General features: G+C 34.8%; 8 protein-coding genes, 2 long non-coding RNA genes, 3 other non-coding genes and 2 pseudogenes across 18 annotated transcripts in view; 6 read left to right on the top strand and 9 right to left on the bottom strand.

The window, feature by feature from the left end:
- Positions 1-46,988: 46,988 nt before the first annotated feature.
- On the bottom strand, positions 46,989-64,838 carry LOC141458034 (uncharacterized). Its single transcript, XR_012460723.1, has 4 exons — positions 64,405-64,838; positions 63,593-63,685; positions 51,469-51,686; positions 46,989-48,925 (listed from the first exon to the last, which is right to left on the bottom strand). It is a non-coding gene; the product is annotated as an uncharacterized lncRNA (long non-coding RNA).
- A 162,432-nt stretch (positions 64,839-227,270) lies between these two features.
- TRNAQ-UUG (transfer RNA glutamine (anticodon UUG)) lies at positions 227,271-227,342 on the bottom strand. The gene has a single exon. It is a non-coding gene; the product is annotated as a tRNA-Gln (tRNA).
- Positions 227,343-227,681: 339 nt separating this feature from the next.
- On the bottom strand, positions 227,682-227,753 carry TRNAQ-UUG (transfer RNA glutamine (anticodon UUG)). The gene has a single exon. It is a non-coding gene; the product is annotated as a tRNA-Gln (tRNA).
- A 513-nt stretch (positions 227,754-228,266) lies between these two features.
- TRNAQ-CUG (transfer RNA glutamine (anticodon CUG)) lies at positions 228,267-228,338 on the top strand. The gene has a single exon. It is a non-coding gene; the product is annotated as a tRNA-Gln (tRNA).
- A 9,263-nt stretch (positions 228,339-237,601) lies between these two features.
- LOC141458166 (ejaculatory bulb-specific protein 3-like) lies at positions 237,602-242,796 on the bottom strand. Its single transcript, XM_074135800.1, has 2 exons — positions 242,566-242,796; positions 237,602-237,891 (listed from the first exon to the last, which is right to left on the bottom strand). The coding sequence occupies exons 1-2, from the start codon at positions 242,750-242,752 to the stop codon at positions 237,686-237,688; spliced, it is 393 nt and encodes a 130-aa protein (XP_073991901.1). The 5' UTR covers positions 242,753-242,796; the 3' UTR covers positions 237,602-237,685.
- Positions 242,797-276,323: 33,527 nt separating this feature from the next.
- On the bottom strand, positions 276,324-279,114 carry LOC141458093 (uncharacterized). The gene is made up of 3 exons (XR_012460738.1): positions 276,881-279,114; positions 276,614-276,804; positions 276,324-276,544 (listed from the first exon to the last, which is right to left on the bottom strand). It is a non-coding gene; the product is annotated as an uncharacterized lncRNA (long non-coding RNA).
- An 18,707-nt stretch (positions 279,115-297,821) lies between these two features.
- On the bottom strand, positions 297,822-771,911 carry Cad99C (cadherin 99C). 4 transcript variants are annotated; one of them, XM_074137327.1, is made up of 30 exons: positions 771,541-771,911; positions 753,417-753,478; positions 653,596-653,685; positions 566,747-566,812; positions 514,351-514,529; positions 506,002-506,124; positions 430,151-430,390; positions 322,994-323,143; positions 322,674-322,892; positions 317,905-318,099; positions 313,309-313,446; positions 313,043-313,192; positions 310,742-310,906; positions 310,486-310,638; positions 309,236-309,376; positions 308,602-308,886; positions 308,339-308,512; positions 308,042-308,251; positions 307,829-307,960; positions 306,190-306,306; positions 305,853-306,102; positions 305,534-305,688; positions 304,598-304,738; positions 304,286-304,507; positions 302,010-302,275; positions 301,698-301,922; positions 300,163-300,259; positions 299,743-299,869; positions 299,528-299,654; positions 297,822-298,607 (listed from the first exon to the last, which is right to left on the bottom strand). In XM_074137327.1, the coding sequence occupies exons 3-30, from the start codon at positions 653,669-653,671 to the stop codon at positions 298,472-298,474; spliced, it is 4,659 nt and encodes a 1,552-aa protein (XP_073993428.1). In that variant the 5' UTR covers positions 653,672-653,685; positions 753,417-753,478; positions 771,541-771,911; the 3' UTR covers positions 297,822-298,471. The 4 variants fall into 4 exon arrangements, with proteins under 4 accessions (XP_073993428.1, XP_073993430.1, XP_073993429.1 ...); XM_074137329.1 differs by lacking the exons at positions 753,417-753,478; positions 771,541-771,911 and adding an exon at positions 744,407-744,424; XM_074137328.1 differs by lacking the exons at positions 753,417-753,478; positions 771,541-771,911 and adding an exon at positions 744,403-744,422.
- On the top strand, positions 527,904-530,856 carry LOC141457931 (uncharacterized). The gene is made up of 2 exons (XM_074135325.1): positions 527,904-528,326; positions 530,478-530,856. Exons 1-2 carry the CDS (start codon positions 527,969-527,971, stop codon positions 530,804-530,806), a joined length of 687 nt encoding a protein of 228 aa, XP_073991426.1. The 5' UTR covers positions 527,904-527,968; the 3' UTR covers positions 530,807-530,856.
- A 9,408-nt stretch (positions 771,912-781,319) lies between the features above and the next one.
- On the bottom strand, positions 781,320-781,459 carry LOC141459021 (U2 spliceosomal RNA; annotated as a pseudogene).
- A 139,138-nt stretch (positions 781,460-920,597) lies between these two features.
- On the bottom strand, positions 920,598-922,954 carry LOC141458076 (uncharacterized). The gene is made up of 2 exons (XM_074135632.1): positions 921,084-922,954; positions 920,598-920,968 (listed from the first exon to the last, which is right to left on the bottom strand). The coding sequence occupies exon 1, from the start codon at positions 922,638-922,640 to the stop codon at positions 922,017-922,019; it is 624 nt and encodes a 207-aa protein (XP_073991733.1). The 5' UTR covers positions 922,641-922,954; the 3' UTR covers positions 920,598-920,968; positions 921,084-922,016.
- Positions 922,954-925,671, top strand: LOC141458075 (uncharacterized). The gene is made up of 2 exons (XM_074135631.1): positions 922,954-925,185; positions 925,301-925,671. The coding sequence occupies exon 1, from the start codon at positions 923,629-923,631 to the stop codon at positions 924,250-924,252; it is 624 nt and encodes a 207-aa protein (XP_073991732.1). The 5' UTR covers positions 922,954-923,628; the 3' UTR covers positions 924,253-925,185; positions 925,301-925,671.
- A 118,120-nt stretch (positions 925,672-1,043,791) lies between these two features.
- Positions 1,043,792-1,044,250, top strand: LOC141458120 (uncharacterized). Its single transcript, XM_074135717.1, has one exon. The coding sequence runs from the start codon at positions 1,043,792-1,043,794 to the stop codon at positions 1,044,248-1,044,250; it is 459 nt and encodes a 152-aa protein (XP_073991818.1).
- A 33,020-nt stretch (positions 1,044,251-1,077,270) lies between these two features.
- LOC141457662 (D-altritol 5-dehydrogenase-like) lies at positions 1,077,271-1,086,468 on the bottom strand. Of its 2 annotated transcripts, none has more exons than XM_074134868.1 (9): positions 1,086,315-1,086,468; positions 1,084,506-1,084,648; positions 1,082,749-1,082,873; positions 1,082,323-1,082,489; positions 1,081,208-1,081,408; positions 1,080,398-1,080,581; positions 1,079,634-1,079,741; positions 1,078,748-1,078,890; positions 1,077,271-1,078,648 (listed from the first exon to the last, which is right to left on the bottom strand). In XM_074134868.1, the coding sequence occupies exons 1-8, from the start codon at positions 1,086,334-1,086,336 to the stop codon at positions 1,078,752-1,078,754; spliced, it is 1,089 nt and encodes a 362-aa protein (XP_073990969.1). In that variant the 5' UTR covers positions 1,086,337-1,086,468; the 3' UTR covers positions 1,077,271-1,078,648; positions 1,078,748-1,078,751. The 2 variants fall into 2 exon arrangements, with proteins under 2 accessions (XP_073990969.1, XP_073990970.1); XM_074134869.1 differs by lacking the exon at positions 1,086,315-1,086,468 and adding an exon at positions 1,084,849-1,084,985.
- Positions 1,086,469-1,116,301: 29,833 nt separating this feature from the next.
- Positions 1,116,302-1,153,433, top strand: part of LOC141458864 (tachykinin-like peptides receptor 86C) — a 379,610-nt gene continuing 342,478 nt past the window's right edge. For both annotated transcript variants that reach the window (XM_074137418.1, XM_074137417.1), the window contains exon 1: positions 1,116,302-1,116,522. The gene's annotated coding sequence lies outside the window, so the exon portion shown is untranslated. The remainder of the gene's footprint in view (positions 1,116,523-1,153,433) is intronic.
- LOC141459025 (U4 spliceosomal RNA) lies at positions 1,147,911-1,148,062 on the top strand (annotated as a pseudogene).

Below are 1,153,433 nucleotides of genomic sequence, written 5' to 3'. Positions count from 1 at the left end.
GTGGTAATCGAGTATTTTCCTATGTAAATATTGTGGGCTAACCAGTTAAGCGCGTTTGTCGTGTATACACCAAATCAAACCAAATCGTATGTTACGGTGCGTTCGACGTGTATACTCGTTGTGAAAAATATAAAATTGCCATTAACTATAAAAACTCGAAATTTTAATAAAATACAATAAGAATATTATTTGGTGGGATGTTTCCTTTATCTTACCAATAGAACTGCGGTGGGAGTCAGCCAAATGATAAGTGGTTGGTATATGTTTGGTCTCCGCATTAGAGATTGGGAATTAGGCACACAAATAGAAGCTCTCAACCCTTGTGCAATGCCCGTTTTTACCTCTTAGATAGAGATTCAGACCTCAGTACAAGCATGATTTCATTTTGCACAGAATTCAAAAAACTCTTTTCTTCCTTGTAAAAGCTCTTGTGTCCCTAGTTAACTAGAGCAATGCGTAGTGAAGCGGTGCAAGATTTTGAATGAGCATAGAATGCTCTGTAATCTCAAGCCACTATAGAATGCAGAAAAAGTGCTTGCAATGACTATTACGACGTTGTAAACTTTTGATTGTTTTGCCCCTGCGTTCGACGTGTATACCATGTCATTGTCTGATTTTTAATTCCGCACACTGTGGGGAGTTTTTTAAAACTAAATTCCACGCTTAACTGGTTAATCCATTAATTGCTACAACCTTTATGTCTTTTGTCCCTAGAATATCTAGGACAGCAATATAATACAATCGACATACAATCCAAAATGTTTCGCATCAAAACTATTTTCTGCAAAATTACAAATCCAGTTAACATATTTTGAAATTTCCATAATGCTTACACGATATTATTAAATGGTGGTACAATTATTTGTACTATTGAGAAACTATAAAGGGAGTTTGTTCAATAAGCCGACAGAAGCAGAGGTACAGGTGGTACCAGCTGATATTTATAGATTAGTTTTATATAAGTAATAATGTTAATTATTTAAAAAAAAAAAACTACCTCTCCAAACACAGTCAATGTAATAATAATTATTCCTTTTAATAACAGCAATTAAAAAATACTTAATTCTTGTTCAACACTGATTAATTACATGAATATTGCTCACTGCTTCATTGGACTCTACCGCAGACACAATTTATCCATTCAAATCACAAATACGAGGGTCGTTTGAAAAGTCCGTGCAAAAATAAAAACTACTAAATTTTTTGGGGTAAACCTTTTTTATTTTTCAACATAGACTCCTTTTAGGCTTATACACTTCGTCCAACGCTGCTCTAGTTTGGTGATCCCTTCCGAATAATAGGATTTGTCCAAGTCTGAAAAATAGCCATTCGTTTCTGCAATCACCTCCTCGTTTGAATAAAATCTTTTTCCCGCCAGCCATTTCTTCATATTGGGGAACAAATAGTAGTCCGAGGGAGCCAAGTCTGGAGAATAGGGGGGAATGTGAAACGAGTTGGAACCCTATTTCCATTAATTTTGTGACCACAACTGCTGAGGTGTGAGCTGGTGCGCTGTCGTGATGGAAAAGGACTTTTTTGTGGGCCAATCGTGGGCGTTTTTCTTGCAGCTCGGTTTTCAAACGGTCCAATAGCGATGAATAATATGCACCTGTAATAGTTTTAATCTTTTCCAGATAGTCGATGAGGATTATTCCTTGCGAATCCCAAAAGACAGTCGCCATAATCTTTCCGGCCGAAGGAACGGCCTTCGCCTTTTTTGGCGCAGATTCCCCCTTGGTAACCCATTGTTTAGATTGTTCTTTGGTCTCAGGAGTGTAGTGATGTATCCATGTTTCATCCACAGTGACGAAACGACACCTAAAGTCCTGCGGATTCTTCTGGAACAGCTGCAAACCGTCCTTGCAACACTTCACACGATTTCGTTTTTGGTTAAGCGTGAGCAATCGCGGCAACCATCTTGCGGATAGCTTTGTCATGTCCAAATGTTGATGCAAAATATTATGTACCCGTTCATTCGAGATGCCCACAGCACTAGCAATCTCACGCACCTTCACTCTTCAGTCATCCATCACCATATCATGGATTTTATCAATGATTTCTGGAGTAGTAACCTCAACAGGGCGTCCAGAACGTTCAGCGTCACTTGTGCCCATATGGCCACTCCGAAAATTTTGAAACCACTTATAAACTGTTTTAATCGAAGGTGCAGAGTCACCATAATGTTTATCAAGCTTCTCTTTAGTCTCCTGAGGCGTTTTGCCTTTCATAAAGTAGTGTTTAATCAACACACGAAATTCTTTTTCGTCCATTTTTTGAAAATCATTCGACTTCCTCGATTCAAACGAATGCCAAACACAAAGAAATAGACCGATCTGGCTGAAACTTGGTGTATGTTCTTCCAAGAGATGCTACTAACTAAACATTACGTCGATACGCGCCAGTGGTGCTATCTCTCTGACTTTGCACGGACTTTTCAAACGACCCTCTTATAATCAGGTACAGGAGATTTGATTGCAGTACCAACATTATTTATTTGGTCCTAGTACGAGAATTTAGGGCGCCAAGGACAGTTCGTATAGTTAAACTAGGGATACGCTTGAAGAAGTAGCTAGAAATCCTTAAGTAAAATTGTTTTGATGGTGATTAAAGTTGAAAATAAGATTGAAGTGGTAAATTGATCTTTTGGAGTCTCCCATCAATTACGTCACACGAAAAATAATTATTCAATTTAAATTTATTAAGAATGTTTTGATAGAAAATGCCAACTGCCATCATGATCCTAAATTTAAATTTTGCCTAATTGGTTTGACATACTACATCCGCTTGCATATTCCCTAGAAGGCTTCGATATTTTGGAAAACTTTCAAAATGTTTTTGACAATTTCAAATCGAAGGATGATTCCCTTATTTGGAATTAAGTTAAATTTTAGCCAATAAATTGTAACCTACTTAAAATATATATATAAATTTTTTATGTAAAAGACAAAATGTCGATACAATTTAGTTAACTGAAACGGATATTAAATAAGAATTTAATTAAAACATAAAAGGTTAACAAAAATATAAATGCCTTTAAAGGTAAAATCGTTAAATTTGAAAATGCTGGCATATCAGGAAAATATTAAAAACAATTTATAGACATTTGAATCAATTAAATGGATACATCAAATTAAAAAAAAAAAAAAAAGGCAGAACTTTTGAAATAAGAACAAAATTAAAATACAAAAAAAAACTTGTTTACGCTGTTTTAAGTCAAACATTCACATCAAATAAATATAAAATAAAAATAAACGACATAATTAAATCGTGATTCGAACGAAAAATAAGCATTTGTAAAGGGGAAAGCCGTTTATTTGCTTTAATGTATGCAAAATGAAGGAGGAAATACTGATTTCATTTCAGGTTTACTTCTACTTCTTTTTTTCCAAGTAAATTAATTATTTTATCTTTAATACAAATATATCCGCCATTTATTTATTTATTTTTGTTTAAATATCAATATTTTGTATTTTATAAACTGAATGGCCCTCCAATACGAATTCTAAATAAATAAAATGAGCTACTGTGATTGGTACTCAACAGATAAAATCATGTTTAACCTTTTATAAATATCCAAGCTTGGTGTTGCATTTCATTTTGCAGCCTTTAGCACTCAATATTAATTTGAATTCTCTCTTTTTTTTTTGGTTTGTGTGCCATTAAATAATTTAAAATACCATGTTTTTATTACTTTCAAAGAGTTATTTGAATTTTTTATGAAAAGTTGTTTGCCTCACCTATTTTACTCTGTTTTTGTGAAAAAGTTTCGAGTTCAGATCAATCCAATGGGGATCGCTTTTTTGCTTGAACCATTATTATTAATTTTAACGTTTTCTCTCACTCTGCCTTTATAAATAAATTCTGCTGAGAACACACTCTGTTGGTGACTCCTCTAATTACTAATCACAAAGTTCTAACTCAGTGGTTCTTAACCGGTGTTACGCGAATATGGTCCAAGTGTTCCGCGAAATTTCAATTTTAAATGTATTGAAAATTAGAAACTTAGGAAAGATACGAAAACAAAAAATCGTTCCTTTTTTTAAAAATTTGAATTTCCTACTACCAAAGCTGGCCTAACTTTTTAAGTCATAGTCTTTTACAGCATTTTTCCAGTGGAAGTGAATTAGTGATGGGCAAAATCGTTCATTTCAATAAAGAATCGCCAGGCACAAATTTCTCATTAAAAGATTTTGTTTTTTGTTATTTGTAGCAACGTACGAGGGTCGTTTGAAAAGTCAACGTGCAAAAATAAGAACTACTTAATTTTTTGGGGTAAACCTTTTTTATTTTTCAACATAGACTCCTTTTAGGCTTATACACTTCGTCCAACGCTGCTCTAGTTTGTTGATCCCTTCCGAATAATAGGATTTGTCCAAGTCTGAAAAATAGCCATTCGTTTCTGCAATCACCTCCTCGTTTGAATAAAATCTTTTTCCCGCCAGCCATTTCTTCATGTTGGGGAACAAATACTAGTCCGAGGGAGCCAAGTCTGGAGAATAGGGGGGATGTGAAACGAGTTGGAACCCTATTTCCATTAATTTTGCGACCACAACTGCTGAGGTGTGAGCTGGTGCGCTGTCGTGATGGAAAAGGACTTTTTTGTGGGCCAATCGTGGGCGTTTTTCTTGCAGCTCGGTTTTCAAACGGTCCAATACCGATGAATAATAGTAATAGTTTTACCCTTTTCCAGATAGTCGATGAGGATTATTCCTTGCAAATCCCAAAAGACAGTCGCCATAATCTTTCCGGCCGAAGGAACGGCCTTCGCCTTTTTTGGCGCAGATTCCCCCTTGGTAACCCATTGTTTAGATTGTTCTTTGGTCTCAGGAGTGTAGTGATGTATCCATGTTTGATCCACAGTGACGAAACGACGCTTAAAGTCCTGCGGATTCTTCTGGAACAGCTGCAAACCGTCCTTGCATCACTTCACATGATTTCGTTTTTGGTCAAGCGTGAGCAATCGCGGCAACCATCTTGTCATGTCCAAATGTTGATGCAAAATATTATGTACCCGTTCATTCGAGATGCCCGCAGCACTAGCAATCTCACGCACCTTCACTCTTCTGTCATCCATCACCATATCATGGATTTTATCAATGATTTCTGGAGTAGTAACCTCAACAGGGCGTCCAGAACGTTCAGCGTCACTTGTGCCCATATGGCCACTCCGAAAACTTTGAAACCACTTATAAACTGTTCTAATCGAAGGTGCAGAGTCCCCATAATGTTTATCAAGCTTCTCTTTAGTCTCCTCAGGCGTTTTGCCTTTCATAAAGTAGTGTTTAATCTACACACGAAATTCTTTTTCGTCCATTTTTTGAAAATCACTCGACTTCCTCGATTCAAACGAATGCCAAACACAAAGAAATAGACCGATCTGGCTGAAACTTGGTGTGTGTTCTTCCAAGAGATGCTACTAACTAAACATAACCTCGATACGCGCCAGTGGTGCTATCTCTCTGACTTTGCACGGACTTTTCAAACGTCCCTCGTACTTTTATGTTCATTGTTTGATTAATTTCATTTTCAGAATTTATTTTTTAAAACTATGTAATAATTTATCCTTTTTTATTTTAATTAATACATGTATCTTTTTAGAAAATTATATTCGATTTTTTATTATTCGTTAATTTTGGGTTCTTGCTAAATACCGAATTTCAAATTTTTTAATGTTAGTGTTCCGCGAGAAAAATATATACATAATTGTGTTCCGCGAGAAAAATATATACATAATTGTGTTCCGCGAGAAAAATATATACATAATTGTGTTCCGCGAGAAAAATATATACATAATTGTGTTCCGCGAGAAAAATATATACATAATTGTGTTCCGCGAGAAAAATATATACATAATTGTGTTCCGCGAGAAAAATATATACATAATTGTGTTCCGCGAGAAAAATATATACATAATTGTGTTCCGCGAGAAAAATATATACATAATTGTGTTCCGCGAGAAAAATATATACATAATTGTGTTCCGCGAGAAAAATATATACATAATTGTGTTCCGCGAGAAAAATATATACATAATTGTGTTCCGCGAGAAAAATATATACATAATTGTGTTCCGCGAGAAAAATATATACATAATTGTGTTCCGCGAGAAAAATATATACATAATTGTGTTCCGCGAGAAAAATATATACATAATTGTGTTCCGCGAGAAAAATATATACATAATTGTGTTCCGCGAGAAAAATATATACATAATTGTGTTCCGCGTCTTTGAAAATGGTTAAGAACCACTGTTCTAACTTATAAATTTTCATTCTTAAACATTTTCAAATTTCATTCCCTCAAAAAAAAACGTGCATTGCTTTTTTTTTGGTGACTGATTCATTAACACAGAAGGAATAAAGAATGTTGCCAATATTTCAGTCATTATTTTTGACTAAGCTTTCGACTTAGGGACTAAGTCATCTTCAGGGTTGTGGAAAATATTTTACAGGAGAGAAAAAATCGAAAGTCTGCCATGATTACAGTACCAAAGTATTACTTTTTTTTGCAACATTAGAGTAAGGATAAAGAGTGGAATATTTAGTAAACTAGCTTTGTTAGAGTTGCATTTTAATTGCATTCAGAAGAAGAAGTAACTGTTTGTCGTAATATCAGCCAATTCTTACTCTAATTGATTGCTTTTTAAGGCCACATTAATGTCTTTTAGGCTAAGACAATGCAGTCTACCGCATAACCTGGCTTTTACCACAAGTTTATGGTCCTTATTATTTTTTGGGACTTTATTCAGTGCACTGACGGCTTCCACTCATTAGAGACAACACTATCCATCACCGGAAAGTGAGAAGCTGTAAGAAGTTTCTAGAAAGAGAGAATCTAACAGCCAGCAGCTGGGATTCGAACCCACGTATGCTTATGATCGAGCATTAATCTCTTCCGTCACTTATTAACCAGCTAAGCGTTGAATTTAGTTTTTTTTAAAAAAAAAAAACCCACAGTGTGCGGAATTAAAATCAGACAATGACGTGTATACACGTCGAACGCAGGGCAAAACAACCAAAAGTTTACAACGTCGTAATAGTCACTGCAGTGCACTTTTTCTGCAATCTCTGGGGCTTACAGATTACAGAGCATTCTGTGCTCATTCACAAATGTTGCACCGCTTCACGTATGCATTGCTCTAGTTAACTAGAGACGCAAGAGCTTTTACAAGGGAAGAAAAGAGCTTTTTGAATTCTGTGCAAAATGAAATCATGCTCGTACTGAGGTCTGAATCTCTATCTAAGAGGTAAAAACGGGCATTGCACAAGGGTTGAGAGCTACTATTTGTGTACGTAATTCCCAATCTCTAATGCGGAGACCAAACATGTACCAACCACTTATCATTTTGCTGGCTCCCACCGCAGTTCTATTGGTAAGATAAAGGAAACATCCCACCAAATAATATTCTTATTGTACTTTATTAAAATTTCCAGTTTTTATAGTTAATGGCAATTTTATATTTTTCATAACGAGTATACACGTCGAACGCACCTTAATAGAGATTTGGTTTGACGTGTACACGCTTAACTGGTTAACATGCACTTAATTAGTAATATTGCAATTATTACCTTTATAGTTGCCTTTGGCTTTTTTCTTGAACTTTAAATGAATAATAGCGCTTAATTTATATTTTTTTACCTAATGTTTGTTTAAAAAAACTTAAAGCAATTAAAAACAATACGCAGAGACTCACTATGTACAAAATATCCCTGAATAGAGGCTCCTTACTGTTATCTAAAAACAAAATTTACAATTTTCGTTTGTATTTTGGATGCAGCATATAATAAAATTGTCTTTATCTGCATTTGGGCCAAATTAATCCCGGTTTACGAAACTGAAAGGGATTATTTTTAGTGAAAACTTTAAATCGATTGTATTTTCTACTTTTATTGATAGATAGTAAAAAAGAAATTGTTTAATTAAACAAAAATGCCCTTTTAAAAATCATAAAAAAGGTTAATTACCATAATAAAATTTAGAATAGATGATTAATACAAAAACATTTTTATAAAAACCTATTAAACTCTAAAAAAGTATAGCTTATTAATAGAAAGAATACATCCTTAGTACTTTCTATTTCACACCAATCAATAATAATGAAATTTCACTTGATTATAAATAATTCTTTTAATGAGATACCAACCACATTTAGTGAAAGAAAATATATTACAATTTAAAACATGTAATTAAAAACAATTACATACATTACAAATTTTATTATCTAGAATTAAAAAGAAAGAAAAATATGTTTCACAACTTACTGCTAGCCCGACATCATTTAAATTTATAAGGGCCGAAATATCCGGTGACATTCAGATGAGTTATGCTACGATTATGTTGAGAGTCAGACTGTACTATTTACCTATGCATTGCTCTCTAGCTGTTCTACTAAGGTAAATTTATTAAAGGAAGTTTACTTTCACTAAGTCTTAAGTATATACTCACTCATGTACGCACGAATATTTTATATCTAATTATGTATTTCCTTCATGACTAACATAGTCATAAAGTTATTGTTTATTATAGTCTCTTTCTCTCCATATGTACATAAATATCTCTTGCATACTTGTGTAGAAGATAAAAATCTGTTTGATGTAGGCGCTTTTTATTATATTTATTATCTGCACGTAGTATAATATAAATTAATAACACTATTATGTAATTGTGTTTTATCATTAATTTTAATAACCTTATGCGGCTGGTAGGGTGTTGGTCTAGTGGTTATAAGCTTGGCTTTTCCTGCTGGAGTTCGCTAGTTCAAATCCCGGGTTGTGTTGCTTACTTTTTTATTTGTTAGAAAAAATTGTATACAGTGAAGTATGTGCTTCTAACCCCGTCCACGACTATTAATTGGTAGTTAGACGTCATGACCCGCTGCAAAAACCAAAAAATAAATAAAAAATAGGTAAATAATTTACTTTATGTGGCTTAAGATGTCTTCTCTTTTATTGTCACAGTGCCCTCAGAATATGATTTTCTTTTTAACAATCACTTTCTTGATTGGAATTCAATTTTAAAGAAAGTAAGAATCAAAAATTTTATAAAATTTGTTGTTTGATATTTGTTAACAATACCAAATTTATAGTTTCCATTTAGTTTGAAAAAATAAAGGTGTAACAATTTTTTTTTTTTTTTTTTTTCAGGTTATTTTACATATTGCTCCAGTTTGTGAGCTCGGGTAACTAAGGCAGATGGACCCGAGGTTTCTTTCTCTGTTGACCAAAAAGGACTAATAATAGTTGTCAGGGAATGTACTCGTACCTTTTGGTGATGATGGAAGATTTACAAGCTTCACTAAGAAATTTTGACCACCTTTTAGACGAGGATATATCACTCTCGGCTAGAAGAATACGAGAGAAGTAATTAGACAGTTTAGTTTGGAAATGGTAATAGCGAACCAGGGACCAGCCCTGTGCCATTTATACGAGTATATACTGAATTGTATTGATAGGTAATAAGGGCCTAAAGCGTGTGCCCTCGCCCCCAGATCCTGTCAGTGGCCCTTTCTTCTATCACTCTACTTTTAGCCACCATTCTCTCTCGTTTTATTATTTTGTCCCAGCGGGCAGTTCATCACCTCCTATTGTCCACCTGTCAAATCGTGATTTGTTGGTTCTTTCTCTCTTGGGGACAAACCAAAGAACTATACAGCAATGGAGAGTGGAAAACCATAACTTGATAATAAAGAGTTTAGAGGAGGGGACAAGAAAAAAATCTCCCTTTCACCATCATTGGTGGTCGTTTGCCTTTGGTGTAAACGTCATAAAAAACCCCGAATGTCACCGCTGGATATTCCCAATTCATTTGGTCAACTAGAACAGAACCAGACAAAGCACAATCGACCACAGTTATAGTATTTAAGGCCGATTTATTATGAAATTTATATACCTCATACTGTTCTTAAAAATCTTTTAAAGACATGTATTTTTAGATAAGTTTGAGTCTCTTTGTATTTACTGTACGGAATAGCGTAATAAATCTTACCCTGAGCCAATACATCTTCAAGAATTCAACAGCGAGAACTTTTACGGTAAAAAATTTAATGGAAAAATTAATAAATATAAACAAAAAATTAAAACTGGTTTGAACAATCACATGACTTGCTTTTAAAATCATTCTCAAAGTTCAAATGTTTAAACTTCAAATTTTGAAAAAATATATATACAGGGTGAACCAGTAAGTATTGTCCACAGGCCTACTGTGTGTAGTACATCTAAAGTGGAGTTCAATGAAGTATTGGCCAACTTCATATTTTCCACTGTTCTTGAGTGACGTCATTTTTAAGTTTTTTTCTAAAATCATTACTTTTTTCCAATAAAAATGTTATTACTCAGAAAGTTTTAGTCCGAATTCGATTCTGATGACACGGTTAGAAAGGCAGATAAATTTTCTAAAAATTGATACCATTTCAAGTGCAATTTGTAACCTTTGACTTCCTTATTTTAAGACAATCTACTTTAAAAATTGACTACTGGTCCGTCTAAAAGAGTTTTCAATGAATTAAATAACTTGATAACTAACACTATTGAGTGCTTGTGAACATGTTTTCTTGTAAAACAGACGTAATTTCTCGTATGAAGATAAAAGGAATCCTGGAAAATGATATACCGTTTGAAAGCCCATTAAACAAGGAAACTTTTATAAAAAGTGCCAGCACCTAGGTCTGATAATGAACACGTAAGGGCCTAATGAGTTTTCTTAAAAATTTCGATTACTTTTATTTTTCCAGCATTCGGAGGAAGATTGAGGCTGTTTGGAGAATAACTTATGCTTCAAAATGGTATCAATTTTTAGAAAATTTATCTGCCTCTCTAACCGTGTCATCAGAATCGAATTCGGACTAAAACTTTCTGAGTAATAACATTTTAATTGGAAAAAAGTAATGTTTTTTTTTAAAAAAATTAAAGTGACGTCACTCAAGAACAGTGGAAAATATGAAGTTGGCCAATACGTCATTGAACTCCACTTTAGATGTACTACACATAGTAGGCCTACATACTTACTGGTTCATCCTATATATATTTTTTAAATCTGGCATAATATAACCTTTTTGGACGATCATTCGCAAGATTCCAACTCACTAGTCTTTAAATTCCAACTATTTGATCCACATTCAATTCTCATTATAACATCATACAGTTTTCATGAATCCCTTAAATTTCACTGAAATTTAACCTAACAGGAAAGTCTTTTATACTTACCATATATTTTTTTTTTAACAATATTTATCATGAAAATATTCTTATTTTGAGGACCCTCAATAAATGGGCCAAAAGTAATATTACAATTTATCACAATAAACATTTTTGCAAAAAAACTTTTTAAATAGGAATAAAACTGCTAATTCTATGTTTATAATATAGCAGTGAAGATTTCATTGGTACAGGCGTGGTCTTATTAGAGTGGGCGAGGCCAGCTAGATGTGGGCGTAGCAAATTAATAACTAGCGTGGCTTTCTATTGGATTGGTAAACAACCTAGATTTCAATTCTTTATTATGATTAGTCAATTTTTTTTATTGCCAATTATTTTATCATTAAGACATTTCAAATATTTTAAACAACTCCATAGATTGCGAAATCCTTTATAAAAATATGTAATATACAAAGAAATGTTCTAAAATACACAAACTAAATATAAATAAGTAAATAACATCGAGAATTTTTCTCTGAAGTGACAGTTTCTGTTTTATGTCACTATTAAAAGCGATAAATCAAAATTCGAGTGAATATTGATTATGTCTAATGGAAAAAATACATGCTTTTTTTTTTCAATTTTAAATTCGTCATTGTTTAAAAATATTTACACCTGACTGTCATTTATCAAAAAAGAAGTGGTCGTGTGGCACTCGAATGTTTTATCCAACGTCTTGTCAGGCACTTTACAGAAATTGTTATACCATATTCCTAGAACTTTTTGTTATTGTTTTATCGTGAAACTCAAAAAAGTTATGTGAAAACTCACAATCGAGAATTCTCATGATGATAATACTTTATATTGCGAGAATTAAGAGAAACTAAAAACTAATCGAACCGTAAATAGACTACTAGCTTGTACAATTTGACGAATTAGTTCTTTTGAAAATCTGACGTGATAATGTTACCTCCTTAAATATTTAAAACATTCATGAATTGTAGATTAGATTAGATTCTAATAGGGCGGCCCTTAAGGCCTACGCCACTGTGACCCCTTTGGATCTATTGTGGCTCCCCAACTTTAGAGCTCACCCTCCAGACCTATCCGTTTAATCAGACACTTAATTCTGGAGAGCGACTCTTGGGTAAAGCTCACAGGCCTTTTGGTTTTTCCTCCCCGAGAAGTAACATCCTTAGCCAGATGAGCGCCTCACACAGACACAACACGTGCAGTCCTCTTCCTGACAGAACCTACAGAGGCTATCATCTGCCAGGCCCCGTGTTTTCTGAGCCTGCAGTGGCCAGTTAATAGGCCTAAAATCATCCTTATAGCACCCACGGCCTTGACGGATTCTGCAGCCAGCTTCATGAATTGTAAGACACATTAATTCTTTTAATATACAAAATCGTAGATTTATTTTTTTCATTTTGGTTTAACTGGTTTCTATTGAGAGAAGCCATTCATTTATTTAATGCATAAAATAAATTATTTCGTAGATTAAAGAATTATGTATTATATAAAAAAAAAAGGTATAAGAAATATATAATAAATAAATCACAGATTTTATACATTAACCGCAATAAATCAGTAGAGTTCTTGATAAGAGATAATGATCATTGCATAATGTATTTGCTTGTAGAATAATAATTAGCAGGGCAGATAATTTATGGGGCTGTGGAATTACACAGGAACCACATTTTGCAATCACTTATTTATGCAGTCCGGATCTATCTTTCTTGGCTACTTGACAGTTAAGTTCTTTTTTCTTTTTTTTTTGGTTTTTGTTTTTTAATTTATTGATGTCATCAGAAAAGTACGCGTATCAGTATTTTCTGAAATGAATAAAACAAATCTAAGTAACGTTATAGTGAATGTAAAGAATTTTTATTACCTCCCCAGTTTAGCTGTTATTCTTGACTTTAATTGTTTTTATTACTATTCTTGCGCTCTCTCTTTGAACTCAGTAACTCTCTCGTTTCCGCGTAAGACTTAAACTCATCCGGGTACACCTTCAAACTTTAGATCTTCTATTTCACTGGCTCTAGAATTTTACGAAGAATTCTTTAGTGTATGTAAAAGTGCCATCAGAGGGGGCTGCCGACAACGCCACACAGCCTGAAGGTTAGGTTATAGTCTAGGAAGGTTTAGCGTCATGTAAAAGTGCCATCAGAGGGGGCTGCCGACAACGCCACACAGCCTGAAGGTTAGGTTATAGCCTAGGAAGGTTTAGCGTCATGTAAAAGTGCCATCAGAGGGGGCTGCCGACAACGCCACACAGCCTGAAGGTTAGGTTATAGTCTAGGAAGGTTTAGCGTCATGTAAAAGTGCCATCAGAGGGGGCTGCCGACAACGCCACACAGCCTGAAGGTTAGGTTATAGTCTAGGAAGGTTTAGCGTCATTTTAGAGTGTTTACGTTACAGTTTTTCATAGTGTTTAACGACGGTGAAATATAACTAGTAATTTAATTATTCTTTATAGAATAATAAAATCTGCTTTTGAAAACCGTCTTACATGTATTAAATATGATAAGCCTTTTACGAGGCTTACGTTCGCCTATGTGGTTATGAAGCATGGCTTTGTAAGTGGGAGATCCCCAGTTCGAATCTCGCTTGTAGCTACTTTTTACTTCGTGGCCACTTATTTCAAATTAAATCGTACACAGAAAATAAGTACTGTATCTTATATCAGACTTATATCAAAGTACATCTACCTAAAGGAAGATAGAATAAAAACCAAAGTTCAATCATAATTATTTATTTTTTGCCAAGTTTTCGACATTAGGACTAGGTCACCTTCAGGGCTTATGCTATTAACAGTTATAATATTTTTTTACATTGTTATATCAAAGGATGGTATGTCTGCTGTTATGTCAAGTGATTATCAACCACTGTGCCGCGAAAGTTTTGAACTGTGCCGCCAAATTTTAGAAATGTACACAATAAAAATTATATATTAAATGTAGAAGATGATATGAGAGTAGCATTATCATTTATACCAGGGGTGGCCAACAAGGTTAGGTTAGGTTAGGTTTTGGTCGATCGTCGATTGCTCGCAATGTCTAGGGTGGATTTCTGTGTACAATGGACTTTGAAGCGATTGTAGAAGACAAAACTTTCTAGCAATAGTTTAATGCATTCTGGGTATTTGTCAAGGTGATAAATTGCTAGAATTCTGACAGCCTGATACTATGATCTCCGTCCGTCCGCCCAGTACAATACATTTTTACTTGTGCTACACTTGTCACCACAACAGTTACGACTCGACTCATCGAAGAACACAGTAAGTTAGCTTGAATATTTGGTAGTGTCATACGGTAGCTTCTTTTCTTTTGTAAATTAATAAATATTTTTAATACGTAATTATCCATGTTCTTTTAATTCCGCTGGATGTGAGTTTTTTTACGTAGGTAGATAAGCCGTATATCTATATTTTAGTACGAGGTGTACTCAGCGAGCTATTGATAGATTAGCAAAAAGTAAGTCATATTATTCTTTCATGATAAATTTTCCTGGCCCAAAAAAAAAACGCGAAAGTGAAATATTGAAATCAAATTATCAGCCACACTGTGCATTTTTATAACAACTTTTTCATAGTACAACAACTTACTACATTGCAGTTGATAAAAAAAAATTAAATTGCATTTTAAGTTAGTAAAAATCTATCTTGAAAAAGTGTCGGAAAATAGAATTTTTTAGGTGCCGCATGTACGGAATGCTGCTGTCAAAAGTTGGGTCTGGAAATTTATTTTCTTCATGAGCCTATTTCTCGAAATAATATATTTTACTAATCTACCCATACCTCACTGGAATGCACCTTATACTGAAACAGTGTATAAACATAGTATGCATTTTACACCCCTTCTTCACCCCTTAGACTACGCCTATGACAACAAGTCGATCGCGACACACTTTTAAGATAAAAAGTAGATCTTATATACAGAAAAGATGGCCACCCCTGATTTATACGACCAAATATAAACGAAATTATCAAAAAAACATCAAGCTCAAATTTCTCATTAAAAGTATTCTTATTATTAACTTGTAATTAATCCCTTAATAAACATATACTGTTGTAATTGTAGTACATATTATTTTATTTCATACTGAAAATAAACAAACTATTTTACACAGTGTATTATGGATAAGTAAAATACTTTTAAACTTATCTTATGGATAGTGTACCGCCAAATTTTGAAATTTTTAAAAGTGTAAAGGTTGAGAATCACTGTGTTATGTAGTCGATATAGAAATGTAAAAAATGTTATAATTGCTAATAAGAGTAAGTCCTGAAGATGTCCTACTCCCTATGTCGAAAACTTGGCTAAAAATAAACACAAAATTATGAATTGAATAGGCAATATGCTTTCTACTTTTTGGTATCAGTCACTAAAAACCATGAACAATAATCTACACGCGGCTAGTTTTCTAAAACTTTGAAACACAATTAAAATTCTCGATTTTATTATTTTTTAAAATAAATAGATGAGAATAGTAAGAATAATATTAATAATTATTTATTTATTTACAAAACTCTATATATGTTCACAAAAATGAAAATAAATAAGGGTTAAATTAAAATAATAATGGCTTTAATTAATACAAATAACGAGATACACTCGTAAATGAGAAAATAACAGATATAAATGTTTGTCGATTTAAACTAATAGCAATAATTGTGATATAAACACTGTAATATATTGTATTCATGAAAGGGCAATAAATTCTCCGCGATAAACATTTTATTTATTAAATTCATTTCTTATTTATTTATGGCAAACATCTGTCAATAGCCGTAATTTCTTCGTCGTCACAGTCTCTGTCTGGGGTGGAACGTACATAAATTTAAATTTTATTAAGAAAACGTGTTATTGTAATATTTCTTCTCTTTTATAAAATTATCTAATAAAATAGCAAGGCGAGTTTTCAGTTAGAAATACAGTTAAAAAGGCTACCAGCATGGAGCCACATTATTATGATATTAATTTTGAGTGGGACACTCAAAGAACAGCAGTTGGAATGGATTATTAAAGTGGTAGAATTTATTTTTTGAATGTTTAGCAAAATAATTCTAAATTAAAAACAACAGTGGGCGTACTAATAGCAGATAACATTGCGAGCGCCTCCAACGTGAAGACTAAAAACTTCAATGGAAGAGAGGATGTCCACACTAAAATGGTAAATTAGAGAATATATCTCCTTAACAGAAACTTACAGTTAAAAAAGTTAAGTTGAAGGGTTAATTTAAACGATAAAAGTTACACAAATCAGTTAGTTCCCAACATTTCATTCATACTGTAGCTCTTAATTTCAGTCATTTAGAAACGTACGAAAAAGCTTGTGTTTTATTTAAAATTTTTACCATGTCGACCACTCACTAATCATTCTCAAATTAGATGCAGGCATATGTAATTTTTTATTTTTATTTTAATGATTTAAGGCGCGTCAACAGCTAAGGTTATTGGCGCCCGGAGCTTTTTTCAGTGCACTGCCGGCCTCCGGACAGTGAGCTGTAAGAAGCTCCTAGGAAAAGAAAATCTAAGGACAACAGCAGCTGGATTCGAACCCGGGACCTCCGCGTGGGAGTCCCGTACGCTAACCGCATAGCTAATCCCTTCCCTCATATGTAATTTATTTTCTTAACTGAACACGCATGAATATGAGAACGAGAAAATTCTTAACTCCTTGAATATCACACTTACTGTAAGAGACAACAACTTACAATTCGGAATATTCAGAAAGCCCATGTTCACTGACACTATTATACACAACAGTTCTTACCATCCTATTCAACATGAACTAGTCGCTCTCAGACATATGACAGATTGAAAACTTAGTGATAACTCAACATTATTCCCATAATAACCACTAATAATAGTTATACCCCAACATTATTAATAAATTACTAAATACAAAAAAAAAAAAATTCCCAAATTAAGGCGAAAGGAATATCCCACCCAACGTATTCTCCACTTTTACTTACATCAGAAACGAGACCTACGTATGAAAAGTTTCCAAGAAACTAGGCCTCAAAACCGCGCTTAGCACCATCAGCATCCCAATAGATCACCAGTCCAATAGCACTTGACACTATTTAAAATAATTCACAACACTATTCTATCGCGTACTAAAGTATAACTTGAACTCAATTTATAAAATAGAACTTCACTTTAACACTAATATTCACTTTAAAAAATCACGTTAATAAAGAGACATCACGAGTTAAAGATGGCCGCCGGTAACTGGCCAGCTGATCAGTTGGTAAATTGAGGTTATCTAAGCAGTGACCAAATTTTTTTTTAAAATTTATTTTTTGTTTACCAAAATGTAATTAGTAAATATTTAATTAACGACTTAGGGATTATTAATTATTTTGAATGAATTTTGAATTTAAATTATATACTTTTATTATTCTTGCATGCAAATAACATTTTATCATTTAGTGCTACGTTTTGACTTACGTTCAATGTTGGTTAATTCTTTAATTTTTAATTAATATCATTTAAGTAATTTTAGTGCATTAACTTTTAATTAATATTTTTTAGAATTTATTAGATATCACAGACCATTATTCTGTCCTTTTTTCATTTATAATTTTTTTTTTCGCAGTGAAGAGAATCCCTAATCATTTAATGTATTATGATTTTAAAACGAGTCATCAAACTATCTATTAATGCACAGGTTTTTAATGAAACGCATACAAAAAGTTTTTAAAAAATACATCGAATTTTTTTTTTTTTAGAAAACATTAGATTTAACTGAAAATTTATTAAATCAATTGAAAGCTAAAAATCATTGATTAATTTGTTTTGTTAAATAGAGTCTAAGTTCAAAAATTCAGCTGTATAATAAAATAATGAGTTTGTTTTAATAAAATATAATTCAAATTATTATTAATAGCTAAATATTAAAATGTTAAAAATTTATGATAATTATTTTTACAATAATAATTTGAGTATTTATTCTACACACTGAACATCAAAAAATCTTTCAAATGGCGCAAATACCTATTCTTTTTTTCCCCCAAAAAATGTCTCATAGACATATCCAGAAAAATCTTTTCCATTTACTGCCAACTTGGATAAACGAATTTATTTAATATCTTTCAAGAAAATGACCTTTCTTTATTATTTTTTTTAATTTAGTTCAATTTAATTAAAAATAATTAAAATTTCAAGGCTGTGGCGGGAATTAAAGAAAACCAAAAAAAAACAATTAATTCGCTGACTTAAAAAGATCTGTTAATTTGCATCAATAATTTACACAGTAAAAGATTTATAAGAATAAAATGATAATAATGCTATGATTAGTGTTATTATTTATGTTTATGAACTAAAGTTTGCCAGATTATTCATGAACGTAAAATTGAATAATTTAATTATTCATTTTGGTGCGAACTGAGGTAGCAATGAACAGAATGCAAGAAACAACAGAAAGGGAAAGTTTGGTTTCAGAATTGCGGAAAAAAAAATAAATTTATAAAAAAAGAATTGTCGTTGGCTATAGTTTGCATTATATATCATTAGATTGAGAGGGTAACTGAGTATATAGTATTATGAATGTACATTCATCAATTATATTGTATAGTGTGTTAGTGTTAGAGATTGATTGATTTATGGGAGTCTAGCTATTTGTTGGAGAATTGACATCAGACTATGTAAAAAGGTGGAACGCAGAGTTAACCTATTGTTAACCTTCTGCTCTTGCTATAATATATCCCACAAAACTATGTATAATATAGGATATGTAGATGTAAAAAGTGAAAGTTATGGGTGGACACCAAAAATTTAAGGAAGAAAAGAATTGTATCTAAGTTCTCTGAGCAATAACAACCTTCTTGTACAAGCACCTTATAGATGATTTGTTAATGGAATATATTTTTTAAAAAATGGTGTTCATATTTTTTTTTAATTATTATTTATTTGTTAAGTTACACCAGCGCTAGGTAGCACTATTAGTAACAATGACAATAGCTGACACCACTACAAACTCCGCTAATTGAGGGGAGAAGTTACCAAGTGATAACACTCCCTAAGTCGTCTCCCAGGATTAGCTACTCTCTTCAGAAGAGAGAAAATCGCTAGACCACTGGCTTTTTAGCCGTCTGGGAGGATGATCTGGATGGTGATGAGATGATAAATGGCGGACAAGAGGATTGGAATTGAGAGTGCAAGTTCTGATGAAAACTTTTTGTAGCGAGTTCGTGCAACCTGGACCCACAAATGGAATTTCCAAGTCTGTGTGGATGGTTAGATTTGAAACGTAAAATGGAGCTGTTTAACGATATTGAGGAGAATTTTAGACTGAAGCGATTGGAGCGTTTCTTTCAACCCCACAGTTCAATACCGTACGTCCAGACAAGTTTTAGTATGGAATTGTAAATCAATCGTTTGTTATTAAGTGAAAGTTTTGAACGTTGTTCTAGTAGTCTTTTAAGTAGTCGATAACGCCTGTTAACTTCAGTTCGTTTAAGTCGGGTGTGCGGGTTCCAAGTCCAGTCTTTTTGTCTAAATAAAGCACAAGATAACGGACAACATTGGCAGGAGGAACAGGAATAGAAGATCGGAGGAAGAGTGATGCGGCGGAGAGTAAAAGTAATATTTTGAAATTTGGTTTCATTTAACTGATCAGATGTGCCATTTTACTGAATTAATTTTTCATTTTTGTGTTAAAATTGTGTGAAACTATCTTAGCTACTAGTTTTATAGCCATTTTTAGCGAGCATTTTTCGAATATTACGCCTTTAAAGTAAAATATTTTTGTAATAATGAAGTAAAATACCATTTTTAGTACTTTTTGGTATTTCAAGAAAAGTTAATTACGTAAACTGTGCCAAGAGTCACATCTGAGTTCACACCAGTATTTTTCCTGAGCAACGAACACAACAAGAATTATAACTAAGAATATAATATTAAATCAGCAAGATATATACGTCCTTGGTATGGTAGAGTTTAGCAAGCCAGTTCTGTACGGGTAGAAATAATGTATATGTCGGTGTCTGTGTCGAAGGAAAAGCTGTCAAGAAGCGACAGAAAAAACATCAATATAATGGGAGCACAAAGTGACAGCCCCAGCAGGTTGGGCCACCATGTCCTTGCTACTGTAACTAATTGTTACTAAGGCCAAATGACGTCATTATATATATATATAAAGAATGAGGATAACTAATTTTTTTTTTTATGACGCCATAAAACTTGTTTCATTATTACTGATGTATTATTAATCTCTCATTTGATTCATTTAGTAAATTACTGTAATTATTTTGGCATAAATTAGTTTTAAATTATTTTTATTCTGTAAATATATTTGGGAATTTTAATCAATTACATCAAATTTAACTATAAATCAACTAATAAAATAAATATTTCATTCTTGATACGGAGAATTTCCTCTATGGCATATTTGTTCTACAGAATTATAGGTTTTTCCCTGACAGGGTTTTAATTCTGAACACAATTTAGCATCGTTCTGATTCTTCAAGACTAGAAGTCCCAATTCTCTCAAATTATTACTTCAAAATTTGCCGCTATTCTAAATGAATGAAATGATGTTTATAATTATCAGTTTCGTCAATTATACAGGGTACTACATTTTGACTACACTTTATTAAAAAAGTATTATGATGTATTAAGTAATATGAATGACTGCATACGCGGGATTCAAACTAAGGATCTCCCACTTACAAAGCCACAAGATCAACCTCCTGGCAAGATATTTTTAGCGTAATCATAGGTCAAGAAGTCTTGCATACTGGGTGCATTAAAATGATGTGATGGTTGCTTTTATTTGATGATAAAACAAAATCCTAAATTCTCCCACAACCATTACATTACACTACACGTTTTAAAATCTTCAATGATTATTATTTTTGTTCTTTGCGACACAAATAACATTTTTTGCAGTCAGAGGACCTCCCAAAACGTGTCTTTCTGGTGGAAAATTAATATTGAAAAACTGTTCACGAATAGATAAAATTGTAACTTTGATCTTAAATATCACGTCAAATATTAGGGTTATCGAAACGGGATTAACGTAATTTTTCACAGTTTTTTTATGTAATTTTCATAATCATTGTCAAAATCAGTGGTCCTTTATGGAACCCCAATCAGGTTTTTAGCCGTGACTCCGCAAAAATGAAGGTACAACATCCGGGGGTGGAAAATTTGAAAAACTAGACCAAAAAAAAACATATAGTTTAGTTCGTGGGATTTTTCAAAATTCCGCTTTCCAAAAAAGTTATTAGCAATTGGTGCGTTTTAAATGGATCACCCTGTATATAGTTATAATTAAAACTGTCCTACCAGACAGTTTTAATGTGTACCTTTTGGCGTTTAATCAACCCTTATATAAACTGTAAGTTTTTGTTAAGGTTTATATCATATTTGTTCCATTCATCTGACTAGTTTCGGATTATCATCCATCTTTAGAGATCATGCCATCCAGGTTAGTGAAATGTACATACAGTCAGACTGTCGTTTGTGATAATGTGGAAGGAAAAGACTGCCGATTTGAATGACAGTAATAGTAGACAGTAACACCACATTATCGGAAATCAACATACAAACAGCCGCTAAATAACATAAGTCAAAATATCTCTTAACAAACATGATCAACCAATCTCTGAAGATGAATATAAATACAAAATTCGAATATAAGTGAAAGGAAATAAGATCGCTATGGCGGATGAAATGATTAATATTTTCCAGAATTGTGCCTTTCATTTTAGCAGAACTACTTATTACATTTCCAAAACCCAAGTATTTTGGGATTATTCAAGAAAAAAAAACAAAAACAAACTAACAATAAGTAAAATGTTTGCCCAAAATTAATATAACTTGTGAAAAAACTTAACCATAAAACAAAAACATTTTAATAAATGAAAAAATAATTCCAAGCAGTAATTACAATGTATACATCATAATTATAGAAGAGGTATAATTAAAGTTTCACGTTTTATTAATCTTTACAAGGTTGAAAGAGGGAATAAAGATATAAATTAACAAAGAGAAAGAGAAACCCATGCGCTTTAAATAAAATTATCATTCATTATAAACCAATTATTTAAATATTTTTGCGTTGCAACATCAAAGTGTTGAAGTGGTTTATTTAAACCTTGTATTTTCTTTTTTCAGTCTGTAATTGTACCAATATTAGATGTATAATTATTTGAAATTACTTCAGGGGTTATTTTATTTTTATCTTAGTATTATCAATTTTGATTCAAAAAGAATTAAGTGTTCCTGTAATTTTAACACATTAAAAAAAAAATAGCAAAGTTTAGAAATTATTGTGTTGTAAAAGAGAAATATTACTTAAATATAGCCTAGCATTAAAAATACACTAACAATATTCGGTATATTGGGGAGGGATTAGCTATGTGGTTAGCGTACTCGATTCCCATGCGGAGGTCCCGGGTTCGAATCCAGCTGCTAACCCTTAGATTTTTTCTTCCTAGGAGCTTCTTACAGCTCACTGTGCGGTGATGGACAGTGTTGTCTGTAACGAAAGAACACTGGCCGGAGGCCGGCAGTGCACTGAAAAAGCTCCAAGCGCTAATAACCTCAGCTGTTGATGCGCTTAAAAAAAAAAAAAAAAAATTCGGTATATAAATTAAAGAATAGAGTTGATGTAAACTTTTATAAGTATGCAATTTGTAATCATCATATTTCTGTAATCAAATAAAAATAATCTAAGCTAGAAATATCTTTTTACTTTATGAATTTTACACAATAGTCTAATAATGACTAGAACCACCATATGGCAATTTTTGCAGCGATAACTAGTGAACCCTATTGTTTGATTCGTAAAGTTAGTAAATAGAATGGAAACCATTGCTACAAGAAATTGGTCCAGCCAATGTTGTTAAGATTGCTCTTAGCATATAGCTTTTGTTTTGTACAAAAAAAAAATATTGGTTAGACTTTGGAAATTTGCTAAAAAACTGTCGACGATTTTTATTGTAGCAATAACGTATTAGGCTGGAGGTTAAGGCTGCTAGAAATGCCACATTGTCGCCTTCCTAAACTGTGCTATTTAAGGTTGAAAAAATTGTATGGTAATTGTAATACGAGGGTCGTTTGAAAAGTCCGTGCAAAGTCAGAGAGATAGCACCACTGGCACGTATCGAGGTTATGTTTAGTTAGTAGCATCTCTTGGAAGAACCCACACCAAGTTTCAGCCAGATCGGTCTATTTCTTTGTGTTTGGCATTCGTTTGAATCGAGGAAGTCGAGTGATTTTCAAAAAATGGACGAAAAAGAATTTCGTGTGTTTATTAAACACTACTTTATGAAAGGCAAAATGCCTCAGGAGACTAAAGAGAAGCTTGATAAACATTATGGTGACTCTGCACCTTCGATTAGAACAATTTATAAGTGGTTTCAAAATTTTCGGAGTGGCCATATGGGCACAAGGGTAAAACTATTACAGGTGCATATTATTCATCGTTATTGGACCGTTTGAAAACCGAGCTGCAAGAAAAACGCCCACGATTGGCCCACAAAAAAGTCCTTTTCCATCACGACAACGCACCAGCTCACACCTCAGCAGTTGTGGTCGCAAAATTAATGGAAATAGGGTTCCAACTCGTTTCACATACCCCCTATTCTCCAGACTTGGCTCCCTCGGACTACTATTTGTTCCCCAATATGAAGAAATGGCTGGCGGGAAAAAGATTTTATTCAAACGAGGAGGTGATTGCAGAAACGAATGGCTATTTTTCAGACTTGGACAAATCTTATTAATCGGAAGGGATCATCAAACTAGAGCAGCGTTGGACCAAGTGTATAAGCCTAAAAGGAGACTATGTTGAAAAATAAAAAAGGTTTACCCCAAAAAATTAAGTAGTTTTTATTTTTGCACGGACTTTTCAAACGACCCTCGTATACCATATAATTGGGTGAATTCACTGAGACATTGCCTCTCTTCTATCGGTGCTGAAGATCTGTGGGCTGGTCAGAGCATGTAGCTGTGACTGGTGAAGAATTCCGTAGATTATTAGACTCGTTCAAGAACAATTTGCTGTCTAAAGATATTTGTCAGTCCTGAATAGTCGCTATAATCCGCTTTACATACATTTAAGTAATTTAAATTTTGGAGTTTACTTACAATGTTCATATTGAAAAGTTGAGATTAATGGCTCAGCTCCGTTTAAGTTACAAAAAAATCTGTAAAATATACTTCGATCGGAAAAAATTTGAATTTAATAATAATAAATTATGTCAACTGTGTTCATTAAATGAACCTGATGACATAGCTCATGCCATAGCAAAGTTTCCTACCCTTTCATCTTTTAGAGATCCACTTGTTCAGAAATATTGTGGTGCTGTGGACAATTATGATGACATCTTTGTAAATTTTCTTTCTTTTACGGAGCCAGGTCATCTCAGTAAGTTGAATGATGTTTTTCTTTTCTGTCTAAATATTTTTAAATTAAGAAGTATTATTTGTTAGTTTTCAAAGTTATTCTATCATTTTATTTATTTTCTTACTATTCTTGCCTTTTATATTTATTTTTTTATTTTTGTTATTATTATTATTATTATTTTGTTTTCTGCTAAGTACTCTTGAATTTATTTATTCTTTATATAGGAGGAATTTTTTCTTTTTATTAAGGTCACAGAAGTCTTTCTTATTTTTGTTCTTGTTTTGTTAGTATATACCTAGAGTATTTTTTTTTTTGCCGTTTGAGACTACTTGTTTAAGTTAAAATTGAATTTTATTATTTTTTATTTTTTCTTATTTTTAAAAATTATGTATTCCATTTGCTTAATTATTATTATTTTATTTATATTAAAAGTTTACTTATATATTTATTTATTAATATTATTATTTTTTCTTTTGTTATATTTGTTGAGGTCTATCTCCAACTGTATACCATATACAGGGTGAACCAGTAAGTATTGTCCATAGGCCCACTGTGTGAAGTACATCTAAAGTGGAGTTCAATGACGTATTGGCCAACTTCATATTTTCCTCTGTTCTTTAGTGACGTCACTTTAAAGTTTTTTTCTAAAATCATTACTTTTTTCCAATAAAAATGTTATTACTCAGAAAGTTTTAGTCCGAATTCGATTCTGATGACACGGTTTAGAAAGATAGATAAATTTTCTAAAAATTGATACCATTTCGAAGCATAAGTTATTCTCCAAACAGCCTCAATCTTCCTCCGGATGCTGGAAAAATAAAAGTAATCGACATTTTTAAGAAAACTCATTAGGCTCTTACGTGATCATTATCATACCTAGGTGCTGGCACATTTTATAAAAGTTTCCTTGTCTAAAATGTTAGAAAATATTTTAAACAAGTGCTATTTTTATAATCGAAGGCTAATTTGCTTAGTTTCAAAATCTAACATTTTGTCAAATATTTCAGTTTAGATTTTTTTTTTTTTATGTGCAATAAGTAACCTTAGACTACCTTATTTTAAGACAATCTACTTTAAAAATTGACTACAGCTCCATCCACAAGAGTTTAATGAATTAAACAACACAATACAATATCACTGCTGTATGCTCATGAACACGTTTTCTTGCAAAACAAACGCAATTTCTCATACGAAGATGAAAGAAATCCTGGAAAATGATATACCGTTTGAAAGCCCATTAAACAGGGAAACTTTTATAAAATGTGCCAGCACCTAGGTATGATAATGATCACGTAAGGGCCTAATGAGTTTTCTTAAAAATGTCGATTACTTTTATTTTTCCAGCATCCGGAGGAAGATTGAGGCTGTTTGGAGAATAACTTATGCTTCGAAATGGTATCAATGTTTAGAAAATTTATCTGTCTTTCTAACCGTGCCATCAGAATTGAATTCGGACTAAAACTTTCTGAGTAATAACATTTTTATTGGAAAAAAGTAATGATTTTGGAAAAAAACTTTAAAGTGACGTCACTAAAGAACAGAGGAAAATATGAAGTTGGCCAATACGTCATTGAACTCCACTTTAGATGTACTTCACATAGTGGGCCTATGGACAATACTTACTGGTTCACCCTGTATGGTTAAACCAGTTGTAAATTTAAATAAATAAAAAATATTGTAGCAATAACAATCTCTAATAAAGATTTTCACAGCATTCAATTTACCAAATTCATGTAAATTATAAACTCAATTGAAATTGAATTCTTTTGTATTCCTTCGCATGAGAAATTATCACCATTACTTAGCATATTATTGGCTGTCATGGAAAAAAAATATAAATTTTAACACTCTCTACAGTTATAAAATAAAATATATATTTATTAATAAGTGTTCCTACTTTTTATTTTTTGTTAAAATAAAATATGATGAGGAAGCATAAGAATTATATAACGGGCCACTCGCTGTGTAGTATTCATTTTTAAAATATTTACATGTAAATACATAAATTAATTTCCTACGTGGAGAAAGTCAAATTATTTACATTTATGTGCGCCTACCATGTATTTTATTATGTATTACATTCAACTTATTTAATAATGTCTCTGTGCATAATATATATCATTTTAATGTATATTAAATCATTTGTATTCTTTGATATTTCAACTAGAAATAATACCGAAAAGAATTTTTGATAACATTCAATTTATTTAAATTAAATACTACTTTATTGTTTTGTTTTTATGCCTATCGTATATTTTATTTACTGCATTAGTTTATTTCTTTATTTTTTATTATTGTATGTCCAAAAACAAAAATCTAGTTCACCTTCACATTAAAAGTAGTTGGTATAACCATTTTTTTTTTTAATGGAAGGCATTTCATTTTTTGTTGAAAACAATAAATCAATTTAATTGAACAATTAATATATTTCTCATTAAGGTCAAGCTAATAGCTGGTTGTCAGGTTGTCCTTAATTATACCAAAAGTTCAGACAAATTAAATTATCTTCACTCTTCTTAATCTTACTTCAGCATGATGCAAAATAATGAAGTGCCTACAACAAATACGAGGTGTGGCTATTAAATAACGAGACTATTGCTGTAAAACATTTTATTTTAAATTTATACATATTTAGTTATTATCACCTTCAATATACACCCCTCCCCTATCCCTACAACGCTCCATGCGAATTTACCATTGTTCGAAACAGTGCTGGAAGTCTTTATCAGTGAGCTCCTGCTTGACGTGTGCCGCTTTTTCTTTCACAGCTTCAACGGACTGAAATCGTGTTCCTTTTAATGCAGATTTGACTTTGGGTAACAGATAATCGTTATTGGGATGTTGTACTTGGCTAGAAACGTCTTGAGACAGACAATGCAGTGTGAGCCGACGCGTTGTCTTGATGGAGAACCCATGACTTGTTCTTCTTCCACAAATCGGGTCGTTTTTTTCCTTATTCTTTCACGGAGTTGAGCAAGCACCTCACGGTAGTAATTTTGATTAATTATAATCGATATTTTCATCCGTTTTGGACGTGGAAGGGCGACCCGGGCGGTCATCATCTCCGACGTCTTCTCGGCCATCTTGGAAACGCTTGAACCACTCAAAAACTTGCGCACGTGACTAACATTCATCGCCATAAACTTCTTTTAAACAAAGATAAGTTTCAGTAGCGGTTTTACCCAGTTTCATGCGAAATTTCACAATTTGTTGCTCTACTACATGTGTAGTATCATGTTTTCGGTAAAACGAAACTAACACCTCTTACACAAACGGCGGTTCCGGTCAGACAGATTTCTCTACAAACGCTGCAATCGAAAGAGAAGGCTTTACGCTGCACAACTATCGGTCGTTAAGATTTGGCGCATGCATAGTTTTTCTGTAGCAGCATCAGTCTCGTTTTTTAATAGCCACACCTCGTACATTTTTTTTTTATACCAAAATGGTTAATAGTACTAAGAACAAGAAGAGTTGAGCTCTGAACTGATGAGCTCTCGAATCTTGGAAGCTCTACTCGGCTTATTATTGATGATGGACAATGTTTCTGTCACGAGAGAAATCTTTCCGAAGACCGATAGTTTAACTGAAAAGAACTCCATGCGCAAATAACCTTAGATCTTGATCGCCTATATTCATTAATTAAACAAAAAAAATATCAATCAGCAATTAAATGAAAAACTTTGATGACTATTTAATGATTTATGTCCGGGGGTTAGAATAGAAGGGATTAGATGCTGTCAGATTTTGGATTAGATCCTTTCAATTCTGCAAATACGTCAAGGTTTGGGTTAAGATTAATTGATGGGCCTGGAATCAGGCTGCAATTAGTGCAATAGAATAGTTTTTTTGCAGGAAATACTTTTTAGTGCTTTTAATTGAATATTGTTCAATAATTTTTGTGCGTTTTAATGTTGTTTAAACATTTAGGTTAACAACACCGAACAAGACTTTAAACCAGGTTAGATAAACTGGTTGGAAATGCAGGTAATATTTCTTGCAGTGGTAACTAGTTTTCCTCTATCTTTATTTAATGGAACTTCTTCAACAAAACTTGTCTTCAGCAGCGAAATTTTGTGGTATTTCTTACTAACCGAAAGGCATGAATACCAGCGTCTATATTACCAGAATAGGGTTAGGAACTTATGAATGCTTCGAAATGGTATCATTTTTAGAAAATTTATTTGTCTTTCTAACCGTGTCATCAGAATCGTATTCGGACTAAAACTTTCTGTGTAATAACATTTTTATTGGAAAAAAAAAATAATGATTTTAGAAACAAAATTGAAAGTGACGTCACTCAAGAACAGTGGAAAATATGAAGTTGGCCAATTCGTCATTGAAACTCCACTTTAGATGTACTACACTCAGAAGGACTATGGACAATACTTACTGGTTCATCCTGTATAAAGATTTGTGTAGAACTTGCAGAAATTTCTAGGGAACAGTTTAGAAAAATAAAGGGTGTAGAAAAGCAAGGTTAGGCCATTTTTTCCCCCCTGGACAATGCGGGGTGCCTTTTTTTTATATATATATTATATACACCAACGCCACAGCTGAGCTACCGTGGTGCGGTTAAAACCTTCTCTCTAAACTGCTGTAGAGGGCCATTAACGCCCTCAGTCGCCAAAGAAGTTAATTATAAAAAATGCGAGTAAGAGTTGGCGTGATAAAAGAGTTACTGGAAATGAGTTGGCCTCATGTAAAAGTAACATTAGCGTAACTCACTTCTTCATCAGTGGCGTCTCAACCCTCACACTGGGCTATATCCTGCCACCCTTCACCCACAGCCACACTTACACAAAAACCCTTTAACTTTTTAACCAACACTAGCCGGAAAACCTTCACAAAAACAGCCTCGAGGTCACATCTTTATTAAGTCGACAAGAAAATTTATTACACTATACCACCTAGTTTACACAGTGTAAACTATGGTTGGGGGAGAAAAAATAGGTGCCTGTAGAAATTGTGCTGCGCGAGGCTCGTAGCGAGCTTGTTAGCGCGTTGTAAATCATTATACCTCATTATCTTCACATTACCCGGCTCGATTGGACAAATTTTCATACTTGATAAAGTCCAGAACTTTAGTCCATCGAGGGAGGTTTCATTTGAAAAATAAATCCATTAATTTTTCTTTTAGAAACTATTATATCTTTTAAAATACAATAATAAGACTGCCCTCATGAATATCACCGGTAATAGATATCAATGGCAACGATGTATCCCTACAAATAAAAAGAAGGAGTATGTTGGCCAATAGGTGCTATTACGGATTGAATAAGCATATGAGAAGCAACCTAATATCAAAAAAATACAAAAGTGCTTCTCTATAAGACCCTGATCCGTCCTGTATTAACATATGGCTCCGAAGCTTGGGTAATTTAAAAAAAAAAGATGAAAGGATGCTGCAAGTGTTCGGGAGAAAAGTTCTTCGACGAATTTTTGGCCCTATTAAAGAGGGCGCGGATTTGGAGAAGAAGAAAGAATCAGGAACTGCAGCATCTATTCCAGGAAGCAGACATCGTAATTAGGTAATTAGGCTTGGCAGCCTCAGATGGGGCGGGCCATGTGGCAAGGATGTCTGAGTTGGAAACACCCAGACGGCTTCTACAGGAAGATGTACACAGAGTGAGGAGAGTGGTCAGACCTAAATTAAGATGGAATGATGGGGTAGGCGTGGATGCCAGAGACCTGCTAGGCGTGAGGAATTGGAAGGTTACTGCAATGGATAGGGAGGACTGGCGGTAGCGGATTGAAGAGGCCAAGGCCCAGCAATGGGCTGTAGCGCCACCAGTCGCTGCAACCAGTTTTCAAAAGGAAATGCTTGTCCCGAGCAGTAAAGATAAGAATCTACCAGACGATACTGCGTCCAATCGTTAGCTACAGTTCAGAAGCATGGGTATTGACCAAAGCGGACGAACAAAGGTTGTGCAGGTGGAAAAGGAAAGTATTAAGAAGGATTTTTGGACCTGTAAGGACGCAAGATGGCTATAAAATTAGGAAGAATCGAGAAGTCGTTGAACTGTTCGGCGAGCCTTATAGAGTAGCAACTATAAAGTTTAGTAAACTGCGATGGCTATGGCATTTGCACCGGACGGAGAAGACGAGAGGTCTCAGGAAAGCGTTATATGGATACCCTAGTGGAAAAAGGCCGAGGGGTAGGACCTCGACTGAATGGTTGAGCGACGTACAGGACGATTTGGTCAGCAGAGATGGGAAACGCTGGCAAGAGAAAGGTGGAGAGCTGTAGTGGCTGAGGCTCGGGTTCTACATGGACCGTTATAGCCTTTGAGCAGTAGTAGTCCCCAAGAATATGTTTACCAAATAATTTAAGGCAACGTGATCTTTTTAGGTTATATGGATCGCCCAGAAGGGAGCTGGAAGCTGCTTTAGTGTTCCTAAATCCTTCACACCGTCCCAAACTAGGTGGCAGGTATTCTAAACCAGAAATCCACCTAATATCCTTAGTCCCTTCTACTCATAAGGGATGAAGATTAAGATTAAGATTAGAAAAGAAACGGGACCTACACCCCCACGGCACCGCAGCCACAAGAAACTTCTTCTGAAGTTTCCCCTTTTTTTGGATCTAGTAGATGAAACTTCTCCTACTAAGGAGGTTGAGGACTTACCCTACTCGTTCTTCTTTTTGCGCTACTATCTCCTTTGGTCTCAAAGTTCCAAAGATTTCATAGCGCAACGGTAATGGATGAAAATTAGTGCATCATCAGATGAAATTTTCCAGAATCTTAAATTCTAGTTGATTCCATGTAATTAAAATTTTTGATACCAGCCTGCACACAATTTGGTGGTGAATTCGAGCAATGGAAAACAATGTATTGTGAATTTTAAGTATGAGTTTGGGAATAATGTTGGTAGTTTGCTGCGAGAATCGTGAACACGACAGTTCAGTAATGAGGTGATACCCAGGTACACGACCACACGACACCTGGTCTCTCCAGGGAGTGTGTTTGGTTTGATGAACAGCGTGCTCTCTCGTTTCCCCACTCTCTTTCCTGTTGTCTCCAGATGCACTGACAGGCGGACAAATAGTCTTTCTCCATCACACAACACATTGGAATGCCAGCCACTTCTCTTCTAGTCTTCTTTAAGTTCGTGCAGCTGCTTAGGTACTACTGCCCTTGGTGTCACTATAGAGCTGAGCTAAGACCCACCTCTAGTCTTCATCAATCACTTACAAACACCTTGGTCACACACACACACACACACACCACTTCTTAGGGCGTCTTCCTATTCGCTACCACATTATTCACGCCCTGTCACTATAATTAACTGTCAATTCCAAAAAATTAGAAAATAATATCATTGTTCAGAACATTGATAGAAAAAAATGATGTGAAAGAAGTACCTTTCAAAAAAGCAGACCTGTCTTTTATTTATTCCTTGTATAAATGCAATCAAGAGCGATCGTAACATAAATGTTACACCCGTTCAAAATGAAACAATAGGACCACCACAAAACGAGCATGTTATCATTTTCTAGAAATAGATTTAATTAATTTTGGACCAAAGTGGGAGGTAGTTGAGGTGGTTGGCATTGGGCAAGGATAATTATCTCTCGGCCGGTGGCGAAGAACTGGCGGCTGTTCCGAGGGGTGGTTCCTGGTAGCTCAGGCAAGTGCAACCTTTACATGACTTTACAGATTACGCGGGCCGGAGTACTTCAGGATATATTTAGGTCTAGCAAACAAAATTTTAAATCGACAAATACAATGTACTTACTAATCGCACTTCTATTGGAGAGTAGTTTTCTGTGGGCGTGGCAAGGGGTGGAGCACTAATCGCACTATTATTGGAGAGTAGTTTCCTGTGGGCGTGGCAAGGGGTGGAGCTTTTAATTAATATAAATAAATAAAAACGATAAGAACCAAATTATCTTTACCGGACATTATGTAAGGGTTAGCGGGGGCCAGATGCAATGATGTTTAGAAAAGTCGTCGCCGACCGTATAAAATCCCTACACGGGCCGGATTCGGACCTCGGGCCGTAGATTGCACATGCCTGCTGTAGCTTCTGCGATGAAGAGATAGAGTTACTCAGCACCACTATGCTCTCCTTTCTGGTAGTTTGTGGCAGGACTTGATCTTCTGACTAGGCTGGATACCCTTGCCGACTTAATTTGGCGTTAAGCCTTCTTATAAGGCGAGATAGATCAATAAACATCTTCATAGTTGGTTTCCCCTTTTGGAGGATTTAACCATGAGGGACTATGACAGAAGGAGAGAAATTGCCTCTAATATAATCCTTTTGAGGAATTTTTCGCAATCTCTAGTATGCGATATGAAGCCTCTGGCACACGGAAACCAGAGGAGGTAACTCGACTTTTTAAAAACAGGTGAGGCTTTTTTTTTTACTAGAACTATAAAGGATCGGTTCAACTAGCCTCTTTTTTTCACAGAAAAGGATGCTTCAACCACCGGCAGACTGGGTAAGAAAGAGCAAAGAAATAGCTAGGCTGCGGTATAAGATCTCTGATATGTTGAGACCAGAGGATATCGTGCCGCAAAAACACTAATAGTTTCTCAATATAGAATTTGTCTAAAGAAGATACTTATCTAATAAACTTCTCAAATGGTAAAGTAGGTAAATACACTCTACAACTGCAATTGCTTAGAGATCATGACCCAAACTCATGTTGCTACATTAAAATTGTTAGCACAAAAATGAGAAATCAGTAATTACTTAAATTGTGTCAATTATTAGCGGGTACTTGTTCTCGAAACACATTATTTAGCTAAAATAACGATTTACTAGTAGCAAAGGCTGTCGATAGATAAGTGACAATTGTGGTGTCCTTGCTTTTTTTTTGGGGGGGGGGGATTTGAAGCAACAGTTGACAGAACATCTGTCACGCGTTTGTTGTTTTGAAAGCAGTTGATTCGATTTATTTCTGCTAAAATTGATTTTATATGGAACAATTGTTGATTCCCATTTTAGGATAGTTATTTATTTATTTTTGAGGTCATCATAAAAATTTGTGGCGAATTTCCTGTTAAGGAACCGAAGGATTCATCCTTTTATCACAGGAAAGTAAAGCTTTCTGCCACATACAGGGTGATCCATTTAAAACGCACCAATCGCTAATAACTTTTTAGGAAAGCGGAATTTCCCCCCCAAAAAACCATGAATTAAACTATATGTTTTTTTTTTTGTGTAGTTTCCAAATTTTTCAACCCCGATGCTGTATCTTTATTTTTGGCGGAGTTACGAGAAAGAAACCCGATTGGGGTTTCATAAGGACCACTGGTTTTGACAATGATAATAAAAACTAAATAAAAAATTGTGAAAAATACCGATAACCCTGTTTCGATAATTTTAATATTTGCCAAGATATTTAAGATCAAAGTTACTATTTTATCAACTCGTGAACGGTTTTCAATATTAATTTTCCATCACAAATACACGTTTTGGGAGGTCCTCTGACTGCAAAAAATGTTATTTGTGACGCAAAGAACAATAATAATAATAATTGTAGATTTTAAAGAATGTAGAGAATGTAATGATTATGAGAGAATCAGGATAAATTTGTTTTATCATTAAATAAAAGCAATCATCACATCATTTTAATGTATTCCGTACGCAAGACTTCTTGACCTATGGTTACGGTAAGAATGTCTTGCTAGGGTGTTGGTCTAGTGATCAAGAGCGTGGCTTTGTAAGTTGGAGATCCCCAGTTCGAATCCCACGTATGACTGTATTTTATTTAAAAAAGTGCTATGATGAATTAAGTATTGTGAATGACTGCACCTGCGGGATTCGAACTGGGGATCTCCCACTAACAAAACCACGCTCTTGACCACAGACCAACACCTGCCCCTCCCTGGCAAGATATTCTTACCGTAATCATAGGTCAAGAAGTCTTGCATACTGGGTGCATTAAAATGATGTTATGGTTGCTTTTATTTGATGATAAAACAAATTTATCCTGATTCACCCACAACCATTACACTATAATACATGTTTTAAAATCTTCAATTATTATTATTTTTGTAATTTGCGTCACAAATAACATTTTTTGCAGTCAGAGGACCACCCAAAACGTGTATTTCTGAAGGAAAATTAATACCGAAAACCGATCACGAATAGATAAAATTGTGACTTTGATCTTAAATACCTCGACAAATATTAGGGATATTGAAACGGGATTATCGGCATTTTTCACAATTTTTTATGTAGTTTTTATAATCATTGTCAAAACAATATTATGTCAAAACCCAATCGGGTTTCTTTCTCGTAACTCCGCCAAAAATAAAGATACAGCATCGGGGTTGAAAAATTTGGAAACTAGACCCAAAAAAACATATAGTTTACTTCGTACATTTTTTTCGAATTTCCGCTTTCCTAAAAAGTTATTAGCGATTGGTGCGTTTTAAATGGATCACCCAGTATACATCTTTTTTATTCTATTCCTTCATCCAAGTACATTCGTTGCAAATACAGTTTTGTAGACCACCTACGTGTCCATCTACGCTATGATAAAAGTATTTACAACGTCAATAAAATAAAGTTAAATTTTATACGCATAACTTACTTAATTGAGATTTCTAGTTAAAAGAGATATAAAAATTTACACCATAGATATATTTTGAAATTCATTTGATTCTAAAAACAAACATAACAATACCAAAAGTGCAAACTAAATAATAAATTTCTCACATCTAACATCGTTCCAATTACATGGAATTATCCACGATAGTGTATGCACTATTTTATGTTTTAGCTTACTATTTACAGTCAGCAATAACCTAGCTAGTAAATAACTAAGCTGTGGATATGGCTTTAGCCAATGTTTTAGTAGGCTATCAATATAGTTTCATATGTACATCAATAGAGGGGCTCTCATTGCAATCCTATGTAATTTTATGGTGGCTATAAAATCTTTAGCTTATATCCAAGTGGACTTAAATTAAATCCTCCCTTCATAATATCTGGTCTTAATCCTTATATTTCATTTTCTAGTCTAACTTTTCAAATTTATTAACCGTATCTCTTCAGCTTTAACGCATTTATTTTTTTTTTTTTATATATTTCTTAAATAAGTTGTCGTAAGCTGACTGAAATGTGTTGGTTTCAACACTTCTCTTTATATATACACATACGAGGGTCGTTTGAAAAGTCCGTGCAAAGTCAGGGAGACAGCACCACTGGCGCGTATCGAGGTTATGTTTAGTTAGTAGCATCTCTTGGAAGAACACACACCAAGCTTCAGCCAGATCGGTCTATTTCTTTGTGTTTGGCATTCGTTTGAATCGAGGAAGTCAAGTGATTTTCAAAAAATGGACGAAAAAGAATTTCGTGTGTTGATTAAACACTACTTTATGAAAGGCAAAACGCCTCAGGAGACTAAAGAGAAGCTTGATAAACATTATGGTGACTCTGCACCTTCGATTAGAACAGTTTATAAGTGGTTTCAAAATTTTCGGAGTGGCCATATGGGCACAAGTGACGCTGAACGTTCTGGACGCCCTGTTGAGGTTACTACTCCAGAAATCATTGATAAAATCCATGATATGGTGATGGATGACAGAAGAGTGAAGATGCGTGAGATTGCTAGTGCTGTGGGCATCTCGAATGAACGGGTACATAATATTTTGCATCAACATTTGGACATGACAAAGCTATCCGCAAGATGGGTGCCGCGATTGCTCACGCTTGACCAAAAACGAAATCGTGTGAAGTGTTGCAAGGACGGTTTGCAGCTGTTCCAGAAGAATCCGCAGGTCTTTAAGCGTCGTTTCGTCACTGTGGATGAAACATGGATACATCACTAGACTCCTGAGACCAAAGAACAATCTAAACAATGGGTTACCAAGGGGGAATCTGCGCCAAAAAAGGCGAAGACCGTTCCTTCGGCCGGAAAGATTATGGCGACTGTCTTTTGGGATTCGCAAGGAATAATCCTCATCGACTATCTGGAAAAGGGTAAAACAGGTGCATATTATACATCGTTATTGGACCGCTTGAAAACCGAGCTGCAAGAAAAGCGCCCACGATTGGCCCACAAAAAAGTCCTTTTCCATCACGACAACGCACCAGCTCACACCTCAGCAGTTGTGGTCGCAAAATTAATGGAAATACGGTACCAACTCGTTTCACATCCCCCCTATTCTCCAGACTTGGCTCCCTCGGACTACTATTTGTTCCCCAATATGAAGAAATGGCTGGCGGGAAAAAATTTTTATTCAAACGAGGAGGTGATTGCAGAAACGAATGGCTATTTTTCAGACTTGGACAAATCCTATTATTCGGAAGGGATCAACAAACTAGAGCAGCGTTGGACGAAGTGTATAAGCCTAAAAGGAGACTATGTTGAAAAATAAAAAAGGTTTACCCCAAAAAATTAAGTAGTTTTTATTTTTGCACGGACTTTTCAAACGACCCTCGTATATACCTTAAAAATTTATAGAATTATTCTGACTTCATTTCTATTTTAAAATCTAAAGCTAAGAATTTTTATAAAAAAAAATAAGTTTAGTTCGAAATTTTAATTTTTCTCTTGAATCCAATGACTTTACTGAACCTTCTTAAGCAAATTGCAGCTTTCTCTTTTGTGTAAACGTACATCCTTGTTATTCCTCTTCTAACTCATTTCCATAGCTGAATATAATTTTATTCAATTGAATACTAATGCTCAATGTAGAGTAATAATATCATTTCTTTCTTCGTTGAACTTCTTCTACAGCTGATGTGTTAGTTTTATGGAAAACAAGCATTACATTCGATGTTTCATTCTTTAAAAATCTTCTTATTCATTAAGCCCAGGCCATTCGTAAAATAAAAGGTCTAAGAAAGGTCTAAGATAAATAATTGTAAACAATTTTTTATATCTTTAAATTGATGTATTTACATTGTAATCTAGTTCAGTAAAATATGTTCCATAGCCCTGAAGTTGATCCTTTGGTTAATTTATTTACCTATGGATAATTTAAAAAATATAGAAATGGTCATATATTTGGTTTTCAGATAATTATTCATTTCTTTAGGTGACCGGTACGCTTAATATTCACAGATATGCATTAGTATAAATAACAAGGTTGCCAACATAGTTGGCTAATAAGCACTAAACGTTGCATAATGAAAGCTGTATATCAAGTGAATATGTAATTAGAAAATTAAGTAAACTATAAAGCAGGACTCATTCGATACTAGGGAATTGCCGAATTAAGATTCATTCAGAGTTAAGTATCCCATTAAAAACCATGAATTGGCTTAAAACAAAGGGATCACCTTGTCATGTTTATTATTCGATATCACCCTGGAGAAAGTGCTAGAATGAAATGGACATATACTTAATAAATTGTGCGCAAATATTGGCATGTGCTGATGAAGTAGAACCTAAAAAATGCATTTCAGGCTGATGAACGAACAGCCGGCCGTATGTAGTTGGCGGTGAACTCTGCAAAAAAAAAAAAAAAAAAAATACATGTTAACTGGTAATCGTAGAAATGAAGCGCCCTTCGAGGTAAGGGACTGCACCTTCGAAAAAGTAGATGAGTTTGATTACTTGGGCACCTTCTGTCAACATATCCCAAGAAATTGATGTATTGTAGAATACAGTCTGCAAACAGAAATTTTTATAGACAGCAAAAGTATTTCGAATCGAAAATAATCGATAAAAGTACAAAGAGGCAGCTGTATAAAACGCTGGGTAAATTAGTCTTAACATATAGATCCTAATGCTGGGTTATCAGTGAAAAAGATGAAAAGAAATTAAGTATATTTGAAAGAATAATACTGTGAAAGATTTTCGTGCCGATCAAGGAAGGAGAATCAGATAATCGAGAACTCTAGTTATTTTTGCCAGTAGAAGGGAGGGCTATCCTCTGAATTAAGATGTAGTACACTGCTACTGCTAAGAAGGCCATGCAGTATAAGCTGTCGGATCCTGTCGTCAAGGAAGACCGAGAAGCAGATAGATGTAGACTATATGGACAGTGATGCCGGATGAGCTGGAATGTCTGATTGGAAGACGAAGGCGCACAGGTCAGGAAGAAGTTCATAGTGGAGACCAGCGTTTAGAGCCGGATATGTATTATAACGAACAAGTAGAACACTGAATAAGTAAAAATGTACAATAGATTTGCTAATATGAAATTGCAGTAAAAAAGTATAGTAATTCTGACAAAACACAACCTACAAAATTATCCGAATATGACTTTTTCACCATAAGAATTACACATAACAAAAGACTTGAAAATTCCATTAATTACAAGCAGACCCACGGTAATCTCTCCAGATTTTAACCTAACACTCGCCAAAACCCCTGAGATAGGTTTTCCCCTATAATCTTCTTTACATTCTTTTTAGTTCCGTTACCTCACAATCCGTTCTTTCGTTAAACCTAACCACAAAACTTGTCTAAAAATGTTAGTTACTTTTAAATGAATTCAGTAATCAGTGAAAATCCAATTTTTTTATAATAATTTTTAAGAACTACCTAATAAATCCTCAGACAGAACTATATAGACAAATAGTATCTGGCATCTCAAGTAAAATGATAACCAACTCAAATTTGTTTCTCCTATTAAAGTGAAAAATTCGGAGCAATTTACTGTGATTTATTTAACTTGATAATGTATTGCAATTCGGCGTAGAAAAAATCGCTTAAGGTAGAAAACATTAGAACGGTAAGAGAAATACACGTTTTTGTGTTCACAATACTTTATTTTGGTTATATAAAGAAAATGTAAGAAGTCAAACGCATTTCACAATAAAGAATACGAAATAAATGTTGATTATAAATATAAATGTAAAAACAAATTTTAATCAAATGTTCCAGAGCCTGTGTTCCCCCAGGGCAGTGTTCTAGGTCCTCTTCTTTACTCCTTGTATACAGCAGACATACCTCAACATCCAAATACCATCCTCACCACCTTCGCTGACGATACTGCAATCTTATCTCCTCATTCCGATCCTCTTATCGCTACTCGAGCTCTATAAACGCACATCAACCTCCTACAGGATTGGCTTAACAAATGGCGAATCAAAACTAAGGTTATGAAATCAAAATATATAGTATTTACTCTTAGACGAAAAATCCTATCTCCCATCATCTTGAACCAAACTCCTGTACCAACTGTGGAAAAAGTACGCTACCTTGGACTGTACCTAGACAAACGGTTGACATGGAATCCCCCATACTAGACTGAAAAGACAAGAAACTAACCAACGCTACAAACTTCTCGCCAGTCTACTTAACAAACGATCTAAACTCAACCTAACTAACAAAATACTCAAACCTTTTGTTACTGCGACCTATTTGGTCATACGGCCATCGAAGTATGGGGATCGACTAAACGTTCCAACTCACTACACCTCCAGACTTTACAGTCAAAAATACTACGAAAACTACTTAACGCTCCATTCTACATTTCTAACCTCACCATTCATTATGATCTCAAAATCCCTTTCATTAACGACCTTACTAAAACTCGTTTCTTAAAATTTCATTCCTTTACAGCAGCTCATCCTAATCCTTTTCCTTCTTCCACATTACCAGGTAATCCTCCAAGGAGATTGAAGATAAGATGGTCTCGCAATCTACTTTCATCGCAAAAGCAGACTAATTTATGTCCACGATAATGGTGTGACAGTACTAGGTGCCTTCTCCACTCGTACACCCTGATATTGTTTTATCTTGTAACACAATTACTTGTTGCAGTTGTAAATTTCAATGAAAGATTTAAAAAAAAAAGAAAACTAAAAGCTGATCGTCTAAAAACACATATTTTTTTTAGCAGAGGAACACTTTAAAGATGTCTACAAAAAATATACATAATGTACTTACAACTTTTACGACATTTATAATAGAAATATAATTTTCTAACAAAACTTTAACATAGTTGATAAGCTATAAATATTTCCGAGTGCAAATAATAAAATCTATATTGTATAAATTTATACAATAATAAAATGAAAACTATAAAAATATAGAAGAAATGATGTTAGAATTAATTAAAAATTATAATTCGTTCCCTAGATGCTTGTATTAACCAGATTATTAAACGTAACTTTATTTTGTAATGTCGACCGTCTTCTGCAACATAGATGTGTTATATTCTGTCACATATATGTATAATACAAACATTCATTTGTAGAAGTTATATTAAATTCATTTACATCTAAATTACGCCAAGCTAACAAACTTAGGAATTTATTATTATCGTTAGTATTTACGTAGGCATAATATTAATAGAAGTAAATTTGTTCTTTTATCCTGTAATTTATCCTATAGGATATGCCAGTCAGTAAATGGTTGCAATTTACTTGTTAGATTCTTGCTGTTATAACCAAAAGGAATCTGGAATCTGGATTTCATGTGATTTTTCTCTGTAGCCTTTAAAAATCAAAATACGATCCGATTTTAACGTATAAAAGAAAAATAATTTCATGCCTCCGTTATTTGCAAAAAATCGATTTTATTGTTTAGAAGTACCAAAACTATGCCTGGCAATTATTCATTTTCGAAATTTTTTGATCGATTGCCAACTTAAATCTTAAAGCTTAAAAGTGGGGGAAAAAAATATCACAAAGGCAGTTCCTACCGAACTTCATTTGCTCACAAGTTGTGTAATAATAAATTCTATGTAAGGTTACTTTCATTGTAAATTGCCTCTTTTATTATTGGGTGATTTCAGGGTGCCCATTGTCGTTACGCTAAGAAACCGGAAATATTATATTGGGAAATTCAAATTGCTTAAGTGTGAATCAGAATTGAACTCAAGAACGTTCATGGCAGATACGAAAGATAACAATAATTCATTGCTAATAGCACTGAAAGGTTATTATTTTTATGTTTTATAATTACGTTAATGTTAGAAGTTGTAATTGGAAGCGCATAATTTATTTCTTTCAGTAATAACTACAATAAAATAGAAAAAAATGTTTATGATTCTTCATTTTTCCATCTTGACATTGTAGTGGGTATAATGAGGTAATAAATTATTGTCGATGAAATATTACAAATTGGTCAAAATGTTAACCTATAAAAGAAGAAAGAATTCAACGTTTGTACCGGCTCAGATAATACCCAGCTTGCCGAGGAGGAGTGAACTATACTTACGCCCACGTTGATATTTTGGTATTTTATGACCAACAGATAATTTTTTTTTTAAAATTGTCTGAACCAAACCTGCGCATTCATTATATGGACCACAAACCGGATCAGATAATACAACTGTCAGATATTATTGGCTTGGAGTGCACAATTAATGATTTGCATTAGGTTAATTGTTTCATTCTTTTGAAATGTCAATTACTAAATGAATAAATGATAGACCATGTCGGCACTAATAACTTCGTATTGAATTGGCTTAATATCTCTGTTTCAAAGGTTGAAGACTTCGTTAGGATACAAGTATGGTTTTAATGCAATACAATTTCTTCAGAAAATTGTCAAAGAAAGATGACTGTACAAAGAGGGCATGGAGGGCAAAATCTTCTTTGAGGTTCTCTTAAAGATGACCTAGGAGTTCATATAACGGAAATAATACAGTGGGTGCCGGAAGAAGTTGACGTGAAGAAGAATGAGATGGCAGATGCCTTGGCGCAAAAAGCTCTTTTAATGGGGCCTAAACCTTTTTGTTGCAGTGTATGCCGATGGTTTCTAAGAGAGGATTTCAAGAAGAAGGCTGTGGTACTTCTTGGACTGAGGGCGAGCGAAGATTTGTCCTGGACATTCATAATCTTTGCAGATCTGTGACGCCCCTTGGCCTTAGTAAAAATAAAATTCCTCAAATTGACGGTTCTTTTTATGTGGTATTATCGATTCAGGAGGAACTTTAATAAGCTGCAACGATGTGATAGCACCTGCAAACTCTGTAGAGAGTTGGAGTAAATTCTAATGCACCTCCTAACTGACTACGACGCCATTATCCAAAAAAGATTTAGGCTGGAAACATAGTGGAGCGGCGATGATAGTTGCTTCAAATTAAATAGACCGACGAGCAGCGAGCAAAGTGATGCACATAGTGTCGAGTTTAGACGTGTTTCTCCTTTCGACAAGACATGGTGGAGGAATTATTTCTGTATGAAAATTCTTCCTTGAAAATTTGGTATTTACAGCAGCTTAGTTTCAGGAGCTGCAGTGTTCATGATATAAACAGGACTGAACATGAACATGTTGTGAATTCCATCACTTGTACCAACAACTTCGGGAGCATCCTGGCAAGTTTCATGAGTATTTTTGAATGTCTATTGTGAATCGGTTGTGATGTAGAGGATCCTTTTGGTCCCACAGAGGTTTCTTTAAAAAAAACTACACCAATAAGTGCAGCAATATCCATTTTAACCTTTAAAAATTGAGCGCGATGAGAGCGAAGAAATCAAACATGTCACAACGCTTTGCTCTACTCTTTCTCTTGGTAGCGTTGCTCCATCTTCGCTTTGCTCCCCACTATGCGCGGTCTCATATGTTAACTTGTGTCTGTTTTCGCCGCTTTACTCTTCGCTATCATCGCCGCTTTGCTCGCCGCTCCACTGTTACCAGCCTTAGACATCTTGGAAATAACTAACTGTTGGAGGAGAATAAACTTTCTCTGGTACCGCCTCAGGTATTTGCAGCTAGCAAAGCAAATCGAAGCAACTCCTTCCTTTTACAGCAGATATCTGGACTGGAGAGCGCGTTTTAGGGACTCGCCTGGCTACTAGTAAGGAAGGTGCAATAGCACTTAAGGTAACAGTGCACTGTCATGCCACTAAAAAAAGAAAAAAGAAGTATACCTTCATTTATGGTCGAAAGATACAAACGAGATGATGTTTAGAAAAGAAGGCACTAGAAGAAGTGGTTTTTGAATAGTTTAATTTGAGCCACTGGTAATAAATTGTGATAGCCAATAAAATGAACGCCAGTGCGCATGTCCACTGACACTGAAAGAAGAAGTTATTCTCTTAAATATCATCTTTTAAAAGCATTAAGACGCCTTAAATTATCTAAAACTATTGCCACGCGATTTAAACTCTTGCTTATATACAACCTAACATACTCAATACCATAGATAAATATTTCAACTTCTTGTATAATAAAGAAACCTCTTTATACACAGGCTAGCCAAAGAGAAGCGAAGTAACTCCTTACATTTACAGACGTACGTATGCACAAAAGATATTGTGTACGATCGTAAAGATCTTTCTTCCTGTAAAGCTAGTTTGCCTGTAAAGTTCACATACTTGTATTTGTGATATATTTCAAACGATAATAGAAGTTTACGTTGGTCTGCACGATGTAATAACATTAGAACGTTTTTATTTGCTGACAGATAACGCTACTTGGACTCTGTGCATATGTCCAGTAAATAATAATTTAACGTTTTATGTATTCAAGCATAGACACTGATTTTTCTCTCCTCTGATTATACCATTTTATATTATTATTCAACTTCGAAAGAGGAAATAAAAGTAAATATTTATTTCTGTTTTTATTTTTAAAAAGCTTAAATTGTTTTTTCAAATTTTTATAACTTGAATAACAAACTAACCATCAACAGGACACTGTTAAGACCCATATGGACATACGGAGCAGAAGTGTGGGGCTCAACCAAACCCTCTAACTCCAAAAAGCCTGCAGACACTACAGTCTAAAATCCTTAATACTCCATACTACATTTCTAACCTTACAATACACACTGACCTTCACATCCCTTTTGTAACCGATCTAATAAAGTCTCGCTACCGCAACTTTCACAGCCTTCTAGCTCTCCACCCTAATCCTCTTGTCCAACAGCACTCCTCTCCTAACCTTCCAGACAATCCTCCAATGTCGCTTGAAGCGGAAGCGACCTAGTGGATCTATTGATGTGATTAAATCCATCTTGAACGGTTAAATAACCTCTGATTGATTGCTCTTAAATGACTTTAAATGGGAATTGAACGAATAAGTTCGAATTTACTTATAACAACTTCGGTTACACTTGTAAATATTACTAATAAAGTTACTAAACAAAACTATAGTTTCCTGTGGCTAAAAATTTGTAGATTTGAAGTTAGATTTAACTACTTTAAAAAGTTGTTTTTCTCTTTTTCAATTTTAACAGGTTGCGTAGATCAAAAGATAGTTTAAACTTGGTATTTTATACCAAAAACAGCATCAAAGAATTCGTAGCAATGCTTTTAATTTTAGAATTCCATAGATCTTCTTAAATCAGCCAATGATTGGATGTATGTTTGTTCCTTCTATATTCTAAATCGTGCCCATTACGATGAAGCTTCAATACAATTTGAAAATTTCCAACAATAACTGAATTTACTTCAATTTAGATTTTTTTTAAAACACATTTAAGAGAAAATTTATCCAATCTCTTTCCCAGAAGTATCTTGACCCAATTTGTACCAATATAAACAAATTATTACACCAACTTTAGAGAAAATAAATATTTTGGAACCGTATTCAAAAAATTCTTAAAAACTATAGAACTATTCAACAAAAATGGTACCTCCGATTGATCTATTTTGATCCAAACACTTAACTAGCAACTTCCTATATTGGTACATAGGTAAAATAACCAACTACACCTTTCTGCATGAATTATGGTGGCTACAAACACGCTTAATAGACAAAGAGGGACACAAACCAATCTTTAACACTGCTTTGCCAATGCTCGAACTTAGTCATATTGACTCCATAATTTATTTTTATCTTTTTTTACATTGATTTTTAAATTTCAATAATAAAATTTGCACTAAAGGATGAGAAAGGATAGGAATTAAGGACGAAAATACAAATTTTGTCCACAAATTAGCTTTAAAATTTCACGCAGAAGGATTTAACTTCAATTTAGGATCGCAGTAATTTCAGTATTTTCTAGAATCCTGATTGCCTGCCTTCTGATCAGGGACTTTTTCATTTTTTTTAAATTACATTCACTATTTTTTCAATTACTGTGCGCTGTTGAGACGGATCGGAAATTACCCAATTCGCTGCAAGTTTTTGCTGCAATTCGGACAGAAAATCAATTCTAGAAAGAGGCTTTTTTTTTGTGCCTTGATACTTTCTATGAAAATTATGTAAATTTATCACATAAGCATTTAGGCAATAATCTGGAGTCAAGTTGATAACAGAAAATCTACTTATATTGCCAATCTGGAGTCAAAATGGCTCTTATGATTCAAGTAAACTAATCTGCAAAAAGAAACAATTCCATGGTCTTCAGCTCGTGATTATCGAATGGTGAGAGAGTGGGGATAGCATATCTAAGAGCATTTTGGGATAGCTATGAGATGTGGGGAAACAGAGACCATTCCTATTTTTTTTTTTTGGAGTCAAATTGACTCCGGATTGGCAATGCAGTGTTAAAAAAACATTTTTCCATACTCAAAGCAGATATTTTGGATAAAAAGCGATTACAATACCTCTTCTTTTTTAGTTGAAGAAGAGAGAGATAAAATAGAAAAACCGGTACACCTGGTTGTTACCTGCAATCCTTATTAATGATCGTAAATAAATAAGATATATGGATTTGTTATTAAATAACACAGAACTATTACCATATTGTGGTCTATTATGAGGGAGGTAATGAATCAGCCAAATGAGAAGGTGTATACCTAAATATATAATATATCTGCAAACACATGTCTCACTGGTAATTTTTTTTTTTTCTGCAAAATAAATTAATATATAGAGACTGTTAGTAATGAATTTATTACAGTAGATGGCAGTGGTATATAATTACATATCCCTGAGGTAATATTAATTACATTCTTATCTTCAGTAATGTTATAGTTGGGCTTTACAAAATACTAAAGAATGTATGCGGGTCATATGGTGTCTATTAAGTTATGGATAATAATATTTCTTCTATTTATCTCTTTTTGATCTCGTTTTTTGATGTCTTTTTTTTTAATTATATTATTTTATGTAATTTACGTTGCCGTGAATCACAAATAAATTGATCAATGGCTTCCTAAGTAACTTTAATCACTCTTCTTTGACTTTTTTGAGTCCTTCAAACTTGAAATTCATCTTAAAGTTACTTTACTAAAATAGCAGTGTCCTAGCTGAACTATTTATGAACTCATTTGATGTACCAATGATTTCCAGTGACGCTTTCAACTAAGTTAACGCCCCTGTTCTTAAATTAATATTTTTTAACCTGTGGTTATTTTTATTTATTCATTTTGTCCTTGATGCGCAGAAAACTGATTTAAACAGCATAATGCAGATTATCCTCAATTTTATATCGATTTATTTTATAGAAGAAGTTTTGTTTGTTTTGGGGTTTTGTAAGGTGCGCAACAACAAGGGTCCTTTGCACCTAAACTATACTGTAGAATAGACACTTTACTACACAGCCTAACCTAGTCAATCTGATCGATACAAACCTAACGGTTGGCCTAACTCCTATTTTCTTCTAACCTAACTAACTAATGTTGGGGTGGAGTACTCGATATTCCTCGCACCCCATAGAGATCTAACCTAATCTAATAGAAGAAGTGTTTAAAATCTTGTCACACAAAAGTATACTTTCAAATTATTGGAAGTAAACGTCGTAGGCTATTTCTGTCAAATTTGGATGCGCATTATCAAAGGCTGTAAGAGAAGTGCATAAGCACATTCTGAACCGGCTCTTCTAGTCTGCGATGGGCGAAGATCATTGAAACAGAACTGAAGTCAAAGCCTTGGTCCTGAATTCAAAAAAATTCAGCGCATTTACACCCCTCTGATCGGGGTAGGGTTTAATTAAAAACCAAAAAAAAATCCATATGTTCTTAAAGCTCCAATAAATGCACTACTTTTTCTGTAATTGGGTGACTCCTTGATTCATTAATCAATGCAAAAAAATACAGTTGAAAATTTTAACAGAAATCATCGAGAACCTATAGAATTTTGCAGACATTAAAGTAAACATTTCATTGTTTATTAGAAACGTTTTGTGACTCTGGATTAAGCAGATTTATAGGAAATTTAATGCTCTTTCGTTTGGAATAAGCAGATTTGTTGTAGGATAAAGGATAGAAAAGTTACGGCCGTTTTTATGGTGAAAAACGCGAATATCAACGGAAATGTTAAAAATGCAAATATCTTGGACACTAATGAGAATCAGGCCAAAGTTCAAAAAATATCAGAACATTTTTTGTTGCATTTAAGCTGCTGAATCACCTCCCGAAGTTTCGACCTCTCCAGCGTGTACATCCTACATAGTTCGGCGAACAATTAACATTGCACATCAATCGTAGACTTTTAAAAAGCAGTATAGCATAAGGGATGTCCAGAATTAGCGTTTAAATTTACTAGTTGTTTTGCGTTTGAAGGAAATGCAATTTATGGTTGAAAAATAAGAAAATCCATAGTAAATTTTCTTTTGTTAGAATCAGTAAAGGTGGAGAGATAACAGATGTATATTTATGAAGTGTGTACTTCGTCTATTAAAATATTTAAGCATGAAATGAATAAAAAAGGCAAAACTGAAAAATGAAAGCAATGCATAAAATAAAAACCGAGCAAAGCACCTGGACTGTTAAAAAGACAAGCTAGACATCTTTATTATAGTTAGGGCGTACTACTATACACCCTGGTCCAGGCTGCACAGCCTCTGGGTTAGTATAGTCATAAAGAATCCCCAGTATCTATTATACGAGCTTCTGTCGTCCTATAGCTTGGAATGGACTCGTAGCACAACTCTTCTCCACTATAAGCATAGCACTGGCGCACTTACCCAAGTACGAGAGTTATGCACAACATATAAACTAGGTCCCCCCCCCTCTTGGGCCACAAACAATGAAGATATACTCCAGCGAACAGGAGAGAGGTAGAGGAAGACCTACCATAGTGGAGGAACTAGTATCTATATAAGATATCTCTTTATTCTAAAACCTTTATTGTGCTATATCTCTATAGTGAAGTTGTTCTGTTATTTATGCTGCACTCTGGCAATGATTCGGAACAAAACTATTTTCAATATACAATAGATATAAATAAGTAAAGATCCTTCATTCAATTCATCTTCAAACTCTTTTTAGAGGTGACAAAATTATGAGGTTAACTTACGTTTACTTTTTTTTTTACAAAAAAAAAATCGTTTATTATTTGGAAGATAATAATTTAACCTTTCTTTAGATAAACATCTTCACTATCTCATGGGAACAATAGGTAGGAAACAATGGGCCAAGAATGGCCCAATGTTAAGGGAGAACAAAAATTGCTAGAAAAATATAAGTGTCACTAATAATTCTAAGAGTTTTAAAGTTTTTACACACGATTTAACATGCTGACATTATGTTACAAAAGTAATACATAATTTAGATGACTTTCTACTTTCTGATTGATATAGCAGTGAACTTTTTCCATTTGTAAAGCAATGGGTCCATTCTTTGATATTATCAATTGCAAAACACAATGTCCTACTTGCTTACGGAGCTAGTAGGTAGATGCACTACTCCTTATTTCAACTGTGCGTTATGCGAGTCTGCAACTGGACAATCTGTAAAGGAAAAAACTAACACAACATCTAAAGATACAAAACGCTAAAAAGACTATTCGATGAACGCTCCAAAAACCTGCTTAATCGAACAAGATACAAACTTTACAGCTTTTCTGGCCTAACATGGACCATAGAAGGACACAGATTTTCGGAAACGCCCCATAATCCATTCCGACTTGAAACCATATCGTCTAAAAAACCCAAGGATTATATATAATCCCCCGTAAGATGTCCTCCAAACATAAGATAAGATTAAATTAGGGCGGCCTCAAGGCCTACGCCACTGCGACCCCTTTGGATCTATTGTGGCTCCCCGACTTTAGAGCTCACCCTCCAGACCCGTCCGTTTAATTAGACTCTTAATTCTGGAGAGTGACTCCTGGGTAAAGCTCTCAGGCCTTGGTTTTTCCTCCCCGAGAAGTAACATCCTTAGCCATACAAGCCCCTCACACTGACACAACACGTGCAGTGCAGTTTCCTCTTCTTCCTGGCAGAACCTACAAAGGCTGTCATCTGCCAGGCCCATGCGATGCATGTGTTTCCTGAGTCTGCAGTGGCCAGTTAATAAGCCTACAAGTCCTCCAAACATACAATTCAATCCTACTTGAAAATTTATGAATTAGTTAAATCACGATTATTCAATACAGCCTTAAAAATATTTATTTCCCAATTTATTGAGACTTGACGGCCAATTAAGTGCATCAGGATGTCATCTATCTCTCTAAATACATTCTGATAGACCAACAAAATATATTAGTTCTGCAATAGGGTAAAGTCGGGTGAGATGGCCAATCGGGAGAGATGGCCAACAGCTGAAATTTAACCGAAATGTCGTCTGACCGCGCTGCGTGACCTCTCAAGTGATGAATCTTCATGTCTGACTACAGTGAGTATATTTTGGTCTGCGTCAAAGCGTTATTAATTAACTCAGAGAATCAAAAACATTATCGCTTCAACAAAAAATTTTATGATAGTTACATACTGCGTGCTACTGTGAATGTATGTGTCGAAATTTAGTGTTGTTTTCTACATATTAGGTATCGTGATGGCCATCTCTTCCTAGCATTCGGAACAGATGGCCATTAAACATTAGGGATAGATGGCCAATTATTTTTATTTATTTTTTTCTGTTATAGTTTGGCTCAGTTTCCAATTCACTGCAGATAAATGCCAACTCAGCATAAAAGACAGAACACTAACCGCGGAAATTATACTGAAGAAAATTTGAGATCGTATTAACCCTACACCCAAACTGTCGTCTCTACAAGAAAACGAGCCAAGTCTGTTGCCACTTTATTAACTTCTCTCGAGCACATTGCTGTTGTGAAAAAACAGAGTAGCAAAGAAATTCAAACCAACAAGAAATACCATCCCCAAAGAGACAATTCTGAAAGGAAGGATTGTCCAAAAAAGAAAAAGCTCACCTTTCCCATGCTCCGATGAAGAGGACGAAACAGGAATCGAATTTTGAAGAGGAAAGTGATGCCATTTTAGAAATCGATGAAACTGAATGTACAGGATATGGGGAAAGCTACAACAAGACCAGAAAAAAAAGATTGGTTGGAATGCATAATATGCCGGAAGTGGTTCCACGAAAATTGCTCTTCTTTTGCATGCACTTGCCAAAATTGTAGTAAAAGCGCATTTAAAAAGAAGAAGAATAAGTAAATATTAAGTAACCATTCATTGTTTTCTGTTATTATTAAGTTTTACCAGTGCAATTTCATTTACAATATGTGGCCATCTCTCCCAAGTTGCATTGGCCAACTCACCCAACCCAGTGGGGATAGATGGCCAATTGCTATTTTTTTTTTTTTTTGTAAGAATAAAAAAATGTTTCCCTTAGCATTTTCTCTGAAATTGTTTCCTTATCTTGTGTTTGTGAGCGTATGAGGTTTCCAAAAATAATAATAAAGTAAGCCTAGATTTTGCAGGCACCCTCCAAATAAAATGGTGGCCATCTCACCCGACTTTATCCTATCTTTTCATTAAATGCTAACGAATATCTGTGTTTTTTCGGTAGTAACTTGTTCAGGTTATAATTTTATGCGACAAAAAATATTTAAATTGTAACTCGCCTTTCATTTAAACTTCAGCTATCCGTCAAAGATCCTAAATTTATTGAATATGTTTATTAAAACTGTTTAAAGTTAATACCTGTATTGAATGAAAGGCTGCAATCTTTATTTTCTTAATTAAGTAATTAAAAATATTCATATGCAACTTTAATTATTGTATAATTTGATTTTATTTCACACACTAGAGAGTAAGTGTGTTTCTTGTTAATGAAGTGTAAAGGTTTTTTATTCTTTATCCTTAATATATTATTATTAATAATAGAAGTATTTGATTTTTCCTTCAGTATTTTTACTTTTCGTAATTGTATGCTGATCAACTCTCTATTCGAAATAAATAAAAATAATTATGTATTCAATACACTAGTTTTTGAAATAAAATCGTAAAAGCCATCTTTCATTTTGGTCTCATGTCAAAATGAAAGAAAGACTAAGAAGGTTTCATCACAGAAAAGAAGTGAAACCCACCTTGGGGAGTCTGAGGAAGTGGCTAGAACAGAAGACAAGGTGGAAAGGTCAAAATTAAGATTGATATATTGAAGACGATCTTTGAATGACTGGCATAAGACAGCATCGGGCGACGTTTAGAAGTGACAGTTGGCTGTTGCAAACCGGTATCTGGGTTTTATAGATTTCAGTAATGATTACTGATGATTCATTGATGATTCCTGATGAATCAGATGATCCTGCAATTTAAAAAGAAATAATATAAACAACAACAAAAATGTACAGACAGTACTTGGCTACAGTTGTTTGCTTTTTAAGGTGTCAGCCAGATTTGATAGTCTTCTCAAAATACTGAATTTATCACAATTCTTAGACAAGATGCACATTAAAAAACTCTTATTTAGAATGTGGTCAATAAATCAAGTAACGTCAGTTGGTTTCCTGTAAATGAAAGGAAGGTATATTGTAGCACTGAGATGGACAATAGCCAGCCCAAATCTCACTTATTTACTTTTGTCCTGGAACAAAGAACTGCGGGGTGTGACTTGTGGGTGGTAGTGATGTTTTGACAGAGTCGCTGGAAAGGTCTCCCCCACTTGAACAGTACTCCAGGTCCTATTCTTCGTCTTCAGTAGTAACAGCCCTTCTTAATGCTGACCACCCTTGTTGAACGTTGAAGCTCTCTACCCGCTTTTTCCCTAGTTATTTATACGGACAACAAGGACACTGTCCCAGGATATGCCCCTCACTTCAATGAGTGTCGTTATTTATAATGACATGTTGTCTTTATACTAATATATTTTTGGACCTGGTTACTAATGTATCACCTTCTTTCGGTTCACTGAGTGAAATATTGCACTATAGTTTAGAAAAATAATGCGAAGAACGTATAATTTCACAAGTCTTTCTTTAAAAGATTTCCACTAATCTTTTATTCATTACCAAAAAAGAAAATCTATTCAAGGGATCAGGGTTACATCCGGAAAAATTTTTGGGGGAAATAGTATTTAGTTTGAGAAGTTAATGAATTAATTTGAACTAGTTATTGTTATATACTGTTCCTATATTACTAATGATTACTTTTTATTTTTATTGTTATTTTTAAAATTCATTTTGAAAGTTACTCCAGGGTTAGTTGCACTATTAGTAAGAATAACTATAGCTGACATTACTAAGGTGGCGTTTTAATCGCCTGGGAGGAAGATCTGGAAGGTGTTGAGATGATAAATGGCGGACCAGAGGATTGTAGAATGAGAGTGCAAGTTCTGATGAAAACTTTTGTAGCGAGTTCGTGCAACCTGGACCTATAAACGGAATTTCCAGGTCTGTGTGGATGGTTAGATTTGAAACGTAAAATGGAGCCGTTAACGATAGTGCGGAGAATTTTAAACTGAAGCGATTGAATTCGTTGAAGATTGGAGCGTTTCGTTGAACCCCACAGTTCAATACCGTACGTCCAGGCGGGTTTTAGTATGGAATTGTAAATCAGTCGTTTGTTATTAAGTGAAAGTTTTGAACGTTGGTCTAGCAGTCTTTTAAATAGTCGATAACGCCTGTTAACTTCAGTTCGTTTAAGTCGTGTGTGCGGGTTCCTAAAACCAATCTTTTGTCTAAATAAAGCCCAAGATAACGGACAACATTGGCAGGAGGAATTGGAATAGAGTCATAGAAGATCGGAGGAAGAGTGATGCGGCGGAGAGTGAAAGTAATGTTTTGGGATTTGGTTTCATTTAACTTTATTTTCCATATTCTTGAACCATTCCTCAAGAGAAAAGAGATGAGTTTGAAGGTTTCTGTGTGAAGTTACCGGATCAATATGAGGAGAAAGTATAGCTGTACATCTGCATACTATAAGTTAGGAGGACAGTTTCAGGATGGATTGGTATGCCTGTTGTGTATATTACACGTAGAATAGGCCCCTAGTTGCTTCCTTGCAGAACGCTAACAGTGATTACCACAATTAGTTATTACTTTATCATTATTTTTTATTTTTAAAACTTCTACCAATTAAATATATTAAGATTTAATAAATTTTTTAAATTTGTTAAAAAAAACCGTATTACTAAATTAACATAACAGAATTTTGATACTCATGAATTGCAGGTTTTCAGTATTTTGTAGCACCTTATACTGTCCACGTTTCATCTGGAAACCCCACTTTGAAATTGCACCAAAAATCAATAAATACGGTGCTGATGTTAGGGCAGTGAATTTTCAGTAAGATAAGTTAATATACCCAACTTATATTAACTAGTTTACGGACATAAAGAGCTGTACTTTATGAATTCTTTGTAGTATCAAGTATTAGTAATTTTACTAGATAAATAATAATAATAATAATAGTAATAATAACAGTAAACGTGGAAGTTATAAGGATCCAGTAATACTTTTGGTTTTGCCTAAAATGAATATAACAGAAAACAATTAAAATTATTAATTCAGGTTCAGATATTTATTATAAAAGTTAGTTTATTTAAGGGATGACACAATCATATTCCGCACTCCTCCTCGTCGACAAAGTCGATGAAATGTGTGGAGACAATCTTGTAGACCCAGGCTCCACCCTACCTTGTTAAGCAAGGTGTAGTGATTGGAAGCTATGGATCTGCACGTGTCATCTCAGCTCGTGTAGTATATGGAAAGAGGAAGAACCTTGATAGTGGGCGCTAATGACCGTAGAAGTCGATGCGCCGGAAACAAAATAATAGTAATAATAATAATAAAGGGAAGAGTTTAGCGTATTGGATTTCCACGCGGAGATCTAAGGATCGAATCCAGCTGCTGATCCCTAGATTTTCTCTTCCTAGGAGCTGCTTACAGCTCACTGTCCGGTGATGGACAGTGTTGTCTGTAACGAGATAACACGGCAGTGCACTGAAAAAAAGCTCCGGGCGCCAATAACCTTAGATGTTTGACGCGCCTTAAATCATAAACAAAAAAAGAAAAGTAAAATAAAAGTAAAGAACCAAAAGTGCGAAGCCCAAACATTTTTTTTTCAAAAATGAATTTAAATCAATAAAATTTTCGTCCACATTTGCAAAATATCCACACTGTTATGGTACTGCTTTAAGATTATGTCACTTTTAGAGACAGAGAGGTAAAAATGGAGACAAAAGTAACAGCAAAATATTTACTTTGAACAGTTTTACTAAAAATTATTACAGTAAACTGTAATTTACTGTGAGAGACCAAGAATTTATAGTCACCGCAATAACAATAATCATGAAAAAACCAAAAACTTTGTGAAACAGTAACTTTTTTTTTTTATTAGTGTTGACCGCCAGAGGGTGTTTACTAGTGTGCTGGGAGTACCGTAAGGGGCGGCCGGAGGCAGACTGGGGGCCGGCGGAGGTGGTAAATGGTTGTGGTCGTTACTTTTACAAAAAAATAAACCAAAATTTCCACCATAAATTCTACTTCTCTAGCTGAGTTCCTGTCTACAGAAATTGAACACGATATATATAAGTGCAAATCAGCGCGTTTTAGTAGTTTGTGATTTTTTTGTCTACGGCCACAGGCTATGTGCACCCCCCCTAGACACACAAATAGTCGGTCGTGTACATAAATCTAAGGTTATATAATAATAGCCAGTCAGACTCCATTTACCAGTGTTTTGTTCCAGTTTTAGAGGATATTTGAGCATACCTATTTGTTTTTTATTCTCGCCAGAATTGGTTAGAAAAGAATGCCCGGGAATAGCGAGAATTAAGGGGTTGCCAAATAAGTTCGTTCGGTTTTTGAGAGTGGAATAAATAACAATTTTTTTGTTACACAGAATAAATTTTAATCAATTATATATTGACCATTCTTATTGATGACTTCTTGCCATCTTTCCACCAACTTCATTATACCACGTTCGTAGAACGTCTGTGACTTATCGACGGAAAACCAAACCAAATGTTTGTTGACAGTCTTCTCGTTATCGAAAGTTTTTCGGTTCATGGAGTTCTGCAAGTATCAGAATAAATGATAATCAGAAGGTGGCCAGGTTCGGAGAATACGGAGGATGAGGCAAAACATCTCAGCAGTTTATTCTGAGTGGTCAATGACGAATGCGGTCTGGCGTTGTTGTGGTGGGAGACGACACCTTTGCGATTCGCCAATTCTGAACGTTTTGTGCAGATTGCATGGTCCAATTTAGTTCACTGCAAGCAGTATGCAGTTGAATCAATTGTTTTGCCTGACGGCAACAGCTCATAATAGATGGCACCTATATAATCCCACCATACGGAGAGCATGATCTTCTTCGGATGCTGTTCCGCCTTCGAGCTTGTTTGCGGCGGCTCACTGCAGTGCTTCCATGATCTTTTACGCACTACATTATCGTAGACGATCCATTCTTCATCTCCCGTTACCATCCGCTTTAAAAATCGGTCGTTTTCTTGACGTTTCCGCAGCGAACCGCAAATGGATATGGCGAGTGGCTAAGTTGGCCTCGGTTAATTCATGCAGTACCAAACATTAAGCCGAGAAACGTATCCCAGCCGGCGCAAATGATTTTCGGCGCTCGTATGGGATATGTTAAGTGCTGCTGCTATCTCTTTCTCACCGCTTCGCATGGATCTTTATCGATTACGCTGTTGACATCATCTGCATTAATCTCGGTCGGGTGAGCGGAGCGGGGCGCATCATTAATGTCAAAATCTCCAGAACGGAATTTGGCACACGCGTTCTGTTAAGGCATCATCACCATGCGTTCACTACATATCTTTTTATGAGCCTCTGCAGCTCATTTGCCCTTTTTAAAATAATAGAGCTAAATATGAAGAAAATGCACTTTATTTTCTTCCATCTTTACAGCTACGCAGCAAGCACAATAGTAATGTTTGTTAAACCGAAATTCATAGAAAGCTTACATAATCTTTCAAATGAACAATCGAGCTGTACGCTTGCGCCGAAAATAAAAAAAAGAAAATCAGAATGAATCAGTACCAAAATAAAATCCGAACGAACTTATTTGCCAACCCATTATTTTTCAAAACATTGCGACATCGATATAATGAGTTTAAAACAAAACTTGCGAGAAGTATTGTATGATACTGGGTTCGATTCCCAAGTCTAGGCCTAGGTTTATAAGAAAAATGTATTAGTAAAGTAGTTTTACTATTTGCCTCCTAAGACACCTAATTTGGCGTAGTTGAACGTTGAAGTCTGCCTGAATAAGAAGCGATTACTTTAATTTCTATTAGCTTAAGCTAGGAATATGTTTATTAAGCATTATCAAAACATGTTATCAAAGCAAATCAAGCAAGCATAAATATTGAAAATAAATTTAGTTCGTCACAATGGCGATTCTTTTTGTTTTACCAAACGCAAGTTTGATATTACCTGTTGAAAAATAAAAAAAATTAGATTAAATTCAAATTATGCACATTGTCATTTAGGTACCATTATAGACTGTGCCAATGTCAATATAACTAGTTCTGATATATACATAATACGAACGTGTTTAATATTAATAAAGTTGTCAAATATATACGATTATTATAATGAGTTTCTAAAATTATAAATTCTTTTATCTGTAACAATTTATCTGTCATTATAATTTAAAAAAAAAACAATAATAATAAGGTCAAGAACTTTCAATTTATTAGATTTTGTTTACTTTATTTTCTCTGTGAGAATTCAACTAATATTTTAGGTTGACCTCAAAATTTATTAACATAACTGACAGTTTTTATTCTAATATGACTTTTTTTTTATCACTGATCAAACTATAAAGGAAAAGATGTGTATACTCAGGTTACTTCCTTAAATCCAACTTATTCAAATTATAGAGATAAAAAAGTTAAATTTAACCCAAAAATTAGTTGGCCTAATTTGAAAACATATAATTTAGGGGTAATACTTGATAAGCTCAGCGGAAGCTTGTCAGAAGTCTCTGGGTTGAATGATTGATGAATGATTTATTCCTGGCAGGCTTCACAACAATGTCCGGAGATCGTGGACACCCGTAATCGAAAGGAAAGAATGCCTCTGGGTAGTTCTAAAATATACTAGAAGCCTTCCAGTTAAAGCAGTGGTTCCCAACCTTTTTAAGACCAGGGACCATTTTAATATTTTTTTTTGTTAGCAGGGACCACAAGGTTCAATATGACAATAAACTACTTTTAGATTTATTTTAAAAATAAACTTCAATTAACATTGTGATTATGTTTTCAGTTACATTAATTTGCTTTTTGAGCTTGCATTTTCTTAACAAGATGGGGGTAATCCTGGGATTGATGGGATTGCTCAAAGCGGCACGCACATCATCATTTGCTTTTAGTCGACTCTTGGAATTCGCGGACCATATTTTAGTGCTTGCGGACCGCAGGTTGGGAACCACTGCACTAAACACAGATAGTTACATTACAATCATTACACTTATTATGAGCGCGCAAAGGCGTGGGTCAAGGCCAGAAAGACCAGGGCCATAATGAGGGCAAACCAAAGACACCCCTGCAAATGAAGATGGATGGATGAAGATGAAAATTGATGCTGAAGAGATGAATATGTAATGTAAAGGATACAGCTATTAACAAATAGTTGTAATTCTGTAATAGCTTTAATACAAAAAAGAACGCACTATTACTTCTCAAGAAGAAAAGCTACCAAACTGGACAGCTCTAACAAATAATCGCGTCCTGTGTGACGTCCCCATATAGCAGACCGCCGCGACGACAGCTGGATCGCTGCCCGCCGCGACCGAACCGCATTCTGTGTGCCTAAAGCATGATGCTACAAGGAATACAATGTTTTAAAGATAACTAACAAATAACAGTAAATCTCAAATAAATATTATACCTAAATACAGTTTTCTTCATAGTGCGTATTTACCGCTGCAGACTGAAAATTTCATAGTAATTGTTACATTTATATCACTAGTGTAATGAAGAATCAAAAAAATTAACGAAATATTTTCCTGAAGTAAATGAAAGTAAAATCTAGATCATTGAATGAAAGTGAAAGAGCACCATTTTATGTAGTGGATAACTGTGCTCTTATTGGTGAGGGAGTGGCTTACTACGTCACCTCGTCATCAGCTACAGCCCGCCTACTTCCCACATCACGTTAGCCAATGAGATTAGCAAATCGTTTTAGGTAATTATTTCTAGGAAAAATACTATTTAATTTTTTTTTACTAATTTTTCCCCCATAGGTATTTGATAAATTATAGAATAAAGCAATAAAAATTGATATCGTAAAAATGTCCAAAATAAACATGTTTTGAACATTATTTTTCCGGTTTTATACTTCTAATGTAATGCAGAATCAAAAAAATTAACGAAATATTTTCCTGAAGTAAATGAAAGTAAAATCTAGATCATTGAATGAAAGTGTAAGAGCACCATTTTATGTAGTGGATAACTGTGCTCTTATTGGTGAGGGAGTGGCTTACTACGTCACCTCGTCATCAGCTACAGCCCGCCTACTTCCCACATCACGTTAGCCAATGAGATTAGCAAATCGTTTTAGGTAATTATTTCTAGGAAAAATACTATTTAATTTTTTTTTACTAATTTTCCCCCCATAGGTATTTGATAAATTATAGAATAAAGCAATAAAAATTGATATCGTAAAAATGTCCAAAATAAACATGTTTTGAACATTATTTTTCCGGTTTTATACTTCTAATGTAATGCAGAATCAAAAAAATTAACGAAATATTTTCCTGAAGTAAATGAAAGTAAAATCTAGATCATTGAATGAAAGTGTAAGAGCACCATTTTATGTAGTGGATAACTGTGCTCTTATTGGTGAGGGAGTGGCTTACAACGTCACTACGTCATCAGCTACAGTCCGCCCATTTTACACATCCCGTTAGCCAATGAGTTTAGCCAATTGTTTTTGGTAATTATTTCTAGGAAAAATACTATTTAATTTTTTTTTACTAATTTTTCCCCCATTGGTATTTGATAAATTATAGAATAATGCAATAAAAATTGATATCGTAAAAATGTCCAAAATAAACATGTTTTGAACATTATTTTTCCGGTTTTATACTTCTAATGTAATGCAGAATCAAAAAAATTAACGAAATATTTTCCTGAAGTAAATGAAAGTAAAATCTAGATCATTGAATGAAAGTGTAAGAGCACCATTTTATGTAGTGGATAACTGTGCTCTTATTGGTGAGGGAGTGGCTTACAACGTCACTACGTCATCAGCTACAGTCCGCCCATTTTACACATCCCGTTAGCCAATGAGTTTAGCCAATTGTTTTTGGTAATTATTTCTAGGAAAAATACTATTTAATTTTTTTTTACTATTTTTTCCCCCATAGGTATTTGATAAATTATAGAATAAAGCAATAAAAATTGATATAGTAAAAATGTCCAAAATAAACATGTTTGAACATTATATTTCCCGTTTTATACTTCTAATGTAATGCAGAATCAAAAACGTTAACGAAATATTTTCCTGAAGTAAATGAAAGTAAAATCTAGATCATTGAATGAAAGTGAAAGAGCACCATTTTATGTACTGGATAACTGTGCTCTTATTGGTGAAGGAGTGGCTTACTACGTCACTACGTCATCAGCTACAGCCCGCCTACTTCCCACATCACGTTAGCCAATGAGATTAGCCAATCGTTTTAGGTAATTATTTCTAGGAAAAATACTATTTAATTTTTTTTTACTATTTTTTCCCCCATAGGTATTTGATAAATTATAGAATAAAGCAATAAAAATTGATATAGTAAAAATGTCCAAAATAAACATGTTTGAACATTATATTTCCCGTTTTATACTTCTAATGTAATGCAGAATCAAAAACGTTAACGAAATATTTTCCTGAAGTAAATGAAAGTAAAATCTAGATCATTGAATGAAAGTGAAAGAGCACCATTTTATGTACTGGATAACTGTGCTCTTATTGGTGAGGGAGTGGCTTACTACGTCACTACGTCATCAGCTACAGCCCGCCTACTTCCCACATCACGTTAGCCAATGAGATTAGCCAATCGTTTTAGGTAATTATTTCTAGGAAAAATACTATTTAATTTTTTTTTACTAATTTTCCCCCCATAGGTATTTGATAAATTATAGAATAATGCAATAAAAATTGATGTAAAAATGTCCATAATAAACATATTTTGAACATTATATTTCTGGTTTCATACTTCTAATGTAATGCAGAATTAAAGATGACCTCTAGTCATCTTCATGGTGCGTACCACCCACTACCTTTTCAAGACCACGGACCATTTTAATATTTTTGTTGTTAGCAAGGCCACAGGTTCAATATCACAAAAAACTACTTTTAGATTTGAAAAATAAACTTCAATTAACATTGTGATTATGTATTCAGTTATATTAATGTGCTTTTTGAGCTTGCATTTTGTTAATAAGATGGGTAATCCTGGGATTGATGAGATTGCTCAAAGCGACACGCACATCATGATTTGCTTTTAGTCGACTCTTGGACTCTAAGCTTGCTCGACTCCCATTCACCGCACCGTCGCCGCACACGCGGCCGCATTTCAAATAAATATATTATTATTTTAAAAATGTTAAGTGTTACAAATCACACCACTGGTGGTCCGCGGAGCACAGGTTTTGAACCACTGGAGTTAAAGGATCAAGACAGTTAATTAAATCTAGACCCTTAATAAACATAAATAGACATGAATATTTTTAAGGGTGTGATTTGTAGGTCTTTATTTTAGTGAATTTAATTAAAAATAAAAATTCCTACTGTTGATTGAGCCGTCCACTACACAATTCGATTAAATCTATAAAACGAAACTATGGATAAATGCGATGAAATAACGTTCATTGTTTTCTAAAATTCCGTTTATAATATAAATTCAAATAAAGTTACTGTTTTCATTCAGCGCCCGCTACTGAATTTGAGTTGAATTATTGCAAGGTTTTTATTAAAGCAAGGAGTTAATGAAAATGGCTTCTGAAATAAATTAGATAAATGATATAACTTAAAACTAAAGGCAACATTTTGGCCTGTTGACCGTGTTAGTTTTTTGTTTTTAACGTTGAACTGAGTATAAACTCAGTTAAAAAATCAAAGAAGCAACTGCAACAGTCCATTACAACTAAATCAAGGCTGTTCACTCGGATTATCAGAAGAAAGTATACATTTGTTATCCAAAGCTATATAAATCCACATAATAATACATCATAATCTATCTCCCAGTATCTTCTATCAATGGCTATTCACTTCCTAAAGTTTATGGCAGGTGTTTGCTGTCATTATAACTAATCCCCGGTGAATAGAAACCACCCAGTAACTATAGAATTCACATATCTTCCATGAATGTTTTTGCAGACATTTGTCTGAAACCACCCGCTGTCAAAAGTCTACATTTTTCATTTACTTTACTTAGAATCTAAGTAAGCCTACACCCTCATATTTAAAGCATTGCCTGACTCCTCCATCAAACTATATCTATGGTCAAATTTCATTTTGTCCAGGTGTTTTGTTGAATGGATTTCTATGAGTTCATTACTAGCCACATAACTTTAGCAGGCGATTGCTACAAAAGGCGGTCTTCTATTCTGCATTGTAAACTGAAAGAACAATATGATTCCCAAAGCCCATTGACTAATGCACTTGAACATTCTCCTAAACCTGATCCAAATGTGGACTTTAGTATCAATAGCATGGATTACATTATTTATTCGGCCCAAAGACCTTTTTCATTTATCTCATTCCGAATACCCACTTTGTTCGAAAACCCGTATTTGATCCAGCGTTACTGCTAACACTTGAAGCCAAGAACGAAGAAATAGCCAATTGCAAATTGAATCCATAACCCTTCTGAGATCTCAAAATTTTCATTTGAATATATTGTGAACAAAATCAATTTCCAATTGCTAACAAATTGCAAACTAACAGAAGTCAGTTCTACCATCCAAAGCGCTAAGGTAGCCGAACGGGTTAGGGTACGTTCACAACGGAGCTGTGAGCATAGATGATAGCGGAGATGATAGCAGTGATGCATCAGCGCTTATAGAATAACCTAGTACATTCTTATGTGAGCGTGCACAACGAAGCTTCGACTAGTGACTTATACTCGCTGCTATAAACGAGCATAGATGATAGAATTGAATTTTTTATTTTTCTGCTTGCTGAACTCCAGTATCGGAGCTTCAAAATGGACGTCGAAAAATTATTTAGTGCTCTCTTTACTCATTATTTTTGGTTATTATTTTATTATTTACTTTTAAACAATATTTTGTTTTTTAAATCGTGCTTACATTTATTTTCATGCGTATTTATTTGTTGTTTTTTTCTCAATAAAATCATTACTAACCTAAGAGTAATCACTAGTTTTTCTTCTATGGTTATAGGATTTCCATGACAATTTTTCCAAAGTTCTCTTAATTTTGACCTTATTTTTTCTAAAATATAGTCGAATGTGGGTGGACCCATCCTCACATATTCAAAAAAACGATCCGGATAATTTCTAAGTTCCTTATATAAATAGTGAAATTCACCCAAAGTACTTCGTTTTTTATTTATGGAATGCACATGATATTTTCTAAAGCGTTTTTTCTTTAAAATATACCTTTTTGTTGCTGCTGAACATAAAAACTCTTCTTCACTTCTCGGACATATGTTGCATGTATCACAGCTCCGTTGTGCACACTAATCAGCGATTATATTTTACTCTATCAGTTATCATCTCTGCTATCATCTATACTCACAGCTCCGTTGTAAACGTACCCTTAGAGGTGAGCCTCGCATAGCTAAGAATTATTATAGTACTGGGTTTGATTCTCAGTCTATGTCTTGCATTTTATTTAATGGTTAATAAGAGAAATTTATAGCGAAGTAAGTTTGCTAGTCGTCATCGTCTTCGATTTGTAAAGCTGGCCTGAAAAAATAGGCAATTACTTTACTCTTTTTTTATATTGCCATAGAAATCAGTTCCACCGATCAAGATTAATTAGAAATCTGGTGATGCTGGGTCAACACGATTTTTTAACTTCACAATTTGACGATCTACTAGTTGACCTTCTATAACATGTCCCCATTTACTTCAAATTCTACCCATTAGCAAATGTGAACATATTTCAAAGAATATGTAAGCTTAAAGACTGTAACATCACATCTTAAATAATTTAGTGCACCAAAAAAAATATACTAAAATATAAATAATTTTTACACTTATAAAACCAAAAGCAAAAGAAATACAAACCAATAAATCTTGAATTTTTCAACTGCCATCAGTGTTGTAATATAAATTTTTATTAAATGGTAAAGTTACTAATTATATAAATCCACTAAATATCTATAAATCATAAAAAATAAAGTTAAAAAAAAATACATATATATTCGTATTTTATTATTAAATATATTTTTGGATAGGTTTATTTCAGTTTATTGCGTCATAAAAAAAAACTAAGCAGATATTTGCCGGGCGACATATGTAAGTGTTAAGACCATAAAAATATATAATTTATTGTAGGGGATTTATTTTTTGTAAAGTGTTTTATCATTATTTATTATTTTCAAAAATAAATTGATCTCTTTTTATACTTTTTTCCCCACCTCTAAAGAGGAGGGTATTATAAAGCAAAGCTGCTACTTGCAAGATTAACTCCATCTTAAGTATAAAAACATAAAAGTTTATCTATGTCATAATATATTCGTATCATACCAAACGTGTCAATAATATTAAGAATGTAATAAGACGTCTTAATAATTATAAGTCCTTTAAATCTTCTATTTTATTGGCAGAATCTGAATAAAAATAAGAATTTGTAAATGTTTTTCTTATTTTTAAAATTGTTCCTTTAAGAATTTTAATACTTTACCTTAATAAAAGCAAGTCGCAAATAGGAAGTAAAGAACTGGTTAAAAACCCTAGCTAACTCTTTTCTCACTTCGAAAGTTATCTTCTTTTAAAAAATTTTTTCTAACTTTATAATTGAATGAAATGTCCTAATAGTGTGCAGTTTACTGGATTAAGTCGTATTTATGAGAAAAACGTGATGTAAAGCTTCTTACCTTAAGCCTGGAGTTCACTTGAACACAAAAAATGCACTTTTTATCATTTGTATTAGCAGTAGACTGCTTCATTTTGCTAAGTTCTGTACCAGAATATGTTACAGAGAAATGCAACTTGTTCGATCGGCGTTTTTAGAAGGTTTTTTTCTCCAAAAGAATAATGAATTTAAACCAAATTCAGCGTTTGTAATGAGGACAGGTTTCAGTAATTTTTCTACAGCCTCAATAATCAATTTACTTCTTACAAAGGGTTAATATTATGCACTGAAGCACTGAACAAATAGATTATTTGTGAGTTCACTTTATTACAAATATTTGGAAAGAGAGATAAGAAAGTAAAATGTAAATGATGCTTAAATAATTATATAAAACCCAAATTATAGTGAATATTTTCCAACCTAACCAAATTTAACCTACTACATTTGCAAAACTACTCTTCGCATTGTTGCACCCAAATCGATATTACCAGTTGTTATTCGATTATTTATTATCATTTTCTACTATTAATACATACAACTATTTTATTGAGGCACGCTATTCTTCCTTGTTGCTAAAAAAATAAATTTAGTAGTATGTAGCAGAGAAATAAACAATTAATTGAAGTGTAACAAAAATTTAAAATTTCCTGGAGTTCATCCCTTTAAACCCCTTCCCATTACAATAAAATATTCTCTACGTTGTATGAAACCTTATCGGACTGAAATTAAAAACAAAAAATCAGACACAAATATAATGAAATGTGACAGAATTTTGTATTATTATTTATTAAGATAATACTATTAATATAATAACAAATATATTTAAACAAATCAAATGGAACGATAAGAGGTCTTAAGCTGTTCTAGGAATGGTATTAAGTTAAAAATCCATGCAGCAAAAATAACATCATAAATATGAATATGCCAACTTTTATCAATTCTTATTAAAACTAACTCATGTTATTTTATTTCTTACAATGGATTAAGTTATTAGTGCTGAACAAATGGATTATTTGTAAGTTTACTTTACAATTTGGGCAGAGAAAGGAAAGAAAGGATAAGGAAAATGACCCTTATAATTATATAAATCCCAAATTATTGTCAATAAATCATTACTAATTTTTACAAATTTATGGCAGGAGCATTTACTCATAAAATATTACTTCTGATAAATTAAAATGATTTTTATGGATTATATGTATCTATTACTTGGCATTTCATTTAGTTACCTTTGACATACTTACCGTCCACGGTAGTTTGCTTGAGTAGAAGGCAGGTACAAATATGTAACTGTAAATGCCCTCAGCGCAATTTAGTTCACATTAAATGCACTAGAATCGAAAGCTCCTCAATTGCCGAACAATTAGGCCTGCAAAGCTAATAATCATTGTTCGATTCCTGGGCTAGGCTATTCGCAAACTTCCACGACACTTAATTAGGTTGTACGTAAAGCTCGTCTGAAAAAACAAAAAACAGGTATTACTTAAGTTTTTAATTATTTATTTTTTTACTAGAGTCAATAAAGGATTTGCCGCATGCTTTTTGGGCTAGTCAAATACTGAGACACGTTTGTGGTACTACTAAGAGTTCAGTGCTAGTATTTTTGTAACCACCAAAACAAAAAAACGCGAAGAAGTGGGTCATGGGTCATTCAATGTCAAATCAACACAAAAAAAAGACCATTTTTGACCTCACCATCTCAGATTTTTTTGAAATTTGGCACATGTGTACTATTGGTATATACTTGGAAAAATATAAAATTTTACTGTGATATGTCAATTGGTTTATGAGTTACAGGGCTGTAAATTTGCCAAAAATGGGCTGAAAAACAGGGAACCCCGTGTTTTTGAATTACTGTAGAAGCTTTCCTAATTGAGCTACAGACTTGGGATTGGTGTCATTTTATAGCATATATAATGCCCTTTCCTGTGATATGCAACACCATATGGGTTAGGATAAATAAAGTTTGTTAAATTTAAATTTTAAATTTTTTAAATAAACATATTTTAAAATTTTAAAATTAATTCTATGAATAGCTAGTAGTGTTATGAATCACTGGCCAAAATATTAATTTGGGACGACAATGGCTTCATTGTTAAAAAAATTTAAGACTAAAGCTCCTTTTCATGGAAGATATATTTTAATAAAATTAAAGTAATAAATAAATTGAAAATAGTAATAATGAATCAATGAATCATAATTAATAACTATTTATTGATTTTGAAATCATTTTTAGAATTAATAATTATGATTACAGTAATTATTCATATTAATTATAATATATTATTTTAATGAAATTATGCAGTTAATCAAATTATACAAAAATAATTCAATTCAATATCTTTGTTCAAGAACAGTCTTCTTTGGTTGAGATAACAGCCTCTTTAAGTTGGTTTAAGTCGGCAAAGGGCCTTGTGATGGCGTAGGGGGTTCGGTAAAGAGACTGGCAGCTCGTGCCAGTTTGCAATGACCCTATGGAAATCAAATCCAAACTTCACTACAACTTTTTGAGTGGGCAGTAGAAAACATCACCAACATAGACTTTGCATATTCAACCCAGGAAGGCTATGTTGAATCTGAGTGTTTTTTAAAAAATGCGTTTCATGCATCATACGCGTCCCTTACCAGAAGCCTTTTGCAGAAGTAGAAGATTACATACCGCTTAAAGAAGTCACAATAAAAGTATGTGATTTAAGTCTATTTTAAAAACTACCCTAAAAATACCTATTTTAGTTTTAAAATAAGTAACCAAAGCAATGCCCCAAGACGAAAGTGTACTGAATAATTTTGACGCAATCTTTCAAAATAAGAGGAATTTACTTCGATACTGGTAACTGTAAGAAATAAAAACAGTTATCGACCATTACAAAGGATCAGTTTGCTCGCCGAATTGTGGGAATCTAATGATGGGGCAATTCTAATCAATTTAGATATAAGAATCACCAGAAAAAGATGAATTGTGTGTAAAAAAGAGTTTTAAAATTTTCGCACAAACAGAACGATTTTATTTAAACTTCGTATTGCAATTGCAAACACATAAACGTACAAACGTTTGACGAAAACATTTCTGCTGGAAATTTAGTTAAGATTACTTCTATAAGAATGGATGGAAAGATTCATTCTAAACCGATTAGAATTAAATATGGCCCAAACTTTAGAAGTTAGAAGTTAATTTGTCATTTAGAATCTTCAGAATAGTAGTAAAAGTTGTGCGTGAGTGTTCAGATTAAGTTTGAGGTAAGAAGCTTTTTTTTCTTTCAAAGAAATTATTATTTTATGGCCAATAAAAAAGAAGTGATTACGTATTTTATGCCTTTGTTAGTGAAAAGTTGCCGAAGGTGAAACTACGTAGAAACGTTCTATTTGTTAATAGTTTGAGAATGAGAAAAATATTTTTAAAAAAAAAGTAAAAATAACAAACCAATAAATTGAAAAGGTTATTTCATCTATATTTTAAGACATTTACTACAGAAATAAAGAAATTGGTCTAATTAAGAACATCTAAACTGTAAAACGTATTAGAGTCATTTTGTTGTTCTTGTGGAAATCTTAAACGAAAGTTTCGGCTAGATTATTTCTCTTTGCTTGCTCCAGATTTCCAAATGCAAGCTAAAGTAAAGTAAAGTAATCGCCTATTTTTTTCAGGCTGGGCTTTACGTCCAACTACCAAATTAGGTGTCGTGAACGGAGGCGACTAGAAAACATACTTTACTGTAAATTTCTTTTTATTAACAATTAAATACCCCCACACTAGACTTAAAAGAGCAGAACTAAACAGACGCTATCTACTGCTTAAAAGACTCTTAGACGATAGATCTAAACTGTCCCCAGATAACAAAAGACTAAATTATACTTCTGTTTTGAAACCCATCTGGGCGTATGGAATAGAGCTGTGGGGTTCAACCAAACGCTCCAATATTCAAAGAATTCAATCTCTTCAATCTAAAATACTTCGAACTATTGTACACGCTCCATTTTATGCCTCCAACCTGACTATACACACTGACCTTAACATTCCTTTTATCACCACAAGTTGCTGAAAACAAGATACAGAAAACTCCACTTCCGTCTGCAATCTCATAAAAATCCTCTAGCTCAAAATCTTTCTTCTAGAACTCTTCCTGACAACCCGGACAAGACGCCTTAAAAGACAGTGGCCACGTGATCTCCTCTCAAGTGAAGAGAGTGACTAACCATATAATGTTTTGGAGTGTTACCACTGGGTAACTTCTCCACCTTATCATCTACTACTCTATTGTATCATTGTTACTTATAGAGCTAACGCGCTGATTGTAGCACAATAAACGCAAAAAAAAAAAAATTAAATAAAATCCAAGGTCTAAGACCAGGAATCGAACCCAGTACCCTAATACATATTAGCTTTACAGTACTCGCCTCTAACCGCTCGGCTACCGTGGCGCCCCCAAATGAACGGTTTTGTTCCATTCACAGGCACAAATAAATTCTAAACACAAAGAAAAACCGATTCTGTTTTTTTTTTTATTCTTCGTTCAAGAAATCTCAAAATAGGGAATATTTGTGTTTTTAAATTCATCTACAGTAGCAAGAGAGAAAAATAGAATACAGTTTAATATTAAATAAAATAAAATGAGGTTTAAATCCCCCATTTCTGTAAATAAAGTTTAGCAAAATAAAATACATAGGCAATCTGTTACTTTAGTGTCATGCCGGCAGGAGTTTAAAAAGCGAGCGTGCCTTAGCAAGGACTAGATATCCATCTACCCCTGGGTCTTGCCAGGGCAATAAATCACCCAGCCACAGATATCTACACTGTTTGTGCGCCTTTATTAACCTCATAATTATAGTGCGCACGTTGCTGTTGTTCTCTGTGGTCTGTTGTTGTCCTGTGGCCTGTTAAAGGAACACAAAGAGAGATTGCCGGCCTATTAAAGGACCTCCACTATTTAGACTTTGTCTTGCACATTGTTCTCTCTAGCTACAATGCTGCTCTTCATTCTCACTTACTGTACTACTCCGCATAATAACAACTCTTTATTATCACAAAGATCTAGCCCTCATCTCAGCGCCTTACCAAACACATCGCTGAGAGAAGTTTTACCAACGTCGTCTTTATAACCTCATTGTTGCTTCTGTTCTTAATAAAGAGGCACATATCTTATGTGTTTGCCATTCTCTCCTGCTGTGTTATTGCAGCATTAGTATGCTCTTTTTCTTTGGATTGCATACTCTTTGTATCAACGTTTTAAGAGAAATGTTTTTAAATTGTCTTCTCCCCTTCCAACTTGATGGTCCATTGTTATCTCTCTCAGCGGGGCATATTACCTCGAGATAACCGCTATTAGTAATCCCCCTTCTCAACTCACTATTTAAAATTATTAATATATACCTAACTTTTAATTTTTTAATATCTACGCTCCATAATGAAATTAATAACAAACCCACATTCTTCAAGCGTATTTTCCGCTCCATTTAATACAAAAAAAAAAAAAAAAAAACTTACAAATTAAAATATAATGGCCGACTTACATCAAAACCTAAACCAAGTTCAATTTCGTTAATGTTGAAGACTATAAAATCAAAACAGAAAACACCTTTCCAAAAATACTATTATCAGACAATACTACTTTTTTTTAAGAGATAAATTCAGTACCTTTTTGTTTAGTAACGCGCCACAAGAAAAAGCACTTAAAATGGGCCTAAAACCTCAAAAGTCGCCTTGGGGAAAATGGCCCTACTCAAAAAATTGCTGCCGCGTTAGAAATAAAATGATGCCTGCTGAAAAAGAACTGTAGGTATTTCAATATATTAATAGACTATAACTATATTTCTCCGCAATTAAGAGAAATTTAAACATTGTGGAAGCAATAGTTTTGGAGATACAGCAAGATAAAGTTTACTAATATTTCATATGACCTAAACTTTAAGTCTTAATATCTCGCTTCCTATCGTACGGAATTCTACGCAATTTAGCACAATTGTAGGCAATAACTATCTTCACAATTGAGAGATATATGAATATTGTGGATGTAATAGTTCTGGAGATACAGCAAGATAAAGTTTACTAATATTTCATATGACCTAAACTTTAAGTCTTAATATCTCGCTTCCTATCGTACGGAATTCTATGCAATTTAGCACAATTGTAGGCAATAACTATCTTCACAATTGAGAGAAATATAAATATTGTGGATGTAATAGTTCTGGAGATACAGCAAGATAAAGTTTACTAATATTTCATATGACCTAAACTTTGAGTCTTAATATCTCGCTTCCTATCGTACGGAATTCTATGCAATTTAGCATAATTGTAGGAAATAACTATCTCCACAATTGAGAGAAATATGAACATTGTGGATGCAATAGTTCTGGAGATACAGCAGGATAAAGTTTACTAATATTTCATATGACCTAAACTTTGAGTCTTAATATCTCGCTTCCTATCGTACGGAATTCTATGCAATTTAGCATAATTGTAGGCAATAACTATCTCCACAATTGAGAGAAATATGAACATTGTGGATGCAATAGTTTTGGAGATACAGCAAGATAAAGTTTACTAATATTTCATATTACCTATACTTTGAGTCTTAATATTTCGGTTCCTATCGTACGGAATTCTATGCAATTTAGCACAATTGTAGGCAATAACTATCTCCACAATTGAGAGAAATATGAACATTGTAGTTGCAACAGTTCTGGAGATACAGCAAGATAAAGTTTACTAATCTTTCATACTACCTAAACTTTGAGTCTTAATATCTCGGTTCCTATCGTACGGAATTCTCTGCAATTTAGCATTATTGTAGGCAATAACTATCTCCACAATTAAGAGAAATATGAACATTGTGGATGCAATAGTTTTGGAGATACAGCAAGATAAAGTTTATTTATCTTTCATATTACCTAAACTTTGAGTCTTAATATCTCGGTTCCTATTTACGGAATTCTATGCAATTTAGCATAATTGTAGATTAAAACTATTCCCACAATTGAGATAAATATGAACTTTGTTGGTGCAAAAACACAGGAGATATAGTAAGATAAAATTTAGTCATCTTTCGTATTACCTAAACTTAGAGTCTTATTAAATATCTGGAGTAACGATGTTTGTCAATTGTTAAAATTGCCTTTATTGCTTTTGTATTTGCTTTTACTTTTGTTTAGAAAGTTCTTATGTTTTGTTCAAATGAGGTAATTCAATTAAAAAGCAGTTCACCCATTGATTTAGTCTAATAAGTGGTCCCTTCACCCTAATGTGATTTTTTTTTAATGTAACCAATTGGAAGAATCATCTGACATAAACTTTAAACTGCTGTTGATTATATTTTTTGTATTAATAAAAACAGACTTATACCTGTGGAAAACTATAATTTTATTAAATGTATGAAGTAAATTATTATGATAGCGGCCTTAATTATATAGAACATTGAGTGTTTTTAGTGAAACTACTTACATAATTTACATAAGTATAGTAATTTTGAAGAATATATTTTCTTGTAATAAAGTTAATAATAGTAATAATAATAAAACCGCGTTATAATTAAATATTTATCACAGTCTGTCTGGAAAAAAAAAATCTAATTACACAGTACCCAACTCTCTGCACTAATTCCAGCCTTATTAAACTTTGATTTCGATGAAACATAATTTAATACAATAAATGTTTTAAAAAATAAATAAAATGGTAATATAAATATATAACAGTCTCTGTATAATTAACTTTTTTTAAAATTAAATATTAATTTATTTTCGAATTAATGAATTGAGGCTTCATCGATGGTGCACATGATCCGCATGATCAGTTTCCTTCTGGGTTCTTTGTTTGGCGTCGGGGACAGTTGTTTAGCGTTATCCAGGGGGCACCAACGAGGAGGCAACTGTCATCACCCCCCATGATCTATTGCTGCCATGCAGTTACAAGCTAGGATTGAGCCCCTGTGTAGTAGAAGAGATATGGCGTGCCTGAGCCTGTACGAGCGCGTACGAAGGTCTCCCACTGATTATTGGTCTCAATATCAGACACCAACACCAAGACTGAAGAGCCAAAAGACTTTTTTAACTAACGTTAAAGAAGTAATGGAGCGCCTGCAGCTAGATTGCACAAACCGAGAGGCATTTATACCCAAAAAGCTAAGATTAGCGCAGGTACAATGTAACCTTCAGTTAACTAGAGCTGTTAAAAAAGGAATAACGCCTGAGTGGGAGCTAAAGGCAATAGCTCTAGAGACCATTATTAATCGTTACCCTTCACCCGATTGGTTTCATGTCTACACAGACGGTTCAGCCCTAGAAGCAAGATATAATGCAGGAGCCGGTGTGTACTCTGAAGCCTTTCAAATATCAGCACCTGTGGGGAAAGTATCCACTAATTATGATGGCGAGCTTGCCGGAATACTATTAGCCCTTGACAAAGTGAAGTGGGGTCCATGGAGCCTTATTGTGGTCTGTGTTGACTCGCATGCTGCGATTCTAGCTATAGCTGGAGCGAGCTATGCAGAGTCGGCAGTCATAGCGAAATGCAGAGCAGCGATTGAGGCTGCCAATAAAAGCAATAAGACAATAGCGCTCCAGTGGATTCCAGGACACTGTGGGCTGCTTGAAAACGAGAGAACCGATGAATTGGCAAAAAGAGGTGCGCAAATGGATCAACCTGAGCAACCGATCTCTATGCACGCTTTTAAAAGGATAACTGCTGCCTGTCTTCGATCAGAAGTGAAGTGCAGACAAAAAGCAAAAGCGGATGGAAAACGATGGCAAGTATTGGTTGAACCAGGTGGACGAGTTCCACCTAATCTGACAAGAAGGGATGGCGTGGCCTGCTTCAGACTGCTCACGGGTCATGATTATTTGCAGGCCCACCTATGTCGCATTGGGTTGGCGGTGGACCCGACCTGCACTCTGTGTGGAAGAGAAGACATGTCCTCCGAACACCTTGACGTGTGTCCTTCTATCGAGGACATAAGAAGTCTTATCTTATCGGACGATATCTACAGGAAAAAAGCATTAGTGTACTGGGAAGCCCGACGTCGAATGGCAGAACTGCCGTGACTTACGGGTGGCGTAGATAAAAAAAAAAAAAAGTTTCCTTCTTCAGCGCAGTTGTAATCAACGCTTTTTCTCTTATACGTTATAAATTTCATGTTCAAAGGAAGAATATATTTGTGTTTACATTTGCAATTTGAAGGGGTAGAGGGTCATTTTTAAGGCTACAATCGGTAAAAGTATTTCAATTTAGAATTCTTGTTAGATGTAGATAAGATAGTTTTGCTAAATTTTTCTGATTGGCCCAGCATTATAAAGTACAGTCAATAAGTCTTAGTGTCTAATTTCTTGACGATGAATTATTAATTTTAGATATGCAATTTATATTAAAACTAGCCTAGAGGGACCTAGAGAGAGAATTGACTGATGATAGTTGATTCCATATATGACGCTCTTCTGTCATGGAAGACATTTCGAACTGTTATGATCATATATATTATATGGACCTCAAATCAGTAAGTAGATTGGATTTGCGATGGATTTGGAGGATCAGCTATCTGTACGAAGTGGCTAGTAGTTCCCTGAAGAGGTTCGATGGCTTAGAAGTAAGAATGGAAGACCTACAAATAAATAAAAAGATAGGATTAAAACAAATTTGTTGGAGTGCGCATTGAAAATTCCTAAATCTAAATTTAACCATTGTCATAATTTTAAGACAATATACAGGGTAACCATGGTTACATGCTCCACCCACTTTTTTTTTAAACGGCGGGAAATTTCGAAAAAATAAAAAACACGTATTTAATCATTTTTAGTCTAGTTTATTTTCAGTGATTGGCCCATTTTTTTTAACCCCTGTATCTCGAGATACAGCATCCAACTTTTATTTTTCAAATGGAACGTTATATTTTTTGTTGCATATTTTTGTAGTATTTGAGCTCCTAAAAAGAAACGATTTTTTTTTTTTTTTAAATCGGTTTGGTTTTTCAAAAGTTATGGTAATTTAAAATATGAAAAACCAATTTCAGTTTATTGTCAAAATTACGTTATTTTTTCTAAAGAATCTGTTCAAACTGGGCACAATCAAACTGCTTTGCTTGAAGCAGCACTTATGATGGCGAAATCAAGATCTTGGCAGGCTAGAGTTATTCGCTATTTATTTGAAAAATCACTAGACTAAAAATGATTAAATACGTGTTTTTTATTTTTTCGAAATTTCCTGCCGTTTAAAGAAAAAGTGGGTGGAGCATATAACTTTGGTCACCCTGTATATTTATGTAAAATTAGGCGCTACGGTAGCCGAGCCGGTTAAGAGGCGAGCCCTGCAAAGCTAATATGCATTGTGTGGTAATGGGTTCGATTCCCGGTCTTAAGCCTTGGATTTTATTTAAAGGTAAAAAAAGAAAAAAGGTAAAGGAAAATAAAGAAAAGTATGTTTACTAGTCGCCTCCGTCCACGCTACCAATTTGGTTTTTTTCAAGCAGAATTTACGTCCAACTACCAAATTGGTAGCGTGGACGGAAGCGACAAGCAAACATAAACTACTAAATTCTCACATTAACAGCCAGACAAATTGTCTTAGAGTGCAGCTTAGTAAACTGTTGAATTAGATCTAGTATTTACTTATTTTCAAATTCTAAGATTTGGCCTTCTGGAAAAAAAACTCTGTTCTTGGGCAAATCTATTTTTTCGTTCTTGAACTTAATTATCTGATAATTGTTAATAAAGGTTTAACTTCATAAGTCTGAATTCTACAATTTCTAATTTTAATTCCTAGCTTTGCTTTTGACAGTGTACTAACATTATAAAATTATAGGGCACAATAAGCCTTTTTTGGCTGCGGTGCCATGGGCGTAGGTCCCACCCCGATAATCTAACATTATAAAAAGATTCCCCGACGAATATAGTTCTCAAAACCTAAACACAATTGGTCGGAGACTGCTGCTTTAATAAGTAACTGTGATCTGATTACAAGCGACTTTAATGTTGCCTTTTGCTAGAATCAGATTATAATAGACTTTGCCTGGATAGTCTTTAATTTATACGAGGTGTGGTTATTAAATAACGAGACTATTGCTGTAAAACATTTTATTTTACATTTAAACATATTTAGTTATTATCACCTTCAATATACTCCCCTCCCCTATCCTTACAACGCTCCATGCGAATTTACCATTGTTCAAAACAGTGCTGGAAGTCTATTTCTGTGAGCTCTTGCATGACGCGTGCCGCTTTTTCTTTCACAGCTTCAACGGACTGAAATCGTGTTCCTTTTAATGCAGATTTGACTTTAGGGGAACAGATAAAACAGATGGGGCCAGGTCAGGCGAATAAGGCGGATGGCCTAAAACTGGGATGTTGTACTTGGCTAGAAACGTCTTGACAGGCGCGTTGTCTTGATGGAGAACCCCGAGACTTGTTCTTCCACAAATCGGGTCGGTTTTTCCTTACTCTTTCACGGAGTTGAGCAAAGCACCTCACGGTAGTAATGATGATTATTTATAATCGATATTTTCATCCGTTTTGGACGTGGAAGGGCGACCTGGGCGGTCATCATCTCCGACGTCTTCTCGGCCATCTTGGAAACGCTTGAACCACTCAAAAACTTGTGCACGTGATAAACATTCAAGAGCCATAAACTTCTTTTGATAAAAGAGAAGTTTCAGTAGCGGGTTTACCCAGTTTCATGTGAAATTTCACGACAATTCGTTGCTCTACATGTGTAGTATCATGTTTTCGGCAAAACGAAACTAACACCTCTTACACAAACGACGGTTCCGGGTCAGACAGATTTCTCTACAAACACGTGAAACGCTGCAATCGAAAGAGAAGGCTTTACGCTGCACAGCTGTCGGTCGTTAAGGATTTGGCGCATGCGTAGTTCTTCTGTAGCAGCATCAGTCTCGTTATTTAATAGCCACACCTCGTATAAGTACAGGAATCCACTAGAACAAGTGAAAGAGTATAGTTATAAAAATAATGAAATATAAAGTAATTAATTTAAAAATAACCTGCAAACCACATATGATGCAAACAACTCAGGCTATCCATCATTAAATCTAAAGCATTTCTTATGATTCCACTTTTTAACAAACGGCCACAAAATCTGTAAACACACAACAGGAATTTATATCGTCGACATACTTTTAAGTCGCAATCAAATCCCATGTTAAGCTAAAAAGATATTTTCGATAATTTCACTTTTCTAATATTCTATAATGATCTCACTGAGAAGAACACAGCTTTAATATCAATTCTCTGTAAAACTATTCGCAACAATAAAACATATTCTTAGTTTCCACATTTGTCCAAGATATTTTATGATGAGAAATTTATGTAGGTTAATTTAAAAAAATAATAAAATAATACCTAATTAACACGCTTTCATCTTTCATTTAGTGAATGAAATTAATTTGATCATAAATGAATATGTATTTTTCAAAGAATGTTTCATCTTGAGCGTTATGCTAATTATATAAATATTAATGAAGTTAACAAAATCTGAACGCGTTTTTTTGTTTTCTTTTAATATAATACTTATTTTATATCATTGAGTTTATTATACTGTAACGAAGTTGACCTGGGCAGAAACGAAAGGCCTAGATTGTTCTAGGGGTTGAGCGACCAAAGTCGGTAACAGGCCACCGCTGTGTGAACAAAAGGACGGTCTCTACCTGAGGAGAAAAGAAAGGCCTAGATTGTTCTAGGGGTTAAGCGACCAAAGCCGGTAACAGGCCACCACTGTGTAGACAAAAGGGCCGGTCTCTACCTGAACTAGAAAGGAAAGAGCTAGATTGTTCAAGGAGTTTAGTGACCGTAGCCTGTAATGGTCCACCGCTGAGTAAAAGCCAGCTAAGAGAAAGGCCTCAGTTGGGGTGGTAGCATATGTGTTTTCCCAGCCAGTGATTGACAGGTGAGAGCGAGACAGACGGAGTTGGAGAGAGACAGAGAATTGGAGGAGGCGGCCCTAGTTGTGAATGTGGCAGTATGTGTTTTCCAGCCAACGAGCGGCAGGTGGGAGCAAGACAGGCGGAGTTGGAGTGTGACAGAAGGTTGGAGGAGGGCGGCCCCAATTGGGGTGGTGGCAGTATGTGTTTTCCTCAGCCAGTGACCGGCCGGTAGGCGTGACACAGACGGAGTGGGGCAGTCGCAGTTAAAAGGAGGCAGACACAGCTGGAGAAGTTAGTTCTTAATGAGTTGTTAATCAGTTTTTAATCGAGTTCTAAGGGTTTTACAGTCTTGTAGTTTCTAGTCAGTCAGTGAGTTTTGGAGTTAGTCTTGGAGAGTCAGTGTTGAGACATAGTTAGAGAGAGTCAGTGTTGTGGAGTGCTTCAGTGGTAGCTAGTTGGGCAATTAGTCAGTTGATGAGTAGAGCTGTGTTAGTGTAGCAGAGACTAGTGCAATTCGGTGCAATGCGGACCAGTGGTCAGTCGGGGAACAGTTTTGTGGTGTATTTACGTAGTGAGTAACAGTAAACTGTTGTGACTGTTGTAAATGGTGACTGTAATGAATAGCGTTAGTTGCTAGTAAATGTTAATGTGTAATAAATCAGGTTATTACTTACAAATTTAGCGAGTTTTATTACTTATCAAACCCACATATTATTTAAATTAACTAGTGGCAGGCACTAGTTGTAACGGGGACTTTTTTTAGTAAAAGGACAAAAACTTTACAATACTTTAAGTAAAGAGTATTATTTATTATTTTCAATTCTAGAAAGTAGTTTCATGTCAGTGAATTTTAGATAATAAATTGATCGAAATTTTAATTTAATGTAATTTTAAGAAATTTTAGTTTAATGTGTGCAAAGTAAAATTAAGTAGCGATGTATCCTGTAGGTTAAGAATAAGTTTACTTTTATTATTCCAACAAAGGTAACCATAGTAATCAACTGAATTGCATGCAGTTGTAAAGATTATTTCAGAAAGGAAAAAAGTACCCGCATAATTTGACAGTTAATTTAATCGAACTATTGAATAATCAGCTGGAATACTAATAGTAATTTAGTTTAATTTGACAGTCTATTTATTGCTTATAGTATTGCAATACCTCTTTAAAATATGGTTATCAACTAACAGCTGCTTTTAGTCTGTTGTGGGATGGCCATAATTGATTATTGAATAATAGTACATACAAGAAGGGCACAGCAAAAATGAATGGTACACAGGACATTAAATATTTGCACAAAAAATCTTTTATTGGCCACCAGTAAAATTTTGCCGTCTTCAACTTCAGAAAAATAATTTGTAACTCAAAAAAATGTTACAAAGAAAAATTTGATTGTTGCAACAAGCAAATGTGATTTAATATAATGTCGTAAATGAAGATAGGAGAAGGCACCCAGTGGCGTCACTCCATTAACGTGCTCTTACTGTACTGCTCTTATGATGGGAGTAGATCACGAGGTCATCTTCTCTTCAATCTTCTTAGAGAATTACCTGGTAATGTGGAGGAAGATAGATACGGTGACCATTATTTTTATATCAAAAACCTATAAAAATATTAATACGTTTATTAACACGAGATCGGTTATTACAAAACAATGTCCGTATAATATGGCCCATATTCAGTCGAAACTGAGCGACTACTTGAACTATACAATTATTAATTAGTAACAAAATGTAAATAGTAACTCTTGTAAATAGAAAAAATATTCAGTCTTCTAAAATTACAACAAATTTGGTTTTAATGTCACATTCTTTAAAACTATACTAACAAGTAAAATACAAATATATCTAATTTTCACAATATGAAGGTCAGATCTTAACAAAATCATATATAAATCTTAGAAAAAATATTGATATTTTCATTAATTTCATTAGGGAAGGGATTAGCTATGAGGTTAGCATACTGGACTCCCACGCGGAGGTCCCGGGTTCGAATCCAGCAGCTGACCCTTAGATTTTCTCTTCCTAGGAGCTTCTTACAGCTCACTGTCCGGTGATGGACAGTGTTGTCTGTAACGAGAGAACACTGTCCGGAGGCCGGCAGTGCACTGAAAAAAGCTCCGGGCGCTAATAACCTCAGCTGTTGATGCGCAAAAAAAAAACAAAAAAAAACCAGGACATTTATGCTTAAAAAAAAAAAAAGGGCAGCGTCTTAAAAAACAGTACTGTCCTGCCAAAAACAATACGAATGGTCACCGTAAAGATAGGTGTTCTATGAGAGGGTTAGGATGAGCTGCTGTAGAGGAATGAAATTTTAAGAAAACGAGTGTTAGTAAGATCTTTAATGATAGAGATTTTGAGGTCATTATGGATAGTGAGGTTAGATACATAGAAAGGAGCGTTAAGAAGTTTTCGAAGTATTTTTTACTCTGTCTGGAGGCGTAGAGAGTTGGAACGCTTATTTGATCCCCGTACTTCGATGCCATATGACCAAATAGGTTCCAGTAACAGTAGATATAAGAGTCTTTCTTTATGTAGGATAAGTTTCGAACGTTTGTCAAGTAGTCTGGCGAGAAGTTTTATAGCTTTTGTTAGTTTCTTGTCTTTTCAGTCTAATATGGAGGATTCCATGTCAACCGTTTGTCTAGGTACAGTCCAAGGTAGCGTACTTTGTCCACAGTTGGTACAGAAGTTTGGTTCTTGAAGATGAATTTTAGATGAATTTTATGAATTTAGATGAAGATGAAGGATTTTTCGTCTAAGAGTAAATACTATATATTTTGATTTCGTAACGTTAGTTTTGATTCACCATTTGAAAGACCTAGGACACTGCCCTGAGGTACACCAGCTCTGACTAGATGGATATCAGAGTCTGCTGTAAATTTTAAAAATAAAAAATGAACTATTTAACGTATTTGCGAAAATATGGAGGAAGTTCTGTCACAAGAAGGACGATGAGCAGCAGTAAGAAGCTCCTGAAAAAAAAAAATAAAGGCACTCAAAAGAACCCAAACTGGGGGAACTTCCGTCAAAATGTTACTGGCAAAGTGGGCCTTGAATCTGAATGACGATTTACAACATGAAATTGACATTTTTTTAAAAAAAAATCAAGAAACTATAATTTACTACGACATATTTCTTTTGGGTTCGAATCCAGCTGCTGGCACTTAGATTTTCTCTTTTATTAGGTGGACCTTAAAGCTCACTGTCCGGTGTGATGTTTGTAAAGAGAGAACACTGTCTGGAGATCGGCTGTACGCTAAAAGAAAGCTCCGAGCGCGAATGACCTCAAATATTGACGTGCCTTAAAAAAAAGAAGAAAAGTAATAATAATAAATAATAACAAAAACATCTATTCGATACATATTTATTGTTAAATATTCAAGATAGGTAGGTGTGCCTTCGAAATATAAAAGGTATTGTCTTCCATACATTACAATAAGTACTCGTAACATTCAAAATGCCAGCAATTCAATGACCTAACGAATTGCTAACCAATGATTTCATTTATATCTTTGAAAAGATAAAAAAAAAATATTAATGACTATCTCATGTTCAGAACTGAGATGTGACGTTTCAAGGTATTTTTTTTATTTATTTTAATAATCTGTAATCACAGAAACCGATTTAAACGGAAAGGTCAAAATATCTTTTAATCTTCGAGCGCTGCCAAGTTAATGACGAACTATGATTGGCACATTTTGTATTTGGTTTCAGTCGTGACCACTTCTTTTTTTTTGCAATCCTTCAGTGTCATTGTTGAAGACGAAGACTATTCGTAACTAGTTTGTGATGGACATGATAGGCTTTAAACCATGCTTGTCGATTTCCTTGCTGTGGATCATCGTTCAGTGAAAACGAAGTTCCAGATTCTGCTAATCTCCATGCCACACAATCTTATAGCAGCCGTCTTCTCTCTACTCGTATTTCTCTGCAACAATATCTTTTTTTTTGGATTTATGGCCATAAATAATGCACGCAGAAAAGTTTTGATTCATTACTAATACAGGGTGATCCATTTAAAACGCACCAATCGCTAATAAATTTTTAAGGAAACGGAATTTCGAAAAAACCCACGAAGTAACTCGTATGTTTTTTTTTTTTGGATCTAGTTTTCAAATTTTCCACTCCCGATGGTGTATCTTCATTTTTGGTGGATGTTACGGCCAAAAAACTGATCGAGGTTTCATAAGGACCAGTAGTTTTAAAAACTACATAAAAAAATTGTGAAAAATGACGTTGACCCAGTTACGATAACCTTAATATTTGTCGAGATATTTAAGATCAAAGTTACAATTTTTATTTATTCGTTATCGATTTTCGTTATTAATTTTCCACACGTTTTGGGAGGTCCTCTGACAGCAAAAAATGTTATTTGTGAAGCAAAGAACAAAAATAATAATAATTGAAAATTTTAAAAAATGTAGTCTAATGTAATGGTTGTGGGAGAATCAGGATAAATTTGTTTTATCATCAAATAAAAGCAACCATCACATCAGTTTAATGTACCCTGTATGCAAGACTTCTTAACCTATGATTACGGTAAGAATATCTTGCCACGGTGTTGGATCTAGTGGTCAAGAGCGTAAGTAAGTGGGAGATCCCCAGTTCGAATCCCGCGTATGACTACATTTTATTTAAAAAAGTATTATACTGTATTAAGTATTATGAAAGACTGCACACGCGGGATTCGAACTGGGAATCTCCCTCCTTCAAAGCCACGCTCATTACCACTAGACCAACACCCTGGCAAGTTATTCTTACTATAATGTTAGGTCAAGAAGACTTGAATTCTGTGTACATTAAAATGATGTGATGATTGCTTTTATTTGATGAAAAACCACTTTATCCTGATTTACCCACAAACATTACATTACTAAATTTTTTAAAATCTTCTATTTTTTTTTTTTTAAGCGCATCAACAGCTGAGGTTATTAGCGCTCGGAGCTTTTTTCAGTGCACTGCCGGTCTCCGGACAGTGTTCTCTCATTACAGACAACACTGTCCATCACCGGACAGTGAGCTGTAAGAAGCTCCTAGGAAGAGAAAATCTAAGGGTCAGCTGCTGGATTCGAACCCGGGACCTCCGCGTGGGAGTCCAGTATGCTAACCTCATAGCTAATCCCTTCCCTTAAAATCTTCTATTATTATTATTTTTGTTCTTTGTTTCACAAATAACATTTTTTGCAGTCAGAGGACCTCCAAAAACGTGTATTTCTGGTGGAAAATTAATAATGAAAACCGATCACGAATAGATAAAATTGTAACTTTGATCTTAAATATCTGGACTAATATTAGGAGTATCGAAACGGGATCAACGTCGTTTTCACAGTTTTGTATGTAGTTGTTATAATCATTGTCAAAACCAGTGGTCCTTATGAAACTTCAATTGGGTTTTTAGCCGTAACTCCGCCAAGAATAAAGATACGGCATCAGGGGTGGAAAATTTAAAAACTAGACCAAAAAAAAAACATAAGTTTACTTCATGAGTTTTTTCGAAATTCCGCTTTCCTAAAAAGTTATTAGCGATTGGTGCGTTTTAAATGGATCACCCTGTATATTACAAAATTCACGCCCTATTAGGCAATTCAGAAAATTTTTCAAATTTGTAGGAATTCAAAGCGACAGCGGCGAAGAAATCTACAATAGATCTAAAGAGCGAAATATTCTCTTCATAAAAAACACAACCAAATAGAGTTCAATTTTATTTAGAACTCAGGGGCCATCAAACCCATATCGTGGATTGAAAGTAAATTATGAAAATTTGGGCTCTTCATTATTACTTATAAGATAAATTAATGCTCAAGATTGTGTTAAAACATTTACAATGCAAAATTAATTAACAAATGCATAAATTTACCGTTCATAAAATTTTTAAGGAAGTGCAGTAAATAATATAAAATTGAAAAAAGTGCAGTATAACTTCGTGAAAGCGTGGGAACTTATTTTTTTTCCGATTCCTTGATTGAAGACTAATATTTCCTTTTTTTTGTCTTAAATGAATCCACATAAATTTTTATTTTTTATATCTATTTCTTTTTTAATAAATTCCCTACAAATGCTAATCACATCCTGTCGATTAAAAAAAATAAATAAAAACCGCTTCCTGACCGGTCGTGAAAGTAAATATCTCTTAAACTGGTGATAAAGTTAATCTAGAAGACATAGACTTCGTATGAAAGGATTCCGTGGTTTTCTTACCTTGCATTGCATGTGCTTGGGACAAAAAAAACCACCTTAGAAATTAATTTAAAAGAACCAAAACAAAATTGGGCTACTTGTTATATAAAATTAAAAATGAAAGTCTCTTAGGGGAGTTTATAATTAATTTTTTATTAATGAGTTAAACTAAAAAAACCTGTCCGCTGTCCAAATTATCGTGACACATGATACAAAAAAAACAGAGCATTAAAAGATGCAAGAGAAAAATAAAGTATAATAAATTTATCTAAAACAGAAATTTAAATAATTAATATTCAATAAGCTGTCAAAAATTTAACCTTTTTTTTGTTTTAATAATTTTTAATTTCTAATCAAGTATCAATTAGAAATAATTTATTAACAGTTTTAGCTTTTATTAAAAAATAAAAAAGCTACAAATTTTGGTCAAATTTAGACTTCCGGGATTTGTTTACGATTACAGGAATTTGGTAATCAAATTATACCCTTCGTTTTTAATAAATTTATGGTTTTAAATATTACTTTTAAAAAAATTTCACAATTTAAATTATAAATTCTCAGTTTTCTTTTTCTCAGTATTCAATTCAAATAATACAAGGGTCGTTTGAAAAGTCCGTGCAAAGTCAGAGAGATAGCACCACTGGCGCGTATCGAGGTTATGTTTAGTTAATAGCATCTCTTGGAAGAACACACACCAAGTTTCAGCCAGATCGGTCTATTTCTTTGTGTTTGGCATTCGTTTGAATCGAGGAAGTCGAGTGATTTTCAAAAAATGGACGAAAAAGAATTTCGTGTGTTGATTAAACACTACTTTATGAAAGGCAAAACGCCTCAGGAGACTAAAGAGAAGCTTGATAAACATTATGGTGACTATGCACCTTCGATTAGAACAGTTTATAAGTGGTTTCAAAATTTTCGGAGTGGCCATATGGGCACAAGTGACGCTGAACGTTCTGGACGCCCTGTTGAGGTTACTACTCCAGAAATCATTGATAAAATCCATGATATGGTGATGGATGACAGAAGAGTGAAGGTGCGTGAGATTGCTAGTGCTGTGGGCATCTCGAATGAACGGGTACAAAATATTTTGCATCAACATTTGGACATGACAAAGCTATCCGCAAGATGGGTGCCGCGATTGCTCACGCTTGACCAAAAACGAAATCGTGTGAAGTGTTGCAAGGACGGTTTGCAGCTGTTCCAGAAGAATCCGCAGGACTTTAAGCGTCGTTTCGTCACTGTGGATGAAACATGGATACATCACTACACTCCAGAGACCAAAGAACAATCTAAACAATGGGTTACCAAGGGGGAATCTGCGCCAAAAAAGACGAAGACCGTTCCTTCGGCCGGAAAGATTATGGCGACTGTCTTTTGGGATTCGCAAGGAATAATCCTCATCGACTATCTGGAAAAGGGTAAAACTATTACAGGTGCATATTATTCATCGTTATTGGACCGTTTGAAAACCGAGCTGCAAGAAAAACGCCCACGATTGGCCCACAAAAAAGTCCTTTTCCATCACGACAACGCACCAGCTCACACCTCAGCAGTTGTGGTCGCAAAATTAATGGAAATAGGGTTCCAACTCGTTTCACATCCCCCCTATTCTCCAGACTTGGCTCCCTCGGACTACTATTTGTTCCCCAATATGAAGAAATGGCTGGCGGGAAAAAGATTTTATTCAAACGAGGAGGTGATTGCAGAAACGAATGGCTATTTTTCAGACTTGGACAAATCCTATTATTCGGAAGGGATCAACAAACTAGAGCAGCGTTGGACGAAGTGTATAAGCCTAAAAGGAGACTATGTTGAAAAATAAAAAAGGTTTACCCCAAAAAATTAAGTAGTTTTTATTTTTGCACGGACTTTTCAAACGACCCTCGTACATATCGATATTTATGATGAAACTGAAAACTTATTGAGCGAGATTTTGTGTAAATATAAAACAAAAATTTTCTGTACTTATGGCTTATTTCAAATCAATATTCAGTAGGTCAAGGGTTAATTCAGGATGTACAAAATACAGAATACAAAAACAATACTATATAGCTTGGAATACTCCGTCAGCCGGGGTCGACACATATGTACATAACTAAATTCTGATATACGCTGGTGAAAAATTAAATCTTAACATAAATAAATGATGAGTAAATGCTAAGAAATAAATAAGAGTTTATAATATAAGTTGCAAACAGAACATAATAAAAGAAAATAATAAGAAACGAAACACAATATTCTTCCTTTTAACAGAACTACTGATAAATACAGCTGACTCACTATAAATACATGTAACAGAAATAATTATCTCAAATAAGGTCTATCTGATGAAGTGCGCGATATCTATGGGTCCAGGCAAGGCGTAATTAATCAATGTACGGCATTGAGTGGGGTTATCAAGGAGTGCAAAAAGATAAGGTGCAACAACCGTGTAGGAACCGAAATATGTCAGACGGAGCTCAGACAAAGCAGAACATTTCGCCAAAAAGTGAAATAAATCTTCCTGTTCTAAAGCACTACAAAGTGGGCAACTTTCCACATCACTCTCCCGCCAGGGGGTATGACTCAGGTACAACAATTGTCCCCTCAACCTAAATATCCAACCAAGCTGGTTAAGGGTCAGTCCATTTGAATGATCGGTTATCAGGCTACACACACTAAAGTTGCGATCCAGGAGGCCATATAAAGGAAATCGCGAAGAAGAAGAGGCTCGCCCTTTGAACTCCTCCCGAATTGACAAACTCATGTTACGTATCAATTCAGTCATCTGATCGTTCCATTTACAGAGACTTTCCAGGCCATAATCTAAAGGAGAATTATATTTTTGGAAAAGGTTAAGCCAAGATTTGTACCAAAAAGTTTTTTTGTTGATTACTTCCACCGCAAGAACACGGGTGAGGCGGTAAGGCGGCAAGTTTAAAACTTTTATGCAGTATTTGAAGTGTAGCTTCAAGGTAAAAAGTTGTAACGGATTGACTCCAGTCTCTAAATGCAACATAAAATTAGGTGTCATAGCTGGAAGAGAAAATAATTTTTTAATAAAGAAATGTTGAAATCTTTCCATATTATCATGAGACTCAAAACCCCATACTTGCGCCGCATAGCAGACTAAAGCACGACAAAGAGAGTAGAAAAGCTGTAATTTGCACGGAAGAGGAACCTTCTTCTCCTTAAGAAAGCTCGCCCATACCCTATTCAACGCCAGCTTAGCCAATGCTACCTTGTCCGAAAAATGAGGGTTAAAGGAACAACGGGGGGTGAGGAGTACTCCCAGATATTTATACCTGTTCACTACCTCAATAGGCCGACCTCTATAAGACCATTTTCTAATTCAGGATATCTATTAAGAAAGGCAACTAAAAGAAACATCAGCAGTTTTAATTGGCTGAAATAGTTTATGAAGTTCTAAATATGGAACATGTCAATCTGGAAATTGTAACGTAATTTTTATTTGCGGATGTTTTTTAAGAGGACAAACGCCATTACACTGGATATATACGAACTTGATAAACAGCAAGGTTTAAGGTGCAATGATTGGGAAGATATAGGTTGTTGAAATTGTACGATTAGACTTTACTCCCGAACTATGAATAACAATAACATCTTTAGATATTTACAAAACCCATTGATATATTTCATAATACTTCATATATCAAAGAAATAACAACGTTGAATGTGCTATGTGGTAGAGATGTTAAGAACTACTATATTCATAAGATTCTGCATTACATTCAAACTATGAATATCAATGGCACAACATTAAATATGTACAAAACTATTGAACAAATGAAATTATACTGCTGACTCCAGAAATCAGAGAAATATCAAGGTTTAAGGTGTAATGATTGAGAGGATGTGGACAGTTGAAAAAGTCAGATTGTACATTACAAGAAATTATGAATTACAATAACACCGCTGTACAGAACACAATGGAATTTTGCTCATTCAAAGGTTATTTTGAACTCCATAAATCAGAAAACATCTCATCATTGTATAACTATTTTTAGAGATGATATAGTCGGTTGAAAATGGACAGGATCTTTATATTACTCTAAAATTATGAGTAAACATAACTCTATTAGATCTGTAACAAAAATTCCATAAAATTTTGTTCAAAATTTCTCAGCTAATGAGAAAACTCGAACAGCCAAGATCCATATTTGTTTATGCTTGAATGTTGTCGTAAATTCGTTAATATATTCGTAAAAGCGAGGTGTGGCTATTAAATAACGAGACTGATGCTGCTACAGAAGAACTATGCATGCGCCTAATCTATGACCGAAAGCTGTGCAGCGTAAAGCCTTCTCTTTCGAATGCAGCGTCTCACGTGTTTGTAGAGAAATCTGTCTGACCGGAACCGTCGTTTGTGTAAGAGCTATTAGTTTCGTTTTGCCGAAAACATGATACTGCACATGTAGTAGAGCAACGAACTGTTGTGAAATTTCACATGAAACTTGGTAAAACCGCTACTGAAACTTATCTTTTATTTAAAGAACTTTATGGTGATGAATGTTAATCACTTGCGCGAGTTTTTGAGTAGTTCAAGCGTTTCTAAGATGGCCGAGAAGATGTCGGAGATGATGACCGCCTGGGTCGCCCTTCCACGTCCAAAACGGATGAAAATATCGATTATAATTAATCAACATTACTACCGAGAGGTGCTTGTTTAACTTCGTAAAAGAGTAAGGAAAAAAACACCCAATTTGTGGAAGAACAAGTCATGGGTTCTCCATCAAGACAACGCGCCAGCGCACACTGCATTGTCTGTCAAGACGTTTCTAGCCAAGTACTACATCCCAGTTTTAGGCCTCATCCGCCTTATTCGCCTGACCTGGCCCCATGTGACTTTTATCTGTTCCCCAAAGTCAAATCTGCATTAAAAGGAACACGATTTCAGTCCGTTGAAGCTGTGAAAGAAAAAGCGGCAAGCGTCATGCAGGAGCTCACAGAAAAAAGACTTCCAGCACTGTTTCGAACAATGGTAAATCCGCATGGAGCGTTGTAGGGATAGGGGAGGGGTGTATATTGAAGGTGATAATAACTAAATATGTATAAATTTAAAATAAAATGTTTTGTAGCAATAGTCTCGTTATTTAATTGCCACACCTCGTATATAGTTCGGATAGCCCAAAAAATATTTCATTTTGTAGCAGAATCTATGGTGAAATTAATCAGCGACATTATCTTTCATTTTATCTGTATTTTTAAAATGTCTACCTCGAAAAGTATTTTCCTTCATCGAAAGGTTTTTATTTTTATTTGTAAACTTTTAATGGCGATGCAATGATTTCTTTAGTTATACTAAGAAAACCCAAAATAAGGGTTTTCCATGTTTTAAAATGCAGTTAAAAACACTTGGTAAATCATCACTTCCAATGATAAGTGCTAAAATAAAGAAACCTTGAAAAACTAAAAAAATCTTGTGGAAATAGAATCAAGCATTCTTGCTAAATTATTAGAGAAAAAAGTCCTCATTTATTAAGGGAACACTGTTCAAATTGCTAGGTAAACACTGTTCAAACTGCTAGGAAAACACTGTTCAAACTGCTAGGGAAAACACTGTTCAAACTGCTAGGGAAAACACTGTTCAAACTGCTAGGGAAAACATTGTTCAAACTGCTAGGGAAAACACTGTTTAAACTGCTAGGGAAAACACTGTTTAAACTGCTAGGGAAAACACTGTTCAAACTGCTAGTGAAAACACTGTTCAAACTACTAGGAAAACACTGTTCAAACTGCTAGAGAAAACACTGTTCAAACTGCTAGGGAAAACACTGTTCAAACTGCTAGGGAAAACACTGTTCAAACTGCTAGGGAAAACACTGTTCAAACTGCTAGGGAAAACACTGTTCAAACTGCTAGGGAAAACACTGTTCAAACTGCTAGTGAAAACACTGTTCAAACTGCTAGGGAAAACACTGTTCAAACTGCTAGGGAAAACACTGTTCAAACTGCTAGGGAAAACACTGTTCAAACTGCTAGGGAAAACACTGTTCAAACTGCTAGGGAAAACACTGTTCAAACTGCTAGGGAAAACACTGTTCAAACTGCTAGGGAAAACACTGTTCAAACTGCTAGGGAAAACACTGTTCAAACTGCTAGGGAAAACACTGTTCAAACTGCTAGGGAAAACACTGTTCAAACTGCTAGGGAAAACACTGTTCAAACTGCTAGGGAAAACACTGTTCAAACTGCTAGGGAAAACACTGTTCAAACTGCTAGGGAAAACACTGTTCAAACTGCTAGGGAAAACACTGTTCAAACTGCTAGGGAAAACACTGTTCAAACTGCTAGGGAAAACACTGTTCAAACTGCTAGGGAAAACACTGTTCAAACTGCTAGGGAAAACACTGTTCAAACTGCTAGGGAAAACACTGTTCAAACTGCTAGGGAAAACACTGTTCAAACTGCTAGGGAAAACACTGTTCAAACTGCTAGGGAAAACACTGTTCAAACTGCTAGGAAAAACACTGTTCAAACTGCTAGGAAAAACACTGTTCAAACTGCTAGGAAAACACTGTTCAAACTGCTAGGTAAACACTGTTCAAACTGCTAGGGAAAACACTGTTCAAACTGCTAGGGCAAACACTGTTCAAACTATAATTCGCAAGATATTGCAAACAAATTGTTGAAGGCAGCAATTAAATAGTTAGTTTTGTTGTGCGATTGACAAAGAACTGTTTTTCTGAGACCCAGGAGTTAATTCGATGGTTTTTAAAATAATGTTCATTGAGCCTTGACAGATTTAGAAGGCATTGTAAATATTGTTTGATGAAAAATTATTCTATAAAATAATTGCACCAATTTATTGTTTCCTAAAAAAACTATAATTTTCTCTTTTAAAGGAAAAAAAAAATTGTACCAGAATTATAATAAAATAGAAACGATGGCTACTATAATAGAGGCGTAATTTAATTTTTTTTATTCCACTATATAATCAGAACATAAATGAGTTCAGAAGAGCGTTAAATTTATGAAAACAAAAATTACATAGCTATAATAAGAAAATTATTACACTGTAGTGCATACAAGTATAGCTGGAAAACGATAATGCTGGGGCCATATGTAGTAAGTACATGGTTCAAGGGGAGTTGGGTAGTTAACTAGCGCTGTACAAAGCGAACCTCCCAATGTACTATTTACTGTAACCCACAATTTAGTTACCGAGTAAAAAAATAAAAGAAATCGAGTAAATTATATACAAAAGTACGATAGATAAACCGTAATGTTGGGGGCCCCCCCATTTTAGTAATATTATTTTTAAGGTATAACTTATTATTTTTCTACATATATTATTATTATTTATTAAGATAATTTTTTACACATTACCACGGAGGTAACTACTTCCAACCTTAATAAGGTTTTGTATTGCGTTTTATTAAATAAACAAAAAAAACAAATGTGGTTGCCTGTCTTAAACAATTTCTCTCGGAATCGCCATTGAGCAATTTCGGTCATTACATTTTACATTAGGTAATCCAAAACAAAAAATGGCAGCAAATTATTGTTTAATGGAGAGCTTCTTTTACCTGTGACGATCACTTTTATCGGTAAGGGGCGAAGAAAAGCCCTAATTCAAATTCTAGAATTAAATTTTACGATCCATTCAGTCTCATCTTCACATCCTTGAACCCTGGTTTCGCAAATGGAGGATAAATGTCAACGAGGCTAAATCTCAATAAATAATCTTTACCCTCAAATCACTAGTTACTCCCTCCAATTTATCTGAACCACATTCCTATTCCTGCGGCGTATAAAGAGCATCATTTTGGACTTTACCTCGACAAACGCCTTACGTGGTACCCCCATAATCGACTCGAGCGACAGGAACTTTACTTACGTTACCGGATGATCAAAAGACTCCTCGACAAACGCTCCAAATTGTCTCTTACAAATCGAAACTCTACACAGCTTTACTAGCCCCAATCCGGCCATACGGACTTGAACTGTACGGTACTGCAAAGCGTTCCAATCTCAACCGCATCCAATTCGTTCAATCGAAAATCATACGCACCATTATTAGAGGAGAAGTTGGTAATTTGTGAAACACCTTTGTTTTTGTGAAACCAGTAGTGGCTATCTGTTAGTTTTTTAGTGTCTTACTACTCTTTGGGATAGGCTTTGTCTGCTGCAGAAGGCAGCGCCGTCAATCGAGTGGCAGCTTTGTCCAAGAGAGGACCGTGTTGATTTTGTCAGTGCTAAAAAAGTTTTCTTAAGGTTGATTTACCTCTGCTTTTGGTTAATACCGAGGAAAGTTGGAATAATTTCCCTTAGACATTAAAAATGTAGAAAGTAGAGAGTTTTAATTGCCAGTATTATGGATTTCAAATATGAATGTATATTGGGGAAAAAAATGAGGTTATTTTGTACGAGGTATATGATGGAATTATGGGACAGCGTTGTCCCATATAACAACCTCGTTAATCGTCTGCCGAACAAGTGTGAAAAATGGCACTGAGGACGAAACTAGTGTCTTATAAATATTTTTTTTCTACAGGGCCTAACGGCCTAAAAAGATATGCCTACAAAAAAATTAGGACCATCACCGAAAGGCAAACATAAAAATTGGGATGAAAAGGACCTGGTTGATGCTATTAAAACTGTAAGGGAGAAAAAAACATGGTATTCGATAAGCTGCACTTCACTTCAGGGTCCCCAAAGTCAACATTGCATCGCCTATTATCAAAACAAACAAACTCTGAAGACGATTCTTATGTTTCACTTTCATCAGGTGAATCGGATTTGTCCACTTCACCCCAAAATTCGACTCCTTAAAAAAAGCAGCCTTGCCCTAACTGCAACATAATTCTTGAAGCTGTTTTCATTGCAGTAAACTGGTCTATTGAGTTCTTGGTTTAACGGTTTTTCTCGATGAGTTAGTTATTGGCTCCATGAAGTTATTCGATTAAACTGATAGTGTGGATTAGAAGAACAGGTTTCTAATAGTTTAGAACTGTTCTAAACAGAAAAAAAAGCTTCTAGTTTATTAGTAAAACATTCTACAAATTCATTCATAATGGGTCAAATGAAAGCTCCTCATTTTATATTATACAATTAATCTGCCCAAATAAATAATTAATTTTACTAAACAAATTTTTGAATTTGAGACTTTGGTAGACCACGAAATTTTTGTTGAAACGATTTATGGAAACCAAATTTGTACTATAGTAAATCTTTATTTTAAAAATGGGACAGCTGTAACTGTAAATTTTTTTTTTTTTTTTTTTTTTTTTTTTTTTTTTTGGCGCATCAACAGCTGAGGTCATTAGCGCCCGGAGCTTTTTCCAGTGCACTGCCGGCCTCCGGACAGTGTTCTCTCGTCACAGACAACACTGTCCATCACCGGACAGTGAGCTGTAAGAAGCTCCTAGGAAGAGAAAATCTAAGGGTCAGCTGCTGGATTCGAACCCGGGACCTCCGCGTGGGAGTCCAGTATGCTAACCTCATAGCTAATCCCTTCCCTGCTGTAAATTTGTTAAATTGAAGTAAAAACTTGTTAAAATATGTATAAATTGACCAGAAAAATTTAGTTAGAAGAACTGGAAGGTTTTCTCTCAGAAAAAACGTTGTGTTAGTAATATGCATTAAATGCATTTACAAGATGTCAGAGAGATGCCATATACGAGTATGTATAACGTTTATTAGAACAAGGATCCTGCTGTTTTTGCATTATACATAATAAAATTGGACTAAGTATAAATGAAACTTCGTTTGTTTTACTGTTAAAATAACTTATTATTATCATTTAATGCAAATTAAGATTTAATATTTAATAATGCGGTTATGTTTGTTAAACATGTGCATATTTGTATGCTGTAAATTTAAATAAAAAAATGAAATACAAAAAACTTGTTATAGGGTTTTAAAAAATTAAGATCGTTCTCACTGAGTAAAAGATAGTATTAGTGGATCCATTATGAACTATATAGATAGGAGAACTCTTCTTCTTCATGGATTTTGACCTAATCTAGGGAGAAAACATTCAATTATTTCACTGAAATGTTCCACAATTTCACGAAGTAAAATTCAACTATTTTACAACTTTTCCTCACCGAAAAATTACTGGGATTCCAATAGAAATCATAGAGGAAGTGGAGGTAATATGGGAACCCTGCTGGTATTAAGGAACCCAATAATATTTTGGCAGCAAGTGATCTTGTGTTAACAGGTATCCGGCTCAAACTGTAGCTAGATAACGGTAGTGTGCAAAGCAGGTGGTTGGATCAAGTTGGATCAAGTATGTTCATTTTGAAATTTTCAATTTTGCTTTTAATCGATTCTTGAAAACTTTAAGAAGGCAAGTTCAAACTGTTATTTCTGTTTTGTTATCAAAATAGTGGTAGTTATCCGCACTATATATTAGTTCAAAGGGATGTATTGTAGCGATTTTCATTTGTGAATCAGTTCTTGTGTCTCCCAGTTTTTTGTTGGTGACATATCAAATCCAAGATAGCGATGTTTGATTTTTGGAACCCCATGGGTGCTGGTAATATGGAACCCTGTTCCATACTACAAGCATTACAAGCGAATCACTTATATTTCTTGGGAAAAAAGGAGAAGATTCTAAAATGGGGCTAAAAAAAAAGCTGCAAAAATGTTCATTGTACTTAAACCCAAGGCACTACGGCGACTTGCAATGAAAATACTAAGGTGTTCCGTATTACCCGCATCTCAAGTCAGAGGCACCACTTTCATTTTTTCCATAAAATTGAAGGTTGCTCATCTGGTGGTTGGAGGAGAGTGAATTTGAAAGCAATAGCGCAAGACTAATATATAAAGCTAATATATTAGTAACTAACCAGAGAAAACAATACAATTTTGTGGAATTTCTAGCATAGGTAAGTTAAAAACAAAGAAGGGTTCCATATTACTACCACTTCCTTTAATATTAATTTTATTAATATCATTAATATTAATTTAATATTTCAAATACGAAGTTCCCAAATTTTTGATGTGAGAGATAGTCAGGTTTCTGAATGGTGTTACAAGTCTGTTCTAAAAACTTGAGTAATCTCCTTTTAACTCCCATTTGTTCATCGATTCTCATGACACTGAAAGATTTTTCTTTCCTTTTGGAAATGGAGATTTTCTCGCAGGACTCCCGATATAAGAAATCTTCAGGAAAAGTACTTATTTTTATAATAAGGCCAATCAGAAATCAGCGCTTTATTAATTAGTAGTGAAATTTTCATTTAAAAATCCGCCAACCTAATGATTTATTTACCAAGTTTTCTCAGGATGAAGGATAGGCTGTCCATCGGCGGTCAGTTCTAAATAATGCGCCACAAAACAGGCGATACAGAAACTGACATGAAATTGGATGCCTTGATTTATCTTCTAAATTACATATCTTCGGGAGAGATTCGAAAGCAACAAGATACGGACAGTGTTTTCAGGCACCAGAAACAAGAGTTCTACTGCAACTGTAATTGATCTTTTTGGAAACAAAATGATCAATACCTTGACTTATTACTCGACTAACGAGTGAAGAACTTACAGGTGGCAAAGAAATATCAGGTTGATATTAGGCGTACGTAAATGCAGTGTGGCCAGTAATGCAGTTTTCACCAGTTTATTGCTTTTTCTATCTGAAAAATAGAAAACCGCAAAAAATTGCAACAGTGGTAAATTATTAGTACAGGTAATCCAGAATAGGTACTCATGGAGGATAAAGGAGAGGAAAAGACCTTTAGTAGTCTACATTAGAGTATCCGGAACAGCCAATGATGCTGTTCTAATGGACCACTAGTTTCTTCAGGACCTTTAATGGGTCGCCTCTGCCCACTCTAGTCACTAAACATTAGTGAAAGGACTGTTGCTAGAAGTATGTGAGTTGTTTGTATCCATGTTCCACATCTAATTGTTCGTAACGCTCTTTGAAATCTTCCACAACAATGCAGAATACTTCATTAAATATAAAACTTCTATCTATTCCTTAAACTTGTATGATTTAAAAAACAAATTTACGCGTATTTACATGAATAAAATGGTTATTCTCTTTCTATTCATTGACGAATATTTATAATTTTGTTTTGACGTCGAATAATACGCATTTTGTTGCACTATTTGTTGCGCCAAAATCAATTGATGGAGTTGTTCTTTAAAACAAGCTAATTGGAGAATAATGGACTAGCTGCCATTTACAAATAAAGTTAGCTGATGACGAATTTAATTGAATAATATGCACGATGCTTTTTACTAGTTTTTTTTCCAATTTAATAGACCAAAATTCTAAATTTGTCTACGCTTCTAGATTACTTTAGAGGTACAATTGAACCAACTATTATGTAGTCAAAAGATTTATTTTTTAGGCTTCTAAAATAATTCTTGTTTATAGCATAATTCAAAAATTTATGCTTCAATTAGTAGAGAACCAGCTCCAATGCTGCTTTAATATCCGCGGCTGAAATTATTACCTTCATTTAATCAATAATTGTCAAAAGAATAAAAATGTATTAATAAATACAATAATTGAAAGTACGAGGGTCGTTTGAAAAGTCCGTGTAAAGTCAGAGAGATAGCACTACTGGCGCGTATCGAGGTTATGTTTAGTTAGTAGCATCTTTGGAAGAACACACACCAAGTTTCAGCCAGATCGGTCTATTTCTTTGTGTTTGGCATTCGTTTGAATCGAGGAAGTCGAGTGATTTTCAAAAAATGGACGAAAAAGAATTTCGTGTGTTGATTAAACACTACTTTATGAAAGGCAAAACGCCTCAGGAGACTAAAGAGAAGCTTGATAAACATTATGGTGACTCTGCACCTTCGATTAGAACAGTTTATAAGTGGTTTCAAAATTTTCGGAGTGGCCATATGGGCATAAGTGACGCTGAACGTTCTGGACGCCCTGTTGAGGTTACTACTCCAGAAATCATTGATAAAATCCATGATATGGTGATGGATGACAGAAGAGTGAAGGTGCGTGAGATTGCTAGTGCTGTGGGCATCTCGAATGAACGGGTACATAATATTTTGCATCAACATTTGGACATGACAAAGCTATCCGTGCCGCGATTGCTCACGCTTGACCAAAAACGAAATCGTGTGAAGTGTTGCAAGGACGGTTTGCAGCTGTTCCAGAAGAATCCGCAGGACTTTAAGCGTCGTATCGTCACTGAGGATGAAACATGGATACATCACTACACTCCTGAGACCAAAGAACAATCTAAACAATGGGTTACCAAGGAGGAATCTGCGCCAAAAAAGGCGAAGACCGTTCCTTCGGCCGGAAAGATTATAGCGACTGTCTTTTGGGATTCGCAAGGAATAATCCTCATCGACTATCTGGAAAAGGGTGAAACTATTACAGGTGCATATTATTCATCGTTATTGGACCGTTTGAAAACCGAGCTGCAAGAAAAACGCCCACGATTGGCCCACAAAAAAGTCCTTTTCCATCACGACAACGCACCAGCTCACACCTCAGCAGTTGTGGTCGCAAAATTAATGGAAATAGGGTTCCAACTCGTTTCACATCCCCCCTATTCTCCAGACTTGGCTCCCTCGGACTACTATTTGTTCCCCAATATGAAGAAATGGCTGGCGGGAAAAAGATTTTATTCAAACGAGGAGGTGATTGCAGAAACGAATGGCTATTTTTCAGACTTGGACAAATCCTATTATTCGGAAGGGATCAACAAACTAGAGCAGCGTTGGACGAAGTGTATAAGCCTAAAAGGAGACTATGTTGAAAAATAAAAAAGGTTTACCCCAAAAAATTAAGTAGTTTTTATTTTTGCACGGACTTTTCAAACGACCCTCGTATATCATCATAAAGTAGTTAATTATTAGAGTTATTGGAATGAAAAGTAATCGACATAAACTAACAGATCATCGTTATCATCAGACGTTGAAATTTATCGAAACTAGGTGTGGAAAGATAGTTTATGTGATGAATTCGTATAAGTTATTATACAATATGTTTGTATACATAGTGCTTAGCTTTGGTTAAAATGAAAGCATTTTCAAAAAAGATTAACATCTGCTGTTGTGGACAATAATCGTCCTGTTAAACTTACCATATATGCGTTCATTACATGGTGCATTTATATAAACAGAGGCACAGAACTAGTTGCACATCCCCAATCCAATCGTCTGTATGCACACCATAACACATTGTGCTAGGCTTAGTCGGCCTGTACTTCAATCAGATAAAATTAAAATCTGCTTTTTCTGCTGTACACATTCACTAACAGCTAGAACACACTTAATTACTGCAGTGATTATCTGCTTATTCTCTACGCTTTTAACTTTAGGTGTTAAATTGTAAACATTATTTATTATTTATTTATATGTGCAAGGTATATTGCATTCTTAATAGTATTTGCTTTCTTATATACATATATTTTAAAACTGTTAAGCAAAATCAGCGTGATTTTATAGAATGGTTTATTATTTATAAAGAGTTCGACAAATTTACGACGTTTTTTTTGGTTTTATTTTGGAATTGAAGGATTTCATTAGAAGAAACTATACCTCCTCCAATGGCAAACTCAAGGAATCGCTTCGGAGCATACTTACATCTGCTTCATTGAACTCTCTCAATTATGGATTGTTTTCTTCTATGGATTAGCCTAATGTTACCCATTTTCATAGCGCCAGCCGAAGTCGGATGCAAAAAATCAACCTAACTTCAGCAAAAGTACGCTGTAAATCACTGCCATAACAAAGTTTTTCTCTAGCTGTTATTTTCGCAGCTGAATATTGTTTTGTAAATTAACAGAAACCTAAAAATATATATTGTAAAGTGGCATATCCTCAACAAGAGTTCGTACAAATTTGGATCTTTTCTTACATTTTTAATCTCTTTTATTCATTTATTTAAAGCACGTCAACAACAGAAATCAATGGCGCCCAGAGCTTATTGCAGTGCGCTGCCAGTCTAAGAACAGCGTCCTCTCCTGTGTACTAGGCCTTAACTTCGTCGACTTAGGCCATCTTCATTCAGTAATTATTTTTTCATCTTTCAATAAATTATTCTTGCGACTTCTTTCAGGTGACATTTTTAGACAAGCCTCTTTGGGTGCGTTCCACTAAGCGTTCACAACGATCACGCTCACGACCGCGGTTTTGCCCGTTCCACTTGCTTGCGAGTGTTACAATCGAAAACCCAAGTGGAATGGACTATGGGGAGTTTTAACCGTTCTTGTAAACGTAACAAATGGCGACCTCGAAAATAAGTCAGAAGCTTGAAGAGGTTGTTTTTTTAAAATTTTAACCCCGTTTATAAGCAGTTATAATAAACTTTATTAATTATTGGTAAAGTTGACTTATACTAAAAATATATAAATATAATTTTACAAAATCGCAATGGTGAAAAACGAAAACTTAGGCCACGTATTATTAACTATCAAAGTGTAATTGATCTTTATTCAGATGAAGAATTTAAAAGTTATTTCAGGTAAATGATTTTGTGTTATTCAGTGATTTAGTATGTAAAGGGATAAGTAATTTTTCATTTTTTATTTTTTACACTTTCGAGAAACACATTCAGTTATTTACATGAGATAATTTTTTCGGTCGCCATCTTTTCTTTTAAAAATTGCGCCGAATTTCTCAACGTCCACTTCGACCCAGCTTATCAGGTGGTTCGTTGAGAGCTCCGCGTGAGCGAAATTAATGACGTCATTAGTGACGTTCTTGCCGCGACCACTATGACCGTGATCGTTATGTGGCACGGCTGAAGGAATATTTTGATCGTTGAGAGCTAGCTCTTAGTGGAACGCACCCTTTAAGAATTCGTTTTCGATTTGCTAATTTCCATTATTACTTTTTATTATTCTATAGAAAAAAAGAAATAAGTCACAGAAATAAACTTGAATAGTTCTTATAGAAGGTTGAATAAAGCGTGTAGACTTCACTTTATAATAGACAGGGCATAAAAAATAAAATTGGGTATCAAAATATCAAAGGGAATTAGGTATATTGTGTAACATTGGTGCGTGTTTTTTTGGCGAGGTGATAAAAGAGGCAGTTTAGATATAACGTTCTCTGTAGTGCGATTGAGGACGCTCCTCCGCTGGGAAGTGTAAATCTTCACCATACCCACGACTGAATCTCTTCTGCATACTGGGGAGAGGTAACACTTCTTTTTCTTCTATACCACCTTCAATCTACTGCTTTTTTTTTTTCCTTCATCCATGTCCCCAACCGCAAACAGCGCATAATTTCTGCAAATGCGTCTTTGATAGCCTTAGAATGGAAGCTGGCTTCCATAGTGAAGAAGAGGATGCAACGCTATCTCAACGCCAGATATGGTACAATACTTTTTTCCTTATGTTCACTTCTTCCTTCTCATTCCTCCAGTATTTTTTGTACAACTTTCTTTCTCTGCACACCAGCAGACTGCCTGCCAGAATGTGTTGGTAGACTGATGTGTATAGAGCGGAGGGAAACAACAGCAAAGAAAATAGCGCTTCCACTATCTCCACCAACAACGATTTTTAGATAGAGACCGATTTAAGAGCCCTCCAGGGATATCAGTCTCTGGATTAAGCCGTATAGTGTTCACCTTTCTGCTTTCTGATTGTAAGAAGTAGAAGGAGCAGTTTTTGTAAGAAAACTTGGAGGGTTCATCACCAGTAGAAGGTTAAAGAGAACGGGGAAGGTTAAATCTTATCAGAAAAGTCTCAACTGTAGGAAATATGGCGATGGAGGTGAACAAGAGAAGTTTGGAAACACTTTACAAACATCTTATCTCACATAAACATCGTTTTACGAGTATATAGTGATAATATGAAAGAAATGTATTATATATTCCTAAAATTCAACGCCCTTAAGTTTACAATCTCCTTACTGAAATTTAGCGAACTGTAAATTACAGTAAATAAAACGAAGAGTGGAATATTATAATAAGATTTCTTTAATTCTTTCACGAACGTGAATGTTCTTAAAATATACAGGGTGAACCAGTAAGTAATGTCCATAGGCCTACTGTGTGCAGTACGATACATCTACAGTGGAGTTCGTCGTATTGGCCAACTTCATATTTTCCACTGTTCTTGAATGACGTCACTTTAAATTTTTTTCTAAAAACATTACTTTTTTACAATAAGAATGTTATTACTCAAAAAGTTTTAGTCCGAATTCGATTCTGTTGTCACGGCATGAAAAACAGATAAATTTTCTAAAAATTAACACCATTTTGAAGCATAAATTATTCTCCAAACAGCCTCAATCTTCCTCCGGAAACTAGGAAAATAAAAGTAATCGAAATTTTTAAGAAAACTCATTAGGCCCTTATATGATCCATTATCAGACCTAAGTGCTGGCACTTTTTATAAAAGTTTGCTTGCCTGATGGGCTTTCAAACGGTATATCATTTTCCAGGATTTCTTTTATCTTCGTATGAGAAATTACGTTTGTTTTGCAAGAAAACGTGTTCACGAGCACTCGAAAGTGTTAGTTTATCAAGTTGTTTAATTCATTGAAAACTCTTTTAAATCTTGATCTAAAAATGACCTTGATCAAGCATGTGATGCTTTATTTATCTTTAACTATTAGTATGTTACTTTGGGGTTCAACCAAATGCTCCAATCTCCAAAGGATTCAATCTCTTCAATCTAAAATATTTCGAACTATTGTAAACGCTCCATTTTAAGTCTCCAACCTGACTCTATACATACTGACCTTAACATTCCTTTTATCACCGAAGTCGCTGAAAACACGATACAGAAAACTCCACTTCTACCTGCAATCTCATATAATAAATCCTCTAGCTCTTATTGTAAAGTAGTAAATATTATATGATTTATTAATGGAATCCACTTTGAGGAGGCTAATTAGGCTATTACCATCCATCAAGTACTGATTCAAATGTATTATTCTTATAGACTCAAATAAAGGGCAGGTTATGGAAAAATAAAAAAGGTTATCCGGTAAATTAAGTTTGCAGCAAGTACAAACATCCACTGCGTTCCATTTACAATTAATGCCATCTATAATAAAGTTATACGAGTTATAGCTCGTATACAGGGTGTCCCAAGCTATATGTATAACGACTTTTTCTCGGAAACTAAGATAGCTAGAAAAAAACTAAAAAATACGTGTTCCCTTAGTTTTTTGATAGAAATCCAAATTTAATTTGTAAATTTTTTTCGGTGCTTCCAGAAGCGAGATACAGACACCAACTTAATTTTTTCAAATGGGGAGGTGCGGTTTTTATTTCAGAAATAGATTCCTCTATTTTTTTTTAAGAAAAATTTACTCGAACGGTTTTTTTCTGTGAGCGATATTTTACAAGTTATGAATGAAAACATGATTCTTATAAGAAATTTCAAAATGATAATATTATAACGGTTTTTTGATTGAATAAGAAGAAAAGTACTATTTTATTATAAATTTTACTCCTCATTAATATTACAGATCATGCTCGAAATGGCCTCCACCATTAGAGATGCATAGGAGTGCTCTTTCCTGCCAGTTGTCCCTTACTGCCAAAGAAATAGATTCGGCTTTAAAAGAGTTACAGGCATCTACAATATTATTCTCTGCTTTAGTCCATCTACTAATGCAATCCCGGCTTGATTCTGATGCACCTAGATTTAGTAATGCTTTTAGATAAGCAGAAATAAGGAAAGAAAGAAAAAAGTTATGAATAATCACCTTGTTTTTCAGGTATCCCCAAAGGAAATAGTCCATAGGTGTCAAGTCCGGTGAACGAGGTGGCCACTGAATCGCCCCCTGTGACGATATAACACGCCCATCAAATTGCCTATCGAGATATCTCTTTACATGCCTGATGGTGTTACTATTTTTGCCAGGCGGGCTTTAAGTTCAACTTCCTAAATAGGTGTCGAGAACGGAGGCGTCTAGCGAACATACTTTACTGTACAGTTCTCAAATTAAACATTATTATTTTTTAATTTATTTCGTTATTTACAATCTGTATAAACATATCGAATAAGTAAATTAAAAGGTGGATGAGATATATTGGTGCGTAATGAGCAGGAGGAGAGAAACTACCCAGTGGTAGCGCTCTCAACAGGCTTAGAGAAAAAACATTAAATAAAATGATTTTTGGGGAATATCGAGGTGCGGTCATCAATAAATACAACTTTTTTGCTTTATACCAACGTTTCGGTAATTTTTACTACCTTCTTCAGGGTATTATAGAAAAGTTTGTGAAGTTTAACGTAGAGCTATATCATCATAACTGTTGTGATAATTTAACTTCATAACTTCACAAACTTTTTTATAATACCCTGAAGAAGGTAGTAAAAATTACCGAAACGTTGGTATAAAGCCAAAAAAAGTTGTATTTTTTGATGACCGCATCTCGATATTTCCCAAAAATCAGCCGTCAACAACGGTCGGAAAAAACCAATACCATCATTAAATAAAATCCAAGCTCTGGACAAGGGAATCGAACCTACTAACCAACAATACATACTAGCATTGCGGGTCTAGCCTATAACCGCTCCGCTACCGTGGCTCCTTCTTAACTTTTAGTAACAACACAATGTAAGAATTAAACCTTACACAAAAAATTGGGAATTGGATAAGTACTCTGTTCCCCATACTGGAAATTGCTTATAGCTCACTAGTTTGATGATGTGCGACATTTTTTAGAGGTCGTCAATGCAACGGAAAAAGCTCGAACTAAAGTTGTAACCTAAAATCTAATACAGTGCACAATGGTAAATTACTAGAAATAGAGGGAAACTAAAGAACTATGATTTAACTGATGAAATTTGGCATTTCATCAGCTACCAATGTAAAACTTATCATTTGTTGTTAAAATTTTGTCTATTTTGTTGTATTTTTTAAAGAAGAATTCCTAAAACTGTAAATTTAAATTGTCATTATTCATTTTAACGATATTTTACTATCGATAATTAACATAAAAATGCCTAATTGAATTTTGCAACCCAATTTTCTTCATGCAAAATTACTTTTTTCCGAAGTTCCATTTAAAAAACAAATATCGGGCCCATAACTTCCAGCCGCTTTAAACCTAGTGGTAAGAATTATTTATTCACACACAGGACTTGTCTAGTTTGATATGCAATTGGTCCAATTTAGTGACCGGTAAATTCCACTGTTCTTTTATCTCAATATAACAATGACGAATCTAATACACAAAAGTTAGGGAACTGATAGTGACATTATTTCACACGATCTCTGATCATAATCTACCTCTTCAATGACTGAACGAATCTTCTTTTTACATATTTAAAGCGCAACGTACAGTTTGGTTAAAGTAAAACTTTCACACCTATTAGTTTACCGTATAAACAGGATTACCTACTCTAAGATATGCGTCAATTTCCGTATTTCAGCGTGGATAACTTTTATGTCCATATAGTTCACCCATACCATCTTACGTGGGAATTTTTGGTTAAATATTGACGGAATATTCACCAGCGCCTTTATTTTTTTGTCTCCAGTATAGTTGAAGGAAACTACAAGAAAATGACCTGTTTTGTCCAGTCGTTGGCGATTCGTTAAGATAGTTTTGTAAAAATTGGTATCTAACATACACTACCTCCACATTCGAGCTTGTACCTTAAGTAAACCATGTCAGCACAGATTACTCTTAAATGTATGAATGAATATCTTAGTTTATAAATAGAAGTAAACCTTCTCAAGTCATGGTTTCAAAGTTGATACTCGATTTGTTCCTTTCATTTTAAGTAAACCACGCACTGAATTCCATGTAACGCTTAAGTGCACTTATTGTAATGGTAAACATCTTTTTTTAAAGCCTACTATTAATCAATTTGTTAAAGTTGATGGTTATATTGGAAAAGCGAAGTGAAGAACATTTACTAAATATAACAACTCAGTCTAAGATAGATCGTTGGGTCTTATCTGTAGCCTTTTCCCTTCTTTGAACATAACTCAACATCTTAGTAGCCTCTATAAGAAACTAATGTCCTACCTGAGCTTGGTAATATTAAAATGCAGTTCCTGTGGCGCTACCAATTACCAAAAACTGCAGAAGATACAAAATAAATGTTTACGATTAGTAGGGTTATTTTCTATATAGGCAACGATTGATTATAGTATGTGCACACTGTGCTAGCTGTAACTTCACCCATAAACCTTCAAATCTATCTCTTTTTTCTCTTGAAGGATGGTTCAAAAAAATGGAAAATCAGGTTAAATGAAACCAAATCTCAAAATATTACTTTCAATCTCCGCCGCATCTCTCTTCCTCCGATCTATTACGACTCAATTCTTGTTCATCCTGCCAATGTTCTCCGTTATCTTGGGCACTATTTAGACAAAAGATTGGCTTCGGGACCCGCCCACACGATATAAATGAACTGTAGTTAACAGGCGTTATCGACTACTAAAAAGACTACTAGACCAACGATTTAATCTTTCAAACAAACGACTGATTCACACTTCTATATTGAAAACCCATCTGGACGTACGGTATTGAACTGGGGATTTCAACGAAACGCTCCAATCTTCAACAAATTCGATCTCTTCAATCGAAATTCCGTTTAGCTCCATTTTATGATTCAAATCTAACCATCCACCAAGACTTAGCAATTCCTTTTGTAAGTACAGGTTGTTCGAATTTTCATTCCAATTCTCTTGTCCACCATTATCGTCTCATCACCTTTCAGATCATTCTTCTAGGCGATTAAAACGCCAGTGGCTTCGCGATTTTCTTTCTTCTGAAGAGAGTTGTCAATCCTATAAGGAACGTTACCGCTAGGTAACTTCTCTCCTCAATTAGTGAGTGTGCAGTGGTGTCAATTACTGTCATTGTTACTAATAGCGCATCTAACGCTGGTGTTACTTAACAAATAAGTTAAATAATGTGCTTATACTGTAAGTTACAAAGTGCGTATGTTAAACAATATACATTATTGATTTTTCTAAACATTAACTTTATTATTATTGTATTATTACCATTATTATTAATAACAATAATGTGGTTATTATTTCAGGGTACATAATATTTTGACTTATTGTATGTAATGTACATAAAGTGTTTAGAAATAAATTCTTCGTTAGGATGGTTACTTTCAAGGATTAAAACAAATCCGTAAATGAATCAGAAATAACAATTTATTAGCTGGATCAACATTTGAATCAATAATCTTATAATATATTTAAGGTAGATAAAAGGAGATTTGTACAGAAGAAATGCGGATAGAAAATGTTATTGAAAATACAGTAATATATGTAAAAATGATAACGATGTAATTTACGACAGCAAAATAGTAGAGACTGCTTTTTATCATCTTTTTTTTGACAAAAGATATGGTTTTTTTTGGATGTTACCCATACTTGGCTTTTGCTCCGCACCTATATTGCTTGCAGAGACTACTACCACAGAGGTCTTTTGTATACTAGGAACTGGTGGCCAACTTGGCTAAAGAATATCTACATATAAGATATATATCTATGGTAATCAATCTTTTAAGTCGACACAGTTAGTATTTGCCATCTCATTATCTGGTGTAAACTGCCAACTGAAAAAGATTTATACTGTCCAGTCTTATCTATAAACCAGACATATTCCTCGTCTCCCATTTTGTGCGCCGCACCTACTACTCCCATTTGACTCACACACAGAAATATAAATAGCTGATAAGAGCTCTGGCTCCAAACCAAAATGTTACCGACTTACCCATTTCTAGTGATCTGTATTTCTCCCACTTTCTGTCCCCACACCCAGGGCTTTAGATTACTGGAGTTTTTGGGGGACAGCCTTTACTGTATAAACATACTCTTCTCTGCTGTACATCCTCACATATACACTTTGCACACATTTAGAGGAGAAGGTGGTAATATGGGACGGGGTTGGAATTTGGGACACCCCTGTTTTTGTGAAACCAGTAGTGGCTATCTGTTAGTTTTTGGTGCCTTGCTACTTTTTGGGGTAGGCTTTGTCTGCTGCAGAAGGCAGCGCGTCCAATCGAGTGGCAGCTTTGTCCAAGGGAGGACCGTGTTGATTTTGTCAATGCTAAAAAGTTTTCTTAAGGTTGATTTTCCTCTGCTTTTGGTTAATACCGAGGAAAGTTAGAATAATCTCCCTTAGACATTAAAAATGTAGAAAGTAGAGAGTTTTAATTGCCAGTATTATGGATTTCAAACATGAATGTATATTGGAAAAAGAATTAGGTGTATGGTGGTATTATAGGACAGCGTTGTCCCATATAACAACCTCGTTAATCGTCTGCCGAACAAGTGTGAAAAGTGGTACTGAGGACGAAACTAGTGCCTTATAATTTTTTTCTTCCTACAGGGTACTATAAAGGGCCTAAAAAGATATGCCTAGAACAAAATTAGGACCATCGCCGAAAGGCAAACGTAAAAATTTGGGATGAAAAGGACATGGTTGATGCTATTGTAAGGGAGAAAAAACTTGGTATTCGAGAAGCTGTACTTCACTTCAGGGTCCCCAAAGTCAAAATTGCAGCGCCTATTTTATCAAAACAAACAGATTCTGAAGAGGATTCTGATGTTTCAATTTCATCAGGTGAATCGGATTTGTCCACTTCACCCCAAAATTCGACTCCAGATAGTGAAAGAAAAGTACAAGTACTCAAAGCCTGGATTGGAGTGCATTGTTTGTTGTCGTTGGGCTCAAATGGAATGCACTGCTCGTGAAAAGGAGTCATTTGTTTGTGATTTTAGTGTCCAGTCTGTAATAGTGTTGTTTAGTTACTGGTATTAATTTGAATGTATATTGGGGAAAAAGATGAGGTTATATTGTACGCGGTGTATGGTGGTATTATGGGGACAGCGTTGTTCCATATAACAACCTCGTTAATCGTCTGCCGAACCAGTGTGAAAAGTGGTACTGAGGACGAAACTAGTGTCTTATAATTTTTTTTATTTTTTCTACAGGGTACTATAAAGAGCCTAAACAGATCATTTCAAAGATTTCTTGACATTTCTCTAAGAAAACTGATTACACCCTAATTTTTGTCCTTAATGTACCGATAATTGTGTAAAATATAGTTTTGTGGCATATTTAAGGCTTATTTTTACAATTCATGGAGAAACTAGAACATTAACTATAATTATTATGTGTGTCCCATATTACGACCACACTTTCTGAAAACCCAATATGGGCACCACGATAGACTTTTTTAGTGTAACTCCAGACTCCTTGCTGTGATCCACTCAGGACTCCAAATTTACAAAGACAAATAATGTATGTCTATGATTTTACTTCGGAGTAGATTTTAAATTCAGTAGTGTTCAAAATAGCAAGGTAAAAAAAAAGACTGTCCCATATTACCACCTTCTCATCTACAATTCCTACCTCCTTTCACACTAGTATCATATACGCTTCTACCAATTCCCGACAGTTGATTGTCATAGCACTATGACCTTCCAACGGAGTCCACACAAAACATTCTAACAAAACTATACAAATAAATTTTCCCCCAAAATCTGTACCAAAATGTGTCAATTAATGGGGGTAAATGTTTGTGATATATGAGATTGTACACAGTTTTGATAAATCAATTCAAAGTTTTAAACAGGATTTGAGTGAAAAGCGGGTTGATCCGTCCGATCAACAACAACAACATAGCTACAAACTGGACAAGTGAATGGCAAGGGACTAATAAATCCAAAACCTCTGATAACCTATGACCTATTTCTGTCCAAAATGGACCGACAAACCCCCTACTGGATACAGCCACTAATATATATTAACGTTTGAATGATCATGATTGTCGCCGTCGTAATTTCTGACATACACAATCACAACACTGATGTATATTTACAAATATATATATACACACACACACTACTGTCCACTTTTGACAAGTCTCCACTTGCGATGACTTCCAGTATTATTAATAAATTGAAATTTGTATCATTTATATCGTATATCAATCAAAATATAGCTAAACTTCGTGAATATCATGTCAATTTATCTGCGAGCTGAATATTTGCGTCACTATGAAAAGAAAACAAAGTTTGGTGAAAAAAATAAACCATTCAGAGTATTTTTTATTATTTTCAATTTTATACGTCACAATATCTTTAGAATTTTTTAATGAAGATAGTAGAGATATGTAGGTTCTTTATTAGTAGACGAAATTCCACTGTTTTCTAGATTTCAAGATATTCCGGCCTAATAAGGCCAACTTAAACGTCTATACGTCAATATACGAGGGTCGTTTGAAAAGTCCGTGCAAAAATAAAAACTACTTAATTTTTTGGGGTAAACCTTTTTTATTTTTCAACATAGTCTTCTTTTAGGCTTATACACTTCGTCCAACGCTGCTCTAGTTTGTTGATCCCTTCCGAATAATAGGATTTGTCCAAGTCTGAAAAATAGCCATTCGTTTCTGCAATCACCTCCTCGTTTGAATAAAATATTTTTCCCGCCAGTCATTTCTTCATATTGGGGAACAAATAGTAGTCCGAGGGAGCCAAGTCTGGAGAATAGGGGGGATGTGAAACGAGTTGGAACCCTATTTCCATTAATTTTGCGACCACAACTGCTGAGGTGTGAGCTGGTGCGTTGTCGTGATGGAAAAGGACTTTTTTGTGGGCCAATCGTGGGCGTTTTTCTTGCAGCTCGGTTTTCTAACGGTCCAATAACGATGAATAATAGTAATAGTTTTACCCTTTTCCAGATAGTCGATGAGGATTATTCCTTGCGAATCCCAAAAGACAGTCTTTCCGGCCGAAGGAACGGTCTTCGCCTTTTTTGGCGCAGATTCCTCCTTGGTAACCCATTGTTTAGATTGTTCTTTGGTCTCAGGAGTGTAGTGATGTATCCATGTTTCATCCACAGTGACGAAACGACGCTTAAAGTCCTGCGGATTCTTCTAGAACAGCTGCAAACCGTCCTTGCAACACTTCACACGATTTCGTTTTTGGTCAAGCGTGAGCAATCGCGGCACCCATCTTGCGGATAGCTTTGTCATGTCCAAATGTTGATGCAAAATATTATGTACCCGTTCATTCGAGATGCCCACAGCACTAGCAATCTCACGCACCTTCACTCTTCTGTCATCCATCACCGTATCATGGATTTTATCAATGATTTCTGGAGTAGTAACCTCAACAGGGCGTCTAGAACCTTCAGCGTCACTTGTGCCCATATGGCCACTCTGAACATTTTGAAACCACTTATAAACTGTTCTAATCGAAGGTGCAGAGTCACCATAATGTTTATCAAGCTTCTCTTTAGTCTCCTGAGGCGTTTTGCCTTTCATAAAGTAGTGTTTAATCAACACACGAAATTCTTTTTCGTCCATTTTTTGAAAATCACTCGACTTCCTCGATTCAAACGAATGCCAAACACAAAGAAATAGACCGATCTGGCTGAAACTTGGTGTGTGTTCTTCCAAGAGATGCTACTAACTAAACATATCCTCGATACGCGCCAGTGGTGCTATCTCTCTGACTTTGCACGGACTTTTCAAACGACCCTCGTACAGGGTGAACCAGTAAGTAAAGTCTATAGGCCTACTGTGTGTAGTATGTCACTTTAAATTTTTTTTCTAAAATCATTACTTTCTTCCAATAAAAATGTTATTACTCAGAAAGTTGCAGTTCGAATTCAATTCTGATGACACGGTTTGAAAGACGGATAAATTTTCTAAAAATTGATACCATTTTGAAGCATAAGTTATTCTCCAAACAGCCTCAATCTTCCACCGGAACCTAGGAAAGTAAAAGCAATCGAAATTTTTAAGAAAACTCATTAGGCCCTTACGTAATCCATTATCAGACCTAGGTGCTAGCACTTTTTATAAAAGTTTACTTGCCTGATGGACTTTCAAACGGTATATTATTTTCCAGGATTCCTTTTATCTTCGTATGAGAAATTACGTTTGTTTTGCAAGAAAACGTGTTGACGAGCACTCAACAGTGTTAGTTTATCAAGTTGTTTAATTCATTGAACTCTTTTAGATGGGCCAATAGTCAATTTTTAAAGTAGATTGTCTTAAAATAAGGAAGTCAAAGGTTGCAAATTGCACTTTAAAAACTTACTTTTGATCTCTCTGAAATATTTGAGAAAATGTTAGGAAATATTTTAAACAAGTACTTTTGTATTTAAATAATGTACCGTTTGAAAGCCCATTAGACAAGGACATTTTTATAAAAAGTGCCAGCACCTAGGTCTGATAATGATCACATAAGGGCCTAATGAGCTTTCTTAAAAATTTCGATTACTTTTATTTTCCCAGTTTCCGGAGAAAGATTGAGGCTGTTTGGAGAATAATTTGTGCTTCAAAATGGTCAATTTTTAGAAAATTTATCTGTCTTTCTAACCGTGTCATCAGAAACGAATTCGGACTAAAACTTTTTGAGTAATAACATTTTTATTGTAAAAAAGTAATGATTTTAGAAAAAAAAAATTAAAGTGACGTCACTCAAGAACAATGGGAAATATGAAGTTGGCCAATACGTCATTGAACTTCACTTTAGATGTACTACACCAGTAGGCCTATGGACAATACTTACTGGTTCACCCTGTTATAGTTTAATCTTACTTATATAATTTGTTATTTGTCTATTTGGTTAATAGTTGTGAACCAATTTAAGCCTGCTAGCTAATTTTTGTTAAGTAAAGTAGAAAATTAAGACAAATGTGATTAATGTGAATTGCAATCTGTTTTTGTAAATATGAACAACAGCTCTGAAGATGATCTAGTGCCTAGGTCGAAAGCTTAGCATTAAAACAAGTTACAACTTGAAAGAAAACTCCAAATGAAAATTTTTAGAGCTGTTTTTGAAAAAGATACCGAAAACATATAAAGGAAAATTAATAACAAGCAAGAGAAAGGAACTGACGAGTGAAAAGAGAAAAGGATGAAATAGATGATGATGAAATAATAGAACTAGCAAATTACAGATAACAAACATATAATATATTTCTATAGTTGAAAGAATAGTATATCCAACATTAAATACGCTAATGCATGTCAATTACCGCGGCTATCCAGTTCCGCACGACCAGTAATCGAGCGAGCGACGAGTCTAATTTTAATTCTACACATCAGCACGGCCATAGGGAGAAGAGAGTAACATGAATTACAGAGAACCAGATAGACAATTAAAGGGGCAAAATAGCAGAATATAGCGCTGAATTACTAGCAAATCGTACTATTAAAAAGGGAACAATTACAGCCTAGCCGAAGTAAATGACTGAACAACCATGCTCAAGGTTTAATTTATGTCTACTAATTTATGTAATTATTATTACATTTTCTTTTTGCTTTTGTAGCTTTTTATTCAATGTGAACTCGGCGATAATTGTACTGTTAATTATATAAAGCATAAAATGTTTCAAAACCTGCTAATTTTCATTATAATCTCTGATCTGTAGCATTTTCTATTTTTGTTTAGATTGATTCAGGTTATCTGATTAAAAATCCACTGGATATTCCCAAGATTGGGCTAATGTTTTAGACCGGGCGATATCGTAACTATTCGGCAGCTAGAATATTTTTAAACAAACGCAAAACCAAAAAAAAGATATGATCCAAAAATAGTTTCATCAATGGAGCTTAGTAAAACGTCACATCAAGGAAACGTCAACAACTGGTACATAGACAATGAATCTGCAACAATCTTCCTCACAAAGGAATTGTAATTATTAAATATTTAAAGGTAAAACTTATAATCCAATATCATATTCCCAAACTGGTGAAGATGATACTTTAAGGCAGCATTTCCCAACCTTTTTTGGCTCGCATACCACTTGGTAGTACATCATGCTAAATTGTACCACTTCGTAAAAATGATTGTGTGCTATTTTATTATAAACTTTGTAACGTGTAAGTTCTTAGTTTTAAACCTTTTGTTAAATAATTAAAAGTGAGTACATATTTTTATCTTCAAAATTATTAATTAATTTACAAAGTTCTTCTTTAGGATGATTATATTTGAGCCCAAATCTTCTAAATTAATTTCTTTTAAGCATACAACTACCTGTAAGTACCAATTAAATTTAATGCTGCTTGGATAGAGCTTACTCATTACAATCAGTCTCTTTAAGCAGATCTTTACATAGTTATCATTTAAGTTCTGTTACGTGATAATTCTATTAAATTTTCTTTATCTTTTATTGATAATGATGTAGCTTTTCCTAAATTTTCTTTATAGAAGGGGTTTGAAATCCTCATTTGTCAATTGTGTTTTCGGGTTTTGGAAAATACTCCATGAAAGACAAATTGAATCCTGTTAAATGTGCTATTATATTTTCTCGTATATCTTGAGACAGACTAACCTTGTTACTGTACATATTAACAACCTTACTACAAAATATTTCGAGAATTGCAAAAATAGAGAAAAAAAAAGCAACATTAATAATCAATGTGTGATCAGTAGGGAACGGATTCGTATGTATTTACATTTTTTTTTTCTAGACAATTTACAGACGTTTTTCAACTAGAAGTATTCATACTGACACTTTTTAAGCCGTTTGAGCCTACTTTTATTTCACATATTTGGATGTTATCGCATATTTATACATATTTGATTCAAATAAATAAATATTTCTACATATTTAATCAAAATATGTACATATTTTTCATTTTGGGCATATTTTCATAATTGGGAGGTGGTTGACAGGAACTGTGAACCACAGACTGTAGGGCTGTGAATCACAGTGGGTACAATGGTTATTGTAATTTACACAGAATGCTGCTAAACAGTGACGGGCACTTGTTAGTTCTTTGAAGTTGTCTGACGTTGTCTGTTCTTTCAGCTCGTTCGTTGAAGTGTCCAATTCATTTCGTTCGGTCACTTAGTGTATTCTTTTTTGGGTGAAATACCACGAACATCGGCCTCAAACAAACAACTGGTTGCTAAATAACTTCGCGAGTTTCCAGCAGAACTTTTTCGAAGTGATGGAGACATTTTGTACTGCACAGCTTGTGACAAGCGCGTTTCTTGCTCTCAACGTTCCCAAGTCACCCAACATATTGCCACCGGATCGCACATAGAGAATAAAAACAGAAAGAAAGAGAGGACGTCCTATCAAGCCTTCCTTACATCTCCATCAAGTAAGTCTACTCTGAGTTCAGATCTGTGTCGGGCTTTGGTTAGAGCAGATATCCCTTTCCACAAACTTAAAAATCCTCATTTCAAAGGATTCTTAGAGACCTATATTGGGAAAAAAATGCCTGACGAGGGCGCTCTGAGGAAAAACTACCTGGAAGATATCTATAAAGATACACTAACCAAAATTCGAGAACATATCAACGATGGACCGATTTGGGTGTCAATTGAAGAAACCACTGACGTTGAGGGCAGGTATATTGCCAATGCAGTTATTGGAAAACTTGACAGTGATGCTGATGTGGATTCAAAGCCATTCCTTTTGAACTGTGAGGTTCTCGAAAAATGCAATCATTCCACCATTTCACGATTTTCATAAAAAAAAATGTCCATTTTACTTAAATATTCCAGAAAATATTTTAAGAAAATCACATATTTTCCACATAATTGACAAAAATAAATGCATATTTTAATTAAATATTTGGCATTTTTAAATACATAAAAATCCGTTCCTTAGTGATCAGACTTTTCTGTGAAAAAAAGAGGCGAATTTGAAAATAAAATTTAAAGAATATAAGTTATAAAATTAATGAAATGTAGATTTATTTTTATTTCGGCTGAGACAACATAGCCATTTATTTGGCCAAGCTAAAGTTCTTTCTAGACAATATAAGTTCAAAGACATATAACCAGCTTCGAGTGAACGTTGTACAACCAGTTTGCCACGAGTGCAACGAGAAAACCATTAGTTCCGTTCACTTTTTTCTATCTTTCCTATCGGCATTGCCTAGTTAGAAAGCTCAATTATCCAAAGTTTGAAAAGTGTTGAAGCAGATTTTTTCCCTATTTAACTTAAAATGGTAAAGCAAATTGTGGTAAAATACCCACAGCGGGATTCACTGTAGCTGCTAAACAATTAAAAGTGGACGGAAAAATCCTTCTCAGTGGAACAGACACCCGCAGGAAAAGTGAAAATTCTATGAACCCAGGAAAAGAGAAAGAGAAAACCTCATTTATACAAGTATTTATTAAAAACCATTTCCATTTATGTTCTCTGATCTGACTTTAACGAACTAATTTTCGGAATCAATAGTTCTTTAAATTCATTTTTTGTTGTTCTAATTCAAGTTGATAATTGGCTTACTACTGCATTTTATGCAGTTTTATTTTAATTCACGGAGCATCCATTTAATTTTATTTTTATTATCTTGTCAATAATTGGTTTCATTTATCAGATAACTGATGATTTTTCCGTTATTTTGTTAATTGAGCAATAAAGTGCAAATCTAAGTGGATAATACCTCGATGTGGCGAGAACCAGTTCCTAATTAATTATAAAATTAATTTTGAGACAAATATTTTGTATTCTCATTTACCTTCTCTCCAAATCCGCTTAAATATTGTATAAATATGTATTTTTTTTTTTTCATTCCCTCATCTCTAGATCAGAATTCCTTCAAGAAAGATTCGCTGTTGACATTCTTGTATCCCCTCGACGACCTCAACAGAGAGGCCCCATATATGGCCAAAGAGATTTCTTCTTCTTGTTACCCTACTTTCGCTTCCAAGAACTCGGTTCAATCTTCACTGTAGGAGCCCCAGGCAGACTTAGCTGACTTTCCCTTTATTTATTGGTAAAATGTTAGTAGTAATGTATTTAGCTGTCCACGGACACTACATTAGGTAGTTGCACTTATTTAATTTAAATAATTAAAAAAAAATAGCAATAATGTGCATTACCTTACTAATGTTTGGACGAGTTGAGATGCACCAGAAAAATTAGACTATCCGAACCGAATTGATCATTATTGTTTCATTCCAACAATTGTTTTTATGGGAATTTAATTATTGTAGTTTGATGTAGAGATTAATCTCGATAATTTTGATAGAAATCCTTAGGTTTAACATTCTTCATATTGAACTAGTGCTGCACGAGACCGAGACGAGGCGAGACTTTATGCAGTCTCGATCTCGGTCTCGGTCGCTCAAGTCTCGGTCTCGGTCTCGTCGAGATATCTCGGTCTCGGTTTTTTTGAATTTTTGTTTAAGTATTAAAAGCGGTTTGCTATTAATAATCTTTTCAAAAAATGTTATTATTTTCTAATAATTATTTTAATTTATATATTGGTAATGAAAATGTGTGTAAAAGAAGACAACTACTTACACTTCAATGCATCATATATTACTATTACTGTTATATATCTTTATATAATTTCAAAAAGATGTTAAAAACGAGCCAAATGAAAGACCCAAATAACATATCTGCCTGCTATAACAAGTCGATTCGTGAAATAAAAAATACACCTCCCAACAAACTTCCCGCTCCATTAGTTACGGCTGTTGGTGAAGATAAAGAATCTGATGATTCACCTTTTGACGACGACGACGACTTCATCAATATTTTTGCACCATTTGCTCAAAAATCAGCAAATATCACCGAAGCATGGAAGACAGAAATAATTAATTACACCAAATTAGATCAAGCACCAGTAGACGTTGACATTTTGGAATGGTGGAAAACACTTGAGAATTCCTTCAAAAATTTGTCTAGAATGGCGAAAGATATTTTTGGTGTCTGTGCAACTTCAGTGCCATCGGAAAGATTATTTTCGCAAGCTGCGATGATAATGGCTTCTCTAACTTCTGACTCAGTAAAAGCTCTTTTATGTATCAATGCTTGGGCAAAGTGTATCTTAAAAACGAAAATTTGTGGCAATATTTTTTAGGTGCATAGATAGTTTTTTTTTTCAAATTCATTAATTCTAAAATTCTAAAATATAATTCAAATACAATAAGTTCAAAGTATTAGATTATTAATAGTGAAATTTATGAAATTGAATAAATGAATGATATGAATAGTGACATTAAGTGAATTTATGTAAAAATTAGGTAATTCGAAGGGGGCCGCCACGGTAGCCGAGCGGTGCGAGACCTGCGAAGCTAATATGTATTGTGGAACTGGGTTCGATTCCCGGTCTTAGGCCTTGGATTTTATTTAATGGTTAATAAAAGAAATTTAAAGTAAAGTATGTTTGCTAGTCGCCTCCGTCCGCGACACCTAATTGGTGGACGTAAAGCCCCGCCTGAAAAAATAGGCGACTACTTTACTTTGCTTACTTTACTTGTGTAATTCGAAGTCAAATAGATGTAGTAATATAGAACATATATAATAAAATCGTATCTTTTAATAATTAATTCAATACCCGTAATTATTATTTATTAATAAAGAACACAATTTTATAATTTTGTAGCTAAAAATTAATATTTGAAAAACCAAGACGGGACCGAGATTTCTCGACGAGATATATATCATGTCTCGATCTCGGTCTCGGTCTCGGTACCGAGTCTGATTGACATGTATATTAAGGAGGTGGCTTTAAAGCAACGGCCTCTGCATGCCAATCAGCATGCCTACCAAACAGGCAAATCTTGCGAGACAGCCCTCCATTGTCTGGTTAAGGAGTTGGAGGCTTCGGTATTTTGCAAGGAGACAGCTGTGGGCGTGTTTCTGGATATTGAGGGTGCCTTCAGTAACACTACCTACAGTTCAATTGCCTTGGCGATGGATAGACATGGCGTAGAGTCCACTGTTTCAAGATGGATCTGTAACATGCTATCGTCAAGGAGAATCACAGCGACCCTTTTTGGGGAATCGCTGGAGTTAACGACAGTTAGGGGGTGCCCTCAGGGGGGGGTTCTATCCCCGCTCCTTTGGTGTATGGTCGTAGATGAGTTACTTGAGGTGCTAGACCTTCGTGGGTTCTCGGTCCTTGGCTATGCAGATGATATTTCTGTAGTGGTCAGGGGTAGACATGAGACAATCGTGGCTGAACTCATGCAGGAAGCTCTCAAGGTTATAGAAAATTGGTGTAGAAGGGTAGAGCTTTCAGTGAACCCTTCTAAAACTACTCTGGTCCCCTTTACAAGGAGAAGGGATAAGGAGAGCTACAAAAACCTTCGATTTTTTGGCAAAACTCTGGATGTGTCGGGTGAGGTCAAGTATTTGGGCATTGTCCTGGATACCAGACTCACTTGGAAGGCGCAGATTGAGAGAGTTACATTAAGGGCTAAACAGGCCCTTTGTGGAATAACTAGAACCTGTGGGAAGACATGGGGTCTTAGCCCAAAGATGACCCACTGGCTCTATACACGTACAGTCATACCTATCATCACCTACGGTTCAGTGGTGTGGTGGAGGAAGACTGAACAACAGACGGCAATTAAGGCTCTAGCAAGGGTGCAGAGACTGGCCTGTCTGATGATCACGGGGGCCTTTAGTAGCACCCCTACTGCGGCGCTGGAGGTACTTCTGGGGTTGGCTCCGCTTCAATATGTTATTCAGGCGGAGGCAAGGGCCAGTGCGTACAGAATGGCGAGCAATGGGCAATGGAGGCGTATAAGTTCCTGCATTGGCCATATGATTATTTCAGATAAGGTCGACCCTGGGCCGGTTATTGACATGGCAGGGGACAGTATCTGTCCTAAATACAGTTTCGAGACTCCTTTTCAGGTGTGTATTAAACCGAGGACTGAATGGAGGGTAAACTGGACGGATCAGTACCGGAAGGGAGGCATTTGGTTTACCGATGGCTCCAAGATGGACTGTGGGACTGGGTCTGGAGTGTATGGGGTTAAACCCGAGGTACTCATTGAGAGATCTCTTGGGAGATACGCCACAGTCTTCCAGGCCGAGGTTTTTGCTATTAAAATATGTGCTGAGGAAAACCTGCGGATGGAACCTAGAAATAGGGAGATTCGCATCTTTTCGGACAGCCAGGCTGCACTGAAGGCTCTCGTATCCTTCAGAATCACCTCTTCCCTGGTCTGGGAATGCAGGAAGGCCCTAGAACTACTGGCGCGGCACAACAAAGTTCGGTTGGAATGGGTGCCGGGTCATGTGGGTATTGAAGGGAATGAAAAAGCTGATTATCTGGCCAGGAATGGGGCTAACACTCCTTTCATCGGTCCAGAGCCTGTCCTGGGGATCACCAGGGGTTCGGTTCGCGCGGCTCTCAGAGATTGGATCTGGAGGGAGCACGAAAAGAACTGGGTGATGTGTCCTGGGGTTAAACACAGCAAGACTTTGATGCCTTGGCTGTGTAAGCAAAGATCCAAAGAGACCCTGTGTTTGGGCAGAAATCAGATTAATCTGATTACAGGCCTATTCACGGGGCACGGTAGGTTCAAGAAGCATCTGCGCAAGGTGGGGCTTATCAGCTCGGAGCCGTTGTGCAGATTATGTCAGGAAGAGGAGGAAACGGCCTCTCACCTGTTGTTCGATTGCGTTGCAATCGAAAGTTTGCGCTATGAAACCTTTGGAACGTTGAGGCCGAAGGAGATAGTAGCGCAAAAACAACTAGTAGGGAAAGTCCTTGACCTCTTTAGGAGGGGAGGGTTCGCCTACTAGAACTAAGAAGGGACTGGCACAATAAGTCTTCTGTGGCTGCGGTGCCTTGGGGTATAGGTCCCGTCCCATCTACCATCTAATCATCTAATCTTACTTTGCTTACTTTACTTGTGTAATTCGAAGTCAAATAGATGTAGTAATATAGAACATATATAATAAAATCGTATCTTTTAATAATTAATTCAATACCCGTAATTATTATTTATTAATAAAGAACACAATTTTATAATTTTGTAGCTAAAAATTAATATTTGAAAAACCAAGACGGGACCGAGATTTCTCGACGAGATATATATCATGTCTCGATCTCGGTCTCGGTCTCGGTACCGAGACCGAGATTTGTCTCGTTTCTCGTGCAAGCACTATATTGAACTGTGGAGTTCAACGAAACGCTCCAATCTTCAATGAATTCAATCTCTTCAGTCTAAAATTCTCCGCACTATCGTTAACGCTCCATTTTATGTTTCAAATCTAACTATCCACACAGACATGGAAATTCCGTTTGTAGGTCCAGGTTGCACGAACTCGCTACAAAAAGTTTTCATCAGAACTTACACTCTCATTCCAATCCTCTTGTCCACCATTTATCATCTCATCACCATCCAGATCATCCTCCCCAGACGATTAAAATCAGCCTGTGGCCTCGCGATTTTCTCTCTTCTGAAGAGAGTAGCTAATCCTCGGAGACGACTTAGGGAGTGTTACCACTGGGTAACTTCTCCCCTCAATTAGTGGAGTTTGTAGGGGTGTCCATTATTGTCATTGTTACTTAACGTGTATCTAGCGTTGGTGTAACTTTTTGTTTACAAATTTAATTTAATTAAAAAAAATAAATTCTTCAAAAATCGACTAGGTACAAAAGTTATGTCAATTTCTTGTAATTCCCACTTACGCTTGATTCTGGCTTGCATTTTAGATCTAGGCCTTCGATTGATTTAGAACAGCCCACCTTCCCCTTGAAAATAAATACAACAAATGTGTTTAAAGGGGAAAGGAATATCGAGTACTTTCCCCTTGTGGTGCGATTGTGTTTATTAGCGTGAATGTATTTATTAGCGTGAATGTATTTATTGGCGTGAATGTATTTATTAGTGTGAATGAATTTATTGGCGTGAATGTATTTATTGGCGTGAATGTATTTATTGGCATGAATGTATTTATTGGCATGAATGTATTTATTTGAGTAAAAGTATTTATTAGCAAGAATGTTGTATGAACGTTTAGGATAGATCACAGTCCGGGGTTGAAAGAAATTTTATAAAAGTATTTCAACCCCTCTAGGTTAATTTTTAGACTGTTTATTTTAGAATGTGCAGGAAAATTTGTTAAAAGTACTGCACATTATCATAGTTCTAAGGAAATAGCCTCCTTATGGTAGATTAGGTCTAGTAATTATTTACATTTGTTAATAAAACACTTTTGGTCTTGCTTTAATATCTTAGTTTGTGTAGATAGGGGAAGGCACGAATGTATCCCACTCTCCCCCTCGTCGACTGGATCGATGGACAAGAGGGGATGGGTGGGATATATACTCCAACATACCCGGGCTCCACCCTACCTTGCTATGCAAGGTGCAGTATGTGGAAGCCCGAAGGTGACGCGTGCCGACCCAGCTCGAGTGGATAAAAGTAAAGAGAAGCTAAAAACGATTATGGGCGCTAATGACCTTAGCAGTCGATGCGCCAAAAAAAAAAAAAAAAACAAAAAAAAAAACAAATGTGTTCCTTCACAAATAATTTACAGTTTTTATTTAAACGATATTTGGCAATTTAATATTCACGAAGCGCACATTCTCATTATAAAATCGAAAATTTGCCATTTAACTTCCTATTTATCTTCAAGAAGTTGAACATCCTTATTCTCCCAACAGGAATAGCGTCTGTTGTAGTATGAAATTGGATATATCGTTTCTGTTTACAAAGATTATTTGATGTCCTGGTTCAGATTTTATATTTATTCGCACAAAAAAATTAAAATGGCATAACAGCGCGGCTGTTATCTAATAAATTTTACCCAAAAATATTTTCGAGTTCAGTTTCTTATTTTAATATTAAATTTATATAAAATGATTTTTTTACCCCCCAAAAAACATAAATAATAATTATATAGAAGTGTTTGCATCAAGTAGTATAAATCATTTACATCACGTAATTCTGACAAGCTTGATGTTTTCAAGCTGCGCCTTATCATCTGTATAAATAACTCTGTCCATTCATTAGTGAAAACATTAATTATAACTTTGTCTAAATTAATATATGTGACACACTTATTTATTATATATATGTGTATAATTTATTATAAAGAATAAATCAGTAGTATCTCAATTTAGTTTCTTGAATATTATTATGTTTTCTTTTTTTAATTAGAGATTTAAAATCTGTTTAATTAAGTACACAATAAGTACTAAGTTAATAACTAACTATTTAACGTAATATCTTGGTTTGAAAATTCTGAATTCTCCACGAATTTGTCGGATTGGCTGATCCCCATCCGTTGGCTGATCTCCTAAATCGAAAAATACTTAATTGGCGGAGTTCTAGTCCATAGATTTGATTAGAGAATGGTGTATAAGTGTTTTTAGTTCTAACGGCAGTTTAGATCGTCTAATAATTAGTTAGAAATTTTTTTTGGCACAATTTTGAATAATAACCATAGTTAGGCTTTTAAATCTGGAGAGATTAGCTGAGTGGGTTACGAATGCTGGATTGCGGAGATCACAGGTTGAATCCAGCTCTTAGCGTCTAGAATTGATTCTTCCTAAAAGCTTCTTACAGCTCACTAACCGGTTAATGACATAGTTTTATCTGTACTTTGATGTCGGGCGCCAATAACCTTAGATGTTGACGTGTCTAAAATAAAAAAAATAAGTCACAAGAATTTAAAAATTGCATCAGATTTTTCAATTTTTATAAATTCATATTGATTTTATTCGTATACGAGTTGTGGCTATTAAATAACGAGACTGATGCTGCTACATAAGAACTATGCATGCGCCAAATCCTAACGACCGACAGCTGTGCAGCTGTAAAGCCTTCTCTCTCGATTGCAGCGTCTCACGTGTTTGTCGAGAAATCTGTCTGACCGGAACCGTCGTTTGTGTAAGAGGTGTTAGTTTCGTTTTGCCGAAACCATGATGCTACACATGTATTAGAGCAACGAATTGTCGTGAAATTTCGCATGATACTTGGTGAAACCGCTACTGAAACTTATCTTTTATTAAAAGAAGTTTTTTGGTGATGAATGTTAATCACGTGTGCTAGTTTCTGAGTGGTTCAAGCGTTTCCAAGATGGCCGAGAAGACGACGGAGATGATGACCGCCTGGTTCGCCCTTCCGCGTTCAAAACGGATGAAAATATCGATTATAATTAATCAACATTACTACCGTGAGGTGCTTGCTCAACTCCGTGAAAGAGTAAGGAAAATACGACCCGATTGGTGGTAGAACAAGTCATGGGTTCTCTTTCAAGCGCCGGCTCACACTGCATTGTCTGTCAAGACATTTCTAGCCAAGTACAACATCCCAGTTTTAGGCCTGACCTGGCCCCCATATGACTTTTATCTGTTCCCTAAAGTCAAATCTGCATTAAAAGGAACACGATTTCAGTCCGTTGAAAGAAAAAGCGGCACGCGTCATGCAGGAGCTCACAGAAAAAGACTTCCAGCACTGTTTCGAACAATGGTAAATTCGCATGGAGCGTTGTAGTGATAGGGGAGGGGTGTATATTGAAGGTGATAATAACTAAATATGTATAAATTTAAAATAAAATGTTTTTCAGCAATATATAATGTGCACACTGTCTATTACGCACTGGTTAAAGTGAAAATAAGATTTTTGCTGGTAACAACAGTATCGATTCTGTTCGCTTGAATTTTCAAGCAATTTTTTTCGATATCTAAAGAATCAAGTTAATACGATCAAACAATCAATCAAATTAGTTGATAGAATCAATAATCAATCAACTAAAAAACTATAATACAAAGAATCAAACTGTTAAAAATATTATTACAATTCAGGAAATATCTAAAGATTGGTAACACTTTGAATTACATATCGATTGGTTTTTTACAATAAACACACCTATTTGTGGTATATTTAGAGTTGCAGTCACATTATCTGCAACCCTGCCCAGTAACAGTTTGATTGCTGTTTGACATAAAAATAAATCTACAGCAGGGACATTTTTCTATGCAAACAATAAATTCCCATTTTTCATTACAAATGTATTAAAATACCCGTTTCAGTACCAAGTTTATATAAGTCATCCACTGTTTTCCAGCGTTCACCAGTTTTGGCTCTGCCTACTTTCGGCGTTAACGGGGCAAATCAGTTAATCTGCAGATTAAGTACGAGGGTCGTTTGAAAAGTCCGTGCAAAGTCAGAGAGATAGCACCACTGGCGCGTATCGAGGTTATGTTTAGTTAGTAGCATCTCTTGGAAGAACACACACCAAGTTTCAGCCAGATCGGTCTATTTCTTTGTGTTTGGCATTCGTTTGAATCGAGGAAGTCGAGTGATTTTCAAAAAATGGACGAAAAAGAATTTCGTGTGTTGATTAAACACTACTTTATGAAAGGCAAAACGCCTCAGGAGACTAAAGAGAAGCTTGATAAACATTATGGTGTCTCTGCACCTTCGATTAGAACAGTTTATAAGTGGTTTCAAAATTTTCGGAGTGGCCATATGGGCACAAGTGACGCTGAACGTTCTGGACGCCCTGTTGAGGTTACTACTCCAGAAATCATTGATAAAATCCATGATATGGTGATGGATGACAGAAGAGTGAAGGTGCGTGAGATTGCTAGTGCTGTGAGCATCTCGAATGAACGGGTACATAATATTTTGCATCAACATTTGGACAGGACAAAGTTATCCGCAAGATGGGTGCCGCGATTGCTCACGCTTGACCAAAAACGAAATCGTGTGAAGTGTTGCAAGGACGGTTTGCAGCTGTTCCACAAGAATCCGCAGGACTTTAAGCGTCGTTTCGTCACTGTGGATGAAACATGGATACATCACTACACTCCTGAGACCAAAGAACAATCTAAACAATGGGTTACCAAGGGGGAATCTGCGCCAAAAAAGACGAAGACCGTTCCTTCGGCCGGAAACGTTATGGCGACTGTCTTTTGGGATTCGCAAGGAATAATCCTCATCTACTATCTGGAAAAGGGTAAAACTATTACAGGTGCATATTATTTTTCGTTATTGGACCGTTTGAAAACCGAGCTGCAAGAAAAACGCCCACGATTGGCCCACAAAAAAGTCCTTTTCCATCACGACAACGCACCAGCTCACACCTCAGCAGTTGTGGTCGCAAAATTAATGGAAATAGGGTTCCAACTCGTTTCACATCCCCCCCCCCCTATTCTCCAGACTTGGCTCCCTCGGACTACTATTTGTTCCCCAATATGAAGAAATGGCTGGCGGGAAAAAGATTTTATTCAAACGAAGAGGTGATTGCAGAAACGAATGGCTATTTTTCAGACTTGGACAAATCCTATTATTCGGAAGGGATCAACAAACTAGAGCAGCGTTGGACGAAGTGTATAAGCCTAAAAGGAGACTATGTTGAAAAATAAAAAAGGTTTACCCCAAAAAATTAAGTAGTTTTTATTTTTGCACGGACTTTTCAAACGACCCTCGTAGGTAATGTGCACATTGACGGCTTTCCAGTTCTAGCGGTAACATACTCGTATATAATGTAAAGTATTGCCTTTTGTGTAGCCTAATCTATAAATTAGGTACACTAAAATATTGTTTTTAATTTCGTTTCTGTGGCTGGACGAACAATAATATTTCGTGATGCAATGAACCTATAATCAAAGCATATTCTTTTAATGATAACCGAATTTTAACCATACACCTGTTCGTATTAATTCCTTTTATAGGAATGAATATAGAAAGTTGTCATTATTTCGTTTAGAATTGAAAAAAAGTAATAATCACTTATAATTTGCCTAGATCCTAGAAATAGAATTAATAACCGCACTAGTTCTATGTTTGCTTTCCATACAGGATACTGTATTCCTGTTCAATAATGAAATAATCTTGTTTCCTTTACTTTTTTTCACCCTTAAATATTTTATCAAAAAGTTCGTCACACAGAAAATAACAAAAGATAAACTTCAAAGAGCAATTTAAAAAAAAAATCGAACTCGAGGAGGAGAAAGCGTTAATTTTCTATCATGACAGCAGAGGGTTGTTACTAAGCCTGCTGAAAAATAAATGACAAAACAATTGTGTATATTCGTGTCAATATGTTCACAGATAATAATTGATAGCGGCACAACAACAACAGTAACAACAAAAAAAGATATATAATATGTAAATTATAGGTTGTAGGAGACGGCTCTTGTATATTATGGGCGCAGTGAACGCGAACCAACCGCGACTCCTTGGAGCGACAGTCCAGGTTCCACCCTGAAAAGGAGGGGGGGTCCCTTGAAGAATAGTCTCCCTGAATCCATAATTATATATATCTAACTAATTCCTTACTGCTCCTTCCACAAACACGTTTCAAAAAAGTAATAAAATTTTTTTTTAAAAAAAACCCAGGGTAACGACAACTTATATTTAATATTTCAGTTTGTATGGTCAATTAGTCCGACTAAATTGTTAATTATACAGGCCAATGTCGGGGAGTTTAGTTTTGGTTCTTCTACTTCTTTCACTCCTTCTCCTTCAACTTCTGCCTCATTATATCAATTATATTAGACACTATGTATATTAACTATTCTTCTGATGGTGATTGTACAGACAGAGGTATTGGGGGTAGTTGGAAGATCTTAGTTAGTTCCATCAAATGAATACCGTATAATTTTTTTAAACGCCATACTTTTTTAAATAATTATATGGCCGTAATCATTTCTCTCCTGTTGTCTGTTCATTTATATTCATAACGGTTATAGTTCTACATCAAGCTGTTCATTATTTTTATTGGACTTTATAATCTATCAGAAGTATTGCAAAATATTTATAGGTTATTCTATTTATTTATTTTTTTTTTTTAATTTGGTTCTCAAAGAAAAACACTTTTGATTGAGCAAAAACAGAGTACAGTGGCTGGAACACCCATTGCCAGTAAATGCCAAAGTCGTGAAAAATTCCACAGTGCAGTCCAGAAGAAAGAAAATTACAAACAAAAGCGAAAATTAAAAAGTGGAATGAAATAATGAGAAAATGAGGAATGGAATAAAGAAAAGTAATGCTTATTTTTTGAAGCGAGCTTTAACGACCAACTGTCTAATTAGGTGTCGTGGACGGAGGCTACTAGCAAACATACTTTACTATAAAGTTCTCATGTAAAACATTAAATAAAATCCAAGGCCTAAACCTGGGATCAAACACAGAACCACAATAAATATTAGCTTTGCAGATCTCGTCTTTAACCAGTTAAGCGTGGAATTTAGTTTTAAAAAACTCCCCCACAGGGTGCGGAATTAAAATCACGACAATGACGTGTATACACGTCGAACGCAGGGCAAAACAACCAAAAGTTTACAATGTCTTAATAGTTCACTGCAATCTATGGGGCTTACAGATTACAGAGCATTCTGTGCTCTTTCAAAAATCTTGCATCTCTTCACGTATGCATTGCTCTAGTTAACTAGAGACGCAAGAGCTTTTACAAGGAAGAAAAGAGCTCTGAATTAAGTGCAAAATGAAATCATGCTCGTACTGAGGTCCTGAATCTCTATCTAAGATAAAAACGGCATTGCACAAGGGTTGACAGCTTCTATTTGTAATATGCGTAATTCCCCAATCTCTAATGCGGAGACCAAACATGTACCAACCACTTATCATTTGGCTGGCTCCCACCGCAGTTCTATTGGTAAGATAAAGAAAACATCCCACCAAATAATAGTCTTATTGTATTTCGAGTTTTTATAGTTAATGGCAATTTTATATTTTTCATAACGAGTATACACGTCGAACGCACCGTAATAGAGATTTGGTTTGACGTGTATACACAATACACGATCACAAGAAAATGATTTACAAAATCTGCTAGAAAAAATAAAAATTTATGGGCACCTCATCTCGCTTAAACCCAGAAGAGGAATGAATTGGAGGAAGAATAAACTAGTTTTTGTCTACGGTCGCGGAAAAAAAAAAGTTGAAATTTCAAGTGAGGGGCCTGGTACAATCTTCTGTCGACCTGCACCTGCCCTGGGATGTCCCGAAGAGGTTATATAATGACGAGATTTTTTCAGGAAGTTACGGCTAAGAGAATTGAAGAGGTTTTGGTGGTCACTAGGGAAGAAGCTATAGACCTGACCGAGAGCTTTACGAGTATATAGAAGAAGTTAATCAGGGACGTTTCGATGTTATACTTGTCCATTTTCAGAGTTTATGGGTAGCCCAATGGGTTGTCCCTCATTTGTTATGCGAATCAAAAGGAAGAAGCAAAAATTTTGAGTAATGCAAAAAGAAGTATCTCCGCGTCGCTTAGTATTGGCGCATACACAGCATCTCGCAGTCTGTTTGATGCTTTCAAGTATTAGCTTCAAAAATAATAAATACATTTGAATTTAAGCTTTTGCAATCAATATAAAGAATAAGTAACTCTTTGAGATTTGATTGGGGCAGAAAAATCGCGAAATAACTGAAAAATTATTCAGTAAATTTGCCTTTGTTTGTGTTTTTAAATGTTCTGTTCATATAAAACATACGAGGTCTGTAAATTAAGTAATGAGAGTGATTTTTTCAAATTTTGTTATTCAAAAAGAATTACAATTCTATATTGTAACCTTCAAAATAACTTCCTTCTGAAGCCACACAGCGCTGGAGACGTTTCTTCCACTCCTCATAGCAGTGCTCGAACTCCGATACTGGAATAGCCTTCAGCTGGTCGGTTACAACCTTTTGAATGTTTTCGACTGTCCCAAAATGAGTATCCTTGAGGTGATTTTTCAACTTCGGGAAGAGAAAGAAGTCACAAGGACTCAAGTCAGGCGAATAAGGAGGCTGAGGAGCCACAGGAATGTTTTTACTGGCCAAAAACTCTGGTTTATTGAAATTGCTGTGTGAAAAGGAGCATTATCGTGATGCAACACCCACTTGTTCTTGATGTTTGGTCTCACACGAATGGACCCTTTTTTCGCAAGTTTTTCAAGAATCTCTCGGTAAAAGTGTTGATTGACCGTTTGACCTTGAGGTAGAAACTCTTTGTGGTTTCAGAAGGAAGTTATTTTGAAGGTGACAATATAGAATTGTAATTCTTTTTGAGTAAAAAAATTTAAAAAAATCAGTCTCATTACTTAATTTACAGACCTCGTACAATCAATCCGAGAGAGTGAAATAGACTAATTTTAATTGCAAATAGAATTCTACAAAGAGGGTCTCAAATTTCGTAAAAACATCAATTTCGAAAATGTTTTAAAATTTCTTAACACTAAACCTACCACGACCGGTCAATTGACTGTTTTTTAAATTTGGTTTAAATTTTCTAATTACAGCGTCATCATACCGCCATTAAACTTCACGACTTTTCCTAAAATATGTATACAATTGTTTTTTTAATATTCACTTCTTTTCCTAATATTTGATTTTTGAGAAAAATTTGTAGTCCGTCTTAACTACCGCGACCGGTCATTTGACCGGTTGAATATTTTCATTTTATTTACTTATTATTTAATTATTTAATATTTTATTTTATTTATTTATTTATTTTTGTAACAGAATTCTCTCGAAAACTCAATTTGATAATGCATTTATCGAAATATTGTTTGAACGTGGGTGCATATGACGCCAAAAATGTACAATATTGCCCTTTTCTATGGAACCAAAAATGGGGACGAGCATTCTTCTCAAACACTGTGAGCAGAAATGTATAGACGGAAGTTTTGAGGCTTATTCGAGTGGATCAAAGAAATCATCGCTTACAAACCGATAAATTGGCTTTGATTTCTAAATTTTGGAACAAATTCGTAGAGAACAGTCAAAACTGTTCTAACCAAGAGCATATATCTCTTCCAAGCACAATTGTTCCCAACAAAGTCAAGATGCAGATTTACTCAGTACTTGCCAAATAAACCGGACAAATTTGGTATCAAATCTTGGCTAGCGTTCGATGCAATAAAAGGCATCCATTTTTGGGAAAACGTGAAAGCAGTGAACCTATAGTTCCGCTTGGGGAGTTTGTCGCTCTGAAATTGGCAGAAATGTATACAGTTCGTGGAAGAAATATAACCGTGGAAAATCTCGGAGATGGTCTCAACTAATTCTGACTGATTTAACTGAATTGAAATCTAACTTTTGAATCTAACTGAAATTAACTGAAAACTCAAGTTTTCAATATCCTAGATTTAGCCCCGGAATAAATCCATGGATTTTGTATAAAAAAACTACCGGAAGTGATATTTCAAGGCAAAATTTGTGTTACCATTGCAAAAGCATGACAAATATTAGTACACGAACAAATGGTCGGAAAATAGCCAAATAAGATACTGCAAAGGCGGCAATAAGACTAAAAAATGCTGTCTAAAATGTAAAAAGTAAGTATGCGGGAAATTTGCAATTGAGAAGCCTGTAATTATAAAAAATGATGCAAAAAAGTGTAAAATCTACAAGATTTATTTTTAAACAAAAGAAACTACGCTTTTTTATTGTTAAATAATTATTATCTTCATTCTAAAATAAGAAATTTAAATGATTTTTAAAGTGCGGTCATTTGACCGGTAACGGTAGGAACAGTTATGCATAAATGTCGGTAGGTTTAGTGTTAAATATCAGATATTGACCGAATCAATCGTGCCTAGAACTCTAAAGAGAGCGCATCATTCGCATTGCCAATATATACGAGGGTCGTTTGAAAAGTCCGTGCAAAGTCAGAGAGATAGCACTACTGGCGCGTATCGAGGTTATGTTTAGTTAGTAGCATCTCTTGGAAGAACACACACCAAGTTTCAGCCAGATCGGTCTATTTCTTTGTGTTTGGCATTCGTTTGAATCGAGGAAGTCGAGTGATTTTCAAAAAATGGACGAAAAAGAATTTCGTGTGTTGATTAAACACTACTTTATGAAAGGCAAAACGCCTCAGGAGACTAAAGAGAAGCTTGATAAACATTATGGTGTCTCTGCACCTTCGATTAGAACAGTTTATAAGTGGTTTCAAAATTTTCGGAGTGGCCATATGGGCGCCCTGTTGAGGTTACTACTCCAGAAATCATTGATAAAATCCATGATATGGTGATGGATGACTGAAGAGTGAAGGTGCGTGAGATTGCTAGTGCTGTGGGCATCTCGAATGAACGGGTACATAATATTTTGCATCAACATTTGGACATGACAAGGCTATCCGCAAGATGGGTGCCGCGATTGCTCACGCTTGACCAAAAACGAAATCGTGTGAAGTGTTGCAAGGACGGTTTGCAGCTGTTCCAGAAGAATCCGCAGGACTTTAAGCGTCGTTTCGTCACTGTGGATGAAACATGTTTACATCACTACACTCCTGAGACCAAAGAACAATCTAAACAATGGGTTACCAAGGGGGAATCTGCGCCAAAAAAGGCGAAGACCGTTCCTTCGGCCGGAAAGATTATAGCGACTGTCTTTTGGGATTCGCAAGGAATAATCCTCATCGACTATCTGGAAAAGGGTAAAACTATTACAGGTGCATATTATTCATCGTTATTGGGCCGTTTGAAAACCGAGCTGCAAGAAAAACGCCCACGATTGGCCCACAAAAAAGCTCACACCTCAGCAGTTGTGGTCGCAAAATTAATGGAAATAGGGTTCCAACTCGTTTCACATCCCCCCTATTCTCCAGACTTGGCTCCCTCGGACTACTATTTGTTCCCCAATATGAAGAAATGGCTGGCGGGAAAAAGATTTTATTCAAACGAGGAGGTGATTGCAGAAACGAATGGCTATTTTTCAGACTTGGACAAATCCTATTATTCGGAAGGGATCAACAAACTAGAGCAGCGTTGGACGAAGTGTATAAGCCTAAAAGGAGACTATGTTGAAAAATAAAAAAGGTTTACCCCAGAAAATTAAGTAGTTTTTATTTTAGCACGGACTTTTCAAACGACCCTCGTACATCCGGCGGAGCTGTTCGAAGCCTCTTCTAAATCATGCTTCACTCTTACCATACATTTTAATAAATTAATCATTTTCAATCAATCGACTGATCAAACAAACAATTTTACAAATATTATCTATAAAGTTATTTAAAAAAACAACGCAATGTATTCTAAATAAATAAAATATATTCAAAATTAGATAAATAAAGAACAAAATGTCGGGAATAACTAACAGTAAGATTAAAACCCTTCAAATTTACATCTACTTAAACACAATTGAGTTACGCTATTCAAAAAAACTAATAAATACAATATATTCTCAAGACCGATGATTCACAAAATAGCCTTTAATTAAAAAATAAGTAAATAAATAAGTTGAGTAGAATAACTAAGTTCTTAAAAATGAACTCACGTCACATAATGGAAATATTATTTTAAAGCGCAAAAAAATAAAATGTCTATTTTGACAGGCTAATTTTTATTCATTTATTGTTTTTAAATTAAGGCGTTAACATCAAAGATGCCCGAAGCCTTTTTCTCCATATCTTTCGAGCCGACAGTCTAATTATTTTCCAAAATATGAGCAACTTGGATTCTGGAGGTTTTCTTTTGGTTTCACCTTCTAACCTAAGGCTGAGGAGCGATTAATCTGTTAATAAAAGGATTTATCGGCCACCATTTATTTAGTAGAAGACTTACTTAGGGATTGAAGGAATTAAAAAAAAAAAAAAAAAGATTTAGAACCCTTAACCCTTCAGCCGTCACGTCGGGTCATATTGACCCAGCTCATACTTTCAAGTCTTCTATTTTAATATCTGTAAGGGCTGGGCTCGCGAAATTTTTATTTATCTCTTTTTGACGTATTTTGATTGAGATGGCATAGGATTTTTTCCCGCCGCCTGCTGTACGGGCGCGAACCAGCCATTTTGACCTGAGGTGACAGTTTGTGCCGTTCATTTCTTAGTCTTAGTTCATTTCTCAACCCTTGTTGGGACTCTTAGGAAAAATAAGCCAGAAATCCCCACAGTATTTCTGCCACACAAGTCAAGGGAAGCGAACAGCTACCTTTTTGGGTTCACAGAGAAAATTCTCTATGGTGTCTTATGTACCTAAAAAATCAAAAGCAGTAATTTTGTTATCTATACAATGCATAGCGATAGATCCATTGACAGCGAAACAGGGAACAAAAATAAACCCAAAATTATAACTTTTTACAGTGCTACCAAAGGAGGGGGTAGACACTAATGACCAATTTTGTGCAAATTATTCTGTAGGAAGAAAAACAAATAGATGGCCCACGGCCATTTTTTACCATTTACTTAATGTGTCAGGCATTAATGCGTATATCACATATAAAAATAATGCTCAACGTAAAAATATAAATTTCAAAATGGGCCGACGCACCTTCCTCAAAAGTTTGGGGCATCAATTACTGCGAAACGTCATTATCAGAAGGTAGCTGAGCACCGTGATCCCACAGAATTTGAAGGTGAGGATCAATATTTTATCTGCAAGAAGAAGGCGCAACAATTCTTCCGATTGCAACAAATGGAGAAGACATTCCTAACCCTAAAAAAAACGAAGAAGATGCCACATATGCCCTAGTACAAGAGACAATAAATATCCTACTTTTTTGCAGTAACTGTAAAAATTACATACGAGGTGTGTTCAAAAAGTAACGGGAATTTTTAAATTTCGCGGGTTTGGAGAGTCTGATTGTAAATTTTTTTTTTTTATTATGTTGGTACACATGCCCCTGAAGTACGATAAAATTTTCAGTAATATTCATTGTTTACTTCTTAAGTGGCAGCCGTTAAGGTTAGACGTGTTTTTCGAGCTTGGCGATTTTTGTTTGTTAAAAAAAATGGATCAAAGAATTTGTATTAAATTTTGCGTAAAAAATGAAATAAAGTGTGTGAAATGTTAATAAAGGCATATGGTGAGTCTGCTATGAGTAAAACAAGGATTTACGAGTGGTATAAGCGTTTCCAAGATGGCCGCGAAAACGTTGAAGATGACGAACGACCTGGACGTCCAAGCACATCAACAACCGATGAAAACGTGAAAAAAGTGAAAGAAATGGTTATGAACGATCGCCGAATCACAATCAGAGAAGTCGCTGATGATGTTGCCATATCAATTGGCTCATGCCATGAAATTTTTTCGAATGTTTTGGGTATGAAACGTGTGGCAGCAAAATTTGTTCCAAAATTGTTGAATTTCGAACAAAAACAGCGGAGAATGGAAGTTGCTCAAGAGTCACTCAATGAAGTCGACAACGATGCGGATCTACTGAAACGTGTTATAACAGGTGACGAAACATGGGTTTACGGATATGATGTCGAAACTAAGGCTCAATCGTCCCAGTGGAGGCATTCTGGATCGCCAAGACCGAAAAAGGCTCGACAAGTGCGGTCGAATGTGAAGGTTATGCTCACTGTGTTCTTCGATTTTAATGGCATAGTGCATCATGAATTCTTGCCACAAGGTCAAACAATCAATAAGGAGTACTACCTACAAGTTCAACGCCGTTTGCGTGAAGCAATCCGAAAAAAATGCCCGGATTTGTGGCAAAACAATTCATGGATTTTGCACCACGATAATGCACCTGGTCACACTTCATTGCTTGTTCGTGAATTTTTGGCCAAAAACAAAACTTTAACGATGCCCCAGCCTCCATATTCGCCAGACATGGCTCCATGTGACTTTTTTCTATTTCCAAACATAAAGAGAACATTAAAAGGCCGTCGTTTTACAAGCATAGATGACATTAAAAGCGAATCGCTGAAAGAGCTGAAAGCTATCACAAAGATCGAGTTTCAGAAGTGTTTCGAGGATTGGAAAAAGCGCTGGCACAAGTGTATTGTATGCGAAGGGGACTACTTTGAAGGCGACAATATTAATGTAGATGAATAAATAAATATTTTTTTCAAAAAACGAAAATTCCCGTTACTTTTTGAACACACCTCGTATGTAAGATACACTCCAGTCACTTTAACAACTGTTATTTAAAATATATTTCAAGTAAAATTCAATGAAGAGTATTTCCGGGATGTTAAGTGAGGTGGTTTAATTTTACTTCCGGAGTCATTTTTTCATAGAATGTTACGGTCCTTCAACTGTCTAACACGTGTAACGAGATTTGAATGAATGGCTAAAATTCCATGTTTTTGGAGGGAAAAATGATGAGACCAGAAGTGTAAATTATGATCTAAAAAAAAACCTCTTACTAGTTTCAAAGATAAAAAACAAAAACCCAAAAGCGAATCGAAAATATTAGGTAAACAAACTTTGTAGAAACATTAAACCATTTATCATGATTATAATATGCAAAGTGTTTTACGGGTGAGATACCAAAAGCCATAAAAGCTTGGATTGATTGAAGCGATGATTTATACAATTTACCGCAGGCTAGCGATGAGAATGCAGCTAGCAATCAAATAAAAAATGGGCTTAAAAAGTATGAAAATCGCTAGCCACCAAACACAAATTACCACACCAACTAAAAAAATGATGTTGGCATCACTGTTAAAGCACGATTCATACACGCCTTAATAATCATGCTTACACATAATGTTCTCCTAACTACAAATCATTGGACGCCTACTAAACTATTACAAAAAGGCTGGTTAATGAGTATTGCTTTGATATTTTGTTGAAAGAAAATTTTTTTTTGTAAAAAAGAAAAAATATTCCGAGACGCTGAACAAATTTGCTTTGCTTTGGAATTTTCGGTTTTTTTCCCCCTCATTGTTTTGAAACCATCATTCTGATAAAACATGAGAACATAATGGATGTCACAAAAATTATCTGACAAAAAATGATAATAATAAAATACGACAAAAAAGACTATAAAATTTAAAGTTTTTATTATGAATTTAGTAGCCGTTATTATTGAAAGAAATGTTGGCTAACATATAATGCTTTGCAACAATATTATTCATTAATAATGTTTTGGAAGAATGTCCTTAAATTTTTAATTTAAACTCCTTAACAAAAACTTACAGTTTAAAATGTTAAGTAATAATAATAATAATAATGCGTTTATTTAAATACTTATTTTACAAAATATAGAAAATTTTATTAACCTCCCAAACACTTGAGCATGGACTCAGTCCATCTGCTGGAGAAGTGTTGAACATTAATTAAAAATCATAAAAAGTGATAAAAATAAAACAAAAATCCAAAAATTAAAGAATACATAAAACCAGTCCGGCGAACAGAAAAAATTAAAATAATGGAAAAAAAAAAATATTTTCTACTTTTATAAATTAAACAAAACAACTTCTGAAATAAATATTTACAATCACACAATCTCACTCAAATACAAATAAAACACCCACACAAATACCACACCACGCACAATCTTAAGGATACATAAATAAAAACGTAAATTAATTTAAATTACACTTCATTTTGATCAAAAAAAATAATAATCCTTTCTTTAAATTAAAAATTAAATTCATCGACTAAAATCTGCCGCTACTTTCTAGCCTCTAAGTGATAATAGTGCAACTTCTTCCAATTTTTACCATTTAAAATTTCGATTACCTCCTCTTTTTTTAACAAATGCTTGCCAAACCATCGAACCCGGAATTCCCGCAGAATGGGGCACTCCCCTATATAATGAATTAAGTCCTCTTTTTTCCCCCAATTGCCTAATGAGCAAAGTCTCCTGTCCTCAGTTCGGGAAACATTAAAGTTTAAATTCACTAATTGGCCTCGAAGCATAAATATAGACCTCATAAAATGTAAGTTGTTTTCATCCGTCATGTAATGATTCGAGCCCAAATTCCAATTCAAATCTTTGTACAAAGAGTGGAAATAAGAATTTTGGGCCCTGCCCTTTACCGTTTCTAAAAAATTAAATTCTAGATCCTCTAAGATTTTTTCTTTATTATTCGCAGCTTGCTCATAAGATAATAAACCAACTTTTAAAAATAATTCCATGTTTACTTTATGCCAGTAAAATTTCTTTTTTATTACTTCCTCTGCTAAAACTTTCGGAAGGCGGCCACATGGTAAACTCAGAACTTTTCTGATGTAATTTAGATGAAGGAACAGGTAATAATGAAATAACGGGAAAATTCTGGACTCCAAATAGACAATATAATTTGGAGCATTCCTAGGTAGGGAAAATAACTTTTTAATGAAAAATAAATTTAATTTTTCGACTTCTTCATAATTTTCGAAACCCCATGACTGCGCACCATAACAAACAATTGACCTCATCACTGAATTAAACACTTCAGACTTACTGGATACGGGCACCTGAGGTTTCATCAGAAAATTATTGTAGGTTGAAGCTATTGCAAATTTAGCGGAGCTCGTTTTTTCTTTAAAATGTTTTGTTAGTGATAGTTAAGGGGTTAGGCCAACGCCCAAATACCTATAATAATTTACTATCTCTAACTTATCTCTATTTAATGACCACGATTCGTTCTTTTTCCTCCTTCCACCCCTCCCGAAAATCATGACTTTGGTCTTACTTAAGTTTACCACAAGGTTCCACATTTTACAATATTCTGCTAAATTATTTACCATTGATTGTAAACCCTTTGGTTCCGAGGACATAAGCACCACGTCATCTGCATACATTAAACATCTAATGTTCACATCTCCGATGTAGATCCCTCCACCAATGAAGTCATGCAGGTCGTTTAAAAAAAGAGAAAAAAGTGAAGGAGAGAGCAGGCAACCATGCCTCAGCCCGACTTTAGTCTCGAAAGATGTAGTCAAACCATTATTCGTCCACACTGCAGATTCAGTACGCCTATATAGACCCCTAAGTACCTCAATAAACTTACTCGAGACGCCTAATGAATTTAGCTTGTAGTATAGAGAGTTTCGGTCCGGGGAATCGAACGCTGCTTTCAGATCAACAAATAGACAATAAAGTTTACTTCTCTTATTTTAAGTTTTTAACTTAATTATATTTAACAAGGTAAAAATATTAAAATGTTAAGTATAAGGGTTGATTAAACGCCAAAAGGTACACAAATCAGCAGTACCCAACATGTCATTAATACTTCATTGATATAATTTAAGTAATTTTACTGCATTAACTTTTCCTTCACTTTTTTAGAATTTATTAGATGTCACAGACCCTTATGCTGGCCAGTTCATTCATAATATTATTTTGTTACAATTATGATAAAATGTATATTATATCTTCGTAATTAATTAGGTACTTTATTTTAACTCTATTCCAAATTATTCTTCTGATTTATCTTTAATATGCCCTTTATTCTGAGCAGTCACATATACATGCATGTTAAAGTAGAAAAAGACTAAGTTAGAGTCGGCTACTGTTTAAATTTGAATCACGGAGGGTTTAAAACAATATTTCAGTCTTGATTTCGTCTTACCGAAATATTCGTGAGCACAAATTACACACAGTTAATAACAAGTAGATTATTCAACAATATTTACTCATTTCTCAATTGTAATTTAATTTAGTCCCCCTAATTTTACTTATGGTAAAATACTGGAATAATTAGCTGTCCTAAAAAAATGCATATCTTTATTTTCTTTATTTTATATTACATATATATAACATTGTGGGAAGAACACCAAGATTGAGAATGTAATTGAAGAAAACTATATTATTTGCGATAAAGCCAGATTATTTATTACAAACGTTTGACTACTACATAAAATAACAATTACTTTAATCAAAGAATGAACTTAAACCGACGATTTTAATATTTTAATAAACATCTACATAAAATTCCGAATCGAATGACACCTCATTCATGAAAATCGGTTCACGCGTTTAGGCGCTACGTTGTTTACAAAAAAGGTAACAAGAAGAACAACAAGAACAACAACAACAACAACAAGAACAAGAACAAGAACATTTTTTGAAAAAGCCGTTTTTGCTCATTTTCGGCAACTTTTTTCTCGAAACCTATTAGATCTGGGTGGTTGCAAAAAAATTACAGTTATAAAGGAGGGTTTGGAGTAAGATTTAAAGAAAATTTGGGAATTTTATCTTTTATAGAAAAATAGAAAAAAATTGTCAAATTTGGGTGTTTTTCAACGTTACCTTTTTCGTGCAGTTTTTGATGGTCAACCCTTATACAACTGTCCTACCGGACAGTTTTAATAAAAAATAAACTCAAACGCATCCTTCCTAGCACTTATTACCTCATACTCAGCTCTTATCTCTCTGACATATTCTTTCAAGTTCTCCAAGGCACTACTCACTCTTCGATCTATCCTGTCCTTGCTGGTGTGCCACAGGGAAGTGTCTTAGCTCCTCTACTTTACACAATCTACACTGCCGACTTACCTTCTAACCTTAATACCTCGATTTACACCTTCGCTGACGACACTGTCATTCTCTCCACACACTCTGACCCTATCCTCGCAGTACGCTCACTACAGTCCCACCTTCACTCAATAGAACCTTGGTTAGAAAACTGGCGTATAAAAATTAACCCAACTAAGTCTAAATACATAGTATTCACACTCAAACGTCAAACTCCACCACCTGTCTTCTTACATCATACACCTATCCCACCAGCCGACCATGTGCGGTACCTTGGAATGTAACTAGACAAGAGACTTACCTGGAACCCCCATACGAGACTTAAACGTACCGAACTAATACAAACGATACAAACTTCTAGCCAGACTACTCGACGAAACGCTCAAAACTCTCACACTACAGAACAAACGACGACTCTATACAGCTCTTCTCACACCAATATGGACTCGAACTTTACGGAACAGCTAAAAAATCCAACATCAATAGACTGCAAACACTCCAATCCAAAATACTCCGCCGCATAGTAGACGTTCCATTCTATGTTAGCAACCACACAATACATACAGATCTCCAAATTCCACTCATCTCCGAACTTGCCAAAATCCGATATAATAATTTTCATCAAAATCACTGGATGACCGCCATTCACGTCTGCCACGCTATTTATTTATACACTTATCACATTTACTTATTGTACCCTGTAAGTATAGGCGTAAATTTCATTAAAATGATAAATAAATAAAAAATTCTGAGAATTTTAAATTAAAATTTTTAATGTAAAACAACTTTTTTTCAGACCCAAAATTTATATTTCCTTTTCCAGTGTATACTCCAACTGGAATATTTGACCTGATAACCTATAGTTTTCCTTCTCCAGTGTTTTTTGAGATCAATTGGAATACAAATCTTACCAGCTTTTTAGAATTCCATTTATTAAAATCATTGAATCCATAACAATATAATTCACGTCCCAGATTACTGCTTGTTCAAAAATGAAAACTTTACTGGTTAAACTCCACAACACACTTGTTATTATAAAACAATTGCCTGGAAGCAAAATAACCTACATTAAGGTTTATAAACATTTATTTCATGTTTCGATACATTGAAATATTATTTCGTATCGATTCTAAGTTCCTGTAGAGAAATGTACCTTAATCACATCAGTACATAATTTGATAAATTGAGAAACAAATACAATATCATTTTAAATTTGATATTTAAATAATGACTTAAATAAAAGCCACCAATCATTTTAATTTAGGATTTATTTTGATATGGTTATTTTATTTAAGTGAATGAACATTGACTGAAAATATACGATTATAATTTTATATTATGTTTGCCATATTGTTTGTTAATAACGGTACTCGATCATATATTTCGTGCTTTACTATGATTAAATATAAATGTTTAGCATACTTGAAGGGCACATACAGAATATTAACCTAGGACTAGTCGGTCACGAATTGTTATACTAAGACTTCATTCAATTCATTTAACCGCTTTTAAGGATATAAATAACATTGATGTATTTTTTTTTTTATTACTCAATTTCCAAGATCCTATGTCATATAGAAGGCTATTTATAGTATATTACTTTAAATGAATGCATGAAAGCGTCCAGCTTGTGCAATTAATGATACTTCTTGTGATTCATTCGCTGTAGATTCATTTTACAAGTATATAAATCAAAGAAAATTGTATAAAGAATAAATTATAAATTAGAAGTAACTCAATATGCTGCAGAGCGAATAATTTTAAGGAAATAATGAAGACGGATACGATCAGGGCCATTGATATCATCAGACAGAGCACAAACCTAAAAAATGTGAAGAAAGGAAACTACGTTGCATTTGAAGAGGACTGAGGGAGGTCACATCAAGATTGGAGTCAAGAAAGTGGGCTAAAATATTGTCAAGCTGGGTCCTACCCATCTGTAAAGAAGATACAGACATCGATGAACAAAATGGAGAGACGATTCAAAAATTAGAATTTGCTGGAGAACTCTAAAAAAAACTGCAAAGGATAGAACCTGGTAAAAGTTTGCCTGGCTGGCATTTGAGTCTACCTGGAAGGTGGTTTGCGAAATGTTCTTTCACCAGCAGAAATAAAGTGATCAGGGTGTGTGCTAGGTGGTAGTAGTAGTTGTGAAGAGGAAATCCTCAAGAGGAAGAGGAATTGTGAGGAAGTGGCTAACTCTGTGCTGGTCAGGTTATGTTCATGCGGTAAGGAGGTTTTTTAGCAACAGTTTGGTCAAGTTCGGGATTCTAGTTCTGCAAGGGATTGGCTCAAACGTGCTATATACATTTCACCTCTTACCCTAAAATAAAGAATCCCAGGAAAAAAAATATCAACAATCAATCCTTCAAAAACTAGTAATTATAAAGAGAGAGAAAACCAAAAAATGATTAACACAAACCTAAACACCAAAACGATCTGGGTTAATATGTGGTAAAACTGTCCACATTAACAATTAATTATTATCATTGAAATTAATTAAAAAGCGAGCCGACCACTAGCCGCAAAATGATATCATTTAGTTAATAATATAAAACAAATATTTAATAACTTGGTCACCAATGTCGAATAATAAAAAGAAACCATTGATTTATACCCATAACCGCAACATTTTACAAATGTACAACTGACATTTCAAACTACTGTAGAAATCTATAAAAAAAAATTCTGATATATTATCCATTTCTTTTTATTTGTAGTAGAACATAAATAACACACACAAAAACTTCATGAATAAAAGACAACCAAGTGTTTAATTATATAGAAAGACAGACACAAGTACAATATAAATTGTTAAACCAATATAAAGGAGTGTCATTTGAAGGTTTAACACAATTCTGTATAAATTAATGTCAAATAGGAAATATAATAAAGTATATAATATTATATACACAATAAATTGTGATATTTCTTCAAAGATAAAACAAAAATATATTATATATATTAATTTATTTTTTAATTATTTTTTATCGATTATAGAACTATCGAATAATGCCACTGAAATAATTTTGATTTTTTAAAATAAATATTAATTAATATAACCTTCTTTCATAAATCAAATTAATAAAATTAATAGGAAATTCTATTTTATTATTTCTATAGTTTTGAAAGAAAATATAGTTGTGACCATAATTTGTTTTTTAATTATTTTTTATCGATTATAGAACTATCGAATAATGCTACTGAAATAATTTTGATTTTTTAAAATAAATATTAATTAATATAACATTCTTTCATAAATCAAATTAATAAAATTAATAGGAAATTCTATTTTATTATTTCTATAGTTTTGAAAGAAAATATAGTTGTGACCATAATTTGTTTTTTAACCTCTTCCGCTATTTTGGCGTGCAATGTACTTCTTTGATTATTTTCTCCTATACTGAAAATAACGTGCATCGCACGTCTACTAGCTTTTAAATTTTGCTACATTTTATTATTTTTCGTGTTGTTAATACTGTACTTAACTCTTAACTAAATACCGTTATTCAAATGTGAAATTAGTACAATTACACGATAACTGCCTTTTTTTATTTAGTCGTACATATTAGATTTATAACGGTATAATAAATTAAAAACCTGTGGTCAGTACAAATAATAGTTTCATTGTTATTTTTAGTAAATATTATCCTTATTCAGATCCCTAAAATGGGGTAATGATAGTGAAGGTAGTGATATTATTCGACTACTCTCAAAAAGATAGCGAGGATGAGGAGACTGGTAGTGAATCTAGCGATATTGTTTGTTCATTTTGGGGAAAAAAATCTAGAATTTCAGACGAAGAAGATGGAACTGTTTTGGTGTGGAAAAATGGACCAAATAAAGTATGGTCGTTGGCCCGGAGCCCTGTTTTGGGGTTCCGAAGTGTGTTAAGACTGCGTCCATTAACTTATGGGTGCAGAGTAGGTCTCAGGTGTGGTGGCTTGCCTCTACAGGGCAGAGACAGGCGAAGGAGTTTATTAAAGGCTATTCGCCGAGGCCTGACTGCAGAATTAATCCGTCAAGGCCGCGTGGGGCTATAAGGTTGATTGTAGGCCTAAATAACTGGGCCACTGCATACTCAGAAAACATATGCATCGCATGGGCCTGGCAGATGATAGCCTCTGTAGGTTCTGTCAAGAAGAGGAGGAAACGGCACTGCACGTGTAGTGTGAGTGTGAGGGGCTCGGGGAGGAAAAAAACCAAGGCCTGTGAGCTTTAACACAAGAGTCGCTCTCCAGCATTAAGAGTCTGATTAAAAGGACAGGTCTGGAGGGTGAGCTGTAAAGTTATGGGAGCCACAATAGACCCAAAGGGGTGGCAGTGGCGTAGGCCTTGAGGCCGCCCTAGTCTAATCTAATTTAATGGCATTTCTCGAGAATTTCTGGTATAGAGAAATCAACGCTTGAAGTTATGGGACAAAATGTTACACGGTTTCAAGTAGTCAATGCTATATTGATAGCATATTTTGCTTCTTTTTTCAGTTGGATGGGCACAGTTTCATAATTTTGATAATACAGACCGCCAGGTGCAATAATTGTTTTGTTATTGTCTTAGAGCCAAGAAAGAAATAGTTATTTATTTAACAAGTGTGGAAAGTAGTACTTTTCCTCACGCGAGGCAGGGTTTGCACGCACGAGGAAAATACTTTACACTCGAGTTAAATATTATATTTTTTCTGCAACCATTAGATTTATTAACTAAAAAAATTAAAAATTTCATTTTTACAGTCTACAAAAAGTCATTTATTTATTATAAACATTTATTGTTATATTACAATTATTTACATTACTTACGTATTCACATTACTTATTACATTCTCTGCTGTTTCTTTTATTGATGGAGGAGTGTTTTCTAAACAGGCATCACTAGAATCCATTTTAAATTTCTATAAGGTAACACTATAACCTTTTAAACTGTTATAATTAAAAATATCTAATTATTTATTAAAGTATTATTTTTATTTTTATATTCCTTTCAATTTTTATTTTATTTTTTAATATTCGTTTTTTAATAATTTAAATAAAATAAATTTAAATAAGCTTATTTGAGTTTTACAGAAAATATTTATGTTAATAACAAAACTTCTTACCTATATCAAGGAAGCACAATAAAGTTTTTCCACTCACTTGTGCGGAAAGTGACACTAATGGGAATTTCCCCCCACTAGTGTGGGAATTTGGGCATTACACAGCTGATTTTAATTGAGTAATGAGAACTTCCCTACATGGTTGCAGAAAAATATAATTTTTTGCGGTTTATTGTTTACTGGGCTCTAATGACTTTTATCTATAATTTTTAATACTACTTAAAACATGCATAAGTCTAAATTTATACAATGTAAGATTAGCAAAAGAGCCGTCCATCTAGATCTACTTCTTGTGAAGCCATTTTTGTTTTAAATAATATTTTTAGATTAATCCTCTTTAAGAACTAACTTAGTAAATAATGCAACCGGCAAAAAGCCATTCCCTTTTATGTTTAAAAAAATAAAATAAATCAGGCGTATTAAAAGCAATAAAAAGATTGCAGAATGACCTGTTACAGGTTAGGTTAATAGTTTTCTCCATACAAAATCAGAAAGAAGCACCGTTCCAATCCGTTTGTGGAGCACAATCGTGACGTTGGTGAGTTAAGTATATATAAATGGGCTAGTCCTTGTACAGTAAGATGGATGGTTTGTGAGGTCAGACACACATGCGTTCAGCTGTTACACACTTTATATGCCATAAAAACAGCCTAACAAACAAGCCCACGATGAGTAATTACTTCCTACTATTGCTTTGATATTGAACACCCGGCTTCTTCTAGCATATATTCCTTTCTTTTGTAATTAATAAACTTGATTAAGTATTTCTGTTTTCTTATTTAATGATTATTAATTTATGTCTGCAGATATTTCGTGGGTCTATATTTTTATTTGTTTAAATCAGTTGCAGCTTAAGGAAGATTTTTTGTTGATATTGAACATCTAAAAACAGTGTTAATAATTGAAGAGCTTGGTGCAAAAAGGAGTTATTCTACAGTTTTTCAAAAATTTTTAGTAGGGACAAAAAACTAAATATGTTTTAAGATGTATTCCTTACGTTGTGTCTGCTGTAAGGGTTAGTTAATATAATGTGATGGAGTCATTTGGGGCTCAATTTGAACTTTCTAGGGCATTTTTTAAGCTTGCTATAAGCAAAAGTTATTTTGCAGCTAACTCTTTTTTGCACCAAAATCAAAATTTTCAGTAAAACTTGAGTACATATTGTAACGAAGTTGACCTGGGCAGAGAAGAAAGGGCTAGATTGTTCTAGGGGTTGAGCGACCAAAGTCAGTAACAGGCCACCACTGTGTGAACAAAAGGGCGGTCTCTACCTGAGGAGAAAAGAAAGGCCTAGATTGTTCTAGGGGTTAAGCGACCAAAGCCGGTAACAGGCCACCACTGTGTAGACAAAAGGGCCGGTCTCTACCTGAACTAGAAAGGAAAGGGCTAGATTGTTCAAGGAGTTAGTGACCTGTGTAAAAGCCAGCCAAGAGAAAGGCCTCAGTTGGGGTGGTAGCATATGTGTTTCCCAGCCAGTGATTGACAGGTGAGAGTGAGACAGACGGAGTTGGAGAGAGACAGAGAATGGGAGGAGGCGGCTCACAGCTGAGGTGGTGGCAGTATGTTTTCTCCAGCCAATGAACGTCAGGAGGGCGTGGAAACTTATGCTCAGAGAGTTGGAGGAGGGCAGTCCCAGTTGGAGGGAGGCACGCAATTAAAAGGAGGCAGACACAGCTGGAGAAGTCAGTTTTTTAGAGTTCTTAATGAGTTGTTAATCAGTTTTAAAGAGTTATTAGAGTTTAAAGTTATCAGTCAAGTTTATGAGTTAGTTTTGAGAGAGTCAGTGTTGCGGAGTGCTTCAAAGTGGTAGCTAGTTGGGCAATTAGTCAGTTGATGAGTAGAGCTGTGTTAGTGTAGCAGAGACTAGTGCAATTCGGTGCAGTGCGGACCAGTGGTCAGTCGGGGAACAGTTTTGTGGCGTTACTTAGTGAGTAAGTAACAGTAAACTGTTGTGACTGTTGTAAATGGTGACTGTAATGAATAGCGTTAGTTGCTAGTAAATGTTAATGTGAGTAAAGGTAATGTGTTAATAAATCAGGTTATTACTTACAAATTTAGCGAGTTTTATTATTTATCAAACCCACATATTATTCAATAACTAGTGGCAGGCATTAGTTGTGTAAGTAAAGTTCTTTCTTAGTAAAAGGACAAGAAAAACTTTACAATATTAAGTACTTTAGTCAACAGATTTCTCGTTTTTGAGCTTCTAAGTGGCATTTTGTGTCTTGTCGAAGCGAATGTTAGATATATTATTATGCCCGTCAAAAGGAAAAATAATAATATCTACCTAAAATAAACATTAAATAAACCTAATATAAAAATTTTTGTTTGATTGATTGATCATCTTTTCTGTTTGGAGCAAAAGAAAGTTATCTGCAGTAGGAAACTCATTTTTGCTCCAAATCTAACCTAGGTTAGAGAATAAGTAATAATAAACGAGTCTTTATGCAGACTCGCTTATGCACCAAAAGATGTAGAATTGAACATATATCGTACAATAGGGGGCGCCACTAAAAACATTTTCTGAAAAAAATGTAGATAACTCCTTTTTGCACCAAGCTTTTCAATAATAATAATAACATTTTATTGTTTACACAAACTTAACATATATGACAATAGATATAAAAAATAGAATATAAATAAATGCCAAGTATCACGGCGGAAACATTCATCAACCAGAGGTAGATTGAACTCCCGTACTCATTTAGTACCGAAGCTACCATGCGGAGCGAGTAAAATCAATAAGAACTTTATAATGCAAAGAATGGAGAAGGTTACATGAGGAGAAGATAGAAAAAGAACGAATCCCGAGATAACGCCCAAGAAATTCGGCGAGAATCGGAGAAATTGCAAAAAGTAGCGTTATTAAATTATCTCGATTATGAGAATCTTCTTTTTCCGTTTGTTTGTTCGAATGCAATAGAATATTAGAAACAATAATATGAGAATACAAGAAACAATAGTTAATATTCTACGTAATCAACACTTCTTTTCAGAAAAAAATTTACTACATACGAGGTCTGTAAATTAAGTAATGAGACTGATTTTTTAAAAAAAAATTTATTCAAAAAGAATTACAATTCTATATTGTCACCTTCAAAATAACTTCCTTCTGAAGCCACACAGCGCTGGAATGAGTGCTCGAACTCCGATACTGGAATAGCCTTCAGCTGGTCGGTTACAGCCGTTTGAATGTTTTCGACTGTCCTAAAAATGAGTTCCCTTGAGGTGATTTTTCAACTTCGGGAAGGGAACAAAGTCACAAGGACTCAAGTCAGGCGAGTAAGGAGGCTGAGGAGCCACAGGAATGTTTTTACTGGCCAAAAACTCCAAAAAAGGAAGGTTTTTTGGAACCATTTTTGCGCAGATTTCTCTCATCCCCATTTCATTGGTCAAAATTTGATGAATGGGTGGTGTGAGTCAAATTTAACTCTTCCCCGACCATTCTGACGATCTGAACGCACAAGATGAAGGCCTTCCGCTTCGAGGTTCATCTTCAATCGATCCTCTTCCTTCTGAAAATGCCTTAAACCACCGAAAAACCTGGGTTCTTGACAAAACACTATCTCTGTAGGCCTGCTGAAATTTAGCAAGTGTTTCCGTTGCAGTGGGCCCAAGTCTGAAGCAAAACAGTCGAAAACATTCAAACGGCTGTAACCGACCAGCTGAAGGCTATTCCAGTATCGGAGTTCGAGCACTGCTATGAGGAGTGGAAGAAATGTCTTCAGCGCTGTGTGGTTTCAGAAGGAAGTTATTTTGAAGGTGACAATATAGAATTGTAATTCTTTTTGAGTAAAAAAATTTAAAAAAAATCAGTCTCATTACTTAATTTACAGACCTCGTAGGCTCCAAGCGTCTCGTCACAGATCAGCGTTAATAAAACTAGCCAAATTTGGGATTAATACTCTATATTAAATTCTACATTTGAAAAGTATTCACTTATATGCAACAAGATTGTGCAAGTAGTATCATAGTCTAGCCTGTAATTTTTTTTTTTTATAGTCCATTACAGTTACAATGCGAAGATTCAAATCAATCAACAGACGGTACACTCAAAACTTTTCAATTTTTTTTTCGTTTTCAAGAATATAATTTTCAAAAAATAAATAGATATACCCGAATGAATAAAGCAATTCGTAGAACTGCAGTTCTATTTACAAGATCAAAATTCTATTTACCTGACATCAACAATAATCACCGTAAAAATTCATTTTAAATTTTAAAATTAGGTTAATGTGTTACAGATTCACAATTTAAAATTTAGTAGAGAATAAAATTATACACATTAACCGAAGTATTTATTACAACAGAAGGCCCTAATGTTAGACGACAATTTACATTACTACAAGATAACATTTAAGTATCATCGCCACGTACACATGTCCAGACATGTTCACTGTGCATACTTTATGTACATAAATACCCATTTCACACCACACACATTACATCATTTACACAAGTGAATGCACTTCTTATATAGTATTTAGTATTACAATTTAGTCGCATGTGGCCAGTCCACTCTACCATGTTTATAAATCCATGCATTACTGCCTGTTTTCTTTACTTTTACACCTTTGTGGTGCTTAATTTCTGTTTAAAATTTTTATTGTTACATTATGTAGACTTACAAAAAATTATACACAATTAGCTTGGTGTTTCTTTTTGTTTTGTTAAAAACAGCAACATTTTATGACAGAAACATGCTTAACATTGAAGCTAAATTTTCAGTAAAAATGGTAGGTTAACAAAAAATATTAACCTATCAAAGCCTAAAGTGACCATATGGTCACAGTGGAATTTTGCCACATTTAATCGAATGCTATCGAATCTAGACGGTCAATTTATATTTTCTCTTTACTATTGTATACGGAAGGTTATGTTACTTGCAATAAGGGAGGTTAGATCATAACAACTAGTGTTTTCAGTTATAGTGACGCTACTTTTAAAAAAAACCCTGTTTCAATCAGCATGGACCCTACTTTGTTGTAAGTAATTTTTTAGTTTATTAATAAAATTAATTGTAATAAGATATAGTTATGGGAATGTCACACAAGATTATTAAAATTTCTCTATTTACAGTTCAGCGTAGTAAAAACTTTTGTTTTATAAACCAAATTTTTTAAGACAAGATATGCACTGCTTGATACAATTTATTTGTAATAGAAGTGCATTCTAAAAAAATTAAAAACAAGTGTTTAGTCGTATTTTATAATTTTTATTCAGCAAAAAACTGCATGAGAATATGTATAACCTATACTTTAACAACTTTATGATGTACAACATTACTTTTACCAGTACATAATTAAAAAAAAAAGAATATAAAAACTGTAAAATAATTGAATCATATATTTGAAAAGAAACACAAATAAGAAATTTATTAAAACTAATTTTAATTTGTCCTGTTTTGAATGTAATAAAACTAATTGAATTGAACTTTACAACCTCACTCTGGAATGGAAAGCGATTTTATTACTCACTTTGCCTCAGATATTAACAAAAGATAAAATTATTCCTAATGTAGGACAATTATTGCTGCAATATTTATATTAAAATGGAAATGAAAACAGCAATAAATATATGTGTATTTAGACAGAATAGAGCAGTTAAATTAGATTAAATTATTTAAGAATATTTTTAAATAATAATACTGGAGGTGTGGCAAATAATTTGTATTAAATATCTTTTACAAATAAATAAATACTTAATACTAATAAGAAATCCTTATATAATAATAACATTCTTCCTTAATTAATAAGTTATGGAGGTTGGAATTTTATAGAAACTCAATGGTTCCAATACTTGAGATAATTTTAGAAAAAAACTCAGATTCTATTAACGAATTGGCAGGAAAAGGGATTCGAATCCAGCTGCTGACTCTTAGTATTTCTCTTTCTAGAAGCTTTTTTACAGCTGCCTGGTAATGGAAAGTGTTGTCTATAAAGAGAGAACTCATTTTAACGACACTTTTTTTTACACTCGTTCTGTTTCTGACACTTTTTACACTTCTTTTGTTCCTTGTATTTTTTTCTAGCGAATCGTTCACTTCTACTTTAATTATCAATCTTTTTTCTTCGTCCAATATGGAAATCCATGAACAGGACAGTGCAATAGATAAATAATTATCATATTCGAACTGATTATTAAATTAATTTAAAAAAATAAATAAAAACTCAACTGGTAGTATTTACTAATGACTAGTAATTACTGTTCTCTATAATTATTAATTAAATCAAAGATAAAATATTTCCCTTCTCATTTAAGTTTACAACCTCTCCTTCTAACAATCTCTTGTGTATATTATATTTCAATATAATGGACTGTCATTAATAACAGAAAAAATCATTGAATGGTACAAATAAAAGCTAATAACTCGGACTATATTTAATTTTCTAACACTTGTTTTCTTAGGATTTTATCTAAAAGTAATAAATTTCAGCAGACTAGTTCTCCTTCTTCGCCGACACTTTGCTGTCTGGAGGGGCGAATTGATTTCTTTTTTTTTTTTGCTTTTGTTTTCACTTCGAACTAATTATTCATTTATTTATTTGAATTTAATTCACATTAACTGACTTCTTTTTTTCTATCAAAATGATTTTCTTTTTTAGCCGGGACAGAAATTATTAATCACTTTTATTCATTAATTATTTCATTCCAAGTAAAAAACTAAATTAACTTATTTGACTTTCACATCAGGAAATGGAGTTCGGCGTTCCTTTAAACAAATTGAAAGTTTTAGTCAACTTTCAAAGGTAGAAAATAATTTAATGAGCTTCAGGTTGCTGTTCAAAACTCATTATTTAATTCAAATCTAATTCATCGGAGCCAATGGAATACGAGGGTCGTTTGAAAAGTCCGTGCAAAAATAAAAACTACTTAATTTTTTGGGGTAAAACTTTTTTATTTTTCAACATAGTCTCCTTTTAGGCTTATACACTTCGTCCAACGCTGCTCTAGTTTGTTGATCCCTTCTGAATAATAGGATTTGTCCAAGTCTGAAAAATAGCCATTCGTTTCTGCAATCACCTCCTCGTTTGAATAAAATTATTTTCCCGCCAGCCATTTCTTCATATTGGGGAACAAATAGTAGTCCGAGGGAGCCAAGTCTGGAGAATAGGGGGGATGTGAAACGAGTTGGAACCCTATTTCCATTAATTTTGCGACCACAACTGCTGAGGTGTGAGCTGGTGCGTTGTCGTGATGGAAAAGGACTTTTTTGTGGGCCAATCGTGGGCGTTTTTCTTGCAGCTCGGTTTTCAAACGGTCCAATAACGATGAATAATATGCACCTGTAATAGTTTTACCCTTTTCCAGATAGTCGATGAGGATTATTCCTTGCGAATCCCAAAAGACAGTCGCCATAATCTTTCCGGCCGAAGGAACGGTCTTCGCCTTTTTTGGCGCAGATTCTCCCTCGGTAACCCATTGTTTAGATTGTTCTTTGGTCTCAGGAGTGTAGTGATGTATCCATGTTTCATCCACAGATGCCCACAGCACTAGCAATCTCACGCACCTTCACTCTTCTGTCATCCATCACCATATCATGGATTTTATCAATGATTTTTGGAGTAGTAACCTCAACAGGGCGTCCAGAACGTTCAGCGTCACTTGTGCCCATATGGCCACTCCGAAAATTTTGAAACCACTTATAAACTGTTCTAATGGAAGGTGCAGAGTCACCATAATGTTTATCAAGCTTCTCTTTAGTCTCCTGAGGCGTTTTGCCTTTCATAAAGTAGTGTTTAATCAACACACGAAATTCTTTTTCGTCCATTTTTTGAAAATCACTCGACTTCCTCAATTCAAACGAACGCCAAACAGAAAGAAATAGACCGATCTGGCTGAAACTTGGGGTGTGTTCTTCCAAGAGATGCTACTAACTAAACATAACCTCGATACGCGCCAGTAGTGCTATCTCTCTGACTTTGCACGGACTTTTTAAACGACCCTCGTACATTCGCTAAAAGTAACAGCCTCGAGAAAACAATTTGAGCTTGTTCCAGAAGTTAAAAATAAACCAATATACAGTAAGATAGAAAAACCACAAACCCTGTAATAAATAAATAATTATCAATATTATCTGAATCAACATAATAAGTAATCATAGTTACTTTAGTTTACAGTAAATGAACTAATTATGCATAAAATATTTACCAGCAATAACTGGGACATAAACGCGTGTGGCACGCCATCTTTGAAATTATTTCAGTGTTTACACATATCAGACGTAAAACCTAAAAAATACTGACTCCATGATTGTTTAGTGAACGATTTCTATATTTAAATATAATCCATTTTCTTTCTTTTTTTTTTTAGTTATTTATATTTAATTTTGGCCTCTTTTTTACTGAAAACAATCTGTCATATTTCATTTAATGGTATCTACGAGGGTCGTTTGAAAAGTCCGTGCAAAGTCAGAGAGATAGCACCACTGGCGCGTATCGAGGTTATGTTTAGTTAGTAGCATCTCTTGGAAGAACACACACCAAGTTTCAGCCAGATCGGTTTATTTCTTTGTGTTTGGCATTCGTTTGAATCAAGGAAGTCGAGTGATTTTCAAAAAATGGACGAAAAAGAATTTCGTGTGTTGATTAAACACTACTTTATGAAAGGCAAAACGCCTCAGGAGACTAAAGAGAAGCTTGATAAACATTATGGTGACTCTGCACCTTAGATTAGAACAGTTTATAAGTGGTTTCAAAATTTTCGGAGTGGCCATATGGGCGCCCTGTTGAGGTTACTACTCCAGAAATCATTGATAAAATCCATGATATGGTGATGCATGACAGAAGAGTGAAGGTGCGTGAGATTGCTAGTGCTGTGGGCATCTCGAATGAACGGGTACATAATATTTTGCATCAACATTTGGACATGACAAAGCTATCCGCAAGATGGGTGCCGCGATTGCTCACGCTTGACCAAAAACGAAATCGTGTGAAGTGTTGCAAGGACGGTTTGCAGCTGTTCCAGAAGAATCCGCAGGACTTTAAGCATCGTTTCTTCACTGTGGATGAAACATGGATACATCACTACACTCCTGAGACCAAAGAACAATCTAAACAATGGGTTACCAAGGGGGAATCTGCGCCAAAAAAGGCGATGACCGTTCCTTCGGCCGGAAAGATTATGGCGACTGTCTTTTGGGATTCGCAAGGAATAATCCTCATCGACTGGAAAAGGGTAAAACTATTACAGGTGCATATTATTCATTGCTATTGGACCGTTTGAAAACCGAGCTGCAAGAAAAACGCCCACGATTGGCCCACAAAAAAGTCCTTTTCCATCACGACAACGCACCAGCTCACACCTCAGCAGTTGTGGTCGCAAAATTAATGGAAATAGGGTTCCAACTCGTTTCACATCCCCCCCTATTCTCCAGACTTGGCTCCCTCGGACTACTATTTGTTCCCCAATATGAAGAAATGGCTGGCGGAAAAAAGATTTTATTCAACCGAGGAGGTGATTGCAGAAACGAATGGCTATTTTTCAGACTTGGACAAATCCTATTATTCGGAAGGGATCAACAAACTAGAGCAGCGTTGGACGAAGTGTATAAGCCTAAAAGGAGACTATGTTGAAAAATAAAAACGGTTTACCCCAAAAAATTAAGTAGTTTTTATTTTTGCACGGACTTTTCAAACGACCCTCGTATGTGCTTCCATATCTGAAATTTTGGAGAGCCTGCCTGCAGTTATTTTAACTACAGTTTTTAGTATAAGTGAGTGATACAGTTACAACCCTTGCCACTAATAATTACAGTTTTGAAAAGCCCTATTATCCCGCATAATTTTAACTTTTTCACGCTTACTGATCAATTTAAAACTGAGGTTAAGTGAAAGTGAGTAAATTAATCGTCTATTTTACAGACGGGCCTTAAATTCTATTTAGCTATAGTGGTGGAACCACAATTTTTTCTAACAAATAAAAAGTAGTCATACGCGGGATTCGAACTGGTGATGTTCTACTCACAAAGACATTCTCTTGACCACTAGACCAACACCCATCCCTCAGAACTGTGCATAATTTATCATCCTTTTTCAGTATTTTTTTAAAAAAGTCTAAATTGAAAGCTACTTGTAGTTTAATGGAACCTTTAAAGCTAATTTTTTTCGAAAGTTTCATTAAGGCTAAATCACTAAGGTGGATAATCCAGATGTGAAACACAGATCAATACAATACGCCTAAAAACAGCTATCATTGACTTTATTATACAAATCATTAAAGTAAATGTAGGTTATCATTGGTGAGGTTAATGGTTATAGCTACATTAGAAACGGTTACGAGCGGTACAGGATTTGACAACATATGCACAATTTGGTTAGCATGAAGTGAATTCGACATACTACAAAGATGGGGGCGAAATTTTGGTGAACTGGTCTATACAAACTGTTAAAAGCGATTATGGTATTGACTCGGAAGGGATCGTACAATGTCTGTATAATTTCCTCTCTTGATTCTAATCCAACAGTATGTAGCTGGGATACCCTTTTATAGGAGCAGGGATGCTGGGCTACTTCCGACCCCCTTCTGGGAGGGGTTTACCCTGTCCACTCTTGCAGACAATTCCAATTTCATCCCTCCACACAAACATATATACCTATTATGTTATTAATATTCTGCACAGTGGCCAGCTGTAGACCATAAACCAGAAGGTAATAAAGTGGTTATGACCACTATATATGTGCGACCACGTGACTTTAATAACAGCCACATTTAAGTGGTTGGACCGTGGATGGTATCCACCTAAACTAGGTAGAAACGGACATTTTAAGGGCTCGCATTATGTGTGCGGTGTAGAAAGCATATTTATTATAGTTTCCTTTACTGCTGACCACTGGGTTAAATTAATTAAAACCTAAATATTGAATTAATTAAAGAAATATTTAATTTCCGTTTGGGTTTACATCTATGGATGTGGGAGGGCTATGCCAATTTTTGCAGTTACCAGAAATACAAATTGATTAAACTTAAATCAGTAAAACTGCCTCTATTTAAATGCACTCTCGCATCGGTGGGTCCGTTATTCCATAACAATGCAGCCAATGACCCGATCCCTTCTCACTCTAACAAGGTCCTGCTGCATCTTCTCCATGAGTTATTATTGTGACATGGTCTCTTCTGGTTAAATATCTCTAACTGTAACCTCACGAAAACCAGGTGGCCATGCAATAAGAGATGAAAAACTGTTTTCTCCATCGTTTGTCAGATAAAGAGGTTTAGGAAACCCTGAGGTAATAAATAACCATCTAAGTGAAGATGTTTACTTACCCTTCCGTGCCCTGTAAGAAACCCAGGCACAAGATTAGTCTGGGACAAAACCTCAGAGTCTCTTCAGTCCTGATTTTAAGCAAATCAGGCATTTGTTTATTACTTATTTGAGACCAGAATTAGTGTTGCTTCCTGTAAAGCCATTGATTGAAAGCCGTTCGTTCGTTGCTCTTTCTAATGTCAACGAATCGACAGCTGATCAGTAACTTCATTAGCCCCTGGTATCAGCATGAGACGGCAGCCACTCAAAGCCGCCTCTCAGTCTTTCTGCATTTCCTAAACAAGGGAGGTTGTTGTTTTTCTTGGGACAACTAAATAAATAAGAATCTCCTTCTTAAAACGCCTTCTCAGGTTCTCTCCGTTGTACGTCTTAATTTAGCCCGCAAATCCGAAGACTAGCTGTCAAGAAAACTTTCAGTCAATGTTTTCAGTTTCACCACAAAGAACCATGGCTGTGGAATCACACCCACCTTTAAACCAAATGGATCTTTTTAGGGGCGATGAATCGTTCAGCTTGTAACTCTCTCAGGCCTTAGTTTCAAGGCCTCTTTGATTGAAACTCATTTTTTTCTCCCGGGTACTTACAACCTATGCGGTCATACCCCCGATACCCAATAGCCACCGCTCTCCCAATCCCCTCGCTGCCATCGCCTGCTCCACATCCTCCATCCATCGCTTCCTAGGTCGGCCCCGTTTTCTCCTTTCCTGTGGAGTGAAGCTGTGTATTTCTCTTGGGCCAGCGATCTTCATCCATCCGTATTAGGTGGGGCCATACCATTTCAGTCTTTTGGTCTCTATTGTGTAGAGAATGGTCTTCCCGACATTGACTTTCTTCCTAATTTCGGAGTTGAGAATTCGCTGGAGCCTGGATATACCTACAACTTCTCCTCCACAAGGCCATTTCCAGGGCAAACAAGCTTCTTTCAGCTCTACTGGACAACGTCCAGTTTTCTGCTGCGTATGTTGCAAGACTTTCCACAAATGAGTGGTAAATCTTCTTTATTTTATTTATTTATTTATTTATTTTTTATTTTTTATTTTTTTTTTTTTGGCGCATCAACAGCTGAGGTTATTAGCGCCCGGAGCTTTTTCCAGTGCACTGCCGGCCTCCGGACAGTGTTCTCTCGTTACAGACAAAACTGTCCATCACCAGGCAATGAGCTGTAAGAAGCTCCTAGGAAGAGAAAATCTAAGGGTCAGCTGCTGGATTCGAACCCGGGACCTCCGCGTGGGAGTCCAGTATGCTAACCTCATAGCTAATCCCTTCCCTAATCTTCTTTATTGTTTTTATTCCTATTTCCTTGCTCCAGAGGGTCGCGTTTATTGCATTTATAATCTTCTTGCCATTACTTACTTTGTGTTCAATGTCCATCTCACTTGTTCCTGCAGATGACAGCCAGAATCCAAGATATTTAAATTCCTTGCTTGGATATAGCATTCAGCCATCTATCTCTACCGGGACGGGGAGGAGCATTGAACACCCTATATTCTGTCTTATTTTTGCAAACGCTTAGACCCCATCTGGAATACTCGGCTATTAATTTCCTGAACATGTAGCTCACATCCTCTGATGCTATTGAAACTCATATCTTGAATGAATTTGGTCCCTAGCAAAGTGCTTAAAGTTTGGATTCCTGTGGAGTGAAGATGTGGATTCTCTTGTGCCAGCGATCTTCATCTATCCGCATTAGGTGGCCATTCCATTGCAATCTTTTTGCCTCTATTGTACAGAGAATGACATTACCATGACCTCAATTTTACGAAGAGATCTGCACTGGGACCTTGCTTTAGCTTGTAGTCGCAGATATAGAGGAGGTATCCCACTAATGTCTCTTATGGCTAATCTTCTCTCGGCTTTCAGGCAACTTCTTAGATATCTCAATCAATTTCTTGTCTTGGCAGAAATTTTAATACTACAGAAAAACCTTTTAACTTCCTCCCTGGAACTGGGTGTCCATGGATATCCTGCTCCGTTTGAGAATCTAAACTAAGCGGATTACCCACGCTTTAGTAAACTACAAATGCACCCTCTAAACCCGGTACTTCCTGCGTTGATGAATTTCCTTCAGTTTTCATTAAGAAATGAAGGTTCTTTTTAAAAATGATTAAAGTGGGTTATTCTTTTCAGATATAGTAATGGCAGTTAACTAAATAAATAAAGACCTAGGTCTGTTGTATATAGAGAACAGTGATGTAGGTATTACTGTCGGAAGGAGGCAGTTTAGTCATCTGGTGACGCTTTGTGAAGAGGAAGCTGTCATAGACGGTTGGGGTTATCTATGTATAAGAGGGCCTTCAGCTTGTATTTCATAGACTTTACTATTACAGATAATAGGGCTGTCTTGACATTTTGAACGTTTTAAAGTCGTAAATATGTAAATCCATGTTGAACTAAAGAGAGTGAACGCGCTTAGGCGAGATGGCAGAGGCCCCCGCCGGAACATTAAGTATCATACTGTAATAACGTTTATAACCCAGGCTCCTCTCCCCTCCGCTTGCACTACACCCCATTCTTCCACCACCACTTCGCCAACGACGAATGAACATTTTACTGTAGAGAACGACCAAAGTTATTTATGATCTACATTAATTCAGTTAATATACAGCGCCATGTATGAAATTTGTTTTTAGATTTATGGTGCGCGCAATCTAGCGTCCATAAATAACCAATCATTAAGTGCGCTCACACCAAATGTTTTATAAATAGGTAGACGCCCAGGCCACATTGCTTTACTTTCCTTATAAACTTTCAAATAAATTATTTATTTATTTTATTTAATGAAGTTAAAACATCTGTTCGCACAATTATTTTGCTAATATTCAATTAAGAATACACTGTAATCCATGTTCTCTCTTAACAATGCAAAACTTAATTAATCAATTTTGTTTCCTCAGTTGTAACTTTTAATAACTCCTCCTGAAGTTGGCATTTTTTGAGCTGTTTTAAACCCTCAAAAACATTACTTGTATGAAGATTCACACGACATACTGCAGCATTTCGCATAATTTAATTTTGTTGAAACTGTATTAGCTTTTTAGTGATCGTAAAATATTTATAATATCACTTTGACTGCCACGTATCATTTCAGGATTCCGGTCTAAGAATCCAATTTAACTTAATCATATTATATTATCAAAAACTTTAATTTTAGTAATACGAGATAACTCGCAGATTGCGTCCTAGGCAAGTAAACAAGCTAAGAGATATCTCGTAGTTGGCAGTCAACGTGTTAAGGTAGTGATGCACGAGACCGAGACGAGGCGAGACTTTATGCAGTCTCGATCTCGGTCTCGGTCTTGGTCGCTCAAGGCTCGGTCTCGGTCTCGTCGAGATATCTCGGTCTCGTTTTTTTTTTGAATTTTTGTTTAAGTATTAAAAGCGGTTTGCTATTAATAATCTTTTCAAAAAATGTTATTATTTTCTAATAATTATTTTAATTTATATATTGGTAATGAAAATGTGGGTAAAAGAAGACAACTACTTACACTTCAATGCATCATATGTTACTAGTACTGTTATATATCTTTATATAATTTCAAAAAGTTGTTAAAAACGCGCCAAATGAAAGACCCAAATAACATGTCTGTCTGCTATGACAAGTCGATTCGTGAAATAAAAAATACACCTCCCAACAAACTTCCCGCTCCATTAGTTATGGCTGTTGGTGAAGATAAAGAATCTGATGATTCACCTTTTGACGACGACGACGACTGCATCAATATTTTTGCACCATTTGCTCAAAAAATCAGCAAATATCACCGAAGCATGGAAGACAGAAATAATTAATTACACCAAATTAGACCAAGCACCAGTAGACGTTGACATTTTAGAATGGTGGAAAACACTTGAGAATTCCTTCAAAAATTTGTCTAGAATGGCGAAAGATATTTTTAGTATCTGTGCAACTTCAGTGCCATCGGAAAGATTATTTTCGCAAGCTGCGATGATAATGACCAATAGAAGATCTTCTCTAACTTCTGACTCAGTAAAAGCTCTTTTATGTATCAATGCTTGGGCAAAGTGTATCTTAAAAACGAAAATTTGTGGCAATATTTTTTAGGTGCATAGATAGTCTTTTTTTTCAAATTCACTAATTCCAAAATTCTAAAATATAATTCAAATAATATCAAAGTTCAAAGTATTAGATTATTAATAGTGAAATTTATGAAACTGAATAAATGAATGATATGAATAGTGAAATTTAGTGAATGTAAAAACTATGTAAAAATTATGTAATTCGAAGGGGGCCGCCACGGTAGCCGAGCGGTGCGAGACCTGCGAAGCTAATGTGTATTGTGGTACTGGGTTCGATTCCCGGTCTTAGGCCTGGATTTTATTTAATGGTTAATATGAGAAATTTACAGTAAAGTATGTTTGCTAGTCGCCTCCGTCCGCGACACCTAATTGGTAGTTGGACGTAAAGCCCCGCCTGAAAAATTAGGCGATTACTTTACTTTGCTTACTTTACTTATGTAATTCGAAGTCAAATAGATGTAGTAATATTGAACATATATAATAAAATCGTATCTTTTAATAATTAATTCAATACCCGTAATGATTATTTATTAATAAAGAACACAATTTTATAAGTTTGCAGCTAAAAATTAATATTTGAAAAACCGAGACGAGACCGAGATTTCTCGACGAGATATATATCATGTCTCGATCTCGGTCTCGGTCTCGGTTGCTCAAGTCTCGTCTCGGTCTCGGTACAAAAATATTGCCACAAATTTTCGAGTAAATAGTCTCGTTTCTCGTGCAGCACTATGTTAAGGATTCAAATTGCGAGAAATCGGTCTAGAACAAAAAAAACAACTCCGTCTTTTTTGCCAAAGTTTTGACAAATTTATTGTCTTCTTCAGGGCATGACTATGCGAGTTGTAGTTACAGTCAAGTTTGTTGAAACGTTGGCAAAGAGACGGAATTGTTTGTTTTTTTTATTCTGGACCGATTCCTTGCTAATTAAATTTTAAACCACCAACCAATTTACTTTAGAGTAGCGTTTCCCAAACTGCAGTGGTACGCGAGTTGCTGGTTTGGTGGTACATGAGAAATAATCAATAATGGAGGACATTAAAAATTAAAAAAAATTAAATCATTAAAATATAGAAACGTTTTTTTACTATAATTCATAAAAATTATTTTAATTAATAATATTACACAATAAAGGTGTTAATATGCACAATAATAAGGTTAGTTTGTCTCAAGTTATACGAGAAAATATAATAGCATATTTAACAGGATTAAAATTGTCTTTCATGCAGTGTTTTTCAAAACCCGAAAACACAATTGACAAATGAGGTTTTCAAACCCCTTCTAGAATTAAAATAGTTTATCAGCTGTCCAGTCTATGAAAGTATTAGAATCCCACTCCATATAAAGAAATATAATAATCCTAAAGAAGAACTTTGTAAATTAATTAATAATTTTGAAGAGAAAAATATGTACTCAATTTTTAATTGTTCAAAAAAAAGTTGTAAAACTAAGATCTTACAATTTATAAAGTTTATAAAGTGAACATGAACTTGAACTTCATTGTAACAGCTACTTTGTATCTCTATACAAATAAAGATAATAATAGTAAAATAACACACTCGGAATAACAAATATTTCACGAAATACAATCATTTTTACGAAGTGATTCAATTAAGCATGATGAACTACCAAGTGGTAGGCGAGCCAAAAAAAAAGGTTGGGAATCGCTGTTTTAGAGGAATGGCCAACACCTCCATGGCCGAAGAGGTTTGGATGATCAGTTACTATAGCGTTAACATCTCTCCTCTCTCAAGAGGGTTGTTATAACCTCCTTCCTTTTATCGCTCTATATTTAGACGGCTTACTGACCTGATCAAAGGTTCTACCACGCCTGCGTTAACCTTTAGGCGCGTTATACAGTATACAGTCGCGTGGGAACAATGGAGACATCCCATTCAAAAAAGAAAAAGTTACATTAAGAGGCGATAAAAATTTTAAAATAATGAAACTATAATTTTTAAACGAATTAGTCTGTCAATGCCAATTAGTCTGTCCAGTTTGAGCTAGCCAGAGCAATGTTCAGACTATGTCTTCTAGTAAAGGATACAAAACATAATGATCTATGTGCATAATGTGAATTACATGTAATATTACTCTGTACCGAGTGCGACGAGTAGAAAACGAATTTTAATAAATCTTTTTTTTAATGAAATATTCATTTACAAGAACCTATCACTTTGCTAGGAGAGATCTTAAATCAAAGAACTAGAACTCGTTCTTCTGGCCAGAACTAGGAAATGATAAGTTCAAATTTCAAAATACACTCAGATATAAACTGAAATTACAGTCCACTGTAACTCTTTTTTACTCTCCATTTTTTTAAAATAAAACACGTGATGTTTGGTACACACTCACAAAAAATCTTAACTGCAATAAGTTCAGTTACATAAGAATAATGATCGTGTTAACGATAATGCTATAAATATGAATCTCTTTAGAATGGGATAAATGAGCTAGACTAGGGCGTAACTCACGTTATTTCGCCGACCGACATGTTCCTTTAACTCTGTCACGTTTAATACCATGTAGTTAAAAATAAGGAGATCATCACTTTTAATAGAAGACTGTTAAAAGTCTGTTCTCTGACACTTGACAGCTAAAGTCCATACATTATAATTTCGAACTCACCTAACAACGTCTTTTTTTTTTTTTTTTTTTTTTTTTTTTTTTTTTTTTTTTTTTTTAAGAAAGAGAATTTATCTTCTCTCAATAAATTAACAGATTTAGCTTGCGCATGAAGATTTATTAAATAATTCTATTTTTCATAGCCTTATAATCAAAATGGCTTCTGAAATAAATTATGTTATTCTTTAATAGCCAATACATTTTTGTCGTTTAATGGCGGTAATCTTTATTGTTAGATTTATTATAAATATAAAAAGGTATGACTGAACCAAAAGGTGTTCATCAAAAGGTGGAGTTAATCTATCTGTGCAGTGAACGATTCAATTAACACCTTTATTAACAATATGTGATTAACAGTTTGATGCGGAGGGGAGGGATTAGCTCTGTGGTTAGCGTACTCGATTCCCACGCGGAGGTCCCGGGTTCGAATCCAGCTGCTAACCCTTAGATTTTCTTTTCCTAGGAGCTTCTTACAGCTAACTGTCCGGTGATGGACAGTGTTGTCTGTAACGAGAGAACACTGTCCGGAGGCCGGCAATGCACTGAAAAACAGTTTGATTATTATAGATTTACACTCAATCTAAGTAAATTGGTGTGTTATTTGAACAAATTTTTTGTATGTGAAAATAGCCATCATTGAGGTCTGTGGCATCTAATAAATTCTAAAAATACGAGGGTCGTTTGAAAAGTCCGTGCAAAAATAAAAACTACTTAATTTTTTGAGGTAAACCTTTTTTATTTTTCAACATAGTCTCCTTTTAGGCTTATACACTTCGTCCAACGCTGCTCTAGTTTGTTGATCCCTTCCGAATAATAGGATTCGTCCAAGTCTGAAAAATAGCCATTCGTTTCTGCAATCACCTCCTCGTTTGAATAAAATCTTTTTCCCGCCAGCCATTTCTTCATATTGGGGAACAAATACTAGTCCGAGGGAGCCAAGTCTGGAGAATAGGGGGTATGTGAAACGAGTTGGAACCCTATTTCCATTAATTTTGCGACCACAACTGCTGAGGTGTGAGCTGGTGCGTTGTCGTGATGGAAAAGGACTTTTTTGTGGGCCAATCGTGGGCGTTTTTCTTGCAGCTCGGTTTTCAAACGGTCCAATAACGATGAATAATATGCACCTGTAATAGTTTTACCCTTTTCCAGATAGTCGATGAGGCTTATTCCTTGCGAATCCCAAAAGACAGTCGTCATAATCTTTCCGGCCGAAGGAACGGTCTTCGCCTTTTTTGGCGCAGATTCCCCCTTGATAACCCATTGTTTAGATTGTTCTTTGGTCTCAGGAGTGTAGTGAGGTATCCATGTTTCATCCACAGTGACGAAACGACGCTTAAAGTCCTGCGGATTCTTCTGGAACAGCTGCAAACCGTCCTTGCAACACTTCACACGATTTCGTTTTTGGTCAAGCGTGAGCAATCGCGGCACCCATCTTGCGGATAGCTTTGTCATGTCCAAATGTTGATGCAAAATATTTTGTACCCGTTCATTCGAGATGCCCACAGCACTAGCAATCTCACGCACCTTCACTCTTCTGTCATCCATCACCATATCATGGATTTTATCAATGATTTCTGGAGTAGTAACCTCAACAGGGCGACCAGAACGTTCAGCGTCACTTGTGCCCATATGGCCACTCCGAAAATTGAAACCACTTATAAACTGTTCTAATCGAAGGTGCAGAGTCACCATAATGTTTATCAAGCTTCTCTTTAGTCTCCTGAGGCGTTTTGCCTTTCATAAATTAGTGCTTAATCAACACACGAAATTCTTTTTCGTCCATTTTTTGAAAATCACTCGACTTCCTCGATTCGAACGAATGCCAAACACAAAGAAATAGACCGATCTGGCTGAAACTTGGTGTGTGTTCTTCCAAGAGATGCTACTAACTAAACATAACCTCGATACGCGCCAGTGGTGCTATCTATCTGACTTTGCACGGACTTTTCAAACGACCCTCGTATACTTCAGTAAAATTACTCAAATGATATCAATGAAGTATTAATGAAATGTTAAATACTTACTGATTTGTGTATCTTTTATCGTTTATTCAACCATTATACTTAACTTTTTAAACTGTTAAAAAGTTTTTATTATAGAATTTTTGTACCTTTTGGATAAATTTTCCTTTTTGTCTATTCTGCAAAGTAATAGCTTTAAAGATTTTCTTAACATTTGGAATAAGCAATATTCCTGATATAGTATTAAATTGAAACGTAACTACCACTGGAGAGATCTTTTAAAAGAATGCTTAAAGTAGCTATGAATGCCTAAAAATGCTAACTCACGAACTAACTATTGCTAAATTAAATCATTAAAACGTTGCTATTCCAGCTAGTTATAGAACAAACTTTTCTCTACAATTCAGTAAAGGATTCATTAAAATCGGAACAATACGAACAGAGAAATAGAGGTTTGAAATTTGAAGGATTTGCAAAACCTAAAAAATTTAACCTTCTATATTCACAATATCTCACTAAAACATTGCTATTTATACCAGTTATAGAGATAACATTTCCTTACAATTTAGTAAAGAAATAATTAAAATTGGAACAATACGGAAGTAGAATGATGAATGTGTGAAGCGAATGTATCTATAAGTAAGAATGGAGAGTGAGTGATATTCTAGTGATAAGCACCTAGACGATGCTGGCTGTATGGCGGAAGCCAATGCCAAAAAAAAAAAATAAAAAAAAAAAAAAACAATACGGAAGGAGTTTTTAAGGTTTGAAATTTGAACGTATTTGTCAAAATTGGCTAATATCTGCAGAGTAAATTAATAGATACTGAACTTGCTTGTTGTAACGGTAGATCTTTTTCTTGATGTCTATACTTGAAGCTACCAAGCTGAATGTAAGATATGAGCGAGGCACGGTGTATGATCTTCTCAAGTAAAGTAATTGCTCATTTTATCAGGTGGGGCGTAACATCCATTTACCAATTAGGTGTCGTGGGCGGAGGGAGGAAGCTCATACTTTACTACAAACAATTTTTTTCTAACAAATAAAAAGTAGTCATACGCGGGATTCGAACTGGTGATCTCCAACACACAAAGCCAATCTCTTGACCACTAGACCACCACTCGCCCCTGAGTATTATCTTTGTATTGCCTTTAGGTTCCCGTTAAATGTTTATTATGGGTTAGAATTTCGTCAAAATATCGAGTATTAATACAATGCGTCAATTATAATTACCTATAATAATTTAATTAAGAATAGGGTTAATAAACTTTAATGGATCCACTATTACTGTTGCATTTGCAGCAAATAAACTATATTCTAAACCAATTTTTTTCCACTGCAACTATTTGAAATGGGCGACAAAGCGAAACATTAAAGAAGAATTGTCTACAGCGTTCGTTACAGCAATTTCATTCGTGTTTCACTCTAGATGGTGGCTGTATAATATTATCAGAAACTTTTCTTTTGTTTCAATTTTCATTTTAAACAAAAACCGACAATTCTCGTCATGTTTTCATCTGTCACTTTCTTTCCACCTTTCAAAGTGATTTGATTGATTAGAAAATTTCCTTTCTCTACCAACAAACTTGTCAACAACTACCATCTCTGTTTTAAGTTTTTATTTTTCTTTCTTATAACTCAAGTTGTCAACCTTTTACTTGGCAATTGTCAATTGAAAAGGAACTGTGTCTATACGCATACAGATGGAGGGAGTCGCTAGTCTTTTATACAAAGTTTGCATTGTCGGCTTCTTAGAACTATAGAGTTTACAGGTCGTCGTCGCCTTGCAACTGTTCAGTACGTCTGTCCATCAGTTGGTAACACCACTTGCATGCCAATGCAGTAGGCGGGATTGCAGTCCCGCATAAAGTGTCATGTGCCTTGCCCATACTAGTCACCATGCCACTTTCCATTAAACTTTTTGCTATGGATTTATTTTTATAGAAAAAAAAAAATCTATTTCTGCATCTACTGACTGGCCGGTAGCCCGTCCAGGACTGCATCTTCCAACGGAGTGTTGGGAGGTTACTTTTTAAACTTTCTACTCTGAAGGTCGAATACCCCATTATTTATTCTTTAAATAAAGAGTTATTTACATTGAATTCACCATACGAGGGTCGTTTGAAAAGTCCGTGCAAAAATAAAAACTACTTAATTTTTTGGGGTAAAACTTTTTTATTTTTCAACATAGTCTCCTTTTAGGCTTATACACTTCGTCCAACGCTGCTCTAGTTTGTTGATCCCTTCCGAATAATAGGATTTGTCCAAGTCTGAAAAATAGCCATTCGTTTCTGCAATCACCTCCTCGGTTGAATAAAATCTTTTTTCCGCCAGCCATTTCTTCATATTGGGGAACAAATAGTAGTCCGAGGGAGCCAAGTCTGGAGAATAGGGGGGATGTGAAACGAGTTGGAACCCTATTTCCATTAATTTTGCGACCACAACTGCTGAGGTGTGAGCTGGTGCGTTGTCGTGATGGAAAAGGACTTTTTTGTGGGCCAATCGTGGGCGTTTTTCTTGCAGCTCGGTTTTCAAACGGTCCAATAACGATGAATAATATGCACCTGTAATAGTTTTACCCTTTTCCAGATAGTCGATGAGGATTATTCCTTGCGAATCCCAAAAGACAGTCGCCATAATCTTTCCGGCCGAAGGAATGGTCTTCGCCTTTTTTGGCGCAGATTCCCCCTTGGTAACCCATTGTTTAGATTGTTCTTTGGTCTCAGGAGTGTAGTGATGTATCCATGTTTCATCCACAGTGACGAAACGACGCTTAAAGTCCTGCGGATTTTTCTGGAACAGCTGCAAACCGTCCTTGCAACACTTCACACGATTTCGTTTTTGGTCAAGCGTGAGCAATCGCGGCACCCATCTTGCGGATAGCTTTGTCATGTCCAAATGTTGATGCAAAATATTATGTACCCGTTCATTCGAGATGCCCACAGCACTAGCAATCTCACGCACCTTCACTCTTCTGTCATCCATCACCATATCATGGATTTTATCAATGATTTCTGGAGTAGTAACCTCAACAGGGCGTCTAGAACGTTCAGCGTCACTTGTGCCCATATGGCCACTCCGAAAATTTTGAAACCACTTATAAACTGTTCTAATCTAAGGCGCAGAGTCACCATAATGTTTATCAAGCTTCTCTTTAGTCTCCTGAGGCGTTTTGCCTTTCATAAAGTAGTGTTTAATCAACACACGAAATTCTTTTTCGTCCATTTTTTGAAAATCACTCGACTTCCTTGATTCAAACGAATGCCAAACACAAAGAAATAGACCGATCTGGCTGAAACTTGGTGTGTGTTCTTCCAAGAGATGCTACTAACTAAACATAACCTCGATATGCGCCAGTAGTGCTATCTCTCTGACTTTGCACGGACTTTTCAAACGACCCTCGTTTCTCCTTAACAAAAACTTACAGGTTAAAAAGTTAGGTACAAGGTTTGATAAACGACAAAAGGTACACAAATCAGATAGCACCCAACATTTCATTAATACTTATAGTAACATGTTTTTTAGAATCAATTAGATGTCACAGAACCTTATGCTGGCCATTTTCATCCATAAAATATTTGTTCAGTAAAGTGTAGAACCGATTTAATGTAGATTGATTGTAATAAAAGGTATCAAACTAGTCATGCACAGGTTTTTTAAAAGGTGAAAAAATTTAGAAAATGTCAAAAAAGAAATTAAATATAGTTACCGATTTTTCTTTTGTTTTTGACATCTGATTTAAGTGCAAGTTTAATGCAGCAGTAGAAAGTAAGTATTGTTCGGTTTAACTTCATTCTTCGATTAAATTATTTGTTACTTCACTTGATCTAGTACTTAAACGTTAAAATAATATGTAATTAATAATTAATCTAGTTTGTTAATATTAAATTTTAATGTATTTTCTCTTAATTCTTAAATCTAAGTGTTCTCTCCACAATGTTATGCCGAGATTGGTACAGGTGTTTCAGAAATAATGATTTTGATCTGGTTGATAAAGAACGCCCTGGCGCGCCGTAAAAGTTTGATGATGAAGAAAGATTTGGAGGCATTACTTCATGAAGACTCACGTCAAATGCTGAGTGAACTTGCAGATTTCATTAGGAGTTGATTACCCAACAGTTTCGAAACGTTTGAAAGCCTTAGGAATGCTTCAAAAGCAAGGACATTTGGTGCTAATACGAGTTGAAGCCGAGAGGTGGTTTTTCATGTGTGTCCAACAGCTTCAACGGCAGAAAAGGAAAAGTTTTTTGCATCGTATTGTGACTGGCGATGAAAAGTGGTTACAATATGGTAACTCTAAGCGTAGAAGATCGTGGAGTAAGCCTGGCTATGCATCAACATCGTCAGCAAAGCCGAATATCCATGGTTCGAACTGCTGAAACCGAAGGAAACCATCACGGGAGATCGCTATCGGTTACAATTGACTACATTTCAGCAATATTTCACTGAGTAAAGTTTTTATTCCCAATGAGTAAAGTTTTGAAACTGCATCTATTAAGTTGACGTGAATCAAAAGAAAACTAAACAGAATTAACAAATTACTATTGTATAATATACAGGGTGTTCATTTTAAGACGGTTCAAATGCATTTCATGCTTAAACGGTTAATCTGAGCAAAAAATGGTAAAGGAAAAATTTGTAGCCCGTCACCTCTAGTTTCAGAATATGTGACTTGATTTTTGATTCCTGCCCGCATACGCGGCTGACACGCGACCAAATGTGAGGGTTTGCAGTTGATCCCCATTTTCATATACACCGTTTTAAAGAGTATAAAAAGTTATGAAAGAAACCGGAAACCGCAATTCGATATCTTAAAAATTAAAGGTGCCAGGCCACTTCAAAATCTTGTATTTATTAATCATATTTCAATTTTTTAACTTATTATCAAAGAGAAAGAAGAGCACGAGATAGGTCATTTTAATGTATTTTTTCATCCCCTTTCTACTAAAAATATTGCCAAGGCAGTAAAGCTAGTATTTTTCTTAATATCGGGAAATAAGTCGTTTTCCGAGTGATTTTTCTAAGAAAAATCAAATGTTAAGAGCTTTAGATGTTCTCCAGCATACACAAAATGGCTAAAAATTAATTTTACATCTGTTACAAACAAGAAGGTTTAATAATTATTTGGTAATTTTGGGAGAGTTGCGTTTAATTACCAAAAAAATTGGAAACCTCCTGCCACACATTTAAGTGATCAATATCTTTCATGTAAAGGATCAAACTTATTCCTTAATTTATTAAATAATGCACTTTACTCAACTTGTGAAGCATGTACTGTGCCTGCAAAGGTGCCTCCTCTGGCTTGCAAGCCAGGTTAGCCAGGAGGTTATCAACTGCTCTCTGTATCTGAGGAGGCACCTTTGAAGGCACCTGGGGTCAACTGTGAACACTCACTTTTGGTCGCGCGTCAGCCGCGTATGCGGGCAGGAATCTAAAATCAAGTCAACAAATTTTTCCTCTACCATTTTTTGCTCAGATCAACCGTTTAAGCATGAAATGCATTTGAGCCGTCTTACAATGAACACCCTGTATATCTTCTCTCACTCAGAAAAAGTAATAGAACTTAAAAATAATAATAATAAAAAGGGACAGAGTTTTATTACCATAATATAATGTTTATGAAAGGTATGTGGCACCATATTTATATGTAGAACTTGCGGTTGAATACGAAATATACTGTTGACAGAAGTGTTTAGTTTTCCAAGTCATTACCGCAAAAATATGAGGCTCCTGGTTCTTTTTTTAAAATATCAATTTTTTTTTAGTTCCAGTTGGTTTTAATAATAAAAAAATGTTCTGAAGTTTTTAATGCTTAAAAGATAAAGAAAAAAATACTTCTTATAAATACTTCCACACCCCATCGACATAAATCTTTTCTAATTTTTGTACGTTAAGTTTGCTGATAGTTTAAACTAAATAAAATATATAAAAATGTTCTAATGTTTAATGTAAATTTGTTTTACTAAAGCGGTAAATGCAGCTAGTTTATGCGAGCTAATAAATACCAAGCTTGTTTCATTAGATTATTAGAATTTATATTCTATATTTGAAACGGTAGAATTATAAAAAATTGAGCTGTTCTTGAATATTTATTTCTTAATTTATTTGGCATTAAATGCTGTACACTTTATTTTGATTATGGTGTCTTTACATAGGATACAAGGAGAACTCAGGGCAAAGTAAGCTAGATAAAGGAGATTTGGGTAGAGTACTTTCGATTGGAAGGATTGGATTCTGTGGACATTGAAAGCTTAGATTCATTCAGTATGTCCAGTCAGGTGTAGGTAAGTCATTTCTTATTTAATGAAAGTTTGTATCATTTGTAGAGAAGTCTAGAGTATGTGGATTCCTGGTTAGGCGTTTGTCTAGGAAGAGTTAGATAAGTTGTTTGTTTAGTGAAAGTTTAGTTCGCTTGTCAAGTAGTCTAGAGAGAAGTTTGAATCATCTGTTTAATTCTTTCCGTTTAAGTCTAGCATGTGGATTCCTGGTTTGGCGTTTGTCTAGGAAGAATTTTAGATAAGCCGTTTGTTTAGTGAAAGTTTACATCGTTTGTCAAGAAGTCTAGAGAGAACTTTGAATCGTCTGCTTAGTTCTTTCCGTTTAAGTCTAGTATGTGGATTCCTGGTTAGGCGTTTGTCTATGAAGAGTTAGATAAGTTGTTTGTTTAGCGAAAGTTTAGTTCGCTTGTCAAGTAGTCTAGAGAGAAGTTTGAATCGTCTGTTTAATTCTTTCCGTTTGTCTAGTATGTGGATTCCTGGTTTGGCGTTTGTCTAGGAAGAATTTTAGATAAGCCGTTTGTTTAGTGAAAGTTTACATCGTTTGTCAAGAAGTCTAGAGAGAACTTTGAATCGTCTGCTTAGTTCTTTCCGTTTAAGTCTAGTATGTGGATTCCTGGTTAGGCGTTTGTCTAGGAAGAGTTAGATAAGCCGTTTGTTTAGTGAAAGTTTAGATCGCTTGTCAAGAAGTCTAAAGAGAACTTTGAATCGTCTGCTTAGTTCTTTCCGTTTAAGTCTAGCATGTGGATTCCTGGTTAGGCGTTTGCCTATGAAAGGTTAGATAAATCATTTGTTTAGTGAAAGTTTAGATCGTTTATCGAGAAGTCTAGAGACAAATCTGAATTGTCTATTCAGTTCTTTCCTTTTAAGTTTAGTACGTAGGTATACTACGTGGGTTCCAGATCGGATCCTGATGTGTCCTAGATACTCAAAATTCTATTTAGGTCGAGGAATGTTTAGGTAAACGCATGAATAGTTCGCTTATAGGGCAATCGATTCAAATTAGTTTTCGTTATGCGTTTTGAAGAGAGACCAGAGTTTCGTTTATATCACACTAACATAATTTAAGTAGGATATTTCCCTACTACTTAAGCATGTCTTAGAAGCATGTTGAAACATTTCTGAGCAAATATTGAAGGACAAAATAGTCTTACAGAAAACTGCTTGAGAAAAAGCAATGAGAAATATAAGGAAAAATTAAAACCGACCTTTCAGCGCCATTATCTTTCTGGGTGTGAATAGCAACAGATTCTGGAAAATCAGACACAAATCCAGAATCTCTTATCACATGCAAGATGTACAAGAAACAAGGTAACGTTTTTGGCCCAAATTCTACCGCTTAAATTGCCCCCGATAAATAAATTAGAAAGTTTTTTTCTTTTTCTTTTTATCTTAAGAGAAATATAGATCGTAAATATATAGGGGTCACGTGGGCTCTAATTTAGATCGTAGAGTTTACGAGCTACTCTATATAATTAGGCAGAGTGCGTCATACTGACATAAAACAGAATTATCGTCCCCACCTCTCTCCATCTATCTTGCTTAGGTCTTTTTAAGTGTCACGCAAGCATTATAGCTTTAAAAACCAAGGGCTAAGTATAGTTTGTAGAAGACCAGTTGCTTAGAGCATTAAGTATAGTTCCAGGCCCCGTTTCTCACCATAATTATTCAGATAGGAAGTGATATAACTTTTTTTGGGGGAATGATGAGTCCATTTTCATTTTATTGTTTCGTTTTTTAATTTTCTTTCCTTTAATTATTATTGATAAAGATAAATTATTATTGCAGCCTTGTTGTCGAAGTAATTATAAGACTGAAGTATCAGATAGGGAAATAATTAGTGACTGACACGAATAGAATAAATTAAGTTGAATTTAATTTTATAATTCTGAGTCAACGACAATAAACTGCAAAAAATAATTTGTTATTCATTAAAAATGTATCAAACTGCTAAAATTATAATTACAGCCAGAGTTACCTTCTGATCCTTTTAGAATCAGAGCTTGCTCCTTAGTTAATCTTTCCTTTCCAACACCCAATTCTTTAGATTGTCTTGAACTGAAGATCAGTCAGTTATCTTCCGAATCATTTGGTTCATCAAAGATAATCTTTATGGGGACTAAGGCTAGGCCAATTCATTCCAAATACTCTCTTAATCTGGCTGAACTTAGGACCAACGTTACTTCACTCCAATACCTAAATCCTTTACCTAAATCAGCCCATAATTCTTTACCCAATAATTTTCTTTCTTCTGTGTTTGCTTTGTGTGTTATGAAGACTCATTGCGGATACTTCGTTGCAGTCTTTATCATAGTTTGGTATACTAAGAAGGTTTATTTTTTGTTCATTACAATTAACCAACCCTTCCACGAATATAATAGCGAGGCCCTGCACCACCTACGATGATGTAACAATTTGCCCATATCTGTATTTACATACTCTCCAGGAGAGTTCGAGAAGGACAATTCGTTGCCAAGGATAACTGTACCCTCTAACTCAATCCACCAACCGCTGTCCTTCCAAAGCCTTCTCTTACTATACCCCTTGATAACATCTAAGTAGAGTATGACACTTAGCAACTACCCAGGTTCTACCCAGGCAGCGAGAGTACACTTCTTAGCATAAGACGCTTTCAAAAATCTCCAAATGTTCTGAAGATGGTTTCGCCAGATCAAAAGCGAATCGATCTCTCCCAGAAAGTTATACGGAGTACATAAATCCTAAACAGATCAGAAATAGCGTGCTAATACGGATAATAATGATCACATTTTCAATAAAATAATAACTTATTATGTATTTCCTACGCGGCGAACGATAAAAAATGTCTCCTAAAAATTAAGGAACTCTTTTGCTGCGAACTGCACTATTCATCACCGGAAAATGAGTTGTAAAAAGCTCCAACAAGGAAGAGAAAAATGTAAGGACCTAAAAATGGATTCGAACTCGTATCTCCGCGTGAGATTCCAGTGCACGAACCACTGAACTAATTCATTTCCTTATTTTTACTATTTATTTTATTTTATTTTATTTTTTTTTAATGTTTTATTGTAATTTACCACTGCAACAGTTGTTGCAACAAGCAAATATGGTAAAAGAAAAAAGAAATAAAAGAGAATCATGAGTGGAGAAGACACCCAGTGGTGTCACTCCAGTAACGTGCTTTGCTCTCACGATAAGAGAAGATCACGAGGCCATCTTCTCTTCAATCTCCTTAGAGGATTACCTGGTAATGTGGAGGAAGATAGGTGTTCTATGAGAGGGTTAGGATGAGCTGCTGTAGAGAAATTAAATTTGAAGAAACGAGTGTTAGCAAGATCTGTAATGAAAGGCATTTTGAGGTCATTATGGATAATGAGGTTAGATACATAGAACGGAGCGTTAAGAAGTTTTCGAAGTATTTTTGACTGTAATGCCTGGAGGCGTAGTGCGTTGGAACGCTTAGTCGATCCCCATACTTCGATGCCGTATGACCAAATAGGTCGCAGTAACAGTAGATATAAGATTCTTTTGTTATGTAGGTTAAGTTTCGATCGTTTGTCAACTAATCTGGCGAGAAGTTTGTAGCGTTGGTTAGTTTCTTGTCTTTTCAGTCTAGTATGGGAGATTCCATGTCAACCGTTTGTCTAGGTACAGTCCAAGGTAGCGTACTTTGTCCACAGTTGGTATAGGAGTTTGGTTCAAAATGATAGGAGGTAGGTACTATATACTTTAAATTTAAGTCGCATAAATATCTCTAAGGTCATTGGGGCCCGAGCTTTTTTTTCCAGAACACTGCTGTTATCCGGAAAGAAAACTCTCTAGTTATAGATTTATACTATCCATCAGCGGACAGTGGGTTGTAAGAAGCTTCAAAAAGAAGAGACAAAATCTCAAAACTGTCAGCTAGATTCGGCCCTGAGATCTACGTGTGTGAATACTTGAATACTATGCGCAGACCACTCAGCTCATCAGCTTCCTCAAGACCAGTAATGCTTGTAGCCTGGTTGTATCTTGGAGAGCAGAAAGTGATCAAATCTTCTAAAGTTACACAAACTCGCAAATAGTGACAATCAAATATAAGTGAACGTTCAAGTAGCAGAAACTATTTATAAATATGCTGAAAGTTTAGAAATTCTTAATTTAAATCTTAATAAGTTTAAGCGAATCACATTTTTGACGACTCATCATTATCCGGAAAGAATCATAAATAGGAACAGCCGAATTAAAAATGATGTTTATTTGTTATATCCGAGCCAAGCTATTTATTTAATTTTGCGACATAGTATTTATTGATTTACAGAACATATTTATTTATTGATTTCTAAAACTATGCTGAAATAATTTTTGTTAAATTAAGCATAACAAATATGTTTAGGTGTTTTAATTTTATTTTTTCAAAATTGTTTTCAGCTTTAAAAGCTGCTATTTAAGAAGTAATAAATTATTTCTGTGTAAAGATTTAAGCTTGCAAACATATGGCAACTCTTTAAATGGAGGCCGCTTAACTCGTATCTCTTGTTTTAAATTCTGCGGCTGTTCCCTACATTGTGGATGTATATTCAGGGGTGAAACCAGTAAGCAATGTCCATAGCGCTACTGTGTGTAGTACATCTAAAGTGGAGTTCAATGACGTATTGGCCAACTTCATATTTTCCACTGTTCTTGAGTGACGTCACTTTAATTTTTTTTTTCTAAAATCATTACTTTTTTGCAATATAAATGTTATTACTCAGTAAGTTTTAGTCCGAATTCGATTCTGATGACACGGTTAGAAAGACAGATAAATTTTCTAAAAACTGATACCATTTTGAAACATAAGTTATTCTCCAAACAGCCTCAATCTTCCTCCGAATACTGGAAAAATAAAAGTAATCGAAATTTTTAAGAAAACTCATTAGGCCTTTAAGTGATCATTATCAGATTTAGGTAAATAATATCAGATAAAAGTTTCCTTGTTTAATGCACTTTCAAACGGTATATCATTTTCCAGGATTCCTTTTACCTTCGTATGAGAAATTACGTTTGTTTTGCAAGAAAACGTGTTCACGAGCACTCAACAGTGTTAGTTATCAAGTTGTTTAATTCATTTTAAATTTTCCAGCATTCGGAGGAAGATTGAGGCTGTTTGGAGAATAACTTATGCTTCGAAATGGTATCAATTTTTAGAAAATTTATCTGTCTTTCTAACGGTGTCATCAGAATTGAATTCGAACTGCAACTTTCTGAGTAATAAAATTTTTATTGGAAAAAAGTAATGATTTTAGAAAAAAAAATTAAAGTGACGTCACTCAAGAACAGTGGAAAATATGAAGTTGGCCAATACGTCATTGAACTCCACTTTTGATGTACTACACACTGTAGGCCTATGGGCAATACTTACTGGTTCACCCTGTATATTTATGGACATATGTATTTATTATATATAAATGATACATGAGAGATGATAAAAGACTGAAGGAGAGGGTTTCTCCGGAAGGTTACTGGCGTTTCTAGTGTTATCAGCGTCAGGATTCCCTTTGCCCTTCGTAATATATGAAACCGTCAAACATTCATTACAGTTTTTGGACAACGAGCAACCACTAACTCACCTTTACGTCGAGTAGCCATCCACATAAATCAACGGTCACATAAATAACGCACCTACAAACTCACAAAAACATCATTTTAAACAGCACTTTCATACAGATTGCAAAATATTTAAGCAAAAAACTCTGATGTAACACACTCTGATGACTTTCTCCTGGTGCTGTTTTCAAGGTCAAGGGTTCATCCCAGGATGGTTCGACACCATAATACCCCATTTATTTATTTATTTTGGCCTCAGCTGCGACGGCCTTAGGCAAAGAATGCTGCATTGTCTTCAAGTTCCTATCTCTGGCCGGCCGTGATCCCTCACTCTTCATTGTCACTCGTACACATTTATCCAAATTAATCTGTACCTAACACAATAGATGAATTACACGCTGTTGCAATAAATATGCATCCAATTAAATGCATTCACATGTAACAAAACATGCAACTTAAACCGTCATAAGTAGCTATTTGGGGCGAAGGACTTGATATTCCTCGCACCCTATGTTATTAGTGTAATCAGAGTACTAACCTGATCAGAACTTGAAGAAAAAAAGATATACAATAAGCAGAGGATAAAAGAACCTTCCATATTTTGACCCCTGTCGCAACTAAATACTTTTCAATCATTCCGCACATACGAAGGTCGTTTGAAAAGTCCGTGCAAAAATAAAAACTACTTAATTTTTTGGGATAAACCTTTTTTATTTTTCAACATAGTCTCCTTTTAGGCTTATACACTTCGTCCAACGCTGCTCTAGTTTGTTGATCCCTTCCGAATAATAGGATTTGTCCAAGTCTGAAAAATAGCCATTCGTTTCTGCAATCCCCTCCTCGTTTGAATAAAATCTTTTTCCCGCCAGCCATTTCTTCATATTGGGGAGCAAATAGTAGTCCGTGGGAGCCAAGTCTGGAGAATAGGGGGGATGTGAAACGAGTTGGAACCCTATTTCCATTAATTTTGCGACCACAACTGCTGAGGTGTGAGCTGGTGCGTTGTCGTGATGGAAAAGGACTTTTTTGTGGGCCAATCGTGGGCGTTTTTCTTGCAGCTTGGTTTTCAAACGGTCCAATAACGATGAATAATATGCACCTGTAATAGTTTTACCCTTTTCCAGATAGTCGATGAGGATTATTCCTTGCGAATCCCAAAAGACAGTCGCCATAATCTTTCCGGCCGAAGGAACGGTCTTCGCCTTTTTTGGCGCAGATTCCCCCTTGGTAACCCATTGTTTAGATTGTTCTTTGGTCTCAGAAGTGTAGTGATGTATCCATGTTTCATCCACAGTGACGATACGACGCTTAAAGTCCTGCGGATTCTTCTGGAACAGCTGCAAACCGTCCTTGCAACACTTCACACGATTTCGTTTTTGGTCAAGCGTGAGAAAATCACTCGACTTCCTCGATTCAAACGAATGCCAAACACAAAGAAATAGACCGATCTGGCTGAAACTTGGTGTGTGTAAGTCCACATCGAGTCATAAGCCCGTAATGCTAGCTACTGCGCGTAATGTTGGTCACTGCTGCCACTCTTCCTTGGTTGTTTCGGCTGCGATTTGGACTACGTTTAATTGTAAACATTAAATTGTATCAATTAAATTTTAAAATTTCCAAACATCGTGACAGGCCGCAGGTCTTAGACTAGTGGGGCGCATGCAGCCTCGTGCTCTAGACTTACGTTTTTTCCGCAGTGAGCTCACATCTTGGTGAGTTCTTCGTGTCTAATTTGGTTAAGAATTCTTTGCAAATACCTATGATTACTCTATGAGTCTACAAATGTTTGTCAAAGTTAGCCCTATTAAACCCGGGGTTTTCGTCCCACAATTGGGTTTGTTGATTCATAGAACTTGCCGTTATCGCTATTACAATCGGCTTCAGACAATCTCATTTTAATTGTTGCAAAGTAATCTCATTAAAGGGATTTTAACGTACAAAGATTGGCCATCTTCTGAGGCTCACTTTGCTCTACCTAAAACTAATTAGTGACCTTTCAGATGAAGCACGCTGACCACACAAAATCCTTCCACCCATTCACAGCATCCACAGAATCTGTACCAGGGATTCTGTTACTTGAGAAAGTAACCTCACCTAGTACCTTCAGACGAGACAGAAAAAACGTACAACGAAACATCTAATCTGCGCAATGACCTCCAAATCCTCTTCACGCATATTTTAACGAAATCCATTTTAACCAGTTTTTACTCCTCTACTATAGCCTATCCAAATCCGTTAATCGTATCATCTTTATTCCAAATATCCATTCAGGCATTCCATCAAGGCTACTGAAGTAAAATATTTTATCCCAGAGATCTTTTTTAATCTTTCAAAAATTAAATAAACACGTTGGTATAGTGTCATCGCTGGATGGCTTCTCTAATCCACCAAAGCTTATTAACCAGTTAAGCGTGGAATTTAGTTTTAAAAAACCCACCACAGTGTGCGGGAATTAAAATCACGACAATGACTTATATACATGTCGAACGCAGGGCAAAATAACCAAAAGTTTACAACATCTTATTATAGTCACTGCAAGCACTTTTTTCTGCAATCTCTGGGGCTTGAGGTTACAGAGCATTCTGTGCATTGCTCTAGTTAACTAGGGACGCAAGAGCTTTTACAAGGAAGAAAAGAGCTCTGAATTATGTGCAAAATGAAATCATGCTCGTACTGAGGTCCTGAATCTCTATCTAAGGTAAAAACGGCATTGCACAAGGGTTGACAGCTTCTATTTGTAATATGCGTAATTCCCCAATCTCTAATGCGGAGAAAACATGTACCAACCACTTATCATTTGGCTGAATCCCACCAACCCTCTCCGTATAAAATACTTGGCAGTTCTATTGGTAAGATTAAGGGAACATCCCACCAAATAATATTCTTATTGTATTGTAAAGTTTTTCTTGTCCTTTTACTAAGAAAGAACTTTACTTACACAACTAGTGCCTGTCACTAGTTAATTTATAATATGTGGGTTTGATAAATAATAAAACTCGCTAAAGTTGTAAGTAATAACCTGATTTATTACACATTAACAGTAACTAACATGAACATTTACTAGTAACTAACGCTATTCATTACAGTCACCATTTACAACAGTTTACTGTTACTCACTACGTAACGCCACAAAACTGTTCCACGACTGACCCCTGGTCCGCACTGCACCGAATTGCACTAGTCTCAGCTGCACTAACACAGCTCTACTCATCAACTGACTAATTGCCCAACTAGCTACCACTGAAGCACTCCGTAACACTGACTCTCTCAAAAACTATCACTTCCAAAGTGTCTCTCCAAACTGTCTCTCAAAGACTAACTCAAAACTAACTTATTCGAAAACTTGACTAAAACTACAAGACTGAAAACTCGATTAAAAACTGACTTCTCCAGCTGTGTCTGCCTCCTTTTAACTGCGACCTCCCCACTCCGTCCGTGTTACGCCCACCGGCCGGTCACTGGCTGAGGAAAACACATGCTGCCACCACCCCAACTGGGGCCGCCTTCTCCAAATCTCTGTCACACTCCAACTCCGCCTGTCTTGCTCCCACCTGCCGCTCATTGGCTGGAAAACACATACTGCCACCACCTCAGCTGTGGCCGCTCTCCTCCAACTCTCTGTCTCTCTCCAACTCCGTCTGTCTCACTCTCACCTGTCAATCACTGGCTGGGAAAACACATATGCCACCACCCCAACTGAAGCCTTTCTCTTAGCTGGCTTTTACACAGCGGTGGTCCGTTACAGGCTACGGTCACTAAACTCCCTGAACAAACCAGCCCTTTCCTTTCTCCTCTGGCTCAGCTAGAGACCGGCCTTTTGTTTACACAGTGTCGGCCTGTTACCGACTTTGGTCGCTTAACCCCTAGAACAATCTAGGCCTTTTTTTCTCCTCAGGTAGAGACCGGCCCTTTTGTTTACACAGTGGTGGCATGTTACCGACTTTGGTCGCTCAACCCCTAGAACAATCTAGGCCTTTCTTTCATGGCCAGGTCAACTTCGTTACAGTATTTTATTAAAATTTCTAGTTTTTATAGTTAACGGCAATTCTATATTTTTCACAACGAGTATACACGTCGAACGCACCGTAATAGAGATTTGGACAACAGGTTTTAAGTGTTGCAACGTAACATATTTGCATATTAGAACTCATATATTGTTGCAAATTCAAAGAAAACATTAATTAAAATAATGTTGGAAAACATGATTAAAAAAGTATCACTTTAATCTGTTTTGAGTCGGTGAGTGCATTGGTGTCGAACTATTATGAAAGCAAATGATTTTAATTAAACATTATTTTTAAATAAATGGGAATGGATGCACTGTATAAAGGAATAAGGAAGATTCTATAAAACTATGGCAGATCACTTACCTAGACAACCATGGTTTAAGGGGAACTATCACTAATAAATGGGTTGTTAAGACAATAAGCTGGCTGAGAGCGAACCACGCGGTGTGCGGATCGTATCTTCACAGGATCAACAAAAGGTCCTCCTCTCCTCTTTGCGTAGATTGCAATGAGGAGGAGGATTTCAAACATATAATAATGATATGTTCACGTTATGTGGTAGAAAGGAAACGAATGTTTGACGACTTATACAGGTATTTAGATGCACCATTTCGCTACGAAGACATAATTCTCTATTCTCCACCAACATGAAAGCTAGCAATGAAATATGAATGTATTTAAAAGTTGTGGAATGACTGGAATAAAATGATTAGAGAAGGATTACGTGATTTTAATTTCGGTTAAGCTATAAGGATGGCAGGAATATAGAGTTACTGATCCATCCATTAGCTGTAGTTTATGTAAATAGTTGTATATAGTAGAGGGATGAATTTGTGAAGCGAATGTATTTATAAGTAAGCATAGAGAGTGAGTGATATTCTAGTGATAAGCATCTACGAGGGTCGTTTGAAAAGTCCGTGCAAAGTCAGAGAGATAGCACTACTGGCGAGTATCGAGGTTATGTTTAGTTAGTAGCATCTCTTGGAAGAACACACACCAAGTATCAGCCAGATCGGTCTATTTCTTTGTGTTTGGCATTTGTTTGAATCGAGGAAGTCGAGTGATATTCAAAAAATGAACGAAAGAGAATTTCGTGTGTTGATTAAACACTACTTTATGAAAGGCAAAACGCCTCAGGGGACTAAAGAGAAGCTTGATAAACATTATAGTGACTCTGCACCTTCGATTAGAACAGTTTATACCTAAGTGGTTTCAAAATTTTCGTAGTGGCCATATGGGCACAAGTGACGCTGAACGTTCTGGTCGCCCTGTTGAGGTTACTACTCCAGAAATCATTGATAAAATCCATGATATGGTGATGGATGACAGAAGAGTGAAGGTGCGTGAGATTGCTAGTGCCGTGGGCATCTCGAATGAACGGGTACATAATATTTTGCATCAACATTTGGACATGACAAAGCTATCCGCAAGATGGGTGCCGCGATTGCTCACGCTTGACCAAAAACGATATCGTGTGAAGTGTTGCAAGGACGGTTTGCAGCTGTTCCAGAAGAGGACTTTAAGCGTCGTTTCGTCACTGTGGATGAAACATGGATACATCACTACACTCCTGAGACCAAAGAACAATCTAAAGAATGGGTTACCAAGTGGGAATCTGCGCCAAAAAAGGCGAAGACCGTTCCTTCGGCCGGAAAGATTATGGCGACTGTCTTTTGGGATTCGCAAGGAATAATCCTCATCGACTATCTGGAAAAGGGTAAAACTATTACAGGTGCATATTATTCATCGTTATTGGACCGTTTGAAAACCAAGCTGCAAGAAAAACGCCCACGATTGGCCCACAAAAAAGTCCTTTTCCATCACGACAACGCACCAGCTCACACCTCAGCAGTTGTGGTCGCAAAATTAATGGAAATAGGGTTCCAACTCGTTTCACATCCCCCCCTATTCTCCAGACTTGGCTCCCTCGGACTACTATTTGTTCCCCAATATGAAGAAATGGCTGGCGGGAAAAAGATTTTATTCAAACGAGGAGGTGATTGCAGAAACGAATGGCTATTTTTCAGACTTGGACAAATCCTATTATTCGGAAGGGATCAACAAACTAGAGCAGCGTTGGACGAAGTGTATAAGCCTAAAAGGAGACTATGTTGAAAAATAAAAAAAGGTTTACCCCAAAAAATTAAGTAGTTTTTATTTTTGCACGGACTTTTCAAACGACCCTCGTAGAAGATGCTGGCTGTATGGCGGAAGCCAATGCCAAAAAAGAAAACAACAAAAAAAATGTATCTAGATTCAATAAATATATGCACACTGTAACCACGTAATAAATTTTTAAGTAAATACTTATAAAGTCTGGCAAATCCTAAAAATGCTAATTTTGTATCATTCATACAATTGTTTTGGTAAATACTTTAAAGAAATAGTTAAAATTATAAATAATTCTGTTGAAAAGATAATATAATAAGAATTTATTAATTTTAGTTAATCAAAAGAATAATTTTTTTTAAACTCCAAGATGGTAAAAAAAGCCTACATACATGTTTAACGACCAGCCGGAGCCATTCATCAAGATTGTGCTTATTTTGTCCGTCCGTTCTAAATGAATAGAATAGCCTTCTATGATTTATTATTTTTTCCCCATCTTAAGAAATAAAATTTAGTGCAAGTGTTAAAAATAGCGTTGTAGTGCTGTCCAAAGTACACTTTTATTTCTTAACAAACATCAATGAAGTGTAAAAGTGCAGCGTGCTTATTATTACTTTATGTAAGACCTACTCCACTCTAACCACCCATACAGTAATATATTCTCCTTTATAATTTCCAATGACATTAACTACCTTCGTAAAAAATAAAAATATAAAGTGCCGTAACGATTTATTATAAGAGTAGAAGTTGAAAGAATTAAAAAAGTAGAAAACACAAATTATTACTTTGTTAACAATTGTAATTTCTTTTTTCGTGAAAATAATTTAAATTATTAATTAATGTTAACTCGTTTATTTACGGGTAAAGCCCATAAAATAATAACAATGTGGACGTAAACTTTTTAGAATTAGCAAATAACCTATGTAAGGCCCCCCGAATGTTGAGTAACTTGAAGGAGAATTTTGCCAGATGGTTGCACTTCGTCCTAGTTTGAGTTGTCACGGAAAGGGAAAAAGGAAAACATGATTAGTGGCGCTAAAGACCTCAGGAATCGATGCGCCGAAAGAAAAACTCCTGAAGGAAGGATATATGAGGCGTGGCTATTAAATAACGAGACTATTGCTGTAAAACATTTTATTTTAAATTTATACATATTTAGTTATTATCACCTTCAATATACACCCCTCCCCTATCCCTACAACGCTCCATGCGAATTTACCATTGTTCAGAAACAGTGCTGGAAGTCTTTTTCTGTGAGCTCCTGCATGACACGTGCCGCTTTTTCTTTCACAACTTCAATGGACTGAAATCATGTACCTTTTAACCGCAGATTTGACTTTGGGGAACTGATAAAAGTCACATGGGGTCAGGTCAGGTGAATAACGGAGAAAACTGGGATGTTGTATTTGGCTAGAAACGTCTTGACAGACAATGCAGTGCGAGCCGGCGCTTGATAGAGAACCCATGACTTGTTCTTCCACCAATCGGGTCGTATTTTCCTTACTCTTTCACGGAGTTGAGCAAGCACCTCACGGTAGTAATGTTGATTAATTATAAAAGATATTTTCATCCGTTTTGGACGTGGAAGGGCGACCTGGGCGGTCATCATCTCCGACGTCTTCTCGGCCATCTTGGAAACGCTTGAACCACTCAAAAACTCGCGCACGTGACAAACATTCATCTCCAGAAACTTCTTTTAATAAAAGATCAAGTTTCAGTAGCGGTTGCACCAAGTTTTGATGTGAAATTTCACGACAATTCGTTGCTCTACTACATGTGTAGTATCATGTTTTCGGCAAAACGAAACTAACACCTCTTTACACAAATGACGGTTCCGGTCAGACAGATTTCTCTACAAACACGTGAGACGCTGCATTCGAAAAAGAAGGCTTTACGCTGCACAGCTTTCGGTCATAGATTTGGCGCATGCATAGTTCTTCTGTAGCAGCATCAGTCTCGTTATTTAATAGCCACACCTCGCATTTACGAATATATTAACGAATTTACGACAACATTCAAGCATAAACAAATATGGATCTTGGCTGTTCGAGTTTTCTCATTAGCTGAGAAATTTTCTAGAATTTATTAGTATTTACTTAAAAATTTATTACGTGGTTACAGGATGAATATATTTTTATCTAGATCCATTTAATACAGTGCATCCATTCCCGTGTATTTAAAATAATGTTTAATTAAAATCATTTGCTTCTATAATAGTTCGACACCAATGCTAGATAGCACTCACCGTCTCAAAACAGATTTAAATGATACTTTTTTAATCATGTTTTTCCAACATTATTTTAATTAATGTTTTGAAAATATGTGGTAGTTTTCCAGCTTAAAACAATATACACTGAGAGGCCAAAAAAGTGGCCACCCTTCAGTATGTGTTCTTATTTCCAATCAATTTCTTATTAACGTCTCCACATACTTTTAGAATGAATAACAGGCCACTTGTAACATACTTAGGAATATTAAAGGAAAATAATAACAAGTGGTATTTTTTAAAAAAAGAAAAATTATTAACATGTTAATTTTCCAATTAATGGGGTGTATTTCCGCCTCTTGCGTTTATTAGGGCTTGCATTCGACGGGGCATTGACCTAATAAGATTTTGAATAATTTCCTGAGGGATATTTTCATATTCTTCCGCTAGTGCAATCCTTAACTCCTGAAGCGAATCTGCTAATGTTGGACGTCTCTTAATTCGTCTTGACAACTCATCCCATAGGTTTTCAGCAGGCTTTAGATCTAGACTGCAAGCTAGTCACTCTAAATATCGGATTGAAGCGTTTTCCAGGTAGCAGGAAACAATCTTTGCTGTAAGAGGCCGTGCATTATCGAAAATTCATCGCCAAAGTTTTGTACGAATGGGACAACAGCCTACGAAAGAATGTCGTCTAAGTAGCCAATTGCTGTTAGAAACCCCCTCTATAAAAATTAATTCAGTCCGAGCTTCAAATTAATCCTGGCCCAAACCACATCACTTGTAAATTTTAAGGATTAGAGATCAATGATTACAAAAATAAACGGTACTAGTGATTTGTTTGTGTTATTTCTTTTGGTTTTTCCATATTTCTTTATTTCCCAATTTTGAATTTCCTTATCATTTCTTTAAGCTACCCTACGTTTATCAATAATGCATGCTAAAAATATTTTATTTTTGCAATGACGAATGGTTAAATACATTTTTTTAAGGGTGGCCACATTTTTTGCCGCTCAGTGTACTTGGATTTGAATAACCTATTCTTGCACAATCACTAATATTTTTTTTTTCCGATGGGGAAAAATGCCACAGGCACCTTCCAGATTAAAACTGGGTGTGTGGGGTTCTACCCACTAAAAAACCCTCTCCTCTTCAGGCATAGCGTCCACCCCGGAACCGCCATAAGCATTACTTCAGGGTGGTGCCTCGTATCGAATGCAACTATCTTTGCTTTAACTAATTGTCTGGGCCGTAGATCTTATCGACGGTCTAGCTCCCTCTTCTTGGTTCTTAGCACAGACCTAACAAAATACGAAACTTCCTCCCATAGGTCCTGGGCTAACCAACATAGTATCAACTACGTTGTGCGGTGAAAGAGGACCAGTTCTTTCCAGCAGCCTCGCTCTTTCTTCCGCCCATCTTTCACATTCGAAGAAGGTATGATTTGCATCATCGTGAGCTGAATTCCCCGAAAATACAATCTTGTCCTGGCTACCTTACCCATTTTGCCAAGATATGAACAGAAGTAACCATGGCCGGTTAGGAACTGGGTTAGGTAGTAATCTACTTCGCCGTGTCTCCTATCCGCCCAAGCTGCAGAATCTCCGATGAGACTAGCTGTCCGTCGACCCCCGGGTATCGGCCAACCATCGTTTGCGCCAAGCCCGTTTAACATACACTCTTGCTTGCGCCTTAGCTACGCTTTTCCCCAGGACATCCTTCTGCGAGTAGATTGACCTTCTAGCCTGAGCGAGCAGATCTATAGGTGTAGCTACAGCCACCACTAAAACCGCCGGTTCAAACACCGTTCTGTATGTACTAGCGATTCTAAGTGCACCCCTTTTTTGTACCACAGCCGACCGCTTACGGTACTTTTCTTTGCTGAGTACATCAGCCCAGATCTTGCTACCGTACAGCAAGATGGCATTGGCAGTAGACATCAATAGGCGTCGTCTGCTAATAATAATAATAGATTATATAATAATAATAATAATAAACTAAAGGATGAATTTTATTTTGATTTGTAAAATGTGCCATTTATTTTTCAATGAAATAAAATAGATATAAAGTGCGAACTATATTTCAAAATCCATTTTCCCTTATTTTTGTTTTGCATTTTTCTTTTATTTCTTTTTTGTTCAAAAGCATCAAAAACACCCACATCTATCTGAATATATAAAAAAAAACATTCACCTACACAAACAAATGAAAACACCCTCAGTATTAATTTATTGGAAACGGTGAACTCTCCTCTTGCTGAAACCCCGCTCTACCTTGCCATGTTTTGAGATATCAGATGCATGGCCTGTGATTTACGACACCGACCTGGAAATGATGTCATGCATCACTCCTTTTATCTGCACCCATTGATAACGACCCTTCGGACAGAACACTCATAAACACGGCTGTAAATACCCGTTCTTCGCTAGAGAGGGAGCGAGCGGACGATGTATATATACATATATCGTCCAAGATGGAGATGTAGTATATGCTGTAGTATATTCCACTATTCATCAGAAAACTGTTGGTTAACGTTAGCTGTGTACTCATGGTACAAAAGTGACTCTTTAAAAGAAGATACTGTTACAAGATTCACTTTATTATTGCTTAGCACTTTTGGTTTTTTAAATAATTTGTTTCTAAAAGTAAAGAATAGTTATTTATTTAACAAGTGTGGAAAGTAGTACTTTTCCTCACGCGAGGCAGGGTTTGCACGCACGAGCGAGCGAAGCGAGGCGAGTGCAAGTGCAAATTGCCGAGTGTGAGGAAAATACTTTACACTCGAGTTAAATATTATATTTTTTCTGCAACCATTAGATTTATTAACTAAAAAAATTAAAAATTTCTTTTTGACAGTCTACAAAAAGTAATTTATTTATTATAAACATTTATTGTTATATTACAATTATTTACATTACTTACGTATTTACATTACTTATTACATTTTCTGCTGTTTCTTTTATTGATGGAGGAATGTTTTCTAAACAGGAATCACTAGAATCCATTTTAAATTTTTATAAGGTAACACTATAACCTTTTTAACTGTTATAATTAAAAATATCTGATTATTTATTAAAGTATTATTTTTATTTCTATATTCCTTTCAATTTTTATTTTATTGTTTAATATTTGTTTTTTAATTATTTAGTTACGTTAAATAAGCTTTTGAAAGTTTTACAGAAAATATTTATGTTAATAACAAAACTTCTTATATCAAGGAAGCACAATAAAGTTTTTCCACTCACTTATGCGGAAAGTGACACCCTTTATATCAATATGTTAAATGAAACAATCAATATGTTCACTGATTTTAGAATAGTGTAACTTTAATTTTGCTAACAATTTGAATGTAGGCCCCTCTTGGTGTTGAAGCCCCTAGACTGAAGCCTAGTTTGCCTATAGGAAAATCCGGCCCTGCCTCTAACCATAAATTATGTTACACATTTTTTTAAGAGCGGTGGGCGTTGTTATAGTGGTTATGAAGAGTTGATTTTGTAAGTAGGAGATCGCCAGTTCAATTCCAGCATGTAGCTCCTTTTATTTGTTTTTTGTAACAGTAAATTATGTGCTTCCGTCCCCGTCGACGACCCTAAGTGGGACATAAAGACTCGCCAGAAAAATATAGGCTAATAAACAAACCTGAGTCCTGAGAATAAACGTAAAGAAGAATTAAAAAATATATACATATATCAATAATGTGCTTGACGTAGCACATTCTCAACATCTTCATTTTTAGTCTTATTTTCCTTCAATCTGATCAAATAATTTTCTAATAAAAAAAATTGATATAAGAGCTCTTGAAATACTCGAAGAGTAATTTAATCCCTAGATAAAAACATACTTAGCTGAAACCACAATAAACAGTTAAGAAGATGCACTTATCGTAAGAATGAATGTCCGCAAGCAATAAATATATTGAATAATAAAACTATTATTCACTCAGTATATTTCTGACTGCATAAAATGCAATAAGACATATTGTTGAACATACTACATAATTTAGTTCGAAAAATATCCGACAGATCGTTCTCTTTGACAAAATATGGTGTGCTACACTGAACAGCTTACGGTTAGGTATTCTTGTCTTAAATTGCGGTTTTGTCTTAAGAATAACATTCATTAAAAAATATTTAAGTCATCAATCAACTTAAATTTATTTCTTTTGATTTGCATATAATCCTAAGGGTCTCAGAGTTATGTTGCATTTCTTCTATGTTTTATTTTTTGGTTTTAGAGTTGATTTGGTTACATTCTCATACAAATTTTTTTAAAACCACTTTTTCTAGGACCTTAAAACGTATTTTTCTCGTGATAATTCCTATTTCTAAAGATGGGTGACTTCCCAATATTTTTCTTTAATTATTAAAATATATATATTTTTTTTTAAATCATTTATTTAGTTAAGTCAACGCATTGCGTTATAAGTAACAAGGGTAACAATAAGCAACATATCACACATATCAGAGAAGTTACCCAACGGTAACACTCCAATAACATTTTACATTCTACTGTATCTCTTCATCAGAGAGGAGATCGCGAGGCCCACTGTCTTTTAAGACGACTAGAAGTGTTGTCCGGAAATGTTTAGGCAAATAGATGTTGTACAAGTGGATTGTGATGTGTTTGAATGTTAAGATGGAATTTTCTGTAACGTGTTTTTGCAACTTGTGTGACGAAAGGAATGTTCAATTCTGTGTGAATGGTTTGATTGGTGGCGTATAAAGGAGCGTTTTCTGTAGAGCGAAGAATTTTAGATTGCAAGGACTGGATCCTTTGCAGATTTGAGCGTTTGGTTGAACCCCACAGTTCGATGCCATAAGCCCAGACTGGCTTTAATATACTTACTTATATAAGTCTTTTGTTGTCCAGAGTGAGTTTTAATCGGTTGTCGAGTAGTCTTTTCAGTTGTCGGAAGCGTCTGTTTAGTTCTGTTCTCTTAAGTCGAGTAAGAGGATTCCTTGTAAGTCTTCTGTCAAGGTAAAACCCAAGGTAGCGGACTATGTTGACTACTGGTAAAGGAATTAAATTGTAAAAGACAGGAGGAAGAGTGATGCGTCGAAGAGTGAAGGTAATTTTTTTTTATTATTATTTTTTTTTGGCGCATCAACAGCTGAGGTTATTTGCGCCAGTGCACTGCCGGCCTTCGGACAGTGTTCTCTCGTTACAGACAACACTGTCCATCACCGGACAGTGAGCTGTAAGAAGCTCCTAGGAAGAGAAAATCTAAGGGTCAGCTGCTGGATTCGAACCCGGGACCTCCGCGAGTGAGTCCAGTATGCTAACCTCATAGCTAATCCCTTCCCTGAGTGAAAGTAATGTTTTGAGATTTTGTCTCGTTCAGTTTGATAGCCCCATTTTTTTAATCATTTTTCTAAGTAAGTGAGGTGAGAGTGAAGGTTTCTGAGAGCTATTATTGGATCTTTGTTAGCAGATAAGATGGCAGTATCGTCAGTATAGGTGAGAAGAGTAGTTTGAGAATGAGTAGGTATGTCTGAGGAGTAGATTGTGTACAGAATGGGGCCTAGTATGCTGCCTTGCGGAACTCCAGCATCAGCATGGCTGAATGGAGAAATAATAGTTCCTACTTTCACTCTAAACTGCCGTGTCAGTCAAGTATGATTTCAAAATGAGGAAATAGGTGGCTGCAAGGATGGTCTTGAGCTTCCAGAGAAGTCCAGTGTGCCACACCCAATTGAAAGCCTGCTTCATCCTAGAACAACACTCCTTCTTCTCAAGGGAGGTGGAGATTACATCTACAACTCGATGGCACTGCTGTATGGTGGAGTGCTGTCGCCTGAATCCATATTGGTGATCCGGGAGAATACCAGAAGATTCAATTATTGGAAGAATAAGTTTTAGCAGGAGTTTTTCAAGAATCTTTCCTAGCCCTGACAGTAAGCTAATGGGACGATGTGACGTCGGGAGTTGTGGAGGTTTATTTGGCTAAGGTATCGGAAGTATAAAAATAAAAAAGTAATAATAAAATTGACTAAATTGTAACTAGAATTAGTTAGTGTTTGTCAAATTGTTTTTTTGTACTAATGTATAAGAACTTTACATTATATTTATTCCATTCTCCGCAGCGTAGGCTGAATAAGCCTTTTTCAATATGACATTTCAATTTTCTACAGCAAAAATATGTGTATAATAAATTTAAGGGGACTCGCTAACATATTTTTAGATTCCATCTTGATTTATGTCATTCCCATGATAAAAAGCGAACAGGTCATCATAATGGCGGCAGGATGGCAATAATAAATTCAGGACATTATGACGTTTTTTTTTTGTTTTTTTTTGATAGGGTGCCTTCTCAGGGGGGAGTTATTCAAAATAATATAAAAATCAATATTTAGTGATTCTCTAAGCGTGTGGGATATTGTCCATCTGCTGTTAGCATGAATATGAAACTCTATGTTATCCGAGAATATCTCAACTGCTTGATCGCTTCTTTAATTTTAAACAAAGATAGATTCGTTGCCATTTTCCGTATTACAGGATTGTTAGAATTAATTGATAGATTTGCTGGATTTTTATTAAAGTGTACAATTCTAGCACATTATCTTTTCCACTTGTAAGTAACGGAAGCTAAATAAGCAGAGAGTAAGTCCAGATGTTATCACCAATGAATCACGAATACTTGCAAAATGGATGTAGACTTGAAATGGCAGTTTAGAAACCTCTCGAAGTTCTTTAGAACTATAAAAGAAGGTCCTATGTTATAAAGATTTCAGTTTTTCTCCTGGTTAGATGGCGAATTGTAAAATTCTAGTACGGTTTGTGAACCATAGACGTTAAAGGCAGCAAATGTGCTTAAATTTGAAGCAACTGTTACAATTTTTCGAATGTGACTTATGCTAGAACTTTTAAACAATTTTTTTTGTATATTCCAAACTTCTTTACCTTTAAGAATAAATGAACAGGAGTTATCCATTCCATATCTTAATACACATGTACAGCGTAACGTATTAACATAACAATAGATATCCGGTTGTTTTTCTTTGAACACTTTTGTAGTTTAATACAAATTTGCCTTCCTGTAATACTATAATAGCGCGTCTTTTTAACAATGAATGGCAATATGTAAATCTTTTTTTTAACGGATCAATAAAATCGATTGGAAGTTACACGCCTATTTTCAATAAATCGTAAACTTTGAACTAGTAAATTGGTCAGGGATTCTCATATTATATGATTGAGGTCAGGCGAAGGATGATATTAATTATGTTGGTGATTATTATTACTATTATTATCATAATTGTTATTATTATTATTATAAGTAAGATTGGATTAATTAATGCAGCGTACCTTGCTAACTATTTGAGCTTGAACTTATGCTTGAATAGGACGATATAGATTGTACAACGACTGGGGTTCACTGGTAGAACAGTTTGAACCACATTCGACCAGACGTTCTGCTTGCATGATAAAGATCGGAGATTGGAAATGATGGTAGAGATGGCTGCCCTCTGTAATTAATGACTGTTCGAGTAGTATCTTCTAACTTTTGGCAACTAGTATTAAAGCTACTCACTAAAACATCGCAACCCAATAATATTTAAATCCAACTACAAAAATGGTAATCTTGTACATATGCCATATTATCTGCACAATTTCTTAGAAGTCCAATAATCATTTGCTTGTACATTGTAACCTGAATAGTGTAACCTTTACATTGTAACCCGTACATTGTTGTTGGTACAATGTTTAACAGCTCACCTGCCGAAGCAAGAAGTCTTGAAAACTGATGACGCATATAATCTGCCGTCAAATGTGGTTGAACCTTAACCTGGAGATGACTTCATAAAAGGGTCTATCCTCAGTATGGAGGTGATACCACGGTCTGGTAGGGTTTCTAGGCTCTATAGACACGTAGAATTTTCCCTTGTACTGCTGAGAGCTTATGTATTCTGAGTTCCAGATGTTGTAGCAAGATTTTTTTGTATGGTTTTTTTTAGGTCTGAATGGACTATTGAATTTATGGAAAGGTGTGGTAGGATTATCGCGTCTTTCGCTTTGGCATCAGCCATCTCGTTCCCTTTTAAGCCGGAGTGCCCCATAATCCAGATAAGGGTTACTTTCTTGGCTGAAGTAACTTCTTCTAATAGTTCCCTTGTGTCTAAGATTAAATGGGATGCGTTAGTTCCGGGGTGCTTGATTTTTTGGAGGGCACTTTTACTGTCTGATAGAATCACCACCTGATCTGCGCTCAGAGAATTCGCGTAAGCTAAACTCTTGTTTAGGGCAACCATTTCAGCAGTGAATACAGACGCTGTTTCATGAAGCTTGAGCATTTGTCCATCGTTTTTTTGGGGGTCGTACACCGAGCAACCAACCCCATTTGAGTTTTTGGAACCATCCGTAAATATTAGGTAGGCATTAGGGTAATATTGATCTAGTTTTGAGAGGAGTTTGGTGTTGTTTATATTGTTAGGTAGGGCATTATCATAGGAAAAGAAATCAGTGAGCACATTAGTCTTCAAAGTTATAAAGAATATTGTCAATTTCAGTCATTACGAGGGTCGTTTGAAAAGTCCGTGCAAAAATAAAAACTACTTAATTTTTTGGGGTAAACCTTTTTTATTTTTCAACAGAGTCTCCTTTTAGGCTTATACACTTCGTCCAACGCTGCTCTAGTTTGTTGATCCCTTCCGAATAATAGGATTTGTCCAAGTCTGAAAAATAGCCATTCGTTTCTGCAATCACCTCCTCGTTTGAATAAAATCTTTTTCCCGCCAGTCATTTCTTCATATTGGGGAACAAATAGTAGTCCGAGGGAGCCAAGTCTGGAGAATAGGGGGGATGTGAAACGAGTTGGAACCCTATTTCCATTAATTTTGCGACCACAACTGCTGAGGTGTGAGCTGGTGCGTTGTCGTGATGGAAAAGGACTTTTTTGTGGGCCAATCGTGGGCGTTTTTCTTGCAGCTCGGTTTTCAAACGGTCCAATAACGATGAATAATATGCACCTGTAATAGTTTTACCCTTTTCCAGATAGTCGATGAGGATTATTCCTTGCGAATCCCAAAAGACAGTCGTCATAATCTTTCCGAAGGAACGGTCTTCGCCTTTTTTGGCGCAGATTCCCCCTTGGTAACCCATTGTTTAGATTGTTCTTTGGTCTCAGGAGTGTAGTGATGTATCCATGTTTCATCCACAGTGACGAAACGACGCTTAAAGTCCTGCGGATTCTTCTGGAACAGCTGCAAACCGTCCTTGCAACTCTTCACACGATTTCGTTTTTGGTCAAGCGTGAGCAATCGCGGCACCCATCTTGCGGATAGCTTTGTCATGTCCAAATGTTGATGCAAAATATTATGTACCCGTTCATTCGAGATGCCCACAGCACTAGCAATCTCACGCACCTTCACTCTTCTGTCATCCATCACCATATCATGGATTTTATCAATGATTTCTGGAGTAGTAACCTCAACAGGGTGTCCAGAACGTTCAGCGTCACTTGTGCCCATATGGCCACTCCGAAAATTTTGAAACCACTTATAAACTGTTCTAATCGAAGGTGCAGAGTCACCATAATGTTTATCAAGCTTCTCTTTAGTCTCCTGAGGCGTTTTGCCTTTCATAAAGTAGTGTTTAATCAACACACGAAATTCTTTTTCGTCCATTTTTTGAAAATCACTCGACTTCCTCGATTCAAACGAATGCCAAACACAAAGAAATAGACCGGTCTGGCTGAAACTTGGTGTGTGTTCTTCCAAGAGATGCTACTAACTAAACATAACCTCGATACGCGCCAGTAGTGCTATCTCTCTGACTTTGCACGTACTTTTCAAACGACCCTCGTATTTTTAGTTTTAATCTTTAACCTAGAGACTAGGTCATCTTCAGGGCTGTGGAACATATTTTACATTAATAGAATTATAAATTACATTAAATTGTGACGTAAAAATTATTGCAGATCTCAAAAAAAATTAATTATTTTGTCAAAAGCTTAGCAAAAAATTTAAAAAATTATGCAAGGAATTGTCAGTATTCTATCTTCTTTTTGGATTAACGAATCCAATCAGTTCAGTTACCAATAACTGAACAATATTCTAAATTAATTGAACAGTTGTATTCAACTTATGCTCAGAACTTCTGATTTTACGTCCTGATATTGTTACATTTTATTCTACAATATATAATTTATTTATTTCTATTTCCGTTGCACCTTCCTTAACTTTTTTCAATGAAATGTATTTCTTTATTCAAATAAAGCTTTATTATTATGTATTCCTAAGGTTTATTAAATCTTAATAATGAATACATTTTTTTGTGCAAAAAGCGAATTAGTTTAACAAATTGTTGTTAGACACAAAAACTTAACTTTTTCAATGCGTTATAGATAAAAGAAAAAGAAATTACCCGGTGATGACTGGTTAGGAAGACAAATTCTTGCAAAGAAGATGGAAGATGGCTCGAGTGAACAACAACTTGCACGTACTTAGTAGCTTGTTAGTCTTACAGAGTCCAGGAGGAGCAACATACCAAATTTGGTGACGTCACTTCAACAACTTTCTTTACAATTCTCCTTATATGCTAAACTCGTGCATACAGTGAAATTGTTGTTCAGTTTGTAATGAATTAGAGTAGAATAATAACATAATTGTTCTCTAATCAATTTAAATTTTTACATGCATTATTTGTTATTATTGGCACAATTTGGTTTTTTTAGGGGGAAAAAGCGCAAAAAAGGGAGTTGCACTTGACAGTTGCAGTGTGAACTGCAGCGCCTATTTTTTATTATATTAATTCTATAATTAGCCTTTTCAAGTTATTTGCAATGCTTATACATCACGCCTTTCTCAAGTGGCGGCCTTATGAAGTTCCTACGTTAAAACACTGAGTCCCACCTGTCTAATTAGACTCAGAAATCTGTAGAGATCTGACTGAAGTAAAGCTTCAAAACGTGGGTTTACCGACTGCGAAGAGTCGAACTCAGCCTACCCAAAATTGCTACACACACTGAGTCAACACGTACAATGCTGATTACTCTTCTTGTCGAAACCTACACAGGATGTTCATTACGAAACCTTTGTTCAGAAGGAGGACTACAGGGGCCTTGTTAGGGAAGTTCAGGAGTTAAAAAAGTATTTAACATACTCGTAGTAGTCAATCACTTTAGGATATTTACAATTTTAGTAGAACGAATTTACTTTCAGCTGTACCGAATTGTCTAAATCACTAAGGGCTAAATTTAAACTTACGCAAGAATAGACAAAAAAAAAAATCTATTATTTACTTCTTAACTAGGGGGCAAAGGAGAAAACATTTAAATCATAGTTTGATACGGTTGTCTATTTGAATGACGAAACATCATTGGCTTATAGAAGAATTGCTTGCAGTTGAAGGAAATTATAAATCAAAGAAACTGATGACGATGACGGAATAAGTTGTTGGCCGCCGAAGGCACAGCTGCCAATTAGTGAGTAAATTGATGGTTAGCCTCCGCCCGTCCAACAATCCGTTTGGAAGTAAATGTGTTCCCTGGCATTAATCATAATGTTTTATTGTGGCCACGGTAAAAATGGCCGTCTTGATTTTTTTTTTTTTTTTCTAACTTTCTTTCGTAATGCTAAATATCCAACCAAATAGACAACCAGCAAAAGCCCTCTTTTCTCTTAGCATTGGTCTTATTTTATGCTTTCTAGTAATTTGTTAATTTTGTCTTGTTTTCTTTTGAAAGCACGACAAACTTAATACATGCAGCTTCAAAACTTTACTCGCTGAAATAATGGTAGTATTTAACATGGATGGATTTCCGAACTAGTTGAATGCTCTTTCGATAAATTTATTAAAAATTCTCGACGTGAAAACGCTTTCTAATACATTATTATCGCTCTCATCTCCTAATTGTCGCTGAGTGTTATACTGCAGGCGAAGAACCAGAATCAGATATTAGGTAGATGCTCTACAGGAAAAGTTGGAGAAACCTGGAGTAAGTTCCAGGTTGACTTTTTGGGTCTATCCCAGTATGGTGTCCATATCCTATACAAATCCGTGTTCTACGAGGCAATGGCTTGATGGATGATGAGTTTAGAGTATTTAGTGACGTCCAAAGACTTGCTTATCTGAGCTTTAGTGCCATGAATACCGCACTCACTGCGGCCTTCGTAGTTTTCTATTAATCCAACAGCTCTTCATAAGAAGTACCTCCTAACCAGAGTGTAGCTAGACTGGGCTGCTAAAGTGGCAAGCACGCATCAGCTCCAGGTGTATAGAAAAGCTGTTTGGTAAAGCTTCGGCAAACCTGTGCTTGGAAGCTGCTCTGACAGTGTCTCGCAATTTGGTGTAACAACACACTGTCGGCCCCAATGAAGAAAGAAGTCGAAAGTCTGGGTGCATAGGGATAAACAAAAGTTTGGCATTTCGTTTTCCTTTTGCAATCTTTTAAACGCATCCTGTGTCCTGTCAAGATCGTAAGACAGGAAATATCTACCTCGAGATTAGACTGACGAATCCTATCTCTTTATAGACAAAGGAAGAAACGGCTTTTCATTTCCAGTTTGACTGCGTGGCCTATATTTGGCTTTTAGCAGCCAAAGGAGATCATAACTCTACGTAAACATGCAGGAAAATTCTGGAATTGAAAGATTTACCTTGCTTGGTCATCATCTACCGTGCGGTGTAGAAGTTTGTCAGAAAGAAGGCCATCTGGATCTATCCATCGACAGCTTCCTGGACTCTGCCCCTCCTAATCCTCGTCTTTTGATTCCTCTCTTAACATTGTCCAACCAACTGATCCTTCTTCTACTCCTGGGTCTCCTGCAGGAGATTCTAGTCTCCATCGTTTTCCTAGGTAGCCGATTCTCCTCACATTTTAATGTGGTAGTGTTTCTTACATGGTCTCTCCCCTAGTCTTGGAAATATTTTTCCTATTAGGCCTTTTCAAAGTACGGTTTAACAATAAACCTCATTGATTGCCGTGCCAAGGGTATCAAGACCATTCGAATATCCATATCAACTAATAATTGATGCAAAATTATCAATATATAGTGGTAAAGTTAACAATTGTTATCAACAAAATGGCAACAAAAAACTGTCAATAATCAAATTTGCCAGAAGAATATTGAAATATCTAATTTGTAACATAGAAAACATCCACAAATACCTTGGACCACCAAAACACTGTTAGCTGCAAATTTAGTTGATTAATTTAAGACTTCCCCATGTTATTCTAGTGATTTCTGGATTTAGCTAGTATTTAGGTTGTAAACTGTGGAAATTGGTGATCTACTCTGGGAATAACAATGGATTTTGGGAAATTCTGTGATGTTGTTGTAGTTGTTGGCCAAACTGGCTTTAACAACTATCTAATTACCTATGCTAATGTTTGTCTAAACAGTTTCGTCGTAAATACATCCTCCACAATGTACCAAAATACGAACGTTGGTGTAACGCATACTCTCTGGTTTTGTGCTATGTCGTTGTTCACTCCAGTACAAACTAATGTTTCCAGTCTAATGGGCTAAGTCTGTACAATTCAGTGATTGACATTTGAAAAGGATTTGCATACAATTCTCCCCCGCTCCTCGCCCAAAAACTGAGGGAATTGACAGAATGGCGTTGTATCTGTAAGAGATGGAACCATCAATACTTTCACAACTCTCTCTCAATTCCTCTCTCGATCTCTCTCTGTGCTCAGAGTCGACGAAAATGTTAGACGCACAGAGTGCATTTACAAGTTTATTCGCTTTAAGTGTCGAATACGTCACCTCATACGCCACGCCATTAGATTACCCTTCATCTGGCTGTTCAGAGTTTGGCCTATCAAATCCGGCAATTTGACTTAATATAATAACCAATGCATATTTTAACTAAGCCAAATGTGGGATTTTTATAAAACTTCCCATTAAAAAGAAATCTTTGTGTTTGTACGTCTACCCTAACTCAAAACTAAAACTTCGAATTTGATGATTTGCTCAGGTGCCCATTTTGGACTAGGAAATACTAATAAATAGTTATTTATTTAACAAGTGTGGAAAGTAGTACTTTTCCTCACGCGAGGCATGGTTTGCACGCACGAGCGAGCGAAGCGAGGCGAGTGCAAGTGCAAATTGCCGAGTGTGAAGAAAATACTTAACACTCGAGTTAAATATTATATTTTTTCTGCAACCATTAGATTTATTAACTAAAAAAATTAAAAATTTCATTTTTACAGCCTACAAAAAGTCATTTATTTATTATAAACATTTATTGTTATATTACAATTATTTACAATACTTACGTATTTACATTACTTATTACATTTTCTGCTGTTTCTTTTATTGATGAAGGAGTGTTTTCTAAACAGGAATCACTAGAATCCATTTTAAATTTCTATAAGGTAACACTATAACCTTTTTAACTGTTATAATTAAAAATATCTAATTATTTATTAAAGTATTATTTTTATTTCTATATTCCTTTCAATTTTTATTTTATTTTTTAATATTCGTTTTTTAATTATTTAGTTACGTTAAATAAGCTTATTAAAGTTTTACAGAAAATAATTATGTTAATAACAAAACTTCTTATATCAAGGAAGCACAATAAAGTTTTTCCACTCACTAGTGAGGAAAGTGACACTACTGGGAATTTTTCCCCACTAGTGTGGGAAGTTGGGCATTACACAGCTGATTTTAATTGAGTAATGAGAACTTCCCTACATGGTTGCAGAAAAAAGTATTTTTTCTGTTATTTCAATCTTTTATTGAATTTACCACAGCTGCAACAAGATTGTTGCAACAAGTCAATGTGATAAACATGATTAAACAAATAACGATGAAAATATACGATTGGAGAAGGTACCTAGCAGTGTCACTGGACATATGTATGCTCTTATAATGATAGTAGATCGCGAGGCCATCTTCTCTTCAATCTGTGTGCATAATTCCCCAATTTCTAATGCGGAGACCAAACATGTACCAACTATTTATCATTTGGCCATCCTTGGAGTAGAGGGATAGACTCTAGAATGTTGTATTTTAGATTTCAACGCCACCGCATCCTTCTATAAAACAGCGGAAGTTAAAATGAAATATCATTAAGAAATAAATGATAAAAAATAAATAAATGCTCCATATTACATTTCATAATTTTTTTTAAAAAAGTCATTCAACGTAATACCTGTAACATTTTCAGCGTATTCGGCCAAGAAGTAATTTATATTAACAAAATAAGAAGGAAAAAATGATGAAATTATCAGATTTAAAATCAAATTGCAATAACTTATCATTTAAAATGATAGCAATCAATATAAAAAAATATTATTTTCTTAGCATTTGTAAGCTTCCTTATGGGCAAAAGATATGAATAATATATATACTTAAGTATCCATTATACCATATCTTGATGTCTGAATCGACCTTAACTGATATGTAGCTAATACAAAATTTATTGGCACATAAATAAATAAAATGTAAAAAAAAAAGAAATGAAAAATTACGTGGCAAAGATATACGCTGGTCGCTAGTAATAACCGATTTGATTTATTGATATACAAATTACGTTTGCGCATTTATTAGAATATCTCTGGTGTTGTGGTGAAACTTCATAGCCTAAATAAAAGTGGTACTAAAATTGAACTAACCATTTTTCCTTTACAATAAATATGAAATACTTGAAATTGGTCAGTATTTATTTTTTGTTAATGTAACAAGTGTTAATTGAAGCTGTGTAATGATTCTTATGTAACCGATAGGTGTGCATCAGATTGTTATGTAATTCAAAATATTTTTATTCTTTGCATTTTCATTAAAAGTTTTTTTTTTTAAAATCTTTTATTGCAATTTACCACTGCAACAGTTGTTGCAACAAGCAAATACGGTGAAAGGGAAAAGAAATAACGGGAAATCATGATTGGAGAAGGCACCCAGTGGTGCCACTCCAGTAACGTGCTTAAGATAAGAGAAGATCACGAGGCCATCTTCTCTTCAATCTCCTTAGAGGATTACCTGGTAATGTGGAGGAAGATAGGTGATCTATGAGAGGGTTAGGATGAGCTGCTGTAGAGGAATGAAATTTGAAGAAACGAGTGTTAGCAAGATCTGTAATGAAAGGGATTTTGAGGTCATTATGGATAGTGAGGTTAGATACATAGAACGGAGCGTTAAGAAGTTTTCGAAGTATTTTTGACTGTAATGTCTGGAGGCGTAGTGAGTTGGAACGCTTAGTCGATCCCCATACTTCGATGCCGTATGACCAAATGGGTCGCAGTAACATTAGATATAAGAGTCTTTTGTTATGTAGGTTAAGTTTCGAACGTTTGTCAAGTAGTCTGGCGAGAAGTTTGTAGCGTTGGTTAGTTTCTTGTCTTTTCAGTCTAGTATGGGGATTCCATGTCAACCGTTTCTCTAGGTGCAGTCCAAGGTAGCGTACTTTGTCCACAGTTGGTACAGGAGTTTGGTTCAAGATGACAGGAGGTAGGATTTTCCGTCTGAGAGTAAATACTATAAACTTAGACTTCGTAACGTTGGTTTTGATTCTCCATTTGAAAAGCCAGTCCTGTAAGTGGTTGATGTGTCTTTGTAGAGTTCGTGTAGCGATAAGAGGATCGGAATGTGGAGATAAGATAGCAGTATCGTCAGCAAAGGTGGAGAGGATAGTATTTGGATGTTGAGGTATGTCTGCTGTATACAAGGAGTAAAGAATAGGACCTAGGACACTGCCCTGAGGAACACCAGCTCGAGCTAGACGGATATCAGAGTCTGCATTAAAAGTTAAACAAAAAAATCGATTTTGTTAGTCACCCCTCATAAAGGAGGTTTACAGTTGATAAACTCATCTAGGCAGATCATCCCCTATTTCGAAACTCAAAATAATATTCTTATTAACAGCTGGGCGGCTATATTCCAAGGTCACATCAAAGTGAGATTTTTTTTTTTGCCTTATCAGAATTTCATATAATCAGCATTATAATTTGAAGAAATAACTGAAATAGTAGTTGAGAGGGGGGCACATTTTGAACAGAATCTACATTTTCTGTTACAGAGTGCACAGAATCTGTATTATTGAACCTTTTTATTTTGTTTTCTTCTACAACTTTCAAGTCTTCTTAACAGATCTATATCAATAAACAGTTGGTACTTCACATGCATATCTATATTTTTTAATTTAAAATTTTTGTGTCAAATGTTAATATCTGCCCCACTGGTGAGGTAACCTTTGAACACAACATAAAATAGAAAGAAATGATATTATTTTACTCTGAATCTACCTTCTATCAGTTATTTCTCTCACTACTACATTACTTTCTCTTTTAAACCACTGAAATCTAGTTCAAAAATAAAGAATGACTCAGTTCGGGATGTTGTACCCGAAGTGTGATAAGTAGGGAACGGATTCGTATGTATTAACATATTTTTTTCTAGGCAATTTACAGACGTTTTTCAACTAGAAGTATTCATACTGACACTCTTTAAGCCGTTTGAGTCTACTTTTATTTCACATATTTCCACATATTTGGATGTTATCGCATATTTATACATATTTGATTCAAATAAATAAATATTTCTACATATTTAATCAAAATATGTACATATTTTTCATTTTGGGCATATTTTCATAATTGGGAGGTGGTTGACAGGAAGTGTGAACCACTGACTGCAGGGCTGTGAATCACAGTGCGTACAATGGTTATTGTAATTTACACAGAATGCTGCTAAACAGTGACGGGCACTTGTTAGTTCTTTGAAGTTGTCTGACGTTGTCTGTTCTTTCAGCTCGTTCGTTGAAGTGTCCAATTCATTTTGTTCGGTCACTTAGTGTATTATTTTTTGGGTGAAATGCCACGAACATCGGCCTTAAACAAACAACTGGTTGCTAAATATCTTCGCGAGTTTCCAGCAGAACTTTTTCGAAGTGATGGAGACATTTTGTACTGCACAGCTTGTGACAAGCGCGTTTCTTGCTCTTAACGTTTCCAAGTCACCCAACATATTGCCACCGGATCGCACATAGAGAATAAAAACAGAAAGAAAGAGAGGACGTCCTATCAAGCCTTCCTTACATCTCCATCATCAAATAAGTCTACTCTGAGTACAGATCTTTGTCGGGCTTTGGTTAGAGCAGATATCCCTTTCCACAAACTTATTTATAATTGTAAAAATGTTCTTTTCTTGTATAAATAATTATAACTTGCCCCCCCCCAAAAAAAATCCATTTTCATAAAAAAAATGTCCATTTTACTTAAATATTCCAGAAAATATTTTAAGAAAATCACATATTTTCCACATAATTGACGAAAATAAATGCATATTTTAATTAAATATTTGGCATTTTTAAATACATAAAAATCCGTTCCTTAGTGATAAGTTTGGGCAGTTTGAACAAAATATTCGGTTTGTTGCGCTTCTTAATGGTAGGTTCGGACCACTTTCCCCTTCTCTGCGATTAAACCAAAAAAAAAGTCACAAACTTGCAGGTCGGTAGAGCACAACATTAACTGTGATGTTGAAATGTGCCCACTCTCCTTCCATAAAAGAAAATATAATATCCAACACTTTTTGCAAGAAAATAGACTTTTGTAAATACTAGATTTAAAAAGTACGAATTCCAAATGTTAATATGGACTAACAATACTTACACCTTGTCCACTACAATCTTCACAATATACTTCCAAAGCTGCAACAAAAATTGTACTTCCACCTTACAAAATGTCAATTGTACAACAGGTCTACCACAAAATATGGAGAAAATTACCAATCATAAATGTTTTAAATATTTGGCGAATATTTGGCAGTAATAAAAGAACAGCAAGCAACTTATGACTATGTTCAGACTAGCGATTAAACTAAATTATGACTGTGATAAATTACAAAAAAAGAATCTCTAAACGACTCTATTTTTATTTTTATATTTTTTCTTCTACGTTTAAATTATTGATTAAAATAGTTTTGTCCACACTTCGTTGCAGTTCCATGATAAGCCATGTACATGCTGCGGAAATCGCTAAATAAATTAATAGTATGTTAGTTTTTCTTTCTTTCTTATTTCTCATCGAACTACAAATCTCTTAGAAAAGAACTGAATGATGTTTTTTAGTAGGTAGAACCTTAGATGTGTGCGGGTGTCTGTTCGTATTTACGTCTCTCTTTCTTTGTCTGTGCGGAGACCGAAAAGAGAGATTTTGTTGATGTGGATGCTGCGAAGATGCAAGAAGAAACAAATTAGTAGCCATGTCTTTAAAAAAAAAAAAAATATATAAATACACTATTTCTAATTTATCTCAGTCTATATTTATCAAGATTATGCTAACGTTGGCCTATTAACTGCCTCACAAGCCATATATTATAAGCTTTGATTTCAGGCGACATTACACCATAACATTTATATCATGTGTTTGTGTTCTTCTCCTTCCAAACTGATGTCGGAGTCGGGTTCCCCTTCATTCTTTCCTACTTCACCCAGATATCTACCAGTTTGGGATCTTTCTTTTGCTCTCTTCTGCAAGTCATCTCTTTCACCTTTTTTTTTTTTCTTAAGAAGGACGTTAAAAAAAGAAAAAGACAGGATTAAGGTGAAGTATGAGCAAAATAAAAATAAAACCTCTAAAAATCCCAACCTTTTCAACATATACTTAATGCGATATAATTTAGTAGTTTCTTTTTAACATAAATTTAAGCACAACGCTAACCGCTGCATCCTCATGTAAACGCCATATTTTATTATTAAGAGGTGGTCACTAGCATTTTTTTTTTTATTTTTAAATATAAATTTGTAAAAACACTTATCATGTTTTGGTCAAGAAGTTTGAAATATCAATTTCTTTTTTTTCATTTCTACTTTAAATTCCGTTCCCGAACATAAGTGAAGATTTGTAAGAAAAAACCTGGTGAAGCCTTGAATGCTCGGCCCAGTAGCATTAATGATCTGAAAAATACATGTCGCTAAATTCAAGCTAACCATGTTACGTCACCTCTACAAATACCTCTGGACAAGGCAAGCTCAGTGGAGACGGGGTGGGTAAGGAGAAAAGGGGAGACAAGGAAGAGGAAATATGATGACTACTAATAATACTAAGGGAAAAGAAAAATAACAAAATAAGTAAAATTAGAATTAAAAAAAAAAAGTAGTTACCTAGTAACCGCTCTTCGGTTAGCGAACCTGCGTTGTGCGACTCTATAGGCCGATACTCTAACTATACGGCTACACTAATGTAGCAATAATTAATTAATGCCAGCTATGCTTATAATGTGATTGCACAGCAAAAAAAATAACAACTGGAATAAATAAAAAAAACTTCTGAATTAAGGTTATAATTGAACTAGAAGACGGAAAAGTTCCTTTACAAAAAAAACGAATCTACTAATTAATACTAACTTAGAAGAAATTACATCCGCAGCTTGAGCTAATAAAATTAATCCAATAACCAAAATTATATCTAACACTCCTAAAAAGATAGTCCCGATTCAAAATTAAGTTCCACACTTACGTAGTATATTACCAGGCCTGGTCGTCGTTGTCCTTTCTCCAGTCTTCTTCTTAGATGACCATTACTTTCCTTCTGCCCTCCGAGAAACGAATAGTTCTTCACTCGGCAATTTATTCTATAGAGATTGCAGAGGGAAGAGCGAAATCCGCCTGACTACTTCCTTTTATTTAAATTCTTCTCTCCTTCCTCCAAGACAAGGTATACCTATTTTTTCCTCCTTTTTTTCTGAATTCAGATCGCATCAGTCTCTAACCCCATATGATCCTCTCGTCGCTTGTCTTTTTTTCCGCTGCCCTCTTCACACAACCCTGTGCTCTTCTCAATATAATTTATCAGCCATACATTCTTCATTTCTCTTGAACAAATTTCCTGGACTCATTTTCTTAATCCTAAATTTTCCCTAACCCTAACTAAATAGATAGAAAAAAATTTAGAAATAACTATAGTCATACTGCCAGAATTGTTTTCGTTTTGAGAAGCTGTTACATCGTAACAACCAAACACATAACCGCAATCTTTTCCCTTGCTTAATTTTAGTAATTCGGTGGCATTTAAATGCTCGTGATTGAATTACAAATAACCGTTCTCACCATCTGATAATAGCTTCCATCTACGTACGCAACACCACCATTTTATATTGAATTCAATTTATGTAATTATATTGTAGATTTTATCATTAATTTGTAAATACATAATTCAGAATTTACTTAGTAGTATTTAGAATAACATTTATAGAAAAGTAAATAAAATAGAGATAAAAAAAGTTTAATGAAAATCTTTCAGAAAGAATGAGGTCAAATTGTTTTATAGGAGCTCAGCTAATGGTTTCCTGTGATGTATAAGGTGGAGAGTATGATGTCCAATCACCGCGCGATATTTATAAAAAGGGCGACTGCCAGTTTGTGATTGGTTGCCGCATTTTCACGCCTACATATCAACCAATAGGAATCCAAGAACCACCTAAAAAAAAAAACTTTTTTTTTTTCATAGAGAAGTTCGTGTAAATCGTTCGAACTGAAATCGTGTATTTATTTAATAAGAGATATTCCATGAAGTCTACCATTACATATTTTTAGAGATTTTCCTCAACAAATTAAGTTTTCAATAAATAAATAATTAGCTGTGTGTCATCTATGATTAGGTGATTCCATCCTTCGGCTAAGCTATAAAAAAATATTAATTTATCGAAAGGTTATGAAGTAATATTGTGATTTGTTTCAAAAAATAAACTTTTCCAATTTTAGTTATTGCAGTAATAAAAAAAAAAATACCACATATATATACAATGTTCATGATTTATAGTTTGTGAAATGTTACTATATTTAAGCTAACGACTGAGTATAGAGTCTAAATATTGCAGCCAAGCATTATGGCTGACCTGCCTAGCCGCCAGTAGACGCCATGTATTCCAATTTGTAGGTAATAACCTTTTGTAAGACCGACTCACATATATTCCCGCTAGTTTGTAAGTAGCACTAGGGCGACGGAAGGTTGGATTGTGTTGTCCCTATATATATATGAGAGGTTGGCGCTGTTACCAGAAGACTTGCAGCTATAAATTCTATCCGTACGGCACGGCCCCAAAGAGCAGTTGTTTCTCTGCAACGAACATAAAACAAATTTACAGCTGGCGCTTTACCGACTTCCACATTTCTCTAAGCTCACAAGTCCCTTATAGGAGCAGGATTTTAACTCCTCCTCTGGAGGTAGACAGGGAGAGGCCGCTCTTTCCTTAAATGGGAGACCAAGAGGCAAGGCCTCATAAGTTGCTTGTCCCAAACAATCTATCTTAAGTGATTTGCCAAGGAATGAACCTTTCAGAGTCTTTTTTTTAACATTTCACCAGGCTACATATACTTTTAGAACATAAACTACTTCGATTACAATGTCATGCTTCATTGTTTTAAAATAATAAAGCCCGTTTTCAATTAAGATTTAAATTCATGATAATTCTTTTTAAACAAGCCACCCTTTGGTATATTTATCAACGAACTATAAAGGAACTATAAACTACTATACATATATTAGTTATATCAAAAATAATCTGGAAGATTTTATTTTCAAATAAAACACCTTGGAATATGAAATAACTAATTATTTTATAATTACATTAACTAACCTCACGCTTCATAACGACTTCAACATCCCATTCGTAACTGGCAACTGGCCATGATAACACATCACAAATTCCATACTGATCGATTTGTCAGACTCTCTCGCCTCTAATGTTATTCCAAACAATCAACTAGGCCGTCTCCAGTCGATGCCCCTGAGACTTCCTTCAGTTCTGAAGACCATCATCATCATCATTGATATCCTGTACAGATCGCTAACACAGGATAGTTTCTCTCCTCCTGCTCTTCACGCACTATTTACACCAATCACTAACGTATTTACTTACTGTATATTATTTATATGCAATTAATAAATAAGTAAATAATTCTTTTTAAATCCATATTTAGTCACAATCAACTCATTAATTTCGTTAAGGTAGGTCTACACGGAGACAATTAGAGCAGCTAGAGCAGTGGTTCCCAAAGTGGTCCCCGGTATCATTCAGGGGGTCCGTGGAAAATTAAAATTGATTTGGGGGTCCCTGAACAACGTCAGGGGGTCCGCACAAGGTTCATTATAAAATAATAAAATTGTGATCCATTTTTATTATTATGGAAATTAGAAACTAACAAGGTGACTAATTAAATTTAATCAAAACTAAAAGCATAATATCTGTGTTTGTTGCAAAACGTTTTCTGTAAAAACAAAACTTGGGAAGAGGAGAACGTTCTCAGTTTCCAAATCTTTCGAAATTGCAAAATAGAGATGAAGATTTGGTAGCTTGTTACTGTCAATACTTAACGGCTCTTCATGCAGACCTGAACCAAAGATTACTCGTGGGGATTTGCGGTTGCTACTCACAAACGTTGAGCCGGATATAAATACACTCATAACATCTCATCACGTTCATCCAAATTATTAATTTTTTTAAATTTTATTTTAAACAAGTTGTAATTTTATTAAAAACTTCTTCAATAAAATGCTTTTTTAAATTTGTAATTTTTAGACTATGCATTTATGTAACTTTTTCACTTGGAGGTCCGAGGGCAAGTTTTGATTATAAAAAGGGGTCCATGGGTCAAAAAAGTTTGGGAACCACTGAGCTAGAGCGTCTAGCTAGAGCAGACCACAATACGGCACTAAGGTCTCCGCTTCATTTTATCAAGAGCTAGTGATATTCCGGCAAGCTCGCCATCATAATTTGTGGATATTTTTCCCACAGTTATTCTCCTCAGGCCTTTCTTTTCTTTACAGCTCCAGTTAATTGAAGGTTACATTGTACCTGCGCTAATCTTAGGAGGCTTTTCGGGTGTATAAATACCTCTCGGTTTGTGCAGTCTAGCTGCAGGCGCTCCATGACTTCTTTGACATTAGTTAAGTCTTTTGGTTTTTCAGTCTTTGTGTTGGTGCCTGATATTGAGACCAATCGTTGTCATCATGTAACCCAGACTCGCGTTTTCTTTCTCTGTGCCCGTTTTCTTTTAATAAGTACAGCTATGGCAATAGCCGCACGAGCAATTGACACGAGGTGTGTTTCCATATTAAACATGCGAACAACTAAATTGCACTAGAGCAGTACAGGGCGTAGAGAGACCATGTCCATGTAGACAGATCTGATACTACTCTCGCAACTTGACACAAGACGTCACAATCTAGAACACTCTAGCAACTTACTCTAGCTCTTTTTAACTCTCAGGTGTGGACACAACTGCGACACAGCTCTAGCAAAACAGAAATGGTCTAGCAACTTTTTAGTGTCCCCGTGTAGACTTACCTTTACAAGCAACATGGATAATATAATGTACACAATACAACTGGAGTGGAGAAGTTACCCAATCGTAACACTCCAAAACACTGAACTATTAGTCACTCTCTTCACTAGAGAGAAGATCACGAGGGCCACTGTCTGTTAAGATATCTAGGAAGTAATCTGGAATAAAAGGTGTTGGTACCATTTGATCTAGATTGTGTGTTAAGATGGAATTTTCTGTAAAACGAGGTTTAAGCAACTTGTGGGATGAAAGAAATAAATGCTTAAGACTGTGCGAATGGTTTGATTGGTGACGTAGAAAGGAGCTTTAAATGGAGCAAAAATATATATTTTTTCGTTTTTTTTTAAATATAATTAAAGGGTCCGACTGATGACTCAGTTTTTCATGTAGCATTTACTTCCGAGTTTAAGAAGACATGGCACCAAGTTTGAGGTGGTAGACAGTATTCAGTAGTCTGTAATACTAATCTAGTTGAGCCAAGATATAGCTTTTTAGAAAAGCATCTGTCCAAAAATAAATCAAAAGTAATCAAGTAAAATACTAAAAATGAATCACTTTTGTTCGTAAAATAAACTATTTTTGTTTATTAATTTCACTGGGAAGAAACAAAATATGTTCTTTGTGAGAAGCAAATAGATTCAATGATTTTGAAAAAAACAACTAGCGAGAAATGTGCATCTAATGTCAGAAAATTGTGCAGAATAAAAAATTATTGCGGTTTTTTGGGTAGACAATTTGGTTTTAACTAATATCTAATAAATGTTTCCAAGATCTTCTGGCTACTGAGCCTTGAAGATAACACTTAGCACAGAGTTAATTCCTTCCTTTAAATTAAACTTATTACGATTCCAATCGCTTTAATCTTATAATAAAACAAAACGACACTCCTACCTTCCATTTTGTTTATTATTACTTATTTTTATTTTTTTGATAAGAGAGTCAACTAAAAATGGTGAAGTTCTTCCTAATGCAATAATGGAAGTAAATGTTTAGAATTTAAGTTTAGCAATTTTCTGATGATATCAAAGGAAAATGGATAATCATCCAAAAAAAAGTCCTCTGTATACTGCCCTTAAATTGGAAGCCTGAAAAGAGTTCCAATTGACCTCAAATCTCCAGGGCTGCCTGGAGCCAAATGAGAATGATCCATGTGGCAGTGTAAATTAAAAACTTAATAACCTTGCAGCCAAACTAGATCAGAATTACTTATTTTTCCTTTAATTTTGCATTCATAATTTCAAATTCTGGCTGCCCTGTGTGTACAATCCACGTTTGATTTAGTTACTTATACAATAAAGTAGAAATTTCTATCTTTCCAGTCAAACAAGATGAGAACTCCTTATTTTTTCATTAATTTGGCAATCGTACCTTCAACTTCAGAGATACCCTGTGTGTAATTTCCACCTCTGACTTAGTAACTTAATGTATAAAGCAGAAATCTCAATCTTTTCAGTCAATCTAGACGAGAATTCTTTATTTTTCCATTAATTTAGCAACCATAATTTCAAATTCGGCCTACCCTGTGTGTACAATTCACCTTTGTCTTGGTTATTAATGCGCTGAAGAAGAAATCAAATACTTTTGTCCAAAACTAGACAAGAATTACTTGTTTTTCCAATTATATTGGACATTAAGGGAAGGGATTAGCTGTGAGGTTAGCATACTGGACTACCACGCGGAGGTCCCGGGTTCGAATCCAGCTGCTGACCCTTAGATTTTCTCTTACTAGGAGCTTCTTACAGCTCACTGTCCGGTGATGGATAGTGTTGTCTGTAACGAGAGAACACTGTCCGGAGGCCGGCAGTGCACTGAAAAAAGCTCCGGGCGCCAATAACCTTAGATGTTGACGCGCCTTAAATAATAATAATAATAAAATAAAATATAGTGGACATTACGTAGATGGTAGCTTTAGACAAATAGGTTGCAAACTGCACTCTGAATAGGTTTAATGATAAATACAAGAATGCAGGCTCCATGAAACGAAACATTTCACTTCATGTCTTGGAAACTATAGATGCACGATTTGGTGCTGAACGCGATCCAGGAGTTTCAAACCATTCAGAATAAAGGAAAATCCAAAGAAAGAAATGGATTGATACGATTGCTAAAGGGAAATGAGTCGTCTGTTTGCTAAATTCGATACTTTGTAGTAAAAATCCTGAATATACTATTTTGTCGAAGGCATTGATTGGTATGCTACAATCAGATGGACTCTTGCAAAAAAGTGGAAATGAAAACATATTGTCTTTTAGATAATTTCAAGACTGGTAAGAATGTATGGAAATTAGTCTGTCAAGTAAACTGAAACCATTTTTGAAAAAGCAGGAAATGTAAAATCAATCCAGTGAAGTATCATTTCCGGTTGGTTGATATTGTAGAATATCAATTTGTGCATACTCCAGATAGGTAATCTTCGCTGATTCAATAATTCAAAGAGAAAGTAAATAAATCACTGGAGTGAACTTTGGATGATGGTTAAAAGAGAGGGTCATGAATTAATATTTCAACAATTGTACCTCTATAATCATGATGTAGTTGGAAATGGGACAAATCACGTATTAAAATGGAATACTTAGAACAAAATGCAGCGAAATGAGAGAGAAACAATTCAATTATGATAATGAATGAACGAGAGCTTTTAATGAGTTACATGTTTAAAGGCATTGATTAAAATGTCTACTCCAGCATGACACGTCAAAGCTAGCGAATTTAACATTTAAATAGAGCGCCACGATAGCTGGGCGATTAAAGGCGAGACCTGCAAAAGCTAATATTTATTGTGGTACTGGTTTCGATTCCCAGTTTAATGGTTTCAGGGCCTGCGCAGCGTTTTGAGGTTGTATTTGCTTTGAACTTCTTATACTCTGCCAGCAAGAAACTGGTCAAAATGTATCCTCGTTCCATACAATTAGCCGCCCTCTCACTAATCAGCATTGTGAAAAGATTACTGAGTTAAAAAGAAGTGGCGTCACACGGTGTGACGATGTCACACGGTGTGACGATGTCACACGGTGTGACGATGTCACACGGTGTGACGATGTCACAAAGAGTGTATTCACAGATTATAACTATAACCCCAAGGGGGAAAAGTCACAGATTATGACGAAGAAATGCTTAAAAATAAGTAATCAGTCCCCAGCATTATCCATAAGTCTAAACCAGTGGTTCCCAAACTTTTTTGACCCATGGACCACTTTTTATTGTCAAAACTTGCCCATGGACCCCTTTTTATAGTCAAAACTTGCCCATGGACCCCTTTTTATAGTCAAAACTTGCCCACAGACCCCCCAAGTTAAAAAACCAACATAAATGCATAGTCTAAAAATTACAAATTTAAAAAAGCATTTTGTTGAAGAAGTATTTATTGAAATTATAACTTTTGTTTAAAATAAAATTTAAAAAAATTAATAATTTGGATGAACGTGATGAGATGTTATGAGTGTATTTATATCCGGCTCAACGTTTGTGAGTAGCAACCGCAAATCCCCACGAGTAATCTTTGGTCCAGGTCTGCATGAAGGAGCCGTTAAGTGTTGACAGTGAGCATGCAAATCTTCATCTCTATTTTACAATTTCGAAAGATTTGGAAACCGAGAACGTTCTCCTCTTCCCAAGTTTTGTTTTTACAGAAAATGTTTTGCAACAAACACAGATATTACGCTTTTAGTTTTGATTAAATTTATTTGGTCACCTTGTTAGTTTCTAATTTCCATAATAATAAAAATGGATCACAGTTTTATTATTTTATATTGAACCTTGCACGGACCCCCTGACGTTGTTCAGGGACCCCCAAATCAATTTTAATTTTCCACGGATCCCCTGAATGATACCGGGGACCCCTGGGGGTCCGTAGGGACCACTTTGGGAACCACACTGGTCTAAACCCAGTTAGAATGCCCATTTTGGCCATATCTGTTCTGCAATCCAGCTCAATGTAAGACTGGCGTACGCTGATTAAGGATACCGAGAGATAAGGAGTCTGTGAGATACGGTCACCTTAAGAACAAACTCAATATCGTCTCCAAAATTGAGTTTTAAACGGAACCCTATTTAATTATTATGGAAAAAAGCATTATGGACACCATGCTTCTATTTTTTGGGTACCCCAACTCTTTCTATACCCCTTCTTCTCATAGAGAGCAATGGTCGTTGCCGACCCTCAGCTACCATAGCCCTAGACAACGTCCTCTCCTCAACTTCTGCTAATCCAAAGGCTTTCAAATTGTCCTGGTCATCCTATAATCATTTAGGTAAGGGGCTGGCCTCTTGTCGTCCTTCTTAAAACCATATAAAGAATGTCCATATAAAGCCTTCCTAAGATATCTTGCTTCCTCCATCCCTTGCGAATGCCCAAGACATCGTAAACTACCAGACATTGTAGTGGCTGCTACAATTTGTGCACCGAATTTATCCGAACTTTAATTTACGTTCTTACGAACATCCAGTTCCAAAGAATCTTCTAAAATACATTTACCTCCAGCATAATGTTTGATTTTGTTGTTGGTTAATACCCCTGCTTCCGAAGAATCAATCATAGGTGATGATTATCCTCAAGTGATGTTTAAAAACTCTTTATATTGTCAGCAAAGGTCAGATATTTACTTCTTAAATACTGGCTGCACCACCCAGAGATATTTATTACTGACTACAATTCACTCACCTACGTTCTCTGTACAGCGATTATTAGAAGTTAAAATTAAATTGTTCCCAATAATTGGTTCATATCTTCCAAAGAATGCTTCCACTCCACACAGGATACACGAATATCCTTTTCTTCGCTTTGCATTTGGCTTTTTTTGCTATTTACCACTAACCCATATTCCTTAGCAGCAATGTCCATTTCTAGAAAGTTTAAATTTAGCTCATGCTGAAGCCTTGCCTTACTCCTTAATTGGGTAATCTATTATTCGTAACATTCTGTTGCGTAGGTTGCCACTCAAATTGGTTGACAACCTTCTAAATGACAGCATCTAATACAATATTAAAAAATCCAGTGATTTTGGTATAAATGCTTTTGTATTTTTGAATTTGTTCCGAGATGTATTCTCCGCCAAAGTGTTAACATATTTACTTTGTTTTATTTTTAAATTATGTAATATAATTTTTTTCTTCTTTCAATTTAAGGCGCGTTAACAACTAAAGTAATTGGCGCCCGGTGCATTTTTTCAGTGCACTACCAGCCTACTATGGACAGTGTTTCTCGTTAATGAGAACGTTGCCCATCAACGGACAGTGAGCTGTAAGAAGCTCCTCCCAAAGAGGCTAGCTCCGTAAGGTAATCCAGAACGCTAACCGCTCAGACTTCCATTTTAATGTAATGTAAAAGTAAAAGTAAAGTAGTGCCTATTTTTTCAGGCCGGCTGAACTACCAATTAGGTAGATGTAGACGGAGGCGACTAGCAAACATACTTAACTGTAAATTTCTTTTTATTAACCATTAAATAAAATAGGCCTAAGGACCGGGAATCGAACCCAGTACCAGTACCACAACATATATTAGCTTTACAGGTCTCGCTTCTAATCGCTCGGCTACCGTGGCGCCTTCCATTTTAATGTAATTAATTACTCTTTTTTTGTCAAACTTCGGTAGACATAATTCATGATATCGGATAAATAATTCATTATTTATCTTGGATTTTATTTGAAAAATGAATGTAACTTATGAGAGGTATTCCATGAATTTAAAACTAACCATAAATGTTGAAATTTTTCCTTGTAAGCCTTTATTTGATGCACTAAATTTTCAATGTGCTTTCCATTTGCAAGTATTTTATGGTGCGACCAGTATTAGCTACAGTTCCTTGGAACAATTATCGATGTCCGGAATATCTTACATACTCGTTGACATCACATCCTTTGAAGGAGTCAAATCCTTAGACGCTCCCATCCTGCAAGAACTCTCGCTGCAACTATGCATGCTGAAAAGTTATCTACGTTTTGTAGTGTCAGTTAGTTTAAATTGATGCTGCTAAAGATCTTCCTTGCTTTCATAAAAATGTAGAAAGTGAAGAATGATATGGGTATTTCTTTTTAATATTTATGCTATAAAGCTTATGTTCCCAATCTATTTTGAATGCATTGCAAATCGATGTTTTAATCTGTCACCCAAATAAATATTTGAAAGTTATGTAGGCTTTTTGGGTTGAAGGTATTTTTTGTACATATTCTTAACTTCTTTTCATTTTCCTTGTACATATGCCAATACTATCGACCAGACTATAGTTACCGCCGGGTTCACTGTGTTATTCTCGCACATGTGATGACTGTCAAAAGGCTGTCTAAGCTGTCACAGGCAGGCGGCTGTCGATCAACACGTATATACACATGCGCGTAAAGTGAAAGAGACTCACGAAGAATATAGTGTTGAGCTGGGAGGAGGTGTGTGACGGAATTGTGAGAGGTTGTGAAAAGTGGTTTTTGTATGAGGCTGAGACAGAACGTTGCCCTGGGTACTACCCTTGAACAGTAGCGCACCCTGTCAACCCGTTTTGTTACTTCAACTAACCTGTACGCACAACTGACAAGTACATTTCTACCAGAGTGTTTACCTGTCCGTATATGTGTGTAGAAAATGATGATGTGTAGGTGTGTATTTGTGTATAAGTGTTAGTGTACACTTGAAACCATTTCCTACATCGCTCAGGTTAACTGCCATATAGATTCGAATGCCCACATCTACTAGAACGAAACCCCATACATTTCCCTCTTTTAAACATCACTTCGTTTATGACGTCGGCTCATCATCATTCAGCCCTATATGGCATCATCACACAGTCTGCCTTTATGCTATCTCATATTCAAACCATACACTCTCAATAACCATCAAGATACATACTCTTATAGCTTTCCTATATTATCTCCCAATTTCTACCTTCGTATTTCATCAGTAATGAGGATATTTGCTTCCAAATATTATTCCTTTTTATTGTTATGGTTTATTTCTTACAAGTATATTGTGAAAATTGATATTTTTTACTTACTAAGTAAGAAAAGATTGCTAAATTGAAATTATACCGAAAATAAACTTTTTTTTAGAACACCGGTATCCCAAAAAGTAGTTAAAAAAACAAATGTCCTAAGTTTTAGAGTGATTTTAAACAAATATTTCAATCAAAACCCAAAAATAGCAGGATATTGATGCAATATATTTCGATTTGTTCATGCCAGGAGAGTCGACTGTAACTTGGCAATCGAAATTCCTCATCCAAGAGGGCACCATGCAAAATGGATTTTTATCTTATTTAACTAAGATAGTTTCCATAATCCCTCTTTGGACTTTAACTACTATGAATCAATTCCATTTCTTCCTGCTAATATATTGTCCGTTCTCATGGACTGTATTTTGACAAAAGATTGGCTTTGGGACCCGTGCACACTGCTTAAACGAACTGAAGTTTTTTTTTTGTTTTTTTGGCATTGGCTTTCTCTATACAGCCAGCATCGTCTAGGTGCTCATCACTAAAATACATTCGCTTCACACATTCATCCCTCTACTATATACAACTATTTACATAAACTACAGCTAATGGATGGATCAGTACTCTATATTCCTGCCATCCTTATAGCTTAACCGAAATTAAAATCACGTAATCCTTCTGTAATCATTTTCTTCCATTCATTCTATAACTTTTAAATACATTCATATTTCATTGCTAGCTCTGCTATAGATTCAATCACATAGATGTTGGTGGAGAATATTATGTCTTCATAGCGAAATGGTGCATCTAAATACCTGTCAAACATTCGTTTCCATTCTACCACATAACGTGGACATATCATTATTACATGTTTGAAATCCTCCTCCTCATTGCAATCTACGCAAAGAGGAGAGGACCTTTTGTTGATCCTGTGTAGACACGATCCGCACACCGCGTGGTTCGCTCTCAGCCTGCTTATTGTCGTAACAACCCATTTATTAGTGACAGTTCCCTTAAACCATGGTTGTCTAGGTAACTGATCTGCCATAGTTTTATTGAATCTCCCTTCATTACCATTACTGTAATCTGTCTTCCATTCTGTTAACTGAAGTTAACAGGCGTTATCGACTATTTAAAACACTACCAGGAGTATATATCTCACTATTCTATACTTAAACCCAGCTGGACGTTTGGTATTGAACTGTGGGGTTCAACGAAACCCTCCAATCTTCAACGAATTTAATCTCTTCGATCGAAAATTCTCCGCATTATCGTTAATGGCTCCATTTTAAGTTTCAAATCTTTAACCATCCACACAGACTTAGAAATTCCTTTTTTCCACCATTTATCGTCTCACCACCTTCCAAATCATCCTCCTAGGCGATTAAAACGCCAGTGGCCTCGTGATTTTCTCTTTTCTGAACAGAGTAGTTAATCCTGATGATTTAGGCAGTGTTATCGCTGGGGTAAACTTCTTCCCTCAGTTAGTTGGGTATAGTACAGTGTTGTCAGTTTTGTCATTGTTAATAATGGTGCTTATAGCGCTGATAGGCGCCACGGTAGCCGAGCGGTTAAGAGGCGAGACCTACAAAGCTAATATGCATTGTGGTACTGGGTTCGATTCCCCGGTCTTAGGCCTTGGATTTTATTTAAAGGTTAATAAAAGAAATTTACAGTATAAAATATGTTTGCTAGTCGCCTCCGTCCACGATACCTAATTGGTAGTTGGACGTAAAGACCGCCTGAAAAAATAGGCAATTACTTTACTTTACTTTTACTTACTATAGCGCTATGGAGCTAGAACTCCTTTCACTGGTCCGGAACCAGTCCTGGGGATCACTAGGGGTGCAGTTCGTGAAGCTCTCAGGGATTGGATCTGGAGAGAACATGAAAAGAACTGGGTGATGCTTCCTGGGGGAAAACACAGCAATAGGGTTATGCCCTTGTTGTGCAAACAAAGAACCAAAGTGACTCTAGGTTTGGGCAGAAATCAGATAACTCTGGTTAAAGGCCTATTCACAGGGCACGGAAGGTTCAGAAAGCACCTGCACAAGGTAGGGCTTATTAGCTTGGAACCGTTGTGCGGATTGTGCCAGGAAGAGGAAGAAACGGCCGGCCTCTCAACTGTAAACGGCATTAGATTGATTTGAGTAGGTTTCTTCTAAAGGGAAATTTCGGTGTGTTTTGCAGTGTTGGGTTTTACGATCTAGAAGGCACGGTAGAAATTCAAGCTTCAAATAACCGTCACTGGAATTAAACAATAACCTTTGCAAGTTTAATTTAATAATGACATTTATTTGTGTTTTTTTTTTAATTATGTATTTTTTGACATTAATTTTTAGAAAAGAAGAAGTCGAAAAAAAAAATAGCTTTAAGTCGACATAAATAATAGTGACACCAGATTAAAGAAATATATTTCGTTAATTAACAAAACAGAGAAGTTATAGTAAAAAAAGGTAAGGGGAAAGAAAGGTACGTGATGGTGTCTTTAGGGAGATGAAGGGCGCAACAGATCACGTAGTTCCACAACCACCAAGACATGTGGACAGTGTATTTTAAGCAGTGGGGGTACACCAATACAGCAACAAATGGGGAGAGAGAGAGAGAGCGTCGTAGAAGAACCTGAGGAAGTGAAACCTCATCCATAAAGCATGCCGTGGATATGGGCAAAACAGACTCTAGGAGTTGGCGGGTGAGAGGGGACAACAGTTTAAATTAATTGCTATAAATATGGCGGACGTTGTAAAATGTCACCAGAGTCTGGCAAATAAGTGGTAAAGAGTCTAATAAATTAGCAAGACGTGAGCTGAACATTTCTCTTGTAAATATACCTTCTTTTCTCTCCTTTAAAGCTGGCTGGCCCCCCCTTGGCACAACAAAACTGGTTTCCTGCAGGAGATGTGCAGGCCTACAACCTGAGAGAAGGAGAATAAATACAAAGAGAGTGGAGAGATAAATAGTTTACGACAGAGAATGAGATATGTACACAAAAGAGTGGAAGTAATTTATTATTTACTATGTCCTCTACTTGTGCACACAATGCTCTGGGGGATTTATCGCCTTAAATTAAAAATAAAAATATGGTGAGAAATCTGTATTAAATCTCGTTTATAAGAAATAAATCTTTATGCGAAGTTAAATGATAAGAAATTATAAAGAAAGTAAGTGTACCCGGGATGTTTCTGGATCAGTAACTTGGGAGAAAGATCTGCCATGGAATACTCAGGCATCGATCTCATTACTGTGAAATTGAAAAATATTCTTCAAGATTGAAATTTAAAAAAAATTACTATTAAGAATATCGGCATCACCAGACGAGGACTGTAAATTAAGTAATGAGACTGATTTTTTTAAAAATTGTTATTCAAAAGAATTACAATTCTATATTGTCACCTTCAAAATAACTTCCTTCTGAAGCCACACAGCGCTGGAGACGTTTCTTCCACTCCTCATAGCAGTGCTCGAACTCCGATACTGGAATAGCCTTCATGCAGCCGTTTAAATGTTTTCGACTGTCCCAAAATGAGTTCCCTTGAGGTGATTTTCAACTTCGGGAAGAGAAAAAAGTCACAAGGACTCAAGTCAGGCGAATAAGGAGGCTGAGGAGTCACAGGAATGTTTTTACTGGCCAAAAACTCGTTTAAGGAAACATCCAGAACAAGTTGGTGTTGCATCACGATAATGCTCCTTGTCACACAGCAATTTCAATAAACTGAGTTTTTGGCCAGTAAAAACATTCCTGTGGCTCCTCAGCCTCCTTATTCGCCTGACTTGAGTCCTTGTGATTTTTTTCTCTTCCCGAAGTTGAAAAATCACCTCAAGGTAACTCATTTTGGGATAGTCGAAAACATTCAAACGGCTGTAACCGACCAGCTGAAGGCTATTCCAGTATCGGAGTTCGAGCACTGCTATGAGGAGTGGAAGAAACGTCTCCAGCGCTGTGTGGCTTCAGAAGGAAGTTATTTTGAAGGTGACAATATAGAATTGTAATTCTTTTTTAATAAAAAAAATTTAAAAAAACAGTTTCATTACTTAATTTACAGACTTCGTAGGCCTACTCTTTAAAGAGGACTGGGAATATATGATGAGCAAAGTAATAGAGGCATATGAAAATTAAGGTATAAAGATAAATTAAGCAAAATTTAGCATATGTCGAAAACAAGCAGACAAGACCTAACTATAGAAGATATAAAAAATCTTGGGCTCTGTTTCCAAGCAAAATGGGACGTGTTGTAAAGAAATGTAAGCACAAAAAGAATAATCGGCCTGCTGAACCCTGTATTATTGGAGCGGCAATATTCTAAATAGTACCAAAAAAGACAATGTATGGTAGCTTGGAACAAAGTATACTACTTTGAGGTAGTACGACTTGGGCCTTGAAAAATAAGGCTTTAAGGAAAAAGCTTCTAGCCATTGAGATGGACTACAGGAGAAGTGGCAGCAATGAATAACAAGGCTTGAAAGAATAAGAAATGAATAAATAATAAAGAAAATGAACGTTTTAAAAAAAATGTGCTGCACAAGGTTGGAGGTAAAGATGGGAGATGGAAGAATGGCTAAGAAAATCCTAAACTGGGAAGCCGAAGGAAGAAGAAGAAAAGGCAGAAGACCCAAGGAAAAGTAGATAGATGGCTTCCGTGAAAGCCTCCAAGTTTATGACTGAAAGAAGTGGATATTCAGGTTAGATCCAGTTGGTAGATGAAATTAAAAGAAATGTTTCTTTAAGGAAAACCTCAGAATTGAGTTTTTAGGTATGCTACATCCTGAGACAAAGGTAGAAGTTTCCTCCAGGATCCTACAAAAATAATCTTTAAGAAAAGATGTCACCTATAAAAAAAAATCTGTAAAGATACTCCGACCTGAATGAACAGAATTGCATCCTAGGAATGCCAGTTCTTTACCTTGGTAATGGCACCATTAACTTTTCATCTTTGACGGCTTCTTGACACAATCGTAATACCTATGTTATAGGAGTAAAGGGAATAATATAAGAAATCAAACCAAGCAACATTCGCTTCGGATGCCTCATTTATAAATTGTGAAGGATTTTTTTTACGTAAAACAGGAATGAATGGTTCTTGATGCTTTGTTTCATTTCTTAATTATTTTTGAAGAACAGTAGACTCGAGCTAATTTACATTTTCACTTGCAAAAATAATTTATGTAAAAATAAATTAATGAAAGGGCAATCTCTAATTTCTTGTCCATTGCTTGAAAATTGCTTGAAAAGAGTCTTCCATATTGATAATTAGGGAATTGATTGTAAAGTACGTTTGCTAGTCGCCTTCGTCTACGGCCCGTAATTTGGTAGAGCCGTAAAGCCAGTCTAAAAAATAAAGGCGTTACTTTTACTTTTTTTAAAAATAATATTTCTTAAACTATTTTTATTTTTCTAAAATATTCCTACAATAATATTAAAATTAACTTAGTTACGAATAATTGATACTAAGTTTTAGATACTAAGTTTAAGCTAGAACTAAGCTTTACGAATAATTGATACTAAGTTTTAGATACTAAGTTTAAGCTAGAATTAAGTTTTACGAATAATAGATACTAAGTTTTAGATACTAAGTTTAAGCTAGAACTAAGTTTTACATATAATAGAAACTAAGTTTAAGCTAGAACTAAGTTTTACGAATAATAGATTTGAAAAAATTTATCAAAGTAAAGCCGCATATTAATTTGAATTAAAACCATTACTCTTATTAAAAAAATGATTCATTTAATCAGTTTAAAATTATAAAAGCCATTTATTAGTAGGGCAATAAAGTGATAAATGTTTAATTTAATAAAAATTGTTTAATAAAAATGAAATCAAATCTTGAGTTAGTTGTAGCCTTGAACTGATTAACATATTAAATCAATTTATATTTAGATAAAATGTTATTATCATATTAATTTGCCTGGGACAAGTGAACTATCGTCAATAATAATAAAAGAAATCAATAAAGGAAGAAATAAGGGAAATAGTAATTTATTACCATCGTTTTTATAGCTGTTATACATTAAACTATCATAAAACTGCTTTCTGACACTCGTTCCCTATCTTAGTCTATCAAATGAAAGATGGTTGACTATAAAATAAACATTATTACATAACTATTATCCCATTCCAGCGTTTGTGTTAGGGTAAACAAGTTTTTCAGAGAAACAAAAAAAAACAGTTATAGAAGTTATTTTACGTGCAAATAAATAACATTAGTAATAACATCAAGTTAGAATTAATCTAGAAACTTGATTGTAGTCGTTTGTTTCTTATTATTTGCTTTTCTTAATTGTGTATTTAATTTACTTCATTGTGGCCATTTTTATTTAAAGAAAACTTTAACTTGTAATATAATTCTTAATTTTATAGAATATGTTTATGACCGCCACACTACTAGGTACATTCTTTTGGTGCAAAGATTTTTTTAATTTATTTATACGCCAAATAATGCAAAGTACTAATTAATATTCTCAACTTTTTAAGTGTCTGTCACATTAAACAGCTTCATTTTTGAAAATAAAAAATTAATTACTGTGAATCAATTTATAAAACCTCTCTCATTTTGTGTAAAAATAATAAATTATAAGAACGCTTGGTACAGATTTTTGAAGCGCTTCAATATAGACTTCAAAACGGTGATTTATTTTAGCACATTGTTTCCTGCAGTATTATTGAAGGATATTCAAGGATAATTGGCTTACTTTTGAACTATAATTTTAGTAAGAGTGCGGACTGATTTTGTCCAGTAACTTAATGGAAGAGGAGACAATCTTTTTAGCTCAGATCGAAAGATTTGTTTTGTAATTATTGTTCTAGCAATAGTTGTTCTAATTGCGTTTTATAGCATAATTTTTTTTTATCAACACATTGATCCCTAGAGTTTCTAAGAAGTATGTTTATTGGTATGAAGATCTTAACTAACAAACAGCTCACAATGCAACAAGTGGTATTGCACTGTTAGGAGATTCATACTACATAGCAGTCATGTTTGTCGGACTGAATCGCTTTCAACACCAAAACGAGCAAATGAATAAGTATAGCAAAAAGAGTATTTAATCATTACAAGAAGTTGTCTGTACAAGTTCTCAGCATAGTCAATTAGAGATTGTATTTACATTGGTTTTTTCCCCTTACCCTGCTTTTTTTTGCTTCAATTATTTTCTTAATCAACCACTTGCTTTACTCCGAGTATTCTCATTTCTTCAACTTGCCGCACGCCCAAAGTTGGTAGGACAACTTGTCTTAAGTTGTGATTGTCGGTGTGTTGCAATCAAAGTGTTGCTAAAATGTTGTTTGAATCACTTTGTCGGACTCTGGTTATTTTAGTTCTTTTTTTCATTCCTTCACATACTTTTTTAGTTAATTATCTTTAATTAAAAGAGTATTTCTATGGTATTTAAGTCTCTCAGAGAATTTAACTCTCGAAATATTTTGTTTTGTTTTGTTTCTCTAAGTTGATTGCTTGGAATTAAACATTTCTTTCATTTAAGCAAAATAAAAATATGTTGACAGTTAAGGTTACTTTATTTTTTTTTCTCACATTTTTATTTTTATAATAAATACTCGAAATGCTACCATTCTTTTCTCTGTAAAAAAATAAAAATAAAAATACGGAATAAAGCGCTTACAAATAAATGAGTTCTTCATATATTGTCATTGTAATTTCTGAAAGAATTAACTTCTTCAAGATGTCTGACATTCTTGACGTTCTGTTCTCTTAGTTGTACTTACTTTGTGAACTCGAAGAAGAAGTAAGGTAGAGTTACATTTAACATTTTTACGAATTAAGAACGAAGAACCTAATGGTATCTTCTTCTTAAACAGAGTAGAAAGCATTTTATTGTTTTACTTTGTCTTCTCTCTTAGGAAATAGCAGTGATTTGGACAAAAGAGCCGATTATACTCCTAAGAAATTCTGGGTTGAAACTTTCAGTGCAAAGTTTTGGGTTTTTTCTAAGGAACTAGCAATTGGATTCAGAATAAATCGGTCGAGTGATTTCATATCAAAGGAGATATGATGCCGAACCATAAGCTGATTTACTGCAAGATCGGATTGTGGTTATCCAAATCAAGTGAATTCTACCGCAGCTATTCCTCTTAAGAAAAGGGAAAAAAACAAAATGACAGGACGTCCTCAAAGAGTTACTAATCAATATTCTTCAACCATTGAATATTTGACCCATTTCAGTTCTTACAAACATTATAGTTTGTAAAATTGTACCTTAAATAAGAATTTAATTTTACACAGAAGCCTAATCTTAACTAATAAGTAGTTATTGAGCTATAGAATAACCCAGGAATCACTTTTTGAGATAGTGAACTATCTACTAGGTAAAGAGAATCTTCTGGTAGAGCGATAGCCTTCAAACTTAAATTTAACAATAATTTAATCACCTTTAACAATACTCAAAAGATAGCAACTTAATAGATACGAATTGAATAGAACAATAACACTGAAAATGGCATCTACATACATACCTTCTTCAAAAGAACCCTTAATAACATTTTCGGGTTTTAAATAATCATATTCTTGAACCCTGGTTTCACAAATGGAGAATAAAGGTCAACAAGGCCAAACCACTACCTTTACCTTCCCACAATCATAAAGTTCAGTTTTTTTTTTGTTTTTTTTAAAGTAGTTGTTTAAAACAGCGTTTCCCAACCTCTTTTTTTGGCTCGCTTACCACTTGGTAGTAAAATCATGCTAAATCGTACCACTTCGTAAAAATGATTGTATTTTGTGAAATGTGTTATTTTATTATTATTATCTTTATTTATATAGAGATACAAAGTATCTGTTACAAAGGAGTTTAAGTTCATGTTCACTTTATAAACTTTGTAAAGTGTAAGATCTTAGTTTTAAAACTTTTTTAAATACAGTAAAAGCTCCTTATTCGCGCTTCCTTCATTCGCGTTTTCACTATTCGCGGATTAAAAAAATGCGACCAATTCCTATATTCGCGGATATTCGCGGAAGTACACAATGATAATAAAAGGATTCCAATAGGTATCCAACCCAATATCCTTTGTAAATGCCGTCAAATGGACTAATAAAAAAAGTAAAATATATCTTATTACAACTTTGCCTAAAGTATGTTGTTAAATGATATCGCCGAGGACTTTGACATAAGCCGCCTTCGCCGCGATCGGTGTTTTTGAGAATGTAAACGCACAGAATGAAAGCAATTGTTCATGATCCAGCAATAGAAAAAATGGAAGTGGCGTTGTCATTATGGATCGAAGACCGCATCCAAAAAAGGGTGCCCCTGAGTGGTCCAATGGTCCGGGTGAAGGCAAAGTATCTTTACGCTCATTTTAAAGAACCTGATGGTAGTTGTAGTGGCAAGTTCAAACTTTGACTGCAAACAAAAGGTTTAAAAACTGCCAAGCAAGAGAAAATTACAAAATTCTTCAAACCATTGCCTAAGCCTTAAGATAATTAATCAAAATGTTCAAAAACTTCAATTAAATTGATTTTTTTATATAAATGTTTTTTTTCATTTTGTCACCTAGGAACGTATCCCCTATAATCCCATATAAATTACCATTCCGTATTCACGGTTTCTGTATTCGCGGCATATTTATGGAACATATACCACGCGAATAAAAAGCTTTTACTGTAATTAAATATTGCTTACATATTTTTCTCTTCAAAATTATTAATTAATTTACAAAGTTCTTCCTTAGGATTATTATATTTGTTCCCAAATCTTCTAAATTAATTTCTTTTAAGCATTCAACTACCTGTAAGTACCAATTAAATTTAATGTTCCTTGGATAGGAGCTTACTCATTACAATCCAGTCTCTTTAAGCAGATTTTTACATAGTTATCATTTAAGTTCTGTCACATGATAATTCTATTAAATTTTCTTCATCTTTTATCGATAATGATGTAGCTTTTCCTTAATTTTCTTTATAAAGTAGAGGTTTGAAATCCAATTATCATTTGTGTTTTCGGGTTTTGGAAATTACTCTATGAAAGACAATTTTAATCCTGTTAAATGTGCCACTATATTTTCTCGTATATCTTGAGACTGACCAACCTTATTACTGTACATATTAACAACTTGATTGTATGATATTATTGATTAAAATATTTTTTATGAATTATAGGAAAAAACGTTTCTATATTTTTATGCTTTAATTTTTTATTTATTTTTTATGTCCGCCATTACTGATTATTTTTCGTGCACCATTAACCAGCAAGTCGCCACTGGTATACCAGTGGTTTAAAAGAAAAGAATTATTTTTGAAAAATTGATCCATTAAATGAGTACTTTTGCTTGACTAATTTTAGCCAAATTCTTATTATGGCGTCCATTTTTAGCACCTTATTTTTTTTTTTTTTTCGGCGCATCGACTTCTTGGTCATTAGCGCCCACTTTCTTAGCTCTTCTTATTTCATTATACTACTGGAGCTGGGATGACACATGTGCAGACCCATAGCTTCCAATCACAACACCTTGCTTAACAAGGTAGGGTGGAGCCTGGGTCTGCAAAATTGTTTCCACACATCCCCTCTTATTTCATCGACCTTGTCGACGAGAGGGAGTGTGGAATATAATTGTGTCATCCCTTAAATCAACTAACTTTTATAATACATATCTAAATCTGAATTAATAATTTTAAATGTTTTCTATTATATTTATTGTAGGCAAAACCAAAAGTATTATAATTTCTATGTTTACTATTTGCTTGGGCTTTACTGATACTAAGTCCGAGGAGGCTATTTACTCTACTAGAAGTTGGATGTGCAGTACTTTGAACTAATATTCCTGCACATCCTAAAATAAAGTAGAACTAAATATAATTAACCTAATGGGGTTGAAATACTGGTATAAAATTTCTTTCAACCCCGGGATAAAAAACCTAACCTAAACATACATACGACTTTCTCGCCAATAAATACGTTCATGTCACTAAATACATTCACGCTAATAAATACATTCAAACTAATAAACACATTCACGGCAATAAATACATTCGTACCAATAAATACATTCATACTAATAAATACATTCTCACCTATATATAATACACTCATCCTAAGCATATTACACTAGGGGAAAGTACTCGATATTCCTTTCCCCTTTAAAAGGACTAAACTATAGATTAACCTAATTACTAACCTAAATTTTAAAATATAAATTGATATGTTTTAGATACGTAAATAGCCTCCTGATGTAAGGAGAACCCTCTTGAAGGATAGCGCGCTTGTCATGTGGCAGGCCTGCTGTTTCTCTCTGTGTTCGCAGTGCCTGACACCCTTCCAACACGTGTGACACTGTCAGCCTTTCTCGGCATCTCGGGCACCTCGGCCTTCTTTCGGCAATGAGGAGGTACCCATGTGTCAGACGTGTATGACCAATCCTTAGCCTTGTTAGAATCACTGATTCATGCCGCGGGTAATTCTCGACTCTAGCATTTAGCACACGTGGCCTTATATCTTTTAGTTTTTCATTAATGTTGTCCCACTGAACTTGCCATTTTCTATTTATAATAAGTTTCAAATAGGCTTGTAAATCAGTGGGACGTTTTAGTACCTTATTATTTTTTTTTTTTTTTGGCGCTTCAACAGCTGAGGTTATTAGCGCACGGAGCTTTTTCCAGTGCACTGCCGGCCTCCGGACAGTGTTCTCTCGTTACAGTTAACACTGTCCATCACCGGACAGTGAGCTGTAAGAAGCTCCTAGGAAGAGAAAATCTAAGGGTCAGCTGCTGGATTCGAACCCGGGACCTCCGCGTGGGAGTCCAGTATGCTAATCTCATAGCTAATCCCTTCCCTAGCACCTTATTATTATTATTATTATTTTTTTTTTTTTTTTTTTTTTTTTTTTGGCGCATCAACAGCTGAGGTCATTAGCGCCCGGAGCTTTTTCCAGTGCACTGCCGGCCTCCGGACAGTGTTCTCTCGTTACAGACAACACTGTCCATCACCGGACAGTGAGCTGTAAGAAGCTCCTAGGAAGAGAAAATCTAAGGGTCAGCTGCTGGATTCGAACCCGGGACCTCCGCGTGGGAGTCCAGTATGCTAACCTCATAGCTAATCCCTTCCCTAGCGCCTTATTATTATTATTATTATTATTATTATTTTTTGCATTGGCTTTTCACCATACAGCCAACACCTTCATCATTTCATCATTTTTTAGCACTTAAAACTTCTGATAAAATTTTTCGTTTTAATAAAATACCCCCCCCCCAAAAATAGCTTAAAACCCTGATGAAAAATGTGGTCCGGTCCGAAGTATTTGATAATATCTTTGATTTTTATCCGCTATAGAGCTGAAGTTTATTGAAACCAATACCGGTTTTTGGACTTACATCGATTATAGGATATAGATGAATCAGTTACCGTCACTTAAACGGCTAGAGAAACGATAAACAGGCTTGATGCGACGGACAAAATTAAAGATAAAAACCCGTCTAATTGTTTGGGAGTCAGTACATTAAGTACTTCGTTTTTTCAATTTTATTGTATTGAAAAAGGTTAAGTTTTATAAGGAATCTCAAAAATGATTTTCAATATTACCTTAAATTTCAATATTTCCATTTGAAAAAAATATTTATAATGTTATCAGGCTGAAAACTGATTCTTTACACTGTAATTTTAGTTACAAATTACGTTCGTTTGTAATTTTAAGTTAAGTAATTAAATAAAATGCTATAAATTCCGATTTTGTAAAAAACATTGTGGGATAGTTAGTATAGAGACAATTTAATTATAATAAATACGTAAAATTTCACGATGAAGAATGTATTTGCAAAATTATTTGAAAAAGTTTCTTTAATTACATAAACAATAAGGCCCAAACATGTAGACAGGGAGGAAATAATAAATTAATTATAATCACATGTTCTCATATAAAAACATTAAAAATTAATCATGAAATGTTTAAGTTTACAAGAAAATTAAAAAAAAAAAAAAAAAAAAAAAAAAAAATAGTAAGGTCCCACCGAGATTTGAACTCGGATCGCTGGATTCAAAGTCCAGAGTGCTAACCATTACACCATGGGACCTGGCTAGTAATAGTAAATTAACTATGTAAATCCCACGTAAAGGTGTTTTAAATATTAATTACTACAATTAATTATTACAATTTTTTGGTTTGTTTTTTAATGTAACAATTTTTAGAAAAGAATGATTGATCTGAAACGAACTTTATCAGAGACTCAAATCAATGTTCAAGGTATCATCGTATATCTCGTGAATAAATAAAACAATATATAATATAATAAGAGATGACCAGGAAAATTCTGTTTTTACATAAACCAGTATCTATTACAAATAAATTATATCCGATATTAAAGTACTTTTTGGGTGGTTTTTTTTGGGGGGGGGGAGAGAAAAAAATTACTAGGTCCCACCGAGATTTGAACTCGGATCACTGGATTCAAAGTCCAAAGTGCTAACCATTACACCATGGGACCTGTGCCGGCAATATGGTACTAACAAGATCCGCAAACTTTGATACTCATGTATATTTTATTTTTATTATAATTTAGAAAAGTGGGTAATTTTTATTCTTCTCCCATCTCAAAAAAAAAAAAAAAGGTTTACAAGGTAATACAAGGTTTACGTCGAAAAAATATTTTCTCAATTTTTTGTTTTGTAATTTTTTGAAATTACATTAATTGAAAAATTACGCAACATTATTTTTCTTGAATGGCATTATAAGGAATATATAAATATTAAGTAACTAATTTTTGAATTAATCACTTTCTATAATTAAATATGAAAATTTAATCAGATCAATTCGTTAGAATTTAATGTTACTTTCTTTTATTGTTATTCTGTTTTGTTATTAGTACCTTTTAAACACTACACACGTCTTTATAATTAATAGATGTTAAAAAATAAAATGTAAAAAAACTACAAATTTTAAGTATCAATTAGAAGTAAGACAAAGCTACAAATGCTAGCTATCAGCCAGCGTTCACCAAGGTCCCATGGTGTAATGGTTAGCACTCTGGACTCTGAATCCAGCGATCCGAGTTCAAATCTCGGTGGGACCTAGTTTTTTTTTTTTTTCCCCACAAACGCGAATATTCTTTGTGAAATTTTAAGAAGAAAATATAATTAACAATGTGATTAATATGAATTCCATTTTTATTTTACTAAAATTAATTTTCGAGTCATATTAATTTACAGTTCTGCAATGAAATTTTACTATAGGGTAAGAAAAGTTTCTCAATTTACAAAATTTACACAGTTTACACAATTTAAATTTTCTTTCAGCTCAAAATTTTGTAATAAATATTTACTAATTTCATTTTTTTTTTCGATAAATTGTGAATGGCAATTAAAGACAAAAATATAGCATTCATCGATCCCCCCTAATTGATTTTTGGAATCGATTCCTAAACCTTTATGATTTATTCATTAATCTTATCTTTTTAATCGACTATGAGTTATAAATTAACATTTTTGTTTCCCCAAATTGTTTTTTAAGCTTTTTTGATGTATTCTTTGATTTTTTTTTTATTCGACTGTTAAGTTCATAATTAGCATACATGCTCAGATTGATGTTTGCATCAATTCCCATTCTCTCAGATTAATGTTTGGAATTGATTCTTAAGCCTAAATGAATTCTTTAACCAATTTTTATTTTTTAATCGACTATGAGTTATAAATTAACGTTATTTTTTTTTTTTTTTTTTTTTTTTTTTTTTTTTTTTTTTTTTGCGCATCAACAGCTGAGGTCATTAGCGCTCGGAGCTTTTTCCAGTGCACTGCCGGCCTCCGGACAGTGTTCTCTCGTTACAGACAACACTGTCCATCACCGGACAGTGAGCTGTAAGAAGCTCCTAGGAAGAGAAAATCTAAGGGTCAGCTGCTGGATTCGAACCCGGGACCTCCGCGTGGGAGTCCAGTATGCTAACCTCATAGCTAATCCCTTCCCTTAATTAACGTTATTGTTTCCCCAAATTGTTTTTTAAGCTTTTTTGTTTTTGTAATGCTTTATTTTTAGTTCTATTTTGGTATTAATGTGTAAAAAACAATTCAGTCATTAATCTGTTGGTTTTTACGCAAATTATTTTATAATTAATAATTTTATTGCAAATTTTAATGATATTTTAAGGAAAATACTTAAACAGGACATTTGTGGATAAAGCGTTGTGCCTTTCATCAAAATTTTGAACAAATTTTAGCCCTCAAAGGGTTGTAAACCGTTAGGTAAAATAGACTTGCAAATTGTGAGTGAATTTAGTGACTTCTTATAGTTTGACAACTGCGATTACTTTAAAAAATAGTAGTTAAAAAATAGGATTAAATCAATCTTATTCTTCATTTATGTAATGAACATTATCAATTATTTCTTTAGAGATAGGATCTCGTTTAAAATGAAGGATGAATCCCCAGGATTGTCTTGTATGAAATAACAATTTTATAGAGAGAATCTGTATCGGCATAACAAGGCTTAGAAAGAGATGAAAAAAAAAACCAGCACACGGTTGAATAAGACATGTTGAACTCTGAACATATCCACGGTAACAAGTGTCTGTAACTAACAAGACCACATAAGCAATGCCTTTAACAATGTTGACCCCAACCCTGTCTAGTCGCTACACTCTGACAGAACCGAGTATTTATAAAAATAAAAAAAAAGAATTTACCCATCACCTTTTAGCACCTGCGCGGAAGCGTTCTCTTTTTCCTCCATCTTGTTATTCTTCGGTTCTTTACAAATACAAAAAACCTAGAGTTAGAAAAAGTATAATATCAATAGAAATTATGAAATATCAATAATGATTTAAGAAATAAATAGGGTGAAAGGTCTGAACTGCACGTCAAAATTTCTTTTAATACCTAGCATAATTGGCGTTTCTACAAGACGCCTTGCAGCCGAATATAAATTCGCTCAGGCTGAGAGCTCGACACTTGGAATTGGTATTAAAGTGCTCCACACTCAACAAGATGGTCTCCCATCATGGGCCGGCCTAAGAGAGAACACAGTCCATTTCTGTACAGATTGAGGATAAGATAGTGTTGGCTGGTGATTTAAAGGTTGGCAGGCTACTGTTCTATTTCCTGATAGATTCTTCAACAACATGCCAACCGCTTTCGTTTGTAACGAAATGCATCTCACCGGCTGAGATAATTTGGCTGCTGATTTCGCCAAACAATGAGCCTTCTCATTTTATTTAATGCTACAATTGAGATCCCATGCAAGTCAAACTGTACTCCATTCTCGATGAGTCGTCAATGAAGATGCTAAGAGATTCAGTGATGTCATAAAGTAAGTTCGAAGCCCAATTATTCAATACCATTATTGACGCTAGGGCTCTTAAATTCTCGAGTAACTCCATTCTTAATCTTTTTAATGAGGAGCAATATACTTTGGGCAAGTTACTGGCCCGAATGCAGTAAAGTTGGAAACGCTCATTCAGTCGCTCACTTATTATCCGTTGATAAAACAAAAATTTGGTGTTATTTTAAATAATTGGGGAGCTTTAAATAATTGGGGTTGTATTCCAAGATGCTTTATGCGCTCTCTAGTTTTAAGCACGGCTTTTTAATACCTGATGCATTTCTATCGCTGTAGCAAGTGTGGATTTAGGTTTATTTGTAATTATTTGATAATGATGCTTGAATCAGCATATCTTATTCCTGATACCTTCCAAGCAGAGTTTATAGGAAAATGCCATTAAAGAAAACCCTGTGAATCGTGACAAATGTAACTTCAACGAAGAGGAATAGAAGTAGAGCTATATTATCTTCCCCACAAGGGGTAAAGGTTTGATAGATCCATGGTTAGCACTCTCTCATATTGGTCTGTCGTTTGATGAACTGAAAACAAACAGAAGATAGATCATAAAATGGAATTCAATTATAAACAGGATAAATTAAAGCCCAGCTTCAGTGATGGCTGACATGTACACGTTTATGATGAAAGTTTAGCACGGATGAGCGCATGAATAATAAAGAAACTCCTCTTCTGATGTCTATCAAACGGCTAATACACTCAGATGATCAAAGCTGAAGAACCCAAACATTCCGCACATATTAATAGAGAGTTAGTTTTGCAGTACTGAACTGAATAATATTGCAGTTGTTGTTTGTAACATCAACACTAACATATTCTGTATACTTTATTGCATAGACTTTGCACAAAATATTCCCTTTACTAAAAACATGTTATCCATTCGCTACCATTCAGTAGTTCACTATTCAACAAACATAATTTCAGAAAAGCACCATCAAACGTATACCTCCACCAATCATATTTGAAGGTATATAATATTAAAGCGATTTTATTTTTAATGAGTATTGTTGGTTGTTTGAATCGGAGGTAAAGGATTTGTCTTGATGAAATGGTTCTCTTCATCTGCCAATCAATGAACTAATCTTTTTGTTCGGCCATTTTTTTTTTTTTTATAAATAATTCGTTCATTTGATTGGTCAGCAAGATTTTTCTCTGAGCTATTCCCTTCTCAAATATTTTAGTAATAAATTTTTATTCACAACCCACAACGCCGACTGAGTCACCAGTAGCTCCGGGACTTCCTTGAGATCTTAAGATCATCGTCAGCATCGATATCCTGTTGAGAAAACTACCGCTAGGTAGTTTCTCTCCTCCTGCTCTTCACGCATCATATTTACATCTTCTTTATATCTTATTTACTTATAATATAGAATAAATCTTCTCGTGTTAAGATAACAATGTCCATCACTAGTTAGTGAGAAATAAGAAGCACAAATAAATATATAAAATAAATTTAAGAGCTGTCAACTAAATTCGAACCCGGGGTCTCCGCGGCTCTTTTGCCTCCCGTCTTAATTGTCTCAGAAAACAATATTTAGGTATTCTATAGTAATTTTAAATGAATTCAATCGATCGATCAGAAAATCTAGTCTAAAACTAATGTTTTAATCTTTTCTTTTTTTTAATTTATTTTGTAATTTACAATCTGTAGACATTGTATACAATAAGTAAATATGGAGAAAGCGATGAAATGGTGCGGGAGGAGAGCAGGAGGAGAGAAGCTACCCAGCGGTAGCACTCTCTATAGGAGAGAGGGGAATGGAGGAGGAGAATACGGGGAGGAGAGATAGGAGAATAATGGCGTTTAGGCCTTTAGACTACAAGGAAGTCGCGGGGCCACTGGCGATTCAGTCGGCGAGGTGTATTAGGGATGTCAGAGGAAGCGAGAGACAGTACAAGAGGATTAGAACTAGTCGAGAGAGTAGTATGGAATTTTTGGTATTTAGTCTTGGCGAGTTGGTCTATGAAGGGAATGTTGAGGTTGTCGTTGTGAAGAGTTAGGTTAGTCACCTTAGAAAGGAGCGTCAGCTATCTGTCGGAGGAGTTTTGACTGAAATGTTTTGTACTGTCCGTATGTTTGTAGGTTTGGCTGAACCCCACAGCTCTAGTCCGTAAGTCCACATAGGTTTGAGGATAGTGTTGTATAATATGTTGAAGAGGACAGGTGGACAGCAGCTCCGCCGGAGAGTAAACGTGGCATACTCTGGCATTTCTGTGAATTCATTTTAATCCGCCACTTCTTGGCCCAGGATTCTATTTTGTGTAAGTGTGGCTGTAACTTGTATGAAGCTGACGAAGGCCCCGTTCTCTATCGTACACATCAGACATACCTGTACAACCCTCTACACTACTCTGTACATATGCAGACGACACAGCCATAATAGCCACAAGTACACATGTTTTAATCTAAAATTTAAAACTTAATTTATGATTCACGTTGCTAATAAATGACTTTGATTTGGTAATCAAATGTAAGCAAGTGAAAATTAACTTGAAAATGGCAAGTGCAAATTGTGGAAAAATGCTAGAAATAATTAAAATTGCCATTGCTCTATAATTCCAAGTAAATTTTTGAAAATTTCTTCTTGTTCTTTGCAAGCAATTCGTTTGTTATTAAATTTGTTCTATCAACAATTATAGTCATTCCTTTACAATGTAGTCCATATTAAAGAACCCTCCTGTATGTATAATGCAGGATAATAACAATAATTCTCAATTGAGATGGAGCTACAGCCAGTTGATTTCGAAACTGACTGTGGCGAGGCGTGCAGTTCCCCGTTGACTATGGAAGAGCTGGAACATGCTTTAAAGAAAACCAGAGATACCACTCCAGGTGAGGACAGCATACCGCATGCAATGATAAAAAACTTAGGTATCGCTGAAAAGGAGCAACTCCTTAAACTGTACAACATCATATGGGAGAGTGGAAAGTATCCTGATAGTTGGCGGGAATTCCTCATTGTTCCTATCCTAAAAGAGGGAAAAGACCCCAGTAATCCCTCGAGTTATCGGCCCATTTCCTTGATTTCTTGCCTAAGTAAGGTCCTCGAAGCAATGGTAAACTATAGATTAGTCTACCTGCTTGAAACCCGAGGTCTATACAACAATAATCAAGCAGGATTCCGTAAGAACCGCTCCACCTTGGATCAGTTGTGTCAACTAGAAACTTATGTCCAAAATGCCTTTATCCGCAGGCAACATGTGCTCGCCGTATTCTTTGACCTTGAAAAAGCATTCGACACAACATGGAGATTTGCAATCCTGCGGAAGTGCCAGGAGTGGGGGTTAAGAGGGAACCTACCCAGGTTCCTCCAACAATTCTTAAAATCTCGAATGTTCCGCGTACGTCTAGGAACAGTGTTATCAACCCCCATTGAACTGGAAAATGGGATACCGCAAGGGTCAGTCCTTAGCACAACATTATTCTTGGTGGCGGTAAATTGTTTGGCCGATGCTGTGGAGGAGCCTGCTCGGGTGTCTCTATACGTAGACGATCTTGCGGTTTACCTCGCGGGAGATAACCTGAGTGAGGTTGGCACTGCTCTACAGCAGGCGATAGATAAAGTAGCTAACGAGGCATCGAAAAAAGGCTTCAAATTTTCAAAAGAGAAAACGGTTTGCCTCCATTTCTGCCGATTGAGGCATGACCATGATCCACCAATTTTGTATCTGGACGGCATACAAATACAGTATAAAGAAAGTATTCGCTTTTTAGGCCTCATATTCGACTGCAAACTTAATTGGGCAGAACATCTGGATCTAACATATGCTAAGGCCAAAAAAAACCCTAGATATTTTAAAACTTTTAAGGAGTTACAAGTGGGGTACTGAGCGGGAAATACTAAAACGAATATTTATTTGCCTCACCCGCTCGAAATTGGACTATGGAGCTCCAATATACAGTTCTGCGCGCAAGTCACGTCTTACGATACTAGACAGGATTTATAATGAAGGGATAAGATTAATTACGGGCGCCTTTCGCACGAGCCCCCTGCAGAGCCTCTACGTGGAGTCGGGTTTACTGCCGCCTCAACTTAGGAGAGAGCAGTTAACGTTGACTTACTACGCCGGAATATGGGGAAAGCCGACACATTCGTTGTTTAAACCCATATTTGAGAGCCCTTTGACTGAACAATTCCGAGAACAAAGAACGCGGACGCGGCCTTTTGGGGTAAGAGCCAAAAGCCTCCTAGAAGCAGAGGGGTTGGAACTAGGCCCGGTAGAACCGCTGGGCTTTGCTCCTTATACTCCTTGGCTGATAAACCCCATAAGCGTACGCATAGATCTGTCAGTTCAAAAAAAGAGTGAGACACCTCCCTTTATCTACAGGCAGAAACTATTAGAAATATTAAACTACTATATGGACCACCGTCCCATTTTTACAGATGGGTCAAAAACTGACAGCGGTGTAGGATGTGCTGTTTACACGGAAGGAATCACCAAGACTTGGACACTTCCGAACTACGCTGCAGTGTACACAGCAGAAATGTTCGCTATATGGCAGGCCTTAAAACTAATCTCGGAAAAAAACTATAAAAGGGCACTAGTGCTAACCGATTCTCTAAGTGCAATACAGGCTCTCCGGGACAAATTTTCGACTGACCCAATGCTTATGAAGATTTTTGAAATACTGCTGAAGTTTTCTTCACTGGGATTAAAGGTGGTCTTTGTATGGGTGCCAGGCCACATAGGCATTTCCGGCAACGAGGTGGCTGATAGAGCGGCCAAAAGTGCGGCCTCCGGGAATGTGGATGTGGTCATTCCAGTGTGCCCTAATGATCTGAAAATACTAATGAAAGAGGTCATGATAAGTAAATGGCAGAATCTGTGGAACCTCACGAGTGATAAATTGAAAGACGTGAAGCCTTTAGTAAGAACCAGGCAAGTCGAGAATCTCCCGCGGCGAGGGTCGGTTATAATCACGAGGCTGAGGATTGGGCACACTCGAGTGACCCATGGGCATCTCCTCATTGGGGCTAGAAGACCGAGGTGCTCATGGTGCAATGAAAGGCTAACTGTGGCACATGTGTTGGAAGAATGCCAGACCCTGCGTCAACATAGAGCTCAAGCAGGTCTGCCAGATGATTTGCGTGCAGTGTTAGAAATAGGGTCTTCTCACAAAAAAAGGCTATTTGCATTTTTGAAGGAAATTCAATTTTACCATAAAATTTAGGATTAGGTTATTTAATAGTTAGGTTAGCTAATAGGTTAGTTTAACAAAAGGGGAGAGGAATATCGAGTACTCTCCCCTCTGGATGGACGAAGTATGAATGTATCAGTAGTCATGAATGTATTTATCAGCGTGAATGTATTTATCAGCGTGAGTGTATTTATCAGCGAGAGTGTATTTATAAGCATAAATGTATTTATAAGCATGAATGTTTCAATTAAGAAGAATGTAGGTATGAATGAGTGTAAATATTGTACATATTGCTAGGCTTAGTATATTTTAAGGGGTGTAGGAATATTTATAAGAGTACTACACCCCACAGTTCAGAACTGATAGCTAGGATAGTTTAGGAAAGGATATAGATGCAAATAGCCTTTAGCTAGTAAATAAAATTGAGACAAGACGAATGAGTTGGGTAAGAAGAGGATGGCACTACTGGGTACCCGCACTCCCTCTTGTCGGCTGGACCGATAACCTATGAAGGGAAGTGTGGACCTAGGTCGGATTACCCGGGGCTCCGCCATGCCTCACTGGATGAGACATTGGTTGGACGCTAATCGGGTGGAGAGACATGTGCCATCCTAGTTCGAGAAAAGAACGCAGCTCTAGGGGCGCTAATGACCACAGTCGTCGATGCGCCGAAAAAAAAAAAAAAAAAAAAAAATAATAATAATAATAATTCTCAATTAAACTTGAGCTGTTAAGAGAATGAATCGTTTTAAATATTATATATGTTCCCAACAACCTGATCTTCAGTGGAGAAAATGCTAATTGTCATTGCTTTCATATTACCGCTTATAAAACAGAAGCTTTTGTAATATTGGAGAGTCCACTTTACATTCTAAATTAAAGCTTTCAACTTAATTAATCTATTGTTTGGTAATTTAACTCTACAAAGAGGATTCATTTGGAGGTATTAATATTTTCTTTTTACTCTATTTCATCATTCTAATGGAATCGGGAATGAGGATTAGGAATTAGGTATATCAATAATATAATGGATTTCGAAGAATAGGAACTCTCCTAATGGATTAGAAATAATTCCTTCTTAAGTTTTTTTAAAAAGTTTCTGAAAAAAAACTCTATATTTTATTGAATTTGAATTCCTCATCAATCTCAAAAAGAATCACAAAATTTAAATGTTATTAATAATTATCATTTGGTAAGTCTGAGAAGTTGCATTAGATTCTGTTTGCTAGCTAAAGAAATATAAATCAAATTTAGTTGCAAATTCGTTTTTAATTATTTGTTTATTTTTATTTTTTTTATTTTATTTATTTATTTTAGATCTTTCCCAACATCCCATAATGGTTAATCTGGGCATGCAGAAAGTAATTCTAAATTACTTCCGTTTATTACGTTTGCTTGTAAATTTTCTCCATCTCAAATCAAAAACAAGGTGTCTGGATCAGAAAATAAATCTTCTTGGTCCAGCCTTAACTTTATCGTAAAAGTAACCCTCGACTGGATTCTCAGATGGTCACCATTATTATGCGAATTCAGTGACTCGTTTGTCTTTATTTATAAATGCGTAATTTTTTTTTTTTAATGACATTAGGGCGCGTCAACATCTAAGGTTATTGGCGCCCAGAGCTTTTTTCAGTGCACTGCCGGCCTCCAGGCAGTGTTCTCTCGAACAGCAAACACTGACCGATACCGGACAGTGAGCTGTAAGAAGCTCCTAGGAAGAGAAAATCTAAGGGTCAGCAGCTGGATTCGAACCCAGGACCTCCGCGTGGGAGTCCAGTACGCTAACGGCATAGCTAATCCCTTCCCTATAATATAAATTCGTAATTAACATTTTTAAGAAAATTAAACTTTTAATCTTTTTTAAATGAGAATACAACAATTTTATTTCCAATTTTAAATACAATTTATTAGATAAGTTGTTAAAGAATAATTAAATAACATTTTGCCTTGAAATCCTATTTATCTGGAAATTTAAGACCTCTTTTATCAGCTTCTTCTTTGTACAAGTTCCTGTATTTGCGATCAGAATCATAGATTTTCTCTAATTCTAAATAATCAGCAGGCTTTTTCTCCAATAGGAATCTGAGAATTTTCTCACTTCCAATCTTTTGTTTTTCTGAACACTTCTCACATCTAGTTCGCAAAGCATCTGGAAGCGATACTGGAAAAAAAAAATGGAAGATTTTAATAGATTTCGAAATCATTTCTTCAAATAGTTGTTTATAAATAAATAGAAACATAATTTGGGTGGAATATATATTTCTGTGAGAGGCGTACTTTTGGTTCGCCTTACAAAAGTAATTTTCTGTAATGAATTCTGTAATTTGTTTAGATTAACCTAAGACAGCGTTTCCCAACCTGTGGTACGCGAGTTGCTGGTTGGTGGTTCGCGAAAAATAATCAATAATGGCGGACATATAAAATTAAAAAAAAATTAAATCATAAAAACTATTTTAATGAATTATAATATGCAGTAAAGTTGTTAATATGTACAGTCACAAGGTTTGTCAGTCTCAAGATATACGAGAAAATATAATAGCACATTTAACAGAATTAAAATTGTCTTTCATGGAGTATTTTCCAAAACCCGAAAACACAAATGATAATTGGAATTCAAACCCCTTCTATAAAGAAAATTTAGGAAAAGCTACATCATTATCGATAAAAGATAACGAAAATTTAATAGAAGTATCATGTGACAGAGCTTGAATGAAAACTATGTAAAGATCTGCTTAAAGAGATTGGATTGTAATGAGTAAGCTCTATCCAAGTAACATTAAATTTAATTGGTACTTACAGGTAGTTGAATGCTTCGAAGATATTAATTTAGACGATTTGGGCACAAATATAATAATCCTAAAGAAGAACTTGTAAATTAATTAATAATTTTGAAGATAAAAATATGTACTCACTTTTAATTATTTAACAGTTTTTTTTTTCTTTTAATTTATTTGTAAAGTTAGACCAGCGCTAGACACGCTATAAGTAACAATGACAATAACTGACATCGAACTAACTAATTGAGGGGAGAAGTTACCCAGTGATAAGAACACTCCCTAAGTCTTCTCTAGGATTAGCTACTCTCTTCAGAAGAGAGAAAATCGCGAGGCCGCTGGCTGATTTTAATCGTCTGGGAGGATGATCTGGATGGTGATGAGATGATAAATGGCGGACAAGAGGATTGGAATGAGAGTGCAAGTTCTGATAAAAACTTTTTGTAGCGAGTTCGTGCAACCTGGACCTACAAACCAGGAATTTCCAGGTCTGTGTGGATGGTTAGATTTGAAACGTAAAATGGAGCTGTTTAACGATAGTGCGGAGAATTTTAGACTGAAGAGATTGAATTCGTTGAAGATTGGAGCGTTTCGTTGAACCCCACAGTTCAATACTGTACGTCCAGGCGGGTTTTAGTATGGAATTGTAAATCTGTCATTTGTTTAAAAGGTTTAAAACTAAGATCTTACACGTTACAAAGTTTATAAGAAAATAGCACACAATCATTTTTACGAAGTGGTACAATTTAGCATGATGTACTACCAAGTGGTACGCGAGCCAAAAATGGTTGGGAAACGCTGACCTAAGAGATACCTACAAATTCATTGACTTAAAATTACTTCTTACTTCATGAAAAGAAACGCCTACTGATTTTGAATAATTTTTTTATAAATTGAATTTAAATCGCTAAAAAATTAATGTCTCAAATTTATGAAACATTTTCCTTGGAATTTTAGGGAATCCAAAGAAATTTAATGGTGAATTCCGAGCTAATCTCCCTTCCATTGTCAAGCTAGAATGGCAGCAGTTTAATTGAACGTCATTCACAGTTGCTGGTTGTGATTGCATCAAACTTTATAATTCATTTAATCTTCCTCATTTTCACGAGGTAGTGTTTGTTTGAAATGACGAATTATTCATGAAACGATTATAGACCCTGAGTATTTCTTAAATTCCATAAAATGATTTCATTTATTACGCTGAAATGCTGAAGGAAATCAGGAGTTCAAATGTTGTGATTTTTTAAATTAACCAAAAATGTCCCTATCGCGTTAATGTACCTTTTTGAAGACGTGATTGTAAACTTAAGTACCTATTTGTGAACCCACTCGTTGCAATAGGCTTAATAAAACGCCTTAAAGAATATTTAGGCATTCTAGGTCTTACATTTACACCGTCTACACGCCTTTAGGGACATTCTCGTATTCTGGAACCAGGGATCCAAACTTTATTCAAGAAAATCTATCGTATGCCATTCTTTTATGTAATATGGATTAGAATAAATAAACGGGGGGCCGACATAACGACTCCATATCCATTGCGATCCAGTCTCGTTTATTGGCGGTTTGCCATTTTAATACGTTACAGTTCAGTTTTAAATATTCCTTATATTTCAAAAAGTTAGCGTACTTTGAGGGCACTAGCTGACCAACTGACTAAGAATGGAGCCAACACTCCTTTCATCGGCCCGGATTACCAAGGGCTCGGTTCGTTCGGCTCTCAAGAGATTGGATCTGGAGGGTGCACGAAAAGAACTGGGTGATGTTTCATGGAAACACAGCAAGACTATAATGCCTTGGCTGTGTAAACAAAGAGCCAAAGAGACCCTATGTTTGGGTAGAAATCAGATTACTCTGGTTACAGGTCTATTCACAGAGGCACGGTAGATCCAGGAAGCAGTTCTGTACAAGGTGGGGGCTTATTAGCTCGGAACCGTTGTGCAGATTGTGTCAGGTAGAGGAGAAGACGATCTCTCACCTGTTGTTCAATTGCTATCGAGTGGTTGCGCTATGAAATCTTTGGCTCTTTGAGACCAAAAGAGATAGTAGCGCAAAAAGAACTAGTAGGGGAAGTCCTCAACCTCTTTTGCTGGGGAGGGTTCATATACTAGATCCGAAAAGAGAGCTGGCACAATAAGCCTCTTGTGGCTGCGATGCTGTGGGGCATAGGTCCCGGTCCCAGTTCAAATCTTCTTAATCTTGAGGACAACTCGCCTCGATGAGTATACTGGACATTCTTCAAGTTGTATTTGCATTGCTTCTGATTCTTTTTATTATTATTAATTTTCTTCATTTCAACTCTTTTTTTCTCTTATCTCACAGAATTCTTGCCCTGTCCCTGATTAGGACTAAATTCCATTACATTGATAGTAGTTACTGACAGTAACTAGTTGCTCTAGTTGCAAAATTAAGTACTAGCAGCTTTTTACAGCTCATTGCCCAGTAATGGCCGGCAGTGCACTTGAAAAAAGCACCGAACGCTTTAAATACTTTTCATTAAAATGCTATCACAATATTCTTTTGATTTGTTCAAGTATTAAATAGTAAAGTAATGCCTATTTTTTCAGTCGAGCTTTACGTCCAATTAGGTTTCATGGAAGGAGGCGACTAGCAGACATACGAGGGTCGTTTGAAAAGTCCGTGCAAAAATAAAAACTACTTAATTTTTTGGGGTAAACCTTTTTTATTTTTCAACATAGTCTCCTTTTAGGCTTGTACACTTCGTCCAACGCTGCTCTAGTTTGTTGATCCCTTCCGAATAATAGGATTTGTCCAAGTCTGAAAAATAGCCATTCGTTTCTGCAATCACCTCATCGTTTGAATAAAATCTTTTTCCCGCCAGCCATTTCTTCATATTGGGGAACAAATACTAGTCCGAGGGAGCCAAGTCTGGAGAATAGGGGGGATGTGAAACGAGTTGGAACCCTATTTCCATTAATTTTGCGACCACGACTGCTGAGGTGTGAGCTGGTGCGTTGTCGTGATGGAAAAGGACTTTTTTGTGGGCCAATCGTGGGCGTTTTTCTTGCAGCTCGGTTTTCAAACGGTCCAATAACGATGAATAATATGCACCTTACCCTTTTCCAGATAGTCGATGAGGATTATTCCTTGCGAATCCCAAAAGACAGACGCCATAATCTTTCCGGCCGAAGGAACGGTCTTCGCCTTTTTTGGCGCAGATTCCCCCTTGGTAACCCATTGTTTAGATTGTTCTTTGGTCTCAGGAGTGTAGTGATGTATCCATGTTTCATCCACAGTGACGAAACGACGCTTAAAGTCCTGCGGATTCTTCTGGAACAGCTGCAAACCGTCCTTGCAACACTTCACACGATTTCGTTTTTGGTCAAGCGTGAGCAATCGCGGCACCCATCTTGCGGATAGCTTTGTCATGTCCAAATGTTGATGCAAAATATTATGTACCCGTTCATTCGAGATGCCCACAGCACTAGCAATCTCACGCACCTTCACTCTTCTGTCATCCATCACCATATCATGGATTTTATCAATGATTTCTGGAGTATTAACCTCAACAGGGCGTCCAGAACGTTCAGCGTCACTTGTGCCCATATGGCCACTCCGCAAATTTTGAAACTACTTATAAACTGTTCTAATCGAAGGTGCAGAGTCACCATAATGTTTATCAAGCTTCTCTTTAGTCTCCTGAGGCGTTTTGCCTTACATAAAGTAGTGTTTAATCAACACACGAAATTCTTTTTCGTCCATTTTTTGAAAATCACTCGACTTCCTCGCTTCAAACGAATGCCAAATACAAAGAAATCTGCTGTAACTTGGTGTGTGTTCTTCCAAGAGATGCTACTAACTAAACATAACCTCGATACGCGCCAGTAGTGCTATCTCTCTGACTTTGCACGGACTTTTCAAACGACCCTCGTACTTTACTGAAACGTTCTCATATTAAATGATCTCAGATATTGACGCTCTTATTTTTTAAAAAATATTTTGTATCTACTTTCTATTTTGCTTCGAATGAACACACTAAAAAAATAATAGCTGTAAAAGTAAAGGAAAAAAACCAAAATTTGAATTAAGGCACCACCTACCTTTCAATTCCCGAGCATCGGGAGTACATTTACCTTCGCCTTTCAAACACAAGAAATATTTCACATAGATACGTTCGTTGTTTAGAATTTCATCCAAGTTTACGTCATCATATTTCGTAATATATTTTTCATCACAAACCGCAGCCCTAAATATTACTGCGATGCAAAATAAAACAACACACTTCATCTTTATTAGAGAAATCACTGATTGCAATGTGAAATCCTGCGAACTTTTATATATGTATGTATATAAAAATAATTAACCTTGCTTAGTTAAGGTTATAAATTGAAAACCTTCATTTCTTTGTTTTCATAATGAAGTATAAAAAAAAACCATGAGTTTATTTAAATCATGAAACGGTAAATGTTAACTTCTTTTTACACTAACTTTAAGGAAGCCATCTAATTTTTTTAAAAAGAATAATTAGGTTATTTTTTGTTTAATAATGTCTTATTAATAAACACTTTCAAGTTTATCACGTCCTTCATTTATATGCAATTTTTATTATTATTTCGTTTCCTCTTTGCCTTAGGAACTGTTAGATCATATTGTTTATCTTTCTGGTATTGAAACTTGGCCTTACAAAAAAATTATTTCAATGCTCCGTAATATCTCACGCCGGACATTACTAGTCGCTTCTAATTCTTTATTTCGAAAATAAGTTTTTATAATTAAAATGTTACTTGAACTTTCTTTTCTTTCGTAGACTGAAATATTTTCCTGTAGTAGTTTGGCTTTCACTGTTATGTCCAGGCTCCTCCAATTAGGTCTTTGTCCATTTTCAAGATTTCGGAAATAGATTTCATTAAGTTGACGAGTAAGAATTATTAGGATAAGTTCATTTCGATTTTGGCTATAAGAATACCATTCTTAGGGAAGGAATCCAGGCCTTCCTAGAAGTTCTTTACACTTCACTGTTCGCAGGTTAACAGTGCTGTCTGTAAAGAAAGAACAGGTAGTCCGGCTGAAATATTTGAGAAAATGTTAGGAAATATTTTAGACAAGTGCTATATTTATAATCGAAGGTTAATTTCCTTAGTTTCAAATAGAGTACAATAGAAAATTTTGAAAAAGCAAGTCTAACAGATCAGGGAAGTTTATTTGTAAGACCTCTAGTTGTATTGGTTAATACCTAATTCCGATATAAGGATTACTTCGTGGGTTCAAAGGGTTGTTAAGGCTTATTCACATTCTTATCTTTTTCAACAGTGCAGTTTTGTGAAATTGTAATTTGGAGTAAATACAAACTATATGAATTTTTGTTTAAGTACTTGTTTAAAATATTTCCTAACATTTTCTCAAATATTTCAGAGAGATCAAAAGTAAGTGTTTAAAATGCAATTTGTAACCTTTGACTTCCTTATTTTAAGACAATCTACTTTAAAAATTGACTTCTGGTCCATCTAAAAGAGTTTTCAACGAATTAAACAACTTGATAAAGTAACACTGTTGAGTGCTCGTGAACACGTTTTCTTGCAAAAACAAACGTAATTTCTCATACGAAGATAAAAGGAATCCTGGAAAATGATATACCGTTTGAAAGCCCATTAAACAAGGAAACTTTTATAAAAAGTGCCAGCACCTAGGTCTGATAATGATCACATAAGGGCCTAATAAGTTTTCTTAAAAATTACGATTACTTTTATTTGCCCAGTTTCCGGAGGATGATTCGAGGCTGTTTGGAGAATAATTTATGCTTCGAAATGGTGTCAACTTTTAGGAAATTTCTAACAGTGTCATCAGAATCCGAATTCGGACTAAAACTTTTTGAGTAATAACATTTTTATTGCAAAAAAGTAATGATTTTAGAAAAAAAAATTAAATTGACGTCACTCCAGAACAGTGGAAAATATGAAGTTGGCCAATACTTCATTGAACTCCACTTCAGATTTATTATACACAGTAGGCCTATGGACATAACTTACTGGTTCACCCTGAATACATTAAAATACTATCACAATATTCTTTTGATTTGTTCAAGTATTAAGTAGTAAAGTAAAGTAATGCCTATTTTTTCTAGCCGGCTTTACGTCCACCTACCGAATTAGGTGTCGTGGACGGAGGCGTCTAGCAAACATACTTTACTGAAAAGTTCTCATATTAAATATTAAATAAAATCCAAGGCCTAAGACCGGGGAATCGAACCCATTACCTTGCACAATCGTACATATTAGCTTTGCTGGTCTCTCCTCTAACCGCTCGGCTACTGTGGCGTCCAGATTTGGTTGTTTAAGCACAATATTAATGCTAAAAATTGTAGCTATTTATAGTATTGTTCCCTGTTTAACTATAAATAATCTTCATTTTTTTTTTTTAAGAATCGGATTTCGGAAATAATTTTCTGCTTACTAAATGTTTGCGTATCAACTGCCTGTTTGTTATTTCTTTCTTTTCCCCTATTTGATTGTTTTTTTCTGTTGTTTACCCTTTTTTAACAACTTGTTTTCGGATATGTTTACTAATCGCTAGCTCACCGTTAGTATAAACAACATCTCTTGCATTGATTAAATATTTAACAAAGAACCTGTCAATATAAAGCATTCGGAGTTCCTCTAATCTTTCTCTTACTCCTGCTGATTGTTTTGTCACCTTTCAAAGACATGGTGTGAACTGAAAGAGCGAGCTTTCTTCTCTTTTTTTTTTTTTTTAAAGAAAAATATTATATATAATATTTTAAAAAAAACGACTACAGCACAGTTTGCTTCTAATTATTTTCGCTGACAACGGTGTTATGAAAAGTTCTTTGATGTTAGTTCCAGTTCTGAACATGAAAGGTGCTGTCAACCAAGTCGGACATTTCTATTTCCAAAGTATAGTCTAAGGTTTTTTTTAAAACAAATTATTTGTTTATTTTACTTTGTTTTAAATTGAATTTCATATTATGAATGACATGTACCTACAAGACTAGAACACAAGGTTGTAGCAGCAAGTAAAAAAAAAGCATCACCTTTAAAAATCAAAATATTGATGATTTCAGGCGAAATTCCCGTACTATCTTAGAATTTCAGTTGGATTTACAAATTTGACGGCTGAAAAAAAATAATATTGGAATTTAAAAAAAAAATTCTACCTTATTTTCACCAAAAAATGTAGTTAGTTTTTCAATGTAACCGCTTTGCTGAGACTTATTAATAAAACAATGATTTTTAAAAGGGTAGTCTTTATGTGTTTTCTGTGTCTGAACTAAATAACTAAAAAACTAACAATATTAAGAAAAACATAAACATTTATTTAACATTTATTCTATATATCGTTAAATAAATAGTGTCGCTTCTAACTCTACAAATGAAATTCTCGCTTTCTTTGGACCTATTGATTGCGAAGTAGGAAAATCCAGTTTGACATAGCTGAAAACGATTTTTTAAAAAAAGCGAGGACCTTCGTTTTTTAGCTTAGTATATACACGTTATTCAGGGAGTCCCAAAATTTCAGCGATGTTTTAAACCAGTGGTTCTTAACCGGTGTTCCGCGAATATGGTCCAAGTGTTCCGCGAAATTTCAGTTTTAAATGTATTGAAATTTAAAAACTTAGAAAAGATACGAAAACAAAAAACTGTTCCTTTGAATTTTGTTCTCATGTACACTTTGTTTTTCTCAATTATAAACTATAGCTATTTTGTGCACAGATCTAAAATGGTAGAAGATATAAAGGGTTGAAAATTTTTTGGGTCATGAAATTCTGTAAAATTATGGCCGTTCTATATCTCCCACTGTGAACCACGTATTGATATAGAACTTTGTTCTCTTCTACACTTTGTTTTTCTCAATTATAAACTATAGTTATTTTGTGCACAGATCTATAAATGTAGAAGATATAAAGGGTTGAAAATTTTTTGGGTCATGAAATTCTGTAAATTATGGCCGTTCTATATCTCCCACTGTGAACCACGTATTGATATGGAATTTTGTTCTCTTGTACACTTTGTTTTTCTCAATTATAAACTATAGTTATTTTGTGCACAGATCTATAAATGTAGAAGATATAAAGGGTTGAAAATGTTTTGGGTCATGAAATTCTGTAAATTATGGCCGCTCTATATCTCCCATTGTGAAGCACGTATTAATATGGAATTTTTTTCTCTTATACACTTTGTTTTTCTCAATTATAAACTATAGTTATTTTGTGCACAGATCTATAAATGTAGAAGATATAAAGGGTTGAAAATTTTTTGGGTCATGAAATTCTGTAAATTATGGCCGTTCTATATCTCCCACTGTGAAGCACGTATTGATATGGAACTTTGTTCTCTTGTACACTTTGTTTTCCTCAATTATAAACTATAGTTATTTTGTGCACAGATCTATAAATGTAGAAGATATAAAGAGTTGAAAATGTTTTGGGTCATGAATTTCTGTAAATTATGGCCGTTCTATATCTCCCACTGTGAACCACGTATTGATATGGAATTTTGTTCTCTTGTACACTTTGTTTTTCTCAATTATAAACTATAGTTATTTTGTGCACAGATCTATAAATGTAGAAGATATAAAGGGTTGAAAATGTTTTGGGTCATGAAATTCTGTAAATTATGGCCGCTCTATATCTCCCACTGTGAACCACGTATTGATATGGAATTTTGTTCTCTTGTACACTTTGTTTTCCTCAATTATAAACGATAGTTATTTTGTGCACAGATCTATAAATGTAGAAGATATAAAGGGTTGAAAATTTTTTGGGTCATGCAATTCTGTAAAATTATGGCCGTTCTATATCTCCCTCTGTGAAGCACGTATTGATATGGAATTTTTTTCACTTATACACTTTGTTTTTCTCAATTATAAACTATAGTTATTTTGTGCACAGATCTATAAATGTAGAAGATATAAAGGGTTGAAACTTTTTTGGGTCATGAAATTCTGTAAATTATGGCCGTTCTATATCTCCCACTGTGAAGCACGTATTGATATGGAACTTTGTTCTCTTGTACACTTTGTTTTCCTCAATTATAAACTATAGTTATTTTGTGCACAGATCTATAAACGTAGAAGATATAAAGGGTTGAAAATGTTTTGGGTCATGAAATTCTGTAAATTATGGCCGCTCTATATCTCCCACTGTGAACCACGTATTGATATGGAATTTTGTTCTCTTGAACACTTTGTTTTTCTCAATTATAAACGATAGTTATTTTGTGCACAGATCTATAAATGTAGAAGATATAAAGGGTTGAAAATTTTTTGGGTCATGAAATTCTGTAAATTATGGCCGTTCTATATCTCCCACTGTGAACCACGTATTGATATGGAATTTTGTTCTCTTGTACACTTTGTTTTTCTCAATTATAAACTATAGTTATTTTGTGCACAGATCTATAAATGTAGAAGATATAAAGGGTTGAAAATTTTTTGGGTCATGAAATTCTGTAAATTATGGCCGTTCTATATCTCCCACTGTGAACCACGTATTGATATGGAATTTTGTTCTCTTGTACACTTTGTTTTTCTCAATTATAAACTATAGTTATTTTGTGCACAAATGTAGAAGATATAAAGGGTTGAAAATGTTTTGGGTCATGAAATTCTGTAAATTATGGCCGCTCTATATCTCCCACTGTGAACCACGTATTGATATGGAATTTTGTTCTCTTGTACACTTTGTTTTTCTCAATTATAAACTATAGTTATTTTGTGCACAGATCTATAAATGTAGAAGATATAAAGGGTTGAAAATTTTTTGGGTCATGAAATTCTGTAAATTATGGCCGTTCTATATCTCCCACTGTGAACCACGTATTGATATGGAATTTTGTTCTCTTGTACACTTTGTTTTTCTCAATTATAAACTATAGTTATTTTGTGCACAGATCTATAAATGTAGAAGATATAAAGGGTTGAAAATTTTTTGGGTCATGAAATTCTGTAAATTATGGCCGTTCTATATCTCCCACTGTGAACCACGTATTGATATGGAATTTTGTTCTCTTGTACACTTTGTTTTTCTCAATTATAAACTATAGTTATTTTGTGCACAAATGTAGAAGATATAAAGGGTTGAAAATGTTTTGGGTCATGAAATTCTGTAAATTATGGCCGCTCTATGTCTCCCACTGTGAACCACGTATTGATATGGAATTTTGTTCTCTTGTACACTTTGTTTTTCTCAATTATAAACTATAGTTATTTTGTGCACAGATCTATAAATGTAGAAGATATAAAGGGTTGAAAATTTTTTGGGACATGAAATTCTGTAAATAATGGCCGTTCTATATCTCCCACTGTGAACCACGTATTGATATGGAATTTTGTTCTCTTGTACACTTTGTTTTTCTCAATTATAAACGATAGTTATTTTGTGCACAGATCTATAAATGTAGAAGATATAAAGGGTTGAAAATTTTTTGGGTCATGAAATTCTGTAAATTATGGCCGTTCTATATCTCCCACTGTGAACCACGTATTGATATGGAATTTTGTTCTCTTGTACACTTTGTTTTTCTCAATTATAAACTATAGTTATTTTGTGCACAGATCTATAAATGTAGAAGATATAAAGGGTTGAAAATTTTTTGGGACATGAAATTCTGTAAATAATGGCCGTTCTATATCTCCCACTGTGAACCACGTATTGATATGGAATTTTGTTCTCTTGTACACTTTGTTTTTCTCAATTATAAACGATAGTTATTTTGTGCACAGATCTATAAATGTAGAAGATATAAAGGGTTGAAAATTTTTTGGGTCATGAAATTCTGTAAATTATGGCCGTTCTATATCTCCCACTGTGAACCACGTATTGATATGGAATTTTGTTCTCTTGTACACTTTGTTTTTCTCAATTATAAACTATAGTTATTTTGTGCACAGATCTATAAATGTAGAAGATATAAAGGGTTGAAAATTTTTTGGGTCATGAAATTCTGTAAATTATGGCCGTTCTATATCTCCCACTGTGAACCACGTATTGATATGGAATTTTGTTCTCTTGTACACTTTGTTTTTCTCAATTATAAACTATAGTTATTTTGTGCACAAATGTAGAAGATATAAAGGGTTGAAAATGTTTTGGGTCATGAAATTCTGTAAATTATGGCCGCTCTATATCTCCCACTGTGAACCACGTATTGATATGGAATTTTGTTCTCTTGTACACTTTGTTTTTCTCAATTATAAACTATAGTTATTTTGTGCACAGATCTATAAATGTAGAAGATATAAAGGGTTGAAAATTTTTTGGGTCATGAAATTCTGTAAATTATGGCCGTTCTATATCTCCCACTGTGAACCACGTATTGATATGGAATTTTGTTCTCTTGTACACTTTGTTTTTCTCAATTATAAACTATAGTTATTTTGTGCACAGATCTATAAATGTAGAAGATATAAAGGGTTGAAAATTTTTTGGGTCATGAAATTCTGTAAATTATGGCCGTTCTATATCTCCCACTGTGAACCACGTATTGATATGGAATTTTGTTCTCTTGTACACTTTGTTTTTCTCAATTATAAACTATAGTTATTTTGTGCACAAATGTAGAAGATATAAAGGGTTGAAAATGTTTTGGGTCATGAAATTCTGTAAATTATGGCCGCTCTATGTCTCCCACTGTGAACCACGTATTGATATGGAATTTTGTTCTCTTGTACACTTTGTTTTTCTCAATTATAAACTATAGTTATTTTGTGCACAGATCTATAAATGTAGAAGATATAAAGGGTTGAAAATTTTTTGGGACATGAAATTCTGTAAATAATGGCCGTTCTATATCTCCCACTGTGAACCACGTATTGATATGGAATTTTGTTCTCTTGTACACTTTGTTTTTCTCAATTATAAACTATAGTTATTTTGTGCACAGATCTATAAATGTAGAAGATATAAAGGGTTGAAAATTTTTTGGGTCATGAAATTCTGTAAATTATGGCCGTTCTATATCTCCCACTGTGAACCACGTATTGATATGGAATTTTGTTCTCTTGTACACTTTGTTTTTCTCAATTATAAACTATAGTTATTTTGTGCACAAATGTAGAAGATATAAAGGGTTGAAAATGTTTTGGGTCATGAAATTCTGTAAATTATGGCCGCTCTATATCTCCCACTGTGAACCACGTATTGATATGGAATTTTGTTCTCTTGTACACTTTGTTTTTCTCAATTATAAACTATAGTTATTTTGTGCACAAATGTAGAAGATATAAAGGGTTGTAAATTTTTTGGGTCATGAAATTCTGTAAATTATGGCCGTTCTATATCTCCCACTGTGAACCACGTATTGATATGGAATTTTGTTCTCTTGTACACTTTGTTTTTCTCAATTATAAACTATAGTTATTTTGTGCACAGATCTATAAATGTAGAAGATATAAAGGGTTGAAAATGTTTTGGGTCATGAAATTCTGTAAATTATGGCCGCTCTATATCTCCCACTGTGAACCACGTATTGATATGGAATTTTGTTCTCTTGTACACTTTGTTTTTCTCAATTATAAACTATAGTTATTTTGTGCACAGATCTATAAATGTAGAAGATATAAAGCAGTGGTTCTTAACTGGTGTTCCGCGAATATGGTCCAAGTGTTCCGCGAAATTTCAATTTTAAATGTATTGAAATTTAGAAACTTAGGAAAGATACGAAAACAAAAAATTGTTCCCTTTTTTTAATTTGAATTTAATTTTAAGTTCTTGCTAAATACCGAATTTCAAATTATTTAATGTTAGTGTTCCGCGAGAAAAATATATACATATAATTGTGTTCCACGTCTATGAAAAGGTTAAGAACCACTGTTTTAAACAGTAGCAATCCAGCACTGACGAAAGATCAATAAACTGTTCTTTATGTTGTAGTGAATTTTTCAGCTGCTTTGAAAAGAATTCAAATATCTGAGAATGAAACCTAATTCTCCACCAGTTTCGAGCTTTGTTACTATCAATAGTTCTGGTTCAAACCAGAACGAATCTCATTTGTGATGTAAAATAAGAAAATAATGAAAAAGAAATGGGAGATAACACAATAACTAAAACACATAAAACATAATAATAATTTACTTAATACTCATAAGGGTTGAATAAACACAAATTAACATAAATATAGTTTATTCACATAATTCATAAGGCGTAACATTCATAAAGCATAACATTCGTAAAGAGTGACAAAACTCAACTCAACTAAACAAAGGAATGTATCTTACTACCTGCTACCCTCTAGCTACCCCTAACGGTCAGCCCTTCTCTTACACCCTCAACAAGGTTGCCAAATACCAAATATTCCAATACAAATTTACTACAGTGATTGCATTCGTAAAAATTTGAGAAAAGCAATTTGTTAGTTCAGCAAGAAATTATTCGTACAGAAGATGTATAGCATTAAAGCTAGCTATTCACAAAGTATAATTAAATATTTCTTTTTAAATAAACATTGCGTTTCCAATCCGAAGTCAATTAGACTCCAAAAAAATAGGAATGGTCTCTGTTTCCTCACATCTCATAGCTATCCCGAAATGCTCTTAGATATGCTATCCCCACTCTCTCACCATTTGATAGTCACGAGCTGAAGATCATGGAATTTTTAGTCATTTTTTGCTGATTAGTTTACTTGATTCTTAAGAGTCATTTTGACTCCAGATTAGCATTACACGTAAATATATCGAAGTCATTTCGACACCTAATTGGTAATATAAGTAGATTTTCTGTTATTATCTTGACTCCAGATTATTGCCTAAATGCTTATTTGCCAAATTTACATAATTTTCATAGAAAATATCAAGGCACAAAAAAAAAAGCCTCTTTCTAGAATTGATTTTCTGTCCGAATTGCAGCAAAAACTTGCAGTGAATTGGGTAATTTCCGATCCGTGTCAACAGCGCACAGTAATTGAAAAAATGCAAATGTCATTGATCAGAAGGCAGTCAATCAGGGTTCCAGAAAATACTGAAATTACTGCGATCCTAAGTTGAAGTTCATTCCTTCTGCGTGAAATGTTAAAGCCGATCTGTGGACAAAATTTGTCTTTTCGTCCTTAATTCCTATTCTTTCTCATCCTTTAGTGCAAATTTTATTATTAAAATTGAAATCAATATAAAAAATAAATTATGGAGTCAATATGACCCCACATTGGCAATAACTGACTAAGTTCGAGCATTGGCAATGCAGTGTTAATTTTACCAAGAGAAATAAAACGATAATTTGTTACAAGCATCTAGCGTCAAAGAGTTGCTTCTGAAGTAATCCATTGGTCACAATGTGCATCATTTGAATAATAAGAAAAACTAGCTGAAAATGGAAATAATATTCATGCAAATACAATGCTTGTTCTCTATTTTCTCTGCTTGGGTTAGTGAAAAAATGTTATTTCGTTGTATTGTTTACTGGTATAATACATGTGTAAAGTTTGCCCCACAAACATAAATTATTGACTTTAACAGTAACTGTTGGTCACCTCAATTACAATAGAAATACTTATTGACGGGACAATTACAAATGACGAAGATGTAGAAGGATATACTCGTAAAAGAGGTTAAATTATAAAACAGATTAGTGAAATGGAAATATTTTTATTTGACTGTAAAAGAAAAATAATTACCATATACTAAAAATAAGATGCATATTTTATGTTGATGCACACCTATCCTGGAGCCCTAAACGTGATGGATAAGTGGTGCACGATTTAGCGTTGCATAAAGTATCGTGGCACCAATCATTGTCTTCTTCTTCACCTGGCGTAGAAACCAGTTCTCTTCGGGAAAGCGAACTAAAATTCCGTTTTCCGTAAAGGCTAAACACTTAGCCTCTATTTTTGAACAGAAGCTTCCGAAAAATCATCACCTGAACTGCGTTGCTCTCATAAAGACATAGTCGCAGTTAGGTGTATTCATTTTGGCCAAATTCTCTTGTTTAATTTAAGAATTCATTTTTTTTTAGTTATTTCCCAATGAGTGATTAATAAATGGTAATACACTTCGTTTTTTCTTGATAATTACAATTAATTTGTTCAAATAAACGTCTTTAATTCAGGGCTTATTTAAATATTAATTTATATTAAAAGTACCTTGAAACAGTTTAATATTTTTCCCAACCTTCGAAGAACGTTCATGAATAATTTAATTATAATTAATTTCCCACATCTTATTTCTTATGACGCAGGTTAATTGATTCCATGTTGTTGGAAAATTCATAGCAAAGAACCAAAAATTTCGTTGAGCCATAAAGTTTCAAAACAAGCTTGCCAACCTACTAAAAAATAAACTTTCTTTAATCTTATCGTTACCCTGAAATTGGTTATAGAATAATTTTATGACCTTATTTATTACAACAATAATAATATTTCTTATTACTATCCTAAATAAAGCTTTAAAAACTGCTAGAGTTTATTGACGTGACTGTTAATGATTTCAAGCATCTTTTAACTCGTGTGAAGTGTTGCAAGGACGGTTTGCAGCTGTTCCAGAAAAATCCGCAGGACTTTAAGCGTCGTTTCGTCACTGTGGATGAAACATGGATACATCACTACACTCCTGAGACCAAAGAACAATCTAAACAATGGGTTACCAAGGGGGAATCTGCACCAAAAAAGGCGAAGACCGTTCCTTCGGCCGGAAAGATTATGGCGACTGTCTTTTGGGATTCGCAAGGAATAATCCTCATCGACTATCTGGAAAAGGGTAAAACTATTACAGGTGCATATTATTCATCGTTATTGGACCGTTTGAAAACCGAGCTGCAAAAAAAACGCCCACGATTGGCCCACAAAAAAGTCCTTTTCCATCACGACAAAGCACCAGCTCACACCTCAGCAGTTGTGGTCGCAAAATTAATGGAAATAGGGTTCCAACTCGTTTCACATCCCCCCTATTCTCCAGACTTGGCTCCCTCGGACTACTATTTGTTCCCCAATATGAAGAAATGGCTGGCGGGAAAAAGATTTTATTCAAACGAGGAGGTGATTGCAGAAACGAATGGCTATTTTTCAGACTTGGACAAATCCTATTATTCGGAAGGGATCAACAAACTAGAGCAGCGTTGGATGAAGTGTATAAGCCTAAAAGGAGACTATGTTGAAAAATAAAAAAGGTTTACCCCAAAAAATTAAGTAGTTTTTATTTTTGCACGGACTTTTCAAACGACCCTCGTATACTGTTGTTTTTGTAGTACTTATTATTGTATATTGAAAATAAACATTAACTATTTTACACAGTGTATTATGGATAAGTAAAATACTTTCAAACTTATCTTATTGTTAAAAAGTGCGCCGCGACAAAAAAAAGGTTGAGAATCACAGGTCTGGGGCTTTTCCAATGTTAAAGTATATCAATATTAAGCCATTCATTACTATTAAAAACAACATTTTAAAAAATAATTACCAACAAATGTAATAAACAATAATTTACTTTTTTAAAAAAAATAATTTAACCTTAAAGCAAAAGATGTAGCAAAGAAAAGCCACTAATAAATCCGGCCAAAAATGTGTCCCTATTAGTCATAAAAAAAAAAATCTTAAAGAAATTATGAAGACAGCTGTGTCAGCTGACCTTCCAAATGTTATAAACGATCAAAGGATGCCGACAAAACAAAAAATTATAATTATGACAAAAACAATTCACACAGAACTAATTTCGCAACCAAAAGGGACATTCACCAGCTAAATTATTCTGTTTTCCATTTCAGAAAACTGGAGAGTTATAATGGCAAAAAACTGACAGAAAATAATCCTTTCTTTAAACAAATTTAAATCATATTTATGTTAATAACATTGTCGGAATAAATCTTCTTAGAAAAGTTAGATATTTTGGATCTAATACTCAAAGGATTTCTACTTTATATTTTTTTGGCCTAAACGTAGCAGGATGTTTTCCTTTTTTCCCCCCATAGTTAATTAATATAGAAAAATATGCAAACTTATATTTAATTAAATCAAAAAGTACGAGGGTCGTTTGAAAAGTCCGTGCAAAAATAAAAACTACTTAATTTTTTGGGGTAAACCTTTTTTATTTTTCAACATAGTCTCCTTTTAGGCTTATACACTTCGTCCAACGCTGCTCTAGTTTGTTGATCCCTTCTGAATAATAGGATTTGTCCAAGTCTGAAAAATAGCCATTCTTTTTCCCGCCAGCCATTTCTTCATATTGGGGAACAAATAGTAGTCCGAGGGAGCCAAGTCTGGAGAATAGGGGGGATGTGAAACGAGTTGGAACCCTATTTCCATTAATTTTGCGACCACAACTGCTGAGGTGTGAGCTGGTGCGTTGTCGTGATGGAAAAGGACTTTTTTGTGGACCAATCGTGGGCGTTTTTCTTGCAGCTCGGTTTTCAAACGGTCCAATAACGATGAATAATGCGCACCTGCAATAGTTTTACCCTTTTCCAGATAGTCGATGAGGATTATTCCTTGCGAATCCCAAAAGACAGTCGCCATAATCTTTCCGGCCGAAGGAACGGTCTTCGCCTTTTTTGGCGCAGATTCCCCCTTGGTAACCCATTGTTTAGATTGTTCTTTGGTCTCAGGAGTGTAGTAATGTATCCATGTTTAATCCACAGTGACGAAACGACGCTTAAATTCCTGCGGATTCTTCTGGAACAGCTGCAAACCGTCCTTGCAAACACTTCACACGATTTCGTTTTTGGTCAAGCGTGAGCAATCGCGGCACCCATCTTGCGGATAGCTTTGTCATGTCCAAATGTTGATGCAAAATATTATGTACCCGTTCATTCGAGATGCCCACAGCACTAGCAATCTCACGCACCTTCACTCTTCTGTCATCCATCACCATATCATGGATTTTATCAATGATTTCTGGAGTAGTAACCTCAACAGGGCGTCCAGAACGTTCAGCGTCACTTGTGCCCATATGGCCACTCCGAAAATTTTGAAACCACTTATAAACTGTTCTAATCGAAGGTGCAGAGTCACCATAATGTTTATCAAGCTTCTCTTTAGTCTCCTGAGGCGTTTTGCCTTTCATAAAGTAGTGTTTAATCAACACACGAAATACTTTTTCGTCCATTTTTTGAAAATCACTCGACTTCCTCGATTCAAACGAATGCCAAACACAAAGAAATAGACCGATCTGGCTGAAACTTGGTGCGTGTTCTTCCAAGAGATGCTACTAACTAAACATAACCTCGATACGCGCCAGTGGTGCTATCTCTCTGACTTTGCACGGACTTTTCAAACGACCCTCGTAGAAAGCCGGGCATGTGAAACGTTCACCCAATTTACACCTGTCAAGAAGATATTTGGTTTTATTACACAAATTCCTAAATGTATCAAAACCCAATCGTTAAAAAAAATCTTTTAAAGCTCTCTAAATTTATAATTTAAAGAATTCATTCCTTTTATTTGAAATCAACTAAAATACTTTTTTCTTTATAATTTCATATCAATAGAATTAAGCGATGTGAGCTCGAAAGTGCATAATACATTATTCTGCATAGAGTAATAGAGTTCGTGCCAAATGTTACTTAAATAAATAAAAATAAGCGCTACATTCGTGTGCCAATAAATCAAATAAGAAATGCCAAAGTAGTTTTTCATAATTATCAGGTAACGTTTTATTTATATCCGGTTATTTCATGTTTTCTACAATTATTCTTATATTTTCTTAAGTTATTTTATTATTCTATTCATTTTATAATAGAAAAATTGTACAATTACTGAAGAGGATGTAAATTGAGTAGAACATATTAAGTTATAGTGTAGTACTTGTTATGCCTAAATTTATGTGGTCTACCGAAAAATTAACCCTCAACTGGTCAAATTTGACCCGCGCGTTTTTTTCTTTTGTGTGGCATTTTGTAGGAATTAACTATAAACATCTCACCTTCTCTGAATTCTCCTCTTTCATCCTCACCAACAATCGACCAGACAAATCAGTCGTTCTTGAGCAGTGCAAGTAAATAAAATATAGGTTTTGGGGTCAAATTTGACCCGAAAGTACCATTTACGTTACAACTTTTTTTCTTAATATTTTTTATTTTTATGTTTTGGAGTTTGTTTTCTGTTCTATTTTTTAATATTATTCTATAATATTAAATATTATATAGTAAATATTACAATAATACTTAATATTATTGCTGATAACTGGTTCTGTTCAGTTAAGCTGGTCCATGAACTAGGAAAGCTAAATTTGTCTTACTCGGGGACATTACGAAAAGAATAAAACAGAAAACCCCTCTTATATAATTCCAAATAAAGAAAAACTACCGTCGGAACTTCATTGTTTGTTTTTACTGGCAACAAAACGGTGGTTTTTTATACCAAATCAAAACAGGTATGTTATACTCGCATCATGATAATTCAGTACTTGCAGAATTATGGAAAAACAATTATGTTTTTCTTTAGGACTTTTCTTTTCTTGGAATGAACATCTAACTTTAAGAAAATAACCTTTTTTCAGTAAATTTTTTTTTTCTTAATCTTATGAAACAAATTTAACAAAATATTCATCATTTTCGTTTGCTAAATAAATTTTCTAAGAAAAACTAAATCGACTTTAATTATATCGATGACCTTTTAAAAGTAATGTGCATTTAAAGTTTCGGGTCAAAGCTGACCCGACGATACCAGTTGAAGTTGAGATTTTAAGGATACCAGTTAAGAGTTAATATTGTTAAACTTGAGCCTTCAACATGTTTCAAATTTCATTTTGGAAGTTTACAGGGTTACCATAACTTTCATTCACTATAGTAGAGTAGTGCATTTAAAGTTTCGGGTCAAAGCTGACCCGACGATACCAGTTGAAGTTGAGATTTTAAGGATACCAGTTAAGAGTTAATATTGTTAAACTTGGGCGCCACGGTAGCCGAGCGGGTTAGAGGCGAGATCTGCGACGCTAATATGTATTGTGGTACTGGGTTCGATTCCCGGTCTTAGGCCTTGGATTTTATTTAATGGTTAATAAAAGAAATTTACAGTAAAGTATGTTTGCTAGTCGCCTCCGTCCACGACACCTAATTGGTAGTTGGACGTTAAGCCCCGCCTGAAAAAATTGGCGATTACTTTACTTTACTTTACTTTTATTGTTAAACTTGAGCCTTCAACATGTTTCAAATTTCATTTTGGAAGTCTACAGGGTTACCATAACTTTCATTCACTATAGTAGAGTAGTGCATTTAAAGTTTCGGGTCAAAGCTGACCCGACGATACCAGTTGAAGTTGATTTTTTAAGGATACCAGTTAAGAGTTAATATTGTTAAACTTGAGCCTTCAACATGTTTCAAATTTCATTTTGGAAGTCTACAGGGTTACCATAACTTTCATTCACTATAGTAGAGTAGTGCATTTAAAGTTTCGGGTCAAAGCTGACCCGACGATACCAGTTGAAGTTGAGATTTTAAGGATACCAGTTAAGAGTTAATATTGTTAAACTTGAGCCTTCAACATGTTTCAAATTTCATTTTGGAAGTCTACAGGGTTACCATAACTTTCATTCACTATAGTAGAGTAATAGATATAAATATTGTATCGTAATATTGTAATGTCCAATAAAATTTTATTGAAAAAATGATTTTTATCCGAAGTTAATAACATAAGACATGATAATATTATAATTTAATGAGATTTGAAAGTGAGCTGAAATTTAACATCGCTATTAAGTAAACAGGACTTATTTATAAATATAAAGTAGGAACTTATATTCCCAGCTAACATATTAAATGCAAACAAAGTTAATGCTATGAGGCATTTTTATTCAATTTGCCAGAGTGAATTATCAAACCCATATTTCTCAAGTAGCGGCCCCTCTGCCAAACACTGACTAAAAGATCGTTTCCTCTTCTAAAGGAATCGCGTCTCTTGTAAAAAAATAAAATAAAATAGTAATGATTTCTTTTCCCTTCACCCGTACCCTCCTCCTTTGCACTGGAGACCAATCTTCCGTTCCAAAGGGAAATCAACAGCCAGCAAACAAGAGTGAACAAGTTTTTGGTGTGCCAGTGGCACGCCTGGGACACAATAGCTTGATGAAGAGAAGAAGTGAGCGTTTACCAGCCTTCAGCCACCCCTAACCATTTTCTGGGTTATATTTTATTTTCATATCCGCACTCTTTTATCAACTTGTTCAACCTGACAATAAATATAAAAGTGGAGGAAGGCCTTTCTTTTTAGTGAAATTGTATTGCGAATTGCCTTCTTTGCTGAATGAACCATGTCCTCTAGTCGTGATCTCAGCTCTATTGTAAACCACATCTGAATTTGGTATTACAAAAACCAAATCATCTCATCTTCTCATACCAACTTTTGTCAATTTTCTCGAGAAATTGTTCGCATAAGAAAAAGAAGTATGACAGAAATTTGTGTTTATCAGATTACAATGAGTTGTTTACTGCCCCTTTTTCCGCATTATTCTAAAGAAAATTTAATCAAAAAGGATCAAAATGGCACCTTAATCCTAATCTTAGCTTTGGACAAAACCTTCACATTTATCATTTCTTCTTGCAAGAACGTTGACGCTTTGCTAGGAATGGACATAGCTAATAGCTAGACGTACTCCCTTACTTGTTGATTCAAAAGTCTTTCTTATTTCCTTACAAATATCAATAATCTTCGCTTGAATCTTTAGATACAACTTTTAGTTTGAGTTTAAATTCATATCTTATAGTTTGATCCTTTTGTTATGCCACCAAAAAATGGTGCAGCAGTTAGAGTTAAGAACTAACCCACTAATAGAGACTTCTTGAAGACTGGTTTTCAAGAACTACGCATATTAGTTCGGATGAAAGGTTTTTCTGGAATAAGGACCAACTAATTTAATTTTAACAAAATATTATTAAGATCTATGGCGAATGAATAATCACGGTAAAGTTTGAAATGCATAAATCTGAAGAAGCTATGTTAATTTTGTTCTTTTAACTTTGTTAAGGATGGATTCTAAGTTTGGTTTAACTGAAAAATTTTTACAGGGAAGAGAGAATATTGCAAATTTCAGGCTATTGACCTAGGGCCAAGCTTATCTTCAAGGCTTCCACAGATTAATTAATAATTGTACATATGTTTTGAATACTCTAACAGCTACAACCAAATAAACATTGAAATTAACATAGCATTATTCAAGCTACCATGTTAAAACAATTATTGAGTGAACATAATTATGTAATTTAAACCAATTAGCAATTACATTAATTAATCCACGTGTTGGAAATCATGGCCAACATTAACTGTAATTGGCAATAATCTCTTTTTCCTCTTAGATCTGTCGGCAAAAAAGATGAATTGTACTCTACTATATAAACAAGTAAAATTATAACAGCTTTAGTGTGGAGACGTCATCGAAAAATCTAAAGTTTTCATCTAATTATCTAATTAAAAGCCAATTATAAATCCTGAAGTCTTAAGCGTTTTGACTTTCATGTTTAATCCAGGAAATTAGAAAGATATTTTTTAATCAAAGTAAATACCTAAATCCTTTGATGGACAATTTTAATCAGAATTGATTAATAATTAAATAAAATCAATGAAAAGAAGTAGAGGCAGATTTTCACTTTGAAAGATATAAGAAGTTTCATTATTCTTCTTACAGCTACTATTCGTCACGAAGTAAATCACAAGCTTGAATAAAGAATCATTACAACTTAAGCTAAAATTAAATTTGAATTTAATAATTTTGAAATGTGCATCTTATTCTTAGAATCACTCATTCTTAGTTTCAAATTCATTGATTAACCTTATTATTTATTCCAGCAAGATAAGTCCTTGGTTTTCATAGTTTAAATTAAATTAAAATCTAAATCCACTGCTCTTGTTATAAAATTAATTTAAAATAGTAAATAAATAAAAATGAAATAATTATTTATATTCAATCTGTTTATAGGAACGATAATTATAATATAATGGACCGTAACCATGATTTATTAGAATGCATTAGTCTCTAGTTTTCCATTAGTCTATCTGCCTGACTGGTTCAATCTCGTATCTTCCGAGTTAAGATAACTTATTAGATCTCTTTCTCTTGTTCATGTTAAGAGTACACGAATTTTATGCAATATTTCCTGCAAATCAAGGACAAGCTGTACACATTTCTGTGATGAAGTAGTATATTTTTTATTTAATAGACTGTAATTGCTGACACGATCTCATATTTTTTTTATTTTGTTTTTGCTTTCTCGCTTTTTGCGATTGTTAATATTTTGTTTTTGTTTTTTAATTTTAATGAACCTTTTGATTGATTTATTTATTAATTATATGCCCCATTTTTTAGCTAAGTTGATTTTCTTTCCATTATGTGAGTATCGAAATTGATAATGAAATTATCGGATGCAGAGTTAAAGCAAATACAAATTAATTAATTTTACAAATTAAATTAATTTTCTGTTTACTCGATTTTCTTTAGTGATTTAAATAATCTAGTTTGATTTTGATTTGGCTGTAGTAATTTGGTGATTCTTTGAACCGTAACAGCGCCACCTGCAGACATAGTTGCACCAAGAAAACTGTCGAATAGTATGGAATCTAAAAGATTCTGACAATAAATGTTTTGATTACTTCTTGCTTGGATCTTTACTGGGATAAACAGTGAGATGGTTGTTTAGATTCACGTAAGTACTGAACTTCTCCAACTTAATTGAAGGAAAATTGTTATTATTTTGTGATAGTTTCGTAAACTTTTCTTGAACATTGACTAGCTTTGGTCTTATATCTTGCCTCGAACCCTTAGAAATAGCAGCAAGAAATCACGGCCAAGCTTCTTTTAGCCAAAATGAATTAATTGATTAAATAATTATTTTATTTGTTGCCAATGAGTTTCGTTTATTCAGACATTTCTTTAATGTATAAGGGCATAGAAGAAAGGCCTAGATTGTTCTAGGGGTTGAGCGATCAAAGTCAGTAACAGGCCGCCACTGCATAAACAAAAGGGCAGTATCTACCTGTGGCAGAGAAGAAAGGCTTAGATTGTTCTAGGGGTTAAGCGACCAAAGTCGGTATCAGGCCACCACTGTGTAGACAAAAGGGCCGGTCTCTACCTGAACTAGAAAGGAAAGGGCTAGATTGTTCAAGGAGTTAGTGACCTGTGTAAAAGCCAGCTAAGAGAAAGGCCTCAGTTGGGGTGGTGGCATATGTGTTTTCCCAGCCCGTGATTGACAGGTAGGAGCGAGACAGTGAGTAGGAGGAGGGCGGCCCCAGCTGAGGTGGTGGCAGTATGTTTTCTCCAGCCAATGAACATCAGGAGGGCGTGGAAACTTATGCTCAGAGAGTTGGAGGAGGGCAGTCCCAGTTGGAGGGAGGCACGCAGTTAAAAGGAGGCAGACACAGCTGGAGAAGTCAGTTTTTAAGGAGTTCTTAGTGAGTTGTTAATTAGTTTTAATCAGTTAGTTTTGAGTGAGTCTTGGAGAGACGTTAGTCTGGAGAGACACTTTGGAAGTGACAGTTTGAGAGAGTCAGTGTTGCGGAGTGCTTCAGAGATAGCTAGTCAGGCGGTTAGTCAGTTAGTGAGTAGAGCTTTGTTTGTGTAGCAGAGACTAGTGCAATTCGGTGCAGTGCGGACCAGTGGTCAGTCGGGGACAGTTTTGTGGCGTTACGTAGTGAGTAAGTAACAGTAAACTGTTGTGACTGTTGTAAATGGTGACTGTAATGAATAGCGTTAGTTGCTAGTAAATGTTAATGTGAGTAAAGGTAATGTGCTAATAAATCAGGTTATTACTTACAAATTTAGCGAGTTTTATTATTTTATCAAACCCACATATTATTTAATAACTAGTGGCAGGCATTAGTTGTGTAAGTAAAGTTCTTTCTTAGTAAAAGGACAAGAAAAACTTTACAGTATTACATTATTTCTCCTTTCTTTTGAAAAAGCATGTAGCTTTTTTTCTCATGTTTACTCGTTGCTTTTTCTGATCTCTTTCATTGTAGAAATATGTAACAACCACAATTGTAATTTTGTGGATAGTTTTATCATTCAATTCTATAATAATTCTGTAACCAATTTTGATTACTTTATTTTAACTAGGTTTGGAAAAATGGGTTCAATCAAATGAAATTCACCTTTTTCTAATTATTATTGAAGGAAATTCAATTCAAGTAATTCAAAAGATAAAATGTGAAAAAAAAAATTGATTATGAACTAAATTGTTTCCTTCTAAGTCGGATACTATTTTTTCACATTAATTTTTGAAGTTCATTTACAAAATTAAGTTGGTTTTTTTTTCTTCTGTAATGCCATTTACAGCAGAACACATTTACCAAATTGATAGTAACCAGACAGGATGTTGTAAATTGGTGATATCAGCTTTGTATAACCCATAGTGTACAGGAAAAGTCGCTAAACAAATTTCCTTTTTAAAGAAATGTCGCCAGCTATTTACCTAAAGGGATGACATAGGATACTTTTACCTTTTTCTTGTGACTTAAGTAGACCGTCTTCCATACTGGCTTTTATGGTTTAAAGTTTCTTGGAGCGTGTTTATCAGTTTTCTTACAGTAAGATGTGTCACTTTTTGTTTTTAGAATTTATTTACACTGGTGAACAATTCAGAATAATGCATTCGCCTACCTTTTTTTTAATGTTAATATTCTTTCTTCTTAAAGCTTCTAAAGGTAAGTTAACTCCATTAAATGGTAAGTAATCTTCCCTAAAACAGCGACTAAGTGTAATAGTCCACTTGAATTGCAACCGCCCTTAGAGCAGTACCTGGACCTACTCATTAATTTTCCCCATTCGTTTCGTTCTGCAGTCTTAAGGTGTCGTCTTCTAATTCCAATCGGATCGAGCTCCTTTCTTTACATCATCCAACCGCCTCAGTTCTGGAATTCTTACGCCTCCAGTTTTGCAATTTAATAATTTTTGGATGTAACCTTCCCCATAGGGTCGCATCAATCTCTCCTTGTCTTTATTTGGGCGATTATTTCTGGCTCCCCATCTTCATTTTTTCCCTCTATCTTCTAGTCGCCATTCATGCAATTTGGGCCAAATATCCTTCTGAGTTCTTTTCTCTACTACGGGTGTCCCTAGTAACTAATCGCAAGTAAAGCTCATCGATAGAGTTTAAACATTAAAGTTGCTCACTATACTTCTGTAATTCTCAAGGACACTATAACTATTTTACCTAGAAGGTAAAGTATAGAAGGTATTTTACAATGGGGCTCCGCAATTAGGCATTCTAAATTTGGATCTAACTTTTTCAAATTTAGCTAATTATTATTTTAAATTTATCTCTGCATAATTACTGACTTATTGGCACTTTTATTTATGAATATTTAATTTTTAAACCTTATAATACCATCTAAGTATTGAAACTATTTTTATTACTTGTATCTGATCTTACAGATCGCCATTGAATTTTAACATTTAGGATTACCTACGCTGCATGATATACGAGGTGTGGCTATTAAATAACGAGACTATTGCTATAAAACATTTTATTTTAAATTTATACATATTTAGTTATCATTAGGCTTACCATAATTACGAAGAGCCAAACCGGGACGCAGAGGAGGAAGGCTCAGTTTCGTTTTGCTTTTCGCTTAATTTGTGTTTTTCACATTTGAAATGCAATCAAAATTAAGAACTGAAAACATATTAATAAATGGACGCGGGGGAACGATCGGCCGGGGTGTCGGTGTTGTTCAAGTTTGACCGGGACGCCGGGACAGGGATCTCAAACCGGGACGTATGGTAAGCCTAGTTATCATCACCTTCAATATACACCCCTCCCCTATCTCTAAAACACTCCATGCGAATTTACCATTGTTCGAAACAGTGCTGGAAGTCTTTTTCTGTGAGCTCCTGCAAGATGCGTACCGCTTTTTCTTTCACAGCTTCAACGGACTGAAATCGTGTTCCTTTTAATGCAGATTTGACTTTAGGGGATCAGATAAAAGTCATATGAGGCCAGGTCAGGCGAAAGAGGTTAAAACTGGGATGTTGTACTTGGCTAGAAACGTCTTGACAGACAATGCAGTGTGAGTCGGCGCGTTGTCTTGATGGAGAACCCCGTGACTTGTTCTTCCACAAATCAGGTCGTTTTTTCCTTACTTACGTGAGCAAGCACCTAACGGTAGTAATGTTGATTAATTATAATCGATGTTTTCATCCATTTTGGACGTGGAAGGGTGACCCGAGCGGTCATCATCTCCGAAGTCATCTCGGCCATCTTGGAAAACGCTTGAAACACTCAAAAACTCGCGCATGTGATCAATATTCATCGCCATAAACTTCTTTTAATTAAAGATAAGTTTCAGTAGCCTCATGTTTTCGGCAAAACGAAACCTAACACCTCTTACACAAAACGACGGTTCCGGGTCAGACAGATTTCTCTACAAACACGTGAGGCGCTGCAATCGAAAGAGAAGGCTTTACGCTGCAAAGCTGACAGGTCGTTGGGATTTGGCGCATGCATAGTTCTTTCGTAGCAGCATCAGTCTCGTTATTTAATAGCCACACCTCGTATTGCACCAAATATGGTAATTTTTATTTTTTTCATATTTTAACAGACTGCGAATATGTAAATTTGTAACTGGGGTAAAGTAAAATATTTTATTTAAAAAAATGTATGTTTGCATCTTTTTGACTTGTTTTAATGTGTATCTCTACTTCTAAAAACTGCAATTTTATCTGGCATTCCCTGATGAAAATGCCACCCTACGGCATTGCTGTTATCTCATACACACACTGAAAAGAAAAAGAATAAAAAATAAAATGAATTTATGGTTACCAGCGCTTTATGGTCATGTAATATTAATTCCAAGCAGTGGTAATTAGCAAAGCTTACTTCGTGCAAAAGCCTCGCTTATTTTTTTGGATATTAATGAAGACAACTTTTGTCTACAGTTGATGTATGGAACAAAAAACATCCCTGTAGAACAAAAGAAAGCAAGAGATTATTTTTTTGTTGAGCAAGTAAGCTGTGTGGGGAAATGTAGATCCGGTTTAGACAAATTGTCTGAATGTTTACTGGAAAGAACTGTGGAAACTGCAGGTTGTGAGTTGATTTATTTGATTATTCTCGCTGAAGAGAAATTGCGAGTTGGTTTGGGTACGGAGGTTGGTCTTTTTTTTCCCCCACCGCCTTGGCATTAACGCCCTGCCAGGTATAAAGGGCAAAAAACCCTTTCCATAGCTGTAGTGTTCATATAGGCTAATCTACGGTGCGGGCAATTAAATCTGCCAAGCAAAGGATTCAACGTGGAGGGTTGGGGGGGGGGGCTTGGCCCCTATTGTTCTCATGCGAACCACAAAGCGTTTTTCACTACAATAGAAAGGTGCCGCCCCTTGAGCTGACAGCGCCCCTCGGGGGGCCGCGGCTGGGAAGGTGGTGGAAGGCAGGCATGGTCCTGAGGCGGGCCCTTATTGTCTACCCACTAGGATAATAAATAATACTTAACTGGGTCCGACGTGCGCTCAGCTACCCATTACCTGAGTAATGATTTAATAAAATATAAATCCACGCTACTCCCGGTGGCTGGTGTGTCCTCCATTATTTGCCTCGCTTATACACGCGCGCGCTGCTCTGTTGCTGGATGAGCAAAACTTAATTCTGTTCCAGTCTTCATAATAAAGCCGCAACAATTTACCCTGGCAGACCTCTTTTATTTGTAACCTCACAGACAACACTTCTCATCTCCTTCTGTAATTTAAAGCGCTTCCATTTACATTATTAAATTAAAAAAAACTCATTAATTTCTTTTAATGTTTTAATTGCCATATTTATTATCTCGAAATGAATTAATTATTTGAGATTTTTTATTTGTTCTTGAATAATTTCCTCATTATTGCTGCGCACAGTGTGCTCCAGAAGTAACTGTTGACAATTAATAAGTTTACGACTGATTATTTATTTAACTTTTGCAGCTGGCAAGCAGAACCATCCCAGTTGTGGACAATTATTTTCAATTTCAACCTGTATCTTATAAAATCCCTTAAAAAAAGCAAAATATCTTATTGAACATCCTTTCCAAACAATACCAATGATTCTCAAATAATCTTTTTTTTGCATCCTGTTTTGGTATGGCCACATCATTAAGCCATTTTTTCTTGAAGTAATATTTGCTTTTCAGTAAAAAAAAAATGCATGTGATAATTGCCAAGATTTTGAGTTAATTAATTTTTCAGTAAATTAATTACAGTAGTAAATATGAGAATTAATTGTGGCGATGAACCTTAATTCAACTGTCCAGCCGAATAGTTTTAGTAATGTGTTCATCTACCTGTATTAGAACTCGAATCTCCAACAGATACAACACATGCTAATTCTTTATTTACTTCATTAGGTAGTCATGAAGCCAGCAATGTTTCAGTCGTCTGGGTTTTTAGGAAGGTAGAAGAAGCAAGTTGGCCAGGATAATCGCTGGGTATTCTGTGGATTTTTTTAAAATTTAATTTTAATTTGAAAAGGAAAGCGTTGAGGTCTTTGAAGGAGGTTTAGATTTGACACAAGGAAGGAAGGCATTAATAATTGTTTTTTAGAGTTTATGGTTAAGACCGATGGAGATACCACCGAAGCACGCCGACAGGGTGTTCAAAACTCGGGTCCAACTTGTGGCGGGTCTAAGGTGAGTCCCACAACCGGAAGCCATCAGTAATGGAGACGAGTACTGACGGCTAAACTATGGATGTAACAAGAATGGGGAAATTGATACCGACTAGCCAGAGCCCAGAAAGTCGTTAGACCAAAGCGCAACGCTTCTGGTCATGGAATCAGAGTGTGGCTTGTCAATATTATCTCACACTCTTTGACTATATAGATAAAATTTTGGCAGATAGCACCAGTTTTCTGACTTAATAAGATAAAATAAAGGTCTTCATAAAATTTAGCAAGTTGGGGTTACAGACAGTAGACAGTTATCAACAGTTAAATAAATAAATTTACCAAATTGGGGTCACAGACAGAAGACAGTTATCAACAGTTAAATAAATAAAATTTAGCAAATTGGGGTTACAGACAGTAGACAGTTATCAACAGTTAAATAAATAAAATTTAGCAAATTGGGGTCACGGACAGTAGACAGTTAACAACAGTTAAATAAATAAATTTACCAAATTGGGGTCACAGACAGAAGACAGTTAACAACAGTTAAATAAATAAATTTACAAATTGGGGTCACAGACAGAAGACAGTTATCAACAGTTAAATAAATAAAATTTAGCAAATTGGGGTTACAGACAGTAGACAGTTATCAACAGTTAAATAAATAAAATTTAGCAAATTGGGGTCACATACAGTAGACAGTTAACAACAGTTAAATAAATAAATTTACCAAATTGGGGTCACAGACAGTAGACAGTTAACAACAGTTAAATAAATAAAATTTAAATGATTTTAAAAATTAAAAAAGAAATATATTGCTGTTAAAACCAAAATCTTGTTTAGAAGACAAAAAAGTATTCCAATTTTTGTTGATAACTAATCGCTTTATATCTTTTGGATGAGAAAAAAAAAAAAAATCCACATAAAACAGATAAAAAGTTTACCGTTCTTCTAATGTAGTTGAAAGAATTATGTTCCATGGGTTAGAAAACGGTTCCAAGCTATTACTTTTCCCGTAGATAAAAACAAAAACAAAAAAAGTAAATAAAAAAAAAACATGTGATATTTTTGTAAAAGCGTTGTTGCGTTAAGTTCCCTTGGGTACGATATAAGGTGGACGGTGTAGCGAGTAAATGGTGAAGTAGCTAGTAGATGATCGGCCCAATATGACAGTGCAGGCGGCCAGCAGCTAGCTACCTGATGTCTATTGTGCACAGTCTGTCTTGTTGTTGTTGTTGTTGCTGTAGAGTAAAACTGGAAGGTAGAAAACAAGAAGGGTATAGCACTGTTATAGGGCCCGTTATACTACCCCTGGGGTTTTACCCAGTCTAGTAAAAGTGCCCTAGAAGAAAGGACAAATAATGTTTCCTGCTTGTTTCATCTCCTTCCTGCATCCAGGTTTCTTTTTTCTTTGTTTTTTTGTTTTGTTTTGTATTTCTCGATCTAGAACAGGGGCTATCCAATAGGAAGTCCCCGTTTCCATTTCCCATTTTACAAAACTACTCATCCTGCTATTGGTTTACCACGGACTGTTTCCTCTATTTTATTAACTGTTTCACTATATATTCCCCTTGCTATATGTACTATATAATTCAACCACATTGTATTATATAGTTATATCCGTTTTGAGTATAACTCTGAAGCGGAAAAAAGGGAAATTTAAAATTGATCCTGTATTAATTTCGCTCCATACAACAAGGTGATCATAAAAAGTTTCTGTTGAGCAATTTAGAGAAATAACTACGAGGGGCGTTTATTAAAGATTTCTCCTGACCCTCTTCTATTTATTACAAGACGATGAAACTGCACATTTGAAAATCATATAAGTCTTTATAAGTTAAATGCCAATTTGCAACACAGAACTGGCAGGCTGAGAGCGAACCACGCTGTTTGTGGATCTTATCTTCACAGGATCAACAAAAGGTCCTCTCCTCTTTGCCTAGATTGCAATGAGGAGGAGGATTTCAAACATATAATAATGATATGTCCACGTTATGTAGTAGAAAGGAAACAAATGTTTGACGACTTATACAGGTATTTAGATGCACCATTTCGCTACGAAGACATAATATTCTCCACCAACAACTATGTGCTTAAATCTGTAGCAGAGCTAGCAAAGAAATATGAATGTATTTAAAAGTTATAGCCGATTAGAATGAATGCAAGAAAATGATTACAGAAGGATTACGTGATTTTAATTTCGGTAAAGCTATATGGATGGCAGAAATATGGAGTACTGATCCATCCATTAGTTGTAGTTTATGTAAATAGTTGTATATAGTGGCGGGATGAATGTGTGAAGCGAATGTATTTATAAGTAAGAATGGAGAGTGAGTGATATTCTAGTGATAAGCACCTAGACGATGATGGCTGTATGTCGAAAGCCAATGCCAAATAAAAGGCAAAAAAAAAAACCAGAACTGATCACGGCCTTGATTTTACAGGTGCTGAAGTGGTGCGAGGTTTGATCATGGACCCAGTGGAATACAGAGCAGTCATCAAGTTTCTTTACTTTGGAAGCCCACACACCAAAGGAGACTGTTCATCGATTAGATGAAGGAAATTTTTTAGGTGATGTAGTCAAGAACTGGTGGCATCTGCATTCAAATTATGGTCGGACTCCAGTGCAAACAGCTGCAATTCCAGGACGACCACACTCTGCTATTGATGAACACAGTATCCAGCTTTGTGGAGGTCACCATTTTGGAAGATCGTCGCATTACCAACAGACATGGCATGCTCACGAAAGATGTCCGCCTACTGCAAGACAATGCACCAGTTCACAACACACATGTTGCCTTAGTCGTAGCAAGTATGTTCCAAAAATAAAAAAAATTATTTCCACTTTTGGACTTAAAATAATTTATTACATGTGCACTCTCTCACGCGTTTATTTTCATATTTTTTCCAGGGGAAGTGATTAATTGCGTTTGAAGTCAGCAAATCTATGAAGTTGAATTTAAATGCAATTTATGTTGACCAGTGTAGCACTACAATGCAACATCTCTGTACCTTCACAATCCTATGAGAAAACTAACCATCATCATTTTTTTTTTTCATTTATTTGAAGGTAATTAAATGTCCGCAAGAAAATTTATAACTCATAATTGGGAAAATTACCGTTTGAGAATAAACGTTTTGGATGTTTCACATTTGATTTATTATATCTTCTATAATCTGTAAATTCTTCTTTGGCCTTGGTTACTTTACTTTTTACTCTTTTTCAAAGCGATCTTTCGAAAAGATAATTAAAAAAGCCCTGATAATGGGAAACATTATTCTCTCAAGACATTATGCGGATATTTGGAATTAAGTTTCAAAACTACATAGTAAGGGAATTTAGAAATTGCACAGGTTAACTATGATTCTCCAAATAAACATTTAAAGAGAACCTTTTAAAATGGTGTTCTTTGTTTGCAGACAATTAATACTAGTGTAAGGATATGAAGATGTGTTTTTGGATCTGTGAATTGAATGCTAACCGGATGAAATCAATTCTGCTACCACTCAGTTGTCAACATGAAAGGTTGAAAGCGCATCCAGGTAAATAATAATGAGCATGAACTTACTCACTGGATTATCAAGGCCTTCATAAAAGTGGCATAAACTATGAAAGCCCAATTTTGGTTACTTTCAATATTACCGATTTTAATTTTATCTGTTATATTTTCTTGTATGGTGAATATTCCGGACGGAAATTATATTTGAACATATTATTGTTCATTATCCTTATTTTTTTATTTACAAACGGCCGATTGTATCTATCGTAGCAGCTAGTTTTTACTGTTTCTTACTCATTTCGGATATTCATCAAATATCAATTAGCTAACTTAGCCAGAGTGTGAATGATGAATTAAATCCTTAAGGATCTGTGACAGAGATTGGAAATTAACTGTTCAGGCCACTTTGTAGATGTTCAAGGTCATCATTACAATATTTCGAAACTACCGTAAACCAATTTCTCAAAACTTAGAGAAAAAAATCCAACATTATGGATCTACTTCTATTAAGGGCCTTCTAAATTCGTTTAGGGTATATAACAATTCTTTTAAAACGTTAGCTGTTAAAAATCTAGTTGAGGATATGTATATTCCTTGTCAGGCACATTGATGTCAGGAGTTAATACATTGGCGATTAATAAATAATGTATTTAATGTAAGATTCTTTGGGGGAAAATAATGGAATTATAAAGTCAATTTGATTTAATGAGAGAGATACAGCGAATGCCCTCCATAACAATGGTTAATTAACTGATCTTGGTCAGCCTTAGTTCATTAAAAGGTCGGCTAGTCGGCTCCTACAGGATTAAGTTAACCCCTGAAATGGCATAAGCCCTGTAAAGGTAGGTAAACTATGTGGAAACCATTAATGATATCTCCCAAGATAACATGATGGCAATTTTATGGGCAAAGTCCCTTTGTACAATGTAACATTCTCATTGAATTCTCGATTGGTATTAATTGTTAACAATAAAGGGACTTGTAGCTGTTTCCTGAGTAAAATTTCACCATAAAAGTAAATTATTAGATTTAAGTGATATTGCTAATTGAACAGTTTACAATTTCATTAACTCCACAAAACAAGAAGTGGAGAATTGTGATGAAATAATGTACATTGTTTTTAAAAATTCCGTTTATAGTATAAATTCAAATAAATTTACCGCTATCATTCAGTGGAATTAATCATAATGGCTTCTGAAATAAATTATTTATTATTCAATGGCCAAAAATATTTTGTCGTTTAATGGTGTTAAACTTTATTATTTGGGAAATTTATCATTAATATAAATCGCTATGATTGAACCAAGGGCTTTGACACTTAAATTTAAGATATTTCAAAAAGTGGAGTTAATCGATTTTTACAGTGAACGGCTCAGTTATCTGCTACATTGATTAAAATATAACATTTAATTATACATATCTTTTATAATTAAATTGGGATTTTTATTTTTAGGTTCTTATGTAATTACTGAGATACGAGTAGTATAGAATTTTAAAAGAAAAGAAATGCCATCTTATTCACATATTTTTTCTTAAAATGATCAACAAGCTTGGGGAGAAAAAAATGTATGAAAACAGCGTTTTCAGTTAATGTCAATGAATTTAACTCTCAAGTATATTGTTTTGTAAAAATATAATAAATTGACGAAAGAAATTGCTAATGAAAAATTGTTTATTGTTTTGAGCAGATACCCACTTTGCCACGTGCTTACGAATTACAATCGTTGGTTACCATACAGTCTGGAGACATTACTGATTTATTAGCATTACGTACTATGGTGATACCAAATAAGGGCTGGAAATCTTAACATTCGCTCTGGTTTTAGAGGCAATTGTAAGCGGGGGAAAAACAGTGACTGATCTGTTCTCATTAATATCTTGTTATAAAAGCGGCTGGATTTAGTAGAATATTTATATGCTACGCTACAAGTCGTTGCTGTAAATTTAATCTGTCTTTCTACCCACAAATACTTAATAATACAAACCCGCAACAACTTAAATATAAACTTCCTTACGTGAATGGAGTTCATTTTTCAATTGCATACCACCTATCGTATTTTTCTTTGAGAGTGCAGAATGTTATTTATTCTGTACGTGTGCACGCTTTTCCATCTTTTGCATGAAAAAAACCTAAATAATAATAATGTTTTTAAATATTGTAATACGTGGCGTGATCACTTAAAATTCCTTCCTCTGAGCCATTAGTAAAACTAATCGCAGACATCTTGAAATATGTCACATTCAAACTGTCTGTGGTCGAAACAAAGGAGAGAAACACATTTCTAGTTTAAAAAGAAGAAGAAAAAGAATAACGATAAGCACAATTAATTTGCCTTCATTAAAATATTTTTTCCCCAGGTAATTCTGTACTTTCTTAAGACCTTTTTGAAGACAAATTCATAAATATTGTACTTATTTACTTTTAGTAATATTAATTTTTTTCTTTATGTTTCTTTTAAGGTGGCTGAAGAAATTGGTAATTTTTTAATTTTGTTTTATGTATACAGAAGTAAGAACAGAATGGAAATTCAGAATAGCAGTTATTAGAAACAGAAAAATAACTGAAAATGAATTCTCCTAGCATAAATAACCCGGACGGAAAGCTTGTGGTTTGGAGTGAGAAAAGAGATGTAGCGAAGACGGACGAGTTTTCCCATTTAGATCTTGCTCTTCTAATGAAGCGTTTTGACAAGGAAAACACTAACTCTCTCAATTTCCACTTCTCTTTGTTTACACCTTTTCCCATCCTAAAGACTTACTTTATGCTATGAATACTATGATAATATAAAACTGTTTCTCTCCCGGTGTAGACTGCTTTTTTGAAGTGGTTGGAAAGCTTGGTTTGATAAACGAGCCAGTTCAGTGTAATTGGGTAAAAGCTGGCTAAAACCGCTGCGCTAGAACTGCCTACAAACACACAATGCAACGAGTTTTTTTTTGAATTATTACCTACCACCGCATTTTCTTGCTATCCTCTTCACAGAATTACCAGCATTCATCATTCCCAGCGTTTCTCTTTATATAACTTCTGTAAAAACGTTGCGATTATTCAAGTTGGCCAAAAAAAAAAGACACTTAATTCTAGTAATAGCTTACAGTTAACTACCCACATTTTATGGGATAGAAAAGTTTTCTTTCTTTTTGCAAACTTTTTGGCAACAACTATAAAAATAAACACAAAATTAAACCTCATTGCCATCTTCATCAAATGTAGGATTTCTGTGAACGATGAACAGCCGTTGATGATTACATTTTACCTTATAAACTGACACAGCAAGTAGAAGGAGAAATTACAATTCGTTCATTCAATACAAATTTTAAAATAACCAGTTTCTTCTGTCATTCGTTTAAGGGCGTTTCAAGCAAAATTTTATTTTCATGCAGCTTGTAATTATTTGTTACTCATGAAACAGGTAAATAACATAAATAAACAAGGATTTTAAACTAACAGAAACCTGTGATTTACCGATTAAATCAAAATAAAATTTATTTTCTTTCTCAGAAAATAAAGTAAGAATTACGAAAATGCTACGATAAGATTGGGATGGTTTTTGCGCCTGAACCCTCAAAGCAAAAGATATGAATCTCTCAGATCATCTTCACTTGATGGAAGGTTTAATTTCTATTAAGAAAGAAATGCTTTAAAGAGAGCAACATTAAAAGATGCCTGAACTGCTTGATAAACTGAAATATAAGATATTTCGCATTAAAATACTACGATCCTTCTTCTTGATGCACTTTTACAATTTCCTATTCAAACCTTGAAATAGTTTTTATTTATTTATTTAATTGTACTTCGCTGAGTGGCCACAGATTTATTTAGTCATTGAGAAAGAGTTTCACTAATGGGTGATTGCTCTAACCATAACATTACAAGTGAACTGAACCAGGATGATCAAATTTACTTGATGCAACATTAGTTGTAGTTGTAAATATGGCTAATAAAGTGAAAAAAATAAAAAACTAATTTACAGATGGCACACTACAAAATTGTTTCCACTAACTTCTTCACTTGTTAGTTACTTCCTTAGATAATTTGACAAATAGCTGTAAATGTAAGTATTAAAAGAAATAAGATAAAGATTCAAATAGTGGGACGGGACCTATGCCCCACAGCACCACAGCCAAAAGAGACTTATTGTACCTTTCCCCTTTAGATCGAGGATTTCCCAACTAGTTCTTTTTGGAAGAGCCAAACATTTCAGTGCGCAATCACTCGATAGCAATCGAACAACAAGTGAGAGGCTGACTCCTCTTCCTAACACAATCTGTAAAACAGTTCCGAGATAATCAGCCCCATCTTGTACAGATGCTTCCTGAACCTAGCTTGCCTCTGAGAATAAGCCTGTAATCAGAGTAATCTGATTTCTACCCAAACACAGAGTCTCTTTCGATCTCCGTTTACACTGCCAAGGCATCATAGTATTACTGTGTTTATCCCCAGGACACATCAGCCAGTTATTTTCTCTCTTCAGATCCAGTTTCTGAAAGCCGTACGAATTGCACACCGTTGGTGATCCCTGTAACAGGTTCCGGGCCAATGAAAGAAGTGTCAGCTCCGTTCCTGGTCCGTTGATCGGCTGTTTCATTCCTCTTGATCCCCACATGACCTGGCACCCATTCCAGTCGAACTTTACCGAGCCAGTTGTTCCAGGGCCTTCTTACATTCCCAAACCAGAGAAAAGATAGGAAGGAAGGCTCTGAAGGAAATAAGGGCCTTCAGTGCAGCATGGCTGTCCGAAAATATGCAAATCTCCCTATTTGTAAGATCCCTTCGCTGGTTTGCCTCAGCACAAGTTTTAATTAAGAGTAAAAAAAAAATATATCATTTATTTTTAGCAAAACATACCATTAATTGTTCGGTAACTATAATGTTGAAATATGCTCACATCATTTAGATAATTAAAAGATTCTGTTATAAATAAATTTATGAGAAATTGTAACTAGAGGTTAGAAATAATAATATTTCTACAATTTAGGGTGTAACTGAGTATGTAGATGTTGCCATACATTAGTGAGAAAGCAGGTTGCCACATTTCCATCTACATCGGGGATGAGGCAGTAGCCGGAGGCGGCACGCTGGCCATTCTGTACATAACAGTTTGAAATAATGTTAGAAATTACAACCCAACACTGAATATAACTCTCTTGGAGTACCTTTTGAAGCTGGATTGCACTAAATCAAGCCACCAGGTACCCGCTTGCTTGCCAACATGGCAATTCAACCACTATTTTGTACGCTGCAGGGATAATTTTCTGAACAGTAAGGAAACTACATACCAGTGGTAAAATATTACAGCTTTTATTTTTATCATAAATTCACTTTTATTGCTGACCATTTTTCTAACCTAAAACCGGGTAATCAACATTAATGGCTCATAATTAACTATAAATTAAATAAAAATCGAGGAAAATGTAATGTACCAGTCATAGGTCACTCCAGATGTTGGCTTCGCTGAAGCCTACTTCTTTAGCTCCATCTAGAGAAGCTTTTCGCTTAGTCCACCGAAGAGCACAGGCTTCACAAGAGGGATGGATTGCCCTTCATTGTAAAGGTTTTGTTCTCCTTATTTTGTGGTACGCCAACTTATCCTGGCACAATTTGCCTTAAACAGATGCATTGAGTTTGCCCAAAGCACAATCGAATGCTGAACCATTATTGAGCTGTTACCACGTACTGCAACTTATCTGTGAATTTGAATCTGGAAGTTGAGAAATACTATAAAATCATCGGCTTCGTGTGCTTTGATCTGTAGTAGTCCGCAGCCTAGAAGCCTTCAGAAGCTTTGTACCCAAATGGGTATCATAATTGCTTATTTTTTTTAATAACTAAAATTGCGGATTCACTGAACACTTGTCCTGGTATTAGGTCTCGATTAAATAATCCATACAATGCTGTAATTCTTGTTTATTTCATCTCCATGAACGTTCCATGGAAGAGGCATCAGTCAGGATAACCACCCCTGATGTTAATGCCCTTTTATAGAAGTACTGATGATGGCTCCATTCGCTAACGTTGTAAGCACAAAATTAAGACGTGTTAGGTCGAAAATCACCTCTTTAAATAGACAAATTTTGAATTGGTGCAGTACAGTATTTAAGAGGCTATGTAAGAAACTAGTTGTGCACCCAAATTTAATATGGCATGATTCTGGAACTGATACTGCTAATGCGTTTTGTAGCAGCACATATTTAAGACTTCATACATTGATAAGCCTAAGAAATTAGGCATATTCTTTGAGACAGCGCTGGTGCCCACAATTGTCTGTGCATTTGAGTCTGAACCTTTTTATGGTTCATCAAAAAGCGTTTAAAGGAGCCATTAAAACATAATTGCTTGGTAAAGTTGCAAGTTTTGAGGTTGGAAGCGCTAAGGACAGAAGCATACAAAAAATAAAGTTCCTGTCAGCTATTCGCCAAAGTTTGCTGCAGCAAAGTCAACAAGATGGGCACTCTACTAGCCACTGCTAACTAACTATCATCAATAAGCATGTAACTGATTAACCATATATGTTTTTTTTTCTCAGTAGGAACCGGCACAGAATGTTGTCCCATTGAAAATTTCTTGCATAGTTCATGGTAAAGTTTGGCACCACAAAAAAAGTTTATTTAACATTACTAATCTTTAAATATTTAATGTTATTTGTTCCTAACAATTCTATGAAAGAGCTAAAATGAAAAGTGGCGATTATTTTAGAAAATAATAATAAAGTAAATAAAGCAGTAGGAATAGGTTATATTAGAGGAAAGTTGCAATGTTGTTGTTGTTGTTGGTTGGGTGACTGACATTGAAGAGTTAATAGCCTTTAACATTACTATTATTATAATGTCTAAGTGGAATTGCCACCTTTCAACTTCAATGTCTCTTTCGCCCGCCTTCCCTTCAACCTAACGTCATTTCTAACTGCTTAAAGTAGATTTGACATCTAAATTCTGACTCTTTCATTTTATTTGATTGACGTTTGTATATGTGCGAGTGGTTATACAAGTAAATAAATAGGAATTATTTCGTTAATGGAACATTTACTAATGAACTCCTTTATACTAAGACATTTCTTCCTACATACTCATACATTTCACATCTTTTGGGCGGCACTAGACATTATTATTCATATAAAAGATTTACTATTAAAATTTTCAATAGTTTATCGTTTTGTAAGACAGTCACTACCTCTATAATATTTTAGTTGAATGCTATTAAACTTAACAATCTAGGTACTGAATAAATAATATTTCCAAGGCTTGCCTTTAAGCTATATTCGTGCTGTACGAAACGGAACATAATTCAACAATGCGCCAATCTGGAGTCAAACTCTTGACAATGTTCCACTCAGGTACATGAAGGAAATGTAACATGCCTGAAAATTTAACACCATTAAACTCAGAATTCTCAAAAATACTTTAAATATGTATTTAGGTTAGGGTGTTGAATACTATTTTTCAGAGATATTGCACTGGACTCAGAAATTTAATATCCTGCTCTTGGATTACTAGGTGTCCCTTCTTGTAGCTCATATTCCTGTATTGCCTGTGGTAAGAAAACCTCATCTTATTCCGGAAATGATCTGAGTAAGACTTAATGTCCCTTAAATTAAAAAGCTTGTCCTACCGACTGCGCCATGTGATATATGAGGAGGTGATAGAGCAAGCACAACTGAACTGTGACTGACTTTATTTGTAATAATGGTGATACAATAATATGCAGAGTGGAGAGGGAAACTAACACTAATTTATTAAGACGTACATTACAGCCACTCATATGGCTTTTATGAAATATGAAATAATATAAGAGCCTTTTTTTCTTTTATTACATTCATCGGTGTACAGCTTATTGATACTGAATAACTAAGGGTTAGCGGTTGAAATATTAATTGTACTTTTGACTTTAATGTTTTTATTATGTACAAAACATCAAGAACTCCTTATAAATATTGTGGCACCAATGAGTGGAGGTATTAGTTTATTATTTATTATTGTTTACCTAATGCTTTATAGAAAATATATTTTGTAGCAAAAGAGTTGGCCTCTGCTAGACAATAAGAGCGACAATGGAAAATGAAAATACAAAAAATAAAATTGTAACCTTAAAACACGAAAATATAAATGTTACAAAAACAATATATTCTAATGAAAGTACTAATTGTTGGTGCAAATTCCTTCATAAAATTAAGTTGAGTAACTGAAAATTTTGATTTATTCTTAAAAAGAGATATCCTTATATCTACCAAAAATACAATTAACAAATTTTGATCTCTCAACTAAAGCGCTTGCCAAATAATAGTAAATACATTTCAACTTGAATTCATTGTTAATATTAAATAAAGAGAGTAAAAGATCTGAACCGGCAATTAAATACTTATGGAGCTATTTCTCTCTTAATTTTCTATATCAAGAGCAGCTTACGACAAAATGTGCAATATCATCTTATTTTATTACTAAAACAAGTAAAGCAGGTTCTATCAGGATAGAAATGATGTCTAACACCATTCTACAGAACAGTTGGATACTTATTGCTAATTACTCTGAATTGAACAATTACTCTAGTCATTACCAAATTACAATTAAGGTTAATAAGCACATTATTCTGCCCTAGAGCAAATAATAATTTGTAAATCGGATTGTATTTGAATTAATTGCCATATCTCTAGTAAAATATCTCTGCTAAAGTAGTAAATTAGAAAATTTTAAATTTAGCTATTTTAATAACCATTATCTGCGTACGAGTGACAGTAAAGAGAAGAGGAATATAGGTTAAATATGTAAATTATCACATATACACAACCAGTCTGCAGGAATGAATCACATTATCGCAGAGATTGTAGAAACTATTGCCATTTTTAAAGAGAAGGGAGTTTGCATTAATTTTTTGTGGGTAAGAGGTCATTGTGGTATAAAAGAGAATGAAATTGTTGATACACTTGCAAAGGAAGCCACCAATAGTGGGGAAATGGCTAATTATAAATTACCACACACCGATATCAAGGGTATAATTGCAAAAGCAGCACTACAAAAATGGCAGACAGATTACAATAATGGTGATAAAGGTAGATTCTATAAAACTATGGCAGATCAGTTACCTAGACAACCATGGTTTAAGGGAACTGGCACTAATAAATGGGTTGTTACGACAATAAGCAGGCTGAGAGCGAACCACGCGGTGTGCGGATCGTATCTACACAGGATCAACAAAAGGTCCTCTCCTCTTTGCGTAGATTGCAATGAGGAGGAAGATTTCAAACATGTAATAATGATATGTCCACGTTATGTGGTAGAAAGGAAACGAATGTTTGACGATATATACAGGTATTTAGATGCACCATTTCGCTACGAAGACATTATATTCTCCACCAACAGTTATGTGCTTAAGTCGATAGCAGAGCTAGCAATGAAATATGAATGTATTTAGAAGCTATAGCCGAATTAGAATGAATGGAACAAAATGCTTAGAGAAGGATTACGTGATTTTAATTTTGGTTAAGCGAGAAGGATGGCAGGAGCACAGAGTGCTGCTCCATCCATTAGCAGTAGTTTATGTAAATAGCGGTATATAGTAGAATGATGAATGTGTGAAGCGAATGTATTTGTAGGTAAGAACGGAGAGTAAGTGATATTCTAGTGATAAGCACCTAGACGATGCTGGCTGTATGGCGAAAGCCAATGCCAAAAAAAGAAAACAAAAAAAAAAAAATCATTTTATTTTTAAACTGGGTGCTTTGCATGATCAAATGACTGCGAGGAAGTCGCAGGGCCACTGGCGATTCAGTCGGCGCGTATGGTTTTAGGAATGTCGGAGAAAGCGAGAGACTGTACAAGAAGATTGGAGCTAGTCGAGAGAGGAGTATGGAATTTTTGATATTTAGTCTTGGCGAATTGGGATGTTGAGATCGTTGTGAAGAGTGAGGTTAGTCACCGTAGAAAGGAGCGTCAGTTATCTGTCGAAGTAGTTTTGATTGAAATGTCTTGTACTGTCCGTATGTTTGTAGGTTTGGCTGAACCCCACAGCTCTAGTACGTAAGTTCACATAGGTTTAAGGATAGTACTGTATATTAAACGTTTGAGTTCAATGGGTAATTTGGAGCGTCGTCCAAGTAGTCTGTAAAGCAGTTTCGCACGTTTCGTCGTTGCATGTCTTTTAAGTCTAGTATGTGGGTTCCACGAGAGTCTTTTGTCTATGTAGAGCCCAAGGTAGCGCACCAGATCTGTGTAAAGAAGAGGATTGCTGTTGAAGAGGACAGGTGGACAGGAACCTCGGTTTAAGAATTTTAAGTTCTAAAAACAATCGTTTCCCTTAAGATTACGAAATAATGGTATTTCAGAAATGCATGATCAAATTCTAAATCTGCTTCTTTCAATTAATTAAAATGTTGTAATTGTTATTCTCGATTTAACTTCCTAAAATATTCAAAAAGAAAAAGGAAATTAATTGAAATGGCCAACAGGGAACTGAGTGAGAAATTGAAGTGTGTTATTGTCGCTTAGTGAACACTGACGAGAAGAAGATCAACGGCGTCAAAGAGAGGGAGCCAAAGCTGATGGGAATTAAATGGTAGCAGACCTTAACGGGAGCAGATTGGGTACAGATCAGCATCTACACTAACACACATGCGCAAAACAGCTCCATCCTAATTGAGGTGGCTTCCTTTGAACCTCTTCTAATTTCCTGGGAAATATGAAATTGGCATCAGTGCTGTTAGGTTTGAAAAAAGGGGAAAAAGTGAGAGGAGGGAAAAAAAAGCCCCGCGAGCTTCAAGAGTCGTGCGAGCTTTAACTAACAGGACGATATAGATGGGGCTAAGTAGGTGGGAGAATGTTCACAAAGAAAAATAATTCTCTTCTTCAGAGTGGTGAGAGGTTAAGAGGCAGGAATGAAGGGGTGAAGCAGTGAGTGCCGAGAACACGCTTTGAAGTGTTCTACAATCTGCCAGGGACACGCCTTCACACCCAATTTCAAACTACAAAGGGCTCGCCCCTGACAGTCTAATTACAAATTCATTCCCTTACCACTTCTTCCCTACAACTAAACAAACCACTTTGAGCCGGCCCCCCCGAACTTCGCCGCTCCCGCAAACAAAACTCTCTTTCGTTTTTATCCATTACCTTCCCGCCGCCACACTCAGCTTTTCCACTTAAGAATTGGTGGAAAATGGAAATTCAAATCCGTCGTAGAGTAATACAAGTACTTGACGTCTTCTTTAATCGAAATGTCTACAAGCGGCTTTTCTTCCTGTGGTAATCCAAGCTCAGGATGATTGGAAAGGCTACATGGGAGAATTAGTTCAGAGTCACAGGTTCAAAATGAATATTTATTGATGATAACATCACAATAATAACAAATGACGTGAGGTTATGCTCCATTCAATCCCCCTCAATATTTTATTATTTCCGTTTTTAATTTTCTTTTTGGTTTTTACCATTGCTATTTTATTTACCCTAATTTATTTTTAACACATTTACTTTTGTTTAGGTAAACTGTTGTATTAGATAATTTTCTTTGTTCTGGATCCAAAACTATAATTTCGCTTTATCCCATCGGGCCAAGTTTTTAATTTTTTTTTCCACGGTTTTGTTGATTGGCTACGCTGTTGATTGTAACTTAAATCACTTGTCAATAGAAAAGGATGGGAAGTGGATTGAAGAAGAAGAAAGGGTGTTCCAAGCGACAAAGCAGTTGCTGAAGGGCAAGTAATGTATTTTACCTTACGACCAAAGAATGCCTATGACCCTCATGTGTGACGCGTCCGAATCAGGTTTAGGGGCAGATTTGTTGCATAATTTCCCTGACAGAACCGAACGCCCAGAGCCTTATGCCTCAAGGACATAAGCTGGAAAGCATTATGCTTCCATTGTCAGAGAAGCACTTACATTTCTATCTCCTTAACAAAAACTTACAGTTTAAAAAGTTAAGTATAAGGGTTGATTAAACGCCAAAAGGTACACAAATCAGCAAGTACCCAACATTTCATTCAAGCTTAGTTGATATAATTTAAGTAATTTTGCTGCATTAACTTTTCCTTCACATTTTTTAGAATTTATTAGATGTCACAGACCCTTATGCTGGCCAGTTCATTCATAATATTATTTGGTTATAATCATGATAAAATGTATATTATATCTTCGTTTTTAAATAGGTACTTTATTTTAACTCTATTCCAAATTATTCTTCTGATTTATCTTTAATATGCCCTTTATTCTGAAGTTGTCACATCTTATACACGCATGTTAAAGTAGAAAAAGACAAAGTTAGAGTCGGCTACTGTTTAAATTTGAATCACGGAGGATTTAAAACAATATTTCAGACTTGAATTCGTCTTACCGAAATATTCGTGAGCACAAATAACACACAGTTAATAACAAGTAGATTATTCAACAACAATTATTCATTTCTCAATTGTAATTTAATTTTACTTACAGTAAAATACTGGAATAATTAGCTGTCCTAAAAGTATGCAATACTTATTTATTTTATATTACATAACATATATATAACATTGTGAGAAGAACAGCTACATTGAGAGTGTGATTGAAGAAAACTATATTATTTGCGATAAAGCCAGATAATTATTACCTATTATTATAAACGTTTGACTACTACATAAAATAACAATTACTTTAATCGAAGAATGAACTTAAACAGACGATTTTTATTAAAAATAAAATAATCGAAATCATTGATGTATGTTGGTGTAAGCATTTTTTTAAAAAATTTTTTAAATTTTGTAGCCTCGTAATTTTTTTTATTTTTTATAACGTTTTCTTTTTAACCTGTAATTAATAGTTTGATTATTATAGATTAATAGATATTAAAGTCAATCTACAGTGCTACTTGAACAAATATTTTGTAGATGAAAATGGCCAGCATAAGGGTCTGTGACATCTAATAAATTCTAAAAAATGTGAAGGAAAAGTTAATGCAGCAAAATTACTTAAATTATATCAACTAAGCTTGAATGAAATGTTGGGTACTTGCTGATTTGTGTACCTTTTGGCGTTTAATCAACCCTTATACTTAACTTTTTAAACTGTAAGTTTTTGTTAAGGAGATTTTTGTACCTTTTGGATAGATTTTCATTTTTGTCTATTTTGCTAAGTTACATATCTGCTTTACTGTTTTTTTTAAATTTGGAATAAGCAATTCTATCATTATAACCTGATAAGGTGTTAAGTAGGAACCGTAACTACCACTGGAGAGATCTTTTTAAAGAATGATTATAGTTGCGGTCCCCAAACCATCCTCAATAACAATTTTTTTGAGAAAGCCTTTTTATATAAAATAGGAAGGTATTTGTACGTAAAAAGCAAATTTAAACTGCGATTTCAGACCTTCCTTTTAAGAGAAGTAAGAAAAATAAACGGGCGATTACAGTACTTCTCCCTAAAAGGCAAAGAGGCAAAGATTTTGAATCGAACGACAATTCATTAATGTAAATAGGTTCACTCATTGATAATTTTAACGATTGCAGTACTTCCTCTTAGTAGGTGTAAGAGCATGATGGCACTTCACAGCCATATAGAGGAGCTTTAATCACTTCTTCGTGCTAAATTTTATCAAAATCGGACAAAGCGTTATAGAAATATTGGTAATAATAGTTTTAGAAACGGCCTTACTTGGGTGGGGCAAACTCCCCTCCATATGAGGCATAGCGACGAGACTTTTAAAGTGCAAATCTATACAAAATTTCGATTCGAATGACACTTCATTCATGAAAATCAGTTCACTTGTCGATAATTTGAAACGATTGCTATACTTCCCCTTAACTAGTGTAAGAGCAGATCGCCGCTTTAATGTTACGTATGGGAGCCCTAACTCTATCATCCTACCAAATTTTATCAAAATCGGGCTAAGATTTACAGAGTAATTAGTAATAATAATTTTGAAGGGGGCCTTACATAAAGGGGGCTAACTCCTCTCCCATTCGGTGTACAGCGTCGAGACCCCCAAAAGGCACATCTACATAAAATTCCGAATCGAATGTCACCTCATTCATGAAAATCGGTTCTCGCGTTTAGGCGCTACGTAGTTTACAAAAAAGGTAACAACAACAACAACAACAACAAGAAGAAGAAGAAGAACAACAACAACAATTTCTGAAAATGCCGTTTTTGCTCATTTTCGGCAACTTTTTTCTCAAAATCTATTAGGTCTGGGGGGTCGCAAAAAAATTACAGTTATAAAGGAGGGTTTGCCCTATATTTTAAAGAAAATTTGGGAATTTTATCTTTTATAGAAAAAGAGAAAAAAATTGTCAAAGTTGGGTGTTTTTCAACGTTACGCTTTTTCGTGCAGTTTTTGACGATCAACCCTTATACAACTGTCCTACCGGACAGTTTTAATTTTGAGTGAAAAAATTCCACCAATATCTGAATGGAAACTAAGTCACACTATTATAGACCACCGAACTATCAAGATTGACTTTAAAACTTTAATTGTAATAATATATTTATTTATATAGATTTCCAGAATAGAAATACACATTTCTATGACATTTTTTCGCTCCATTCTACAACTAATTCAGTCTAAAATTCTCCGCACCATCGTTAATGCTCCATTTTACGTTTCAAATTTAACTATCTACACGGAAATTCCATTTGTAGGTCCAGCTTGCTCGAACTCGCTATAAAAGTTTTCATCATAAATTCCACTTTCAATCCAATCCTCTTGTCCACCATTTATCATCTCATCACCTTCCAGATCACCCTCCTAGACGATTAAAACGCCAGCGGCCACGCAATGTTCTCTCTTCTGAAAAGAGTAGCCAATCCTAGACGTTACTTAGAGAGTGTTATCACTGCGTAACTTCTCCCCTCAATTAGTGAGTTTGTAGTGGTGTCAGTTATTGTCACTGTTGCTAATAGTGTAGCTAGCGCTGCTGTAATTTAACAAATAAATTTTTTAAAAAAATATAACAGTTATTGTCCCATTTGCTGCTGCTTCTTGCTTTGCAAATTGAACAGTGTTTTTATTTTTTTTTTAAATGCCGACATTGAATATAGCCACTGCTAATTTATAGTTTGCTTAATTTCTCGCGGACCTGCAGAACACATTTGTGGACCAGTTCACCAATTGAAAAACACTGCACTTAAAAACTATTTTTACATAAACATATACGAGAATATACATGCAATTTTGTTTTATTTGTGTCGGCCATGTTTAAATGTGGCCACTTTACACTGTGTGCAGCAAGTATAATTCTATTATATGGAAATTAGATCAAAACCAAATTGATAAGCTGGTTTTATGCGTAAGCTCTTTAACGATAGACTGACACACACTCTCATAGTTGTACATAATAAACTAAATGACACAATATAAATGTTAACACTTCTACATGTAAATTATAATTTCATGACATTTCATGTAGCGGGATTTACCTAATAGCTTGTTAATTTTACTTGATGACGTAGATAATTTGTGTGCGCATGTATCTGGTGAGATATATTAAATGTTTGCAAGTAGTATGAAAGCTGTCTAATTATCAAACAGGGATTGTGAACAGTTGTATGTAGGGGAGGCGATAGTGAGTAGGGTAGCAGGTTGACAATGACAAATGAAGGCCGCACGTTCACTTCCAGCCCTGCTGTGTGTACACAGACCCCGGTGTGCTCTGAATCCCCCCACCACTGTCACCAGGCCATTTCCTCTCCCCACCACTACCAATAGTATACCCCTACCATCATGATATGGTGGGGGAAAGTCCTTGGGCTGTATAAGGCCTTGCTCTCATTCTCACTCCACTCTCTATCTATCTCTGTTCCACTAATGACTGAGGACGATCACTGGGTAGGGTTTGGCGGTGGGCCCGGGTCAAATGATGATGTTGATGAAGATACAGTAGGGGGACCAACACTTCAAAATATTATGATAAATGATATAGTAAAGTGAGAAGTTGACAGCATCCATCATCCAACCCTCCGCATCTCTTCTTACATGTCACTTAACTGGATAAGAAGGGTGAACCCTATATGGATGATTTTTCATTTTGTAACACACACAAACATTGTGACAAACATGTACGATATATATATATATAAAAAAAACTATATAAAGAAATAATCTTTATTTATGGATTTGAAAAATTTTCTTGCAGAAATTCGATTTGCGATTTGTCTTCTTTAATTTGAAGAATACTGGATTATCATTGTAGATTGTATTAAAGGGCGGTTCCACCAAAAAGGGGAAGGAACGCAGGTAATCCAAAATGCCCATTGTTCCCCGCCCACCTCATAAGAGACACGGGGCTTCAATACCAAGAAATCCGTCTAAGAGTTTCCGGATAGCAGTACAGTAAACTAATAAAGTAGCAACAGGACACTAGGGAGCATGGCGACTCAAACGCCCAGTGCACTGAATAAACCTAGATGCCACAATCTCCGGTAGGAAAACATTTAACCTCCCGAAGACGAGGAATCTAGTTTTAGAGTAAACGGGACACTCCTCTACAAAGTGCCGCACAGTCTCAATGGATTCATCGCAGCCAGCGCAGATTGACGACTGGGTAAGACCACATTTAAAAAGATGGTACGCTAAATTCGCCTGTCCACTCAACACTTGCACAAACTGGCAGATCCGGGACCTGCTGAAGCCAAACAACAGCCGTTTTAGGCAGGCCAAGAATATGCTTAGCCTGACGGCAATCATCAGCTCGGGATCTCCATCCTTTTCTGGTGTTCCTTCAAAATCCACTGCTTCACCTCTGTTCTGCAACGTCGATACAATACAGGGAGATTACCATGAATATATTGTGGTATGCCTCTCCTTGATCAGTTACACTTGCAGTTGACAAGTGTTGTGCGAGACGGTAACTAAGTGACTGTGCAACTGACGATGGACAGAAGTTCGAAACCAGCCAAGGTTACAATAAACATGCTGCGATCGATAAAATCAAAGATTATGCATCATCATGTGCGATATTAACATACAAAGTTTATTATTTGTTAAACTTGTAAACTAAAGAGAAGTGGCTCAATGGAAGGAAGTAGGTACAACCAGAGGCACGCCCAGACTTTTTTTGGGGGGGAAGAGGTTTGATGTAAGAAGTTATTGCTTGTAAATAGTTAATGCATTGTAAGTAGTTATTGCATTGTAAGTAATTTCATTGTAAGTAGTTATTGCATTGTGAGTAGTTATTGCATTGTAAGTAGTTATTGCATTGTAAGTAGTTATTTCATTGTAAGTAGTTATTGCATTGTAAGTAGTTATTGCATTGAGGCCTTGAGGTCGGCCGCTAATCCAAGTTATGTTATTTCGGTAAGTCTATAATAATGTAATAAGATGTAATCAATTTATGCTACAAAGATAAAAGAAGGATCTGGTAAATTCCAAAGAAGTAATTGTCTTAGATCCACAAGATTATCAAATCCTATGAAGTTAATTCAAGGCAGTGTAAGATTGCTTTGATGGACACACTGCAGAATCTTGGTACATATTGTCTGGATTTCTGTGCAAACTTTGCCCAAATAGTGTTTTCCCCACAGTAGCCTCAAATGATCAAAGGAGCAAAATTGTCAACCTAAGGTGGAGACTCACAAATAGGAAATGGTGGATGCAACAAAACCTCAGGCCAGCAACGGATGGAATAGCTTCATTATTAGCCACTCTAACATAGATGGCTCACTACGGCTTTACTCCAACAAGACCAAAGGTGGCTAATCGAATGATTGTAGATCTCTTGATATTCAAGCGCCAGTGTGAAAAGTTGCAGATAGCCATTTTGAACTGCGTGAACTCAAAAACGGATTTTATTTGGTTTTGATTGGAGGAGCCAATCTTGCTATAATAATATTATTATTATTTATTATTAACTTCCAGAAAAAATCTAAATTTTAATTACATATTGTTCATTAAGCAATATAAATATAGCAAAGTGGATCCCCGTGGGCTTTTTTTTTTATTAGCTTAAATTAAAATTAGCATTATTTGGCTTCTTATTTAACAAACTGTTGGGCCTGTAAACGTCACTTTGTTATACAGATTATTTTTATTTCAAATTAATGTTGTGATTACATTGTTAATCTCCTATTTAATTCTTCTTCTTGGCAATTAAAAATAAAAATTATCAGATATGTGCAGATAAATTGTTTTACAGCTATAAAGAAATACTTCTATGCAGTAAATGTAGAATTATTAACCACTTTAGCCAATATATATGGGGTGTAACTCTCACTAGCCTCTCCAAGCCACCATTATTCAATTACCTTTTTTGCAACTGATAACACGGGTTATATTTCAAACGTTATTGCTTTCGGTGTTTTATTTTCTTTGCTTTTTTTTTTGCCCACTGAGGGACGAAATAAAAAAACAACACAGTGGTTGCGACGTTCCATGTAAAGCGACGTTGAAATAGGCTGAAATTGTTTTGCCTTGTTTGCTCCTCATACCAACAACACATTTGCTGGTTGTTGTTGTAACAATAAATCCTAGTGTTGTTCACTAAGTGAACACGTTTTTAATAAATCAAGATTTATTGTTTGAAATCTGATATGTATTTTTAATATACATTTATTTGAAACAAAACTTTGATAAATGAGATATTCGTAAATTAATTTTATAATATTCTTTTAAATAAATGAATACGAAAAAATATTTACAGAAAGAGTTTTTATTGATGTTTATTTATTTCATGTAGAATGTACGTATAAGCGAGACTTGAAAATTTATCTAAAAATACTTAGTATCAGATTAAGTGTTTTAAATTGATTTTATTGAAATAAATTGCGATTCTAAAGATTAGGACTGATTAATGGAACATAATGTTATTGAAAAGGACTGATTTTTGGAGCACAATTGTTCAATGTTTAGATAGTACATATGTACATAATTTAACAAATTACAATAAACTTTCTCTGTGGGTCTATTTAATGAAATGAAAGCATGAGCCAAATTCAGCCACAAATCACACAATTTGTTGGGGTAAACCTTTATTATTTTTCAACATAGTCTCCTTTTAGGCTTATACACTTCGTCCAACACTGCTCTAGTTTATTGATCCCTTCCGAATAATAGGATTTGTCCAAGTCTGAAAAATAGCCATTCGTTTCTGCAATCACCTCCTCGTTTGAATGAAATCTTTTTCCCGCCAGCCATTTCTTCATATTGGGGAACAAATAGTAGTCCGAGGGAGCCAAGTCTGGAGAATAGGGGGGATGTGAAACGAGTTGGAACTCTATTTCCATTAATTTTGCGACCACAACTGCTGAGGTGTGAGCTGGTGCGTTGTCGTGATGGAAAAGGACTTTTTTGTGGGCTAATCGTGGGCGTTTTTCTTGCAGCTCGGTTTTCAAACGGTCCAATAACGATGAATAATATGCACCTATAATAGTTTTACCCTTTTCCAGATAGTCGATGAGGATTATTCCTTGCGAATCCCAAAAGACAGTCGCCATAAACTTTCCGGCCTAAGGAACGGTCTTCGCCTTTTTTGGCGCAGATTCCCCCTTGGTAACCCATTGTTTAGATTGTTCTTTGGTCTCAGGAGTGTAGTGATGTATCCATGTTTCATCCACAGTGACGAAACGACGCTTAAAGTCCTGCGGATTCTTCTTGAACAGCTGCAAACCGTCCTTGCAACACTTCACTTCGATTTCGTTTTTGGTCAAGCGTGAGCAATCGCGGCACCCATCTTGCGGATAGCTTTGTCATGTCCAAATGTTGATGCAAAATATTATGTACCCGTTCATTCGAGATGCCCACAGCACTAGCAATCTCACGCACCTTCACTCTTCTGTCAGCCATCATCATATCATGGATTTATCAATGATTTCTGGAGTAGTAACCTCAACGGGGCGTCCAGAACGTTCAGCGTCACTTGTGCCCATATGGCCACTCCGAAAATTTTGAAACCACTTATAAACTGTTCTAATCGAAGGTGCAGAGTCACCATAATGTTTATCAAGCTTCTCTTTAGTCTCCTGAGGCGTTTTGCCTTTCATAAAGTAGTGTTTAATCAACACACGAAATTCTTTTTCGTCCATTTTTTGAAAATCACTCGACTTCCTCGATTCAAACGAATGCCAAACACAAAGAAATAGACCGATCTGGCTGAAACTTGGTATGTGTTCTTCCAAGAGATGCTACTAACTAAACATAACCTCGATACGCGCCAGTGGTGCTATCTCTCTGACTTTGCACGGACTTTTCAAACGACCCTCGTATGTAACTAAATTAAAGTATATTTATTTTGGTTTTGGACTTGATATTTTTAACGTAGCCCTGCCTATTCTGGATTACAGCTAGCAAAACCATGAAGAAAAGACTACAGACTTTTTATAGTTTACTAGGAACACATAAATACTCAGAGAACTCGGACATTCGAGCCATTCATACTCACATGACCAAAACTAACAGACAATTTCTACCTCAACCTCTACACACTACCATCCACATCGCCCATTACCAACCTTGGCTAGCCTACAGCCACAAGAAGACTGAAACCAAGACTGTATCATGATCATTGAAGAACTGAACTCCATTTGGAATATGTATCACTATGTGTAAAGCTCTTAGTAGGCTGGCCCATATTTAATTTGTAAATACCAATAACAAAATTTTGGTTTTGATGTTCTTAAAGGAACCAAAACATTCTGCTTTCCAGCAAAACGGTTGATTCCAGAAAAATTAGAGAAAATGGTGCAAAACATTCACTTGACATTCTCTTACTTAGGGGATGGGGAGGAACTCTTAAACCATAATATCTATTCCGTAAAGAGGTTACTTTAATTTTTGGGCTATCAAATTTACTTCTATTTTGGAATTGTACACTTAATTCTTATATTAATTTCACGTAGATACTGAGGCTGCTCGTTATATTTTATTGGTTCTTCAGAGAGAAGCTCAACAACCCCCCCTTAACCCCCAAAACGGTTTTAAAAAGCATTTTCTTGCTACAATGTTTCAAATAAAAGGTTTTTAGACCTATATTTTGCGCAATGAGTGTACGAATTTCAAGGGAAATCGTTAAGAACCATTTTTGATAAAATTGGAAGCAAAAAATTGAAAAATGGATTCAATTAAGTGACACGGATTATCTGGTTTTGCTTAAAACGTTTATTACAGCTTCCCCATTGTGACAACGATTCGAAATGTCATATTTGAACTTCTTTTTATTTTTTTATAACTATCCTGCCCACACATATCACTTTTTCTGCTCAAGTGACCGCAAAAACTTGCAGTTGCTTTCAGAATTCAAGATCGAAAGTCTACTCGATTGTAATACCTTTCTCTTGCTTAACTAATAAAAAAAATTTGGTACTTGTAAATTGCTTAAAAGATATTTTTAAAATAAGAGCATAAAACTGTTTATTGTAAATTAAAGGAGTAATCGCTGATGCAAGATAATTCGATAAGTTAATTCGAGATAGATTTAGTAATGAATTACAAAGTCAATTTACTGTCTTCAAATTATTTTAATTTAATAATTAAACAGTAAAAGGGAAACATTAAAGAGATTAAGTTCTTAATTACCCTTCACGCCCAACTGTACAAAGGACTTAAACTCTCTACTCAAACAACTGGGTACCCTTCGGATTTCTCAACTTCATTCACTCGTTTTTACTTCTTTTTTTTCATCCAACATGGAGATCAGTTGGAATACCTTCTTTTTACAATAATTACGCTTCAATGCTGCGGAAAATTTAACTTATACTTCACAAAGGAATACCTAATTATCTCTTCGTATATGATTTTAAAGTTTAACTTTGAGGAAATGACTGGCCGGCCAGTGGAGTGTAAATAAGCTTTAATACTAAAAAAGGAAAGCAACTTCAGCTGTAGACATTCCCATAATAGAATTCATCCAATGAACTTTTCAAATATAAATGAGTCAAAACCAGAGAGATATTTTCTTGAATCAGAAACAGAAATTAAGTGGCATTCACGCAGAAAAAAAATTAATTCTTCTTATTAAGGCAATGTTTTTTAGAAATTATATTTAAACAATTTTCCCTTTTACGAGCTGCTTGAAAAAATGGTTTAATTTTTCTTTTTTGTCTCATCTAATATTGGGTTGTCCGAAAAATAATGCAGGATTATGGTTGTAAAAGAAAAAAAATAAAAATTAATGATTTATAACTGTTTTTATTAATCAAAATAGTCTCCATTACTTTCTATACATTTCTGCCAACGTGTGGGTAACTTTTCCCATACCCACTGTAATAGAATTTGGAATCCTTAGAATTTATAAATTCAGAAAACACATTTTCTAATGTTCTTTGGTCAATAAATTTTTTATTTTGTAAATAGAGGTCCAGGTGTCTAAAAAATATGGTAATGAGTAGGCGAGAGGTCCGGTGAGTAGAGCGGGTGTGTCAGAGTCTCATAGCCAAGGTCCAACAATTTTCGGGAAGTCAAACGTGAGATATGTGGTCGAGCGTTGTCATGCAACAGAATGGGCCCCTTTCTATTGACTAAAGATGGCTTCATTATTGCCAGTTTCTGGTGCATTACGTCAATTTGGTTGCAATACGATTCGGCATTGATGGTTTCGCCAGGATTCAAGAAGCTGTAATGAATCCAGACCAAATGAAGCCCACCAAACTGTAACCATCACCTTTTTTTTTTGATGATTTGGGGGCTTTGGAAAATGTCGTACTGCTTCTCCTTTGTCAAGCCACTGTCCAGAGCGTCTGCTGTTGTCGTGGGGCATCCACTTTTCATCGCAAGTCACAATTCTGGACAGAAAAGGATCGCTGTTGTTTCGGCAAAGAAGTGCAGCACAAATTTCACACCACTGATCTTTTTGGCAGTCGTTAAAATGTGTGACGAACCCAACTTTCAAGCTTTTTCACCTTCCAAATCGCCTTGAGATGGTCATCGACGGTTGATTTGCTGACTTCGAGTTTCCCTGCCAGTTCTCGAACAGTTGTTCTGGGATTTTCTTCCACTAAAGCTCGGAGAACATAGTCCTCAAGGGCAAAACTTCTTCCACAGCCTTCTTTGTCTTCAAGGCTCAAGTCTCCCTCTCGAAATGTCTGGAACCCCCGTTGAACAGTGCACTCACTTACACTGCCTTCGCCCCAGACATCGTTGATATTTCTGGACGTTTCGGCCCCGTTCCGGCCGAGTTTGAACTCGTAAAACAAAATTATGCGAAAATCACGCTTTGACATCTTAGTAAAGACTGAATTATTTCCAAGTAGCAAAATGTTACAGAGGTAGACAAACATTTTTGCATGAAAGAAGATTAATAAGTGTTTACATTTATAAAAGTCAAAAGTCCAACAAACATAAACAGTTTACTATTTGGAGGGGTATTTTAAAGAAAACTTAAAATCCTGCATTATTTTCCGGGCAACAAATCACTTGGAAACGCGCTAAGTGCAGTAAATACTGACAAACAATGACTTCTTTAACAAATTAAAAAAAAGGTGTTTGGAAACCCACATAATTTTATTTTTACACAAAGTTACAAAATCCAAACCACAAATTTTGGATACAAATTAAATTCTTCCTAACATTATGCGGATTTTAAACTATACATCATACTGAAAAGACACTTTAGAGAAATGCCTTTCTATTCACTGAACCCTCAAAAACTGCCATAAAACTAATTTTAGTCAGTTAAATTTAATTAAAACAAAGTTAGGTCAGTTAATTTGGTGATAGCTTGCTGCAAATTCCTCTTTTACTATAATATAATAATAATTCAAGTTGTCAGAACAATACTTGTTCTGTAGATTATTTATTTACTAAGTTAAGTGCTTTAGGGATGTTGATTTGTTTTGTTCATTATTTCTGTTTCAGCGAATGTCTGAAGATGAAAAACCAAGAAATCAGCATATTAAGGATTCAATTTAGCGAGAAATCGGTCCAGTACAAAAAACAACAACTCCGTCTTTTTGCCAACGTTTCGACAAATTTATTGCATTCTTTAGGGCGTGGCTATACGGGTTGGTTGGATTTTGTTCTGGACCAATTCCTCGCTATTTGAATCTGTAATATAAATATTTTACTGTCACTAAAATATAATACAATTTCATATCAGACATAACCCTTTCTTTTAAAGGCTTTTAGTATCTGAAATCACATCATCAGATTAACTACTTTTAAGTGTAAGCAATACATCATCCCTGGAGTTATTAATGGGTACAATTTCTCACCACAGTTTTATCTACCTAAAATGTAATCTGAGAGAAACGATTACTCAAACTATGAATGTAACCCTAAGTGAATAGAAGTTCGACGTCATACTTAAGAAGATGATATAGCGCTTAATTATTTTGGAAATTATACTATTGTTTTGATGTTTTAAATCTGTTTAAGATACTTTGTTGCAATTATTTAAAAGACATTCCTATGAATATGAGTATTTATTCAATTTATTCAATATGTTAACATAGCTATAAATGTGTTCATTTTTATTTAAATCGTAGGAATCATTCAAAATCTCGGCAGCCGAAATTTAAAAAAAATACTTTTTATTATTAATTAATTTTCAAACAAACTGTCGTTTGTTAAAAATTAAAGAAACGAGATTTCTTTTTAGGTCGTCTAAAGATTGTTTTATTTGAGCATGAATTCAGGACAATTTTATTACAGTTTATCAAAATACCGTAAATTTAGATTCAGTTTTTTGGTGTTTTCTAGGATAATCCATTCTTTAGTAACCACAAATTCACTGATGTAGCTTTAACCGTCATTAAATTTTACTTAAGATCTGTCTAACTTGGAGCCTAGTGACATGGTTAGGATTTCTACACCCCATTCACTGTACACTCATCTATTTCTTCAACGGAAGATTCCTCAACAAATTTGTAAATATATATTATTTTTTTTAAATCCCCGCAAGGGGTAACTGTTGTATGCAGTTACTTGGGGAGTAGCGTCCTCATAGCATCCTTGTGCTCAGTACATCATGCACATTCACCAGAACAGTTCAAGCACGCACAACCTACGCTACAGATAAGGTCAAATATATTACACACTCTAGGGCTATCGTCCCTAGTTCCCGAAAGGGGAGTTTGTCTAGAAACTCTAAGGAGGCTGCTCTTTTACTGGACTTGGTAACTGTGGGCTGATAACCCACTCACCTAACGTAAGTATCAATTATCACGAGATCTAAGAACACAGTCGCTGGAAGGACTAGAAATAGGAATGAGTTGCCAAATAAGAGAAAATAAAATTCAATTAAAATAAAACAGAACTACTAAATAACGTTTAGTGCAAATGGTATTCATTCTCACGCTATGTAGCGGCGTTTGTTAGAATGAATAACATCAACTTTAGGCGTTAGCTTCTACAAACCTCCGCTAGATAGGATAGGCAAGCACATCTATTTATGACTTATTTTAAAGAATAGTAAATAATTAATAATAAATTGCTTGAAATCGTGATAGCTTTTGAATGCTGTAGTTCGTGAATTAATGATACCATTCTAAATAAGTTTATTTTTAGCGAGTATATGAAAGACATGTGACAAGCTTTTAAAGTTTAGAATTATCTTAGTTCGAGTAGCTGCAGCTAGATAGCATAGGGCCTGATTTCTTGGAACTTTTTAGTCTTTGAATTACTAAAATGAACAGAAAAAATCCTTAATTTATGCAGCGGCCATGCAGCATTTAGTTTTTTCCTTGCGTGGACCAAAGATGATTTTCTTTAAAGACAACGTCTACTTTGTAGTATTACTTACTTGGGTTGAGCTTTCACACTATGTATCGGTTTTTCGCGATGAGTTTTACGAGATTTACTTTTAGTTTTGATTAATGGCAAAGCAGTGGAAACGTAGGGAGGATTTTGCGTGGTATTCTAGTTATCAGTAACCGAGAAAACAAATTATTTACTTTTAAAAAAAATAAAATAAAATAAATAGATATAGCTGAGCGGTTTGAGACGAGGAGGCTGCAAAGCTGCATTGTGATTTTAATAGATTCTTGGATCTAGGTCTTGGTTTTTACTTATTGGTTAAATAGATTAATTTTAATATATTAGTCATCTCCTCCTAAATCTAAAGCTAATATGTTAGGCTTCCAAAAAACAAGACATTAAACTAACCATACTTTTTCTTTTTATTCAGACAAACATATTTTACACAGTAACATACATACAGTAGAATATCTTTATTTAAAAAAAAAGAAAACAAATTATTGAGTATTTTGAGCATCTTTTTAACGCAAGGATTTTTTTTTTTTTTAAAAATTTTCCTTACATAAAATAAGAATTTACAATTTTTTAATTATTATATTCACAAAAAAATTGCACACATAAATCTTTTATTTTTTTAAGTATACACGCTATTCACATAAAACATTTTAAGTACTTTAATAAGAACACATTATACGTTACAACGTATATCATTAGTACACATATACAATCGTTGCTATAATAAAGATACTGTATACATTATATAAATAGAAAGACGACGTATCGTCTAAACGTTATGTTCATTGTTTATGTTTTGTTTCTTCTCTTCAAAGAAGAACAATTAATGTATTATTATTTGAACACATGAATACCAGAAATGCCCGGGATGAGATGTGTGGCAAATGGACGGAAACAGTCGTTTAGTCTTAAATTCTATAAAATAAAGTCTCTCTCTTAATTTACAAAAATATTTCTTTCTTTTTTCTGACTATTAAACGATTACTTTTATACAATATTTATAAGTTTTTGTATACTTATTTTGTTTAAAAACTAGTAAAATATACATTATAGCTAAAAAAAAAATCGAACATATAACTATTTACATTGATCTTATGTATTCGAGGCACTGCACAAAATATTTCACACTACTGTTCGAACTTCTAATAAAAGTTTCTTTTCAGTTATTATTTTACACCCACAATTCTTTATTTATTTTCTTTTAAGTTCAGTTATTCGGTGGCACATAAATAAGTTTTCGATTAAAAAAAAAAAAACTTAAGTTTTCTTAAACACGATTTTAATAATAATAATAATAATACTTGGAAAATTGTAATTTCCAAATGTTTGATTTGTAATAATTCCCATAATTCGTTGTAAAATGTAAAAACTTGATGTTTTTTTTAATTATTATTATTTTGTTTTTGTTTTTAAAATAAAAACCTCTTCTACAGTTCAGTTGTGGTTTCAATTGGAGACCTGTCCAATAGATAATTGAAACCAAGATGAGAATAATCTTTTTTCTCTCGGAATGTCACATTTTCGTTTGTTGGACTAGCATTCTGGCCGGTTTCATCGTCAGATCTGAAATATTAACAAAAAATTTACTATTAAAATCGTAAAAAAGCTGGTTTATAAAAACCTCATTAAATAATTTGGCTATGATTTACAGAGTTATTAGTATTAACAGTTTTAGAAGGGGCCTTACCCTCTCCCATAGAATGTACAGTGGATAGATCTAAAGCAGTGGTTCCCTTTTTGACTCATGGACCCCTTTTTATAGTCAAAACTTGCCCATGGACCCCCAAGTGAAAAAGCTACATAAATGCATAGTATAAAAATTACAAATTTAAAAAAACATTTTGTTGAAGAAGTATTTATTGAAATTATAACTTTTGTTTAAAATAAAATTTAAAAAAATTAATAATTTGGATGAACGTGATGAGATGTTATGAGAGTGTATTTATATCCGGCTCAATGTTTGTGAGTAGCTAACGCAAATCCCCACGAGTAATCTTTGGTTCAGGTCTGCATGAAGGAGCCGTTAAGTGTTGACAGTGAGCAAGCAAATCTTCATCTCTATTTTGCAATTTCGAAAGATTTGGAAACTGAGAACGTTCTCCTCTTCCCAAGTTTGGTTTTTACAGAAAATGTTTCAACAAACACAGATATTACCCTAAATTGTTTTGATTAAATTTAATTGGTCACCTTGTTAGTTTCTAATTTCCATAATAATAAAAATGAATCACAGTTTTATTAATTTATATTGAACCTTGCACGGACCCCCTGACGTTGTTCAGGGACCCCTAAATCAATTTTGATTTTCCACGGACCCCCTGAATGATACCGGGGACCCCTGGGGGACCGTAGGGACCACTTTGGGAACCACTGGTCTAAAGGATATTCCAAAATGCATCATACTCCGCCAATGTAAAATCTATTTAAGAAAAAATAAAAAAGAATGCCAGCCATTAATCAATAAATTCGAATAATAAAATCTTTACCTGTCGTAAACTGGATTAACAGTTCCAGTTGGTTCGTGTAAATTATTGTTATTTATATTATTATGTCTTCCTATACTAGACGCTCTAGCAGTAGTCGCCGCTTCTGAACTTACAGGACTTTGCTGTCCTAAAATGGAGAAACATGAAGTGTTTTACACTTAAAACATTACAGCAAAATTATTTTCATTGGTGCAAAATTTTTACCCAAAAATTACCTTCTCCGTGATCCTTCGTGATGTAACTAACATTATCTAGGGAAAAAGCGTGATTTTTCCTACTAAAATCTAGTTGTAAGTCGTGATAGCTGTCACTATCATCCATGGGTACACTCATCTGTAGAACCTGAATAATGCATGGGTTAGTTATTGAACTGCATTAGTTTTAAATTATTTAATTAGAAGTGAGGGACATAAAAATGTAAGATACCTAATAACAGTTACATAAACACCCAATAATATACTTGTAATATTGTTTTTCAATATTAATGTAATATTAATTATTGTAAAGATTATTTATACATATATTAAAATTACATTAATTTACATGACGTTGAAAACATTGCATTCTTTTTCTTTTAATTCAAATTTCAAGAAAAAACTATATCGATATGTTCACTAATTTATAAAGTAACTTACCTGAGTTTCATATTCTTTGAGATTTGGTTCTACAAATACTGGATCATATCTTGGCATAACATACATCCTTTGCATTCTTTCTTTATAAGCTTTGTACCTGGAATAAAAAGAGGTTTCCTTTACAGTACAAATCATTTCATGATTGTGGAATTAAATGAAAAGATAACAGCAGTTTTTACATTAAAATATCCTAACTCATAAATTCCGATTTTTCGTAGAGATATTACAAGAAGTGCTTAATCGTGTACAATTAATGTTTTGAAATGAAAACCCTACACAATTAATTTACCTAGAGTTGTGGATCCCTTATTAAAATATTCCACATTTATTAATATAATTTTGTTGATTAAATCAATTGATAATTTCGTGATTAATTTGAAACTATATTGTATTTTTTCCTTTAATTTTACTATAACTTTCCGCGCTGGACGAATCAAGCGTCGATTAAAACAAGAATATGATTGAAATTATACATGGTGTTCATTTTAAGACGGCTTAAAGGAATTTCATGCTTAAACGGTTGATCTGAGCAACAAAATGGTAGAGGAAAAATTTGTTAGTTTCAGAATATGTGACTTGATTTTAGATTCCTGCCCGCATACGCGGCTGACGCGCGACCAAAAGTGAGGGTTCGCTGTTGACCCCCTTTTTCATATACACAGTTTTAAAGAGTATAAAAAGTTATTAAAGAAACTGGAAACCGCAATTCGATATCTTCAAAATTAAAGGTGCTAGGCCATTTCAAAATCTGGTATTTATTAATCATATTTCAATTTTTTAACTTGTTATCAAAGAGAAAGAGGAGCACGCGATAGGTCATTTTTATGTATTTTTTCATCCCCTTTCTACTAAAAATATCGCCAAGGCAGTAAAGCTAGTATTTTTTTTAATATCGGGAAATAAGTCGTTTTCCGAGAGATTTTTCTAAGAAAAATCAAATTTTAAGAGCTTTAGATGTTCTCAAGCATACACAAAATGGCTAAAAATTAATTTTACATCTGTTACAAACAAGGTTTAATAATTTTTTGGTAATTTTGGGAGAGTTGCGTTTAATTACCAAAATAATGGGAAACCTCCTGCCACATATTTAAGTGATCAATATCTTTCATGTAAAGGATGAAACTTATTCCTTAACTTATCAAATAATGCACTTTACTCAACTTGTGAAGCATGTACAGTGCCTTCAAAGGTGTCTCCTCAGATACAGAGAACAGTTGATAACCTCCTGGTTAACCTGGCTTACGAGCCAGAGTTTTTTTCATAACTTTTTATACTCTTTAAAACTGTGTATATGAAAAAGGGGGTCAACTGCGAACCCTCACTTTTGGTCGCGCGTCAGCCGCGTATGCGGGCAGGAATCTAAAATCAAGTCACATATTCTGAAACTAGAGGTGACGGGCAACAAATTTTACCTCTACCATTTTTTTTGCTCAGATCAACCGTTTAAGCATGAAATGCAATTGAGCCGTCTTAAAATGAACACCCTGTATATTAAATTCAAAACATTCCCTGAATAATAATATAAAATTTCTTACCTAGACCAAGATATGCAAATATAGATAATGCCAGCCGATCCAAGCACCAGTATAAGTGATGCTATAAGGATAACCGCATAAGGAAATACATCCCACTGAACTGCAACAACTGCCGTCCTGACAGGACGGACTTTGAGGGGTGCGTGAACTCCGGCTACATGTCCTCCGATTTCGGTTCCTAATTCAGCTGTTACATTGGCTATCACATCTTCTGAGAATACAGTTCTGTAAAAGCAAACAATTTTTGTATGTTTCAATATATCGGAAGAAATCTCGTTTTTAAGTTTTTAAGAATCTTAAATCCATATTTACTTTTCAACGGTGCTGCTATTTCTGAACAATATCTTCTCCGTAAATGGATCGATCGTATAAAACCAAACATCGGTTCCAGAAGGATCAGTATCCAAAGTGATATTATCCTTAGTTGACTCCAGGGCTGATAGTTTTTCAATGCCCACTATCAGCCCTGTTCTCTCTTCTAACAGATTAACAATACTGTCTTCCTTATGTTGAACTTGCTCAGCTACTAGATTGTTTAATGCCAATATCATTCGATTCCCATCATCGATAAGATTTATCTAAGAAATGAAATAAAGACCAGTCAATGGGACTGAGAAATCTTAAATAAAAAGGGAGAATGCCAATTTCAGTCGTATACTTTTTTATTTTTTGCTGATATTTTAACCTAGGTACTAGTCCATCTTTGGGGCTGTAGAACATATTTTACTGTATAGTTACAATATATTAATATATATGTAATTGTCCAGTAGAGCGCTCCACGATCCCGACCATGAACGCGAGTGCAGGTTAGAAGACTGTGAAGGTTCTTAGAAACTTAGAGAGTGACGCTTAGTAACTTGATTGTTTACCTTGTGTAATTTTTATTTAGTTGGTTGAAACAACTTGTAATTTAATTATTCTTTACAGGTTTGTTTTATTTATATTATATTTTGCAGGATTTGTTTGTAACACTATTATAATAATTTGTATTATTCTTTACAGAATAAATAAATCTGTGTTTACCGACTTTACAAATTAAATTACAAGTTGTTTCAACCAACTAAATAAAAATTACACAAGGTAAACAATCAAGTCACTAAGCGTCACTCTCTAAGTTTCTAAGAACCTTCACAGTCTTCTAACCTGCACTCGCGTTCATGGTCGGGATCGTGGAGCGCTCTACTGGACTATTACATATATAATATATTCTGTTACAATTATTTTAAAAGTAAAGGGGTAAATCTCTGAATGGAAGATAATAAGCAATAAACTTGTATAAATCTTTGTTTTGTCATTGTATAAGTCTCCTCAAAAGGCTCATACAATTTCGTGTACGCGACATCGGAAATCAGCGGTCAAAGGTCACGAAAATCTTTTTTATTTATAAATATCTTGTTTCCCTTTGCTCAAAATGACATTTTCGGCACTTGCGAATACAGCAGTGTTTTCATAAATACGTCATTTTGAAATAACATGAAGAAAGCTGTTTACAACGTTTTAGCCGGTGGATTCAGGGATATTTGTTACATAATTGAACTCTATGAACATTCAATTTAACAATGCAATCGGAAACATTGATATGGAATCGTAAAATATTTAGTACAGCGTGTAATGTTTTTACTTCCAACAGATAGCGATGTTTTTTTTTTTAAACCATGTTTTTACCTGCCACTGGTGTGACATTTACATAAATAGGTATATAAAAACACGCCCGTATTCGAATGCAACGTTGAGTCCAAATTTTAAAGCAATCGGTGAAGATCTTTGGGAGATTTAAGATTTTGAGCAAACGAACATTTACATTTTTATTTATATAGATGCATTAATTAGTTAGTAACTAAGGTATCCTAATAATTGTAATATTTTTGTATCTTTATAAAACGTACTATGTACTGAATTACACAGTTGACCTAACGTTACTATAATACGGCTAAACGCTTCTCACTCTTCGCGCTCCATCTCAATAACGGTTAATTGTGTGATAAATTGCGTAGAACCAAATTTTATAGAGAATTTTAGGCTCTACAACTTTTGTTATAACTTTAAATGTGACCTTGGACCCACTGATGTCCAATGACACGTACACGAGATTCTTTGAGACTTTTGAGCTAACTTATAAAATGCGAAAACAAAGATTTATACAAGTTTATAGCTAATAATCTTCTATTCCAAGCTTAAATCCTAATCTGACTGGGCTAGTTTAGGGCGAAAGCTTCATACTTTATTGTAAACAATTTTTTCTAATAAATAAAAAGTAGTCATACGCGGGATTCGAACTGGGGATCTCCCACTCATAAAGCCACGCTCTTGACCACTAGACCAACACCCCACCACGGTTATTAATTTGTATAAAGTAGGTTTCAAACATTACCTTATAAGGTAAACTAACTTTATACAAATTAATTATAATACAATTATTATGACTATTGTAAAAATATGTTTCTCAGCCCTGAAGATAAAATAATAATGACTGAAATTAGCATCAATCTTTCTTGCTTCTGGATTAATGAATCAATCACCAAAAACAATAATGAACTTTTCCTAAATAAGGTTCTCATTTACAAAAAGTAATGCCTACAAAAACTTACCACAACCTCAGTTGTTGCTTTCTTAGAATCACCTTGTGGATTGTCTTTAGCTTGAATAATCAATCTTATAGGTAATTCCTCATCTGGAATTGTATCGAGTGATCTTTTAGTCTTAATGCTTCCTGATTCTGGATCTATCGTAAAGTAGTCTGATTTTCCTGATTCATCTGCTAATATGCTGTATTCCATTGTGCCAAATTTTCCACTATCTTTATCTTCAGCCTAGAAATTTAATTATTTTTATTTCTGTTTATTTCAAGTCTCAATAACAATTTTTTTTATATTTAATATGATATTTAATTTTGATTTCACCTTAACTTGTAGAACTCCTCTCAATTCTTTTTTGTCTTTTGCAACAGCGCCAAAATATTTATCTTTCTTGAAAATTTTAGCATAAGAAGGATAAATAAATTGTGGTGAGTTGTCATTAATATCTTGGACTTGAACTTTTACCTGAAAATAGGATTAGATCTAAGCAAACAATTATAAAATTTGTTGAATATTATTTAACCAGTTAAGGTGGAATTTAGTTTTAAAAACCCTCCACAGTGTGCGGAATTAAAATCACGACAATAACGTGTATACACGTCGAACGCAGCAGGGCAAAACAACCAAAAGTTTACAACGTCATAATAGTCACTGCAAGCACTATTTCTGCAATCTCTAGTGGCTTGAGATTACCAGAGCATTCTGTGCTCATTCAAAATCTTGCACCGCTTCACGTATGCATTGCTCTAGTTAACTAGAGTCGCAAGAGCTTTTACAAGGAAGAAAAGAGCTTTGAATTCTGTGCAAAATGAAAATGCTCGTACTGAGATTTGAAACTCTATTTAAGGTAAAAACGGCATTGCACTAGGGTTGAGAGCTTTTATTTAGGCGCGTAATTCCCCAATCTCTAATGCGGAGACCAAACATGTACCAACCACTTATCATTTGGCTGACTCCCACCTCAGTTCTATTGGTAAGATAAAGGAAACATCCCCCCAAATAATATTCTTATTGTATTTTATTAAAATTTCGAGTTTTTATAGTTAATAGCAATTTTATATTTTTCACAACGAGTATACACGTCGAACGCACCGAAACAGAGATTTGTTTTGACGTGTATACACGTCAAACGCGCTTAACTGGTTAATGAAACAGTCCCAGAGGACTCGTTTAAATTTCAAAATCATAATTGTTCTGAGGCAATCAAACAAAAAATTAATTTATATGCATTGAATATTTTCATATTAAAACTAGACTTACAGTGGTAGTACTTCTATTTTCATGGCTCAAATAATCTGCCAGTGTATCTAAACGAAGTTTTAAGATATACTCAGTCTGTTTTTCATGATCTAGTTTTCCTTCAGCTAGACGCAGTTCACAAATTTTCTCACCCGTGATGTTAGCATAGAAAAGGCCTAAAATAAGTGAAAACAGTGGTATAAATTGTTAAGTGTTCTAAAAAACAGATCATGCTTAACTTAATCTGAATATTAATGGCCTTTCTACTTTTTTTTAAATTATTATTTTTGAACAATTCAAGACCAAGATCTTTCAAGACTACATCAATATAAATATTTACCTGCTTCATTTCCAGAAATTATTGAACATCGCACAGGTATTCTTTGATTCTGCGTTCGACCGCTAATTACAGTAAAACTTTTCACTAATGTACCACTCGGTGCATCTTCAGGCAGTTCCACTGTATAAAGATCATCCGAGAAGCCAATACCCACATCTGGATGAACTGCTGCGATATGTCGAACGAATATAGGCACTGATGTTATAGAAGATAATTGTGGGTCACCTAAATCGTAAGCTTTTACGTCCACCTTAAAACAAGATTATCGTAAATGTAAACTTTTTTTCCCCGTGATCTGATTGCATTTAAAAATATTTCTTAATTAAGGTTTTTTTACCTGATATTCATTTTCAATTTCTTTGCTGAGATCATCTCTAACAGTTAAAATTCCTAAATCAGGATCAATTTGGAAATATTTTGTTGCTTTACCTCGTCCAACGATTTCATAACGAACCTGGAAATAAAAAAATAATATTGAAAATCAAATTATACAAATTTAGAATTAGGAACTATGGGAATCTTGCTACGCATAGTAATTGTCTAAATAACTTTCAGGCGAAATGGATCTTATCTATTATCTGTGCTTGTAATCTGTAAGGATATCTCGGTCATTTTTGGTACCCTAATCCTAAACTGTCTGACCGATTGTATTGTAAAAGACTGCAGCGTTTTTTTGAAAGTTGCTACTGAAGTAAAAAAGTATCTTCTTTTGGGTGGTAAACTCGGTTTCCCGGTTACCTGAGCATATATTAAATATATTAATTAAATTTTAATCCAATGCTTTGGACTACTTTTTAATGCGAGCTTTGCGTCCAACTACAATTGTATATGTCGTGGTCGGAGGCGACTAGTAAACACACTTTACTATAAATTCTCATATTAACCAAACCACGAATCGGACCCAGAACCATAGTACATCTTAGCTTTCGGCTACTGTGGCGCCTAATTTCTGGGACATTTAAAAACTACCAGTTATTTCCCAAAAACTAAGGCGTTCACTTTAATAATAATAATATTATAAATATTTCTGAATTATTTTTTTTATATTGCAAGCATGTAAGATTAAAAGTGGTTTAAACATTTAAATAAAAAATAATATTTCTCTATCATCAAGGCATAATGCCCCAAATGAATTAGGAGCACAAAAAATAATAATACAACTTTCCTAATATTAAAATTATAAAATAATTAAATTCCCAAATTATAATGCAACTTTGCATACAATAAAGGCAGCCTCTTCCTAAAGTGAATTGTATTCAGTTATAAAAAGAAATGGTTAAAGTAAAACCTTAAATAAACTGCTAAACTTTCAAAAGTAATTAATGTAATAACAATAACAATAATAATAGGGAAGGGATTAGCTATGAGGTTAGCATACTGGACTCCCACGCGGAGGTCCCGGGTTCGAATCCAGCAGCTGACTCTTAGATTTTCTCTTCCTAGGAGCTTCTTACAGCTCACTGTCCGGTGATGGACAGTGTTGTCTGTAACGAGAGAACACTGTCCGGAGGCCGGCAGTGCACTGGAAAAAGCTCCGGGCGCTAATAACCTCAGCTGTTGATGCGCCAAAAAAAAAAAAAAAAACAATAATAATTAATAATAATAGGAAATCCAATTATTTTTAAACTTGGGTAAAGAAATCTACAGAATATTAGCCATATAACATTTGCTTAATGCAGTGAATATGAAATCGAGAAATAAGTGCTACCTTATTATTTTTTTTACAAATTTTTACGAATTAATATGAGCTAACTAATAAATAACGCCCTTTACTTCAGTTACTTATGATTAAAATGGAGCAAAAATAAATAAATACCGTTGTTATTCTCAATAATCTGCAGAAGAAAGGGTTTTACGATTCTATTTCGTTACTTAATTGATTTCAAGCTGTTATCTTGAATCAACAAGAAGTAAAAGCAAACTCAGAATAGATTTGGTTTAAATTTCAGCACAATAATACTACAAGAATATCTTACCTTGTTTCCAGGCGAGGTGCCATCAGAATCGGTAGCCATTAATGTGGTAACTTTGGTCCCAATTGAAGAATTATCATCTAGAGTTATTGGTCGTGGCATTGTCAGAAATACTGGTGGAATGTCGTTTACATCCTAGAATGAATATTTTTTTTTAATGAAATTTTCAGCGCATTTTTGTACTTTTTGACAAATTGTTAATCAACAAATGCTTACTTGAACATTTACAACTACTTTGGTCGTCGATCCTGGTTTGGTAGTATTATTTTCTAATGTTCCTATAATAAGTACATATTGGCTTTCTGTTTCATAATCTAATCCTTTGAGCGTTCTAATTTCACCAGTTTTTGGATCAATTTTAAATAAATCTGTTGGTCCTTGTTTTATATAATATGTAACACGTTTATTTGTATCTGGATCATCAGCCTAAAAACATTGAATTCATTTAATGTAGCCTACGACTAAAAAATTGTAATTAAATTAGGAACAATCCATATTGACAATAATCCATACCGTTACTTGGGTAACAGCCATATCAGGAGTATTTTCAGGCACTTTGGCTTCATAACTAGGCGTATGAAATATTGGAAGTTCATCTTCAGTGTCTATTACGTGTACTGTGACCGTGGCAGTGGCTATTCTAGGATCTGGTGCACCATCCATTGCAGTAACCACAAATTTGAATTCCTGTAAACAGTAAAATGAGTAAGTGTTAAGTTCAGCTTAACTGCTGCTGTTTAATGTTAAAAGAGCAAAATGTTGTTTGTTTTTTTTACCTTATCCTTTTCATAGTCAAGAGATGTTGAAGTCATTACATCACCAGTTGATGGATTTATGGTGAAAGGAACTTCACCTGGCACTGAATAGGTGACATTAGCATTTATACCTTCGTCAGCATCTACTGCTTTCACTTTTCCAACATGTGCACCAACCAATCCTTCTTTTACAGAAAATTCGTAAGGCAAATCGACAAACTCCGGATTCTTATCATTAATATCGCTAACTTTAATGTTTACAGTTGCTGTACTGGATAATCCGCCTTCATCTTCTGCCTTTATCAGCTGTTAAAAACAGTATAATGAAATTTAGTAGGTTATAGGCTAACAATCTGCTAAATTTTATAATAGTTAATTAATATTATTATTATTTTATAAAATAGTAAGTAAAGTAATAGTCAATTTTTTGAGGCGTGTCTTAACGTCCAACTACCAATTAGGTATCATGGACGAGGGTGAAAGCATATACTTTAATTATTAACATTTTTTCTAACAAATAAAAAGTAGCTATAAGCGGGATTCGAACCAGTGATCTTCCGCACACAAAGCCACGCTGATAACCACTAGACCAACACCTGCTCCCCTTTATTATTAAATAAATATGACAATATAACAAAACTACTAAATTAATTACCAGTTGATATCTTGTTAGATCTTCTCTATCCAACTTTCTAATTACACTAATTACACCAGTTTTGTCATTAATTCCAAATTGCCTCAAGTCATTTCCAGAAATAATTGAATAAGATACTGGTTCATTTTCTGGATCAGTTGCCTGAAATTTCGTCAACAATTATTGTTTATTGTGCTTTATTAATGCAGTATTTGAAATGTGTTATTGTAATTAATAAGTAACATTTTTTTATTACTAAAAAGATCAAGTGGAATAATAATGGGTTAAAAAATATCTGCTCATTGTATATTTTTTTAATTCATGAACTAATATTAATTATTAGATATTTAATGAATTATCTGCATCAGCAAATGATGCTTCAACTTCTGAAAAAAAAAAAACTAGAAACAAACAAACAAAATGTAAACATTCAACGCTGCTTAAATTGCTTTCTTGAACATTTTCTTGGCTTGACAAATTATCATTATAGAAAACCTCCCAAAAATAAAATAAAATAAATAAGTGAACAACACATCTACACAAGTAAACTTAAAAAGAAAAAGCTTTACAATTCTAATAGAATAACTTTCTCAAAGTTTATTCCAAGAAACTTGAGAAGAATATAAGAGATAGTAATGCTTCTTGCTTATTGTGTTTGTGAAGTGAAGCGACCTTTATCAAATAAATCCCTGCTTACCTCAATTGTTAATTACAATTAGTTCGGAGTATTAATACTAAAGTTAATTAATTAATGCTTATTGTCTACGCTTACCTTCACAATTTATGGCAGAAAAAAATAAATTAAAGATATTATCAAGAGCCTAAATAATTTTCTGTAATAATACTTTTTTTTTAACCAATTATTCGGCTGTTTTTAGTGTAGTTTTGTTTAAAAGTTTTAATATTATACTTTATAATACTTTTTTTAGTGGCCATGTTCTATATCTATTCCGTAAAGTGGCACTTTCAGTGAGTAGATTTTGTCCAGTGATAAAACTTTCAAATTTCAAATTTGAACTTATTTTTTTTTGCTTTGGCGTTACATTTGAACTTACCGCAAATTTTCTGTTTTAGAGTTATGATACATACATTGGCTAACACATAAACGCACATTGGCAAAACTTAATTTTAATTAATTAACAAAAAAAAATCACTTTGACTCCGGACTTCTTGTTTACTACGGAGCCACAATTAACTCATAAACATAGAGAACAAACTCTAGGCCAGACTAATTGAAAATAATAAATATTTAATTATAAAGAATCGGTTACCATGATGGTGGCCACAGTGGAATTAATGGCAGCTCCTTCGCTAACGGTAACCTCATAGGCGGACTGCTGAAAAACTGGACTTCTTGTATTCGGTCCGGGTACAACGTTCACTTCAACGATGGTTTGTCCAGATTTACCACCACTATCCGTTGCCTGTGGTAAATAATAAATATCAAAATTTGAGATCAATTTTTTTCCCATTTAAACAGGATAAAATTTCAGGAATTTATGATAATATGAGGAATTTAATGTTTACCTGCACCGTAATGCTGTACTGCTCTCCAGCGATTAATTTCCCAACACTATCGATAACACCAGATTGTGGATCGATTTTGAATTTGTTTCTACCATTATTTGATACATGATAAATACTGTAAACTAGGGTTGAATTATCTTCAAGGTCGTTGTCAGTGGCAGTTACCTAAAACAAAAATGTATTTTTATATAGTTCAAGTTTCTTGATGAGTTTAATTTTAACGTGGAATCGGACTTTTAAAATTTTAGAGTTCCTTTTGTGGCAGGCACTTTAAACTATACATCTACAAGAAATACTGGTTTTGTTGAGAAAGAATATTTAACAATTATGATTTCTTACGGAGTTAAATCAATTATCTGTATATTATATCTTCTGAACTTTGGTTGACCAAAACTGGTGACTAAAGCATTCTTCCAAACTATAATCTTTTTTTTTCGTTTTTAACCACAATTGAAATTAATGTTGATTTAGGAGAATATTTATTATTTTAAGCACTTATAGGAGCATTTGAAGTATTTTTTAATCAAATTTCATTTACTTCAAGAAAGTATAAAATATATAATTGGCCATAAACGATATTAAAATGATATTAGAGGCAAAACGCAGACATTTTATTATTTGGCATTTAATGAACCTAAATTTTTGGTGGCATCTAAATGCGTTCGATTTTTAGACCCATTAACAAATTTTTTTGTTTAATTACGGAATTTCGCAGTACAATCCAACCAAATTATTAAAGAAAACCTAACCTAACTAACTAATTTTAAAGTATTAGAATTCTAATCGATGGTGTAGCGAGAGACAAAACTTTTTTTTGAATACAGTAAAAGCTCTTTATTCGCGGGGTATATGTTCCATAAATATGCCGCGAATACAGAAACCGTGAATACGGAATGGTAATTTATATGGGATTATAGGGGATACGTTCCTAGCTGACAAAATAAAAAAAAACAAATATATAAAAAAATCAATTTAATTGAAGTTTTTGAACATTTTGATTAATTATCTTAAGGCTTAGGCAATGGTTTGAAGAATTTTGTAATTTTCTCTTGCTTGGCAGTTTTTAAAAGCTTTTGTTTGCAGTCAAAGTTTGAACTTGCCACTACAACTACCATCAGGTTCTTTAAAATGAGCGTAAAGATACTTTGCCTTCTCCCGGACCATTGGACCACTCAGGGGCACCCTTTTTTTGGATGCGGTCTTCGATCCATAATGACAACGCCACTTCCATTTTTTCTATTGCTGGATCACGAACAATTGCTTTCATTCTGTGCGTTTACATTCTCAAAAACACCGATCGCGGCGAAGGACGGCTTATGTCAAAGTCCTCGGCGATATCATTTAACAACATACTTTAGGCAAAGTTGTAATAAGATCTATTTTACTTTTTTTATTAGTCCATTTGACGGCATTTACAAAGGATATTGGGTTGGATACCTATTGGAATCCTTTTATTATCATTGTGTACTTCCGCGAATATAGGAATTGGATCGCATTTTTTTAATCCGCGAATAGTGAAAACGCGAATGAAGGAAGCGCGAATAAGGAGCTTTTACTGTAATTATACAAATGTAAGCAAGGCAAAAATTAATTTTAATTAATTAAAAAAAAAAATCACTTTGACTCCGGACTTCTTGTTTACTAGGGAGCCACAATTAACTCATTAACATAGAGAACAAACTTAATTGAACTTGCCACTACAACTACCATCAGGTTCTTTAAAATGAGCGTAAAGATACTTTGCCTTCTCCCGGACTATTTAAGGATAACTTAATGATACTTATTGATGAAGAAAATAAATAAGCTAATCCAAATTTTAGTAGCAAAGATGTCTGAAAAATAAAAGAATTAGCTGCAAACTCCATGGCTCACAACAGCTAACGAATGGAAAGTAATGTTCTCTGCTAGCTTCAATAGAACACCTTGTTCTATACTAGCTGCGTTGAAAAACTCTAGTGTTCTGTATGGTTTTGTACCAATGGCACCGAACATAGTCTTCTCTCCAAATTGTTCTCTATATTTCTCAGAAAAGTATTTTGTTGATCTACTTCGCGCAAGTAGTTCGCTTCTAACAGATCTATTTGCTTAACACGTGCAGGATTGTTATTTTCACAGCTTAAACATGTGCGTCATCATTGTAGCATGTCTACAATCTTTCTTATGGGAAGGGGAAATATCTGCATACCAACTTTTAGGATCTTGGTTAAAAAAAATTAAAGCATGAAAAACTTTTGCATTCACCTTAAATGATAACATTATTAATTGGCATCTAGATTCCTGCAAAAATTCTTCATTATTTACCTGAACTATTTCTCTATGACCTTCACCCGCTTGAATAGGTATGGGTGGAATCATTGGAAGTCTTGGTGCATTGTCGTTTACATCATTTAAAATTACAGTCATTGTTAAAGGTGCACTTGCAGCTATTCCATTTTTCTCTCGAGCAACAATCTTGGAGAAAAAGAAGAAGAAATGTAGATTTGCAAGCATAATAACAAGTAAAACATACAAAAATTCTTTTGATTTTTAGAAATAATACTGCTACCAACCAGAAAGAGTTTACTTACTTGAAATCTGAACACACCAGGACTTGGTGGATCACGGTCTAAATTTTCTTCACCAACCACCAGCAATCCGTTATTGTCAATTTGAAAGAAAGTTGTAGTCAGTTCAAAATTATAAGTAAGCTTAGGATCGTCTGGTCCCTGAACAGAAAAAACAACAAATGTTTATTGTATAAGTTACAAAAAAAGAGAGAAGAGGAGGAGAAAGAAAACAAATCTTCAGTTTACTTAAGCCTGTTTAAACATGACTAGTTTATTTAGCCAAGTTTACCAAGAAAATACACTGAATGAACTCTACTAATTACATAGAAATATGATAATAACAAAAACGAAAAAGGAAGAAAAGTAAATAAAGCTGTGATGCTAAGCTCTCTACCTTATCTCTTTGCCAATTAGCACATTATTTACATTTCTTTTAAGATTCTACAAGAAGAGGTTAGGGAAATTCCTTCTTCTTTTCAAGACAGTAAATAAGCAATGTTGAAATAAATAAAAGTAAGGAAAAGTCTATGTTGTTACATTAAAACGTTATGAATTTAAAATAATTATAATAATAATATAATTGTGTGCCCTGAAGTGGCCAAAACTTGTGACTTGGCTTGCTCCAACTTAACAATCATGGCCTCTATTCAACAGCTGTTACATTCAAGTTAAGTTCATTATGCAACTTTTGTGCGACTTCCCACCTGAGTCTGAGTCAATCAACTAGTCTTATTTTAAATAAACATTCACTTAGAATTTTCTTTTTAGGCTCAGTTGATGGCTCTAAATCAACACAACATGAAGAAGAGCCTAACCTAATCTAGCAATGGCTGATGACTTGCAACCCTTTGAAATCTATTTGGGGAGCTTTGAATTTGGAGTTAGTCTTGCTACTCCAAAGAAAAAAAGTTCGTATATACCGAAGAATTTGCAAGAAAAACACCTTCCGATCGAAATTAAGGAAAGCAAGCTGGGATTGAGCATACCTCGTAATCCAGCTCACGGAAACGTATCTAAGAACGATTTTGTTTAGTGTGTAGTAAATTTCCTGATAATGCTTAGAAGAAGGTCTAATGAACTTAGATGATAAAATAAATAATTTATGATTCTTTTGCAATGACAGTATACATCTTGGAAGGTGCTTTAGCAGGTCTTTGAACGTGCTTTAGCTAGTCTTTGAAGATGTATTAGCAGGTCTTTGAACGTGCTTTAGCTGGCCTTTGAAGGTGCTTTAGCTGGTCTTTAAACGTATTTTGGCAGGTCATTGAAGGTGATTTAGCTGGTCTTTAAAGGTACTTTAGCAGGTCTTTTTTAACGTACTTTGGCAGGTCATTGAAGGTGTTTTAGCTGGTTATTGAAGGTGTTTTAGCCGGTCTTTCAAGGTGCTTTAGCAGGTCTTTGAAGGTGCTTTAGCTGGTCTTTGAAGGTACTTTAGCAGGTCTTTTTTAACGTAAGTAGGTTTTTGAAGGTGCTTTAGCAGGTCTTTAAACGTACTTTGGCAGGCACTTGATTGCTGCAACTATTTCTTTCTATCTTGGAGGAGGATATTAAGCCTTTATTAATCTGATCTCAGGATTTATATTAATTTTTTCTTTTTCCTTTCACAATTTCATGTCTCATATTACTAATAATGATGAAATGATGATGTTGCTGGATTATTAACGCTCGATAATTCAAGATGTTCTTTCTAAAATGCATCATTAACTACCAAAAAAAATAATAATTCATGGTATTTGTGGGTCTGATGCTGGCGAAGATCTGTCTAGGTATTTTTTTTTTTTTTTAACAAAAATAGATCTGAGGCACTCCTCATAACTGACAGGTTTTCTTAAGAGACATTTGAAGATGCTGAGCTTACAACGTTATTGCATGCGCAGATTATGTGAGGAGACGAGGAAAAACAAACTTTATCTAAGGAAGATTCAGACACCAGTAATATTACCAGATACTGAAGGTACCTCTCTATAACCCTACTTAGATCCCTAGAAAACATAAAAACAACAAACAATACAGTTGTTATGGTTATTAATGGAATCGGTTTTAATGCAGTAAACAAATGTTTATGAATAGAAGTAGAGAGATAAGATCATAAATAAGGCCAAGTATAAGTTTGTAAGTAGTTTATACTTTCGTTTATATACTTGTTATACTTGTGCTTATATACTTGTTTTATATAAACATAATACTAATGAAGAAACAAACCTACCTTTACCCATTAGCATTGTAACTAATTTAGAATAGAGAAAACTTTTTGCCGAGAACAATATAATAATCAAGAGTAACAGAGTAAAAATTACGCAATCATTTAGGTCAAACTAAGAATAACAATTAGCTCTAAAATTAAACAAATGGCTCGGTAAAAACTTCTTTTTTTCCATTTTGTTGCGTAGGAATAATAAGAACACGTACTTTCACTATTTCAGTTTCAATATTAAGATATTTTGTTTTTGTTTATTTTATTAAATTAACAGTAAACTATATAAAGTTATACATGTAAAATAATATAGAAAATTAGCATGTAAATAATATTACAAATATCAGTTATATTTAGTAGTGTAAAGTTCAAACGTTTCCATTGTGGTGTCTAGTGTAACTAAACACCTGCTTTCATTCTTATTTACCTACCGCAGTCATAATGAAATAATAAATTATACATTATGCGGAATTAATAATAGTTTTGGTTGTTTTTGTTGATATTGTAAAAAAATGTCTTACATTTTAATCAATCATTGGATTGTTTATTTCTCTTTGATTTGCATATTTTAACAATTCCTTTGTTCGTATTGCAGCAAACAGAAACTATAATGAAATTCTAACGGATGAAGTCAAGTCAAAGTGAAAAGCTTTGTGAAAGTAATAAATTTCTTCAATTTTTCTTTCATTTTTTTTTGTTTACTTAGCACGAAAATAACTTTTATAAATAATTCTTTAAAAATCCAAATACGATTCTTTTAAGGAAGAATATTTGACATTCTGATTCTACCAGAATCTAATCACTCTTTAATTGCCAGTTTTTGGGTAAAATCTTTGAAAAAAAAATGTATGAATATCCTTCTAATGACGATGTTTTGTAGCCACAAGTTTAAATTCAACCTTTAACATTAAATGTACATCGTATTACAGAGTTTAACGTCCATTTTTCTTTTAAGGATGAAAGAAGAACAGTTTAGGTGTACACTTCGATATAAAGATGATCTTAAATTGAGAAAGGTTGCTTAAGACCTAAGTTTCTTAAATTCCTGACTGGTCAACAATAGCGTTTCTTCTTTTAATCATGATGATCTCAAATTCTCTATTAATTTAATTAAAAATTAACTGATAACTCTTCCTTACGTCTGTTTTAGAAGCTCTCTGTAGAATAAACCAATCCTGAAATAACTCTAATTAAATAGGTAAATAAGAATGAAAACAGTCAGGTGTTTTGTTACACCAGACACCACAACAGAAACGTTTGAACTTTACACTACTAAATATAACTGATATTTGTAATATTATTTACATGCTAATTTTCTATATTATTTTACATGTTTAACTTTATATATAGTTTACTTCTAATTTAATAAAATAAAATTACTACTAATTTAATAACTGAAAAGGGATTCAAATTGAATCATCTAATTAAAGAATCCAAGTCATAACATTACCTCCTTTTCAATTTATTAAAATTTATTTTACACAGTTAGGCATCAAAACTTCAAAGATTTACCATTTTAATCTTTTTAATTTTTCCATTATATTCATTGCCATTAATCCCACTTTCCAGATACTTCCAGGCAATCTTTCTAGAAGCTAGATTTCACAGTCTTGCTACCTTCTCTTTAAGGCTATAAGAGGTATTGAAGAAATATTCCTTTGACAATATCTGAATTCTATTTCGAGGACAGTTTAAGACACTTTCACTTTCTAAAGCTGTTTCATTCTTTTAGCATTTAAATAAATAGATTTCAGGTAATGAGGTAAAATGGTAAACTGACTTTCAGATTAAGGGATTCAGGCAGCTTTCATCAATCACCTACTGAAAGCTTAGGTTTCTATAATCTCCAGAAAATAAAATGGCTTCAATTTTACATTTTCTCTTTTTAAAAAAATAAGTTAATTACTAATTATATTATAGACTTTTTAAAACGTCAATTCCAAGTACGATAACTGTGAACTTTTTGTTTTAAATTCAACCTAACATTTAAAGATCTCTCATCTTACAGAAACATTGTTTATTCGCAAAGGTAGAAACATAGTTGATGCTGATAAAATTAAAAACATTTTCGTGTTTTGTTTTGGTTCAGTTTGATTGGACAATTTCCCTGCTTTTAGATTGTACTTTATCAAATGACTAACCAGAATGAATGCCAGAATGAAAATTAACAAACAAATAATATGTTTGGAAAGTGAATGTATAAAAAGAGAAACGAAATTTAAGGTAATTATTTTAAATATATGCTAATTTTTACAATTTGGCGATTTCAGTAGGCGACAAAACCGTTTTAATAATTATTAAAAAAAGTAATGAAACACCAAAATAGCTTTCTGGCATCAATTATGGTAATGTCAATATTTTTAATGAAATTCATTTTAAATTGTAAAACCAAATTTCATTATAAATGTATAAAATTTGCTTACCAAATCTGCATCACTAACTGTAAGTTTAATAGGGTTTTTATTGACATCAATGACTCTCGTACCAACTGGAGAATTCTCATCAACAAATCCCTCGGCCGCCGAAGCAGTAATTACTGGAGGGTTACTGTCCACAGGTTTAACAGTAATTATCAACTTGGCCGTGGCAAATCTGTGCCCTTCTGTCGCTTCCTCAGCCTGTAACACAATAAACAAATATGATTGAACTATATTTACAAAAAAAAAAATCTTTTGCTATAATGAAAACATAATAATTAATCATTTTTGTAATTATTTTTACTAATTTTTGACCAATAATGAACATGGAATTACTTCTGCTTTAAAAACCGCTTTCGATCTAAATACCTACTGCTAGAAAGTTGCTTTTCTTTTTAATCAATAATAAACAAGATCATGTAACTTACTATAATCATTACAATTTATAATCGATACCTCCTTCCGTAAATAACATATTAGTATGAAATTCTGTTCTCTTATACACTGCACTTTCCTTAGATATAAGCTATAGTTTTCTTGTGTACAGATCCATTAGGTGAGAAGATATTGAGAGAGTTGAATTTTTTTTGGGTCATGGTTTTCAGTAAAGTAGGAGAGCTCCCGTAGTAAACAGATTAGAGTAAAGTAAAGAAATCGCCTATTTTTTCAGGCAGGGCTTAACGTCCAACTACCATTTACTAGGTGTCGTGGGCGGAGGCGATTAGCATTACTATTTCTCATTTAACCATTAAATAAAATTTAAGGCCAAGACCGGGAATCGAACCCAGTACCACAATGCATATTAGCTTTACAGGTCTTGCCTCTTAACCCGCTCGGCTACCGTGGCGCCTTAAACAACAGATTATTGGTATGAAATTTTGTTCTCTAATTTACTCAGTAATATGCTATAGTTTTCTATAATTATTTTTTTTTTCTGTTTTACACTAAAATAGTTCATGAAGTTTACTGTTAAATATGAATCCATAAAAACAAGAAGTGTAACAAAATGATCAAATTAGCAAAGCAATCATCTAAGGTAGACGCCAAACGGTCTGTAAGTTTGCAGTTTGTTATGGAATGATTGGCAAATCGTATTTTTTACAACCTTTTTGCTTAGATAAGGAAAACAGCACATTATAGTTCACATGTCAGCAGCATATATCTTCAGCCTCCATTATCTTCTGTTATTACTTGGGAAAGAAGATAAAGTTCGTCGATATGAAGTTGTATATGACTGCCATAATTTTTTAATGGTTTCACTGATATGAAACCTTTTTTATTTCCTGAATTTTAAAATAGTTTAAAATATTTTTAAAGAATATAATCAATGTTTGGCGCATCTTTATGAATTAGCATCTAAGATACAACTAATATTTATTTTATTGAGTATCTTATAGAACAAAGATGAATTAGATACTGTAAAGCAACGGTGTAAATTAGTAAAGATATTAAACCCAAAGTCGCAAATCTCTAAGCTAAGTACGTAGTGCTGTACCGTTTAATAACACTGCTTGTGTACTAAAAATATTCTATGGACATTTTAAATCACCTGCATAACATTATGTCACATATTTACTGTATTATATTATTCTTAGGACTCTGCAGTTATATAAAAAAACTATGTCCTTTCCAAATAGTTAGTTTGTTTGTAATTCTTTTTTGTGAAAAAGATAATCGAGAAGGAATTAGGACGAAACATTAAAAATTAATTGTACGTCTAACTTTAAAGAAAAGGGAACTAAGTTCATCTCTACGTGAAATTTTGAAGAGAAACATGCTCCTGATCAGAGTTTGTTTAAGAATTTCCTTTTAATGTCTTGTTCTTGGACAGAAAGCTAGTATCTGGGAGGCCATTGCTGACGCTAATGAAGCTCTAAAGGGAAGTTTATTGAATTAAATCCAAGTAATCTTACAGAACTGAAGTATCGATCCTATCAGAAACTTTAGTTCAAGTTTAAACTATCTGGATGTTTATATTATAAAATTGCAGAATAGTGGTGATTAATGAAATACCAAAATAAGGGCTCTAATTTCTTTTAAATGATTCAACTATTATTAGTGACTGCAATAACGCTCTCACAAAAATTTGAAAGTTGGAATCTAGAAAATCAAACCAATTATTTTTTTTGAGGCCTAACAAGCTTTCCAAGGCAGAACGACCAAAACAAAAGAATGCAGTTTTGTATGGGTTATAAAGATCATGGCCAAAAACGAAGTTATAGATTCATTAACAAGAATGGCTACCAATTAGTTGTACGCTAAAACGATAAAAATACCGTATTCTAACCTGAAAAAATCGGGTGCACCTTTATATAGTTATGGTGAGGCAGAATTAATAAAGTTTCCTAAGAGCCGATATTATTAAGAATTACTCCAGATGCAGTTTGTATATTGTAATATTTAGGAAATTATGGGCAAACATTTATTGAGGAATATATTCAATAATTAATTCGAGATGGGCAACGTAAGGCTAGGACATGGGTACCCTAACCCATCCAATTGAAAACTTACTGTCACCTGATGCATATTAGTAAGTTGTAGTCTAATAACGAAGATATGCAGGGAGTATTTAAAACTGGAAAGACATTATCACTTTTTCTTCAACAACACGAAGATTTAAAACAATGTAAAGCAATGCATTGCAATCTGTACGAATCAAAAAGGCGAGAAATGTTTGGTAAGGAAATTATCAGCTTTCCTATTTTCTAATACGAACCAAATTAATAACTATTTTGAAAATCCCCCCAAAAAGAGAATTGCAACCGGTAGCTGCAAGAGGATATTTAGAAGAAATACGACCTAAGAAGGACATCATGAATTCGTTCCTGAATTGTCTTCCATGAATTCTGTATTGTGTTTTACCAACAATTTAAATGGAATAACTCCAAAACAATAAGGCGTTTTTGGTCAATTAAAAACCTAATCTTCTTCACAAGTTCTTTTTAAGGTCATCTGACCTAGCTGCTGCTTTTAGTTTTGGATCCTGGTACACTTTCTTTAAGGTAGAAATGTTTGCGCAGAGTGAATATCCAAACTGAAGTTACGAGGGTCGTTTGAAAAGTCCGTACAAAAATAAAAACTACTTAATTTTTTGGGTAAACCTTTTTTATTTTTCAACATAGTCTCCTTTTAGGCTTATACACTTCGTCTAACGCTGCTCTAGTTTGTTGATCCCTTCCGAATAATAGGATTTGTCCAAGTCTGAAAAATAGCCATTCGTTTCTGCAATCACCTCCTCGTTTGAATAAAATCTTTTTCCCGCCAGCCATTTCTTCATATTGGGGAACAAATAGTAGTCCGAGGGAGCAAAGTCTGGAGAATAGGGGGGATGTGAAACGAGATGGAACCCTATTCCCATTAATTTTGCGACCACAACTGCTGAGGTGTGAGCTGGTGTGTTGTCGTGATGAAAAAGGACTTTTTTGTGGGCCAATCGTGGGCGTTTTTCTTGCAGCTCGGTTTTCAAACGGTCCAATAACGATGAATAATACGCACCTGTAATAGTTTTACCCTTTTCCAGATAGTCGATGAGGATTATTCCTTGCGAATCCCAAAAGACAGTCGCCATAATCTTTCCGGCCGAAGGAACGGTCTTCGCCTTTTTTGGCGCAGATTCCCCCTTGGTAACCCATTGTTTAGATTGTTCTTTGGTCTCAGGAGTGTAGTGATGTATCCATGTTTCATCCACAGTGACGAAACAACGCTTAAAGTCCTGCGGATTCTTCAGGAACAGCTGCAAACCGTCCTTGCAACACTTCACACGATTTCGTTTTTGGTCAAGCGTGAGCAATCGCGGCACCCATCTTGCGGATAGCTTTGTCATGTCCAAATGTTGATGCAAAATATTATGTACCCGTTCATTCGAGATGCCCACAGCACTAGCAATCTCACGTACCTTCACTCTGCTGTCATCCATCACCATATCATAAATTTTATCAATGATTTCTGGAGTAGTAACCTCAACAGGGCGTCCAGAACGTTCAGCGTCACTTGTGCCCACTTGGCCACTCCGAAAATTTTGAAACCACTTATAAACTGTTCTAATCAAAGGTGCAGAGTCACCATAATGTTTATCAAGCTTCTCTTTAGTCTCCTGAGGCGTTTTGCCTTTCATAAAGTAGTGTTTAATCAACACATGAAATTCTTTTTCGTCCATTTTTTGAAAATCACTCGACTTCCTCGATTCAAACGAATGCCAAACACAAAGAAATAGACCGATCTGGCTGAAACTTGGTGTGTGTTCTTCCAATAGATGCTACTAACTAAACCTAACCTCGATACGCGCCAGTAGTGCTATCTCTCTGACTTTGCACGGACTTTTCAAACGACCCTCGTATCTCATTCTTCAGAACATTTAATAAACAGTACTGTATCACTGACTTGCCAACAAAATCAGCATTGAACCCCGAAGTAGATTCTATCGTACAGTCTTCTTCTTCTTCTTCTTCTCCTTCTTCAGAAAGTGGTAGTCCCCTCACTAAACAGTAATCCTACCACATTCTCATGAAGTAGTTTTGCAAAATTTGACTCTTAATTTTATCGTAAAAGTTTCTAAGCACGTAGCAGAATGTTTTTGCTGAATATTAAAGATAATTTTTCAACAAATGCTGTTATTTTTTTTAAAAAAACACGTACATTAATTTTTAAAGGTGACACCAGCTTACTAAAGCTTTTTCAGCGAAAACAGTGTGATAAATAGTAATTTTTCTAAATGTTTTATCAATATGACACGGGTTTTCAAACACAAAAATTTTATAAAATTAATATTATCTTACCTTTACAATAATTTGAAATCTCTTTGCTACATTTGTGTCAACGGGTTTGATTTGTCGCACCACGCCAGTACTTGGATTAATTTCAAAATAATCACGAAAGTTTTCAGGTGAACCTGACAGAAAACTATAAGCGATTGGACTGTTAAGTGAATCCATATCAATTGCTTGAATTTTCTCCGGCGATATGGCCAATACACCGGCGAGAACTCCGCTTGAGACCTGAAGACACATCCAAGAATCATAATAAGCAGATAGTTCTTTCAACAAAATTAAAACAAAAATCATGAAGTTTATTTTAAAGCATAAAAAATAATAATTACCGTTGAATAATATTCAGGATTGATGCAGGACCCATCCGATAGCATACATCCTTGGTAAATAAATGATGGATCCTGGTCGTCATCGTCTTTAATGTTAACCGTTACTGTGGAGGTTGCTGTGTATCGGTCTGATTGGTTCCTGGCACGATCCTGAAACAAAATTAAATTTGCAAGATTAATGTTCGATCAGAAATCTTTGATGTAAATATATAACCTGCAATACTGTTAACTTTAAATGTTGAATTTTAAATTGAGAACAATGATTGAATAACTTGATTATTTGTAAATTGGTTTTAAAAGCGATGAGTTGTATCGAAGAATGGGCTGAGATTGAGCGAAAGGTTAGGATAATTTAGTTGGTTGGCAGGGTAATTTTGGTAACAGGAATGGATTAATTCAGTAACAAATGGTACATTGAGTTTCGTAACGAAGGGTGAGGTTAGCAACATAATAGGGTGCATTAGCTATTCGAAGAAGGACTTTGTCATGGAAGAATTGGTGCGGGTTTATACATTGAAGGGTTTGACAGAGCGCCCACAATTCTGCTTCTGAGCAGATACGGTTTTGTTGTGTACTGTCATGGTAGATTCAAGTCCAAGGAGTCTATTGTGATGTCCGTAACATCGGTTACCATACGTGAGGGTTACACCATAAACGACTCTCTAAGTAGAGCCCTAGGTAATTCGCCTAAAAAAAAAGGCGGAAATGTCCAATAATGTTGATATGTAGTGGTTGACATATTGGTCTTGTAGCTTGACTTTAAAAGTTGCAGGTGAACGATAAAATTGATTGGGGAGATTGTTTTGTTTAAATCTGAACAGTTGTTCTGGCAACCAAACCTTTTACGAAAGACTGAGTCATAACCATTTCTGGCGGCGAAAATGGCGTACACAACTCTGGAAAGTGATGATTACGGAACCTAAACTGATCTGAAGGAATATTTGTTTGAGTCTACGGATTTTAGGCGTTTGAAGGCAAGGCAGTCAAGGAATTTTTGTAAAACTAGAAGAAGGAAGAAAAGTCTAGACAAGAATATCTCGAAAAAGTTATTTTGGGATGAGGATATTTAGAAATCTTTCTGCTGAAGAGGGAAGTAGAAAAAACGAAGGACACACTTGAAAGTGGTTATAAGGAAAACATATCCGTCTTGGGAAGATGAAGGTTAATATAAGTTTCAATCAGATCATGCCCCAGGGTTTTCCTTTTCGAGCTAGGTGGTCGATGAGGGATTTTTCTTCGGAAGGAACTGTTCATTTAAAAGGGATGTCCACAGAAAACTGATGTCCAGGTATTGAAGGATATTACTTTAGGTGAGGACATATATTAGGATGTAGGATAATTTTTTTTTCTTCAGCAGTAAACAGCAAATATGATGCCATTGTCTTTACTCCAGATGGACAAGAAGGAAAGGCACAAGTATGGTGTCTTGGTATATCTTCGGGAGTAAACCAGACGGCGTTGTGATCAGAGATTCGATGTGTTTTTAAAAGTTTAATAAATATTATAAATAATAATATAAACCAAATTTAAATTCATACAATAACAAGCCCTTATTTTCATGCACTTTTATAATGGAATTGCATAACAACTCAAGGAAAAAAGCGCACACAAAAAAACATATTTAATTACCCCAAAAGATCATTTTATACGAACCAGTTTAAAATGTTATCTAAATTCATTCTCCTTCTATATAACCAAGTAAGGCGAATGCCTTGAAAGTACATTTTGAATATTTAATATTTTTTTTAAGACTTTCATTAAAAAAAAAAGAAAAAGTGATAAATTTTGCCAGCAAGAGACCAGTTGTCGCCTGCATTTTTACAAAGTCATTGAACTAATTGCCTAATACTTTTGCCTTTTCCATTGAATATTTGTATATTAACAAACCAATAAGCGTACATCATAAAAACTTATTACGTAAGTTAAGGCCGTTATAGAGTAAGTACTAAATAAACTGTGCCATGCCCAAAGTATACCTAATTAATTAAGGTACAGTCCATTACAAGATTTACTACTTTTTTATTAAAAAATTAAATAGAATATTGACTTAACGTATTATATAATAACACTATATAGTCTTTTTTAAATCTTTTAAAAACCCTATTTTGTTCAAATAACTTGAATCTTTTTGAAGAAAGAAATTGGAGATTTTCGGTGGTGAGAAAAGACAATCAAAAGCACTAGATGAAATCATGGAATTCATACTTGATATTTGAGAAAAGTGAACATTATTGATGTGGATTGGATTAACCGTTCACTGTACAACTTAAGAAATGCGACGAAATACTGCACATTGTTTTTTGAAATTCCGTTCATAAATTCAAATAAATTTACCGTCACCATTCAGGCGCCAGCTACTGAATTTGAGTTGAATTATTGCAACGATTTACATTAGAAGCACGGAGTTAAATCAAAATGGCTTCTGAAATAAATTATTTATTATTCAATAGCCAATAGAATTTTGGTCGTTTAATGGTTTTAATATTTATTATTTGGGAAATTTATTTATTTATTTATTTATTTATTTTTTTTTTTTTTTGGCGCATCAACAGCTGAGGTCATTAGCGCCCGGAGCTTTTTCCAGTGCACTGCCGGCCTCCGGACAGTGTTCTCTCGTTACAGACAACACTGTCCTTCACCGGACAGTGAGCTGTAAGAAGCTCCTAGGAAGAGAAAATCTAAGGGTCAGCTGCTGGATTCGAACCCGGGACCTCCGCGTGGGAGTACAGTGTGCTAACCTCATAGCTAATCCCTTCCCTGGAAATTTATTACAAATATAAAAAGCTATTACTAAACCAAGTGCTTTGACACTTAAATTTAAGATATTTCAAAAAGTGGAGTTGTGCAGCGAACGGGTTTACTTCTATAGGGAAGGATAAAGTTTAACATATTAAACCTGAATTAAATTACAATAGGAACAGATCACTTTTGTGTGTATAGATAAAATAATTTTTGGTGAGCCACCCCAGTGCGCTATTCACTGATTCCAACTTCCACACTATATTCAACGATTTTCATCAATGCTTATCATATAGTAAATTTTAAAACCACCCAATTTTAATTTCACAGTTTCAATTCATATTTTCAATCCAGAGTTTGATCCTCCAGAAATCGAGATCCTGAACAACCAACCTCAGAGTACTCAGGTTAACTGATATACATACGAGGGTCGTTTGAAAAGTCCGTGCAAAAATAAAAACTACTTAATTTTTTGGGTTAAACCTTTTTTATTTTTCAACATAGTCTCCTTTTAGGCTTATACACTTCGTCCAACGCTGCTCTAGTTTGTTGATCCCTTCCGAATAATAGGATTTGTCCAAGTCTGAAAAATAGCCATTCGTTTCTGCAATAACCTCCTCGTTTGAATAAAATCTTTTTCCCGCCAGCCATTTCTTCATATTGGGGAACAAATAGTAGTCCGAGGGAGCCAAGTCTGGAGAATAGGGGGGTTGTGAAACGAGTTGGAACCCTATTTCCATTAATTTTGCGACCACAACTGCTGAGGTGTGAGCTGGTGCGTTGTCGTGATGGAAAAGGACTTTTTTGTGGGCCAATCGTGGGCGTTTTTCTTGCAGCTCGGTTTTCAAACGGTCCAATAACGATGAATAATATGCACCTGTAATAGTTTTACACTTTTCCAGATAGTCGATGAGGATTATTCCTTGCGAATCCCTAAAGACAGTCGCCATAATCTTTCCGGCCGAAGGAACGGTCTTCGCCTTTTTTGGCGCAGATTCCCCCTTGGTAACCCATTGTTTAGATTGTTCTTTGGTCTCAGGAGTGTAGTGATGTATCCATGTTTCATCCACAGTGACGAAACGACGCTTAAAGTCCTGCGGATTCTTCTGGAACAGCTGCAAACCGTCCTTGCAACACTTCACACGATTTCATTTTTGGTCAAGCATGAGCAATCGCGGCACCCATCTTGCGGATAGCTTTGTCATGTCAAAATGTTGATGCAAAATATTATGTACCCGTTCATTCGAGATGCCCACAGCAATAGCAATCTCACGCACCTTCACTCTTCTGTCATCCATCACCATATCATGGATTTTATCAATGATTTCTTGAGTAGTAACCTCAACAGGGCGTACAGAACGTTCAGCGTCACTTGTGCCCATATGGCCACTCCGAAAATTTTGAAACCACTTATAAACTGTTCTAATCGAAGGTGCAGAGTCACCATAATGTTTATCAAGCTTTTCTTTAGTCTCCTGAGGCGTTTTGCCTTCCATAAAGTAGTGTTTAATCAACACACGAAATTCTTTTTCGTCCATTTTTTGAAAATCACTCGACTTCCTCGATTCAAACGAATGCCAAACACAAAGAAATAGACCGATCTGGCTGAAACTTGGTGTGTGTTCTTCCAAGAGATGCTACTAACTAAACATAACCTCGATACGCGCCAGTGGTGCTATCTCTCTGACTTTGCACGGACTTTTCAAACGACCCTCGTAGTTGCCTTCGTGAATAACTTAATAATTTCTTTGTTGCACATGCCTCCATATAAAATGTCACTTTACTTGTTCCATACTTCTTTAAATGCACAACACTGTAAATAATGCATACAAAACCACAGTAACGAAAGCTATACATATATATGAGAATAAAGAAATTATACTAGCAGGAGCTGACAAGTAATATTTTTAAGTTATACTTTGGAACAGATTTATTTGCCGTCCTCATTCTCCGCACACATCCTGAGCGCAATAAATCTTTGTGTTTTTTTGGTTTTTTCTCCTTTCTACTTCTTAGCAGAAAGTAACTTGTCAAAATAAAAACTTCTTGCAGGGGTTGAACCGCTTGGAGAGAAAACTCCAACCGTACATAAAAGAAACAGATGAAACTTACAGAGTGAACTAATATGGTAAATAATAATAACCACAGCAATGAAAAAGAACTGGAACTACAAAATGTTTTACTTTTTCGTGTATTCAAGGCAAAAATATTAAAATATATAAAAAAAATATATTTTTAATTTAAAATTTAAAACCGACCCAACTACCTTCTTCTTATCGGCCGATCTTAAGTCTCTCAAGTCTTCTTAAGTCTCTTGAGCAAAATATTCGAGAGACTTCTGTTACCACGCCTCCACGAAATTATAGAATCTCTCGAAATTATACCGGACCATCAGTTTGGTTTCATCGTGTTGTAGACACCAAACCGCTTCTTCACTCGAACGGAAACAGTACTGCGCTGGAGTATTCCTTGATGTACCTCAAGCCTTTGTCCGAGTCTGGCACGAAGGTCTGCTGTGGAAACTCAAACGCATCCTTCCTAGCACTTATTACCTCATACTCAGCTCTTAATAGATTCTTTCAAGTTCTTCAAGGCACTACTTACTCTTCCATCTATCCCGTCCTTGCTGGTGTGCCACAGGGAAGTGTCTTAGCTCCTCTTCTTTACACAATCTACACTGCCGACTTACCTTCTAACCTTAATACCTCTATTTACACCTTGGCTGACGACACTGCCATTCTCTCCACACACTCTGACCCTATCCTCGCAGTACGCTCACTACAGTCCCACCTTCACTCAATAGAACCTTGGTTAGAAAACTGGCTTATAAAAATTAACCCAACTAAGTCTAAATACATAGTCTTCACACTCAAACGACAAACTCCACCACCTGTCTTCTTACATCATACAACTATCCCACCAGCCGACCATGTGCGGTACCTTGGAATGTACCTAGACAAGAGACTTACCTGGATCCCCTATACGAGACTTAAACGTACTGAACTAAACAAACTAAACAAACTTCTAGCCAGACTAGTCGACGAAACGCTCAAAACTCTCACACTACAGAACAAACGACGACTCTATACAGCTCTTCTCACACCAATATGGACTCGAACTTTACGGAACAGCTAAAAAATCAAACATCAATAACTGCAAACACTCTGCCGTGTAGTAGACGCCCCATTCTATGTTAGCAACCACACAATCCGTACAGATCTCCAAATTCCACTCATCTCCGAACTTGTCAAAATCCGATATAAATTTTTTTATCAAAAACTCTCACTTCATCCCAACCCTTTAGCCGCAAACTTATCTTCAACTAGGCTACCCTCCAATCCTCGAAGACGGCTGAGGCGCCGTTGGCCCCGTGACCAACTGGGTGACTAATGGCGGCCATCACTGGATGACCGTCATTCACGTCTGACTAGCTATTCATATACACTTATCGCATTTACTTATTGTACCCTGAAGGTACAGGTGTAAATTTCAATAAAAGGATAAATAAAAAATTATTTATAATAAATAATTTAGTTTTATCAGTTCTGAAAAGAACATTTACTTAGTATTTCTCATTAAAATTATGTGCTTCTTGAATTAAACATGTGCATATATTACAAGTTACGTTGTAAATAAATTAATTCTGGTTTGTTATATGTAGGTCTTAATCGTTTTTTATAAAATTGTCAATCAATTTGACATGGAATGTGCCCTTTGTACGAGTACATACATATCGAGGTTACAAAGTTGAGTAACCATCTAAGTGATTGATACAGCAGACTTGAATGTTTAAGTTTTCGATCAGAGCCACTGATTAGGTCACACATTCGTGTCGAAACGTTTCGGGAATTTGATATAAACAATATTCTAAATCCAGTGCCTGATAAATTGTTCAAAATAAGATTGCTAGCGGAGATCCCGGGTTCGAATCCAGCTGCTGGCCCTTAGATTTTCTCTTCCTAGGAGCTTCTTACATCTTACCGTTCAGTGCACTGAAAAAAGCTCCGGGCGGCCAATAACCTCAGACGTTGACGCGCTTTTACAAAAAAAAATAAAGATTACAATACACATTTATGTTCCATGTATCCAGTAAAAACGTTTTTAAAGTTGTTGGTTTTTGCTGCAACCTTAGAATTAAAAAAAAAGGAGAAAAAGTGAATCCTTACTTCTTTATAAAAAAGAAGAAGAGAGATATCATTTAGTGCCCAGGACACTATGCTTGAAGGAAAAATTGTCCATCTGGATCCTTTGGTATTAAATTCTGAGAAGCATCACCCACCGACAGCTACTTCTTCATCCCCAAAACCTTTGCAACATTATTAAATCACTGTAAATTGTCCACCAACCATACTGTCCATAAAGACTTTAATATCCTCTCGGCAATCACTGTTATCTCCTTGTCATGCAAGAAATTCCATTAGCAAATAAAAAATGCCAGTCTTCCCGTATAAAACCCTAAGCTGGGAATTTCTCTCATCCCGAACCCTGCCTGATTATAATTTGCTATTGCCTTAGCAATGGAGGCATCGTGTTCCCTCTCTTCAAGGATTTTACCACTAAGTAGTTTGCTTCATTAAATTAGCTTATATTTTATTTTTTGTTTTCTTTTTGCTTCATTAATTTTGTGCTACTTTTTTCCTAATTACTTAAGCGTATTATTGCGAGGTGTGGCCATTAAAAAACGAGACTATTGCTGTAAAACATTTTATTTTAAATTTATACATATTTAGTTATTATCACCTTCAATATACACCCCTCCCCTATCCCTACAACGCTCCATGCGAATTTACCATTATTCCAAACAGTGCTGGAAGTCTTTTTCTGTGAGCTCCTGCATGATGCGTGCCGCTTTTTCTTTCGCAGCTTCATAGGACTGAAATCGTGTTCCTTTTAATGCAGATTTTACTTTAGGAAACAGATAAAAGTCATATGGGGTCAGGTCAGGCGAATAAGGCGGATGGCCTAAAAACTGGGATGTGCTACTTGGCTAGAAACGTCTTGACAGACAATGCAGTGTGAGCCAGCGCGTTGTCTTGATGGAGAACCCATGACTGGTTCTTCCACAAATCGGGTCATTTTTTTCCTTACTCTTTCACGGAGTTGAGCCAAGCACCTCACGGTAGTAATGTTGATTAATTATAATCGATATTTTCATACGTTTTGGACGTGGATGGATGACCCGGGCGGTCATCATCTCCGACGTCTTCTCAGACAACTTGGAAACGCTTGAATCACTCAAGAATTTTGTAGCTGTCCAGATGCTTAAAAAACAAAATTTTGCTATTTAATAATAGCTTCACTCTCTTTTTAAAGAATATATATATTTGGTGTAATGAGAATAATTAGTTGAGCTTATTAATACTGCAGATAGACTTTGTCGAATAACATAGAAATTTTCTATTTAAAGAATTTAACTTTCCAAATTTGTAGCCTGCTTGTTTGTATTTTCAAATTTTTGTTGACCTATTCTAGTGTATTTGTTAGTACAACATTACATAGTAGACGCTGACTGAAGTCTAAAGATCATTGCCAATCATCTTTATTTAGATTCAAGTACTTTGAGAAAACATTGGATAGATAGATTAAACTAGGGCGGCCTCAAGGCCTACGCCACTGCGACCCTTTGGATCTATTGTGGCTCCCCTCACTCTAAAGCTCACCCTCCAGACCTGTCCTTTTAATTAGACTCTTAATTCTGGAGTAAAGCTCACCAGGCCTTGGTTTTTCCTCCCCGAGAAGTAACATCCTTAGCCAGACAAGCCCCTCACACTGACATAACACGTGCAGTGCCGTTTCCTCCTCTTCCTGACGGAACCTACAAAGGCTATCGTCTGCCAGGACGATGTGTTTTCTGAGCCTGCAGTGGCCGGTTAATAGGCCTACAATTATCCTTATAGCCTCACGGCCTTGGCGGATAGCCTTTAATGAACTCCTTCGCCTGTCTCTGCCTAGTGGTTGCAAGCCACAACTAAAAATCATTTGATTATTCCAAGTTTTCTTTGGTTTTTTTTGCTAATTTTCTCCTCGGGTTTTCAAGTAACTAAAGGTCTCTAACCAAACTAGCAATTGCTACGTTTTTAGACAGATCTTATCTCATTTTTAGTGCCGCAGTGTGCATTGGGATTAAAAGAACCCAGTGAGTGGGTCTAAGCTTTTCTTGCTGCATAAAAATGAGCATTTAGGTCAAATTAAATCGACATGGAAACTCTAGTTAGGCTTTTCTATTCCTTTAAGAGGAAATTAAAAATAAAAAAGTAATAACAATGATCTTTCATAAATAAATTTACATCATTTCAAAAATTAAATTAAAAGAACAAAATAAATAAATCTGTAGAATGACAAGTCCCTTTTGTATTCATTCATTTAGAAAGATCTGACAACTTAAACCGTCTTTCAAACTAAGCCATGGAATAAGAGCCTGGCAAATAAGTTTGTGTTAAGACAGAGATCTGGATGCTGTGGGATAGAACAGTAAAGAAGAAGGAGAGTTTGAAGCACCAACTTTTTGTAATCGCATAAAACAAAAATAAGAAAAAGAAGTACTTTTTCACTAAACTTTATTTCCCATCTTAGCACCCTGGAAAGAAAAGCAATTCTCATCTTCTTACAAAGAGTTTACTAAATAAAAGATAAAAAAAAATGCGCCTCATCAAAAATGAGTTATCTTGTGGATTAGAGTAAAGAAAAGGGGTTAAAAAATTTTAACTAATAGGAATTTATATTTTTTTTAAGTTCTCCCTTTTACTGGGTTTAAACTTTTTTCTTCTTAGAGTGGGAATTGGGAGGAAATTAGAAAACTCTCATAATCCCATTATTAAACATCTATCTTCTTTATTTGCGCACGAGTTAGTGTAATTTTCTTTCTCGTAAAACTGTATAAAAAAAGATTAAGATGTCTTACAAGATCGTAGATATTGTTACTGTTCATTATTTTTGGTGACTGAATCATAGTTTCAATAGGATGAAAATTAATACCAATTTCAGTCATTATAAACTTTATTATGCCGAGCTTTCGACCTAGGGACTAGATCAGGGATGGCGAACCTTTTTGAGATGTGGATCAAATTTTGTTCATTTTTTTTTCAGTTCTAGCTCTTGGGTCACTAATGCTCATTTGCACAAAAGTCAAGTTTAAAATTTTAAACTGAATATTTTTAAAACTAAACATTCAGTTGGCCTAACGCGTAAAACGGGACGAAACAAGTACTATGGAAGTCTCTTTTTACTAAAACATAACTGAACAAAACTTAACAAAAGTGTGTTTTATCTGAAGAAAAATCTAAATATGGTTACGAGAGTCGTTTGAAAAGTCCGTGCTAAAATAAAAACTACTTAATTTTTTGGGGTAAACCTTTTTTATTTTTCAACATAGTCTCCTTTTAGGCTTATACACTTCGTCCAACGCTGCTCTAGTTTGTTGATCCCTTCCGAATAATAGGATTTGTCCAAGTCTGAAAAATAGCCATTCGTTTCTGCAATCACCTCCTCGTTTGAATAAAATCTTTATCCCGCCAGCCAAGTCTGGAGAATAAGGGGAATGTGAAACAAGTTGGAACCCTATTTCCATTAATTTTGCGACCACAACTGCTGAGGTGTGAGCTGGTGCGTTGTCGTGATGGAAAAGGACTTTTTTGTGGGCCAATCGTGGGCGTTTTTCTTTCAGCTCGGTTTTCAAACGGTCCAATAACGATGAATAATATGCACCTGTAATAGTTTTGCCCTTTTCCAGATAGTCGATGAGGATTATTCCTTGCGAATCCCAAAAGACAGTCGCCATAATCTTTCCGGCCGAACGAACGGTCTTCGCCTTTTTTGGCGCAGATTCCCCCTTGGTAACCTATTGTTTAGATTGTTCTTTGGTCTCAGGAGTGTAGTGATTTATCCATGTTTCATCCACAGTGACGAAACGACGCTTAAAGTCCTGCGGATTCTTCTGGAACAGCTGCAAACCGTCCTTGCAACACTTCACACGATTTCGTTTTTGGTCAAGCGTGAGCAATCGCGGCATCCATTTTGCGAATAGCTTTGTCATGTCCAAATGTTGATGCAAAATATTATGTACCCGTTCATTCGAGATGCCCACAGCACTAGCAATCTCACGCACCTTCACTCTTCTGTCATCCATCACCATATCATGGATTTTATCAATGATTTCTGGAGTAGTAACCTCAACAAGGGCGTCCAGAACGTTCAGCGTCACTTGTGCCCATATGGCCACTCCGAAAATTTTGAAACCACTTATAAACTGTTCTAATCGAAGGTGCAGAGTCACCATAATGTTTATCAAGCTTCTCTTTAGTCTCCTGAGGCGTATAGCCTTTCATAAAGTAGTGTTTAATCAACACACGAAATTCTTTTTCATCCATTTTTTGAAAATCATTCGACTTCCTCGATTCAAACGAATGCCAAACACAAAGAAATAGACCGATCTGGCTGAAACTTGGTGTATGTTCTTCCAAGAGATGCTACTAACTAAACATAACCTCGATACGCGCCAGTAGTGCTATCTCTCTGACTTTGCACGGACTTTTCAAACGTCCCTCGTATTTGCTTTGGGTTGTCGATTTTTTTTTTAACTAACAAAATTATACATTTTATTTGATATTTTGTAAACACTTTTGCTTTATTTCAAATACTACAAAAGCATTTGTCGTCATTTGCGTTTTAGAACTGTAATGATCAAACTAAAGGTTATGGATAGCATTTAAATTGCTTTTGTGTCAATGTGTGATTGAAAAAAAATACAGATAGCGTATAAATTATCCACACAATTAGAAAATCTTAATCAACCCGCGTAAACAAACAAATGGTTGCCTAGCAATTGTGGGTTAATGTCTAACCATAGGTTCGCCATCACTGGACTAGGTCATCTTCAGGGCTAATTTACAATGTACTATTTTAGAGGGTTGGTGTATCTTCTGTCTTGTCTGTACATGGACTGAGAGAGTCCATAGTCCATGACTTAGTCCCTAGGCCGAAAGCTCGGCAGAATAAAGTTTATTATTACTGAAACTGACATTTATTTTTTCATCCTACTGTAGATATTGTCATTAATAAATTCGTAGATCATTGATATCCAAGAAACGTGGAATTCTTTTTTAAAGTCCTTAATTTCAAATTAAACTGTAGCTCCTAGAATGTTATTAAAGAGATAATTAATTCGAAAAAACCAATGCAAGTAAGATATTGCAAGATGCCTTTTTGTTAGTGTAACTGCATTGTATGTTCTTATCGTGGATAATTAGGTTGAATCAGGCAATGAATATATTATTGAGATATATTTATAGTTGGAATAAGTATTGGTTATAAATATTTAGGTATCAACCACAGGCAGTTGGTTTTCTTTCACTTAAGATTAGATTCAACGAGGGTTGGCCAAAAAAGCCTTCAAGCTATCGCGATCAAGGAGGTCTACCGTTGTCAATGTCAGAAATGTAAAGAACGGATTGCGAGTAAAATATAGTTTGTAATTTTTTTTTTTTTGCCCTGTGTAAGCTAACGTAGCGCTAACTGGAGTTTTGCATGTAATATAAATATGCAGGAATCGTAACGAATTTTAAAACAATTTTTTTGGACTAATTTTAAATTTCTCTGATGCTTCAAATGATTTTATACAAAAAAAGAATCACAAGTAGGGATTTAAATAGTTTAATGACAAAAATACGGAGTCACAATGAAGAAATACCAAGTTCTCATCAAATTACGAAAACTAGAATAAATTAGTAGTACGGCTTTTTAATGGTACTTTTATCCGGAATTTTAAAAGTTCAACTTAGTAGTAACAAAAGACGAAGATAAAATTCTAGTGCTTCTATGTACACTAAAAATATTTATAAAATTTGGGCCAAAAATAAAATAAATTTATATAAGTTTGAAAACTAACTAAATAAAGTTAGTTTAGTTTAAGTACGATAAGTTTAGGTTATCCAAAAACTAAATGAAGTATTAATTTCTAAGCACAGCGATAGTGAGCTTTACCACCAAATTTGATTGTTTTGTAGTAAACCATTTTAATAGTAACTACTACAGCTAGATTGTGGATTACAAATGAAATTATTGACAAATTTGGTATTGTAATTACAATTTCTTTAGGTTAGTTGCATCAGTTACCTTGTAATAGTACTAGTATCTTCAAAAAGTATAATACAGTTATGGAAATCATGGATAGATAACATATTAGGAATGATACGGAATGATCGTAATAACCTTCAACCTTTCTCAATAAGGTGACTTTTAACCTAAAAAAAACCTACATTGTGCCACATTTTGTAAAGATTTTCTCCACCTAAGTTAATATGAAATACAACTTTAGACATATTTCAACAATGTAATTTTTTGTTGCCTTTAAAAATACCCTGGAGTATTAAACGCCTTAAAAAAAAAATGCAAATATACCGAATGGAAGCTTAAACGTAAGCAAGACTACGCAACTAGTGAAGATCAATTTCACGAAGAAATGAAAAATTAAAGAAGTTTATTCAGTAAATTACTTCTAATTAATGTTCTTCGCGATCTTAATCTACAACTATCAAAGTTTATTTCTATTCCTTACATCCATAGTCTTTCTGAGCAAATATCTACGATTTACAGATAACAAAATACACTGCTCCACAAAAAAAGTGGCGCACTTTAAAAATGCGTTATTTTTTTTTCTCTGTAACTTTTTTGTTCTACATTTTATTTTAGTTAGCAAATATAAGAAGTATAAAGTTACGGAAGGGCTAAAATAAAATAAAAAATGATCTAAAAGAAATAAAAACCTTTAATTTAACAAAAAAGTACTTCTCGGCAAAAAATGAATTTGAAAAAAAAAGTATTTCTTCCGATTAAAAAAAGAGAAAAAGAATTTTAGTAACGTGTATTGCTCGCATTACTGCATCCAATCTCCTCGGCATACTCCTTATTAAATTTCTCACGAAATCTTGTGTTAATTCCTGCCATATCTCCACTAGAGCACTTAGCAACTCTTCTAAGCTCCTGGGAGGATTATTTCTCCATCTTAATCGCCTACCCAGCTCATCCCAAAGATGTTCAATTGGATTTAAATCCGGGCTGCGTGCTGGCCACCTCAAAACACGAATGCTAGTATCCTGTAGATATTGAACAACACAGGCGGCAGTGTGTGGTCGGGCATTATCTTGCATAAAAATAAAATTTTCCCCAATAAATGGTGCATAGGGTATCACATATTGCTGCACAATTTCCCTCACATACAAATCTGCATTCCAGATTGCCCTGTTGAACACGTGGAGCTCAGTCTAAGCCCCCATAGAAATCCCAGCCCACACCATCACTGAACCACCTCCGAATGGTAGTCTACCAGAAATATTGCACGGAGCGTAGCGCTCCCCAGGCCTTCGGTAAACTCGTCGCATCCCATCAGGTGCGTAGAGAGCAAAACTGGACTCGTCTGAAAAGAGAACGTTTCTCCAATCGTTCTCAGACCAGTTGCGGTGTTCCCTAGCGAACTCTAGACGGGCTCTCCGGCGGTCTACGGTGAGCAATGGTCCTGTGGCTTGCTTCCTAGAGCGTAAATTCATTTCAGCGAGCCTTCATCGTACAGTTTCGGCACTGACTGAAACTCCACGAACAGTAAGCAGTGTTTGAGCTGTCTCAGAAGCAGTTGATGTACGATTTCTCAGAGTGTGAATTCTAATAAATCGGTCATCAAGTGCTTCTGTGGCTCTTGGTCGACCCGAACCATGCCTGCGAGTGCAGAGGCCTGTCTCCCGGTAACGATGGATGACTCTACGGACGGTGGTCTCAGGCAACCCTAACGTTCGTGCTGCGTACCGCTGAATCAGTCCATCCTCAACTAATGCAAAAATACAGGCCACTTGCTCTGCAGTAATCACCATTTTCTGAGAATTTGCAATGTTTTCAGCATGAAAAAAGTCGAAACGCAACTGTAGAGGTCAATAAATTTATTTACTGTTGAGGTAAAGTTCACGTTGTTGTTTACACAAAAAGACCGAAGGGGATTAAACGAGGAATTGCTTCTCTATTTACAAGAAACTTTGGGCCTTGATTCGATTAATTGTTCCCTGACAGTTTATGAAAATAATTAAAACTAATGATCTTTCCCCAAAATGTGATAAAACAAAAAATAAACGCTTTTTTCAAAGTGCGCCACTTTTTTTGTGGAGCAGTTTATTTCTACAGCTTTTAAAAACTCTTTCAACACTTTACAATAAATAAAATAAAAGAAAAAAACTTATCAAAAATATTTCGCTTGGATATAATATAAAAATTAAGCGCCACGGTAGCTGAGCGGTTAGAGGCGAGACCAGTAAAGCTAATATGTATTGTGGTGGTACTGGGTTCGATTCCCGGTCTTTGGCCTAGGATTTTATTTAATGGTTAATAAAAGAAATTTACAGTAAAGTATGTTTGCTAGTCCTCCCTCCACCACAAGTAATTGATGGTTGGACGTAAAGCCCAGCTTGAAAAAATAGGCGATTACTTTACTTTTTTTTTTACTTTTAATATAAAAATTAGGCTAGCAAAATTGTAATACCACTTTAGGTATGGCCAGATTTCCCAGTATTTAATCATGAGGTTGTAACACCGAAAAGAGTGTAAGACAAACTAAAGAAACGACCTCTGTTCTAACCTAACACCATCTTGATCTACAAAACGAATTTTACTTTGAAAATATATCTACAGTTGCCAGTAACACCAACAGAAACAAAAGTATTGTACTAGAAATACGATAAAACTTTTGAAAAAAAAAAACAAAAAAAATTCATCAATTTTTGGGACAATCTCTCCAATTTTTACAATATCAATGAAGCCATAACCTAAAGTATTACAATTTACAAAATTCCTTTTTGGTTTTCCAAAATTATTGTTTTATCCCTAACCAGTCCAATATATATTCAAATAATTCCAATAATCCCTAGCAATTATGATGGTGTAATTCAACATACATGTACTCTAATGAAACCTATTTTATTCACCCTAAATAAGGGGCCAAAATTTGCTGAAACGTCATTGAAAAAGAAGTTTATTAAAAAACAAAAATTTTTTGTTACCGCTTCACAATATTTCAAAAAATAATTCATAAAAGCTGTTACGATCGATGATTACAGAACCAAGTGTTTTATCTTATTTTATGTAGTTTCAGTTTTGAGTTAGCCGAAAAATTCTATTTCAAGATAAAATTCCAAATTTACGGTAGAATTTAAGTTGAAAACAATTTCCTCTCTACTTAATAATTAAATGGCGGCACCTATCAAATTGCTATTCTCAATTTCAATTTAGAAAACAACCTGTCTGTCTCGCACCTAAAGTGAGTGAGATGGGATTGTACAGTTATTGATTTCTCTAGGGGAGATAGTTTCCTTTGAGATTGTGAAACGAGAAGCTGTGCGCTCCATAGCATTAGGGAAATATCTCAATCTTCTTTTCTCCAACACTAAATCCGATATCAATTATTGATAAAAAAAAATAAGGAGAATATCCAATTATTGGATGGAGTTTTTTTTATCCTTTACAGATCAGATAATGTTTGAAATAGATATGTACTGGAAGGATTCACTTGATCCGGATCTTAGTAATACATTTTTTTACAATAATAAACTTTCCAATAGCACAGGAGAAAACATGAGTTTTTTTCAAACATCACTTTCACTACACTAATCGTGAAAGAAAATCATGAAAGAGAAATTGAAAGATGTCCTGATAAATTACAAAAAACTCTAAAAAAAGAAAAAAAGCACAGTAAAATATCTTATCAAAGGTCACAAAAAATAGAACAAGCCATGTAAATTCGTAAATTTGGAATAATATCGTAAATAAAGAATTTAATTTTAAAAAATAGCAGGCTCAAGACATAGTTACATCTTTCTTGTATATTTTCATCTAGTGGCGTGAAAAAAGTCAAAAAATAAAATAAAGTAATGAAGCAGGTCCTCTCCTCTTTGCGTAGATTGCAATGAGGAGAAGGATTTCAAACATGTAATAATGATATGTCCACGTTATGTGGTAGAAGGGAAACGAATGTTTGACGATATATACAGGTATTTAGATGCACCATTTCGCTACGAAGACATTATGTTCTCCACCAACATTTATGTGCTTAAGCGACTTAAGTCATAGCAGAGCTAGCAATGAAATATGAATGTATTTAAAAGCTATAGCCGAATTAGAATGAATGGAAGAAAATGCTTAGAGAAGGATTACGGTGGTTTTAATTTTGGTTAAGCTATAGGGATGGCAGGAATACAGAGTACTGATCCATCCATTAGCTCTAGTTTATGTAAATAGTTGTATATAGTTGAGGGATGAATGTGTGAAGCGAATGTATTTGTAGGTAAGAATGGAGAGTGAGTGATATTCTAGTGATAAGCACCTAGACGATGCTGGCTGTATGGCGGAAGCCAATGCCAAATAAAAGGCAAAAAAAAAAAAAACCAGAACTGATCACGGCCTTGATTTTACAGGTGCTGAAGTGGTGCGAGGTTTGATTATGGACCCAGTGGAATACAGAGCAGTCATCAAGTTTCTTTACTTTGGAAGCCCACACACCAAAGGAGACTGTTCATCGATTAGATGAAAGAAATTTTTTAGGTGATGTAGTCAAGAACTGGTGGCATCGTCCATTCAAACTATGGTCGGACTCCAGTGCAAACAGCTGCAATTCCAGGACGACCACACTCTGCTATTGATGAACACAGTATTCAGCTTTGTTCTATTCCCGGTCTGGGGCCTTGAATTTTATTTAATGGTTAATAATAAAAGGAATTTGCAGCAAAGCACGTTTTGCTAGTCGCCTCTGTCCGCGACGCCTAACTTGATGGACGTAATGCCGGCTAGTGAAAAAGGGCATATTCTTTTTTAAAAAAAATAAAGTAATGCTTATTTCTTCAGGTGGGCCCAACTACCACAAATTAGGAGTCGTTGAAGGAGACGATTAGCAAACATACTTTACTTTAAATTTCTCATATTAACCGTTTAAATAAAATCCAAGGCCTAAACCGGGAATCGAACCCACTATCATACATCTCTTTGACTGCATCCATTATCCAGGCTTGTCCATGGTACATATTTTTCTGTCCCATCCCGATCCCATCCCATGGCAATTTATGCCTGTCCCATCCCATCCCACGGGATTCCCATTATAATATTAATATGGAATACAGTTCAAATAAAATTATTAAATTTATGAAAGTTTACGTTTAGTGTCTACTAAATAGGACTACATGTACAAAGAGACATGCAAAACGACTAAATTTTTCAACTTTATTAACTTTAACACTCAAAAGTATAATCTAAGTATGACAATTCAGTATCATTCTGACACTCTCATTAAATTGAGAAAACCTAGACAGAGCCTTTAAAAAATCTAGAAAAACCTGAATTATTCTTTAGACTCGAAATCCTTCTCATAGCACCATGCAGTTACATAGATGATGAATGAATTCTATTTTGTTGCACTTACGCAACTGCAAATTTCAGCCTAAATTTATTTACAATATCAAGTATCGACTACCATGGGAAATACAAATGTGTGCTGTCCCATCCCATCCCATGGGAATAACATTCCTATGGACAACACTGCCATTATCCCTGGTACACTCCTATATCCAAAATCGTCTGCTGAAACTCCTTTCCATCCTATATTGTCACCCTAATCCACTCTGCCGTGACATAGCCTCCTACAGATCTTTCTACAACATACAGACACAAAGGGCTGAAACACTTCCTTCTCTAACTTTCTACTCTAGCTGCAGCTTTTTCCTTTCCTTTTTCCCTGCATTCTTATCCTTCAAATCTTAAGCTTTCCACATATCATTGCTATGAAAGTTATAATGTATTGTACATTGGCACTTCACGTCTGTATTTATTGTTCATATTTATAAGTATAGATTTATTATAACTCAGTACCTCGGAGGTACACAACACTATACCACATTTTAAATTTTTTGCAAAAGAGCAAATGAAAAAGTTTTTTCGCGGCATTTTCTTACTTATAAGCCCACGGGAGTTATTTTGCTCAAATCTTTGGTCGATAATAAGTAACATAGATGCACCATAAGTGATGGTTGAGTAATAAAAAAAGAAATTTTGAAAAAATGGACTTAGTGTTGTGTACCTCGAGGTACTGAATTATTAAAAACATAATTTCAATAGTTTATAGTTAATAATTAATAGTTAAAGAGTAACCCTTTAGATAATTTTTAAATAATCTTTTCTAGAATCATAGCACCATTTTAATTCGAAATATTACTCACAGCATAAATACCATAAAAAACAAGTTCAACCATTACCATGCCATTAAAAATGATTAGTGGTGTTTACTTTTCACTGAAGAAGTTTTTGGCAAAGAGATAGTCGTTGTGAACATAAAAGAGATGTGCATTCCACTTGGAACAAGTATTTTACATACCTGATTTATCGTGATCATTTCCAAACATCTTTAATTTCGTAAGAAAAAACAAAAAATAAAACAATACGAGGTGTGTTCAAAAAGTAACGGGAATTTTTAAATTTTTAAACAATTCATGGATTTTGCACCACGATAATGCACCTGCTCACACTTCATTTCTTGTTCGTGAATTTTTGGCCAAAAACAAAACTTTAACGATGCCCCAGCCTCCATATTCGCCAGACATGGCTCCATGTGACTTTTTTCTATTTCCAAACATAAAGAGAACATTAAAAGGCTGTCGTTTTACAAGTATAGATGACATTAAAAGCGAATCGCTGAAAGAGCTGAAAGCTATCACAAAGATCGAGTTTCAGAAGTGTTTCGAGGATTGGAAAAAGCGCTGGCACAAGTGTATTGTATGCGAAGGGGACTACTTTGAAGGCGACAATATTAATGTAGATGAATAAATAAATATTTTTTTCAAAAAACGAAAATTCCCGTTACTTTTTGAACACACCTCGTATATAATTCAAATTATTATCATTATTATTTTTTAACAGATTGACATTTCTACGAATGGCTATTGAGGTCCTATTTACCACTTGTTATGAATAAAAACAATAAAATACTGGTTAAAGCTAAGACCCACTTCATTTCTGAAAGCCCTATGAGGATGATAATGTTATTCATGATGTTGCAATGCTTCTTTTAGGTTTTCAATTTTGGTATAGCATGATTTGCACCACAGACGAAGGCCGCTTCATCTCAATAAAATGCCCTACATCGCCCACTACTCCGGATATTGCTTCTCTATTCAGCATTCAGGTCATAATTTAATATTTATTTATTTATCAACTATTTGTCAAGCTATGTATTTTATGTATATCAAATGATCTACGTGAGATAAATATTCTTAATTTACGTAAACAAAGAACTAGATATACTATAAACAAAAACTTATCAAAAGATTTTATCGGACTAGTATTTATGTAATACAATTTTTTGCTACAACTCTAATTTTTTTCTTTTTTTTTGGCGATTTTATCAAATTTGGAACTTGCAGATATTTCTTGCCCCTGTGCATGGTTAGCAGAGGCTGCTGTAGTATAATAATACAATGTAAATACTACAAGCAATTTGCCGGAGATTTCTTATGAAGTAAAACAAGAAAACTTCACAATTTTCTTTACAAATAATGAAAGGTTGCGAAGCGATTATCTCAGGATGGCTGTACGGTAAATTTAGAAGAAGCCGAATGCATTCGGTGTTCAAATCCAGGCTAGCAAAAGTTGGATTTTTTGTTTTCCTACCTGGAAGCCTCAACAGCTTGGATGCACAGCGTCTTGAAAATAAGTGCACTTTCTGGAGGACGGCAGTACACTTATTAGATTGTCTCCGATGACCTCGGATGTTGACGCATCGTAAATTAAAAATACAAACTTAGGGATTAAGATTATACGCTGGAGGCTACGATATTATCTGGGACAAATATTTATGTGAAGATATAAATAAAAATAAAATAAAACAAAAAAAAATCGTATCCTTTCTTTGGCAGGAGAAGGCAGGAAAGATGTTGCTCTATCCTGTCCCAAGGGAAATGCGGTTGGGTTTGTGTTTATGAGGTGAACAACTCGTATGTGGTGTCTCTTGGGCCAGACTGATTCCTATATAAAATCTTCTTGCTTGTTCATCTCATCTTCTTTCATCCTATTGGAACTGATACAATCGCTTTTACAAAGATTTCTTTCTCTCTTTTTTTAGATAAACTCTTGCTTCTGGAATTATCCAATTAACTCAAACTGTTAGCTGCAGAGAAGAAGATTCATTTTGTAACTTTTGTGTAATAAGTGTCAAGTGTACCAGTTATATCGTTTATTTGTACATCTGTTAAAGCTGCTAGTTTGCTTAGGACATTCTAAGTCACAATAATGTTTACCACTGCCAGCTCATTGTTTTGTTTGTTTATTTTCTACTGCAATCAGGTCAGAGTGGAAACTGAGAGATTTAATTAAAATGCCTCTGTCTCTGATAATACCTTTTATAGTATCCAAACTCTAGAAGCAACATCTTTACTTATACAGTAATCACTATTACATGACCCTGAATGGCATGATTAGAGAATATATCCAAAGGATATCACTCCACGCAATGAAATAGTTCTTGAGTTACCAAGATTATTCATGATCACTTCCAGAGTTCTGTCATGGTTTAAAAAGTTTGCTTAGATTTGTGATTGGACAATTGATTCTGTTAAGATTGAAAAGTTAAGCAAAGTATCCAAATTTTTTTAGTAATTGAGAGGGGGCACATTTGAACAGTTTTAATTTCTCGCCAAATATTTAAAACATTTATGATTGGTACTTTTTCCATATGTTGTGGTAGACCTGTTTCCCTTCATTTGGCAAGGTTTCCCTTCGTTTTCATTGTTCGGTGAAGTCAGAATTGAGGAATGTTATATTTTGTAAGGTGGAAGTAAAATTTTTGTTGGAGCTTTGGAAGTGTATTGTGAAGATTGTAGTGGACAAGTTGTAAGTATTTGTTAGTCCACATTAACATTTGGAATTCGTACTTTTAAATCTAGTATTTACAAAAGTCTATTTGCTTGCAAAAAGTGTTGGATGTTATATTTTCTTTTAAGGAAGGAGAGGGGGCACATTTCAACATCACAGTTAAAATGTGCCCTACCGACCTGCAAGTTTGTGACTTTTTTTTAGGTTTAATCGCAGAGAAGGGGAAAGTGGTCCGAACCTACATTAAGAACCGCAACAAACCGAATATTTTGTTCAAACTTCTTAAACCCATCACTTCGGGTACTACATCCCGAACTGAGTCATTCTTGATTTTTGAACTAGATTTCTGTGGTTTAAAAGAGAAAGTAATGTAGTAGTGAGAGAAATAACTGATAGAAGGTAGATTCAGAGTAAAGTAAAGTCATTTATTTCTATTTTATATTGTGTTCAAAGCTACCCCACCAGTGGGGCAGATATTAACATTTGACACAAACTTGTAAAATTACAAAAATTTAGATATTTATGTAGAAAACAAAATAAAAAGGTTCAATAATACAGATTCTGTGCACTCTGCAACAGAAAATGTACATTCTGTTCAAATGTACCCCCCTCTCAACTAAAGGAATATAACTTTCGGAGAGTCACCACTATTTAGTAGATCTCAAATAAAAAGATTTTTCACAAGTTATCTGTGCCACTAACTAAAATAATCAACGAATTTTATTCATTTCAACGATATCGCTGACTTACCACAAGCAAAAGTAGTGATTCTAGGTACGGTGGTAAATGATAGATTTTACTTGCTTATCGATTGTTGAAAGAAGATATTATGACAGAAAACTAGGATCAACGTCAATTGGCATTTCCTTCAGCTAATCATACAAAGCATTCTGAACAATCTACGAGAGTCGTTTGAAAAGTCCGTGCAAAGTCAGAGAGATAGCACTACTGGCGCGTATCGAGGTTATGTTTAGTTAGTAGCATCTCTTGGAAGAACACACACCAAGTTTCAGCCAGATCGGTCTATTTCTTTGTGTTTGGCATTCGTTTGAATCGAGGAAGTCGAGTGATTTTCAAAAAATGGACGAAAAAGAATTTCGTGTGTTGATTAAACACTACTTTATGAAAGGCAAAACGCCTCAGGAAAGATAAGCTTGATAAACATTATGGTGACTCTGCACCTTCGATTAGAACAGTTTATAAGTGGTTTCAAAATTTCCGGAGTGGCCATATGGGCACAAGTGACGCTGAACGTTCTGGACGCCCTGTTGAGGTTATTACTCCAGAAATCATTGATAAAATCCATGATATGGTGATGGATGACAGAAGAGTGAAGGTGCGTGAGATTGCTAGTGCTGTGGGCATCTCGAATGAACGGGTACATAATATTTTGCATCAACATTTGGACATGACAAAGCTATCCACAAGATGGGTGCCGCGATTGCTCACGCTTGACTAAAAACGAAATCGTGTGAAGTGTTGCAAGGACGGTTTGCAGCTGTTCCAGAAGAATCCGCAGGACTTTAAGCGTCGTTTCGTCACTGTGAATGAAACATGGATACATCACTACACTCCTGAGACCAAAGAACAATCTAAACAATGGGTTACCAAGGGGGGATCTGCGCCAAAAAAGGCGAAGACCGTTCCTTCGGCCGGAAAGATTATGGCGACTGTCTTTTGGGATTCGCAAGGAATAATCCTCATCGACTATCTGGAAAAGGGTAAAACTATTACTATTATGCATCGTTATTGGACCGTTTGAAAACCGAGCTGCAAGAAAAACGCCCACGATTGGCCCACAAAAAAGTCCTTTTCCATCACGACAACGCACCAGCTCACACCTCAGCAGTTGTGGTCGCAAAATTAATGGAAATAGGGTTCCAACTCGTTTCACATCCCCCCTATTCTCCAGACTTGGCTTCCTCGGACTACTATTTGTTCCCCAATATGAAGAAATGGCTGGCGGGAAAAAGATTTTATTCAAACGAGGAGGTGATTGCAGAAACGAATGGCTATTTTTCAGACTTGGACAAATCCTATTATTCGGAAGGGATCAACAAACTAGAGCAGCGTTGGACGAAGTGTATAAGCCTAAAAGGAGACTATGTTGAAAAATAAAAAAGGTTTACCCCAAAAAATTAAGTAGTTTTTATTTTTGCACGGACTTTTCAAACGACCCTCGTACTGCAATCGTAGTATAAAAGTGTGAATAGCAATGTTTCGATAATTAGGGTTTTAGCAGCCTGTGATTTCACTTAATTGAATATTTAGCCGGAAGCCAAAACAGTGTTTGGTCAAAATAAAATATAATTAAAAAAAAAAAAAAAGCAGAAATCGCCGACTCTTCGTGTATAAATCCTGCGCAACAATGATAAGCAACATTGTTAACAATAGCTATTTGTAACTGCCGTTAAAGTTCATTAATAAAAAAAAATAAAATAACATAATGGTTACATTAGCTTACTTAAGACAATGATTGAAATAGAAGAAAATGAATTTAAAAAAAAAAAAAATAACTTGATAATGGCAACCATCTAAATCTCAAGATGATGTGAAACTATGACGCAGCTATATTTCTCATTCTTTCAGCATCTTAGCACTCTTCTCTTTTTAGCCTATTTAATCACTTAGATTTAAAGAGCCAGTTCCATTGATCAAAGTGTGTATAGCCTGCCATCAGCGATGGTTTGTTGTTTGCAAGTCATACAAAACCATGCCTTTTCTATTTTTTATTCTTTTTGCTTTCAGTCTTTCATTAAACAGAATTTTCTCTTAAGATAGTATGATAGGTGCTGAAACAAAGTGTAGGGTCTAACAAGATTAATTGCTTTAGATTGTTTATAGTCTTTTCAGCGCAAATTAAACTGATTCAAAGTTCATTGTACACTAAATGTTAAACAATTATAAATATGGCCTTTATAATCACATAAAGAAATTTAATACTACATTGTGTGGAATTCCTACAACATTCCCTCTCTCTAAAATTTAGACAAAATAAGAAGAAATAGTAATAGCGTCTATTTATCATTTTGACTGGGATAAGGAGCGTTTATTGTTATTGTTTCCCGAAGGCGCCAAAGTTATAGAAGCTTGTACCATTCCTGGATGGTCTAGAACAGTGATGGCGAACCTATGACCCTCGCAAACTTTTTTACTGACCCACAATTACCAGGCAACCATTTGTTTGTTTACGCGAGTTGATTTAGATTTTCTAATTGTGTGGATATTTATATTCTATCTGTATTTTTTTCAATCACGCATTGACATAAAAGCAATTTAAATGATATCTATAACCTTTAGTTTGATCATTACAGTTCTAAAACGCAAATGACGACAAATACTTTTTTCTGCAATTTGAATGGAAAAGATTGGGCTGGTCTTATAAATTATTGTATTCATGCGTGGAAGTACAGGTTCTTTTTAGTTTCAGAGTTTAATTATTAAGATAATTATTTTGTTTATATTTTATTAGATTTGTTTATTTTACTTTGCTTTGGTTATTCAGTAGGTTTTTTATTTTTCTTTCTATTTCATTATCATACTTCCATTACAATTATGTTTTTTGTTTTTTTATATTTACTAAAATAATATACAACAACCCCTCAGACGGTCATTGACCATGAGTAAGTCTTGTTGGATACTAAATAAACTTTTAAATTGGCAATCATATGTAACCAAAATTACAATAAAGACTGTTATTATTATTATTATTATTATTACTTTTTTCTGCAACCATGTAGGGAAGTTCTCATTACTCAATTAAAATCAGCTGTGTAATGCCCAACTTCCCACACTAGTGGGGGGAAATTCCCATTAGTGTCACTTTCCGCACAAGTGAGTGGAAAAACTTTATTGTGCTTCCTTGATATAAGAAGTTTTGTTATTAACATAAATATTTTCTGTAAAACTTTAATAAGCTTATTTAACGTAACTAAATAATTAAAAAACGAATATTAAAAAATAAAATAAAAATTGAAAGGAATATAGAAATAAAAATAATACTTTAATAAATAATTAGATATTTTTAATTATAACAGTTAAAAAGGTTATAGTGTTACCTTATAGAAATTTAAAATGGATTCTAGTGATTCCTGTTTAGAAAACACTCCTCCATCAATAAAAGAAACAGCAGAAAATGTAATAAGTAATGTAAATACATAAGTAATGTAAATAATTGTAATATAACAATAAATGTTTATAATAAATAAATTACTTTTTGTAGACTGTCAAAAAGAAATTTTTAATTATTTTAGTTAATAAATCTAATGGTTGCAGAAAAAATATAATATTTAACTCGAGTGTTAAGTATTTTCCTCACACTCGGCAATTTGCACTTGCACTCGCATCGCTTCGCTCGCTCGTGCGTGCAAACCCTGCCTCGCGTGAGGAAAAGTACTACTTTCCACACTTGTTAAATAAATAACTATTGTAGTATTTGAAATAAATCAAAAGTATTTACAAAATATCAAATAAAATGTATAATTTTACTCATATTTTGTTTGTTAAAAAAATTGACAACCCAAAGCAAATAACCATATTTAGATTTTTCTTCAGATAAAACACACTTTTGTAAGGTTTTGTTCAGTTATGTAAAAAGAGACTTCCATAGCACTTGTTTCGTCCCGTTTTACCCGTTGGGCCAACTGAATTTTAAATATGTTTAGTTTTGAAAATATTCAGTTTAACATTTTTAAACTTAACTCTTGTGCAAATGGGCATTAGTGACCCAAGAGCTAGTACTAAAAAAAAAGAACAAAATTTGACCCACGTCTCAAAAAGGTTCGCCATCCCTGGTCTAGAACGTAAATTTTCTCCTGCGTGGTCTGAGATCTCACTCACTACTTATCGCTGTTAATAGTCCATCCTGGCCGCGAAGTTCCAAATATCCAAACCTTAAAATGGCGACAGCAATGCCAATCAAATAGAATAAGAGAAACGCATTTCCTTTACCTCCTTTACACTGTCTTATCAAAGATTTCCGGTGATTTCTGTTTTCTATTGAGCCCTGTAATAAAGCTAGATAGTCTTGATTCCATCAGGAACTCTTCGGGATAGATCGATTCTTTTACCATGTTTAATTCCTAGAACAGTTTTTCCCAGGCCTTTGAAGTCACTATTTAAGAGCTGTTCGCACGGTACTCTGGTATTTCGAGGATCAAGATTTGAGCTCTAAACAGAGTAGAAACCCTGATTTCTCTCATTATTATTTTGACTGAAGGAAAAAGTTATAAAAGTAACCTACTTATTAAGCTACTTCTTAAGAAATATTGGTTTCCTAAAGTGTATCGCAGCAACTCACCACGAACCTCTTTTTCTATGGCACTTTGATTAGTTTTTACCATTCTCAAAGGAACATCGAAAGTAATAGTGCATTGCAATTTTTGGGATTAGCTAAGTGGTTGCACTGGACCTAGTTCGATTACAATTCGCTGTTCTTAGATTTATTCTTTTCCCGTCACAGTCGGAGTGACGTGATTTTCTGATGTGAAGCAAACCTTCCATCGTGGGCGGCATTATTGGCATAATTTTCAAGCCAGCGGGTCGTAAAGCAATAGTGGGTATCCCGATTGAAATATTTCTTGACGCTCTGATATACAATACCATTATCTCTTTCGATTGTAACACACTGCTAGCTTCTCGTCTGTTCCAAAACCTATTCAATCACCTTAACTATACATCAACTATAGAGAAATGGTTTCACAGGTGGAGATTAAAAAAAAAAATCAATACTCTTCGAAAAAACAACACTGCCTCCTTAATATTACCAGCAAACTCCTCTCTTAATCTCCTGATATCATCGGCTACCTAGGGCTTTTTGTTTATCAATAAAATGCTAAAATGGAACCGTCATACATGACTTAAGCGACAAAAAATGAGCACATGATGCAGACAACTCAATACTATTAGATTAAACGCTACAGAACAAACATCTCTTGTAAAACAGTTTACTTAAACCAATATGGATTTATGGGGTTCTCTGCCAAGCGTTTCAAACTTTTAAGAATCCAAACCTTACAATAATAATTTACAAATCCATCGACAATGTTCCCTCCCAAGTAAATATCCATAACCTCAATATCCCTTTCCTATTCAACATAACCTTACTCCTCTGCAAGAAATTCCATAATAGTTTATCAGCACATCACAATCTCCTTAGAGCATCACCTGTTTTCCTGCACAATCCTTACAAAACAAACCTCCTAGACGTATTGAATGCCATTGGGCTTTTTGAATTATCTTAAGCAGAGTGCAACGTCATAAATACATTTTTCTACTCTCATAAAATACTGATCTATTTAGCAATATAACTAACAATAGTGTTTTTCAAACAATTAAAAAATAAACAAAAAAGGGTTTTGGATTAATTATCTAATATACGAATTAACAATAAAATCAACTCTTTTTTTTTTAAATTTATTTTGTTATTTTCAATCTGTATGCAGTATATAATAAGTAAATATGGTGAGTATGATGAACTGGTGCGGGAGGAGAGCAGGAGGAGAGAAACTAACCAGCGGTAGCACTCTCTATAGGAGATAGGAGAATGTGAGGAGGAGAGAGGAGAGATTAGTTCTTCAGACAACAAGGAAGTCGCGGGGCCACTGGCGATTCAGTCGACGAGGAGTATTAGGGATGTCGGAAGAAGTGAAGACAGTACAAGAGGAATAATCAACATTATTTTGAGAAATTGAAATCACCAAGACATTGAGGTTTCAATATTAGAGTGAGTTGACAAATAGTGGACAAAGAAAATGGTCAAAGAACAAGAATCAAAAAAATCAAAAAGTCTATTTAATCAAAAAAGAAGTACTGGTTAACAGAAATCACAGCTACAGGAAATCGTTTTCTTTATTGTTAGTATAAATCTTCAGGAAGTTGAAATAGATTTTTATTGAATACAATTAACTTTTATTCCAGACTTTAAACTTCTACTAAGAAAAGTTGATTATCCAAAGAGAAAGTTGCAAATGTCAAAAAGATCTAGAAAGGAAGGAAAGTCATTATTAATGAATAATAAGAAGTAGAAAGAAGTGTCTAAAGATTAAATGATGTCCAAACTTTTATTTCTTCCTTTTTTATTTTACTTTTTAAATACAGAACCCAGACGTCTGAATAAAGTTGTCGCTCATTGAGAGATTCAAGTTTTTTAAATATAGTTTGTAAGAAGTATTTTAATGTATCTTCTGAAGAATCACTTGGCTTCAATTCTGAATGTTTTGCCATTTTCAAAATTAAATTTAAATATTTCCTCAGTACAAAAAAGGTTATGAGGAATCATTAATTCTTATCTCTTGACATTTAGTCGTATAGAGCAAAAAAACAGAAGAGTTAAGGTATTATAGAAAAGATAGCCAGCTCTAAAGAAGCAGATTTATCTTATTTCAATCGCTTCCAGATGTTTCTAAGAAGGCTCAATTCAAGTAGGAAAACTTTTAGTTGTGTTGACGTCGATTGCCAACTGTATTCTCTCATAAATTAGCTTCATCATTTCCAGCAAACTAAATTTAAACAAATTTTGAATGAACACTGTCAAAAGACAAAACACTTGAGTTATTCTATTTAGGGAAGCCGTAATGGAATTCTTATTGCACTGACGAAAACAACGTATAGAAAAATACCGTCGCACGATTACAGATCAAAAACAAATGGAAAATTAGATTCGATTAGGAAGGCTGAAGGGCTAAATAGAATAAAAGAAAATGGATAAAAGTTAAAGGGTTAGCATTAAAACAAACAGGAACCTATGAAAATTACAATAACTAACTAAGGTAACTATAGTATAAACTATTTCGTAAAGAATCGACTAAATTGAACCGCGTGTAGAGAGCGTGTTACGTTGTGAAGGGAGTGTAAGAATGAATCCTTGGAGCATGAAGAAAGAGAACACTGCCTGTATGCGATTGATTGTCTGCATTGCCTGTATGCGATTGATTGTCTACACTGCCTGTATGCGATTGATTGTATGCATTGCCTGTATGCGATTGATTGTCTGCATTGCCTGTATGCGATTGACTGTCTACACTGCCTGTATGCGATTGATTGTCTGCATTGCCTGTATGCGATTGATTGTCTACACTGCCTGTATGCGATTAATTGTCTGCATTGCCTGTTCGCGATTGATTGTCTGCAATACCTTTATGCGATTGATTGTATGCACTACTTGTATGCGATTGATTGTCTGCATTGCCTGTATGCGATTGCCGTCAGCACTGCCTGTATGCGATTGCCGTCAGCACTGCCTGTATGCGATTGACGTCAGCACTGCCTGTATGCGATTGAGCCCCTGAACGGTGGTCTAGCGTTTCTTATATACGCTAATTTTTAGGCAGCCTTTATAGGTTCTGAGCCTAAACTGGCTTGAATTCTTTAAACCTTTAATAACCTTTAATCTGAATGCATAAACGAAGAAACAAACGACCGAAATTTTTGAATTCAATTTTCTTTGAATTAAGTGTACCAGAGAAACGGAAGAAGTTTCAATACTTGAAAATCAAATCGAAGATTCTAAATAAAGAAACAAAAAACAAAATCATCTTCGCAAACAAATTTATTCAATCATATCAATCATAAATCATTATTATTTACTTAAAAGAAATTTTAAACTATAATCACAATTTATGGAGAATCGTAATTCTTTACTACAATATATTAGAACTTAAGCAATAATCTTTTTTGTTCCTTTCGCTTTCAAAATATATTATTTGCAAGGCTATATATTTTCATAACTGAATGTGTACATCAAGTAAGGATAGACAATTAAATCTAGAAAATTAGTTGTGGCTAAAGCGTCGTAAACTAAAAAAGAAGAACATCCTAAGCGCGGCTTTAAAATTTAATTTGAAAAGATAGTATCCGCGATAATTCCAAGTGAGAAGGTCATGTCTATCGGATATTGAAGGTACAAAGAGAGAAGGAAGAATAGCAGAATGATCTGTACCCTATTGGAAGAGCTGCTAATAAGAATTCACCCTAAAGGCAGTAGATGATGTATAGCCTTTTTGTCTTATGTTTATTTCTATAATATATAATATAAGATGTTCAAGTTATCTTTTTTTTTGTTATGTACTTGCAAATTGCTTTAGCTGATTTTGTCTACTCTTCGATGGTATTAAACAATCTATTCCTTTACAAGATGTGTGGCATTAAAGTTGTGAATCGTTTTGGCGTGAAGCTGTTAACAATATCTCTCCGAATGCTATTGTTGGCATGGTTACTCCAAATGAAGATGTTTTAGTAAAGCTTACTAAAATTTTGGATACCATAATCATTATTGCGACAATGATTTATCATTACTTTGTTTTATTGTTAATAAATTCATTGTAATGAAATTGATGGGAAATGTTTGCTTAATTTTCAAGCTTAAAAACTTATTATTATTATTTTTTAATAACGTAAAATCAGACAATGCAACAGTAAAATGAAAATGCATATAACAATTAGAGAAACCGACTAGATGTAACCACTTATTAATATAAAATTGTGATCGTCAATTTTCCACTTAGGAGCGAGCATACACTTTGTAATTTTCATAGTTAGAAAATACAATGACAGAGTTAAGGACACGTACGATGATTGAACCAAGAAATGGTTGAATCATCCTAGGGTTCAAGTAATTGAAAGATTAGTTAGTCTAAAAAGTTTCAGTTTCAGGTAATATATCCAGATGTAGCTACCCATAGTCTTCTTATACCAGCTTCTACAGCTCCACTACCCGGTGCACGAAATTGCCTAAGAAGCAAATGTAAGTGTGATGTAAGGACGATGCAAGTATTTGAGAAGACACTGGTTGCCAAAAACTCAGAACTGGATGAGTCTGTACAATGTAAGTAATAAACACAAATAATGAAGAAGGTTGTTTTTAAAAATAAAAAATTACTAAGTAAAAAACCAAAGTAGTCATCGTTGCGAATACTTGAAAAATAATCCTTTAAAAATGAAATAAAATAATAATTTAATATGGATTATTTATCTTTTATTGTTGACTGATTCATCCAAGAGGGAATTATTAGTGGAATTATGGCCAATTTCAGCCTTATTTTTAAAATTTATTTTTGGCATTTTTTTTAAAAGCTAGGTACTAAAGTCATCTTTAGGGTTTACGTAGCTTAATTAACGTTGCTCATTGGGTTTGATATCATTATTTATGCTGTAATTTGCCCTTTTTTATTTTTATTTTATTTTTAATCTGCACTGCCTGTATGCGATTGATTGTCAGTTTTTCCTGTATGCGATTGATTGTCTGTTCTTCTAGCAAGCGATTGATTGTCTGCATTGCCTTTATGTGATTGATTGTCTGCACTACCTGTATGCGATTGATTGCACTGATGTTATAGAAACTATGTTATCTTTTGAGGTTAACCCACCAGTTTTAGTAAAACAATCACCAGAAAAACAAGTTTTAGTACAGATTAAACTATGTAATCAACATTAATGTGCAACAATAACTAATAAACTTAAACCCTAATAGAAAACTACTTCCTTGGTCGAAAAAATTGGCCAAAATAAAGACTGAAATTGGCAATATTTTCTCAGCAATTTGCTTTAACTATAATGCTACAATAATTGTATATAATATACTGCACATTATCTTCTCTTTTCTGTTATTAGAAAACGATAAGTTAAAGTATTAATATTAATTTAAATAAGCAATCCTTCTTAGATAAATTAATTTTACTACAAAGTACCCGTACACTCACAAAATTGTATTTATATTATTTAGACAGAAAGATATGTTTAGGTAAATTGAAAATATTTTTGAGAATATTTGTATAAGTAAAAATATATGTAAATATAAGTTAAGAAAACCTACATTATTTACAGGATTACTTACTTAACATAGCATTTAATATTAGAAGCAAAAACCATAGTCTAATTTAGTTTACCATTGAGTGTATGGCTATAAAATAGTGACTAGGCGTAATCATTCTAGCAAATCAAGAGGTGTGAATAAAATGCATAAAATAAAAAGTGCATAATAATCTTTTGATGTTTTCCTGTTATTCCAAACCATCAAAATAAATATGATATAAGAATCTCTTTCAATGATGAGAATGAATTGTAAAGTTGCATAATTCTATTCTTCATTCAACAGAAACAAAATAACAACTGACCAAATAGAGAGCCCAGAAATTAGTTAACAGTTAAGCCACCCAGTGTTACTCTGTACGTAACATCTGTTAATAAGAAACACATCATATGAATGGAAGACAATAGTTGTACAACAAATAGTTCTAGCAATGTTAGGCATCATTAAACACAATGGCCTATAGTTTTTATAGTATTAGATTCAATCTTTTAGAAAAGAGAAATGTTGTAGAAAATTAAATTTGCTAACCGAGTAATGGTCCAAAAAATACTTTGTGATATGGACCGAGATATTCGTTGGCAAAGTATGAGCCATAATGTGGCGTTTGTGTATGAGTGCCTCATTCAATAAACAAAGTGTGCCTCCTAGAACCTAGGGTCACATTCTGGCTCGCAAGCCAGGTTAACCAGGAGGTCCTCAACTGCTCTCTGTATCTGAGGAGGCACTTTTGAAGGCACAGTAAATGCTGCACAAGTTGCGTAAAGTGCATTATTTGATAAATTAAGGAATGTTTGATCCTTTACATGAAAGATATTGATCACTAAAATATGTGGCAGGAGGTTTCCAATTTTTTTGGTAATTAAACGCAACTCTCCCAAAATTACCAAATAATTATTAAACCTTCTTGTTTGTAACAGATGTAAAATTAATTTTTAGCCATTTTGTGTATGCTTGAGAACATCTAAAGCGCTTAACATTTGATTTTTCTTAGAAAAATCACTCGGAAAACGACTTATTTCCCGATATTAAAAAAAATACTAGCTTTACTGCCTTGGCAATATTTTCTGTAGAAAGGGGATGAAAAAATACATAAAAATGACCTATCGCGTGCTCTTCTTTCTCTTTGATAACAAGTTAAAAAATAGAAATATGATTAATAAATAATATCAGATTTTGAAATGGCCTAACACCTTTAATTTTAAAGATATCGAATTGCGGTTTCCGGTTTCTTTCATAACTTTTTGTACTCTTTAAAACTGTGTATATGAAAATGGGGGTCAACTGCGAACCCTCACTTTTGGACGCGCGTCTGCCGCGTATGTGGGCAGAAATCTAAAATCAAGTCACATATTCTGAAACTAGAGATGACGGACAACAAATTTTTCCTCTACCATTTTTCGCTCAGATCAACCATTTAAGCATGAAATGCATTTGAGCCGTCTTAAAATGAACACCCTGTATAATATTTGTTTTAGAATAATATCAATTCCACATTATTTTGGACTACACAACAAAAAATTAGAACAGTTTTTCTTTTTGAACGTGAATATTTTTTTGAATTTAACGTGAATATTCAGTTAAATTTAATCATTTTTCTAAAACCTAAGTACAGTTTATTAAATTGCAAGAAATACGTTGGTAAGCCTTTCTACCTTCTGGAAACTTCATTAAAAAATTCTGAAAAGAGATAGTTAGTAATATAGAATAGCCTCATTCTAATTTTTTATAGCTACTTCTGATCAGGAAGAAGAAATGTTGCGGAACAGTTAATAGTGGGCGGTTAAATATGTCTGCTTAAAATGCATATAAAATAGATTAACATTAGGAAAAGATAAAGCATATATAATTAATAGAATAATGAATAATGAATGAACTTGTATTTTTTTAAATGAATAATAATAATAGGCCCAGACCCAGTTGTAAATAATTTGTTGATAAAGTTAAAGAAAAGTCCTTAGAATGCTGTTTCCCATAAAAATGGGATGTAGTGCGATTGAATTAAATTGAAGAGGATTATTTATTAACTTCTTTTTATTGCCACTTAGAAATACAGTCGTGAGGGTTATGTCTTCAGATTTATAGAAAGAACTATTAATATGCCGTTAAATGTTTCAATAATCTGAACAATTATTTAAAATTATTATAGTTTTTACCATACCTCCATAATAAATGTCACAACTGTATTCTATCTATTAGATCTGGATTTTTGCACAAAAATTACAGTCATAAAGGAGGGTTTGCCCTATATTTTAAAGAAAATTTGGAAATTTTATCTTTTATAGAAAAAGAGAAAAAAATTGTCAAATTTGGGTGTTTTTTTTCCAACTGTTTTTGACTTTCAACTTTTAAACAACTGTCCTACCGGAAACAGTTTAAATTCTTAAATTTCTTCACTTTGGTATTTAAAGTATTTCCGGGAAAGTCTCCTTTGAATTAATGATTTTTTGCAATTAAATCAAGAGTTCTGTACCAGTTTTCTACCTCTTTATATATTAAAAACTAATAATGCTGTAGTGCGATTTACAAATATTACTACTATCATTATAGTATAATGGTGAAAGGCAGGCAGCATTATAATATATTTAGTAACATATCCACATTGGATATTATAAAACACAGTTTAAAATTGAAAAGTACAACTCTTACTACTGTTTGTTCCATTTTAATTGTTAATTTATAAAAGCTAATTCTCTTCAGAGATTGCCTCTTACACTGATAGGTAAAAGAAGATATAGTAATCGTTTAGATTTTCAATACTGGCATTACATTGGAATGCCCTAGAGAACAGTAATAAGAAGGGAAGAGATCTGCTACCATACACTGGGAAATTACCGGGACGGGTGTTGGTCTAGTGGTCAAGAGAATGGCTTTATGTGCGGAAGGTCACCAGTTCGAATTTCGCGTATGTGACTACTTTTTATTTATTAGAAAAAAATTGTTTTTAGTAAAGTATGAGCTTCCGCCCCCCCCGTCCACACTACCTAACTGTTAAGCCCTGCCTGAAAAATAATAGGCGATTTTTACTGGGTTTGATCTTGGGTTTGACTCCAGCTGATGGTGCTCAGATTTACTTTTCGTAGGTGGAGCTTCTTACAGCTCAATGTCCAGTGATGAACAGTGTAGTCTGTAGAACTCTATTCGCAGGCCGAAAGCGCAAAGAATAAAGATCCGGGCCTCAGATGCTGACGTTCCCTACTCAAGTAGAAAAACAAAAAATTACAAGAGGAAGTTCTGAACTGAATTATACGAGTGTTACATATATTTTTTTTTAATTACGAAATTATTATTCAGAACTATTTTTCTTTCTCTCCATTTTAAACCGGTAATAGCCGAGTTGAAATCAATTATTACGTTTTTCTAATTGCTGGCAAATTGGTATTTTAATCCGTTCTGTATTTTCGACTTGTTTTGATATAATGAAAATTACTTCATTAATCCTCTCTCTCGCTCTATCTCTCTCACTTCCTCTGAGTAGAAGTATAGTGATCATATGTTTTTTCCAATTCTGTATAAAGGACTTGTTTTTAGATTTTTACACCATATTTTTGCTATTTCCCCATTATTTTCAATTACAGCTTAGTAAAAAAAATCCTCCTCGGTCCGGTAACCTAATCAGTTCTGTTTCTGACGTCAAAAAGGGAATAGAAATTTCACCTATTTTGGGAAACATTCGTATAGTTTACTAAATAATTGGTAATAAACTAAATAGTGAAACAGAAAAAAGTCTTTCGCTTTTACCTTAATTTAAAAATATGAAATGAAAATTCTACGTTCCCTTTACCGCAATTTACGATTTTTTTGTTTAAAAAAAAACTTGGAATTATTACAGTTAAGACATCATTTTTTGAGAAAAACTTTCAATCTAAAAGCCTAACATTTATGTCCAAGTACTAATGAATCCCCTTTGAATTAACCGCAGAAAATGAAAAATTAAAAAAAAAAAAAATTCATCCTTTACAAACAGCTCTTAATGTAGACTAATATTCTTACAATAAAAAATTATTTTATTAGAAATTATTCATAAATAATTCAGAGATGTTAAAACTGTACAAAATTTTCTCAAATAATTTTCCTTGAAAATGAGCTTAAACATCGTCTTTTCCTGGAGAACAGCGCTTCCCAGGAGAAACGAACCCAATAATAACAATTAAGCTTGTGTTTACAAAATAAACAATCATTTTAAAACCTTTTAGAAAACAAAAATAAAACGTCACTTCGTGGTGAAAAGTTTTAACCAATTAAATTTCAGCAGTTATAGGCTATTTTATATTATTATTGATTAAGAGGCTACTATAAATTTATCATGATGTTTAATGAATGATTCATAAGTTTGAATTTTTATAAACAAAGATAAAAAAAATAAAATAAATAAATATCTGTTTATTCAAAGTTGTTGACAACTTTGGCTGCTGGGTACAAATTACTGTATTATTGTCGATATTTCTTTACCTTTCATTCTAAATATTTACTAGATAAGGAAAGTTTTATTACAACAAACAATTTATTATTTATTCCTTATATTTGTATTGAGCGATTCAAATTTAAAAGTAACATTAAGGATTCTCTCTTAGCTACTTTATAAGTTACAAAATTAACTTTACAAAAAAAGGCATGAACTGTTGCGGTTTTCTTATATTATCTACCCTGATTTGAGCACACTCACCTGACAGCCAAATTTCAAAACTAGAACAAAAGAAGTGGCTATAACAGATAACCTTGTCTAAGACCGATAGACAATGAAAACTGTTTGAAGGAGGCGCAGAAATGGATTATCCCGTTTCTTCAGTTACTTTAGAATCCTGGCGAGTCTTCTTGTTTGATAACAAGGAACAATATATTTCCACTGATATCCTAATATTATCACAATTTTCAGCAGGCCTGCAGAAGGATATAGGCAGATTTCAGCAGATTAGAATGTTTAAAATTGGCTTAAAGTAATTAGGTCGTTATGTGCTATGAAGACAGTTTCTTCAATTTCTTGGTTATTTATTTTATTTATTAGAGAACATTGCAGTCTTTTCCTCTTTCTTAGTCTATAAAGTAGTCGCCAATTTTTTTTAGACGGTGTTTAACTACCAATTAGTTATCGTGGACAGGGGCGGAAGCAAATACTTTACTGTAAACAATTTTTACTAACAAATAAAAAGTATCCCTACGCAGGATTCGAACTAGTGATCTTCCACTCATAAAGCCACAATCATAACCAATAGTCCAACACAACTAATCTGTACACATAGAATTTATTTTCATCTTTAGTCTAATCGCTTCTAGAAGCATTAAAGGCTTTTTTTAAACAGTTCAAGGTCTGATTTAAATCTTTCAAAATTCCTCCTAATTGTGAAGCTAGTAAGCTATACATTTATCATCGTAAAGATGATTGATAATTTCCAATGTGTATGATTTCATCACGACTGCTCTATTTTCACACTAATGCAAATATGCTTTACCAAGGTCAGTTTAAAATTCATTCCCAAGAGGTTCCCATTAATTTATCATTGGATAAACTGACAGCTACAGGTGTTTTGTTTAGGAATTCGTTAAATATTTACGTGGGATACGAACAATTTAACCAACTATAAAACATTAGTTGATTAATTTGTTGTAAAAGATTATTTTATTTTATTTTCTCCATTAAATATATGATGGCTGACAATCCTTTTGTCTAACGATTAAAATGGTGGGTATAAAATCTATAAAGATTAAATTACCTATCAGTTTATTGACTTCTTAGATAATATAGAAATTCTCATTACTAAAAGAAACAATAGAAAACAAGCTATTAACCCCAAAATGTTTGAAATAATAGCTTTATCTTTTTGTTTTGTTTTGTTAGTTTATTTATACAATATTTTGGATTAAATAACACCTATTATATTTCTTTTCAGTGTAGCGAATTTATAAAATGGATTAAGAAGGCATAGTTCCATTTTTTATCTTTCCTTTATCAGTTAGAAAACTATTGCGATTAACAAAAATTATAGAATTTTTAGTTTTCACTTGGAATATCCCCTTTGAGGTACCTTAGGTCAGAAAAAGTAATTATTAAAAGATAGTCTATCTTTATGAGAATGAATAAGACTACATTACGGCTGGACTTAACTGAACCGAATATTTTAAAAGCCCTCTTTTAATGGGCTTTGAGAGCCGCACGAACTGCACCCTTGGTGATCCCCAGCCATGGCTTCCTGGCTAATGAAAGGAGTATTAGCTCCGTTCCTGGCCAGTTGATCGGCTGTTTCATTCCTCCTTGATTCCCACATAATACAAATGGGCTAGCAATCATTCTAGCCTAGAGCTTTTGAGAGCTTAGTGACTATATTAGATTAGGACTAGAACAGCGGGACGGGACATAAGCCCCACGGCACCGCAGCTAGAAGAGGCTTATTGTGCCATCCTCTTTGGATCTAGTAGACGAAACCTCCCCTACAATGGAGATGGAGAACTTTCCCTACTAGTTCCTTTTTGCGCTACTATCTCCTTTTGCCTCAAAATTCCAAAGGTTTCATAATGCAACCGCTCGGAAACAATCGAACTAGTGAGAGACTATTTCCACCTCTTCCTGACACAATCTGTAAAACGGTTTCAAGCTGATAAGCCCCACCAGGAACAGGTGCTTCCTGAACCTACCATGACTCCTTGAATAGGCCTGTAATCAGAGTAATCTGATTTCTACCCAAGCACAGGGTCTCTTTCGACTCTTTGTTTACATAGCCAAGGCATCATAGTATTGCTGTGTTTGATCCCAGGACATATCACCCAGTTCTTTCCATGCTCTCTCCAGATCCAATCTTTGAGAGCCGCACGAACTGCACCCTTGGTGATCCCTAGCCATGGCTTCCTGGCTAATGAAAGGAGTATTAGCTCCGTTCCTGGCCAGTTGATCGGCTATTTCATTCCTCCTTGATTCCCACATAATACAAACCAGTCGAACTTTACTGTGCTGAGCCAGTTGTTCTAGGGTCAGTGACTATTATACTGGAATGAATAATATGGGACTAAAACTACATCCCCTGGATTATGCCACTCGTTCCTTTGGACTCCGATGAGTGTCCTTCAGACATCTATGAAACACACATCCAGAACTTTTAATTGAAACCTTTTTTCTGGGCAAATTCGAAGAAGAATATACTCACAATTATTTTAGTTGTCAAATTCTATTCGGTTTTCATAAGCAAAGATACCCGTACTTAGGAATTCGCTCCATCAAGATTTTTATAAAAATTTATTAATAATTTTAAACTGTACGACAAAAATAGATCTACCAAGTCCCACACTCATTAGACCTTTCACCCTATATTTCATACCCCAAATGGTGAAACTGTTATCCATTTTCTTACGGAAGTTACGTGAAGAGCAGAAATCAGCACTCGCTATGCAACCATATTCTACCCAATTACAAAATGCACGTTAAAGATGGATAGACCATTTTCTCCGGTTATTACCAATATTAATACAGAAGTTGGTTAATATTTACAGTCAAGTGAACCACAAATACGGGATAATTGATTCTGCGAGTAATAAATGAACGCAGAACATAGAATGTATCTAGAAACATCTCATCACTACCTCGAATCCTACCTAACGGAGTATATACGGGATGTGGCTATTAAATAACGAGACTATTCCTGCAAAACATTTTATTTTAAATTTATACATATTTAGTTATTAGCACCTTCAATATACACCACTCCTCTATACATACAACGCTCCATGCGAATTTACCATTGTTCGAAACAGTGCTGGAAGTCTTTTTCTGCCAGCTTCTGCATGACGCGTGCCGCTTTTTCTTTCACAGTTTCAACGGACTGTAATCGTGTTCCTTTTAATGCAGATTTGACTTTGGGCAACAGATAAAAGTCACTTGGAGCCAGATTTGGCGAATAAGGCGGATGACCTAAAACTGGGATGTTGTACTTGGCTAGAAACGTCCTTGACAGACAAAGCAGTGTGAGCCGGTGCGTTGTCTTGATGGAGAACCCATGACTTGTGCTTCCACAAATAGGGTCGTTTTTTCCTTACTCTTTCACGGAGTTGAGCAAGCACCTCACGGTAGTAATGTTGATTAATTATAATCGATATTTTCATCAGTTTTGGACGTGGTACGGCGACCCGGGCGATCATCATCTCCGACGTCTTCTCGTCCATCTTAGAAACGCTTGAACCACTCAAAAAACTTGCGCACGTGATTAATATTCATCGCGGCAATTCGTTGCTCTACTACATGTGTAGTATCATGTTTTCGGCTAAACGAGACTAACACCTCTTACACAAACGACGGTTCCGGTCAGACAGATTTCTCTACAAACACGTGAGACGCTGCAATCGAAAGAGAAGGCTTTACGCTGCCCAGATGTCGGTCGTTAGGATTTGGCGCATGCATAGTTCTTCTGTAGCAGCATCAGCCTCTTTATTAAATAGCCACACCTCGTATAGAGGGAAGTACAAACCTCAAATGATAAAGGTTAACACTAATCTAAGAACAATTGCTATACAGTTTCTATCCGAAACAAAACTTGGCCAATGTTTACCATTGGCGTGTAGTAAACAAAAATTTTTTAAAGATCTAGGCACCACAATAAAGGTAACTTAACACCTACGTGTTATTTCTTCCAATTAGATTGAACGAATGAGTTAATAAATGTATTGCCAATAAATTATTTAAATGAATATAAAAAAAAAAAATCAGAAAGTGCCATTCTCTTTGGAAAACGGAGGTGGTACAAGATATATCACTGAACAAAGAGAAACGAATATACAAGAGTGCAAAAAAAGAGAAGTATAATAAACGGTGTAAGAAGATAAGAAGATCCTAATGGCCATGACTTTGAGGCCGGATGTTCTCTACACATTACACACACAAATACTCTGCTACATTCACAAAGAGGGGAGAGCAGAAGTGTACCAAACAAGTTCTAGTTGTGCAATGAGTCAGCGTCAGCCTCAGGGAGCATGCGCTAACTGTCGTTTAACTATACCAGCTCCAAGTAAGAAATGTTTGCTAAAATCTTGCAAAAAGTTACTAATTCATTGGCTTAGTTCAACTGAGACGAAACAAACATAAAAAAGCAAAGCGTTTATCTCTTAAACTTTTCTCCATTCATTTGCAGCTCATGGCGGTTTTGCACGGTTTTAATTGGCCAAACCAACAATTATATTTTGAGTTTTCTCGACAAAAAAATGGGGTAAAAAAAATTAAACTACCTAGTTGTTGTAAACCTCTTTTAAATAGGCAGTTCGTGCGCATAAAGTACACTAACGCAGTGCCATTTGCATGCTTCCAACTCGTGACAACGAGCTCAATAAATCACTGCATTTCTTGGGCTTCAAAAAAAAAAAAAAAAAAAAACCATTTTGTATTTTAACCTTTCCCAAATTTATTTCACCTTTTAAGAAGATTTAATTTTTATTTAAAAGAGAGGTTTTTCTTTTGAACTCCTGCCTAAAACTATGTTTACTAGACGCCTCCCTCCACGTAACCTAATCGGTATTTAGACGTTAAATCTTGCCTGAAAAAATTAAAATTTACTTTCATAATTATTATTAACAGTAATACAGTGATACGTATAATTCAAATGAAATATAAAGTTTGTATTTCCTATAATTTACGAGGGTCGTTTGAAAAGTCCGTGCAAAAATAAAAACTACTTAATTTTTTGGGGTAAACCTTTTTTATTTTTCAACATAGTCTCCTTTTAGGCTTATACACTTCGTCCAACGCTGCTCTAGTTTGTTGATCCCTTCCGAATAATAGGATTTGTCCAAGTCTGAAAAATAGCCATTCGTTTCAGCAATCACCTCCTCGTTTGAATAAAATCTTTTTCCCACCAGCCATTTCTTCATATTGGGGAACAAAAAGTAGTCCGAGGGAGCCAAGTCTGGAGAATAGGGGGGATGTGAAATGAGTTGGAACCCTATTTCCATTAATTTTGCGACCACAACTGCTGAGGTGTGAGCTGGTGCGTTGTCGTGATGGAAAAGGACTTTTTTGCGGGCCAATCGTGGGCGTTTTTCTTGCAGCTCGGTTTTCAAACGGTCCAATAACGATGAATAATATGCACCTGTAATAGTTTTACCCTTTTCCAGATAGTCGATGAGGATTATTCCTTGCGAATCCCAAAAGACAGTCGCCATAATCTTTCCGGCCGAAGGAACGGTCTTCGCCTTTTTTGGCGCAGATTCCCCCTTGGTAACCCATTGTTTAGATTGTTCTTTGGTCTCAGGAGTGTAGTGATGTATCCATGTTTCATCCACAGTGACGAAATGACGCTTAAAGTCCTGCGGATTCTTCTGGAACAGCTGCAAACCGTCCTTGCAACACTTCACACGATTTCGTTTTTGGTTAAGCGTGAGCAATCGCGGCACCCATCTTGCGGATAGCTTTGTCATGTCCAAATGTTGATGCAAAATATTATGTACCCGTTCATTCGAGATGCCCACAGCACTAGCAATCTCACGCACCTTCACTCTTCTGTCATCCATCACCATATCATGGATTTTGTCAATGATTTCTGGAGTAGTAACCTCAACAGGGCGTCCAGAACGTTCAGCGTCACTTGTGCCCATATGGCCACTCCGAAAATTTTGAAACCACTTATAAACTGTTCTAATCGAAGGTGCAGAGTCACCATAATGTTTATCAAGCTTCTCTTTAGTCTCCTGAGGCGTTTTGCCTTTCATAAAGTAGTGTTTAATCAACACACGAAATTCTTTTTCGTCCATTTTTTGAAAATCACTCGACTTCCTCGATTCAAACGAATGCCAAACACAAAGAAATAGTCCGATCTGGCTGAAACTTGGTGTGTGTTCTTCCAAGAGATGCTACTAACTAAACATAACCTCGATACGCGCCAGTGGTGCTATCTCTCTGACTTTGCACGGACTTTTCAAACGACCCTCGTAGTCGTTCTTAAACTTTTGTTTACAAACATTCATAATATTTTATTGTTTTTTGTTTCAATGACCCTCAAAAAACGTTATTCCTATTTTAAAAACTCACTACAGAAAATTTCTCACATTAAGAGAAAGTAAAAAATACAAAAATATAAAATAAATTTGTCGATAAAAACAAATTTAGCATAACAAATTAGGTAATAAAACTTGGTCAGCAATTTTCATGACATAATCAATAATCCATTTGAAGGTAAAAATAATATTTTGACCATTTATAAGAACAACATGGACAAAATATAGTTCGGTTACTAGTTTTAAGATTGCTTGCACAATGGTTTTGATCATTGAATTGAAAGAATGCACATTACTTTCAACTACTTATTGGTAGTAGTAAAAATAGAATATTCCAAGTAACTATTTCATTTTTAACCACTTTTATTATCAATAATTATGGTAAAAACTGGGTTAAATATTTATCAACAATGTTTCTTAAACAGATAATGTTTTGACCTTCGATATTTTCTATTCACATGTGTACATATTTATTTATATTTTTTTTTCTACTTACCAAGTATGTCACCTGATTATTTACTCATTTTAATTGCGAAATCCGTTAGAACCAAAGATATGTGTCGGCATGTTAGCGCGACTGTTAACTTTATTAATTTAGGAAATTGTAAGTTATTAAAATAAACGTTTATAAGAACGTTTTAAGAAATGAGTTCATTTTTTTTTTTTTTTTAAATTCATTTCACTCAGCCTTTTTATTTTCTTTAGTACAATCTTTAAAAACACTTTTACAAACCCAAACTTAAGTTATACTTAAAGGCGGTCCAGTGTAACCAATAAATTATTACATTTTGAATTATTGATATTGACATGAAATAAAACTGAAGCGATCTCGACAGTATTGGGTGGAGTTGTAAACAGATAGAACTCATGCTGTTCGAATGGTAATTTCAATACTTCAAAGAAAATAACCCGACATATGGGTCCCATAAACAAAAATTGCCTTTTATTTTACACTGTAATTATTTTGGTATAAAATTTCATTTTTGAATAGATTTTTGTTTGTCTGTCAAACTGTTCTTAAATTGTAATTGATAAAATTGTTTTTTACTATAGGCGAGGTTATAGAAATCCAGTTATAATCAAAATTCATATTAAGAAGAGGGTCTGGGTGGACCCGAGGGTTGATAGGAAAGAATACTTTTCGTAGAAGCACTCACTACCGAGTGCCACCCTAATTAGGATGAGAAAGTGTAAAAAGAACTGTTTAACCCTGAATACCTCCTCAAACCTGGTAGTTACCAGGTAGAACCTGGTTCTCATAATCTGGGATAGCATTGTAGGAGGCCTTAATTTGCGCCAAGAAGTGGTTATCCCCCTAAATGACGGCTCAACACTATTTCTGTGGTTCCCCTAAAGATATAGTTCCTTAGGGAGAGGTTTCTTCAGAATATGTTGGAAGTACAAGGGAGGATAGAGATAAGTTCTTAGAGGACTTCCCTAGAGAACCTAGGATTGTTGTTTCATCATCTGGGAGTGCTGCTCTGTGAGGGGTTCCTCTTAGCACCCGACAAGTCACAGTAGAGATCTAAATAAAAGCCACAGTGCAGAATTGGTCGTCCAATAAAAGGGTAAAGAAGATTAACAAACGAGATTGGAGAAAAGATATTTGCCCCCCAAGCAAAGAGGTTTATAAAACAAATTATTAAGAAAAATAAGATGTATCTAATCACCATGAACGTGCGATAACTAGACACGTTTGGAGTAACGTTTACACCAAATTAGGCAGGTTGTTTATAGTTCTCAATGTCAGACGTGTGATGAGAGAGAATTTGGAAAAACGGTGTTTCCATTAGGTCAGTATAATACCCGTTTTTCGAATATTAGGGCACGATAAAGGGGATTTGATTTAAAGACTTCTTTCTAAATTTCAATGTAAACCACCAATTTGTCAAGCTGTTTCTAAATTTCAAGTAAACCAATTCGACAAGCTGTTTCTAAATTTCACTGTAAACCAATATGACAAGCTACTTCTAAATTTCAATGTAAACCAATTTAAAAAGCTATTTCTAAATTTCAGAGTAAACCAATTCGACAAGCTGTTTCTAAATTTCACTGTAAACCAATTTGTCAAGCTGTTTCTAAATTTCAATGTAAACCAATTTAAAAAGCTATTTCTAAATTTCAGAGTAAACCAATTCGACAAGCTGTTTCTAAATTTCGCTGTAAACCAATTTGTCAAGCTGTTTCTAAATTTCAAGTAAACCAATTCGATAAGCTGTTTCTAAATTTCACTGTAAACCAATATGACAAGCTACTTCTAAATTTCAATGTAACCAATTTAAAAAGCTATTTCTAAATTTCAGAGTAAACCAATTCGACAAGCTGTTTCTAAATTTCAATGTAAACCAATTCGACAAGCTGTTTCTAAATTTTATTTTATTTTTATGCCTAATTTTCTTCTACTTATCTCAAGAGTTAATCTAGAGCACAAGATACCTAGAAGAGAATCTTTTCTAAAGAAGGTGATCAACCTTGTAGAAAAAAAATAATTTGACGAGTCAGACTTTAAATAGGTTTTTGATGACTTTATAATATCTAAAATAGTACTTTAGTAGTTCCAATTGAAGGAATGTTGCCATCACTTCCTAAATAATTAGTTAGCTTAATTTTATTACAAGAAAAAGGATAATAGATTTGATAAAAATACCTGATACAGATATGGGTATCCAAAATAGGATGCATTTTGAGCAAGAACACTGTTGATAATGATATGCACTAGGATAACAACATGCACTGGCCCCATAATACTACTTTTAACACTATGTAAAAGGGGAAAAAAATATTTCTTATTTCTTGCTTATTTTTTAAAAAACCCAGAACAACTTTTCAAGGTTCTAAAAACACTAACCTCGTCAATTGAAAACAAATATTCCGCAAGGCAAGCACTTTTATTTATTAACTCACTTCAGTGCACTAAACAATAATATTTATTATCTAATAATTAATAAAACATAAGTATTAAATAATCTCAAACGTTTATAAAGCATATTTTGTGATTTTTTTTCTGTGTTAACGAGCGTACCTAATGTTTCAGGTGTAACACGATAATCGCGGGGAAAGACTACACTATAAGTGTGGCAGGACTGGTCGTATAGTTTCCCCGCCCAACCTGTGACCATTTTCAAGGTGCCATTAATTAGCTGCATATTTCCATTACGTCACTTTGATAAAAGCAAAATAAATAAATATAAAAAGGCACATTTAGTTCAATTTAACCTGTACGTCAGTATTTACTATTTATGGCGACGGATAAATTTATTTATCATGATTTAGGAAATTAATTTCAAACGTGAACTAAAGCGACTTTCTTGAAGTTTTTAATTCACAAATATTTTTCAAACTTCTAACGTTTGCATTAAATTTTGTTCTTATTATTTTTAGTTGAAATCTACACACCTTTTCTCTTAAAAAATACCCTTAACACTGCATTGCTAATGCTCGAACTTAGTCAGTTATTGCCAATATGGAGTCATATTGACTCCATAATTTATTTTTTATATTGATTTCAATTTTAATAATAATATTTGCATTAAAGGTTGAGAAAGAATAGGAATTAAGGACGGAAAAACAAATTTTGTCCACAAATCGGCTTTAACATTTCACAAAGAAGGAATTAACTTCAACTTAGGATCGCAGTAATTTCAGTATCCCTTCTGATCAGGGACTTTTTCATTTTTTTAATTACATTCACTATTTTTTCAATTACTGTGCGTTGTTGACACGGATCGGAAATTACCCAATTCGCTGCAAATTTTTGCTGCAATTCGGACAGAAAATCAATTCTAGAAAGAGGCTTTTTTTTGTGCCTTGATATTTTCTATGAAAATTATGTAAATTTAGCAAATAAGCATTTAGGCAATAAATGTTGATCATATTAAAAAAGAAACACAATGACTTCCTTCAAGTTTTACGATTAGCACACAAATTTCGATTCCCTGAATCATTATGTAAAGATCAGTGTAGCAACCTAGTTTATTGAGCTTCCCTTTGTACGATGCCGCTGTAACATTTAGCTCAAAAGAGAATAAACATGAATGAATCTTGCTTTCGATTTTCATAATCTATGGAAATATAAATTTTATGACACTCAAAACTATCAAGAGGATAATCTCGGAATTCTTCGCGAGGAAGACAGCAGAGGGTTTGAAGTAGAAGTAAATTTCCCTGTATGGTAATCTGGAGTCAAGTTAATTACAGATAATCTACTTATATTACCAATCAGAAGTCGAAATGACTCCGATATTATTTACGTGTAATGCCAATCTAGAGTCAAAATGACTCTTATGATTCAAATAAACCAATCTGTAGGTGGCCGGTAACAAAAAGTCACCAAAAAGAGGAAAGAGCAAAATTTAAGCCGCTGTAAGAAATGATAGCAATAAAAGCAGTTAATTTGTTTTATTTTACGGTTTACATCAGTCCACTGCGCATTTTAAGGTTTCTTATACCTCTTTTCTGGTGCCAGGCGAGTCCTAACAGCATCCCTTCTATTCCAGTTGAATTAGGGGTTAGATATACAGGGTGACCAGAGTTATATGCTCCACCCACTTTTTTTTTTAAACGGCGGGAAATTTCGAAAAAATAAAGTGTACAGTAACCTTAATCCCGTGATTTCAGTCGATGATCTGAAACGTCGAATAACTCTAGCCTGCCTAGATCTTGACTTCGCCACCATAAGTGCTGCTACAAGCAAAGCGTGGGAGTCCAGAGTTTTGGCTTGCCTATCCGTTGATTGTGCCCAGTTTGAACAGATTCTTTTTAAAAAAATAACGTAATTTTGACAATAAACTGAAATTTGTTTTTCATATTTTAAATTACCATAACTTTTGAAAAACCTAACCGATTTGAAAAATTGTTTTTTGTTTTTTTTAGGAACTCAAATACTATAAAAGTATGCAAAAAAAAAAAATATAACGTTCCATTTGAAAAACAAAAGTTAGATGCAGTATCTCGAGATACAGTGGTTTAAAAAGATGGGTCAATCACTGAAAATAAACTAGACTAAAAATGATTAAATACGTGTTTTTTATTTTTTCGAAATTTCCCGCCGTTTAAAAGAAAAAGTGGGTGGAGCACATAACTCTGGTCAACCTGTATATACATAATTAAGATAACAAAAATTCATGAAAAACGGTTGAAAGCGGAAGTCGTATAAATTTTTAAATTACTGGCGATTGTTTTCCCCGGTATGAATTCTAATCTAGAAGGCATTGGCTGTTTAGAAGATAGTAATTTAAAGCTAGGCTTTAAGATTAACTATGTTTATTTCTAAATGACTATTATTATTAACCAATTTAATCCATTAACTATCAAAAAATAAATAAAAACGAACAAGAGAATGATTGTAAAAATGAAACCGATAAAAAGATTTGTTGAAATAAACGGCTAAGATTTGTTTGGTATAAAAATGCTGAGGGAGTGTTTTGACAACTCAATTTAATACCATGGAGAATTTATAAAACGAAAAATCTAATACGCTTTATAATGGGCGTTTAAGAAAAGCGTAGACCGGATATTGAACCTCTAAAAGGTTTATCATTCTAAATCTTTCTTTTAGAAGTATTTTTTTTTTTTTATTATTAGAAAATAAAGAATTAAATAAAAAACCAAATAAAACTCATGATGTAAAGTGGTGTTGCGCAGGAGATTTGGCGTCCAGCAGTCTGCAGGAGATTTCTTAGAATGGGAAGGATAAGTGCCTCGCCTCCTTCTTTACAGAATTTGCATAAATAATTATACCGGTTGATCTCTTCACCGTGTCCTGCTCAAAGCAATCCACTGCCTTCGAGGCCAAACAGGATATTTTGTTAGTTGAATCATGTCCTGGCTAGCAGCATCTGGGAGGAGCTCATTTCTGTTTTATTTTCTTTGCTTCTTCTTCTATTAAGGAGTGTATCCCCAAACAGATCTAAAACCTTCTTGGCCATTCTGTAATAACAACTCGTTCTTTTTATTTGTGTTTTTTAGTTACAGTTGAAGAATACAAATGATCATTGATTAGTAAGAAGAGAAATTAACGGTGTCCATTTCTACGAGCTAAACTGCCATTAAAAAGTAATTTGATTCAATACACGGCTTCCTCAATTTCATTTATTACTTTATAATTGCAATACGTTATTAGTAGTATTACCTCCAAAAGAGATCGAAGATGTAATGTGGAATTCTTTCGAACTGTATTTCAACTGAGAGTCATATCTAAAAGAATCTGGTTTCTGTAAAAGATTCTGGGTGAAGAAACTAACTCGGCACAATAAAGTTCGACTGGAATGGATGCCGGGCCTTCGAGCAGAGTTCCCTCTAAATTTTTTGTGACCTGTGTGCGCACTTTTTTTAACTGTGTGCATTTTTTTTTCCAAAATAAACAAATTTTGTGCGGCAATTTAAAAAAGTGCATATAATAAATAGTGAATATTCAGCCAAATTTTGTTCCTACTTATACGCATTGACACGATCGTACAGCATACCACACATTACAACGGAACACAGTGAAAAAACTACCCTAAAATCAAGTCAAATCATTAGTTCGTGAAGACAGAATTTAGCCTGATTACTGTGGCTTCCCTTTTCCATTCAAATGGAAAATAAGAAAATTTAAATACTTACAACATAAAAACGTTGTCTACTTCTACTTTTTTCAATTAAAACATTTGTCAAAACAAACAAACAAGGACAACAATTCACAATTACTTATTGTTGAACAACTTTAGAATTAAGGATTACATTTTTTTATTAATGGCATTTGTTTTATAACTTCTCTCTCCTGTTTTTTTGGTTTTAACCATGAAAAATAAATGCCAGTTTCAGTCATTGTAAACTTTATTATGCCGAGCTATCCGTTCTAGGGACTAGGTCCATCTTCAGGGCTAATTTACAATATACTGTTTTACATCATTAGAGGGTTGGTGTGTCTTCTGTCTTGTCTGTTCATGGACTCTTAATCAACTGGCCAGGAATGGAGCTAATACTTCTTCCATTGGCCCGGAACCAGGTCCTAGGGATCACTAAGAGTGCAGTACGTGAGGCTCTCAGAGACTGGATTCTGGAGAGAGAGAGAGAGCTTGAAAAGAACTGAGTGATGCTTCCTGGGGTCAAACACGGCAAGAGTGTCCATGCCCTTGACTGTGTAAACAAAGAACCAAAATGACTCCTAGGTTTGGGCAGAAATCAGATAACTCTGGTTAAAGGCCTTTTCACAGGGACACGGCAGGTTCAGAAAGCATTTGCACACAAGATAGGGCATATTAGCTCGGAACCGTTGTGCTGACTGTATCAGGAAGAGGAGGAAACGGGCCTCTCACTTCGTTTTTCAATTGCGTTGCAATCTTGAGGCTGCGCTACCGATATCTTTGGAACTTTGAGGCCAAAGGAGATTGTAGCGCAGAAGGAACTGGTAGGGAAAGTCATCAACCTTTTTAGAAGGGGAGGTTTTATCTACTAGACTTAAAGAGGAAGACAAAATAAGCCTCTTGTGGGATATAGGTCCCGTCCCGCTTCTAATATTAATCTTAAAAGAATCTGGTCAACAAATTCACACGACTTCTAAAAAAATAAATCGAAATTGAGCAGGAAATAGCCTTCAAATAGAGTTGATATCTCTAAGTAGGTGTTCTGATTTATTAAAGTCTAACTTTAATACCTTTAAAATAAAATTAAAAGCAAAATATACGATCTAATATTACCAATTTGTTAAAAAATAAATTATTGACAAGGATAACCCATATACAGATCTTTTATTTTAAACATTACTTTGCTAATATTTAAAAATAATAATTATGAATTCAGTTATAACTAAGCGAATTATTTATTCAGATAATCTGTGGTGATTATATAGATTGCAAAAGAAGTATAAATAAGAAGAAATAGCCTTCCTAAGAAATCTCTCGCTGCCTCATAGGCTTACAAAACGTTAGGCAATAAATATAATTTATAACAAAAAATCATATATTTCAATATTACTCATTAAGAAACTATAAATTTTAAAATAAACCTTTGAACTTAAGGATACCATTGACTGAAATCTTATGATTTGTATGGTAACCAAAAAAAAATTTGTTTTCAGTAATCCTTTAATTGATTGGCTCCAAATTTAGAAACTGGTCGTTTTGATTGTACAGGAAATTCTAAAAATTAAACGAACTTAATTTTTTTTTTTTTACTCAACATTAAATTTATAATTTTGACATTATTAATTGGCTTAGATTAAGCCAAGTACAGAATTTTGAAAAACATGCTATTTTTAGATTTCCACTTCTAGCTTTTGTTTTAGGGATTGGTAAGTAGTGTGTCTTATTTTTTTTTTTTTTTTTGTGATTTAAGGCGCGTCAACATCTAAGGTTATTGGCGCCCGGAGCTTTTTTCAGTGCACTGCCGGCCTCCGGACAGTGTTCTCTCGTTACAAACAACACTGTCCATCACCGGACAGTGAGCTGTAAGAAGCTCCTAGGAAGAAAAAATCTAAGGGTCAGCAGCTGGATTCGAACCCGGGACCTCCGCGTGGGAGTCCAGTATGCTAACCTCATAGCTAATCCCTTCCCTAGTAGTGTGTCTTATTTTATTTTTTATTTTTTTTTGATAGAAAAATAAACTTTAGTGCAAAAATATTCAATAAATACAAGCATGAAGTGGTGGCCGAGCGGTTAGAGGCGAGACCTGTAAAGCTAATATGTATTGTGGTACTGGGTTCGATTCCCGGTCTTAGACCTTGGATTTTATTTAATGGTTAATAAAAGAAATTTACAGTAAAGTACTCGTATGTTTGCTAGTCGCCTCTGTCGACGGCACCTAATTGTTGGACGTAAAGCCTGCCAGAAAAAAAGTAGGCAATTACTTTACTTATGTTACAAGCAGGAAGTGTCAATGTATAATTGCATTATTATTAATCAAACACATCCTTCTCCAACTTTAAGATAGAAAGTATGGAAAATGCAGGAGAAAGGAAGGGGAAAAAAAACCTGCAGCTAGTGGAGAAAGTTGGAGAAGGATGTGTTTGATTCTTTTATGTCTTAAGGAAATGGAAGGATCTGTAGAGGATGCTATGTCGCGGCAGAGTAGATTAGGATGACAGTCTAGGATGGAAAGGAGTTTGTGCAGACGATTTCGGATATAGGAGTGTACGGGGATAATGCAGCCTCTTGGAGTGATTCGATTTGCAATCATGGAGTATAGTCTGTCGCAAGTAGGAGATATTTTTCCTGTGACATATACAGTTTTTTTGTTATTAGAGTATCATGACAAATTCTATATTACGAGGGTCGTTTGAAAAGTCCGTGCAAAAATAAAAACTACTTAATTTTTTGGGGTAAACCTTTTTTATTTTTCAACATAGTCTCCTTTTAGGCTTATACACTTCGTCCAACGCTGCTCTAGTTTGTTGATCCCTTCCGAATAATAGGATTTGTCCAAGTCTGAAAAATAGTCATTCGTTTCTGCAATCACCTCCTCGTTTGAATAAAATCTTTTTCCCGCCAGCCATTTCTTCATATTGGGGAACAAATAGTAGTCCGAGGGAGAATAGGGGAGATGTGAAACGAGATGGAACCCTATTTCCATTAATTTTGCGACCACAACTGCTGAGGTGTAAGCTGGTGCGTTTTCGTGATGGAAAAGGACTTTTTTGTGGGCCAATCGTGGGCGTTTTTCTTGCAGCTCGGTTTTCAAACGATCCAATAACGATGAATAATATGCACCTGTAATAGTTTTACCCTTTTCCAGATAGTCGATGAGGATTATTCCTTGCGAATCCCAAAAGACAGTCGCCATAATCTTTCCGGCCGAAGGAACGGTCTTCGCCTTTTTTTGGCGCAGATTTCCCCTTGGTAACCCATTGTTTAGATTGTTCTTTGGTCTCAGGAGTGTAGTGATGTATCCATGTTTCATCCACAGTGACGAAACGACGCTTAAAGTCCTGCGGATTCTTCTGGAACAGCTGCAAACCGTCCTTGCAACACTTCACACGATTTCGTTTTTGGTTAAGCGTGAGCAATCGCGGCACCCATCTTGCGGATAGCTTTGTCATGTCCAAATGTTGATGCAAAATATTATGTACCCGTTCATTCGAGATGCCCACAGCACTAGCAATCTCACGCACCTTCCACTCTTCTGTCATCCATCACCATATCATGGATTTTATCAATGATTTCTGGAGTAGTAACCTCAACTAGGCGTCCAGAACGTTCAGCGTCACTTGTGCCCATATGGCCACTCCGAAAATTTTGAAACCACTTATAAACTGTTCTAATCGAAGGTGCAGAGTCACCATAATGTTTATCAAGCTTCTCTTTAGTCTCCTGAGGCGTTTTGCCTTACATAAAGTAGTGTTTAATCAACACACGAAATTCTTTTTCGTCCATTTTTTGAAAATCACTCGACTTCCTCGATTCAAACGAATGCCAAACACAAAGAAATAGACCGATCTGGCTGAAACTTGGTGTGTGTTCTTCCAAGAGATGCTACTAACTAAACATAACCTCGATACGCGCCAGTGGTGCTATCTCTCTGACTTTGCACGGACTTTTCAAACGACCCTCGTATATAGATAATATTAAAAGATATTTAGCACTTTTCCTTTTTTACTAAATAACCTGGACGGGTAAGAAAAATGGCATAGTCGCGACCATAACTGGATATAAAGCAAGCCTATTTATGTCAAAATAAGTAAATGCATTCAAATGTTTCAATTTTATCTTGTAGAAACAGATTTTGGGATAAAAAAAAAAGCGGCGTAAAGATAGGAAGTATTGATATCACAGTAACCGCTGATAATGACCTGGTTAGCAGAAACTGGCTGACTGCAACCCTATTCAAGCAGACCATTTCTTCTCTTAAATGGTAGAGAGAAAAACTCTGGTTCTGGAGATACCAGTATACACGAGTTCACCAACAAAAGGGATGTGACTGGCTTCTGGTATCTCCGTTTTTAAAAGAAATGCAAGTTCCCTTCTAAACAGGTTACCTTTTTTGCTGCTATTCTTTATCTATTCGCCTTTTCTTTAAAAAAAGTACGAATTCTACTGGGTACCATCACAAGTTTATACATTATTCAAAAGTTTTTAACACTACTACAAAATACGCGAATAGTATTGTACGTTGGTTCTCGTTAACAATGATTTTTTACAAAGTATAATGCTAGACTAAATATTACTTGCAGATTTGAACAAGATTTTTTTTTTTTCTCGATTAAACTGAAATAAAAGAAATTAGCATATCCAACGTCTACGGTCTTAGCATTAAGAAGATTAAACAAGTTGGTATTAAGAAAAATGGTGATTTACTTGAGAAAAACAAAATGGAGCTTTAGCTGTTCGTACAAAGCAATTGAAGAATATTTATTAGATAGTTCTAGACAGGTTTCAGGATCTGTAGCCTTATAGAGTAAAAAAGATGAAAAACAATGGCCCAATTGAATCATAAAGAAAGCGAAAGAAAGCAATGTAAAGGAGTCAGTTAAAATCACATACAAATGTTGAAGTCTCTCTCTAACTTTATTTAAGCACAATAAATTATTATTATTTTAATTTATTTGCTATTCACAATCAACAAAAAGAATAAATTGTTATCAGTGAATACGATAAAAGAAGACTTCATGGCTGGATCAGCTTGAGGAGAGAAGCTACCCACCGGCAACACTCTCGCTGGAGTTTCTTACATTACTGCAGCTGGTCACGAGGCCAACAGCGTTTCAATTGTCGTGGAGGACGATCTGGAATCGTTTTGGAGGCGAGATTTTGAACAAGAGGATTGGTACAGAATGGAAAAGAGTCAAAGAATTTTCTATATTTAGATTTAGATTCTTCAGTTACGTAAGAGATTTTGAGGTCGTTATGGAGGGTAGAGTTAAAGACATAAAATGGAGAATTCGTAATCTGACGGAGAATTTCGGATTGGAAGGACTGGATCTTTTGTGAATTGGAAAGTTTGGTTGAACCTCACCAGTCAAGTCCAGATCGGTTTGAGTAAGCTGTCTTGAGTCTTTTATGTTACAGTGGTAGTTTGGATTGTCTGCCAATTAGTCGCAGTAGTAATTTGTTTCGTCGGTTGAGTTCAAGTCTTTTCAGTTTAGTGTGCGGATTCCACGTCAGTCTTTTGTCGATGTACATCCCAAGGTAGCGAACTAAATTAGCAGAAGGAAGAGAAATTGAGTTGAAACTTATAAAGGGACAAGAATTACGACGCAGAGTAAAAGTTATCTGTTCGCACTTTTGAGTATTGAATTTGATTCTCCACTTTTTTGGCCCAGGGTTCTAGTTTGTGTAGATGAGATTGTAGATGAGTGGAAGGTGTAGCGGCGTCTGAGTTAGAAGAGAGAATAGCAGTATCGTCAGCGTAAGTGCAGAGCAGTGTGTGCAGAGTCAGTTGGTAGGTCAGATGTGTACACAGTATAGAGAAGCGGTCCGAGAATACTACATTGAGGTACACCAGCTCGTGCTAGAGCGTAGTCGGAAGAGGCAGATCCATAACTTATCTTTAAAGAAGCGGTCGGTAAGAAATGATAGTATAATTAAGTAATAAGTTGATGGAAGTATAAATTATTAATAATCATTTAGGTATTTGAGTTTAACACAAAACATTCGAATCAGATATTTAACTAGAATCGCATGACTTATAATAAGTATTGGTATCACATTATAAGTTAACATTACACATTTAGGTACTCATGTAGAAAATTCTAACGCGAAAATACTTAACCTCATTCATGATTTCAAATTTCAGTGAAACTTAGGAACAGCAAAATGGCGGAGTACAATGTACTATTAATTAAATTAAGAATTAGAGCATTAACCCTGGAAATAATGTTCTGACAATAACAGAGCAATTAAATGTAAATAATATTTTCAGTTCAAATCGACAATTGGATTAACGTGATCTCTCAGAAGATCGCTGAAAGAGTATCCTTTCGGCCCTCCAATACTAAATAAGCAGAAGTCACTATTAGAGCAGCAGAAGGCTGCATAATTCCGGTTTTTTAAATTCATAGAATGTGTAATTCTAAATGATTTATTTATTTTTGAAAAAGCTACAGTTATTTATAAAAGAATAATAAAAGCAATGCTATTATTATTTTGTGCTATTTTTCCAAAAATAAATTTGGTAGTTTCAGACTAGGTGCTTAAAAAGAAGCGTACATCAGAGGTTATAAAAACCAATTAGCAATTCCAATAGGAAACTTAGTTTAGATTGTAAATACATCCACTACATATTGGGTTGGTGCAAAAATAATGCAGTTTGAATTTTTTTAAAAATCTAAATATAGAAAATTCTTTGACTCTCTTCCATTCTGTACCAATCCTCTTGTTCAAAATCTCGCCTCCAAAACGATTCCAGATCGTCCTCCACGACAATTGAAACGCTGTTGGCCTCGTGACCAAGTAAACAAAGATAATCCTCCAGTCTAGGTAATGGATTATAAACAATGTTTATTAATGTTGTTTTTCCTCAAATATCAGTTTAGTTTGTGTTCCATTTTGTATGAGTTAAGACCTCCGATATTCACCATGTCAAAACAAGATTTTCGTCAAATTTATTTTTACGAGTTCAAACTTGGTCGAAGTGAGGCTCAAACTGCGCGTAACATCAATGTTGTTTGGGGTGAAGCATCAGTGAATGTACAGTGCAGCGATGGTTCCAAAAATTTCGTGTTGGAGATTTTGATCTCGAAGACAAGGAAGGTCGCGGTAGGCCCTCTGTTGTTGATCACGACCATCTTAGGGCATTGGTGGAAGATAACCCTCGCAAAACCACTCGGGACTTTGCGAGAGAAGTTAGTGTTGACCACTCAACAGTCGTTCGCCATCTCGAACAAATTGGTAAAGTTAAAAAGCTCGACACGTGGGTACCTCACGAATTGACCCAGAGCCAAAAACATCGGCGTTTTGAAATTTGCAATTCTCTTCTGTTGCGCTACCAAAATGAACCATTTCTTAATTGAATCGTGACATGTGATGAAAAATGGATCCAATACGACAACAGGAGACGGTCAGGCCAGTGGCTTGGCTGGACAAGGATGAAGCACCAAAACATTTCGCGAAACCAAGCCTGCACCCGAAGAAAGTAATGGTGACAGTGTGGTGGTCTACTGCAGGTGTTATTCATTACAGCTTCCTAAATACTGGCGAAACAATCACGGCTGAAACATATTGTCAAGAAATTGACAAAACGCGTAGGAAATTGCAAAATCTTTGTCCAGCATTGGTGAATCGGAAAGGGCCAATTCTTCTTCACGATAACGCCAGGCCACATATCGCAATGCCAACTCTCAGGAAACTTCAGGAATTGAAATATGAAACACTTCCGCACCCTCCATACTCCCCCGATCTCTCGCCGACGGACTTCCATTTATTTAGACATTTGGACAACTTCTTAAGAGGAAAAAATTTTAGGGACCGAAGTGAAACCGAAAATGCCTTCCGCGAGTTTATTGAGAGTTTAAATAAAGATTTTTTAGAAACTGGAATAAGAATGCTTCTGACACGTTGGCAACTATGTGTTGATAATGATGGAACATATTTTGAATAAATAATCTTAGTTTTATACAAATTATAATAATTTTTTTTTGGCATATAAAAACCTGCATTATTTTTGCACCAACCCAATAATTTCGTCTAACTTTTTTGGAAAAATAAATTAGCAATGGTACCTAATGTACCAATAGAAGAGAAAAGAGACTACCTGAAATAAGAAAATTGTTCTACCACAGAGTGAACACGAAGAAGATGATGTTAAAGAGAGGCACATGAAGCCATTATAAGGCAACAACTTTAAAAACAAGTTGTCCTGCTGTTGCGGTATGTGTGATGATGTATAGTTCAATGAACTTTGATGAGCTTTATGTCATATATAGGTAGATACAGAATAGAGTTTTTTTTTTTTTTGTGCATACACGCTGATATATTCTTCGGCACATAAATGACACCATAATCAACATATTGTACTTGAACAAGATAAATGGTAAGATCTACAATGTTCAGATGTTCAGAAATGGACTGAACTACAATCCAACAAACGATTCTCCCTTCTAACCGCGTCTATCTCTCGCCATGTAGATATAAAAATAAACTATGGCACTTTAGCACAAGCAGCAGCACCATTAAAAAAAACAACAACATGAATCATTGAATGACGCTACAACTTTTTGCAACTATCATTGAAATAAAAAATAATAATTCGTCAAATGTACTACCATCTCTTTCCGGCTAATGCTCGAGATCCTCTGGAATTACATTTATTAAAAATAATAACTTTTTTTTACATTGTTAACAATAAAGATAGTTTTATCTTCAGTCCTGAATCTTATAAAGAAATTGAGACAGATAATATGAAATGATAAACATTTCTCATACTTTTAAAAAGTCAAAATCCAAGTAAAAAACTATCATGGGAAATATGAAAGGTAAAACAAAATGCAAACAATTTAAGGAAAACTCAATCCTAGCCCCAAGTCTGCGTTTTATTGGCATCTAATATGTCAAATCTTCCCATCGCTCCTTGCACTTATTTTTTTTACAGGTTTTTCCTTTATTAATAAGGGTTGATTGTCCAAAAATGCACGAAAAAGCGTAACAATGAAAAATTCCCAACTACAGTAAAAGCTCCTTATTCGCGCTTCCTTCATTCGCGTTTTCACTATTCGCGGATTAAAAAAATGCGACCCAATTCCTATATTCGCGGATATTCGCGGAAGTACACTATGATAATAAAAGGATTCCAATAGGTATCCAACCCAATATCCTTTGTAAATGCCGTCAAATGGACTAATAAAAAAAGTAAAATAGATCTTAGTATTACAACTTTGCCTAAAGTATGTTGTTAATTGATATCGCCGAGGACTTTGACATAAGCCGCCTTCGCCACGATCGGTGTTTTTGAGAATGTAAACGCACAGAATGAAAGCAATTGTTCGTGATCCAGCAATAGAAAAAATGGAAGTGGCGTTGTCATTATGGATCGAAGACCGCATCCAAAAAAAAGGGTGCCCCTGAGTGGTCCAATGGTCCGGGAGAAGGCAAAGTATCTTTACGCTCATTTTAAAGAACCTGATGGTAGTTGTAGTGGCAAGTTCAAACTTTGACTGCAAACAAAAGCTTTTAAAAACTGCCAAGCAAGAGAAAATTACAAAATACTTCAAACCATTGCCTAAGCCTTAAGATAATTAATCAAAATGTTCAAAAACTTCAATTAAATTGATTTTTTTATATATTTGTTTTTTTTTTATTTTGTCACCTAGGAACGTATCCCCTATAATCCCATATAAATTACCATTCCGTATTCACGGTTTCTGTATTCGCGGCATATTTATGGAACATATACCCCGCGAATAAAGAGCTTTTACTGTATATCAATTGTTATAATTCAATTAAATATCAATTGTTATAATGCTTTTTCGATTGTTTCTATATTGCTGGAATATGAGCCGAAATACAAATGAAATGTTGGGTAGTTGCTGATTTGTATAGCTTTTGTATTTGTTAAGGTATACTTTAATATATGAATAATATTATAGTTATAAATCACCTCAAAAGAAGTTTTTCTATTAGTTAAGCAACATAATTTATGTATTATCAAACTAATTAAGTAAATATTGAACTCTGTACCATATTAATGCAATTTCAAAGTTTTTGTATAACAAATCAATAGATTGCAATGTTTTAGTTTTAGAAGTGTCTAAAAATTATAAACACGTTCCGGTTATTAGTTTGTAAAGTACGAGAAAATTTTATTGAAGTTAAATATTTTAATTCAACTTTACATTTATGATTTTTTATTAATATCTCTTTTAAATAAAATAAAAACTCAGATTTAATTTATGTTTGATATAATGGAAAGGTTTATTCTTCAATTAAACATAATAACCTAGAAAAACCTACGAAATTACGTAATTTGTCAAAAATTTCTATCTAAAAATGTGGTAAAATTCACTTTTAGTATCAGTAGAACATGATGGTGAAGGAGCTCGACGTGGAATCTATAGTGGAGGGGAATAAAGTAGTGGGAGTAAATCCCGGCCAATCCGGCTTCAAACAGCTGATCATCTCCATTTTGCCCATTTTCAACTTAACCAATGCGATACAGGAGTCTTACAAGGTCCTGTCCTACTATTTCTGATTGGCTGTCTGTTATAAACTTCGTCCAACGCTGCTCTAGTTTGTTGATCCCTTCCGAATAATAGGATTTGTCCAAGTCTGAAAAATAGTCATTCGTTTCTGCAATCACCTCCTCGTTTGAATAAAATCTTTTTCCCGCCAGCTATTTCTTCATATTGGGGAACAAATAGTAGTCCGAGGGAGCCAAGTCTGGAGAACAGGGGGGATGTGAAACGAGTTGGAACCCTATTTCCATTAATTTTGCGACCACAATTGCTGAGGTGTGAGCTGGTGCGTTGTCGTGATGGAAAAGGACTTTTTTGTGGGCCAATCGTGGGCGTTTTTCTTGCAGCTCGGTTTTCAAACGGTCCAATAACGATGAATAATATGCACCTGTAATAGTTTTACCCTTTTCCAGATAGTCGATGAGGATTATTCCTTGCGAATCCCAAAAGACAGTCGCCATAATCTTTACGGCCGAAGGAACGGTCTTCGCCTTTTTTGGCGCAGATTCCCCCTTGGTAACCCATTGTTTAGATTGTTCTTTGGTCTCAGGAGTGTAGTGATATATTCATGTTTCATCCACAGTGACGAAACGACGCTTAAAGTCCTGCGGATTCTTCTGGAACAGCTGCAAACCGTCCTTGCAACACTTCACACGATTTCGTTTTTGGTCATCCGCACCCATCTTGCGGATAGCTTTGTCATGACCAAATGTTGATGCAAAATATTATGTACCCATTCATTCGAGATGCCCACAGCGCTAGCAATCTCACGCACCTTCACTCTTCTGTCATCCATCGCCATAACATGGATTTTATCAATGATTTCTGGAGTAGTAACCTCAACAGGGCGTCCAGAACGTTCAGCGTCACTTGTGCACATATGGCCACTCAGAAAATTTTGAAACCACTTATAAACTGTTCTAATTGAAGGTGCAGAGTCACCATAATGTTTATCAAGCTTCTCTTTAGTCTCCTGAGGCGTTTTGCCTTTCATAAAGTAGTGTTTAATCAACACACGAAATTCTTTTTCGTCCATCTTTTGAAAATCACTCGACTTCCTCGATTCAAACGAATGCCAAACACAAAGAAATAGACCGATCTGGCTGAAACTTGGTGTGTGTTCTTCCAAGAGATGCTACTAACTAAACATTACCTCGATACGCGCCAGTAGTGCTATCTCTCTGACTTTGCACGGACTTTTCAAACGACCCTCGTAATTCCTTTTTCTTTTTATTCTATTACATTTTAAGAATTATTGAACTTTAATTATACTTATTTCCTGTTCTTCAAACAAACTAATTTTATAGAAGTTAATTAATGTCATTCAAATGAAAAATTAAATTTAAATTATTAATTTTTAGAACTTTATCAAAAATTAAACTTAATAACAATTAAATTTTTTAAATTCCAAAATTAATATCTTAGATTCTCGTTGAATTAATTTGATTATGGTTTAGTTAATTATAACAGAAATCTAGACCAAAGTTACCAATGTTTAGCCACTCCTGCGCCTTCGCTTCATTGACCATTTAGTAGTAAAATACGATAATGGTCCTGCAAAAGCAAGGTAAAAGCGGTAATGGTAGGAATTCGAAGAAACGAAATTTTTTTTGACCAAAATCCTGGGAAATCCAAGAGGATTGAGGGGAGGGGATGGCTTTTGAAGGATTTGGTCCGGTCGGCTCCTCGTTCGCCATATTTCTTCTTTTTTTTTTCTTTTTCTTTCTTTTTTTTTTAAATATAAAAAATAAATAAATAAATAAAATAAAAAAAATAGTTTGACCCGTGAATATTTAAATGAGGAGATCTCTAGAGCCCACCTATCTGCAGCTTTGACCTCATAAGAGGTCCTTGGAGTGGCTATCCTTAAAAATAAAACAAAATAAGTAGCAAGATTTGATGGCTACATTGGCTACAGTTTTCACTTCTTGTATTGCTTGGAGTCATTTTACACCGTGTCTTAGATTGCTCCTATCGCCAGTTTACTGAAACTAATTTATGCTATTGCTTGCTCAGAAGATATTAAAAAGACGTCTGTTAGTTTCGCGGGACGTAAAGATAGCATTTTCTTGATTTTTTTTTTTTCTTTAATCTCCTTTAAAGGTACTGGGTTTTTTTTGAGATTTTGGGAGAACGGCTATTTAACTCATCTCCACTCGTTTATGATTCCATTGAAGTGCTAGAAGAATTCTAGCCATCATAAATTAGGATTTACGATTTCATAATTTAGGAATAATGAGAACAGATTTAGAAATTTTGGATGTATAAGAAGGTTTATTGTTTATTTACTCACAAAATCCATTTAAAAGTTTACATTACCAAAAAATCTGGTAAAACAACTACATTATCCTCTATCTTGTTTAAGACAATGATTATGAAGCATCGAACTGAGCAAGCAAAGAGGGTCTGCAACATTCCAAGTGTCCTTTCTATCACTAAATCCATCAGGAGAAAAGAGCAAGAGATCCTACAATCTGGATGTATCAAGTTGAAAAGATGTGGCTGTTTTTTACACAAATATAAGGACAGTTGCAGGCATTAGAATCCAGCAGTGTTTAGAAATGACAACTTGAAACGAACAAATAATTAAAATCGTAACTGAATTCCTCACGGTTCACGGGTCATCCCAATTGGATCTCAGAAAGTATCAATGGAAAATAGATTTAAAAATAATGATAATAAAAATAACGAGAGAACACTGTCCGGAGGCTGGCAGTGCACTGGAGAAAGCTCCGGGCGCTAATAACTCAGCTGTTGATGCGCCAGAAAAAAAAAAAAATAATAATAATCATTTTTTAATTTAAAGTGAGAATGTTAAAAACAAATCATTTCAAGTTTTAATAAACCAATGGCAACTAAAAGTAATCGATCTTACCGCAGAAACTGCAGTTAGCCGTCAGAAGAATTGTAATGCGTGACTTCAATGAAGAGATGGATGTTTAAACTAATTACGTTAAAACTGTTATGAATCAGTGCAACCAGAACTAATATTGAAGGATATTTCAGTGTTGCTAATAATCTTTCCAGTTAATGATTCAATGCACACGAGATCCTCGAGGTAATTGCGTGACTAGGGACGCCCTCAGCCGTTGGCTAGGGTTATCTGGAAGGGCCAAGCTAAGAGAGAAGTCGTTAGCTTTATTGGATTATGTTGAGTATAAAAAAAGATATGTTATCTTTAAAAAATGGAAAAAATATGTATGTATTCTTCAAATACCGTTAATACAAAATATATCATCATTTCAAAAAAATTGAAACTATCCTGTACATTATTGTTATTATATTATTAATATTATATTATTGTACGTATATTATTGTTGAGAATAGTAGATAAACTCCGGTTTTTAGCTACGAATTGGACTTCATACTGTGAACAATGACTCAGCTTTGAAATTACACATTTAGCTGTAAACAGTCCCTCAAACTGGTTCGAAATATTTAGCTGTAAACAATGACTCATAAAGACTTGAAAGTAAATACATTTAACTATAAACAGTCCCTCTATATACTTGCTCGAAATTAAATAATTAGCTGTAAAAAAAATGTCTCACAAAGTTTTTGAAATCAGTTATTAAAAATCACAAATCCAAAATAAAACCAAAATACGAGCGGAGTTTAGAAATATTTAACAGAAACAGAAACCAATTTATACTTTCTTATGAAAACAAGATTCTACGAGACTGAAAGAATTTTCTAATAACGAACATTGTCTCATTCCATCGTAAGCAAATACGTGCAACGATTGTTCATGTCCCAACTAGCTTTTGATGCTTAGATAAGGCAACGTTCGTACTTGTACATGTTTGTACAAGTTATGTGGGTTATCATCCATGCAAGTTTGATAAGTAATCTGATTTTTATTTTCTTTGTTTTAATAAAAAAAAAGTATTAATTTGAAATTACTTTAGTTCTTTATTGGGCGACTTACGAGGGTCGTTTGAAAAGTCCGTGCAAAGTCAGAGAGATAGCACCACTGGCGCGTATCGAGGTTATGTTTAGTTAGTAGCATCTCTTGGAAGAACATACACCAAGTTTCAGCCAGATCGGTCTATTTCTTTGTGTTTGGCATCGTGTGAAGTGTTGCAAGGACGGTTTGCAGCTGTTCCAGAAGAATCCGCAGGACTTTAAGCGTCGATTCGTCACTGTGGATGAAACATGGATACATCACTACACTCCTGAGATCAAAGAACAATCTAAACAATGGCTTACCAAGGGGGAATCTGCGCCAAAAAAGGCGAAGACCGTTCCTTTGGCCGGAAAGATTATGGCGACTGTCTTTTGGGATTCGCAAGGAATAATCCTCATCGACTATCTGGAAAAGGGTAAAACTATTACAGGTGCATATTATTCATCGTTATTGGACCGTTTGAAAACCGAGCTGCAAGAAAAACGCCCACGATTGGCCCACAAAAAAGTCCTTTTCCATCACGAAAATGCACCAGCTCACACCTCAGCAGTTGTGGTCGCAAAATTAATGGAAATAGGGTTCCAACTCGTTTCACATCCCCCCTATTCTCCAGACTTGGCTCCCTCGGACTACTATTTGTTCCCCAATATGAAGAAATGGCTGGCGGGAAAAAGATTTTATTCAAACGAGGAGGTGATTGCAGAAACGAATGGCTATTTTTCAGACTTGGACAAATCCTATTATTCGGAAGGGATCAACAAACTAGAGCAGCGTTGGACGAAGTGTATAAGCCTAAAAGGAGACTATGTTGAAAAATAAAAAAGGTTTACCCCAAAAAATTAAGTAGTTTTTATTTTTGCACTGACTTTTCAAACGACCCTCGATATAGTTAATAAACAAGTAGCACTAGAATAGGAAAGTGTTCTATGTTTGTTCGCCCAAAATGACCCCAAATTATTTTGACCCCTGCGTAAGTTTAGGAATTCTTGCTCTATTCAAGGATGGGAATTATAAGTCTCTGAAACAGGATGTACGATTCTTTTAAAAAGGAAACCATACACTGGCCATATAGAATTTTTTCCTCAAATATTTTTTGCTATTAAATATTTTCTCTAAATTCTAAGTGAATAAAAAACATTTTATTATTATTTAAATTAGATTTATTTTTGGCTCCATGCAATATCAACATTTGCAACGACTTCTACTAATTGTCAACCATCCTCATTCGTAATCTATTCAGACAGAAATGTCAGAGGAATCCTTGAATGAATTATGTTTTACTACAAAAAATGAATCTCTCAAAGTTCGTTACTTCATAGCTTATCATTTTGTAGATCAGCTATTTTTATATTTGGTTTATATTTAATTTTATTTTTTTTTAATAACATAATTAAAACAGTCCGATAGGACAATTGTATAAGAGTTGATCGTCAAAAACTGCACGAAAAAGCGTAACGTTGAAAAACACCCAACTTTGACAATTTTTTTCTCTTTTTCTATAAAAGATAAAATTCCCAAATTTTCTTTAAAATAAAGGACAAATCCTCCTTTATAACTGTAATTTTTTTGCAACAACCCAGATCTAATAGATTTCGGGAAAAAAGTTGCCGAAAATGAGCAAAAACAGCATTTTCAGAGATTTTTTGTTGTTGTTCTTGTTGTTGTTACCTTTTTTGTAAACTACATAGCGCCTAAACGCGCGTACCGATTTTTATGAATGAGGTGTCATTCGATTCGGAATTTTATGTAGATGTGCCTATTGGGGTCTCGACACTGTGCATCGAATGGGAGAGGAGTTAGCCCCATGTATGTAAAGCCTCCTCCAAAATTATTATTACTAATAACTCTGTAAATCTTAGCCCGATTTTGTTAAAATTTGGGAGGTAAGAAATATGTTTTAATTACATCTACCGTAACTAGATTTAAAAATATCATAACCTACAAAAATTAATTATTTAATAAAAGTGCATCATAACAATATTATTTAAAAAAATAAAAATAATCGATAACCTATGTAGGGTTAACCTTTGCGTGCTTTTATAAAATTCAAAAAAAAATCGAATTGTATGCTAGTGCTTAAAGCTGTCACTGTACGCTCTGGCTTCGTGCTTCTGCATGAATAAACATGTCTAAGCGTGCGTTTTGCATTGAATTACATTCTAATCCTTTACAGCAAAAAAATGATGTTTTTTTTTCTTTTCTTTTGACCATGGATTATGGATGATGTTTTTTCTTTTCTTTTGACCATGGATTATGGCATCAAATACAAGCTAGGATTTTTTTTTTTTTTTTTTGCACCGCCATTCTACCAGAATGACCAAAAGCATCTTTAAAGAATTGTTCGAATCAATTTAAACCTCAGATCAGTTAGGATTCGGTTTCTAATAATGCTTGAACATACATAAGTAAGATTAAAATTTTTGGCAGCATATTTGTTTACTTTGAGAATTGCTATTTTTTTTTTTTTCATTCTATAAAGGAATATTCAAAAACGTCGGTTTGTATTTTCTAATGAGTATTAATTCGTGCTGAGGAAAGATGACTGGGTAAATGATCGATTGGAGTGCATTAATCAAATCACAAGTTTTTGCTGATGTTCAGGTGCTACGTTGACTAAAAACAGAAGTGAAAGTGGAAACAATATTGAGATAAAGATAAGTAACCTGTAAAAAGATCTTACGAGAAGAAAATCTAAGAGCAGCAGCTGGATTCGAAACCGGCATCTCTCCGTGATGAATCCAGAACGCTATCTACTTAGCTGATCCTTTCTTTATGAGAAAAAAATATGTCTACAGAAATTAGCTTGGGCTTTTGTACTCTTAAATTTAGTTTGAACGTGAATTATGTAAAAATGACTTCTGATGCTCCTCAAACGAATCTTCAATTCCCTTTTCTACGTTTTTATTGGCTCCCTCCATGAAGACTCATATACTTCTCTATTTCCAAACAAATCCACTCTCGTTTCCCTACCATACTCTAATCCATCATGGCACCCTAATGCTGCAGCTCTCAAGCCCACTTTTCATCCTGACAAACCATACCACTCTGCTTAAAAAGCGGATATCCTCATATGATCAAGCAGGCACTAAATTCCTGGAGATTTGTAGCAATGGCTGGCGTCTCTCATCATGTACGTATTCTGTGGGTGGGTGTGACACTTAGAGTCACACTGCCATATACCTTACATAATCAATCAATACATTGTAATATGCGCATAATATAATTATATAGGATGCAATAAATAATTTGAGGAACGTCTACATAATAGTTTAAATTTAGAAAATTTAAATTGTGATTGGAAATGGGGTACCAATTAGATGCTTTAGTTTAAAAAAAAAAATTGTCAGTATTTACTGTAGACAAAGTTGCACATGCAGTAGCAGATTATGGTTGGTTCCGCAGTGTTGGATAATATCATTGATTTAGTCCATCAAGAATGCTTAAATTTTCTATTTGTCGCCAATTTCGGATTTTCATCCATTATTAGAGATTGATTCATTATATTTATGGTGTAGATAGTTTGCTTTGATTGAGACTAACTGAGAATATACTCATACATTCACTGACACCAAACAAAAAAACACTGCACTTGCCGACGCGTATGATTTTGAGTTTAAGAGGTTCTAAGATGCACCGAACAGAACAGACAAAAATACCGAAAAAATAACATAAAATTCAAGTTATTTACATGTTTATTTTTTTAAAATTCCCGTTCCTCTGAAAATGTAGATCCACGTGAAGTATTAGCAATTAATTTTAGAAAAATATAAAATTGTGCGAAATGTTAAAAGATTTAAAGAATACTGTCCTACAGTACAGTAGTCCCAAAAACACAGTAAAAAGACTAAACTGTTATTACTTTTTTTTATGACCCTACATTTGATGTACGTTCCTTAACAGATTTATTACAGGAAAGACATCAATGCAAATAAGATATTAACATACCAGTCACTGGAAATGTGTCCTCTAAATACCCTCCAACTAGCCACATTAAAAGAACATATGATTTTATAAAACATGTCCACAAGGTGCGTTCAAAAGTGTTTCCTTATAAATTCTATTATTTATCTTCTCCTCCATCTTGCGCACGAAACCCAAAGCATGTTCTATGTAGCCAACTGTGAGTGAAATAACAAATGAATAAAAATTTATGGCGGCTATAAATCTTGAAACTACTGTCCTTCAAACATGCCGATTTCAATAAATATCTTAATTTTTTTGTTTTAGCTTCTTTAATTATTGCTTCCTTGAATATTTGTATAATAATACTGATGTAATTTAATTTAAACTATAATTCATTAGATTTAATTATTTATTTTAAGTAATAAAAAAAACAATAAATATAAATTATAAATGACAAATTATTCCTTATTTATATATATGTATTTTTTTCTTCTTTTTTTTTGGCGCATCAACAGCTGAGGTCATTAGCGCCCGGAGCTTTTTCCAGTGCACTGCCGGCCTCCGGACAGTGTTCTCTCGTTACAGACAACACTGTCCATCACCGGACAGTGAGCTGTAAGAAGCTCCTAGGAAGAGAAAATCTAAGGGTCAGCTGCTGGATCAACCCGGGACCTCCGCGTGGGAGTCCAGTATGCGAACCTCATAGCTAATCCCTTCCCTTAAAATATTATTATTATTATTTTTGCAATCTGTGGACAGCCTTAAATTAAAATAATAATAATCGGCGCTAATGACCAAGCTGTCGATGCGCCGGAAAAAAGGAAAACAAATAATAATAATAATATCCCACGCGGAGGTCCCGGGTTCGAATCCAGCTGCTGACCCTTAGATTTTCTCTTCCCAGGAGCTTCTTACAGCTCACTGTCCGGTGATGGACAGTGTTGTCTGTAACGAGAGAACACTGTCCGGAGGCCGGCAGTGCACTGAAAAAAGCTCCGGGCGCTAATAACCTCAGCTGTTGATGCGCCAAATAATAATAATAATATTAATAATAGGGAAAGGATTAGCTATGCGGTTAGCGTACTAGACTCCCACGCGGAGGTCCCGGGATCGAATCCAGCAGAATTTATTTATTTTTTATACGTGAGGAAAACCTTTATAAAGGTACCAACACGATAGGTTATGTGGGATTCCTACCTACTAAAAAACCTCATTTCCTCGATTTCCTTGATGGAACCAGCCCGGGACCGTTTATCACATTACTTCAGGCTGGACCAGGAACACTATACTCTCCGTTACTTTTCCATCATTTCAACTGAAGTTTTCCTCTTCCACTTTCTTCTTTTTCAAAATATCGCAGACAGTCTTGTCCACCTCTCGGCTAACATTAGTTAGCTCCAACTCCAGTTGCATCATTCTTTGTTGGTCCCATCTCTTACACTCGAAAAATGTGTGCCATGCATCGTCCTGAACTTCCTTACAATAAACACAGCAAGGGCTCTCTACTTTTCTCATGGTGTTCAGATAGTTCCTGAAGCAGCCATGACCTGTTAGAAACTGAGTCAAGTAGAAATTTACTTGAACATGTTTCCTATTATACCATCCTTCAATCCTAGGAATCAACACTCTTGTCCATCTAATAATAAAAATAATGAGGAAATGAGAATGAGGAATAATGAGGAGAACACTGTCCGGAGGCCGGCAGTGCACTGGAAAAAACTCCGGGCGCTAATAACCTCAGCTGTTGATGCGCCAAAAAAAAAGAGAAAAAAATAATGAGGAAATATTCTTGTTTTTAATGTCTTCATGAATGGTGTTATATGATTGATATTATTGAATACTTTGTGATATATTTTTGAAAAATTAAAACCAAATTAAGGAATACATTAGTGCCAAGATATAGATTCGATGAGTAAACTAAAAACTTGCCAAGAGTTCAGTATAGTTGACATTATTGTCTGAATAAACTATGCCTTGATTATGTTGATAGTAAAGGCAAGACAGAATTATGTACTTTGGCGAAGATCAGAGACTGATTATTACATAACTTCAAAGGCCATTCATATAGCATGATTGACTGACATGATGGCTGATCAAACTCTAAGCACATGTACGCTGTGATGTTGATACAATCTGCCGACTGTATAATTAAGTTTAACTGGATGTTATTACTGTAGGACTTCCGAGCTTGCTAAGTACCATGTCCCTTAATAGGGGGAACTTAGTCTTCAGTATTATTGGAAATCAATCATTATTTCCACTAATAATCAAGTAATGGCATTTTGCGCAGTTCAATGAATAAAACATCTGATGTAAAACACGCTAGTGCCTCTCAATGATTGCAGTTTATGTGATTAAATTTTATTGAAATTTAAAATTTGAATTAAATAGCAGCTGAACCCAATTTTATACTTTAAAATAACCGTTTTCTAAAAAAAATCTCAGAAAAGTAGCCAAATTTGTTCAAATTTAAAATCGTGCATTTGTAAATCAAAGATCCCCAGTTCGCATCCCACGTTAGCTACTTGTTATTTGGCAAAAATAAAAAAATAAATATTTGTAGTAAAGTAGGGGAGAGGGGGGCACCTTTGAACAGTTTTAATTTCTCGCCAAATATTTAAAACATTTATGATTGATAATTTTCTCCATATGTTGTGGTAGACCTGTTGTATAATTGGGCAGAGTTTCCCTTCGTTTTCATTGTTGGTAAAGTCAGAATTGAGGAATGTTATAATTTGTAAGGTGGAAGTAAAATTTTTGTTGCATCTTTGGAAGTGTATTGTGAAGATTGTTGTGGACAAGGTGTGAGTATTGTTAGTCCATATTAACATTTGGAATTCGTATTTTTAAATCTAGTATTTACAAAAGTCTATTTGCTTGCAAAAAGTGTTGGATATTATATTTTCTTTTATGGAAGGAGATGGGGCACATTTCAACATCACAGTTAAAATGTGCCGCCCTACCGACCTGCAAGTTTGTGACTTTTTTTTTTGTTTAATCGCAGAGAAGGGGAAAATGGCCCGAACCTGCATTAAGAAGGGCAACAACCCGAATATTTTGTTCAAACTTCCTAAACCCATCACACTTCGGGTACAACATCCCGAACTGAGTCATTCTTGATTTTTGGACTAGATTTCAGTGGTTTAAAAGAGAAAGTAATGTAGTAGTGAGAGAAATAACTGATAGAAGGTAGATTCAGAGTAAAGTAATATCATTTCTTTCTATTTTATATAATGTTCAAAGCTACCCCACCAGTGGGGCAGATATTAACATTTGACATAAAATTTTTAAATTAAAAAATATAGATATGTACTATGTAAAGTACCAACTGTTTATTGATATAGATCTGTTCAGAAGACTTGAAAGTTGTAGAAAACAAAATAAAAAGGTTCAATAATACGATTCTGTGCTCTCTGTAACAGAAAATGTAAATTCTGTTCAAATGGGCCTCCCTTTCCACTACGTTTAAGGTTTCATTATTTTCAAAATTCTTTAAACAAGTTTTATTTAATGTTAAGCAAATTTACTTAGATGTCTGTTTCGATGTAACCATTCAGTGAAAATTAACAATTCGATTTCTTAGTTGTATACGTACACTGCCTGTCAAATCATCAAGATTAAGTTAGAATAACTTGGCGCTATAAGTGTCAAGAATCACTGTGATACATACGAACGAGTGGACATCATTAATAGTTGGACATAAAGACCACATTAAAAATAGAAATTTAGAAAATGTGGTTTTGAAATTAAAAGAAAAATGGTTTCAAAAATACGTAAACCAAGTTTCGATGAACCTTTTGCTACTAAATTTGATTAAATTTGCTACTATTGTTGATTAAAAAAAATAAAAATTAATTTAACTGTATCTTTTAACTCTTAGAGAATGCTCTATGGAAGAAAGATTTAAATTTGTACACTGTAAAGTCTAATTGCCTATATTTTCCGGCAAACTTTACAACAATTAGATACCGTAGATGGAAGCCGGTAGCAAAAGTAATTAACAATGAATTCTTTTACTAACAATTAAATAAAATACAAGTTCTAGACCGAGAATTGAACCCACTAAACCAACAATACATCTTAGGCTTTGCTGACGATTGTTAGGTACAAAACCCTTGTTTAGAGACAACAAACCATCTTTGAAACATCCAGCGATTTCTTTAAATGGAATAATCAAAGTAACTTGTGAGATTCCTAACATATTTCTCCACGGTTTCTTTTCAGAATGTATATCACCTGAATTAATTAAAAAACAACGTAAACAGCGCAAAATCATTCCAAGGGCAACACTAGAAGCTGTTTGAATTAATTTTTAACCATGATTGCCAGTGCGAAGGTCAATTTTATTATTTAAAAAAAATAAAATAAAGCTTCTGTCAATAGGTTTGAATTACTTGTCAATTAAAGATATTTATGATTTTTTTATTTTCTATTATAATGTATTAAATTAACCTACATTTTTAAAATTGTAGCAGCTGATGGGTTTTGGAATTACGTCCATTATCAGAGATTGTTTAATTACTTTAGTGTATAGATTTCGGTTTCACTAAAGTTACTGTCTCGCACTACACTTGCTGAATGAGGTAATGAATCGTAAAATCTTTTATAAAAATAATGTAATAAAAATTAATTAAACCGAGTTCTTGTTTAAGGGTTCTGCTACGTTTTAGTGCGCATGTGCAATCTTTTAGAGGTTGAAAATTTGATTTGTATTTTATAAGGGGCAGATGTGCGTTAATTTAAGCAGAGAAAACTCCGAATTATACTAATTTTATTTGTACAGCGATATAAGTACATTCAGTCAGACATCTCTAACATTTTACCAAATGGTAATCTGCAAAGAACTTATTTTTTTTTTTATAGTAAGAAAGGTAGTATCGTGTGCTTCATCTGAAGTATATTTTCGGTTACACCAGCAACAATAAAAAAGCGTTTTTTGAAAATTCAAAAATATTATTAAAAATCACAATTATTCGTAATACGAGGGTCGTTTGAAAAGTCCGTGCAAAAATAAAAACTACTTAATTTTTTGGGGTAAACCTTTTTTATTTTTCAACATAGTCTCCTTTTAGGCTTATACACTTCGTCCAACGCTGCTCTAGTTTGTTGATCCCTTCCGAATAATAGGATTTGTCCAAGTCTGAAAAATAGCCATTCGTTTCTGCAATCACCTCCTCGTTTGAATAAAATCTTTTTCCCGCCAGCCATTTCTTTATATTGGGGAACAAATAGTAGTCCGAGAGAGCCAAGTCTGGAGAATAGGGGGGATGTGAAACGAGTTGGAACCCTATTTCCATTAATTTTGCGACCACAACTGCTGAGGTGTGAGCTGGTGCGTTGTCGTGATGGAAAAGGACTTTTTGTGGGCCAATCGTGGGCGTTTTTCTTGCAGCTCGGTTTTCAAACGGTCCAATAACGATGAATAATATGCACCTGTAATAGTTTTACCCTTTTCCAGATAGTCGATGAGGATTATTCCTTGCAAATCCCAAAAGACAGTCGCCAAAATCTTTCCGGCCGAAGGAACGGTCTTCGCCTTTTTTGGCGCAGATTCCCCCTTGGTAACCCATTGTTTAGATTGTTCTTTGGTCTCAGGAGTGTAGTGATGTATCCATGTTTCATCCACAGTGACGAAACGACGCTTAAAGTCCTGCGGATTCTTCTGGAACAGCTGCAAACCGTCCTTGCAACACTTCACACGATTTCGTTTTTGGTCAAGCGTGAGCAATCGCGGCACCCATCTTGCGGATAGCTTTGTTATGTCCAAATGTTGATGCAAAATATTATGTACCCGTTCATTCGAGATGCCCACAGCACTAGCAATCTCACGCACCTTCACTCTTCTGTCATCCATCACCATATCATGGATTTTATCAATGATTTCTGTAGTAGTAACCTCAACAGGGTGTCCAGAACGTTCAGCGTCACTTGTTCCCATATGGCCACTCCGAAAATTTTGAAACCACTTATAAACTGTTCTAATCGAAAGTGCAGAGTCACCATAATGTTTATCAAGCTCCTCTTTAGTCTCCTGAGGCGTTTTGCATTTCATAAAGTAGTGTTTAATCAACACACGAAATTCTTTTTCGTCCATTTTTTGAAAATCACTCGACTTCCTCGATTCAAACGAAAGCCAAACACAAATAAATAGACCGATCTGGCTGAAACTTGGTGTGTGTTCTTCCAAGAGATGCTACTAACTAAACATAACCTCGATACGCACCAGTGGTGCTATCTCTCTGACTTTGCACGGACTTTTCAAACGACCCTCGTAAGTCAGTCAAATAGGTGGTAAACATGACTGGAAAACGTAAAGGGACGGAGAGCGGATTGGTCTCTACCGGATATGAAGGTAGCTATGAAAATGACTCAGGTAAGCACCAACCAAGAACGAAACAAGGTAAGTAATGAACAAATTTACACAAATTTGACGAACAAAAGTACAAATGCGTACCATATAAATATGGAATACCAAAGAATGGATTTGGGACCCTTTTACGTTATTGTGGAAAGTACTAATAAGGACAAAAAAGGGGCTTTCGAGGGTGCACCCAATGTCAGTTGGGAAATTACTATACGGAAAACACGTAGACATTTCCAAAAATATCGACGGAATTAAAAAAGCTTGGCATAAACAGATTGAGAGTAGAGATGAACAATGGTGTATCTCTGCCAACAGATTATTGAGTTCCGTAATTCTATAGGAAAAGGGTTTCAAAGTCTACATACTCAGATATTTATTGCAGAGAAGGGGTGTAATTAGGAGTGTAGACACAGATCTGACAGAAGAGGAGATAAAGGAAGTTATAAGGGGTCCATTGCTGTATAAGATGCCAGCCACAATGGACTATTAAAGGATGTAGGACTTGAAAGAGAAATAATAATATTATGTGGTTTACTTCACTCTGATTGGCTTCACTTTTGACGTAATAGTATTTTAACCCCTAACAATTTTATGTGATTTAATATTCTCGCCATAGATTTGTATTTGTCATAACATTGTTATCATAAGGAGAATTTATTCTAAAAATTGTAAAAAAACTGTACCACTAAATTATTAGTTTGAAATTTCCCAAAGTAACTGGGAGAGATAGAGATTAAAGACCAAAAGCAAATCAAATCTTAAGTTGACAATAAGGTCAACTTTTCTATTTACAGTTTCGCATAAATATTATTATCGTCGTGCCTGCACCTAGAGGCTACACTAAAGCAAATAAATAAATGCATAATTATTATGTTTTTTACACTCTAGGCCAATGTTTACGAGAAATCTCAAGGTTGGCGGTAATGTTGAAGAAAGGCCTTTAACCTTGCTTCTTAATGAAATACCTAAATATGATGTTAAAAGTATAAACTTCGCAACACATCTATAATAAAAAATAAAAATTAAAATAAATAAATAATTAAATCTGGTTTGAAGAACAATCAAATAAATTCTTTAATTTCTAATAAAACGTAAGAAACAAGAAGATCCAACAATTTAGGGCTTCATTTACAACGTTTGAGCATTTTTAGAGCCTTAATAATGATTTGGTAAAGGAAATATTTGTAATCGGAATTAGGGTTAAAAAAGTAACAAAATTTATTTGAATCTACGAGTCTGGAAAACGTTCCAAATTTAGAGATGGCCACTTAATTGACGCCTTCAGAAAACAAGAAGCAAAACTCAGGAAGGTTCCTCTTTAATTTGAGGTTAATAGAACTAGGATAGAGGGACGAGTCATGTTTCCTTTAGAAGCTAACATTTTTAACGAAGAGTAAAATTAGAATTAGAATAGTAGATGGGACGGGACCTACGCCCCATGGCACCGCAGCCACAAGGGACCTTCTTAGGTCTAGTAGGCGAACCCTCCCCTCCTAAACAGGTTGAGGACTTTCCTTACTAGTTCTTTTAGCAATAGCGCTACTATCTTCTTTGGTCTCAAAGTTCCAAAGGTTTCATAGTGCAACCGCTCGATTGCAAAACAGTCGAAAAACAGGTGAGAGGCCATCTCCTCCTTTTCCTGACACAATCTGTACTACAGTTCCGAGCTAATAAGCCCCACCTTGCGCAGATGCTTCCTGAACCTACCGTGCCCCTGTGAATATGCCTGTAATCAGTGTAATCTGATTTCTACCCAAGCACAGGGGCTCTCTTTGGCTCTTTGCTTACACACAGCTAAGACATCATAGTCTTGCTGTGTTTAACCCCAGGACACATCACCCAGTTCCAATCTCTGAGAGCCGTACGAACCGAACCCCGAGGTGATCCCCAGTACAGGCTCTGGGCCGATGAAAGGAGTGTTAAATCCATTCCTGGCCAGATGATCAGCCATCTCATACCCTTCAATCCCCACATGACCCGGCACTTTATTTGTACCGAGCCAGTAGTTCTAGGGGCCTTTCTGCATTCCCAAACCAGGGAAGAGGTCCTTCTGGAGGAAACAAAACCCTTCAGTGCAGCCTGGCTGTCCAAAAAAAAAAAAAAAAAAAATGCAGATCTCCCTATTTCTAGGATCCATCCGCAGGTTATCCTCAGCTAACGAAGAGTAACTGTGCAATACTATCAACAATGGGCATAATGTATGAGGAACAGAGCTTATAAAGAATGCTTTGCCCAGTTCAATTCATTTTACCTGAGCATTATTACATATACATTTAATATTATTAAATGTTCAATAAAACCAGATTGTTAATCTTACTTTTTTAATCAAGAGATAACTGCAGCTATTTTAAGGCCAACTTTAATTGTGAAAAAAGAACATAGCCGGCCACTAAGAAAAAGGAGACTTACAACGCAGTGTTCCCTCTAATTTTTTGTGACCTGTGTGCGCTTTTTTTTTAGGTGTGTGTGAGGTTTTTTCCAAAATAAACAACTTTTGTGCGGCAATTTAAAAAAGTGCATATAATAAAAAAAAAGATAATACAATAATAGTGTGAATATTCAGCCAAATTTTGTTCCTATTTATACGCATTGACTCGATCGTACAGCATACCACACATTACAACGGAACCCAATGAAAAATCTACCCTAAAATCAAGACAAATCATTAGATCGTGAAGACAGAATTTAGCTGATTTCTGTGGCTTCCCTTTTCAATTCAAATGAAAAATCAGAAAATTTAAATACTTACAATGTAATAACGTTGTCTGCTTCTAATTTTTTCAATTAACACATTCGTCAAAACAAACAAACAAGAACGGCAATTCACAATTACTTATTATTGAACAATTTTAGAATTAAGGATTATTAATGGCATTTATTTTATAACTTCTCTCTCTTGCCTTTTGGTTTTAACCATTCTGCATAAATTTAACTTAAATTTCCATTGTTTCCGTCATTCATGTATGATTTTACTCTCATCAGCATATCCATATGTTTCTGCAATCGATTTCTTTGTTTCGTTTTAATCAAAACATTTTTGTGCGCGCAAATATTTTTCATGTGCGCTATGTTTAAAATTTATGTGCGCGCGCAGCTTAGAGGGAACACTGCTTACAAGCTGATTTATTTTTTTAAATCATCTTTTCAAAAATCTTTTTTGAGATGGGATTAATAAGAAAAATGCGTAAATAAATAAGGTAATGAAAAATTGCGTTCGAGAATCTAAATCCCCCTTTTTTTTTTTAATTTTTTTTTAAAAGTTGCAAGAGTATATTTTGAAAATATAGCGAATTAATATCAATCAGAATCACCTGAAATGTAAATGTTTAATCCCACAACAATCTAACGTTTAGGCCAGTATTTAAAAATATATTTAATCTCAAATGAATCGTGTTTGACAAAAACCTGTATCCATAAATTTTGAACAACAGTTTTGCTAAAAGTATAGATTCGTCTCTTTCCAAAAAAAAGAATAAAACATGTGCGTGTCTAAACACAAGAAAAAAAACGTGGTTTTCAAGAAATGCGGGGGCGGTAAATTGATTGCAATGTTGTTGATCTTTTAAAATATATTTCATGCGCATGTTTAATGAACTTTAGGATGTACATCAGATTTTTTTTTTCTATTTAGTTTAAAGCAGGTTAGGGTATGTTTTTTTTTGGAACGGACGTGATGTTCACAGATTTATAACCATGCGCGTTCGGAGAATGTAAAGAAATCGACTAGATTTCTTTCCAAATCCAGTGATCTAACAGGCTATACAGTGTGGGCAAATTCTAAACATTTGTGTTAAAAAGAAGCAAACAATATCTCTGTTTTATTGTCATTTTGGTCACGGTGTAGATGTTGGGACCAGTTATGCCAAAAATAACCAATAATTAAATAATTTATTTATTGTCATTTTGGTCACGGTGTAGATGTTGGGACCAGTTATGCCAAAAATAACCAATAATTAAATAATTTATTTATTGTCATTTTGGTCACGGTGTAGATGTTGGGACCAGTTATGCCAAAAATAACCAATAATTAAAACTGTCCGGTAGGACAGTTGTATAAGGGTTGATCATCAAAAACTGCACGAAAAAGCGTAACGTTGAAAAACACCCAACTTTGACAATTTTTTTCTCTTTTTCTATAAAAGATAAAATTCCCAAATTTTCTTTAAAATATAGGGCAAATCCTCCTTTATGACTGTAATTTTTTTGCAACAAGCTAGATTTGATAGATATTGAGAAAAAAGATGCTCAAAATGAGCAAAAACGGCATTTTCAAAAAATGTTCTTGTTCTTGTTCTTCTTGTTCTTCTTGTTGTTGTTGTTACCTTTTTTGTAAACAACGTAGCGCCTAAACGCGTGAACCGATTTTCATGAATGAGATGTCATTCGATTCGGAATTTTATGTAGATGTGCCTTTTGGGGGTCGCGACGCTGTACATGGAATGGGAGAGGAGTTAGCCCCTTTTATGTAAGGCCCCCTCCAAAATTATTATCATTAATTACTCTGTAAATCTTAGCCCGATTTTGATAAAATTTGGTAGGATGACAGGGTTTGGGCTCCCCTACCTAACATTAAAGCGACGATCTGCTCTTACACTTGTTAAGGGGAAGTATAGCAATCGTTTCAAATTATCGAAACGTAAACCGATTTTCATGAATAAAGTGTCATTCGAATCGAAATTTTGTACAGGTTTGCACTTTAAAAGTCTCGACGCTGTGCCTCATAAGGAGGGGAGTTTGCCCCACCCAAGTAAGGCCCTTTCTAAAACTATTATTACCAATATTTCTATAACGGTTAGTCCGATTTTGATAAAATTTAGTAAGAAGAAGTGGTTAAAGCTCCTCTACGTGGCTGTGAAGTGCCATCATGCTCTTACACCTACTAAGAGGAAGTATTGCAATCGTTAAAATTTTCAATGAGTGAACCGATTTTCATCAATGAATTGTAGTTCGATTCAAAATCTTTGCCTCTTTGCCTTTTAGGGAGAAGTACTGTAATCGCAGTTTATTTTTCTTACTCCTCTTAAAGGGAAGTACTGAAATCGCAGTTTAATTTTGCTATTTACATACAAATTACCTTCCTATTTTATTCAAAACGCTTTCTCAAAAAAATTGTTATTGAGGATGGTTTGGGGACCGCAAATATAATCATTCTTTAAAAAGATCTGTCCAGTGGTAGTAACTCCGACTTAACACCTTTTCAGGTTATAATGATAAAATTAAATTTATTATTCCCAATTTTAATAAAATCTGAAAAGCAGATATGTAACTTTGCAAAACATACAAAAAAGAAAATCTATCCAAAAGGTACAAAAATCTCTTTAACAAAAACTTACAGTTTAAAATGTTAAGTATAAGGGTTGATTAAACGCCAAAAGGTACACAAATCAGCTAGTACCCAACATTTCATTAATATTATTTTAAGTAATTTTACTACATTAATTTTCATTAATATTTTTTTGAATTTATTAGATGTTTCACAGACCCTTATGCTGGCCAGTTCATTCATTTTCTTTTTCTTTTCTTTTATGATTTAAGTCGCGTCAACATCAAGGTTATTGGCGCCCGGAGCTTTTTTCAGTGCACTGCCGGCCTCCGGACAGTTTCTCTCGTTACAGACAACTCTGTCCATCACCCGGACAGTGAGCTGTAAGAAGCTCTTAGAAAGAGAAAATCTAAGGGTCAGCAGCTGGATTCGAACCCGGAACCTCCACGTGGGAATCCAATATGCTAACCGCATAGCTAATCCCTTCCCTTTGTTCATTCATAATATTTTATTTTTTTGTTATAATTATGATAAAATGTATATTATATTTTCGTAATTAAATAGGTACTTTATTTTAGCTTTATTCCAAATTATTCTTCTGATTTATCTTTATTATGCTCTTTATTCTGAATAGTCACATATATCGTATGTATGTACATGCACGTTAAAGTAAAAAAAGACAAAGGCAGAGTCGGCTACTATTTAAATTTGAATCACGGATTTAAAACAATATTTCAGTCTAGAATTCGTCTTTCCGAAGTATTTGTGAGCACAAATAACGCGTAGGTAATATCAAGTAAATTATTCAACAATAATTATTCATTTCTCAATTGTAATTTAATGTAGTCCCTCTAATTTTACTTATAGTAAAATACTGGAATAATTATGTTAGCTGTCATAAAAATATGCATATCTTATTTATCTTATTACAGTCATTCTAAGTTAAATGGTGTTCTACTTGAACAAATATTTTGTAGATTAAAATGGCCAGCATAAGGGTCTGTGAAACATCTAATAAATTCAAAAAAATATTAATGAAAATTAATGTAGTAAAATTACTTAAAATAATATCAATGAAATGTTGGGTACTAGCTGATTTGTGTACCTTTTGGCGTTTAATCAACCCTTATACTTAACATTTTAAACTGTAAGTTTTTGTTAAAGAGATTAAATAATTTATGTATTCATTTTGCTAGCTGTAGCTGGCCTCGCGTTGCTGAGTCCTCAGCGATGTAGCTGCAGTTCGATTTGGTGATGACATTCCCGATAGATTGAGAACTTTGTTTCCGCGATTTCTAAGCACAAATCTTCAATCACTATCAACGCTTCGTTGTAGATTTCTGCTGCGAAAATCCATGCTTATATTGGAATTTTCCTTGCTTATTCGAGGGAAAATATCTTCAGCCATGTGCGATCTATATTTCTCCCAATACTCTGCTGGTGATGAAGGAGAGCAGGCGGTCAATATGATTGCAAAAAATGCACGAATTTGATTTGGATGTGACGCGTTGCAAGCGTCATTAATGCATACATCCTAGTGTCGGACATTCTCCAATAAATTCAAAACATAGACACATGCATAGCGGAAAGTGGCAAGTGTCAACGCCGTTGACAATTCTCAATTGCTGGAATATGTTGGACCCGGCACATTTACCAACAACTTATGAAGAAAGAAGCATTCATCTTGATTGGGATGCACGGTGTACAGTCTGGTCTATCGTAGTTTCCTTTAGTCTATCGTAGCCAGGTTCAGTCCACAACGAAGCACTAGCAGATCGATTTGGTGATGGCATTCCCGATTGATTGAGAACTTTGTTTCCACGATTTCTAAGCACAAATCTTCAAATCATTATCAACGTTTCATTGTAGATTTCTGCTGTGAAATCCATGCTTATATTGGAATTTTCCTTGCGTATTCGAGGGGAAATATTTTCAGCAATTAGTGACTTATATTTCTTCCATAAATCTGCTGGAGATTGAGGAGAGCAGGCGATCGATATGTTAACAAACAATGCATGAATTTGAGTAGGATGTGATGGTGTTGCACGTGTCGTAAATGCATACATCCCAGTGTCAGTCGTTTTCCAATAAAATCAGAGCTTGGCATGCATTGCGGAAAGTGATTATAGATTCTATTCTATTATAGAACCTATACTACAAATTGCTGGAAGAGGTTGGACTGGTCCAATTTACCATCAGCATGAAAGAAAGAAGCATTCATCTTGACTGGGATGCACGGTGTACAGTCTGTCTATCGTAGTTTCCTTAAATATGCCAGGTTGTCCGACGACTAGATCTCCTCATTTGCGTTCTTCCAATGATTTTCTACTCGCGTACCATGTGTAACACGTAGGCACTTCCGGAATACAGCGGTGTTTGCGTAAATGCATCATTTTGACATAACGTGAAGAAAGCAGTTAACGTTGTAGCCCGATGGATTCAGGTCTATTTGTAGCACATTGAAATCTATGAACATACAATTTAACAACGAATCGGAAACACTGAAATGGAATTTAATATAGCTTGTGTTGCTTTTAGGTCCAACTTTTCTTTTGATTTTCATTTTAAAAAGCACCGTTTTACCTGTCACAAGGGTGACATCTATATAATATATGTATATAAAAACACGCGCGTATTCGAATGCTACGTTGGGTACAAAATTTCAAAGCAATCGGTGAAGAACTTTTGGAGATTTAAGTTTTTGAACAAAAGAACATTTACATTTTTATTTATTAAGATTATAATTTTGTATTTAATAAAAATTGATCGAGTCTACAAGTTCAAATCAGTTTTAGTAGTGCCTTATAAATAAATACTTAGTTTTTAAAAATAAGTTTTGAACTTTTTTCAAGGAATTTTGGAGAAATCTATAATAGCACTACATTTAGGCGATTACGAGGGTCGTTTGAAAAGTCCGTGCAAAGTCAGAGAGATAGCACCACTGGCGCGTATCGAGGTTATGTTTAGTTAGTAGCATCTCTTGGAAGAACACACACCAAGTTTCAGCCAGATCGGTCTATTTCTTTGTGTTTGGCATTCGTTTGAATCGAGGAAGTCGAGTGATTTTCAAAAAATGGACGAAAAAGAATTTCGTGTGTTGATTAAACACTACTTTATGAAAGGCAAAACGCCTCAAGAGACTAAAGAGAAGCTTAATAAACATTATGGTGACTCTGCACCTTCGATTAGAACAGTTTATAAGTGGTTTCAAAATTTTCGGAGTGGCCATATGGGCACAAGTGACGCTGAACGTTCTGGACGCCCTGTTGAGGTTACTACTCCAGAAATCATTGATAAAATCCATGATATGGTGATGGATGACAGAAGAGTGAAGTGAGATTGCTAGTGCTGTGGGCATCTCGAATGAACGGGTACATAATATTTTGCATCAACATTTGGACATGACAAAGCTATCCGCAAGATGGGTGCCGCGATTGCTCACGCTTGACCAAAAATGAAATCGTGTGAAGTGTTGCAAGGACGGTTTGCAGCTGTTCCAGAAGAATCCGCAGGACTTTAAGCGTCGTTTCGTCACTGTGGATGAAACATGGATACATCACTACACTCCTGAGACCAAAGAACAATCTAAACAATGGGTTACCAAGGGGGAATCTGCGCCAAAAAAGACTAAGACCGTTCCTTCGGCCGGAAAGATTATGGCGACTGTCTTTTGGGATTCGCAAGGAATAATCCTCATCGACTATCTGGAAAAGGGTAAAACTATTACAGGTGCATATTATTCATCGTTATTGGACCGTTTGAAAACCGAGCTGCAAGAAAAACGCCCACGATTGGCCCACAAAAAAGTCCTTTTCCATCACGACAACGCACCAGCTCACACCTCAGCAGTTGTGGTCGCAAAATTAATGGAAATAGGGTTCCAACTCGTTTCACAACCCCCCTATTCTCCAGACTTGGCTCCCTCGGACTACTATTTGTTCCCTAATATGAAGAAATGGCTGGCGGGAAAAAGATTTTATTCAAACGAGGAGGTGATTGCAGAAACGAATGGCTATTTTTCAGACTTGGACAAATCCTATTATTCGGAAGGGATCAACAAACTAGAGCAGCGTTGGACGAAGTGTATAAGCCTAAAAGGAGACTATGTTGAAAAATAAAAAAGGTTTACCCCCAAAAATTAAGTAGTTTTTATTTTTGCACGGACTTTTCAAACGACCCACGTACATTAGGTACCATGTTTAACATTTCTCAATGTACAGGCCGTGGTTTTTGTGCTATTCTAGTGCCAGCAAGTTCAGTTTGGTTGTAGTAAACCTAATTTTATCCGAAGTATTTGCAGTTTGCATTTTTATTGCATTCCAGGCCGATTTTGGGCTTCCTTCGATCATAAGAGGTTGATTAATAAGTTTCACTTCCGTCTACGTTTGTAGAACCTTTCAAAGCTAACAACATTTTCAACTTGAATTTTTTTTTTTTTTTTTTAAATATAGTTTTAAAAATTTAATGAACCCAAGTTGCAGCTGCAGAACACCATAATCTCCTGCTCCTATTAAGAGACAACATAAGTAATCTAGGCCAATTAACCAATATAATTAGCCAATTAACTGGGCAACTTTTTCCTTCCGACAGCAACTAAATATCTCTCTCATAAAATATATTCTCTTTGGGGAGCCTACACTTTGATACTATTAGTAAGAAAATTGCACAAATTAAATAAAAAAAAATACACACAAAGAACCACAGTATAATGCTATTTTTCGCAGCCATATTGATGGCCGAATGAAATCTCAAAATTTAATTGTGTGCAGCATTTTCATTTATTCACTGAATATTCAAAAAACATAAGTTCAACGTACAATGAGTACAGCCCAGAAACGAACAGTTCCTCAGGGAACATAAAACATATAATTCGATTTGAAACTCAATTTTTAAAATGTCAATTCACACAAAATACATTTCCTTGCAGAGGTGAAAATAGAAAAATATAGGTAAAGAAATAAGAACGATAGACTCCTGAAAAAGCATTTCCAATAAATAAACGCCATCTCGACTTACTTCTCTTGATTTTTTCCACATTTTCTGCTACACTTGTTTATCGAAGTTTTCTCGTTTGTATATGATTTAAACATTGTAAAAAATTGTAAATGTGTGAAGATGATAGAGCACATCCCTCGTTGTAGAACGAATCAGAGTAGAAGGGATAGCTGACAGGCAGATAACAGTATTTATGTTTCTATTTAGAGAGAGACAGGAGATGGAAAAATCAATAATCAAGCAAGAAATCATCTCTCATTTCAAAATACATTAAGATTGCGGAGTATATGATTAAATAACTATTTACAACTGTAAGCAGAAGGAAAAAAAAAGGAGATTCTCTGTGGAATGGTGGGAGAAATAAGCATAAAATAGACAAGATAACCAAGGAACGAAATAAATGGAGAAAGTGCGTGACGTAAGATAAAAATGAAAAAAACGGAAGATAAAAAAAAAATTATTTTCTGCTCAGTGGACACGAATTGGAACCGAGCTTTTATTATTCAAATAAAATAACTAATTCAAATGATTCATTCATCATGAAACTTTGGTACACCACTGATTGATTGGTTCTTTCAATTACAGTGATAACTTAATGGTGTAATAATTTTGTTGAAGCGGTTGTTTGCAAGGGCTTAGATAGATCCTTGTAGATTATAGTTAATTTAATTCAAGCGAGAATTATGGTAGGTAATAGGGAGCTTCAGATTCTTACAGAAAGTTTTGTGCTTTAGAACCCAATCGAGAGAAGCCAGAAACGTGGGCTCTTACTAAGGAGGATGAACGCTTTCTGAGTGTCTGGGAGAGGGAAATTTGAATAAGAATATATGACCCCATTCAGGAAGAGGACAGATGGAGGATAAGGACCAACAGGGAAGTCAGAGATCTTTATGCTGTTCAGGACCTAGTTGGCCTTATCAAACAAGCAAGAATTAGATGGTTGGATCACTTGGAACGACTGGGAGGAGGAAAGTATAGCCAAAAAACTATTTCTTGGACATCCAGGATGGGGCTAGAAGGAGAGGGAGGCCTCGGGTGAGATGGCTCGACAGTGTTGAGCAGGATCTGACAGTTTTGGGCGTAAGAAAATGGAGAAGAGCGGTCTAAGAGAGGAATGAATGGCTTAACAATGGTATGTGTGTTTGTGTATTGACCGTAACTAAAAAAATGAAAAATTTCAGTTTATGTTCTAACAGAGGATGACCTAATAAAATTTTAATCAAAATTGGACAACCGAAAATACGAAATAGATTTTTTATGTACTTCTCAAAAATGGGTCCAATGACTTTCTTTAAATGAGGTATCCTGGAAACTTTTGATTTAGGGTATTTTTCTAAGAAGGGATTGGGTACATTCCTTCTAAAGTGTTAGGTTAGGTTATTATGCTCCACGGCTCCGCAACCCAATAGAGGCTTATTGTGCCTTCTCCCTTTGGATCTAGTAGCCGAAACCTCCCCTACTAAGGAGGTTGTGAGGACTTTCCCTACTAGTTCTTTTTGCCCTACTATCTCCATTGGTCTCAAAGTTCCAGAGGTTTCCTAGCGCAACCGCTCGATAGCAATGGAACAACAAGTGAAAGGCCGTCTCCTCCACTTCCTGACACAATCTGCACACCGATTCCGAGCTAGTAAGCCCGCACCTTTTACAGATGCTTCCTGAACCCTACCATGTCCCTGTGAATAGGCCTGTGATCAGAGTGTTCTGATTTCTGCCCAAGCACAGATTCTTTGTTTAATCAGCCAAGGAATCATACTCTTATTGCGTTTCTTACTGGGGCACATCATCCAGTTCTTTGCCTGCTCTCTTCATATCCACTTTCTGAGAGCCATACGAACTGTACACCCTTTGAGATCCCCAGGACAGGTTCCGGGCATGAATTAATAATAAATACGTCCGTAGTTAAAATAAATTTTCGAACAAGAGTTTTTTTTTGTTCTTAAAAATTGAACAATAGATGTTATTATTGAATTGTTCTATTCGTGATTGACAAAGATCATGACTTCAATTGGAAACGCTAAAGAAAGCTTAAATGGGAAAATTCCTAAAATCAGTTTCGCATAAATTTCTGCAAATGGAAAAAATATTTTTGTTAGGTTAAAATTTTTCATGAAAAATGTACATAATCATTTTTTACGACGCAGGCACAATTAAGTTCGATATTAGGAGGTAGGAAATTTCACATGAAACAAAGATTGAAGGCTTACCCAGACAAAATAAACAAGTTTCGCTACTGCAATTGACTTTGCTCCAAATACATTGTGACTTGCTTTCAAATAAGCCACAATAAATCTTTTAGGTCGCGCTAGATATGACTTTTGCCTCTTCTTCTACTATAAATCGTAGTTACTGGAGTTTTTTTGTAACCCTAGAATGGATTGATTTCTTTTTTTTTATCTGGACAAAAGATTGATGTAGATTGATGGGAAAAGTAAGTCTAAAACATAATTTAAGAAAATGAAAAAAAAGAATACTTAATAGATAGGATTCAATTTTAAAATCTCAGAAATCACGCTCAAAGAAATAAAAGTAAAAGTGGACTTTAAAAAAAACAAAAAAAACAAAAGAAAGAAGCATAATGTCGGATTTAATGGCGAAGAAGGTACGTTTGCGCACGAAATATGTTGAAACTAACTCAGCGCTCACGTGGCATGTCTGTCTGTATGAGCACATTTCCATACTCTTTCAATAATTACCTTATTGTTACTTTTCTTTTTGGAGGAAGACTCAGGTTATTGCACCATTAGTGATTGTAACTAAGTTTTTATTTACCGTCTACGTGTGCCGACAATCGAGTGTCTACTACTTAATAAAAGGGAAAAGAGAAAGAAGCAATATAAATAGCTTGTGTTTGGTAGATGTATGTATTTTAAACGCTACTAATGACATTCTATGACCTTTATAATGAAAGTAAAAAGTATTTTAAATTCATTGATTTCCTCAAATTTATAATTTAGCTTCGACTGCAGTAATAAAAACCATCCAAAGATAAAAAAAATTACCATTTATCTTATTAATATTTTTCAAAATCCAAATTTTGAAACGTATTCAACGTATTCAACTTAAGTTGCTTACCATAAATAAAATAGTAGTTCACAGGAATGACTCCAAAACCAGTGACGGTATCAAGGACGTGTTTTTATATTGTCCAAACTAATTTGTCTTTTGTCATCCATATTTTTTAGAAATTTGGAAAAAGCAGGCATGTGCAACCTTTACAAAGATTACGGGCCGGATTGGAAAGTAGAAAGACTACGCTGGCCGGATTACTTCAGGATAAATATAGATCTAGCAAAACAATTTTTTTTAAATTGACAAATCAATGTACTTACAAAATCGCACTACCATTGGAGAATAGTTTCCTGTGGGCGTGGCAAGAGGATGGAGCACTAATCGCACTACTATTGGAGAATAGTTTCCTGTTGGCGTGGCAAGGGGGTGGAGCACTAATCTCACTACTATTGGAGAGTTGTATCCCATGGGCGTGGCAAGGGGGTGGAGCTTTTAATTAATATAAATAAATTAAAAACTTTTAAGAACCAAATTATCTTAACCGGACATTATTTTAGGGGTTAGCGGGCCAAATTCAATGATGATAGGAAAAGTTGTCGTATAAAATCACTACACGGGGCCGAATTTGGCCCTTGGGCCATAGGTTGCACATGACTGCTCTAAAAGAAGTTCTATGGCTAATGCCAAATCAAACCTTTTCAGTACGATCAAACACGCAAAAACATTCCAAAAATGAATGCGAAAATTTGAATAGACCAATGAAAATATACTTTTTTTTTTAAAGACATCTATTTTTTTTTATAATTGTAAATTAAGAACCTTCAATTGATCTAATTTGCAACTTGAATCTCTTAACAATCTGAGTAGCGATAAGATTAAAAACAAAAAACAAAATCATAAAAATAAAAAAAAGAAGCAGTTTCTTGGTACGTTCATAAACTCACAATATCTTGTTTAAAGCACAGCCGCTCGCAAAAGAATACAGGAAAGAAGAGATGTGATGATATTTGCAATCATCTCACACCTGATAAGAAGATTAAACGAAGATAAGAGTTATAGCCGCTCCGTCTCGGTCATTTCTCCTTGAAATTGAGCCAACTTGGTCTGGGCCTGGGGTAAGAAAGTACTTCTTACTGTATATCTACTTGCACATCAACAACTACCGGCCTAAAGCACGTGACTTAAATTCAAAACTTAATCCTTGCCCGTAGATATATAACTCTTAACTCGGCTCAACATCTTACCATCATCACCGCGGCCAGACATTCAACATTATCTCGTTGGCTTTTTCTCCCACTTATCACTAATAATATCACTGTAACAATGGAACGATAAAATTATAGTTTATCCACCAAAAGTTGTGTAATAAAAATTATATACTACTCAGCATTGTGTCGAATATTAGAATTTATAAAATATTATGAAATAATGATGGTTTTGGTTTTTTCGACTGTTGTTGATAGATGATTTTTGGGGAATATCGAGGTGCGGTCATCAAGTTTTTCCAATTATATTTATATTAAATTTATTGTATTTATCTATCTATTTAATTTCATGTTTTTAAAATATTTTTATTGTTTATTTTTTTGGTTTTCAATTTTATCTATATTAGTGTAATATTCCTTTTGTACTGAAGAAGGTAGTAAAAATTACCGAAACGTTAGTATAAAACAAAAAGTTGTTCCCAAAAATCAATTATGAAATAACTGAAAAGGATATTGTTTGTAGGAGGGGCGCGTGTTGGTCTAGTGGTCAAGAGCGTAGCTTAGCATGAAGAAGGTCCCCAGTTCAAATCCCGCGTATGGCTACTTTTTATTTGTTTGAAAAAAATTGTTTATAGTAAAGTATGAAGCTACCGCCTCTGTCCACGTCACTTAAGTGGTAGTTGGACGTTATGCCCCGCTTATGGCGAGTACTTTACTTATTATTTTAGTAGTACAATCTGATTCTCTATAAGATAACAACAACAAGATCAGCACCAATTTCTGAAAAAAGCCGGTTTTGCTCATTTTCAGCAACTTTTTTTCTCAAAATCTATTAGATCTGGGTTGTTGCAAAAAATTACATTTATAAAGGAGGTTTTTCCTTATATTTTAAAGATAATTTAGGAATTTTATCTTTTATAGAAAAATAGAAAAAAAAATTGTTAAATTTAGGTGTTTTTCTTTCAAAATTACGTTTTTTCGTGCACTTTTTAACGATCAACCCTTGTACATTTGTCCGGTAGGACAGTTTTAATTCTCCATCATTGATTGCATCCTTAGCTTTTATTATTACAAATAAGTTTGTTATATGCAGTAATTAATTGAAAGCATTAAACATTGGTTAAACATCTGCCATTTAAACTAAAATTGCGATTAATTATTCTGTTAGATTGGAATTTGAGTCCGTATCACTTATTTCTTTTTTTGCCTCTCTTACTCTAAGAGTAATCGATTTTTTCTATTAACTTTTTTTTTTTTATTTATCCTTTTAATGTAATTTACACCTGTACCTACAGGGCAAGTTTGCAGCTAAAGGGTTGGGATGAAGTGAGAGTTTTTGGTGAAAATTTGTACATTGAATTTTGGCAAGTTCGGAGATGAGTGGAATTTGGAGATCTGTGTGGATTGTGTGGTTTTTAACATAGAATGGAGCGTCTACTATGCGGCGGAGAATTTTGGATTATAGGGTTTGCAGTCTATTGATATTGGATTTTTTAACTGTTCCGTAAAGTTCGAGTCCGTAAGTCCATATTGGTGTGAGAAGAGCTGTATTGAGTCGTCGTTTGTTCTGTAGTGAGAGTTTTCAGCGTTTGTCGAGTAGTCTGGCTAGAAGTTTGTATCGTTTGTTTGGTTCGGAACGTTTAAGTCTCGTATGAGGGTTCCAGGTAAGTCTCTTGTCTAGGTACATTCCAAGGTACCGCACATGGTCGGCTGGCGGGATAGGACTATTAACGTTGAAAAGTTTTTTTTGAATAATGATATTCATATTCACCAGTTTTATGAAAGGCTTGATTTTGTGCTTAACTAAAGTATAAAGGAAGCAAATGAGTCAGCGCATGCGTAATGATAAATAGAAAACTAGAAGAAATGGCAAGGAACATAAAAGATTTAAAAAAGAGAAAAAACTCTTATGGTAAAATCATTGTGGAAGAAAGAAGACGTGCCAAGCGTAACATTGCCGTGACATCTGGTGTGAGAGGTAACTTATAAATAACAAGAATAGGCACAGATTCCTTCTGGAATGGAATGTAAGATCTTGGCCAGAGATTATCTTCAGGGTAAAACAAGAATAGAAATAGAAAAATGTCCAAAGGTGAATTCATTTTAATAGGGAAATGAAAGCTAAAAAAGATTATTACAGATTGAAGATGGTAATGCGTCCCCAAACTTTTCGTACCACGATCGAAAAGTCATTGTAATGACCTCAAACTGGTATCTCCGCTGATATATTCCACGAAGAATTTGCGTCTTATATTATTTTTCAAAGTTAATAATAATTTTTAGGGATATTAAAACTGTCCGGTAGGACAGTTGTATAAGGGTTGATCATCAAAAACTGCACGAAAAAGCGTAACGTTGAAAAACACCCAACTTTGACAATTTTTTTCTCTTTTCCTATAAAAGATAAAATTCCCAAATTTTCTTTAAATTATAGGGCAAACCCTCCTTTATAGCTGTAATTTTTTTGCAACAACCCAGATCTAATAGGTTTCGAGAAAAAAGTTGCCAAAAATGAGCAAAAACGGCTTTTTCAAAAAATGTTCTTGTTCTTGTTGTTGTTGTTGTTCTTCTTCTTCTTCTTCTTCTTCTTCTTGTTACCTTTTTTGTAAACAACGTAGCGCCTAAACGCGCGAACCGATTTTCATGAATGAGGTGTCATTCGATTCGGAATTTTATGTAGATGTGCCTTTTGGGGGTCTCGACTCTGTACATCGAATGGGAGAGGAGTTAGCCCCCTTTATGTAAGGCCCCCTCCAAAATTATTATTACTAATTACTCTGTAAATCTTGGTCCGATTTTGATAAAATTTGGTAGGATGATAGGGTTAGGGCTCCCCTACGTAACATTAAAGCGACGATCTGCTCTTACACTTGTTAAGGGGAAGTATAGCAATCGTTGCAAATTATCGACACGTGAACCGATTTGCATGAATGAAGGGTCATTCGAATCGAAATTTTGTACAGATTTGCACTTTAAAAGTCTCGACGCCGTGCCTCATAAGGAGGGGAGTTTGCCCCACCCAAATAAGGCCCTTTCTAAAACTATTATTACCAATATTTCTATAACGCTTAGTCCGATTTTGATCAAATTCAGCTCGAATAAGTGGTTAAAGCTCCTCTACGTTGCTGATGCTCTTGCACCTACTAAGAGGAAGTACTGCAATCATTTAAATTATCAATGAGTGAACCGATTTAAATCAATGAATTGTCGTTCGATTAAAAGATCTTTGCCTCTTTGCCTTTTAGGAAGAAGTACTGCAATCGTAGTTTATTTTTCTTACTCCTCTTAAAAGGAAGTACTGAAATCGCAGTTTAATTTTGCTATTTACGTACAAATACCTTCCTATGTTATTCAAAACGCTTTTTCAAAAAAATTGTTATTGAGGATGGTTCGGGGGAACGCAACTATAATCATTCTTTAAAAAGATCTCTCCATTGGTAGTTACGGTTCCGACTTAACACCTTATCAGATTATAATGATAGAATTGTTTATTCCAAATTTTAAAAAAATCTGTAAAGAAGATATGTAACTTTGTAAAATAAACAAAAAGGAAAATCTATCCAAAAGGTACAAAAATCTCCTTAACAAAAACTTACAGTTTAAAAAGTTAAGTATAAGGGTTGATTAAACGCCAAAAGGTACACAAATCAGCGAGTACCCAACATTTCATTAATACTTCATTAATAGTTAAGTAATTCTACTGCATTAATTTTCATTAATAAGTTATTTTTTAGAATTTATTAGATGTCACAGACCCTTATGCTGGCCACTTCATTTATAATATTTTTTTGTTATAATTATGATAAATCACATAAATATGTACATGCATGTTAAAGTAGAAAAAGACAAAGTTAGAGTCGGCTACTGTCTTGAATTCGTCTTACCGATATTATATACAACATTGTGGGATGAATACCTAGATTGAGAATGTAATTGAAGAAAACTATAATATTTGCGATAAAGCCAGATAATTATTACCTGTTGTTATAAACGTTTGACTACTACATAAAATAACAATTACTTTAATCAAAGAATGAACTTAAACCGATGATTTCTATTTAAAAATAAAAATAAATAAATAAAATAAACTAAATCATTAATGTAAGTTTTTTATAAAAAAAAGTTTTGAATTTTTTAGCCTCATAATTTTTTTTTTATTTTTTATAACGTTTTTCTTTTTAACCTGTAATTAATAGTTTCATTATTATAGATAACTAGATATTACAGTCAATCTACAGTGCTACTTGAACATATATTTTGTAGACGAAAATGGCCAGCATAAGGGTCTGTGACATCTAATAAATTCTAAAAAATAACTTATTAATGAAAATTAATGCAGTAGAATTACTTAACTATTAATGAAGTATTAATGAAATGTTGGGTACTCGCTGATTTGTGTACCTTTTGGCGTTTAATCAACCCTTATACTTAACTTTTTAAACTGTAAGTTTTTGTTAAGGAGATTTAAAAAATAATATTAAAATAATAGAATTGCGAATTCCAACTATGCTTAAACAAATACATAACATAGACTGCCAATAAAATTGACAAATGAAGTAGAAGCAAATGAACTGTTATCAAAGGAAACAATATCTACCATGGCTGAGAAACACTCAAAAGAGTGTTTGACATAATGTTTATGACTAAAGGAAAGGTCACTGTTTTCATTAAATGGTCATAGTAACTATACAATGGTAACCGAGAGATCCAAGTTAAAAGTAAAGCAAAAATATAATTCGAAATGAAGGGGAAAAAGAAGTAAAATAAATTTGAAATGCGTAGATTGCAATGAAGAGGAGGATTTCAAACAAATAATAATGTTATGAAAGGAAACGAATCTTTGACGGCATATACGAGGGTCGTTTGAAAAGTCCGTGCAAAAATAAAAACTACTTAATTTTTGGGGGTAAACCTTTTTTATTTTTCAACATAGTCTCCTTTTAGGCTTATACACTTCGTCCAACGCTGCTCTAGTTTGTTGATCCCTTCCGAATAATAGGATTTGTCCAAGTCTGAAAAATAGCCATTCGTTTCTGCAATCACCTCCCCGTTTGAATAAAATCTTTTTCCCGCCAGCCATTTCTTCATATTGGGGAACAAATAGTAGTCCGAGGGAGCCAAGTCTGGAGAATAGGGGGGATGTGAAACGAGTTGGAACCCTATTTCCATTAATTTTTCGACCACAACTGCTGAGGTGAGCTGGTGCGTTGTCGTGATGGCAAAGGACTTTTTTGTGGGCCAATCGTGGGAGTTTTTCTTGCAGCTCGGTTTTCAAACGGTCCAATAACGATGAATAATATGCACCTGTAATAGTTTTACCCTTTTCCAGATAGTCGATGAGGATTATTCCTTGCGAATCCCAAAAGACAGTCGCCATAATCTTTCCGGCCGAAGGAACGGTCTTCGCCTTTTTTGGCGCAGATTCCCTCTTGGTAACCCATTGTTTAGATTGTTCTTTGGTCTCAAGAGTGTAGTGATGTATCCATGTTTCATCCACAGTGACGAAACGACGCTTAAAGTCCTGCGGATTCTTCTGGACCAGCTGCAAACCGTCCTTGCAACACTTCACACGATTTCGTTTTTACCCGTTCATTCGAGATGCCCACAGCACTAGCAATCTCACGCACCTTCACTCTTCTGTCATCCATCACCATATCATGGATTTTATCAATGATTTCTGGAGTAGTAACCTCAACAGGGCGTCCAGAACGTTCAGCGTCACTTGTGCCCATATGGCCACTCCGAAAATTTTGAAACCACTTATAAACTGTTCTAATCGAAGGTGCAGAGTCACCATAATGTTTATCAAGCTTCTCTTTAGTCTCCAGAGGCGTTTTGCCTTTCATAAAGTAGTGTTTAATCAACACCCGAAATTCTTTTTCGTCCATTTTTTGAAAATCACTCGGCTTCCTCGATTCAAACGAATGCCAAACACAAAGAAATAGACCGATCTGGCTGAAACTTGGTGTGTGTTCTTCCAAGAGATGCTACTAACTAAACATAACCTTGATACGCGCCAGTGGTGCTATCTCTCTCACTTTGCACGGACTTTTCAAACGACCCTCGTAGTTGAGTTCTGTTTTAGTTTTACAATAAAAGATAAATTCTATTTCTTTTTTAAATACATAAGCAAAATTTAACTTTTTTTTGTAAAACTAAAGATTGATACGTGATTAAAGTTTCGAGTTAAAGAGAAAGTGTTTTATTTGCTAGAGGCTAAAAGTTTTTACATTTTAATTTTCCTGACATCTAGCGGTCGTTTCTGAACTAAAAACCACTAACAGATTAAGGGAATTTCTGAGTTGTTAAACTGTTTTTAGTAGCCTATTCTTTCCAAAATGTCTTCCTCTTTGGTATTTATTGCACGTTTTAGGCTTCTTTCTCATCTATCTGATCATATTCACAATATTTTGAGAACGTGGAGGGTGAAAAAAAGAGAAGAAAAATAACATTTTCGTTGCTTCAAAAGAAATGCATTCTTTATGTATGTAAACTGAATACATTCAGTGTTCTAAAAATTAAAAAGAAATGTAGGTTAAGGTGAAGACTTTAGAAATAATAAAGAAGACTATTATAAAAAATTGTAAAAAGGAAAAGAAAAACATTGAATTAAATTGGAAATTTATTAATATAATGCAGATCCACAGTTCTTTGTCTAGACGTAATATTTTTTTGATTTCGATGCAATAAATAAAGCTACTGAGTTTTATATTCTTTAAAAACAAATCAAAAATTATTTAGGAAAATTAATGTTTCACAGATTACATTTGATTAAGCGTTTGTAATTTTGTTTTGGTCGCTCATATTCCTGAATACACAAGACTACCGTACAAATTACAGTCGATATAGAACATTTTGGGGACAGTTTTAAATGCCTTACATTGTTTATTATCGCACAATTATTTATTTTTTTTAGCCTTTTCGCAAGCTGTGCACATAAAATGGCTGTATTATAACGAATAACGTTAACAAGAAATGGCAGGGGGAGAAAAAAAAAGATGTCTTTTTCTCCTTTAGTTATTTTTACGGAAGCCATTACTATGGCTGAAACGACTTCCAGAAGTCGTTCTAAAATACGCCATTTGGAGAATCATTATGGAAAATATATTTTTAGGCAATGCTTTCTAGGAAGTTATTGCGCAATATACTTTTCTTTTTTGCTTATGTGGTATGAATAGTGCAGTACTTTTCCCCAGGATGTCATCATTGCTGGTATGTTACAAGAATTTAGGGACGACGTATCTCGAGTTCAAAGAAATGAAACTGATTTCATCTTTTAAGAAAGTAATGCTTTCTTTGAATAAAATAATGTCTGGTAAGCAATAATTAGACATTCTTTTCCTATAATATTCAAATTCTACATTATACGTTTTTCCCACTCTGAATGTAACAAATTTAATTCTTCCTGACTTGAAATTACTTTTTAGTTTCTTGCGGAATGATATTTTTTGTTTGTTTTTTTTAATTAACTTTTTTTACACCGACATTTTGGAAATTTATAACCCTCTTCAGGGGCTTAAACAAATTATGCAAATGCTATCTAAATAGTTACATAATTATTAATTACATAAATAAATGCATAATTAATTTGTAAAAACATTTCTATAATATTTTGTATAACTTTATTGTACGTATTTAGAAAATTAAAATGTAAATTTAAAAAGTATTTAAGGATAAACAGTTTACTGTGTATAGCCTTAATCTTAAATGTTAAATTGTTCGTAGTAGTTTTTTTTTAATGATTTAAGGCGCATCAAAATTTGAGGTTATTGGCGCCCGGAGCTCTTTTTCAGTGCACTGCCGGCCTTCGGACAGTGTTCTCCTGTTACAGACAACATCGTACTGTAAGAAGCTCCTAGGAATAGAAAATCTTAGGGTCAGCAGGCTGTATTCGAACCCGGGACCTCTGCGTGGGAATCTGATACGCTAACCGCATAGCTAATCCCTTCCCTTCAAATCAGCAGTTATTGTTATGTCTATATTTGTTTTGTTAAAGACATCAATTTAATTACAGCAAATTTTATTTTATTATTATTATTATTATTATTATTATTTTTAATGCTTTAAGGCGCGTCAATATTTTAGGTTATTGGCGCCCGGAGCTTTCTTCAGTGCACTGCCGGCCTGACAGTGTTCTCTCGTTACAGACAACAATGTCGATCACCGGACAGTGAGCTGTAAAAAGCTCCTAGAAAGAGAAAGTCTAAGAGTCAGCAGCTGAATTCGAACCCGGGACCTCCGCGTGGGAATCCAATGTGCTAACCGCACAACTAATCCTTTCCTATTATTATTAAAGCAATTCTGAGTTATACGTTAAAATGTATAACTTACCGCTTCGAATATTCGCTTCGAGGATATTATAAGAAACTCAGATAATTCTTTTGTCTCGGTAACACCAATACGAAAAATCCTTTCATTTTATGAGGCAGCAGAGTAAAGCTCAGAAAAGATGTTAGAACCTAAAGCCACTGAAGATTTATCTTTGTATTAATTTTCTTTATAGTAATTAATCGCCTAACTTCCAACTACCAATTAGGTGTCATGGACAGGGGCGGAAGCTCAAACTTTACTAAAAACAATTTTTTTAAACAAATAAAAAGTAGCCCATACGCGGGATTCGAACTAGGGACCTTCCACACACAAAGCCACACTCTTGTCCACTAGACCAACACCCTTCACAATTTTCTTTATATTTATTCAGTACCCAAGAGAAATAGTTTAGTTTTTGAAACAAATTTTGTTCGTGAGTGAGAGAATAAGCTACGCTAGCTGAAAATAAACAAGTTGATTCCATATTGCGGTGACAACTGAACCAACAAAACCAACTAAAACACACTTCTTTAAAACATTAAAATTTTTGAACATCATATTATGAAAGCAATAAACTTAAAATAACCTTTCTCTAACGTACGATAAGAGTGATAAAAATTGAAATGTTAACAATGAAATTACCTGCAAAAAACCACTGAATTGATGCTAATTATATACATTTAGTAAGAGATTATTTAGTTAGCCGTAAAGTTACCATTACCGGTGCCGAGTTAATTTTACCACTTGTAAAGTGCCCAATAAAATAATTTATTTATAAATAAAAAAATCCATTTAAATCGCTGTCAAGATTAAAATAGAAAAGGATTTCTTTAAAATAAAACTCCCGCTAAGGAATTGTTGGTAAAGTGGTTTATTACATCCTGAATGTTTCCTAATGGTTTTCATAATTGCTTTATAGCGTGCAATGTTCCGTAGTGGAGGTATCTTTGCTGCGTGATACAAAGGTCCTTCGAAGGAACAGCAGGATAAAGTTTACAAAAAAAAAAAAAAAAAAATGATCTCAAATGTTAATTAGACGTTTGAGTAATTTAAATGGATAGCTTTATATATTTTCATTTTTTTTATCTTTCATTTATTTTTTTATTTTATGTTCCAATTTGTACGCCCAGATCTGCTGAACAAAGAACCAAAATCTTATCAGACAATCTGGGAAATCTATAGTAACTTACATATTGTGAACAGTGGCTCCAACTTCGACTTAATTTTGGGGGGCATGATACCACACAATTGTCATGTAGAAAGAAATTATAGTCTAAACAAATTTTCAGGGGAAAAAATAGAAAAATCAAATTTGGTTTTAAATCCCACTAAAGAGTGGGGATAACTTAAGCTTTACTTTAAAGCAGAGGTCGCCAAATTTTTTTTGATCATGGAACCCTATATAATTTTTCGAAATCTCCATCGACCCCCATAAATAGTTATTTATTTAACAAGTGTGGAAAGTAGTACTTTTCCTCACGCGAGGCAGGGTTTGCACGCGCGAGCGAGCGAAGCGAGGCGAGTGCAAATTGCCGAGTGTGAGGAAAATACTTGACACTCGAGTTAAATATTATATTTTTTCTGCAACCATTAGATTTATTAACTAAAATAATTAAAAATTTCATTTTTACAGTCTACAAAAAGTAATTTATTTATTATAAACATTTATTGTTATATTACAATTATTTACATTACTTACGTATTTACATTACTTATTACATTTTCTGCTGTTTCTTTTATTGATGGAGTGTTTTCTAAACAGGAATCGCAAGAATCCCTTTTAAATTTCTATAAGGTAACACTATAACCTTTTTAACTGTTATAATTAAAAATATCTAATTATTTATTAAAGTATTATTTTTATTTCTATATTCCTTTCAATTTTTATTTTATTTTTTTAATATTCGTTTTTTAATTATTTAGATAAAATAAATTTAAATAAGCTTATTAGAGTTTTACAGAAAATATTTAATAACAAAACTTCTTATATCAAGGAAGCACAATAAAGTTTTTCCACACACTAGTGCGGAAAGTGACACTAATGGGAATTTCCCCCCACTAGTGAGGGAAGTTGGGCATTACACAGCTGATTTTAATTGAGTAATGAGAACTTCCCTACATGGTTGCAGAAAAAGTAATTTTCAGTTTATTAAAAATAAAACTATCTATAAGGCACTGTGTTTGTACATTTATTTTATGATTTTAAATATTTATTAAAGTAACTTTACATTGTGTAACAATAGTTTTATGAAAAATACCTTAATGTTGAAATTTAAATACCTTAATATTCATTAAATAATAAGTAATTATTAATAAGTCAAGTAACTACAGTATTGCTTCTTAATTAATGAGATAGGTGTGGCTGGTGTTTCTCTGCAAGGTTCGCTGTATTGGGTTAGAAATTGTTTTTCCTTCGACCCCCAGGCTTAGATCGACCCCTATTTTTGTTAAATACACCTCTGGGGGTCTATATAGACCACTTTGGCGATCTCTGCTTTAAAGTGTCGTTTATTGTTATATGGTTCAAAAAATAATAATAATTTAGCTCCAGTGCCTTCAGAATATATGTTGTACTCATCATAAACGCAGCTAAGGTTTAAGTTGTATTCGTTAATAACGCTAATTTTGCTTAACAACTGGTTTACTTTTCAGAGTGAAATTAATAACAGATACATTTTCCTTAAATAACTTGGCAGTTAAATTTTTTATATTTTATTTTTGAGGTGCCCGTGAGCGATGCACACTAAACTCAACCCTAACCAAAGGTCCTGTTGTGCAACTATTTAAAATACTGGTCGGATTCAACGAGTACATTTTTCGCATGATAATCTTCGAAGATGTTGACGGGCCTTAGAGAAATAAAACTACTTATACCTAAGCAATGGACCACAGTTTCCATGTTTGAGAAGGAGGCCATCAGTAAAAAAAAAAAAAACAAATAAAGAGAGCAAAGAATAGAAAATAATTATACAAAAGTAGGCTCGTTCCTATAGCGGTATGCAGCACACACCTGAGTTGCTAAAGTACGTGGCAGGTGTAAGTAAAAACCACATATTTACGTAACTCTTTAGGTTGAGGGCAAAAAAAAATATAGAATACTAACGTGGAATGACTATGCTAGCAAGAATATAATGACACAACTGATATTAATGAATGTAATATCCATAAACTAGAATAAATGTTAACACATACACACACTTATTATGTATGGTTAGTTAAGGAAGTGGGGGAGCTGTTAGTGAATGGCTTCAAATACAACGACTCTCGGCCAAACTTGTACTGGGGATAACACTTGTCGCTGGACACATTGACACAGTTCAATCTACATCTTGCGCTAGACGTGCTTTTGTAACGTGCCGACAATTCCTTAATGAAAGGAAACATTCTCTATTTACCAATCCTGCAGTCCTCCTTAACTCAGAATTTATTAACACTTAATCTCAGCACACTTATAGCAATCCTTTATATTCATCTTAAATTTAAGTGTCAAAGCACTTGGTTCAGTCATAGCTTTTTATATTTATAGTAAATTTCCCAAATAATAAAGATTAACACCATTAAACGACAAATTTTGATTAACTCAGTGCTCTAATGTAAATCGTTGCACTAATTCAACTCAAATTCTGTAGTAGGCGCTGAATGATAACGGTAAATTTATTTGAATTTATATTGTAAACGGAATTGTAAAAGCAATGTACATTATTTCATTGCCTTATTCCATTTTTTTGTTTTATGGAGTTTATCGATGCCCTTCCACGTCCAAAACGGATGAAAATATCAATTATAATTAATCAACATTACTACCGTGAGGTGCTTGCTCAACTCCGTGAAAGAGTAAGGAAAAAAACTACCCGATTTGTGGAAGAACCAGCCATGGGTTCTCCAACGCAGACAACGCGCCGGCTCACACTGCATTGTCTGTCAAGACGTTTATAGCCAAGTAGTTACAACATCCCAGTTTTAGGCCATCCGCCTTATTCGCCTGACCTGGTCCCATGTGACTTTTATCTGTTCCCCAAAGTCAAATCTACATTAAAAGGAACACGATTTCAGTCCGTTGAAGCTGTGAAAGAAAAAGACTTCCAGCACTGTTTCGAACAATGGTAAATTCGCATGGAGCGTTGTAGGGATAGGGGAGGGGTGTATATTGAAGGTGATAATAACTAAATATGTATAAATTTAAAATAAAATGTTTTATAGCAATAGTCTCGTTATTTAATAGCCATACCTCGTATTTCTTTAGTACAGTAAAAGCTCTTTATTCGCGGGGTATATGTTCCATAAATATGCCGCGAATACAGAAACCGTGAATACGGAATGGTAATTTATATGGGATTATAGGGGATACGTTCCTAGGTGACAAAATAAAAAAAAAAACAAATATAAAAAAATCAATTTAATTGAAGTTTTTGAACATTTTGATTAATTAACTTAAGGCTTAGGCAATGGTTTGAAGAATATTGTAATTTTCTCTTGCTTGGCAGTTTTTAAAAGCTTTTGTTTGCAGTCAAAGTTTGAACTTGCCACTACAACTACCATCAGGTTCTTTAAAATGAGCGTAAAGATACTTTGCCTTCTCCTGGACCATTGGACCACTCAGGGGCACCCTTTTTTGATTGCGGTCTTCGATCCATAATGGCAACGCCACTTCCATTTTTTCTATTGCTGGATCACGAACAATTGCTTTCATTCTGTGCGTTTACATTCTCAAAAACACCAATCGCGGCGAAGGCGGCTTATGTCAAAGTCCTCGGCGATATCATTTAACAACATACTTTAGGCAAAGTTGTAATAAGATCTATTTTACTTTTTTTATTAGTCCATTTGTCGGCATTTACAAAGGATATTGGGTTGAATACCTATTGGAATCCTTTTATTATCATAGTGTACTTCCGCGAATATCCGCGAATATAGGAATTGGGTCGCATTTTTTTAATTCGCGAAAAGTGAAAACGCGAATGAAGGAAGCGCGAATAAGGAGCTTTTACTGTATTACTAAAAATTAGTATGGGGAAGTGCCTTGCCCCAATTGGGTCGTTCTAACAGTCTTTTTAGGAAATTAAAAAAAAAAAAAAAAAAAAAAAAAGTGAAGAGCAATGATTAAACCAACATCTAAGATCCGGAAAGAATTCTCCGTTATAGATAACACTGTCCATCAGCAGACAGTTAGCTGCAAGAAGCTTCTAGAAAGAGAAAATGGCCAGCTGCTAGAATTCGAACCCGGTATCTCTGCGTCAGAATGCAGTATCCGCAATCCCACTCAGCTAATTCCTTTCCTAAAATGATTGAAAATATTTTATGTTATAATTAATATTTTGAAAACTGCGTTCTTTCCTAATTAGTAATTTCTAACAGGCCGTTTTAATCTTACAAATTAAATGAAGCGCCTTACTTTCTTTAGAATTCTGTAATGAAAATTTTATAATGAATACTTTTCTTGTAATAACCTTACGTAATATGTTTTATGTTATGTTGTGTATTTTAAGTTAATTAATGCAAAATGTTCTAATCTCTTTTACGTATGATACTATAAAATTTTACTCATTTCTCTCATAAATAATCATTTTCACTATTTAAAGTATCTTGAAAATTCTGGAATTCCATGAATTAATTCTGCAAAAAAAAAGCTTACGTAGCTGAACAAGAGAACAGAGGAACAAACAAAAAATTCTCTAAATGTTACAAAAGCCCAGCTGTAAAAGGCCACTCACTGAATGGCACAAACAGATAATAACGGCGAGTACATTTCACAGCTATTTGCGACCGTCAGGTGAGCTAATAGAAACGATGTAAAAGTATTCCTTTGTGTATAGGCACAATGAAGACACAATGATGGAATGTAATGTTCCTGGCTGACATACGATGTACTCGTATTTCGAGGACTGGATATTCAGAATGCTTCACAGTTCTGTTAATGTTAACCAATGTTCAGCATGTTTCGTAACCTTCTAATGTAATCGCTAAAGATTATATTTATATTATTATTATTGTTCATTAAAGCAGATCGCATTTTGACCAAATAGCTAACGCAAAATTACATTTCAGAGACCTTAGTTGGCTCTTTAAAATTCGAGCCGAGCTACTCAGGTTGAATAGTGTCCTTTGGTTGGAACGGCAAGGTGATGATAGCAGGTGTTCTCCGTGCACTTTAGGGGTACAAGAGGATCTCTTATTACTTTCTAGCTATTTTCTAGGTGAGCTCCGACTCCGAATCATGGTAAGATCTAGTCTTCTGGCCATTATGTTGTTAATTTGCTGCCTACCTCGGATTATCTTCCATTGATTACTTTTGCCAGGAGGGCCTGGAATTTAGGATATAAAATTTGTAAACAGAGAGCCTAAAATTTAAATATCTTTCTATTTTCAAGAAGTTTAATGATTTATTTTGTTCTTTCTTTAAAGCTCTAGAATTTGGTTTGCTGCTTTTCTTTGACCCTCCATTGTACTTCAACATTTATCTTCTTCTGACTCATGTTTTTTTTATTTTAATTTATTTAGTTTTGTTTTCATTCTTATAAAAAGCAAACTCCTGCAGACGGCTTTAAGCCATGAAATTTCCTTATTATAAATTCTGTATTTTGTATTATTATATTTTTTATTATAAAATAAAGGATTTTTAATTAATTATTGTTCCTGCGAGTCCACCAGTTCAACTGAACGGTGTAACGATTCCTCCAGCTGACGTAGTACAATACTTAGGACTGTACATTGACAAGAGACTCACGTGGTACCCACATACTCGACTGAAACGACAAGACGTGAACAGAGCTACAAGTTACTAACTAGACCACTTGACCGCAGATCTAAACTCGACTTAAATCACAAACTGACAATTTACAAAACACTGTTAAGACCCACATGGACATACAGAGCTGAAGTGTGGGGCTCAACCAAACCCTCTAACTCCAAACGCCTGCAGACACTACAGTCTAAAATCCTACGGAAAATCCTGAATGCTCCATACTACATTTCTAACCTTACCATACACACTGACCTTCACATCCCTTTTGTCACTGATCTAATAAAGTCTCGCTACCGCAACTTTCACAGCCTCCTAGCTCTCCATCCTAATCCTCTTGTCCAACAGCTCTCCTCTCCTCACCTTCACGATAATCCTCCTCGTCGTTTGAAGTGGAAGTGGCCTAGAGATCTATTGTAATCAAATCATTGTGAAAGAGTTTCACCAGTGGGTGATTGCTCTAACCATGACATTACAAGTGAACTGAACCAGTAAGATCAAATTTACTTGATGTAACATTTGTTGCAGTTGTAAATATTCAAATAAAGTGAAAAAAATATTATTGTTCATCTATTTTGTGACTGGTTCATTGATCTAAAAAGAGGAAAGATGATTGCCAATTTCAGTCAACCTTTCGATTATAATGCTGTTAATACCGGCTTAATCTTCGTTCTTTCTCCATTACTTTATTTAAATGCCGCGGTGTCAATCCCAGCTCAGGACTCTCATACTTAAGACAAATGTCCAAAATTCTGAAAAAGCAAAAATAATAAAAATAATACTATTATTTGATCTGAATAATTTTTACGAGCTTCCTCAGCATTTTTGGACATTATCTTCTTCTTTTGTTCAGAAAAGAGGGACATTCAGCGATGATGGGCTGAATGGACAGACATTTGTTACTGCAGAAACGGAATGGGATAGCCACCATCACATCCAGGTATCCCATAGCGTTAGCTAGGTTTGGCCAATTCCCTAAGCCTAGCCATTACTATCTCCTCTCTCCACAAAGGCTCTGTATGATGAGCCTGCAGTCCTGTACAGTTTCTTTAATAGCTCTGAGATTGTTGTTTGTTATGGATGTCCACTCGTGTTGCCATGTGTTACGCTTTACAATTTCTTTTTGATATCTTATATCTATCCAGCATGGTTCTTTCTATCCTCGCTGTCATGTTAGCGACTTCTTTTGCAGCTAAATCAGCATGAACATTGTCTTGGATCTCCGATTGACCAGTATCCACATAAATGAAACTATTTATCTCTTCCATTAAGAGATTTATGGAGTACTGGGTGAAATTTTATTGTGAGCAATTCTGTAAATCCTTAGATGAATTTTATGTAAAAACTTAGTAAACTTAATTAGGATGAACAATTATCAATTTCAGCGGAGTAATCATTTACAGCTCTGAAAAACTCTTCTTTTTTAAACTGTGGCTAAGCAAGGTTCATCATACCCAATTAATTAACCCTTAATTGGTTGTATGGGCGTGAATTAAGTAAAGTAAGTAGTAAAGTAATCGCCTATTTTTTTCAGACGGGCTTAAAATTCAACTACCAATTTGGAGTTGTGGATTTCCCACTTACAAAGCTGCGCTCTTGACCACTAGACCAACACCTGTCCCCACATAGGGGTGAATATGACCTCATCATTTTCATTTCTAGCCTACTTCAAATTGCTTCTCTTTGCCTAAGTTAGGCTGTCTAGTTTAGCCTCTACTTTAACAGAGTTGCGAAACGTCGAATGCTTGTGACAATCATTGAAGAGCAACGTTGCACAACAAAAATAACTTATCTGTACTCACTTTAATATAAGTGGCTATCAAAAACTCCAAAAATTTCAGCGTGAGTTGTAAAATCTTTTTTGAAAAATTAAATTATTTTCAGACAATTACACCTCTAATCTCTAGAATAGAAAAAGAAAAATACTTTCTATTTTTTTTACGAAGTAGCGTGAAATCCATTGTTTCCAACCAACAGCTTATTATCTGAGACCAAAAATTAAATGTGAAAATGTCCGCCATGTTTTAAAGTCGTTAAAAGGTAATTTCTATTTTGTTTTTATATAAAATTACAGTGAACTTAGAAGTTATAAAACTTCTTTTTCTTGATTTTTCGAAATGATATAATAGTTAGCCAGATAAAGTTAAATTAAAGATTTTCTTTTTTTGATAAATTTTGTATTAATTTTACAAATAAGTAAATAAATGTCTATTGTTTTCAAACCAAAAGCAATTAAAACAAGATAGAACGTAGTTTAGATAATTTTATTGCTTTGACTCCGAGAAGTAATAATTGATGATTGTATAGAGAAAAAGTATTTAAGAAGCGCCACTAAGTTTATAAATCGCAATTAAACAATAAAAACTATAATAAGTAACAAACAATTAATTGGTAGTAATAAAATTTATCTTTGAAATTTAAGAAATTTCAAAATAGAAAAAAACTGCAAGCTCTAAAATAATTTTTTTTTTCCCACAACTGCAGTATAACATATTTCTGCAATAAGTGAAGCTGATACAACATGATGCATAGTATAAAAAACATGAGTAACGCGAGGGGAGAACAGTTGTGCACTGGCATTTACTTCATTAAGAAGATAGCACCTGTGCTTCAACCGTCTTTCCTGGTCATGTTGTAAGTTGGGAAACTAAAGGATTTGGATGTAAGGACATTGAAGCGTGGAAATTTAATGTAATGGGATCTTGTATCTTTAGAAACATAAGGAACAAGGAAATCTAGGTTCAAGGTAGAGTTTAGAAACAAAGTAAGGAGCATAAGCGATTCGACGGAGTGTTTTTGATTGAAAGGATTGGGTTCTTGTAGATATTGGAAGCTTTGGCTGAGCCAAATAATTGGATAGACTTGGAGCTAAAAAAAAATAGAGAAGAACCGCTAACAACAGTTACTGGATTGATAATCAATCAATCAATCTAAATAAGAATGGTTTGCATGAAGTACATTAAAAGGAAAAAAAATAAATAACTCTACTTACAGTAGCAATGACAGTTAACAGATATCTCTGCGTTTTCTCATAGTCTAAAGCTTTGTTGACTGTGATCTGTCCTTGATGAGGAAGATTGATTGCAAAGTGATCCGAACCATCTGCCACTTGCAAACGTTCTTCTGGGTGTGGTTCGCCTTTTATGATTCTATATTCTACTAGACCGTTCACCCCGGCATCTGCATCCTCTGCTTTTAGACCTTGAAATACGGTGGTGCCGATTGGTGTTAACTGTAAAATAAATTTGAAAAAAAAGGTTAAAAATTCTATCTTGAAACTGTTTTTTGTTTTTTGTAATCTCCGCACAAACTAAAGTACCAGCAAGCGAATTCAATCTAACAATTATGATTAAGGAACGGATTTTTATGTATTTAAAAATGCCAAATATTTAATTAAAATATGCATTTATTTTCGTCAATTATGTGGAAAATATGTGATTTTCTTAAAATATTTTCTGGAATATTTAAGTAAAATGGACATTTTTTTTTATGAAAATGGAATTTTTTTTTTGGGGGGGGCAAGTTATAATTATTCATACAAGAAAAGAACATTTTTACAATTTATAATAATTTATTAGGAACAAAATAATTTGTTTTTACAAGTTATAATGATTTATACAACAAAGAACATTTTTACTATTTATAAAAAGATGTGTTAAATTTTCAATTTTGAAAACTTCACTCTTCGAAATTGTTTGCAACCACATGAAATTTCAAATGTTGGAACGTAAAGTGACGACGATCTGGGCGTAAGATGGACTTGTAACGACTAAAAGATCGTTCAACATCTACAGATGTTATAGGTGCCTTGCTGAAAGAAGTTATCTCGTTGGTTGTAAAGGGTACACGATGTTCTGAGGTGACTTCTGTTCCACTGATAATATCAGAAATCTGGCAGATGGTCTCCCACCCTTTGTTCTTGCTCAGTACTTCTACCAGTTTTGATCTGATCAGATCTCCCTTACTTCCAGGTATTCCTTCCACCTTTTCGATGACTTTTTTAACGTTGGACACGTTTTCTGTCAGTCGAACATTTTGGAACTCAAGTTGGGTAATGGCTTGTGCAAGAAATACGCAATTGTCAGAAATGAATGCAAGGTCGTTCCTTAAATTAGGTTTCTCGAATAAAGACTTGGCTGTATCTATCGCTACTGCTTCGTCTTCGAGATGTGAAAGGACATTCTTGATTTTATTGTAGTTTTCATAGTAATACTGAGCTGCTTCCAGCCAAGTACCCCATCTTGTCAATATTGGTTCTGGTGGAAGGCACAAGTCTGGATAGAGATCTTTTAGCATTTTAATGCGACTTGGTGCTTTTAAGAACACTTTTTTAACCGAGGAGATTAAGGAATCTACGTCATTGAACAAAGATCGGACAGTTTCTGCTACTCGATGCAAGGCATGAGCAATACACGTCACATGAATTATCTTAGGATAAAATACCTGAATAGATTGCCCAGCCTTGACCATGTTGGGGGCAGCATCAGAGAGAAACAAAAGAACTTTTTCGTTCAAAACTCCACTGGGCCATAGGATATGCATTGAGGCATCGAAGAATCGTGAAATGGTGGAATGATTGCATTTTTCGAGAACCTCACAGTTCAAAAGGAATGGCTTTGAATCCACATCAGCATCACTGTCAAGTTTTCCAATAACTGCATTGGCAATATACCTGCCCTCAACGTCAGTGGTTTCATCAATTGACACCCAAATCGGTCCATCTTTGATATGTTCTCGAATTTTGGTTAGTGTATCTTTATAGATATCTTCCAGGTAGTTTTTCCGCAGAGTGCTCTCGTCAGGCATTTTTTTCCCAATATAGGTCTCTAAGAATCCTTTGAAATGAGGATTTTTAAGTTTGTGGAAAGGGATATCTGCTCTAACCAAAGCCCGACACAGATCTGTACTCAGAGTAGACTTATTTGATGATGGAGATGTAAGGAAGGCTTGAGATAGGACGTCCTCTCTTTCTTTCTGTTTTTATTCTCTATGTGCGATCCGGTGGCAATATGTTGGGTGACTTGGGAACGTTGAGAGCAAGAAACGCGCTTGTCACAAGCTGTGCAGTACAAAATGTCTCCATCACTTCGAAAAAGTTCTGCTGGAAACTCGCGAAGACATTTAGCAACCAGTTGTTTGTTTGAGGCCGATGTTTGTGGCATTTCACCCAAAAAAGAATACACTAAGTGACCAAACGAAATGAATTGGACACTTCAACGAACGAGCTGAAAGAACAGACAACTTCAAAGAACTAACAAGTGCCCGTCTCTGTTTAGCAGCATTCTGTGTAAATTACAATAACCATTGTACCCACTGTGATTCACAGCCCTACAGTCTGTGGTTCACAGTTCCTGTCAACCACCTCTCAATTATGAAAATATGCCCAAAATGAAAAATATGAAAAAATATGTACATATTTTGATTAAATATGTAGAAATATTTATTTATTTTAATCAAATATGTATAAATATGCGATAACATCCAAATATGTGGAAATATGTGAAATAAAAGTAGACTCAAACGGCTTAAAAAGTATCAGTATGAATACTTCTAGTAGAAAAACGTCTGTAAATTACCTAGAAAAAAATATGTAAATACATACGAATCCGTTCCCTAATTATGATAATTGATAAAAGCTTTTATTTTTTTCGCTAATTAGTAAAAATTAAAGCTTTTGTAGAAAAAAATGCAAATAGCAGACGTCTCTAATTTTTTTTTGAATTGTTTTTGTTGGAATTTTGTTGAAATGCACAGAGATCATTAAGCAAATGCTGCAATTGGTGAATTAAAAAGAATTCAGAAATACGAGAAATACTCGTAGCCTCCAACAAGCGTAACTCGTTTCGTTAATACAATTCTTTGCAGACCATCATTCTTGACTCCATAAGCTATTTTGACATTGTATAGAAATAGATTGGGATGAACTTTAAATTGGGATTGACAAGGGGAATGAAAAGAATCATTTTAATATATCTCTGTTTTTTGGGGTAAAGAACTAGTTAGTGCACCCGTTCGATCAAATAAGGAGCCACAATTGGGTGAACAGTTTTAATTCCAACCACAAAATCTGGAAAAACTGAACGATAAAAACAGTTCACAATGCGTAGAAACAATGCGTAGAAAACGCAGACTGGAATAAATAAAGAATCCAATTTCCGCAGGGCTTAAATTTAAAACCTCAGTAAATGGAACACAAATTGTCAACTAAGATAAACATTTGTCAGAGAAAATTGTTTCCGAATCATTTAAAAAGCTCAACTTTTAATTTAAAAAGACGTGCTAGCATTTCTATTTTCGTCCTTCTGCAAACGAAAAGCATTAAAAGTTTTTTAAGATTTTCTTTTAAAATTCAATGTTTGTTTTGTTTCAGTTCACAAGTAAGAATTATAAAAATAGACACCTGTTTGTGAAACACTACCAAGTTGTATTACATATATCGGTAGGACGTAAGGTAAAGCTGCTATTAGCGAAGAGGAGAGTGAATGAAGAGGCACGATCTGTAGTTCCAGGACGGAGAACAATGTAAGTAATCTTATAACAGTGGCATTTTATTACATCAGTAAGGTTAAGATTTAAATCTTTCGTCGATTTTAATAGAAATAAAATGATTTATTTTAATTATTAAATTTAAAGTTAAGTAAGGCCTATTGTTTTTTCTGGCAGGCACTACGTCCAACTACCAAATTAGGTGTCGCATCTTTTAACAATTAACAAAGACATTGTTGTCTAATTGGCAATTTTGCTTCGAGAATTATGACAATTTGAACTTTTAGTTTCTCAAAACCATCTTTTACCTAATTTTTACCTGGTGAATGGTAATAATAGTTATTTATTTAACAAGTGTGGAAAGTAGTACTTTTCCTCATGCGAGGCAGGGTATTCACACACGAGCGAGCGAAGCGAGGCGAGTGCAAGTGCAAATTGCCGAGTGTGAGGAAAATACTTTTCACTAGAGTTAAATATTATATTTTTTCTGCAACCATTTAATAACTAATAAAATTAAAAATTTCATTTTTACAGCCTACAAAAAGTAATTTATTTATTATAAACATTTATTGTTATATTACAATTATTTACATTACTTACGTATTTACATTACTTGTTACATTTTCTGCTGTTTCTTTTATTGATGGAGGAGTGTTTTCTAAACAGGCATCACTAGAATCCATTTTAAATTTCTATAAGGTAACACTATAACCTTTTTAACTGTTATAATTAAAAATATCTAATTATTTATTAAAGTATTATTTTTATTTCTATATTTCTTTCAATTTTTATTTTATTTTTTAATTATTTAAATAAAATAAATTTAAATAAGCTTATTAGAGTTTTACAGAAAATATTTATGTTAATAACAAAACTTCAAGGAAGCACAATAAAGTTTTTCCACTCACTTGTGCGGAAAGTGACACTAATGGGAATTTCCCCCCACTAGTGTGGGAAGTTGGGCATTACACAGCTGATTTTAATTGAGTAATGAGAACTTCCCTACATGGTTGCAGAAAAAAATATTTTAATCCCGGGGTAAAATAATGCATTTAAATCTTCGAGATTTATTATGCCATCTAGCTTATGGTTGGCCAAATTTATTGCACTTTCTCCAGTCCAAGATAATTGTGCAATCAAGGAATCTTCGAGGGTTCTATAGAGGATAGGTATATTTACTCTTTCAACATCTTGTTAATTTTCTTGCGCTTAAATCTTCCTTGGATACTGGACATTACAGTCAGCTGTGAGATGAATGCGCAGATGTCTGTCTCCATCTATCCAAAAAAATCTTTAGGAACCATTTGCCTTTCAGGCACAGCCTCAGCGTAAGCCTTTGAGTCAACACTGCCTTGTGAGGAAATCCCTCAGTTTATTTTCTACTCAGACCAAGTTACATCTGTAATTGTCCAATCAGACTCCTGCCTCAGGCCGGCAAGCTTAAAAATTCTTTACGGTCTTCACCTTCACGGCCCCATACAAGGTGTCTAGGTTCCATAAAACCTTGCCAAGCAATGGGCTAACTAGTCTTCTTCCATATGATAACACTAATTTCTCTGCCCTGATCAATTAGTTTGCCCAGACACTTCTTCGAGCTGATTAGAGCTATCGGGGAGAAAGAGCATCTGCTGAAATCAACAGTTTGAAGATAAACCGAATACATCTTCCCATTAAGTAAATTCCACTTGGAAGATGTTAGGAAATTACCCATAGTTCTTCATTCAAGCCCCAGTACCTTCAGAAATTCTAAGTTATTACTAAATCATAAAGTAATGCAGTAATTAAGCAAAATCTATCAAGTATTGCTAATATTATTTTCGCTAGTAAATAATTAATATTCAAAAGAAGTAATTGTGACACAGCTACGATAATTAACATTGTTAATTACAGGAACGAATGAATCTGCATTTTGCATAATGTGAGACTAATTTGCTAAATATTTCTTTTGTTTAGCTTAATGGTTGAATACTTTTTCTTGTTTTAAACAAACAATCCGCCATATTTACTTCGTCATAATATATTTTTTTCTCTTACGTTTTTATTTACATAATCCATCAGAGTGCCCTGGGTGTATGTTTTATTGTTCGTTTTCAAGGATTCCTGGTGAAACAATATTTTCTTGATATTCTTAAACGGTGGGGGTAATTATTTATAAATTTGAACCGAAAACTAATTTAATTTTTTGTAATTACTTTCTTCAAAATCTCAAAACATTACTTTCATTCTTCGACGCATCAGTCTTCCTCCTGTCTTTTACAATTTAATTCCTTTACCAGTAGTCAACGTAGTCCGCTACCTTGGGCTATACCTTGACAGAAGACTTACAAGGGACCCTCATACTCAACTTAAGAGAACAGAACTCAACAGACGCTTCCGACAACTGAAAAGACTACTCGACAACAGATCAAAACTCACTCTGGACAACAAAGTAAGTATATTAAAGCCAGTCTGGGCTTATGGCATTGAACTTTTGGGTTCAACCAAACGCTCAAATCAGCATAGGATCCAGTCCTTGCAGTCTAAAATTCTTCGCTCTATAGTAAACGCTCCTTTCTACGTCACCAATCAAACCATTCACACAGACTTAAACATTCCTTTCGTCACACAAGTTGCTGAAACGTGATACAGAAAATTCCATCTTAACATTCAATCTCATCACAATCCACTTGTACAACATCTATCTTCCAGAACATTTCCAGACAACACTTTCAGACGTCTTAAAAAACAGTGTCCTCGCGATTTCCTCTCTGATGAAGAGAGTCAGTAGAATGTATTAGAATGTTATTGGAGTGTTACCGCTGGGTAACTTCTCCACTCTGATATGGGTGAATGTTGCTTATTGTCACCCTTGTTGCTTATAACGCAAATGATTGATTGATTGTAACTAAATAAATGATTACACACACACACAAAATTACTTTCTTAATTGTGAAAATAACATCGGTCGTTAAAGTGGAGTTCCACCGGCCAATAGGAGCTACCGAAACTCCTGCCTCAACAAAAACCCAGGCCCAATTAGACGACTTCAAGGTGCGCAGGGACCACGTCATTGGCCATAGGGTAATACTACAAAGAAGCAAATTGGATCTCATTCAAGAGAGAATGCCATTCTTTCCTAGCACCGCCATCTTCTGGCCATCTCTAGCTTCCGCAAGACCAATTGGCGCGATCCAACCATCTTTTTCTGGGACGACCTCAACGTCTATTAATCTGTAAACATAGATTTTGGTATTGAATTATTTAGACTTTTGTTTGAGAGGATAGGTATTAATCATAGTTCAGTAATCTGGAGTGAGTTTTGCACCGTTTCGAGTCCATTGTGAAAGTTCAAGTTGATTCTTAAGTGAATCAGTTAATGCATTTCTTATTTTTTCGAAACCAGATTCCTGCTCCTGCTTGGTAAATAAACAACCAGCGTACTTTATGGTGGAGTAACGTTGATGTAGTTTTATTGTCTGGTACGTAACGTATTCTACACACGCATATTCTTCTTTCTCTATCAAGCGTAGACTCATCCTCTCTCTCAGTCACTGTGGATTGGAGCGCACTGGAATGCTAACATCGCCAACACTACCCGATGGAAAGAGGTTAATCGGCTTAGTGATGTAATAGTTCAGTTGCTCCTCCCTTACCGGAAGACACTTAAAGAGAATAAAACAAGCTTTTACTGCTTTTGTTTTATAATATCGAAGTAAATTCTCGAGTTGTTTAATCTTGTTCTAATTTACTTATAGCTGCATTAATAAATTCGAATAGTAATACAGAATGAAATGACCATACAGAAGCAGGAATTAAAATGTATTAATAAAGTAATGGTTGTGGTAATATCACTCACTTATACCCACTGAAATTAAATAGGGAAGTCAATTAACCTTACATAAACATCTAGAGATGTACAATACAAAGAATAAGTAACAGGAAATTACGATTAAAGAGGAAACAATTAGCCAAGAACAAGAACGATCTGCAGCAGCTTTCAAGACGCTGTACCTTCAAAAGGATGTAAAAGATTGGATTGTGACCTTTTACAACCGGAAGTAAAGTCTTAGAGCCAAAAGTAGAACAATGTGCATTACGTTGTTTTTTTCAGCCGACAATAAATAAATGAAGATTATGACAATTTAAACACTGAATTGTAATTTGTATTCGGTTTTTATGTATTGCAATATGCGTGAACAACAAATGCTTGGAGTGAATTGGATTGATTAACCACAAAGTAAAAAAAAAATTGATATAGTCAACACATTCCTCAGGGCAGTGTCCTAGATCCTCTTCTTTACTCCTCATATACAGCAGATATACCTCAACATCCAAATACCATCCTCTCCACCTTTGCTGACGATACTGCAATCTTATATCCTCATTCCGAACCTCTTATTGCTACACGAACTCTAAAAAACAACACACATCAACCACTTACAGGACTGGCTTTTCAAATAGCGAATCAAAACTAACGTTACGAAATCAAAATTTATAGTATTTACTCTCAGACGGAATATCCTACCTCCCATTATCTTGAACCAAACTCCTATACCAACTGTGGACAAAGTACGCTATCTTGGACTCTCTTATCGTAAGAGCAAAGCACGTTACTGTAGTGGCACCACTGGGTGCCTTCTCCACTCATAATATTAAAAAATTTTTTTTTACCATATTTGCTTGTCGCAACCACCGTTGCAGTTGTAAATTCCAATAAAAGATTAAAATATATACGAGGGTCGTTTGAAAAGTCCGTGCAAAGTCAGAGAGATAGCACTACTGGCGCGTATCGAGGTTATGTTTAGTTAGTAGCATCTCTTGGAAGAACACACACCAAGTTTCAGCCAGATCGGTCTATTTCTTTGTGTTTGGCATTCGTTTGAATCGAGGAAGTTGAGTGATTTTCAAAAAATGGACGAAAAAGAATTTCGTGTGTTGATTAAACACTACTTTATGAAAGGCAAAATGTCTCAGGAGACTAAAGAGAAGCTTGATAAACATTATGGTAACTCTGCACCATCGATTAGAACAGTTTATAAGTGGTTTCAAAATTTTCGGAGTGGCCATATGGGCACAAGTGACGCTGAACGTTCTGGACGCCCTGTTGAGGTTACTACTCCAGAAATCATTGATAAAATCCATGATATGGTGATGGATGACAGAAGAGTGGAAGGTGCGTGAGATTGCTAGTGCTGTGGGCATCTCGAATGAACGGGTACATAATATTTTGCATCAACATTTGGACATGACAAAGCTATCCGCAAGTTGGGTGCCGCGATTGCTCACGCTTGACCAAAAACGAAATCGTGTGAAGTGTTGCAAGGACGGTTTGCAGCTGTTCCAGAAGAATCCGTAGGACTTTAAGCGTCGTTTCGTCACTGTGGATGAAACATGGATACATCACTACACTCCTGAGACCAAAGAACAATCTAAACAATGGGTTACCAAGGGGGAATCTGCGCCAAAAAAGGCGAAGACCGTTCCTTCGGCCGGAAAGATTATGACAACTGTCTTTTGGGATTCGCAAGGAATAATCCTCATCGACTATCTGGAAAAGGGTACTATTACAGGTGCATATTATTCATCGTTATTGGACCGTTTGAAAACCGAGCTGCAAGAAAAACGCCCACGATTGGCCCATAAAAAAGTCCTTTTCCATCACGACAACGCACCAGCTCACACCTCAGCAGTTGTGGTCGCAAAATTAATGGAAATAGGGTTCCAACTCGTTTCACATCCCCCCTATTCTCCAGACTTGGCTCCCTCGGACTACTATTTGTTCCCCAATATGAAGAAATGGCTGGCGGAAAAAAGTTTTTATTCAAACGAGGAGGTGATTGCAGAAACGAATGGCTATTTTTCAGACTTGGACAAATCCTATTATTCGGAAGGGATCAACAAACTAGAGCAGCGTTGGACGAAGTGTATAAGCCTAAAAGGAGACTATGTTGAAAAATAAAAAAGGTTTACCCTAAAAAATTAAGTAGTTTTTATTTTTGCACGGACTTTACAAACGACCCTCGTACATAAATATAGTCAACACAATTAACCAGTTAAGCGTGGAATTTAGTTTTAACCCCCCCCCCCCCCACAGTGTGTGGAATTCAAATCAGATAATGACATACACGTCGAACGAAGCAGGGCAAAACAACCAAAAGTTTACAACGTCCGTAATAGTCACTGCAAGCGACTTTTTCTGCAATCTCTGGGACTTGTGAGTACAGAGCAATCTTGCACCGCTTCACGTTATGCATTGCTCTAGTTAACTAGAGACGCAAGAGCTTTTTACAAGGAAGAAAAGAGTTTTTTGAATTCTGTGCAAAATGAAATCATGCTCGTACTGAGGTCTGAACCTCTATCTTAGGTAAAATCGGCATTGTACAAGGGTTGAGAGCTTCTATTTGTGTACGTAATTCCCAATCTCTAATGCGGAGACAAAACATGTACCAACCACTTATCATTTGGCTGGCTCCCACCGCAGTTCTATTGGTAAGATAAAGGAAACATCCCACCAAATAATATTCTTATTGTATTTTATTAAAATTGCGAGTTTTTATAGTTAATGGCAATTTTATATTTTTCACAACGAGTATACACGTCGAAAGCACTTAACAGGATACAAAAAAAATATTTATATTGTATAAAGAAGAGAAAGGTAAATATTTATTACATAATATGATGCATCAGTTATTAGATTATTGAAGGATTAATTACAATAAAGCTTGCCAAAAATCACATAATACAAGAAAAAAAAAAGGTAAAATTAAGTTGTAAAACCTTTTGGAGACTGTCTGAAGTAAAACCGCAACAATAAAGCAATATATTTTGCTCAATTAAGCTAAAATTAACGTAACAAATTTAATTGAAGGTAATTTTCAATATGTATTTGTACGAGTTTGAAACTGAGGCCACTGAAGCCTAGAAACATACGAGGGTCGTTTGAAAAGTCCGTGCAAAAATAAAAACTACTTAATTTTTTGAGGTAAACATTTTTTATTTTTCAACATAGTCTCCTTTTAGGCTTATACACTTCGTCCAACGCTGCTCTAGTTTGTTGATCCCTTCCGAACAATAGGATTTGTCCTAGTCTGAAAAATAGCCATTCGTTTCTGCAATCACCTCCTCGTTTGAATAAAATCTTTTTCCCGCCAGCTATTTCTTCATATTGGGGAACAAATAGTAGTCCGAGGGAGCCAAGTCTAGAGAATAGGGGGGATGTGAAACGAGTTGGAACCCTATTTCCATTAATTTTGCGACCACAACTGCTGAGGTGTGAGCTGGTGCGTTGTCGTGATGGAAAAGGACTTTTTTGTGGGCGGTTTTCAAACGGTCCAATAACGATGAATAATATGCACCTGAAATAGTTTTACCCTTTTCCAGATAGTCGATGAGGATTATTCCTTGCGAATCCCAAAAGACAGTCGCCATAATCTTTCCGGCCGAAGGAACGGTCTTCGCCTATTTTGGCGCAGATTCCCCCTTGGTAACCCATTGTTTAGATTGTTCTTTGGTCTCAGGAGTGTAGTGATGTATCCATGTTTCATCCACAGTGACGAAACGACGCTTAAAGTCCTGCGGATTCTTCTGGAACAGCTGCAAACCGTCCTTGCAACACTTCACACGATTTCGTTTTTGGTCAAGCGAGAGCAATCGCGGCACCCATCTTGCGGATAGCTTTGTCATGTCCAAATGTTGATGCAAAATATTATGTACCCGTTCATTCGAGATGCCCACAGCACTAGCAATCTCACGCACCTTCACTTTTCTGTCATCCATCACCATATCATGGATTTTATCAATGATTTCTGGAGTAGTAACCTCAACAGGGCGTCCAGAACGTTCAGCGTCACTTGTGCCCATATGGCCACTCCGAAAATTTTGAAACCACTTATAAACTGTTTTAATCGAAGGTGCAGAGTCACCATAATGTTTATCAAGCTTCTCTTTAGTCTCCTGAGGCGTTTTGTCTTTCATAAAGTAGTGTTTAATCAACACACGAAATTCTTTTTCGTCCATTTTTTGAAAATCACTCGACTTTCTCGATTCAAAGGAATGCCAAACACAAAGAAATAGACCGATCTGACTGAAACTTGGTGTGTGTTCTTCCAAGAGATGCTACTAACTAAACATAACCTCGATACGCGCCAGTAGTGTTATCTCTCTGACTTTGCACGGACTTTTCAAACGATCCTCGTACTTCACCAGACTCCTAGTTGGAGCTCCTAGGAATTGGATTCCAATACATAAACTCTTGAGCTAATCCTATCCTAAGCTTGGGCATACAAGCTGCGAGATCCCAATGTTAGAATGCTAATGACATCGATTAACCCGAAATTTCTTAATAATTTACGAGCTCCAATCGATTTCCTTTAACTTTTAAATCTAATGTACAGATATGAAAACATAATATTTGAAGAAAAGTTTTCCATTAAATTGATTTTTTTTTAAAGTAATTTTTATAAATAATTACTGTTTTAGAATGTCTTCGTTTCAGCCTCACCATGTAACCAGCCATGTTAAACTCAACTACACACTATACATTCTAAAAAACTTGTGTGACTTTGTAATTTATTTGTATTCACAAAGCAAAAGTAACCGGTCTTTAACTACTATTCTAACTACGTTATAGTCGTAATGATTTTATTTTGTTAGCAAGCACATCCATTGTAAAATTACAAAAGATTATTACTAAATTTGTTTTACTAGTCATTTACTATTACATAACACTATCTAAAGTATTAGGCAATATGTACAGAAAATGTACATAAGAATGCTTACACATTTATTGATAAATAGGAATTTTAATTGTAAATTTGCATAGATGAAATTACTTTAATGGCTTTAGAGTATTGTAAGAGGTTTTATAACCACAAAATTACCTGTCAAGTCGCGTCATGAGAACAATTAGATTGTTGTTGGAAACTGTTCAAGGCCCTACTGAAGTGTTATATTTATTTCTAAATATAAACTGCGCAAGTAAAATAATATTATTTAATGGCGGAGCTAAAAGATAACATAAATAAAAATGGATGAATTTTAAATTTACTACGCTAGATATGTTTTTCATTAAAAGAAAAGAAAATATATCGTTGTAAATCTGTACACACATTTTGCTTAAGTTGGTATACATCTAATAACCTTTTTTCCTGCTAAAATTTGATTACAGGTACCCTCTTAGGAGAGTTAGACTTGTTTTTAAAGTTCCATTTCGGACAAATGTACGGTCCTATATCGTATATATTAAAAAGTGTGAGCGATAAATAGCTAAATTCGAAAATTGAAGAAAATTTTAAAAACCAGAAATACGACTTTCTAAATTAACTTTTAACTTTTTTGTTGAGGGGAATATGTTTTACAATTTTTGTTGATTTAAAAGGATAAGTTAATAGTTATTTATTTAACAAGTGCGGAAAGTAGTACTTTTCCTCACACGAGGCAGGGTTTGCATGCACGAGCGAGCGAAGCAAGGCGAGTGCAAGTGCAAATTACCGAGTGTGAGGAAAATACTTTACACTCGAGTTAAATATTATATTTTTTCTGCAACCATTAGGGTTATTAACTAAAAAAAAAAAACTAAACAGGAATCACTAGAATCCATTTTAAATTTCTATAAGGTAACACTATAACCTTTTTAACTGTTATAATTAAAAATATCTAATTATTTATTAAAGTATTATTTTTATTTCTATATTCCTTTCAATTTTTATTTTATTTTTTTAATATTCGTTTTTTAATTATTTAGATAAAATAAATTTAAATAAGCTTATTAAAGTTTTGCAGAAAATATTTAATAACAAAACTTCTTATATCTAGGAAGCACAATAAAGTTTTTCCACTCACTAGTGAGGAAAGTGACACTAATGGGAATTTTTCCCCACTAGTGAGGTAAAGTTGGGCATTACACAGCTGATTTTAATTGAATAATGAGAACATTCCTATTTTTTGTTAGTAATAATTAAATGTGTTTTTAAATTCTGGTTTTATGAAAATTTGTGAATGAGAACTTTGAAAGTAGTATGACTGTTCACAGCAGCCGAAATTTAAGCTACAGAAATTGTCTCTAGCTTTTAAAAGATAATAAATACTCTGAATAACGATCTAGATTAATACATCTTGGCGAAGAATGAGATCAATGACCTTAAGATAGGCCAATTAGCTAAAATATTTCAAAGAAGTTTTAATTTAGAATTTAGCAAATAATTAAATAATTATCATTAACTGCTACTACTGCACAGCAAATACCAGAAAAGGTCAGTGGCTCTCCAATATGTTGGGACTCCATTTCGTAATTATGAAAGAACCGGTACTATAAACATCTTAAAAAAAAAAAAAAAAATATTCTCAAATACCAACTTTTTAAATTATTGTATTATATTTCTTTTGTAAATACTTTTATTCCATTAATGTCTTTATAATGTATAGTTTATCTTTAGAAATTATCGTGTTTGATAAGTTTGTGGCACAGTATAATGGAATTCAAAACTCTGTCGGCAATTTGTTCCCTACCTGTAAAGACAAGCATTTTATTAGCTATTGTTTTAGATATACCACGATGATGGTATAAAAGAGTTATACTAAGTGTTTATTTAAATGCTTAAATTATTTATTTAAAGTAAAAAGTAAAGTAATCGCCTATTTTTTTCAAGCGGGGCTTAACGTCCGACTACCCAATTAGGTGTTGCGGACAGAGGCTGTACTAGCAAACGTAAAGCGGACAGCTGTTCTCAGGTGTAGAGTGCAAGTAAGGATATCACTTACAAGTGATCATCCCCATCCTAAAGGAAAAGGCATAGAAGACAGACAAAACATTTACGTAATTCAAGTGTAACACCACAAATAGTTCTACGCGCCACTCAACCACTCCTTAAATCATTTATTATTATAAATAAGTTCTTATTTTAGTTAGCTCGGTAATTGTCAATTCAGTATTAGAATACAGTTAAGTTTCGCTACATTGGAGTTCTTCATATCTTTCATATTTGGAATACTTTAATAATAATAATAATAATAATAATAATTAAGTAAAGTAACTGCCTATTTTTTCAGGCTGGCTTTACGTCCACCTACCGAATTAGGTGTCGTGGACGGAGGCGACTAGCAAACATATTTTACTGTAAATTTCTCATATTAAACATTGCATAAAATCCAAGGCCTAGACCGGGTATCGAACCCAATACCACTATACATATTTGCTTGGCAGGTCTCGCCTCTAACCGCTCGGCTGCAGTAGCGCCTTATTAATTTATTTATAACCTGTACAATGTAAAAAGGCAAAAATCTTGTCAAATCCCAATATGGCTGATTGATTCCTCCTAGGATTGAACGTCCTATCAGAAAAGCGTGTAAAGAGAGAAGCAATTCGTCAGTGGTGATAAACTCTCTATATAGGAAACATGGAAAAGTAGAAGTTTAAGGAGGTTCGCATGGCCAAAATGTCAAAATTTTTGTCAGGATGGATGCGGGAAGTTTACAGGAGGTAGGTCGGTAGAATTAGTGAGAACTTGCAAGGTTATTTTGGTGATTCTGGAAGCCGAGGATTCCGGATTTGGGTGGTAACGGTAAGGTGTAATGTAAAGAGTTAAATTAGAGGGCGTGTTAACAATAGGATGAAGGAGGAATAGATTTGGAGAAAGGCGTCACGGTAGCCGAGCGGTTAGAGGCGAGACCTGCGAAGCTAATATGTATTGTGGTACTGGGTTCGATTCCCCGGTCTTAGGCCTTGGATTTTATTTAATGGTTAATAATAAAAGAAATTTATAGTAAAGTATGTTTGCTAGTCGCCTCCGTCCACGACACCTAATTGGTAGTTGGACGTAAAGCCCCGCCTGAAAAAATAGGCGATTACTTTACTTTACTTTACTTTAGATTTGGAGGAAATGGATTTTCTGGATTTTTGATTGCTTCGCTAATTGGGTGAAAAAGTTTAACAAAAGAAGTTTAATAATTTTTCATCTGTTTCCCATTTTTTTTTTGGCACATCAACTGCCAGAATCATTAGCGCTAAGATGGTATAAAACCGATTCAAACTGTCGTTTCTTTTTTGACAATCAATTGATTTCAGTGAGAACCAACTACCTAGTGAATTCTGTCATTGAACGAAAATTCTTTTAATTAGTTTTTATCTGATTAATGACCCTTTAGTTTTTAGAACGCCTCCAGATTGAACTACAGCAATCCCGGAATCATTTCAGCGCGCCCAGGAAAGCAATATCGTCTAATTGAAGAGCTTGGTGCAAAAAGGAGTTACAAAAACTAAATATGCTTTAAGATGTATTCCTTACGTTGTGTCAGCTGTAAGGATTAGTTAATATATTGTGATGGGGGTCATTTGGGGCTCAATTTGAACTTTCTAGGGCATTTTTTAAGCTTGCTATAAGCAAAAGTTATTTTGCAGCTAACTCTTTTTTTTGCACCAAAATAATAATTTTCAGTAAAACTTGAGTACATATTAAGTACTTTAGTCAACAGATTTCTTGTTTTTGAGCTTTTAAGTGGCATTTTGTGTCTTGTCGAAGCGAATGTTAGATATATTATTATGCTTGTCAAAAGGAAAAATAATAATATCTACCTAATATAAAATTTTTTGTTTGATTGATTGCGTCATCTTTTCTGTTTGGAGCAAAAGAAAGTTATCTGCAGTAGAAAACTCATTTTTGCTCCAAATCTAACCTAGGTTAGAGAATAAGTTATAATAAACGAGTCTTTATGCAGACTCGTTTATGCACCAAAAGATGTAGAATTGAACATACAATAGGGGGCGCCACTAAACACATTTTCTGAAAAAAATGTAGATACAGTCGAACCTCGCTTAACGAGCATAATTCGTTCCAGAACCTTACTCGTTATGCGAAATACTCGTTAAGCGAAACAATTTTTTTATATAAATTAAAATAAAAGGGGATAATTGCTAGATCAGCCACACTTACACCATTTTCTCGTTTCCCAATGATTTTACGTTTCAATTCTAACGTTATTTTAATTCTTTTCGAAGCCATTTTGTTAGAGGGATAACAAAATAAACACAATAATATTTAAACACAAATATCATTATATGGACTTCCCCTATACACCACTCATTCGGTGAAGTTCGGTTTCGACTGTATCAATGCATTAGATACGTGGAGAATATGAAACGCATATGCGTAAACAGGAATGACTAATCGAAGAATGCGCAGTTTTCGATGAGTCAGCGAAAATTGCGCAGTCAGCGAAATGTCATTGGAAAACTATCGTTATGCGAAACATCGCTCGCTATAAGAATCAATTTGTTTTACTCGTTATGCGAATTACTCGTTAAGAGAGGTGCTCGTTATGCGAGGTTCCACTGTAACTCCTTTTTGCACCAAGCTTTTCAATTTAGGTGTTTGATTTAAGTACAGTTACCTTAAAATGTGTTATTTAATAAAATTCAATAATTGTACTTGAATTGTTTAAAACTTAACTTCATATAAGGAATGAAAACTAAACAATAATAATTTTTATTATATTTAAAGTTAAAAAAATACCACTTGTCCGGAGTGATGGAACACGTTATTTATGGATAAAACACTTCCCAACAGAATGCTATAAATTTCCCAACCTCGGTACTGCGCTGTTTACTCGAGAAGAGGCCAACACCGAGATGTTGAAGGCCTCTTCAATTAACATAAAACCGCAATACTCTTCTCCTCTCCGATCCCCTCACACAACGTCTCCTCACGCATTCAATCAACTTTAACAAGGTATCCTTTAGCTTTGATTTAAACCACTTTTAACAATTAACTTCGATATAATAGTTAACTCGTGCAAACATAAATTCAACACAAGTTAGTAATTATCGTGAATGGATTGGGAGAATGCTTGCCGCCTTTGTTTTTATACTATCAATGAAAATGCCTCGCAGCGCAAATATGACTTTGTAATATTGTCTCTATCAATAAAAACTATTAAAAAAAAAGAATTGTGTTTGTAATGTATTTTACATGCAAATTGTATTATCAATAAATAAATCAACAGACATGTGATAACGCAGGATGCTGGGTAATGTAAAATAATTTTTCATCACTTTAAGCCAGATAAAAAGCCATCTTGTTCTTTGTTTTTGTTTTTGAGAGTATTAATGTGAATAACTTCAAGTTTTAGAATCTTATAATGATAGCATTCAGTTTGATTATAGCACATCATCCTCTAAATCATCACCGTTTTAAGTTATAGTGATTTTATTTTTAGTGTAGATAAAGAAGCATTCTCTTAGAATTAAGACTTAGATAATTCCATGAAATTTAAGAGGTATACGTGAGCTGAGATTTACCAGAGGAAGAGATGCTTATGTTTAAAAACCAAACACGTGTGTCTCTCCTAACACGTGCATCGCGCATGGTCTGGGGCAAAGGATGCCTACTGAGATGGGCATGCAATTGGAAAAGGTTTTATAAGGCATAGGGTTTGGGTTTTCTGAGGGATGGGGGAAAAATCTTGCCTTAAATTTTCGCCTAAATGTTCCAAAAATCAGACTTTAAGAAACTAGGAGCCTTTAAGGTTATTCCAAATCTATCTAAATGGTATTGATTTTCTTTTCAGAGCACTTTATTATTGATTAAAGTCAAGAAATTCATGATATTTATGAATAAGTGAAGCTTTAAAGGTCTTTAATTCGAAACTTGGTCTATTTAATAATATTATAGTAGATTTACTTCCATTATTGTATACGTCTGTTTTGTAAAATTGTATATTCACCTAATAAAGTGCGAATTTCTTAATTATTTTTTAAATTCGTATGCAATAAAACTATCCGATAGAACAGTTATTTAAAAACTGATCGCACAAAAGAACCTGCGAGTCGAAAGTTCCATTATTTTTTAGTGCAAAAACAGTTTATTAAGAAACACTATCTATTCAATAGTTCTCGCTAAAACGTGCTAGCAAACTCGCCCTTGAATACACGTAGAAAAAAGTATATAAATACTAAAATTTAAGTACTATTTCTCTAAGTTCTATTACTGATGAAAAATTTAATTGGTAACAATTACATAAATAACATCAAGCATTCCAATGTATGAAATGGAAAAGTTTATAAAGTTGTATTTTGATAAACATCAATTATTAGATTAAGATGAGATCATCAATAAAGTAAATTATTTTTAAATCAATCAGCCACAACTAATTCAAAGTTCTCTCAAATACTCTTTCCGTCTTATATTTTTCAATGAGTCAACATCAGGAATGAAGAGGTAATGCGTATTTAAACATTGTTTTACGATCCGCTCAGACAGTGTATTGATGTGTGGGTTTTCATGGCCTTGGGAAAAGGCGGAAACCACTTTGAAAACGCTGCCGGCTATTCTGCAATAATTTACAGCATCTACTGCAGAAATAAACAATTTTATTTAAAGCGAATTTAATTTACGATGGCAACGTCATTTAATTGAGGAATTTGATTTAAAGAATAAAGTGTTTTCGGCCTACGGATCAATTTCCGTCTACAATGTTATTTTGATTTCAAGGATTATATTGATGGAAATCCTTGTGCTACAAAAATAAAAATTAAAACTGTCTTGATGATTCACTCACATGACTGTTAGTGCAACTTAACATCTCCTAGAATACGGTAGTGTGTGGAGGGGCAATTGTTAAAAGGAAAGGAATCAATTCAGAGGTTAGTGTGTACTGGATTCTAAAACGGAGATCCGGAGTTCAAATCCAGTTTCTAGCCTTAAGAGTTTCTCTTCCTAGGAGCTTCTTATTGTACATTCAGTGCTGAAAAACACTGAATCGGTGGACGGCACTGAATGTAAGAAGCTCTGAGCGTCAATGACTCAAAGATGTTTATGAGCCTTACATTAGAAACAAATAATTGTAAACAAACACAAACTTTATTCTGTATAACAGTACTTCCGCCTCAATTTATTTATTCAAATTTGAAATTTTATTAACTTCCTATTAGGGAAGGGATTAGCTATGCGATTAGCGTACTGGACTCCCACGCGGAGGTCCCAGGTTCGAATCCAGCTGCTGACCCTTAGATTTTTTCTTCCTAGGAGCTTCTTAAAGCTCATTGTCCGGTGGCGGACACTGTTGTCTGTAGCGAGAGAACACTGTCCGGAGGCCAGCAGTGCACTGAAAAAAGCTCCGGGCGCCAATAACCTTAGATGTTGACGTGCCGTAAATCATTTTTTTTAAAAAAAACTTCCTTTTATTAAATTAATGCTAATAAAACCGTAAAATACATTTAAATGATATTTAAGAGTTAAGAGGGTAGTATTTCAAGTATCTTCGCTCCATAGTTGAACATAGAGGATGTTCGAGACTGAACTGGAGGTGGACAGAATAAGGTAAGTTCGAAGGGACATAGGAATTGCTGACTATAGTGCTCAGGAGTGGAAATATTTCAATGGACACTATAACCGTCTTATATTCAGCATAGTTTTTTGAAAGTGCATTACTGTAGGGTGCAGAAACCTGGGACCCTTAATAAGCATGAAAGAGGACCGGTCTTTTTGGCCATCATAATGGATTACTGGAGAAGATCGGCAGGAAAATCCAGAAAAGGTAAAGTTAGGAACGTATACACTAGAAATGAGCTACAAATGAAGGGCAACATACTTCATGCCTCTTCCCTGGTTTGGGAATGCAGGAATGCCCTAGAACTACTGGCGCGGCACAACAAAGTTCGGTTGGAATGGGTGCCGGGTCATGTGGGTATTAAAGGGAATGAAAAATCTGATCATCTGGCCAGGAATGGAGCTAACACTTCTTTCATCGGTCCGGAGCCTGTCCTGGGGGGGTCACCAGGGGTTCGGTTCGTGCGGCTCTCAGAGATTGGATCTGGAGGGAGCACGAAAAAGAACTGGGTGATGTGTCCTGGGGTTAAACACAGCAAGACCTTGATGCCTTGGCTGTGTAAGCAAAGATCCAAAGAGACCCAGTGTTTGGGCAGAAATCAGATTACTCTGATTACAGGCCTATTCACAGGGCACGGTAGGTTTAAGAAGCATCTGCGCAAGGTGGGGCTTATCAGCTCGGAGCCGTTGTGCAGATTATGTCAGGAAGAGGAGGAAACGGCCTCCCACCTGTTGTTCAATTGCGTTGCAATCGAACGTTTGCGCTATGAAACCTTTGGAACGCTGAGGCCGAAGGAGATAGTAGCGCAAAAAGAACTAGTAGGGAAGGTCCTCAACCTCTTTAGGAGGGGAGGGTTCGCTTACTAGAACTAAGAAGGGGCTGGCACAATAAGTCTTCTGTAGCTGCGGTGTCGTGGGGCGTAGGTCCCGTCCCATCTAATATCTAATCTACTTCATGCAATAGAATTAAATCAATTATACACGTTTGGACATCTACTTGGGATGTAAAAGAACCGAATATTCAAGGCAGTTTTTGACTGGGAGATTGAAGGAAACAGAATAAAAGGAAGTCCTAGGGCAAGGTGGGAAGCAGGAGTTGTCCATGGATGGCTTAAGATCTCACTGAATTACATAATTGGATGCACAAGACAGATGGAAAAAAAAATCATCTTGAGTCGAGAGGTCCTGCAAAACGTACTTAGGGCAAAAAAAGATGCATAAATACTTCCCTAGAACTGCATAAAGAGGAATATATTTCAACCAAAGTAATATTTAAAACTGTAAACGAAAAATTAATCCAGTAAAGTGACATTTTTTTTAGTAAGCTGATTTTGACGTGCAGATCATCGCCAATTTGAAAAACCCAAATTTAAACTTCCAGCGATTTGCCATTTTTGATTTATACTAACTTCACTAGACATTCGCATAGCTAACAATGTACAAAACTTTTACCTAAAAATGGATACATCCGGTTGGTACGACAAATTGCAAACCTAAACGATCACAGTATCACCTCTTAACAGAAGTAAGAAAAAATCTAAAAATCTCAAAACTTTCATAATGAAAAGATTAAACCGGCAGTTATAACTTAGATGCTGCGATTTGATAACAGCTTTTTCCATTTTCTTGACTTTATAAGAAAACTTTGAAAAAACTTAAGCCAGTAAACTTTATCACATATAGAAAGTTAAAAGTTTGTCCAGCGATATTGATAGAAATTTTTTAGATTTTGTTATCCCTAAATATAAAACATGTATAAAACTTATATAATATATATATTTTTTTAATATTATATAAAACTTAGGAAGAAAGAGTTTTTGTTTTTTGCTTTCTGGCAACAGAATATTAAGAAAACTGGAGATATTGAACTCTAAAGATCTAATAGTTTGAAGTATTTATTTAAAAAAAGTAAATAATTCTTCAAATTTAAAACTTTGTCGGCTATCTCGATATAAAAAATAGATTCTAAACTTTTGTAGTTTGATGGCTAGTGTTCATTGTTTTCTTCAAACTTATCTCGCCAATGTACCATCCCATTATAAAGAAGAAAAAGAACTCAAAACTTATTGCTCATTCTTGTTCTGAATAGAACAGCTGGTCCCAAGTTGCGGCCATTTTTTCTTGGCCCCAGAATAGGTCAAACTTAAGAATCGAATAAGAATTCAATCAAAAGATATTGTTAAACATTTATTTCTATCTAATTTGCAATTATTGTGATTGAATGGAAAAAACTCCGGTTGAGGTTTATAAAGAGGTTAAAACCGCATATGGTGGATAAAGCTATGAATCGTACGAGTGTGTTCAAGTGGTGTCGCGAGTTTAAAAAACGGTTGTACGTCTGTGCATGATGATCAGAGGAGCGGAAGACCTTTAATTGACTGACTGACGAAATTGTGGAAAAAATCGAAAATGCGCTCCGTGACGATCGCAGATTGATTGCGGATGAACTTTCTGCGATGTTTCCGCAAATCTCCAGATCTCTGCTACATGAAACCATCACAGAAACTCTCGGTTATCGGAAACTGTCCGCGAGGTGGGTCCCAAAACAACTGACAGACCAACATACAAGTTGAATCAAGTGGAGGCCGGGCAAGAGTTTTTTTGAGACGCTACAAACTCCATGGAAATGAATTTCTCCGTTCCATTGTTAGTGGAGATGAAACTTGGGTAGCACACTACACACTTGAAACCAAAAGGCAGTCTCAACAGTGGCGCGTCACACCTCTTCACCCTCCGCCAAAAAAGTTCAAAACTACAATTTCAACCAAGAAAATCATGGCATCCTTGTTTTGGGACTGTCAAGGCATAATTTTAATTGAATATACGATATGCCTCAAGGGGAGGACCATCAACTCTGCAAGATACTGTGAGACCATAAAAAAATTGCGGAGGGCGATTCAGAACAAGAGAAAAGGCATGCTGACAAAGGGAGTCAGCCTGCTGCACGACAATGTCAGACCACCCTCGGCCAATGCCACGAAGGAACTGCTCGCCTCGTTTAAATGGGATGTCCTGAACCATCACGCGCATTCCTCTGACCTAGCATCTTCAGATTACTATCTCTTTACCTCCCTGAAGCTGCACATGGGTAGAAAAAGGTTTTCAACCGACGAGGTAGTGAAGGGTTGTGGTGGAGAAGTGAAAGAAGGGGTTGGCGGGAAACTACTTCGAGGAAGGCTTCAAAAAATGAATACCCCGGTTAACCACTTGCATTGAGAGGAACGGTGACTATGTCGAAAAATAGCTTACATATGTACTAATGTAACCAGGTAATGTTTTTGTTCAAATATACATTTTTGTAACCTACAAAAATTCAGTGCACTTACTTTCTGGACATGCCTCGTATTATTCGTGTGAAATTTCCAAAATTAAGGGACTATATAGGGCATGTTTTGAAGAGATTTTTGAGGTCACCTGATAATGAATACCAGGATATTTTTTATTTAAGATCAGAAAGAACCAAAAACGGAAGCTTAAACTTTCGAGATTCGTTTGAATACTAAGCACTCAGAAACCGGAAGGACAAGTTTTTTCAGAATTGATTCCCGGAAATGGCTCCACCGACTTTCTTTTTTAACCAATTATTCTTTGATACACATGTAAAGTATCACCGGCACAAGTCTTGATGCTCTTGCCTTGGCAGTATTATCAAGGGAAAGCTCACATTCCTGAAGACGTTGGTGCACCAAGAAAAGAAAAGAGCGCGTAACGACCTCAGAGAATAGATTAACAATGATCTGGGAGGAAAGTATTCACAACCCAAACTATAGTGCACTGACCTTGGTCTCGAAGGTCCCCAGGGTTCGAGATCAGCTGACTGCCCTTGGTATCTTCAGTTCAAGGTCAGCAATGGATAGCGTTATTTGTAACCTGACATCATGTGGACGCGCTTCGAATTAAAAGAAAGAGATATACGTATATATTTAGAAAGAGAGACAGGAGAATCTTCACCATTCCCAATCTTTTTCTCTAAATCTGATACAGCATCTCTTACTGATTTATGAAGGTTATCATTTTGTTTTTGTCGTTAATATTTTATTTTACTTCACCAATTATTCAAGATGTGTTGCTTGGCAGGACAATAAGGTAGTAATAAAAAATATAAATAAAAATCTACCTAGACAGACTTTATATCTTACTGTATTTCATCTGAATATCAACTATCCAACATTGTGTTGCCACCAATTCATCTTAAAAGTAAGAAGAATCCTTACTGCTTTGCTAAGAAACAGCTACAGTAATCATTATTATAGAAAAAATAAACTGTGGCTGCTCATGGACACGGCCGTGTGTTGTACGTGAATACACTACTGGCTCTTCAGGGAAAGTATTATTAAGCAGCGGTAAGTGTTTTTCTTTAGTTAGCTTCAATGAGCGCAGAAACCATAGACGATCACACACATCACACTTATGTCTGAATGGATTGTTGACAAACGTCATAGTGAAACGTGCACTAGCTGCTGCCCAATGTGTCTTCATAATCGACGATCGAACACAATCTATGCCTATACGTACAGTCCGTTGTCGATGTAGAAGCGATTTCATCAACCACTTGCATAATTTCAACCGCCCCAGCTGCAGATGTACTGACACCGTCGTTGATCCGCTCGGCCGCTATCATTCTTTTACGTTCCCGGCCCAGCTTGACTCGGCCATATGGTGTTTTATTATAACCATTCAGTCGTTCTTGAGAAGCCCTTTCCAACCGCATACGATCTCTGAATTTGGTTTTGACTTTTCGACGCGTATAGGCCGAGATTATATATTTTTGAAAATATTTTTTTATTCTAACACCTTATTGTATTCACTGTCACTATTTTACACTAATGTTTTATATATTATCGATAGATTGTGACGACAGCTGACGATTAAAACTTAAACGAACATCGTAGCTTCTCCGAGTCAAAAGTTACGAGGGTCGTTTGAAAAGTCCGTGCAAAGTCAGAGAGATAGCACCACTGGCGCGTGTCGAGGTTATGTTTAGTTAGTAGCATCTCTTGGAAGAACACACACCAAGTTTCAGCCAGATCGGTCTATTTCTTTGTGTTTGGCATTCGTTTGAATCGAGGAAGTCGAGTGATTTTCAAAAAATGGACGAAAAGAATTTCGTGTGTTGATTAAACACTACTTTATGAAAGGCAAAACGCCTCAGGAGACTAAAGAGAAGATTGATAAACATTATGGTGACTCTGCACCTTCGATTAGAACAGTTTATAAGTGGTTTCAAAATTTTCGGAGTGGCCATATGGGCACAAGTGACGCTGAACGTTCTGGACGCCCTGTTGAGGTTACTACTCCAGAAATCATTGATAAAATCCATGATATGGTGATGGATGACAGAAGAGTGAAGGTGCGGGAGATTGCTAGTGCTGTGGGCATCTCGAATGAACGGGTACATAATATTTTGCATCAACATTTGGACATGACAAAGCTATCCGCAAGATGGGTGCCGCGATTGCTCACGCTTGACCAAAAACGAAATCGTGTGAAGTGTTGCAAGGACGGTTTGCAGCTGTTCCAGAAGAATCCGCAGGACTTTAAGCGTCGTTTCGTCACTGTGGATGAAACATGGATACATCACTACACTCCTGAGACCAAAGAACAATCTAAACAATGGGTTACCAAGGGGGAATCTGCGCCAAAAAAGGCGAAGACCGTTCCTTCGGCCGGAAAGATTATGGCGACTGTCTTTTGGGATTCGCAAGGAATAATCCTCATCGACTATCTGGAAAAGGGTAAAACTATTACAGGCGCGTATTATTCATCGTTATTGGACCGTTTGAAAACCGAGCTGCAAGAAAAACGCCCACGATTGGCCCACAAAAAAGTCCTTTTCCATCACGACAACGCACCAGCTCACACCTCAGCAGTTGTGGTCGCAAAATTAATGGAAATAGGGTTCCAACTCGTTTCACATCCCCCCTATTCTCCAGACTTGGCTCCCTCGGACTACTATTTGTTCCCCAATATGAAGAAATGGCTGGCGGGAAAAAGATTTTATTCAAACGAGGAGGTGATTGCAGAAACGAATGGCTATTTTTCAGACTAGGACAAATCCTATTATTCGGAAGGGTTCAACAAACTAGAGCAGCGTTGGACGAAGTGTATAAGCCTAAAAGGAGACTATGTTGAAAAATAAAAAAGGTTTACCCCAAAAAATTAAGTCGTTTTTATTTTTGCACGGACTTTTCAAACGACCCTCGTATACTAATTGCAAATCTCGATACGCAGCAAAATGATCTCAAAATGGCGGCGCTTCCCCCTCCACCGCGCGCGATGTGTTTCAGTCCTCGCTTATCGTAATGAATTCTTTGATCCTTTAGCTATCCAGTGGTCTAATTTAATTTTGGATGTAGAGAAACTATAATGCCAAACTGTATCCCCCGATTTTGTTATCATTAGGTTTTTTGGATTGTCTCCAAATGATAGCAAATTTAAAGACGTATTCAAGTCAAAAGCAATCAAAATGAGTCTAATTGAACTAAATTAATTTGTGTAAAATATAAAGTAATTTTTTAATTTTAGTAGCAATTAGAATATGAATGCTGGAACTCTTTCTTTCCGTACAAAAAGGTACAATCAGTGCAAAAAGTAGGTCCTAGATTCAATGAAGTACTATCCAAACACGTAATCATATGTTTAAAGACCGAATTTCTAAACGATCGTGGATTTATTTTAAAATTTGCCCACAAATTTACGAACACTTTGCTCCAATGTCTAGTCTAATTAGAGGATCTACGGTTTTTCTTTATGAATTCTTAAAATGGGAAGGCTGAACTGTAAATATCACATTACAATAAAGTTCAGCATTTGATGACTTAACAAATCTTTCTAAAGAAGAGGATTTGCCCCCCAAAAAATCATTCATTTAAAAAAAATAAAAATACTAAATCTTACTGAATGTTTCAGTATAGCTGAATGTCTTGTAAACTGAGTTGCTGTAGATTAATTAATTAGAATGATACAGACTATTTTCATTTCTTTTTGAAAAATATTATTATGACATCAGAAAGAGATGGTTACAAAAAAAAAAAATTGCTAATTACTTCATTTATCTTTCAAAGAAGAAAATCTAAAAATGACTTAATCATTTGCATTAATTTAGGCCATTTCCTTGCTTCAGGAGCGAGCAGATGTTGAAAATTAAAAAGAAGAAGATATTAAAATAATAAGGTTAACAGCGCCACTGGAAGAAATTTATAATATAAACCAAGGAAGAGGCGTAACAGGATAAAGGACAAATGAGAGAGAAAGGATTATTAAGGATGAAGAACACCGAAAACACTTTTATGTTAACTGCCTTCTTTATTTTCAGCAGCGAGTTCATTAAAAAAGATCCTTTTAATTTGTTTTAAATGATCTTTTAGCTGCATAAATATGTTGACCGCTTTTTATTTTAAGGCGCACCAACATCTGAGGTCATTTTGCGCCCGGGGCTTTTACAGGGCTTCCGGACAGTGTTCTCTCGTTACTGACAATGCTATCACCAGACAGTGAGAGCTGTAAGAGTGTATAGTTATTTATTTAACAAGTGCGGAAAGTAGTACTTTTCCTCACACGTGGCAGGGTTTGCACGCGCGAGCGAGCGAAGCGAGGCGAGTGCAAGTGCAAATTGCCGAGTGTGAGGAAAATACTTTACACTAGAGTAAATTTCATTTTTACAGCCTACAAAAAGTAATTTATTTATTATAAACATTTATTGTTATATTACAATTATTTACATTACTTACGTATTTACATTAATTGTTACATTTTCTGCTGTTTCTTTTATAGATGGAGTGTTTTCTAAACAGGAATCGCAAGAATCCATTTTAAATTTCTATAAGGTAACACTATAACCTTTTTAACTGTTATAATTAAAAATATCTAATTATTTATTAAAGTATTATTTTTATTTGTATATTCCTTTCAATTTTTATTTTATTTTTTAATTATTTAGTTACGTTAAATAAGCTTATTAAAGTTTTACAGAAAATATTTAATAACAAAACTTCTTATATCAAGGAAGCACAATAAAGTTTTTCCACTCACTAGTGAGGAAAGTGACACTAATGGGAATTTTTCCCCACTAGTGAGGGAAGTTGGGCATTACACAGCTGATTTTAATTGAGTAATGAGAACTTCCCTACATGGTTGCAGAAAAAAGTATTTTCCTCACACTCGGCAATTTGCACTTGCACTCGCCTCGCTTCGCTCGCACGTGAACCCTGCCTCGCGTGAAGAAAAGTACTACTTTCCGCACTTGTTAAATAAATAACTATTATTTTTTGTGAAATTGTTTATAAATATAGAAAGCTATGATTGAACCAAGTGCTTTGCAAACTTAAATTTAAGATATTTCAAAAAGTGGTATTAATCGATTTGTACAGACGTAACCTTCATGTAACCTTCTCAGATAAAAACACTTTTCCATAAATAAGAATTTTAATCTAAGAATTCTAGCAATCTTAGTTTTCACTTTTTAATCAAAGTTCTGAACCCAAAAAAGAGAGAAAAAATGCGGAGTAAGTTTTTCTTTAATTTAAGAAAGAGTTTTCTCTTTTCGAACCAACAATAATACTTAGTGAAAATGCAGCCACCAAACTGTAATTAAAAACAAAAACAAAAAAACTGATAGAGAAAGAAGATGAAAGAGAAGGCAAGCTCCCAGAAAGGCGCTCTAAGGTCTAATTACTTTTCCTTCTTAATGGGGGAAAAAAACAAATCTAACTTCTTCTATGATGATCAAGTTGAAAAACTAAGTTAGTAGAACAAACGAGGTGAAAGGATATCAAAGAATTCTTTCATTATTATTGTTATTATTAATAACAGCTCTTTTAATACACTCTATTTATTGTGTACTAATTGGTTAGATTAATTTTAGAGCACCTAATTAATATTTTAATACAAATTCCTATTAGTGTTTAAGATCTTTCCAGTCACCATGGACGCTCTTCTTCCCAAGTTATTCATGAGTCATCAACTGCAAACGCGGCTTGATTTTCAAAATTATAAATTAAAGGTAGAAATCCACAGAAAACTCTTGAGTTTAGGTGAGAATCAGAGTAATTTGGCCACCCTTAGGCCTTGGGCACACAGTGAAAGCAGTCCGTTGCGACGGGCAACGATCTCCGATAGAGGCGGTCAGGCGGTACTAGTTGTATTACACAATGTTGAATCATCTCGGTCAAACAGAACGCGGACTACCGCCGGCGGGCTAGTCTTTGTCGCGATGACAAGCGATCTGGTAGTACAAAATTACAGATTTCAAAGCCTTGCCACGTTTGATCAAAAATGTGTGAAGAAATTGAAATTTTTACGGAAAATGTGCACAAATACAGATTTTTGTTTTTGATAATTCACACGGACATTATAAAAATGTTTTAAAGAAAACCTATCTTCAAGTGACTCCAGTTCGATACATAAGCGGTGATATTCCCGTAATTGTTCTCTCTTCTTATTGATTTCATGCACCCAACTTCGTCTTTTCTTCTTTTTGCAAAGCTAATAGCAGAAGGAGTTGTTCTTCGTCCGAGCTCATACTCAATATATAAAAATTAAAACAAAGAACAAGAAAACGCACTATTACTTCTCAAGAAGAAAGCGATCAAACTGGACCGCTCTAACAAAAGAATCGCTTCCTGTGTGACGTCCCCATATCGCAGACCACCGCGACAGACTCGCCGCGATAGACCGCTTTCTGTGTGCCCAAGGCCTTAAAGATACACTAAATTCAGGATCCATCTTAATAACCCGGAACTTCTATGTAGACTTTGCCAGGTAGAGGAGGAAATACTTTTTTTGTCTTAACTGATTTGATTGCTTCATAATTGCGAAGTTGTGAGAGTTATATTAAACTCTCTCTGCTATCTGTGGAGATCAGGAAATGTCTTGGAGCTTATAAAGTGGGAATGATTTACTAACTAGCCTATCTAGAGCCCATTATCCCTGTATCCTATCGACGTTGTAGAACAGAGGTGGAACAGTGGATTTTGAAAGAACATCGGAAACGGTGGAGATCCCGAACTGACTGCCGCCAGGCTAAGGAAATCCTTGGCTGTCAAGAACGGATATGGTTGGTTTTAGCAGGTCCCGGATCCGCCAGTTGGTTCAGGTGTTGAGTGGACATGCGAATTTAGCATATCATCTTTTTAAATGTGGCCTAATCCAGTCGCCAAATTGTGCTGGCTGTGTTGAGTCCGATGAAACTGTGAGGCACTTTGTTGAGGTGTGCCCAGTTTATTCTAAAACTAGATTCCTCGTCTTCGGAAGGTCAAATGTCTCCCTACCGGAGATTGTAGCATCTGGTAATCTTAATGAACTTTCTAGGTTTATTCAGTGCACTGGGCGATTGAGTCGTCAAGCTCCCTAGTGTCCTGTTGCTACTTTGTTAGGTTATTATATTAGCATCTGGTAATTTTTAGCCGGATTTGTTTTTAAACCCCGGTATCTCTCATGAGATGAGGGGTGGGCGGGGAACAATGGGCATCAGGATTGCCTGCGTTCCTTCCCCTTTTTTGGTGGAACCGCCCGTCTTGTACAATCTAATCTAATCTAGAGCAAAAGTCATCAAACGATTTTGCAAAGTGAGCCGGATAACTGTCCCTAAATGACGAGTGTGAGCCAGCATAATCATTATGTAAAAAACTTGCCAGCGAGAACGAAAGTTCTTAGAAAAAGAGGAAAAACCAAGTTCAGCATTTGGGTGAGTGGCAATGCAATGCACCAAAAACAAGGACAATCAACATATTTATTTACTGCAAAAAGTCATCAAAAAAGGCGAAGTTAGCAAAAAGATAGTTTACATCAGACCTAGTGCGCATAATTACTCACATTATTATTATTAATCTCACAGACTAAAACGCAAATAAACGTTCGTGAGATTCGTGAAAATGATGTTTGGCTTTCGAGATATGAGCCGTTTATTTTGAAAGTGGCATAAGTCACTTTTTCAAAAAAATCGAGTTAATGGCAACACTAAATACAATTGAACGGTATCTTTTCATTTTTAAAAAATTTGCAATTTGAAATATCAGTATCATGAGATACTTAACAAATACAAGTAAATCTTCTCGAAAGTTAGCATCCATATTTTTAAACGTGTTAAAACGCAAACCCTTAAATATCTCAACTTAAAAACAAAGTGACTTATGCCACTTTCAAAATAAAACGGCTCATATAATCAATATTTGGTTAGAAATAGCTGCATCCAATCCAGAGAATTGCTTTCAAATGTTTCATCAGTCAATCTTGTTCGATATGCTAACATCATGATTCATGATACTTCATTTTCTCCTACTATTCTAGATATAATATTCAAATTTAAATTGTATCACAAAGTCTCGTGTTCATACATTTTTATCAAAACAAATTCAAGTACCATCGACAGGTCTGATAAACTGGCGTCGCAGGTCGTAGTTCTATGACCCCCTGATCTAGACTGCGGTAGAATAAAGATTCTGTGGACCGCCATTTTTAACCAAAATTAAAATAAATGGAACTAGGAAATTTGATGCAGTTAGAATAAAAAGCTATCTTAGGAAATTTGATGCAGTTAGAATAAAAAGCTATCTTAGGAAATTTGATGCAGTTAGAATAAAAAGCTATCTTAGGAAATTTGATGCAGTTAGAATAAAAAGCTATCTTAGGAAATTTGATGCAGTTAGAATAAAAAGCTATCTTAGGAAATCTGATGCAGTTAGAATAAAAAGCTATCTTTATGAACCATACAACAGTAGCTTTATCAAGGCCTCCTCCATAATGAGCAATTATCGAGAAATATTGAAAAGTCTAAGCCGAGCGAATTTAATTCGTGAAGTTTATTAATTTCCATTTAGGAAAACTGCTAACAATCAAAACTATAATAGAAAGCATGCTCCAATAAACTTGGTGAGAAATTCAAAGTGCATACAAGTGCACAATTGGCGGTTTTGTAATGCAATTGTTAGGAAACACTTTATGTAAAATAGTAGAGACGCACTGAACAGATCTCTCTCTCTAGTTGGAATATCTTGGAGTCTGGGGGGGTTCTTGATCTGCATGCATTGTGTTCAACATTTCATCTCAGTGGGTATTGTTGAGCGCTGAATGTACTCTCATTAGGTATTTAGTCTCAATACTTGACTCAGCTCCTTCCACCATTCCAATCTCAGAGTTCACCATTTTAATTCACACCTTATTCTCTGTAGCGCGCAGAAAATGTTATTTTGAAGCAGCGGTCTTATCTTTAAGACACCCAGGCCGCCATTTTTTGTTTGTTTGTGTGCTCTTATTCTGGATAATGATGTGCTATTGTTCGGGTGGGATATAAAAATCACCGCCTAGAAGGTGAGATTGGACGCGCATATAAATAGACATATCGCCCTTTATAATACAGTGACACCTTATTTTTGAAGAAGCCGTTTTGATTATTAGAGAAATCTGGTGTGCACCAGATTACTTACACCAGGCTCTCTCTAACGGCTATTCTCGATGCTAATTCTAAATTTTAACTTTTACCTATTAGATAGTATTCTCGGACCGCTTCTCCATGCACTGAAGACTGCTCTGCACTTAATTCGAAACTACTGCCATTTCTCTCATCAGCCACAACCGCTTCCTCTCATCTGCAGACTCATATCTCAAACCAGAACCCTGGGTCAAGAAGTAGGGAGTCAAATTCAATTCGCGAAATAGCCAACAGATAACTTTTACTCGGAGTCATAAATATTGTACTTCTATATGACTTAACTCAATTCCTTTTTCTCGTGTTAACTTAGTAAAGTTACCTTGGGATATAAATTGACAAACGAATAATGTTGAACCCGCACACTAGACTAAAAAAAGACTAGAACTCAACCGACAGAACTGTAGTCCTAATCCTTTCAAACTGCCAAATTTTATCAAAATCGGGCCAAGATTTACAGAGTTATTAGTTATAATAATTTTGGAGGTGACCTTACATACATGGGGCTAACTCTTCTTCGATTCGAATTGCAGTATCGAGACCCTCCCAAAAGGCGTATCTACATAAAGTTCGGAATCGAATGACACCTCATGAAAATCGGTTCGCACGTTTAGACGCTACGTTGTTTACAAAAAAAGGTATCAGCAACAACTTCAACAAGAACAAGAATATTTTCTGAAAATGCAGTTTTTGCTCATTTTCGGCAACTTTTTTCTCGATATCTATTTCATCTATGTTGTTGCGAAAAAAATTATAGATATAAAGGAGGATTTGCCCTTAATTTTACAAAAAAATTTGAGAATTTTATCTTTTATAGAAAAAGAGAAAAAAAATTGTCAAAGTTTGGTGTTTTTCAACGTTTCGTGCAGTTGTTGACGATCAACCCTTATAACTATACAACTGTCCTACCGAAGAATTTTAATTAATTGACAGTCAATCAAAGCTACCTCTTGAACACAAACGACTAATATAATAGCGTACTTAAACCGATCTGGACTTATTGACTTGAATTCCTTGTTTTAAAAATACGCACATTGTATTTGGCATGCGAGGAAATTAATCTAACTTGAAAAGAATATAAAGTATCTCCAAACAGAGTGGAATCGTGTGCAATTAAAAGAAGAACAATTCTTAGCTTCGCAGTATCTATATTTGGGAAACTGATCAAGCCAGCCAACGGATAATTGGCCAACCCAGACATCACTTTAAACAGTGATGAAATGTCTATTTTATTAAAGCCTTAACATTAAAACATATTACGAAATTAGTAATTATGAAGGAATTGGTAAAAGATTGATTTCACTAGATAGCACAAACAATAAACTACACTCTTCATGTTTAGTCATGAAATTTACCTTACAAAGTAAAAGCAATATAAATAAATATCTGTATTTATGGGTAAAGAAGTTATGAGGCACGCGACACTTAACACTGTGTACATACAAATGTACAGTTTAATGAAGTTTGAAAACTACAAAAATTCTTAGCAACCGGTTATCAGGGCTAGCCACACTAAACAAGATCCGGACCGCACATCTTGCGTCACAAGGCGTGCTGTACTGTCAACAGATACACACCGGGCAACCGTGTGGCGTTATGCAATCGATCTTTGCTAGCAAAGCAAGTCCAAACGTTGATATTAAACTGCAAGAGAGAATATACAGTTTATATATGTATATATGAACAAATAAAGAGAGAAAAAAATTGCAGACGAAGAAATAGAAGCGAATAAGATTACGATAATTCCTGTCACAGTGTTGCCAACAACTAGTAAGAATAATAATGCTTCAAGTTTGTGATTACGTACTGCCAACAACTAATTAAATTGCAATTATTCACTTTAAGAAATCACTAGCTAAGATTCTTTTTTTTTTCTTTTACTGTTAAAAAAGAAAAAAATCTGGGACAGATGTTGCAATAAACTGCATTTTTGTGTTAAGGTTTATTTTTTTCTTTTTAAATAGATCATATTGGCAGATCTTTGTATATGTTTTTCTAAGAAAGAAATATGAAACTGTGGTTGTGTGGCTGCACTGTACGCAAACATGAAGGTGAACGTAATTGGAAACTGCATTGAAGTATTGACACTCTATTATGTAATCATATATGGAGCGATATAAGTTGATCTTGACATAATTTTTGTCGCCTCCACTGTTTAACGAGTAATTTTGTTTGTTATATGAATGGAATCGTTTAACACTAATTAGGCGGGCTCAACTTTAAAGGAAGAACAATTAGGAGTAAATCAGGGTTTCTTTGGTTTTGACGTGAATACATCTTTAAATTTGCTATCATATGGAGGAAATCCGAAAAACCTAATGTTAACAAAATCGGGGGATACAGTTTGGCATTATAGTTTCGAATCTATCGTCTACGTCCAAAATTAAATTAGACCACTGGATAGCTAAAGGATCAAAGAATTCATTACGATAAGCGAGGACTGTGACGCATCGCGCGCGGTGGAGGGGGAAACGCCGCCATTTTAAGATCATTTTGCTGCGTATCGAGATTTGCAATTAGTATAACTTTTGACTCGGAGAAGCTACGATGTTCGTTTAAGTTTTAATCGTCAGCTGTCGTCACAATCTATCGATAGTATATAAAATATTAGTGTAAAATAGTGACAGTGAATATAATAAGGTGTTAGAATATAAAAAATATTATCAAAAATATATAATGTCCGCCTATACGCGTCGAAAGTCAAAACCAAATACAGAGATCGTATACGGTTGGAAAGGGCTTCTCAAGAACAATCAAATGGCAATAATAAAACACCATATGACCGAGCCAAGCTGTGCCGGGAACGTAAAAGAATGCGGATCAACGACGGTGTCAGTATATCTGCAGCTGGGGACGGTTGAAATTATGCAAGTGGATGATGAAATCGCTTCTACATCGACAACGGACTGTATAGGCATAGATTGGGTTCGATCGTCGATTTGTTTCTTTGATTACATAAATAAAAATATTTTATATAAAAAATATAACCCGTTACGTAAACGTATTCACGTACAACACACGGCCGTGTCCATGACCCAGCCACAGTTTTTTTAGTTGAAAGAATTTAGTGGGTTTGTTTAACTACGAAATAGCTGAATAGAAAATGTAGCCGGCGGAGCTGCAATCCATTCCATCCTCTTGAAGATTAGTGCATTTGTAAGGGCCAGAGACTTTCTCTGCAATTGCCAACCAACAAAACCTAATTAAAATGACATTTATTGCCAATAAAATGTTTTCAATTACAATTTTGTATGAAATATGTAATAGGGAGCCAAATTCTGCTTAAAAATGTAAAAAAAGGAATTTCATTTTATTCAATTAAAAATTGGTTTAACCAATCGAAATATCACCATCGAAATCGACCATGAAACAGTCCTCGAACAAAGTTAATTGCCGAAAATAAAATATCGCCATAAGTGTAATAAAATTAAACATTTTCATGGTCGGCAATTGGTCTTATTTTTAACGTTCATGCATTTCTCAAGGTCAAAAATTAAATTAGGCATGCATATAGGATATATAATTTTACAGTTAGTGGCTCTCATAACTAGCAAGGTATATTTATATTAATACTAATATATTAACGAAGTACGAGGGTCGTTTGAAAAGTCCGTGCAAAAATAAAAACTACTTAATTTTTTGGGGTAAACCTTTTTTATTTTTCAACATAGTCTCCTTTTAGGCTTACACACTTCGTCCAACGCTGCTCTAGTTTGTTGATCCCTTCCGAATAATAGGATTTGTCCAAGTCTGAAAAATAGCCATTCGTTTCTGCAATCACCTCCTCGTTTGAATAAAATCTTTTTCCCGCCAGCCATTTCTTCATATTGGGGAACAAATAGTAGTCCGAGGGAGCCAAGTCTGGAGAATAGGGGGGATGTGAAACGAGTTGGAACCCTATTTCCATTAATTTTGCGACCACAACTGCTGAGGTGTGAGCTGGTGCGTTGTCGTGATGGAAAAGGACTTTTTTGTGGGCCAATCGTGGGCGTTTTTCTTGCAGCTCGGTTTTCAAACGGTCCAATAACGATGAATAATATGCACCTGTAATAGTTTTACCCTTTTCCAGATAGTCGATGAGGATTATTCCTTGCGAATCCCAAAAGACAGTCGCCATAATCTTTCCGGCCGAAGGAACGGTCTTCGCCTTTTTTGGCGCAGATTCCCCCTTGGTAACCCATTGTTTAGATTGTTCTTTGGTCTCAGGAGTGTAGTTGATGTATCCATGTTTCATCCACAGTGACGAAACGACGCTTAAAGTCCTGCGGATTCTTCTGGAACAGCTGCAAACCGTCCTTGCAACACTTCACACGATTTCGTTTTTTGGTCAAGCGTGAGCAATCGCGGCACCCATCTTGCGGATAGCTTTGTCATGTCCAAATGTTGATGCAAAATATTATGTACCCGTTCATTCGAGATGCCCACATCACTAGCAATCTCACGCACCTTCACTCTTCTGTCATCCATCACCATATCATGGATTTTATCAATGATTTATGGAGTAGTAACCTCAACAGGGCGTCCAGAACGTTCAGCGTCACTTGTGCCCATATGGCCACTCCAAAAATTTTGAAACCACTTATAAACTGTTCTAATCGAAGGTGCAGAGTCACCATAATGTTTATCAAGCTTCTCTTTAGTCTCCTGAGGCGTTTTGCCTTTCATAAAGTAGTGTTTAATCAACACACGAAATTCTTTTTCGTCCATTTTTTGAAAATCACTCGACTTCCTCGATTCAAACGAATGCCAAACACAAAGAAATAGACCGACCTGGCTGAAACTTGGTGTGTGTTCTTCCAAGAGATGCTACTAACTAAACATAACCTCGATACGCGCCAGTAGTGCTATCTCTCTGACTTTGCACGGACTTTTCAAACGACCCTCGTATTTATAAATTCATCGTGAAAAAAATAAATAATTAAATTATACAATATATTTAAATAAGATCAATGCACATGCATACAGGATACATCTTTCGTATGTATTTAATTCGTTGCATAAAATTACCAGCAGAGTGCAACCACACTTCTCTAAAGATTTATTTAATTACAGCAAGTTGATGGTTGGTTATAATTTAATGCTTAAAAGAACTTCAGTTACAAAATAGGCTGCAAAGTACGTCAATTGTAGGTGATTTTACAAAATGAGTAAATATTAAATTTAAACTATAATAATGAATAAATGCCATTAACACATTTATGTAATGGCTTCCTTCAATTTAGCCAATAAATATAACTTTCGGTTATTAAGAACAAGTATTGTATTAGGATATTTCTTTTATTTGATTGTTCGTAAGAGAGGGGTCTTCACAAAAATGGGGCTAACTCCTCTCCCATCACATGTAATGCTTCAAGAACCCAACAGGTTCATCTACTTGAGATTCCGAATCGAATGTTACCTCATTCATGAAAATCGGTCCACGCGTTTTGGCGCTACGTTGTTTACAATAAAGGTAACAACAACAAGAACTATTTTTGAAAATGCTGTTTTTGCTCAATTTCTACATTGTTACGTGAAAATTTCTCTTGTAAATAATTATTTTGCCCTATATTTTGAAGAAAATTTGGGAATTTTATCTTTTATAGGAAAAGAGACAAAAATTGTTAAATCTGGGTGTTTTTCAAAGATTACGCTTTTTCGTACAGTTTTTTGACGATCAACCTTTACTGAAACAGTCCTACCGTTCAGTATTAACAATTACAATAAATTGTCAGAGTGCTTCATTTGAATCGTGACAAAACATGTGTGAACCTAATCTTGTTTGATTTGAATATAGAGTATAATGGCAGTGGCCACAACTTCCTGCCGATAGTAATATGTTATTGCTGTAACCATGAACGTGTTTAACAAAATAATGAAATCGACTATCATTTTTGACAGTTTACAAAAAAACTTAATGACGTAAATTGCCAAGAAATATAATGTGTGTTCATACAAGAGATTTGAATTTATTTTGGTATTTTAAATTGAATGTCAAACATTTTTCATAAAGGTTAGTTATAAGTTGTTCACTATTTATTTATTAATTACTTAACAAATTTGAAGAGGGTGACGATGTACAGAAAACTTAAATAAATACTAAAAAATAATTAAAAATAAGGCTCAATATAAAAACAAAATAAAATAAAACATTCCCTTTATATTTGTTTAGATACAATATTCTATAGTTAAATGTTGAGATCTCTAACTGGTCCATTAGTCTGCGAGTCTGCGATGGTCACACTGCACTTTAGGCAGTTATATTTTAATCTATAAGGCTAAAAACCGGTTTTCTAATTGTATCTAAGAAGAAGAGTATCTAATAGCAAAACTTATCTATTCCAGCAAACAGTATAGTTTATCTAACTGTAGTTCTTTGCACGTAGATCGTCCATTTTATTTGTTATAACTACATAATCAGCTATTTAAAACACGAACTAGTTTGTTATTATATTTAATTGTGGTAATAAAATTATAGTTTTATACATTTGTATTATGTTGTGTTTACTTATAATAACATTCCTTAGAAATGGATTTAGGATTAAAAATAAAAAAAACTTAGTATAGAAAAATTAATAGGGTCGGATTTCTGGTTTATCGCAGTAATTTCACTCTAATATCTTTTGCGCTCTAAAAAACACTCTGATCTGATAATAGTTGAGGACAACAGTTTGGCTTTTAGAGTATTTAAGCTATTCTAAAATTAGTCGCATGAAACACAAACGTGGAACAAATCGACAGTAGAGGCGCCTAACAAAGTGGACAAATCATTTTTTTACTTTAAAAAAATGATTTAATTTCTAATTTTATTGAAACCAATGTGGCCTGTACTTTTAAAATGGAATTAGATGGAACAGTTCTCCTAATTTATTTTCAACAAATACTTCATTGTAATTTAAAAAACACGCGTTTTACGAAGAGAGCACTTGGTCAAATAACAGAATCAAATAACAGAATCAAATAACAGAATCAAATAACAGAACTGTTTGAAAAGTGGAACAACCTTGAACAGCGAATACATTCATAATTTTTGTTTTATATAATTATATATTTTTACATGGTGTATAATAAAGACATGTAAATAGGTGCGCACATAAAACATAATGTTTACAATTAGTTTTGATACCACCTATAGCTCCATTTATTTAGTGGCTTCGTGATACAAGACTGACAATAGCGTTTTTACTTTTATTTAAGTTTTGACCTTTTGATATTTGTTTGAGATTTGACTGGTTGAATCACTGTTATTTGGAAGCGATTTCAGAATGGATTCCTCATAGGCTAGGAGATTTGGGTCATCTGTTAGATATTTACACATTAGTGTTTGTAAAAATCTTGTTATAATTAGTGAGGTAAAGTTTGCCTGTAACCGAAACCGGTCTACGAGGTGTGGCTATTAAATAACGAGACTGATGCTGCTACAGAAGAACTAACCGTCGTTTGTGTAAGAGGTGTAAGTTTCGTTTTGCCGAAAACATGATACGTACTACACATGTAGTAGAGCAAAGAATTGTCGTGAAATTTCACATCAAAACTTAATAAAACCGCTACTGAAACTTATCTTTTATTAAAAGAAGTTTATGGCGATGAATGTTAATCACGTGGCGAGTTTTTGAGTAGTTCAAGCGTTTCCAAGATGGCCGAGAAGACGTCGGAGATGATGACCGCTCGGGTCACCCTTCCACGTCCAAAACAGATGAAAATATTGATTATAATTAATCAACATTACTACCATGAGGTGCTTGCTCAACTTGGTGAAAGAGTAAAGGAAAAAACGACCCGATTTGTGAAAGAACCAGTCATGGGTTCTCCATCAAGACAACGCGCCGGCTCACACTGCATTGTCTGTCAAGACGTTCTAGCCAAGTACAACATCTCAGTTTTAGGCCATCCGCCTTATTCGCCTGAACCTTGCCCCATGTGACTTTTATCTGTTCCCCAAAGTCAAATCTGCATTAAAAGGGACACGATTTCAGTCCGTTGAAGCTGTGAAAGAAAAAGCGGCATGCGTCATGCACGTGCTCATAGGTAAAAGATTTCCAGCACGGTTTTAGAACAATGGTAAATTCGCATGGAGCGTTGTAGGGATAGGGGAGGGGTGTATATTGAAGGTGATAATAACTAAATATGTACAAATATAAAATAAAATGTTTTACAGCAATAGTCTCGTTATTTAATAGCCACACCTCGTATTCGGCGATTTCTCTGTGATATGGAACCCATTGGAGAACGCTCCTTGTAGCTCTGTCTATCAGTCTGAGCACAAATTTCTTTTAGTCAATGGCCGAAGATGTAATTTTGACTTCTGGTTTGAACAGCAGCTTGGAAGTCTTTTAAAAAATATTTTCAAAATCCGTATTTAGACGTTATTCGTGCGTCATCTTGATCGCAGTAATCTCGCTTCGAATTTGGAGGCGATCTTACCTCCAGAATACTAACTGCTCGTCTCAAAATACGAGGGTCGTTTGAAAAGTCCGTGCAAAAATAAAAACTACTTAATTTTTTGGGGTAAACCTTTTTTATTTTTCAACATAGTCTCCTTTTAGGTTTATACACTTCGTCCAACGCTGCTCTAGTTTGTTGATCCCTTCCGAATAATAGGATTTGTCCAAGTCTGAAAAATAGCCATTCGTTTCTGCAATCACCTCCTCGTTTGAATAAAATCTTTTTCCCGCCAGCCATTTCTTCATATTGGGGAACAAACAGTAGTCCGAGGGAGCCAAGTCTGGAGAATAGGTGGGATGTGAAACGAGTTGGAACCCTATTTCCATTAATTTTGCGACCACAACTGCTGAGGTGTGAGCTGGTGCGTTGTCGTGATGGAAAAGGACTTTTTTGTGGGCCAATCGTGAGCGTTTTTCTTGCAGCTCGGTTTTCAAACGGTCCAATAACGATGAATAATATGCACCTGTAATAGTTTTACCCTTTTCCAGATAGTCGATGAGGATTATTCCTTGCGAATCCCAAAAGACAGTCGCCATAATCTTTCCGGCCGAAGGAACGGTCTTCGCCTTTTTTGGCGCAGATTCCCCCTTGGTAACCCATTGTTTAGATTGTTCTCAGCAGTGTAGTGATGTATCCATGTTTCATCCACAGTGACGAAACGACGCTTAAAGTCCTGCGGATTCTTCTGGAACAGCTGCAAACCGTCCTTGCAACACTTCACACGATTTCGTTTTTGGTCTAGCGTGAGCAATCGCGGCACCCATCTTGCGGATAGCTTTGTCATGTCCAAATGTTGATGCAAAATATTACGTACCCGTTCATTCGAGATGCCCACAGCACTAGCAATCTCGCGCACCTTTACTCTTCTGCCATCCATCACCATATCATGGATTTTATCAATGATTTCTGGAGTAGTAACCTCAACAGGGCGTCCAGAACGTTCAGCGTCACTTGTGCCCATATGGCCACTCCGAAAATTTTGAAACCACTTATAAACTGTTCTAATTGAAGGTGTCAGAGTCACCATAATGTTTATCAAGCTTCTCTTTAGTCTCCTGAGGCGTTTTGCCTTTCATAAAGTAGTGTTTAATCAACGCACGAAATTCTTTTTCGTCCATTTTTTGAAAATCACTCGACTTCCTCGATTCAAACGAATGCCAAACACAAAGAAATAGACCGATCTGGCTGAAACTTGGTGTGTGTTCTTCCAAGAGATGCTACTAACTAAACATAACCTCGATACGCGCCAGTAGTGCTATCTCTCTGACTTTGCACGGATTTTTCAAACGACCCTCGTACTATTTACAGAAGTGGCAATTTCTTTTTTAGTTGTAATCAATTTGGTGTACGTACTTCCCAAATTCATTACAACTTGCATTCTTTAAAGGAACTTTATTAGCTTCTCTTCCAGCGTTAAATTTTGAGATACTTACGTTTTTTGATCTCTAATTATATCGTAGCGATCCTCTCTATACTCTTTACAAAATTCGGGCACGTTTTTTCTCAAGCCCAATATGATTCTGGTGTTTCTAGAGTACTGGTATTATTTGAGGATTTCTTTACTGATCTTGCATCCTGAACTCTCATAATTTTTCTGAGCTTGATCACTTACCAACTTTGGCATTTTGTACAGTAATAAGGTGGGATATCTCGTAACTTAACCTCAGAGTATTCTGTCAAGGGCGCATTTCCTGACTGCAGCCTTTGATGTTCTCATAAGAATTTCCTTACTTATCCAGTTAATGGAGGAGAAGTTATCCTCCATTTAAGGACAAATAAAAGGATATAATTAATGTGTACAGGATTCAAGAACCCATTCAGGTTATGGGCGTTTTCTTTCCTGCAGGAGCTTTGGAATTTAAGTACGATTAGTTGGAAATGAATTTCGCTGAAGAACGCCGAAGAATAAAGAACAGCTTCTACTCTACATACCTCAGATTTTCTTTAAGATACAAAATGTGCCCCATTAGATGTTACTTTACATCATGTCGTGTTAAAAGTGTTATATTTAATGTTGACCATATTTGGTGCCCTAACTAGAAATCAAACTACTATTTCATTCTACCTTGTACAGTACGAGTACATGGATGGCTAGATTGTTGTTTGTTTAAAAAAGGGATGTTTTTAAATCTATAATAACTAACATCCAACAGTATTTCTTTGTAAATATGGTCTCCATCACCTACATGGACAGGTGTTTTTTTTGTAGATTAAATAGCTGTTTGTCGCTACTTTTGGTCAAATGATGCTGGACTGATACATACTGCATATGTCCTGCTGTTTAGTAAATGATCTTGCACTTTTATGGTAACTTGAGCCGAAAAAAGTAATGCTAAAAATATATCTTCAATTACACGGCGTTAATATAAAGTAATTAAACATGGACTACTATATAATATGGGCCACTATTTCTCAGCAATCACTAAAAGCTAAAGGAATGTTTCTTTTTAAATGTTTCAACCACTGATTAGCATTCTTGTTCATATTATTCTTATTGAGGACGCAAAAATTGGGCCATAAAAATGTCTAACCTAGAAAAACGGAAGTGGGAAATATTGTTTATTTATATCAATAAAACAGCTTCAAAGCCAGAATAGTTGAAGAATAGTGCACACAATAAATCTAGTAAATAACTAGGACACAAAATGAAAAGAAATTTAACTGTTGTGTACCACACTGAATTGTTCCAAAATCTGTTTATCACTTTTTTTCCATTGGCTGAATGTGCATTGGAGAAACAAATAAACAATGCTCTTGAATTTCGAAGTGGAATCTTCTACTAGATAAAAGATTAAGGAACAATTAATTGCATCATTTTGCAACCTTAAAAACATTGGCCCGGGAAGGCTCTGCGGGACACTTTGTTGTCCCAGATCCCTGCTTTGGGGTTTCAAAACGCGTTAAGTCTGCGGCCATTAACTTATGGGTGCAGAGTAGGGCTCAGGAGTGGTGACTTGCCACCACTGGGCAGAGACAGGCAAAGGAGTTCATTAAAGGCAATTCGCCGAGGCTGACTGCAGTATTAATCCGTCAAGGCCGTGGGGCTATAAGGATAATTATAGGTCTATTAACTGGCCACTGCAGGCTCAGAAAACACATGCATCGCATGGGCCTGGCAGATGATAGCCTTTATAGGTTCTGCCAGGAAGAAGAGGAAACGGCACTGCACGTGTTGTGTCAATGTGAGGGGCTCGTGTGGCTAAGGATGTTACTTCTCGGGGAGGAAAAACCAAGGCCTGTGAGCTTTACCCAAGAGTCACTCTCCAGCATTTAAGAGTCTGATTAAAAGGACAGGTCTGGAGAGTGAGCTCTAAAGTCGGCGAGCCACAATAGATCCATAGGGGTCGCGGGTGGCGTAGGCCTTGAGGCCGCCCTAATTTAATCTAATCTAACCTTAAAAACGATACGCATATTATCACTCAGTTTGACTGTCCTCAAGGAAACTGATACTCCTTGAACATTTGGCGAAGTGGAAAACTATCTTTCCCAGCTTTTCTAACCTCTTTATTTCCCTTGCTGTGTACGGATTCAATTAATTGAAGCTTCAGTTAATGAAGACGCACTTAAGGTTGGATCTGACAACGCTGCAATTTATAGATTTCAGGATTTTCGAATCCTTATTAGCCTTGCATTGGCTTAACATTAACCTCATAGATTCAGCTGCCTTCTTATACTCTTCATCAGTGTGCTCTTTGAATTTAAGTCCCCGATTCATGAGCACTGCAATCACCCTCACTACTTTAACTCTAATTTGGAGAGAATCTCTTATAGTGAAAGAGGCTAAGTACGGGTTTCCTTACCTTGTAAATGAAATTGCCGCACATTTCTTGATGTCCAAGCAATTCTTTACTCCGGCAATTCAGATATTTTTTTGGTTACATCTGAATATCCTTCAGCGATGAAAGTTATTCTAAAAAAAGGTTCGATTCATCGACTGAAAAAAAGATCTTGCAACTTGTAAACGATAAACTGGTAAAATTGAAATATTTCACCAACATGGTTGAATTTAATAAAATTTCAACAAAAACAACTTTCTCTTTTTCATATTACTATTTCTCAAATTTTACATTTGGAAAACATTATTTTGGAAACTAATTTGAGTATAGGAAACTGTACAGATTCACCCTTTTCCTATCTAAGAGTCTCAATCGATGCACTTTATTATTTATACTGATTTTTTATGGTGCATTAATAAATATAAAAAAAATAAAAAGTAAATTTAAATTAAATAAATTCTCTAAACAGTTAATGAAAAGTAGATTGCCATTTTCTATGCAAATTAATGCAAATTTTATGCACATAAACTGCACAAGAGTAATGCAACTTTCTATCACCGTCTGGTAATACAAGTAAATAGGATAGGCTCGTTCAAGCCTAGAATTAAATGGCCGAACGTACAAAATTTTGAAAGATATTAAAGTGCATCGATTCAGATTCTTAGATTAGTAAAAAGTAACTCTGTTCAATTTTCTATACTCAAATTAGTTTCCAAAATAATGTTTTCCAAATGTAAAATTTGAGAAAACTTATCATTTTTTTTTTTTCATGAACATTGCGAATAACAGTTAGTAATATCAGTATAGGAAATATCAAATTAGTTTGGGGCAGAAAAATGGTTTTTGAGTTAACGAGAACTGCTATTTAGGCCAGAACTAGATATTAGAACTAGGGTTGGACCTTTTTTGTTCTTACTTATTGCGAAAAATGAAGGATATTTTAGGAAGTATGAACTCTTTTTGTCCGAAATCGGTCATTTTATAGTAATGAGAAAGGCTATCCAGAACTGGATTTTACAACAAGGATAAACCATTTTCTTTTTGCATCTTGCGAAAGGCAAAGGATAACTCAGGAACTCTCTGCAATTTCAGTCAAACAAAAAGGGTGTTCGGAAGTAATGTGAACGGCAATTTAGGCCAGATATAAATGTAAGAAAAGGAGGTAGACCTTTTTCGTTTCACAAATTGAAAAACAAAGAAAAACTTAGAATGTATCAACTATAAAGGGCAGGAAAAAGGTGTACTCGTATAAAGAAAACGACAGTTAGGGCAATTCTAAATGTTTCCCCATTACGGAAAAACAAAGGAAATCTTGGACCAGGAAATGGTTGATTTAAGTAATGAGAATTATCTATTTAGTTCAGTACTAAATTTTGCAACTGGGGTAGACCATTAATCTTTTCCGACCTTGCAAAAAAGTGAAGAACAATTTAAGAACTATGACAAACAGAAAAAAAAGGGTGTTTTGGGGGAAATGAGAAAAAATAAGAACTAATTATTGGTTTGGCCAGAAAAACGGATGTAGCGAAGAAGTTAATTTAAAATTATTAATTACCAAAAATCTACCACCTAATTTCTGTAATTAATTTCTAAAATAGTGTTTGTAGATTATTTTTTGGTTTAAAAGTGAGGCAAAATCGCTCCATCGCTATGCTTCAACTAGGCTAATCTTTAAACCGCTAGCTGTTAAAAAAAAGGTCCATAAAAAATAAGAAATCCTTAGCTTATATTTAAAAATTTGTAAACTGTTTAACTACGCAAAAGGGAGGTTCTTTATTTTTATTATATTCTAAAGGAAACTCAAATTTTAGGAACAACAATCTACGAATAGTTTTGTTGATTGGCCTTCAGATTTATGGCCCGACTTGTCCACACAAAAATTTTATTAAAAAAAATAAAATAAGTCAACTGTAATTTAAATTAATAAATCTTCCTTCAATGTTATTTTAAGGCTGAATATTTAATTATTTAAAATTTGTTAAAGCAACATATAATTATTTCTAATACAAATAAAAAATAAAGTTACAATTATAGTATATGCCTTTCAAAATGGTAAATTACAAAGTTTAAGATATATCAGCAATTAAAAAATAAAAAAAAATTAAAATGTTCCGTCTATTTTTATTAATAAAGCTTATTATTTATCAGTTTCACGCTTGAACAGCCATCAGTTTGAAAGGTGATCTTTTCTCATCAAGTCAATTATAATTTACAATAATATAATAATCATATTAAGATTATATAAAATTATGTCATAATTTAAATTCGGCATTCTTTGTTTAAAACGCTTGTCTATATCGATTTGAGAAATTATTCTATTATTTATTTGAACCAGAGGAATTTGTAAAAGGAATAAATAATGAGTTTTACAGTTCTTTATTTATTCTATCTTACTTTATTTTTTAAGATTTCGACTTACGTATTTTACGAGGGTCGTTTGAAAAGTTCGTGCAAAGTCAGAGAGACAGCACTACTGGCGCGTATCGAAGTTATGTTTAGTTAGTAGCATCTCTTGGAAGAACACACACCAAGTTTCAGCCAGATCGGTCTATTTCTTTGTGTTTGGCATTCGTTTGAATCGAGGAAGTCGAGTGATTTTCAAAAAATGGACGAAAAAGAATTTCGTGTGTTGATTAAACACTACTTTATGAAAGACAAAACGCCTCAGGAGACTAAAGAGAAGCTTGATAAACATTATGGTGACTCTGCACCTTCGATTAGAACAGTGAGATTGCTAGTGCTGTGGGCTTCTCGAATGAACGGGTACATAATATTTTGCATCAACATTTGGACATGACAAAGCTATCCGCAAGATGGGTGACGCGATTGCTCACGCTTGACCAAAAAACGAAATCGTGTGAAGTGTTGCAAGGACGGTTTGCAGCTGTTCCAGAAGAATCCGCAGGACTTTAAGCGTCGTTTCGTCACTGTGGATGAAACATGGATACATCACTACAATCCTGAGACCAAAGAACAATCTAAACAATGGGTTACCAAGGGGGAATCTGCGCCAAAAAAGGCGAAGACCGTTCCTTCGGCCGGAAAGATTATGGCGACTGTCTTTTGGGATTCGCAAGGAATAATCCTCATCGACTATCTGGAAAAGGGTAAAACTATTACAGGTGCATATTATTTATTCATCGTTATTGGACCGTTTGAAAACCGAGCTGCAAGAAAAACGCCCACGATTGGCCCACAAAAAAGTCCTTTTCCATCACGACAACGCACCAGCTCACACCTTAGCAGTTGTGGTCGCAAAATTAATGGAAATAGGGTTCCAACTCGTTTCATATCCCCCCTATTCTCCAGACTTGGCTCCCTCGGACTACTATTTGTTCCCCAAAATGAAGAAATGGCTGGCGGGAAAAAGATTTTATTCAAACGAGGAGGTGATTGCAGAAATGAATGGCTATTTTTCAGACTTGGACAAATCCTATTATTCGGAAGGGATCAACAAACTAGAGCAGCATTGGACGAAGTGTGTAAGCCTAAAAGGAGACTATGTTGAAAAATAAAAAAGGTTTACCCCAAAAAATTAAGTAGTTTTTATTTTTGCACGGACTTTTCAAACGACCCTCGTAAATAGGTGAAATTTGTTTGTAATCATTTACCCTGACTGATGTTTGTACATTTTTTCAAGGTCGATTTTTACGCTTAAGATTTTGAATTTTTTTATTTTTATTTTTTAACGCTTTAAAAAATGCTGTTCGTCAATTTCACCGTTCTCTATTTCCTGTTTCCGCTAGTGATCAATCTAGTTCTATAAACTAATAACTGTTTATAAAAGTATGAATCAATTTGTTCAAGAATTTTTCCGCTTCTGACACTTTTCCACAAAAAACAAAACCAAAGCAAAATAATAATTCATGCTATTATGATAAGTTACGTAAATATGAACCCTGCTGTGGCAATTTCCACAGTCTTTTTACAATTCTTAGCATCTTTATCGGCCAAAACTCCCTTTTAAAATAAAAACTTGCGTGTCTCTCTCTACAAGAGTTTCGAGACCGACTTTTCAGCAGCGTTAAGGCGAATGCGATCTTTCAGCTACCCGTTTTTGTGTCTGTTAAGAAAAAAAAAGAAAAATTCAATTGGCCTTACACTTTGGTGTTCATGACAAGCTCAGCGAATTAACCACTACGTCAATGAATCGTTCGTTACCGATACAGTATTAGACCATCTTTGCCTCATTTTGTTTCACCTGAACTTGAAAAGTGTTTAACACCAATGGTTTTGGTAATTAACTTATTAGCAATAGAGATACTTAACAAACTTTCCTGTAAATTTGTTTCAAATAGGTCTACGCGAAAAATTTAAAAGGCACCCACTTTTGAGAAAAACAAAAAAAAAAGAAAAATCTATGCATTAAATCAGGGTTTCCGAACCTTTTTGTGGCTCGCGTACCACTTGGTAGTACATCATGCTAAATTGTACCGCTTCGTAAAAATGATTGTATTTCGTGAAATTTGTTATTCCGAGTGTGTTTTATTATTATTATCTTTATTTGTATAGCGATACAATGTATCTGTTACAAAGGAGTTCAGGTTCATGTTCACTTCATAAACTTTGTAAAGTGTAAGATCTTAGTTTTAATACTTTTTTTAAACAATTAAAAATTGCGTACATATTTTTCTCTTCAAAATTATTAATTAATTTACAAAGTTCTTCTTTAGGATTACTATATTTGTGCCCAAATCTTCTAAATTAATTTTCATTTAAGCATTCAACTACCTGTAAGTTCCAATTAAATTTAATGTTGCTTGGATAGAGCTTACTCATTACAATCAGTCTCTTTAAGCAGATCTTTACAAAGTTATCATTTAAGTTCTGTCACATGATAGTTCTATTAAATTTTCTTTATCTTTTATCGATAATTATGTAGCTTTATAGAAGGGGTTTGAAATCCAATTATCATTTGTGTTTTCGGTTTCCGGTGCGAACTCAAAAAAGGAAAATCTACAAGATTACCATAACTTCTCACATTATAAGTAGCAAAAAAATAAAAAGAAATAAATTGAAATTCTAAGTTATCGATATTGGCCAACCAATTGTCAATTGTAAAGAAAGAGCCGTTAATGATATCTTATCTGATATTCTATCATTAATTCAAATTTAGCTGAACTGTTACTTTACTAAGTACATAGTTACCTGTCCGGGGAGTTAGCGGTTTGTTATCAAAGCAATTTAATTTCAAGTCAAACTCATTTGGGAATGTGGGCGTTACCCTTACGTCACACACGTCACAAAATCTTAAACCCGCTACACCCCCATCAATCTTTTTTGTCGTGTTATTGTTGCAAAGATGACATGCACTTTAAAATAATTATAGCCTAAGAATTAACTTTTTTTTTTATTATTAAAAAAAAAAAAATTAGGTCATTTATAGCAAAGCAACATTAAGATTGGCACTCTGATAACAGACTAGTGATGGCCAACAGACTCGAACCAGACAATAACAATGGTTCCTTGGTTAAAAACCACTTGAAATTATTGTTTTAGTCAAAATTGGTTGATCAGGACCAACACGTTACAAAGTAGATCCTGACCAGATCCTGGTAAATATTATTTTTAAAGAATCTTAACTTTCTGTCAGTTACAAATAAAAACGATTCGCTAAAGTTTCGAAATATCTAAGCCCAGAAGATGTAATACATACATTATAATTCTAAACGTTATTTATAACGGAACAAAACTCAAGCTTCCTTAAAAATAATACCTTACTAGGTTACAGGATATAGTTCAGGTTTTATAGACCGCTTAAGTACCATTATTAATCACGAAAACAGGAAAATATTAATATTAACATAGTGTAAAAAATAGTTTAATAGCACGATAAAAAGTAATTAGAATGCATTTGTTCTATTTAATACAAATAATCTCAAAAAAATAACATGAAAACGGAATTTGCGCCCAAAATTAATATGAATTTTAAAATTAAAGAAAAAATAAACAAAGTAGACAAGAAAGTGAAAATAAATCTTATACAACGATCTCACAGTGAAAAGAAACATCTTAGTCTATTTCAAACGAGAATTCAGTATTAATAAAACATCGAATAAACTGCTACAATCCTGATTTATAACTAAATAATGAGTTAAATAGATATAAAAGTGTGCCAACACTAGACAGGATAGAAAAAGTTTAACATAAATAATTTAAGATTAGGAACCCAATTAACCAGTTAAGCGTGGAATTTAGTTTTTAAAAAAAACCCTACACTGTACGGGAATTAAAATCAGACAATGACGTGTTATACACGTCGAACGCAGGACAAAACAACCAAAAGTTTACAACGTCCGTAATAGTCACTGCAAGCGACTTTTTCTACAATCTCTGGGGCTTACAGATTACCAGAGCATTCTGTGCTCATTCAAAAATCTTGCACCGATTCACGTATGCATTGCTCTAGTTAACGCAAAAGATTCTACAAGGAAGAGAAGAGCTCTTTGAATTCTGTACAAAATGAAATCATGCTCGAACTGAGGGTCTGAATCTCTATCTAAGATAAAAACGGCATTGCACAAGGGTTGAGAGCTTCTATTTGTGTGCCTAATTCCCAATCTCTAATGCGGAGACCAAGCATGTACCAACTACTTATCATTTGGCTGACTCCCACCACCTCCCTCCGTATAAAATACTTGGCAGTTCTATTGGTAAGATAAAGGAAACATCCCACCAAATAATATTCTCATTGTATTTTATTAAAATTTCGAGATTTTATAGTTAATGGCAATTTTATATTTTTCACAACGAGTATACACGTCGAACGCACCTTAATAGAGATTTGGTATACTCGTCAAACACGCTTAACTGGTTAAGTTAATTCATTAATAAGTACTGTACACTTTATATCAATGGGGTAAGTTTTCCTATGCGGTCTTTTCTTTTTCTTTGAAAATAACAATAATAAAATTAATGATCTAACGAGAAATAACGAAAAATTGAAAGAGTGAAAGAGCATCGTAAGGTACAATACAAATTAGGGCAAATTTTAACCAAAATTACACATTGTTTGAGGCCAATATCTTTTATAATTATAATGAATATGCTAAAAATAGAGTATTTAAAAAGGGACTGGTGTATAATGCAATGTTTTTGGAATTTCAGTTCTTAGAGTGTCAAAAGAACGGGAGGTAAAGAATGTTTTAATTAAAAAGTTAAAATTATCTCAAATTTGTTCTTTAACGGTATTAAATTGGTTATTTTAGGAATTTAATGCCTTTTGAAAACATACCTGAGTGGGTATGTTTCTTAATTCAGAATAATATAAATTTAAACAACACTATTAAGCTACTGTTGCAAGTTTTATTTTGATGTTGTTTAATTCATTAAAGGGAAAGAAAGTTTAGAGCCAATTTCGTCATAAGTTTTTATTAGTTTAAAAGCTAAGCTTTACTAAATTATATTCAGCGCTTATGTTTATTAAAAATTACAATTATTAATAAGTAAAAGCCCTGAAGTCGACCTCAGTGCTTAGGTCGAAAGTTCGCATTGAAACTAATAAAGAAAATTATGACTGAAACTGGCAATAATCTTTTTCCTGTGACTAATATTGGCAACAACTTTATTTCCCCATTGTTTATTAAAAAATAATAATACTCTACGAGGGAAGGAGGGATTAGCTGAGTGGTTAGCGAATACTGGCTTTCAACGCGGTGATCACTGGTTCGAATCCAGCTGATGGCCCTTAGATTTTTATCTTCTAAAGACCTCCACACAAGTACACTACCTAGGACTGTATTTAGACAGTCGACTTACATGGAACCCACACATTAGACTGAAAAGGCAAGAACTCAATAGACGATTACGTACAACTACGAAGACTGCTTGGGCGGAGATCAGCCATGAACGTACAGAAAAAACTAATTCTATACAAGACAATACCAAGACCCATAACTGGACCTACGGAGCTGAGCTGTGGGGCTCTGCGAAACCTTCCAACATCCAAAGAATCCAATCCTTTCAATCTAAAATCCTACAGGCATATCATCAACGCTCCTTATTATGTATCCAATTGAACCCTTCACACAGGCTTCAATATCCCTTTTGTCAACGACCTAATCCATTCTCGCTTCCTTAATTTCCATAATAGCCTAACTATACATCCTAATCCCACAGCACAAGCCTTATCTACAACAATCCATTCCGACAGTCCTCCACGACGCCTGAAAAGACGTTGGCCCCGTGACCTTTTACCTATTTCCTAAACTTCTTTCCAACCTCTGGAGAGTTCCAGCATGCCTTCCCGATTGTGGCGCTGGATCCTCCAGGATTCAGCCTACAATCTGTGCATAACTCAATTAAGGACACATTTACTTGATGTATATGTATATGTACAGGTTGTAAATAAATAAATAAAATAAATAAAAATCTTCTAAAGAGCTTCTCTTAGAGCTCCATTGTCCGGACGCCGGCAGTGCACTAAACCTCAAAACTTGATGCGCCTTAATTATAAATAATAATAATAATAATAATAATAATCTACGAGAAAATACTAGTGAAATTTTTCAAAAAAATAACCTCAAATATTATAACCTAATGAAATTCAAAGTACAAAATTAATGTAACCATTCTTAAAAATCACTTCAACGTGTGAATAGTCCAGTTTCTTAGAAATATAATTAGTTAATAGAACGAGAGAAATAACAGGAGAAAGAGGCTGTCATCCTGACAACAACAGGGTGTGATAAATACCTTCCTGACATTGGAGATCTGTTCGCTACGAGCACTTCTTCAAACAGATGCAAATTATATTCATCTAGCTTGAATTAATTAAAAAAGTTAAGGTCTCTTGTTATTCTTTTCATTTTTGTGAGATGGTTTATTTAATAAAATTTTTCATTAGTTTATTGAGATTATAATAAATGAATTGGCAATAAATCTGAATGGTGATTGTTACTATTGTATTTACATATTTTTTTGGTATTTGCTTACAATTATTGTTCCGCCTAAGGGGGTCTGTTACTAACTAGATTCATGATTTATTTCTAAATACCTAACGTTCTATTTTTTAAAAGAAGTATTGCTATTTATTGGCGAATTCTTTGGTAGTATTTTTGCTTGTGCTTAGATATAATCAAAATATTGTCAACGAACTGTTGACACATTCACTTAAAAAAGATGTTTCACGTTTATTTAGTTGAGATTCATTTTTTACATTTATATTTAGTTCAATTCTTTTGAATCTTTTAATTCTTCAATCTATCTCTCTTAATTCGTAAATATTGTTGACAGAAAATGTCTTTTGAAGGAGATTGGCTAGATCAGGCATGCCCAACCCGCGGCCCATTTGAAGACTTTTTGTGGCCCAATAGAAGAAATAACATTTAGACTATAGACGGTTGAAACACAGACTTTTAATTTTTAAATTTTGCAATAATAAACACCGCATATTATGTACTGAAAACATAATAAAAAAATAATTATTTGACTTTTGAAAATCGCGCGCAACTTAAAGTATTTTACTCTTAGAGGCGGCAGAGATTGTTGGATACGTTGACTCGCTGTCTGACATCAATCTGACATTCTGACAAGCGCTATATTTTCAACTTTCAACTTTGTCGAACTAAAAAGCCTGTAAGAAGGGAATAAGATTGAGTATTATCAAAAAATATATTCTCAAAGATAAATTTCCAAATTTAAAATGATTGGCTATGAGCATTATATCAGCATTTAGAACTACTTATCGCTGCGAATCATTTTTTTTTCCAAATTAAACCTGGTAGAAATAACTGGTCGCAGCAGGTTGCTCGATGAAAACATGGCCAATCAACTACGATGCGATATACGTTGATATTAAAAAAATCTCAAGTAAACTACAAAAAACAAGTGGCCCATTTATTGTAAGATAACACATTTTGAATGCTGAACGATTATAAAATATTTTGAATAATTTGATGTTTTATTTTTTTTACTTGGCCCACCAACCGATTTGGGTTGGGCACCCCTGGGCTAGATGCTAGGAATCCCAAAATGAATCGAAGGTGTAAAGAAATGCAAAGAAGATTTTAGAAAAAAGATGGCTGAAGTGTGATGGGATCATGTGGTGAGTATGGAAATGGAAAGAATTCCCATAAATGACTCTAGAAATGGTGGTAGAATAAAGATAAAAATAATGTAATGGTTGTTGAGAGAGTTGTTGGTTGTTGATGTTGATTGATAAATAACACTTTTAGTATCGGTATAAGATATTATATTTGTATGTGACTGACTGCCAAGGACTGTATACTTTACACAAGAACCGAACAGACTGACTGACGTGGCTAAACGATGTGTACAACTGAAGTGTAGACTTTGAGCAGAAACTTCGAACTGAATATGTAACGCAATATCAATATGATCTATCACTGAATTGAATCCCAGTTGAATCTCGAATATCCTCTTTGAATTTCCTCTTGTTCTTATATATCTTCGTCGAGCCTCCCTTCTCTGTGTGCCAAGGGGGCTGAACCTCTCCCTCTGGCTAGAGTGGATGAGTGGTGGGGTTTCACTACCCCTACGCTAGAGTGGATGAGTTGTGGGGGGTTCACTACCCCTACAATAAAATAAAATAAAAACGGCCGAAAACGCTTAAATAGGAATTGGTCCAAGTGCAGGAAAGCATGTCGATGTCTGATAGTGGAATGCAATGACAGACCAGGAGAGATGATAAGAAGTTGTGGGGAATAAGTTTGATTTTTGATAGAAGGGATCTTGTTTTCAGTTTTATAAATTCACAATCTACAGTAAGTATTTAATAAGTAAATAAGTGAACAAAGCATTCTGATAAGACACTGTTTCCTATAACACGTACTGATCAGTAAATTCACGAGGCCACTCGCTTGTAGAATTGTCAGGGTTATCAGTAGAGGCGAGAGGATGTAAAAAATAAATTACGATTAGGGCAATGAGAGAAGCTAAGTGTGGTATACTTGTTATTTTTTACCTTGGCTAACTGCTTTACGCATGAAGGAATGTTAAGATGAAGCTTTGTAGTTCACGTAACGAGCCATAAACTAATTAATTGCAAGGAAAATTAAAAAAAAAGTAATAATAATTAAAAAAATAAAAGTGAATTTTAATTATTTAGAACTGTTCTAATTATTACGACCTCTATTTATTATACAATAAGATAGTCAATTTTCTAATTAGCTATTCAATAATTACAAAAAACCTTAATGAGTTTTAATTATACATTATTCCCTTTGCTGAAGCAAAAATAATTCTGAAACAATAATAATAATACGTCTTTTTTTTCATTATACTATAACAAAGACAACTTTTATGCAAGAACGAAGTAGCATTAACGCTGGAGTAGTCATAGAACGAAGTAGCATTAATGCTGGAGTACTCATAGAACGAAGTAGCATTAATGCGGGAGTACTCATAGAACGAAGTAGCATTAATGTTGGGGTACTCATAGAACGAAGTAGCATTAATGCGGGAGTACTCATAGAACGAAGTAGCATTAATGCTGGGGTACTCATAGAACGAAGTAGCATTAATGCTGGAGTACTCATAGAACGAAGTAGCATTAATGCTGGAGTACTCATAGAACGAAGTAGCATTAATGCTGGGGTACTCATAGAACGAAGTAGCATTAATGCTGGAGTACTCATAGAACGAAGTAGCATTAATGCTGGAGTACTCATAGAACGAAGTAGCATTAATGCTGGAGCACTCATAGAACGAAGTAGCATTAATGCTGGAGTACTCATAGAACGAAATAGCATTAATGCTGGAGTACTCATAGAACGAAGTAGCATTAATGCTGGAGTACTCATGTTTAGAATTATTGTGTGTTTTAGAAAGAAAATTGAAACTCACATAACCTGAGGCCCTGAAGAAGACAATAAATTTGTCGAAACGTTGTCGTAAATACTGAGTTCTTGTTTTTCATTATTTTAACCGAATCTTCGCTAGTTTTTTAATTCTAAATATTAATAGTTTATGGTCATTAAAAGATAATATAAATCTATAACATATAACAATCAATTTTTATATCTACCTCGCACAACTAGGCCTATCACATCTCTAGCTTTTCTCAACATGTTAAGCGCTCTACAGAATGCCATGACCTAGTCTATGGTACAATCTTTGAAGATAACTAACATTTAATAAAGATAAAAAGATTTTAAGTCACACTATCACACTATCTATTTATTAAAACGATTGAATTCTAATATTTCTAGAGTACGAAAAAAAAGAAGTCTGACATATCCTACAATAAAATGCAAGCATCTATTACACCAATAAAAAAAAAAAAAAAAAAAAAATCGATATTGCAGACTGCACTATAGAGGATGCAGTCGAGATGCACTGACCTTTTAGTGAATACATATAGTCGCCCACATGTACGCCTACACACTTGCACCTGACTTTCGAAATTTCTTAGTCTGCACTGCATAAATGCATCAGAGAAATGCATCTTAAAAAAGAACTTTTACTAGAAATATTCCAGTGAATGTTTACTTTATAAGTGGCCTCCTAAATCACAGGGCATGGTTTTTTTTTTTACAATTCTTCTTCATCTTCTTCTTCACAGCCTTATGTTCCTTGCAAATCAGCTATTATTTATTGGTCTTTCTTTAAATTGTGGTTGGTTTGTTTGCAATGTGTAGTTTTTAAAATCATTGTCAGAATTGGACTTGTGAAAGTTGATTATATTTTAATTTTTATTCGACTTTATTTAGTTATTTATAAGTCTGGGTAAATGTTCGGTCAGTACAATATTGGTCGAAAGTGGGGCAGTTCGACCGCAACATTACCCATCACAGCCATTTCCTGCTGTTCTTGTACTTATTGCAGGCCTAGATAATGTGATTTGAGTTTGCACTTGATTCTTTATCGCATGAGCGATATGGGGGCCTGTTTAATAAGAACCTATTCAAGTGTTAATTCGAAATTTTTGGATCAAAAACTCAGGATTTTGATGCTCTATTTCAGGATTACTTTTTGCTAGCGACCTTTGGGCTATTTTTCTCTTTTAATATAAAAGAGAAATCCAAGTTAATTAGAAAAAACCCTCGTGAACAGAATTACACTTTATTCTATTTTTAAAAGTACAACTTCTTTTAACATCGCTATTTTTTCACTAAATAACTTGTAGCTAAAATATTACAGTTTTCAGTGAGAGATGTTTAATTTGAGATTCAATTTAACGTTTTTTCTTTCAAACAATGTGACGTCACTGTTATTGTAACAATCACTTTAGATATTTCTTTCTCTTAATGAAGGTGTTTGTCGTTGTCTATCGCCAAACCCAAGGTTGATGCAATTTAATTATGAATTTTTCATTAGTCTCTGCCTCTAATTACACGTTTAATTGTTATCCACTCTTCCCACAGCTAATTATTGTTGTTGTATAAATCCAGGTGTGCCAATATCATTCAACATTAAACGAGCGAAAACAATTTTAGTTAAAATTTCTAAAACTATAGTAATTTTTAAAAATGAAAATTTAAGAGAATACGGAAATAACGAGACTATTGCTGTAAAACATTTTATTTTAAATTTATACATATTTAGTTATTATCACCTTCAATATACACCCCTCCCCTATCCCTACAACGCGAATTTACCATTGTTCGAAACCGTGCTGGAAGTCTTTTTCTGTAAGCACCTGCATGACGCGCGCTGCTTTTTCTTTCACAGCTACAACGGACTGAAATCGTGTTCCTTTTAATGCAGATTTGACTTTGGGGAACAGATAAAAGTCACATGGGGCCAGGTCAGGCGAATAAGGCGGATAGCCTAAAACTGGGATGTTGTAATTGGCCTAGAAATGTCTTGACAGACAATGCAGTGTGAGCCGGCGCGTAGTCTTGATGGAGAACCCGTGGCTGGTTTTTTCACAAATCGTTTTTTACTTACTCTTTCACGGAGTTGAGCAAGCACCTCACGGTAGTAATGTTGATTAATTATAATAGATATTTTCATCCGTTTTGGACGTGGAAGGGCGACCCCCGGGTGGTCATCATCTCCGAAGTCTTCTCGGCCATCTTGGAAACGCTTGAACCAATCAAAAACTCGCGCACGTGATTAATATTCATCGCCATAAACTTCTTTTAATAAAAGATAAGTTTCAGTAGCGGTTTTACCCAGGTTCATGTAAAATTTCACGACAATTCGTTGCTCTACTACATGTGCAGTATCATGTTTTCGGCAATACGAAACTAAACACCTCTTACACAAATGACGGTTCCGGTCAGACAGATTTCTCTACAAACAAGTGAGACGCTGCAATCGAAAGAGAAGGCTTTACGCTGCACAGATGACGGTCGTTAAGATTTGGCGCATGCATAGTTCTTCTGTAGCAGCATCAGTTTCGTTATTTAATAGCCACACCTCGTAGATATAATTAAAGAGCCTTATCTATGAGGAACTTTAAATATAAAATACAATATAATGTTCTGTTCATTATATAAAAAAAATACTTTTAGATCAGAACATTTAACTCTAAAAATCAATAAAAAGATATGACGTAATAAGGTTTGAAATCAAAGAAAAATAAATAAATCAACAATCGTTAAAAAATAAATTATTGCTGAACTAATATTTAATTACAGTTCAGATCACGTTTATTCAAATGGACGTAATAATTCTGGACAATTCGTGCTTAAGTTATTAAAAACAGGTATGCGTAATCGTTAATAGTTTTGTTTATTTTTTTAACTTTTGTTTTTTTCTTTGTTTTTTAAATGCAGCCATAACTTTTCTAGTGATTATTATTTTGATTATTTAAAAAAATATTTTTTTCTGCAATTCAGTTAATTGCTTGAGAAATATTCTGATTATTATTTAATAGCATACTGCAGGGAAGGGATTAGCTATGCGGTTAGCATACTGGACTCTCACGCCCAGGTTCGAATCCAGCTCTGCTGACCCTTAGATTTTCTCTTCCTAGGAGCTTCTTACAGCTCACTGTCCGGTGATGGACAGTGTTGTCTGTAAAGAGAGAACACTGTCCGGAGGCCGGCAGTGCACTGGAGAAAGCTCCGGGCTCTAATAACCTTAGCTGTTAATGCGCCAAAAAAAAAAAAAAAAAATGCATACTGCATTATATGGTCAGTTCATCGGTGAAGCTGTAATCACTGAAATTAAAACAAACCAACTTTCAGAGAACGAAGACAAAATTTTAAGATCCAAAATAAAGAAATAGCTACGAATTAATGGTAAAATACCGAACACTAGTTCCTATCTGTGTGTCTAGTCAACAAAACATTTGTGAACATGTAATAAATTTTGTCCGACCAAAATATTTCTCGTAGGATTAGAAGTTTAGCAATCTAGAAGGGCGTGGTTTGAAATCCTTGATAGATGGTCTCCATTAAGAAGCCAAATATCAAGATACCCTAGCTTCTAGTTATGTACTTAGTAGTAAAACCTGCTTGTCTCGTTTATTTTTTTTTTTAGAAAACATGAGCTTGGTTCATTTGTTTGTAGATCTCTTTATGTGAGTTTAATATATAAGTGGTACACTGACCTAAAGGAGTTCAACCAACGAAAGATCATGTTAAATTATATAAAACCACAAATCACTGTTCATTTTTTTTTTTTTATCAGCTTGATCTGAATTATTAGAGAGATCACACTGCCACCTAGTAGTGGAATTACAATTTAAAGGCAACTCACTTTATGGAGATTTTATCTGTAACAGATTGTGCCCAGTCACTTCTGCATTTCAATCAATTATATTCCTAAATTAGTTATTACAATCCAGGTAATAAACAGAATCACAGAACTCAATATAATAACAATAATATTTTATGTACTTGAATATAAGCCGATCACAGCACACCTCCATTAACTCCATAAAACAAAAAAGGTGGAGAAATGCGATGAAATAATGGACATTGTTTTTTACAATTCAGTTTACAATATAAATACAAATAAATTTACTGTTATCACATGAATTTGAGTTGAATTATTGCAACGATTTACATTAAAGCACTGAGTTAATCAAAATGGCTTCTGAAATAAATTATTTATTATTTAATGGCCAAAAACGTTTTTTTGACTTTTAGTGGTGTTAATATTTATTATTTGTGGAGATTTATTATAAATATTAACAAAAACTTACAGTTTAAAATGTTAAGTTAAAGGGTTGATTAAACGCCAAAAGGTACACAAATCAGCAAGTACCCAACTTCATTAATTCATTAATATTTACGTAATTTTACTGCATTAATATTCATTAATATTTTTTAGAATTTATTAGATGTCACAGACCCATATGCTGGCCATTTTCGTCTACAAAATATATGTTCAAGTAGCACTGTAGATTGACAGTAATATCTAGTTATTTATAATAATCAAACTGTTAATTACAGATTAAAAAGAAAAACGTTATAAAAAATTAAAAATAACTGTGTTATTTGTGCTCACGAATATTTCGGTAAGACGAATTCAAGACAGTAGCCGACTCTAACTTTGTATTTTTCTACTTCAACATGCATGTACGTGTATATGATTTATCATAATTATAAGAAAAAAATATTATAAATGAAGTGGCCAGCATAAGGGTCTGTGACATCTAATAAATTCTAAAAAATATTAATGCAGTAAAATTACTTAAATATTAATGAAGAATTAATGAAATGTTGGGTACTCGCTGATTTGTGTACCTTTTGGCGTTTAATCAACCCTTATACTTAACATTTTAAACTGTAAGTTTTTGTTAAGGAGATTTTTGTACCTTTTGGATAGATTTTCCTTTTTGTCTATTTTGCAAAGTTACATATCTGCTTTACAGATTTTTTTAAATTTGGAATAAGCAATTCTATCATTATAACCTAATAAGGTGTTAAGTCGGAACCGTAACTACCACTGGAGAGATCATTTTAAAGAATGATTATATTTAGTTGCGGTCCCCCAAACCATGCTCAATAACAATTTTTTTTAAAAAAGCGTTTTGAATAACATAGGAAGGCAAAATTAAACTGCGTTTTCAGTACTTCCTTTTAAGAGAAGTAAGAAAAATAAACTGCGATTGCAGTACTTCTAGGCAAAGAGGCAAAGATTTTTTAATCGAAAATTCATTGATTTAAATCGGTTCACTCATTGATAATTTAAACGACTGCAGTATTTCCTCTTAGTAGGTGCAAGAGCTTGATAGCACTTCACAGCCAAGTAGAGGAGCTTTAACAACTTATTCGAGCTGAATTTTATCAAAATCGGACTAAGCGTTATAGAAATATTGGTAATAATAGTTTTAGAAAGGGCCTTACTTGGGTGGGGCAAACTCCCCTCCTTATGAGGCACAGCGTTCAGACTTTTAAAGTGCAAATCTGTACAAAATTTCGATTCGAATGACACTTCATTCATGACAATCAGTTCTCGTGTCGATAATTTGAAACGATTGCTATACTTTCCCTTAACAAGCGTAAGAGCTGATCGCCGCTTTAATGTTATGTAGAGGAGCCCTAACTCTATCATGCTACCAATTTTTTTCAAAATCGGGCCAAGATTTACTGAGTAATTAGTAATAATAATTTTGGAGGGGGCCTTACATAAAGGGGGCTAACTCCTCTCCTATTCGATGTACAGCGTCGACACCCCCAAAAGGCACATCTAAATAAAATTCCGAATCGAATGATACCTCATTCATGGAAATCGGTTCACGCGTTTAGGCGCTACGTTGTTTACAAAAAAGGTAACAAGAACAAGAACAAGAACATTTTTTGAAAAAGCCGTTTTTGCTCATTTTCGGCAACTTTTTTCTCGAAACCTATTAGATCTGGGTTGTTGCAAAAAAAATACAGCGATAAAGGAGGATTTGCCCTTTATTTTAAAGAAAATTTGGGAATTTTATCTTTTATAGAAAAAGAGAAAAAAATTGTCAAAGTTGGGTGTTTTTCAACGTTACCATCAACCCTTATACAACTGCCCTACCGGACAGTTTTAATAAAACGCAATGGCGGAACCAAGTGCTTTGACTTCTTTTTGACAAATGCTTTAAATTTAAAATTTTTCAAAGAGTGGAATTAATCGTTTTTTGAGTGAACGGCTCAGTTTATACGTACATACAACTGGGGATTGCTAGAGTACCAGATTATTTGATCTGTACTTCTTCAGTTTGTTTTTAATTATTTTTTTTCGGGTTCTAATTATGGTGATGGGGAATAAAAGACAAAAAAAATCCAGCTATAATTGTACGAAATTACAATTACATAGCAAGGTTTTTTGAATTTTTGTTGGTGAACCGAAAAAAATTGTTTAATTCGTTTTTTTGGGGCTCGTTTAATATATTATTATTATTTTAATGATTTAAGGCGCGTCAACATCTAAGGTTATTGGCGCCCGGAGCTTTTTCCAGTGCACTCCCGGCCTCCGGACAGTGTTCTCTCGTTACAGACAACACTGTCCATCACCGGACTGTGAGCTGTAAGAAGCTCCTAGGAAGAGAAAATCTAAGGGTCAGCAGCTAGATTCGAACCCGGGACCTCCGCGTGGGAGTCCAGTATGCTAACCGCATAGCTAATCCCTTCCCTTATTATTATTATTATTAAGATATTATTAATTAGCTACTTTATGCGAAGTGTGTCGTTTTGAAAGAAATTCAGGCAGATTTCCATCAATGTCTTTCACAACTTGCATGCTACTTAGCAATTGGGTGTACCTTCGAGTATCAATAGCAAACCTTAAGAACTTCTTTGGCACCCTTGGCAAATTTCTTTTACGAGTAAAGTAAGTCTCAGCAACATTATGCTACGTGTCAGTCTACGCAGATCTAACCAGGATCTTTTATAACAATATTTGAGGATTTTCCTCTTTACAAATGGAATTGGAACACTTGCCCACTATTAGGACCTTTGCATTTTTCGTTTAAGGACATTTTCGACTTTAGGAATAGACGAGCATTCTCTCTAAGGTGTTATTTCAGTAAAAAAAAGTACAGCCTCATCACCTGTAAAAATTTTGCCTCTTACTGAAAAGAATTTATATTTCAAGTTTTTAGACTCTGAACAACAAATGACTAATTTATACTTCTATTTTGAAACCCATCTCGGCGTATGGAATAGAGCTGTGGGGTTCAACCAAACGCTCCAATCTCCAAAGGATTCAATCGCTACAATCTAAAATACTTCGAACTATCGTAAACGCTCCATTTTATGCCTTCAACCTGACTATACACACTGACCTTAACATTCCTTTTGTCACCCAAGTAGCTGAAAACACTATACAAAAAACTCCACTTCAGCCTGCAATCTCATGTAAATCCTCTAGCTCAAAATCTTTCTTCTAGAACTCTTCCTGATAACCGGACAAGACGTCTTAAAAGACAGTGGCCTCATGATCTCCTCTCAAGTGAAGAGAGTGACTAACTATATAATGTTTTGGAGTGTTATCACTGGGTAACTTCTCCACTCATTTACTTCTACTGTTCACTGTTAACATTGTTACTTATAGCGCTAACGCGCTGATTGGAGCACAATAAACGCAAAAAAATAAAAAGCAGAAAAAAAATACACCAGCTTTGAACTGTATTTGTATTTGGTACTATTCAACCACCTGTATTTGATGGTATTAATGATGAAATATGTAAAGTATCATTAGATACTTTACATTGGTATCCTATCTTTTTAGAATAGAATCTAAGTTTTAATTTTTTTTTTTTAATGATTTAAGGCGCGTCAATATCTAAGGTTATTGGCGCCCGTAGCTTTTTACAGTGCACTGCCGGCCTCCGGACAGTGTTATCTCGTTACAGTTAACACTGTCCATCACCGGACAGTGAGCTGTAAGAAGCTCCTGGAAAGAGAAAATCTAAGGGTCAGCAGCTGGATACGAACCCGGGACCTCCGCGTGGGAGTCCAGTACGCTAACCGCATAGCTAATCCCTTCCCACTCTAAGTTTTAATAGTATTAAATTACGTAAATATCAATACCAGATTTGTAAACTTAACTGTTTAACCCTTCTCGAAACTTTAAAAATCTAATGAATAAAAGAAAAATTAATAAGCGATTAAATTAATTTTATTAAAGTTTAATCCAACAATATTAAAGAGAGAGCAGCTAACCAAGGAAGAGTGAAATGTAATAAAAAGTTATGAGCTATAAAATTTAATAACAATTCACACTAATTAATTCTTTTCTGCTAGAATAAAATTTCATCAACTTTTTAATAATAAGAATCGATTAAATCAAAATGAATAAATAATATGAAACATTATATACGAGAAAGAGCGAGACAGCATAATTATTAGTTAAATATATAAATCCTTCTATAAGTAATTCAGGTAAATTTTAATTTAATTAACCTAAAGTTTGAAGCCAAGTATATGTTGGAGCTAAATTTCAGGGAAAGAAGGCGATTAGATTTGAAGTTAGCGACTGGGAGGCGGATGGAGGAGATAATGCAGGAGAAGGTAGGAAATGCAATCCATTGTCAGGATGAGAAAAGTTAGAACTAGAAGCCAGATAAGCTTGCCGCCCCACACAGACTCTATAGCTTCCTCTACATAATAAGTTCACTATACTTTGCACGTGTAAGGAGTTTCTGAGCTTCAATTAACCTCAATTTTGACTTTTATCTCCACCTACACATGGAAGTTGGATTATATTCTTTTTTAAAAAAAAATAGTGTGTTAACAATAGAGGAAATTATAAAGTTCCCAATGGTTGTACTAGACAGGATAACTAGTTTCTTTTGATCCAGGGATGCTAGAGGGCTTTCATCAGGTGATAGATAAGTTGTAAATAGAATTCAATTTAGATAGCCGCATTATTCCCATTATTTGTTTTAATATTTATTTTCGCATTTTCCATATGTTCCAATAAGATCTATTTCTTCCGTTACTCCCCGATGAATAGAAAATTGGTTAGCAGCACCCGAAGCTTAACAGAAAGGCTGACATCTTGCAGTCTTTGTCGTTTAGGGACGGTAGCCCTAAAGTCGGTATTGCGACTTGCAATGTAGGAGCTGTAGGGTAAAGTGCCCCCCTATTTAAAACAATCGCCAAGTATTGCACACTAAAGGCAATTTTAAGAAAGCTGCATTGAGGCAGCAGTAATCGTTTGAAAACATCAATTCGAGGTACGGTTCATGTCCAGCCGTGTTTTGAACTGTTATATTTTTAGTCACTGTAATATGTTATATTGGGTAGTGTTTCGAAACGTATTCCAGTCTTTTAAAGGTTCGTTAAAATATTGATGTTGCTTAGGGCATGTCACATATTGTCTTCATTTTGAAATTCTTCAACGAAACGCCAGTTCATTCATGTGTTGTTTCTATTGTGGTAGCCACCTTTAAAAATGTGATTGTTCCTAATTCCGTCCCATTAAATAGTCTAAATTTCGTCCCCGGGACGAAATTTAGAACAATATTATTATTTCATATTTGAAAAAGTTATAGAAAACAGTTGATTATTTGCTTTCGATTTAGATGGCAAAACGTGAGCAATGGAGTTCTAGGACAATGGTAGAAGCAGTGAAGGCGGTGAGAAAAACAAGAAATGGGATACAAAACCGCAGCATAGACATTCCAAGTTCCAAGAGCAACGCTGAAGGATTATGTCCCCAATCCTCATTCGAACCAGAGGATATGGTTAATAGAAATATTGGCCGACCAAACAGTTCTGCTTCAAAGTCATCGAGCAAATGCTTGCAGAATACTGCCTGGCAATAGAAAAAACTTCTACGGGTTAACCGGCGAAGACTTGCCTCGTATGGCGTTTCAGTTAGCTAAGAAGAACAATTTGCCTCACCTTTTTTCTGCAACAAATCAAAAAGCGGTTTTTGACTTTTCATCTTATTTGAGAAATCAATAACTGAATCTTCAAGGTAACAATAGAAATTTTGTCGAAGTTATTATTAGTTTTATTTTACAATAAAATTCAATATACTTAAGGGGGACGAAAGTGTGCATGGTGTTTTCTGAGTTGAGGTAAACCGTATAGACACTAACAAATTGGGTATTACGAGTTAACTGAGATAAGATTCGTTAGAAGCATTGAAAGGAAAACTAGACTTGTTCAAATCAGGAATCAGACACCACAATCTGGAAACAAAAAACATAAAACTGAAATCCGCCGAAATTATGGAGGAGAGCCGGCCTGCAATTGCATGGCCTCTTTGTCCAGAATAGCGGAAAATAGAATTTCTTACAGACAAAGATATAAGGGAAGATACCCAAATTGTAGAACAACGAGGCAAATATTTGTTCTACGAAGGAAACAAATCAAAGATGAAATTATTTTGTTTTAGAATTACAAGCAACGCTGATAATTGGTCACAACGCTCAAATTGAATATTCTCAAGAGATCTAGTAAACATCGAAGCTTTTTCATTCTACACTATTTTGTAGAAAGTCCAGGATAAAATGCAAATGTCAAGAAGAAAGTTTAAATTGATATAAACTCTCGATAAAAAGTTTCGATAGGTATTCTTTCTCCTAGATAAAAGGAGAAACGACTCTATCGCAATCTTTAGTTAGTTTTCCTTGTAGATTTTATTCTAAGTACACTATCTAACTGCCAGTTGGTTAACATAAACATTTATAATTTCCAATAAACACTATAGAATTAGGTTAAAATCAAAGCAAACGTTTTGCCTAGCAATATAGACAAGCTTGGAGGTTCTCTAAGTAATAATGCCTATTTTTTCAGCCCCAACTATCAAATTAAGTGCTTCATTATTAAAAAATTACATTTTTTTAGACTGTTAGATATCCACAGAGGGATCTAGCTACCTAGCTAGACAAAGACTGGCACAGGAAGAAGATGGAAGAGTGTAGTAACTTTTTTTTAAATGATCTAAATCAGTAGATCTTTTGTACATGTTCTCTATTACAATTGCAAATTTACTAGTAACTATATACACAGAAAGTGAGTTAGGTAGTTAGCCTTAGGCACGTGGGTGTGAAGCAAGTTCTAGTTTGTTCGCCACATATTCACTTAAACCCGAGGGAGAAATACTTATGGACAGAGTTACTAGTATCTTACAGTCTCTACTTCTACGTATGTTAAATGAGTCATTCATTAAAAGTTACCATATGTTTAAATAAATTATAATCTGTAAACTGTTTATTTTTGTTTAAAGTACTTTTGACGTGAATACGTCTTTAAATTTGCTATCATATGGAGGCAATCCAAAAAACCTAATGATAACAAAATCGGGGGATACAGTTTGGCATAATAGTTTCGAATCTATCGTCTACATCCAAAATTAAATTAGACCACTGGATAGCTAAAGGATCAAAGAATTCATTACGATAAGCGAGGACTGAAACGCATCGCGCGCGGTGGAGGGGGAAGCGCCGCCATTTTGAGATATTTTTGCTGCGTATCGAGATTTGCAATAAGTATAACTTTTGACTCGGAGAAGCTACGATGTTCGTTTAAGTTTTAATCATCAGCTGTCATCACAATCTATCGATTGTATATAAAACATTAGTGTAAAATAGTGACAGTGAATATAATAAGGTAAAAATATTATCAAAAATATATAATGTCGGCCTATACGCGTCGAAAAGCCAAAACCAAATACATAGATCGTATACGGTTGGAAAGGGCTTCTCAAGAACAATCGAATGGTAATAATAAAACACCATATGACCGAGTCAAGCAGTGCCGGGAACGTAAAAGAATGAATGCGGCCGAGCGGATCAACGACGGTGTCAGTACATCTGCAGTTGGGGCGGTTGAAATTAAGCAAGTGGATGATGAAATCGCCTCTACATCGACAACGGACTGTATAGGCATAGATTGCGTTCGATCGTCGATTTGTTTCCTTGATTTCATCCTAAATACATAAATAAAAATATTTTATATAAAAAATATAACCCGTTACGTAAACGTATTCACGCACAACACACGGTCGTGTCCATGACACAGCCACACGTTAATTTTTTTCTACATTTTCGAACTGTGCTACATAAGTATTGCAATCGATTTTTAGTTTTTGGAATCGTTTTGAGAGCTCGTGTGTCCAAAATATTTGCCTAATACTAATTGGTCTGTACATCTGAGGAATGTTTTGTCAGCAAAACTTACTAAACGAAAAATATCAATAAGTTCAAATTTAATATCAGTTGTAGACGTCCGACAATAAACTAATATCGATTCTGTTAAGTGAAGTATTAAGTTGGCTGATATTCTCTAAAAGCTTAGACCAGCTCTGATCCGATAGTGGCACCTTCATATTCAATTTGAACTAGACCAGGGGTCGGCAACCTATTTTAAGTAGAGAGCCATTTTTCCTTAAATAATTTTAATAAATCTTACCAAGAGCCGCAAGGATGATAGTGTAAACTACTCTGAAGATCATTTGTATTCACAAATTATTATTTTATGATTAAAACTGTCCGGTAGGACAGTTGTATAAGGGTTGATCATCAAAAACTGCACGAAAAAGCGTAACGTTGAAAAACACCCAACTTTGACAATTTTTTTCTCTTTTTCTATAAAAGATAAAATTCCCAAATTTTCTTTAAAATATAGGGCAAACCCTCCTTTATAACTGTAATTTTTTTCCTAATTACATAGATCTGATAGATTTCTAGAAAAAAGTTGCCGAAAATGAGCAAAAACGGCATTTTCAAAAATTGGTCTTGTTCTTGTTCTTGTTGTTGTTGTTCTTGTTGTTACCTTTTTTGTAAACAACGTAGCGCCTAAACGCGCGAACCGATTTTCATGAATGAGGTGTCATTCGATTCGGACTTTTATGTAGATGTGCCTTTTGGGGGTCTCGATGCTATACATCGAATGGGAGAGGAGTTAGCCCCCTTTATGTAAGGCCCCCTCCAAAATGATTATTACTAATTACTCTGTAAATCTTGGCCCGATTTTGATAAAATTTGGTAGGATGATAGGGTTATGGCTCCCCTACGTAACATTAAAGCGACGATCTGCTCTTACACTTATTAAGGGAAAGTTTAGCAATCGTTTCAAATTATCGACATGTGAACCGATTTTCATGAATGAAGTGTCCTTCGAATCGAAATTTTGTACAGATTTGCACTTTAAAAGTCTCGACGCTGTGCCTCATAAGGAGGGGAGTTTGCCCCACCCAAGTAAGGCCCTTTCTAAAACAATTATTACCAATATTTCTATAACGCTTAGTCCGATTTTGATAAAATTTAGCAAGAAAAAGTGGTTAAAGCTCCTCTACGTGGCTGTGAAGTGCCATTATGCTCTTACACCTACTAACAGGAAGTACTGCAATCGTTTAAATTATCAATGAGTGAACCGATTTACATCAATGAATTGTCATTCGATTCAAAATCTTTGCCTCTTTGCCTAGAAGTACTGCAATCGCAGTTTATTTTTCTTACTTCTCTTAAAAGGAAGTACTGAAAACGCAGTTTAATTTTGCTATTTACGTACAAATTCCTTCCTATGTTATTCAAAACGCTTTTTCAAAAAAAATTGTTATTGAGCATGGTTTGGGGGACCGCAACTATAATCATTCTTTAAAAAGATCTCTCCAGTGGTAGTTACGGTTCCGACTTAACACCTTATCAGGTTATAATGATAGAATTGCTTATTCCAAATTTAAAAAAATCTGTAAAGCAGATATGTAACTTTGCAAAATAGACAAAAAGGAAAATCTATCCAAAAGGTACAAAAATCTCCTTAACAAAAACTTACAGTTTAAATGTTAAGTGTAAGGGTTGATTAAACGCCAAAAGGTACACAAATCAGCAAGTACCCAACTTCATTAATTCATTAATGTTTACGTAATTTTACTGCATTAATTTTCATTAATATTTTTTTGAATTTATTAGATGTTTCACAGACCCTTATGCTGGCCATTTTAATCTACAAAATATTTGTTCAAGTATTGGATTCCCACGTGGAGGTTCCGGGTTCGAATCCAGCTGCAGACCCTTAGATTTTCTCTTTCTAACAGCTTCTTACAGCTCACTGTCCGGGTGATGGACAGAATTGTCTGTAACGAGAGAACATTGTCCGGAGGCCGGCAGTGCACTGAAAAAAGCTCCGGGCGCCAATAACCTTAGATGTTGACGCGACTTAAATAATAAAAAAAAAGAAAATGAATGAACTGGCCAGCATAAGGGTCTGTGAAACATCTAATAAATTCAAAAAAATATTAATGAAAATTAATGTAGTAAAATTACTTAAAATAATAACAATGAAGTATTAAAGAAATGTTGGGTACTTGCTGATTTGTGTACCTTTTGGCGTTTAATCAACCCTTATACTTAACTTTTTAAACTGTAAGTTTTTGTTAAAGAGATATTCAATAACATTTAAATGTTTCATGTGTATATTCATTTTCACATATTGCAAAGTAAATAAACAAATAAATAATAACTAAACCTGTGTTTGAATGAAAAGGCGGCAGTCTTATATAATTACGTATTTTGTTTTAATATAATTCTATTCAATTTCAAACTTATCACATTTAAAATCATTTTTGAATAAATATCTTTACATTAATAAATGAACTTTTCATTTGTTCCAATAAAATTAAAATATACAATATACAGGGTGATCCATTTAAAACGCACCAATCGCTAATAACTTTTTAGGAAATCGGAATTTCGAAAAAACCCATGAAGTAAGCTATATGTTTTTATTTGGTCTAGTTTTCAAATTTCCTACTCCCGATGCTGAATCTTCATTTTTGGCGGCGTTAACGGCCAAAAACCTGATTAGGTTTTCATAAGGACCACTGGTTTTGACATTAATTTTGAAAATTACAGCAGAAATTGTAAAAAATGACGTTGACCCCGTTTCGATATCCATTATATTTGTCGAGATATTTAAGATCAAATTTACTATTTTATCAACTCGTGAACGATATTCAATATTAATTTTCCACCAGAAATACACTCAGTTTTGGGAGGTCCTCTGACAGCAAAAAATGTTATTGGTAACGCAAAGAACAAAAATAATAATAATTGAAGATTTAAAAAAATGTAGTCTAATGTAATGGTTGTGGGTGAGTCAGAATAAATTTGTTTTATCATCAAATAAAAGCAATCATCACATCATTTTAATGCACCCAGTATGCAAGACTTCTTGACCTATGATTAGGGTAAGAATATCTTGCCAGGGATGGGCGGGTGTTGGTCTAGTGATCAAGAACGTGGTTTTGTAAGTGGGGGATCCCCAGTTCGAATCCCTTGTGTGACTACATTTTATTAAAAAAAATGTATTATGATGTATTAAGTATTATGAATAACTGCATACGCGGGATTCGAACTGGTGATCTCTCACTTAGAAAGCCATGCTCATTAGACCAAGATCACGGAAAGATCGTTTGTGCTCCAAGAAAGATGAAAAATATCAAATTACAACAATGAAATATCATTCCTTTGCATAATTAAACATATTACTTCTTAACCTACCGTAAAAACTAAAGATATATCAAGAATACCGTAAAAACTAAAGATATATCAAGAATAACAAACATGAGAATGTCACTCTGTTAAAAGATATGCCAAGAACAACAAATGAAAACTGAATGACTGAAGTTCTCGCATTTAAATTGTATTAAATTCACCAGATTACTTAAGAAATGTAGTGAGTATAATTACCATAATACAAATATTTAAGAAGGTAAAAGTTAAAATATCAAAGGTGAGATAAATTAAATTTCTCATTTAGATAATCTTTGAAATGAGTCTTCTTTTCATATTGTTCCAAGGAATGTGCTCTCTGTCTTTTGACTTATTTAATCATAAAATTCATTCGTCTAGAAAACTTTGAATTATTATTTTTTTTAATTATTTGTTTAAATAATTTAATTTCTCTTTTTTTAAAGTGGAAAGAAATGAAGCTTAAGTAGGGTTAAAAACATATTGAGGTCTGTTGGAATCCGTTGTAAATATATTTCACTTTCTAAGAGTCCCGCCGACCTAGAAAGCCAACTGATTCTAACCTTTTTAAGAGTTGCACTGGAAAATGTCATTCTAAATGTCTTTTAAACACGATCAGCTTTCATAAATAATTTTGAAAGAACACATATTATGTTTTTTTGGTTTCTTTGTTTGTAGTTCAAGATGTGTTTGCTAACTATTCGGTATAGTTTTCGTACATTAATTTTAGAGAACAAAAATGACTGTTAATAAAGGTAAGATGTTTTGAGATTTGTTGGCAATAAACAGTTGTGAACATTTAGGGATTGGTGTTTTGGCTAATTATCAATGGTAATAACCATAAATGTTGATCATTTGTCTTCGGTAATTTTGAGTAGATTAAACTATTGCTCTGCTTCCATGATAATTGCAAGAGTGCTACGAATTTAATGGAAATACAAGGGTCGTTTGAAAAGTCTGTGCAAAAATAAAAACTACCTAATTTTTTTGGGTAAACCTTTTTTATTTTTCAACATGTTGATGCAAAATATTTTGTACCCGTTCATTCGAGATGCCCACAGCACTAGCAATCTCATGCACCTTTACTCTTCTGTCATCCATCACCATATCATGGATTTTATCAATGATTTCTGGAGTAGTAACCTCAACAGGGCGTCCAGAACGTTCAGCGCCATTTGTGCCCATATGGCCACTCCGAAAATTTTGAAACCACTTATAAACTGTTCTAATCGAAGGTGCAGAGTCACCATAATGTTTATCAAGCTTCTCTTTAGTCTCCTGAGGCGTTTTGCCTTTCATAAAGTAGTGTTTAATCAACACACGAAATTCTTTTTCGTCCACTTTTTAAAAATCACTCGACTTCCTCGATTCAAACGAATGCCAAACACAAAGAAATAGACCGATCTGGCTGAAACTTGGTGTGTGTTCTTCCAAGAGATGCTACTAACTAAACATAACCTCGATACGCGCCAGTAGTGCTATCTCTCTGACTTTGCACGGACTTTTCAAACGACCCTCGTACAAGGCAATCGTTCAGTGCACTCAATATTATGGAATAAAAAAAAAAATGATTAGCACTTTTTGGTTATTACCACTGATTTTGGACAGCCAACAGGAAATGTAAAAAAAAAAGACTGTAATATCGATTCTGTTTTGTGAAGTGCTGAGATGGCTGATATTGACTGTACAAAAGCTTAGAAAAACCTCAGATTCAATGATGGCACCTTCATATTCAATTTGAACAAGAATAATCAAAATAAAGATAGTTTGCGCTCTTAGAAAGATGAAAAGTATGAAATTGCAACAATGAAATATCATTCCTTCGCATAGTTAGCTACAACACCAACTATAAATGTAAAGTAAAAGTAAAGTAAAGTGAAGTAAAGTAATCGCCTATTATTTCAGGCAGGGCTTAACGTCCAACTACCATTTACTAGGTGTCGTGGACGAAGGCGAATAGCAAACGTACTTTACTATTTCTCATTTAAACATTAAATAAAATCCAAGGCCAAGACCGGGAATCGAACCCAGTACCACAATGCATATTAGCTTTGCAGGTCTCGCCTCTTAACCCGCTCGGCTACCGTGGCGCCTCCAACTATAAATGTTCTAAATATAATCAACTTTTATAATCAAAGAAGAATTTATTGCACTCATAGTTTTAATATTGGATAATTTCACTAACACTTAGATGATCGAAATTGTGCCATACATTGGCCAGGAGCCTCTTATCGGACTTTTAAGTCTATTCTTACTGTCATGGACTAGAGGAGATGCCCTAATTAGTGCCAAAAAAACGAGGAGTGGCTATTAAATAATGAGACTGATGCTGTAAACCATTTTATCTTAAATTTATACATATTTAGTTATTATCACCCCTCCCCTATTTCTACAACGCTCCATGCGGATTTACCATTGTTGGGAACAGTGCTGGAAGTCTTTTTCTGTCAGCTCCTGCATGACGCATGCCGCTTTTTCTTTCACAGTTTCAACGGACTGAAATCGTGTTCCTTTTAATGCAGATTTGACTTTGGGGAAAAGATAAATGTCACATGGGGGCCAGATCAGGCGAATAAGGCGGATAGCCTAAAACTGGGATGTTGTACTTGGCTAGAAACGTCTTGACAGACAATACAGTGTGAGCCGGCGCGTTGTCTTGATGGAGAACCCATGACTTGTTCTTGTTTCACAAATCGGGCCGTTTGTTCCTTACTCTTTCACGGAGTTGAGCAAGCACCTTACGGTATAATGTTGATTAATTATAATACCTGGGCGGTCATCATCTCCGAAGTCTTCTCGGCCATCTTGGAAACGCTTGAACCACTCAAAAACTTGCGCACGTTATAAACATTCATCGCCATAAACTTCTTTTAATAAAAGATAAGTTTCAGTAGCGGTTTAATCAAGTTTTGATGTGAAATTTCACGACAATTCGTTGCTCTACTACATGTGTAGTAAGTATCATGTTTTCGGCAAAACGAAACTAACTCCTCTTACACAAACGACGGTTCCAGACAGACCGATTTTTCTACAAACACGTGAGACGCTGCAATCGAAAGAGAAGAAGGCTTTACGCTGCACAGCTGTCGATCGTTAAGATTTGGCGCAGTCATAGTTTTTCTGTAGCAGCACCAGTCTCGTTATTTAATAGCCACACCAATGTAGAGCTTTACACCACTGTGGCCGTAGACTTTTATGGTGAATCTATTTATCACGCTATTAGATAGAATGTGCACGCTACAATTGCTGGTGCAAAGCTTTAGACTTTTTAGACTAAAATAAAACTTAGTCAAGCAACTAACCGAAATCAATCAAGCTCTATAAAATCAAAAGTTTATTGAAATTTGCAATTTAGAAGATTATTTCTAAATTGTTCGTCCAAAGAACGGTACTATAGGGTTAAAAAAAAGACTTAGTACATTACTTTAGCAATGAAACCGGTTGAGAATGCAATGCTATTTTTTGCAAGGCTGGCAAAGTTACGGCAATAAATAATCTCTTTTGCAATAGCGATTATTACAATATTTATTTTATTTTTTTAACACTTCAAAAAAGAGTTGCCGGACGATCAATACCAAAACGGTGTAAATATGTATGAATTTACTCACTTATTTTTCAACTAATATTCTTGATAAATATTTACAGAATTTTTAACTAATTAATTTAAAATATTTGTTCATAATCGCTATTACTTTTTTTGAACTTTTTCTCCTGTTAAGAGCCGACAAATTTTACATAAGCATAGACAGGTTTTACATAAATGAAATAACTTTCAACGATGATTTTGAAAGCAGCTCTCACATAACTTTATCTGTAAATTCAATCTTAATTAATTTCTTTATTTCTGGTGTTTTTTTCCTCTTTTTAAAAATATTTTATTAAAAAAAAAAAATAGTAGGTAATAATAAAGTTGAAATAAATAAAAATGTGCTGGCTATACAACTTATAAGTTGTAAACAAAAAAATTATCAACTTTAAAAGAAATGACGAAATATTTGATGCAGGTATTTTATGAATGTGAAATGAATTTTATTACTGAGCAAACACACAGTATCTTAAACCCTCCTTGATTTGGAGATCATTAAAAAAATGTAGATCAGTCGTTACTAAACATTTTACATTCAAATGCAAAATCGATTCAACAATAAAAAAACATTAAGATACACTTACCTCAGATACTGTAGTCTCATAAGGAGTGTTCTTGAATACTGGTACATTATCATTAACATCGGTAACCCTAACAATCACTGGTATTGTTCGTTTCTTATTTGTAGCTTTTATGGTACACGTTAACTGTAAAGAAAATAAATTAAGTTAAAAATAATGTTAAGCAATTTAAAGTCATTAGAATATTTTGGGATGTGGCAATATTGATGTTACATAAGTGAAAAAAATTCTCTTCCCAATATTCTCGAGTATAAAATCGTAAGAGTAATTTTTGAGAAAATCTCGAAATATAGAAAAATCGATTTAAAAAAATCTTGGTTTATTTTATTTAATCGAAACGTTTTTTTGGTACAACCGTTGAGTGGTACCTAAGCGAAGTACAAAATTTCAACACCTAATTGTACCCTTAATCAGCGGGTTCCCCAGGCTTCGAGTCCAGTCTATACTTTCCCTTGTTAGGAGCCTCTTGTCCTCAGTATGCAGAGGACATTGTACTGATCAAAGGTTCAGGACGCCAATGACCCGCTTAAAAACTAAATAATTCTGTGTCTAAAGACAAAATTATTTTCCTGAGAATATGTACTGAATTATATCTTTTCAGAATTGAATTAGAAAACTATGCTAAAGGCTATGTTACATCTCTGGTAACTTTATCAGACACATTTTATATCTCAGATTCATATCTCATATCTGAGATGCTAATGCAATCTATATATAAACAATCTGATATGTAATTCAAACTATGCCTTTATAATATATACTTGTACTTGCTATCACTATTTAAATACATACTAGTCCCTTTATTTATTATCTACCTCCATTTGTACATAATCTTATTCCTTATCTAAAGTTACACATTACATATTATATATCTGGGAACATCTCTCTCTCTAATCCATATAAAGATTAGTTCTAGCTCTATTATTAGATAAAATGTATGCACTTTTTTGTCTTTCACACTGCTCAACACTTCATTATCGGTTTAATCTTGGCTTTGCACACATTTCGAGGTTTAAGTTTGGCTTTATTTGGAGACCACAGAACATTTTTAAGATGATTAGCAAGCTTATTTTTTTTTTATCCTCTCTTAATACGATTAATAATTGGAATTTTGGTAGTTTAATACAAGATAATTTTTACAATTTAAAAAATTCTGAACATTTGGGGGTTAAGATTAAGATTCTAATAAGGCCTACGCCACTGCGACCCCTTTGGATCTATTGTGGTTCCCAAACTTTAGAGCTCGCCCTCCAGACCCGTTCGTTTAGTCAGACTCTTAATGCTGGAGAGCGACTCTTGGGTAAAGCTCACAGGCCTAGGTTTTTCCTCCCCGAGAAGTAACATCCTTAGCCACACGAGCCCCTCACACTGACACAACACGTGCAATGCCGTTTCCTTTTCTTCCTGACAGAACCTACAAAGGCTATCATCTGCCAGGCCCATGGGACGATGTATGTGTTTTCTGAGCCTGCAGTGGCCGGTTAATAGGCCTACAATTATCCTTATAGCACCCACGGCCTTGAAGGATTAATTCTGAAGGTTAGCCTTGGCGAATAGCCCGTTATGAACTCCTTCGCCTGTCTCTGCTCAATGGTGGCAAGCCACCACTCCTGAGACCTAGTCTGCACCCATAGTTTAATGGCCGCAGTCTTAAGGCACTTGAAGACCCCAAAAATAGGGCTCCGGGCCAACTAAGTGTCCCGCAGAGCCTTCACGGGCCAATAAATCTGCCACTTTGTTTCCCTTATGTCCTGAATGACCAGATACCCACACTAGAAAGACCTTATTTTGGTCACTAATTTCCTTCAGGGCACCCAGACAGTCCCAAACCAGCCTTGAATTGACCTGATATGAATCGATAGCTAGCAGAGCCGCCTGGCTGTCCGATAAAATCACGACCTTAGAATTAATTATTCCTCGTCCAATAATCACGGCAGCATAGAACCTTATTGCACCTCGCTCAGCCTGATTTTGTGGTTAAGATTGAATTTTTATCTCCAAGCTCTTCGATATTGGAGACACAATTTAATAGGATTTTGAAGAACAATTGATTGGTGGACACGAAATACTCAATACAGTCCTGGATATAAAATTTTAATGAGATTATAGTTAGCGATAGAACGAATGTCCAGTGAGAATATATTTAAATAACTGATATAAAGTCGAAGATTCACCTGAGCAGTGCCCAGATGTAAAAAACAAAAAATAACCCTGCAAACTCGGAATAAATATTACACAGATGAATAGTTCGTTTAATTGTTTTTCAAGTAATACGTAGAATAATTTCAATGAAGATACTACTGTTTCAGGAAATGATTTAGCCTTTATAAACTTCAATTAGATTGCCTAGATTTGAAAATTGAGCGATAATGGACGCGATAGTTAGTGAACTAATACACCAGCGCATCCTACTGAAGGGTTAAATAGCTATAACTCCCTCTGAGACCAAGCTGTTCCAAAATTATCCCCCTCAGGAAATCGGCTTTTCTAAAACTATTCAGGAAAAATTAAACAGGATATTTCATCTTGGAAATTGTAATCCACAATATCATACAAAATCTTTTATCAAATAAATAATACTACGAGGTTAGATCATAACCAGAAATTGAACAATATATCCCTGTAATTATAGTAAACCGTAAACTGTAATAAAAATAACACTAAATTAAACACTAAAGTATTATTACTATGACAAGTGTACTTTGTTTAATATTTAGACTTCAGGTGAATTACTGAGTTGGTTGTGGTAGAACTGGAACAATAAATTATCCAGACTGTTATATATATTCCTAATATTTATCCCAAGCGTAATCAGATCAAAAATAAAGTGACTAAAGATATCTGGTAACAGGATATGTTAGACTGACAACAGTAAATGAACTTATGGAAAATGAAGGTTACCCTGATAGATATATGATTCATTTTTATTTTTAAAAGTGAGAACAATAATTAGCGTTGCATTAAAAAAATACAAAAGGAAGAAAATCTCCGCTAGCTGTTGTTCCTTCCCACGCTGGGTGCTTTCATGTTTTATTTTACGCGCCTACAGATATTTATTTATTTTTATTTTTGTAAATTTTCATTAATTTCTAGCAGGATATGTTTCATTATATTTTGACAATGTTTTTTTTTTAATAAGTTATTTTATTTTTCTATTTATCAGATTAACTTGTTTTTAAATAAATAAGTGTCAATTTAAAGGCGAAATATTACTTCGCCTTTAGGTTAATCTATATTTCATTCTGGGGAAGGAGATTTATAATAACTTTTCAAAAAATCTTCACATTAGATTAGACTGTAAAGAGATTGGGTGTAAGTCACCTTCACAGCGATCAGTTGAGCTGTTAAGGCTCCTAAAACTAGAATTGCGACCGGAAACTGATGTCTTCACGGCATGTACAAAAAGAAAAAGAAATCGTTTGTCTCCAGAACTCTTTCTTGGGTAGTGAAGCTGATTATTTAAAAGGCAATCATTTGAACAGCAGCGACAGTGGCTTGTGCGAGATAGATATTAAAAAAGAATGATGTTAGAGCGCTTAATGTTGAGAGGTAATGAAAAGTACTGAGCGATATTTGTGACCCGTTTAAGGAAAAAAAAAACAAAAAACAATGGAGACTAACGAGGAATAAAAAGTTCCGCGAAGTTAAGATTAATTGGAAGAATGGGAAACCAGGTGGCAGATGAACAAGAGACTGGCTAAGATTAAGGAGGTTTGAGGACGTAAAAGGATGATCTTGAAAAGAGTGATTAGATGGAGTTCATCGTTGAGCAGCAACCAATGGAGGAGAGAGATACTAAAGACCTCAAAGGTCAGTTAGCGTCCACGAGTATTTAAGCTATGTGTAGATTTTAAAATAAGGTAAAATGTGTACTCTGTAAAGAGTTCGATGTTTGTTATGATTTGGTAGAATTTGAAAAAAACGCCAATCAACTGTCCCAGAGTACAGTTTGGTTGTTAAGGATGTCAGTGTAAATGTTCGCATTTCTTAGCCTGGGATACCAGCAAAAACACCAAGATCCCTGGAATTCATGGCCCTCTAGGTAGTCCCAAAATTCTAACTTTTAAACACAACTTAGAAAACTTAATCAATAAACTCTCTTGGAATACGTCTAAAGAGACTGCTCAAAAAATACTCATTGAACAGTAGAGGATGGAGTAAAACATTTTCAATCTTCGACAGCCTTCCAAAGAAATCAGAGAATGCGAAACAGAGAAGGCCTTTCATGATTCGGGTCTCCTGGTTCTACGCTCTTCCACAGTGCGGAATAATGCGAGTTATTGCTTTTTATTCAGCAGGCTTCTTTCATCTTTATGGACATAGTTTCTTATCTATAGTGCATTGACTCCATCTAAATATTGAACACTAGAAAGTTGATCTAGCAATAGAGCAAATAAAATCCGCAAAATACCACTGTTTCAACCACCCTTTAATTTTCAATTTAAATTCAACACCTTCTTGTAGCTCCATAAACTCATTTGCAATTAAAACAAATAATAAATACAGATGAGAACAACTTCGCAATTAAAGGAAGCGCTGATTCAATCTCCCTTTCATTAACAACTGAGCTTCAACATCAAATCAACTTCAACACCATAAGCTTTTTTGCAATTGAAAAACCAAGTATCTTTTAGCAAGACAGCTAGCTAATTGCTTGTTTAAATTGGTCCATTTACTAGAATATAAGAAGATGCTAAAGGGTTCTGTGAATAGTAGAAAGCGTGGGACCAATTGGAGCGTTGCCTTTATACAGAATACCCAGATTAAATTAATCTAGCTACGCAGTGCCGTTACCTCCTCTTCCTGACAGAACCTACAAAGGCTATCATCTGCCAGGCCCATGCGATGCATGTGTTTTCTGAGACTGCAGTGGCCCAGTTAATAGGCCTACAATTATCCTTATAGCCCCACACGGCCTTGACGGATTAATTCTGCAGTCAGCCTCGGCGAATAGCCTTTAATGAACGCCTTCACCTGTCTCTGCCCTGTGGTGGTGTTCCTGAGATCTACTCTGCGCCCATTAGTTAATGGTCGCAGACTTAACACACTTCGGAACCCCAAAACAGGGTTCCGGGCCAACGAAGTGTCCCGCACAGCCTTCTCGGGCTAATAAATCTGCCACTTCGTTTCCCTTATGTTTTGAATGACCAGGTATCCAAACCAGAAAGACCTTTTTCTGGTCACTAATTTCCTTCAGGGCCAAACCAGCCTTGAGTTGACCTGGTAGGAACTAATAGCTCGTAGAGCAGCCTGACTATCCGAGTAAATTACGACCATAGAATTAATAATTCCTCGCCCGCTAATCTCGGCAGCACAGAACCTAATTGCAGCTAGCTCAGCCTCGAAAACTGTAGCTAGTTTTCCTAGGCTAACCGAAAAACTACATTTCGACTTCACCCCGTACACTCCCGCTCCCATACCCTCCTCCGTCTTGGAGCCATCCGTGTACCACATCGAATCTTCCGCAACTGGGGGGTCCACGTCTCCAAGCCTCCCGGTCTCCAATACAGACTTTGAAAGACTTGTCAAAGTTATATTTGGGAGTCATAAAATCCGAAGGCAGGCCCAGAATACGGTCGGCCTCAAAGGCGCAATGATGACCAACGTTGAAGACGCCTGAACAATACTATTAAATGAATGAAAAATTAATAAACTAATTAGGAGTCAAAAAAAGGACTAAAATCACTGCTCAAGACTATTTGGTTATAACTAATAATAATAAGCCTAATGATTAATAATAAAGGACTAATAAAATATACTAATAAAATGGCAACGGACTATACAACAGAAAGAACTACTGAATGACAATCATAAAAGAAAAAATATTAGTTTTTGTGATGAAATATATTTGAAAGCGTTGGTGTGCCGAACACATGCAGCATTACCACAGACGGCTACTCTGGTTTCTATTTTCCATTTTATGACTGAATTAGCCACCACCAGTTAGCCATTATGTCAGTAAGTGTGTATGTGTGGTGGCCTAACACAGATTAATCTACGCCAGACTACACCACAAATATTGAGTGGGCGATTTTCTCACAAAGAAAATGGCGTTTCGACGTTTATTATTAACCCATAAAAATTTCCATTCCATTTGGGTAGTTATTACAAAAAAATAAAATGAAATAGAAACATATAAAATCAATTGAATTTTCAACACAGAGCGGAAATTGCGTTGCTTTATGTGGAATTTTCTTTTATTATAATTCAAAAAAACAAGCCAATTATTATTAACATTTCTTTCATTATCTCTTTTATTGTTTAAATAATTTTGGGAATCGGAACATGGGAATTTTATGAACATTAATTAGACACGATAAAGCGCGGTTACAGAATTTATTTTTGCAATCTAGATCTTTTGTTTTACAATAATTACCAGAAATTATGTATTAGAAGGAGTCGTAAAGGGAAAAGAAATCACTATTTGCGGAGCGATCACTCTCTCTCTGTGAGGTGCGTTGGATTATAAAGGCACTGGTTTCAACATTAATTTTAGGTAAACTCCCTTATTTGTAAAATGGTGACGAAATTAATTATTGCTAGACGGTAGTTACCGTATATTATAGAGCTTTACAGATTTTGGAAGCAACCTGTGCCGGTTAGAAAGTTCGTTAATAAATACAACAAGGAATTAGCATTTCTGGCAAATCACTTTAGACTAGTGGCAGACCACAACTTATGGCATAACTGCGTGGCGGATTTCAAAGGCACAGAAGAGATCGATCAACCGACTGACCAAGAAGAAGAATTCATGGATACCCACATACAAAAAATTGTTAGTGGCTATTGAAAAAAGGTTTTTAAGAATACTAATTCTTGACTGCAGGAGTACAGGAATCGTTCTATATAGAACAGAATTGTACAGAGGTTCCCTGTCTTACCCTAGAATAAGATAGGACTGAAGTAGAGTAATCTTTCATAGGTCTCAATCAAATGAGCCCTCTTTTGGCATAATTACTGATGATTATTTGAGCGTTGTGTAAATTATCACATATACACAACCAGTCTACAGGAATGAATCACATTATCGCAGAGATTGTAGAAACTATTGCCATTTTTAAAGAGAAGGGAGTCTGCATTAATTTTTTGTGGGTAAGGGGTCATTGTGGTATAAAAGAGAATGAAATTGTTGATACACTTGCAAAGGAAGCCACCAATAGTGGGGAAATGACTAATTATAAATTACCACACACCGATATCAAGGGTATAATCAAAAGCAGCACTACAAAAATGGCAGACAGATTACAATAATGGTGATAAAGGTAGATTCTATAAAACTATGGCAGATCAGTTACCTAGACAACCATGGTTTAAGGGAACTGTCACTAATAAATGGGTTGTTACGACAATAAGCAGGCTGAGAGCGAACCACGCAGTAAGCGGATCGTATCTACACAGGATCAACAAAAGGACCTCTCCTCTTTGCGTAGAGTGCAATGAAGAGGAGGATTTCAAACATGTAATAATGATATGTCCACGTTATGTGGTAGAAAGGAAACGAATGTTTGACGATATATACAGGTATTTAGATGCACCATTTCGCTACGAAGACATTATATTCTCCACCAACATTTATGTGCTTAAGTCGATAGCAGAGCTAGCAATGAAATATGAATGTAGTTAAAAGCTATAGCCGAATTAGAATGAATGGAAGAAAATGCTTAGAGAAGGATTACGTGATTTTAATTTTGGTTAAGCTATAAGGATGGCAGGAGCACAGAGTGCTGCTCCATACATTAGCAGTAGTTTATGTAAATAGCAGTATATAGTAGAATGATGAATGTGTGAAGCGAATGTATTTGTAGGTAAGAATGGAGAGTGAGTGATATTCTAGTGATAAGCACCTAGACGATGCTGGCTGTATGGCGGAAGCCAATGCCAAAAAAAAAAAACGGTGAATAAGATACCGTTCCCAGCATCTCAACTTACGCAGGAAGGAGACATGAAAATTATTTATTAACAATAAGGGGAATGATTATCCAAGGTAGTTTGATTGGTGTAGTTCATATCCAATTGTACAAGTAGCCGGAACTCACTGGTTCCAATCCACTTGTTTGGAAAGAGAGAAAACTGTCTGAAAGATGGCCGAGCACTGAGAATATCACAAGCATTAATCCTGGTTCTCAAGATGGGTCGTCTGAGGATATATGTTGATAAAAACCGGTACTTCATCCTGGAAATCGAGGCGTAGTTAAAGCCATAAAGATCAGGACAAGGCCCCCCTAGCTTTAGTTGCCGAAGATCGAGGAAGAAGGCAGAAATATAGGAATGTCAATGCATTCGTAGCGAATGCAACAACCAAAATAAAGTAAAATAATAATTATATTAATTAATAAATAATGAATCACTCACCTGCAGAACAATATGCGACAGATTCTCCTTATCTCTGTCAAGTGGCTGGAGTAGCTGCAATTTCTTTCCGTTGAGTATGAAAATTGGTTTCCCTTTTGGAAAAATGAGATCAAGGGAAATATCGGAGAACGGATCACCAGTTACTGGTACTTCACGAGGCGTTGTCTCTTGCTGAATATCTGCGCAGAAATCAAATAAAATATTTACATTAATATACTTGTTAATTGTAATGATTTTCTGTAAATTTAAAATAACTTTGTCAATGATGTTCATTAAACAGAGAACTGAGCAGATTATCTGAAATGATTGATTAAGTGGCTCTGAATATTTTGAAATACACTGTATTTTCTAGATCTAATAATAGGTAAAAATAATAATAATAGTAACTTCAAATATCCAGCTGCTGACCCTTAGATTTTCTCTTCCTAGGAGCTTCTTACAGCTCACTGTCCGGTGATGGACAGTGTTGTCTGTAACGAGAGAACACTGTCCGGAAGCAGGCAGTGTACTGAAAAAAGCTCCGGGCGCCAATAACCCTAGATGTTGACGCGCCTTAAATCATCAAAAAAAAAAAAAACTTCAAATAATTAAAGAAAAAATCTTATTTTTAAATTATATAAAATCTTTGCGCAGATTTCTTAAGTAATACGGCAAGGTGATTTCAATGAAAATCTACCAATCAGAGATGTAAAAACGAAGAAGATAACATCAAAAATTGAGTATTGAGGAGTGATTTATTGATGAGCACTGATGTGTAATTAAATATTTTAAGAACAAAACCAAATTCGGAAAAGATTTTAAATGTCCAAATAATTTGTATTTTAAGCCACTTTCATTAATTTTTATCGGATCTTTTCTCCATCATGTATTTTATTTATTTATTTTTTATTTGAAACTGTATTTTTATTTGATTGTGCCACAGAGCTGGCTCAGTGCCACAACCAGGATGACGGGATGAGAGAAACCAGCCAGCGCTGGAACTCTCTAGGAACTTATTGGGGTTTAGGAAGCAATGAGGTCACGTGGCCAACGCCGTTTTAAGCGACGTGGAGGATTGTCAGGATGGGACGATGTGGATAGTGATTGAGCCAGAGGATTTGGGTGATCACAGAGAGTTTGCTGTGGAAATTTAGGAATCGGGTATGGATTAACTCATTTACATAGGGAATATTGAGATCATGGTGGAGGGTGTGGTTGGAGACATAGAATGGTGCGTTAACGATTCGGCGGAGGATTTTAGACTAGAAAGATTGGATGTTGGATAGTTTGGCGGAGCCCCACAATTCTGCTCCATATGTCCATATTGGTCGTAATAGTGTTTTGTAAAAGTGTAAGTTTGTTTTGTACGTTCATGGAGCCATCATGTGATAAGTTTTTATGATGCATAAATTACATAACTTTTTCAGACTAAATGCAAAAATAAATAATACTTCTATTCTTGTTAAAAGAATATTAACACCAAAAACCTGTTAAAAACAAAAGGAACGTTAATCCTGGATTAAGGAATATTATTTTAAAAAAATACGCTGTACAATGGTCCTCTAAATCGGGAAAAGTATTCTTTTCATGCATACTAAACACTCTAGTAATCCCGTTAACAGATTAAATAATTATTCTTCCATGTTGTTTTTGGGTGTAGATTACACTATTAGGTACCTGCTTCTGTTAATAAATTTCAATTCTAAGGTAAAACTTGTAATAAAGAGGATTGAATTAGGAATAAAGTTTTTGTAAGTAAGTGTTCTGAATGGAGAAATAAATAGAATGGAGTGTTGACTGTGCTGATGTTTTTAAGATTTGATCTGGCTTTACTGTTGGAACATATCAAATAAATATCGAAGGCGTTGTTTTCTGAAGATCATGTACAGGAAGTTACCAAGAAAGTTCTTCTTCTGTAGTTCACATTTGGCCAACCAAGGAGCATAAAATGAAGGGTTATAAGTTCATCCTCTCTTACATTCAAAATAAAACGTAGACAGGAATTCAAAGACCTTTTGCAATTTTGAATTCAGCTTTGCAGGTAAATCATTATAGATCAACAAACAGTAATCAAGATGAGGAAATACAGAAGATGCGATAACGCATTTTTTAAATACATTTTAGTCAGCACTAAAAAAATAATTCATTTCCAGGATCAGAACCGTGGCAGTAATTCTCATAACAGCAGGCAAAGTAAATGATGAAGGATGTTCACTTGTACTTTATAAAAACATAAATTTGTTTTACGTAACCGCAAAGAAATATTACTGGATATGAAGGAAAAATTGTGTAATCCAAAGTTATTAATATACATTTTTATGGTAAGCTTTATTATCCGAAAGCATGGCCTTGGAAGGTTTTGAATGAATTGATATAGTCAAGCAGCATCCCCGCTGAGTACTGTAGTAATCTTTAGTTAAGAACTGTAATCTAAAGAAGATAGGGCGTGGGCTGAAGGTAAGATCATACCTACTAGCTCCTACAGCGAGCTGCGAACTGTTCTCACGGTGGCTGAGGAACGGTGGAGTAGGCGGTCTTATTAAAACTCGCCGTAGAGCTACCACAATAAACTGCTCTAACTTACAGATTCTAAACTAGGAGAGGAATTCTCTTCACAGCGAGATTTTATCTATGTATATTCCCCCATCCAACCCAATGTTGCCCCGGTAATAGAGGCCAGTACTAGTGTGGTTTTTTATTAGTGTAGTTTAGCTACAACGTTATCATTCTGCATTAACAACAAAAACACAGTTTGTCCCTGTGAGGATGATACTAGGAGATGAAAAGAGGGAAGAATGAATCTGACTTAGTAAGGGAAAGATTTGGGTGTTGTTAGAGACCACTTTTCAAAAGGAAGGTCCCGCATTAAGCATCTGCGGCTACATTGGTAACCTCTTGGGTACACTATCTGGTCAAGAGTAAAGACACTATAGACTCTGGTGGCTGGCTTTGGGGGTCGATGTGCGGTTTACAGCAGACCTTTAAATCACATGTACTCAAACCCACATTCTGACCAAAGGAAACAATGTTACTTGACAATACTTTCTTGAATACATTATATATTTAAAATACAATGAGGTTTTTAACCAAATTGGCACGCAGCAGCATTGCTCACAGCTCCACCAAATTGAGGTCTATCTTTAGGGTTCAAAATTAGGTTGATTACAGAAAACATAAAAATTACTTAAATAAAAGTGTGGCAATAATAAATTTAATCACTAAAACCAAAATTCTTCATTAAAAAACAAACACGTACTTCCACAACAGAATACAATTATCGCGTTAATTATTACGCTTATATCGCAAAAAATAAGCAGAATTTGGCTTCGAATGATGCCATAAAATCAATAAAAGATTTGGAAAACAAAACTCAATGGACAACCAGAGTCTCAAAGACCAAAAGTTCTGGTCAGGTGTCGCTGCAGCGCTGTAGGGAATCGCTAGCAAACCCAGTCGCAGGATGGACATAAGTCACTGCGTCCAAATTTTTACTCTCGGAAGTACGAAAGCATTACACCCCATCTAAACGAGTGCAAAACGTCATTGCGGCTTGCCCAGTTAAAACACGGACGTTTGCACTGGGTAACTTCTTAAGTAAATTGCCGGTCTTCGGACAGTGTACTCTCGATGGCCGTCACTAGAAGTGAGAATGTAAGAAGCTGCTAGGAAAAGAAAACCTAAAGGACAGCAGCTGGATTCGAAACCACTGCGCTAATCTCTTCCCAAGTGTTTCTGTTATCATGCTATATCAGGTGGACAGAGGATTTGCTTGCTCATCTTGTTGAAAGTTATCTCTTGTTAATGATATTTCTTGTTAATGTTATCTTCTGCAAAGGTTTCATGTTTTAGCGAGGTATTTTAAAGGCACTCTATGTTACAGTAAACTATTTTTAAGAATATTGTCTGGGATCATTCTAAAAATTAACTTATTTAGTAACATTAATCAAGTTCATCATTGGATACTCAATGGTGTACCATTATATTAAAGAAAAAAATAATAACAAATCTTACAACCCCTAAAGCTCACCCAAAATAAAATTCAAAAATAATAATAATAAGGCGGCAGTGAGATCAACAAATTTTTAGAAATTTATTCTAAGAAGGCTGAAAATTTATTAGAAAACACAAGATTCTGAAACAGATTCATTCAGCAGTTAAGAAACGCCATTTTTATTTGATGTTTTCACAACATAAATCACTTTTCTGTCACTAAATCTTTTCCAATGCTAACAGAAAGATTTTCTATCCAACTGATAATATAATTCATAAGTAAATAGCAGTATTTAATATAATTAATAGACGGAGAGTTCTAAATACTTGTTCGTTAAGAGATATAAAAGAAAGTTAAATGCCAAAAAGTTATCATTAAGAACTTCAAAGAACTAGCCGACATAATTAAAAGAACAGATCTTCCAGAACAAATTGAGCTATGTGATTCGATATGTCAGAGAAATTGTGCTACTAATAGCTTCCACTTAATTAATTATATTATAAATAAATCATCGGATCAATTCAAATTTCAAAAAATATTATTTTTCAGTTCTATTTCAAAAGTGAATTATGTAAATCGGTGAGAAATTCATCATTCAATATTGATTTATTTAAAATATATAATACAGGATTGTTTTTAATTATATATCACAACATTACAGGTTCATTTAGTTTGTTTCTTAATTTCCCTAACTGCCTACATCTAATTTTTAATTAGTTTTATTTAATTAGGATTTTTCCTGACGGCAAATTTTAATTTCATTCACTGTAAGGTTAGGCGGAAGTATACGAGGTGTGTTCAAAAAGTAACGGGAATTTTCGTTTTTTGAAAAAAATATTTATTTATTCATCTACATTAATATTGTCGCCTTCAAAGTAGTCCCCTTCGCATACAATACACTTGTGCCAGCACTTTTTTCCAATCCTCGAAACACTTCTGAAACTCGATCTTTGTGATAGCTTTCAGCGATTCGCTTTTAATGTCATCTATGCTTGTAAAACGACGGCCTTTTAATGTTCTCTTTATGTTTGGAAATAGAAAAAAGTCACATGGAGCCATGTGTGGCGAATATGGAGGCTGGGGCATCGTTAAAGTTTTGTTTTTGGCCAAAAATTCACGAACAAGCAATGAAGTGTGAGCAGGTGCATTATCGTGGTGCAAAATCCATGAATTGTTTTGCCACAAATCCGGGCGTTTTTTTCGGATTGCTTCACGCAAACGGCGTTGAACTTGTAGGTAGTACTCCTTATTGATTGTTTGACCTTGTGGCAAGAATTCATGATGCACTATGCCATTAAAATCGAAGAACACAGTGAGCATAACCTTCACATTCGACCGCACTTGTCGAGCCTTTTTCGGTCTTGGCGATCCAGAATGCCTCCACTGGGACGATTGAGCCTTAGTTTCGACATCATATCCGTAAACCCATGTTTCGTCACCTGTTATAACACGTTTCAGTAGATCCGCATCGTTGTCGACTTCATTGAGTGACTCTTGAGCAACTTCCATTCTCCGCTGTTTTTGTTCGAAATTCAACAATTTTGGAACAAATTTTGCTGCCACACGTTTCATACCCAAAACATCCGAAAAAATTTCATGGCATGAGCCAATTGATATGGCAACATCATCAGCGACTTCTCTGATTGTGATTCGGCGATCGTTCATAACCATTTCTTTCACTTTTTTCACGTTTTCATCGGTTGTTGATGTGCTTGGACGTCCAGGTCGTTCGTCATCTTCAACGTTTTCGCGGCCATCTTGGAAACGCTTATACCACTCGTAAATCCTTGTTTTACTCATAGCAGACTCACCATATGCCTTTATTAACATTTCACACACTTTATTTCATTTTTTACGCAAAATTTAATACAAATTCTTTGATCCATTTTTTTTAACAAACAAAAATCGCCAAGCTCGAAAAACACGTCTAACTTTAACGGCTGCCACTTAAGAAGTAAACAATGAATATTACTGAAAATTTTATCGTACTTCAGGGGCATGTGTACCAACATAATAAAAAAAAAAATTTTACAATCAGACTCTCCAGACCCGCGAAATTTAAAAATTCCCGTTACTTTTTGAACACACCTCGTATATCAAACTTTAGATTTGGAATCTAATTTATGGCTCCCCGACTCCGGAAAAATGGATTTTTAAAAAAATGGTTTCTCTCTGGGTGTAAACCAAAATTTCTCAAAACCTTTGTAGGAATCAGAAACATTTTATTGTAGATTGAACCTTTTCAATTGGCCTGACAGCGACCTAGCGATCAAAATTTGTCAATCAAAGGTATCAATTTAATTGAGATTTTTTGTTAATTGCGATAAAATGGATCTATTGAAAAATGCTGGACGTCACAGTTTTCTCAAAGAATAAAAATTATATGATAACCTTTTAAACGTTATACGTTGTTCATAATGTTCAAGTTCAATAGCATTAGAAAACTACAATATCATCCGAAAATTCAGTTCTTTACTACATGTTCTTGCGGTAAATGAGAAGGTGGCGCAATTATTCCTGAAGGCCCTACACAACAGACCAAGGGGACTCTACCATCGTCCCTGCTTTACCACAACCACCACGAAAAACCTTTCCTCAGCTCGTGAATCTGGGGAGACAGAACTCCAGCGGGCTGATTCACGATCCTGTGGTACCATTTCGTAGAGATTCTGTCTCATATTTTGAAGGCCTAGAATGGTCACTGGCCCAGCCATGCCCAGCTCATGACTTATGGTTTCTCTAAACACCCTCCTGGTGTCAGGCTTGGGCTTACTACACCATTCCAAGTGAGACGGTTTTCCGTACACGTCCCCTATTAGTCGCCTCTTACGACAGGCAGGGGATACCGTGGTACTATTCTCGCCCGGTCCCACACGGAGAGTTCTTTACTACAGCCCTAAAAGACGGATTTGATATCCTTCCCATACGGAATGACGGTTCGGTTTTTTATATCCTTAAATATAAGACAAGGGTTAGGCGCTACAGTAGCCGAGCGGTTAAGAGGAAAGACCTGCGAAGCTAATATGTATTGTGGTACTGGGTTCGATTCCCTGTGTTTAGGCCTTGGATTTTACTTAATGGTTAATAAAAGAAGAAATTTACAGCAAAGTATGTTTGCAAGTTGTCTCCGTCCACGACATCTAATAGGTAGCTGGACGTAAAACCCACCTGAAAAAGTAGGCGATTACTTAACTTATTCAAAACGGTTTCAAAATATTTCTTAATTCATAGTCTTCACACTCAAAAGTCAAACTCCACTACCTGTCTTCTTACATCATACACCTATCCCACCAGTCGACCATGTGCGGTACCTTGGAATGTATCTAGACAAGAGACTTAAACGTACCGAACTAAACAAACGATACAAACTTCTAGCCAGACTACTCGACGAAACGCTCAAAACTCTCACTACAGAACAAACGACGACTCTATACAGCTCTTCTAACACCAATATGGACTTACGGACTCGAACTTTACAGAACAGCTAAAAAATCCAACATCAATAGACTGCAAACTCTCCAATCTAAAATACTCCGTCGCATATTAGATGCTCCATTCTATCTTAGCAACCACACAATTCATACAGATCTCCAAATTCCACTCATCTCCAAAATTCGATATAAAAATTTTCACCAAAAACTCTCACTTCATCACAACCTTTTAGCTGCAAACTTATCTTCAATTACGCTACCCTCCAATCCTCGAAGACGACTGAGGCGCCGTTGGCCCCGTGACCAACTGGGTGACTAATGGCAGCCATCACTGGATGACCGTCATTCACGTCTGACGCGCTATTTATATAAACTTATCTCATTTACTTATTGTACCCTGAAGGTACAGGTGTAAATTTCAATAAAAGGATAAATAAATAAAAATATTTCTATATTTTCATTTTATTTTTTCCCAAATTCTTGTTGAACTTAGCGTTAGTCTACACAACTTATTTGGGATAAACTCTTTTCAGAATTATTGGATTGTAAAGACTCTTGGCGAGAGATACAAATACTCGGCAAAAAATAAAAAACTTGACTGAAATTTGCCTTATTCTTTTCTTCCTATTGGTTTAACGAATCAGACACCAAAAAACAATGAACAATATTGATATTAATATTCCTATTATCGGTAAGAAATTGTAAAGATCGAATTAAAGGTTTCTGGCTCCGCTAAACAAGAAATGGTTATGAAATTCATGAAAACATTGTCGGCCAAATTACTTAACTTAAGTCATCCTTAGAAAATTTAACTGATGCGGTTAAATTTTAAGATTTAATTCCAGTATAATTCTTTGTAGCAAAAGGCTGGCGAAAGAGCTGCTAAAGTTTTCAGCTTCTAAAGTTTTTGTAGATATTCAAATTAGAACTGAAAACAAATGGAAAAGTTTTTAGTCAATAAAATAACTATATTATATATAAATTTAGAACAATATTTAGGTAAAAGTTTTATATAAGCCTAAAATATATTAGCATACCTCCAAGTAAATAACTTTTACCATATAATCTACAGAACTTGTGAACTAAACTTTGAGATGAACTGTCAAAAACATTGTGGATAAACTGTTCTTAGTGGAATAGTATTTTAAAATCCCCTCTACCGCCCCCCCAAAAAATCCATCCAATGAGGCTGAGTTTTACCATCTTTCGTACCAACCCATCATCAGCAAAGGACATTCCTTTTGTGCAAAAGTTTGTGTTGTAGAAGAAGTGAAATATGTCGTTAGAATTTGTCTAATAAAATTATTTGATTATTCTACCAAATGTTGTTATAACCTTCACGAAGCTTTGCGCTAATCTTCTAATTACTTTATGTACTGTAAATTAAATTAAAGCTAACCTCCATTCAAAACTTGCGCTACAATCTTATACAGATTTACATTGCTAATCTTAACCAATTAGCTTTAACTGACTTCATTACTTTCCTACTAGCAGTGTGGGGTGGTTATATTCGTATGGAAGGTATTAAAAGAGGTTAGGTTATATTAGAATCAATTAACTGCGTTGAATGACTAAGGGGTTAGATTGGGGAAGTTGTTTGCGATTTCAGTGCGTATATCTGTAGTAGGTAATACCACTTATTATCAAGAATTATAAAATTTGTTCCGTATTTTGGGCAGGTGTGCGGTAGCGTTATTAAATATTATTTAATTATAGTTATTAAAGCAGTACCAAATATTTACATTATTTTGTGCCAAATATATATTTATATTTCACCTGCCTTAATAATGGTTCTTGTTTCTTCTCCGAATTAAGACCTTTTTATTTTTATAAACTAGAATTAAAAAAAAATGACTTTTTACTTGTTAATATTTGTTAAAGTATTTTTTAGAAATATTAAAATACAGGCATATTAATCCATCCTTTATCAATTACGAAGATTGGATTAATGGCTAAATCTGTTTGATAATCCCTTAAACTCGACAATGATACAACTGATAGCGGCTACTGGACCTTTGAGCTCATTCTACAATACAAAGTCTGCACTAACCTAAAGTTGTTGTCAAGTGCAGAATGAATTTAAAAAAAATAAAATAACGTAACTTATTATTTAAATTACTGTTGTTTATTTTTGGTGACTGATTCATAGTTTCAATAGTATGAAAAAATAACTGCCAATTGCAGTCATTATATATTTTTATTATGCCGAGGTTTCGACCTAGGGTCTAGGTCATCTTCAGGGCTGTGGAACATCCAGTGTGTTAACAAAAATTATATTACAATGAATATGTATAATGTAACGTAATTTACAAAATTATTTACCTAATTGACAATGTATGTAATATTTTACATTATTAAAGGTTGGTATGTCTTCTGTCTTGTCTGCTCATGGACTGAGTGTGATCGGTCTGTGATATGTGTTAGGTTGTGTGGAAGTCAGTGTTGCCAATTGTCAAGTATTTTGTAGTAAGTTTGCGAATATGTTGTTTAAATTGTTCGTGTCAGTTTTGAAATTTAAACTGTTTTCTGTCTTAGATATGTATATCATTTCTAGCACTTTCCTTTTTTTGTGTATTGGTTTCTGATTTAAGTATCTTTGTGTTTGGGGAAATCGAAAGTATGATGATTTTCTGTGGTTACACGTTTTTACTGCCTTTTAACCTGCAGATTTTTTTTATTTTGATTGTTAAAAGTACAATTTTTTGATGTTTTCTAATTTAAAAACACTTTGGATCTTGTCCTTAAAAGTCTTTGGGCTCGTGTTTGTTTAAAAAATGGTTTAGCCTAAACTCAAAATTGACAGTTTAAAGTTAGAATTTCGTTTTTGGTAATGCCAAGGTTCCGTGTAATCGCTTTGCAAGGGCAGATTTCTTGAAAACAGTTCCAAAAGTTTTCTTTAAACCGCTCGAATATAAATGATTCATAAATTTAATCTCAATCTTCCCCAAAAAAATTCAATTTAAAGCATTTCTGGGAATGGGTAATAGTTTTACGCTACTCCCTAAAATGCTATATTGAATATTATAAAGCGCCGTAATCCACGGATATATTAATTTATAATATTGTCAAGCGATATATTCTTAAATACATAATTTCGACTATGAAAACTATTCTGTTATCCAAATTGTAAATTACTGGAATTTGGTTTACCGCAAATTTCTCCAAAATCACTTCAGCTCTTGTCTTTAAATTCAGAATATATTAAAGCTATGATTTGAAATGCTATTTGATCTGAATTTTGGGCAGATTTTGGGGAGAATGAGGTTGACTCCCCCATTTTACAGCGTCATTTTCTAAATATTAAATTGTAAATACTAAAGATTGTGAATTATTAGTTAGCATTTAATGCAGATTATAAATTAAAAGTACGAATGCAATCCGTGGGCACGAAGAATACTTAGTACGCAGCTTTACAGTCTGGATTGTGCCATGGCGTTCCTAACTAACTTTCACCTTATCCCTCTAGCTGGTCACGTCTATCGCCTTGAAAGTCCTCTTTAACCTCCTGGAGCCATCGTTCATACAGGTGGGCTAATCTTTTTCTCGCTGAATACCGCTACTGCAGTGGATTCAACCAATCGAAAATAGGTTCTTTATAAATTAAGTTACATAAATTATCTTTATAATACGAGGTGTGGTTATTAAATAACGAGACTATTGTTGTAAAACATTTTATTTTAAGTTTAAAAATATTTAGTTATTATCACCTTCAATATACACCCCTCCCCTATCCCTACAACGCTCCATGCGAATTTACCATTGTTCGAAACAGTGCTGGAAGTATTTTTCTGTCAGCTCCTGCATGACGCGTGCCGCTTTTTCTTTCACAGTTTCAACGGACTGAAATCGTGTTCCTTTTAATGCAGATTTGACTTTGGCGAACAGATAAAAGTCACATGGGGCCAGGTCAGGCGAATAAGGCGGATGAGGCCTAAAACTGGGATGTTGTACTTGGCTAGAAACGTCTTGATAGACAATGCAGTGTAAGCCGGTGCGTTGTCTTGATGGAGAACCCCGTGACTTGTTCTTTCACAAATCGGCTCGTTTTTTCCTTACTCTTTCACGGAGTTGAGCAAGTACTTCAGGGTAGTAATGTTGAATAATTATAATCAATATTTTCATCCGTTTTGGACGTGGAAGGGCGACCCGGGCGGTCATCATCTCCGACGTCTTCTCGCGGCCGTCTTGGAAACGCTTGAACCACTCAAAAACTTGGGCACGTTATAAACATTCATCGTCATAAACTTCTTTTAATAGTAAAAGATAAGTTTCAGCAGCGGTTTTATCTAGTTTTGATGTGAAATTGCACGACAATTCGTTGTTCTACTATCATGGTTTCGGCAAAACGAAACTAGCACCTCTTACACAAACGACGGTTTCGATCAAACAGATTTCTCTACAAGCACGTGAGACGCTGCAATCGAAAGAGAAGGCTTTACGCTGCACAGCTGTCGGTCGTTAGGATTTGGCGCATGCATAGTTCTTCTGTAGCAGAAACAGGCTCGTTGTTTAATAGCCACACCTCGTATTGCATGAATCTCGCTGTTTTTTTTTTTTTTTTTCTAGTAACTCCAGGTACTTATAAATACTTTCAATAAATGTACATATTTATGTTTTATATTATATATGCGAACATTATGAAGGTATTAATGGCAAATTACCGTATTTCTTACAATCTGCATTACATTGAAAATTATTAGTGACAGGTTGATTTGAAAACGAATGATTTGTTCCTGTCCGTTGTTGAGTTAGTGTCCTAGTTCTTGATCTGCTAAATGGGAGGCACCATTGTTTTTGTATTAAAAAAAAGTACAAATAAATCAGCTTAAAAATGGGAGTGGCTGATAGAAGTCCGCAAATAAGGAGGGTTTACAATCTCTCTCCTTCTCTCTCTGCAGTGTGCTTGAATCTATTACCATCCATGGATCAACGAATGATCCATTTTGTTCACCTCTCTTCCCAATTTAGTAATCCATATACTTGTTACATTTCCCTTCCTCCTCGCTTTGTGTATATTACGTACATATCCCCACATAGCCAGCAATAAATACAGATATTAACAGTTACAAGAACGGAGAGAAAGGTTATAAAAAATTAAAGAGCATGTATGTACATAATTTGAGGAGATATGTACTCATTTTTCAGTATCCTACATCGAGAGTACAGAGTACTTGCAGTATTAATGCTACAGAAATAATAAGAAACCTTTTATTAAGCATGTTATACTTGGTGCAGTGAACTTGCTTGGAGTAATTGATTATGTAAATGGCATTCTAATTACTGGTAGACTCTCCTTTCATTTTTTTTTATTTAAAAAAAAATCTGGTTTGACCGCTCAGAATGCACAAAATGCACTTCAAAGTGCACAAAATGAATTTTTAAAGAAAACATGAATAATAACATTAAGTAATGAGGTTCTTCTGATAGTTTTGGACTTTTCTTCGAACTTTTGAATTTATCTCGTTATCTAACAGTCACACCTCGTATGTTTGCTAGTCGCCTCCGTCCACGACACCTAATTTGGTAGTTGGACGTAAAGCCCGCCTGAAAAAAAATAGGCAATTACTTTACAATTAGGGAAAGTATTCTTCTTTCTCGTGCGGATACTATCTTCAAATCGATTCCGATTCTGAACTCGCAAAACAAGAATTCATTTCCGCACTCGTCACTCCAATAACTACTCCACTTTAGTTAACAGAGTAGCTAATTTGTTGGTATCTGGTTTTAGTTGTATGGGAAATTTGCAATACTAAAAGCTGGAGGTAACGTCGTACCATGAATTTTTGTAGCATTCATAGAAAAAGAGGAATTCTCAGCCTTCAACTTGTGGGATTGAGTCACAAGATTTAAAGAATTTTCAAAAGGGTTAGGAAGCCCTGGAATTAGGTGCTGGATAAATTTAGCGCAATCAAACCGTTAAGAAAAGGTTCGTATGAGTTTTCTATTAACCATTGCAAATAATTGTTGTTATCTTAAGAAAAAAGACAAATAATTACTAAATTTTCTATAATCACCTATCGAGTACTTATTAAGCAGGCTCATTTAGATAAGAGTACAAGCCATAATCGCTACTATCATCAATTATATTTTTCATAATCTTTTTATTTTTGTTTACAACCAAATATACGTATAAATATGTTGTAACAAATTGAAATCGTCAGTGTATTTTTGTGGCTCCTATTGTTACGTGGAAAATTTCAAAAAAAAAAAAATAATAATGTATCTGCCTAGTGCATTCAGTTTACTGTGTTGCGCGGTCGCATTAATCAATGGTGATGGAGTTGATGACATTATCGACGAGATTTTGTACGAAGGTGAACAGTATTTAAAAGACAACCATCTAGAAATTGTACAAATACCGGATGTAAATGTAACATATGATAATGTAAAACTGGATGGTACAGTTTATAATGGATTTATTAATGGTAAAAATGGTAAATTACAAAATACTACAACATTAAGAAGAATTGATGATGCTAAAATTGATTTTATTGGTGATGATCAAATGATTTTAAGATTGAATGTTTCATTTGCTTCACTTTCTGTACATTATGATGTGTTCAACTTTAAATTATGTAAGTACCTTTTGTTTAAAAAAAAAATTTTTTTTTATGTATACAATTTTAGTGGTGTTCATTCAGTAGAAAATTTGTTTTTTAAATCTCAGAGATAGCTTTATTATGAGCTAGATGACGTTCTGAACACGGCTGAACATCGCAGGTCATAGTTAAAATTTATTCAATCTGGGTTTTTGTGAAAAAAATTACAGATATAAAGGAGGATTTGCCCTACATTTTAAAGTAAATTTGGGAATTTTATCTTTTATAAAAAAAGAGAAAAAAATGGTCAAAGTTGGGTGTTTTTGAACGTTACGCTTTTTCGTGCAGTTTTTGACGATCACAACTGACAGTTTTAATAAATAAATAAATAGCATAAAGTAAATTCAATGACATTAGGTAGAGTAGTGCGGTTCCAGCAGTTGCCAAAAAAAAAAAGAAAGGTTTGTCCGATAAGGGATAAGATTCTAATGGGGCGGCCCGAGGCCTACGCCACTGCGACCCCTTTGGATCTATTGTGGCTCCCCTACTCTAGAGCTCTCCCTCCAGACCTGTCCTTTTAATCAGACTCTTTATTCCTAAGTCTAGTGGTTCCCGAGTAAAGCTCACAGGCCTTGGTTTTTCCTCCCCGAGAAGTAAACATCCTTAGCCCAGACCAGCCCCTCACACTGACACAACACGTGTAGTGCCGTTTCCTCTTCCTCCTGACAGAACCTACAGAGGTTATCTGCCAGTCTTATATGTTACGATGCATTTGCTACTTGAGTCGGCAGTGGCCGGTTAATAGGCCTACAATTATCCTGATAACCACACGGCCTTGAACGGATTAAGTCGGCAGTCAGCTTTACATTGCCCCTAATGAACTCCTTCGCCTGTCTCCTTCGCCCAGTGCTTTAATAAGCTTGCTTGTATTAATGGCCCACTTTATTCAAAATTATACTTCGCAGTAAAATATCCTGTGTGTGAAAAATACTTGTTGATTAAGGATTATCTAATAATTGAAATAAAGTTGCTAGAGAATTAATTGAAAATTCACAAATTTAATCTAAAATTGCTAAATTAATAAATAGTTCATTTAATCCGTTGCCGCACACTTTTAATTTGATGATCGTGCTCAGAAACACACTTTTTTTTTCTCAATTGTTTATGACTGCCAGATGGAATCAAGTGTAAGTTGTATGTTTGGAAGTAAAAATTATCACATTTGGCCACGGTTTTTCCAAAAAACCTCTCGACGGCTATAACCGTCATTTGCTCATCATGTCATTTTTTCTCTTTCCAGAGCAAATGACGGCTATGACCGTCGTGACGACTATACAGCATTTGCTTTACTAATTCAATAATTAACAAGTGTATGCGTTAGTACACTTCGTACTAACGCTGTACTTTTTTTTATTAATTAAAATGTGCACGACGGCTATAGACGTCGTTTGCCTACATATCAACAAAGATCGGACGGCTATAGCCGTCATTTGCGGCAATGGGTTAAAGGTAAAAACCCGGTTACTGCCTTAAAATATTCCTTGTTTTAAACATCCTCGAATGTTTAAATTAACAGAAAGGATAATTGCACTCAATTAATGCTACACAGTATATTTTATTAATTTTTCACACTAGACTTGAAAGAACAGAACTAAACAGACGCTATCGACTACTTAAAAGACTCTTAGACGATAGATCAAAACTATCTCTGGACAACAAAAGACTGATTTATACTTCTAATTTGAAACCCATCTGGGCGTATGGAATAGAGCTGTGGAGTTCAACCAAACGCACAAATCTCCAAAGGATTCAATCTCAACAATCTAAAATACTTCGAACTATTGTACACGCTCCATTTTATGTCTCCAACCTAACTATACACATTGACCTTAACATTCCTTTTGTCACACAAGTTGTTGAAAACACGATACAGAAAACTTCACTTCAGCCTGCAACAATCTCATATAAATCCTCTAGCTAAAAATCTTGCTTCTAGAACTTTTCCTGACAACCCGGACAAGACGCCTTAAGAGGGAGTGGCCTCGTGATCTCCTCTCTAGTGAAGGGAGAGTGACTAATATTCTAATGTTTTGGAGTGTTACCACTCGTTTGCTTCAATTGTTATTCTGTTATCATTGTTACAAATAAACGCAAAAAAATAATTGTTATTATTATTTCTATTTTTAGGGATCGCTTCCAGTGAAGGGGGAGCCGATGTGAATATAGCTGACAATGAATTCCATCTGAAGATGGTGCTGCTGGACAATGATAAAGTTTGCAACGTGACAATCGCTGAGGCCTACGCTCTCAAATTTACTAGTATAGATCTCCACCTCTTACCTCCCAGTGTTTCGAATTATGTTAAAAACAAAATTTATAGTTCTTATTTAAGTTCACATCCTGATGTAATTCCATACGCTTTCAATCCAATTACGAGATCTTTTTTACAAACTTGTGCTAATTCTCTAGATGTTTGCTCTTACATAAAATTGTTGAGAAAATCACTAAGGCCATGAAAAGTTGTTATTGAAATTGATAAATAATGTAAATAAATGCGTAATAAATATGTTAAAGTTCTTATTTATATTTTTTAAAGCAAATTTTGAAAACACCAGCCAAAATTAAAAAAAACAAAAACTCAATCTGTTAGGAAAATCTCTAGACATTTTCTTTTGACAATTTATATAAAATTTATTAATTAAAACTTACAAACTTAAACTAAGGCGCCACTGTAGCCGAGCGGTTAGAGGCTAGACCCGCAAAGCTAAGATGTATTGCCGGTTAGTAGGTTCGATTCCCCCGGTCTAGGCCTTGGATTTTATTTAATGGTTAATAAAAGGAATTTACAGCAAACATGCTAGTCGCCTCCGTCCACGACACCTAATTGGTAGTTGGACGTAAAGCCCGGCCTGAAAAAATAGGCGATTACTTTACTTTACTTTTACTTACAAACTTAAACTAAAAAGCTAATTGAGTTCAACATTGTACTATGCGACAAAATGACTCCCAAGAAGAACGCTGGACGTCATAGTTCTCCCAGAACCACAGTGAAATTAATATTCTATGAAAACATTTTGAACTACAATGTATATACGTAACGTTCATAATGTTTAAATTCAAATAAAATCCTTTAATTTGCATTAAAAAACAACAATATCAACGGAAAATGCAGTTCTTTACTGCAGCCCTAAACGATGGACTTGATACCTTTTCCATACTGAATCACTGTTTGATTGTTTATATCCTTAAATATTAAACAGGGGTTAGACGCCACAATAGCAAGAGGAGAGACCTGCAAAGCAAAGATGTATTGTTGGTACTACGTTCAATTCCTGGGTCTAGGCGTTGGATTTAATTTAATGTTTAATTTAAAACTTAATTCAAACGTAGTAGTAAAAGTACGTTTGCTAGTTGTCTCCCACGTAAAGGCCAGCTGAAAAAAATAGGCATTATTTTACGTTATAAAACAGGGGTTAGAACTATACAATTCATTGAAGATGAAATATTTAGTAAGAATTCAAAGATCAATTTAAAAATGGCGCTTCTAGTTGACTGAATTTAGCTGACAGTTTTAATTCTTATCAATATCATACAGGTGATGGAATCATATTAAAACAGGATTTTAGAAAAAAAGTCTAACCCCCAATATTCCCCCAAAAACATGTTTAAACAAATTATTCTAGGAGATTTTTTTTAAAATAAATGTTGTATGCCTACAGTTCGATTTTATCCGTAGCAGTACGCGTGTTTATTTTTATTCTTGACCGGTTTCAGACCTTCATTCATTGTCAGGAGGTAGATTAACCAGTTTTGTGGAGAGAATTTCGATTTCACTAATGTTTCCACCTTGCACTACTCAGTCAGCAGCCAGTGTGATGCGAGATGGTGACGTAAATGAATGTAAGGGTAGTGAAACCCCACCACTCATCCACTCTAGCGTAGGGGTAGTGAAACCCCACCACTCATCCACTCTAGCCAGAGAGAAAGAGACAGCCCCCTCGGACGCAGAGAAGGGAGGCTTGGCGAATGTATATAAGAACGAGAGGAAAGTCAAAAAGAGATTCTATTCTGTAATTCTGTTCAAAGTCTTACACTTCAGTTGTACACATCGTTTAGCCACGTCAGTCAGTCTGTTCTGTTCTTGTAGTGTAAAGTATACAGTCCTTGGCAGTCAGTCATATACGAGGTGTGTTCAAAAAGTAACGGGAATTTTTAAATTTCGCGGGTCTGGAGAGTCTGATTGTAAAATTTTTTTTTTTATTATGTTGGTACACATGCCCCTGAAGTACGATAAAATTTTCAGTAATATTCATTGTTTACTTCTTAAGTGGCAGCCGTTAAAGTTAGACGTGTTTTTCGAGCTTGGCGATTTTTGTTTGTTAAAAAAAATGGATCAAAGAATTTGTATTAAATTTTGCGTAAAAAATGAAATAAAGTGTGTGAAATGTTAATAAAGGCATATGGTGAGTCTGCTATGAGTAAAACAAGGATTTACGAGTGGTATAAGCGTTTCCAAGATGGCCGCGAAAACGTTGAAGATGACGAACGACCTGGACGTCCAAGCACATCAACAACCGATGAAAACGTGAAAAAAGTGAAAGAAATGGTTATGAACGATCGCCGAATCACTATCAGAGAAGTCGCTGATGATGTTGCCATATCAATTGGCTCATGCCATGAATTTTTTTCGGATGTTTTGGGTATGAAACGTGTGGCAGCAAAATTTGTTCCAAAATTGTTGAATTTCGAACAAAAACAGCGGAGAATGGAAGTTGCTCAAGAGTCACTCAATGAAGTCGACAACGATGCGGATTTACTGAAACGTGTTATAACAGGTGACGAAACATGGGTTTACGGATATGATGTCGAAACTAAGGCTCAATCGTCCCAGTGGAGGCATTCTGGATCGCCAAGACCGAAAAAGGCTCGACAAGTGCGGTCGAATGTGAAGGTTATGCTCACTGTGTTCTTCGATTTTAATGGCATAGTGCATCATGAATTCTTGCCACAAGGTCAAACAATCAATAAGGAGTACTACCTACAAGTTCAACGCCGTCTGCGTGAAGCAATCCGAAAAAAACGCCCGGATTTGTGGCAAAACAATTCATGGATTTTGCACCACGATAATGCACCTGCTCACACTTCATTGCTTGTTCGTGAATTTTTGGCCAAAAACAAAACTTTAACGATGCCCCAGCCTCCATATTCGCCACACATGGCTCCATGTGACTTTTTTCTATTTCCAAACATAAAGAGAACATTAAAAGGCCGTCGTTTTACAAGCATAGATGACATTAAAAGCGAATCGCTGAAAGAGCTGAAAGCTATCACAAAGATCGAGTTTCAGAAGTGTTTCGAGGATTGGAAAAAGCGCTGGCACAAGTGTATTGTATGCGAAGGGGACTACTTTGAAGGCGACAATATTAATGTAGATGAATAAATAAATATTTATTTCAAAAAACGAAAATTCCCGTTACTTTTTGAACACACCTCGTAAATACATAAAGTCTCATCCTCGTATAGTAACATCTCTCTCATCCTCAACCATTACAATGAAGTTCGGAATCTATACACCAAACTGAAGTACCCCTGATGATGGAAGCAAGATTAACTAGGAGCTGTTTTCGAGGCGGTGAAAAACTGGTTAAAAACAAATTAGAAATTAGAAAAATGAGTCAAATACAACACCAACATCTTCAAGGAATAAAATCTGAATCCTTCTAACTGACCTTGCTAGAAAATGTAAGTGATACTTTGAATGGAAATTAGATGACAAGATGCAGATGTCATTATGGACAAATCACGTTTCTGTTAATGTCATTGTTGAACGATACCAATACTAATAAGGTTTCTATTCAAAATTAAATATGGCAATTCGTAATGCTATTCCACTACTTTTGGTTAGTCTGAGAAACTGAAGGACAATGTATATTTAAATATCTCATTAAAAAATAAAATTCTTAATACAAATCAGAGAATTTTAAAAATGATTTCAAACTAATGTTGAGGTTTTAGGTTCAATCAAGAAGAGGCTTCCATTATTGAAGGATTTACAGCAAACAAATGATTGTTATTATTATTTTTACATGGTGCTATTATTGTAAATGATTTGTGCATTATGTTTTAACACTAATTACTAAGCAAAAAACAATTATAAAGCAATTCGAATAAGTCTTGCTCCTTTGTAAACTTTAATAAGTTTAAATAAATAACTGACTGCAAAGTAAATGAAACTCATTTCCGTTCAGATTATCAGCATAGCAGTCAGTCTAGGTGTCCTGGTAGCTAAACTTAGACTCTGCCATTAACAGAGAACGCTCGGGAATGTTTCATTAATGTTGATGAACATAAAAGATAGTTTATTTAAAGAACTGCATTAAAAATGGCGAATTTTATTATAATCACAGTTGAATTATTTCTATTTTTTTGCTACTAAAAGTAGAATTTTTGTTTTTGGCTAAACTTGTAAGAAGAATTTCGACTTACAAATAAGAAATCAGCAGCTTCCGTTAAGGCTCACAAGACTGAGGTCTATCCAGAATATTTGTTATAAAAAATAAGAAATCGTTTAAACTAGTCGGCTGTAAACATCTTCTATTTCAGCATGCGAATGCAGATTTATTAGACAAAGCATGAATTGCATACCCTACGAATAAAGTTTGAGATTTGAAGGATTAAACTCAGTTGTGATTACTATTTGATACTATTGGGAATCGAATGAGAGATCAAGGGCGCTTTTAATACCTCTATCATTCCAAAATCAATAAAAAAAACATTTGTCAAATCATAAAGTTCTATTCCTTTCCAGGGCCAGGTCAGAAAACTTTTTCGGCATTTCAGGAAAAGCTTAATATTGCTTTCATATTTTGTTTACGATATAGTCAGGTGGAAAATGAAAATTAGTCCTTAATTAATTATTGTGGATGACAGAGATTTTGGCTTTAATTGATAAAGAAACTGTAACGGATATTGGAAGTTCAAGGGGTTTTTAGGACATTTCTGCAGTGGAGCTTAAGTTAAGGTAAATAAAGGCAGAGGATCGCACTTACAAATAATACCATAAGTTTCTGTAAATGAATAAATAATAATAATAATAATAATATGGGTTGAAGGGAAGGGATTAGCTATGAGGTTAGCATACTGGACTCCCACGCGGAGGTCCCGGGTTCGAATCCAGCAGCTGACCCTTAGATTTTCTCTTCCTAGGAGCTTCTTACAGCTCACTGTCCGGTGATGGACAGTGTTGTCTGTAACGAGAGAACACTGTCCGGAGGCCGGCAGTGCACTGGAAAAAGCTCCGGGCGCTAATAACCTCAGCTGTTGATGCGCCCAAAAAAAAAAAAAAAAAAATATGGGTTGTTACGACAATAAGCTGGCTGAGAGCGAACCAAGCGGTGTGTGGATCGTATCTACGCAGGATCAACAAAGTCCTCTCCTCTTTGCGTAGATTGCAATGAGGAGGAGGATTTCAAACATATAATAATGATATGTCCACGTTATGTAGTAGAAAGGAAACGTATGTTTGACGACTTATATCGGGTATTTAGATGCACCATTACACTACGAAGACATAATATTCTCCAGCAACATCTATGTGCTTAAATCTATAGCAGAGCAAGAAAAAAAATATGAATGTATTTAAAAGTTATAGCCGATTAGAATGAATGGAAGAAAATGATTAGAGAAGGATTACGTGATTTTAATTTCGGTTAAGCTATAAGGATGGCAGGAATATAGAGTACTGAACCATCCATTAGCTGTAGTTTATGCAAATAGTTGTATATAGTAGAGGGATGAATGTGTGAAGCGAATGTAATATATTTATAAGTAAGAATGGAGAGTGAGTGATATTATAGTGATAAGCATCTAGACAATGCTGGCTGTATGGCGAAAGCCAATGCTGGCTGTATGGCGAAAGCCAATGCCAAAAAATAGAAAAAAAAAATAATAATAATAAGGGAAGGGATTAGCTATGCGGTTAGCGTATTGGATTCCCACGCGGAGGTCCCGGGTTCGAATCCAGCTGCTGACCTTTAGATTTACTCTTCCCAGGAGCTTCTTACAGCTCGGTGATGCACAGTGCTGTCTATAACAAGAAAACACTCTCCGGAGGCCAGCAGTGCACTAAAAAAAGCTCCAGGCGCCAATAACCTTAGATGTTGACGCGCCTAAATCATTAGAATAATAATAATAGTAAATAAATAAATAACTGTTTATGTTTTAAATAAAATTTTATAGAGTTCATTCGGCAAGGCATCTCCAGACATGTTCCCATGGCCACTATTTTACGAACACGATACAGATAATATTCGGCCATCATTCGGAGGAATTCGTTGGGATAAATTTAACTGAAAAAAGAAAAAGAAAAACTGAAGATACACAACAGCTGAAGCCCACCCAGATAGAATAATAACTCTACACTATTTGTAGCCGGTTGTGAGAAAAGGCCAACTGAAAATTTTGAACGAGTTAAGTGCCTGACCTATTTCTCTTCAATAAAGTTTGCTGTGGAGAGAGTTCTTGTCGTACAACGGGGTGCGAGGAGAGGGGTTGAAAGAGAAAGAACAGCGGCAATGAAAAGTGATATATGAGACTAAAGATTGCTGTTGTAGGACTGTCCTTGGCGAATACTAGAGGCGTTACTACAATAGCAAATAAGGAACTCACAGACAATATATGTTGGCAATTTAAGGAATGAATTGTAGATAATACTTGGACACAATTTTGGGTAGAAATAAAACTGTTGTGTCAAACAATAATGAGCAATCAATAGGTTGTTTTTTTTTTTTTTAATTAAAATTAGTTCTTTTAAAACAAAAAGTCGAAGGAAATTTCAAGTTACAATTTGATCTTTTGTGGTTTTTTAATATATTCAAAAGGGAATGCCCAAACCATTTTCTTTTAGCCAGTTAAGCGCATTTGACGGGTGTACACGTCAAACCAAATCTCTATTACGGTGCGTTCAACGTGTATACTCGTTGTGAAAAATATAAAATTGCCATTAACTATAAAAACTCGAAATTTTAATAAAATACAATAAGAATATTAGTTGATGGGATGTTTCCTTTATCTTACCAATAGAACTGCGGTGGGAGCCAGCCAAATGATAAGTGGTTGGTACATGTTTGGTCTCCGCATTAGAGATTGGGAATTACGCGCACAAATAGAAGCTCTCAACCCTTGTGCAATGACGTTTTTACCTCTTAGTTAGAGATTCAGACCTCAGTACGAGCATTATTTCATTTTGCACAGAATTCAAAAAGCTTTTTTCTTCCTTGTAAAAGCTCTTGCGTCTCTAGTTAACTAGAGCAATGCATACGCGTGAAGCGGTGCAAGATCTTTGAAATGCACTGTAATATGTAATCCCCAGAGATTGCAGAAAAAGTCGCAAGCAGTGAATATTACGATGTTGTTTAAACTTTTGGTTGTTTTGCCCTGTGTTCGACGTGAATACACGTCATTGTCTGATTTTAATTCCCGCCCACTGTGAGGGTTGTTTTTTAAAAAACTAAATTCCACGCTTAACTGGTTAGAGTCAGGGATGTGTCACTGACCCTATGAACCATATCACAATTATTATGCACCATTTTTACATTTCGTTCCATTAATTTGGATACTCCAGAGTCTGAAATGTTCTTCAAATGAGATTTAGATGGTCTTGTAATAAAATGAGGGTGCTGTCATCGTAACCTCTTTGTAAGTTTAAAGTATTGATTGATATTCTTGTATCAGCAGTATCATCAGCCTAATAATTTAGCTTTATCAGATGTATCACAATTTAAATACACCAAATAAATTGATACATTGCCAAGTAATAAAAGTGTATTTTCTTTACAACCTATATTTTATCAAATTAGTCATCTAAATACATAAACATGGGAGAATACACAAATAAAGAACTTTGTAATTTAAACATTCTGAACTAGGTCGGTTAAGTTTTTAATTCAGTTAATATCAGTGTTACAAATCTAATATATATATATTTATATATCTAGAGCCATAAAAATTATTACATGGTAGCTATAATATTTACTAATAAAAAAAATTAAAAATCAAATTTATGGACAAGACCAATACGAAATAAAACTTGTCTAGAATTATAAATATTAAAATTCTTTTTATTATTATTTATATATTTTTTGCATCTTGATTAAGATTTTTACAGCATTATATACCAATAAAAACTGAACAAAGAACTAGAATAAAGTTTATACTATCCTGCAAAGAAAAAGGTAACGTCGAATAAAAATGCCTACCGTTAATAGAGATGGCGCTGATTTCATGGTTTTCAAACCAGAAAATATTTTTTCCACAGCTTACGATTGGTTGAATGAAAAAAGGCAATATAGTCCATAATCGGACAGTGAGCTGGAGAAAAAGCTGCAAAGAAGAGAAAATCTAAGGACCAGGGCGTTGGAATCCAGCAAAGCTATCTACTGAGCTAATCTAATCCTTATTAACATTTAATTAGGGAAAAGTTGAAAAAATTAGACTTTAATAGCGAGTAAGAGCCACTTGACTTACAAAGGGAATTTCTAAGTCTTGGTGGATGGTTAGATTTGAAACTTAAAATGGAACGTTAATAGTGCGGAGAATTTTAGACGGAAGAGATTGAATTCGTTGACGATAGGAGCGTTTCATTGAACCCTAAAGTTCAATACTATTTGTTCAGGTGGGTTTTAGAATAGAATAGTGAGTTATATAGTGTTTTAAATAGTCGATAACGCCTGTTAACTTCAGTTCGTTTAAGTCGTGTGTGCGGGTTCCAAATCAGTCTTTTGTCTAAATAAAGCCCAAGATAACGGACAACATTGGCAGGAGGAATTGGAATTGAGTCATAGAAGATCAGAGGAAGAGTGATGCGGCGGAGAGTAAAAGTAATATTTTGAGATTTGGTTTCATTTAACTTGATTTTCCATATTCTTGAACCATTCCTCAAGAGAAAAGAGATGAGTTTTTGAGGTTTCTGTGTGAAGTTACCGGATCAATGTGAGGAGAAAGTATAGCTGTATCATCTGCATAAGTTAGGAGGACAGTTTCAGGATGGATTGGTATGTCTGCTGTGTATATAACATATAGGATAGGTCCAGGGGTTTTCCCTTGCGGAACACCCGCTTCAATACGATATTCAGCTGAATATGATGCACCGAATTGAATTTGCCAATAACTATCAGACAAACAGGTCTTCAAGATGAGGAAATGTGTAAATAGAAGTATACCCTTGGGTTTCCAGAGCAAACCTGGGTGCCACACCTGATCGAAGGCTTGCTTCACATCGAGAAGGACAACCGAGGATAACACTACAATAATTTAATTTTTTTTTTTTAAATAAAAACCCAAAGATCATAAAACAAGGTAGAGTAATAAAAAATTATTAAGATAGCTTGAGAAGTTGAAGAACTCGATATCTCTAGGGATTTGTGATGAAAAAGTTTTTCATATTCAATTTGAAAAAACGATCAGCGCGTGAATCTAGGTAGGATTAAAGTTATTAAAAAGAAAAAAAAAATGGTAGAACTTATATTACAGTCGGCGAGTGACGATTCAAACGCCGGTGAATGAGGACTGAAGTTCACCCTGGGACTTCCGTTCTGCATGATTTATACAGTAATAGAGCCGAAGATAGAGGGGACATTCAATATTCGCCCTGATGTTCGATCCCAATTTACCTTCAATATGTTCATTAATTTCTACCGCTTGAACCTGGGGATTCAACCATTATAAACGAGGATTTCAACTTTCTATTGGGACAAACTTGAATCATTATCATTGATTGAAGAGGCCGGTCTATTAAGAGGCACATAAAACTAATGTCCACTAATCACGTGAATCTACTTAAAACGTTACTTCATTTTATCTTTCAACATATTTATTAGATTCGTTGTCTTTATTACAATGCCCCCAACCAAAATGAGGAAGCGGACGTACACATAAATAATTAAGCTTGGATTAATACCACGATTTAGCCAAAGTACAAAATGTAATTGCAAAATTGAAAACATTATATTTGTAGTATGTAATTGTAATTTTAAACTTAATGTACGCAATTTCAAAAGAATGTAAAAAAAGAAAGCAGAAGTAAATGTTTAAGAGATATGCATCTTCAGAAGTAAAGATCCATTACGTAAGACCGTTATTGTCACGTGAGTATTTTTGAATGTTTTATTAGAATGGGTGCTGACCGATCACGAATAAATACCACACATCGCATAAGTCTACATTAACATATTATGTAGGTGTTTCATGAGGTTTTTTACTTTTTTTTAAGTACTGCAACTGTTTACTGTTTTTAACACTTGGCCCCAGTGCGCTTGTGCAACAAAATTAAATAAATCTAAGTTTTGGTTTGATCTTCTTACCAAGTAGCAGGCGATATCGACTTCCTAAAAGACTATTAGACAAACGATCTAATCTTTCACTTAATAGCAAACGACTGATGTACACTTCTATACTAAAACCCACTTAGATTGAACTGTGGGGTTCAACGAAACCCTTCAATCTTTAAAGAAATTCAATCTCTTCAGTCTAAAATTCTCCGCACTATCGTTAAGGTTCTATTTCTAACCATCCACATAGACTTAGAAATTCCGTTTGTAGGTTGTATTATAAGGGCGGTTCCGCCAAAAAGAGGAAGGACATTGGGGCTTCAAGACTAACAAATCTGGCTAAAAATTGCCGGATAACAGTGCAATAAACTAAAGTAGTGACAGGACAGGACACTAGGGAGCATGGCGACTCAATCGCCCAGTGCACTGAATAAACCTAGAGAGTTCGCAAAGATTACCAGATGCCACAATCTCCGGTAGGGAAACATTTAACCTCCCGAAGACGAGGAATCTAGTTTCAGAATAAACGGGACATTCCTCTACAAAGTGCCGCACAGTCTCATTGGACTCACCACTGCCAGCGCAAATTGGCAACTGGGTAAAGCCGCATTTGAAAAGATGGTACACTAAATTCCACGCCTACTCAACACCTGCACCAACTGGCGGATCCGGGACCTGCTTAAAGCCAATCTAGAAATTCCGTTTATAAGTCAGGGTGGCTTGAACTCGCTAAAAAAAATTTTAATCAGAACTTAAAGTCTCAATCCAATCCTCTTGTCCACCATTTATGATCTCATCACCTTCCACATCATTCTCTTAGGCGATTAAAACGCCAGTGACCACGCGATTTACTCTCTTCTGAAGAGAGTAGTCAATCCTAGAGGTTCTTAAGGGGTGTTACCGCTGGGTAACTTCTTCCCTACAATTATTGCCATTGTGCATCAAGTGCTGATGAAACTTTTAAAATAGAAATAATAACAGGCTTCATTAATATTAAAACTACTTGTAAAATATCAACAAAAGAAAGAACACAGATTAAATGAAACTGGAAATTGAATATTGAAGATAGTAAGATGAAAAATATAATTCAAATAAATATATAAAGATTAAACTACAACATAAATGAACATGAACACATAGTAATGATACAAATTACGTAGTGAACGAGAGAGATAGAATATTACTTTTCTATCTCATATTTTAGTCAAATCCATTTTTATTATATATCTCATGCCGGCAGTTTCCATTATTATTGTTTAATTCAAGTCAGATAACAAATGTATACCTAGGTATTATATTTACTTTCACATGTTAAAACAAATAGAAAAGAAGATAAAAGCAAGAAAGAGAACATATTAGAAAGATATGAAGAAACATTATTACGATTATTAGTCTTTTAAATTATAAAAAACATATTGCTTTTATCTTTTACGAAATTCATTTAATTTCAATCTATCTTCAAACTTACTATTTTTGTCCCATTTTTTATTTTGCTTTGATTAAACACAGTTTATTGCAATCGCTGCTATAAAACGGGGGGGAAAAAAGGGAGTTATTTTGTCAAAAAAACAATTTCTGTTATTTGGAACACTCTCACGAAATATGTTACCGTAATTTACCTTAATTTGTTTGAAACTTAGCATTTGTTTTACTATAAAATTATGACAACTACCTATGTATTTATGTTCACTGCAATGAAATATTACTGTTGCATTATTGTTGCTTTTTTGATGGCTGATTCATTCCAAAAGGAATTACCAGTTTCGTTCATAATTATGTCCATTACTCTATGACGACAGCTTTTTCACTGAAGTGGAACACGCTTTTGGATTTACTACCAAAGAAAATAACGGAAACATACTTTAGAAGCATACAAGATACTGATCGTTGTTAAAGAAGACCTAATTTTACTAATCATGAGTAAAAACAACCATATTCTTCTTAATTTCATAAAAGAGAAAAGACGAAATCTTTACACCAAACAGATTTATCTACCTTAGACGATCGCAGACAGTCCAAAACCAGCCCAGTGGTGCAATAAACTTACGTGCTACGATGAGATCTATACAGCATCTCACCCACATTTTAAAGGAACTAAAGTCAAACGTCAAACAAAATCACTAAAAACTGAAAACATCTTCAGCAAAAAAAAAAAAGTGAAAGTGATTTTTTCCAAAATTTGCAATTTTCTTTACATAATAAATCCGAAATTAATTAGGTGTTAAATCTAGGGCTTACAATACCGAAGTAAAATCTGAATGCCGGTATTTGATATTTGAAATATCGGGATAACGGTATTAAAACCGGTATTATTAATAAAAAATTTACTAGTTATATTTTTTCTTACATCAGATATTATATTGACTTGTTAACAAATAATTGCTGAAATCTAATAAATATTGTTCTGAAATGAGTAGATATTATTAATTTTATTACATAGAGAGTAGGAATAGATAGATAAAAAAATCGTGCAAATAAAAAAGTACATATTAAATTTTATGTTATATTTTACATATAATAGGCTCGCATGGCATTATGTAATTAAAGAAGCGAAAAATATAATTAATTGAAAGTATTTATGAAACAATATTAATAACTTGCGTTTTGTTTATTAAAGTATGCTCTTAAAAAACATAAACAATCAATCGTTTCATCATCAAGCGAGGACCGAATTTTCGTACAAATATAACCAGCCGCTGAAAAAGCTCTTTCTGATTCTACACTTGTCGGCACTATTGTCATTAAGAAATCATACACATTTTGTAAATACGTTCCTTTGGTTCCTGTTTTTTCAAAAAAAGTAATTTCATCTTTTATTTTTTGTTCCAGACTTGGAATTTTTTTAAACGCAGGCAGCACGGGTGAAGTATTTAGTGTTTCGTCTATTGCTGCCTGTAGTTTTCTTTTTAATGCGTTTACGTTTACCTTGTCAGATTCTAAAATTGTTTCGTTACTAATTTGAAAAGATATTGGAAGGGATGTTTCTTGCACAACTTCCATATCTTCTGTATCTTCTAGATTTTCATGTGTGAGCCGTTTTGTTAAGCTTACAATTTTTTTAATGACTGTAAATTTGGATATGCGTTTAAATACTTCTACAACATCTTGTGAGCCTTTTTGCAGATACTGAAGTATTTGTGATAATTCAGTTCGTCGCAGTAAAATTCGAGATTTTAATGCTTCCAATAATTCTAATGCAATTGTAGATTTTTGCTGGGAAAGAGTATTTAACATAAATGTCAAAGAAGCGTCAGCCGTCAAAAGATTTGCATCTTTTCGGCATAATGCATCTACTGTTAATTTTACAGGAGTAAGAGCAGCAATAATTGAAGATAATAAATTAAATTCTTTATCTGAAAAATGATAAATTGTGTATAAATTCAATTTTTATCAACCAATGTAATACAAAAATACCGGTATTTTTGTCATAAATACCGATTTTTAATTACGGACAAAAATCGTCCGGGATTCCGGTATTCGGGATCCCGAGATCCTGGTATTGTAAGGCCTAGTTAAATCCATAAATTACACTGTAATGATAGTTTAGAGAAAGAGCTCCACTATTATCTCCTCACACAAAAAGTAGTAAAATTAATTTCTTAATTGAAAATCTTATTGTATGGTGGCAATTAAACCGGGTAAAAAATTTATTTGTACTCGTAAGTTTCGATTTTGAGTCCCTACAACTTTAATTTGTAAAAAGTACTATTTTTTAGGCTGAAAACGAGGCCTCAATCGATTGTCAACTAGATATCGAAAATTTTAAACAAAAAAAATCGATCGCAAACCTTCCTGTAACCTTTTAAAGTAAGAAAATAAACAAAATCCAACTATTGAGGTGCACTGGATTATAAAAACTGATCTGTTCAAATAAGAGATTTATTCATTATTTCCAACATAATCCACTTATCATCATCGCATAGAAAAATATTAAATTAATAATAAAAGATATTTACTTAGAATAAAGATCTTTTTTTTTTTATTAAGTCGGATCTCTGTGTCCATATTAATCCAAGGATTGGCAGCCTAAGATTAAAACTACAGAAAGGTAACACATACCGTAGCATTTATATGAAATAATTGAAGCGTTAAAGATGGACACGGTCAGATGCACTACTAGATCTTTTCTTATTAGTTTAATTTGATTTCATGTTTAACAAGACAAACTTCGTTACTTCTAATAATAGATAAAACTTTTCTCAGTTGTTATTAGACAACATAAAGTTAAAAGAAATAAATTCAATATCTAATAGTAAATATTAATCAGATTATTAGATCTATTTTCTATAAATAGGGGTACCGAAGCCCATTGTCGGTTATTTGTTTGTTTAATCGCTAGAAGAATCTATTAGGTGCAGTTGTAGTCTTATTTTATTATCTTCTATACATTTTTTATTGCAGCTGGCAGAAAGATAAGCAAGATTTCATTAGGGAAATGCAATAGACTAGTTTTTGATTTGCATATCATCCAACAGTTTACGTATTTTGTTTCAGACAGCTGCAGTGTGTGTTTCTTGCAGTTTTAAAATTGTTTCACTAAAAATGAATTCTTTGTAACTTGTATTAGGTTTATTCTTGTCTTATTTTTATCAAATAGTTATTTACTTTTTCTTTCCAATGGAAGAAGCAGTAATGTTCCTGCGAGTAGAAAAATACTAGTTATAATCATAAATTTCAAATACATAGCTCCGTGATTCTTTAAATATGGTTGTCTGTTTTATGCATAGGGAATTTTGATTTAAAAATATTTTATTAAATTTTGGGTAAGTGTGATACTAAAGCTGGAAATACTAGAATTCGTCTTCCATAATCTGGATAATACAGTCGAACCTCGCTTAACGAGCATAATTCGTCCCAGAACCTTACTCGTTACGCGAAATACTCGTTAGGCGAAACAATTTTTTTTATATAAATTAAAATAAAAGGGGATAATTGCTAGATCAGCCACACTTACACCATTTTCTCGTTTCTCAATGATTTTACGTTTCATTTTAATTCTTTTCGAAGCCATTTTGTTAGAGGGATAACAAAATAAACACAATAATATTTAAACACAAATACCACTATATGGACTTCCCCTATACACCACTCATTCGGTGAAGTTCGGTTTCGACTGTATCAATGCATTAGAGATACGTGGAGAATATGAAACGCATATGCGTAAACAGGAATGACTAATCGAAGAATGCGCAGTTTTCGATGAGTCAGCGAAAACTGCGCAGTCAGCGAAATGTCATTAGAAAACTATCGTTATGCGAAACATCGCTCGCTATAAGAATCAATTTGTTTTACTCGTTATGCGAATTACTCGTTAAGAGAGGTGCTCGTTATGCGAGGTTCCACTGTATACGTATCCCTATTACGTTTTTACAATGCATTCATCATGAACTGAGTTAAAAAGACTCGAAGACTTGATGATAAATTATCAATAAAATTTCGAAGACAAACTTACTTGCTTTCTCTCAAAGTTGATGAAAAAGAATCGAGAACTGTTTGGATCAATTTTTTCATTATTTGATCTCAATCATGTTCAACTGTAGTTGTCTTAAGACTATTCTGAAATACTAGGAGTAACTGACCAAAACGCTGGAATTTTTGAAGTAAGTATTCAGACTAAAAATTATTTTTAATTATTTATTTACGACGACGACGACGACTCTATACAGCTCTTCTCACACCAATATGGACTTACGGACTCGAACTTTACGTAACAGTTAAAAAATCAAACATCAATAGACTGCAAACACTCCAATCCAAAATACTCCGCCGCATAGTAGACGCTCCCTTCTATGTTAGCAACCACCCAATACATACAGATCTCCAAATTCCACTCATCTCCGAACTTGTCATAATCCGATATAAAAATTTTCATTAAAAACTCTCACTCCATCCCAACCCTTTAGCTGCAAACTTCTCTTCAACTACGCCACCCCTGACACGTTATTTATTTATACACTTATCGCATTTACTTATTGTACCCTGTAGGTACAGGTGTAAACTTCAATAAAAGGATATTAAAAATAAATAAATAATTATTTATTTTTAACCCATTTACTTAAATTTTTAAACTATAAGTTAAGGAGATTCCGGACATATAGGGAATACCCAAAATTTAGACAAGAAGATTTCGATCCTTCAGAAATGCGACAAGGAATGTATTCAAAATATTTGCGTTTTCGATATGGCTTAACATTTTTTTCTCTCTTAGAGTAATAAGAATATTAGCAGCTCGAACAGAGAAGTTTTTTGTTTAAGAAAATTAGATATGTATTCTGAAAAGCTCAAAGCAGTTTTTATAATCGATTTTTGGTTTAAAAAATAAAATGATACAAGAACAAAAGTATGTCTTTTAAAAGTTAAAATAATAACGGTGGCCTTAACGAGAATTGTAGTTGCTTTCAAATGTATGTATTGTATAAAATGTTTATATGTAAAATATAAATGCAAAATAGTGGCGGACATATTCTAAATTGAAATAACGAATGGAAGTTTAAAATAAAAATTTAATATTCAAATATTTGAAGGTTGGTAAGTAACTTTTTAATATTATAAATAGATATGTATTCATTTATTTTTTATTTTTCTATTTTGGCTGACATTAAATTAATATAAGTAATAACATTATTAAGGAGAAGGAAAGAAGTTTTGTTCCTTCTTTGAATAAATTACGATAACTTTGTCTAAATTTGGTTACGGATCAAGTTTCGAATATTGAACCAGGTTCTTAAAAAATTTGTTGTCCTTCTACAGAAGACAAATATCTATGCAAACTTCCCTGTTTCAAAATGAATTGGTTTTAATAATTTGTCTTTATTTCCTTATTATATGTCGTAAAATTTAAACAGTTATCTTTTGTTTAAACAAATTTAGAATGTTTGGAACATTACTGGTGCCATGAAGTTTTCTGTTTACTAGCTAGGGAAATGGGAACTGATAATTTCTATTATACGAGGGTCGTTTGAAAAGTCCGTGCAAAATCAGAAAGATAGCACTTCTGGCGCGTATCGAGGTTATGTTTAGTTAGTAGCATCTCTTGGAAGAACACACACCAAGTTTCAGCTAGATCGGTCTATTTCTTTGTGTTTGGCATTCGTTTGAATCGAGGAAGTCGAGTGACTTTCAAATCGTGTGAAGTGTTGCAAGGACGGTTTGCAGCTGTTCCAGAAGAATCCGCAGGACTTTAAGCGTCGTTTCGTCACTGTGGATGAAACATGGATACATCACTACACTCCTGAGACCAAAGAACAATCTAAACAATGGGTTACCAAGGGGGAATCTGCGCCAAAAAAGGCGAAGACCGTTCCTTCGGCCGGAAAGATTATGACGACTGTCTTTTGGGATTCGCAAGGAATAATCCTCATCGACTATCTGGAAAAGGGTAAAACTATTACAGGTGCATATTATTCATCGTTATTGGACCGTTTGAAAACCGAGCTGCAAGAAAAGCGCCCACGATTGGCCCACAAAAAAGTCCTTTTCCATCACGACAACGCACCAGCTCACACCTCAGCAGTTGTGGTCGCAAAATTAATGGAAATAGGGTTCCAACTCGTTTCACATCCCCCCTATTCTCCAGACTTGGCTCCCTCGGACTACTATTTGTTCCCCAATATGAAGAAATGGCTGGCGGGAAAAAGATTTTATTCAAACGAGGAGGTGATTGCAGAAACGAATGGCTATTTTTCAGACTTGGACAAATCCTATTATTCGGAAGGGATCAACAAACTAGAGCTGCGTTGGACGAAGTGTATAAGCCTAAAAGGAGACTATGTTGAAAAATAAAAAAGGTTTACCCCAAAAAATTAAGTAGTTTTTATTTTTGCACGGACTTTTCAAACGACCCTCGTAGAATGTTCAGGACACAAATCAATTGTACCGTTCTCTTTCCAATCAATTAGAGTCACTTTAAAAACAATTTGATTTTAAAGGATGTACCAAAAGCAGCGTTTCCCAACCTGTGGTATGCGAAAAATAATCAATAATGGCGGACATAAAAAATTAAATCATAAAAATATAGAAACGTTATTTCCTATAATACATAAAAATTATTTTAATTAATAATATTATATAGTAAAGTTGTTAATATGTACAGTAATAAGGTTGGTCTATCTCAAGATATACGAGAAAATATTATAGCACATTTAACAGAATTAAAATTGTCTTTCATGGAGTATTTTCCCAAAACCCGAAAACACAAATGATAATTGGTATTTCAAACCTCTTCCATAAAGAAAATTTAGGAAAAGCTACATCATTATCAATAAAAGATAAAGAAAATTTGATAGAATTATTATGTGACAGAACTTAAATGATAACTATGTAAAGATCTGCTTAAAGAGACTGGATTGTAATGAGTAAGCTCTATCCAAGCAACATTAAATTTAATTGGTACTTACAGGTAGTTGAATGCTTAAAAGAAATTAATTTAGAAGATTTGGGCACAAATATAATAATCCTAAAGAAGAACTTTGTAAATTAATTAATAATTTTGAAGAGAAAAATATGTACGCAATTTTTAATTATTTAAAAAAAGTTTTAAAACTAAGATCTTACACTTTACAAAGTTTATAAAGCGAACATGAACTTGAGCTCTTTTGTAACAGATACGTTGTATCTCTGTACAAATAAAGATAATAATAATGAAATACAATCATTTTTACGAAGTGGTACAGTATAGCATGATGTACTACCAAGTGGTATGCGAGTCGAAAAAGGTTGGGGAACACTGATCTAAAGCAATGCAGTCCAGTTTTTAGGAATATTAGTTCGTTAGGACTAGAAGAGTCATATCTGGCCACGCCTATAAGCTGGGAATGTGTGCGCCAAAAATGGTTATTTAATTAATTTTCTATTTAGAAGATATAAGTATGCAAAAAGCTGAAAGCAATACTAACAAAGAATTAAGTACAATAAAGCAGGAGTGAGATAATTCGTATTAATTTTTATGTTTCAACATTATAAAGAAGTATTATGTATCTACAAAATGTAGAACGAATTAAAGGTCATTTTAAACTATATTAATTTATGCAAATGATAACTGATGATGTTTAAAGCTGTCTGAACCAACAGTTGAGGGGGAGATAGAATGAGAGAACTTTATCTCGGAAATTTCCTGTCAACAGCCGCACCTTTTTCTGCAGAATCTCAGAAGTGAATCATTTGTCTCATGTGAAAACAGAGAACTGTGGAAAATAGTCTGCACGATTTCTTGAATGAAAAATTCATATTTCATTTTGTTACAATTGAAAACTACAAAGTTGAATAAGTGTACTGTAAATAGAACATTAGCCATGCGCAATTAGAATGTACACATAAGGAATTGGAACAATATTAAAAATAGACTACGTCATCAAGTAGTAGGTAATATACCGTTCTCAAATAACCTTGAATATTGTTCATTTCTACTATAGATTAACAAACTATTCATGAATATGAATTACATCAATAAAATATGCCGACACATTCCTTGCCATGACTAGGCTTTACACCTGAAGAATAATTTAATATCTTGCAACTCCTCAATTAACACTGGATTCATTATTTAACTTCCAAATTCCAATAAAATGATTCAATTGCCCTGACAGGTACCTTAGCCAATATACTTTGGGTTAAGGGCAGTTATGTTCGCTAGGAATTGGGTTTCTTCCAAGGATGTGTGTTCCTTAGATGCCAGGAAAACTTTCAACATTATTCTCTCTTTTTTGGAACGAAGCTTTAAACAATTAAACTTCTTTAAGCTTAGGTACCAAACAGCAAACAGAGGATACCTAAAATAAGTTTTAGGTCCAAATCAGTCAACCAAAAGTATTACTTTACAATTATTATTATTATTATTATTATTATTATTATTTATTTATTTATTTTTATTTTTTAATTAGTAGGATTCACACGGAAATGGCTCCCATGATTTCCTTTGAACGAAAGGTAGTTATTACAAAAATTTAAATCTACAATTTAAATTTAACTCATCTTATCCCAAAGATTCGATTAAGAATGAATTACTCTAGGTTAGATTCCTTTATAAGGACCTTTTTTTAATTATTTTATTTATTTTTATAAGGTACAGTACTACATTTTGTATACTATTAAGGAGTATTGACTTTATTGTTAAAATCGAGTTAAAACCAAAATTCCTTAACCAGAATTACCTATTTCTACCGTGGATACTTTGTTTTCTCGCGAATGGCTCCTTGATCATTTTGTAAACTACAAATTGATAATAGTGCACTATTCGGTGAAGGTTAAACTTTAAAATAAATTGCGGTTTTAGAAATTACGAGTATAACAGTAAGAGGAATCAATGATGTAATATAATACTTTAGTAACCGTTAGGAATTACGAGTTGTGGCTATTAAATAACGAGACTACTGCTGTAAAACATTTTATTTTAAATTTATACATATTTAGTTATTATCACCTTCAATATACACCACTCCCCTATCCCTACAATGCTCCATGCGAATTTACCATTGTTCGAAACAGTGGCTGGAAGTCTTTTTCTGTGTGCTCCTGCATGATGCGTGCCGCTTTTTCTTTCACAGCTTCATTCGGACTGAAATCGTGTTCCTTTTAATGTAGATTTGAATTGGGGGAACAGATAAAAGTCACATTGGGCCAGGTCAGGTGAATAAGGCGGATGAGGCCTAAAACTGGGATGTTGTACTTGGCTAGAAACGTCTTGATAGACTATTCAGTGTGAACCGGCGCGTTGTCTTAATAGTAGTAATGTTGATTAATTATAATCGATATTTTCATCCGTTTTGGACGTGGAAGGGCGACCCAGGTGGTCATCATCTCCGATGTCTTCTCCTCGGCCATCTTAGAAACGCTTGAACCACTCAAAAACTTGCGCACGTGATTAACATTCATCGCCATAAACTTCTTTTAATAAAAGATAAGTTTCAGTAGCGGTTTTACCCAGTTTCATGTGAAATTTCACGACAATTTGTTGCTCTACTACAAGTGTAGTATCATGTTTTCGGCAAAACGAAACTAACACCTCTTACACAAACGACGGTTCCGATCAGACAGATTTCTCCACAAACACGTGAGACGCTGCAATCGAAAGAGAAGGCTTTTTTCGCTGCACAGCTGTCGGTCGTTAGGATTTGGCGCATGCATAGTTTTTCTGTAGCAGCATCAGTCTCGTTATTTAATAGCCACAGCTTGTATTATACCAGATTTTTTAAATTAAAAAACAACACATATTTACACACAATGTACGATATAATGCATAATAATAATAATAATAATAAGTTTAGGACCAGCACTTAACTATTTACGAGTATAGGGAGTTAGAGTATGCATACTGCTTCAGGCTTTCAACAACAAGTGACTGTGAAAAAAATCAAAAAGATAAAAAAATAAAAACTTCTTTTAAAAAAAAGAGTTAAAAGCCGATCAGAGTGGCCTAAGGCCAGCGAGCTAGATATCGCATGATGCACGCAAAAAGGAAGTGCCGCTTTTGTCCGTTAAGGGACTGAAGTGCTAGATATAACATGGGATGGGCTACACTTTCTTCCAAGGAAAAAAATACACATATCTATGATATATGCCCTCCAAGGAAATAGTATGGCAACGGAGAGAAAAGCAAATAATTTATATATAAAATAAAATATGATAAAAAAAATAAGGAAGAAATATGGCGCAGAAAAGCGAACTCAGAACAATGTGAAAGAAAACGGTTTTTTTATAATAAAAATATATTATTTATCATCCAATAAATATTTCCAAACACAAACTAACATAAACTTTATAGCTCGCAGTTTTTGTTGTGTAAAGAATCGCAATTAATACCATAAGTATGTCTGCGCTTTTGGGCATTAAATGTCTTAAATAAAATGTTAATTTTATAAAAATAAGTTGGGAGAAAAATCTTTTACGACTTCTCTGTTTTTCTTTTTTCTCTATTTTATCGCTTATTAAGTTCACATTGAACGCATTTATTGCGTTATAAGCAATAAAGATAATATACGAGTAATAATGTTCACAACTCTTTCGGAGTGGTGAAGTTAACCCAGTGGTAACCTCCACCAACATTTCGCAATCTATGGACTCTAGTCGTCTGTGAGGAGATCGCGATGGCACTGTCTTTTAAGGCGTCTAGGAGTGTTGTCTGGTTATGACCTGGAAGATAGGTGTTGCACCAGTGGATTGTGATGAGATTACATTTTAAGATAGAATTTCCTGTAACAGGTTTATAATAATAACTGACACTACCAGTTGGACAATATCCATTGTTACAACACTTAACTGGACCATTCCTCGCGTATCGAACCATAACCCTGGAACGGAGAAACATAAATCACCAAACCGTCATTGTCAAACCAATATCTGCTATTTGCAAAAGTATAACTTTAAGATATTGAATAAAAACGTTCTCCTGTACAAATTTTATATGAAGCAGATTTTTGAAAACTAATTTAAATTAATGTTATATGTGTTATTCGTTATTTTATTTGATTTTTAGGCATTCAAATCTAATAATTTGTTTATTATTACTAAATTAGAGTAATTTGTGCACATATCAGGTTATAAATTGTCAATTATTGGCACATAGCAGGTAATTAGTAAAGAAACATGTCTAATTTACATTAGTATTTTATTATTGTTGAATGAAAAACTAAACCTGGCATTAATCAGACTTATACTTGAAACAATCATAAAATGGATGGTGGTAACGGTCAATAAACGGTTTAAGTTCCTGAACTTAGATCGAGTTATTTCCAAGGTGCCGTCCTACAATGTTGAAGGTTCAGAATACTCTCGAGGAAGACGGCTTCGTTGAAGAAGTATACAAATCATGTGGGCAGGCGAAGTTTGAAGCACATTTCCACTGTTAGACCTGTATAAAAATCCTCTGATATCATTCACATTGGGATCACCCTTTGTTTTACCAGCTCTGATAGACTGAAAATTGGTGGTCAGATGCTTGTAATCTTATTTGATTACGTTAGTTATGTTAGTTTTTATTCTGACAATATTCTGGCTGATGCACATAGCATATTTAGCGACCACAGTGCACCGTATAATGCTTAGAGTCACATAGCAGTCTTTTTATACAAAAACTTGGTTAGTAAACTAGTCATATTAGTAAAAATGTCGAAAACTCCAAAAAAGTGCACACAGCAGATATTGGTTGGACAACGACGATACACATCTACTAATTGAACGAGAATACTGGTGCAAAACTCTGTCTTTTAAGAATAGAGACTACTTTCGGTAAATAAATAATCATGTCAACATTTTGGATCAAAAATTTAGGGCAAAAATCAAAGTACGCCATTAATATGGTGGAACACCGCGAGTAAAATTTCGACTAACTTGAGATTTTTGAATTATACTGTTTACAACTTTCAGATCATGCGCTAAAAAAACAAACTTATCGTTATCTGAGGCCCCTCCTTTGTATGTCAGGTGAAAACTAAATTTATCAAAATTTAATCTAATCACAATCGTTTCCAATTTACTAGAAATTGAAAATAAAAATCTGTTGAAAAAGAATCGCCCAGCTTTCTCTTTTGGTGCATAGAAAGTGAATATTTTACATTTAAATAAACGTCAATAGCAAGATGCACATTCAATTTCTCCCCATTGTCAATTACTGTCGCCTGGGGTGGCAATTGAAAATTCAAAGGATTCAATTTAAATATTTGAAAATGCTGGCAAACGATATCAACGCTTTCTTTAACTAGTAGTGTGGCAACTTTGACTGAAAAATTTTCTACTCATTCTGTTAACTTATCTATTATCGTTGTCACAGCAATAGAATGAGTCCAGCGTACTTACAACTAAGTATAGGACTGGTCCACTTAAGGCTATAACTATCTCTAATTCAATAGAATTGAAAGTGAAATTCTGCTTCAAAATGAAAAACAAAATCATGAATTCGACTTCTTGATTCATCACTTTGACTACCCAGTGCATCCTCTTGTAGACGCCATTACCTCCTCGCTAGAACTAAGAAAAGTACTGCCCCGGAATCCTATTGGACATTTCACAAGAGCTTTTGACCGTGTATGGCACCAAGGTCTGCTGTATAAGCTGAAGAGCAACCTGTCCTTAACCTTATTCTCAAATCCTACCTCTCCGAACGTTACTTCCAAGTGTTCTACAAATCCTTTTTCCTCTTCTATCTATCCTGCCTATTGAGGCGATCCTGAAGATGTATTTTACTTGTTCCCTTACTTTACACTGTTTATACGGCTGATCTCCATAACCCATCCTAATATTCTTTCTCCTTCACTTGTCCGTGACCTACAAAGTCACTTAAACCCTGGTTTCGCCACTGGAAGATCAAGGTTAATGAGCAAAAATCCAAATACCTAGTGTTCACCCTAAAACTGACAAGCCCTCTCTCCTCTTTGTTACAACAGCAACATTCCCTTGTCCATTGCGAATAAACTGAAATAACTCGACCTTTATCTGGACAAAGAGATCACGCGACTGAAAAGGATAGACTGCAAAAAATAGATACAAAATGCTGGAAAAGCCCTAAACTAACCTCAAATCCTCCAATCCCGAATCCTAAGAACCATAGTAAACCCTCCATTTTATGCCTCGAATCTCACTATCCACACAGATCTAAATATTCCCTCTGTCGCAGGCAGCCCAATCCGATTCCAGGCAAAATTAGCTTCCCATTACGATTCTCTAATTAGCTCTCTTTCATCCAGAACACTCCCGACTAATCCTTCACGCGAGACTCAGGCGAGACAACGTGACCATTTAAGTACAAAACGTTGATTGCCCTAGTTTGGATGTAAATAGTTTTTAATTGTGGGAAATTGTTTTAATATTATAAATTTTGCCTCTAAAATATTTACCTTTTTCGAACAACTAAGGTTTTAAAATAAATCAGTTCATTCAAAGCAGTTTCTGCCAGCCAATATTGGATTCATTTATTTTTTGAGAATATTCCAAGCAAAATTCAGAAAGTTATTGTTTTTTAGACGCAAGTCTACTAAATAGATTTTCTTCAAAATTTTGAGTTATTGAAATAATTATTCAACTCTTCAAATAAAACGTACAATTTAACCAAAGTTAAAAAAAAAAAAAAATGTGCCAGTGACCTCAGATGACTTAAAACTCAAACACAAATAAAATCAAACGTTTGGTTTAGTTAAAATTCCAATCTTTTTTCTATTAAATTGGAATGTTCCAGCGGTAATTTTATTAAATTAAAACAAATTAAGTTTAGGTTAAAAAAAACAGTAAAATATTTTCCTTTCTGGTTTTTCATGGAAATTTTATTAATAAAAATCATTGTTACTTTTTAAAACCATTCGACTGTTTTTAAAAAGAGATACTGAATTCAATAAAATCCTATAATAAGTAAAACTTCAGCATATATTCACCTGTTATATAAAAAAACATTCATCAGTTAACTTGTGTTGAGTCTCTCACGAGCGCTAACATCAATGCAAATATTTCTTTTGTTCAATTAATCCGCTTGTACGATTTTATTAAAATCACAGGTAAGCACTTTAAAAAAACAAAATGTTAAAAAAATCCAAAGATTTAGCTATTGATTTGAGGAGAGAGTTCTTTCTAGAAAAAACTAAGCCCTCAATGTATCTATAAATTCTATTTGATTTCAAAAACTAGAGCTTGAAGTGAATGAACAAAACGCGAAAAATATGCAGGCTGACCAATCTAGGGTTCCTAGTCGTCGACCAAATAAAAAATGAAATAATTATGGTGATTAAAACAAGCTTCCTTGTCATTGACATTGGCAAACACAGGTGTTACTGTGAAGGAATCGATGTGTGGGGCATGTGAGTCATCGTAGTTAAACCGATTCTACGAAGTAATTTCGCTGATTAGATAATTTTAAGGAATAGTCTAACAGAAGCGGCTGTGGTAGAATTAACTATAGATAATTATTAATATACATAATTTTTTAAGTAAAGTAATGGGTGCGAGTTCCACTGAGATCTAACTTCGACACTAAGGTGTTGAATTCAACTAGTAATGATGATATAAGCTGTTGAGAAATGCGCACAAAATTAATCCTTCAAAAAAACAAAAAAAAATCCTTCAGCGCCTAAACCTCATCTACATCTACTTATAATAAAGAGATTACAGATTTTCGTCAGATTTATGGAGCGTTTAAAGAAGGTCTAAATTTGGAGCAGGCGGACCAATCGAGAGGTGGATGGAGCTGTACAAGGGTTTGGGAGACCGTTGTAAGGAGCATCTTTATGCAAAGGAGCTCAAAAATAAAGGGTCAAGAGTTGGCGACAACGGACGACAGTGGTAAGTATTACTGATAAAAAGCAATGCTAAAAAGAAGGTAGATTATTTTTGAGAAAGGCTATCCTAGGCAGGGATAAGTGAAGGAGGTAAGGGAGGTGTTCCAAGAGCAGACTTCAGCTTAAGAACTGGAAGAATGCCACAATAAATCGTGATACCTGACAGCAGGATATCTTTAAAAAAAATGGATGAATTATTCTAAGTGAAAGTGCGAGCTAATCATCTGTTAGTTTTTTTACAAATTTTAGAGAAGAGATAAAACGATTAGCTAATGCTACGCAACGAAATACACATTTAATAATTTAAACGGCCAAGTTTCATTTAGGTTTTAATCTTTAATTTGAATCTTTAAAACACTTAATTTATTCAAATGAAAGAGAAACTAAGAACTCATTTAGTTCAATACTTCCTCATTAAAAGCCTTCTTTAGGGTAAAAAATGAATTTTTATCTTTAAAAAACAACCATTTAAAAGCTCACTTCTTCACTTTGTGTCATTTGGTTTCCTTAATTTTTTTACTTAAAACACAGCGATTAATTTAGATTTCTATGTTTGGTAAAATTCTTGAACCTACGTCACTTGATGATGGTACATCACTTGAGTGAAACGTTATAACTATTTATCTATTTAATTAAATAAATAAATTCAGGAAAACTAATTTTTGGGGCCGTAGTGGGCACGACTGGAATGAAAATGGCTTCCCTAAAAAGTTCTATTTCACGGGTTTGCAAGGTATTATCTGCAAACTAAAAGGAAGAAAGATTATCGCCAATTAAAATCACTTTTTATTTTTGCGTTTATTTGTGCTACAATCAGCGCATTGACGCTATAAGTAACATTGATAACAGAACTATGAATAACAGAAGCAAACAAGTGGAGAAGTTACCCAGTGGTAACACCTCCAAAACATTAGGCTATTAGTCGCTCTCTTCACTGGAGAGGAGATCACGAGGCCACACTGTCTATTAAGGCGTCTTGTCCGGCTTGTCAGGAAGAGTTCTAGAAGAAAGATTTTGAGCTAGAGGATTTATATGAGACTGCAGGCTGAAGTGGAGTTTTCTGTATCTTGTTTTAGCGACTTGTGGTGACAAAAGGAATGTTAAGGTCAGTGAATATAGTCAGGTTGGAGACATAAAATGGAGCGTGTACAATAGTTCGAAGTATTTTAGATTGTAGCGATTGAATCCTTTGGAGATTGGAGTGTTTGGTTGAACTCCACAGCTCTATTCCATGGGTTTTAAAATAGTAGTATAAATTAGTCTTTTGTTGTCCAGAGAGAGTTTTGATCTATCGTCTAAGAGTCTTTTAAGTAGTCGATAGCGTCTGTTTAGTTCTGTTCTTTTTAGGTCTAGTGTGGGGGTTCCAAGAAAGTGTTCGGTCTAAGTAAAGCCCAAGGTAGCGGGCAACGTTCACTACTGGTAGAGATGTTAGGTTATAGATGACTAGAGGAAGAGTAATGCGACTAAGAGTGAAGGTGATTTTTTGCAACTTAGTTTCGTTAAGCTTTATAGCCCATTTCTTGGAACCATTGCTCTAATGAGGAGAGATGTGATTGCAGGTTTCTGTGCGCTAGGACAGGATCATGAATGGAGGACAATAAGGCGGTGTCATCTGCGAATGTGTGAAGTGTAGTGTTAGGATCAGTTGGTATGTCTGAATTGTAAATGGAATAAACATTTATTAAAAGTTATTTTTTTTTGCCAAGCTTTCGATCTAGGGAGAAGATCATCTTCAGGAATTTTGCTTGTAAACAATTATGATATATTTTTTAATAACATGATGGAAAATGACTTACTACATCAGTAAAAAATAATGCCTATTTTTTTCAGGCAGGCTTTACGGCCAACTACCAAATTAGGTGTCGCGGAAGGAGGCAATTAGCAAACATACTTTACTGTAAAGTTCTCATATTAAACATTAAATAAAATCCAAGGCCTAAGACCAGGAATCAAACCCAGTACCACAATACATATTAGCTTTGTAGGTTTCGCCTCTAACCGCTCGGCTACAGTGGCACCTTCATGCTTTCTTATATACTAACGATTTATTTAAGGAACATTTAAATTGTTTGAAGTCAACTAATTTTTTGTGCGTATATTTATTTTAAGGAATTAATCACGTAACCGAACTTAAACCGAATATATAATTTGAACTCAGAGCAATTTTTCACTTATGTGTGTGTGAAAGAGGTGTAGGGGGGGCCAATGCCAGGGCAGGGGTGGCAAACTTTTGTCTTCTTGTCTCGCAGGACGTCTTCCTGCACTTTCTCGGGAGCCACTGCTTTCTAGGACGGGTGGGTCTGTGTCGGGATTGGCACCCTGGCACGCGTATGAATGGGCTGCGTAAATGTAAATAGATTTAGGATTGTAAATGAGTGAGAGGAATATAGAGTACTCCACTCAATGTACTCTATAGGAATATAACTATTAGGATGAATGTATTTATTAGGATGAATGTAATTAATAAGATGAGTATATGAATGTACATATAAATTTTGTGTAAATAGGTTTTTTTAAAATTTAGGTTAGATCTCTATGGGGTGCGAGGAATATCGAGTACTCCACCCCAACATTAGTTAGTTAGGTTAGAAGAAAATAGGAGTTAGGCCAACCGTTAGGTTTGTATCGATCAGATTGACTAGGTGTAGGTTAGGCTGTGTAGTAAAGTGTCTATTCTACAGTATAGTTTAGGTGCAAAGGACCCTTGTTGTTGCGCACCTTACAAAACCCAAAAACAAACAATTTTTCACTTACGACAAAAAAAAAAAACTGGTAAAAACCAAATTTTGAACTAACGAAACGTCAAAACGTGAATTTCTCATCAGAACTGATAATTAACCAAAAACAAAAAAAATACGACCACAAGACTTCCCCTTACTGGCGATAAGTTTAAGTAACAAAAGCATCAATTAAGGAAGTTACAAATCGTACTAGATGAGATTGTGATATTTTAAAATGAAATTAATACAAATATAACCACTCCTAGAAAGAGGTGTGTTTAAAAAAGAAAAGTATACATATGTCTAAATTATATGTGCCAATGAGTGTGTAGTCAAAAACTAACTCCTAGATGCCAGAGCGTTGGAAGAAGATATTCCAAAGAGATAAGCGGCTCCGTATTACCCGTGGAAAGAATTCCGCCAACGGTGAAGTAACAGTGTTTTTATTAGTAGAGATATTCCCAACAACCACAGCCATATTAATACAACAAAATTATCAACATGTTCCTCTACCTTTCTTTTATCTTCAACAATCCAAAACATATGTTTGTCTCGCTAATTTCTTTTATACTAGAACAGATAGCATCATTTTTTTTTTCTTCGTATTTAGTTTATACTTCTGTGTAAGATATAGCTTCTTAACTTACACAATGTTGATTCCAATTTGAAACAGAGACAGCAAAAATGGTGAGAACAAGAACGAATTTTTTCTTATACTCTAATTCAGGGGACCCCAAACGTTTTACACAGGGGGTCAGGTTCATTGTCCCTCAGACCGTTGGAGGGCCAGAATATTAAAAAAAAAACTATTTTAAAGTAAAAAAACGAGAACAAATAGAATATTTAAAATAAAGAACAAGTAAATTTAAATCACCAAACTGCCCAGTATTTCTGTGGGAACTATGGACCTGCTTTTGGCTAATGAGATGGTCAATGTCCGGTTTAGTTATAGTGCTTTGCCTTTCTTCCTACTTCTGCTGTTATTTTTTCGGAGCCGTGACGTAGTACGGAAGTAGTACTGTACATGAGCGACGCAGCGCTTTGCGGCACCGCCACATATAGTGCCCTCTCACTGACCACCAATGAAAGGAGATGTCCCCTTCCGGAAGTGCGGCGAGGGTCGGATAAATGTCCTCAGGGGGCCGCTTGTGGCCCGCGTGCCGTAGTTTGGGGACCCCTGCTCTAATTTATGCAATTAAATTTTCTTTTTGCGTAGAATTTTGGCCAAAAATGTAGTTAACTTCAATATCCTACCCAGTAAAATGATAATGCTGAAGGAAAAAGTGATGTCACAGCTCCCGCTGGACCACATTAAAATCTATTGTTCCTTTAAAAAGAAAAAGGATTCAAAAAAACGTTTTCCTCTTGGGCTTTAGACAGTGGTCTGAACACTGTCTTAATCTATCAAATCATTTAAACCATGATTTCGTTGTGAGTTCGGAATCAAATTTTAATATTACCGGAATTACCCAAATTACTCAATGGGTTTTTTTCCACATTAATGAGTTTTTTGTTTTTGAGATGTTTTCTGAACTTTCAAAGAACTTCATATTTCTATTTAAATAGTTTTGAGCGGTTTGTGGTATGTTAACAAATGGAGAATCACAGAAAGCATGCGTGTTTTTTATTTTGTTTTATTTTTATTTTTTATTATTGTAATCTCGAGACTTCAAAACCTCTAGATTGAAAACCTAATTTCTAAAACTGTTCACGTCTGTAGAAATACTTTATCTTAAAGTAAGTAAACATCCCAGGAGTAATAGTGGCCATTTAAAACAAAACACTCAAGTGTACTTTATAGCAAAACAATAAGGCCAAGGCTACATTTGTAAATTTCCAATATGGAGTTAATTTAAACCAAAAATACTGCTAATAATATCTTAAGAAAGTTGGCAGCTTACTTAGGTATACTTGCCTTCTTGATAAGTAATGATTAGTTACAAAGTGGAGCTACTAATGGAAAATAGAGCGAGGTGCCTAGAGGAAAGTTTGTTAGCCAAACTAAGATCTGATGATCTTGAAGGCGCCTTATAAACTGATAATGATCCAGCAGGGAACTATGAGAAAGCTGGCTAAGGCAAGATTATTTGGGCTACGTTAGTGTAATGGACCGATTGAACTAAACTCCAACTATCGGACCGACATCCAATAGTTTTAGTTTATCTTCCCTTTTACCAAAGATGCTGCAGGACCATCATTACTTCACTCAAACATCTTTCTATTCCAAAATATGCATAAATATCCCATAATTATTTAGGTAATGAACTCAGGTTTTCAGCTATTTCGTAGGTAAGTAATTGTCAAAATGACTTTTTATCTCATAATCAATTTACATTATCCAGAATAACTTAATTTTGGAAAATAAAAAGTCCTATTGAAGTTACTGTTTATGAGTAACTAACCTTAATTGATTCTAAATGTTTTCAGAACCAGGACATGCCTCTATTCCTCTCTCATTATCCCCCTATAGTGCTTCCACTAATTTTGAACGACTAGTGAAAGAACGACAGGAAACAAACGAACAGCCAAATAGCTCAGGAAAATTTAATCTGATAAGGAAATCATCAAGGAAACGAGGTATAATGAAGAAAATTACAAGACTAGCAAAATATCCATCACTAGCCAAACTTTACCAACTATTACCAACTTCACTCAAGTTCAGCAAAAATTAAATATCCTATAAAATAACAGGTGTAATTCTGGTTATTATTTATTGCCACTGTCTAATCGTGGAAATATTACCAAGAGATTCCCATTGAAATTTTAACCAATGATTATCTTACACAATACTTCAGAAACTACTTAGTCATCAATCACTAAGCTCGTGAGGGCTCCCTACTCAGTATATTTCTAGACATTCAACTACTAAGTGGATGATGTAAGAATAGTAATTCCAATAGTTACTAATGTAATATACATAAACATCATCAATGTTTATTTAAAGTGAAGAACAAACTGTTGCTCAACATTGCACTTTATCAAGCTCTATTATATGCAAGTTAACATGGCGGACTTCAATTGAATAAAAAAAAAATAGCACTTCTCATTAGTTTTATTTAAAGATATAAAATATGTACGAAAGAATATAAAAGTATATGTACAAAAATTTATTCTATTCCTTTACTTCTACAATTGAGCACAATTCCCGCTTTTTAGCTGTATTTATGAAGGAGATATAAGGTGAAAAAGATTGGGAGTTTTGTATTTCCTTCATTATTCAAACTGCTGTAACTCCTGTCCTATTAGGATAATCCCTACGAAAATACATACTATTGTAGTACTCGTTTACCTCTACAATTGAGCACAATACCCGCTTTCTAGCTGTATTTTTGAAGGAGATATAAGGTGATAAAGTTTGGGAGTTTTGTATTTCCTTCATTATTCAAACTGCTGTATCTCCTGTCCTATTAGTGCAATCCCTGCGAAAATAAATACTATTGTAGTACTCGTTTACCTCTACAATTGAGCACAATTCCCGCTTTCTAGCTGTATTTATGGAGGAGATATAATGTGATAAAGTTTGGGAGCTTTGTATTTCCTTCATTATTCAAACTGATGTATCTCCTGTCCTATTAGGGTAATCCCTACGAAAATACATATTATTGTAGTACTCGTTTACCTCTACAATTGAGCACAATTCCCGCTTTCTAGCTGTATTTATGGAGGAGATATAATGTGATAAAGTTTGGGAGCTTTGTATTTCCTTCATTATTCAAACTGATGTATCTCCTGTCCTATTAGGGTAATCCCTACGAAAATACATATTATTGTAGTACTCGTTTACCTCTACAATTGAGCACAATTCCCGCTTTCTAGCTGTATTTTTGAAGGAGATATAAGGTGATAAAGTTTGGGAGTTTTGTATTTCCTTCATTATTCAAACTGCTGTATCTCCTGTCCTATTAGGGTAATCCCTGCGAAAATACATACAACTGTAGTACTCGTTTACCTCTACAATTGAGCACAATACCCGCTTTCTAGCTGTATTTTTGAAGGAGATATAAGGTGATAAAGTTTGGGAGTTTTGTATTTCCTTCATTATTCAAACTGCTGTATCTCCTGTCCTATTAGTGCAATCCCTGCGAAAATAAATACTATTGTAGTACTCGTTTACCTCTACAATTGAGCACAATTCCCGCTTTCTAGCTGTATTTATGGAGGAGATATAATGTGATAAAGTTTGGGAGCTTTGTATTTCCTTCATTATTCAAACTGATGTATCTCCTGTCCTATTAGGGTAATCCCTACGAAAATACATATTATTGTAGTACTCGTTTACCTCTACAATTGAGCACAATTCCCGCTTTCTAGCTGTATTTTTGAAGGAGATATAAGGTGATAAAGTTTGGGAGCTTTGTATTTCCTTCATTATTCAAACTGCTGTATCTCCTGTCCTATTAGTGCAATCCCTGCGAAAATAAATACTATTGTAGTACTCGTTTACCTCTACAATTGAGCACAATTCCCGCTTTCTAGCTGTATTTATGGAGGAGATATAATGTGATAAAGTTTGGGAGCTTTGTATTTCCTTCATTATTCAAACTGATGTATCTCCTGTCCTATTAGGGTAATCCCTACGAAAATACATATTATTGTAGTACTCGTTTACCTCTACAATTGAGCACAATTCCCGCTTTCTAGCTGTATTTTTGAAGGAGATATAAGGTGATAAAGTTTGGGAGCTTTGTATTTCCTTCATTATTCAAACTGCTGTATCTCCTGTCCTATTACGGTAATCTCTGCGAAAATACATACAACTGTAGTACTCATTTACCTCTACAATTGAGCACAATTCCCGCTTTCTAGCTGTATTTATGAAGGAGATATAAGGTGATAAAGTTTGGGAGTTTTACATTTCCTTCTTATTTGGAATTGCAATATCTTCTGCCCGAATGGTGCAATCCCTGCGAAAATACAAACTAGTGTAGTATTCGTTTACCTCTACAATTGGCCATGATTCCTGGATTTCTAGCTGTATTTTTAAAGGTGATATAAGGTGATGAAGTTTGAGAGTTTTGCATTTCTTTTATTTTTGGAATATTATTAGTAAATTTTGTTTTGTATCACTGCAAAAAGTTGTTGTTGTTGGTCTAGTCTAATAGATATACATTGATTTTCATACGAGATCCGCAGATTTTTAATGAATTTACAAATCGGCCTACAAGATTACTTGTGTTGGCCGCCTTGGCCAAAGATAATTACAAAATTTTCAGTCATTGTCACTGATCACTTAGCCAAACCGGTTTTCTGTTTCATTTGAAATATTCTTTCCAACTGACGTGATATTCACATTCCAAGAAGCCGCGGATATTCACATTCTCTGAAGAGGCTGCCGAATGTAAAATTCACTAAAAATATTATTCAGTTTTTTTCCAAATATTATAAAAATTTGTTAACAAAATTTCCTGTAAACCAATTAATTTTATAAAGACCTTCAATAATTAATTGTTGCTAAGATTTTTGACTTTTAACAAAAGCACACAAATAATTTCACAAGCACTTTAAATAAAAGCAAAAGTAAATCAAGAAATTCTGTATCGTTTCTCTTGAAAATTTCTATCTTGATTCATTTTTCAAGATAATGGCTACTGTGTACCAAGATTTGATTAATAGAATTAATACTTTAACCCGAAATGGACATAAATATATAATTATAGACGGCTAGCCATTGAAAAAGAGGAGAGAGTAACTTCTTAAATAGTAGATGACCTGTTTTGGAAAGTGTGGGAGTCCAAACTGCTGTAATTATTGATTACTTTCTTGCCGAAATAATAATTAGGTAAATGTCTGTTAGAGGTAGCTTCAAATAAGACAGAATGTCTGGAAGATGGTGGAACTTTGTTCAGTATTATATTATAAATTCAGCAGCAGGAAAGAAGGATTAAAATATCAGTAATTTAATGTACAAGTGAGGAAAGTGTACTTTACACACCGAATTCAAGAAATACTGTTTAACTTAAAATAAATAAAATAAAACAAATACTGTTGGAGATGCCTTCACTTATTTAGTTACACAATAGTTGCTATTCCATGCACCATCTCCATGCATATCTTGTTGCATCCTGTTTAAAAACAATATATTTTTGCGTTTAGTATGTGTACTCACATCTTTGCTGAAACCTAAGCTTTGTGACTAAACACCGCATTGTTTTAAACGTAAGTAGTAGTTTTCTAAGCCCTATCCTAACAAATAACTTACGTTTATTTTACTGTGTGTACGCATGTATGATGTTTTCTAGTTGAATAGTTGATCTATTCGCAAAACTTTCTGCTCACAATTGTCCACCATGCTAATTTACAAAATACAATCAGCTGTAGTTTTGTTCTTTGACTCAACTTTGTTTTTTTGGTTAAACCAAAAACAGACAAAAAAGCTACACCGGAAACAGAAGTGAATAGCTGTAAAGCATGTTTAAAACCATGAGGGTTTTCCCCTTTTGTTTTTAACTCTGTTTCCCACTTTTGTGCTCCGTGGTTTGCTGGTGACGTTGCCCGTTCTAAAGTTGTTTTACCTTCTTGTTCGTCTTCCTCTATAATTTGTATATTTATGCGACAATATTCGTTGATTTTAGTATAATTAAAGTTTTAACTAGCATTAATGGAAAAAAATTATTGTTTTTTTTAGCTGATTTAGACAATTTTTAACTTTTCTTTACTCTTACTGGTGTAAGAGAAGTATTGTGATCGGGCAGATTTTCAGTTTTCACCTAAATATCACTTTGAAAATCCTAAGAATCTGAAAAAGGTGTTTTTTTTTACTAAATAATGCATACAGAATATCAGCATGCAACGTATTGAAAACAAAAACAAAAAACACGTCGTTTTGGCGAATAGCAAAATTTAAAATATTAACCACCAATTGAATGTATTAACAGGGCTCATAAAAAAATTTATTTAAAAAAAAAATTAGCTCAGAGGTTAACGAACACACTGGATTACAACGCGAAGATCACGGGTTCGAATCCAGCTGCAGGTCTTTAGGTTTTTTTTTTTTTCTTCCTAGGAGCTTCTTTTACAGCTCAATGTTCGGAGATGGATAGTTTTGTCTGTAACAAGAGAACATTGTCCGGAGGCAGGTAGTGTACTGAAAATAACCTTAGAGGTGTTAACGGTCCTTAAACAAAATACATAATAAATACAAAATTTGAAAGACTTACTTGTTCCTTTACTTTCTTCAATATCCAAAATTATACTAGATTGGCCAGTTTCCACTTCGCAGAGACCTGAAACAAAAAAAGGATTTAGATAATTTAGATAAGTTTTCTTAGGATAGTTTGGCAATCTTAACATGCAAAAAAAAATGTACCCAAAATTAAGATGGGTAACCCAATTATAATTTCAAATAAAATGAATATTTAAATAAGTTCAACGGTTAAAGTTAAGCTAGCTGAATTTCTAGTTGGGTCTACAGAAATAAATAAATAAAACCTTAAAAAGAATGATGTCCCTGATACCCTAAATCATCAGTTAGGAATCGTCAATGGAAATTGACAGATCTGGATTTGTTAAAATATATAATTCCCAAAAAAGATCATTTTACCAACCATACTCATTACTATTATTCGTAAAAGCAAGGAAACCTTTATTATTAAATTTTAAATAAATACATATCATTTTTACGACATGTTCATGTTTATTCCAAGATTTGATTCAACTACTATTAGCTCGCATTGATATACCAAAGATGTACCGGAGGGATAGCATGTATTTCTGACAGAATTTAATGGAGTATTGAGAGGAATATGTTTTCGCTAATTCTTCAAAACCACGTTTCGAAGATATGAAGATACGATAGATGGATTGCTATTAAGGCATCTATGGAAGTGGAAAGCTGTTCTCAGGTGTAGAGTGCAAGTAAGGATATCACTTACAAGTGATCATCCCCATCCTAAAGGAAAAGGCATAGAAGACAGACAAAACATTTACATAATTCAAGTGTAACACCAAAAATAGTTCTACGCGCCACTCAACCACTCCTTAAATCATTTATTATTATAAATAAGTTCTTATTTTAGTTAGCTCGGTAATTGTCAATTCAGTATTAGAATACAGTTAAGTTTCGCTACATTGGAGTTCTTCATATCTTTCATATTTGGAATACTTTAATAATAATAATAATAATAATAGTAATAATAATAATAATAATTAAGTAAAGTAACTGCCTATTTTTTCAGGCTGGCTTTACGTCCACCTACCGAATTAGGTGTCGTGGACGGAGACGACTAGCAAACATACTTTACTGTAAATTTCTCATATTAAACATTAAATAAAATCCATGGCCTAACCAAGAATCGAACCCAGTACCTCAATACGTATTTAGCTTTGCAGGTCTCGCCTCTAACCACTCGGCTACAGTGGCGCCTAATAATAACAATAATAAGGGAAGGGGAGGGAAGGGATTAGCTATGAGGTTAGCATACTGGACTCCCACGCGGAGGTCCCGGGTTCGAATCCAGCAGCTGACCCTTAGATTTTCTCTTCCTAGGAGCTTCTTACAGCTCACTGTCCGGTGATGGACAGTGTTGTCTGTAACGAGAGAACACTGTCCGGAGGCCGGCAATGCACTGGAAAAAGCTCCGGGCGCTAATAACCTCAGCTGTTGATGCGCAAAAAAAAAAAAAAATAGGGAAGGGATTAGCTAGGCGTTTAGTTTTATTCATTTACCCTATTCACGTTCATTTCCGTTCACTCCACGGCCAAATTGTCGTCGAATGTTGGTACAGACAGGGCGATCAGCCGTATTCAGCGAGAATACTCTTTTGAGCAGCTCTAAAAGAAAAACCTTAGATAACTTGGAAGAAGTGATGTGACAGATAGTAGGACTTAAGGATAAGATATGTCGATACTAGGAGGAAATAGATTTGAGCTTAACCAAAAGGGATTGGATGCCATACTTTGAGAAAGACCACCAAGGAAACTCCTGAAGCAGGCTGAGAGCGAATCACGCTGTGTGCGGATCGTATCTTCACAGGATCAACAAAAGGTCTTCTCTCCTCTTTGCGTAGATTGCAATGAGGAGGAGGATTTCAAACATATAATAATGATATGTCCACGTTATGTAGTAGAAAAGAAACGAATGTTTGACGACATATACAGGTATTTAGATGCACCATTTCGCTACGAAGACATAATATTCTCCACCAACATCTATGTGCTTCACTTCAATCTATAGCAGAGCTAGCAATGAAATATGAATGTATTTAAAAGATATAGAATGAATGCAAGAAAATGATTACAGAAGGATTACGTGATTTTAATTTCGATTAAGCTATAAGGATGGCAGGAATATAGAGTACTGATCTATCCATTAGTTGGTAAGTTTATATGTAAATAGTAGTATATAATAGAGGAATGAATGTGTGAAGCGAATGTATTTATAAGTAAGAATGGAGAGTGAGTGATATTCTAGTGATAAGCACCTAGACGATGCTGGCTGTATGGCGAAAGCCAATGCCAAAAAAAAAAAAGGCATAAAAACTCCTGAAATTTATAGTGAGGAATAGGAAAATGGTGGATCAAATCCCGAAACCAAAAGAGATGAAGAAGAAGAAATACCATCATCACTCTGATAACTCAATCAGTTATCAGTCTAGAGGCCAATCAATTCTGCAAAATACGTAATGCGTTACGAAGTCAATTGATACGTAGAAAATGAGGTCCAGTGTAGAATTTGTTTTGTTTTTTTAACATTTTTCTGCAGTGTACAGCATCAGCAGACAATCATTAGCTTTAAAGATTAATTTCAATTTTTGGGGCCATAAAGTTATCGCCGGATAAAGATGTTGAAATTTTCAATACACCTAATATCGTCCAACCTTTCACCACTTTTAGTAAGTGAATGCAGTAGAAATAGTTGTTGAGGTACTGAGATAAGTTGTACGTTACCCCAACAGTATTTCATTCAGAGTTTTGGAGTCATGCTAGCTAAGGCAAGGGAAGTTTTGATATGTAGCTTGGTTTAGCTTCGTTTCCCTTCCTCACCAGGCAGCTTAACTTCAAGGACATCATTTAGAGAAAGATAGAAAAGCAAGTGGAGAAAATATAAAAGCTGGATAAGGGTGGCTGTGCATATAAATTATTGTAAGCTTTCCGTCAAGTAAGCTGGGGGAACCGAACTTTCTACTGGGAAGAATTCATCGGTTAAAATGAAGGGGAGTAATCTAGGGGAATTTATGAACTCCTGATACGGCAAAAATGTTCGTCACTCTATATAGGACTTAAGAAGTAAAAAAACGAAAAAGCTCCTGTAAAAGCGAAATTGTGGAAGATACGCAACGTTTTAAGAAATATTTTTTATCAGCGACTCCATGGACAATAACAATTTGGAAAATAATACAAAAAGTGAAGGTGGAAATAAGAAAAGTGAAAAGCCGATTGACTTTTCTTTTATTTTGATTGTTAAAATGGAAAACGTCCCAGCTTATTAGAACTGTATCCACTGCCACTGTTGGAACATATTTTTTAAGGTAAAAATAGGAACTGGAAAATAACTCAACCAAGAAATTGTATTTCATTCGCCATGAAATTTAGATTATATAAAGAAAAAGGCAGTTAATGCAATTATTATGGAAGATGCTGTTACGTATTTGGAAATCACCTTTAAAGTAATATATTTTCCCTTACTAAGATCATGTGGAATTATCGAAATTGAATTATGTAAAGGATATCCTCTTTGTGATGTCCCATACAAAATATCCAGAGCACAGGATTTTTTTTTCGTTTATTTTTGCTACAATCAGCGCGTTGGCGCTATAAGTAACAGTCATAACAGAGTAACAAATGAAACAAACGAGTGGAGAAGTTACCCATTAGTAACACGCCAAAATACTCGTCACTCTCTTCACTTAAAAGGAAATCACGAGGCCACTATCACTTAAGGCGGTCTTGTCCGGGTAATCATGAGGAGTTCTTGAAGAAAAATTTTTAGCTAGAGGATTTGCGTGTGATTTGCTGATAGAAGTAAGCTACCTTGGACTGCACCTAGACAAACGTTTGACATTGAATCCCCCCATACTAGACTGAAAAGACAAGAAACTAACCAACGCTACAAAACTTCTCGCCAGATTACTTGACAAACGTTCGAAACTTAGCCTACATAACAAAAGACTCTTATATCTATTGTTACTGAGACCTATTTGGTCATACGGCATCGAAGTATGGGGGATCGACTAAACCGTTCCAACCCCACTACGCCTCCAGACATTACAGTCAAAAAATACTTCGAAAACTTCTTAACGCTCCGTTCTATGTATCTAACCTCACTATCCATAATCACCTCAAAATCCCTTTCATTACAGAACTTGCTAACACTCGTTTTTTTAAGTTTTTTTTTTTTTTTTTTGTCATTGGCTTTCGCCATACAGCCAGCATCGTCTAGGTGCTTATCACTAGAATATCACTCACTCTCCATTCTTACCTACAAATACATTCGCTTCACACATTCATCCCTCTACTATATACTGCTATTTACATAAACTACTGCTAATGGATGAAGCAGCACTCTGTGCTCCTGCCATCCTTATAGCTTAACCAAAATTAAAATCACGTAATCCTTCTCTAAGCATTTTCTTCCATTCATTCTAATTCGGCTATAGCTTTTAAATACATTCATATTTCATTGCTAGCTCTGCTATCGACTTAAGCACATAAATGTTGGTGGAGAATATAATGTCTTCGTAGCGAAATGGTGCATCTAAATACCTGTATATATCGTCAAACATTCGTTTCCTTTCTACCACATAACGTGGACATATCATTCCTCTACAGCAGCTCATCCTAACCCTCTCATAGTACACCTAACTTCCTCCACATTACCAAGGTAATCCTCTATGGAGATTGAAGAGAAGATGGCCTCGTGATCTACTCTTATCGTGAGAGCAGTATAGCACTGGAGTGACACCACTGGGCGCCTTCCCCACTCGTGATTTTCACGTATTTTTTGTATCAGGTACTATATTTGCTGGTTGCAACCACCGTTGCAGTGGTAAATTCCAAAAAAAGATTTAAAAAGTAAAAATAAATAAAAATAGCAAAATTTGGCCTAAAAAGTGTTACTGTTTGAAGACGAACAAAGCACGCACGGTGGAAAATGATAAAAGAGTTGAGATTGTTAGGTATTAATATTTGAAGGTTTTTCCTCAGCTGAAATGGATAGGAGAAAAGCCGGCGGTAGACAGAGATGACGGGGAGGTAGATAAAAAAGACAAAAAAAGAAAGAAACGTGCGGCTCTCTTTTTTAGAAAGACAAATAATGCTGATAAAGTAAGTTAGACTGTTAAATGGATCCAGCTTATTAAATTATACCAGTTTTCATATTTTTTTCCAAAAAGCTGGTGTGAGTTTAATTGTGAATAAAAAAGATAAGAAAGATTTTCGTTATTTATTGCTGGGCTCTGTCGGTCGTTTTTCTTTTATGTACCTAATTTTTATTCATACCAGCAATATTTTCATTCTACCTGCTTTTGTGGATCGGAAAAGCAGGAAAAATTTATTTTAAAGGGAAAAATATTAAATCTGTTTCCAAGCCAAAATGAATTACTGTCTAAAATAAAAGCGAACAGATAAATATGTCATGCTATTTATAACGAACTGTTAAAAGGTTATTATTAATAGTTGTAAAAAGATTTAGGGGTTGAAGGACCTGCCTTAAAGTTGGTGAAAGATTACTTTATACGAAGAGCAAAAGTCTCTTTCAATGATTGGCTATTCGAAAAAAAAACAGAGGAGGTACAAGGAATAGCCTCAAGGGGTCAAATCTAGGGCTGCACCTAATTATAGTTAGTGTAAGAATCTTCGCGGTTACTGCTGTTCTCAGGAAGAAAAACGAAAGCCTCTATCACTTGGGGAAATGTCATTGTAGCAGAGGAATTGGTTAGATGAAAATGGATTTGCTGTAAAAAATGCAAAAACTAATTGTACTTTTGTCTATATCATCGCAATAAAATTCCTGGGAATGACTTTGGATAGTAAGCTATCCTGTTCCCAGCTAATGTTGAGAGGCTCCTCAAGAAGATGAATATTTCCTTCTTAGGAAAATTAAGAAAGAGGTCAGCCGGGTTGTGCAAGTGTTAATGATTTACCAAGTACCAGATTGTCTCAAATTCACTTCAGAGGTTCTTCAAGAAGGTGCTACAACTGCAGAAGAACGATAACAGATACGCCACACATTGCCAATGCAGACCTGTCTAACGAGATCTTCAGGTACTAACCAGAACAAGCCCTTTTTCTAAAAGAAATAGCTGCCTGCTCCTGATTAAAAGGAACAACCCCCAGCATCAAAATTCACCAAAATTTGAAGTCTGTTTCACATTTAGTACCATTTACACTACTGGCAAAGGCGATGACGATTCTCAACAACACCATAGTCTCTTTTAGGCTTTTTTAGAAATTACCAGAGATGAAAATGAAGCATTATAGAAAAATGAATTAAAAGAAGTCTATCGACTAATTCTTCATTTCTACGAGTACATTCTTTATTAATTGCTAAAGGAACACATTATCTTCCACTTCTGCTGATTAGAATTTTCTAACATTCCCATCACTAGTTTGAACTACCACTAAGAATACAAGGTTTAGGGAGTTTTGATACGGGAACAATCTTCAATATCTATTTTCTCCCAAATTTATGTTTACAATCAACCATTCAACCACAAAGCGTTAAATAACTAGACTTTTTCATCCTAGGAGCTTCTTACAGCTTTGTCCGATGATGGAGTTACCCGTAACGAGAGTAACACTGAACAAAGCTCAGGGCGCCGACGAACACAATTGTTGACGTGCCTTAAATTAAAAAAAATAAAATAACTAGTTTCAGAAAGTAATAGAAAAATACGATGAATATAACCACTACATTATCCCAATAGTTGTCCATTATGAAACCCAAAACCACAAAAGTTATCAATTAATCTAAAATGAATGATACGATTACGGGTAAAGTATACCTATTTTACTTCAAATTAATACTTTTATTCGAATAATGTGAAGTAGAACACTCTAGGACGGAGAAAATATAGTAAATTTTAATATTTGTGGTTGTATTTGAAACATGATTCGCTCTAAATTTAATGTTAAATATTAACCGCAGAGAATGGAAAGGATAAAGACAAAAATAGGCAAAATATTTTACTTTTTTTTATGGTTCTCACAATTGTTAGCTAGACTATTATGTACTATTTGGTCATTTTGATACCTAATAGCCTAATTCATTTAAGCTGCACTACCAGTATCTTGTCGTATCACATTTCCCTTTATTGTAAAGTATCAGTTTTACGGCGAGACATTATTGTGCAGCTTGTGGTCAGCATTTCCTTCAGTAGGAAACCGCACCGAAGCATGAAGCATTATTAACACTCTCAGAGGTCATTTTTGTTTTCTCTTTCTCTTCTTTCACAAATAACTAAATAATTGTAAAATGAACCTGTTTTTCGGCTTCCTTCGTAGCACAATTGAACTTGAATGACACTGTGTACTGTTGCAGTGGTTTTTCTGTAGTCTCTGGATTTTTTTAGATATAATTGTTTTCTTAAAAATTTTCTCGACACTCTGTAGCAGGCTTTATTGTCTAAGATTCCCTCATGAATTCTCATATTTTAATTCTAACCTTTTTTTCATCTTATGCTCTCTGGTAAAAACTGGTGCATTTATCTGATTTTGTTGTTTTATATATAAAAACCTATTAAGAGCCTGTCTTAAAATTGAAATTTGCGGGGAATATTTTAGTGATTAGTTTCTGCGATCCATTGTAGTATCTTTTGATTGTCTCCAAAGTCGTCAAAAATATGATACAGGAAACTCCTATTTCAACCTGCAGTCACACGCAAATCCTCTAGGGCAGCGTTTCCCAACCAGTGGTACACGAGTTGCTGGTTGGTGGTACTCGAAAAATAATCAATAATGGCGGACATAAAAAATTTAAAAAAATTAAATCATAAAAATATAGAAATGTTTTTTCCTATAATACATAAAAATTATTTTAATTATACAGTTAAATTGTTAATATAATGTTAGTCTGTCTCAAGATATAAGAGAAAAAATAATAGCACATTTAACAGGATTAAAATTGTCTTTCATGGAGTATTTTCCAAAACCCGAATGATATTCCAAATGATAATTGAATTTCAAACCCCTTCTATAAAGAAAACTTAGGAAAAGCTATATCATTATCGATAAAAGATAAAGAAAATTTAATAGAATTATTATGTGACAGAACTTAAATGATAACGATGTAAAAATCTGCTTAAAGAGACTGATTTTAAAGAGTAAGCTCTATCCAAGCAACATTAAATTTAATTGGTACTTACACAGGTAGTTGAATGCTTAAAAGAAATTAATTTAAAAGATTTGGGCACAAATATAATAATCCTAAAGAAGAACTTTGTAAATTAATTAATAATTTTGAAGAGAAAAATATGTACCCAATTTTTAATTATTTAAAAAAAGTTTTAAAACTAAGATCTTACACTTTACAGAGTTTATAAAGCGACCATGAACTTGAACTCCTTTGTAGCAGATACATTGTATCTTTATACAAATAAAGATAATAATAATAAAACACACTCGGAATAACAAATTTCACGAAATACAATCATTTTTAAGAAGTGGTACAATTTAGCAAGACCAAGTGGTACGCGAGCCAAAAAAGGTTGGGAAACGCTACTCTAGCGCAAAATCTTGCTTCTAGAACTATACCCGACAGTCCAAGAAGACGTCTTAAGAGACAAGTGACAATTTTCTAATTTCAAATGGAATAATGGTATATATTTTGGCCGAAATTTAAGTTTGGGATCAAATTTGACTTTACCATCTTATGATAATAGGTAAGTATACATAATTTTTATTCCGTGAATTATGAGTGTTGCATTGTTCTTAATTCGTTGTTTGTTGTTTGGCATTTTGTTTCACAGCTTGGTTATAACTAAATATTGATTCTAAATTCAATTTCCGAAATAAGTGGCCTGCATATGCCTAATTTTTAAGCCATTCTCATGTAGCCTATATTTTGCCTAGCGGATTCTGTACATTTTGTAATACATCATGAAAAGCACAAAATCAACATTGTTATCTCTTTTGTTGTCAACTGTAGTACACTGAAATGTAGTTTTCTTGAGGGGTTTATTGTGACTATGTTCTGTGGACAATTATTATAGGTACAACTATTGAAGTTAACCTAGTAATAACCTAAAAACCATTGATCTCACAGAACCTCAAATCATCCGAGTGTTGTTACTTGAATATCCATTTCTTAAAAATAAACTCAAAAATAAAAGTTGCATCCTGAAACCAATTCATTAAGTAACCAATCATGTCTTGTCATTTAAAATATTAAAACCCATATTATTAAAAACAATCTTAACTCAAATTATAACTGTAATTATTTTTAACCTACAGGAGTAAATGGGCTAACTTTCCTGAGAGCAGACTTTCTAGAGCGAAATGGCCAATTTCCTGTTTTACATATAGGGGTTATTTAAATAAAGACTAACTTATCATAATACTGTTTTAGAAAGTGTATTACCATCTGGAAATAGTGTTTGCCCACGCATTTCAAGCAGAATGTTTGTAAATCGTTTGACTCTAAACACTGTTGGCTAGTATTTAATTTGATCTTTATTCTAAAACTACATTAAAAATAATGTTAACTTTTTAAAATTACTTTTTACTTTATTTTGAATTACCCAATCTGGGCTTATGGAATGAAGCCATGGGGTTCAATCCAAAGAATTCAATCTCTAGAATCTAAAATACTTGGATCCATAATAAACGCTCCTTTTTACGGCTCTAACCTAACTATACGTATTGATCTGAATATTCCTTTTATCACCCAAATCGCCCAAAACACGATACAGGAAACTCCACACCAATCTGCAATTATAAGCAAATCCTCTAGCTCAAAATCTTGCTTCTAGAACTATTCTTGGCCAGCCAACAAGATAGTGGTCTCGTGATCTCCCCTCTAGTGAAGAGAGTGACAAATAGTTCAGCGTTTTAGAGTGTTACCACTGGGTAACTTCCCCGCTCGTTTGTATCTACTTCTGATCAGTGCTATCACTATTAATGTTCTCCACTCGTTCGCATGTATCACAGTTATTCTTGTCACTTATAGCGCCAAGTTATTCTAACTTAATTTTGATGATTTGACAGGCAGTGTATACAACTTAGAAATCGAATTGTTAATTTTCACTGAATGGTTACATCGAAACAGACATCTACGTAAATTTGTTTAACATTAAATAAAACTTTTTTTAAAGTTTTTTTACCTGAATTTTGAAAATAATGAAACCTTAAACGTAGGGGAAAGGGAGGCCCATTTGAACAGAATTTACATTTTCTGTTACAGAGTGCACAGAATCGTATTATTGAACCTTTTTATTTTGTTTTCTACAACTTTCAAGTCTTCTTAACAGATCTATATCAATAAACAGTTGGTACTTTACATACATATCTATATTTTTTTTAATTTAAATGTCAAATGTTAATATCTGCCCCACTGGTGGGGTACCTTTGAACACAATATAAAATAGAAAGAAATGATATTACTTTACTCTGAATCTATCTTCTATCAGTTATTTCTCTCACTACCACATTACTTTCTCTTTTAAACCACTGAAATCTAGTTCAAAAACCAAGAATGACTCAGTTCGAGATGTTGTACCCGAAGTGTGATGGGTTTAGGAAGTTTGAACAAAATATTCGGTTTGTTGCGCTTCTTAATGTACGTTCGGACCACTTTCCCCTTCTCTGCGATTAAACAAAAAAAAAGTCACAAACTTGCAGGTCGGTAGGGCAGCACATTTTAACTGTGATATTGAAATGTGCCCCCTCTCCTTCCATAAAAGAAAATATAATATCCAACACTTTTTGCAAGCAAATAGATTTATGTAAATACTAGATTTAAAAATACGAATTCCAAATGGTAATATGGACTAACAATACTTAGACCTTGTCCACTACAATCTTCACAATACAGTTCCAAAGATGCAACAAAAAATTTTACTTCCACCTTACAAAATATAACATTCCCCAATTCTAACTTCACCGAATAATGAAAACGAAGGGAAACTCTGTCAATTATACAACAGGTCTACCACAACATTCGGAGAAAATTACCAATCATAAATGTTTTAAATATCTGGCAAGAAATTAAAACTGTTCAAATGTGCCCCCTCTCCACTATACAGTACCTACTTCTAATTACAGTTAGTTATAGTAAGAATTCTTTTGAGAGATTCTTTTATTGATTCCCAAGTTTTGTTTGATTCTTAGTTATTTTTAGAAACCGTACTGAACCAATTTTCTAGTTTACACTAGTTTAAATGATCTATTTTGCGTTTGATTTTTCTCAGCTAATTTTAAGCTCACTTTAGATTTAAGAAAATTTTATTGCGTAAATTGCAGCAGGTAAAAGTCATATGAGTGATTCACTTTAGAATCACTAATTTTGATTACTTAATTTTTAATTGTTCCCCAAAAATAATAAATAGTAATAAACCCTCAAATGATAACCAATAAAAAAGCGACTAATTATTCGTTATAATTATATATATATAAAAAAAAAAAAAAAAAATGGAGATGGTATCACCAGAGCCTCAAAAAAGTAAGATGAAGTAAAATAGAATCCTTGACTTGTTTCCAGCTAACCTGCTACCTGTACAAACTGTCCATCAGGAGCAGAAGTCATTTAGACAAAGAAATGTAGAGAAAACAATGGTATAATGTAAACAGAAGATAAAAAAATATGGTATAGAAGGAACCTGCTGCCTTCATACTAGAAGAAGAAATCCTTGATTAAGGACAGGAAATGATTTTACTGAAGGCGGTTTTTCTCCTTCCTGTCTCACAGCTTCATGTTTCCTTAGTTTATAATGAGGTTATAATAATTCCACGAGGAACCCTGCTGGTACTCCCAGCTAGAAAATGTGGTGCATTTTTTTCGCCTCTATCTCTGTCTCTTTAACCTCTTTGCTCACCAGGTGTTGGTTATATTTCTAGTTTCTAACACGACGGAAATGGGCGACTGCAGCGCTAAACTAGGCTAGTAATGTTTGTTACTAACTTTATTATCCAATGCGCTTGTAATATTATTATATTAATAATATAGTAGTTTATATAGTTACAATTTGTTTAAGCTAAACTATGTAACATTCTATTTCACTAACCAAATAATCTTGTAAACTTCATTTTATAAATATATTATGGAGCTTGGTACAAATCTCCGGAGAACATGGTATAGTCTTCCAGAAGAGGGACTAAGCGAAAAATAAAGTATAGTCATTGCTTTATATTCATGAACGCTTAACCTCCAACCAGGAGTCATGGTCGTACCTAGTCGGTCAAATACCTGTACTTTTAGAAGAACCCAAATTTAAATAAATATTACTTTAATGTGGAGATAAAACTACGAGGTCTTTAAATTAAGTAATTGGACTGATTTTTTATTCAAAAAGAATTACAATTCTATATTGTCACCTTCAAAATAACTTCCTTCTGTAGCCACACAGCACTGGAGACGTTTCTTCCACTCCTCATAGCAGTACTCGAACTCCGATACTGGGAATAGCCTTCAGCTGGTCGGTTAAAGCCGTTTGAATGTTTTCGACTGTTTTGCTTCAGACTTGGGCACAATGCTACGGAAACTCTTGCTAAACTTCAGCATGCCTACGGAGATAGTGTTTTGTCAAGAGCCCAGGTTTATCGATGGTTTAAGGCATTTTCAGAAGGAAGAGAGTCGATTGAAGATGAACCACGAAGCGGAAGGCCTTCACCTTGTGCGTTCAGATCGTCAGAATGGTCGGGAAAGAATTAAATTTGACTCAAATCACCCATTCATCAAATTTTGACCAATGAATTGGGGATGAGCAAAAATGGTTCCAGAAAACCTTTCTTTTTTGGAGTTTTTGGCCAGTAAAAACATTCCTGTGGCTCCTCAGCCTCCTTATTCGCCTGACTTGAGTCCTTGTCACTTTGTTCTCTTCCCGAAGTTGAAAAATCACCTCAAGGGAACTCATTTTGGGACAGTCGAAGTTATTTTAAAGGTGTCAATATAAAATTGTAATTTTTTTTGAATAAAAAAATTTAAAAAAATCTGTCTCTTTACTTAATTTACAGATCTCGCATACGATCCTTTAATAATACAATAAACTATTATGTGAAAATAGATTCTAATAGTGAATTTATTTTAGTAAAATTGTTATTTCTCGGCTTTTCTCAGTAGTGAACTCTGAACTGTCGGGAATAGAAGTCGAGAACCAAATTTTAGAAGCAGCAATAATAGCAATTGGAGTAAGAAAGCTAGTAACAAGCCATGTTCGTAAAAATGCTCTAATTATTATTATTTTTTAATTCCTAATTAATATGTACTACATTCCCACGAGGAGTTCCTTTATTAGTATGCAACTGCTAGCCCCTTGGGTTTCTTTCTATTCTTTTTTCCTCTTACAACTTGCTGTCTTGTGATGGACAGTGCTGTCAGTTACGGGTGAACACTGTTTGGAGGCGGGTGGTGCCTTGAAAAAAAGCTTCATGCACCAATGAACGCAGGTGTTGATTCACTCTAAATTAAAATTTAAAAAATTAATTTATTATTTACTTCCTCAGGGCAGCGTCCTAGATCCTCTTCTTTACTCCTTGTATACAGCAGACATACCTCAACATCCAAATACCATCCTTACGCTGATGATACTGCTATCTTATCTCCTCATTCCGATCCTCTTATCGCTACACGAGCATTACAAACATACATCAACCACTTACAGGACTGGCTTTTCAAATGGAGAATCAAAACTAACGTTACGAAATCAAAGTTTATAGTATTTACTCTCAGACGGAAAATCCTACCTCCCATCATCTTGAACCAAACTCCTATACCAACTGTGGACAAAGTACGCTACCTTGGACTTAACTAGACAAACAGTTGACATGGAATCCCCCATACTAGACTGAAAAGACAAGGAACTAACCAACGCTACAAAACTTCTCGCTAGACTATTTGACAAACGATCTAAACTCAACCTACAAAACAAAAGACTCTTATACCTTCTGTTACTGACACCTATTTGGTCATACGGCATCGAAGTATAGGAATCGACTAAACCGTTCCAACCCCACTACGCCTCCAGACATTACAGTCAAAAAATACTTCGAAAATTTCTTAACGCTCCGTTCTATGTACGATATCTAACCTCACTATCCATAATGACCACAAAATCCCTTTCATTAAATATCTAGCTAACACTCGTTTTTTTAAGTTTCATTCCTCTACAGCAGCTCATCCTAACCCTCTCATAGTACACCCAACTTCCTCCACATTACCAAGGTAATCCTCTATGGAGATTGAAGAGAAGATGGCCTCGTAATCTACTCTTATCGTGAAAGCAGTTCTATGTATCTAACCTTAAAATCCATAATGACCTCAAAATCCCTTTCATTACAGATCTTGCTAAAACTCGTTTTCTCCAAATTCACTCCTCTACAGCAGCTCATCCTAACCCTCTAATCGAAAAACTATCTTCTTCTGCAATACCAGGCGATCCTCCAAGGAGATTGAAGAGAAGATGGCCTCGCGATATACTCTCGGCATAAGTGCATACATAGGTCCAAGATAATGGAGTGACACTGCTGGGTGCCTTCTCCAATCATATATTTTCAAGTTATTTTTTTAATCATGTACCACATTTACTTGTTGCAACAATCTTGTTGCAGTTGTAAATTCAATAAAAGTTTTAAAAACAATTATTTACTTGCTTCTTAAGAAATATTTAATATTTTGTAAATTAAAAGGACCCAACAATAAATAAATTCAAAGGTAGAGCACAGTTAGTAATTTGATTTGAAAAATAGTCATAAAAAACATAAAACATTCTACAAATCATGGAGATTAGAGTTTTTACAGTTGGGTTTTGTTTGTTCTGAATCCAGCGGAAGTTAACGAATAAACCGTTTTGTTTTATTGTTATTCAAATGATTGGTAATGGCGTCCAACACGTATGACTGCTGTTGGCATCTAAATTTACTGTTTTATTCTAGTCTGACTTTGTGGAAACTATTCGTTTTTAACACCTCATTTTGTCGCCTCTAGTAATTGTTCCAAATAGTCCAGTATTTCTCATTGATTTCTACATTTGTTTTACAGAATTCAGAGTGAAATTATCACAACCTACAACTATAGTTGACAGTGGGCCAACATAAAACTTCAACATAAATAACAGGTTTACTCACGTAATAGCTCCATATTAGTTTTTGGTTGGTAAGTCATCTAGATAAGTCAAATTAAAGATCTTAAAATTCGCTTGAGCAAGGTTGCAAGAAAGTTCTTTCTAACTTTAGACAACCACCACAACTTTGACAACAAGATTTCTTTGAGTCCTTGATCTCGAAATTTATAAATTTATAAATGGTCGATTTGCAAAGTTCCCACTTGTCCTGCTTTGAAATTTGTGGAAAGAGCTTTGCACAGGAGAATCTCTTCCTAGAACCAGATGAACATCTGGGGAACATTGGCTTGGGAAGGTGCTCTAACGTTTCGGGGAGAGCCTGGGTAGTTATTGAGGTAAATACCTCTTGAGGAGAGCTTTCTTCAGAATAGAGGGAAGGAATGACAACCCTTAACTGTCGGCTCCCATTAATGCCCTTCGATCGTTCTAGAGTACCTAGGTTACTTGTTTTATCAAGTGAAGGTATTGCAAGGACTCGTCCCACGCCAGTGGAGGGCACGATAGATGTAATTAAGTCCCTTTGCAGAATTACAACTTTTTAAAAAATGCAAATTTATTCAAACTACGATGCCACTCACTAGGGTCATTCAATAAGTAACGAGACAAATTACTACTGCTCAAAAATAGCTAAATTGATCCGTCTGAAACTTTCAGGACATAAAGTTGGCAACCTTGCGATGACATCTGATCAGCTGTTCAATTATATTTTGTAAACATAACCTCAAATTTACTCAGTTAACGATGGCGAGTCCGCTCGAGAATTGCACCGTGGAAGAACAACGTGCCGTGATCAGATTTTTAGTCGCCGAAGGTGAGAAAGGTAGTAAAATCCACAAAAGAATGTTAAAAGTGTACGGAGACAATTGTTTGAATCGTTCGAACGTTTACAAATGGGTAGAACAGTTTCAATGTGGCCGTACAAAAGTTTCTGACGAGCAACGCAGTGGACGACCGATCGAAGTTGGGACTTCCTCTCTCGAATCTCGGATTGACGCGTTAATTCGGGACAATAGGCGTATCACCGTTGAACTGATAACTGAAAAAGTAAACGCGAGTGTTGGAACTGTCCATAACATTATTCACAACCAGCTGCAGTACAAGAAAACCTGTGCGGGATGGGTGCCCAGACGGGAGCTCACGGACGCTCACAAAGAAACCCGGCTTCAAATCAGTCAACAGTTGAAAAATCGATATTCGACTGAAGGAGAAGGTTTTTTTCAAAAGAATTGTAACGTGTGATGAAACATGGATCCACCACTATGAGCCAGAGTCAAAACGACAGAGCCTTGAGTGGAAGCATACGACTTCTCCCATTCGGAAAAAATTCAGGACCCAGCCATCTGCCGGTAAAGTCATGCTTACAGTATTCTGGGATTTTCAGGGGCCAATTTATTGGGATTTTCTTGAAGGCCAAAGAACAATCAACAGCCAGTACTACAGTGACATGCTGGAAAACAAGAGAAGACCTGCAATTCGAAGGAAACGCCGTGGGCTCTTGACTGAAGGCGTGATTTTGCTTCATGACAACACCCGTCCACATACGGCACAGCTGACGAAAGAAAAACTTCAGAAACTGGGATGGGAGATCCTTCCACATCCCCCCTACAGCCCCGACCTCGCCCCATCGGACTTCCATCTGTTTGGACCTCTTAAAGATGGTCTACGAGGGATACATTTTCGATCCAATGAAGAGGTAAAAAATCAGGTGCAAAAGTGGCTTCGAGATCAACCCAAAGAATTTTATGCCAAGGGCATTTACAAATTAGCAGAAAGATGGGACAAGTGTATAAGTGTTGCTGGGGACTATGTTGAAAAGTAACCAAAGTTTTGTACTGATTCAATAAACCGTTTTTGAGCAATAATAATTTGTCTCGTTACTTATTGAATGACCCTCGTATTCTATTTCATTCTAATCGTTACCAGATCTTGCATTGTTTTTCATCCCAAATTCAGAGTACATAAGTATGAATGAAATGGTTGCCAACTTTAAAGTTTCCCAGCGTCCATCACCATCAATGAACCACTCTCTTCGTTAATTTTTAATTTTTTTAAAATAATTTTTCAGCCTTCTTAAGTTTTTTGTTTCTTTTTAGGCTCAAGACAATTGTTTCCCACAATTAACTGCGGGTGATTGTCAACATGTTCCGTGATGAACGTGATGATTCAGCCTTCATTTTTAATTAAATTTTCCATTTCCTTTTTTTTAATTAAAAAATAAATAATAATAACAACAGAAGAAATGCTATAATTACAACCTGTTGGAAGCAATTTACCATTGAGGCACAGGATAACGATCTGTCGTTTGAGCTATTGATAAATAGAAATATTTAATTTCATCGGTTAAAAAAGTGCATGTAATTTTGGTGATGCGACCACTTATAAATTCGAAATACATTTAAGAATGAAAAAAATAATCTAGTGTTTTTATTGCTGCAAATCTTGATAACGCCATTATCTAATCTTAACATGTGCATTAAAACGTTAAACATAAAGATATTAATCTAAAATTATTTAATCAATTGAAGGGTTTCACCTCTCGTAATCAATGGCGCGAATTATTGGGATCAGTTTGAAAGATGTCGTCGAAGATTATAGAATGCAAATGATCTCTTCTATAAGAATAATGGAGCGTAACTATTTAGTTTTAGGCCCAAAAAGATTCAAAAGGGCGAAAACTTTACAATAATGTGGACACTTGGTTTTTCATTGACAACTTGGGATTATAAAAATGAATGATCAAAAAAAGAGGTGTTTCAAATATTATAGAATGCATTTTTTCGTCTATCTTAATTTTATTTCTACCTATATAATTACAAATAGTGAACCAGACTAAGTGTAATAATACATCTGAGTGAACATTTCTGCCCAGTATAGCCGTAAAAAGTCAGGAAGGAAGAAATCAGCCACTCGCAGGAATTTTAAAGATCGCAATTGCCTAGGTGGAATAGAGGAGATGAAGAAGCCAACGTCGTTTTACGAGGCTGGAACGTAGTGGAGCGGCGATGATAGTTGCTTCAAATCAAAAGAGACCCACAAGCAGCGAGCAAAGAGTCGCGAGTTTAGTCGCGTTTCTCCTTTCAATGAGACATGATGGAGGAATTATTTCTATACAAAAATTCTTCCTTAAAAATTTGGTATTTACAGCAGCTTAGAAGCAGGACCTGCAGTTTTCATGATATAAGCAGGACTAGACATGAACTTGGTGAATTCCATCACTTTGTACCAACAACTTCGGGAGCATCCTGGTAAGTTTCATGCGTATTTTCGAATGTCTATTCCTACATTTAATTGCATACTAACCAATGCTGAAGGCATGTTAATCAAGAATAGGACGAATTTCAATGTTAACCCCATTAATCCAGTCCCATTCCTGGTCCAACACAAATCGGTTGTGATGTAGAGGATCCTTTTGGCCTCACAGACGTTTCTTTAAAAAAAACTGCACCAATAAATGCAGCAATATCCATTTTAACCTAGAAAATTGAGCGCGATGAGAGCAAAGAAATCAAACATGTCACAACGCGTTGCTCTACTCTCTATAGATAGCGTTGCTCTATCTTCGCTTTGCACTCCACTATCCGCGGTCCCATATGTTAACTTGTGTTTGTTTTCGCCGCTTTGCTCTTCGCTATCATCGCCGCTTTGCACGCCGCTCCACTATGTTACCAGCCTTGGGCGTCGAACTCGATTATCAGGATGGGTTAAAAAGGAAAGAATTAGAGCTATTAAATTGGGAAATTGAGGAATCGTGAATGGATAGATTCGGTGACAAAGGGGATGTTTAGTTCTTTGTGAAGCGTGAAGTTGGAGACATAATAGCGAGTATTCGATAGTACGGCCGAAGATAAATATGGCTGTGGTCATTCAGGCAGCTTGAACTATTAATGTCGGCTGAAAATTACGCCTCCGAGAGCTGTGGTAAGAGCATTCATCTCAGATATTACTCTCATTATAGTAACCATTTAGGTATCATATTTAAGGCACATATGTTGCTGATTTATTTTAAGACTTGCTGTAAAACAGGAAGGGAAATTGTGATACAGTAGTTTAAAGTAGGTGTTGCAGAAGGTCTCATTAACTAAACCATATGGTGACATTAACATACGATACATTAGACTACCCACCGTTTAGATCGTGTACACTTTTTCAGAAATACATAGGGGACTTTAAACTTAAAGCTACAACCCTTGTGCCATAGTATATGCGTTTTGGGTATGTGAGCTACAGTCTATCGATTTTATAAGAAGCAGTCGAACCTCTCAATAACGGGCACTGGCGGGGAAAAGCAAAGTGGCCGCTGTTTGGAGGTGGTCGTTAGAAGGAGGTAGGCAAGTTTCATAATGAAAAATTACGGGTTTTTTTTCCAAACAACTATTTAAAAATTGTTTATTATTAATAGATTTATAAACGTACATAATTGCATAATTATTGCAGCTATATGATATGCATCAAGTTTTTTCTTAATTATCCAACAAATTTATCAAAAAACTACATATTATTGACTTATTTAATAATTTTTATAACAATTTTTATAATAATCATAACATTTATTCGTAATAATAATAATTTATGGTAAAATTATCATCATACTATCATCTGTTATTAGAAAAATAGAACAAACCTTTCGGCAAGTTGACTATGGCTCGATTTGGTTTTTGCAAAATCTTCCAACACATTTATTTTCTCTTCTAGAGTTAACCACTTTCGTTTGAGAGACATATAAATTATATTGTTCGTCCAAAGTAATATTGAAAAATGATTAAAATGGTAGATGTATGAGCTTATATAGGAAACTTTAGGAAAAACCAGAAGAAAAGAAAAACTTGAGAGGGGATAATTATTTTGATCACCGCGTCAAACGAACTTTTAATAATGAGGTGATCGTTGGTGGGAGGTGAAACATATAATCCGTTCCCCAAAATCAATGTCCGCGGTCGCTATGTAGAGTGACCATTAGACGGAGGTTATTTTATATAGAAGGTGTATAGGAGTGAAACGGGGAAATCCAAAATTTTCTTCCAAATGATTTTCTTAAAATTTTGAATTTCATTTTAAAGAATATTAAACAGGTGATAAGGCCAGTCACTAAACTTAAGTGGTACATTAGAGAGAACCTTAATTCATCACTCTCCTAGAACTATATTTAGAAGCAATTAAAACTAATAGATTTCCATGTTTTGACTGTGCCCAAAATTTAAAGAATAATTTAAGAAAAAACTAAAGCAAAAATGGATTTATTAAAAAGGTACTTTCTGATAACAGTGTTTGTCCGTAAGTTTATTATCTTGGTTCTATGTTTGGAAGAAAATCCACTCGAACATTTACTTTGAGTGGTTTCAAAGCGGATAATTCTGGAAACATCTCAAAATAAAAAAGTGAACAATAGCAATATATCTACTCCTACTTAGTTTGTCTTAATCTCTTTTATATTCAGCAAAACAAAATGGACGATTTAGATGGAAAAAAACATCTTAAAATGCGTAAACAATCTACTTAAAACAGTTAAAAATAAAGAAAATAATAAATATGTACTTGAGAAGTATTAAGAATAAATAAATAATCATAATAATATATACTTCATATAATGTATTTGCAATCAAGAAATCTAGAATGGATTAGAGTATGCAAATAAAAAAAATGGACTTTCAACATTGATTCATTCATTGTACTCTTTATCAGTAAACAAAAATGCATTCAGTTACTACACAAAGTTCATGGCTGCACTTCTAGTCAGTACACACGTGGTTATCTCACTGAAGAGTTGTGTGTTACTCACGGAAATGTAAAAAAAGTCAAGTATGTGTATTTTTTTCAGGCGGGTTTACGTCTAATCAACGATCGGGTGTTGTGGACGAAGGCGACTAGCAAATACAGGTTACCATGAATTCGTTTTATTTACCATTAAAATCTTAGAGGAAATGATGTTCGGACAGTATTTAGAAAATACAAGCCAAATCTGCTTTTGGAATCAGATAAATCAAAGGACTTTTCTATTTTTTGGCCTCATTCAAAAGATTTTCGTAATTTCCACTTACTAAAATTGAAATCTCCTTTCCACGTCTCATTCGCCGATTTTAACTAATTTAAAACCCTTTTACAGTACCAAGACAATCTGCAGAACCCTAAGGTAATGGCCGATCTGCAATTTCGCACAATTTGGATGAGATTATATGCAGAACTTTGAGTGAGATAACGAAATATTTAAAGATGGCCGGTTCGTGAAGGGACACCAGGCGCTTTTGATTACCAGCGAATTATAGCGATATCTTCTTAGTAGGGAAGGCAATGAGTATAACCATGATAAGGAGATTTAAATTAACTATTAATTTATAGGTTCAAGCGAAAAATTATATTTGATTAGCAAGGCTGAAGGGCTAAATAGAATAAAAGATTAACAGTTAATGGCTAACTATTAACTAACTAGGGTTAAACCTATTTCTAAATTGGCAAAACTAAATGACGAGTAGAGTAACGTCGTGAACAGAGTGTAAGAATGGTTACTCCGTGAATGCAATGCCTGAATGCGATTGAGTGTCCTGAACAGTGGTCCTGCATCCTTACTCAGATGCTTGGATAAGTTCTACTGCCCTGAGTCTTAACCTAGTTTTTTACCCTTTAAACCTTTCACTGCAAGTGCTGCATGCATCACACACCACTTGCGGGGATGATCAGCTCGACGCTGAAAGGCATTAGAGCGAATACAAGGAAAATATACAGTCGAGCCTCCTATAAAGGACCACCTCTAATTACGGACAGTTTTTGGATTTCCCCGTTTTACCCCTATACCCTTTCTATATAAAAGAACCTCCGTCTAACGGACACTCTACATAACCACCGCGGACACTGATTTTGGGGAACGGATTAAATGTTTCCCTCCCACCAGCGACCACCTTTTTATTAAAAGTTCGCTTGACGCGGTGATAAAAAGAATTATCCCCTCTCAAGTTTTTCCTAAAGTTTTCTGTATAAGCTCATACATCTTGTACCATTTTAATCATTTTTCAATATTACTTTGGACGAACAATATTATTTTTTCCGATATGTCTCTCAAACGAAAGTGGGTAACTCTAGAAGAGAAAATAAATGTGTTGGAAGATTTTGTAAAAACCAAATCGAGCCATCGTCAACTAGCCGAAAGGTTTGTTCTATTTTTCTAATAATAGATGATAGTATGATGATAATTTTACCATAAATTATTATTGTTATGAATAAATGTGATGATTATTATAAAAATTGTTAAATAAGTCAATAATATGTAGTTTTTGATTAATTTTTTTAGATAATTAAGAAAAATTTGATGCATATCTTATAGCTAAATAATTATGCAATTATGTACGTTTTTAAATCTAATATTAATAAACAATTTTTAAACAGATGTTTGGAAAAAAACCCATATTTTTTCATTACGAAACTTGCCTACCTCCTTCTAACGACCACCTCCAAATAGCGGCCACTTTGCTTTCCTCCGCCAGTGTCCGTTATTGAGAGGTTCGACTGTAATAATATATAATTACATAATACATTCAAACTGATCACCCTCTTTATAGAGAGACACAATTTAAAAAAAAAAAAACACACTTTTTGGATTCAGGGAACTTAAAAGCGGATATATTTGGAGGGAACGCAATTTATAAAATTTTGCAAGATCTTTCTTAATGAAACTCGCACAAAAAATAAATAATCAGCGTTCTGAGGCAGCAATAAAACAATAAACTACGCAAATAAAACTAATTACCAGCAATGCAGTTCAAATTAAATCGTCTGATAGAAATGGCGATAATGATTAAACAGAGGAAGTGAATAAAAAAGAAGCAAAAACCAAAAATAAATGTACCGTTACCGATGACTATAGTGTTTTCTAAGTAAGTGTACTTAATATGGCGAAGAGAACTTTAAAACAACCTGAGTTGACAGCTAGGTAGTACTTGAACCGCACAGACAGCTAAGTTGTGAAACATTATTGTAACGGACTTATGAATAAGTCATACCCTTCTCCAGTAACTTAAACGCAGCTTAGGTAAGCTTTGTTACTTGTTCGTATTAAATAAAGTCACCACCATGACCTAGATATTAAGTAACATTCTTAATTTTTTTTAATTATAAATTAGCGCAGTTTTATTTTACTAATTAGTGCTTAATGAATCGAAAAATCTTTCATATTCATTCAACACTTATCACTGTTAATAAAAATTTAGTTTCAAGATGAAATATCCTGAGACTTTTTTATTGGAACTCAAATCACTAAAAAAGTCTGAAGCGAAAACTAACACGAATACTCTTGCCACAATTTTACGAAATCAGATTTTATCGAAACTTAAAATGATGTACTAAAAAGGGAATTGCGTTTCAATTCAATATTCACTAGACAGGGTGAACCAGTAAGTATTGTCCGTAGGCCTACTGAGTGCAGTACATCCTAAAGTGGAGTTCATTGACATATTGGCCAACTTCATATTTTCCACTGTTCTTGAGAGACGTAACTTTACATTTTTTTTTCTAAAAACCATTACTTTTTTTCCAATAAAAATGTTATTACTCAGAAAGTTTTAGTCCAAATTCGATTCTGATGACACGGTTAGAAAGACAGATAAATTTCCTAAAAATTGACACCATTTTGAAGCATAAGTGATTCTCCAAACAGCCTCAATCTTCCTCCGGATGCTGGAAAAATAAAAGTAATCGAAATTTTTAAGAAAACTCATTAGGCCCTTTATGTGATCATTATCAGATCTAGATGCTGGCACTTTTTATAAAAGTTTTCTTGACTAATGGGCTTTCTAACGGAATATCATTTTCCAGGATTCCTTTTATCTTCGTATGAGAAATTACGTTTGTTTTACAAGAAAACGTGTTCACGAGCACACACAACAGTGTTAGTTTATAAAGTTGTTTCAAATCATTGAAAACTCTTTTAGATGGACCAGTAGTCAATTTTTTAAAGTATATTGTCTTAAAATAAGGAAGTCAAAAGTTACAAATTGCACTTTAAACATTTACTTCTGACCTCTCTGAACAAGTACTATTTTTATAATTGAAGGTTTCAAATTTGCTTAGTTTCAAATAGGGTACATTAGAAAATTTTGAAAAACCAAGTTTAACACATCAGGGAAGTTTATTTATAAGATACCTAGTTGCATTGGTTAATTCCAGATTCCGATTATTATTATCTGTTAGTGGGTTCAAAGGGTTGTTAAGGCTTATTCACATTCTTATCTTTTTTCAACAGTTAGTGCTGCACGAGAAACGAGACAAATCTCGGTCTCGGTCTCGGTCTCGGTACCGAGACCGAGACGAGACTTGAGCAACCGAGACCGAGACCGAGATCGAGACATGATATATATCTCGTCGAGAAATCTCGGTCTCGTCTCGGTTTTTCAAATATTAATTTTTAGCTACAAAATTATAAAATTGTGTTCTTTATTAAAAAATAATTATTACGGGTATTGAATTAATTATTAAAAGATACGATTTTATTATATATGTTCACTATTACTACATCTATTTGACTTCGAATTACATAAGTAAAGTAAGCAAAGTAAAGTAACTGCCTATTTTTTCAGGCTGGCTTTACGTCCACCTACCGAATTAGGTGTCGTGGACGGAGGCGACTAGCAAACATACTTTACTGTAAATTTTTCGTATTAAACATTAAATAAAATCCAAGGCCTAAGACTGGGAATCGAACCCAGTACCATAATACACATTAGCTTCGCAGGTCTCGCACCGCTCGGCTGCCACGGCCCCCTTCGAATTACATAATTTTTACATAAATTCACTAAATTTCACTATTCATATCATTCATTCATTCAATTTCATAAATTTCACTATTAATAATCTAATACTTTGAACTTTGATATTATTTGAATTATATTAAAAGGTGAATCACCAGATTCTTTATCTTCACCAACAGCCATAACTAATGGAGCGGGAAGTTTGTTGGGAGGTGTATTTTTTATTTCACGAATCGACTTGTTATAGCAGGCAGATATGTTATTTGGGTCTTTCATTTGGCGCGTTTTTAACATCTTTTTGAAATTATATAAAGATATATAACAGTAATAGTAATATATGATGCATTGAAGTGTAAGTAGTTGTCTTCTTTTACACACATTTTCATTACCAATATATAAATTAAAATAATTATTAGAAAATAATAACATTTTTTGAAAAGATTATTAATAGCAAACCGCTTTTAATACTTAAACAAAAATTCAAAAAACCGAGACCGAGACCGAGATATCTCGACGAGACCGAGACCAAGACCGAGACTTGAGCGACCGAGACCGAGACCGAGATCGAGATTGCATAAAGTCTCGCCTCGTCTCGGTCTCGTGCAGCACTATCAACAGTGCAGTTATGTGTGAAATTCTAATTTGGAATAAATAAAGCTAATATGTATTGTGGTACTGGGTTCGATTCCCGGTCTTAGGCCTGGATTTTATTTAATGGTTAATAGAAAAAATTTAGAGTAAAGTATGTTTGCTAGTCGCCGAAGTCCACGACACCTAATTGGTAGTTGGACGTAAAGCCCCGCCTGAAAAAATAGGCATTTACTTTACTTTATTTTTTTTGCAAACTATACGAATTTTTGTTTAAGATATTTCCTAACATTTTCTCAAATATTTCAGGGAGAATAATTCAAATAAAAATAATCGATCTAAAATTAACTTGGGTAGATTAGACTAGGGCGGCCTCAGGGCCTACGCCACTGCGACCCCTTTGGGTCTATTGTGGCTCAACTTGGGTAGGAGTTGAATGAAAATCATTAAAAGAATTATCGGGGAAGAAAAATGGCTGTATGATTTTAGAAAATGTAGAATGTTTACAAAATTAAAATGTGACTTAAATATTCGAAGATTCAAGAAAATATATTAATTAAAACCATGAGAATAGTATTTGGAGACATTCGTGTGTCTTAAAGCCAGACATTTTTTTTTGTACTAGAAACTAAATTGATATTTTATAGAATAAAGTAACCGATACTAGCACGACTGTGATCAATTCGTACTTTGATTTATATTCTTCAGGGGAATAAATTTAGAAAGAAAAAAAACACATTTTAAATGTTATAAAATATAGTAAGGGTTTAGCTATGCAGTTAGCGTATTGGATACCCACGCGGAGGTCCCGGGTTCGAATCCAGCTGCTGACCCTTAGATTTTCTCTTCCTAGGAGCTTCTTACAGCTCACTGTCCGGTGATGGACAATGTTGTTTATAACGGGAGGCCAGCAGTGCACTGAAAAAAAAGCTCTGGGCGCCAATAACCTCAGATGTTGACGCGCCTTAAATCATAAAAAAAGAAGAAGTAAAATAACTAAATAACAATAACAATAATAATAATAAATAAAGCACTTTGCTCAAAGTTTGGGCTGCTGAAGACAGAAGTGCCATATTATAAATATAACCCGCCGACGCTGCTGCAGAATGCGCACACAAAAGTATATTGGGACAATCAGATAGTAACGGATAGGAGTGTTGCTAACAACAAGCCGGACATACTAGTTATGGATAGGAAGGGTAGAGTGGCACATATCGTCGATATCGCCATACTCAATGATGATAACATGCAGAAAAGCAGGAAGTACCAGGACCTTAGTTTCCAACTAAGAGAAATGTACAACCTGGACAAAACGACGATTGCGCCTATAATACTTTCCACGAGTGGCCTCGTGCCCAGAACAACGGTGACAGCTGTCAATGAGTTAGGCCTATCCACTGATGTGGTTGTAGAGGCGCAGAAGGCAGTCCTCCTAGATACGGTCCGTATCTTCCGAAAGTTCCTGAGTGCTGCCCATTAAGCAGATCAATACAGCCAATCGCCGCGTGCAGCCCGTTATTATTTGGATCTAGTATTTAACTCCCAGAGATAGATAGTAATTTATATAAGGGGTTATCAGTTGACCCCGAACAGCCAAACTGTGCGGACGTACTTTTATTGCTCTGTACACTTTAGTTTATTTTAGTGGTTTGTTATCCGTTTTTTGTCGTAAATTTTTGCTAATAGTTAGTTATCAGTGGTTACTGTTTATAGGTATTTAATTTGTTTCATTTTCTTAAACGGATTGTGTGAATTCAGGTAAAAAAGAATATAATTAAATAACTGTTGCAATCTTTTTTTTCTTTGGTGAGTGTTTCTTTTGTTTATTGTTATTTGGACTATCGAACTATGCCAATTGATAAAGAAGCGGCAGGCGCTAGTAGCGGGGCTCTACAGTCACGCCCAACTAGGGGAAATGGTGACGTAGATATTAACAGTTTGATTATTTCTAAACTGGATTTGTTGTCTAATGACATTGCTGCCTGCAGAAAGGAACAGACTTCTATGTTAGCGGAAGTGAAAGGACTGAAAACTGAATTTAGTAAGCTAATTTCAAAACTCGAGAAAGAACTTAAAGTATGTAAAAAGAAAATATCAGCACTAATTACAGAAAATACCAAGTTGAGGGAACGAATTATGAGTTTGAGTAGGGAAACTGCATTTTGTACACAGATCCCGTTTCAAAGTAGCGTAAAAATTGACAATTTGCCAGTCACTGAAAATGAGGATCTCTTCAATATTGTTAAGGGGATTTCTGATGTGATTGGTTTAGAATTGAACGCTAACATGGTTGATTATATTTATCGTCGTCAATTTGGTCGGAATAACTCTCCTTCAATTATAATTAAATTTTTACACACGTCAGTGAAAAATAAGTTTATTATAAATTCCAAAAAAAATAAAGAAAAACTTTTTCCTGGTGATTCCAATAGGCATATTTACGTCAACGAATTACTTTCTTCATCTAATTACAAATTATTTCAATCGGCTAGAAATTTGAAGAAGCAGGGACTGTTGGATTCTGTTTGGCATAGAAATGGTTTGGTATTGATAAAAAAGGATGTAAACGATCAGCCTAGAGTGATAAGATGTGGAGAGGATTTGTTGTTTCTGAATCCAGCCACCGGAAATACGACAGATGATGATGACCAGGAAGTTTATGATACCGATACCTCTTCTGTGTCTTTGGGGTCTAAAAGGAAAAGGAAGGAAAACAAACCTATTCAGCCGGCTATAGCTAATTTTTTAGTCAGAAAGACCAAATAAATACTTCTCATGCCTCTTCTAAGTGTGTTTCTGTACCTAAAATAAAGTGTTTGTTTTGGAATGTGTCTGGTTTTAACAGTAAGGTGGACATTGATTTTTTATTTGATTATGCCATTGTTGGCTTGAGTGAAACGTTTTTGGTAGATGATAATAATTTGAAATTGGCTAAATTTTCCAAGTTTACTTACTATTTTTCTCCCGCAGTAAAAACCTACACTCATGGTAGGGCGAGTGGTGGTCTTGTTTTATTAGTAAACAACTTGTTTTTTGATTCTATTTTATTAGAGTTATCTCAATATTGGATAATTGCTAAAATGACAAGTAAGTCTAAATTTGTATTTATTATTTGTCTGGTGTATTTCAAGCCAACCTCGGAGGATGAAGTTTTTGAATTATTCTCTTCAACTATAAATAGTATAAAAAATAGATTTAGCCAAGTTCCTTTTATCATAGGCGGTGATTTTAATAGCAGAGTGGCTGATCTCAATCAATGTAGTTTTGAATTAGTACAAGATACTAATATTTATTGTTACAGAAATAATCTTGATTTAGTGTGTAATAAAAGAGGTAAATCACTAGTTGATATACTGGAAGAATTGGGTTTTTTACTTTTGAATGGCCGGACGAAGAGTGATGTTGTTGGTAACTATACGTACTTATCTAAAAATGGTTGTAGTACGGTCGATTTAATTTGGTGTGATATGTATCATCTGGATGTTATTGATGACCTAAAAGTTGCTAATTTTGTAACCCTCTCTGACCATTTTCCATTGGAACTATGTATATATAATTATGATTTTAATTTATCAGTATCTAGATCTGTTTCTACTCCAAGTAATTTCTCAATGATAAGATTCAATAAGTCACTTGCTGAGGATTTTAGTGCATTACTGATGTATTCCAATAAAATTGTTGTTAATTTTCAAAATGATTCTCTTGATTCTCTTTATCATAATTTTGTTGAAGCTATTTTAGATGTTTCGTCTAATTTGGGGATGGTTAAGAATTCTTCGTCTGGTAATAGAAGCAGAAATACAAAAGTATGGTATGATATAGAATGTAGAGATCAGAGGAAAAAATTGAAACTGTGCTTAAAAATCTGTAAAAAATCTAATTTCTCTGAAAATGACAGAGGTGTTTTCCTAGATGAGAAAAGAAAGTATAAGAATTTAATTAGGAGAAAGCGCTCAGAATATAATAATTCTATTTTGTTAAAATTTTCCAATGTAAAGAATACTTCTGAATTTTGGAATGTGGTTAGTAGTTTAAGATGTAAACATTATTTTCCTTCGTGTATTACTGTTGAAGGGTGGGAACAGTTTTTTAATTCTAATTTTCCTGAGCGTGTGGTAAATAACAGTATGTTCTTTGGTGTTTCGCATCCAATTTTGGATCAGCCATTTTCGGAAGTTGAAGTTCTTAATGCTATTCACAGGAAAAGTAATGGAAAGTCCCCTGGAGTTGATGGCTTAACTTATGAATGTTTTAAGAATCTGCCTGTGAACTGGCTGTTGTACCTTGTTACCTTGTATAATAAGGTTTTTGACTGTGAGTCCGTTCCAGGGGATTGGTCCAAGGTGGTATTTACAATGCTGTTTAAGAAGGGTGACCGTGCGGTTCCCAACAATTATAGAAGCATTGCTCTTGCCAATTGTATTCTAAAAATTTTTACACAATTGCTTCTTGATAGATTGTCAGTTTGGGCATCTTCAGCTAATATTATACCAGAATGCCAGTCAGGTTTTCGCAATGGTCGTGGTTGCTTAGACAATCTATTTATTTTAAATAGTATCATTCAGCTGAGATTAAGACAGAGTCGAAGACCTTTTTATGCATTGTTTGTTGATTTTAGTAGGGCATTTGACAGTGTTAGCCATCAGCTATTGTGGGTGAAATTGTTTAATATTGGCGTTAGCAGTAGAATATTAAGAATACTAATTGGTATTTATGATAATGCAAAAATGAAGGTAAAATGTGATGGGCAATTCTCTTCGGAAATCAACATTACTGAGGGTGTTCTCCAGGGAGAGTCTCTTTCCCCTTTTTTATTTAATTTGTTTATCTCGGACATTGAGCATTTTTTTAGATCGCACAATGTTTCTGGTATCCCCATAACTAGGTCATGCGACATTTTAATTTTGCTTTATGCTGATGATTTGATATTGTTTGCGGACTCTTACACGGATATGACCAACAAGCTGAATCTATTATCATCCTATTGTAACAGTAATAAATTGACCGTTAATATTTCCAAAACAAAGATCATGAAATTTCACAAAGGCAAAGGCAAACAGGATAGAAGTTTCTTTTATGAGGGGTCCAAAATAGACTTGGTGACAAGTTTTTCCTATTTGGGAGTTTCATTTAACCGTACAGGCCTATTTTCTTCGCATCTGAATTCCATCTCTTCTAAGGCTGGCTTAGCTCAAGGTACGGTTATTGAAGTGTTAAGAAGGGCTAAATCCTCATCTTGGGATTCTGTGATTACGCTGAATAATACTTTGGTCCAGTCAACAATCCTTTATTCTGTACAAGTATGGGGTATACGGTATGCTAATGACTTGGAGCGAATTCACTTGCAGTTTTTTAAACGTTTGTTTCACCTTAATAGGTCTGTCCCTTTTTTTCTACTTCGTTTGGAATTTGGTCTTGTCCATATTAAGTTAAAAATTCTTAAATTAACTCTTAAATGGTTAGTAAAGGTGATTGAAATGGAGGATCATAGACTTCCCAAAATATGTCTGTTGAAATTAAGAGATTTATATTTCGAAAACAAGTTAAATAATAAAGCCATAAATGACAAATACAATTGGTTTGCCCAACTGGCTAATATGGTTGATGAAATTGGAATGGTTGCTATTTTAAACCTGGAAACATCCAAGGAATTAGTAAATAATATTTCTTCTGTTTTGAATAATTATCAGTGTTATCTAAGAAGCACGGACTTAAATCAATTGTTTACATATAACTACAATCTATATTACTTAGACTTTTTTGAAACTGATTGCAATGTTCAAAGTTATTTAACTTCTGATTTAAAATTTTTATTTAAACGCTTTATTGCACAGTTTAGATTATCTGGGAAATACATATCTAAATTTACCGATCAGAGCACCTCATTAATTTTAAAGCATTTTGAAGAATGTGTGTATTGTAAGAATAACGAACTAATGGACTGTTTTCATTTTTACGTTAAATGTCCCCTTTTTGCCTCACAAAGAACACATTTTGTGCCCGAGTTGGTAAATGTAAATTCATCTTTTTTATTTGTTACCACAATGAAATCACTCTTAAACAGTAAGCCTGGCAATTTATTTTTATTTACAATTCATTCATTAAAATTTAGAAATTTTCTATTTAATTGATAACCACAGTATTAATGAACTTTATCTAATCTAAATAAAAATTATTTAAAAATATATAATTTATAGTTTTTTAAGATATAATTATTATTTCTTTTTACTTTATTTTCTATTGTTAACAGGGTAGTTAATTTAATTTTTGGTTATGAGAATTGTTTTTAGTTTTTTCTAATTTTGTTCCATAATTTTGAACTTTCGTAGGTATGTTTGGAAATGTAAATATGGGTCAATCCCACTGTTATATACATAATTGTATCGAAACAGTGTTTAATAAATAAATAAAAATATATAAGGGGTTATGGCAAAGTCCACCCCCCTGAGTGATTCCCCTAATAAGGTGTCAGAAATGAAATAATAATAATAATAATACGTATGTGTTTGTTTGTAAAAAGAAGGCGTAGAGTAAAAGTGATGAGTATACTAAATTTTGTAAGTTGCCGTCATATAAATTCCTCTTGCACATTATCTGCTATAATTTTGCCCAATTTTAACTTTTGCAACAAACGATTGTTCCAAAAAGTTTTGCAATCGTACTTTGTTGTTGATCACCTGACAGTTGTTTTAATATCCTAATACACATTATTAACTAATTTGTTTGCACAGTTGCAATTACTTTTTATATAAAAATGTTGCTAGTAAAATTCCAGTAAATATTTCTTCTTTAAATATAATTAGAAAAGATTTAATGAATATTGAATATGGAGGACAATATATTAATATTTAATATAAATATTTACTAATAAAATACATGAAAATAGTAAGACATCTGGTCGGGCCAACTAATTCAAGAACACAAAGCAAAGTTAGTTTTATTTTACATTTTTTATTAAGAACGCCTCTCACGGATCCAATACACATGTTATTATGAACAATAGTTGATTAAGCAACCTCTAAACATTTATGTCGCCTACATTTATATTTATTGTTGCATCTATTCTTATTTTATATATTAGACATAGAAATTTATCATTCTGTTCAGATAAAATAGATAAGTAGGTAAATAGAAATGCAATTACTGGAGTAACTGATCCGGAAGTTGGTGTACATTAATTTCCATTCACCTATTTTCTCAATGCAACTACTTTTTCTGGTTTTTCGTCTAAAGTTTGAACCGGAGAGATTTGTCTCAAAGATATTTCAATTTGAGATTAAATCAAGCTTGAATTTAACCTTCTCCCCACTCTGGGAAGGTTATAGGCGGCTTATAGGAAGTGAAAAAAATCTAAGTACGGCACTGCTGCACTCGAATTTGGTCGATTTCCGCTAACAAAGACGAGAACAAACGACTGGGAAAGTGTCTGTCATACGACCAACAATCATTGCAACCCACATAAATTAATTGTAACATTCTCCGATTTATTAAAAAAGTTAACCAACGGCTCAGAGTACCTACTAATCTTCATAAGTAAGCTCTAAAACTTTTTGAGAGCTGCTTATGAGGGCCTTTCTATGTCTATTTTGAGGGAACCTTGCTCTTAATAAGCTCAAACAAGAGCAAAGCACATGGAGCGGCATCCAGCGGTGTAGCTCCCAGTCAGCAGATCCTTTTCACAACTTTAAGAACAATGTGGCGCTGTTTGAGACTCCATTTTCAATTTTGGGCGTTGTTCCTCGAATTAACTCTTTTACTTGTCTTTGTCCAATAGTAATACGCTACCAGATCTTGGCGTTTCTGTAAACCCAGCTAATTTGGTCAAAGCCCGTGTAAACCAATCTAATAGGGCTAATTTGTTCACCTTCTCCATAACCTGCGCGCCCTGGTACTTATCATAGAATAAGCGTATTTATAAGCTGTCTGCCTAATGCTGGTAACAGTGGAGCGGCGAGCAAAGCGGCGATGATAGCGAAGAGCAAAGCGGCGAAAACAAACACAAGTTAACATATGAGACCGCGCATAGTGGGGAGTAAAGCGAAGATAGAGCAACGCTATCTATAGAGAGTGTTTGTTTTCGCCGCTTTGTTCTTCGCTATCATCGCCGCTTGGCTTGCCGCTCCACTATGTTTCTAGCCTAAGTGAGGAATCAAATACATTCCCACATCAGACTTGATAGATACTGATAGGCCTTGATTGTTGCCTGATAAATGACAATCTATCTGTTGCGTATATTTCATTTTCAGGCTTCCCTTGGCACAATCAGTAATAGCCACTAGCTCCGTTCAGAAAACTGCAGCATACTTGCATAGGCTGATCCAAATTATGCTTTACAAACTACAAAAAATCAATAACATTAAGTAAGACGTGAACAAAACAGCTACTGCTAACCTACTTCATTTCATAGGTCCCTGCCGATTTTGAAAGTAAAAGAGACCATAAACAGTTGCTACTCAATTCTTTAGGGCCCACAATAAAATTGGAGTGCACCAATTCAGTACCCTGGAGTTGCATTAAAATAGCTTAAAATAGATTATACAAACTACAGTGCTGCCATTGGACATTGTTACTAAATCTTTTCTTACGACTATACACTGACAAAAAAAGGGGACCTCCGTTTTCTATAGAACGTGGGTCGAGGCCAGCAGTGCTCCCCACTTTGTACAGTGAGGAGGTGACCGCGACCAATTATGAATGACGCGTATGTTACGAAATTATGAAAGAGTATGACAAATTGCACTGTACAGCCTCAGGCGCTAACAAAGTGATATATCTTTTCTTTACATCAAAAAATAAGCTTTCTTATTTATTTTTTTTTTTCTATATAGCTCTACATCGAAGGGCAAAATACTAAAAGGTGGCAATTTTATAAGATGTAGGAGTGTATATTTTCAACAAGTACAAGAAACATAATGTGTTGGGTATTTTTTTCACTCTAAGAAGATCAATATCTTTTGAGTTTAGTAAAGAAGGATGCGTCAGAGATTTCATTATGTTATTTATAAGAATATAAAATAGCTGTTAGCTGAGTACACGATACAACCAATCTCTATATACCTGGCAACAATGTTAAAATATCTGATTTTACGCCCTAATACTATTTCAACAATGAATAATTGAATTCTAAAGATTGTGCGGAGGTTAAGAGCTAGGTCTTGTAACGAGAAAAAAGACTTAAGAGTTATCGCTCAGCTAATATCAGTAAGATACAACTTTTTTTGTAAACAGTTTTCAGTATTTCTTGGGCTTACAGTTTTCAGTATACTTCTTGGGCAAAACATAAGAAGCTTATGTTTAAACAATAAGATGCAATTATTCAGTTTTCAGTATTTTTTTTTAGGTAACTTTAATAATGTTAAACCGTAAGGTACAATTTTTCAAGGTAATGAAAGGTAATCGCTTATTTTTTTTCTTTAGGCGGAACTTAACGTACCAATTAGGTGTCGTGAACGGAGACGGAAGCTCATACTTTACTACCTGGATTCCGTGGAACCTCAGGATTCCCTAGATCATTTACAGGGGTTCCGCAAATGAACACTATTTGCTTAGCCAAAACGCACGTAAAATGAAAATAATCTATAAAAGGAATTTTTCATGTAGGAACAAGGAAAGTGGACTGTCTTATTAAAAAAATTAGATGAATACAATATTTAAGTAAAAATGGCAATATTAATAGAAAATGGATATAAAAAAGTCGGTTAATTGTAAAAAAAATACGGATTTCCTATTCGTTATTGTGAAATACGATACTCGTATATCAATAGAACGGCTGCTTAAGAAGATAAGCTAATTTGCAAAAGTGTGCCAACCAGAACAACTGCGGAAGAAATTTGTCATTTGATAGATTCATATTGCAAAAAGCAAGATACGAGGGTCGTTTGAAAAGTCCGTGCAAAGTCAGAGAGATAGCACTACTGGCGCGTATCGAGGTTATGTTTAGTTAGTAGCATCTCTTGGATGAACACACACCAAGTTTCAGCCAAATCGGTCAATTTCTTTGTGTTTGGCATTCGTTTGAATCGAGGAAGTCGAGTGATTTTCAAAAAATGGACGAAAAAGAATTTTGTGTGTTGATTAAACACTACTATATGAAAGGCAAAACGCCTCAGGAGACTAAAGAGTAGCTTGATAAACATTATGGTGACTCTGCACCTTCGATTAGAACAGTTTATAAGTGGTTTCAAAATTTTCGGAGTGGCCATATGGGCACAAGTGACGCTGAACGTTCTGGACGCCCTGTTGAGGTTACTACTCCAGAAATCATTGATAAAATCCATGATATGGTGATGGATGACAGAAGAGTGAAGGTGCGTGAGATTGCTAGTGCTGTGGGCATCTCGAATGAACGGCTACATAATATTTTGCATCAACATTTGGACATGACAAAGCTATCCGCAAGATGGGTGCCGCGATTGCTCACGCTTGACCAAAAACGAAATCGTGTGAAGTGTTGCAAGGACGGTTTGCAGCTGTTCCAGAAGAATCCGCAGGACTTTAAGCGTCGTTTCGTCACTGTGGATGAAACATGGATACATCACTACACTCCTGAGTCCAAGGGGGAATCTGCGCCAAAAAAGGCGAAGACCGTTCCTTCGGCCGGAAAGATTATGGCGACTGTCTTTTGGGATTCGCAAGGAATAATCCTCATCGACTATCTGGAAAAGGGTAAAACTATTACAGGTGCATATTGTTCATCGTTATTGGACCGTTTGAAAACCGAGCTGCAAGAAAAACGCCCACGATTGGCCCACAAAAAAGTCCTTTTCCATCACGACAACGCACCAGCTCACACCTCAGCAGTTGTGGTCGCAAAATTAATGGAAATAGGGTTCCAACTCGTTTCACATCCCCTCTATTCTCCAGACTTGGCTCCCTTGGACTACTATTTGTTCCCCAATATGAAGAAATGGCTGGCGGGAAAAAGATTTTATTCAAACGAGGAGGTGATTGCAGAAACGAATGGCTATTTTTCAGACTTGGACAAATCCTATTATTCGGAAGAGATCAACAAACTAGAGCATCGTTGGACGAAGTGTATAAGCCTAAAAGGAGACTATGTTGAAAAATAAAAAAGGTTTACCCCAAAAAATTAAGTAGTTTTTATTTTTGCACGGACTTTTCAAACGACCCTCGTATATCTTGGGATTTATGTCATCAAGGCAATACTTGGTAATTTGATTTCTACAATTATTCACGATGTAAAAATGCTTTGCGATTAAAAAGGAGCAAAGCCAAATCATTGAAAGAATTTTCTTTATAATTATTTTGCGATAATTTAAAATATTGTTCTTTTTGTTAATTATTCAAAAAATGAACCCTAGAAAATAAATAAAATAAATCTTGATTTTGCTAATTCGAATAGAAAAGTAGTTTTGATAAACTATTTTATGTGCTACTCAAACATGAGGTTCCTTCAAGAAAACTCGAAGGGTTCCTAAAAGTGTAGAAAGGTTGAAGGGGAACCCTGCTATACTATAAACAATTTTTTCAACTAAATAAAAAGTAGCCATACGCGGGATTCGAACTAGTGATCTTCCACACACAAAGCCACACTCTTGACCACTAGACCAACTCCCTTCCCAATTTTTCTGTTAACTATAATTAACTATTTGAATTAAGATGTCCCCTTACAAGCCTGTTTCATGAAAATTGAAACAAACTTCATGGTTCCCTAAATTTAAATATTGTTACTATCTTAATTGTATATTTTATACTTTATAAAAATATATTTTTTATATATTTTTTTTATTAAAATTAATAATTTTTAAGTAAACACGTAGATCATTCAGTCATTTTAATCAAAACTTGCTCCTCACCTGCTTTGCTACCTGCAAGTCTTTGATTGAAACTGAGAGTGAATAGAAATAACATACAATAATAACTAGAAAAAGATAGATATAGAGGATAGAGATTTCTAGTGAAGTGAAAATGTAATTTTCAGAATGTTTCGATATATGTAATAACAGCCAATAGAATTGTTGGTTAACATGTATATGTTGACAGAACTATCTATCTTTATTTTTACAAATACATAAACATATATAATGTACGTATAAATACACATAATACTCTGTACTATAAATTGCAAAAGCTAAAATATTGCTTACGTAATTTTATAAAACAGTGTTGTAGTATAAAGTTTTTACACTTTTGCTATCTATAAAATGTACTACCCTTGGCCGGATTTACTAAACAATTTTTACCTGTGGGACGAAAATATAAATATATATAAATGTGGTAATGGTCGTGGGAAATGGCGGATTCTTTCAAAATGTGCCCATTAAGAGGGGTCTTTTGGGGGGGAAAAAATTGATGAGAAGTTTTTGAGGAAAGCTCGAGGCAATAATAGAAATCTATTCGAATCTGACTTTTTGATTTAACAATCTGTTCTTTAAAATTTATGTTCTTTACTTTTTGGTTTAAACATGTGCCACCTGACTAAATATTGTCTATTACCAATAACTAATGATCGTATTAACGTTTTCTTATAACCAGAGTGCAGTAGCTGTAGTCTTGCACTTAACCGTTAGAAATGCACCACTTATAAACTGTTCTGAATATCAGAAGGACGTATACATTCACAAAAGGTGTGGTTCTGTGTTGGGGTCACTGATTTTTTAAACATTTTATTTTATTTTCCAATTCTGTACTGAAAAATATTAGACCAGTGTACATTGCAACCTCTGGACTGGGGAAAACAATATTTTAGTTCAATGAGCATTATTTTTTAGCCATTTTCGTAAATTTTTATAGGATCTTTCATCATTTTTTTCATGTTGAACCACCCAAAAAAACGTTCTAGCTGATGATTAAAAAATGTAAACATACAAAATTATTCATAGACGTCTTCTCAAAGGCAATGAACCTTGCGATCTACTCTACGACAGTGAGAATCAATAAAACTGAATTGTTTTTGGAGTGTTGTTGGTAACTTCTCCACTCTTGATCGTGGAAATTGCATACTATCCTTCTTACTTATAGCGCAATAATGCGCTGATTGTAACCAAATGAACGATTCAAAAATAGTATAAATGGCACCTGGTTTGGACTAGAACGTGATAACACTTACGGATTTAGCGGGGGGGTAATGAAGGAAACTCCAAGGCACTTCCCCTAACCGACAGCAAAAGCCCCATTATTCACGGAACATTCAGACACTTGGGAAATTACCAGGATCTGGTGTAGAACTACTACTGCACACTGATTCTAAGATTTCTCCGACAACTGAGACTGGAGAGGATGCTGTTGGGATTCGTCTGGCCAAACACCAGTATAAGGAGAGGAGCTCCATAGATCTTAAAGTTTGCCGACCGCCGTCATACCCTGTGCGGGGATAGTTAATTCAGTCTAAAGTGGCTCTGCTCCTATATCCTTTATATTTGAATTGCCAGGAAGTGCTCTGTTAGAATTTTTTTTTTTTTTAATTAAATGTATTTGTAGAAGAATTTTTTTAGGGCAGCAGAGTAATGGAGGCCCCTTATTAATTATTACAATAATTATAATAATTATTATTTTTCTTTTTTTTTAATGCAATTATTTGACATCCTAATATAAAGTTAAATAGACCATATCAAACAGTATACATGGACACCAAACTAACATGTTTTAAGGAACGGCAGTCACAGCGTGGGAGTGTTCCAAAATCATAAAATTATCTGCGCTACCGATCATTAGTGGGGCCACACGTTTTTTAAAGACTCAAAGGACGAAAGGTTAAACTAGAGAGACGGTGCGAAGGACAACCTTTCGCCGCAGAGAGAGACCGCTAATTTCAATAACATTAACCCCAGTGATTTTCTTTCTATTATTTAATACTTTTTTTATTTTCAATCGCATTTATTATTTAAAGAAACAGGATTCCATTATTTGTTGCACACAATATCATGGGAATGGATTCAATCAACATTTATAAAAAAGAAATGTTATATTAAAATGAAGTTGGGTGGAATTTAGTAACTATTTATTACCAAATACTATCTTAATTAGGATCAAATTAAATTATGATTGATGACTGCATTCAGGCATTCAACGGAGTCCTTGTTGATGCAATAATTGAATTCCTTCTTCCTGGGCTATTTTGCCAATACTTTTTAGATACCTTGGGAATGATTTCTAGAGGGAAATCTTGTATTACCTTTACAACTGCATAAATTAGCATCTAGTAAATGTGAAAAAGGGAAAAGATGGGTGCAAGGAACAGTTACGAGGTGTGGCTATTAAATAACGAGACTGATGCTGCTACAGAAGAACTATGCATGCGCCAAATCCTAACGACCGAGAGCTGTGCAGCGTAAAGCCTTCTCTTTCGATTGCAGCTTCTCACGTGTTTGTAGAGAAATCTGTCTAACCGGAACTCGTTTGTGTAAGAGCTGATATTTTCGTTTTGCCGAAAACATGATACTACTCTTGTAGTAGAGCAACGAATTGTCGTGAAAAGAAGTTTATGGCGATGAATGTTAATCACGTGCTCGAGTTTTTGAGTGGTTCAAGCGTTTCCAGGATGGCCGAGAAGAAGTCGGAGATGATAATCGCCCGGGTCGCCCTTCTACGTCCAAAACGGATGAAAATGTCGATTATAATTAATCAACATTACTACCATGAGGTGCTTGTTTAACTCCATGAAAGAGTAAGGAAAAAACGACCCGATTTGTGAAAGAACCAGTCACGGGGTTCTCCATCAAGACAACGCGCCGGCTCACACTGCATTGTCTGTCAAGACGTTTCTAGCTGAGTACAACATCCCAGTTTTAGGCCAACCGCCTTATTCGCCTGACCTGGCCCCGTGTGATTTTTATCTGTTCCCCAAAGTCAAATCTGCATTAAAAGGAAAAACGATTTCAGTCCGTTGAAGCTGTGAAAGAAAAAGCGGCACGCGTCATGCAGGAGCTCAAAGAAAAAGACTTCCAGCACTGTTTGGAACAATGGTAAATTCGCATAGAGCGTAGTAGGGATAGGGTAGGGGTGTATATTAAAGGTGATAATAACTAAATATGTATAAATATAAAATAAAATGTTTTACAGCAATAGTCTCGTTATTTAATAGCCACACCTCGTATTCACTGACAATCCTCTAAGATATTTACTAGTAATGAGGGTTGAGAAATATGCAGGTATTTACAAGTAGAGTTTAAGGAGATATGAGTAATTAGTAGAATAGTAGCGATGGAGTTTAACTGGAGAGGGTCATTTTGCAAATTTACAAGAAGATTCTAGATCAATTTTATTCCATCAGAATATCTCTTGGCCACCGGCATCCTTAGTTTCCTTTTGGGATTCCCAGGAATGGTTTTCGCAGAGAGTTCTTGGATTAAGTGGGAAGAGAGATGGAGTTACATGAAATATTTTATTCCAGGATGTGATAAGATGGTGTGCAAAAAGGAACATTGAGATCTTTTGTGGATGGTCTACTTTGAAACGTAAAATGGAGGGGCATTAGTGATTCTGCGAACGATGTTGGATGATAATGCTTGTATAAGCGATTGGTAGAGTCCAAAATTCTATAACATATACAGAGTGTTCATTTTAAGACGGCTCAAACGCATTTCATGGCTTAAACGGTTGATCTGAGCAAAAAAATGGTAGTGGAAAAATTCGTTCCCCGTCACATCTAGTTTCAGAATATGCGATTTGATTTTACATTTCTGCCCGTATTCGCGACAGACGCGCGTCCAAAAGTAAGGGTTTGCTGTTAGTATGCACAGTTTTAAAGAGTATAAAAAGTTATGAAAGAAACTGGAAACCGCAGTTCAATATCTTCAAAATTAAAGGTGTTAGGCCATTTCAAAATCTGGTATTTATTAATAATATTTCATTTTTTTTAACTTGTTATCAAAGAGAAAGAAGAGCACGCGATAGGTCATTTTTATGTATTATTTCATCCCCTTTCTACTAAAAATATTGCCAAGGCAGTAAAGCTAGTATTTTTCTTAATATCGGGAAATAAGTAGTTTTCCGAGTGATTCTTCTAAACAATAATCAAATGTTAAGAGCTTTAGATTTTCTCAAGCATACACAAAATGGCTAAAAAATAATTTTACATCTGTTACAAACAAGGTTTAATAATATTTTGGTAATTTTGGGAGAGTTGCGTTTAATTACCAAAAACATTGGAAACCTCCTGCCACATATTTAAGTGATCAATATCTTTCATGTAAAGGATCAAACTTATTCCTTAATTTATCTTTACTCAACTTGTGCAGCATGTACTGTTCCTTCAAAGGTGCCTCCTCAGATACAGAGAGCAGTTGATAACTTCCTGACTAACGTCTTAAAATGAACAACCTGTATAAAGAGCGAGTCCTGAAATCGTGCAGAATCTTAATTTCTAATAAGAAATGCTAAGTATTTAAATATATTTTTCATTTTATTAAAAAGTTGCCTACATTTCAGAGGAGTAGTCAATCATCAATGGACTGCGGTCGCTGTTTTGCATTTTGAAAAGGTCAGTGTGCCCATCCAAAAAGAGCGGTGAATGGAATAAATGATGCTATCTGGACGGGATTCCAGAGACAGTCAAAGTTTGCTCAATTGACAGAAAATACTAAAATATTTATATTGAATTATTTATTTTACTTTTTTTCAAGGCGCCTCAACAACTGAAGTTATTTGGGCCTAGCATTTTTTTGTCATTGCCTGCAGAGTTATATGGTTACAGGCAGCATTTTTCCATTACCAGTCAGTGAGCTGTAAGTAGCTTCTAGAAAGAAAAAAATCTAAGGGCCTACAGCTGGATTCGAACCAGTGATCTCCGTCTTGGAATTATACTAAATGAGCTACTTCCTTCCGTAAGATTTCTATTCTGGTGAGAAGAAATATGACATACTTAATTTTTTATAAAGGTTATCACTTTCACTTAATAACGTTTTAAGTTTAATAATAAAATTTATAAAAGAAATTTAAGCTTTTTTCTAATATTATTTAAACTATAGCAGAGTACAAGTGCTTGGACAATTTTTCTGTATATTGAACTGTAAATTACCATCGCGACAAAACTGATCCAGGTCGCTTTTAACACGCAACAAAGAAATAACCATAAAAAATTGCGATAAACTCAAGTTTATTTGATAGGCCTTAATTTCGTCAGAACTAGAATAGAGGGTATCATTTTGGTATACTGGTTAGTCAGCCAGTTGTTACTGTAAAATAAGTGCTAATTTTAGATACAATTTCCCTTCATCCTAAATTCACAAAGAATATAAATTATTGTAGAAGTCGCTCGGAGCTAAGATCTAAGGTAAATTGCTACATTGTTGGTGGTTTTTGTTCGATTCAGCGCCATATCCTTGGACTTATGTGGTCTCTTTTAATAGGGCAATTTTTCAAAAAAATAAATAAATAAAATATGATTTTGCTACCCACTCACTACAATTCTTAAGTTGAACAAGCAGTTTTAATGACGTGGAACTTTATCTCATTATTCACTGATTGATGATTTGACAGATACAAGGTAAAAATATTGGTCTGGTGAATAAAAGTTGAAAATGTCACTGACGATGCAAGTTTAGCACTTATTTTTTTTTTATCATCCTATCTCTTCAACAGATCTTTCTGCGTCAGACAGGGTGGTTAATATTCTTCTACCCTTCTTGTAGAAGCCAGGATTCCTCACAGAAGCATTCTTAGACTAATTCTCTTCATTACATACTTAGCCGACATGACCACTCATTCACCGACTATAAACTTTACTTAGGGAATCTCAAAGAGGATATTTCAATTTGAAAAAATCAAAAACCCTAAAATCAAAAGTATGCCCAATCAGTGAAAGTATCTCCCAGTACGAATTCAAATATACAGGGTGTCCCAAGCTAAATGGGTAAAGACTTTTTCTCGGAAACTAAGATAGCTAGAAAAAAAAACTATAAAATACGTGTTCCCTTAGTTTTTTGTTAGAAATCCAAATTTAGTTTGTAAATTTTTTTCGGTGCTTCCAGAAGCGAGATACAGGCACCAACTTCATTTTTTCAAATAGGAAGGTGTGGTTTTTATTTCAGAAATAGATTCCTCTATTTTTTTCAAGAAAAATTTACTCGAACGGTTTTTTCTGTGAGCGATATTTTACAAGTTATGAATGAAAACATGATTCTTATAAGAAATGACAAAATGATAATATTATAATGGTTTTTTGATTGAATAAGAAGAAAAGTACTATTTTATTATAAATTTTACTTCTCATTAATATTATAGATCATGCTCGAAATGGCCTCCACCATTAGAGATGCATAGGCGTGCTCTTTCCTGCCAATGGTCCCTTAATGCCAAAGAAATAGATTCGGCTTTAACAGAGTTACAGGCATCTACGATTCTCGTAATCGTATCTACGATTAGTTACAGGTATCTCGTATTATTCTCTGCTTTAGTTCATCTACAGATGCAATCCCGGTTTGATTCTGATATACCTAGATTTAGAAATGCTTTTAGGTAAGCAGAAATAAGGAAAGAAAGAAAAAAGTTATGAATAATCACCTTGATTTTCAGGTATCCCCAAAGGAAATAGTCCATAGGTGTCAAATCCGGTGAACGAGGTGGCCACTGAATCGCCCCCCCCCCGTGTCGATATAACACGCCCATCAAATAGTGTATCGAGATATCTCTTTACATGCCTGATGGTGTTAAAATTTATAATAAAATAGTACTTTTCTTCTTATTCAATCAAAAAACCGTTATAATATTATCATTTTGAAATTTCTTATAAGAATCATGTTATCATTCATAACTTGTAAAATATCGCTCACAGAAAAAAACCGTACAAGTAAATTTTGCTTTAAAAAATAGAGGAATCTATTTCTGAAATAAAAACCACACCTCCCCATTTGAAAAAATGAAGTTGGTGCCTGTATCTCGCTTCTGGGAGCACCGAAAAAAATTACAGATTAAATTTGGATTTTTAACAACAAAAACTAAAGGAACACGTATTTTTTAGTTGTTTTTTTAGCTATCTTAGTTTCCGAGAAAAAGTCATTATCCATATACCTTGGGACACCCTGTACGAGGGTCGTTTGAAAAGTCCGTGCAAAAATAAAAACTACTTAATTTTTTGGGGTAAACCTTTTTTATTTTTCAACATAGACTCCTTTTAAGCTTATACACTTCGTCCAACGCTGCTCTAGTTTGTTGATCCCTTCCGAATAATAGGATTTGTCCAAGTCTGAAAAATAGCCATTTGTTTCTGCAATCACCTCCTCGTTTGAATAAAATCTTTTTCCCGCCAGCCATTTCTTCATATTGGGGAACAAATAGTAGTCAGAGGGAGCCAAGTCTGGAGAATAGGGGGGATGTGAAACGAGTAGGAACCCTATTTCCATTAGGGAAACAACTGCTGAGGTGTGAGCTGGTGCGTTGTCGTGATGGAAAAGGACTTTTTTGTGGGCCAATCGTGGGCGTTTTTCTTGCAGCTCGGTTTTCAAACGGTCCAATAACGATGAATAATATGCACCTGTAATAGTTTTACCCTTTTCCAGATGAGGATTATTCCTTGCGAATCCCAAAAGACAGTCGCCATAATCTTTCCGGCCGAAGGAACGGTCTTCGCCTTTTTTTGGCGCAGATTCCCCATTGGTAACCCATTGTTTAGATTGTTCTTTGGTCTCAGGAGTGTAGTGATGTATCCATGTTTCATCCATAGTGACGAAACGACGCTTAAAGTCCTGCGGATTCTTCTGGAACAGCTGCAAACCGTCCTTGCAACACTTCACACGATTTCGTTTTTGGTCAAGCGTGAGCAATCGCGGCACCCATCTTGCGGATAGCTTTGTCATGTCCAAATGTTGATGCAAAATATTATGTACCCGTTCATTCGAGATGCCCACAGCACTAGCAATCACACGCACCTTCACTCTTCTGTCATCCATCAACATATCATGGATTTTATCAATGATTTCTGGAGTAGTAACCTCAACAGGGCGTCCAGAACGTTCAGCGTCACTTGTGCCCATATGGCCACTCCGAAAATTTTGAAACCACTTATAAACTGTTCTAATCGAAGGTGCAGAGTCACCATAATGTTTATCAAGCTTCTCTTTAGACTCCTGAGGCGTTTTGCCTTTCATAAAGTAGTGTTTAATCAACACACGAAATTCTTTTTCGTCCATTTTTTGAAAATCACTCGACTTCCTCGATTCAAACGAATGCCAAACACAAAGAAATAGACCATAAAAACTCAACCACAAGCAATTACAAAATGTGAGAGGTCACCAAGGAACTGGAACTCCCTTAAAAGAAGCTGATTTCGAAAAATTTGACTGCAAGAACCACATTCCCCTAAAGAATATAATAGAAAACAGCGTCGATTTAATGTGTTAATCTAATTTCAATTATGCCAAAAAGTGCTTTCATCTAACTTTCACTAAATCAAAAAAATAGCAATTAAAATGAGACAAAAAAATAAAAGAGAAAGTCAGTTAAAAAAAGGTTGAAAAAGGTAATTACCACCTGGGCTATCAAACCAAGAGACCCGTTAGATTGCAAGTATTACATAATGCTGTTACAAAGAGAGAGGCCATGAACTTAACTGACAAGAAATGTCACATATATAATAAAACAAAGAATATAAAGCGAACAAAATAAAAAGATACCTACAAAGAACAAACCATAAAGGAACAGTTTGAATTCCATTTTACAAGTGAGCACCTTGCACATACAAAAAGGTATATTTAAAAAGTTTCTTTTAATATTTTATTCTGTTCTGGCCATTTTTTGTTCTTTTCCGTTCTGCAGTAGAGGTCATTGTCTTTGATAATTATACACTGTCACACGTCAACTTGACGCACACAATTTCTACACAACAATTCAATTTAAGCAATAGCATTAGTCATTTATTGTTTTGCCGGCTGTTAAATGTAACTCCAGTTGATATCTATTTTCAGTAATTGAATCATTCGCGTGAGTTTCTGTTAAAGAATTTTTGGTTTAAATAGAATCACTGGCCGATAGAGTTAAATAAATGTCAGCCGCAAATATTTCAACTGGCTTCACGTGTACCAACTTTTAACAATTATAGATGCTTAAAAAAAAAAAGAATTAACTCTGCACTAATTTATTTTGAATTAAATACTTCAGCTTTGAATTTATGTTTTCAATTTTGATTAAATCTCTGAAATGCGGCTTTCGCTTGGAAGATACAAAAAATCAGCATCCAGGAAAATTCGTTATATAAAAATAACGGCTAATTATATAAATAATAAATTTTTTTGAGTAAATCTTAAACAATTCAGAACCTGGTTTTATAAAAAAGTAAGCCTTGATCGCAATACTTCTCCATAGCATGGTAAGAGATAATAAAAAAGAAGTATAAATATTTTAGGTGAAATCTACAACCCATTGTAGATCTAGATTGACCTAAATAAGCCTCAGGCTTCACTTTCAGCCACACTCGCTGAATTTGGATAAATCAAAAATTAAATGATCCAAATAATTGTGAAAGTCGTCGAATTAGACACAAAGCAAAAAAATAGGCCCACATCAAATATTCCAGTCTAACTTGTTTCAAAAACCGTTTTATCTCTTTATTAGCGGGCCAATTAGACCGTTTAATTTATAAAAGGTCAAATAATTAATTAATAATCAATCAGCTGGGGAGGAAATTCGCCTTAAGAATTTTTCTAATTACACAATGAAAATTTTTTTTGTTTTTCACTTTATTGGCCATATTTACAACTACAACAAATGTTGCATCAAGTAAATTTGATGAAACTGGTTGAATTCACATGAATGTCATGTAAGAGCAACCACCCATTGATGGAACTCTTTCTCAGTGGATTGCACTCACATCAGTAGGTCCCTAGGGCCACTTCCGCTTCAGTCGACGAGGAGGATTGTCTGGAAGGTGAGGAGACGAGAGTTGTTGTACAAGAGGATTAGGATGGAGAGCTAGGAAGCTGTGAAAGTTGCGGTAGCGAGACTTTATTAGATCAGAGACAAAAGGGATGTGAAGGTCAGTGTGTATGGGTAAGGTTAGAAATGTAGTATGGAGCATTCAGGATTTTCCGTAGGATTTTAGGCTGTAGTGTCTGCAGGCGTTTGGAGTTATAGGGTTTGGTTGAGCCCCACACTTCTGCTCCGTATGTCCATATGGGTCTTAACGGTGTCTTGTAGATTGTCAGTCGAGTTTGGATCTGCGGTCAAGTAGTCTACTAAGTAGCTTGTTGTGTCTGTTCACATCTTGTCGTTTCAGTCGAGGATGTGGGTTCCAGGTGAGTCTCTTGTCAATGTACAGTCCTAAGTATCGTACTACGTCATCTGGAGGAATCGTTACACCGTTCAGTTGAACTGGTAGACTCGCAGATTTTCGTAATGTAAAAATAATGTGCACTGATTTTTTTCGTTCATTAATTTTTATTTTCCATTTTCTGAACCAGGTTTCGAGAAGCTTTAAGTTCGTTTGAATATTCTGACTGCAAAGAATAATTAGATCATAAAATTGCACGAAGTTTCACCGAAAATACATTTTAGAGGGAAACTATTTTCCATCCTGAGAATGCTCTGAAAAAATATTTTGCTAAAAAATAAATTAATATAAAATATCAAATAAATGTATTGATGATCACGTAAGCACGTTCGATGTTTTGAGGCAATCTCAGTAGGGATTCTCGGAGGAAATCTCAAAAAAATGTGACAAAAACCACTCAGAGAAGCAGTAAAATAAGTGTGTTCACAATGTTTTTGTTTTTAACGACTTAAACTTTGTATTATCATTGTAATTTCGAAACAAGTGTAGCCAATTAGAATAATTTACGATTCGTAAACAGTAAATAATTTTATTGAAACTAATAAATTAGTTTAAAAAAAGTGGCTTCAAACAAAGCAGTAATTCATTGCTCTGCAGGAATGTGGTAGGGTAATAAACATGCAGCCATTATATCGATCTGTTAATTACAGGAAATGCAGTTTACTATATTCAGTTTGTTCATATTACTTTAATGAGCAGTAAAGTTTTAATTGCATAGAAGAAACGATTTATTAGATCACTTTAGATTGGGGCTTACTGCTTTTAAGAAGTGCGGCTAGTCATTTTGTTCATATTAGAAACTTGAGCAATTATATTCGAGTTGGTTTAAAGATCGATAAAATACATTTTTAAAAAAAGACTAAAAGACCATAAAAGAAAGGTTCATCAAGGAAGATTTGATGAATGAAATTTTGCTTTTAAAAAAAGCATCACTTTGAAAAAAATAATATAAATAAACAAAATAACTAGGCATAAACTAATTCGCGCACAAAATTAAGTACAAGAAAAGTAAGTGCTATACAGTCAAACCTCTCAATAACGGACACTAGCGAGAGAAAGCAAAGTGGCCGCTGTTTGGAGGTGGTCGTTAGAAGGAGGTAGGCAAGTTTCATAATGAAGAAATATGATTTTTTTTCCAAACATCTATTTAAATCGTTTATTATTAATAGATTTAAAAACGTACATAATTGCATAATTATTTAGCTATATGATATGCATCAAGTTTTTCTTAATTATCCAAACAATTTATCAAAAAACTACATATTATTGACTTAATTAATAATTTTTATAATAATCATCACATTTATTCATAACGATAATAATTTATGGTAAAATTATCATCATACTATCATCTATTATTAGAAAAATAGAACAAACCTTTCGGCAAGTTGACGATGGCTCGATTTGGTTTTTGCAAAATCTTCCAACACATTTATTTTCTCTTCTAGATAGAGTTAACCACTTTCGTTTGAGAGGCATATCGGAAAAAATAATATTGTTCGTCGTCCAAAGTAATATTGAAAAATGATTAAAATGGTACAAGATGTATGGAGCTTATATAGGAAACTTTAGAAAAAAGTAGAGAAAAAGAAAAACTTGAGAGGGGATAATTCTTTTGATCACCGCGTCAAACGAACTTTTAATAATAAGGTGGTCGTTGGTGGGAGGTGAAACATTTAATCCGTTCCCCAAAATCAATGCCCGCGGTCGCTATGTAGAATGACCGTTAGACGGAGGTTCTTTTATATAGAAAGTGTATTGGGGGGTAGAACGGGGAAATCCAAAAACTGTCCGTAAATGGAGGTCGTCGCTAGTGAGTGTGTCCTTTTGTGGGAGGTTCGACTGTATATTCCTTTGTTCAAATTAGTTTTCTATCTCGTAATATGCCAAACTTATCTGTTATTATTTTTAAGTGTAAATTTTAACTATTAGAGTGATATTCATCTGGTCGAAAGTTGCTATACTCGTAAAATTGCTTGTCTTGAGCAGTAATGGAATGTTAGAAGAAATAAAATGGATACAATGAACCAAAATAAGGGATCGAAAATATGGCTAAATTAATGTAAAAAAAATTGAATTGTTCCTTTATGAACTTCCAAATATTTCTATACAATAAACAGATCTTAATTAATAAACAGATTGGCCAAATTAAGAATAATTGTTACAGGATGGTTTGAAAATTGTAACAGAGTATTTTAGTTTCTCAACTATTGTTTGATTTATAGCTAATATAGTCTTTATAACTACTTCATATTAATCACTAGGCTTATTTCTGAGAGAATTTGAAAATAAATTACATAATCTTATGTGCGAAAAAATCTCAAAATCCGAATAAAAGGAAAATTAAATAAAAAAATCATTTTAAGTTAAAATATAAGACCCGGTTCAATCCCTCATAGAATTTCTTGAGGCTTGGGTTAAGAAGTGAAAACCAATGTAATTACACCGTCCTAAGGCAAACTGTTCTTCAACCCGTTTACCTAAACCTCACTCCTCTTCCCACAACAGATTGTGTCAAGTACCTAGGACTCTTCATGGATAAACGTCTAACCTGGAATCCACATACTAGACTTAAACGGAAAGAACTGAACCAGACGATTCAAACTTCTCTCTAGACTTCTCGACAAACGATCGAAACTTTCATTAAACAAACGACTTATCTACACAATGATATTAAAACCTGCCTGGACATATGGAATGGAACTTTGGGACTCCAGCCAAAGCTTCCTAGAATCTACAAGAATCCAATCCTTCCAGACAAAAACACTCCGTCCAATCGCTAATAGCTCCTTACTTTGCATCTAACTCCACTTTCTACCAAGATCTCCTTCTTCCCTACGCTTTTGAAGATCGCGCATTGCTAAGTTTCACGCCACAATTTCCTCACATCCTTAAGCCTCTAGTTTCCCAACTGCATTACAAAAAAAAAAATCCTACAAGATGGTGGCCGGTGGCCACGTGAACTTTTTAAAGAAGTAAGGGCCCAGGGTAGTTTCACTATTGGGTGAATTCTTCCTTCATACTATAATTTGTACATATGTTACATGTACGAATTGATACAGTTGTTTCACTTACTGCAGCATTGTGTTGCAATCGTGAATGTAAAGTAAAATTATTTTAACAAATTAAAATTTAATGTATTTGAGCATAAAAAGTTGTAAATTTTCCCTTTCAAAAGTCGAGCTATTATATTCTTTATGAAAACTATCGCCTGCGATGAATCCAAAGCTCTATAATAGCTTTCATCTAGAATGTGTTTTAAAAAACAACAGACAAGTATATATAACTAGACGTTGAAACAAACGGATATTCTGAAAGGATTTGACAGTGTTTCAATTTACAAGTACCAAACCACCTTCAAACAGTAAAGCGGATACCATATATCACTTCTGTTCTAGTACAATCTGCACACGGTAAACTACTGTATTCATTTAGCCACTTGTTACTGAATAGCCAACAGTTATCTTGCTGTCACAGCTACCCAGTATCTACTACATGCAGCCGGCTTTTTTGTTGTTGTTTTTCAACTCATAACAAATTTAGCAGTTAAATTGTTTTTTAGTGTTGAGTGTTTTCTTCATGGATTTGAAAATATGATTAATTGAAAAATTTAGTCTTTCAAAAAACTTGTAAGAAGTAAAGCGTATAATTTATTCTAATTCTAAGCACAACGGTGCCATTTGCAAGTCTATCTGAAGCTTTTGATAAACCAAACGAAAAAGGCAACGGGAATCACCATGTATACGAGGGTAGTAGCATCTCTTGGAAGAACACACACCAAGTTTCAGCCAGATCGGTCTATTTCTTTGTGTTTGGCATTCGTTTGAATCGAGGAAGTCGAGTGATTTTCAAAAAATGGACGAAAAAGAATTTCGTGTGTTGATTAAACACTACTTTATGAAAGGCAAAACGCCTCAGGAGACTAAAGAGAAGCTTGATAAACATTATGGTGACTCTGCACCTTCGATTAGAACAGTTTATAAGTGGTTTCAAAATTTTCGGAGTGGCCATATGGGGCACAAGTGACGCTGAACGTTCTGGACGCCCTGTTGAGGTTACTACTCCAGAAATCATTGATAAAATCCAAGATATGGTGATGGATGACAGAAGAGTGAAGTTGCGTGAGATTGCTAGTGCTGTGGGCATCTCGAATGAACGGGTACATAATATTTTGCATCAACATTTGGACATGACAAAGCTATCCGCAAGATGGGTGCCGCGATTGCTCACTCATGACCAAAAACGAAATCGTGTGAAGTGTTGCAAGGACGGTTTGCAGCTGTTCTAGAAGAATCCGCAGGACTTTAAGCGTCGTTTCGTCACTGTGGATGAAACATGGATACATCACTACACTCCTGAGACCAAAGAACAATCTAAACAATGGGTTACCAAGGGGGAATCTGCGCCAAAAAAGGCGAAGACCGTTCCTTCGGCCGGAAAGATTATGGCGACTGTCTTTTGGGATTCGCAAGGAATAATCCTCATCGACTATCTGGAAAAGTGTAAAACTATTACAGGTGCATATTATTCATCGTTATTGGACCGTTTGAAAACCGAGCTGCAAAAAAAACGCCCACGATTGGCCCACAAAAAAGTCCTTTTCCATCACGACAGCGCACCAGCTCACACCTCAGCAGTTGTGGTCGCAAAATTAATGGAAATAGGGTTCCAACTCGTATCACATCCCCCCTATTCTCCAGACTTGGCTCCCTCGGACTACTATTTGTTCCCCAATATGAAGAAATGGCTGGCGGGAAAAAGATTTTATTCAAACGAGGAGGTGATTGCAGAAACGAATGGCTATTTTTCAGACTTGGACAAATCCTATTATTCGGAAGGGATCAACAAACTTGAGCAGCGTTGGACGAAGTGTATAAGCCTAAAAGGAGACTATAGCTTTGGAACGCTATTTCTACCTCAAAAAGCCCATTACCTGCCAACTTATTGACGATAGTAGCTCACAAAAACCGACCAAAATACACTTAGACATATATAATTTCATAAAATCAAACAGTATTAAACCATAAACACACCATCTTCTCCATAAAGCCGATACAATAATATACGATACCAACAATAAAAACAAATGATTTTGGGGTATACGTAAGGTGCGGTCAATAAATTCAAAAACCATTTCTTTCTTTATATCAACGTTTCGGTAAATATATTACCTTCATCAAAGTTAACATAAAGCTTAACATTAAACTCTACAAATTTTACAATACTCTGAAGAAGGTAATATATTTACCGAAACGTTGATATAAAGAAAGAAATGGTTTTTGAATTTATTGACCGCACCTTACGTATACCCCAAAATCATTTGTTTTTATTGTTGGTATCGTATATTATTGTATCGGATTTATGAAGAAGATGGTGTGTTTATGGTTTAATACTGTTTGATTTTATGAAATTATATATGTCTAAGTGTATTTTGGTCGGTTTTTGTGAGCTACTATCGTCAATAAGTTGGCAGGTAATGGGCTTTTTGAGGTAGAAATAGCGTTCCAAAGCTTTTCTCTGCCTTTCTTAAATATATCGCAGTCTAAGATTATGTGGTTTCCATCAGGAAGACGATCCCAAACACATGAGCATTGTGGATTTGTGGTTATTCCTGAGATTAATCTTATTTTAACATTTAATCACAGATTTAACGTAGCAGCCTTTATAAATTCCTATTTATATTCAAATAATTCCAGTCATTAAATTATTTATTATAAAATGATATTAAAGCTTTAATTACATTCACCAAGTCCTTAATTCTACTAAAATTTTACTTGGCTATTCTAAAGTACAACATTCAATCAGATAGCCACATTATTTAGGTAATTACATTTCTAAATGTGGCTAAACTTAAAATTATTCAATTTTTTCTCCTGATTTGGAATTCTAGTGCTTTACTGATGAAGTAACATTACTTGTACGTTGGATCTGCACGTAATTTGCTGAAGATCAAATTTCTTTTGATGTCTAGCAGTTTTCAAAGAAGCAATTACTAAAAATTTTTTGTTTTCTTAAGATATCTTACCTTCAAGATCGGATTTATGTATGGAATTAAGTAAGCAAAGTAATTCTGTTTAATTACAGGACAAAAATGTAAAGTAACTAAGTGAATAATTTACTGAGTATTATTTTTTTGAAGATATAATATCAATTTAGAAAATATTTTCACGAAAAACTCAAAACATATTTGAAAAATTAAAAAAACCGTAAAAAAAACCGATTACCAAACCAAAAGGTTACTCTGTTTTCATCTCTGTACGAGTGTTTTCAAAAGCAAGCAAACCTGGAAGAGGTTTTGAGGATCAAAATATGGCCACTATAAGAGGACTTCAATAAATCTTCAAGGTGAAGGGTAGAATGTTGTCTGATATTTTTTTTTTTAAAGTTTTGCAGAAGGAACAGATTACAGAAGAATTCCAATTCTGAAAATAATCCGATAAGCATTAGTTCAACAAACAATTTTTTTGGAGGCCAAACAAAAATATAGGTGTTTAAAAATCAAGGCTAGTTAGATACTTTCGTATAAATGGATCCTCTTAAAATTGGGACACCTCTAGAGGGCTATGCGCCATAAAAGCATGCAGCTGGGAGTTTTTATCAAGTTACCTCTATTTTAAATTACTAAGACATAAATTGTGCAATTCTAAAAGTTAGATGCAGAAGAGGTAAGAAAGTACCACTTGTTCGACCATGCGTGCATTATTGGCCAAACTGTAAGTTCGTTCTTCAAAGCGGGGACGCCCAGGTAAGGGAATTAGAGAGATGGAGAGACTGGGTACTGACCTTTACACCGCCGCTGTATTATTAAATATTGCCCAGTTTCAAATAGAGAGAGGTCTGCCTTCGTTAAAAAAACAAAATAGTTTTAAAAAGCTTTAAGCGAACAGAATGAAATGGAATCTTGCGCCGAACACTTACTTTTACTTGGTATAATATTCAACGGGATCTTCCGTCTTCGAGGTCTTCTTCTAAATCTGCGTTTCCTAACCTGTAGTACGCGAGTTGCTGGTTGGTGGTACGCGAAAAATAATCAATAATGGCGGTCATAAAAAATTAAATCAATAAAATATCATAGAAACGTTTTTTCCTATAATTTATAAAAATTATTTTAATTATAATAAACAGTAAAGTTGTTAATATGTACAGTCACAAGGTTTGTCTGTCTCAAGATATACGAGAAAATATAATAGCACATTTAACAGAATTAAAATTGTCTTTCATGGAGTATTTTCCAAAACCCGAAAACACAAATGATAATTGGAATTCAAACCCCTTCTATAAAGAAAATTTAGGAAAAGCTACATCATTATCGATAAAAGATAAAGAAAATTTAATAGAATTATCACGTAACAGAACTTAAATGATGAAACAATGTGTATAAAAATCTGCTTAAAGAGACTGGATTGTAATGAGTAAGCTCTATCCAAGCAACATTAAATTTAATTGGTACTTACAGGTAGTTGAATGCTTGAAAGATATTAATTTAGAAGATTTGGGCACAAATATAATAATCCTAAAGAAGAACTTTGTAAATTAATAAATAATTTTGAAGAGAAAAATATGTACGCAATTATTTAAAAAAGTGTTAAAACTAAGATCTTACATTTTATAAAGTGAACATGAACTTGGACTTCTTTGTAACAGATTCATTGTATCTCTACACAAATAAAGATAATAATAATAAAACACTCGGAATAACAAAGTTCACGAAATACAATCATTTTTACGAAGTGGTACAATTTAGCATGATGTACTACCAAGTGGTACGCGAGCCAAAAAAGGTTGGGAAACGCTGTTCTAAATGATACTTGGCTTTAATGCAGATTTCTTTAACAATAAATAATGTTTTCATGCATAAAGTTAATACATAAATTACATAAAAACTGAATGAATAAGAGATCCCAAGATTTTCATAGAATTCAATTATTTACGTCAATTATTTATTTAATTAATGAGGAAAACGTTTCAATGAAAAACAAGAAACCTTGAAAAGTTAGAAGTTATTGTATATGCGCAATCATTTCAACCATTCTTAAGTCGAAGGTATCCAAGAAGTGTGTTAAAGTCATCTTATTGTTCCATTAAATAACCAAGGACTACTCTTTCCTGAGATTTATATTTAAAATTTCGATTAATTTTAATTTTTTATTTCTGTTTTTATAACTTTAATTAATAATTTAATACTGTATGATGATTGTTAAAATCCTTATATGGTGAATAAATTAGTTTTAATTACGTAGTTATTTTATTTTATTAAGATATTATTTGAAAGGCGTATGGAATGCTGAATTCTGTCTTATGGAGCAGCAATGTCCCAGATCAGCACCAAGAGGCACATTTATGAAGCGTTGGTTCAAAGCGTCCTGCTCTACGCATCAGTAACATGGACAGTCCAGCAAGTAAATGCAGAAAAAGATAGAGGCGACTGAAATGGATTTCTGGAGGCGTTACGCGAGAATATCCCGCAGAGTGAGAGAGGAGGAGGACGACTGATATGGTTCGGCTACGTGTTAAAGGATGCCAGAAAGTAGAATGCCCAAGACTGTGATGCAATGAAGCCCGCCAGGTATGCGGAAAAGAGGCAGGCCTAGGAACAGGTGGCAAAATGGCATCAAAATGGCTGGACGAGGGCTGTGCGAGCAAGACGCGATGGATAGAGTGCACTGGAGAAATAGTCATAGATTGAATGGGGTAACTATAATTTCTGCAGTGCACTACATCAGGGGTCTGCAACCTATTTTAAGTAGAGAGCCATTTTTCCTTAAATCATTTAAAAAAACTCGAGCGTTTGTCGAGTAGCCTGGCTAGAAGTTTGTATCGTTTGTTTAGTTCGGTACGTTTAAGTCTCGTATGGGGGTTCCAGGTAAGTCTCTTGTCTAGGTACATTCCAAGGTACCGCACATGGTCGGCTGGTGGGATAGGTGTGTGATATAAGAAGACAGGTGGCGGAGTTTGACGTTTGAGTGTGAAGACTATGTATTTAGACTTAGTTGGGTTAATTTTTATACGCCAGTTTTCTAACCAAGATTCTATTGAGTGAAGGTGGGACTGTAATGAACGTACTGCGAGGATAGGGTCAGAGTGTGTGGAGAGAATGGCAGTGTCGTCAGTGAAGGTGTAAATAGAGGTATTAAGATTAGAAGGTAAGTCGGCAGTGTAGATTGTGTAAAGAAGAGGAGCTAAGACACTTCCCTGCGGCACACCAGCAAGGACGGGATAGATGGAAGAGTGAGTAGTGCCTTGAAGAACTTGAAAGAATCTGTCAGAGAGGTAAGAGCTGAGTATGAGGTAATAAGTGCTAGGAAGGATGCGTTTTAGTTTCCACAGTAGACCTTCGTGCCAGACTCGGTCGAAGGCTTGCGAAACATCGAGGAATACTCCAGCGCAGTATTGTTTTCGCTCGAGTGAAGAAGCGATGGTGTCTACAATACGATTGGCCTGCTGGATCGTCGAGTGGCAGCTTCTGAAACCAAACTGATGGTCCGGTATAATTTCGAGAGATTCTGTAATTTCGTGGTAACAGAAGTCTCTCGAATATTTTGCCCAAGAGAGGCAGTAGGCTTATCGGTCGATAAGAAGAAGGTAGTTGAGTCGGTTTGTTGGGCTTGGGTATCATTCGAACTGTAGAAAATTTCCAGAGTATAGGGTAGTAAGTAGTTCTGAGTATAGAGTTGTAAATGGTAGTGAGGAAGACTATTGCTTTTTTTGGTAGTTGGAGTAGGATGTTGGATCACATTTAAAATCATTTTTGAAAAAATATCTAAATGAACTTTTCATTTGTTTACAATAAAATTAAAATATACTGTATATTTTGGACAGGCTGAAGAGCCACACAATTTGGATAAAAGAGCCGCATGTGGCTCGCGAGCCGCGGGTTGCCGACTCCTGCACTATAATAATAATAATAATAATACTTTATTTAATAAATAGAAAATACAAAATACAAGGGTATAAAAGTACCATACGGCATGGAATATCCGTCTGCCGGAGGTCGCTAGTATTTAGAATTACAAAATTAATTAGAATTTACAAACTGAAAAATTAAGAAAATTTGCCTCAATCAAACATAAAATAAAAATAGATACATATCAAAAAAGAACACACTTATTAAACTAAAAATTCAACTAAACGTGAAAATGGAAAAAACTTTAGACAGAAAATGCTTAACATATAGAAAATAATAAAATACAGATAAAAAAGTAAAGAATACAATTTAAAATTAAATAATAGTGAACACAATAAACAGATAAAATAATTTTTTTTTTTTTGTCCTCCTTTTATTTTTATTTTTTTAAATACAGCTAACATTGAAGAGAACAAGTTGTTTTAGGGTTTAGAAATTAAAGGCCTGCACTAATTGATATCTGTAAGCCCAGGCGTGGCGGGCAAACTGAACAATCGGCTGAATAGTGGTGCCATTCAGAATGGTTATAAGTTGCGGTCTGGTTAGGGACCGGCAACCCATGTAAAGCAGTCTGAGCTCGACTAGAATGGTGCACTCGGCGACAAAATGAAAAACATCTTCCCTGGCACGAGAATTACATAACGAACACATCACTATAGGACGCTCTAGCCAAGGGGTATAATTTAACCACAACAACTCACACCTTAACCTAAAAAACCAGCGCAGTTCGTAGAGGGTAACCTTCGGAACTTTTTCAACTAATATGTCCATCGTAGGGGAGCTATGACTAAGAACCTTGTACAATAGAAAGCGGTCTGAAGCTTGGGCCGACACTACAGCCTCCTCCCGGGAGCGGGATGCGATAGCTGAAAGTAACGTGGAGAAAAAGAGCTTCCAATCAGCCATATTACTATTGCTAAAATTAAATGAGCAATCATATTTATTACAGAGTACATTCCAGTGGGCAAACCACGAAGAATTATGCCTAATTACTTCCAAGGCAGAAACTTTAGGCAGGCGGTTATCTGGAAGCTGCAGGGATTTTAAGACATATTTGAAATGAAGCCTCAAAGTAAAAACTAAAATTAATTCTACAGAAGTTTCCAGATACACCATATAATTAGGGGTAGAACTCGGCAAACGAAACAATTTTTTTATAAAAAACCTCAGTACTCTTTCAACAATCTCATACCTTTGGTACCCCCAAATTTGACAAGCGTAACAGAGGATCGACCGAGAAATCGAATTAAATAATTTATATTTCGCTGACAGTGGCACTTGATTCTGCGACATAAAATCCGACCAGATGCTGTTGAGCCCCTGTTTCAACTCCTGCACTACCATTGTTGGTATATGTGTGAAAAGTTTTTAGAAGGGAAATTGGTCTGAAGAAACCTCAAGGTTGAGGAAAAATCTTAAACAAAAAAAAAAAAATTATTCGAAACGTTTCGGCATCTTTGTACACGCATCTTCAATGAAAATTATAAAAACAATTGTTATTTAATTATTGTATTTTGGCCCCTTATTTTTACTTAGATTTTGTACAATAAATACGAACACATAAATCTACAACTTTTACTGAATACGTTTTAAAGGCTGGGTGAATAAGGCACCTTCTAATTTGATAAGAATTAAATCTGAGTCAAAAAAAAGTTCAGGGGGTTTAAAGAAAATTGTTGGGTTAAACTTTGAGTAGTAATGGAAAATGTGTGAATTTTTCCACCAGATTTAGGGAGGTGCGATTTCCCAGCAGCCAGCAGAACATAGAACAGTGCTACAGTTTCATGTACGAGCCTCTAGTGAAACAAGCAGCCAGTGCAATCTCACGTGACAGTCAGTACTTCGCCCAGTTTGCTAATGAGATCTGACCACGACAGATTTATTTCCTCACAAAGTGTACACGATCCAACAAAACTTGGTGTTAGTTATCTCCCTCCATTCATCCTGCAGGCAGCAAGCAAGCAAGCAAGAGAGCCCACCATGAAGTAGCTAATTACTATCATTGTGTTGACTAGTTAAACGTGTGCGTGAGTTGTTTGTTACACGCCTGTTTTGTGGTGGCTAGATCCAGTACCTACAATCTACTCGCGAGTTTGCTAACACACTATCGGAGGCCATGGAGAAGTCTTGATTAAGTCTGACACTAGACACAGACAGCCTTCTAAGTTAGCGCCTCTCACTTGGTTCTTTAAAACAATTACTTGAACTAGCTGTTAAAAACTTAATTAGGGGAAAAAAATTGGCTTATGGCCAGATATAAATAAATATACTATGCACTATTTTATTGTTAAATACAAACAAGACTTCTAGAAAATAATGCGAAAATTAGCTCCCAGAGTAAATCTATAATTTGGCGCCCTTACTGGGTTAAATAGAATTAAAAAAATTATTAATTAAAATAAAAAGGAACATAAAACGAAAACTTGATAATGCTGCACACAGAGTGCAGGGTAATTGGCAACTTCCTGCTTTAAATTAGAAGAAAATACGAGGCGTGTTTTTTAAGTAAGTTCCGTTAATACATTACCTGAGGGCCACAATATCGTCACATTTTGAGTTTTGAGAGTATAATTTATAATACGAGGTGTGGCTATTGAATAACGAGACTATTGCTGTAAAACATTTTATTTTAAATTTATACATATTTAGTTATTATCACCTACAATATACACCCCTCCCCTATCCCTACAACGCTCCATGCGAATTTACCATTATTCCAAACAGTGCTGGAAGTCTTTTTCTGTGAGCTCCTGCATGACGCGTGCCGCTTTATCTTTCACAGCTTCATAGGACTGAAATCTTGTTCCTTTTAATGCAGATTTGACTTTGGGGGAACAGATAAAAGTCACATGGGGCCAGGTCAGGCGAATAATGGCGGATGGCCTAAAACTGGGATGTTGTACTTGGCCTAGAAACGTCTTGACAGACAATGAAGTGTGAGCCGGGTCTTGATGGAAAACCTGTGACTTGTTCTTCCACAAATCTGGTTGTTTTTTCCTTACTCTTTCACGGAGTTGAGCAAGCACCTCACGGTAGTAATGTTGATTGAATTATAATCGATATTTTCATCCGTTTTGGACGTGGAAGGGCGACCTGGGCGGTCATCATCTCCGATGTTTTCTCGGCCATCTTGGAAAACTCAAAAACTTGCGCACGTGATCAAATTCATCGCCATAAACTTCTTTTATTAAAAGATAAGTTTCAGTAGCGGTTTCACCAAGATGCACGTAAAATTTCACGACAATTCGTTGCTCTACTACATGTGTAGTATCATGTTTTCGGCATAACGAAACTAACACCTCTTACACAAACGACGGTTCCGGTCAGACAGATTTCTCTAGAAACACGTGAGACGCTGCAATCGAAAGAGAAGGCTTTACGCTGCACAGCTGTCGGTCGTTAGTATTTGGTGCAGTCATAGTTCTTCTGTAGCAGCATCAGTCTCGTTATTTAATAGCCACACCTCGTATTAGTCAACATTGGTAGTGTTTTTTATATATTTAAAGAACACTTGGTATCTCAGTTTCAAGCAAAAAAAGCGATTAGTATGCGAGCGATAGTATGGCTCGAAAGAACTGTGAATATTATACAATAATGACTTACTACCTAAAAATAAGGATTTTTTGGACTTACGATAGTATGGTTCTCAGGTAAAATAGTATTTTTACATGGAAGCCTGAACCTTTATCTACTTTTCTACATAATTGCCACTAATATTAAGGCACTTATCGTATCGTACAACCCAGCTTTTGAATCCAATCCTCACAGAATTCTGCCACATGATTTGGCAATCATTGCAACACGGTCGATTTGACCGTGATCATCCACCCGTGACCATGACCGTGACCACCCAGAATGCATCTTCAAAATGCAAAAACAGGTGATAGTCACTCTCTTTCACTTTTTCGTCAACTATCTGCACCAAATCTTCAGCAGCTAATGGACTGAAGGTCGCCCAATTCATCTTTAAAAGCTCTAACTCATTTACGTATCGTGCCACTGCTACAATAATGTTTTCTCCATAAACTTAACTGATCTTATGATTTATTTCAGCCGCTTTCAGCATCTTTAGCACTTATAGAGCGAACCACAGAGCTAATTTCACAGTTCTCAAGTCGGCGGAGGCATTTTTAAATACTAATAAATGTAAACACGGTTGAATTTGTTCGTAATAGCGTCTGGTTACTTCCTGACAAATGCAGGTACAAAATGCGCATGTAGCAAATGAATTTCTAAACGATACATACTTAAAAAAAATAAAAAATAAAAAACACGCCTTACAATGGACGTTGTCTAATTACAGATTTCGGAAATACCCGTTTCGAACTCAAAAAAGTTGTTTATAAAAGCTTGTTCGCGCTTGAGCGTTTTAGTGTGATCTGAAGGAGTACAAACTTCAATTTCGTTTTGAATACTTCTGTGGAACCGGACGATAACTTAGCAATGGTTTTGCTTCCGGAAATAGCGCTTTACACAATTCCTTTTACAGATCTTCTCAAGAAAAGGCTCATAACGGTGTAACTACAATTTTAATTTTAAGAAATCAATAATAATCCAATTAAATTAGCTTCAAAACCGATATTTTGTATATACAGGGTGAACCAGTAAGTATTGTCCATAGGCCTACTGTGTGTAGTACATCTAAAGTGGAGTTCAATGACGTATTGGCCAACTTCATATTTTCCACTGTTGTTGAGTGACGTCACTTTAAATGTTTTTTCTAAAATCATTACTTTTTTGCAATAAAAATGTTATTACTCAGAATGTGTTAGTCCGAACTCGGATTCTGATGACACGGTTAGAAAGGCAGATAAATTTTCTAAAAATTTATACCATTTCGTAGCATAAGTTATTCTCCAAACGGCCTCAATCTTCCTCCGGATGCTGGAAAAATAAAAGTAACCGAAATTTTTAAGAAAACGCATTAGGCCCTTATGTGATCATTATCAGACCTAGGTGCTGGCACTTTTTATAAAAGTTTCCTTGCCTAATGGGCTTCCAAACAATACCAATATTCCTTTTATCTTGGTATGAGAAATTACGTTTGTTTTACAAGAAAACGTGTTCACGAGCACTCAACAGTGTTAGTTATCAAGTTGTTTAATTCATTGAAAACTCTTTTAGATGGGCCAGTAATCAATTTTTACAGTAGACTGTCTTAAAATAAGGAAGTCAAATGTTACAAATTGCACTTTAAACATTTACTTCTGTTCTATCTGAAATATTGGAGAAAATGTTAGGAAATATTTTAAACAAGTTTATTTCTATAATCGAAGGTTAATTTGCTTAGTTTCAAATATGGTAAATAAATGACTTCTCTATCTTCCTTCCGTATTTCTAACCGTGTCATCAGAATCGAATTCGGATTAAAACTTTCTGAGTAATAACATTTTTATTGCAAAAAAGTAATGATTTTAGAGAAAAAATTTAAAGTGACGTCACTCATGAACAGTGGAAAATATGAAGTAGTTGGCCAATACGTCATTGAAGTCCACTTCAGATGTACTTACACACAGTAGGCCTATGGACGTTAGTTACTGGTTTACCCTGTATATACTCGAAATAAAAATCGTCTGAATTCAATAATTTCTTTTTACTTAGTACGAGATAATAAATCGTAAAAAATAATTGTCTATAATTAAAATAATTAATTTTCAAACTCAGCTGATGATATGGTATTAAAGTGAATGTGATAAGATTACAGAGGACACGTGCGTATCCAGCTTCAATTCTAGCCAAACATGTTAGAAACAGATTCAAAAGTTCAAGGTGATATAAATTCTTTATTTATTCAACAGTGAAAGAAATATAACAGTATTAGGTGGATATAAACATTCCAAGAATTTATAAATTTAATCATGTTGTAAGAGCATGTGAGCAAATTGAAATTAATTCTGTCACACTTTAACCAACAATTTAGAAAGCAAGTATTATTTAATCGAAAAATGGTGGAATATAAAATTTAAAAGAAATAGAATTAACAGTTGAATTTCATTGGTCACGAATCTTAAGTTAAAATTCTGTATTATATTTTTAAATATTATCGTTCAATATTAAATATAAATCAATTTCCTGATTGTAAATGTCAATATACAAATAGAAAGTGCATTTCGATATCAATATTAAATGGTGATTAATAAAATATAAATTATCTTAATTGATGGAAAAAACCATTTTTCCTGGGATAATTAACGGTTTAAAGAGGAAAAAAGGAAACTCTTGATCATTTTTCTTTCATTTTTATGAGTCAAAGCAGTCTAGTACGAGGGACGTTTGAAAAGTCCGTGCAAAAATAAAAACTACTTAATTTTTTGGGGTAAACCTTTTTTATTTTTCAACATAGTCTCCTTTTAGGCTAATACACTTCGTCCAACGCTGCTCTAGTTTGTTGATCCCTTCCGAATAATAGGATTTGTCCAAGTCTGAAAAATAGCCATTCGTTTCTGCAATCACCTCCTCGTTTGAATAAAATCTTTTTCCCGCCAGCCATTTCTTCATATTGGGGAACAAATAGTAGTCCGAGGGAGCCAAGTCTGGAAAATAGGGGGGATGTGAAACGAGTTGGAATCCTATTTCCATTAATTTTGCGACCACAACTGCTGAGGTGTGAGCTGGTGCGTTGTCGTGATGGAAAAGGACTTGTTTGTGGGCCAATCGTGGGCGTTTTTCTTGCAGCTCGGTTTTCAAACGGTCCAATAACGATGAATAATATGCACCTGTAATAGTTTTACCCTTTTCCAGATAGTCGATGAGAATTATTCCTTGCGAATCCCAAAAGACAGTCGCCATAATCTTTCCGGCCGAAGGAACGGTCTTCGCCTTTTTTGGCGCAGATTCCCCCTTGGTAACCCATTGTTTAGATTGTTCTTTGGTCTCAGGAGTGTAGTGATGTATCCATGTTTCATCCACAGTGACGAAACGACGCTTAAAGTCCTGCGGATTCTTCTGGAACAGCTGCAAACCGTCCTTGCAACACTTCACACGATTTCGTTTTTGGTCAAGCGTGAGCAATCGCGGCACCCATCTTGCGGATAGCTTTGTCATGTCCAAATGTTGATGCAAAATATTATGTACCCGTTCATTCGAGATGCCCACAGCACTAGCAATCTCACGCACCTTCACTCTTCTGTCATCCATCACCATATCATGGATTTTATCAATGATTTCTGGAGTAGTAACCTCAACAGGGCGTCCAGAACGTTAAGCGTCACTTGTGCCCATATGGCCACTCCGAAAATTTTGAAACCACTTATAAACTGTTCTAATCGAAGGTGCAGAGTCACCATAATGTTTATCAAGCTTCTCTTTAGTCTCCTGAGGCGTTTTGTCTTTCATAAAGTAGTGTTTAATCAACACCCGAAATTCTTTTTCGTCCATTTTTTGAAAATCACTCGACTTCCTCGATTCAAACGAATGCCAAACACAAAGAAATAGACCGATCTGGCTGAAACTTGGTGTGTGTTCTTCCAAGAGATGCTACTAACTAAACATAACCTCGATACGCGCCAGTGGTGCTATCTCTCTGACTTTGCACGGACTTTTCAAACGACCCTCGTAAATGTCGCTTTGTAGATTTAAATATAAAAATGATCAACACATAAATGTTGTGAAGTTAACTAGACATACTAAAAAATTCATTCTAGGTACCCGTAATTTGTCTGTAACGCTTTCGAAGAAGATTCAAAGACTGCAAACAAAATTTTTGATGATTCACTATAAAGTAAAACACTTTAAAGGGGAAAAAACGGATTTCGTATTGTTTCAAACTGAATTTACCACTCAAAAAACTTCATTTTCAAACTCCTGCCTAAAAAATTCGAATTATAACAGTTCATGCTAAATGAAACATCATTTTGAACTCTTAGATATTGACACCTCATTACAAAAAAAAATTAAAATAAAACAAAATAAATGCTGCAGTAATGTGGTAATGATGGTGAACGAAGCCTTATAAAGATCCCCTTATCAAGTTATTCAACGTGATATCAAATTTACATTTTCAGCGTTATTTCTCTTATCACTAAGAGAGTATATTCGTACCCTAACCCAAAGGGCTTCACTAAAACTAATGCTTCTAAACAGTTCTTTTTTAATTCTGAAGCCTTAAACATGCATTTGAATTGAAAACTCACATTGAAACATAATTGAATAATTTAATAGGTAAACCAAATTTCACAATTGCTATTTTTAAAAACGTTTGATATATTACACAATTTCAAAATGAAGAAAATTTAAATGTGCAACAATTTTAAATTATTAGAAACCCAAGAGAATAGTAACCATTAAAGATGGCGAATCAGACAAATACAAAAACATTGTACAATTAATAAAAAACCGGTTAAGGATTTAGGATAACTTCTTTTGGCTATAAAAGTTACCAGAAACATCAATATTATACTTAGTCAATGGAAAATGTCACGATTAATACAGTAAAAGCTCTGTATTCGCGGGGAATATGTTCCATAAATATGCCGCGAATACAGAAACCGTGAATACGGAATGGTAATTTATATGGGATTATAGGGGATACGTTCCTAGGTGACAAAAAAAAAAAAAAAAAAAAACAAATATAAAAAAATCAATTTAATTGAAGTTTTTGAACATTTTGATTAATTTTTTTTTTTTTTTTTTTTTTTTTTTTTGGCGCATCAACAGCTGAGGTCATTAGCGCCCGGAGCTTTTTCCAGTGCACTGCCGGCCTCCGGACAGTGTTCTCTCGTTACAGACAACACTGTCCATCACCGGACAGTGAGCTGTAAGAAGCTCCTAGGAAGAGCCTTAATTATCTTAAGGCTTAGGCAATGGTTTGAAGAATTTTGTAATTTTCTCTTACTTGGCAGTTTTTAAAAGCTTTTGTTTGCAGTCAAAGTTTGAACTTGCCACTACAACTACCATCAGGTTCTTTAAAATGAGCGTAAAGATACTTTGCCTTCACCCGGACCATTGGACCACTCAGGGGCACCCTTTTTTGGATGCGGTCTTCGATCCATAATGGCAACGCCACTTCCATTCTTTCTATCGCTGGATCACGAACAATTGCTTTCATTCTGTGCGTTTACATTCTCAAAAACACCGATCGCGGCGAAGGCGGCTTATGTCAAAGTCCTCGGCGATATCATTTAACAACATACTTTAGGCAAAGTTGTAATAAGATCTATTTTACTTTTTTTATTAGTCCATTTGACGGCATTTACAAAGGATATTGGGTTGGATACCTATTGGAATCCTTTTATTATCATAGTGTACTTCCGCGAATATCCGCGAATATAGGAATTGGGTCGCATTTTTTTAATCCGCGAATAGTGAAAACGCGAATGAAGGAAGCGCCAATAAGGAGCTTTTACTGCCAAAAAAGTAAGAACAAACTGCAGTTGATAATTTGAATGCTACAGTTATGATATTAAGAAGTGGTTATACTTTTACGCAATACTGGCAAGCTATGTGGGAAAGTATAATATCGTATTCTGATCAATAATACTTTTTACAATATCTGTGTGATGGAAACAACAACCCCGAATTTCATTAATTAGTAACAAATATAATAATTAAAGTAAAGTAATGCCCATTTTTTCAGGTGGGCTTTACCGTTCCAACTACCGAATTAGTTGTTGTGGACGGAGGCGACTAGCAAACATACTTTACCAAGAATTACTTTTATTAACCTTAAATAAAATCCAAGTCCTAGACCGGGAATCGAACCTACACTAATCAACAATGCATATCAGCTTTACAGGTTTCGCCTGTAACTAATCGGCTACTGTGGTGCCTAAATATAATAATAGCAAATAAATCGTTTTAAAGGTGAAAAATGAAAATAGCAAGAATTTCTCCTTTTTTTTTAAATTTATTTTGTAATTTACAATCTGTATACATGGTATACGATAAGTAAATATGAAGAGTATGATGAACTGGTGCGGGAGGAGAGCAGGAGGAGAGAAGCTACCCAGTGGTAGCACTCTCTATGTGAGAAGGATGACGTTTAGGTCTGCAGACTGCAAGGAAGTCTCGTGGCCATTGGCGAGTCAATCGGCGAAGAAGATTGCTAGGGATGTCAGAGAGAGGCGAGAGACTGCACAAGAGGATTAGTGCTAGTCGAGAGAGTAGTATGGAACTTTTGATATTCATTCTTGGCGAGTTGGTGTACGAATGGGGATGTTGAGGTCGTTGTGAAGAGTAAGGTTAGTCACCGTAGAAAGGATCGTCAGCTATCTGTCGAAGGAGTTTTGACTGAAATGTCTTGTACTGTCCGTATGTTTGTAGGTTTGGCTGAACCCCACAGCTCTAGTCCGTAAGTCCACATAGGTTTGAGGATAATACTGTATATTAAGCATTTGAGTTCTATAGGCAATTAGGAGCGTCGTCCAAGTAATCTGTAAAGAAGTATCGCACGTTTTGTCATTGCTTGTCTTTTAAGTCTAGTATGTGGGTTCCACGTGAGTCGTTTGTCTATGTAGAGGCCAAGGTAGCGCACCCAGATCTGTACAAGGAAGAGGATAGCTGTTGAAGAGGACAGGTGGACAGGAGCGCCGCCGGAGAGTAAACGTGGCGTGCTGCCATTTCTGTGGGTTCATAAAATAGCAAGAATTAATATATTCTTTTCTCAACTTAATTTATATTAACACGTCCTTTAGCAATGTAATTATCATTTAATGTTATTTTTTATAGAATTCTAGCAGAAGATTGTATTCATAAATAGTACTCTAATTTTATATAATGAATAATGGTAACAAATATCATAATTATATCCCAAAGGAATCTTTTTCACCAAAATATTATACAATACGTTTACTTAAGTATTTTATTACAGTATTAAGACAAATTAAATAGAATATTACATACGAGGGTCGTTTGAAAAGTCCGTGCAAAGTCAGAGAGATAGCACCACTGGCGCGTATCGAGGTTTGTTTAGTTAGTAGCATCTCTTGGAAGAACACATACCAAGTTTCAGCCAGATCGGTCTATTTCTTTGTGTTTGGCATTCGTTTGAATCGAGGAAGTCGAGTGATTTTCAAAAAATGGACGAAAAAGAATTTCGTGTGTTGATTAAACACTACTTTATGAAAGGCAAAACGCCTCAGGAGACTAAAGAGAAGCTTGATAAACATTATGGTGACTCTGCACCTTCGATTAGAACAGTTTATAAGTGGTTTCAAAATTTTCGGAGTGGCCATATGGGCACAAGTGACGCTGAACGTTCTGGACGCCCTGTTGAGGTTACTACTCCAGAAATCATTGATAAAATCCATGATATGGTGATGGATGACAGAAGAGTGAAGGTGCGTGAGATTGCTAGTGCTGTGGGCATCTCGAATGAACGGGTACATAATATTTTGCATCAACATTTGGACATGACAAAGCTATCCGCAAGATGGGTGCCGCAATTGCTCACGCTTGACCAAAAACGAAATCGTGTGAAGTGTTGCAAGGACGGTTTGCAGCTATTCCAGAAGAATCCGCAGGACTTTAAGCGTCGTTTCGTCACTGTGGATGAAACATGGATATATCACTACACTCCTGAGACCAAAGAACAATCTAAACAATGGGTTACCAAAGGGGAATCTGCGCCAAAAAAGGCGAAGACCGTTCCTTCGGCCGGAAAGATTATGGCGACTGTCTTTTGAGATTCGCAAGGAATAATCCTCATCGACTATCTGGAAAAGGGTAAAACTATTGCAGGTGCATATTATTCATCGTTATTGGACCGTTTGAAAACCGAGCTGCAAGAAAAACGCCCACGATTGGTCCACAAAAAAGTCCTTTTCCATCACGACAACGCACCAGCTCACACCTCAGCAGTTGTGGTCGCAAAATTAATGGAAATAGGGTTCCAACTCGTTTCACATCCCCCCTATTCTCCAGACTTGGCTCCCTCGGACTACTATTTGTTCCCCAATATGAAGAAATGGCTGGCGGGAAAAATATTTTATTCAAACGAGGAGGTGATTGCAGAAACGAATGGCTATTTTTCAGACTTGGACAAATCCTATTATTCGGAAGGGATCAACAAACTAGAGCAGCGTTGGACGAAGTGAATGAGCCTAAAAGGAGACTATGTTGAAAAATAAAAAAGGTTTACCCCAAAAAATTAAGTAGTTTTTATTTTTGCACGGACTTATCAAACGACCCTATAACTAGTATAACCTAGCAAACTTAAACACTAAGTCGAAATAGTTGATTTAATAATCAAGCCTTAAGTTGCAATAGCTTTGCCAACAATCGTTCGTAATACGGGTATAATAACCGTAATGTGAAGCTCTAATAAATCTTAATGAAGAAACAAAGAATAGAAATTTAAAAAAAAATCCAATTTATAATGTAACAAAATTACGAGAACTAATTTTCCAATTCATAAAGGTGTGAATTAAAAAACATAAATCTTATTTTGTTCATTTGTTCTGGTATGCCGCGTGTAATGGATTCGCTTCAACTCTTTTGGAGGCCGGATATATATACTTCATATTTCTCTCATTTTTATTAAATAACGTCCAATTGGAAAATAGATTTGCATTCTTTATTATGCAGGGTGTTCATTTTATGACGGCTCAAATGCATTTCATGCTTAGACGGTTGATCTAAGCAACAAATGGTAGAGGTAAATTTTGTTACCCGTCATCTTTAGTTTCAGAATGTGTGACTTGATTTTAGATTCCTCATCGTGTACGCGGCCTTCTCAGATACAGAGAGCAGTTGATAACCTTCCTGGCTAACCTGGCTTGCAAATTAGAGGAGGCACCTTTGAAAGCACAGTACATGTTTCACAAGTTGAGTAAAGTGCATTATTTGATAAATTAAGGAATAAGTTTGATCCTTTACATGAAAGATATTGATCACTTAAATATGTGGCAGGAGGTTTCCAATTTTTTTTTTGGTAATTAAACGCAACTCTTCCAAAATTACCAAATAATTATTAAACCTTGTTTGTAACAGATGTAAAATTAATTTTTAGCCATTTTGTATATGCTTAAGAACATCTAACATAAAGCTCTTAACATTTGATTTTTCTTAGAAAAATCACTCGGAAAACTACTTATTTCCCGATTTTAAGAAAAATACTAGCTTTACTGCCTTGGCAATATTTTCAGTAGAAAGAGGATGAAAAAATACATTAAAATGGCCTATCGCGTGCTCTTCTTTCTCTTTGATAACACGTTAAAAAATTGAAATATGATTAATAAATACCAGATTTTGAAATGGCCTAGCACCTTTAATTTTGAAGATATCGAATTGCGGTTTCCGGTTTCATTCATTACTTTATATACTCTTTAAAACTGTGTATATGAAAATGGGGGTCAACTGCAAACCCTCACTTTTGGTCGCGCGTCAGCCGCGTATGCGGGCAGCAATCTAAAATCAAGTCACATATTCTGAAACTAGAGGTGACGGGCAACAAATTTTTCCTCTACCATTTTTTCGGCTCAGATAAACCGTTTAAGCATGAAATGCATTTGAGACGTCTTAAAATGAACACCTGTAAAGACCAGAGCTGGTACCAAATGAGAAAGCTTTTAATTCTTTACATACTTAAAGTATCACATTTAAAAAACTGTTTTATTAGTAGCTGGCCGTTAGCCTGACTAGTATTTTACTTAAAATAGATAATCTAAAGAATAGAAATCCACAGGTAGTTTAATACAACATTTAAGTAATTCAGAAGTAAATTACTAAAGCCTTGAACTAATTCTCCCAGTATGTATGGAAATATATAGCAAAACGTTACTGCCTTAAGGTATCTTTTATATCGTAAAAAGTATGTATTTTCCACTTATCTTAGCAAGATATGTAAATACTACTTTTGGTCTCTCGCTCTTGGTAATAAACTAGAATAATAAATAAACTTATCGAGATATTTTTCTCTCTTTTTTGAAAATATTGGTGCATTTATTTGTAAAACTAAAGGTTCTATGGGATACTGTACTCCTTTTTTATTTATAATAACGGTATTTTGAGTGCATGATAAAGCTGTCATGATGCAATGCATGAGTATGCAACTTGTTCCTTTTTTTCCCGTTTAGACTGAAATTTATGCAACAATTTTAATGATTTCCTAACCATTAGTTTCATTTGTTCACAATAATTAGACCCATTATTTGCAGAAACAAGGCATTGAGTCAAGAATCAGTCATTTTGTTTGTTTGGTAATAATTAAGAAAAAGAAATAAGAAAGGATAAATAATTGATGAAGGAAATAAAGACATCCTTTAGAAAGGAGTACATGAACAATTAGACTTGCCGCCTTTAAGTGCAGTTTATGGAAATGCAGTTTGTTAAAAAGAAGAACGTCTAACTTTATGTTCTACGCCGCTCAACAAAACTTGGGTTCTAATTTAGCTTAACGAGAATATACGATACAGCTTTCGCTAGGTCCGTTTATTTGTAACATGACTTCTACTTGTTATTACTATTGATGTAACAATATGGCGGTGTTGAAAAAAAGGAGCTAGCCAGTCGTAAACTGGTTTTGAAGTAATAAGTATAATCTATACAAGAGCAATTGTACGTTTAGAAGAAAGACTTATCTAGCAGGGTACAGACAGTTAGTTCTTATGCATGACGTCATCAATTCAGTGCCTTGTCAGCACTTATTTGGCCAACAGGACTGTGTTTAAAAAAAAAAATTGAATCTAGTATGGAAAAAAAAGAAATTAGCTTAGTGGTTAGAGCACTGGGTCTACACGCGGATGTCCTGGGTTCAAATCCACTTACCTGCTCATAAACTTTCCTCTTTCGAAGAGCCTTTTACAGTTCACTGGGGGGAAAAAAATATCTGGGCATGAATGACCCCAAATTTTGTAAATTAGAGGGAAACCTTACAGTATGTTTGTAATAAAGAATGTACAAGGTGTACACGGAGGAGAGGTCGAAATTTCGGGATATGATTCAGCAGCTCAAATGCTACAAAAAACATTCTATTCACTTTGGCCTGATTCTCTATAGTTTTTTAGTTTGTTCCTACTCCAACAATTGACATATTTTTTTTTTTTTTTTTTAATGATTTAAGGCGCGTCAACATCTAAGATTATTGGCGCCCGGAGCTTTTTTCAGCGCACTGCCGGCCTCCGGACAGTGTTATCTCGTTACAGACAACACTGTCCATCACCGGACAGTGAGCTGTAAGAAGCTCCTAGGAAGAAAAAATCTAAGGGTCAGCAGCTGGATTCGAACCCGGGACCTCCGCGTGGGAGTCCAGTACGCTAGCCGCATAGCTAATCCCTTCCCTCAATTGACATTCGAGTAAATTAATAATTTGATATCAGTGAAAAGTCGGTTACGCAAAATCCCAGTTTTCTGCATTTACATCCCTCTGTTCGGAGTAGGGTTTTCTTAAGAACCAAAAAAAATCCATATGGTCTTGAAGCTCAATAAATGCACAACTTTTTCAAAAATTAGGTGACTCCTTGATTCAATAATCATTGAAAAAATACAGTTGAAAATTTTAACAGAAATTAAAGCTCAAATTTCATTGTTAATAAGAAACGTTTTGAGGCTCGGTATTGAGCAGATTTATAGGAAATTTAATGCTCTTTCGTTTGGAATAAGCAGATTTGTTGTAGGATAAAGAATAGAAAAGTTACGGACTGTTTTTATGGTGAAAAACGCGAATATCGACGGAAAAGTTAAAAATTTAAATATCTTGAACACTATTGAGAATCGGGATGAAGTGAATAGCATAATTTTTGTTGCATTTGAGCTGCTGAATCATCTCCAGAAATTTCGACCTCTCCTCCGTGTACACACTGTATAATATGGATACAAAAGAAGTTTTTAAAGCTGCTAGGTTTAAATATGGTATTACCAAAAATGGTCAAGTCCAAGGTGCAAAATGTATTGATGGAGAGCAACTCAATCACAAGCAGAAACTGAAGTTTTTCACCTGTAATCTTTGCAATGAAGACGTCAGAGTTGCGAGAGAAAAAATGCTAGAGAATTGTCTGAAGAAGGTTTCAGAAAGATCTATGATCAGTATTAACCAACGGAGAGTGGGAATTCAATTCAAAACAAAAAATTCCCAACCTTTTTTGACTCGCGTACCTCTTGGTAGTACATCATGCTAATTTGTACCACTTCGTAAAAATGATTGTATTTCGTGAACTTTGTTATTCCGAGTGTTTTATTATTATTATCTTTATTTGTGTAGAGATACAATGAATCTGTTACAAAGAAGTTCAAGTTCATGTTCACTTTATAAAATGTAAGATCTTAGTTTTAACACTTTTTTAAATAATTAAAAAATTGCGTACATATTTTTCTCTTCAAAATTATTTATTAATTTACAAAGTTCTTCTTTAGGGTTATTTTATTTGTGCCCGAATCTTCTAAATTAATTTCTTTTAAGCATTCAACTACCTGTAAGTACCAATTAAATTTAATGTTGCTTTGATAGGAGCTTACTCATTACAATCAAGTCTCTTTAAGCAAATTTAATTCATAGTTATCATTTAAGTTCTGTCACATGATAATTCTATTAAATTTTCTTTATCTTTTATTGATAATGATGTAACTTTTCCTAAATTTTCTTTATAGAAGGGGGTTTGAAATCCAGTTATCACTTATGTTTACGGGTTTTGGAAAATACTCCATGAAAGGCAATTTTAAGGCTGTTAAATGTGCTATTATATTTTCTCGTATATCTTGAGACAGACTAACCTTATTACTGTACATATTGACAACTTTACTTTGTAAATAAATTGGAATAAACTTTAGGAAACGCTACCACAGATTATCGACGCAGCCTTTATTATAAAGAAAGGAAAATTACGATTGCTTGGCAATTTGGAGCGAATTCTAGCCGATAGATTGTAAAAAAAGATATGGAATCGTTGCCATTCCTTCATCTTTTTATCAGTTGCTGAACCTCACCAATAATTTGCATAATTATAATAATTATTATTCAGTAATAATAACTACAACAAACTCGATAAAAAAAAACTTGTTCCAACTAATGGCTTATTAACTCTTGAAATTTTCTAGATTGGTATGCGGCAATTGGAAAGTTTTTTTTAGGAAGGAAATTTCTTTTAAAATATTAAGGAAGTAGAAAATAAGACGGGTTGTAATTAAATAAAAAAAAACAAAAAAAAAATGTGGAATTTTTACTTAATGTTTAACACTTACAAATTATCTCCTTAACAAAAACTTACAGTTTAAAATGTTAAGTATAAGGGTTGATTAAACGCCAAAAGGTACACAAATCAGCAAGTACCCAACATTTCATTAATACTTCATTAATATTTAAGTAATTTTACTGCATTAAATTTCATTTATTTTTTTGAATTTATTAGAGGTCACAGACCCTTATGCTGGCCATTTTCGTCTACAAAATATTTGTTCAAATAGAACACTATTTCTTAGATTGACTGTAATATCTAATCAACAAACTATTAATCACAGGTTAAAAAAAAAAACTTTATAAAAAAAAATATGAGGTTAAAAAATTCAAAAACTTTTTTCAAAAATGCTTGCACCAACATTCATCAATGATTTTGTTTATTTTATTTATTTATTTTTATTTTTAAATAAAAATCTTCGGTTTAAGTTCGTAATTCGATTAAAGCAATTGTTACTTTATTTAGTAGTCAAGCGTTTTTAATAATAGGTAATAATTAATCTGGCTTTATCGCAAATAATATAGTTTTCTTCAATTCTCAATCTAGGTATTCTTACCGCAGTGTTATATATTTGGAATATAAGATATGCATATTTTTATGACAGCTAATTATACCAGTATTTTACCTACTATAAGTAAAATTAGAGGGACTACATTAAATTACAATTGAGAAATGAATAATTATTGTTGAATAATTTACTGGATATTACCTATGCGTTATTTGTACTCACAAATACTTCGGTAAGAAGAATTCTAGACTGAAATATTGTTTTAAATCCGTGATTCAAATTTAAACAGTAGCCGACTCTAACTTTGTCTTTTTCTATTTTAACATGCATGTATATGTGACTACTCAGAATAAAGGGCCTAATAAAGATAAATCAGAAGAATAATTTGGAATAAAGCTATAATAAAGTACCTATTTAATTACGAAGACATAATATACATTTTATCATAATTATAACAAAAAATAAAATATTATGAATGAACTAAGGGAAGGGATTAGCTATGCGGTTAGCGTATTGGATTCCCGCGTGGAGGTTCCGGGTTCGAATCCAGCTGCTGACCCTTAGATTTTCTCTTCCTAAGAGCTTCTTACAGCTCACTGGCCGGTGATGGACAGTGTTGTCTGTAACGAGAGAACACTGTCTGGAGGCCGGCAGTGCACTGAAAAAAACTCCGGGCGCCAATAACCTCAGATGTTGACGCGATTTAAATCAATAAAAAAAAAAATTATGAATGAACTGGCCAGCATAAGGGTCTGTGACCTCTAATAAATTCAAAAAAATAAATGAAATTTAATGCAGTAAAATTACTTAAATATTAATGAAGTATTAATGAAATGTTGGGTACTTGCTGATTTGTGTACCTTTTGGCGTTTAATCAACCCTTATACTTAACATTTTAAACTGTAAGTTTTTGTTAAGGAGATTTTTGGACTTTTTGGATAGATTTTCCTTTTTGTCTGTTTTGCAAAGTTACATATCTGCTTTACAGATTTTATTAAAATTTGGAATAATAAATTCTACCATTATAACCTAAAAAGGTGTTAAGTCCGAACCGTAACTACCACTGGAGCGATCTTTTTAAAGAATGATTATAGTTGCGGTCCCCCAAACCATCCTCAATAACAATTTTTTAGAGAAAGCGTTTTGAATAAAATAGGAAGATATTTGTACGTAAATAGCAAAATTAAAAAGCGATTTCAGTACTTCCTTTTAAGAGGAGTAAGAAAAATAAACTGCGATTACAGTACTTCTCCCTAAAAGGCAAATATTTTGAATCGAATTCATTGATGTAAATAGGTTCACTCATTGATAATTTTAACGATTGCAGTACTTCCTCTTAGTAGGTGTAAGAGCATGGTGGCACTTCACAGCCACGTAGAGGAGCTTTAACCACTTCTTCGTGGTAAATTTTATCCAAATCGAACTAAGCGTAATAGAAATATTGGTAATAATAGTATTAGAAAAGGCCTTACTTGGGTGGGGCAAACTCCCCTCCTTATGAGTCATAGCGACGAGACTTTTAAAGTGCAAATCTGTACAAAATTTCGATTCGAATGACACTTTATTCATGAAAATCGGTTCACGTTTCGATAATTTGAAACGATTACCATACTTCCCCCTAATAAGGGTAAGAGCAGAACGTCGTTTAAATGTTACGTAGGAGTGCCCTAAACCTTTCATCCTGCCAAATTTTATTAAAATCGGGTTAACATTTTCAGAGTTATTAGTAATAATAATTTTGAGAAGGGGCCTCACATATATGGGGCTAACTCCTCCCCCATTTGATGTACAGCGTCGAGACCCCCAAAAGGCACATCTACATAAAATTCCGAAACGAATGACACCTTATTCATGAAAATCGGTTCACGCGTTTAGGCGCTACGTTGTTTACAAAAAAGGTAACAACAAGAAGAACAACAACAAGAACAAGACCAATTTTTGAAAATGCCGTTTTTGCTCATTTTCAGTAACTTTTTTCTCTTAATATATTAAATCTGGGTCTTGACAAAAAAATTACAGTTATAAAGGAGGACTTGCCCTATAATTTAAAGAAAATTTGGGAATTTTATCTTTTATAGAAAAAGAGAAAAAAATTGTCAAAGTTGGATGTTTTTCAACGTTACGCTTTTTCCTGCAGTTTTTGATGATCAACCCTTATACAACTGTCCTACCGGACAGTTTTAATACGCGTGTTTGGTAAAACCTCCCCCCCCCTGTAAAGAGGGAGGGGGGGTGAATTGTGTAAAGAAGAAGTCAACAGACGTTTAAGAAAGTGAAGTAGTATTCAAAGCAAGCCAAGTCATACGGTGATGAGGTCTCGTACATTCGTCAGAGTAGTTTGGATTCCTCTTCCATATGACTGGAGGCAATTTAGAAAGTGTTGGCTACCTCTCTACTGGGGGGCCGTAGTGGGGATAACCGAGGTTATCAATCGACCAACCCTGACCTCAGGACGTCAAAAGCGGTTTCCTTTCATCTTATTCTTTTTTGTGTGTCTTTTCTGTCTGTGCTCATATTCTTCTAAGTTTTTTTAAAAAATAATTTAAGATTTAAGCCACCAAAAAAAAATATATTAACTTAATTCTAACCAATTATTATTACCTTTAAAAACCGAAAATTTTCTTACGTCAGAGATTTAGCGCAATGATGAACCAGCAACAGGTGGCTTGCAGGACCTGCAGCACTAAAAATGAGTTATGCAATATTGAGTGTAGTTCAAATACATTCCAGTTTGGCACCAACCTTTTACCGCCCACTAATGATTCTGCGGTGAAAGTTTCTTTTTAAATATTAACCTTCCTCAAATTTAATGTGCAATGATTATTTTAATTAAGTGAAGAAACATTTTGTTAATTTTATATAATAATAATGTTCGATCTACAGCAGACTTGTGGAATAGTGATTTGGATAAATGTGATCTGTTGGTACAGTTTAGTCTATCTTTCATCTTTTAAAAACATCTTTTTCTATGGCTGTAGGTAGGTTTGGAGACTTTTGTGTGTCTTTTGGCTCCTGATTAGGAGATAGATTGCTGTATTATCTGCAAAGGTAATAAGGACAATTTTTATAAAAGTTAGAATGTCTGCTGTAAGGATGGGTCCAAAGAAGCTACCTTGTGGAAGGCCCGTTTCAGTTTTGGATACAAATGGGCTATCAAACTGAACGAAACTAAATCTCAAAATATTACTTTCACTCTTCAACGCATCACTCTTCCTCCTGTCTTTTACAATCTTATTCCTTTACCAGTAGTAAACGTAGTCCGCTACCTTGGGCTTTACCTTGATAGAAGACTTACATGGAATCCTCATACTCGACTTAAGAGAACAGAACTCAACCGACGCTTCCTACAACTGAAAAGACTACTCGACAACAGATCAAAACTCACTCTGGACAACAAAAGACTTATATATGTAAGTATATTAAAGCCAGTCCGGGCTTATGGCATCGAACTGTAGGGTTCAACCAAACGCTCAAATCTCCACAAGATCCAGGCCTTGCAGTCTAAAATTCTTCGCTCTATAGTAAACGCTCCTTTCTACGTCACCAATCAAACCATTCACACAGACTTGAACATTCCTTTCGTCACACAAGTGGCTGAAAACACGATACAGGAAATTCCATCTTAACATTCAATCTCATCACAATCCACTTGTACAACATCTATCTTCAAGAACATTTCCAGACAACACTTCCAGGCGTCTTAAAAGACAGTGGCCTCGCGATCTTCTCTCTGATGAAGAGAATCAGTAGAAAGTAAAATGTTTTTGGGGTTTTACCGCTGGGTAACTTCTCCACTCTGATATGTGTGAATGTTATTTATTGTTATCATTGTTCCTTATAACGCAAAATGCGTTGATTGTAACTAAATAAATGATTAAAAAAAAAAAGTTTTGGATGCAATGTTTTTAAAGCACCCAATTCTTGAAAAATAAATTCTCATTTCTATCAACGACAATACAAATTAATTGTCCTAACTCAAAGTCATTAAAAGATACTAATTATCTTCTAAACTATCTAATTATAACATGCTAGAAAGGTCGATGAAATAAGAGGGGATGACTCTTGCAGACCCAGGCTCCACCCTACCTTGTTAAGCAAGGTGTAGTGATTGGAAGCTATAGGTCTGCACGTGTCATCCCAGCTCGTGAGGTACGATATAAGGAAAGAGGAAGAACCTTGATAGTGGGCGCTAATGACCGTAGAAGTCGATGCGCCGGAAACAAAACAAAAAAAACCTGATAGATTTCCTTTTTTCTCATTTCCCAAGTATTCGCTCCATTCATTTATTTAAAATACGACACTGTAATGGTAGATCATTTTCTTTACTGTAACTCACGGGTGTCTGATTAATTAGTTTTTATTTTTTAGTAAAGTTAAGATTTGGAGGTAACTGGATTGTTTTCTGGTATAACAGAAGAAACTATGTTTATAATTATGCCTTCATATACGAGGGTCGTTTGAAAAGTCCGTGCAAAAATAAAAACTACTTAATTTTTTGGGGTAAACCTTTTTTATTTTTCAACATAGTCTCCTTTTAGGCTTGTACACTTCGTCCAACGCTGCTCTAGTTTGTTGATCCCTTCCGAATAATAGGATTTGTCCAAGTCTGAAAAATAGCCATTCGTTTCTGCAATCACCTCCTCGTTTGAATAAAATCTTTTTCCCGCCAGCCATTTCTTCATATTGGGGAACAAATAGTAGTCCGAGGGAGCCAAGTCTGGAGAATAGGGGGGGATGTGAAACGAGTTGGAACCCTATTTCCATTAATTTTGCCACCACAACTGCTGAGGTGTGAGCTGGTGCGTTGTCGTGATGGAAAAGGACTTTTTTCTGGGCCAATCGTGGGCGTTTTTCTTGCAGCTCGGTTTTCAAACGGTCCAATAACGATGAATAATATGCACCTGTAATAGTTTTACCCTTTTCCAGATAGTCTATGAGGATTATTCCTTGCGAATCCCAAAAGACAGTCGCCATAATCTTTCCGGCCGAAGGAACGGTCTTCGCCTTTTTTGGCGCAGATTCCCCCTTGGTAACCCATTGTTTAGATTGTTCTTTGGTCTCAGGAGTGTAGTGATGTATCCATGTTTCATCCACAGTGACGAAACGACGCTTAAAGTCCTGCGGATTCTTCTGGAACAGCTGCAAACCGTCCTTGCAACACTTCACACGATTTCGTTTTTGGTCAAGCGTGAGCAATCGCGGCACCCATCTTGCGGATAGCTTTGTCATGTCCAAATGTTGATGCAAAATATTATGTACCCGTTCATTCGAGATGCCCACAGCACTAGCAATCTCACGCACCTTCACTCTTCTGTCATCCATCACCATATCATGGATTTTATCAATGATTTCTGAAGTAATAACCTCAACAGGGCGTCCAGAACGTTCAGCGTCACTTGTGCCCATATGGCCACTCCGAAAATTTTGAAACCACTTATAAACTGTTCTAATCGAAGGTGCAGAGTCACCATAATGTTTATCAAGCTTCTCTTTAGTCTCCTGAGGCGTTTTGCCTTTCATAAAGTAGTGTTTAATCAACACACGAAATTCTTTTTCGTCCATTTTTTGAAAATCACTCGACTTCCTCGATTCAAACGAATGCCAAACACAAAGAAATAGACCGATCTGGCTGAAACTTGGTGTGTGTTCTTCCAAGAGATGCTACTAACTAAACATAACCTCGATACACGCCAGTAGTGCTATCTCTCTGACTTTGCACGGACTTTTCAAACGACCCTCGTATAACAACTTAAACCGGACATAACTCTTTGAATAATTCATGCATATTAAAGTTGTAGTACAGAGGAATGGTCCATCAAGGTACATACTGATTGACAGGCTCTGATTGTGTCTTTTCATGATCAGTTAGCTCATGCAAACAGTAGAACCTTTTTTGCCACTTTCCGCCATTGTCAGTTACTTTTCTAGTTCAACTTAATGTGAATAATGAATTTCATTACTTAATACTGTAGTTTATTTTTTGTGTTAGATAACTTGTCTTTTTTTTTTTTTTTAATCTGTTAATATCAATATTTAAAAAAAATATTAATTTGTTCTTGTTTTAGTTATAATTTTATTTTCATAGGGGAGGGATTAGCTATGTGGTTAGCGTACTCGATTCCCAAGCGGAGGTCCCGGGTTCGAATCCAGCTGCTAACACTTAGATTTTCTCTTCCTAGGAGCTTCTTACAGCTCACTGTCCACTGTCATGGACAGAGTTGTCTGTAACGAGAGAACACTGTCCGGAGGCCGGCAGTGCACTGAAAAAAGCTCCGGGCGCCAATAACCTTAGATGTTGACGTGCCTTAAATCATAAAAAAAAAAAATTATTTTCATATATGCACCACGGTAGCCGAGCGGTTAGAGGCAAGACCTGTAAAGCTAATATGTATTGTGGTACTGGGTTCGATTCCCCGGTCTTAGGCCTTGGATTTTATTTAATGGTTAATAAATGAAATTTACAGGTAAGTATGTTTGCTAGACGCCTCCTTTCAAGACATCTAATAGATTGTTGCACTTAAAGCCCGCCTGAAAACATACTCTTTACTCTTTACTTTTACTTTTATTTTAAATTTCGAAATTTTTGAAGTCAGTATAATTTTAAACATGAACATGATAATTAGTCAGTTAATCAATTCAGAATCTTCAATTAGTGTTTGTTTAATTTATGGAGAGCTAAACTGTTTCTATACCAGGCAGTCCTGAAGTCATTAAATGTAATTAAATAAGTAATTAATGTAACAGCACCGGTAGGTTACTAATCTGGCAATAAGTGATAAATAATTTTTGAAATTTATTTACTTATATCCAATTCTATAATCACAATTTGTATAGAAGAATGAGGTTAACTATTTTAATACCTATAGAACTATAATAATGTGTATAGGACAGAACCTGATATAAACTTTTTTTTTTATATTTACCTGTTTTAAACATGTGTTTTATATGAGAAATAATACCTAAGTATTGTATAAATAATAACTAGAATTTTAAAAGTACTTTTTAATGCTGCTTTAAGAGGTTTTTAAATGTCAAAGGATTTAAATTGCAAATAAAAATAAATGTTTTATAGTTCACGAGTTTATTTTTCAAAACAATTTTGTTAACCTCCTTCAATAAATTTTTTAGTTAATTAAAGATTAGTTTGGAAAAATATAGTTTGAATCTAAGAGACGTTTTCTTTTCAAAATTTGCGAAATCAAATTTTTCGAGAAAGTAAATAGTTATTTATTTAACAAGTGTGGAAAGTAGTACTTTTCCTCACGCGAGGCGGGGTTTGTGCAAGTGCAAATTGCCGAGTGTGAGGAAAATACTTTACACTAGAGTTAAATATTATATTTTTTCTGCAACCATTTATTAACTAATAAAATTAAAAATTTCATTTTTACAGTCTACAAAAAGTAATTTATTTATTATAAACATTTATTGTTATATTACAATTATTTACATTACTTACGTATTTACATTACTTATTACATTTTCTGCTGTTTCTTTTATTGATGGAGGAGTGTTTTCTAAACAGGCATCACTAGAATCCATTTTAAATTTCTATAAGGTAACACTATAACCTTTTTAACTGTTATAATTAAAAATATCTAATCATTTATTAAAATATTATTTTTATTTCTATATTCCTTTCAATTTTTATTTTATTTTTTAATATTCGTTTTTTAATTATTTAGTTACGTTAAATAAGCTTATTAAAGTTTTACAGAAAATATTTATGTTAATAACAAAACTTCTTATATCAAGGAAGCACAATAAAGTTTTTCCACTCACTTGTGCGGAAAGTGACACTAATGGGAATTTCCCCCCCACTAGTGCGGGAAGTTGGGCATTACACAGCTGATTTTAATTGAGTAATGAGAACTTCCCTACATGGTTGCAGAAAAATGTTTATTAGACGTTTCTTGTTTAACATTTTTGGGGGACTGATTCATTTAATAAAAGATAAAAAGAGAATATTGCTAATTCCATTACTTATTTTATTTTATTTATTTTTTAAATTTTTTGCCAAGCTTTTAGCCTGGGGATTATGTCATGTTCAGAGCTTATACTTAGTATTAATCATAATATTTTTTTAACATTAATGTTTGGTATGTCTTCTGTGCTTACTCATTAGGTGTGGAGTACCTCAAAGAAGCTTGTTGGGTTGCGTGGCAATGTAGGTCGAAAGACCTTCTATTAATTCAGGCGACAAAAAGAAGGATTTTTTTTTAAACAAAGTGTTTCATTGCACTTCTTATTTCGAAAATTTTCCCAAGTTCTAGGGATGAGATGATTCGACTTTCCCTCAAAAAAGGGCATTCAAATGTAACGAACGATCTCACAAATCTATTAAGTACTAAATTTGAAGAAAATTGACTTAGCCGAAGTGAATAAATTCTTTGATTTTTATCCATTTTTTCGCACAAAATATTTTAAACTTTTTTTTTTAAATTTATTTTGTAATTTACAATCTGTATAAATATATACAATAAGTACAATAGGAGGTGAATGAGATGAACTGGTGCGGGAAGAGCAGGAGGAGAGAAGCTACCCAGGTAGCACTCTCTATATGAGATAGGGGAATGTGAAGAGGAGACTATGAGTGGGAGAGAGGAGAGATTTAGTTCTTCAGACAGTAAGGAAGTCGCGGGGCCACTGGCGATTCAGTCGTCGAGGAGTATTAGGGATGTCAGAGGAGGCGAGAGACAGTACAAGAGGATTTGAGTTAGTAGAGAGAGCAGTATGGAATTTTTGATATTTCGTCTTGGCGAGTTGGTCTATGAAGGGAATGTTGAGGTCGTTGTGACGAGTAGGTTAGTCACCGTAGAAAGGAGCGTCAGCTATATGTGGGAGGAGTTTTGATTGAAATGTCCTGTACTGTCCGTATGTTTGTTGGTTTGGTTGAACTCCACAGCTCTAGTCTGTAGGTCCAAATAGGTTTGAGGATAGTATTGTATAGTAATCGTTTGAGTTCAATGGGTAATTTGGAGCGTCGTCCAAGAAGTCTGTAAAGCAGTTTCGCACGTTTTGTCATTGCTTGTCTTTTAAGTCTAGTGTGTGGCTTCCACGTGAGTCTTTTGTCTATGTAGAGCCCAGGGTAGCGCACCAGATCTGTGCCAAGGAAGAGGATTGCTGTTGAAGAGGACAGGTGGACAGGAGACCCGCCGGAGAGTAAACGTGACGTGCTGCCATTTCTATGGGTTCATTTTAATCCGCCACTTCTTGGCCCAGGATTCTATTTTATGTAAGTGATTTTAAACCTAAATTTTATTTCACAAATTACGCGTTAGAGGAAGTCAAATAAGTGTTTCGCAAACCGGATATTTGGATAAAACAAAGTATAATTAAAAAAAAAAAGAAGCATTTAAATTAACTACAAACTGTTCGTGGTTTTCAGTAAAGTATTTTAGAACATTGTTGAATGGGTTGACAACAATTTCACTACACGAGTAATGCATTAGATCGACAGACTGTTCACACTGGTCATATTAATTAATTCGGGAGATAAGCGAATGAGAGTGTGTGACTGTATTCACCAGGAGAAAACTGTGCCAGCTATTTCTGTATTCGGCCACAATTATTCAAATTAGTCTTTATTCTACTTTAACTAGGTAACTGTATACATTCTTAGCTGCAAATATGTTAAAAGATTTGATAACTCACTGTTTATAATTTCAATAAGAGTAAAATGTACTCTTTTTCCACGATTACAGTCGAACATTACCATAAAAGCAAAAACAAATAACTTAATTCATTCATTCTGCTTTGAAAAATTGTACACCTTATGCAACACTTCTTGACCTAACATTACGGTAAGAATATGTTGCCTGGGATGGGCGGGTGTTGGTCCAGTGGTCAAGAGCGTGGCTTTGTAAGTAGGAGATCCCCAGTTCGAATCCCGCGTATGCAGTCATTCTTATTATTGAAAAAATATTCACTTTTTATATATTCACTTTTTTAATAAAATGTAGTCATAGACGGAATTCGAACTAGGGGTCTTCAACGTACAAAGCCACGCTCATGACCACTAGACCAACTCCCGCCCATCCTTGGCAAGATATTCTTACTGTAATCATAGGTCAAGAAATCTTGCATACTGGGTGCATTAAAATGGTGTGATGATTGCTTTTATTTGATGATAAAACAAATTTATCCTGTTTCACCAACTACCATTACACTATACTACATGCTTTAAAATCTTAAATTATTATTATTTTTTTACTTTGCGTCACCAATAACATTTTTTGCAGTCAGAGGACCTCCAAAAACGTGTATTTCTGGTGGAAAATTAATATTGAAAACCGTTCACGAATAGATAAAATTGTAACTTTGATCTTAAATAAACTGCGCCACTTTTTTTGTGGCGCAGTTTGAAAAAAGCGTTTATTTGTTGTTTTATCACATTTTGGGGAAAGATTATTAGTTTTAATTATTTTCATAAACTGTCAGGGAACAATTAATCGAATCAAGGCCCAAAGTTTCTTGTAAATAGAGAAGCAATTCCTCGTTTAATCCCCTTCGGTCTTTTTGTGTAAACAACAACGTGAACTTTACCTCAACAGTAAATAAATTTATTGACCTCTACAGTTGCGTTTCGACTTTTTTCATGCTGAAAACATTGCAAATTCTCAGAAAATGGTGATTACTGCAGAGCAAGTGGCCTGTATTTTTGCATTAGTTGAGGATGGACTGATTCAGCGGTACGCAGCACGAACGTTAGGGTTGCCTGAGACCACCGTCCGTAGAGTCATCCATCGTTACCGGGGGACAGGCCTCTGCACTCGTAGGCATGGTTCGGGTCGACCAAGAGCCACAGAAGCACTTGATGACCGATTTATTAGAATTCACACTCTGAGAAATCGTACATCAACTGCTTCTGAGACAGCTCAAACACTGCTTACTGTTCGTGGAGTTTCAGTCAGTGCCGAAACTGTACGAAGAAGGCTCGCTGAAATGAATTTACGCTCTAGGAAGCAAGCCACAGGACAATTGCTCACCGTAGACCACCGGAGAGCCCGTCTAGAGTTCGCTAGGGAACACCGCAACTGGTCTGAGAACGATTGGAGAAACGTTCTCTTTTCAGACGAGTCCAGTTTTGCTCTCTACGCACCTGATGGGAGGCGACGAGTTTACCGAAGACAAAATAAAACAACTATCCCACTCTGCCGCAAATCATTTAATTTTTAAAGCAAAAATATAAAATTTCTAGTGTGAAACACTCTAATGACTTTTTTTTGTTTTACCGGAAATTAGGTAATAACATATTTTTTTAAATTTTTAAGCGGGGGAAAAAATGGCTAAATACAGCAAAACATTTATTTGTAATGGGAAATTGATTTAGTAAAAAGGCAGTGATTGACATATTTCGTCTAAACATTTTGTTTTCAAGAAATTAAATTATTATTATTATTAAAATTAAACCAATAAACAAAATTATAGGCAATTAACTCAATTATAGTCTCTTAAAAATGAAGGTTATATAAATATTTGTGCAATAATACCAGTTTTATTAGAAATTAAAAAAATCCATATTATTAAGATTTCTTAAATCAATTTAGGATGCCAAAAATTGAATCTAGACTACTTTAACCAAACCGTGTAATTATCTTCACCACTTGAAGTTCAACTTTGTTTAATGGCATTTTGAAAAATAATTGCATCATTAATTTTGCATGAATTTCGTCGATAGAATTTTTCTGAAAGAAAAAGTTTAGTCAAAAATCAAAAATAAAAAACTCGAAACTTTACTCACCTGATTTTGAGTAAACACCATGCACGAATATGAGCACTGCGAAGCAAAGATTAACTAAAGTGGTTTGATGCCTCATTTTGAAGCTGAGATCTGTAACAGAAAGTAAAATAATTTTCAAAATAATGGCATAAAAGAAATTAATTATTTTAGTTTTTAAGAAATGTATTCATTTCCGAAAGGGATCATCAAAAATTGAAAGCATGATTGGCAGAAACTCCAATTGGCAGTCCATCAAGAATTGATGGATAGCAAACCAGCTTTGGAATGGTTGTTGACGCATCATTCTACATTAGAGACACTCTATAAAGTCACTGCTTGCTCAGTGTAGCCTTAGTTGTTCAACAGGTTTATCTAGAAAGGATTACAAGGAAAGTTGGTTCACTCAGGAATTGAGTAATTGTGCGAAAAACCAAAAAGAATTCCACGATTAACGCGTTCGGATTAGTTCCCACTGAAGAATGGGAATTGGGGGCTATAGATGGATTTTCATGTTAGATACGTATTTTGAGAAGGTTCATTTGCATTTTAACTAAACGATTTCTGTAAGTGCGTTTTTTTGATGATAAACGTACGACTTTAAAACTAATTCTTGTGCGTTTTGAAAACTAGGAATGAAGATTTAAACTTTCAACATTAGCCACTTATTTTGGAGGCCACGTGTAGATGGATTTGAACAAGGAACTGTAAGGCTGAAAGTGTCTGGATCAACCCACAACTTATTACTTCTTTTTTTTACTACCGAAATTAGAAAAACGTGTAGGTTTTCTGTCTTAAATTTTAGTTACCTTCAAAGTTGGTATAAATATTCTTAACATCTTAATAAATTTGGAACAACATCCCACTCTTAAATAAGGACTCTATTTCGCCCTAAAGGAAGTGGAGTTGAGATTGTGAGTAATTCTTTGATTCGACTAGCATTACTGATCTTTAAACCCTCCAGAGGGATGTTAGGATATTACAGTTCTCCTATTCAGCCCTTAAAAATTATTTACTGTACCTTAATGCGTTCCATAAACGGTATATTTCTTAACGGATGGTACTCTAATTGTAGATAGAAGATTGAATGTGAGAGATAGGGTTTTCAATAGGGTAGGTTAGGGTAGTTAGGTTTGTTTTATACAATCATCTTATACAGGGTGTATACGGAGAAGAGGTCAAAACTTCGGGAGGTGATTCAGCAGCTCAAATGCAACAAAAAATATTCTCTTCACTTTGGCCCGATTTCTCAATAGTGTCCAAGATATTTGCATTTTAAACTTTTCCGGCCATATTCGCGTTTTCCGTAACTTTTCTATCCTTTATCCTACAACAAATCTGCTTATGCTAAACGAAAGAGCATTAAATTTCCTATAAATTTGCTTAATTCAGAGCCTCAAAACGTTTCTAATAACAATGAAATTTTTACTTTAATGTCTAAAAAATTCGTTCTCGATGATTTTTGTTAAAATTTTCAACTGCATTTTCTCAATGGTTAATGAATCAAGGAATCACATAATTTCAGAAAAAGTTACGCATTTATTGAGCTTCAAGATCATATGGATTTTTTTGGTTTTTAATAAAACCCTACCCCGAACGGAGGGGTGTAAATGCAGAAAACTGGGATTTTGCGTAAACGACTTTTCACTACTAATTTACTCAAATGTCAATTTCTGGAGAAGGAACAAAAAGAAAAGTAACCATTTTAGTTTTTAATAATCATTATTTAATAAAACGGAAGTAATAAGTAAAGTAGCAATAAGTAAAGTGGGCTAATTTTTTTCATTTCACTATCGATATCAACAATGACTCCAATTTTAAGCAACAAATTTTATTTTATTTTATTTATATTTTTAAATTATCTGTTTTTGAGTTATACAGATTCAAACCCGCAGATCAATTTATGAAAAACTAATTTTTTTTTTTTAAATCTGGAAACCTCAAAATAAATTGAACACTCAAAATCAATCGAAAAAAATTTTCAATCGATAAAAAAATAAATCAATCGACTCCTAGCAGTAGAAACAGTGATTAATAAAAATCGTTACTATTACAATTAAATATTTGAACTAAGCTTAAATATGCAACAATCTAAAACTCAATTAAATAGATGTATCCCAATTAAAACAATATAGATTGGAGTATGTACTCTGCATGATAGAATCTAGTATAGTTAGGATCCTTTCTTATGCTTTATTTATTAGAGCAGGAACAGGAGAGCAGTAAGAGGCTTATCCTTATTATTTATAGGTCTATTATAAGGAAAAAACTGTTGATATATAGGTGCATAGTAACCAGTTACAATTGTTATAGACACGCATAAATAGAATACAATGTAATGTAAACCTGTTTGTCTTACATATATATAAATATATAGGCTAAATTCATATATTATTTAAAGGAATAAATTTTAGAATAGATAAATATATACGAGGGTCGTTTAAAAAGTCCGTGCAAAGTCAGAGAGATAGCAGTACTGGCGCGTATCGAGGTTATGTTTAGTTAGTAGCATCTCTTGGAAGAACACACACCAAGTTTCAGCCAGATCGGTCTATTTCTTTGTGTTTGGCATTCGTTTGAATCGAGGAAGTCGAGTGATTTTCAAAAAATGGACGAAAAAGAATTTCGTGTGTTGATTAAACACTACTTTATGAAAGGCAAAACGCCTCAGGAGACTAAAGAGAAGCTTGATAAACATTATGGTGACTCTGCACCTTCGATTAGAACAGTTTATAAGTGGTTTCGAAATTTTCGGAGTGGCCATATGGGCACAAGTGACGCTGAACGTTCTGGACGCCCTGTTGAGGTTATTACTCGAGAAATCATTGATAAAATCCATGATATGGTGATGGATGACAGAAGAGTGAAGGTGCGTGAGATTGCTAGTGCTGTGGGCATCTCGAATGAACGGGTACATAATATTTTGCATCAACATTTGGACATGACAAAGCTATCCGCAAGATGGGTGCCGCGATTGCTCACGCTTGACCAAAAACGAAATCGTGTGAAGTGTTGCAAGGACGGTTTGCAGCTGTTCCAGAAGAATCCGCAGGACTTTAAGCGTTGTTTCGCCACTGTGGATGAAACATGGATACATCACTACACTCCTGAGACCAAAGAACAATCTAAACAATGGGTTACCAAGGAGGAATCTGCGCCAAAAAAGGCGAAGACCGTTCCTTCGGCCGGAAAGATTATGGCGACTGTCTTTTGGGATTCGCAAGGAATAATCCTCATCGACTATCTGGAAAAGGGTAAAACTATTACAGGTGCATATTATTCATCGTTATTGAACCGTTTGAAAACCGACCTGCAAGAAAAACGCCCACGATTGGCCCACAAAAAAAGTCCTTTTCCATCACGACAACGCACCAGCTCACACCTCAGCAGTTGTGGTCGCAAAATTAATGGAAATAGGGTTCCAACTCGTTTCACATCCCCCTATTCTCCAGACTTGGCTCCCTCGGACTACTATTTGTTCCCCAATATGAAGAAATGGCTGGCGGGAAAAAGATTTTATTCAAACGAGGAGGTGATTGCAGAAACGAATGGCTATTTTTCAGACTTGGACAAATCCTATTATTCGGAAGGGATCAACAAACTAGAGCAGCGTTGGACGAAGTGTATAAGCCTAAAAGGAGACTATGTTGAAAATAAAAAAGGTTTACCCCCAAAAATTAAGTAGTTTTTATTTTTGCACGGACTTTTCAAACGACCCTTGTATATATTCATTTGTTTGAATAAATATGTATTATACGAGTATATTCGATACATATTCGTAATCGTGATATACAAGAAGGAGAGCTCGCTACGATATTTTATGCAAATGATTTATGTATGTGACAAGAGTCAGTGAGGGTGCACTTTCTAGGGAAACTAACCTGTCACATCAACGTTAGCGTACAGGATTGATTTCCCAGGATTGTTTACGTTTCTATCCTTTATCCTGTCCCTGAGCACATTAATTTTGGAAAATCAATGTCCCATCCTGGCCACATTGTTTAATGGAAGTTACCAACATCAAACATGGCCCATTGTTAGGTAATAATTAATTACAGATAATATGATATCAGAGTAATGATAATATGAAGATATTTCCTTTAAAATGTAATTATGTTGAGCTAGTAAATGTCACAATCCGTTTGGTTAATCTATTTTTTATTTGTATTCAACGGCCATCAAAGTTGGGATCACATGCTGTATGTAAAAATCAAAACTGGAATTCTTTAGCTTTTGAAACAAGCACAATACCTAGTGGCGAAGCGTGATTATTTTACCGGGGTAAGCTGCGGCCGGCATAAATATTCAATTTTATTTCAGTAAAACTTCTCCTAATTAACACCTTCAAATATCGCATTTATCATTGTCACTAAATTCACAAAGTACCTAGGCTAAACTGTGGTAAGCACAACTGAACGCTATCAAATCACTGAGATAAGAGATTCGTGTATGCTTGAAATATTGAAGCACAGCGAAGATGAAGTAATGTAAACTTCTTAGGATTGATGCTTATTGAATGTCTGACGAGAAAGGAACTCATACAGAACAACTGGATCGAAAATACTCGAAGAATGACCGTCAGTGTATTTTCCCTTACTAATAACCTAGACCGTAAACTAGTAATAAAAAGTTAAGTAAAGCAATTGCCTATTTTTTCAGGCGGCCTTTACGTCCAACTACCAATTAGGTGTAGTGGCGGAGGCGACTAGCAAACATGCTTTTCTGTAAATTTCTTTTATTAACCATAAAATAAAATCTAAGGCCTAAGACCGGGAATCGAACCCAGTACCACAATACAAGTACCACAATAGCTTTGCGGATCTCGCCTCTTAACCGCTCAGCTACCGTGGCGCCTATTACTATTAATATTTAGGATTGAAATAGCGAGGATTCGGTCAAAAATAATGAATAAAAAAGCATTCAGTCTTTACGACAATATTTCGATAACTTTATTGTCTTCTTCAAGGCGATGTGAATTACAGATAAAAACGTTTTTTTTTTATTTGGCCGAATCCTTGATAGTTTAATCCTAAATAATCTACATAGTACTGAAACTGGACAGATGGCATCGAGCTGTAGAGGAGTAGATAAAAAAAAATCAAATATAACTGGACTTCAGGCGACGGAATCGATTATACTAAGACAAATGACAGACATACTATTTATCAAACATGACTTTGCATTAAGACTTACAAAATAGCAGACTGAAATAACAGACCATTAATCGATGGTCACAACTTCCATTCTAGAGACTAACTGAAGACGGCGACCCCCACTCAATCACCATCTAAGAATACAGGCACCAGCCAAACACGATTAAGACAATAAAGTTCGCAGGAGAGGATCTATTCTGCACTAGACAGACCAGAACGCTTAAGTAACTCTTAAAACCAATGCACAAATAGCAATTATAATGTTGTCGTGTGCTTTTAAAATTAATTAATTAGGACAAAGCCATGTGGAAGCAATAATTTTTGCATTATTATAGAATATAGTGGTAAACGAGAAGGACTTCAGAACAGCTGAATTTGCTGATATTGTGTTTATTCAAGACTTGATCGATGGTAATGCACTTCTTCATTAATCAAAAGAATACCAACATAAGGTTTCTGAATTGAAGTCTTCTTTTCCTCAGCGTAATCGGTTTTACGAGGGTCGTTTGAAAAGTCCGTGCAAAAATAAAAACTACTTAATTTTTAGGGGTAAACCTTTTTTATTTTTCAACATAGTCTCCTTTTAGGCTTATACACTTCGTCCAACGCTGCTCTAGTTTGTTGATCCCTTCCGAATAATAGGATTTGTCCAAGTCTGAAAAATAGCCATTCGTTTCTGCAATCACCTCCTCGTTTGAATAAAATCTTTTTACTGCCAGCCATTTCTTCATATTGGGGAAGAAATAGTAGTCCGAGGGAGCCAAGTCTGGAGAATAGGGGGGATGTGAAACGAGTTGGAACCCTATTTCCATTAATTTTGCGACCACAACTGCTGAGGTGTGAGCTGGTGCGTTGTCGTGATGGAAAAGGACTTTTTTGTGGGCCAATCATGGGCGTTTTTCTTGCAGCTCGGTTTTCAAACGGTCCAATAAAGATGAATAACATGCACCTGTAATAATTTTACCCTTTTCCAGATAGTCGATGAGGATTATTCCTTGCGAATCCCAAAAGACAGTCGCCATAATCTTTCCGGCCGAAGAAACGGTCTTTCCCTTTTTTGGCGCAGATTCCCCCTTGGTAACCCATTGTTTAAATTGTTCTTTGGTCTCAGGAGTGTAGTGATGTATCCATGTTTCATCCACAGTGACGAAACGACGCTTAAAGTCCTGCGGATTCTTCTGGAACAGCTGCAAACCGTCCTTGCAACACTTCACACGATTTCGTTTTTGGTCAAGCGTGAGCAATCGCGGCACCCATCTTGCGGATAACTTTGTCATGTCCAAATGTTGATGCAAAATATTATGTACCCGTTCATTCGAGATGCCCACAGCACTAGCAATCTCACGCACCTTCACTCTTCTGTCATCCATCACCATATCATGGATTTTATCAATGATTTCTGGAGTAGTAACCTCAAAAGGGCGTCAGCGTCACTTGTGCCCATATGGCCACTCAGAAAATTTTGAAACCACTTATAAACTGTTCTAATCGAAGGTGCAGAGTCACCATAATGTTTATCAAGCTTCTCTTTAGTCTCCTGAGGCGTTTTGCCTTTCATAAAGTAGTGTTTAATCAACACACGAAATTCTTTTTCGTCCATTTTTTGAAAATCACTCGACTTCCTCGATTCAAACGAATGCCAAACACAAAGAAATAGACCGATCTGGCTGAAACTTGGTGTGTGTTCTTCCAAGAGATGCTACTAACTAAACATAACCTCGATACGCGCCAGTGGTGCTATCTCTCTGACTTTGCACGGACTTTTCAAACGACCCTCGTATATGTGATAGAAGTTTCAAGAGATAACCAACATTGCGTGCGATCATAGTCCCAGTTTTTTTGCGATCATTATTGGGTATATCAGTATTCCTGTCTCTTAAAAGCTCTGGGATATCCTATGAGAATGTTGAAGACTATCCCAGAAATATCTGCATTGGTATTCGCTCGATTAATGAAGAGCATTACCATCGATGAAGCCTTGAATAAACAAAATATCAGCATGTTCAGCTGAAGAATCCCAATTTGCCCCTAAATTCTCCAATAATACAAAATTTTATTGTTTACAGATGACCTTTTGTGTTTTATTGTTAAATAATAGTTATTATTATTATTATTTTTTTATTTGAGGCGCGTCAACATCTAAGTACTCTATATTCCGGCCATCCTTATTGATGAAATTAAAATCACGTAAACCTTCTCTAATCATTTTCTTCCATTCCTTCTAATCGGCTATAACTTTTAAATACATTCATATTTCATTGCTAGCTCTGCTACAGATTTAAGCACATAGATGTTGGTGGAGAATATTATGTCTTCGTAGCGAAATGGTGCATCTAAATACCTGTATATGTCGTCAAACATTCGTTTCCTTTCTACTGCACTACGTGGACATATCATTATTATATGTTTGAAATCCTCCTCCTCATTGCAATCTACGCAAAGAGGAGAGAGGACCTTTTTGTTGATCCTGTGAAGATACAATTCGCACACCGCGAAGTTCGCTCTCAGCCTACTGTAACAACCCATTTATTAGTGACAGTTCCCTTAAACCATGGTTGTCTAGGTAACTGATCTGCCATAGTTTTATAGAATCTCCCTTTATTACCATTACTGTAATCTGTCTGCCATTTTTGTAGTGCTGTTTTTGCAATTATGCACTTAATATCGGTGTGTGGTAATTTATAATTAGCCATTTCCCCATTATTGGTATAACTGTGCTATACAAATACATATGTAGTTATAATTCCTCTTTAAATGAAATCAGTACAGCAGATTATGAAAACTCCATACACTTAAAAGTATATTTTTAGAAGACTTATTTCCCAGTTGATGGTCTAATGCGCGGCTGAACTGCAACACAGTTCTAAAGGAACACTTAAAAGAAACAAATTAAAACTGCCTGAATTCACAGAAAGACCTAATTCCAAGCGAAAAGGTTAATAAACTAACTTAAGAAATCATCTAAATTAAAATAATAATGGTTAAGTCAGTATCGAGAAAATAGATAGATGGAAAAAATGCATTTTCAGTTGATGCATTTTAGGTGAAACGTTAGAAGTGACAATACAATGATCTTGAAATGGAATAACAGGTTTCAGCTACCTAAGATTTCCAATAATTATTACAGGCGTCCTCAAAATAGATTTTTTACATTGAATATACATCTTCGAAAATTTAATACGACCGTAATATGAACGTAACTAGTTATGGTAAAAAAATTGTACGGTACTTCTGCTTCAACTTGGGTCTCAGTCCGATGTTTTATCGTCATTTATTTTTTTGCTCGATTGAGCTTCTTCAGTGAGTTATCCCCTAGAAGCCTGTAAGCTCAAGCCCCATTTCTTGGCCGAGAGGGAATTTCTAACACCCTGGATGTAAAGGATTTTAGAAATAATTTTCTTTAGAAACAAAGATAAATGTGGTTCTAGAAGTAAAATCTTCTGGAAAGGATTATAACATCATGAAATTAAAATAGATAATCACTCTCTTCTAGAGATAAATAATAACTTAGTTAAGTCCAAAAACTTTTCCATGGTTTTAATTAATAACTTGGCAAACAATGTTTTAATGATTTAATGAAGAAGAGTTTATTGTAGGCAAATTAAGAACAAAAAAAGGCTCACTATTCGCCTCAATGAACAGCCTTTTTTCTGCCAACAGCACACAAGAAAGTTTGTCCAGTTTAAAAAATAAAACCACTTCAAGCGAAAAAATATATTTGAATCAATGCCAACTATCCCACAAACAAAAAATTATTTAAATGAAAAAGGAAACACACAAATTTTCTTTATTTTCCATTATTTTTCTTTAACATTGTTATTGTTTTTTTGCCCATTTTTTTTTTGGCATTGGCTTTCGCCATACTGCCAGCATCGTCTAGGTGCTAATCACTAGAATATCACTAACTCTCCATTATTACTAAGTCCTGCATACTGGATGCTTTAAAATGATGTGATGATTGCTTTTATTTGAAGATAATTAAAATTTATTCTGGCTCACCCATAACCATTACATTACCACTTCATGTTTTAAAATCTACAATTCTTATTATTTTTGTTCTTTGCGTCACCAATTACATTTTTTGCAGACAGAGGAGCTCCCAAAACGTGTATTTCTGGTGGAAAATTAATATCGAAAACAAAAAAAAAATAGATAAAATTTTAGGGATTTAATTTTAGGGTACACTCGACAAATATTAGGGATATCGAAACGGGGTTAACGTCATTTTTCACAGTTTTTTATGTAGTTTTCATAATCATGGTCAAAACCAGTGAACCCCAATCAAGTTTTTGGCCGTAACTCCGCCAAAAATTAAGATACAGCATCGGGAGTGGAAAATTTGAAAACTAGACCAAAAAAAAAAAAAATATAGTTTACTTAGTGGGTTTTTTCGAAACTCCGCTTTCCTAAAAAGTTATTAGCGATAGGTGCGTTTTAAATGGATCACCCTGTATATTTATACATATACAAATTGTAAATCACGAATTTTTGGGTTTTTTTTTTTTTGTGGCCATACAGCCAGCATCGTCTAGGTGCTCATCACTAGAATATCACTCACTCTCCATTCTTACTTATTAAAACTGTCCGGTAGGACAGTTGTATAAGGGTTGATCGTCAAAAAGTGCACGAAAAAGCGTAACGTTAAAAAACACCCAACTTTGACAATTTTTTTCTCTTTTTCTATAAAAGATAAAATTCCCAAATTTTCTTTAAAATATAGGGCAAATCCTCCTTTATAACTGTAATTTTTTTGCAACCCCCCAGACCTAATAGATTTCGAGAAAAAAGTTGCCGAAAATGAGCAAAAACGGCATTTTCAGAAATTGTTGTTGTTGTTGTTCTTCTTCTTCTTCTTCTTCTTCTTCTTCTTGTTGTTACCTTTTTTGTAAACTACGTAGCGCCTAAACGCGAGAACCGATTTTCATGAATGAGGTGACATTCGATTCGGAATTTTATGTAGATGTGCCTTTTGGGGGTCTCGACGCTGTACACCGAATGGGAGAGGAGTTAGCCCCCTTTATGTAAGGCCCCCTTCAAAATTATTATTACTAATTACTCTGTAAATCTTAGCCCGATTTTGATAAAATTTGGTAGGATGATAGAGTTAGGGCTCCCCTACGTAACATTAAAGCGGCGATCTGCTCTTACACTAGTTAAGGGGAAGTATAGCAATCGTTTCAAATTATCGACAAGTGAACTGATTTTCATGAATGAAGTGTCATTCGAATCGAAATTTTGTACAGATTTGCACTTTAAAAGTCTCGTCGCTATGCCTCATATGGAGGGGAGTTTGCCCCACTCAAGTAAGGCCGTTTCTAAAACTATTATTACCAATATTTCTATAACGCTTTGTCCGATTTTGATAAAATTTAGCACGAAGAAGTGATTAAAGCTCCTCTATATGGCTGTGAAGTGCCATCATGCTCTTACACCTACTAAGAGGAAGTACTGCAATCGTTAAAATTATCAATGGGTGAACCTATTTACATTAATGAATTTTCGTTCGATTCAAAATCTTTGCCTCTTTGCCTTTTAGGGAGAAGTACTGTAATCGCCCGTTTAAATTTGCTTTTTACGTACAAATACCTTCCTATTTTATATAAAAAGGCTTTCTCAAAAAAATTGTTATTGAGGATGGTTTGGGGACCGCAACTATAATCATTCTTTAAAAAGATCTCTCCAGTGGTAGTTACGGTTCCTACTTAACACCTTATCAGGTTATAATGATAGAATTGCTTATTCCAAATTTAAAAAAAAACAGTAAAGCAGATATGTAACTTAGCAAAATAGACAAAAATGAAAATCTATCCAAAAGGTACAAAAATCTCCTTAACAAAAACTTACAGTTTAAAAAGTTAAGTATAAGGGTTGATTAAACGCCAAAAGGTACACAAATCAGCAAGTACCCAACATTTCATTCAAGCTTAGTTGATATAATTTAAGTAATTTTGCTGCATTAACTTTTCCTTCACATTTTTTAGAATTTATTAGATGTCACAGACCCTTATGCTGGCCATTTTCATCTACAAAATATTTGTTCAAGTAGCACTGTAGATTGACTTTAATATCTATTAATCTATAATAATCAAACTATTAATTACAGGTTAAAAAGAAAACGTTATAAAAAATAAAAAAAATTACGAGGCTACAAAATTTAAAAACTTTTTTAAAAAAATGCTTACACCAACATACATCAATGATTTCGATTATTTTATTTTTAATAAAAATCGTCTGTTTAAGTTTATTCTTCGATTAAAGTAATTGTTATTTTATGTAGTAGTCTAACGTTTATAATAGGTAATAATTATCTGGCTTTATCGCAAATAATATAGTTTTCTTCAATCACACTCTCAATGTAGCTGTTCTTCTCACAATGTTATATATATGTTATGTAATATAAAATAAATAAGATATGCATATTTTTAGGGCAGCTAATTATTCCAGTATTTTACTGTAAGTAAAATTAAATTACAATTGAGAAATGAATAATTGTTGTTGAATAATCTACTTGTTATTAACTGTGTGTTATTTGTGCTCACGAATATTTCGGTAAGACGAATTCTTTTTTTTTTTTTTTTTTTTTTTAATTTGTTTATTTATTTTGCAACTATAATAGATATAACAAGCAAAAGGGATGAGAGTAAGGAAATGGCGCAAATACACGGGCACGCACATATATGCACTTATATACACGCGCGCGCATATGCATGTGCGCCAAGAGGCGTGAGTGGAGTGAACGACGACCATCCAGTGATGGAAGCCGTTAGTTCGCCTGATTGGCAAGCTTACACAGCAACCATCCTAGGAGGTCGGCGTTGTGTTGAGATGGTCGCGTGGCCACCGCCGCTTTAGTCTGCGATGAGGATTAGAAGGAAGTGTTGTGGTAGACATGTTGTGGATAAGAGGGTTGTAATGACTGTGTAGATTTGAGTGGAGTTTTGTGTAGCGAGATTGTGCTATTTCAGAAACGAGAGGAATATTGAGATCAGTGTGTATTGTATGATTGGAGACGTAGAAAGGAGCGTTAACTATTGTTCTCAGGATTTTTGATTGTAAGGTCTGAAGTCGGTTGATGTTCGATTTTTTGGCACTTCCGTAGAGTTGTATTCCGTACGTCCATATTGGGGCAAGTAGAGCGGTATATAAAGATCGTTTGTTCGTCAGGGTCAGTTTTGATCGTTTGTCGAGTAGCCTTTTCAACATTTTATATCGGAGATTGAGGTCAATTCGTTTGAGTCTCGTGTGTGGGTTCCACGTCAGTCGTTTGTCAAGATGTAGTCCGAGATATCGTACTTGGTTAGTCGTTGGTATAGAAGTATTGTGGAAGGAGAGAGGAGGGAGAGTTTTCTTGTTTAGAGTGAATACTATGTATTTAGATTTTGATTCATTCACTTTGATTCTCCACTTTTGCAGCCAAGGCTCGAGAAGATTTAGGTGAGTTTGGAGAGCACGGCATGCTATTACAGGATCTAGATGAGGAGAAAGGATTGCAGTGTCGTCGGCGAATGTGAAAGTAATTGTAGTCGGGTGAGTTGGTAAGTCGGCAGTATAGAGAATATAAAGTAAGGGGGCTAGAATGCTTCCTTGAGGAACTCCAGCAAGTATTGGAAGGATAAGAGAAGAAGAAGAACCTTGTTTAACTTGGAAGAAACGGTCGGAGAGATAAGACTTAAGAATGAGATAAAAGGTAGAAGACAGTAGGCGTTTGAGTTTATAAAGCAGCCCTGCGTGCCATACCCGGTCGAATGCCTGAGATATGTCAAGGAAGACACCCGGGCAATACTGCTTTAATTCAAGGGAAGTAGCGATTACATCAACTACTCGATGTGCTTGGAGAACAGTCGAGTGGCAACTCCGAAAACCGAACTGATGGTCAGGAATGATATTTAAAGGGGCTATTTCAGTTTGGAGGCGGAGTAGTAGAAGTTTTTCGAGGACTTTCCCCAGGATGGGTAGAAGGCTGATTGGTCGGTAAGAGTTGGGGAAATGAGAAGGTTTATTTGGTTTAGGGATCATTGTTACAGAAGAGAATTTGTAGAGAATAGGAAAGTAAGTGGTTCGAAGTACAGCATTATAGAGAGTAGTTAGAAATACTATTGCTTTCCTGGAGAGTTGTAAAAGGATGTTAGCAGTAATCAGATCATAGCCCGGACTTTTCTTTTTGGGAAGACAGTTGATTACGTCCATGATGTCTTTAGGAGTGAATGGCTTAGGAGGAGGTGAAAGTTGTAGAGGGATTTCCAGTTCTTTGAGAATATTTTCAGTATGTTGTAAGTCTTGTACGTCGGGATGAGGAGTGAAGACTGTAGAAAGATGTTCGGCAAAGTACTGGGCTCTCTCTTCGTCGGATTTAGCCCAAGAATTGTCCGGGCGTCTTAGTGGGTGAGAAGTTTTTCTGTATTTGAGAATTCTTTTGGTTGCTGTCCACAGAGAGTTGTCTTCAGTTGTAAGTGATTGTGTATAATCAGAGAATTGGTCGTTAAAGTAGTCCCTTAGTTTTGTTGTCAGTTCTCTAGTAAGTTGGTTAAACAGTCTTTTGTGAGAGGGATATCTGGTGCGATGCCAAAGAGCTCTAGCGCGACGTTTGCGCGTTATCAGTTCTCTCAAGTGAAGAGGTAGATTGAGAGGTAATGGTGCAGTTCTGTTATGTGAAGTCCGTTGAGTAGAATGCCAAATACTTTGCTGAATAGCGGTAGTCAAGTATGCCACGTTATCGTCTAGTTGTTGAGGAGTTTTTAAGGACACATTTAAGTTCAGTTTTTCGTCAAGAGTTTCTCGAAATAAGTCCCAGTCAATAGTTCCGTTTATTAGGGTTTGTCGGGGAAGAGCTTGTTTCGGGTGAATGTCAAGGGTTAGAATGACGGGGCTATGATCTGAAGACAAGTCGTTTAATGTTTGTATGTCAGTGTGTAAAGAGGTAATATTAGAACAGATAAAGAAGTCAAGAAGGTCAGGTCTTTTGCGAGGAGAAGTTGGCCAGTAAGTCGGTTGAGAAGGGGATAAGGAAATGTAACTATTTTGATTGAGGATAGTGCAAAGAGTTCGACCTCTCGGATTCGCCACCCGGCTGCCCCAACTCGGATGCTTAGCGTTGTAATCGCCACCACATATGAAACGAGACCCAAGAGAAGAGAGAAAGGATGAGAAATCGTTTTGATGGATATTGTGGTTAGGAGGACAGTAAACAGCTGCAAAAGTGTAGGAGAAGGGCTCTGTCAGTAAAGAGACTACTGTAGATTGTAGGAAGGGTGTAGCGTTGTAGGGTATTAAGAAATGTTGTAAAGAAGTTCGAATAAGTATTGCAGTTCCTCCGTGTCCAGTTCCGTCAGGGTGATTGGTCTTGTAAGTCGTGTATCCTGGGATGAAAAATCTTGATCTGTCAGTGAAGTGCGTCTCAGTTATAAGGGCGATGTCAATACGTTTGTCTCGTAGTAATATTTCTAGTTCATGTCTGCGGTTAGTCAGTCCATTAGAATTCCAGAGGATGATGGTAAGAGAGTGTTGTGAAAGAGCCATTAAGGAGATTGGTTAGGAAGGAGTCTGGAAACGACAGTTGTAAGGAGAGATATCAGAGGTGTGATGAGGGATTTGAAGTCTGTTAAGAAGCTTGTGAGAAGTGTATTGATGTCTCCTGTGGATGAGGTCGTGGGCATTTGAGAAATAGGAGGCGGCTGAGGTCCCGCGGCCACCCTTGCATATGATAGATTTTGGTTAGTGATGGGAGTATGCAGAGGAGGAAAGTTTCTTGACTGTTGTGTTGTCGGCGGTGGTTGTGGAGTACTCTGTTGTGCTGAGCGATGTTCGTACACGGGAGGCTGTCTCCGAGCTCGCTGCAACTCTCTGTACACCATACACCCTTTATAGCTGGCTGTATGGTCGCCGCTGCAGAGAGCACACTTGGCTGGTGTGGTTGGCATCTTGCCGCAATCTTGAGTAAAGTGCTCACCGGCACATTTAACGCACCTTGGTTTGTGCTGGCAGTAGCTCTTCGTGTGCCCGTACTCCTGGCAGCGCTTGCACTGCACAACAATCCGTTGCTTGTGTGGCTCTTCGACCTTAATTCTCGAGTAACAAAGAGTTTCTATATTAAAAACATCTCTGTTATTTGGCCGTGGCTCGAGATCCACAAAGAAGAGAGGCAATGTCTGTTTGGTGACTGGGTGAATAACTGGTGCCACATTTCGAACAGTGTGGCCCAGCTCATTAAGTTCTTCCTTTATATATTCTACGGGCACGCTTTGGTGGAGGTGTCTTAAGACTACCCTGTAGGCTTTGTCCTCCTCCAGTTGGAATGTGTGGTAGTCTGCTTTATTTTGTTTGAGGTACCTGATGATACCCCTGTAGCTGTCGATTGTTTTTGCGTGTATGACTAGATCTGTGATTCTTGCTTTGCATATAAAGGTATCTCTTCCCACGAGTTGCGATAATGCAGAGCATAAAACAGTGTACTGACTGAGGTTTTTCACGTAGATAGGAGGTGGCTTGTGGACACGTATTGAGGCGGGCGCTGCAGTTTCCATGTCCTGTAGATCAGCCAAAGGAGCGAAGGGATTATTGGTTAGCACTCCTGGGGGAGCTGTTACAGTCGCTGAGACTTCAGGTTTCTGAGCGAGGGGTGTTGCTGGCTGAACAAAAACAGGAGGGTTTTGCGGTTGATCCGCAGTGCAGGTTGCAGTGCGCATGGGGCACTGAGGACTCTTCTTGGCAGAGGCGTTCCGTGAACTTTTGGTTTTTTTGATTTTTTTGGGGGAGACACCGGAAGGATAGTTCCTCTTGTAAGAAGTGGACGTAGTGGACTCGTTGTCCGTGGAGGTAGCTATTACTGTGCGGTCACTAGAATTGCTCATCGTGAAAGAGAAATAAATAAGAGAATAACAATATAAACAGAAAGAGAGTAATAAAAAGTTAATAAACAAAAAAGAAAAGCGAACTAAATGCGTATGTACACAACTTAACACTAATAATAATATTTACAATAATATTTACAATTTAACATATGATTATAATTATAAACAAAATAATTAAATTACTGTCCAGGTTAAATTTGTACAATTACTTTTTGAACTTTTTTAAAATAAGTTCTACTGCTATTATAGTTTATTAGATCCTAAAACCGAAATACTCACTAAAAATAATAAATGTCACATAAAACTAGCTAATAATATTGTTAATAAATTGTCACTAGGAAAAGAAGGAAAAAAAAAATCAAACTTCCGAACACAATGTACCGGAGAATGTTTTAGAATCAAGTACCACTTGAGGTAAGGTACTTACTTACCAAAAATCGGCACAAATAGTCCATAAATCACCAAAAACTTTTAATTTCAATAAGCACAATAAATAATCGCGTCTTGCTTACATTAGAGCAGTCAGCTGACTTCCAAGACGAATTCAAGTCTGAAATATTGTTTTAAATCCTCCGTGATTCAAATTTAAACAGTAGCCGACTCTAACTTTGTCTTTTTCTACTTTAACATGCATGTATAAGATGCGACAACTTCAGAATAAAGGGCATATTAAAGATAAATCAGAAGAATAATTTGGAATAGAGTTAAAATAAAGTACCTATTTAAAAACGAAGATATAATATACATTTTATCATAATTATAACCAAATAATATTATGAACGAACTGGCCAGCATCTGTGACATCTAATAAATTCTAAAAAATGTGAAGGAAAAGTTAATGCAGCAAAATTACTTAAATTATATCAACTAAGCTTGAATGAAATGTTGGGTACTTGCTGATTTGTGTACCTTTTGGCGTTTAATCAACCCTTATACTTAACTTTTTAAACTGTAAGTTTTTGTTAAGGAGTAAATACATTCGCTTCACACATTCATCCCTCTACTATATACAACTATTTACATAAACCTTACAACTAATGGATGGATCAGTACTCTATATTCCTGCCATCCTTATAGCTTAACCGAAATTAAAATCACGAAATTAAATAAATAAATAAAATTATCCATTTTATAACCCAACCCTATTTCATATAAACTTATTCGGCTGTCAAATTATTATTTTTCAAGGTTGTCATGGTTTTATTGGTACAAAAGGTTCTTGAATACAGGAAATATTGTCCTTTACAAAAGATAAGTGGTTTAGAAATGAATGTATCTGTTAGCTGGCGGTTAGTTGGTGACTATTTTATTTATTACCTATGATTAGTTGGAGTAATGGAGGAACGTTTAAAGTACGTAACCGTTAGGCTAATAATCACTGTCATTCTGGTGCTAGCCTCCATACATTTGTGGTTCTCATTGTCCTTAATATATTATTTTCAATTAAAATGGAATTAAATATAAATATACAGGAAGCAGATGAAAATATTATTTAAAAAAAGAAAAACTACTGCATTTTTTTCCAGGAGCTTACGATGGTCGTTTGAAAAGTCCGTGCAAAGTCAGAGAGATAGCACTACTGGCGCGTATCGAGGTTATGTTTAGTTAGTAGCAACTCTTGGAAGAGCACACACCAAGTTTCAGCCAGATCGGTCTATTTCTTTGTGTTTGGCATTCGTTTGAATCGAGCAAGTTGAGTGATTTTCAAAAAATGGACGAAAAAGAATTTCGTGTGTTGATTAAACACTACTTTATGAAAGGCAAAACGCCTCAGGAGACTAAAGAGAAGCTTGATAAACATTATGGAGACTCTGCACCTTCGATTAGAACAGATTATAAGTGGTTTCAAAATTTTCGGAATGGCCATATGGGCACAAGTGACGCTGAACGTTCTGGACGCCCTGTTGAGGTTACTACTCCAGAAATCATTGATAAAATCCATGATATGGTGATGGATGACACAAGAGTGGAAGGTGCGTGAGATTGCTAGTGCTGTGGGCATCTCGAATGAACGGGTACATAATATTTTGCATCAACATTTGGACCATGACAAAGCTATCCGCAAGATGGGTGCCGCGATTGCTCACGCTTGACCAAAAACGAAATCGTGTGAAGTGTTGCAAGGACGGTTTGCAGCTGTTCCAGAAGAATCCGCAGGACTTTGAGCGTCGTTTCGTCACTGTGGATGAAACATGGATACTTCACTACACTCCTGAGACCAAAGAACAATCTAAACAATGGGTTACCAAGGGGGAATCTGCGCCAAAAAAAGGCGAAGACCGTTCCTTCGGCCGGAAATATTATGGCGACTGTCTTTTGGGATTCGCAAGGAATAATTCTCATCGACTATCTGGAAAAGGGTAAAACTATTACAGGTGCATATTATTCATCGTTATTGGACCGTTTGAAAACCGAGCTGCAAGAAAAACGCCCACGATTGGCCCACAAAAAAGTCCTTTTCCATCACGACAACGCACCAGCTCACACCTCAGCAGTTGTGGTCACAAAAGCCTAAAAGGAGACTATGTTGAAAAATAAAAAAGGTTTACCCCAAAAAATTAAGCAGTTTTTATTTTTGCACGGACTTTTCAAACGACCCTCGTACTTTTAAATACAGAATTTTCAACGATCAGTACCTGGGAGCCATTTTACTTAATTTGACAAGATTTGTCTTATTTATTTTTAATATAATTTGAACAGAAAAATATAAAAATCTAACTGTTTTCAACGGCTGCCAATCCTGCTAGTCCGGTTTTTAGACCAGCAAAAGGAGTTCCAAAGACCGGTCGGTCTGTAGTTCTATCAAAAATTATATATATATATATATACGTAACAGTCAACCAGGTACCGTTTGCATATGAATTGTCATCAATTGGTTATCTGATTTTCTTTGGATTTCTGCTTCTTTTTTTTGTTAAAAATTTATTTTATATAAAGTTTATTTAATGCTTATTTTAAGCGGATTTTATCTGTAGCAGTTTTAGACAAACAAAAAGAAATCTACTGGTTCTGGCTAATATTTAGTACTTCAAGAAAATATTGAATATAAATGAAGTCATTTAACTTTTTTTTATTTATTTATTGCATAAAACATTTTCTTATTTCTAAAATAAATTAATAAATAAAATTGGCTTTATAAAATTTATGAAAATCGAAATTTATAGTAATGCATATTTTACATCCAACTACCAATTTAGTAGATGTCGTGAACCGAAACGATCAGCAAACATACTATATTATCAATTTTCCAGATTAAATATTAAGTAAAATCGAAGGCCTAGACCGGGAATCGAACCCAGTAAACCAAACAATATGTACATATTAGCTTTGCAGGTCTATCCTTTTACCGGTCGGCTACCGTGGCGCCTTAAATTGAAATTTATATTTTCTAGTAATTTTAAATAAAATATGTAAAATATACTGATTCCCAAAAAGTAAAAGGTGAAGCAAAATCATGCTGGTGTTAGCTAACAAATAAGGATTTCTATTATCTAAGTTTTCTTAATTAAATGTTCTAGAAAAGTATAACTTGAACTAAATGCCTTCAATATTATGCAAGTTCACTTAAAAGGTGCTATTTTCGTAATAGATCTCAAAAATGCATAAGGTCTGATTAGTGAAATGCATTTTCAGAGTATGATATTGCATTTTCCGCCAATTTACATGAACTTTCCTTAATTTAAGGCAAGTTAACATCTAAAGCCATTGGTAATCGAAGCTTTTTATAGTGCATTGTCTCTCCATCTCAATATATAGACAACACTGTCCTATCACCGGTCAGTGAGCTGCAAGAAGCTGCTAAGGGAAGGGATTAGCTATGAGGTTAGCATACTGGACTCCCACGCGGAGGTCCCGGGTTCGAATCCAGCAGCTGAACCTTAGATTTTCTCTTCCTAGGAGCTTCTTACAGCTCACTGTCCGGTGATGGACAGTGTTGTCTGTAACGAGAGAACACTGTCCGGAGGCCGGCAGTGCACTGGAAAAAGCTCCGGGCGCTAATAACCTCAGCTGTTGATGCGCCAAAAAAAAAAAAAAGCTGCTAGAAAGATAAAATATAAAGGCCAGCAGCTGGATTCGAACCCGCAATCTCCGCATGGAAATCCAATACGCTAATCACTGAGCTAATCCCATCCCCCCTATCCATATATTCATCCCCTTAACAAGAGTTAAGTTCATATATTAGACTTAAATATGGCTGTAAAGTACCTCTGACGCAAGGGGTTTCTCCAGTAAAACATTACAAATCAAAGTTGCACATCTACATTTTTATGTACAATTTGAACAATTATATTTTAAAACAATTCCTATCTTCAAGTGGACGGAACATCCGAAATGGATATGGAAAAGAGAGTGGCAAGCGCAAGGAAGGCGATTGGAAAATCTGTCTTATTCGGTCTTATGGAGCAACAATGCCCAGATCAGCACCAAGAAGGCACATTTATGAAACGTTGGTTCAAAGCATCTTGCTCTACGCATCAGAAACATAGATAGTCAGCAAGAAAATGCAGAAAAAAAATAGAGGCGACTGAAATGGATTTCTGGAGGCGTTCCGCGAGAATATCTCGCACAGAGAGGAGGAGGAATGCGGATATCAGAAAGCTTGGTGGAGAAGCGCAGCACAGTGACCGAAGAAATGGAAAAGAAGAAACTGATATGGTTCGGCCACGTGTTAAAGGATGCCAGAAAGTAGAATGCCTAAGACTTTCATGCAATGGAGCCCGCCAGGTACGCGGAAAAGAGGCAGGTCTAGGAAGAACTGGCAAAATGGCATTGAAGAGCTCATGGCTGGACGAGGGCTGTGCGAACAAGACGCGTTGGATAGATTGCACTGGAGAAACAGTATAGATTGAATGGGGTAACTATAATTCCTGCAGTACTCTACATTGTTGATATATGTGTGGAGTCCGGATGTTTTGTTTTATTGTGGAAAAACTGGTCTGAAGGAAACCTCAAGTTTGAGGGAAAATCTTTAAAAAAAAAAAAAAAAGAAAAATGAAAAAAATTGATTAAGTTAAGTATTCGACTGAAATAATTTTAACCAAAACCTAATTGTGGAACAATCCATCCATAAGCACTAAGTGAAATATCAAATTCGAACTTACTGTGATACCTAATTTTTCATTAAGTGTAGATAAATACCTAAATACATACCGCAGATACAGAGAAAATTTTTAAAAGTTAGAGAGAGATAGAATATTTTGTAAAAACCACTTTTTCTGACTCAGGGGACCTGCAAAACCGGTAAAAAAATTAAAATCCGAAATCCGCATGGTTATATATAATACTTTTTATAATGTTTATTACAGTAAGAAATTAAGCAATATTACCATGTATACTTAATAATTAAATATATATAAGGCAATGGTGCATAGATATTTGCATTTTCTTCGTTAAATTTTATGTAATAATGGGCCCGCTATGTCGCAAAGGCAGAAAAAAAGGAATTTATAGCAGGAAAAGAAGTGCCACGCCCAAAAGTAGAGTCACAAAGTGTGACATAACAATACGACACAAGATTATTACAACTTTTTTAGCTATAGATGCAGGTAACTGTACTGAACTGAACTCAATATGGATGTCACATATGTACGTGAGCTTACATAAAACTTTATGGTAAAAAACGGATCACACAAATAATGGAATTAGTTTGTTTTTTTATCTTACTTTAACGAGCAACTTTACATCGCTCATTTAAATTTATCTACGTTATCTTTTGCTCTCTAATGACCAACAGCCAGCACAAATAATGGGAACAGTAAACGCTCTCTACAATCATAAGAAAGTTTTGTTTAAAGAACGGCCGCGATCTATTGTAACATTAAATGTCAACGTTTAGCTCAATAAAGTTTAACAGATAACGCTGTACAAACAACGCTTGTAAGCCTTTAGCTAGCAACAGGCCCAATGTAGTAGCCAAAATGAGGCTGGAGACTCTATAGCTTTAAAAATATTGCAAGAATTTTGTTTGTTCATTTTGAGTTTATGTAACTCTAAAAAGCAGGCCCTTTTTGGGAAATTACACAACTGTGCGCGTGGTGAACTCAGTTCAACGAATGGATATCATAAAAATATGAACTTCTTTTTTTTATTAAATTTGTTAAGTTACACCAGCGCTAGATGCACTATTAGTAACAATGGCAATAGCTGACGCCACTACACACTCACTAATTGAGGGGAGAAGTTATGCGATAACACTCCCTAAGTCGTCTCTAGGATCATCAACTCTCCTCAGAAGAGAGAAAATCGCGAGGCCACTGACGTTTTAGTTGTCTGGGAGGATGATCTGGAAGGTGATGAGATGATAAATGGTGGACAAGAGGATTGGAATTGAAAGTGCAAGTTCTGATGAAAACTTTTGTAGCGAGTTCGTGCAATCTGGACCTACAAACGGAATTTCCAGGTCTGTGTGTATGGTTAGATTTGAAACGTAAAATGGAGCCGTTAACGATAGTGCGGAGAATTTTAGACTGAAGAGATTGAATTCGTTGAAGATTGGAGCGTTTCGTTGAACCCTACAGTTCAATACCGTACGCCCAGGCGGGTTTTAGTATGGAATTGTAAATCAGTCGTTTGTTATTAAGTGAAAGTTTTGAACGTTGGTCTAGCAGTCTTTTAAGTAGTCGATAACGTCTGTTAACTTCAGTTCGTTTAAGTCGTGTGTGCGGGTTTCAAAGTCAGTCTTTTGTCTAAATACAGCCCAAGATAACGGACAACATTGGCAGGAGGAATTGGAATTGAGTCATAGAAGATCGGAGGAAGAGTGATGCGGCGGAGAGTAAAAGTAATATTTTGAGATTTTGTTTTATTTAACTTTATTTTCCATTTTTTAAACCATTCCTCAAGAGAAAAAGAGATGAGTTTAAAGATTTCTGTGTGAATTTACCGGATCAATGTAAGGAGAAAGTATAGCGATATCATCTGCATAAGTTAGAGGGACAGATTCAGGATGGATTGGTATGTCTGCTGTGTATATAACATATAGGATAGGTCCTAAGATGCTTCCTTGAGGAATACCCGCTTCAATACAATGTTCCGATTTGAATTTGAAAATGACGATCAGACAAATAGGACTTCAAGATGAGGAAGTGAGTGAACGGAAGAATGCCCTTGAGTTTCCAGAGGAAGTACGGGTGCCAAACCCGATCGAAGGCTTGATGAACTTATATACAAAATATACAGGGTGATCCATTTAAAACGCACCAATCGCTAATAACTTTTTAGGAAAGAGGAATTTCGAAAAAACACACGAAGTAAACTATATGTTTTTTTGGGTCTAGTTTTCAAATTTTCTACCCCTGATGCTGTATCTTCATTTTTGGCGGAGTTACGGCCAAAAACCCGATCGGGTTTTTATAAGGACCACTAGTTGTGACAATGATTATGAAAACTACATAAAAACTGTGAAAAATGACGTTAACCCCGTTCGATATCCCTAATATTAGTTGAGATATTTAAGATCAAAGTTACAATTTTATCTATTCGTGAACGGTGTTTGATATTAATTTTACACCAGAAATACACGTTTTGGGAGGACTCTGACCTCCAAAATGCAAAAAACAAAAATTAAAATAATTGAAGATTTTAAAATAAGAAGTGTAAAGTAATGGTTGTGGGTGAATCAGGATAAATTAGTTTTATCATCAAATAAAAGCATCCATCACATCATTTTAATGTACTACGTATGCAAGACTTCTTGAACTGTGATTACGGTAAGAATATCTTGCCAGGGTGTTGGTCTAGTGGTCAAGAGCGTGGCTTTGTAAGTGAGAGAACACCAGTTCGAATCCCGCGTATGCAGTCATTCTTATTACTTAACCATAATATTTTTTTAAATACAATGTAGTCATACGAGGGATTTGAACTGGGGATCTCCCACTTACAAAACCACGCTTTGACCACTAGACCAACATCCGCCCCTCCCTGGCACCGTAATCACAGGTCAAGAAGTCTTGCATACTGGGTGCATTAAAATGATGTGATGATTGCTTTTATTTGATGATAAAACAAATTTATCCTGATTCACCCACAACCATTACAATACACTACATGTTTTAAAATCTTCAATTATTATTATTTTTTTACTTTGCGTCACAAATAACATTCTTTGATTAGGAAAGCGGAATTTCGAAAAAAAAAAAGAAGTAAACTATATGTTTTTTTGGGTCTAGTTTTCAAATTTTCTACCCCTGATGCTGTATCTTCATTTTTGGCGGAGTTACGGCCAAAAACCCGATTGGACCTACCGAAACGTGTATTTCTGGTGTAAAATTAATGCTGAAAACCGTTCACGAATAGAAAAAATTATAACTTTGATCTTAAATATCTCGACTAATATTAGGGATATCGAAACGGGGTTAACGTCATTATTCACAGTTTTTTATGTAGTTTTCATAAACATTGTCACAACTAGTGGTCCTTATAAAAACCCGATCGGGTTTTTGGCCGTAACTCCGCCAAAAATGAAGATACAGCATCAGGGGTAGAAAATTTGAAAACTAGACCCAAAAAAACATATAGTTTACTTCGTGGGTTTTTTCGAAATTCCGCTTTCTTAAAAAATTATTAGCGATTGGTGCGTTTTAAATGGATCACCCTGTATATTCACTTCTGACGTCAAGAAAATTACGCCTCTTCAGTCTGGAAGTGAAATGCATTGGATTAGTTGATTATTAAAGGATTAAACAGGATAATTTTATTATGTAATATAAAATCTGATAATGTACTGCATGAACACTTTGTTCAATAAACATCCTAAGATACAGGAAATTTGGCCGATTTTATCGCAGCAATGAGTGTTCTACAAGGAAAACGTGGTATTATTGAATCATATTTACATATATAGCAAAAGTTACATTGCAGTATGAAGCAGATTTGCGCTGAAATGAAGTGTAAAACGTAAGATACACACGAGTTGAATAAAAATTAGCACAAATATTGAAGCTTTGCAATAACATTCAGATTGTAACACAGTCTCTCACCATGAACGCCACAGTGTACAATCTGGGTGTAATTGTTGAGCGGTCTGTATTATACCAATTGTATTATACCGTTACTGGAAGTGTAACTGAATTTAATTAAGTCATGCGCACTGTATAAAAAAAGGAAAAAGATGGTGGCCTGGGGGAAATGGGATTTGATTGGGAATTAATTGAGAAATACTATCTGATTTAAACCAATTTCTCTCTAGTTAATTTAAATGCGGCATGTGATTCTATATATTTCTATCAACTTTAACCTCCAGCAAACGAATATAAATGAATAACTGCAAGCAAATAAGGGTAAAGATTGTTTTACGAGGTAATTTCATAAAAACAATTAAATAAAAGTATTTCAACTGTACAAAGTAAAATCCAAAGTCTACGAAATAATAATAAAAAATAATAATAATAATCTTTTCCAGACTCAAAGTGTGGCGCAGCGAAAAAATAAGTGAAGTTGAAATCTCTACACCAAACTGATTTATCTACCTCTGATGATCCATGAAAATTTGTAACTGGTCAGGGATACAATAGACAGGTTGCTACTTAAACTTATAAAATCGAAGATCTTAAAGTAGTACTTTTAAATTTCTATTTCACTATTTATAACTTCCTTGTCGCTTTCCTCGTCTAGGTGCTTATCACTAGAATATCACTCACTCTCCATTCTTACTTATAAATACATTCGCTTCACACATTCATCCCTCTACTATATACAACTATTTACATAAACCTTACAACTAATGGATGGATCAGTACTCTATATTCCTGCCATCCTTATAGCTTAATCGAAATTAAAATCACGTAATCCTTCTCTAATCATTTTCTTCCATTCATTCTAATCGGCTATAACTTTTAAATACATTCATATTTCAATGCTACCTCTGCTACAGATTTAAGCACATAGATGTTGGTGGAGAATATTATGTCTTCGTAGCGAAATGGTGCATCTAAATACCTGTATAAGTCGTCAAACATTCGTTTCCTTTCTACCACATAACGTGGACATATCATTATTACATGTTTGAAATCCTCCTCCACATTGCAATCTACGCAAAGAGAAGAGGACCTTTTGTTGATCCTGTGAAGATACGATCCGCACTCAGCGTGATTCGCTCTCAGCCTGCTTATTGTCGTAACAACCCATTAATTAGTAACAGTTCCTTTAAACCATGGTTGTCTAGGGTAAATGATCTGCCATAGTTTTATAGAATCTCTCTTTGATAACCTTTCGAAAATTAAACAAAGCGGTCGTTCGTTAGTTGGACGTTAAAAACAGCCTGAAAAAATAGGCGATATTCCCCCACATTTTTAAGAATATAGTAATAGTAAACCGTGTGACTTTTTTACCCAAATTAAGTAAATAAAACATTTTAACCATCAAAACCCACATTCAACCATAAAACCTATTTTTTGGGTAAATAAGATTATTTCCCACTGAATAGTTAAAGCTCCGCTGTAGTAATGTTTCTACAAAACTCCGCCCGGCTCTGAATAGACAACATTGGGCATATAAACCTATCCCAACCCTTATCATTGGAATGCAGACCAAACACTTGCTGCTATTCACAGTTTAGAATGTTCAGCTAGAGGCATTAATACAGAGAACAGGATGACATAGTTGACGGTTTGGCATTAAGTAAACCTCTCTCTCTCTCTCGATCTTAACTTGACACAGACCTATTCATGCTTAAACACGTGTGTGTGTTTTGTTGTAATAAATTAAACCAGCTGATCATTTTGTAGCGTTGTAAAGTGACAAGAGTTGTATGCAGCGATCAGTCCAGCAATTTTCGAATTAATATACAGGGTGAACCAGTAACTAATGTCGATAGGCCTACTGAGTGTAGTTTATCTAAAGTGGACTTCAATGACGTATTGAGCAACTTCTTATTCTCCACTGTTCTTGAATGACGTCACTTAAATTTTTTTTCTAAAATCATTACTTTTTTGCAATAAAAATGTTATTACGCATATTGTTTAAAATATTTCCTAACATTTTCTCAAGTATTTCATTGAGATCAGAAGTAAATGTTTTAAGTGCAATTTGTAACCTTTGACTTCCTTATTTTAAGACAATCTACTTTAAAATTGACTATTGGCCCATCTAAAAGAGTTTTCAATGAATTAAACAACTTGATAAACCAACACTTGTGTGCTCGTCAACACGTTTTCTTGTAAAACAAACGCAATTTCTCATACGAAGATAAAAGAAATCCTGGAAAATGATATACCGTTTGAAAGCTCATTAAACAAGGAAACTTTTATAAAAAGTGCCAGCACCTAGGTCTGATAATGATCACATAAGGGCCTAATGAGTTTTCTTAAAAATTTCGATTGCTTTTTTTTTTTTACCAGTATTCGGAGGAAGATTGAGCCTGTTTGGAGAATAATTTATGCTTCGAAATGGTGTCAATTTTTAGGAAATTTATCTGTCTTTCTAACCGTATCATCAGAATCGAATTCGGACTGAAACTTTCTGAGTAATAACATTTTAATTGGAAAAAAGTAATGATTTTAGAAAAAAAAATTAAAGTAACGTCACTCAAGAACAGTGGAAAATATGAAGTTGGCCAATACGTCTTTGAAGTCCACTTCAGATGTACTACACACAGTAGGCCTATGGACAATACTTACTGGTTCACCCTGTATATTATGGGAAGTTTGATAGGTATTATTATTTATACAGACTAACTATTAACGTAAAGTAATGCCCCATATTTTTGTGGCGGGTTTTACGTCCAACTACCGAATTAGGAGTCGTGGTCGGAGGCGACTAGGAAACATACTTTACTGTAAATTTTTTTATTAACCATTAAATAAAATCCAAGGCCTAGACCGGGAATCGAACCCAGAAACGCAATACATATTAGCTTTACAGGTCTCGCCTCTAACCGCTCGGTTACCGTGGCACCTAGATTTACCATTATATTTTTTGTTTTTCAAACTAAGACAATTTGAAAAGTTTTTTTTCTTTTTTTCAAAACAAAAAGTAACACCTCCTACGCTACATTAACTATAAATTCAAAAGGTTACCAAAAAGCTACAATAATTGTTTCAAATTATTTTATAGTAATAATTTTTTTAGCTACTCCAAAAACAAGTCACGATTCTAACCTGGACTTTGCCACATTACTCTGGAAGTTAAGACAGGCCTAACAAAACTCTCTCAGACTGTTCTATCCACTAATTAACCTGCACCTCTGAAACCTCTTAGTCCTAGACTAATAGTATACCACTAATCTCAGATCATTACTAAGTTATCTTGCACGTATGCTAGTAAACCTGCAAGATTACCGAAATAATGTTCTGCATACAGTTTAGTAGCGCCGTGGTATAAATAACGGTATGAAAAAAGAAAAATCTACAGAGGTCTGGTAGTTTGTGTCTCTACAAAAGACAGGGAATTTCTAGGAGAACCTAGACAACACTACTGACTCGGACAGTAAACAGACCGACTTCTTCTGAAACCAAAAAGATACCATAAGATCCTACTTCCAAACTTAATAGAAAGCCTGGTGATAATTTTAAATGTACAGTTTGTTAAAGTGCATAATTTGCATCATACGTATTTTGTAAAGCAGAAAAAAAAACTGTCTGAAAAATTATTAGAAAAAAGAACAATCGACTGAATGTAACGTTATTTTATAATAAAAAATTATTGATTTTTATCAATAGCATAAACTTTAAAAAAAATAATAATAATAATAATTGCATCAAAATATACAGTTACGACTTATTTAGTTACGTTTGCAGCGCATCAAAGCGTTGCATCAAACTTTTAATTCAGCCCATCTACCGCATTCTTTGGGTCACAGGTTATTTACCCTCTCAACATGTTAGACCGAAAATGTATCCCATACAATTTAATAATTATATTCTATCATTCTTTCACGTATATTTTGAAATTTTTGATTTTGATCAAACTACTGGGTTAAAATGGTACGTTGGACCGAACCATATCTTCACCGTACCGGTCAAAACAGTACTTTTGGTACTGTATTATATACAGGGTGAACCAGTAAGTATTATCCATAGGCCTACTGTGTGTAGTACATCTAAAGTGGACTTCAAAGACGTATTGGCCACTTCATATTTTCCACTGTTCTAGAGTGACGTTACTTTAATTTTTTTTTTTCTAAAATCATTAATTTTTTCCAATTAAAATGTTATTACTCAGAAAGTTTTAGTCCGAATTCGATTCTGATGACACGGTCGATAGATATTGTTTATATTAAGCTTGTATATGGAGACTACTATTGTCTAAAATCGTGTAAATTTTAGTAAAAATCTGTCGAGCAGAAAACGAGATATTTAGTGTTAAAGTTTGTTTCCGTTCTATAAAGTGAAAATTTTAACTTGAAATATCTCGAAAACTACTCGATAGATTTTCTTTATATTTCACTTGTATATGGAGACTACTATTGTCTATAATCGTGTAAATTTTAGTAAAAATCTATCGAGTAGAAAACGAGATATTTAGTGTTAAAGTTTGTTTCCGTTCTATAAACTGAAAACTTTAACATCAAATAACTCGAAAACTACTCGATAGATTTTATTTATATTTTACCTGTATATGGAGACTACTATTGTCTATAATCGTGTAAATTTTAGTTTGTCTAGAAAGACAGATAAATTTTCTATAAATTGATACCATTTCGAAGCATAAGTTATTCTCCAAACAGCCTCAATCTTCCTCCGGATGCTGGAAAAATAAAAGTAATCGACATTTTTAAGAAAACTCATTAGGCCTTTATGTGATCACTATCAGACCTAGGTGCTGGCACTTTTTATAAAAGTTTCCTTGTCTAATGTGGGCTTTCAAACGGTATATCATTTTCTAGGATTCGTTTTATCTTCGTACAAGAAATTACGTTTGTTTTACAAGAAAACGTGTTCACGAGCACTCAACAGTGCTAGTTTATCAGGTTGTTTAATTCATTGAAAAATCTTTTACATGGGCCAATAGTCAATTTTAAAGTAGACTGTCTTGAAATAAGAAAGTCAAAGGTTACAAATTGCACTTAAAACATTTACTTCTGATCTCTCTGAAATATTTGAGAAAATGTTAGGAAATATTTTAAACAAGTGCTACTTTTTTTAATCGAAGTTAATTTGCTTAGTTTCAAATAGGGCACAATAGAAAATTTTGAAACCAAGTGTTTCGATTACTTTTATTTGTCCAGTATTCGGAGGAAGATTAAGGCTGTTTAGAGAATAATTTATGCTTCGAAATGATGTCAAGTTTTAGAAAATATATCTGTCTTTGTAACCGTGTCATCAGAATCGAATTCGGACTGAAACTTTCTGAGTAATAATATTTTTATTGCAACAATTACCTCATTTTCCAGCAAGTAAAAAGTGTCTACAAACATAATTCTAGAAGAACGATGTCCCACTTACCAATTCTCGCTTCATAATCTAATCAATCACCTATCGCATAATATTGACTAGGTTTTTTTTATTTATTTTTTTGTTAATTTAAGACGCGTTAACATTTGCGGTTAATGGCGTCCGGAGCTTTTTACAGCGTACTGCTGGGCTCCGGATTATCTGGATTCGAACCCGAGATCTCTGCATTGAACGCTCTAGTATACGCTAACACTGTGAGAGCTCCCTCCTATTATTTACGTTAATATAAATAAAATATTAATTTTCTTTAACAAGTAACAGTCATATAAATGATTAAAGATCTTGAAAGAGTGGGAGAAGGACATGTCTTGCAATGCTCATTTATGGGACCCTCGTTTCTGTTTAGCCGAAGGGAGAATATAATAAATCGTTCTTCAAGGTGGCACTAATTAAACTTTCCTTCCCACTTGACGAGAACAATATCTCAAAAGGGGACACTTTCTCTTTCGAAACTCTTAGACAAAGTGTTGAAAAGTTAACAGTCTCTGTTGTCACAAAAAAAAAAAGACAAAATATCCTCATATTAATTTGTTTCGTCTTTTCACTAATATTTTAGCAAAGCAAGCTCATGTTAGTGCCGACTTTACTAGTAGAAGACGGCCATTCACTAACAGTCTTTTGCAGGAAACAGAAATATAGGTCTCTTGGTGATGTCTGAGAATTGAGATTCCAAGCTAATTGCAAAACAGCCCACCAATGCCGGCCGGCCTCACTAATTCTATGGTTCTCTCTCTCTCTCTCTCAGATTCTCTCCTTCTCTCTTCTCTCTTTACAGCTCGTGTTATATGACCGTAATATTCTAAAAATACCCTAAACTCGCTCTTACTCGCCAAAACCAACTGGTATTTAAGAGAAGACAGATATAATTAAACCCCATTCATTACTCACATTCTTGTGTTGCAATTAATATACTCTGTTAATTATTTCCCTTCATTAATTAGAAACAGTATTTTTTTTGGCAATGGGTAGGACATTGCTTTTTGTCAATGTCAATTTGTAGTATCAATGAAAAACATGTGCTGTTCACAAATTACCCTTGCTACTGTTCTCAAAATTCTAGTTCGCAATTAATTATTGAGTGAATAGTTGTAAATTCATGAATTTTTAATCATTATACATTTTTAAAAAATGTAAATAAAATCAAAACCGTTAGCGAAAAAATCTTTAAATATGTAAAAGTGTCTTCGGTAAAGAGGCACTAGATAAGGTAAGCTAAATTCATTCAAAATGTATAAATTCAGTCCCAAATTTGATTCTAATTAATACTATACAGGTGGTAAGAGGGTCAAATTACCAGTAATAGCACTTTAGAGAGAAGTCTAACCACTCCTCTCATTATCAGAAATTCGATCATATTCAAAAGCAGTCACCTTTAATGTCCTAAGTGGGTCCTAAGTACAAGGAAAAATTGTATTTCATGGTAAGCGTAACACCAAAATTGGCAAGTTGTTAGGGAGTTCAAATTTCATCAGAATGTCAAATACCGTGAAGAGGTTATACTGGAACCGCCTCCGAATTGGACATAAGAGGTGTGGCTGTTAAATAACGAGAATATTGCTGTAAAACATTTTATTTTAAATTTAAACATATTTAGTTATTATCACCTTCGATATACACCCCTTCTCTATCCCTACAACGTTCCATGCGAAGTTACCATTGTTCGAAACAGTGCTGAAAATCTTTTTCTGTGAGCTTCTGCATGACGCGTGCAGCTTTTTCTTTCACAGCTTCAACGGACTGAAATCGTGATCCTTTTAATGCAAGGGAACAGATAAAAGTCACAGGCGAATAAGGCGAATGGCCTAAAACTGGGATGTTGTACTTGGCTAGAAACGTCTTGACAGACAATTCAGTGCTAGCCGGCGCGTTGTCTTAATAGTAGTAATGTTGATTAATTATAATCGATATTTTCATCCGTTTTGGACCGTGGAAGGGCGACCCAGCTGGTCATCATCTCCGATGTCTTCTCCTCGGCCATCTTAGAAACGCTTGAACCACTCAAAAACTTGCGCACGTGATTAACATTCATCGCCATAAACTTCTTTTAATAAAAGATAAGTTTCAGTAGCGGTTTTACCCAGTTTCATGTGAAATTTCACGACAATTCGTTGCTCTACTATAGGTATGTGTAGTATCGTGTTTTCGGCAAAACGAAACTAGCACCTCTTACACAAACGACGATTCCGGTCAAACAGATTTCTCTACAAGCACGTGAGACGCTGCAATCGAAAGAGAAGGCTATACGCTGCGCAGCTGTCGGTCGTTAAGATTTGGCGTTAAGATTTAGTTCTTTTGGAGCAGCATCAGTCTTGTTATTTAATAGCCACCCCTCGTACAAGTTCAAAGAGTTGAATTTTCTGTTTAACGACGATTAAACTAGATATAAATAGAAATACTCACAAGCACGGTATTCACAGTTGTTTACTACACACTTTAACGTAGGAATCGCTGCCACCCAGTTGTAGATATGCAAAATATGACGATACTTGCATCTTCCCCCCACCTGGCATCTTCCCCCCACTTACCTTATATTTTTGAAATTCTTACATCAACCGATTAATAGAATGGGCTAGCTTCGCATACAAATTAGTAAACACATTCGAATTTGTAAAATGAAGGTAATCATTAGGTTATTTATTACTGTATTTTGGGCGTTCTATAATTTAAAGTCCAATTTAATGAATGATTTGAGGCAAAATGATTATAAGTTCTATACACGGAATAGAAATACTCGAATATTCTTCCCAATGATTTTTTTTTTCAAAATTTAGATTTCGAGAGAAAACTGAAGTACCATCACCACAATAGTATTATAAACCTCATAAGTACCATTTTTTTTTTTTCGAATTGTTCAGTCAAAAGTGTTTTGATTTCTATTTTAAACATTTTCAGCAGTTTATGTGGTTAGCAAAGCTTCTGTGGTTTGACAATGAATTCGTTGAAACAGTTTCATTAAAATATTAGCCCTTAAACATTATTGAATTCTATTCTAAAGCGACCATTAAACATTACTTAAAATTTTCCGACTGGTTCCCGGTTAATATACTCGTAACTATTATTTGAAATTTCTTAGTCTACAATAAACTAAAAGTTATTTCATTCAAGAAAAATCAACAGTCCGGCTCAAAGGAAGAAGATAAATATCTTCGCGTATGAAAACAAAGATACAAGCTATTTTCTGTTAAGTATTAATCGGATTCATAGATCTAGCCGTTACTATAGTAATTTATACTATCTGCCTGATATAAACTATTTCATTTTTTTTGTTTTTATTCAAGTTTATTTGTATTATTTTTTACTTAATCACGATTATATTGTATTTAATTAGACCTGAACCAGACACTTTTTGTTGAACGAAAACTCTTTACAATGAAGTGAGTTGTTATAATTACTTAGTTTCACTGATTATTGTACAAATCTTACAGTATAATGAAAAAGCTCCTTAGAAAGTAATTCGTACAGGAACCCCTCCACAATATTTTGATCGTGAATTATACTGGGTGACCAGAGTTATATGCTCCACCCAATTTTTTTTTAACGGCGGGAAATTTCGAAAAAATAAAAAACACGTATTTAATCATTTTTAGTCTAGTTTATTTTTAAACACCTGTATCTCGTGATACAGCATCCAACTTTGTTTTTTCAAATGGAACGTTATATTTTTTTTGCATATTTTTATAGTATTTGAGTTCCTAAAAAAAAACAAAAAAAAAAATTTTTGAAATCGGTTAGGTATTTAAAAAGTTATGGTAATTTAAAATATGAAAAACAAATTTCAGTTTATTGTCTTCTTTTTTTTTTTTTTTTTTACAGCTACTGTAAAAGTAACTAAATCGACAACAAAAAATGAACCGACTGCAATGAGCACTGCAATGCTAACCGAGGTAAGTGTCACCTCTTTACCGGCCACCGCAATATCTGCCCCTCCGGGCATTATCTCCGAAAATAAATTCGAAAACTTAAAAGACGACGACACTATGGAAACAAATACCACGGAAAAGCCGCAAAAAGAATACAAACCTCCTCCAATTTACATCAAAAACCTACAGAATTATATGGAATTCTGTAGAGAAATCACACTTTTAGTTGGAGCCAGCAACTACACATGCAAAACGAACCTCTCAGGAACCATTTTGACAGCGCTAACCGTAGAATCCTACAGAAGCATTGTTCATTATCTGAAAGATAAGAAATATACATACCACACTTACCAACTAAAACAGGACAAACCCTTCAGAGTGGTGATTCGTAACCTTCACCACAGTGTCCCAGCTGAAGATATTAAACAAGAAATTGAAGCGCAAGGACATAAGGTGAGAAATGTCTCATTAGTTTACCACCCAATAACAAAGTACCCGCTGCCTCTGTTCTTTGTGGACTTAGAACCACAAACTAACAACAAAGAAATATTCAATCTTCGAGCAGTATTGAATACTATTATCCGTGTCGAAGAACCTTACAAACAAAACAATATCGTGCAATGCAAACGCTGCCAAACGTACGGCCATACCAGAGGTTACTGCCAACATGCCCCCCGCTGTGTAAAATGTGCAGGAGCCCATCTCACAGCTGAATGTACCAAAAAAGCAGAAGACCCACCGAAATGCGTTCTGTGCCTTGGGCAACATGTGGCGAGTTGGAAAGGATGCACTGTCCACAAAGAACTGCAACAGAAGAGAAAGCCGGAACCAGTCTATAATCACCCGTCTGCACTGAGAAGGCAACAGGAATCGAACCACGCTCCTCAGCTTCATTCTTCATCTCCTCTGCAGCTTGGAAGAAAGGCTTCATTGCCAAACACCAGTACCCTAAGCTATGCTGATGTAGCAGCTGGACCATCTTCTCTTCAATCTCAAACCCAAGCTCCAGTCACAACCACTTCTCCAATTGACATCACATCAACACTCAACTCTTTCATCACTGACTTGAAAAACCTGGTAACTCCACTAATTTCGCTTCTCACCTCGCTAATTAATAAACTACTTCCTTAAACTCCTACTATGGCTCACACTCAACATTCCTTAACTATTCTTCTTTGGAACGCTAATGGACTAACTTCACGACGACATGAACTGGACATTCTTCTCCATGAGAAAAGAATTGACATTGCGCTGATTACTGAGACCCACTTTACAAGCAGATCATATTTCTTCATAAACGACTACATTATTCACAGAACTGACCATCCAGACAACACAGCTCACGGAGGGACCGCCATACTAATCAGAAGAACTATACAACACAACTACACTCCTAGCGACTCAACTAACTTCTTGCAATCTACTACCATCACTTTACCCAGTAATCCTTTCCAGTTCTCTATCTCAGCAGTTTACTGCCCACCCAATCACCAAATAAACCAAGAGCAATTCCACCGATTCTTTCAATCCTTAGGACCTCGATTTCTTTCTGGCGGCGATTACAACGCGAAGCATCCTCAATGGGGAAGCAGAGTGAGAAATCCTCGAGGTATGACGCTCTCTAATACTATATCTTCCAATAGACTCAGTACTCTTTCACCCAACCAACCGACTTACTGGCCAACATCTCTCAGAAAACTTCCCGACCTGCTTGACTTTTTTGTCTGTTCCTCACTCACAAACATCCACGCAGAAATACAAGGAATTAACGATCTCTCATCTGACCATAGTCCTGTCTTACTTACTCTAGACGTACGACCTATACCCATTCCACGTAGACCCACTCTGATTAACGGACCAATTGACTGGGCCCTCTTTCGTTCCAACTTAGAAGAAAAACTTGACTTACATACTTCACTGAAAACACCACAACAACTGGACGACAAAGTAAATGACTTCTCAGTGGCAATACAGCAGAGCATTTGGAATTCTACAATCTACATACGACCTTCTACAACTACTCTACCAACCCACAATCTACCACTTCACATCCGCACGCTAATCACAGCCAAAAGACGAGCTAGAAACCAATGGCAAAATCAAAGGTACCCATCAAACAAACGAACTTTGAACAGACTAACCAGACAACTAAAACTAGAGTTACAGAAATATTACAATGACAGGTACGCAGACTTCACTGAGCAACTAACAACTGAAAATAAATCTCTTTGGACTGTTACTAGAAGAATATTGAAGTATAAGCAGATATCATCTCCACTTCGCCAGGATAATGGCTCTTGGACCAAGTCCGATGAAGAGAAAACCAACTTATTTGCAACCCACCTTACAAATATATTCTTGCCACACATCGACATACTAGACCAGCGACATGCCGCAGACGTTAACAACAGACTGGACATCCCCCTCCAACTCAGCCTACCACCAAAACCTTTTACACCTGCAGACGTAATGAACGAAATTCGCCGACTACCTAAAAAATCACCTGGCTACGATCTCATAACCTCAACCATCTTAAACGAACTTCCAAAAAAAGCCATACTATTCCTCACACTGCTTTACAACTCTGTCCTCAGAACGACGCACTTTCCTACTCTGTGGAAATTCTCAATCATCAAAATGATACCAAAACCGACGAAACCCATCACTAGTATTACTTCCTACCGACCAATCTGCTTACTACCACTTCTTTCCAAAATCCTCGAAAAGCTACTTCTTAAAAGACTTTATCCTCTAGTGTCAGAACAAAATATGATTCCGGATCATCAATTCGGATTTCGGAGACATCACTCAACTTCTCACCAGGTGCTTCGCGTTGTAGACACTATTGCTACCTCCCTCGAGCGAAAGCAGTATTGCCCGAGTGTTTTCCTTGACGTCGCTCAGGCGTTCGACAGGGTGTGGCACGAGGGACTACTGTTTAAGCTGAGGGAGATTCTTCCTCATACTTACTACCTCATCCTCAAATCTTACCTAAAAGATCGATATTTCAGAGTCAACTGTGGAGCAGCAGACTCTGATATCCGTCTAGCTCGAGCTGGTGTTCCTCAGGGCAGTGTCCTAGGTCCTATTCTTTACTCCTTGTATACAGCAGACATACCTCAACATCCAAATACTATCCTCTCCACCTTTGCTGACGATACTGCTATCTTATCTCCACATTCCGATCCCCTTATCGCTACACGAACTCTACAAACACACATCAACCACTTACAGGACTGGCTTTTCAAATGGAGAATCAAAACCAACGTTACGAAGTCTAAGTTTATAGTATTTACTCTCAGACGGAAAATCCTACCTCCTGTCATCTTGAACCAAACTCCTATACCAGCTGTGGACAAAGTACGTTACCTTGGACTGCACCTAGACAAACGGTTGACATGGAATCCCCATACTAGACTGAAAAGACAAGAAACTAACCAACGCTACAAACTTCTCGCCAGACTACTTGACAAACGTTCGAAACTTAACCTACATAACAAAAGACTCTTATATCTAATGTTACTGCGACCCATTTGGTCATACGGCATCGAAGTATGGGGATCGACTAAGCGTTCCAACTCACTACGCCTCCAGACATTACAGTCAAAAATACTTCGAAAACTTCTTAACGCTCCGTTCTATGTATCTAACCTCACTATCCATAATGACCTCAAAATTCCTTTCATTACAGATCTTGCTAACACTCGTTTCTTCAAATTTCATTCCTCTACAGCAGCTCATCCTAACCCTCTCATAGATCACCTATCTTCCTCCACATTACCAGGTAATCCTCTAAGGAGATTGAAGAGAAGATGGCCTCGTGATCTTCTCTTATCTTAAGCACGTTACTGGAGTGGCACCACTGGGTGCCTTCTCCAATCATGATTTCCCGTTATTTCTTTTCCCTTTCACCGTATTTGCTTGTTGCAACAACTGTTGCAGTGGTAAATTGCAATAAAAGATCTAAAAAAAAATAAAAAAAAAAAAAAGAAGTTTATTGTCAAAATTACGTGTTTTTTTTTAAATAATCTGTTCAAACTGGGCACAATCAACGGATAGGCAAGCCAAAACTCTGGACTCCCACGCTTTGCTTATAGCAGCACTTATGGTGGCGAAGTCAAGATCTAGGCAGGCTAGAGTTATTCGACTTTCAGGTTGTTTTTTCTACAAACGTTTGGTGTGGAGTTTTAGGAAATCAACTAACTAATCGGCCCATACTTCTACAGAGAGAACTTAACTGGCGCAAGGTATCTTTATAACTTTTTTTAAGAGACATTTTGCCAGTTCTGCTTGAAGATGTTCCTCTACAACGTCGGCTAGATATGTCTTTTCAGCAAGATGGTTGCCGGGCACATAATGCGAAAGCTGTAAGGTACATGATGCAAGGTTACCTGGACAGAAATTTCCATGAAAAGTGCTTAGGGACTCATTGACCCATCCAATGGCCACCTCGATCTCCGGACTTAACCCAAATGGACTATTTTTTTGTGGGGATATCTAAAAAATAAAGTGTACAGTAACCTTAATCCCGTGGTTTCAGTAGATGATCTGAAACGTCGAATAACTCTAGCCTCTGGAGCATATAACTCTGGTCACCCTGTATAAAAGCTCTTAAATGCATTTTACATAGGACCGCCGTACGTAGTAGAACACATTTCAATTAAAAGCCCAAAATTTTAGACGCCAGGATATCAATAAGCAACACTTAACTTACTCTATTCTAGATTTAGAATTATAGACTTATGTTAGACTGCAAGCTTCGGCCAAGTATTGCACCAATATTGCATACGATGTCTTTAATAGAACTATACTATTCATACTGATCTAAAGGTACCTTTTTCCTTTATCTTTTGGGTTCTAGATTTAATCACCTCAAGATGCACCGAAATTTGTCTATCACCACTCAGTTCATCTCATTGATCAGCCCATATCGGCATTCTCAACCGTCGACTGAGATGGGTGTATTGGTCATACAATTAACTTGTTGTTGGATGTAATTGGTGGTAGCTTCTCTCATGCCAAGAAGTTTTGTTATCCCTTTTACTCAAGCAATTTCTCCAATACTTGTAAACTTCGAGCTAAAAATATAAATAGAAAGCTCTGATACGAATAAATTTCTGTTACCATAATTCTTTCATTCAGATAAAGCAATGCACACAGTCTCGCCCTACTTGTGAGTAATGTAAACTACTTTTAGAACACATTTTAGAATTGCAACAAAACAAGTTCCGATATCACTACACAGTAGATAAATATAAGAACTCAAAAACAAATAATGGAATACTACAAGTGAAACGAGCCAAAATAATCAGCAAATAATTGCATCACAATATTCTAGAAGGAAAAAAAGAAAAAAATTATAGTTGCGTAACCAAAACGGAAAGTGAATCAAACTGAGATACAATCCAGGATATTAACTAGAAAATAACTAGAATTTATCACACGCGTATGACGTAAATCAAAGAGGATGACAAGTGATGCCATACTTCTAGCGAAAGTTTTTACACTAGCAATTTCGTGATTGTCATTTCTGGCACGTCCGAATTATTCATTCATATTGTTGTGCTCAATGTCATTTAAAGGTTTAGAACTGATGTGTTCATGTTTCTAAATATTGTGACCAAATTTCAGCAATATTTTCGATCATCGATGTAATTATTCAGTAGCGGAGAGAGGGGGCACATTTGAACAGAATTTACAATTTCTGTTGCAGAGTGCACAGAATCGTATTATTGAACCTTTTTATTTTGTTTTCTACAACTTTCAAGTCTTCTTAACAAATCTATATCAATAAACAGTTGGTACTTTGCATACATATCTATATTTTTTTAATTTAAAAATTTTGTGTCCAATGTTAATATCTGCCCCACCGGTGGGGTACCTTAGAACACAATATAAAATAGAAAGAAATGATATTACTTTACTCTGAATCTACCTTCTATCAGTTATTTCTCTCACTACTACATTACTTTCTCTTTTAAACCACTGAAATCTAGTTCAAAAATCAAGAATGACTCAGTTCGGGGATGTTGTACCCGAAGTGTGATGGGTTTAGGAAGTTTGAACAAAATATTCGGTTTGTTGCGCCTCTTAATGTAGGTTCGGACACACTTTCCCCTTCTCTGCGATTAAACAAAGAAAAAAAGTCACAAACTTGCAGGTCGGTAGAGCACATTTTAACTGTGATGTTGAAATGTGCCCCCTCTCCTTCCATAAAAGAAAATATAATACCCAACACTTTGTGCGAGCAAATAGACTTTTGTTAATACTAGATTTAAAAATACGAATTCAAAATGGTAATATGGACCAATAATATTTACACCTTGTCCACTACAATCTTCACAATACACTTCCAAAGATGCAACCAAAATTTTACTTCCACCTTACAAAATATATCATTCCTCAATTCTGACTTTACAAACAATGAAAACGAAGGGAAACTCTGTCAATTATACAACAGGTCTACCACAACATATGGAGAAAATTACCAATCATAAATGTTTTAAATATTTGGCGAGAAATTAAAACTGTATAAAGGTGCCCCCCTGTTTAAAGGTGCCCCTTTACTTCTACTTCTTATATATACAGATATAATTGAAAATTAGAATTTGGTTTTATTATTATCAATATTTTTATTATTATTTGTATTTTAAGGTGCGTCAACATTTGAGGTCATTGGCGCCCGAAGTTTTTCTAAGCGTACTGCCGATCTCCGGGTAGTATTCTCTCGTATACAGACAATAATGTAACTGTGGTCAGTGAGCAGTAAGAAAATGCTAGATAGAGAAAATCTAAGAGCCAGCAGCTGGATTCGAACCTAGGATTTCCGCATGGGAATCCAGTACACTAACCAATGAGATAATCCCCTTAACGCCTACTTCTAGCTAATAGCTAGCACTTTTACTAGCTCTTCTTTTACTTCTTAACTGGCTTTTCGATCCATGAAGAGACCTTGCCCTACTTCTTCGTCCTCATCTTTGTCCTGAAACCTCTTCTAGCATCCTTACATCAAGTTTCTTTAAAATTTTTGTTAGATCTTCCAGCCAGCTCAAGAGACTTTATTCTTTCTTTCTCGCTTTAAACCATTAAACAACTTGGACTTTGTTTCCCTCCAAACATTCAAGAAACCCCAATCCACCGCAGGCTACTACGTACGCATTATGATACCCAATATGTTTTATACAAATTGATCAGTCGGTACAGTCGTAGAATTGTACAAAAAGTTATTTCAAAGTTGAATTCTTGATGAAGCAGTGTATTACATCATAAATATAAATGTCTAATAATTAATTCAAAATATTACATTAAATCTCACACAGGGAAACTGAATACAAAACCGCACGCTTTTACAAATTACACCAGAGGCGTTGGAGTGGTGAGAGGACAGGAATTAATAGGTCTGCAATTGAAATATTTTAATGAATACGTGCATTTATAGAATTGCCGACTGTTTACAGTAGAGGTAGTAAATCGCGTCGTTATAACATGCAAATTATGGCGAGAAAACAAATTAAATTTACGATTTAAAATACTAAAAAGATTAAAAATACTTTTTACCACTATTCAATTGAAATATAAGTAATGAAAATATTCATTAAACCAACTTGAATTAATTTAGTACTGATTTTTTTTAAAAAAAAATAATTTTTGAATTTTAAAACGTTTTTTGCGCTTAGATGGATATTTCAATTATTACTTTTTCTTCTGTGGATAAAAGTTCCTTTTCAGTGCATTGCCAGTCTCTGATATTGACCTTCTATTATTGGCAACTGTCCATCACCGAACGGTGAACAGCAGACGCAATTAGAAAGAGATAAATTTAGTACTGTCTATAACAATGGCGACCTATCAATTTGATCAATTAACCAATTTTGACCAAAAACTTACTGTAGCATACCTTGTTGGTACCATAAGCTACATAGCAAATTTTGGTCCTTCTGCAATTTGATTGTTTTTGAGTTGGCCAGAAATACACCAACTCAGAGAAAAAGTGAAATTAAAAAAACTTTTTCAGGTTCAAGATGACTCAAAAAGAACTCAGAGAACGGTGTAAACTCAAAATTGAAAAATTACCAATTACAATGTGTTCTTTAACTTACTACAGTAAGAGAAATTATAAAGGAACTTATTTCTGAAGCAGTTACATCCGTAAGTTGTGTTCAATGTTAATAAACGTATTGCTAAATGTTTAAAGATAAAAAGCAAACCAAAAAAAAGAAAACTTTTTTTAAAAAATACAACAGACTTGCATGATTACCAACTTAATAATGTGAATAATAAAAATCCCGCTAACCTACTTAAACTATACAAGCTGAAAGTGTTCCTGTGGAAGGTAAGCTAATAAACATTCAACACACACGAAATAGTGAAAGTAATGGTTAGGAACGAACCGAAAGATTGTCGGCTGCCATAAAGGTCAACCAAAAAAAAAGCAGACAGGTATGAGCGAGGCTGGACAGGGGTACCAACTATATACTTTAGCAGACAGGGCAATGCAGATGTATCAGCATCAAGTGGTCCTTTTGAGACTTCAATTCTCCTAGGTCAAACTCTGGTTATTTCTCTCTTTTGACTTCATTTTACTTTTAAATGAGTGCAAAAATTACCAAAAAAATATATAAGTATACGTTTATACTAAAATAACTGTAAACGTAAAAAAAAAAAAAAAAAAAAAAAAAAAAAAAAAAAAAAGGTAAAATAGGATGAAAAAATAATTGCCATTTCAGTCGAGTAAAATTTATTTTGCCGAGCTTTCGACCTAGGGACTAGGTCATCTTCAGGGCTGTGGAACATGTTTACAGTTTGTTAACAATGATTCTATTAAAATGAATATGTATAATAAAACGAAATTTACAAAAATGATTTACCTAGTTTAGAAAGTAATACTTTTACATTTCAGGGTTGGCGTGTCTTTTTTTCACAATTTTTTTCGAAGCTAAAAGACCAGACTGAAAAGGACAAACAATCAAATCTTATATACGAAATTGAAAGCAAAGACTGTCACAAAAAATATATAGGCGAAACATCACATTACTTAAAAAAAAAGACTGTCTTACGACACAAAACTAAAAAAGAACACCACAGCACTTTCCTTACACAGCACAGAAAATCATCACACTTCCGATTTCCCAAACACAAAGATGCTTAAATCAGAAACCAACACACAAAAAAGGAAAGTGCTAGAAATGATATCTAAGACAGAAAACAGTTTAAACTTCAAAACAGACACGAACAATTTAAACAACATATACGCAAACTTACTACAAAATACTTGATAATTGGCAACACCGACTTCCACCCAACCTAACACATATCACACACTCAGTCCATGAACAGACAAGACAGAACAACCCTGAAATGTAAAAGGATTACTTTCTAAACTAGGTAAATAATTTTCGTAAATTTCGATACATTATACATATTCGTTGTAATATAATGGTTAACACACTGTAAATATGTTCCATAGCCCCGAAGATGACCTAGTCTCTAGGTCGAAAGCTCGGCAAAATAAATTTTACTCGACTGAAATGGCAATTATTTTTTCATCCTATTGAAACTATGAATCAGTTACCAAAAAAAGAATGAACAACGAAAAAAGTTAAGTTTATTTTTTAAAATTTATACAAATAACTAATTTTCATTTCTTTACAAACGTATTTCGACAATTTCAAGAAATCAAGTTTTTAAAATTAGTTTTTTCTTACATTTTTATGAAGTTGAAACGTTCAAATAGCAATGAACAGAACTCAGTAGAGGATTTTTGAAAAGAGTGAAATCTATCATTTGATGGACAAAAACTGCTTGAAAAAGAGTAATTTTTCACAAAAATATTAGCTCAGTTTTGAGTAATGTGAAATAAAATACAGTTAAAGCAGAATTCTCTACACCTGAACCATCAACATTGAGATAATGAATGAAAGATTTGGACCGAGTACAATAAAACATGCGTGCTAAAAAGAGTAAAATCAGGTATATCTTATTTCTTGGTTCCTTTGACTCAGAGATTTGTGTTTGTGAAGCTAAGCGCTTAATTTTGTAACAATGATAACTCATAATTTACTACAAATAAGATATAATTGACCTAATATTTTTGAAAAACATTCGCGAATTCGCAAAATATGAAGGATAAAATGTTTTCTCTTTCTGCCAAATTAAATTCAATCCTGTTTCTCCATAAATTCATTTATCCAGAGACTTACTTGTGAACTTTTACACAGTTAGTTACGTACGCATGAGTATTTTTATTTTAAACATTTTGTGCATTAAAATAAACCAAAATGTATGCACAATTAAATCTAGTTAATTATATTTCAAAAAGGTGTAAATGAGTAGAATTCTAACATGCCTTGGAGTCCAATTTCAGAAACTACCACTGATTTTCAAAATTTGATTTCCACAAATATTTACGGTTAATAAACCACAAAAATTACATGAGATTTTTATAAAATGGAAAGTCCAGTAATTACAAAACTTTATTTAAATAATAATAATAAAGCAGCGAGCAACAAAAATACATTGAGCTCCGAGTAAGTCGCAGTCACCTCCCACGAAGATTCATTTTGCAAAATTTTATGCAAATACTATCAATAATAATAATAATAATAAATGGTACTAATCACTAAAACAATGCCTAGTTACGAAATCCTCGTTGGCAAACAATAAGTCGACTACTTGTGGTCAGCCAGATCTTCTATTGTTCTATTGTTTTTTTTATAGCCACCTCACTACGGCTAAATAGATTTGTTATTAAATGGTGCTAATGCATGGACACAATTTGAAAGTTTACCTTCATTATAATTAATATCTAGAGTTTAAATTAAAGTTATCGAACTGTTTAAAGAAAACCACCTAAAACTTTCAAAGAACTGGGAAAAGAAACATAATTCTGTACAGTGGCAATTTCGGTTGCCGAAAATCAGGTGCTATTATAGCGTTTAATTGCGCTACAATCAGCGCGTTGGCTCTATAAGTAACAATGATAACAGAGTAACATTTGAAGCAAACGATTGGAGAAGTTACCCAGTGGTAACACTCCAAAACATTAGGCTATTAGTTGATCTCTTCACTAGAGAGGAGATCACGAGGCCACACTGTCTCTTATGGTGTCTTGTCCGGGTTATCAGGAAGAGTTCTTGGAGTAAGATTTAGACCTAGAGGATTTATATGAGATTGCAGGTTGAAATGAAGTTTTCTGTATCGTGTTTTTAACGACTTGATTGCAAAAGGAATGTTAAGGTCAGTGTGTATAGTCAGGTTAGAGATATAAAATGGAGCGTGTACAATAGTTCGAAGTATTTTAGATTGTAGCGATTGAATCCTTTAGGAGATTGGAGCGTTTGGTTTAACCCCACAGCTCTATTCCATACGCCCAGATAGGTTTCAAAATAGAAGTATAAATTAGTCTTTTGTTGTCCAGAGAGAGTCTTGATCTATCGTCTACAAGTCTTTTAAGTAAACGATAGCGTCTGTTTAGTTCTGTTCTTTTTAGTCTAGTAGTCTAGTGTGGAGGTTAAAATCAGGTCCTACGGTGGTATTCTTACCTGAAGAAACCGCGATGCTCCTAGTTTCAGTAACCATTGACAAACCATACAGACAAAATACACGCAACAATACAGGCTAATCCGTAAAGCCCCCTTTAGAAGCTTTGGCCATGTTGAAGAAAGGTTCATTTTCGTTAAAGTTACTAAAGATGGATATTACGTAAGCCAAACGATAAAGCTAATCCACTATTTGTTCCATCGCTCTCGTGGAGGCCAATGTTTATTTAAGATTAAAGGCTAAATGTATTTGAAAGGCCTAAAATTAAACTGAATTAAATAACTTTAAACGTATATATTTCACCTACAATTGGTTTCATTCAATTTAATAGCTACCTGATCAGTGCATGTCTTTAGCCTTACTTATAACATTAAATTACAGTTGTGTTAATTTCTAAAGAACGCCACAAAATATTTATTTTTGTCTACATACGAGGTGTGGCTATTAACTAACGAGACTGATGCTGCTACAGAAGAACTATGGATGCGCCAAATCTTAACGACCGACAGCTGTGCAGTCTGCTCCCTCTCGTGCTTGTACAGAAATCTGTCTATCCGGAACCGTCGTTTGTGTAAGAGGTGTTAGTTTCGTTTTGCCGAAAACATGATACTACACATGTATTAGTAGAGCAACGAATTGTCGTGAAATTTCACATGAAACTGGGTAAAACGGCTACTGAAACGTATCTTTTATTAAAAGAAGTTTATGGCGATAAATGTTTTTGAGTGGTTCAAGCGTTTCCAAGATGGCCGAGAAGACGTTGGAGATGATGACCGCCCAGGTCGCCCTTCCACGGTCCAAAACGGATGAAAATATCGATTATAATTACTACCGTGAGGTGCTTGCTCAACTCCGTGAAAGAGTAAGGGAAAAAACGACCCGATTTGTGGAAGAACAAGTCATGGGGTTCCCCATCAAGACAACGCGCCGGCTCACACTGCATTGTCTGTCAAGGACGTTTCTAGCCAAGTATTAGGCCATCCGCTTTATTCGCCTGACTTAACCCCCATATGACTTTTGTCTGTTCCCCAAAGTCAAAATCTGCATAAAAAGGAACACGATTTCACAGACCGTTGAAGCTGTGAAAGAAAAAGCGGGCACGCGTCATGCAGGAGCTCACAGAAAAAGACTTCCAGCACTGTTTCGAACAATGGTAAATTCGCATGGAGCGATGTAGTGATAGGGGAGAGGTGTATACTGAAGGTGATAATAACTAAATATGTATAAATTTATAATAAAATGTTTTACAGCAATAGTCTCGTTATTTAATAGCCACACCTCGTAGTAACATCATCACTGTAAATAACAGCTAAAACAATTAACCCTGTCAGAAACCAATTTAGTGGTTAACGTTTATTTGAATTATTATTAGCGAAATAAAGTGCTGCCAGACATTTTTTTGTAGAACCAATCAAATTAATGCTATAACTTAACGAGCTCTTTCAAAAGAATTATTACGTTCAGTGATGGAGAAATAAAACTTACTGACTATCTGTTAATTAAACATTAAAATAAAATATTGGAATGTAGGAACTAATATTTTTTTCTTTCTATGAAAATTTACAGCTCTCATAGTTAGGGCTAGATGCTTAATAAATCTGTACAAGAACATTGGCTAGTTCAACTAGTTGCATATATACATTCAATTTGAATATCTTAGACTGGAATCCGGTTCACGTATCTTTGAACCGCCAATTCACTGTTCAAGTTATTCATTGTATCGCGCGGAGATTAGGGTCTTGGATTAGATCGGAGTGAATGTTCCAGTCAGAGACGTACGTAGTATGGTGCATTTATAATGTGGCGCAGAATTTTGTATTTTTAGTGTTATAAAAGAAAAAATAATGATAATAATTCGTGAAATAGCCTTTAAGCTAAACCAACCTTCTCAGAGATTGCAATTTTACCACACAAAGTGTTCCTATTAACCTGTTATGTGTTTCACGTGTATACATGTCAAACCAAATCTCTGTTACGGTGCGTTCGACGTGTATACTCGTTGTGAAAAATATTAAATTGCCATTAACTATAAAAACTCGAAATTTTAATAAAATACAATAAGAATATTATTTAGTGGGATGTTTCCTTTATCTTACCAATTGAACTGCCGTGGAGGGAGCCAGCCAAATGATAAGTGGTTGGTACATGTTTGGTCTCCGCATTAGAGATAGGGAATTACACAAACAAATAAAAGCTCACAACCCTTGTGCAATGACGTTTTTACCTTAGATAGAGGTTCAGACCTCACAGTACGAGCATGATTTCATTTTGCACAGAATTCAAAAAGCTCTTTTCTTACTTGTAAAAGCTCTTGCGTCTCTAGTTAACTAGAGCAATGCATAACGTGAAGCGGTGCAAGATTTTAAAATGTACAGAATGCTCTGTAATCTCAAGCCCCAGAGAGAGCAGAAAAAGTCGCTTGCAGTGATTATTACGACGTTGTAAATATTGTTCAAGTTATTTTACATACCTTGGCCTTATGTTGTGTGTCATAGTTAACTACAGGATGATACCCGTTTCTTGTAATCAAGAGAGGATAATAAATTGCCGACAATATTATGCGTTAGCATGTATGATGTGGGCTGTTTTTTTTTTTTTTTTTTTTATATTCTTTCCGTTGTCTAGGATATAGAAAGAAAAGATGAGTTAAATTGAAAGTAAGATAGTAAGAGATATGAAAACAAGATAGAAATCTCTTTTAAGAAAAGAAGGTTGAGTGGTGTCTAAAAGAAGAAGAAGAAGTAGAGGAAGAGATGGTAAAACTAAGGAGAAGAGAGATGGTGATGAACCGGTTCAAGAGGGCCGTGTACAGTCTGTGGCCACAACAGGGTAACAGGTGCCACGCCTCACAGACTGTACTAATCTAAAGCATTGAAAAAATAAAATAAAACAGCGTTAGAAAGATTGCCTTGGCGGGGGATTCCAGGCTAGGGAATGTTTTTCACTTCCTATTACTTAAAAAACAGCCTACACCAGGCCGCTTGTAAGTTTAAAAAAACAAAAAAAAATAATATTAAAGCAAAAAACACTGCGCGCGTTTTCTAATCTGGCGGGGAGAGGCTCGTTAAACAAAAGGACACATTTTCGACCGTGACACGCCCAAAAGTGTTTTAATTTTTACGTCATATGATATTAATTTATTTTTAGATGCGAGTGTTAGACAGACTATAAAGCTAACTGATTATTCAATAATTATTTAAATGTTAGGGAAGGGATTAGCTATGCGGTTAGCGTAGGAACCGGATTCGAATCCAGGCTGATGACCCTTAGATTTTCTCTTCATAGGAGCTTCCTACAACTCACTGGTGATGGACAGCTTTGTCTTTGTAACGAGAGAGTATGGTGTAGAGCAGTGCTTCCCAACCTTTTTCTGGTCATGGCACACTAGTCAGATATCAAACAGTAAACGGCACACTGGAACTGAAATGCTCCCATTTCATTTTAGAATGACGTTATTATTATGGGAATAATTTCCTACCCATTTCCGTTTCTCTATCTTGAAACCTCTTGAAGCAAGTTAACTCCAGTGTTCCGATAATGACAAAACTGCATTGCTTTAATTTGTATATTTGACTAGCCTACTTTAGTATTAATATTTGTGTTACGTTGTTAATTTTATATTTATCAGAGCAATTGGAAATTAGGGATAGCACTAAACGTGTGTTAAAGAAATATAGTTTTGTTATTGACTAGGAAAGCTAACTGTTAATGATATATTTTAATTAATTGCGTGACCTTTGTACTAATGCATAGCGTAAGTACAGAAACTGGAATCAGTTGACGAGTTGTTGGAATCGATTCCAACTCTGGAACTGATTCAAATCCAACGACTCCAAAGGCGGACTTGTTTTGCCAATCCCTACCACCCACTATTGAAATTGTTATGGAGCGCCACCGCCAAGCAGAACTGATGAAGTGAGGTTCGTTTTGTGTAGAAACTAACGGTATTTCCGCATCATTTTATGTTTTATTTCATTACAGGAATACGAGGTTATACTATTTTAGCTTATAATTAATTTTAATGCAACGCCATTTCAATTTTATTATTTTATTTATTTTTTTGCCACGGCACACTTCTACCGTAGCCGCGGCACACAACTGTACGCATAGGTTGGGAAGCACTGCCCTAGAGGCCAGCAATGCACTGAAAAAAAGCTCCGGGCGCCAATAACCTCAGATATTGACGCGCCTTAAATCATAAAAAAGATTTTAAAAAATTATTAAAATATTTCTATTACATTACTTTCCTTACATGAATCTCAAATTAAAACAAATTTTGATTTTTGTTTTTTTATTACAAAAATAATAAAAAGATAAAGGCGCGACGGTAGCCGAGGGGTTAAAGGCGAGAGCTGCAAAAAAGTAATGTATTGTTAGTTGTAGGATCAATTCCCGGTCCAGGCCTTGCATTTTATTTAATTTTTAACGTTAAAACTTTGTAGTGCACCATGTTTGTTAGCCGCCTCCGTCCAAGATACCTATTTTGGCAGTTAGATGTAAAGCCTGCCTAAAAAAATACGGGCATTACTTTTACTTTAATAAAACGGAAATACTTTTTTTATGACACGTTGAGATCCTGTGATCATACGGCAAGAGCTTTCTTCAAAGCCTTCACCTAACTTTCGGACAATGTTCTCTCATTATAGACAACACCAGACAGTGAATCCCGTAAGATGACGCTAGGTAGAGGAAAACTAAGAGTCATCAGCTGGGTTCTAAACTCGAACGAAATCTCCTTGTTCATTCAGTACATGAAACTATTTAGCTAAACATTGAAAAATTGTACGAGCTACATATTTTAAACAAGTCAAAATAAATGCAATAATAACAGAAAAATATTCTCCAATAACTTAACCAAACCCAGAGATTGCAAACTGGTAATATACTTTCTGCAGTTTTCTTTGAATTATGCAGTTTAAACTCATTGATGGAAAATAATATTAATATAATTAACACTTCCTTCTAGAGAACTTGGAATATTTATTAGCTGGTGAAAACTGCACTTAACGCGAAGTTTTTGCAACAAAACCAACCAATAGATACAAAAAAAATATGCAAAACTTAGTTTTTATTAAAAAAAAAAAAGAAAAAAAAAAAAAAGAAAGAAAATTGAATTTGTGTTCCTAAATTTCTTGAACGTTTATTCCAGTCACGTTTCGAGTTTGGAAGCTGTTTAGAAGAGATTTTCATAAAGTGTAACTATTAAATGGAATAAGGTAGAGCGATAAAATACTAGCTGCTGAATTGATATTTGGATGAAAAAAGTATTACTAGCAAAGTAAGTGGCTTCAGCCTACGTGCACGGCCCCCCCGTAATTCGATTGGAAGACGATAAATATGGATGGAATAGCTGTTAGGCATTTTGTGGATTCGGAATTAAAGAAATAATCACTTTTGGGGGGATTAAATTTTCTAATAAATGATAAAATATGAATGTGATTTTGTTTTTTTTCGATTAACTTTACTGATATTTATAACTGCAGATGCAACTGCTGCTGCAATAAGTAAATATAGAAACTGGTACAATAAGATGTGAGAAATTACCACCCATTAGTTACTCTGCAATTAATCAATAATTGACCTTTAACGCCAAGTAAATTACGAGGCCAGTGTTGTCTCAGTCGACGGGTTGTCTGGAAGAGTCAAAGATGAAAGCTGTTCAATGGCGAGGGTTAGGATGTGCGGAAAGACGAAAGTGAAGCTTCTTGTACCGCGCGGAGATTTAAGGTCTTGGATCAGATCGGTGTGAATGTTCCAGTCAGAGACGTAGTATGGTGCATTTGTAATATGGCGCAGAATTTTGTATTTTTAGTGTTTTAAAAGAAAAAATAATGATTTTGACGTGTATACATGTCAAACCAAATCTCTGTTACGGTGCGTTCGACGTGTATACACGTTGTGAAAAATATTAAATTGCCATTAACTATAAAAACTCGAAATTTTAATAAAATACAATAAGAATACTATTTGGTGGGATGTTTCCTTTATCTTGCCAATAGAACTGCGGTGGGAGTCAGCCAAATGATAAGTGGTTGGTACATGTTTGGTCTCCGCATTAGAGATAGGAAATTACGAACACAAATACGATACCTTAGACGGGTTGTCAGACCTCACAGTACGAGCATGATTTCATTTTGCACAGAATTCAAAGCTCTTTTCTTCCTTGTAAAAGCTCTTGCGTCTCTAGTTAACTAGAGCAATGCATACGCGTGAAGCGGTGCAAGATTTTTGAATGAGCACAGAATGCTCTGCAATCTCAAGCCCCAGAGATTGCAGAAAAAGTCGCTTGCAGTGACTATTACAACGTTGTAAACTTTTGGTTGTTTTGTCCTGCGTTCGACGTGTATACACGTCATTGTCTGATTTTAATTCCGCACTCTGTAGGTTTTTTTTTTAATACTAAATTCCACGCTTAGCTGGTTAATTGGGTACCTAATGTTAAATTATTTATGTGAAACTTTTTCTATCCTGTCTAGTGTTGGCACACTTGTAACTATTTAACTCATTATTTAGCTTTAAATCAGGACTGAAGCAGTTTATTCGATGTTCGACGTCATTGGCTGACTTTAATTCCGCACACTGCGGGTTTTTTTTTAAAACTAAATTCCACGCTTAACTGGTTAATATTATGAAGGCAATGAATCTGAATAATAAACTTAAATAACAGGTGTAAAGCGAAACAACCCAAAGACTGCCTTAAGCAACGTCATCCAAGGAGAATGTTGCTAACAAAAGTTTTAGAACTACTCGTGCACAAGTTGGAGTAGACGGAGAAGTTCTAGAGATAATTTTTAAAAAAAATTTCAAAAATCAAAAAATAACAATAAAAAAATCTAATAAGCTGATTTTGTGTAAAAGTCAATGGCAATACCAAATTTAAGCTTTGTGTGTGCCTCCATTTTTTAGTTATTGGACTGATATACCTAGAACAACTTGTTATGAACCATTTTATAGACTGAGAAAACATCAATATCCGGTGAGAAATGGAAAAATTGGAAAATACGCGGGAGAGATAGCAATAATTTATATATTACGGAAAAGAGCTACATATTCACACACACTTCTTGTAAAGAACATTAATTCAAAAGATAAATAAATCTTAAAAAATCTAATTTATGTAATTGGCTCACAGACATCAAAATTAATAATTCAGTAAGAGTTCCTGCTGTTAGGATAAAAATGTACCAAAGGAAAGAAGGATGAAGCCCCATGGTGCGAACTCACCAATCCTGTGTTAGAGCATTCTTACTCTCCTGCCTCCTTCAAAAGTTGCCGGCTAAATTTGTGAATATTTACGACGTCATAGCGATTACTAACAAGGGAGTGAATCTAAAGAAGTTAATTGAATTTAATAAAGGAAACAATTTCGTAACTTTTTTTATGCTAAAAATATTTAATGAGATTATGGAAGATTTAATGGCAGGAAAAATAGATTGCATCTCATATATCAATGAGAATAGAATATAGATTTAAATAATTGGAACATTATCTTTTTTTAAGATTTGGTTAACTCGCTGTGCTTGATAATCAAGTTGACTTTAAATCCTTATCAAAAACTTACAGTTTAAAAAGTTAAGTATAAGGGTTGATTAAACGCCAAAAGGTACACAAATCAGCAAGTACCCAACATTTCATTAATACTTCATTGATATTATTTAAGTAATTTTACCGCATTAATTTTCATTAATATTTTTTAAGAATTTATTAGATGTCACATACCCTTATGCTGGCCATTTTCATCTACAAAATATTTGTTCAAGTAGCACACCATTTAACTTAGATTGACTGTAATATCTATTTATCTATAATAATCAAACTATTAATCACTGGTGAAAAAGAAAACGTTATAAAAAATAAAAAAATATGAGGCTAAAAAATTCATAAACTTTTTTAAAAATTGCTTACACCAACATACATCAATGATTTTATTTATTTTTATTTTTAAATAAAAATCGTCGGTTTAAGTTCATTCTTCGATTAAAGTAATTGTTATTGTATGAAGTAGTCAAACGTTTATAATAATAGGTAATAATTATCTGGCTTTATCGCAAATAATATAGTTTTCTTCAATTACATTCTCCATCTAGGTGTTCTTCCCACAATGTTGTGTATATGTAATATAAAATAAATAAGATATGCATATTTTTAGGACAGCTAATTATTCCAGTATTTTACCATAAGTAAAATTAGGGGAACTAAATTAAATTACAATTGAGAAATGAATAAATAATGTTGAATAATCTACTTGTTATTAACTATGTGTTATTTATCCTCACGAATATTTCGGTAAGACGAATTCAAGACTGAAATATTGCTTTAAATCCTCCGTGATTCAAATTTAAACAGTGGCCGACTCTAAATTTGTCTTTTTCTAATTTAACATGCATGTATATGTGACAACTTCAGAATCAGAAGAATAATTTGGAATAGAGTTAAAATAAAGTACCTATTTATACGAAGATATAATATACATTTTATCACAATTATAACTATTATGAATGAACTGGCCAGCATAAGGGTATGTGACATCTAATAAATTCTTAAAAAATATTAATGAAAATTAATGCGGTAAAATTACTTAAATAATATCAATGAAGTATTAATGAAATGTTGGGTACTTGCTGATTTGTGTACCTTTTGGCGTTTAATCAACCCTTATACTTAACTTTTTAAACTGTAAGTTTTTGATAAGGAGATTTTTGTACCTTTTGGACAGATTTTCCTTTTTGTCTATTAGCAAAGTTACATATCTGCTTTACAGATTGGATTTTTTTAAAATTTGGAATAAGCTATTCTATCATTATAACCTGATAAGGTGTTAAATCGGAACCGTAACTACCACTGGAGAGATCTTTTTAAAGAATGGTTATAGTTGCGGTCCCCAAACCATCCTCAATAACAATTTTTTTGAGAAAGCCTTTTTATATAAAATAGGAAGGTATTTGTACGTAAATAGCAAAATTAAACTGCGATTTCAGTACTTCCTTTTAAGAGGAGCAAGAAAAATAAACTGCGATTACAGTACTTCTTTCTAAAAGGCAAAGATTTTGAATCGAACGACAATTCATTGATGTAAATCGGTTCACTCATTGATAATTTTAACGATTGCAGTACTTCCTCTTAGTAGGTGTAAGAGCATGATGGCACTTCACAGCCACGTAGAGGAGCTTTAATCACTTCTTCGTGCTAAATTTTATCAAAATCGGGTTAAGCTTTGTAGAAATATTGGTAATAATAGTTTTAGAAAGGGCCTTATTTGGGTGGGGCAAACTCCCCTCCTTATGAGGCATAGCGTCGAGACTTTTAAAGTACAAATCTGTACAAAATTTCGATTCGATTGACACTCCATTCATGAAAATCGGTTCACGTGTCGATAATTTGAAACGATTGCTATACTTCCCCTTAACAAGTGTAAGAGCAGATCGTCGCTTTATTGTTAGGTAGGGGAGCCCTAACCCTATCATCCTACCAAATTTTATCAAAATAGGGCCAAGATTTACAGAGTAATTAGTAATAATAATTTTGGAGGGGGCCTTACATAAAGGGGGCTAACTCCTCTCCCATTCGATGTACAGGGCCGAGACCCCCAAAAGGCACATCTACATAAAGTTCCGAATCGAATGACATCTCATTCATGAAAATCGGTTCACGCGTTTAGGCGCTACGTTGTTTACAAAAAAGGTAACAACAAGAACAACAAGAACAACAAGAACAAGAAGAAGAAGAACAAGAACAAGAACATTTTTTGAAAAAGCCGTTTTTGCTCATTTTCGGCAACTTTTTTCTCGAAACCTATTAGATCTGGGTGGTTGCAAAAAAATTATAGTTATAAAGGAGAATTTGGAGTAAGATTTAAAGAAAATTTGGGAATTTTATCTTTTATAGAAAAATAGAAAAAAATTGTCAAAGTTGGGTGTTTTTCAACGTTACACTTTTTCGTGCAGTTTTTGATGGTCAACCCTTATACAACTGTCCTACCGGACAGTTTTAATCATCATCGAAGGTAGATTGAACTGTTTGGGGAAGAAATTTCGACTTCATTTGATGACCAATTTCAGCTTAGAAACTAGAGTAAATAGGAAATATTTTCAGTCTTTTTAAAAACATATTTCAAACAGAATTTTTTAAGTCAAAAGGCTTACTATGTGTTTAGGATTCACCAGTGAGTAGCTCGCAAACATTCCACAAAAAATTAGCATTTTGGTTTGGAAAAGTGACAAAGACCAGATTTAGATGTAAGAAAAACCAAAGCGAAATCGTAATTATCCGATTCAGAAGATTCGCCATGCAGACAATACAGAGGTGTGACTATTAATTAATCTGTCTGACCGGAACCTTCATTTGTGTAAGAGGTGTTAGTTTCGTTTTGCCGAAAACATGATACTACACATGCAGTAGAGCAACGAATTGTCGTGAAATTTCACAATTAAACTGGGTAAAACCGCTACTGAAACTTATCTTTTATTAAAAGAAGTTTATAGCGATGAATTTTAAATCACGTGCGCAAGTTTTTGAGTGGTACAAGCGTTGCCAAGATGGCCGAGAAGACGTCGGAGATGATGACCGCCCGGGTCGCCCTTCCACGTCCAAAAAATGATGAAAATATCGATTATAATTAATCAACATTACTACCGTGAGGTGCTTGCTCAACTCCGTGAAAGAGTAAGGAAAAAACGACCCGATTTGTGGAAGAACAAGTCACAGGGTTCTCCATCAAGACAACGGGCCGGCTCACACAGCATTGTCTGTCAAGACATTTCTATCCAAGTACAACATCCCAATTTTAGGCCATCCGCCTTATTCGCCTGACCTGGTTCCATGTGACTTTTATCTGTTCCCCAAAGTCAAATCTGCATTAAAAGGAACACGATTTCAGTCCGTTGAAGCTGTGAAAAAAAAAAGCAGCGCGCGTCATGGAGGAGCTCACAGAAAAAAGACTTCCAGCACTGTTTCGAACAATGGTAAATTCGCGTGGAGCGTTGTAGGAATAGGGGAGTGGTGTATATTGAAGGTGATAATAACTAAATATGTATAAATTTAAAATAAAATGTTTTATAGCAAAAGTCTCGTTATTTAATAGCTTTCAGAACATACGAGGGTCGTTTGAAAAGTCCGTGCAAAGTCAGAGAGATAGCACCACTGGCGCGTATCGAGGTTATGTTTAGTTAGTAGTCTCCCTACCGGAGATTGTAGCATCTGGTAATCTTAATGAACTTTCTAGGTTTATTCAGTGCACTGGGCGATTGAGTCGTCAAGCTCCCTAGTGTCCTGTTGCTACTTTGTTAGGTTATTATATTAACATCTGGTAATTTTTAGCTGGATTTGTTTTTAAACCCCGGTATCTCTCATGAGATGAGGGGTGGGCGGGGAACAATGGGCATCAGGATTGCCTGCGTTCCTTCCCCTTTTTTTGGTGGAACCGCCCGTCTTGTACAATCTAATCTAATCTATGTTTAGTTAGTAGCATCTCTTGGAAGAACACACACCAAGTTTCAGCCAGATCGATCTATTTCTTTGTGTTTGGCATTCGTTTGAATCGAGGAAGTCGAGTGATTTTCAAAAAATGGACGAAAAAGAACTTCAGGAGACTAAAGAGAAGCTTGATAAACATTATGGTGACTCTGCGCCTTCGATTAGAACAGTTTATAAGTGGTTTCAAAATTTTCGGAGTGGCCATATGGGGCACAAGTGACGCTGAACGTTCTGGACGCCCTGTTGAGGTTACTACTCCAGAAATCATTGATAAAATCCATGATATGGTGATGGATGACAGAAGAGTGAAGGTGCGTGAGATTGCTAGTGCTGTGGGCATCTCGAATAAACGGTTACATAACATTTTGCATCAACATTTGGACATGAAAAAGCTATCCGCAAGATGGGTGCCGCGATTGCTCACGCTTGACGAAAAACGAAATCGTGTGAAGTGTTGCAAGGACGGTTTGCAGCTGTTCCAGAAGAATCCGCATGACTTTAAGCATCGTTTCGTCACTGTGGATGAAACATGGATACATCACTACACTCCTGAGACCAAAGAACAATCTAAACAATGGGTTACCAAGGGGGAATCTGCGCCAAAAAAGGCGAAGACCGTTTCTTCGGCCGGAAAGATTATGGCGACTGTCTTTTGGGATTCGCAAGGAATAATCCTCATCGACTATCTGGAAAAGGGTAAAACTATTACAGGTGCATATTATTCATCGTTATTGGATATAAGCTCTGGTTAGGTCACATTTTACAAATATGGAGCCAAACGAAGTGCTGAAATCGTAGCAAGTTAAACGAAGAGCAATTTTAGGGCTATAAAATCGACGTCTCGATTGAAGTAGAAAGTGTAAAATTAGTGCAAAATCATCATAACAAAAAGTAAAAGGTACTACAAAATAACTTCCGCATCGCATTTTTCCTAGATGATAGAATTGAGGATTGATTTTGATGTAGATGATGAAATCAGTAATTAATACCATTAATGAAATCAATGCCGTTATCAGACAGCTCAGTTAAATGCTCAGCTCTGCGTTAGAAAACAGTTTTAAAAAAAATAGGCAATTAAAATAATAAAAGTTTTTATTTATTTCTACAAAAAAAAATTTAAAAAAAAATAATTTAATGTCATTAAATGAACGGTTGAACAATAAAATATTATTCATTTTATTGAGAGGAATTATTGCATAAGAACTTTACATTCGACTCTACTTTCTAGAAGATTATAACGTTTATAATAAATCATTATTCTGCATAACTTATTAAGTTACTTTAAAACTATTATTAATGGGGATATATTACCATTTTTAAATATGAATAAAATATTTTGATATTTTATAAATAATTGTGAAAATAAATCACCGGAGATTAGAAAAGTTTTCATGTATTTGTAATAAATTCTTTGCTATTAAAAGGGGAAGGAAGACATGCTTGGCCGTCTATAAATACCCAGATTGAAGGGTTAGTTGATTGACTGGGAGCCTATTTAATAGGGTTTCCTTTCAAAATCTACATCGTGATAAGGTAATTCACTCAACCGAGTAACGAGAGAACCATACTTCCCAGACCACTTGTATTGGATGAACCAATTCTTCTGGAAACAGCCGTACCCCTTGAAAGCATTCTAGTTTAATAACATTGCCAACAATTCTACAACAAGCTGGGCTTGAAGACGGCTTCTTCTTAAGATGTACCATGTGGATTGTTAATATATTTCCTTTGCTTATATCAATTGATTTTTTATTTAAAATTTTTAAGGCGCGTCATTGTATATATAAATAAGTCCATCTGGGACTCACTGGCTTTTTTAGAGGCTTTCGTGAGATAAAAATAGATATATTGTATTATTAATATTAAATACGTACAATTACTTACAAAAATGAAGTAATATATTTACATTTTAACCCCTTCATAACAGTTCGGGACGCTCAGGATGGGATAAGGTTAAAATATGGAGGGAAAAAGGATTTTAAAAAACCTGTAGCTAGAAGAAAACACTCTCGTTACAGACAACACTGTCCATCACCGGACAGTGAGCTGTAAGAAGCTCCTAGGAAGAGAAAATCTAAGGGTCAGCTGCTGGATTCGAACCCGGGACCTCCGCGTGGGAGTCCAGTATGCTAACTTCATAGCTAATCCTTCCCTTATTATTATTATCATTATTATTATTATTATTATATATAAACTTTGAAAATTTTTATTGGCAAATTATCCTTCTAGCACAAATTATAAACTTATGAGTATGCATTTTTTTTTTTTAGCCAAATATTATTTAGTTTATCAGAATTTACTTAGAGACATATTGGTCCGAATTTATTTATTTTTATTTTTTTAACCTTTTATTGAAATTTACAACTGCAACGATTGTTGCAACAAGTAAATATGGTACATGATTAAAACAATATCACGTGAAAATATATGATTGGAGAAGACACCCAGCAGTGTCACTCCATTATCTTGGACATAGTATATGTGACAGTAGATCGCGAGACCCTCTCTTCAATCTCCTTAGAGGATTACCTGGTATTGCAGAAAAAGATAGTTTTTCAATTAGAGGGTTAGGATGAGCAGCTCGTAGAGGAATGAAATTTAAGAAAACGAGTTTTAGCAAGATCTTTAATTAAAGAGATTTCGAGGTCATTATGTGAGGTTAGATACATAGAACGGAGCGTTAAGAAGTTTTCGCAGTATTTTTGACTGTAATGTCTGAAGGCGTAGAGAGTTGGAACGGTTTAGTCGATCCCCATACTTCGGATGCCGTATGACCAAATAGGGTCGTAGTAGCAGAAGGTATTGGAATCTTTGGTTATGTAGGTTAAGTTTCAATCGTTTGTCAAGTAGTCTGGAGAGAAGTCCAAAATTTATTTAAATTTAAAGATTTAACTTAAATTTACCTTTCATTTTTGTCAGAAAGTTTTGCATTAAAACAGATTTCAGAGGGAAATCGACAATCTGCCTAGTGGATTGGTCGATTTATAACTGGAATGTACATCACAATTTCAGAGTGTAATCGTAAGGGCCTCCTTTCACATTAATATCAACATTAAGTGAATAGAACTGATTAATACAAATTTAAACTGTCAGTAATATTGTTTAATAAATGAAGCGCGAAATGGAGGAAAAAGAACCATTATCATTCGAAAGTACTGAATCATTTTTATTTGCTATTTTTTAAATATAAGTATTTACTTCATTAAAAATTAAAGTTTTGTAACATTTGCTTTTTTAAAATAAATGCAATTACTATTTCTTGTTCGCTTTTGAACCGTAATGTCTCATTCAATCTCATCATAGGCAAAAATCTTCACCAAGGTGATATTAATCCTGCTTCAAGCCCCTACATATTTCAGTGGCATACATTAAGAAGCAATAAAAGTAGATCTTCTATATTTGATTTCTCTACAGACTGCCTTTCATTATTACAAGGCAACGCACGACTAATCATATTTTTAGCTGCATTATAAATAATATTTTCATTGGTTGCACTTACGGTGAATGCAAAATCTTATTTCTTTGTTTCCGTTTCATTCGGTCGAGTGCTTCTTGTTTATGAACTATCTATAGGGGGAATTATCAAGATAGCTTGTTTTGTTTTCAGATCTAACCTGCAAGATCTATGGCTCTCAACTGTAAGAAAGCATTGTCATAGAGGTTTGGTTAAACATCATGCTATTAAAGATTAGATGAATAAAATTTAAATTAAAAGTTCAACCACAAGGAGTTCACATTTTTTTGGTAGGGAGGAACGTTGGTGATAGAAAAGGTAATAAAAGAGATGCAGAGAAGGGATTAGCTGATTGGTTAGCGTGTACTGGATTCGCTTATTGGTTCATAAGCAGACAGGACTGAAGATACACCAACTTTATAATAATAATTTAAAAATATTATATTGTCAATAAGACCTAGACTCTAAGTCGAAAACTCGCCAGTAATAACGACTGAAATTGGCATTAATTTTTTTCTTCCTACTGTTTTAACCCAAATAAACTTTAATAAAAATTAAGTTAATCAATTTCAAACTATCCAGTTTCTGTTATATATCTTTGCAGAGACTATAACAACATGAATGTAAATATTAGGGATGTACGAGGGTCGTTTGAAAAGTCCGAGTAAAGTCAGAGAGATAGCACTACTGGCGCGTATCGAGGTTATGTTTAGTTAGTAGCATCTCTTGGAAGAACACACACCAAGTTTCAGCCAGATCGGTCTATTTCTTTGTGTTTGGCATTCGTTTGAATCGAGGAAGTCGAGTGATTTTCAAAAAATGGACGAAAAAGAATTTCGTGTGTTGATTAAACACTACTTTATGAAAGGCAAAACGCCTCAGGAGACTAAAGAGAAGCTTGATAAACATTATGGTGACTCTGCACCTTCGATTAGAACAGTTTATAAGTGGTTTCAAAATTTTCGGAGTGGCCATATGGGCACAAGTGACGCTGAACGTTCTGGACGCCCTGTTGAGGTTACTACTCCAGAAACATTGATAAAATCCATGATATGGTGATGGTAAAAGGGTAAAACTATTACAGGTGCATATTATTCATCGTTATTGGACCGTTTGAAAACCGAGCTGCGAGAAAAACGCCCACGATTGGCCCACAAAAAAGTCCTTTTCCACCACAACACACCAGCTCACACCTCAGCAGTTGTGGTCGCAAAATTAATGGAAATAGGGTTCCAACTCGTTTCACATCCCCCCTATTCTCCAGACTTGGCTCCCTCGGACTACTATTTGTTCCCCAATATGAAGAAATGAAAAAGATTTTATTCAAACGAGGAGGTGATTGCAGAAACGAATGGCTATTTTTCAGACTTGGACAAATCCTATTATTCGGAAGGGATCAACAAACTAGAGCTGCGTTGGACGAAGTGTGTAAGCCTAAAAGGAGACTATGTTGAAAAATAAAAAAGGTTTACCCCAAAAAATTAAGTAGTTTTTATTTTTGCACGGACTTTTCAAACGACCCTCGTACGTATTTATTGGGGTGAATGTACTTATTAGGCTGAGTGTATGAGTGTATATATAAATTTTGTGTAAATAGGTTTTTTAAAATTTAGGTTAGATCTCTATGGGAGGAATATCGAGTACTCCACCCCAACATTAGTTAGCTAGGTTAGAAGGAAATACGAGTTAGGCCAACCGCTAGGTTAGAAGGAAATACGAGTTAGGCTAACCGCTAGGTTAGTTTCGATTTGATTGACTAGGTGTAGATTAGGCTGTGTAGTAAAGTGTCTATTCTCCAGTATGGTTTAGGTGCAAAGGACCCTTGATGTTGCGCACCTTACAAAACCAAAAAAAACAAAAAAACCTATAACAACATCGTACATTTGGACATCTCGGTACTGTAATGGCTACAGTAGAAACTAATAGATGTAGAGACAAGGTAAAATGTAATTTAAATTGACAAAACTCTTGTAATTCAATGGTAAAGCGAGCTAAGGGATGACCAGGTCTGAACAGATGTTAATTACGTCACACCAGTGCCATCTCTATCCCATCATTGGAGAGTATAGATCGGAAAAAGGCAATTTAGAAGGCAGATTTAGTCGAACTTCCGTGCAATTAACATCTACTCTTATTTCATACAAATTTCTTGTATTCAAATTTAGTCCATTGTTTTAATTATTATTTTTCATTTTGTATTCAGTTAATTGCTAGGTTTTCATCCTTGGTTTTCATTATAAAATCATAGGCTATTTAAATGTAACCCGTTTAATCTTTGTACAATTAATGTGAGGTAATCAATAATAATTCTTCTCGAGAGCCAAGAGATTACAGTTACCGTTTTTATTGTATTGAATCGATAATTAATCAACATATCGTATAATATTCAATGATTAAAGAAATAGGGGTAGAAAACTATAAGATAGAATCTATAAGAATAAGCGAGACCTGCAAAACTGAGATTTATTGTTGGTTAATGGGTTCGATTCCCGGTCTTAGGCCTTGGATTTTATTTAATGGTTAATATGAGAAATTCATAGTTATGTTTGCTAGTCGCCTCCGTCCACGACACCTAATTGGTAGTTGTACGTAAGGACCGCCTGAAAAAAAAAATAGGCATTACTCTACCTTTGTTTCTTTACCTTTAAGAATTAATTTCAGATTAAGTTGTACGAGTGTTCCCATTAAACATTAAATGATGTTTTTAAATTTTTTTTATTTTTTTGCGTTTATTTGTGCTACAATCAGCGCGTTAGCGCTATAAGTAACAATGATAACAGTGAACAGTAGAAGTAAATGAGTGGAGAAGTTACCCAGTGGTAACACTCCAAAACATTATATGGTTAGTCACTCTCTTCATTTGAGAGGAGATCACGAGGCCACTGTCGTTTAAGACGTCTTGTCCAGGTTATCAGGAAGAGTTCTAGAAGAAAGATTTTGAGCTAGAGGATTTACATGAGAAAAGCAGGCTGAAGTGGAGTTTTCTGTATCGTGTTTTCAGCTACTTGGGTGACAAAAGGAATGTTAAGGTCACAGTGTGTTTAGTCAGGTTGGAGACATAAAATGGAGCGTTTACTGATAGTTCGAGGTATTTTAGATTGTAGAGATTGAATCCTTTGGAGATTGGAGCGTTTGGTTGAACCCCACAGCTCTGTTCCATACGCCCAGATGGGTTTCAAAATAGAAGTATAAATCAGTATTTTGTTGTCTGGAGACAGTTTTGATCTGTCGTCTAAGAGTCTTTTAAGTAGTCGATAGCGTCTGTTTAGTTCTGTTCTTTTAAGTCTAGTGTGGGTTTTTTAGAATTAGAATAATTGACAAGGTGTTCCCTTTTAGAGTGAAAGTGGCCTGATTTAACAAATTAAAAAACTAACCGGTTAATTAAACATCAATTAAACTGCCAGCCAATTCTTTGAGCAAAGTACTCTACCTTAAAAGACAAAACTATCGCCAATCTCAAAGGCAGACAACTTAGTAACCGTGGTAGCTCCTATATTACTGATAAAGTCACAAGTTTTTGGAGCGGTCGGAAAGCCAGTTAACCCGGTGCCTTTAGAAAAGCTATTATCCCTAGTAAGACTAATTTTGAAATAGATGCCCCTACTAATATTGCTATCTTGCTTGCAGTAATGCTGATAGTGGTACTAACGGATCTGTTAATGTCAAGAGGAGGAGGTCGTAATGAACAGAGCAAAGAGAGAAAGAGATAGATAGATACCGTGTAATTCTAACTAGGTTACTGGGCAAAACTTCTCCGTTATAGTTTATCTCACTTGTTTACACTGACGTAAGCAGGCTAGCCTGCTTCCGCTTTGTCAGTTATCAACGCTACGCTACGTCTAAATATCCGCTACTTGTTAACGCTTAATTCATTTACGTATACAGTTTAAACGCTTCACAGCATTAAGAATCCTTTTTACCAAAATAATGGGTTGGCGAATAAGTTCGTTCGGTTTTTGAGAGTGGAATAAATAGCAATTTTTTTGATACACGGAATACATTTTAATCAATTATATATTGACCATTCTTATTGATAACTTCTTGCCATCTCTCCACCAACTTCATTATACAACGTTCCTAGAACGTCTGTGGCTTATCGTCGAAAAACCAATCAAAATGTTTTTTGACAGTCTTCTCACATTATCGAAAGTTTTTCCGTTCATGGAGTTCTGCAACTATCAGAATAATTGATAATCAGAAGGTGCCAGGTCCGGTGAATACGGAAGATGAGGCAAAACATCCCAGTAGTTTATTCCGAGTGGTCAATGACGTATGCGGTCTGGCGTTGTCGTGGCGGGAGACGACACCTTTGCGATTTGCCAATTCTGGACGTTTTGTGCGGATGGCATGGTCCAATTTGGTTAACTGCAAGCAGTATGCGGTTCAATCAACAGTTCTGTCTGAAGGTAACAGCTCGTAATAGATGATACCTTTATAATCCCACCATACGGAGAGCATAATCTTCTTCGGATGCAATTCTGCCTTCGAGCTTGTTTGCGGCGGCTTACTGCAGTGCTCCCATGATCTTTTACGCACGTACATTATCGTAGACGATCCATTTTTCAACTCCCGTTACCATCCGCTTTAAAAATCGGTCGTTTTCTTGACGTTTCCGCAGCGAATCGCAAATGGATATGCGAGTGGCTAAGTTGGCCTTGGTTAATTCATGCAGTACCAAACATTGAGCCGAGAAACGTATCCGAGCCGGCGCAAATGGTTTTCGGCGCTCGTATGGGATATGTTAAGTGCTATTGCTATCTCCCTCACCGATTCGCATGGATCTTTATCGATTATGCACTTGCCATCATCTGAATTAATCTCGGTCGGGCGACCGGAGAGGGGCGCATCATTAATGTCAAAATCTCCAGAACGGAATTTGGCAAACCACTTTTGGCACACGCGTTCTGTTAAGGCATCATCACCTTAAACACAACGTATCTTTTTATGAGCCTCTGCAGCTCGTTTGCTCTTTTTTAAAATAATAGAGCAAAATAAGTTGGAGAATCGCTGCAACAGGCAGTAGACAGAGTGGCTGCAGAGGCTTCCAGGAACGGATTTAAATTTTCAAAACCTAAAACGGTGTGCCTACATTTTTGTCGCTTAAGGCATGATCATGCCCCTCCAACACTGTTCTTGGATGGCACACCAATTCATTATAAAGATAGCGTTCGTTTCCTGGGCCTCATTTTTGATAGTAAGCTATCCTGGCAGGAACATATTGAACACACTTCTACAAAAGCAAGGAGAACCCTCGATATCTTGAAATTTCTTGGAAGGTATAAATGGGGGACCGAGCGGGAAATCTTGAAACGTATCTTTATATGTCTTACCCGCTCAAAACTTGAATATGGAGCCCCTGTTTACAGTTCTGCGCGCAAGTCACGCCTGGCGCTATTAGACAGAGTTTATAATGAAGGTATTAGATTATTTACAGGCGCCTTCCGGACCAGTCCTCTACAGAGTCTTTATGTGGAGTCGGGGATGTTGCCTCCTCAGTTAAGAAGAGAGCAGATGACCCTGACTTACACCGCCGGAATATGGGGGAAGCGGTTTCTTACCTTATTCCCTACCATATTCGAGAGCCTACACGATGAAGAGTTTCGCTACCAACGCTCGCGGACGCGACCCCTTAGTATCCGAGCTAAGGAAATCTTAGCTGCAGAGGGTATAGAATTAGGAGAAGTTATGGGTTGGGGCTTTGCACCCCACCCTCCATGGTTACTGCCTTCTGCGCGCGTCCGCATGGACCTGGCAATATTCAAAAAAGATGATACACCGCCCGTTGTCTATAGACAAAGACTATTAGAATTAATGAGTGTTTATTATGATTCTAGACCTGTCTTTACGGACGGGTCCAAAACAGACAACGGTGTTGGTAGCGCTGTGTACACCGATGGAGTTACCCTTAGTTGGACACTCCCTCATTACGCGTCGGTGTACACGGCAGAGACGTATGCACTTGGCCAGGCCCTAAAGCTAATAAAAGATAATCATTATAATAAATCGTTGGTATTGACAGATTCGTTAAGTGCGATAATGGCTCTCCGGGATCAATTCTCGACGGACCCAATGGTCATCAACATCTTTAAACTAATTTTTGAACTTCGTGCACGTGGCCAAGGGGTGACATTCGTCTGGGTGCCAGGGCACATAGGTGTGTCCGGCAATGAAAGAGCAGACCAGGCCGCTAAAGAAGCTGCCTCTACTACCTCTGAAGATGTCATCCCTGTACGTCCCACTGATTTACAAACCTATTTGAAACTTATTATAAATAGAAAGTGGCAAGTTCAGTGGGACAACATTAATGAAAAACTAAAAGAGATAAGGCCACGTGTGCTCAATGCTAGAGTCGAGAATTACCCGCGGCATGAATCAGTGATTCTAACAAGGCTAAGGATTGACACACGTCTGACACATGGGTACCTCCTCATTGCCGAAAGAAGGCCGAGGTGCCCGCGATGCCGAGAAAGGCTGACAGTGTCACACGTGTTGGAAGGGTGTCAGGCACTGCGAACACAGAGAGAAACAGCAGGCCTGCCACATGACAAGTGCGTTATCCTTCAAGAGGGTTCTCCTTACATCAGGAGGCTATTTACGTATCTAAAACATATCAATTTATATTTTAAAATTTAGGTTAGCAATTAGGTTAATTTATAGGTTAGTCCTTTTAAAGGGGAAAGGAATATCGAGTACTTTCCCCTAGTGTGAATGCTTTGGATGAGTGTATTGTATATAGGTGAGAATGTATTTATTAGTATGAATGTATTTATTGGTACGAATGTATTTATTGGCGTGAATGTATTTATTAGTTTGAATGTATTTATTGGCGTGAATGTATTTAGTGGCATGAATGTATTTATTGGCGAGAAAGTCGTATGTCTGTTTAGGTTAGGTTTTTTATCTCGGGGTTGAAAGAAATTTTATACGAGTATTTCAACCCCATTAGGTTAATTATATTTAGCTCTAGTTTATTTTAGGATGTGCAGGAATATTAGTTCAAAGTACTGCACATCCAACTGCTAGTAGAGTAAATAGCCTCCTCGGATTTAGTATTCAGTAAAGCCCAAGCAAATAGTAAACCTAGAAATTATAATACTTTTGGTTTTGCCTACAATAAATATAATAGAAAACATTTAAAATTATTAATTCAGATTTAGATATGCAGTATAAACGTTAGTTTAATTAAGGGATGTCACAATTGTATTCCACACTCCCCCTCGTCGACAAGGTCGATGAAATAAGAGGGGATGTGTGGAGACAATTTTGCAGACCCAGGCTCCACCCTACCTTGTTAAGCAAGGTGTAGTGATTGGAAGCTATGGGTCTGCCCATGTGTCATCCCAGCTCGTGTAGTATAAGGAAATAAGAAGAACTATGATAGTGGGCGCTAATGACCAAGATGTCGATGCGCCAAAAAAAAAAAAAAAAAAAAAAAAAAAAAAAAAAAAAAAAAAAAAAAAAAAAAAAAATAGAGCAAAATATGACGAAAATGCACTTTATTTTATTTCCATCTTTACAGCTACGCAGCAAGCGCAATAGTAACGTTTGTTAAACCGAAATTCATAGAAACGTTAAGCTTAACATAATCTTTCAAATGAACCATCGAGTTGTGCGCTTGCGCCGAAAATAAAAAAAGAAAATCGGAATGAATCTGTACCAAAATAAAAACCGAACGAACTTATTGGCCAACCCGATATTATTGTTTAAATGCACTTCTTGGGTCAAAAACAACTTATTTTTGTAAAAAAAAAGAAAAATTATTTGATCATAACAACGGCAGTACTTAGTCGCAGCTGATTGTAAAATATAATAATCAACAAGAATGGAACTATCAAACGGTAGCAGTCTATTCCCCGGCGAAATTAATGCGCCTAATAAGGATGACCTAATGGAGCATGGTCCGCGTCACGAAGGTAACCTGTCCGAGGAATTTGATGCTGTCAATAGGCAGGAAGACTCAATATTAAGTCTACACTTTAACCTACTACAGGAGAATCTGTTATGTTAAGCCATCACCATTCACTAGATAGGGGACTGTACTGCACAATTCTGCACAAATCGTTATGTGACACAAAGAATACGTTCTTTAAGTCTTGTCAGAGAGGTGGAACTGAAGATAAATGAAAGAGAGACTAAGTAGAAACTTGGGAAACCATGTTTGCGCAAGGAAACCGCAGAAACCCAAAACAGAATGCTGCAGGTGTTACTTTGGGATGATCAACAAAGAAGCCAGCTTATATTGATGGAGCATCAAGATTCTTCACTCTAATAACATACGGTTCCGAAGCATGGTTATCCCAAAAAGAGATGAAAGATAATCAAAAAAATATCCAGCCCAACTAAATTGTTATTTACTCGCAAAATAATGATAAGTTTTGTTATAAAAATAAGGTTTAAAAGAAAATAAGGATTGCAATAATAACAGAACTATTTTTGCCCATATTATTTATCAAATTTTCTAACACTGATTTGTAAACGATACAACGGGCCGCGAGCCAACTCTGGCCCAGTGAAAGGTTCAATCCAGCCAGTCATATATTCTACAATAATAATTAAAACTGTCCGGTAGGACAGTTGTATAAGGGTTGATCGTCAAAAACTGCACGAAAAAGCGTAACGTTGAAAAACACCCAACTTTGACAATTTTTTTTCTCTTTTTCTATAAAAGATAAAATCCTCAAATTTTCTTTATAATGTAGAGCAAATCCTCCTTTATGACTGTAATTTTTTTGCAACAACATAAGATATAATAGATTTCGAGAAAAAAGTTGCTGTAAATGAGCTTAAAAATAACAATTACACTTGCAACGTAACAATAACAAATACGAGTTGAAAAATTGGGGTAATATTGCGAATTTAAACTGAGAAGTAGTGAAATTGCAGCTTGTATTAATTACACACCACAATCTAATAATCATCCCAAACAATTATTTATAAATGTTCCAAAATTAAGAGTTCTAGAAGGGCTTTTCCGAAATGCAGTTTTCTCAAATTTAACCAGTTAACTGTTTCGACCTTGTTGGAAAATGTGTCCCCAACGAGCGTCGTACAAAAATGAAGCGATAACGAATATATTCGTCAAACCCAGAGTACGAGTAAGATAAGATAAGATAAGATAATAGATGGGACGGGACCTATGCCCCAAGGCACCGCAGCCACAGAAGACTTATTGTGCCAGTCCCTTCTTAGTTCTAGTAGGCGAACCCTCCCCTCTTAAAGAGGTCAAGGACTTTCCCCACTAGTTCTTTTTGCGCTACTATCTCCTTCGGCCTCAACGTTCCAAAGGTTTCATAGCGCAAACGTTCGATTGCAACGCAATCGAACAACAGGTGAGAGGCCGTTTCCTCCTCTTCCTGACATAATCTGCACAACGGCTCCGAGCTGATAAGCCCCACCTTGCGCAGATGCTTCTTGAACCGACCGTGCCCCGTGAATAGGCCTGTAATCAGAGTAATCTGATTTCTGCCCAAACACAGGGTCTCTTTGGATCTTTGCTTACACAGCCAAGGCATCAAGGTCTTGCTGTGTTTAACCCCAGGACACATCACCCAGTTCTTTTTCGTGCTCCCTCCAGATCCAATCTCTGAGAGCCGCACGAACCGAACCCCTGGTGACCCCCCAGGACAGGCTCCGGACCGATGAAAGAAGTGTTAGCTCCATTCCTGGCCAGATGATCAGATTTTTCATTCCCTTCAATACCCACATGACCCGGCACCCATTCCAACCGAACTTTGTTGTGCCGCGCCAGTAGTTCTAGGGCATTCCTGCATTCTCAGACCAGGGAAGAGGTGATTTTGAAGGATACGAGAGCCTTCAGTGCAGCCTGGCTGTCCGAAAAGATGCGAATCTCCCTATTTCTAGGTTCCATCCGCAGGTTTTCCTCAGCGCATATTTTAATAGCAAAAAACCTCGGCCTGGAAGACTGTGGCGTATCTCCCAAGAGATCTCTCAATGAGTACCTCGGGTTTAACCCCATACACTCCAGACCCAGTCCCACAGTCCATCTTGGAGCCATTGGTAAACCAAATGCCTCCCTTCCGGTACTGATCCGTCCAGTTTACCCTCCATTCAGTCCTCGGTTTAATACACACCTGAAAAGGAGTCTCGAAACTGTAGAGTACGAGTATGTTTGATATGAAATTGCGCTGCAATGAAATAACTTTTATATTTTTTTCGTTACTTATTTCATGTACATTTATTCATTTATTTATATTAACATAAATAGGAACCAAAAATATCAACAATAAATTGACGAATATATTGTTAGTTTTAACTAAAATTGCAAAATTAACTGCCGATGGTCACTACTGAAAACGCATGATGAATATAACTCGTCATAACACAAAATTTTACACTTTTTTTTTTAATGACGGATATCTTCGTCATTAACAGTTAACTGGTTAATATCTCATGCCCAGAGAATTTGTGCAATGTAGATGCATCTTCGTTGAATAATGAAACTTAGAGAAAGCTGTGCCAGAAATAGATTGACGAATGAACCCCTCAGTTCACTCTTAAGAATAACTACGTCTCCAATTTGAACCAAATTATGGCGGAACTATAATTCAAAACCTCGCATCTTCAAACATAACATTAGTTTAACATTTGATATTTTATAAAAATGTCTTACTCACTTACTGCATTGTTTTTTCAATAAAAAAAATTATTACGGGCCGCCAAAATTTATCCCTTTTTAGTTTTTAGCCCGCTCCTTAAATAAAAGTTTGCCCAACACTGATTCTAAAACAAGAATTTAGGAGACAAAATATTTCCTACTTAAAAGGAACGGTCCAGATGATTTTAAGTATAAGTCTAAAAAAAAAACAGAGAAACCGGATCGGCGTAACGGTATATTAATGGAAGGAACGCTGATGAAATTATAAATGAGGTTAAACTAGTAACATTATTTTAAAATTATATTAATAAAGACAAAAATAAAAAATAAATTGATAGCTTTGTTTAAATTAAAAAAAAAAAAAGTGTGAAAAAATTTTAAAGTAATTATTTCCAAGTCAAAAACGTGTTCAAACATTTAGAACGACGGTGGACAGACTTGGTGACACAACACAGTTAGTGAGGGAGTATACTAGTCAGCTAACCACGATGCAAATAAGACTACAGTATTCAGTCCTAACAAACAATGCTTATTTGCGAACAAACATTAATTACCTTCAAACTGCCCGTCTCGCCAAACAATTCAAAATAAAAGAAAAATGGAAAACGTTCAAAGTGAGACAATATTAGCCTAAGACGGGACAAAAAGAAAAAAGAAAAAAGGCAAAACAAAATCCAACACTAAAATGGAAAAGAAGGAGCTGACATTTTATTTTACTTTTTACAAAGAAAGTTGCTCATTAAAACCATAACAGTGCGCACAACACAATAACAGTAAAAATATAAAAAATAAAATGAAGTACAAAGGAAAATGGTTTAATGATCAATTATCTTGGCAAAAAAATATCATAACAGAAACGTTAAAGACATGATGCAATATTCATGTCTTTCTTAAAATTTGTAAAAGAAAGAAAGAAAAAAAAAAAGTATAAAAGCATCGCAGAATAAATAAAGAAAATTTAAAATCTAACCTAAATTAAATTTTCATAAATAAAAAAACAAAAAATGAAGTTTAAGAGATAAAAGGTTTTCACTTGCTGTTGAAACTTAGTAACACTAATGAATATACAACCCCAAAAAGGCAAATCTATATAAAATTCCGAATCGAATGACACCTCATTCATGAAAATCGGACCACGCGTTTAGGCGCTACGTTGTTTACTAAAAAGGTGTCAACAAGAAGAAGAAGGCGCTATAATGACCAAGGCAGTAGATGCGCCCCAAAAAAAATCTGAAATGCCTTTTTTTTTCCAATTTTTAGCAACCCTTTTTTCGAAATCAATGGGTTGTAACCAAAAATAACAGTTATAAAGGAGGATATGCCCTACATTATTAAGAAAATCGTTTATAGAAAAACATTTTAAATTTGGGTGTTTTTCAACGTCACGCATTTTGCCCCAACCGGACAGTTTCAGTTTTAAACCAAAATTTTTTCCAAGTCGAAAAGTTGGAAAAGCGCAAACTTGGTAACATGTAAATCTTAGCAGTATTACTGCCGCTTCCGTCATTTCACGTCTAAAAATTTCCATTTCTCTAAATTTTCTCCTTGAAAAATCAGAAATCAAATTGAAACAGAAAAAGAAGCTCTAGGTTAAAATATGGTTTCTAGATGTTACGAAACATAGCCAGTATACAGGTGTTTCGACTCGCTTAAGCCAGCAAAAAGAATGGAGAAAGATAGAAAGCGAATGAGCGATCGAGAACGAATTTGGAAAACAAATTCCATTAGATTTTTTTTTGCAACCGGTTGTTCTACAATAAAGTGGCCTTTACATTAAAAATACTAATTTACTCATAATTTAGATGGAAATTCTTTTGGAATCGGAATCTTCTCAAGTGCCCAACAATTTGATGACTTCGTTGATGGCTTTGCAGAAAAAATAACAAAAATAACAATAACAGAAGGTTAAGAGAAACCAAAAGACTTTAGTGGAACTAAGTGATGGAGGAATTTTGAATGAAGTGAAAGAGAATTAAACAAAAAAATCAATTGATTCTCCCTAATCAAAGTCCAACAATTGAAAATCAATTCAACAATTGGTTCACGCATTGCACAAATTTCCTGTCACGGTACGATTCCTTTGTAGACAATTAGATTGGTATTTCAATTGACCACCCGTTCAAACTAATCGCACAATTTAAATAGTGGAGATGAAATTCCTACTCCAACAAAGTGTAATAATGTGGACTATTATCTCAACAATATTAGTGAAAGCAGTTGTACTTTCAGTTCCTCTATCTACCTGAATCTAAATAAATACAAGTGGAAGCAAAAACTGCATTTTAAGACCTCACCAATCACACTATATGACTGCATGTCTGCGAAGAATATCACCATTTTCTTAACGGTCTTTAAAGCAAAAGGAGAAGAGACTCTAAGCTCTCATACTTAGCTGAAGATCTAGAAGGAATATAGTTGCGACTCCTTCATTTGCTCGGAATTTCTGTGGAGATCTTTAGAGGTAAAGTGATCACGTCCAATAACCTAGTACTCTTGCCTTAAAATAAGCGTTTAGGCGAGATAAAGAATTCCTGCTGAAATAAAAAGTCCTCACGAATAAAAGCCTAAAGTTTTTAACCAAATCATGTAATTCTTATCTACCTGGGGCGCATGGTGAACTCAATTCATCTTACAGGAAGTCTTAAAATATATGCTTAAATTTTGAGCCCTACCTGGATGTACGGTATTGAACTGTGAGGGTTCAACGAAACGATCCAATCATTAAGGAATTCAATCTCTTCATTCTAAAATTCTACTCCATATCGTTTAACGCTCCATTTTAAGTTGCTCGAACTCGATATAAAAACTTGTCCGCCATTTATCATCTCATCACCTTCCAGATCATCGCCTTCTGGCGATTAAAAAGCCAGTGGCCTCACGATTTTCTCTCTCTTCTGAACAGAGTAGTTAATCCTAGAGGTTACTTATGGAATGTTACTCCTGGGCAAGTTCTGCCCTCAGTTATTGAGTGTAGAACCGTGGTTTCAGTTATTGTCATTGTCACTAATAGCGCTGGTGTAACTCTCAAAATAAATTTAAAAAAAATTGTCTTGTGATATGTATGATAAACTCCTGATGCAAAGAAAATCTATTAACGTAAAACCAATTTTTCAGACCATCTAACTGCAAAAATGTAAAGGATATCTCGTTTTCCAAATCATCTCACTATTTCTACCTCCCTCGTACATCCGTAATTCTGAAATGAGCGAGACGGAACACTTAAAGATAATGTCTAATAACATCAAAGAACCATATCAGTTCACAAACTGTAAGCTAAAAGATCTAAAATAGATGACACTGTTTCATAATAAGGTGACTTGAAATCAATTATCTCGTACAAGATGTACAAGAGATGTAAAAGGTAGCAATAGCTCGGAAACCCTTTGATAATCTTCCGTCAAAGGAATCACCGTGATGGTGAACAAAATGCATCAGTGTGCCCGCTCAAAGGATGTTGCAATAGGTTTAGAATCATTTTAAATGATTCTATGGGAATCTATGCCATGTTTTCTCAGTTAATTAAACTAAAATAATGCTCAACAGTAAGTAGTTTTTAATAAAATTCTTAGTTTAAACGAAATCTATAATAAAAGTTAAGTAATGCCTATTTTTCAGGCGGGTTTAGCATCCAAGTACCAAATTAGGTGTCGTGGTAGCATTCGTCTATTAATCTTTACTACGAATTTCTCATATTAACCATCAAAAAAATCTAATGCCTAGACCGGAAATCAAACCCAGTACCACAAAAAACATCTCTTAGCTAACTGGTCGGCTGTCGTGGCGCCTAAATATTTGATAATGTCCAAAGTGAAAGTTGTTTGAAAGAGTGAAAAACCATTTATCTTTAATAAAGGAAGCGCCATATTTAAGTAAGTCCATTTGAAACTTAAATTAGGAACGAATTTGCCTATTAATATAATAAATGTTCACTTTCGAAGCGTCATAATCATGGTTAACGCAATTTTTCTTCGGTTAACCTTAAAACAAAGGAAATCATTCTAAATTTTTCATGCTGAACAATAAATATTTTATTTATAGAACAACAAACTCATTATACTAATTGATGTAACAAGATGATGATAACAAGTTTGACAGATGTTAAGGACGCTAATGAGTCTAAGGAGGAGAGCCAGATGTTGGAATTAGGTCTTGTCATTACGTTATACTAGGGTACAACAAACTTCAGTTCGATTATGTATCAAGGCGAATTAATCCAGACAAGTGAACATCCATCTCAAGTTAATGTTAATCTACGAAGCGATTATCCTACAACTTAAGCAATCGATCTTAATAATGAATAATAAGGTATGTATCAAATTTGTTGTCAGAAAAAATGAAATTCAAAGTTATGAATTTTTAACTTAACTCTGCAAAAAACTCAAAACATACTCACAAGAGAGAATAGAATATTACATTGTGTAATAAATATGAATAATTCTGAGTAAAATCATGAGCAAGCCGAGTAAAATTGAAAAATATTACAAGCAAATATTCGTAAATATACCTCTGCCATGTCAAAGTCTGTATTCTGCCCTTTCAAAGAATATTCCCTGTGTTCCCAAATACATGTTTTACATGGAAATAATATGAACCAACATAAAGTACACAAAAAAATAAAATATTTTGTCATGTTATTTTTAATAAAACCAAAAAAGAGAGATATATAATACCAATGTTGTTAACACGATCAATACCCTAAACGTTCGACCCTTCAGAACGTTTCGATTGATTAGTGCAAAAAAGCAGTGATTGATTTAAAAAAAATCAATCACTGCTTTTTTGCACTACGGCTGGTGTACTTAATTATTAAGTTAACATTTTTTTTTTATAAGGACAATAACAAGAACTTTCTTGAAATTCCATTCTTGCTCATTTTTGGCAACTTTTTTCTCGAAATCTATTAGATCTGGGTTGTTACAAAAAAATTACAGTTATAAAGGAGGATTTTTCCTATATTTTAGAGGAAATTTGGGAATTTTATCTTTTATAGAAAAAGAGAAAAAAATTGTCAAAGTTGGGTATTTTTCAACGTTACGCTTTTTCTGTACACTTTTTGACGATTAACCCTTATACAACTATTCTACCGGACAGTTTTAATAATGCAGAACTATACATTTAATAGATTTTTTTACGTTATCATGCATTTATTTGAGTGTAAATTAGTGTTCTCGCCAAAATTTTATTATTTTTTTTGGTGAAATTCAAAACAATTGTTGTCCCGAGAGAAAATAACCAAATTTCAAAAAAATCTAACCCCATTCAGTTCTCGACCAATTCAAAAGAACTAACTAATTTGTCACCTTCAAATACATATGATGGAACAAATAGTATTTCCTAAATACATAAAGCCAAAATATCTTTATATAAATATTATAAAATGCCAAGGTTATTTTTAGTATTAAAGATAGATAGATATCTCAGTCTGATTGTGAAAAGAACTTAATACTTCTGCAAATTATGCCGTTATGGTTGCAACATATGCGTTTTATAGCGGTACAGTTGCTAACTCTAATGTATGTCGTAAAATATATACAGGGTGTTCATTTTAAGACGGCTCAAATGCATTTCATGCTTAAACGGTTGTTCTGAGCGAAAAATGGTAGAGGAAAAATTTGTTGTCCGTCACCTCTAGTTTCAGAATATGTCACTTGATTTTAGATTCCCGCCCGCATACGTGGCTGACGCGCGACCAAAAGTGAGGGTTCGCAGTTGACACCCATTTTCATACTCAACTTTTGAAGCATGTACTGTGGCTTCAAAGGTGCCTTCTCTGGCTCGCAAGACAGGTTAGCCAGGAGGTTATCAACTGCTCTCTGTATCTGAAGAGGCACCTTTGAAGGCACAGTACACGCTTCACAAGTTGAGTAAAGTGCATTATTTGGTAAATTAAGGAATAAATTTGATTCTTTACATGAAAGATATTGATCACTTAAATATGTGGCAGAAGGTTTCCATTTTTTTTTTGGTAATTAAACGCAACTCTCCCAAAATTACCAAATAATTATTAAACCTTCTTGTTTGTAACAGATGTAAAATTTTTTTTTTAGCCATTCTGGGTATGTTTGAGAACATCTAAAGCTCTTAACATTTGATTTTTCTTAGAAAAATCACTCGGAAAACGACTTATTTCCCGATATGAAGAAAAATACTAGCTTTACGGCCTTGGCAACATTTTTAGTAGAAAGGGGATGAAAAAATACATAAAAATGACCTATCGCGTGCTCTTCTTTCTCTTTGATAACAAGTTAAAAAAATGGAAATATGATTAAAAATACCAGATTTTGAAATGGCCTAGCACCTTTAATTTTGAAAATATCGAATTACGGTTTCCGGTTTCTTTCATTACTTTTTATACTCTTTAAAACTGTGTATATGAAAATGGGGGTCAACTGCGAACCCTTACTTTTGGTCGCGCGTCAGCCGCGTATGTGGGCAGGAATCTAAAATCAAGTCACATATTCTAAAACTAGAGGTGGCCGACAACAAATTTTTCCTCTACCATTTTTCGCTCAGAACAACCGTTTAAGCATGAAATGCATTTGAGCCGTCTTAAAATGAACACCCTGTATATATGAGTACGAGTATATATACTCGTATTTTAAACATATTAAGTCAATTGTTGTCTTGTGTTCGAGTTAGAGGAATATAAATGCTTACAAAGAAAACATTTAAAAAAAATAGAAATGGTTTTCACACAAACGAGTTGTAATTTGCCATTTTTACAAACATTTTGGGATGATATTGTGCACAATATCGATAAATATGATATTATCTGATTTAGTAGTTTATAAAGATTAGCACAAAGATGACAATATCATGTTTATTGATTAAAAATAGTGCTGGAAAACAATTTTTCTTTTTTTTTCTATTGATTGATTGATGCAAAGCAAGCATCATCAATATCATCAGCTCATTCTCAAGATTGCCCATATATTGGCAAGGGGGCGTATTGCCAAGTTTATGTCACAGAACGACCATTCTTCACCGCCACCGATCCTGATTATATTATGTTCTTAAAAATGTTTGGCAAATCCTCTCGCAAATTTCTTTTAATATTCGTCGTTTTTAAGAACTATTTTTATTTATTTATTTTATATTTAATGATTTAAGGCGCGTCAACATCTAAGGTTATTGGCGCCCGAAGTTTTTTTCAGTGCACTGCCGGCCTCCGGACATCGTTCTCTCGTTACAGACAACACTGTTCATCACCGAATAGTGAGCTGTAAGAAGCTCCTAGGAAGAGAAAATCTAAGGGTCTGCTGCTGGATTCGAACCCGGGACCTCCGCATGGGAGTCCAGGTCGCTAACCGCATAGCTAATCCCTTTTTAAATAAATAATAAATCTTTTATTGGAATTTACCACTGCAACAGTTGTTGCAACAAGCAAATATGGTAAAAAAAAAAACAAAAAAATTAAAAAATCATGAGTGGAGAAGGCACCAAGTGGTGTCACTCCGTTAACGTGCTTTTCTATATTGCTCTCAAGATAAGAGTAGATCACAAGGCCATCTTCTTTTCAATCTCCATGGAGGGTTACCTGGTAATGTAGAGGAAGATAGGTGTTCTATGAGAGGGTTAGGATGAGCTGCTGTAGAGGAATGAAATATGAGAAAACGCATTTTAGCTAGATCTTTAATGAAAGGGATTTTGAGGTTATTATGAATAGTGAGGTTAGATACATAGAACGGAGCGTTAAGAAGTTTTCGAAGTATTTTTGACGGTAATGTCTGGAGGCGTAGTGAGTTGGAACGTTTAGTCGTTTCCCATACTTCGATGCCGTATGACCTATTTGGTCGCAGTAACAGTAGATATAAGAATCTTTTGTTCTGTAGGTTAAGTTTCGAACGTTTGTCAAGTAGTCTAGCGAGAAGTTTGTAGCGTTGGTTAGTTTCTTGTCTTTTCAGTCTAGTGTGGGGATTCCATGTCAACCGTTTGTCTAGGTGCAGTCCAAGGTAGCGTACTTTGTTCACAGTTGGTACAGGGGTTTGGTTCAAGAGGATGGGAGGTAGGATTTTCCGTCTGAGAGTAAATACTATAAATTTTGATTTCGTAACGTTAGTTTTGATTCTCCATTTGAAAAGCCAGTCCTGTAAGTGGTTGATGTATGTTTGTAGAGTTCGTGTAGCGATAAGAGGATCAGAATGAGGAGATAAGATTGCAGTATCGTCAACAAAGGTGGAACGGATGGTATTTGGATGTTGAGGTATATCCGCTGTATATAAGGAGTAAAGAAGAGGACCTAGGACACTGCCCTGAGGAACACCAGCTCGAGCTAGATGGATATAAGAGCCTGCTGCTCCACAGTTGTCTATGAAATATCGATCTTTTAGGTAGGATTTGAGGATGAGGTAGTAAGTATGAGAAAGAATCTTCCTCAACTTAAACAGCAGTCCCTCGTGTCACACCCTGAGCGACGTCAAGGAAAACACTCGGGCAATACTGCTTTCGCTCGAGAGAGGTAGCGATAGTGTCTACAACGCGAAGTACCTGGTGAGAAGTTGAGTGATGTCTCCGAAAGCCGAATTGATGATCCGGAATTATACTCGTATTTTGTTAATTTTAAAATTAAGGAAAAAAAGGTCCTCTTTTGTCGAAAAACAAAAAAAAAATATTTTGAATTGGCTCAGCTTTGGTAAGGCTAAGAAAAGACCACTGAAGATAAGGCTCTTACACATATATTAGCATTCAACTTTATAATGTGTGCCCAAGAACACGAACTGCATTCAAAAGAAGGTTTCTTTGTATTTCATTGGCCACACATGTGTGTACAACTTTTTATCCTTACAACGATGGTTAACACTACGTATATACGAGTATATGTATATATACGGACATTTATGGTTATTTCATACAGAGCACATAATAGAGTTGGTATGTGTAAATGTAGTTGAACGCTATTTATAAACATGAGTGAGGAAAAAAATAAATGAAGCCAGTTTTTCCATTTTCTGCACCAAGTTACATAAAGATACAATGCAAGTATTAGGTGGGGTTGCCAGTGTGCACAAAGAAATTTTATAGAAAGTGGGAGGTGGATAAGATAAAAAAAGAAAAAAATGTGGTGAAGAAAAAAGAGAAAGAAAAAGCGACAACAAAATGAAATCAAGAGATAGGAGGTACAGCCACGCGGACGGAGGGGAACGACCAGACAAAAGAGAATCTTTCCACAGAAGAAGGTAGAGAGACAACCGTGCAAGCAGGATGAACTAAGTGCTTTCTAGAATGAGAGATGGAAATTCCTCTCTCTCTTATAAAGACGTGCACAGAAGTTTCTGATAGACTAAGGAATCCGTAAAATCTAGTTAGCACCGCAACGTCGAAAGTCACTATGAATTACATATATTTTTATATTATTTTTTTAGCACTTTTAGTTATTTCTTTTTAAGCTCAATATTTCATTTTCAAAAGCTTCAGTACTTGAAATAAGATAATAACTGAACTGATAAAAAACAGAATCACTGAAAACTATTGGATCTCATTAAAACTGTCCGGTAGGACAGTTGTGTAAGGATTGATCGTCAAAAACTGTACGAAAAAGCGTAACGTTAAAAAACACCCAACTTTGACAATTTTTTTCTCTTTTTCTATAAAAGATAAAATTCCCAAATTTTCTTTAAAATATAGGGCAAACCCTCCTTTATAACTGTATTTTTTTTTGCAACAACCCAGATCTAATAGGTTTCGAGAAAAATAGTTGCCAAAAATGAGCAAAAAAGGCTTTTTCAAAAAATGTTCTTGTTCTTGTTCTTCTTGTTGTTGTTACCTTTTTTGTAAACAACGTAGCGCCTAAACGCTAAAACCGATTTACATGATTGAGGTGTCATTCGATTCGGAATTTTATGTAGATGTGCTTTTTGAGGGTGCCTCTCGAATGGGAGAGGAGTTAGCCCCCTTTATTCAGGGCTTTATTTAAAATTAATTACCAAATTTTCAACTGCCCATCAGCAAAAAAAAGTATTCTTTAAAATTAATCTTTGTTTCCTCTCGTTTACTTGAGCGACAATCAGCGCGTTGGCACTTTAAAAAACAATGATAACACTGAACAGTCGCAGATACTGTGGAGAAGTTTACCCAGCGGTAACATTCCAAAACAGTGAACTATTAATCACTTTCTATACTGGACCTCTCTTCCCTTTAAGACGTCTTATTGGGAGAGATTAGATCTTGTCAAGAAAAGATTAAAGCTAGAGGATTTACGTGTGATTGTAGGTTGAAATCCTACAATGGGTTTACAGCGACCTGAGTTATTAAAGGATTGGCAAGATCCTTTATGTATAGACCAGTTATAAACGCAAAAAGAAACTATCTCTATTGTAGAAGTATTCTAGTTTGTAGAGAATGAATTCTTTGGATTTCCTTGAACCTAAAACAACTTAATAAAATTTCGTTCACAATTGGAAAACTTACAGCAGCGAGTGAATGTAAAAAATACAATCAATCAAAAATAACTTAACCTTGAATCCAAAGTTGCAAACAAAAAAGTGTAATTACTTTTATGGCTTCGTTTTAAATATAGTTTCCTAAATGTAATTTTAATGGTACCATTAGAGATGCTTGAGCCATTAAATGGCGTTTCTTTATGGATGATTAAGATTTTAAAAAATAAATAAAATATCTGAAGATTGTCTAGCAATATATTTGATTAGAGACATTAAACACGAATAGATTTATCAATGTCCAAGTGTTTTAGTTTAGGGAAGAATCTAATTGGGTAATTGAGGGCGAGCCAGCTAGAGAATTTTGGGCGAAAAACTTGCAGAAATATATTGAGGAAAAAATGCATGGATATGTAATGGATTCAGCAAGATGTACAATAATTAATTCAGTAACGATGAAGTAAATTTAGAAGTATATTACACAGAAATTAGAATCTACAAAAATATATTTGATTAATTTGTAAAAATCGAACAAAATTTAGCTTCGTAAGTTTCTCAACTTCCAAAACTCAAGTTTCTATTTTTTTAAAAATTTATTGTAACTTTAAATAAAGCCTTTCGAGCCCTATCTAGGTAAGTATATTCTTAATATATACAATTTAAACAAACACAAAAAATTGGTATTGGGGAACGCGAATTTATGTCGTGCGAGGCATTTAAATATTTAAGGTCTTTGGTTACAGAAAGAAATGAAACACTTGTGGACATAAAAGCGAGACTTACGACAGGAAACAGGTGGCTGTTCGCATTAAAGAAAGGATTTTGCCCCAAGAGAGCAAGACAGCCTTGAGAGTATGAGAAAGAAAAGTACTGAGAAGGATATGTGGTCCTGTAAACGTGGGAGAAGGATGGAAAATCTACACCAATTTGGAACTGCAAACTCTCTATGGAGAAGCTGGCATTGTTGCATGCAATTAAAAATGGAAGATTGAGTTGGTTAGGAAATGTGGAGAGGATGGTGGGGAACAGAATCCCTAAAAGACTTTTATAGGGAAGACCCGGTAGGCGTCAGAAGAAGTGGTAGGTAAAGACGGAGATGGCTTAATGACGTCGAAGAGAATTTAAAGAAAATGAGTGTGCGAAGGTGGAGAATAAAGGCTATTGATAGAGCTCAGTGGAGAGCCTCGACTGAGGTGGCGCTGATCTTCTCAGGACTGTAGCACCGAGGAAAAAGAAGAAGAAAAGGTAGATTGAAACTGAGACGCCTTGATAACTTCGGAGAGGATTTAATGAAAATAGATGTGCCAAGGTGGAGACTAAAGAGCTCAGTTGAGAGCCTTGATTGAGGAGGCCCTGGTTCTTTCAGGGCAGTAGCGCCGATGAAGAAAGAAAGATAAAACTAAAAATACCAAAAATCAGAAGCATAACGCAGTTTAGACTGCAACGACTAGTTAGTTACACACGGATTTTAGATATATTTTGAAATCCAAACACTTGATTCGGATCTTTAAAAAATATTCCTACGAGGGTCGTTTGAAAAGTCCGTGCAAAGTCAGAGATAGCACTACTGGCGCGTATCGAGGTTATGTTTAGTTAGTAGCATCTCTTGGAAGAACACACACCAAGTTTCAGCCAGATCGGTCTATTTCATTGTGTATGGCATTCGTTTGAATCGAGGAAGTCGAGTGATTTTCAAAAAATGGACGAAAAATAATTTTGTGTGTTGATTAAACACTACTTTATGAAAGGCAAAACGCCTCAGGAGACTAAAGAGAAGCTTGATAAACATTATGGTGACTCTGCACCTTCGATTAGAACAGTTTATAAGTGGTTTCAAAATTTTCGGAGTGGCCATATGGGCACAAGTGACGCTGAACGTTCTAGACGCCCTGTTGAGGTTACTACTCCAGAAATCATTGATAAAATCCATGATATGGTGATGGATGACAGAAGAGTGAAGGTGCGTGAGATTGCTAGTGCTGTGGGCATCTCGAATGAACGGGTACATAATATTTTGCATCAACATTTGGACCATGACAAAGCTATCCGCAAGATGGGTGGTGCGATTGCTCACGCTTGACCAAAAACGAAATCGTGTGAAGTGTTACAAGGACGGTTTGCAGCTGTTCCAGAAGAATCCGCAGGACTTTAAGCGTCGTTTCGTCACTGCGGATGAAACATGGATACATCACTACACTCCTGAGACCAAAGAACAATCTAAACAATGGATTACCAAGGGGGAATTTGCGCCAAAAAAGGCGAAGACCGTTCCTTCGGCCGGAAAGATTATGGCGACTGTCTTTTGGGATTCGCAAGGAATAATCCTCATTGACTATCTGGAAAAGGGTAAAACTATTACAGGTGCATATTATTCATCGTTATTGGACCGTTTGAAAACCGAGCTGCAAGAAAAACGCCCACGATTGGCCCACAAAAAAGTCCTTTTCCATCACGACAACGCACCAGCTCACACCTCAGCAGTTGTGGTCGCAAAATTAATGGAAATAGGGTTCTAACTCGTTTCACATCCCCCCTATTCTCCAGACTTGGCTCCCTCGGACTACTATTTGTTCCCCAAGATGAAGAAATGGCTGGCGGGAAAAAGATTTTATTCAAACGAGGAGGTGATTGCAGAAACGAATGGCTATTTTTCAGACTTGGACAAATCCTATTATTTGGAAGGGATCAACAAACTAGAGCAGCGTTGGACGAAGTGTATAAGCCTAAAAGGAGACTATGTTGAAAAATAAAAAAGGTTTACCCCAAAAAATTAAGTAGTTTTTATTTTTGCACGGAATTTTCAAACGACCCTCGTATATACAGCAAAAAAATTAAATTTCCGGAGTCGGGAAACTGAAATAGAGTATTCGCCTGAAGTTCAAATCATTGTGCAAGGTCTCCTCACTTTAACAGACATAAACGGTTATTCCAGTACATTTAAAAAGAATATCTCCAAAAAACAGAGACATAAATATCAAGTATTTATAAAATTCAGTTCAAAATTTTCGTAGAATGAGACCTTCAGAGTGAGTTTTAAATTTTCTCTGTTAAACGATTAAATAACACGTTAAGGAACGTTGCTAAAAACTCAGGAACAGCACCCAATAGATAATAGATTTAAAAATAGATTAAAAAGAATTGTTGGATTAATCACACTATCCTAAAAAAGCGCAACAAGGAGTATTTGGAGCTTATATAAATGTAATTTCCTGACATTTAACAAGAGTAAAAAAAGAAACGCCTCCTTTATCTTATTAAAAGAAAACAATTTTATTGAATTAGACTTCCAAGATTTAGAAGCTATTTTTTTTTTAAGAAATTAAAGTTTAAAAATAGTAAATTACATGTCGGCATATTATTTTAGGTTGATTTGTGAACGAAAACGTTTTGGCCAAAACAACGTGCAATCTGCTTCAAGGTTAACTTCCTGTTTTGGCCGTCACAAAAAGACCGCTAACCCTCTCTGTAAATGAAAAGACTTCTGTAAATTGAGCATTTACGTTTTTTTTTTATTATTATTATTAAATAATAATAATAGTTATAAGGAGACTTGATAATTGTCACAGCAATTTATTTTTTTGGGTGTGGACAGATATTTGTTAAACCAGCAGTTTCTCTATTGAAGTACATCGTTTTATTTAGTATATTAATAAGAATACAGAATGGGCTGCGATTATAATGAAATTGAACTTAAATTAATAGCATTGCAGCTCGAACTACTCTGTTTTTTTAAAAAGTTGTTTCGGCTTTTACTAGTTCAAGTACAAACAGGATCTTCTTCCTCCCAACTTAAGAAATATCGACCCTCGAGTTCCATAGGGCAGCATTCTGGGTCCTATTCTTTATTCGATTTACACTTCAGACAGACCAACTAATGCTAACATTACACTTCTCACATACGCCGATAACATCTCCTTACTGTCTACTAATCATGATCCTGTAATAGCTCACAGAAATCTGCAATCACAACTCTCCTCATAAGAGCAGTGGCTCAAGAGATGGGCTATTAGAGCTTACTGAAACTAAGTCTCAAATCATCACCATCACTTTTCGTCGCATCACTCTTCCTCCAGTCTTCTATAACCTTTCACCTCTACCAGTAGTCAACATCGCCCGCTACCTTGGGCTTTAATCCGTCAAGGCCGTGAGGCTATCAGGTTAATTGTAGCCCTATTAACCGGCCACTGCAGGCTCAGAAAACATATGCATCGCATGGGCCTGGCAGATGATAGCCTTTTGTAGGTTCTGTCAGGAAGAGGAGGAAACGGCACTGCACGTGTTGTGTCAGTGCGAGGGAGCTTGTATGGCTAAGGATGTTATTGCTCTGGGAGGAAAAACGAAGAGTCGCTCTCCAGAATTAAAGAGTCTGATTAAACGGACGGGTCTGGTGGGCGAGCTTTAGAGTGGAGGGAACCACAAAAGATCCAATGGGGTCGCAGTGGCGTAGGCCTTAAGGGCCGCCCTATTAGAATCTTATCTTTTTTTGGGCTTTACTTAGACCGAAGTCTTTCTTGGAATCCCACACTTGACTTAAAAGAACAGAACCAAATAGACGCTTAAAAGACTCTTAGAAAATAGATCTAAACTGTCTCTAGTCAACAAAAGACTGATTAATACTTCTATTTTGATACATACATATCGTATCTGGGCAAAAGGAATAGAGCTGAGGGGGTTCAACCAAACGCACCAATTCACCAAAGAATTCAATCTTTACAAGCTAAAATACTTCGATCAACAGAAAACGCTCCGACTTTTTATCCGACTATACATACGATTTTAACATTTCTCTAATCACTCAAATTGCCAAAACACGATACAGGAAACCCCACTTCAACCTACAGACACAAGCAAATCCTCTAGCTCAAAATCTTTCCCCTAAGAACTCTTTCTAACAATGTCAACAAGTACGGTAGCCTCTAGATCTCCTCTCTAGTGAAGAGAGTGACTAATAGTTCAGTTTTTTGGAGGCTTATAGCCCAGTAATTTCTCCACTCGTTTATTTCCTCGGTTTACTGTTATCATTGTTACTTATAGCGCCATTGCACGGATTGCAGCATCAATAAGTGAGAGAAATAAAAAGTTGCTTTCAGAGAGAGGAGATGAAAAAATTAAATCAGACCAGATAAATGAAAGAAAGTGTCTGGGGCGAACCTGTTTCATGTAAAAGTATTTCCTCAAAGAAATATGATATTGTCTGCTCTGATTTCAAGTGCGTATTGAACACCATAATAACTGGTATCAACAAAAAAATCGACGAATTACACGAAATATTGAAATTTCAAATGAATTATAATATTGAAGATTTATAATTTTATTTTGTGTTAAGAAATTTCTGGATTATAATAATTTAAAGAGAAAAGGTGAAAATAATATCCTGTACTCAAGGTACAACATTATTAGCTAGGAAGACTGGTCTAACCAGTAGAAAGTGTGCTGGCTTGTAATACGTATATACAAAAAGAGGAGCTTGTACATATTAGAGTGTCACAACTATTTGGTCAAAAGAGAAAGCTGGAATATCTGTTCTTTATTTAGTTAAGGAACTTGAAATTAATTATATTCGAAAATATTAATTACCAGCCTTCCACTTTAATGATTGCCTAGTCATTCCATCGTAACGTTCATTCAACATATAATATTAATGACTACTATTCCATCTAAACTTTTGTAACTCTTATTCCAAGCTGGAGATTTTAAATTAAATTTACTCTAAACAATAAGTGAGTGATTGGCAAATTAATGGAGCAAGAATTAAGGATTAACTTTGCTGAAGAAGACGAAACGAGGTATTGTGACAGCCTTTTGGACAGATACAGTCTTGGAATGTTTACAATTTTAATTATTTTTTTGTTGTTATTTAAGGAATTTTACAATAGTACAGCTTAAGGGAAGGGATTAGCTATGAGGTTAGCATACTGGACTCCCACGCGGAGGTCCCGGGTTCGAATCCAGCAGCTGACCCTTAGATTTTCTCTTCCTAGGAGCTTCTTACAGCTCACTGTCCGGTGATGGACAGTGTTGTCTGTAACGAGAGAACACTGTCCGGAGGCCGGCAGTGCACTGAAAAAAGCTCCGGGCGCTAATGACCTCAGCTGTTGATGCGCAAAAAAAAAAAAAATAGTACAGCTTGATAGTAATGGCTCGCGCACACCCTAACTTGATTTTGTGACAACCGTAATACGCCATTATGATGAGAGGACTGACTGCCTCTCTGAATAGCCAACGTCAGGTATTCAGATGGTCGCGACGCTTAGAATAGATTAAATTAGGGCGGCCTCAAGGCCTATGCCACCGCGACCCCTATGGATCTATTGTGGTTCCTCGACTTTAGAGCTCACCCTCCAGAACCGTCCGCTTAATCAGACTCTTAATTCTGGAGAATGGCTCTTGAATAAAGCTCTCAGGCCTTGGTTTTTCCTCTTCGAGAAGTAACATCCCTTAGCCATATAAGCCCCCTCACACCGACACAACACGTACAGTGCCGTTTCCTCCTCTTCCCGACAGAACCTACAAAGGCTATCATTTGCCAGGCCCATGCGATGTATGTATTTTCTGACAGTGGCCTAATAGGCCTACAATTATCCTTATAGCCCCCACGGCCTTGACGGATTAATTCTGCGGTCAGCCTCGGCGAATAGCCTCTGATGAACTCCTTCGCCTGTCTCAGCCCAGTGGTGGCAAGTCACCACTCCTGAGCCCTACTCTGCACCCATAAGTTAATGGCCGCAGACTTAACACATTTCGAAACCCTAAAGCAGGGCTCCGGGCCAACGAAGTGTCCCGCAGAGCCTTCCCGGGCCTATTAAATCTGCCACTTCGTTTCCCTTGTGTCCTGAATGACCAGGTACCCAAATTAGAAAGACCTTATTCTGGTCACTAATTTCCTTCAGGGCACCCAGACAGTCACCCAAATCAGCCTTGAGTTGACCTGGTAGGAACTAATTGCCCGTAGAGCAGCCTGACTATCTGAGAAAATTACGACCATTAGAATTAATAATGGTTCAGAATGGAATTTGGTTTTGACGAAAACGGAGCGAATTTTCAAGTTTGGTATTCAAGTACTGAGGTTTGAGATGTAAACAAAAAAGAGCATTGACTACCGTATTTGAGATTTTGAATAGTAATGATGAAAGCGATAGAAATTTGGGGTAAAATTTACGAAAAAAAAGAGTAGCTTAAATCCATCATTTTTCTCAATAACTAATAATTCTACATAATTGCAAAAAATTACAGTTGTAAAGGAGGATTTGCGCTATATTTTAAAGAAAATTTGAGAATTTTATCTTTTATAGAAAAAGAGAAACAAATTGTCAAAGTTGGGTGTTTTACAAACTTACGCTGTTTCGTGCAGTTTTTGACGATCAACTCCGGACAGTTTTAACACAACTTATATGAAATATGAATAATTATTACACGAGGAAAAAAGAACATTGCCTATTTCAGTCATTGTATAATTACTGTTTGCATAATTCTATTATTTTTAAGATGTCCATAAGTCATCTTTCCTGTATCTAACAGCGTCATTGTGTTTTTGACAATGTCCGGTTGGTGACTGTTATTGATAAGATGGTTTGCTTAAGTGGAGTCGTTTTCTTGGTATCATGACATTATCAAAAATATACATAAAAAACTGAAGACGCAGAACAAAACAGATAATAAGGAACTATGCAGAGCTAATAACCTAAGACAGAAACTATAAAAGAATAATCTCACATAAACTGAAGCGGATAAAGGCAGTTCCATGGTAATTTAACACACTCAGAATATGTTAACAATACGACTTCATAAACAAAAACCGGACAAACCCGGCTTAAGAACGACCCGACAGTACGAGTCTAACATCAAATCAGAACAGCTATAAAAACAGTCACCTTTATGTATCTAAAAATGGAGTACCCAAATACGTATCCATGAATCCCACATCACCTAACCTGAGAACAGTTCCTAAAGTTTACATATAAAAATTACACAACACATTATCCAATTATTGAAAGACAAAGAACTAACATTCTCAACACGCCTCATATCCCTTGACATTACAAACCTTTACACTCCTGTCAGAGACTCATTAAATATTATAAAACAAAAACTAAAAGATGAAAACACAATACAGTACATTGACCAACTAATAGCTCTAACTAAACAAAATTACTTTAGATTTAACAATAACTTTTACCTTGCTAATGACAAATTAGGAAAGGGACACTATCGGCAATATTGTCTGAAATATCTATGCAACATGAACATGTGTTTCACAATAGAAAAAAGAATTCGGTGTAACATTTTACGCACCTTTATGTAGACCACTTACCACTCATTCTCAAACTAAATGTAGAGATTTGTAAATTATTGTCTCAGCTAAACAGACATCGCCCTAACATAAATTTCACTCATTAATATGAGAACGACAGAACTCTTAACTTCTTGGATATCACACTTACTGTAAGAGACAACGACTTAGAATTCAGGAATATTCAGAAAGCCCAAGTCCACTGACACTACTCGTATTATACACAACAGTTACTACCAACCTATTCAACATAAACTACGAGTAGATAAAAACTACATAAAACTCGTAGTCGCTCTCAGACACATGACAGATTGAAACTGAACCTCTTGCGCTGACCAACTATGAATGAGAACTCAACATCATTCGCATAATAGCCACTAATAACAGTTATACCACGAACATTATCAATAAAGTACTAAGTACAAACAATCATTGCCCAAAACAAGGCAATATCTCAAAAAAAGCATTAGAAAGGTATAGCAGACCATTCCAAAAAGCAAAAGATTAAAGAATACATCAAAAAAATTTAGAAATCAATTCCAAAAAAACAACTTGGGGAAACAAAAATGCTAATGTTGAACTTATAGTAGATTAAAAAGAAAAGATCAAAAAGCCTTAAAAACCAACCAATTTTGGGAAACAAAAACGCTAATGTAGTAGTTAAAGTCAATTAAAAAAATGGTATTATCAAAATTAAGGAATGAACCAACACTGATTGTAGTCAAGAGTAGCATTGAAATTAATTAGTAAGTAATAATAATAACATGCTATTATCACGCAAGAATAATAAAAATAAGATTGAAATTAGTATTAAATAATTGATAATAAAGACTTACACACTTTGTTTAAGGAATATCAATGTACATCAGCATCTCACAGCAGATCACCAGTCCAACAGCACTTGACACTAGACACAATTTAAAATAATTCACAACACTATTCGCACTAAAACTGTATATCACTCACTAAGTATAACTTAAACACAATTTATAAAACAGAACTTCACCTTTAACACTCACGAATATTCACTTAAAAAATCACATAAATAAAGAGACACAAGAACGCGTTAAAGATGGCCACCGGTAACTGGCCAGCTTGATCAGCTGGTAAATTAAGTAGGTTCAAAACAGCTGGTAAGCAGAACATGCAATTTTATATGTATAAAAAAAAAAAATTGTTAAAGTAGGGTGTTTTTCAACTTTACGGTTTTTCATGCAGTTTTTTGACTATTAACTTTTATGCAACTGTCCAATCGGGCAGGTTTAATACTTAATCGTAATAGAAGTCACTTTCAAAAATACAATAAAATAAACATATAATAAATATAAAATTATGGCAAGACTTCATGTTATTTATTATTATAATAGTAAAAAACTGGGTCTTGAAAAATGCTAATAGAAATATTAATCTTAAATAAAGAAGGCGTTGTCGGGAAATAATATTCATAAATTAGATTGAACTATTTAAACGGAAGGATGTGAAAGCTATCATTATTAACAGGATTCCAGTTCGTTAAACTTATATTTTATTCGTAGTACCAAAATAAGGTGAATTATTCAAAAAAAAGAAAAAAAATTCTGTAAAAGATAACTAAGAGAGAATAAATGGTAGATATTTGTATTCAGAACTGTCAGGTGTCCTTGAGCGTGCCATTACTTTAATTCAAACACGTGCAGATTGTTACTTTCACTGTTTTATATCCAGCAATTAAATCACTAAAAAGATTTGTGAAGAAGGAATTTGTTATAAAATTCTTAGCGTAAACACTAGGCATATCTTTCTTTTACAACTAATCTCAACGTTCAATGTTTTTCCTACTTTTTTTTTTGCAAAAACTTGAAATTTAAAAACACATATTGATATTCACTCACATTATTTGCAATTAGAGAAAGGATTAGCTATGCAGTTAGCATATTGGATTCCCACAGTGATCCCGGGTTTGATTCCTAACTGTTGGCCCTTAGATTTTTCACTTCTTTGTTTGTAACGAGAGAACACCGTCTGTTTGAACTCCGTTTTTTACGGGTTTCCCTACTGTAGTATATTTCCTTTATATCTGTTTGATAATTGTTAAGTAAAATGTAAATAATTGGAAAAGAAAAGGATCACTTTTATTTAAACCAATTTTTTGCATTAACTGAGAATAACCTATTTACATTTTGTCCAATCTGTCCTTTCTTATTTATAAAAAAAGGGAATTACAAAATAATGTTATAAAATGCATTACAAAACCGACAAGTTATACTTTCTAATAAATAAAATGCGTATATGTACTTAATAAAACTGTTTCTTTTTGAATTGGAAAAAAATTACTTTTTTTATTTGCAAAAATAAAAATACTAGTAAAAGTCAGGTCAAAGACAAATCTTTATCGTGGTAAATTAAATTATTCCCTTCCCCAATCTTTCATAAGGGCTGTAGTTAAAATTTAGGAGTGATTCTACGTCTGAACAGTTAAATTTTCTGCACGATGACTTCCGGACTAGTTCATGGTTGTCATTACCAAGGAGAAGAGAATTTGGTATAGCTAGCGACCGCCTAAACAGTTAAGTGACAATGAACGAGTCATAGATAGATTGATAGATTAAACTAGGGCGGCCTCAAGATCTATTGTGGCTCCCCTCACTCTAAAGCTCACCCTCCAGACCTGTCCGCTTAATCAGACTCTTAATTCTGGAGTAAAGCTCACAGGCCTTGGTTTTCACCTCCCCGAGAAGTAACATCCTTAGCCACACGAGCCCCTCACACTGACACAACACGTGCAGTGCCGTTTCCTCCTCTTCCTGGCAGAACCTGCAAAGGCTATCATCTGCCAGGCCCATGCGATGCATGTGTTTTCTGAGCCTGCAGTGGCCCAGTTAATAGGCCTACAATCATTCTTATAGCCCCACGGCCTTGACGGATTAATTCTGCAGTCAGCCTTGGCGAATAGCCTCTAATGAACTCCTTCGCCTGTCTCTGCCCAGTGGTGGCATGAATAAGTCATACTTGTACCGCTCTTTAGTGACAGGTTCCGGTTCAACAGGGCAGACTGAATCGTGGAGTAAGTTACCTAAGATTGCAGGAAATTCAAGAACATCTGATCGAAGATGACCTCCAAGAGTGGTGCTAATTTAGCACTGCTAAATGATATACTGCTACCTATGAAGATCTATTGTGCTTTCAATTCTGATTAATGGTACTAACAAATCTTATGATCGGAGAGGATATTAGTACTTCCTCTTGCAGCAAAGTGTAGGAAATTCCTTCAGTTAATGGCATCGCAGTTCTGCAAGATGTGTATATCTTCAGAATTGTATTCCTCTAGCTTTTCGCAAAATCTGTTGGTGACACTCTCTGTGTCAACAATAGCCTGAGAGGAAATCCGCCTTGCCAGATTTTTGGCTGTCTCTGATCAGAAAGGCTGGCCGAGAGCATAGCTCTGCAGTTCTTCTTCTATTTCTCCATATCCTTTAAAAGAAAACATCGCCTATTCCGCATTAAAAAGTTCAGTACTTTTAAAATGGGTTTTACCCTTTTGCGAAGCTAGGGTGTTGGCTATTTCACTTCCCACCGTGCCAATAAGCCCCCTAAAATCTCTTTTGAGTTACTGCAGACAAGAGAAAAATGTTCTGCGTTTGGATACTTAAGCTCACTTCCTCAACATTGACGATAACAAACGTAAACTTATACTTAAACTTAGATTGGAGTTCAACAAATTCTTCTTTGTGAGGAGTTAAACCCATCAAAAAGGGACCTCTCACTGATGAACCACCTAGCTGTGGAGTTCCACAGTTCACAATAAGATGCAACCTCTCTTCAAATACCTAAAACATAAATTTAATAGCCGACTCATTCGTGCGTTCTTTAATCCAAGTAAAATACAAAGCTCCCCACTGGCCACTGACAATTTCCCAAAATACGGAACGAGTTAGCTAGAAATACTATACGTATAATTATGACTCCATTTTTTTTTCATGCCTCTAGCGAATTCCCATTGCCATTGCTAATTATAGGCACTTTACAAGGCTACTGATGTGACTAGCCATTTTTAACAGCTTTTGAAATTGACAGAATTATATTATCCGAACATCAATTATTTACGATATTTTTTTTTTTCAAATCCCCGCCCTCAAATTCATAACAATGCAGGGCACTTGTCCATCAAATTTATTTCCGCCTGCAAAAGAAACCTTCATAAAAATCCTAGTCATTTATTTGTAACACGCCAATTCAATCTAAATGATAGGTTGGCAAGGTCAGAGATTAACTTCAACTGCTTTTAACGACGTATTTTTTAAAAAATGACTCTTTAATTGTGTAAGTCTATATTTATTAGGGAAGAATTACAGGGAAAAAAAAGTCGTTTAATGTATATTCAGTGTTAAAAGAAGAAACAAGCGTATTCAGAAAATACACTCTTAAGATGCATAAATTAGAAATTGCTAAAGAATTTGCTTACCAAGTTTTTGAAGGAAAAGTCAAAAATTTAAGAAAATAATTGACAGCATAAATGGAAATCAAACACGAAAAATATTGCTGAAAAGGGAAAAGAATGTTATTATAACCACTTCAAGAAGTAAACTTACATCAAGGAAATGGTGTTAATACAAACCAGCAAAAGTTGTAACATTATCAAGAAAAACTTTGTCTGCAAAAGAAAATGTATCACTACAAATTAGTTCTTGTAAAAATTGTATTTTTTATTTAACCTTAACTGTTCTACGAGTATGACCAAAGAAGAACGTTTTTACAAAATGGTCTGCATGTGCAAGTGGTTGTAGGTCTTACTCTGTAGAGTATGTGTACAGTAAAACTCAAAAAACTAAAGAAAAGTGGCAAGAATGTACAAATTTGATGTCTAATTTAGGAGCCATTATCAGACCTGACCATAATAAGGCTAAGAAACAAAAATTAGCCTATGACTTGAACAGATATTTTTTAGTATTAGGCATCTTTTTCTTGAGTATGCAGTCAGCAAAACTGCAATAAAAAAATGAATCCAAAAAATACCATTGAAATAAAAGCCACAGCAAGTTTTATATTTGACATCTGGCTTAAGTATGGACATCGGCCTTGATAATAAGCTTAAACTTTTATTTGAAAATTTTCCTCGGTAAAATTTGATTAAGTTTACATTTCAACGAAGGGGTGGAATGGCTTTTATAAATTTTAGTAACCTAAACTGTAATTAAGGATTCAAAATTGGCGAGGAATCGGTCAAAAAAAAACAACTCGTCTTTTTGCCAACGTTTCGACAAATATATTGTCCTCTTCAGGGCCTGGACAATACAAATACAAAGAAGAGGACAATATATTTGCCAGAAACGTTGGCAAAAAGACGAGTTGTTGTTTTTATTTGACCGATTCCTCGCCAATTTTGAATCCTTAATTGAATAATTTATGGTCACGAAACCTATATATTCATACTAAACTGTAATTAGAGACAATTGTTCTAAACAGAATCTATTTACTATATAATTCATTAAACATTGATCTGTATATATTTTTGCACGTTTAGAAATTATTCTAAAATAAGAAATAAATAAATAAAAGATCAGTGAAAGTCAGCGTAATAAAACTTGAATCAGATGAAGATGGAAATAGAGGAGCTAGAAAGGGTTTTACAGTAAATGGTCCAAGATAGATGTTTGTACGAATCGTTCTTTTCCAAGTGGGCGATATATTGTGTAGGTGGTGTATTGAGTCAACTTATTACTGGGCGTTTATATATTATTGAATTATTGTGGCACAAAGATTTCATACTTAAATGGCATGAGTTCAGCTTTAATTACTGTGAGAAGGCTTAGTATAAATGAACTTGGTACTTTCAAATTTCCAAGATGGAAAAACCATTTTCCAAAGACATTGACCTATTAAAAAGAATTTGGTATGAATATATCATTTGAAGTATCTTTTATTACAATTTTCGAGCTCTAACTTATATATTTTATCAAATACGTACAATTGCGGCTAAAATTAAATAGGTTGTAAAACTTTACATTAATCTGAATAAAGAAAAACACTTTAGAGGGTACCTAAAACCATCCTTACGAATGCTTTGAACCTAAACTATTAAAAAATATAAATAATTCAAGTAGAACTTATTTGTGTAATTAATATTTTTCTTTTTTTCAGCGCGTTGGCAGATTAAATAACAATGATACAAACGAGTGGAGAAGTTTACCCAGTGGTAACACTCCAAAACACTGAACTATTAGTCAATTTCTTCACTAGAGAGGAGATCTCGAGGCCACCGTCCTTGTTGGGTTATCAGAAAGTGTTCTAGAAGCAAGATTTTGAGCTAGAGGATTTGTGTGTGATTGCAGGTTAAAGTGGAGGTTTCCTGTATCGTGTTTTGGGCGACTTGGGGTGATTAAGATCAGTATGTATAGTCTGGTTAGAGACATAAAATGGAGCGTTTACTGTGGATCAAAGTATTTTAGATTGTAGAGATTGAATTCTTTGGAGATTAGTACGTTTGGTTGAATTCCACAGATTTTAAATACAGAAGTATAAATTAGTCGTTTGTTGTCTAGGGGACAGTTTAGATCTATCGTCTAAAAGTTTTTTTAAGGTTTGCAAAGGGTCTGTTTGGATCGTTGTGAAGAGTGAGGTTAGTCACGTAGAAAGGTGCGTCAGCTATCTGTCGAAGTAGTTTTGATTGAAATGTCTGTACAGTCCGTATGTTTGTAGGTTTGGCTGAACCTAGTCGGTAAGTCCAATAGGTTTGAGAATAGTACTGTATATTAAACGTTTGAGTTCAATGGGCAATTTAGAGCGTCGTCCAAGTAGTCCTGTAAAGCAGTTTCTCACGTTTCGTCATTGCTTGTCTTTTAAGTCTAGTGTGTGGGTTCCACCGTGAGTCTTTTGTCTATGTAGAGCCCAAGGTAGCGCACCAGATCTGTACAAGGAAGAGGATTGCTGTTGAAGAGGACAGGTGGACAGCCGCCCCGCCGGAGAGTAAACGTGGCAAACTAAATCTTCAAAACATTTTCACTGACAGGTCCAAGATGGCAACACTGTAATGAATTATTGGTGCAGGTAGCCTGAGTTCTGAATTACATGCCCGGTCAGTATAGATTACAAAACTGTACAGAATTTTTCTTGCCTACACAGACAAACTGATGGGAAAATTGTACGTGCGAATATATAATTGTGTTTCAGGTATACCTGGGCAAAGTGTAACCTTACGTGTTTGACTTCCTATCGACATGCTTAAAAATTAAATAGTGGATTTTTCTATCAACTCTTTTATATATTATACAATTTTTTAACCTGTTGCACATAATGTATTTCTTATTCTTCTTATATCCCATGTACCTATTATATCTGTATTTACTTTTGTTTAATACAATAATGGTAAGTTTATAATGGGAACTTATTTTATTGTTCTATTGTCTTTGAAGTTAGTATGTCAACTATTGTTTAACAGTGTCTATAATAGAAGATCATTTTGCATACTTCTTTGTAGCTCTTAACGTCTGTATTTAGACAACGACAACGACAACAAAAAAGCCGCAATCCCGTCTAAGAACCGTTACAAATATTTCCTTTACAATAAGTTTCTCAGAATTAAAGCACATTGAATCTCTTTTTGCATAACTTACTTTTTTAAGAGTATAGATTTGTTAATTAATTAGATTGGACAATTTGAAGGTTTGACTGAATTAAAAGACAAGAAAGTTCTCCTAATTAATTATTAACATTCCTCACTCTTGCTGAGAGCAGACTCAAAATTTAAAAGACTATTTCATGATTGTCCCGCAGCGATTCTCAATTTAGGTTCCATCAATCATTTTTAAAGTCATAGAACTCAAATTAGAGATAGTACTTAGAGATACTTAGAGATAGTAACGAAAATTGAATTATTTAATGAAATATTCAGAATTTGAGCATATTAGAGAATTAAACCTATTAATATTTGTATATACTCGTATATATGTTTTTTTAATTGAATTATTAATTAGTTAACGATCTATTAATATGAAGATGTAAATGCTGCGTGAAGATCAGGAGAAGAGAAACTACCCAGCGGTGGCACTCAGGATATCGATGGTGTCGATGTTCATCAAAACTCAATCGATATGGTTGATTGTTAGAAATAATAGAAAATGCGAGAGACTGTACAAATGGATTATAGCAAGTAGAGAGAGCAGTATGGAACTTTTGATATTTCGTATTGGCGAGTTGGAGTACTTATGAGATTGTGAAGAGTAAGGCGCAGGTTACGTAGTAAGGAACATCAACGATCTGCCATCACAGTCTCAACAACGGCTGCACTTCGAGCAGTCTGGGGTCTGCCAGAACGCTGGTCACTCTCCGCTGATGTGCGGCCATTTTTGAAACGGTTGAACCACTCCTTAATTTGTGTTACACCCATCGCTTCGTCTCCAAACACCTGCAGAATCTTACAAATTGTTTCGCTTTGAGAATCACCAAGCTTTTGACAAAATTTGTGTTTCAGTCATCTTAGGAGACGAACACGTTGTGTTGCACCTCACTCAACGAGCCACAGCCACTGACGCGCTGGAAGACGGTCACAAAATTCACACATGCGCATGAAGGTGTCTTCCTTTACTGAGTACAGTGGCGCCGCGCTATCGTCTTTATTTTGCGAGGGAAAAATAAAGGTCGGATACTTTTTAGACAGGCTTTGTATCAATTTCTCGCAGAAAATGGTTTCAAATTAATGTGATAGATAATAATGTAGGTGTAACTGAAATTGCAGAAACTATATGTTCAAAATTACAGATCTTTACGCTTTCTTAAAAAGATGATTGTCTCGTTTCAATAAAATTACGAACCAAAATTAGATTGTTCCTCGCTTATCGCGCATGCTTCAAACTTAATGAAGCATGAAAGAACTATTATTCGGTAATTTACAGAACAATTAAAAGATAACGACTGCAATGAGAAGTTATAGAATTGTAGTAAATGTAATAAACAGGTAACCAAATAATCTCATAATTTTTTTTAAAAAAATTTAATAACAAACTAAAATGACAAGAGAAAAATAAATCAACCAAATCTCAAAGCATTTCCTAAATTATCAAATACGAGTTGGTAATAAATTAACACGATTTGTCTTATAGTAGTCACGTAAGAGATGGGTTTAGTTAATCTATGGAATTCAAATTAATTGGCGTAGTGTTTCGAAATGATATATATATATGGTAGGGAGAAGATGGACTAAAGAACCTCTCCCAATAGCCCATTAATTAGCACAGCCTAGACAACCAGCCTAATGGATTATAGGCTATTTATGGAAATAGAAAGTAAAAGACGGTGAACATTATCAAAGTCTTACTAAACATAGACACAAAGTAAGTAGTATTCATCTATCCAGATTCAAACTCACGCAAGTTGAATGCCTTAAATGTTAGTAATTTTATTTCCTTCCCATTTAATAAAGTGAATGTTATTTGGTGATAAATTAGAAGCTAAAAAATTTTTTTTTATTAATTTACACTGATATAATAACGCCTGGCACGTAAATCTCAAAAACTCTTTCAGCTATTTATTAAATTTATTAAGAGTTTACACGCAACTGTATTCCACTGTTAACCAAATTAAATCAGCCTATCAAAAAAATTTACTTTTTATTCACAAAATATTTGAAAGAAATGCAACTTTAAATTCTCGCGCTTTTACTATTTGTTTCTACGATTAGAGTAAGTATTGGGATGCTCTCCAATCTTCAGTTTTGAGTTTTACAGCGAAAATGTCAGTTTTGAAGTCGTCTGCGTCAAAATAAATAAATAATTAAAAAGGTAGTTTTTACAAATTTACATTTATGGGTGTTTATACATTATTTCACATTACAGATCTTTATGATATCACAGAGAAGATAATTTTATAGTTAGCTTACCTTATGAACGAAGGGATGTTGCCAAGGATGACTTTGTTACAGCACCTGATTGCCAACCATAGCTGAAACACAGAGAAGATGATATTGTAAACCATTAAATGGTAAAACCTTTAATAGAACCCGACAGATCACGACTGAAAAGTCTGAGAATAGCGAAAAATCTATACACAGCCAAAATGGGGTTTAATTTTCAACGAACACAGAATTTTAGCGAGTCATTTAAAAAATTCAAAATCTGAATGGTCTGAAAGTGTACACAATTGCAATATCTACCAATAACTGGAAATAATAAATGGAAAGAAATAAAAATAAGAACACTTCTTTTTTATGCAAACATTAAATGAAATTCAAATATTAATTTACCTACAAACAATCCATTAATGATAATTCAAATAAAAATATATATATTTACGCAAACTTAAAATTGAATGCAGCTCTACGAATAATAAAGCTCCTAATTATTGTTGGTAATTTTTAATGAATTCCACCGTCAATATATAATAATATAATTGCATACAGATTCTTTTCATAAAAAAAATTAAATGAAGAATTGATTAGTATTACGACAGCACAAAGAAAAATAGTTAATTTCTTCTTACAATCACTGCAACATGCAAGGACATTTAATTGTGTGCATTTAAAGCCTATAAAATAACGGAAATACATATTCCCACGTAATGGACAACACAGACAATTCTTTCTGTAATCAAGCAATAAAATTGATTTAATTCATGAAGTTTTTTATCTGCAAAGATTATGGAAATTACGAGGGTCGTTTGAAAACTCCGTGCAAAGTCAAAGAGATAGCACTACTGGCGCGTATCGAGGTTATGTTTAGTTAGTAGCATCTCTGGGAAGAACACACACCAAGTTTCAGCCAGATCGGTCTATTTCTTTGTGTTTGGCATTCGTTTGAATCGAGGAAGTCGAGTGATTTTCAAAAAAATGGACGAAAAAGAATTTCGTGTGTTGATTAAACACTACTTTATGAAAGGCAAAACGCCTCAGGAGACTAAAGAGAAGCTTGATAAACATTATGGTGACTCTGCACCTTCGATTAGAACAGATTATAAGTGGTTTCAAAATTTTCGGAGTGGCCATATGGGCACAAGTGACGCTGAACGTTCTGGACGCCCTGTTGAGGTTACTACTCCAGAAATCATTGATAAAATCCATGATATGGTGATGGATGACAGAAGAGTGAAGGTGCGTGAGATTGCTAGTGCTGTGGGCATCTCGAATGAACATAATATTTTGCATCAACATTTGGACATGACAAAGCTATCCGCAAGATGGGTGCCGCGATTGCTCAAGCTTGACCAAAAACGAAATCGTGTGAAGTGTTGCAAGGACGGTTTGCAGCTGTTCCAGAAGAATCCGCAGGACTTTAAGCGTCGTTTCGTCACTGTGGATGAAACATGGATACATCACTACACTCCTGAGACCAAAGAACAATCTAAACATTGGGTTACCAAGGGGGAATCTGCGCCAAAAAAAGGCGAAGACCGTTCCTTCGGCCGGAAAGATTATGGCGACTGTCTTTTGGGATTCGCAAGGAATAATCCTCGACTATCTGGAAAAGGGTAAAACTATTACAGGTGCATATTATTCATCGTTATTGGACCGTTTGAAAACCGAGCTGCAAGAAAAACGCCCACGATTGGCCCACAAAAAAGTCCTTTTCCATCACGACAACGCACCAGCTCACACCTCAGCAGTTGTGGTCGCAAAATTAATGGAAATAGGGTTCCAACTCGTTTCACATCCCCCCTATTCTCCAGACTTGGCTCCCTCGGACTACTATTTGTTCCCTAATATGAAGAAATGGCTGGCGGGAAAAAGATTTTATTCAAACGAGGAGGTGATTGCAGAAACGAATGGCTATTTTTCAGACTTGGACAAATCCTATTATTCGGAAGGGATCAACAAACTAGAGCAGCGTTGGACGAAGTGTATAAGCCTAAAAGGAGACTATGTTGAAAAATAAAAAAGGTTTACCCCAAAAAATTAAGTAGTTTTTATTTTTGCACGGACTTTTCAAACGACCCTCGTAATTGTCAAAGTAGGTCCATTGTTTTCTTATTAATATTGTGTAAAAAGTAATTATTAAATGAATAATTTTGGAAATGGTTAAAATTATTTACTAATAGAAAAAACAAAAATAGCCTTAAGTTGGAATTTTTTATGTAACAGAACAAGATTTAGAAATTTATATTTTATTGCTTATAAAATACTTCCTGGCTCCAGGGTCATAATCAAGTTGTGTTTTTTTTTACTTAAGTGAAAGTTGATGAATTTCAATTTTTTTTTTTTTTAATAGAAACTTGAAATTTAAATAAACAAGATATACTGTTTAAAAATACAAAACAGCTGTTATAAATTATTTAGTTTCTCTTACTAAGTAGGCATTGAAAGCGTTGAGATCGTGCCAAAAAACAAACTAAAAAAACACTGTCATTTTGACTTGATTCCGCCATACCGTAATTTTTAAACTGAAGTATTTCATCACTAAATGGATTTTTGTCACTTATTGGGATTTCTCAAAAATGGCTCCAAGAATATCTACTTGAATGATCGTGTCCATGTTATGTAGTAGGAAGGAAACGAATGTTTGACGACTTACGAGGTGTGTTCAAAAAGTAACGGGAATTTTTAAATTTCGCGGGTTTGGAGAGTCTGATTGTAAATTTTTTTTTTTTATTATGTTGGTACACATGTCCCTGAAGTACGATAAAATTTTCAGTAATATTCATTGTTTACTTCTTAAGTGGCAGCCGTTAAGGTTAGACGTGTTTTTCGAGCTTGGCGATTTTTGTTTGTTAAAAAAAATGGATCAAAGAATTTGTATTGAATTTTGCGTAAAAAATGAAATAAAGTGTGTGAAATGTTAATAAAGGCATATGGTGAGTCTGCTATGAGTAAAACAAGGATTTACGAGTGGTATAAGCGTTTCCAAGATGGCCGCGAAAACGTTGAAGATGACGAACGACCTGGACGTCCAAGCACATCAACAACCGATGAAAACGTGAAAAAAGTGAAAGAAATGGTTATGAACGATCGCCGAATCACAATCAGAGAAGTCGCTGATGATGTTGCCATATCAATTGGCTCATGCCATGAAATTTTTTCGGATGTTTTGGGTATGAAACGTGTGGCAGCAAAATTTGTTCCAAAATTGTTGAATTTCGAACAAAAACAGCGGAGAATGGAAGTTGCTCAAGAGTCACTCAATGAAGTCGACAACGATGCGGATCTACTGAAACGTGTTAACAGGTGACGAAACATGGGTTTACGGATATGATGTCGAAACTAAGGCTCAATCGTCCCAGTGGAGGCATTCTGGATCGCCAAGACCGAAAAAGGCTCGACAAGTGCGGTCGAATGTGAAGGTTATGCTCACTGTGTTCTTCGATTTTAATGGCATAGTGCATCATGAATTCTTGCCACAAGGTCAAACAATCAATAAGGAGTACTACCTACAAGTTCAACGCCGTTTGCGTGAAGCAATCCGAAAAAAACGCCCGGATTTGTGGCAAAACAATTCATGGATTTTGCACCACGATAATGCACCTGCTCACACTTCATTGCTTGTTCGTGAATTTTTGGCCAAAAACAAAACTTTAACGATGCCCCAGCCTCCATATTCGCCAGACATGGCTCCATGTGACTTTTTTCTATTTCCAAACATAAAGAGAACATTAAAAGGCCGTCGTTTTACAAGCATAGATGACATTAAAAGCGAATCGCTGAAAGAGCTGAAAGCTATCACAAAGATCGAGTTTCAGAAGTGTTTCGAGGATTGGAAAAAGCGCTGGCACAAGTGTATTGTATGCGAAGGGGACTACTTTGAAGGCGACAATATTAATGTAGATGAATAAATAAATATTTTTTTCAAAAAACGAAAATTCCCGTTACTTTTTGAACACACCTCGTATACAGGTATTTAGATGCACCATTTCGCTATGAAGACAAAATTTTCCCCACCAACATCTATGTGCTTAAATCTGTAGCAGAGCTAGCATTGAAATGTGAATGTATTTAAAAGTTGTAGCCGATTAGAATGAATGGAAGAAAATGATTAGAGAAGAATTACGTGATTTTAATTTAGGTTAAGCTATAAGGATGGCAGGAATATAGTGTACTGATCCATCCATTAGTTGTAAGGTTTATGTAAATAGTTGTATATAGTAGAGGGATGAATGTGTGAAGCGAATGTATTTATAAGTAAGAATGGAGAGTGAGTGATATTCCAGAGATAAGCAACTAGACGATGCTGGCTGTATGGCGAAAGCCAATGCCAAAAAAAAAAAGGCAAAAAAAATATTTACCTTACTTTAATTATCTACTTTAGAAACGAAAATAGAATAAATATAAGAAAATTATGCCTGCTGACCTAAATTTAAATGGGCCTTCGAAAGAAGATAAATGAAAACTGATGAAGAGTATTGAATTATTCAAGGAAGTAAAATATATTTCCGTTCATTTTGGCTCAGTTGGTTGATTTTTCACTTATGTAGAAAACGATCCAATTCCTGATTAATAATGTTACTTTACTTTATTAAATGCATTTTCCCTATTTTTCACATTATGAAAAAAAGGAAGCAAGATTTAAACAGGGTATTCTCCATTCGAAGAAAACTTGTACAAATGGTTTCAATTTATATCGATAGCAAACGATCGATCTCTGCCACTTTCACCTTTTCTTGATCTGGTTTGAGCCGAGTAAGAACATACAATGGAATGGCTGGGAGGAGAGGCAAGAAAAGAAAATGGGCCATGGAAAACTAGACTTAGAACTGTGCTAAAAGTTTCGGTAAAGTGAAAAATTAAATTTAATCAATCAGACGCGAAGGGACATTCAAGTAATGAAGTTTACGATTTGTTTGTACGTTAAATGTTTGAAAGCTGGAGCTGGCGTTATGTTACAATAACCAATTATTTACTAAGCCGAGGTGTTGAAAAGAAGGCCTTATTTGGTATGACGTAACGGGTCACGAGTTTTGTATTGTTGTCTCAGTTCTTTTGTTTCCATCTTTGCTGGTTGTATCACTTTTTTTTTTTAGAAAACAACAATTATGTAGCCAAACTGTTGCTAAATAAAATGTTTGTAATAAATACAATAAAATCTGGCGTTAAATTACTGTTATCTTCAATTAACAGACTGACCGAAAATTTTCGGATATATGAGTTCTGTTTATTTCTAATCAACATAGTAATGTTTATAAAGCATTGTCGCCGGAAATGTAAATTTATAGCAAAGCTTATCCCAAACAGATTCCATAGTACAGACTAGAAAACGATTTTTGCTAGAAAAATGATCGAGGTAAAGGCTACAAATTTATAGGTAAAAAATTTGTTTATATTCAGAGAATTAAGGAACAGAAAACCTCAAAAACGTGAACAATCAACCAAGTAAAGAGATTATTTTGTTTCCAAAATTCGATTTTAGAGATAAATTTAAGCAATTTTAAAATTACACTGTACTTAGCCCCAAAACGTCACTACAAATAGTAAACTCATAACCTAGAAGTACCTTTAACCGATTTTGAAAATTGACCAATAACGAAAATTCAGTACAAAACAAAACAAAACCAAAAAAAATGAAATTTTATATTTGTAATCTCTGTTACACAATCAATCGGGTTAATTTGTTTTACTAATTAAATACAATTATCAAACACTTCAAATATTACTTCGAATAAAATTGAAATTTTGTACTTGTAATAACTGTGACACAAGGTTATTTGTCAATCGGGTTAATTTGTTTTACTAATTAAATACAATTATCAAACACTTCAAATATTACTTCGAATAAAATTGAAATTTTGTACTTGTAATAACTGTGACACAAGGTTATTTGTCAATCGGGTTAATTTGTTTTACTAATTAAATACAATTATCAAACACTTCAAATATTACTTCGAATAAAATTGAAATTTTGTACTTGTAATAACTGTGACACAAGGTTATTTGTCAATCGGGTTAATTTGTTTTACTAATTAAATACAATTATCAAACACTTCAAATATTACTTCGAATAAAATTGAAATTTTGTACTTGTAATAACTGTGACACAAGGTTATTTGTCAATCGGGTTAATTTGTTTTACTAATTAAATACAATTATCAAACACTTCAAATATTACTTCGAATAAAATTGAAATTTTGTACTTGTAATAACTGTGACACAAGGTTATTTGTCAATCGGGTTAATTTGTTTTACTAATTAAATACAATTATCAAACACCTCAAACATTACTTCGAATAAAATTGAAATTTTTTCCATGAAATACCGGTTTGAAAAAATGGTAGGTATGGTATTGTTAAAAACACAAATAACGTTGTTGAGAAAAGTTTAATTTTAAATGAATTGTGAATCAGTTTTAATGATTAAAAACTCTGGGTTCAGATGCTCACATTTAGGTAAATGTTCAAGAACTTGAACATTTTATTATTAACATAAATGAATGAAAAATTACAATCTGGTTTGAATAATTCCATCACTTCTAATTAATATTATAACTGTAATGACACATTTAAGACGACACGATAGCCGTGCGGTTAAAGGCAAGGTCGGCAAAGCTAAGATATATTGTTGGCTAGTGGGTTCGATTCCCGGTCCAGAGGTCTTAGATTTCATTTAATAGTTACTTGAAAAGAATTTATCGTAAAGTATGTTTTTGCTCCATCCACGACACTGTAAATGGTAGCTGCCAGTTAAACCCCTCTCCTGACAAAATAAGCATTCCTTTACTTTTTTTTTTTTTTTGGTACCTTAGAGGACAGCTTACCCGCTTTTCCCTCCAAAAAGTTCCCTTAATTAAACTTGAAGAAAATATTCGAAAATAAAAGGTATAGATTTTCAAACAATTAGGTACATATTTAAAGAAAATTTCAGTTGCCATTTTCTAGAAAATAAAATTATTAAAAAACTATTCAGTGAAATAACACTTTTGGTACATCGATTTTTACTACTAAGAGTGAAAGAATGTAGACAAGCGAAAAAGGAGCACTTATAAAAATAAACAGACTTGAAAAATAGAGATAACAAAATGGCATCCTTTCACTGTATAACTCACTGTGGTATAAGAACGTAGTTTTTTTCCTCTCGCCGAAGGGCATAACTATTTTGACGGGACAAAAGTGTGAAAAACCATTTAATGTTTCCTTGGGGAAGCATAAAAGGAGATGGGCAAGAAGTCGATCGAAATCGCCGAGTGCCAGGTTATTGACGTGAATCTAAAGCCAACAAAAAACACAATTTTTATTTTTCAGGGATAATTTCAAGATTTTATTTATTTTTTAATTTACTTATTGTGCGTGTGTGTGTATGTATTTGTATATATATACCATACCTACCATTTTTTCAAACCGGTATTTCATGGAAAAAATTTCAATTTTATTCGAAGTAATGTTTGAGGTGTTTGATAATTGTATTTAATTAGTAAAACAAATTAACCCGATTGACAAATAACCTTGTGTCACAGTTATTATCGTATTTGCACCATTTCCTTACCCCAATCTCTCGTTTGCTTATTGTATTACAGTTTCAAAATAAATAAGCAAATAGATAAATAATTTATTTAAGTAACACCAACGCTAGATAAACTATTAATAAATGACAATAACTGGGAAAAACACCGAATTCGCTTCCAGATCGTCTGGATTTCTGCTTTTCTGTCACTGTCACCTACTTTTATAGCCAGGGCTAAAATAAACGTAAAGGGAAGCCTTCATTTGGAAAATGAAAGGTAAAATACAAGGGAAAAACACCGAATTCGCTTCCAGATCGTCTGGATTTCTGCTTTTCTGTCACTCACCTACTTTTATAGCCAGGGCTAAAATAAACGTAAATGGTAGCCTTCATTTGGAAAATGAAAGGTAAAATACAAAAGAAAAACACCGAATTCGCTTCCAGATCGTCTGGATTTCCGCTTTTCTGTCACTGTCACCTACTTTTATAGCCAGGGCTAAAATAAACGTAAAGGGTAGCCTTCATTTGGAAAATGAAAGGTAAAATACAAGGGAATAACACCGAATTCGCTTCCAGATCGTCTGGATTTCTGCTTTTCTGTCACTGTCACCTACTTTTATAGCCAGGGCTAAAATAAACGTAAAGGGTAGCCTTCATTTGGAAAATGAAAGGTAAAATACAAAAGAAAAACACCGAATTCGCTTCCAGATCGTCTGGATTTCTGCTTTTCTGTCACTGTCACCTACTTTTATAGCCAGGGCTAAAATAAACGTAAATGGTAGCCTTCATTTGGAAAATGAAAGGTAAAATACAAAAGAAAAACACCGAATTCGCTTCCAGATCGTCTGGATTTCTGCGTTTCTGTCACTGTCACCTACATTTATAGCCAGGGCTAAAATAAACGTAAAGGGTAGCCTTCATTTGGAAAATGAAAGGTAAAATACAAAAGGAAAACACCGAATTCGCTTCCAGATCGTCTGGATTTCTGCTTTTCTGTCACTGTCACCTACTTTTATAGCCAGGGCTAAAATAAACGTAAAGGGTAGCCTTCATTTGGAAAATGAAAGGTAAAATACAAGGGAAAAACACCGAATTCGCTTCCAGATCGTCTGGATTTCTGCTTTTCTGTCACTGTCACCTACTTTTATGGCCAGGGCAGAAATATACATAAAGGGTAGCCTTCATTTAGGAAATGAAAGGAATAATACAAGGGAAAAACTTCGAATTGGCTTCCAGATCGTCTAGATTTCTGCTTTTCTGCATATGTCACCTACTTTTATGGCCAGGGCAGAAATATACATAAAGGGTAGCCTTCATTTGGGAAATGAAAGGAATAATACCAGAGAAAAACACCGAATTCGCTTCCAGTTCGTCTAGATTTCTGCTTTTCTGTCACTGTCACCTACTTTTATGGCCAGGGCAGAAATATACATAAAGGGTAGCCTTCATTTGGGAAATGAAAGGAATAATACAAGGGAAAAACTCCGAATTGGCTTCCAGTTCGGCTAGATTTCTACTTTTTCTGCCTCTGTTTTCAGCTTTTATGGCCAGGGTTAAAATAAACATAAAGGGTAGTCTACATTTTGAAAATTTCAAGATAAGTTGGTTGGTTTTGTTTAAATATTGCTTAAACTTCGAAAAATTTTAGACTAATTTAATTTTTACTACGTTATACCTTCTGCAAAACCATGCATTACAATGATGTAATTATTAAGGAAAGGCCCTCCAAGTACTGGAAAATCCCAAATTCTTATTCGAAAAGGGCTTCCTTACAACTCGGATTTTGTAACCCTCTTTAAAAGTACATAAGAGATATTGCTGTATATTTCACAAATTGCCCTTTTAAGGAAATCTGCCTCCACTTCCATGCTAATATAACTCTTTAACCTCATTTTCAGGAATAAAATTGTTTTTAAGGTTACAAAGAAAAGTGATAGAACTACATTTATCCAATCAGTTACATCAAGGTCATAGCTGTATCGGAGATCTCAAAATACTGGGAAATCTATTCAGCAAGGGGCATTTTAGATCGGTAGATTTTCCTCAAATTTGAAAGTTTAGTTCATCATTTAATTCTTAATGAAATTATAAAGGTGGGTAGACAATACAATGTACAGAATTGGCACTTTAGAGAGAGCCTAAACTACCTGTCACCTACCTAAAAGAGAAAAATAAAAAAAAACTATTTTTGAAAATACTTCTAAACTAACGTTTTTATCTAATACTTTATTGTGGTGCCCTCCAATGGCGCTTTCAACGAAATATTAATTAATTTTAATTTCCTGTAACTTTTCTATTTTGGAATTACAGTGTACGCGCAAATACACACTATTTTTCACACTAAAAAACGAATTTTTCTTGTGTAGACTCAACAAATAAAACATCTTTACTTTTACAATTTTGTGGCATAACCATTTTAAAGTAATAATTCAACTCTAATTATTCTGACATTAAGCTGTAATGAAAGCTGCGAAAGCAAAAAATTAAAATTACAAAATGATTCATTAAAAGAATATTATAAAATTATACAGATTACGATTTCTTTAAATAGAATTTAATATATTTTTGGAAAGGAATATTAGTTGTAACTACCTAAGTTAGGTGAGCTAGAGTAGCAATATGACCTAAATATATATACAAAGTTATGAACGTGTATGGTGGTTGGTGAAAGTAAATTATCTGGAGCAATAATACATTTATATACAGAGAGCTTTGCAGGCAAACAAAAGCAATTTTCAATGAAAAACTGTCACAATTTTGCAATATTTACGAAATCTTTTTGGCTATTTATATTTATATATCGTAATGTTTAAGATTTAAAGACAGAATATTGTATTATCTGAGCTAAGGAATTGGTAGCGAACCAATATCTATGTCGAGAACAATTTCAAATCTTTATGCACTTTTTTCTAAGCTTCTTTTTTATTAAAACTGTCCGGGAGGACAGCTGTATAAGGGTTGATCGTCAAAAAGTGCACAAAAAAAGCGTAACGTTGAAAAACACCCAACTTTGACAACTATTTTCTCTTTTTCTATAAAAGATAAAATTCTCAATTTTTTTTTAAAATTATAGGGCAAATCCTTGTTAATGATTGTAATTTTTTGCAACAACTCAGATCTGATAGATTTCGAGAAAAAAAAAGTTGCTGAAAATGAGCAAAAACGGCATTTTCAAAAATTCTTCTTCTTCTTCTTGTTACCTTTTTTGTAAACAACGTAGAGCCTAAATTTTCATGAATGAGTTGTCATTCGATTCGGAATTTTAGGTAGATGTGCCTTTTGGGGGTCTCGACGTTGTATATCAAATGGGGAAGGAGTTAGCCCCATGTATATAAGGCCTCCTTCAAAATTATTATTACTAATTACTCTGTAAATCTTGGCCCGATTTTGATAAAAATTGGTAGGATGAAAGGGTTAGGACTCCTCTAGGTATCATTAAAGCGACAATCTGTTCTTACACCTGTTAATGGGGAAGTACAGCAATTAGGATCTGTGATATCTAATTAATTCTAAAAAATATTAATGACAAGTTAATGCAGTAAAATTTCTTAAATGATATCAATGAAGTATTAATGAAATGTTGGGTACTTGCTGATTTGTGTACCTTTAGGCGTTTAATCAACCCTTATACTTAACATTTTAAACTGTAAGTTTTTGTTAAAGAGATCATAATATGTCTGAAAAAATAAATCTGTGATAATTATAAATTTTTTTATGCGGATGGCCTCAAAAATTTTGGTTTGGGCATAATTACAATATGATAAAATATAAATAAGGCAAACGTTTTTGAATATCGTGATGGGTACAAAGGCTCGTGTCTTTCAATGATTATATATTTGCTATCTTTAACGGGCGAACTCTACTTCGAAGATCCAAATTAGGTGTCGTGAATGGAGGCGACTAGAAAAACATACTTTGCCATAAAATTTCTAGCATAAATCATTGAATAAAAATCCAAGGTCTTGACCGAGAACCAAAATTAGTGTCCACAATACTTCCATAGTTTTGCGGGCTACGCCACAAATAGGTCGGCTATCGTGGCGACTCCGTTATTATAATATAGGGAGGTTTCATTGACCAAGAAATGGAAACCTACTATTTCTTAGTTTGTTGTGCGTGTCCCACTAATTTTGAAGTCTGTGGTCAGAACAATTCAAAAACTTTGTTATATGATTTAGGTCCATCATTCTACGTGACTATTCTAGCGGAAGTGCCACTCTATTCTAAAAGATTTTAATTTGGTGCTCCAGCATGGCGCACCCAACTTTTTTGCATCTTTTTTTTCCCTGTAATTCTTGTGAAATATATTTTTGATTTTTGTTTATTGCTGCCCCTAACGGAAGTTTTAATTAAAAATAAAAGATGTGAAACACTGGCGACATTCTTTTTTTACCAAAATTGACGTAATGAAGTTTCTTTTAAACTAGTTTGTGCTGCAAAAGGCTAAAAAACCATAAAATTTATGTAATAAAGTCACCAATCGATTTCAATTTGATTTGATTTTCATGAATGAGGTATCATTCGATTCGGAATTTTATGTAGATGTGCCTTTTGGGGTTCTCGACGTTGTACATCGAATGGGAAAGGAGTTAGCCCCATATATGTGAGTCTTAAATAAAAGATTAATTCGCTGGTCTAGTAATTTTTTGAGTAGACGATAGAGTGTGTTAACTTCAGTTCGTTTAAGTCATGTTTGCAGATTCTAAAGTTAATCTTTTGTGTAATGGCCCATTCCAGAACCAGCGAGAGACATTTAAATTTACTTATGTTATAGGAAAAAAAAAAAAAAAACAACAAAGTTATAAAAAATAGTTAATGTTATTTACCGTTAAAAGAACATTGCTAGAAGTAACAAAGGGAAATATAATGCTAGAGAACGTGAAGCAAAAATAGAAAGATAATTGCAGTTTAATTGGAAAAAATGGTAGAAATTAATGTTTATGTGAGAAATATTGGGCTCCCAGTATAACCTTCTCCTATCCCCTAACAGTAATGGTCCCTTTTTAATTGAATTGTCACAGGAAATTGTAGACTTGGCGAAAAATTAATATAATAACGTTTCGTCCTTTTGTTATCAATTATTATTCGGTTGGTTTCATCTTTTACTTCTCTTCATAATGTTTGTAGATTCACTTTGTTCTTTAAAATTAACCAATTTATAACTTCCTTCGAGTTTATTATACAGCTCGGCAAAGAACTAATAATTGAAAAGCAGAACTGTCCAGTTTCGTTTGCTATGAAACAATTAGTAATGTCGCAAAATAAACCACTCGCAAGCAAAATTAATTGTACTCGTTTAAAGCTGTCAAGATAGTCGAATCCTAGATCAATATGTTACGTCTTTAATTAAGCTGCCTTAATTAAAATGGTAGAGAAAAAATTTGTTGTCCATCACCTCTGGTTTCAGAATATGTGACTTGATTTTAGATTCCTGCCCGCATACGCGGCTGACGCGCGACCAAAAGTGAGGGTTCGCAGTTGACCCCCCTTTTCATATACACAGTTTTAAAGAGTATAAAAAATTATAAAAGAAACCGGAAACCGTAATTCGATATCTTCAAAATTAAAGGTGCTAGGCCATTTCAAAATCTGGTATTTATTAATCATATTTCAATTTTTTAACTTGTTATCAAAGAGAAAGAAGAGCACGCGATAGGTCATTTTTATGTATTTTTTCATCCCCTTTCTACTAAAAATATTGCCAAGGCAGTAAAGCTTGTCTTTTTTATTTAATATCGGGAAATAAGTCGTTTTCCGAGTGATTTTTCTAAGAAAAATCAAATTTCAAGAGCTTTAGATGTTCTCAAGCATACACAAAATGGCTAAAAATTAATTTTATATCTGTTGCAGACAAGAAGGTATAATAATTATTTGGTAATTTTGGGAGAGTTGCGTTTAATCACCAAAAAAATTGGAAACCTCCTGCCGCATATTTAAGTGATCGATATCTTTCATGTAAAGGATGAAACTTATTCCTTAATTTATCAAATAATGCACTTCACTCAACTTTTGCAGCATGTGCTCTGGCTTTAAAGGTGCCTCCTCTGGCCCGGAAGCCAGGTTATCCAGGAGGTTATCAACTGCTCTCTGTATCTGAGGAGGCCGCGTATGCGGGCAGGAATCTAAAATCAAGTCACATATTCAGAAACTAGAGGTGACGGGCAACAAATTTTTCCTCTACCATTTTTTTTGCTCAGATCAACCGTTTAAGCATGAAATGCATTTGAGCCGTCTTAAAATGAACACCCTGAATATATGAAGTTGTAGTTGCGAAGTACTGAAACGACAAAATAAGAAATATGATGAACGTAACTGCATAACCCCATTTGACACATTGCCTTTGTCGTGCCGCCGACAGCAACTTATTTGTTTCTGCATATACGGAAGTGCATTGATAGAATTCTTTAAAGTCCATTACTTAGCTATTTCTACATAAATTAACTAAGTGCAATGCGTTTTCATAATAATAAAATAAATAAGAAAAACAATAGCACTTATGTACATATATAATATAAATGTTCAATCAAGGTTACATTACTCAGGTGTTTGTAGAATCTTAATTATTGTTTCAATGATGTTAAATGCGGGTTTTATTGATTTTATACATTTAATGTTGGTATATAACCTTGTTTAAAGTATTTATTTCTCATTCTATTTCTCTAAAAGTAAGTATTGCTTACTTGTATTGACAAGGTATTGCGAACGTTCATTTTTGATTATCATTTTATTATAATAAATTTACATTAAAATTGTTTACATTTTCATATCGAGTTTTGTGGTCCCCTAAATCGGAGAAAAGTATCTTATTTGATAAATTTAGCTGTACTCGAATGTGTCGCCAATTGGTGCAACTCAAAATTAGAAACTCACAGAAAGTTTTGATTTCATGTTTAGAATCGGTTTCACTATGAGATCTGATTGGAAATAAGCTAGCCGATTTTCATCAAACTGTATTAAGCTACATTCTAAAGCCTCATTTAAGTATAATTAACGGGCTTATTACCTACGCTATATTAACAAATTAAATACGAAACATTCCAAATTTGGAATGAAAATAAATTGTGTGGAATATATGGAATCGATTGGTGACTTTATTACATAAATTTTATGGGTTTTTTTAGCCTTTTGCAGCACAAACTAGTTTAAAAGAAACTTCATTACGTCAATTTTGGCAAAAAAAGAATGTCGCCAGTGTTTCACATCTTTTTTTGTTCTTTTACTTTTAATTAAAACTTCCGTTAGGGGGGCAGCAATAAACAAAAATCAAAAAAATATATTTCACAAGAATTACAGGGAAACAAAAGATGCAAAAAAGTTGGGTGCGCCATGCTGGAGCACCAAATTAAAATCTTTTAGAATAGAGTGGCACTTCCGCTAGAATAGTCACGTAGAATGATGGACCTAAATCATATAACAAAGTTTTTGAATTGTTCTGACCACAGACTTCAAAATTAGTGGGACACACACAACAAACTAAGAAATAGTAGATTTCCATTTCTTGGTCAATGAAACCTCCCTATATTATAATAACGGAGTCGCCACGATAGCCGACCTATTTGTGGCGTAGCCCGCAAAACTATGGAAGTATTGTGGACACTAATTTTGGTTCTCAGTCAAGACCTTGGATTTTTATTTAATGATTTATGCTAGAAATTTTATGGCAAAGTATGTTTTTCTAGTCGCCTCCATTCACGACACCTAATTTGGATCTTCGAAGTAGAGTTCGCCCGTAAAAGATAGCAAATATATAATCATTGAAAGACACGAGCCTTTGTACCCATCACGATATTCAAAAACGTTTGCCTTATTTATATTTTATCATATTGTAATTATGCCCAAACCAAAATTTTTGAGGCCATCCGCATAAAAAAATTTATAATTATCACAGATTTATTTTTTCAGACATATTATGATCTCTTTAACAAAAACTTACAGTTTAAAATGTTAGATTAGATTTTTTAGATTTTGAAAAGACGGGGCGGGACCCTATCCCCACGGCACTGCAGCCACACGAGGCTTATTGTGCCTTCCCCTTAAACCTAGTAGGTGAAACCTCCCCTCCTAAGAAAGTCGAGAGCTTTCCCTACTAGTTCCTTCTGCGCTGTTATCTCTTTTGGCCTCAAGGTTCCAAAGATGTCATAGCGCAGTCTCTCAATTGCAACGCAATCGAACAACAGGTGAGAGGCCGTTTCCTCCTCTTCCTGGCACAATCTGCACAAAGGTTCCGAGCTAATAAGCCCTATCTTGTGCAGATGTTTCCTGAAAATGTTAAGTATAAGGGTTGATTAAACGCCAAAAGGTACACAAATCAGCAAGTACCCAACATTTCATTAAATAATTCATTGATATCATTTAAGAAATTTTACTGCATTAACTTGTCATTAATATTTTTTTAGAATTAATTAGATATCACAGATCCTAATTGCTGTACTTCCCTATTAACAGGTGTAAGAACAGATGGTCGCTTTAATGATACCTAGAGGAGTCCTAACCCTTTCATCCTACCAATTTTTATCAAAATCAAGCCAAGATTTACAGAGTAATTAGTAATAATAATTTTGAAGGAGGCCTTATATACATGGGGCTAACTCCTTCCCCATTTGATATACAACGTCGAGACCCCCAAAAGGCACATCTACCTAAAATTCCGAATCGAATGACAACTCATTCATGAAAATTTAGGCTCTACGTTGTTTACAAAAAAGGTAACAAGAAGAAGAAGAATTTTTGAAAATGCCGTTTTTGCTCATTTTCAGCAACTTTTTTTTTTTCTCGAAATCTATCAGATCTGAGTTGTTGCAAAAAAATTACAGTCATTAACAAGGATTTGCCCTATATTATAAAGAAAATTTGGGAATTTTATCTTTTATAGAAAAAGAGAAAATAATTGTCAAAGTTGGGTGTTTTTCAACGTTACGCTTTTTCTGGTGCACTTTTTGATGATCAACCCCTTGTACAGCTGTCCTCCCGGACAGTTTTAATTTAGACGTTTAACAAACTTCTCTACTAAAAAGGGAATCGAATGTAATGTACGCAAGACACCAATGTTCTGATCGCCTCTGATAACTATATCACCCCTTTTTCGTATTTCTAAACAACAAAAACTGTAGTAAAAAACTTAATATTTGAAAATTATTATTTATCAAAACGGCTCCTCACAGTCCCAAAATAGAATCATAATAACGCAATAACAAGAACAGAAGAAAGGTGACCTTGAAGTCACAATCGGAAGAAATAATAATTCAAAAAAATAAAAAACCCAAAATATAAAAAAAAAAAAAAAAATATATATAAAAAGTTAATTTTTCTATTGTTACAATGAAGATTTCTCTGACTAGCTAGTTAAAACATGTTCCGTGATGATTATAAACTAAGCAAGAAGTGTTACACGACTAAGGTGGGGTCGCCAGATAACTTCGCCGCACAGTTTGGATATCCCGATGAGGGAGATTTGAACGAATGACCTACTGAACGACTGGGAAGCTGATGTCACTTAGAAGTAGACTCCAACATCCTTTTTCATTTATTTATAAATATAATTTTAATTTTATTATGTTAGTTCTACATTTATTAGGAGGATTAATGTAGGATTTTTTCTTTTAATTTTATTAATTTTAACGTAATCTTTTGCTTTAGAAGTATTTTTTTTTAAATTAATAATTAAGTAGAACCTAAATTGTTCCTAAATTTTGAAAAATTTAAACAATATTAATACAATAATTTAGGATTTTGACTGGAGAATAATATATGTCATGTATAGTCAATCTATCTCTTGACTATTTAAAGGAAGGCGTTCTTAAGTGGACTCAGGAGCTATTTGATATCAAATAAAATGTGTATTTAAGATGCAATTATAGAAGGTTTCAGTTCTTAAATTTCAATGTTTTAAGGCACGAATGCGTTAAATTTTCTCGAAGGCATCAAATTTTTGACAAATATGTCTGAAAGTTCTTAATTTGAGAATCATAAACCAAGAAAAAAATTGTATTTAATTTCTTGAAAAGTGCGCTTCAAACAGTGTAGCCAACTCAATAAGTTAGTAAATAAAAACTGTGGATTTATTGGCAGCCCATTCAAGTTGAGTGAAACTGTATTCAAATGAAAACGCTTAATTTTTGTTGAGAATATCTTTTTCATGATAATTGAAATTGCAAAAACAGAAATCGCCTCTTTTGTTAATATTTTTGTCAAAATCTTTTTCTCTTTTATGCCTTCATTATCATTATTATTGACGAATGCATTAAATAAATTTTATGTAAATGATAAAAACAATCAAAATTCTTAAACCGGACATTTTAAAAAAAGCTCTCAGAGGAGTCATTTCCGGTTATAATTGAAAAAGGATTTTTTCCCCATATTTTGAGGCTACCAAGAACCAAAACAAAATTTACAAAAGACGGTTGAATGGTAAAGCCATGCCGTTAAAAAAAATTGAATGTTATGGAATCATGTTGAAAGTGTTTAAATTAATTCATCAGCTGTGTTTGATGTTATCGCAAAATATATTCTAGATATTTGACGATATTGGGTGGTTAATCAAGACTGATTTCTCGTAGAACTTTTTTAAATTTATTTATTTTATAATTCATTCTTTTGTTTTTTAAAAAAAATAATAAACCATTGAAATAAAAATATCAAAAGTTATTCTTACCAAATTTCAAAATGTTTGTTTATATTCCATCCTATAAAAAATATCAGGTATCCAGTTATGAGATCTATTCCATAACAATGTTTACACACAAGAAATAAACACTGAGCGAATCCTCACTGACAACATAATCCACTATAAACACTTATAGGTGTAAACTGAAGAGCTTGATGAAGACGCTGCCTGGCATGGGTAAATATAAAAAGATGGTAAACAAAAAGTTAAGGTTTAAGCGCGTATAGAAATATTTGAAGAACTATGAAACAATAAAATAAACTATAAAAGAACTACAAATAATATAAAAAGTAATTAATGAATAGAAGAAATCACGAAAGAGATATTGGCTGTAGCACACCGTACGAATACCGAACGTAGACTGAGAGAATGGTTTGTAAGTCAGATGGGAAGGTCAGGTGGTCCGGTAGACTGCCGCTGTTTGTACCGACGGAGAGTCAGGTGCAAAGAGAGGGGGCATTTCACTCTGTTGTCTGTATGTCTACGAGCGTAGTGAAGCGTTATACTACAGCTTCTACTATCATCCTGTGGAAGGGATACAAGTTGACTGGGAGTTCAATTCTATAATGGATTGAAATCTTCCCGGCCCGTGTTCCAAAGAAGAATAAAAAATGTACTGGCCGCCCTGATTCTCAACTTTTAATTGACCAAATTTTCTTTCATCAATTTTTTAACCAAACTTTTAATTGTTTTTTAAAGTAAAGCGGCCGACATCGTACTTTACATTGAAATGGTGCTTTTAGACACTATTACTTATTTCTTTTCATAAAAGTATCCTGAAATAAACTTGCTTTGTTTTTTCAATGAACAATTCTAAATGTTCCTTGTACTAAAAGCAATTACAAAACAGTTATTAAATATTTCTAGAATGGTGTAATGTATATAACGTAAGGCAGTACCAAATAGAAACCCCGGATTATTACTTTTGGCAAATGGAATAAGCAGTTATGAACACCGAAGCACGCAGTGTGCGGATCGTATCTTCACAGGATCAACAAAAGGTCCTCTCCTCTTTGCGTCGATTGCAATGAGGAGGAGGATTTCAAACATATAATAATGATATGTCCACGTTATGTGGTAGAAAGGAAACGAATGTTTGACGACATATACAGGTATTTAGATGCACCATTTCGCTACGAAGACATAATATTCTCCACCAACATCTATGTGCTTCAATCTATAGCAGAGCTAGCAATGAAATATGAATGTATTTAAAAATTTTAGAATGAATAGAAGAAAATGATTAGAGAAGGATTACGTGATTTTAATTTCGGTTAAGCTATAAGGATGGCAGGAATATAGAGTACTGATCCATCCTGATTAGTTGTTAGGTTTATGCAAATAGCGGTATATAGTAGAATGATGAATGTGTGAAGCGAATGTATTTGTAGGTAAGAATGGAGAGTAAGTGATATTCTAGTGATAAGCACCTAGACGATGCTGGCTGTATGGCGAAAGCCGATGCAAAAAAAAAAAGAAGAAAAATCACCGAAGCAGAACGAGCGTGTTATGAATGCATTTTTAAGAACTGTAAGGGTTTTTCGAACTAACAATGGACGGATTAGCTGCCTAACGCATTGCCAGGTCTCACAGCAATCTTAAGAAAAGGCGTTGCCCCAGTGTAGATCTTATTCGTTACTTGACAGAATACTTACGTACAGCAAACGTTGCACAATTGTGTCCTTTGCATTTGCCAAAACTGTTTTGCGCACCAGTCGTTTCTGGTATCACCGAATGAAAAAGCCGATAGTCCATTTATTGGACAAAAGAATCACCCTAGACAGGAACGGTAAAATCAACAATTACCTATATTAAAACTGTCCAGTAAGACAGTTGTATAAGGGTTGATCGTCAAAAACTGCACGAAAAAGCGTAACGTTGAAAAACACCCAACTTTGATAATTTTTTTCTCTTTTTCTATAAAAGATAAAATTCCTAAATCTTCTTTAAAATATAGGGCAAATCTTCCTTTAAGACTGTAATTTTGTTGCAACAACATAAGATTAAATACGAGATCGTAGATCAATTGATAAGGTATAAACTAACGAGCGTAAAGTGTTGTCAGCCAATCAGATGCAGATCAACGCGGATTACAGGAGTTCGCCATTTGAAATCATTTCAGAAAGGGTTAATAAAATAACCGTTAAAGAGAAAATATTAAAATAATAATAAGATTTGTACGCGGTAAAGTGACACTTTCTGACTGTTCACTTTTTTCCTCCCAAATTTAGAGATTCAATTTTAATTTGATTCTTAAAATTGTTAAATGCGTTTTACATATTTTCTACGATTTTTAATATTTCAGTTATATGAATGTATGGGGTGTCATTCATACAGACATCGATAATAACAATTTGTAAATACCTCTTTTCAGCGGACCTTTAAGCAAATCTCAAAATCTCGGAAAAAGGCTAAAAGGAAGAGGAAACGATAAAGCTATTTCAGTTCAGCAAAATAATTCTGTTTTGAATGAAAACTCTCAATGGAATTAGAATATTGTATTAAATAAAAGAATCGCCGAATATTTTAATTTCGTAGCGAATGTAAGACAAAAGTTATGAACGTATCTAGATAGCCAAGCGAGCCTCCATTTATTTATTTTAAACTCATTGCCTTCCGACAAAGAGCACAACGATAAAAACTCTTCTTATACCATCATAGAGACGACACACCAGCTGAACTCGGTGCACCTGCTCTCTTATTGTTACAAACAGTGCATTCTCATGTTCGCCTCGACTTGCACCCTCCCTCGCTGCTTGTTTATACCTAAGATAACCGTCTCTTTTTCCTGTCGTCCTTCTAGAAGGATTTTTTTTTTTTAAGGCTCGTGAGAAATTCAACTTTATGAACCTTTGGATCATTTTTACGAATCTGTGTTTACAATTCAGGAAAAACTTCGATTAAACCAGAAAATAAACAATATTAAATAAATTTGTCACATTTTTATTTTAATTGTTTAATTATTTTTATATTTTTCTAAATTATTTTTAAAGAGGCTAAACTTTGAGGTCACTGGTGTCCGCACCACCCGCCAGCCTCCGGTTAGTGTTCACTCGTTATACAATAGTCAATAGAATAGTTATAGAATAGTCAATAGAATAGTTATAGAATAGTTAGAGAATAGTTATAGAATAGTTAGAAAATAGTTATAGAATAGTTAGAGAATAGTTAGAGGATAGTTAGAGAATAGTTAGAGAATAGTCAATAGAATAGTCAATAGAATAGTCAATAGAATAGTCAATAGAATAGTCAATAGAATAGTCAATAGAATAGTTATAGAATAGTTAGAGAAGAGTTATAGAATAGTTATAGAATAGTTAGAGAATAGTCAATAGAATAGTCAATAGAATAGTCAATAGAATAGTCAATAAAATAGTCAATAGAATAGTTATAGAATAGTTATAGAATAGTTAGAGAAGAGTTATAGAATAGTCCAACAGTCCATAGAATAGTTATAGAATAGTTATAGAATAGTTATAGAATAGTTATAGAATAGTTATAGAATAGTTATAGAATAGTTATAGAATAGTTAGAGAATAGTTATAGAATAGTCAATAGAATAGTTATAGGATCGTCAATAGAATAGTTACAGAATAGTTATAGAATAGTCCATAGAATAGTTATAGAATATTCAGCTTACCTGTAACCGATCAATACTCTGATATGTACTCTTATAGGGTTACACATCGCTACAAAATCATATTTTTTTTTTGGCATTTTCTTACCAAACTATTAGTACCTTGGGTTTGGGTGAAGATTATCTCAGGTTCAAGAAGTAACATCATCAAGTTCAGAATGATTAGCCAATTGAGAATTAGATGTTATTTTCGTAATAATTCTAATGTTATAAATTTTGCACAATTTGCTATTTCAATGAATTCGAGCCCCTCCATCATGTACTGATTGTCCTATACATGAGCCATTAAGAACACATTATCTCTCTATATATCCTAAGCAGGTGGACTGCTTGCTATCCATAGCACATAAATCTGAATTAATTTTTATTTTTTAATCACTTTTAACATTAGTGATATTGAATAATTATTCATTTTTATTTTAAGAAGTGGGTTTATTCTTTTCTTTTTTATAATATTGATTTATTTTATTTTGAATTGATATTTAATTTATGTTCTTTTCTAGTTCATTATTCCTTGTTATTTATTTATATTTATTTTTATATAATATTATTGTTTTTACTTTGTGTATTTGTAAAACTGCACTCATTTGTATAGCTTATGCTTCACAAATTATTTAATAAATAAAATAAATATATTTCAGATAAAAAGAAGTATTGTGTTTATATCAATTTTGGCAAGATGGTAGTAATTGTTCCTTAACAAATTCTATTTATTTAAAATTTGCTATACAAACTTCTAACAAGAGAACATTGTTTTATATTAGATAAGCTGCAACAATGGAAACTGTATTCTATTTTAGGACACTATTTACAAATACGCAATATCTATGACAAGAAGTGTCAGAATTTAATATTTAACTTATATGTGGTATATTTCTAATGAAATCTAATTAAATTGAAGAATAGATTAAGAACAAAATTACTGATAGAAACTCAAATATTCGGTTCGTTTTAAAATTGGAATAAGAACTCATTGTTGGAAAGGGATTAGCTAAAGTGCTTAGCGTGCTAAATTCCCTCGCGGAGATCCCAGGTTCGAATCCAGCTGTCCCCGGCCATTAGATTTTCTCTTTTAAGGAGCTCTTCACTGTTCGGAGACCGACAGAGCACTGGATAAAACTCCGGGCGCTCATGATCTCAGCTGATGATGCGCCTTAAATTAAAGAAAAAAGATCACTGGTTCTTTCATTAGCACTATACATTGTTATTCCTCCAATTAGTTAATATTGTAAAATCTTAATATACTTTGAAATAGGGCTATCAAGAAGAGGAGCTGAGCATTTATCACGCTGAATGGCTTTTAATGTCATCCATTTTGTAAAACTTGGAATACTAAAAAAAAAAAAAAAAGATTACGTTTCGCCCCAATTAAAGCATCAAAATGCTTTTAACTTTATCTCTATTTTGTACAAAGAAAGCAATTCCAGAACAAGGCAGGACTCAAAATAAATCCAAACCTGTCTCAGCATAAAAAAAAAAAAAACAATTTAAGGCTCACATAATTGTTCTTCAATTGAAAAGCATGCGACTAGCAGAAGGATACGATAAGAAAGGTAGCTGGTTAAGGTATGAGAAAGGGTTGTTGTCCTTGAGGACTCCACGTGAAGAACAAAAGAATTTGAAGTCATTAAAAAGATTTCCTTTGGCAAACACTTTTATAAAAGCAAACATGTTGAAGTTAGATATGGACATCATATTTTAGTTTATTAGGCAATTAAAATATCTAGTGTAAATATCACTCAAGACTTTTTGTTGCTAGTATTATCCAACTAGTAATCTATTTCCATATATCTGGCAAGCTATATTCTTTATAAAGCTGAACATCTGGAAATAATTGTAACGTCAAAAATTGCTTCTATTTCAACAACCAAAAAGTAAATAAAGTAAACCAGTGAAGCCGAGAAAACTAAACTGGTTATAAACAAGAACTATAAAGCTTACAGAATAATGTAAAAACTTTTTAAACATAAAATTAGTTCATGTTCTACTTTTTAGCAATATTTTTATGACCCTAAATTTATTATTATTGTTTGGGCTTTCTTGTTATTCTCTTTTATAAGCAATAAATTTATCACAACAATTTTTTAATATTTTATTTTAATGGATAAAAATGAGCCATTAAAACAAATTTTTTATTATTGTGTGTGTACAGCAATTATTGTATAAAGGGACGGATCATTACACGAGTACATAACTGGCTTTAAAGGGACTTTTGGACAGTGGCCAAAAAGGAAAGCGCCAAATAGAGGGAATCGACTTTCACAAAGAAATTAATAATACAATTAAACAAAAAATGTTTTAAAGTTTTGAGTTTTTTTTTGCTTTTGATTTGATAATTTCCATGAATTAATGGTGAAATTGATTCATCATTTTCATATTTTTACGATATTGTGAAGACCCGATTAAAATTGACGAACAAAATATAGCAAATATTTCCTGCTTACAGGAAGGTCTGTGTAAGAGTGTCATTGGATCTAAAATATTTTTATGGCGTAGAATCAATAGAAAGAGACGAAAAATGTGCCGTCCCATTACATCTGCATTAATACGATTTGTAGAAACAGTTTTCTTTAGATATACGAAGAGATAAAATTTGTAAGAGAATTTAAATAAATAATACTAAATGTTGAGTTCATTTAGCTGCAGGGACGTGAAAGCAGGCTGTATATTTTAAATAAAACAGCAGAGGGATTGGGAAAAACAATTTGTTGAAACAGAAAATACAATAATAATAAAAAGTGGAAAAGACAATTTGATTTCATTTCATTAAATATATTTTGATTTTAAATCCTGGGATATTTATTGAACTAACGTCTATCCTGGAATCCATTTACTAGACCAGGGGTCGGCAACCTATCTAAAGTAGAGAGCCATTTTTCCTTAAATAATTTTAATAAATCTTACCAAGAGCCGCAAGGATGATAGTGTAAACAATTCACAAATTATTATTTTATGATATTCAATAACATTTAAATGTTTTATACATTTATTTTCACATATTGCAAAGTAAATGAACAAATAAATAATAACTAAACCTGAGTTTGAATGAAAATGGTGGCAGTCTTTTATAATTACGTACTTTATTTTAATATAATTCTATTCAATTTCAAACCTATCACATTTAAAATTCTTTTTGAAAAAATATCTTTACTTTAATAAATGAAATTTTCATTTGTTTTAATAAAATTGAAATATACAATTTATTTTGGACAGGCTGAAGAGCCACAAAATTTGGATAAAAGAGCCGCATGCGGCACGCGAGCTGCGGGTTGCCGACCACTGTACTAGACTTAAAGATCTGAAGGAAAGAACTGAAGAGACGATACAGACTTCTCTCTAGACTTCTACGATAAACGATCGAAACTTTCACTAAACAACAAGCGACCAAATGATAATCAAACCTGTCTGGACCCAATTAAACTTACTGCATTGCCAGAAGATCCTTCTAGACTTAAAAGCGCCGGTGGCTCCGTGTTCTTCTTAATGAAGTAAGTGCCAGTGCATAATATTGAAATGTTCTTCTTTGAGAGTTTCACCATTGGGTTAATTCCCTCCTCATGCTACTCATGTATATGAAACATGGATAAAGGTATCAGTCTCTCACGTGTTACAGAAATTAACTACAGTTGTGAAAATAAATAAATAAATAAATATAATCAAAAGGAAGAAAGATAATTGCCAATTTCCGTCAAAACTTAAATAAATAACTTTTTATTTATTTATTAGTTTTATTGCCAAGCTTTCAACCGACAAACTATGTCAGCTTCAGGGCTTATTCTTATTAAAAATTACAATCTGTTTTACATAGTTAACATCTAACGTTTTTGATCCTAAAACACTCCTAAAGTATATCTAAACCTAGAATACGTAAACAGTTAAGACAGAAGAGATACCAACCTTTTGATATCTTAACAATGTAAAACAAATTTAAACTGTTATTAAGCATAAACCCTGAAGATGACCCAGTTTCTGATTTGAAAGCTTTGCAAAAATAAAAACTAAATAAATGAAAAGATACGACTGAAATTAGCAATAATATTTCTTCTTTTTCGATTAAAGATTCAGTCACTATAAATGATGAATTATACGATACACAGGGTGATTCATTTAAAACGCACCAATCGCTAATAACTTTTTAGGAATGCCGAATTTCGAAAAAACCCACGAAGTAAACTATATGTTTTTTTTTTGTTTAGTTTTCAAAATTTCCACTCCCGATGCTATCTTAATTTTTGGCGGAGTTACGGTCAAAAACCCGATAGGGGTTCCATAAGGACCACTAATTTTGACAATGATTATGAAAACTACATAAAAAACTGTGAAAAATGACGTTAACCCCGTTTAGATATCTCAAATATTAGTTGAGATATTTAAGATCAAAGTTACAATTTTATCTTATTCGTGAACGGTTTTCGATATTTATTTTCCACCAGAAATACCGCGCCACGGTAGCCGAGCGGTTAGAGGCGAGACCTGCGAAGCTAATATGTATTGTGGTACTGGGTTCGATTCCCGGTCTTAGGCCTTGGATTTTATTTAAAGGTTAATAAAAGAAATTTACAGTAAAGTACAAATTTACAGTATGTTTGCTACTCGCCTCCGTCCACGACACCTAAATTAGTAGTTAAGCCCCGCCTGAAAAAATAGGCGATTACTTTACTTTAGTACTTTACTACACGTTTTGGGAGGTCCTCTTACTGCAAAAAAATGTTATTTATGACACAAATAACAAAAATAATAATAATTGAGGATTTTAAAACATATAGTGTAATATAATGGTTGTGGGTGAATCAGGATAAATTTGTTTTTATCATAAAATAAAAGCAATAATCACATCATTTTAATGCACCCCTTATGCTAGACTTCTTCACCTATGATTACGGTAAGAATGGGATTTTTCGAAATTCCGCTTTCCTAAAAAGTTATTAGCGATTGGTGCGTTTTAAATGGACCACCCTGTATATTATAAATCTTAAATATTCAGTGATATTTTGTATAAATCATTCTTTTCATTTATATTTCACAACTTGAATCGAAAGAGTAAAAATTTATTGTTTCTAAAAATAAAACATTGCTAGCAGTGAAAAGAAGTAAAAGTTTGGAGGTGTTATTTAGAAAAGTTCCACTAGGGTGATTCTGTCACTCAGACTGCAACTACGGGCAGAATGTTCGCTCTGGTTTCTAGTTCACAACTTCTCTACCTTTTTTTGTTTTTTTTTAGTGTGTCACAATAGAATAGGAGAGGTATTCGAGGGGTGAGGAGTAGACTGGTTTAGCAGAACCTGGGAGCAAAACTTAAATGAAACTAACCCAGCCAGTAACAATAGGAGGAAAATTTTGGTGTGGAGATACACTGTAAAGTAGTGGAATGTTGGTCCAGTGCTTTTAACTGGACTTTGGAAGACTTGAAGGAAGGAATTCGCTGAATGTGTAAAATTGTTCACATTACAGTTCCAGCGTAAAGACAACTTTTTTGCTCGATTAAAGCATTTATATCCGCTACTTGCTAGCCAGCTACTTTGTTTGGAATGAACATTTTTCCAAGGATTTGAATGAATTTTGTTATCATTAATAAGCCATTAACAATTTTTGGATATTTCTGTCTTAGGAAGAGGAATTTATAACATACACGAGTTAGCTAACGATTTTCTGTGATCAAACCACATTGAATCCTCAAACTCTACGAACACAAAAATCGTATCCTTCTTCGCTACAGAAGATTACTCAGTAACCGCTTTTAATTGCCATTCTCTGATAAAAGATTTATGTACTTTCTAAGAACATGATGGACATACGGATTAGAACAAAACGTACCAACGTGAACTGAATCCAAATTCTTCAATCTAAAGTCTTTGGCCATATCATGGGTTGTCCAAACTATGTATCCAACTTTTCATTATACACTGATCTCAATATTTCCTTCGTCTCCACACTTTTACGACAGATTTCATTCCAGACCCCCGGCTCACTTCAATCCTGACACCGCTGACTCTCTCTTTTCATTTCATCCACAGAAATCCACGAGGACGATTGCATGATTTATTACAAGACCACCGGCGCTTCAATCGTCTGATTAAAGAATTTGGTAAGGTTAGGCTTAAAAGTTTCTGAACCAAAGGATGGTGATGAAAAGGATTAATGGAAACTTTGGTAACCGAAATTTATTCAGAGCGGTTACCAAAGGAATGAATGGATGGATAACTATGCAGAATTGAAGCTGATAAGAACTGATACTACACTTTGATCTTAGCTAAAAAATCGAGAAGAAAAGAAAAGGCGCCACGGTATCCGAGTGGTTAAGAGGCGAGACCTGCAAAGCTAAGATGTATTGTTGGTTAGTAGGTTCGATCCCCGGTCTTAGGCTTTGGATTTTATTTAATGGTTAAGAAAAAGAAATTTACATTAAGGTATGTTTGCTAGTCGTTTCCGTCCAAGACACCTAATTGGTAGTTGGAAGTAAACCCCGCCTTTAAAAATAGGCAATTACTTTACTTTACTATGCAGGATTTTGTTGTGAACGTAATAATTAGTGATTTTTCTTAGGATTTTGGATAGTACTCCATACAGATCCTTGCAAAATGTTTGTTCGTAATAAGTTTGTTTTATATTGTAAGTTTAGATCGTTTTTTTCACGAGTTTAGATCGAGTAGTCTTGAAAGTGTACCTTTGTTGGTTTTCGTGTTTTCAGATATTCGTTTATAACTGGTAACTCAATAAAAAGTTGCAAAAGTATTATTCAATTTAATCTCAGAACAAGAAGTTTAAAGATGGTGTAAAGTTATTTCTGTATTTCACTTTTTTTATTTCGGCTAGGTGTTCTTATAGGAAATCAGGGAGAAAAGGAAGTTCATTGAAAGATTTGGCAAAACCGGTCTCTAAGGTAATATGACTTAAGGATGACGAAATAGGCATGGGACAGGATGTCTTTGATTTTAGTCCATCTCCCGTGATGCCACAACTTGTTAAACGCCTGAGAGTAATCGAGGAAAGCTTTTCGCATTTGAGTACTATCAATTATCAAAAGGAGGATAGCTAGGTGTGAAACATCTTTAGCGAATCACAAAGATGTTTTTTTTTTTTAAAGACATACGAAACTTGAATTTAATTTATAAATTCTCTGAACATCTAAAAATGTAGAAGTGTGCAGAGCATTCGTGCAGGAAGAAGGCATGTAGCAAAGGATAGAAAAGAAATAAATTTTTAGTTTGTTCCATTCCTTTAATGCCATGTAAATATTAGTGATCCATAACCAAGCATTCTGCCGGAGGGCCGAGTCCTTAGAAAATTTCAAACGGTTTATTTGACATCAAATAAATCATAGGATATTGTTATTTATAGAACATACTTTTATTTGACATAATGAAACACAACTAAAGACGTACATCCTACGCCTTTCTCTGACTCTGAACTATTATTGTATAACAATCCACTTTGGCAAAGTCTTTTTCAACAATAAACTTTAATAAATTTACAGGTGTCTAATTTAAAAACTTGGTGCCTCCATGAGGAAGCGGTAATATGCAATTATCCGGCAAGTGAATTTCTGGAGCCACCCGTCTGAAAACAGTTCTCTTTAGCGTTACATTCCCAGTTAGGCTAGCGTCAAACTTGAGGAAACGCATTCCCAAAGGAAATGGAAAGAAGTTTCGTCCCCCTAGCCGTTTCCGCAGCTGGTCTAATCTCAAGAAGAAACTTCCTCAAGAAACAGTACCCTTTAACTAGGGTAGTAATCTTTCTCAGTTTCAATTTTGTTCTGCATTGGAGAAATGTGGAGAAGGATCTAGTCTGTCCTTCCAGAAAGATCACAGAGTATCTCATTCCTGTAGATTAATGTACCCAAAAGTTGATGGAGGTCCTAGTGTCTAGTTTTGTTTACTTAGTAATCAGCACAGAAAGTGATTATAATAATCATAAACTTACTCGGTTAGTCGTCCCCGCCTCATCGACCTTGCGGTGTAGAGGACAAGTTCCGTTTCTTCGCCAAGTCGCTGCCATAAAAGAGAGTCCAGGATTTCTTTTCTTGTTTCTTCTAATCTATTTGATTTCGGAGATAACGAGAGATTGGCCCACAGTCCCCTAGTGTAATCCCTAATGGAGGGATTGTCTCCTTTAGGCCTGTACGCTTGCCCTGAGCACCTTCAGAGGTTTGTTGGCTGTTAAACTCCTGCTTCCGATGGACTGGACCCCTCAGTGCCTGTGCTCTCTGATGACCGTTTAGATAACGCAGGGGGCCCCACGAACAGGCGATCAACTCCCCCATAATCATAAAGAAGGACCGAACATACAACAGCCGATCGTCCATCTATCCATTCATCTTGAGATTGTTGATGAATCAGTTTGGTTTAGAAACTTTAACCATGTTTCCGCCTTCCACTTGCTGACTAAGAGGTACGAACTTTGGTGATTACAGTAAGAGAAATTTGTAATACTGTTCCAACCAGATTTTTCTTCATCACATGGCCAAAAATTTTATCAGCAGTGGCAAAACAATGTATCAGAAATTAAGAATCGATAATTATACCACACAATGGGTAGATAATACATTTTTTTAACACATTAATTGTTAAAACAAAAGAGTTAGTATTAACAATAGCTAAAGTTGAACAGACTGTTACCATTATAGGTTAAGTGCAATGCCTTCCCAAGGATCGAATACGCCTCCGCAGTCTACGCCAAGATGAATCATCAGTAGGAAAACTGGTAACATACTCTTTTGACTTTCAAAGAGTACAGTCATTGAGGTGTCAGATTTGTTTTGCTTTTTCTTTTGATCTTAGATACATCAACTTTAATTCTCTTTTTAAAACTGGCTTTACACATTGTGAAGTAGTTTTGCTTAAATTCTGACACGAGTTTATCATGTCAATCTTAGTATGAATGTCGTGATTTCCTCATCGCTTACTTGCTACAAATATTGAGACTGTTTAAATAGTTTTGTTTCATTTAGTTTGTTTACAAATGGTTAGTCATCAAATCTTATTGCACATAGTAGTAATTGTAGTTATTGTAGTAATGGATCTGTGGATATTTCTGTCTTATGAAGAGGAATTTAAAATATGCAGGAGTTAGCTAACGATTTTCTGTTATCACACAACTTTGAATCCACAAACAACTTTTAACTCTACGAGCACAAAAAACGTATCCTTCTTCCCTATAGAAGATTACTCAATAACCGCTTATAATTGACACTCTGTGATAAAATATTTATGTACATTCTAAGGCCACTATGGACATCCGGATTAGAACAAAACAGAACAGCTAAACGTTCCATCGTGAACTGAATCCAAACACTTGGATCTAAAGTTCTTGGTCATATCATATGTATCCAACTTTACATTACACACTGATCTCAACATTTCCTTCGCTTCCACACTTTTACATCAGATTTCATTCCAGGCTCCAAGCTCACTTCAATCCTGATAGCACTGAAAAATCTTGTTCTCTCCACAGAAATCCACGCCGACGATTACGTCGTTGCTGGCCAAGCGAACTAACTTAACTACCTAATTTATTCATTAATGAATGAATAATTAGAATTTTTTAATTATTTATGCAGTTGATACACAACATTTGAACAGTGAACATCACATCTTTTGCTCTGTGAAATTTACTTAAAATTCAGTAGTTTGTTGTTCGAATAAAACGCTGAAAAGTGTCTCAGTGACCAATTTAAATACGCGCTACACGTTAAAAGTACTTTAAATATCGTAAAGTGTTTCTTTCTGGCTAAATCAATTAACTTTTAATTGGTTTAAAAGAAGAATACTTGTACATACTGTAAGTAGCTGTTTATATAATTACAAAGTTGGACAATGAACTGTATTGTAAATATTATTTGTACATACTGTATATAGACATTGAATACTCATTCTCTCCGATTTCTATTCTCTGTACATAATTCTCTTTCTCTTTTGAATTCTTTTAAATTACGCGAACTTCTTTTTTTTTTTTTTTTTTTTTTTTTTTTTTTTTTTTTTTTTTTTTTTGAATGAGTGATAACATGAACTGTTATAGTAATGGGCCTTAGTGACAATACTGTGTTAGAAAGCTCTACTGACAATGAGTCAACTACGTCAGTAACTTCAAAAAAGAGAACCAACACATCGGGCAGCTCACCCAACAAAACTAAAAGGCTGAGAGACTCAACTCGGGTTACCAGATCCTCTGCCAAACAACAACCCAAAGGTTCACTGTCTTCTCTCAGCCAGCCTATCTTTCGACAGCCTGCAATGCCCGACATGCAAACAGCTACTACGAGCACTGCTAATATTGTCACACAGAGTGCAATCACAGTCACAGCTCCACCGGGAGTCTTGTCTGATAATCCCTTTGCGCCGCTTTCTGAACTAGAAGAAATGGAAGTCGCACCTACCGCGCCAGTGCGCACTCACAAACCACCACCTATCTATGTGAAAAATGTTCAGAAATACTCAGTTCTCTGCACTAAATTATCTGAGATAGTGGGAAATGACACATTCACTTGCAAAGCGCGAATTACTGATTTAGTAATCACCCCAAAAACAGTTGAGAGTTACAGAGGTATCATCAGGTACCTCAAAGAGCGCAAAGCCGACTACCACACCTTCCAGCTAGAAGAAGAGAAGTCATACAGGGTAGTCATAAGAAATTTGCATCAGAGTATTCCCGTAGAGCTCATTAAGGAAGAGCTTACTGAGCTTGGCCACACTGTACGGAATGTAACACCAGTTATCCACCCTGTCACGAAGCAAACGCTCCCACTCTTCTTCGTAGATTTGGAACCCCGCCCGAATAACAAAGATATTTTCGACATTGAAATTTTATGTTATTCTCGAATTAAGGTCGAAGAGCCCCATAAACAACGACTTATAGTCCAGTGTAAGCGTTGTCAAGAATACGGACACACAAAAAGCTATTGCCAGCACCAGCCAAGGTGCGTAAAATGCGCCGGCGACCACTTCACCCCGGATTGCGGAAAGCAGCCGAACACTCCAGCTACATGCGCACTATGCAACGGCGAGCATCCTGCGAACTACAAAGGTTGCATAGTTCACAGAGAACTACAGCGATCGAGAAGGCAACGACCTGTTTACGAGCATCCTTCAGCCCACCGAAGAACACAGCATCCAGCCGATCAGCCGCCACCAGCACCTCAAGTACCAAGACACTTTCCTTCTTTCAACCCAGTCAACAAAAACATGTCATTTGCTCGGGTGGCCGCGGGGCCACAACCGTCTTTAGCTCCCCCTCCACTTCCAATTCCTTCAAACTCAGGAGACATCAATTCACTCCTCAGTTCTTTCCTATCAGACTTCAAGTTACTTATCGGGCCTCTGATAACTCTCCTCACAACTGTAGTCAGCAGGCTCCTCCCCAACCAAGCTCCTTAATGCCCATCACCCAACATTCCCTAACCCTTCTCCTCTGGAATTCTAACGGACTGACAAACCGCAGACAGGAACTTGAAGTACTACTACATGACAAACGTATTGACGTAGCTTTGATAACTGAGACACACTTCACTGACAGATCAAGGTTCTTTATTACAGGATACACAACTTACAAGACTAACCACCCTGACGGAACAGCTCACGGAGGAACCGCAGTACTTGTTCGCAGTTCCTTATCACACTTCCTAATCCCATCCCAAGCAACACCCTCCCTTCAAACTACCGTCATCTCTCTGTTGTCGGAGCCATTTTCCTATACCTTGGCAGCCGTGTATTGCCCTCCCAATCAAATAATCCTCCAAAACCAACTTTTATCCTTCCTCTCCTCTCTAGGTCCTCGATTTATATGCGGTGGCGATTACAACGCGAAGCACCCAAGCTGGGGCAGTCGTGTGGCGAACCCGAGAGGCCGAATACTTTTTAACATCCTTAATCAAAACAGTTACTCCTACTTATCCTCATCCCAACCGACTTATTGGCCAACCTCTCCTCGTAAAAGACCCGATCTTCTTGACTTCTTTATCTGCTCCAATATTTCATCCTTATATACTGATGTACACACTCTAAATGATTTATCCTCTGACCATAGCCCTGTTATCCTAACTCTTGACATCCATCCAAAACAAATTCCTCCTAGGCAATCACTTATTAACGGGACTGTAGACTGGGACGTATTTCGAGAGACTATAGAGCAAAAACTGAACTTAAACGTACCTCTTAAGACACCACAACAGCTAGATGATAATGTACAATACTTGACTGACTCTATCCAACAAAGCGTGTGGCACTCCACCACACAGCTCACTCCACCCAGAAGACCGACACCTCAAAACCTCCCACTCTATCTAAGACAACTAATTACAGAGAAACGTCGTGCGAGAGCTCTCTGGCATCGCACCAGATACCCCTCTCATAAGCGACTTTTCAATCAACTGACCAGACAACTTACTAACAAACTGCAAGAATATTATAACGAACAATACTCAACCTTCACTGAATCACTTACAACGGATGACAACTCTCTCTGGACTGCTACCAAGAAAATACTTAAATACAAAAACATCTCTCACCCTCTTCAACAGACGGATGGTTCTTGGGCTAAATCCGATGAGGAGAAAGCCCAATGCCTAGCTCAACATCTTTCCTCAGTTTTCACTCCACACCCAGACTTACAAGATTTACAACATACTGAAAACATCACTAACGAACTTGACATTCCTCTTCAGCTTTCACTTCCGCCTAAACCGTTCACTCCTAAAGAAGTTAAGAAGATAATCCTTAATCTCCCCAAAAAGAAAAGTCCTGGCTATGATCTGATCACTTCCAACATCCTACTCCAGTTTCCCAGAAAGGCAATAGTTTTTATTACCCATCTCTACAATGCAGTCCTTCGAACCACCTACTTCCCCATCCTTTGGAAATTCTCTTCAGTGAGAATGATACACAAGCCCAAAAAACCTACACACCTCCCCACCTCATATCGGCCAATAAGTCTTCTGCCCTTATTAGGGAAAATCCTTGAAAAGCTCCTCTTAATCCGTCTCCAAAATGAAATAGCAGCCCTAAATGTCATTCCTGATCACCAGTTCGGCTTTCGGAGTTGCCATTCGACTGTACACCAGACGCATCGCGTTGTGGATGTCATCGCTACCTCCCTTGAGCTGAAGCAGTACTGCCCGGGTGTTTTCCTGGACATATCGCAAGCCTTCGACAGGGAATGGCACCTAGGGCTGCTGTATAAGCTCAAGGGCGTCCTACCTGCAACCTATTATCTTGTCCTCAAGTCCTACCTGTCCGACCGTTTCTTCCAAGTAGTCCAAGGTGCCTCATCCTCTCCTATTTATCCCATTCTTGCAGGAGTTCCGCAGGGAAGCATTCTTGCTCCCCTCCTCTACACACTATTTACGGCTGACCTACCAACTCACCCAAACACTATCACCCTTACCTATGCCGATGACACGGCAATCCTTTCTCCAAACATAGATCCTGTCGTGGCAACACGAACCCTGCAATCCCATCTTCACATCCTCGAACCCTGGCTTCGGCAATGGAGGATTAAGGTAAATGAACCCAAATCTAAACATGTAGTCTTCACCCTAAACAAAAAAACACTCCCTTCTCTTTACCTGAATAACATTCCTATCCCCCCTGCGAACCAAGTACGATACCTTGGCCTACATCTAGACAAACGACTAACGTGGAACCCTCATACTAGACTCAAACGAACTGACTGCAACTTCAGGTACAAAATGTTGAAACGACTACTTGACAAACGCTCTAAACTTACTTTACTGAACAAAAAGAGACTCTACACTGCCCTGATAGCCCCAATATGGACATACGGAATTGAACTTTACGGTACTGCTAAACGATCCAACCTTAACCGTCTTCAAACCCTACAATCCAAAATCCTGAGAACCATCCTCAATGCTCCTTTCTATGTCTCCAACCATACTATCCATTCCGATTTAAACATACCATTTGTCTCTGACCTAGCCCAATCCCGCTACACAAAATTTCATTCCAAACTATCCTTCCATTTTAATCCCCTAATCCGTGACCTATCCTCAAGAACACTTCCTTCAAATCCTCATCGAAGACTAAAGCGGAGGTGGCCGCGCGATCATTTAAGTGCAGAACGGCGGCCTCCTAGGATGGCTGCTGTGTAAGATTGCCTTCTTGGCGAACTAGCGGCTCCCATCACTGGATGGTCGCCGTTCACATCGCTCATGCCAATTTGTATATATATTTATTTATATGTACATTATTCACACATCAATTTTGCTTGTTGTATATATGTACAGTTGCAGAAATAAAGTAAAAATAAAAAAAAAAAAAAAAAAAAAAATTTATGCACTTCAAATGTATCTATGTCTTTCTTAATATTTTTTTATGGTCAATTTTTACTTGTGGACAAGTCTACAATTATAATTACTGTCATCATTCTCCAGAAGTTACCGATGACGGGCACTAATGGTACCTGAATCGTAGAGCACCAATAAAATATTTTTCTAATAAATACATTCTCTGCCTTTGCAATTCAAGGCCTAACAACTTATTACTTATTAAACAGATAAAGTATTTATCATTTTGCAAAAAAAAGTTGTCTATTGTTTAATTAATTAAGTATTGGATCTCACTTAGCACTTTACAGTGCATGCTGCATGCTCTTAAATATGTGTAGCTAATTTGGCGTTTAATTATTTACTAATTTGTTGCAAAGAAGTATCAGATTACTAGATAATAATTATCAGATTATCAGATAAGAATGAGATTTAGTCAGCAGATCTAGTAATCAGATTTAGTCAACAAAATTCTTATGAATGGCATATATTCGTGTGCATTCATTGTTAAAAGTATGTACCATGTAAGTAAATATTTAATTTAAATTGAGGTAACTAGGTAATTCAGTGTTGCCATTTCAAATTCACTTGCAATACATTTTTAAGAAGAATCTTGATCAATAAAACAAACGAATGAATAATTTATTTAAATGAACAATACCGTTAAAACAGGTACATTTAGGCAACATAATAAAATACAAGGCCAAGGCAAAAAATGGTTGGAATTAACATTTTTATTTTTAAAAAAATTCTATTCAGTTAAAATATAATATTTTACTATATTATGTATTTAAGAATTTATTTAAAAGTGATAATTACTTTTAATAATGTTATATGAAACTATTACAGTTTTAAAGAACCATGTTATTAAATGCAAATTTTATGTAACGAAAACATAACTGGATAGACTATTAACCGAAAAATAAGACACGAAGAATAAGACCTAGATTAGATTCTCCTTCAAGTGAATTGGACTGAGAACAATTAATAAACATTTAGTTTGCTATTTCATTCAGTGAATATAGATAGTATAAATTGATAACAAATGAATTCAGAAAATGCGATAACCATTTGAATAAAGTGTAATATTTAGTCCAGTATTTTGAATTGGGACGTTCTGCCTTATTTATCACTTTTTGTGAAGGAAATTTCATTCTTTACTGTTGATAGTGGCATCAATGTAGTTTGCATTCAAATACAATTAGGCTTAAAATACGTCCTCTTTGGACTGGTACTAACTCGTTTTGAAGGTACTGACACAGCGTCCCGATCAGTCCGATTTCATTTGTCGCAATTATTAATAAGATAATTAAAAATATCATTACACAGCACAGTTGTAGGTATACAGGGTGACCAGAGTTACATGCTCCACCCACTTTTTTTTTAACGGCGGGAAATTTCGAAAAAATAAAAAATACGTATTTTTAGTCTAATTTATTTTTAGTGATTGACCATTTTTTTTAAACCGCTGTATCTCGAGATACAGCATCCAGTACCGGGCAACCATCTTGTTGAAAATACATATCTAGCCGACGTTGTAGAAGAACATCTTCAAGCAGAACTGGCACGTAATGCGAGAATTTTTCGAGGTTATCTGGACAGAAATTTCCATGAAAAGTGCTTAGGGACTCATTGTCCCATCTAATTGCCAACGCGATCTCTGGACTTAACCCCAATGGACTATTTTTTTGTGGGGGATATCTAAAAAATAAAGTGTACAGTAACCTTAATCCCGTGACTTCAGTGATTTGAAACGTCGAATAACTCTAGCCTGCCTAGACTTCGCCACCCATAAGTGCTGCTACAAGCAAAGCGTGGGAGTCCAGAGTTTTGGCTTGCCTATCCGTTGATTGTGCCCAGTTTTGAACAGATTCTTTAAAAAAAATAACGTAATTTTGACAATAAACTGAAATTTGTTTTTCATATTTTAAATTACCATAACTTTTTAAAAACCTAAATGATTTCAAAAATTTTTTTTTGTTTTTTTTAGGAGCTCGAATACTATAAAAATATGCAAAAAAAATATAACGTTCCATTTGAAAAAACAAAGTTGGATGCTGTTTAAAAAAATGGGTCAGTCACTGAAAATAAACTAGACTAAAAATGATTAAATACGTGTTTTTTATTTTTTCGATATTTCCGCCGTTTAAAAAAAAAGTGCGTGGAGCATAAAACTCTGGTCACCCTGTATAAACTCATAAGCAAGTAATGCCTATTTTTTAAGGCGAGCTTTATATCTAACTACCAAATTAGGAGTCATTGACTAGCGATAACTGTTCGGCTACCGTGGCTCCTTATTATTACAATAAAATATACATCCAATAAAATATAAGCAATACCCCATACGAAAGATTCCAATAGATTTTTTTTTTTTTTTTCCCTTTATTTTTGAATTCGCAACTGCGTAATACAAAACGCAATAAGCAAATATGATAGCGTAACATATAGTACATAAATGTGATATATAAAAATAAAATAAAATAATATATATATAAAAAAAACAAAGTAATATAATAAATAAATAAGTAAATAAAATAAAATCACTGGAATGGCGTGAATGAAGGCCATCCAACGATGACCATCATAAGTCGGTTAATGTAAATACCGAATGAGTGGAATACGAAGGATGGCCTTGTTTATCTTTCGACCAGGTGATCCCGAGGCCACCGGCGCTTCAGTCTGCGAGGAGGATTTGACGGGAGGTTAGTGCAGGACAGGTTGTTGATTAAGGGGTTATGATGTTGGTAAAGTTTGGAGTGGAATTTGATGTAGCGGGACTGGGCAAGGTCAGAAGCAAATGGGATTCGCAGGTCGGTGTGAATGGTACGGTTGCTCACGTAGAAGGGTGCGTCAGTGATGGTTCGAAGGATTTTTGACTGGAGGGTTTGGATTCGGTTTAGGTTCGAACGCTTAGCTGTTCCGTACAGTTCAAGTCCGTAAGTCCAGATAGGAGCGAGTAGGGCTGAGTATAGTCGTTTCTTGTTTGTAAGAGTCAGTTTCGATCGTTTGTCGAGTAGTCTTTTGAGCATTCGATATCTCTGGTTTAGTTCAAGTCGTTTGAGTCTAGTATGTGGATTCCAAGTGAGTCGCTTGTCAAGGTATATTCCAAGATAACGAACGGTATCAGCTACGGGAATAGGAATGTGATTCAGGTATACTGGAGGGAGTATCTTTCTGTTGAGAGTGAAGGATATGCAGCGGGATTTATTTCCGTTTACCTTTATTTTCCATTTACGGAACCAGGGGTCAAGGATGTTAAGATGGGCCTGGAGGGATCTAGTGGCTATAACCGGATCGGTGTTATGGGAGAGGATAGCAGTAACGTCTGCGAAGGTATAAATGCTAGTATTTGGATGAAGAGGAAGGTCAGCCGTGTAAACAGTGTATAATAGGGGGCCAAGGATACAGCTAGGATCGGATAGATAGCGGAATAGGACGTGCCTTGGACAGTTTGGAAAAAGCGATCTGATAGATAGGATTTCAGGATGAGGTAGTAGGTACTTGGAAGGACATTCTTGAGCTTCAGCAAAAGTCCTTCATGCCACACTCTGTCAAAGGCTTGAGACACATCCAAAAAGACTCCTGGACAGTACTGCTTTAGCTCAAGAGAGGTGGCAATGGTGTCTACAACGCGATGTGCTTGATGGATGGTGGAATGAAAATTTCGGAATCCAAATTGATGATCGGGAATAATAGATGAAATTGAAGGATTAGGAGTAAGGATACTTTGCAGGCGAAGTAGGAGTAGCTTCTCTAGCATAGATTCCAATAGAAACAACCAAAAATTAATTTGGCCTTACCTACTTGTTGAATACAGAAAACGGTTTCAAGAAATTTTTTTTTTATTATTTCAGATTTTGAATTATTACTGTACAGTGGAGATTATTAATATTTTTTTTTGCAATTAAATTTCTCAATAATTCCTCTAAGGGCGCAATTATAAACTTTCAAGAGCCACATCATTTATTTACATCTGGGCCTTTCAATAAAAGTAAATAAATTGCTATTCGACAGAAGTATATTTAAATACAATAAATTTATAAATATCTAACAGCTCCAATGTTTATTTGGCCTAGTTACAGTTCTAAAAAAAATGAAAAAGAAACGTTAATTAGAGGATGTGGGCTTTAGAACGATTTCACCATACTTTGGACAATATCAGCAATTTGTAACATCTAAAAACTTTCACATTGCCTAATTTAGGGTTAACTTGTTTGTAGATTTGTGGACATGTACAACCTTTTTAAGCCAATTAGCGAGCAACTTGCAAATTTTTTGAAATTCTTTCTCGTCGCCTCAAGTATCATTGGTCTGGAAATCTCATTTCAACGAGTCACAGGGAGCTCACATGTTGTTTAATTTCTTTCCTCTATCTGAGCTAGGAGTGTGCATATTATTTCACTTTGTATGGGCAGGTACCATGGATTTGTCATTAAAGAGTATCTTGTCTTAGGATTAAGTAGACGATGTCTTTTTGAAGATAAGACTATCATCACACCACTAGGACAGTTCTTGAATAAAATTCACGAAAATCGGTTCACGCATTTTGGCGCTACGTCATTAGAACAATGGTTCAAGAGATGGGCTATTTAAGCTTAATGAAACCAAGTCTCAAAACATCACCTTCACTCTTCGTCTCATTACTCCTCCTCCAGTCTTCTATAACCTAACACCTCTACCAGTAGTGAACGTTGCCCGCTACCTTTCTTGGAACCCCCACACTAGACTTAAAAGAACAGAACTAAACAGACGCTATTGACTACTTAAAAGACTTTTAGACGAAAGATCAAAACTCTCTCTGGACAACAAAAGACTAATCTATACTTATATTTTAAAAACCCATCTGGGCGTATGGAATAGAGCTGTAGGGTTCAACCTAACGCTCGAATCTCCAAAGGATTCAGTCTCTTCAATCTAAAATACTTCGAACTATCGTAAACGCTCCATTTTATGTCTCCAGCCTGACTATACACGCTGACCTTAACATTCCTTTTTTCACACTAGTTGCTAAAACAAGATACAGAAAACTCCACTTCAACCTGCAATCTCATATAAATCTTCTAGCTCAAAATCTTTCTTCAAGAACTCTTCCTGACAACCCGACAAGACGCCTTAAGTGACAGTGGCCTCGTGATCTCCTCTCAAGTGAAGAAAGTGACTAACAGTGTAATGTTTTGGAGTGTTACCTCTGGGTAGGGTTGCCAACTGCCCTTTTTTGAAAAGGACAGTCCTTTATTAACACCTGGTTGTCCTTGCCCTTTCTTAAATTAGGAAAGGACGCCTTTTGTCCTTTTTTCAGATATTATTCACACAAATCTAATTTATTTTATTGTATTTTTGATATAAGTTCTGACTTCTGAGACTTCTTCTTTTGGCGTGTTGTTTTACTGTTCTAACTGAACTGAATAGGTCAAGAGGTAATTGATGTAACGATGAACTTTTCATGAATAAGTATCTAAGATGTAAATATACCCAGGCCAGAGAGGGGAATTTTTCCCAGGGGCCCGGAGGCGGAGTCTCTGCATGTACACCTAAAAACAAGGAAAACGAATGATATATATTCCCGGGCCCCAAAATCCTGTCGACGGCCCTGAATGTACCTAATTTTTTTAGGGTGTCTTTTTTTGGAACTTTATAGAGTTGGCAACCCTAACTCTGGGTAACTTCTCCACGCGTATACTTCTGTTATTCATTGTTCTGTTATCACTGTTACTTATAGCGCCAACGAGCTGGTTGTAGCAAAAATAAACGCCAAAAAAAGAAAAAGCGCTACGTAGTTAATAAAAAAAGGTTACAAGAAGAACAACAACGACAACAATAACAATAACTACAACAAGAACAACAATTTGAGAAAATGCCGTTTTTGCTCATTTTGGCAACTTTTTTCTCAAAATCTATTATATCTGGGTTGTTGCAAAAAAAAAAAAAAAAAAAATTACAGTCATAAAGGAGGGTTTGCCCTATATTTTAAAGAAAATTTGGGAATTTTATCTTTTATAAAAAAAGAGAAAACAATTGTCAAAGTTGGGTGTTTTTCAATGTTACGCTTTTTCTATGCACTTTTTGACGATCAACCCTTATACAACTGTTCTCCTGGACAGTGTTAATACCATTAATAAGTTTCAAAAAGATGGTCTATAATATCTCAGATACCTGACTCAAACATGACACCAAAGCAATTAGGCAATTATATACAAAGATAGATAAAAAGAAGTCAATGCTAACAATCTACAAACACATTACATCCATTTCCCGCTCTATAATTATCTAGTAGCGCAATTTATTTAATTTTCCTTCTGTATAATAAATATGCCTTCTAATTAATTTTTCCATTGTGGTTCACTTTGTTTTGGACCCACATTTATTTTATCTTTATCATTTCCTCTTAGCTTTTTTTCTACCAGCAACATTAGTCACGTAGAAAGAGATCATAATTATGGAATGTAGGGGATAGCGCTGCAACCAACTCCGATAATTACAAAATTAAAGGAAATGAACTAAGGCGCAGCCTATTAACCGAAAATATTATAGCAAGGTGAAAGTTTTGGAGTTTTCTAAAGTTAAAATAGTCAGTAGTGAAACACAAACGGAAATAATAATAAATTAATGGTAGCAATATTTTGAGGATTTTTGGAAAAATTTGTAATATTAAAAATGTCTATAATTCATAGTGAAACAGTAAAAGTCCCAGAAATAGCGCTTCATAGGGAAATACCAAATACCTCTACCTTGTATATTCTCTTAAGTCTAATTTTACAAGAAAATGTTTCCTGTAAAAGTGAAAAATATTTAAATATTTAGCATACTCACCTTAAATAGTTCCTTGAATTGGTATTTTTCCGGAGAAAAACACCGAAAACTGAAAGAGAAAAAAATGAAGGAAATTCGCACTTTTGGAAAAACCAATTTTACCAATTCATTTTCTCCTTAAATATTATAATAGTAACCTAGATTTCAATTAAACATTACTAAAGTGGGTTCCCGCTCAGAAATCGATAGTTGGTTTCTCTGAAATGCCCTCAAAAAAAAACCTTTCTAGGAAAACCTTTCAGCTAAAAGTAGGGAAATCATAGGAAGGTTAAAAACAAATCTTTGAAATCAATTTTTTTGAAAAAATCTTTAAAAACTGTAAAAAAAAAAAATCACCTCAGTGTAGTGACATTTCAGTTTGAATTTTTTTTTTCAAAGCGACAGTGTTATACTAAAATGGAATACTAAAATTTAGGCTAAGGCTAAGTTTTCCTTTTAGAGAGGTTTGGCTTTCAAAAAAACAAGCGCGCACATTTTGGAGGATCTCAAAAGATATATCTAAAAGGCAGATTAGTTTATAGTGAACTAGAGCTGGGTTTTTGCTTTGTTTTTCCAGCTGCATGAGTAGAACCTCAAGAAAAGTGTAATTAAGAAATGAAACTGAAGTGGTATAGATGAATAACCAGGTTCTGATCACAACCAATTATGGAAAGGATTAGCTATGAGGTTAGCGTATTGGATTCTCACGCAGAGGACTCGGGTTCAAATCCAGTTGCTGCCCCTTAGATTTTCTCTTTCTAGGAGCTTCTTACAGCTCACTGTCCGGTGATGGACTGTGTTGCCTGTAACGAGAGGCCGGCAGTGCACTGAAAAAAGCTCCGGACGTCAATAACTTCAGATGTTGACGCGCCTTAAGTCGTAAAAGAAAAAAAAATTGTTTCTTTATATATGTAAAAATGTTAATTTTTGTCGTTAAATTATTATTATCGAATTGTGGGGTTCAACCAAACGCTCAAATCTGCAAAGGATACCAGTCCTTGCAGTCTAAAATTCTGCGCTCTATAGTAAGCGCTCCTTTCTACGCCACCAATCAAACCATTCACTCAGACTTGAACATTCTTTTCGTCACACAAGTTGCAAAAACACGTTACAGAAATTTCCATCTTAACATTCAAACACATCACAAACCACTGGTACAACATCTATCTTCAAGAACATCTATCTCGCGATCTTCTCTCTGATGAAGAGAATCAGTAGAAAGTAAAATGTTTTTGGAATTTTACCGCCGGGTAACTTCTCCACTCTGATATGTGTGAATGTTATTTATTGTTATCATTGTTGCTTATAACGCAAAATGCGTTGATTGTAACTAAATAAATGTTTAAAAAAAAAATATTATTAAGTTAGTGAAGCTTTCTACAAAAAAAATAACAGTAATAGAATTAGCAAGTGATCTTTGGAAGGATATCAATCTGTCTAGGAAAGAAGTAACCACTTATCAGTTGTCTAGAAGGCCTAGACAATAAGAATAGTGAACTAATAGAAGCCGTCGACGCCTAGACTATAAAAGCAAAGGACCTAGGAAGTTTGGTAGATTATTTTAGCCTAAAGGGGAATCCAAAGTGTTGCCCTTTAAAAGTCAACAAATAGCAAGAAGGGGCAAGAAGCTATTGTGATCATGAAGCGTTTAAGTGGGGAGATTGCTCATTCAAATCTTAAAGTAGCGTATGGCTACTTTTCATTTATTAGAAAAATTATTAATAGAGGAGTAAGCGCTTGCATCTGCGTCTAAATCAGCTATTTGGTAGTTTAGGCGTTAAGCGCTGCCAGATAGAATAAAAAGTACTTTTTTTACTAGAGAGATAAAAAATTGATCTAAGCAGTGACGTTCGTAGTTCTGTAAGCTAGATCTATGAAAATAGTAATAAGAAAATGTCAGGTATGTCTAAGGCCATTTTTTTTTAAGTTAATAATCTGAGTTAAAAATTTGTTAATAATTAAAAACAGAGCTGGAAATATTTCTAGCTCTGAGACTGTAGAGATTATTTATAAATATCAAAATATGTTGAACAATTATTAAAAATCAAATTACAACAAAGAGGTTTAATTTTCCTTCAGGAATTTATCAGAACTTCATTAACTTCGCCCGTTCCACTTTTTAATGAACTACAAAATAACTGTTTAATTAAATGAGACAAACAAAAAATTGAAATACAAGTGAAAATATGTCGGGAGAAATATTTGCTTGCCTTTTAGAAATATTGCCAAAAGAATGTGCAAGTCCCCATCTTTGAGCTCAAGCTATGAAATAGATCTTTTATACTTAGATGAATTCAATTTACTTCGTCCTTAATATAAATGACACTTTTACATTCTCGTGTTCATTTTATAGAAGGACCCTTATGCCTTCGTATACCTTTGAAATTATATCTGCCTCACTGTTTACATTTGCTACTCTTGATCCAAACTTTAAAGATGCTCAAAAAAACTTTTAAACATAAAATCTAAGCTTGCTTCTACTTGTGAGAACATTATACACTCTTTTCTTCATTTAAATTTCCTTACAATCAATACTTCTTTACTATCAGCTGATAGCTGAATGGGTTCTAGGCCAGAGACTCCTGAAGACCTAATTTACTTTGTTAGATATAACTCTGCCTATCAGGTTGGCTGCCCAATCAGGTTGGGACAAACGAACCCAGGCATCTTTTTTAAACCAGCATGAGTATTCAATTATCTTAAGAGAAAGAATTGATCAATTACTTTAATTACAGGAAAGAGTTCAGAGTATCTGAAAAAAGAAATGGAAAATATTGTAAAAAAGAAATGGCAGCTAAACCGCATACAAAAAACTGAGAATTCGGAAAAAGAATACAGAAATTGAAAATTACAAAAAAAAAATTCAAGTTAGGCGCAAACAACAATTTATACAATTTAATCTGAATATGGAAACTACATTAGTATATAATTGTGTAAAATTTAGTAAAAATCTGTCTAGTAGGAAACGAGATATTTACAGTTAAAGTTTGTTTCTATTTGAAACAAAGAAAACTTAAACTACAAATATCTCGTAAGCTACTCGAGAGATTTCGTTTATATTTTACCTGTATTAGGAGGCATCTTTTGTCTATAATTGTATAAAATTTCGTAAAAATCTGTTGAGTAGGAAACGAGATATTTACAGTTAAAGTTTGTTTCTATTTGAAACAGAGTAAACTTAAACTACAAATATCTCGTAAACTACTCGATAGATTTCGTTTATATTTTACCTGTATAAGGAGGCATCTTTTGTCTACCATTGTGTAAAATTTCATAATAATCTGTCGAGTAGGAAACGAGATATTTATAGTTAAAGTTTGTTTGTATTTTAAACAGAGTAAACTTAAACTACAAATATCTCGTAAACTACTCGATAGATTTCGTTTATATTTTACCTGTATAAGGAGGCATCTTTTGTCTACCATTGTGTAAAATTTCATAATAATCTGTCGAGTAGGAAACGAGATATTTATAGTTAAAGTTTGTTTCTATTTTAAACAGAGTAAACTTAAACTACAAATATCTCGTAAACTACTCGATAGATTTCGTTTATATTTTACCTGTATAAGGAGGCATCTTTTGTCTACCATTGTGTAAAATTTCATAATAATCTGTCGAGTAGGAAACGAGATATTTATAGTTAAAGTTTGTTTGTATTTTAAACAGAGAAAACAAACTACAAATATCTCGTAAACTACTCGATAGATTTCGTTTATATTTTACCTGTATAAGGAGGCATCTTTTGTCTATAATTGTATAAAATTTCGTAATAATCTGTCGAGTAGGAAACGAGATATTTACAGTTAAAGTTTGTTTCTATTTGAAACAAAGAAAACTTAAACTACAAATATCTCGTAAGCTACTCGAGAGATTTCGTTTATATTTTACCTGTATTAGGAGGCATCTTTTGTCTATAATTGTATAAAATTTCGTAAAAATCTGTCGAGTAGGAAACGAGATATTTATAGTTAAAGTTTGTTTGTATTTTAAACAGAGAAAACTTAAACTACAAATATCTCGTAAACTACTCGATAGATTTCGTTTATATTTTACCTGTATAAGGAGGCATCTTTTGTCTATAATTGTATAAAATTTTGTAATAATCTGTCGAGTAGGAAACGAGATATTTACAGTTAAAGTTTGTTTCTATTTGAAACAGTGAAAACTTAAACTACAAATATCTCGTAAACTACTCTATAGATTTCGTTTATATTTTATCTATATTTATACTTAACAATTTTATTTAATTAAAAATTTTGATTAACATAAACTATTTGATTCTGATTGTTTTTAGTTGAATTTTAAACTGAGGACGAAGACAGAAGCATGAAACCTCTCTTAAATAGAAAAACCAAAATTAAAATACTGTTAAAAACAGAGAATAAATACTGATTTGGTGACTGTACAATACTTTGTTTTGCAAAGTAACTACTTCAAATTAGGGTAGTTTCATTTAAAAAAAAATCAACCTAATTCTTAAATTATTTAAGTGACAAAACATACCTCTATATTATTATGTTTTAGGGAACTAACGAAACCCATAAAAATATATTATCTTTTCAATGAAAAAATCGTTATTAAATCTTTAATTAAAATGAAACCCACAATCTCAAACTTCACAATCTTGCTGAAATATAGGCGATAAAGTCATCTTCAGAACATCTTAAGCTGTTTAAGAGGAAAGAAATTTGTTGGTACTGGTGAGCTAGTTGTTCTTTTTAAGGCGCCATCACTAAGGAACTTTTTTCTAGTGCACTGCCGGCCAGCGAACAATGTTCACTTGTTACAGATTACACTGCCTACCACTGAGACTCAGCCCAATTAGTGAATAAACTCCTAGGAAGAGAAATCTAAGGGTCAGGAGCTGGATTCGAACCCGAGATCTCCGAGTGCTCATTCATTTAAGTCTCAAGAACGAAACATTTTTATTTTAAAATACCAGACTCAAGTAAAAAAAAGAAACTTTTAATACAGAGAAATCCAAAATGAATATTTGTTACAATTTTAGAAAAGTTTTGCTTTTGCTTTTGTTTTTTTTAATTTGTGCCACAACAGAGTTTTACTGAAAAAAATAATGGTGTAGAAGCAAATATACTTTAAAATAAAAAATAAAGATATAACTACAGTAACAAGCTAGTAAACAAAAGGTTTGTTTATATAATAGACCATTATCGCGATAAACGAAATGAAAATAAAAGTATTACAAAATCTGATACTGAAATAAAAGAAGATAAAAAAATAAATAAAGCAAATAAAAACGTTTGTACTATGAAAAAATATTTTCATATGCACTGGACCAGAAATTTATTAAGTATTATTCTAATAAATGTATTATTTTTTCTTTCAAATCTGATATGTATCTTAGAAAAGAGAATGACTCCCTTCAGGGTCGGAATATATGTTAGAAAGATAAAACAAGAAAGAGTGTGGTTTTTAACATATTGGTGAAGAAGTGAAGTGGTTAGTGCCCCTGGGGAAGAACTGTCCCATCACGTGTCCTGATTGGGGTAACCTTTTCTAGCTTTGTGAAAGGTCAGACTATACTAGAACAATCTAAATGTAATATTAATAAACTACTACTTCCTCAACGTGATTTTTGATTCAGAAAATTAGTTTTAAGAAGTAAAATTAAAAAATGTTTCAAAAAACACTTTGTTTATTCCAGTTTTGGATATTTGTTTGTTTGTTTATTGTTTTGGAACTGTGAACAAATTTTATAACTTCCAGTGTTTTAGGGTCTCCAATATTTTTCAATTTCAAATTATAATTTACTAATAATAGATTTTCTAACTCGGATGATGAGCACCTGGGTCATGAAACCATTAAGTTTAAATAGCTGCTGGTGAGGAGTCTATTTGAGAGAAAATGTACAATATTCAGTTTTTTCCCATTAATCTGCGTGTAATATAATGTTCAAACTAGTGACATTTGTATAAATGACTATTCCTTAGCCAGTCTATTTTTTTTTTTGGCGCATCAACAGCTAAGGTCATTAGCGCCCGGAGCTTTTTCCAGTGCACTGCCGGCCTCCGGACAGTGTTCTCTCGTTACAGACAACACTGTCCATCACCGGAGAGTGAGCTGTAAGAAGCTCCTAGGAAGAGAAAATCTAAGGGTCAGCTGCTGGATTCGAACCCGGGACCTCCGCGTGGGAGTCCAGCATGCTAACCTCATAGCTAATCCCTTCCCTATTAGCCAGTCTATTAAATTTCTTTTTCATTAAACGTAACTGTACAATGTGCAATTATTTTTATTGCATGAACGTGCATAAAAGATTTCTTTTTGTTGCCACCAGGTAGCACGGTGATACATCCTACACGACTGAGCTGCCACGTAGAATAAGGTTGTCTCTAAGTTGTGACCCAATTAAAATCTGTATTAGTATTATTTATATGCTGAAAGAGAGAACTGTAGCGGATTTTTATAGTTCTTTCATAGCAGCTATTTCAAATATTCTTTTACATTAAAGTAATTGCCTATTTTTTCAGACCGGCTTTACGTTCAACTACCAATTAGGTGTCGTGGACGGAGGTGACTAGTAAACATACTTTACTACAATTTTCTCATATTAACCATTAAATAAAATCCAAGGCCTAAGACCGGGAATCGAACCCGGTTCTATAACACATATTAGCCTAGGCGGTCTCGCCTCTAACCTCTCGGCTACCTTGGCGCATGCACCTACATCTGTTAGGAAGAAACCAGACACTATAATAGCCACCATGTTTACTTATTTAAAATGCCTCCGCCAATTGAGAATCCCGCCAACTGTGTAGTGCACTCTGAGAATCGTTTGCTTAGTATCAAAGAAGAAGCTCTCGTGAATGAGTTGGAAGTAAGGTTACATTTTAGTGTTAAAAATTGTAAAAATGTTTGTAATAATTAAATACAGCTCATTACAAGCTTTCTGAGTTTATAGAAACCTTTGTAGATTTGTTTGTGAGTTAGAACCATAAGATTAGTTTTTAAGAGAAGTTCAAGTGAGTGATTCAGCAGATTTTTATATCACTTTAGAACACTAAGTAAAGTAATCGCCTATTTTTTACAGACGGGACTTAACGTCCAGCTTCCAATTAGGTGTCGTGAACGGGGGCAGAAGCTTATACTTTATTGTAAACAATTTTTTGTAGCAAATAAAAAGTAGTCATACGCGGGATTCGAACTGGTGATCTTCCACACACAAAGCAACTCTCTTGACCACTAGACCAACACCCACCCACAATCTAAATAGAAATTTCCAACTACATTATCATGTTTTAGTTATCAAAAGGAACATAGAAATTAATGGAGAAAAAGTGTTAAAACAAAATTCAATGACGGACATTTCGGTGAAGTTTATTGAAATCTTTATTTTTGTTAGTAACATAATAATTTTACCTTATGGTAATTTTAAGTGAAAGTATAAAGTATTGAGATAATTTTACCATAATAGAATATATTTTACCGATCATTTACAAAAAACAAAACAAAAACGGTTATTTCTTTAAATAATATTTTTCCATTCACTTGGCTAACTAGTGGAAAGTGCGATGATTTTATGTGGCGATGCACTTTCTGTATGTATGTGTGTGTTGCCAAGTCAACTTTCGGATGATATTGAGGTGGGTAGTTCTTTTTTAAACAACAGAACTGAGAGGGTCACGAGCGTCAGGTCACGTTGGATGGCCGCTCACTGGGACAAAGGTCATTAGGATGGATCTTCTTCATCGTTATACCACTTCACTCTCTATTTATCTTTGTGTGTTGCAGTGAAATGTCGGCTGTTCAGTGTGTTGGTGTGTTTATAAGTAAACAAGTCTTTTGCTTTCTTCTCCTCTATTCTTCCCTCTCCCTTTTTTTCGACTACCTTTAGAGGATCTATCTTCCATTAGTTAGAGTTTATCACTACTAAAGCATTGTTTAATGCAGGGTTTTTGTCAATATTTTGGTACGGTACCTTCATAACTATTTTATTTTATTTTTTTTCTTTCTCTTATAATTCACTCATATAACAACGCCCTGAGGAATACAATAAATTAGTGGAAACGTTGGCATAAAAACTGAGTTTGTTTTGACCGAATCTTCGCTATTCCAATCCTAAGTATTAATAGTTTACCGTCACTAAAAGATAATACAAATTCAAGTTTGGTAAGTTGAAGATTTAAGTTTTTTAGGGATTCTGTTCTGCAAATTTTTATTAAACGTATGGGGCACTAGGAGATATTCTGCAGCATCCCAAGTATTGAATAGTTCTTCCAGGAGGAGTAGGAAGTTGAAGGATGAGAATTTAGTACAGTTATAGGGGATAACTATGCCCTGAAGCTAAACTAATCCCTCTTCCTATTGCCCTACCACAATATTCTGAAGAGAGATCCTCCAAGAGGATTCTAAATAGGGTATGGTTTCTACTAACATGAGGTAGCTATCCAGGTTCTCCAGGAAGTATGGAAATCTCTATACAAGCTAAACCCCAACATTACACAGATGTCCTGAAGATGTTTCCTCTAGACCAAACAGGAACTAAGCTTTCTACGACCTGTACTAGAAAGAGAAGCGAGGCGGAAGTCAGGCGTAATTTTCCTGGTATCCCAAACACTACTTCCTGCAAAAAAGGTTCTCATGATTTCCAAAACAGGAGCCATATAAGGGTTAAAAGGTTAAAATAATGATTAGAAATATTATTTACGAGGTGAGGCTATTAAATAACGAAACTATTGCTGTAAAACATTTTATTTTAAATTTATACATATTTAGTTATTATCACCTTCAATATACACCACTCCCCTATCCCTACAACGCTCCATGCGAATTTACCATTGTTCGAAACCGTGCTGGAAGTCTTTTTCTGTGAGCTCCTGCTTGACGTGTGCCGCTTTTTCTTTCACAGCTTCAACGGACTGAAATCGTGTTCCTTTTAATGCAGATTTGACTTTGGAGAACAGATAAAAGTCACATGGGGCCAGGTCTGGCGAATAACAGTCAAGACTAGAATAGAAACGTCTTGACAGACAATGCAATGTGAACCGGCGCGTTGTCTTGATGGAGAACCCCGTGACTTGTTCTTCCACAAATCGGGTCGTTTTTTCCTTACTCTTTCACGGAGTTGAGCAAGCACTTCACGGTAGTAATGTTGATTAATTATAATCGATATTTTCATACGTTTTGGACGTGGCAACCCGGGCTGTCATCATCTCCGACGTCTTCTCGGCCATCTTGGAAACGCTTGAACCATTCAAAAACTCGCGCACGTGATTAACATTCATCGCCATAAACTTCTTTTAATAAAAGATAAGTTTCAGTAGCGGTTTTATCAAGTTTTGATGTGAAATTTCACGACAATTCGTTGCTCTACTACATGTGTAGTATCATGTTTTCGGCAAAACGAAACTAACACCTCTTACCCAAACGACGGTTCCAGTCAGGTAGATTTCTCTACAAACAAGAAGGCTTTACGCTGCACAGCTGACAGGTCGTTAGGATTTGGCGCATGCATAGTTCTTCTGTAGCAGCATCAATCTCGTTATTTAATAGCCACATCTCGTATTGTAGAAAATGTTGGACCATTCCAATCCTGATAAAAGCCTAAACATTTCAGAGGAAACGTAGATTTCAGAGAGGTTACAGTTCGATATAACTTTACACTTGCAGTTACATCCTTCACTACCAAGTATCAGGAAGGCCCTAAACACCTGGTGACCACTCAGAAAGAGGGAAGAACTGGCAGATTGGGGTGACCATTCCAGTAGCTAATAAATCTTTACACTCCTTCATTTCAAGAGAGTCTTGGATAGTAGTCTTCCTCCACCATTCCAAACCTTTATAAAGGTTTTTAAGGAAGGATAAATGCCCTTCAAAGCTCACGTTCTCTTGGAAAAAATTATTTAATAAAAATTAACGCCAAAGTTTACAAATTTTCTTCGCTCTTATCGATACAATTTAGCATTGCGAGATCCTGGTTATAGATTAGTTGTACATAACAATAGCATTAACGCTGAATTCATTTACCTTCAGGCAATAACAAACAGAAATTAATTCTAAAGTGGTTTTATTATCTTATAAATACAAAATGGTGGTCCTTTAATCTACCAAAATTACTTAGTAATTTGTTTTTATTCAAACATGTCTGTTGATAGAATTTCTTAAAAAACAAAAATAGATTTGTGAGAATAATTGTTTTTGAATTAGAAAAAATGTTTCTGAAAATTATCTTAATATTTGAAATTAATATATGTAAACGACTTTAAATTATACTCATGTTTTTTTGGAAACGAGTTTATAATGCCAGTGTCCCTAGAGAGGGCCCTTGTGGAATATAATGTCTACATTTCATTCTCTAATTAGAGCCCTAACTTCACTACTACCTGTTGTAATTGGGCGGAGATTTCATATTGTTTGCTAACAATAATGGCTGAATGAGTTAATCTGTTTTTGTGAATGGTTTCAAAACTTGTGATTCTAGTTTAGTTAACTATGAGGGTCATCTTTTATTTTAGGTTATTTTTTCTTTTTTTTAAATTTATTAGTTAAGTTACACCAGCGCTAGCAGCACTATTAGTAACAATGACAATAACTGACACTACTGCAGACTCACTAATTGAGGGGAGAAGTTACCCAGTGATAATAACACTCCCTAAGTCGTCTCCAGGATTAGCTACTCTCCTCAGAAGAGAGGAAATCGCGTGGCCACTGGCTGATTTTAATCATCTGGGAGAATGATCTGGATGGTGATGAGATGATAAATGGCGGACAAGAGGATTGGAATGAGTCTGTAAGTTCTGATGAAAACTTTTATAGCGAGTTCGTGCAGCCTGACCTACAAATGGAATTTCCGTGTGGATAGTTAGATTGGAAACGTAAAATGGAGCCGTTAACGATAGTGCGGAGAATTTTAGACTGAAGAGATTGAATTCGTTGAAGATTGGAGCGTTTCGTTGAACCCCACAGTTCAGTCCAGGCGGGTTTTAGTAAGGAATTGTAAATCACTCGTTTGTTAATACGTGACAGATTAGATCGTTGGTCTAGTAGTCTTTAGTCGATAACGCCGGCTAACTTCAGCTCGTTTAAGTCTTGTGTGCGGCTCCCAAGTCAGTCTTTTGTCTAAATAAAGCCCAATATAACGGACAACATTGGCAGGAGGAATTGGAATTGAGTCACAGAAGATCGGAGGAAGAGTGATGCGGCGGAGAGTAAAAGTAATGTTTCGAGATTTTGTATTTTAGGCTTCAATTAATGAAGAACGGCTAAGACATCACTTGCACTAGGGCTAGTAATTTCAGCCATGATTTTGCATCAATCGAAAATTCAGCTGAGACGATTTAACTTGTTGCTATTTTGCTGTAGTTTCAATATTCGATGATAAAATTACGATAAATATTTTTTAAAAAAATGTATTAATTTGTTTTTTGTCTTACTTTAGTAAGGGAAGGTACTGTAATCGTGCGGAGTTTTCATTTTGAATATTTACCATCTTATCTCTCCGTCTTTAACCACGTAACTCGAAAACCAAAAATTGTAAAAGTTTCAATTTGATATTCCGCAAGAATTGCCAGTAGAGGATGGATTAAAACGCATTTTGTTAATTTATTAGAAAACGGATTAATAAAAAGTAATCCATAAAAAATAAATAATTCAGAAGTCAATTTAAATATTATTTTTTTAAATAAATAATAATATATTCCCCTCAAATAATACAAGTTCGGACTCAATAATTTTATATCAACTATAATTATAACAGAAATATAGTGAAACCTTCAGACTTGCTGAAAAGGTGATTTCGTCATCACATACTCTGGGGACCTTAATTATCCATAATTTCCAGAAATATATTTTACTTCCTGATTCAAATAGGCGCCAGAAATTATAGCGGTTAGAAAAAAAAAAAAAACTTAGGCGACAATTTGGGGTCACGCTATTTTATAAAACAGTCTAGTGCAGTAACGTGTATCAGTGTGTTTCTTTTTAATAAGAAATTCAAGGTGAAAGAAATGTTGAGGAAATAAGTTGTAATGTAGTCTTAATAATTTATTTAAAAAAAAAGACATTATTCTACAAACAGTATTAGTTCTATATGAAATCAAAACTTTTTACGTAGTTTTTACAGAAAGCAATTATTCTAACGGAATAAACAAAAGTCTATAAAAGTTGAAGTTATATTTCATAGTAAGAATACCGTGTTGAAATCATCTAATTATTAAAAGAACAGAGAAAGGTAATAGTGCACATATAATAAAACAAACCAATAAAATCTAGATGTTTAATTCCAACGTAATTTTATAAAGCAATTCTTTTTTCCTTATTTCTATTTTATGAATAACTACTTTAGGTTTATTTTCTCAATTATGAAACGTATGTTTGTATAATTTTCTGTTCACTGCACAAGTACCCGTAATTTCTTTTTTGATACTAAATATGGGGCGCACCCTAAATTTTTGGTTTGAGAAGTAAATACATTATTTAGGATACAATACGAAAATTTTTTAATGAGATTGTTTTAGTGGGAAATTTTGTACAAAGCAGGTTAGCCTAGGCGCAGTGCTTCCCAACCTTTTTCTGGTCGTGGCAGATTAGTCAGATACCAAACAAACAGTAAACAGCACACTGGAACTGAAATGCTCCCATTTCATTTTAAAATGACGTATTATGCTCAACTAGAGCTGTAATAACAACACTATTACAATCCTACAAAAATACCAGGGTCGTTTGAAAAGTCCGTGCAAAGTCAGAGAGATAGCACTACGGGCGCGTATCGAGGTTATGTTTAGTTAGTAGCATCTCTTGGAAGAACACACACCAAGTTTCAGTCAGATCGGTCTATTTCTTTGTGTTTGGCATTCGTTTGAATCGAGGAAGTCGAGTGATTTTCAAATCGTGTGAAGTGTTGCAAGGACGGTTTGCAGCTGTTCCAGAAGAATCCGCAGGACTTTAAGCGTCGTTTCGTCACTGTAGATGAAACATGGATACATCACTACACTCCTGAGACCAAAGAACAATCTAAACAATGGGTTACAAAGGGGGAATCTGCGCCAAAAAAGGCGAAGACCGTTCCTTCGGCCGGAAAGATTATGGCGACTGTCTTTTGGGATTCGCAAGGAATAATCCTCATCGACTATCTGGAAAAGGGTAAAACTATTACAGGTGCATATTATTCATCGTTATTGGACCATTTGAAAACCGGGCTGCAAGAAAAACGCCCACGATTGGCCCACAAAAAAGTCCTTTTCCATCACGACAACGCACCAGCTCACACCTCAGCAGTTGTGGTCGCAAAATTAATGGAAATAGGGTTCCAACTCGTTTCACATCCCCCCTATTCTCCATACTTGGCTCCCTCAGACTACTATTTGTTCCCCAATATGAAGAAATGGCTGGCGGGAAAAAGATTTTATACAAACGAGGAGGTGATTGCAGAAACGAATGGCTATTTTTCAGACTTGGACAAATCCTATTATTCGGAAGGGATCAACAAACTAGAGCAGCGTTGGACGAAGTGTATAAGCCTAAAAGGAGACTATGTTGAAAAATAAAAAAGGTTTACCCCAAAAAATTAAGTAGTTTTTATTTTTGCACGGACTTTTCAAACGACCCTCGTACAAGTTTTCGTGGCAGGCAGTAACATTAATAACAAACCCAATCATTCGCCCGTCTATACCGTTCTCTGTCAATACAATTAACTACATTGCATACAGTAGCAATGAATCTTATGACAAAGAAATTCTTTATTTTAATGCCTATTATTGCTGTCAAGAAGTGTCTGTAATTCATGCAAAATTGTAAATCCCTAACTAAAAGAAAGTGATTAAAAGCCCCTCTAAATGAGATTAAAGTTACAAAAACTAAACAGTCAATAAAGAAGTACGAAAGCTATGACATATTTTACTAATTTAGTTACTACCAAGTGACCAACAGTGTGTTAATGCGACGGCTGGCTTTGCAAGGACCGTGAAAGTGTTTAAATTTGAGCGTTAACCTCAGTTGACAAGCACACTCTAAGTCGTAACACCCTCTGTATTTCGTTTTGATCAGTGTCATTGCTGAGAATGCTTTCTCATACAGGTAAGTAGTGCTGAAAAGAAGCAGTATTTCGACTGCCTTATTACCTATCAATGTGTATTCTTTTCCAACCATAGTCCAGAACTCTACTAAATTCATTTCCAGAAACTTCAATCGCAGTCTACTGTCAGCTTCAACGTCAATAAGCTGTTACTTTTCCATTAATTGTAGGCCAGACAAATCAACTTGGATATGATATGGGTTTCTGATCCAATATTTTAACTTATAATTAATTTTAATGCAATGCCATTATAATTTTATTATTTTTTGTATTTTTTGCCACGGCACACTACTATTTCTTTGTAGACGTGGCACAGTTGTGGGCCGCGGTGCATAGGTTGGAAAGCACCGGCCTAGAGGTTAGAAGCAGGTTATACAGAAAACAACTTCTTGTATCGTGTTTGATTGCGTGGCCAAGGCGAGATTTTGGTTGTGATTTTTGTCTCTTTATTGCCTAAGAAGAATAGTGGACAAGCTGAGGAATCTTGTCTAAAATAGGAGGATTTATCTATAGACATTTAGGAGGTGGTATAATAAGCCATCTGCAGCAGTGCCATGGGGAGCCTGATCCGTTCAGTGTGCCAATAATAAAATAATAAGCCTAGAACCTAAGAAACTGGTTCAAGGTTCTTTTTATAGAGGTAGCTGTTTTCGACTAAGGAAGCCATTCAGACGATCGTGGTCGTAACATAAGAACTGAACTGAAGAAACTCAAAGAAATGAAATTGGAATGATTGGGAATTTTAATGATCCAAGCTCAAAAATAAGTTGCATCAGACGACTTAGTGAACAGTTTAAAGCCTAAGAATCGATCCCTAAAGCCTAAAAGATCGATTAAACCAAGTACAGATCCTGGCTGCTAACAAAGTTGACAATAGTTGTCAAAATCAGCTGAAAAGTAATTGTCTTGACAGATAGACTTGAATAATGCATTCAAGAGAGGGTTTCATGAGTGCCGAGAAAGCATATTTATTCTAGATTCGAAGACAACCTTTAAATCAAAAGAGAATATCAAGATAACATTCATTAGATAAATCATAGTTTTATGAAATCAAAATGAAATATGATTTAAAACAGTTAAATTATGATTTGTTAGCACAATTTACAAATTTAACCAATTTGAGACAAACAAGCATGTTTAATACTTAACGACTAAACAATTTAAGCAATTTTAGTGTGACCAAATTACATATTACATAGAGATATGAAAATATAAAGTTCGACTTTAACATTTACCACTCCTTATCACGGAGAAAATTAAATGTTTTTAGAAATAAATTAACATTTTTACTTAGTAATTAATGAAAATGCATTCAATTCAGTTTAGTGGTGACTGCCATATTAATGATTGCGTTTTGAAGCTGGGTAACCAAAATACAGAAATGAAATTGATAATTTATGAATATTAAAATTCAACCAAACCGCACTAAAAACACATTTCATAACAACCAGCTAGGATATTATTCGACCAATTATGCAAAAACCACTTACATTAATGTATATCTGAATTCCAAACTAATTCCCCTCGGAACTTCCCATTTCTGTTTGTCTCTAATTTTAATGTTTAAATATTGTTTACTGATACTTTTATTATTAATTAACCAAAAGTGGATCATGTTTATTGTTTCTGATTTAATGTCATTATTGGTACCTTGTGACTTTTTTTACCTTACTAAATTTTTCTTCTGTAAGGGTTTATCCGGGCTAGTTCACGTTTTATTTATTTACTAGCTGAACCTGGTAGTACCTGCTCAGTGAAGCAGCTGCAGATCGATTTGGTGATTGCATTCCGGGTTGATTGAGAACTTTGTTTCCGCGATTTCTAAGCACAAATCTTCAATCACTATCTACGCTTAGTTTGTAAACTTCTGCTGTGAAATCCATGCTTATATTTGAATTTTTCTTTGCGTATTCGATAGGAAATATCTTCATCCATTAGTGATTTATATTTCTTTCCGATAACTCTGCAGGAGATTAAGGAGAGCAGGCGAACAATACAACAGCAAACAATGCACGAATTTGACTTGAAATGTGACGTGTTGTACGTGTTATTAATTCGTACAACCTAGAGTCGGTCGTTCTCCAATAAATTCAGAGCTTGACATGAATTATTGCGGAAAGTGGCATGTGTAACGCCGTTGACAATTCTCAATTGCTGGAAGACGTTGGATCGGGTACATTTACCAACAGCATGCGAAGAAAGAACAATTCATCTTGATTGGGATGCGCGGCTTTATTTAGTGATTATATTGTTTTTGTTTTTGACATCTGATTTAAGTGGAAGTTAAGCGCAGTAGAGTGAAGTAAAAATCGTTAGTTTAAGTTCATTGTTCAATTAAACTGATTGGTACTTTACCTAGTGGTTAAGCATTAATAATATATAATTAATAATTAATCGGAGTTGGTATTGAGCATTTGTAGAGTGCGGACGTAATTGACTGTTCTGTTTTAGTTTCTGTTTTTCTCTAAGTTAAATTCGAATTACTTAGTTAAATTTAGTATCAGTTTTTTCAGTTTTCTGCCTGCTTTTTAGTGATAATAATTTCATAAATAGGTTGTTTGGCTTCATTTGATAATTTAAGAAAAACTTAAAATAATTACTGTTAAAAATAATCAAGTTTAGAAGAAATTATGTACGGTAAAAATCAAAGTTCAGTTGGTGGGGATGTGCAGAGTGACAGTGTGCCGGGGAGTAGTGGGGGCACCGACTCTAGTAGCGTAATACTGGCCCGACTGGATTATATTTTCACTGAACTGCGAGATTTAAAAGCTGATCGAGCGGAAGTTGTCTCATCTGTAAACGCTTGTAAAAACGATATTGTCACAGCCATTTCTGCGATTGATGAGAGAATAAAAAAATGTAACGACGATAATCGTCAGCTTAAAAAAGCTAACATGAAACTGCAGAAAGAACTTGGAGAAGTTAAGCTACAAATAAATGAGTTAATTCAGTCTACACAATATAATAGCTCTGTTAGGATAAATAATGTCCCTTACACTGAGCAGGAAAATGTGTATAATATTGTACAAAAAATAGGCCTAGCTATTGGCTTTGAAGTAAGGGAGGAGCGTATTTGTTCCTGTTATCGACAATTCTTTAAAAAATTGACGGCCAATTATAGAGAGGAAACTGTCTGCCCTTCAATTATTTTGAAATTTGTGAATACTAAAGATAAAAACGAATTCCTGAAAAGTAAGAAAATGAATAGAGCTAAACTAACCACCGAATTATTCAGTGCTACTTCACCTGGTAAACCTATCTTTATAAACGAAAATATGTCTCCTTATCATTACAAATTATTTAAGAAAGTTAAAGAGCTTCAAAAACAAATTATGATAAAGTATGTTTGGTTTCAAAATGGGTGCATCAAGGTTCGAGTATCTGATACTACGTATGTGAAGTCTGTAAAAAGTGAAAATGATTTAATTTCCCTTCAGTTGGGCTTTACGGGGCAAAAGGAAACTGCTGAGCTGGGCGGAGAGTCAGAATATGACGAACCGGATACTGATGCCTCGGGCATCTCAACTGCATCCACACAAAGCAGCAAGAAAAGGAAATTGAAGAATTTGAAGAAAAACTCAGACTCCAGCTCGATTCTTCCTTTTTTACGAGGCCGACCTCAGCGTCCACTGAGTCAAGGGGAAAAGAACAAGGAGGAGAAGAAATAGAATTTAAAAACAGTCTGGACGGATCTCTGGTAACGATTTTGGCTTACAATGTTTGTGGTATGAAAAGTAAAAAATTTAATTCTGGTTTTTTTAATTACATAAAAAGGTATGAAATTTTTCTCTTATTTGAAACTTTTTTAGTTGAGGAGGAGTTTTCGTTTTTTGTTTCTCTGTTTGATGATTATGAGCTCAAGTTTATACCCGCAGTTCGCGTGTCAAATTATGGTAGAGCCAGTGGGGGTTTTTTGTTCGGCATTAAAAAATCTATTTATAATTTTAATTCAGTGAGATATGTAAATATTAATGGCTTTTTTACAATTAATTTATGTAGCTGTGATAATATGTCTGTATATGTTCTGCCAGTGTACTTAAATTGTAACAGATGGGAAGCTGATTTTATTTTGTTAAGTAATTTAATAACTGAATATCAAGATGAAAATTTCATCTTATTGGGCGATTTCAATGGAAGAATAGGAGATTTACAAAATAAATTATCTAGTAAGCAAATAGAGAATGTTGAATTTATGAACGTAGTCAGAAATAGTAAAGACAATGTAGTAAATAAAAACGGGCTAAGTCTAATTGAGTTATTTGATAACTACGACTTTATTGTATTGAATGGTAGATCACGAGGAGATATATTTGGTGAATTTTCATTTTTAGGCCCTACTGGTTCGTCTACAATTGATTTGTGCTGTGTGTCTAGAGAATGTTTGCCTGTTGTCTTGGATTTTAAAATTGATTCTCAAATTTACTCTGACCACATGCCCATCATAGTTACTTGCAAATTAAAAAGGCAATTCAAGTACGACCAGTCGTTAAATCTAATTCCGAAACTAAATTGGAAAATTCAAAACAAATCAGATTACCAATTTAAACTTGAAATAAGTACCGAAAAATTTATTTATGAATATAATACCACGAACTTAGAGTCTATTTATCAACTAATATTTATCTCTTCACATAATAACCTTTTGTACACAAACAATAATAACATAAAATACAATAGAATGAAAGAACAGCCCTGGTTTGATAAAGAATGTTTTCAAGCTCGTAAAATTTCTTTTAGTTCACTTAGATTGTACAGAAAGACAAATAATATTAATGATAGAAATAATTATTGTATTTATAATAAAGAATTTAAAGATGTTTTTAAAAGGAAACGTATAGAATACTATAGAAATATAATTGGAAAATTTTCTGAAATAAAAGATACCAAAGAATTTTGGGAAGTAGTTCGATCTTTTAAAACTAAATCTTACGTCACTGGACCGGATATCTCGTTGAACCAATGGTTAATGCACTTCAGTGATATGTATAATCCACCCTTGCTTGCAAATCGCATTCATTTCTGCCCACCTTTTATGACTAATGAGTTTTTGGACGCTCCATTTACTTTTCCAGAATTAAAACAAGTTTTGAACACAGTTAAATGTGATAAAGCACCAGGTACAGATCGAATCCCGTACGAATTCTATAAATATGCCCCAGAAAACTTTTTAAATGTATTACTTAATTTTTATAACAACATTTTAGAAAATGGTAATATTCCAAAGCGTTTTAATGAAGCAATAATATTTCCTTTACATAAGAAGGGCAACACTAATTGTGTAGAAAATTACAGGGGGATCTCTTTTGAGAACACCGTCGGGAAAATATTTTCCGGGTTAGTTTTGCAAAGATTAAACCAGTGGTTCACTGAAAATGATATTTTAAAAGAATTTCAGGCGGGTTTCCGCCGTAATTACTCAACAATAGACAATGTGTTTACGTTAATTTCTCTGGTAAAAATCAAATTAAGCGTCAAAAGGCAAAAAGTGTACGCCTTTTTTGTCGACTTCAGTGCGGCATTCGATCGAATTGATCGACATGGACTAATTTATAAATTATACAATAATGGGCTCTCTTATAAAATAATTAAACTTATTTTTGGTCTTCACAATGATACTTATGGCAGGGTGTGGTGTAGGGAAGGTTTGTCAGACTCATTTAAAATCGCGATGGGAGTTAAACAGGGTGCACTTTTGAGTCCTCTCCTTTTTTCTGTATTTATTAATGATCTGGAGGAGTATTTAGATGGCGGAGTGAATATTGGTGCATCTAATGTTAAACTTTTAGCGTACGCCGATGACATTGTCTTGCTTGCGTCGTCGCCCATTTCACTACAAAAAATGATAAATTCATTGCACAGTTATTGTAGTACTTGGAATTTGGTTGTTAATCTTGCAAAATCAAAAATCATTGTTTTTAGAAACGGCGGTAAAATCTCTTCAAATAACAAGTGGTGGTATGGAGCTGAACAAATTGAAATTGTAAACAATTATAAATATCTTGGAATCAATATCACGCCAACCCTTTGTCTGACTAATCATTTTAAAAATAAATTAAAAAGTTCAAAGTCTTGTCTAAATTCCGTTTGGAAAAGTTTTATTTTAAACAAAGATATTGGCTTCGAAAGTAAATTAAAAATATTTAATTCTATATCTAGAGCAAGTATCTGCTACGGAGCTCAAGTGTGGGGAGGCCAAAAATTTAATGATGTGGAAAAACTATTAGTATTCTTTATTAAGAAAGTATTTAAATTGCCAGTAAATACTCCAAATTATTTATTATATCTTGAGACAAAGCTTTGCCCATTATTTACTTTCACGCTTAATTTACATCATAAATATATTTTAAAAGTACTGAAAATGCCCGACTTTAGATTTCCGAAAATTCTTGCCCAGTTTGCTATAAAAAAAAATTTATATTGGTTCAAGATTCAAAATGAATTGTTTCATTCGCACGGAATTCGATTTGATGTGGGTGCTGTAAATCCAGAAGCCCTTAATAATAGCTTTAATAAATTAAGAGAACAAATAAGTTTTAAATTTCTGGAAGATTGCGTAAATGCAGCTACCTCGTCTAAAACCTCAGTAATTTATAAAGATTTAAAATACGATTTAAACTTCATAAATGAGTGGCTCTCCTTAAATGATCTTACCTGGATAATAAAAGCTAGAGGGGAATTGATTTGTTTGAACTACAAACGTTATGGAACAAGCGCATCATCCCTCTGTTCGCTTTGCAATCTTTCACAGCAGGAGGACATTTACCACTTCATTGCAATCTGTCCAATACTAAAAGAGTTTCGCGTGAAGTGGTTAAAAAAGGCTGTACTTACACGGGAAGAATTAATAAACTACTTAAATGGTGCCGATTTTAAAGCATTGATTAATTACTGCAAAACGGCCTGGCAGTACAGGTATTTCCTAGTACAGGAATTTAATTATTAATCTTTAATGTAACAATCCCTATACGTTCCCTTTCATTTGTATTTCATTGGTTTTGTTTATAAAATGTAGTATTTATTTTTATTTTTGTTTGTTAATTTGGAGTATTTTTGTAATGTATCCGAGTCAGAAGTACCATCTTATAACTTATATGCAGAATGTTGTTTTATTTTTATTTTATTTTTATTATTTATTTTTGTTTATTAATGCCAGCTCCCTCTGATGGTTTATTAAACCAAGAGTATTATCTTTATATTGTCAGTGATTGTTTTGTTTTCATCTCTTTCTAATTTGGCTTAATAAAGATATTATTATTATTATTATTATTATTATTAATTAATAATTAATCTAGTTTGTTAATATTAAATTTTAATATAGTTTTCTTCATTTATATTGTTAATCTAGATGTTCTCCCCACAATGTATTACATATATGTATTATAAAATAGATATGCATCTTTTTAGTTGGTTATAAAACTTCTTTACAACAAGTTCTCAATTAAGGGGCTAAATTAAATTAAAGTTTGAAAATTAATGAATTATAATTACAAGTACTAGTTATTTGTTATTAACTATGCAATTTGTGCTCACGAATTTAAGACTACAATTTCGTTTTAACTCCGAAATTCAAGTAAATTAAGTCCAACTTTCCCTTTTTCTTTTTAATATGCGAGTGAATGTGTAGATTATTCAGAATAAAGGTAAATCACAAGAATTATTTGGAATAGAATTAAAATAAAATGCCTTTTTAATACTAACTATGATGATGAGGTACCTACATCTTTTATTAACTTAACAAAAACTTACAGTTTAAAATGTTAAGTATAAGGGTTGATTAAACGCCAAAAGGTACATTTGTGTACCTTTTTGGCGTTTAATCAACCCTTACACTTAACTTTTAAAACTATAAGTTTTTATTAAGGAGTTTAGTGATAACTAACTCATCAATCTACAAATTGTAATTGAAACACTACAATTTTTCTCGAAAATTCGATTAAACGGTACTTCTGCTTAAGGAGATGGGTAGATTCGTTCGAAAAAAGTAAGCAATAAAATATGAGACAAGCATTCAGTATTTGAAGAAAATTAGAATATTTTTAAGAGTAACCCATGTGAATATAAAAATCAGATTTTTGCCTGTAGGTCAGCTTTTCCCAACATTTTTTGGCTCGCGTACCACTTGGTAGTACACCATGCTAAATTGTACCACTTCTTAAAAATGATTGTATTTCGTGATTCCTAGTATGTTATTTTATTATTATTAACTTTATTCGTAAAGAGATACCATGTATCTGTTACAAGGAGTTCCAAATTCATGTTCACTTTATAAACTTTGTCAAGTGTAAGATCTTAGTTTTAAAACTTTTTCTAAATAATTAAAAATTGCGCACATATTTTTCTCTTCAAAATTATTAATTAATTTACAAAATTGTTCTTTAGGATTATTATATTTGTGCCCAAATCTTCTAAATTAATTTCTTTTAAGCCTTCAACTACCTGTAAGTACCAATTAAATTTAATGTTGCTTGGATAGAGCTTACTCATTACAATCCAGTCTCTTTAAGCAGATTTTTGTACATAGTTTCATCATTTAAGTTCTGTTACGTGATAATTCTATTAAATTTTCTTTATCTTTTATTGATAATGATGTAGCTTTTCCTAAATTTTCTTTATAGAAGGGGTTTGAAATGCAATTATCATTTGTGTTTTCGGGTTTTGGAAATTACTCCATGAAAGACAATTTTAATCCTGTTAAATGTGCTGCTATATTTTCTCGTATATCTTGAGACAGACCAACCTTATCACTGTACATATTAACAACTTTACTGTTATATTAGTTTACTATATTATTAATGAAAACAATTTTTACGTATTATTGGAAAAAACTATGATATTTTATGATTATGATATTTTGATGCTTTCATTTTTTAAAATTTTTCATGTCCGCCATTATTGATTATTTTTCGCGTACCACCTAACAGCAACTCGCGTACCACAGGTTGGGAATCGCTGCTGTAGATTATTAATTGAATCTGTAACTTGGCCATTAAAAAAACATCAACAAAAGAGTTAAATCAACGTTTCCGGAGCTCATTATTTTTATAAAATTGTAATTTTTTTATTTTAAGTCTGTTTTGTTACAGTAATAATTATTTTAATGAGTAATTCTCCTTTGCATCCCACGACACTGCACTTCCTTATTTAGGAAGTTTTAGTGAGTTCTGAATAAGGAAGCAACGTGTAAACTTTAATAACACAAAACAAAACAAAAAAAAAGCTGTAATAATCTCTTCTATTTCTCGAAGTTTTGTCTCTAGTTATTACATTCGATATAATTTAACCTGTGAATAGAAATTAACCACAATGAAGTTTCTTCTTCCTCAACGACAAATCCATAGAATTCACGCGGTGAACAACAATTTTCAACGCATTCCAAACAAATGTATCTACTATAACTTCCTGCATTGCTAGAAGTTTATCTCCACTTATCTACATTTGATTGTCCATCTTTGTAATATCTTATATCAAAGCAAAACGGTTTTTAAAACTGTCAAAAATAAGATTACTTCCATCATGAAAAAGTTAAACTGTTCGGTGGAAAAAAAAAAATGATAAGTTAATATCTTCCTCAGGAATGTTGAAATGGACTCAATAAAAGTGTTTATACTGCAGTTGAAATAAGTTTTATGAAGTAAATATCATCCGATACAAACATTTTGTGGATTTTTTTTCAAATCCTTTTCTTCAATACGAGATATTTCTCTAAAGAACATTCTCAATGCATTGTGGGATATAAGAAGCATTGAGAGTTAATAAAGAGAAAGTAACAGAAAGAAAGTATAAAGTAAGCTTACAGAAAAAAATATATAATTTTGAATCTACTTCAGATTTAACCTCAAAATACCTAAGATTATTTCTTATCTCCTTAAAAAATGTTTGTAAGTTGAAGATCTCAAGTTCGAATCCCGCGTATGACTACATTTTATTAAAGAAAAACAGTGTTATAAAGGACACTCTAACTAGCGACCACCTCCACTTACGGACAGTTTATGGATTTCCCCGTTTTACCCCTATACACTTTCTATATAAAAGAACCTCCGTCTAACGGACACTCTACATAGCGACCGCGGGCATTGATTTTGGGGAACGGATTGTATTTATACCTCCCACCAACGACCACCTTATTATTAAAAGTTCGTTTGACGCGGTGATCAAAATAATTATCCCCTCTCAAGTTTTTGTTTTTTTTTCTGGATTTTCCTAAAGTTTCCTATATAAGCTCCATACATCTTGTACCATTTTAATCATTTTTTAATATAACTTTGGACGAACAATATAATTTTTTCCGATATGTCTCTCAAACGAAAGTGGTTAACTCTAGAAGAGAAAATAAATGTGTTGGCAAAAAACAAATAGAGTCATCGTCAACTTGCCGAAAAGTTTGCTCAATTTTTCTAATAATAGATGATATTATGATGATAATTTTACCATAAATCATTATTGTTATGAATAAATGTGATGATTATTATAAAAATTATTAATTAAGTCAATAATATGTAGTTTTTTGATAATTTGTTTTGATAATTAAGAAAAACTTGATGCATATCATATAGCTAACTAATTATGCAATTATGTACGTTTTTAAATCTATTAATAATAAACAATTTTTAAATAGATGTTTGGAAAAAAAAACCATATTTTTTCATTATGAAACTTGCCAACCTCCTTCTAACGGCCACCTCCAAACAGCGGCCACTTTGCTTTCCCCCGCCAGTGTCCGTTATTGAGAGGCTCGACTGTACATATTAAGTATTATGAATGACTGCATACACGCGATTCGAACTGGGGATCTCCCACTTACAAAGCCAAGCTCTTGACCACTGCAAGGACCCTGGCAAGATATTCTTACCGTAATCGCAGGTCAAGAAGTCTACGAGGTACATTAACATGATGTGATGGTTGCTTTTATTTGATGATAAAACAAATTTATCCTGATTCACCCACAACCATTACATTCTCTATATTTTTTTAAAAATCTTCAATTATTATTATTTTTGTTCTTAGCGTCACAAGTACCATTTTTTTTGCAGTCAGAGGAGATCCTAAAACGTGTATTTCTAGTTGGTAAATTAATATTGAAAACCGTTCACGAATAAGATAAAATTGTAACTTTGTTCTTAAATATCTCGACAAATATTAGGGTTATCGTAACTGAGTCAACGTCATTTTTCACAATTAGTTATGTAGTTTTCATAATCATTGTCAAAACCAGTGGTTCTTATGAAACCTTAATCCGTTTTTCGGCCGTAATTCCGCCAAAAATGAAGATACAGCATTGGGGGAGGAAAATTTGAAAACTAGACCAAAAAGAACATATAGTTTACTTCGTTGGTTTTTTTTTGGAATTCCGCTTTTCCAAAAAGTTATTAACGATTGGTGCGTTTTAAATGGATCACTCTGTATATTGTAATTAAGATCTGCATTTTGGATTCAAGTAAATATGATGTAGGTTAGTGGCTATTTAACTTGTATTTCTTAATAGCATTCATTCGTTGATGAATAAGATGGTGGAGCTATCGACGACGTAATCCTCATTGTGGATATCTTAAGGAGAGTGTGAGTGACGACTTTCAACCCTAAACGGCTAGAAATAAGTTTGGAGTCAGGAATAAAATCTGTTTTAGAAGGACGGAAGATAAAGGAAATGACGATGTTGGAAATTTAGAATGGACAATTGAGTAAAATGGCAAAGGATTTTAGATTGGAGAGCTAGATTCGATTGTTGGACGTAAAGCCTACTTGAAAATAAGTATTTCTTTAATTTTATTAGACAGATGCGATATCGCCGACTTTATCCGGCATATTAGGCCGATTTTTTTGTTATCCCAGATCTGTTTTTTGGGACTTTCATGCATCATTAGAGGTAGATTGTACAGTTCGGTGTTGAGAATTGATTTGTATGTTTCTAGCTAACTGTTCACTGAGTGACTATTCTTATAGCGTCAGAACAAAACAGCGCCATTTATTAAATTTAAATACATGCGACAAAAACTGCCAAAAAATAGTTATTTATTTAACAAGTGTAGAAAGTAGTACTTTTCCTCACGCGAGGCAGGGTTTGCACGCACGAGCGAGCGAAGCGATGCGAGTGCAAGTGCAAATTGCCGAGTGTGAGAAAAATACTTTACACTAGAGTTAAATATTATATTTTTTCTGCAACCATTTATTAACTAATAAAATTAAAAATTTCATTTTTACAGTCTACAAAAAGTAATTTATTTATTATAAACATTTATTGTTATATTACAATTATTTACATTACTTACGTATTTACATTACTTATTACATTTTCTGCTGTTTCTTTTATTGATGGAGGAGTGTTTTCTAAACAGGCATCACTAGAATCCATTTTAAATTTCTATAAGGTAACACTATAACCTTTTTAACTGTTATAATTAAAAATATCTAATTATTTATTAAAATATTATTTTTATTTCTATATTCCTTTCAATTTTTATTTTATTTTTTAATATTCGTTTTTTAATTATTTAAATAAAATAAATTTAAATAAGCTTATTAGAGTTTTACAGAAAATATTTATGTTAATAACAAAACTTCTTATATCAAGGAAGCACAATAAAGTTTTTCCACTCACTTGTGCGGAAAGTGACACTAATGGGAATTTTTCCCCACTAGTGTGGGAAGTTGGGCATTACACAGCTGATTTTAATTGAGTAATGAGAACTTCCCTACATGGTTGCAGAAAAAACAAATTATCAAGTATTAGAACGTGAAATTAATAAGAAGAATTAATAAGTAGAAGAACCAATATTAAGAATGTGAAAAAGTCAGGCGCTGAAAAGTAAATAATTTAATTTATAAAAGATTAAGCAGACATAAATATAATGCATTGTTATAAACTTATGTATAAGGACTTAATAATTTCTAAGCTTGCGTCCAAACATGGCAATGGAATGTAGCATAATTCTAGTTCCTTTCACCATTAACCTTTGAACTATAAATGAAGTTCGCTCATTCATTATGCTTGATTTTATTATCATTATTAAACTGTGTTGGTAATTAGTAAAATATATTTTTATTTAAGCTAAAACATATTCTATTTTAATTCTAAAAAGTAACAAAACATTTTTGGTTCTTAGGAGCAATAATTTCAATAATATTAAAAATTCTTTGCCAATCCAAGGCAGGCTAGATTGTGCAACAAGTTCGGTTGGACTAGTTGCAATCAGAGCTTTAAGGCGAAGAAAACATTATGATTCAAGGTTAATTGAAAATAATCTGTATTATTTATTTTTATTTTTAGATTCACGAAATTCCAGCGCGTCGAGGTTCCCTTTTTTTTCTTTTTTTGAAATCCATCTAAAAATGTATTGGACACAGACACTTCGATCACCAAGACTATGGTTGCTAAATTTACTTTTATACAGGATGAACCAGTAAGTAATGTCCATAGGCCTACTGTGTGTAGTACATCTAAAGTGGAGTTCAATGACGTATTGACGAACTTCATATTTTCCACTGTTCTAGAGTGACGTCACTTTAATTTTTTTTCTAAAATCATTACTTTTTTCCAATAAAAATGTTATTACTCAGAAAGTTTTAGTGCGGATTCGATTCTGATGACACGGTTAGAAAGACAGATAACTTTTCTAAAAATTGATACCATTTCGAAGCATAAGTCATTCTCCAAACAGCCTCAATCTTCCACCGGAAACTGGGAAAATAAAAGTTAAAAAAAAAAATAACTATAAAAACTTACTACTGGTCCATCAAAAAGAGTTTTCAATGAATTGAAACAACTTGATAACTAACACTGTGAACACGTTTTCTTGTAAAACAAACATAATTTCTCATACGAAGATAAAAGGTATCCTGGAAAATGATATACCGTTTGAAAGCCCATTAAACAAGGAAACTTTTATAAAAAGTGCCAGCTCCTAGGTCTGGTAATGATCACGTAAGAGCCTAATGAGTTTTCTTAAAAATTTCGATTACTTTTATTTTTCCAGCATTCGGAGGAAGATTGAGGCTGTTTGGAGAATGACTTATGCTTTGAAATGTTGTCAATTTTTAGAAAATTTATCTGTCTTTCTAACCGTGTCATCAGCATCAAATTCGGACTAAAACTTTCTGAGTAATAACATTTTTATTGGAAAAAAATAATTAAAGTGACGTCACTCAAGATCATTGAAAAATATGAAGTTGGCCAATACGTCATTGAACTCAACTTTAGATGTACTACACACAGTAGGCCTATAGACATTACTTACTGGTTCACCCTGTATATTAACTTTATTATGACATCTAAAACCATTAAATTGGCCCAATTATGGAGACAGTTTAGGTCCATTATTGTGTCAAATTATCCAGGATTCCATACATTGGAATTGGAGATATTAGAAGTCAAAGATTAGGCAAAACTAAACTTTAACTTCCTGTATTTCTTTTACCATGCTATCTACAATCATCAGATTTCGCTCTATTCTGTAGATAGGTTAGATCTATTATTTTGCCAAACTATATAAAATTCTATACTATAATAAAAAGCGAGAGGGAAGGGATTAGCTATGAGGTTAGCATACTGGACTCCCACGCGGAGGTCCCGGGTTCGAATCCAGCTGCTGACCCTTAGATTTTATCTTCCTAGGAGCTTCTTACAGCTCATTGTCCGGTGATGGACAGTGTTGTCTGTAACGAGAGAACACTGTCCGGAGGCCGGCAGTGCACTGAAAAAAGCTCCGGGCGCCAATAACCTTAGATGTTGACGCGCCTTAAATCATAAAAAAAAATAAAAAGCGAGATATAAGTACTAAAATTTTAGATTATTTGGCATGTTTTGCGCAATCGTTCTTACGCGCTAACGTTTTGGGACTTTTCGGATGTGTCTTGAAAGCTACTACCATAAAAGACGCTGCTCTCTTTATTAAGGCTTTAACCTACTGTTATATTACCTCACTAGTGGGTGTCCGGTAAAAGTAATGTAAATCTTGTGTCGTAGACATAGACATTTAGGTAAACATAGAGTTTTTTTTGGTTTTCTTTTCTTGTTTTTTTGTACCAAAGTCAAATATTGTACAAGATTTTTCTTTTACAATGAAATATATGAACTTATCTCAACATTTAATTGCCAATCATATCTCCTACTTCGAGAGTATACAGTCTCTAACTGTCAAGAAATGTGCAAACCATAAATTCAGAAAAGAAATGATAGCTAACTTTAATTCAGTGGTAATCTGGAAATAATTGTTTTCTGGCAACTGACAAAAAAAAATAGCCTTTTGCTATTAGGCTTACATCTATTTGCTAAAGTTTATTTACTTAGAGAACTTAATGCATTTATTGCAATTATAATTTAATTGGTATAGAAGTCAAAATGGTATTTTCACTTGAGTGCTCTCTAGTTGCGGATAAGAAATTAATTTACATGGTAATATCCAACAAAATTGGAAACCTAAACTATTTATTACAAAATACTAGAAGCTGATACAAATTACGAATTCTCAAACTTTGAATTCTATCAAGATGAAATATAGAGTTAAAGTTTAAAATGGATGTATCAATTTATTGGCTAAATTTTAGACAATAAACTATAAAGGAGAAATCTAATATTGAAAGTTAGGTATGGATATGATTTGGACTTCTACTGGTTTGCTAGCTGAACTGTTAGAAGTGATGCTAAACTTAGTTTAATCAAGTAGTCCAGTAAAAGCAACTAATTGATTTGTTAAAACTTAATTTTGGAGTCTAGAGTTAGATAAAAAAGAAAAATGGAAAATAAAATGATTTTTCAGGGCTTTTCCAAGACACAAAACGTAAGCATTATTTATTCCGCTTATGCTCTTACTTGAGTAAACATGCGCGGCTTACATTATTAACAATATAATCGTCAATACGAGTATGTTATCGCTTAAAGAAATCCGTTGTGAACATTCAAAAAATTGTCTTGATAATTTTTTCCAAATTTTGAATTTTAAAACAAATTGAATTCTTACTGCAATTATACAGGAACGGGTGCCCTAAGGCGTAAGACCAACTCCACGAATGGGCCCCAAACCTTCCTAATGGGAGCTCTAATTCTTTTATTTATTTTATTGTTTCAGTTTTTCTTTCAAAGATGCAGCTGACTGCAGTAGTTTCAGCTCTATGGGTCTTGATTACTAGTATAAATTGTCTATAATAAAATGACAGAAATTTACTGGTTAAATAAAGAAATAGCTACCCTAAGTGTGGCTAGATTTTAAATAGACAATTTTAACTCTCCATCGGGCGCATTTAATCTGTGAGATGAAGAGGGCATTTTCTTATTGATAGCAACTCAGGTATTTCTTAGAATGAGCCATGGCCCTCAGTAGCTTCCTCTTTTATCTTCTTCTAACCGAACGGCCTGTCGGCGTTTTACTTTGAGCTATGTGGTGTTAGCGTCCGCGTAATCTGTCACAGACTAGTTGCGCCCGATGATCTTCTTATTCTTTGGGTATTGAAATTTCTCAAGTTTTCTTATTAAAAACTGTTACAAAGTACCATATTATCATTTAAAAGACAGTTTTCTACTTATTGACTATTTTTGCAACGAGTGTCTTTTGCTGAATAATATTGAATAGAAGAAAGAGAAGTGGATTCGGACACTAAACAAGCTTTTTTTTTTAATTTTTAGAAGTTAAATTGAACGAATGTACAGATAAAGTAACCAAATTGTCGGATAAAAAAACCTACTTCTAGTGTTAGACGAGGGAGTGCATAATATTTTATGGCGTTTGACTGGTATAGTTGGTGACAACGTCGCACAGAAACGTTCGGAGATGGTTCATGGTCATTCTTTCGCTCTTCCGAACACAGGCGGGCATCAATGCGTAAAACAATTTCTTGGATAATGCTAATAAACCATCTCACATATTCATTCATAAATGTGCACCTCAAAATTAGGGATGACTGTGAATTTTCTGTTCACATTAATGTTCTGTTCCACTTTTTTTACGAGTTTTTTATTTTTGATGAAATTAACAGCTATTGGATCATTAATCTCACAGATTAGTTGTGCCCTATGGTGTTGCAAACCTATTGCGCCCAATGGAGGGTTAATACCAAGTTTTGATTGAATGGTGGTGAAATGAAGACAAGCTTGCACTAAACAAAAAAGAAAAAATATTTAATCCTTATTCCAATTTTTAAATTACGGAAATTATTGAAATGATCAAGATTTGATTTTTTCACTATTTAAATGCAGAAATGCAGTTATTACGCAATCATTTCCTGGGCCAAACAGCCACCGGTACCAAGTAAGATACACGTTCCTATGTAAATATCTAACGGACAATGCACAAACTATCTCCGCCTCTGTGTTCATGTTATCATACGTATGCAACCAGTGGTTAGGTAAATAAGTTATGCAAACATAATTTCTCCATTAAACAGTTTTTACAAAGACTGTTGAGTTATATTTAACAGAAAGCTTTCACTGCAAACTCTCCTCTCCCTTCACCAAGAAGTGGCAGTTTTGATATGTCTCTTCCTACTTTTATAAAATTTATTTTAGTGAATATTAATCCACTGCCGTTAAGATATTTTTTTTTTTTTTTGTTAGAGTTAACACTAAAAGTGTTTCATTTCCCTAGTTATGTATTTGTTACAGCCGGTTTATCTTGACTGAACATTCAGATTTTTACCACAGTTTTATGGTGATTTTTCCTTTTTCCATATAAAAGTTACGCGAGTGGACAAAACGTTACAGGTGGCTGGATCTATTCGGACAATACCACCAATATCGTGCGGAGAGACCGCAATCTTACATAATAGCTAATTGTCCTTATTATTTTTTTGACACTTTTACAATATCAGGTGTGTCACAACCTCGTGCCACAACCTCATTATCAAGCCTTCTTACACTCTATTTTTATCTGACGTGTAACTATTTAAATGAAAGTCAACGGAAGTTGGTCAAGAATAAAGCTGATAAGGCAGCTTGGAAAGAAGTGTCTGAAATTTATGCCGATCAAAGATAGCTAGGAAAGAAATGCTTGAAGTAAATTCAATGAAAGATAGCTAGGAAAGAAATGCTTGAAGTAAATTCAATGAAAGATAGCTAGGAAAGTAGTGTCCAAATTAACTACCGAAGAAAGACAATTAGGAATGATGTTTCAGAAGTAAATGCCGATGAAAGACAATTAGGAATGATGTTTCAGAAGTAAATGCCGACGAAAGATTGGCTAAGAAAGAAATACCTGAAGTAAATGCCGATCTAAGATAGTTAGTAAAGAAATGCCTGAAGTAAATTCGGTGAAAGATAGCTAGGAAAGAAGTGTCTAAATTAACTACCGATGAAAGACTATTAGGAATGATGTTTCAGAAGTAAATGCCGACGAAAGATTGGCTAAGAAAGAAATACCTGAAGTAAATGCCGATCTAAGATAGTTAGTAAAGAAATGCCTGAAGTAAATTCGGTGAAAGATAGCTAGGAAAGAAGTGTCTAAATTAACTACCGATGAAAGACAATTAGGAATGATGTTTCAGAAGTAAATAACGTCGAAAGATTGGCTAGGAAAGAAATACCTGTTACGACAATAAATGATATTTATCTTCCCCTCAAGAACCTTTTTGGGAATTGCAGTAATTGCATGCAAGCAAGAGTCAGTAAATGAAGTCAGCCTTCTAACCAAGATTTGATCTCAAGACGAAGTTGAGAAAACTGATTAGAAGAAAAGTTTTACGCGAATAAGAAGTAGAATAAAAAAGTATTATTGTGAGTTTTACTCTAATCAGCACTAATTTCACTGACATCGTTGAGTAGACAGACTACGTGATTAGGATGAAATTTGAGGTGCCAAGGTAATAGGAGAAAATGATAGCTCACAAGAAGATTATGATGCTTTAATTTTTGGTGGATGTTAGTGCACTGCATTCAGGAGTGCAGAAATTGTAAAGCGAAGGACTGGCGGAAGCTGCAATTAGAGGCCAAGCCCCCCCATATTGATGAGATGCATAGCCCATAAATAAACAGTTAAGATGAGCTCAGCCAGATGAGCTCCCTACTGCCCCAATCAAGCACCTCAGGTTATAATTTTTGTCCGGATAAAGACTCAAAGGTTCAGCAAGAGATAATGATGTTGCAGTTCGTTAAATTTTATTTTTAAACGAAAGTGATTGCATAGATGGAGATTGTTGTAACTCCATCCGTCCAAAGTTGGTCTAGCTACGAACGAGGGTCGTTTGAAAAGTCCGTGCAAAAATAAAAACTACTTAATTTTTAGGGGTAAACCTTTTTTATTTTTCAACATAGTCTCCTTTTAGGCTTATACACTTCGTCCAACGCTGCTCTAGTTTGTTGATCCCTTCCGAATAATAGGATTTGTCCAAGTCTGAAAAATAGCCATTCGTTTCTGCAATCACCTTCTCGTTTGAATAAAATCTTTTTCCCGCCAGCCATTTCTTCATATTGGGGAACAAATAGTAGTCCGAGGGAGCCAAGTCTGGAGAATAGGGGGGATGTGAAACGAGTTGGAACCCTATTTCCATTAATTTTGCGACCACAACTGCTGAGGTGTGAGCTGGTGCGTTGTCGTGATGGAAAAGGACTTTTTTGTGGGCTAATCGTGGGCGTTTTTCTTGCAGCTCGGTTTTCAAACGGTCCAATAACGATGAATAATATGCACCTGTAATAGTTTTACCCTTTTCCAGATAGTCAATGAGGATTACGCCTTGCGAATCCCAAAAGACAGTCGCCATAATCTTTCCGGCCGAAGGAACGGTCTTCGCCTTTTTTGGCGCAGATTCCCCCTTGGTAACCCATTGTTTAGATTGTTCTTTGGTCTCAGGAGTGTAGTGATGTATCCATGTTTCATCCACAGTGACGAAACGACGCTTAAAGTCCTGCGGATTCTTCTGGAACAGCTGCAAACCGTCCTTGCAACACTTCACACGATTTCGTTTTTGGTCAAGCGTGAGCAATCGCGACACCCATCTTGCGGATAGCTTTGTCATGTCCAAATGTTGATGCAAAATATTATGTACCCGTTCATTCGAGATGCCCACAGCACTAGCAATCTCACGCACCTTCACTCTACTGTCATCCATCACCATATCATGGATTTTATCAATGATTTCTGGAGTAGTAACCTCAACAGGGCGTCCAGAACGTTCAGCGTCACTTGTGCCCATATTGCCACTCCGAAAATTTTGAAACCATTTATAAACTGTTCTAATCGAAGGTGCAGAGTCACCATAATGTTTATCAAGCTTCTCCTTAGTCTCCTGAGGCGTTTTGCCTTTCATAAAGTAGTGTTTAATCAACACACGAAATTCTTTTTCGTCCATTTTTTGAAAATCACTTGACTTCCTCGATTCAAACGAATGCCAAACACAAAGAAATAGACCGATCTGGCTGAAACTTGGTGTGTGTTCTTCCAAGAGATGCTACTAACTAAACATAACCTCGATACGCGCCAGTAGTGCTATCTCTCTGACTTTGCACGGACTTTTCAAACGACCCTCGTAAGTGGCTTTATCTTGAATATTAACAGAATAAATTGATAAAATAATTATATTTTTAAAAAAACTTATATTTAAACTAATATTTAAAAGTTAAATAATTAACACTATAAAGAAAACTATAGTTTACAGCAGAATCAAATCCACTGCTACTCAATAGTTGGTTAACAGTTCCATTACTTTTCAATAACGCACATATTTACAAGCCCTCTCTCGAAGATATTATATAAAAATCTGGTGTAAAGGTATTTACACAATAGAATTAGATGAATGGCTTTGTTTATTAAATACATACTCCGGGAAATGCTTGAATACAGTTTGATTAGAGATGGCGTATAATTAATATTGTGCACAGTAATGGTGATGGTTTTAATAATAACCAGTGAAATTGATTAATAAGATGAATGTACCTATCGGAGTGACACTAAAATGTGTTCCCACTTACAATACCTCCATTAAAGGTAGATGGGTATTAACCCATCTCTAGTAATATGTAACAATAATCGATATTTTTAATTCTATTCTATTCAAATTTCTGTTAATAATATTAATATTTGGAATTCAAATTAGCTAGTAGGAATAGCGAGTTCTGCAAGTAAAGTATAAGAGATTTTGTATATTACGCAAATTAAAGAATCGCGTGTGATTTCAATTCACCCATTGGTGGAACTCCCAAAGAGATCAAGTTCACTATTCAAGCACTTACTTCATTTAGAAGATCGCGTGGCCTGGGAGGATTTCCTTGCCATGTAATAAGTTACACAAGAGGATTGGGATATAAGGTAATTGAAGTATGGAATTTAACGGGATCTTACAGCTTCTGAAACGTAGGGTACAAGGAAATCAAGGTGCAAGGTAGAGTTTGATACAAAGTAAGGAGCATTAGCGATTCGACGGAGTGTTTTGGACTGGAAGGATTGGATTCTTGTAGATATTGGAAGCTTTGGCTGAGCCCCAAAGTTCCATTCCTTAAGTCCAGGCAGGTTTCAGTATCATGATGTAGATAAGTCGTTTATTCTGAAGTGAGTGTTTAAATCGCTTATCGAGAAGTCTAGATAGAAGTTTGAATCGTATATTTAGTTCTTTCCATTTAGGTTTAGTATGTGGATTCCTGGTTAGGCGTCTGTCTATGAAGAGTTAGATAAGTCGTTTGTCTAGTGAAAGTTTAAATCGTTTGTCGAGAAGTCTAGAGAGATGTTTAAATCTTCTATTTAGTTCTTTCCATTTAGGTTTAGTATGTGGATTCCTGGTTAGGCGTTTGTACGCGAAGAGTTCTAAGTACTTAACACAATCTGCTTTGGGTAGAGAAGAGTGAATTAAGAAAACGTGTAGAAGGATAGTTTGCCTTAGCAAAAATATATGTAATTACATTTGTAACACTAAAATAAAATGAGAAAAACATGTAAATGACTGCGACTAAAAGGAAACCTTCAAAGCGATATAGTTAGCAGTTTTTTCTATCTAGATGGCTGTACTAGTAATAAAACTGCTGACAACCTTGTAAATGATCTAATTAGTGATAATGAAAATCCAAGTTATATAATATATGCCGTCTAGAATGGTGATAATTTTCTAAATGAAGGTTCAATGTTAGCAGGTTTGATACATCGTTAAATTTGAGCTTCTAATAAGACAGCAAAGGATGTTATATGTCATTGCTAATAAATTATACAAAACAAATTAATAATTCTTCTAGACATTAATTAATAGAAATAGCACCTGAAGGTGAATAAAGGAAATACTTCAAAGAAAATGCCGTTAGTACCGCCTGACTACAGAAGTAGTTGTAAAACATTCGCATGCGATGTATTTGAAATGTATTTAACTTATCTTTAAAATTAAATTGAAATTCAAATATCGAAAATTTGGGTGTGGCTTTAAATGATTTATTAACTCCTCCGGTTTTGAATCCACTCCAAAGCCTGTAAGTGCACTTAAAGGTTCTTGTTCATAAGATAATTGTAAGTATACTGCAACTAATTCAATAACAACTATAAATGAAACAATAATAAAAAAGAAAATAACATAAACCTCCGTGTGGAAGAATAAAAACTAGGAGTACATAGAACATAAAAGTAACGCTCAAGTGGGTTTTAAATGGGCAACCATAAAACCCAACACAAAGAACCAAGTCGTAATGGTAGTGTATTTACTTTATGAGAGGTTAAAAAAAATGATAATTTGACCATGATACGTACAATTGGTAACTTCCACTCGCCTAAACATGCGCAAACCAAAAAAGAAAAACGTATAACATATGGTTACAAATAATTGTTAGCAAAGGACTTGTTTTATGTAGTGTAAAATAATAGGTGAACCACTGGCAGTGGTTGGCAGCAAAGTTGGTACCACTGATATAGGACAGAAAAACAGTTCAGTTCTACTTTGCGAGTGAATATGCTTCTTGTCGACGAAAATGTAGTTGTCCCAAATAGTTGTTTTGGGTAAAGTGCAGGACAAGACAGTGTTACAGGCGCCTAAATGGTGCCATAGAGGAAATAGAGGTCCCACCATAAATGTGGTATTCCCTTGGTATTACCAGAGATAATATGGAAGATGTACGGTAAAAAAGACCTTCTCTAATTCACGTATACACTTTATATGTGCACAAACATACATCTCTACCTATAAAATGTTGGTATAACTGCAATAATTCTCACGACATTTACGTTTGAACTTTTTAAAAACCATTAAATCTTCTCTTAGGAGATTTCTTTTTTGACATTAATTTATATAATTTATAATTAAAATTTCCTAATATCAAAAAAATAAATAAATTCATTAAAAAAGGTTTTTTAAGTGTTGTTCTAAGCGATTTTACATAATTTATTAATTACGACAGGATTCAGCAGCTGGAACATTAGATTTCACAGTGGTGCCAACTCAACTTGCCGTATTTTTATTTAGTTTTTTTAATTTATTTGAGCCGTTCACTGCACAAATCGATTGACTCCACTTTTTGAAATATGTATCTTCAATTTAAGTGTTAAAGCACTTGGTTCAATCGAAGCTTTTTATATTTGCAACAAATTTCCCAAATAATAAAGATTAACACCATTAAACGACCAAAATTCTGTTGGCTATTGAATAATAAATAACTTATTTCAGAAGCCATTTTGATTAACTCCGTGCTCTAATGTAAATCGTTGCAATAATTCAACTCAAATTCATGCAGCAGGCGCTGAATTATAACAGTAAATTTATTTGAATTTATATTATAAATTGACTTTTAAAAAATAATGTACCATTATTCCATCGCATTTCTCCACTTTTTAGTTGTATGGAGTTAAACCGAGTTTGTGCAGTAAATGGCTCATTTATAGAAACCGCTTCTAAATTCTTTTGTAAAGTATTATAATGTAGACATAATTTGGTATTATTGAATATTGTTCATCACATTTTTGGCAACTGTTTTATTAATCAAAATAAGAAAAGAGTTTATTGGCAATTTCAATCATAATTTTTATGTTTTTTGACTTCTCGTTCTAGGTCAGGGATGGCGAACCTTTTTGAGACGTGGGTCAAATTTTGTTCATTTTTTTTTTTTTTTTATAGTACTAGCTCTTGGGTCACTAATGGCCCATTTGCATAAGAGTTAAATTTAAAAATTTTAAACTGTATACTTTCAAAACTAAACATCTTTAAAATTCAGTTGCTTAACGAGGTAAAATGGGACGAAACAAGTGCTATGGAAGTCTGTTTTTTACAAACATAACTGAACAAAACCTTACAAAAGTTTGTTATATCGGAAGAAAAATCTAAATATGGTTATTTGCTTTGGGTTGTCGATTTTTTTAACAAACAAAATATGAGTAAAATTATACATTTTATTTGATATTTTGTAAACACTTTTGCTTTATTTCAAATATACTACAAAAGCATTTGTCTTCATTTGCGTTTTAGAACTGTAATGATCAAACTAAAGATTATAGATAGCATTTAAATTGTTTTTGTGTCAATGAGTGATTGAAAAAAAATACAGATAGAATATAAATTATCCACAACAATTAGAAAATCCAAATCAACCCGCGTAAACAAACAAATGGTTGCCTAGCAATTGTGGGTCAGTGTCTGACCCACGCGGGTCACAGGTTCGCCATCACTGCCCTAGGTAAACTACAAGCGTTTATGCTTGTTGATAATTATACCAAAGATTGGTGTATCTTCTGCCCTGAATGTTTAAATATTAAAAGTGGTTAGACTAATTAAAAAAATAATAATAATAATTTAACTGCTGTCCATTTTGACGTTTTAATGTTTTTTATTTTTTGCCGTTCATTAATCCTAGAAGAGCTACAGTCAATTTCGCCTTCTTACAGCCATTAATGTGTAAGTTGCTTGTGATTTACAATTCAGTTGCTGTACAAAAATAAACGCGAAAGAAATTTTGTTTCGCTATCACCACTGTCCTAAACTTCGAAGCAAGATCCGGTGCAATAGTTCTTGTCGTGGATTTAGCATATCACAACTAATCCCTTGGTTATCCATAAATAATAAAGTATAAATAAGCGAGAGTTCTCTGATCTTTAGACCTATCCCTTTCTTTAGTAGATTCTTTTGTCGTGGTACAATGATTTTTTTTTGGCAGACTTTTCAAAATTTATTATTTTACCTCCAAGTTTACAAATTCACTAGCCGCTTTGTCAATTCAAAATAAAAACTGTTTAGATAGAGCGTGTAAAATCCAAGGTGGAAATTTTTTTCAAGATTAGCTCTAAAAGCGTTCGAGATTGGTTGCAAATAATATGCTTGCAATTAACAAATCAAGTAAGGCTATTATCATCACTTGATTATAATATTCATAAATTAACAGCAGGATGTAACAGAGCCACTCTCTTGATTCTGTCTGGTAATCTTTGAAGCGTGGGTGTCTTTAAGAACACTTCTAAGAAAACTGAATCATCTTTTAAAAAGCACCACACGCATTGAGGCACCATTGGCTTCATTTCACCATAAAAGTCTAAGTAGATTTTACTTTCCTTTTTTTTTTCTTTTTCAATTCTTATTTTATTTGCGTTTCCCACGATCACCTGTTGTCGTATAAATTCATATTATATTGCTTTTTGCATTCAACAGCTTTAACGAAGAACCCACTCTCTTATATTATCACGATGAACTGAAATAAATAACTTTTAAATAATTTTTAATCTTGACAATTATTTGACCTTAAACATTGTTTTACCAAGAAACGTTTCCGGAGAATCATGTTCTTCTTTTTTTCAGTGAATTAACTCTGATGGCATTTCCGGACCTCCTGCAATATCTCTTCAGGCTTGTTCCACGCCCTTTGATTTCACTCACGAAAAAATGTATATGTGTGTATACATTAATGCGTATGTTACACATATTAACTTTTCCGATCGTTCATCTCTATTTAATTTACAATTATTCGTTACTACTAAATTGAACATTTTATAATGAAATTCCTTTAGAAACCAAAAATGATAGTTTTTTTATATTTTAGTATTAATTTTTTGGTTATTTATTTATTTTTACCTTGCCAAAAAGCTAAGAAACGAGTCAAAGCTACCCAGTCTTCAATGGATCAAAGTATGTTAGGAATATATGAATATAAACAAATACATATATCAAAAAATGAGGAACTATGAAATTAGAAAGAGAACTGGAGTAGCTGATGCGATGAAAGCTGCATTGATGCTCAAATGGAAATGAGCCGGTCACGTTGCATGAAAGAATATGGAGATCAATGGACTGGCTTCCTCTAGGGAATTTTAGAGGAAAAAGAAGGTACGCAGTTCCTCGAGACGGAGTGATAAGATCAAAAAATTTCGTGGAGTGTTTTTGGGTTGATGTCAGCTCAAAATAAAACCAAGAATAACCAAGGAGAGGTCTTTGCCTAAAGATGGGCCTAGTTAGCCGATTATTTGTATATTTGTATATATTTGTATTTAGGTTATTAAGCAAATCGATTAACAGGTGATAGGCCGTCTCCTCCTCTTCCTGACACAGTCTGCACAACGTTTCCAAGCTAATAAAGTCTCACCTTGCGCAGATGCTTGTTGAACCTATCGTGCCTCTGTGAATAGGCCTGTAATCAGAGTAATCTGATTTCTACCCAAGCACAGGGGCTCTCTTTGGCTTTTTGCTTACACACAGCTAAGACATCATAGTCTTGCTGTGTTTGACCCCAGGACACATCACCCTCTGAGAGCCGCACGAACCGAACCCCTGGTGATCCCCAGGAAAGGCTCCGGACCGATGAAAGGAGTGTTAGCTCCATTCCTGGTCAGATGATCAGCTTTCCGTTCAATCCCCACATGACCCGGCACCCATTCCAGCCGAACTTTATTGTGCCAAGCCAGTAGTTCTAAGGCCTTTACGCATACCCAGACCAGGGAAGAGGTCATTCTGAAGAAAACAAGAGCCTTCAGTGCAGCCTGGATGTCCAAAAAGATACGAATCTCCCTATTTCTAGGTTCCATCCGCAGGTTTTCCTCAGCACATATTTTAATAGCAAAAACCTCGGCCTGGAAGACTGTGGCATATCTCCCAAGAGATCTCTCAATGAGTACCTCGGGTTTAACCCCATACACTCCAGACCCAGTCCCACAGTCCATCTTGGAGTCATTGGCAAACAAAATTCCACCCTTCCGATACTGATCCGTCCAGTTCACCCTCCATTCAGTCCTCGATCTGATAAACACCTGAAATGGAATCTCGAAACTGTATTTAGGACAGATACTGTCCCCCGCAATGTCGATAACCGGTCCAGGTTCGACCTTATCCGTTACGCACATATGGCCAGTGGAGGAACTAATATGCCTCCATTGCCCATTCTACTGATGGTAAAATAACACAAAAAAGGCATTTTAAGAGAAATATTAACCACTATATCCTGAATTAACCAACTAATAAAGGACAATGTTGTCTTCAACAAGCAGAATCCTGCCGGAAGACTCCAGCAGTGCACTGAAGCCTAGAGACGCCAATAAGGTGTTGACTCGCCCAAAAAAAGAAAGAGTATTATTAACATTCAATCCAATAGAAATAGGCACCACCTAGTTCCCAGGTCATGTCCAAGAGTGGGCGCTCAGGTACCGAAGATTTCTTTTTCATTTTTAATTTGTCATCACCTATAAATCTCTTATTCTGAAAGGATATAGGCGTAGATTTAATAATATTTGTCACTTATCATGGTGTCCTTCATGTCAGATTCCATTTTGTTTTCTAATTTGCATAAGTTGTTAACACAAAACAGTTTACCAATTTATAATTAACGTTATTAATAATTAAAAAAAAAAGTGACAACTTAAAAAAATAATACCTCAATTATTTAATAATACCGTTTTCTAGATTAGGCAGTACCAACCTTGAAAATAGTTGGGTATGAATATTAAAAATTTCATTTTGAAGTTTTAATTTGTTTTATGAGAATAAGTATCTTGGTGTAAATCAAAAGTTATCTAATTTTAATAATTTTTTGAAAGTTAATTCAGCATTTGATAATAAAGTTCTGTTAAGAGAAATATCTCTTATAATAAACAAAAATGGCTCTTGTAATTTTAATAAAATAAATAAAACTGTAATTATTTAAACATTTTATTGGTCACTAACAATATCTTTCTTCAGAACTTACAGAACTTCAGATCAGATTCGACCAGTCAATTAATGCATGTTTATTTTGAATGTTTTATACCTTTTTACGATTACAGGATGTATCCATCGATGTATATCTTCGTTGTGACTTTATTTATTACTATTTTAGGGGACATTTCAGTAAATAATATGCAAAAAAATAAACAAATACTTCACATTTCCAAAATATTTCCATAAATAATGCAAAAAAGTAGTAAAACAAAATGGTAGAAAATATAAAAATAGTATGAATCCATATTAGATCAAGAAAAGCATCCATCCAATCATGATTTACAAGTATAAAGCTTGTGCTTGACAGCTTTCCAGATCCATTCGGCACAGAATAATGAATTCTACACAGCTCTCTGGCTGTCATTCAGTCGAGATCCTGCAGCTTTCTTAAAATTTTGTAACAGTAAGGGAGCTCTCATCAAAAATTGATTATCTGGCCAAAACTTTCACTTTCACATAATAGTGTTAGAAATTACATTATATATGTTTGTAAAGTTTTCTAATATTATACGGGAAATACTATATACTCAGTTTGTAGACGTATAATAGAGCCGACGATTTTTCTTTACAGTTGTACGTAAAAATGTTGCAATGTTTTACATTGCATTCTTGCAATTCATAATTTAATCGGAACATTTCCCATTTTTAATTTTTCCTTATTGCAATAGTTATTGCAATTGTGCAGATTTTGGTACTATACAGGGTGAACCAGTAAGTATTGTCAATAGGCCTACTGCGTGTAGTACATCTAAAGTGGAGTTCAATGACGTATTGGCCAACTTCATATTTTCCTCTGTTCTTGAGTGACGTCACTTTTAAGTTTTTTTCTAAAATCATTACTTTTTTCTGATAAAAATGTTATTACTCAGAAAGTGTTAGTCCGAATTCGATTCTAATGACACGGTTAGAAAGACAGATAAATTTCCTAAAAATTGACATCATTTTGAAGCATAAATTATTCTCCAAACTGCCTTAATCTTCCACCGGAACCTAGGAAAATAAAAGTAATTGAAATTTTTAAGAAAACTCATTAGGCTCTTATGTGATCATTTTCAGACCTAGGTGCTGGCACTTTTTACAAAAGTTTCCTTGTCTAATGGGCTTTCAAACGGTATATCATTTTCCAGGATTCCTTTTATCTTTGTATGAGAAATTGCGTTTGTTTTGCAAGAAAACGTGTTCACGAGCATACAGCAGTGATATTGTATTGTGTTGTTTAATTCATTAAACTCTTGTGGATGGAGCTGTAGTCAATTTTTAAAGTAGATTGTCTTAAAATAAGGTAGTCTGAGGTTACTTATTGCATATATAAAAAAAAAAAAAATCTAAACTGAAATATTTGACAAAATGTTAGATTTTGAAACTAAGCAAATTAGCCTTCGATTATAAAAATAGCACTTGTTTAAAATATTTTCTAACATTTTGTCAAATATTTCAGTTTAGATATTTTTATTATTATTATTATTTGTTATTTATTTTTATTATTATTATTTTTTTTATGTGCAATAAGTAACCTTAGACTACCTTATTTTAAGACAATCTACTTTAAAAATTGACTACAGCTCCATCCACAAGAGTTTAATGAATTAAACAACACAATACAATATCACTGCTGTTTGCTCGTGAACACGTTTTCTTGCAAAACAAACGCAATTTCTCATACGAAGATAAAAGGAATCCTGGAAAATGATATACCGTTTGAAAGCCCATTAGACAAGGAAACTTTTGTAAAAAGTGCCAGCACCTAGGTCTGATAATGATCACATAAGAGCCTAATGAGTTTTCTTAAAAATTTCGATTACTTTTATTTTTCCAGCATTCGGAGGAAGATTGAGGCTGTTTGGAGAATAACTTATGCTTCGAAATGGTGTCAATTTTTAGAAAATTTATCTGTCTTTCTAACCGTGTCATCAGAATCAAATTCGGACTAAAACATTCTGAGTAATAACATTTTTATTGGAAAAAAGTAATGATTTTAGAAAAAAACTTTAAAGTGACGTCACTCAAGAACAGAGGAAAATATGAAGTTGGCCAATTTAGATGTACTACACACAGTAGGCTTATTGACAATACTTACTGGTTCACCCTGTATATACATATGTACAGGGTGGCCAAAGTTATAGGCTCCACCCACTTTTTTTTTTAACGGCGGGAAATTTCGAAAAAATAAAAAACACGTATTTAATCATTTTTAGTCTAGTTTATTTTTAGTGATTGACCCATTTTTTTAAACCCTTGTATCTCGAGATACAGCATCCAACTTTTGTTTTTCAAATGGAACGTTATATTTTTTGTTGCATATTTTTATAGTATTTGAGCTCCTAAAAAAAGCAAAAAAACATTTTTTGAAATCGGTTAGGTTTTTCAAAAGTTATGGTAATTTAAAATATGAAAAAGAAATTACAGTTTACTGTCAAAATTACGTTATTTTTTTAAAGAATCTGTTCAAACTGGGCACCCTGTATACTGGGCACTGGATTTGGGTTAGGCTTCTATCTAAAGTACTATTGCAGTAAAATTTACTGAAAGCCTAGTGCAGTGGTTCTTAACCGGTGTTCCGCGGAACACTGGTGTTACGCGAATATGGTCCAAGTGTTCCGCGAAATTTCAATTTTAAATGTATTGAAAATTAGAAACTTCAAGAAAGATACGAAACCAAAAAATCGTTCCTTTTTTTAAAAATTTGAATTTTCCACTACCAAAGCTGGCCTAACTTTTTAAGTCATAGTCTTTTACAGCATTTTTCCAGTGGAAGTGAATTAGTGATGGGCAAAATCGTTATTATTCATTAATTTTAAGTTTTTACTAAATACCGAATTTCAAATTTTTTTAATGTTAGTGTTCCGCGAGAAAAATATATACATATATTTGTGTTCCGCGTCTTTGAAAAAGTTAAGAACCACTGGCGTTAGTGTCTTGTGTATTAGGAGAGTTATGTATATTATTCCGTTCATTGCAAAAAACAATAACCTCCACTTTTTTGAAATAATTTAAGTGTCAAAGCACTTGTTACAATTATAGCTTGCTAAAAATCATTATGAATCGGCACGTTACATAAATTTATATATTTATAATATACTTTTTATATTTATAATAAATTTTCACAAATAATAAAGATTAACACCATTCAAAAACCAAAAATTTTTGGCGATTGAATAATAAATAATTTATTTCAGAAGCCATTTTTATTAATTCCGTGCTGTAATGTAAATCTTTGCAATAAAAACGGTACATTTATATTTTAAACTGAATTTAAAAAAATAATGTACATTATTTCATCTTATTTCTCCACTTTTTTGTTTTATGGTGTTAATCGAGTTGTGCAGTGAAATGGCTCATTTATCAACAAATTGAAATAGCAACTTTGAACTTGTATGTAACGTTTCCAAAATTGGTTCCTACATTGTATGCTTTAGTTTAAAATTGGTTCAAACGTAGTTTTAGCTCGAGTTAGAAGTTAGAAGCTCGAGAGACAATGACGTAAATCTATTTAAAAAGCAACTAATTTTGTCCATAGGATATATCTTGATCAGTAATAAATATTTATAAAGTTCCAAACAATTTGTTTTAACATTTCACGATTTGAGAATTGTCTCACAACACTGCGAAGAATAGTTTGTATAAAAGAATGTAAGCTCCATGTATGTATGCGTTAAGAGATGGGATAATTAAAGTGGCTACCAGTTATCAAGCGGGAATCACTCAGGTCACAATCTCACCAGATCTAAAACATTGTAGCACAGCATTCCAAACTAAACACAAGTCTCTTCAACATCACTTCTAGCAACAGCCAGCCACTGCACAGTTACTAATAACACTGCGTGTACATAACGGATTCTCTTAACATCCATCTTATAGTATAGTTGCGGTAGTCTGGCCTCACCCAACTCGGTGATTTTTTTTACAAAAAGTAACTGAACTATTACAGCAAAAAGTAAACGATTATTTTGTTTTCTTTCTTTTTGTTATTTTTAAGGGTTTACGTAACCACTGCCTACCTGATTTTAATTAAAGTAATGACTTTATTGAATCATTACTTTCTTTCAGTTTCGCGTAATTACCTAGGGCGGAAATTACGTCCAAATAACCGAACAGCTGCCGCGGGCGGATGGCTAAATGAAGCTGTTTTTCTTTTTTATTTAGCTCCGGATTAGCGAATTGTGTTCTGAGCCGAAGACAATTGAAGACGATTTACCAGTAATTGATGGCTAATTGTGAGTCATGGCAGAACTGATCTATATTTAACACTGCATTACCAATGCTCGAACTTGAGTCAGTTATTGCCAATGTGGAGTCATATTGACTCCATAATTTATTTTTTATATTGATTTCAATTTTAATAATAAAATTTGCATTAAAGGATGAGAAAGGATAGGAATTAAGGACGAAAAAACAAATTTTGTCCACAAATCGGCTTTAACATTTCACGTAGAAGGAATTAACTTCAACTTAGGATCGCAGTAATTTCAGTATTTTCTAGAATCCTGATTGGCTGCCTTCTGATCAGGGGCTTTTTCATTTTTTTAATTACATTCACTATTTTTTCAATTACTGTGCGCTGTTGACACGGATCGGAAATTACCCAATTCGCTGCAAGTTTTTGCTGCAATTCGGACAGAAAATCAATTCTAGAAAGAGGCTTTTTTTTTTGTGCCTTGATACTTTCTATGAAAATTATGTAAATTTATCAAATAAGCATTTAGGCAATAATCTGGAGTCAAGTTAATAACAGAAAATCTACTTATATTACCAATCAGGAGTCGAAATAACTCCGATAAATTTACGTGTAATGCAAAACTGGAGTCAAAATGACTCTTATGATTCATTCATGGAACTAAGAATTCCACGGTCTTCAGCTCGTTAATATCAAATGGTGAGAGAGTGTGGATAGCATATCTAAGAGCATTTTGGGATAGCTATAAGATGTGGGGAAACAGAGACCATTCCTATTTTTTTGGAGTCAAATTGACTCCGGATTGGCAATGCAGTGTTAAATATAATATTAATAAACAGTTTTAATTACTCGTCATCTTTTCTATTATATAAATAATAAAAATAATAAAGTATAGCAGGAATTAAAGCATTTTCTGCGAGTATAAGTGCAAACGACCCATCTTGCATAGTTATGCAGTTAGTGTACAGGATAACAGTCTCAATGGGGTCAAGAACTTGCATGTACTTTCTCCTTGCTCATCTACTTTGATTTCATTCTAAGATTGTGTTTAATTAAAACTTGAAATTATAACTAAATGTATTTTTCTTGATTTTAAAAGCATCTATACTTAATGATTTCTTTTTTTTTTTTTAGATAAAAGATGCGTCTATTCAGCTGCTGAACTTATTTGTTTTTGAAATAGCTTCTACTATTTCTACTTTAGAACTTTCTATTCTCGTAGCTCCTTTTTTGATTATTTTTCTCTGAATAGTTAGATTAAGGGGCGCTTAGAAAAAGAGAGTCTATTATTCTTTTTAAAATTCCAAATCAGTTTGACTCTGCGTTTCTTATACAAAATAAATAGCAGTTAAATGTTTTTATTCGAAGAAAATTTCTAAACTTCCAAGTATCTTATTACTCAATGGAATATTCACGTTTCTAAGATTTTTGACGTGAATACGTCTTTAAATTTGCTATCATAAGGAGGCAATCCAAAAAAACCTAATGATCACAAAATCGGGGGATACATTTCAAGTTTGGCATTATAGTTTCGAATCTATCGTCTACATCCAAAATTAAATTAGACCACTGGATAGCTAAAGTATCAAAGAATTCATTACGATAAGCGAGGACTGTGACGCATCGCGCGCGGTGGAAGGTGAAGCGCCGCCATTTTGAGATCATTTGGCTGCGTACTTGCAATTAGTATAACTTTTGACTCGGAGAAGCTACGATGTTCGTTTAAGTTTTAATCGTCAGCTGTCGTCACAATCTATCGATAGAGTGATATTACTTATTATAGTGATTATAATAAGGTGTTAGAATAAAAAAATATTATAAAAATATATAATGTCGGCCTATACGCGACGAAAAGCCAAAACCAAATAATGAGATCGTATACGGTTTGAAAGCGCTTCTCAAGAACAATCGAATGGTAATAAAACACCATAAGACCGAGTCAAGCTGCGCCGGGAACGTAAAAGAATGAATGCGGTCGAGCGGATCAACGACGGTGTCAGTACATCTGCAGCTGGGGCGGTTAAAATTATGCAAGTGGATGATGAAATCGCTTCTACATCGACAACGGTCTGTATAGGCATAGATTGTGTTCGATCGTCGATTATGAAGACACATTGGGCAGCAGCTAGTGCACGTTTTACAACGACGTTTGTCAACAATCCATTCGGACATAATTGTGATGTGTGTGATGGTCTATGGTTTCTGCGCTCATTGAAGCTAACTAAAGATAAACACTTACCGCTGCTTAATAATAATTTCCCTGGAGAGCCAGTAGCGTATTCACGTACAACACACGGCCGTGCCCATGAGCAGCCACAGTTTATATTTTGTTTTAAAATTTTCTCTAAACTAAGTGATTTGATCAAAAGTTTATATTTAAATAATTTTACAGAGAAAATTTGTTTTGAGCAATTTAAAGTGAGTTAAAATGTCCTTGAAAGCCAACAACTCGAAAATCATACTAAAAGTATAACCTGTGAGTTTTTCACATCAATTTTGTTCTTGTTCCTTCACTTAAGAATACAAAATAGAACAAAAATTACAATTAATTGTCCTTCCAATTTTGTTGAATAAAGCAGGATTATTTCGAAACAAGGATTCAATCAATCACTTGATTCCAACAATCAATTCGATAGCCTGCAGTATGGGCCTTAGTCTCAATTATTTCATTCTTATTTTTTAGAATGTCACTCATTTTGCCTGAGGCCATCGTTGTTTCTTGGTTAATTTTTGAAATGACGTTTAATTTCAAAGCATTGAAAAGAAAAACATATATTTAACAAAATTAAAAAGACATTAATGTCAATGTTAGTGAATTAAGAGGGAAAAAAAAGTGAAAACAGAGATCAGACTGTTGCGCCAGAAAATGACACTTCAGTGTAACCTTGTACCAAAATATAAGTGCATCATTAGTTCGCCAGGGTGAAGCTAACTGTGACATGGAAAATTTTATTTCCTTTAGAACATTTATAGTATCATTAAGCGACTTAAAAATCCGTGACACAATCTTAAAAGTACCTGGTGAATTTTTGTAAAGCACGGCTTCACAGAATGAATATCTTGAACAGACTACGTTCTCATAATTATGTGTAGTAATACAATTGACATTTTATGATGCGTGGTATTTTCTATAGTCTGACAAAGTCATGATATCGGCCTAGTGCAAACAAAATTACTGAACTTTACAATTCTAAACGTAAAAAATAATAATAGTAAAAATGATTTAGTATGAATAGAATAAATAATAAATATTTAGTAACATTCTAATGATTTACATTTAAAATAAATAATGATTTGCAAAATCTGGCAGCAATGTATGACAAAGTGAATTACGTCTAATAACGTAACCAATTTAAAATGCAAAGGGCAAAATAACGAAGAGCAGAAAAATAAATATTAGAATTTGTTAAGCAAGAATGTTTAAATACTTGTATTCACTTAATAAATTTTACTTTTAGCATGTAATTAATTTGGTTTGAGAAAGTTTGGAAAAACTAACGGTGAAATTTAAAACACACGTAATTAGTAGTTAAAAATTGTGAAGTGAATTTGTTTTTATGGTAAATTCTACGCCATATTTGGAAGTTTCATTTATTAAGCTCTTTTTTTGGCTTCATCTTACTCCTAGAAATAGGAAGTCTGACGACAAGTGTGTCAAGTGGCAGAAAGGGTATGCGGTCCAGTTCAGCGTAATAATTTCATCTCCGATAGTCACCACACGGTCTCTATGCGCTCTAGCTTCGTTAACTAGAAAAGTTACAGGAGACTGGCCCATTTTGACTAAGATGGCCTAATTTTACCTTGATGTAGTATCACTTTGAAGGGCTGTAGAACCAATGGCGGCTTCTAACACCAATACGAGCCCCAATATATCTATTTTTTACTCACAGTGAGAACATTCTGTTGAAAATACTTTCAAAAATGTTCTTCAGAATATTTCCATAGTCTTATAACTGACAATGTTCAGCTATCATTAACTTTAAATTTAAGTTATAGAACATTCCCGTATGGGCCAGAGAAAGTGACCCATACATGTTTCCTGGGTTTATTTTAACCTGCTTTTAGATTCGTATCCTTTTCTAGATAAGAAGAACTAATAGAACCATTATAGTAGATCAGGTTAAGTGCCGGAGAGCTATTATCTTTACAGCTGTCTTGATACGGTAATTGCATTTAGAATACTTTAAAGTGCTTAAATATATATATATATATTTTGTTAATTTGTGTATTTATTTCGCGAATGTATCCAATACAACTAGCAAAAGAGATGAGAGATAAGGATAGCGCGTACATGCATGTGCACCCAGAAACATGAGTGGAGTGAAGGACGACCATCCAGTGAAGGAAGCCGTTAGTTCGCCAGATTGGCAAGCTTACGCAGCAACCATTCTAGGAGATCGGCTTTAAGTGTTGAGATGGTCGCATGGCTACCTGGCTCCATGGTAGCCGAGCGGTTAGAGGCGAGACCTGCGAAGCTAATATGTATTCTAGTATTGGGTTCGATTCCCGGTCTTAGGCCATGGATTTTATTTAATGGTTAATAAAAGAAGTTTACAGTAAAGTATGTTTGCTAGTCACCTCCGTCCACGACACCTCCGCCGCTTTAGTCTGCGCTGTGGATTTGAAAAAAGCGTTGTAGTAGACATGTTGTGGATCAGAGGGTTGTAATGACTGTGTAGATTTGAGTGGAGTTTTGAGTGTACCGAGATTGGCTATTTCAGAAACGAGAGGAATACTTAGATCAGAATTTATTGTGTGACTTGAAGACGTAGAAGGGAGCGTTAACTATTGTTCTCAGGATTTTAGACAGTAAGGTTTGAAGTCGGTTGATGTTCGAATTTTTTGGCGTTTCCATAGAGCTGAATTCTGTACGTCCATATTGGGGCTAGTAGGGCGGTGTTTAGTGAAAAATATTTAAAGACTAAATTTTGTAAGCTTTAACCTTTTTGCAAAAAGAAAATGCCTAAAAATTAAAAATTAGCACAGTAAAGTAAAATTTCTTTTTTGGTTCCGATAGGGACACCTAAATCAGATAAAAAAAAGTTTAATATCTTGACAAGGGATCAGCTGGTGTGGTAAGCGAATACTGGATTCCAACGCGGAGATCACGAGTTCGAATCCAGCTGCTGGCCTTTGGATTTTCTCTTCCTAGGAGCTTCTTAAAGCTCACTTATACGGAGGCTGACAGTGTACTGGAAAAAGCTATGGGCGCCAATAATCTCAGATGTTTGACGTGCTGTTGAAAATAAAATTCACAAAAAACAAAATCTATAATATTTTGCGGTTGCATCTGCATCTCAAAGCAATTTATCATATAAATATACACACTGGGGAAGGATCCTTCATGTTTATAAGGAAGAAGGACGAATGGAGAAGATGAAGAAAGGAATCTGAAAGGAGTTGAACAATGACGTTGACATTGATTGGACTAAAGGACCCAACTGGGATTGAATTGCTCGCGCAAGCCGCACTATACCGGGGCATGTTCTGCGCACATATACACATGATGTATTTTATATGTTCACATGGACACATATAACTTTGACAAATGGTCAGCACTGAACAAATAATGCTGAAAATAGCGCTGACCTGTCGACTGTTCCGCCATTTTTCTTCATTCTGTTCACAACTTCAAAACCTTTTCTAAAAAGCCATCCACCCACTCACCTACACAATATTTTTTTTTTTTTTAAATAAGCGCAACACTCGTTCACATTTACATTTCTGTTCCTCTGAGAATAACTAATGAATTCAAAGATGAAAGCAAAAAAAGCAGCACCATCTTTACACACTCTCCACATAGGCTTGCGCGCATCTTCAACTGTACAAGAGAATACCGTGTCGTCATTAATGTCAACAACTAACTGTATAGAGAACCATCTTAAATGGGAAAAGAAGTGAGAAGAATGAAGACGTCAAACAAAAACTATTCCTTGCTAACCTTTACATCTTTGTAGTATTGTTTATTCAAATTTTAACTATACTACCTCTAAAGAAGTAAAAACGACAATTCGCTGCACAGGAACACATAGACCATATATCTTTCGTCGCTAATAAAGTCGTGACTTTCGCCAGTAAAAAACTAAATTTATCATTACGCTGAACAATAAAATTGTTTTAAAGACATGCGTGATGTTTATTTTGTATTCGACCTTTATAAACGCCTCGGTCTTCAGACCATTTATTAATTACAAATTTTCCCTTAGCCAAGAAATATCTTCATAATATTTTCCTTGATGGCTTTCCGATCGTTCCAGTAATAATCTTTGATGTTAACGTTGCTCCAATCTTCTAAACCAGGGGTCCCCAAACTACGGCCCGCGGGCCACATGCGGCCCCCTGAGGACATTTATCCGGCCCCCGCCGCACTTCCGGAAGGGGCATCTCTTTCCATTGGTAGTCAGTGAGAGGAGCACTATATGTGGCGGTGCCGCAAAGCGCTGCGTCGCTCATGTACAGTACTACTTCCGATGACGCGTCATGGCTCCGAAAACAGTGTAAAATAACAGCAGAAGTAGGAAGAAAGGCAAAGCACTATAACTAAACCGGACATTGACCATCTCATTAGCCAAAAGCAGATCCATAATTCCCACAGAAATACTGGGCAGTTTGGTGATTTAAATTTACTTGTTCTTTATTTTAAATATTCTATTTGTTCCCGTTTTGTTTTTTTACTTTAAAATAGTTTGTTTGTTTAAAATAGTCAGGCCCTCCAACGGTCTGAGGGACAGACCCCTCAGACCTTTTTACCCCCTGGGTAAAAAGTTTGGGGTCCCCTGCTATAAACGGTCTGTCCTCATCTTTGGCTCCTATTTTCTGAAGAACAATTGCTAACTGACCTCTGATTTACCGTAATGGGCATTCTTCTCATGAATAGTTTCTTACATCAACATACCTGTATTCTTTCGCCCATATTTACCTGAAGTCTTTCTGTACTACCTTATTATCATATCGCAATGCCCAGCAAAATAGCAAGTCTTACTTGCCAATTGAGCTGAATCTTAAATGTCTGAAGACTCATCAAGCTGTAAGGCAAATTTTGATGCTTTGTCTAATTCTTTCCAGTAATTGCTGAAACAAGTCCTCAGCAATTTCTGTAATCCTTTTACAAACTGTATCATTTGATAATGGAATTTTACGCAGTTCAGCTGCACACTTTTTTTCCATGAATCAACCCAGTAACTTTAACCGCTACGGGAAAATCAAGTTCCTGACCAATTGAAAAAGGATTTTTCGCTTTCGCTGTTAAAAACGATCTTTCGTAGGATGCTAAAAAGTATTTTTACTGGACTCAAAAGTTCCTCTCAAAAGTCTTTCAAAATATTCGACTGTTTTATTTGCATGGGTAGGATGCTTCGTTTCAAAATGCCTTTTTAAATTTTGTGGGCTTCATGCTTTCATTAGCCAAAGTTTCGTTGCAGATCAAACAAAGCGGTTGCTGTTTATCGTGATAATTATTAAAAGTAAACCCGTATTGCAGAAATGATTCATTGTATGTTCTCTTTTTTTGGTCGAATCTGGCTCTTTTCTTGTATTTTCGACTTATTTTCCGATGTACTCGAAGTCGTTTTGGTTTTTTCTTTTGCTGGATTAACATTTCTTAGCTTGATTTAGCCACTTATCCATTTTAGATTCAATTAAAAATAAATCGTAAATAAGAAAGGATATTTTTAATTGTATTTGAAAGATTAATGGACTCCATATTCTCTAGCATCTACTACATCTAACATCTCTAGTTTAACATCTGCTTTCAGGCCTGCCGATGCGACGAATTCCAATGAATCTATTCAGAAAGTTCTTTTAAGCAATTTATCTTTCTGCATTCTTACACTTTCAGTAACTTTGAGCATTTGTCAATCGTGGTTATAAACAGCACTCTTCTCGGAACCGCACGTCATTATTTGGGCTCTTACTGGATATAATGACGTGGTTTAAATTTGTAAAAACATCTAAAGAACAATTTTGGACAAGAATTAGCAGAAAAAAAAGGCTTGTGGCACAAACTTAAGTACCTTAAAAATTATAAGAATCAAACAAATTAGCAACCAAAATGGCCACGAAGAAGTAGTAAATAGTAGAATGAATTCAAACACCCAAGCAGTACCAATTTCAACTGATCTACAGGTGAATTCTCAACAAACTTCTTGAATGTTCCATCAATCCTTAAGTGAAAATCTTCATGGTTTCTTTTTATCATGTAAAATAAGTAACCAACGCACTTGCGGCAATTCACTCACATTACAATGGGCGATAAACATCCTTGCGGTTAGTAAATTTCATTGGTGGCCGCATTATTGTCAATTAAAGCATGCATAAATCAATCAACATAATCTAGATAGCCAGCCAAGAATCATTCTCTCTCAGCAACTCCATGAGCTTTCTATGCAAGTTGATGGGTAGTATAACTCTAAGCTTGTCAAACCGTCAAATGCTCACCGCTGTCTTCTTATGACTATGCTACTTTTACGTTTCAAAAGTTTTCGTTTATTTTTAGCGATCATTTTATTTAACTTCCTTCTTAACCAAAACCATTCTGCATCATTACATAAACATCACTCTAAAACTTGCTTTTATGGTGGCCATGATTTATGTGAAAATCTTTCCAAGCGGAAGATTGAATGAATAATGCTAGAGGATTTGAGGCTTCATAGCAAAATTGATTTTTTGGTCGATTTCCGAAAGCTGTAGCCTCTTTATTATTATTATCTCTTTATTTTATTGTTATTATTAATTTTAATTTGTTTAAAGGGTAAAATAAGGTTTCCAGAAGTCGCCGTTTCCCGGGGACAGTCCCCGAATTCGTACTTCTAACCCTGATTGAAAAGTGTCGCCGGAATGTTCCCTTTAGCTGTCATTACTAACTTGTCAAGAATGTGCTACAAAACTTAGTTCAAGAGATGACATATTACAAAAAATACATTCATCACAAAAATACTTGTGACTTTAATTGTGTCAGAACAAGAATATTATGTTTTATCAAGTATTAATAATTATATTTATAGTGTATAATACTAGTAGTATTGAATTTACTTTGAGAAACTTAACTCTTATCAGTGGACGACATCAGGAAGAACTTAAGGACAGAATCAGAGAGGAAGTTACGGCAATACTCATCGAAATGTGCAGAAGAGCGGTTGAAAACTTCAGAATTCGCCTTCAAGAATGCATCGCGGCTGACGGCTGCCACCTACGTGATATCATCTTTCAAACTTAATGTAAAAAACTAGATTCTGTACTGAATTAAACAATATAAACATAATTTCTGTAAGTTGAATTGTTTTTGTTTTACATCCCTTTAAAACCGGTTCATACCTTTTGCCCCAAACAATCTGTAAATATGTTCCACAGCCCTGAAGATGACCTAGTCCCTAGGTCGAAAGCTCGGCAGAATAAAATGTATCACGACTGAAATGGCAATTATTTTTTCATCCTACTCTCTTATTAAATTATTATATTCTTCCTATTTATGGAACCAAACCAAAAGTTAACAAAATAAAATCTCTGTAACTAAGCGGAAATGACTTCAGCAGGAAGCTTTTAAACGGATGGAGTGAATTCAAGTATTTCTAGGGGGAAAAAAATCGATGAACTGTGAGTTAAAAAAGGGTAAACTAACCTCTGAATTCAATTAACAATCAAGCTATAAATATTTCAATAGAAATTTATAACAGAATTGACAACGATTCGAGTAAATAATTTTAAAATAATGATGACTAATCACGTACTAAGTGCATCTGGTTAGATACTGTACACAAGCATATATATCTGGGAACTATGTAACAATTCAAATAGCCAGCCAGATACAACATTGTATATAGCAGAGGCGTATTGTGGACATGTAACTATCGGCGATGATTTACGACGTATAGAATTACATTAAATAATTTACAACATCTCCTTGTGCAAATTATTATTTGTAAAAGAGAAATAAGTGACTGATTATTCGTGAAAAAAATATAAAAAGAAAATAATAATAAAAAATAAATAAATAAATGAAAAAGTAAAGAAAATAAATGTTTGATGTTAGCAGAAAATATTATTACAAATTATTAAACATTGTACGGGAAATATTTAAAGATCATATTTCTGTAGCTATGCGGGAGAATCAGTATTTTATCAGTACCATAAATAACGTTTAGAAAAATTAGTTGACATACACTTTATGAAACTTACACTTTATAATTCTGTTTTTGTGGAAGGTTATACTTTTTAGGAGGGAAAAAAAGGCATCATAGTTTACGATTCAGCATATTTTGAAACAAAAAATTTCACTTTCAGGAATTTCATTTATGAAACACTGCTATAAAAATTTGTGTTGATCTAGGTGCTGTCTATTTGTTTACCAGAATACATATAAGGTGAACTGTTATCATGATGTAGTTGTTCTTATAACTCTACAAATTTATAATACCCTGAAGAAGGTAATACGAGGTGTGGCTATTAAATAACGAGACTGATGCTGCTACAGAAGAACTATGCATGCGCTAAATCCTAACGAACGGTCAGCTATGCAGCGTAAAGCCTTCTCTTTCGATTGCAGCGTCTCAAGTTTTTTTAGAGAAATCTGTCTGACCGGAACCGTCGTTTGTGTAAGATGTGTTAGTTTCGTTTTGCCGAAAACATGATACTGCACATGTAGTAGAGCAACGAATTATCGTGAAATACCACATGAATTTGGGTAAAACCGTTACTGAAACTTGTCTTTTATTAAAAGAAGTTTATGGCGATGAACGTTTATCACGTGCGCGATGTTTTGAGTGGTTCAAGCGTTTCCAAGATGGCCGAGAAGACGTCGGAGATGATGACCGCCCGAGTCGCCCTTCCACTTCCAAAACAGATGAAAATATCGATTATAATTAATCCAACATTACTACCGTGAGGTGCTTGCTCAACTCCGTGAAAGAGTAAGGAAAAAAAACGACCCGATTTGTGGAAGAATAAGTCATGAGTTCTCCATCAAGACGTTTCTAGACCAAGTACAACATCCCAGTTTCAGGCCATCCGCCTTATTCGCCTGACCTGGCCCCATTTGACTTTTATCTTTTCCCAAAAAGTCAAATCTGCATTAAAAGGAACACAATTTCAGTTCGTTGTAGCTATGAAAGAAAAAGCGTCACGCGTCATGCAGGAGCTCACAGAAAAAGACTTCCAGCACTGTTTCGAACAATGGTAAATTCACTTGGAGCGTTGTAAGGAAAGGGGAGGGGCTTATATTGAAGGTGTTAATAACTAAATATGTATAAATTTATAATAAAATGTTTTACAGCAAAAGTCTCGTTATTTAATAGCCACACCTTGTAAATTTGCTGAAACGTCGGTATTTGTATACAAAAATTTTAGTGACCGCTTCTCAAAATTTCCAAGAACATTTTTTAAAGTAATGTATAGTAATATTTTACAAACTACATATTATTGTTAAAAATTAAATGTAAATGTTTTTATTTAAACAAAATTAATGAATCAAAGACTTGAGATTAAAAGAATGACGAGTGAATCTTCACAGATTTTTTGTTTCTCAGAACTAACATATTTTTCTGGAAGGTTTCTCTAATTGGGAACTTAAACGAAAAGTTTAAAATGTGGGTAGTCTTTTATAAATCTTATTTCTAAAACTTATTAGTAAAATAAAACTTAAGAAGTTTCTGGATTGTATCAAAGGCTAATAAACTTCTTTTATAAAGTAAAACGAAGATAAGTAGCGTTTGAGAGAATTAAGGTATTATTGTTAAGATAGGGAACGTCTTTTTTTTCTGGTTCTTGTTCTTGGCGTTCAAGGAAAACCTGCAAGTAAGAATTTTATGAGGCTGCCAGTGCTCTGAACTTGCTAAGTTCATTGCAGTTATCTACCTTTTTATTACTAAGATAATTTACCAACATGTTTTTAAGTACACTCGCAAAACAACTTTTGTACTATTTAAAGTTATAAAAGATTTTATTTTTATTTTTTAACTAGAACCATCTTCTTCATGCCCACTTAAGGAGGTTTATTTTTAAAGTTTTTTTTGTTTTTTTTTAGCAAAACAAAAAAATTCTCCTACCATTACAGGTGCCTTAATGATGCAAAGCATTGTAAAATTAATGGTAATAATATTTGTTAGCCTTAATTATTTTTACGAGATCCAATGAAGGCAAATTGCACTAAATAATAATAATAATAATGCCCAGTTTGCTATTGTAATTATTTAAGTGGCGTTTCACTTTTCTATACTTATTTTAAGTTGACTACAATCGTCATTTCTCATTTGGCGGCACTTTTTATTTGTTTAAAATTAATCTTCATACACTCCAATAGCAAAAACCTTGTTGGTCTAGTGGTCAAGAGCGTGGCTTTGTGTGTAGAAGATCACCGGTTCGAATCCCGCGTATAGCAACTTTTATTTGTTAACAAAAATTATTTACAGTAAAATATAATATTCCGCCCACATCAAAGGCACCTAATCGCCTAAAAAAAATAGGCGATGACTTTACTTACTGTACTTTGATAAGTAAACTTGACTTTCTTCTCTTGTCTCTTTTCGAGTGGACAAATGACTCACTTTAAAATGGCAGTTAACAGAAGAGTATTCATCCCTTCTGTTTAGAGGGTTTAATTCGATTGAAGACTTTTAATGAATTTGAATTAGTATCCACTTTCTTTCACTTTAGAAGAATCTTCTTCATGATATCATAGAAGGCATCTCTATATACAAATAAAAAAAAACTGTATTTGTGCCATTAAAAGTGTTTCTGGTAAAGTGAACCAAACGTTAACGTAGAACTTTAAAGGCATAATTAAGGCCCATCAGCTACTTGACCCAAAGCCTTTTTTGCGAATTGAATTAAGCTCTGAACAAATTCATGCCATTCTAACCCTTTCGAAAACTCCCGATGTTCAAAGACCTGAAAGTTTATATTATGTATGAAACGTCTACAGAGAACTGTAAGCCTAACTCAATTTATATAAAGCTAAAATTAAACCAAAAAGATATAAATTGATTTTAATTTAACATAATTTATTCATTTAATCTGTAGAAATTGTAAATAGTAGAGTCAAATTATAAATGAATACAAAGTATAACTGAAAAGAGCAAATAACTTCATTACAAATTCAGCAAATTTAACATTTATAAATGTATTTATTCTATCAGTTGAGATTTTTCTACATTAATAATTTCATCTATATATTTTTTTTATTCTGCCAATATTAGTCAAAATTTAAAAGTAATACACCTTTTTGATCTAAACCGGAAAAATGTAAAGATTTTTACAATTTTTGGAGAGTAGTTAAAATTGGTTGCCTTTACCAAGCACTGAACCAGTGACTACGAACATTTCGATCAAATGATCTATAATTCTTTGTAAATTTGCAAAATATCCCTCTCCTTTCTCATTTAGTTACACTCCATCGCTATTATTCTGCTAATTATTCTCATCTCCATCAACTCTACTTGTAAATACCTTCATCTCATTCATTATCCCTGCGTATTTCTCGTTTCTCACTACTTGTAATTGTCTCGCAGGGTTTTCACTAGACAACTGCTCCACTCTTGCACTTATCATATTTACTAGATGCAAGTTTAGGCAGTTGTAAAGTTTTCAATAAATAATAAAAAAAAAAAAACTGTGGCTGTGTCATGGACACGGCCGTGTGTTGTACGTGAATACGCTACTGGCTCTTCAGGGAAAGTATTATTAAGCAGCGGTAAGTGTATTTCTTTTGTTAGCTTCAATGAGCGCAGAAACCATAGACGATCACACACATCACACTTATGTCCGAATGGATTGTTGACAAACGTCGTAATGAAACGTGCACTAGCTGCTGCCCAATGTGTCTTCATAATCGACGATCGAACACAATCTATGTCTATACAGTCCGTTGTCGATGTAGAAGCGATTTCATCATCCACTTGCATAATTTCAACCGCCCCAGCTGCAGATGTACTGACACCGTCGTTGATCCACTCGGCCGCATTTATTCTTTTACGTTTCCGGCACAGCTTGACTAGGTCATTTGGTGTTTTATTATTACCATTCGATTGTTCTTGAGAAGCCGTATTCCAACCGTATACGATCTCTGTATTTGGTTTTGGCTTTTTGACACGTATAGGCCGACAATATATATTTTTGATAATATTTTTGTATTCTAGCACCTTATTATATTCACTGTCACTATTTTACACCAATGTTTTATATACAATCGATAGATTGTGACGACAGCTGACGATTAAAACTTAAACGAACATCGTAGCTTCTCCGAGTCAAAAGTTATACTAATTGCAAATCTCGATACGCAGCAAAATGATCTCAAAATTGCGGCGCTTCCGCTTCCACCGCGCGCGATGCGTCACAGTCTTCGCTTATCGTAATAAATTCTTTGATCCTTTAGATATCCTGTGGTCTAATTTAATTTTGGATGTAGACGATAGATTCGAAACTATAATGCCAAACTGTATCCCCCGATTTTGTTATCATTAGGTTTTTTTGGATTGCCTCCATATGATAGCAAATTTAAAGATGTATTCACGTCAAAAAACTTCGAAATTGTCTTCAACTATTGTTTGTTTTTAAAAAACTTTCTTGAACATAATTAAGGCTAGCAACAACTTAGTCTTGATTACTTCTAAGACGATTTCAGACGATTTCAAAGTTTATTTCTCTGATAATTATTAAATTTACAAAATTTCATTTGTTGGTAATATTTTCTTTGACCACCAGCCAATTTCGAAGAAAGTTGAAAGTATGTTGTTTTCTTTTTACTCATTTTTTCAAATTTATCTGTAGTAAATTCAAAATTATGACTCAATACTCATAAAAGGGAACGGCATTAGGCAAATGGTTGGTGAACTGGATTCCCACGAGGAGTTCGCGGGTTTTGAATCCAGCTATCTTAGAATTTGCCTTCCTAGGTAATTCTTATGGTTCACTGACCAGTGATGGACAGAATTTGTCTCTAACGAGAGAACACAGTCTGAAGACTGCATTGAAAAAAAAAAGCTCCGGGCGCCAATTACACTAAATAACTATCTTATAATTAATTAACGCTTGATGGAGAAATGAGAATATGCATTCGTTATAAGTTATATATTTGAGTTAGGGTGGATACGTTCACAACACAAACTCAGGCGAATTTGTTTAAACAATTTTTTATTTTGGTACTCAGGGGATTTCAAAAAAGTGTCTCCTTGCGAAAACTCACAACAACTACTACTACTCCTGGTCATCAGAACCCATGAACGGCGTGGACCTCAGTCACAACAGCTTTCCACCGTTCATGGTCCCTCGCAGGCCGACAGCCTTAACATCGTCCTCCAAGTCCCTCAGCCATCTCAGCCTTGGTCTGCCTGCGGGGCCTTTTCCCGCCAGGATGCCCATACAACGCTCTTTTTGTGGGCCCTTATATCCTCCATTCGGTGTATGTGTCCCAACCACATCGCAGTCTTCCTGCCTTTTATGCAAGACACAATATCAGGCTCACCAAACAGTTCAGCCACTTCTTGGTTCGTCCTGAGATTCTGAAGCCTTCCTCTGTCCTCGCAGGTCCAAAAATATTCTCCTTAATATTTTTCTTTCCCACCTGCGTATCCTTTGCTCATCTTCTGCTCGGGTCAAAACCTACGTTTCTGAGCCATAGGTGACAATCGGCCTCAGCACTGTCTTAAAAAGCCTTATTTTGGCTGCTCTTCACACATTTTTACTTCTAAACACCGTTTGAAGAGCCCATAAGCAACTATTTCCAGCAGCCATTCTTGCAGTAATATCTTCTGTTACCTTTAGAGGTTTTAGAGGTTAACACTGAACCCAAATATTTGAAATTACTCTTTCAAAGGTACATTCCCCCACCCGTAAGTTGCGAAATATCCTCCTCTTGTCACAACCAAATATTTGGCTTTCTTGCAGTTAACCTCCAATCCAAACTCTTTGGACGCTGCTTCCATTTCCAAGAATATTTACAAGCTAAATGAAATTGATTACAATTCCATCTCTTACAAAAAAAAATAAGTCAAAAATTAAACCACTCTAGCACTTAGTAAAGCAATTTTTGGTCAAACACTTGCAAAGTTGAAGTAGTAACATGCTTTGTAATGTTTTGTGGGAACCCGGAAATCAATTTGCAGTAGTACCTGCACACAAATCGAGAGAGATAGTAGAAGAAAGAAGACAGTAGTCGTAGACACGATGTAAGCCGTTCATGCGTTAGTTGTCTTTAAAAAAAGTCAAGTGTTAACCTACTTCAAACTCACCAATAAAGAAGCTTGAATAAGATGGTGAACGATTTGTTAAATTCTGACTTGTCTGTTTGTATGTAAGTAAATAAAGTAGCTGCACACTATAGGCCATTAAGTACACTGTTCAAATATAGTTGCGCCGATTCACCAATAAAGGAAATGACTCGTAACTAACTTATCTTTTCTAGTAATCGCCAGCAACACTTTGTATACAGACATGCGCAGTAAGAAATCTAATTTCTATTTGATTATAAATTGGTTGAAGGCTGAGGTGGAAATAACAGCTTCAACGTAACCCAAATAAGGATAAAAGCTGGCTAGACGACTCTAAATTGGGGAAATTAACTTAAAAATAGGAGGAAAAGTGAATTTACACCATCTGTAAGGTAAGTTTAATCTGTAAGGAAACAAAACTGCATCCCACAATAATTTCACAGTTGAAACAATAAATTACTAACACGTACTAACATGCACTTCATCACCTCCCTAAAAACAGAGCGCCATTAGCAAACTTTTGATTAGTATTTATCTCGCTAGCAAAAAGTTAGGCTAAACAATAGTTATCTATTATGTTATTTTGGCAACTAAGGGTTTGGTCGTTGTGTTTTACACGAACCCTTTTGTTGTCCCACACGTTCTAAAATTATTATGCGGTCCGCTGTGTTTCTTCTTCACCACTTTGACAACAACCATCTCTCACAACAGCTTGCCATTGCAGGCCTTTTATCTGTCTCTGGCCAGTACCTCCAGTGTTGCTACTATGCAAGAAGAATCTGTTGGAACTTCTACTATCACCAGCTGTCGCACTGGACAAGAAACGTGTAAGTTTACAATCAATTTAAAAGCTCTAGGGTTTTCGCTAGGTAATTAAGCTCAACTTCTATCTCTCACTGAACTAAATTTAAAACTACGGAGCATTTAATTCCAGCATCTACTTCATCTTAAGGATCAGAAAGGAAGAATGCATTACACTGCACTACACTGTAGATTACACTGGCTTAATGGTGAGCACCGAACGTCTTAATTATCCGATTATTTCCAATAAAAGTAGTCTATTTATAAGGGGCATGCTTTTTAAGTAAGTACCTTTTTTGATAAAAGAAAAACAAGTATACTTTTCTTAACAATTTGTATTAGTAAAATATTTATATTAAAGATTCAATTTAGCGAGGAATCGGTCCAGAACAAAAAAAAAACAAAAATATGAGCAGCTAAGACAACAGTTTTCTGAAACACAACCAACCTGCATAGCAACGCCCTGAAGAAGGCAATAAATTTGCCGAGACGTTGGCAAAAAGACGGAGTTGTTCTTTTTTTCTGGACCGATTCCTTGCTAAATTGAATCCCTTAATATCTCTTTTTATTTTTGCATGAAAGCCTTTAACTTAATACACTTTTTTTATATAATTGCCAGTTAATAATTAAGGCATTTATCGTATCCTACAACCAGCTTTTAGAATTCTGCCCCCTGATTTGACAACCACTGCAACACGGCCCCGTTTTGACCTCATCATAGTGACTCTGTCGCTTCTTCAAACGCAGAAACAGGTGGTAAGACACTCTCTTTCAGTTTTTCGCCAACTTTTTGTACCAAATCTTCAGTAATTACTTAAGTTCGCCCAGTTCTTCTAAGACAAGTACATTCTTACGGCCATGTTTAAGCTTTAACCCATTTCCGTTCCATTCCACTGTTCATTATGTTTTCTCTTATAACTTCACTGATCTCACAAAGAATTTCAGCCACTTTCAGCACCTTTATCACAAAGAAAACGAGTCACAGCACGTATTTCACGGTCTGCAAGATTCTCAATCGGTGGAAGCATTTTTAAAAACTCACAGACTGGTTTCTACAGATGTAGTATTTAACGCAATCTGCGATATTTATGTATTAATTTTTGAATCTCGATTAATTTACTCTCACAATTCTGGAAAACTCAAGATCTCCCCGATAATCCACAATTAGATTAAATTAGGGCGGCCTCAAGGCCTACGCCACCGCGACCCCTATGGATCTATTGTGGCTCCCCGACTTTAGAGCTCCCCCTCCAGACCCGTCCGCCTAATCAGACTCTTAATTCTGGAGAGTGGCTCTTGGGTAAAGCTCACAGGCTGTGGTTTTTCCTCCCCGAGAAGTAACATCCTTAGCCATACAAGCCCCTCACACTGACACAACACGTGCAGTGCCGTTTCTTCTTCTTCCTGACAGAACCTACAGAGGCTATCATCTGCCAGGCCCAATAATCCACGATTAGTGGAGTAAAAGAAGGTAAAAGTAAAAAAAAAAGAACACACGAAGAATGCGATGTAGAGGAATACAGAATAGCTGATGTGAAGCCAGCCGTATTTATCTTGCAGGCAGTGTACTTGCTAGTTTACAGTGAACTATTACATTGAGACAGAAAATAGATAAACTGATCTTAGGGAACCGCTTTAGCCCCATGAAGTAGTAGAGGTGGGTTGGTATAGTTTAATATCGTAACGATGGTATGTTGGCAGTACTGTACTTAGAGGAAGCGAGATTGAATGATAGGGCGGTTGAATACGCGGAACAAACTAAGGGCGGCTTCAGTTTAAACGGAGTTCTAGATTACATCTCATCTGTCATATATAATTTAGTGTACAATGCTTTCAGTTGGAGCCGGATGGAAAGCGTTTCATAGGGCCGTTGTTGTAAACCATGGTTATATCTCCTGGTAGTACACAACTCATGCTTTAACGCTGGTCCCTAGTGCCATTGTAAACACTCCAGAGTTCACCTTTGTCGCTCAGTTGTCCTTAGGTTGGTTTATCACCTTGTCGCTTGCACCTTTACTGCCGATACTTAAAGGTATTCACTACCATAAATCTTACATCAACTTACTCGCTAATAACTCAGCTAACACACTAAAGCAATGTTGTCCTAAACTAGAGTTGAAGACAAGTATGTACAACCACTGACATCCATTATACTCTCCGAGTTTGTTACATCATTAACTAGTGAATTTACCTTAATCATGGAATTCTTCAAATTAATAATTAAATACCTCTAAAAATGCGTAATTTGGAAACATGAATTTGTTCATTCCTGGACAATAATAGTAAGAAAATGTCATGAGAGTGTGCGCTCCAGAAGTAGATGTACGTCCATTAGGGTATCAAATAAACATGGGTGTGATGTAACGGAGAGGAGGGCACCTTTGAACAGTTTTAATTTCTCGCCAAATATTTAAAACATTTATGATTGGTAATTTTCTCGAAATGTTGTGGTAGACCTGTTGTATAATTGACAGAGTTTCCCTTCGTTTTCATTGTTTGGTATAGTCAGAATTGAGGAATGTTATATTTTGTAAGGTAGAAGTAAAATTTTGTGATGCAGCTTTGGAAGTGTATTGTGAAGATTGTAGTGGGCAAGGTGTAAGTATTGTTAGCCCATATTAACATTTGGAATTCGTAATTTTTAAATCTAGTATTTACAAAAGTCTATTTGCTTGCAAAAAGTGTTGGATATTATATTTTCTTTTATGGAAGGAGAGGGGGCACATTTCAACATCTCAGTTAAAATGTGCCCTACCGACCTGCAAGTTTGTGACTTTTTTTTTGTTTAATCGCAGAGTAGGGGAAAGTGGTCCGAACGTACCTTAAGAAACGCAAACAAACCAAATATTTTGTTCAAACTTCCTAAACCCATCACAATTCGGGTACAACATCCCGAACTGAGCCATTCTTGATTTGAACTAGATTTCAGAGGTTTAAAAGAGATAGTAATGTAATAGTGAGAGAAATAACTGATAGAAGGTAGATTCAGAGTAAAGTAATATCACTTCTTTCTATTTTATATTGTGTTTAAAGGTACCCCACCAGTGGGGCAGATATTAACAAATTTTGACACAAAATGTTTAAATTAAAAAAATATAGATATGTGTGTAAAGTACCAACTGTTTATTGATATAGATCTGTTAAGAAGACTTGAAAGTTGTAGAAAACAAAATAAAAAGGTTCAATAATACAGATTCTGTGCACTCTGTAACAGAAAATGTAAATTCTGTTCAAATGTGCTCCCTCTCCCCTACTGTTCAGTTTTTAATGCAAGAATTAAAACAATCTGATTGGATCAATTGTACGTAAAAGGGTTGATCACCAAAAATCAGCAAGAAAAAGGGTAATGGCTGAAAAACACCCAACTTTGACCATTTTTCTCCTCCTGTTTTCCAATAAAAGATGAAATTTCCAGAATTTACTAAACAATGGCTTTGCCAACTAACTTCAAAAACTAGCTACGCGTACAGAACTTTTCTTTTTGACAATCTACCTGACGTGACACAAAGATTTTGGAAGTCTACCACACAGCACCAAAACTGTCATTAACATGGAAACAATCTACAGTTTAAACCTTTATGGTTAAAACATATTTTTTTAAACCAGGTGAAAATGTTGAAGTTCAGTTTAAATTTTTATAAAAAAACCAGCGCAATGTTTACTAAACAATAAAAGGTGAAAAAAAGATTTAAATAGTATCATTAGATGTAATCTTAAATTATGCTAAACTTTTTGTAATCTTTTTTAAAGAATTTGATTCAAATGATCAAGAAGCAAAACTGTATGCAACGCAAAAACAAATAAAATACTAAACTAAAAGGGCAATAATTTCTCTTTCCATCTGGATAATTCAGCTTTTTCATTCAGCGGTAAGGGAAACTAAATAAAGAAAAGCATCTAGTAATTAAAAATTATAAAGGCGCTACGATAGCCGAGCGGTTAGAGGCATGACCTGCATAGCTGTAAATGGTGTACTGGGCGATCTAGGCATTAGTTTTTATTTTAAAGTTCAATAGAATGAAAATTTAACGGTAAATATGTTTGCTACTCGCTTCCGTCAACAACACCTAAATTAGTAGTTGGACGTAAAATCTGCCTGAAAAAATAGGGATTATTTTAATTTTTAGTAAATTATAAGTAGGGAATGATTGCGACCTAAGTTCTATTCTGGATAAAAGACTAAGAAAATTAAATTATTTAATTGTGAAGTTTCCGAAAATGGAAAATAACAATTAATGAACAAAAATCAGTGCACATTACGTTTTCTTTACGAAAATCTGGGAGTCCACCATTTCAACTGAACGGTGTAACGTAGTACGATACTTAGGACTGTACATTGACAAGAGACTCACTGTGGAACCCAAACCCACTTTCGTTTCACTGAAACGACAAGACGTGAACAGACGCTACCAGCTACTTATTAGACTACTTGACCGCAGATCCAAACTCGACTTGAATCACAAACTGACAATTTGCAAGACACTATTAAGACCCACATGGACATACGGAGCAGAAGTGTGGGGCTCAACCAAACCCTCTAACTCCAAACGCCTGCAGACACTGCAGTCTAGAATCCTGAACGCTCCATACTGCATTTCTAACCTTACCATTCACACTGACCTTCACATCCCTTTTGTAACCGATCTAAATAAAGACTCGCTACCGCAACTTTCACCTTCCTAGTTCTCCATCCTAATCCTCTTGTCCAACAACTCTCCTCTGCTCACCTTCCAGACAATTCTCCTAGAGGATCTATTGATGTGATTAAATCCATCTTGAAAGGTTAAATAACCTCTTATTGATTGCTCTTAAATGACTTTAAAAGGGAACTAAACCAATAATTGCTTAATACAACTTTTGTTGTAGTTGTAAATATGGCTAATAAAGAGAAAACAAAAAAAATAAAATTGTGAAGTGGAACTATCCATAGCTCCTCATGAATTTCTGTCTTCGTTTCACTTATTTGGAAAACTTGAACAACGTAATAGTTTCGCCCACCATTGTGAAGAGTTCTTCAGCCATGCTGAAGAAAATTTGGAAACAGTAAATGAGCAAACAAGATCAAAAATATACCATTAATAAAATTGGAAAGCAAAGATCTGAACGCCTCATTTTTTTTTTTTTTTTCAGAGAATCTACAAAAGTTCTTCATTAAATCCAGTGGTTGTGGAACACAAACTTTCACAAAGAGAGATAAATTTGTGTTTGGGACACACACACATATATATATACAGAAACTAATGCTGGCTATAAGATGGTAACAGTGACTCTAATAATGATAGCCAAAGTATAATGGATGTTCGCTAATTGGACGAGTTAGCTTGAATTTGCATATAATACAATGCTTTGAAAGAAGGCGTCTAGATCCTTTCTCTCTCTTCGTCCTCTGCTTTACGAAGTTAAGAAGACAGCTATATTCATCATGATGAAGAATCACAAAAGGATACAAAAAAAAAAACAATCAGTAGTATTCTAAGTTAATAAAGGAAACTCCACAAGCACTTAGGATGAAGAGACGGTTGGATTGTGAGAAATTCCATGGAGATAAGAGATTTTATGGAATTTATGGCTTATAATACGGAAGATCAACCTCCATACATTTATAATATGGCTTTCTATTACAGCATTCTTGCAGGAAAAAGTGGTTTAACTTTTACTTCATCTTGTTTCTTAAGGTCCACAGATATCCTAGCCTGAAAGTACAACACTTTCAGAGATTTTTGAGTTTTGGTGGGTTTTTCTCGCTTTTCTTTCAACAAATAGAACCATAACTTTTATTGGAAACATTTTTCCAGGTTCATTAAGCCAGATTTGGGAAAGAAATAACGCTTTTCTTTAAAATGGTAGTCAAGGGTAATAAGCTACCATCTACCTATAATAATAATAATTAAAATTATGTATAATTATAATTGGGATCAAATATGTAAGAAAAATTTTTAAAAGGTAAGTAGTTCTTGATGAGAAATTATTTTTGAGGTGTTTTGATCAGTTTTAAATAAATAAAAAAGTTTTCGCCGTTTCGAACTACATTTAGGTACATCTTCAGGGCTTTAAAACAAAAACGAGAGATCTGGGTGAAGTAGGCTTCCAATTCTTTCATCAGCTTTTCAGACCTTTCATCAAATTATAAGTAGATAATAAACGTAAGGAAAATACATGTACCAATCTCCAAAAAATAAAAATATTAGATATAGCTAAAAATATTCTAGTTTTTTTAAATAATCTACACTAACTAGAACTTCAAAAAATCATTTGTTTGAGGGGGTAGGAAATGATCAAAAAAATTTTTTAGCATATTAGGTTAAAAGTATTGATTCAGAATCACTGATAACGAAAGATTTAAATAGATTTGAAAGATCCACAATTAAAAGAATCTTTAAGAGAAGCTTTTTCTTCAGGAGTCTTCAATCCATTTGGATATCCTAGATCAACGACGGATCTACTTAGGATTGGCGTACTCGCAGCCAAACTTGAATAAAAACATCTCCAATTTAATATTACACATTTAAAATGAAGCTACAATAGGTGGTATATTTCGCTATTGATTAATCGACCCAACCACTCAATCTACACATATCCAGAGTGAATATTAGAAATACTAAAAAAAATAAATAGGTAATCCATATTAGTTTTGAATCAAAACCATAAACATTTTCTAAAGAAATATTATATAAGTTCTTGGACGAATCTGATTACAAATATCAACTTTATCGTATAAAATGATCATAAGTTATGCACAGAAACTGACAATATGAAATCAGGCTTGACAACCATGCTATGTGGTCTCATATATAAAGGAGACAATGTCGGGTGTCTTTGTTCCGATAAATTGACTGCTGCGAGCTTAACCTTGAAGCTGTAACCTTGAGTCCAAGTGCCCCACCCACACAGCCGTATCAAATTTTGTTCATGGTCCCGTACACTTTTCTCTCTTCTGTTCATAAATTTAAAAAAACAATAGAGAAGAAGTTTTTGATTTTCTATGAACGTTTTGTGTAGATAACAGGTTATAAAATATTTAGCACAGAAAATTATCACACTTTCGATTTCCCAAACACAAAGATACTTAAATCAGAAACCGATACACCAAAAAGGAAAGTGCTAGAAATGATATATTATACATATCAAAGGCAGAAAACAGTCTAAATTTCAAAACAGATACGAACAATTTAAACAACATATACGCAAACTTACTACAAAATACATACTTGATAATTGGCAACACTGAGTTCCTCACAACCAAACACATATCACGCACAGACTGATCACACTCAGTCAAGATAGAAGACCCACCAATCCTTTAATGATGTAAAATCTTAAATTGTAAATTAGGTAAATAATTTTGTAAATTTCGTTACATTATACATATTGTTATCATACATACATTAATATTATTATTGTTACCACACTGTAAATATGTTTCACAGCCCTGAAGATGACCTAGTCCCCAGGTCGTAAGCTCCGGCATAATAAAAATATATCGTGACTAAAACTGGCAGTTATTTTTTCATACTGTTAAAACTATGAATCAGTCACCAAAAATAATGAACAGTAGTTATAAAATATGCTACTTTCTGCTGGATGTGTTGAACTAAATTAAGGCTTAACTAAGATTAAGATTGAATTTGGCGATTAAGGCCAATGAATGTTGGAATTTTCCCAAGAAATGCACTTTGAAATTCCAAGAAAGCAGGTTTTGTCCTGTCGTAAAGGAGAAAGAAAGTGGAGTCACGAAAAGATAACCTTTAATAGAGGTAACCAGAAGTGAAACAATAAAACACCATATTGAGTCAATCATTTTAAACAAGTGGCAACTTTGTGTCAAGTTAAGGTCACACCAAAGAGATGTGCATGAATCGAAGGAACTAAGCGGGCAAGTATTTGACAGGATTGTACTAAGCAAGGCTTCTAGTTCTCCATTCGACCCTTTAAACAACATACTCGACTTCAATGTTGTTTTCCAGTCTATTACTGCTTCAAGCTATCTTATATATATATATAGCAGATCACTCTGGTGGAACTTACATGAATTATTCAAATATTTAAATAATATAACTTTAGCTCCTTCTCCATTCACACGGTGTCCTCCTTGCGCCAATACTAAGGAGACTCTTCTCTCACTCAGATGCTCTCCCTCCGCATGGCCGACCCCACAGGATTCTTCTATTATTATCTAGGTGGTAGAAAGGGGTCATGTCTCATGGCAACAGGTGTTTAGTGCGTGCTTCACCCACCAGATATTTATTTTTAAAATTTAATCAAATCTTCAACCAAAATCTATCTCTAAAAGTTCCAAAGAGATTAACCTTTACTTCCTTTTTATCTGCATATATTTAAAAATATTATTAAAAATTTATCTCTTTCAGAATTTTGTCTGTTATGAACAATACTTTGCACATGATATCGTTCTAGATACTGCTACAGATTGTCTTTCTAGCACTTTAGTCTTAAACTGGTTAAAACTGCAGCGAGTACAAATGTGTAGTGATGGGGTTTTAAGCGAATTAATAACTCTACTCAAAATTATCGAACAAAAAAATTACTGGTAGAATAATGTAGAAACTTTACGGACTTTAAAAATGTTTGGAACAAAGTAAATTATGTAATTTACTAAATGTGATGAATTTACCCAATCTATACTTTTCGAAAAAGAAGTTATTTATTTTATGCATTTTTCTTTATTCAGTAAGTGAAATATTTACAATTAAATGTTTAGAAAAATTACAGCATAAATTACAACTGATATGGTAGGAATAAGCTGTAATATGCACTTCATTGTAATGGTATTGTCAGCTGGGTTTTGCATGAAATTATCAGAGTAATAAGCTTAGCTGATCTAGAGAATCATTCAGCCTTTCCGGAGTCATCAAGTTATACTGAAGATGGGCATTTTGTTTTGCTCATTAAGTAATCTTAATGGCGAACCAAAACTAACGTTAAGAAATCAAAATATATAGTATTTACACTTAGAAGAAAATTCCTAGCTCTCATCTTCATGAACCAAACTTCTGTACCAACTGTGGACAAAGTACGCTACCTTGGACTGTACCTAGACAGACGGTTTGACATGGAGAATCCCCAAACTAGACTGAGTAGACAAGAAACTAACCAACGCTACAAAACTTCTCGCCAGACTACTTGAGTCAAACGATCTAAACTTAACCTACATAACAAAAGACTCTTATACCTTCTGTTACTGCGACCTATTTGGTCATACGGCATCGAAGTAAGGGGATCGACTAAGCGTTCCAACTCACTACGCCTCCAGACATTACAGTAAAAAAAATACTTCGAAAACTTCTTAACCTCATCATTCATAATGACAACAAAATTGCTTTCGTCAAAGGTCTTGCGGAAACTTGTTTCTTAAAATTTCATTTCTCTACAGCAGCTCATCCTAATCCAGTAATCAAATACCTATCTTCTTCCTCTACACCAGATGATCCTCCTAGAAGATTAAATAGAAGATGGCCTTATCACCTAGTGGGTGACTTCTCCACTTAATATTCCAGATATTGTCTCATCTTGTAACACATTTGCTTGTTGCAACAATTGCTTCAGTTTAAACTTCTATAAAATATTTTTAAAAAAGGATAAGTTATCTTAGAAGAGAAGCACAATTAATTATTTATAATGAAAGAGAAATTATCATTCAATATATGGCTAAATATCCAATCAGAAATTCCTACCTAAGCCAGATGTACGTATGTACAGAAAGTTAATACAACAAAGGTGCCCTAATCTACTGTACACGAACACCACATTTAGTTATATTATGTTTGGCAGTAAAAATAAAATACAGTTGGTAACACGATACCCAGGATGGCACCTAGAGCAGGGAACAAATATTAAGATCTGTTCACATGGTAATGAGACACCAGCTCATATTGTGGCAGAGAAGCCGCAACTGTGACCATCACAAGGTAACGCGCTCTCTTTAAGGCTCATGGCTTCATTGTCCACTAAACTTATTTACTAAATAATTATATTTATCTATCAGAATTTACAAAGTTTACAAGAGATAAACTGCTAGTGTACCTGGAAAATGTTGCTTAATAGAGAAAACGTAATTGCATTATGAAAATTGGTTTTTAAAAATGGTGGACAACTGGCCTTTTCATTTTAGAATCAGTTAAGAAGCAGACAAACTTCGAATAAACTTCTGTCTTCTGTCTGAGGAGAATGCCCTTCCTGAGAGGGTTGTAATCTTAGTCATTGATGACAGTATAAAAGAAGGAAAAAAAGAGATTAGCTTAATGGTTAGCGTACTGGATTCCCACGAAGAAAGGCCTGAGTTCGAATTCAGATGCTAGCTCTTAAATTTTCTCCAGGCTTTTCCAAATAGTCGCTTGGAAAATGAAATATTTAAAAAAAACGCATTTTTACTCAAATTGCATGATCGATTTTGTGAATTACAACAACGATCTTTGTGGTAATGTTGAAAACGTGCCTTCGAAATGTTTAATGATTAACATTCTGACTACAATATTGTCAATAAGTTTAATGATATTTAAATAAAATATTTAATTAAACAACACATTCTTATAAAAGTTGAATGAAGTACGGAATAGAAGATAAAAACAAACAAACAGAAACGCTGCAAATAATTTGTAGATGAGCACGAATGAATGTTTGAGTTAGTTGGACCAACGGAAGTAGCAATGGTGTCCTAACGACCATAATGTTGGCACTATGCCAAATGGTTTTTTTGCAAGTTAAAGTGACAATGCCTTCCAAATCCCATAAATATTTGTTTATTTATTTACTTTAATTTTTTTTTTTATCTTTTTTTACATTACTGTATTTATTTTATCTCTTAGAGAATACTATTGACGTGAATACGTCTTTAAATTTGAATCATATAGTGGCAATCCAAAAAACCTAATGATAACAAAATCGGGGGATACAGTTTGCCATTATAGTTACGAATCTATCGTCTACATCCAAAATTAAATTAAACCACTGGATAGTTAAAGGAACAAAGAATTCATTACGATAAGCGAGGACTGTGACGCATCGCGCGCGGTTGAGGGGGAAGCGCCGCCATTTTGAGATCATTTTGCTGCGTATCGAGATTTGCAATGAGTATAACTTTTGACTTGGAGAAGCTACGATGTTCGTTTAAGTTTTAATCGTCAGCTGTCGTCACAAACTATCGATTGTATTTAAAACAGTAGTGTAAAATAGTGACAGTGAATATAATAAGGTGTTAGAATAAAAAAATATCAAAAATATATAATGTCGGCCTACACGCGTCGAAAAGCCAAAACCAAATACAGAGATCGTATACGGTTGGAAAGGGCTTCTCAATAACAATCGAATGGTAATAATAAAACACGATATGACCGAGTCAAGCTGTGCCGGGAACGTAAAAGAATGAATGCGGCCGAGCGGATCAACGACGGTGTCAGTACATCTGCAGCTGGGGCGGTTGAAATTATGGAAGTGGATGATGAAATCGCTTCTACATCGACAACGGACTGTATAGGCATAGATTGTGTTCGATCGTCGATTTGTTTCCTTGATTTCATCCTAAATACATAAATAAAAATATTTTATATAAAAAATATAACCCGTTACGTAAACGTATTCCACGAACAACACACGGCCGTGTCCATGACACAGCCACACGTTAATTTTTTTATTTACCAATTGGTAAATAAATCGATAATTATCGATTGGGCTAGAAATAACTGCTAGCGATCTTTTTACTGTCTCATATCATTAAATTGAAATTAAAAGTGTCAAAATTTGTAAATCACAAATAATCAACAAGCCGATCAACTAATGGTTAAGACAATCTAAAGCCATTTATTCACTTGTTGCAAAAGTACGCCTTTGAAAGACGGTATCATTGTTTCAATTACAATGCTACAAGTGGGTGCAGTGCATGCAGTTTCGTAATTGTATCAAATATGGCATAAAGCAACGCAATTTAGCCACGAAGGCTAAACAGTAATTGCATACGCTAGTTGTTCCTTAACTACACCAGAATTTAATTAGAAGTTAAAAATAAGAATGAATTTCTATTAGATTTAGCCAGGAAAAAATACAATAATGTCTAATTCAAAAAGTACAATAATGTCTAATTCAAAAAGTACAATAATGTCTAATTCAAAAAGTACAATAATGTCTAATTCAAAAAGTACAATAATGTCTAATTCAAAAAGTACAATAATGTCTAATTCAAAAAGTACAATAATGTCTAATTCAAAAAGTACAATAATGTCTAATTCAAAAAGTACAATAATGTCTAATTCAAAAAGTACAATAATGTCTAATTCAAAAAGTACAATAATGTCTAATTCAAAAGTACAATAATGTTTAATTCAAAAAGTACAATAATGTCTAATTCAAAAAGTACAATAATGTCTAATTCAAAAAGTACAATAATGTCTAATTCAAAAAGTACAATAATGTCTAATTCAAAAAGTACAATAATGTCTAATTCAAAAAGTACTGGTTTAATTTGTTTTATGCAAGCAAGATAGAGTAAGTTATATTTGACTAGAAGATCCTGTTTGTCAGGACCATGAGTACCAAAAAATAAAAAATAAAATAAAAAGATATCCAGCTATAACGGATCTAAAAGCCCACATGCAGAAATACACATCAATTCCTGAATTATTAAATAGAAATTAAGAAGTTTATTTAAAATTTAAATTATTCGGTTAAGGATTACTGGTAAAAATAAATGAAATGATCTCAAAGTTGACAGTTCTAGCGTATTATTAGTGAACATAGACTGGGATAAAAACAAGGAACTTGTATAATCGATAGTGCAGTTAGATATATCGTGACCCAAATGAAGGAATGCTCAATTAATTTAAAAGTTACACACACAAAAAAAAAATAATCGATAAATAAATTAAATGCAAATTACACTTCATATGACAAGTATTAAAGGAACATATATTCTACTGAGAACCATGTAGGCGGTTACTGTATTTATAATTGAATAATAAATAATTATTAATTCACACTATTTTTTAATTAAATCAATTAATAAAAGTAAATTAATTACGAGGGTCGTTTGAAAAGTCCGTGCAAAGTCAGAGAGATAGCACCACTGGCGCGTATCGAGGTTATGTTTAGTTAGTAGCATCTCTTGGAAGAACACACACCAAGTTTCAGCCAGATCGGTCTATTTCTTTGTGTTTGGCATTCGTTTGAATCGAGGAAGTCGAGTGATTTTCAAAAAATGGACGAAAAAGAATTTCGTGTGTTGATTAAACACTACTTTATGAAAGGCAAAACGCCTCAGGAAACTAAAGAGAAGCTTGATAAACATTATGGTGACTCTGCACCTTCGATTAGAACAGTTTATAAGTGGTTTCAAAATTTTCGGAGTGGCCATATGGGCACAAGTGACGCTGAACGTTCTGGACGCCCTGTTGAGGTTACTACTCCAGAAATCATTCATAAAATCTATGGATATGGTGATGGATGACAGAAGAGTGAAGGTGCGTGAGATTGCTAGTGCTGTGGGCATCTCGAATGAACGGCTACATAATATTTTGCATCAACATTTGGACATGACAAAGCTATACGCAAGATGGGTGCCGCGATTGCTCACGCTTGACCAAAAACGAAATCGTGTGAAGTGTTGCAAGGACGGTTTGCAGCTGTACCAGAAGAATCCGCAGGACTTTAAGCGTCGTTTCGTCACTGTGGATGAAACATGGATACATCACTACACTCCTGAGACCAAAGAACAATATAAACAATGGGTTACCAAGGGGGAATCTGCGCCAAAAAAGGCGAAGACCGTTCCTTCGGCCGGAAAGATTATGGCGACTGTCTTTTGGGATTCGCAAGGAATAATCCTCATCGACTATCTGGAAAAGGGTAAAACTATTACAGGTGCATATTATTCATCGTTATTGGACCGTTTGAAAACCGAGCTGCAAGAAAAACGCCCACGATTGGCCCACAAAAAAGTCCTTTTCCAAACGCCCCAGCTCACACCTCAGCAGTTGTGGTCGCAAAATTAATGGAAATAGGGTTCCAACTCGTTTCACATCCCCCCTATTCACCAGACTTGGCTCCCTCGGACTACTATTTGTTCCCCAATATGAAGAAATGGCTGGCGGGAAAAAGATTTTATTCAAACGAGGAGGTGATTGCAGAAACGAATGGCTATTTTTCAGACTTGGACAAATCCTATTATTCGGAAGGGATCAACAAACTAGAGCAGCGTTGGACGAAGTGTATAAGCCTAAAAGGAGACTATGTTGAAAAATAAAAAAGGTTTACCCCAAAAAATTAAGTAGTTTTTATTTTTGCACGGACTTTTCAAACGACCCTTGTATATACAATATTTTTTAAATTTTCGTTACTTAATAACTAGATTAGGAAAGTATGGCAATTGTGCCCAATTTGCGTTTTCGTGTTTTAACGGTAAACTTTCAAATTTACAATTTAGTCAGTAAGTTTGGCTGTCGGTGAGATGTGTGATCTACATAGTAACTCAAAAAAAGAAAAAAAAGGCAAAAAGTTTAAAATTGATATCTGGTTTTGGTGCTAATGTTGCATCCAAAAATAAGCCATCAGGAAAAGATCAGTGAATAGGACGTGCTATTACTCTGATTAGACTTTTTGTAGCTTTTATCGACTTCATCGAAAATCTCATCTGTCTCCCGGGTTCGAATTCAGCTATTATAAAGTATGTGGCGTGTTCTTTATTAAGTATAGTTTCGAAATTCGGCCGCTGCAGGGTCGGCACTAGACGCATGCAAAGCTACATCTACATCTATCAGAAAGAAACTAGACGCTGAAATATACAACCGTTTTTACGTTTGCTTATGAGAGTATTTAAAAATGCCTCCCACCAATTGAGAATCTTGCCGACTGTGAAATACGCGTTGTGACTCGTTTTCTTAGTGCTAAAAGTGGCTGAAATTCTTTGTGAGATCAGTGGAGTTTATGGAGAAAATTATATGGGCAGTAGAATGGTAAAGAAATGGGTTAGAGCTTTTTTAAAGATGGCCGCACGAATGTTGATGAAACGAACGGGCGACCTTAAGTCGTTACTGAACATTTGTTTTGCAAAACGTTGGCGAAAAAGTAAAAGAGAATTACCAACAACTGTTTATGCATTTAAAGATGCATCTGGGTGGTCAGCGCCATGACGACGATGATGAGAACAAAAAGACCGTGTTGCAGTTGGTAGTTCAATTAGGAGTCAGACTTCTATTAAGATGGGTTTCAAAAAGCTGGGTTCTACATATGATAAGTGCCTTAATATTAGGGGCAATTATATAGAAAAGTAGATTAATATAAAGGCTTTCATGTAAGAATACTATTATTAACAAAAGTATGCTGGTTTTTCTTTTATTTCAAAACGGTGCTTAAAAAACACGCCTCTAAATAAATAAATGCAATATATGTTCGTATGTACTCGTATATGCTCATATATTTATAGTGTGGTTTGTGCATTTTAATTATTTTCATCAATTTATGTAATTTGTTAACAATTTTTCATCAACCTATGACAAAAAACTGTTGGAAGGAACTAGCTCTAAACTAAATAAATATTGAAAATGTGATCAGGTCAGCATTGCTAGATAATATCGTTCTGATTTGATCCTAATTAGATAATATGTAGTATTCCTAACCGTTATCAGACATACAGCCATCATCATAGATTAATTAGTTTGACGTAGAGATTTGTACTTCACTTATGTTCACGTCTTCGCACTAAACTAGCTGACTGAGTAAGGGAGGTTTCATTGTATGTAAGTAGGTTATTATTATTGTTAATGAATCTTGAAACATTTAGTACTTTTTTAAGGATTCTGTATATGTATGGCAGGTTTAACGTTTTAGAAACTCAAGTTGTGAGTTATTGAGGGTGGATGTGCGAATTTAAACAGAATATCCTGAATTATACTTATTTCAGTTGCACTAGAAGATAATAAAGTGAGAAATACAAATAAAGAAGCGAGCTATAACGGATAGAATCAACTTTACTGAATTAAATGGTGTAATTTTTTAGCGATTTCTCTTTTTTCGTGCAAAATAGTTGCAATATAAAATTTTATATTGTAATAATCATTTTCTTAGCCAGCTCTAGATTAAGAGTAAATTTAAGAAATAAAAACTAATTAGTTATAGTTGTGTACATATTCTGTTAATTCGTTCGAATTAAAGGAAAAGGATGCTGAAAAAGATGACGAGGTGGGAGAGACGATTAGGTCAACGGCCCTAAAACAATAATACGAGCAATTAACCCAACATAAACCAATATTGAGCACATAGTGTAGCGGTTAATTTACAGTTAATGAGATGCCTAATTAGTTATATTTTTATTATCTGTGTCTAAATCTAGTAACAATCGTCCCAAACGGTGCGCAACAAAGTACCCATTGAGCTGGTCACCGTTTTTATTAAAAAAATATTTCTAAATATATTATTTTTCTTTCTCTGAACACTGCATTGCCAATGCTCGAACTTGAGTCAGTTATTGCCAATGTGGAGTCATATTGACTCCATAATTTATTTTTTAAATTGATTTCAATTTTAATAATAAAATTTGCATTAAAGGATGAGAAAGAATAGGAATTAAGGACGAAAAAAACAAAATTTTGTCCACAAATCGGCTTTAACATTTCACGCAGAAGGAATTAACTTCAACTTAGCACTCACACTCACTCCCTGATCATCACAACCCATGAAGGGCCTGGGCCTCAGCCACAACAGCTTTCCACCTTTCACGGTCCCTCGCAGCCGTTCTCCAACCTTGCAGGCCGACCGCCTCAATATCTTCCTCCACGTCCCTCAGCCATCTCATCCGTGGTCTGCCACGGGGCCTTCTCCCGCCAGGATGCCCATACAACGCTGTTTTTGGAGCCCTTGTATCCTTCATTCGGTGTATGTGTCCCAACCATCGCAGTCTTCCTGCTTTTATGCAAGACACAATATCAGGCTCACCAAACAGTTCAGCCACTTCTTGGTTCGTCCTGATTCTGAAGCCTTCCTCTGTCCTCGCAGGTCCAAATATTCTCCTTAATATTTTTCTTTCCCACCTGCGTATCCTTTGCTCATCTGCTCGGGTCAAAACCCACGTTTCCGAGCCATAGGTGACTATCGGCCTCAGCACTGTCTTAAAAAGCCTTATTTTTGCTGCTCTTGACACATTTTTACTTTTCAACACCGTTTGAAGAGCCCATAAGCAACTATTTCCAGCAGCCATTCTTGCAGCAATATCTTCTGTTATTTCGTTTTTAGAGGTTAACACTGAACCCAAATATTTGAAATTCCTTACTCCTTCAAAGGTATATTCCCCCACCCGTAGGTTCCGAAATATCCTTCTCTTTCTTGTTACAACCAAATATTTGGTTTTCTGACAGTTAACTTCCAATCCAAACTCTTTGGCCGCTGAATTAACTTCAACTTAGCATCATTACCAAAAAACGGGGTTACCAAGTTAAAACTTTTAGAGCAAATTTAGCAATTAACGTGAACAGTAATATTTTTTATTTTTTTGAACAGAAGACTCCTGAACATCTGTTTCCGGTGATAATGTGATCGCTATACTTCCTCCTTCGTTTGAGGAGTACCAATAATAAACACCTCCATCTTAATATGAATCATGTTAACAAAAGTTATGGTACATTATATTGTTAGTCACTCTACGCGTAAAAAAAGAACACAAGTGGATTTCAAATAATTGTAATCAGAAGTACCTAGCCTCCATATTGAAGAAAAAAGAAATAGATTAATCATTCAGAATCAAAGAAGGGAAAAATAGTAAAAACTATAGAAGGTGTGCTGGAGAATAAAAATTGAATGAATCAGTGTGACGCAATACTGAATGTATCTCTAGGTTATTCTTCTCCACTTACGAGCGCCCAACAGAATAGTGGAAACGCCTTTTTCGTAAACACAAAGTTATAGTTAGTTCTGATTGAAGAAGGAAAGCCTGTAGGTGTGAACAGTTTGGTTCTACATATTCACCTACATAGTCTTAATACATAGTCATAATACATGGATATATATAAATAAAACTAGTTTGCTACTGGAAACATAATATATACTTCGCTTCACCCACTCACAACTGAAATACGTTACGCCATTTATTTTACATAAATTATTTAATACTTAATATTATTATTAAGATATCTAAATTTTAGGATAAAAAGTTATTATTGCGTAACAATTTTGAAAAGAATAATTTTTATTGTCTACATAGATTAGATTAGATTTTTTAGATTTTACTCGGCGGGACGGGACCCACGCCCCACGGCACTGCAGCCACCAAGAGGCTTATTGTGCCTTCCCTTGAGTCTAGTAGGTGAAACCTCCTCTTCTAAGAAGGTGGAGGGCTTTCCCTACCAGTTCCTTCTGCGCTACAATCTCCCCTGGTCTCAAGGTACCAAAGATTTCGTAGCGCAGTCTCTCGAGTGCAACGCAATCGAATAGCAGGTGAGAGGCCGTTTCTTCCTCTTCCTGGCACAATCTGCACATCGGTTCCGAGCTAATAAGCCCTACCTAGTGCAGATGTTTTCTGAACCTTCCGTGCCCTGTGAATAGGCCTGTAATCAGAGTGATCTGATTCCTGCCCAAACCTAGAGTCACTTTGGTTCTTTGTTTGCACAGCAAGGGCATAACCCTCTTGCTGTATTTGACCCCAGGAAACATCATCCAGTACTTTTCATGTTCTCTCCAGATCCAATCATTGAGCGACTTACCCCTAGTGATCCCCAGGACAGGTTCCGGCCCAGTGAAAGGAGTACTAGCTCCATTCCTGGCCAACCGATCAGCTATTTCATTCCCCTCAATCCCCACATGGCCCGGCACCCACTCAAGTCGGACTTTGTTGTGCCAAGCCAGTTGATCTAGAGCCTTTTTACACTCCCAGACCAGGGAAGAGGTAATTCTGAAGGAAGAGAGAGCCTTCAGTGCCGCTTGACTGTCCGAAAAAATGCAAATCTCCCTATTTCTAAGATTCATTCGCAGATTTTCCCCAGCGCAAGCTTTAATGGCAAAAACCTCGGCCTGAAAGACGGTGGCATATCTCCCAAGAGGACTCTCAATGAGTACCTTAGGTTTAGCCCCATACACTCCAGCTCCGGTCCCACAGGCCATCTTGGAGCCATCCGTAAACCACCACATGACTCCCTTCTGGCACTGTTCTGTCCAGTTTACCCTCCACTCAGTTCTCGATCTGAGGATCACCTGAAACGGAGTCTCGAAACTGTATCTAGGACAGACGCTGTCCCCAACCATGTCCATGACCGGCAAAGAGTCGACCTTGTCTGTAATATTCATGTGCCCAATAGAGGAGCTAATGCGCCTCCATTGTCCATTTCTCGCTAGTCTGTACGCACTAGCCCTTGCCTCCGCCTGAATAACAAGCTGAAGCGGAGGCAACCCCAGCAGTACCTCCAGCGCAGCAGTAGGGTAGTATTATCTACATAAATAAAAATATATTAGTGTGTACGTTGTTTACAAAAAACGTAACAAGAAGAACAAAAACAATTTTTGAAAATGCCGTTTTTCCCATTTTGGCACAGTTTTTCTCAATAACAAATTATTCTGCATAGTGTTAAAATAAAATACTCTTATTACCAAGGATTTGCGCTATATTATAAAGAAAATTTGGGAATTTTATCTTTTATAGAAAAAGAGAAAAATAATTGTCAAAGTTGGGTGTTTTTCAACGTTAAGCTTTTTCGAAAAGATTTTTGACGATCAACCCTTATACAACTGTCATACCGGACCGTTTTAATACAACTTATACACAATATGAATAACTATTTTAGAAGGAAGAAAGACTATTGCCAATTTCAGTAATTGTATAATTCTATTCTTTGTAAGTTTTCGCTTCCTTCATGAATGTAACAGCGTCATTGTGTTTTTGTATCTGTGTTTTTGGTTGGCGACCGTTTAATAAAGTGGCTTTGAATAAGTAGAATCTGTTTTCTTGTATTTGTCGTGAAATTTCACATGAAACTTGGTAAAACCTGTTACTGAAACTTATCTTTTATTAAAAGAAGTTAATGGCGATGAATGATGATCACGTGCGCGAGTTTTTGAGTGTTTCCAAGATGGCCGAGAAGACTTCGGAGATGATCGGAGAAGATTCGGAAGGTCACCCTTCCACGTCCAAAACGAATGAAAATATCGATTATAATTAATCAACATTACTACCGTGAGGTGCTTTTTTATTAACTTCGTGAAAGAGTAAGGAAAAAACGGCCCGCTTTGTGGAAGAACCAGTCATGGGTTCACCATCAAGACAATGCGCCGGCTCACACTGTATTGTCTGTCCAGGACGTTTCTAGCCAAGAACAACATCCCAGTTGACCTGGCCCCATGTGACTTTTTCTGTTCCCCAAAGTCAAATCTGCATTAAAAGGAACACGATTTCAGTTCCATGAAGCTGTGAAAGAAAAAGCGGCACGCGCCATGCAGGAGCTCACAGAAAAAGACTTCCAGCACTGATTCGAACAATGGTAAATTCGCATGGAGCGTTGTAGGGATAGGGGAGGGGTTTATATTGAAGGTGAAAATAACTAAATATGTATAAATTTAAAATAAAATGTTTTACAGCAATAGGCTCGTTATTTAATAGCCATACCTCGTATTAATCCAGAAGCAACAAAGTTTATTTATTTAATGGATTATTTTAACTCTTTATGAACGTATTATTTTATTAACATTTGTAATCTTAACCTCGGAATGGATGTAAGCGTACTACTACACTCAATGAATCAACTATCCTAAAAAAATTGAAGTCACCGAAGAGTGTAAATACAATACGGCATCCACCAATCATAGTAAACATAGATCAGCTTTTAAAACTTAATTTTCGATCTCAAGAGCCCCAATATAAGTATCTCTACTGAGTACTAAGCCGCATACCTCTTTTATTTCTCTAAAAGAAAAACTTTTACACTTCGAATAAAAGAATGGCTAAGAAATAAGACCTGAAAAAATGGTGAAAAGAAGAATCGTTAGACGACGGAAAGGAGTAAAGAGGGTGCAGCGTAAAAGCTTCCTAAACGCAACAAAAGCATAAGTTTCTAGAATTATAAAGCTTACAGCATAATGCTTCGCGTCAATATGAATAGCCATCTTTAAATTATCATTTCTCAATTTCAAGTAGAAGTGACTCTATTATAAAATATGGTGCTTATAACCTTCTTGTAAATACGAGACGTACTTAAGTGACATAAACAAAGCAAGATACTTTTATTAATAATTCTTTTGTCGTAAAACTTTTATTACTTTTCCAATACTTTTAGCTTTTGTTGGAGCTTTGAACTGTAGACAAAATATTATTTCTTAATACCGAATTTATGTATTATTATGTGAATAATACCAAAATATAATTGTTGATCCTTTCAGAATGTGTGAAAAAATGCCTAAAGTTACAAACTTTTATACAAAATATAAATAAAAAGTACTTTAACCGTGGAAAATTGATAATAACAGTTCTATTATAGTTCAATTCAAAGGAAATGTCATTATTCCGATAGTTTATATCCGAGAGAAAATACTAACGCAGGGAAAAAATGTATGTAATAGGTTATGAGACACTAAGTACCTCTATAATTTTCTTCAGAGCGTTCGCCTTAAAAGATATTTGCTCCCAACAGAAATAATCGTAATTTCAAGATACTCTTGTACATCTTGCGTTTCAGTTTATGCCAACGATATATGGAAAAATCTGTAACTAGTAATCTACAAAATTCTTCTTTCCGATTGGTACTTAAAAACAAAATTCTCCGTGATTGTGCCAATAATTAGCTCTAAAATGAGGAAGTTACAAAAGTTATTTGGCGAAAGAGAATTATAATAAATAAAGTGATAGCAATGAATAAGAAATTCTAAATTTATAGCAGTTTGAACTGTTAAAGAATAATGTTAAAGCTGTGTTCAAGAACTCCGTTTGCAAACATACCAAATTATTGTAAATAATTTGTTATACTGATTCTTAGCAAGATCTTCAAGTAATACATCTATATTCTAACAGTACATACGAGGGTCGTTTGAAAAGTCCGTGCAAAGTCAGAGAGATAGCACTACTGGCGCGTATCGAGGTTATGTTTAGTTAGTAGCATCTCTTGGAAGAACACACACCAAGTTTCAGCCAGATCGGTCTATTTCTTTGTGTTTGGCATTCGTTTGAATCGAGGAAGTCGAGTGATTTTCAAAAAATGGACGAAAAAGAATTTCGTGTGTTGATTAAACACTACTTTATGAAAGGCAAAACGCCTCAGGAGACTAAAGAGAAGCTTGATAAACATTATGGTGACTCTGCACCTTCGATTAGAACAGTTTATAAGTGGTTTCAAAATTTTCGGAGTGGCCATATGGGCATAAGTGACGCTGAACGTTCTGGACGCCCTGTTGAGGTTACTACTCCAGAAATCATTGATAAAATCCATGATATGGTGATGGATGACAGAAGAGTGAAGGTGCGTGAGATTGCTAGTGCTGTGGGCATCTCGAATGAACGGGTACATAATATTTTGCATCAACATTTGGACATGACAAAGCTATCCGCAAGATGGGTGCCGCGATTGCTCACGCTTGACCAAAAACGAAATCGTGTGAAGCGTTGCAAGGACGGTTTGCAGCTGTTCCAGAAGAATCCGCAGGACTTTAAGCGTCGTTTCGTCACTGTGGATGAAACATGGATACATCACTACACTCCTGAGACCAAAGAACAATCTAAACAATGGTTACCAAGGGGGAATCTGCGCCAAAAAAGGCGAAGACCGTTCCTTCGACCGGAAAGATTATGGCGACTGTCTTTTGGGATTCGCAAGGAATAATCCTCATCGACTATCTGGAAAAGGGTAAAACTATTACAGGTGTATATTATTCATCGTTATTGGACCGTTTGAAAACCGAGCTGCAAGAAAAACGCCCACGATTGGCCCACAAAAAAGTCCTTTTCCATCACGACAACGCACCAGCTCACACCTCAGCAGTTGTGGTCGCAAAATTAATGGAAATAGGGTTCCAACTCGTTTCACATCCCCCCTATTCTCCAGACTTGGCTCCCTCGGACTACTATTTGTTCCCCAATATGAAGAAATGGCTGGCGGGAAAAAGATTTTATTCAAACGAGGAGGTGATTGCAGAAACGAATGGCTATTTTTCAGACTTGGACAAATCCTATTATTCGGAAGGGATCAACAAACTAGAGCAGCGTTGGACGAAGTGTATAAGCCTAAAAGGAGACTATGTTGAAAAATAAAAAAGGTTTACCCCAAAAAATTAAGTAGTTTTTATTTTTGCACGGACTTTTCAAACGACCCTCGTATTTAAGAGAGCCTGAAAAGAGCAAATATTGTTCGAGAACAATTATGTCTCAAATAGGCAGAATATGAGTAACAAGTTAATTTGTATTTATATTGAAGCAAAAACTACATAATCCGTATTTATAATAATACTAGCTTTATTGGGCGTTGCTGTTACTGAGTCCTCAGCGAAGCAGTAGCAGATCGATTTGGTGATGGCATTCCCAATTGATGGAGAACTTTGTTTCCGCGATTGCTAAGCACAAATCTTCAATCACTATTAACGCTTCATTGTAGATTTCTGCTACGAAATCCATCTTTATGTTTGAATTTTTCTTTGCGTATTCGATGGGAAATATCTTCAGCCATTAGTGATTTATTATTTCTTTCCGGTAACTCTGCTGGAGATTAAGGAGAGCAGGCGATCAATACGACTGCAAAAAATGCACGAATTTGATTTGGATATGACGTGTTGTACTCATCATGAATGCATACATCCCAGTGTAGGTCGTTCGTTCTCCAATAAATTCAGAGCTTGGCATGCACTGCGGAAAGTGGTATGTGTAACGCCGTTGACAATTCTCAATTGCTGGAAGACGTTGGACCGGGCACATTTACCAACATCATATGAAGAAAGAAGCATTCAAATTGACTGTGATGCACGGTGTACAGAATGTCTATCGTAGTTTCTTTAAATATTCCAGGTTGTCCGTCGACTCGCTCTCCTCATTTGCGTTCTTCAAATTATTTTCTACTCGTATTCCATAAGTAATACGTAGGCACTTCCGAATACAGCAGTGTTATCGTAAACTTGTCATTTTGTCATAACGTGAAGAACACCGTTAACGTTGTAACCGTTGGATTTAGGACTATTTGTTGCACATTGAAATCTATGAATATTCAATTTAACAATGGAATTTAGTATAGTTTGTGATGCTTTTGGGTCCAAAAGATAGCGCTGTTTTTGTCCTAGCTTTTTTTTTTTATATCTTTTTACCTGTCACAGAGGTGACATCAATATAACATGTGTATAAAAACAAGCGCGTATTCGAATGCTAGGTTGTGTCAAAATTTCAAAGCAATTGGAGAAGAACTTTCAGAGATTTAAGATTTTGAACAAGCATTTACATTTTTATTAATATAGATAGATATATTTAAAGATATATTCTTGTATATCCATATAAGATACAATTGCTATGTAGTTGTAACGAAATAAATAAATACGACCTGTGTTAATCATATAATAAAAATTATTAATTGAAAAAACTCATTATGAAGCTTTTACCATTGAAATAAATTAAATATAATAATTAATTAAGTGCCTTAAACTGCATATATTTTCGAATTTGGCTATAATAATTATAATTTACCTTATTTAGAGGGAATATCAATCATAACTCTTCTGAAGAGAGGTAAATAACCTCTCCTTAGAATGGCGAAACATTTATTTATTTTTTTGTAGAAGAGGTTCACCTGTTCTAGGCCTTCTAAATAACCTCCTCGTGTATATAATATATTTTACTTGATAATGAATAAACATAAGATTTGGCGCGCCTGTTAGGGCGTGTCAGTACGCACGTACCAAATAAAATAGAATTTACATAAAATCGTGACCCACAGTTTTTGTTGCAGCCAGTGCACACATAATTTTGTACAAAACGCTATCAATAATTTCAAGAAGTAATTCTATGAGGTATTTATTATTAAAAAAAATATTCTTTTATATTTCTTTAGTATAATACGTAATTATCTGTTACAAAATTATTGAAGATTGGAAGATGAAATAGTTTGCAACGCTTTTCATTAAAAGGAAAACTGAAAATATTGAAAGAGAATGCAGAAAATTGAAAGAGAATTTCCCAACGTTTTGTTAATATCACATTATTTTAAAGTAAATAATAATTTAGATAAATTTTGACTTAGTTGGCTGACACCAACTTTACATATCCGGTGTACTTCCCAAACTGAGCCCGGGCCTCCACCAAGAACTTCCTCCGTCTTTCTCGACTCTGTGTCTTCGTCCTCCAATCAGATATTCCAGCTCTTCCGGCATCGCGGTCCACCAGGACAATATCCATCAGCTTCTAGGCCTTCCTAGTCAACCATCTAGTTCTTAGCGATACCATTGTCCTGTATCCTAATTAAATGGCCAGCCCACCTTAATCGCTTTATTTTGATACCACCGTTTTATACAGCTGCATCTTTGTTGATTTTATCTTTTATCGATTATTTTCAATTTGAAATGTCTTTGCAGTCCATAATTACTTCTGATTGCGACTCTATTCTCTGATCACTTTCGTGGGATATATTGTTTTAAGAATTTATGTAGGAACCAAAAGAACCATCTACTTTTTCGAAGCTGTAATTCGTTACTTAGAAGGATGTATCATTTCTACGGGTTCCAGTTATGATGGTTTTATAAAAATAAAGTTAAAACACTTCTGTCTGATAATGCCACGCGAAGAGAAATACCACGTGAGCAGTTATCAATAGCCTGAAATTCTTAATTACATTTTTTTTTTGTATAGTATGATGTTTTAGGGCTGATTTTTGATTATGCATTTTCACGGTATAAACATTTTGTTGTCCTCTAAGAGAGGTAAAGCTAACAATAATGCAAAGAGGATAGAAAGTTTAAAGCAAATGCAGGATGCCATCTTCAGGGATATTTCAAGAAGTAAAAATAAACTATTCTATAAGGCGATACTTCCGTATGGAGAATTATTACCAATCTTGCATTTTTATCTTTACAATTAAATTCTTCTTTATAACCAGTAGGATACTAAACCTTACATTATATACGAATCTTGCTTTAAGGAAAACATAACCATCCACTCTCTTTAAAAACGGTTCTGTTTAGTTAAATGGTTGTTCCAATTGGTCGATTTTGTTCGCTAAATTATAGACAGGTTCTCTGGCAGAAACAATTCGAAATATAAAAAGTTTAAGCATCCTGCGATTTCTTTTCGAGAAATTTTTGTGCGGACAATTTTTTTAAACATTTTCTTTTTTTCTGATTTAGGAGTCCTCAAAATGGATACTGCTAATGAAAACCCAATTTTGGAACTGTAGCAACGTCTTAATACTTTACTTATCTAATAACAGAAAGTAACAATCGTCTAATTCAGGACTTTATTCAAAAAAATTTGGTAAAATTATCGTCTGAGCTAAAAAAAAAAAAAAAGTGCATGCAAATAACAACCACTTCCTCTTAAAATACCCACAAACTTCTCAAAGTAACCAGAATCTTCTAGCTCTCCGTTCAAACGCTATTATCCAACCTAACCAATCTACACGTACACAAGTTTCTATACCTTTATATAAGAAGTTATATCTTTTGTCTAACACCAAAGCACACACCTCTGTAAAGAGAGTGTTATAGAATATAGAAGCTAACTATAGTAACAAAGGATGTGTTTATAATATAATATTATAACAATCAAAGTAGCAGTAACGCTAAGGTTATTCAAGCCTTGATTACTTTTAACGTTTATAGCAGATCCCCTTTGATTAAACTAACGTACCGCTAACGGTTAACGCACTTATCGCTTCATTTATTATTTAGTAAATAGCATAATATTATAGAGGTAAATGGAATTTTTTTAAAAAAAGTCTTATTCAGTGCAATATTAATTTAATTTATGATAAAAAAATTAGATTAAACAATAAATAAAAAATGGTTTTTGAACCGGCAGTCACTAAAATGGATTTTGCAAAGAAAGTTTCGCAAATTAATTTCTACTTTAACACGATTCGTAACTATTTTCGTTAAAAATGAAATGTTGATTAAATTTGCAATTCTGTCTGCTCGATTTTGACAAGAAAACTTCAATAATAGATCCATTGTCAGTATCTGGGCAAAATATCAAATTTGAATTATTCGCCATTTTCTGTATTTTGAGTTTCACCGGCTTTTACAGACAGGAGCGCATTTCACAAAAATTGCAAATCTGCACATTATCTCACTAGGGGTTAACACATTTTTTTTTTTTTTTTTTTTTTTTTTTTTTTTTTTTTTTTTTTTTTTTTTTTTTGGCGCATCGACTGCTGAGGTCATTAGCGCCCCTAATCGTTTTTTTCCTCTTTTCTTTTATCCACTCGAGCTGGGTCGGCACGCGTCACCTTCGGGCTTCCACATACTGCACCTTGCAGAGCAAGGTAGGGTGGAGCCCAGGTATGTTGGAGTATATATCCCACCCATCCCCTCTTGACCATCGATCCAGTCGACGAGGGGGAGAGTGGGATATATTCGTGCCTTCCCTTATCTACACAAACTAAAGATATTAAAGCAAGACCAAAAGTGTTCTATTAACACATGTAACTAATTACTAAACCTAGTCTACCATAAGGAGGCTATTTCCTTAGAACTATGATAATGTGCAGTACTTTTAACAAATTTTCCTGCACATTCTAAAATAAACTTAGTCTAAAAATTAACCTAGAGGGGTTGAAATACTTTTATAAAATTTCTTTCAACCCCGTACTGTGATCTATCCTAAACATTCATGTCAATAAATACATTCATGCCAATAAATACATTCATGCCAATAAATACATTCACACTAATAAATACATTCACGCCAATAAATACATTCTCGCCGATAAATACATTCACGCTAATAAATACATTCACGCTAATAAATACATTCAAGCTAATAAATACATTCACGCTAATAAATACATTCACGCTAATAAATACAATCGCACCACAAGGGGAAAGTACTCGATATTCCTTTCCCCTTTAAAAGAACTAAACTATAAACTAACCTAATTCTTAACCTAGATTTTGCTATATAAATGAATATCCTTTAAATATGTAAATAGCCTCCTTATGTAAGGAGAACCCTCTTCAAGAATAGCGCGCTTGTCATGTGGCAGGCCTGCTCTTTCTCTTTGGCTACGCAGTGCCTGACACCCTTCCAACACGTGCGACACTGACAACCTTTCTCGGCATCGCGGGCACCTCGGCCTTCTTTCGGCAATGAGGAGGTACCCATGTGTCAGACGTGTATGTCCAATCCTTAGCCTGGTCAAAATCACAGATTCGTGCCGCGGGTAGTTCTCGACTGTAGCATTCAGAACACGTGGTTTTATTTCTTTTAATTTTTCGTTTGTGCGGTCCCACTGCCCTTGCCATTTACTTCTCATTATAAGTTTTATATATAATTTTAGGTCAGTGGGACGCACAGGGATGACTACATCAGTAGTTGTAGAGGCGGCGCGTTTGGCCGCCTCGTCCGCTCGTTCATTACCGGACACACCAATGTGGCCCGGGACCCAAGCGAACGTCACCCTTTGACCACGTGAACGCAACTCAGATAAACAATGGAGAATTTTGAAGACCAATGGGTCCGTCGAGAACTTATCCCGGAGAGCCATGACTGCACTTAGTGAGTCAGTTAACACCAACGCTTTATTGTAATTTTTGTCAATTATTAGCTTTAGGGCCTGGCATATAGCATATAACTCGGCCGTGTACACCGATGCATAATGAGGGAGTGTCCAATTAAGGGTAACTCCCTCTGTGTACACAGCGCTACCCACACCGTTGCCCATCTTCGACCCGTCCGTAAAGACAGGTCGGGAATCATAGTAAAAATTCATCATTTCTAATAACTTTTGTCTATAGACAACGGGGGGAGTTTCTTCTTTTTTGTGGATTGCCAAGTCCATGCGGACATGTGCAGAGGGCAATAGCCAGGGAGGGTCAGGAGCAAAACCCCAATTCATAACCTCCCCTAACTCGATGCCCTCCGCTGCTAAAATTTCCTTTGCCCGGACCCCGAGGGGCCTCGTCCGCGTGCGTTGGTGTCGAAATTCCATATCATGTGGGCTCTCGAATATGGCGGGGTACAAGGTATGAGACCGTTTCCCCCATATTCCAGCTGCGTAGGCCAGGGTGAGTTGTTCTCTCCTGAGCTGGGGTGGCAACATCCCTGACTCTACGTAGAGGCTTTGTAACGGACTGGTTCGGAAGGCGCCTGTAAATAATCTAATTCCTTCATTATAAATTCTATCTAGTAATTTCAGGCGAGACTTGCGCGCAGAGCTATAAACCGGGGCTCCATATTCTAATTTTGGACGGGTGAGCGTAGTGAAAATACGTTTTAAAATTTCCCTTTCCATCCCCCACTTATAGCTTCCTAAAAATTTTATTATGTCGAGGGTTCTCCTTGATTTTTTGCTAGTGTAGTCTATGTGATCCTGCCAGGATAACTTAGTATCGAAAATGAGGCCCAGGAAACGAACGTTGGGTTTGTACTGAATGGGTGTGCCTTCCAAGTATAGCGTTGGAGCATTATGCTCATGTCTTAATCGACAAAAGTGTAGGCACACCGTTTTAGTTCTAGAGAACTTAAACCCGTTCCTATTGGCCTCATCAGCCACTCTATCTATCGCCTGCTGTAGGAGTACATTGACCTCGTGTAAGTCCCTGCCAGCTAAATAAATGGCGAGGTCATCAACATACAGTGATATCTTTAGGGGATCTCCTACTACTTCGGCTAAGCAGTTGACCGCTATCGTGAAGAGTGTGACACTTAGTACCGAGCCCTGTGGTATTCCATTTTCCAGATGATACTGGTCTGAGAGCACTGACCCCAGACGAACTCGAAACCTTCGTGACTCCAAAAAACCATGAAGGAATTTTGGTAATTTCCCTCTCAAACCCCATTCGTGACACTTCCGCAGAATCGCATGCCTCCACGTTGTATCATAAGCCTTCTCGAGGTCAAAAAACACGGCCAGCACGTGCTCTCTACGCATAAATGCATTTTGCACATATACCTCCAGGTGGCTCACTTGATCCAACGTGGAACGATGTCTGCGAAATCCCGCTTGATGCTGGCTGTAAAGTCCTCTAGTTTCTAATACGTAGACTAATCTATAATTGATTATAGATTCGAGGACCTTACTCAAGCATGTGGTCAACGAAATGGGTCTGTAACTGGAGGGATCGCTGGGGTCTTTTCCTTCTTTAGGGATCGGTATGACAATTGCTTCCCGCCAACCATCAGGATATTGGCCGGTCTCCCATATGGTATTATATAACCGGAGAAGGCCTTCTTTCTCAGTTCCATTCAAATTTTGAATCATAGCATATGGGATTCCGTCCACACCTGGAGCGGAATCTCTACATTTCTTTAAAGTATTTTCTAATTCATGAATGGTCAGCGGTTCATTATAAGTTTCACTGATAGCGGTTTCAAATTCGAGTGGCTGTTGCTCCACGTTACCTTTTCGCCGGAGGAATTCTGCCGAGTAATTTTGTGAGCTGGAAACTTGAGCAAAGTAACCAGCTAAGGACTCAGCTACCTCTCGCGGCTCGGTAACGACGACATCATTGACTTTTAATATTGGTATCGACGGGGTTTTGCGTCCGCCAGAGAGAGTCTTTATTTTGCTCCACACCTCCTTCAAACTCGTTGACGTGGAAATCTTCGACACGTAGGAGGTGAGACTTGCCCTTTTTGATTCATTGATTATACGTCTCTCTCTGGCTCTCAGTCTTTTAAAATTTATTAGATTTTCATCCGTCGGATACCTCTTGAATCTATTTAAGGCCTGCTTTGTAGCTGCTATGGCGCTTTTACATTCTGGGGTCCACCATGGGACGGGGGTTCGTGGGACTCTCCCGCCAGCTCTCGGAATGGAACCACCAGATGCCTCTTCCAGGGCCTTGATAAACAGCTCGCTATCCAGAGTGGTATTTCCTGTAGGGGGTGGTATAACCACTCTGGCGGAATAAGCAGGCCAATTTGCCTTGTTGATGTCGTATCTCCGTGGAATTACAAAGTCGGATCTGGAGATGGAGCTCGACACTAAGATTGGGAAATGGTCGCTATTATATAAATGGTCTAGTGTGGTCCATTCTAGACGTACTGCTATGGTGGGAGTTGCAACACTCAGGTCAATCGCACTAAAGCCTCCCGAGTGTGCATTGAAGTGTGTTGCTTCACCACTATTGAGGAGCATCAAGTTGCTATTATCTATGATCTCCTCAAGAGCTCTGCCTCGAGCATCAGTCCTGGCTGACCCCCACCAGGTGTTGTGACAGTTGAAATCCCCCATCAACAACACCGGCGCAGGGAGCTGCGAGAGCAGGTTCTCCAGATCACTTCTACGCCAATAGATGTCTGGCAGATATATGCTAACTAACGTGATCTGTAGTGGTGTAGCTAGACGCACGGCAACAGCTTGTATATTAGTTTGTAGGTTGAGCCGCCTGCTAGGGATATTATCCCGTACACAGACGACTACACCACCGTGCGCCCTCCCACCTGGGGCAGGTTGTACCTCATGACTGTATATTTTGTACCCAGGTATGTGAATGATATGACCAGGGCGGAGCTTCGTTTCCTGGAGGCACAACCCAAAAGGACGATATTCCGCCACCATTCGGCGTAGTCCTTCTTTATTACTAGTATAGCCCCGCAGATTCCATTGTATAATTGACTCAAACATTATGATTTTTTCCCAATATTAAACCTGGCAGGATCTTTTTAATATCTAATACATTTAAAATATTAAGTAAAGGTAACCTACAATTCATTATGGTATAAAATAAACTCAGTGTATGGAAATAGCTGCTAAAATACATGGATGCTGTGATTTGGTTTAACTCTACAATACATTTACTCAGTGGCACACTTATCCTTGGGTTTGCCTTTAGGCCAACCCTTTTTTCTTCGTCTGGGAGGATTGTCAGAGGCATTTCCCCCCTCCGATTCTGATGCTTCAATGTCCGTCCCCATAAGAAGCCACTGCTTCCTGGGGGAGCGAACATTGGATTTGGAGGACGTTTGTCCTTCCATTAATGATTTTTTCCCCCTAGTCCTAGTAGGGTAGGGGGGTGACAGAATCGTCTTTACTTTCCGCCTCAGGGAGCGTTTAGGTGGACTGACCACTTTCCACTCCCCTTTGGAGGCGGTTACATTTTGAGGTGGGGTTAACCCCACCTTTATGGCGCCCCCACTAGTAGTGGGAGCAGTTGGAAGTAGCCCTGAAGCTACTGTCTCCCCCTGAGGGGAGCTTAGTTTTGATGGTGGGGTCGAACCCACCTTTGGGACTACTCCCCTTAAAGCAGGGGAGGTGGGTAATGGTGGGATTTCTCCCACTTTTACAATTGTCCCCTTTAAGGCAGGGGAGGGGCCTTTTATTAAGTGCCCTTGAATTTGGGCGGAGTTTTTAGAGTGTGCCACTGGTATGGGTGTCCTCAATTTTTCCGCAAAAGTTATTGCACTCGAAGCATAAGCGTTACTTTCTACTATTGCCCTAGCCTCATGGTAGGGCAACTGCTGCAATGTCTTAACTTTTTGGATTTCCTTTTCTTTTACTAATGTAGGACACCCAGAGGATCTGGCAGAGTGTTCCCCGCCACAGTTTATGCAGGTTATTGGGGGTGTGCACTCACCATCATGCATGGGCTTTCCACATGTGCACACCGCTTCTGGAGCCTTGCAACGCGTTGAGGTGTGCCCGAATTTTTGACACTTATAACATCTCATTGGAGATGGTATGTACGGGCGCACCTTCAGTTTATAAAATGCTGCATTTATTGATTGTGGCGGTTTAGGTCGATCGAAGGTGAGGACAAGAGAAGCGGTGTCCACTAAGGACCCATCTTGCCTTCTCTTGATCCTCCTCACCTCTACTACTCCTTCATCTGCCAAACCCTCTTTTATATCTTCTATTGTGCTATTTAAAAAATCCCTGCATGTAATTACTCCCTGTGAACTATTTAACCGTTTGTGAGGACCAGCCTCAAGTTCAGCATCCATATATTTTTGCAATGTTAAGATTGCTGCTGCTTGTATACGGTTCTCAGCTTCTATACAGATAGAACCATCACCGAGTTTTTTTACACTTTTGGTCTTGCCCACAATACTCTTTATAAATTTATTTAGCTTAAACGAACACTCGTTTGAAAAAGTACCCTCCTTCTTTTTAACTACAAAGAATCTTCCCCAGTTGTCCTCTTCGAGATCTATGAATTTATAACCTACCTGACTCTTGCTTACCTGCTTGTTGCCGCCCTTGGCTTTCTTCCTTGGCGGGGAAGAGGGGCCAAATGGTTGCAGGGTGAACTGCAAACCAGATTCCGTAATTCCAGTAGAAATGTCCATGTCCTCGCCTTGTCGTTGCCTTGTTTTGACTGTTGTTGGTTGGGATTGAGAAGGATGGGAAGTGGGGAAAGTATTATTAGAAGGTTGCTGGTTCGGGAATAGGAGAGGTAAAGGGAGAGGGTTATTTGGGGAGGGAGTGGGATTGGAGGTTTGGATAGGGAAAATAGGTGGGCTGAGCCCTAGGGGGTTGATTTGATTAGCCATAGTAATCAAAAGGGATTCATCAAGGTTCGTGGGCCCGCCTCCACGGACGCTCAAATGGACCCGGTTACTGTCCGGGTGGACCATCAAACCTTGATATAGTCAGGTGCCACGGAAGACAACGTTCCGGTACCAGGTACCGACCCGTGCCCCCGTGACCCCCTTCCTACCCCTAGGAACCTGTCTGAGACAGTGTTCCCTAGCCGATTTCCTGAAGTAGGGGTATCCTCCAGGTGGAGCTCTCGGGTGAAGCCGAGGCCAAAGACATGTGTTGGGATAAGAAGCCCGCAGGTCAACGTCTCCCTCAATGCCCAGGATCCTCTTTTCCACCCTAGCCCCAAAGCCTCGCCACGGCACGCGAGGGAGAGATATTTATACTCTGACTCTCGACGAGTGCGTGTCCTTGTTCGTGCAGTGTGTGTGATCGTCTGTATAGTGTGAGTGTGAAGGTGTGAGTGAGATGTGTGGTGGGGAGCTCGAGTTTGCCTGTGGGTTTGCTAAACCCAAGTAGCTGCACACATCAACTACCTCTGCAGGTCCTAGGTGTAGTGTGTGAGTGTTTGGGGTGTTAGTGTGAGTGTTGAAGTGTTGTTAGACTGGGATACCCGCAGGGACGCCAAGCTCACATTTTTTTTTTTTTTTTTTTTTTTTTTTTTTTTTTTTTTTTTTTTTTTTTTTTTTTTTTTTTTTTTTAAATTTATTTATTAATTTACAATCTGTAGACATTGTATACAATAAGTAAATATGGAGAGAGTGATGAACTGGTGCGGGAGGAGAGCAGGAGGAGAGAAGCTACCCAGTGGTAGCACTCTCCATAGGTAAGAGGAGAATGTGAGGAGGAGAATACGAGGAGGAGAGAGGAGAGATAGGAGAATAATGGTCCTTAGGCCTTCAGACTGTAAGGAAGTCGCGGGGCCACTGGCGATTCAGTCGGCGAGGAATATTAGGGATGTCAGAGGAAGCGAGAGACAGTACAAGAGGATTAGAGCAAGTGGAGAGAGCAGTATGGAATTTTTGGTATTTAGTCTTGGCGAGTTGGTCTATAAAGGGAATGTTGAGGTCGTTGTGAAGAGTAAGGTTAGTCACCGTAGAAAGGAGCGTCAGCTATCTATCCGAGGAGTTTTGACTGAAATGTTTGTACTGTCCGTATGTTTGTAGGTTTGGCTGAACCCCACTGCTCTAGTCCGTAAGTGCACATAGGTTTGAGAATAGTGTTGTATGTTAAACGTTTGAGTTCTAAGGGCAATTTGGAGCGTCGCCCAAGTAGTCTGTAAAGAAGTTTCGCACGTTTTCTCATTGCTTGTCTTTTAAGTCTAGTGTGTGGGTTCCACGTGAACCGTTTGTCTATGCACCCAGATCTGTACAAGGAAGAGGATAGCTGTTGAAGAGGACAGGTAGACAGGAGCCCCGCCGGAGGGTTAACAAAAATAAAAAAAATAATAATAATTAATTACAAATATTTTTGCAATTAATTATTATTATTTTTTTAAACAGATAAACATTTCTTTTAAAAACGAGACTAAAACCAGAGTGTTGTAGATTATCTTTTGTTACGTTCAGAACTTTAACAAAGCACTAATTACAGATAGAGCTTTTAGTTTAAACAACCACCTGCTTCTATATTGTTTCATGAAACAATATGGGGCAAAAGTGGAAGAATAAATAAAATAAAAGAATTTCGAACCCGTGAAATTAGAAATAAATAAAGGGTGAAGATAAATGCAAGACAAAAGAAACGTTAATTGCATGAAATATGAACAGATGACAAAGGGGTGTTCGTGCGTTTTACTTGTTCCTCCTTGTGATAAGAGCGAGTCAAAATTTTGAGTTTTAGCCGAAAATCAAAAAAGAAAAAAGAAAAAGCAAATTAAAAATTAAGTTATATTTGTTTGTGAGTAAGAGTGTCTGTATTTTGAGAGTGAACACAACTTAATCCAATAACAAAAAAAACTGTGGCTGTGCCATGGACACGGCCGTGCGTTATACGTGAATACGTTTACGTAACGGGTTATATTTTTTATATAAAATATTTTTATTTATGTATTTAGGATGAAATCAAGGAAGCAAATAATTACTGTGTTACAATATAACTTTATTAAATACATAGTATTATTGAGCAGCGGTGTTTTTCTTTTGTTAGCTTCAATGAGCGCAGAAACCATAGACGATCACACACATCACACTTATCTCCAAATGGATTGTTGACAAACGTGCACTAGCTGCTGCCCAATGTGTCTTCATAATCGACGATCCAACACAATCTATGCCTATACAGTCCGTTGTCGATATTGAAGCGATTTCATCAACCACTTGCATAATTTCAACCGGTCCCAGCTGCAGATGTACTGACACCGTCGTTGATCCGCTCGGCCGCATTCGTTCTCGGCACAGCTTGACTCGGTCATATGGTGTTTTATTATTACCATTCGATTGTTCTTGAGAAGCCCTATTCCAACCGTATACGATCTCTGTATTTGGTTTTGGCTTTTCAACGCGTACAGGCCGACATTATATATTTTTGATAATATTTGTTTATTCTAACACCTTATTATGTTCACTGTTACTATTTTAAACTAATGTTTTATATACAATCGATAGATTGTGACGTCAGCTGACGATTAAAACTTAAACGAACATCGTAGCTTCTCCGAGTCATAAGTTATACTAATTGCAAATCTCGATACGCAGCAAAATGATCTCAAAATGGCGGCGCTTCCCCCTCCACCGTGCGCGATGCGTCACAGTCCTCGCTTATCGTAATGAATTCTTTGATCCTTTAGCTATCCAGTGGTCTAATTTAATTTTGGATGTAGACGATAGATTCGAAACTATAATGCCAAACTGTATCCCCCGATTTTGTTATCATTAGGTTTTGTTGGATTGCCTCCATTTGATAGCAAATTTAAAGTCAAAACAAAATTATCAACAAGCACAAAATTTGTCACCTAGTTTAGTGTATCAAATCATCGGACCCAGAAATAAGCTTTTCAAAATCAGCCGACTGGGATTGCCCTTTTTTTAAATTGAATTTTACTGAATCTTTTTTTTAGTTTTTCGATATTCCCTCAAATTGATGTTTTTTTTTAAAGTTTGTAGCGATTTTTTTTTGAAATCAGTTTCTTTAAAAGGAAGAAAGAACATTGCAAATTTCTATGACAATTTTACTTTTTGCCAAGCTTCAGCCCAGACTAGTTTATCTTCAGGACTGTAGAACGTATTTTACGGTAACAGATTATAATGTAAATTACTTGATATAAAATAAATAATTTAAAACAATTATTTACCTTATGCTATTAACAAATTATTGTAGGTAAATAATTTATGAGAACTATTTATTTTTAATATCAATTTAATGTATATTATAATTCTGTTTCTGTAAAATATGTTCCACAGCCCTGAAGATGACCTAGTTCTATCGTCAAAAGTCTGGCAAAAAAAAAAAAACTACAACTGAAATCTGCATTATTCTGTCTTCTTTCTGGGTTTACTCAGAATCAGTCACATCAGAGAACATAATTCTTTAAGTCAATCTCATTTTTAGAACATATTATGGATGAAAAAAAATATAGATTTCGTAAAATATGGCTAGAGAAAATTGAGTATTAACACGAGACTTCTTATTTTGTTCAGAATTTATCTCGGAGTAAATGATTACTGTACTGAATTGGCCACCATTTATGCAATTTCTCCCATTATTCCTCTTAGTCTGGCTTTGATAGGTTTTCCCGAAGTGCCTTTCAATGAAATTTATAGACTTGCTTATTTTGTAACCCGTATGAGTTTCATTTTCATTGGACAAAACAACATTTTATTCTCTATAAATTCTTCTGTTTATGTTTTAAAATACAATTAGTACAGTTTCTTTCCCCTTGTTCAACTTACAATTAAATCTATCAGAAAAAAAAAGAAGATAGATATTTATGTTTTTACATATTTTATGTTATGAAGGTTTTAGTATTTAATGAATCGAACTTAATTAAAAATGGAAGTCAGCCGTTATTATCCAACTTTTATTAACCAAGTGCGTTGGCTATAGAACGGTGGCTTGTTTTATTATTAAATTTCATACGCCCATAACTGGGAGAAGGAATTCCTCAGCTGCGTTTACGATAGTGGTAGTGGTTAATCCAATTCCAGTATTTTATTACTACCTCTTAAAGAATTTCGAAAAGTGATTAAGAAGGAGATTAATATATATATATATTTTGCCAGCGTAAAGTAAAAGGAAGACACAATATTTAAAGCAAGAATGGTGGCGATTACTTTAAAGATTTTCAAACTCCCAGCAATTGAATAATATTAATTTTTTTATCAATAGTTTGCAGCTTGTAACCGTACATTTCGCAGACCTTACAGGGAAGTTACTCTCACCTCTACGTAGGGGTGCCAACTCTATAAAGTTCCAGAAAAGGACACCATAAAAAAATTAGGTACATTCAGGGCCGTCGACAGGATTTTGGGGCCCCGGAATATATATCATTCGTTTTCCTTGTTTTTAGGTGTACATGCAGAGACTCCGGCTCCGGGCCCCGGGCAAAAGTCCCCACTTCCCCTGTCTGTAATCTGGCCTGGTTACATTTACGAGGGTCGTTTGAGAAGTCCGTGCAAAGTCTGAGAGATAGCACTACTGGCGCGTATCGAGGGTATGTTTAGTTAGTAGCATCTCTTGGAAGAACACACACCAAGTTTCAGCCAGATCGGTCTATTTCTTTGTGTTTGACATTCGTTTGAATCGAGGAAGTCGAGTGATTTTCAAAAAATGGACGAAAAAGAATTTCGTGTGTTGATTAAACACCCCATTTATGAAAGGCAAAACGCCTCAGGAGACTAAAGAGAAGCTTGATAAACATTATAGTGACTCTGCACCTTCGATTAGAACAATTTATAAGTGGTTTCAAAATTATCGGAGTGGCCATATGGGCACAAGTGACGCTGAACGTTCTGGACGCCCTGTTGAGGTTACTACTCCAGAAATCATTGATAAAATCCATGATATGGTGATGGATGACAGAAGAGTGAAGGTGCGTGAGATTGCTAGTGCTGTGGGCATCTCGAATGAACGGGAACATAATATTTTGCATCAACATTTGGGAATGACAAAGCTATACGCAAGATGGGTGCCGCGATTGCTCACGCTTGACCAAAAACGAAATCGTGTGAAGTGTTGCAAGGACGGTGCAGCTGTTCCAGAAGATCCCGCAGGACTTTAAGCGTCGTTTCGTCACTGTGGATGAAACATGGATACATCACTACACTCCTGAGTCCAAAGAACAATCTAAACAATGGTTTACCAAGGGGGAATCTGCGCCAAAAAAGGCGAAGACCGTTCCTTCGGCCGGAATGATTATGGCGACTGTCTTTTGGGATTCGCAAGGAATAATCCTCATCGACTATCTGGAAAAGGGTAAAACTATTACAGGTGTATATTATTCATCGTTCAATCAGTGGAAGCTTTCAGATATTGTGCTGATCTATAAAAAAGGAGACATTCAAAATATAGAAAATTACCGCCCTATAAGTCTCATATCAACAGTTTGTAAAGTTTTCATGAAACTACTTTATAACAGAATTGCAGAAGATCTAAATAAACATCAATCTCCAGAACAGGCAGGATTTCGACCAGGATTTTCAACCATAGACCATATTCACGTAGTAAATCAAATTATCGAAAAAAGCATAGAATTTCAATTTCCAATTTACATGGCTTTTGTCGACTATAAGAAAGCTTTCGACTCTCTGAAGCATTCGTTTATGTTCCATGCATTAAAATCTCAAAATATATGCAATAAATATATAAACATTATTAAATCAGTATACAGAGACAGCAAAGCAAGAATAGTGACAGACAGGAAGAGACCTTATTTTAGCATTGAAAGGGGAGTTAAACAAGGAGACCCACTGTCACCTGTTCTATTTAACTGTGCTCTTGAAGAACTGTTTAGATGTTTAAACTGGAAAGGTTATGGCATCACTGTTGAAGGAAGGAAACTCAGTCACCTCAGATTTGCTGATGATTTAATATTGTTTGCCAATACATGCGAAGATTTAGGAAAAATGCTGATAGAACTAGAGGCAGCTAGCAGAGAGGCAGGACTAGTTATTAACCTTGACAAAACTGTTCTATTTACAAATCCCAATAATAAGACTAAAGATATTTCACTAGACAATGTCAAACTGAAATGGGTTAAAGAAACAGTTTATTTGGGGCAGCTAATTAGTTTTGATGACAGGACCAGCAAAAAAGTAGAAAGACGAATTACGCTTGCCTGGAAAAAATACTGGTCATTGAAATATTTAGTAAAAAATAGAAATATTAATATTAAACAAAGAAGTCAAGTTTTAGAACGATGCGTAATGCCCTGCCTTCTGTATGGTGCCGAAACCTGGTCTTGCACAAAACTAAATCTAAATCGGCTTCAGACTACTCAGAGAGCTATGGAGAGGAATATGCTAGGAGTTAGTCGGAAGGATAAAGTCAAGAGCACATTTATGAGAGAGCAAACTGGTTTGACGGATATTATAAAAAAAGTGAAGCTGGCAAAGTGGAAATGGGCAGGAAAGCTGATGAGAGTGAAAGATGGTCGTTGGACTACTCGACTTACTAACTGGTCTCTGGAATTCAGGAAAAGAAGGGTCGGCAGACAAAAGAAGAGATGGGCGGATGACATCTTAAAACATGCTGGACCATCATGGACTAGGAAGGCGAAAGACGAAGGATTATGGAGTTTAATGGGAGAGGCCTATGCTCAGTAGTGGGCCTGGTTTCAAGAATTACTCAATATTATAGTAGTCTTTCTTTTTGAAAAGTTATTGTTTTATTTGTTTCATAAAAAACATGTATTATATATATAAAAAATGTATTATTCTGAAACCAAATAAATGGCTTTATTATTATTATTATTATTATTATTATTCATCGTTATTGGACCGTTTGAAAACCGAGCTGCAAGAAAAACGCCCACGATTGGCCCACAAAAAAGTCCTTTTCCATCACGACAACGCACCAGCTCACACCTCAGCAGTTGTGGTCGCAAAATTAATGGAAATAGGGTTCCAACTCGTTTCACATCCCCCCCCTATTCTCCAGACTTGGCTTCCTCGGACTACTATTTGTTCCCCAATATGAAGAAATGGCTGGCGGGAAAAAGATTTTATTCAAACGAGGAGGTGATTGCAGAAACGAATGGCTATTTTTCAGACTTGGACAAATCCTATTATTCGGAAGGGATCAACAAACTAGAGCAGCGTTGGACGAAGTGTATAAGCCTAAAAGGAGACTATGTTGAAAAATTAAAAAGGTTTACCCCCAAAAAATTAAGTAGTTTTTATTTTTGCACGGACTTTTCAAACGATCCTCGTATATCTTACATACTTATTCATGAAAAGACCATCGTTACATCAATAACCTGTGACCTATTCAGTTCAGTTAGAACAGAAAAACAATACGCCAAATGAAGAAGTCTCGGAAGTCAGAACTTAAATCAAAAATACAATAAAATAAATTAGATTTGTGCGAACAATACCTGAAAATAAGGACAAAAGGCGTCCTTTCCTAATTTAAGAAAGGACAAGGACAACCCGGTGTTAAAAAAGGACTGTCCTTTCCAAAAAAAAAAGCAGTTGGCAACCCTACCTCTACGTCGAGAACTGATTTAAAAGTACACAGTAAAGCCTAGGTAACATTTTTGAGAAATTGAAAAACTCATTGAAAAAAAAAGAACTACACTTGAGAAAGTTGAGGCCTTCTTTGAATGTAATGGTTCAGAAACATGGAAAGAAGGTAAATCTTAGCTGGTTTTACTAGAACATCCGTAATTTCTACTTCTGGTATTATACAGGGTGATCCATTTAAAACGCACCAATCGCTAATAACTTTTTAGGAAAACGGAATTTCGAAAATAACACACGAAGTAAACTATATGTTTATTTTGGTCTAGTTTTCAAATTTTCCACCCTCGATACTGTATCTTCATTTTTCACGGAATTACGGCCAAAAACTCGATTGGGGTGTTATAAGGACCACTGGTTTTGACAATGTTAATGAAAACTACATAAAAAACAATGAAAAATGACGTTAAGTCCGTTTCGATATCCTTAATATTTATCGAGTTATGTAAGATCAAAGTTACAATTTTATCTATTCGTGAACGGTTTTCAGTATTAATTTTCCTCCAGAAATTCACGTTTTGGGAGGTCCTCTGTCTGCAAAAAATGTTATTTGCGACGCATATTACAAAAATAATAAGATCCCCAGTTCGAATCCCGCGTATGCAGTCATTCTTATTATTTAAAAAATAATAATACTTTTTTAAATAAAATGTAGTCATACGCGGGATTCGAACTAGGGGATCTCCCACTTACAAAGTCACGCTCTTGACCACCAAACCAACACCCTGGCAAGAGATTCTTACCGCAATGTTAGGTCTAGCATACTGGGTGCAATAAAATGATGTGATGATTGCTTTTATTTGATGATAAAACAAATTTATCCTGATTCTCCCACAACCATTACACTATAATACATGTTTTAAAATCTTCAATTATTATTATTTTGGTTCTTTGCGTCACAAATAACATTTTTTGCAGTCAGAGGACCTCCCAAAACGTGTATTTCTGGTGGAAAATTAATATCTAAAACCGTTCACGAATGGATAAAATTTTGATCTTAAATATCTCGACTAATATTAAGGATATCGAAACAGGGTTAACGTCATCTTTCACAGTGTTTTATGTAGTTCTCATAATCATTGTCAAAATTAGTGGTCCTCATGAAACCACGATCGAGTTTTTGGCCGTAACTCCGCCAAAAATAAAGGTACAGCGTCGGGGATGAAAAATTTGAAAACTAGACCAAAATAAACATATAGTTTATTTCGTGGGTTTTTACGAAATTCCACTTTCCTAAAAAGTTATTAGCGATTGGTGCGTTTTCACCCTGTATTGTTATGGCACGCCTAAATCATACTTAGGTCGGCTAGTTTTAGAAGTAGAAGTTCAGGAAAAAAGAGATAAAATGTGAAATTCGAAGTGAAGGTACAAAAAAATAGTAAAAAAGGTAAATTATTGATAGTTTTGACTAGATGTTCCTTATTCTCCACTACCGGAATCGAACTCAAAATCGAAAAGCTGCGTGATTACAATACTTCCTCAAAAAACAGAAAGGGAAAATAATAAATTATAAAAATTCATAACGGCTATTCAAAAGTTGCATCATAATTAGATGCAAAACAATTCTATACATGCACAGAATCTTGCAGAAAAATAAAAATAAATTGCAGCATTTAGCAGCAACTAATTGGACAAGTTGCATTTCATGTAATGATGTCATTCTTTCAAAATTAAAATAAATTATATATATCGCGCGAAAATAAACTTCAAAAATGGAGACATGAGAAAAAGACTTCCAACATTTTTAGCAAAACAACTTCTTAGGATGTAGTGTGCACAGATACTAGATCCACAAGTAAAGATAAAAAAATAAAATTAAACTGTTCCATTTGTACCAACCGTGAAACAGGTAAACACCAAGTTGTAAAAACTTAAATGGAGTTCTTAAAAAAAAAAGAAACAAGAAGTTAGTTGTGAAACTTCGGTGTTAGAAAAAGCAAATAAATAAATAAATAAGATATAGAAGGCTGCCGTGAGCGTAGAAGTTGTGACCCGTTTTCAACACCCAATCGGGGAGTTGAACACTTGATGCAATGGAGATAGTAATATGTCTTCCATTAGATATACACAAGTATTTTACATTCATGATTAGCTACTGATATGTTGCCTCTATTCTTTTTTAAATACGAGGGTCGTGTGAAAAGTCCGTGCAAAAATAAAAACTACTTAATTTTTTGGGGTAAACTTTTTTTATTTTTCAACATAGTCTCCTTTTAGGCTTATACACTTCGTCCAACGCTGCTTTAGTTTGTTGATCTCTTCCGAATAATAGGATTTGTCCAAGTCTGAAAAATAGCCATTCGTTTCTGCAATCACCTCCTCGTTTGAATAAAATCTTTTTCCCGCCAGCCATTTCTTCATATTCGGGAACAAATAGTAGTCCGAGGGAGCCAAGTCTGGAGAATAGGGGGGATGTGAAACGAGTTGGAACCCTATTTCCATTAATTTTGCGACCACAACTGCCGAGGTGTGAGCTGGTGCGTTGTCGTGATGGAAAAAGACTTTTTTGTGGGCCAATCGTGGGCGTTTTTCTTGCAGCTCGGTTTTCAAACGGTCCAATAACGATGAATAATATGCACCTGTAATAGTTTTACCCTTTTCCAGATAATCGATGAGGATTATCCCTTGCGAATCCCAAAAGACAGTCGCCATAATCTTTCCGGCCGAAGGAACGGTCTTCGTCTTTTTTAGCGCAGATTCCCCCTTGGTAACCCATTGTTTAGATTGTTCTTTGGTCTCAGGAGTGTAGTGATGTATCCATGTTTCATCCACAGTGACGAAACGACGCACAAAGTCATGCGGATTCTTCTGGAACAGCTGCAAATCGTCCTTGCAACACTTCACACGATTTCGTTTTTCGTCCATTTTTTGAAAATCACTCGACTTCCTCGATTCAAACGAATGCCAAACACAAAGAAATAGACCGATCTGGCTGAAACTTGGTGTGTGTTCTTCCAAGAGATGCTACTAACTAAACATAACCTCGATACGCGCCAGTGGTGCTATCTATCTGACTTTGCACGGACTTTTCAAACGACCCTCGTATATTTATTTAATTTTCTTTTATACCAAAAAAACTTTATCATACCAAAAATAAGATACCAATATATAGTGTACACCCTTCAATTAACTGTCTGGCAATTTTCCTTTGTACCAAGTCAAAGGGAACCTTTCACTTTAATCTATTTTTGGAACAAGTAATAAATTTAAATAGAAAATTTTGTATAAATTTTTTTTTTTTATTCTGCAAATCTGTAATTAAAATGGAATCTTCACAGCATCTCTACTGCAGAACTGGTTTTAAGGGGTTATAGGCAGTCAGAGGCGCTAAAAAAGTCATTTTTTGGGGGGGAAAAACGTGTTTACTTTTTTATTCGGGAACTTTTGCGTCATATCAGTCCATGTTTAAAGAACTTATTGTAATTTTTTTCGTTACAAATTAAGAATAATTGTACTAATGGTGAATGTTTTAATGCAACACGTCAAAAAAATGCAACCCTCTCGTGGACATGATATCTTGAGACTGGGTCATCTGAAACCAAAATTTCGAAAAGATTTCGTTAGTAGATGATTTTATCTCGTACTTGACCGAAGGATTTAGAAAAAAATTGAATTTTTAATTTTTGGGACAACTTTAAAGTTTGAGTTCACGATTTTCACTAAAAAAAATTAACCATTTTATGTTTGTAAAACAAGTTCTATTCATTGAAAAAATAAAATCCTTCGTCCAAGTACGATTTTAATATGTGTAAAAGAAATACGTAAAATTTCAAAAAAAATCGGTGCAGTAGATTTTGAGATATCGTGTCCACCGACTTTGAAAACGTAGTTTTGAGAAAAACGCGTTTAAAGTTTTCAGCGGTTAAAGGTTTGCGAATAAAACCTGGATAATCTTTTTTTCAACTTACACAGTGTCATCGATTTCCAGGCCCATAAAATAAGTCCTCCATCTCTTCCAAAATGTCCAAGTTTTCCGATTTCTGCTGACTGCGTGGGATTCTTGCCTCCCGCGTAGCAAGTTGAGCTCTGTGCTCAGCGATGGTAATTCGAACGGTCGGGGCTTGTAAACACTTTCACTCTTACAATTTTGCTCGGATCGACTTGAAATTTTAGGACAACATTCCTGAGATACTATACTTTAATATAAAAACATAAAATAAAAATAGATTTTTTCAAATTTCTGACTGCCTATAACCCCATAAGGAAGCATTTTTATCGAAAAATATTGAAAGATTTAGGTATAAATGAGCCGTTCACAGCACAAATCGATTAACTCCACTTTTTGAAATACGTATCTTAAATTTAAATGTCAAAGCACTTGGTTCAGTCATAGCTTTTTATATTTATAATAAATTTCCCAAATAATAAATATTAACACCATTAAACGACCAAAATTCTATTGGCTATTGAATAATAAATAATTTATTTCAGAAGCTATTAACTCCATGCTTCAAGGTAAATCGTTGCAATAATTCAACTCAAATACAGTAGCAGCCGCTGTATGATAACGGTAAATTTATTTGTATTTATATTATAAACGGAATTTAGAAAAAACAATGTACATTATTATTTTTTTTATGGAGTTAATCAAGTTGTACACTGAACGGCACATATATACAGTGAGCATGCGCTTTTTAAATGGAAAAAAATCGTTACAACCATTTTTAATAAATCCAAACAAATGGAAAAACGATTTAGTAAGGCTGACGTTTTTAACGGTTCTAGAAACCAACTACAGTCGAGCCTCCCACAAAGGACACTCTCACTAACGGCCACCTCTATTTACGGGACAGTTTTTGGATTTCCCTGTTTTACCACTGTACACTTTCTACGTATAATAAAAGAACCTCCGTCTAACGGACACTCTACATAACGACCGCGGGCATTGATTTTGGGGAACGGATTATATGTTTCACCTTCCACCAACGACAACCTTATTATTTAAAGTTCCGTTTGACGCGGTGATCAAAATAATTATCCCCTCTCAAGTTTTTTTTTTTTTTTTTTTCTGGTTTTTCCTAAAGTTCCCTATACAGGGTGTTCAGCATAAGACTACCGTTACTTCGGGAGGCGATTCTGGGCATCATTTGCAACAAAAAATTCCATATAAACTATGGCTCGATTCGGCTCCGTTTTATAGATATTTTTAATTTTATGTTTTTTCAAGGAACTACTACTTTTTAGCAAAATGTTGTCTATATTTCTCAAACTATTAAAGCTACAGCTATTTTAATAAGCTCATTAGAAAGAAGGTTAAATTTCCTTTTAAATAAGCTAATTTGTATTCCAAAATAATAATATTAAGTATTTTACTTTGTGGCCCAAACATAAGAAATAGCAAGTTTCTAATTTTTTCCAAAAACTTTGACTTCATTTTTCTCAAAAACATTTTATATGAAAAAACCGTGCACTATTCAGAAAAAACATCTACATACGATCACCTTTCGAACGGTATACAATAATTAGGGTTATGTTAAAAATTGATGCAGAAATCTGTGATTAATTGCAAAAAAGTAGGCCTCAAAACAGCGTCGGCATTATGAAAGGAACTTATCGCTCTAATCTCCAAGTTAAAAACTGACATATGTCTCTGAAACGAAAGTGGTTAACTCTAGAAGAGAAAATAAATGTGTTGGAAGATTTTGCAAAAAACTAAATCGAGCCAAAAGTCAACTTGCCGAAAGGTTTGTTCTATTTTTTTTTTTTCTAAGAAATTCATTTATTCTGTGAGTTTGCATAATTTCTAAAAAAAAAAAAAAAAAAGAAGTTAATTATGTACAATTAGGTTTAGAGTTGGAAAAACGCAGATTACCAATATTTTGAAGGTCCGAGACGGAATCTACGCGTTGAAAAAACAAAACGGCTTGCAAAACAAAATTAGTGATTATTTTTACAATGTTGAGGAGTGATGTAGTAAAAGTGCGTCTGTCCATTAAGTTTAGCAAAAATTTACCGTTCATTAAGTAATAAAAAAGTGAAATGTGGATAAAGAATGCAATGTAAATTGATATTGCTATTTGTATTTATGATTTTTTTTTATGATAATTATCAGAGAAATGTTTTAAATAAAATATTATTTTTTAGTATGATGATAATTTAAACATTTTTTTTTTATATTAAAATAGTGCAAAACATCAAAAATAGTGATTGTTTCACATCAGATTTGGCAAAAAAAAAAAAAGAAATTAACTTTATCAGAAATGCTAATTGTGTAAATTAGTTTCGTATTAATTTAATAACAAAAATGTAATAATATATTTATACAATATATCATATAATCCAAAGAGAGGTTGTTTCCAAAGAGAGGTTGTTTGACTCAATGGTTGCTAGTGTTTTACTGTATTCAGCCGAGGTATGGGCCGCTCCTTATGTCGACTCACTTGATAAGGTTCAAACCCACTTCTTTAAATCCTTATTGCAGCTGCCCAGAACAACTCCTGACGCTTTGGTTAGATTTGAAACTAGCAGGGTACACCTGGATTTTCAGGTATTTGTCAGACTGATCAATTGGTGGATGGTCATGTTACAGATGGGTGATGATCGTATACCTAGATTGTGTTATGACAGATTGTGTAAATTGGTTCACTGTCACTTAATGCCCTTTAACTGGTGTAGCTCTCTTTTGTGTTCACTTGAAAAAATTGGAGCATCAGATTTATGGATGTCTAACAACTTTAATCAGGTGAAAAAGAGTAAAAAGAATTTAATTAATGCATATAAGTTACACTTGATTAGTATTGACATTAGTAAAATCTATAATTGTAGATATAACAGCTACATCAGATTTATCAGTAGTTTTCATGATGATGAATCGTATTTAAGGTTAAATGCAGAGTTTGAGTTTGCTAAAATTCTTTCACAAATTAGAGTAGCCAATGAAAAATTTCCACGGATTATTTTAAAAAATAAAATTTACAAATTTAATCCTGAAATTAACTGCAAGCTTTGCTCAGAAAATTTGCGAGACACAGTCGCCCACTTTCTCATGGAATGTAAATTCTTCAATAGTTACAGAACAAAGTACATTGGCCAGTACATTTTGCCTAATAATTATTGTCTTTTAGACCAGTTAGATCGCCTCTTAAATTGTGTAAGTGGAAAACAATTAAAATCTGTTGCTGTGTTCACAAAAAAATGTATAATAATAAAAGAAGAACTCCAACGTTGGCTATAATTCTGCTCGATATTGATGTATATAGTGTAATAAAAAGATAATTGATAATTAATTAAAGGAATACTTTTTTGTTTTGTTTTGTATATTATAATTAATTTGTTTATTTTTGGCTTCTTTGAATCTTGTATCTTGTATGATTATTGACTATTAAACCTAGGCAAGACTCCAGCTTTTATAAAAATTGTATTTTTAAAAAAAGCAAATAAAATTTATTATTATTACAATATATTATATAAACTCTGAGTACGGTTTAGGAAGTGAAATACACTCGCTATTAGAAATTTAATTTCAAGAAAGTAAACTTACAATCTCGAGCAAACTTTTAATACCCTTTGTTTACTTCTAGACCGACAATTTCCTTGTGCAGAGAAGGTACGCCACAATAGATTGGCTTTTCAGAATTTGTTTGTTCGCAAATAACGTTTTGTGTTCTATTTAAAAATAACTACATAAATTTTAGTTGATTAAAAAAGAAAAAAGAACAATGGAATTTGACGACAAAACAAACAAATATCCAACAAAATTGATGTACGATTATAATTAAGGAGCGGCCACCTGCCCCGAAGGTTTCTATCAAAACCTGTTATATTGTGAGGTGTTAAAGAAATAATTTCCAGGATATCGCGTATTCCTCGCCAGCTTTGTTTTTAATGTTAATTTTGCACTCCTTTATTACAGCCTCTGATTATATTTCCTTTCTATTTCGGAAAGAGCTGAAACAATGGCTTGCCCCTATTTTTAAAGCTAGTCCACGCTACCGCAAACCAAAATTACCCATTTCTTGAGTGCGTTCGGGAAAAATGATCTAGCTAGTCATTTCTAAGTTATCTTCTGGCGATTCCTGTGTAACTCAGACACGCTGATGGTAACCAGAAACCAAAAACGAAAACAATAAAAAGTAAATACAAAATTGTTGAAGTAAATTAGTTGAAGTTATTAGTTAAGAATACATAATTTAACTTCAAAAAAAATTAAAAAATCAAAACATCGATCGTAAAAGAACTTTATACACTTCATTAAAATTCAGTACTTACCCAATTTAAGTACTGACACTAATTTGACAAGTATAAATGAGTTTGAGTTTGAATTAATGGCGTAATATTTAGAATAGTACCTCAGTACACTATAAATATGCAGTACTCTATAATTACTGCAGTTGCTTCTTACTTATTTATTTATATTATTTAATTGGTCATGAAAAATGGTAGACAATTAACAGAAATTGCTGGAGGAAAAAGACATTTGTTGGTATTATAGTTAATATTGCTTGCTTAATTATTCTGCCGTTACACAAATGTTTGTACTATAAAATGGGAAGTACCAGCATGAAAAACAACTATAGTTTTTATAGTTTTGTTGAACTTTTAGTTGTTGGTTAAAATCATCGGAGAAGTTCTGCTTATTCGCACTTGGAGCGGGTAGATCAATTTGGTAGGTCTTCATACAAAAATTGACAATTTTACCAACGTTGTTTTGAACTGAACGTTAGCTTTATGCTTTTTTTAAAAAAACACTGCAAACTCAATATTACTTGATGATGTTGACCGATATTGTTTTTATAGCTAGGGCAGGGGTCGACAACCCGCGGCTCGCGAGCCGCATGCGGCTCTTTTATCCCAATTGTGTGGCTCTTCAGCCTGCCCAAAATATATTGTATATTTTAATTTTATTGAAACGAATGAAAATTCCATTTATTAAAGTAAAGATATTTTTCCAAAAATGATTTTAAATGTTGTAGGTTCGAAATTGAATAGAATTATACAATATTAAAATAAAGTACATGATTATATATTGTGAGATTGCCGCATTTTCATTCGTTTAGTTATTATTTATTGGTTTATTTACTTTACAATATGTGAAAATAAATATATAAAACATTTAAATGATATTGAATATCATAAAATAATAATTTGTGAATACAAATGATTTACAGAGTTTGTTTACACGATCATCCTTGCGGCTCTTGGTATGATTTATTAAAATTATTTAAGGAGAAATGGCTCTCTACTTCAAATAGGTTGCCGTCCCCAGGTCTAGGGAAACTTTAAAAACAAAGACGCTAAGATCTCTGAAGAAATGACCAAAAGGATAATTCGCCAAGTCTTATAAATTACAAGAAGGAAGAATGTTTGGCAATGGTCACAGAAATTATTGAATCAACTTTTATTGGAACTATAGTTCTTCGGGCACCAATGGTGTTCGAAACTTAGAGTACCAATAACAAGTTTTTGAAGCTCTCTTTCACCATTATCGAACATAGTCCCTTAGTATACATTTCTCTAGTTCAACAACCATCTTGCGAAAGTTTGTTTATAAGGACAATTAATGTCCACTTCGTAAAAAATGGCATCTTTCACCACCTTGTCAAATATATATTAAATTTGAACATAATTCTGATCTATAAAGAGAAAAATTCTCAGGGAATTCTGAATGTTTATTTTAAATTTCTGATTTCCTTAAAGTGCGTACATAAAAAAAGAAGTAGTTTATAAACTATTAGTAATTAAACCGCTTGTGAAATTCAAATGTTATTTACTTATAGAAATTTTAATATACATTAAAGATAATTATTAGTTATTAATTCTCAATTAGATAATCAATAACTCGAGAGAAAGCGTGTCTAAAACTTATGACCAGGTGCCATGCGCACGTGGTACGATAAGAGGAATAATCAGTGCCAGTTGTAAAATATTCCGCAATTATATTTGTTAGTTAATAGCTAGTAAATTGACATAAGTTTCCAATATTAAGATTATTTACTAATGCAGTTTCATAGATCTTACGGGCAACCTGGTTCAGAAATGTTTGCACAAAAACCAGTTACATGGAACAGTAGCTAGAAAAATAGAATATAAGTGCCTGCAGAATATTGCCTGAAGATATTTTAAATTTATTATATATTTATTATTTTAGCATATAAATTGTGTAATATGATCTTTACTAATATAGGTAGAATTATTATTTTCTCGATATATTTTGAAATATTTACTTTTACATTCTCCTACCAATTTACAATAAATATTACAAAAAAAAATTATTTTAATTTTTTTGTATATTTATTGAAATTTAAACGGCAACAATTTTTGTATCTAACAAATGTGGTACAAGATTACACAATGTAAGGATTATTTGAGTGGAGAAGGCACCCAGTGGTGTGACTCCTTTATCGTGGACTGCTCTTACGGATAAGAGTCGATTGCAAGACAGTCTTCTCTTCAATCTCTTTGGTGGATTACCTGGTAAAGCGGAAGAAGGTAAGTAAGAAGGTGAAGGATTAGGATGAACTGATATAGAGGAATGAAATTTGGGGAAAATGAGTTTTCGCAAGATCTTAAGATTTTGAGATCATCATGGATGGTGAAGTTAGAAATATAGAATGGAGCGTTAAGTAGTTGTCGTAGTATTTTTGGACTTTGTAAAGTCTGGATGCGTAAAGAGTTTGAACGGATTAGTCGATCCCCATACTTCGATGCCGTATGACCAAATAGGACACAGTAACAGAAGTTATAATAGTCTTTTGTTATGTAGTTGAGTTTAGATCGCTTGTCCAGTAAGTCTGACAAGAAGTTTTGTAGCGTTGGTTAGTTTGTTGTCTACTCAGTCTAGTTTGGGGATTCTCCATGTCAAACGTCTGTCTTAGGTACAGTCCAAGGCAGCGTACTTTGTCCACAGTCAGTACAGGAGTTTGGCTGATGAAGATAGGAGCTAGGAATTTTCTTCTAGGAGTAAATACTACATATTTTCATTTCTTAACGTTAGTTGTGGTTCGCCATTAAGATTACTTAATGAGCAAAACAATATGCCCATCTTCAGTATACCTTGATGACTCCGGAAAGGCTGAATGATTCTCTAGACCAGCCTAAGCTTATTACTCTGATAATTTCACGCAAAACCCAGCAGACAATACCATTATAATGAAGTGCATATTACAGCTTATGTAAATGGTATTAACCAGGAAAATGGTATTAACCAGGAAAATGGTATTAACCAGGAAAATGGTATTAACCACTGTTAAAAACAATTTTAATTCGATAAAAATTGTAAATTTGTAAAGCATTCTTCTAAAACATATCTTTGAGAATTGCAATCAGAGAAATTGGTGTTCGTCTCACAGAATGTTACAAAATGAAAAGTATGGCGATTATTCCAAATTTTCGAATTTCAGTTCCCTTCAAAATTATCTGCAGAAAGATGAAGCTTTGTAAATTGGTAGTAGACCTATCAGGGAATACGACTGTAACTTAGCGATCAAAATTCAAACTCAATTCAACCAATAGTTCCGCTTCACATAATAAATTTGTCGCTTTGTTTGAGATTTTATTGAAAATAGCTCCCAACATCACTGAAAAGCATTAATTAGCATTTTTAGCTTCTTTTTTTTAGCTTCTTTTTGTTCTTTTTCTTTAATTTCAAGCCCAATAAATTATTTTAATGCTTTTACACATAAATTAAAGGCTATTATGCAATAATAATATTACTAATATAAATTTATACCATTATATTTAATGGTGTTACGTTTAGAATTAATAAGAAAATAAGAATAAATCTCCTTAAGTCCTTAAGACTAGAATATTCTCCAGTTAGTAGATGTTGGACCACAATTAAAATGGTCATTATTCAAAGATAATCCAAATTTATGATAAGCATACTTATACAATCATATGATCTTCATAAAGTCTAAGCGCTAACAGATTACCCGCTGCTAAGCCAATTCTTATTTCTCTTTTAATCCGCTTTACTGAATGAAGCACCTGTAATAATACAAGTGAAGTTACTTTATTGGAAGTCCAAGCTATTCTTTTTTGGAAAAAATAATTATTGTCTTGCTATTGGCAGTCGCGTTTTTATTATTTTGTATGCTAATTGTGAAATGCGAAAATCAATGTTTTGATTGAAACATTTTTACGTGAATATTTATTTTCAAGTGGATTTTTGGAGAGCACTGAAAAAGATTGGCTACCTCTGTACATATAAATAATACGAAAGTGCTTCTCTATAAGACCCTGATCCGTCCTGTATTAACTTATGGCTCCGAAGCTTGGGTAATTTCAAAAAAAGATGAAAGGATGCTGCAAGTGTTCGAGAGAAAAGTTCTTCGACGAATTTTTGGCCCTATTAAAGAGGGCGCGGACTTGGAGAAGAAGAAAGAATCAGGAGCTACAGCATCTATTCCAGGAAGCAGACATCGTAATTAGGTAATTAGGCTTGGCAGACTCAGATGGGGCGGGCCATGTAGCAAGGATGTCTGAGTTGGAAACACTGACGGCTTCTGCAAGAAGATGTACACAGAGTCAGGAGAATGGGCAGACCTAAATGAAGATGGAATAATGGGGTAGGCGTGGATGCCAGAGACCTGCTAGGAGAGAGGAATTGGAAGGTTGCTGCAATGGATAGGGAGGATTGGCGGAAGCGGATTGAAGAGGCCAAGGCCCAGTAATGGACTGTAGCGCCAATAGTAGTACTAGTACTAGTACATATAAATAGATGCAATTAGAGCTTCAACTACCTGTAGATGGAAAGAGTCACTAGAATTGGTTTGCTCGGTATAGACCTAGATTTCAATGGACCCTGAAAGTTTCAGACCAGTTGGCCCTTCAAAGGAAGATACTCAGACGCATATTTGGCCCAGTTTGCGTACACTGCACATGACGAGTTAGGAAGAATAGAGAACTTGATGAACTCATGGGGCATGAGAATATAATTAGGTTTGTCAAATCGAGAAGAATTAGTTGGCTTGGGCATATAGAGGGATTACCAAGAGGGACTGATGACAAGAAAAATAATAAAGCAGGAGTTTGATGGAAAAAGAAGAAGAGGGCGTCCCAGAAAGAGCATGGTTGAGAGACGTGGAGCAGGAGTTAATCAGACTTGGAGTGACTGCATGGAGGACAAAGGCGTTGGATCGGGATAACTGGAACAGGATTTACGGGAGGCCAAAGTTCATATCGAACAGTATCGCCTGATAAGTAAGTAAGTAGACCTAGATTTCAACCTCGTATATCCAAATTGGTCGATATTTTTTCTTTTTGTATAAACATATGGAAGTCATTTAAGAAAATTCGTTGGTAGTTTTGAGTGAGTTTTAATACTTCTTTTCTCAAAGTAGATTTATAATCTCACATATAATTCATCGAAATAGAAGTAAAAATAAAGCTGCTAGAATGGAGAGTTTTCTAATTCACCAAATTAACCACGTTTTGTGACAATTATAGTTAAGAAGGGTATTATTAACTAAGTAGCAAATTAAACTTTAATCTGTGTAATGTGTCTTTTTTAGAATGACATTAAAGAATGAAAGGTTAGCTTTCTGCAAAAATTAGAAAATAATAATGGAAAAATAATGAACTTGATGGCAGCGCACTCATTCACCTGTGACCAATCTCAACAACAATTATTTACTCCATTGACCTCCTGACTTTTTGATGGCGTACATTGTTCAGCAATATTCAACGTGTTCTTGGGTACTATATTGCTTTGGAATACAGCTATGTCAAGGCTATTATTAACTAAATATCATTCTTACAACATTATTTTATTTATGAAACTGTGAACTGTAAATGAAGCACGCACAATAAATAGCCGGGCTGTTTCACAAACAGACCGGGAAAAATGTTATGGTTATTTATTGTTGGGTTAATGTTATGTATGGCGACCGGAACATCATTGCTCTAAACTGCCGTATGGTCTAAGTATAAATATGCATCAGTTTTAGGAGATAATGGTAGCAAAACGTATGATATGTAGTTCAGCAACTTAGGCTAAGCTTAACTCTCAATATCTCCGCTTTACAATCATCAGATCACTATGATTTTGGGAAAACTTGTTGATTGTTATAATTCTAATATACGGGTAAACGTTTAATTCACTTTAAATTTAACTCTTGCTATCTTGCTTAACTGCAAATGCGGCACGATTGCAGTAATTTTCTTGAAAGAGAAGTAAGAGTAATCAACGTTTCTCCTCCAGAAAAGTGAAATTTACAAAAATATTTGCAACATGAATTTAACCTTGCATAGGTGGCTAGCAAATGAAATGTATTATCTTAGTATCGTAATAGATTCAACCTGGCCAGTTATCTTGGCACAAAACATCCGGAAACAAATACATCCGGACTTTAAACCTTTATCTACGATGTAGTGTACTGCAGGAATTATAGTTATCCATATATACAGCCAATACTAGTTCTCCAGTGCGTCTAGCTCGAACAGCAATGAGCTCTTCGATGCCATTTTGCCAGTTCTTCCTAGGCATGCCTCTAGCTAGTTTTTCAGGCTGAGCTAGCTGCAATTAGGTTCTTTGCTTCCGAGATTAAAGGGCGAGGAATTATTAATTCTAAGGTCGTAATTTTCTCGGATAGTCAGGCTGCTCTACGAGCTATTAGTTCCTACCAGGTCAACTCAAGGCTGGTTTGGGACTGTCTGGGTGCCCTGAAGGAAATTAGTGACCATAAGGTCTTTCTGGCTTGGGTACCTGGTCATTCAGGACACAAGGGAAACGAAGTGGCAGATTTATTGGCCCCAGGAAGGCTCTGCGGGACACTTCGTTGGCTTGGAGCCCTGTTTTGGGGTTCCGAAGTGTGTTAAGTTTGCGGCCATTAACTAATGGGTGCAGAGTAGGTCTCAGGAGTGGTGCCTCGCCACCACTGGACAGAGACAGGCGAAGGTGTTGATCAGAGGCTATAATGTTATTTGTGACGCAAAGAACCAAAAGAATAATAATTGAAGATTTTAAAGAATGTAATGTAATGGTTGTGAGAGAATCAGGATAAATTTGTTTTATCGTCAAATAAAAGCAATCATCACATCATTTTAATGCACCCCGTACGCAAGACTTCTTTTTTGCTGTCAGAAGACCTCCCAAAACGTGTATTTCTGGTGTAAAATTAATAATGAAAACCGTTCACGAATAAGATAAAATTGTAACTTTGGTCTCAAATATCTCTACTAATATTAGAGATATCGAAACGGGGTCAACGTCATTTTTTACTATTTTTGTATGTAGTTTTCATAATTATTGTCGTAACCAGTGGTCCTTATGAAACCCCGTTCAAGTTTTTTGTCCGTAACTCCGCCAAAAATGAAGATAGAGCATCGGGGGAGGAAAATTTGAAAACTAGACAAAAAAAAACATACAGTTTACTTCGTAAATTTTTCTGGATTTTCGCTTTCCTAAAAAGTTATTAGCGATTGGTGCGTTTTAAATGGATCACCCTAGTAGAGGGAAAATGCGGGTTCTGGCGCACTTTTTTTGTCGTCGAACTGGACGAGCACTTAGACCACGCCCCTACCCCCACCACTCCCCTTTTTGACCAATCATCGAACTCGACGACCACTTAGGCCACGCCCCCTACCCCCACCCCTCCCCTTTTTTAACAATCATCGAACTCGACGAGGGCTTTTGACCACGCCCCCTACCCCCACCCCTCCCCTTTTTGACCAATCATCGAGTTCGACGACACCACCTTTACCCCCACTCCTTCCCCCACCCTTATTAATTGACCAATCAGCGAATTCGACGACACCTCATTACCCCCACCCTAGCCCTACTCCTATCACATGACACCTACCTTTACCCCCACCACCTCTAGGTCGTCGTATTCGTTGGCCTCTTAAGCTCCTCCTACAAGATGGCGGCTCTCCTAACAGCTGTAGTACACAAGATGGCCGACCTCGTACCAGCTGATGACCACAAGATGGCGGACCTCATACCTCCACCCCCCTCGCCCATTGATAGACGGGAGGGGGATTTTTTTTTTTTTTTTAATTATTTTTACTTACCTGGGATTCGATCCTACAACCTTCGTACTGGTAGACACGTCATCTGCACCAGTCGGCCACAGTGGTAGTCTCGCTTACTCTAGTTTTGAATGTTCTCTTATGTTTTAACTTGGAATTATTTTTTAAAAAATCTAACCCCCCCCCCTTACCAAGATTTTTTTTTTTTTTTTATTTAAATTACCCCCACTATCACAAAAATATTTAACTTAAATAAAAATGGATAACCTCACTTTAGGTAATAGAAAAATTATTTACTTACCCCCTCCACCTGGACTGCTTCCGTTGCTGATGACGCGACCTACACTCACTGAAAACTAAACCTGAACTGACACTTGGACTGCGATACTAGCATTAACCCCCCACCACAATTACGTCACACTCTAACTAGCCAATAGAATTGCATCTTTTTTTCCAAATGATTACCTCTCTGGACAGGTCTCTGTAGCAAGCCACCCCCTTTCCCTTCCACATCTTTTATCATACCTGTTAATTTATATATATGCCAACATAGCTGAACATGCTCCAACAAGTCTGGACATGTAGCCAGCTGCCTCTTTCGCTTTAACCGTTTTTTTTTTTTTGTTATTATGAAGTTAAAAGTAAATTGAACTTTGAACTTTCATATATCTTATTATTATTTCCGTTTACCAACTATACAAACCTGTATGAACATATCATCGGTGTAGTCTCAATATGTGTGATTACCTGAACATGCTCCAACAAGTCCGGACATGTAGCCAGCTGCCTCATTCGCTTTAACCGTTTTTTTTTTTTTTGTTATGTGTGATTACCTGAACATGCTCCAACAAGTCCGGACATGTAGCCAGCTGCCTCATTCGCTTTAACCGTTTTTTTTTTTTTTTGTTATGTGTGATTACCTGAACATGCTCCAACAAGTCCGGACATGTAGCCAGCTGCCTCATTCGCTTTAACCGTTTTTTGTTATTATGAAGTTAAAAGTAAATTGAACTTTGAACTTATTAATAAAATATAAATAAGTTTTAATTTACTTTTCTTTATTTATAAGTGTATAAAGTAAAAATAAGAATGAACAAACATTAATTAAAACATTTTATTTTTATTTAAAGGAAGTATACAAGTAAAATAATAACATTTATTTCACAGTATAAATTTTATTTAAATTCTATGTCATATCTTCCATTATTAAAGCCTTTGTACATTATTAACAGTTTTTTCTTTGATTGTTGGTAATCTTCCACCATTTCATCAGTTATCACTGCCGCAAATCTGCGTGGAAGGAAGATCCTCGTTGGGTAGTCCATTGTCGGGCCAATATAATGTAAATGGGCAACGATGGCATCTCCAAATTTAGTGTTGATTCTTTCGAATTGCTTCACTTCGTATGAGTATCCGGTTCTTAGATCTGATAATTTGCCAATGCCCACAGACCTTGTATTCACATCATTTAAAAAGCTTGCCAACTTAGACATCTAAAAGAAGAATATTATATGAAAGTATCACATCATTATCAATATATTGTTTCAATAAAAAAAAGTATTATTACTTACCTTTGAAGTATGAAGTTAACCTCTCGAGCTGTGGGCAACGAATGACGAATTACCTTACAAGCTTCACTACTCTACCGTTACGGATGTCCCCCCCCCACTCTATGACGTCACTTATAGTTGGCCAATAGAATTGCGCGCTTGTCTTCCCTCTCTCTCTCTTGCAAGTGTCTCTCTCTCTATAAGGTGAATCATACCTCCCACCTTTGATGCAGGACTCAACCTGTCCGTTAACTTCATATATGTTTCTTAGAAAAAACAATATTTTTAAAACTGAACTTTGCCCTTATTAGCTTTTATTGCTTTATAAATAATAAAACTTTGAATGTTTGTAGACTTAATAACTTACTTTTTAAAAAATGTTAACACGCTTGCACAACATGTTTGAACAGGCACTTAATAACTTACTTTTTAAAAAAATGTTAACACGCTTGCACAACATGTTTGAACAGGCAAGTAAAAATAATGATGACTCATACCATTGTCATATCCTCAACGAGCACAAACATGCTCCAACAAGTCTGGACATGTAGCCAGCTGCCTCTTTCGCTTTAACCGTTTTTTTGTTATTATGAAGTTAAAAGTAAATTGAACTTTGAACTTTTTAATAAAATATAAATGTTTTAATTTACTTTTCTTTATTTATCACATAATTTGTATATGGCTTAATATTGCTCAACTTGCATGTCTGAGCTTGCCCTGTTTGAATTGGTCAGTAACTAACTGATGTCTCCCACCCTTGGGCATGACGTCACTTATTGTTAGCCAATAGCATTTCGTGTTTTTATGAAAATGTATTAATTTTCAAATTATCTTCAAGAGAAAAAAAAGTTAAATTACCTGTAAAAAATATAAGTAAATCTATCTTCGTATTATTTATATTCTTATTTGTTTTTTATTTTTAGTATCTATATTGTATATCAAATATGTATATGTAATTGTTTGTGCAATATATATAACTTGATATATTTTGAAATATCGGAGCTCCGAACGCTAAGGAGTCAAGATTAAAAATGAACTATATTGTGCCTAGCAAGAGATTAACATGCCTGCACATGCCAGGCAAAACATGCAAGCGCAGGTCTGATAAGTTTTGTGTCTGTGCTCCACTAAAAAAAGGCCTGCTCTGACATGCCGTTTTCAGACTTTTCTTTTTAAATATCATTATTCTTTTTAATAATTTATTTTATTTCATTATAATGTATTTATTCAAATATTTTATTATTTTATTTTCATGTTATTCATTTTTTTTTTTTCAATGTATATTTTTTTATATAAATTATTTTATTTTATTATTTATTATTTTATTATCATTAGCAAGAAAACAGGGGAAGAAAAAATGAAATAAAAATTTTCTAAATGCAATTTTTTTTTTATTATTAAAAAAAAAGAAATTAGAGATATTCACAATTTTTTTTTTAATATAATCATTTACATTATCAGTTTAACCATTACTTATATACAAACATCTTTTATACAAATACAATACATATATTAAAATTAAATTTTTCTTAATACATTTGAAATTAATATCCAATGTGAAAGAGCATATACATGAAAATGGGTACACATCGTCGGAGTCTTGTTATGAAGAAGACACTGAGTGCCATCGTTTAATGGTCTTAATTGAGAAATTTGAGGGCAATCGAATTCTTCTAGGTTGATTACGTTTCCACAATAATGATTTAAAAATTGTTTTTTCTGGAGTCCTTTTACAAAGATTTTGTTGTAATGGGTAAGATGTTTGTGTAGAATAGCATCTAATTCCACATAGTCCACCTCTCCTTCTTCCCATTTAATTTGATGAAAATTTCTAGTTAACCATGAATTTACTCGGTAACTGAATGCATTTAATGACAGATTTTCTGGCGGTTTAAACAACCAGTGTCCACTTGAAAGATTCTCCATGTCTAAAATAGACAATTCTTTCACGATATACAGTTTTGAGTTGTCTATGAGGCACTGCATGTCTACGACACACGCACCCGACGAGGTCATGATTGCAATTGATACAACTGAATGAAATTTTTAATCGAACTGGCTTGTCTTAACATGTCCCAACGTGCACAAACATGATATTGCAATTGATACTTCTGAATGAAATTTATAAGTAACTGGCTTGTCTTAACATGTCCCAACGTGCACAGACATGGAATTTATTACATTTTCCTCTAAATAATTAAAATATTTTTTTTTATAAACTTAATTTTTCTTTCATTTTTTTTTTTTTTAACTAAATTATTTTTTTAATAATTTTATAACAGAAATCTTGCACTAAAAGTATTATTTAAAAAAAAAAAATATATATCTTCCAGTTTTACATAATTTCTTTCATTTTTTTTTTTTTTTTTTTTTTATATATCACATAAAAATAAAAATAACTTAAATAAAAATAAAATTAAAATAACACTTAAAAGAATTCCAAATCATATCGGCGATTTTTTATTCCTTTATAGAGCAAAGCTATTTTTCTGTTTGTAACATCATAATCGTCGATAATTTCTTTCGTAAACATGTCGGTGAATCTATTTGGCAGGAAAACTATATTTGGTTCGTCCTCAAACTGTGTAGGTCCAACATACGATCTGATGTGTGCTATTATGGCTTTTCCATATTTAGTGTTAATCTTATCAAATTTAACTATTTCATAGCTAACTCCTACGCGAAGGTCGGCAAGCCTACCAATCTGTGAGGAGCTTTGGTTAGCATCGTTGAGGTACGCTGCCAAAGTCGACATCTGAAGGGAATTTTGAAAAAAGTACATATGTAATTAGAAAAATAATATTTTAATTCAATCACTGTGAAGTGTATAAAGATTTATGTAAGTATAAAATAGTAGTATAAATACTTACTTTTAAGTATTGATAAAATTTAATTTAATCCGCCTGGGTCGAGTTCTAGAGAAGAAATGATGTTGAATCCTTTATCCTATACCCCCACTACCAGTCACAAAGCCGACATGTCAGTGCAAGTCTAATAACTAGTTCAAAATTCAATTGCTAATACAGTTGTGCATAAACATGTTTACACCTGCATAGACCTGATTAGCTTCAGTAATCATTTAATGCATGGGTTTTGTAAATTGTACGGAATACAAAAGTAATGATAGTAGTTTTAAGCACTCATTGTACATAATTTATTTTGTCTCTCAATTAAGATTACAAAGTAGAATATAAATATAATTACCATTAAAACTTGAAGTTGCTCAAAGAATAAAATAATGTTATTATCCAGAATATGGTCAAATATTATGGAATTTTGTACAGATTCTTAAGATTTAGCAATAAATGCAAGTGCTTATCATCGTCGTTGAAGGTTAATACTACTTTTTTCATGTCTCACCAGATTTTATTATAGGTGCTTGGAAAAAATTATGATAATAATCGGTATTGACAAATTGAATTTCACAATATATTATTTTTTATGAAAGACTTGCTTCTTTTTTCATCTCATTTTGCTTGGAGTAATCAATGACAATATAAAATGTTACAAATTAATTTGGTGAAAAGGATCTAAGAACTGTGAGCTAGCCTGTCTTTGAATTTGAACTATACATGACAACATAAAATATTCCCAGTACTACACAGAAGTACTTAATTATAATCTGTAACGTAATATTATATAAGAAAAAGTTTTTAAAAGAGGGTAGGCATGAATGAATACATAACTCAAAAGGTAGCGTACTATTTTTTCATATCTTAGGAAAAAACTGTCACTAAATATTTTCTTCTTCTTTTTTCTGGTGTTCGTGTCGTTTATGGCGAATGAAGAAGGCTGGATGAGATCTAGCAGTTGTTGCCTAAAGGTTGGAAATGATTCACTCTTAAGAGGACTCCATCGAACTTTTTGATTGTCCATCCACTTTCCTTAAGTGAGGATTCCTCCATTTCGGAAATCATCTTATCAAAGCCTTCTCTTAGAGACTTTTCAATAGAGGAGTCTTTGCAAATTATCTTGTTTTTTGTCTTGAATGCGCAATTAGTTGTTTCCTCTTTCATATTTTCAAATGTAGCCTCCAAAACCAAATTATATTTTATTGCGGTTTTATCGCCATCCATGGCACTTTCAATCAGTCGATGCAATGTTTCTTGCTTACCTGCTAGAAACTCCATTACATCAACTTCTCCAGAGCACGGTATGAAGAAGGTTCTCAGAGTTCCACCAAACGACGATTCCACTTCGTATAATTGTCCTTGTGCGGCGTCCAATCGTGCTTTTTTGGTTAAGTTGGCCGGCGCTTTCTGTCCACAGCTACGAATGTGACAGTTTAAAGTTTTCTTAGTAGAATAAAACTCGCCGCATGCCACACATTGGAAACGAGTCTGACGCTTCAGACATGTTTTTTCATGGCGTTTATTGGAAAATGCTCTTGAAAATATTTTATTGCAATGGCTGCATTCAAAAGACATAATGATAGAATTATTTGAACAAAGTTTAAAAATTAAGAAACAAATCTGTAACAAATTGTATGCTCAACTTAAGAATGTATGAATGCTGTAGCTTAGTAGATATAATTGCGGTTCTTGAAATCAAAGGGTTTAAGTGTACAAGTGTCTAACGAATTAACAGCTTGCGCACAGTCATAGAACTAATAAAAAATGCATACTTCGCAACACTTTTATCGTGCAAGGGATTAAAATCGATATTAGCGTTTCTGTCGGCAAAAAAATAATAAATAAATCTAAGATCTGAACTGGTGGTAACATGCATGTTATAGCCCCCCCCCCCACTAACTTAGGTTAGGTTATGATAGTGTAAGTTGCGTTTGATTAGGTTGGATTAGGTTAGGTTAGGTTAGGTTAGGGTTCGGCTAAATTATCGAATTTACAATTAAATACAATTTAGTACTGTTAAATTTTAGTACTGTTAATACAATTTACAATTAAATAGGCTAAATTCGATAACTTAGCCTAACCCTAACCTAACCTAACCTAACCCAACCTAATCGAATTTAACAGTACTAAATTGTATTTAATTGTAAATTCGATAATTTAGCCGAACCCTAACCTAACCTAACCTAACCTAATCCAACCTAATCAAACGCAACTTACACTATCATAACCTAACCTAAGTTAGTGGGGGGGGGGGGCTATAACATGCATGTTACCACCAGTTCAGATCTTAGATTTATTTATTATTTTTTTGCCGACAGAAACGCTAATATCGATTTTAATCCCTTGCACGATAAAAGTGTTGCGAAGTATGCATTTTTTATTAGTTCTATGACTGTGCGCAAGCTGTTAATTCGTTAGACACTTGTACACTTAAACCCTTTGATTTCAAGAACCGCAATTATATCTACTAAGCTACAGCATTCATACATTCTTAAGTTGAGCATACAATTTGTTACAGATTTGTTTCTTAATTTTTAAACTTTGTTCAAATAATTCTATCATTATGTCTTTTGAATGCAGCCATTGCAATAAAATATTTTCAAGAGCATTTTCCAATAAACGCCATGAAAAAACATGTCTGAAGCGTCAGACTCGTTTCCAATGTGTGGCATGCGGCGAGTTTTATTCTACTAAGAAAACTTTAAACTGTCACATTCGTAGCTGTGGACAGAAAGCGCCGGCCAACTTAACCAAAAAAGCACGATTGGACGCCGCACAAGGACAATTATACGAAGTGGAATCGTCGTTTGGTGGAACTCTGAGAACCTTCTTCATACCGTGCTCTGGAGAAGTTGATGTAATGGAGTTTCTAGCAGGTAAGCAAGAAACATTGCATCGACTGATTGAAAGTGCCATGGATGGCGATAAAACCGCAATAAAATATAATTTGGTTTTGGAGGCTACATTTGAAAATATGAAAGAGGAAACAACTAATTGCGCATTCAAGACAAAAAACAAGATAATTTGCAAAGACTCCTCTATTGAAAAGTCTCTAAGAGAAGGCTTTGATAAGATGATTTCCGAAATGGAGGAATCCTCACTTAAGGAAAGTGGATGGACAATCAAAAAGTTCGATGGAGTCCTCTTAAGAGTGAATCATTTCCAACCTTTAGGCAACAACTGCTAGATCTCATCCAGCCTTCTTCATTCGCCATAAACGACACGAACACCAGAAAAAAGAAGAAGAAAATATTTAGTGACAGTTTTTTCCTAAGATATGAAAAAATAGTACGCTACCTTTTGAGTTATGTATTCATTCATGCCTACCCTCTTTTAAAAACTTTTTCTTATATAATATTACGTTACAGATTATAATTAAGTACTTCTGTGTAGTACTGGGAATATTTTATGTTGTCATGTATAGTTCAAATTCAAAGACAGGCTAGCTCACAGTTCTTAGATCCTTTTCACCAAATTAATTTGTAACATTTTATATTGTCATTGATTACTCCAAGCAAAATGAGATGAAAAAAGAAGCAAGTCTTTCATAAAAAATAATATATTGTGAAATTCAATTTGTCAATACCGATTATTATCATAATTTTTTCCAAGCACCTATAATAAAATCTGGTGAGACATGAAAAAAGTAGTATTAACCTTCAACGACGATGATAAGCACTTGCATTTATTGCTAAATCTTAAGAATCTGTACAAAATTCCATAATATTTGACCATATTCTGGATAATAACATTATTTTATTCTTTGAGCAACTTCAAGTTTTAATGGTAATTATATTTATATTCTACTTTGTAATCTTAATTGAGAGACAAAATAAATTATGTACAATGAGTGCTTAAAACTACTATCATTACTTTTGTATTCCGTACAATTTACAAAACCCATGCATTAAATGATTACTGAAGCTAATCAGGTCTATGCAGGTGTAAACATGTTTATGCACAACTGTATTAGCAATTGAATTTTGAACTAGTTATTAGACTTGCACTGACATGTCGGCTTTGTGACTGGTAGTGGGGGTATAGGATAAAGGATTCAACATCATTTCTTCTCTAGAACTCGACCCAGGCGGATTAAATTAAATTTTATCAATACTTAAAAGTAAGTATTTATACTACTATTTTATACTTACATAAATCTTTATACACTTCACAGTGATTGAATTAAAATATTATTTTTCTAATTACATATGTACTTTTTTCAAAATTCCCTTCAGATGTCGACTTTGGCAGCGTACCTCAACGATGCTAACCAAAGCTCCTCACAGATTGGTAGGCTTGCCGACCTTCGCGTAGGAGTTAGCTATGAAATAGTTAAATTTGATAAGATTAACACTAAATATGGAAAAGCCATAATAGCACACATCAGATCGTATGTTGGACCTACACAGTTTGAGGACGAACCAAATATAGTTTTCCTGCCAAATAGATTCACCGACATGTTTACGAAAGAAATTATCGACGATTATGATGTTACAAACAGAAAAATAGCTTTGCTCTATAAAGGAATAAAAAATCGCCGATATGATTTGGAATTCTTTTAAGTGTTATTTTAATTTTATTTTTATTTAAGTTATTTTTATTTTTATGTGATATATAAAAAAAAAAAAAAAAAAAAAATGAAAGAAATTATGTAAAACTGGAAGATATATATTTTTTTTTTTTAAATAATACTTTTAGTGCAAGATTTCTGTTATAAAATTATTAAAAAAATAATTTAGTTAAAAAAAAAAAAAATGAAAGAAAAATTAAGTTTATAAAAAAAAATATTTTAATTATTTAGAGGAAAATGTAATAAATTCCATGTCTGTGCACGTTGGGACATGTTAAGACAAGCCAGTTACTTATAAATTTCATTCAGAAGTATCAATTGCAATATCATGTTTGTGCACGTTGGGACATGTTAAGACAAGCCAGTTCGATTAAAAATTTCATTCAGTTGTATCAATTGCAATCATGACCTCGTCGGGTGCGTGTGTCGTAGACATGCAGTGCCTCATAGACAACTCAAAACTGTATATCGTGAAAGAATTGTCTATTTTAGACATGGAGAATCTTTCAAGTGGACACTGGTTGTTTAAACCGCCAGAAAATCTGTCATTAAATGCATTCAGTTACCGAGTAAATTCATGGTTAACTAGAAATTTTCATCAAATTAAATGGGAAGAAGGAGAGGTGGACTATGTGGAATTAGATGCTATTCTACACAAACATCTTACCCATTACAACAAAATCTTTGTAAAAGGACTCCAGAAAAAACAATTTTTAAATCATTATTGTGGAAACGTAATCAACCTAGAAGAATTCGATTGCCCTCAAATTTCTCAATTAAGACCATTAAACGATGGCACTCAGTGTCTTCTTCATAACAAGACTCCGACGATGTGTACCCATTTTCATGTATATGCTCTTTCACATTGGATATTAATTTCAAATGTATTAAGAAAAATTTAATTTTAATATATGTATTGTATTTGTATAAAAGATGTTTGTATATAAGTAATGGTTAAACTGATAATGTAAATGATTATATTAAAAAAAAAATTGTGAATATCTCTAATTTCTTTTTTTTTAATAATAAAAAAAAAATTGCATTTAGAAAATTTTTATTTCATTTTTTCTTCCCCTGTATTCTTGCTAATGATAATAAAATAATAAATAATAAAATAAAATAATTTATATAAAAAAATATACATTGAAAAAAAAAAATGAATAACATGAAAATAAAATAATAAAATATTTGAATAAATACATTATAATGAAATAAAATAAATTATTAAAAAGAATAATGATATTTAAAAAGAAAAGTCTGAAAACGGCATGTCAGAGCAGGCCTTTTTTTAGTGGAGCACAGACACAAAACTTATCAGACCTGCGCTTGCATGTTTTGCCTGGCATGTGCAGGCATGTTAATCTCTTGCTAGGCACAATATAGTTCATTTTTAATCTTGACTCCTTAGCGTTCGGAGCTCCGATATTTCAAAATATATCAAGTTATATATATTGCACAAACAATTACATATACATATTTGATATACAATATAGATACTAAAAATAAAAAACAAATAAGAATATAAATAATACGAAGATAGATTTACTTATATTTTTTACAGGTAATTTAACTTTTTTTTCTCTTGAAGATAATTTGAAAATTAATACATTTTCATAAAAACACGAAATGCTATTGGCTAACAATAAGTGACGTCATGCCCAAGGGTGGGAGACATCAGTTAGTTACTGACCAATTCAAACAGGGCAAGCTCAGACATGCAAGTTGAGCAATATTAAGCCATATACAAATTATGTGATAAATAAAGAAAAGTAAATTAAAACATTTATATTTTATTAAAAAGTTCAAAGTTCAATTTACTTTTAACTTCATAATAACAAAAAAACGGTTAAAGCGAAAGAGGCAGCTGGCTACATGTCCAGACTTGTTGGAGCATGTTTGTGCTCGTTGAGGATATGACAATGGTATGAGTCATCATTATTTTTACTTGCCTGTTCAAACATGTTGTGCAAGCGTGTTAACATTTTTTTAAAAAGTAAGTTATTAAGTGCCTGTTCAAACATGTTGTGCAAGCGTGTTAACATTTTTTAAAAAGTAAGTTATTAAGTCTACAAACATTCAAAGTTTTATTATTTATAAAGCAATAAAAGCTAATAAGGGCAAAGTTCAGTTTTAAAAATATTGTTTTTTCTAAGAAACATATATGAAGTTAACGGACAGGTTGAGTCCTGCATCAAAGGTGGGAGGTATGATTCACCTTATAGAGAGAGAGACACTTGCAAGAGAGAGAGAGGGAAGACAAGCGCGCAATTCTATTGGCCAACTATAAGTGACGTCATAGAGTGGGGGGGGACATCCGTAACGGTAGAGTAGTGAAGCTTGTAAGGTAATTCGTCATTCGTTGCCCACAGCTCGAGAGGTTAACTTCATACTTCAAAGGTAAGTAATAATACTTTTTTTTATTGAAACAATATATTGATAATGATGTGATACTTTCATATAATATTCTTCTTTTAGATGTCTAAGTTGGCAAGCTTTTTAAATGATGTGAATACAAGGTCTGTGGGCATTGGCAAATTATCAGATCTAAGAACCGGATACTCATACGAAGTGAAGCAATTCGAAAGAATCAACACTAAATTTGGAGATGCCATCGTTGCCCATTTACATTATATTGGCCCGACAATGGACTACCCAACGAGGATCTTCCTTCCACGCAGATTTGCGGCAGTGATAACTGATGAAATGGTGGAAGATTACCAACAATCAAAGAAAAAACTGTTAATAATGTACAAAGGCTTTAATAATGGAAGATATGACATAGAATTTAAATAAAATTTATACTGTGAAATAAATGTTATTATTTTACTTGTATACTTCCTTTAAATAAAAATAAAATGTTTTAATTAATGTTTGTTCATTCTTATTTTTACTTTATACACTTATAAATAAAGAAAAGTAAATTAAAACTTATTTATATTTTATTAATAAGTTCAAAGTTCAATTTACTTTTAACTTCATAATAACAAAAAACGGTTAAAGCGAATGAGGCAGCTGGCTACATGTCCGGACTTGTTGGAGCATGTTCAGGTAATCACACATAACAAAAAAAAAAAAAACGGTTAAAGCGAATGAGGCAGCTGGCTACATGTCCGGACTTGTTGGAGCATGTTCAGGTAATCACACATAACAAAAAAAAAAAAAACGGTTAAAGCGAATGAGGCAGCTGGCTACATGTCCGGACTTGTTGGAGCATGTTCAGGTAATCACACATATTGAGACTACACCGATGATATGTTCATACAGGTTTGTATAGTTGGTAAACGGAAATAATAATAAGATATATGAAAGTTCAAAGTTCAATTTACTTTTAACTTCATAATAACAAAAAAAAAAAACGGTTAAAGCGAAAGAGGCAGCTGGCTACATGTCCAGACTTGTTGGAGCATGTTCAGCTATGTTGGCATATATATAAATTAACAGGTATGATAAAAGATGTGGAAGGGAAAGGGGGTGGCTTGCTACAGAGACCTGTCCAGAGAGGTAATCATTTGGAAAAAAAGATGCAATTCTATTGGCTAGTTAGAGTGTGACGTAATTGTGGTGGGGGGTTAATGCTAGTATCGCAGTCCAAGTGTCAGTTCAGGTTTAGTTTTCAGTGAGTGTAGGTCGCGTCATCAGCAACGGAAGCAGTCCAGGTGGAGGGGGTAAGTAAATAATTTTTCTATTACCTAAAGTGAGGTTATCCATTTTTATTTAAGTTAAATATTTTTGTGATAGTGGGGGTAATTTAAATAAAAAAAAAAAAAAAATCTTGGTAAGGGGGGGGGGGGTTAGATTTTTTAAAAAATAATTCCAAGTTAAAACATAAGAGAACATTCAAAACTAGAGTAAGCGAGACTACCACTGTGGCCGACTGGTGCAGATGACGTGTCTACCAGTACGAAGGTTGTAGGATCGAATCCCAGGTAAGTAAAAATAATTAAAAAAAAAAAAAAAATCCCCCTCCCGTCTATCAATGGGCGAGGGGGGTGGAGGTATGAGGTCCGCCATCTTGTGGTCATCAGCTGGTACGAGGTCGGCCATCTTGTGTACTACAGCTGTTAGGAGAGCCGCCATCTTGTAGGAGGAGCTTAAGAGGCCAACGAATACGACGACCTAGAGGTGGTGGGGGTAAAGGTAGGTGTCATGTGATAGGAGTAGGGCTAGGGTGGGGGTAATGAGGTGTCGTCGAATTCGCTGATTGGTCAATTAATAAGGGTGGGGGAAGGAGTGGGGGTAAAGGTGGTGTCGTCGAACTCGATGATTGGTCAAAAAGGGGAGGGGTGGGGGTAGGGGGCGTGGTCAAAAGCCCTCGTCGAGTTCGATGATTGTTAAAAAAGGGGAGGGGTGGGGGTAGGGGGCGTGGCCTAAGTGGTCGTCGAGTTCGATGATTGGTCAAAAAGGGGAGTGGTGGGGGTAGGGGCGTGGTCTAAGTGCTCGTCCAGTTCGACGACAAAAAAAGTGCGCCAGAACCCGCATTTTCCCTCTACTCACCCTGTTTAAGAATATATAAGTATATAATAAAATCAGTTAGCAAAAATATAGATTTTTGTATGAATAAATAAAATAAATTTTGAATGTTTTATATGAATCCTGAACTGGAGTGTGAGAGATGTCTGGAATGGACAGCTCTCTTAAAGTATGGTCCTGTTTGGTTTGTTGGAGGGTGCGACTGGCAAACACTTTGGCGGTCGACCCTCGGCAGTGTTATAATACTCTTCGCCAAAACGCCATGTGTGTGACTGGAAATGATGGCTTTATTATATAAACACAGTACAGAATTTATTATATATACATATATAAGTGTTTCCTGAATACATACGAGGTAGGATGACATTCATTGTTAATATTTTGGCACCTTTCTGTTATTTTTTAGATTTTTTAAATATGACTACTCACGGATTAAGTACATAAATTTAATGAACACCATGTTTTTAAGTAATTTGAATTATACTTCTTAAAAAATACGTCTGCACTAACATTTTGTACAGAATAACATGATAAAAGTGAGACCACGTATATGAAGGAGTTTACTGAAGGTGCAGGATGTTGGACGTGATAAGACTCCTCGCGTGTGTGGTCTGCCAAGTTGGACGTGTCTTTCAAGAAGGTGGTTGTTGCTGCAGGCTGTACAGACAGTGTGGAGGGGCACACAGCTTGGCCCAGTTTGCTCTTACAAAGTTCTCTTTGCTGGAGCAGTCTAATCCGCCAATCATCATCACTGCTGTGATGATTCTCTCATCATCGTGATTTCTTGTAACATTCTGTCGATATTTCAAAACAGTGGTCACAAAAGTTAGCTAAACTTAAATTTATTTTAATTTTTTCTATTACAGTCGAACCTCTCAATAACGGACACTGGCGGGGGAAAGCAAAGTGGCCGCTGTTTGGAGGTGGTCGTTAGAAGGAGGTAGGCAAGTTTCATAATGAAAAATATGGGTTTTCTCCCAACATCTATCTTAAAATTGTTTATTATTAATAGATTTAAAAACGTACATAATTGCATAATTATTTAGCTATATGATATGCATCAAGTTTTTCTTAATTATCCAAAAAATTTATCAAAAAACTACATATTATTGACTTATTTAATTTTTTTTATAATAATCATCACATTTATTCATAACAATTATGATTTATGGTAAAATTATTATCATACTATCATCTATTATTAGAAAAATAGAACAAACCTTTCGGCAAGTTGACATATCGGAAAAAATAATATCATTCGTCCAAAGTTATATTGAAAAACGATTAAAATGGTACAAGATGAATGAGCTTATATAGGAAACCTTAGGAAAAACCAGAAAAAAAAACAAAAACTTGAGAGGGGATAATTATTTTGATCACCGCGTCAAACGAACTTTTAATAAAAAGGTGGTCGTTGGTGGGAGGTGAAACATATAATCCGTTCCCCAAAATCAATCTCCGCGAACGCTATGTAGAGTGACCGTTAGACGGAGGTTCCTTTATATAGAAAGTGTATAGGGGTAAAACGGGGAAATGCAGAAACTGTCCGTAAATGGAGGTGGTCGCTAGTGAGAGTGTCCTTTATGGGAGGCTCGACTGTAATTAATATTTTATTCGAATTATAACCTGCTCCAGAGCAAAGTTCAATATCAAGGAGGCACTTCTTCTTACTTCACTAAAAATTTGGCTTGCGTATGTCTTTGAACCAGAGATCAATCGAGAAAGAATGCAAGAAATCCTTTTGGGTCCTACAGACTGAGAGGGGTTCGCCCCTTAATCTTTTCGTCTATATTATAGTTCTTCCATGTCTTTATTACGTTATAGGAGTTATTGAAAAAAGGGTTAATTACATGTATATATCTTGCTAAGGGGTTATTTAATAATATTGTAACGAAGTTGACCTGGGCGAGAAGAAAGGCCTAGATTGTTCTAGGGGTTGAGCGACCAAAGTCGGTAACAGGCCGACACTGTGTAAACAAAAGGCCGGTCTCTACCTGAGCCAGAGGGGAAAGGGCTAGATTGTTGTAGGAGTTTAGTGACCGTAGCCTGTAACGGACCTGTGTAAAAGCCAGCTAAGAGAAAGGCTCCAGTTGGGGTGGTGGCAGTATGTGTTTTCCCAGCCAGTGATTGACAGGTAGGAGTGAGACCGACAATTGGAGCAGGCGGCTCCAGTTGGGGTGGTGGCAGCATGTGTTTTCCTCAGCCAGTGAGCGGCCGGTGGGCGTGATACAGACGGAGTGGGGCAGTCGCAGTTAAAGGGAGGCAGACACAGCTGGAGTAGTGAGTTTTGCAGTTTTTAGAGTTTTTAGTCAAGTCTTTGAGTGAGTTTTGAGAAGTTAGTCTTTGAGTTAGTTTTGGAGAGACACTTTGGAAGTGATAGTTTTTGAGAGAGTCAGTGCTGCGGAGTGCTTCGGAGATAGCCAGTTAGGCGGTTAGTCAGTTAGTGAGTAGAGCTGTGTTAGTGCAGCTGAGACTAGTGCAATTCAGTGCAGTGCGGACCAGTGGTCAGTCGTCGAACAGTTTTGTGGCGTTACGTAGTGAGTAAGTAACAGTAAACTGTTGGGACTGTTGTAAATGGTAACTGTAATGAATAGCGTTAGTTGCTAGTAAATGTTAATGTGAGTAATGTTAATGTGCTAATAAATCAGGTTATTACTTACAAATTTAGCGAGTTTTATTATTTAATCTAACCCACATATTATTTAAATTAACTAGTGGCAGGCACTAGTTGTAGTTGTGAAGTTTTTAGTAAAAGGACAAAAACTTTACAATATATTATTTACAATTTACGTTTTACAGTTCATATTCGGAAGGTTTATAGTTCGTATTTTTTGTTTTAAAAATTTAATTAGAGAATACCTAATGTTATTTTTTAATTTTATTTCAATAAAATTGCAATGATGTCTTTGCGCGTTCCACATCTAAATTTACTTTATTTTAATTATTAAAATAGCGAGCTAAATAAATAAACAAATTTAAATTAATGAAAACATTTATAGTCGAAATACTATAAGGGTTATAAATTACTTGAAATAATATAATTAACTATTTTATTTTTATCTCTTCTCTTCGTAAGAATTTTTGTTAAGGCGCGTTCAAAAGACATTATGCGAACAGCTCGCCTCAAGCGGTATAAATAATATAAACTCTAAGAGCGTACCCTAATAAATGGAGCGGAACAATATCGCCTAAAGCAATACTGATCTCACTGATTAATTCTAAATTATTTTAAAATTCTTGTTGCCTATATGTGTGGTGTGTTAGTATAACTATCTGTCTAGCTTCGTATGACAACTTATTATAGCAACAACATATAACTACATAAATAATTTTTGTTGGAGAATTTAATTTAGTTTTAATTCTAGTTAAATAAAAAATACTTCTTTTATAAAATAGATATTTTGTGTTTATGTAAGAAAACCTTTTATTCTGTACCTAAGATAACAATAAAATCCAGTCTTTAGAAATCCCCAGTTATTTTACAAATTTCGATAACTGTTCTCTTGAAATGTCCTTTATTATTCTTATAAGAGGGTTTAAGAGGGTGCTTGTTTTAGCTCAGGACATAAAAGTAGGTGACAGATAAAGAAAAAGTTGAAATCTAGACGATCTGGAAGCCAATTCCGTGTTTTTCCCTTGTATTTTACCTTTCATTTCCCAGATGAAGGCTACCCTATATGTTTATTTTAGCCCTGACCATAAAAGCAGATGATAGTGACAGAAAAAGTAGAAATCTAGACGGACTGGAAGCCAATTCAGTGTTTTTCCCTTGTATTTTACCTTTCATTTCCCAGATGAAGGCTACCCTTTATGTTTATTTTAGCCCTGGCCTTAAAAGCAGATGATAGTGACAGAAAAAGTAGAAATCTAGACGGACTGGAAGCCAATTCAGTGTTTTTCCCTTGTATTTTACCTTTCATTTCCCAGATGAAGGCTACCCTTTATGTTTATTTTAGCCCTGGCCTTAAAAGCAGATGATAGTGACAGAAAAAGTAGAAATCTAGACGGACTGGAAGCCAATTCAATGTTTTTCCCTTGCATTTTATCTTTCATTTCCCAGATGAAGGCTACCCTATATGTTTATTTTAGCCCTGACCATAAAAGCAGATGATAGTGACAGAAAAAGTAGAAATCTAGACGGACTGGAAGCCAATTCAGTGTTTTTCCCTTGTATTTTACCTTTCATTTCCCAGATGAAGGCTACCCTATATGTTTATTTTAGCCCTGGCCATAAAAGCAGATGATAGTGACAGAAAAAGTAGAAATCTAGACGGACTGGAAGCCAATTCAATGTTTTTCCCTTGTATTTTACCTTTCATTTCCCAAATGTAGGCTACCCTTTATTTTTATTTTAGCCCTGGATATAAAAGCAGATGATAGTGCCAGAAAAAGTAGAAATCTAGACGATCTGGAAACAAATTCGGTGTTTTTCCCGCAAACGAATCGATTGTAACCTAAACGTTGAACACAATGGATGATTTAAAAATATATATATTTTTTTTAACTTGGACCATTTGTCTTACAATAATGTCTAAACTAATCAACAATGAAACCCTCAATCAATCAATCTAATATAAAACTGTCCGAAGTTGAAAGTGTAAAATAAAATGTAGCTAGCTGTCAGCTGAAAGGAGGGTTACACTTTGTTCTCTTTTTGCACAATAATAAATAAAAATAATAGGCAATTTAAAAAATAAATTAAATATTTTGAAATTAGCCTCTGCAATAAAAAAAAAAAAATCTATGCCAAGGTCTAGAAAAAGAAACCATAAATACGAAGGAAACGATATAGCCACTTCGTTGACTCCTGTTTTAAAATAGCTATCGCCAACTGAGTTGGTAAATCAAAACAACAATAATTATTAAAGGTTTTGTTATTCTGTTTAAAAAAAAAATTACATGTAAAGCAGTAATCTTTGTAAAATTAGTATAATTTGAGTGGTTATAATGTAGCATTAGCTTAAGTTCTATGTGCGTATTGGTGATTCTTGGTCACTTGTGATAAATTTGGAGTTTTGAAATGTTGAGCGCTATTATTATGATTAAGTTAAAATTTTGCATGAACTTTTACAAGAAAATATTAAAATACGAAGAAGTCGCTCAGTATACGAGGTGTGGCCATTAAATAACGAGACTATTGCTATAAAACATTTTATTTTAAATTTATACATATTTAGTTATTAACACCTTCAATATACACCCCTCCCCTATCCCTACAACGCTCCATACGAATTTACCGCTGTTCGAAACAGTGCTGGAAGTCTTTTTCTGTGAGCTCCTGCATGACGCTTGCCGCTTTTTTTCACAGCTTCAAAGGACTGAAAACGTGTGATTTTTTAATGAAGATTTGACTTTGAGGAACAGATAAAAGTCACATGGGGCCAGGTCAGGCGAATAAGGCGGTTGGCCTAAAACTGGGATGTTGTACTTGGCTAGAAACGTCCTGGACAGACAATGCAGTGTGAGCCAGCGCGTTGTCTTGATGGAGAACCCCGTGACTTTTTCTTCCACAAATCGGGTCGTTTTTTCCTTACTCTTTCACGGAGTTGAGCAAGCACCTCACGGTAGTAATGTTGATTAATTATAATCGATATTTTCATCCGTTTTGGACGTGGAAGGGCTACCCGGGCGGTCATCATCTCCGACGTCTTCTCGGCCATCTTGGGAACCCTTGAACCATTCTAAAACTTGCGCATGTGATTAACATTCATCGCCATAAACTTCTTTTAATAAAAGATAAGTTTTAGTAGCGGTTTCATCAAGTTTCATGTGAAATTTCACGACAATTCGTTGCTCTACTACATTGTGTAGTATCATGTTTTCGGCAAAACGAAACTAACACCTCTTACGCAAACGACGATTCCGATCAGACAGATTTCTCTACAAACACGTGAGACGCTGCAATCGAAAGAGAAGGCTTTACGCTGCTCAGCTATCGTTCGTTAGGATCTGTAGCAGCATCAGCCGCGTTACTTAATAGCCACACCTCGCAATTTACAGAGACTCTTAGCCACCCCTTCAATCGTAAATGCCAAAATTTTCTTGTATAAATGTAAAAGTAAAAGAAATAGATCTACACTTACTAGAATACAATACCAATTTTCGAGGAAAGGATTAGCTAGGCGGTTAGTGTATTGGATTCCCTCGCGGTGATCCAAAAACAGCTGCTGGCTCTTAGATTTTCTCTTTCTAGAAGCTTCTTACAGCGTCCTGTGAAGGACAGGGTTGTCTTTAACGAGAGAACACTGTCCGTAGGCCAGCAGTACACTGAAAAAATCTACGGGCGCCAATAACCTCAGATGTTACGCGCCTTAAATCATTAAAAAATACTAAGTTTAATTAATAGTAGAAAATTAGGAGCCGTTTCCAAAAAATGCCCCTGCCACATTTTTGCGAAGTTAATTAAAAATTAGTAAGAAAGAGATTTTGTTTTTATACTTCCATTATTGCCGTCAAACAGGTGTTTTTACTAAGTACAAAACTTTTACACTGAACAGATTTTTTTTAAAAAGAATGGTAGCGGCTAGGTATATTAAAAGTAAGGTGAAGTGCGTAAAAATTAAAGTTCTGTGTAAGGTAAGACAGACATAGGAAGGCATGGCAGGACTGAAGGTGGTAGAGGCCAAGACTCGTGCACACAGTAAATATAGTCTTCGAACGGAAGGGAGTTAACGGTAACACCAGGATAATTCAATGTAATCGCTGCCTCCGAGGCTTTAATAAGCACAAAACTTGACCGTAAAACGGCGTGCGCATGAACACCTCCGCCACCAGCTTCTAGAACACATTTACCTTAGCTTCCCCTACTATGCATATCGTCGCTTTATTTTTTCTTTTTCGCCTTGTTTTTATCCGATTTTTCTTTTATTTACGTAGAAGAGAACTGTTATTTGCTTTGTACAACTTAAAGGAAAAGATTATAAAGAATGATTTAAGCACAAAAATAGTTCTGTGTTTGATGTCTTCTTTGAATTAACTAGTTATTACTATTACTTTCAATTTAAGGCGCATTAGCATCTGAGGACATTAGCGCCCGGAGCTTTTTGACGTGAATACGTCTTTAAATTTGCTATCATAAGGAGGCAATCCAAAAAACCTAATGATAACAAAATCGGGGGATACAGTTTGGCATTATAGTTTCGAATCTATCGTCTACATCCAAAATTAAATTAGACCACTGGATAGCTAAAGGATCAAAGAATTCATTACGATCAGCGAGGACTGTGACGCATCGAGCGCGGTGGAAGGTGAAGCGCCGCCATTTTGAGATCATTTTGCTGCGTATCGAGATTTGCAATTAGTATAACTTTTGACTCGGAGAAGCTACGATGTTCGTTTAAGTTTTAATCGTCAGCTGTAGTCACAATCTATCGATTATATATATAACATTAGCGTAAAATAGTGACAGTGAATATAATAAGGTGCTAGAATACAAAAATATTATCAAAAATATATATTGTAGGCCTATACGCGTCGAAAAGCCCAAACCAAATACAGAGATCGTATACGGTTGAAAAAGGCTTCTCAAGAACAATCGAATGGTAATAATAAAACACCATATGACCGAGTCAAGCTGTGCCGGGGAACGTAAAAGAATTAATGCGGCCCAGCGGATCAACGACGGTATCAGTACATCTGCAGCTGGGGCGGTTGAAATTCTGCAAGTGGATGATGAAATCGCTTCTACAACGACAACGGATTGTATAGGCATAGATTGTGTTCAATCGTCGATTTGTTTTCTTGATTTCACTCTAAATACATAAATAAAAATATTTTATATACAAAATATAACCCGTTACGTAAAAGTATTCACGTACAACACACGGCCGTGTCCATGACACAGCCACAGTTTTTTCCGGTAGAAAGAGAAAAAAATCTAAGGGCCAGCAGCTGGATTCGAACCCGGAATCTCCGCATTGAAGTCCAATACGCTAACCATTAAGCTAATCCCTTCCCTTTTTTAAAATTATTATTCAATTACACATAAATTTATTCACCTCTCTCAAATAATATGAAATGTTTCTTTATCGAATTAACTTAAACTCCTGGTCGCACTTTCACTAGTAGATTTAAGCATCAATTAGTTGAAGTTTATTACTACATTTGACAGCTAATTAAGTCGTTTTATTTTTTAATGTTCATTCAACTATTTATTTATTTATTTTTTTCTAAAAGAGAAACGCACAATCATTATGAATTGGAATGGATAGAGTCATTTATCCTGACAGGAATGGATTAACCTCTTTTAAACTATTGATTAAACATTTAACAAGCGTTCTAATTGATATAATACTAAATAAAGATAGGTTGTGCAAAGGTTTTCGCTAATGAATCAATCATATCTAGCTCAATGATGAAGATAAATTTTGTTTTACTACAATCATTGGATATTCTATTCATCAGTGACCTACGAAATCCATTCTAGCAACATCGTCGCATTACTTTAATCCATTAACTTTCTTAAGCATCCATTACAGGTGGTATCTTTCAACGATTGTGGCTTCTAAGGCCACACGATGTCTTAAAAAGTATTAACAAAGAAATAATGACACTATTGTATCTCCTTCGCCGACATTACATGCTAATCTTCTACTAGCAGCTATCCGCTACTACGAGCAATAATTGTTAACTTCAAAATAAGTTTAAAAAAAAAAGCATGTAGTTAACTTAAGTAAGTGATTCTCCGGAAGAAGTGGATCTTCACAAGTCCAAGCAAGTATCCCAGCCAAACAACTCTAAAACATTCCTAACGTTCACACAATATAAACCAGTAGAGATAGTTCATGTGTGGCTTTAACGTACCCACAGACAAATTCTAGCCCTCACCACATACAAACTGAAAGATGTCTTATGAGCCACAAACTCTCAAAATTGTGAACCAATACTTAGGCACTTAGGGAAGCCGTTATAGATCTTTAAGGCCCCAGTGATTGTTGTCTTTACAGCACTCCTCACTAATCTAGCTTTAAAATATAGTGAGGACCCTCAGAAGTAAAGTAATTTTTTAATTCCAAATAGCATGAAGCAGACTTTTATTATGTGTAATTTACGCTTCTAAAAATAAAGAAAAACAGAACGTAATCAATGTAGGGCAAGCAGTATAAATTAAGATTATCAGAATATGTTAAACAAGAAATAGAATCTCTTTAAGAATCGAAAATTCATATTTGTAGTCTGATCTAAAACCAATAAATATCTAAAAATGTATCTGATAAAGTCTGACTTATTTAGAAAAATGCCAAATAAACAAAAAGAAATGCTAAATTTTAGATTATGCCGGCGTTTAATATGCGATGACGTGGGACTTAAACATAATTTTTTTCAATCGCTTTCTAAACAAGAGATATTTCTGGTTAAAAAAAAATATATATACTTAAGAATATTTATGATTTTCAAATGTCTCCAAAACTACCTTTCTAATAAATTAACATTTGTAAAAAATAGAGCACCATAACTTATTATTGTCTGATCCAGTTTTACCATTCAATGACCAAAAGCACACTGCTTTGCTTGAAATAAGTATAACATGAACACAAAGAATAGAACTTGTGCGTGTTGAGTAAATAAAGTGATGTCGACCAAATTGTAACTCACAAAATTATCTACTGAATGTTTAACAGTCTACACAGGAGCGAAACGAAATTTAAGGAAGAACACCGCATAGAATTTATAGTAATTCCAGCTCGCTTAGAATTCTATTAAAATAATTTATGGGGGTCAAAAACCGATCTGTACCTGCACGTGGTTGGTCGGCAATCCCACAGATACAGTATAAGGACATGTCCTTTAGCTGGGATTGGAGGTAAGCTTTAACCCTACACATCTTGATCATGCTGAGATGAGTACAAAGCTATCCATGCTCAGAACAAGATGGTGAATACTAGGAAAGAAGCATACGAGGTGTGGCTATTACATAACGAGACTGATGCTGCTACAGAAGATCTATGCATGCGCCAAATCCTAACGACCGAACAGCAGTGCAGCGTAAAGCCTTCTCTTTCGATTGCAGCGTCTCACGTGTTTGTAGAAAAATCTGTCTGACCGGAACCGTCGTTTGTGTAAGAGATGTTAGTTTCGTTTTGAAGAAAACATGATACTACACGTGTAGTAGAGCAACGAATTGTCTTGAAATTTCACATCAAAACTGGATAAAACCGCTACTGCAACTTATCTTTTATTAAAAGAGTTTATGGCGATGAATGTTAATCACGTGCGAGAGTTTTTGTGTGGTTCACGATGGCTGAGAAGACGTCGGGGATGATGACCGCCCGGGTAGCCCTTCCAAGTCCAAAACGGATGAAAATATCGATTAAAATTAATCAACACTACTACCGTGAGCTGCTTGCTCAACTCCGTGAAAGAGTAAGGAAAAAACGACCCGATTTGTGGAAAAACAAGTCACGGGTTCTCCATCAAGACAACGCGCCGGCTCACACTGCATTGTCTGTCCAGGACGTTTCTAGCCCAAGTACAACATCCCAGCTTTAGGCCATCCGCCTTATTCGCTTGACCTGGCCCCATGTGACTTTTATCTGTTCTCCCAAAGTCAAATCTGCATTAAAAGGAACACGATTTCAGTCCGTTGAAGCTGTGAAAGAAAAAGCGGCACGCGTCATGCAGGAGCTCACAGAAAAAGACTTCCAGCACTGTTTCGAACGATGGTAAATTCGCATGAAGCGTTGTAGGAATAGGAGATGGGTGTACAATTTGTTTGTTATTCGCACTTCCAGGATCGCAAGTGTCCTCACCAGGATCACCTCTGCAGCTTCTAAGATACGTTCAAAGGTTCTACAATTTCAGGACCTCTTTTCGCTTCTTTTGATTTTTGCAGGAAATGTTACAGACTTACAAAATTACCTTACGTACAAACTAAATAAAATGAATGAAACCTAAAGTTCCTACATCGGGGAAAAAACATAAAACCAATTTCATTTTAATATAAAATTTCAAAGAGTAAGAAATTTTATTACTTTTTTTTTATTGAAAAAGATAAATTTATGTCTATTAATTTTTAAATTCAAACCAAATGAGATGAAGATAATGACTCCAAACTTGTTTCCTTAACTAATTCACTAGTTTTTGTAGCCGCTCAGTTTGTGAAATTGTAATTGGATGAGGCACGAATTGTTACCAAACTTCATGTTTACGTCTCCCTGGCCACGCCCACTGACCTAACAAATTATTTTAGCACACTTTTCATACTTAATTTTCTGTCTTAATTAATTTTAATATTTAATTTATTGCCAAATTTTACATTAATTATGTTCGTAAGAATGAAATTTGATTCTATTACAGGTTTACAATTAAGTTTTGAATGAAGTATGTTTTGAGTAAAGATTAGGCTCATTGTTTATTACGATTGAGGACGCCCACAAGGATGGTCTACTCCTAGGATCTTCTTCAACAACAGTCCACAGACCAGTAGTTCCTTTTGGCTCTGAGAGAACTAGTTTTTGAAGTAGAATACTGGTTGCTGACCAATGTTTTCAGCGATGTTGAATTTAATGTCAAAGTTGTACAATATTACGCTATTTAGTGCAGTTTTTGACGATCAGTCATCATACAACTGAAGTTTTGGTTTAAATCATTAATTAAAAACCTCAGATAGTGATTACTTTCACTTGGTCTAACATCCATCTTTTGGCAAAGAAAGAATTAGTTCAAAGATATTATTTTCTAATTATAATTAAAATTAACGAATACAGTGAAATTATGAGTGCTTGAATCAGGCAATAAAATAAAAGTAGAACTATTAAAAAAAAAAAAAAACATCTCCACTTCTAGAAGTAACCACATCCAAACAACCAATGAAAGTGGTTTTTATATTTCGGCGTAAGTTACCCTGAGTTTAATTGGATAATTACACCGCAAGAGAATTACTGCTGCCCCCAGGTCAACTAAGAACCGGTATTGGTCTAAAGCCATCAACTTTAAAAAAGATTAACTGACAGAAATAGTATTTTTATTTATTTTATTTTTTTGTAGGTTACCATCTCAAAGTCCTTAGGTCATGCTTACTAATTAGTTTAAAAGATTCATTCTGAAATTTATGTTTAAAAAAATATATATATAAAATTGCAATGTTAGTTCAACAGTTATGATAGATGAGTTTTTTACTTTCGTTTAGGTTAAGGCAAGTATTGGAGATAGTCTCAAAAAGTTTTGAAATAAAGTGTAAATATTCGTTTTGAGTTACACTGAGCTGATAACGAAGTTTGTGATTTTTCTCAAACGTTTATCTACTTATTTATAATATAATAATTATAATAATTACTTATCTTTACAATTAAATGTAATGGTTAGAAAATGATAATACAAATGTCTCAATTAACTTTTGTAGTAATTCATTAATGGGTGTTCAAGTTTTCTGTAACAATAAAATACCGGTCCGCGAAAATTGTTCACATATTTTACCAGTCCGAGCGTCAAAAAATGGTTTGAGAAAACGCTGTTAACTTATTCTTTGTGACCACAGCTATTACTTTGTTTGTTTTTTTCTAGGATTGGTGGCTAAAATTGCTGTTAGTTTTTTTAAATTTAAATTTTCTCGATACCTGGTTCCGAAAATGGAAAATAGAAATTAATGAGCAAAAATCAGTGCACATTACGTTTACATTACGAAAATCTGCGAGTCCACCAGTTCAACTGAACGGTGTAACGATTCCTCCAGCTGACGTTGTACGATACTTGGGACTGTACATTGACAAGAGACTCACGTGGAACCCAAATACTCGACTGAAACGACAAGACGTGAACAGACGCTACAAGCTACTTACTAGACTACTTGACCGCAGATCCAAACTCGACTTGAATAACAAACTGACAATTTACAACACTGTTAAGACCCATATGGGCATACGGAGCAGAAGTGTGGGGCTCAACCAAATCCTCTAACTCCAAACGCCTGCAGACACTACAGTCTTAAATCCTGAATGCTCCATACTACATTTCTAACCTTACAATACACACTGACCTTCACATCCCCTTTTTCTCTGATCTAATAAAGTCTCGCTATCGCAACTTTCACAGCCTCCTAGCTCTCTCCATCCTAATCCTCTTGTACAACAACTCTCCTCTCCACACCTTCCAGACAATCCTCCTCGTCGCTTGAAGCGGAAGTGGCCTAGAGACCTATTGATGTGAGTGTAATATCCACCGAGAAAGAGTTTCACCAATGGGTGATTACTCTTATCACGACTTTCATGTGAACTTAACCAGTATCATCAAATTTACTAGATGCAACATTTGTTGAAGATATGGCTAATAAAGTAAAAACAAAAAACAAAAGAAAATTAAATTTTGAGTTAAAATCTTTCAAAATGATGAGAGAATTTGGTGTGGACTTCCGTCAGATTTTCTTAAAAAGTAATTTGATGCTCAGTTTCCCTGTGCTTTTTTATCTCTTCTAATTAAGTTGACCTTAATTAAAGATATTGTGTTACTAAATTGACTTTAATTTCACTACTAATTGGAATAATGTTTTAATTTGAAAATATTCAACTTGATGTTCCACGCGTTTTAATGATATTATAATTCATTCTGACGCCCAAACTAATATCTTATTTACTAATTAGAAAGAATACTGGAGGGGACAAATAATTAGAGATCTAGGCTAAATATGTTTTAGTAATTTTGTCTATGAATTCTCTTTAGTATGATTAATTAAAACTGTCCGGTAGGACAGTTGTATAAGGGTTGTTCTCCCAAAAACTGCACGAAAAAGCGTAACGTTGAAAAAAAAAAAACAACTTTGACAATTTTTTTTTCTTTTTCTATAAAAGATAAAATTCTCAAACTTTCTTTATAACATAGGGTAAATCCTCCTTTATAACTGTAATTTTTGGCAACAACCCAGATCTTACAGATTTCGAGAAAAAAGTGGCTGAAAATGAGCAAAAATGGTTATGATTAAAGTCTTATTCTTGTTCTTGTTGTTACCTTTTTTGTAGACAACGTACGCCTAAACGCGCGAACCGATTTTCATGAATGAGGTGTCATTCCATTCTTTTCTACAAGTTTCAAAAGTAGTTACTTAGTCGGACAATTCCTGCAATTAATTGCTGCAAAGTGCAGATGAGAGATACTTCTAGATTAAATCAGCTGACCCGAAGCAATTTTATCCTAAACAGATTTGTATTTTTATCACTTCTAAAACTTTTCGAACACCGAGGCGCCACGGTAGCCGAGCGGTTAGAGGCGAGACCTGCTAAGCTAATATGTATTGTGGTACTGGGTTCAATTCCCCGGTATTAGGCCTTGCATTTTATTTAATGGTTAATAAAAGAAATTTACAGCAAAGTATGTTTGCTAGTCGCCTCCGTCCACGACACATAATTGTAATGGTAGTTGGACGTTAAGCCCCGCCTGAAAAAATAGGCGATTACTTTACTTTCCGAACACTCTTTAATATAGTGAATCAATTTTGAAGCAATGGACTATAGATTAAACTTACCGTTTTGGTAAAAACCTTCAGATGTGTAGTAAGAGCAATTTGTGCTTACTCGTATTATTACCCCAAAAATGTTTTATTTAATACAATGATGTGAGTAGAATGATTACCGATGGTAGAAAAGGGTTGCCCATTACCAATACAGTTTGGTTCAACCATCCTTTAATAATTGGCTATTAAAATTCATACCATCTTTCATAATCGGCTGTGTTAAAGTTAATTTGTCGACACTGTTAACTGCAACCATATGCTACTGTGTTGACCTCGACACTCCTATCGTTATATATGTATATAGCTTTTATAATTGTTATTTTTAGCTCCACCATACAGATCTAGACAAAAGAGAATTCCTATAAAAAATTTAATTGGATAATAAATTTGTAGATCGGTTATATTGAAGCATTGAAGACAATTTTTTAGTATTAGATAATTGTTTTTTCCTTGCTAGATCGGGAAAATTTGTAAGTAAAAGTAAAGTAATCGCCTATTTTTTCAGGCGTAGCTTAACGTCCAACTACCAATTAGGTGTCGTGGACGGAGGCAACTAGCAATCATACTTTACTGAAAATTTCTTTTATTAACCTTTAAATAAAATCCAAGGCCTACGACGGGGAATCGAAACCAGTACCACAATGCATATTAGCTTTGCAGGTCTCGACTCTAACCGCTCGCAATTTGAGATATTTCACCAATATTCTGACAATATCTTCAGACTCATTGCGATTGTAATAAATTTAAGCTACACAACGTCTGACTTCATAAAACTCAGACAAATTAGCTACCTGCTAATCACTTGCTTTGTCTGTCAAGTATTTCTTCGCTGCAAGGAGCTTTACGTCCAAAGAGAAGTTTAAGCCAACTAAATGTTTATCAACTGTACTCATATATTTTGTTTGTTAAACATAGTTTTATTTACATCAAAGTTAGGGGTTACAAAATACTTGTATTTTGAAGTCTGAGGACCAGAATTGGAACACAAGGTTGGAGAAGGACAACATCATCCTGTCCTCCAATTTTTTGAGTAAAGTCAATTATTTTTATGATTTTTTTTTTTTAATTAATGTAATGCCATATTGTGATGTTGAACTGGTTTACCAAACATTACTGAATATGCCCCGTAGGGGGAAGTGGACTAGCCACTTCTTCAGGGAGCTTGGCGTCCCTGCGGGTATCCCAGTCTAACAACATTTCAACACTTACACTAACACCCCTTAACACTCACACACTACACTTAGGGCCTGCAGAGGTAGTTGATGTGTGCAGCTACTTGGGTTTAGCGAACCCACAGGTAAACTCGAGCTCCCCACCACACACACTCATTTACACCTAAACACTCACACTTTACAGACGACTACACACACTGCACGAACAAGGACACGCACTCGTCGAGAGTCAGAGTATAAATATCTCTCCCTCGCGTGCCGTGGCGAGGCTTTGGGGCTAGGGTGGAAAAGAGGACCCTGGGCATTGAGGGAGACGTCGACCTGCGGGCTTCTTATCCCAACACATGTCTTCGGCCTCGGCTTCACCCGAGAGCTCCACCTGGAGGATACCCCTACTTCAGGAAATCGGCTAGGGAACACTGTCTCAGACAGGTTCCTAGGGGTAGGAAGGGGGTCGCGGGGGCACGGGTCGGTACCTGGTATCGGAACGTTGTCTTCCGCGGCACCGGTCTATATTGGGGTGTGATGATCCATCCGGGTAGTAACCGGATCCAATTGAGCGTCCGTGGAGGCGGGATCACGTGCTCTGATGAATCTTCGTTGATTATTATGGATAATCAATCAACCTTTTTCGGGCCTAGCCCACCAACTACCTCCCTTCACCCCACGAATCCCAATCCTTTCCTCTTACCTACATCATCCCAAATCCTCACCGTTCCTACTACCAATAATCTCCAACTCCCTAACCCTCAACCCCCTACGATGGATACTAACGGCGGAAAACTCGGCATGGACATGGACACCGATTTAGGAATATCGACAACTAGGGAGCAGATTACACTGCAACCCTATAGCCCTTCTTCCCCGCCAAGGAAGAAAGCCAAGGGTGGCCACAGGAAGGTAAGTGAATCAAGTTTTAAATTTATTAATTTAGATGAAGACAACTGGGGAAGATTTTTTGTTTTGAAAAAGAAGGAAGGAACATTTTCAAACGAATGTTCCTTTAAGCTTCATAAGTTTATTAAAAGTACTTTGGGTAAGACTAAGAGTATCAGAAAACTTAATGATGGTTCAATCTGCATTGAAGCGGATAATCGTAACCAAGTTAGAGCTATCTTAAACCTACAAAAATATATGGATACCGAATTGGAAGCTGGTCCCCATAAACGTTTAAATACTTCGCAAGGAGTGATAACTTGCAGGGACTTTCTCAATAGTAGCATAGAGGACATAAAAGAAGGACTAGCCGAACAAGGAGTTATAGAAGTGAGGAGAATAAAGAGGAGGCAAGAAGGGTCCCTAGTGGATACCGCCTCTTTGGTCCTCACTTTCGATCGTCCGCAGCCGCCGCAAATGGTAGATGCAGCCTTCTATAAATTAAAAGTGCGCCCATACATACCCTCGCCAATGAGGTGCTTTAAATGTCAAAAGTTTGGTCACACTGCTATGAGATGTAAGGCTGCAGAACCGGTGTGCATTTGTGGTAAATCTATTCATGAAGGAGATTGCACACCACCAATTACATGCGTGAACTGTGGCGGAGAACATACTGCCAGATCATCGGGGTGCCCAACTTTAGCAAGAGAAAAAGAAATACAAAAAATAAAGACTTTGCAAAACTTGCCCTACCTTGAAGCTAGGGCAATAGTGGAAAGCAAATCGTATGCGACAAAAGAAATATCCTATGCAGAAAAGATGAGGGCGCCCCTACCAGTGCCACACTCAATCGTAGCCCCTGCAAAGACCCGAATAGATCAAATAAATGGCCCTTCCTCGGCCTTAAAGGATTCTATCATCAAGGTGGGAGAAATCCCACCACCCCAGAGGCTCTCCCCATTTGTGGGGAGAGACTCTTCAAAGGTGGGAGTAATCCCACCACCAATCCAAAACGCCCCGTTAGGGGTGCTGGTGGTTGAAAGACCACCAGAAAACATTCCCGCTACTAGCGGGAGTGACTTAAAGGTGGGATCACGCCCACCGGAAAAAATGAATCCATCTGATGGGGAGTGGAAGGTGGTAAATCCACCAAAACGCTCCCCCAAAAAGAAAACAGCAAAACACTCTTTGCCACCCCCTTTAAAGACAAGGGGGAAAACTAAAACATTAGAGCAACAAGCGTCCTCTCAGCTTGTTGTTAGCCTTCCAAAACAGCAAAGAGAATTGATAGAGACAGACATGGATGCTTCGGAATCGGAAGGTGGTGAAAGCACCTCTTCCCTCCTTCCAAGAAGAAAGAAAAAGGGTCTGCCCAGGGGTAAAACTGGGGACGATTGTGGCACTGACTACGAGTCAGCAAAATGAAGTATATAGCTCTTCCAATTCGGTATTTATCTACAAAATATTTTAACATGTATTATCTTAAGACTTTTATCAAATGTATTGTTATTCTTGTAAATAGTCTATCCTTAGTATATGGAATATTCCTGCCAGGTCAGGCTACTAATAATACTTAAATGTGTGAGTCCATTCTTCAATGGAACATGCGGGGTTTCAAAAACAACATGGAAGGTTTGCGCAGAATTGTAGGAGAACACCGACCATTCGGGTTGTGCCTCCAAGAAACCAAGATTCGCCCAGGACAAATCATAAGAATCCCTGGGTACACTGTTTACAGTAAAGAAGTGCAACCAGCCCCCGGTGGGAGGGCGCATGGCGGAGTTGCCGTCTGTGTAAGGGAAAATATCTCCAGCAGGCGGCTACCTCTTCAAACTAATTTACAAGCCGTTGCCGTGCGCCTAGCTACACCACTGCAGGTCACTTTAGTTAGTATTTACCTACCAGATATCTATTGGCGAAGAGGTGACCTGGAGAATCTACTCTCGCAACTCCCTGCACCGGTGCTGCTAATGGGTGACTTTAATTGTCACAGCACCTGGTGGGGTTCCGTCAGAACTGACGCTAGAGGTAGAGCTCTTGAGGAGATTATAGACAACGCTAACCTGATGCTCCTCAACAGTGGTGAAGTAACTCATTTTAATGCACACTCAGGAGGATTCAGTGCAATTGACCTGAGTGTGGCAACTCCCACAATTGCAATTAGACTTGAATGGACCACACTAGAAGAATTATACCACAGTGATCATTTTCCCATATTAGTAGCAAGCTCCATCTCCAGGTCAGAATACGTTATGCCCTGGAGATACGACATCAAAAGAGCAAATTGGTCTGCTTATGCTGCCAAAGTGTTGATACCACCCCTTACAGGGGATGTCAACCTTGATACAAATTTGTTTACTAAAGGATTGACTCTTGCAGCTAGCTCCACTATTCCTAGGGTGGGCGGGAAGGTCACTAGACCCCCTGTCCCCTGGTGGACTTCGGAATGTCGGGCAGCTAATGCAGCAAAAAAGCGGGCCTTAAACAGATTCAAAAGACATCCGACGGAGGGAAATCTTATAAACTTCAAAAGATTAAGAGCCAGGGAGAGGCGTATAATTAGACATGAAAAAAAGGAAACTCTCACCTCATACTTGTCAAAAATCTCCTCAACATCGACGTTGAAAGAGGTGTGGAGTAAGATAAGAGCCCTCTCTGGTGGACGTAAAACCCCGTCGATACCAGTCTTAAAAATAAATGATGTCGTCGTCACCGAGGCAGAGGAGGTCGCTGAGGCCTTGGCTAGGCATTTTTCTCAAGTGTCTGGCTCGGGGAGCTATTCGGCGGAATTCCTTCGGCGAAAAGGTGACGTGGAGCAACAGCCACTCGATTTTGATGCCGCTATCAATGAAACATACAATGAACCGCTAACCATGCACGAATTAGACAATGCCTTACAGAAATGTAAAGACTCTGCCCCAGGAGTGGATGGGGTCCCATATGCAATGATCAGAAATATGGACATAAATGGGAAGGTAGGCCTCCTCCAATTGTATAACAGCATATGGGATACCGGCCAATACCCTGATGGTTGGCGGGACGCTATTATTATGCCGATCCCAAAGGAAGGAAAAGACCCTAGTAACCCCTCCAGTTACAGACCTATTTCGTTGACCACTTGCTTAAGTAAGGTCCTTGAGTCTATAATTAATTATAGACTAGTGTATTTGTTAGAAACGAGAGGACTTTACAGCCAGTATCAGGCGGGATTTCGCAGATATCGTTCCACGTTGGATCAGATGAGCCGCCTCGAGATCTATGTGCAAAACGCTTTTATGCGTAGAGAACACGTGCTGGCCGTGTTCTTCGATCTCGAGAAGGCCTATGATACGACGTGGAGATATGCGATTCAGCGGAAGTGTCACGAGTGGGGACTGAGAGGGAGATTGCCGAGGTTCCTCCGTAGCTTCTTAGAACTGCGAAGGTTCCGAGTGCGACTGGGGTCGGTCCTTTCGGACCCACATGAACTACAAAATGGCATACCTCAGGGGTCGGTATTGAGCGTTACGTTGTTCACGATAGCGGTAAACAGCCTTGCTGAAGTTGTAGGTGACCCACTACAAGTATCCTTATATGTTGACGACCTCGCTATTTATTTATCAGGTAGTGATATCGATGAGGTCGGGGAAACCCTACAGCAGGCTGTAGAGAGAGTGGCTGAAGAGGCATCTAGGAACGGATTTAAATTCTCTGAAACTAAGACCGTGTGCCTTCATTTTTGTCGCCTAAGACGGAACTGTAATCCTCCGACACTGGTACTAGATGGCACACCGATCCGCTATAAAGAAAGTGTCCGTTTCCTGGGCCTCGTATTTGATAGTAGGTTGACCTGGCAGGATCACATTGATTACATTAGCACTAAAGCAAGGAGAACCCTCGATTTATTGAAGTTCCTTGGAAGATACAAATGGTGGACGGAGCGGGAAATCTTGAAAAGTATTTTTATTTCCTTAACCCGTTCCAAGTTAGAATATGGAGCCCCAGTGTATAGTTCTGCGCGCAAGTCTCGCCTGAAATTATTAGATAGAATTTACAACGAAGGAATTAGATTATTCACAGGCGCCTTCCGGACTAGTCCTTTGCAAAGCCTCTATGTGGAGTCAGGGATGCATCCTCCTCAGCTGAGGAGAGAGCAGCTCACCCTGACCTACATTGCCGGAATATGGGGAAAACGTTTACATACTTTGTTTCCTGCCATATTTGAGAGCCCACATGAAGATGAATTTAGAAGACAACGCTCGCGGACGCGCCCACTCGGGGTTCGGGCCAAAGAGCTCTTAGACACGGAAGGAGTGCAATTGTGTTCGGTGATGGATTGGGGCTTCTCGCCTTCCCCACCATGGACATTACCTTCCGCATGCGTCCGCATGGACCTGGCAATATTTAAAAAAGATGAAACACCACCCGTCGTTTACAGACAAAGACTTCTAGAGCTTTTAAACTTTTATTATGACTACCGACCGATCTTTACAGACGGCTCGAAGGTAAACGACGGAGTTGGAAGTGCCTTGTACACGGAGGGAGTCACCCTCAGTTGGACACTCCCGCATTTTGCGACCGTGTACACGGCTGAGATTTATGCTATTTGCCAGGCCATAGAGTTCATTAAAAGAAATTATTGCACAAAAGCATTAATACTTACCGACTCCTTAAGTGCAATAATGGCTCTCCGGGATAGATTCTCGACAGACCCAATGGTCATGAAGATATACTATTTATTGTCCGAGCTAAGCACACATGGTCGAAGGGTGGTGTTCGCCTGGGTGCCGGGCCACATTGGCGTGTCCGGAAATGAAAGGGCGGACGAGGCTGCAAAACGAGCAGCCTCTACACAAACTAGCCATACCATCCTTGTTCGGCCCACTGACTTACAAATATATATGAAAAATATTATAAATAACAAGTGGCAAAGTCAGTGGGATAATATTGACGAAAAACTTAAAGAATTTAAACCATGTGTGCGAAATGCTAAAGTCGAGAACTACCCGCGGCATGAATCTGTAATTTTAACGAGGCTAAGGATTGGGCATACACGTGTGACACATGGGTACTTCCTCATTGCCGAAAGAAGGCCGAGGTGCCCGAGATGCCGAGAAAGGCTGACAGTGTCGCACGTGTTGGAAGGGTGTCAGGCACTGCGAACACAGAGAGAAACAGCAGGTCTGCCACATGACCAGCGCGCAATTCTCCAAGAGGGTTCTCCTTATGTAAGGAGGCTATTTGATTTCTTAAAAAATATAAATTATTATAATAAAATTTAGGTATAGATTAGGTTAGCTTATAGTTTAGTTCTTATAAAGGGGAAAGGAATATCGAGTACTTTCCCCATGTGTGAATGAGTAGGATGTTCTTTTTAATAGCGTGAGTGTATTTATTGACATGAAAGTATTTATCGGCGTGAATGTATTTATTGGCGTGAATGTATTTATTGGCATGAAAGTATTTATTGGCGTGAATGTATTTATTGGCATGAATGATTTTATCAGTGTACGTGTATTTATTGCGAGAATGTTGGTATGAATGTTAGATTTAGTTTTTTTTTTAATTCGGGGTTGAAAGAAATTTATAAAAGTATTTCAACCCCCCCCCCTTAGGTTTAAATTCATTTAGGATTAGGTCACTTTTAGAGTGTGCAGGAACATTTGTTAAAAGCACTGCACTGTTAGATTCTACGAAATAGCCTCCTTAGGATAGACTATGTACATAATCTAGATTAAGCGTTATTACATATGTCATATATAATGTATTTGTATATTATTATGTATTATTATATAAATCGTTACAATTTTGTTTATTAATAGTTAAAGCAAAACCCAAAGTACTTTTAATTGCTTGAATTTTGGATAAACGTCAGCTTATGAAAATAAGGGATGGTACCATCGGCCAAATCGCATTCCCCCTCGTCGGCTAGACCGATGATGTAAGAGGGGAGCGCGGTCTGCTTCCGTTTGCCTAGGCTCCACCCTGCCTTGCTGAGCAAGATATGTGTGTGGCAGCCCGATAGGACAATAGGGTACCATCCCAGCTCTAGTGGCCTTCATGTGAGAAAAGAAACTGTGAGCAGGCGCTAATGGCCACAGACGTCGATGCGCCAAAAAAAAAAAAAAAAAAAAAAAAAAAAAAAAAAAAAAATTACTGAATATGTTTAATGCTATATTATATCCAATTCGAGAGCAATAATAAACGTATCGAACCGTAAAACTATTAGAGAAATACCCTAAATTCTTAAACCCGGCTTAACTGACCAGAGATCTTGAACCTGATCTTTCCAAAACCCAAACATCCAGAGATCCAATGGGAGTATCGTCTTCCGCCTAACAAACGCTTCATTGCAGTTTAAGTACAAGACCAATTATTAAGAGATGTCTTAGAAAATCACAGTAACAAGCAAGTGAGAGGACGTGCTAGGGAGGCTGTACTCTGGACCACTAAGCTAATCTCCGCTTTCCGCTATTGCTGTATGAGGAAATTTATTTACAGCTACATCTCATTAGTCACAACTAAGATTTCTTTTTCCTCACAGGTCTTGCACTTTTTTTCTTAATAAAGAGAGAACTTTGATGGTGAACTGATATTGAAATGGGTCCCACTGGAAAGTTTTATAATCAATGCCGGTGATTAAGAGAGCGACGAAGAATTTAATTACTGAACTCCCAACTCCCTTGCACATTTTCAAATCCTACCTTTCTTTCATCTATTTAACGAATGCCAACAGAAGTTTCAATAAGTATCACGACAAGCTGAAATGTTAGTTCTATTTAATTTATTAAATCATTTGATTTTAAACCCCCATTGATCGCATATTGTCTGAATTTCTTATTAGTTTGGTTTTCATCGTTTATCAGATGTTAATTTTTCAGTAGCTTAGAGTTGAACTTACACATTTGAAGCTTTATCAAACACAACTTTTGTCTACAATTGTATAAAATTTCGAAAAAATCTTTCAAGTAAGAAACGAGATATTTATAGTTAAATTTTCGTTTTGTTTGAAACAGTGAAATCTTTAACTTCAAATATCTTTAAAACTACTTAATAGATTTTGTTTATATTTTATCTGTATAAGGAGACAACTTTTGTCTACAATTGTATAAAATTTCGTATAAATCTGTCGAGTAGGAAACGAGTTATTTAGAGTTAAATTTTGGTTTTGTATGAAACAGTGAAATGTTTAACTTCAAATATCTTTAAAACTACTTGATAGATTTTGTTTATATTTTATCTGTATAAGGAGACAACTTTTGTCTACAATTGTATAAAATTTCGTATAAATCTGTCGAGTAGGAAACGAGTTATTTAGAGTTAAATTTTGGTTTTGTATGAAACAGTGAAATGTTTAACTTCAAATATCTTTAAAACTACTCGATAGATTTTGTTTATATTTTATCTGTATATGGAGACCTCTTTTGTCTACAACTGTATAAAATTTCGTAAAAATCTGTCGTGTAGGAAACGAGATACTTAGAGTTAAATTTTGGTTTTGTTTGAAACAGTGAAATCTTTAACTTCAAATATCTTTAAAACTACTCGATAGATTTTGTTTATATTTTATCTGTATATGGACACAACTTTTGTCTACAATTGTATAAAATTTCGTAAAAATCTGTCATGTAGGAAACGAGATTCTTAAGAGTTAAATTTTGCTTTTGTTTGAAACAGTGAAATGTTTAACTTCAAATATCTTTAAAACTACTCGATAGATTTTGTTTATATTTTATCTGTATATGGACACAACTTTTGTCTACAATTGTATAAAATTTCGAAAAAATCTGTCAAGTAGGAAACGAGATATTTATAGTTAAATTTTGGTTTTGTTTGAAACAGTGAAATCTTTAACTTCAAATATCTTTAAAACTACTCGATAGATTTTGTTTATATTTTATCTGTATATGGAGACCTCTTTTGTCTACAATTGTATAAAATCTCGAAAAAATCTGTCTTGTAGGAAACGAGATACTTAGAGTTAAACTTTTGGTTTAGTTTGAAACAGTGAATTCTTTGACTTCTAATATCTGGAAAACTACTTGATAGATTTTAGACTTTTTAGACAAAGAGACGATAATTGCCCTCTAATCACGTCGTTTTAGTCAATGGTAGGAATTTTCTGGAGTAGTCAAAGGAAGGTTTGGGTTGTGCTGAAAGACGGGAGTAAAATTTCTTGAAAAGGACGATGAATTAAGTCTTTAAAAAAGGTATTATTAGATTGGAGGGGGGAAAAAATCAGCAGAGAACTAGTATAAAACATTTGCTATTCGGTATAGAATTTTGGAGTGTAGTGTTTGAAGCCGATAGAAGTTGGAATACTAGCCTCAACCTCACGTTTAAGTTAGTAAATTACCTTTCGGTTTTAGTGATTCGTTATGTTTAAGTAATTCGGTTTATTGATGGAGTTTTGCCTGTAGGTTGAAGTGTTTTTTAAAGTTAATATCCTCTGAGAGCCTCCATTTCAAAAGTTTATCAATTTATAGTTCGAGGTATCGATTCATAACAAGAAAATACAATTTGGTCCTAGTAAGCTGGAGACAAAAAGATTCTGAGTAAAAGTAAAGATCTTGACGATTTTGAAAATTTAATTTCATTTAGTTAAAAAAATTAAAAAAAATGGAAAAAATGCAATTATTTCTCATAAATATATCATAATTTATTAGCATTAAATTGTAGTAACTGTACATGGAAATTTAATCATAGCTGGAGCACTCAGCTGCTGACGTTGTCAGTATTGTTGATTTTGACGTGAATAATCAAGTATTCAATACAGATTGGCATAATACAAACATCAAGAACACCTTCAATAGTTAAAACACAATATTAGTATCAAGTTATAGAGAGCAAGTAATTTACGGCTGATTATTATAATTAAAATTTACTCTAGAAGGAACCCCCAAAAAACATTATAATTGACTACCAGAAATTTCGTTTCTTAAAAATGAAATTTTACAGTACCTTTTTTGAATTGACCTGAAAACCGCACACGTGGCTTTAATTAGCCAGGGGTGTCAACCTCAATTAAAACACGGGTCATTTACACAATTGATTTCATAACATTACAACCGAGAATGCTCTTTTTAAGCTTTTAACTGTTGGTATCAGTTTACATTAAGTGACACAGAGAGTGGCCGACATATCGTTTCGAAACGTCGCCAGAACTGAGTCAGCGTGTTTAAACCGCTCGCAGGCCACCAGAGAAGGCACTGTGCCACGTGTATACTGGTCTTCAGTAGCTAAAGGGGGGGAATTGTGTGTACAGTTTTGCCCCATCTTTCCAAAACACTATTTTCTTCGTAATCATTTCTTATATTATCATGTTTTTATTGAACTTCGTGGGACACAATCAATTGCCACGAAGACCGCATGAAAACGCAGTGTTTTTCCCTTGTATTTTACCTTTAATTTTCTAAAAGAAAGTTACCCTTTATGTTTATTTTAGCCCTGTCCATAAAAGCTGGAAACAGAGACAGAAATAGTAGAAATGTGGAAGAACTGGAAGCGAATTCGGTGTTTTTCCCTTGTATTTTACATTTAATGTTCCAAAAGAAGATTACCCTTTATGTTTATTTTAGCTCTTCCATAAAAGCTGGAAACAGAGACAGAAAAAGTAGAAATCTGGAAGAACTGGAAGCGAATTCGGTGTTTTTCCCTTGTATTTTACCTTCTATTTCCCAAATGAAGGCTACCCTTTATGTTTATTTTAGCCCTGGCCATAAAAGTAGGTGACATATGCAGAAAAACAGAAATACAGACGATCTGGAAGACAATTCGGTGTTTTTCCCTTGTATTTTACCTTTCATTTCCCAAATGAAGGCTACCCTTTATGTTTATCTCTGCCCTGGCCATAAAAGTAGGTGACATATGCAGAAAAGCAGAAATCTAGACGAACTGGAAGCGAATTCGGTGTTTTTCCCTTGTACTTTACCTTTCATTTTACAAAAGAAGGTTACCCTTTATGTATATTTCTGCCCTGGCCATAAAAGTAGGTGACATATGCTGAAAAGCAGAAATACAGACGATCTGGAAGCCATTCGGTATTTTACCTTTCATTTCCCAAATGAAGGCTACCCTTTATGTTTATCTCTGCCCTGGCCATAAAAGTAGGTGACATATGCAGAAAAGCAGAAATACAGACGATCTGGAAGCCAATTCGGTGTTTTTCCCTTGTATTTTACCTTCTATTTCCCAAATGAAGGCTACCCTTTATGTTTATCTCTGCCCTGGCCATAAAAGTAGGTGACATTTGCAGAAAAGCAGAAATACAGACGATCTAGAAGCCAATTCGGTGTTTTCCCCTTGTATTTTACCTTCTATTTCCCAAATGAAGGCTACCCTTTATGTTTATCTCTGCCCTGGCCATGAAAGTAAATGACAGAGACAGAAAAAGTGGAAATTTAGACGTACTTGAAGCCACTTCGGCGTCTTTCCCTTGTATTTTACCTTCTATTTCCCAAATGAAGGCTACCCTTTATGTTTATTTTAGCCCTGGCCATAAAAGTAGGTGACATATGCAGAAAAGCAGAAATCTAGACGAACTGGAAGCGAATTCGGTGTTTTTCCCTTGTACTTTACCTTTCATTTTACAAAAGAAGGTTACCCTTTATGTATATTTCTGCCCTGGCCATAAAAGTAGGTGACATATGCTGAAAAGCAGAAATACAGACGATCTGGAAGCCATTCGGTGTTTTTCCCTTGTATTTTACCTTTCATTTCCCAAATGAAGGCTACCCTTTATGTTTATCTCTGCCCTGGCCATAAAAGTAGGTGACATATGCAGAAAAGCAGAAATACAGACGATCTGGAAGCCAATTCGGTGTTTTTCCCTTGTATTTTACCTTCTATTTCCCTTGTGTTTTACCTTTCATTTGAAGCTTCCTTTCCAGCATAAGACGATAACTTCATTTTCTTATTTAAGTCCGACAAAAAATAAATCAAAATGATATAATTATTTTCTTATAACCCATTATCGGAAATCTATAATAAAAAATATATTATATTCAAGATGGTTGATTTAATAACTGTCCAGCAATAAATGATTGTTGCGGTTGTTTTCACAAAACCAGACATCTATTAATAACAATTATCTTCTCATTCTGCAATAAATTAACAGTCTTGGTACTTCCCAATGAGCTTCTCTTTGATTCAATTCTTTTATTTCTTTGACTATTTGATTAATAGAGGAAATTAGAAAAGTAATTTTAGCAAATTATCCTTTAGGAATTTTTCCTTGTCTTGCGGTTTAAAAAAAGAAGGTTAAAATTATCTCACAAAGAGTATCTCAAAGACTATTGTGTTTTGAAGTCCCCAGATGGGGAGACAATAATTATGACTTGGGTAAACAATTCCAGGAATGTTTTTTAAAAAATCTAAACTCTTTGGAGTTGTATTCTAAGTGAAACTTGACTCTTTCAAGGACCGTCTTCAAGATAAAATTTATGCTTTTAATTACATCGCATAACGTTAGAAGACTTAAGGAATCGTTTTTTTTATTCTATTGGAATAATTCTTTAGAATCATTTGATTCCATTAATTGAAGGGAGCTCGGTGATTTTTATTTTTCTATTTCATAATTATTGATAGATTTCGTTTATCAAAATTCTCAAAATCGAATTCTATCCAAAAATATACATTCTTAGGTTCCCTTAAGCAGGAAAATAATTTATCAGTGTGCGGTACTTAAATTTAAAATGAGGCAGACGAATATTATGACTTCTTAACATTATTATTATTGCTATTTTTTTTAAACAGAATCTTTAATTACTTTAAATAGATGTTTTTCTAAGCCAAAATCTTATTTTTTAGTGACTTTTCATCAAAGTTTTAAGCAATTACTGGTACGATCTTACTAGCAAACAAATTGCTAAAATTTTGTGAAGCTTCCTTTGTAAAAAAGATCTAGGTTGTTGCAAAAAATTACAGTTATAAAGAAGGATTTACCCTATATTTTAAAGAAAATTTGGGAATTTTATCTTTTTAATAGAAGAAGAGAAAAAAATTGTCAAAGTTGGGTGTTTTTCAACGTTACGCTTTTTCTGTGCACTTTTTGACGATCTACCCTTATACAACTGTTCTACCGGACAGTTTTAATCATATATAAAATATATAAATTGTTATTTATTGTTTTTGTTTTTGAAATTTCAAATTCACAACCACTGTTCCGCTAACGTATCCAGTAACAAGCAAATAATCTGACAATAGAAATCATTTTTCTAAATGCAGTTTTTGTTAAAGCTCTAAGCAGAACACAAACACTGTTGTAAGAGTTAATTTTTTAAAATTTCAGATTAAAATTTCTATGCCTCTGTAATGTCTGGACATTACAGTCAAAAATTCTTCGAAAACTTCTTATGTTCTATGTATCTAACCTCACCATCCATAATGAACTCAAAATCCCTTTCATTATAGATCTTGCTAACACTCGTTTTCTCAAATTTTACTCCTCTACAGCAGCTCATTCTAACCTTCTAATAGAAAAAACTATCTTCTTCTGCAATACCAGGCGATCCTCCAAGAAGATTGAAGAGAAGATGGCCTCGCGATCTACTGTCATAAGTGCATACATATGTCCAAGATAATGGAGTGACACTGCTGGGTGCCTTCTCCAATCGTATAATTTCATCGTTATTTTTTTAATCATGTACCACAATTTCTTGTTGCAACAGTCTTGTTGCAGTTGTAAATTCAATAAAAGATTAAAAAAAAAAGATTTAAATTTTGTTAAAATAAGTTTATTACATAATGATAGCTGAAGCACTTCAAATAAATGCATTATAATTTAATTTAACGAGAAGTCTAATTCAAACAATTGAAAGACAATGTGACATTCATAGCAAGGAATAATAGTGTCATGTCTAAAAAAAAAAGAATAAAACTAGAGCAATTATTAACTTTAATTATTAATAATTAAACTAGGCCATGTGAAAGGGAGTTACCTCTATTCTTTGTGAACTAAAAAGTTGAGGAATAATTAAAATATCCACCCAATTGGTGGATTGATTTCATCAATAGCAATAAATCTGTGCTAAAAATTATTTGATGAATGCTAATTATGATTTAATATAATTAGAAAATGCAGAACTCCATCAATATCTGCGGCTGTCCAAACAGACGCCATAGCAATGACAATGTGCTATATTTCCACTAGAGATAAAACATGAATAATGTATTATTGAATATCCATATTGATGAAGGATCATTATTCAAACAGAAAACCCGCCCAACACCTGAGAAAACAATTATAACCGCACACTGTCATACATAATCATTTTGGTTGTATTTATTTGGTTGGAACGTGGACGTGCATAACTTGAGGAAAGATTAAAAAACTAAGGAAATTTATTCGAAAGAAAATAGAAGCTGTAGTGACTCAAATTGTTTGGATACCAAGTAGGGTGCTTTTTGGAATATTACATCCATTTCATCTTTAGCTTTTGTGGTTTCAAATTTTGATAACTTGAATAATGAACGTAAATTTCGTTTTCAATTTTTAAATAAATAAGAGTGGCCCCGTCTAAAATGGTTTAAAGTTAATCAAACCTAAATCAATATTTTAAAGAATTAAATCAAATAACTGTGGGTAATACTTGTACTCGTATTTAGGTAAACCCACATATTGTCGAATAAGGAGGCTGAGGAGCCACAGGAATGTTTTTACTGGCCAAAAACTCAGTTTATTGAAATTGCTGTGTGACAAGGAGCATTATCATGATGCAACACCCACTTGTTCTTGATGTTTGGTCTCAAACGAATGACCCTTTTTCAAAGTTTTTCGAAGAACCTCTCGGTAAAAGTGTTGATTGACCGTTTGACCTTGTGGACAATTCCGTGGATATCGAAACAAAATATCAGCATGCTCCTTGTCACAACAGCAATTTCAATAAACGAGGTTTTGGCCAGTAAAAACATTCCTGTGGCTCCTCAGCCTCCCTATTCGCCTGACTTGAGTCCTTGTGACTTTTTTCTCTTCCCGAAGTTGAAAAATAACCTCAAGGGAACTCATTTTGGGACAGTCGAAAACATTCAAACGGCTGTAACCGACCCAGTTGAAGGCTATTCCAGTATCGGAGTTCGAGCACTGCTATGAGGAGTGGAAGAAACGTCTCCAGCGCTGTGTGGCTTCAGAAGGAAGTTATTTTGAAGGCGACAATATAGAATTATAATTTTTTTTGAATAAAAAAATTTAAAAAAATCAGTCTCATTACTTAATTTACAAACCTCGTATTATGAGACTATAATAACATACTTAATGTCTAATTCTCTACACCAAGCTGATTATCAACCACTGTTAATGGATTCAAAGACTGAAATCGTGTTTATTCATGCGTGCAACGATGAATAGAATTAGCTGTCATAAATTTCGTAATATCCACAGATCCACCTTCAACTGGAGTAATTTTGGGTTATTATCTATTACGTATTTATCCCAGTCAGTAAAACCATTTGATTTCCACCATTTCTTTGAGCATATGTATGGTACAGCACTGGCACTAAAATATCCGCTTTCGGGGCATTAAAAACCGAGATAAACCACAGCCATATATCAAAATATGAACCAGCAGAAAACACAAAAACTTGTAATAACAGAGCTGTTATCCGGCATTCAGCTGCCCAATGTGGAATTATCAAATTACCATATTTTGTGAATAATGATGGCCCATTTCCTTTTAGATTGGCGATTTAGGAAGTCAATAATCTATCAATTATACGTACAGAGTGTACACGGTGCAACTCACTTCAGGAGGTGATTCAGGAGCTCAAATGCAACAAAAAAAAATATTCTATTCATTATGGCCCTATTCTCCAATAGTGTCCAAGATATTTGCATTCTTATCTTTCCCGTCTTATTCGCGTTTTTCACCATAAAAACAGTCGTAACTTTTCTATCCATTATCCTACAACCAATCTGCTTATTCCAAACGAAAAAGCAGTAAATTTCCTATAAATCTGCTCAATACATAGCCTCAAAACGTTTCTTATAACAATGAAATTTTTACATTAATGTCTAAAAAATTCGTTCTCGATGATTTTTGTTAAATTTTTCAGCTGCATTCTTTCAATGATTAATGAATCAAGGAATTACATAATTTCAGAAAAAGTTGCGCATTTATTGAGCTTCAAGACCATATGGATTTTTTTGGTTTTTAATAAAACCCTACCCCGAACGGAGGGGTGTAAATGCAGAAAACTGGGATTTTGCGTAACCTACTTTTCACTACTAATTTACTCAAATGTCAATTTTTGGAGAAGGAACAAAAAGAAAAGTAACCATTTTAGTTTTTAACAATGATTATTTAATAAAACGGAAGTAAAAAAATACTGTAGCAATAAAACAACTTTTAAGATAAACTTTTTATCAGTGAGATTCTGCGATTTATTCGAGTATCAGCGATAAACCATCGCATGTTTTGGCGTTTAAATTGGCAAATGGTACCTAAACAAACATTTTGACTGTTACAAGTGTCTATTTTCTTCTATACTCTATTAGAGATGATTTATTTCAGGGTTTAGGTTGATTTTAAAAACTGTAATTAAGTTTTTTATTATAATTAATATTTTAATGAATAATGAAGATATAACTAAATAAATTCGTGTTTTAAGCAAGAATTCTATAAATCATTTAAAAAAATAAGTTATGAGCCACCACAAAATAGGACAAACCTAATGTTAGTTCAATTATTTACCACTAAGCGTTTTCCATTGAACTATATGATCATAAATTTAGGAGAAAAAAAGGATCAGACTTTCCAGAAAGGACTACATAAAGGATACATAAAGTACTACAGGAACATCAGCCATAAAGAGTCCTTTCTTCCATTCTAGTTGAATGTACGATTGCCTCTTCCGTATTAACATTGAGTTATAATGTTATTGTTTGTATGTATTAATTTAGTAGTACCCGTTTTTATCCAGATAAATAATTATAGGCTAACCTTATTGGTTAAACAAAAATATAAAGTAGGAGAACATTGTTTTAAAGTCGTAAGTTTTGTTAGTTAATGAATTATGGATGAATCCATTGAAGTGGATCGTAGAATGCAACTATTAACTGCATATAAATAATAGTTTTATGGGAAATAAGTAGCTCATATTTCTTGCCTCTAAGTGAAGATTCAAACAAACTATTGTATTTACGGACAATTTATGCTTTGGTAATGGTTCTTTTTGAATGTATTGAGATTAGATTAAATTTCTCAAATTGACTTTTCACGAGGAATAAACATTTTAAGGCTCTCTTTGAAGGAAAATATTTTTAACGTTTGATCGCTAATCTTTTCACTCTATGTGATAATCTGCAGATCAACTAGGTGAAGTGACAAAACCCAGGTGTAATATTTTGCACCATTAAAGATCTTGCCAAGGTAAAGAGATATTTTGGATTGAGCAGTCTTTCAAAATAAGACACTGGGTATATTGTTGTATGAGTATATTTTGGTATAGGAATTGTAGCAGCGCAGTTCACTGTTTCCTTCAATATTAAAGCAAACATCAGTATTTTAAGTTTTCAGCAATCACCTTTTTTCCACAAGTTTTTCCTTTTTCAATTTCTGTTTTCTCTTTTTTCATTCTTAATTTGTCCTGGTATCATGAGCGACAGCTGTCCTTCCCACAGCGAAGTAGTAAGATGAAGATTGTCCCTTCCTCTGTTACTTGAATCTAGATTAGCTCAAGTGAGAACAGGACAATCTGTTTCATGATAACTCAATCTTTGCCATTGTGCAAGTAAACTCTACATTACGCACATTTCTATGCAAGAAGCATCCACAGTAAGCAGAAATAAAGTGAGTCCCATGCTTACTTGAAAATCGTGACCAAGATCTGTATGAAGATGGCCTTCACTTTGTGCACTCAGATACAAAGTCTCAGAGGCCGCACGTACTAAAGACATATTATAAAGACAAGAAAGTACGAAAAAGTTCCACTGCCTCCTCGTTTCTGAATATTTGCTCCCCCTAAAGCCTCTGCGGTTAAGCACCTCACTCTCAAGCAGCTAGGAGGTGCTTTACTAGACCCCAGCAAGACAGACAAAAATCTTATCTTTTTTCAACTTGTTAAACGTGACATTTAAATGCCAGCAGTTAGACATGTTTGTTGAACAGAACAAAAAAACTATTATAAACAACTTATAAGCGAACAACATTGTTTAAATTGTTATAAATTTAAATATTGCTCATAATATCTAGAACAGATTATTAATGTAATCAATAGAAGATTCTTTAACAAATAATATGTAAATAACTTTATCTTCAGAAACTAGATTGGCCTTTATTTTAAATTTATAATGTAATTCAATAAGGAAGATAAATTATTACCGAATTCAGTCATAATATTTTTGTTTTAATGCCAACCTCGGATGCAGGTTATCTACTAGCAAAAAAAAAATCTGAGTCAGACATTTTGCATGAAGTTAATATTGGGAAAAACATGATTAATCCTAGAATGCCTTCGGGTGTAGAAGAAGAAGAAGAAGATCTAGCACGTTTTTTTTGTAGAGAATCTAGTAACATACTCGTCGGAAACTTGGGCACTCACCAAAAGTTAGGTAAATATATTGCTAGCCTGTAGAGAAGGACTTCTGGAGGAGAAGTTGTGGTTTATCTAGAAGGCAGTGTATCCTTAACTCTGGGATAAAATATAAAGTAAGCGTCAAAAGAACTATAATGTTTACTATAGAATCTAAACGCCTAAAATGGGACGGCCTACTAAAAATGATGGACCAAAAAGATTTTACAACTTACCTTCCATAGGAAAGACGCAAACGAGGCTGGCCTAGAAAAGATGTAAAGTCAAACATGGCAGCCAGAGCTTTCTTAAAGAAGGAGATTGGCTGGACCAGAAATTATGGCTTTTGGGTATCAAGAAAATGACTGAGGTTGTAACAATCCCTCCGTCATTTTGACAGCTTTTTTTTTAACAATTATAATTTGTTTTACATCGTTAACATTAAAGGTGGTTTGTCATCTTTCCTAGCTGTTTAGGTTCTGTAATCAAAGAAATTATAATTCTTAATAAGTACGAGTATTAGCCCTGAGGATGGTCGATAGTTTGACATTAAAATAAAATAAAAAATTTGTGACTAAAACGTGGAATAATCTATCTTGTCTTCGGAAGATATCAGTATCAGATAAAGTATCAGTAAACCAAAAGAGATGAACAGTTTCTACAGTAATTCAATAATGTAGAACTGTGAATGGTTTCTGATTCTTTAAAATAATAATAATATAATTATTTCGTTGACAATAGGCGCCAAGGTAGCCGAGAGGTTAAATGCAATGTCCGCAAAGCTAATACGTAATGTGGAACGCAGTTCGATTCCCAAGTTTAAGCCTTGAATTTTTATTTAATGGTTAATACGAGAACTTTGTCGTTCGAAGTATGTTTGCTAGAAGCCTCTGCCAACGATACCTAATTTGGTAATTGAACGTAAAGCTCTGCCTGGAAAAAATAGGCATAACTTTACTTTTTTTTGCTTTATTTTGTTGATAATTTTGTTTTTTGTTTTTTTACAAAGAGCCACCGATTTTTCTTTGTATCTCCTTAAAAACTCCTTAATTGGATAAAACTAATTCTGGCATAATTTTTAATTGATGTATTTTACTTCCCTAGTACTAGATAAAATTCACAGCATCTCACAAGTGATTAAATAACCAGTAACTCTTGGAAACTTCGAGGAGGAGAAGTTAGCTCTAGTTACTCAGGGATAACTATTCCCTGAGGGCGTCTTGCCCTTACAACCCTACATTATCCTCCCTAAATATTCTGAAATAAGCTCCTATATGAGGATTCTAGGTAGGGTGTTCTGCCCTTTTAACTAGGCAGGACATCCGTGAAAGGCAAGGGGGCTCTTCGCCAACTACATTTCTTCCCCCTATGAAATTGTTTTGCTTAAAAAAATAAATGGTAGATTTTGAAAAATAATCAGTATAAAAAAAAGAATAATGTTGATACAGTCTATTAATACATGGATAAAATTAAGTAGACAAGGAGAAACTGTAAAACCAAAATGGTAACCTATAAATGATTAACATATAAATCAAGCATTTTTGAAATAAAGATACTAAATAAGCTGATTGAAATTTGGACACCACAGCATTAGATATTAAATATATACTTATTTTTTTTAGTTCCTAACAAGTGTAACTTATAATTTTGTACTTGATTTTTAATTAGTGTTCAAGAAATTAGGTTGATTGGGCCGATAACATCAAAGTGATTTATTTATTACTACACCTGTAGCCTTAACTTAATTAAAAATATTTATTTTTATTTCTCATGAACGAACAAATTTTAGTAGATCCAGCAAATGATTAATTAGAGAAATGTTTGGCACATTCAATTTATTATGGACGTGACACTAGGGAAAAGTTGTTTTTAAGTGAATAACTTTAAATAAGGGAGGTAATTTTGGATGCCTTTTTGATTTGTAAAATAACGTCTTAATTAGTTCTTTTTAACCTTTTTATTTTATCCAGACAAGAACATTGCACGTTCAGAGGGGGCGCGCAACTTTTGAGACACAGAGTGCCATTTTTTTTGTTTAGTTGCAGATCACAAATTTAGCACCAAATGTATACTCAATTAGCTGCCATTAACTCAGATTCTAAAAGTGCTCTAACTTTTAAACATATTACATCTTGAAAAAAATTCAATAGTTCTCTCAAAATAGCCCAGAAAAAAAAATTGGTTTTACACAAAAGTAACAGAAAAAACTGTAATATTGATATATTTTGTTTAATTTTGATGTCCCTTGAATCCGATTAACATATCTGACTTTCCGTTCATGTACGTATGGCCAATAATCGTCTCCAAATTTGTTCATTTAACTTCTTGTGTCCATTGCACAAACGCAGATCTATAACTTTGTATTCAAAACCTGTTCTTAGGTCCACCAAACTGCTTCTTAAGGCAGTGCTGGGTTTTTATAGGTGGGTTAAGCATTCCTCTAAAGTCTAAAGTATTGTAACAAAGTTGACCTGGGCAGAGAAGAAAGACCTAGATTGTTCTAGGGGTTAAGCGACCAAAGTCGGTATCAGGCCACCACTGTGTAGACAAAAGGGCCGGTCTTTACCTGAACTAGAAAGGAAAGGGCTAGATTGTTCAAGGAGTTAGTGACCTGTGTAAAAGCCAGCTAAGAGAAAGGCCTCAGTTGGGGTGGTGGCATATGTGTTTTCCCAGCCAGTGATTGACAGGTAGGAGCGAGACAGAGAGTAGGAGGAGGGCGGCCCCAGCTGAGGTGGTGGTAGTATGTTTTCTCCAGCCAAAGAACGTCAGGAGGGCGTGGAAACTTATGCTCAGAGAGTTGGAGGAGGGCAGTCCCAGTTGGAGGGAGGCACGCAGTTAAAAGGAGGCAGACACAGCTGGAGAAGTCAGTTTTTAATCGAGTTCTTAACGAGTTATTAGAGTTTTACAGTTGTTAATCAGTTTTAATCAGTTAGTTTTGAGTGAGTCTTGGAGAGACGTTAGTTTGGAGAGTCACTTTGGAAGTGACAGTTTGAGAGAGTCAGTGTTGCGGAGTGCTTCAGAGATAGCTAGTCAGGCGGTTAGTCAGTTAGTGAGTAGAGCTTTGTTCGTGTAGCAGAGACTAGTGCAATTCGGTGCAGTGCGGACCAGTGGTCAGTCGGGGAACAGTTTTGTGGCGTTACGTAGTGAGTAAGTAACAGTAAACTGTTGTGACTGTTGTAAATGGTGACTGTAATGAATAGCGTTAGTTGCTAGTAAATGTTAATGTGAGTAAAGGTAATGTGTTAATAAATCAGGTTATTACTTACAAATTTAGCGAGTTTTATTATTTTATCAAACCCACATATTATTTAATAACTAGTGGCAGGCATTAGTTGTGTAAGTAAAGTTCTTTCTTAGTAAAAGGACAAGAAAAACTTTACAGTATCATTCAAGAATTATGTGTGCGTTAACTCTTGAGTAATATTATATGAGATAAATATCCAAGTAAATTACTAAATTTGAGAAAAACAACCTGTTGAGAGAAAGTGACAATTTACTGGATAAATTCTCACTGTTTTGGGAGAAATTATTTACCACATAAAATGGTTTTTAACAAACAATTTTAATTACACAAATTGTGGTAAAAGAGAAAGATCTTATGAGATGTTCGCATCGTATAAGGCGCCACGGTAGCCGAGCGGTTAGAGGCGAGACCTGTAAAGCAAATATGTATTGTAGTACTGGGTTCGATTCCCGGATTTTATTTAATGGTTAATAAAAGAAATTTACAGTAAAGTATGTTTGCTAGTCGCCTCCGTCCACGACACCTAATTGGTAGTTAGACGTTAAGCCCCGCCTGAAAAAATAGGCGATTACTTTTTGTTCACAACGTATATAATTAATTTTTCTAAATATTATAACACGGAGATCCCGGTTCAGCTGTTAGCTCTCAAATTTTTTCTCCCCCAAGTAGCTTCTAAATGCTCACTATCCGGTGATGGACAATGTTGCCTGTAATGAGAAAACACTCTCTGGAGGCAGACAGTGCACTGAAAAAAAACTTCGGGCGTCAATGACCTAAGATGTGAAGGTACCTCAAATTCAAAAATAAAAAAAAATATCTTATTATTTCACTCTTGAAGACGTAAAATAAAACATACTGTTTACTGATCTCTAGATCACTGATTGAAAATATAGTAGATGGTCGCGAAAAGTGGTTTTTATAAAGTAATTCTAATTAATTATCTACAAAAAAAAAATGTCATCGACAATTTTCAAAAAAGAAAATGAACATATTTAGAAATTGTAATGGATAAGATGATACTAATGGCTAAAATCATTTTAATGAATCTAAAAGCCGATATTACAAAATGATATAATTCTTACTGACAAGTTGTTATAATTAATAAAAGTCAGCTGTCATTTATCAAGAATGGAACGATATTTTCTAAATCCACAGACTCTTCATCAGGTTTAATAATTAGGACCGTCTATAATTAGTTTTAACAAAAGTTATTATCTTTTTTTTAAAGATTTATTTAATAAAAACTTCTCGAGAGGTTATTACTTTTTACTCTTTCTTACGGCAAGAAGAAATCTAATACTTCTTAATAAATTTCCAAAACTTGGTTACACCGATAACTATCTTTAAAAGCGCAGATTATACAAGTTATTTTGATATTTTTTTGAACATTAAATAAGCCCCTAAAAACATATTTTAACTCATTTAGTTTAATTTAGTATCAAGTAATTTCAGCATATATGTTACATTCAATGATTACGTATAACCTAAGGATGATAATTTTTCCAATAATTTAGAGTAGATGAAACGTCAGCCTTGTTTCCGTGATCATAACACATTGCACAAGGGTGATATTACGAGGTGTGGCTATTAAATAACGAGACTATTGCTGTAAAACATTTTATTTTAAATTTATACATATTTAGTTATTATCACCTTCAATATACATCCCTCCACTATCCCTACAACGCTCCATGCTAATTCACCATTGTTTGAAACAGCGCTGGAAGTCTTTTTCTGTCAGCTCCTGCATAACGCGTGCCCCTTTTTCTATCACAGCTTCAGTGGACTGAAATCGTGTTCCTTTTAATGTCAATTTGACTTTAGGGAACAGATAAAAGTCACATGGGGCCAGGTTAGGCGAATAACGGCGAAAACTGGGATGTTGTACTTGGCTAGCAACTTCTTGACAGACAATGCAGTGTGAGCCGGCACGTTGTCTTGATGGAGAACCCATGACTTGTTCTTCCACAAATCGGGTCGTTTTTTCCTTACTCATTCACGGAGTTGAGCAAGCACCTCACGGTAGTGATGTTGATTAATTATAATCGATATTTTCATCTGTTTTGGACGTGGAAGGGCGGTCACATCTCCGACGTCTTCTCGGCCATCTTGGAAACGCTTGAACCACTTAAAAACTTGCGCACGTGATAAAAATTCTTCGCCATAAACTTCTTTTAATAAAAGATAAGTTTCAGTAGCGGTTTTACCAAGTTTTGATGTGAAATTTTACGACAATTTGTTGCTCTACTACATGTGCACTCTATCATGTTTTCGGCAAAACGAAACTAACACCTCTTACACAAACGACGGTACCGGTCAGACTGATTTCTCTACAAACACGTGAGACGCTGCAATCGAAAGAGAAGGCTTTACGCTGCACAGCTGTCGGTCGTTAAGATTTGTCGCTTGCATAGTTTTTCTGTAGCAGCATCAGTTTCGTTATTTAATAGCCACACCTCGTATTATTAAAACCTCCATTTATATTTCAAGTATAATTATTTATCACATTACACAGTTATACTCATTCATGAAAATTAGTTCCCGCGTTTAGGCGTTACGTTGTTTACAAAAAAAAGGTAACAACAACAACAAGAACAAGACCAATTTTTGAAAGTGCCGTTTTTGCTCATTTTCAGCAACTTTTTTCTCAAAATCTACTAAATCTAGGTTTGGCCAAAAAAATTAAAGTTATAAAGGAGGATTTGCCCTATACTTTAAAGAAAATTTGGGAATTTTATCTTTTATAGAAAAAGAGAAAACAATTGTCAAAGTTGGGTGTTTTTCAACGATGAGCTTTTTCGTGCACTTTTTAACGATCAACCCTTATACAACTGTCCGACCGGACAGTTTTAATAAAATAAAAATAGTTTTATACTTCAGAGACTTGTTCGCAACGTCGGCAGAATTCATCCCCTTGGACTGTTGCACGATTAAAGAACTGGAACTCCTAAACTAATCAGCAAAGACTGGAAACCATCTGACACTTCATATTTCTTTTAAGACTTCTTGATGCTTGAAATTCTAATTGTAAACAAGCAAAGACTATTTATTATGTCTACTGCTTAATTTGGGTTATGGACTGGAATTACTAGGATTTGTAGTTATCATAAATCCAGGAAAATATTTTCTAATCTTATATTTCATAAAGAACTCCAAATCCGCTTCATGTGTGGTCAAGGCAAATTCCATTTTGTCCGGTTTTACACTTCTAGCCCACTCTAATCTTTTAATCGAACGTCTACATTCCAAATAACTCATTTTACCAAGGATCCTGAACCGAAGATGACCTAATATTCTTTAAGCTATCAAAATATGTAAATCTATTCGTTATTGTGAAGTGTCACATTGAGTGGCGGCTTCAACGTACCAATCCGTTAGTTTAACATATTATCTTAAAATCCGTTAAATTAACCACATATTTGCTAAGTTCGAAAATAAATAAAATAAATAATAAAAAATATTAAAAAAGAAAAGAAAAGTACTCCCAAAACACTCTTCAATTTAAATCAAAAAATAGCGAGCCACATACCAAATCCAGCTTGTTAACAATTATACACACAATTCACAACCAAAAACTCCTATGTTCACCTAAGCAACAAATATAAAACATTCAGCTAACCCAATAAACGTGTACAGTTATTTGTGCAGCACAAATCTTTAGACCACCTTTCAGTAATTTCGTAAAGTCGATTGCCATATTATCCTACCATAGCCTTTTCCAACACAGGAATGCATTTATTGATAAATTTTTTTTGTCGTGAGCGCCTCTAGACTGATTACCTTTTTAGCGGTTACAAGGCGAGATACATATCTTGCCTAGATATTTTTCAAAATTATTTCTTCTACAAAAAAAAAAATATCTATATATATATCAGCGAGTTTTACCAGGCAGCCGTTAATTTGGTGTATTTCGCAACTTATTTAAAGTGGTAGCTTTACATGAAAAAAATAATAATAATAATAATATGAGGAAATTAATGTAAGGAATTAACCGATAGCTAGATCAAATCAATAGATTAAATTACTGGATCAATCATTACGCTTTGCAATTATAGATTTTATATATTTTTAAATGCCAGAGGGTAATTTACTTCCTTCGATTTTAAGGATGAGATAACAAAATAATATATCTTTAATTTATAACTGACCGATTAATTTTTGTTAATATACCTATAACAGATGTAATATAATATTGCATTGTTACACATTTCGCGTTAAGTGGTCTTCAATTTAAATAAATATTTTGATAAACAAATTTCTCTTCAATAATGAATAATACAAATTCAAAATTCTGGTATTTAGTAAGGCACTCAATTCTAAGAAGTTGTGACAACTTTTTTGGAGGGTCGTCCAACACAAACAACAAATGTGCGATTAATGAAAATAGAAGTTAGGCTATTGCCTTGATTAATGCTTCAGTGCCATAAACAAGGCTCAGTTGATATGGTTTCTCTAATGAATGAATGAAATGAATTGGATACTTTATTAAAAATTAGCTTCTAGAAGACGAAGAAAGAGTACGCCTGCTGTAAAGCTAAATTTCGCAATTGTATGAAGTTAATCTATGAGTTCCGCTAGGTTCTTGGATTGCAACTATTCCTGGTGTACATTAAAATATTATTTTTTAATAATTTGCTGATAATTTTAACAATCAACGATTGTGTATAATAATATTAAAGTCAACTACCTTTTAGTCCAAAATGGGAGTTTTAAGAAAATCTAATAATGCAAACTATGATAATTTTCCAAATTTCCAAAAGTAATATTAAATTCCTGTTCAGAACTCTTACAAAAACATTCACTTGAAAATATGCAATCAACCAAAATTTAGTTAGAAAAGTAAAGCAAAACAGAAATCGCATGTACGAGGTGTGGCTATTAAATAACGAGACAGAATGTTTAACAGTCTACACAGGAGCGAAACGAAATTTAAGGAAGAACCCCGCATAGAATTTATAGTAATTCCAGCTCGCTTAGAATTCTATTAAAATAATTTATGGGGGTCAAAACCGATCTGTACCTGCACGTGGTTGGTAGGCAATCCCACAGATACAGTATAAGGACATATCCTTTAGCTGGGGTTGGAGGTAAGCCTACACATCTTGATCATGCTGAGATGAGTACAAAGATATCCATGCTCAGAACAAGATGTTGAGTGCTAGGAAAGAAGCATACGAGGTGTGGCTATTAAATAACGAGACTGATACTGCTACAGAAGAACTATGCATGCGCCAAATCATAACGACTGACAGCTGTGTAGCGTAAAGCCTTCTCTTTCGATTGCAGCGTCTCACGTGTTTGTAGAGAAATCTGTCTGACCGGAACCGTAGTTTGTGTAAGAGGTGTTAGTTTCGTTTTGCCGAAAACATGATACTACACTTGTAGTAGAGCAACGGATTGTCGTGAAATTTCACATGAAACTGGGTAAAACCGCTTCTGAAACTTATCTTTTATTAAAAGAAGTTTATGGCGATGAATGTTTATCACGTGCGCGAGTTTTTGAGTGGTTCAAGCGTTACCAAGATGGTCGAGAAGACGTCGGAGAGGATGACCGCCCTTCCATGTCCAAAACGGATGAAAATATCGATTATAATTAATCAACATTACTACCGTGAGGTGCTTGCTCAACTCCGTGAAAGAGTAAGGAAAAAACGATTTGTGGAAGAACAAGTCACGGGTTCTCCATCAAGCCAAGTACAACATCCCAGTTTTAGGCCATCCGCCTTATTCGCCTGACCTGGCCCCAAGTGACTTTTATTTGTTCCCCAAAGTCAAATCTGCATTAAAAGGAACACGATTTCAGTCCGTTGAAGCTGTGAAAGAAAAAGCTGCACGCGTCATACAGGAGCTCAAAGAAAAAGACTTCCAGCACTGTTTCGAACAATGGTAAATTCGCATGGAGCGTTGTAGGGATAGGGGAGGGGTGTTTATTGACGGTGATAATAACTAAATATGTTTAAATTTAAAATAAAATGTTTTATAGCAAAAGTCTCGTTATTTAATAGCCACACCTCTTATCTTCACCCCAGCGGTGAAATAAAACTCAATGTTTTCGTACACAGTTCTTTGTGTACAATATTATTAAAAATTAATTTAAAAAAACCTATTCAGTTAATAAATACACATTATAGAAAACGTCATTTCAAACAGAATGTAATTTGGTGGCTGTAACAGTAATCAACCTGGTTATTCTTCCAATGCCTTCAGGGAGAACAATTAACTGTGGTAGATAAATAATAATCGATTGAAAGCGTTAGTATTTTCAAGTTTATTGATGCGTTTCAACTAGTTCTTTAGTATCAAAGGATATTTATCTATGATTCATGATGATTTTAGCCTGCTGAGATTTATTATATTTAAAAGAAGAAAAAAAAAAGAAGTTTTTTTGGCAATATGGACATTACTTAAAACTGTTATTGCAAAGTAATAAATCATCCTAAATAGATTATAATTTTAATAGCCTTAAGGGTGCGTTCAGTTTTTCGTGCTTTAGTTAGAGTTAGTTCGACTTTTACAATTCGATGATTGCTACTTAGCTAGATTTGTAGAATTTTATACACAGAAACTAAATTAAATATTCCGCATCACCTCATCTACACATTGAAATCCTTTAGAAGGGTCGTTTTTCATCCCGAACAATTCTTGACGATCTTCCTAGCGGTCTTAAGCACCGAAGGCCTTGTGATTTGTTCGATTATGCATATCTAGTCCTAAAATCCAACTACCAAAATTAAGTTTCGAGAACGGGGACGATTAGCAAACCTAAGTTACTATAAATAATTTATCATATTAACCATTAAATAAAATCCAAGACATTGACTGGGAATTGAACCCAATATCATCATAATACATCTCAGCTTTGCGGGCTTTAAATAAAGGCAAGGGATCCCATTCAAACGAGGCGAGCAGTTCCTTCGTGGCATTTTGACCGTGTGTGGTCTGGCATTGTCGTGCAGCAGGCAGACAGACTCCCTTTGTCAGCATGCCTCTTCTCTTGTTCTGAAACGCCCTCCGCAATTTTTTTAGGGTCTCACCAGTATCTTGTAGAGTTGATGGTCCTCCCCTTGAGGCATATATTCAATTAGAATTATGCCTTGACTGTCCCAAAACACGGATGCCATGATTTTCTTAGCTGAAATTGTGATTTTAAACTTTTTGGCAGAGGGTGAAGAGGTGTGTCGCCACTGTTGAGACTGCCTTTTGGTTTCAGGTGTGTAGTGAGCAACCCTACTACTCGTATAATTTGTTTTGATTTCCCATTTTAGTCAAAATGTGTAGGTTAAAACTTTGGTTATTGCTGTAAGAGAAGGTAAAGGCCAGAATTTTTCAAGAAATACTAACTATTGGAAGTGAATGTGTTGCTCAATAAATAGTAGTGCCAAAGAGAAGTTTAAGCACAATATTGATCTTGATACAGTTTATTATAATTTCAACATACACGGAACATTATTGTTAAATGTAAAGCGGCTATAAACTGAGTTTAGGCTTAGTTTGGCTTTTGTTAGTCGGTTCACGCTTATATAAGCCAATTCCTTTATAATCCTTTACGATTCAACAAACAGAAAATAGATGATTCTCTATAAACAGATTGGCCATTTATAATAAAAAGAATTATGCAGAACGTATGCATTGTTTGCTTTAAATAAACAAAGTTCGCACTGATATTTGCTGATATTTGGTAGAAATTTATTTTTGTAAAGTAAATTCACTGTATTGTCAACGTTCCCGCCTAATACAATATATGCAGTGTATCTATTATTTACAAATGATCCATTGTTACCTTGGACGATTATAGCATCCATAACAGTGTGTTGCGGCAAAAGATCTTTCTAAACTCATTGTCATCACCAATAAGAAACTTGACTATCCTCTATGGCGTTCTAATATGCAAAATAATGTTGTGGCGCATATTGTGTTTGTCCGCACAAATGGTTATTATTGATGCCCCATTTACTATTCCTTTAGGTCGCTTCAAACAAGACATGTAGCTTATTACTGTCAAACTAATAATTTGCTCTGTTCTGTTGACAATGAAGCGCAAACTTGTGACAGAATTAAGGAGTGACTAAACATCCTGATGACGTAATACCAGAATTATTGTTTAATATTCATTTGATTCAAAATAAAATATATTTAAAGAGCCTACTTTTGTTTGGTTTCTAATGGAGAAAATGCGGAGGTATACATCTGCTAATTGTAAAGAAATCTTGCAGTCTATTGGCTGTAAAAGGGTCTGCAAACGGGCTCATATTAAAAAACAATGTAAGTTCTCTACAGCGGCTCATCCGATATCCTTTAATCTAAGATCTATCTTCTACCTCTTTACCAGACAATCCTCCAAGGATTACAGAATTGAGAGCAGTAAGTGTTCATGATAAAGGAGTGAAACCAATGAATGCGCCTTCTCCATTCAAATTTCCTGATATTGTGTTATCAGATCCCAAATTTACTTTTTTGTAAATTTCAATAAAAGATTGAAAAAAAAAATGTGTCTAATACCTGTCTTCAGCATCCGCTAGGATTATCTGTAAGTTAACTAAAACTATTAACTCACATAACGAAACCAATAGAAACTTAAACAGTACCTACTACAAAATAACGATGTGTATAAAACAAACATATTAAAGTCTCATATCATCGTTTTACCCAGTGTTTGGTAACATTGTTCTCAAATTCTATTAGTTTTGGGTTGTTGCAAAAAATTACAGTTATAAAGGAGGGTTTACCCTATATTTTAAAGGAAATTTGGGAATTTTATCTTTTATAGAAAAAGAGAAAAAAAATTGTCAAAGTTGGGTGTTTTTCAACGTTACACTTTTTCGTGCTTCTGACGATCAACCCTTATATAACTGTCCTACCGGACAGTTTTAATTTGTACGGAGATTGATAGAATGTTTATATTGTTAGTAATAAGTACCTAATCGACCAAATTACCACATATGATAAACTACGAACTAAAGTGATGGTTTTCGGTATAAAATATAGTTACTTAAACCTACTGACGATATTATTTTTTTTATTATTAAACATTTACTCAGAATTGTAAGATTGAGGTCTTTTAAAAGCATTTCCATTTAATAAGAATTTATAACTTTATCTCATTAACATATTTATGAGTAAATAGATTGAAAGGATTTTTACGGGGTGCATAAATTAAAGACACAAATTATTACGTAGGGAAGGGCCTACAGGCGTAAGGCTAAGTAAAGATTATGTTAAGAACTGTGGAGAGGTAAATAGTCCCTGTTGGGTAATTCACTCTATATCATGTCAGACAACTCAAGATACTTTGCTTAAAAGATATGAGAGTCTCTGCTAGCGTTGGATAAACAATAATTAGGGACAACACTGTCTTCAACATGTTATGTTTTAACAATCTACCCTTCAAAAGATAAAAATAAATAAATGCTTTGAACAAATAAAAAATAGAGAGCGTAATAAGTTCTCTAACTGCCCATCAAAGCTAAAGTATTGATAACCTTATAAAGTCTTGAAAGAATTGTAAATAACTATTTTAAGAAAGTAACAAAATATCTGAAGATAATATCAGCGGCCTAATGCTGAAAATAGATTCACTCTTAGCTCCGCAATTTTTTCCTTATAGGAATCAATTCCCGTAAGGAATCTTAATCCCTTAAAATATCTCAATTCTCCTCGATCGGGTGAACATGTTCCTCTTATTTCACTCCTTTAGTTTAGACACTGGAATATGTTTCCAGCTCATCGAAAATTTAAGCAGCTTATCGATTCGTGATTCTTTAGCCAATTCGATTAATAGGTCTGTTTGGAGAAGAGGTTGGCGTCCCTCTAAAGTACCATTCCTTTATAATTTACAATTCTATGGGATTTAAATTGTAAAGAGCGATTAAATGTATCGATATAATTCGATTAAATGTATCGAGTTTGTAGATAGTTCTAAAATTAACGGAAGAATTTTGTTTTTCTCTTTTCTAAGATGGTTTCCAAAATGATTCCTAAATTCCCTCATAAATTTCATATTTTGATCGAAAATATTTTATTTAAATAATATTTCTAGCAGATTTTGTTTTGGGCATTTTGAGTTGTAAGTTTAAAATCTTTCTAAAAGTTAGCAACTCGAGAACGTTTGCAAGATAAAGAGGTGTTAATTTAACACCATAATTTTTCTGCCCCAGTAACATTAAAAGCTTGAGTTACACAGTAAGGAAAGTAAAAGTTCAATATCTAATAATGATAATAATAATAATAATAATAATAATAATAATAAGGGAAGGGATTAGCTATGAGGTTAGCATACTGGACTCCCACGCGGAGGTCCCGGGTTCGAATCCAGCAGCTGACCCTTAGATTTTCTCTTCCTAGGAGCTTCTTACAGCTCACTGTCCGGTGATGGACAGTGTTGCCTGTAACGAGAGAACACTGTCCGGAGGCCGGCAGTGCACTGGAAAAAGCTCCGGGCGCTAATGACCTCAGCTGTTGATGCGCAAAAAAAAAAAAAAAAAAAAAAAATAATAATAATAATAAGGGAAGGGATTAGCTATGCGGTTAGCGTATTGGATTCCCACGCGGAGGTCCCGGGTTCGAATCCAGCTGCTGACCCTTTTCTTTCAGGTTTTCTCTTCCTAGGAGCTTCTTACAGCTCCCTGTCTGTAAGTGTCTGTATCGAGAGAACACTATCCGGAGACCGGCAGTGCACTGAATAAAGCTCCGGGCGCTAATAACCACAGATTTTCCGCCTTAAATCATTGAAAAAATAATAATAATAATGATAATAATAATTTTATGGCTTGCGTCACCACTTCTCAGCAGTTTAGAGTACATTGAAATTTTAGTCTATAATAGCATCGGCTGTTCTTTGAAATATTATAGCTACTTTGGCCAGTCTTGGGTAAGGATAGCTGATTTACATTTCGATTTGATAAAGAAATATTGCTAAATAAAAAATACTTAACGAATAAATAAAGGAAAATTCTAAAACTATAAAAACTTGTTTGGAATGATTCAGTTAGCATTTCTACTTCTTTAACTTTGACCAGCTGTCTTTGGAAGAAATCATTTCAAAAACCCATTCTTTCACCTCCGTTGAGCTAGAGAAGAGGAAAGTGCCTTACAATATTATGTAGTTCCTTTTTCCAAAGAAAATGAAAGAAGGTAAAAATCCTTGTAAGAGGACGAAGGACAAAACCACTTTGTAGCCAAATGGCTAGTAAAAGAAAAATGCGATTACATTTGCAAACTTTATAAGAAGAGCCACTTAAAGGATTGTCTCGTATTCGGCTATAGTCACCAACCTTTACCACTAATTGCCACTCTACTTCCTTCTCTTATGTACAGCTTCTGGCAACATTGTAACTGAACTTGCCACAAGGCTGGGCTTAATAACAAAATAATATTATCTCAATAATTAAGTTCCTAAACCAGCACTTCTCCCTTGTAAGTGCAAAACTCTAAATGAACTTAAAAAATAAAGTTGTTTGCTATTTTATAATTAAGTAATAGGATTAATGTTGTCAATATTTTGTTTTGAGTATTTGGCTCATTTCAATTAAATATCCACTTAGTGGAAGAGGCAAAAAATTTAATTAACTTTACGTTCAGAGATGGTGAGGATGAGCTGGTACTGAAATTATGAAACGAAGACTTATTTTTGAACAAAAACACCTCATCATCTTTAAAATCGAGGATTAGCCCTTTACAGCCATCATCTAAGAAAACGTCTCCAAACGTTGACTAAAATAAATCATCCTAAATCGAAAATATAATCCGATTAAAATACTTGATATTTTTTGTTTTTTTTTAAACTTTTATTGAAATTTGCGTCTGCAACGGTTGTTGCAACAAGCAAATGTGGTGTAATATCATGTCTTGATTATTAATGAAGAATGGAGAAGGCACCCAGTGGCGACACTCCATTAACGTGAACAGATGCACTATACTGCTCTTATGAGGAGAATAGATCGCGGGGCCATCTTCTCTTCAATCTCCTTGGAGGATTACCTGGTAATGTGGAAGAAGATAAGTGTTCAATTAAAGGATTAGGATGAGCTGCTGTAAAAGAATGAAATTTTAAGAAATGAGTTTTAGTAAGATCGTTAATGGAAGGGATTTTGAGGTCATTAAGAATAGTGAAGTTAGAAATACAGACTGGAGCGTTTAGTAGTTTTCATAGTATTTTTGATTGTAAAGTCTGAATGCGTAAAGAATTGGAACGTTTAGTCGATCCCCATATTTCAATGCCGTATGACCAAATAGGACGCAGTAACAAGAGGTAAATATAAGAGTCTCTTGTTTTGTAGGTTGAGTTTAGATCGTTTGTCAAGTAGTCTGGCGAGAAGTTTTGTAGCGTTGGTTAGTTTCTTGTTTTTTCAGTCTAGTATGGGGGATTCCATGTCCACCGTTTGTCAAGGTGCAGTCCAAGGTAGCGTACTTTGTCCACAGTTTGGTGGAGTTGTAGGAGTTTGGTTCAAGACGATGGGAGGTAGGATTTTTCGTCTTAAAGTAAATAGTATATATTTTGATTTCGTAACTTCAGTTTTGATTCGCCATTTGAAAAGCCAGTCCTGTAAATGGTTTATGTGCGTTTGAAGAGTTCGTGTAGCGATAAGAAGATTGGAATGAGGAGTTAAGATTGCAGTATCGTCAGCAAAGGTGGAGAGAATGGTATTTGGATGTTGAGGTATGTCTGCTGTATATAAGGAGTAAAGAAGAGGATCTAGGACACTGCCCTGAGGAACACTAGCTCGAGCTAGATGGATATCAGAGTCTGCTGCTCCACAGTTGAATCTGAAATATCGATCTTTTAGGTAGGATTTGAGGATGAGGTAGTAAGTATGAGGAAAAATCTCTCTCAGCTTAAACAGTAGCCCCTCGTGCTACACCCTGTCGAACGCCTGAGCGACGTCAAGGAAAACACTCGGGCAATACTGCTTTCGCTCGAGGGAGGTAGCGATAGTGTCTACAACGCGAAGCACCTGGTGAGAAGTTGAGTGATGTCTCCGAAATCCAAACTTGATATTAAATAATAAAAATGTGTGAATTTAAATTCATGTATAAACAAGACTAAATAGTTATCCTAAAAGAATGTATAGGTAGTAAATAGAACCAGTTGAGACCAAGGAAAGAATTCCAAGAAATATATTTTGAAATTATTGTTTCTTAAAGCTCGACTATCTTCTAAGCCAAGGCTGCAATTAGAACAGCATATAACAGCGGCCAGTTATTATTGAAGAATTTATTACGGTGAAAAGAACTAACAGTGGATAATCCTGCAGTAATTGGACCAAGATCTAATTTTGGTAATTCGGTAGATTCTTGTTACTAGAAGAGAGAAATATTTTATTTGTAAAAGGAAAAAAACATTATTATAAAAATTAGTAGCTAATCAACTATAGTTAAGCATTTAGCAGTGTTGAGTTGAATTCTCCATTTCTGATATCAAGCTCTTATTAACATTAAAACTGTACTTAATTATAAAACATTTCTTGGTTCATTGGTCTCCAGCAATGTGTCTTTTATGATTACTGATTGCAGCTAGAGAGTCGATATTGATCTCCACTTTCAATTTTAGTAAGAGGCATGTCCAGAAAAAGTAAGTGTTCTGAATTTTTGTAGGTTACAAAAATTTTTGGCTAATGTAAAGAATAGCACCCGGAGGTGTGGCCTGTTTATTTTTAGGGCATGCGCAGTACAGCACAGTTACCGTTGACTTTTTAAACTACTTCCCGCCAATGTTCAATATATTCTTTTTAAATTTCTCAACTTCCCGCCAATTTGCTGTAAATAATTTTTTTGAATTTCTTACCTATTTATGTTTAGCGCGCATGCGCAGAACACTTACAGCACAGTAACTGCTTCCTTTTCAACGTATTATCAGTTCCCGCTAGTGTCCTGTATGTAACTTCAGGTGCCTTTTTTTTTGAAACTTCATAAAAATTGAGAGTTTTGAATTTACAGTTTCTCTTTAATTTAAAGCATGAATGTAGTCTGCGGGAGGGGAGATGAAAGTTTTATCATTTTGAATGGGTGTTGGTTTAATTAGTAATAGATATGTATATCCGAAGTGTGGAAGTGAGATAAGTATGAAAAGGAGTCATTCTACCATGGGCGATCACATGAGAGCATTATTTGAGGGAGTGAATAAAGTGTACAAACAGAAGGATAGGGATTGCACTGAATAAGGTAGGCTACTATTGTTTTGTTTTTCATAATGTGAGTGAATTACAAATTAGAGTTGTGTACGTGGTTCAGTGGGCATGAGGGGGGTGTGGGGGCGAAGCCCCCATAAAAATAAAAATAGATCAGGGGCTGTGGGGGCACAGCCCCCCACGATTTTTTTTAAAAATAAAATTATCAATCTTGAATTAATAATTCGAAGTGATTCTGATTCGCTGTTACCATATAACCCGCCAGATTTAAATGTAAATATAAAATGAAGAAATATTTTTATATTTACATTTGAATTTGGCGGGTTATATGGTAACAGCGAATCAGAATCACTTCGAATTAGGCCACACCTCCTAACTATTCTTTACATTTACCAAATGTTTATTTGAACAAAAACATTTCCTGATTACATTAGTACATAAGTAAGCTATTTTTCGACCTAGTCACCATTCCTCTCAATGCAGGTGGTGAACCGGGGTATTAATTTTTTGATGCCTTTCTCGAAGTAGTTTCCCGCCGACTCCTTCACCTCCTCGTCGGTTGAAAACCTTTTTTCCACCCATGTGCAGCTTCAGGGAGGTAAAGAGATAGTAAACTGAAGGTGCAAGGTCAGGGGATTGCACGGCATGGTTCAGGACATCCCATTTAAACGAGGCGAGCAGTTCCTTCGTGGTAGCGTAGCCAACATGTCGAGAAAAAAAAATCCCTCCAGCCGTAAGAGCCTCAGTACACTTACTTTCTGGACAAGCCTCGTATTATACTAAGATCTATGCTGACTTTGTCGAAAAAAATCAAGAGACTTCAAGGAATCGAAACCAGCAATTCAAAATTGCACTCCTCAATTTTTCAAAACACTTCTTTTTTTTTGTACTGAGGGGAGCCACAAACGGATATTGACGGGGTAATTTTCAAATCGAAAATCTGTATGATTAAAGTACTTGCTTTTACAAGCAGATTAAGAGATTATGAAGAAAAATTAAAGTATAATTAGATATTAAAAATCATCCATTATAGTATTCAACAAGTTTGTTTTTTAGAAACAAAATTCTTTAGATTTCAGATTTACCTGCATTCAAGATGAGATCCTCGTATTATTTTTAACTTCAACAAATAAAAAGCCAAGATAAAAACCTTGCATCAACAACTTATAGTTGTACAGAACTGTGTATAGCCAACGGATACGTGACTGTTATTTGTGTAAACACATTGTTAACACGAGTCACATCTGCAACAGAGAGCAGATTACACTCCCCAACTGAAAGCTCCTTCGGCCTGACGTAACGCCACGTCAGTAAACTACTAAACGGGCCACAATTCACTGACAATATAATTGTATTAGATTAATGTTATTATTTTTTGGGAATAGTAAGTTTTGGTAACAGAGAATATATGTACCTTCTAAACTCTTGTTTCCACCAAGTAAACACGTGTGTTTAATTATTAGAGAACAAGTTGGCGGCGAACATCAACGTGTTAAGAAGAAGAACAGGTTATTATTTTTTTTTTTTTTAAGATTGGTTATACGTTAAATTTATACTTTAATTACCGCGGTCAGCGTTTTTTAGTTTTATTTTCATGCTACCAGACAACTTGACATCAATAATTTCTTGACAACCACTCTACCCATTTGGAAGCACACTACACTTAGAAAAAGTAACTAAATGGCATGAACCAGCCTTCTCTATTAAAAGGGCACTCTTTTTTTATTAAATATTTTTCAATGATTGAAAATCGGTAGTTCTAAAACAAACTGAACGTCAAAGAAACTGCCAGAGATACAAGAGTAATCAATGAAACGAAAATTAAACAAATAAATCGTTTAAAATATAACAAAGTAATCAATAACCCCAGAATACTTACTTCTGGTTCAAACTGTTGTGATAAAAAAACCAAATGAATATCAGCAATATTGAATTTAATTTTAAAAATATAAAGATACCGTAAAAAATAAAAAATAAATCCTTCTTTCGTTTAATTTCGATAAATATCGTACCCACGGGCATCGCTGGGCTTTTCAGCAAGCAAATAAGTTAATTAAAATCTCATTTTTAATCTTCTAAAAATTTTATCCAAACATTTTAGTTTGCCTTCCACCAAAAGAAATTGGTTAAGAATTAGATTACTTGTAGCATCATTATCGAGACAAAGGGTGAATAGTAATAATTATTATTTATATTATTTGATCATTTGTTTTCAGGACATATCCCATAGGTCGTTTGAAAAGTCCGTGCAAAGTCGGAGAGATAGCACCACTGGCGCGTATCGAGGTCATGTTTAGTTAGTAGCATCTCTTTTTAAGACATTTAACTTGGCTCACCCAGTTATAATTGACATCAGCACAGACGGAATCAAGCTTGCAAAGTGCTCTAAAGCAGCGTTTTAACAGATTATTTTCCGGTAATTTCCTCAACTTTATCCAACAATTCACCACCCTATTGAACACCTTTGCAGCAACCTGACTTCGTCCCAATTCCAATCGAACCACATAGTTAGGAGTACATTTGGGCCAGTAAAAAAGGGACTTAAGGAACTTACATTGAACGGTTTCCAAGGCGTCAAGATAACGTAGGCTCCAAATTTCGGACACATACAATAAAGTAGATGCCACCATCGCATCAAATAAGGTCATTTTTGTTCCCCAAGTATCCGATCTACCCTTAACCAAAATCTTCCTTACTTTTGCATCGGCCACCGCTGATCTCTGTATAAAATGATCTGAGGTTTGTTTAAATTTACCCGAAGATGAAAATGATACCCCAAGATAAGTATAGTTTCGCGTATAATCAAGCTCCAAATCATGCCAAAAAAGAGGTTTTAGTTTTTTCATTCTTCCGGATTTATGAAATACCAACACATTTGGGTTTAGTGTTAATGAATTATTACCACAGTATACTTTTAACAAATTTAATTTCTTCTGCGTTTCCGACCAAGAGTTACTTAGCAAGACAAGATCATCTGCAAATAGAAGCATGATCACCTCAAGAGAACTGTCAACACTTAGACCAATAGCGCCATTATTCTTAAAATGAGTTACTATATCCGAAATGAATAATATAAAAAGCACAGGACTAAGGCTCTCCCCTTGTAAAAGGCCTTTTGATATTCCAATTTCCTCGGATAACGTTCCACTAACACTGATTTGCATTGTCGCGTTATCATACAACAGCTTCAAAAGTCTAATCATTTTACCGCTGATACCTAATGCAAACAATTTTTCCCAAAGTAGCTCATGTCCCACAGAATCGAATGCTTTTTTAAAATCCACAAACACCGCATATACATAACTACCTGGATTTCTAAAGTTAATGGCAATTAGTGACATTAAAATATATATCTGATCCATACAGCTTCTACCTTGCCTAAAGCCTGCCTGCAAGTTAAATGTCTTGCAGAAAATGGAGGAGATCCAAAATTTTTTACTACGTCGGATATAAGTTATCTAATAGAGAATAGGAAGAACTTGTTGGAGAAGTTTAATAATAACTTGTTATCGGTTGATTTAAATAGAATTATTAACTCAAATTATCTGCCTTTTTATCGTAGAGTTTTTAATTTTAAATGTTTTGAGCCTGAGGATTATATAAAATTTTGTACAAGTTTTGAAAAAATAAGGATAGTCAGCCAATTGAGGGTTGCAAATGATGACTTTCTAAGGTTTTATATAAAAGGGAAAATGTATATTTTCAAAGCAGAAGAAATTTGTAAATTGTGTAACAAGGTTATAGGCAATGTTTTGGAGCATCTTATTCTAATCTGTTCTGGTTGTTGTGACTACCGCCAGCGTTACATACAAAGATATATAGTTCATGATGATAATTTACAAAATGTGGAGAGTATCCTGGATTATAACAATCTAATAAAATTAAATGATGTTTATTGTTATTTAGTGGAGATGTTAAGAAGGAACGATTTTGTTTGATTTTATATTTACTTAGGGGTTGCTTATTTTATTTTATTTGTATGGAAAGTTATATAATGTTTAATTTGTTTATCTATTTTCTTTAAAGGACTATGTTATCGCCCCTTTTTACAATAGTTTTTGAATTATTTAATCTTGTAGTTAATGATTTTTTTCGAATCGTAAGCATTATTACTATTTATTTCTACTTTATTTTGTTGTATTGTATATTAACTGAGCCAGACTCAAAATTTGTATAAGAATATTCTTTAACAAATAAAAATAATAATAATAATAATAATAATAATAATAATAATAATAGTAGCATCTCTTGGAAGAACACACACCAAGTTTCAGCCAGATCGGTCTATTTCTTTGTGTTTGGCATTCGTTCGAATCGAGGAAGTCGAGTGATTTTCAAAAAATAAACGAAAAAGAATTTCGTGTGTTGATTAAACACTACTTTATGAAAGGCAAAACGCCTCAGGAGACTAAAGAGAAGCTTGATAAACATTATGGTGACTCTGCACCTTCGATTAGAACAGTTTATAAGTGGTTTCAATTTTCGGAGTGGCCATATGGGCACAAGTGACGCTGAACGTTCTGGACGCCCTGTTGAGGTTACTACTCCAGAAATCATTGATAAAATCCATGATATGGTGATGGATGACAGAAGAGTGAAGGTGCGTGAGATTGCTAGTGCTGTGGGCATCTCGAATGAACGGGTACATAATATTTTGCATCAACATTTGGACATGACAAAGCTATCCGCAAGATGGGTGCCGCGATTGCTCACGCTTGACCAAAAACGAAATCGTGTGAAGTGTTGCAAGGACGGTTTGCAGCTGTTCCAGAAGAATCCGCAGGACTTTAAGCGTCGTTTCGTCACTGTGGATGAAACATGGATACATCACTACACTCCTGAGACCAAAGAACAATCTAAACAATGGGTTACCAAGGGGGAAGCTGCGCCAAAAAAGGCGAAGACCGTTCCTTCGGCCGGAAAGATTATGGCGACTGTCTTTTGGGATTTGCAAGGAATAATCCTCATCGACTATCTGGAAAAGGGTAAAACTATTACAGGTGCATATTATTCATAGTTATTGGACCGTTTAAAAACCGAGCTGCAAGAAAAACGCCCACGATTGGCCCACAAAAAAGTCCTTTTCCATCACGACAACGCACCAGCTCACACCTCAGCAGTTGTGGTCGCAAAATTAATGGAAATAGGGTTCCAACTCGTTTCACATCCCCCCTATTCTCCAGACTTGGCTCCCTCGGACTACTATTTGTTCCCCAATATGAAGAAATGGCTAGCGGGAAAAAGATTATATTCAAACGAGGAGGTGATTGCAGAAACGAATGGCTATTTTTCAGACTTGGACAAATCCTATTATTCGGAAGGGATCAACAAACTAGAGCAGCGTTGGACGAAGTATATAAGCCTAAAAGGAGACTATGTTGAAAAATAAAAAAGGTTTACCCCAAAAAATTAAGTAGTTTTTATTTTTGCACGGACTTTTCAAACGACCCTCGTATTAACAAGACATCTTACTCATTTACGAGGGTGGTTTGAAAAGTTCTCGGAATGTACGTACTAGAAAGAAGTGTCTTACTTCGGTGGAACTGCTTTTATTTTTCAACATAGTCTCCCTGTAGACTAATGCATTTGGTCCAGCGATGTACCAATACCTTGATACCATCTCGAAAATGAGATTTCTCCAGGCCTGCAAAATACCTCTCAGATTTGGCTGTCAGTTCTTCCGTTGTAGGAAATCTCCGTCCACCGAGGAAAATTTTCAGCTTGAAAGTCTGATGGTGCCAAATCAGGTGAATAAGGTGGATGTGGCAACAATTCGTACTTTAGTTCATGAAGTTTTGCCATGGCAATAACACTTGTGTGCGGGCGGGCGTTGTCCTGATGAAAGATGACTTTTTTCCTTGCCAAACCAGGCCTTTTTTCGCGTATCTTTTCCTGTAGTTGGTCTAGGAGGTTTGCATAGTATTGCCCCGTAATTTCTTGGCCAGTAGGAAGAATCTATCAGCAGAATGCCTTTGCTTCCTTTGGTGGTAATACACATGATCTAGTCAATTACTGATTAGAAGTAAAGTAATTCCTATTTTTCAGGAGAGATTTAAGCCTAGCTAGCACTTAATTGACGAGGACGGAGGCAAACATACTTTACTAAAAAGTTCACAATACATTAAATAAAATCCAAAGCCTAGACCGGGGAATCGAACCCAGTACCACAATACATCTTAGCTTTGTAGGTTTCACCTGTACCGCTCGGCCTTAGTGATATAGAAGTAAAATTGCTTTATCTCTTATCCTATAGGAATTTATGCTTATCATAATAGTCATATCGCTCCAATGTAGCCATTTCAACATGTGGTATGTAATGGTTCTCAAACAGGGCAAACAACTGATCCTTAACAATATATTAGTGGCATATAAAGACTGTGAGCTTCACACTACATGTTTGATTGATAATTTAATTTGATAAGGACCTGAAATGCTTCAGGTTAAGTTCAGTAAAAGGAAGGTAGAATGAAATAGGCGCCAATGGAACATGAAAAAACTACCTGAAAAATGTTGTTTCAGGTATCTTTCTGTTTCAGGTATGCAGCGACTTTATTTAACCAGTTAAGCGTGGAATTTAGTCTAAAAAAAAAAAACCCACAGAGTGCGGAATTAAAATCAGACAATGACGTGTATACACGTCGAACGCATGGCAAAACAACCAAAAGTTTACAAGGTCCGTAATAGTCACTGCAAGCGACTTTTTCTGGGGGGCTTGAGATTACAGAGCATTCTGTGCTCATTCAAAATCTTGCCCCGTTTCACGTTATGCATTGCTCTAGTTAACTAGGGACGCAAGAGCTTTTACAAGGAAGATCAGAGCTTTGCATTCTGTGCAAAATGAAATCATGCTCGTACTGAGGTCTGAACCTCTATCTAAGGTAAAATCGGCATTGCACAAAGGTTAAGAGCTTCTATTTGTGTGCGTAATCCCAATCTCTAATGCGGAGACCAAACATGTACCAACCACTTATCATTTGGCTGACTCCCTTCACCACCCACGTGTAAAATACTTGGCAGCTCTGCTGATAAGATAAAGGAAACATCCCATCAAATAATATTCTTATTGTATTTTATTAAAATTTCGAGTTTTTATAGTTAATGGCAAATTTATATTTTTCACAACGATTATACACGTCGAACTCACCGTATCAGGGATTTGGTTTGACGTGTATCAAACGCGCTTAACTGGTTAATGTGCCAGGGATATTAGGGATTATATTTTTTTTACATCAATACTGGGGTAGCAAGTAATTTAACTGCAAAATACCATTTGTATTTGATAAAAGGTTTCATGTTTGATGTTTAGGTGGTTTGAGACTAGTTAATGACTACAATTAGATTGTTTAAAGTTCAGCCAAATTAATACTGAAATTATGCCAAGTTTTTAACAAGAAAACTTTTCGAGCAAAAACAGAAAACTTAAAAAAAAAAAAGTGCAGAAAACTATTAAATATAGACTGGCATTTAATTTAGCGGTTTAAAGGTTATAATTTATCAAATGGCAAAAGTTTAGCGAGTTAATTATAGTTAGTTCGTAACATTTTACAACATTCACGTACGCGCTACACGTTAAATCAAGTTTGATGAGTATTGGTAAGTTAAGGGATGTTTTTTTGGGGAGTTAGAAGAAGGCATGGCAGTTTGTATTTGGCATTACCGCTGCGTAGCGTACAGTCAGCGTAGACGGTTCAAACTGGTGAGTTAAAACCACCCTTCGGCGGCGACAAACTTGCTAACTATAGTTACTTCTTTCTCGGTGTGTGTGTATGTCAAATGACAGACTAAATCTTAAACTCGTCAGGAAGTTGTCACCCAAAGCTTTTTACTCTGTAACACATTTACCCACAACGAGTTCCTCGTCATCCCTAAGACTCTTTTGAACAACGCTGTCGTGCGAATACTTATTTATTTAATGGAACTTTTTTCTTTAGTTCTTTTCAGGTTACTGAAAATGATTGAACTTCGACTTTGAATGATTTACCTGCAAGTTATCCAAGAAAACTTGATAGCAAGATTACTAGAAATATCCTCAACCACATTCCGTTCTTTTTCAGAGGTTAATGCCCTGGTTAAGGGGAAACTCACGCAACATTCGTCTGCCTCAAAATGCTCTAGTAAGATATGGGGTTATTGGGTGTCTGGGGCTTTCTTCAGTGGACTCCCGGTTTCCGGAGTTTTCTCTCGCTGCAGACAACATTGTCCATCACTGATTAGTTAGATGAAAGAATCTCCTAGAAAGAGAAAATCTAAGGACCAGCAGCTGGATTCAAATGCTGAAAAGAAACAGGATCTCCGCATGGGTAACCAGTACGCTTACTACTCAGCTAATCTCAACCTTTTTTTTTTATCATTAGTACTTTTATTGTAGGAATAAATGATCACATAAAGGGCAAGACCTGTATAGCACATTTCAGGAAGGGTTTACAATATCTGAGTACAAATTCTGACCCTTAGATTAGATTAGATTCTTGTAGGGCGGCCAAAAGACTACGCCGCCGCGACCCAATTGATATATTGTGGCTCCCACCACTCTAGAGCTCGCCCTACAGACTCATCCGTTTAATTAGACTCTTAATTCTGGAAAGCGGCTCGCAGACCATGGTTTTCGCTCCCCAAATAGTAACATCCTTAGCCCAACAAGCCAATTTTGATCCTAGTCGCAAAAAGTTGTGCACTTCTGGGGCAAGCGGATTGGTTAATGTGATGTAAACGAATCAACTCGAAGTTTGACTACTACGATTTCTTTATTTGAACAATACTTGAAAATTAGCTTCGAACCAAAATAAGTTTTTATTTTTATCTTTCAAAAAATATTGTCGATACTGTTCAGTCGTTCACAGCTCTATTTTGCGGCTCTTTTAACTTTCCCGCCAAACTTCTGTAGCCTCGCATTCTATAACCTTCGCTGTGTTTCCATTTCTGCTCTTTCCAGGCTACAGCGCATCTCGTTCATCGACAAGAAGAAGGAGCAACAACCGCCTTCCTGTATCCTTTACATTACATATTTCTCTTCAACATCAGTTTTCTCCATCTTCATCTGCAGGGGTTGTCTCGGTGTCTTTTGTTTGCCCTCTTTATGGCCCTGGCCCTTCAGGCCTTGACTCCACTTGGTGTCCAATCTTGTCGAGGTGGTGGGGCTTACGCAATAAGGGCAATAGAGATTAACCCTCTCTAAGGGTACGTTCACAACGGAGCTGTGAGCATAGATGATAGCGGAGATGATAGCAGTGATGCATCAGCGCTTATAGAATAACCTAGTACATTCTTATGTGAGCGTGCACAACGAAGTTTCGACTAGTGACTCATACGCGCTGCTATAAACGAGCATAGATGATAGAATTGAATTTTTCATTTTTCTGCTAGCTGAACTCCAGTATCGGAGCTTCAAAATGGACGTCGAAAAATTATTTAGTGCTGTCTTTACTCATTATTTTTGGTTATTATTTTATTATTTACTTTTAAACAATATTTTGTTTTTTTAAATCGTGCTTACATTTATTTTCATGTGTATTTATTTGTTGTTTTTTTTCAATAAAATCATTACTTAACCTAAGAGTAATCAATAGTTTTTCTTCTATGGTTATAGGATTTCCATGACAATTTTTCCAAAGTTTTCTTAATTTTGACCTTATTTTTTCTAAAATATAGTCGAATGTGGGTGGACCCATCCTCACATATTCAAAAAAACGATCCGGATAATTTCTAAGTTCCTAATATAAATAGTGAAATTCGCCCAAAGTACTTCGTTTTTTATTTATGGGATGTACATGATATTTTCTAAAGCGTTTTTTCTTTAAAATATACCTTTTTGTTGCTGCTGAACATAAAAACTCTTCTTCACTTCTCGGACAGCTCCGTTGTGCACACTAATCAGCGATTATATTTTACTCTATCAGTTATCATCTCTGCTATCATCTATACTCACAGCTCCGTTGTAAACGTACCCTAAAACTCTCGCGTTTACCGCTTCTGGGTATAGGCGTCTTCGCGCGCTTACAGGTACAAATGTTTTTATTTTCTTTGTTCTGCCTTCTTCATTTTCACATACTAAGCTCCATGAAATTTAACTGCCTTTCCTGTCTAGCTTACAAGTTGGCGACACCTTATGTTTGCTTCTAAATTTCGTTTTAATATGAACCTAATTTAAAGAACTGTTTAAACATAAAGCATTCAGCCATTTAGTATAAACATTCGCGTTTTGAAGAAGACGATATCTGAAGGCAGAAGATTGTAGTGGTACAAAATGTTTTACTTTGTGGTATCAATGGAGTTTTATTTTGTAAAAATTGATTCCAGCTTCTGAAATACAGTTGTTAGTCACAATTAAAAATTTCTTTTAGGACAAAGATTGGTTAATGTGATGTAAACGAATCAACTCGAAGTTTGACTACTACGATTTCTTTATTTTTTGAACAATACTTGAAAATTATCTTCGAACCAAAGGAAGTTTTCATTTTAATCATTTCATTTGTAATAGATAAAATAAAATTGCGCTAAATCTAGTCGTGCATGTTATAACTGAATGGTGAGAGTTGGTAAGACTGGAAATATGCGGCCACTTAATGTAACTAGTTTTGATTTACGTTTGTTTATTTTATATATTAACTTTTACAGCTGTTTATTTGTCTTTCCTGCACTAATTACGCAACTACATTACCATACGCATTGAATATGTAGTGCAAACTGCGCAATGAACAGAATCTATTCAAGAAGCGAAGGGAAATATTCAATTTAAGTACGAGATATAACTTTATTATGCTTGCATTTTTCCCCTGCGGCATTGTTCCTATCTAATAATGGTAGCCATAATAACCGTAATGACTTTTTACATAAAACCAACTGCAATTGAATGAAAAAAAAAAAAAAACAAGTTTAGCTGTCCAACAACAATTTCTACAGTAATGCGGTCATTTCCATGCTAACGTAATCTTGCCCATATTTCTTGATTATATATTAAGTATTTCAGTATTTCATAGTATAGGGCCAACCATCTGTTGCATAGGCCCTATGCCCTTAAGGCAACTGCTTTAACTGAATAAATATTGTATTTCAATTAGATAACAGGTTAACTTTTGTGATACTAGTCATATTATATTAATTCTAACTAATTCTACAAGAAACAATTTACTTATTAATCGCACTGAGTTGATTTTACACTTTCCCTGTCACCTATGTGAAGTTAGAGTTATGAATATGAAAGAATAAAGGATTCTTTGTAAGTATAAAAACAACTACCGACCTAACTTATGTCATAATTATAACTGAATGATTAAATATGAATAAATAACTGTAAAATAAAAGGTAAACGCGATTGTTCGTGCTGAAGGTACTCGCGAAGTGATGGTAAAATTACCCTTACAACATTAAAGCAACCAGATTCCCTGAATTGTTTAGAACATTTAAAAAAGAAAAGAAAAAAGATTAAATTATTGAAATAGTAGATTGCCTATTAAATTGAAATAGCTGAAATGAAAAACCGAATCGGCTGGCTCGCTTCGAATCTGTGAGAAAGTTATAGAACATATCCACCAACTTCGTGAATTATAATGTCAATTGCAATAGCTGTTGTTCATTTTAACCCTTGAGCCGTCACCTTTTGTAAAGTGCTATAATCCGTCACCTCGGGTCATATTGACCCAGCATTAAAAAGTATTAAATAAAAAGGAAAAACTAACTAATATCACGTTATAGGGAATAGAAATCGAAGACAAAACATTTATTTATACTTTAATAAAACAGAAATACAAATTTAAAAAAAAATCAATAACATAAAGATGTAATTTCTAAATGAGGTGCTGCTTAGCATGTAATGAAAAACCGAGAAAATATTTACAGTTTACAATTAAAATTAAAACAGTTAATTAATTACAATTATTTCTACAGTTAGTGCAAAGAGTTACTGAGTGTATCTTACATATGTAATTTTTACAGTTACTGCAAAAAGTAGGATATTTGTTGTCCCTTGTACTAGGGCATATGTGGCATCTTCTTCGTTTTTTAGGGTTAGGAATGTCTTCTCCATTTGTTGCAATCGGAAGAATTGTTGCGCTTTCTTCTCGCAGATACATATTGATCCTCACCTTCAAATTCCGTGGGATCACGGTGCTCAGCGACCTTCTGATAATGACGTTTCGCAGTAATTGATGCCCCAAACTTTTGAGGCAGGTGCGTCGGTCCATTTTGAAATTTATATTTTTACGTTGAGCATTATTTTTATAAGTGATATACGCATTTATGCCTGACACATTAAGTAAGTGGTAAAAAATGGCCATGGGCCATCTATTTGTTTTTCTTCCTACAGAATAATTTGCACAAAGTTGGTCATTAGTGTCTACCCCTCCTTTGGTAGCATTGTATAAAGTTATAATTTCGGGTTTATTTTTGTTCCCTGTTCCGCTGTCAATGGATTTATCGCTGTGCATTGTAGATAACAAAATTACTGCTATTGGTTTTTTGGGTACATAAGGCACCATAGAAACTTTCTTTGTTAACCCAAAAAGATAGCTGTTCGCTTCACTTGACTTGTGTGGCAGAATTGCAGTAGGGATTTCTGGCTTATTTTTCCTAAGAGTCCCAACAAAGGTTAAGAAATGAACTAAGACTAAGAAATAAACGGCACACACTGTCACCTCGGGACAAAATGGCTGGTCCGCACTCATACAGCAGGCAGCGGGAAACAATCCTATGCCATCTCAATCAAAATATGTCAAAAAGAGATAAATAAAAAATTTCACGAGCCCAGACATTATAGATATTAAAATAGAAGACTTGAAAGTATGAGCTGGGTCAATATGACCCGACGTGACGGCTGAAGGGTTAAGAGAGGAATCTAGCAAGTTCATAATAACCGAAAATAATCCATTCCGACGATTCAGACTCTGAAATTTAATGTCATTTTATGCAAAATCTCTACGAATTAACATTTCTCTTCATAGTCTTTAGGAATCATTCAGCTGTCTGGGATGGTAAGAGCCATCTTGTGCTGTATATTAATCGGTTTGGAAACACTAGGAAGGAATTTGCAATGGGAAGGCCCCATTGGAAATCTGAAGGGGAAAAAAGGATAAATCAGATCTTGAGTTTTCTGACTATGAAATCACTGAGTGGATATCATGAAGGCTAGTGGATTTATGAGCTTTATAAAGTCAAACCTTGAAACTTTCAAGGTAGCTGAACTATTTGGGTGAAGTGCATACATTTATTTCTTCTCAAGGTATTGTAACATCTTTCCATTTTAATTATGAATTATAATTCTACACAAGGAGTTGCCTTATATTATAAAAATTATTTGGAAATTTTTATCTTTTATAGAAAATGAGAAAAAAATGGTTAAAGTTGGATGTTTTTCCCTGCGGTTTTGGACGATCAACCCTTATACAACTGTCCAATCGGACAGTTTTGATAATTCGTATGAATTATTAAAGTGAACCATGTGATTTCGTAAATGTGAAACTCTAAAGCAGCTTTTCCCAACCTTTGGCTCGCGTACCACTTGGTAGTACATCATGCTAAATTCTAGCACTTCGTAAAAATGATTGTGTTTCGTGAAATTTGTTATTCCGAGTGTGTTTATTTTATTAATATTATCTTTATTTGTATAGAGATACAATGTGTCTGCTACAGAGGAGTTCCAAGTTCATGTTCACTTTATAAACTTTGTAAAGTGTAAGATCTTAGTTTTAAACCTTTTTTTAAATAATTAAAAACTGCGTACATATTTTTCTCTTCAAAATTATTAATTAATTTACAAAATTGTTCTTTAGGATTATTATATTTGTGCCCAAATCTTTTAAATTAATTTCTTTTAAGCATACAACTACCTGTAAGTACCAATTAAATTTAATGTTGCTTGGATAGAGCTTACTCATTACAATCCAGTCTCTTTAAGCAGATCTTTACATAGTTATCATTTAAGTTCTGTCCCATGATAATTCTATTTAATTTTCTTTATCTTTTGATGATAATGATGTAGCTTTTCCTAAATTTTCTTTATAAAAGGGGTTTGAAATCCAATTATCATTTGAGTTTTCGGATTTTGGAAAATACTCCATGAAAAATGATTTTAATCCTGTTAAATGTGCTATTATATTTTCACGTATATATCTTGAGCAGTGTTCCCTCTAATTTTTTGTGACCTGTGTGCGCACATTTTTAAGTGTGTGCAGTTTTTTCCAAAATAAACAAATTTTGTGCGGCAATTTAAAAAAGTGCAAAAAAGACAATACAATAATAGTAATACTTACAATGTAATATACGTTGTCTACTTCTACTTTTTTAAATTAACACATTCGTCAAAACAAACAAATAAGAACGACAATTCACAATTACTTATTATTGAACAATTTTAGAATTAAGGATTACAATTTTTATGAATGGCATTTATTTTATAACTCCAATCTTTTGGTTTTAACAATTTTGCATAAACTTTACTTAAATTTACATTGTTTCCGTCATTCATATATGATTTTACTCTCATCAGCATATCCATATGTTCCTGCAATTGATTTCTTTGTTTCGTTTTAATCAAAAAATTTTTGTGCGCGCAAATATTTTTCATGTGCGCTGTTTAAAATTTGTGTGCGCACAGCTTAGATCAGTGTTTCCCAACCTTTTTTGTGTCATGCCCCACCTTAACCTTTCTAAAATTTTTATGCCCCTCTATGTAACATACATAATTTTTAACATTAACAAATTGATTCGTTCACTTAAGAAACATAAATGATAGGTTCTAGGAAGAAATCACTATGAAATTGTTAACAAAACAGAGTAAGTAAAATTTTAAAACATATAATGGAGAACTGAAATTCAGATTCCAAATAATTTTAATACAGATTTTTCTATATCAATTTATTATTTTAATTTAGTGAGATCCTTGCGCTTGATGCTTGCTGCACAGAGATTTTATATTAGGTTCTAATTTGGTTAGCTGCAGTCTCAAGTCTCCACTTTGTGTTATATCCAGCCGATTTCTTTTTTTTACCAGTAAATCATTTACAGCACTAAATCCACATTCAGCTAAAAATGAAGATGGAAATGGTAGCAATAGTTTTCTTGCACATTTGGTTGAATTTAGGTATTTGATTTCTGTTTCCTCACAAAGCCATGCCATCGCTCCTTTTATATTAAATAAAGTTTTAACTGACTCATCATTTTGCAATTCTGCGAGTTCTTCTTGATACTGCATATTTGATATGCAGCGATAGGCCAATTAAGTGCCAACAACTGCGCTGTTTAGCGAGTTTTTAAAACGTCCGGGGTTCCCCGCGGCAGACTGCACGCTCCACGGTGAACCCCGGACGAAGTTTACTTGACGACGCCAATCACCCAGTTGATATTTTGGTCTCGTCAAACGGAATTATACCTAATAATTATTTACCGCAATTATTTAAGAATTTGCTTTTTTTGTTAAATTTGGCACCGATATCTAGCATTGCATTTAAATGGCCCGGAGCGAAAGGGTTAAAGTCGTGTCGAGTCCATTTTCGAATTGCCCCCCTTAACTATCAAATTGCCCCCCTGGGGGGCGTGGGCCCCACGTTGGGAAACACCGGCTTAGAGGGAACACTGATCTTGAGACAGACCAACCTTATTACTGAACTTATTAACAACTTTACAGTAAAATACGATTAATTAAAAGAATTTTTATGTACGTATTATAGGAAAAAAACGTTTCCATATTTTTATGATTTAATTTTTTATGTCCACCATTATTGATTATTTTTCGCATACCACCAACTAGCAACTCGCGTACCACAGGTTGGGAAACGGTGCTCTAAAGTTAAGTCCCAGACACAGCTAACAACCTATCAAAATAATGAATAAAAACAGAAAAAGAAATGTACACCGTCAAACACGTTGAAAAGTGCAAAAATACTTTTTCAATCCTTGAATCATAATATAAGCTCCACTTTTAATAAAATATGATAAGACAGATGATGATATAATAAGATACTTTCAGTTTATTGATTGATAATGACCCTAAAAAGCATTAATTTAGTTTTAACTAAATCGAAATTCCTTAATAATAATGCGACTTAGCTGAGAAAATAAGAAAATAAAATTTTGAAATGACACAGAAATAATAATGCTAAAAATGTTGAACATTTCTTAACGAAAAGAAAATACGTATTACCACATAGAACAATCACCTTCCGCGATTTGGATACTAAAAACTAGTTACCTGTTCCCATAGGCGATGAGAACTAGAACGATGTCGGATATTAATTTTGTTATTATCTTGGGTAACTTCTTAAAAAGCATGAGAATATTCGTAAACATTTTATGAGATGGTAATTTTTTTTTCATTCAGAAGTATATATTTGAATTGCTTAGCATTTACGTCGAGTTTCATTTACGTTATTTGCAATTTTTGTTTTGTTTTCGAAATACGTATTCTCGCAGGTAATTCAAGCTGTGTTACAAAAGGAAATATTAGAGTTTGAACCATAATGATTTGTTAAGTCCAGCGATTGCTGACATGTTTTATCCCTTTTTCTGACAGATATTGAACTGTCATTTATCAGATTGATTCATCTGTTAATTGTACAGATTTTAATTTCCATTTTTAATGTTTCGCACGCTACTCAAAACTGCGATCTCTGTAATTATCACAATAATTGATAATCACGTCAGAAAATCATCTAATAAAAAGATTGTTTGTTACATCTAGCTAATATAAACTTGTCCAGAATGTGATGTTCCCAAACTGGAGCCGCTTTTTAAATTATATCGCCAAGAGCTCTGCATTTAATCGCAATCGCTCAAGATAGCACAAATTTTTTAATACATCATACATCACGAGCTTTCTATTTTCTGCAAACAAACCAATCGACTATCATCTTTCAGTATCATTTCTTCTCTTCTTAAAACTCTTAAACTAGGCGAGATAAAAATGAGGAAAAAGCCATACTCTTTGCTTAACACCTCATACTCATTCTTCAAGTGACAAACACACGCCGACAATAGTAGCTGAATTGAACACAGTTCCTTTTTCTTCCACTGCCTCCAAAAGCGTTTACTTTTTCTTATCTCCTCAGCTAAGACCTCATAACTTCTGAAATTCTTCGCAATCTTCTTTAACAAAAGAAATAAACTCTCCTTTAACTCACATATATTTACAGCTCTATTCTCTGCTTTCCTCTAACGTGATAATTCTCGCTGATTCAAATGATCGTGAAACCGGTAAATTTACCTTCTTCTTTTTAAATCGAGCAACCTTATTTTTAAAACTTCAACTCAACGTGACAGCTTGTATTTGCGGAGCTTGATGTAGACACCATCAATTTGGATTTTGAAGTTGTCTCAGTACGATCGACCACTTCGTAGACAGAATAACATCAGCAGTGGAGAGAAGGTACTATTGCAAGAAGAAAATTTTAGAAGTATTTGATCGTTTTTGGCATCCGGTTTTATCGCTTAAATTAATGAAAATATATTTCTTTCTTTCACCAACTCACTATTCTTACAAGACTATAATGCCTTGGCTGTGTAAGCAAAGAGCCAAAGAGACCCTGTGTTTGTGGTAGATTACTCTGATCGCAGGGTTATTCACAGGGCATGGTAGGTTTAGGAAGCATCTGTACAAGGTGGGGGCTTATTAACTCGGAACCGTTGTGCAGATTGTGTCAGGAAGAGGAGGAGACGACCTCTCACCTGTTGTTCCGGTTGCGTTGCAATCGAGCGGTTACGCTAAGAAACCTATGGAATGTTGAGACCAAATGAGATTGTAGCGCAAAAAGAACTAGTAGGGAAAGTCCTCAACCTTTTTAGAAGGGGAGGTTTCAACTATTAGACTCAAAAGGGGAAGGCACAATAAGCCTCTAGTGGCTGCGGTGCCGTGGGGCGTAGGTCCCGCCCCGTTTTCTAATCTTAATCTTAATCTCTTCACTAACTCTCTCTAATGTCTCAAATAGATCCTTTCAGTACAACAGTGGTCCAGAGATCTGGGCTTTCCTTACTGCGGGGGTTGGCATGAAGAGAAGTAAACTTATCCTGTCCTCTATACATCGGACATATCCAGAAATCCAGCCACCTTAATCTGAACATATTGAATGCAAACGGCACAGCCATGCTATCAACAAGTACATGCGCAATACCAGCTCCTTAAAAATCAAATAGAATTGTAAGCAAAAATGACTAAGTAGAAAATCAAAATGAACACATAGAAATGCCAGCATGCCCCGTTTCACTCCGGCGGGCTCTCTAGCCTCCTGTCTTCTTCAGTAGCAATCCTCTTCCTTGCACAGATCTGGGGTGCGCTACCTTGGGCTCTTCATAGACAAACGACTATCTTTGAACCTAGTCACACAATTCTTAAAAGACAAGCAATGACGTGCCAAACTACTTTAACGTCTTCGTCTTCTAGATAGACCCTCTAAATTACTAACAGAACGCTGAGGATGTAACCACGTTTTCAATACCATACAGCTCTCTATGCATTTTCAAATCCTCTCATCCAGTTTCTTGCCTCTTGACAATCTTCCACGCCGACTATACCGCCAGTGGCCCTGAGATTCCTTTCGGGACTGACCAGTCTCATCGGTTCATTCACATAGAGACTTAGCCCATTGGGTAGTTTCTCTCAACGCCTTACTCTAATCTCATCTTATTTACTTATTGCATCTTTGTGCAGACTGTAAATGTCTAAATGAAGAAGAAACTAAGATCAGTAAACCTACTCCAATTAGACAGAAAGTTGTAAGTATGAATTAACAATCAAAAATATTTGTCCAAACTGAACCCTATCCAAAAACCTAATTTTTGGGGGATTAAAGAAAGATCGTAATAATTATTTTGATAATACCATTAAGACTTGGTTCCATGATAAATTTATCAATGAATTATCATAAAATCAAAGAATTTACTTTAATTTTAAGGAATGTTTCCAACATTTATATACTCGTTATGGTAACATTAACGAACGAAATTAAGCTGAACAACGATCTATTTTGGATTTTGTGTGGTGGACAAGGACTGTTTTGATACTGTAACCTCATGAATATGGATCACTTTGTAAGTATTCTCAGTTTTTCTGGAATGAAAATGTTTATGAATGGAGTATGTTTTTGTTTTAATGTTCCAGTGGAGAAATACAGTCGGCCATGTTCAGTGAATAGGGGACTTCGTGCGATTTGTTTCTGTTCCCTATCTTCGAATGCTTTATTCATGGAATACTGGGGTCATCTTTGGTCCTGCAAAAATTTAGTCGGATGAGTAGTGAAGAATTTATTCTTAAACCAGTGTTACCAATATCTCAATTTTCAAAAAATATTTTGACATTTGGAATTATTGGGTGCCTCATTTTATGTAATACTAGCCTCATTTTTAGAGATAAAAAAGGGGGAAAAAAACATCTATAGTAGACTTGTTTCACTACTGTCCAGCGGATGTATCTTTTATTCCGGAAGTCCACGGCTCACTGGAGCCATCAGCCACTGGAACGAGTTTCCTTCCTTTCTTTAAAGCATTCACACTCACACACATACATATACATATAGAGAGAAAGAATGAGAGAAAGAGAGCTTGTATTCACTTCATTGATAGTGTGCATCCATTTTTTGTGGCGATTCAAAGTATATTTTCTTCATTAGTTCCCCTAATTTACTTCCAAATCAAAATCATAATTTATGAAATCCTACTGAATGTTTAATAATGCGGTACCTTTCTTCAAGAATGTTCGCTATCATTTTTACTTCTGTTATTTAGGCTATAATTTATTTTGTTCCATTAATTTCTTCTAAAATTTGTAAAAGGTTAAATTTTTTTGTTTTTAAGTTTCTCACGTATTTGTAAAGAAATCTGTCTGACCGGAACTGTCGTTTGTGTAAGAGGTGTTAGTTTCGTTTTGCCGAAAACATGATACTACACATGTAGTGGAGCAACGAATTGTCGTGAAATTTCACATGAAACTTGGTAAAACCGCTACTGAACTTATCTTTTATTCAAAGAAGTATATGACGATGAATGTTTATCATGTGCGCAAGTTTTTGAGTGGTTCAAGCGTTTCCAAGATGGCCGAGAAGATGTCGGAGATGATGACCGCCCGGGTCGCCCTTCCACGTCCAAAACAGTTGAAAATATCGACATTAATTAATCAACATTACTACCGTGAGGTGCTTGCTCAACTCCGTTAAAGAGTAAGGAAGAACAAGTCATGGGTTTTCTATCAAGACGTCGCGCCGGCTCACACTGCATTGTCTGTCAAGAAGTTTCTAGCCAAGTACAACATCCCAGTTTTAGGCCATCCGCCTTATTCGCCTGACCTGGCCCCATGTGACTTTTATCTGTTCCCCCAAAGTCAAATCTGCATTAAAAGGAACACGATTTCAGTCGCCCGTTGAAGCTGTGAAAGAAAAAGCGGCACGCGTCATGCAGGAGCTCACAGAAAAAGACTTCCAGTACTGTTTCGAACAATGGTAAATTCGCATGGAGCGTTTTAGGGATAGGAGAGGGGAGTATATTGAAGGTGATAATAACTAAATATGTACAAATTTAAAATAAAATGTTTTACCGCAATAGTCTCGTTATTTAATAGCCACACCTCGTATATAACGTATCGACTTACACCTTTTCATATGATCGTTGCACAGAAAGATAAACGAGTTTAAAAGTAAGGTGAAGGCGTCTATTGTTCCTTGACCGTAATGTTTTTTTAAAAAAAAGCTGTAGAAGTTGATACCGAACAAGTATTAGGTGCATAATTATGTAGAATGTCATATTCTATAAAAAAAATACTCATTTTTATGACTAATTTTTGAATTTTGAAAATGAAATTACAGTTCTTATTATTTAATTATTTATTTTGTTGCTAATCACTATTTTGAAGATTCAGGGCATGATCTACAACAAATTGATGCATCAAGTTTAGTAAATGAAACAACATTCGTTGGAAAATAACATGAGAATTGATACCACTGTGCTGAAACAGTGGAAAAAGGTACCTGCTTCAAAATGCTGAACGTGAAAAAAAGAAAACAACAAAAAACTGTAATACTATGTAATCTACAAGCTAGATGAGGGGAAGGAGATCAATTTCCGAAAAACCACAGCAAAGTGTTTACTAGAGTATGCCGCGCCACTATTTAGAATGTAAATTATACGTAGGTAAAGGTTTTGTATATTACAATCGGCCCCACTCCAAACTTTTGTGGCCAAGTGAAGCCCATAAGAGCAAGCGGTAGCCGATGGTACAGGTAGGCAATCTACTACACGGCATAACAACACATTGGACCAACATTACCACCGGCTTGCCTCACAAACACCAGTACGTACTGCAGGATCCACTAGCCAGCCAGATCTCACAATCCAGCCGTGGGGATTCGTTCACAAAATTGGTCCATCCACAGTATCCTCCACTATCCACAATCCAGACGTGACCTCTACGTTACGCTGTTTCTCTTCTCAGACGGTGGAGCCGCATTAACCCTACACCCAATATCCTACGTGGTTTAACAACGTGATTTTCAAACCACTGCTCTTTTATTTCTGACACATAGTTATTTTATATATTTTAACAACTTGTTACGACGCCTTATTTTTTTCATCAAAACTTTTGTTACCTTTCTTTCTACTGCAGTAAAGAAACAAGGAAAACTAAGACAAAAATGTTCAAGATCAAAAAGTCACGGAAAATGGAAAAACACAAACAAGGAACAAGTCTCGAAAATATGAAACAGAAATGAATTCATAGAATTTAATATTTATCACGTCTGTAAGTAAATATTTTTACGAATATAAAATACCTTCTGATAAAGTTTAACTAAATGTCAAAGTTTTAGTTATACAATCGTTTCAAAAGTAAAGGAAAGGCAATTAGAACATAAAGTGGACAACTTCTTTACAAAATCAAATTGAAGTAAATTAAATAACATTTAGACTCAATAAAGTGTAATAATTACATAATATTGAAATTACAAAATACAAACTTAACTGGAACAATTAAAAGTATTTAAATAAATCAACGGCTTGTTACAAATTTAATATGAAAAATAACCAAGTATATTTAAAAAAAAAATAAGACTGTAATATGAATAAATGCAGAAATAATAAATAGAAATATCGATTTTCGTCAAATGAATAATAACTGAATAAGAAAGTTTACTCTAAGTAATATGCAGAATTACTTCAATTAAATGACCATCTTTTAGGTCAGGGATGGCAAACCTTTTTTGAGACGTGGGTCAAATTTTGTTCATTTTTTTTGTTAAGTACTAGCTCTTGGGTCACTAATGCCCATTTGCACAAAAGAGTTAAGTTTAAAAATTTTAAACTGAATATTTTCAAAACTAAACATCTTTAAAATTCAGTTGGCTTAACGGGTGAAACGAGACGAAACATTGTGCTATGGAAGTCACTTTTTTACAAAACATAACTGAACAAAACCTTACAAAAGTGTGTTTTATCTGAAGTAAAATCTAAATATGGTTATTTGCTTTGGGTTGTCAATTTTTTTAACAAACAAAATATGAGTAAAATTATACATTTTATTTGATATTTTGTAAACACCTTTGCTTTATTTTATATACTACAAAAGCATTTGTCGTCATTTGCGTTTTAGAACTGTAATGATGAAACTAAAGCATTTAAATTGCTTTTATGTCAATGCGTGATTGAAAAAAATACAGATAGAATATAAATTATCCACACAATTAGAAAATCTAAATCAACCCGCGTAAACAAACAAATGGTTGCCTAGCAATTGTGGGTCTAGGTGGATTGTTTTACAAAACCATTTAGAACTCATATCCTTGTTGGCAAACGATCATTCCCATTTCCCTTTAATACTCATGTATTTCATATCCATCAACGGCTATTTTTTTTAGACAAGTGCCAGACAAATAATAAGTTTATTTATTTTGTGGACTCTCCAATCTTTCTGTTTCTGTTCTAATAAGTACATAGATCAGCTGTTTTTGACTAGCGTTACTATAAGGGTGAAGTTGTCACAGAATTCTAGAATTTTTGTTGTTGTCTTGTTTCAGCCCAAAATTCTGTCATTTATTTGCAAAATCCTATTTGACGTTTGGCCTATTCAAATTCCTTAAATGTTCTGACTCTCCAAAGTGACTGATTTAAGCACATCATCAGGTGTATCGTAAGATATGGCAATAGCTTTAGGTAAATCTTACCATTTGTAGTGCTGCACGAGACCGAGACGAGGCGGGACTTTATGCAGTCTCGATCTCGGTCTCGGTCTCGTCGAGATATCTCGGTCTCGGTTTTTTTGAATTTTTGTTTAAGTATTAAAAGTGGTTTGCTATTAATAATCTTTTCAAAAAATATTATTATTTTCTAATAATTATTTTAATTTATATATTGGTAATGAAAATGTGTGTAAAAGAAGACAACTACTTACACTTCAATGCATCATATATTACTATTACTGTTATATATCTTTATATAATTTCAAAAAGATGTTAAAAACGCGCCAAATGAAAGACCCAAATAACATATCTGCCTGCTATAACAAGTCGATTCGTGAAATAAAAAATACACCTCCCAACAAACTTCCCGCTCCATTAGTTATGGCTGTTGGTGAAGATAAAGAATCTGATGATTCACCTTTTGACGACGACGACGACTGCATCAATATTTTTGCACCATTTGCTCAAAAATCAGCAAATATCACAGAAACATGGAAGACAGAAATAATTAATTACACCAAATTAGACCAAAGCACCAGTAGACGTTGACATTTTAGAATGGTGGAAAACACTTGAGAATTCCTTCAAAAATTTGTCTAGAATGGCGAAAGATATTTTTAGTATCTGTGCAACTTCAGTGTCATCGGAAAGATTATTTTCGCAAGCTGCGATGATAATGACCAATAGAAGAACTTCTCTAACTTCTGACTCAGTAAAAGCTCTTTTATGTATCAATGCTTGGGCAAAGTGTATCTTAAAAACGAAAATTTGTGGCAATATTTTTTAGGTGCATAGATAGTCTTTTTTTTCAAATTCATTAATTCTAAAATTCTAAAATATAATTCAAATAATATCTAAGTTGAAAGTATTAGATTATTAATAGTGAAATTTATGAAATTGAATGAATGAATGATATAAATAGTAAATTTAGTGAATTTATGTAAAAATTAGGTAATTCGAAGGGGGCGCCACGGTAGCCGAGCGGTGCGAGACCTGCGAAGCTAATGTGTATTGTGGTACTGGGTTCGATTCCCGGTCCTAGGCCTTGGATTTTATTTAATGGTTAATATGAGAAATTTACAGTAAAGTTTGTTTGCTAGTCGGCTCCGTCCACGACACCTAATTGGTAGTTGGACGAAAAGCTCCGCCTGAAAAAATAGGCGATTACTTTACTTTGCTTACTTTACTTATGTAATTCGAAGTCAAATAGATGTAGTAATATTGAACATATATAATAAAATCGTATCTTTTAATAATTAATTCAATACCCGTAATGATTATTTATTAATAAAGAACACAATTTTATAATTTTGTATCTAAAAATTAATATTTGAAAAACCGAGACGAGACCGAGATTTCTCGACGAGATATATATCATGTCTTGATCTCGGTCTCGGTCGCTCAAGTCTCGTCTCGGTCTCGGTCTCGGTCTCGTGCAGCACTAACCATTTGTAAGAATGCCTCCAATTACATAATTTAAATGCTCGATTAAGAAATATGCTGTTACTTTACCCTTTTTGTTTTTAATTTAGACTAAACAGAGATCTAAGCAACTGCTTGAATGATCTGTCAACAACACTTCCTCGTTAAATGCTCGTTCTGTCTGTTCGTGTGACTTTCCTTTTTTCTACTCCGGACAAATTGCAATGTCAGTTGCAAGCACTAAGGTTACATTTACTTCCGTTGCAAAAAATTGTTAACTCACATTTTTTTTTCTTTTCTCATTTTCTTAATAAATACAAAGAAAATATATTATTTTCTTGATATCCAAAAGAATATTAAAAATAAAATATTATTTGTACCTATCTGGTTTAATTTTAGCGTAGAAATTCACTTAAAATTTGGCGTTTAAATGTTTCCAACTGTGCAGTATTAATTGTAAAAATAAACTATCTATTTTTTTGTACATTCTAGATATTCGTGTTTTGAGAATCCATTTTTCAGTTTTTTTTCTGGTGATTATACAAACACAAATTGATCAATAACATTTATTTGAAATATTTTCCATAGAAAATGCTCTTAAAATTGCAGTTTTGGGAAAGCGATAGCTTTTCTTTAAAGGTACAGTGACCAGCCTCATTTTCTATATTTACCCATTTAAAAAAAAAAAAAAAAAAAAAATGAATAATAGAGATATAGTTGAATAATAGATCTCTGAAGGTCGCAGAGCCATAGGGTTGCTTAATCACTCTACTGTGGAACAGTAACATACTACCGTCAGTTAAAAGGCTGATGTATTATATAATTCCATAGTCGAAAGCATTATACTGATACGGTAGTGAAACATGGACTCCAGGAAGTCAATAGAGCAACTGAGATGGATTTTTGGAAAAGGTCCGCTCGAAAATCCTGTTTAGAAAGAGTTAGAAATTCGGAGATAAGAAAGACTATGGAAGTAGAGAAGGACATCCTCCAAAGAATTACGGAGAAAAGGTTGGAGTGGCTAGGACATGATTCAAGGATGGAAGAGCGAAGGATTCCTAGACGGATCATGGAATGGGACCCAGAAAGAAGAAGGAGAAGAGGCAGGCCGGAAGCTGTCATGGCTGAAGATGGCTAAGGAGGATATGGCTGGATATGGCGTTTCAATTGAAGACGCAAAGAACAGAGAGATTTGGAGGAGTAAAATAAAAAATTAAATTAGTTTGGGCGAGGGAATCCTTACTGTGGGGAAAACCCTTAGAAATAATAATAATAATATATAAGGGAAGGGATTAGCCATGAGGTTAGCGTACTGGACTCCCACGCGGAGGTCCCGGGTTCGAATCCAGTTGCTAACCCTTAGATTTTCTCTTCCTAGGAGCTTCTTAAAGCTCACTGTCTGGTGATGGACAGTGTTGTCTGTAACGAGAGAACACTGCCCGGAGGCCGGCAGTGCACTGAAAAAAGCTCCGGGCGCCAATAACCTTATATGTTGACGCGCCTTAAATCATTAAAAAAAATAATAATAAAAATAGACATTACCATAAGATCTTTCTGTCACTACAATCTTATGTCCTTGCTATTTTAAATTACAACGTCAATCAACAACAAAATTAGCCAACCAAGTAAGTTTCATTTTGGTGAAAGAATTTATTCACATTTTCTTGACTTCAACAATTTTTCTTCGTAACTTCGTACCTTCATTGTACACTTGTACATCCATACCATTTATTTAAATGAATTTCCCAGTTAAATCCGTCTTAAAGCTGTTATGAAGAAGAGATAGAGGGACTACCTTAAAATTTGACGAGCGGAAGTGGCACTTCAATAAAGTACGTTTCCCCGCACAAAACAATTTAAGGAAAATTTTATTACGTCTATTCCGATAAAAAAAAGAAACTGTCATTTGAGGGTTTCGAATCCGTCATCTAATTTTTACAAATTATCTATGCAGATTTTGAATCCATTAACAATTTATTCTATTTAATTAAGCGTATATAATAGCAATGATTAAAACAATGATAGCGAATCAAACAAGCTAACTCCCTATGGCAAATAAGCATATAAATAAATAATCAGATTATGATGTAACTGCTTACAACTAAGACGTTAAAAATGTTTTAATTTCGGTTTAACAGGAGCAATGAACCTACTCTACTAAATGTTGATGAGCGTTAAATTGTCGGTGATTTGGTACAAATTGAGGACTAAAAAGGAAGCGAAAAAAATTAAAGAGTCGTATATATGACGTCGTCATTTCTATTTAAGCAAACATACAAGACAAGACACACTGAGATAGAATCATTAAAACACTTTTTTGAAGTTCACATAATAATAAATTCACTCTTTTTCCTTTACTATTTTATTTTGTGAGCCAAATAGTAAGTATTTTGCACGAGATTTTTATTTATTTATTAAAGATGTCAAACAATAAAAGAGATCATCTTCAACGAAGATAATGTATCAACATTGTAAGTATACTTCAGCTTATACAAACACACAACGTTCTCCAAATTTTAGTTAGCCTACTCCTAGTTCTTCGGTTTATTCGTAGTTTTATAATCACATAAATATTGATCTTAATGTAACGGACCTGAGAAAATACATAAAGTTCACAGTATAAAGATTGCGGAACTGGTCCAGATTCCTAAACCTATAAAAAACAATAAACAGCGTTTCATCCTATCGTCCTGTAAGTCTTCTTCCAATCTTGGAGAAGCTTCTCAAGAAATTGATCGTAAAACGAATTTATCCTCTGCCAGAATCACAGGAAATACTTCCGTCCAGCAATGCCATCACGTTGTGAATGAAATCCCGACCACTCTTGAGGATGGACAACATTTTCTGGGAGTTTTTCTCGATGATGCTCAAGTATTCGATCGCTTCTAGCACTAGGGGATTGCAAGCTAAACTCAAGAAGCATTGAGTAATGTCCATAGGCCTACTGTGTGTAGTACATCTAAGGTGGAGTTCAATGACGTATTGGTCAACTTCATATTTTCCACTGTTCTTGAATGACGTCACTTAATTTTTTTTCTCTAAAAATCATTACTTTTTTGCAATAAAAATGTTATTACTCAAAAAGTTTTAGTCCGAATTCGATTCTGATGACACGGTTTAGAAAGATAGATAAATTTTCTAAAAATTGACATCATTTCGAAGCATAAATTATTTTACAAACAGCCTCAATCTTCCTCCGAATGCTGGAAAAATAAAATTAATCGAAATTTTTAAGAAAACTCATTAGGCCCTTACGTGATCATTATCAGACCTAGGTGCTGGCACTTTTTATAAAAGTTTCTTAGCCTAATGGGCTTTCTAACGGGTATATCATTTTCCAGGATTCCTTTTATCTTCGTATGAGAAATTACGTTTGTTTTACAAGAAAATGTGTTCACGAGCACTCGAGCAGTGTTAGTTTATCAAGTTGTTTAATTCATTGAAAACTCTTCTAGATGGGCCAATAGTCAATTTTAAAGTAGGCTGTCTTAAAATAAGGAAGACGAAGGTTACAAATTGCACTTTAAACATTTACTTCTGATCTATCTGAAATATTTGAGAAAATATTAATACTTATTAATTATTTATTAAAACAATTTAAACAAGAAAGACTTCACATCTTGATCGTATTGCTTCGTAATTCTACGTTTTGCTATGAATGATTCATCTAAAATTATTCCTAATTCAGACTTATTCATCTGCTAAAGAATTAAGTCTAATTGAATCATATTTCCGTTTGTTATAAATCCTACTCCTACAGTAATTTATAAGAAATTGCTGACATTACTTTAATAAAGCTAGACAAGTTCTACTAAATGACTAACTGTCGTCAGCCACCAATTGCCCACTTATACAGGGCCGGCGCTCTGAAAAAAAGAATGTGGACATGAATACTCCTTGTTAAAAAAACTGCGATGAAAGGTATGGGAACAGTCTGATTGCCATAAAAACAGCAGGATAAGCTGGAGTTCCATCAGAGGGCAATCAGAGCCACAATGACGCCGGTAACGAGCCATTATCCCCTAGCCTAGAAGATTGTTATCCTTGAATGGTGCATATGGTAAATCTGCTGGTACTGCTGGTAAATCTGTTGTCAATAGTATCCTTATTCGTTTTTATGGTTTTCTCTGGTTTACGTTAAGTTTTCTAATAGCAATGGCGTTGTTGAGTATTATATTAATCTTAATTATTGACCATATAACATCGTTATTAGGTTAAACAAACCGATATAATTATTGACCATATAACATCGTTATTAGGTTAAACAAACCGATATAATTATTGAGCAATTAAATTTTATAGTAACATTGAATGTTAACAATATTAAAAATGGCAAATATTAAGAAATTACATTTTCTAAAATTTCTTTAATAAATAATTTATTCTTTAATAAATAATAGGTACTTCAATCGATTTACAGTTTTTTAATTTAATTTAAAGATTTCTTTTTTTAATTTATTTGTTATGTTACACCAGCGCCAAGATACGCCATAAGTAACAATGACAATAACTGACACCACTACAAACTCACTAATTGAGGGGAGAAGTTACCCAGTGATAACACTCCCTAAGTCGTCTCCAGGATTAGCTGCTCTCTTCAGAAGAGAGAAAATCGCGAGGCCACTGACGTTTTAGTCGCCTAGGACAGGGGTCGGCAACCCGCGGCTCGCGAGCCGTATGCGGCTCTTTTATCCAAATTTTGTGGCTCTTCAGCCTGTCCAAAATAAATTGTATATTTCAATTTTATTGAAACAAGTGAAAATTTCATTTATTAAAGTGAAGATATTTTTTTCAAAAAGAATTTTAAATGTGATAGGTTCGAAATTGAATAGAATTATATTAAAATAAAGTACGTAATATATAGGACTGCCGCCATTTTCATTCAAACACAGGTTTATTTATTATTTATTTGTTTATTTACTTTGCGATATGTGAAAATAAATATATAAAACGTTTAAATGTTATTGAATATCATAAAATAATAATTTGTGAATACAAATGATCTACAGAGTTTTTTACACTATCATCCTTGCGGCTCTTGGTAAGATTTATTAAAATTATTTAAGGAGAAATGGCTCTTTACTTAAAATAGGTTGCCGACCCCTGGCCTAGGAGAATGATCTGGATGGTGATGAGATGATAAATGGCGGACAAGAGGATTGGAATGAGAGTGCAAGTTCTGATGAAAACTTTTATAGCGAGTTCGTGCAACCTGGACCTACAAACGGAATTTCCAGGTCTGTGTGGATGGTTAGATTTGAAACGTAAAATGGAGCGTTAACGATAGTGCGGAGAATTTTAGACTGAAGAGATTGAATTTTTTGAAGATTGAAGCGTATCGTTGAACCCCACAGTTCAATACTGTACGTCCAGGCGGGTTTTAGTATGGAATTGTAAATCAGTCGTTTGTTATTAAGTGAAAGTTTTGAACGTTGGTCTAGTAGTCTTTTAAGTAGTCAGTAACGCCTGTTAACTTCAGTTCGTTTAAGTCATGTGTGCGGGTTCTAAGTCCGTCTTTTGAATAAATAAAACCCTAGATAACGGACAACATTAGCAGGAGGAACAGGAATTGAGTCACAGAAGATCGGAGGAAGAGTGATGCGGCGGAGAGTAAAAGTAATATTTTGAGATTTGGTTTCATTTAACTTGATTTTCCATTTTCTTTAACCATTCCTCAAGAGAAAAGAGATGAGTTTGAAGGTTTCCGTGTGAAGTTACCGGATCAATGTGAGGAGAAAGTATAGCGGTATCATCTGCATAAGTTAGGGGGACAGGTTCAGGATAGATCGGTATGTAATTTAAAGATTTAAAATTATTTTTAAATTAACTTTTTAAAATGCGCTACCGGTCTCTAAACAGTATTTTTCCCCTATAGATAACTCCGTCCATCACCATAAATGAGCTGTAACTGGCTCTTAGGAAGTGAACATCTGTATTCGAACCCGAGATCTCCGCAAGGGAACACTCTGAACCCATGACTGGGCCTATCCTTTTCCGTAGTTATAATAGTTTCTACAACTGGCAATGTTTAGTATCTTTGACGTTATATATAAGTTTCTTGTAAATTATTTAATATCTATTCATTAAGTCATATTATCGTGAGGTTATAAATATTCCCTTTCTCTTCATTTAATATTTAATAGTAACTGCTATCATTTTTAATTTTAAAATGTGCGAATTACTTTAATTTAATCTGACATGTATTGGAAGAAAATGTAACGTTATTAGGAAGTAAAATTTAAGAAAGGGATTAACAAACTGGATTTCCACGCAGAGTTCTCAGGTTCGAATCCAGCTGCCAGCTCTTAGGAGCTTCTCGCAGGTCAATGTCCAAGATGTAACAAGAGAGCACTATCCGTAATCCGCGTCAGGACACTGTAAAGGGCGCCAATGTATTCACAAGTACATTTATGCACTTATAATCGCGATTTGTGTAGCGAAGAAACGTTGCTAAGGATCCCCAACTGGAAGGTTATTCCAAGTAAAAGGTTCATCTAACCCAGACTGTGCTGAAACAGGTAGGTTTTTTAGTACCTCTTCTTTGGTCCAGAGACTTGTCATTGTCTCTACTGGCCAGTTAGTGCTTCCCCTACTTCGGAGAGCTTTTTATTTTCTTTATTCTTTACATCTCCACCTCCCATAAGGTCTGATCAACTCTGTTTTTACTTGTTCGCTCTTAAATCTTTTTATTTTATTTTTAACTTTAATCGAATGCCCTCATCTGCTTTATCCACTAGAGTGTCCCTCACCTTGTCTTTCTCTTTAGACAAACGTTAATGGATGATAGGCTATTCAGCTTTGACTCTAAGTGGTACTTTATTTGAAAAACTTGTCACCAGGGAATAAAAGAGAATAAGAAAGGTATTATAGTCCTCTTTTCTCCATTCTTTTCCACCTTCTACAGTCAATTGTACGAACGTGGCCATTATACTGAAGAAGAGTATTCAAAACATTCACATACACAACCATTAACACTCAGGTGTGTATATTATTCTAAAACGTTTGGTGGTTTTCAAAAACTATTACATAAATGTAAAGATTGCATATGATAGCCTATGTACTTATTTATTGACCGATCAAATGTACACATCTTGGTCGTAAGACCATCAAGCAAATTCTGTATAAAATTTAAATAATATGAGTGAATGTAGAAAACATAAACTGATCTTATGCTTAAACAAAATATATATGTACAATAAACCTAAATGAAGATCTGAATGGAAATATAAATCTGACCAAATAGTATGGTTTTAATAATATAATTAGTAATAAGTATGATAATTAATACAAAGTATTGGTTTAACTAATGTTACCAATCTTTTCTTTCTGTAAGCATATACTTGGTTCTCAATTTTGGTAAAGGCATACCAATTGTTACTCTGTTATACATTTAAAGTATATACAGGGTGATCCATTTAAAACGCACCAATCGCTAATAACTTTTTAGGAAAGCGTAATTTCGAAAAAAACCCACGAAGTAAACTATATGTTTTTTTGGGTCTAGTTTTCAAATTTTCCTCCCCCGATGCTGTATTTCTGGCGGATAAGGCCAAAAACCCGATTGGGGTTACATAAGGACCACTGGTTTTAACAATAATTTTGAAAACCACATAAATAACTGTGATAAATGACGTTAACCCCGTTTCGATATCCCTAATATTGGACGAGATATTTAAAATCAAAGTTACATATTTATCAACTCATAAACGGTTTTAGATATTAATTTTCCATCAGAAATTCACATTTTGGAAGGTTCTCTGACTGCAAAAAATGTTATTTGTGACTCAAAGAACAAAAATAAGAGTAATTGAAGATTTTAAAAAATTTAGTGTAATGTAATGGTTATGGGAGAATTGGGATAAATTTATTTTATGAGAGCAACCATAACATCATGATAATGTATCCCGTATGCAAGACTTCTTGTCCTATGATTACGGTGCCAGGGAGAGGCGGATGCTGGTCTAGTGATCAAGAGCGTGGCTTTGTAAGTAGGAGGTCCCCAGTTCGAATCCCGCGTAAAACTACACTTTATTAAAAAAGTATTATGATTCTTTATGTAATAAGAGTGACTGCATGCGCGGGATTCGAACTGGGGATCTCCCACTTACAAAGCCACGATCTTGACCACTAGGACAACACTCTGGCAAGATATTCTTACCGTAATCACAGTTCAAGAAGTCTTGCATACGTAGTACATTAAAATGATGTGATGGATGCTTTTATTTGATGATAAAACAAATTTATCCTGATTCACTCACAACCATTACATTACACTACAAGTTTTAAAATCTTCAATTACTATTATTTCTGTTCTTAGCGTCATCAATAACATTTTTTGTAGACAGAGGACCTCCCAAAACGTGAATTTCTGGAGGAAAATTAATACTGAAAACCGTTCACGAATAGATAAAATTTTAAATTTGATCTTAAATATCTCAACTAATATTAGGGATATCGAAACGGGATTAACGGCATTTTTCACAGTTTTTTTTATGTAGTTTTCATAATCATTGTCAAAACCAGTGGTCCTTATGGAACCCCAATCGGGTTTTTGCCAGTAACTCCGCCTAAAATGAAGATACAGCATCGGGAGTGGAAAATTTGAAAACTAAACCAAAAAAAAAACATATAGTTTACTTCGAGGGTTTTTTCGAAATTTCACTTTACTAAAAAGTTATTAGCGATTGGTGCGTTTTAAATGGATCACCATGTATATACGTAAGGAAAGCATAACACCTTCACCTCTGCCAAAGCAGGACTCTCCTTATTAAACGATGAAGTTACTTTCCGCAAGGCAGACTGCAAATGGGACAATACGTAGACCTCGTTATCTCATAACCATGGTTTAAGATTTAAACTGAACGAATCAAATAAAACTTTTAGAAAATCCTTACATTCATGAAGCTTTTGGTTGAGCAGAAAATGTTTAATAACGCTAAAAAATAAAAATAAAAAAGATAAATGAAGTTATTGGCCATTTACAATAGTTTAATATTTTTCACTCTGTTCCATCAACTTAGAGAATAATTGGCCAAGAATAATTGAATCAATCTTTAACCCTAACACGAGCTGGCTATTTATCACCAACCCGTTAACTTCTCAGGCAGTCTGTCTTCACCTGTCACCTCCAACTTCTTACACATATAGCACATATACATATGTATATGTATAGTGAATATACGAGTAAAAGGTATTTATCACCATCCAGCGAGAAGACTGCACATATTTTTTGGCTTGCATCTTCCCTCGTCTTCTTTCGGTCACGGATGGACAGAGCAGAGATATGTCACTATCATTCTCAGCCCACTATAACACCATATCGAATTATAAGGCGGCCATTGTCGTAATACTTTTACAGATATTTATGTGGTATGAACGCTCATATTGAGAGCAGAAATTCACTCTAAGCGTTGGTGACCACAATGTATGTTGAATTCCACCATATATAGGTTTTTAAATATTTTTCTATATTGTCCGTTTTATCCATTATACTCGTATATCTATCTTCCATTACAAATATTGTGAACAACTTGTTTGGCGTAGTTCAAAAGTTGGTATTAATTACAGTTTGGTGGTATTTTGTAAAGAAACACTGTTTACTAATGCGAGGGTCGTTTGAAAAGTCCGTGCAAAAATAAAAACTACTTAATTTTTTGGGGTAAACCTTTTTTATTTTTCAACATAGTCTCCTTTTAGGCTTATACACTTCGTCCAACGCTGCTCTAGTTTGTTGATCCCTTCCGAATAATAGGATTTGTCCAAGTCTGAAAAATAGCCATTCGTTTCTGCAATCACCTCCTCGTTTGAATAAAATCTTTTTCCCGCCAGCCATTTCTTCATATTGGGGAACAAATAGTAGTCCGAGGGAGCCAAGTCTGGAGAATAGGGGGGATGTGAAACGAGTTGGAACCCTGTTTCCATTAATTTTGCGACCACAACTGCTGAGGTGTGAGCTGGTGCGTTGTCGTGGTGGAAAATGACTTTTTTTGGGCCAATCGTGGGCGTTTTTCTTGCGGCTCGGTTTTCCAATAACGGTCCAATAACGATGAATAATATGCACCTGTAATAGTTTTACCCTTTTCCAGATAGTCGATGAGGATTATTCCTTGCGAATCCCAAAAGACAGTCGCCATAATCTTTCCGGCCGAAGGAACGGTCTTCGCCTTTTTTGGCGCAGATTCCCCCTTGGTAACCCATTGTTTAGATTGTTCTTTGGTCTCAGGAGTGTAGTGATGTATCCATGTTTCTTCCACAGTGACGAAACGACGCTTAAAGTCCTGCGGATTCTTCTGGAACAGCTGCAAACCGTCCTTGCAACACTTCACACGATTTCGTTTTTGGTCAAGCGTGAGCGATCGCGGCATCCATCTTGCGGATAGCTTTGTCTTGTCCAAATGTTGATGCAAAATATTATGTACCCGTTCATTCGAGATGCCCACAGCACTAGCAATCTCACGCACCTTCACTCTTCTGTCATCCATCACCATATCATGGATTTTATCAATGATTTCTGGAGTAGTAACCTCAACAGGGCGTCCAGAACGTTCAGCGTCACTTGTGCCCATATGGCCACTCCGAAAATTTTGAAACCACTTATAAACTGTTCTAATCGAAGGTGCAGAGTCACCATAATGTTTATCAAGCTTCTCTTTAGTCTCCTGAGGCGTTTTGCCTTTCATAAAGTAGTGTTTAATCAACACACGAAATTCTTTTTCGTCCATTTTTTGAAAATCACTCGACTTTCTCGATTCAGACGAATGCCAAACACAAAGAAATAGACCGATCTGGCTGAAACTTGGTGTGTGTTCTTCCAAGAGATGCTACTAACTAAACATAGCCTCGATACGCGTCAGTAGTGCTAACTCTCTGACTTTGCACGGACTTTTCAAACGACCCTCGTAATTCCTTTGATTTCCGTAAAATAACTCAACACCTTAGCGAGATTATTAACATGATTAGAACTGACTTTGACTGGTCACTGTTCTTCTTGACTTGTTAAGCGAATACTTCCTTACTGAGACCCCCTAGCGTGACTAAAAATGCATTGCCTTATACTACACTTCAGGCACCGCTATGCTTTCCCTCAAAGGAAGAAAAAGTATCTTTTTGGGAGGAAAATTTCAAGAATACAATACTGACAAAATTAACTGGTTTTTAAGTGAATAATTTTGATATAGAACACAATTACAAATATAATACAATCTAATCAAAAGCTAGTCCACCGCAAAGCAATCATTAAGTTCTAACGTGGAACAACGAACTTCGTACTGAAACTTAATAAAGTACAAAAATAAAGTGGGACGAAAAAAGATAGCTGCAAACTTCAAAACTAACTAATCTTCGCATTCGATTCAAGTTAAATTTATGGGGAGCATATTTAATGAATTTAAAATAAAATACAATTCATTAAAATAAAATGAAACTCACGTACGTTCTTTAGCCCACGAAACTGCCAACCTAAAAAAGAATCATTAAATTATTGACGACATAAAGTACATGTTACGTTCTTTTTTGTTTTGTCTTTGCATTAGCATAGGTCATAGCCAGCAGGGATGATTAACATTTCGTTTTAGTCACCTATTACAAAGCGCCAAAAAATAAAAATAAATTATCAAATTTGATGGTTTGTCAAGCTTTTTGTCTTTCTACTAATGGCAAAAATATTTCATAATTAGTTGCGTCTTAATAATAACTTTCATTCTATAATTTATTAGCTAAGGAAAGGGTAATAATGTGACAATTATTCAATTAAAAGTAGGGGCTAAAGTTGTACTTTTAAAAATGAGCAGAAAATAAAAGTGTCCATTACTTTTAGTCAAGTGTTAATCTATAGGTTTGTACCATCAAAAACTTCTGATTGGTTAGCGACTAGGCCACTGAAAGTTTAGTCCATTCCATCAGGGTTCAAACATATTTCCAATTCCATATTCCCAACCATACCAACTTCAAAATGATTTGTGGCCTATAAGAGCAGTCAGAGATAAATAATTTTAATTGGTAACTAATCACAAATTGCTTGACAGAACAAACCTATTGAGTTGTGAGTTAGAAATTTATTTTCAAATGTAACTGGTTCAATACAAAAAAAAAAGAAGTTAAATGTAGTTTAATCAACGCTTTTTATTTATCTAAATGATTAAAACGTATCGGATTTCTATTGGATACTGTTCAACAGAAGATAGTGTCCTTACGTTTGACGCGAACATTAGAGCAAGTCTAGACATAATGAATGAACCAAAGCGAAAAGAAGAATGGTAATCAGTCTATTACACCAACGGGAACATGTCAAATTGGGATCAGAATTGAAGCCAGAGATTGCCGATATCCCAAAACAAATTGGTATTTGTAAGAGAGTGATTCTCAAAGAAGGAAATGTAATATAAAGTTTGTCGATTCAAGAACAATGGGTTTAAGGGCAAGAAATCCAAATTTTGAAGTTACAAATTGAGGTTGTAGAGATTTCAGCATCATTGATTTCATCCGTCGAAGCACTCATTTTTACCCTAGCTTGTTTTGGATTTGAATCCATCATCAGATAAGGAAAATCAGTTTGGTGTAGAGCATACTCCACTTGCTGAATACTCTCGATTAATAGACTGAGACAGAAACATAGTTGCAATCAAATGCTCTACTCAAAACTAATTAATCCAACTCTAATTATGGATGAATATTCCTGAAGAGTAAGGGATTCAAAAAAACAAGCTTGCGATCAATAAAATTCAGCACTGCGGACACATTTAATAACATGATAGTGTCACCATTCATTTTGATCATGTGTTTCCAAAAAAGATTATAATTGCTGCCAATGAATAAAATATACATATAAATGTTACGTTTGTTTATAATTTATCAAATTCGTATTTTTAATACATAACACCAAGCCGATTATCTACCTCAAAATTCAGGAAGATTGGAAATGAAAATTATTATAATCAATAATTAGATTTCAAAGATAATATATTTACAGATATTCGCTTACAGCATGTCTTACAGTAAAAAATGTGCCATGTTCTTGACCCATTTTTTTAATTAATTCCTTATATGTAATTCTTTCCTTTCTTTGATTCGTTAAAAATAATAAAAGCTTTTTATTACCGGATTATAGATGAGCTAAAGCAGAACATATAACAGGACAATCTGGAACAGAAGAATTGCATAAAACAATTATACAAGGAACGTATTCATTCAATGACCTTATTTCCATTTGCATAACGTCTTATTAAATTGGAAATGAATTCAATTCAAATAATACAAACGGCAATAAAACTTAATTCACTAAAAGAGTGTAACAGAACAAAACTTATCAGTTTGTATTAAAGAGCAACGATCTCATTAAGTAGATTAAAAAGGTTTTCAAAGAAGGCCTAAAGCCAAATAAAAGTACAATATATAAGCATGGAATGGTGGTGCTAGTAGTAGAAGAGAACAGAAGAACAAATAGAAGATAAGAAGATGTAGAAGAAATGTAGAAGAAAAGGCAATGCCATACATAAACGTACTACCTCCTCTAAAGAACAACACACGGCCTTACTCCCCCCTAGTGAAAGACGGCAGAAGATGGAAGCCGAAGAGGGAACACCCGTGCTAAACACACTTGAACACTTTGTGTGCTAATTTTATCTTGAGAGATCACATTGGTGAGATACTGGTTCTCTAAGTTCTATTGTGAGGTTTTTGCGGCGGTGGCCAAGCCTAGCCCCAGAGACTACCTGCGCCTTGGCCATTCTCTTAGTCTATTTCCATATAGAAAGAGCGATAGAGAGAACGCTAACGTGTAACAACATCCGTTCTGTAGCTAGTTGAATGGAGCCAGTATAATCAAGAATGCAAAACTGGTTAGCAAATAAAAGGCAAATGATAGCTAACGATTAGCTATCTCATCTAATACATTTAGCTTACACTCTTGTAAAAATGTAGAATCACATGTAATTTCACAGTTACATCCGTATCAACGAGGAAAATTATGAAAGTTGACTTATTTTTAATAATGTACACTTTCCGTTAACAATCTTTGTTCCTCGTTCGTAAGAAATACTTTTAATCAATCAAAAGAAAATAATATTCTTATTATTATATTTTGGACACTTACTACTTTCTCCCCTGGGTTGAGTACGACCATCTTTCATGTAATTTTGTTCTTTGTGCTAGTGTTGACTTGGGTTAAAGTCACTTGCAATCTCCATTACCAGACTACGTCAATTGTTTTGACCTTAACATCATTGTCTTTTCCATCCCTCTTTACATGCCATTCATCCTAGCCAAAGTTGTGGCAAGGATTCTGCAACTTCTGCACTTTCATTTTTTATTTTTCCTTCTTCACCGCACCTTCAGTTGTTTCCGTGTTGCCTTATACTGAACTTCATCTATAAATACCATTTTCTAAAACTCTATATCCACACAATTATCTTTTTCCGCCACAGATTTACCCAATGATTTTAAGTAATTAAGGCACTGCCTTTTAGGCAGACTTGCTTTTAGGGCGTCGTCCCTTCTTCCAAGTTTTGTCGTCAGAAATATGGGCATCCTTCCTTTTCCCAGACGGCATTTCGCAAGTCTCTACCGGCCAAATCTTCCTCGATATCAACCTCCCGATTGAGTCGAGGTCTGGTTGTTTTCCAAAGAATGGGCACTTCCTCTTTCTTATCTTCCTGACCAGTCACATTTTTCTTATTATCCTCTCTCCTACCTCTTAACCACTACCTTTTTTCTCTTCACTTCTTCATTCTTAATTTAGTCCATCCTAATTTACAGTTTCTTTAAGGAAGACCGTAGAGGCCGAATAAAAGTTAAAAGTATTAATGGCATTTAGATTTTTAGATTAGAAAAATTTGTCAGTAATTCACATACCCAAAAGAGACTAGACACCAACGATGAAAGCAAAATGGTTACAACAATCTGTGAATATCAAGGCTGAAGTGTAAGAGTCAAATAGAATATATTTAATAAGATTACAGTTTCCACAACAAACAATCCAAATTAACCGAAACCAAACTTTTTATTTCATCAGAATATAGTATGATCAGACAGCTTTACATTAATTGATGACTTTATCATCATGAAACATTTTTAGCACATAACCCTCTTTTTTTTTATCGGATTTAATGGCTTTGACTACTTACAGTAAACTACTGAAAACTAAATCAGTTAAGGAATCGCGAATCCATTGTGTTTCAAACCCAAGGAGTTTTTAAGGGTTCTATCGATACAATGAATTGATGGTCTGTGTTGAACAATGAAGGTCTCTGTTGAAGGACGAGAAGAATAAAATCTTTTTCCCGCCAGCCATTTCTTCATATTGGGAAATAAATAGTAGTCCGAGGGAGCCAAGTCTGGTGAATAGGGGGGGATGTGAAACGAGTTGGTACCCTATTTCCTTTAATTTTGCGACCACAACTGCTGAGGTGTGAGCTGGTGCGTTGTCGTGATGGAAAAGGACTTTTTTGTGGGCCAATCGTGGGCGTTTTTCTTGCAGCTCGGTTTTCAAACGGTCCAATAACGATGAATAATATGCACGTGTAATAGTTTTACCCCTTTCCAGATAGTCGATGAGGATTATTCCTTGCGAATCCCAAAAGACAGTCGCCATAATCTTTCCGGCCGAAGGAACGGTCTTCGCCTTTTTTTGGCGCAGATTCCCCCTTGGTAACCCATTGTTTAGATTGTTCTTTGGTCTCAGGAGTGTAGTGATGTATCCATGTTTCATCCACAGTGACGAAACGACGCTTAAAGTCTTGCGGATTCTTCTGGAACAGCTGCAAACCGTCCTTGCAACACTTCACACGATTTCGTTTTTGGTCAAGCGTGAGCAATCGCGGCACCCATCTTGCGGATAGCTTTGTCATGTCCAAATGTTGATGCAAAATATTATGTACCCGTTCATTCGAGATGCCCACAGCACTAGCAATCTCACGCACCTTCACTCTTCTGTCATCCATCACCATATAATGGATTTTATCAATGATTTCTGGCGTCCAGAACGTTCAGCGTCACTTGTGCCCATATGGCCACTCCGAAAATTTTGAAACCACTTATAAACTGTTCTAATCGAAGGTGCAGAGTCACCATAATGTTTATCAAGCTTCTCTTTAGTCTCCTGAGGCGTTTTGCCTTTCATAAAGTAGTGTTTAATCAACACACGAAATACTTTTTCGTCCATTTTTTGAAAATCACTCGACTTCCTCCATTCAAACGAATGCCAAACACAAAGAAATAGACCGATCTGGCTGAAACTTGGTGTGTGTTCTTCCAAGAGGTGCTACTAACTAAACATAACCTCGATACGCGCCAGTGGTGCTATCTCTCTGACTTTGCACGGACTTTTCAAACGACCCTCGTAAATATTAAAAAGGCACCCAAGTATGGTGGTTTCAATAAAGGCAGAATATCTTGGTTTAATTAAACGCCTAACTTCAATTAATAATAATTCTATATGCTTGCCTTGAACGGATGATGTCCAGACCTGTTTGAGGTCTTTCAAAAGACCCTAATTATTGTTACAAAAGGGTTCAAAAATTTTGAAAACATGGAATGTAGGGAAAAACACTTGTACAATCAGAAGGCACAATTATAACAAGAAAATATTGGCCTCACATTTATTAACTTTCCCGAACTTCAAACAAGCTTATATCTATAATTATTATAATAATATATGTAACGATTATAAATATATATTACAGTTAAAGTAAAGAAGACAAAACAAATAATTAAATATAAAATATAGAATAATAAACAACTATCAACTAATGGACTAACTTAGAAAAAAGAACTCAATATAATAAAAGAAGAGATCCACTCATTGCACTGAAACTGGACTAGATCAGAATTTGAAAAGTCATTTTACTACCTACACCTTCCAAAGAGGGGCGGTAGGAGTGTTATGACGTATTGACATCTGTTATGACCTGGAGATCCCTTAACACACTCCGCACACTTGAAGTACAATAGTTTTGGCATTCTACAATGATTCTAAATTATGAATTTCCACTGCTCTCCATCTCTTATATTCCACACAATATTTTGGGGCCACAAGGGGTCAAATCTAAAATCGGACAGTTCTTTAGTGAAGTTTAACCGGGTTTATAAAAACTAAATTTTAGAACCACCGAGAGATAAGTTGGTCGGAAATAAGTTTTCTATAATGATTCCATGATAAAGTTGGTAAAGAGATTCAAAACTATTGGTTAATGATTTCTTGAATGGGTTTCCTACCAGCCAGTATGGTTAGATCAGGTTTAGAAAATGTGTCTTTCGAAGGAATACTCGAAAAGTTTTTGAGTTTGTTTAATAGCCGCATTGATTAAGGATGATAGGCAAATTTTATTTTCTGAATGTTTAATTGAGTTCCTCACCTTAGATCTTGATTAAAGTATCTATATTATATAAAAATGATACACAATGAAATAGTTGAGTTATTGATGACATCTATTTGAAGTTCTACTCCTCTTGTATTGACCACCCGACAGCCTAAATTCACATTCAGTTTTGCGATATAAACAAAAAGAAAATTATCTATTTGCATGATTCACGTTTAATCAACACTATCTGCAAGTGAGGATTCACTTCAATAAATGATTTGGATGGAAAAATATTGTTAATAGAAGAATACATATAAAATTAGAAGAAAGAAGAATGATCAAAAAAGAAAAAATGACTAAGAGAAAGGCAGGGGATTCAGTGATTGGGCACGTACTAGACAACCGTGGGATTCAAATATTAGGAAGAAGAGAACGAAGTACATATGAGCAATTAATTTGACCATATACATGTGGAAGATATAACTCAGTAGATAGCTGCACGCACTCCAATAGGCTGATTTTTATTTTTTTATATTAATTAAAACTAATAACGAAGATGCTAGACTCCGTTATTAAATAATAAATAAATTATTTGTCCCATCTTTGTTAATTAATAAAACATGAAAAATAACTCGAACGACAAAATTGATTAATTTTATATTTTGAATTTTAATGATGAACTTTTTTTAAAAAATAACTAAGTAACTTGAATGAAGGCAGCTTTTTTTAATAACAGCTACATTTACATACATTAAAAGTAAATGGAAAAATCATTGCTATTTTTGGACGGCTTTGTAGATAGTTTGCTTTGTGAAATAGTTTTTTCTAAATGATTCATTTGAATTAAGAATTAAAAAGCAGAAATCAATAGCAAATTTATTAACCTTTCCCAAAGTAAACAAAACCATTTTACATACTCAAACTTTCAGCTTGTTTTATCGCAATTTTTGTAAGTGGTCGTTTAAATCAGTGGTTTCCAAACTTTCTGACCTGTTATTGTACTAAACTGTCGCTTCTGCATCTTTTTTAACAGTTTAATTTAATAAATACTATTTCTTACATTAACAAAGTAGCAGTATTATCTGATTTAAAGGCGGTGTTGATTGTGATCATTGGCAATTGCCCAGGTAAACCTAGAGTAGGTTTTTCCGTCACATTACGGGATGTTTAATAACAAAAAGATAAACCATTTGGTACAGATTCAAGCTGCCCACATCCAGCCCGAATCGCCTGATCCGTAACATATCCGTCCTACTACTAGCAAGAAACGTTTCCCTAATGAAAAGACACTGCGAGAGCAAGCGTTGGACCGTTCTTCTTAGTCCAAGAAAACGACTTCCATTAAATCTGCCAAGATTAGTAGATCTGGCATCGCTTATGCTCATTATTGGCCACAACTGTCTCCTGAATCTATTCATATAATCGGAGTAGCTGAGCCCAAAATGCCAGTTATGCAATTATGGAAGATGATTGTGGAATAGATATTCCGCGTTATATTTATCTTAATGAAAGCCATTCTAGAATGGTTGAATATTATTTTATTGCCTTGCTTATTACAGGAAAAACTAAATCATATTACAAGATTCACAAAATAATAAATATTTTGTAGTCCTTAAAATAAAAAATATAATATTTATTTGATCTAGTATAACAGAGAATTTCTTAGAATATAACTACGATTCCCTCATCCCTCGGCCTTCTTTGATTATTTTACGGCTTAACAAGGCACTTATTTATTATTTATAATTGTATGGCTGGTTTCTACTTACAAAAAGACATTTCTGATAATAGCTGTGCCCCTTTTTTGGGTGATTGTCTAGCAATCCTTTAATTCAGAATAAAGGCACAGAATAAGAATGAAAGAATAATGTAGGCAATACAATAATCGCTCCCCCTAAAGAAATATTGTAATTGTAATAACCTTCGAGGAAACCATTTACTTCCTGTATGAACTTGCAAGCAAATTCCATCTTCTCTTGAATTACACATCCTGAAAGCTCTGTAATAGTCCTTTAGAAGAATCTAACTTTGGTCTTGCAAAGGTAAAGAACTTAGAGCAGTGCCTCATCCTCACGCTAAACTACGTAATTAACACTTTTCTAAGAAATTAACAAATAGGTAAAAATCTCTTTTTAAATCTGTTAGAGAGAATACTTGCCTTTCTTGATGCATAATACAATGATTAAAAGGAGCTCAAAGGAAGAATTCAATCTGAAAGTGAAGAATTTCTAAAACCTGAATAAAACAAAAACGTTGAAGGATGGTTACTTCGCGGCGATGATGTCGGGCGGCCACTACCAGAGTAAAATGTTGACCTCTCACCTCTCAGGTGTTGATCGTGATAATATCTTTAAAGTTATACATGGAAACGAGTTCGCTCTTATACATATGCCTCAAAGATAGGCTCCTTTTGCTCTTTTTTCTCGCTCATATTATTTCTTTTCCAATAACTTTACAGTTTTATAACAAAATTACTTTAGAGTAACGTTTTTCCAAACGAGACATTTTCTACTCACCACAGAAGCTCTGTGTTAGATGCACGTTCTTTAGTGCTATCTGAGCCGAAAACAAAACATGAGTAAACCCTAAAGTTTGCGTAATCTATGCACCTGAGGGTGCTGAGGGATCTGAGGATCTGTCCCGATTCACTAGCCTCGAGTCCAGAACGTATCTCTGCACACCCCCGCCTTTATCTTCAACTCCTACCATCCTGTACCACACAGAAAGGTTGAAGCCCCATGAAAATTTGGATTTGATGCCTTAGAACCCTTTGCCTTATTCTGCTCTGAGTCAACATGACTCAGCACTCACCCACAAGGTAAGGTAAACGTAAAATGGCTGCCCAGGTTTTTTGAATTTTCTTAAGTTAATACCCCCAGACAACTCTCAAGCTGATAACACAGGAGTTATCAGTGCTTTAACCTCAACGGTGAGGTTAAAACAAACTTCTAGTGCCGATAATTCTTGTTAAAGCGCGAATTTCTGTCTGGAAGCTGTTAAAAAAAACTTCCCCATGGGTTCTAGGCCTAAACATCTGAACCCTAGTTTTCTTAGTAGTCTTCGACACATTCCAAACACTGATGCAAGCTTCTTAAGATACAAGAGGTTAATAACCAGAGATGCGTATTTACTATACACCATTCTCTCTCTTAGTGTTCTTCTTCTTTGAGAAATTTCTTGCAAATTATATTTGCTCATCATTCCGTTGTCAGAGAGGTTTCAGGGATAACAACTCCCTGACGTCCATGCTTCCCTTTTCTCCGCTCCGTTCCTTAGTTACTCTAAGGACAGCTTTCTTTGCTCACCTTTAACAGGTTAGAAATATGATCTATTGTATTTTCTTTCTACCTTTATTTATAATTTTCAGAATGCAGAAACAAACTAACCATATAAATTTAATAGAAAAATAAAAATGAATTTGTATTTAAATAATTCAAGTCAGGAATGTTTGAATAATTTTTTTTTTCTCTAAAATGAAGGGCAAATATTTGTATTTTCTATTAATTACCTTTTTTCTCTTAATTATTTAACAAAAAAATAAAATAAACAAAAAAATACATTTTGATAAATTATATACATGGAAAAATGATTATACAGACAATGTATGCATTGATGGAATTATAACTGTACGTGTCTAGAATAGTGATGTAAATTCCATCTCCCAATCGCTCAGGTCTACATTCACAACGCACACATAATGTTTATAAAATAAGGAATGCAGAACAAATCAGAATTCTTATAACAAATTCAAGAGAAGAAATTTGATAAAACCAGACCACTTCTAAAAATTATTAGAGACAACTTCTAGGATTTATATACAGAATAAAAAGATTTTTGTGTGGTTGTTTTTACTCATTTAGTTCGACATTTTTATAATGCTAACCTTTTTGTAGAATTTTTTTATTTTAATCTTTTATTGGAATTTGCCACTGCAACGGTTGTTGCATAAAGCAAATATGGTACAAAAAATTAAAGAAAATCATGAGTGACAGGGTGTGGCACGAGGGACTACTGCTTAAGCTGAGAGAGATTTTTCCTCATTCTTACTACCTCATCATCAAATCTTACCTAAAAGATCGATATTTCAGATTCAACTGTGGAGCAGCAGACTCTGATATCCATCTAGCTCGAGCTAGTGTTCCTCAGGGCAGTGTCCTAGGTCCTCTTCTTTACTCCCTTATATACAGCAAATATACCTCAACATCCAAATACCATTCTTTCTACCTTTGCTGACGATACTGCAAACTTATCTCCTCATTCCGATCCTCTTATCGCTACACGAGCTCTACAAACACACATCAACCACTTACAGGACTGGCTTTTCAAATGGAGAATCAAAACTAACGTTACGAAATCAAAGTTTATAGTATTTACTCTCAGACGGAAAATCCTAACTCCTATCATCTTGAACCAAACTCCTGTACCAACTGTGGAGAAAGTACGCTACCTTGGACTGCACCTAGACAAACGGTTGACATGGAATCCCCATACTAGACTGAAAAAACAAGGAACTAACCAAAGCTACAAAACTTCTCGCCAGACTACTTGACAAACGATCGAAACACCTACATAACAAAAGACCCTTATATCTACTGTTACTGAGACCTATTTGGTCATACGGCATCGAAGTATGGGGATAGACTAGCGTTCCAACTCACTACGCCTCCAGGCATTACAGTCAAAAAATACTTCGAAAACTTCTTAACGCTCCGTTCTACGAAGGTCGTTTGAAAAGTCCGTGCAAAAATAAAAACTACTTAATTTTTTGGGGTAAACCTTTTTTATTTTTCAACATAGTCTCCTTTTAGGCTTATACACTTCGTCCAACGCTGCTCTATTTTGTTGATCCCTTCCGATCGATTAACAGGATTTGTCCAAGTCTGGAAAATAGCCATTCGTTTCTGCAATCACCTCCTCGTTTGAATAAAATCTTTTTCCCGCCAGCCATTTCTTCATATTGAGGAACAAATAGTAGTCCGAGGGAGCCAAGTCTGGAGAATAGGGGGGGATGTGAAACGAGTTGGAACCCTATTTCCATTAATTTTGCGACCACAACTGCTGAGGTGTGAGCTGGTGCGTTGCCGTGATGGAAAAGGACTTTTTTGTGGGCCAATCGTGGGCGTTTTTCTTGCAGCTCGGTTTTCAAACGGTCCAATAACGATGAATAATATGCACCTGTAATAGTTTTACCCTTTTCCAGATAGTCGATGAGGATTATTCCTTGCGAATCCCAAAAGACAGTCGCCATAATCTTTCCGGCCGAAGCAACGGTCTTCGCCTTTTTTGGCGTAGATTCCCCCTTGGTAACCCATTGTTTAGATTGTTCTTTGGTCTCAGGAGTGTAGTGATGAATCCATGTTTCATCCACAGTGACGAAACGACGCCTAAAGTCCTGCGGATTCTTCTGGAACAGCTGCAAACCGTCCTTGCAACACTTCACACGATTTCGTTTTTGGTCAAGCGTGAGCAATCGCACCACCCATCTTGCGGATAGCTTTGTCATGTCCAAATGTTGATGCAAAATATTATGTACCCGTTCATTCGAGATGCCCACAGCACTAGCAATCTCACGCACCTTCACTCTTCTGTCATCCATCACCATATCATGGATTTTATCAATGATTTCTGGAGTAGTAACCTCAACAGGGCGTCCAGAACGTTCAGCGTCACTTGTGCCCATATGGCCACTCCGAAAATTTTGAAACCACTTATAAACTGTTCTAATCGAAGGTGCAGAGTCACCATAATGTTTATCAAGCTTCTCTTTAGTCTCCTGAGGCGTTTTGCCTTTCATAAAGTAGTGTTTAATCAACACACGAAATTCTTTTTCGTCCATTTTTTGAAAATCACTCGACTTCCTCGATTCAAACGAATGCCAAACACAAAGAAATAGACCGATCTAGCTGAAACTTGGTGTGTGTTCTTCCAAGAGATGCTACTAACTAAACATAACCTCGATACGCGCCAGTGGTGCTATCTCTCTGACTTTGCACGGACTTTTCAAACGACCCTCGTATGTATCTAACCTCACTATCCATAATGACCTTAAAATCACTTTCATTAAAGATCTTGCTAACACTCGTTTTCTCAAATTTCATTCCTCTACAGCAGCTCATCCTAACCCTCTCATAGAACACCTATCTTCCTCTACATTACCAGGTAATCCTTCTAAGGAGATTGAAGAGAAGATGGCCTCTCGTGATCTATTTACCCTTATCGTGAGAGCAAAGCACATTACTGGTGTGGCACCACTGGGTGCCTTCTCCACTCATGATTTTGTAGAATTTAAAATTAAATTCTGAGGTAACTGTTCACTTGATTCTGAATGTGCTTTGATCTTCGATTGCATTTCCACTAATCAACTCTTTATTAACTTTTTGGTCGTGTGGTGTTATATAAGTAGCTGTTTACTCTATTTTTGAGGGTCAGAAGGTTTTTAAGTGAAATTGAAAATATATATTTTCTTTACTGACGAAACAAAATTTTGTTGTTGAATGCAAAACAGAGACCTATGAGAATAAAGGAAATAAAGCAAGATATGATTGATAAATAATTCTTAGCCATAAATATTTTATTTCAACCTGTACCTTTCTATTATTTTTGTTTGTATTACTTTGTTTGTTATACTTTAAAAAACAAATAAATTGCTTGAATTCAGCTGCTGTTAGATAAAATGGTAGAATTTGATTGTAGACGCTTTAGTTTTTCCGCTCTCATAAATTCCGTATCAATTTACTTTTTGCACGCTACATTTGTTGCTTTTTCACCTTCCCTTCGAATTTGTGTATTTTATCACGTATACTAGACGTTGTTATGTCAGCCGTCAAGGAGATTTGTTATGATCTTATTTACGCTTTTACTTCATAACCGACAAAAGAGGGAAATCACATCCATCGAAAATTTTTTAGGAAATCTGAACATCCTGTACTAGTCTAGTAACTTCTTTTACTACATTTATCAATTCTCTATCACGCTGAACAGTCGCATTCTGTACGAAAAGAACAGATTCTGAACACAATTTATTCGTCTTACCTGAATAGCATCCACTTCGTTATTGTTCACTTTATAGCAGATTATTTCTCTCTATGTTTACAAATAATCGTTCATTTTGGGGCATGAGTAATTGCCAGGTATTGAAGCTGGATGAGTCCTCCGTGTGCGGTAATGAAAATGTGGTTGATTTGTCCAAGTGTCTATCTTTGGTCTAGAGGTCTCAATCTTCCTTGTAAGACTGTCAACTCTTCATTGCATAATTTCGGAGTTGTCTTCAATTTCAATGCAAGACGATAGCATCTTGGAATTTAAAAAAAGATTCCTTCTTTTAATTAGCCTTCTATTTAAGGAAACAACTTCTTTGGAACTCTGAGGCCAAAGGAGATTGTAGCGCAGAAGGAACTGGTAGGGAAAGTCCTCAACCTTTTTAGAAGGAGAGCTTTCATCTACTAGACTTAAAGGGGAAGGCACAATAAGCTTCTTGTGACTGCGGTGCCGTGGGGCATGGGTCCCGTCCCGCCTTTCAAAATCTAAAATCTAAATCTAAGGATACAACTGGCCAGCTATATTTTCTTACTCAAATCGTGAAAATTATTTAGCTTGAAATCGTCGAAGGAAAATGTTGACTAAAAATGAAGTTAGAATTTTTCCCAATGCAAAGACCAAATTTTGAGTTACTTATTTTACGAAAAATATTGCAAAAATTGGACATCGTGATTTATGAAATTTTATAAGAGCCATTTCTATATACAGCTTTTACTTATTTAAATACTTTAAACGCCTCAGTAGCCAAGCGGTTAGAGGCGATACCTGCAAAGCTAATACGTATTTATGTTTACTGGGTTCGATTCCCGGTCTATGGGCCTTGGATTTAATTAATGTTTCATAGGAGATCTTTTGTAGTAAAAGGCACCATGGTAACCGAGCGGTTAGAGGCGAGACCTGTAAAACTAATATGTATTGTGGTACTGGGTTCGATTCCCCGGTCTTAGGCCTTGGATTTTATTTAATGGTTAATAAAAGAAATTTACATTAAAGTATGTTTGCTAGTCGCCTCCGTCACCTACTTGGTAGTTGGACGTAAGCCCGCCTGAAAAAAATAGGCAATTACTTTACTACTAAAGTATAGCACAGGTCGTAGCTGATTATAAAATATGTAAGACGGTTTTCAAAAAACATATTTTATTATTCTGTAAAGAATAATTAAATTACTAGTTATATTTCACCGTCGTTAAACACTATAAAACACTGTTACGTAAATACTCTCAGATGACGCTAAACCTTCCTAGACTATAACCTAACATTCAGGCTGTGTGGCGTTGTCGTCAGCTCCCTCTGATGGCAGTTTTACAAATATTTTGGGTTAAGCAATGTAGAGGAGAGATGAGTTTGGTCCTTACTGCTGCTCTAAAACTCCTAGTGGGTTTTATGTGGTACTTGTGGGGCAAGTATAAACGCAAATGACAAGAGAGAATGCTCCTTGTAAGAAAAACAAATTGATGTTTTCGAACCTGCTTCATTTCAGTACCTGTAAGTATTCGATAAATGGATGAAATTTTAAAATTTACGAGTATATGATGGTGCAGTTAATCTCTTGTTTACGTAAAACAGGAACATCTTTCTTGCTATATTATACAATCCGGTGTTATAAAAAAAAAAAAAAGTGCATTTCTCATTATTATTGCTCTTATATGACTGTTAGTAGCATTAAAGCAGTTAGAAGAGACCATGTTGAATTATATTACATGTACTTTGATGACGTCAAAATTAGATTCGGTGAAAGGTCTATTTTCCTTTAAGATGTGGTGACATCACACTTAACGGCAGTTTAAAAACTCTGTGCACATTATATCTAGTAGAGAATTTCTAGAACGTGCTCTTCCAAGAGTATGGATACCGAGACAGGCAATTGGTCAAATGCATGATAAAAAAAGGACATTACAGAAGCTAGCTAAATCAAGTTAATACCATTTACATTAGCAATATCGCTGGGTCCCATTTCTTTTTATGGCTCTCGCTTATAAAAAAACATTTGTGCTGTGATGACTTTTGTAACGGATCTGCAATTATTATTTTTTATTCTCTCTCGCTGTTTTCTTGTTTCAACTGCTATTATTATTTAACATTTTATTTTTACTTCCGCTAATAACAAAATAAAGTTATTACAGTTAATTATTAACTATAATTGAGCAATTAAATGTTTATGTGTTACTTATTATTGATTAAATCACAGATCACGTTTACATTAAAAGATATATTAAGTAGAAACTTAGTATTTTACAATTCAAAACTTAATTGCGATTAACATTTACTTAAACATTCAAAAAATAATATTATTTATATTACTAGAATTAGGGAAATCTGGTTTAAGTAAAATGATGTATAGAATAAAACTACAAATTACATCGAAATGTTACTTTAAATAAAGTAATCTAAAACTATTCGTATTCAGAATAACTCACAAATTTGATTTTGAGAAAAAATCGAAATTTCACAAGAAACTTGGTAAAACCGCTACTGAAACTTATCTTTTATTAAAAGAAGTTTATGGCGATGAATGTTAATCACGTGCGCGAGTTTTTGAGTGGTTCAAGCGTTTCCAAGATGGCCGAGAAGACGTCGGAGATGATGACCTCCCGGGTCGCCCTTCCACGTCCAAAACGGATGAAAATATCGATTATAATTAATCAACAATACTATCGTGAAATGCTTGCTCAACTCCGTGAAAGAGTAAGGAAAAAACGACCCGATTTGTGAAAGAACAAGTCACAGGGTTCTCCATCAAGATAACGCGCCGGCTCACACTGCATTGTCTGTCAAGACGTTTCTAGCCAAGTACAACATCCCAGTTTTAGGCCATCCGCCTTATTCGCCTGACCTGGCCCCATGTGAAAGTCAAATCTGCATTAAGAGGAACACGATTTCAGTCCTAAGAAGCTGTGAAAGAAAAAGCGGCACGCGTCCTACAGGAGCTCACAGAAAAAGACTTCCAGCACTGTTTCGAACAATGGTAAATTCGCATGGAGCGTTGTAGGGATAGGGGAGGGGTGTATATTGAAGGTGATAATAACTAAATATGTATAAATTTAAAATAAAATGTTTTACAGCCATTGCTATATTTTACTGTTGTCTCGTTATTTAATAGCCACACCTCGTATTTTCGAACTGAAAATTGTTCTGAAAGTACAATCTTGGCTAAGAAGCGTCATTTTCGAAAGACTAACAGGTTTTAAAGCTTCTTGGCAACACCCAGTTTATCCTTGGCTATGACAAATGCATCCCTATTACTGTCTTACGCTTGTAATAATGTTGATTAGCAGGTGATAGGAATCAAAATCGAAGTCCAGAGTCTCTTTTTTAACAATTCCTTGGCTGTAAAGTTACAATCATTTGTCAATTAAATTGTTCTAAATGCAGTCTAATACTAAGTATATCCTCTTAGACTCATTATTGATTAAATCACAGATCACGTTTATATTAAAAGATATTTTAAGTAGAAACTTAGTATTTTGCAATTAAAAACTTAATTGCGATTAACATTTACTTAAACATTCAAAAAATAATATTATTTATACAGTAAAAGCTCCTTATTCGCGCTTTCTTCATTCGCGTTTTCACTATTCGCGGATTAAAAAAATGCGACTCAATTCCTATATTCGCGGATATTCGCGGAAGTACACTATGATAATAAAAGGATTCCAATAGGTATCCAACCCAATATCCTTTGTAAATGCCGTCAAATGACTAATAAAAAAAGGAAAATAGATCTTAGTATTACAACTTTGCCTAAAGTACATATTATTAGAATTATGGAAATCTGGTTTAAGTAAAATGATGTATAGACACAGTAAGTAAATAGCCGTACATTTTTAACTTGGTCTCCTTTATCTTATCAGAGCCATTGTTACGAAACTTTTGTCTATTAGGTTAAAAAACGCTTTTTGAAAGACTTACGTCTGTGAACCGAAATATAAACAGAAAAAATTTTGTTGGAATAGATTTCACAAATTTTATGCTACAGAGACTTTACGTTCAATTTAAATTTAAGGAAGAAAAATTCCTGAATTTTAATATAAAAAAAAATTAAATATAAAATAAGTAAAACAGAAAATAAAATACGATTTTATCTTGTTCGAATACAAAATGAATGTTCCGTGATAAATAGCAATTAAAATATAGAACATTTCTTAAATAATATTAATTTATTACCTATATTTTATTAAGAAATTAAACAATGGCATTGAATTTTTAATGAAGTATTTTTAATTTGCAGGAGAGGTTTTTTTTTTTTTTTTTTAATAAAACAACCAAACATCAAGAAAAATGCCAGGGGATAAAATTTGTCATGAACGAAGAAGTGATTAGAGTAAAATTTGTAGGCTTTGCAGAAATCTTTAAAATAATCAAAAACTGCAGAAGAACTCATATTTTAAATAAATCCAGCAAGAGGAAATTTAAAAAAAAAGCAACATTTTGTTAATTTTAAAATAATTGCAGTTCTGCAAATTATGGTTCACTAATTTAGCTCCAAGTTTGGATAATTTTGCAAACCACGGGCGCTTAGTTCTGCTGCTACACTTTCCATCACATACGAGAGTCGTTTGAAAAGTCCGTGCAAAAATAAAAACTACTTAATTTTTTGGGGTAAACCTTTTTTATTTTTCAACATAGTCTCCTTTTAGGCTTATACACTTCGTCCAACGCTGCTCTAGTTTGTTGATCCCTTCCGAATAATAGGATTTGTCCAAGTCTGAAAAATAGCCATTCGTTTCTGCAATCACCTCCTCGTTTGAATAAAATCTTTTTCCCGCCAGCCATTTCTTCATATTGGGGAACAAATAGTAGTCCGAGGGAGCCAAGTCTGGAGAATAGGGGGGATGTGAAACGAGTTGGAACCCTATTTCCATTAATTTTGCGACCACAACTGCTGAGGTGTGAGCTGGTGCGTTGTCGTGATTGAAAAGGACTTTTTTGTGGGCCAATCGTTGGCGTTTTTCTTGCAGCTCGGTTTTCAAAAGGTCCAATAACGATGAATAATATGCACCTGTAATAGTTTTACCCTTTTCCAGATAGTCGATGAGGATTATTCCTTGCGAATCCCAAAAGACAGTCGCCATAATCTTTCCGGCCGAAAGAACGGTCTTCGCCTTTTTTGGCGCAGATTCCCCCTTGGTAACCCATTGTTTAGATTGTTCTTTGGTCTCAGGAGTGTAGTGATGTATCCATGTTTCATCCACAGTGACGAAACGACGCTTAAAGTCCTGCGGATTCTTCTGGAACAGCTGCAAACCGTCCTTGCAACACTTCACACGATTTTGTTTTTGGTCAAGCGTGAGCGATCGCGGCACCCATCTTGCGGATAGCTTTGTCATGTCCAAATGTTGATGCAAAATATTATGTACCCGTTCATTCGAGATGCCCACGCACTAGCAATCTCACGCACCTTCACTCTTCTGTCATCCATCACCATATCATGGATTTTATCAATGATTTCTGGAGTAGTAACCTCAACTGGGCGTCCAGAACGTTCAGCGTCACTTGTGCCCATATGGCCTCTCCGAAAATTTTGAAACCACTTATAAACTGTTCTAATCGAAGGTGCAGAGTCACCATAATGTTTATCAAGCTTCTCTTTAGTCTCCTGAGGCGTTTTGCCTTTCATAAAGTAGTGTTTAATCAACACACGAAATTCTTTTTCGTCCATTTTTTGAAAATCACTCGACTTCCTCGATTCAAACGAATGCCAAACACAAAGAAATAGACCGATCTGGCTGAAACTTGGTGTGTGTTCTTCCAAGAGATGCTACTAACTAAACATAACCTCGATACGTGCCAGTAGTGCTATCTCTCTGACTTTGCACGGACTTTTCAAACGACCCTCGTACATATGAGATAATATTTTAGCTCAATCAAGGGCAAATTCTGTGATCGTTACATATTACCAAAATTAGGATTTCATCAGGAATAGATGGCATCATCCTTCACACTTATCATTAAACCCGACGGATTGTCGTAGCGAATAAAATGCTGGTTTGATAGTTTTGTCACCCAGGATATCTCTCAGATTCTTGGTTGGATTCCTTGCTGGTTAGATTCAAGACATCAAATTTTAAAAATTATTCTATCGTGTTAATATTGTGTTTGTCTTATTTTGCTAAATACGAGGACTGTAAATTAAGTAATGAGACTGATTTAAAAAAAAAAAAAAATTATTCTACATTGTCACTTTCAAAATAATTTCCTTCCGAAGCCACACAGCGCTGGAGACGTTTCTTCCACACCTCATAGCAGTGCTCGAACTTCGATACTGGAATAGCCTTCAGCTGGTCGGTTACAGCCGTTTGAATGTTTTCGACTGTCCCAAAATGAGTTCCCTTGAAAAAATGACCCCCATTTTCTGGAACGTGTCATTACTGGTGACAAGTCTTGGGTGTTTGAGTACGACCCAGAAACCAAGCTCCAAAGCATGGAATGTCACACTTCAACAACTCCAAGGCCCAAAAAAGCAAGGATGACGAAGTCGAAAATCAAATGCATGCTGATTTGTTTATTCGATATACACGGAATCGTCCACAAAGAGTTTCTACCTCAAGGTCAAACGGTCAATCAACACTTTTACCGAGAGGTTCTTGAAAAACTTCGAAAAAGGGTCATTCGTGTTAGACCAAACATCCAAGAACAAGTGGGTGTTGCATCACGATAATGCTCCCTGTCACACAGCAATTTCAATAAACCAGAGTTTTTGGCCAGTAAAAATATTCCTGTGGCTCCTCAGTCTCCTTATTCGCCTGACTTGTGAGTCCTTGTGACTTTTTTCTCTTCCCGAAGTTGAAAAATCACCTCAAGGGAACTCATTTTGGGACAGTCGGAAAACATTCAAACGGCTGTAACCGACCAGCTGAAGGCTATTCCAGTATCGGAGTTCGAGCACTGCTATGAGGTGTGGAAGAAACGTCTCCAGCGCTGTGTGGCTTCGGAAGGAAGTTATTTTGAAGGTGACAATATAGAATTGTAATTCTTTTTTATTAAAAAAATTTAAAAAATCAGTCTCATTACTTAATTTACAGACCTCGTAAGCAGAGTTCCCTCTAATTTTTGTGACCTGTGTGCGCACTCTTTTAGGTGTGTGCAGTTTTTTCCAAAATAAACAACTTTTGTGCGGCAATTTAAAAAAGTGCATACAATAAAAAAAAAGCTAATACAATAATAGTGTGAATAATATTCAGCCAAATTTTGTTCCTATTTATACGCATTGACTCGATCTTACAGCATACCACACATTACAACGGAACACAACGAAAAATCTACACTAAAATCAAGTCAAATCATTAGATCGTGAAGACAGAATTTAGCTGATTTCTGTGGCTTCCCTTTTCAATTCAAATGAAAAATCAGAAAATTTAAATACTTGCAATGTGATAACGTTGTCTGCTTCTAATTTTTTCAATTAACACATTCGTCAAAACAAACAAACAAGAACGGCAATTCACAATTACTTATTATTGAACAATTTTAGAATTAAGGATTATTAATGGCATTTATTTTATAACTTCTCTCTCCTGCCTTTTGGTTTTAACCATTCTGCATAAATTTAACTTAAATTTCCATTATTTCCGTCATTCATATATGATTTTACTCTCATCAGCATATCCATATGTTTCTGCAATCGATTTCTTTGTTTCGTTTTAATCAAAAAATTTTTGTGCGCGCAAATATTTTTCATGTGCGCTATGTTTAAATTTATGTGCGCGCGCACACGCGCACAGCTTAGAGGGAACACTGCGTCGTAAGGTTTTTTTTTTTTTTAGCTTAAGTCGCATTTTTCTGGTTTGACATAGAATTTTCTAAAAACCCATTCTCAGGGAAGCCCCAAGTGGAACCTATTTGGAAAATTTTTGAGTTTTTCGAAATTGAGATTTTGAAGGTTTCCGGCTTAGTGTATAAATATTATTTAACTTTTGTATTTGTTGTAGTTTAAATTAACTTTTCAACTCCATTTAGAATTAAAACTTATTAATAAATCCAATTTGAAGTAAATATAAATTTTGGCATTGTTTCCATTGGTAGTTTTCAGCACTTTTTGCCAAAGAAAAGTCTCCCCTTGCTTCAGCCGACGTCACAGGCCCTAGTGGGTTCGTTAGGGAAGATAAAGTGTTAGTCCCTGGAGGGTCACCGTAATATCACGGTGGGTTCCTAAGACAGGATAACTGTCACCTTCCTTCCCTCTGGCAAGATTTCACAACAATCATCGCCAGTAATTACATTTCTTCTGAACAACGTAAGATGTGAAGATTTTTTTATTATTATATTACACCAAGAATTTTCTCTAAATATAATAAATAAAACTAGCGTTATTATTATTCACTCTTCCTTCTTCGGGAAGGTAATTTATTAATAAATATAATAAAATATAAACAATATTTCATTGTTTGAGGTCTTACATCGACTCCAATCGACCAGGTAATCTATCTCACTTACATCGATTTTATTTATTTATTATAAACATACGCAAACCTCTTAGCCCAAGTACACTTATAGCAAGATGGTAGCGAAATAGTTTAACTAGAGATTCAGCATAATTGAACGGTTGAAATGAATAATAAGGCGTTACAATCACGTATTAGCGAAGAGCGAAATCTGTATCAGAAGATGTTTGATGTGATTGGAGTTACAGTTGTAGGGGGAAACATAATCAATACTTGTCAAAAAAGCGGCAAAAACAATAATACACCTGAGAATTTTTTAATTAAATCAACAAAACATAATTAAAGATTTTTTTAAAATTAAATTAGTTAATTTTTTGTTTTCCACTATATTTGACAGATTTACAACTACAACAAATGTTGCATCAAGTAAATTTGATGAAACTGGTTAAATTCACATGCAAATCATATAAGAGCAACCACCCATTGATGGAACTGTTTCTCAGTGGATATTACACTCTCAACAGTAGGTCCCTAGGCCACTTCCGCTTCAAGCAACGAGGAGGATTGTCTGGAAGGTGAGGAGAGGAGAACTGTTGGGCAAGAGGATTAAGATGGAGAGCTAGGAGGCTGTGAAAGTTGCGGTAGCGATACTTCATTAGATCGGTGACAAAAGGGATGTGAAGGTGAAGATGTGTATGGTAAGGTTAGAAATGTAGCATGAAGCATTCGGGATTTTCCTATAGGATTTTAGACTGTAGTGTCTGCAGGCGTTTGGAGTTAGAGGGTTTGGTTGAGCTCCATACTTCTGCTCCGTATGTCCATATCGGTCTTAAATTTAGTTAAAATGAGGCCAAAAAATTTAACAACTAGCTGAGTCCGGCATAAATAGAAGTTTGAGATCCAAAACGATGAAACAGTCAAGATTGTGCGGAAACGTTTTTTAACTGTTAATTTAATTTACTACTGTATGCCCATAATACGTAAATAAACTTGAAATAATTGAATGAGGGCGATCCAACGATGATCTACATGGAGCCGGCTAACTCAGGACACCGATGAAGTGAATTCTAAGTGATATTCTACCTATCATGCGATCAGGTAATCGCGAGGCCTTGAAGTGTAGTTTGGGAAAGATTGTTTAGGAGCGGGTTGGGAAAGTTTGGGAATGAAATTAGGTGTAACGGAATTTTGGCTAGGTCAAGGACTAAAGGGATTTTTAGATCAGTGTGGATGGTGTGATTGCTAACGTAAGAAAGGAGCGTTAATGATGGTGCGAAGGATTTTCGATTGAAGGGATTGGATACAGTTAAGATTGGAACGCTTAGCTTTGCCGTTCAGTTCAAGACCGTATCTCCATATAGGGCCGTGTAGAATCAATTTGATCTTTTGATTATTCGGAAACGTAAGTTCATGTTGCTTGAATCTCGGTAAAGTCCGAGAAAATCGCTCGTTATCTGCCAGATATGGTTCAGATAAATTATTGGAGGGTGTACATTATGATTAAGAGTAAAGGTTATTACTGTGATTTGCCACGTTTACTTTTATTCTACTCTTGCGAAACCAGGCTTCGAGGGTATGAAGATGAGACTGGATAGATCGGATATATGAGTTATGGCCGTTCAGAATGCAAGGGAGAAAAGTGAATTATTTCTAGCGAAAAGTTAATAAATTTTTAACAGACAATAATGACTTATTTCAAAAAATAAAAGTTTCGAACAAAGTAGTATTAAACAATAGAGAAGTATTTAAATTACTTCATTAAGCAAAGAAGTTATCAAATTATACCTAAAAATAATATACAATGCAGTAATAAAAAATAATGTTGCTAGAACATAAAATTAAGCAGTAAAATATATTCATTACAGCTGCTAAGATAATGATCTTTTAAATAACACAAATCTCCTGCACACTAAAAATATCTACTATATGCGCAGTTAATTTTGTGGGGGTGAATCTAAACTGTTTTGTATCCTCCGTAACATTGACGATAGATAAATATTCATTCGAGCCAACGTAAAATCAGTTTTCTTTTCTCTCGTATCTCTGTACGAGAGGGCGTAACAATAGAGTAATTAGTGCACGTCTCTAAAGACAGATGTTCTTCGGTTTTTGTTTTAAGGACGCTGCATTCATTTTAATAAGTAGGAAGTATTTGTGTAATGGATTTATGGAGTATAAAGATAATTATTACAAATGATAAAACAAAATTATAACGAGAAATATTAAGATCGTTTTGATAGCGGAAGCTGGAGTGCCAAAAATTCCACCCCAAAAAAAGAGGAAAAAACTCTTCTGAGATAAGAAAAAGGGCGCCAAATTTGGGTAGCCTTTCGCTTCCATCTTTTGCCAAGATGGACCGTATAACCTTGCGTCCTTCCCAGAATACGTACTTCATAGTTCGTCCGTCAAGAGCAAGTGTCAGTTTGGAGATGGTACAAGAAATTTAAGCCTTCAATGAAAGTATCTTTAATTTGTAATTAATGCAGCGCTTCTAAAAAATATGTAATATAAAGTAGATAATGATATGCATATTTTTAGGGCAGTCAACAAATTATTAAAGTATTAAGCTAAAATTACTCAATTAAAGAGGCTACAGTCAATTGCAATAAAGAAATCAATAATTATTGTTGAATAATTTACTTGTTATTAACTGTGTGTTATTTGTGCTCACAAATACTTCTGTTAGACGAATTGAAGACTGAAATATTCTTTTAAATCCGTGATTCAAATTTAAACAGTAACCAACTCTATCTTTTTCTATTTTTATGTGCATTTGTTTGTGTTACACTGAATAAGGGGCATAATAGAGATCAATAAGAAAAAAAAATTGAAATAGAGTTAAAACATAGTGCCTATTTATTTATGAAGATATAATGTACATATTATCAGTTGTATAACAAAAAAATTATTAATGAATTAGCCAGCATAGGGGTCTGTGACATCTAATAAATTGTAAAAAGTAATTAATAACAAAAACTTATGTAGTAAAATTACTTAAAATAATATCAATGTAGTATTAATGAAATGTTGGGTACTCGCTGATTTGTGTACCTTTTGGCGTTCACTCAACCCTTATACTTAACATTTTAAACTACAAGTTTTTGTTAAAGAGATTTTTGTACCTTTTGGATAGATTTTCCTTATTGTCTATTCTGCAAAGTTACATATCTGCTTTACAGATTTTCTTAACAAAGTAAAGTAATCGCCTATTTTTTCAGACGGGGCTTAACGTCCAACTACCAAATAGGTGTCGTGGATGGAGGTGACTACCAAACATACTTTACCACAAAGTTCTTATATTAACCATTAAATAAAATCCAAGGCCTAAGACCGGGAATCGAACCCAGTACCACAATGCATACTAGCTTTGCAGGTCTCGCCTCTAACCTCTCGGCTACAGTGGCGTCTAATTTTCTCAACATTTCATAAGGGCGTCCCAACCCTTTCACCCTGCTAAATTTTATCATTATCTAAGATTTACAGAGTTATTAGCAATAATAATTTTGAAGGGGGCCTTCCATACATGGGGATAACTCCTCTCTCATTTAATGTACAGCATCGAGACCCCCATTAGGTACATCTACAGTAAATTCCGACTCGAATGACACCTCATTCATGAAAATCAGTTCGCTGATTTTATTAGGCGCTACATTCTTTACAATAAAGGTAACAACAAGAACAAGAACAATTTTTGAAAATGCAGTTTTTGCCCAATTTTTCGGCAACTTATTTCTTAAAATCTATCAAATCCAGGTTGTTGAAAAAAACACAGCTGTAAAGGAGGATTTGCCCTATATTATAAAGAAAATTTGGGAATTTTATCTTTTATAGAAAAAGGGAAAAAAAAATTGTCAAAATTGGGTATTTTTCCACGTTACGCTTTTTCGTGCATTTTTTGACGATCAGCCCGTATACAGTGTCGCCTACATTAATGAATTACCAAATTTGATGAAAATCGACTGACCAAATGTGCTTTTAAAGTGAATAGAAACTTTCGTTTATAAAGATTTTCTCATAAATGGTTTTTACAGATTCATTTAAACTTTGTATAGTGATTAGAAATAAATAAATCGATTTTTATCAGAAAACATTTCTGTTAGAAATTCGATTAGGTTATTTTTGTCGATAGAGTTTGTGAAGGGATCGATAGATTTTTTCTAAGTGATAAGAATTAAGTATGACTTAAAACGTTCGAAGTTTAAATATGAATTATAACTTTTGAGAATAGTAATGCCAGAGAGTGTTGCCAGCGATGTGTGTAAAAATTTGTAAAATAGTGATCGTCAGCCTTTCAGCAGTTTTAGGGAACGTGATTCTTTCTTTTCTTTTCTTTAAAATATTGGCGTAGGCCATTTGTATTCCTGGTTGTGAGTAAGCAGATCTGCAAATCAGTGATGGATGGAGCTGTTGAAGTGGAGGAGTTTTGGTGCGCTAGATTGTATCTTGAAGAGAGAACGTGTTAGCATTCTCACCGTAACAGATGCTTCCTCTATGAAGGACGCCACAAAACATAATGGAAATAGGAGGAGGAACCGAAATAGCTCCCACTCATAGAAGATTCTTCTGATCACTAACATAATTTACAGCTTACATTTGCCACCTTAACAAGCTGTTCACCGTAATTATATATGTGTCTGGTTAATATACCTTTTTACCATTAATATTAGCGATCCAAAACTTAAAAGTTGTTTTACTTTTTCTAATTTATATTTACTTTTTTTTATCAAAAAAAATTATTATACAATTTTTTATAAATTATTCTTGCCTTTTCAATGTCAGCACTGCTTGTTGTATTGCTTATACATTCATTTTTTCGCCCATTATTTATTAAGAGGACGCTGTATAATACTCTCTTTGCAGAACCTTTTTTGGTTTTTAGGCAGCAACTTACGCCATTTCAAGTTACGTCAGTATCTTTCCTCTCTCTGTCTGGCCAGCTTATGATCCTAAATTAACCTTAATCGCATTTAGGTCAATGATACCTAAATCATAAATTCCCTTTCGAAATTTTAAACTACTTTTACCCCCAAAAAATCTCAAGCAGAGCTAAAGGTGACAGACAATCTTGGAAATGGAGGCAGCGGCCAAAGAGTTTGGTTTGGAGGTTAACTGCCAAAAAACCAAATATATGGTTGTGACAAAGAAGAGAAGGATATTTCGGTACCTATGGGTGGGGGAATACACCTTTGATGGAGTAAGGAATTTCAAATATTTGGGTGCAGTTTTAACCTCTAAAAATGATGTAACAGAAGATATTGCTGAACGAATGGCTGCTGGAAATACTCGTAGTTGTTTATGGGCTCTTCAAACGGTGTTTAGAAATAAAAATGTGTCAAGAGCAGCAAAAATAAGGCTGAGGCCGGTTGTCACCTACGGCTCAGAAACGTGGGTTTCGACAAAAGCAGATGAGCAAAGGTTATGCAGGTTGGAAAGGAAAATATTAAGGAGTACATTTGGACCTGCGAGGACAGTGGAAGGCTTCAGAATCAGGATGTACCAAGAAGTGACTGAACTTATTTGGGGAGTCTGATATTGTGTCTTGCATAAAAGCAGCAAGACTGCGATGGTTGGGACAAATACACCGAATGGAGGATATAAGGGCTCCAAAGAGAGGCATTGTATGGGCATCCTGGCGGGAGAAGGCCCCGAAGCAGACCAAGGCTGAGATGGCTGAGGGACGTGAAGGACGATGTTAAGGCGGTCGACCCTACACGGTTGGAGAACGGCTGCGAAGGACCGAGAAGGTTGGTAAGCTATGGTGGCTGAGGATCAGGCCCTTCAAAGGCTGTGATGGTCAGGGAGGAAGTAAGTAAGTTATCCAAAATAAAAATAAAAGTTTTTAAAAATACGATAAAGCGTCACCTTCTGGAATGATAATTTTCTGTCTTATAAATTGAAGTTTTTTTGGGGCAATTTCCTTGATGAAGGTACCGAAGTTGAGAGAGTTCAAGAAATCCTGAATTTCTGAGTTTAGTGTGAAAAAAATGTGAATAGTGTAGAAAAATATTGCGTATTTTTTGACTCAAAAGGTAAAAGTTGGTCTGAGACAAATAGATCTCTTCTTTTGAGATACATTATCACTTTCTTTTTTGGTGCGGGCAATTCGAGCCCTAAAGACACTATTTATCATAAGTAAGGTCGCAAACATGTGGCGTCGAAAGACTGATCTTAGAAACTACAAAAAAATTTTATGGAAGGAGCTTTATTTAAGCTGGAGGATTATGGAAGTAGATCTCCAGAGATAAAGGAGGAAAAAACCTAAATAAATGAAAACCTCGAGATTTTACCGTAAAAGAAATAGTGTTGTAGATATAGGTAAACCACAACTGCCAAGTGTTCATCACCTTCAAAAATACTTGGGGCTGTCAATAGCCAGCAATAATGAGACGACCGCAGAGAAATTAGGAAAAGGATAGCGAAGGGAAATCATTGCATGAACCCACTAATAAAAGTATTGCGGTTCAAGTAACCGTTTTCAGAATGACTAAATTAAAATTAATGATCTATAATACCTACTTGGTTCGAAAGACGGTCACATAATACATTATATTAGCGAAACTTGAGCGCCAATAAAAGTAAGCGACGGGCTGATCGTAGAAACAGCAAAGGTGTTCTTGAAAGGAGCTTTATGGAAGCTGGAAGATTATGGGAGTAAAATGTGGTCTAGAGAAGATTAACAAAGCAATTACGACAATTACGAGAAGGAGGTTAACAAACCAACATATTTCCGCAGTTCACTCAACTTACATTTCATAAATATTTCAAGAGAACATGGAATAACATGCTCGGAGTGGGAAAATGTAGTTTGCGATATCTAGGTCACTTTTATAGAAAAGCTACCAAAGAAAATATTAGTTGTTAAGCTAGAAGATGCAAGGAGACTAGTATGAGCTTGTGGCTACAGGATGTCGAAGAAAAGCTCAAGATTTATGATCGAGTGGAATTGTGATAAAACTATTAAGTTAGCATTGGTCCAGTTTTATTATTCTATCTCTAAAGATGGCATTCCGCAATTGGTCATGATGGAAAAAGTCACTTAGACGGATGAAATCAATACACTTTTAACACGGAACTGATGTTAAGACATAATTGGTAATTATTTTAGAATAATTACACTTTTTACTTAAACAATAAAACAAAATTATTTCATTGTAATAATCCGATACTTGTCGCACCAACTGTGGGAAGTTACAAAGAGCCCAAAACAAATACTTAAGACTAGTTGGGTCATATCCCCGGTGGACACCCATAGACTGCATACATGTAGCACTTGATGTTGCCATCGTGTCTACATTTATCTATAACACTACGGAAAAATTTGTAACCTTCCTGTACACATAGTATTTCATGTTAGAAGTATTATAGACTACAACTTAAGTTCTCTTGGGGTTATAAAAAATACAAGTACAAATGGCTAAAGCATGTTTTTGTTTTGTTTTTTTGCCTTAGTATGTAAGTTTGGACAGATTTACCAATGTAAATATTAAGTTTATGGAGTGTATATGCGATAGGCACTGCAACGGGAAACCTCCTTTTGTATAATTTGTATCTCCATTTTAAATTATAAATAAACTTCTAATTTCATTTCATTGTAATGATTTTAAAAACTAAATGAATAAATTTACAATAATTACATTATTTTTTGATACACATTCACAAAGAAATAATGTCATATTGTTAATTCAAGGCAAATAGTTACAAAGAGTTTAGTTGATATAAAATTTCGAGTCAAGAATATTAAAAGACCGTGCTGTTTATATGCAGAGATCGTACTAAAAACAGAAGTGGTGGAAATACTTTCGCTGCGTTTGGCCAACAAGATTGGTGGCCACTGTTTCTCACGCCACTTGGGAATTGTCCAATCTCAAGGCCCCTTTTGCGATGCTATTACTTCATACGCTCTTAAGTTTTACAAATTAAAGTAAATTCTTACTAATTTTTTTCTTTCTTAATGTCAACTTTTACAAAAATTAATTATTCAGGTTTTCGTCCTAGTTTTAGTAAATATGTGAACTGTTTGAAATAATCAAATTACAAAATTGAATTTCTGTCTCAAAATCTAGAATAAAGAGTTCAAAAGTTTTATTTTGACGTGAATACGTCTTTAAATTTGCTATCATATGGAGGCAATCCAAAAAACCTAATGATAACAAAATCGGAGGATACAGTTTGGCATTATAGTTTCGAATCTATCGTCTACATCCAAAATTAAATTAGACCACTGGATAGCTAAAGGATCAAAGAATTCATGACGATAAGCGAGGACTGTGACGCATCGCGCGCGATGGAGGGGAAAGCGCCGCAATTTTGAGATCATTTTGCTGCGTAACGAGATTTGCAATTCGTATAACTTTTGACTCGGAGAAGATACGATGATACGATCTATCGATTGTATATAAAACATTAGTGTAAAATAGTGACAGTGAACATATTAAGGTGTTAGAATAAAAAAATATTATCAAAAATATATAATATCGGCCTATACGCGTCGAAAAGCCAAAACAAAATACAGAGATCGTATACGGTTGGAAAGGGCTTCTCAAGAACAGTCGAATGGTAATAATAAAACACCATATGACCGAGTCAAGCTGTGCCGGGAACGTAAAAGAATGAATGCGGCCGGAGCGGATTTACGAGGGTATCAGTACATCTGCAGCTGGGGCGGTTGAAATTATGCAAGTGGATGATGAAATCGCTTCTACGTCGACAAAGGACTGTATAGGCGTAGATTGTGTACGATCGTCAATTTGTTTCCTTGATTTCATCCTGAATAGTACATAAATAAAAATATTTTATATAAAAAATATAACCCGTTACGTAAACGTATTCACGTACAACACACGGCCGGGTCCATGACACAGCCACACGTTAATTTTTTTTTTTTATTAACCTTTCATTAAATTTGGGGAGAACTTTTCTTGATTATTGTAAGAAAAAATAGAATCTGTCTATGGATAAAGCAGTATTTCTTAATTAATCTTTTATTTTACGTTTTGCCTTGTTTTCTTAGCCAAGAAATTCAAGTTTCAAGTCAAGTTTTTAATCAATTTCCATTCCTTAAATTTTCTTCCTAATTACTGATCGTAAACTCGAAGAAACTTGAATAAAACATGATCAAAGCACCCGACGCTACTGTTTACAAAATTAAATTGACGTACTCGTAAATTGCCTCTTTCAATAATGGTAAAAAAAACTGACTCAGTAGCCAATTATTATTTTATCCTTATTAACAGAAACTCTTTTAATGTTAATCTCTTTTAGCTCGGTAATTGGCGTATTCCATCTCCACTGATTCGCATCTTTTGGCTGGTTGCATACAATTGCTATCATACAAACCTACCAAATACCACATAATTCCGCAGTTCACACAATTTAATTTCATAAATATTTTAAGATAATAGTAGAATGAATACAATTTATTTAATAAAACCCAAAGTTTTTGGATTAAAAATAGAAATAATAATAAAAAATCGCATTAGTTGAATTCCTCTCTGATATCCCATTCCTTTGGTTTCCATTGCATTCCTGTAACCTAGTTTTAGTTTCGGTGAAGTTTATAATAGTTGTTTATTTAACAAGTGTGGAAAGTAGTACTTTTCCTCACGCGAGGCAGGGTTTGCACGCACGAGCGAGCGAAGCGATGCGAGTGCAAGCGCAAATTGCCGAGTGTGAGGAAAATACTTTACACTAGAGTTAAATATTATATTTTTTCTGCAACCATTTATTAACTAATAAAATTAAAAATTTCATTTTTAAAGTCTACAAAAAGTAATTTATTTATTATAAACATTTATTGTTATATTACAATTATTTACATTACTTACGTATTTACATTACTTATTACATTTTCTGCTGTTTCTTTTATTGATGGAGGAGTGTTTTCTAAACAGGCATCACTAGAATCCATTTTAAATTTCTATAAGGTAACACTATAACCTTTTTAACTGTTATAATTAAAAATATCTAATTATTTATTAAAGTATTATTTTTATTTCTATATTCCTTTCAATTTTTATTTTATTTTTTAATATTCGTTTTTTAATTATTTAGTTACGTTAAATAAGCTTATTAGAGTTTTACAGAAAATATTTATGTTAATAACAAAACTTCTTATATCAAGGAAGCACAATAAAGTTTTTCCACTCACTTGTGCGGAAAGTGACACTAATGGGAATTTCCCCCTGCTAGTGTGGGAAGTTGGGCATTACACAGCTGATTTTAATTGAGTAATGACAACTTCCCTACATGGTTGCAGAAAAATAAATAAACTAAACCTTCATGTGATTATTAAAAAAGTTCAATGCCAAAAAAATATATATATAATTTCTGTAAAACCTTTGTAAAAAAAAAGTATTGGAATTTTGCCAAATTTGATTTCGAGTTTTAGTTTTCTCAGTTAATATCGATTGGGAGATTATTCTTTGCACTCTAAGTGGTTTTTTGCAAATTAAATTGTCTATCTGGGTGAAAATGAACAATATCTTAGAAATTTCAAATAATATATTTCACTCAAAAGTCATTTTGAAAAGTTATGTTAAAGTTTTGGTCAAAAAATACAAGGTGTGGCTATTAAATAACGAGACTATTGCTGTAAAACATTTTATTTTGAATTTATACATATTTAGTTATTATCACCTTCAATATACACCCCTCCCCTATGACTACAACGTTCCCTGCGAATTTACCATTGTTCCGAAACAGTGCTGGAAGACTTTTTCTGTCAGCTCCTGCATGCCGCGTACCACTTTTTCTTTCACAGCTTCATCGGACTGAAATCGTGTTCATTTTAATGCAGATTTGACTTTGGGGGAACAGATAAAAGTAACATGGGGCCAGGTCAGGCGAATAACGGCGAAAACTGGGATGTTGTACTTGGCTAGAAACGTCTTGACAGACAATGCAGTGTGAGCAGGCGCGTTGTGTTGATGTTCTTCCACAAATCGGGTCGTTTTTTTTCTTACTCTTTCACGGAGTTGAGCAAGTACCTCACGGTAGTAATGTTGATTAATTATAATCGATATTTACATCCGTTTTGGACGTGCAAAGGCGACCCAGGCGGTCATCATCTCCGACGTCTTCTCGGCCATCTTGGAAACATCTTGAACCACTCAAAAACTCGCGCATGTGATTAACATTCATCGCCATAAACTTCTTTTAATAAAGGTAAGTTTCAGTAGCGGTTTTACCCAGTTTCATGTAAAATTTCACAATTCGTTGCTCTACTACGTGTGTAGATCATGTTTTCGGCAAAACGAAACTAACACCTCTTACACAAACGACGGTTTCGGTCAGACAGATTTCTCTACAAACACTTGCAATCGAAAGAGAAGGCTTTACGCTGCACAGCTGTAGGATTTGGCGCATGCATAGTTCTTCTGTAGCAGCATCTGTCTCAATATTTAATAGCCACACCTCGTAGATCAACCGAAAAGTGGTCGCTTGATTGAATCAATTTTTTTTAGTTGTTGGAGATTTTTCTCAAATAAAGTTGCTTCGATGATCGTTAAGCAATTTTTTAAATATATTTTTTTTGTATCAAGAGATTTTATTACTACGGACACCTTATGGAGGAAAGCTTACTGGAGGACATTGACGGCTCTTGCAATGAATTTACTCTTCTGAGCCAATCACTTTCTAAATGTAGAATTTGAAATTTTAAACAAGAAAAACGCCAATCATTTACTGATTTAGTAGGATTAAAAATTGTATAAAAACTAGAACAAATTTTAATTTAATTAAATAAATTAATTAGATACGATACTTTGGACTGTACATTGGACAAGAGACTCACGTGGAACCCACATACTCGACTGAAACGACAAGAACAGACCCTACAAGCTACTTACTAGACTACTTGACCGCAGATCTAAACTTGACTTGAATCACAAACTGACAATTTACAAGACACTGTTAAGACCGATATGGACATACGGAGCAGAAGTGTGGGGCTCAATCAAACCCTCTAACTCCAAACGCCTGCAGACACTACAGTCTAAAATCCTTAATGCTCCATACTACATTTCTAACCTTACCATACACACTGACCTCCACATCCCTTTTGTCTCTGATCTAATAAAGTCTCGCTATCGCAACTTTCACAGCCTCCTAGCTCTCCATCCTAACCCTCTCGTCCAACAACTCTCCTCTCCTCACCTTCCAGACAATTCTCCTCGTCGCTTGAAGCGGAAGTGGCCTAGGGACCTACTATTGTGAGTGCAATCCACTGAGAAAGAGTTCCATCAATGGGTGGTTGCTCTTACATGTCTTTCATGTGAAAATTTAATCAGTTTCATCAAATTTACTTGATGCAACATTTGTTGTAGGTGTAAATATGACAAATAAAGTGAAAAAAAAAAAAATAATTAGAAAAATAACTAGAAAAAATATATTAAAAATAATTGAATTATAATACAAGGAAAAAAAGCTGGAGTCTGGGTAGCTCATTAAGCACGGAATGAGTTGAAAGTAAGCTTACATAAAAACTGAAAAGACTTAAAGGCAAGAGAGTTGGGAAAATGTAAACACTGGCATAAATATGTAAATTTTAGTCCGTAAAAGAAAAAAGTATAAGATAAAATCTTCTTACGAATCTCTTCTAGCTAAACTAAGAGAAAAATAAGTAACCAGACTTATTTTATTTTTCCTTTCCTTAAAAAAATATTTTAATAATAATATTGAACAAAAGTTTTCGTTATGTGTTAAAGTTCAGAAAGTTTAATGGAAGCCCTCTGGCCGTGGAAATTATCTGAATTAATTAGGATAATGTTTTAAGACTAATAAAAATTCATGATTTTAATAAATTAATAAGTCAAATGAAATTCTGAATAATAATAATAATAATGCCACAGGACACAGGGAAAACTGAATGAGAAAATAGTTAAGCTTGGTGTTTGCAAACACATGGAACTTCTACAAAACATTATTGACTAAACCTTTTAAGTGTGATTTTTGAAAGAGTTTGTAGAGGATGGATAAAAACAAAAATGGTGTTTGAGTGCTCCTTCTAAAAAAAGAACAGGAGGTTTCATTCTTCTTACTGTTATTCTCTATTAGATTGTGAATTAGCAATTACTAAGTACAGATAGAAAGAAAAAGAAGCTAGGGGACCGAATAAATAAGACTAGCTAATGATGTATACTAGTATCATCTAATTGTTTTTAAGCCAAAATAACAGTTTTACAAAACAGTTAACAAGAACATCTTCGATCAAATTCGAGGTCTTACCAGAATGCAAAACTCTAAACGTAGTACCTTGAAAACTGAGCATCACTTTTTAAAATTTTCATTATTAACACTGCATTGCCAATGCTCGAACTTAGTTATTGCCAATGTGGAGTTCATATTGACTCCATAATTTATTTTTATCTTTTTTTTATATTCATTTCAATTTTAATAATAATATGTGCATTAAAGGATGAGAAAGAATAGGAATTAAGGACGAAAAGACAAATTTTGTCCACAAATCGGCTTCTAACATTTCACGCAGAAGGGATTAACTTCAACTTAGGATTGCAGTAATTTCTAGAACATTGATTGGCTGCCTTCTGATCAGGGACATTTTCATTTTTTTAATTACATTCATTATTTTTTCAATTACTGTGCGCTGTTGGCACGGTTCGGAAATTACCCAATTCTCTGCAAGTTTTTGCTGCAATTCGGACAGAAAATCAATTCTAGAAAGAGGCTTTTTTTTTCTGCCTTGATACTTTCTATGAAAATTATGTAAATTTATCAAATAAGCATTTAGGCAATAATCTGGAGTCAAGTTAATAACAGAAAATCTACTTACATTGCCAATCAGGAGTTGAAATGACTCCTGATATATTTACGTGTAATGCCAATCTGGAGTCAAAATGACTCTTATGATTCAAGTTAACTGATCTGCAAAAAGAAACTAAGATTTCCATGGTCTTGAGCTCGTGACTATCGAATGGTGAGAGAGTGGGGATAGCATATCCAAGAGCATTTCGGGATAGCTATGAGATGTGGGGAAACAGAGACCATTCCTATTTTTTTTTGGAGTCAAATTGACTTCGCATTGGCAATGCAGTGCTAAGGAGCTACACTAACAATCCTTAGTTATAACTTAGAGTCGGATTTAGGTTTGTTGAGAGTCCCTGTACGGCAAAGGTACCCTTTCCCTAAAAACTAAAGCTAAAAAAAAACAATATTTAAATGTAGAACTATTAAGTTTAAGTAGTTGAAATTAATGCATGGCTGAGTTCATCAATAATCTTGAGACGCTCTAAAATGAATCTTTAAACTTAAAACTCTAATAAATTTATTACTTATTGCTTCCTTTTTTTTAAGATTCTGAAGTTATTCAAGAATAATCACACATAAGGTAAAATCTAAAATATTTAAAAGCCCTGTTTTCGAATCCATTTGTTGGCCCACAGATTTTCTCTTCCAATCAGCTTCTTACAACTTACTGTCCAGAGTTGAATGAGAGAACACGAACATTAAGCCGGCAACGCACCGATAAAAACTTCTGGTGCCAATAAACTCGGATGCTAACTCGCATAAATGTGGGTCGAGGTTCATTAACGCAGAAGTATTTGTTACGAGAGATATGACGTTGGAATTAGCTAGTAAGTATAAGGTTGCCGAGACCCGATCAAAATAGGTTTAAATTTGAGAATTAATCTTGGATTTAATATTTTTAATTAAAAATTGGATATACGGATAATTATAAGACTATAATCCAGAACACAATAACAGAAAAGATCCATCTTTGCTTTAATATTGTAGTCTTACTGGAATTAATAGTGGCTTTATATGGTTTCTGATTGGGGGTTTATGGTTTAAACCTCACAGGAATAAAGCCAACTACTATCGGTGGCAAGCATGGCGAATTGAACTGAGATTAATGTCGATTGAAAAGAAGTTATCAATATTACATATCTTCCAAATCAGAAATAGTATTAGCACCAATTTAATACTTTACTTTTAGAATAAAAGAGGTATCATTCAAATCAAGATTTAAATATTATTAGGAAATAAAAAAAGTTATAAGAAGGAAGCGGAAACCAAAAATTAGAAAGAAATGAAAAAAGAGGAACTTTATATTAAAGTGATGATATGGGGATCCGCATCATACTGCCGCGTCAACTAAGAATAGTAGTGCTTAAGGATCTGCATGCAGGACACCAGGGTATGAATAAAATGAAATCTATAGCTCGTTCTTATGTTTGGGGGCTATCAGTGGATAAAGAAATAGAAAACTTTGTCAACGCATACCATGCTTGACGGATGGTAAGGCCGGAGCCAGCGGAGGCTATCTTGAAACCTTGGCCAATTACAGATCGGCCCTATGATAGAATTCACGTCGATTACTGCGGGCCCTTCTTTGGGAAGAAAGGTTTTTGATAATAACCGACGCTTTTTCTAAATGTCCCGAAGTGTTCCTTATGGGTAGCAGCATTGATTCAAACGCTACCATTCAAAAGATACGAGGAACTATTGCCAGGTTTGGTATTCCAAAAGTTTTAATTACTGATAATGGCCCGCAATTCACTAGTCAGGCATTTCAAGATTTTTGCTCCTATTAATGGAATAAGACCAAACAAGAAACATAAAGGACATCGCAACACAGAGTTTGCGATAGGGGAGATAGTGTATGCCCGCGATTTCATCGATCCAGCTCATTGGAGACGGAGAAAAGTACAAATGGAAGAGAAATTAGGCGATAGGGTGTACTTATTGAAGGAAATAGAGGGAGATCGGCTTTGGAGGCGGCACGTCGATCAGTTACTAAAGGCAGGTTCGGATGGTTTTGAGCCTCATCTACAAAGTGACCGAACGAGCGAAGGAGAAGAAGATGCGGAAGTGGCGCAGGGAGATTTGCCAGAGACAGTAAGGGTCACTCGTTCGGGATGTCGATTTAGAAAAGACTGAGGGATGAGAGATAGCAAGCGAAATTCAGAGAGGAGAAGTGTAATAGTGTTGTCTAGTTACTGGTGTTAATTGTCATGTGATACAAAAAAATACGCTTGATAAGTTGAGTTGAAAAACTACATTATACAAAAACCGGATAAAGAATATATGGAACAATTCTAGAGTTCTTTCCGTTGTAATAGTAGAGTTATTACACAAATTGTATAGTGTTGATAAGAATTAAGTATTCCTCAAATCGTAGAAAACCATGAATTAGAGCTTGAGGATAGTCAATGTTCAAATCAGATTCTATTTATTTAAAGTAAACAATTCGAAAGCGACCAATATTTAGTTAAATTGGTTGAATACAGTTTTGAATTAAAATGGAAATAGAGGAGACTAAGAGTGACGTATGGAATATAATTGGTTTGAAAGAACCATTCAGTGAATAAAATGGTTTTGACGATGAGTGGAATAGAATAAACACTGAGTAAAGGAGTTTGTACAATTGGAAATGAGCAAGGAAAACGATAACAGATTGAAGTGTGCCAGAATACAGTTAGAGACCAGAATACCAGCTCTTCCCCACCAAAACCAATTTAGAGATCTCGCAGCATCCATTCGGCGTTCTTCATCATCACTACCTCTTCTCAAACTATATCTTCATCTTCTTTATCGATATTTTTTACTATAGAATCTTTTTTTTTTTTTTGCGCAAAGTGTTGCGAACTGTTCTCTGCTATAGGAGCGCAACTTGAGGCCACTAATCAATAGACTACTAAACATGAGGCAGTCTCCGAATACCGTTAGTTCTCTTTAATCAAGTGTAATTAAATTAGCATTTTAATATGCTCTAATTGGGAGAGGGGAGAATTTATAAAATTAATAATTCTATCGGCCCAATGTTTATATGTTCAAGATATTTTCATTTTAGATTATTGACGTCATAAATTAGAATCCTGTGTCGCTATTATTAGTATAACTGATTAATTTTGATTAAATGAATCTCAGTTTAAATGAGCGACACTAATAATGTATAATCAAGGTTCTTTATTTCATTTAACAATTAGAGCAGGCCTGTATCATGTGATCCGCGTTACGTTTTTTGTGCGGCCCTTGAAATAAAATTAAATTGAAAACGTATTAACAACCAAGTTTCCTGGTTTAATTGAACTTATTCCTCTTTTTACAAAATAATTTCTTTAATAGAAATAAACATGTGTCACACTTTTAACTTAAAATTTTTGTTTGTGCCCGTCCATCTTTAATTTATAAAGGTATTATAAAATGCCATAATCAGTTATGTTTTAATTCTTTTTCTTCTTAAGTGGTGCTACAACTCATGTAGAGTCTTGGCCTCTTCAAGATGTGCCCGCCAGGCGTCTCTTTCTTGCGTAGTTGCCCTCCAATTTCGGAATCCTAACATAGATGCAGCATCCTTTGCCACACTAACCTCCCAGCGCTGCTTTGGTCTGCCTACCCTCCTAGAAGGATCTAGATCCTTGTATGTTTCCTTCCAGCACCTTCTTAGAATTCTCATCTTCACTCATCCTAGCTACGTCTCCTGCCCATCGCAGGCTACCAAGCTTTATTACTTTTACTATAACAGCATCCTTGAACAAAGTGTACAATCCCTGATTTTTCCTACTTCTCCAATTCGGTCCATCGCGTGTAGGATGACATAGATTCTTGGGAGTACCTTCCGTTCAAAAAAGCGAAAGGGCCCGTTCATCTGCCTTGGTTATCGCCCACGCTTCTGAAGCATAGCTTAGCACTGGTCGGATGAGGATTTTGTAGAGAAGCGCTTTTGTGTCCCGAGAGATGAGTTTACTTTTTACATGCCTTACTAGGCCAAAGTAACATTTGTTCGCGACCATGATTCTCTTTTCCATTTCTGAGCCATCTTGGTTCTCACTGTTTACCAGTGATCCAAGATAAGTAAACTCATAAACCTTCTCAAATTTATAATGTGCAATTCTCAAGTATAGGTACACTTAATAAAACTTGGTTTAGTTCTTTAATATATATGTAATTGCTAAAAATTCTTAGGTTAATCGCTTGGAGCACCAATACAATGCAATGTAGGTTGTATTATTTAAATTTTCAGTTTATTTTTGATAGCTATGTGATTTACCTGCAGAAGTATTGACACTTCAGATTCTGATTGTATTAAAACGCGGTTCCACCAAAAAGGGGAAGGAACGTAGGCAATTTAGTATCGACATTTAGTCCAGTAATGGGCGCATCTTGAGTTCAAAAGGAGATGGTACAATCGTAAAAAAAAGATAGATGAAAAAACCAACTCCTACTGACAAATAATCTCCCACAAAAAAAGCATCTCTTTCGGGTAAAGTTTGTTTCGTATATTAGTTTTAGCGCAGTATTTTTTCCTTATATTTGTCAACAAACTTATTGTGTATTATACATATTTATTAACACTATTAACACAGGAAATTGTCATTTCTAAGTAATTAAACTGTCCTTTCAACATTTAGGACACCAAGGCAAAATTATCTTAGTCTGGCCCTGTATTCAGGAAGTAAATATGGAGTAATAACTTCTGTTACAAGAGTAGAGTCCATGTAGGTAATTAAATATTTTAACAATTAGGACCCTCTCTCAATTCGATTGACGGACAACTCTTGTCAAAATTTTGTTTGAAGAAAATTAGAGAGATGACCTATTTCAAAGCAAGTAAAGAATCCTTCGACTGTCCTGGCATTTGACAAGATCTAATTCTGGACGGAAGCAACAGAAGCTGGTGGCAATGAAGAGAGAGTGGAGTAGGAGATCAAGCCGGCAGTGTGAGGACTGTAGGCGAGTTTAGAATAACGGGAACACGTGCCTACGCAAAATATCATCCCACTAGTTAGAGAGTGGCGCGCGTGTATAAGCTGCATGTGTGAATGAGTAAAGGCTGTGAGACAGAGTGATGAGGAGGAGGAATATTCTAAACCAGGTATTGCGCCAACCGTCATAATATTGAGTCTCCATGAGCGCAGTGCTGGTACAGCTCAGAATCACCGATTTCTATTGTTGCTTAGAACAACAATGGACCCACCTTGAAGCACTTAGCATGACACTATCGCTCATGACAGGGCCGCCACTTCACAACAACTTGTTGTTCCGTAAGGTGTCTTTTTACCATCCTGTGATCAATTTAAATATACTCATAATATTCAAAAATGGTCCGTTTTAATTTTTTTTTTAAATCATTTATTTTATTTATTTATTTTCTATTTATATTTCTATTTTCACAACAGCAGTATAATTCTGCAACAAGTGAAGCTGATACAATATGATAATACAATAAATACATGAATACATGAGGGAAGAATTCACCCATTGGTGAAACTCCCAAAATGGTACAGTTCACTGTTGTACATTGGCACTTACTTCATTTAAAAGATCGCGGTGGCCACCTGCGCTTCAACCGCCTGGGAGGATTTCCTGGTAGAGTAGTAAGTTGGGATACTAGTGGATTAGGATGTGAGGTGATTGATGTGTGGAATTTAATGTCACGGGATCTTACAGCTTCTGAAACATAAGGGAACAAGGAAATCTCGGTGCAAGGTAGAGTTAGGAGACGTAGTAAGGAGCATTTGCGATTCGACGGAGTGTTTTTGATTGGAAGGATAAATCATTTATTTAGTTACAATCAACGCATTGCGTTATAAGCAACAAGGGTAACAATAAGCAACATATTACACTTATCAGAGTGGAGAAGTTACCCAGCGGTAACACTTCAAAAACATTCTAAATTCTACTGACTCTCTTCATCAGAGTGGAGATCGCGAGGCTACTGTCTTTTAAGACGTCTAGAAGTGTCCAGGAAGATAGATGTTGTGCAAGTGGATTGTGATGTGATTGAATGTTAAGATGGAATTTTCTGTATCGTGTATCAGCAATTTGTGTGTCGAAAGGAATGTTCAAGTCTGTGTGAATGGTTTGATTGGTGACGTAGAAAGGAGCGTTTACTATAGAGCGAAGAATTTTAGATTGCAAAGACTGGATACTTTGGAGGTTTGAACGTTTGGTTGAACCCCACAGTTTGATGCCATATGCCCAGACTGGCTTTAATATACTTACATAAATAAGTCTTTTATTGTCCAGAGTGAGTTTTGATCTGTTGTCGATTAGTCTTTTCAGTTGTTGGAAGTGTCTGTTGAGTTCTTTTTTTTTTTTTTTGTGATTTAAGGCGCGTCAACACCTAAGGTTATTGGCGCCCGGAGCTTTTTTCAGTGCACTGCCGGCCTCCGGACAGTGTTCTCTCGTTACAGACAACACTGTCCATCACCGAACAGTGAGCTGTAAGAAGCTCCTAGGAAGAGAAAATCTAAGGGTCAGCTGCTGGATTCGAACCCGGGACCTCCGCGTGGGAGTCCAGTATGCTAACCTCATAGCTAATCCCTTCCCTGTTGAGTACTGTTCTCATAAATCTTGAATGAAGATTCCATATAAGTCTTTTGTCGAGGTAAAGCCCAAGATAGCGGAGTTTTTTAATATACTCGTATTTGTAATATATGTCAACATCTGAGGTTATTTATTGGTTCCCAAAGCCTTTCAGTGCACGAAGAAGATAGTCAGAGTGCACCTAAGTGGACTCGAATAATGCACTTTAATAATAAGAGTGCAGTGCAAAAGTCATCACTGAGCAAACTGCTTCCCAACAAATAATTATTTAAGTAATCCTAATAATAAATAAATCATCAGACCGTAAATTGGGTGAATTAAGTAATTCTTTCGGCAAGGACCAGAGAAAGTACTTGATAACAGTATTTATTATAGTCTAAAGTTTTGGTTGTCATTATAGCCCTTCATCAAAAGCTTTTTTTTTTAAGTTTGACAAGTTCTTTTAGTTATTGCCGGTACCAGCAGCCATTCAAGTGAATATACTTGTAGCAAAAAAAAAAAAGTACGTGCTTAAAAGAATATTACAGAAAAATGGAGAGATTTCAGTGAGAACTCTGTTAGTTACACGTTGTTTGTGAGAACGTGTCCTTGCACAGGAAATATTTCATTGCCTTCAACAATTGTTACACAAACATGTCAAAAAAAAAAAAAAAAAACTTAAAAGTAAAATCTTATTGCGTAAAGTAAAGAAAAAATGGAGTAGTATTTCCGTTTATATTTCCAGAGAGAGGCACAAACAATACTTAATTATTGTATCTTGACGCATGTATTAAAAAACAATTTATAAGTCATGGCTTAAACTGACCCAAATCAGTAAACTGAGCTGGGAGGCCTCATGCCTCACTAGAATTCATTAATACACGAAATAATGAAACTACGATGTCTGTAAATTAAGTAATGAGACTGATTTTTTTAAAAAAAATTATTCTAAAAGAATTACAATTCTATATTGTCACCTTCAAAATAGGTTCCTTCTGAAGCCACACAGCGCTGGAGACGTTTCTTCCACTCCTCATAGCAGTGCTCGAACTCCGATACTGTAATAGCCTTCAGCTGGTCGGTTACAGCCGTTTGAATGTTTTAGATTGTCCCAAAGTGAGTTCCTTTGAGGTGATTTTTCAACTTCGGTAAGAGAAAAAAGTCACAAGTGTCATACTGGTGACGAGTCTTGGGTGTTTGAGTACGACCCAGAAACCAAGCGCCAGTGTATGAAGTGGCACACTTCAACCTCTCCAAGGACCAAAAAAGCAAGGATGGCGAAGTCGAAGATCAAATGCATGCTGATTTGTTTTTTCTATATCCACGGAATCGTCCACAAAGAGTTTCTACCTCAAGGTCAAACGGTCAATCAACACTTTAACCGAGAGGTTCTTGAAAAAGGGTCCATTCGTGTGAGACCAAACATCCAAGAACAAGTGGGTGTTGCATCACGATAATGCTTCCTGTCACACAGCAATTTCAATAAACCAGAGTTTTTGGCCAGTAAAAACATTACTGTGGCTCCTCAGCCTCCTTATTCGCCTGACTTGAGTCCTTGTGACTTTTTTTTTCTTCCTGAAGTTAAAAAATCACCTCAAGGGAACTCATTTTGGGACCATCGAAAACATTCAAACGGCTGTAACCGACCAGCTGAAGGCTATTCCAGTATCGGAGTTGGAGCACTACTATGAGAAGTGGAAGAAACGTCTCCAGCGCTGTGTGGCTTCAGAAGGAAGTTATTTTTAAGGTGACAATATAGAATAATTGTAATTCTTTTTGAATAAAAAAATTTAAAAAAATCAGTCTCATTACTTAAATTACAGACCTCGTATATCGTTTTAGTCATTTCTTACATCAGATTTACTTATCTTACTTTATTTCTGTAGATGGTGAATGGCAAATAAATAAAAATAAGTCTTGCAGCTTTTTATAGTTTTTCGTTTATAGTTGGCAAATGTTTATTTTATTTTAATTCTACAACGCTAACGTTATTTGGTTAATATAACATTTCAGCAAAAATACTTTGGTATATTGAAAATTGGTAAATTATTGGAAGAAATAACTGATTTATCAGCCTAATCACCTCTTTATCATCAATTATGACCTGTATTGCACTACGCACAATTTTTGTAAATAAAATAAAATAAAAGTAGAATTCTCTCCCCAAATTGGTAAAGATGAAACTTTCTCAAGATGAATTAAACAATTCAAGCGAGTTATTAAAACTGTCCGGTAGGACAGTTGTATAAGGGTTGACCATCAAAAACTGCACGAAAAAGCGTAACGTTGAAAAACATCCAACTTTTACAAATTTTTTCTATTTTTCTATAAAAGATAAAATTCCTAAATTTTCTTTAAATCTTACTCCAAACCATCCTTTATAACTGTAAATTTTTTGCAACCACCAAGTTCTAATAGGTTTCGAGAAAAAAGTTGCCGAAAATGAGTAAAAACGGCATTTTCAAAAAATGTTCTTGTTCTTGTTCTTCTTGTTGTTGTTGTTGTTCTTGTTACCTTTTTTGTAAACAACGTAGCGCCTAAACGCGTGAACCGATTTTCATGAATGAAGTGTCATTCGATTCGGAATTTTATGTAGATGTGCCTTTTGGGGGTCTCGATCCTGTACATCGAATAGGAGAGGAGTTAGCCCCCTTAATGTAAGGCCCCCTCCAAAAGTATTATCGCTAATTACTCTGTAAATCTTGGCCCGATTTTGATAAAATTTGGTAGGATGATAGGGTTAGGGCTCCCCTACCTAACAATAAAGCGACGATCTGCTCTTACACTTGTTAAGGGGAAGTATAGCAATCGTTTCAAATTATAGACACGTGAACCGATTTTCATGAATGAAGTGTCATTCGAATCGAAATTTTGTACAGATTTGTACTTTAAAAGTCTCGACGCTATGCCTATAAGGAGGGGAGTTCGCCCCACCCAAATAAGGCCCTTTCTAAAACTATTATTACCAATATTTCTACAAAGCTTAGTCCGATTTTGATAAAATTTAGCACGAAGAAGTGATTAAAGCTCCCCTACGTGGCTGTGAAGTGCCATCATGCTCTTACACCTACTAAGAGGAAGTACTGCACTATAACCACTCTTTAAAAAGATCTCTCCAGTGGTAGTTACGGTTCCGATTTAACACCTTATCAGGTTATAATGATAGAATAGCTTATTCCAAATTTTAAAAAAATCTGTAAAGCAGACGTAACTTTGCTAATAGACAAAAAGGAAAATCTATCCAAAAGGTACAAAAATCTCCTTAACAAAAACTTACAGTTTATAAAGTTAAGAATAAGGGTTGATTAAACGCCAAAAGGTACACAAATCAGCAAGCACCCAACATTTCATTAATACTTCATTGATATTATTTAAGTAATTTTACCGCATTAATTTTCATTAATATTTTTTAAGAATTTATTAGATGTCACATACCCTTATGCTGGCCAGTTCATTCATAATAGTTATAATTGTGATAAAATGTATATTATATCTTCGTATAAATAGGTACTTTATTTTAACTCTATTCCAAATTATTCTTCTGATTTCTCTTTAATGTGCCCTTTATTCTGAAATTGTCACATATACATGCATGTTAAATTAGAAAAAGACAAATTTAGAGTCGGCTACTGTTTAAATTTGAATCACGGAGGATTTAAAACAATATTTCAGTCTTGAATTCGTCTTACCGAAATATTCGTGAGCACAAATAACACACAGTTAATAACAAGTAGATTATTCAACAATATTTATTCATTTCTCAATTGTAATTTAATTTAGTCCCCCTAATTTTACTTATGGTAAAATACTGGAATAATAAACTGTCCTAAAAATATGCATATCTTATTTATTTTATATTACATATATACAACATTGTGGTATGAATACCTAGATTGAGAATGTAATTGAAGAAAACTATATTATTTACGATAAAGCCAGATTGACTACTACATAAAATAACAATTAATTTTAATCGAAGAATGAACTTAAACCAACGATTTTTATTTAAAAATAAAAATAAATAAATGAAATCATTGATGAATGTTGGTGTAAGCATTTTTTTAAAAAGTTTTTGAATTTTTTAGCCTCATTTTTTTTTTTTTTTTTTTTTAATAAAGTTTTTCTTTTTAACCTGTGATTAATAGTTTGTTGATTAGATATTACAGTCAATCTAAGTTAAATGGTGTTCTACTTGAACAAATATTTTGTAGATGAAAATGGCCAGCATTAGGGTATGTGACATCTAATAAATTCTTAAAAAATATTAATGAAAATTAATGCGGTAAAATTACTTAAATAATATCAATGAAGTATTAATGAAATGTTGGGTGCTTGCTGATTTGTGTACCTTTTGGCGTTTAATCAACCCTTTTACTTAACTTTTTAAACTGTAAGTTTTTGTTAAGGAGATAGCGAGTAAAATCAGTGACGAAAAATAGTAATTTAACTATTGTGACAATTTAGTCAAGTAAAGAGAAGATTCATTTTTAGGTTTTTATTTTTGAGTTAATTTTGTTTTTTTATTGGCATAGCTCTTTGATTATACCAAAATGTAGTAAACAACTTCATCAGAGAACAATCGTGACAAAATCATCATTAAATAAAGATAAAAATAAAAAAACATCCCATGAAGTTATTCTGGTAACAAATAAAGATATTTTTGCTTTAACCGTTACTATAGTAACGGTCCCTTAATACGTTAACTTTCGTCATTGTAATGTCAACATCGACGTAATCTCAAAATTAATTGGTTTTGTTGGAAAAATTCTCGAATTCCACACTAAGGTAAAAGTTGATTAAGTTGTAGGAAAAAAATTAATAATTTTGGTTGGAAAAAATATACATATACTTATCTGCATTAAAACTTTCATGATCTTTTCAATCCACATTTTTTTTGGGACCCGAAAGCGGCTATTCCAGAAAAAATATATGTATACTATACTATATAAGTTTAGTCAGAACGAATCCAGATGGCCAAACTAAGCAGGCACTGGTTTATTGTACAAAATACTTTCAAGATAAGTACGTGGGCGAACTAATTATTGTCGTTCAGAATTTGGGCACATGCTCAATATAAGGGAGCATTCTTTAAAAATAAATAAATAAATTATTTAAAAAAATACAACTAAAATTTAGAGGACTTTTAAAATTGAGGCCCAGAGCACCTGCACCAAGTGCGTCTACTCTAAAAAACCCACCTCTCTTATAAAAGTAGAAACGCTGCTGAGAAGGTCAGTAGAATTCCAGAGCCGTTAGTCTAGGTGATTTCCTTAAAAGGAAATTAATTAAAGAAAACTTCCTGAAGAACTGAAACCCTATTAGAAAATGCATAACAAATGAGTGAAAAGTGGGTAAGAATTTTCTGCTAAAAAGAAAAATCTGCACTTTCACAATAGGTTACTACTTTGACAATTATGGCGAGAGAAAACCGTGTGATATTGGTTCTTACCAGATTGTTCGTACACATGTTACAGCTTTTAGCTACGTTTTTGTCAGAAAAAAAATACCTAGAGCAGGTTTTGTTGAAACTAGATGAAGGTTTAAAGAATGAAACTGCTTTCATGTCTTTTTTAAATCTCTCAACTTAGGTGTGCCTTTAGCATATCGCTCTCACTCGCCCAACTACGAAATAGATCACCTCCTTGAATAGATTTCATCTTATGACATATTCTATATCCTTGAACTATTAAGCACCAAACATATTGATTTATAAAATTATTACGTTGATATATATATATATATATATATATATATATATATATATATATTTCAATTGTTCAGACGCAGGTTAATTGTTTATTTGTTTGTCTTAATTTTAATCAATTCATAAAAAATAATAGAATTTAATTTCACGCAAAAATAGATTGTCTTAGAGTTATCATTTTGCAAGTTGAGAGCCCTTATAAACATATTATATACTGTAATTATTAGCTGCTAAACAATTAAACGTTATTCATCAATAAAAACTGCTTGATATTGAAATTGGAGAGTAATTTTTTGAGCAATAATTTGTTGAGCGAACGCAATAAAAACTAAAGGCAAAAAACGACTCTATGCCTGGGTGAAGGAACTGTTTCTTGCAAATAACTTGTTAAAGGATAAATTAATCTGCCAAAGGAAGGAGGTCTTTCTCACTCCTTTAAGTAATTTTAATATTTAAAATCCTGTAAGTATCCCAAAGAAGTACTAAATACTAAGCTGCTTTAAGACCTAAGAATTCTGCCCCAAAATCCGTCTTCCATTATTTCTGAAATTTAATTAGATTCCCTGTCCAAACGTACAGAACCTCGGATTAGTTGAAACTGGCACATTGATCTAGACATAGAACTTTTTTTCCACAAGATCTTGGACATCTTGACCACAAGAGGCGTCTAACCGACATGCCTAATTCGATAAATGGCTGCCACCAAGCATGCCCAGTCAAACAACACTTAGTTGCATCTTCCTGCCTGAGAAAAGGAGTTACATCGGGTCTTCCAGTCTAATTTTTGTTAAAGGTTATTTACTCAGCTATTGTTGCTACTTTTGTGTAGATACTCTGGCTTTTTCGCTTAGTAATGCAGCGATATAAAAACTGAGGGCGACGGTGATGGATTTCTGCATGAAAAGTTCACACTACTGAAGGCTTAAAAAGAATAGCAATGAAAGTATCAAATAGAAAAGCAGGATTAGCTAATTTATGAAAGAAAACCTAGGAAAGCTCTAGATTAGTTCCTCAAAAAAAAAAGTCAAATGAGGCCAACTAGAGAAGGAGTGCATTGCAGATGGCGAGGGGTTAATGAGCAAGTAGACTTCTCCTAGCAATTGCTCCGAATGGGTGTTCTGGCGATCCTTGATTCCAACAGGCAAAGAAATTTATACGCTTACAAAATAAAATAAAACATTCATTGATTCAGTCTTTTAAAAAAACATTCAATACAACTTGCAGTAAGGCAGGCTAGATTGAGGATTAGATCAATCCTTTAATTTTGCAAATTAAATAACTTCTCAAACAATAAACAAAAGTTTACAAGATAGGCACTAGACAGCACCACTGTCCAATGAACAACCATAAAAACACCATGTTGGGCTTACTAAGGGGTCTCAGCTGTCAAAAGAAAGAAAAAAACATATGTAAACTATTTTTTCACAATTTTGGGCTTACTAGGTTTTTCAGATGGAATATTATATGTGACGTAGTAAGTAGCACATTAGAAAGTATAAATTATAGAATAAAGCATAAAATTAAATAAAAAAATACGTATACGTATATCTTGTGTATGTTATAAAACCTTGTATCAGTCGTTGGAGACCACACTGATTCGGCACTCCCCAGCATCATTATTCGTTTTTATCTGTTATTAAATACAAGACTAAGCCATTATTATTATGGGGCTGATAAAACAGAGAAAAAATATGAATTCCGCCTGAAAGGTTAACCCATTATAAAAGAATAAAGGTAAAATATATTAATAGCTCTAGAAAATTATTTATATTTGATTGTCATACATTAAAAAATAAAAATAGCTATTCTATTGTTAGAAAAGATGATGATTCTGCAAAGAATTCATTGCTATCCTTCACTTGGACACTTGATCTGCATTTTGCGTTTTATGTTGGATTAAGGAAGGTCAGAATGATTATTATGGATAAAAACACAGCTGAGAATAGAAACAAACTAAATAGAGTCTCCATAATTATATAGCCATCAGGAGGGAATGTCAAGGTTTAGGACCTGTCCCAGTTTGATTACCTCATCTAATATCTCCGTATACTGAGATAGGTTAAACCAATGACAATCATTTATATTCAAATATTGACTTCAAACACTGAAATGACTTGTCTGACATCTCTTCAATTCTTTTGTTCCGTGTTTTCTTAGTGTTATTTGTTTGTGTTTTATTCTTTGTTGTCAAGTTATATTGAAAACTTTATTTCCAATTCCATGACAAGCGTCTCTCCCACATTTATAGGAACAAAACAGTTGTTTAAAGTTTAAATCAAAGAAAATTTTTGGATTTTTTTCAGTTATTAAGAAAAACTTAGGCTTCTTTATACATCAACTTCTTGAGACTTTTCCGGAGAACTAGTTTTACATTCCCTAGGGCCAAGGGCGTAACTACCGGGCACATATCGTCGCCTAAGAAGTGATACCTTGTAACTAGAAAATATCAACTTTACAGGAGAAGGAAAAAACAGGATATAAAATTCATTTTAAGGCATACAGTAATTCTTCTTTCAATATTAACTATTAGTGTGACTGTCGTCTTTAAAGTGTAATTTATAAAAAATAAATTTTATATATATATTCATTTTTTATATATAAAAATGTAATTTTCGTTGAAATTGTAGTTACGAGGTATCACTTCTTAGGCGACGATATCTTGTGGGTGTACTTTTTTTTAAAAATAGAATAGATTCCATCCCGAGAAGTCCTAAGAAATGTAGCGTGTAAAAGTTTTAAAAAGGCCAACTTAGTAAGGAAAATTCTGGTATACTTTTACAATTAACAAACAAAACATTGTGCCTACGTCACTTATCTCCATGAATTTCTGCTCGAAGCTATTTGTTCTTGGACATACATAGGTCTATTCAGAAGACTAGTACTTCTAATTAAGGGAATTAAGGAATCCATTCTCTGAAGATAAAGCAGCAGAAATGTATTATCTTGGGATTCTACTAGAACACTAGAAATACATGTGATTTTATAAATGTAGCAACATAAATCAGGTAAGTTTGTAGTGGAAATGAAGATTACATATTTTAGGAGAAATGATTACTTTTCGGCTGAGAAACTAGGTAAATTTCAAAATTTACTCTGATTGTATTTTGTTTTCAATTAATAATTTAAAATTTAAAACTTTATAACATTATGTACCAAAAGGAGAAGAAAAAAAAGATTGTTGAACTAATCTCTTCTATTCTTTTCTACTTCAAAAGAGAGTGCTAATAATTTATCATTTTTAAATTCATTTATAAGAGTAGTAATTGTCTAACAAAACTATAAACAATTATAATTAATAATTACTATAATTATGTAATAAAAAGGAGTATATATTGACATAGTAACAAATAGTAATAGATTTTGACACCTCAAATTATATATAATTAATAATTTACTTTTTAAAAGTATTATAATATAAAGTTTACTATACATGCATATTTTGTTCTGAGAGTTATCTTTTTGCGTTTCACAACAGTATTATATTACGGTAACCGGTTTGATTTTGTTAGGAACCTTCTTGTTTATCACTTGTTATAAAGCTTTGGGAGTTGTGGCTTGGACTGAGCCCAGCCAACTAATCCTAAAACATTACACCTTCACAATGTTTTTAAGCTTCTTGCTTTTTGTACCTTTTGCACTTCTCCTAAACTTTATTAATCTACAACAAACTAAGCTATACCTACTACTGACTTTCAAATATTTTTTTATTTTTATTTTTTAAGTTCCTGCCTAATATTTCAAAGAGTTATTTTTCTGGTGGAAGTGGTTATTATAGTCTTAGCTAAAGTAGCCAGCTGAAAATAAATTTTAAAATGACTTTTATGTTTAAACTATTTAGAATATTAAAATGAAAAAAAAAAATATATATATTGTTTCAGTAAACTGAGTAAATTTAAAAATCTTATTTTAGCAAAAATCTTTATCTTAAATGTTCTAGTTTTTAAGTGGGAAGATTAAGTTACAACTTTTTCTGCGTTTGAATTTATGTCACTTTCATGAAACGTGTGGGCATTGATAGCTTTTTCAAGTTGTAGTATCTGATTTGTTCTTGATCATATGTTTTAAGTTATTACTACTCCAAGCTTCACAGATTGTATGAAGGTGAACAGCGATGAGGCTTGTACTTCTTCAATAGTTGCAACTTTACCTTGTTTTTCAGTTCAAATTTTTTACTAAACACTTACTTTGCGAATTTCAGGACTCACAGAGTATCAAGACTCCCGAATAATAAGTTACTCCACCTTCACCTTTGGGTTATTTTTAGTTAATTAATCTAGTTGCTTTAAACTTGTAATCTTTAACCACTTAATGATCCTTAAAATAATAAAGAGGTTCAAATGTAAATTCAATTGTTTGCGGGTGTCCACCCATTTTTAGGATATCTTAACAAGTTGCCATGCCACCCAATTTTACTTTTTGCTACATTTTTTTTTTTGCATATTTTGTTCTTGCTATTCTTTGTTCTCTGCTGCATCCATTGCCTTATCGCAATCTGTCTAATTTTATTATCACAACATTGGTCAGACAAGTTTTTCAATGAAATTCTTGTTCTTTAAAGGTTTTTTTGATAGGAACCGTTTCTTTTTCTGAGCGAGCAAAAAAGGCTGAGCAAGCATGATAGCTGTCCTCATGAGGCGTCTGTAGAAAGTGGGACCTAGTTCTTTAGTAAAAAATAAAGGGATCTTTGATATATCTCCTAGAGAATTAAAACTGTCCGGTAGGACAGTTGTATAAGGGTTGATCGTCAAAAAGTGCACGAAAAAGCGTAACGTTGAAAAACACCAAACTTTGACAATTTTTTTTCTCTTTTTCTATAAAAGATAAAATTCCCAAATTTTCTTTAAAATGTAGGGCAAATCCTCCTTTATGACTGGAATTTTTTTGTAACATAGATTAAATAGATTTCGAGAAATACGTTGCTGAAAATGGGCAAAAATTATCTTAGGTGTAAATAATAATATATTTAACAACCTAAAATGTTAAATAGAAAAAGTAGAAAATATTCTAAGATTTTTTTTTTTAAGAAAGCTTAAAAAAATATTTAAAAAAAATGTGGCCCTTTCAAAGTCGAATTTCACTACACATCTGGAGAATGAAAAAAGAGAGAAAATTGATCATGTTCATGGATTGTCGAAGCAGGACGTTAAATTATAATAATTCAATGTTGATTCCTCAGCTGTTATGTCGATTTAAAAAATATATAGGTATATAAAATTTATCAGAGATGAGAAAAATAATTCTGTTTACCATAAAACCGAGCACAATAAATAGGGAAGTGTTTTAGCTGAAACCTTAAAGAGAAAGACCACCTTTCTACAAATCATTGCCACCCAAGTTGTCATTTATATGCTATAACACATTTGAATACGGTCCTGTGTACAAGCTGGCAATTGGCATTTATTTTAAAAAACAGAACAAAAGAACGACTTAAAAGCTCAGTATCTTTTTTTTTCTCACTTTATTTTTCGCTAAACTTTTTTTATTTTATTTTTGCAGCAACATCCATTGTCATATCTCGATCTGTCTTCTTTTATCACAAGAATTTCAGCCAGACAGGTTCTTCAATGAAAAGGACATTATACATATTTGGTTGAATAATTTACATAATGTTTCCCAGTAAATATATTCCTATACATTCTATTCAATGTATAAACTGTTTCTTAAAGTAAAAACAGATAAATACTTCAACTTTTAGATCAAACGTTTCTTACAATATCTAAATCTCAGAATCTCAGAATCTTGAGTCACTTAAAGAGAATCGACATAATATGTTGGATTCTTTTAGAAATAATCTATTTAGCCGTGATATCAATACAGTTTTAAACAGTCGCTACAATACTGTCTATAGAAATATTTGCAGCTTCTCTTTTTCTTGCGAATCTTATCTCAGACTAAATACTCACATCAATAAACTAAGATTGATAGCCCAAGTACGTTTAGCTTACAAAAAAAGTTCTAGTGTTTATCTGAATAAAAATAAATTTCTGTTCGATTCCAGCCACTCCTGTAAGCTGTGCACTTTAAATGAACCTGATGATTTAGCTCATAGCATTTTAATTTGTCCAATTTTTACATCAATAAGAGAAAAATATTTATACAAATATATTTCAAATCACAATCGGGAGGAGCAATTAATAAATTTGCTGAGTTTCCTGGAGCCAGGACATTTAGATAAACTAAATGATATTTTCCTATTTTTTGTTTATCTTTTTAAAATAAGGAAATTGTTTATTTAGAGGTAATTGTTCAATTGTTCATTATAATTTGAATATTCCAAGTAGTCTATTTTATTTATTTTCTTGTTAATTAACCATTATTTCTATAAATATTTTTATTACTATTATTAAGAAGTTTTCATTCATCAATATTTTTTCACTTGCAGGAAGTATTTTTAGTTTGTTATTTTGTAAATATTCTTAGTTACAGACTCTTTGTTCTTTTCTGTACATTTCAAATTTAGTTAGCATTCTTTTGTCTCTTCTGCATTGAATTTGCATTTTTGTTTGTTTTTTGATTGATTTATTTTTTGTTTTGTTCTTTTTTATTCTGTATTTACATTTTTTTGTTTTGTCTTTTTATCCTATGAATTGTTTAATTAATAGGCCAACCCCCTCTGTATGTCTTGTTGACTAGAACAGAGGTAAATGTAAATAAATAAAAAAAAATATCTAAATTTTATAACGAAAAAAGTGTAATAAAAAGTAAGTAGTTAAATCTTTTTTTAAAAAACATTTACTAGTGCAATGAAAAGCCTTATATTTATTTCCAATCTCAGCGAATTGTTTATAATTTTAGAAGGTCAACAAAGGCATGCATCCCTCAGATTATAACTTATGACGAACTATTTTGAAAAAGTAAATCTTATTATCAAGGTAAGGTGAAAGTTAATATGCACTAATTTCAAATAAAATGAACTGAGATAACACTAAAGTGTGGTCATATTTTTTAAAGGAATAATTAAATGAATTAAGGTTATTTTTTTTAAAGAAATAATTTGTTTTTCTCTCTTACTAAATTGGTAATGTCCCTGCAATCAAAATAAAATCTCACAACTTAAACTCTCTGTGCACCAGTTTCAGTTTCATTTGACGTAATTTTAGTGGAAACTGTGGAAAATTGAACAAATAAAAGTCAAGAAATTCACATATTAGTCCCACTTCTCATAGACACATGATCTACCTACATTCCATCTACATATATTTAGAGAAATTAGTGAGTGTAGTTTGTGAGTGAGATGAAGAACAATTTTAAAAAATATTGTGGTGAGATTAAACATTTGTGTGTACTTATACTCTTTAACTTGGAATGAAAAGTGCGAGTGGTACGTAACACCTTCTTAGGCGCTGCAATCACTGTGGGAGGTAGCAGACTTCAATCTTCTATTCAATAAGAACCGTTTAATTGCAGCGACTGGTATTACCGTCCTATGCTGTAGGTGATCAAATGGTGGGTGATGATCAAATTAAGCAAATTTGGCCGATTTAGACGTTATATTTTAGAAAATCCCAAGCGGATAATCGATATACTTGGTGGCCATTCCGGGGGCACCTTGGAAATGATACTACGACATGTAAAACCGCCTATCCTATGGTCCACAAAGAAACTAGGTTTTCTATGATCTCGAATGTGAGAAATAATGCTCACTACCGAAAAGTAAGACCTCTTTGCGTACCTGGATTCGCTAGAAGAAACCTTGCTGCTCTTCTCAAAGAGGAATGCCTTGATCAAGAATCATATCATGAATTATTGAATCATATCAACAAAATGATTCAATGATTTAATCCTGGATTCCTTGCAAGTCTGTGGCCAGATGGCCAAATATAAGCTAAGTAATTCATTCGAATGCTTTCGCCTATAAATAAAATGAGCCTTTGCCAATATTATATACTGAAGAGTTGTTTATTTAGGTTCGGTGGCTATAATAGAACGGTGCAGGCTCGGAAGACAGTATAAACTGCCCAGTGCGGATCATTACAGAATTTGCTTGGCTAAACAAGCGTCAACTAACTCTACAATCGCGAGAGTGTTGATAGGAGTGAGGTTCCACAATTTGACGTGGAAACGTCCTCGTCATTGAACTGTTCAGCGACTATGGAGCTAGCTAATGGAGGATACATTGAGCTAATTTGGAATAAAAGCACAGAGCATATCTGGGTACATATTGAACATGCAAATGTGCACTAAGCAATGGTTAACTCTGGTACACCAGAAGATGGTACCATAGAAAGTTATGGGTAGTGTTATCTCAGCACTATTTACATTGCTTTCACTTTCCATATTTTACTCTCATTAACAATATATATCTGCTGACGGAAAATACCCATGTTGTACTAACTTAAATGTAAAATATTCGATTCTCAAACCACAAAGGTGTACCACCATGCTATAAACATTATAAATCATGCTATTCGAGCGGGTTGGATAATACTGAATGACTTAAATATTTGAATAAATCAATGGCTGTTGAATCTGTAGTAGCATTGATTAGAATTGTTTTCATACTTATCTGTAAGATGATATTAGATTCTCTCAAAGTAATTTCATCCAATATAGGACAGAAATAAACATGAATTCCTAGTTGTAACCTAATGAAGGAACTTGGTTGTAAATTATGTAAAGTGTTGATTTCCCAAGTTCCCCAATTACGAGAGTTTATCAATTGTTGGAGCTTTTAGTTCTAAAGATTCTATGTTAAATAATAAGATGACAAAAACTTTATTTAAATGGGTTAGGTAATATGTTTGATATATTATAATAAACAGGTTACTTATGTAAAATGTACAATTGACTTTGAAATTATTTAATTCATAAATGACCATTAAAACAGTATTTGAATTTGCTTATAAAATAAATAGATTCATATAAATAGATAAATAGTTTCTGCTTCTAGGACAATCCGGCCCAAAAATTCCAAAACATTTACTTATATTTTAAGGGAATACCAATTTTCCAAATTTGAATAAAGTTCTAACTGCTGAAACTCGTCCAATCGTGAGAATAAATTATTCTATAAATTTCTTTAAAGATTTCTTTCTTTCAAGATGGCCGAGAAGACGTCAAAGATGATGACCGCCCAGGACGCCCTTCCACGTCCAAAACGGATGAAAATATCGATTATAATTAATCAACATTACTACCGTGAGGGGCTTGCTCAACTCCGTGAAAGAGTAAGGAAAAAAAAACGACCAGTCATGGGTTCTCTCCATCAAGACAACGCGCCGGCTCACACTGCATTGTCTGTCAAGACGTTTCTAGCCAAGTACAACTTCCCAGTTTTAAGCCATCCTCCTTATTTGCCTGACCTGGACCCATGTGACTTTTATCTGTTTCTCAAAGTCAAATCTGCGTTAAAAGGAAAAACGATTTCAGTCCGTTGAAGCTGTAATAGAAAAAGCGGCACGTGTCATGCAGGAGCTGACAGAAAAAGACTTCCAGCACTGTTTCGAACAATGGTAAATTCGCATGAAGCGTTGTAGGGATAGGGGAGGGGTGTATATTGAAGGTGATAATAACTAAATATGTATAAATTTAAAATAAATGTTTTAATTTAATTTAATTTTAATTAATAAAACAGAATAACCAAACAACTTGAATAACGTTCACTTTTAAATTCAGAGAAAGTATTCTGAGTCTACAATTAGATAATCTTTATTGTGGTTCCCACTTCGGATTGGCACCAATTTTAACGTAGCTGCTTAAATGGTTAGTTATCTCTCATGGACAATTCTAGGATTCTTCGCTTTTGTTATGTGCTCTTCAAAAAAAATACACATCATGACTAGTTTTTTAATAACCAATTGATAAATACCAGCCCCGGAATATCCAGCACACTTACTGTTGTCTATAACCACAGAACACCACCCTCCAGAGGCTGGCAGAGTACTGAAAAAAAAGCTAAGGGCACCAATGACCGCCGACGATGACGGGGCATATATAATGCAATAAACAAAAAAAATTCTGTCAATTCTATTTTATCCATCGGACAAACATTATATAGGAACTAGATGACATCATAAAGTTGACTAGCTCATTGGTGCGTGAAGTTGAGTAGGATAAAGGATTTACTCCCCCCTCACTGGCGATGGGAATAAGAAATCTTCATCAGAAACCTTTCATGAAATATCACGAATATTGTATGTGTGTTTGTGTTCGTGAATGTATATGCTCCCCGCTCTACCAACCACAGGGCCACTCTTCGCCTGTAGCTTGCTCATCATGTAGATGGTACATGCGACTCACCTTTGCAATACTAATCTCTTCAAGAGAACAACAATCGCCCACTCTACTGCTGTAACATTATTCTGTCCCCTACAGCAACGAAGATTAACTTATACATACCAGCCCTCCGAGAATAAAGTAGACAAGCAGACAAAAACTAGCTGAGTATAATAAATATATATTCATTTAGATGTATGCACAAGCATAATGTATTAATTCTTTTTTTTCTTTCTTTTAAGCACATATTGTCGCCTAGCAACATAAAATACTTTGCTTCTAGCCTCTTAGCAATGAGTTACAGCCATAACTGGACAGTGATCTGTTAAATAAAATAAAATAAAATCAGGTAGATTTGTATGATTTTTTTATGGTAAAAGAAAGATTAACCAAAATCTGTTCAGATGTGGATCAGGAAAAGTAAGTTCGCCACATTTAATATATTTAGTTGAGGTTGAGAATTGAGGCGGCTACAACTCCAGAGCCTCTGTTAAACCAGCTTGTCCTGATGATTAATGAATACGCCACGAACATCCAAACTTTTCCTCATACATTAAGAGTTAAAATATCGCTTACTTAAGCAATTGGGGGAACGTGAGGAAAATATAAATTATGAATTTTTTTTTTAAAAAAAAAGGGAACAGTTTATTTAAAATTAAAAGTGAACGAAATCAATAATAAAGTCGGAAGTGCTGTGTATGATCCGGTACGGAACTATTTTACTACAATTAAATTAGAAGATGAGGCGTCCGATCTATTCAACAGAGCTAATTGCTATTTTAACGGCTTTAAAATATACACAACCAGTCTGCAGGAATGAATCATATTATCGTAGAGATTGTAGAAATTATAGCCATTTTTAAAGAGAAGGGAGTCTGCATTAATTTTTTTGTGGGTAAGGGGTCATTGTGGTATAAAAGAAAATGAAATTGTTGATAAAATTTGCAAAGGAAGCCACCAATAGTGGGGGAAATGGCTAATTATAAATTACCACACACCAATATCAAGCGTATTATTGCAAAAGCAGCACTACCAAAAAGGCAGACAGATTACAGTTAATGGTAATGAAGGGAGATTCTATAAAACTATGGCTGATCAGTTACCTAGACAACCATGGTTTAAGGAGAACTGTCAATAATAAATGGGTTGTTACGGCAATAAGCAGGCTGAGAGCGAACCACGCGGTGTGCGGATCGTATCTTCACAGAATCAACAAAAGGTCCTATCTCCTCTTTGCGTAGATTGCAATGAGGAGGAGGATTTCAAACATATAATAATGGTATGTCCACGTTATGTATAGTAGAAAGGAAACGAATGTTTGACGATATATACAGATATTTAGATGCACCATTTCGCTACGAAGACATTATATTCTCCACCAACATCTATGTGCTTAAATCTATAGCAGAGCTAGCAATGAAATATGATTGTATTTAAAAGTTATAACCGATTAGAATGAATGCAGGAAAATGATTACAGAAGGATTACGTGATTTTAATTTTGGTCAGGCTATAAGGATGGGAGGAGCACAGAGTACTGATCCATCCATTAGCTGTAGTTTATGTAAATAGTTGTATATAGTAGAGGGATGAATGTGTGAAGCGAATGTATTTATAAGTAAGAATGGAGAATGAGTTATAATCTAGTGATAAGCACTTAGACGATGCTGGCTGTATATATAGACGATGCTGGCTGTACGGCGAAAGCCAATGCCCCCAAAAAAAAAAAAAATTTACGAATGAAGTTGGTAAAAAAATGCATTCCCTCGCTTGAAATAATATCATAACTCCTTAGCTATTACGAGATAAATAACAATGTAAATAACAAAAGCTGACACAAGGAAAACACTTCACTAAGAACTATAAATAGTTGCTGGTGTAATTATTAAGAAAATCAGACAACTGATCTTCCTACCATCAAAGATACATTTTCAGAAATAGTACCTTTAGAAGAAAGAGAAACCGCCCTACAAAGTGTGCTTTTAAGCGAACTATTCAGGGCAAAAAAAGAATTGTAGACCGTCACTCGAGAATAGAAAGTTCAAAAAACTCAAAATCCCAAATTGGAGATGATCGCAATACTTTCTCTCATCCAGTAAGAGAAAAAATTCTCTTTTAAAAGTACAAAACTTTAATGTCATTCGGAAATCCTCTTTTGAGAGTTTTCTCAATGGACTGCCATTCGAGAAGCATTTTCTGATAAATATGTTTTTGAATTTACAAACATCTGAGTAAGCAAGGTACGCTAAACATCATTAAATAGCAGAATTAGTCGCCCTACTTGTGATTTATATTTACAAGCACAAGAGCGTTCTATAAGAGAAAGCTAATAACAGTAATTTAAATACAGGAATATAAATACAATTTTCGTTGAGCACAAATATTTTTTATTTTTGACACATATATTAAGTATTCACCACTTTTAAACAAATAATTCCAGCATTAAATCATAATATCAAAATCAAAGATTTGTTGCTAATATTTATTCAGATTTTGAGGTACTAATTATAAAATATCTTCAAATAAACAATTTAAAATATGTATTTAATCGCTGTCATTATACTCCGAATACTCGTGTAATTGTACTAAAAGCTAAATAAAAAATAAGCGCATCGTATCATTTGAAATGATAACGAAAAACTACATCAAAATTAAAGTAATTTTCAAGGTAATAATAATTACGTCAAAAAAAAAGGTATGTAATTCATTCCCCATGCAAATAAAAATAACTTATGTTTTTACAGAATAATAAGAAAATGCATGACACACAACAACAGGATGATAAAACACAAATTTATTTATTTTTTAAATTCTTGTCAAGTGAGTTTTTTCCTTAATTTTTACTCAAGCAGGAAAAAAAATTGCATTACTCGCCTGCTTAATGTATCCCTGAATAATTAAATTGTGTTATTTTTTTTTTTTTTAATTTTTTAAACACGAAAATGTAAACACAATTGAATTGAAAATAAAGTAGCGCGGCTATCCTTCCGAAAGACTTTGCCCACTGGACTGGCATTGGAGAGTCAGTTATATTGTGTTTCACATGATGGCAACGAAGAGCGCTAGCTGACAAAGCTGTATTTTAGTACCATCTGTTGGTAATAGTTGTAACTGCTGTTGCAAGTTGATGAACAGGTTATTTATTATATTAAAATTCTGTTCATAACAAAAGAATTGATCAAAACGACAATGGGACGATTCATGAACTTAAATTGTTATAGAATTCTGAACTTGATTTTTATCAAGTAGTTCCGAGAGAAAAATCCAGTGAATGAACATTGCAAGTTACACAACCAGTTATCAAGTAGATAAATATGAACCAAGTAAGATTATTGAAGATTTTAAAGAAAACGCCAATTTTTATTTGTCATTGATGAGGAGGATCAATACCTAAATGAATTTGAGTATTTCTGCTGACTGTGAGCATTCATAACTCCATAAATTAGAATAAAAGAAGAAGAATAAGGTACAACACCTAATTATTTAAAAGAAAGGGAGTTGATTTTATAAATCTACCCAAACAAATAGTTATACTAATCAACTACCTTTGTAAGTATTGTATATTTTTTGTTTAGAGTTGTGATGCTGACAAGATTAAGAATTGTTTATTGTATTAGACAAACAGTAGAAACTCCAAGGCCTTGAAGCAGCGGTTTCCATTTCCCTGAGAACTAGCTCAACAGTAATTGCTCATTAATAAAGGTAATCTTAGTAGATACTTGTTACTTAATACACACTTTTGCTAAAATAATGAAAAAATTTGAATAAATATGTATACTGAACAAATAGTTCTAGGGCTTAACCCAATATATATATTAATAAATTTATTTAATTTCTTTACTTTTTCATTGAACTGCATTGTTAATCGTATTATTAACAACAAACATAACCTTAGATACTGAACCGCTTTCAAGTGATGCTAACCCCGTATTATAATCTTTTAGTGGTAATTCAGATATTCCCAACTTGTTATAATCCAAATACCTACAAAATTTAATTAATTATTAAAAATACAACCTACATAAAGTTACATCAACACTTAATCTGATAATAAATTTAATTTAATCGATCAAAGTGGCTCGTGAATTTCAATTCACTTCGAGGCATTCGAGAACGATCATGCACCTGATGCTAGATGATCTAATGAAAGGTCCGAATCTTTTTAGACAAGACGTAAATATGAATACACATTTTTCTAAAAAAAAAAATACAATGTTTATAACGATTTCGAAAATAACCAGAATGTTTGATAAAAGGGTTTGGCATTAATTTGAACAGTTATAAATGTTGGATTTAAACCAATTCAAATTAATTTGATATACAGAGGTTAGCTCAGGGCATTGGACTCAAATCGTGGAGGTTAATCCCGTGCCATCTACAAATCTCTATGATTGATAGCGTTATCTGTAAAAAGGAAACGGGTGCTAAAGGCCTAATAAATTCAAACGTGTCTTTAAAAAAAAAAAGTGATAATATTCAGACAAAATTTATTTGGTATATGTTGAAATTCGCTATCTATTGAAAATCAATGGCATTTTAAAGATGTAGAAGCTTTACACTGAAGCAACCTTGATAAGTGGAGGAAAATTAAAGCTAGTATCTTAGTCAAACTTCGAATAACATTTTTCTCACACATTATGAGAGAATCGGCTCTCATATTCTTTGCTTATGGGATACTGAAGAAATTTTATAGGGTTCTTGCTAAATTATCAATTAAATATTTTTACCTTTCTCCCATTGCTGCAACTAATTCCACTGCACGTGGAAAACAAAATGGATTTATGTTGCTACCACAGATTTTCAGTTCTTTTCTATATATTTCGTATGGAGAGAATCTGAAATAATGTATAAATTTTATTTCTATCAAAGAAAATTGATTAATTACTTATATTTAATGACAAATCCAATAATATTTCTACGAGCACCATGCTTATTACAGCACACTGCCTATAACTGGAAAGTGTTATCTGTATCGAGAGAACATTATCCGGAGGCCAGACTGTGCGTTGAAAAAATCCATGCCCTCAGATATTGTTGCGCCTTAAATTAAAAAATACTTTGAAAGTTAACAGTAACCGTATTCTGATGTTCGCACAGTTGGTTGGGTCTCTCAACTTGGTAAGAGTTAAAAAATGTTTCATACATAGCCGAATACCACCATAAGTTTCAGAAGTAAGTTAGAAATCAATTAAAAAGACTCAGAGAAAGCTCAGAGAAATTATGGAGTAGAAGGGAAATAAGGTGATTCAAGTGCACCGGCTGTGGTATTAACAAACAAAATTTTGTAGTGAATTTGATCTGAAAAGTCGGGACAACCTGTGAAAAGTATTTTTTTTTAAGTTTACTCGAGTCTGAAAATTGATAGCTAAAACTTCTTAAAACGTGTGCGAAATTAAAAAAAAATTGAAATGATTGTTGAAGAAAAAACACTTTAAAACGTTTGACTTTAAAACTGTGTAACCCTGAATTTAAGAATTTTATATATTTTTACCTGACTTTAGTACTAGGTGATGCAACTCCAAATATGCAAATTGTACCACCTTGGCGAACTGCATTGAAGGATTCTTCAATTGCACGTCCATTTCCACTACAATCAATCACTAAATCCCAAGTATAACCGTCCATATCTACTGCAGTTCTAAGTTCTTCTGGAGTGTAACAAGTATATCCAGTATCTGTAATGAAATGAAATACTATTTACTCTATTAATTATTATTATGCTCGAATTATTAGAGAAAAATTAAGCCACAGATTGGAATTGAGAATTGATTTAAAACCATTGTCAATAAAAAGCAAGCGATAAAGCAAACCGAGGAAAATTACTTTTGGGACAGCGAAAGCACTCCCAAATTTCTGTCCATCTTTAAACAAAGAAAGTTTAATCTTATTTAACCTACTCTATAAATCAGGACACTAACCTGGCACTGTTTTTAACTCGCCTGAAAGATTGAAATTAACATTTTACCAATGACATTTTCTCTTAAAGATTTAGTTTCAATTTTAATATGTTAAAATTATTATGTTTGCGACTACACTGAAATAGAAAAATATATATTCATTTCAAAATATCAAATGTTTTATTCTGTCTCAGAGTACAAAAATTTGAGGAAGAAAAATACAACGTTTTTGTGTTATTTGTATACCTTAGAACACTGAAGTTCCCAATAAATTTCATAGAGTGCACTAGCATGTTCTTATTGCTGTTAACACTGTAATTTATGTTGGCTTTCTCTTTCTTATTTTAAACAAATTCATAAAAACATTAACACTTGTGCATTAAAAAATATGTAATTATTATTACCAAGCTTTTGATTTAATTCTCTTCTATTCTTTAGTGGCTCTACGACGGTTACATTTCTGTGCCCCATGTGATGTAATACTGCACACCATAAATTACCAATTATACCAGCTCCAATAACGAGTATTGTTTGAAAACCAGGTGGTTTTAATGAGGCTTGTTCTATTCCTCTAACGATACAAGATACTGGTTCACAAAGGGAACCTGAAAAAAAATAAATAAATGAACGTGTTATTGAATGTTTAATTTAATGAGAAAGAAGAAGTAGCTTGGAGCAATTGTATTTAAATGGCAGTTATTTAAAATAAATTAATGTAATTTTGGGTTGAAATGCTTTTTTAAATGGAGACGCCTCTTAGACAGCGAAAGCACTCTCCAAATTTCTGCCAGTATTTAGATGCTACACTTAGAATTGACGAGTAGATGCTATTGTCTAGAGCGAATAGAGTTAACCATAAGAAATATAGAAAGAAAAGAATAATGTCAATTTCAATCAGGATTTTTTTTATTTTGCCGAACTTTCGACCTAGGCACTAGGTCATCTTCGGGGCTTATTGGTAATAAATGTTTTTACATTATTAAAAGGTTGTTGTATCTTCTATCCTGTCTGCTTAAGATCTCTCATAAATCTTTATAAATCATTATCCCATAAATCTATAAAAATTATTGTCAACTGTCTCTCGAGCAAAATTTTTAACATTATCCTTATAATTCAAAAGGGAAAAAAAATTGGTTCTCCAAGGATTTATCAACTCAAGTAACCGGAGATAAGTAGCAAGCTTGCACAATCTATTGGTTATCTGGGAAATAAATGCTACATGGGTTTGGGAACCATAAAAATAGTTACATAAGTTATTTAATTGTAAACAGAGGCGTCAAAGCTAATTGGAGTGAAAGAAACATAATTTATTAATATTATTTATATAAACAGCACAGTGATCCCTTGAACTACAAAGCAGAAAGCTGGCACTTCGATATTTCATCTAGACTCGGTCAGACTGAAATTTTTCTAGGAGCAAAGGTTATTTTCAACAAAATCGGTCAGTCAATAATTAGTTACGAGTATTCTAGGACGAAAACGGCAATGCATCAAGAATAAAATATAAAATTTTATCCACCTTGTTTAAGTGAGACGCTTTCAGGCAATTTATAGACTTGTCTAGCAAGAAGTAAAGTATATTCTGCCCAACCACCATCAAATCTTATACCTGTTGCCATGGCTACTCCACCTAGATCACAAAGGTGGTAACGTCCTGTTCTACAGAACTCACATGTTGTGCACCAACTGTTTAAAATACATGGAAAAATTATAAAATGAACAAAGATGATAAAGAGAAATTTAGTAAATAATTTATATCAGCTGATAGCAGCAGATAATATTTCAAAGACTGATTTACAGAATTTGTATTTATTTACTTGGTCTAGTAATTGAAGTGCGTGATGAAGGACATTATTTATATAACTTGCTTTATTTTATTTATGTAGATGCCACAAGATTATCTAAAAAACATATTTTTCAGTCATAATAAATGTATAAAACCTACTTTTGAGGGTCCACAGCAACTTTATCACCTACTCGGACGTGCGTTATTTGGGAACCAACCTCGTGTACCAATCCACTGAACTCATGACCCAGGGTAAAAGGTTGTTCACTGCTTGGAAATTCTCTCTGTAACTCAAATTAAAATATAATCGATACCATTTTTTTTTTGTTGGTTTCAAAGTTTCAAGATAGGGTCCTTGGTGTTTTCTTGACGCCTAATTGTAAATAAACTTCCTGCAATTCCTTCAATGCACGTTGAAGGGAAAATATCTGAGAACTGATAGTAAACATCCTTGTCAGGAAATGTGGCAGCTAATTGTTCAAATAAAGTTCTCATTTCTGATAGTGGCTAAAGAAGAGTGTCGAAAAGGACTTGTGATTCAATTTTAATTTATGTAAATATCAGTCTCGTATTCTGATACTCCATTGATCTTCCAAACAACACTCTGGCTTAAGATGGTTATTATTTTTAGTTAGGAGGTACACAACTGCAGCAAAGAAATTACAGTGTATGAGAGATGTAGTTATTACAACGTTGTTTTTCAGTATTTTGTTTTTGAACTGTTCTTTTTTTTGTTTTTTGTTTGTTTTTGTTTGTTTTTGTTCTGTTTATCCCGGTGACCGATCCAAACACGGACTACCAAAACGGCTATTAATTTATGTCTACATAGTTCAACATTAAGCCGATTAAGAACAACTTTTCAGAATATTATGTTAAGTTTTCTTAATTGTTCACGCCACTCACAAAAGGGCTCATTGTTGAACTAAGAAAATAAATTTTAAAAAAATAATTGTGTAACACTAAATTTATCTAGTAAGACAAAATAGGAGTTAACAGTGATAACATTGTAAGGTCAGTTTGTAATTCAACTAATATATTCAATTATAATAATAATTCTTTTTTTTTCCTTTGATAACATAATCATTTCGACCCCCTGTGGCGCCATTGTGAAATGGTTCATATTGAAAAAAGTGAATAGCTTCAGGATTTTCCTTTAAGGATCCTAAATAAGGTCGAAGAGCTTTAACGATAGGTGTACTAAGGTGGATCAGTGTTTTTGTAATATGGTTCAGCATATCTAATTAAAATGGTTCTTGCAACTGGGATGTCTTATAGAATTAAAGAATACAGGGATTTGGCCAGAAGATTAGAACTCGTCTCGCCTCAATTCCGTTTATAAAAATAATTTCATATGAAACAATGGTATTTACATATTAATTAGTTGTCTAGTTTAGAGTTGTCGCTTCTATTTGGTGTATTCAATCGTTTCATCAAAACCAGCTGAAAATATTAATTGAAGATTAAGTTAACCTATATTTTATTTTGAGATGCTAAACGTTCAGTAAAAATATTAAACGTTTCAGCAAAATTGGAGGCAACTTAATCTACAATTAAGAAATATCTGAGTGCTTATTTCACAGTTACTGATTTTTATTGATATTTCCAGCGATACTTGGATTTAAAATAAGAAAAGATTACATCTTTGATTTATTAAAACGACTCTGCTTATTTGATAATTTGTTTTAGAGCATTTACAGGAAATTCCACGATGTGCAAAGAACGCCAACACAGGCTAGCCCCTTAAAGTTTAAATAAGTTTCTAAAGAAGGTAATTAGCTTTTTTTGCACTAAAAAAACGAAATTGATTAAACATATATCACGCTGAGCTTTTAAAATTAAGAATAAAACAACCATTTTATCATCTTAAAAGCGTAAAATTAAAATTATTAAATAAACAAGCATTTTTCTCAACGTACCTGTATAATATGAAGATCAGTACCACAAATTCCAGTATAAGCTACACGAACCACCACATGATCTGGCCTGGAGACTTTTGGAATTTCTTTCTTCAACACAGACAGGACACCAGTTTGTGGATCTAGTTGTAAGGCATTCATTTCTAAAAAGAATAAGTAGTAAATAAAAACTATTAATATAATCGTGTACAAATTGATCACTAAATTAAAAATAGTGTCCGTTGTTTGACATTATCACAATGACTAGTGGCTGATTGTCAGCGGGTTATGAAGTCAGCGATAAAGCTATGAACATAATTATATAACTATTTAATCATATCAAACAATATTTATAACTATATACCTATTATGTAATCAGTTATCCCTTTTTTAAAAAAAGTTTTTCTTATTAATGAATTTAGAAACAATAAAATGTAGAAGAAGAATAAAAAAACTATTTCTAATATAATAGTCAATGTAAAAACTACGTCATTATACTATTAGATAAGAAAAATGAAGGCGTGACTGTCAAAGCCAATCATCTGCGATCAAAAACTAGTTTTGTTTCACAATACAGTTTCCTAGCGACAATTCTTTTATGTGTAATTGGCTTTTCTGTAAAGATAAAATTTAAGAATGCCTGGTTGGGTCAGTTAGTGAAAAGTTCTAACCTGAGCTTTCATGGTTTCTTTAAAGCATCTAAGTAATTAAGGTTGTACTAGATTTAGCAAGTGCAAGGTCGTTTATGCTTTGAAAATATATTTAATGTCGCTTATAAAGAGGAAAATACTGGATATTTGTTACTGGACCAGCAATGGATGCAACTGAGTGCTTTAGTTGGGATTTCTTAGAGGCAATTTTTCCTGATATTAGATTCACAAACCTCTAACAAAAAGCTAGCCTTTGCACTGACCCATTCTTTAGACCCAGCATACTTAGCACGTTAATTGTGACATAGATTTTGAGCTAGATATTTGAATGGTTGTTCATTGCGTAACATATCTCCGGGAACTCTTATAAAGTTGTTTGACATTTACAGCTATCTGTGAACGAGTGAGGTACATCCAAATATTCTAGTTTTAAAAAAGTTTTTGCTGATAATCTAGAAGGAGTTATTATGCTGCAACGGTAGGACTTGGATCTAATAGTCCATAATGCACAAGGCTAAAATTTCATTTTGATAAAGATTATAAAAGTATAAAAATAAAAATAAAAAGCTAGCACAAACTTTATCGTAACAGTACATGTCACTGAAATCTAACCTAAAAGAGACATTCTTGAACCCTTTCCCAAGAACTGTTTCAAAAACTGTTGCTTTTCTAGAAAAATGATAAGTAAAAAATTGATAAATCAATGAGGTTGCAATGAATATAAATTACTACTGATAAGCCTAGAAGCCATTATCTCGAAAATTAACAACCCCTTGAAAAAAGATAATGCTTCCCTTTGAAGAATTTTTCTTAAATTCTATTCAAGCAATCAATTTAACCAACCTTGACATTACGTAAAAGACAGTTCTTCCTTTTATGGTGACTGATTCATTAAAACACAGGAAGAAATTATTATAATTTCGACCTGTGGACTATAGGACATCTTCAGGGCTTATACTTATGGACAAATTGTAATTGGGTACATCTTTGGCACTAACTGTTTAGTAATGATTATTAGCTTGACTTTGTAATAAGTTTTTTTCTTTTCTAATTTTAAGAGCTAAAATAACCAAGCAGTTTGTAGACAAGAATCGCAAAGCTAGCTGCATTTAAATAGGTATTGGGTTTCATTTTTCAGATTAGCCTTGGATATAATTTAATGAGTTATGTAGAAAATTACCTGTAAAGTATGAACCGTCCATGAAACTTGATTCAAAATAAAGAAAAATCTGGTATATAATTAACTCACTACCATTCTCAAGGTCTTGTAGATAGACAACAAATTATTTTATTGCTTTAGCAATATAACCGTAACAACGTAGAAGTCTCGTTTACAAAAACAAATATAATTTTCTTCTCTATAGAATTAAACAGGTAAAGTATTTCATTTATTGGATTTTTGAAAAATAAAATAACGAGATAGTTATATAATCAATAAACTAAAGGGTTGGCAAAATTTATAGAAATAATAATACAAAAAAAAGAAAAAGAAATAAATTGCCCTACAATGAATCAAAAGAGAAAAAAAATCATTCGACAAAAAAGAAAACTAAATACAAATGGAATAATTCCTATGCATTATTGTGAAGCGTGGAATAAAAATAGCTTCTTAACTTTATCATATTTCATTAAATTTATCGATTATTGAGGTAACGTTGAAAAGTTAAGGAATATCATTTCTGTCACAATGTTTATCAACAAGGAGATTCTCAATTGTTTATACAAAGGGCCAATAAACATTTCATAATACAAAACTACTATTTCTTTAAATTTACAATTCCTAACTTATCAACTAACTGTTCACAACCTTTATGATAAAAATTCTTAATAATGATTTTTATTGGTTCTTCGTAAAAAAAATTCGTATTTTGAGAAAAATTGTATGTGAATCTATACATAATTTTCTACTGAGTTGAGCTTTTTATGTACTTCTATTATAGCAAGCTATATATTCCGCTAATAATTTTGAAATGTCAAATGAAAGCCTAAATGATATTTAGTTTATCTATGATATTCTATTTGTGCAGTCGGAGATATCTTCCCTTGAATATAGTTTTTATTTTCAAATTCTATTTAAACAGCTTTACTGCCTCACTAACCCTAACTAAATTGCAAAAACCTGCACATTAATAATCTCTTTAATAATATAGAAGTCACAGAACCGTGCACTATACTGAAATTATTCTTTAGAGAGAAATAATAATACTTTCCTCTCTAAGGAGTGAGTGCTCTCATCGAATATTCGAATGTAAGCATTTTGTAACGTAAAATTAATTTTGTAAATTTTGCCACGATTTTTAACTGTTGTTTACATGTAGAAAGTAATGTTAGAGCCTTTCTAAAATATCTAGAAAGTCAATATTTCCTCATCAAACAACACCTTCTGAAATTAATAATTCGAGTAACCGAGTGTTGACTGTTATTGTACCAAACAGAAAACAAGCTTTTCCACTAACGTACATTAAGATAAAACGTTTTCATTTTTCAATTAATTTCAAGGTGACTGAAAACAATAGCTACTTCAATTTGATATCATGTAAACTTGAACTTGGTTATCAAAAAATTAATAATAAAAAAAATGTCAAAAATATGCAACACATTTCTTTAAAAACTTCAATTTAGTTTTTTTTTTCTTTTCCTTATTCATAAATTGGTGTTCTAACCGCTAGAGAGTGCGCGCTGTTCAAATAGTTGCGAACAATTTTTTGTTTTTAATTTTTTGTCATGTCCCATGTACCAGACCAGGGTAATATGCTCCACCCACTTTTTTTTTAAACGGCGGGAAATTTCGAAAAAATAAAAAACACGCATTTAATCATTTTTAGTCTAGTTTATTTTCAGTGTCTGACCCAATTTTTTAAACCCCTGTATCTCGAGATACAGCATCCAACTTTTGTTTTTCAAATGGAACGTTATATTTTTTGTTGCATATTTTTATAGTATTTGAGCTCCTAAAAAAAACAAAAAACAATTTTTGAAATCGGTTAGGTTTTTCAAAAGTTATGGTAATTTAAAATATGAAAAACAAACAGTTTATTGTCAAAATTACCTTATTTTTTTTTTAAAGAATCTGTTCAAACTGGGCACAACCAACGGATAGGCAAGCCAAAACTCTGGACTCCCACGCTTTGCTTGTAGCAGCACTTACGGTGGCGAAGTCAAGATCTAGGCAGGCTAGAGTAATTCGACGTTTCAGATCATCGACTGAAACCACAGGATTAAGGATACTTTATACTTTATTTTTTTAGGTATCCCCACAATAAATAGTCCATTTGGGTTAAGTCCGGAGATCGAGGTGGCCATTGGATGGGAAAATGAGTCCCTAAGCACTTTTCAAGGAAATGTCTGTCCAGGTAACCTCGAACCACATTCGCATTATGTGCCGGGCAACCATCTTGTTGAAAATACATATCTAGCCGACGTTGTAGATGAACATCTTCAAGCAGAACTGGCAAAATGTCTCTTAAAAAAAAGTTGGATACCTTTCACCATTTAAGTTCTCTCTGTAGAAGAATGGGCCGATTAGTTGATTTCCTATAACTGCACACCAAACGTTTGTAGAAAAAACAACCTGAACGTCGAATAACTCTAGCCTGCCTAGATCTTGACTTCGCCACCACAAGTGCTGCTACAAGCAAAGCGTGGGAGTCCGGAGTTTTGGTTTGCCTACACGTTGATTGTGCCCCGTTTGAACAGATTCTTTGAAAAAAAAATAACGTAATTTGAACCAGTAAACTGAAATTTGTTTTTCATATTTTAAATTACCATAACTTTTGAAAAACCTAACCGATTTCAAAAAAATATTTTTTTTTTTTTTTAGGAGCTCAAATACTATAAAAATATGCAACAAAAAATATAACGTTCCATTTGAAAAACAAAAGTTGGATGCTCGAGATACAGAGGTTTAAAAAATGGGTCAATCAGTGAAAATAAACTAGACTAAAAATGATTAAATACGTGTTGTTTTTTTTTTTCGAAATTTCCCACCGTTTAAAAAAAAAGTGGGTGGAGCATATAACTCTGGTCACCCTGTATATATAAAAAAAGGATAATCATTATATTAAATTCAGGTAATTTATAAATTCCTTAAAATGAGTAGACACTCAGCATTTTGATCAATTCTTCTTTCGGAATAGGCCACGGAACACCTCTGGTGAGCAGAGATCTGATCCATTTAGCTCTTCTATTCGTAGAGAATATATTAAAAGAAGAATATTAGACTCTTTAAAAATGATAATCCTTAGGTGGTTCCAGCCATTTTCAGTTTGATCCTAGTAGGAAACATGTTTAACCGGGAACTTACGCAAGAATTATATCTACAGAAAAATTTATATTTTTGTCAAATATTATTTTAAAAGAAATTACATATCTTTATAACCAAGGTTAAAGTATGAAAAATATATAAGTAACGTTTAAGATTCCGCTCGGACTGAAAATTACGTTGACAGTTAAACGCTAAGTCCGTCTTGAGGGGAAAATATGCTGATTATTTTACAAGTTTTTATTCACAAAGTAAAAGACGAGAATAAAATGAATGAAAAGAAATGGTTCTGGGAATAGTACAGCATCTCGATATATTTTTTTATTGATCCTATCGCTTACTCTTTCAGGAAGTAATCTTTACTAGGCATATAACAAAAGCTTTGTATTGCACATACCCATTTGCAAATAAACATGAGCAAGCTGTGCCTATTGTTTCAACTTGAAATCGACCAATGTAATTTAGCGAGCTAATCTGCCATATCATTTCCTTTACCTATATACAATTCTATCCGGATCCTTTGTCATACAAAAGACAATGAGATCTGCGAACACTCATGTACCTTTTGCTATATTTAAACTTATAGATATTTTATTTAGATTGCGAATATGGTGTTCATAGATGGCTAAAAAAAGTTTGTTAAACAAACATATTAATTTAAGGCTAAAAAAAACTTTAACTACAGCTAGCCACATAGCCTTTCTTTGCTGTCTTTCGCTTGGTCACTCGCTTAGAAGATAATCTAGAGCTAATAAGTGCACAAGAAATGGTCAATTGTGAGTCCAAGGTAAGGGTAATGTAATATGTGAAATGTAAGGGGAAAATGTGTTAGTGAATTAAGGATGTTAAATGTGGAAATGCTGTCCACCTTTTTTTAAAAAAAAACTAAGACTATGTCCAATGGTATACAAAAAATTAATTAAACAAATCATAGTCGAAAGTAAAAAAAATTCATTCTGTGCTACTGCCTTGAATAATCTATGAATTCCATAAGCAGATAGGTTAGAAGGCACACTAACCTTTAAAATTAACAATGTAAAACAAATTATAATTGTTAATAAGCATAAGCCCTAAAAATGGGTCAAAAGCTCGGTATAATAATGACTGAAATTAGCATTATTCTTTTCTTTCTAATGAATAAGAATTCCCTTTATTGAATATAAACTCAATTCCTAACAAAAAATTATTCCTTAAAAAAATCACAGTAAGAAAGACTATGAAACAATCGACATAAATTACCTTTTCTGTTTATGATGAAAAAAAAAAAAAAAAAATCAATAAATAATGCACTTTTTGTCCCAGAAAAATGAGACAAATAGTCCAGTTCCTTTTAACCCACATCTGGTATCAGACAAAGAAAAGACAATGGGGCTACATTCTATCTAACAATAATTTAGATATTGTGTTTGAAGCGATGTACTCTGTAAAAAAGAGTGATAAATGTAAATGTGAATAAATGACTTGTTCGACGATAAATTGAAAACTATAAACAAGGAAAGAATTGATAGTTTGAAAGAAGCAGGTAAGTACATAAATAGTAGGAATCTAAGGCAAATGAAATGGAATATAAGAAAGATCCATCAGTGAATAGTATAAACATTTATTCATTCGTTGTACCTAACTATCATTATTAATGCTGTAAAAATTCCTTCAAGTTATAAGAAAGTGCATCAGTAAGTAGTAATGCAAAACTGAACACTTTGAATTATTTGAATGGATATGCATACAGTTTTATTTTACGATATAGAAGCAATAAAATAATACATTTTCTTTCAATACATGTATAGCATGGCACAAGCCGTCTGCTGGATTTGATGGGTATAGATTGAATGAAATGTAAAAGTTGCATGCATAAATAAAATTCTGTATTTAGATTTTAATATTTGTACATAATTCATACTTCAGCGTTTACTTTCTATGTACTGTGCTTTTTTATTTAATTATTATTTACTTGATCGATCAACTTAAACTATTGCAATGACTTCAAGATAGGACGCTTCTCATAATGAAGTCTAGAATTCTGTCTTCGGAATGAGCAGATAGCACTAATTAGTGAAACCTGGATCACCTGGAACTCATAAATTAAATTTTAATATTGTAAAAATATTGTCAGATCAATGGGAGGCCAGTCACGGCAATTTGGAATTAAAAATAATTTAATTCACAAAGAAATTAAAAATGTAAATAGACTAAAGATTAGATAACCGTGGGTAAAAACATACGTTACAAGAGATAATAGAGAAGCAACTGGGTTAGATCTGTCCTAGTACAGTCCTAAGAATAATTTCACTTGCAAATATTGGTATAAATCCATGGAAAGTACACTTGTAGCCTTTATTTATTGGCAGGCAATTTTAATGTATACGACCAGATTTTCGGAAGTAGTTAAACCGAGTACAAGGGTCTCATCTTGTTAGACGCCATTCGGAGGAAAAAAAAAACTCCTTAATTTAAACGAAGGTTCTTCTACATTGGTTGAAAATATTAAATCATAAAAATGATTCTGCTACAGATATTTTGACAAGTTCATTACAGTTAGTACTCTAATTTATTTGAACTCTTTTAGATGACACAATGGGCTCCAATCACATTCCAATTATTTAAATTGTTAAAATATGTAACTGGAAAGAATTTCAGAACTTGAAATCTGACAAAAAGCCAATTTGAATTCTTTCCAAAAGAAAACATATTTCGGATAACAGGTTTCTTGTATATTTACTAAGATTATACATAATTGTCTTGAATACTACCATTTAATAAATGATATACAGCATGGATTGGTGGAATATAAACAGGCTTTTAATTTAAATAGAAAACTGACTTTTAAAAATAATATACACCACCTTAATTATTAAAATTGATATCCAACAGCAAAAAAAAAATTAAATAATTAACAATTGAAAAAAAGATGATCATTGGAGAGAATTTTGCGAATTATTAAACAAAAGAACGCCTATAAATTATATTTAGAAAAAGATAAAATAGTCAAACTCGGCCCAATAGCAATTCGCCGTAATTCCAAGAGAGTGCGTTAGTGAATTATTTAACAAATTAGCATTTTCATGTGACCCAGATAAAATAGAAATTATTAATACAAAAAAAAAGAAAAGAAGTACCAAGTAATGGATGTTCCCCACATAGTATATGGCTGAAGCCATTTAAATAAAATGAACTGGATAGAGCCATAAATCGAAATCCAAATACAGCCTCGGGATGAGATCAAATTCATAATTCTATATTTAAAAATAAAAATCTCACCTGACCTCTTAAAATAAAATTATTAAAACTTTTCTGTTGAGAAGCTTTTTCTGCTTTTATGGATTATTTATTATTTATAATATATATATTTATAAAAGCCTTTATAAAAGCTGTATAAAGCCTTGATAAAAAAAAAGAAGAAAAAAGGCGAGCATTACTCTCTTTTAAGAGATCGTTATAACATGCCTCATTTCGTTACAGAGTTTGAATCACCTAAAGCCATTGATTGAGCCGACAGTGTCCAGAGGAGAAAATGGCCTCCCTAATTGTCAGCGTTGCTAGGCACCAATATGAGATCTATAGTATGTTGAGACTGACAGAATAAAGCAACAAATAGGACACAGGAATGTTGTGAACTATGGACCTGGTAATGAAGGGTGGCTTGTCTTTACAGATCTTTAAAGGGTATTGTACAAGAAGCGTCTTTGGTTGCAGCGCCTTAGTCAACAAGGCCCACTCCGAGTTCTTATAATTAATTATTATATATAATTAAACCTTTTTTATTAGTGGTTTCTTTTTTAAAAAATGGCTTTTCTCACCAAATTTAAGGAGATATATTCTTTTATATTGGTTTTCCAGGGTTTCCTTCTCAGGCAGCCCGCCTGATTGAGGGTGGATATAAAACATTTCATTTTAAATGTATACATATTTAGTTATTACACCTTCAATGTACACCCCTCCCCTATCCCTACAACGATCTGTGCGAATTTACCATTGTTCGAAACAGTGCTGGAAGACTTTTTCTGTCAGCTCCTGCATGACGCATGCCGCTTTTTTTTTCACAGCTTCAACGGACTGAAATCGTGTTCCTTTTATGGCAGATTTGATTTTGGGGAACAGATAAAAGTCACATGGGGCCAGGTCAGGCGAATAAGGCGGATGGCCTAAAACTGGGATGTTGTACTTGGATAGAAACGTCTTGTACTTGACAATGCAGTATGAGCCGGCGCGTTGTCTTGATGGAGAACCCATGACTTGTTCTTTCACAAAGCGGGTCGTTTTTTCCTTAATCTTTCGCGGAGTTGAGCAAGCACCTCACGGAAGTAATGTTGATCGATTATAATAGATATTTTCATCCGTTTTGGATGTGGAAGGGCGAACCGGGCGGTCATCATCTCCGGACGTCTTCTCGGCCATCTTGGAAACGCTTGAACCACTCTAAAACTTGCGCACGTGATTAATATTCATCGCCATAAACTTCTTTTAATAAAAGATAAGTTTCAGTAGCGGTTTTACCAAGTTTCATGTGAAATTTCACGACAATGTGTTGCTCTACTACATGTTTTCGGTAAAACGAAATTAACACATCTTACACAAACGACGGTTCCGGGTCTGACAGATTTCTTTGCAAACACGTGAGACGCTGCAATCGAAAGAGAAGGCTTTATGCTGCACAGCTGTCGGTCGTTAAGATTTGGCGCATGCATAGTTCTTCTGTAGCAGCATCAGTCTCGTTATTTAATAGCCACAACTCGTATAAGTTTTACAAACAATCAAAATTAAAAAATTAAATTAAAAAAATAAGTTGAATTCATAAATATAACCTGAAAATTATTGGAAACATATTTAAAAACCGTAAATAGTCGCTGCTTGTAACCAATAATAGAATCACATTTTACTTCTCTGGTATCCTTTAGCCCAAAAGGCTATAACTATGTCTTTCATTTAAATTCAGTATGAGTAAGAATTTTTCCTCTAGAATTTGAAGAATTTTAGCATTGAAAATCGTGAAAGCGATCACTAGAGTGTTATATATACTTATATTGATATGTCCAAATTCCATAATTATGTCATTTAAAACTGTTAATAATTAACTCATCATCTTAATTAGGACGCCAATAATTGGCGCAAACAAGAAACGACTCATTATCAGAGCTTATAAGCAAAGAAAGCCAATGTTCATGTTTATTAAAAATTTTAGTAATATTATTATAATTTAAAAGGACCAACACAATAATACTTTTTTTAGGCTCCCCTAACTTACATTAAAGCTACGTTCTGTTCTTACACTTATTAAGAGGAAGTTTTGCAATCGTTTCAAATTATCATCGCGATTAACCGATTTTCGTGAATGAAGTGTCATTCGAATCGAAATTTTGTACAGATTTGCACTTTAATAGTTTCGACGCTATGCCTCATAAGGAGGGGAGTTTGCACCGCACAAGAATGGCCCTTTCTTTATTATTTTAAGCTTGAAAAGGCTTCATTTGTTTGACATGCATCACTTTCTAGTAGGACATATGTAAGTTCTTCCAGTCAGAGTCACAGGATCAATTTTTATCAAAACATCCACTACTGAGACCCAAAGAATATCGGCATTTCTTGGATGCGAGATGATTTAGAGAGTCCAGCTGGATGAAGAAAAGTTACTTTTACTTCAAGTTCTTCATTTTTCTCTAAAACATATCCAAGCCACCAGTTTCTTTATAGACTACACTGATATAACCTGATATGTCGGCTAATTTTAGTTTATCTGGGAATTTTGAAACTTCCATTTCGCAAGCTTCTGAGTTCATAGAAAAATGTTTAACCAATATTTTGGATTTACTTCTGGGAATGAAAGCATGGTATTACTGTGTTCCTTTAATAGCCAATGCTTGAGCAAACCGATTTTTTAAAAAATACTCAGATTCAACATAGTCTTCCTGGGTTGAATATGCAAAGTCTATGTTGGTGATGTTTTCTACTGCCCACTCAAAAAGTTGTAGTGAAGTTTGGATTTGATTTCCATAGGGTCGTTGCAAACTGGCACGAGCTGCCAGTCTCTTTACCGAACCCCCTACGCAATCACAAGGCCTTTTGCCGACTTAAACCAACTTAAAGAGACTGTTATCTCAGTTAAAGAAGACTGTTCTTGAACAAAGATATTGAATTGAATTATTTTTGTATAATTTGATTAACTGCATAATTTCATTAAAATAATATATTATAATTAATATGAATAATTACTGTAATCATAATTATTAATTCTAAAAATGATTTCAAAATCAATATTTTAAATCTTAATAATTATTAATTAGGATTCATTGATTCATTATTACTATTTTCAATTTATTTATTACTTTAATTTTATTAAAATATATTTTCCATGAAAAGGAGCTTTAGTCTTAAATTTTTTTTAACAATGAAGCCATTGTCGTCCCAAATTAATATTTTGGCCAGTGATTCATAACACTACTAGCTATTCATAGAATTAATTTTAAAATTTTAAAATATGTACTTTTTAAAAAAATTTAAATTTAAATTTAACAAACTTTATTTATCCTAACCCATATGGTGTCGCATATCACAGGAAAGGGCATTATTTATGCTATAAAATGACACCAATCCCAAGTCTGTAGCTCAATTAGGAAAGCTTCTACAGTAATTCAAAAACACGGGGTTTCCTGTTTTTCAGCCCATTTTTGGCAACTTTACAGCCCTGTAACTCATAAACCAGTTGACATATCACAGTAAAATTTCATATTTTTCCAAGTCTATACCAATAGTACACATGTGCCAAATTTCAAGAAAATCCGAGATGGTGAGGTCAAAAATGGTCTTTTTTTTGTGTTGATTTGACATGGAATGACCCTTCATGAACCTCTACTTTTTTTGTGATATTTACTAGCGGTGTTATTAATTATAAATTTGTTTTCATCAATTTAATATGTTTTTGTTTTTTTTGTAAAAGTGAATTTATTTTATTTTTTCATGTATAAGATCTGCAAATGCACAGGCCAACCCCTTGCTACAATTGTAAATTATAAGCAAGTAACAATAAATAAATAAAATATACTCGTACTTATATTAGAATAGTCTTATTGTTCTTTAACTGGAATTGAGCAGTTTGTATTAATTAATAAAAGTGCAGATAAAAATAGACACCTAAATTTGTTTGACATAAAAGACATATTAGTCCAATGCTAATATTAGGCAGCACTAATATTAGTCCAATGCTATTTATAGTGGAATCACTAATAATGTTGAATGGTCTTTAAATTTGAAGTGGCATCCCTTTTCAGCCCACCTACATTGAATTTAACATGAAACCACTGAACCCAATGACCTTTTTGCTTTCTCTTACAAAATAAGTAAGAAAATATTGTAATCATCCTAAGTTTTTAAAATTGAATTTTAACCGTAAATGTCAATTTAGTAGTTCTCTGAGATGCAAAAAAAAAAAAAATGATTTTTAGAAAAAAGTTTTGTGAATTTGAGAATAAATTTCTCAAAAATGAAAAATCTCACTATAAGCTGAAATTTATATAGTGTTACCTGTAACGGAAGATCACTGTCCGAATGCAGGCAGTGCACTGAAAATAGCTCCGGGCGGCGATAACCTCACCTGATAGACACCGTTCTCAATCCAAAACAGGACGCAAAAACAAACTAATAATTAATTAATTATCTTAAATATTAATTAACTAATATTTAAAATTAATAGTTGAGGGAAGGGATTAGCTATGAGGTTAGCATACTGGACTCCCACGCGGAGGGCCCGGGTTCGAATCCAGCAGCTGACCCTTAGATTTTCTCTTCCTAGGAGCTTCTTACAGCTCACTGTCCGGTGATGGACAGTGTTGTCTGTAACGAGAGAACACTGTCCGGAGGCCGGCAGTGGACTGGAAAAAGCTCCGGGCGCTAATAACCTCAGCTGTTGATGCGCAAAAAAAAAAAAAAATTAATAGTTTTAGCCTTAAGATATTCACCTAAATTAAACGTTATAATAAAATTATATACAGTCGAGCCTCCCACAAAAGGACACTCTCACTAGCGGCCACCTCCATTTACGGACAGTTTTTGGATTTCCCCGTTTTACCCCTATACACTTTCTATATAAAGGAACCTCCGTCTAACGGACACTCTACATAACGACCGCGGACATTGATTTTGTGGAACGGATTAAATGTTTCATCTCCCACCAACGACCACCTTATTATTAAAAGTTCGTTTGATGCGGTGATAAAAAGAAGTATCACCTCTCAAGTTTCTGGTTTTTTCTAAAGTTTCCTGTATAAGCTCATACATCTTGTACCATTTTAATCATTTTTCAGTATTACTTTGGACGAACAATATAATTTTTTGCGATATGTCTCTCAAACGAAAGTGGAAATGGAAACTCTAGAAGAGAAAATAAATGTGTTGGAAGATTTTGCAAAAACCAAATCGAGCCATCGTCAACTTGCCGAAAGGTTTGTTCTATTTTTCTAATAATAGATGATAGTATGATGATAATTTTACCATAAATCATTATTGTTATGAATAAATGTGATGATTATTATAAAAATTATTAAATAAGTCAATAATATGTGCCTAGTTTTTTGATAAATTTGTTGGATAATTAAGAAAAATTTTATGCATATCATACAACTAAATAATTATGCAATTATGTACGTTTCTAAATCTATTAATAATAAACAATTTTTAAATAGATGTTTGGAAAAAGAACCCATATTTTTTCATTATGAAACTTGCCTACCTCCTTCTAACGGCCACCTCCAAACAGCGGCCACTTTGCTTTCCCCCGCCAGTGTCAGATATGATTTGCAAAATAAGAAGTAAAAACCATTGGAAAAAGAGCGAATTGTCTTCTAATTTGACTAGATAGCTGCTGTTTCTGTATTTGGTAGTTAATATTAAGGCCAATGCTAGATTGTACATGTAAGGTAGATATGATTTGCAAAATAAGAAGTAAAAACCATTGGAAATAGTGGAACTTTTCTCCTAATATCACTGGTATGCAGCTTTTATTATATTTGATGGTTAATATGTACTTGTCTTTTACATTATGTACATTATTTAAAATACAGAAGATTGTACAATATACAAAAGTGATACATATAGTAAATTGGAGGAAAGTATACCCAATCAACCTTTGACCTTATTTGGGATTTTTGAGGGATAATGTTTCAAATAAACGTTACAAGACCATATTTGTACAATGTGTATCACAAAGTTAAAAAATAAATAAATAAGTTTGGTTGGAGCTATTTTTGAAAGAATTATGTTGTAACAATAGCCAGAAAAATTATATATGCATCTGTGAGTATGTACTTTGAACTAGAATCAAAGAGAGTTTGTTAAACATCATAATAAAGGTTATTCCCAATGGGAGGTAACAAACGACACAAAAATATTTCCAAATGCTTTTTTTATTATTATCATCAAAGCCGCGTCAACATCAGAGTTTCCTTTGCCAATTTTCATAGTGCTCTTTACTCCCAAATACTCTATTTCTCTCACTTTGTGGTTTGTACTTTGTAAGTAATAACTATCGTAGTAATTGGTTTAAATAGGAAAAGGTGGATTTTCATTTTGTTGAACAATATTTTTTCAGAAGAAAATAATAATAATGCCAATTCAGTCATTAATTACTTAATATTAAAATGATGACTGAAAATGGCATTATTCTTTCTTCCTTCTAGAATAATGAATGAGAGTCACCAAAAACAATGAACAATATTATTATTATTCTGTTGCATTATTGATCCAGATTTGTTTCACATCCATCTGTTACGGCCTTGATTAGGTGGACTGCGCCTGGAATGAGTAAATCAGCGTGTTGAATTATGTCGTATGATCCATGGACACCAAATTTAGGAGAGTAGCCTAACTCATCAGAAACTTGATCGTTGGCTGCTATTGACCGTGTAATCTGCAATCCTGTAATGAGACAAAAACTGCACACAAATATCGTAACGTTGAAAAACACCCAACTTTGACAATTTTTTTTTTCTCTTTTTCTATAAAAGATAAAATTTCTAAATTTTCTTTAAAATGCAGGGCAAAAAATTCTCGTTTATAACTGTAATTTTTTGCAACAACCCAGATCTTATTTTTGCATAAACTTTAACACAAGTTAACTTGTTCATGTCTTATCTTATCCACTGCAAGTGGCTAAGTATAACCACAATGGACTACAGGACAGGGAGGAAATTTATCTCCTATTTTTGGGCATGCAATTCATTTGGCTGTTTAATTAATGGTCTAAGTGTAGATATAAGAAATTGCTCTTCAAAACTGAAACTTAAAATATTCAGTTTGGATAACATGTTATGATGATGTTAGAATGAACACAAAACTCTCTCATTTTTAGAGACAGATTCAGATGGTACAATCACTACGCTAGTATGGGCAATATTTTGAACTTGTTCGAAAATAACTATTCCCTCACTTACCTACTAAATAATTATTTATTTTCTCATTAGAAAATTTGATACATTATATTTTTTTTTTTGCGTTTGATATAAAAGCGAGTAAAATAAGTATATCTAAAATGCGATTAGAGCTTTTTCTTTTCAATCACTTTTAATGGAAACTAAAGAACGATTCCGACTGATCAATGAAATAGGCTGGAAGCCATTTTTACTGCCCCAGACTAAAAATCACTCATTGGCGTCGTTGGCCTATAACTCCAAGGATTCTTCGTACCTTTTCTTTTTCTTCATTGCCACAAATTTTGAATGAAAAGTTAAGGCTGTAGAGATGATAGTCGCAAGGTGCAAGATCGGAGCTGTGAAAGAGGTTAAAAACATCCCTAAACATTGAGGTAAACAACTGCTGTGTTGCACAAGCGGTCTGAGAACGATCATTGTTTAAAAAGAAACAGATAATGAAGTCATAATTGTGAGTGTCATGATTTAGAAGTGATAAAGGCTAGACGAACAATTTGAGAGATGCTTTTTCTTTCTTTCTTTGTTTTATGCACGTCCCCAGAGTCTTGACGATAAGTTAGCTCTAAAGCGAGTACTGTTACATTCTTCAGCAAAACGTTTTCCCAAATCTCGCCCATAATAAATCACCAAAAGATGGCATATACGTACATGAAAAACTATGGTACCATTCTTTTAGAAAAGCAATAACTTAATGACAGAAGCTTCGGTATTAATAAAAGCGCAAGAAATGAGGTTAAACAAACGGGAAAGAAATATGCTTATTAAAATAAATATATGGGTCTGTTAAGAGTGATGGTTTCTTGTAGGAAAAGAACTTATGCTGAGCTGAAGAGACCTATACCTTAAGCCTGATTTAGCTGGAAGTGGGTGAAGACAAGCAGACTGCGTTGGTTGGAGCAAGTAAGAGGGTAAAAGGATCTGAGGAAGTTACAGTGAAGTATGGGTGAAACAAGGCACAAGACAGTGACGAATAGGCTGTGCGGTAAGTCAAGGGCTTATCAAACGATAGCCCTTGGAGATGCAAGATAGAGAGAGGTCACAACTATTTGCAGAGGCACCTATTTAGTATTGGAGTATTCAGTAACCTCACTTGTCCTCTTTGCCTGCCGGAAGAAATGGAGGCTCAACACACTTGCCATTGTTCAGATTGGGCAGATATGCCACTCAATTAGACTGACGGCTGCCAAAGTTTGGCGGCAGACGATTAATATTATGATGGCCCTTGCAAAAAAAAAAAAAAAAAAAAATTAATTCAATGTCGTTGGAATTATAATCCCTTTATTTTGGATGAACTGCAAGGGTATTCTACACCCTCAATCACTTATACCTCCTTCAGAAAATTATTTCCAAAGAAAGTTAATGATTTGTAAATGATATCAGCTTCTATTTTGTACAATTCAGTAGTACTTAATTTTGTTCTCCCCTGTAGCTCTGACAATACTCTAAATGCAATAACATTAGGAATACGATTTCCAAGTATACACCAAGAACGTGTAAAAAATTCAGAAGCTATGTTACGTATGAACGAAGAGTTGACATTCTAGCTGTAGTTTCCTAGGGTCTCAAGGGAGATGACCTTTTTCTTATTGAGATTTTCATGTCTTTTTCAACAACTTCTTAAAAATAAAAAATATCTGGTGTGAAAAAATAGGTGACTCAACGACTTTTTACTCTTTCTATAATGAATTTTTATCTACAGTCGAACCTCTCAATAACGGACACTGGCGGGGGAAAGCAAAGTGGCCGCTGTTTGGAGGTGGCCGTTAGAAGGAGGTAGGCAAGTTTCATAATGAAAAAATATGGGTTCTTTTTCCAAACATCTATTTAAATCGTTTATTATTAATAGATTTAAAAACGTGCATAATTGCATAATTATTTAGCTATATGATATGCATCAAATTTTTCTTAATTATCCAAAAATTTTATCAAAAAATTACATATTATTGACTTAATTAATAAGTTATATAATAATAATCACATTTATTCATAACAATAATAATTTATGGTAAAATTATCATCATACTATCATCTATTATTAGAAAAATAGAAGAAACCTTTCGGCATGTTGACGATGGCTCGATTTGGTTTTTGCAAAATCTTCCAACACATTTATTTTCTCTTCTAGAGTTAACCACATTCGTTTGAGAGACATATCGGAAAAAATTATATGTTCGTCCAAAGTTATATTGAAAAATGATTTAAATGGTACAAGATGTATGAGCTTATATAGGAAACTTTAGGGAAAACCAGAAAAAAAAAAAAAAAAACTTGAGAGGGGATAATTATTTTTATCACCGCGTCAAACGAACTTTTAATAATAAGGTGGTCGTTGGTGGGAGGTGAAACATATAATCCGTTCCCCAAAATCAATGCCCACGGTCGCTATGTAGAGTGACCGTTAGACGGAGGTTCTTTTATATAGAAAGTGTATTGGGGGTAGAACGGGGAAATCCAAAAACTGTCCGTAATTAGAGGTGGTCGCTAGTTAGAGTGTCCTTTATAGGAGGCTCGACTGTAGTTACATTTTGATTTTTTTTTAACTTCAAAATTTTTGAGATTAAGTAATAGTTGGAGGTCTTCTAATTTCTTGAAAATGAGTCGGCTCTATCAGTCGAGAATGAACTCAAAAAATCATTATTTTTTTTTTAATTATTTATTTTCCTTGGCCGTTTTGATGTACCGTGGGTGTTTTTAATCGTCACATCTTGCACGATTTATCTTATTTCAGACCTATTTCTGAATTTTATCAATTTGGTGTAGAGAATTTGACTTTTAGTATTAATGTTTCTGTCAAACACTGTGTTTCAGTCAACAAGCGTAGTAATATTGTTATAATATGTATCGAATTCTTAAAATCAAACATAAATCAAATGATGGATATAAGTCTGCAACTCAATAGAAATGAGGAAAAATATAAGATCTGTGACGCAAATTGATGATATTTCTAGTGAAATGTTACGTTTTTAATTTATGCTTTACTGTTTCTGTTATTTTAGCCAACTCTATACTGATACTGTAGCTAGAATTTATCTATGCGATCTCTCGAAATATATCACATCATTTCACTGAAATACTTGGAATTATCTAGGCTAGGCGATTAGCTTTGCAAAGAAGTAAATAATTAAAAATTATTGTTTAATTATTAGAAATATAATAATTTTTGAGAGACACCCTACTTACGTGGGACAAACTCCGCTCCTAAACTGTGTTCAGCGTTGTCCAGCGAACTGCAACAGCCATAACTACACAAAAATGTCGAATGAAGTAACATTTAATTCATGATAATAGGTAATTCGATAATTTGAAACGATCGCAATACTTTTTACTTAATCAACCCTTTACCCCTAACCCTAAGAGAAATATTTTTCATTGTTCAGTTATATTTTATTATCATATTTCTATAAAAAGTGGTGGCCAGAATTATAAATTCAGCATTTATATAGATTTTTAATTATTCTGATATGGAAAATATTATTTCTCTAAAGTCTATTTATGTTTCAGTCATCTCATTCCTTTTTTTAAAATTTATTTTTAGTTATATTCACCATGTTTTGTTACTAAATTAAAAATAAAATTATGCTGCTAATATATTAAAAATTCAACTCGAAGCTTCATTAAGATATTTTGGACATCAACTAATGGAACATTAGAGATACAATGAACCGCTTTTAAATAAAAATAGAACTAACAAATTTACTCTGAAATTGTATGTGGGCATTAATATATGTAAATTGAAATAACGTAGCTAAATGTAAAACAATTCTGTGAATTCGAAGAAAAGTCAAAACATTAGAGTGTACAATTAAAAAATTATAGTAATATTGTAAAGTTTTTCTTGTCCTTTTACTAAAAAAGAACTTTACTTACACAACTAATGCCTGCCACTAGTTATTAAATATGTGGGTTTGATAAATAATAAAACTCGCTAAAGTTTGTAAGTAATAACCTGATTTATTAACACATTACCTTTACTCACATTAACATTTACTAGCAACTAACGCTATTCATTACAGTCACCATTTACAACAGTCACAACAGTTTACTGTTACTTACTCACTACGTAACGCCACAAAACTGTTCCCCGACTGACCACTGGTCCGCACTGCACCGAATTGCACTAGTCTCTGCTACACAAACAAAGCTCTACTCACTAACTGACTAACCGCCTGACTAGCTATCTCTGAAGCACTCCGCAACACTGACTCTCTCAAACTGTCACTTACAAAGTGTCTCTCCAAACTAACGTCTCTCCAAGACTCACTAACTGATTAAAACTTGACTAACGACTAACTCCTTAAAAACTCTTAAAACTGACTTCTCCAGCTGTGTCGGCCTCCTTTTAACTGCGTGCCTCCCTCCAACTGGGACTGCCCTCCTCCAACTCTCTGAGCATAAGTTTCCACGCCCTCCTGACGTTCATTGGCTGGAGAAAACATACTGCCACCACCTCAGCTGGGGCCGCCCTCCTCCTACTTTCTGTCTCGCTCCTACCTGTCAATCACTGGCTGGGAAAACACATATGCCACCACCCCAACTGAGGCCTTTCTCTTAACTGGCTTTTACACAGGTCACTAACTCCTTGAACAATCTAGCCCCTTTCCTTTCTAGTTCAGATAGAGACCGGCCCTTTTGTCTACACAGTGGTGGCCTGATACCGACTTTGGTCGCTTAACCCCTAGAACAATCTAGGCCTTTCTTCTCTGCCACAGGTAGATACCGCCCTTTTGTTTATGCAGTGGCGGCCTGTTACTGACTTTGATCGCTCAACCCCTAGAACAATCTAGGCCTTTCTTCTATGCCCAGGTCAACTTCGTTACAATATAAAAGATCTGAGCATACAAAAACTCGTAAAAGGAGAGATAGATCTATTTATTTACTTATAGGGCTGTCACTTCTATACAAATACAGTTATTTTGCATAGACCCGAACTCTTTCAGTAATAACCTTCCAGGTAAATCTTGGTACAAAGGATTCCAAAACGTCATCCTATCAAGGCGACAAGGATAAACGAAAACCTCACTGTTTCTCGAGCCAAAGTAACCAATACTAGTTTGAACGCTTGGTATAATGAACTCTCTCGATACTTGAATGAAGAAGAAATTGCAGATGTCCTAGAAGGTTTGGACGTAATTAAAACTCTCCGTTAGGACAGTTGTATATGGGTTGATCGTCTATAACTACATGAAAAAGCGTAATGTTGAAAAATATTACATTACGAGTATTTAGGTATGCCAATTTAAAAACCGATTGTATTTAATTATGAATAAGACTGATTTTTTTTATAAATCCCAGTCGAAAAGTGATTTAGGTATTTTGAATACATACCTAATGTCGTTTCATGGATATACTTGTTTGTCAATCTCTTGTCCCACCCCGTGTCAAACGCAGGGTACCCCGGAAAATATGACGTTAATCACCGGGTCATTGACATACTTAGAAAAATCATTTTTGGTTGACATAAAGATTGAATTTACTGCTATTTAAATATTAATAATACATAATACATCCTAATGGAGTGGTACAATTTAGAACCTATACCTGGAGCCAAAATAACGGAAAATATTCTAAACGAAACTCGAATTTTACTCAATTACCGGTCCCTTTACCCTGCACCTAATTTTTTTTTTAAATTTTTTTATAAATCTGCGACTGCAACGGTTGTTGCAACAAGCAAATGTGATGTTATGTAATGTCTTGATTATTAATGAAGATTGGAGAAGGCACCCAGTGGCGACACTCCATTAACGTGAACAGATGCACTATACTGTTATGAGGAGAGTAGGTCGCGGGGCCATCTTCTCTTCAATCTCCTTGGAGGATTGCCTGGTAATGTGGAAGAAGATAAGTGTTCAATTAAAGGATTAGGATGAGCTGCTGTAAAAGAATGAAATTTTAAGAAACGAGTTTTAGTAAGATCGTTAATGAAAGGGATTTTGAGGTCATTATGAATGGTGAGGTTAGAAATATAGAATGGAGCATTAAGTAGTTTTCGAAGTATTTTTGATTGTAAAGTCTGGATGCGTAAAGAATTGGAACGTTTAATCTATCCCCATACTTCAATGACGTATGACCAAATAGGTCGCAGTAACAAGAGTCTCTTGTTTGTAGGTTGAGTTTAAGATCGTTTGTCAAGTAGTCTGGCGAGAAGTTTTGTAGCTTGGTTAGTTTCTTGTCTTTTCAGTCTAGTATGGGGAATCCATGTCAACCGTTTGTCTAGTTATACTCCAAGGTAGCGTACTTTGTCCACAGTTGGTATAGGAGTTTGGTTCAAGATGATAGGAGGTAGGATTTTCCGTCTAAGAGTAAATACTATAAACTTAGACTTCGTAACATTGGTTTTGATTCTCCATTTGGAAAGCCAGTCCTGTAAGTGGTTGATGTGTGTTTGTAAAGCTCGTGTAGCGATAAGAGGATCGGAATGAGGAGATAAGATTGCAGTATCGTCAGCAAAGGTGGAAAGGATGGTATTTGGATGTTGAGGTATGTCTGCTGTATATAAGGAGTAAAGAAGAGGATCTAGGATACTTAATTTTCACAAGACCTCGCATCATCCACCCCTTTGAGATTTCCACCTCTTTCCAACAATGAAGTTATTTTTAAAGGGAAAGCATCTTCTAGAGAGGATGAGACTCTGAATTTCCATAGTCACCACGTGGCTTTTGGAGCAACCTGTCCGACTTCTACAAGCGAGGTGTTTAAAGTTGCTTAAAGAGATAGGAGAAGCGTGTCTCCCTAGGTGGCTCCTAAGTAGAGAAGGACCAATAACTGCCAAATTTCATTGATCTCAGTCCACAAGATCAGGAGAAATCTTTAATGAACGCCTTTCATACATGGCAGTCTCCTACTGTTCTTGTCAATGTTTAGGAAGACCAAAGCTCTGATGTTGATGCACATTAAATTTTTATTAAATTGCATATTAATTAAATGCTCCCTCTCACTGGTATTAGCTGAACGCTATCCACTCATTACCCTGAATTCGTGAACATTTATACCAAACTCTAAATTGGATGGTTTAAAAATTAATCAAGTTAAATATTTTTCAAATTAAAAAGATTAACTCTCCGCCAGTTCATCTATTAGGTTTTTCATCGTTAATTGCTTATTTAGGTCGATTCTTTAATATATGCTCCAATGAAGCACACTGCCCGCATTTCGCACCCGATTTCAAACTAATTTTTCTCAGTGGTTTGAATGATGCACCGCACGTTCATGATAAAAACTTCTTTATTATTTTTAATTTTTAACCCTTAGGAACTTCATAAAAATTGCCCTATCACAGCTCTTCAAAGAATTTAGTTAACCATTGTCAGGGAAAGAAATAATTTTAAGCACTTATAAATTTCCATTTATTTTATATTAAAAACTTTTGAGGTCTCAAGCATCCCAAAATTTTTTTAAAAAAAGTCACAAGTTATGTTTTGAAATATTATTCCAGAAAAATAAGATGGAATTAGGTTTTTGTTTGAAGTGCTATATCGATAAATGCACAAATCGATTACCAATAAATTCTAAAAGAGAATAATTCATTATTATTTCAATTATTTATAAAATGAACATGTGATGGAATAATGCTTTTCTTATAAAGTAAACAAAATTAAATTAAAAGAAGTTAAAGAAATAAAATTCTTCTCTTTAAAGATTTTAATGTAAACAAAGTTTTATAACCTTCTCTGAAATGCATAGTCTTGCCTATGTTGTGTTGATGTAATTTGAATTATACTGTTAGTTTAGTCAAGGAAATGCTAAAGTATCTGGTGTATTTGAGACTTTCTTACATACCATGTTTATACTTCGCTTTGAAAATTTTATGATAGTATTATCAGTGAATTATAGATGTTAACAGACTGTGCATGCAAGTTCTATGGCAGTGTTACTGTACTCAAAATGTATTCCGCAGAACACAAGTGCTCCGTAAATTCATCTACTGATTTTTCTTAAAATAATACGACATAATATAACAATAAGACATAATATACTTCAAAGCAAACTATCTTTCATTCACAATACAACGCAATTTTATTTAGTTAATTAGATTATTTCTGAGAATAAATAATTGAGGCCACATGATCTCTTGAAGCTAAATAACAATGTATAATACAAATTTAGTATAATTGTTATTACTCATAGACGACAAAGAAAGCAAAAACAACTGATGACTGTAAAGGATTATAATGAATTAGATTATTAATGAGGGTTTGTGGGGGGGGTCGAGGGTTGGTCTAGTGGTTATCAGCATGGCTTTGTTAGTGAGAGATCCCCAGTTCGAAACCCGCGTATTACTAATACCGCGTAGAAACTTTTTATTTGTTAAAAATAATAAAACTAATAAATTCATGTAGCCAACTGAACAATATATTCTTATATACGCAGGGGTGCCAACTTTTCTGTATATAAGATCCACTTTTTAGCTTGAAAAGTGTGTCGCGATCGACTTGTTGACATAGGCGTAGACATAGGGGGTGTAAAATGCATACTATGTTTATACACTGTGTTTCAGTATAAGGTGCATTCCAGCGAGGTGTGGGTAGATAAGTAAAATATTGTAACGAAGTTGACCTGGGCAGAGAAGAAAGGCCTAGATTGTTCTAGGGGTTGAGCGATCAAAGTCAGTAACAGGCCGCCACTGCATTAACAAAAGGGCGGTATCTACCTGAACTAGAAAGGAAAGGGCTAGATTGTTCAAGGAGTTAGTGACCTGTGTAAAAGCCAGCTAAGAGAAAGGCCTCAGTTGGGGTGGTGGCATATGTGTTTTCCCAGCCAGTGATTGACAGTAGGAGCGAGACAGAGAGTAGGAGGAGGGCGGCCCCAGCTGAGGTGGTGGCAGTATGTTTACTCCAGCCAATGAACGTCAGGAGGGCGTGGAAACTTATGCTCAGAGAGTTGGAGGAGGGCAGTCCCAGTTGGAGGGAGGCACGCAGTTAAAAGGAGGCCGACACAGCTGGAGAAGTCAGTTTTTAAGCAGTTTTTAGGAGTTCTTAACGAGTTGTCAATCAGTGTTTAATCGAGTTTTCAGTCTTGTAGTTTTAGTCAAGTTTTTGAGTTAGTTTTGGAAAGGCACTTTGGAAGTAATGTTTTTTTGAGAGAGTCAGTGTTGCGGAGTGCTTCAGTGGTAGCTAGTTGGGCAATTAGTCAGTTGATGAGTAGAGCTGTGTTAGTGCAGCTGAGACTAGTGCAATTCGGTGCAGTGCGGACCAGGGGTCAGTCGTGGAACAGTTTTGTGGCGTTACGTAGTGAGTAAGTAACAGTAAACTGTTGTGACTGTTGTAAATGGTGACTGTAATGAATAGCGTTAGTTGCTAGTAAATGTTCATGTTAGTTAATGTTAATGTGTGAATAAATCAGGTTATTACTTACAAATTTTAGCGAGCTTTATTATTTAATCAAACCCATATTATTTAAATTAACTAGTGGCAGGCATTAGTTATATAAGTAAAGTTCTTTCTTAGTAAAAGGACAAGAAAAACTTTACAATATATTATTTTTTAAATCACTTATTAAGTTTTCGAGATATAGGCTCATGAAGAAAATAAATTTCCAGACCCAACTTTTGATAGCAGCATTCCGTACATGCGGCACCTAAAATATTCTATTTTCCGACACTTTTTCAAGATTTTTACTAACTTAAAATGCAATTTAATTTTTTTATCAACTGCAATGTAGTAAGTTGTTGTACTATTTGTTCGTAAATATGAAAAAGTTGCTATAAAAATGCACAGTGTGGCTGATAATTTGATTTCAATATTTCACTTTCGCGTTTTTTCTGGGCCAGGAAAATGGCTCGCTGAGTACAGCTCGTACTAAAATATAGATATACGGCTTATCTACATACACAGAAAACAACAACAATAATTATTTAAAGGGCCAAAAAACTCACATCCAGGGGAATTAAAAGAACATGGATAATTATTAACAATATTTATTAATTCAATGTAGCTACAGGAGAAAGACAGATTTAAAATTTACTTTGTTGCCTTAACATTAATGGGAAGACTGAGTTTGCATGTGTCTAACCAAGGAATCATAATTAGGTGTATATCCTGACAAAGATAATAGTAATGTAATGAGTCTTCAGTATGGGAATCAGTCAGGACAGATCGACCAAAACTGGCCTTGCGATCGACTTGATGGCCACCCCTGTTGTATACCATAAAATTTTTAAATAAAAGAAAATCCTTTTTAAGATAATGTTATAATTACTGCAAGGTGCAAGGAAGCTCCTATATTGTTACCTTCCGAAATGTTATCTCAACAAGGTGAATAGCTAGTATTCTTCCAATTCCTTGTCTTTTTCTTCTTTTGTGTTTATTGTTTATATATATATATATATATTTTTTTTTTTTTTTTCTGGCATTGGCTTTTCACCATACAGCCAACTTCAAAGCTTATTCCTTCCTAGGATATTTGATCTTAACTATGTAACTTCCTATCCACAAGTATATTTGTTAATCAAATCTTCAACAGGTTTCAGGGCATAGACATTATTAGAAAAGATGATGTCCTCGTATCTAAATGGCGCACTCAAATTTTTGTACAGCGAGATGAACAGCTCATCTCTTTCTTTCTTATAAAGTGGGCACTCCATGACGACATGTTTAAAATCTTCCTCCTCCTTACACTTTTCGCACAACGTAGTAGCTCGTTTACCGATTCGATGTAGGTACGACCCGCAGACTGCATGGTTCGCTCTCAATCTGCTAATTGTAGTAACCAATCTTTTGTTCATGCCAAGACCTTTAAACCAAGGTCTTTTAGGCAGTTGGTTCACCATACGCTTGTAAAATTGACCCTTCGTACTATTACTGTAGTCTGTTTGCCACATTTGTAATGCGGTTTTGGTTATTCTCCCTCTTAAATCCGACATTGGAACTTTGTAATCTTCAAATCCTCCATTTTCAGTGGCATCTTTAGCGAGTGTATCCACTACTTCATTCCCTTTAACACCGCTATGTCCTCTTATCCAAAGAAAGTGAACGTAAACGCTCTCCTCTTTAAGAAGTGCTATACGCTCTACTATTTCCGCAATAATATGATTCATCTTACAAAGTCCGTGCGAGTTAGTTAATCTATGCAGTGCACACAAGCTATCACTTAGAATTAGAAACTTTTTCTCTGACAAGGAGCCCATATACTTCAGTGACATCAGTATAGCGACTAATTCTGCTGTATAAATAGATGCCTCTTCACATAACTTAGTGGTCATAAAACGGTTGCGGTACGGATCATACACAGCACTCCCGACTTTGTTACCAATTTTCGATCTGTCTGTGTATAAACAGTATGCGTTTGGATAATGATTAGACATGTAATCTGTCAGCGCCGACTCCCTCATTCCTTCAGGTATTTTGTTCAGTTCGAATGTGGTATTAACGCTTATTTTATTCAACAAATGTTTGTAATTCAGTGTAAACATGGGCAATTTATGGTTATGAGCTATGTAAACGATCTCTCTATAGGCCGAAATTCTTATGAAGCTCTCTGTGTAAGGAGGTGCTTTTTTCTTGGACCAGTGTTTGTGTGTAAGAACCGTAGAGTTAAATTGGCAGATGTGGTTGTAAATTCTAATGTTGGTGCTTAGCATTTTTAACACGAATCGATCAGACACGATTTGTATTCGGTAAAGAAGCGGCAGTTCGCACGCTTCCGCGTACATCACATCGATCGGAGTACTGTTTAAGAAACCCAGACAGAGCCTCATACACTTGTTTTATATTACCTGTAACGGCTTTATTACAGACTGGCTAGCTTGACCATAGAGGAAACACCCGTAGTCCAATATTGCTCTTATCGTGGCTCTGTAGAAAAGTAAGAAAACCTCAGGGTCTGCCCCCCATTTCTTGTCAGAAAACATTCTTAAGTTATTGAAGTATTTTTCCACCTTTAACTCAATATTTTCCACGTGGTTTTTCCAATTAAGAGTTTTGTCGAATATGATCCCTAAGAATTTAGCTGTTGAACTACAAGGGAATCTCCAGTTAGCCAGCTGCATTTCCCTGGATATGCCCAATCTTCTCTTTTTGGTGAAGGGGCAAAGTACCGACTTTGACTGCGATAATGAAAGGCCATTTGTTAAAATCCAATCATTTAAGTTATTTAGGACCTGTCCGAGTGCCTGTTTGCATTCCGGAAGTGTGCTTTTAGTGGTGTACATCATCCGCATATTGGAGAATTTTCACATTTTCGATTAATATACTTTCTAGATTAGCTACATAAATTGAGTACAGAATAGGACTCAGAATGCTTCCTTGTGGTAAGCCTGTCTGAGTTACCTGTGGGATAATTAGAACCTTAATATTTATTTATTATTTCATTTCATGTTATAATTGAAATTACGTATTTATTTTAATTTTTCCTTGGAACACAACTCCTTGCTTACAATTTACTTCAAAGCAATAAATGAATTCAATAATAATAATAGATTCATGGAACTTAAACAATGCAAACTTCTATCTTTCACTTAGAATACAACGCAATTTTACTTAGTTAATTAGATTATTTCTGAGAATATATTTACAAAATAATTTAGGCCACACGATCTCTTCAAGCTATAGAATAAATAATAATAATTAGCTGTCATTAAAATTACTTCAGACATCAGTAATTAATGTGCGGTACTCGGGCGTTACCAGTGCAGGCCTACATGGCGAAGTGGTGTGATATTTCGGTAGGCCTACGGAAAATTAGCTTTTCATATGAGTTAATTACAATATATTTGTGCTGTTGGGTTTATCAGTGAAGCAAATTCTAAAAGTCGTAATTTTCTCAGAAATTCAGATTTCAATCCCTAAAAAGTTAATTCAAGGTTAATTGAGATTTTAGAAGTCGTAACAGGTATGTTTATTTTGTTGTTGTTTTTCTGTTATAATAATAATAATAATAATAATAATAATAATAATAATAATAAGACACTTTATTGAGAATAATTACAAACTTTAGAATTGAAAACAAAACAAAACAAAAGCGTATACGGCTTGGTAATCCGTCAGCCGGAAGTTAGGTGCTTTTTTAATATAATATAATTAAGCAAAAATAAAGCAAGAAGTGACTTAATGAAATGATAATTGTATAAAACAAAACCTATTATTAATAAAGAACAAGAAAATACATAATATTACAGATAAGATAAAGAAAAAAGAAAAAAAAAAATCGCCTCCATAAAGTACAAATAACCATTCATTGAAAAACCAAACAGAAAATTAAAAATTAAAATTAAAACAAAAATAAAATTAATAAACATGAACATCTTCATAAACTAATAATTAAACTCTTGAATTAATTGGTATCTGTACAACCAGGCAGAGCGAGCGTAATTAATAAGATTGAGACAGTTAGTAGAGTTTAAAAGCTCTCTTAAATTGGGCAAAGTTAGAGAACGAACACCGAGGTGTCGCACTCTAAATTCTGCCAAGATAGGACAAATAGCCAAAAAATGGACTATGTCCTCTCTGGCCTTTAAATTGCATAGTGAGCACAACTCTACCTCCCTGTCAACCCAAGGGGTAAAATTCAAATAGAGCAGTTCGCATCTCATCTTAAACAGCCAACGTAATTCTTTTAAATTTAATTCTGTAGTCTGAGATGAAAAAGAAAATAGACCAGCATTAACATTAAGCTCTCTATAAAAAAGGTATCTATTAGAATCTTTGACGCTTGTAACACACACTTCCCGATGAACTATCTTTATTTTATTTGACAGAATAGCAAACTGATTCTTCCACAATGAAACATTATTATAGGAGAAACAGAAATTAAGATTGTACTTTTCAGCCAGTTTTATCCAAACTGACTGTCAAACCAAAAGGTTTTGTGTTTAACGATTTCTAGTGCAACTACTCTAGGGAGTCTATATGCCGGTAATTCAAGGATTTTCAAAATGTATCTGAAATGGAGCCCTAAAGTAAACGTAAATAACAAATCGACACCAGTTTCAAGATACAGCATGAAGTTTGGAGTAATTGATGGCAGGGAATATAATTTCTTAATAAAAAACCGCAATAATTTCTCCAATACTGCTCATACCCCCAAACCTGAGCAGTATAACAAGCGATAGATCTGAAAACAGTATAAAAAAGTTGGAACTTATTGTTTTTCTGTTATATATTTCTATGTCAGTTTCGGAGTTTTAACTATCATCAGAGGTTGATTCTTTATAAGTCCAAAACTGGTAGAAATAAACAAAAACAAGTGAGTAGTTACGATAATATTATCAATCACCAATTTTTAACATTAATCCGAGACTTCTCGGATCCGTCATTCTAAATTAGTGTTCGCAAATATTGTTGGGTGTTTAGGACACAAAGCAAATTGAGAAGGCAGTGCGCCAAATCCGGAATATCTCCACATAATACTCTTAAATGACCAGAGCATTTAAAACCCCTTCAGCCGTCACGTCGGGTCATATTGACCCAGCTCATACTTTCGAGTCTTCTAATTTTAATATCTATAAGGGCTGGGCTCGCGAAATTTTTATTTATCTCTTTTTGACGTATTTTGATTGAGATGGCATAGGATTTTTTCCCGCTGCCTGCTGTACGGGCGCGAACCAGCCATTTTGACCCAAGGTGACTGTGTTTGCCGTTCATTTCTCAACCCTTGTTGGGACTCTAAGGAAAAATAAGCCAGAACAGCTACCTTTCTGGGTTCACAAAGAAAATTTCTATGGTGTCTTATGTACCCAAAAAATCAAGAGCAGTAATTTTGTTATCTACAATGCATAGCGATAGATCCATTGACAGCGGAACAGGGAACAGAAATAAATCCGAAATTATAACTTTTTACAATGCTACTAAAGGAGGGGTAGACACTAATGACCAACTTTGTGCAAATTATTCTGTAGGAAGAAAAACAGATAGATGGCCCATGGCCATTTTTTACCACCTACTTGATGTGTCAGGCATTAATAGCGTATATCATGTATAAAAATAATGCTCAACATAAAAATATAAATTTCAAAATGGACCGACGCACCATCCTCAAAAGTTTGGGGCATCAATTATTGCGAAACGTAATTATCAGAAGGTAGCTGAGCACCGTGATCCCACGGGATTTGGAGGTGAGGATCAATATTTAACTGCAAGAAGAAGGCGTAACAATTCTTCTGATTACAACAAATGAAGAAGACATTCCTAACCCTAAAAAACGAAGAAGATGCCACATATGCCCTAGTACAGGGGTCGGCAACCCGCGGCTCGCGAGCCGCATACGGCTCTTTTATCCAAATTGTGTGACTCTTCAGCCTGAACAAAATATCGTATATTGTATAGCTTAGTTTTATTGAAACGAATGAAAATTCCGTTTATTAAAGGTATTTTTTCAAAAATAATTTTAAATGTGATAGGTTCCAAATTGAATAGAATTATACAATATCAAAATAAAGTACTTGATTTATATTGCGAGACTGCCGCCTTTTCATTGGTTATAATTTATTTGTTTATTTACTTTGCAATATGTGAAAATAAATATATAAAACATTTAAATGTTATTGAATATCATAAAATCATAATTTGTGTTTACAAATGATCTACAGAGTTTGTTTACACTATCACCCTTGCGGCTCTTGGTAAGATTTATTAAAATTATTAAGGTAAAATGGCTCTCTACTTAAAAAAGGTTGCCGACCCCTGCCCTAGTACAAGAGACAATAAATATCCTACTTTTTGCAGTAACTGTAAAAATTACATATGTAAGATACACTCACTAACTATTTGCACTAACTGTAGAAATAATTGTAATTAATTAACTGTTTTAATTTTAATTGTAAACTGTAAATATTTTCTCGGTTTTTCATTACATGCTAAGCAGCACCTCATTTAGAAATTACATCTTTATGTTATTGATTTTTTTTTTAATTTGTATTTCTGTTTTATTAAAGTATAAATAAATGTTTTGTCTTCGATTTCTATTCCCTATAACGTGATATTAGTTAGTTTTTCCTTTTTATTTAATAGTTTTTAATGCTGGGTCAATATGACCCGAGGTGACGGATTATAGCACTTTATGAAAGGTGACGGCTCAAGAGTTAAGGAGAAGGAGAATGAAAATGTAGCAGTTACTTACTTAGGACAAACAAAGTCAAAAACCGAGACCAGATAATGCAGTAGTTTTTAATAAAACATTTATTAAGAGTATTGTTTTGTATAAGGGAACCATTACTAAGGCCTTCATTTAGTTAAAAGTCAAAATTGGCAAAAATCGCTAAATTAGAATCATGAGCAAAACCTGTGAAGAGTAACAGTTAAAAAAATATATATATTTTATATATTTATTTGATTCCCCTAATTCAATGATTCTGCAAAAATCATTTTTAAAGCAAGCTTTGAACTTTCTATATAAATAAATAAATAAATTAGAAATAAAAATGAGCAATAGAAATTGTTCTCAAACATTATAACAAACTTAGGAGAGCTAACTAACCTAACCCTCCCATTGGAAGGGTGGTTTCTGTGGGGGGTTGAAACATGTTGCCTGAAGTGCCAAACCGTTTTCAGTCCAGTTTCAACCACGTACTAGTGACTGTGTCACGTATTTCATTTTGATTGTTATCAAATACGCGTAATTTTATTTTATTAATCTATTTTATTTTTATAAATAAGGTCAGTGTTTCGGTGTTATTTAGAATATTTTCGTGTACTTATAGTGAATAATTATATCTCTAAAATAATAATAATTTAAAATAAACTATTTAAAAAAAAGATGGAAATTTTAACAAAATAAAGGTACAAAATTTATTTAATTTATATTTTTTGTAAAGTATTTTTTTTTATAAAATAAGAGAAATAGAGTTTTATACTTTTTTCATAATAAAGCTGAAGTATTCCCACGCACATGGCTAGTTCACAAAATGTAGTATTACAGAGAATTATTGGTTTGCTCCAGATATGTCATATTTCATATTCATAGGCTTTTTGCTGAGTTGGTTTAGTCTTTGAAGAATTAATTCTTTCAGCTCGCGTCATACTACATCTCCATCCAGTGGAGTTCAGATTAAATATGTATAACAGATTATTCTCGGCTGTGTTTTATTTATTTATTTTTTTCCTTGCTTTATTTTTATTTATTTTTTTTAAACTTTTATTTCTGCATGCTCCATACAATGTATAATACATGCTGGTATATAACATTTAACATCAATAATCAAATAAAAATTTAGAGTAGAATAGTAATACAGTCGACTCTCGATAAATCGAAATCCAAGGGACTACAAGAAAAATTCGAATTATCGAAACATCGAATTATCAATAAGGGAAAAACAATTCGAATTATTAAGAGTTTTTATTATGTATATATGTATGTACATACGTATATTGAAAATACGTATGAGCTTACCTAAGTTTTATACATATATAGCCTCAAGTAAAAAAGTAAAAATAATGAAAACGACAAAAAAGAACAGAAAAATTACATATGTATTAACATTTCAATAAATAATAATATACATATGTACCTAATTAAAAAAATGAAAAACAGTTTTTTGTTTCAATGTGGCTTGACTTAGTCAAGTGACTTAGAGTTGTAGAAAGCGTTGATGGTGGAATATTTAAAGTTTTGGCGACATCTTTTTCTTTTCGAACCTCTTTCCACGGCCGCGATAATTTTTTCTTTTTGTCGGACACAGTAAGGGAGACGTACTTCCCCATCGTGACAAACTAAGAAAGAGAATTGTAAAGTTAAACTGGGCTGAAAGGAGAGGGAAACATTACGCAGGAAATGAACAATAAGCGGAAAATGGGAAGTAAACATTACTAGGGAAAATTCGAATTATAAAGAGGGGAAGCGGCCTCGTTCGAATTATAGAGCGTTCTCACTCACTGTTGATAAGAAAAGGATTTCGAGTTATCGAGCGCACTGCATTTTTTCTATTTACCGAAGTTAACAGTTGTAGAGTTCGAATTATCGAGAGTCGACTGTAGTTGATAATACTAACAAAATAATAATATTAAATTAAATGATAATAATCCTTACACTAGTGATAATATTAAAATCATAATATATCAAAATAGATAGAAAGTTAAATAATAAAATTAGAAAACTTCACTTAAAATAATCAAACGATAAAAGTAGCTAAATTAAATTGAAATAATAAAAAATATATAGAAACTTGAAACAATTACATAGCTCTTATTATTATTTACATTTCTACAGGGAAAGGATCAGTCCGTTACCTAAAAATCTGATGAACCAAACAATTCTCATAAAGAGGATTTTTTTTTGCTTTGTTTTACAAAGTTCTTGTCAAGTATTGCATTCAGCCTACGATTCGAGCCTCGTCACCCCGCCGCTAGATGGCATGGGTATTCAGTTTGAGTAGTGGCCATCACCCTTTAAGGAAATATATAACCGAGCAGCAGGTTACCATGCTATGTGTTCGAGTTTACAATCTAGAACTGAAGTGCTGTGTACCTTTTATATTGTTATCTTGTATACTTAAAGTGTGTTTAATAAATCGTTACTTTAATGTTTCGTGTCCATTGTTCACACTGAGCATCAGCCCTTAGCCTACGCTTTCATTTATCAGTTCTGGTACATTCTGGTATTAGAGTAGGCTTGAGAATGCTAATGTTGGTATACTAGAGATACCCTTTTTGATATGCTAGCTTATAAGTTGCCACTAATTACCTAAACACAATTCATGCACTTCAGCCTACCACCATAGCCTCTTGTTTGTCCTAGGTGTACACCCGTATGGTGGCTAAAACCCAGAAATCTGGATAGTCAACTGTATTAAAATTTCTGCTTATCAAATGAGTTTTAGAGATTTGACTAATTAGTCAAAGTAATTTTAGAGTTAATTTCAAAAACAAATATTTTTTTGTTTTTTTTAACTTCTTTTTCGCTCTTAATAGATCAGGCAAATTTATAACTAATTGTTTCTTCCCTGCTTTCTATTTTTTACCTAAAAAAAAAAGTCATTTTGATGATGACATAATGACAAAATTATTTATCTCATTTGAAAATGGCCATATCGCCATATGGAATACAAAAAAAAAAAAAAAATAAAGTTGTATTAAAAAAAAAATAGCAACAAAAATTAAAGGGATTCGATTCGAATCCAGCAGCTGACCCTTAGATTTTCTCTTTCTAGGAGCTTCTTACAGCTCGCTATCCGGTGATGGATAGTCAGCAACGAGAGAATACCCCATCCGGAGTGCATTGAAAAAAGCTCTGGACGCCAATAATGCCTTTAAAACAAAAAAATATATATATTTTGTATAGAGGGTGATCCATTTAAAACGCACCAATCGCTAATAACTTTTTAGGAAAGCGGAATTCCGAAAAAAAACCCCACGAAGTAAACTATATGTTTTTTGGGGGTCTAGTTTTCAAATTTTCCACCCCTGATGCTGTATCTTCATTTTTTGCGGAGTTACGGGCAAAAACCTGATTGGGGTATCATAAGAACCACTGGTATTGACCATGATTATGCAAACTACATAAAAAACTGTAAAAAATGACGTTGGCCCCGTTTCGATATCCCTAATATTAATGGAGATATTTAAGATCAAAGTTACAATTTTTTCTATTCGCGAACGGTTTTCGATATTAATTTTCCACCAGAAATACACGTTTTGGGAGGTCCTCTGACTGCGAAAAATGTTTTTTTGTGACTCAAATAACAAAAAGAATAATAATTGAAGATTTTAAAGAATACGAGTATACTACACTACAGTTCGAATCCCTTTTATGCAGTAATTCATAATACTTAATACATTATAATACTTTTTTTTTTTTAATAAAAAGTAGTCATACGCGGGATTCGAACTTGGGGATCTCCCACTTACAAAGCCACGCTCTTGACCACTGGACCGACACCCGCCCATCCATGGCAAGATATTCTAACCATGATCATAGGTCAAGAAGTCTTGCATACTGGGTGGATTCAAGTGATGTGATGATTGCTTTTATTTGATGATAAAACAAATTTATCCTGATTCACCCACAACCATTACATTACACTACATTCTTTTAAAATCTTCAATTATTATTATTTTTGTTCTTTGCGTCACAAATAACATTTTTTGCAGTCAGAGGACCTCCCCAAAACGTGTATTTCTGGTGGAAAATTAATATTGAAAACCGATCATGAATAAGATAAAATTGTAACTTTGATCTTAAATATCTCTTCCAAATATTAGGGATATTGAAACGGGGTCAACGTCATTTTTCACAGTTTTTTATGTAGTTTCCATAATCATTGTCAAAACCAGTGGTTCTTATAAAACTCCGATCAGGTTTTTGCTCATAACTCCGCCAAAAATGAAGATACAGCATCGGGGATGGAAAATTTGAAAACTAGACCCCAAAAATCATATAGTTTACTTCGTGGGTTGTTTCGAAATTCCGCTTCCCTAAAAAGTTATTAGCGATTGGTGCGTTTTAAATGGATCACCCTGTATAATAATAGCAAAAATTATCTCAGTTGGGGTTGTCACTAGGCCAAATCCGTTTAACTTCTTAATAGTAAGCAGAGGAGTTGTTGATATAAATACCCAGACTGTTATAGCATTATTACAAACATCTAAAGAAAACAAAAAATAATAGTGCAACAAATAGTAAAGTAAAGTAATCGCCTATTTTTTCAGGCGGGGCTTAACGTCCCTAATCAATTAGGTGTCGTGGACGGAGGCGAATAGCAAACGTACTTTACTATTTCTCATTTAACCATTAAATAAAATCAAAGGCCAAGACCGGGAATCGAACCCAGTACCACAATGCATATTAGCTTTGCAGGTCTCGCCTCTTAACCCGCTCGGCTACCGTGGCGCCCTTAATTACAATTATTTCTACAGTTAGTGCAAATAGTTACTGAGTGTATCTTACATATGTGATTTTTACAGTTACTGCAAAAAGTAGGATATTTCTGTACCTCGGAGGGAAAAGGCACCATGTCCATTTTTTCGATTTTCAGATTTTGGCATCATTTTACAAATTTTTTGTTGCTCTTTCTAGAGGTGTAAAGTACTATGTCCTATGTTTACTATTAACCGATTTATGTATTTTTAAAAAGCGCTATGATACTTCATTGCTTAAGGGTAAAAGGCACTACATGGACATAAATTTTTTCACAATGGAGATGAAAGTAAAATATTTTAAAATATGGGAGTTAAAGTGGCCATACCAACTATAATAATTATGGTGAGAAGTACAGGAAAGAGTATAACCGGAAAAGTGGAACAAAAAGTGAATTTGGAAAAATATCTTTATTTGGCTCCCCTGTAAAATTTACTTTTTGTGACATGGTGCCTTTTCCCTCCGAGGTACAGATTTATTGTCTCTTGTACCATTATATTGATGTCCTAAATGGACGGATACTTTGAAACGTTGGTATTCATTTGTACTTCGTAGTGCAACAAATAGAATAAAATACTAAATAACACATCAAAAGTAATGAGAAAACAATTAATCCTTGTATTCCCTAACTTGAATTGACTCGAAGGTTAAAATAAAGTGTTTTCTTTAACAAACCAGAAGAGTAACAGTGATTACAAAGTTAATCTAAATCAGAACAAATAAATTACTGTATTAACATTGTTAAAGATGTGTTTTTAAACAGGGTTTTTACATTAAATTGTAGATCGTTCATTTAAAGTTTAAATTTTGTAATTATCAACTCCTTGCCAAGAGGAAATTTAAATTAAATAAATTAAGTAAATAAAAGTTGAAAAGAATACATAAATGATAATTACATTGAATACGTTTCATTAAATTGTCATTATGTATTAAAACTTACATTAAGGTTAGTTAAGCAGGGAATTCTTTACTACATTCACAATTATATAAATTTAATTGCCTTATTAGTTTAGTAATTATATTGAATACAATAAGAAAACTAAAGTTTCCTGAATTGGGATTGCTAGCTGCACTTAAAATGTAAAAGGTAACTGAAATAGTCCCAATACCACCGGATAATTAATTATTCAGTAAATCTCAAAATAGACTTTACTCTCTCTGAAACATCTGAAAGGTTAAGTAAAGTATTCATCTCCCAACACTGGCCTAGGTTAGGCATCTTCATCATTTATACTCAGCCTTTCAGAGCGATAAAATCTTATATTTGACAGCCACCCACTTTATTCATAATTTGAAATAACACTCAGTGGAAGACAATTCCAGAGTTTTGATTTTGGCAATTTAAATGAAAATTATAAACCTGCGAGTTCCGTCATCATTGTAATGGAGATGTTTGTCTTCAACATATTTAGCTAGAACGAAAATCTGGCTGTGATTAGATCTATTCGCATAAACCTTTTCTTAAAACAATGTATCAGTCACGAAACTTCTTTTTTAATTTAGGATTTTTCTTACGTAGATTGCTTTAACATTCATAATCCACGTTATATAAAAGACTATTTAGCAGCTTATATAAATAGCTGAGAGATATAAAATTGGATATTTATACAACCCAATCGAAATCTTGAGATCGGTCTGTTGTTTGTAATAAAAATTGGTATAACTGACTAATTAGTAATTAAGAATTAGAGGAGAGGGGGTCACATTTGAACAGAATTTACATTTTCTGTTACAGAGTGCACAGAATCGTATTATTGAACCTTTTTATTTTGTTTTCTACAACTTTCAACTCTTCTTAACAGATATATATCAATAAACAGTTGGTACTTTACGTACATATCAATATTTTTTAAATTTAAAAATTTTGTGTCAAATGTTAATATCTGCCCCACTGGTGGGGTACCTTTAAACACAATATAAAATAGAAAGAAATGATATTACTTTACTCTGAATCTACCTTCTATCAGTTATTTCTCTCACTACTACATTACTTTCTCTTTTAAACCACTGAAATCAAATTAAAAAATCAAGAATGACTCAGTTCGGGGATGTTGTACCCGAAGTGTGATGGGTTTAGGAAGTTTGAACAGAATATTCGGTTTGTTGCGCTTCTTAATGTACGTTCGGACCACTTTCCCCTTCTCTGCGATTAAACAAAAAAAAAGTCACAAACTTGCAGGTCGGTAGGGCGGCACATTTTAACTGAGATGTTGAAATGTGCCCTCTCTTCTTCCATAAGAGAAAATATAATATCCAACACTTTTTGCAAGCAAATAGACTTTTGTAAATACTAGATTTAAAAATACGAATGCCAAATGGTAATATGGACTAACAATGACTTACACCTTGTCCACTACAATCTTCACAATACACTTCCAAAGATGCAACACAAATTTTACTTCCACCTTACAAAATATAACACTCCTCAATTCTGACTTTACAAACAATGAAAACGAAGGGAAACTCTGCCAATTATACAACAGGTCTACCACAACATTTGGAGAAAATTACCAATCATAAATGTTTTAAATATTTGGCGAGAAATTAAAACTGTTCAAATGTGCCCCCTTACCCCTATATACGAGGGGGTACCCAAAAAAAACCGGAATTATTTTTTAAAAGCTATTTATTTACAAATTTTTTACAGAACAACCTTATCCCCTTCAAAATACTCTCCATTACAACTAATACATTTGTCCCACCGGTGCTTCCACTGTTCGAAACATTTTTTGTAGTCATCTTTAGAAATGGCTGACAGCTCCTTCTTCGTTTTTTTCTTGACCTCTTCAATGTTGTCAAATCGGTGACCTTTCACGCCCTTTTTCATGCGTGGAAATAAGAAAAAGTCGCACGGAGCCAGGTCAGGCGAGTAAGGTGCGTGGGGCAGCGGAACCATGCCATTTTTAGCCAAAAACTGTGTAACAGAGATGGCTGTGTGTGCAGGTGCATTGTCGTGGTGGAAGAACCAGTCTCCTGTTTGCCACAAATCGGGTCTTTTTTGGCGAACACTATTGCGCAATCTTTTCAAAACTTCCAAATACAAGGTTTGATTGACGGTCTGACCTGGGGGGACAAACTCTGAATGGACTACGCCTTTGGCATCAAAAAAGCAAATCAGCATTGTTTTGATGTTTGACTTGACTTGACAACATTTTTTTGGTCGGGGTGAAGATGACGTCTTCCATTGGCTCGACTGTTGCTTTGTTTCTGGGTCATAACCATAGCACCATGACTCATCACCAGTAATGACCTTTGACAGAAAGTCTGGATCAGTTTCAAGCTGTTGTTTCAAAGCACGACATGTTTCAACTCGATGTTCTTTTTGATTGTCAGTCAGAACTCGAGGAACAAACTTGGCAGCAACCCTTTTCATCCCCAAATCTTCCGTTAAAATTCGCTGAACCGAGCTCCAAGATAACCCACTACTCTCTGACAGTTGATCAATTGTCTGTCGACGGTCTGTGAACACCAGCTCTCGAATTTTTTCAACATTTTCGTCGATTCGGGCAGTTGATGGACGTCCAGAACGAGGTTTGTCATCAATCGACATGTCGCCATTTTTAAACCGAGTAAACCACTCGTATACTTGAGTTTTTCCCATAGCGTCATCTTTGTAAGCTGTTTTCAACATTAAAACACTTTCAGCAGCATTTTTGCCGAGTAGAAAACAAAATTTCAGAGCTGCACGTTGTTCACTTAAACTTGCCATCATATAAAACGAAAAAAGAACAAAACAGCGCTGGTAAAAACAATCACTGCAGATGAACAGAACAAGCCAGGCAGACAACACAGGCAGGATTGAACTGGCAAGGAATTGCGCTATACACGTCTAGCGGCAGAAATACGTACTACATAAGCTCCATGCGCGGCAACGCAATTCCGGTTATTTTTGGGTACCCCCTCGTATATAAAAGGAAAGAATTACACGTATCAACTCGAATGCAGAGTGGTTTTTTGCTCCCATTAAAAAGCGAAGAGTTTTGAAACCGAATACTTAAATACTCGGATCTTTCACAAATGATTGCCTTTTCAGCTTTCTCTAATTATTCCTTTAATTACATTCGATGGCAGATCAGAGTAAAGAGTGACGTCGTAGAACGAGATCTTAAATCAATTTTTCTAAACTAAATCAAATCCTAAGCTCAGAGAAAAACCTTTTAACTTTTCATTTAAAAAAAAAAAGCAAACAAACAAAATGCAGAATAAATCTTGCTAAAAATTTGCATTTTGGTTAAATATTTGTTTTCAATAAAGGAGATATTGTTCTGAAATGGTTGTTTAGTTAAAATGATAGATTGACGCGATATACGGATCACACACAAAGATAGATTTGTAGATTCCTGCAAAACAAAAAAATGTTTCAATAGAACGGTACCTTCAGGAGTTCCATTCTATCAGATTTCACGGCCAAAATTTCTTTGATAACCTTTCTTAGTGGTTAAATCTGCCCGAAGATAATCCATTAAAATTCTTCTTCATCTTGTCGTCGTTTTATAGCAGTTTTCGGGATAGGAGAGATTGTGATAGGGGGTTTCACCATGAAGTTACATTTCATCAAAAAGATACGGTTTTTTTTTTACAAATATGATTCAAATAACTGGAGAATTAAGAAAATTTGTGAGTTAAAGATTCACACCAGAGTATAATTCCCGATTACATAAACTAAAGTATCCAGTTTTACAGCTTCCAAATAATAACCTTAGAAAAACTGATGAATCCTAAGGTTTCTTTGAAGATTTTGCATAATTAAAGCAATTAAATATTTATTTGTTTTAATGAAGAATAGCGTCCTCCAACGTATTGCGATATTGCACAATGTACCCATATTATATCCGGTTTGAAGCGTAGATTTTGATAAAACAGGCTCTCCATTTTTTTTTTTTTTTTTGTATATTTATTTAATTCAAAATAAAAGTAATATTAAATTTTAAAATTAAGCCCATTAGAAAAATATAAATTTTGTTTTATTATTATGATTAAAATAATCAATTTCTTGCTGCAAATCTCTTATAATTAATGAATTCATCCATTACGATAGAAGACGTAAGTTAGAAAATTTTAGGAAACATTCAGCGGTATTTAGTGAAAATGTAGTAACCTAACTTTACAATCCATAAATACGATTTAGCTGACTGTACGATATTACTGGATATTATATTTCAAATATCTAGAATCATTTTAACAGGAGTTACCGAGTGATCAATAAATAACTAGATGAATAAATAACTTTCGATAAAAGGCGAACGATGAAAGTTGACGATATAGTACTTCTACTTTGAATTCTGTTTAGAAAAAAAAAAAAAAAATCATATCACGTTACCTCTATAAATTTCTCAATTTTTTTTGTTTTTTTCTCGGTTTTTGTCAGTGAGTGATTGATGTTTTAGATAGGGAAGAAAATTTACTCCCAATTTCGTCACCAATTCTTCAGATTCAAACTCAAAGGCTGTTAGATTTATGTAAAACCTAGTAAAAGGTTACTACAGTATGTCTATTTCTAATGTCCAATATTTCTAAATAATTTACTTAGCTGTAGCATCAACAGTAGTAACATTAAACTTCCACATTAAACAGTAGTAAATTCTTTTAAACTTCCTTTCTCAGACTAGTCCTAAACCTCACATACAAAAATCTTGCCTCCATTCCGATCTCAGTTAATCCACTAAGTTTGTTGAGACGACATTGTCTTCGTGACCACCTTTTTCACCAAGCAATAAACTAATTTAACCAGTTAAGCGTGGAATTTAGTTAAAAAAAAAAATACCGCCACAGTGTGCGGAATTAAAATCAGACAATGACGTGTATACAACGTCGAACGCAGGGCAAAACAACCAAAAGTTTACAATAGTCGTAATAGTCACTGCAATCTCTGGGGGCTTGAGATTACAGAGCATTCTGTGCTCATTCAAAAATCTTGCACCGCTTCACGCGTATGCATTGCTCTAGTTAACTAGGGGACGCAAGAGCTTTTACAAGTAAGATCAGTGCTTTGAATTCTGTGCAAAATGAAATAATGCTCGTACTGAGGTCTGAACCTCTATCTAAGAGGTAAAAACGGCATTGCACAAGGGTTGAGAGCTTCTATTTGTGTGCGTAATTCCCCAATCTCTAATGTGGAGACCAAACATGTACCAACCACTTATCATTTGGCTTGGCTCCCACCACAGTTCTATTGGTAAGATAAAGGAAACATCCCGCCAAATAATATTCTTATTGTATTTTATTAAAATTGTTAGTTTTTATAGTTAATACAATAGCAATTTTTTCACAACGAGTATACGAGGTGTGTTCAAAAAATAACGGGAATTTTTAAATTTCGCGGGTTTGGAGAGTCTGATTGTAAAATTTTTTTTTTTATTATGTTGGTACACATGCCCCTGAAGTACGATAAAATTTTCAGTAATATCCATTGTTTACTTCTTAAGTGGCAGCCGTTAAGGTTAGACGTGTTTTTCGAGCTTGGCGATTTTTGTTTGTTAAAAAAAATGGATCAAAGAATTTGTATTAAATTTTGCGTAAAAAATGAAATAAAGTGTGTGAAATGTTAATAAAGGCATATGGTGAGTCTGCTATGAGTAAAACAAGGATTTACGAGTGGTATAAGCGTTTCCAAGATGGCCGCGAAAACGTTGAAGATGACGAACGACCTGGACGTCCAAGCACATCAACAACCGATGAAAACGTGAAAAAAGTGAAAGAAATGGTTATGAACGATCGCCGAATCACAATCAGAGAAGTCGCTGATGATGTTGCCATATCAATTGGCTCATGCCATGAAATTTTTTCGGATGTTTTGGGTATGAAACGTGTGGCAGCAAAATTTGTTCCAAAATTGTTGAATTTCGAAAAAAAACAGCGGAGAATGGAAGTTGCTCAAGAGTCACTCAATGAAGTCGACAACGATGCGGATCTACTGAAACGTGTTATAACAGGTGAGGAAACATGGGTTTACGGATATGATGTCGAAACTAAGGCTCAATCGTCCCAGTGGAGGCATTCTGGATCGCCAAGACCGAAAAAGGCTCGACAAGTGCGGTCGAATGTGAAGGTTATGCTCACTGTGTTCTTCGATTTTAATGGCATAGTGCATCATGAATTCTTGCCACAAGGTCAAACAATCAATAAGGAGTACTACCTACAAGTTCAACGCCGTTTGCGTGAAGCAATCCGAAAAAAACGCCCGGATTTGTGGCAAAACAATTCATGAATTTTGCACCACGATAATGCACCTGCTCACACTTCATTGCTTGTTCGTGAATTTTTGACCAAAAACAAAACTTTAACGATGCCCCAGCCTCCATATTCGCCAGACATGGCTCCATGTGACTTTTTTCTATTTCCAAACATAAAGAGAACATTAAAAGGCCGTCGTTTTACAAGCATAGATGACATTAAAAGCGAATCGCTGAAAGAGCTGAAAGCTATCACAAAGATCGAGTTTCAGAAGTGTTTCGAGGATTGGAAAAAGCGCTGGCACAAGTGTATTGTATGCGAAGGGGACTACTTTGAAGGCGACAATATTAATGTAGATGAATAAATAAATATTTTTTTCAAAAAACGAAAATTCCCGTTACTTTTTGAACACACCTCGTACACCTCGAACGCACCGTAATAGAGATTTAGTTTGACGTGTATACAAGTCAAACACTCTTAACAGTTTAAGCGAGAGCGATGCCTGGGGTTCTTTTCTCTAGTGCATCCAGCAAAGTAGAGTACTAATGCATTTATTCGTTAAATTGCTTTGTAAATTGAAGGTAGAAAATGAATTTAAAAAAATAATATAAAATAATTTACATAATAGCATAAGGGATTCGCAATGAAAAATTGTTTTTAATTTAAGCTTAGTATCCCTCCAGGATTTGGTTAGAATTGAGTTGGAACATGAACTAGCTAAGGAAACTAAATAAAATAAAAGGTCGCATGCTTAAAAATTTACAGCTCCACTGGGATTTCTTCTCTAGGTGAAATGGAAATGGTCACTATTTTCTGCAAAATAATTTTATTTACATATTTTTACCTACTTATTCTTATGTTTACAAAAAAGTTACTACTAACTAGGATAAATTTCATAAGTTTGCTTGAATTAAGAAACAAAAAGCGTAATCAAAAGTAGTAACTTGCAAACAAATATTATTTAGATAAAAAAATAAAAAAAAATAAACCCTATTTCAAAAACCATAAAGAACAATCAGATCTTACCAAATCAATTGATGCATTTTGGTGTGGCACATTTATTTGGTATGAACATCACATCTACGCCGAATATTTAGTAATAATAATAATAATAATAATAATAATAATAATAATAAGGGAAGGGATTAGCTATGAGGTTAGCATACTGGACTCCCACGCGGAGGTCCCGGGTTCGAATCCAGCAGCTGACCCTTAGATTTTCTCTTCCTAGGAGCTTCTTACAGCTCACTGTCCGGTGATGGACAGTGTTGTCTGTAACGAGAGAACACTGTCCGGAGGCCAGCAGTGCACTGGAAAAAGCTCCGGGCGCTAATAACCTCAGCTGTTGATGCGCAAAAAAAAAAAAAAAAAAAAAATAATAATAATAATAATCTGGGAAGGGATTAGCTATGAGGTTAGCGTACTGGACTCCCACGCGGTGGTCCCGGGTTCGAATCCAGCTGCTGACCCTTAGATTTTCTCTTCCTTGGAGCTTCTTACAGCTAACTGTCCGGTGATGGGCAGTGTTGTCTGTAACGAGAGAACACTGTCCGGAGGCCAGCAGTGCACTGGAAAAAGCTCCGGGCGCTAATAACCTCAGCTGTTGATGCGCAAAAAAAAAAAAAAATAAAAAATAATAATAATAATAATCTGGGAAGGGATTAGCTATGAGGTTAGCGTACTGGACTCCCACGCGGTGGTCCCGGGTTCGAATCCAGCTGCTGACCCTTAGATTTTCTCTTCCTTGGAGCTTCTTACAGCTCACTGTCCGGTGATGGACAGTGTTGTCTGTAACGAGAGAACACTGTCCGGAGGCCGGCAGTGCACTGGAAAAAGCTCCGGGCGCTAATAACCTCAGCTGTTGATGCGCAAAAAAAAAAAAAAAAAAAAAATAATAATAATAATAATCTGGGAAGGGATTAGCTATGAGGTTAGCGTACTGGACTCCCACGCGGTGGTCCCGGGTTCGAATCCAGCAGCTGACCCTTAGATTTTCTCTTCCTAGGAGCTTCTTACAGCTCACTGTCCGGTGATGGACAGTGTTGTCTGTAACGAGAGAACACTGTCGGCAGTGCACTGAAAGAAGCTCCGGGCGCCAATAACCTTAGATGTTGGCGCGCCTTAAATCATTAAAAAAAAATAATAAAATAATAATAATAAATTTTATTGCTTTCAAGTTACCACCTTATCAAAGGGATGAGCTTACAAAACTGATAACAAAATAAACATAATCAAAAATATTAATTCGACAATGCATTAGTACTGGGTGCTTTAAAATCTTGTAAAATAGTGAAATTTACAGAAAAATACATATTGGTACAGGAAACCATATTAGACAATATTAATGGAAATCTTTAGCATCTTAGATAGAACGTAAATATAGATGTAGATAAATGAGAATAATTGTAATGATATTTTGAAGAAATGAATGTTAAGCCAGAGAATATTTCAGACACTAAAGTACAAAAGAGACAACAATAGTACATATTTAAAGCCCTACAATTAATATTGATCTTACTCTGTATCCCTCAATAGTATATTTACAAATATTGTTTGCTTTGATATCATCTAAGCACAATAATTCTGTAAATTGGACCAAGTTAGAAACCGGCTCCTCTTGAAAATGAAATAGTAAGAATTTATTTCTCAACATTTTACAGTTTTAAAAATTTGCAATTCCGTCCGTTAATAAATAATCGAACAGTTTTTTTCGAAGCTAGTCTAATATGAGAAACAATTCTGATTTTACTGATTTGAGGAATTGAATTCAGGTAAGTTTCTTAGCCACCTGTAGAACAAATTAAAAGTTGAATTTATAGTAAAATGTACGAGTATATCGTTTACCCCATATCGTTTAAAGTATTTTAGAAAAACAAATCTTACTGATAATGATTTATATACAATATTAAACGGTTGGAATTGAAATAATTTAAGTAATTATTTAAAAGTGGCCTTAAATTACAGAAAATTAATAATTAATGAATTTAATTATGATTAAAATATGTTTTATTTATTTATTTTTTTAAAATCTTTTATTGCAATTTACCACTGCAATAGTTGTTGCAACAAGCAAATACGGTGAAAGGGAAAAGAAATAACGGGAAATCATGATTGGAGAAGGCACCCAGTGGTGCCACTCCAGTAACGTGCTTAAGATAAGAGAAGATCACGAGGCCATCTTCTCTTCAATCTCCTTAGAGGATTACCTGGTAATGTGGAGGAAGATAGGTGATCTATGAGAGGGTTAGGATGAGCTGCTGTAGAGGAATGAAATTTGAAGAAACGAGTGTTAGCAAGATCTGTAATGAAAGGAATTTTGAGGTCATTATGGATAGTGAGGTTAGATACATAGAACGGAGCGTTAAGAAGTTTTCGAAGTATTTTTGACTGTAATGTCTGGAGGCGTAGTGAGTTGGAACGCTTAGTCGATCCCCATACTTCGATGCCGTATGACCAAATGGGTCGCAGTAACATTAGATATAAGAGTCTTTTGTTATGTAGGTTAAGTTTCGAACGTTTGTCAAGTAGTCTGGCGAGAAGTTTGTAGCGTTGGTTAGTTTCTTGTCTTTTCAGTCTAGTATGGGGGATTCCATGTCAACCGTTTGTCTAGGTGCAGTCCAAGGTAGCGTACTTTGTCCACAGCTGGTATAGGAGTTTCGTTCAAGATGACAGGAGGTAGGATTTTCCGTCTGAGAGTAAATACTATAAACTTAGACTTCGTAACGTTGGTTTTGATTCTCCATTTGAAAAGCCAGTCCTGTAAGTGGTTGATGTGTGTTTGTAGAGTTCGTGTAGCGATAAGAGGATCGGAATGTGGAGATAAGATAGCAGTATCGTCAGCAAAGGTGGAGAGGCTGGTATTTGGATGTTGAGGTATGTCTGCTGTATACAAGGAGTAAAGAATAGGACCTAGGACACTGCCCTGAGGATTAAAATATGTTTTATTTTTTTGCAACATTATTCATTTAATTTCATTTATTCATTTATATTACTCACTGGTGGATTATTTTATTTTTATTTTTTCCAAAAACGTGTTGTATTTCGAAAGGAATGAATTACTGTATATAAACGAATCTCAACTTTGGGGACGGTGTACCCTCCATGCAGTTGAGTGTTATTATTTAACGCATTCTGCAATGCAATTGTGTTTAAAGCTGGAATTAAATAAACATTATTATTATTATTAAGTATATCTTTGCTCAACAAGTGGTTCTATGCCGAATAGAAAGAATTATAATTTTTTGAGATTATATGTGGAAAAGATAACAAGTTCGCTGTCCGATGAAGGACGCTGTTGTTAGTCACGACAGAACATTGCCGAGAGGCTGGCTACGTACACAAAAAAAAGGACCTGGGTACAATGACTTCAGATGTTATGATTATGCATTATACTCCAAATGTCTTTATAAACTATAATCACATTACACTCGAATAAATTAATGCCATAAATTGTAACTTAAACTCATTAATAAAATACTATAGAGTATGTGTCTAAAGAATGCTACAAGACAAAGCTCGCAAAGTTAGGATTTATTGCGGTACTGAATACCCTTGTTAGTCGTTAATCATAGTAATTCATAGTAAAATATGTTAGGTATTGTAGTTACAATCAAATTTGATAGTTGGACGTAAAGTTCGCCTTAATAAGTAGCCATTATTATTTTTCTTTTGCATTCTCTTTCTGTAATCGTGCAGTTTTTTGAGATTCCAATCAGAAAAAGTTTTGTTTGAGGTTTCCCTGAACATGAATAAGTGGTTCATAGAAATTGGTCTGTCTGGTTGTTTGAATCTTATTTCTTTTTTTGTGTGGAGCATCTGTATTCTCCGTAATTCCTAAAATAAAAAAAAATCACAAAGTTGAAATTTCGTTTTCGTTTCACCAGATTATTGCATCAATTTAAGAATTACTTTAATAAATGGATTTACCAGTTAAGCGTGGAATTTAGTTGTTAAAACCCCCCACATTGTGCGGAATTAAAAGACAATGACGTGGTATACACGTCGTACGCAGGGAAAAACAGCCAAAAGTTTACAACGTCCTTAATAGCCACTGCAAGCACTTTTTCTGCAATCACTAGGGCTCACAGATTACAGAGCAGTCTGTGCTCATTCAAAATCTTGCACCGCTTCACGTATGCATTGTTCTAGTTAACTAGGGACGCAAAAGAGCTTTTACAAGGAAGAAAAGAGCTTTGAATTCTGTGCAAAATGAAATCATGCTCGTACTGAGATCTGAATCTCTATCTAAAAGGTAAAAACAGGCATTGCACAAGGGTTGAGAGCTTCTATTTGTGTGCGTAATTCCAATCTCTAATGGGGAGACCAAACATGTACCAACCACTTATCATTTGGCTTGGCTCCCACCGCAGTTCTATTGGTAAGATAAAGGAAACATCCCACCAAATAATATTCTTATTGTATTTTATTAAAATTTCGAGTTTTTATAGTTAATGGCAATGTCATATTTTTCACGAGTATAAACGTCGAACGCACCGTAATAAAGATTTGTTTTGACGTGTATACACGTCAAACACGCTTAACAGGTTAAAACGATTCTGTTTAAACTTAATGTGCTAATTGTAATTAATAGAATTGCTTTAATAATAATAATAATATAATTATCTGTTATCCTAGTAAAATTAGTTTTAGGGCAGGTCTGGGGAAGTGTTAAGGGTAGAATTTGCCGTAAAGATTACAGTAAAAAGGTTTAATGTTAGTAAGAATAGACTATAAAAATATCGAGAGGTTGGTGAAATCTTGTGCTGGACGATATTTTTTAATACCTTAATAAGACTATAAATGAATTTTACCTGTTTAGGTTTACGGTGCTTCTGGCTTCCATGTTGTTGGCTTTGAATTTTTATATTAAGTATACAAAATTATTAGTAAAATATTTTAGCCATCTATTACTTTCCAAGATAACCTGATTTAATAAACTTCTGAAAATAAATATGTACATAAATAACTTTTCAGCGCAGGCCGTACTATAAAATTCAAAATTAGAATAAATTATCAACCTCTGACTTATCCAAAGCTGGAATACAAACATTTTCTTAGAACCCAATGATACATTACCTAAAGATTAATTAAAATTAAATCAATCTTATTGTCGGGCAGTCATTACCTGAATTAAGCAGCTAGAGAAAATAACTAGTTAAAATGGTTGCCATATTTGAAGAAATGCTCTATTCACATAATGATAGATTATTAATGGAAATAATAAAGTAAAATGTAATATTATAATAAAAGTTAAGGCGTTTAACCAGTTAACAGTTTCGACCTTTTTTGAAAATGTGTCCTCTAAGTGCTTCGTACAAATTAAGCGATGACGAATATATTCGTCAAACCCAGAGTATGTTTGATGTGAAACTGGGTTGCAATGAAATAACTTATATATATTTTTTGTTTCGTTATTTATTTCATGTACATTTATTCATTTCATGAGCCATAAAGAAAGCTCCGCCTCTTGAATACAGGTAAATAGGGAACAAAAGGATCCTCATCCCATTTTTTATTACCAGGCGCCCCACTTACTGCATAGTCTAGCCCAGGGGTGGCCAACTTTTCTGTATATAAGATCTACTTTTTATCTTAAAAGTGTGTCGCGATCGACTTGTTGTCATAGGCGTAGTCTAAGGGGTGAAGAAGGGATGTGAAATGCATACTATGTTTATACACTGTGTTTCAGTATAAGGTGCATTTCAGCGAGGTATGGGTAGATAAGTAGAGTATATATTATTTTTTAAATCACTTATTAAGTTTTCGAGATACAGGCTCATGAAGAAAATAAATTTCTAGACCCAACTTTTGTTAGCAGCATTCCGTACATGCGGTACCTCTGAAAATTCTATTTTCCGACACTTTTTCAAGATAGATTTTTACTAACTTAAAATGCAATTTATTTTTTTCATCACCCGCAATGTTTAAGTGTCTGGCAAATTCCCAGAATGCATTAAACTATTGCTAGAAAGTTTTGTCTTCTATAATCGCTTCAAAGTCCATGGTACACGGAATTTTACACCAGACAATGCGAGCGAACGACGATCGACCAGAACTGGCCTCGTGATCGACTTGTTGGCCACGCTGGTCTAGCCTAACACCAATTTATGGATTCGTTATTGATTCCGTGATGACTAATAAAAGACAAGGATACATTTACGAAGACTAATTCATACTATATCTATCTATTACGAATATATTTTAGTTTTAACTAAAATTACAAAATTAACTGCCGATGGTCACTACTGAAAACGCGTGACGAATATACTCGTCAAAACTTACTTAACTGGTTAATTCATACTTTTTAACTATTTCAAAAAACTATCTCTTTAACGAAGGGTAATTCAAGTAACAGAGTTCAATATTATCAGAGAATATCTTCAAAATGCTATGATATTAAGGGAATCAAGATTGGAATTAACTTAATGAATATTTATCGGGTGGAACTCGAGAGTGTTAGTTTTAATAATTAATATTCCGAGGAAGTAGAAATTAAACGCAGTGACCCTCAAGGCTCCGTTACACCACATAATTAAGGTGTTAACTAGTTTGGTAATTAAATAATTAGTACAGAACTTTCGACAATAATTGCCCCTAACAGAAATATTGGTTTTATTTCTTAATCAATATTATGATGAACAGACACAACCTGTGAAGCCAAGTTGTACATTAGGACCAATGGATTAATCTGTTGATTGCCACAATTAGGGGGCAAAAGCAACATTGGCGATGATCTTCAGGTACCGTATTCAGGGTGAACCGGTAAGTATTGTCCGTAGGCCTACTGTGTGTAGTACATCTAAAGTGGAGTTCAATGACGTATTGGCCAACTTCATATTTTCCATTGTTCTTGAGTGACGTCACTTTAATTTTTTTTTCCAAAATCATTACCTTTTTCCAATAAAAATGTTATTACTCAGAAAGTTTTAGTCCGAATTTGATCTGATAACACGGTTAGAAAAACAGATAAATTTTCTAAAAATCGATACCATTTTGAAGCATAAGTTATTCTCCAAACAGCCTAAATCTTCCTCCGAATACTTGAAAAATAAAAGTAATCGAAATTTTTAAGAAAACTCATTAGGCCCTTATGTGATCATTAATAGTACTGGCACTTTTTATAAAAGTTTCCTTGTCTAATGGGCTTTCTAACGGTATATCATTTTCCAGGATTCCTTTTATCTTCAGACGAGAAATTACGTCTGTTTTACAAGAAAACGTGTTCACGAGCACTCAACAGTGTTAGTTTATCAAGTTGTTTCATTCATTGAAAACTCTTTTAGATGGACCAGTAATCAATTTTTAAAGTAGATTGTCTTAAAATAAGGAAGTTAAAGGTTACAAATTGCACTTTAAACATTTACTTCTGATCTCACTGAAATATTTGAGAAAATGATTGGAAATATTTATGAACAAAAATTCATATGTACTTACTCCAAATTACAATTTCATGCACAACTACCTGTTGAAAAAGAAAAGAATGTGAATAAACCTTAACCTTTTTTTTGAACGGAAGGTACTCCGTAGAATCTATGGTCCTACATGCGATGGACCGAATTGGAGAAGTAGAAAAAAAATCAGGGATTGTACACTTTGTTCAAGGATCCTGATATAGTAAAAGTAATAAAGCTTGGTAGACTGCTGCGATGGGCAGGACACGTAGCTAGGATGAGCGAAGATGAGATTCCTAAGAAGGATCCAGAAGGAGAAGGCAGACCAAAGCAGCGCTGGGAGGATGGTGCGGCGAGGGATGCTGTATCTGTGTTAGGATTCCGAAACTGGAGGGCGGCTGCGCAGGAAAGAGATGCCTGGTGGGCACGTCTTGAGGAGGCCAAGACTCTACATGAGTTGTAGCGCCATGTAAGAAGAAGAAGAAGAAGAAGAAGAAGAAGAAGAGGTGTTTCCTATAGAAAACTCCTGGCAAAGAAAGGAACAAAGAGTATACACTGAAGGCAGGAACTAGTAAGTTAGGCGGGAGTGAAAGATACTTTCCAAAAATGGCAAACTACAGGGACTGGCGGCAGTCGAGAGGATGGTAAGCAAGTGAGGTTATTGGCAAGAAGGCGATCCAGTGAGGTCTATATATATCTTACTCAGTGGACATGGGTATTTTAAGTTGTAAATTCATCGTACGGGAGAGGAGATTTCGCAAAATTGCTTGAACTGCTCGGGTGTACTGTGGACAACAAGATCACACATTTATTTATGCCGGCGCGCTGTTTTGTCTCCAGAGATGGAGTGTGTTATGTCTGGACACTATCATCAAAAAGATAATAAATAGGTTCCCTAGAACAGTGTGCCATATTACTCCGAGGGAATTCCTCCGGGTAAAGAAGGACAACTTGGAACAGACGAGAGGAAGATGAATGATTAACGAGAGAACACAGTAAGGGTTCTGGTCTGATGAACTAATGTGATAAACGGTTCCAGGGTCGTGTTCCGCAGATGAGAGAAAAAAATAAATAATAAATATTTTCTGTTTCCGTACTTTTTAATTGTTGTAATTCAATAAACTTCCCGCTTTTTACCATCCTCACAATTCCGTTTTTACATGTGTACTTTATTACATTTTGGACTGTCCACGTTTAGAAAGTTAATTATTTATGTATCCAAGTTAACTAAAATACTTTAAAACTTTTCGGTCTTTAATATAAGTCTACCAGCATTGATTCACTGTACATACTAGATAACCTCAATATGTGGTCGTTATTATAATTATTATTTATACCATTGACCATTCTTTAAAGGTAATGCACTTTTACATCTATCTTTACATCTCTTTTTATGAATTTAACTTAGATTACCTTTTTTGTTTATAGCGTTCTTGAGCAGCTCTATTTATTGTTATTGTTTGTAAAGTTTCTCTATTTTTCAGCTAATTATTGTTTTTGTTTTTCTCAATAACGAGATGTTACTTTTTTTTTCTTTAATCATCAATGTACTTTTATTGATTATTTAATTGAACAGTATCACGGGGTGTAGCTATTAAATAACGAGACTGAAGCTGCTACAGAAGAACTATGCATGTGCCAAATCCTAACGACCGACAGCTGTGCAGCGTAAAGCCTTCTCTTTTGATTGCAGCGTCTCATGTGTTTGTAGAGAAATCTGTCTGACCGGAACCGTCGTTTGTGTAAGAGAGGTGTTAGTTTCGTTTTGCCGAAAACATGACACTACACATGTAGTAGAGCAACGAATTGTCGTGAAATTTCACATGAAACTGGGTAAAACCGCTACTAAAACTTATCTTTTATTAAAAGAAGTTTATGGCGATGAATGTTTATCACGTGCGCTAGTTTTTGAGTGGTTCAAGCGTTTCCAAGATGGCCGAGATGACGTCGGAGATGATGACCGCCCAGTTCGCCCTTCCACGTCCAAAATGGATGAAAATATCGATTATAATTAATCAACATTATTACCGTGAGGTGCTTGCACAACTCCGTGAAAGAGTAAGGAAAAAATGACCCGATTTGTGGAAGAACAAGTCATGGGTTCTCCATCAAGACAACGCGCCAGCTCACACTGCATTGTCTGTCAAGACGTTTCTAGCCAAGTACAAGTTTTAGGCCATCCGCCTTATTCGCCTGACCTGGCCCCCATATGACTTTTATCTATTCCCTAAAGTCAAATCTGCATTAAAAGGAACACGATTTCCGTCCGTTGAAGCTGTGAAAGAAAAAGCGGCACGCGTCTTGCAGGAGCTCACAGAAAAAGACTTCCAGCACTGTTTCGAACAATGGTAAATTCGCATGGAGCGTTGTAGGGATAGGGGAGGGGTGTATATTGAAGGTGATAATAACTAAATATGTATAAATTTAAAATAAAATGTTTTATAGCAATAGTCTTGTTATTTAATAGCCACACCTCGTATTACATATTCAGAATTTTACCCAACAATATTTTTCTAAAGAAAGATTATTATTGTTGAAGTTACTTATATTAGTTTGGTTCATGGTAAGGCTAATATTTTCCCTGCACCCGCTTAGTAAATATAAGTGGCCAAACCGAAAAAGTTGCACTGTACAACTAACTACCTCTGCTTATTCTGTTAGTGAGAATTTAAGCGCCAATATTAAATGTTGGTTCAATAGTTTTCTGCACAATCGAGTAAATCGCAGAGCCAGCTCCGTTTCAATCGATGGTTCAGAATGTCACGAAGAGTAAAAGATGAAAGCTGGGTCAATGATGAGGGTTAGGATTTGCTGAAAGCAGAAAGTGTTACTCTCTGCATCGGTCGGAGATTAGGTCTTGAATAAAAGGTACTTTTTAGATAGGTGTGAATTACAGACGTAGTCTGGAGCATTAAATTATACGGCGTAGAATTTGTGACTATAATTTCCGCAGTTGGTAGATGTTAGAATGCTTGGCTGAACCCCAGAATTCTAGTCCAGCGTTTCCCAACCGTGGTACGCGAGTTACTGGTTGGTGGTACGCGAGTTACTGGTTGGTGGTACGCGAGTTACTGGTTGGTGGTACGCGAAAAATAATCAACAATGGCGGACAAAAAAAAATATAAAAAATAAAATCATAAAAATATCATAGATACCTACGTTTTATCCTATAATTTATAAAAATTATTTTAATTAAATATTATACAGTAAAGTTGTTAACATGTACAGTAATCAGTTATCTGTCTCAAGATACACGAGAAAATATAATATCACATTTAACAGCCTTAAAATTGTCTTTCATGGAGTGTTTTTCAAAACCCGAAAACACAAATGATAATTGGATTTCAAACCCCTTCTATAAAGAAAATTTAGGAAAAGCTACATCATTATCGATAAAAGATAAAGAAAATTTAATAGAATTATCATGTGACATAACTATGTAAAAATCTGCTTAAAGAGACTGTTTGTAATGAGTAAGCTCTATCTAAGCAACTTAAATTTAATTTTAAAAAGTTTTAAAACTAAGATCTTACACTTTACAAAGTTTATAAAGTGAACATGAAATTGAACTCCTTTGTGACAGATACATTGTATCTCTATACAAATAAAGATAATAATAATAAAATAACACACTCGAAATTACAAATTTCACAAAATACAATTATTTTTACGAAGTGGTAAAATTTAGCATGATGTACCTACTACTAAGTGGTACGCATAATAATTTTGGAGGGGGCCTTACATAAAGGGGGCTAACTCCTCTCCCATTCGATGTACAGCGTTGAGACCTCCAAAAGGCCCATCTACATAAAATTCTGAATCGAATGACACCTCATTCATGAAAATCGGTTCACGCGTTTAGGCGCTACGTTGTTTACAAAAAAGGTAACAAGAAGAAGAACAACAACAACAACAAGAACAAGAAGAAGAACATTTTTTGAAAAAGCCGTTTTTGCTCATTTTCGGCAACTTTTTTCTCGAAACCTATTAGATCTGGGTGGTTGCAAAAAAATTACAGTTATAAAGGAGGGTTCGGAGTAAGATTTAAAGAAAATTTGGGAATTTTATCTTTTATAGAAAAATAGAAAAAAATTGTCAAAGTTGGGTGTTTTTCAACGTTACGCTTTTTCGTGCAGTTTTTGATGGTCAACCCTTATACAACTGTCCTACCGGACAGTTTTAATATAACAAAAACAAATTGAAATTATTGACTAGCAGTGTGACTACAACCTTTCGACCAAGAAAATATTGACTTACGGTATGAAAAATTGGAAAAACTTTATTTATTCCTCAATGTTATAGCTGGTACAAGAACAATAAATTCTCGCCAGTAATCAGGAACTTATAAAATACACTTTTTTTTTGAAAAACTATTAATATTTCTCAAATAGGAGATAGCTCCTACAACCTAAACGAGTATTTGATCACAACTTGAAAGAGCAATAATTTGAAATAGACTGAAGTTGTATTATTATTTTTTTTTTTTCTGTATTTATACAAAGTTGTATTTTACAGAAGGAGTTAACCTTTTACTGTACTGTTACAATTAAGAATACAAAAATAATTGAAATAGACAAACTTTTACAAAACTTAAAACAAACTTTTACAAAACGTAATTTAACTGCAGGTGAACTTAAAAAGACAAAGAAAAAAAAATGAAACTCAATAGAACATAAACTGTTAGTAAATAGGAGTCTAGGAGGTATAAAATCATAAATAAAACCTTCGCATTACTGGCTGAAATAAAAACTTTACACGATAGTTCAAGTAGGCACAGATTGGAGTTACTCCTGTAACAAAGTACTACGTAATTTCATTGCGCTAGTAATAAAGTTATACACGTTAAATACTTGAGCTTTGTTTGTACATACAAGAATGTTTGTTATAGAAGTATGTGACTGGTTATTAAGATATCTATCTCTATATAAACTATAGTAGGGACATTTTAAAAATATGTGAACGAGAGATTCCTCGCTTGCTCTGCATAATTTACAAGTTTCGGATAGTTCTACGCTATAACTTATCTTTTTTGCATAAATGGTACATTTTTTTGCGGAACAAATCCTGAGTTGGCTGTACACTCTGACAGCTTCCAAACCAATATTATAGAGCAAGTAATAATTTTCGTATTTTGCATGCAGGATATCCTTATACAATGTGCTATACGAGGAAGAATGTGCTCTCTCTAGGTCATCTGAAATAGATTTCTGCCTCCAATCATCTAACAGTTTGTTTTTAAATTTTTTCATTGAGTCTGACCGCTGGCTCTCCCACAGCCAGTCGTAGCCTAACGTTATAAAATAGCTTTTTATCTGAGTATTTATTATTTATTAATTTACTGTTTGGCTTAAATTCAAATCACAGCTAGTTAATTTTGATTTTATTTTTACATCGACGTGCCTTTAAACTATTCACATAAGAAAAATTAATTATTCTATTCTAAAGAGGACACCAAAGCACAAGTACGAGTTATCTCAATAGGTGAATTATTATAAAACATTTTATCTTTCAGGTAAAAGAATCATTTTTTTGGTTTTTGTAGTATTTACTGTAACTAGGTTGAATTTTGCAAGTACGAGGTGTGGCTATTAAATAACGAGACTATTGCTGTAAAACATTTTATTTTAAATTTAAACATATTTAGTTATTATCACCTTCAATATACACCCCTCCCCTATCCCTAAAACGCTCCATGAGAATTTACCATTGTTCGAAACAGTGCTGGAAGTCTTTTTCTGTGAGCTCCTGCTTGACGTGTGCCGCTTTTTCTTTCACAGCTTCAACGGACTGAAATCGTGTTCCTTTTAATACAGATTTGACTTTGGGGGAACAGATAAAAGTCATATGGGGCCAGGTTAGGCGAATAAGGCGGATGGCCTAAAACTGAGATGTTGTACTTGGCCTAGAAACGTCTTGGACAGACAATGCAGTGTGAGCTGGCGCGTTGTCTTGATGGAGAACCCATGACTTGTTCTTCCACAAATAGGGTCATTTTTTCCTTACTCTTTCACGGAGTTGTGCAAGCATCTCACGGTAGTAATGTTGATTAATTATAATCGATATTTTCATCCATTTTGGACGTGGAAGGGCGACCTGGGCGGTCATCATCTCCGACGTAATCTCGGCCATCTTGGAAACGCTTGAACCACTCAAAAACTAGCGCACGTGATAAACATTCATCGCCATAAACTTCTTTTAATAAAAGATAAGTTTCAGTAGCGGTTTTACCCAGTTTCATGTGAAATTTCACGACAATTCGTTGCTCTACTACATGTGTAGTATCATGTTTTCGGCAAAACGAAACTAACACCTCTTACACAAACGACGATTCCGGTCAGACAGATTTCTCTACAAACACGTGAGACGCTGCAATCGAAAGAGAAGGCTTTACGCTGCACAGCTGTAGGATTTGGCGCATGCATAGTTCTTCTGTAGCAGCATCAGTCTCGTTATTTAATAGCCACATCTCGTATATTGTATAGTATGTTCCAAAAGTCCCATTATCCCCCTGCTAACATCCGTGTAAAGTGTTGAGAGAAGCTTTTAAGTAGCATAATCAAATTACAACAAGTAACCATCTTTCATTTACTCCAGGCGTTGAGTATGCACCGTCATTTTCATAGTACAATATTATTCGCCTCAAGGAGCGATGTGAAATGCGCCTCAGCATTGCGGGAGTGATGGTAGCAAATGCATTCCGAACAGAGTCTTTGAGGTCTTCAGTTGTCTGACAACGTTGGGTGACTTTTGGTTTGATGTAACCCCATAATACGTTATCACAGTATGTCAGATCAGGACGTCGTGGTGCCCATTTCAGAGCTTCCGGTAACGCTGGCGACCCATCTGTCTCTGAACACTTCGTTTAAGTAATTCCTCACACGAATTGCGAAGTGAGCTAGCGCCCCATCTTGTTAAAAACCAGATTCGATCACAAAGCCCCAAACGTTCCAATTGCGGTACAAACCAGTCGCCTAGCACGGCGAGATAAGTGTGCTGATTCAATTGGCATGGTCACATGAGTCTCGAGGGGTCTTCGAAATGGTTGATGGTCTTCCAGAACGCGGTCTGTCCTTAAAGGAACCAGTTTCAAATTGCTTCTTCTCCCAACGTAAATTTGGTGGTTTCCCTATTAAATCTAACGTTAAAATAATTTTGAATCTCTCTCAATGTTTTCCCAGTGTGAGGTTGTTCATGAGCCCAGTTCTAATGACGATTCGTTCCTCCAGGGTATAATTTGATTCGTCAGTCATTCTTTTCACGACCCAATATCACCAGGAACACAAAACATCATATAGCACACAGATAATGGGACTTTTGGTACATACTGTAGAATAATAAGTTTTTCTTTTTAGTCAACCAGAGATGACTTTGCAGTTATCATTCGTGAATTGATGAAAGAACCATTCATACCTTCGTAAAGAGGTTTAATCAGTTTGAGTGCATTACCAATAATTTCAACAGTCAGGTCCGATTTTAACAGATAAAACATAGAATAAAAGTGGCTCCCTTTGGAGGCCTTCCCTTATCACTTTTATCCCATTGATACAGCCAGAATTGGTCCAGAGATTTATTTACATTTTCAATTTTCTGTCACCTTCTCTTACCAAAAAAAAAGTATCGCAATCGTGCAGATTGTCGTTGTACAGTTTGCATCAGAAATATCTGATATGAGCACCTCTGACAACTAAATAGTGGCTTTACAATTTGGTCTCTCAAAAAATGAAAAATCCCAGAATGTTTAGAGAAAATTATTCTGTTTATTTCTTTATAAAACGTGATACAGTGCAACCTCGATTAACCGGCCCACGGTTAACCGGGATCATGTTGAGTCATCATAAGAACACCTGGATCGGCGCCGAAACAAAAGTTAATTTTCGGTGGCTACAGAAAAAGTTTTTGTCTTCCGATGTTACATAATTGTAGGCGTGGCAGCAATTCTTTTATACCGGATTTTCTTAAAGTGTCATTATGTATGCATGTATGTGTGTAAAAACCCCAAAATATGGTGCAATTAGTACTGAATTTCTTGGGATTTACCACGGCAACCTTCAAAAGTGCTGGAAGAAGATCATCAAGCCAGTGGCTCCGGTTGTCCAGGAAGGAGAGGAGCCAATTGAAGTAACAGCTGAAAATCTCGCTCGTCTCGCCCAATCGATGGAAGGAGGTGAAAACGTGAATCGAGAAGACGTTTTAGAGTGGTTCGATTGGTGATAGAGATGCTCCACAGTTTGCTGCATGCCTTAGTCCTGAAGAAATCGTCCAGAACATCCGAGAAGACGGACCGGAAGAAGGAAATAAAATCGACTGTAGAAGAGAATGATCACCCAGGAATATCCCTGGATGCTGCAGCGAATTCAGTTGCTGAATTGATTGATTTTTTTTTCACGATAAGGACATTCCAACCAATGACAAAGTTGTGCTTTTTAAATTGCGTACACTCATCAGAGAGTGGTCGTTTGATAAAAAAAAAAAAAAAAAAAAAAAAAAAAAAAAAAAAAAAAACAACACTTGAAAAGTATTTTCCAAAAAGTTGAGCGGCAAAAAATGAAAAAAAATTTAAAAAAATAAAAAAATAAAAAAAAAGGATTACCGTCTAAGATAGGAGTTGATCTCTGGGACGAAACAGTAATGTACTGCTATGTAACACTGTGTATTCGGTTTAACCGGGATTTCAGTTTTCCGGGATGGGTATAGCCGGAAGTCAGCCTGGTTAATCGAGGATGTACTGTAATTCAAATATATGATCTAACCTATAGTTCTTCAACATTGATTTTTTTTTTTTTTTTTTTTTTTTTTTTTTTTTTTTTTTTTTTTTTTTTTTGCGCATCAACAGCTGAGGTCATTAGCGCCCGGAGCTTTTTCCAGTGCACTGCCGGCCTCCGGACAGTGTTCTCTCGTTACAGACAACACTGTCCATCACCGGACAGTGAGCTGTAAGAAGCTCCTAGGAAGAGAAAATCTAAGGGTCAGCTGCTGGATTCGAACCCGGGACCTCCGCGTGGGAGTCCAGTATGCTAACCTCATAGCTAATCCCTTCCCTAGAATTCAAAAAGCCAGCAGCTGGATTCGAACCCGTGACCTCCACATTGTAAACCAGTATTCGCTAACCACTCGGCTATTTTATTTTTAATGTTTCTGAAACTATAACACTAAGAAATATTAAAGGCTGATGGTTTTTTTATCTACTAAATCTATTTGTTACCGCCATCAACTACAATATCATGTTTACTATTCCCCCCCCCCCCCGTCATTTCAGGAATCGTTATACCAGCTCCAGCAAACGTTCCATAATATAAGATGAATTAGAGGACTCACTAACACATCATTTTTAAGAAACTGGCAACTTTCCCAGAAATTTTATTCCACAATTTACGCACTAGTAAGTTTGAAGTCGACTTGAAGTCTGGTACAATTTTTTTTTTTTTAATTTTGAATGATTCATATTCCATTTCAGACATACTTTGTAATGGAAACTCCAAAATGGGGTTGTGTCATTATTTTTTAAAGGTTCTCAGTTTTTTTTCAAACGCCGAGATTAGTTTTTCTAGAAAAATGACAAAAATGGTGCAATTTAGAGAGAATCTACATATATGTACTACTTTTCACAGAAGTAAATTTAATCAAATTTCCTGGGCAAATAATAATTGTATCTCTGTACGAGGGTCGTTTGAAAAGTCCGTGCAAAGTCAGAGAGATAGCACTACTGGCGCGTATCGAGGTTATGTTTAGTTAGTAGCATCTCTTGGAAGAACACACACCAAGTTTCAGCCAGATCGGTCTATTTCTTTGTGTTTGGCATTCGTTTGAATCGAGGAAGTCGAGTGATTTTCAAAAAATGGACGAAAAAGAATTTCGTGTGTTGATTAAACACTACTTTATGAAAGGCAAAACGCCTCAGGAGACTAAAGAGAAGCTTGATAAACATTATGGTGACTCTGCACCTTCGATTAGAACAGTTTATAAGTGGTTTCAAAATTTTCGGAGTGGCCATATGGGCAAAAGTGACGCTGAACGTTCTGGACGCCCTGTTGAGGTTACTACTCCAGAAATCATTGATAAAATCCATGATATGGTGATGGATGACAGAAGAGTGAAGATACGTGAGATTGCTAGTGCTGTGGGCATCTCGAATGAACGGGTACATAATATTTTGCATCAACATTTGGACATGACAAAGCTATCCGCAAGATGGGTGCCGCGATTGCTCACGCTTGACCAAAATAGAAATCGTGTGAAGTGTTGCAAGGACGGTTTGCAGTTGTTCCAGAAGAATCCGCAGGACTTTAAGCGTCGTTTCGTCACTGTGGATGAAACATGGACACATCACTACACTCCTGAGACCAAAGAACAATCTAAACAATGGGTTACCAAGGGGGAATCTGCGCCAAAAAAAGGCGAAGACCGTTCCTTCGGCCGGAAAGATTATGGCGACTGTCTTTTGGGATTCGCAAGGAATAATCCTCATCGACTATCTGGAAAAGGGTAAAACTATTACAGGTGCATATTATTCATCGTTATTGGACCGTTTGAAAACCGAGCTGCAAGAAAAACGCCCACGATTGGCCCACAAAAAAGTCCTTTTCCATCACGACAACGCACCAGCTCACACCTCAGCAGTTGTGGTCGCAAAATTAATGGAAATAGGGTTCTAACTCGTTTCACATCCCCCTATTCTCCAGACTTGGCTCCCTCGGACTACTATTTGTTCCCCAATATGAAGAAATGGCTGGCGGGAAAAAGATTTTATTCAAACGAGGAGGTGATTGCAGAAACGAATGGCTATTTTTCAGACTTGGACAAATCCTATTATTCGGAAGGGATGAATAAACTAGAACAGCGTTGGACGAAGTGTATAAGCCTAAAAGGAGACTATGTTGAAAAATAAAAAAGGTTTACCCCAAAAAATTAAGTAGTTTTTATTTTTGCACGGACTTTTCAAACGACCCTCGTATACATTCAACTAGTGCAATATTCTAGAAAATCATTTTCTCTTTTTCTGTTACATTTCAAAAGAATAAACAAACTTGTTTTGTAATAATAATAGTCTTTATTAAAGACTGCCTCCTGGTCATCGACCATCGGGAGTCGGTTATCTCATACATTAAATTAAATAGATTTGATACAATACTGATAAAATACAAAAACTAAATACAAAACACATAAAAAGAGATAGAAAATTTACATAAAAAATTAGTACAAACGGGAAAATAAAAGAAAAATTCTCCAATAAGCAAAAGCAAAATAAATTGAAAACTTGTATGTTTATGCAAAAAATAAAATAAATTCATAAAAAATAAATAAGAAAAAATATCTAAAATAAATAATAATAATACAAAATAAATAATAATAATACAAAATAAATAATAATAATACAAAATAAATAATAATAATACAAAATAAATAATAATAATACAAAATAAATAATAATAATAATACAAAATAAATAATAATAATACAAAATTAATAATAATAATACAAAATAAATAATAATAATACAAAATAAATAATAATAATAATACAAAATAAATAATAATAATAATACAAAATTAATAATAATAATAATACAAAATAAATAATAATAATACAAAATAAATAATCATTTCAAACTTTATCTACTAGAGTTTACATTTTGACGTAATCTTGTGGAAATCTTACAGAAATTGACAACTGAATTCCAGCCGTAGTCTCCATTTAAAAATCTTTCGGCAATATCTCTTGATTAAAACATTTTAATCTAATTTCTTTTAACTTTTAACCTTGCGCAGTGGCAATATCGTAACCAATGAAGGTCTCCTGAGGTGCGATTATTGCTAGTTGGAAACTTTTACCAATTTGTTCAGTAAATTGACACTTTTCCTCTTATGGTGTTCTATTAATTTAGAAATTTAGTGATACATTTTATTGTTAATAAAATTTTATAGGTGGCAAAAACAGGAAGCTATCATTTCCATCCCTTACATTAACAATAATCTTGCGCCCCATCAACTCCCTCTCTAAAAACCTGTACCGCGCATGACAAACTTTACAGGCAATTAGTCTTACTCGCGCTAAGTATTGTTAATGAGCAAAAGAATAAATTAATGAAAATACATATACAAACTTTATGTTTTCTCTTTAGCCTAGCAGATTATATGGAAAAAAAGCACAAAGGACATCAGAAGCATTACGATAAAAGGATGGGTATTATTAATAAAATAATCGCCACTACCCACTCAATACTTTGATGATGAAATAGCAGATATAGGAGCTATAATCTCGCTGCGCTAGAGCTCTATCCTTCTGCCTTGCTAAGCAAGATCATGTGTATGTACAAGCAGTCAAATGATCAATTAGCTTATTGGACTAGCTGTGTATTCCCACGCAGAGATCTGAGAAGACTCCGGGTGCCAATGACTTTAGATCGACACGTCATAAATTAATATAATATTATTAATAATAATATATTCCTTCATAAATACGTGTTTCATTAAAAATAATTCAGGAAAAAATACTTCATACACAAATGAATTATTATTTTTTAATATCGAATAATTGTCATAAAATCTAATTTGGATTTCATTCTGATCTAGCCTAATATGATTCCAATATCCTTTAAGCTGAGCTTTACCAAGAGTGTAATTTAAATAAGTGGTAGCCAACACCTAAAAATCTGAGGTTTTCGGCCTGTGAAATAGAATTCAATTTTCGCAGTGCTACATCTAACATTGAAGCAATTGTGCTAAGGAGCTTTAGGCTGTATCGAACTTTTTCCATCTCACCATTACTTAAAAAGAAAATTCATGCGCCTCTTTTTTATTAAGATAAGGTCCCTTTCTATAGAAAAGGTTGCTAAATCCTTCTCCAGAAACCCTAACCAAGCCTTCCTTAAATTAAATTAGTCTTTAAATTAATTTTAAAGTATAAATATTATTTCTAACTCAAACTTAGTTCATTTCAAGGCAAATTCAACACATTACGGAGATAACTTTTTTTTAATCAGAAATTTAAAAATATCTTTGTCTTTAAAACAATTATCAAATATATGTGAAACATAAATAGGAATTATGCGGAATTGGCTTGAGGAAATACGAGTATCGTTTCCTGTTTCATTTCTAACGGCTTAACGAGTTGACGACAAACATCATACTTTACCCTTGAATGAACAATATCTCTCCATGTAAGCGCCAATATATTTATATGTACACAGTGCTCATTAATTTGCTGACTAAACAGAAATATAATACTACAGTCAAAATTATAAGAAATGTTAACCAATTAAGCTGCCTCAAGTGAAAGTCTTTATTTACACTATACAAACAACTGTTGAATTTCAGGAATTGTACATGTTTCGCTCCATTTTCAAGCACCAAATTACCCAGAAATCATTATTCCAGATTGGCAAACATGGGAGTCATTATTGTAACTTATATATATTATTTATTATACAGGGTGAACCAGTAAGTAGTGTCCATAGGCCTACTGTGTGTAGTACATCTAAAGTGGAGTTCAATGACGTATTGGCCAACTTCATATTTTCCACTGTTCTTGAGTGACGTCACTTTATTTATTTTTTCTAAAATCATTACTTTTTTTTGCAATAAAAATGTTATAGCTCAGAAAGTTTTAGTCCGAATTTGATTCTGATGACACGGTTAGAAATACAGATAAATTTTCTAAAAATTGATACCATTTCGAAGCACAAGTTATTCTCCAAACAGCCTCAATCTTCTGGAAAACTTAAAGTAATCGAAATTTTTAAGAAAACTCATTAGGCCCTTATGTGATCATTATCAGACCTAGGTGCTGGCACTTTTTATAAAAGTTTCCTGGTCTAACATTTGAGAAAATGTGAGCAAATATTTTAACAAAGTTGTTAAGGCTTATTCACATTCTTATATATATTTTTCAACAGTGTAGTTAACTTTGAAATTGTAATTTGGAGTACTAAATACAAACTAAATATATGAATTTTTGTTAAGGAATCGTTTAAAATATTTCCTAACATTTTCTCAAATATTTCAGACAGATCATAGTAAATTTTCAAAGTGCAATTTGTAATCTTTGACTTCCTTATTTTAAGACAGCCTACTTTAAAAATTGACTACTTGTCTAACTAAAAGAGTTTTCAATGAATTAAACAACTTGATAAACTAACACTGTTGAGTGCTCGTGAACACGTTTTCTTGTAAAACAAACGTAATTTCTCATACGAAGATAAAAGGAATCCTGGAAAATTATGTACCGTTAGGAAAGCCCATTAGGCAAGGAAACTTTTACTAAAAAGTGCCAGCATCTAGGTCTGATAATGATCACATAAGAGCCTAATGAGTTTTCTTAAAAATTTCAATTACTTTTATTTTTCCAGCATCCGGAGGAAGATTGAGGCTGTTTGGAGAATAACTTATGCTTCGAAATGGTATCAATTTTTAGAAAATTTGTCTGTCTTTCTAACCGTGTCATCAGAATCGAATTCGGGCTAAAACGTTTTGAGTAATAACATTTTTATTGCGAAGTAATGTTTAAAAAAAAAATTAAAGTAACGTCACTCAAGAACAGTGGAAAATATGAAGTTGGCCAATACGTCATTGAACTCCACTTTAGATGTACTACACACAGTAGACCTATGGACAATACTTACTGGTTCACCCTGTACGAGGGTCGTTTGAAAAGTCCGTGCAAAAATAAAACCTACTTAATGTTTTGGGGTTAACCTTTTTTATTTTTCAACATAGTTTCCTTTTAGGCTTATACACTTCGTCCAACGCTGCTCTAGTTTGTTGATCCGTTCCGAATAATAGGATTTGCCCAAGTCTGAAAAATAGCCATTCGTTTCTGCAAACACCTCCTCGTTTGAATAAAATCTTTTTCCCGCCAGCCATTTCTTCATATTGGGGAACAAATAGTAGTCCGAGGGAGCCAAGTCTGGAGAATAGGGGGATGTGAAACGAGTTGGAACTCTATTTCCATTAATTTTGCGACCACAACTGCTGAGGTGTGAGCTGGTGCGTTGTCGTGATGGAAAAGGACTTTTTTGTGGGCCAACCGTGGGCGTTTTTCTTGCAGCTCGGTTTTCAAAAGGTCCAACAACGATGAATAATATGCACCTGTAATAGTTTTACCCTTTTCCAGATAGTTGATGAGGATTATTCCTTGTGAATCCCAAAAGACAGTCGCCATAATCTTTCCGGCCGAAGGAACGGTCTTCGCCTTTTTTTGGCGCAGATTCCCCCTTGGTAACCCATTGTTTAGATTGTTCTTTGGTCTCAGGAGTGTAGTGATCTATCCTTGTTTCATCCACGTGACGAAACGACGCTTAAAGTCCTGCGGATTCTTCTGGAACAGCTGCAAACCGTCCTTGCAACACTTCACACGATTTCGTTTTTGGTCAAGCGTGAGCAATCGCGGCACCCATCTCGCGGATAGCTTTGTCATGTCCAAATGTTGATGCCCACAGCATCAACTATATATTATTATAACTAACTAAAATATTATGTACCCGTTCATTCGAGATGCCACAGCACTAGCAATCTCACGCACCTTCACTCTTCTGTCATCCATCACCATATCATGGATTTTATCAATGATTTCTGGAGTAGTAACCTCAACAGGGCGTCCAGAACGTTCAGCGTCACTTGTGCCCATATGGCCACTCCGAAAATTTTGAAACCACTTATAAACTGTTCTAATCATAGGTGCAGAGTCACCATAATTTTTATCAAGCTTCTCTTTAGTCTCCTGAGGCGTTTTGCCTTTCATAAAGTAGTGTTTAATCAACACACGAAATTCTTTTTCGTCCATTTTTTGAAAATCACTCGACTTCCTCGATTCAAACGAATGCCAAACACAAAGAAATAGACCGATCTGGCTGAAACTTGGTGTGTGTTCTTCCAAGAGATGCTACTAACTAAACATAACCTCGATACGCGCCAGAGGTGCTATCTCTCTGACTTTGCACGGACTTTTCAAACGACCCTCGTATACACACGACTTTTTACCTAGTTATAAAATTATTTAAAAATAATAATTATTGAAGTGAATGAAAAATGATAGGATTTATTAAAGAAGGAAGCTATCTCATTTGTTTACATACTGGATTCCTAAGTGAAGATCCCAGGTTCGAATCCATTAGATTTCCTCATTCTAGGAGCTTCTTACAGCTCACTATTTGGTGATGTGCAGTATTGTATTGACAGAACACTGTCCGTATTCCGACAGTGCATTGAAATAAGCCTAGATTTTGATGCGCTTAAATAATAATAATAATAGTAGTAATAATAATAATAATAATATTAATAATACAGGGGAGGGGTGGGAAGGGATTAGCTGTGAGGTTAGCATACTGGACTCCCACGCGGAGGTCCCGGGTTCGAATCCAGCAGCTGACCCTTAGATTTTCTCTTCCTTAGGAGCTTCTTACAGCTCACTGTCCGGTGATGGACAGTGTTGTCTGTAACGAGAGAACACTGTCCGGAGGCCAGCAGTGCACTGGAAAAAGCTCCGGGCGCCAATAACCTCAGCTGTTGATGCGCAAAAAAAAAAAAAATAATAATAATAATATCCATAAAGCACTTTGCTCAAAGTTTGGGCTGCTGAAGACAGAAGTGCCATATTATAAATATAACCCGCAGACGCTGCTGCAGAATGCGCACATAAAAGTATATTGTGACACACAGATAATAACGGATAGGAGTGTTGCTAACAACAAGCCGGACATACTAGTTATGGATAGGAAGGGTAGAGTGGCACATATCGTCGATATCGCCATGTCCAATGATGATAACATGCAGAAAAGCAGGGGCGAAAAGATCCGGAAGTACCAGGACCTTAGTTTCCAACTAAGAGAAATGTACAACCTGGACAAAATGACGATTGCGCCTATAATACTTTCCACGAGTGGCCTCGTGCCCAGAACAACGGTGACTGCTGTCAATGAGTTGGGCCTATCCACTGATCTGGTTGTAGAGGCGCAGAAGGCAGTCCTTCTAGGTAAGGTCCGTATCGTCCGAAAGTTCTTGAGTGCTGCCCATTAAGCAGATCAATAAAGCCAATCGCCGCGTGCAGCCCGCTATTATTGGGAACTAGTATTTAACTCCGAGAGATAGATAGTAATCTAGATAAGGGGTTGTGGCAAAGTCCACTCCCCTAAGTGATTTCCCTAATAAGGAGTCAGAAATGAAATAATAATATTAATAATAATAATAATAATAATAATAATAAAAGAATTAATTCTTGGAAAGAAACATCCAAAGCTATGATGAAGCTGATTCTAGATTTGTTTTTGTTAATAAACCAAGAAA

The sequence above is a fragment of the Rhodnius prolixus genome, unplaced genomic scaffold (assembly GCF_049639745.1).
Source record: "Rhodnius prolixus isolate KJV_2025 unplaced genomic scaffold, Rpr scaffold_5, whole genome shotgun sequence".
Classification (NCBI taxonomy): domain Eukaryota; kingdom Metazoa; phylum Arthropoda; class Insecta; order Hemiptera; family Reduviidae; genus Rhodnius; species Rhodnius prolixus.
This window is presented reverse-complemented; position numbering and strand designations above follow the sequence as displayed.

Excerpts from the sequence above, each read along its gene's own strand:
- LOC141458166 (XM_074135800.1), bottom strand. The coding sequence starts at position 242,752 with ATGAAGTGTGTTGTTTTATTTTGCATCGCAGTAATATTTAGGGCTGCG. Across the intron at positions 237,892-242,565 it reads CGATGCTCGGGAATTGAAAG|TATCGCTTCCAGATGCTTTG; the intron begins GTAGGTGGTGCC and ends TTTTTTTTCCAG.
- LOC141457931 (XM_074135325.1), top strand. The coding sequence starts at position 527,969 with ATGTATCTGCCTAGTGCATTCAGTTTACTGTGTTGCGCGGTCGCATTA. Across the intron at positions 528,327-530,477 it reads TGTGTTCAACTTTAAATTAT|GGATCGCTTCCAGTGAAGGG; the intron begins GTAAGTACCTTT and ends TTCTATTTTTAG.
- Cad99C (XM_074137327.1), bottom strand. The coding sequence starts at position 653,671 with ATGAGGCATCAAACCACTTTAGTTAATCTTTGCTTCGCAGTGCTCATA. Across the intron at positions 308,513-308,601 it reads TTGACTATGAAAAGGATAAG|GAATTCAAATTTGTGGTTAC; the intron begins GTAAAAAAAACA and ends TACTGTTTACAG. Across the intron at positions 306,103-306,189 it reads AAATTGAAAATGAATATCAG|GTGGACGTAAAAGCTTACGA; the intron begins GTAAAAAAACCT and ends TCTTGTTTTAAG.
- LOC141458076 (XM_074135632.1), bottom strand. The coding sequence starts at position 922,640 with ATGTCTTTTGAATGCAGCCATTGCAATAAAATATTTTCAAGAGCATTT.
- LOC141458075 (XM_074135631.1), top strand. The coding sequence starts at position 923,629 with ATGTCTTTTGAATGCAGCCATTGCAATAAAATATTTTCAAGAGCATTT.
- LOC141458120 (XM_074135717.1), top strand. The coding sequence starts at position 1,043,792 with ATGGAGGCAGCGGCCAAAGAGTTTGGTTTGGAGGTTAACTGCCAAAAA.
- LOC141457662 (XM_074134868.1), bottom strand. The coding sequence starts at position 1,086,336 with ATGGACGGTTCATACTTTACAG. Across the intron at positions 1,082,874-1,084,505 it reads CTGATCTTCATATTATACAG|AGAGAATTTCCAAGCAGTGA; the intron begins GTACGTTGAGAA and ends TTTGAGTTACAG. Across the intron at positions 1,079,742-1,080,397 it reads TCACCTAGTACTAAAGTCAG|ATTCTCTCCATACGAAATAT; the intron begins GTAAAAATATAT and ends ACATTATTTCAG.